This window comes from Homo sapiens, chromosome 10, assembly GCF_000001405.40.
Source record: "Homo sapiens chromosome 10, GRCh38.p14 Primary Assembly".
Taxonomy (NCBI): domain Eukaryota; kingdom Metazoa; phylum Chordata; class Mammalia; order Primates; family Hominidae; genus Homo; species Homo sapiens.
This window is the reverse complement of record NC_000010.11, coordinates 33,992,159-34,957,486: the sequence shown is the minus strand read 5'-3', so window position 1 is coordinate 34,957,486 and position 965,328 is coordinate 33,992,159. Positions and strand designations below refer to the sequence as shown.

Genomic DNA, 965,328 nt, shown 5'->3' with positions numbered 1-965,328 from the left:
CCTTGAAGAAGTAATATCAAGACAAGAATAAAAAAGAAAGGTGGGATGCAGTGGCTCACGCTTGTAATCCCAGCACTTTGGGAGGCCGAGGCAGGGAGATCATGATGTCAGGAGTTCGAGACCAGCCTGGCCAACACAGTATAACCCCGTCTCTACTAAAAATACAAAAATTAGCTGGGCATGGTGGTGTGTGCCTGGGTCCCAGCTACTCAGGAGGCTGAGGCAGGAGAATCGCTTGAACCCAGGAGACAGAGGTTGCGGTGAGCCGAGATCGTGCCACTGCCCTCCAGTCTGGGCAACAGAGCGAGAGTCAGTCTAAAAAAATGAAAAAAAGAAAAAAAGAAAGAGAGCTAAAAGGAAGCTCATTAACAGGAGACCTGGGTATAAGCAGGCATCTCTCCTTTCCCTGGGTGTAAGTGGGTCTCTCCTCTTCCTCTGGGTTCTGTGCACTTCATCAGGTTGATGACTCACGGTGGCTGGGTTATGGCAGCAGGGTTCATCCTGGCGAGCTGGACAAGCACAGCTTTGAGGGTTAGACAAGATAAAGAAGGACTGCACCCATGGGTACCTCTAGTGGCTAAGAGGGAAAGGAGAAAACAGAAGCTCCTCCTCAAGCTGATGATGGGCTGGGAGCGGTGGCTCACCTCTGTAACCCTAGCACCTTAGGAGGCCAAGGCAGCAGGATTGCTTGAGGCCATGAGTTCAGGACCTGCCTGGGCAATATAGTAAGACCCCAACTCTATAAAAATAAATTGAATTATTTATTTATTTATTTTGAGACATAGTCTTGCTCTGTTACCCAGGCTGGAGTGCAGTGGCATGATCTCGGCTCACTGCAACCTCTGCCTCCCAGGTTCAGGTGATTTCATGCCTCAGCCTCCAGAGTAGCTGGGATTACAGGCGTGCGCCACCACACCGAGCTAATTGTTGATATTTTTAGTAGAGACAGGGTTTCACCATGTTGGCCTGGCTGGTCTTGAACTCCTGGCCTCAAGTGATCCACCCGCCTCGGCCTCCCAAAGCGCTGGAATTACAGGTGTGAGCCACCCTACCTGGCCTGAACTAAATTTTTTGTTTTTGCTTTTATTTTTTAAGACAGAGTCTCGCTCTGTTGCCCAGGCTGGAGTGCAGTGGTGTGATCTCAGCTCACTGCAACCTCCGCCTCCCGGATTCAAGTGATTCTCGTGCCTCAGCCTCCGAGTAGCTGGGACTACAGGCACGCACCACCACGCCTGGCAGATTTTTGTATTTTTAGTAGAGACGGGGTTTCACTATGTTGGGCAGGCTGGTTTTGAACTCCTGACCTCAGGTGATCCGTCCACCTCGGCCTCCCAAAGTGCTGGGATTACAGACATGAGCCACTGTACCTGGCCTAAACTAAATTTTTAAAAAACCTGATGACTAATTGGAAAAAACAATGTTCCCAGAGACCCTGACCAGAGAAGAGAATTATGTTTATCAAATCTTGAGTCCTCTTCTCTTTTTCCTTACCCCACCTTTCCTTGCCCAGGCTAGTTTATAGACATAGAGTGCTGAAAAAAAATTCGAACTAGATTTTCAAGTCCCCCTGCGTACCCAGCCCTATTTATGCTAATTTTGAAGTGGTTAAATCAATGATTCCCAGCCTTGATTTTAGGACACCCCCAGGCGTCTTGAATTATTCCAAGAGCTATTGTGAAATTCCAAAAATAAAATCGTTTTAATTTCCTGCATTTTAAAATAAGTACACACCTTGTGCTCTCTAAAATCACATGCTTTTGGAGGAGAAAGATTGTGAAATCCTGCGGAAAAACTCATTTGGATGCCAGCAGTTTGGCCACAGCAATCAAAATACCACTTTATATTTGGGTAATGCTCTGTGGCTTTGAGAGCACTTTCTGATAAGTAGGTTAGTGAGGACATGTGTGAATCAACACAAAAGATACTTCTTCTAGCCTGGATGTTGCACTAGAGGTAGGAAACAACCACACAGCCTTCCTTTGGAGCAAATACTGGCTCCTCTGGGACACTTCAATTTGTCACCGACTGGTGGAGGGGGAGTCTGGAAGGAGGCTGGTGACACAGGCTTGGGCTGCAGTGGCCCAGTATGGGTGAGGCCAACTGGGTGATGGGGGCATCCGGTCACTGTCAAAGCAAAGGAAGAGGAGGCAGCTCCAGGCTGGCTATCTCCCGAGCCCCAGTGAGTCTCCAAGTCAAAGCCTGAGGCAGCACCACAGGATGGCCGGGTCCCCAACTCCAGAACTTTCCCTGGCTGCCAGATGGGCAGCATTCTTTGCTTTATAGTGAGAAAGTGAGGCCATCAAACCTTATATAATTGATGTCACTGTTGAGGGCCCTGTGACTACCATGGCTGTTGTCTCCAATGTGTCTTCCCTGTACAGTGTCCCCGGGGTCCTGGGGAGGCCCAGGGGTGAGGACTTTCTCTGGAGCCTGAGGAAATGGACGTGGGACCTGAGTCAGGGTGTGGGAGAGAACCTGTGAGCTTGCTGAGCTTCCAGTGGAACCAGGCGAGCAAAGAGCAAAATGCCAAGGTATGGAGCATGCCATACTCTAGGTGGCAACTTTTCTTAAAAGCCACTTTAGGCCAGAGCGGCAGTGGACACCTGGAGCCCCAGCACTTTAGGAGGCTGAGGCGGGTGGATCACTTGAGCCCCGAAGTTCGAGACCAGCCTGGCCAACATGGTGACACCCCGTCTCTACTAAAAATACAAAAATTAGCTGGGCGTGGTGGCGAGCTCCTGTAATCCCAGCTACTTGGGAGGCTGAGGCACAAGAATCACTTGAACCTGGGAGGTGGAGGTTGCAGTGAGCCGAGATCATGCTACTGCACTCCAGCCTGGGCAACAGCGTTGAGACCCTGTCTCAAAACAAAAAAAAAAAAAAAAAGGAAAAAAAATCCTTATCTACAAGCCATCAGAAAGGTGGGGACTCCCTTTCCTCCTCACTTGGCTCCCTACAAATAAACACTTTGCTTTCTCCCACTATCCAGGTCAATATAAATATCTGGTCTTACCACACCAGGGAGCCAACCCCAGTTCAGTTCTACAACACTACAGCGACTTCTGCCATTTTTGCAGATTAGAGCATGAGCCTCAGGCTGTCAGCGGAGAAGGCAGGAACCTGTTTCTCCGGCTCTGGCTTGGCTCCGTTCTGGGGCTGCTTCCTCCTGCCAGCAGCCCAGGTGAGCAGCCTGAGTTCGGGAGTGGTTTCTTGGCAGTGAACCAGGCACTTGGGGACTGAAGAGAGCAATTTACCTTTTCTAGGTTCTTCCACCTCAAGGGCCTCCCAGCAGCCTAAATAAGTTGCTACTAAAAAGTTCCTATAGCACTTTACAGTTTACAAGATGTTTGAGCAAATATCAATTCAGTCCTCCAAACGACATTATGAGGCAATAATCTGATGTTAATGTACCTACTGTGGGTTGGCAGATGCTTCCTTACCTTAGTGATCAGGTTTGCTATTTTGCAGACAAGGAACTGGGAGGTCCAGCAAGTAACAGAGCTGGTGAGCAGCAAGGATGGGACTGAAGTTCAGCTCTGCTTTATTCCGAAGCTCATGCTCCCCACCAACCCAGTGTGCCGCCTCTCTGTATAATTCTCGGAACTCGGTTAGTTCAGACATGCAAGGGTCTGCTCCCATGGGAGGTGGGGTACCTGCATCCATAATAGGTTGATAATTATTTTACTTATTTTATCTTTATTTTTTTGAGACAGAATCTCAGATTGTCACTCACGCTAGAGTGCAGTGGCGCTCACTGCAACCTCCACCTCCCAGGTTTAAGCGATTCTCCTGCCTCAGCCTCCTGAGTAACTGGAATTACAGGCACCCACCACCATGCCTGGCTAATATTTTATATTTTTAGTAGAGACAGGGGTTTTACCATGTTGGCCAGGCTGGTCTTGAACTCCTGATCTCAGGTGATTCGCCTGCCTCAGCCTCCCAAAGTGGTGGAATTACAAGCATGAGCCACTGCGCCCTGTCTGATAATTATTTTAAACCAATACCATGGAAATTGAATATCTAAGAGCAAACTTGGTTTTAAAAAAAATAAACATAGTCCAGATGCGGTGGCTCACACTTGTAATCCCAGCACTTTGGTAGGCCGAGGTGGACAAATGACCTGAGGTCAGGAGCTCAAGACCAGCCTGGCCAACGTGGTGAGACCCCCATCTCTACTAAAAAAAAAACAAAAAATTAGCCCGGTGTGGTGGCGCATGCCTGTAATCCCAGCCGCTCAGGAAGCTGAGGCAGGAGAATCTCTTGAACCTGGGAGGCGGAGTTTGCAGGGAGCCGAGATTGTGCCACTGCACTCCAGCCTTAGCTGGAACAAGAACGAAACTCTGTCTCAAAAAAAAGATAGATAAACATAAGACAAAAACCGAGAGAAAATACTTCTAGATACTTCTAGTGGAAATAAAATTTGGAGAGGTTCAGGAAGGCCTCTACTTAACTGAGAATGCTCTTCCCTCCTCTTGCCTCCGGGATCACCCTGCTCAGCACTGCGCGCACCTAGTCTATTTCCATGTGCAGGGCTAAATCAGGCATTGTCCTTGTGCTTTTGATGTCGTGGTGGACAGGATGGCTCAGGGGTCTCAGGACTGAGCAAATGGCTAAGGGTGGAGGAAGTACTCAAATGACTGATAAGACCAGCTAGAAAAAGTTAGCAAGGGATATAATTAATGAGGTTTTGGGTATTTGTCCCCAGAAATCTAGTCCAAAGGGCATACTTAGCGTTTAATGAGTGAATTAAAGTTGAAACATAAAACTGCGTATTAGGCTGGGCACATTGGCTCAACAAATCTGTAATTCCAGCACTTTGGGAGGCCAAGGCAGGAGGATTGCTTGAGCCCAGGAATTTGAGGCCAGTCTGGGCAAGAGCAAGACCCTGTCCTATTAAAAGAAAAAAAAAATTTAAGTAGCTGGATGTGGTGGTGTGTGCCTGTAGTCCCATCTACTGGGGAGGCTGAAGTAGGAGAATCACTTGAGCCCCGGAGATCAAGGCTGCAGTGAGCTAGGATCACACCACTGCATTCTAGCCTGGGCGTTGGAGCAAGACCCTGCCTCAAAAAAATAAAAATCAATTAAAAATCAACAAAAATTAAAAGTAAAAACGCATATTATACCAATAATTAATGTGACTCATGCATGAAATTCACACATAATGTGTATAATGGTAATGTTACCGGAAAGGGGTCCCAATCCAGACCCCAAGCGAGGGTTCCTGGATCCAGCACAAGAAAGAACTCAGGGCAAGTCCATAGAGTAAAGTGAAAGCAAGTGTATTAAGAACGTAAAGGAATAAAAGAATGGCTACTCCATAGGCAGAGCAGCACCAAGGGCTGCTGGTTGCCGTTTTTTTTTTTTTTTTTTTTGAGATGGAGTCTCGCTCTTTTGCCCAGGCTGGAGTGCAGTGGCACAATCTCAGCTCACTGCAACCTCCCAAGTTCAAGTGATTCTCCTGTCTCAGTCTCCCAAGTAGCTGGGATTACAGGCGCCCACCACCACACCTGGCTAAATTTTGTATTTTTAGTAGAGATGGGGTTTCACCATGTTGGCCAGGCTGGTCTTGAACTCCTGACCTCAAGTGATCTGCCCGCCTCAGCCTCCCAAAGTGCTGTGATTACAGCACAGTAAGCCACCACGCCCAGCTGGTTGATCTGCCCGCCTTGGCCTCCCAGAGTGCTGGGATTACAGCGTGGTAAGCCACCGATCCCAGCTGGTTGCCTATTTTTATAGTCATTTCTTGATCATATGCTAAACAAGTGGTGGATTATTCATGAGTTTTCCAGGAAAGGGGTGGGCAATTCCCGGAACTGAGGGTTCCTCCCCTTTTTAGACCATATAAGGTAACTTCCTGACATTGCCATGGCATTTGTAAACTGTCGTGGCACTGGTGGGAGTGTCTTTTTAGCATGCCAATGCATTATAATTAGCATATACTGAGCAGTGAGGACAACCAGAGGTCACTTTCGTTGCCCTCTTGGTTTTGGTGGGTTTTGGCCGGCTTCTTTACCACAGCCTGTTTTATAGCAAGGTCTTTGTGACCCGTATCTTGTGCTGACCTATCTCATGTTGTGACTTAGAATGCCTACCCTCCTGAGAATGCAGTTCCTAAAATAGGTCTCAGCCTTATTTTACCCAGCCCCTGCTCAAGATGGAGTTGCTCTGGTTCAAACGCCTCTGACAGTAATAAATACAATTTTCCGATCCATAGGTGAAAATCATTTGGCAAATTAATAATAATGATAATCAGCTGGGGAAGGGGCAGAAGCAAATAAATTAATTAATTAAATAATGATTCAGCTGTAGATAACCAACACATAAATCCACACAGACTCTTAGAATTTGGCATAGTTTATTTGTATTTGTGAAAATCATAGCTAAAGCTGTATAAGTACATAAAGGTTCACTTTATCATTTGAAGAATTGTCCTATTATGTTTTTGGTTTTTTTTGAGACAGCGTCTCGCTCTGTCACCCAGGCTGGAGTGCAGTGGCATGATCTCGGCTCACTGCAACCTCCGCCTCCCTGGTTCAAGTGATTCTCCTGCCTAAGCCTCCTGAGTAGCTGGGATTACAGATGTCTGTCACCATGCCTGGCTAATTTTTTGTATTTTCAGTAGAGACAGGGGTTTCACCATGTTGGCCAGGCTGGTCTCGAACTCCTGACTTCGGGTGATCCTCCAGGCTCAGCCTCCCAAAGTGCTGGAATTACAGGTGTGAGCCACAGCACCGGCCTTATTATGTTATATTTTACTCTCAAAAAATAAGACTATAGTCTTTTGAATAAAAAAACACTTCAGAAAAGTATTTCTTTCCTCTTTGAATAGATCATATCTGACTGTGTGCTTTTAATGTATTTCAGTATTATTGCCATGTGAAGTTAGATCTGAATAAAAAAGAACTGTCATTCCCCAAGATATAATATACAAGATAGAAAATTACTGTCTTTCTGCCTTTATACTGACAGACAATTACTAAATGAAAGGTCTGGGATTTAGATTTTACTTCATTTTCTGCAGTTGTCATGAAAAGCAAACGTCTATTTTCATTTTGGAAATAGGATACATTTAAAAAATCAGATTAAAAGATGCATATGGTTGAAACCGTGTGTAGCTTCAAACACTGGAGAATATTCTTAATGTAATGTTTTATTCTTCCTCATTATTAGCTTCCATTATCAGATATGAATGAAAGGAAAGGAAAATTTCTGAAAATTACTTTTTCAGAAATGATGTTGCCAGGCGCAGTGGTTCATGCCTGTAATCCCAGCATTTTGAGAGGCTGAGGCAGGCAGATCACTTAAGACCAAGAGTTTGAGACCAGCCCGGGCACTATAACAAGACCTTGCCTCTACTAAAAAATAAAAGAATTAGCTGGGCATGGTGGTGTGTGCCTGTAGTTCCGGCTACTTGGGAGGCTGAGGTGGGAGGATCGTTTGAGCCCAGGAGGTGGAGGCTACAGTGAGCCATTATTACACAACTGCACTCCAGCCTGGGCAACAGAGCAAGACCCTGTCTCCAACAAACAAGCAAACAAACAAACATAGTCAATGCTACATGAAAAAATTCGGACACTCTTGGTCATCTAAATTAATGGCAATTCCATTTTTCCACTTGCTCAGGTAAAAAACTTTGGAATCATTCTTTTTTTTTTTTGAGGCAGAGTCTCATTCTGTTGCCCAGGCTGGAGTGCAATGGTGTGATCTCATCTCACTGCAACCTCTGCCTCCCGGGTTCAAGCTGTTCTCATATCTCAGCCTCCTGAGTAGCTGGGATTACAGGCGCCTGCCACCACGCCCGGCTATTCTCATGTCTCAGCCTCCTGAGTAGCTGGGATTACAGGCACCTGCCACCGTGCTCTGCTAATATTTGTATTTTTAGCAGAGATGGGGTTTCTCCATGTTGGTCAGGTTGGTCTCAAACACGTCGGCCTCCCAAAGTGCTGGGATTACAGGCGTGAGCCACCACGCCCGGCCTTGGAATCATTTTTTTTTTTTTGAGATGGTTGTCACCCAGGCTGGAGTGCAGTGGCACAATCTCTGCTCACTGCAAGCTCCGCCTTCTGGGTTCACGCCATTCTCCTGCCTCAGCCTCCCAAGTAGCTGGGACTACAGGCACCCGCCACTACACCCGGCTAATTTTTTTTGTATTTTTAGTAGAGATGGGGTTTCACTGTGTTAGCCAGGATGGTCACGATCTCCTGACCTTGTGATCCACCCGCCTAGGCCTCCCAAAGTGCTGGCATTACAGGCGTGAGCCACTGAGCCCGGCTGGAATCATTCTTAACTCCTTCCTTTATTGTGAGATAAAGACATCCTACATCCAAATCCACCAGGAAGTGCTTTTGGCTCAACCTTTGGAGTAGATCCAGAATCTAACACCATTCACTGCTTCTATTGCCATCCTGGAGGCAACAGAAGGGCCTGGGGAAGGCCACCTTGTCCCCAGAGATCTTCCTTCCCTTCGCATGGTCCACCATGAGATTACTTGGGGAGGAGGAAGGAATTATTGAAGTTTATATTAAATCCCAACTGGTAGAGTAACACCTTGATTGCTGACTTTGTTAGCTGAAACCTACATGATGGGAAATAGTATGAAAATACATTAAAGAATGAATTGAAGTTGGTAACATATATAAAATGGATACACCATATTACTGTGATAGCTTTGACGATGCATCTGGCATTCCCGTACACTATGTCTGTACAATTGTACTGAACACAGTTTTTCCTTTAGATGCTTTTCAGAGGCCATGTCAGCCTCTGGTCAGGAAAGGCGGGGAGTGTTATGTGCCAAAGTCTGAAAGGGCAGGAGGTGGCTATGGTGCACCCCAAGGCTGACCCCCTCGCCAGCCTTCCCGGGTTCCTGGAGAAGGGCTGACTTCTATCTCAGGCAGCAGTCCTTGATGTTGCCAGCTTGTAGCCGCACCTCTCCCGGCTCTGCCTCCATCTTTCTTTTTTCTTTTTTTTTGAGATGGAGTTTTGCTTGGTCGCCAGGCTGGAGTGCAATGGCACGGTCTTGGCTCACTGCAACCTCTGCCTCCTGGGTTCAAGCAATTCTCCTGCCTCAGACTCCCGAGTAGCTGGGACTACAGGTGTGCCACCATGCCCGGCTAATTTTGTATTTTTAGTAGAGACGGGGTTTCTGCATGTTGGTCAGGCTGGTCTCGAACTCCCGACCTCAGGTGATCCGCCCCCCTCGGCCTCCCAAAGTGCTGGGATTACAGGCTGGAGCCACTGCACCTGGTGCCTCCATCTTTCCATGGCCTTCCCTATTAGTCTCTGTGTGTCTTCTCCTCTTCTTACAAGAACACTAGTCATTGGATTTAGGGTCCATCTGAACTAATTACATCTGCAAAGACCCTATTTCCAAATAAGATCCCATTCTGAGATTCTAGATGGACATGAATTTTGGGGGGATGCTATTAACCAACTTTCATAGTCATAGGTTTTGATGTTTTCATTTTTTCTTTATTCTTCTTACTATTTTTTTGAGATGAAGTCTTGCTCTGTTACCCAGACTGGAGTGCAGTGGCACGATCTCAGCTCACTGCAGCCTCCGCTTCCTGGATTCCAGCGATTCTCCTCCTCAGCCTCCTGGGTAGCTGGGATTACAGGCACACGCCACCACGCCTGGCTAATTTTTGTATTTTTAGTACAGAGGGGGTTTCACCATGTTACCCAGGCTGGTCTCGAAATCCTGACCTCAGGTGATCCGCCTGCCTTGGCCTCCCAAAGTGCTAGGATTACAGGCGTGAGCCACAATGCCCGGCCATGTTTTCATTTTTTCCATGCACTACCTGTGTCTCAGCCTTCACCCAGAAGGAGGAGTCAGAACAGCCCATTCCTAAGAAACTTTCCATTTATTTTGTTAACAAATATATATTGAGCACCTACTATGTGCCTAGCACATAGATAGGAATAAGCTATGGGCAAGGCTGCTGTGGCCCCTGCCTTACACTGTATAGTATGTGAGGGCAGGGACTATGCCCGCCTCGTTCACCAGGGTATCCCCAGTCTCTAGCACAGTGCCTGGCAATTAATGAGTGCTCAATAAATGAATGAGCGAATGGAGGAATGAGAGATACAGACAGATGAACACATCATTATAATACCTAGTGATGTGATGCTGTGATGGGGGAAATGGGCTGGGGGTATATAGGGACAGCCAAATGAGCAGCCATGATCTAGACACTTGGGGGTTAGGGATGCCTTCTTGGAGGGAGTAATTTCTAAGGAGGGACCTTACTGGAGTTAGTTGAAGGGTATGAGGTGGGAATGGATGAAATGTTCCAAGCAGAGGAAACAGTGGCTTAGCGCCTGGAGGTGAAGCTGTGGAGAGTCAGAAGCCTGTAAGAAGCTCAGAATAGCTCCTGAGCCATCTCCAGGGGAGACAAAATGTCTGTGCCATCCAGCTCCTGGGCCCTCCAGAATAGTGCTAATAGAAACTTCTGCAACGATGGAAGTGTTGGCATGTTCTACATCTGATCTATCCAAGATGGTAGACACGAGCTGCATGTGTTTAGTGAGCACTTGAAATAATGTCAGAGGTGTTTAAACCCGAGCAATTCCATCTTGAATAGGGGATGGGTAAAATAAGACTGAGACCTACTGGGCTGCATTCCCAGGAGGTTAGGCATTCTAAATCACAGCATGAGATAGGAGGTCGGCACAAGACACAGGTCATAGACCGGGAGTGGTGGCTCACACATGTAATCCCAGCACTTTGGGAGGCCGAGGCAGGCAGATTACTGGGTCGGGAGTTCGAGACCAGGCTGGCCAACATGGTGAAACCCTACCTCTACTAAAAAACGCAAAAATTAGCTGGGCGTGGTGGCATGCACCTGTAGTCCCAGCTACTTGGGAGGCTGAGGCAGAAGAATCACTTGAACCCAGGAGGCGAGGTTGCAGTGAGCCAAGATCATGCCACTGCACTCCAGCTTGGGCAACAGAGTGAGATTCTGTCTCAAAAAAAAAAAAAAAAAGATACAGGTCATAAAGACCTTACTGATAAAACAGGCTGTGGTAAAGAAGCCGGCCAAAACCCACAACCAAGATGGCAATGAAAGTGACCTCTGGTTGTCCTCACTGCTCAGTATATGCTAATTATAATGCATTAGCATGCTAAAAGACACTCCCACCAGTGCCATGACAGTTTACAAATGCCATGGCAACGTCAGGAAGTTACCCTATATGGTCTAAAAAAGGGGAGGACCCTCAGTTCTGGGAATTGCCCACCCCTTTCCTGAAAAACTCATGAATAATCCACCACTTGTTTAGCATACGATCAAGAAATAACTATAGGAATGCTTAGTCAAGCAGCCCATGCCACTGCTCTGCCTATGGAGTAGCCATTCTTTATTCCTTCACTTTCTTTTTTTTTTTTTTTTGAGACAGAGTTTTGCTCTGTTGCCCAGGCTGGAGTACGGTGGCGTAATCTTCGCTCACTGCAACCTCCGCCTCCCAGGTTCAAGCGATTCTCCTGCCTCAGTCTCCCACTTTGGCCTCCCAAAGTGCTGGGATTATAGCGTGAGCCACCACGCCTGGCCTCCTTTACTCTCTTAATAAACTTGCTTTCACTTTAGTCTATGGATTCACCTCGAATTCTTTCTTGCACAAGATCTAGGAACCCTCTCTTAGGGTCTAAATCAGAACCCCTTTCCATATCAATAAGGCTACTGTAACCAAGGGACTGAACTTGTAATGTTATGATATTTTCAACAATTTTAATTTAAATAGCCACCAGTACTAGTGGCTATTGTAAACCAAAAATAAAATTCTATGCCCGCCCCCACAACCAGCTGAACAGACCTTTCCTCTTGGTCAAGGGTATTCTAAAATTAACTTGAAACACTAATTCAGGCCATGATGGGAATGGGTGGTCGGACATGCCTCCTTCTACCTTTCTCCCTTTGGAATTCAGGTACAACAACCAGCATTAACATTAAAACAGAGAGCTTAAGACTGACCAAACAGACTCTTAGTAGAAATATAATACCAATGTGATAGATAGCAGGCTCTGAAATAAATTGAAGAATTTTACCCTGAAATACATTTCTTCCATGTATTTGGAAGCGGCTCTGCAAAGCTGTCAGTTGGGAAAATCTACATTCTATAGAGATCCTTTTCCCTTTCCAGGTCTTTTTCCTGATCCAGGAGAAATTAACTAAGAGTCTGGCACATTTTTAAGTCTGATAAGAAACATTTCCCATCTATTCTCTCTGAAGCCTCCCACCTGGAGGCTTCATCTGAGTATTAAGAACCTTGGTCTCCACACTGTCTTGTCTTAACCTCAACACTTCCTTCTATAGATTTCAGGTCTTTAGATAAACTCTTTCAACCAATTGCCAATCAGAAAATCTTTGAATCTGCCTATTCTTACCAGAAAAGGATCTGATCCAGATCCTAAGAGAGGGTTCTTGGATCTTGTGCAAGAAAGAACTCAAGACGAATCCATAGAGTAAAGTGAAAGCAAGTGTATTAGAGAAGGAAAGAAACAAGGGCGGGCGCAGAGGCTCACACCTATAATCCCAGCACTTTGGGAGGCCGGGGCGGGCAGATCACTTGAGGTCAGGAGTCAGAGACAAGCCTGCCTAACATAGCAAAACCCCAACTCTACGAAAAACAAAAAGTAGCTGGATATGATGGCTGGTGCCTTTAATCCCAGCTACTTGGGAGGCTCAGGCAGGAGAATCGCTTGAACCGGGGAGGTGGAGGTTGCAGTGAGCGGAGATCGAGCCACTGCACTTCAGTGTGGGGGACAGAGCAAGACTCTGTCTCAAAACAACAACAACAACAACAACAACAACAAAACAATTTCACAGGCAGAGCAGCAGTACAGGCTGCTCAACTGCTTATACTTATTGTTACTTCTTTTTGGGGGAGAGTTTGCGACAGAGTCTTGCTCTGTTGCCCAGGCTGGAGTGCAGTGGCATGATCTTGGCTCACTGCAGCCTTCACCTCCTGGGTTCAAGTGATTCTCCTGCCTCAGCCTCCCGAGTAGCTGAGATTACAGGCGTCCACAACCACGCCCAACTAATTTTCGTATTTTTAGTAGACGCGGAGTTTTGTCATGTTGGCCAAGCTGGTCTTGAACTCCTGACCTCAAGTGATCCTCCTGCCTCAGCCTCTCAAAGTGCTGGGATTACAGGCGTGAGCCACCACACCTGGCCGTTACTTCTTGATTATATACCAAACAAGAGGTGGCTTATTCATGAGTTTTCTGGGAAAGCGGTGGTCATTTCCCGGAACTGAGGACTCCTCCCCTTTTTAGACCATATAGGGTAACTTCCTGATGTTGCCAGGCATTTGTAAATTGTCATGGCGCTGATGGGAGTGTGTTTTAGCATGCTAATGTATTATAATTAGCGTATAATGAGCAGTGAGAAGGAGCGGAGGTCACTTTCATTGCCATCTTGGTTTTGGTGGAGTTTGGCTGACTTCTTTTTTTTTTTTTTAATTTTTATTTTTAATGCAGTGGCGCAATCTCGGCTCACTGCAAGTTCCGCCTCCCAGGTTCACACCATTCTCCTGCCTCAGACTCCTGAGTAGCTGGGACTACAGGCGTCCGCCACCATGCCCGGCTAATTTTCTGTATTTTAGTAGAGATGGGGTTTCACCATGTTAGCCAGGATGGTCTCGATCTCCAGACCCTGTGATCCGCCCCGCCTCAGCCTCCCAAAGTGCTGGGATTACAGGCATGAGCCACCGCACCCGGCCGAGTTTGGCTGACTTCTTAACTGCAACCTGTTTTATCAGCAAAGTCTTTGGGACGTGTGTCTTGTGCTGATCTCCTATTTCATGCTGTGACTTAGAGTATCCTAACCTCCTGGGAATGCAGCCCAGTAGGTCTCAGCCTTATTTTACCCAGCCCGTATTCAAGATGAAATTGCTCTTGTTCAAATGCCTCTGACACTACCCAGGTAAGTGTAATCCAGGTTTCAAAAACCTGGATTCCAGTTGTCCTGCCTTTCCAGATTAAACCAATGTACATCTTACATGTATTGATTGATGTTTTGTGATGTCTCCCTAAAACGTGAAACCAAGCTGTAGCCCGACCAAGTTGGGTGCATATTCTCTTGATCTCCCACAATTGTGTGTTGGGCCATGGTCACTCATATTTGGTTCAGAACAAATCTCTTCAAATATTTTACAGAGTTTGACTCTTTTCATCCATACTATTATATCAGACAATGCAACTCCAGATCCTAATATCCTAACTTAATCAAAAACCAGAATTTTGCCCATTAGTTCAATTACATTTGATACTAAATCCTTTGTCAGATCTACCTACTGTCAGGAAGCCAAATGGATTTGAGATTTGCCTCCTCTCCAGGTTCACGGAGACCTTAGGGCCAAGAGCTGGATGAGAGAGGGAGAATGAAGGCTTAGATAAGAAATGGAATTAACTTAAACATTTTTTCGATTTGAATTTTATATTGCATGTCATCCTTGCTCAGGAGCCATGCTAATCTCTGTATCATTGCAATTTTAATAAATGTGGTGCCGAAGTGAGCATGAAGTTTAACATCTAAAAAAATGTCTGTAGGGCCAGGCGCAGTGGCTCACACCTGTAATCCCAGCATTTTGGGAGGCCGAGGTGGGCAGATCACCTAAGGTCAGGAGTTCGAGACCAGCCTGACCAACATGGAGAAACCCCATCTCTACTAAAAATACGAAATTAGCAGGGTATGGTGGTACATGCCTGTAATCCCAGCTACTTGGGAGGCTGAGGCAGGAGAATAGCTTGAACTAGGGAGGTGGAGTTTGCAGTGAGCCAAGATCGCGCCATTGCACTCCAGCCTGGGCAACAAGAGCGAAACTCCGTCTCAAAAAAACAAAAAACAAAAAACAAACAAACAAACAAACAAAAAAGTCTGTGGTAGACCTGGAGGCACATAATCACTTTTTGGAATACAGTTTGTCACTTTTAATTGAAAATAACTAAATGTCAGTGTGTAACTGAGGATCAGATGTCAAGGTTGGGAGGAGAGCGTCTTCCCTTAAATGCTGTTTGTTGTGACAGAAGCACATGCTATCATTGAAAGCAAACAAAAGAGACAAACAATAACTCTGGGTGTCAATAGTAAACAGTGGCTACTACAGACCTACAGAAATTGGATTTCCTGTTGGCTATGGGATTCCAGTCAAGCAAGGTCCGAAGTCTTTGACATGTACTTGAATGCATTTACAGTAAATGAGATTTAGAAAGCTAATCTTTTCCCAGAGGTAATGCTGCCTAACTATTGTCTGGAGATGCGCAGGGACCATCCCTAGATTCCATTAAGAAGTGGTTTCTTTGGAGGTTGCAGTGAGTCCAGATTGCGCCATTGCACAATACCCTGGGCGACAGAGCAAGGCTCTGTCAAAACAACAAAAAAAGCGACTCCTTAAAATGTACCCACTGCAAAATGAGCCCTGAGTTGTGACTCCTCTGAAATGTTACTGGGGAAGGGAGACTGAATCACAGCTGTGAAAATGTGGTCACAAAGGACAGAGTCAGGGTAAGAGTTTGCCAGGTGACTCCAGTGATGCGCCACGTCAGAGCGGTCACCGGGGCAGGCTGACACACCTCCTCCCACCAGCTAGGCAGGGGTGGGAGCCGGCCCCACAAGGGAGGCTGCTGTCTCACTAGGCTATCGCTTTGATAATAGGTTCCTCTAAGGATATGGGGTTTCCTTTGTTCTGTCTTTATGTTCAATAAGTAACTTTCCCATCTTAATTTGCATTTCCAAGTGAGTTTTCTCACTGGGGAGAGGCTGTGATGACTGGTTGAAACAAGTCGTGTGGTTATACACGGTTATACATGCCTTCCAGGGAGATGAATGCATTTGCACTGGCCACTGTCTACACTCAGTCTTGAGACAGTGTGAATTTGTGGAGCCTGTGTCTGTATGGAACCATCACAGGCTTGGAATGAGACACGTCTGGGCTCCATTCTTAGCCTCCCCACTCACTAATGTGTGATCTTGACCTTGTTGCTTAACACTTCCTCCTGTGTCAAATAGAACTGATAGAGTTTTGCAGAGCTTGGGTGAAAACTGAGAAACTCTAGGCAAAGCACTTGAGATCATGCAATGCAGTAGACACGGGATAAATAGTGCTACTAATAAATGCCACCCAAAGGAAGGCCTCACTCCAAAAATAAATACATAAAATAAAATAAATGGCACAATTGTTCCCCTGAGTGAGCTGAGGGTACAGGCCGCTCCTGGCATTGGAGTGACCCCAGACCTAGGCAGTGACCTCTGAGCCCCTCAAGAACCAGCCCGCCAGCTCCCTGCTGAGTTTATTCAGGTTTGGGGCATCAGATAAAGCTGTGAAGGCAGGAGCCTGGATCTACACCCGGTTCTTCTACGAGCAGGCTCAGTGACTGAGGCAGTGAGATAACCTCCCTGGGCCCCAAGAGTCCCCATCTATGATGTGAAAGGGACTTGGACTAGATTGAATTTCTTTCTTTTTCTTTTTTTTTTTTTTTTTTGAGACAGGACCTGGCTCTGTCACCCTGGCTGGAGTGCAATGGCATGATCACGGTTTCGAACTCCTGGGCTCAAGTGGTCCTTCCACCTCAGTCTCCCAAAGCGCTGGGATTACAGGCATGAGCCAATGTGACCAGCCCCATTTCATGATTTTAGTCAACTTGGCCTCCCGAGAGACAAAGAGAAAAGTATCACAAACCACAAAAGACAAAAGATGGGAGTAGCGGCAGAGGAAAATGTACCAAGTCAAAGACAATAGAATGACTGGTTCCATTTCCTACATGCCCTTTCTCCTCTCCGACTCGTTTTTCTGGATGCTGACTGACGACACCTGTGATTGTTCCCCAGCCTTCAGCGGGGTCAGCTTCAGAGCAGGTGCCCTTGGTGCGGAAGGAAAGGGCCTCTGTGAGGATGGGCAGTGAGTCTGTGCCCAGGGCAGGGCTGCGCCTGGCTGGGAGTGCCTCTGAAGTCAGACAGGAAGCTCCTTTCAAGTCGTCTGCTGAAGAATTTGAAAATGCTTTCCCTGAATGAAAGACAGGTCCCTTAAAAGAAAACATTTTCTGGCATTTAGTGAAAATTTTATAACTGAAGTTTTGTATCAGAAGCAAGATGTAAATGATATAAGATCCTATGGGAAAGACTAAATTCAGTTTCCCTGCTTCACAAAACCCAGGGAAGAGAGTACAATGGTGAGGGCTCAGATGGGTGAGACACTTTGGGAGGCCAAGGTGGGTGGATCACCTGAGGTCAGGAGTTTGAGACCAGCCTGGCCAACATAGTGAAACCCCGTCTCTACTAAAAATACAAAAATTAGCCAGGTGTGCTGGCGGGCGCCTGTAATCCCAGCTGTTCGGGAGGCTGAGGCAGGAGAATCGCTTTAATCTGGGCAGTGGGGGCAGTAAGCCGAGATTATGCCACTGCACTCCAGCCTGGACGACAGAGCAAGATTCTGTCTCAAAAAAAAAAAAGAAAAGGAAAGGAAAAAGGCTGGACGTGGTGACTCACACCTGTAATCTCAGCACTTTGGGAGGCCGAGGTGGGCAGATCACCTGAGGTCAGGAGTTCAAGACCAGCCTAGCCAACATGGTAAAACCCTGTCTCTACTAAAAATACAAAAAATTAGCCGAGCATGGTGGTGGGCACCTGTAATCCCAGCTACTTGGAAGGCTGAGGCAGGAGAATTGCTTGAACCCAGGAGGCAGAGGCTGCAGTGAGCCGAGGTCATATCACTGCACTCCAGCCTGGGCAACAGAGCAAGACTCTGTCAAAAAAAAAAAAAAAATCCCCAGTGGCCATCATGGGGCTACATCCAAGACTCAATTCCCAGTCCTCCTCTTCCTTGACCTCTCTGGGGCTCTTGGCACAGTTGATCACTCCCTCTTCCCTACATAATTATCTTCATTTGGCTGCAGGGACACTGCATACTCAAAGGTTTCTTCCTATGTCCCTGGCTGCTCCTTTTATGTCTCTTGTCCTGTCCTCCTCACCCCAAACTCTGCCTGTCGGGGTGCCTTGGGTCCTTTCCACTTCTGGTTATCTACTCTAGTATCCTGGCCACCAATGAGCTGATGCCTCCCAATTTCATACCTTTAGCCAAGACCTGTCCTTTTAATTCCAAACTTTATAACCAACTGGCTTGATGAACAGATATCTCAAGCCTAACATGTCCGACATGGACCTTTTGCCCTTTCTTTCAAAACTCGCTTCTCACTCGACTTCTCATTTCGGTAAATGGCAAGTCCATCCTTTTGGTTGCTGCTATGGACTAAATTATGTCTCCCATCCCAAATGTATATGTTGAATCCCTGACCCCTCATTTGACCATATTGGAGATAGGGCCTGTAGGGAGGTGATTAAGGTTAAACAAAGTCATAAGGATACAGCCCTGATCCAATAGAACTGGTGTCTTTATAAAAAAAGAAGAGACACCAGAGCTCTCCCTCCACCATGTAAGGACACAGGGGAGAAGGTAGCTGTCTGCAAACCAGGAAGAGAGTCCTAACTAGAAACAGACTATCCTGGCACCTTGGTCTTGGACTTCCCAGCCTCCAGAACTGTGAGAAATAAATTTGTGTTGTTTAAACCATCCAGTCACCATATTTTGTTATGGCAGCCTGAGCTCACTAAAATTGTTGCTATAAATAAAAAAGTAACTGAAGCAGATCTCAATTAATTGGAGGTTTATTTTGCCAAGGTTGAGGATATGCTTGGGAAAAAACACAAATCACAGGAGCATCTGTGATCCGTGCTTTTTCCAAAGAGGTTTTAAGCACTTCAATATTTAAATGGGAAGGAGTGAGCAGGAGGAGAAGGAGGAAAGGAAAAAAAGTGGGGCAGGCCAGATGCGGTAGCTCATGCCTCACATCCCACCACCTGAGGAGGCTAAGGCAGGTGAATTGCTTGAGCCCAGGAATTTGAGACCAGCCTGGGCAACATAGCAACATCCCGTCTCTATAAAAAATTTTAAAATTAGCTGGACATGGTGGCGTGTGCCTGTGGTTTCAGCTACGTGGGAGGCAGAGACAGGAGGATGGCTTGAGCCCAGGAGTTTGAGGTTACAGTGAGCTACGATTGCGCCACTGCACTCCAGCCCCAGCCTGGGTGACATAATGAGACTTTGTTTTTAAAAAAGAAAAAAGAGGCCAGACGTGGTGGCTCATGCCTGCAATTCCAGCACTTTGGGAGGCCAAGGCAGGTGGATCACCTGAGGTCAGGAGTTCAAGACCAGGCTGGTCTTGAAATCCCATCTCTACTAAAAGTACAAAAATTAGCTGGGCGTGATGGTGGGCACCTGTAATCCCAGCTACTCAGGAGGCTGAGGCAGAATCACTTGAACCTGGGAGGTGGAGGTTGCAGTGAGCCTAGATGGCGCCACTGCACTCCAGCCTGGGAGACAAGAGCGAGATCCCGTCTCAAAAAAAAAAAAGAAAAAAAGAAAAGAAAAAAGAAGGAAAAACGTGGATGGATGGAGGATAGGTAATAAGGCAAATAATCATTTACATTCTTGTGAGGCTTTGATTAGTGCTCAGTGAATCTACATTTTACACATGAAAGGAGGGAGCAGAGAAAATGGCAATTATGCATTCATCTCATGCTCAGTAAATCTACATTTTGCATAAGATAAAGTAAGCATGTAAAATTACAGCTTACTATTGCTATCTGTTCAGGGACAAAAGGAAGGCAGTTTTTGCATGACTCACTTCCCAAGCTTAACTTTCCCTTTGGCATAGCCAGTTCAGGGTCCTGAGATCTTGTTTTTTTTTTCCACATTGCCAGGGCCCAAAATGTAGGATCATCCTTGAATCTTCTTTTTCTTTCACATCTTACATTTAAATCCTGTCAAGTCTACGTTCATTCTGATTTTTTCTACTACTTATCACCAACATGATTCAGGCTGCTGTGGTCTTTCTTGGATTACAGCAAACACCTCCTAGCTCAACTCCCAGCTTTGGATTCTACACTCTCAAGCCTGCTCTATTATCAAAACAGCAGCAGAGCAGAGCGGTGCTTTTTTTTAATTTTAATTTTATTTTATTTTTGAGATGGAGTCTCGCTCTGTCACCCAGGCTGGAGTGCAGTGGCGCGATCTTGGTGCTCACTGCAACCTCCGCCTCCCGGGTTCAAGCAATTCTCCTGTCTCAGCCTCCCGAGTAGCTGTGACTACAGGTGCCCGCCACCACGCCCAGCTAATTTTTTGTGTTTTTAGTACAGATGGGGTTTCACCGTGTTAGCCAGGATAGCCTTAATCCCCTGACCTCGTGATCCGCCTGCCTCAGGCTCCCAAAGTGCTGGGATTACAGGTGTGAGCCACCGCGCTCGGCCAGCATTTTTTTTTTTTTTTAAGACAGGGTCTTGCTCTGTTGCCACCGCTAGCATGCAATAACATGATCCCGGCTCACTGCAGCCTCAACCTCCCGGGCTCAAGTGATCCTCCCACCCCAGCCTCCTGAGTAGCTAGGACTACAGGTGCACAACACTACACCCGGCTGATTTTTTAAATTTCTATTTCTGTAGAGGCAGCGTCTCCCTATGTTGCCCAGGCTGATGTCAAACTCTTGGGTTCAAGCGATCTCCCTGCCTCAGCATCCCAAAGTGTTGGGATTATAGGTGCAAGCCACGGAGCCTGGCCCAGAACAGTGCTTTTAATGCTAAAATAGATGGTGTGTTGGCCGGGCGCGGTGGCTCACGCCTGTAATCCCAACACTCTGGGAAGCCAAGGCAGGCGGATCACCTGAGGTCGGGAGTTCAAGACCAGCTTGACCAACATGGAGAAACCATGTATTGCCAAAAATACAAAATTAGCTGGGCATGGTGGCGCATGCCTGTAATCACAGCTACTTGGAAGGCTGAGGCAGGAGAATTGCTTGAACCCGGGAGGCGGAGGTTGCAGTGAGCCGAGATCACGCCATTGCACTCCAGCCTGGGTACTAAGAGTGAAACTCCATCTCAAAAAAAAAAAAAAAGATGGTGTGTCACTTCTGTGTTAGAACACCCTATCTTACCCAGAGAAAAGTCATCCTCTTTGGGAAATGGCCTACAGGGCCTGGTAGGATTTGTCTGTGCTCCCCTCCCCCAGCGTGATCCTGCTTTCCCCACCCCCTCCACTTCCCCAACCACCTCCAACTCCAACTCTCTCACTCCACTCCTGTCATGCGGGCCTTCCAGCTGTTTCATACCCAGATTTGCACGTAGCTGTGTCCCTCCCACCTGGGCTCAAATGTTGTCCTCAGCAAAACCTTATCTGACTACCCCCTACTTGGAATTGCAGCCCCTCCATCCCACCTCACCATCACACACACATGCATGCACGCACGCACACACACACACACACCCGCATGCCCACACAGGCTTCCTCTCCTTTCCCTGTTTTGTTCTTTCCCATAGCACTGATGCCATCTAATATTGTGGTTTGCTTGTTTGTTTATTTCCTACCTGTCTTCTGCCACTAGAAGGTGAAAGCCTTGGTTCAAGGAGGGCAGGGATTGTTCTCTCTCTTTCTCTCTGTCCGTCTCTCTGTTTTTTTTTTTTTTTTTTTTTTTTCAGTCTTGCTTTGTCGCCCAGGCTGCAGTGCAGTGGCACCATCATAGCTGACTGCAGCTTCAACCTCCTGGGTTCATGCCATTCTCCTGCCTCAGCCTCCCAAGTAACTGGGACTACAGACACCATCCACCACACCAGGCTACTTCTAAAATTTTTTGTAGAGATGGGGTCTCACTGCATGGCCCAGGCTGGACTCAAACTCCTGGACTCAAGCAATCTGCCCACTTTGCCTCTCAAAGTGCTGGGATCCCAGGCTTGAGCCACCGCACCCAGCTTCTGTGTATTCATAACTGTACTCCAGGCTGAAAATAGTGTCTTCCACAGAGCAGTGCCCCATAAATATATGTTGAACGAATGGATAAACATCCATTTCTTTAGATTTTATTCAGAAAGCACAGCATTTTGAAATGAAGCATTTTTTAAAATATTGGTTTACCATTACTGTCTTTATTATATTTTATTTTTATAGAGATAGGGTCTCACTCTGTTGTCTGAAGTGCAGTGGCATGATTACAGCTCACTGCAGCCTTGACCTCCCAGGCTCAAGTGATCCTCCCCACTCAGCCTCCTGAGTAGCTGGGACTACAGGCATGTGCCTCTGTGCCCACCTAATTTTTTCTTTTTTCTTTTTTGGTAGAGACAGAGTCTAATTGTTGCCCAGGCTGATTTTGGACTCCTGGCCCCAATCCCTCCCAAAGCGTTTGGATTACAGGTGGGAACATCTACCCTGGCCCACATAACTGTCTTTAAATAAAGACTTTTACCCTTTTTTTTTTTTTTTGAGATGAAGTCTCACTCTGTCACCCAGGCTGGAGTGTAGTGGTGTGATCTTGGCTCACTGCAACCTCCGCCTCCTGGGTTCAAGTGATTCTCCTGCCTCAGCCTCCCAAGTAGCTGGGATTACAGGCGTGTGCCACCACACCTGGCTAATTTTTGTATTATTAGTAGAGATGGGGTTTCACCATGTTGGCCAGGCTGTTCTCAAGCTCCTGACCTTGGGTGATCCACCCGCCTCAGCCTTCCAAAGTGCTAGGATTACAGGCATGAGCCACCATGCCCGGCCAAGACTTTCATTCTTTTTTTTTTTTTTTTTTTTGAGATGCAGTCTTGCTCTGTCGCCCGGGCTGGAGTGCAGTGGCGTGACCTTGGCTAACTGCAACCTCTGCCTCCCAGGTTCAAGCAATTCTTCTGCCTCAGCCTCCCCAGTAGCTGGGACTACAAATGCACACCACCACGCCCGGCTAATTTTTGTATTTTTTGTAGAAACGGGGTTTCACCATATTGGCCAGGCTGGTCTCGAACTCCTGACCTTGTGATTCACTCACCTTGGCCTCCCAAAGTGCTGGGATTACAGGTGTGAGCCAGCGCGCCCGGCCGTTTTTTACTCTAAAAAGCATCATCTCTCTTTTAATTTGCCCCACATCTGGCTGAATCCAGGCAGTTTGAACCACATGATCACCCCGAGCAGCATGCTCTTTATTGTAGACAAAATCGTACAAGGAAAAGAAACTTCTTGAATGCTGTGTTTATAAACCTTAAGGAAAAACAACATTATAGCAGTATTTTTAAAAAAGTAAAGGTTGGGCATATTAAAGGATGCTTTTTAAAACAAATTAGTTGAAACACTTGGGTTTATTTAGAAAGAATTAAGCCTGTTCCCTTCCACCTGTTAACTAAAAACGTTTCTATGGGCCAGGTGTGGTGGCTCATGCCTGTAATCCCAGCACTTTGGGAGGCCAAAGTGGGAGGACATCTTGAGACTAGGAGTTCAAGACCAGCCTGGGCAATATAGCAAGACCCTGTCTCTACAAAATAAAATCTAAGAATTAAAAAAAAAAAAGCCTTCTGTGGGAACATGGGAAGTTTCTATTCATTTGGGATTGAATATCCCTTGGAGAAAAAGTCTGTGGGATTCTGACAGTCTCGGTGGTCTTCTTGGGACTTACCTGTAGAAAAAGGAAACTTAACCCAGAAAAGCAGCGGTTCCATGTGTCCCCAGTGCCCGGAGTGGCCTGCTGAGAGCACATTCCCAGGATGCCTGTAGAAAGCATTCCGGTTCCAAGCCTGCTTCATCTTCCCGCCAACTGCACCCTGATCCCCAGGAGGAAGCCTGACAGCTCTCGGGCTGCAGCCAAGGACTGTTATTAGAACACCATGTTCTAATATCCCCTGCGGAGACCGGAGACCGTGGACAGCTTTTGCTTCAGAATCCTCTCCTTCAGGAAGAGCCTTCTGCAGAACACATCTAAAATTCTAGAAGATCACAAAAAATACTCTTTCTGACAAAGAGGATGGAAGAGCCAGGGGGCTGCCTGACCTTTGGTGAGGGGTATCCTCAACTGGCCCAGTCTGCGGCTGCCATGCATCTATTTGCTCCAGCCCAGAAATTAACCCCAGCTTCTTCTTTTTTTTTTTTTTTTTTTTTTTTTGAGACAGTCTTGTTCTGTCTCCCAGGCTGGAGTGCAGTGGCACAATCTCGGCTCACTGCAACTTCCATCTCCTGGGTTCAAGCGATTCTTGTGCCTCAGCCTCCGAGTAGCTGGGATTACAGGCACCCGCCACCACGCTGGCTAATTTTTGTTTTTAGTAAAGACAGGGTTTCACCATGTTAGCCAGGCTGGCCTCGAACTCCTGGCTTCAGGTGATCCTGGCTTCAGGTGGCCTCCCAAAGTGCTGGGATTACAGACATGAGCCACCGTGCCCAGCTGGCTTCTTCCTTTAAGGCCAGAAAATACAATGCGCTTGTGTGACAAATCCACGCTGCCTCCCAGCCTCTCACTTGGCGGAAAGATGGTTCTGGAGAGGCCGGTCTTTGGGCTCAGCTCCTGCCAGCCCTTGGTTGTGAGGTCTGATGGACTCCAGCTCACCCCGTCAAATGTGCTTCTCTTGATGAATGTCTCTGCTCATTTCTGAACACGTTCTCAAACAGACTGCTGAGTAACTGGTGTGACTTCAACCTTCAATGGCAGCAAAGGAATAAGAGCAGAATATAATGGATGTTTACAGAGCACCTTGAATACAGTCCCCAGACTCCAAAGGTTGCTTTCTGTTTAATGCTATATGACTGTGGGTGGGTGTAAATGAATTGTTTAATTATCTTTTAGTATATCGCTTAATTTTGTCAAAATTGTGACAAAATTGCTACATGCACCTGGTTTTAAAAAGCCAAACAGCTTGGCCGGATGCGGTGGCTCACGGCTGTAATCCCAGCACTTTGGGACGCCGAGGTGGATGGATCAAGAGGTCAGGAGTTCAAGACCAGCCTGGCCAAGATGGTGAAACCCTGTCCCTACTCAAAATGCAAAAATTAGCTGGGCGTGGTAGCAGGCACCTGTAATCCCAGCTACTTGGGAGGCTGCTTGAGCCCGGGAGACAGAGGTTGCAGTGAGCCGAGATCGTGCCACTGCACTCCGGCCTGGGCAGCAGAGCGAGACTCCGTGTCAAAAAAAAAAAAAAATTCCAAACAGGTAGGCCAGGTGTGGTGGGTGGCTCATGCTTGTAATCCCAGCACTTTGGGAGGTTGAGGTGGGACAATTGCTCGAGGCCAGGAATTCGAGACCAGGATGGACAACATAGTGAGACTCTATCTCTGCAAAAAAAAAAAAAAATTAGCTACACGTGATGGCACGTGCCTGTAGTCTCAGCTACTCGGGAGCCTGAAGCAGGAGGATGGCTTGAACCCAGGAACTCAAGGTTACAGTGAGCTATGATCACGCCACTGCACTCCAGCCTGGGGGATAGAGTAAGACCCTGTCTCTACTTTTTTTTTTTTTGAGACGGAGTTAAACTCTTGTTGCCTAGGCTGGAGTGTGCAATGGCGTAATCTTGGCTCACTGCGACCTCCACCTCCCAGGTTCAAATGATTCTCCTGCCTCAGCCTCCCAAGTAGCTGGGATTACGGTCACATACCATCATGCCCAGCTAATTTTTTTTTTTTTTTTTTTTTTTTTTTTTTTAGTAGAAATGGGGTTTCACCAAGTTGACCAGGCTGGTCTCAAACTTCTGCCCTCAGCCCGCCTCAGCCTCCCAAAGTGCTGGGATTACAGGCATGAGCCACTGCACCCAGCCCTCTATTATTATTATTATTATTATTATTTAATCCAAACTGCACAGAAAATCTTCATGAAAAGCAACAGCTCCGGGCTCCACCTCTCTCTACCTCCCTCACCCTCCCTGTCACCTTTCAGCAGGGTACTTTTAATTTTACATAGTCATAATTAACTTCCATGTGTTTCTTCTCTAGAAACACAATAATAATCTGGTGTGTTCTATCTACAGACTTATTCCAAACATTTGAGACAAACAGTGTTCGTTATGCAAATATCAAGGCTTTTTAAGATCTTTTGGTTCTAACTCTCTGAAGGCTGTGTCCTTGGGAGATCACAAAACAAAACTCTGGCACAACCCAGCCGGTTATCTTCCAATCATGCCCTTTGGGTTGGCAGATCCCATCACGTAGACTCTCCATCCTGCACGTATGTAAGTGGCTGGAGACCAGGCTTGTGAGGCACAACACAAAAGTTGTGCAATTACCCGGGAGGTAATTACTGACTGTGTCTTGCTTGCTGCCTTGCAATAAAAATCAGGGAGAAGGACGCCACAGCTCCACCATGTTCAGGTTGCCAGAAGGCACTCAGGGATGTTAGGCTTTAGGACAGGAGAGCCAGCAGAGATGGGAATCCAGGCTGCAGTTCAGCTGTTTGTGCCTGATGTCATTCTGCCACAGCAACAAGAAAACTGAAAACATAAGAACGAGGCCAGGTGCGGTGGCTCACGCCTGTAATCCCAGCACTTTAGGAGGTAGAGGCGGGTGGATCACCTGAGATCAGAAGTTCAAGACCAGCCTGGCCAAATGGTGAAACCTTGTCTCTACTAAAAATACAAAAAATTAGCTGGGCGTGGTGGCGGGCACCTGTAATCTGAGTTACTTGGTAGGCTGAGGCAGGAGAATTGCTTAAACCTGGGAGGTGGAGGTTGCAGTGAGCTGAGGTCATGCCACTGCACTTCAGCATGTGCGAGAGAGTCCAGGAGTTGGAGACCAGCCTGGACAACACAGACTTCATCTCTATTTTAAAAAAAAAGAAAAAAAAGGTTTTTAATTTTTTTTTTTTTTTTTTGAGACGGAGTCTCGCTCTGTCGCCCAGGCTGGAGTACAGTGGCCCAATCTTGGCTCACTGCAACCTCCGCCTCCCCGGTTCAAGCGATTCTCCTGCCTCAGCCTCCTCAGTAGCTGGAATTACAGGCATGCACCACCACGCCCAGCTAATATTTTGCATTTTTAGTGGAGACGGGTTTCTCCATGTTGGCCAGGCTGGTCTCAAACTCCCGACCTCAGCTGATCGGCCCACCTCGGCCTCCCAAAGTGCTGGGACTACAGGTGTGAGCCACTGTGCCTGGCCCATGTCACAGAATACTACTCAGGCATAAAAAATAATGAAATCATGTCTTTTATAGCAAGATGGATGGAACTAGAGGCCATTATTCAGTGAAATGTTCAGTGAAATGACTCAGAAACACGAAGTCAAATATTGCATGTTCTCATTAGTGAGAGCTGGACCATGGGTACCCATGAATAGAATAATAGACATTGGAGACTCAAAAGGTGGGAAAGTAAGAAGAGCTGAGGGTTGATCTACTACTCATGGGTACAATGTTCACTATTCAGGTGATGGGTTCACTAGAAGCCCAGACTTTACCACAGTGCAATATATGCATGTTAAGAAATCTGCACTTGTGACGCCTAAATATCTAACAAAAAATTATTTTCAGAAATAGTACTTTTTGCGGGGCGCGATGGCTCACACCTGTAATCCCAGCACGTTGGGAGGCCGAGGCGGGTGGATCACCTGAGGTCAGGAGTTCAAGACCAGCCCAGCCAATATGGCGAAACCATATCTCTACCAAGAATACAAAAATTAGCTGGGTGTGGTGGCGTGCGCCTGTAATTCCAGCTACCTAGGAGGCTGAGGCAGGAGAATTGCTTGAACCCGGGAGGTGGAGGTTGCAGTGAGCTGAGATCATGCCACTGCACTCCAGCCTGGGTGACAGAGCAAGACTCTGTTTCAAAAAAAAAAAAAAGAGAGATACAGTTGGGCTCAATGCGGTGGCTCACATCTACAATTCCAGCACTTTGGGAGGCCGAGGTAGAAGGATAGATTGAGCCCAGGAGTTTGAGACCAACCTGGGCAACATAGGGAGACCCCACCAAAAGTAAAAGTAAAAAAAGCCGGGCATGGTGGTGCACGCCTATGGTCCCAGCTAATCAGGAGGCTGAGGCAGGAGGATTGCTTGAGCCCAGGAGGTTGAGGCTGCTGTGAGCTGTAATTGCACCTCTGCAGTCCAGCCTGGGCTACAGCACGAGATACTGTCTCTAAAAAAATAAAATAAATAAAAAAAGTACAGTTGGCCCTTGAGCAACGTGAGGGCTGAGCTGGCAACCCCCGTAGTGCTGACTCCCCAAAACCTTAACTACTGATAGCCTGCTGTTGATCAGAAGCCTTACCTGTAACATGAACTGTCAATTACCCATGTTTAGTATAAGTATTCTATACTATATTTATACAATAAAGTAAGCTAGAGAAAAGAAAAGCTTATTGAGAAAATCATAAAGAAGATAAAATGTATTTACTATTCCTGAAGTGAAAGTGGATCATCGTAAAGGTCTTTATCCTCATCATCCTCATGTTGAGTAGGCTGAGGGGGAGGAGGAAGAAGAGGAGGGGTTGGTCTTGCTGTCCCAGCAGTGGCAGAGGCAGAAGTTGTGGAGGGAGTGGGAGTCGAGGCAAGAGAGGCAGGCACACTTAGTGCAGCTTTTATTGAAAAAAAATCTGCATGTAAGTGGACCCCTGCAATCCAAACCCGTGTTGTTCAAAGATCAACTGTATTTCTCTAGGGTTTCTTAGTGACACCGGAGAAGGTTCTTTAAAATGCCAGTATGGGCCAGGCATGGTGGCTCACGCCTGTAATCCCAGCACTTTGGGAGGCCGAAGTGGGCAGATCACCTGAGGTCAGGAGTTCAAGACCAGCCTGGCCAACAGGGTGAAACCTCGTTTCTACTAAAAATACAAAAATCAACCGGGCGTGGTGGTGGGTGCCTGTAATCTCAGCTACTTGGAAGGCTGAAGCAGGAGAATCGCTTGAGCCCGGGAGGTAGAGGTTGCAGTGAGCTGAGATCACGCCACTGCACTCCAGCCTGGGTGACAAGCGTGATACTCCATCTCAAAAAAAAGTAATAATAAACAAATAAATAAAAATAATAATAGAAAAATACAAATGCCAGTATGTGAGTATGTGGCCAAAGGAGGGCCATATTTTTACGCAATTTGTGTTAGTCTAGATTCAGTGATGGCATTTGCTGGCTATCACCTTCAGAAGCAGGGAAGGGACCAGGAACACCTACTTCCTGACAGAACGGGAGAGGCTTAGGTGCATAGACTCCCATATGAAGTGCTGAAATGGAGACACACACAGCTTGTTTTGGGGGAGAAGAGCTTATGGTGGTGGGGTGCTCTCTGAGGATAATTTTTTCACTATTTTGCCTAGGGCCTCTAAAATCTAAAACACAGAATTGGAAAATTCCTAGAAAGGCCGTTGTTGCTGTGATGTCATTCACTGTTCGGAAGATTTTTTGGTTATAGCTCTGGTTGAGTAGGATCCAGCTGCTTATCTGTTTACTGTCAAAAGTGTCATCTCAGCTGGGCACAGTGGCTCATGCCTGTAATCTCAGCACTTTGGGGGGCCAAGGCAGGTGGATCATGAGGTCAGGAGTTCGAGACCAGCCTGGCCAACAGGGCAAAACCCTGTTTCTACTAAAAATACAAAAAATTAGCCAGGTGTAGTGGTGGGCACCTGTAATCCCAGCTACTTGGGAGGCTGAGGCAAGAGAATCTCTTGAACCTGTGAGGCAGTGGTTGCAATGAGTCAAAATCACGCCATTGCACTCCAGCCTGGGTGACAGAGTGAGACTCCATCTCAAAATGAATAAATAAATAAAGTGTCATCTCCAGCCTAACATTCTTCAGCTTGAGGGCAATAAATTCTGAGTACTGAAGGCAGATACAGAGGGGCGGCTTATGTACAACTACCTTGGTTCAAGTTCAAGGGCATTTTCTTCTAACAAAACCCATCATCTGTTTTCCAGCAACTGTAATAGGATGTTGATTTTTTCATTTCATCTCCTATAAAGAAATCTGGAAATTCAGCATCTTTATTTCCTTTAGAATTTTTCTGTATTAGTTACATGGTGTCCACTATATTTTCAAAAAATCTGGCCAGGCACGGTGGCTCATGCCTGTAATGCCAGCATTTTGGGAGGCCAAGGCAGGTGTATCACCTGATCTCAGGAGTTCAAGACCAGACTGGTCAACATGGTGAAACCTCGTCTCCACTAAAAATAAAAAAATTAGCCAGGCGCGGTAGCTCACACCTGTAATCCCAGCTACTCAGGAGGCTGAGGTAGGAGAATCACTTGAACCCGGGAGGTGGAGGTGGCAGTAAGCTGAGATTGCACCACTGCATTCCAATCTAGGCAACAGAGTGAGACTCCATCTCAAAAAAAAAAAAAAAAAAGAAATTTTTAATTTTGATGTAGTCCAACTTATCGATATTTTTTTTGTTGTCTGTGCTTTTGGTGCCATATCCAAGAGATCATTGCCAAATCCATTGTCATGAAGTGCTTTCCCTATGTTTTCTTTTAAGAGTTGTATAGGCCAGGTACAGTGGTTCACAGTTGTAATCCCAGCACTCTGGGAGGCTGAGGCGAGAGGATGGCCTGATCCCAGGAATTTAAGACCAGCCTGGGCAACACAGTGAGACCCCATCTCTAAAAAAAAAAAAAAGGTAAGAAAGAAAAAGAAAAAAAAGAGTTTTATCATTTTAGGTCTTACATTTAGGTCTTGGATTCATTTAGAGTTAAATTTTGCATATAGCGTAAGGGTCCAGTTTCATTCATTTGCGTGCAGATATCCAGTTTTCCTGAAATCATTTGTTGAAAATACTTCTTTCTCCACTGACTAGTCTTGGGACCCTAATTTAAAAACTATTGGACTATACGTATGAGGGTTTATTTCTGGACCCTGTATTCTTTTAATTTTTTAAAATAATTTTTGATTTTTGCTTGTCATCCTTGCACAGAGGCCATGTTAATCTTCTCTGTATCTTTCCAATTTTAGTATGTGTGCTGCCAAAATGAGCACTTCTGGGCTCTCTATTCCCTTCCATTAGTCTATATGTCTGTCTGTATGCCAATACTACACAGTTTGTTTTTGTTTTTTGAAACAACATTTCACTCTGTTGCCCAGGCTGGAATACAGTGACACAATCTTGGCTCACCGCAGCCTCAACCTCCTGGGCTCACATGATCCTTCCTCAGCCTCCTGAGTAGCTGAGACTACAGGTGTGCACCACCATGCCTGGCTAATTTTTGTATCTTTTGTAGATAGGGTTTTGCCATGTTGCCCAGGCTGGACTATACTGTTTTGATCACTGTGGGTTTGTAATAAATTTTTTAGAGTTAGGAAGTGTGAGACTTCCAACTTCGTTCTTTTTTTTTTTTTTTTTTTTTTTTTTTTTTTTTTTTACCAGGTCTCACTCTGTCACTCAGGCTGGAGTGCAGTGGTGCAATCTCGGCTCACTGCAACCTCCGCCTTTCAGGTTCAAGTGATTCTCTTGCCTCAGCCTCCCAAGTAGCTGGGATTACAGGCACCCACCATCACACCTGGCTACTTTTTTTATTTTTATTTTTATTTTATTTTTTTCATTTTTGGTAGAGACGAGATTTATTTATTTATTTATTTATTTATTTCTCTCTCTCTTTTTTTTTTTTGATGGAGTCTTGCTCTGTCATCCAGGCTGGAGTGCGGTGGCACAATCTCGGCTCACTGCAACCTCCGCCTCCTGGGTTCAAGCAATTCTCCTGCCTCAGCCTCCCGAGTAGCTGGGATTACAGGCATGCACCACCACACCCTGCTAATCTTTGTATTTTTAGTAGAGACGGGCTTTCACCATGTTGGGCAGGCTGGTCTCATACTTGTGACCTCAGGTGATCCACCCACCTTGGCCTCCCAAAGTGCTGCAATTACAGGCATGAGCCACTGCAATTACAGGCGTGAGCTACTGCGCCTGGCCTCAACGTTGTTCTTTTTCAAGATTGCTTTAGCTATTCAGGAACCCTGGTGTCTGAATTTTAGAATAGGTTTTTCTATTTCTGCAAAAAATGCCCTTGAGATTTGATAGGAATTGTATTAAATCTATAGACTGCTTTGGCCAATATCAACGTCTTAGCAATATTAAGTCTTTTAACCCACAAACACAGTATATCTTTCCATTTATTTGTGTCTTCTTTAATTTCTTTTGGCAATGTTTTGTAGTTTTCTTTTCTTTTCGTTTTTGAGACTGGGTTTTGCTCTGTTGCCCAGGCAGCTGGAGTGCAGTGGTGTAATCATGGCTCACTGTAGCCTCGACTTCATAGGCTCAAGTGATCCTCCCACCTCAGCCTCCTGAGTAGCTGGGACTACAGGCGCAAACCACCATGTCTGGCTACTTTTTTTAATTTTTATTTTTGTAGAGACAGAGTCTTGCCAAATTGCCCAGCTGGTTTCAAACTTCTGGGCTCAAGCAATCCACCTGCCTCAGCGTCCCAAAGTGCTGGGATTACAGGCATTAGCCACTGTAACTGGCAGTAGTTTTCAGTGTGTCATTTTTTACCTCCTTGGCTAAGTTATTCCTCAATATATATATTTTTTGATGTTACTGTTAATGGAATTATTTTCTTAATTTCCTTTTGGATTATTCATTGTTAGTATATAAAAGTGCAACTGATTTTTGCATGTTGAGATTGTATCCTGCAGCTTTGTTGGATCTGTTTATTAGTTCTAACAGATGTTTTTGGTGGAATATTTGTGGTTTTCTACCTAAAAGATCATGTTGTCTGGGAACATAAATCATTTTATTTCTTCCTTTGCAATTTGATGCATTTTTTTTTTGTCTTGCCTAATTGATCTGGCTAGGACTTTCAGTGCTATGTTAAATAAAAGTGGTGAAAGTGGGCATCCTTGCCTTGTTTCTGATCTTGGGGAAAAAGTTCTCAGTCTTTTAGCATTGAACATGATGTTAGTTGTGTGTGCTTCTCATATATGGCCTTTATTATGTTGAGGCAGTTTTCTTTTCTTTTCTTTTTTTTTTTTTTGACAGGGTCTCGCTATGTCGCCCAGGCTGGACTCAAACTCCTGCACTCAAGTGATTCACCTGCCTCAGCTTCCCAAAGTGTTGGGATTACAGGTGTGAGCCACCACGTCCGGTCATAGTTTTCTTCTAGTGTCATACATCTTTAATGTCATATATCACATTGTTTGATTTTCATATGTTGAACTATCCTTGCATTCCAGGAATAAATCTTACTTAGTCATCATGTATAATATTTTAGTTGTTCTATTGAACTCTATTTGCTAGTATTTTCTTGAGAATCTCTATGTCAATATTCACCAAGAATATTGGTCTGTAGTTTTCTTTTCTTGTAGTGTCTGTCTGACTTCCATATCAAGATAGCGCTGGCTTCATATAATGAATTTGGAAGTATTCTTTCCTCTTCAATTTTTTTGAAATTAATTGAAATGCATATAAATCTACTTTTAATAAAGTCTGTGGTTAGCATTCAGTTTGCAAGATTCCTGAAAACTTAACAATGGGCTCTCCTGAGCTTGGATGAACTAGCTCCAGCACCATCCTGAAAGTGATCATGCTTGAGGAGTCCTAAAGTGTTCATTTTTGTTGTTAACAAGATTCTGGACAGAGAGAAGGAAAGAGACTACTTTTTTAATTTTTTTTTTTTTAATTAAGACAGGGTTTCACCATGTTGACCAGGCTGGTCTTGATCTCCCGACCTCATGTGATCCACTCGCCTTGGCCTCCCAAAGTGTTGGGATTACAGGTGTGAGCCACTGCACCCAGCCAGAAAAGGGACTACTTTTTAATTGAGAAAGGGAACTATTTCTTACTTGATGAGAAGAAATGCTTTTCCTAATGAGTTCATATGCCTAACAAAAGGACATACATAGATATTTTTATTGAAACTGTACTTACATTATAATGGTTAAAAGGTGAACGCAACTCAACTCTTCATCTGAAATAAAAGAGATAAGTAAATTGTGGTCTATTTATACAACGGAATACTAACCCACCCATAAAGTGAATGAACTTTAGCTGCATGAAACAGCATGGATAAACTTCATATGCATAATGTTGAGTGAAAAGAGTAAGATGCACACACAAAAATACACATCACTTGATTCCATTTATACAAAGTACAAGAATAGGTAAAACCAATTCATATTGTTAGAATCAAGATAGTGGTTACCTCTGGGGAGCTCTTGATTGGGAGAGGGCAATGAGTGAAGCTTCCAGATAACTGGAAATGTTCTATATCTTGACATGAGAGGTGGTTACATGAGTGTGTACATATGTAAAATCTCATTGAGCTGTATACTTAAGATACGTGCATGTTACTGAAAGTTTATTATATTTCAATAAAAAGCTAACAAAATGCCTTTCTTTATTTTTTAATTGTACTTTTAAATTTCAAGAGCTAAAGGCTTTTAAATAAATTTTTATATTAAAATAAAAATGCCTTCATATTTCTACTTTCTTTCAGTTAGACTGCACTACAGGCTTGTTTTAAGAGGCTAAAAAACAGAGGAGCTAAAAGAAAATTCCTTCCAGCCCCCTGACCCTTTCACTACTCTTTTTTCTAGCATTCACAATTTAATGTCTTCCTTCCACTCATTCTTGATACTCACGAATGCTGGGACAAAAATGGTTCTGTCTCATTCAGCCTTCAGAAAAAGAGCTGAAACCCAGCTCCTTCTCACCATCTCCACTGGTAAGACCAGGGTCCAAGCACAGTCCTCTCTTGTTGGGGTTAGTGCAGTCACTTCCTGTTATGAACTGAATTATGTCCTCCCAAAATTCATATGCAGAAGCCCTAATCCCTGGCATGACTATATTTGGAGATAGTGCCTTTAAAGAAGTGAAAGGAGATGATAATGGTGGAGCCGTGATCCAATACGACTGTTGTTCTTAGAAGAGGAAGAGACACAGGGGTGCACAGACAGAGGACAGGCCATGTGAGGACACAGCACAAAGGTGGCTGTGCACAAGCCAAGGAGAGAGGCCCTTGGTGAAACCAAACCAGCTGACACCTTGATCTGAGACTTCTAGTCTCAGAACTGTAAGAACACAAATGTCTGTTGCTGAAGCTGCCCAGGCCGCAGTATCTTGTTATGGCAGCCCTTGCAGACTAGTACAGCTCCTGACGGGTCTCTCTGTCCTGCCCTTGCCCACGGTAGTCTATGGTAACACAGAAGCTGGGGAGCCCATTAAGATGTAATCGGGCATGTCTGTCTTCTGTGTAAAACTGTTGGCTTCTCCTCCACCCAGCAGTAGCCCACAACCTGACGCTGGTCACAGTCTTGTATCACTCGGCCTCTACTCCCTCTCTGAACTTGTCTCCTATAGTCTCACCTCCTCGCCTGTGGCCTCTTTGCTCTTTCTTGGACATTCCAAGCATAGTCCTGCCTTAGGGCCCTTGGCATTGTCCTCCCACCCCAAACAGGCTTCCTCCAGAGAGCAGCATGACTCGCTATCCACTCCTCCTCCTTCAGGGTGATCCTCAGTGTCCTGTTGTCAGTTAGGCTTGCCTGCCTGCCTGCCTGCCTGCCTGCCTGCCTTCCTTCCTTCCTTCCTTCCTTCCTTCCTTCCTTCCTTCCTTCCCTCCTTCCTTTCTTTCTTTCTTTTTTTTTTTTTGACGGAGTTTCATTCTTCTTGCCCAGGCTGGAGTGCAATGGCGTGATCTCAGCTCACTGCAACCTCCACCTCCCAGGTTCAAGTGATTCTCCTGCCTCAGCCTCCCGAGTAGCTGGGATTACAGGCATGTGCCACCATGCCCAGATAATTTTGTATTTTCAGTAGAGACGGGGTTTCTCCATGTTGGTCAGGCTGGTCTCAAACTGCTGACCTCGTGATCCATCCGCCTCGGCCTCCCAAAGTGCTGGGATTACAGGCTTGAGCCATTGCTCCTGATCTCTTTTTTTTTTTTTCGAGATGGAGTCTTGCTCTGTCACCCAGGCTGGAGTGCAGTGGCATAATCTTGGCTCACTGCAACCTCTGCCTCCCAGGTTCAAGCAATTCTCATGCCTCAGCCCCTTGAGTAGCTGGGATTATAGGCACCTGTCACCACTCCCAGCTGATTTTTGTATTTTTGGTAGAGATGGGGTTTCACCATATTGGCCAGGCTGGTCTTGAACTCCTGGCCTCAAGTAATCCACCTGCCTCAGCCTCCCAAAGTGCTGGGATTACAGGCGCAAGCCACCAAACCCAGCCTTTCAGTCAGGCATTCTGACCAAGCAACACAGAATAACAAACTCTACCCTCACCCTGACATTCTTTTTCTTTCAGGAGTTAGGTAAAGTTATTTATGCTACATCTATTCCATGGAAAACTAGGCAATGATCCCACAATTCTAAATGACTGTGCAGATGTTAAGTGGCATGGGAGAGAAAGTAAACGTAAACAGAAGATATAGAACAAAATGGAGGGTGTCAGTTTGGATGTTTGTCCCTCCCTCAAACCTCATGTGGAAATTTGATCCCAGTGTTGTGGGTGGGTCTAATGGAAGTGTTTGGGTCATGTGAGTGGGACCCTCATGGATAGATTAATCCCTTCCCTGGGGTGGGGGGTTTGAGTGAGTTCTCACTCTTAATTCCCTCAAGAGTTGGCTGTTAAGAAGAGCCTGGTGCCTCCCCTCTCTTTCCCTTGCGCTCTCTCTTGCCATGTGATCTCCGCACACACTGGCTCCTCCTCACCTTCCCCAATGTGTGGAAGCTTCCTGAGGCCTCCCTAGAAGCAGATGCTGGAACCATGCTTCTTGTACAACCTGCAGAACTGCCAGCCAAATAAATCTCTCTTCTTTATAAATTACCCAGTCTGATTTTCCTTTGTAGCAAGACAAACAGACTGAGATATACTGTATGCTCACCCTTTTGTGGGAAAAATATAAACACATGCAAACACATGTAAACACATGCAAACACATGTATGTCTCTAACCAATATTTGATGGAAGCTATTTTTGGTGATGGTATTATGGACGATTTTTTTCTTTTTCTTTCACTTTTTATTTATTTTTCTTTTTCTTTCCCTTTTCACTTTTTGTTTTCAATTCTTTTTCTTTCTTTTCCTTTTCATTTTCTATAGATAATGACTGCAGTCTTTATAATGAATATGTATATGTATATATATATTTCTTTTTTTCTTTTTTTTTTTGAGACAGAGTTTTCCTCTTGTTGCCCAGGCTGGAGTGCAGTGGCATGACCTTGGCTCACTGCAACCTCCACCTCCTGGGTTCAAGCGATTCTCCAACCTCAGCCTCCCGAGTAGCTGGGACTACAGGTGCCCGCCACCACACCCGACTAATTTTTATATTTTTAGTAGAGACGAAGTTTCACCATGTTGGCCAGGCTGGTCTTGAACTCCTGACCTCAGGTGATCCGTCCACCTCGGCCTCCCAAAGTGCTGGGATTACAGGTGTGAGCCACCGCGCCTGGCCAGAGTTTATATAATTTTTATAAGAAGAAAAAAAAAATGTCAAATGAGGGTGACTATTTCATTGTTCTCAGGATTGGATGCTATGTCAGGACAGGCAGATTCTGATCTTCTGTGCCTCTAAATCTTAGACACTAAATGGGTCTAAAAATGAGCTGAAATCACTGTGGGAAGGTCAGGGTTTCTTTGCCTTGGAGATCTTTTAGAGTTGGCTTGCTCATTTTAAAATGTTTTCAATTTCAGCTCTCTTATCATTGCAATCCAGTTGAACCCTCCTAAGGTAACAAAAACATCCTCTTGATCAATTTGAGACTCCAACATTCTTTATTTAACCAAAATTTACTTCTTTTCATGATTCTTCTTCTGATGTTCTACATATTTGCTTCTTTGTTTTCTTTCTTTCTTTCTTTATGTATTTATTTGAGACAGAGTCTCGCTCTGTCACTCAGGCTGGAGTGCAGTGGTGTGATCTCGGCTCACTGCAACCTCCATGTCCTGGGTTCCAGGGAGTCTTCTGCCTCAGCCTCCCAAGTAGCTGAGATTACAGGTATGTTTCACCATGCCAGGCTAAATTTTTGTAGTTTTAGTAGAGATGGTGTTTCACCATGATGGCCAGACTGGTCTTGAACTCTTGACCTCAGGTGATCCACCCCCCCTCAGCCTCCCCAAGTGCTGGGATTACAGGTGTGAACCACCATGTCTGGCCCCAGCCTGCTTCTTTATTGTTTATTGTTTGAATTTGTTTATTGAGTGAATAAATAAATGAATGAAATTTCTTCATGTTCTTCCTACCTGTAGGCATCCTCCTGAGGTCTGATTTTATTCCAAAGGACTTCTGATGCAAGCCTAAGGAGCCTGTTTTTGCAAATAATTAGGAACAAAGTCCTGGCTGCTTCTCAGATGCTCAGGCTCATGATCTTCAGTGGGGATTTATGAGTCTTCAAGGCTCTCGGGACCTGGGACGTAGCAAAAGATAACAGGTCATGAAAACTGGGTCCTTGTTACTCTGATCCTTATGCTTAAGTCAGACAAGCACAAGCCAATTGGCTGCTGTGCTCCCATCTCTCAATAGGGGATAAATATATTCCAATTGCATATCATTAACAAAAAGTTGGTGCTGTGAACTGGGGTGCCAGCTGCCACCGGCCGTCATTAAAATGGAGTGTTATGGTGTTACAATTCCGGTAAATGCAAAACCGTCTTGCGGCTAGTGGGAACACATGAAGAATGAATCTCATTAAACACAAGTACTTACTCAGATGGTTCCATCAAACTCCCTGAAATGCCACTTACTGCGCGCCTGGGAGATGCGGGTGGAAGCGCACACCCTTTGATGTGTGTCACAGAGTGGCAGCTGCCCCAAGCAAAACAAAGCTCCTGCTCCGTCATAGCTTCAGTGCGGATGGAAATTGAGGGAGGATGACACAGCTGTATTTCTGAGCAGTGGGCATTTAGCGACATCCAAGGGGACAAATAAGCCTCTTAAATTCATTAGTATCTTGATAAAACTGATTATGCAGTGAGCGGTGAATGGCTCTGACTTCTCAGGAAAATGAAATGAGAAGAAAGGGCAAGGAGGGAGTGGTTCTTTCCCGGAGCAGCTGTGAAGTCCTCTCAGGAGGTGGTGAACCCTGGAGAGCAACTGATGCTACACAAAGGACAGCAGCTGAAAAGGAGCCTCCGGGGGTCACTGTCTCAGAGAGCCCCTAACCTGGCCAGCCCGGAAGGGCAGAGGAGAGGGCTCCCTGAGCTAAGCTGCCAGGTAACAGCTGCAGCCGCAGCCCCAGTGCACCCTACAGGGTGGTTTTCCAGGGCTGAAGCTGGAAGTGCGGATGGCGGCCCCGATTCAGCTGTTTGGGTAATGCAGAGCATTTGACATCGCATCTGGTGTCAGTGATTTGGTTGCTATTGTAGATATTTCATGTCACGTTGGATATTAAGGATGAAGGCGGTCGCCCACGGAGGCAGGGAGTGTGGAGAAAGAACCCGCTTCTGTGCAAGTCATGGGGTCGCGAGGTTAATACGCTTCTGCGGCTCCAGTAAGAACTCTGCTCATTGAGGCACGGCTGGGGTCCGGGAATATAGGAAGCTCTCCTCCTCTGGTCGCCACTGTATGATGTGGATGCTTCATTTCACCACCTCCTTCTGGGGGTGACACCCTCACCCCAACTACCTTTCCCGGGAGGCTGCCAAGTGCCAGGGCAGCTCTTCCCCAGAGGTGGGTGTGGGTCATGTTTTTAATGTCAGTTGCCAGTAATGGACTATTAGCTCCGTGAAAAGAGAACATCTCTGATGCTTAACTCAAGTCATAGACATGAGATCGTCTCCAAAGAGGATGCAATTCCCTGAGAGTCAATAAACACGAGGTACAGTTATTAGACGAGGTTACTAGACTAACAGGGACAAGGAGGGCTGTTTGAGGCCAAGTGTGGTAATCTCAGTGCTTTGGGGGCCAAGGCAGGAGGATCACTTGAGGCCAGGAGTTCAAGACCAGCTTGGGCAACATAGCAAGATCCTATCTCTACAAATTTTTTTTTTTTTTAATGAGCTGGGTTTGGCGGCGTGCACCTGTAGTCCCTCCCAGCTACTTGGGAGGCTGAAAAGGGAGGATCTTTTGAGTCCAGTTCAAGGCTGCAGTGAACTATGGTGGTGCCACTGCACTCCAGCCTGGGCAACAGAGTAAGACCCTGTCTCTAAAAGCAAAAAACCACAAAAACAAAAAACAAACAAACAAAAAAGCTTAATATAAATGACGTGTGAATATTGTCTTGTTAGGGAATAACGACAAGGAAAGAAAAGCCTATACATGTTTAGTACAGATGCAATTTTTTTCCCCAATATTTTTCAAACTCCTGAGCTCAAGTGACCCTCCTGCCTTAGCAGTGGCGCAGTCTCAGCTCACTGCAACCTCCTCCTCCCAGGTTCAAGTGATTGTCCTGCCTTAGCTTCTCGAGTAGCTGGGACTACAGGCATGCGCCACCATGCCTGGCTAATTTTTGTATTTTTAGTAGAGATGGGGGTTTACCATGTTGACCAAGCTGGTCTTGAAATCCTGACCTCAGGTGATCCGCCTACTTTGGCCTTCCAAAGTGTTAGGATTACAGGTGTGAGCCACCGCACCCAGTCCTTTCCCTAATATTTTTGATTGGTCGTTGGCTGAATCCATGGATGTGAATCCACTGATGCAGAGGGCATGACTTCCTGCACCTTGCGTCTGTCTGGTATTTATGAGTTACGAGGATAAGAACTGGATTTTTAAAGAGTATCTTTGAGGGGCAAAGAAGACTTTGGACTAACACTCCCTTTAGGTCCCTGTAGAATCTAACTTCAGCATTTAGAAGAAAAAGAAGGCCAGGTGCGGTGGCTCACGGTTGTCGTCTCAGCACTTGGGGAGGCTGAGGTAGGAGGATTGTTTGAGGTCCAGAGTTCAAGACAAGCCTGGCCAACATAACAAGACCCCATCTCTCTAAAAATAAATAAATAAATAAATAAATAAAAATAAAAAAAAAAGAAAATGAAATTCCTGACATTAACTCCAAGCTCTGCATACAAACATAACACTTTGCCAAAGCGATTTTCATGTTAACAAGGGAGAATTCCATATTAACTATGATACTGAATCATGGAGCTGATGGGGAGAAAGACTATATACAAGCAGCCACAGATCCTCTCAGTAATCTAGGCCCAGGTTTCTCAGGTCGAGGCTCTTGGTGGATTCAGTCATTGACATATTTGTGAGCAAATGGTGTGTGGGCTTATGTCAGGCAACCACATGTGAATGAGTCAGAAGCACTTTAAAAAAAATCCAAGCTGTTCGTGAAATCAAGAAATTAAACACAGGCAGAAACATCAACACTGTGCCACTCCGAGGCAATCTTCACACAGCTCTAATGTGGAATGAGTAAACTCAGATGCTGTCCTGAAATCATCAATCTGTCCTTGTTTTCTTTCTTACATTGCAGTATTGAAACTCAGAACATGTAACTCTGCTCAACAAGTTGATTTTGACTAACAGTTTCAGGGCCTGAATGGAATTGAACCAAGCTGCAAAGAAATCACATTTACATTTAAATTAAAGATGCTACTTGTTGTGTGGATATGATGATTTCCAGGTAGTATCTCTCTCTGCCATCAAATGCAACTTCTGGCCAGGTATGGTGACTCACTCCTGTAATCCCAACATTTTGGGAAGCCAAGGCATGAGAATTGCTTTAGGCCAGGAGTTCAAGACCAGCCTAGGTAACATGGTGAGACCCTGTCTCTACAAAAAATTAAAAACTAGCCAGGCATGGTGGCTAGTGCCTGTAGGCCCAGCTTGAAGGAAGCTGAGGTGGGAGGATCACTTGAGCCCAGGAGGTCGAGGGTGCAGTGAGCCAAGATCACACCATTGCACTCCAGCCTGGGTGACAAAGTGAGACCCTGTCTCTAAAAAAAAAAAAAAAAAAAGCAATTTCTGACCTACCTTTATAGGCTGAAGTTGTTACGTTCTGCCCTTAAGAATCTGAACTCTGAACACATATTACATAATAAGCCTGCTGAGTAAAAGCTCTTTCACTGTGTGTAGGAATCCTGGCATTCAGTTGGAGTAGGGGATAACTCACTTCATATCTTCTGAATTTCTTTAAAAGGTACTTCTTCCACATCTTCTCTCCTTGTGAGGTGATCAAATGTTAATATAGAAATAAATTCACCATCTAAGACCTATCTTTGCTTTTTGCATGGAGCACCCCCAAAATTCTGAGGGCTTCCTTTCTGGTTTTACAGTTGCTTCAGATGGAGATTACTTGAGCTTCCACTTTGGCTTCCATCATTACCCACATCTTACTAGACACTTTTCCATGCTGATGTAATTCGTGTTCCTAAGAATCAGTTGTATCCTGTTTCCATGAATAACTAGTTTTTAGAATGGAAAAGAATGTGTAGGGCTGGGCGCAGTTGCTCACCCCTGTAATCCCAGCACTTTGGGAGGCCGAGATGGGTGGATCACAAGGTCAGGAGTTCGAGACCATCCTGACCAACATGGGGAAACCCCACCTCTACTGAAAATACAAAAAAATTAGCCAGGCATGGTGGTGCATGCCTATAATCCCAGCTACTCAGGAGGCTGAGGCAGGAGAATCGCTTAAACCCAGGAGGCAGAGGTTGCAGTGAGCCGAGATTGTGCCACTGCACTCCAGCCTGGGCGACACAGTGAGACTCACTCTCTAAAAAAAAAAAAAAAAAGAATGTGTAGAAACGACTCATAATCTTTTGTCTTTTTCAAAAAGCACTAATTATTATAGTTAATGACAATGTATTATATATTTGAAATAGCTAATAGAGTAGATTTTAAATGTTCTCACCATAAAAAGATAAGTATGTGAGGAAATTGATATGTTAATTAGCTTTAGTCATTCCACCATGTGTTCATATATGCAAACATCATCTTGTACACCATAAGTACATACAATTGTTGTTTGTCCATAAGTACATACAATTGTTTTTGGCAATTAGAAAAAAGAATGTAGGCCAGGCACTGTGGCTCATGCCTGTAATCCCAGCACTTTGGGAGGCCAAGGTGGGCGGATCACTTGAGGTCCAGGAGTTCAAGAGCAGCCTGGCCAACATGGTGAAACCCCATCTCTACTAAATACAAAAAATTAGCCGGATGTGGTGGTGCGCACCTGTAATCCCAGCTACTCAGGAGGCTGAAGCAGGAGAATCACTTGAACCCAGGAGGTGGAGGTTGCAGTGAGCCGAGATCGCACCATTGCACTCCAGCCTGGGCAACAGCGAGACTCTGTCTCAAAAAAAAAAAAAAGAAAGAAAGAAAGAAAAAGAGAATGTGACTGGCCAGGGAACCACTAGTTGTGAGATTTGCTTCTTCTGGGCACAGAGTCGTTTGCATCTCAGAGTGTTCATGGCAGACTGGCGAGAAGACCTTCAGGAAATGAAGACTTTTCCTGCATATTTTTTATCAGGAAAAGTAAAACAAGTTTTCAGCCTGGCATAAGGAGGCAAGCAGACATCATTAGATCATTAGTAGGTGACTTTCCTGAAAATGTTAGTACTATTTCTGTAGATAATGTATTGCTTTTTGGTTCAACTTATGAGATGCTTGAGGAAATGGTTACCATGTGAACTACATGATCATCTACTCAAAATGATCAATAAAATCGGCTTAGGTGGCCAGCTAACATTTTCTATGTGCATTTATCTCTCTCTCTCTCTCTCTCTCTTTTTTTTTTTTTTTCAAGATGGGTTCTCACTCTGTTGCCCAGACTGGAATGTAGTGGCACGATCTCAGCTCACTGCAACCTCTGCCTCCCAGGTTCAAGTGATTCTCCTGCCTCAGCCTCCTGAGTAGCTGGGATTACAGGTGTGTGCCACCATGCCCAGTTACTTTTTGTATTTTTAGTAGAGATGGGGTTTCACCATGTTGGCCAGGCTGGTCTGGAACTCCTGACCTTAAGTGACCTGCCCACCTCTGCCTCCCAAAGTGCTGGAATTACAGGCATTAGCCACCACACCTGGCCTGCATTTCTTTTTTCTTTCTTTGCTTTTCTTTCTTTCTCCATCCATCCTTCCTTCCTTCCTTCCTTCCTTCCTTCCTTCCTTCCTTCCTTTGCTCTCTTTCCCTCTCCCTCCCCTCTCCTCCTCTCTTTCTTTCTCTTTCTTTCTTTCCTTCTTTCTTTCTTTCATTTATTTATTTATTTTTAGATGGAGTCTTGCTCTGTTGCCCAGGCTGGAGTGCAGTGGCATGATCTCATCTCACTGCAACCTCTGCCTCCTGGGTTCAAGAGATTCTCCTGCCTCAGCCTCCTGAGGAGCTGGGATTACAGGCATGTGGCACCATGCCCGGCTAATTTTTTTGTATTTTTAGTAGAGAAGAGGTTTCACCATGTTGGCCAGGCTGGTCTCGAACTCCTGACCTCGTGATCTGCTCGCCTCATCCTCCCCAAGTGGTGGGATCACAGGCATGAGCCCCCGTGCCCGGCTTCCCTCCCCTCCCCTCCCTTCCCCTCCCCTTCCCTCCCCTTCCCTTCGTTTCCTTTCCTTCCCAAAACAGGGCTTTGCTCTGTCACCCTGGCTGGAGTGTACTGGTACAATCATAGCTCCCCACAGCCTAGAACTTGGGAGCTCACATGAACCTCCTGCCTCAGCCTCCATGCCTGTCTAATTTTAAAATTTTTTGTAGAGACCGGATCTTACTATGTTGCACAAGCTGGTCTCAAACTCCTAGGCTCAAGCAATCCTCTCTCCTCAGCCTCCCAAAGTGCTGGGACTACAGGCATCAGTCATCACGCTTGGCCAACCATGTGAGTTTCTTTATCATGCTAGAGTAATTTGGCCATATGGAGGCTAATTTGAAAATGCATTAAGATGAAGCTACGGATGATAATTTTTAATTAACAAGAGAAATGAGTTGTTCTTTCTCTTTTCCAAATCATTCCACAAGCCAATCCCTCACATGAGGCAGGTGGTCGGCTGTCAGGGACAAAGATGCACTAATGAGAAGCCGACATTCTAGACTTCCAGACTATGGCTGACGATGACAATGTCTAACACTACCCCTAGGATTCTGTCTAAGGAGTTAATTAAATGTCAACCAAACAGCCTCCCTTGGGAAATAACAACCCACACAACCCACAGAATCAGAGAAAATGTCTACAAATCACATATCCAATAAGGGGCTTGTATCCTGAATATATAAAGAACTCTTACAACTCAACAATAAAATAGAGCTGTGTGTTATTTCAAAGAGCTGGAAATAAACTTTTTTTTTTTGTTTTTGAGACAGGGTTTCACTCTTGTTGCCCAGGCTGGAGTGCAATGGCGTGATCTCAGCTCACTGCAACCTCCCCCTCCTGGGTTCAAGCAATTCTCCTGCCTCAGCCTCCCAAGTAGCCTGGATTACAGGCACCTGCCACCATGCCCAGCTAATTTTTTGTATTTTTAGTAGAGACAGGGTTTCACCATGTGGGCCAGGCTGATCTCGGACTCCTGACCTCAGGTGATCTGCCCACCTCAGCCTCCCAAGGGCTGGGATTACAGGCGTGAACCACCTTGTCCGGCCGGACAGAAACTTTTGAAGCGGAAGCATCAAGGTAGCCTTCTCAACCATTCCCTTTCCTAGGATCTTGTATTTTTCATGCCTCTTTGCCATGGTTCACATTCAGACATTATGTGGATCCTACCACTTTGTGGCATGGGGCAGAGCTCACCAAGTCCCTTCTGGCTGGGGCAGGCCTGGAGTGGGGGATTTGGGGCTCTGGTGGTGATGGGAGAGCTGGAGAGGCCAGGAAGGGCAAGGCCAGGCAGTCCTTTCTGCAGAGGGAGAGTTCCCACAGCAGATGCCAGATGCCTCATCCCACTAATTCCAGGATGGGGCTGCTTGCATCACCACACTGTCCACTCACATTCACCTCTGAACATCTTAACTTTCCCAGAATGTCCTCCTCATACTGCACTCACTATTTTGTACTATTTTTGTTTTTTTATTTGTTTGTTGAGACATGGTCTTGCTCTGTCACTCAGGCTGGAGTGCAGTGGCGTAATCTTGGCTCAATGCCACCTCAACCTCCCCGACTCAAGTAAACCTCCCACCTCAGCCTCCCGGGTAGCTGGGAATACCAACATGCACCACCACGCCTGGCTAATTTTTAAGTTTCTTGTAGAGACGGGGTCTCACCATGTTGCCCAGGCTGGTCTCGAACTCCTGGGCTCAAGGGATCATCCTGCCTCGGGTCCCAAAGTGCTGGGATTACAGGTGTGAGGCACTGTGCCCGGCCTTGTGCTATTTTTGAGTTAGGCTGTTGATGGAAAGTCAGCAGATACTGTTTTCTGTTTCATAGTGATGCTTTGGACTTCCATTCTGCTCACTCATTTTATATCTCCAGAGATGGTATTTAGAGAGCAAGGGCTGGACACTTGGCAGACGCTCCGTAAACACAGATTGACTGATTGACTGATTGGTTGATTGATTATAGGCTCCCTGCTCTCTGCTTAGGTCTTGGTGGCAGAGCTAAGGGTAAATGCATCCATCTGACGGGGGGGGGGGGCGGGTGGGGGGGGGGGGCGGGTGGGCGGGGGTGGGAGGAGTGTGCTTTGTAAATTTGGAGAGTGGGCTGTGCTGCAACTGGCTTAAAGGTCTAGAAAACCAGCCAGGTACGGTGGCCCACGCCTGTAATCCCAGCATTTGGGAGGCTGAGGTGGGCAGATCACCTGAGGTCAGGAGTTCGAGACCAGCCTCACCAACATGGTGAAACCCCGTCTCTACGAAAAACACAAAAATTAGCCAGGTGTGGTGCCGCACACCTGTAATCCCAGCTACCTGGGAGGCTGAGGCAGGATAATTGCTTGAACCCAGGAGACAAAGGTTGCAATGAGCCAAGATTGCACCACTGCACTCCAGCCTGGGCGACAGAGTGAAAGTCAGTCTCAAAAAAAAGGACCAGAAAACCACTTCATCGGCTGGGAATGGTGGCTCACACCTATAATCCCAGCAATTTGGGAGGCTGAGGCGATTGGATCACTTGAGGTCAGGAGTTCAAGACCAGCCTGGCCAACATGGTGAAATCCTGTCTCTACTAAAAATACAAAAATTAGCTGGGCGTGGTGGCAGGCACCTGTAATCCCAGCTACTAGGGAGGCTTAGGCAGGAGAATTGCTTGAACCCAGGAGGCAGAGATTGCAGTGAGCCGAGATGGCACTACTGCACTCCAGCCTGGGCGACAAGCAAAACTTCGTCTCAAAACAAAAAGAAAAACAAAATGAAAACCATTTCATCTAAGAGATTCAGCTCTGAGTGATGAAGGGTTGTATGATCAAGACCAGAGAAGCATCAAAACACTTACAGCCTCAGGATGAAAATGTCATGGGGTTGCCAGGGGGTGGGCAGCAGAGTTCATTTGTAGCAGCTCCCGGGCTGCTCTGCAATGTTTTGTGGCTCAGGGCCATGTGTAGCCAAACAAAAACAAGTGTTATAGGCCTGCTGGTTTCTAGCTGAATTCACTATTCAGAAATATGGCCAGTTTTTTCCCCCTATGAGCTTCATAGTCTCCTACCACAAAGAAGCTAGCAGATTCATGGATTTGAACTGCACTGAGAAAATATAACTCTGCTGGTATTCTTGAACTTGCAGTGTTTGTCTTTAGGTTTTTTTTTTTTTTTTTTTTTTGAGATGGAGTCTCGCTGTGTAGCCCAGGCTGGAGTGCAGTGGCACGATCTCGGCTCACTGAAAGCTCTGCCTCCCAGGTTCACACCATTCTCCTGCCTTTGCCGCCCGAGTAGCTGGGACTATGGGCGCCCGCCACCACTTCTGGCTTATTTTTTGTATTTTTAGTAGAGACGGGGGTTTCACCGTGTTAGCCAGGATGGTCTCGATCTCCTGACCTCGTGATCCCCCGGCCTCAGCCTCCCAAAATGCTGGGATTACAGGTGTGAGCCACGGCACCTGGCCTTGTCTTTAGGTTTAATGTTAAACATTGAGGATACAAATTTCATTGTAAGTCAGAGACATTTTTAGCTGCCGTCCCTGCAGTTGGAGCTGACTCAGCAGACGTATGGTTTTTGATTTACTGTGCCTGGCAAAAGTTATTATACTGAGGCATGTACTTTATTATAAACTTTTCTTGTATAATAACAGACAATTTGGCCAGGCTAATTGCTAAATTAAGCTCATCCTAGTCAAGCTCAGCTGATTCATTTAAAAGGTTATTGACCATTGACATTTTTACAAGTGTTTAATCAGACTAGTAAGTACTCTTAAAATGGAAATTTTGTGACAAACACACTCTAAGCTTGATAAGTAAAAATATGCACCATAAAGCCCCACCCACCACCCACAAAAAGAAAAATTATAGCATATACATATATACACACACATCACCTTTCAGCTGAAATCCTATAATTTGTTACATATGATTATAGAACAAGAACAAATAAGAAAATGGTTCAGGCTCTGATGAAATTTTAATAATAAAGTATGTTAGAGTGGCCTGTAGCATGTTTAAATAAAGCTTAAAAGAAAATCACTCTGCCCTGATAGGTAATAAATGTAGAAACACACACCCTTGGCTGGGAGTGGTGGCTCACCCCTGTAATCCCAGCACTTTGGGAGGCCAAGGTAGGGGCAGATGACCTGAGGTTGGGAGTTCACGATCAGCCTGGCCAACATGGTGAGACCCTGTCTCTACTGAAAATAATTAGCCGGGCACGGTGGCAGATGCCTGTAGTCCCAGCTACTAGGGAAGCTGAGGCAGGAGAACCGCTTGAACTCAGGAGGTGGATGCTGCAGTGAGCCGAGATCGAGCCACTGCACTCCAGCCTGGGCGACAGAGCGAGACTTTGTCTCAAAAAAAAGAAAGAAAGAAATACACACCCTATTTTGTGTTTTCAAATGAATAAAATTCAGATGCAAAGGACTTCACCTTGAAGAGCCAAGGCCTTTTTTAGCTATCAAAGATATGGTCCTTTTGCAAGGAGATTTCAAAATCCATGCCACATATACCTGAAAAACATGAAGGCTTAATTGGCTGGTTTTCCTTATGTGATAATAAAATGATCTGTTCTCTAACCTCTCATTTTTATGCTTGGCAGGAATGTGACTGTACTCGAACCAAAAAGACATCTGCTAGCAATTTGCAGTCTCAGAGCAGCCCACGGTTTTATGGAGCTTCATCTGAAACTCTGATTCATTTTTGAAAAAGTTAGCTAATGCAAGTGGGGGTGAGGGCAGCCGGCTCCTTGCTGGGGGATCGGCAGAGGAGGAGTTGTTTCCGCCAGCCCAGGTTACAGTTCTGTGCTCTGTCTCCCAGGGTCTGTCCTGATGAACTCAGGGTTTCTGGGCTGCCCCAGAGTGGGCAGTGGTAGGTGGGAGGTGCCTGTGTTGGGCCTGAGATTTGGTGCTGAGAATTTGGTCTCCTGCTTAGCAGTCCTACTTTTCATTTAATTCAATTTTTACTCCTGTCTTACTCTGACAGATGGGTATATTCTACTTGATACAGAAAGTTTACAAACTCATAAAATTGGAACCGTACACGCATATGCACACAAGTGCACACACACACACGTGCATATGTATGCACACTCACACATGTGCATATGTATGCACACTCACACATGTACCCTGCAATTAAGGGAAAAGCAGCTCAGGCCTTGGCCTCACACAGAGAGGGCTTCCAATCCAGTTCAGTTACTCAGAGCTCTGTGACCTTAGGGAAATGAATTAACTTTCTCATTTCCTTATTTAGAAAATGAACATCATAATGCCTGCTTTGATGGAGATGACATGATATATGTAATGCTCCTGGAACAGAGGACAGTATTATTTTATATGGCCGGTGTACTTCTTCCTCCTGTCCCCCCTACTTTGTGCTATTTATTGGAAGATCTATTTTAGGTCCTGATGTTTGCACAGACCCATTCAGAGGACAGATTTGGAAATCTGGACAGATTTTCTTTTTCCTGTTGCCAGAAGGAAAACAAATGATAAGCCTGTTTTAGGTCTTACTTGTGGTGCAGTTTCCTCTCCACCTAAATATCTGCACGAGCCTACAGTGGAAAGAGATGAGCTTAGGCTGGGTGAGATTGGGAGCATTGCTTAATTGCTTTGAACTTGAGTTTGTTCAGATAGAAACCAAAGAAATTAATATCTAACTTGCAGGACCATTTCCATAAGATAAATAATATATGTAATACAAATGGTTGTTGCTTTTTACTCTCATATTGCCTAGTATTTTTTTCTCTTTTATTTTGTATTAGGAATTCAATGTGGAATCGCTTAATATTTCTTTTTCTTTCTTTCTTTCTTTTTTTTTTTTTTTGAGACAGAGTTTCGCTCTTGTTGTCCAGGCTGGAGTGCAATGGCACTATCGTGGCCCACTGCAACCTCCGCCTCCCAGGTTCAGGCGATTCCCCTGCCTCAGCCTCCCGAGTAGCTGGGACTACAGGCGCGCACCACCACGCCCAGCTAATTTTTGTATTTTTAGTAGAGACGGGGTTTCACCATGTTGGCCGGGATGGTCTGGATCTCTTGCCTCGTGATCTGCCCGCCTCGGCCTCCAAAAGTGCTGGGATTACAGGCGTGAGCCACCATGCCCAGCCTCCTAACTCTTTATAAACCAGAAAACATTTCTTAGAACTCCCTCCCCATTCCCTCTTATTTTGCATATGGCCAGAAATGGGCACAACCACGTCCCTAGATAAATCACTGCCTGGGGGAATGGAGCCATTAGAACTGGCTGAAAATGCTGAGGTTTGCCTCTGAGCCTTAGAGGAGATGTGTGGACACCATGACAAAACTAGGGCTTTCCCAGCAAAGGAGAAATTGGGGAGTGGCGGTGGCTGGCCGTGCGGCATGTGCGTCGCACCAAGTGACATGCTCCAGTTTGCTTTGGAAGCTTTTCTGTTCTTGTGAAGGTACTGATGGCCTTTCCCTGTTCCCCTTGCAGATGAAGTGGGAGTCCCTCAGTCCCTGACATTTCCCCAGCCTCACAGAGACGTGCAGAGGCCACTGATCGTGACGTGAGATCTGCCTTCAGTGGCTCCCTGTGGCCAACAGGCGGGCTGCGTCAACTGTCGGGCACCAGCCTCGTCCTCTTCGACATGCTCCGTGCATCCTGACAGGGTGGTCTGTAATTTCAGCCTCAGAGGTCAGGCTCTCACGCCCTTCCGAGTGGAGTGCCTCGGCAGCGGGTTGTTATTTCAGGACGCCGAATCAGTCTCAACACTGGGGGCCAAGACTCTTCACAAATGTGTCTTCCGGGGAAAGGTTTATCCACCAGGACGCCCCATGTGTTTGTGAATCTGACTTGGGAATCTCCGGTGAAATGAGGTCCATTTCAGTCATATCTGTTCTTATGGTTTAAACTCCGGCTAACATTTCTTTATCTCGAGTGTCTGGATGAGATGAAGGCTGTAGGGCTTACAATACATATCCAGCAACGCTAAGGCGTCTTGGAATTTTGGTGGAAAAGATGATGCGAGCCATCACGATACTCAGAGCAATTCTCCTGTCTTTTGAAAAATAGAATTTGCTTCCTGCCACAGCCCCAGGTGTCCTGATCAGATTAGAAGTACTCCAGTTTATGTCCAGCCCAGATTTTGAAAACTGATCTGCTGTGACGATCTCCTGGTTTTCTAATTTGCATGTCTCCCTGCTTCTACCCAATGTGGTGAAGGCCGCTGCAATCACCCAGCCCCATCCGAGGGAAGGCAGGGAAGGCGGATGCAGGCCTGGGCAAGTGCTCTGCAAGCTTGCTCTCTTTGTGTCCTGGATGAAGTGAGCGTCTCTCTTCTAATCCATGTAGACTCAGCATCTAGGAAGAAGCAAGAGTCGATTCTTTGTAATACAGGCTGAAAATCTCCCAATCCTTTGCTTCCTACCTTGTTTTTATCTATAAACTTGATTTTCGTTTCCTCTGAAAATTCCCCATCAAACCAAATCCTTCTCCCCTAATTCCTCCCTGCATTTAACACGATTCACCTTTGCCTGTGTGTTGTAGGATAAACAGCCCGCTGCCTCAGTGAGAAGAATGACAAACAGAATAATTTAAAAAACAACCAACTGACAAATCTGAACAAGCTTTGGTGGTGAGGACCCGATTAATTACACTTGTCCACACCCAAGCTTGGCAGAAGGGGGTGCCCTGGGAATGTCTGCAGAAGCCAACCCCGTGCCTGAGGGGTCAGGGGTCAGGGTTGACAGCCCTTCCCTGAAGCTGGATACTCCCAGCCCGGGAGTAACTCCAGCCTGAAAGAGAACTAATTGAGGATGCTTCTTCTAAAGGTAGTGACTGCTATGTTCTGTCTGCTGGGTTCCCTTTAGAGTTCATGGGATACATTCCATCCAGTTGCAGGGCAAAGAGAGGGCCTTGGGGTAACCATTAGTTCTAGGCATGGAAACCTGGGCTTACAAGCAAGTGCTCAACCGGGTGCAGCCGAAAAAGGGAGAAATCCTGGAAATACAGGATAGTCGAGTTCCTCCTGGGAGCTTGGCAGTCATGATTTAGACAACATGCACCTAAGAATATGCTGATTTTACAAATACCTCAGCTAACTTGTGGTAGAAATACCAGATACCATGTGGGTCCCCAGCTGCAGTACTAATAGGCTAGGCTGCCTATTGAAGCCATCAAAAGTCACTTACACTGTGTAATATGGGAGACGCCAAATGCTTACTAGGCCCCCCACCCCAATGTCCTTCCTCTTAACAGGACACAATACCTCTAATGCCTGAATCTTTTATTTAAAGGAGCTAAAAGTGAAGGAAGTCCACAATTAAAACACAAATATGGGCTGGGTGTGGTGGCTCATGCCTATAATCTCAGCACTTTGGGAGCCCAAGGCAGGAGAATCTCTTGAGCCCAGGAGTTTGAGACCAGCCTAGTCCACATAGCAAGACCCCATCTCTGCAAAACAAACAAAAAATACACAAATGTGTTACACCGAAGGGCATCACAGAACCCCATAATCATCCATTAAAGATCACTGGAAATGTTGTTTATCTGAGGAGGCAGCTAGTCATAGGGGGGACCTCTTGAATAAGGGCCAGGAATCTCCCAGTTTTGAAGGAAGGTTCTGGAACTCTCTGGTAGTTTCTTTCTTTTTTTTTTTTTTTTTTGAGACGGAGTCTTCCTCTGTCACCCAGGCTAGAGTGCAGTGGTGCGATCACGGCTCAGTGTGCAACCTCTGCCTCCTGGGTTCAAGTGATTCTCCTGCCTCAGCCTCCCGAGTAGCTAGGATTATAGGTATGCACCACCATGCCCAGCTAATTTTTGTATTTTTAGTAGAGATGGTGTTTCACCATGTTGACCAGGTTGGTCTTGAACTCCTGACCTCGGGTGATCCACCTGCCTCGGCCTCCCAGAGTGCTGGGATTACAGGCGTGAGCCACTGTGCCCAGTCTCTCTGGAACTTTCTGATACTATATAAAAAGAGGCAGTAGGAGCAGTGAATGGCCTTGTGCTGCCTGCTGAAGAATGAACCCACGAAGGAATGTGCATTAAGGGTGTGGTGTTGGGCAGCTATCTGGGAGAGGAACACGGCCATTGGCTGATTCCAGGTCCAGCACCCAGGGTTCACCTGAGGCAACTGGTCCATACTCGAAGTTGTGTCAGATTGCATTTTCTAAACAGTGGTCACAAAATTGTCCCCACATTATTCCCATGTAATTTTTTGAAAGTTATTTGTTTCTTATGATTTTTGCATTAATACATGAGATGCATTTGTAGTTTTCTTGGTTGAAGTGTGCCATCTCAGGTTCTGAAATCAATGTTATATTTCATAAAATAATTCAAGCATGTTCCTTCTTTTCTACATGCTAGAACAATTTACACAGAATTGAGTACTACCTGCTCTTTAAAGATATCTTAGAATGCCCCTGTGACACTAGTTGGGCATTTCTGAGGGAACTCTTTGGCAACTTTTTCTCTTTGTTGTATGAGAATCAGAATGCTTTGATTTTTTTTCTTTGGGATCCATTTTGCTAAATTATATTTTCCAAGAAAATTGTATTTTTCATCCAAGTTTTCAAATTTTACTTTCATGGAGTTGACCAAAGTATTTCCTTATGGTTGTTTTAATTTAATATAGTTTCGTGGTTTTCTCTTAGTCTTTCTTATTTTGTACATTTGCATTTTCTACTTTTTTTTTCTGTATTAAGTTAGCTAGTGCTTTTCTATTCTTTAATTCTTTTCCCCAAAGATTCAGTTTACTTCTTTTTTTTCTGTTTTCTAATTCACTAAGTTAGAAAGTTCTGTTTTTATTTTTATTAATTCATTCTTTCTACATCCCTTCAGTTTATTTTATTGTTCTTTTTCTAAGCTAGATGCTTGGTTCATTTGGTTTTTATTTATTATTTATTTAAGTATTTAAACCTATGAATTTATCTTCCACTACTACCTTAACACTATCTCATAGATTCCAAGGTGTGGAAAATGTATTGTTTTTGTTATTTTTATTTTCTAGAAGTCCTGTGATTTAGGTTAATATTATATTTTGATCCAAGAGTTAAGAAGAATTTCTTTAAATTCATATAGGATAAACTTTAAAGATGTTCAGGTGAAAAGGAATTTTTGTTATCTGTTTTTAAAAATTAATTTATCATTTTATTGCATTGTGACCAAAGAAGGCTGCCTATGCTGTTTCTATGTTCTGGAATGTATTGAGGTTTTTTTCGTGGCCTCATATGTGGTCAGTTTTCCTGAATGTTCTATTCTTGAATATTCTTGAAATAAGAATATGCTCTATGTGTAGAGAATATGTATATATATATATGAACGATCATGTTTAACATAGATTATATGAGAGTTCTATATTATTGATTTCATTTTTATTAATTTGATTTGTCATAGACTATAGAGTCAGGAATGAAACCAGCGTGATTCTGTTTCTTTCTCCTTTTGTATCCTGTAATTCCAAGTTTATGAGTGCCATTGCATTGTTATTTGGTACTCAGTTATTTATAACTATTATATCATTATATCTTCACTGTGAATCATACCCTTTAGCATTACAAGGTGTTTTTATTGGTCTTACTTAATCTTTTTTTTTTTTTGGCCTGAACTCCAATTTACCTAAAATTAAATTAAAGCCATGACCTGGCCGGTCACAGTGGCTCATGCTTGTAATCCCACCACTTTAGTAGGCCAAGGTGCGTGCATTACCTGAGGTCGGGAGTTTGAGACCAGCCTGACCAACATGGAGAAACCCCGTCTGTACTAAAAAGACAAAATTAGCCGGTGTGGTGGTGCATGCCTCTAATCCCAGCTACTTGGGAACCTGAGACAGGAGAATCACTTGAACTTGGGAGGCAGAGGTTGTGGTGAGCCGAGATCGCGCCATTGCATTCCAGCCTGGGCAACAAGAGCGAAACTCCGCCAAAAAAAAGAAAAAAACCATGACCTTTGCTTTCTTCTGGTGCACTCTCCCTTAATACAGCTTTACTCATCTTTTCATTTTCAATATTCTGTTCTAGTTGTGTTTCAGGTAGAGAGAATTATGTTTTGCCTTATGATTTAACTTAAAAATATTTTTCTCTTAGTTGGGATGCTAACCCCATTTGTATTCATAGATGTGACTAAGGTATGTTTAGTCTTAGATCTGTTATATTGTTTTCCATTTTTTTAAAATTTGTCTATTTGCTTTTGCTTTGTTTTTTATATGTAGTTCTTCTGATATTTAGAAAGATTAGTATATTTAGAAAGATTAGTATATTAGTATATTTAGAAAAATTAGTATATTTTTTCTAGTAGACACCTTTATAATAACTTTATTTTATTTTGTAATTTAGTTTTTATTTTTGTTTTTATTTATTTTTTTTTGAGATGGAGTCTTGCTCTGTCACCCAGGCTGGAGTGCAGTGGCGTGATCTTGGCTCACTGCAGCCTGCCTCCCAGTTTCAAGTAATTCTCCGGCCTCAGCCTCCCAAGTAGCTGGGACTACAGCCATGTGCCACTATGCCCAGCTAATCTTTTGTATTTTTGGTAAAGATGGGGTTTCACTGTGTTAGCCAGGATGATCTTGATCTCCTGACCTTGTGATCCGCCTGCCTCAGCCTCCCAAAGTGCTGGGATTACAGGAGTGAGCCACCAAGCCCGGTCCTTATTTATTTATTTTTTTAGATGGAATCTCACTCTGTTGCCCAGGCTGGAGTACAGTGGCACAATCTTGGCTCATTGCAACCTCCACCTCCTGGGTCCAAGCAATTCTCCCACCTCAGCCTCCTGAGAAGCTGGGACTGCAGGCGTGTGCCACCATGCCTGGCTAATTTTTATATGTTCCAGTAGAGACTGGGTTTCACTATGTTGGCCAGGCTGGTCTCAAACTCCTGACCTCAAGTGATCCACCCACCTCGGCATCCCAAAATGCTGGGATTATAGGCGTGAGCCACTGCTTCCGGCTATAACGATACATTTTTTTTTTTTTTTTTTTTGAGACAGAGTTTCGCTCTTGTTGCCCAGGCTGGAGTGCAGTGGTGCGATCTCAGCTCACCCCAACCTCCGCCTCACAGGTTCAAGCAATTCTCCTGTCTCAGCTTCCCGAATAGCTGGGATTACAGGCAGGCACCACCACACCCGGCTAATTTTGTATTTTTAGTAGAGATGGGGTTTCTCCATGTTGGTCAGGCTGGTCTCGAACTCTCGACCTTAGGTGATCCACCCACCTCGGCCTCCCAAAGCGCTGGATTACAGGCATGAGCCACCGCGCCCGGCCAACCTTTGTTCTTTTAATATGTTTACACTTTTGTTACTTGAGCTGTCAATTTTAGTATCAGTCAGGGTCTAGAAAAACAGAAACCCCACTAAAGCCTTTAAAGCTTTAGGTTTTAAAGGCTTTAGGCTGGGCGTGGTGGCTCATGCCTGTAATCCCAGCATTTTGGGAGGCCGAGGCGGGTGGATCACCTGAGGTCAGGAGTTCAAGACCAACCTGGGCAATATGGTGAAACCCGTCTCTACAAAAATACAAAAAAAAAAAAAGAATTAGCTGGGCGTGGTAGCATGGGCTTGTAGTCCCAGCTACTTGGGAGGCCGAGGCAGGAGAATCGCTTGAACCCAGGATGCGGAGGTTGCAGGGAGCTGAGATCGTGCCATTGCACTCCAGCCTGGGTAACAGAACAAGACGCTGTCTCAAAAAAAAAGAAAGAAAGAAAAGAAAAAGCAACAACAACAAAAAACTAATGATTGACTTTAATTCAGGAAATTGGCTACATGGGTGGTAGAAGAGTCAAGAAGCCAAATGAGACCGGGTAGGAACCCACAGATTAGTAACACCAGAAAGCCATGACTTCCTCTAGGTGGGTGGGAGAAGGTGGTGTGACTGTTTGGGGACAGGGGTTACCTGGTAGTAGCTGTGACCTAAGAAAAATGTGTGGGCCGGGTGCAGTGGCTCACACCTGTAATCCCAACACTTTGGGAGGCTGAGGTGGGCGGATCGCCTGAGGTCAGGAGTTTGAGACCAGCCTGGCCAACACGATGAAACCCGGTGTCTACTAAAAATACAAAATTAGTGAAACTCTGTCTCAAAAAGAAAAGAAAAGAAAAGAAAAATGTTGTGGGGTAGGAGCTTTAGCCCCAGAGGCAATGCACCTGCTACTGGCAATGTTGCCCAAGCTTCTCTCCTTCTTGTCACTTTCCAGTTGTCCTCTTGTGTCTTGACATGGCTGACCCAGAAAAACAACAGGAGACACAGGAGCTATGAAACACAGCTTGCAGGGCCCAGCCTTCTCTTGACACTGATCAGAGCAGCAAAGGGGTGAGGACTGGATCTGAGGGCAAGGGGGCAAAGGACCAGGTTTAAATGGTACCCTTTGACGACCAGTTTCTACTTTTTTTTTTTTTTTTTTTTTTTGAGATGGAGTCTTGCTCTGTCGCCAGGCTGGAGTGAAGTGGCGCGATCTCAGCTCACTGCAACCTCCACCTCCCAGGTTCAAGCAATTCTCCTGCCTCAGCCTCCCAAGTAGCTGCGACTACAGGTGCACGCCACCATGCCCAGCTAATTTTTATATTTTTAGTAGGGAGGGCATTTCACCATGTTGGCCAGGATGGTCTTGATATCTTGACCTCGTGATCCATCCAGCTTGGCCTCCCAAAGTGCTGGGATTACTGGCGTGAGCGACAGCGCCCAGCTGACCAGTTACTACTGATGACATGTTCATGAGCTTATCCTCCTTCTTACCTCATTTCCCCAATCACTGTTTGTGTCGGTGGCATCCTTTCTGCATTGCCAAGCATATGCCATTTTCAGTCTGTTCTGTCACCCTCCTTCCACCCCATCTGTTTTAGTCTTAGTTCCGTGGCTCTGGATATTCAAGACCCACCCAGAGTATCTTACCCTCATTACTCCAATTATTTCTTACTCAGCTAAAATAGACACCCTATTGTCCTTAAGTAGTCCTTAAATAGTGTCCTTAAGGATGACACAAGGATCAATATACTCTGCATCTTGGCCGGGTGTGGTGGCACACACCTATAGTCCCAGCTACTCGGGTAGCTGAAGCAGGAGAATCGCTTGAACCCGGCAGGGCGGAGGTTGCAGTGAGCCAGGATCGCACCACTGCACTCTAGCCTGGGCGACAGAGTGAGTGACAGACACTGTCCCAAAAACAAAACAAACAAAACAAAACAAAACAAAACAAAAACTGCATCTCTAGACTTACACCTAAGGACAGTTAGGCTCAGCAGGCCGCTCTTGTCCCTTTCTTTCCTTAAATATCTTGTGAGTGTTGTTCTACTGTTTAATATGGGTTAAAATAACACACAAAGGAATCCAAGGCCAGCCTGAGTTTTCCCCTTTTGTAAATAACTAGATTTTTGTGTGCTGGGCTGCCCAAAAAAGCCTATCATTTCATTAAAAGTTCAATGACTTTTCTAGAATATTTGTCTATGACTATTTGGGGTCAATTTTCTTTTTTTGTATCTGTGACAGGGTCTTGCTCTGTTGCCCAGGCTGGAGGGCAATGGCATGATCATGGCTCACTGCAGCCTCAAACTCGTGGGCTCAAGTGATCCTCCCGCCTCAGCCTCCCAAAATGTTGGGATTACGGGCGTGAGTAACCACGCCAGGCCTGGGTAATTTTGATTGACTTATCTTGCATTTCATTTAGTCTTTCCTCTGATGAGATTTTCTATTTGCTGAGACTTTCTTCAGTTGAAAACATGTGTCTTTTACTTTACTGACAGTAGTTACAATATCTACTTTAAAATCCTGTCTGTGAGTTTCAACTGGGTTCAAATTGGGATGTGGCTTGATTGATTCTCTTTTTTCTTGAGAATGAATTCCATTTTCTCTTTTCTTTTTCTTTTTTTTTCTTTTTTTTTGAGAGAGTCTCGCACTGTCACCCAGGCTGGAGTGCAGTGGCACGATCTCAGCTCACTGCACACTTCGCCTCCCAGGTCCAAGGATTTTCCTGCCTCAGCCACCTGAGCAGCTGGGACTACAGACACATGCCACCACGCCCAGCTAATTTTGTATTTTTAGTAGAGACGGGGTTTCACCATGTTGGCCAGGCTGGTCTCAAACTCCTGACTTCAGGTGATCCACCCGCCTCGGCCTCCCAAAGTGCTGGGATTACAGGTGTGAGCCACCACGCCTGGCCAAATTCCATGTTCTTGATTCTTCATATGACAGGTAATTTTGGATTGATCCTGGAATTCAAATATTAAATTGTGGAGATTCTGGATTCTGTTATTTTTCTCCAATGCGTGTTTTTCCCCCTTTGTGTTAGTAGGAAATTTTAGCGTGAAGAGTATCTCTTGGATGGTAGCTGTGTTCTCAGTTTAGATTTAATTTCCTGAGCTGGGCTGCTTTAAGCCTGTTTCACATATGTGTGCCTCTGGGGTCTGTGAGAGATATAATTTGAGCATCCCATTTCTAAATGTTTCCCTCTGGGACCCTCTCATTCTCTTCAGCTTTCCTGGTTTTCTGGCTTCATTTTTCTTGCTCCCCATGCCAGAAAACCTGTGGATTTGCCATGTCTACTGGCCTTCATGCTACACGGACTGCACACGGCCACAGGCAAAAAGCCACAGAGATGGGATTTGCTTGTCTGGCTCTCTCCCTGCATGCACCAGCACTCCAGCTGCACTCCTCACCCGCCACCGTCACCTTCCGTTCATGCTCCAGGACTTTCCCGTCGTTGCTTTTCATGTCATGTTCGGGTTTGATCATTGTTTTCTACGGGGGAGGTGTCTATATTCAAGTCCAATATACCCAGGGCAAAATCTAGACTGAAGTTTTGATATCAGAATAGACACGATTAGACTTTTAGCACCTGAAAAAGAGACTTCCTGTTATTACCTGAAAGTCACTGAATATAACGTTGTTTCTCTGAGTGGGGGGAAAACTTCAAATAGTGTGTATTTGAAAAAAAAAAAAGGGCAATGGCTGGGCGCAGTGGCTCATGCCTATAATCCCAGCACTTTGGGAGGCTGAGGCAGGTGGATGGCTTGAGTCCAGGAGTCCGACACCAGCCTGGCCAGCACGGTAAAACCCCATCTCTACTAAAAATACAAAAATTAGCCAGCCTTGGTGGTGTGCACCTGTAATCCCAGCTACTCGGGAGGCTGAGGCAGGAGAATCGCTTGAACCTGGGAGGCAGAGGTTGCAGTGAGCCAAGATTGCATCACTGCACTCCAGCCTGGGTGACAGAGCGAGAGTCTGTCTCAAAAAATAAAATAAATAAAAAATAAAAAAGGTTCTCTCTGTCAACTTATTAATTATACTGGGTGCAAGTGGAGAAAAGCATTTATTTATTTTCCACTCCACACACACATTGCTATTCAATACCCCCAATCTTATCAATAGGGTTATAGCACAGTTTTTGTTTAATTAATTTTAATTGTTTACATTTTATGATCTGTATAGTATTCTTCATAACAGAGCCATTGAGTATACTATGAATACATTTTTTGTCTTGTTCTATTCCCCCCTAGAGATGGTAATTGATTTGAACGTCTTTGTTTCTACATTTGAGTTTTTGTTCACTTGGTTTCACATTTGCCTATTATGCCACCTTCTAACTTTCTCAACACAGCACAGTAAGTCCCTTAATAAATTCAGAATCATTGTTATCTATTGGCTTTTATTTTGTTGAATAATTTTTATTTGAATATTTTGTTGAATAATTTTTATTATTTTTATTGTTATCTTACTGTTTTTCTCCCTTGAGAATTCTTGATCTTTCTTGCACGCCCCGCCTCCAGCTCCCCCTCTGTCCTGGTTGCTCTCTGTGGAGCCGTCATCCCAGGAGGCTTTTCCCACCACCCTGGGGGTTCCTTCTCCACCTCCTGTGCTGGACTTCCTGCTGTCTTCATCCTGTGTCTTTTTTTTTTTTTTAGTGTATTCCCTCTTTTAAATGAGGTATATCCTCTAGGATATTCGTAATCTTCTTAAAAATTTATTTCCTGGCCAGGTGCAGTGGCTTATGCCTATAATCCCAGCACTTTGGGAGGACAAGGTGGGTGGATCACCTGAGGTCGGGAGTTTGAGACCAGCCTGGCCAAAATGGTGAAACCCCGTCTCTACAAAAAATATAAAAATTAGCCAGGCGTGGTGGTGCACACCTGCAGTCTCAGCTATTTGGGAGGCTGAGGCGGGAGAATCACTTGAACCCGGGAGGCAGAGGTTGTAGTGAGAAAAGATTGTGCCACTGTACTCCAGCCTAGGTAACAGAGCAAGACTCTGTCTCAAAAAAAAAAAAAAATTATTTCCTCATTTAAATGAGATATATCTTCTAGGATAGTCCTAAGAAATAGTACATAAGACATAATATTTTGAAACTTTACCAGTCTAAAAATGTCTTTATTATACCTCCTGTTTGATTGATAGTTTAGTTAGGTAGATTCTTAACCCTTGAGTCTCTGCTGCTTATATTATGGAATGATATTTACAATGAGCAAAAGCAAACAACCTTACAAAGAAGTAAAGTTGTCTAAGTAAGGAAGTTCTGGTGGATTTTTCTTTTTCTTTTCTTTTCTTTTTTCTTTTTGGATGGAGTCTTGCTCTGTCATTTGGGCTGGAGTGTAGTGGCACGATCTCGGCTCACTGCAACCTCCGCCTCCCAGGTTCAAGCGATTCTCCTGCCTCAGCCTCCCAAGTAGCTGGGACTACAGGTGCATGCCACCACGCCCAGCTAATTTTTGTATTTTTAGTACAGACGGGGTTTCACCATGTTGGCCAGGATGGTCTCCATCTCTTGACCTCGTGATCCACCCGCCTCAGCCTCCCAAAGTGCTGGGATTACAGGCATGAGCCACCGCGCCTGGCCCTGGTGGACTTTTCTACCTCACACAAGCAGTGGACTTTATGTTTTCTTTTGTTGAGGTTATGGTTTTGGAATGGAGGTGACTATGTTGTATTTGTCTGTAAGCATCACTTACTTAGGGGACTCACCTCTCTCCCATTTCTTGTGGATCTGATCAATCACAGTATCCTCCATCTGACCACAGGGATCAGGAGGCTGAGCTGGGAGGATTGCTTGAGCCCAGGAGCTGGAGGCTGCAATGAACTATGATTGTGCCACTGCACTCTAGCCTGGGTGACAGAGCAAGACCCCATCTCTAAAAAAAAAAATAAAATAAAACCCAAAAGTTATCAAGTGATGGAACGGGATTCAAGTAGAACACTTGTCTCATTGTCACCACCCCCTGCCACCCCAGGATGACTCAAGGTTAATGACATGAGTGTGGGTTGTAGGTGGTTGATTTTGTTATTAGCATTTTTTTTTTTTTTGAGATGGAGTTTTGCTCTTGTTGCCCAGGCTGGAGTGCAATGGCACTGTCTCGGCTCACTGCAACCTCTGCCTCCCAGGTTCAAGCGGTTCTCAGCTTCCCAAGTAGCTGGGATTACAGGCGCCTGCCACCACACCCAGCTAAATTTTGTATTTTTAGTAGAGATGGGGTTTCACCATGTTGGCCAGGCTGGTCTTGAACTCTTGACCTCAGGTGATCCACCCACCTCAGTCTCCTGAAGTGTTGGGATTACAGACGTGAGCCACTGTGTCCGGCCTGTTATTATCATTATTATATTTGTTTGCTATAAGCAAAAACAACATTAAAAGTATATGAAGAATATAAAGCAAAACTGAAAAGGAGAAAGGTTTGTTGGGTATTTTTTTTTCTCTGTCTCACAATTAAAAAAAAAATAATGGCTCCATGGCAGTTTAACTGTATCTGTTTATATTCTCTGGGGAAACAGGAAAGGAAGCTCAGTTTGGTTTGGGTCAGAAAATGAGTGTTGTTTAATTGGGATTTAAAATTTTCCCGGTTCTATTCATGGAACATACTGGAATAAAATGTAAGGAGTTGACAACTCTCAGTGACATATAATCAATTTCGTAGTTTGTAGTATTATTATTATCCACCCTCAGGATAGTGGATGGTTTTATAGGCATGTATTTACACCTGTAGATCTCTGTTCTTTTTTCTACTTGTTTAGAAAATAAGAACACAAAACACGACAGCATGAAATGCATGCAATGTGGGAAACAAAGACACAAGATCAGGTTGTGCATTCGTTGTTAGGGGAAAAAAAAGGACTCCTATTACTAAGAACTACAAAAGAAAGCAGCAAACGGTGTTCCTGTGGGAGTCACATTAGACCATCACTAAGGATATTTAAAGCTACTGAGAGCAAAATGCCTGGTGGTGTCCTGAGTGTTGCAGTCCTGGGGAGACGGCAGCTTGGCTGATAACATCACACAGCATCCAGCTCCACTCTCTATCACGGTGTTTCATGTAGAAACCCCACTTCGTGTAGCCAATGGCATAATTTAGGTTACACACTTAGGTTGATGACTTTTAAAGTGCCATTTTCACCCTTGATCAGCTTTAACCAGTCAAGCTTTTGGAGAGAAAATGAAGAGTATTTTTGTTTCATTTTCAAGTCAAAGCACATGCATTTGTAATGTCAATGAAATCCAGAAGGGGCCAGGAGCACTGGCTCATGCCTGTAATCCCAGCACTTTGGGAGGCCGAGGCAGGCAGATCACCTGAGGTCAGGAGTTCAAGACCAGCCTGGCCAACATGGTGAAACCTCGTATCTACTAAAAATACAAAAATTAGCTGGGCGTGGTGGCACACGCCTGCAATCCCAGCTACTCGGGAGGCTGAGGCAGGAGAATTGCTTGAACCCAGAGGTGGAGACTGCAGTGAGCCAAGATCACAGCACTGCACACTCCAGTCTGGGTGACACAGTGAGATTCTGTCTCAAAAAAAGTAAAAAAGAAAAAAAAAATCCAGAAGGTTAGGGAGCCAGAGGCTGAGGTACACCGTGGGAAGTGTGTCCATTTGGGAAGCAGGGTCCCCGGCCAGGCCTTTGAGGAAGGAAAGGTATCACAGAGGAATTGTGTCTGTGGAGTCCAAAAGGTGGGAGAAAGTGGCTTCACGAAATTGTTGGGTGGAATTTGGGATGAGACATCACGGGAAAAGATCCACAGGAAATAATGGATGCTAGCTTTCTGAGTGTTCAGTATGAATGATTTAAACCCAATGGATGTCATACTAGTGAAGTCACATTTCCAGTATAATAACTGACATGTCCAGAATCCGACCATTTCTCACCACATTTGCTGCAACCTCCGTGGTCCCCACCACCCAAATGTCTCACTTGCATGGTTGCCATGGCTCTCTGATTGATCTGTCTCCCTGTGTGCACGCTTGTCTCCTTCAGACCAAGGTGCTGTAAAAATATGCAGGAAGAGCCAGGTGTGGTGGCACACGCCTGTAAACCTAGCACTTTGGGAGGCTGAGGCCGGTGGATGACTTGAGGTCAGGAGTTCGAGACTATCCTGGCCAAGATGGTGAAACCCAGTCTGTACTAAAAATACAAAAATTAGCCAGACATGGTGGTAGGCGCCTGTAATCCCAGCTACTTGGGAGGCTGAGGCAGGAGAATCCCTTGAACCCAGGAGGCGGAGGTTGCAGTGAGCCAAGATCGTGCCACTGCACTCCAGTGTGGGCAACAGAGCAAGACTCTGTCTCAAAACAAAACAAAACAAAACAAAGGCAGAAAGAATGCCAGGCTCTAGTCTCTACTGGCTGAAGAACAGCTCTGCTTCAGACTATCACCAACAGAACAGCCAGGGTGACCCTGTGACAGTGTTGGTCTGATTGTGCCACTCCTAACACCAGAACCTCTGCACAGCTGCCTATTTCACTCAGAAAGTAAGTCAGTCTTGGCCGGGCACGGTGGCTCACACCTGTAATGCCAGCACTTTGGAAGGCCGAGGCAGGCGGATTACCTGAGGTCAGGAGTTCCAGACCAGCCTGATCAACATGGAGAAACCCCGTTTCTACTAAAAATACAAAATGAACTGGGTGTGGTGGCAGGCACCTGTAATCCCAACTACTTGGGAGGCTGAGGCAGGAGAATCGCTTGAACCCAGGAGGCGGAGTTTGCAGTGAGCTGAGATCGCGCCATTGCACTCCAGCCTGGACAACAAGATCGAAACTCCATCTCAAAAAAAAAAAAAAAAGAAAGAAAGTCAGTCTTGACAGTGACCCCCTGCACATTCCCTCCCATGAGCACGCATCTCCCACTGTGCCCCCTCCTCATTCTGTTTCCTCGATGTTTTCTCTCCCAACTCATTTTCCCAGGGCCTGTGTACCTGCTGTTCCCACTTCCTCTGCAAGATACTGGAACTGTCCTCTAATTCCTTCACATCGTTACAAAAATGTCACTTTGAGCAGAGTGTGGTGTTGCACATCTGCAGTCTCAGCTATTCGAGAGGCTGATGTGGAGGATTGCTTGAGCCCAGGAGTTTGAGGCCAGCCTGGGCAACACAGGAAGACCTCATTGCTTAAAAAAAAAAAAAAAGGTCACCTTCACATGAGCCCTTTCAGGCCATCCCTAGTTAATGTTGAAACCCCTATAGTCAAAACCCTCGACCCCATCCCCTGATTTATTTTCCTTCATAGTTCTGATGATTAAATCTGTTGGGTTAGCTGCTTAACCTCAATACTACAGTGCCTGGCACATTGTGGGCACTCTATAGATGTTTGTTGAGTGAACAAATGATCAAATGAAGGCATGAATAATGGTGAGTAAAAGAAAGCAGTTCCACAATTTATGTCATAATGATGCTGTGGAGGTTAGACTAGAGAGAGGATTACAGGAGTAAAAATGGGCCAAAGTCATATATATATTTAGCAGGATAAACTGAACAAAGGGATTCTATCAACAGGTCAGGATAATGTTTATATTAGAAAAACCTAGCCATTTTTCAAAAGTAAATAATATCTCCTAAAGGCATTATAATATGATAAAGGAATAATAGAAGAAGTGCATTTTTTCTGCTAAGAGCCCATATTAAGACAGGCTTAAAATAACATAAAATTGATTGGGGGAAATTGGGTCTTTGGAGCAGAGAGAGATGCAGATAACCATCCATGTCCCTACCTGTCCAGGCCCCAGGAACATGAGTTTCAGGGGAATAAAGCAGCTTCTGCTGAGAGGGACAGGACGGGTATGTATTTATCCAGCCAGCCATGGGCAAAATTGGGAAATCATCATAAAAGCCTTTATGCAGTGCTTTATGGTTTGAAGAGAGCTTCTTTGTATGCAATACATTTTCTTGATCCTCAAAGAAACCCTATGAGGTTGGGAGATAGGAAAAACTGATTTTCAAGAAAAGATGTGACCCAGATTGCCAGCTATCATCATCCAGCAACCTGTGCCTCCAGCCCAGATACCCTGCCTGCAGCCTCTGAGCTTTGCCCAGGACCTCCCCCTTGTCCTCTCCCTTCCTGCAGGAAGGTTGCCCTCCCCTAAGCATCCGGGTTCTGAGTCTTGGCTCCCCTCCCCTGCTAACACAATACACAGTCACTATAGCTGCTATTTCTCACTTCCAGGCACTTCACTCAACCCAGGACTCCAGCTAATACCCCCAACAACTTTCTGTAGCTCACGGGGTACTGTTTTTTGTGTGTTTTTGTTTTGCTTTGTTTTGTTTTGACAGTCTCGCTCTGTCGCCAGGCTGGAGTGCAGTGGCATGATCTTGGTTCACTGCAACCTCCGCCTCCCAGGTTCAAGTTATTCTTCTGCCTCAGCCTCCTGAGTAGATGGGACTACAGGTGTATGCCACCATGCCCACCTAATTTTTGTATTTTTAGTAGAGATGGAGTTTCACAATGTTGGCCAGGATGATCTTGATCTCCTGACCTCGTGATCTGCCCGCCTCGGCCTCCCAAAATGCTGGGATTACAGGCGTGAACAGGTACTGTTATCATCACCATTTGACAGATGAAGACAGAGGTTCAGAGAGGTTACACAACCTGTGCGGAGTCACTCAGCTAGAGATTAGTGGCAGAACTGAGAGACCCTACAGGGACTCCCTCTACCTCTGCAACACCAGACCTCTTCTCTCCCATTGAAACATACCTGTTTCCTTTGTTCCAGTTATAAATATTTACTGAGTACCTTTTATTGTTCTAGTCACCACAGATACAGCAGAGAATAAAATTGACAGGATCCCTGCTTTTATAGAGCTTACAATTTAATGGGGGGGGTGGTGGCGGTGGGAGGGCAAACTAAACAAACATATATACAGAAAGAGGCCGGGCGTTGTGGCTCACTCCTGTAATCCGAACACTTTGGGAGGCAGAGGCAGGCAATCACTTGAGGCCAGGAGTTCGAGACCAGCCTGGCCAATATGGTGAAACCCCGTCTCTGCTAAAAATACAATAATTAGCCAAGCATGGTGGCAGGCACCTGTAATCCCAGCTACTCAGGAGGCTGAGGCAGGAGAATCACTTTAACCCAGGAGGCAGGGGTTGCAGTGAGCTGAGATTGCACCACTGCACTCCAGCCTGGGCAACAGAGCAAGACTCTATCTCAAAAAATATATATACAGAGAGAGAGAGAGAGATCTACATATAGACATAGATATAGGTGATAATATTTATTATTTTTTTTTTTTTAGAGATAGGGGTCTTGCTCTGTTGCCCAGTCTGGAGGGCAGTGGCACGATCATAATTCAGTACAGCCTCCAACTCCTGGGCTCAAAGGATCCTCCCACCTCAGCACCCCCAGTTGCTGAGATTTTAGCTATCGCCTATTTTGGCTCCTGCCACGTAGGTGATGATAAATGCTAAGAAGTAGAGCAGGATAGGAAATAGAGAGTGGTGGCTGGTGGCTGATATTTTAAATGGGGTGGTGTTGGAGGCGGAAAGATTGAGGGTCGTGATCAACTCAGTATATCACTGGAGGCTATATGAGTAAGCAGCAAACTGTTTCTCAAAAATGCAGAATGTTGGCAGACCGACAAACTGTGTCTGCCACCCAGAAGGAATGCTGAGGGCAGTCACGCCCCAAGCGCAGTGTTTCTTGTGACTAGGTACATCTGAAGCCTGTTAGTAATAATATGAACCTGTGATCAATTAAGCAGCTGACCAATCATTACCTCCTCCTCCCTGCTCTTTCTACCCATTAAATACGAAGGGCTGTAGAAGCCCAGGGGCTGCTGCCTTTGCTCACTAGAAGCAGGGTGCTCTCTTCTTCTTCCCCAGGCCGCTTCCTTTAAAACAGTTTGTCTTACGTTTTCATTTCTACATTCGTCCTTTTGTTCAGTCTCTTAATGACGTAATGAGGGTCTCAAGTAGTAACAGTAGTAACCGTCGTGGTGATGGTCTCAAGTAGTAACTGTGGCAGTCTGCCACAGGGTGGTGGAGAGGACCTTTAAGCAGGGAACAACATAAGGTTAGTCATTCAACTACCTGCGGAAAGGCAGTCCAGGCTGAAGTCTCTAAGTGCAGAGGCCCTGATGGTGTGCTGGAAATGGTAAGGGACGGCAGCTGCAGGGGGCTTTCAAGCCAAGACAGGATGGGGAGAATGGTGCAATGAGGTCAAAGAGGTAACCAGGGATCTGCACATCTCTGACCTTATAAGCTTGATAAAGACTGTGTGGCAGGGCACGATGGCTCACGCCTGTAACCCCAGCACTTTGGGAGGTTGAGGCGGGTGGATAATTTGAGTTCAGAAGTTCAAGAGTAGCCTGGCCAACATGGTGAAACCTCGTTTCTACTAAAAATACAAAAATTAGCCGGCGGTAGTGGTTCGCACCTGTAATCCCAGCTACTCGGGAGGCTGAGGCAGGAGAATCACTTGAGCCTGGAAGGTGGAGGTTGCAGTGAGCCAAGATTGTGCCACTGTACTCTAGTCTGGGTGACAGAGTGAGACCCTTTCTCAGGAAAAAAAAAACAAAAAAACCTTTTGGGCCTGGCATGGTGGCTCATGCCTATAATCCCAGCACTTTGGGAGTCCAAAGCAGAAGGGTCTTCTGAGAGCAGGAGTTTCAGACCAGCCTGGCAATACAGTGAGACCCCGTCTCTACAAAAAAAAAGTTTCTAATTAGCCAGGCATGGTGATGGCTCACACCTGTGGGCCCAGCTACTTGGGAGGCTGAGGTAGAAGGATTGCTTGATCCCAGGAATTGGAGGCTTCAGTGAACTATGATTATACCACTCCACTCCAGCCTGGGCAACAAAGCAATACTCTGACTCTAAAAGTAAAAGAAAAAAAAGGCCAGGCGCGGTGGCTCACACCTGTAATCAAACACTTTGAGAGGCCAAGGTGGGTGGATCTCTTAAAAAAAGAAAAAAAAAATTTTTTTTTTTTTTCTTACAGAGTCTCACTCTGTCACCCAGGCTGGAGTACAGTGGTATGATCTTGGCTCACTGCAACCTCTGTCTCCAGGGTTCAAATGATTCTCGTGCCTCAGCCTCCTGAGTAGCTGGGACTACACGTGCTCACCACCATGCCCGGCTAATTTTTTTCTATTTTTAGTAGTCACGGGGTTTTACTATGTAACCCAGGCTGGTCTCAAACTCCTGGGCTCAAGTGATCCTCCCACTTTGGCCTCTCAAAGTGCTGGGATTACAGGCATGAGCCACTGCGCCCAGCCTCTAAATTTTTTTTTAAGTTAGCTGGGTGTGATGGCACACACCTGTAGTCCCAGTTAGGCAGCTGAGGCAGGGACATCACTTGAGCTCAAGGGTTTGAGGCTGCAGTAAGCTAGGATCGCACCACTGAACTTAAAAATAAAAAAGTTATATGATCCTAGGAACTTTGTCCACTTGTAATTAGTGAATAAAGTTTTTTTTTTTTTGGTGGGGAAAGCGTATCTTAAGGATAATTGAGTTAAAAATCATAGAATCCATCCATACTAGTTCAAGGAAAAGCGGAGGTCATGGGAAGGTTATAAAGAACTCTCACAAATCAGAAATAGCAAAAGCAGGCAGGCTTTAGAGGGGTGGAGAGGGGAATTGGGAAATGATTTAGAAATAAGGCAAAAAAAAAAGCCTCTTTCCCTCTTTCCTCTCCTCCTTTTCTTTTCTCTGTGTGTCTGCTCTGTCTTCTTTTTTCTTCCAATTATTCATACTCTTCTTGCACAGGGCTCATGATGGCCACACCCCTAGAAAAAAGTCTGAGCCCTGAAATTAGCATGACCTGTCAGTTTTGCTCATCACAGCAAATTAGCTCAGGCTCTCATTTGTAAATTCCTGGGAGGAAGAAACTGATTGGCACAGGTGTGCCAGGTGTCCACCTTGGCTTAATAACCTGTGATTAGAGAGGAAAAGGTGAGCATGTTGAGCCATCCCTCCCAGGACTGCAGAAGTTTCTTTAACTCAAGACAATGGTTCCTTCGGGTGGGAAAGAAAGTGAGAAGGCATACGCAGGTGGCTTCTACTACTTTTTGTTTGAGACAGGGTCTTGCTCTATCGCCCAGGCTGGAGTGCAGTGGTGCAATCATAGCTCACCGCAGCGTTGACCTCTTGCTCAAGCGATCCTCCCACCTCAGTCTCCCAAAGTGCTGGGATTACAGACATGAGCCACCGTTCCCAGCCACGTTATTTCTTAAGCTTTATAGTTGGTTTCCTGGTGTTTCTTATATTACTTTTTAAGCCATTTTTAATGTCTGAAATCTTTTTTTTAGAATTTCAAAATACAAAGAAAGGCCTTTTTTTTTTTTTTTTTTTTTTTTTTTTTTTTTTTGAGATGGAGTCTCGCTCTGCTGCCCAGGCTGGAGTGCAGTGACGCTATCTCGGCTCTGCAGCCTCTGCCTCCTGGGTTCAAGCAATTCTCCTGCCTCAGCCTCCCGAGTAGCTGGGACTACAGGAGCCCGCCACCATGCCTGGCTAATTTTTGTATATTTTTAGTAGAGTTGGGGTTTCACCATGTTGACCAGGCTGGTCTTGAACTCCTGACCTCAGGTGATCCACCCACCTTGGTCTCCCAAAGTGCTGGGATTACAAGCATGAGCCATGGTGTCTGGCCCGAGGAGCTCTTCTTTAAAAAGAAGAAAACTTCTGTAAAATTGCATGTATATGCACACATACATATCCACCAATGATCAGCATTTTATACAATGATGAGATAATTCTGTTAATTTTTTGGTTCTCAAACTCTTGTCCTAGTTTACTGATAGTTTTATTCAGGAGTTGGTGACTCATTCATTCATCCAACGAATACATATTGAATGCCCATCATGGGAAGCCCTGGGTTTACAAAAAAGCAGAAGACCTGAGGCTTAAGCCAGGCAGACCGATATGCAGCTTGTGAACACTTAGTAAGCAGTATTCTTTTCTTTTAAAATCTGAAATGAGCCTCTATTTAAAAGTTTCTCACAGTTTCTTTCTAGGGACATTCTCAATTATTTGGGAGCAAATTGCCTTTGTGTTGGAAAGAAGCACTTGGGTAGCCCTTCTTGGTCATGAGAGGGTAAGTGGGCACGCATGACTCGAGGGCAAGGAATGAAAAAGGCATTTGTGTGTGTGTGGCTTGACAGAAGCTGCTTTTCCTAATTCCTCCTGGTAATCAGAGCCTTAGGGAGGAGGTGGGCACACTTGGATAGAGGCCAAGGAACTTACTGGGAAGAAATGAAAGGAGAGCTTTATGGTAGACGCAGTGTTTTAGAACCTTTCAAATGGAGACAGAGCCAGGAACAGTGGCTCACAACAGGCATGGTGGCTCACACACTGTCCCCTGTTCTTGGGCCACAGCTCATCCCCTGGGACTTCCAGTTCTACTTAGGTAAGATATTGACCTGGTCAGCAGTGGTTTCCAAAGAGGTTTCACCATGTCTGGGTGAGAGGTTCAAGGGTGGCTTAGCCCCAGACTGGATGAAGGTCATCTCCCTGGCCCCCACCTCCTACACCCACGCTGACTGTCCAGGTCCCCACGCTTCATCCCACTCTCCAGTTTGCAGGATTCCCTTTTGCAGCATTTGGCGGTCAGGTTCTGCTCAGATCCACTAAGACTCCTTTCTATCAGTTTTGTGGCCCTGTCCCTTTCACTTCAGAGTGTAGATAAGTTTGGGGTAAACTGACACCCAAGTCCGCTGTGGGATCCAGCTGAAGCTACTACCCCCTGGGAGCTTTTCCAGAGAGCACATCCCTGCTTGACTCCCGACTCCCTTACCTGTCTCCCCAGGGCTCATCTGTAAACTACTGGCTGACTCCTTGTTTCTCCCTGAAGCATTGGCTGCAGGAGGGTGACCTGAGGCCTCTTCCCTCCTCGCGAGCTTCCCCTCAGGACCCTAGGTGTTCTCTCTGCCAGCAGGTCTCTCGAAGCCATCCAATTTTATTTTTATTTATTTATTTTACTTTTTAAATTTAGAGACAGAGTCTCACTATGGTGGTGCAGTTACAGCTCACTGGACCTTGACCTCCTGAGCTCAAGCGACCCTCTCTCCTTCACCTCCCACACAGCTAAGACTACAAGCATGGGCCAGCATGCCCAGCTAATTGTTCTATGTTTTATAGAGACATGGGGGGCAGTTCACTATGTTTCCCAGTCTGATCTCAAACTCCTGGGCTCAAGTGATCCTCCTGCCTCAGCCTCCCAAAGTGCTGAGATTACAGGTGTGAGCCAGTGGGCCTGGCCAGGGCTAGTTTTTAACAACATGAGGAGCAATAACAGTTAAAAACAAAACAAAACAAAAACAGTAAACTTGTGAACTGATCAGAGGCTCTATCTTATACTTGTCAAATTATTTGAGATCAGAATTGACTCCTTCAAGCTAAGAAAATCCCTGAAGTTTTGGGGCAATGTGATAGGAGAAAAACTCAAGAGAGGTAACAAGCTTCCTGGAAATGTGGCAAGTGGAAACGAGAGCCAGTTCTGACTTGAAGAAGGCAGTATGAATTAGTTTCACTTCATCTGGTGAAGCAGGATATACCAGTTATACCCAGAAATAGGAAGATAACTTCAAATTGTGACAAGTGCTGTGGCTGTAAAACCCAGGTTAAAATGAAAGAGTAATAGGTCTGTTTGGATTTGGAAAAGAGGGGTCAAGGAAGCCTCTCCAAAAGTGTGGCATTTTAACAGAGCCTGAGGAATGAGTTGTGTCGGGGTGAGGGAGGGATCTGTGCAAAGAAAACAGCATGTGCCAAGGTCCTGAGGCAGGAAGCCATGTGATGAACCCAAAGTAAGATCAGGATGGTCTTCAGTGAGGTAAGTGAGGGGTAAATTGCTCCCTCATGACATTGGAAAGGATGGCAGGGGCAGGTTGTGCCGGGCTTTATAGGCAGATGTTGATTTTATTTTTATTTATTTTGACATGGAGTCTCATTCTGTCACCGAGGCTAGAGTGCAGTGGTGCAATCTCAGCCCACTACAACCTCCACCTCCTGGGCTTAAGCAATTCTCCTGCCACAGCCTCCCAAGTAGCTGGGATTACAGGCACCTGCCACCACACCTGGCTAATTTTCATATTTTCAGGAGAGATGGGATTTCACCATGTCGCCCAGGCTGATCTCAGACTCCTGACCTCAACTGATCTGCCAGCCTCAGCCTCCCAAGTGCTGGGATTATAGGTGTGAGCCACCGCCCCCAGCCCCAGATGTTGATTTTAAACATAAATCTTGCTCAGGCTGTTGTGAGGACAATGGACTGGAGCCAGGGAAGAATGGAAACAGTAGTGTGTAGAGCCATCATTTTGGGATTCGCTTACTTGGAATCAAAATTTAGTTCTCCACCTACTAAGTGTGTGACCATGGGAGAGTCACTTAACCTATCTGAGCCTTGGTTTTGTCATTTCCAAAATGGAAATCTCAATAGTACCCATTTCATTAGGTCATTATGAGGATTGAAAAAATGTATATACACATTTTTACACATTGTGTAAAACTGACACATATTAAGTACCCAGTAGATGTTGGCTGATTTATGGTTTATTGTTAGGCTGTCGTTACTATCTGTAAGAGGACAGTGTTGGCCGGGCGCGGTGGCTCACGCCTGTAATCCCGGCACTTTGGGAGGCTGAGGCAGGTGGATCACAAGGTCAGGAGATTGAGACCATCCTGGCTAACACGGTGAAACCCCGTCTCTACTAAAAATACAAAAAATTAGCCAGGTGTGGTGGCAGGCGCCTGTAGTCCCAGTTACTTGGGAGGCAGAGGCAGCAGAATGGCATGAACCTGGCAGGTGGAGCTTGCAGTGAGCTGAGATCACGCCACTGCACTCCAGCCTGGGTGGCAGAGCAAGAATCTGTCTCAAAAAAAAAAAAAAAAAAAAAAAAGAGTGTTGGAATTTTAGGAGACAAATAACAATGCCATCTTTCCCTTCTGAGTTCGGAGTGAAATGAGAAGTAAGACACAGAAGATGACAGATAGGCATCTATCATATCTTTTTGACATGTACTATGTGCTATGAACAAAAGTAAATGAAAAGTCTTGCTCTTGTGGAGCTTACATTCTAGCATGGGTGAGGAGAGTGAGGGATCTGAACAGAAATAAATGTCTGAATCAGCAAGTTGTATAGTACTTCTGAAGGTACCTCTTTTATTATTGATAATGAAAAGTGTAGCTTAGCTGGGCATGCTGGCTCACGCCTGTAATCCCAGCACTTTGGGAGGCCGAGGCGGGTGGATCTCTTAAGGCCAGGAGTTCGAGACCAGCCTGGCCAACATGGTGAAACCCCTGTAAAAATACAAAAGTTACCCAGGCATGGCACCTGTAATCCCAGCTACTCAGGAGGCTGAGGCAGGAGAATCACTTGAACCCGGGAGGCAGAGGTTGTAATGAGCCGAGATTACACCACTGTACTCCAGCCTGGGCAATAGAGTAAGAGTCTGTCTAAAAAAAATAAAAAAAGAAAAATGTAGCTCAGATCTACAATCAGATCAATTTCCCTACAATTTCGCCCTAATATAATCTAATCACAGTCAGAGCTAGGCAATCACAGTCACTCCCTAAGGCTCATTGCTTCAGGGGTAGAGTTTCCCCATAGCTAACCATATAGTAGAAGGAAGACAAGGCCTGATCTTTCCTTAAATCAACTTACAAAGAAAATGAACCCAATTAAAGTGTGCAAATAGATGAGTTTTGATACATTTGTACATTTGTGTATTCATCCTTACAACCAACATGTAGAATATTTCCAGGCCAGATGCAGTGTGGCACATGCCAGGTGGGCAGATGGCCTGAGTTCAGGAGTTCAAGACCAGCCTGGGCAATATGGTGAAACCCTGTCTCTACAAAAAATACAAAAAGTTAACTGGGCATTGTGGCATGTGCCTGTAGTCCCAGCTACTTGGGAGGCTGAGGTGATAGGATGGCTTGAGGCTGCGAGGTTGAGGCTGCAGTGAGCCATGATGGTGCCACTGCATTCCAGCCTGGGTGACAGAGTCAGACCTCATCTCTAAAAATAATGATAATAAAATAAAATCAATCAGTATTTTCACTTTTGGGCTAAAAAAAAAAAAGAACATCTCTATTACTCCAGAAAGTTCCCTCATGTCCTTTTGCAGAAAATCTCAACTCCCCCACAACCCAGGCAGCAACTATATTATAGATTAGTTTGGCTTTTTCTAGAATTTCTTTTAAATGTAATCCTATAGTATGTACTCATTTGTGTCTTGCTGCTTTTATGCAGAAAATTTTTAAGACTGTTCTATGTGGTTTTTTGCATCAGTATTTTTTTTGTTTGTTTGTTTTGAGACGGAATCTCGCTCTGTCGCCCAGGCTGGAGTACAGTGGCTCGATCTCAGCTCACTGCAAGCTCTGCCTCCTGGGTTCACACCTTTCTCCTGCCTCAGCCTCCTGAGTAGCTGGGACTACAGGCACCAGCCACCATGCCTGGCTAATTTTTTGTATTTTTTTAGTAGAGACGGGGTTTCACCGTGTTAGCCAGGATGGTCTCGATCTCCTGACCTTGTGATCCTCCCTCCTCGGCCTTCCAAAGTTCTGGGATTACAGGCGTGAACCACTGCGCTCAGCCTGCATCAATGTTTTACATTGTGTTGTTGGGTAGCATTCCATTGTCTGTATCACAATTTGTGTATCTATTCACCAGTCGGGAGATATGTGGGTTGTTTACAGTTATTGGCTATTGTACATGAAGCTGCTAGGACTATTCATGTAAAAGTCTCTGTGAACATGTGTTTTTATTGTTCTTGGGTAAATGCCTAGGAGTGGAATTGCTGGATCATATTATAAGCTTATTCTCTTTTTTTTTTTTTTTTTTTTTTTTTTGAGACGGAGTCTTGCTGTCGCCCAGGCTGGAGTGCAGTGGTGCGATCTCGGCTCACTCCAACCTCTACTTCCCAGGCTCAAGCGATTCTCTTGCCCCAGCCTCCCGAGTAGCTGGGACTACAGCTGCAGACTATTTTTTTGTGTTTTTCCCTCGCTAATGTTTGTGTTTTTAGTAGAGATGGGATTTCACCATGTTGGCCAGGCTGATCTGGAACTCCTGACCTCAAGTAATCCCCCTGCCTTGGCCTCCCAAAGTGCTGGGATTCCAGAGGTGATCCACCGTGCCCGGCTCATATTCTTAACTTTATCAGAAACTGCTGAGTTGTTTTCCAAATTGCTTGTTCCATATTTTACATTCCCACGAGCCATTTACGAGAGTTTTTGTTACTTCACATCCTGACCAACATTTGGTTTGGTCAGTCTTTTCAGTTTTAGCCATTCCGGTGAGTATGTACAGTTTTCATTGTGCTTTAATGTACTTTTCTCTGATGACTAATGATACTTGAACATCGTTCCATGGACTTATTAGCCATTCCTATTTTTTCTTTTGTAAAATGTCCGTTGAAATCTTTTGACCTTGTTTAAATTAGGTGGGGCCAGACATAGTGGCTTACACCATCAATCCCAATACTTTGTGAGGCTGAGGTGGGAGGATCGCTTGAGGCTGGGAGTTTGAGGCTGCAATTAGCTATGATTGTGCCACTGCACTCCAGCCTGGGCAATAGAGCAAGACCCTTTCTCAAAAAAACAAAAGCAAATAAAGGGTTTTTTTTTTGCCTTATCATTATTGAGTGTAAGAGTCCTTCATATACTCTGGAAACATGGTCTTTGTCAGATACATGTGTTGCAAATATTAATATTTTTCCTCCTCAGTGCGTTGCCATTTTATTTTCAATGGCCTTGAAGGAACAGAAGATCTTAATTTTGATAAAGTACAATTTATCAATTCCTTTCTTTTGTAGGTTGATATTTTTGTTCTATCTAAATAATCTTTGCCTACTCCAAGTAAGAATAGATTTTCTGTGCACCTGTAGTCCCAGCAACTTGGGAGGCTGAAGCAGGAGGATCATTTGAGCCCAGGAGTTTGAGGCTACTATGAGTATGATCTTACCTCTGCACTCCAGCCTGGGTGACCCTGTCTCTAAAAAGAGAGACAGGGAGATTTTTCTGGAAATTTGATAGTTTTAGCATTTATACATAGGTCCATCATCAAGTTAATTTAGTATATGATGTAAGAAAAGCGTTGAGGATGTTTTTTATTGCTTTTTTAATTTGAATTTTATTTTTTATTTAAAAAAAATAATATAGAGATAGGGTCTTGCTATATTGCCCAGGCTGGTCTTGAACTCCTGGGCTCAAGTGATCCTCCCACCCCAGCCTCCCAAAGTGCTGGGATAACACGGGTGAGCCACCATGTCTGGCCTGTTTTTTCTTTTCTTTTTTAGACTTTTTAAAAGAGCAGTTTTAGATTCACAGCAAAACTAAGAGGAAGGTAGGAAGATATCTCATATACCCTCTGCCCTCAGGCATGCATGGCTTCCCCCATTATCAGCATCAACCAGAGTGGTACACTTGTCACACGTGATCAACCTACATTGACACAAAATCCATAGATTACTTTAGGGCTCACTCTTGGTGTTGCCCACCCTGTGGGTTTGGACAAATGTATAATGACATGGATCCACCATTATAGCACAGAATAGTTGCATCGGCCTAAAAATCCTCTGGTCTGCCTGTTCATCCGTCCCTTCCTTCTGCCTCCTAGAAACCACTGATCTATTTACTGTCTCGAGAGTTTGCCTTTTCAAGAATGTCATACAGATGAAATCACATAGGATGTGACCTTTTCAATTTGCCTTCTTTCACTTCATATGCATTTACGTTTCCTCCATATATTTTCATGGATTGATAGCTCGTTTCTTTCTTTTTTTTCTTTCTTTTTCTTTTTCTTTTTTTTTTTTTTTTGAGATGGAGTCTCACTCTGTTGCCCAGGCTGGAGTGCAGTGGTGCGATCTCAGCTCACTGCAACCTCCGCCTGCCAGGTTCAAGTGATTCTTGTGCCTCAGCCTCCCGAGTAGCTGGGATTACAGGTGCGTACCACCATGCCTGGGTAATTTTTGTATGTTTAGTAGAGATGGGGTTTTACCATGTTGGCCAGCCTGGTTGGCCAGGCTGGTCACAAGCTCCTGACCTCAAGTAATCTGCCTGCCCTGGCCTCCCAAAGTGTTGAAATTACAGGCGTGAACCACTGCGCCTGGCCAGCTAGCTCCTTTCTTGTTAGCACTGAATAATATTCCACTCTCTGGATATGCCACAGTCTATTTATCCATTTACCTACTGAGGACATCTTCACTGCCTCCATGTTTTGACAACTAAAAATAAAGCTGCTATAAACATTTGTGTGCAGGTTTTTGTGTGGACATAAGTTTTCAACTCCTTTGGGTAAATACCAAGGGGTGTGATTGCTGCATCATATGGTAAGAGAATGCTTAGTTTTATAAGAAACTGCCAAACTGCCTTTCATACTGGCTGTACCATTTTGCATTCCCACCAGCAATGAATGAGAGTTCCTATTACTCCACATCCTCACCAGCATTTGGTGTTATCAGTGTTCTGAACTTTGGTCATTCTAATAGGTGTGCAGTGGTATCTCATTATTGTTTTAATTTGCATTTCCCTGGTGACGTGTGATGTGGAGCATCTTTTCATATGCTTATTTGCCATCTGTGTATCTTCTTTGGTGAGGCATCTGTTCAGGTCTTTTGCCCATTTTTAAATTGGGCTGTTTGTTTTCTTATTGCTGAGTTTTAAGCATTCTTTGTGTATTTTGAATAACAGTCCTTTATCAGATAAGTCTTTTGCAAGTATTTCCTCCTGGTGTGTGGCTTGTCTTTTCTTTCTCTTGGCATGTCTTTTTCAGAGCAGAAAATTTTAATTTTAATGAAGTCCAGCTTATCAATTCTTATTTTCATGGATCATGTCTTTGGTGTTGTATCTAAAAAGTCATCATAAAACCCTCAGTCATCCAGATTTTCTCCTATGTTACTGTCTAGGAGTTGCATAGTTTTGCATTTTACATTCAGGTCTATGATCCTTTTTGAGTTAATTTTTGTGAAGGGTGTAAAGTCTGTCTAGAATCATTTTTTTTTGGATGTGGATGTCTAGTTATTCCAGTAGCATTTGTTGAAACGACTATCTTTCTTCTATTGTATTGCCTTTGCTCCTTTGCCAAAGATCAATTGACTGTATTTATGTGGGTCTATTTCTGGGCTTTCTACTTTGTTCCAGTGATCTATTTGTCTATCATTTTGTCAATACCACACAATCTTTACTTTTTCATTTTATTTAATATTTGTTTAAATTTAATTTAAAATTTTTTTTTAAGAGACAAGGGCTCACTCTGTTGCTCAGGCTGGAGTGCAGTGGCATGATCACTGTAGCGCTGACCTCCTGTTCTCAGGTGATCCTCCCACCTCAGTCTCCTGAGTAGCAAGCAGGACTACAGACATGCACCATCATGCCTGGCTAATTTAACACTACATTCTTGATTACTGTAGTTTTGTAGTAAGTCTTGAAGTTGGAGAGAGTCAGTCCTCCTAACTTTGTTCTCTCCTTCAATATTGTGTTGGCTATTGTAGGTCTTTTGCTTTGCTATATAAATATTAGAATCAGTTTGTTGATATTCACAAAATAACTTGCTGATATTTTGATGGGGGATTGCGTTAACTCTTTAAGTCAAGTTGTAAAGAACTGACAACATGACAATATTGAGTCTTCCTGTTGGTAAATATGGAATATCTCTCCATTTATTTAGTTTCTCTTTGGTATCTTTCATGAGAGTTTTGTAGTTTTCCTCACATAAGACTGGTACATGTTTTCTTAGATTTGTACCTAAGTATTTTACTTTTGGGGGTGCTAATGTAAAAGGTACTACATAATATGTTTTAATTTCAAATTTCCAAAAAAAAAAAAGGCTGGGCACGGTGGCTCACGCCTGTAATCCCCACACTTTGGGAGGCTGAGGTGAGTGGGTCACCTGAGGTCAGGAGTTTGAGACCAGCCTGGCCAATATGATGAAACCCTGTCTCTACTGAAAATACAAAAATTAGCTGGCCATAGTGGTGGGTGCCTGTAATGCCAGCTACTCGGCAGGCTGAGGCAGGAGAATCGCTTGAACCCAGGAGGTGGTGGTTGCAGTGAGCTGAGATTGCGCCACTGCACTCCAGCCCGGGAGACAACAGCAAAACTCAGTATCAAACAACAACAACAACAGCAACAACAACATCAAAACAAATTTCACTTGTTTATTGCTAGTAATAGAAGAACAATGGACTTTTGTATATTAACATTGTATCCTGCAACCTTTGTAGAATTACTTATTATTTCCAGTTATTTGGTCATTGCTATTGGATTTTCTACATGGATAATTGTGTCATCTGTGAACAAAAACAGCTTTATTTCTTTCTTCTCAATCAGTATATTTTTTTATTACCTAAGTCTTGTCTTTTTGCATTAGCTAGGACTTCCACTAGAGTGTTGAAAAAGGAGTAGTCAGAGGAGACTTCCATTCCTTGTTCCTGATCTTAGCAGGAAAGCTTCTAGTTTCATACCTCTAAGTATGAAGTTAGCTGTAGGATTTTTGTAGATGTTCTTTATCAAGTTGATAAAGAACTTCATTAATTTCTGTTAAATTTTGTCAAGTGCTTTTTCTGCATCTATTGATCTGATTTTTCTTTCCTTTTCTTTTCTTTTTTTTGAGACTGAGTCTTGCTCTGTTGCCTAGGCTGGAGTATAGTGGCGTGATCTCGGCTCACTGCAACCTCCATCTCCTGGGTTCAAATGATTTTCCTGCCTCAGCCTCCTGAGTAGCTGGGACTACAGGTGCGCACCACCATGCCCAGCTAATTTTTGTATTTTTAGTAGAGACGGGGTTTTGCCATGTTAGCCAGGCTGGTCTTGAACTCCTGATCTTGTGATCTGCCTGCCTCAGCCTCCCAAGGTGCTGGGATTACAGGAGTGAGCCACCATGCCCAGCCGTGATTTTTCTTCTTTTGCCTGTTGATGTGATGGATTACATTGATTTTCAAATATTGAACCAGTTTTGCATACCTGGGATAAATTCCATTTGCTTGCAGTGTATAATTTTTTTAATACATTTTGCATTCAAGTTGCTAATATTTTGTTGAGGATTTTTTTTTCTTTTGTAGAAAACTAAGCTTTATTTCAAAGCAATCTGAAAACAGCAGTCGGGGGACCACATTTACAACTGTTAGGAAGGAGCACGCAGATAAATGTCCATTTAGCAAGGTCTCAAGTCAAGGAGTCTCACCAATTCCTGCCCAACACCTACTCAGCTTCCTCTTCAGGTTGAAACTAAAAAGTAGGCTTGAACATCCTAGTAATGTCTTAGTTATCCAAATATGCTCCAAGTTCAGGAAAGAGGACATCTGGTCTCAACTTATTGAGGGATTTGCTTAATTATTTTAAAAATATTTACATTGAGAATACAGTTAAGTTGGTAGCTTTCTTCACATTTTCACTTTTATTTATTTATTTATTTTTTCGAGACAGCGTCTCGCTCTGTTGCCCGGGCTGGAGTGCAGTGGCGCGATCTCAACTCACTGCAAGCTCCGCCTCCCGGGTTCACGCCATTCTCCTGCCTCAGCCCCCCGAGTGATTGGGACTACAGGCGCCCGCCACCACGCCCGGCTAATTTTTTGTATTTTTAGTAGAGACAGGGTTTCACGGTGTTGGCCAGGATGGTCTCGATCTGCTGATCTCATGATCCGCCCACCTCGGCCTCCCAAAGTGCTGGGATTACAGGCGTGAGCCACCGCGCCCTTTCCACATTTTCACATTTTTAAATAGAGCCACAGAAGTGTCATTCACGTTTTAAGCAGTTAAGTTGGTAAAGATCCTGTCTCCATTTTGTAAGAGATGGATTACATTCAATTACTACTCACAACAGCCAACTGGAAGGTTATTCCATTGCTTTTGAAAGATTATTCCATTGCTTTTGAAGTACTGGTTGGGCTGGCATCTGCGATGGTAGCCAAATAAATGAGATTTCTGTGTAACACAAGCTGGCACTGGACGCACTCGTTCGCTCCGCCCTTGTTCTGATACTCCACGATACAGCGGATCAGTTGGTCATTCTCCTCAAGGAGCCGCTGGATAGTCTCTTGATTGACTTCCACCTTGCCCCTCAGCCAGTCCACTGACATCCCGAGGAAGCTCCGGAACCACAGACCACCAAGCATCTCGTTGTTGAGGATTTTTGCATCTATGTTCATGAGAGATATTTATCTGTTGTTTTCTCATAAATAAATGTCTTTGTCTAGTTTTGGCATTAAGGTATACTGGCCTCAGGATGAATTGGGAAGTATTCCCTTTGCTTCTATCTTCTAAAAGAGATTATAGAAAATCAGTGTAATTTCCACTTTAAATGTTTTGTTGAATTCACCTCTAAACCCATCTGAGCTTGGTGCTTTGTGTTTGGAAAGTTACCAATTATTGATTCAATTTTAAAAATAAATATAGGCCTATTTGGATTATCTATTTCTTCTTGTATGAGTTTTGGCAGATTGTGTCTTTTAAGGAATTGGTCCGTTGCATGAAGGTTATCAAATTTATGGGCATAGAGTTGTTCATAGCATTTCATTATTATCCTTTAATGTCCATGAAATATGAAATATGTCATTTTTGACATTAATAATGTGTGTTCTCTTTTTTTCTTAACTTGGCTAGAAGCTTATCAATTTTATTGAACTTTTTTTTTTTTTTTTTTTTGAGACGGAGTCTCACTCTGTCACCCAGGCTGGAGTGCAATGATATGATCTTGGCTCACTGCAACCTCTGCCTCCTGGGTTCAAGTGATTCTCCTGCCTCAGCCTCCTGAGTAGCTGATATTACAGGCATCTGCCACTATGCCCAGCTAATTTTTGTATTTTTAGTACAGACGAGGTTTCACTATGTTGGCCAGGCGAGTCTCAAACTCCTGACCTCAAGTGATCTGTCCACCTCAGCCTCCCAAAGTGCTAGGATTATAGGTGTGAGCCAGTACACCTAGCCTTATTGAACTTTTCAAAGCATTCGCTTTTGGTTTCATTGATTTTCTCTATTGATTTCTTGTTTTTCATTTCCTTGATTTCTGCTGTAATTATTTTTGTCTTCTGCTTACTTTGGATTTAATTTTATTCTTTAATTAATGCTCTTTCTACTTTCCTAAGGTACAAGCTTAATGATTATAGAGTTTTCTCCTTTTCTAATATATGCATTCAATGCTATTTCTCTTTAAGCACTACTTTTACTGCATCTCACACATTTTGATAAATTGTGTTTTCATTTTCATTTAGTTCAAAATATTTTAAAATTGTGTCTTGAAGAATTATCTGACCCCTGTGTTACTTAGAAATGTGTTAATTTCCAAGTATTTTGGGATTTTTCCAGCTATCTTTGTTATTAATTTTTTGTTTAATTTCATTGTGGTCGGGAAGCAGGCATTGTATGACTTCTGTTTTTAAAATTTTGTTAAGATACTGTTTTATGGCCCAGAATCTGTCTATTTTGGTGAGTGTTTTATGTGAACTTGAGAAAAATGTGTACTCTGGTGCTGGACGAAGTAGTCAGTAGTTGCCCTTGTGTCCAGTGAATTGATGGTGTTGTTGAATTCAACCATGTCCTTACTGATTTTCTGCTTGCTGAACCTATTTCTGATAGATTGGTGTTAAAGTCTCCAACTATAATAATAGATTAATCACTTCTCCTTGCAGGTCTGTTAGTTTTACTTCATGTAGTTTGACTCTTGCTATGTGCAAGTATGTTAAAGATGGTTATGTCTTCTTGGAGAATTGTCCCCTTTATCATTAGGTAGTGCCCTTCTTTATCCCTGAAAACTTTCCTTGCTGTGATGTCTGCTTTGTCTGAAACTAATATAGCGACTCCTGTTTTCTTTTGATTGGTGTTAGCACGGTACATCTTTTTCCATCCATTTACTTTTTTTTCCTCTTTTTTTTAGATGGAGTCTTGCTCTGTTGTTTAGGTTGGAGTGCAGTGGGATGATTTCGGCTCACTGCAACCTCTGCTTCCCGGGTTCAAGTTATTCTCGTACCTCAGCCTCCCGAATAGCTGGGATTACAAGCGTGAGCCACCACGCCTGGCTAATTTTTGTATTTTTAGTAGAGATGGGGTTTCACCATGTTGGCCAGGCTGGTTTCAAACTCCTGACCTCAGGTGATCCACCCACCTCGGCGTCCCCAAAGTGCTGGGATTACAGGCATGAGCCACCATGCCTGGCCCATCTTTGAATTTTCTGTAATTTAAATATGGTATGTCAAGGTATTTTTCATTTTGTTTTGTTTTGGTATTCATCCTGCTTGCTGTTCTTTGTGCTTCCTGGATCTGTGGTTTGGTATCTGACATTAATTTGGGGGAAATTCTCAGTCATTATTGTTTTAAATATTTCTTCTGTTCCTAGCTTTATTTCTTCTCCTTCTGGTATTACCATTATGTATGTATTACACCTTTTGTGGTTTTCTCACAGTTCTTGAATATTCCGTGTTTTGTTTTGTTTTTTTCAGTATCTTTTTGTTTTCAGTTTCAGATTTCTACTGGGATGTTTTCAAGCTCAGAGATTCTTTTGTCAGGTGTGTCCAGCCTTGCTAGTAAGCCCATCAAATTTATTCCTAATTTCTGTTACAGTGCTTTTGATCTCTAGATTTTCTTTTTGTTTCTGTTTTCTTATACTTTCCATGTCTCTGCTTACATTGTTCATCTGTTCTTGTATGCTGTCTACTTTACCCATTAGATCCCTTAGCATATGAATCCTAGTTGTTTGAAATTCCTAATCTGATAATTCCAACATCTCTGCCTAGTCTAGTTCTGATGCTTGTTCTGTCTCTTCAAACTGTGTTTTCTTTTAGTATGGCTTGTAATTTTTTCTTGATAGCCAGGCGTGTTGTACTGAGTAAAAGGACTGATGGTAAATAGGCGTTTGGTTTTGTGGTGGTAAGGTGTGGAGACAGGAGAAGCATTCTATAGACCTATGATTAGGTTTCAGTCCTTTGGTGAGCCTGTGCCCCTGGACTGTGAACTTCACAAATACTTCAGCACCTTCCCTCCTTAGGTAGGACAGGATGATTGGAGTGGGCTGGAGTTGGGTGTTTCTCTTCCCAAGGTTAGTTAGGCTCTCATAGAACCCAAGAAGGTTAGGCTCTGGTAAAATGGTTTCCCCTGAGGACAGGTGATGTTAAGAAAAACAGAATGGCGGCTGGGCGTGATGGTTCTTGCCTGCAGTCCCAGCGTTTTGGGAGGCCGAGGTGGGCGGGTTACTTGTGGTCAGGAGTTCGAGACCAGTGTGGCCAACATGGTGAAACCCTGTCTCTAAAAAATCAGACGTGGTGGTGTGTGCCTGTAATCCCAGCTACTTGGGAGGCTGAGGCAGGAGAATCACTTGAACCCAGGAGGCAGAGGTTGCAGTGAGCTGAGATCATGCCACTGCACTCAAGCCTAGGTGACAGAACAGGACTCTGTCTTAAATAAATAAATAAATGTATAGGAACAGAATGGCTCTTGTGTATTTCAGAATAGTTTCTTTCCTTCTCCCCTTGCCAGAAGCACAAGGAGATTTTTCTCTAGTGTTGAGTATGAGAGCCTGGTAGAACTGAACTCACGAAAGTGTGCCCCCCATCCCCAGTGACTGGGTGTCCCTGGAGTTTTAACTCAGACTTGTCCACACTGAGCCTCCAGCAATTTGTCAATTATAGTTTAGGTTTTCTTACCCCAGCACTGGTTCCCATGCAGGTTTTTACTCCAGCAAATTGTGATTCTCTGTGTCCATCTGTCTCTCCAAACAGGGTCACCTGTTTGCCCTGTGACCTCTCTTACGAATCTAAGAATTGTTGATTTTTCCACTTGGTCAGCTTTTTACTTAAGATGGAGTGGTCACTTTTAATCTCCTTACATGCGAAAGGAGACTAGAAGTTCAATGGTATTTTTTATTTTCCATAGGGATATCCAGTTGTTCCAGCACCACTTGCTGAAAAGACTATCAATTTATTAGGTTGGTGCAAAGGTAATTGCGGATTTTGCCATTACTTTTCATTACTTTTAAGTAATCACAAAAACCAGAATTACCTTTAGACCAACCGGATACATTGAATTAGCTTGGTATATTTATCAAAATCAATTAACCATATATATGTGTGTATGTGTGTGTGTGTGTGTGTTTGTGTATATGTATGTATGTATGTATCTGGACTCTATTATGTTCTATTAATTTATATGTCTATCTTCACATCGATGCCACATTGCCTTGATTGCCTAACAGTAGATTTGAAATGAGGTAGCATAAGTTTTCCAAATTATTGTTTAAAACATATTCTGATTATTCTAGCTCCTTTGCATTTCTATAAAATTTCAGAATCAGCCTGCCAATTTCTAAAAATAAAGACTACTGAGATTTTTATTGGGATTGCATTACATCTATAGATCAATTTGAGGAGAGTGAACATCTCAACACTATGGAACTCATGATTTATCTCCCCATTTATGGGGGTCTTCTCTCTCAGCAATGATTTGCTGTTTTCTTTTTTTTCTTTTTTTGAGATGGAGTTTCGCTCTTGTTCCCCAGGCTGGAGTACAATGGCGCCATCTCAGCTCACTGCAATCTCTGCCTCCCAGGTTCAAGCGATTCTCATGGCTCAGCCTCCCAAGTAGCTGGGATTACAGGCATGTGCCACCACACCCGGCTAATTTTGTATTTTCAGTAGAGACGGGGTTTCACCATGTTGGCCAGGCTTGTCTTGTACTCCTGACCTCAGGTGATCCACAGCGTGAGCCACCATGCCCAGCCTTGCTGTTTTCAATGTACACATTTTGTACATCTTTCATCAGATTTATTTTCAAGTATTAAATATTTTTCTAAGTCATTTTTTTTTTTTTCGAGATGGAGTCTCACTCTGTAGCCCAAGCTAGAGTGCAGTGATGGGATCTCTGCTCACTGCAACCTCTGCCTCCCGGGCACAAGCTATTCTCATGCCTCAGCTTCCTGAGTAGCTGGGACTACAGGTGCATACCACCACGCCTGGCTAATTTTTTTGTATTTTAGTAGAGACAGGGTTTCACCATGTTGCCCAGGGTGGTCTTGAACTCCTGAGCTCAGGCGATCTGCCCAACTCAGCCTCCCAAATGCTGGGATTACAGGCATGAGCCACCGTGCCTGGCCCATTATAAATGTTTTAATTTCAATTTAAATAGAAATACAATTGTACTGCTTCACTATACATACTTTATTATATGCACTGTCTCTACTCCTTCCCATAATGTTTTTTAAGCCATGAACTGCATAGCCAATATCTTGAGCACAATGTGCTATGGTTTGGATATGATTTGTCCCCACAGAAACTCATGTTAAAATTTAACTGCCGTAGCCCCAGCTCCTAAGGATGCTGAGGTAGGAGGATTGCTTGAGCCCAGGAGTTTGAGTCCAGCCTGGACAACATAGTGAGACCTTGTCTGAAAAAACAAAAACAAAAGCTTAATTGCTAATGTAACAACATTGGGAGGTGGAACCTTTAAGGGGTGGAACCTAATGGGAGGCATTTGGTTCATGGGGGATCTGTTTTTGCGAGTGGCTTGGTGCTGTTCTCACGGTAGTGAGTTCTCACTCTCATGAAACTTGATCAGTTCTCGCAGAAATGGGTTTGTTCCCACGATGGCATGTTGTTATAAAGTACAGGCGCCCTTTGTGTTCAGCCCGTTGCACGTGTCTGTTCCTCTTTGACCTTCCACCATGTTATGATGCAGCCCAAAAGCCCTTGTCTGAAGCCACGGCCATGCCCTTGAACTTCTCAGCCTGTAGGACCATGAGCTAAATAAGCCTCTTTTCTTTATAAATCACCCAGTCTCTGGTATTCTGTTACAGCAACACAAACTAATACAGGATGTATTTGGTTCAAAGTTCAGAAAGTTTTGCTATAGTGACATTAACTATAAAGAGCATTTCCCCCCTCACATAATAAGACATCAAAGGCTAGGTGATCGCTGCTAAGTAGCAACGGTTTCAAGGAGAATCTTTTGACTGTTTCCTTACAGTTGCAGAATGGTTATTGCAGCTGCAATCCTCACATCCTGTTCAAGGCAGGAAGAAGGGGAGAGAAGGAGGTACCAGGTACATTAGTTCCCTTTAATCAGCAAGACAAGATCTTTCCTCTAAAACAGTAGTTCTCAACTGGGGACAATTTTACTTTCCAGGCAACGTTTTACAATGTTTGGAGACATTTGTGGTTGTCATAACTAAGGGGGTGCTATTGTCATCTAGTGGGTAGGGTCCAGGGATGATATAAACATTCAACAATCCCCAGAAAAACCCCTCACAACAGAGAATTATCTGCCCCAAAATGTCAATGGTGCCAAGGCTGAGAGACCTCGCTCTAAACCACACCTGTAGACTTTCATTTAGGTGTCATTGGCTAAATATGGGCATATGGCCATCCCTAGCTTTAGGGAGATTACAGTAGTAGAAAACATTGATTTGTAATGATTAGACTAGGTATAGGATGGTCTATAGCCTAGGGCTGAAATATTGGTGTACCAACAAATTTCAGTTGTGTTAGCAAGGAAGAAAAAGTAGTAATGGGTGCTGAGTAAGCAAATCACGGCGTCTGCCTGTGGCAGACACCAAAGCAGATCTTTTTTTTTTTTTTTTTTTGAGATGGAGTCTTGCTCTGTCGCCTAGGCTGGAGTGCAGTGATACGATCCCGGCTAACTCCGCCTCCCAGGTTCAAGTGATTCTCCTGCCTCAGCCTCCTGAGTAGCTGGGATTATGGACACCCACCACCATGCCCAGCTAATTTTTATATTTTAGTAGAGATGAGGTTTTACCATGTTGGCCAGGCTGGTCTCGAACTCCTGACCTCAAGTGATCCACCTGCCTTAGCCTCCCAAAGTGCTGGGATTACAGACGTGAGCGCCACCGTGCCCCACCAGTGATGAAGTGCATTTTCTATGTTTTCCTTACAAGTCCTCTGTTCCTAGGATTCTGAATTATCAGTACAAGGAAGCATACATGAAACTTCTATGTAATGTTCTGAATCTCTTAAAGGAATACCATCCATATTCCTTCCAATAATATTCTTTATTTCTTTTATTATTTTTTTTAATCTGCCCATTTGGATTGAACCAATAATGTTCTTTTCAACCTTGAACTGCATTGCCAATATCCTTAGCACAAAAGCAAGACTTTCTATTGTGATTTGAATATTTGAATATCTTTTTTTTTTTGAGACGGAGTCTCGCTCTGTTGCCCAGGCTGGAGTGCAGTGGCGTGATCTCGGCTCACTACAAGCTCTGCCTCCCCAGTTCACACCATTCTCCTGCGTCAGCCTCCCGAGTAGCTGGGACTACAGGTGCCCGCCACCAAGCCTGGCTAAATTTTTTTGTATTTTTAGTAGAGACAGGGTTTCACCGTGTTGGCCAAGCTAGTCTCAATCTCCTGACTTCAGGTGATCTGCCCGTCTTGGCCTCCCAAAGTGCTGGGATTACAGGCATGAGCCACTGCGCCTGGCCCCCAATTTTTTTTTTTTTTTTTTAGACTGAGTCTTGCTCTGTCATCCAAGCTGGAGTGCAATGGCGTGATCTTGGCTCACTGCAAACTCCGTCTCCTGGGTTCAAGCGATTCTCCTGCCCCAATCCCCTGAGTAGCTGGGATTACAGGCGCCTGCCACCACACCTGGCTAATTTTTGTATTTTTAGTAGAGACAGGGTTTCACCGTGTTGGCCAGGCTGGTCTTGAACTCCTGACCTCATGATCCACCCACCTCGGCCTCTCAAAGTGCTAGGATTACAGGCATGAGCCACCGCGCCCGGCAAAATTATTTTTTTAAGTTAGCCAAGCATAGTGGTGCACGCTTCTAGTCCCAGCTACTCAGGAGGCTAGGAGGATCACTTGAGCCCAGGGGTTTGAGGCTGCAGTGATATGATGGCACCATTGCACTCCAGCCTAGGTAACAGAGACCCTGTCTCAAAAAAAAAAAAAAAGTAATAAAAGAATAATATAATAAAGGGATTATTTACAATGTTGAGTACAAATTTTAAGGAAATCCATAAGACCTAGCAGAGTACACACTACCTGGCATTGTATACTCTGGTTGTGCACAAGTCTGGTTGTACAGTAAACCACAGGGAGCTGTTATTCCTAGGCCTATAAAGACAGGGGAAATGAATAGTTATTGGGTACCAGATGGGGGTTTGCCTGGAGAGGGCTTTCTGAAGGGGACTGTGGCATTTGGTAGAGGCCACAGGGAACCCATGCAGCCGGTCCCTAGCCACTCCTACCACTGATCCCCTGGCAGCACTCCCATTGGTTCAGCCCAACAGGAAACTGAAAGACAAGGGAGCCCTCCCAGGGCACAGAGCAGGGTGAACACGGGCAAGAGGATCTACAGAGGCAGACAGAAGTTAATGAGCACATGGAGCTTTTTTGTTTTTTGTTTTCCTTCTAGGATATATCATTATTATTACATTTCTTTTTCTTTCTTTCTTTCTTTTTTTTCTGATGGAGTCTCGCTTTGTTGCCCAGTGGTGTGATCTCGGCTTAATGCAACCTCTGCCTCCTGGGTTCGAGTGATTCTCCTTTCTCAGCCTCTCGAGTAGCTGGGATTACAGTCACGTGCCACCACGCCCGGCTAATTGTTGTATTTTTAGTAAAGATGGGGTTTCACCATGTTGGCCAGGCTGGTCTCGAACTCCTGTCCTCAAATGATTCGCCTCCTCAGTCTCTCAAAGTGCTGATTACAGGCGTGAGCCACCACACCCAGCCCTTCTTTCATAATAGAATACCATTCTTCCATTTCTCATAGGACTCAGTGAAGCCTGCATGAGCCAGCACCCCCAGAGATAGAGACAATGCATGCCCTGGTCACTGGAGCCCCTCTCCCAAAGGCCAGGGCCTCTCCTGATGGCCGTGCCTCTGCCTGCGCCGTACCCTCTGCTAGAGCATCCTGCTATCTTGCTTTCAGTTGCCAAATCCCTATTCATCCTTCAAGAAATATCTCCTTTTAAGGGCTCTGTGCAAACTGCAAAAATAAATCATTGTCAGGATCAATTAACACTGTATTGGGTTTTTAAGTCTTTCCTGAATTGCATTAATTTTTCAACATGATCAGTTTCAGATTTCCAAAATTTACAGAAGTCTTCAGTATTATTGGTAAAGCACTATAATTTGCTGTTATAATTACTATTAAAATATTTTTCTATCAAATACAAAACTAGTATGACTTTTTGCTACTATGATTATATTGCAAATCAAATTTAACAACCTGTAGAATAACCAAATTTATAAATAAAATAGCATCTGTACATTGTCAAATGGTTTGGCAAGTTTAAAAAAAAGGGATTGGATCCTAGTAGGTGGTGATAAACAACTTGAGAACTGTCTCGCCTTAACTGCACTTTAGTTACTGTAATCCTGGGGAATTTTCTTGATAAATGTCTCCTAGGTTTTCAAATTCTTCAATCCATGTCTTATTACTAACTGTTTTATAAATCTCATTGTAAATAAAGAATATGGACCAGGCATGGTGGCTCACACCTGTAATCCCAGCACTTTGGGAGCCCGAGGCAGGTGGAAGCTTGAGCTCAGAAGTCCAAGGCCACCTTGGGTGACATAGCAAGACCCTGGCTCTACAAAAGAAAATTAAAAATTAGCTGGGCTTGGTGGCACACATCTGTACTCTCTGCTACTCAGGAGGCTGAGGTGAGAGGATTGCTTGAGTCCAGGAGGTCGAGGCTGCAGTGAGCTGTGATTGTGCCACTGCACTATAGCCTGGGTGCCAGAGTGAGACCTTGTCTCTAAAAATACACATACACACACGGTAAAGGAAAGCATTTAGGGTAAGATAATTGCTTGTATAGAAAAACAACCAAGTCTAAGCACTTAACTTGAAATAAGGATTAAACACACTTAGATAGCTCTCTTAAATGGGAATAAAGATTGTTTTCTTGGCCCGGCACGATGGCTCACGCCTGTAATCCCAGCACTTTGGGAGGTCAAGGCGGATGGATCACTTGAGGTCAGGAGTTCGAGACCAACCTGACCAACATGGTGAAACCCTGTCTCTACTAAACATACAAAAAATTAGAGGCAGGAGGATCAACTGAGGTTAGGAGTTCGAGACCAGCCTGGCCAACATGGTGAAACCCTGTCTCTACTAAAAATACAAAAAATTAGCTGCGTGTGGTGGTGGGCCTCTGTAGTCCCAGCTACTCTGGAGGCTGAAGCAGGAGAATTGCTTGAACCCAGGAGGTGGAGCTTGCAGTGAGCCGAGATCATGCCATTGCACTCCAGCCTGGGCAAAAGCACGAGACTCCATCTCAAAAAATAAAAATAAAAAAATTGTTTTCTCTTAATGTCATCCTATCTTATTGGAGACTCAGTATTCTCCCGTGGAGAACTTTTATTCAGCATAAACACAAAGCGAGACCTGAATGGGCACTGTACCCTTTCTCTATTCTGATCTCCTAAAAGCTCAAGACACTTCTGAAACAGAACATTTTGTTATTTGGAAAGTTTCCAAAATCAGTGAATTATTTGCTGTCTGGAGTTCAGCCTTTGGAAAGCAAGTGCTTCTACTAGATTTTCTATAACTATGGCTTTAACTCATGGGTCTTTTCCTGCTATATTTTGTTCTCTTAACTTTTACCAAGCACCACTTTTTTCGTGTGTGAGATTTTTCACTCTGCAGCACTTCACGTAGGGCTAGATTTTGACTCTATGGCTTGTTGGCAGCTAACTGCCACTGTTTTATTGATAGTTTCTGACCGGGATTAGATTTACTTCCAGATGCTGTGAACAGATAGGCAAGGATACACCACTCATTACATTTACAAGTACTTTTTTTCGAAGAAGTTATTCATCACAATAACAATACGCGAGCCATCTCCTTATTAATGCCCAAACTACCCAGTTAAAGCAAGTGTTAAGACAACAGAAAACGCTAAAGAACTATTTACTACAGTACCTTGTCACTCACGTGGAGTAAGCTCTTTCTTCCACCTACAGACTGTCCTAGGTTATTTTTATGACTTCTGAAACCATCTGTTCTAACCTGCTCTCTGCTGCTCTTTGGAATACAGATGTTAATTACCTTTTCAACATTTTGCTGCTCCTTGCTTAGAGCCTCAAATTGAATTTGTTTTTTTTTCCCTAGTTTTTTGTTGCAGCAAAACTCAAGACTCTTCTCTCTCAACCATTTTATTTAGAGGGACACGGATCTGCTCTGTTGGGAGGACAACGGAAATGACACTTCCTCTGTCTGCACTTAGTACCCAACTAACATTAAGCCTTCTCCCTCTAAGCTGAATACGATAACCTGAATTATAAACATCTGAAACGTGTTTTTTTTTTTTTTTTTTTTGGAGATAGAGTCTCCCTCTGCACCCAGGCTTGAGCGAAATGAGGCAATCTTGGCTCACTGCAACCTCAACCCCCTGGGCTCAAGTGATCCTCCTACCTCAGCCTCCCAAGTAGCTGGGACCATAGGCATGCACTCATGCCTGGCTAATTTTTGTATTTTTTTGAAGAGACAGGGTTTTGCCATGTTGCGCAGGCTGGTCTCAAAATCCTGGGCTCAAGTGATCCTCCTGCCTTAGCCTCCCAAAGGCAGGGATTGTAGGCATGAGCCACCTCACCTGGCCTGAAACGTCTCTCTTCTATTTTTTATTTTTGAGACGGAGTCTTGTGTTCTGTCCCCCAGGCTGGAGTGCAGTGGTGCAATCTCGGCTCACTGCAAGCTCCACCTCCTGGGTTCACGCCATTCTCCTGCCTCAGCCTCCAGAGTAGCTGAGACTACAGGCGCCTGCAACCACGCCTGGCTAATTTTTTGTATTTTTATTAGAGACGGGGTTTCACCGCGTTAGCCAGGATGGTCTTGATCTCCTGACCTTGTGATCCGCCCGCCTCGGCCTCCCAAAGTGCTGGGATTACAGGTGTGAGCCGCCGCGCCCGGCCTGAAACATCTCTTAAACAGGATGCCTGTAAATAGGCCAGGTATGGTGGCAAGACTCCGTCTCAAAAAAAAAAAAAGAAAAGAAATTAAGTATTTGTTATTTGATAACGTCTTATAAAACTTTTTGCTAATTAAAATTCTTCATATTACAAAAAACTGCAGAGGGAAGAATGTCTTACAGTTGAAAAGAGTGGACTTTTGTGCAGTTGAGGGAGCTCTTGAATTTTATGATTCTGCTGCCTTGGTAGTTGATAATTGAGCTAAACAGAAAGAAAACAGTGGGAAAAGAAAAGGTCATGGTGCTAGACAAGAATCAATTCTCAACAAAGTGTTTGCTGAACAAATAAATTAAATGGGCTGGGTGTGGTGGCTCACAGCTGTAATTCCGGCACCTTGGAAGGCCAAGGCAGACAGTTTGCTTGAGCCCAGAAGTTTGAGACCAGCCTGGGTAACCTGGCAAAACCCTATCTCAACAAAAAATAAAAAATTAGCCGGGCATGGCGGCTTGCACCTGTAGTCCCAGCTTCTCGGGAGGCTGAAGTGGGAGGATCTCTTGAGCCTGGGAGGTTGAGGCTACAGTGAGCCATGATCATGCCACTGAATGGCAGCCTGGGCAACAGAGCAAGACTCTGGGGGTGGGGGGGAAAAAAGAAGAAAAAGGAGGAGGAGAAGAAGAAATTAAATGGAGAAAAGAAAGGGACCCTGAAAACTTAAAAACAGGGTTACAATGGACAGGATCACAGAGCTTCTGGGATAAAATTCTACTAAAAATGGCCAGGCGTGGTGGCTCATGCCTGTAATCCCAGCACTTTGGGAGGCCGAGGCAGGCAGATCGCTTGTGGTCAGAAGTTTGTGACAAGCCTGGCCAACATGATGAAATCCCCTCTCTACTAAAAATACAAAAATTAGTGGGGCATAGTGGTGTATGCCTGTAATCCCAGCTACTCAGGAGACTGAGACAGGAGAATCTCTTGAACCCAGGAAGTAGAGGTTGCAGTGGGCTGAGATTGTACCACTGCACTCCGGCCTGGGTGACAGAGCAAGACTCGGTCTCAAAAAAAAAAAAAAAAATCTATTTAAAACACTCAGAGTACCCCATTTTGAACTCGAGTATGGTTTTGTAATGGGAAGAAACGTGTTTCTTCTTTGATTAAATTCTGAAGGATAAAAATAAAGATGAACAAGAGGAAACAAATGAGATGACGAACAGAAGATGAAGGCAAAGAGAAGAAAAAAGACTACTTTTTTAACACTGTTAAAGACAGTGTTTGCAAATTATGTAAATTTTTTCACTTTTCTTTTCTGTTTTTCTCTCTTGCTTTGTTTCCTTCGTTCTAGCATTTAAACTCTGAGTTCCAAAGGGAAGTTTAAGTGCAATTTGGAAGTACGTTAAGTAAGACAACACCAGGTGGCAAATAGCAATTTAATTCTCCTTGCCAGCAGAGCTAAAGACTTAGTGTGCTCTTTATTAGGAGAGCTGGGGGTGGGCAAGATGCCTGGAGAGAGAGAGGGCGGTAGGAAAAGGCCATTTAGTGTGTGTTGTGATGAAGGATGCACAGCAATTGTTTGGGTTTTCAAAAGAAATTATTTTAATGCATGCATTAATTCTCCTTTTCATCTCACTGCCTGCCAGAAAATTGGTTGTACAAGCGTTCAAGGCATTTTCCCTGGACCAGATATTTACACAGGAGTACTGTGTTGACATTATGTGGCTTCGGATTTCAGCGGGCAGGCTGATGCCTCTTGGGACATGTAAGTGCAGAAGGCAAGGCCTGCCACGCCCGTGAGAAGGGAGCCAGCTTCAGAGAGGGCTCCAAGGTTCATATTTGTTCTCCAAACCAAGTCAAGGGTGGTACTTTTTGTTTTGAAAATATAAGGGTCTGCTTCTGAACTCTTCCATGCATTTATATCCTATTTGGGTTTTATCCAACGGGAAAATTGGGTTTGGGGGACCCCTAAAAACTGTCTTTTAATTTTTATGTATTTATTTATTATTTTTTGAGACAACGACTTGCTCTGTCTCCCAGGCTGGAGTGCAATGGCACAATCTCAGCTCACTGCAGCTTTGACCTCCTGGGCTCAAGGGATCCTCCCAGCTCAGTTTTCTGAGTAGCTGGGACCACAGGTGTGCGCCACCAGGCCCAGCTAATTATTGTATTTTTTTGTAGAGATAGGGTCTCGCTGTGTTTCCCAGGCTGGTCTCAATGTCCTGGGCTCAAGTGATCCGCCCACCTCAGCCTCTCAAAGTGCTGGGATTACAGGCGTGAACCATGGTGCCCAGCCTCCAAAAACTATATAGATGATGATAAATAAATATCATTTAAGATAAAGTATTGCAGTTATACTTTTGGGAAATAGAAAAAAAAAGATAGTCCGGAAGATATAGCTGTTGATACTGTTGTTATTTTGGCTCCTATGACCATTAGAATCGTCAGCCCCTCTCCCTCTGCAGAAGTCCCTGGAGCTCTGTCTTCATCCTTGGCAGGGAGACCCTTTAACTTTTTTCTTTATTTTTCTTACTCTTTTGTGAAGGCCATTGAGTATGAATTGAAGAAGCAGGTAGAAAGTTTTTCTGTTGGCTGGCTGCAGTGGCTCAGGATAGTAATCCCAGCACTTTGGGAGGCTAAGGCGAGAGGATCACTTGAGCCCGGGAGTTTGAGATCAGCCTGGGCATTGCAACAAGACCCCATCTCAGTTTTTTTTTTTTTAAAGGACATTTTTCTCAAAGGAACTGAATATAAAAAGAGAAACATGCAGATGCGGGGGATAATTTGGTAAGATTTGGAGAGTGGGCACTCTGTCCGACAGCCCCACTGCCATGAAACAGGTTATCCAGAGACCTGCATCTGCGGTGGTCATCCAGAGTGGCCCTCAGACAAACCCAGGAGTGCTGGTGCCTTCACCTCTCCCACCCTACCCTGTCCACAAAGCGGGTTGCATTGCCTCAGTTACAGGAGGAGACCACTGAGGTCTGGGCACAATTTTTTTTCTGTCACCCAGGCTGGAGTGCAGTGGTGCAATCTCGGCTCACTGCAACCTCTGCCTCCCAGGTTCAAGCGATTCTCCTGCCTCAGCGTCCTGAGTAGCTGGGATTACAGGTGCACGCCACCACACCCGGCTAATTTTTTGTGTTTTTAGTAGAGATGGGGTTTCACCATGTTGGCCAGGCTGGTCTCAAACAAACCTCAGGTGATCCACCCGTCTCAGCCTCCCAAAGTGCTGGGATTGTAGGTGTGAGCCACCGCGCCCGGCCAGTGCAGAATTTTTGCCCATACTCATGGCTGCTCATGTGTTTCTGTGAGGAGTCAGCCAGAATTTGGGCTGCAGAGATTCTAGGTCTGAAGACCACACACTATTTGGAATGTTCCTTTTAGAAAAGAATGCTGTAGGAGGCAATATGAAGACATTTTAAATATAGTTCTCAAAAACACGTTCTTTTTTTGTTTTTGTTTTGTTTTGTTTTTGGCATAAAGTTATGAGCGGGGGCTCGAGATCTGACTGGGGTCAAATCCTGTGCCGGTGCCTCAGTTTGCCCATCTGTAAGTGGGGTTAATCGTAGAACCCATGTCATATGTCATGATTGGTATGAGAGTTAAATGAGTTCTTGCATATAAAACACTTTGCACAATGCTTGTCTCATAGTAACCATTAAATGTGTTTTGTTGTTGTTTTTGGAGATAGGGCCTTGGTCTCTCACCCAGTTTGGAGTGCAGTGATGCAATCATAGCTCACTGCAGCCTTGAACTCCTGGCCTCAAGTGATCCTCCCACCTTGGCCTCCCAAAATGCTGGGATTACAGGTGTGAGTCACCATGACTAGCCAGCATTAAATATATTTACTACTAATATATTGTGAATAATGTTCATGCACAATGAGGTTAAGAACCTCTTACATTGCACAATTTTACTACACTCTGTTGAGGAAGGGCCATAGCTAGAAATTATTCCACATTTACCCAGAGATTCATTTTCAAGGCCTCAGTTTGTCCACTAAAGCTATATAATAGCAGGAATGTTTGCATGTTGGTGTGTCAGCCCAGAGGTTTAGATTCACATTGGATGGCAACCTTCCAAGGCCCTGTGTATCTGGTCCTTCCTGTTAGCTGCTCAAGGACTTGATCTCCACACACAAAGCAAAATAGAGAATTAAGGACATTTTCTGAGAGTTGAGGTTATCAGTGTTAGATTTATTTGGGAAATTGTTTCAAATCTCTGGGAATTTGCCCTTTGGAAAACTACTATTCTCTACTTTCTCAGACTACTGGGTCTTGGAATTGTGACTTATCTGCAAGAAAAAGAAAAAAAAAAACACAGCTTGCATTCATACATCCATTCATCAAATATTTATTTGATGAACTTACATAGCAGCATACTATGTTGTCTGCTGGGAGTTGGATATAAAAAGATGAACAAGGGCCGGGCACGGTGGCTCACGCCTGTAATCCCAGCACCTTGGGAGGCTGAGGTGGGCGGATCACTTGAGGTCAGGAGTTCAAGACCAGCCTGGCCAACGTGGTGAAACCCCATCTCTACTAAAAATACAAAAATTAGCCGGACACAGTGGCACATGACTGTAATCCCAACTACTGGGGAGGCTGAGGCAGGAGAATCACTTGAACCTGGGAGGCAGAGGTTGCAGTGAGCCAAGGTCGCGCCACTGCACTCCAGCCTGGGTGACAAAGCAAGACTGCCTAAAAAAATAAATAAATAAAATAAAATAATAAATAAACAGCCAACAAAGACCCTGGATGATTTTCTTTTTGTCTGGGTCTCTTGCTACATTGTCAAGGCTGATCTCCAACTCCTGGGCTCAAGCCATCCTCCGACCTCAGCCTCCTGAGTACCACCTGGGATTATAGGCACACACCATCACACCCAGCTCAGAGACACTGGATTATTGAGCAGATGGATGAGAAGTTTTGGGTGACCAGGTTGTGCTATCCTCTCTCTGATGGTAGAGATGCCCCAGAAGCCATGCCCCTCAGAGCTGAGTAGAAGGCAAGGGCAGTGATTACTCAGGTGTCCAGACTCAGAGAGGGGTCACGAGCTCATTTCCAAGACAAAGAGCCAAAGGTCAGCTCCAGAAACTTACAGAATGACTTGTCTGAGTAAGGGGCCACGGTATAAAGCCCGCACAGTCAGTGGAGGGTGGTGAGATTCACTGCACAGACCTAGAACAGTGCGGATGCCTGACAGCAAGAGGCCCTCAGGGCAGAGCGGTGCACCGTGAGTCTGAGGGTGCAGGTGTGGGGATTGTGAAGTGCCTTTCATGTCTATCCAGTGTGTTGAGTTTTTGCCTTTTCCTGCCAGTGAGGGTGAATGGGTCAGCTATCTTTACATCTCTGCAATGTGCAGAATGTTTGGGAAGGAAATGGGACAAGATAGGAGTTCGTGTTTATTTAGGACGCTATTGCAATGCTTCCAGGGTCTCTGTTAAGGTCTGAAGGAAGACAATGGTAACCAGTATGGAGAGGAGGGTAGGTAGACTCCAAAGGTGTTTCTGGGCTAGAAATGGCAGGATCTTGCTGTGGTAGATAAAGGCGAGGAGGGAAGAGCAACAGTTTTGCAGAGGATGGTGTTGGCCAGAAGTCTGCCTGGAATTGTACTCTTGGCGATAGGGATCTGGGAATAATAAAAGCAGCAATGGTGAGAGCTGACTTTGCCCCTGATGCCATGCTCACCACTTTACCTGAGTTGTTTCATTTAATCCTTACTGTGAAACCTGTCAGGGATATGGTTATCCCCACTTAAAAGAGAAGGAGCTGAGGTACAGAAAGGGGCAGTAGCTGTCCAAATTGACACAACCGTCAGTGCCACGCTGGATCTGGGACCCATGAACACCCTGCTCGGGAGGCTGAGATGGGAGGATGACTGGAAGCCAGGAGTTTGAGACCAGCCTGAGCAATATAGTGAGACCCTGTCTCTACAAAAAACAAAACAATTGCCTGGCATGGTGGCACATGGCTGTAATCCTAGCTACCTGGGTGGCTGAGACAGGAGGATCGCTTGAGCCCAAGAGTTCAAGGTTGCAGTGAGCTACGATTGCACCACTGCACTCTGGCCTCGTGGACAGAGCAAGACCCTGTCTTGAGAAAGAAGGAAGGGAGGGAGGGAAGGAGGGAAGGAGGGAGGGAAGAAGGGAGGGAGGGAGGGAGGGAGGGAGGGAGGGAGGGAAAGTCTGAATCATTCTGGGATTTTGGAGAACAGGTTGGGCAGATCCTCTAGGGCCACCCCAGGCAAATAACTCAGCAGAAGGAAGACATCCGGCGAGAGAAAAGGGCCCGGATAGGAGGGGATGGAATATGTGCTGGAACCCTGAGCAGAGCAGGTGGTAACCGTGAAAGTCCTGCTCCATGCATGTCTCCTTAAGGCATCCTAACAGGAAAGTGAAGGGTAGAAGGCTTTGGTAGCCTCAGGAGGACCTGACTGGCTATGTCCAGGGCAGACAAGTAGGGCTGCATGTGGCCATTGTCAGAGTGTTTGGACGCTTAGGAAAAACGACATCAACGTTGGAGCAACTAAGAGGGCTCACTTCTCAAAACAGATTCATGACGCTCCTGCAGGGTTCTCTGAAACAGTGGGAAATAATTTACAAGAAGACTGGGGTTCTTTTTTTTTTTTTTTTTAAGATGGAGACTTCCTCTGTTGCCCAGGCTGGAGTGCAGTGGTGAGATCTTGGCTCACTGCAGCCTCCGCCTCCTGGGTTCAAGCGATTCTCCTGCCTCAGCCTCCCGAGCACCTGGGATTACAGGTGGTTGCCACCACACCAGGCTAATTTTTGTGTTTTTGCTTGAGACGGGATTTTGCCATGTTGGCCAGGCTGGTCTTGAACTCCTGACCTCAAGTGATCTGCCTCCCTTGGCCTCCCAAAGTGCTGGGATTACAGGCATGAGCTATCACACCCTGCCAGAAGACAGGGGTTCTTATGATGCTGCAGGTGGACAGGTCATAGACATAACACCAGGCTTTTGTCCCCCTGTTTCTTCTCAGGCAGGTGCACATTGCCTCAGCTACACAGAAAATAACAATAACAGCCAACATTTGTTGAACAATTGCTCTGCTCAGGCATGGTACTGTTGACATATATTTTTGTTTGTTTGTTTTTGAGACAAGGTCCCGCTCTGTCACCCAGGCTGGAGTGCAGCAGTGCCATCATAGCTCACTGCAGCCTCTACCTCCTGGGCACAAGCAATCCTGCCACCTCAGTCTCTCAAGCAGCTGGGACTACAGGTGTGAACCACCATGCCCAGCTAATTTTTAAATTATTTTTGTAGGAGTAGGGTCTTGCTATGTTTTCCAGGCTGGTCTCAAACTCCTGAACTCAAGCAGTCCTCCCACCTTAGCCTCTCAAAGTGCTGGGATTATAGGCATGAGCCACTACATCCAGCCAACATACATTACCTTATTGAATTCCCTAAATAACACCAAGAGGCCAATGTTAATCACTTTCCCTCCTTCACATGACAGATGGGGAGGAGAAGTGATAACCATAAGCTCTGTCTAGAGTTAAAAATTTATAAACCGGCCGGGTGTGGTGGCTCATGCCTATAATCCCAACACTTTGGGAGGCTGAGGCCGGCGAATCACAAGGTCAGGAGATTGAGACTATCCTGGCCAACATGGTGAAACCCTGTCTCTACTAAAGATACAAAAATTAGCCGGGCATGTTGGTGTGTGCCTGTAGTCTCAGTTACTCTGGAGGCTGAGGCAGAAGAATCACTTGAACCTGGGAGGCAGAGCTTGCAGTGAGCCGAGATCGCGCCACTGCACTCTAGCCTGGGTGACAAAGAAAGACCCCATCTCAAAAAAAAAAAAAAAAAAATTATAAACCAATGATCCTATAAGCCTATCATGATCACCACCTTTTCTTATTAAATGAAAATGTCCAGGCAGGGCACAGTGGCTCATGCCCGTAATCCCAGCACTTTGGGAGACCGAGGCGGACAGATCATCTGAGGTCAGGAGTTTGAGACCAGCTTGGCCAACATAGTGAAACTCTGTCTCTACTAAAAATACGAAAATGTAGGGTTAGGCACAGTGGTTCACGCCTGTAATCCCAGCACGTTGGGAGGCCGAGGTGGACAGATCTCAAGGGCAGGAGATTGAGACCATCCTGGCTAACACGGTGAAACCCCATCCCTACTAAAAATACAAAAAAATAGCCAGGCATGGTGGCACATGCCTGTAATCCCAGCTACTCGGGAGACTGAGGCAGGAGAATCTCCTGAACCCGGGAGGCAGAGGTTGCAGTGAGCCGAGATCGCACCACTGCACTCCAGCCTGGGTGACAGAGCGAGACTCCATCTCAAAAAAAAAAAAAAAAAAAAAATTAGCCAGGCATAGTGGCAGGCACCTGTAATCCCAGCTACTCGGGAGACTGAGGCAGGAGAATCTCCTGAACCCGGGAGGCAGAGGTTGCAGTGAGCCGAGATCGCACCACTGCACTCCAGCCTGGGTGACAGAGCGAGACTCCATCTCAAAAAAAAAAAAAAAAAAAAAAAATTAGCCAGGCATAGTGGCAGGCACCTGTAATCCCAGCTATTTGGGAGGCTGAGGCAAGAGAATCACTTGAACCCAGGAGGCAGAGGCTGCAGTGAGCCGAGATTATGCCACTGCCCTCTAGCCTGGGTGACAGAGAGAGACTCCATCTCAAAAATAAATAAATAAATAATAAATCAAAACGTCCAATTTGAATATATCTTAGACAAATTCTAAGCCTACTTTGAAGATGGTCAACATGTTCTTGTCTTCCTTTTCAAGCTCTAATTTTAAAGTTTGTTTTCTCAGCTGACTGGATTTGTCTTTGGGCACCCTGGAGGTGCAAAGTGACATCACCATCTGATCAGCATCTAAAAACATTTTGGCTCATTTAAAAAATAGAGATTTTGAATGTGCCCTCTTAGTTATATTTGCCCATCTGAGCATGCTGCGTGAAAACCCTGGGTAGACAGCCTGTTCTGCAATTTGTTTTTAAAACAAGCTTTTCGTCTTGCAGGCTGAGAGGATTCTGTTTAAAGGGTGTACACTGTGAATCACAGTTTCAAAGGAAGACGGCAAATATGAACCTCAGCCAAGCAATTTGTGAAGCTGGATTGCTGACAGAAATCCAGGAAGCAGCAGAAAAACAACAAACAAAAGAAGAGCTCAGGGGCTGCGTGTAACCTGGAGGAACACAGTAGGATGAGCCCCAGGATGAAACGGGTGATGTGAGGGAGCAGAGGTCTGATGAGGCAGCCTTGTCTTGAAAAGCTGAGAAGCCCAGCCTCGGGGACAGAGTGAGACTCTGTCTCCACAAAAAATTTCTTTTTTTTTTTTTTTTTTTTTTTTAAGACAGAGTCTTGCTCTGTCGCCCAGGCTGGAGTGCAGTAACGCAGTCTCAGCTCACTGCAACCTCTGCCTCCCAGGTTTAAGGGATTCTCGTGCCTCAGCCTCCCAAGTAACTGGGATTACAGGTGCCCACCACCACGCCCAGCTAATATATGTTATTTTAGTAGAGATAGGGTTTCACTATGTTGGCCAGGCTGGTCTCAAACTCCTGGCCTCAAGCACTCTGCCCGCCTTGGCTTCCCAAAGTGCTGGGATTACAGACGTTAGCCGCCACACCCAGCCTCTACAAAAATTTCTAAATGTTAGCCGGCCATGATGACACATGCCTGTAATCCCAGTTACTCGGAGGCTGAGGCAGGAGGATTCCTTGAGCTCAGGAGTTCAAGGCTGCAGTGAGCTATGATAGCACCACTGCACGCCAAAAAAAAAAAAAAAAAAAAAAAAAGAAAGAAAAAAAGAAAAAAAAAAGGAAAGAAAAGAAGCTGAGAAAGCATAGCCATTCAGAGGCTCGAGAACATTGGTGGGGGTGGTGCAGGGGGCGGGTGTGACACTTCTGCATTTGAACAAGCTGTCTTCACAGGCTCCTAATGTGTATTCAGTTACCATAAGAACAGGGAACTGAATATTTCTTCAATTAGATGCATAGGCTTTATTAAATAATATATATTTATTTAATTATTCATTTATTAAATACAAATTTTCATTAACTCAACCAATCAATACAAATCTGTCTACATGATTGTCATGTATATTATGTTCTTTTTCTCCGTAATAATAATGACTGGGTGCTGTGGCTCACGCCTGTAATCCTAACACTTTGGGAGTTGAGGAGGGAGGATCACTTGAGCACAGGAGTTTGGGACCAGCCTGGAAAACATAAGAAGACCCTGTCTCTAACAAAAAATTAGCTGGGCTTGGTGGTGCATGCCTTTAGTCCCAGCTACCTGGAGTGCTGAGGTGGTGGATCGCTTGAGCCCAGGAGGTGGAGATTGCAGTGAGCTGAGATCACATCACTGCACTCCCTGTCTCAAGTAATAATAATAGTAATAATAATAGTAATAATAATAATTGACCCTTATTGAGCTCTCTACCTTCAAAACGTATCCGGAGTGTCTCTGCTCCTCACATGAATGTAAGCTCCATGAGGGCAGGAATTTTGATCTTTTCTGTTCACTGATGTATTTACAGTACCTAAAATAGTGCCCTGCACATAGAAAATGCTCATGAAATGTTTCATGAATTAATGAATGTATGAACAAATGCATGCTGACACTTTGCCAATGAATATGTATTTTATTGATTAATCTTCATCACAATTTCATGAGGTAGGTGTTTATTATTATTTCTGTTTTACAGATGAGCAAACTGAGTCCCAGCAAAGTTCACTGGTGTGGCCAAGGTCACATGGTTGTAAGTGGCAAAGACAGAATCAAACCCAGGTGGTCTGGCTCCAGGATCCACCTCTTGGTACTGCAGCTCTTCCTGATAATACAACTGACCTTCCAGCCTCCTGTATTCACATTTAGTTTTTCCTCGATTTCCCTGTGTTTAGTTTCCTGTAATACTCTTCTAACAGGTCAAACTATTTTATACTAAAGCCTTCTTTATACGCAAAAGAAAACTTTTATTTTAAAGCATACATTATTCAATATTAATGCTCATGCCAAAGAACCTTAAATTAGTTTAGATTTTTTTTTTTAAAGGCAGGAGAGTAAAAAGATTACCTTCAGGAGAACTTTAAATTTACATTTTCTTTTAAGAGAGAATATAAGCTATTATGATATTTTTAATGAAAGTGTATTTATGCTTAAGTTTTCTCTATGCTATGATATTTTAAAAAATATTTTTATGAGACATGCTGCCTACTGCACTGACGCAACTTAACAATCATTTTTAAAAAGAAGGAAAGAAGGTAGTATGGGCTGGATGTGTTGGCTCACACCTGTAATTTGGGAGGCCGAGGTGGGTGGATCACCCAAGGTCAGGAGTTGGAGACCAGCCTGGCCAACATGATGAAACCCCATCTCTACTGAAATACAACAATTAGCCAGGTGTGGTGGCAGGTGCCTATAATCCCAGCTACTCTGGAGGCTGAGGCAGGAGAATCGCTTGAACCAGGGAGGCGGAGCTTGCAGTGAGCTGAGATCGTGCCACCGCACTCCAGCCCGGGTGACAGAGCCAGCCTCTGTCTCAAAAAAAAAAAAAAAAAAAAAAAAGGTTAGAAGATAGTATGAGGCAAAATTACCCAGGCCATAACATTACAAATATAAATTTTTAATTCTTAATTTTTATACAGCCTTAATTTTTCAGGGCAATTTTATGTATTTAAAACAATCAGAGGTCAGGCGCGGTGGCTTACGCCTGTAATCCCAGCACTTTGGGAGGCCAAGGTTGGGTGGATCACGAGGTCAGGAGTTTGAGACCAGCCTGGCCAATATGATGAAAACCCGTCTCTACTAAAAATACAAAATTAGCTGGGTGTGGTGGTGAGCACCTGTAGTCCCCGCTTCTCAGGGGGCTCAGGCAAGAGAATCGCTAGAACCCGGGAGGTGGAGGTTGCCGTGAGCCGAGATTGCACCACTGCACTCCAGCCTGGGTGACAGAGCAAGACTCCATCTGAAAAAAAAAAAAAAAAGATTAGATATATGTAAATGATAATGCGTTTAGAGATCTACAGGCTTAATAGTAAAGAGATAGATAAAAGCATATTATCTTGCCACAAATTGCAGCCTGTGATGTGCTATCCTTTTTTTTAAAAGACTTGTGGCGGGGTAAGGTGTCTCACGCCTTGTAATCCCAGCACTTTGGGAGGCCGAGGCAGGCGGACCACGAGTTCAGGAGATCGAAACCATCCTGGTTAACATGGTGAAACCCCATCTCTACTAAAAATACAAGAAAATTAGCCAGGCCTGGTGGCGGGCGCCTGTAGTCCCAGCTACTCGGGAGGCTGAGGCAGGAGAATGGCGTGAACCCGGGAGGCGGAGGTTGCAGCGGGCTGAGATTGTGCCACCGCACTCCAGCCTGGGCAGCAGAGCGAGACTCCGTCTCAAAAAAAAAGAAAAAAAAAAAAAAATTCCTCAAAACAGCTCATAATTTTAGAGCCATAGACTCTTAATAATCATCTCAGACAACCTCCCGGGTGATTCAGAAATTGTATATTTGCTAGCTCATGGCTGAATTATATTAGTAGAAAACCAAAGTTACAATGGCATTCTTAGGTTCTTTATAAAAATGTTATTTTTCCTATTGGAAAATGTTTTATGATTAACATGGAAAAATGTGGCTGTATAATTTGCGTCTATCTCAAATTTAGCTGAGTTAGTGAAAATAATCCTTAGGGAATGAGATGAAGCCTCTTTTCATTTGGACATCACTCTATTTTATGAGAACTCTCACACAATGCAAATGTGAAATCTGAATCTGATTTGAACGTGTAGGGAAATACACCATGAAATTGTCATATCCCAAAGGCCTATTCCTGTGCCACATGTGAGTTTAGAAGGATCTCTCACAGGAGAAAGCAGGTCATCTTGTACTTCAGTTTTTCAGATGATCATTTTATCATGACTCAGGCTGAATATTTTTGTGTACCTTTAGGAGGAGCCTCTTCAGCAGTTGCAGAAGGAAGGTTCTCCTTTTGTAAAAGTAGATACTTCTGGAAAAAACAAAAACAAAAACAAATTTTCTTACCAATTTTCATAAGTTTTAATTCCATCAAGTTTTCTTAAGACATTAGATTGCTATCTTTTATTTATTTTATGTCCCCTTGATTGGTCTAAGGATATAGAAGTTCTTGCAGACCTCAATTTTATTTTTTTCTTTCTTTTCTTTTCTTTTCCTTTCTTTTGTTCTTTCTTTCTTTCATTCTTTCTGTCTCTCTCTCTCTCTTTCTCCCTCTCTTTCTTTCTTTCTTTTTTTGAAGACACAGTCTTGCTCTGTTGCCCAGGCTGGAGTGCAGTGGCATGATCTTGACTCACTGCAGCCTCTGGCTCCCTGGTTCAAGCGATTCTCATACCTCAGCTTCCCAAGTAGCTGGGATTACAGGTGCTCACTACCATGGCTGGCTAATTTTTTGCACTTTTAATAGATACAGGCTTTTGCCATGTTGCCCAGGCTGATCTCAAACTCCTAAGGTCAGGCAATCTGCCCATCTTGGCCTCCCAAAGTCCCGAAGTGCTGGAATTATAGGCGTGAGCCACCACACCTGGCCCCCAGACCTCAATTTTATAATCCAGATCTCTACATCTTTAATTTTAGGGGAAAGATCATATTCCTCTTTTATATCGCCAATTATAGCATCAAATCTTCCCCTGCTTTAAGGAACATTTCCGAATATCTGCTAAGATCTCTTCCCCTCCATGTGTTGGTCCACACAGCCTTCCCAAAGATGTCTTCCTGCAAACAGCAAGTTTTCTCTGATCTAACATTGGTTCTCTCCCAATAGTATATTCCCAAATCTTTCAGGTTTTATTTCAAAAGGAGTAATTATTATTATTATTATTATTATTATTTGTGAAATGTGGTCTCACTCTTGTTGCCTAGCCTGGAGTCTGATGGTGCTATCTCGGCTTACTGCAACCTCTGCCTCCTGGGTTCAAGCTATTCTCCTGCCTCAGTCTCCAGAATAGCTGGGATTACAGGCGACTGCCACCACTCCCAGCTAATTTTTGTATTTTTAGTAGAGACAGGGTTTTACCATGTTGGGCAGGTTGGTCTCGAACTCCTGACCTCAGGTGATTCACCTGCCTTGGCATCCCAGAGTGCTGAGATTACAGGCATGAACCACTGCACCCAGCCAAGAGGAGTAATTTTTGAATGACTAAAAATTAAATGAAGGCTGGGCTCAGTGGCTCATGCCTCTAATCCTAGCATTTTGGGAGGTTGAGATGGGAGAATTGCTTGAGCCCAACAGTTCGAGACCAGCGTGAGCAACATAGGCAGACCCTATCTTTAAAAAAAAAAATTAAAAAATTAGCTGGGCGTAGTGGTGTGTGCCTATAATCTCAGCTACTTGGTAGGCTGAGGTGGGAGGATCACTTGAGCCCAGGAGATGGAGGCTGGCTGTAGTGAGCCAAGATTGTGCCACTGCACTCTAGCCTGGGTGACAGAGCAAGACCCTGTCTCAAAAAAACCACCACCATAACCACAAAAGAAATACATTTTGTAAGGCTATAGCTACCATAGATAGTGATTCCTCTGATGGGTCTGGGCAAAGTAAATTGAAAACCTTCTGGGAAGGATTCACTATTCTAAATGCCATTAAGAACATTCGTTGGCTGGGTGTGGTGGTGGCTCATATCTGTAATCCCAGCATGTTGGGAGGCCGAGGCAGGAGGATCGCTTGAGTCCAGGCATTCTAGACCAGCCTGGGCAACATAATGAAACCCTGTCTCTAAAAAAATAAAAACAAAAAAAAAACCATTCATGAGTCATGGGAGGGGGTCAAACTATCAACATGAAAAGGAGTTTGGAAGAAGTTGATTTCAACCCTCATTGATGACTTAGGATCAAGGCTTCAGGGGAGGAAGTAACTGCTGATGTGGTAGAAATAGCAAGATAACCAGAATGAGAATTAGAGCCTGAAGATGTAACTGAATTGCTGCAATCTCATGAGAAAACATGAATGGATGAGGAATTGCTTCTTGTGGATGAGCAAAGTGGTTTCTTGAGATGTAATCTCCTGAAGATGCTATGAACATTGTTGAAATGATAACAAAGGATTTAGAATATTCCATAAATTTAGTTGATAAAGGAGTGGTAGGGTCTGAGAGGATTGAATACAATTTTTTTTTTTTTTTTTGGCAGGATCTCGCTCTGTGGCCCAGGCTGGAGTGCAGTGATGTGATCGTAGCTCACTGAAGCATCAAACTTCTGGGCTCAAGTGATCCTCCTGCCTCAGCCTCCCCAAGTGCTGGGATTATAGGTGTGAGCCGCACTGCCCAGTCCAGACTCCAACTTTGAAAGAAGTCCTACTGTGGGTAAAATGGTATCCAACAGCATCACATGCTGCAGAGAAATCTTTTGTGAAAGGAAGAGTTGATCAATGTGCAAACTTAACTGCTGTCTTATTTTAAGAAATTGCCATGGCTAATGCTGTAAACAGATGTGCGATCATCCAGGCTTTGTTGTTGTTATTTCTAGAGCATGAACAGAGTAGACTTAGCATAATTCTTAAGGGCCCTAGGATTTTCAGAATGATCAATGAACACTGGCTTGAACTTAAAGTCACCAGCTGCATTAGCCCCTAACTAGAGGGTCTGCTTATTTTTTGAAGCTTTGAAGCCAGGGATTCACTTCTCTCTAGCTATGAAAGTATTAGATGGCATCATCTTCCTATGTAAGGCTGTTTCATCTACATTGGAAATCTCTTGTTTAGAGTGGCCACCTTCCTCAGTAATCTTAGCTAGATTTTCTTTTTTTTCTTTTTTTTTTTTTCTGAGATGGTGTCTCACTCTGTCACCCAGGCTGGAGTGCAGTGGCACAATCTTGGCTCACTGCAATCTCCTCCTTCTGGGTTCAAGCGATTCTCGTGCTTCAGCCTCCCAAGTATCTGGGACTCCATGTGCACACCACCATGCCTTTTTGTAGTTTGAGTAGAGACAGGGTTCCACCGTGTTGGCCAGGCTGGTCTCGAACTCCTGACCTCAGGTGATCCACCCACCTTGGCCTCCCATAGTGCTGGGATTACAGGCACAAGCCACCATGCCCGGCCTTAGCCAGACTTTCTGGACAACTTGCTGTGGCTTCTAAATCAGCATTTGCTGCTTCACTTTGCATTTTTATGTTGTGGAAATATCTTATTCCTTAAACCTCATGAATCAACCATTGCTAGTTTCTTTTTTTCTTTTTTTTCTGCAGCATCTTCACCTTCCTCAGTCTTTACAGAAATGAAGAGAGTTAAGGTCTTGCTTTGATTAAGTTTTGGATTAAGAGAATGTTGTGGCTGGTTTGATCTTCTACCCAGTCCACTCAAACTTTCTCCATATCAGCAATAAGGCTGTTTAGCCTTCTTATCATTTGTGTGTTCACTGGAGTAGCATTTTCATTTAAAGTGAGAGATAGGCAACGCTTCCTTTCACTTGAACACTTAGAAGCCATTGTAGGGTTAATTGGCCTAATTTCAATATTGTTGTGTCTTAGAGAATAGGAAGGCCCGAGGAGAAGGAGAGAGACAGGGAACACACACATTTGGCTGGCCGTGGTGGCTCATGCCTGTAATCCCAGCGCTTTGGGAGGCCAAGGTGGGTGGATCACTTGAGGCCAGGAGTTCAAGACAAGTCTGGCCAACATGGTGAAACCCTGTCTCTACTAAAAATACAAAAATTAGCCAGACGTGGTGGCTCACACCCGTAATCCCAACTACTTCGGAGGCTGAGGCAAGAGAATAGCTTGAACCCGGGAGACAAAGATTGCAGTGAGCTGAGATCCCGCCACTGTACTCCAGCCTGGGCAACAGAGCGAGACTCTGTCTCAAATAACAATAATAATAAAGTTTGAGATATTGCAAGAATTACCAAAATGTGACACAGAGACACAATGTTAGCAAAAATGGTGCCAATAAACTTGCAGTGTTGCCACCAACTTTCAATTTGTATTTTAAAATGTGACACACGTGCAGAGCAATAAAACTAGACATGCCAGACCAGGCCGGTGGCTCACACCTGTAATCCCAGCACGTTCAGAGGACGAAGTGGATGGATCACCTGAAGTCAGGAGTTCGAGACCAGTCTGGCCAACATGGTGCAACCTGGTCTCTACTAAAAATACAAAATTTAGCCGGGCATGGTGGTGTGTGCCTGTAGTTCAAGCTACTCGGGAGGTTGAGGCAGGAGAATCGCTTGAACCTAGGAGTCAGAGGTTGCAGTGAGCCAAGATGGTGCTGCTGCACTTCAGCCTGGGTGACAAGACAAGAGTGAGACTCTGTCTCAAAAAAAAAAAAAAAAAAGAAAGAAAGAAAAGAAAAGAAAACCACATGGCTACTATTTGTAGTCTCAGGATGGGGGTGGGGGAGAGGGGAGGCACTCTCAGACAGTACTGGTTGATTCAGAGAGGACTTCAGAAATCACTGGCTTGATTCCTTCAGACATCAAGAGCAAAAATGAAGCTGAGGCTGGGCGCGGTGGCTCACGCCTGTAATCCCAGCACTTTGGGAGGCCAAGGCAGGCGGATCATGAGGTCAGGAGATCGAGACCATCCTGGCTAACACGGTGAAACCCCGTCTCTACTAAAAATACAAAAAAATTAGCCGGGTGTGGTGGCATGTGCCTGTAGTCCCAGCTACTTGGGAGGCTGAGGCAGGAGAATGGCATGAACCCAGGAGGCGAAACTTGCAGTGAGCCGAGATCGCGCCACTGCACTCCAGCCTGGGTGACAGAGTGAGACTCTGTCTCAAAACAAAACAAAACAAACAAACAAAAAAAACAAAAATGAAGCTGAGAAAAGTGCTGTGGTCTGAACAACAAACCAAACAACAAACAACAAACAAAAGCTAGACATGCCTTCACCTCCAAATACACAAGTATAACCTCAATAGTGAATATTTTACAACATAATTCACAAGTTTTAAGTTGACTGAAGTAATTTAGTAAAATTCTAAAAGAAGACTGGTGGTATTGATGATGATGGATAATGATGGTGCTAATACTGCTCATTTACTTTTATTTTTATTTTATTTTATTTTATTTTATTTTATTTTAGTTTAGTTTAGTTTAGTTTACTGTTTTGAGACAGAGTCTCACTCTGTCTTCCAGGCTGGAGTGCAGTAGCGCAATCTTGGCTCACTGCAACCTCCGTGTGAGCCACTGCATCTGGCCTGCTCATTAATTTTTCAAGACTCCTGGCAAAATAAATCTATGTGGTTACATTGAATAGATATTGTACTTTGCAAACATGTAATATAAAAGGTTGACATCATCAGTATCCTTCATAAAAGCTGGTGATGGTAAAAGTTACAGACATGATCCCATTCTATATAGGTTAACAAATCTATACCAGTTAAGACAAATTGACCAGTCTGTGTATGTTATTTGTTTTTATTTAATTAGTTTTTCCTTTTATAGTCTTTCGGGTGGGGACACTGTCTGCCAGCATATATAGAATATGACTGGGGAAATATCCTTGACTCTTCCTTTTCTCTCAGTAAAAGAAAACACTGTTTCTATGCTCTCGACATTTCTGAGAAATGTGTGGGTTTTTTTTTTTCCTCCACAGTAACAACTAATTCTCCAACTCTGCAGACACCAACTGGATGTTGCACAGTTTATTTCAATTCAATTCTGATGCTATTTACCTGGAGTTAGCATTGTACCCCACAAGTTAAGGGCCTAGTCCCACAAGACTGTCCCCACTTCAGATGCCAATCTCAAGTCCAGGGCCTCCAGGACTTCTGATTGATGGCTACAAATTGGGGGTTCCCATGACGACCTCTGCATGCTTGATAATTTGCTGTAACAGCTGTCAGAACTCAGAGAAACACTTTACTTGCTATGACGGGTTTATTATAAAGGATGTCATAAAGGAGACATATGCACAGCCCAATGGAGAGGTGCGCAGAGTGAGGTTTGGAAGTGTTCCGGGTGCAGGAGCTTCTGTCCCTGTGGAGGGAGGTACCACCCTCTTGGCACATGGATGCATTCACCAGCCCAGAAGCTCTCCAAATCCTGTTTTTTAGGGTTTTTTTAATGGAGGTTCCATTGCACTGACATAATTGATTAAATCATTAGCCATTGGGGATTGATCTCAATCTCCAGATGCCCTCTCCTCCCTGGAGATTAGGGAGTGGGGCTGAAAGCTCCAACCCTCTAACCATATGGTGGCTCTAGCAGCTAGACTCATCCTGAAGCTCTGGGTACCCCAGTCACCTCATGAGCATAGAAAAGGAAGCTCATCACTCTGGAGATTCCATATGGGTCTTAGAAGTTCTTGTGTCAGGAAACACGGACCAAGACCAAATATTATAACGAAAGCTGCTCCTGTCACCCCATCCTTCAGGAAGCTACAAGGGTCTTGGGGGCTCTGTGTCAGGAACTGGGGATAGACACCAAATACATATTTCTTATTATGTCACATTCACCCTTTTAACCCAGTACATCTCAAAACTTTCTGATTATAACTCCAAAATATTTTTCATCTATGTCCCCCAACACATTGGTCCTATAATCCCGGGTGATCAGGCTTTCACTAACTCTTTCCTGGAATACTCAACAACTTCTGAGCTGGTGTTCATCCTTCCACTTTCATCTTCATTGGGTCAGCCTTCCACAGGGCCACCAAAGTAACTGGTATACTTAACATCGCAATCTGACCCATTATGCCACTGCTGAAAGGCTTTCTCTTGTTCCACGTCACTCGTAAGATAAAGTCCTGGCTCTTTCATACAGCGCACGGGGCTGGAGTGAGATAAAGCCCAGCTCTTTCACACAGCACACAGGGCTGGGGTGACATAAAGCCCAGCTCTTTCACACAGCACACAGGGCTGGGGTGACATAAAGCCCAGCTCTTTCACACAGCACACAGGGCTGGGGTGCAGTCACTGCTATTTCATCTCATTTCTCATCACACTTACAGAAGTAGATGTTTCTGGGCTGGGAGCAGTCCTGCAATCCTAGCACTTTGGGAGGCCAAGGCGGGCAGATCACTTGAGATCAGCAGTTTGAGACCAGCCTGGTTAACATAGTGAAACCCCATCTCTACTAAAAATACAAAAATTAGCCGGGTGTGGTGGCAGGCGCCTGTCATCCCAGCTACTTGGGAGGCTGAGGCAGGAGAATCACTTGAACCCGGGAGGTGGAGGTTGCAGTGAGCCGGGATTGAGCCACTGCACTCCAGCCTGGGCAACAGAATGAGACTCCATCACACACATACACACACACACAGAGGAATTAATTTTGCTCTACAAGCAACTTCCTTTCTACTTTCTATTCGGGTTTACTAAGAATCATCATGAATGGATGTTGAATTTTACAAATGAATTTTCTGCATCTATGCAGATGACCCTATGCTTTTTGCTCTTTAATTTGTTAATGTGGTGAATCACATTAATCAAAATAAATTTGTCTCACTCTGTCACTCTCAGACTCAAGTGATCCTCCTGCCTCAGAGACTACAGGCATGTGTCAGCACATCCAGCTTACTTTATTTCATTTTATTTATTTATTTTTAGACTGGGGCTCCCTATGTTGCCCAGGCTGGTCTTGAACTCTGGGGCTCAAGTGATCTTCCCACCTTGGCCTCAAATCAGTTTTCTAATGTTAAGTGAACTTTCAGGTAAACTCAACTTGGTCATGATGTACTTGCTTATTTATTGTTTAAGACTCTTTTCTTTCTTCCTTTTTCTTTCTTTCTTCTTTTTTTTTTTTTTTTTTTGAGATGGGGTCTTGCTCTGTTGCCCAGGCTGGAGTGCAGTGGCGCAATCTCGGCTCACCGCAACCTCCGTCTCCCAGGTTCAAGCCATTCTCCTGTCTGAGCCTCCCGAATAGCTGGGATTACAGGCGCTTGTCACCACGCCCAGCTAATTTTTGTATTTTTAGCAGAGACAGGGTTTCACCATATTGATCAGGCTGGTCTGGAACTCCTGACCTCAGGCAATCCACCTGCCTCGGCCTCCTAAAGTGCTGGGATTACAGGTGTGAGCCATTGCGCCCCACCTCTTCCTTTTTCTTTTAGAGACAGAGTCTCGCTCTGTCACCCAGCCTGGTGTGCAGTGGGGTGATCATGGCTCACTGCACCTTCAACCTCCTGGGCTCAAGGGATCTTCCCACCTCAGCCTCCCAAGTAGCTGGGACCACAGACATGAGCTGTCGCACTCAGCAATGTTTAGGGCTCTTGCATCCATGTTCACGGGTAAGACTGACAGGCAATTTTCCTGTTTCATACTATCCTTTCTGGTTTTGATATCAATATTTTGCTAACCTCAATACATGAGTAAGATGACTTCCAGCTTTTTTTCACCAGTAGAGTTTGTACAAGACTGGAATTATATATCCCTAAATGCCTGAGGGAACAGTGTCTCCCCGTCTCTGTATTCCTCTTTCTTTGCAAACAGCTCCCACTACAGCAATGACACCCACAGCTCCAACTTCCTCCAGGAGCAGCCCCTAGCAGAAGCAGGCTCACTTTCTCGTGGTCTAATAGCACAATCCTGAGTGAGAGAATATGATTAGAGGTGTATGCCTGTGTCACACAGATAGGAAGGGGTGGGCTGAGCTGCATAATACAAATGAAGATCCTGGCCAGAACTATCTACTTTTTTTTTTTTTTTTTGAGATGGAGTCTCACTCTGTCACCCAGGCTGGAGTGCAGTGGCGTAATCCCAGCTCATTGCAACTTCCGCCTCCTGGGTTCAAGTGATTCTCCCGCCTCAGCCTCCCAAGTAGCTGGGACTACAGGCACCTGCCACCATGCCTGGCTACTTTTTGTATTTTTAGCAGAGACAGGGTTTCACCATGTTGGCCAGGCTGGTCTTGAACTCCTGACCTTAAGTGATCCACCCGCCTCAGCCTCTCAAAGTGCTGGGATTATAGGCATGAGCCACCGCGCCTGGCCGCAAAATTAATTCCTAATGGTGGAAGGTTTAAAACATTTCCTCCAAGACCAGGATCAAAACAAACATTTGCATTATCCTTCCTTCTATTCAACATCCTGCTAAAGGTCCTAGCCAGTGAGGAAAAGAAATAAAAAGGCACGGAGATTAGAAAGAAAATAAAAAACATATTATTTATTGATGATATGATTATACACATAGAAAACCCAAAAGAATCTATAGAAACATTATGAAAATCAATAAGAGAGTTTGGCTACATTGCTGAATACAAAATCAATGCATAAATGCCAATTGCATTTTTATACATTAGCAAAAGTAGTGAGAAAATGTAATTTTGAAAAAGACACCGTTTGCAGTAGCAGCAAAACTATAGAATAACAAAAGAGAAATCTTTCAAAATGAGCAAGTTCTTTATGAAATTTAAAATTTTTATGGGTTGCATTAAGGAAGAGCAAAACAAATGGAAAGCTGTATCATATTCATAAATGGAAAGACTTAATATCAATTGTTCCTAAATTGATCAATTCATTTTATTTTCTCTTTAGAGATGGGGTTTTGCTATGTTGCCCAGGTTGGAGTGCAGTGGGGTGATCATGGCCCACTACAACCTTGAACCCCTGGGCTCAAGTGATCCTCCTGCCTCAGCTTCCGGAGTAGCTGGGACTACCGGCGTGCACCACCACACCTGGCTCTAATCAATTCATTTTAAATCAAGGTCTCAAGAGGTCTCCCCTGCCTCTCCCTGTCTGGAACTTCATAAACCCATCCTAAAATGTGTGAAGAGCAAAGGGTGAAAAGTGGTCTAGAGACTACTGAAGCAGTGGATTGGTTTAGTGTATGAAAACTTATCATCATAAAGTTATTGTAATAAAGGCAGTTGGTGCTGGGCGCAGTAGCAATTTGGAGGCCGAGGTGGGTGGATCATTTGAGGCCAGGAGTTCGAGACCAGCCTGGCCAACATGGTGAAACCCCTGCCTCTACTAAAAATACAAAAATTAACTGGGCTTGGTGGCACATGCCTGTGATCTCAGCTACTTGGGAGGCTGAGGCAGGAGAATCACTTGAACCTGGGAGGTGGAGGTTGCAGTGAGCAGAGATTGCACCACTGCACTCCAGCCTGGGACAGAGTGAGGCTTCGTCTCAAGAGAGAAAAAAAAACAGCAACAGACTAATGAAAATATGGAACATCTATTTACACCTAAGCAGGCATTACACATCAATGCAAAAAGGGTGGAGAATTCAATAAATGCTATTGAATCAATCGGCTATCCAACAGGAAATGGTAAATTGGATTGCTCCCTTACACATCACAAATCTATTCTAGATTAATTAAAGACAACATTAAAAAGCAAAACTATGAAAAAATTCTGAAGACCATTAGGAGAATACATTTATGACCTCAAGGTAGGTACCGATTTTTTAAACAAGACACAACAAGCACTAAGTATAAAGGAAAATAATTAGTCAGGCCCAGTGGCTCGTGCCTGTAATCCCAGCTTTTTGGGAGGCCGAGGCAGGTGGATCAGCTGAGGTCAGGAGTTCAAGATCAGCCTGGCCAACATGGTGAAGACCCGTCTCTATGAAAAATACAAAAATTAGCTGGGCGCAGTGGCACGTGCCTGTAATACCAGCTACCTGAGGCTGAGGCAGGAGAATTGCTTGAACCCGGGAGGTGGAGGTTGCAATGAGCCAAGATCGTGCCACTGCACTTCAGCCTGGGCAACAGAGCGAGGCTCCATCTAAAAAAAAAAAAAAAAAAAAGAAAGCATATACTACCATACAATTTCACTTTTTATAAAATTGACAGAACTGAAGGAACATGTTGCTTAGGGATGTGTACTTATCACATAAAACAAAGGAAAAAGGGGAGACAGTTAACATGAAACTCAGGAAAGAGGATGAATGGAAGGGGCTTAGAATCACAGTGTTTCTGTGGCTTACTTAGAAACAATGTCTCTAAGGCCGGGTGTGGTGGCTCACACCTGTAATCCCAGCACTTTGGGAGGTTAAGGCAGGAGGATCACTTGAGCCTAGGAATTGGAGACCAGCTTGCCCTGGGCAACATAGACCCCATCTCCACAAAAAATTAACTAGGCATGGTGGTGTGTGCCTGTGGTCCCAGCTACTTAGGAGGCTGAGGTGGGAGGATCACTTAAGCCAGGGAGCTAGAGGCTGCAGTGAGCCGTGTAGCACCACTACACTCCAACCTGGGTGGCAGAGAAGACCCTGTCTGAAAAAAAAAAAGAAAGAAAGAAAAAAACAAGATATGTAACTCTGTTAGTATTCTAACAGGTACTAGACTTATCTGTTTCTTACAGAAGAGTTATATAGATGGTTATTATCATTTTTTAACTGAATATCTATACAATTATATGAAAGAGAGAGAAGGAGAGATGTAAGAATGAGGGGGCCAGAGAGAGAGGAAAAAAGAGAGACAGAGAAAGGAAGAGAGACTTTTCACATGCTGAGCTGCTTTTTTTTGTGTGACAGGGTCTGGCTTTGTCACCCGGGCCGGAGTGCAGCGGCATGATCTTGGCTCACTGCAACCTCTGTCTCCCAGATTCAAAAGATCCTCCTGCCTCAGCCTCCCAGTAGCTGAGACTACAAGTGTGTGCCACCACGCCCGGCTAATTTTTGTATTTTTTGTAGAGATGGGGGTCTCACCATGTTGCCCAGTCTAGTCTCAAACTCCTGGGCTCAAGTGATCTTCCCGCCTTGGCCTCCCAAAGTGCTGGGATTCCAGGCGTGAGCCCCCTGTGCCTGGCCTCAGCGACATTCTTGTCATGTGATGTCTTGGCGTCTTTATGATAAAATGTCCTTCTTTGTTTACTAATTTTGTGTGCTGAGTTGTGCCCCAGCATCTCCCTGCCTCCACCCAATTCATCTGTTTAAATCTTAACCCCCTGTATCTCAGAATGTGACTATATTTGGAGATACAGTCTTTAAAGAGGTAATTAAGTTAAAATGAGGTCATTCAGGCAGACCCTAATCTAATATGACTGGTGTCCTTATAAGAAGAGATTAGGACACAGACACACAGAGGGACGACCATGTGAAGACACAGGGAGAAGACAGTCATTAATTTCTGTGTCACTGTTTCTGTGGCCACAGCCACCCAGTCTGTGGCACTTTGCAACAGCAGCCCTAGCAATCTAACACAAGTAGACTGAGCTCTTTTCTGTGATTTTTCTTTCTTTTCTGCAGTTCTTTCTGTTTGCCTGCTGTGCACTTTAATCTCCAGTGTTAGCCGTTGCTCCTGCTGTCCCCCTGTCTGGTTGGCCATCCCCAGCTCATGCCTTCAGAGTCAGCCTTGTGGTTCCACCTCCAGGAAAACTTTTTAAAACTGGGTATCCTGGCCCAGGACTTCCAAGCAATCCTGCCCTGTCTGGCATTACAAGGACCACTGCAGATTGCAACCATCTGTGTGTGTCTCTGTTCCCTAGAGTATGAGCTCCTTGGGGGCAGAGTGACATTCATCTTTGCAGTCTCAGCAGTTGAGTTCCTGGTGCACAGTAGGGGCTCTGTGGCTGCTTGCTGGGTGCAGGCAACCGTACAATGCAGACCTCAGCCAGGGAAGGCAGTTCCAGGTCAGGCAGGGTAGCTCACGCCTGTAATCCTAGCACTTTGGGGGGCCAAGGTGGGTGGATCACCTGAGGTCAGGAGTTCAAGGCCAGCCTGGCCAATGTACTGAAACCCTGTCTCCATTAAAAATACAAAAATTAGCTGGGTGTGGTGGCGGGCACCATGTTTCACCATGTTGGTCAGGCTGGTCTTGAACTCCCGACCTCAGGTGATCTGCCCACCTGGGCCTCCCAAAGTGCTGGGATTACAGGCGTGAGCCATCGCGCCCAGCTACAAAAAATTTTAAAATTAGCTGGGTGTGGTGGTGTGCGCCTGTGGTCCCAGATACTCAGGAGGCTGAGGTGGGAGGATGGCTTGAGGCTACAATGAGGTATGACTGTGCTACTGCACTCCAGCTTGGGCAAAAGAGCATGACCTTTCTCAAAAAAAAAAAAAAAAACTCTCTATATGTGTACATATATGTATATCAGACAGTAGTATGTGTGTGCAATGCAAATGATTAACAAGGTTGTGGGATAGGCAGTAACATGGGTTCCTTTAGAGTGAGTGGTCAGGGAAGCCTTGTCTGAGGAGCTAACAACTGTGCTGAGACCTAATGACAAGAAGCAGACATGTTGGGAAAATCCTTGGGAAGAACATTCCCAATAGAGGGAATAGAAAGTACAGAGGCTGGCCAGGTGTGGTGGCTCACACCTGTAATCCCAACACTTCGGGAGGCCAGGCAGGTGGATCACTTGAGGTCAAGAGTTCGGGATCAGCTTGGCCAACATGGTGAAACCCCATCTCTACTAAAAATGCAAAAAATTAGCCGGGCATGGTGACATGCGCCTGTAAGTCCCAGCTACTCGGGAGGCTGAGGCAGGAGAATCACTTGAACCTGAGAGATGGAGGTTGCAGTGAGCTGCAGTGAACCAAGATCCTGCCACTGCACTCCAGTCTGGGCAACAGAGCAAGACTCCATCTCAAAGAAAAAAAAAAAAAAAAAGAAGGCCAAGCATGGTGGCTCACACCTGTAATCCCAGCACTTTGGGAGGTCAAGGCCAGCGGATCACAAGGTCTGGAGTTTGAGACCAGCCTGGCCAATATGATGAAACGCTGTATCTACTAAAAATACAAAAATTAGCTGGGCATGGTGGCAAGTGCCTGTAGTCCCAGATACTCGGGAGGCTGAGGCAGGAGAATCATTTGAACCCAGGAGGCAGAGGTTGCAGTGAGCCTAGATCACGCCACTGCACTCCAGCCTGGGCGACAGAGTGAGACTCTGTCTCAAAAAAAAAAAAAAGAAAAAAAAAAAGAAAGCAAAGAAAGAATGTACGGAGGCCCAAGGGTGAACAGAGGAACAGAAGGCCGGCCAGTGTGTCAGGGTGTAGGAGTTGGGAGAAGTAGGTGGGGAATAAATGTGGACAAGGCAGGGACCAAAACACCCAGGGTTTCCTTGGATCCTGCAAAGCTTTTATTCTGAGTGTGGTGGAAGGCCACCTACAGGTGTCAGAAGAGGAATGATCAAGATTAAGAGCGGGGTGCTTGCAAAGAACTTGGAGACAACTGGGCAGATTCAGGGGAAGGTTTGCAGATGGAGTCAATGAACCATGAGGTCAGGGGGAAGGGAAGACTTGGTGACTTTCAGGTTTATGACTTAAGCAGCTGGGTGAACAGTGGGGCCATTTACTGAGTTTCAGAAGTCTGGGGGAAGTGAAGGGATGGGGTATCAGGGAGTCTCTTTCGGCGTGTTCAATTTCAAACGCCTTTTCTGCATCCAGGAGTCGATGTCATGAGCAGACAGAAAGAGGAGCCTGGGATTCAGAGAGAAAGTGGGGGCTAGATAACTGTGCCCTTCCCTCTGCCCACGGACCTGTCTCTCTAGCAGAGACGAAGGCGTGGGTGCTGTTTAAGCCCATGTGACTTGGTGGGTTATCTAGGCAGCCAGGAGATATGGAGAAGACAATGGGGCTGATGATGCCCTTCACAAAGTTTTGCTCTAAATGAGATAATGATAAAGATAATGGGGCTGATCCTTGTGGTACTCCAAAGTTTAGTGACTGTTTAGATTCCAGACATCCAGCCATGGTGAAGGAAAATGAGTAGGTAAGAAAGTAGAAGAAAGATAGAAGAGTATGATATATGGAAGCCAAGAGATGAAGAGATGCTTCAAGATGGGGGATATAGGCTGGGCATGGTGGCTCACGCCTGTAATCCCAGCACTTTGGGAGCCCAAGGTAGGCGGTCACTTGAGTTTAGGAGTTTGAGATCAGCCTGGCCAACATGGCAAAACCCCATCTCTACTAAAAATACAAAAATTAAAAAGAAAAAAATACCAAAATTAGCCAGGTGTGGTGGCACATGCCTGTAATCCCAGCTACTCAGGAGGCTGAGGCAGGAGAATCACTTGAACCTGGGTGGTGCAGGTTACAGTGAGCTGAGGTTGTGCTACTGCACTCCAACCTGGGCAAAAGAGTGAGACCCTTCTCAAAAAATAAAATAAAATAAAATAGGAAAAATAAAGAGTAACAGAAAAATGGCAGCATTTTTCTGGAGGAGGTGAAGGGAAGGTGTTTGCTCTTTTTGTTGTTGTTGTCGTTCAATCCATGAGATTTTAGAACTTGTTAGTATACTAATGGGAAAATTCAATAGAGTGAAATGTTGGCCGGGAGCGGTGACTCACACCTGAAATCCCAACGCTTTGGGAGGCCAAGGTGGGCAGATCGCTTGAGACCAGGAGTTTGAGACCAGCCTGATCAACATGGTGAAACCCCATTTCTACTAAAAATACAAAAATTAGCCAGGCGTTGTGGTGGGGCCTTGTAATCCCAGCTTCTCGGGAGGCTGAGGCAGGAGAATCGCTTGGACCTGGGAGGTGGAGGTTGTGGTGAGCCGAGATCGCGCCATTGCACTCCAGCCTGGACAACAAGAGCGAAACTCTGTCTCAAAAAACAAAAACAAAAACAAAAACAAAAAAAGCCAGGCATGGTGGCACCCACCTGTAGTCCTAGCTACTCAGGAGGCTGAGGTGGGAGGATCACTTGAGCCCAGGAGGTCAAGGCTTCAGTGAGCTATGATCATATCACTGCATTCCAGCCTGGGTAACAACAAGACTTTGTCCCCCAATGCACCACCCCCAACAAAAAGTGATAAGAAACATAAAATTTGAGTTACTGTCAACAGAGTGTTGCCACAATTTTATTTTGAAAAAAATCAAAGTTCTTCTGTAACTCTGGAATGCAGAATAAATATTATTTTAAAAAGTGACAATGACCATGGTGCAATAATAGACACTGCTTAATAAAAATGGTTATAAGTCAGGTACTCTGCTGCTTTATTTACTTTATCACTCAGACAACACCCAGACTAAAAGAAATTACTATTTTTACAGATTCTTATGAATGAGGACGTTGAGATCTAGGATCTCAATTCGGACTGGTGGGTGCCAAGGTGCTTCGATTGCCCAATGATGCGCAGACTCAGGTTTCGCAAGCCCCCATTCCAATGCCTCTCCACCCTGTTTCCCACAACCCCACAGGCCCTGGGCTCCTACCAGAGAACCTCTTGGCTATGTTGCATCTGATGGTTGCCAAGACACTAGTCACCTGTCACACTGTTCTGTTTAGAAGCTGCTTCATTTTTTTCCCCATTTGAAATTATTAAATTTTTTCTCCCATGACTAAAATAGTCACCATTGTTAATGCAAGCACTATTTTCTTGTACCAACCATTGCCTGAAAACAGAAAGTCTCATGGGAATAGATGTGATCTGTTCAGGACAAGTTCTAGCAAGCTGTGTTTAAGGTTTTTATATTTTCTGAAGACTCTTTATTTGGAGTTCATAAATAACTGTGTGTGTTTGTATTGCAATCTGCTTGAGAACAAGAAATGTGTGGGGTTTTTTAAAATTACATTTTATTTCCTTTGTAATTCTCTAAGAGCTTGATATGCAGAAAAGATGCTCAATAGTGGAATTATTGCCTGGGTGATGGGAAGTGTTTATGGAAAGCTAAGACTGCTACTGGGTTTCCTCCTATCTAGGTCATGAAGAGCTCCAGGGAATGAGAACTTTATTGGCTTGGACCCTTGATTGAAAAAGCCTTCCTTCCATTTTTAACATCAACCTGGAGAATGATCCATTGCTAAGCTTTAAAAAATATGCTATTCTTTGTGCATGTATGCCACGTAAGAGGCCTTTATTATCTGAGGATAAAAAGCCACTTTCAGCTGGGCACAGTGGCTCACGCCTGTAATCCCAGCACTTTGGGAGGCCAAAGTGGGCGGATCACCTGAGGTCAGGAGTTCGAGACCAGACTGACCAATATGGTGAAACCCCATCTATACTAAAAATACAAAAAATTAGCCAGGCATGGTGGCTTGCGCCTGTAGTCCCAGCTACTCGGGAGGCTGAGATAGGAGAATTGCTTGAACCCAAGTGGAGGTTGCAGTGAGCTGAGATTGTGCCACTGTACTCCAGCCTGGGCGACAGAGTGAAACTCCATCTCAAAAAAAAAAAAAAAAAAAAAAAAAGACACTTTCCTGGAATCCACTTCCAATGGGGAATAAAATTTCATATGAATTTTTTTTAAATATTTGATTCAAATTTATCTAGAAAAATGAAACAAAAAATGTGAGAAACTTTAAAATTTATGTTGAGGAAGAGTGAGGTTATATCATATTATAATGATTAACTAAGTCTTTTTCTTTTCTTCCTGTCACCCAGACTAGAGTGCACTGGCATGATCTTGGCTCACTGCAGCCTCAAATTCCCAGGTTCCTAGGCTCAGGGGATCCTACCACCTCAGCCTCCTGAGTAGCTGGGACTACAAGCATGTGCCACCATGGCTAGCCAATTTTTGTTTTTGTTTTTATTTTTGTTTGGTAGGGATAGGGTTTCACAGTGTTGCCCAGGCTGGTCTTGAACTCCTGGCCTCAAGCAATCCACTTGCCTCGGCCTCCCAAAGTGCTGGGATTATAGGCATGAACCATGGCACCTGGCCTGAACTATGCCTTTTTTTCCCCATGGATAATGCTTGATTTATTAGTATTAAAAAACAGTTCTTATGTACAAAACAAGCTGATTTTTTAGGGTTAAAAGCACTCTTTAAAAATTTAAATAAAAGTTAAAGCATGGATTACATGGGGTTGTTTTTCCTGGAAGCACTTAAGTGATTGAATATGCTACAATGAAGATATCAAACACACAACAAGAGGGCAATGGACAGGAACTTGGACTACACAGCCCCTTGTCACAGCTGCTGCTTCTTCTTCTTCTTCTTCTTCTTCTTCTTCTTCTTCTTCTTCTTCTTCTTCTTCTTCTTCTTCTTCCTTCTTCTTCCTCTTCCTCTTCCTCTTCCTCTCCTCCTCCTCCTTCTCCTTCTCCTTCTTTTTCCACTTCTTCCTCTTCCTCCTCTTCTTCTTCTTCTTTTTTTTTTTTTTTTTTGAGACAGAGTCTCACTCTGTCATCCAGGCAGGAGTGCAGAGGTGCAATCTCGGCTCACTGCAACCTCCACCTCCTGGATTTAAGCGATTCTCCTGTCTCAGCCTCCCAAGTAGCTGGGATTACAGACACGTGCCACCACGCCCACCTAATTTTTTATATTTTTAGTAGAGACAGGATTTCACCATGTTGGTCAGGCTGGTCTTGATCTCCTCACCTCAAATGATCTGCCTGCCTCGGCCTGCAAAGTGCTGGGATTACAGGCGTGAGCCACCACACCCAGCCACCTTGTCACAGCTTCTGACCCAGCAGATGTTAACTGTGGATGGTACATGCCCATATTTGAAAGCAGAAGTGAATTACTGCTAAAGCCAGTGGTGCACAATGTGTAGACAATTCACTTGCATGTTGGAATATCAACAAAACCATAACATGGAGTTGTGAATCTCAGGTGATGGATGAAAGTTTGCTGGACAGTTACAATGTAAACGTCATGACCCATCAGTGCCCAACACTGATTCAGTCTCTACATTAGCCACAGGCACTGCAGTGGCCTCAGAGCAGAAGGCACAGGATACCAAGGCAGCATCCCGTGGCCTCAGCATGGAGGACCTGAAGCCACTACCTTTAACCAGTCTGCAGTGCAGAAGAGGCAGGCCCACAGAAAGCCATCCAAAGCACTGGTGGTGGTGTTCAGGCGCACCTCTAATTGGGCTCCAGTTCCTGGAGGGTAGGTATGGGGAAGTCTTGTCCCCAGAACTAGGCTTTGAATGTCATCTGTGCCCAAGGTGTTTGGGGATCAAAAGTCTAAGCAGCGCTTATTGGTGTGCACAAATCAAGAAAAGAAAATGTAAAATGCAAACGTTGTGTTATCTTTTAGGACCATGATTAAAAATGAAGAAAAGGCTGGGCATGGTGGCTCACGCCTGTAATCCCAGCACTTTGAGGTGGGCGAATTACTTGAGGTGAGGAGTTCGAGACCAGCCTGGTCAACATGGTGAAACCTTGTCTCTAAAAAATACAACAATTGGCCGGGTGCGGTGGCTCATGCCTGTAATCCCAGCATCTTGGGAGGCCAAGGCAGGTGGATCACCTGAGGTCGGGAGTTCAAGACCAGCCTGACCAACGTGGAGAAACCCCATCTCTACCAAAAATACAAAGTTAGCTGGGCGTGGTGGTGCATGCCTCTAATCCCAGCTACTCGGGAGACTGAGGAGGGGAATCACTTGAACCTGGGAGGAAGAGGTTTTGGTGAGCTGAGATTGCTCCATTGCACTCCAGCTTGGGCAATAAGAGTGAAACTCCATCTCAAAAAAAAAAATTAGCCAGGCGTGCTGGCGAGCACCTGTAATCCCAGCTACTCGGGAGGTTGAGGCAGGAGGATTGCTTGAACCTGGGAGGTGGAGGTTGCAGTGAGCCAAAATTGTGCCACTGCACTCCAGCCTGGGCAATAGAGGAGACTCCATCTCAAAAAAATAAAAAATAAAATACAAAATAAAAATGAACAGTAGTCTCACATAAAAAGAGGTTTATTTACATGTAAAGACTAAGTGTTGAAATAAACCAAGAATGCATGATTGGAGAGGGAAGAAACTTTTCTGACACAACTGTACATTTGGTTTTTGCTTCCTGGTTGATTTTACAATCTTATAAAAAGAATTGTTTTTACAAAAATATCCCCTAGCTTGATTCGTTTTCCCAAGGGCCTTTTTTAATCCTTTGATGTTTAAACCATTCTTTGAAGCACCTACCTTGCATTGTGCTTGCAAATGTTCTCTTCAATTTTAACAGTCTAAAACTGATAGATCCTCCCTGCACAACGGCTCTGCCTGTGATGACAGCAGCTCTCCAACGTCGTTTCCATGAAAACCCCCCTATTTCAGGAGATTGCAATTTTACTCCGTGCATATTTGCACCAGATGTTTACAACCTCTGACAATCAGATGGTTAATGAATTATTATCACATTGATGAGCCGCGTCGGATAGAGCAAGAAATGGTCACGAACAGCGCTTTGTTAGTTTTTTTTCTTCCCTAAGGTATGCAATTTTGGAGCTAAGATAACTTTGCTCACGTCTCTTTGTAGTGGAGCGGAAGTAGGGGAAGAAAGACAGGAAAGAATGGGGATGATTTAGAGAGAAAGTGTTTGATCTTGCTTCCTTTCTCGCTGCATCTCATTCAGGCTTCTTGCTGCTTCGTATTTCTCTTGAATAGCACCCACCTTCCCCCTTCAATGGTAACTGCAATTATTAACATTTCCTACTCATCTTCTCTTCCCCTCAACCCCAAGCACTGAGGGGGAAAGAAAGGAAAGTGGAAGAGCCTGAATAATAGAAGTGCTTTTCCAAGATGCATTCGGACCATGCAACAAGGATGAGCTGGACCCAGGGCCTGGAAAAGGCAGGAGGGTTGCACTTTTACTCCCTACCCCATTATTATTATTTTAATTTAATTAATTTTTTTTTTTTTGAGATGGAGTCTTGCTCTGTCACCCAGGCTGGAGTTCAGTGGCATGATCTCGGCTCACCACAACCTCTGCCTCCTGGGTTCAAGCAATTCTGCCTCAGCCTCCTGAGTAGCTGGGATTACAGGCACCCGCCACCACAGCCGGCTAATTTTTGTATATTTGGTAGAGACGGGATTTCACCATATTGGCCAGGCTGCTCTCAGACTCCTGACCTTGTGATCCGCCCACCTCAGCGTCCCAAAGTACTGGGATTACAGGCATGAGCCACCGTGCCTATTTTGTTTTTTTGAGACAGAGTCTCGCTCTGTCACCGAGGCTGGAGTGCAGTGGCACAATCTTGGCTCACTACAACCTTCACCTCCTGGGTTCAAGCGATTCTCCTGCCTCAGCCTCCCGAGTAGCTGGGATTACAGGCGCCTGCCCCCACACCCAGCTTATTTTTGTATTTTTAGTAGAGACTGGGGTTTCACCATGTTGCCCAGGCTGGTCTCGAACTCCTGGCCTCAGTTGGTCCACCCACCTCGGCCTCCAAAAGTGCTGGGATTACAGGCATGAGCCACCGTGCTTGGGCCCCACCCCATTATTTAAATACTGAGCGCACCCAGGGACCAGGATGTCACTCTGTGGAGCAGCTACTCTAATCACAGCCCTTCAGTGAATGCTGTCATACTACCCCAGCTTCCCGCCCCACCACCCACCATCTACCCATCACTGCTGCCCAGCCCAGGCCTATAGCCACCATCTTCCTTGCTGCTGTCAAGGCCAAAAGCTAGGTTAAATAACCATTTTCTTCCAGAAGCAGTTTTAAATCACAACAGAATTTCTTTACATTTACAGGGTCTGTGCTCTCCACGGTAATTATAATATTCTACATTCATTAGGTGGATCTCTTTGTACTGACATGAAAAGATGTCCAAGATATAAGTGGAAAACATTAAATTGCAAAACTTTCTTCATAATATAACATTTTATTTAAAAATATATTTACATATATAGTAATGCATGGAACTGTCTGTTAAAATGTAACTTTCTACTGCACGATTAAGGTCTGATATCAGATATTAAATGACACAGTCCACCTTGGAGGCATCTTCAAAGTAAATACTGAAAACTGGGGTTCTGCGACTGTTTATCTTACCCCCCCACACTTTTTTTCTTTTGAGACAGTCTTGCTCTGTCACCCAGGCTGGAGTGCAGTGGCGTGATCTCAGCTCACCGCAACCTCTGCCTCCCGGGTTGAAGCGATTCTTCTGCCTCAGCCTCCCAAGTTGCTGGGACTAAAGGCACGGGCCACCACGCCCAGCTAATTTTTTTGTATTTTTAGTAGAGATGGGATTTCACCATGTTGGCCCCGGCTGGTCTCAAACTCCTGACCTCAGGTGATCTGCCCGCCTCACCCTCCCAAAGTGCTGAGATTACAGGTGTGAGCCACCAAGCCTGGCCTCCCTTCTCTTCTCCAACCCCCTTGACTTTGCCAATAAGCAAGAGGGAAAGAGGATAAAAGAGAAAGAAGAGCAGACCACACCACCTTCAGGAAAGGAAACGTCTTTGAATCAAAGCTGAATTGATGAATGAAATCTCAAACTTCATTTCTGATTTGACACTGTATTTTGTGATTGCACGACAGTCTTCTGAGCAAGAAAATTGAGGGGACTGCCAAGTTTCCAGCTAGCAGGAGAGGAAAAGTTCACCACTAAATAATTTTTTTTTTCTTTTTTTTTTGAGATGAGAGCCTCATTCTGTCGCCCAGGCTGGAGTGCAGTGGTGAGATCTCGGCTCACTGCAACCTCCACCTCCTGGGTTCAAGCGATTCTCCTGCCTCAGCCTCCCGAGTAGCTCAGACTCCAGGCACGCACCACCATGCCTGGCTAATTTTTGTATTTTTAGTAGAGATGGGGTTTCACCATGTTGGCCACGTTGGTCTCGAACTCCTGACCTCAGGTGATCCACCCACCTCGGCCTCCTAAAGTGCTGGGATTACAAGCATGAGCCACTGGGCCCAGCCTCCACTGAATAAACTTTAAAAAGGCAGAGGGAAACAAAAATGAAGTCGAATTTCTATGACATTTCCCTGTTGGGCTTAATGGAGAGACTAGGTTCATAAACAGAGGAAGATGTCTGGAAACAGGATGTAGCAAACTCCAGATATCTCTTGTGGGGGCGGGGGAGTGGTGGTTGCGGATGGGTGTTACTCACTTTTTCTCCTATTTACATTATGTCTGAATTGTGTTAACAGAGCATGATTATTTTTGTAATCAGAAAAACCATAATGATAAACATGCACCCCTAAAATATTAGTGGAAAAAATCACTGCCCTTGATGTTTCAAAGACATTTGTAAAATATTAGAAAGAGGGCAAGCTGAAAATGAAATAGGAACCATAATCACTGACATCTATAGAATGTATTACGTTTAACAAAACATTTTCTTTTAAGAATCTTATTTGACGCCGGGCCTAGCGGCTCATGTCTGTAGCCCCAGCACTTTGGGAGGCTGAGGTGGGAGGATCACTTGAGCCCAGGAGCTTAAGAGCAGCCTGGGCAACATAGTGAGACCCTCTCTCTACAAAAAGTTAAAAAATTATCTGGGTGTGGTGGCGTGCACTTGCAGTCCCAGCTACTTGGGAGACTGAGGTAGGAACGATTGCATGAGCCCAGGAGGTGAAGGCTGCAGTGAGCCATGATCATGCCACTGCACTCCAGCCTGGGTGACAGAGCAAAACTCTGTTTCAAAAAAGCAAAAAGAAAACACCTCATTTGATTGTTACAGCAACCCCAGAATTATGCACTTGAGTTTTTTACATTGTACAGAGGTAGAAATAGTGTCATAATTATTGGTTACTTAATGTGGCCAACGACACTGCCAGTGGAGAGAAGGCTCAAATTCAGGTCTTCTGGGTTTAAATCTCGTATTCTCTCCATTTCACAATACAGAGTGCTGTTCTACAATGATATTTACTTGCCAGAAAATATTCTCCCAGCCCACTCTCAATGGATGCACAAGATTCCCTAGTGCACATGATGTAATAAAGCCATACAATTACAGTCTGCAATAACAGTGTTCTTCTGAACTATATTCCACATTCCCCTATAAACTGTGGAATCTTTACATATTTAACACCGTTTTCCTCATCTTAAAACTGATACTCCTAAGCCAAGTGTGGTGACTCACACCTGTAATCCCAGCAGTTAGGGAGGTCGAGGCGGGTGGATCACCTGAGGTCAGGAGTTCGAGACCAGCCTGGCCAACACGGTGAAACCCCATCTGTACTAAAAATACAAAAATTAGCTGGGCGTGGTGGCGTGCATCTGTAATCCCAACAACTCTGGAGGCTGAGGCATGAGAATCACTTGAACCCAGGAGGTGAAGGTTGCAGTGAGCTGAGATCATGCCACTGCACTCCAGCCTGGGCAATAGAGCAAGATTTCATCTAAAAAAAACAAAAACAAACAAACAAAAAACCTGATAATCCTACTGAGTTCCATACCTGTCAATGACCCTATAATTTTCCTGTTATCACAGTATTGAACTTTAGTTATCTTTGTTCTCTTCATCCATTTTATTCTATATCTGCTCATTTTACAGTTGTGTGTGTGTGTGTGTGTGTGTTGTTTTTGAGACAGAGTTTCACTCTGCCGCCCAGGCTAGCATGCAGTGGCTTGATCTCGGCTGTAGTGGTGAAGGAGGCGCTGCAGTCCGGGGACCTGAACTTCTCCCACCCGAGCCTGCCTACTGCACACTATGCCCTGCCTCCAGGTGTACTCACCTTGCTTCTGGTCACCTGTGAAGCTGGACACTCACCCCAGAAATGCGACAAGTCACAACAGCCCAGTCACACCACCATTAACATCTCATGCTACTGAACCTGAATAGGTGGAGTCCAGTTTGTATCTAGACCCTTATCTGCAGAAGAGCCTGGGAAACAGAGCATTAGCCTTCCAGCCTCTGCAGCACAGGAAGACATGTTAGGAGAGCGCTGAGACGCTCATTGCCAATTAACCGCATCCACCTCATTGACGCAGTTTCATTTTAAAATTTTTATTTATTTATTTTTTGAGACAGGTTCTTGCTCTGTCACCTAGGCTGGAGTGTAGTGGAGCTATCTCAAATCACTGCAGCCTCAACCTCCTGAGCTCAAGTGACCCGCCCATCTCAGCCTCCTGAGTACTGGGACTATAGGCACATGCCACCACACCCAGTTAATTTTTGTATTTTTTGTAGAGATGGGTTTTTGCCATGTTGCCCAGGCTGGTTTCCAACTTCTGATCTCATGCAATCCTCCTGCCTTGGCCTCCTGAAGTGCTGGGATTACAGGTGTGAGCAACCATGCCCAGCCTGCAGTCTTTTTGATTCTTTCTTAGAGGAACTCCTCAATCTGTTTGTAATCCATTTCCATCCTGCCCCACAGAGGTTTCTAGACTTTGTTCCCGTAGTAAACTACATATTGTATTACAGTGGCCTATTTATATCAATCTCCAGCCCCCTCCTAGCGGGAAGAGAACATCCTTGAGGGCAGATACTATATCTTATCTTTTTATCACCATTAGTTAACATAGTGCTTGACAAAATACTAATTGCCCAGTAAAAGTTGAATGAAGGAATGAATTTTCTGCAGAAGACTGGAAGATCTACAAGGATGCCTTGGAGGCATGTGAAATCAGGGGTTGTGCTGCAGTGGAAAACAGGCTTGAAGGTGGCTGAGGCACCAGGATCCAGGGTTAGGACCCAGGTATTCAGAGAGAGGACACTGGGGAGGATGTGTGGCCTTAGGGCCGCAGCTTACAGACCGCAACTTATTTCTGACTCTGGGCAGCTTTAGGCCCCTGGGAAAGTTTCTGAGGGACTTAGGAGGAAGCATGGTGCCTTGGTCTCTAGCTGTGGCCAGTGAGGTGGGTGAACAAGCTTGGTGTTCACCCTGGAGCTTGGGGAGCGGAAAGGTGTCCCAGCCTGGGGCAGGAGGGATAGGCTGCAGCAGTGCAGTGGAGAGTGTGGCAGTGGCCATGCCAAGGAGGGCAGCAGAGGGAGCTGGAGGCCCCAGCACCTCGGGGAGGGGAGCAGCTGTCCATTCAGGGGGAGCCCTGATTATCTCCAGCTTTAGCTGCAGGGGGCAGGGCACTCCCCACCCCAGAATGTCTGCTTGTTACCATTCTGCCAGGATGGTGAATTGGGTGCCACTTTAGCTGATATGACTCTTTTCCAAGGCACTTTCCCAGTCCCAGTCTTGTACTCCAAATCCTTCAAAGACCCCTGTCTGAATAAACAGAGTAATTTGTGCACAAAAGGCCCACCACTTATCAGTTCCCCAGATATACTTTTTTTTTTTTTTTAAGACAGTCTCACTCTTTTGCCCAGATTGGGGCTCACTGCAATCTCTGCCTCCAGGGTTCAAGTAATTCTCATGCCTCAGCCTCCCGAGTAGCTGGATTACAGGTATGCACCAGCACACCTGTCTAATTTTTGTATTTTTTAAGTAGAGACTGAGTTTCATCATGTTGGCCAGGCTGGTCTCAAACTCCTGGGCTCAAGTCATCTGCCCACCTCAGCCTCCCAAGGTGCTAGGATGACAGGCATAAGCCACCGTGCCTTGCCCCGTAATATACTTTTCACCCTTTTCCTCCGGCCACTCACTTCCAAGAATCCTCCAATTCCACAAAGCTTCCTGGTCACCAGTGCTCCCGTTCCTGCTTCCTGCACTTGCTCCGTGGGACACCCTGCCTGAATTACCCTCAGCGCCAGCCTTAGGATGCAGGGAAGAAAGGCTATTGTTCTCAGCTCCACACCATTGCTGGGCTCATGAGGATCCAGAGCAGGAAAGGGAGGTTGTGCTGGCAGGCACACATGCGCACACACACACACACACACACACACACACACGTGTGCACTCACATATACACAGACACGTGCAGACACTAGTGTGTCCAAAGCAAAGAGGGCCACACTCTCCACTTTCATGGCCACCTCACACATTGCATTCCGTGTTCACTTTAAAGCTTTTGAGATACTTTCCTCTGCACTAAATGTTCTCTTGACATTAATTTTAACCCGATTTCAATTACATAAAACTAGAGGGGACCATGTAATTCATTTTCCAGTATTCTAGGCCCCACGTCACACTAGGAATGACCGTAAGTTCAAACATCCGTAACATAATTTATTCAACCATTACATAATATATTCATCCATTACATAATTTATTCAACCCATGAATTAAGAACTTTTTATGAGCCGGGCGAGGTGGCTCATGCCTGTAATCTCAGCACTTTGGGAGGCCGAGGTAAAAGGATCACCTGAGGTCAGGAGTTCGAGACCAGCCTGACCAACATGGAGAAACCCTGTCTCTACTAAAAATACAAAATTAGCAGGGCGTGGTGGCACATGCCTGTAATCTCAGCTACTTGGGAGGCTGAGGCAGGAGAATCATTTGAATCCAAGAGGTGGAGGTTGTGGTGAGCCAAGATCGCACCATTGCACTCCAGCCTGGGCAATAAGAGTGAAACTCCATCTCAAAAAAAAAAAAAAAAATTATGTACTGATTTCTAGGGTCTCACATTGAATATATTACAATACCTTGGCTCTAATTGGTAGACAAATTTGAGACAAGTAGTGGCTCTCAAACTTCACTGTGCATTAGAGTCACCAGGAGGTCATCCCAAAATATAGATGACCAGGCCAGGCATGATGGCTCATGCTTGTAATCACAGCATTTTGGGAAGCCATGGTGGGATGATGGCTTGAGGCCAAGAGTTCAAGACCAGAAAGGTAACATAGTGAGATCCTCGTCTTTATTTTTTTTTTAAATTAATTTATTTTTTTTGAGATGGAGTCTCCCTCTGTCACCAGGCTGGAGTGCAGTGGCGCGATGTCGGCTCACTGCAACCTCCACCTCCCAGGTTCAAGTGATTCTCCTGCCTCAGCCTCCTGAGTAGCTGGAACTACAGGTGCGCCACCACAACCAGCTCATATTTTTGTATTTTTAGTAGGGACGGGGTTTCACCATGTTGGCCAGGATGGTCTCGATCTCTTGACTTCATGATCTGCCTGCCTCAGCCTCCCAAAGTGCTGGGATTATAGGTGTGAGCCACCTCACCTGGCCTAGATCCCCATCTTGATAGATAGATAGATAGATAGATAGATAGATAGATAGATAGATAGATAGATAGATGAAAGAAAGGCTGGACGCAGTGGCTCACACCTGTAATTCCAGCACTTTGGGAGGCTGAGGCAGGAGGACCACTTTACAACCAGCCAGGACAACATAGGAAGACCCTATCTCTACAAAAAAATTAAAAAAAAAAAAATCCATGCATGGTGGAACACACCTGAAGTCCTAGCTATTTTGGAGGCTGAGGCAGGAGGATTGCTTGAAGCTAGGAGTTCGAGGCTGCAGTGAGCTATGATTGTGACACTGCACTCTAGCTTGGGGTACAGAGCAAGATACTGCCTCCAAAAACAACAATAACAACAACAACAACGAAAGATTTCTGTGGGTTCTGGATCTACCACTGCAGATCTACTGCCTGGTGTTCCATCCAAGTAAACCTCCCCAGCTGGAACAAGCATGGTGCCTCTGCCACGACACTGAGCGAATGAAATTCCAAAGCACCATAGAGAGTTTTTGAAATTGAACTCCCGGCTTAATAGGGTAACTTGACAGAGTGGGGAGGGATGAGTCAGCCATTTAAAATCAGGTACAGGGGATTACTGGGGCTGGATGTGCACTGGTACAGCATACCAGAATTATTACACAGAATGTCAGGGGCCCGGGGCCCTGGGCCTCATCTGAAGCAGCCTCAAAGCCACTCGCCTCCTCTGACACCCGTAGGTCTGGTTCTGGAGAACCTATTGGGAAGAGGACTTTCCTGCTCCAGGTAGGTTGGAGGCAGTGCTGGAGAGGCTTGAGGCTGGAAACCCAGATAGGGCCATCCTTCCTGCCTGCCTTCCTTCCTTCCTCCCTCCCTCACTTCTTTTTCTTTTCTTTCTTTTCTTTCCTCCCTCCCTCCCTTCCTCCCTCCCTTCTTTTTCTTTCCTTCCTTCCTTTTCCCTCCTTCCTTCCTCCCTCCCTCTCCCTCCCTCCCTTCCTCCCTCCCCTTTTCTTTCCTTATTTTTCTTTCTCTTTATTTTCCTCCCCTTCTTTCCTTTGCTTTCTTTTCCTTTCCTTTCTTCTCCTCCCTCCCCTCCCTCCCTCCTTCCTTCCTTTCTTTTCTTTTTCCTTCCTTCCTTTTCTCTCTCCTTCTTCCTTCCTCTTTATCTCTTCTTTCTTTCTCTTTTTCTTTCTTTCTTTTTCTTTCTTTCTTTCTCCTTCCTTCCCTTTTCTCTCTCTCTCCTTCCTTCCTCTTTCTCTCTTCTTTCTTTCTTTCTCTTTCTTTCCTTCTCTCTCCTTTCCTCTCTTTCTTTCTTTCTTTTCTCTCTTTCTTCCTTTCTTTCAGATGGGTCTCACTCTGTTGCCCAGGCTACACTGCAGTGTGCCATCATAACTCACTGCAGCCTTGAACTCCTGGGCTCAAATGATCCTCCTGCCTCAGCTTCTTCAGTAGCTGGGATTATAGGCTCCAGCTGTTTCTCCTACCCATCCAGATTCTTTCAGGATTTGAGAATTTGAGCCATTTAATTTTTTTTTTTTTTGAGACAGAGTCTCGCTCTGTCGCCCAGGCTGGAGTGCAATGGTGCAATCTCGGCTCACTGCAACCTCCGCCTCCTGGGTTCAAGGGATTCTCCCTGCCTTAGCCTCCCAAGTAGCTGGGATTACAGGCGCCTGTCACCACGCCTGGCTACTTTTTGTGTTTTTAGTAGAGACAGGGTTTTGCCATGTTGGCCAGGCTGGTCTCGAACTCCTGACCTCAGGTGATCCGCCTGCCTCGGCCTCCCAAAGTGTTGGGATTATAGGCATGAATCACCACGCCCAGGCATTCTCAAAGTTTTTTAAAGGAGAGAGAGAGAGAGGGAGAGAGAGAAAGAGAAAAAAAAAACTTTTGGTACTTTTTTTTTTTTTTTTTGTCTTTTTATAGAGATAGGGTCTCACTCTCTCTCCCAGGCTGGAGTCCAACAGTGCAATCATAGCTCACTGCAGCCTCCAACTCCTGGGCTCAAGCAATTCTCCCACCTTGGCCTTCCAGGTAGCTGGTACTACAGGCATGCACCACCATGCTTGGCCAAATTTTTAACTTTCTGTAGGTCTTGAACTTCTGGGCTCAAGTGATCCTCCCACCTCTGCCTCCCATGTAGCTGCAATTACAGGTGTAAGCCACCACATCCAATTAACTTTCAGTACCTTATGTTCCTGATAAAGCCATGCCTGCCTCAGAGGGAAGGCAGGATGGACTTTTACCCACCAGAGAATCCTGGTTCAAATGCTGAAATTCCCCCAAATAGCAGCAATCTTACTACCTGCACCTTTGGCTTCCCCCAGCAACCTAGAAGGCCAGCACTCTAAGCCTCACCGAAGAACTTGACTCTGAACTTCCCTCTCAAAGATTAGGCTGAAATAACTGGCATTTATATTTTATTTTATTTATTTATCTTGAGACGGAGTTTCACTCTTATTGCCCAGGCTGGAGTGCAATGGTGCCATCTCAGCTCACTGCAACCTCCGCCTCCTGGGTTCAACTAATTCTCCTGCCTCAGCCTCACCAGTAGCTGGGATTACAGGTGTCTGCCACAACACCCAGCTAATTTTTTATATTTTTAGTAGAGACGAGGTTTCACCATGTTGGCCAGGCTAGTCTTGAACTCCCGACCTCAGGTGATCCACCTGCCTTGGCCTCCCAAAGTGCTGGGATTATAGGCGTGAGCCACTGTGCCCGGCCCTATTTTATTTTTTGAGATAGTGTGTCACTCTGTCGTCCAGATTGGAGTGAAGGGACATGATCATGGCTCACTGCAGCCTCAAACTCCTGGGTTCAAGTGATCCTTCAGCCTCATAGCTGGAACCACAGGTGTTTGCCACTACACCCAGCTAATTTTTAACTTTCGTATAGATAGAGTCTCACTATGTTACCCAGGCTGGTCTCAAACTCCTGGGCTCAAGTGATCCTCCTACCTCAGCCTCCCAAAGTCTGCAATTACAGGCATGAGCCACCATGCTCAGCTAGAACTGGCATTTATAAAGCATCACCACGAAGCACCTCTTCATATCACTGGACTTTCCAAATCCTGCCTCCAGTCAAGGTGGCCCGCCAGAAAGTGAGTGGCTGAGGTGGCTTTATTCCACTCTGCTGCACATTTGTCTTTAACAGAGTTGAGTGTTAATATCACCTGCTCTGCCAGCCTCCACCTTGTTCTGCCAACTTTCATGGACTTCACCAACAAGCTACCTCATTCTTCAGCTCTGGGACCTGGGAAGGAGGGAGATATTTGACTGGGGACTTGGGCTCTGAGTGGTGGGTCATGGCAAACATGGGTGCTTACTTTCTGCAGGGATGGGCCTTTTCTGGCATTCTGAGGCTGGGTGACACCGGGGCTTCTAGAAGTGGTGATCTCAGCCTGGACTCAAGTTTTTGCAAAGTGGGCTCTCTCAGCAGGGCAGTGCTGACATACCTTCCAGCAGTGTCTGGGAACCAGAACAGGAGAACGAAAATGCAGAGAAGGGCCAGGCATGGTGGCTCACACCTGTAATCCCAGCACTTTGGGAGGCTGAGGTGGGTGGATCATTTGAGGTCAGGAGTTTGAGACCAGCTTGGCCAACATGGTGAGACCCTGTCTCTACTATAAAGTATAAAAATTAGCCGGGCGTGGTGGTGCACGCCTGTAATCCCAGCTACTTGGGAGGCTGAGGTGGGAGAATCCCTTGAACCCGGAAGGCAGAGGTTGCAGTGAGCCAAGATCGTGCTACTGCACTCCAGCCTAGGCAACAGCAAGACTGCATCTCAAAAAAAAAAAAAAAAAAAAAAAAGGCAGTGGATACTTTGGTGATGGTTGCTGATGGACTGGTTGAGGGCAACCCTGGAATATTTTGAAGGGGGCTCTATTTGGGCAGGTGAGGACTTGGATATGTATTCCCAATGTGTCATGAAATTTTATGAATTACAAAAAAATTTTCATGAATTTTGACTCAAGACACCAAAGGCTCTGGCATCTAGAATTATGCAGTACTAGTTTTTCATCCATTATTAATATAAACGGAATCACTGCATCTAGATAAACTAGGTAGATTTAAATACAGCTGTAAGGCTTTATCTGGTTGGTGGAATCAGTGTTATTAATCCTCTGGATCATATTTTTTAAAAACATCCATATCCTTATTAGGTATTGAATAGTTAAAGGAATTGATGTACATAAAATGGTATCCACATATCCTGATGTCATCTCTGTTATGAAAGCTTCCCCCTTCTCTAGTACCGCCATAAACACTTTGCTGGCACTGAATATTTAATGTGTTGAATTATAGTTATTGGAATAGCTATCTTATTCTGACCTCTAGATTGTCCTTCTTTTACTCACCTTTATAATTCTGTAATATTTAGCCAGTGCTTCCTGCAAGGAAGGTCTTTACTAACTGCATGTGGAATCAAATTTAAGTGAATTGAGTGCAGGCCTGAGAGTCAGAGCTGGAGTTTTTGGTTGTAGTCCTAGCCCAGTCACTGGAAAGTTGTATCACCTGGCTAGTCATTTCTTTGAGCCTTGGTCTTCTCCTGTCCTCCTCATCTCTCCTGCCTCCTCCACTGTCATCATTTGCTATCCTGTGCTGGACTTTGTTACCCTCTGCCTTCATTACGGTAACTGGACTGTACTACGCTATACATTCCCATGTGGCAGCGTGGCAGCATGTACTGTTTTTTTTTTTTTCTTTTGAGACAGAGTTTCATTCTTGTTGCCCTCGGCTCACCGCAACCTCGGCCTCCTGGGTTCAAGCGATTCTCCTGCTTCAGCCTCCCGAGTAGCTGGGATTACAGGCATGTGCCACCATGCCCGGCTAATTTTGTATTTTTAGTAGAGACGGGGTTTCTCCATGTTGGTCAGGCTGGTCTCGAACTCCCGAGCTCAGGTATCTGCCCACTTCGGCCTCCCAAAATGCTGGGATTACAGGCGTGAGCCACCATACCCAGCCGTACTGTTTTCTGATACATTATTTTATTTAACATTCATAACTTATGACCAGGTGCCGTGGCTCACACCTGTAATCCCAGCACTATGGGAGGCTGAAGCGGGAGAATCGCTTGAGGACAGGAGTTCAAGACCAGCCTGGGCCACATAGTGAGACCTTATCTCTACAAACAATTTAAAAATTAGCTGGGCATAGTGGTATTTGTCTGTAGTCTTAGCTGCTCTAGAGGCTGAGGAAGGATTGCTTGAGCCTGGGAGTCTGAGGCAGCAGTGAGCTAAGATTGTGCCATTGCCCTTTAGCCTGAACAACAGAGCAAGACTCTATCTCAAAAAAAAAGAAAGACTGACTCATAACCTATGAGATCTATGAGATGGATATGGATATGATAAGCTCTACTTCTCTACTTTTCAGCTGATAAAACGGGCTGGAGAAAGAGTGACTGTTGTGTCTAAGGCACTAGTAAGTGGCCAAATATGGATCTGAACCTAGATCAGTGTGATGTCCTATGTACTCTGGTTATTACTGAAAAATGACTTTCGATTAGAATTATTTTGAGAAAGCCCCACTCTAATTTATTATACTCAAGCTAGTATACCCCTCTGAACTAGTGTAGCATCAAAACTAGTATACATTCTCTGCCGCGCGGTGGCTCACGCTGCAATCCCAGCACTTTGGGAGGCTGAGGCGGGCGGATTGACCAGCCTGGCCAGCATGGTGAGACCCTGTCTCTAACTGAAAATACAATAATTAGCTGGGCGTGGTGGCGGGCACCTATAATCCCAGCTACTCGGGAGGCGGAGGCAGGAGAATCATTTGAATCCAGAAGGCGGAGGTTGCACTGAGCCGAAATCACGCCACTGCGCTCCAGCCTGCGCAACAGAGCGAGACTTGGTCTCAAAATAAATAAATAAATAAATAAATAAAAATAAATACATAAATAAATGTAAAAAACACAAAATAAAATAAAGTAGTATACATTCTAAACTAGTAGTATACTCTCCCAATGCATGAAAACAGAAACAACACCTATAATTATCAGTAATTGTTGTTGTGGATCCAAGTATCTATGTAAGAAGCAAAAAACCCACATCAACAGTTGTTGTCATCGTTGTCACAAACTTAATTACTGGCTAGAAATGTCTAGTGCTGCAGCCAAACAGCAGTAGGAGGAGCCTTTCCCATGGCTGAGTGGAAGGAGGGAAACCTAGACTATTTCTGGGTCTGCCTTGAGCTTTCTCTGCCGCCTTGGGCAAGTGACTTTGGCCCTGGGTCAATGTCCTGGAGTAAGATGGGGCTAACACCACTGCACTGATTTGCTGGGACAGGTGGTGGAAAGTGGTGGTCCAGGGCTGGGAGAGGAGAGGAAGGGCAATGTTTCCTAGGAGAAACTGCACTATGCTGGGGCAGCTGCGGTGCTGCAAAGCGCAGGGAGTGTGGCAAGCGGACGAACCTCGTGTCTTGTTTCCTTGTTTTAAGATTGGAGGTGGAGTGGGATGGATGGTCGATCGCCAGCTCTTCCAGCTCTTAAGTGCTCAAGTTCTGCGCCAACCCAGGGGAGCTTGATTGCTTTCACGTGTCTTGGAAACAACTGGCAAAAAAGAATTTCACATAGTCTGGAAAGGGCTTGGGACAGGGACCACTCTTTGCAGACATTTGTCATTCTTTAAACATAATGACATACATTTATTAAGGACTCATAGTCCATAACTAAGACAAAATGAGCTTCAGTTACGTTCCCTAACTCGGTCCACGTTCCTTTAGAACGTCTCAAGCCCGCATGTCACTCATCGCGGAGTCGCAGCCTTCCCCTGGGTTCGGGCGTCTGCGTTAAGCGCCGGCACATCGTGGGGATCCCCGCGTGAGATTTCTCTGCGCCGTCGGAATAGACTGTTCACGGATTCGCGTTAGGATTCCTTATGCTGCAGAACTTCAAAGAAATAAATGTATCAGAATTGCGATGTTTAAGTTCTAATCTATTTAAGCGGGTGGGTCAGCAGAGGGTCAACAGGAAACTTCAAGGTAAATAGTGGCCTCTGGAAAAGGCCCGGTCGCTCACGGCTTCCCCACTGTCTCCCCAGAGCAGACTATTAATTCTTGCGTTTCAGGCAGAACTGCCGCTGCCGGCCCTGCAGCAGAGCTAGGGAGCGGGCAGGGCAGAAACCCAGCCGAGCAAGCTGCAGGCTCGAGTCCCCGCGGGCGGAGAGGCTCGGGCTGGAGCCTCCGGGGCGGTGAGGAGGGGACTCACCGCACTGAGCACAAACTGCTTTCCCCGGGAGCGCCTGCACCCAAAACCCTCCAGTTCGAGGAATGGGATTAAAAGTGACAAAGAAAGGGGAAGGGGGGCTCCGTGGAGACTTCTGGAGGCGTGGAAGGGGCGTCCCCGAGGAGGGGCGACGCAGCCCTGCAGGGTGCTGGGCGGGCGGGGTGAAGGGGGCTGGGGGGCGCCTGGGCCAGGGCTGGTGGGGGCAGACGGCCGCCTGCCCGTGCTGGCACTGGGGCGAGGGGTCCCGCGCCCCCGGAGGGAGGGAGGGAGGGAGGGAAGGAGGGAAGGAGGTCGGCCCCCGAGGGCGGTGGCGGGGGCGCGAGCTGCGGTCCTGCGCTCCGCCCCGCGCGGGTAGCCGGCCGCGCCTCCCCCTGCCGCATGTGCGCGGTGTTGTGTGCCCTGCCCTGCTCCTCCCCCTCCCCTCCCCTCCCCTCCCCTCCCCTCCCGCCGTCCCCTCCCCCAGCGGCCCCGAGCGAGCGCCAGCGCCACACAGCCCCGGGCAGCCGCCGGCGAGCGCGCCGCGACGCCGAACAGGTGGCCGGAGGCTGCGGGCGCCGCGGCGGGGAGAGGCGAGGCAAGCCCCGGGCGAAGCGAGGCGAGGCGAGGGCGGCCGGGCCGGGCATGCGAGCTGAGCGGCCCCCCGGCGTCGCCGCCGCCTGCCCGCGCCCCTAGCCGCCCGCGCGCCCGAGTCCCCAGCGGCTCCTCCGCGCCCAGCGTCCTCGGTCCCGGCCTCGGCTGCTCCGGCTGCGCTCGGCGAGGGGCGCGGGCCCGCCCGCGGCGGCGGCGGCATGAAAGTGACCGTGTGCTTCGGACGGACCCGGGTGGTCGTGCCGTGCGGGGACGGCCACATGAAAGTTTTCAGCCTCATCCAGCAGGCGGTGACCCGCTACCGGAAGGCCATCGCCAAGGTGAGGGGCCGGGGGCGCGGGCGGGGAGGGGGCGGCGGCGGGGACGGCGCCGGGATCAATATGGCGCTTCCTGGAAGGGGGAGGAGAGGCGCAGGGAGGCGGGGAAAGGGAAAGTGCGGCCGGTCGGGCCTCGCGGGCGCCCCCCGCCCCGGACTGCGGGCGCCAAAGTTCTCTGCGCGGGCCGGGGCGCAGCCTCTGGGACACCCAGCCGGGTCCCGCGGCCCCCGCCCTCACCCTCCGCCCGGGAGCTCCGGCCTCGGTAGCGCGGGGCGAGCCGGGCAGCGGCGCATAGGCCGGCCCTGGGCGCCTCCCCGGAGTCTGCAGACCCAGCCAAGCCCCGAGCCAGCGCGCGGGGGGCGCAGGCCGGGAAATCCAGCCCCAGGCCTTTCCCGGCTCCCAGGCCCCGGGGGCACAGGCCGGGGACTGGGAACTTTTGGTGTGAGGAGAGTTTCGTGACTGCCCTTCCGACAGAGGCGGGTTGCGAGCCTTCTGCCTCCTCTCCCTTACTCGGGCGGGGGCGGAACAGCGGCGGGGGGCTTTTCCTCCATGTCCCCTGCTGGTAGGGGCCGGCAGGGGCGGCCCGTCGCGTCCGGGGGCTGCAGGGTTTGGGGAGTCGCCGGCTTGGGGTCGGGGAGGCGTTCCCGGGAGGGCCACCGCTGGCACTTGGCACTCGCTTGCGAGCATTTACTGAGCTGATCCCACTTGCTGGGCTCTGGAAAGCACAACCTTGGAAGAGTCGCGGAATGAAAAGTTTTCCTGCGAGGACCTCAGCTCCTACCTATCCCGGGCTGGTTCCATGTGGCTGGGCTGCGGGGCCGGGCCTGACTTGGGAGTTGAGTGGATTTCCCTTTTTCCTGGTGGACTGATAACATTGTCTCCACTTCACAGCATTCCTCTACTGTGTGTCAGAAGTGAAAAGGCGTTTTGTTAAATTGTTTTACCGACTGTGTCTGTGTTTGACAACAGCCCACGCTGAAGTTTCTCCCAAGCACCCGGGGATATATTTCCTTTGTAGTAGAGTCCTCTTTGGTGGGGAGCGCATTCGTTTGGGTGCAGTATTTCCCATTTGTTCCCGACAGTGGCCTGGCCCCTGTGGGCTTGGGGGCTGCAAATGACGTTGGAAAGTGGCTTGGTCAGCCCTATTGAGCGTACACAGGGTACTCCGGTGGCATCTTCAGTTCTCTCAGAAATTAAGAAGTAAAAGCTTTTTAGACTTTTGTTTTGCTTTTAGTATATATTGGAAAAAATAGCATAAATTTGGCCTTTTAAAGATAATTTTGGGGGACGTTTGGAGACCCGACACAAGGATGGAAGACGTTGGCTTTAGTAGCTCTGTTATGTTCCTTACAGTTGAACTCTTTTATTGAAAATCAAATAAAATTAGTGGGAATTGGGCACCTGTTTATCTTGCAAAGCTGACAAAGGGAAAGAAAACCATCTAAATGGACATTTAGCATTTTTAAGTGTTGTTTATGTGTGACAGTTTATGCTTTAAATGTTCCAAAAGAGTACTCAAATTGTTCAGGCACTCTGGAAACCAACAAAACAAATTGTGCAAGGAAAGAGAAATAAAGTAATATGCACTCTGCAGTACGTCTAGGCTCCTGAATAGGAAGAGGGTGGTCAACATTTTCTTTCACTTTACTAATTTTATGTGATTAAAATTGTTTTACCTACTGTGTCCCATGTTTCATCCTGCACAAAATAGACATAGGCTGAACTGCCTGTTTGGCAGTAGTTCAAATGTAGTTGTTCCAGGCATTCGTTCCACAGAAATTCTGAAGCTTTGACTGTGTCCATGGCACTGTTCTGGGTGCTGGACATCTAAGGGACCCACTGGCTGTGAGAAGCTGAGCAAGAGGCTGCGGGGTCCTCCAGGTGAAGGAGCTGGTGATGACATGGGGAGAAGAGGTGGCCTCTGGGATGCTGGGTGGCTAGAGTGCAGGGCCTTGGTCACGGACCTGGTCCTTATTAACGATTAGCAGTGGTTGTTTCACAGGGCGTAGAAAAGGGAGTGCAGTTTTTTAAGGGTGTCTGGGAAGGTGTCACAAAGAGAAAAGGGGCCTATGAGCTGAAGGAAGGGAGGGTGATAGTGACATGGGAGTTGGAGATGAGAGGGAGGGTCAGAGATGGGTCAGGGGTTCCAACACTTACATGCTCTTTAAGTACAACTTAGAGTTCTGTAGGTGAATTTTAACGGGGGCTTTGCAGTATACCAAGTTCAGTCATTGGATCCCAAGATTGTTGACCCTTAAATGTTGCCAGAGCTGGAGTGTCTTCTAGGTCTCCTTTTTCTCGTTTTTCTTCTGAAATTGCTAGACAATGATTAAGATTAATTTTTAGTCTTTCTTACTACTTTTCCCATTCTATATTAAGTGATGAGGAAGTGTTAATATGTATTTAACACTGTTTTAACTTTTATTCTCTATCTGTTCCTTATCCGTATTGCCTAATAGAACAAGAGAAATTCTGTGTGAAGAATTGGGTGGCTGGATAGTTGTGGAGTGGTGTTTAGGTTGCTAGGTGACATGTGGCTTGATGAGCTCCCATCTGGTGGGGAAAAGTGTGGGCAGATCATGTTTATGGCTTTGGATAATAACCAACCAAGCCAAAAATAAAAAATAAAAAGGAAAAGAGAAAGGTCCCAACTCTCAAATCACCAAGGCTTTCTCTGCAGTAAACATTTTCTGGTGTGGTGGGGCTAATTTTCTGGCATTGCATGTGAGCTGTTTTCTCTTCAGATTACACAAATCAATTTTTCTGGATAGTGAAGTGTCATGATTTAATACTAGACATGTCCTCAGTGAGTAGATATTTGAAGGCTTATGCTTAGTCATGTGTGACATTTCTTTTTTCCTCTCCTGAAAGATGGTTTTGTGGTTGTGATCACTGATGGTTGGGAATAGCTGTTCATCCTCATCCACCCATCTGCATTAGGAGCCTCGCTGAGGACAGTGCGGTGCTAGACATTGGGAACCGCGTTACATGGACCGTTCTCATGAGGGCGCAGGATGGGAGGATGGACCGTGTCTGCATCTGTTCTTCTGCGCTTGCGACCTGACACGCGTGATTCCAGGTGGACATGGTGCTGAGCTGCAGCGCTGTGTGGGGTTGGTTGAAGGGCTGCTGTGTATAAAAAGTCATGCTCTATGAAAAAAATATAAGACTGAATTCGTGCAATTTTCAAAAAAAAGTATAATCTAGGAGACAGGAAGAATATATAACAGTATAAATAACAGGAGGTGGTAGCATTAATTGGCACCACTGTGATACAGTCAGTAATCGCTTCTGGATTTTGGAGGTGGGTGCTATCATTATGGGGTGTGTGTGGGAGTCTCATTTAGTCACTAGGATTTGAACTGGGCTTGGTTGGTGGGAAGGCTGACCTTGATATAGGGCAGTGCTTGCTAACTGGGTGAGGCACCTGCCTGCAGGGGCAGATGGGCTCTGGGTCTGAGGTCTGCAGTTGGGGTCTAGGTGTGTGAATCTGCAGAATGTCTGCTACGATTCTGATAAGTGAAAGGGAGGGCATTCCAGGAAGGCAGTATGGACAAAGGCGATTCAGGCATTCAGCCCAGGGGGTCAGGATCAAACTGAGGAGGACAGAATGCCAGGGCAAGACCCTGAGACTTCGTGCAGTAGGAAGGACTGTGGTGTTTAGCTAAGAGTCAGGGTAACAAGTAGTTCTAGGAGGATGACCTGAGCAACCTTAGATGAGGTTTGGATGGATAATTCCTTAGCATTTCATTCTAAATAAAGGTTGCTGAGTGACCAAAAGGGGAAGGAGAGAGTGAAGGGCAAAAGTGAGGGCAAGGAGGTGCTGGAGCCCCTTTGCTCACTGTTCCCACCTCCCTCATAGCTCTCCTCTCAGCCTGTAGGGGAGCTTTGGATTGGGTTTGGTGACTTAGGTTTACAAGCCATTTAACCTTGGGTATAGGGGAGCTTTGTATTGGGTTTGGTGACTTAGGTTTACAGGCCATTTAACCTTGGGTACACCAACCCTACGGAGCCCCATTATCTCAAGTGGAATATTCCCTGGCAGGGTTAATGTAAGTATTAAACAGGATGATGAGAGGGAAACTCTAAAGTCCTGGGCCCGGCCCATACTAGCTGCTCCGTAAAGATGAATGGAATCACCAATATGTTTTATCCACCAAGCAGTTTTACACCCAGGGAACTTTCCCAGGTGTCCCACTATTGCTGCTTGGATTTTTCCTGTTTACTTAAAAACGCAGCATGTAATTTCATTGAAGGATAGGTAAGAATGTGAGATTGAATGACGTGCAGCACCACAATCAGGAGAACAAAATTGTGTGTTGCATGTGTGTATGGGCTGGGGAAGTAAAAGCTGCGGGTATTGGCTTGATTACAGGTTGATTATTGGGGCCTCTGGCTTCTGTCCCCAAGCACATCACTTTAGAGTGATTTAATAGCAACCTGTTGTTATTACAGGTTGAGCATCCTTTATCCAAAATACTTGGGACCACACAAGTATTTTGGATTTTTCTGGACTTTGGGATATTTTTGTATATATAATGAGATAGGTTGAAGATGGAACCCAAGTCTAATGTATTGTTAGAATTTATGTTTCCTACGTACCTTATACACATAGCCTGAAGGTAATTTTATGCAGTATTTTTGTGCTTGAAAATAAGTCTGTGGTAAGTACTTACATGTGGAATTTTCCAGGTGTGGCGTCATGTGGGTGCTCAGTAAGTTTCAGATTTTGGAGTATTTTGGATTTTGGATTTTTCAATTAGGGATGCTTGACCTGTATTTTTTAAAAAGTTGAGCTCATGGACAGAAACTTTTGAAAATGTGCTTTTTTGGTGGCGGGAGACTGTTGATTAGTAACAATGACAGTCATGGTTTTTATGAAAAATCTTGTGGTTGGTATGGAATTTTTCTGTGAATAAATGTATGACTGCATGTTATTCATTTACAAGCGTATTGAAACTTTTAAGAAAATAGTTGTACTGTTGCAGAGATTGAAAGAAAATAGAGGCAAGCATAAAAATAGTGAAATGAAAGCAGCTTTATTTATTTATTTATTTTTTTAACATTTTCTGCCTTCCCTCTAAAAAGGAAAAAGAAACTAAACATTTTTGAAAGGCTGATCTTTCCAGAATTCAAGTCACATTGTCCTCTGGTGCTGAAGCGCCTTTGTCCCGCGTTCTCCAAGTCCTGCCTTCTGAGCACAGCCTGTCCCTGTAGGGACCCCTCTTGCCTTCCAGCCACTCCCTCTGCAGCTGCTCCACCCCCTGGGACTCACATACACTTTGCTGCCTCTGTTCTGGCATTTTCTGTTTCTTCTGCCTGGGACATTTGCTCCTTCCTTGCACTCATTCGTGAGTCTTAGCCCAGACAGCCATCTCCAGGAGGCTGGCTCTCCATCCCAAGCTGCTAGAGGATCTTTCTCCCTGCCTGCTGCCTCTCCTGGGGACGTCCTGGGTGTAGCTCCTGTACCGACTCAGATGCTTGGGCTGTGCTGTGTGGTTTTCAAGTGTATCCGTGCGCCCTTCCTCCCTCCGGGTGAAATGCTTGAAGCGGTGGCTGAGCTTCAGTCTTGGTGAATAGCCCGTGTCTGTCACATTGCAGTCAGAATGTTGAGTAAATAGAAAGCTGAGAATCAACATGTTACACTGCTCTCACACAAAAAATACACTTCTGCTGAGAGGACTATCATCAGCACTCGTGAATTTAAAGGACTTTAAGGTTTGGTGTGTTTGACCTACTGGCACAAACAGCTTGTAATGGAAACTAAGATTTAATGAGGTTTGGAGTACTTGGAAGTTACTCTTTCGTATCAGCTGTCTTGAGGGAGTTCAGTTTGTTTTTCAGCTCAAGCAGAGGACCCTCCTGGGATTCGCCTTGGGCGAGGTTCAAGGCAGGTGGCCAGGGCTGTGTGAGAATCTGGCCCTGGAACACACCTATGCTTGGTCTGGCGCCTCTGATTCCGTCAGTTGAGATGCTTGGCTGAGTGCCAGGACTAAGTAGGAATGTTTAGGATCTGAGATTCTCAGAGAGAATCTGGCGGATGTGAAGCGCTTCTTGGCTTGTGGTAGACATGGATAAATTGGTTGTGGAGGGAATATTTAAAGTCCCACTTGGATGCAAACCCACAGACGGATCCTCCGTCTGTCCTGGGAGGTTCTACCTCCCCACAGAGTTGGGTGCAAGTTGGTGATGTTGAGCTCCCCATAGATGATTAGAGCCCTCGGTATTTTTTATCAAGGATGGAAATAAACATGTAAGATTGGGCCAGAAGGTGCTTTCTATAGGTAATTTTCCATCGGGGGAGATGGCATGCTAAGCCCACACAGCATGCTTTCATCCTGCTTGGCCACTCGCTCAACATTCCTGGCTGGGACCAAGGTCAATGGCAGTAGAGCTGGACATCAGTAAATGTATACAGTTTTACCTGTTTTGGGTACCTTTTCTGTACAAAAGCAAATCTTTATCAAAATAAATGCCGAGTTCAGTGAATAAAGTAGAAAGATGACTGATTTTTTTTTGTCTTTTAGTCATTATTTACAAGTTTTTTCTTTCTTTCTTTTGTTTTTTTTGAGACAGGGTCTTTGTCACCCAGGCTGGAGTGAAGTGGCGTGATCTCTGCTCACTGCAGCCTCAACCTCCCAGGCTCAAGCGATCCTCCTGCCTCAGTCCCCCAAGTAGCTGGGACTACAGTTGTGTGCCGCCACACCTGGCTAATTTTTGTAGTTTTTGTAGAGACGGCATCTCGCCATGTTGGCTAGGCTGATCTCAAACACCTGAGCTCAAGCAATCCACCTGCCTTGGTCCTCCAGAGTGCTGGGATTACAGGCACGAGCCACCATGCCTGGCCTAAATTTTAGCAAATAAGTAAAAATAACTTTGTTTTAACTTATTTAGTAAATAAGTAAACATTTTAGTAAATAAAGTTAAAATAACTTTCGTGTATAGGTCTGTGCCTTCTTGCATCTGGCCTGCTATCTTTACGTGGTTTTTGCCATTTAAATATTACTTTTGTGTATTCCTTTTTTCTCCATCAACTCATATTGGTCCTTGCAAGTAAAATTTCAAGCTCCACATCCAAGTGACTTTAAATATCAATTATTTATTTTTTTCACCTAAACAGAGTATATTTTGTATATAGTCTCTGTACTCTATTCTGTATATATTTTATATATACTCTTTATATATATACACACACACACAAGCACACAAGAGAAATGAAAATGTGTACACAAAACCTGTACATCAGTGTTCATAGCAGCAAGCCCACATATTGTATAATTCTGTTCCTATAACATGACCAGAGTGGGTAGCTCTATAGAGACAGTAGAGTGGTGTTCCGCTAGGACTGGGAGTTTGGAGTCATGGAGACTGTGAATGGGTATGAGGTTTCCTTTTGGGATGATGAAAATATTCTAAGATCATGGTGATGGTTGCACAGTTCTATTCAAGTGTATACTTTCAATGGATGGAGTTTATGGTTATGTGATTATATGTCAATAAAGATGTTAGAAAAATAGACTGCATAAGCCACTATGAACAACGCTCCATTTTTAGGTATTTTGTAGTTCTGAGCATTTCATAAAATGACATATATATGTGTATCAGAGATGCTCAAAACACTTCAAATGAAAACTGGCTGTCTTTAGGAGTTTTCCATATAGTGTGGAATCCCTGCTTTCTCAGGCCTGTCCAATGTGTCCTGTTTAGTGTCTGGTAAGCTCCTGGCTGCTGAGCCTCCAGGTCCCCTGGTCTCTGTGTGCTACCCCCTACCCCCTCTAAGGGCTTCACCAATTGTTCTTTAGCCAGAGACTCCTTCTACCCAGCTCGCCAGCTACCTTTGTGCAGTGGAGGTTGAGAATGCCCCAAGGATGCACGTAATGGACCAGCCTTTCCAGCATTTGGCTTTGGCTCCCAGAAATTTTGAGCTTTGGCAAATCTTACAAGCTCTGTGAGCCTCTGTTTCCCCATGTTCTCATATTCAGAGGTGCTGGGCTGGACTCCCACTGCCAGTTCCCTGAGCTGTGCAGGGACTCCTGCTCTGCATGGTTTGTTTTGGTGCTCATGGGACCATAAGTGATGTGCAGTGGCTTTTCAGATGGTTATACAGGGTCCAGGACCTCTTACTGCTTCCCTCCATGCTGTGAGAATATTTTGCCTCACCCCGACCCCCCCAACTTTGAAATGACGGGGCTTGCTCTCCAGGTCAAATGGATGCTATTCAGAGTTAGGGTAAATTTTGCTTAGGGTTGGCTGGGTGAGAAGGCTCACGCCTGTAATCCCAGAGCTTTGGGAAGCTGAGGTGGGAGGATTGCTTGAGGCCAGGAGTTCAAGACCCAGCCTGGGCAACATAGTGAGACCCCGTCTCTTTTTAAAAAAATTAGCCAGGCATAGGCCGGGTGTGGTGGCTCACGCCTGTAATCCCAGTACTTTGGGAGGCCGAGGTGGGTGGATCACGAGGTCAGGAGTTCGAGCCTGGCCAAAGTAGTGAAACCCCATCTCTACTTAAAGTACAAAAAATAGCTGGGCATGGTGGTGCACACCTATAATCACAGCTACTTGGGAGGCTGAGGCAAGAGAATCACTTGAATCCTGGGAGGCAGAGGTTGCAGTGAGCCAAGATAGCGACACTGCACTCCAGCCTGGGCGATGGGGAGATTCATCTCAAAAAAAAAAAAAAAAAATTAGCCAGACATGGTTGTGTGCATCTTTAGTCCCAGCTGCTCAGGAGGCTGACGTGGGAGGATTGCTTGAGCTCAGGAGTTTGAGATTGCAGTGAACTATGATGGTGTCACTGCACTCCAGCTTGGGTGACACAGCGAGACTCTGTCTCTAACAGAAAAAAAAAATTTGTCTAGGGTGTCCTTCAGAATTTCCTTCCTTCTTCCTTTTTTTTTGTCTTTTTGAGACGGAGTCTCGCTCTGTCGCCCAGGCTGGAGTGCAGTGACGTGATTTCGGCTCACTGCAAGCTCCACCTCCTAGGTTCACGCCATTCTCCTGCCTCAGCCTCCCGAGTAGCTGGGACTACAGGTGCCCACCACCACGCCTGGCTAATTTTTTTGTATTTTTAGTAGAGGTGGGGTTTCACCGTGTTAGCCAGGATGGTCTCGATCTCCTGACCTCGTGATCCGCCTGTCTCAGCCTCCCAAAGTGCTGGGATTACAGGCGTGAGCCACCGCGCCCGGCCCCAGAATTTCTTATTGTCTCAAGGTAAGTATCTTTTAATGTAAATCACATCATGCTCAGAAGTGACTAAGACAATTCCCTTTGTGAATTACAGATGTATGATATTGCATGATACGAACTGTACGGTGTATATATATATATATATATATATATGCACATACGTGTGTATTTCTGGGGTGATCTTTTATGGTGGTATAAATTTAAGTCATTTTAGAGATGATAGTCAAGTCAACATTCTCCCAATCTTGGTGTTTTTAACTATTCAGACACTGTAAGATTTAAGGTTTTGGAACTCAGATGTATATTTTTCTAGTGTCTGGTTTTTCCCTTCTTGTATTTGAGACGGAGTCTCACTTTGTTGCCCAGGCTGCAGTGCAGTGGCAGAGTCTCGGCTCACTGCAACCTCTGCCTCCTGGGTTCAAGCGATTCTCCTGTCTCAGCCTTCCGAGTAGCTGAGATTACAGGCGCCTGCCACCACACCTGGCTAATTTTTTGTATTTTTAGTACAGACAGGGTTTCACAATGTTGGCCAGGCTGGTCTTGAACTCCTGACCTCATGATCCGCCCGCCTCAGCCTTGCAAAGTGCTGGGATTACAGGCGTGAGCCACCGCGCCCAGCCTTTCCCTTTTTGTTGATTGTACCGCATCCCTTTAGATTAGAAAACTAATCTATGTTATAGGGTTTATATATTTCAAAAAGCCTCTTTGAGATAGACTACACTAAAAATCAGTGTTTCCTTCTTCAACACTTAAGAAATCAACTTGATATTATGTCTCAAAAACCTAAAATTGCTAACCAATCAAAAGATGTGTATTAATATTAAAAACACAAAGAAAGGAGTGTTGTTTTTGTGTTGGTGGTATATATGAGACTAGATTTTTTTGTTCAATTTCTTTTACATAGACAATACAAATTGGAAAAAAGTTTTTATGTCTGTGTTTTAATTTTCTTCTCTAAGTCCAATGTTAAGTCCAAAATTAAAAAATAAACTCTTTAGAAGTCTGAGGGACAAAGGAAAAAAGAAAACTCTTCCAGGAAACGTATTTTCTTATACCACAAAGGCATTTAACATGTGTCATTTATAATGCTGAAACCCAGTGTGCAAAACCATATGTGAATAATGGTTAGCCAGATTCCTGCCCAGCAGGGTTATACTCTAAACTTGGATTTCTTTTATTACAGACAGCAGCACCTGCAGAAGAAGGAGGTAAAATGTGCAGGATATTGGTTCCTGATGTACTACAACACAGGATGTGACTAATCACTAAATTCATTAATGTTGAACATAGGATTTGGTACCTTTACCACTTTGTTAGAGATCTGGAAAAAAAATCTTCTAGACAAATCAAGTTGATCTTGGCCAAGTGCAGTGGCTCATGCCTGTAATCCCAGCACTTTGGGAGGCCAAGGTGGGCGGATCACTTGAGGCCAGGAGTTCAAGACCAGCATGGCCAACATGACAAAACCCCATCTCTATTAAAAATACAAAAAAATTTAGCTGAGTGTGATGGCAGGTGCCTGTAATACCAGCAACTTGGGAGTCTGAGTAGTGAGAATGGCTTGAACCCGGGAGGCAGAGGTTGCATTGAGCTGAGATCGTGCCACTGCACTCTAGCCTTGGCGATAGAGCGAGACTTCATCTCAAAAAAAAAAAAAAAACAAAAACAAATCAAGTAGATCCCTAAGTGCATCATTTGGATTGATAACTATTTTTTACTGCATCTGGAAGGTGGTGGCATTTTAGCGGTTGTCATGTTGAGGAATATGAAATAAATATATTTTAAATTATGAAAGCACATCCTATCAGGAATATTTTTTCCAAGGAAACTTGCAATGCTAACAAACTCCTGAACTTGATTATTGTTATTTTTTATTTTTATTTTTTATTTTCCGAGATGGAGTCTTGCTGTGTCACCCAGGCTGGAGTGCAATGGCGCGATCTCGGCTCACTGCGACCTCCACCTCCTGGGTTCAAGCAATTCTACAACCTCAGCCTCCCAAGTAGCTGGGATTATAGGTTCCAGCCACCACACCTGGCTAAATTTTTGTATTTTTAGTAGAGATGGGGTTTCACCATGTTCATCAGGCTGGTCTTGATGGAGTCTTGAACTTCTGACCTAAAGTCATCCGCCTGCCTTGGCCTCCCAAAGTGCTGAGATGACAGGCATGAGCCACCGCGCCCGGCCAACTCCTGAACTTTCTATGGTGGAGTCATTTTTGTCTTTTACGTTTTAAGACTCACACAGATGTTTGCAAAAACACCGTTAGCTGAAAGTGGAAAGTTTGGTGATGGGTATTTTGCTTCTAGGAAGCAAAAACATCAGAGTGACACATCATGGATCAGGATTCTGAAGAGGAATCTCTCCCAGACATTTATGGAGAGTTAAGAGAAGTACCTTTGTGAGCACGTGATTCCTGCCTTCTATTTTTTTTTTTTTGTTATTATTTATTTTTTTGAGACGGAGTCTCACTCTGTTGCCCAGGCTGGAGTGCAGTGGTTTGATCTCGGCTCACTGCAACGTCCGTCTCCTGGGTTCAACTGATTCTCTCACCTCAGCCTCCCAAGTAGCTGGGATTACAGGCATGCACCACCACGCCCAGCTAATTTTTTTTTTTTTTTTTTTCATTTTTAGTAGAGACGGGGTTTCATCTTGTTGGCCAGGCTGGTCTTGAATTCCTGACCTCAAGTGATCCACCCGCCTTGGCTTCCCAGAGTGCTGGGATTACAGGTGTGAGTCACCGTGCCTGGTCGGGAGTCCTACCTTTTAATACCACCTGCTTTGTGGGGTTGTTGTCTGGGTTCAAAGAGAGAATGTGAAAAGGTATTGTAGGAGGCCAGGTGGACTACATGTTAGCCGTACTGTCCCTTTGTTTTTACCAGGAGTGTTTGCCAGTGATTAAGTCTCACTAGAATAGGCTTTTCTAAATTGTTTTATCTCATCCTCATTAGAACTTCACCACATGTGGGAAATCATGTGGCAAAACTGTCTCTCTTAAAAAAAAAGTCACCAAGGAAACCTCCTTCTGCAATTTAAGAAATAAAATCCCAGTGACATTGATTTGGATGCTCCAAACATGTCCATAATGGAAGAGCTTTTCCAGGTTTTGGTTTGGGCCCCCCAGACCAAAGCTTTGACACATAATACAAGCTCTGTAAGTCTGTTTTCCTGTCTGTAATTTGGGATTGTCATCTTTGTAGGGTGTCATGGAGATTAAGTTATTCACTGTAGACAATGCCCCTTTCATGTAATAGATTCTGTCAGTATTAGATCTTTTTCTTTCTCTTCAAGTTTCAAACATAGATTAGGCAAAATTTTAATGGCTATTTCACAAAATCAGCTTGATTCTTGTTTATGACATCAAGTGTTGTTTTTCCAGGTTGTCTGTTAAAGGGCTACTTTTTTTTTTTTCTAAAAGTGCTTTAGAAATTCCAGTGTTAGTATGTATGCATCATTTAGCTAAGAATGAAGATATAAAGATCACCCAACAGTTTAAGCTGATTCTTTTACAGGTCAAGGAGAATTGTGTTTGTCTAGCTGTCTTAGCCGTGTAGGACTTTCTACTTGTTACTTCCTAAATAATTGCAGCCGCAACACTGCTACTTCAAAGGAAATTACATAAATTTTATTTGCTGTATTTAAAGTACATTAAAAGGCATCACTTACACATTTTTCATTAAAAATACTTTTAAAACTTGGAAAGGATAAAAGTATAAAATGTAAATACTGTCTGTATTAATAAAATGCAGAGATGTTTTAAAGGCCTTTAGTGTTTATTAACTAGTAATAGTTCTGAGAATACCCTGGAGCTCAAATAGATAATCTGTGTTATAAAATAAATGGGAAAGTTGACATTTTTGTGACTTTTCTAATCCTTACTATATAGGCCTCTATAATTCATGTGCCCATAACACTTCTTAAGATGTGATTTTGGGCATCTTAAGATGGTGATTTCGGGCAGCTAAATCAGCAACAAAGGAACACAGAACATCTTTTGCTTAGGTAGGTAGTTGTAAGGGTTGACAGATTGATGCAACTTTTAATACTTTAGTTTGGCTAAAGGCACCCAGTGCAAATCACCTGAAGACTTCACCCAGGAGTTGACCTATTTATCATACTAAATAGGGAGTGGCGTCTTGAAGGCTCATTCACATTCTGGGCTTGGCAGGCAGTGCGATGAAGTCAGACTTGCAGTTATCAACACCCTGGCTTTGTATTCAAGAGGACTACCTCCTCTCATCCGTCTTTTTCATACCACAGTATTGAAGGGGTTGTTTTCCTCTTTGAAGACCTTAAACATCTCATTAATTAAAGTAATGCTTCTTCCCTCTCCCCATATGCATTTAGGGAAGTCGCTAAGCAGTGATTGAAGTAGTAAAGCTTATCTAATGGCACAGCACTCCTATTTTGACTCTGATCCCTTCCTGTATTTATTTGTAAACATTTTTTCATGTGAGTGTGTTTGAAATTCCAAGTTTTAGTTTCCTACAGGATGTGAAAAAGACCTAGCAGCACGGGAGATAGGAATGTATTTTTGTGCGTCTGTCTCTTGCCTTCACGCTTCCCCTTTGTTTTTGTGCTTTGCTAATGGAAGTGATGAATGGTGCTTTCAAAAACTTTCCAGAATACTCAAGTGTTTTATAACAAAATTGCAGAGAAATAATTCGGAGAATTTTTGACAGATCTTAGAGTGTTTTGATAGGGGGGATTTTAGTCCGAGGCAGAAGAGTTTTGGCCCTGCATTGTTTCTTTACCGATGAGAAGTGAAGCTGCTTTCTTTATAGATTCCGGGGAGTGGTATTTTCAGCTCAGTCTCTGCTTTTGGTGTTAGAAAGCTTTTTAGGTCAGGACTCATGATCGAAAGCTCTTGCATAAGAGGTGCTTTTATCAGGGGCATTATTTATCTGCCTATTAGTTTAGGAGGTTGTTGGGAAGGTACCGTTTTAACAACAGTGAAACCTGTCACTTTTTTTTCATTCCTAACTTACTGTGAAGGAGTCTCAGACAGCAAGGAGGAGATCCAGGAGACAGTGGTATCAGAAAATGGTAGTATTACCATTATTATTTTTTATTTTTTGTTTTTTTGAGATGGAGTCTCGCTCTGTCACCCAGGCTGGAGTGCAGTGGCATGATCGCGGCTCACTGCAAGCTCTGCCTCCCGGGTTCAAGCAATTCTCCTGCCTCAGCCTCCCGAGTAGCTGGGATTACAGGTGCCCACTACCACGCCTGGCTAATTTTTTGTATTTTTAGTAGAGATGGGGTTTCACCTGGTTTATCAGGCTGGTCTTGAACTCCTGACCTCAGGTGATTCGCCTGCCTCGACCTCCCAAAGTGCTGGGATTTACAGGCCTGAGCCACCGTGCCTGGCCAGTATTAACATTATTATCAAGAGTAATGGTAAGCACTCATGGCACATGTTGTATCAGGCCCTATGTGCTGGGGTCAGTGCTTTATGTGTATATGTTAATCTCATGGAGTTGTGATATTGGTGTAATCCAGAGTTTACAGATGAGTAAGCTTGGGCTAGAGAGGATAAGAAACTTTTTTTTTTTTTGGGAAGTTGCACAACTGAGGGTCTTGCTCTGTCACCCAGACTGGAGTGCAGTGGCATGATCATGGCTCACTGTAGCCTCAACCTCCTGGGCTCAAGCATTCTTCCTGCCTCAGCCTCCCGAGTAGCTGGGACTACAGGTATGTACCACCTATGCCTAGTTAATTTATTTTTATGTTTGTAGAGATGGAGTCTCACTGTATTGCCCAGGCTGGTCTTGAACTTCTGGGCTCAAGTGATCTTCCTGCCTCAGCTTCACAAGTAGCTGGGACTACAGGCATGCGCCACCACACTTGGCTAACTTGTTTTTTTTTTTTGTAGAGATGAGGTTTTACTTTACTGCACAAGCTGATCTTCAACTCCTGGGCTCAAGTGACCCTCCCACTTTGGCTCCCCAAAGTGCTGGGATTGCAAGTGTCAGCCACCGTACCCAGCCGGCTTGGCTGCCTTTGGCAGACTCTAACTTCAGAGCCTGCACAGTGAGTTGCTATACCATGACAAACTGATGTGCATTTTAAGATGCTGCAATTCCATAAGAAAGAGTAAGTGATCCCGCGGGAGAAGAACAGGGTTTTTTCCTGACTTGGGTTTGCTTGAATGGCTTATGGGTTCAGGGAAGAAGTGCACCTTTGGGATCAGCTTCAGGCTAGTGAGGGTAAAAAAGGTGCATGGCTAGCTGTCAAAGACCCTTGCTTCTCTGGTGTGGCCTCTGGGCCAGCAGCACTGGCATCTCTTGGGAACTTGCTGGAAATGTACAATCTCGGGGCCCATTCTAGACACCTCCGTATAGGAATCTGTATTGAGGCTGGGCATGGTGGCTCCCGCTTGTAATCCCAGCACTTTGGGAGGCCGAGGCGGGTGGATCACCTGAGGTCAGGAGTTCGAGACCAGCCTGGCCAACATGGTGAAACCCCATCTCTACTAAAAATACAAAAATTACCTGGGTGTGGTGGCAGGCACCTGTAGTCCCAGCTACTCGGGAGGCTGAGGCAGGAGAATCGCTTGATCCCGGGAGGTGGAGGTTGCAGTGAGCCGAGATTGCGCCACTGCACTTCAGCCTGAGTGACATCCCCAGTTGGTGCTAGAGCAACTGCTCTTAACCTTGGCAGCAAAGGTTTTAGAATGTTGATACCTAAGCTCCATATAAACCAAGGGGGTGAGGTCTCTGGGTCACGTTTGGAGATTGGTGTTTCTGTAAAGCTCTTCAGGAAGCTCTTCAGGTGGTTGTCTGTGCAGCCGGGTTGGAGGACTCCTGGCCCAGGCCAACCTCCAGACCTTTTGGAGTTGTTGCATTATGTGATTTGCAACCCTGCTCGCCTTTGGACTGTGCATGGAAATTTCCAAAACACAAGTTGAGATGATCAGCCAGCATGCTCAAAGGCTGGTCACTTGTGTGACAGTGGATCAGCCTGTATGTGTGGGTTTTTTTTTTTTTTTTTGGAGACAGAGTCTCACTCTGTTCCCCAGTCTGGAGTGCAATGGCGACATCTCGGCTCACTGCAACCTCTGCCTCCCGGGTTCTAGTGACTCTCCTGCCTCAGCTTCCTGAGCGGCTCGGGTTACAGGCACCCACCACCACATCTGGCTAATTTTTGTATTTTTAGTAGAGATGCAGTTTCACCATGTTGGTCAGGGTGGTCTTGAACTCCTGACCTCAGGTGATCCACCTGCCTCAGCCTCCCAAAGTGCTGGAATTACAGTTGTGAGCCACTGCGCCCGGCATGTTTTTTTTTTCTTCTTCCTCTTCTCCTCCTCCTCCTTTCTTCTCATTTCTTCTTCTCCTTTCTCCTTCTCCTTCTCCTTCTTCACGGGACAGGGTTTTGCACTTGCTGTGTTCCCCAGGTTGGAGTATAGTGGTGCCATCAATAGCTCACTGCAGCTTCAAACTGCTGGGCTTTGGTAATCTTCCTGCCTCAGCCTCCTGAGTAGCTAGGACTACAGGTACATGCTACCATGCCCAGCTCATTAAGCATTTTTTTTTTCTTTTTGTAGAGATGGGTTCTTGCTAAGTTGCCCAGGCTGATCTTGAACTTTTGGTCTCAAGTGATCCTCTTGCCTCAGCCTCCCATAACACTGGGGTTATAGGGGTGAGCTACCATATCCAGTCTGTATATTTTCTTTGTGTCTTTGTGTGTTTTCTTTTTTGAGACCGAGTCTTGTGCTGTTGCCCAGGCTGGATATATTTTCATTTTTGACTTTTGAAGTCATTCAATTCTCCTGCCTGTTAATTTTGTTGAGTTTTATTTGTAGAAACAGAGACAACACATGTGCAAGGTCATCCTTAGGTTTTAGCTGTTGACTCTAAATGATGTCTAGTCTAATAGCCACTTCTACTAAACAGAAATTGGTTAAGGAAGGGCAGTGAGAGACAGCACGGGGGAGTTGTAATGAGATGGGGGAAGGAAAGGCCAATTTGGATAAAATATATGAGTTATCCTTTGAGCCAGGTTATGTCCTCTGGGTGTTTGTATATATAGAAACCGGTCAACTATGGTATTTGGTTTTGGGTAAAGCAGAGATGAGGGCTTCTGAGTAGTGGACAGAATACTTCTCTTGCAAGAGTTGCTTTTCGAGCTTGTTTATGGATACACATCCATTTTTATTGGATGGAGCAGTAGTATTAGAGAAGACTGTTGGCACACTTTCACAAAGTAGGTAAGGGATTCCTTTTCTACATGTTTAGACTTTACTTTGGCCAGGTGCGGTGCCTCACGCCTGTAATTCCAGCACGTTGGGAGACTGAAGTGGGAGGATTGCTTGAGGCCAGGAGTTGAGACCAGCCTGGGCAACACAGTGAGACCCTGTCTCTACAAAGAATAAACATAAATTAGCCAGGCGGGATGGCATGCACCTGTAGTCTCAGCTACTCGGGAGGCTGAGGTGGGAGAATCGCTTGAGCCCAAGAGTTCAAGGATGCAGTCAGTTATGGTTGTGCCCCTGCACTGCAGCCTGGGTGACAGAGCAAGACCTTGTTAACCACTTACTTAGCTCCTTGGAACAGTCCCACTGAACAAGTCCCCTCATGACACCAGATTGCCAGTGGGCCTGGCTGTTGTTGGCAAATATAAGCTCCTGGTTGTGCTGCCTCATGAACCTAACCATGGGTCTGACAATTTTTATGTCCATGGATTGATTTTATTTCATTTATTTTATTTTTTTTGAGATGGAATCTCGCCCTGCCATCCAGGCTGGAGTGCAGTGGCACGATCTCAGTTCATAGCAACCTCCGTCTCCTGGGTTCAAGTGATTCTCCTGCATCAGCCTCCCGAGTAGCTGGGATTACAGGCATGCACCACCATGCCTGGCTAATTTTTGTATTTTTAGTAGAGACGGGGTTTTGCCATTTTGGCCAGGCTGGCCTTGAACTCCTAACCTCAGGTGATCCACTCGCCTCGGCCTCCCAGAGTGCTGGGATTACAAGCGTGAACCACTACATCTGGCCAGGAAATAATTTCTTCAAGGGTACTTTCAGGGCTGCAAAGTGCAGTTCTTTGAAATACTATTTTAAAATATTTTCTTCAAATCTACTGCAACTATGGGAACTGACTAGTACTGAATTTTATAGACCTGATAGAAATTACTCTAAAGACATAATGTGTCTGATAGTAATGTCCATGTAAGAATTTTAAAAATAATATTCAGCAGTTTCAAATAACACTTAACCCCAAGTTGATAGTAAAAATGTTTTTTGAACCCTAGTTTATATTTAGGTGTTGCTGCATAACCAACCCAAAACTTAATGGCTTAAATAAACAATGATTTAATTATATCTCATGATTTTGTGGGCCAGGAATTTGGGCAGGGCTCAGCTGGGTTATTCTTCCGTGCCACTTGGGGTTACTTGCATGTATTTACCTGGCAGATGATGACCTGGCCTGGAAAATCCTAGATGGCTCCATTCATATATCTGGTGTTTGGTGGGGGTAACTAACTAGAATGTTGGGCTCAGCTGGGACTTTTTTTTGTTTTTGTTTTTTCAGGTTCATAGTTTATTGTACAAATTGAATTATCACATGATGAGTTGACATTAGCTTTTCCATGGAACTTAGATTAGCATGGGAATTTAACAGATGAGGCACAGTTTGGAACCCATTTATACTGCTTTCACAGCTGGAGTTTTTAAAGATCTTAACTTGAAGTGTAAGATCATGAAAGCAATGTCTCTATGTGTCAATTCATCCCACCTGTGTGAGTATAAGAGTTGACTTTTTAATTTTTTTATTTATGTTATGTTATGTTATGTTATTTTTGAGATGGAGTTTCACTCTTGTTGCCCAGGCTGGAGTGCAATGGCACGATCTCAGCTCACTACAACCTCCACCTCATGGGTTCAAGCGATTCTCCTGCCTCAGCCTCCTGAGTAGCTGGGATTACAGGCATGCACCACCACGCCTGACTGATTTTGTATTTTTAGCAGAGATGGAGTTTCTCCATGTTGGTCAGGCTGGTCTTGAACTCCCTACCTCAGGTGATCCGCCCACCTTGGCCAAAGTGCTGGGATTGCAGGCGTGAGCCACCACGCCCGGTTTTTTTTTGAGACAGGGTCTTGCTCTGTTGCCCAGGCTGGAGTACAGTGGTGCAGTCAGCTCACTACAGCCTCAAAATGCTGGGCTCAAGTGATTCTCCCACCTCTCAGCCTCCCGAGTAGCAGGGACTACAGATGCGTGCCACCATGCCTGGCTAATTTTTGAATTTATGTAGAGATAGGGTCATACTATGTTGCCCAGGCTGGTCACAAATTCCTGGGCTTAAGTGAGGCTCTTCCTTTGGCCTCTCAAAGTGCTGAGATTATAGGTATGAACTACCATGCCTGCTCTGAAATACGTTTTACTACCAGTGAACTGGAATTGGGCATCTCCCTCCGGACCTGCCGTGATTTTAATCTTGCCAAAGCCACAATCAATCCCACAGCCAGTGTCCTTCAGTGCAAGCAACCCTCAGGTGGGACTTGTTGACTGGAGCACCTGCATGTGGTGTCTCCAGCATAGAGGCTTCCGGATGGTTGGACTTCTTGTACTGTGGCTCAGGGCTCCTGGACAGTATCCCAAGAGTCAGGAAGAAGCAGCTGTCACTCTCTCAAGTTTTAGACCTGGAAGACAGCACAGCTTTATTGTCCCTGTATTCTATTTGCCAAATTAGTCAGTAAGCCTGCCTAGGTTCAGGGCAGGGCATGCAGACTCCACTTGTCAGTGTGAGGAGTGTCCAAGGCCTTGTGGTCATCTTTATTCTGCCATAGATACGTGTGTATGTGCGCATATGCGTGTGTATCACATATAACATCAAACATTTTTTTTTATTGTTATGTGTCATGTTTCAAAGTCATCTTTTTCTTGATCTGGGCAAGGGCAATAAAATGTATGTCCTGAACTTTTGAAGCTGACAAACTTAAGAAGTAGTTTGTGTTCATATTTCATGAGCCCAAAGATCTAACAACTTTCCCAGGCTATGTGGTAGAAAGAGATAATGATAATAACATCTTAGGTTTATGTGGCATCTTCTAAGAGGTTCAAAGTGGTGGTTCCACTCATTTCTTTATGGGAATATACTGTGAAGTCCATAAGCAGTAGTACCCCCAAGTTCATACACAGAGGTGGGAATGCAGTAATTTCATCATTCTACTAATGAACAGTGTTCAGAAGGCAGTTCTTGTAGTGATCTGTTTACTGATAGAACTTCTGTGAATCTGCCTTTCTTAGATAAGATTTTGGAAAATGATAGAAATTAACTTTTGTGTGCCTGGTAATACATAATATACTATTTATCAAAGAGATGTCATATTTGAAGAAGAGTCAGTTATTTTTCTGAAGTGAAATTCTTTGGGGGAGAAGTTTTAGAGGTATGGCATTGCAGGGATGTCTGTAGTAGATTAAAAAGTCTACATCCTCAGCAGAGGCAGAAAAATACAGTGGAAAGGGTATAGGTGGTTATGTGGCCATCCCTGTACTGAGTATATGGCCAGGACTGAGGGTGACACTGCAAGTGGAAACCCTTGTCCCCTTGTGATATCTGTTCATGAGTCCCCCCAACCCCCACCCCCCGCTGACTGTGGGAGTGTCTCTTTGTACTTACGGGAGATTGAATGGAGTTTTCAAGTATAATTCAACCATATGTTGAGTTTGCTTACCTTTGCTGTTTAGAGCTTATCCTTTGAGTAAGGTGCAAGTCGACTGTAAATGTGGTATTACTTAAATACATTCCATTTTTCTTAAAATGAGATACTTTACCTCTAATTGAAGGTATCAGGGGATAAACAGTTTTTCAGGCACCATTTGTTATGGATTATCTCCTGGTTCATGAATATTGCATTCTTATGTGAAGTGATCCACCCTTCATGTTTCCCCAGAGTAAAATTTTTTTTTTTTTTTTGAGATGGAGTTTCACTCTTGTTGCCCAGGCAATGGCGCAGTCTTGGCTCACTGCAACCTCCGCCTCCCAGGTTCAAGCAATTCTCCTGCCTCAGACTCCCAAGTAGCAGGGATTATAGGCGTGTGCCACCACGCCCAGCTAATTTTGCATTTTTAGTAGAGATGGGGTTTCTCCATGTTGGTCAGGCTGGTCTCAAACTCCTGACCTCAGGTGATCTGGCTGCCTTGGCCTCCCAAAGTGCCGGGATTACAGGTGTGAGGCACCGTGCCCAGCCTTCCCAGAGTAAACTTTCTAAGGATGGCTTTTATATCCCTGACTAGTACAGAGAACTCCATGGGTTCTGTGTGGTTTTCCAAGTAGAATTCAAATTTATCAGCCTGAAAACTGACCCCAGCCTGCCCTCTTCTCTTTACCGCCACGACCCCTTCCTTCCCTCTCCCTGATCATGGCAGAACTGACTCTCACTGCTGCCCTGGAGTCCTACTGCCCTCCAGCTCCCTTGTGTTCGTGAGTTGTCCCTGGCCTGGGATACTCTGCCCCTCCTTTTCCCTCTCCTCTTGGCTCTCCCATTTTTTCATCTGCACTGCTGCCAGAGCTGTGCTTTTTGTTCAGAAAGCTCTTTGTGGCCTCTGCGACGGCCCCCCGGCTCCCCAGGTGGGCTCAAGGCTGACTGCACCACCCTGGGCTTCTCAGTGCCACACCAAGTGCCACTGCTGGAGCCCACACCTGCAGTCCCTGCTGCAGCCCCAGGCATTGTCCAGATGGTGCCTTTGCGGATTCTCCACCCACAACCCAGGGAGATGCAAAAGTAGATTATGTTGAATTCAAGGTATATAAAGAATCACTGTACAAACATGTGCTTTTTGAAAGGAAGTTACTCCGATAATTTTGACCGTGTTATTACATGTTTTATTAGTTGTAAATAATTAAAAGTGGATGAACATTTAAGAGCGAGTGAGCTGATACCATCAAGGAGGATTTCTGCAGTCTCCTTCTTTGGCGAGGGTGTTCACCCAGCAGCCTGTAGGCATGAGCAGTGCCTGGAGTCCTCTGCTTTCTGCTGCCAAATTTGCTGCTGCACAGGTCACTGTAGACCTCCTGGGTGCAGGTGCAGCTCCAGCGGGTGGCGACTTGTTCCTAGGTAGACAGAACAGGGGGACATGTATCCTTGTGGGAAAACAGTGTACTTGAGAACTGCAGGGCAGTCACGACTAATGCTGTTATTAAGAAATACTCCTGGCTTTGTGACTCTGGGTGTTTTTAATCTTTTATAATTAAACATAAGTGAATATTGAGGTGTATTTTAGCATTTGCTGTACTCTGCTAAGTAGAGTTTGTGACGTGTTGATAATGGGAGAATGGGTGCTACTGTAGTAAAGAAAAACAGAGAGCTGGTGCTGGGTGCGGTACCTGTGCCTGAAGTCCCAGTGCTTTGGGAGGCTGAGGCAGGCGCGTCGCTTGAGGCCAGGAGTGTGAGACCTGCCGGGGCAACACAGCGAGACCTTGTACTTTTCTTCCTACAGGGAAGAGCCTGTAGACTCTATTCTGTCTCCACAGGTCTTCTCCCACCCAGCGTTGGGTGGAGCCAGAGAGCTCCGCAAAGAGCACGTGGGCGCACGTCCGGGGAGAGCTAGGGGTGCACAGGTCCGGGGCAAGCACGTGGGCGCGCATCCTGAGGCAGGAACAGGGCGCATATCTGAGCAAGCGAGCACCTGGGCGCATGTCACGAGGCGAGCACGTGATGCATCCTGGGAGGTGGCCGAGGGAGGCTCAGGAGAGATTGGAGTGGAGTTGAAAAAGCAGGAAGCAGAGAGGGAAGTCCGTGTGTAACAAAACATTCAGTTTGTAGGCCCTTGGGTCAGAGGAGGTGACAGCCATAATTTTGGCTCCCTGGGAAGGGTCTCAGGCAGTGTCCTGATTTTTTTTTTTTTTTTTAAACGAGGCAGGGTCTGACTGTGTCTCCTTAGCTAGGGTGCAGTGGTGCAATCACAGCTCACTGTAGCCTCGACCTCCTGGGCTCCAGTGGTCCTCCCACTTCTGCCACTCGAAGTGCTAGGACTACAGTGACTAATTTAAACAATTTTTTTTTGTAGAGATGGGGTTTTGAATCCCTGGCCTCAGGCGATTGTCACAGCTGGGCCTCCCAAGGCACTGGGACTCTAGGCGCTCACTACCACACCTGGCTCTGACGGGTTGAGGCTGTGGGGACCTGGCTCTTTCACTGTCCTTCTTTGCCACATGTCCCCGCGTCTTGTCTCTTCTCGTGAGGGCTGAAGCCATCCTTTGGAGGAGCTCAGGAGCTTGTCCTCTTTATCCAGGGCTCGGTGTTGGCTTCGAGCCGGCTTCCTGGGGAGGAGGCCCCGGCCTGGTCCCGGGCTTGGTGATGACGCTGCCCACAGTGGGATGCTGGGGAGCTTTGGAGCCTTGGTTTTGCGGCTGCCAGCAGTGTGGTGGAGCATCGAGAGGGACGCAGGTGATGAGACTCAGGCCAGTGGCTTCTACCTGGGACTGTCAGGGTTGCCTGCGTTGGCTGTTGGCTCCCTATGTAGCTGCTGCTCGTTGGTGACGGGTACAAGCGTCAGTGCTTCTCACTCAGGGCAGTGTAGAATGTTACACAGTGATAGTTTATGTCTAGCCAGGTTTTGAATGCTCTTACTGGAAACAGTCATATTTCCTATTATCTAACTGAATAGAGAAGTAAGCAGTTGAGAATACAGTTGGGCTGCACTTGTCTTTTTTTCCAAGTGAGTTATTTTGTATTTTTTGATACTCTGAAATGATCAGTAAGTGTGTGTGTCTGTGTGTGAGCCCATGTGCGTGCCACGCATGCGCTTCCCTGTGCATGCGTGTAGGAGGCTGGGATGGAAGGGATGGCCATAACTGACTGTTGGAATTTCCAGGAAAGGCTTGGAATTTATTTTTGGGTCACAGGCCATTTTTTTGGTTTCTTTCAAGCACTAAATGATTTTTTTATGTAACTTCACAGATTAAAGAAATGCAGTCAGTTTTTGTATGACTTAGTAAATCTTAAGGAAAAAACCCTACTTACATTAGGATACATTTGCTGGAATATTTACACAAATCTTACAATAAAACTTTTCATCTTTTAAAATTTTTTATCAACTCAGCCATAACTTATTTATTTTTTGCTTCATTTTAAAGAGAATACTCATTCTTTTTTTCCTCTTTCCTGGTACTTCAGCTTCTCATTTGCTTGCAGCCTCTGCATTGCATGGATGCTGGTTTTTCAGCAGTTCTGGCCCTAACAGAAGCATCCTAAGGATAGGAGGATTTCAGTCTGGGCTTGCTAGCCTTATCAGGGGGAGAGCAGAGTTGCTAAGTTTCCATTCTCTGTCACTTTCAGTTACTCTGCTGTGGCTGCTCAGTGCTGTTCCCAGTGAAATAATTTTAGCATATTTTTTCCTCTTGTTTCTGCATCAGCGTCATTACTGTTCATGCCTCCCTGGGGATCAGACTGATTGGTAAATTAGTGCCAGCAGAGGAAGTAGAAGACAATGTGTGAGCGTGTTTTATTTAAACACATACACTCTACAATTTGTTTTATTGGATTTTGTCCTTTGAGAACACCACAAGTAATCCCATTACAGTCTAGAAACTGCTTGCTCACCACGCCTCCACCTTTGAAAGCACATAAGTCTTTAATAAATGAGGCAATTTCCAGATTCATCAATAATTAACCCAGAACATGACAAGTTTTATCACAACTCAAAGCTTTCCCATGATTCAAACGGTCTGCTCCTGCCACTGAATTGTCTGTATAGTTTCTGGTTCAGCTTCCCAGAGCTCAGGATTCTGCCATGGAGACACTGGTTTGAGCAAGCATACTGGATGTTTTCTTGAAAAATGTTAAGCTTTAATTGTTTATAATAAAATAAATTCATACTTATTGTAGGAAATGTGGCCAGCACAGATGATTTTAAAGAAGATAGTAAACACCCATATTCTTACCACCCAGAATAATCTACAAAAGAGCATTTCTTTCATTTCTTTGCATTCTTTCTGTTTGTTTGTGTATATATAAATACAAATGCTTATTTTTTTGGGGGGGCGGGTGGTAACAGGATCTTGCTCTGTTGCCCAGGTTAGAGTGCAGTGGTGCTATCAGAGCTCATGGTGGACTTGACCTCCTGGGCTCCAGTGATCCTCTTGCCTCAGCCTACTGAGTAGCTGGAACTACAGACACATGTCATCATGCCTGGCTAACTTTTTGTATTTTTTTTTTTGTAGAGACAGGGTCTCAGCATGCTGCCCAGGCTGATCTTGAACTCCTGGCCTCAGACGATCCTCCTGTCTTGGCCAGCCAAAGTGTTTCGATTACAGGTGTGAGTCATGGCACCTGACCAAATGCTTTTAAAAATATTGATAATTGAAATCATAATGCATACACAGTTGTTCCTAGTTACTTTACTTAATTTATCGGTGTCTTCCCATGTCTCGCAAAAATTTTGGTAATTTTTTTCCTTTTTGAGACAAAGTCTCTGTCGCCCAGGCTGGAGTGCTGCGGCACAATTCTTCATGGCTCACTGCGGCCTCGGCCTCCTGGGCTCCAGCCATTTTCCTGCCTTGGCCTCCAGTAGTGCTGGGATTATGGGCGTGAGCCACTGTGCCCAGCCCATAATACTTTTTAGAGGTCGTATAGCACTTCATTATGTGGATATACAAGTATTAACCTAGTTAACTATTGTTGGGAAGTTAATTAATTTTCTCATTTTTCATCATTTAAAATATTGTAATAATCTTAGTGTATATTATTGACAAGTTTTCTGAAGTATAATTATTGGATAGGAAATTATGAACATTTCAAGGCCCTCAGTTTCTGCACTTGGCCAGTTTGCTTTCCAGATGGGGTGTGCCAGTGTATACCTGGCCTGCATGGGAGAGTGCTCTCTGCCTCTGCCAAGGAGGGGACCTCCTGGGTCAGTAGGTGATGGTGCTGCCACTGTTTTTGCAGCCGTTGTTGAGTGGCTGGGCCCAGGACTGCAGTCTCCAGTCTCATTTTGATCATATGTTAGTGGAGCTGTAATACCCTCTTCTCCTTGAAGATTGTATGAGAGATACATATGTAAAGAACCAGACCTACAAGAGATCGAGACCGTCCTGGCCAACATGGTGAAACCTTGTCTCTACTGAAAATACAAAAATTAGCTGGGCATGGTGGTGCATGCCTGTAGTCCCAGCTACTTGGGAGGCCAAGGCAGGAGAATCACTTGAACCCAGGAGGCGGAGTTTGCAGTGAGCCGCGATCGTGCCACTGCACTCCAGCTTGGGTGACAGAGCAAGACTGTGTCTCAGGAAAAAAAAAAAAAAGAACTGGACCTAGAGCTTGGCCCAGGTAGGCAGTGGCTGCGTGGTAGATGCGGTGGTGGTGGTGGCTGATCTTATATCAGGTGTTTAGAGTCGTCCATGTTAATGGAGCAGAGTGCTGAGTTGGGAGATGACATCAACTGGTCCTGCGCTTTCTGGGTGACACACAAAGTGCTTCTTTGAACTGGGGTTCTGTAGAAAATAGTTTGGAAAGCAATGTGTAATATTAATTTTTTTCTTTCCTGAGAATGTTACATGGAGTGAAATTCAAAAGTTTCCTGATGTCTAGATAACTTCCTATCTGTCCACGTGGTCTTGTAAGACCCTTGCATGAGCCTGTCCCATTTGTGCTTTATAAATGCATGCTGGGGCTGGGGCGACGTTACTTATACCTGTAGTCCCAACACTTTCGGAGGCCAAAGCAGGAGGATTGCTTGAAGCCAGGAATTCGCTAGCCACCTGGATGGCATAACAAGACCCTGTCTCTACAAAAAAAAAAAAAAAATTAGCTGGGCATGGTGGTTGTGTTCCTTCAGTCCTAGCTACTCAGGAGGCTGAGTTGGGAGAATTGCTTGAGCCTAGGAGTTTGAGGCTGCAGAGAGCTCTGGTTGCGCCACTGTACACCAGAGCCTGGGCAACAGAGTGACACCCTGTCTCAAAAGTAAAAAAAAAAAAAAAAGGATGTTGGTTGCCCATTTGCTGTGTGCCTTGGGTGTGGACATTTTTCATATATTTTCTCCTAGCCTGACTGGATTATGACTATGACGGTTATCTTTTCTCCCCTTCAAGACATACACATGTAATTTGCTTTTTCAGTCTTCAGGGATTGCTTCCATCTTTAACGAGATATAAAAATGCTGAGTACCTCTCTGCAGCATTGTTTGTGCTGCTGCTCAAATGCTCTGCAGCCTTACTGAGACCAGCTGTAAAGAGCATCTGCCCTTAGCATTTTCCTTGACAAGTCTTGCTTGGCTGCTCACCTTCTTACGGACGTGGGTAACTTCATCTGGTTATCTGATTAGTACCTTGTCTTTCCTTAAGACTCTGCCATTTTGGAATTATTATTATTGTTTTTGAGATGGAGTCTCACTCTGTTGCCCAGGCTGGAGTGCAGTGGCGCGATCTTGGCTCACTGCAACCTTCGCCTCCTGGGTTCAAGCAATTCTCCTGCCTCAGCCTCCTGAGTAGCTGGGATTACAGGCGCCCGCCACCACACCCAGCTAATTTCTGTATTGTTAGTAGAGTTGGGGTTTTTCCACATTGGTCAGCTGGTCTCCAACTCCTGACCTCGTGATCTGCCTGCCTCGGCCTCCCAAAGTGCTGGGATTACAGGCGTGAGCCACTGTGCCTGGCCTATCTTTATATTCTTGGTGTATAGTAGATTCATAGGGATTTTTGCTAAGTCTCTAAGGATTGATAAAAGATGTAAAAGATCTAGCAGTTTTCTGGTTACTTGACTTTTGAGCTGGATGTGGTGCTAATTTTTAGACTAGTCGTTTTAGATAACATGTGTTTAGAGCATTGCAACTGTCTATCTACCAGTTTTTTTGTTTGATCTACCTAAAATAATGATCTCTTTGAACTCTGCATGCCATTTTTGGCCTTCCAAAAACCAAATCTATATATGTATATTGGAAAAGAAATATATGTAGGATCCTAAAACTCATTTTTCAGTTTTTAAAAGGCCCCTAGTAAGCAGTAAGTGTCAGGAGTGGATAAATTTTAAGTGGCTTTTTACAGAGTACTTAAATAGAAACATTAATTGGATCAGTGTGTGGATCTCATGGAGATCTGTCCCTGTCATACGCTGGCAGGCACATTCCATTTCTTTCTAATCCCCAGATGTAATAAGATGCCTGGGTCTGTGGTTACTTGCATTTGCCATTCATAAAATTGCTGATCAGTCCTCCCAGGTGGCACTGTTGTTTATAAGGCTGTTCAAAATGTCAGTGGACTTCTGCCATCCCTAAGAGCCTCCTTGTTATTTCTCTTATGGGGCCTAACTGCTGTAAAATATGTATTTTAACATCTAGTGGGATATATTTCTTTGTTTCTTTGGGCTATTCCTTCATCATCTGTTGACCACTTTTAGTCAATAGTTATGGGTCAAAGCTTTGGCCAGAACACAAAATACTTGATAGGAAGAGTCATTGTGAGAATAAATAACATGTAGTGGAAACTCTGACATTGGGATGGGACATTGAGTGGGCTCATCTGCTGAGAATATTTGCAAGATGGAGCTTCCACAGAGCCTCATGGGCAAAGCCTAAAGAGATGAGTTAGCTGGGTGAGAGGGAAAAAGTAAGTTGTCAGAGTTCTGTATTTCATATGTGATTTCGTTTGTATGTCTGCCTCTGTCTGTTGACATTACGTCACTGATTATTGGCTTTACCACACACATGAGTGAAGAAGAGGAAGATGCGCAGGGTGGGGAGAAATGCAGGGAAGACACTGTTCCTTTTTTTTGAGACAGGGTCTTACTCTGTCACCCAGGAGATGACACGTAACTACATCAACTGGTCCTACATTTTCAGGCGAACATACAAAGTGCTTCTTTGAACTAGGGTTCTGTATAAAATAGTTTGAAGAGCAATGTATAGTATTAATTTTTTTTTCTTCTCTGGAATGTTACGTGGAGTGAAATTCAAAAGTTTCCTAATGTCTAGATAAATTTCTCTCTGTCCACACGGTCCGCCCATGTCTTATAAGACCTTCACATGAGCCTGTCCCATTTGTGCCTTATAAATGCACATTAGTGATGTGATCTCTGCTCACTGCAGCTTTGAAATCCTGGGCTCAGGCAATCCTCCCACCTCAGCCTCTCGAATAGCTGGGACTACAGGCATGCACCACCATGCCTGGCTAATTTTTTTGTAGACATGGTCTCGCCGTGTTACCCAGGCTGGTCTCTAACTCTTGGGCTCAAGCAATCTGCCTGCCTCAGCCTCCCAAAGTGCTGGGATTACAGACGTGAGCCACTGTGCCTGGACTCTTTTTCTTTCTAAAAAAAAAAAGTATGATGCAAAAAATGCTTTTACTTCAAGAAGATTATTCTGTACTTCAAGAGTATAAGTTGCAAAATGCAAAATTAAGGATATAAAATTGTGGATTTATATTTCTGGGGTTTCAAAAGCATAAATGTGTGATACATGTGCAGGTTTTTGGATATTGAGGTTTTTTGAGATTTGAAAAACCATTTATTTTTTAAAAGATAAAGTTATATCTCATTTGTGTGTTTAAACAAAAAGTATAACATCTCAGATAGCTTTGCATAGACAGAAAGATTAATGACATTCCTGCATGAGGCATTAGCAATTATTTTCCCTGTAATCGTCCTTAGAACTCTTTGTCTAGTAGTCCACATATAGAATTTTTCTGCAGCACATATATTAAGTAATCAGTTTAATATTTGTTCCTATAAATTAAATAAATTCCAGTATCCTTTTTAGCCATTTCCAGCAGTCTAAGGCAGGGAGGAAACTTAGTGATGAGATTTCTGGCACTAACTTTTCAAAGAGGACATTAAGAGGTGAAAATGGGAATGAATGCTAGAAAAATGACTGTTGTACATCACAGCAGGGAGGTTTTGCGCTGATGAACAGTGATGTTTCCGCTTGACAGTGTGAGGATATTTAACTTTCCCAGCCTTCCACAAGATGAGAAGGGATGAAGAGACGGGGAAAAAAGGGGAAGAAAATCCTTAAAAAAGTATATTGGGGCCGGGCACGGTGGCTCACGCCTGCAGTCCCAGCACTTTAGGAGGCTGAGGCGGGCGGATCGCTTGAGGTCAGGAGTTCGAGACCAGCCTGGCCAACATGGCAAAACCCTGTCTCTACTAAAATTACAAGAATTAGCCTGGCATGGTGGCGTGTGCCTGTAATCCCAACTTGGGAGGCTGAGGCAGGAGAATCGCTTGAACCTGGGAGGCAGAGGTTGCAGTGAGCCAAGATTACACCACTGCACTCCAGCCTGGGCGACAGAGTGAGACTCCGTCTCCAAAAAAAAAAAAAGTATGTTGGAAAATACCAGGAGAGTGTTTATCTCCACTTTGCCCTACTCTTGTTAGTATTCACATCTTCATTGGGGAATGTAAAAGATCCTAAAACATGTGGGTCTTTTTTTCTCCTTCTGTCTCACATGGGGCTGCAGTTTTCTTTCTTTACTCTTTTATATATTGCTATTTATATTTTATGACTTGGAATACTATTAACTTTTTAGAATACTGATGTTTTTATTTTATTTTTTGAGACAAGTTCTCTCCATCACCCAGGATGGAGTACAGTGGCGTGGTCACAGCTCACTGCAGCCTCCACCACCCCAGCTCTAGCAATCCTCCTGCCTCAGCCTCCCAAGTAGCCGGGACTACAGGCGTGTATCACCATGCCTGGCTAATTTTTAAGAAGTTTTTTGTAGAGACATGGTCTCTTTATGTTGCCCAGGCTCATCTCAAACTCTTGGACTCAAATGATTCTCCTGCTCAGCCTGTTAAAGTACTGGGTCTACAGCCGTGAGCCACTGTACCTGGCCTAGAATACTGATTTTAAATGACAGAATGATAGTTATAAAACTGTGAAAGTTTGAAAAACCACTTAATGAGTTGCTGTTACATATATAGTCTAGTTCCAAGTAGTTAGAAAAAAAAATGCACTAAGTGATTTGGCAACGTACTAAGCCAATAATAGTATTTGCTTTGGAGTAATGGGATTATGGGTTGTTCTCCCTTTTTTTCTTTCTAAAGTTTTTATGATGTGGTTGATTATACTTTTGTGACAAAACTGTATAATCACTTGTTTTTATTATAAATGTGCAAGAGGACTTACATTCTTTTTTTTTTTTTTTTTTTTTTTTTGAAGACGGAGTCTCGTTCTGTCGCCCAGGCTGGAGCACAGTGGCGTGATCTCAACTCACTGCAAGCTCCGCCTCCCGGGTTCACGCCATTCTCCTGCCTCAGCCTCCTGAGTAGCTGGGATTACAGGCGCCCGCCACCACGCCCAGCTAATTTTTTGTATTTTTAGTGAAGACGGGGTTTCACCATGTTAGCCAGGATGGTCTCGATCTCCTGACCTTGTGATCTGCCCGCCTCGGCCTCCGAAAGTGCTGGGATTACAGGCGTGAGCCACTGTGCCTGGCCGAGGACTTATATCCTTAAATGATTAAAATATATCCTGAGGCAAAACTATTCCAAATAAAAATGGAGGCCAATCAGAAATATTTAAAAATTCAGATAAATGTATTTTAGAGAGTGTATTTAGAAACCCAGTTTCTAGATCAGAGTGCCATCATTCAGTGTGTTATACTCCCAAATTAATGCTTTTTACCTATTGTCCCTTGGATTAAGTAAATTCAACTTGACTCAACTAAATCTTAAGGTTTGACACCCTGACAAACATGTCTTAAAATGTTTTAAAGTACATAAGATTTAAAACCTTGGCCAGGCATGGTGGCTCACGCCTGTAATCCTAGCACTTTGAGAGGTCGAGGTAGGTGGATCATCTGAGGTCAGGAGTTCGAGACCAGCCTGGCCAACATGGTGAAACCCGTTTCTACTAAAAATACAAAAATAACTGGGTGTAGTGGTGCATGCCTGTAATCCCAGCTACCTGGGAGGCTGGGGCAGGAGAATTGCTGGAACCCGGGAGGCAGAGGCTGCAGTGAGCCAAGATCACGCCACTACACTCTAGCCTGGGTGACAGAGCAAGACTCAGTCTCAAAAAAAAAAGAAAAAAAAAAAACTTTCCTAATGTTTGTATATTCTCACGTTAAGTCCTTCTTGGAATAAAGTTGGTGTAGAGTGGGGATGGGAGAAAAATTAATCTCCGTAAGTTGCTGGGGTAGAGGTAACAGTGTTTTATGTGTAGAGGAAATAATGTCTACTGTTAAGTCTTTCGATCAGCCAAAAGTGGAGTGGATAGTGCTTAAAATGTTTTGATGTCGTTGTGAGGATTAAAGTTATTTAAAAAGAATGGATGTGGAGTTGATTTTAACATTTTGGGATTAAGAAGGGTGGAGAGTTCTCACTGGAGGTTGTTTGATGTGCCCTAAGGCTGGTTGAGCACCTCTGGCTGCCTCTGAGCATGTTGCAGTCCCCTGTCAAGATTCCCTGGGTAACCTTTCTAAAATTTTGCTCCAGCGCCCAGTGGAGGAGGCTGGATTCTGCCTCTGCTGTCTTAGAACTTCAGTCTTTCCTTACAGGTATAGCTCTCTTCATACACACTGCTTGACTGCAATGTGTTCAGGTTACATGCTGTCCTTAAATCAGGCCTCCATAATTTCTTGGCAGCTTTCCTTTTGCAATCAAATTAGCACTTGGGTCTAGAAGCCAGTTAGGATGATTGGAAGAAAAAAATTACAGATGGTTAAAATTGGGTCAAAGTGCACTTCCTTACTCTGTTCTCTTTACAAGTTAAAAATATCTAAAAAATCATTGCAGCTGTGTCAGCATTTCTCAGTAGGTGCCAGATTTAGGTACTACCTTTCAGAATGTTTATGTACTGTGAAGGGGAAAATCCATTAATTATACAGTTCTGTTTGTCTAAAACGTTCAAGAACATTTCCACTGCCCTCTGCATGTTTGTGATTTTTGGGCCATTCAGTTCAGTCTGGATTATCCGATAGAGCACAGTGTTCTGTCATTGGTTCAGGCATTTGGCTGTCTTACCCCACAGAACTGTGTGTTCTAGGTCGGGGGCAATATTTTATATCTTTTACACTCTGTGTATAGTGCTGAGCATGTTACAGTTGGAAACTGTTAATTAATTTTTGTTCTATTTTCCTGCACTCAACTTTTCCTCCCAGAGGCCCCACCTGAATTTAAGAACAAATAAGTTATTATAAAGTCTTGTAGGAAAAGGCCTGGTATATTTAGAGAATCAGATCCAGCTGTCACCTACCATTCATACAGAACCATACTAACCTTTTCCTAAAAGTACCATCAGGCTGTTGGTTTTGTAAGTTTTCTTTCGTTCATTTTCCTTTTAAACCAAGCCTCATCTGTGAAAGGAGGCTGAAATCTGGCAGACCTCTTTATTATGCTCTATTTGTCCACATGTGGAAACCACCAGAAACCAGTAAAAAAGAATGGGAAGTGACCAAAGAGCAGACAGAAAATACCAGTTGCCCTAGGGAGCACCCAGCTCTTCCAAGGACTGCATGGGTCCTGGTCAGAGGGGCAAGTGAAATACCGCAGCTGCCTCCTGCAGAGGGGTATCTCTTTTACTTGTGAGCAGCGTCTGCAGCTGTGCAGGCTCTCAGCAGTGCTTAGTGTCAGCCATGTCCCTTGATTTATGCTCGTGTGAGCCTCTGCACATGTGGGTGCTCCAGCAGGCTAGAGGGGGGAGGGGTGCCCCAGGTCCCCAGAGGCACAGAGCTTTTTTTGGATACCGAGCCTGAGCTGAGAAGCGTGGGATGCAAGAGTGATGTCCTGCTCCAAGTTCAAGGAAAGTACAAAGTAAGCGGAAATGCATCCCTTCAAATAGAGGAAATCCCAAGTTGCTTTTATGTTTCCCGTTATAGCTGTGTGAAGTCATATCTTGAGGTTTAGCTTTCACGTTGAGTTTCAGCTGCTTTTTATGTGTGGCGTGGTGAATGTTAGTTTTCAGCATTTCCTTATTTCAGCGTATGTTGCCTCCGCACTGATTATTGTCCTTTGTTAGTTTAGAAGTCTTGTTTTATCCAGAGAAACAGAATAGGAAAATAACAGCAATTTTGAATGGCAGCTTCCCCTCCTTTTATGATAAAAAATACAGCTTCTGTAAAAAACTGCGGCAAGAGAAAAGAAAGGGCGTACTGTTGTCCCTGGGGATAAAATAGACAGGAGACCAAAGACTACATTTCTACTGAGCAGTGCTTTTATTAATGAATTCTGGTAGAGTTTTAACAGCAGGGCACGATTTCCTCCTATTGTGACTCCTGATGACCTCCAAGAAATAATTCCTGAATGTCACGCTCATAAGACATTTTTCTGATTATGGGCTTGTAATAATTAGATGTTTATCCCTAGAAAATATTGCCAACAAAAATTTATTAATAGTGCAAAGGAGGTGCTTATGCACCTTATTATGTAAATTGTTATTTTATATTCAACATCATTACAAACGTGTTTTGAGAGGGCTATTGAGATAGATCTCCAAGACATCTGCCGTAAACCAGTACTTGGACTTACAGCCAGTGCTCTCCACATCTCTATGGTAAGGAGCATTCAGGTCAGGAGGTAGAAATGGAAAACCAGGAAGGTATTTGGTGATTAGTTTGTGAAGTTAGTTGTGTCAAGAGCAAATTAATTTTTTTAATAAAATAAGTCTCAGCAATTTTAAAACCATTCATACAAAAGAAGCAGAGTTAAAATGGACTTCACAGTAGTTTCCATGGGGATTACCAGAAGGTGTAATGCATCTTCCGGGGAAAGAAGAAGATGGAGGGAAGTAGAATAGGATGGGGAATCGTAGAGAGTCACAGTTGATTTCAGGTGCCACTCGGTGGCATTACTGTCATTGTTTACTTCCGAGCATTTAGATCTACAGCTAGAAGGGACTCAGAGAAGACAGACCCAAGAAAATCACCAAGGAATTTGCCTGTGTATAGGACTTTGAAATGGACACGTCTCCTTGAAAGTGCCACGTTGGATGTCTCCAGGCATGGATCTTGTCTAGATGGCATTTGCAGTTTTGCATGCTTTGCTATTGAAATGTTCTAGCTAATGAATGTCTTCCACTGCCTGCCTGTGTGTGTCAGGTAATGCATCTTTCTTCACAGAAGGACTGAATTCAGAGGGTTTCTTGAAGAAAATTTAAAAGCTGGTGATATCTGCATAGTTGCTTTATTTTATTTTATTTTTGAGATGGAGTCACGCTGTGTCGCCCAGGCTGGAGTGCAGTGGCGTGATCTCGGCCCACTGCAAGCTCTGCCTCCCGGGTTCATGCCATTCTTCTGCCTCAGCCTCCCGAGTAGTTAGGACTACAGGAGCCCGCCACCATGCCTGGCTAATTTTTTTAATTTTTTTTTTATTTTTAGTGGAGACGGGGTTTCACCGTGTTAGCCAGGATGGTCTCGATCGCCTGATGTCGTGATCTGCTGGGCCTCGGCCTCCCAAAGTGCTGGGATTACAGGCGTGAGCCACCGCGCCCGGCTGCTTTATTTTATTTTATTTTTTGAGATGGAGTCTAGCTCTTTCACCCAGGCTGGAGTGCAGTGGCATGATCTTGGCTCACTGCAGCCTTCACCTCCCAGGTTCAAGCGATTCTCCTGCCTCAGCCTCCCGAGTACCTGGGATTACAGGTGTGCACCACCTGGCTAATTTTTGTATTTTTAGTAGAGACAGGGTTTCGCCATGTTGGCCAGGCTGGTCTTGAGCTCCTGACCCCAAGTGATCCGCCCACCTCGGCCTCCCAAAGTGCTGGGATTACAGGTATGAGTCACTGTGCCCAGCCTGCTTTAGTTTATTTGGATGGTGACTGTAACTTTAAACATATTAATACTGAACAACTAAATATACTATGTATGCTGAAGGATGCTAGATTTTTCTAAGTCAGAATCTGACAGCTTTCTCAGTTAGCTGCTGTTTGTCAGTCCTTTGTGAACAAAAATACTGGTCTACCTCATGTTAAGGAAACGATAGGTGAAATGAGATTTATTTAATCATACCAGGTATTTTAAACAGCCAGCTCTTTTTTTTGGCAAGCTCTTAATGTTATTAAAAACATAATTTGTCACTTAAGTCTTTTCAGCATACATATAGTTTCTTAGTCATGTAATTCATAAAATAGAATTTAGAGTTGAAAGGAACCTAAGAGGTCCCTTCTAAATGTGTAGATCTTCTGAACAGTGTAGAAATTTTCCTCCACCATGTCTCTGCTGGAGGATATTGTCTGTGGCCATGCACTTGGCACCTTTCAAGGCAGCCAATTCTAGGGAATAACATTTCTTATTGGAAAATGCTCTGTTGGCCTGATTGTTGCTGCATTTTCCCCCTTGTTAATTCATGTTTGCCATTTAGCAACACAAACGAAGTCTGTTCCCCTTCATTCATGATGCTCAGTTCTTAAAGCTGAGAACATGATGGTTAAGGCAGCACAGTGAAATTGCCAACTACTTGCCAAACAAGTGGATTTGAACCAGCCTTTGCCTCATTTCTGTCCTTGGCCCGAGGGATTTAGAATCCAGCAGACCGCAACCTTCCTCCCTATTTCCCCTGTCCATTTACAGATGAATACCTGGAGATACCACAAGCTTAAATGTCTTGCCTAAAGCCACACACATTGGCTTGGAGCTTAGTGAGTTTGTATTAGGTACTATAAGTGATTTAGAGCTGATTTAGAGTATACAAGAGGTTATATGCAAATGCTGCGCCATTTCATGTCAGGGAGTTAAGCATCCTTGGATTTTGGTATCCACAGGGATCCTGTAACTAATCCATTACGGATATGGAGGGACAGTGGTACCTCTGAAGGCTGCTGGAGGATAAAGCTCTAACTCAAGAGCCGTGGATGTGGTGGTAACTTGGCAGCAGTCTCTTTCCCAAAGGCCTCCTTGCGGGAGGGAGGGCAGTGCTCATCTTAATTTTCTGGTCTCTTTCCTAGACTCACCATCATTCCTCAGGGAATCAGTTGATTAATTAACAAATGCTTGGCTGGGTGAGGTGGCTCACACCTGTAATCCCAACACTTTGAGAGGCTGAGACAGGAGGATCATTTGAGCCCAGGAGTTCAAGACCAGCCTGGGAAACAAAGCAAAACCCCCATCTCTTAAAAAAAAAAAAAAATTAGCTGACTGTTGTAGTGCATGCCTGTAGTTCCAGCTACTCAGGAGGCTGAGGTGGGAGGATTGCTTGAGCTTGAGAGTTTGAGGCTGCAGCGATTGCACCACTGTATTCCAGCCTGGGTGACAGAGTGAGACCCTGTCTCTAAAAAATAAAAATTATCCAAATGTCTAATGAGCATCTACTGTATACCTGGTGCTGCACTGTGAGGATGCCCTCTAAGAGCCCCCTGTGCGGGGAGAGAGAGGTTGTATAAAATGTTTGCAAAGGTGGAAATGGAGTAGGAGACACATATGTGAGGACATGGGGCTGCAGGGAAGGCCTTCTCAACTCCTCTCAGGCTGATGGTGAGTTAGAGACCAGCCAGGGAAATTGACATCTGAGGCAGATCTGGCTGAGTCCACCAGGGGAAGAGGGTGGGATGGTGGAGGGAAGGGGCTTGAAGGACTGAGTGTAGAGTCCTTTGTCACATAGGAAGATGTCCGTGCTTTGTGAGCAGGCAGGAGTCTTCGAAGGTTCCAAAGCAGGGAAATGACATAAGACTACTGAAGGCCAGGCATGGTGGCTCACGCCTGTAGTCCCAGCACTTTGGGAGGCCGAAGTGGGTGGATCACGAGGTCAGGAGTTTGAGACCAGCCTGGCCAACATGGTGAAACCGTGTCTCTACTAAAGATACAAAAAAAAAAAAAAAAAAAAATTAGCCAGACATGGTGGCACATGCCTGTAAGTCCAGCTATTCAGGAGGCTGAGGCAGGAGAATCGCTTGAACTTGGGAGGCAGAGGTTGCAGTGAGCTGAGATTGTGCCATTGCACTCCAGCCTGGGCGACAGAGTGAGACTCCATCCCCCACCCGCCCCCCCCCCCCACAAAAAAACACGACTGAAAATACTTGGAAATAGTCTCCTTAATTTGTTTTTTTTTGTTTTCTTTTTCCACCAATGGTGGAATTCGGATGGGAGGAGGCTTCTAATTTTCTGCTCACAATGTTGTTCCTTCACTAGTTTGAAGATTCTTCTGTTGTGAAAGACCAAGAGAACATATGATTAGTTAATAGGAGCTGTATTCTATCTGTAGCTTATCTCTTCCTGGCCCCAAATATAGCTTAAAACCTTGCTGTCCTTCCTCTGCTTACTAAAAAAAAAAAAAAAATTGTTCAAGAACTTCAGCTAATTCTGGATTTGTCTTCTGACAAAGTTCCCTGTGGTTCATACCACATTTTTGTTTCCTCCCTGGCCATGTGCTGGCCCCTGAAGTGTTTAGATCTGCTGTTTTAAAAACTGAGCTCCCTAGCCAGTCAGATTAATTGCTTTGGATCATGCCATTCTGTCTTTCTCAGATTGTCGTATGTTAGTGTCTCCTGTGCCACATAAATAGTAATCTCTTGTAGGTGTCTGAGGTATATTTTTCTTGGACTTGTCAAAATTAGTTCTCAGAGCTTAGAGATGGTGTCCTGCTGGGTTTATTGTTCCCTTGTCTTCTTGTTACTAGTTCCAAAATTATATTCTCACTTTCTTCCAGGGTTCTTGGCTGCCTAACTGATCAATTCTTTTTTGGTCAGAGTTATGGATGAATTTTATTGGCTTCGTACTTTTCCAAAATTTCAACCATGAGCCTATAGGGTTGTATATATAAATTTTTAGTAGAGACAAGGTCTTACTGTGTTGCCCAGGCTGATCTCGAACTCCTGAGCTCAATCAATCCTTCTGCCTTGGTCTCCCGAAGTGCTGGGATTACAGGTGTAAGCCACCATGCCTGGCCATATATTACTTTGTAAAATGAACAAAGTTATTAATTGAAAAGCATGAAGGTGGTGAGGATGATAGCTTTGCTTATTGCTTTTTCAGAGGTGGGTCAAGAGTTCTTATGATATGTCTTTTAAATTCTAGAATAATACCTACAGATTTCTCTTTACATCTTGATTCTGTACAAATTTGTGTGGTTTAAAAAAATGAGAGAGTTCTCTCCACTTCTTTGGTTTCTTTAGGCAGTAAGTGACAAACTCTCATAGCAATACTTCATCTACTTTGCTTTCCTTTATATTTGCACCCAAATTTCTTCATTCTCTCACGCATATATCTCTTGTAGTAGATTGTTTGGACAAAGGGCACCTTGAACTGGCAGCCTTGCATTCTGCTTGCCTGCCCAGGCTTGGTCCTGTAAGGAGACTTGTCCTTTCTTTTTGTTTGTTTTTTGAGATAGGGTCTTGCTCTGATGTCCAGGCTGGAGTGCAGTTGTGCATCACAGCTCACTGCAGCCTCAAACTCCTGGGCTAAAGTGATCCTCCTGTCTCAGCCTCTCAAGTAGCTGGGACTGCAGGCACACACCACCATGCCTGGCTAGTTTTTTTGCAGAGATGAGGTCTTGCTTTGTTGCCCAGGCTGGTCTCAACTCCTGACCTCAAGCGATCCTCCTGCTTCAGCCTCCGAAACTGTTGGGATTACAGGTGTGAGCCACCATGCCTGACTGATTTGTTCCTTTTGGTGGTCAATCTTGGTTCAGTAGTATATAAATTTAGAGTGCTGCTGTATTTTGAGCAGCTGCTCTGTCATATGAGCTTGAAATATTGGGTTCTATGCTGCTTCTATGTTGTGTAAGTCTCCAAACTGAAAGGATTTGTGACTTTAAAAAATGCCCACTTTTGCTCATATTTTTTGTTTCCTTTATTTGTTTGGCACTTGTTTTCACAGCGGTGACTTCAGAGCACAATTACTGAGAAACCTTGAGTGTTGATGTAAATCCTCCACTGGGTTCTACTATTACATACATCTTCGTAACTAGGTAAACTTCCAGGAGTCACTGAAATTTGGTATCTGTAAATGAAAAATTATATCAAATACAGATACCAGTGAAATTGCTAGATTTCATTGATGATTTCAGTTCAGTATTCTAAAGTCTGGATGTCACTTAGTACTTGGCAGGATTGCAAAGCAATGACATATGTGCATGCAGGTAGTTTTAATTCAAGCCAATTGTGAGAAGGATGTTTTATTGGTATAAGATCAGTGTAGTGTTGAGTTGGTTGTGGTTTTCAATTGCTGCTTTTGTTTTGGTTTTAAATTATAAATTAGTTCATTTGTCTTTATCATCAGTTTACAGTTGCATTGTGTCATGTGCATTTAACTTATACTAATTCAAGTCTCAATGTTTGCTTAAAAATAATTAACAATATGTATTTTTTTCATGCAACATCTCCTTAAATACAGGCCAGATGCGTTTCTTCTGGTATTCAACCATAGAAACAGCAATCCCTTCCAATGCTGCAGGAAAATTGGCAGGGTTAGGCTTTGTGAAAGGTAATGCAGCACTCAGAAAACCACATGTGCTTACTGTGTGTGCTATTTAAGTAATTTTCAAGGATAATTTTGTCTTAACCTTAGCCTTGATTTTAGAAGCCAAGCCTTGCCTAAAAGGTGACTCCGTGCAGTTTGTGGAGAGTTCTTTGGCCAGATCTATAGGATGTAGTGCTGTGTTTTTAGCATCAGTAGTGCTTTGGAGTTATAATTTCCTAATAATGAGAATTGAAGTCAGGTATGTTTTGCTGTTAAAATATGACTCATTTGTGACTCTGTTTCTAAATAGGTGTGTATTTTCTCCCCTCTGTTTACGTGGTGATAGTCCATTTTTATCACTGAGTTTGTTCTAGTGGAAAGCAGTAGTGGGTGAGAAATGTGGACTGTGTTTAGTAACTTGGAAAGCCACTGGCTTAAAGTAAAGCACATTTTATTTCCCAGAGGTGGGAGTCCTTGGGGGTAGTGATAATGTTGGTTTACTTCTGAACATTTATCCAACTAATCAGTGATGGAATTAAGTCTCTATTATTCTTTCATATTATGAAAGCTTCTAATTGAAAATGCAAAACAATTATGAGGCACTTTAACCCCATCAAGTTTATGAGAAGAACATTAAGTGCCTAGTGGATGTTTGCCCAAAGGACCCAAGTGGGCAATTCACAAAGGAGGGAATTAACCAGTAAAAAGCCACAGAAAAGCACCGAATAAACCTAGTCTTCAGAGACTCAAAAGTTAAAATATTATCCTATATCCTGTTAAATTGGCAAAACCAAAAATGATTAACATACCTGACGCTGCAAAGTCACAGTGGCCTGGTGCATTTGGACGTTGTTGGTGATGTTGTGTAAAAGACTGCATCTTCTCGGAACAGCAATTTGGCATGATTATCAAGATCTACAAAAATGTTCATGCCCTTGCAGTCCTCTGTAATACTTGTTATCCCTAGGGAACTGAAATTATGGGTAAGGATATTCAGTCCCACATTATTTAATTTCCGAAACCATTAGAATAGCTTCAGAAGTTCAACAAGAGGAAAATGGTGAAGTCAGCCACGGTTATTCATTAGAAGAAACAACATAGAGTCTATATAGCAGAATGAAACATGCTTGTACTAGGCCAAGTGAAAAAAGGTAAAACATTAAATGAACACTGATGAGAACAAGGTTAAACATGTTATAACTAACATAATATCTAAGTGTTATTAGTTGTGGGGCAAGCGTTTATAGATGTATTTTCTCTTTTTTTGTTTATAATTAAATTCCTCATCAAAGTAAAGAGAACATTAAAGAATTAGATAAGGCTATGGTAGGATGAAAATGAGATGCTGGGATGACTTTGTTTTAAATCCAAGGAGATGTGTCAGCTGTTTTTGGTGTGCCGTGTGGTTCTACAAACTGCTCATTTGCTGTGTAAATGGATGTAGCTTTCCAAGATGCCTGGGTATGAATGAGAAGTAATTTTGGTAAAGTAACATGTTAAGGGCATATTTTAAAGTTCACATTCCATCTGCTGAGTGTTCTGTATTTGCAAAGGTATTTATTACAGGCTTTCTTGCTCCGTTGAGAATACAAGCTATAGAACCATGTAGAAATAGTTTTTTTTTTTTTTTTTTTTTTTTAGATGGAGTCTTGCTGTGTCACCCAGGCTGGAGTGCAGTGGTGCGATCTCGGCTCACTGCAACCTCTGCCTCCCGGGTTCAAGCAATTCTCCTGCCTCAGCCTCCCGAGTAGCTGGAGTTACAGGCGTCCACCACCACGCTTGGCTAATTTTTTTGTATTTTTAGTAGAGACAGGGTTTCTCTATGTTGGCCAGGCTGGTCTCGAACTCCTGAGCTCAAGTAATCCACCCGCCTCAGCCTCCCAAAGTGCTGGGATTACAGGCGTGAGCCACCATGCCCGGCGTGTATTCCTCATTTTAAAGCTTTAGATCATTTGTATTTACTTTGATTTAAAGATACTGTCTTACATTTGATATTGTCAGTTGGTATCAACATTTAAAAACAGGTTTACAATTGATAATGAGAAAATAACTTTTATTCGAGGAATGCAAGTCCTTTTATTTTTTATTTGTTTTTGAGATGGAGTCTTGCTCTGTCACCCAGGCTGAAGTAGCTGGGATTACAGGGGGCCTTGCTAATTTTTTGTATTTTTAGTAGAGACGGGCTTTCACTATGTTGGCCAGGCTGGTCTCGAACTCCTGAGCTCAAGTGATCCACCCGCCTCAGCCTCCCAAAGTCCGGGGATTACAGGTGTGAGCCACCACGCCCAGTGAGCTTGGGTTTTCTGCTATAGAACTGACCAGGGCATTCTGGATTTGTGAGTGAAAGCAGGAACCCCTGGAGGGGTGCATCTTGCATTCTGCTTGTTGGGCGAGATGAATGTAGGCCACTCTACCTTCCAGACTGCAGAACTTCCTTGGTATTTACCTTTGTGAAAGGGATCCACAAATGACTTTTTACCCCTGCCAGGGGTTGATGGAAGTTGTTTCCAGGTGTGACCCATCTTCATTGGCTTATCCTGGCGAGCTGTTAGGAAAAAGTGTCATTTTAACTTGCTGTATTCCTCTGAAGCTCCAGAATACAAGATCTGAGCTCACTCTGTTGAAAAACTCCTTTGTTTCTACCTGAAAGCACAGGATGTTCATTTCTATCAGATCAGTTCTTTTCTGTATACCAGCCTGAACATGTGTGTGTCTTTGTCTAAGCACCTCTTGCTTCATAAGATACACCACCAAATTGAAAAGAGTTAGTGACAACTGTTCCTTGGCTGGCATCAAAACCAGACACCAAAGAAAAGCCAGCAAGTAATTTTGTAAGACTAGGTCGGGCTGACCGACGTCATTTTTCTTTCTCAGTTTTGTGTAACTTTTCTGTTTTAAAAAATTGTTTTGCATTAACACGCTGACAGAAATATGCTGCTAATGACATAGTCATGATCTTGATGATGGTGATAATAACTGTAGCCAGCCTTCCTTCACTCTTTGCTCCCCATGTGCCAGGCACTATGCTACACGTGGGACCCCTTTAATCTCACAGTGATCCTGTGTGGGGGGCATAGTTGTTGCTGTTACCTCAGATGAAGAGGGGAGGCTGAGCAATGTTGAGTCAAACCACAGGGACAGGCAGAGCCACGTTCTGAGCTGCACCGTCTTTCTTCCTGATGTAACCATTGTGCCCAGCACATTTAGCATCACCATTTGCTTTCAAAAGCCAGAACATTTTAATCAGAGGAATGCAAACTTTTAAAAGACATTATGAATTTACTTTTTGTGCAGTTTCCTGATGAAAATCACAGGGCTTGCATGTTTTCAAGTGACCAATTTTAATACTAGGTTGGTATTCTTCCTTCCCTCCTTCCTCTTGTCTCTCCGTCTTTCCCTTTTATGTCTTCCATCACAGGGAGTTCTGCATCTCCGTTGCAGAACAACCCTGTAGACTTTTAGGGTTTTGAGTTCCCAGAGGAGCATCTCAAAGCCTTTCCAAATCCAATGATGTCAGACCTTAAAGATCACGGGGCCCAGGGCTGGCAAATCCATGGCCTCACTTTGCTGCCCACCTTTCCGGGTCTGTCATGGAAACTGAGAACAGGGCACATCCCTGTCTGGAGTCTTGGAATCTCTACATCATTGCAGGTGATACCCCTAGGAAACTGGAACTTAAGATACAATTTATCTGCCTTTCCTAATTTACTCTGAAAGCAAAAGTTCTAGATTAGATTCCTGTGGTCCGTGGTGGGAGAGTCATCTGTCCAAGGCCACATACCTTGTAAGTGGCAGGTGAGTCTTGACTGCAAGGCTAGCGTTTTCTGCTCTGCCGGGACACCTTGATTTTCTCAGAATGCAGGTCCAGCGCAAGAGTTTCCTGCTCAGAAATGCCCATGGCTCCCTTTCACTTACAGTTCTTCCTGACCCTCAGGGCCTCTAGGATGAAAAGTCTGGGAGCAAGTTACTTCATCACATCCAGATAACCCTTTTATGTGCAGGGTGTTTGGTTGGAGGTGCTGCCCTCAAGGCGTTTACAGGCTAGCCGAGGGCTCGAGGTGTCATCTCCGTTTAAGAATGCTTAGAATACCAGGCAAAAAGTGATAGTTTTAATCAGCAGTAAGAAGTGCTTTTGCAGTTCAAAGGTGTGAGATGATCATGGATTGGCCATAACCAGGAAAGACTTTTGGGAGGAGATGGCATTGACTAGATCTTCATAGAAGGACAGATGTGTGGGCATGGTGACTGAAACAGCATGAAGGGTGACTTGTGTCTAAGGAGCAGGAAACATTTGGCTGGGTGATGTGGTCTGCAGGCAGAAGATAAGGCTAGGAAATGACTGTCCCGGAGGGTCTTGGATGAAGGGCCATCCGCTAATACTGAGGAAGTCATTGGGAGCCAGTGAAAATTTTTGAGCAGGGAAATTGGGGCTGTATTTTAACCAGATGGAGCTGGTTTGATGGTAAGGGTGTACTAGAGAAGGGGAACCCCACATTCTGAATTAATGTCACTTAGGAAAGGACCCCTTGTAAGTATGAAATGGTTATAATTGTGTGTGTGTGTGTATGAATTTGAGAAAAGTGTATAACTGAAGAACACTAGGTATGGTTTTCTTGTTTTTTTTTTTGTTTTGTTTTTTTGTTCGTTTGTTTGTTTGTTTGTTTTTTTAAAGACATGGTCTCTCTCTCCCTCTGTTGCCCAGGCTGGTGTGCAGTGGCATGATCACGGTCACTGAAGCCTTGACCTCCTGGGCTCAAGTGATCCTCCCACTTCAGCCTCCTGAGTAGCTGTGACTACAGGAACGTGCCACTATGTGCCAGGCTAATTTTTGTATTTTTTATGGAGACAGGTTTTTGCCGTGTTGCCCAAGCTGGTGTCGGACTCCTGGACTCAAGTGATCCACCTGCCTCAGCCTCCCAAAGTGCCGGGAGGTATGGTTTTAGACAAAGAAAAAAAAAATTACAGTAATGATTTTCACCTGGAGAGGATAAATGGGAGGAGGTGGGCTGAATTCAGGGCTGACTGTGTTTTTTGGCAGTGTCGATTTGGTGTTCAGTTTTCAGAGGCATTCCGTTAAGCCATTTGGAGGCAGTATTTTAAGTGAGAATGTGGCTATAGGGGTGGGCAGATAAGCTTGTGACTGATTCGGTCAGGGTGTTGGTAGGCAGACCTAGCCCTGGTGGTCGCCGTACCGGTGGTGCTCAGTATCCGTGGAGGTCTGCCAGCATCCTAGAAGCCCTGGGGGTTGGCTGTGCCATCAGCCCTGTGCAGACAGCTGCAAAGCATGACTTGGGGCAGAAGGGGCCACCTTGTTTATGTGGAGGGTGAAGGTTTGCTGACAGTGACACCAGCTTGAGATTGAGAGACGGTGGGGTAATGGAATTCATTCAGTTTTGGCAGGAGGCAGAAGTCAAGGGAGTTTATTGATCCGAGCCTTGAGAGGGCGGGTAATGAGCAGTGTATCTTAGGTGGGCTGAGCGGTAAAGTTTGGGCACCGAGGGTGACGTGAACTGGAGTTCGGCGCTGGGAACTGGATATTCACCTCCCTTCAGAGCTCTGTCACCATGCCTGGGGTGGAGCCGCACCCTGAGTGCGCTCAGCAGGGAGTGGCATGTGTGCAGGGCTTCAGCCAGGGCTGGCAGCCAAGGACCAAGCCATTTGCCTGGCTCCACCATCCAGAGTGCAGAGAAGAAAAGTGGGCCAGAGCCAAGTAAGTTTTCCCTTCTCTTTTTCACTCTGCTGTGACACCCTCAGAGTGTTGAGTAATAGGGCTTGTGAAAGGAAAATAAATCTTGGGGGCCCCAAAATCACTAAGCAGGGAAAAGGCAAGCTGGGAACTGCTCAGGGCAAACCTGCCGCCCATTCTATTCAAAGTCACCCCTCTGCTCACAGAGATAAATGTGTATCTGATTGCCTCCTTTGGAGAAGCTAATCAGAAACTCAAAAGAATGCAACCATTTGTCTCTTATCTTTTATCTACCTGTGACCTGGAAGCCCCTTCCCAACTTCCAGTTGTCCCGCCTTTGCTTCGAGTTGTCCCGCCTTTGCTTCGAGTTGTCCCGCCTTTGCTTCGAGTTATCCCGCCTTTCCAGATGGAACCAATGTTCATCTTACATATATTGATTGATGTCTCATGTCTCCCTAAAATGTATAAAACCAAGTTGTGCTCTGACCACCTTGGGCACTTGTCATCAGGACCTCCCGAGGCTGTGTCACAGGTGTGCATCCTTAACTTTGACAAAATAAACTTCCTAAATTGACCGAGATCTGTCTCAGATTTTTGGAGTTCACAGGCTCATGTATGGAGAACTTGGACAGTAGAATATCCTTAGAGCACTGAAGTCTAGTTAAGTGAGGACTGACAACGTAAGGAGATGTTGAAAAATAGTTTCAAAGAAGAAAAAATTGCACATATGTTTTTGAAAACAAACTCATGCTTCTTATAGAAAGATTAGAATCTCATTGCTTAACATTTATATTTTCATCCCTTTAAAAATCTCTTTTTTTTTTGAGACAGAGTCTCACTGTTACCCAGGCTGGGGTGCAGTGTCACAATCTTGGCCCACTGCCACCACAGCCTCCCAAGTAGCTGGGATTACAAGGGTGCGCCACCATGTCCAGACAATATTTTTGTATTTTACCGTCTGTACTAAAAATACAAAAATATTAGCCCAGGGTGGTGGCGCGTGCCTGTAATCCCAGCTACTCAGGAGGCTGAGGCAGGAGAATCGCATGAACCCAGGAGGCGGAGGCTGCAGTGAGCCCAGATTATGCCACTGCTCTCCAGTCTGGGTGACAGAGCAAGACTCCATCTCAAAAAACAAACAAACAGACAAAGAAACAAACAGAAGAAAGGCTGTAATTGTATAGTCCCACCAGCATACCAAAGTCTTTTTGGAAGTAACCTCTCATTAGCTCAATTAATGAGGTTGAATTAAAAAGTCACGGAGTCCGTCAGGCTGCTGAGTGTTCTGGGCACTCTGTGAGGGCCAGTTAATAGGATGTGCACCTCCTGAGCTGTGTTCCTTTCTCCCCTACCCTGAGCACACGTTTCAGAGGAACATGGCGAGTTCTCAGGTAGCGACGCTTCCCAGCTGCTGTGCCATCAGGTGGCACTCCACCTGTCCCTCTCTATCTCGTGATCTTGTTTTATTTTCTTCAGCGTGTTTCTTACTAACTGAAATTATCTTACATGTTTGACTTTGTCTCATTGCCTAGACTCCCAGCTCTGTTAAAACAAGCACTTTGTTTTTCTAGTTCATGCTGAATCCCCAGCCTTGGGCCCATAGTGGGTGCTGAATATATGTTCATTGCTTGAACTCCAGAGGGTTTCTGTAGCCTCTGTCTCCAGTTTGCCCCAAGCCACTGTCTCAGGCCATCTTTATGAATGACACTGCAGGAGTCCTGGGCGCTGCAGCTCCTGTTTAGGGATGTGCTGCTTGTGGGACCTCTTCTCCCTGGGATGCCTCCTTTCTCGCTGAGTCTAGGTCTGAGGACATGCGGATTCTTTAGGACCTAACTCAGTTGCTGGTTTCTTCCACAAAACCTTTCCTAACATCCTAACAGGCTCTAGTGCTTGCCTGTTTGAGCCTCCGAAAGTCACTGTGGTTATCTTAAAGATGCCTTACACCACGTTCCTGCGTTGTAATTGTGTGCATAGTTGTCTGACGGTAGGTCCTTTTGAGTCAGGGAGTCCCTTGAATTTTTTCCTCAAAGGCCTTTGTTTCTATACCCCTGCTTTTTTTCCTCCTCTGAAAATTTTCTCAACATCTCTCATCTTAGATCTTCTGGGTCTTTTTTTTTTTTTTTTTTTTGTCAATTAAGTATTTTAAAAATATTAGAGCTGGTAGGAATCTTGGCTGATGTCTAGTCTCATTAGAATGTGTATCTGTACTGTGATTTTTCCATTAACTTTTGCCTCAGGAGTTTCGAATCAGCTTTGGGGCTAGTAGCAAATGTAGATAATTGTTTCCTGATTAGGAGTCAGATTTGACACTTCCTTATTGAAATGTTTTGCTGTCTGGGATATGAAGCAGATGGTAGCTTCTGGCAGAGCAGATGTCTGTGTTGAATCAGAGTATTTTAAATCTGCTCTTGTACCTTGAAGTGTTTCCCTTGGCAAATACCCACTTCTGACCTGCTAGTGTCAGCTTTGGGTGATCCCCCCACGTCCCCCATACAGGATTACACAGATCCTTACTAAGAAGTCTGATAAAATACAAGTAATAAAACATAATTTAGTATTGGTTAATCCATGATGCTTTATTCTGATGCAAGTACAACGTGTTGATTGACTTGGTAACCAGTGAATCATTAATAAATGCACTGTTAACTTGGACTGTTGATTCATAACACTAAAAGGAGTAATTTCAATAAAAGATAGTTTGATTCTTCAGATTCCCTATTGGGGTGGTTCAGAGCACAGACTGTAGGTAGGCTGTCTGGATTTGAAATTCAGCTCTGTGTAATCTTTAGGCAAATTACCTAACATTGCAGTACCTCAGTTTCCTCATCTGTGGAATGGGGTGTGTGTGTAATAATAGTACTTACTTTTAGGATTGAATGAGGATCACATGAGTTAATAAATGAAAATTGTTGAGAATGTTCCGTGGCTCACAATCCCTGCAGAGATGTTAGCCACTTTAATACTACCATTAAGGTCTCTTCTTCCTTCTCCTCTGAGAAATAAGCGCTTAACGATATCACTGCTCCTGTTTTTAGTACAAAGGCTGGATGAAGCCCAAATCTTTTTTTTTTTTTGAGTCTTACTCTGTTGCCCAGGCTGGAGTGCAGTGGTGTGATCTCAGCTTACTGCAATTTCTGCCTCCTAGGTTCAAGTGATTCTCCTGTGTCAGCCTCCCGAGTAGCTGGGATGACAGGTATGCACCACTATGCCTGGCTAATTTTTGTATTTTTAGTAGAGACGGGGTTTCACCATGTGGGCCAGGGTGGTCTCAAATTCCTGACCTCAGGTGATCTACCCGCCTCAGCCTCCCAAAGTGCTGGGATTACAGGTGTGAGCCACTGCACCTGGCCGAAGAAGCCCAAATCTTAAGAAGAAATGCTCTACTCAAAACCATGCCTGGTTTATGTAATGTGGCTTTCTTTCTCCTGAGCTGGGGGTTGCACTAGCTGTTACCTGGGACACAAATAGTATGGATGGAATGCTATAAATCGGAAGTATGGGTTTTTGGACATCTTGCTTAGATTTGAGCTTTCACCCTTAAACTTTGTATTTTTCTTTGGACGGAAGTATTGGATAAAGGTACCAGAAAATCAGTGCGTTGAATTTGAACTGTATCTTTTTGGGGGAAGGGGCAGGTGTGTCTTTCTCTCAATACTATGTTTACTTTTGGCTCTCGTATACCAAAAGGAAGGGAGGATGCTAAAGTCTAATAGTTGGCAAATAGCTGTCTTTCCTGCTGTGGGTGGCACTGAGAAGGATGAGACCTAATCCTAACTTCGTAAACTTTTCATCTTATAGGAAGGTGAAGTACATAGATTATGGACAGTGCAGGCTGTTTATGAAGATAAATGTTTTCATCTTAACAGTACTTTGAGCACTGTGTGCTGGGCTAATGAGAAACACAAGACAGCCAGGTGCTTATCTATAAGAGCTGTCTCAGAAAAGGTGGTTCAGAGCCAACTTGTGAGGGAAACCCTGCTCCCACTCCTGGGCTCAGTTTTGCCTTCATTTTCTTTCCAGTCAACAGTTCCCACCATTTACCTCTTAGCACACTACCCTTAACACACACCAAGCTATTTTTTTTTTTAGTAATGTTTCATTATGGAAATTTTCAAAGTAAACAGAGAGTAGAATAATGAGCACTCAGGCACCCACCACTCAGCTCCAGCAGCTGCCGGCACAGACACATGGCCGGTCTTGTTTATCTGTAACTCCCTTCCCCACTTCCTCCAGTACCTGCTGGATTAGTTCAAAGCAAATCCCCCAAAATATATCATTTTTCCTATAGATTCTTCTACATGTATCACTCAAAGATGAGGAAGGACTCTTAAGGAATTCTATTTTAAACTGTATTTTCCAACCACCATTTTTTATTCAAGGAGATTGCATTCATTGGCTAAAGTACGTAGGCGGGCCATAACATGTCAGGTGAGTGTATAATTAGGAGATCTTATATTTAATGAGCACCCTGCATTTAGAATGCCTTCCTTCAGAAGTTTCAAAGAAATCCTAGGTTGCCCATTTTCCTTAAGGTCTTGCAGACAAACTCTTGTTGATTAAGAAATTTCTATTGGGTTTCTTGAGAATCATAAAGCTGCAATAATATATGACCAGTGCCTGGGTCATCTTCCCAACTAGCATGCAGGACGGTGATGCACCTTAGTCCTTGAGGAAGCCAGGTATGAGCAGTCCCACGGTGTTGTACAAATTCCGTTTTCTTTTTATGCCATTGAGTATAAAAGCTTGGGAACCAGTGCCTATTTATTGGTAAACTAAGTGAAAATCCAGTGACTTCACTGACATATTTGGATCTTATTAGTATATGGCTGGGAGGAGATTAAGTCATTTGAATTTATTTCAATTCTGAAAAGAAAGTGCTGCCTAAAAATTATTATAGTATTTGGGAATATTTCTACCCAGTATACATGGTGGCAGAAAATCACATAATCTGTGTTGTGGCAAAAGCATTGAATAGGAAGCCAGGAGATGTGGGTTCCAGTACCCACATGCCGTCTCTCCTGAGTACCCAGGTGGCCGTGGGCTAGACACAGCTGCAGGTGTCTAGTTTGTAGGTGATGGGTTAGAAATGGGCTGTAAATGAGATGAAGATTGCTTTGGCCTTGGTGGGGTGGAGTGGTGACATTTATCCTTACCTTAAAGCTGATAAGTTCATGGTGATGGTTCTCAGCCCCATATGACTCAACATCTCTATTTTTTCTTTTAATTTTGAAATAATTACAGATTTGCAGGAAGTTGCAATGATACAGGGAATGACCCTGTGTCTTTCTCCCACCTTCCCCCAGAGGACACAGGTTGGCAAGCTGATGCAGGTGGGTGGCATTGCCACTTAATATCACAGACAACCTTGCTGCAGCCCTCAGCTCTTCAAAAATAGTGACCTTTCCTTAGAAAGTTACTATTTCAGGAATGCATTGCCCATGCACTGTCAACACTGGGCAAAAATACTTTGTGTTTATGAGCTCAAGGCTCAGAAAATTATAGACAAATTTCTGACCCGAGTGTCTGGTGGGACCTTTAGATATTGAAGACAATTTCTTCCTTTTGTGGGACTGTCCCACACATTGCAGAATGTTTAGAGGTCCTTGACCTCCGCCACTAAATACCAGCAGTGACCTCCAGTCATTGTGACAACAAAATTTCCAAAATGTCCTCTGGGCAGTGGTTCTGCCCCTTTAAGAACTACTAAGATGGTGAACAAATACGCCTTCTGATAGAATCTGTCCCTCAGTGCCCCCACTGGCATGAAAATTCTCAGTGTATGGAGTGTTGATTTGAATCATGTGATAATGTTGATGGTCTGATGTACAATGTTTCTTATTCTTAAAACATACCAGGTGTGTATTATATTTGCAAAGTAAATGTAGTGCTTCTAGTGGTAGCTGGTAGGTTTGCTGGTAGCTGAATGTGGGAACCCTAGAAGTCATGTCTATGGCTCATCTTCACTGTGAGTGCAGAGTCCTGCCAGCCCAGCACAAATGGCTAGTGTTTCTTCATCAGCAACAGTCATTTTCCCCGACTCCCAGTCTCCAATACATCAAGACTATTTTGTGGAACGTAAGAGTTTTTGTCAAGTATTTAACATCATATAGATAGAGCCTTTTAAAAAGTAAACTTTTGGCTGGGTGCAGTGGTTCACACCTTTAATCCTAGCACTTTGGGAGGCTGAGGCTGGAGGATTGCTTGAGTCCGGGAGTTCAAGACCAGCCTGGGCAACCTAGTGGGACCCCATCTCTACAAAAAAAAAAAAAAAAAAAAGTCAGGCATGGTGGCATGTGTCTGTGTTCCCAGCTGAAGGCTGGGATGGGAGGAAGGCTGAGGTGGGAGGATCACCTGAGCCTGGGAGGTTGAGTCTGCAGTGAGTTGTGATCGTGTTACTGTACTCCAGCCTGGGCGACAGAGTGAGACCCCATCTCTCTCTCTCTCTCTCTCTCTCTGTCTCTCTGTCTCTTTGTCTCTCTCTCTCTCCCTCTCCCTCCCTGCCTCTCTCTTTCTCACACACAAAAAAGTAAACTGTTTAGTAAAGTGGGTTGATAAATGTTTTAGGGTTTTGTTTTAGAACCTGAACCTATTGTAGGAGTGACCTGGGTGACTTTCAGGTTTGGAAACAGCATTAGAGTTTCTATTTATGTGATTTTCTTTTTTAAAGACCAACTTATTTCAATGTCAATAAAAGTATGGGTGTAAACTAGGGCTTCAAAATAGCTTCGTGAAATAAAATTGAATGCTCTTTTGTGGCTGTGTTCAAATCACGTATACCTGTATTTATATTTTATATATATGTATTTGTATTTATATCTATGTTATGTTTATATGTGTGTAAGCACTTTTTCTAATCCCATCCTTGACACATCATCCTCCCTGGTTCGTTTATCATGATATACATAATTTTTTTGGTGGCTGTACTTTGTTCCTTTAGGACTCATCGTTTTCTTAAGTAGAACACCATAGCCCTTTCTTTGTAGAAGTATAGTGCACTGCAGAACATAAAATACTACAAAAAGATAATGGAAGGCAGGCATTTGTCTTTGCTTAACATTGATTCTCCAGGGTAATCTGCTCATTTTAATCATCAAGGGAGGAATGCTGAATCATTTTATGTGAGTTAGTAGAAGAAATAGGCCATTATTTGCCACTGGAAATCTCCCAGGAATTTTATAACTTGGCTATATTTCTAAAATGTTTCACTAATTACTTTTTAGGACTGAAAAATAATCAATCTGATTTGTTTTGTTTTAAACTAGCCTAGATACCAGAATATGTGTATAATTTTTTTTATGTTTGAAAGATAATCCAAATGGGGATTCCTTTTATTTTTTGACAGAGTCTCGCTGTGTTACCCAGGCTGGAGTGCAGTGGTGTGATTGTGGTTCACTGCAACCTCAGCCTCCTGGGTTCAAGTGATTCTCCTGCCTCAGCCTCCCGAGTAGCTGGGACTATGGGTACACGCAACCACACCTGGCTAATTTTTGTATTTTTAGTAGAGATGGAAGTTCACCATGTTGGCCAGGCTGGTCTCAAACTCCTGACTTCAAGTGATTTGCCTGCCTCAGCCTCCCAGAGTGCTGAGATAATAGGCATGAGCCACTGTGCCTGACCCCTTTTGTTTTTTTAAGGCTAGGTACTTGAATATATTTGTGTTTCACCCCACTTTTTTTTTGTTTTTGGTTGAATTTTATGTCCAAATAATGTTATATGTTCTGTGACAGGATCATATATAAAGAAATATATTAATTATCCAATTTAATTTAATTTATTTATTGCAGTATAACACATTATCCCAAAACTTAGTGGTTTAAAAAACAGACATTTACTGACTCATAGTTTCTGTGGGCCAGGACTTGAGGTGTGTGTTAGTTGGATCTCCACGGCTGTCTGTCTCAGGTTGCAGTCATCTGAAGGCTGGAGCAGGGCTGGGCATTCTGCTTCCAAGCTTATTCAGGTGGTTGTTGACAGGAGGTGTCAACTCCTCACCACATGCAGCTCCTAATCTGAGAGAGAGCCAGTGAGTGCCTAAAACAGAAGGCACATGCTCTTTATAAACTAATTTGGAAGCAACATCCTGTCACTTCTGCTATTATATTAGAAGTAGAATGGGGCTGGGCACAGTGCACATGCCTGTAATCCCAGCGCTTTGGGAGGCTGAGGCGGGCAGATCACTTGAGGTCAGGAGTTCTAGAAAGCCTGGCCAACAAGGTGAAACGATCTTCTCTATTAAAGATACAAAAATTAGCCGGGCATGGTGGCAGGTGCCTGTAATCCCAGGTACTTGGGAAGCTGAGGCACAAGAATCACTTGAACCCAGGAGGTGGAGGTTACAGTGAGCAGAGATCCTACCACTGCACTCCAGCCTGGGTGGCACAGTGAGACCCTGTCTCAAAACAAACAAAAAAAGTAGTAGATTGGGACCAGGCATAATGGCTCATGTCTGTAATCGCAGCACTTTTGGAGGCCAAGGTGGGAGGATCACTTGAGTCCAGGAGCTGGAGACCGGCCTGGGCAACATAATAAATACTGTTTCTACACCGCTGCGCTGTCCCCCACACCCCGCCTGCCAAAAAAAGGTAGATTGGGGAGGGGTTTACACAGAGACATAAAAACCAGAAGATAGGGAGATCATTTTAGAGGCTGCCTCCCACATTGAGATTACTTACATAATATAGTTGGCTAAGATTGGAATTATACTAAACTTGTTGAAACCTATATACCTAGTGGCATTGTGAAAGATTTTGACAGGTAAAGTCATGTGCAAATACGAATAAAGGAATTCCACTCCCCAAAACGAAGTATTTTTAGATTCATAAGTGTTCTCAGCTAATAAAGTAGACAAAAATCAGAAAGCGCAGCAGTATGTGCAGAGCTTTTCACATGATATTAAAAATTAAGCCATAAGGCAGTTTGTCTCTTATTCCACATGTGGAATAAAGTGACTTGTGAAATGCCATGGTGGGTGCCTTTATTCAAGAATCCTCTTCAGTAGTATTTTTACCGCAGCACACACGTTATGCTGGCTGAAATCCTTGTGCGTAGCATGTTGCCTGCTGAAAATAATTCTGCCTTGGCCTTAGGCGATGTGCTGTTGAATTGGCTGCCTCAAATTGTCCCTCTCACTTCCTGTTTTATATGAATACTTTTTCTTTGCTCTCTTTTACTTGCTTAAAATCGGAATGTTTGATTGCTATGTGCATCATCCTTCAGTGAAATGTTTGAGGTGGAAAGTTCTAGAAGTTTCTTTTTCCCTTTTGTTGATGCGTGGAATAGATACCAGTCACTTTTAGAAATACTTGGGTGGTTCTAGCTAAAATGTGATATTCTACTTTAGCAAGGCCACTTGTGAAACAGTTCTCAAGAGCACAGTGTATCTAGTAAGTGCTTACTCATTGATTAAATATTATGTACATTGTTTTTCTTCTAATGTGATAGGACCATTTAGGACCTAAGTTTAAAGATTTACACGTGTGAATAAAATCCGTTGCATACCCTGTTCTGAGCCAGTTTTCTATGCCGTAGTATATTTCTTTGGTTCCTATTAGAAAAAAAAAAGTGCTTCATATCCAATTCTCATTGAGTTGTATCTATTCTCAGTATTGAGTTTTTTTTTCTTTTTTTCTTTTTAAAAAAGTTTCAGTATTGAATTTTGATTACTGGAAGCCATTTAATTTTGTCTTCATTTATTTTAGTTTTCATTTATCTTCAGTGCCTATGATTCTGTAGCTTTTTCCTTCCGCCTCTTTCTATTCTTTTTGTGCAGCAAAAATCATCCTCCATGTCATAGTCTTTGTTTGCATAACCTGTTCTGTCTGACACAACCATCTATCATGACCTAATTTAGCCGTTTCAGTCACACCTAGTATAATTTATACCATGGGGGAATTTCCTGTGCTGTTAAACCTTCCTTGTCATCCGTCACCAACTTAAGGAGCTTCCAGGTGTGCCCTTTCACAGGGTGGGCTTGGACTTTTCTAGTTCTTGCATTTTAGGTAGGAGCTGTTCTCAGGAATTTTTTTCTTCTGTGAATGAGTAAAGTGAAATTAATCCAAACTCAGTGCTTCCAGGATTAAAACACATTTCCATATTACACTGTCTGTAAGTTGAAGGGCCTTAGTGCTTGAGTGCCCCAACTAGAAAATGACTCATCATGAGGTGTCCTTCTGTAGACAGTGTGACGTGATAAGAGGAAGAAGGAAATTGTGGGCAACACAGTGACTTCCCAGTGACAATTCACTTGCCTCTCCTAATATCCTTCATTCCAAAGCTGCTCTTCTGCAGATGGTTATGAGGCATAGTGTGGTGGAGTGGAAAGACTTTGGAATAATGCTCTGCCACTTTCTAGCTGTGTTATTTGGAAAAATTGCTTACCTCTCCCTGAACCTGGGTTTCCTTATCTGTAAAATGGGGAGCATACTACCTTTCTTGAAGGGATTTGTTAAAAAGAATGTGTAAAATAACATATAGCAGTGGCATGTGGAAATTGTTGGATACTCCAAAAAAGTTGATGTGATTTTAAAACTTTTTCTTTACTCAGCTAATGTTTATCCTAGCTTTTCTCATGTTAGTACTAAGCCCTGATTGCATGAGGTTTTCTTAAAGTGGCCCATGTAGATAATTATAGCATTTTCTAGCATTTCATAGTTTAGGCCAATATTGGATTACAGAATGAATACTTTGAGTGCTTGCAAAGGGGTCAGGAACAGATGCATTTTTAGGAGTATCAAAGTCTGCCAATAAGGAAGCTGGTTTAGGAAATTAAATTATATGCCCAAACATTTTATGTCTACAGATGCAGGTTTATCTAGAAGAGAGGAGAATTTTCTAATAGTATACTGAAGCATCATCAGCAGAACCCTTCCAGTGCAAGGACAAAATGGGGCATCGTTTACTCTGAATTTTATGACCAGCGGCAGAAAAATGTGTCACTGATGAGGTTAACTGGGGACCAGAATCCTGGGCATGGTCCTAGTTGGCATGAGTAGAATTTGCAATGGTTTTCAGGATGTATTTTCTTCTTTTTTCTTTTCTTTTCTTTTTTTTTTTCTTGGAGACAGGTTTCGCCCAGTGGCACGATCTTGGCTCATTGCAACCTCTGCCTCCCTTGTTCAAGCGATTCTCCCACCTCAGCCTCCCGAGTAGCTGGGTTTATAGGCGTGAGCCACCGTGCCTGGCTAATTTTTTTGTATTTTTAGTAGAGATGTGGTTTTGCCATGTTGGTTGGCCAGGTTGCTCTCGAACTCCTGGCCTCAAGTGATCTGCCTGCCTTGGCCTCCCAAAATGTTGGGATTACAGGCATGAGCCACCGCACCCGGCCAGGACATGTTTTCTTAAAGACAATTTAAGAGTCAGGAAGTGGAAAAGGAAAGACAGGTAGATGAAGGACAGGCTGTAGCATGTCACACCTCACAGTTATTTGCAACTTTCTGTTAACCAGATACTGTGTTAGATGAGAATAAGAACTTAAATTTTTTATTTTTAGTGCTGACTAGTAATTAACTATAATTTTCAGTCATGATCACTGTGTTTGAACCTCCTGTGCAGATATTGTGGAAATATGTATTTTAGATGTGAGGAAGTTCTAATATAAATGAAGGCTCTAAGTAAAGAAAAAGATGCAAAATGCTGTCATAGACTTCGAAAACAGATTTGGATAAAAAACATTGCACCTACCAGAGGAATCAAGGAGAAATTTTTCCTCACAGATATTCAAGACATTATGTTATTTATCTTGTTTATGACTTTAGAACCTTTTTTTAGGGGGATGACAGTACCTTTTGGTGATTTGAGTCTAAAATTTGAAACTAAGATTCATGCAGAAAAGTAAAAGAAGAAAATTTTCGGAGAAGAAAGCAGTGGTTGAAAAATCTGTTAGCAGTGTTCCCTTTTGTCTTTTCAGCCTGTTCACCAGGAACTCGGAGCTTTGCACTGTGATTATTTTATTGGTTCAAAGGACAGAGATTGTCTTTAAAATGATGAATGGCTTTGATTATGTGTAGTGGCTCACACCTGTAATCCCAGACTTAAGGAGGCTGAGGCGGGAGGATTGCTTGATGCTAGCAGTTTGAGGCCAGTTTGGGCAATGTAGTGAGACCCCATCTCTATAAAAAGTAAAAAAACTAGTCAAGTGTGGTGGTGCATGCCTGTAGTCCCAGCTACTTGAGGCTGAGGCAGGAAGATCACTTGAGCTCAGGCGTTCAGGACTACCACTACGCCACAGCCTAGGCAACAGAGCTGACTCTTTTTTTTTTTTTTTTTTTTTATAAGAAAAAAAAAAAAGGTGCATTGGCTGGGCGCGGTGGCTCAAGCCTGTAATCCCAGCACTTTGGGAGGCCGAGGCGGGCAGATCATGAGGTCAGGAGATCAAGACCATCCTGGCTAACACGCTGAAACCCCGTCTCTACTAAAAACACAAAAAATTAGCCAGGTGTGGTGGCGGGTGCCTGTAGTCCCAGCTACTCAGGAGGCTGAGGCAGGAGAATGGCGTGAACCCAGGAGGTGGAGCTTGCAGTGAGCTGAGATCGTGCCACTGCACTCCAGTCTGGGCAGCAGAGTAAGACTCCGTCTCAAAAAAAAAAAAAAAAAAAAAGGTGCATTTTTTTGCCATGGGGAGATTGGAGGAGGGAGGGTGAGGGGTACTGCCAACCTGTACAGTGATTTCAACCCAGATTAGCATCCTAGCCCCTCTCTCTGCTGGTTTGGTTTAACAACTTATTGTAAGTTTGGTGCTCCTGTGTGAGACTAGAGTAAAGGACCATGGGCATCTTCATGGTTGTTGGGAAGCTGTTAGTCCCCAGAACTAGAGCAAGTGGGGCCAGTAGGTACAATTCTCAGATATGGTGGCCTTTGAAGCAGGTAAGCACAGCCTGTCTTGGGCCTTAACATTAATGCCTGTCTTGTTGATTTGTCATTATCATTTTAGTTTTGTAATTGGTTGATTGAGACAGAAGGGGAAAAATGGCAAAAAAAAGCATGTTATATATGCTTAGGATGGAATGTTTTCTTTTTCCCATTCCTCATCTCAATTCCCAGTTTAATGCCAAATCTTTGAGTATCCATATTCTTGAGGAGAGACTGTTCTTGGAAATCATTTGATGAGAAAACTGCTGAGAAGCTGATCAGATGCCAACATCAGAGGGCAGTTTAGGTTATCTGCTAACTACAAGCAGATCCAGATCCTAGTAGCACTGAGCATAGACAGACACCAAGTTATGACCTCTCAAGTTGCTAGTTGAGCCTCATGAAAGGAAGATTTGCTGTGGGAGGGCATACCCTTGCACTGGGCTCTTGTGATCGGCCCAGCAATTCTTTTTCTGTTATTTTTTTTGAGACAGAGTTTCTCTCCTGTCACCCAGGCTGGAGTGTAGCAGTGCAATCTCAGCTCACTGCAACCTCTGCTTCCCTGGCTCAAGCGATTTTCCTGCCTCAGCCTCCTCAGTAGCTGGGATTACGGGTGCATGCCACCACGCCCGGCTAATTTTTTTTTTTTTTTTAATTTTTAGTAGAGACGGGGTTTCACCATGTTGGCCAGACTGGTCTCGAGCTCCTGACCTCAAGTGATCTGCCCGCCTCAGCCTCCCAAAATGCTGGGATCACAGGCATGAGCCACCGCGCCCAGCCTCGGCCCAGCAATTCTTCTTGAAGCTGTCAGTCATCCTTTGCCTCATTGAAAATGTCGATTTTTGGCTCACTCTGCCTGTTTTAAGGACCTTGGAAAAGTGACAATCTCACATTGACCAAAACTTTCCATTTGCTCATAAGCTTTAAGGACTTCTTACACGTAGTCTTGTGTCCTTGTGGTCAAGGATGTAGGTCCCTGCTTATAAGCCCCACCTCATGTTCTCATCACTGTTGACATCATGGCTTTAGCTGAAGTGTCTCTTTCTGTTATTAGTTACTCATAAATGTCGTTTATTAACAGGAGGAAGGTTATTCTTAGAATTATTTCTGATGAGGTATTTGTATGTGTATAGTTTAAGTCAGGGGATTGTCTGTAATCCAACGCAGTCTGAAATAGTTTTTGGAGGTTGGCATAGTTTCATTTCACCCTGTCCAATTTGTTCAGAGAAGCCTGGAATTTTTACATGTTAGTAAAAGAAAGAAAATCTGCCTGATTTAAAAATTAGTGGCTTTTAACAATTGTATCTATGATATGAAAAGGAGAGATTTGTTGCAACAAAAGACTTTCTATTAATAAAGTATTTGAGTATTTTCTGTGTAGCCATGTGGGTGTGTACACGATAGGTAAATGTAAAATATGATCCTTGCTTTTAAAGAACTTGCTTATTTGGGAAAGTACAGGACAAAGCACGTGATGTTTCATAAGACGGGTTGTAGAAAGAGCTACTTATGACTTGAAAGTGTTTTTATTGGTAAGGTAAATAGATGCTTGTATGTTTCTCAATAAATTAATCTAGCAGTATAAAAAATTCCAGGCCAGGCATGGTGGTTCATGCCTGTAATCCCAGCACTTTGGGAGGCTGAGGCAAGAGGATTGCTTGAGGCCAGGAGTTCAAATCCAGCCTGGATAACATAGCAAGATCCCATCTCTACGAAAAGTAAAATTAGCCACATATGGTGGCATGTGTTTATAGTCCCAGCTATTCAGGAGGCTGAGATGAGAGGATCACCTGACCCAGGAGGCTGCAGTGAGCTATGACTGCATCAGTGCACCTCCAGCCTGGGCAACAAGGAGACGATGTCTCTAAAAAAAAAAAAATAAATAAAACCAGAATTCCATATGTTGTCTGATCTACGATGACTATTTTTGTTTTTTCTACGTTATCATAAAAAACACTTATTCAGGGGAAGCCACTTTAAAAGTATCCTAGATGAGAACTGTGTGCTCCTTTTTGTTTTAAGGTTGTGTGTTCTCCCTTGTCCTTTCCCTGACTCCCTGCATACTTTGAGATGGCTTGTGCAGCCCCGGCTTTTGCTTGGCATACTCTTCCTGTCTGTGATTCTCTGCTTCTCTCCATGGCTGGATTTGCTGGTCTAGAGATACAAGAAGATTTGAAACCTATGTCCTCTTGGATTTTATTAATCAAACATATGCATGTCCAGAATTCACACAACCCTCTGCCATGCCCTCCAGGGATGGGCTACTGGGAGGATATTTTTATCAATAAGTAGGCTAAATATTTATTTTTATCCCACTGGGTGGTTTCACAGGCATCAGCAAAATACAAAATTGCGTTATTCACCAGAACATGAGCTACTTTCTGTGTTGTCCATGTGGCAAGGTCTTTAGAAATATTTGTGTGGGCCTTTGCCATGTTAAATGGCTGTATTCCAAGGCTTCATTTGTGGTGGTCTAGTCTTTTGTAGGAGGATAGTAAGGACGAAATGAATTGGTGTCTTCCAGCAGTCAGATGTGGCACACAGGGCTCAGGGCTTGCACCAGTCGTCTGCCTGTTCTTCAAGGTTTGCCTGGAGCTTATTTGCCAGCTTCTCCAAGGGTGTCCCCAGCTCTTAGTTTGCTTTTCCATTTGTCAGTCCAAGTGCCCTTGGGGATAGAGTGTCATCCCCTTTGGCTCCTCATGTGGGCATGTATGAAGAAGAGAGACTTCGTTTGTACACACAGCAATCAGGACCCCTGCTGGAGCTGGAGAATCGAGGTGCTTTTCAGACCAATCCTGAGGCCCTGTCCTTGGAACTGAAACAACAGGCTGAGATGACTGAAGTGCATTAAGGAGGAGGCTTTAGCCTGCTGCCTTGGCTGTTTTCTTCCATTAGAAAACATCTCATGAATGGAGCATTTGGAAAAACAGGTAGTTTTAGAAAAAGAGAATTTCCACTCAGACTTTGAGACCAATCTCTGTAATTGTTTTGGTAGGGTAAGGATAGGCTTTCTTGAAACACTAGCCTTTAGCTGAGGTATTCGCACACAGCCCCTGTCTCTGCATAAGGAGATAATAACCCCAAATCAAAGGACTGTCTTCTGTTAATTACTAAATTCCCATTTTTCCACTTTAAGTTGTGTGGCTGGTAATAGCGTCCGCCTTCTGATATAAGTCATAGCATGCAACATGCACTTTGCAAGTGCATTTTGCTTGAATATTTTGCAAAGATATTCTATTGAATTGAGAGGCAGCAAGTATTTGATGTAATGATTACACTTGATCACACAAAAACACTTCACAGTGCCATGGCTGGTCTTCATAGTAGTCAGCTCTTGACTTTGCTTCTGTTTTTTTTTTTTTCTCCCCACAAGACTGTTAGCTTTTGCTGTGGCTTCAGGAGCATTTACATGTCTTAAAAGCTTATAAATAATATAAAAGGCTGACTGTGTTAGTAGTGCAGTAGTCAGTGCATAATGCCAAATTGGTAGTGATGTCTGCACGACATGCTGACTTGAATAAGTTATTTTCAAGTTGTCTCATTAAGGTTTGAACTGGGGATGGGACAGAGATAGCCTTTATCACATATTTCTTTTTAATTTTTATCTTACTTTTTTTTTTTTTAAGCTAAAGGCAAAAAGAATGCACATACTTATTTTAATGTGATTAGAAGATGAGTTGTTCCCTGGTAAGCTTGACCCACCAGTATGTGACAGTTTTGCAGCAACCTTAGAAGCTGGGTTTTTCTCATCCCACAGAAAACCCCCCCACAAAAATACATTGTTATTCTGTAAGAAAATATGACTAAATTATCATGTACTGAGAAAAGCATTAGGTTAACAAATTAGGAAAACTATGTCTTAGATGTACAACCAACTTTACTTCCCGTTCTCTGGTGGGCAGGCCTATACAAACCTACTCGCAAAGTCCGAGGAAGCTGAGAGGCTAAAGAAAGAGGCTCACAATTCCAGTTTCTCATAAAGAAACATTTAGGTTAAGGTGAGGTGGCCCAGGTTGGTAATCCCAGCACTTTGGGAGGCCAAGGCTGGAGGATCACTTGAGGCCAGGAGTTTGAGACCAGCTTGGGCAACATAGCAAGACCTCATCTCTATTAAAAAAAAAAAAAAAAGCTAGACAGGCATGGTGACATACACATGTGGTCCCAGCTACTTGAGGGGCTGAAGTGGGGGGATTGCTTGAGCCTGGGAAGTCGAGGCTGCAGTGAGGTATGATGGCCCCACAACACTCTAGCCTGGGTCATAGAGCAAGACCCCATCTCAAAAAAAGAGAGAAAGGTTTAATTGGGACTTAGGAACAGAAGCCACGTCTGTGTCTCTGCACTACCCCCAGACCCAGGGCTGATACACTGTGGGGAAAGGGTGACTCTGAAGGGATGTGTAGGACAATTAAAGTACTATAATGTCAAGGTTGTTTGACCTCTGGGCAGTGCCAGCTCCTGCAATAGATAAACGGGAAATCTTAGAGGCCTTCCCAGAACTGGGGTTAATCAGAAGTCAGCATGGCAGATTAATATCTGAGATGGAGTTGCTTTGGCCACTGCACCTCTCTGTCTTATAAGCATGGAGTATCAAGATAATTGTTATTTTGACCCAAATCATCAGCACAGCAACCAATTCCATTTATTAGGTAATTATGTACCAAATACGAGGCTATTTTTTTTTTTATTACATTTAATACTTGTAACAGCTCAGTTGAGGGTATTATCCCCATTTTGCAGCTGAATGGATGGACTTAATGGGAGATAAGCAGCTTCCCTGAGACACATCAACAGTGTGTGGAAGTGACGGGTGTGAACCTGGTTCTGTCTGTTGGCAAAACCTGAACTGATCTCTATGCCTCCCACTCCTAATATACAGTGTAAGAGAGTGTAAATAAAACATATTCTTAGGTCATCTGGGCGCGGTGGCTCACGCCTGTAATCACAGCACTTTGGGAGGGTGAGGCGGGAAGATCACTTGAGGTCAGGAGTTCCAGACCAGCCTGGCCAACATGGCAAAACCCCGTCTCTACTAAAAATACAAAAACTAGCTGAGTGTGGTGGTGTGTGCCTGTAATCCCAGCAACTCAGGAGGCCGAGGCAGGAGAATCACTTGAACCCGGGGGGCGGAGGTTGCAATGAGCCAAGATCGTGCCACTGCACTCCAGCCTGAGCAACAGAGTGAGACTCCATCTCAAAAAAAAAAAAAAATTGTTATGTCATTACCAAGAATAATCCAAATTAACATTAAAAATGCATTAACATTTATAAAACTTAATTAGTTCAGAGAAGAAATAAGGCTCCCTGCCCCTAACTCCTCACTCCTCTCCTGTAAATGTAAACATGTAAATTGTGCCTTCTGTGTTGCTTTCCTGTCCTCTATAGTCTTAGGGTGTGTGTGTGTGTGTGTGTGTGTGTGTGTGTGTGTGTGTGTGTGTGTTTGAAAGAGAGAAAGAGGATGTAACTGTAATGGTACTACAAATGTGTCTGTAGCTTTCTAGAAATGGAATTTCTTGATCATTTTATTTTAAAAATAATCACTCTTTTCTGCTTTTGCTTGAAATGTCCTATTTTCCATAGATTAATATATGTTTGACCTTTTCTGAATTAGATATACTGTTTTATTTGTTTTTTTCTCTTCTTCTGTTTTCAATCCCAAACTGGTTTTAATTCTAAAAAGGTACTTCCATATCGTTTTTTGTTTTCATAATTTTTGCGAATTTTCTGCTTTTATTTTCCAAGCTTATGACTTTGACTCATTTTGCCAAAGTGGACCCATCCCATGAAAACAACACAAATTCTGTTAATTTTTAAATTGAGACTGCGGGTTTTGTGTGTGTGTGTGTGTGTGTGTGTGTGTGTGTGTGTGTGTACTTTTTTTGAGAGGGGGTCTCGTTCTGTCGCCTAGGCTGGAGTGCAGTGGTGCCATCTTGGCTCATTGCAGCCTTCGCCTATTGGGCTCAAGGGATCCTCCCACCTCAGCCTCCTGAGTAGCTGGGACCACAGGCGCACACCACCACACCTAGCTAACTTTTTGTATTTTTAGTAGAGATGGGGTTTCACCATGTTGCGCAGGCTGGTCTCAAACTCCTGAACTCAAGTGATCTGCCCTCCTGCCTCTCAAAGTGCTGGGATTACAGGTGTGAGCCCCACTGTGCCTGGCCTTATATATTATTTTAGGAGGGAACTGACATCTTTCAAGTAGTTACTTCTGACTATCCAAGAAGTCCATATATCCGGCAATACATATTAAATGCTCTTTCACTTATCTTCTTTTTTGTCACTTTTTAAAGTTCTGTATACATCATATAAGTTCTATATGTTTGCTAAGTATTTCCTAGGGATTTAAACTTAACATTGCTATTTTCAGTTTTTTCTTATTATGTTTTTTAAACTGGTTATAATTTATATATAGTTTATTATTTTATTATATATTTTTTATAACCTTCATTTTTATAACCTTCAAAACTAATAATCCTCTTAGTTGTATATTAATTCAAGTTATTTTCTTGGGTTTTCCGAGTATGCAGTTTTATTGTGTGCAAATAATAACATTGCCCCCTTTCTGTATTTGTAGCAAACATTTACTTCTCTGTTTAATTGCACTGGCTAGCATTTCCAGAATAATGGGAAATAATCATGGTGTTAGGAAGCATCTAACTACATGCAAGACTTCATCATAATGATTTTTGGTGTCAGGACATCATGGTCTACCATAAGAACATGTGACTGCTATATTTACAATTTTGGAAACAGATAAAGGGAAAATAAAAGCAAAAGTATATGGGGTGAAGTAAGAGAATAGGACTAGAATTTGGAAAGTACATAATGGACAAATCTAGTGGGAGGAAATTGAAGTTGATGGGTTACGCTTCATGCCGTTAGTATTTAACAGCCAGTTGTGCATCAGGTCTGACAGGTGCTACAAAGATAAGGAAGATAACATCCACTGTGAAGGGCCTGTGGCCCAGGGGCACTCTGGGTGTTGATGAGTACAACTGAGGGGAACATCCTTAGTGATTAGTGCAGTGGTAGCCCGAATGTTATAATGTGTCCTGAGTTACAGCGTCATAGGATTTTATTAGAAGGCACCATCACCCACCTCTACTGCTGCAGTGCCTGCACTGCAGCAGGGAGCGGGTGCTCAAGTCTGTCTTCATGAATGAAGCCACTTCACTGTTCCTTGTGGTTCTTGGCCAGTGTTACGGAGGAGGTGAGCCAGGCTTTTGCTGGTAGAGAGAGTGGGAGCAGGGGGGGATGCTGCTACTTGAAGAGTTTGCTACAGGGGGTTTGATTCCAGACTTCAGGGCAAGTCTGTTCTGTCTGAGGTGTGGAGTGCTTACAGAGGAGCGAGGGGTGGGAGGGGAGGATGTGGAGGTGACTGAGAACAGAGCTTCCTTTCCTTTCTTTTTCTTTTTCTTTTTTTGAGACAGAGTCTTGCTCTGTTGCCCAGGCTGGAGTGCAGTGGCCTGATCTTGGCTCACTGCAACCTGCAACCTCCGCCTCCCGGGCTCAATCGATTCTTGTGCCTCAGCCTCCCGAGTAGCTGGGATTACAGGCGCACGCCACCACACCCAGCTAATTTTGGTATTTTTAGTAGAGACAGGGTTTTGCCGTGTTGGACAGGCTGGTTTTGAACTCCTGACCTCAAGTGATCTGCCTGCCTCACCCTCCCAAAGTGCTGGGATTACAGGCGTGAGCCACCACGCCTGGCCAAGAGCAGAGCTTTCTAAGTGATGCAGCATGGAGGGGTTCCGGTGGCTGAGATGTGGATTGCAGCCCTTGATGGCTGGCTGACCTAGACACCTCCTCCCGCATTTTCTGCTTTTTCCATGATGTTCCGGACAGCAAAGTGGCTTGTCATGGTGGTAACCCCCACGTCCATTCCTGTGCTCCCTCTCTGCTCCATGGCTGCCTGGGTTTAGGTCTCCTTGGTTAGGAAACTGTCGTGTGACCATGCCCAGCTACAAGGGGAGCCTGGACCAGTGAGTACAAGATTTTTACTTTTCCAGCCGCTGTAGGCAAAGAAAGGCAGGGAGAGAGAGCCTTAGGAGTGGATGCTGAGTCAGCCAGTTGCAGTGTCTGCCCCAGAACCATCCTATAAAAGCCATTTTCAAACTTTATTCATTGTATGTGAACATGTTTCAACATCTTTCACAAGTGGCTTTTAAATCGTTGTTAGTCATGGAAGCTTTGATTAGATGAACTCTTGTGAGGGAACCTGGCATGGTGGGCATACCACGACACCAGCTCTCAGAGACTCAGATGGAGGGAGCCAGGCTGGGTGTCGTGGAAGCCCCTTGAAGCTAAGTGAAGAGGGTATTGGCAAAGAGTAGTTGAAAATGAAAACTTTTCATTTTTAGTTGAGATAAGATGTCAGTAAAAGTTACCACTATGAGGATTTGGCTTTGCATTTAGCGATCCATTTTTGCTTTTCTTTTTTTAAAGTAGGAGAATAATATGTTTTGAACATTTAGAAATGGCCTCTTTATTGAAATACATAACCTTGTGTGGTTTGGGCTGGTGCTTAGATCCTCAAGAAGAATTTCCACATGGAAAACGAATTGCCACCTTAGTCTTCTCCAAAGATGCTGTCTCTCTCTAGAGTGGCTGTCTGCAGCCCCTGCCGCCCCAGCTCCCTTAGAATCGTGGCTCAAATGATATTCCTAATTCCTAAAGCTAAAGGGAAAAGAAAAAAAGCCAAAAAAGCAAACCAGTCAGAAAATGTACATTAGATTTTTACATTGATTTCCAATGTACAAATTTCTGTTCTTTATAATCTTAGCAGAAGCCAGTATCTCAGCAGAAGCAGAAGCAAATATCTTTAATTGAAGATACTTGGTTTCCATGATAAGCAGGGTTTCCACAAAACCACATATGAGAGCAGGAACCAATGCTGCTTTCTCTGCCTTCTAATCCCCGCAGGGAAGGGTCGAGGAGCAGAAATGTGGTGACCCTGAACCCCGGCAGCCTGGGTGTCCACTGCAGAAGTCAGGGTGTCTCGCCTGGGCATGGCTGAAAGATTGTTCTCCAGCTGTCTAGAGGGAGACACGGCTCCCTTTTAGTAAAAATGTCACAGAAACTTATTTATGTTTTATGTTATTTCCAATTGATTTATTAGTAGAAGCAAATAAATTCCTGTTTGTCAGAGGAGATTCCTGGAAACCTAGAAACTTAACACAGAAAGGAAATTGGGTATGTACATAGCTGCTTTTTTGAGCGTCTTTCATAATTTTTTATCATTTAAAAAGTAGTGAAATCAGTGAAGTTGACAATTTTCATTACAGATGCTTGTGATTATTTCTACTTGATATGAAGCTGGCTACAAGTTTGGGCTACTTATGGGCATATTTGCAAAAGTACATAGAATCTTAAATTTGAGACATTTGACTTTCATGGCTTTAATAAATGTGTTACTATTTTAAAATAGTATTAAGAAATTATTATTATATTTAGAGACGAGGTCTTACTCTGTTGCCCAGGTTGAGTGCAGCTGGGTGATCATACCTCACTATAACCTTGAACTCCTGGGCTTAGGCAATCCTCCCGCCTCAGCCTGCCGAGTAGTGGTGACTGTAGGTGTGTGCTGCCATGCCCAGCTAATTTTTTTTTTTTTTAATTTTGTAGAGACAGAATCTCACTTTGTTGGCCAGGCTGTTCCTGAACTCCTGGCCTCAAGTGATCCTCCTGCTGAGATTACAGGTATGAGTCACCGTGCCCAGCCAAGAAATTATTTTTGATAGTAGAGTTATTGTTTAGTGGCTTCTTTGTTTCTTAATTTTTTTTTCTTTTTTGTTTTTTGAGATGGAGTCTTGCTCTGTCGCCCAGGCTGGAGTGCAGCGGTGCGATCTAGGCTCACTGCAGGCTCCGCCTCCTGGATTCACGCCATTCTCCTGCCTCAGCCTCCCGAGTAGCTGGGACTACAGGCGCTCGCCACCATGCCCGGCTAATTTTTTGTATTTTTTTAGTAGAGGCGGGGTTTCACCGTGTTAGCCAGGATGGTCTCGATCTCCTGACCTCGTGATCTGCGTGCCTTGACCTCCCAAAGTGCTGGGATTACAGGCGTGAGCCACCGCGCCTGGCCGTTTCTTAATTATTTTCTAAGAATTACTGTGCCATTTCCTTTACATAGTATGGACTATAGTGGCGTGATCATGGCTCAGGGCTCACTGCAGCATTGAACTCCTGAAATCACTTGTAATCCCAAAGTGCTGGGATTACAGGCATGAGCCACTGTGCCCAGCTACAATTTTTTAAGCAATAGAAGGCCTGTCCACATTGCCGAGTCTTCCTTTGGTGATGGTTCATCTGAGGATTGCATGCCCAAAGCCCTGGAGTGGGAGGCTTAGATTCTTATCCTAGCCTTTCCTCCAACAGTCGACACCCCAGAGCGTGTGTATTCATTTCTTTCTTCCCTTTCTTCTCTCTCTCTCTTTCCCTCTCTCTTTCTCTCTCTTTCCCTCTCTCTTTCCCTCCCTCCCTTCCTCCCTCTCTTTCCTTCCTTTCCTTCCTTTTACTTCCTTTCTTTTCTATCTTTTGTAGATATAGGGTCTTTCTCTGTCATCCAAGCTGGAGTGTGGTGGCATGATCATAGTACACTGCATCCTCCAACTCTTGGGCTCTAGAGATTCTCCTACCTCAGCCTCCGAATATCTGGGACTACAGGCTCATGCTACCAAGCCTGGTTGATTTTTAACATTTTTTGTAGAAACGAGATCTTGCTTTGTTGCCCAAGCTGGTCGCAAACTCCTGGCCTCAAGTGATCCTCCTGCCTTGGCCTCCCAAAGCACTGACATTACAGGTGTGAGCCACTACAACCAGCCTTGTTTTTCTTATTTGTAAAACGATGAGGTTGGTTGCTAGGTTATTGCTGTTGATTTTTCTGGGGTCAGGCCAGAGACTGGGTTCCTGGGAGACCACAGGGTCCAAGGGGTGGTCGAGGATGCAGAGGGTCCTAGTTGCCCGAGCTCCTGGGTGTGCACCCACTTCCTTCAGTCCACTGCAGCTCTTTGGTCCCCTGTGATTGTGATGACCATCTGGAGAGAAGGTTTCTAATCTCCCCTCTTATCAGACAGGACACTCAGATGAGTCTGTTTTTATTTAAAATTTTGGCATTTTGCTTATCTTGGATTTTTGTGCATCAGTTTTTTTGTTCAATTATTACATTAAACTATTTCTCTTGACTACTGAGATTTTGGTCCTCCCTTAAATTTTGTGTCAGAGGCAAGTGCCTGTAGTCTCACCTCTGTTCCAGCCCTTGTAAACGCTATGATTCCTTGTAGTTTGTCATTAAAAATAGTTATCAAAGCCAAGTAATTTGGAAGTTAAATCAAGAGATTCCAGTGAAACGCTGGTAAGCGATGCCTGTTTATGCTCACTTAGTTGCTGGGCATTAGCAGGTGTAAAAATCTAACAAAAACAGCTGGAAGGCAGACCTCAAAGCTGCTGGCAGTCTCTCCCCTTGGGGACAAAAGAAGCCTTTCAGCTTTTTCATCTTGGAAGGTAAATCATAAACGACCAAATATTGGATTAACTTAGAAAAAGTTTTTTTATTTTTGAGATGGTAAATGTAATATCCTTGCTGTTGAATTCCTCTTCATGGTGACTATGTATTAAAACTGGGATTTTGCATGGAAAATATTTCAAGATTTGCATGGATAATGGCTAATGTACTGTCTGGCTTGTTGCATTTTAACTATAAAATTAAGTTGTTGCGCTATTTATTGTTATTTCTAAGGGACACCATGGAGAGCCATTTGGCCAGAGGGAGATGGGCGGTGAGGAGCGTGGTGACTGGTCTAGTTGGCACAGCTGAGATTTTTGCTGCTCTAGTAGTCATCTGGATTGGCTCAGGCCTGGCTGTTTGTTGCTTCTTTCACGGGCTCAGAGTGTCTGGAGATCTTTTTAACTAGCCGAGACATGCTGTTACTCTGAGCAATTCTCCAGGCAGCCATGAGTGCAAAGGGAGTCTGTGCCAGGTGCCCAGCACTGCTATATATGGCAGAGAAGGGTGGCAGGGGAGGACCCACCATGCCCTTATCTGGGGGCTGCAGCCAGGCGTGATTGTGGGGGCAGTCACACAGCTTCCGTGTGCTCTCAGACCAACCCTGTTTTTCCTCTCCCTCCTCCAACCTTGGCATTGATTTTAGACAGCCGATGTGCAGGTTCAATCTTCATGTGAAATGGAACAATGACTTCAAGTTCAGATACCCATCACTGGCAGTGCTGTATGTACAATCTATCAAGGCTAGTTAGGATGTCTTTGTGGCTCGAGAAAGCAGATTTTTAGATACGGGAGAGTTTGGTTACTTGTGTTTGTGATTCTGTGCTCTCTATTAATTGGCATGGGATTTTCGGACCTGAAATTTAGTGTAGATTTCAGTTTATTCTGAAAGATAAGTGTGAGGTTGAGATGTGGTCTTCTGTGTGACAGGTGCTGATTTATGTTGGAGTCCTATTAGGATAGATGCGTCCCACATTCAGTTGTATGTTTCTTAGGTCAATCAAAGAAACTGATCTGAAGGTGTACCACCACCTTCTCTCCCAAGATGACAAAGCTGTGTTGGGTCATTGGTTGGGAGCAGTGCAGATGAGAAGACAAATGCTGTTGACAAGTTGTGTGTCTAGTTCCTTAGGAAACCAGTCACCTGGTGTTGAAGACAGCAGCAGAGGAGTACCGTGGCCTAGCATGGAGCTCTGCCATGCCTTTGGTTCTTTCTGTGGACACATTTTCATGGAACCTAGAGATTTTCTGGTTTGGGGAAGGATACAATGGAAAAATAATTATGAGATGATGATGATAAGATTTAATTGAATATTTGCTAAGTCCAGTGCATACTATTAGGCCTTCAACATATGAATTTATAATCCAATGAATTAGATATTACGTTCCTTTCTTACAAAAGGACATTGAGGCTTGGCGATATTAATAAATGGCTGAGTGGTACTTGGCACCCAAGACCGTGTGACTCCGAAGCTCCTGCTTTCAGTGAAGGAGCCTGTGGTAGGAACATAGGGTCTGCAGTTTCAGATGTTGTGGCCTGCTGTGCCTTGTTGGTGATTGTAGATTCTTCACGATCAATATGGAGAAGGCTGCCTGCATTGTCTCCCTTCTTCTTTTGAAAAATTAGTTTTTACAGATAATTGCAAACAATGCAAAATTAAGGAATGCAATCTCTTTTTGACGTTTTACTCCCTAGTAGTGACTGGTATTAAAAAGCCTCCACGCAGTACAGGATGTGGGTAGATCAACCCTGGATTGGTTGGTTGGGATGTGATTCATTAGATCATCTATGAGATTCTCTGTTTTTTAGGTCAGAGTAATTGCCATTGATCTTATGATGCAGTTCTGCTTCCAGGACACTTAATGAACACGGAAACTGAAAAGTAAAGAACTTGGCCTGTAGGGTCTGTGAGACGGGACCACCCCTGGGAGCCGTGTTGTGTAGAGGCCATCCAGCCAAGGACTGCAAACGTGGAGATCTGTTGTGGCAGTGGATTGGATTAATCTCTATTAATCAGTCTATTAATCTGTTGATCTCTAGCTGAACAATCTCTTTTGTTGAATTGTTGCATTATGATATTTATCGTGACTACTGAGATTTTGGTCCCCCCCTTACATTGGTGTCAGAGGCAAGTGCCTCTGATCTCATCCCAGTTCCTGTCCTTGTAAACTCTGTGATTGTTTGTAGTTTGTCATTAAAAATAGTTATCAAAGGCAAGTAATTTGGAGGTTTAATTGAGTGGAGGAAACTTGGAAGAACCAAGTTTCAGTAGCATGTAGCTATCACGTGAATTTTCATCCTCCCAAGGTTGTGCTGGGGAGATTGAGACAAAAGAAGTACAAACACCTTGAAAACTAAATAGGCAGTTCCTGTGCCAGGCAATGGGATGGGATTGTCTCATTGCTTCTGAGTATTGTCGCTGAACCTGATTATTATGAATTTACCTTATTGTTATATTGTACATTTTAAGAAATTTTTAGGTATTTTATATTCTAATGCTTGCAAAATCTGGAATCATCCTGTGAGTTTACAAAAACCAGTAATGGTCTTTTTGAAGTACTTTATCAACTTTTGTTAATTTTTCTGTGTTGTATGTGCTTCATTAACTTCTGTTAGACTATAAGAGATTTCTCAGTAGTGCCTACTGAATCCATACACAATGAGGGACAATAGGATCCCAGGATCATCTGCTCCACAGAAGCAGGTATCACAGTGGCACCGACCAGCATGGGAAGAGTTTTTGTGCTGACAGCAGGGCATTCTCTTTGTTCTGTGGTCCATTTGTAGATGGCTGCGCTCCTCTGCACAGGGGCTGTCGCTTCTGCATGGATTGGTGTCTAAAAACCCCACCTAAATGAGAATTAGATATTCCCTTTCTTCTTTACCCAGAATTTTCTTTTTATAAATAAAAATAGGCTGGGCACAGTGGCTCATGCCTGTAATCCCAGCACTTTTGGAGGCTGAGGCAGGAGGATCGCTTAAGCTCAGGAGTTCAAGACCAGCCTGGGCAACATAGTGAGACTGTACCACTACAAAAAATAAAAAAACTTAGCCAGATGTGGTGGTGCATGCCCGTAGTCCAGCTACTAGGGAGGCTGAGGTGGGAGGATCACTTGAGCCCAGGAAGTTGAAGCTGCAGAAGGTTGTGATCGCACCACCACACTCCAGCCTGGGCAACAGAGTGAGACTCACTCTCTCTCAAACAAAAAAAAAAAAAAAAAAAATTTGGTTTACGAAAACACAGCAGTTGACTTTTCCATAGGCAATTTGTAGGTTTGGCATTTTACTGCCTTTAGAGATGTAGTATTGAGTATAGTCTGTTAGCCTGTTGGTCTGTTCACCCACAAATAGGCCAGTTCCAATTAGCTATAATATTTGTTTTAGGGGGAAAAAGTCTTATGTAAACAAATTATTTGCATTTATACTTTTGTTAAAAGTTGAACTCGAGTTAGTTATTTGAGACACCAACATTACCTGTCTACCATATTGTTCATATAGTGATAGTTCTGTGTAAGTAGACTTTAGTCAAGCTTCACATTAAAAAAAATTTAACCACTGTTTACCCTACTTGGTATAATTAGTAGGCTTTATCAATTTTTTTATGCTGTGAAGTCTAGATCTCAAAAGATATACGTCAATTTTTTGTTGTTCAGAATGAAGATTCTGTCTGAATCAGTAGGAAAAGAGGGGAGGGAACGTGATTTGTTGTTCACATGATATAGAAGAGGCTGGTGAGAGAGGCCTTTGGAAGCCTTAAAACAGCTTGGTGTGAAAGTTAGGGTGCCCTGGGAGCTGACAGGTAGGAGGAGTGGGAGGGGGAGATGGGGGCGGGAGTCAGAAGAACAGCTCAGCTCTGAACACACCTGTTACAGTCCTATCACTCACTGATGATAGAAAACCGCATTTTGTTGGAACGGGCACAGTGATTGTCAAGGAAGTTGTCTTGTGCTACTGCCATGGATTCAAAAGATTCTTGGGTCGTGAAAGAGGTGGCATCAGAAGGATATGTTTGTTGACAGGGAGACCAGATGCACTGATCCATTTTTTATCCTTTTGCCTTCAGAGCATCCTTGTCTCCTTGAATTCACTGCTGTCTCAGAACCCAGGAGGGCTGTCGGAGCCCTCTCCTGCAGCTCAGCTCCCAGGGGGCTCTCCCAGCAGGCTGGGGCTGTCTCCCAGCCGGCCAGCTCTGCTGGAACTGGAGGAGGCAGCCAGCTGCAATGGGACTGCCTCTTTTTCGTCTTGAAGTGGTTTCAGGTTTCCTCCCTTTCTCCTCTTGGGGTGGGGACGGGAGGCTCTCACCAGCTGTCGCCTTTGTGTTTTTCTCTCTCTCCAGCTCAAGTCAGCTGACACCTTTCCTTTCTTCCCTTCCCTTCTCCATGAACTTGCACGGAGTCGCTGGCGGGTCAGTGTGTAGGAGGGTGAACCGTAGCAGCTGTCCTTGCCTTCCAACTCTGGTTCTGCCCTCCTCCTGACTTATCCTTTCTCCCTTTCTTTGACAGAGATAGGGAATATTTTCCAGCAAGCTTCAGAAAACATTCTATGTGGTATGTGCAGAGAGATCCTCTATGCATAGAATCTTGCACAGGATTTAAGAGGTCAGTGCATGGGGCATTTTCTATCCCCTGCTCCCACTTTATTGAATATCATACTGAACTCAGTAGTTTAGGATGCATTCCTAAGTTTAGGGAAAGCTGTGAGGATCTTTTGATTCATTCTAGAACATTCCAAAGCACCACTGAGGTTGCACAAGGTGGTTCATAGCAATAGGACCGTGATGCTTATAGGGCAAGAGGAGGGGATATCACAGGACCTCTGGGACAGAGGGAAGCACTGAGGCCTTCTGCAACTCTGCAACAAAGTTCCTGTGATCCCCTGCCCTCGCCTCTCTCCCAGCACTCCTGGGATTTCAGCATTTTAATTAATATAAGTCAGGTGGACGCTTATCTTGCTGGATTCCTCAGTAGTACTTGATATGGTTGATCCCTTCCTCATTTCTTGAACAGCCCTCTGGTGCGGTCATTCTTTAACATAAACTTTTTATTTTAAAATAACTTTAGATTTATTAAAAACTGCAAAGATAGTAGAGAGAGTGTACCCCTCACCTCATCCTCTTTGCTAATGTCTTACATCACTGTGATGCATTTGTCAAAATGAACCAACGTTGACTTTAACTAAACTTCAGAATTTATTTGCTGTTCACCAGTTTTTCAGTTAGTGTCCTCTTTCTATGCCAGGATCCAGTCCAGAGGGCTACATTGCATTTAGTTGTCAACTTCATTTTATGTAATAAAAACTTTACCTACATTTCAGTGGTTGGTAATTTTGTTTAAGGAGGTGATCCCTTAAACAAAACGGAGAAAGTGAGTTACTTTCTGCTAGCTGAAGTGTTACTTTACATCCATTTGTAAATTTTTGTTCAGATATATCAATCATTACCATTTACTGAACACCCCCATTTGTGCTTGTTCTGGTTTTATGTTTTATGCTACAATGTGCTCTAAACATTTTAGAAATAAAATTAGCAGTACTTTGTGTGAAGTGGCAATAGGCTTCCTCCCCTTGACCCCTTCTGTCCCCTTATTTTGAGACAGGGTCTTACTCTGTCACCCATCCTCCCCCTGACCTCTTCTGCCCTGTTTTTTTAAGACAGGGTCTCACTCTGTCACCTAGGCTGGAGTGCAGTGCGGTGGCGTGAACACAGCTCACTCACTGCAGCCTGGACCTCCTGGGCTTAGGTGATCCTCTCAGTTCAGCCTCTCTGGTAGCTGGAACCGCCGATGAGTGCCACCATGCCTGGTTAATTTTTAAATTATGTGTAGAGATGGGGTCTCCGTATGTTGGCTTTTCTTCCATTTTAATGAGGTATTTTAATGAGGTAGTGATGTGCTGTGGAGCTTATTAAAAATGGGATTCTGAGGCCATGTGAGGTGGCTCACACCTATAACCCCAGCACTTTGGGGGGACCCCAAGACGAGAAGATCCCTTGAGGCCAGGAGTTCCAGACCAGCCTGGGCAATATAGTGAGACTCCATCTCTAAAATAAAATACAAACGAAAATGGGATTCTTCCTGTCTGAGTAGATGGATCTAGTACCAGCTTTCCCAGGACTAGTGGTGCTTATAAAATCCTGATCATTCCCTCCAGCTATCTTATTAGAAGTGTTTTCCTTAAAGTCATACATGCATGTATCATGTAGGATGGTTAGTCTAGCATATGTGTGTTTGTCTTTGGTGGTGGGGCAAGAGTGGGAGAAGAGGAGGTTGTATTTCTTCGTAGGTTAAAATTGGCTTTAAAGACAGAGAAAGAATAGAGTAGAAAATATTCGAGGGTATTGCCTGTAGTAAGACCCATATCCTGTATGAGGCAGTCCAGAGTCTCAGCTTTTTCAGCAAGACGCCCCCATCTGCTGTTGCCTTCTTCCTCCTGGGCCTTTGCCTAATGGGCCCTTTGCTGTGGGCATTCTCAATGGCAGTTCTGAGAACCACCTGCGGGCCCAGGCGTCCCTAGCGTGGTGTGCTGTGTTCTTGTGTTCCTACTTTCCTAGATGTTTCATGCTGGTTTGCTGTGTGTCTTAGTTCATTCGTGTTGCTATAAGAAAATACCTGAAGTTGGGTGATTTATAAAACAACAGATTTATTTCTCACGGCTCTGAAGGCTGGGAAGTCCAAACTAGGTGCCAGTGTCTGGTGTGGGCCTGGATTCTGCTGCTAGGTTGGTGCCTAGCAGCTGAGCACTCACGTGGTGGGGGAGCCGAGGGCCCTTTTCTAAGGCTAATCTCCTTCTAAAGGCACCTCCTCTCTACTGTTGCGTTGGGGATTAAGTTTCAGCATGAATTGTGGAGGGGACACAAATGTTCAAACCAGAGCACTGTGGTTTTGCCTCCCCCAAATAGAATGCTCATTGTGGGAGGGGATAGGATTTTCACCTCTGTGGTAAAATCGGCTCCATAGTGTTGGGCAGACGTCTTTCTTAGTCCTTGTTGGGGTGGAGGTAACCGCACCACTTCAGCTGTCCTTTAAGGCAAAATGTAGCCAAGCACCTGAGTGGAGCTTTTGGCTTCTGACTGTTGTTAGTGGAGAAGTGGGAAATCTTCCTTGCCTGAGCACATAGTTACAGAATAACCCTTGGCTCCTGTTGAAAAGTGAAAGGCACATTGTATGCATGAGATACCTTTGACCTCACCGACTATTTGCTCAACCACCTAAATAAACACCCCGTATTCTTGGGACCAGGTCAATACTGCAGACCCCTGCTTCTCTCCGTCCCCCTTTCTCCCCTTCACCCGCTTTCTCATTTCTGTTTCTGTAACTGTGTCTTGCTGTTCTCAGTTGGGATTGTGGAGCATCTCAACCGTAAAAGGGGAGGGAGACATGAGTTTGTTGCTTCTGACCTTTTGGGATGTCTAAAGTCACCTATTTTGGCCAGGCATGGTGGCTCATGCCTGTAATCCCAGCACTTTGGGAGGCAGAGGTGGGCAGATCACTTGAGGTCAGGAGTTCAAGACCAACCTGGCCAACATGGCGAAACCCTGTTTCTACTAAAAATACAAAAATTAGCTGGGCATGGTGGCGCATGCCTGTAATCCCAGCTACTTGGGAGGCTGAGGCTGAGGAGAATTGCTTGAACCTGGGAGGTGGAGGTTGCAGTGAGCCTAGATTGCACCACTTCACTCCAGCCAGGGCAATAGAGCAAGACTCTGTCTCAGTAAATAAATAAATAAATAAATAAATAAATAAATAAATTAATTAATTAATAAAGTAACCTATTTCCAACATTTTGAAATAACTCTTTCTTCAGTGTAGTTGTCACTTTCTTTATGAACACAGACAGTGGTGCGGATTCAAGTGATCTATTTTTGTTTCATTTCTTTTATAGCTTTGTCTGCTGATGAAAAAAAAATTTAGCTAGGTGTGGTGGCATGTGTCTGTGTTCCCAGCTATTCAGGAGGCTGTTGTGGGAGGATCACTGGAGCACAGGAGTTTGAGGCTGCAGTGAGCTGTGATCATGCCACTGCACTCCAGCCTGGGTGACAGAGCAAGACCCTATCACCAAAAAAAAAAAAAAAGGGCCAGGCGCAGTGGCTCACGCCTATAATCCCAGCACTTTGGGAGGCCGAGGCAGGCGGATCATGAGGTCAGGAGATTGAGACCATCCTGGCTAACACGGTGAAACCCTGTCTCTACTAAAAATACAAAAAATTAGCGGGTGTGGTGGTGGGCACCTGTAGTCCCAGCTACTCGGGAGGCTGAGGCATGAGAATGGCGTGAACCCGGGAGGTGGAGCTTGCAGCTAGCCGAGATCGCGCCACTGCACTCCAGCCTGGGCGGCAGAGCGAGACTCTTGTCTCAAAAGAAAGAAAAAAAAAAGTAACAAGTTTGGTGTGGTGGCTCATGCCTGTAATCTGAACAATTTGGGAGGGCAGAAGGATTGATGACTTGAGCCCAGGAGTTTGAGACCAGCCTGGGCAACAGAGTGAGACTCTATTTTTATTACTCCAAGAAAAGTGTCATTACACAAGTGGAGTGTATACCATATATATAAAAAATATTTCTGTTAAAAATGGGATTATACTACAGTACATATATTGCATTGCTGAAATGATTACAGGCAAAGTGTACTGATATCCGCCACTTACTTTAAAAGGAATAAAAAATAAGGGGGGTTGTTTCAAATTTTTTTTCCTTTTATACTGCAAAGGGCCTGATGAGAATCTTTTCAGATAAATCATTGCATATATCTACTTTATTTTCTTACGGGAAAGTTTGGAAGCCCATGTGGGTAGGTTAGCCCATTTTGATATTCATTGCTGATGAAGCCCAGGAGATGGAATGCTTAATATAAGCCAGATTTTGGGACTGGCAGCAGATCTGTTGTGTTGGAACAGATCATTCAAGGAGCAGGGACAGAACTTTGAATGTGGTTAGTTGTATTGGGGTTCAATGTCAGATTGAGTCAGAATTTCAATTTGCAGCTAGTGAGAAGTCCTGTAATCGTTATTGCATATTCCATAATATCTTGTCATATGAACCTATCATAACTTTATTCCTTTAATGAAAAGAATATTTTCTCAAATTTTCTGCTGTAAATAACTAGTGCTATAGCATCTCTACAGCTTTATTCTTGTGTATGGAAGCTACGAGTAGCTTAGAGCAAAAGAAACATACAACTTATGTCTTATTATTGACAAATTGCCCTAAAAAAGATAATTGATCTCTCTCGTGAATACTAGGTTATCTACTTATTATTTTCTGTTGTCCGTTTGGATATACTCAAAAAGTGCTACATCATCATTGCCTTAATTTCCCTTAGCACCAGGGAATTTTACTGTTTTCTCACATGTTTACATCCTTTTCTCAGAATTTCCTATTAATTTATCCATTTTGCTCTTGGGGTTTTTTTTTTTTTTTTCCCATAAGCCCTTTGTAATAGTAACTTTAAATGCAGTACACATTGAAAATATATTTTCTGTATTTTGTCTGCTGTTTAACTTTTTAAAATGGCATATACCATACTTTGTACAGAAATGTTAAACTTCCTGGCTTTTGGGTATTAACATCTAGTGTCTTGCTTAAGAAGGCCTCACCTTAAATTGCAAACATATTCTCTTTTTATATCTAATAGTTTAAAATTAATGAAAGAAAGCATTTTGAATCTAATCTTGAATTCATATGGGATTGATTTTGTATTTGGTAAGGTAGGGACCTAATTTCTTCCCCACACTCCTCCAATAGGAAAGCCAGTTGTTTCAACACAGCATGTGAAGTTTTTTGTTTTCTCTTTTATTTTAAAAATGCCCCATATGGGCCGAGGTGGGCGGATCACAAGGTCAGGAGATCGAGACCATACTGGCTAACACAGTGAAACCCCGTCTCTACTAAAAATACAAAAAAATATTAGCCGGGCATGGTGGCGGGCGCCTGTAATCCCAGCTACTATGGAGGCTGAAGCAGGAGAATGGCGTGAACCCAGGAGGCGGAGCTTGCAGTGAGCTGAGATCGCGCCACTGCACTCCAGCCTGGGCGACAGAGCGAGACTCTGTCTCAAAAAAAAAAAAAAAAAAAAAAAAAAAAAAAGGGCCCCATATATTTGTTATATGTGTAATCTTCAATGATGGGAATTTGGCAGATTTTCCAAGTGCAGAAGTGTATCACTCACATGCCTTTTTGTAGTGCTTTGTTGATATAATGAATTTACTTTTTAGTAGTTGAGTAACTGATAAGGCATTATAGTAAAAGTTTTTTAAAGGATTTTTTTGAACCTGAGAAATAAGTTTTAACATTCTAAATAATAAATTAGGAGATTAGGAAACATTAAAACCATATGGTTACTTTTTACACTTTTTTTTCTGAATAAGTGATTGTTATGTTTGGGGTTAATTTTGTCAATGGGAAATAAGTATAAAACAGCTTTGTTCTTTCTATGACTGCTTATGGTAAAAAAAAAAAAACAGCTTTGATTTTACTTTCGCAGAAGCATAATTTACTCTCTTCTTTTGTGAATTGGTGTTAGCTTTATATTAGGAGTTTTGAGAAAGATGGTTTATATTAATTTTGAGTCTGCTTTCCAGAACAAATACCTGATAAAAACTCTAACCATGGCAGGGTGCGGTGGCTCACGCCCATAATCCCAGCACTTTGGGAGGCCAACACCAGCGGATCACCTGAGGTCAGGAGTTCGAGACCAGCCTGGCCAACATGGGGAAACCCCACAGATCTCAAACCCCGTCTCTACTAAAAATATAAAAATTAGCTGGGTTTGGTGGCACACGCCTGTAATCTCAGCTGCTTGGGAGGCTGAGGCAGGAGAATTGCTTGAGCCCGGGAGGAGGAGTTCGTGGTGAGCCGAGATGGTGCCACTGCACTCCAGCCTGGGTGACAGAGTGAGACTCAATCTCAAAAGAAACAAAACAAAACTCTAATCATGTTTGTCACTAGTTGTTTTTTTAAGCTGAATAATTTTTCTTTTTAATCACAACGTAGAATTATGTTTGTATTGGAATCTTGGACAGCTGTTAGTGAATAAAATTTTTATTTAAATTTTGTCTTAAAGCATTTTTGGAAGAGTGATTGTAAGGGACTTTCAACACATTCTAATAGTCACTGTCAATGATACTGGGAAAATTCTACTTCCATTTGTAATCAGGAAATGACTAGTTAATCTTCACTTGGTTAGTCATGCTTTTGTGGATGGTGATTAACGGTGTTAACTTTGAACTTTGGTATAAAGTGTAAGTAGAGGCAGGCAAATATTTCATTGTAGTAGTGAGACTTTTATGTTTTCCATTGATAGAGGTGAGCTTCTTGTTTCCTTGTCCCAGACCCCTTTATTTTGATATCACCTTGTTTCCTGTAGAGGGCAGAAGAGAGAGGGAGTTCAAAGAGAGGGTGGGAGGTGGGGAAGAGACACTAGACTGGAGTCTTCATAGAGGAGCTCCTCCGTGGGTCCCTCGTCTGCCTGGTGCCCGATGGCTGTCCCTCATGTTGCTATTTGTAGTGGCCTTCCAGTATGTTCCTCACACTGGGTGTGAGTATTGCTGAGGGAGGTATGGGTTTGTGAGGGGTGGTTTTCCATTTATTTGAAGGCTCAACTTTCGTATTGCAAAGGCAAATATTATGGCGTAACGTAAATTCTATATGAATTTTAACTCATTTACCTATTTATCACCGATTAATCAATTACTAATTATTTATTATTGATTGATTGATTGTCTTGCTCTGTCCTCCAGGCTGGAGTGCAGTGGTATGATCATAGCTCACTGTAGCCCCAAACTCCTGGGTTCAAGCAACCCTCCCGCCTCAGCCTCCCAAACAGCTGGAACTACAGGCACATGCCACTATGCCCGGCTAATTAAAAGAAAATTTTTTCGTAGAAATGGAGCCTTGCTGTGTTGCCCAGGCTGATCTCAAACTCCTGGTCTCAAGCTGTCCTCCCACCTTGGCCTCCCAAAGTGCCATTATAAGTGTCAGTCATTGCACCTGGCCTGTATGTATTTTAAAAATAAAATCAAGATATCTCACAAAATACTTCAAAGACAATTTGTATGGGTGGGGGTGGACAAAGGGATTAGTGCAGTTTACTTCAGGCCTCCTACCCTAGAGTGTCTCCATTTTACTACTTTTGCATGTACTTGAGAAGACCTGCATTGTGAGGCTTAGCTGTACTTTTGTTAATGTGACTGTTTTGTAGTTTAATGTTTTCAGAAGATTGCGTTTCTTTTTTTTTCTTACCTTTCAATAAGCGTTCTCAGGTTGAAAGAGTGCATATCTCAATGATGGTATGTAATGTTTTCATCGAATAGCCCTTTGGCAGCCGGCCTTTTAAAGTTAGAGACAGGGAAAACACCCTGCTGTCATATATTTTTCAAGAAAAGATTAATAGCTGTGATTCATTCTGCAAATAGCTATTCTTTTTGAGAGTTAGTCTTGCAAAATTTCTTCCCTTCCTTTTATTGTTGTCCTATCAATTCTGAGAAACTGAGAAAAATGAGCCTTGGGATTATTTCTCATTATACTTGTCTCACTGAATTTAGTGGGCTTATTTCTTCACTCCTCTCTTGTAAATATTTGCAGACTCATTACAGCATTTGCCTTTCCTGTGATTTAAATTAAAAATAAAGATTTTGGTAAGCTGTATGTGGCATGATGAAAAAACTAGGAGACTGTGGAAGAAGGAATTAGGAGATGGGAATGTTGGATATTGCTATTCAACTACTATTTGATTGTGAAAAAAATTACTTCTTGATTTTTGAACTTCAACTTTTCTCAATTGTTGGTGACCTCTAGAGTCTTTGCAATCCCTTTAAGTTCTGTGATTTTAATGGCAAATAAGTACTTTTATTTTACGACCTCAAAAGTGTGGTCATTTTATGAGAAACTTTATAGGACATGTAGCTATAGGTTTTTGTGTTGCTTTCAGACAAACTTGGAATGATAGTTCAGGTAATGTGCTAATCACTACAAATTTGTCTAGTCAGCGCTAGAGCAGCAAGTGTAACTTTTATAGCTGTCCATGTCAGTGGATTGTGTAAAGACTAATAAGACTTGAAAAGACTAAGAGGTAGTGAACAGCTCTCCAAATGAGTTGATTGAAGTCTGTAGGCAACTGAGGGTCTCATATCAGAATACATTTTCTTTGCATACATTTTATGCCATGCAAGTTGAAACTCAGGCCTGCTCTGTAGAAGAATTCCTAAAAGAAGATGTCTTAATTTTATATTTTGACTTTTTTTCTGATTTGGAAGATCATTATAAAGGTGAGAGAAAACAGCGTAAAAAAATTGCTCATAGCGTATTCAACAGATGATTATAATGATGACTTAATCAAGTATGCACAAATATCTTTATCATATGGAAACCCTGCCCGTAGAAGTTTGTAGCTGTGAAATTCTTAAGTTTGGGGCACAATGTTGTGTACTTACACTAATAGAGCTATATAACCGGGTCAAATTGTGGGTTGGTTTAAGAATTTCACAAGAGAAATGAATAGTTGTGGTTCTTTCCTTGTGTGTATGCGCTCATTAAGGCTGCTGGAATCCTCACAGCGTCTACTCGCTTTGCAGGACCTAATGGAGTACGTTTTTCAAATTTAAATTTTTATTAATTTCAATTTTATTTTATTTTGGAGACAGAGTCACCTTGGCTGAGTGCAGTGTTGCAGTCATAGCTCACTGCAGCCTTGTACTCCTGTGCCCAAGTGAGCCTCCCACCTCAGCCTATCCAGTACAGGTAGGACTACAGGCATGCATCATCACACATGGCTAATTTTTAAATTTTTTTGTAGAGACGATGGCTTGCCGTATTGGCCAGGCTGGTGTACAACTCCTGGGCTCAAGCCATCCTCCTTCCTGGGCCTCCCAAAGTGTAGGGATTACAGGCGTGAGCTCCTAGCCATGGAGTATATTTTGAAGACTGCCTTTGGCTTCATCTTGTTTTTTTAAAAATTGATTTCCCCTGATTTCTATATTATTGTTAAAAAGTAGTCCTGCATTATGTAAATTTATAGCTGTACAGTGCAGTTTAAAGTTGGTGAAAACTTTTCAATCTGCAAACTCATTAATTTCCAGGTCTGGTTAATTTATCCTTTAGGAAAAAAAAAATTGGATTTTGGAGAGAGAGAGGTGAGATTTGTAGATGCGTTGCTTTTGTATACCATCCACTTCTCTTTATATATTGTTGGATTTAATTTGGTGATATATTGTTGCTGATTTTTGTACCTTAGTTCATGAGGGAGAAGATGTATACATATTTGTCTGATTTTGGTATCAGGTTTATTTTGGCCTTTATAAAATATTTTAGGTGAGGATATAGCCCTGAGACATTATTTTATTTTATTGAGCATTTTAAGAAACACACTAAAATTCTTAATGAATTGCTCTTTAGGTCTGGTTCAGGCTATAAAACCTATTAAAATTCTCCAAAGCACATTGTTGAAAGCCCCTGATTTCTAGGGGAGGGAGGTGATGTTGGATGTGTTTTTATCGGAAGGAAGGATCTTTCCTTCTCTTTCCAATCCGTTTAAATTTAATCTCTCCCTGGGGATGCATCACAGATGCGTACACAACAGCCAGGAGTGAAGTACAAGGAACTCCTTGGACCATGGTCAGATTACTTTTCCGGCTCCTCCAGGAGACTGCTCGCTGCATAATGAAGTTAATTTGTGTGTGTAATTTCCTTAGTGGATTTTTAATTAAGTGGAAACTTTTGGGGCACTTGTCAGGTTCATTTACTGTAGGAGACCCTTCTATATTAAATCAAGTTCTACTATTTATAGATGTTTAGCTTCCATTTTACATGTAGAATCCTTCAAATTCTCACAACAATCCTTTTTTATAGCATCATATCTTATCTTATCTTTTTTTTTTTTTTTGAGATGGAGTCTTGCCCTGTTGCCCAGGCTGGAGTGCAGTGGTGTGATGTTGGCTCACTGCAACCTCCGCCTGCTGGGTTCAAGTGGTTCTCTTGCCTTAGCCTCCCGAGTAGCTGGGATTACAGGCACCCACCACCACGCCTGGCTAATTTTTGTATTTTTAGTAGAGACGGGGTTTCACTGTGTTGGCCAGGCTGGTTTTGAACTCCTGACCTCAAGTGATCCGCCCACCTCAACCTCCCAAAGTGCTAGGATTATAGGCATGAGCCTCCACGCCTGGCCAATAGCATCATATCTTTAAAAGCGTAGGCTGCATTCAGCATTTTAAGGATTTATATTCATAGTCACGCGCCGCTTAAGGAGGATTCATTCTGTGAAATGAGTTGTTAGGCAGTTTCATTGTGCGAGCATCATAGGGTGAACTTACACAAACCTAGGTTGCAGAGCCTACTGCACACCTCGGCTGTGTGGTCTAACCTGTTGCTCCTGGACTGCAAACCTGTACAGCCTGTTACTGTCCTGAATACTGCAGGCAGTTAGAACAGAGTGGTACATAGTTGTGTTTCTAAACATATCGGAACCTAGAAAAGGTACAGTAGAAATACGGTATTACAATCTTATGGGACCACTGTCTGTGTGCGGTCTGTTGTTGACTGAAATGTTATGCAGTACATGGCTGCATGAGATTAACTTGATAATTTTGCCTGATATGAAACCTAGAATATTACATTAAATATGAGAAACCATTTAAAAAACTAATGTACCTCCTGAAAATTTGGACTTTTTGACTGCTACATCTAGGTAATGAGAAACAAAAGGCAAGTACAGAAATGGTTGTATTCTGCTGGGCAATAAAAGCCTTTTACTGCTGCTTGGGATGACTTCATCCAAATTGGGAGCACTTAGAAATAGACAACAATGTGACATATTTACTGGAAACTGATTAGCAGCATTAGGACAAACACAAGTGTGTCAGTTTAAAGTGGAGAGTACTTTGAGGTGCATATTTTCCATTTTTATTATTCATCTGTTAGGGCACATTTCAGGGTTGAAGAGAGGTTTGGTGTTTTTTTTCCTGAAGTGCCCCTGCGTCATTGCAGTTCTGTGAAAGTATTCAAGATGTGGGACTAGCTGGCTGCTAATGTGACTATTTTTCTAAATTACAAAAACGTTCAGAAATGACATTTAGCGTCAGAATCCTTTAGATACTTTATTTGCTATTTAATGTACAGGCTTCCTGAAGAATATTTGTATGTATTTGAAGCAGTATATAATTTTGTCAAATATTCAAGAGCCTAAATTTGAGTGTTTTCTAAAAACAGTATTTTATTACATATGGTAAATTTGGTAAATTCTTAACTAGATAGAAAATAGAGAATAAAGGGCTTTTACTCTGTGTTTTTCTTGCCTACAGATTCATCATACATACTGTGAAGCCTCGAAATGCCTAGAGTCTAATAAATTAGACTTAATATACCTACTTGTTGATCCAGAATGCATTGCAAGGATCTTGTATTGTCTCCGGGTTGACATGTTGAATGTTGCTTGTCAGATATCGGGTGCTGAAAAGGCCTGTGCCCAGTATGTGGTAATGGTTGAGTCTGGAGGGGTTGGATGGAAGTGGTGTGTGTGTGTGTGTGTGTGTGTGTGTGGCGGAGGGAGGGGGTTGCATACTTGTGTTTCACCTGCGTGCGTGCGTGTGTGTGTGTGTGTGTGGTGGAGGGAGGGGGTTGCATACTTGTGTTTCACCTGCAGTAGGGAAACCTTTTCATTCTCCAGCAGGCCGGGGTTTCGTAACAGGGCTGGAGGAATGTTATTCTGGCAACAGTGTGTGTGATTGGGAATGGAGAGATGAGAGACCGGGAGCAGAAAGAAAACCTTAAAGGCTTCAAAGTGCCTATAAATCATTATGTATATAAACTTGGACTGTTTTTTTTGTTGTTGTCGTTCAAAAAAAAAATAAACATAGCAATCTCTCATTGCTGTGCTCAGACTTGCTTCAGTTAAATAAATTTTGACTACAGAGTACAAGGTGGTAGTTCTTTGTGCTTGCAGGTGTCAGCAGTCTGGAAGGACTGATGTACTTTGGGTCCTATGAGGCTTGCCCTGCCTGCAGGGAGAAGGCTAGAACACATTGTTTTAATGATGTCTGTCATGGCCAGCCTGAGAAATTGAGAAGATGCTGCATAAAACGTGGGAACGTGCAGTGCTTCCTGAGACCTGGGGAGCCTGGGCCAGAGCAAGCTTGTATGCCGCCAGTGGCAGCTGTTCCTTAGATAGGGTTCATGCTCTCAGGCTTGCAGGCACCCACTCATCCTGTCCCTCATTTACCTGCCTGGCTCCCATAGGCTTATGAGCTTGTGACTCTTGAGCCAAAGTCTTTAAACATATTGGAAGGATGGAATCCCCCACCACACAGGGTGCAGAGGGAATGGATGCTTTGTGGGCTCTAAGGATAGTGTAATGGTAAGAGCAGTGGTGCCTGTAGATCTTGTACTTCCCCTTTATTTTACAGGTTGGGGAATAGGCAGAGCTTTTATTTGTCTGAGCTTACCCAGCTGGTTATTGGCAAAGCAAAGACTGGACTTGATTCCCTGTCCACAGAAAAGGGTAGAAAGTTGCTGACAATAGAGGGCTCTGTGGTCAGAGGAGAAGTTCAGAGGTCTGTGCTCAGAAAGGAGAAAGTATAAAGATGTAATGCTGGCCTTTCCTTATACATATGAGACAGAAAAGACCCCCGCTCCCGCCTCCCCCCACTTTTTTTTTTGGAGATGGAGTTCACTCTTGCCGCCCAGACTGGAGTGCAGTGGTGCATTCTCAGTTCACTGTAGCCTCCACCTCCTAGGTTCAAGTGATTCTCCTCAGCCTCAGCCTCCTGAGTAGCTGGGACTACAGGTGCCTGTCACCACGCCCAGCTAATTGTGTATGTGTTTGTGTGTGTGTGTTTTGAGACAGGGTCTCACTCTGTCGCCCAGGCTGGAGTTCAGTGGCACAATCTTGGCTCACTGCAACCTCTGCCTCCTGGGCTCGAGCGATTCTGCCTCAGCCTCCCGAGTAGCTGGGATTATGGGTGTGTGCCACCACGCCTGGCTAATTTTTGTATTTTTAGTAGAGATGGGGTTTCACCATGTTGGCCAGGCTGGTCTCAAATTCCTGACCTCAGGTGATCCACCCTCCTTGGCCTTCCAAAGTGTTGGGATTACAGGCGTGAGCCACTGTGCCCGGCTAATTTTTTGTGTTTTTAATAGAGACACAGTTTCATCATGTTGACCACGCTGGTCTTGAACTCCTTAACTTAGGTGATTCACCCACCTCCCAAAGTGCTGGGGTTACAGGCATGAGCCATCGTGCCTGGCCAAAGCTTTTGTTTTAGTAAAACATGAACTCGATTTGTTCTAAGTATAAAAGTAGTTATAGCCAAGAGCTTTAGGAAGTTATATGGCATCTGTTGATGGTTAAAAGACATGTTAGGCAGAAATCCTTGTGGTGCTAATTGATTACCTTTACACTCCCTTAAGTCTGGAAAGAACTTTAACCAAATGGCATTCTAAAGACATGTATGCTTAGATACTGCAGTTATCTGTTACATGACTGAGAACGTGGGATTAAAAAAACAACAACACACAAACGCATTCACTCAAGACAGTAGAACTAGTCCACAGCAAGCAAATAATGTTTTAGGTGTAGTAAAGTATCTGCCTTTTTGCAAAGTAACTTTTGTTGTTCAGTTGCAGTCCTGGTGTTAGCTACCCAAGCTGGCTGGACATTGTGTCATCTGAGTTTCTTTCTAATTCACTTGTTCTTGGTTGGAGTGTTGTGTAGTTAGTAAAGCTCGCAGGTGTTTCTGATACAGCCAGGATTGAGAACCACCATGTATTCCCTCATTCCCTTTTGAGATAGATTGACACTAGATATTGTGCCCCCCCAAGGGTAGATTTTTACGATGAATAACACTACTCCTCACAGTTGAGGAAGTAGGGACTGTTGTGAAAATCCTGGCTTATCAGAATGGCAACGAATACTTAGCAGTGACTGAATGCCTTGAGCTATTCGGAGAGCTTGAAAAGTTTTGACTGGGCTGGGCGTGGTGGCTCACACCTGGAATCTTAGCACTTTGGGAGGCCGAGACAGGTGGATCACCTAGAGGCCAGGAGTTCAAGACCACCTTGGTCCAACATGGTGAAACCCCATCTCTACTAAAAATACAAAAATTAGCCAGGCGTAGTGGCAGGCATCTGTAACCCCAGCTACTCAGGAGGCTGAGGCAGGAGAATCGCTTGAACCTGGGAGTTGGAGCATGCAGTGAGCTGAGATCACGCCACTGCACTCCAGCCTGGGCGACAGAGTGAGACTCCGTCTCTCTCTCTCTCTCTCTCTGTCACACACACACACACACACACACACACACACACACACACACACACAAAGTTTTGACTCATTCAATCCTTTTAACAATTCTATGAGTAAGGGACTCTTGTTACTCACATTTCTCAGATGAGGGAAACGGGCAGAGAGAGGTTAAGTCATTTGCTCCAGCTATGTCCAGTCTTCACTGTTAATTCCTAGGCTCCATTGCTTGTACTGAATGAGCTGATGCTTCCTTCATATTTGTAACTAATCAGCTCACTGAGCGGATTTTAGAAGCTCTAGCATTTCTACTGCTCCAGCATTTGCTCCGCAGTTACGTTGTTGTCACTTGGGCTACAGCATCCAGTAGACTGATGTTCAGGGCTCTCCTGCAGACTGCTGCTGCCCGTGGTAGCACAGCCCAGCTGACTTGACCTATCCCCAGAGCTCTTCTTCACCTCTACACCCCTGCCTTTGTCCTGAGTTAATAATATAACATAACAGTAAAAACAAAAATATTTTGTGGTCAGTTTTCTAGTTACTGGGTTTAATGACAACTAGCCAGTTTAGCTTATATATATTCACTATAGTATTTCCTTTAGTTCTATGTGCTATGTTTACTGTGATCATAGTAAAATTATTTTAAATACTTGATTGGGATTAGAACAGGGCAGCCTCTTATATATAACTTAATTTTTTTACTAGCAAGTTTAGAAATTTACCAGCAAGTTTATAATTTTTTCTAGCCAATGTATGAGCTTATAAACAAAACAAAAAACTCTTTAGTTATGTAAGAGAACTGAAGGGAAATTACAGTGCTATCTTCACCACTGCAAGAGGGTAGGTGCTTGTATAAGCTTTTAAAAATGGGCATGACTTGCAAGGCTATTTTAGTTGCATGGAGAAAGCCATAGATCACAATGCAGTTTCCAACCATACTGCATTGACTTAAAAAAAAATACCCTGAGAGATAAATAATTAAACAATATGGGATGCATTTCATAGAATCTTCAGGATTACATGCTTATTTTCTCACGAACACTGAGTTTATTTGAATTTTGGATTATGTATATACTGTCCCTGTGCTCCATACGAAGTTTCCATTAAGAATGTGTTCTTGCTTTAATGATGTGCACTCCTGTTTCCCTCTGCAGTGAACAGGAATTACCAAGCTTGTGCTCGTTGAGTGCTCTCTGCTGGTGGCTTTGGGTTTTAATATCAGTAACAGATCCACCAGTGAAGTGTAGACGAGAACTCAAACTGGAAAGTGAAAGGAGCCCAGCTCCCAGCCTGCGGCACCCTTCCACTGTGAGCCCAGAGTGCGATTACAGATGTCCCCTAAAGAAGTGCCCCCATCCCTGGTCCTGCATCCCTGCGGTGTGCTCAAGCCTGCAGTTCCTCCGCTGCATCGCCGTGATCAATACTTGAGCATATTTTAAAACACAGTGTACTAGAATGATGCCAGATTTATGAAGTGATTGAGCTTTTTCCCTAGGCGGGGAACAAGCTGTGGAAAATGGGAAGTTTAAAAGTCTTCTGACATCATAAAGCTGAGATTAATTACTATGATCTGATTGATATCTAATACATTTTGGTTTTTCAAACAGAGTTTGAAATAATTGGTGATATGAGCTCAAAGAAGTTTATGATCTTATCAGAGGTGACCTTAAAATTTGGGGAGTCAGAAACAGAAGTCAAAGGCACTATGCTTCTTTAAGGAAAAAAGCAATCAGAAATGCATAATAAACATAGTGACTTTGCTTCTGTGTGTCTCTCTGGCTGTTTCAGCCATCATTGGTGGCCTTTTTCTCGTATGATTTTACTGGATACATGTAAATCAAAGGCATCCTCTAACCTTTCAAGTCAATATATGATTTCTTTTTTGTCCCCCAGACAGAGCCTCGCTCTGTTGCCCAGGCCTCCTAGGTTCTCCTGCCGCAGCCTCCCAAGTAGCTGGGATTACAGGCATGTGCCACCATGCTTGGCTAATTTTTATATTTTTAGTAGAGACAGGGTTCTTGCCGTGTTGGCCAGGCTGGTCTTGAACTCCTGAGCTCAGGTGATCTCCCACCTCAGCCTCCCAAAGTGCTGGAATTATAGGTGTAAGCCACCGTGCCTGGCCAATATATATATTTTTGTAAAAATATGCTTTCATTAGGGAAAATTTCAAATATACTACAATTGTTAAGAGAATAACATACCTCCATGTACCTGTCACCCAACTTCAGCAATTCACATTTTTGGCCAATCTTGTTTCTTCTGTACCCTCGCACTATTTCCATTCCATCATTTTGAAATAAATCTTAGATATCAGATAGTTACACTGGTAAATATTTCATCATGTTCAATATATGTATTTGTCAAAAAGGAATATTAAACTAATATCCTGCCTTCTGCCTCACTTTCTAAAGAAGATACTGTGTTTTGAAAGGTGGCTTACAAAATGCTTTGTGATATTCTAAATGCTGAGGCAAAATATATGAAGTTAAATGTTTTTGAGATGAAGGCTGTCAACAGCTTTCGGAGCATAGGCAAGAAGATTGTGGGGCAAGTGTGCGCAGGAAGTGTGAGGCCCAAAGTGTCCTGCCCTGGAGAGTGAGACGGAACATCCCCAGGGAGTACCGTGCTGAACATCAAGCCTGATCTTACCCTGCTGTCACAGGAGATTAAGTGGCCAGGCTGGTTCTTCAGTCCTCATTTCTCAAAACACATACATGGATGTTTTCTATGATTATAGTTTATAGTGACCTTGTGCAGAAGCATTGAGCCAGTTTATTATTAAAACTTGGACTAGGTAAACTATAATTTGATTTCTGTACAGGCGATAACCACTGGAGATAGCAAGAGTGAATGACAGTGTGGTGACGGGCAAATCTTATTTGTTACTGTTTAGACAATCTATATATACATAGATAAACAGTCTATATATATACATAAAACAACAGTATATATATAAAAATATATAAATATATGTCTCAAAAATATATATTTTGAGACAGGATCTCACTTTATCACAAGGCTGGAGTGCAGTGGCACCATCATGTCTCACTGCAGCCTTGAACTCCCTGGGCTCAGGTGGTCCTCCTACCTTAGCCTCTGGAGTAGCTGGGACTACAGGCACGTGGCGCCATGCCTGGCTAATTTTTGTGTTTTTTATTATTATATTTTTTTAGAGATGGGATCTCACCATGTTGCCCAGGCTGGTCTTGAACTCCTGGACTCAAGCGATCTGCCTGGTTTGGCCTCCCAAAGCTCTAGGATTACAGGCGTGAGCCACTGCACCCAGCCTGTTTAGACAATATTAAAGCCATTGTTTTTCTAGTGTTAGAGTTTGTATGTTATAATTTAGTACATGCTTAATTGAAGGTATTGGTGTAACCCCAAAATATATATTTTTCACATAACTCAGATTAGCAGTGGTATTTAGTGCTTTAGTTATATCTTCCAGCAGATAACTGAATGGATCTCACTTTATTTTTATCATAATTGGTGAGAGCTGGGAATCTTATGTCTCCAGGAGATGGCTGTACAGGAACTGTGTGTGATTCGCAATGTGGAAGAGCAGGGTCTTGCTCCCTTGGGAACCCTGCAAGTAGTTGAGCCCCCTGGTCACTCAGCTTATCACTGTGGATGCTGGGCACTCCTGGGGGATGCTCTGGAGCCCCTCTCAGGGTATTGCCTTTTCGCTGGCTATGGGGTTGGAGGAGAGGGTCAGACTCCTTCCCTGCCCTCAGCTTGCCGGCTGCCCAGGCACACCCTGTGTGCAGCTTCAGCATTCCTGTGGCATTGGTCTCTGTGGTTTTTCTTCTTTTCACATAGCTTACTTTACGCCCTGTTCGCTCCACAACTCTTTTCAAAGACAGGATGGAGGTACAGGAAGGAAATAACTTAATTTGAATATTAAAATTCTGTTAATTTTAGAATGCAGTCTCTTCAGTTCTGGAATTGATTTCTTTTGGTTGCTGTTGGTCTTTGTAAGGAGCGTAACATTGCTTAAGATTTATATATAACCGAGTCATTTTCTGTCTCTGTATCATATTCCTTTAGGTAAGCTTTTTCAAAGTTACTTTGAATAGTTGATATAGATTTAGAACAAACGAGTCACCATTCTCAGGATACTTCTATTGCCTTTCTGGAATAATGCAGCTCATTGTTCTGCCAAGTATCCTCTAATCAGCCTGAAAAGTGTTTTCTTTTATTTCATCATGACATTGGGCCTTTTAATTGAGAGTGAAAATCATTAAAGGCAAATTATTTTGTGTAAATTATGGTAGATTTAGCCTTACTACATAATTTTGGAATGTTTTTATGATTGGTTGTGTATGCTCTGGCAGATGTCTTTATCATGACTTATTTTAGGTGGGTTAAGAATTCTTTTTTTTTTTGGAGACAGAGTTTCGCTCTTGTTGCCCAGGCTGGAGTGCAATGGCGCGATCTTGGCTCACTGCAACCTCCGCCTCCCTAGTTCAAGTGATTCTCCTGCCTCAGCCTCCCAAGTAGCTGGGATTACAGGCATGTGCTACCACGCCCGGCTAATTTTGTATTTTTAGTAGAGACAAGATTTCTCCTTGTTGGTCAGGCTGGTCTTGAACTCCTGACCTCAGGTGATCCGCCCGCTTCAGCCTCCCAAAGTGCTGAGATTATAGGCCTGAGCCAATGCACCTGGCTAGAATTCTTGGCATAGTACACAGTGGCATTATTTCCAAGGCTTTTTTTTTTTTTTTTTTTTTTTTTTGACAGAGCCTTGCTCTGTTGCCCAGGCTATAGTGCAGTGGTATGATCTCAGCTCACTGCAACCTCTACCTCCTGGTTTCAAGCAATTCTTCTGCCTCAGAGAATCAAACAGTTGTCCTCCCAAGTAGCTGAGATTACAGGCACCCACCACCACACCTGGCTAATTTTTTGTATTTTTAATAGAGACAGGGTTTCGCCATGTTGGCCAGGCTAGTCTTGAACGCCTGACACTCAGGCGATCCACCTGCCTGGGCCTCCCAAACTAGTGGGATTACAGGCATGAGCCGCCGTGCCCGTTTGCAAATTTTTAAAAGTAAAAAAGCAAAACAAACCCACATGTCAGTGTTTCAGTATTTACTTCAGGGGGAAATTGTATCCTAACATACCCTGCACCATAAGCTGAAATTTCAGTGCCAATTCCATTGCTTGTGTGTCCATCCAAAATAAAGACAAGTTTTTGCAGGAATGTCAGATGACTGTGGGACAGGCCTAGACAGGAACAAAACTGGAGGCTTCGCATCAAAACAAACACCCACCTAACCACATGGGTTTTGCCCTGTGAGTTGTTTGTCATCCTAGATTTTCAGCAAGAATGGGCTTTAGTACCATATTTCACATATGAGGAGGTGCTAATTTTGTTAATCATATCACATTGGTAATATTCATCACTACATTGTAATATGAAAGTTGAAAGTCTTGAACTTAAAGTTCATAAATTCATTGCCCAAATCTCTGGTTGGCTTTAAATGTCCTTTTGGAGGGGAGAAGGAAAGAGGGGCATGGTTTGAGGGTTATACTGAAATAATCTGCTTGCTGTATGATATCGAGCAGGTCTAACTAAAAAGGTAGGTGGTGGTTTCTCTTGCATGCATACAAACATGTTTCTGGCCCCAGTTGTCAAACGAGTTTTGTGTTTTCCTTGTCTAGTCTTGTTGACCTGCTATTTATTTTAGTCTTTTGATAAACAGGAAGTGTTGCTGCACTGCACTCAGGAATGTATTAAGTAACTATTAATATTAAACAAGATTGGAGGGATGAGAAGGGATTTAACTTAAAGTAGAGGGAGGATATAAGAAAATGAAATAATCCTTAAAATTTTAGAATTAAAATTTATTTGGGGCCTTTTGAAATGCTTTTTTTCCCTTGAAACCTCAAATTCTGGATTTACATTTGATGTTTCTGTTGGTGGTATATTACATTGCTTTAAGGTTGTTTAGAACAAACGTCACAATTAATGATGACATGAAGGTTAGGATTCGAGCACTAGCTTTTTTCAGACAGGTCTAAAAAGGGCTCTGCCCTAGTCTATCCCTAGCAGAGATGTTACATGTGCCTGGCTCAATTCAACGTATCAGTATATTGTGGGGAGAAAGGATGAATAAGGACAACACCACAAGTTGTGATGGAGTGTATTGTTTCTAGGCTGTTTCCCTGGTTGTTCCAATACACCATGCATTTTTTTAAAATTTATTTTTTATTTTTATTTTTTTTTGAGTCTCGCTCTTGTCCCCCAGGCTTGAGTGCAGTGGCTCAATCTCGGCTCACTGCAACCTGCTCCTTCCGGGTTCAAACAATTCTCCTGCCTCTGCCTCCCAAGTAGCTGGGATTAAGGCACCTGCCACCACGCCCGGCTAATTTTTGTATTTTTTAGTAGAGACAGGGTTTCACCATGTTGGTCAGGCTGGTCTCGAACTCCTGACCTCAGGTGATCCGCCTACCTCGGCCTCCCGAAGTGCTGGGATTACAGGCGTGAGCCACCGTGCCCGGCCAATTTATTTTTATTTTTGAGATAGAGTAGAGTCTTGTCGTGTTGCCCAGGCTGGAGTACAGTGGTGTGATCACAGCTCACTGCATCCTTGGTCTCCTAGGCTCAAGCAATCCTCCAGCCTCAGCCTCTCAGTAGCTGCGACTACAGGCATGCACCACCATGCCTGGCTGATTATGTTGCCTTTTGTGGAGACGTGGTCTCACTTTGTTGCCCAAGCTGGTCTTGAACTCCTGGGTTCAAGCAATCCTCTGGCCTCGGCCTCCCACAGTGCTGGGATTACAGGTGTGAGCCACTGTGCCCAGCCTCACTGTGCATGTTTTGACCTCCTCACCTTTGTCCTAAGATTTCTCCTGATTGAAAATAAATGACCATTTCTTCATGAAGCGTTCTTTGTCTTTAGTGTTTTCTGTATTTTCTCAATTCATGTACTGCTTGGTTGGCAGTTACAATTTCCATAACTGAGTATTGTTAGTGACCTTTTCATATACCTATGGCTTGCCTCCCAAAATTGATTTTTTTTTTTTTTTTTTTTGAGATGGAGTCTCTGTTACCCAGGCTGGAGTGCAGTGGCACCATCTTGGCTCACTGCAGCCTCCTCCTCCCAGGCTCAAGCAATTCACCTGCCTCAGCCTCCCAAGTAGCTGGGATTACAGGCATGCACCACCATGCCCAACTAATTTTTTGTATTTTAGTAGAGACAGGGCTTTACCATGTTGCCCAGGGTGGTCTCGAACTCCTGAGCTCAGACAGTCCACCCATCTCGGCCTCCCAGAGTGCTGGGATTACAGGCGTGAGCCACCACGCTTGGCCCCGAAATTAATATTTAAGTGTTGTAGAACAGGGGTTTTATTATAGATTTGGCTGTACCGCTGTTATTGCATAACACAATTATTTTCAGACTGGGTGTTTGGTTCTTAATTCACTGGTGGTGTGCACCATGCCATCCTGCCATCCCCAGCTGCTGTCAGAGTACATGGTAAATATAGAAATGTGTCCAGTCAGTAGTAGCCACGTGGACGCTCTTCTCCATATTTGACTTTTCTTGCTCTTAGAAGGCTTTTCCAGTAATCTGCGTGGGACCGTGACTTTGCTTGCTTATGGTGTTTCCAGCACCTCCACCAGACTCTCAGGGTTTGGAAAGCTGTTCTGGGTGAATGGTGTCTACAGAACTTTGAACTCTGCGATTGCAGGGGAACATGCTTATAAATGCGTGTTTAATACAGAATGTTGTAGAGGAGATTAGGTACTTTTAATTTTGTATTATGGGTTGTTTTCAAGATCTAATTATGTGTTGGTAGGAATGGCTGTTTTATTTCTACTTGTGGGAAAAAGGCTGCCTGGAGTTTGTTTAATTTTTCTGATATAGCATCATAGACTGGTAGAGCAATATAGGAACCCCAGAGACCATCCAACTCCCTCATTTCTATACAAAAGGACTTGGGTGCCCACAAAGAGGAAATGACTTGTGCAGTTTCAGGCCACTTAACCACAGAGTCATTTTATTGTCCTTTTTGTGGCTACTGATAGATAAGGCTTGCACTCACTAGATGCCCTTGTCATCAAGGCCCAGGTCACCAGCTGCACACAATTTATCTGTATGTCTTTAAAGCAGGGGGGTCCAATCTTTTGGTATCCCCGGGCCACACTGGAAGAAGTGGTGTTATCTTGGACCACACATAAAATACACTAACAATATCTGATGAGGTAAAACAAAAATTGCAAAAAAAAATCTGATATTATTTTGAGAAAGTTTATGAATATGTGTTGGGCCACATTCAAAGCCATCCTGAGGCTGGGTGCAGTGGCTCACACCTGTAATCCCAGCACTTTGGGAGGCCGAGGCAGGTGCATCACCTGAGGTTGGCAGTGCGAGACCAACCTGACCAACATGGAGAAACCCTGTCCCTACTAAAAATACAAAATTAGCCGGGGGTGGTGGCGCATGCCTGTAATCCCAGCTACTCGGGAGGCTGAGGCAGGAGAATCGCTTGAACCCAGGAGGCAGAGGTTGCAGTGAGCCAAGATTGCACCATTGCACTCTAGCCTAGGCAACAAGAGCAAAACTCTGTCTCAAAAAAAAAAAAAAAAAAAAAAAAGAAAAGCCATCCTGGGCCACACGTAGCCCATGGGGCTGCAGGTTGGACAAGCTTGCTTTCAAGCTTCACAACCTACTCTGCTCTTTTGTCCCCTCCTCCCATCTGATAAGTTTATAGTTACAAGTTTTATTGTTGTTTGAGGTAGTCCATTTCACACTTTAATTACTAGTTGTGTAATTATGTTTTGCCTGAGTTCCCATACAGCTAATTTGTTTCCATGCTTCCATGCAGGATTTTATCAGAAACTTTAAAGTATCCTAGGGAATATTACCAGTGCAGACTAGTTGTATTTGTGCTTGATGTATTCTCTGTTTTAATGCATTGTGTTAAACTTCCTTTTTCTGAGACACCATGTACCATAATTTCTTAAATAAACTGAAGGCACACGCATTACATTTCAAATGTCTCATAAGGGAATATAGGAACAGAGAACTAACCATGTATGTAAGGAATTATGAATTTTATGGAATTAATGTATAAAATCTCTTTTATGTGTATTTTATAAGGTGTCTTGGAGCCCGTACTTTAAAATTCTCCTATTTTAAATGGATGTCTGTATTTGAAACTGACCAGATGGCCTAGATAAAGTCTTGAGTCATAATATTAGGGCCTTTCAGAAAAATCTAAGTGCCAGTAGATTTTCAAACAAAATAGGTTAGCAAGGGAATAGAAATTGATCTTTGGCTTGAAATAACCAGTAACAGACTTCAGTGAATGTTTTGTGGTGTGAGGGCTATGTTTAAGAGGGAGCTCTAGTTGATTCGTATGCTAGACCACAGATTCTAGGAGGGTGGGACCCATTCATTGCGATGACCCTGCATCTTGTTCCGTGCCTGCCACATGGTAGATGCTTCGTGAATATTTGTGGAATGAATGCATACTGTGGCCTATGGGACTCACCATGGTGATAAACGGTAAAACATGCACATCTTCAAGACGTCATTTTAAGTGCTTTGGGGGGACTGGGCATAAGATAAAAGTAGGATTGAAGATGGTTGTCTTGCAGAGATACATTTCAGCCAGGAACTGAAATGTGGGTAAGATTTCCGCAAGGGAAGGGGTAGGGATGGCTTTCCAGGAGGTATAGACAAGCAGATAACAAGTTTGAGCAACAGGAAGATCCTGTGGACTTCATGGCTTGTATCTTGTCATATATGAAGGTACATCCCCTGTGTGTATGGCTCAGTCCATGCTCATATTCTTTCCTCAAAGTTGATGCACAGGGCCGGGTGCAGTCCTCAGCACTTTGGGAATCCGAGGCAGGAGGATCACTTGAGTCCAGGAGTTGGAGACCAGCCTGGGCAACACAGCGAGACCTTGTCTCTACAAAAAATTTAAAAATGTGCTGGGCGTGGTGGTGTGTACCTGTAATCTCAGCTACTTGGAAGGCTGAGGCAGGTGGGTTGCTTGAGGCCAGGAGTTCAAGGCTGCAGTGAGCTATGATAGCACCACTGTGCTCCAGCCTGGGTGACAGAGCGAGACCTTGTCTCTTAAAAAAAAAAAAAAAAAGGTTAGGCTAGGTGTGGTGGCTTACGCCTGTAATCCCAGCACTTTGGGAGGCTGAGGTGGGTGTATCATGAGGTCAAGAGATGGAAAGCATCCTGGCCAACATGGTGAGACGCCGTCTCTACAAAAAATACAAAATTAGCTGGCTGTGGTGGTGCGTGCCTATAGTCCCAGCTATTCGGGAGGCTGAGGCAGGAGAATCACTTGAACTCGGGAGGCGGAGGTTGCAGTGAACCAAGAATGCACCACTGCCCTCCAGCCTGGGTGACAGAGTGAGACTCCATCTCCAAAAAAAAAAAAAAAATTTTGATGTGTGTTCTTTGCTTACAAAGATGTCTGTGGTAATGAGACTCAGGAGCACCCTGTGATCTTATGGAAATCTTTTGAAGATACCATCATAGATCCCTCCCTTGGCCAAGAGTAGGAGTATCCTGCAAGGAGATGGGAACTCCACCTCAGACATCAGCAATCCTGAGGAGACATTGGGAACAGGCCCCTCCGTCCTTAGATCACAAGTGGCTGTGATCTAAGCTGTGCCGTGGTATGGCATCCACCCCTTAGGGGCCACACTTAGGATGTTGGGGTGCTGTGGCACTTTAACTTGGACCCCACGCAGTGTGGGGTGTGCTGGATTTAAGTACAGATGCCACGAGGTGCAGTTGGATAACTGTTTGTCCATAGCTCCAAAGAGGAAATCAGAGGTAGGTGCAAGGCCTTCATCAGGGTTCATTTATTCCTAATAATAGTCTACTCTGTTATATTCATGTAGGAGTATTTCTTCTGATGCAGTTGGGTTTCATATAGCCAGGTGTAAGGAATTAATCTTTATGTTGAAGTCATTTGGGAGCCTTTCTTTGTGAAAAATCAGGTCATTTTTGGATTAAGTAATGTGACAGGGAAGTGGGGAGCTACTTCGGGGTCAAGTTTTTGTTTAGGATTCAGAGCCATTTGGAATTTATCATGTTTCAGTGAGGCTTTTCTTTCCAGGTCAGAAAAATTCCTTTTGGTCTGAGTCAACATCTCTTGTTTGCTAGGGAGAAGTAAACAGGAGAGGGTAGATCTTTCTTCTCTTAGGCTGGATGAGTAACCTTAAAGTTCTTCCAGGTTGGTTGTTTTGGATTATTTCTTTTATAAATAGTAGAGAAATATTCAACATTTTAGTTAGTTTTTAAAATACCACCCAATATTATAGTTACCAGGCCTCAGAGGAGGTAACCTCTCCAGAGGAGAGGCAGGAGATCTCTGCCTGGAGATGTCCGTGACCCTATTTTATGTTTATGGGTTGTTTTTGTTTCCTTTTTCTTTTCCTTTTTTGAGACAGGGTCTCTCTTTGTCACCCAGGCTGGAGTGCATTGATGCGATAATAGCTTACTGCAGCCTTGACCTCCTGGGCTCAAGCGATCCTCCTACCTCAGCCTCCTGAGCAGCTGGGACTACAGGTGCAGAACACCACGCCTGACTAATTTTATTTTTAATTTTTTTGGTGGGATTGAGATTTTGCTGTGTTGCCCAGGCTGGTTTTGAACTCCTGGCCTCAAGCAACCCTCCCGCCTTGGCCTCCCAAAGTGTTCTGGGATTACAGGTGTGAGCCACCGCACCTGGCCTGGTTGTTCTTTCTACAGCTTTGAATCTAGCACTGCCTGGAGTATGGAATGGAATGCGTCTTAGATTGTTTATCTGTGATAGGCAAAGTGGTGCAAAGTGTGACTTCTTCATAGTGAAATTAGTCTAGCATATTACCTGGTGGATGATACAGCTTTCACTATTCCATTTTTTTTTCTGTTCTAAGAAGAAAAGGTTTTTATTTTAAAATTTATTTTATTTTTAAAAATAATTTCCACTTTTAATTAATTAATTAATTTATTTTTGAGATGGAGTCTCACTCTGTCACCTAGGCTGGAGTGCAGTGGTGCAATCTCGGCTCACCACAACCTCCACCTCTTAGGTTCAAGTGATTCTCCTGCCTCAGCCTCCCAAGTAGTTGGGATTACAGGTGCCTGCCACCATGCCCGGCTAATTTATTTTTGTATTTTAGTAGAGACGGGGTTTCACCATGTTGGCCAGGCTGGTCTCGAGCTCCTGACTTAAAGCGATCTGCCTGCCTTGGCCTCCCAAAGTGCTGTGATTACAGGCATGAGCCACTGCGCCCGGCCTCAGCTTTTATTTTAGATTCAGGGATACTTGTGCAGGTTTGTTAATGGGTATATTGCATGATGCTGAGGTTTGGGGTACGATTGATTCCATCACCCAGGTAGTGAGCATAGTACCCAATACCTTTTCAACCATCTCCTCACCCTCCCTTCTCCATCTAGTAGTCCCCAGTGTTTATTGTTGCCATCTTTATGTCCATGTGTACCCCCTTAAAAAAGGCCTTTTATCTTGGGTGTTGCGACAGTGTCTCCCTTCCTAATGTGTCACCTTGGCAAACTTCTTGGAAGAATCAGTGTGTCCTAAAGGGAAAATGTGGATTTCCAGGTTAGCGTCTGAGCCTAAGCTATGCTTGACTGTGACATTATGTGGTGTTGATCTCAGGCAAGTCAAGTGTCCTATTCCTTAGTCTCTTCTTCTACAAAATACAGTTGAAAACATTGATCTTGCAGGATTGTCACATGGAAAAGCAGGTGTCATGTCAGAAGTGCTCTGTAATCAGAGTGAGGGTGAAGGAATGGAATGGATTAGGAGGTGGGCGCAGCACCAGGTGCCTGCTTTCATGGTGCTGATGGTTGTGAAGCTTGCAGATACAGATTTGAGTTCTGGAGCAGAATATCCTGTAGCTACGTCCACACTGTGGTTTAGGGACTTAGGCTTGGATTATTCCATATTCACTACCTTCCCTCAGTAAAGCCTTCTGTTTTCTGTCTACCAGTTCATCAGGTAACAATACTACCCACTGTTCGTACCCTTCCACACTCTTAGATCCATCGGGACTAGAGTGAGGAGAACTGGGTTGGCCAAGGTGAGTTTTGGCTTGCCCTCTTTTTTCTGGGGTATGAGTAAGATATTTATCGGGGCTTAAGCTCACTTCTTCTGCCTAAGATTCCTGGCCAGTCACACTGGGGACCCACCTCTGCAGGTGAGGACGAAGGTATTCATATTGCAAGTTGGGTTCGTTTTCATTGCAAGGGAAGAGTGTCTGGATGTCTTCTTTCCCCACATCTGAAATGTTTCCTGGAATGTAAACTAGAATAATCACACAGCATTTCTTGAGCCAGCTCTGAGGGACAGGATAAAGGGTGAATGGGGGCGTTGATCCTGACATGGCCTGGCATGTCCACGCATTTCTTTTGGCAGCTAGGAGAGCATAGGCCTGTGTTTGTTGATTATATTCTCCTAGAAACTCTTGTGTAAGTTCTTTCCTATACCCAATAGGGGTATTATTTTTATTTTTTTCTGGGACACACTAGTTATGCAACACAGTGCTTTGTTTGTTCTATGCTAAAAAAAGCTGAAGATGGCCCCTGCCTTTGGAGACCTTATCTAGAGTAAAAAAATTACCATGCATATACAGGAAATAGGCTATTAAGTGACAAATGTGTTCTAGGTAAATATTTATTTATTTTGAGACAGAGTCTCGCCCTGTGCCCAGGCTGGAGTGCAGTGGCACCGTCTTGGCTCACTGCAGCCTTCACCTCCTGGGTTCAAGGGATTCTTCTGCCTCAGCCTCCCGAGTAGCTGGGATTACAGATGCCCATCACCACGCCCAGCTAGCTTTTTGTATTTTTAGTAGAGGTGGGGTTTCACCATGTTGGCCAGGCTGGTATCAAACTCCTGACCTCAAGTGATCCACCCGTCTTGGCCTCCCAAAGTGCTGGGATTATAGGTGTGAGCCACTGCACCTGGCCTAGGTAAATACTTCAGAGTTGGAGCACATTTCATGGAGGGGGAGTTTTTGTTTTTACTTTTTTTTAGGGGTTTGGGTGTGTTACCCAGGCTGGAGTGTGGCAATGCAATCTTAGTTCATCAGCTGCCTTGAATTTTTGGGCTCAAGTGATCCTCCTGCCTCAGTCTCCGGAATACCTGGGACTACAGGTGTGCACCGTGACACCTGGCTAATTTTTAATTGCTTTATAGAGATGGAGTCTTGCTATGTTGACCAGGCTGGTCTTGAATTCCTGGCATCGAGTGATGCTCCTGCCCTGGCTTCCTGGAGTGCTGAGGTTATGCGTGCCAGTTACTGTGTCCGGCCAAGGGGATGGTTTATAAACTGGATTTGGGAAGATACATACAATTTGGGTAGTTGGAACTCTGGGGGTGAAAGCTTTGCAGATATGTGGAAGAGAATAAACAAAAACATAAGGGTCTCTTCACTTGACCAGTATTTATTGAGCATCTTCTCTGTCTCAGACACTGTTTTGGGTGCTTGGGGTTTATCAGTGAACAGAACAATTGAACATCGAAATACGGTGAGGCAACGCTGAGGCTGGTCACAAACCGGCTTGGGATGAGCTTTGAGTGCTTGGCCAAGAACACTGGATTTTGACTTTTAGAAAGTAGTGAGTCATTGGAAATGACTCATATTACAGGACAGTCACATGATAAAGGGAATATTTTGTGAAGATAAATGTAGCAAGATGTGGCACAGGATTGAAGAGATGGGGTCTAGAAGTGAATTGGACAGTCATTTTATTGGGAACAGGAGAGGAAGAGATGGGAAAGAAAGAAATGTATTCACTAGTTATTTAAGAGGATAAATATTTAAAACTGCACGTATATATTTATTATGGAATGCCAGGAAATATAGACAAGCACTGCCAGTTGTGCATAGCAGTTCTTTTGTCTATGGCTGTAGATAATACATTCTTCAAACTAGGGATGAAACAAAGTCTTATGTAACAGTCGGTGAACAACATTGTGAATTGCTCTGTTGTGTTTAATTGATTGAATGTGTTCAACCTGTTTCCTGTTTTTACGTGTATAGCTAGTTCCCATTCTCTATTGTTATATATTAAAATATCCCATTTAATATATGCATCTTGGCTATGTATCTTCCTCCACATTTTAAATTTCTGGATCAATGGGTATATTTCATTTTAAGCATTTTGATGCGTGGTACCAAATTCTAGCTCCCTGTCCCCCCGCCTCTCCAAAAATGTGTGCAAAATACTCAGGCGCAGTGTGTGAGAATGCTGGCTTCCTGTATTCTCATGAACCCTGGGTCATTAAATTTGTTTAAAATTAATTTGGTTTCCCAATTTGTTATGAAAAACTCAAATAGTAGCTGAGAGAATCATACAAAGCACAGCTGTGTCAGTTGACCTCTGGTTGGGTTTGGCCAGTGGGAGGTTTGGTGGGAGATAGGAGGCCCCGGGATGACATAGCCCCAAAGTAGTTCCCTTCTCCCTCTCTGTTTTGGGCTGTGTCTCTGCAGCAAACAAGTCTCTCCCCAAATTCCAGCTCCTGCCCCTGAGTCCTCCATGGCTCCCACTTCCGCCACCCTGGGCTCTGGTGCTACCTCCCCTTATCCCCTCAGCCCAGGGGTAGTCATAGCTTCCTGCTACTGCTAACCTGTGTGTGGCCCCCGCCTCCACCACCATCCTGGTTTAGAGTCACGACTCTTCTTACAAATCTTTGTACCAGTTCCTTGTATTAACTTCCCTCTCTTTAAAATACTTGAGATGATTTGCATTTTCCTGTTCGCACTCCTAATAATACATATTTATTCCTGCGTGTGTGTATACAGGTGGAGCATCTGTTATCTGAAAATATGAAATGCTCCCAAATTGGAACTTTTTGAGCCCTGACATGATACCACAAGTGGAAAATTCCACACATAAGTACTTAACACAAACTTGGACTTAATACAAACTTGGTTTCGTGTAAAAAATTATTTAAAATATTGTATAAAATTACCTTCTGGTTATGTGTATAAGGCATATTTGAAACATAAATGACTTTTTTTGTTTAAATTTGGGTCCCATCTTCGAGAAATCTCATGTGCATGTAAATATTCCAAAATCTGAAAAAAATGGAAATCTGAAACACTTTTGGTCCCAAGCATTTTGGGTTAGGGGTTCTCACCTGTATGTTTATATGTATATGTACATGTGCACATGTACATATATGTGTACGTGTGTATTTTTTTGCACTATTTGCAGACATGGCACTTTAAATACTTCAGAACACAACTCCTTAGAATAAGGGTGTTTCCTTAAATATCCACAAAGCTATTATCACATGGACAATTAAGAATCATTTCCTAATATTATCTCATATTGAGCTCATATTAAAATTTCCCTCATTGTTCCCAAGATGTCTTCTACAGTGACTTCTTTTTTAAACCCAGCAAGGACCCAAACACCACTCACACCTTGAATTTGGATATTCCTCCTTAATCTTTTTGATCTAGAAAAGTCCCCAGGTTATTTTTTTAATGACATATTTTTAACGTTTTCTCTTGAAAAATTTCTAATGTACACTTTAGTGAAATGCACCACTGATACTTTAGATTCACCAGTTGTTTACATTTGCTACGTTGTTTTTCTATCTCTATAAACATAAAGATACACATTAGTAATAGTATGCATTTTTTTGTCCTGAACCATTTGAGACTAAAGTACAGATATTATAACACTTCTCACCCTTATTACTTAAGCATACATTTCCTCAAAAAATGACTGTTCGTTGTATAACTAGTACAATGATCACATTCAGAAAACTTACCAATGTATCATTCCATTACCTAACTTAATTTGACAAATTTCTTCAGTTGTCCTTTCCTTTTTCATAGTACTTTTTCTTTCCAGATGCAGTATCCACTCCAGGATCATACATTGCACTTAGATATCAGACGAAGTGGACTTTTTTTTTTTTTTCCTTTAAAGATCAGTGCAATTGCGTTGTAAAGACAAGACAAAAAACAAAGAAAAACTCATATTCTGGATTTGTCTGATTGTTTCCTTATGGTATTGTTTACCTTGGTTCTCTATCCCCTGTATTTCCTGTAAAGAAGAAGTGAGGCTATGTTTTGATTAGGTTCAATCAGGAGGATGCTGCTATCAGTAGGAATGAAGAAGGCAGGAAGTTGGTGTTAGAGGGAAGATAAGGAATATAAGCTTTATCTATTTGAAGTAAAATAGGACTCCATAAAAACATTGTCCAGTCATAAGTAATTCCCAAATGGGTATTCTTTTGTTTGTTGCATAAAAATTTCCTGGCAGGCTTTTAAAACAAGCTCCTTGGAGGATTCAGACTGCTCCCAGGGTGAGGTGCAGTGAGAGGTGGATGTTTGAAGTGGGAGTGCTGGGAGGGTTCTGGTCTAAAGATGTGGCGTTAGCAATCCCCTGCACAGAGCCTGGAGTTGAAATAACACTGAGAAAGGACTCTGACAGTGAACACTGAGATTATCTGTATGCTTATAGGAGACAAATATGTGTGTGTGTGTTCATGGTAACCATTTTAAAGATGTAATAGCTAACATCTGTTTGATTTCCGAAGTTTGGATAGAAGCACTAAACCCACGAGTTGTTGGGCTAAAACGTAGTGTATAGAAGAGGCACAAGGTGTTTCAGCTTCCTCTCTGATCTCTTCTCGCCCCTCATTCTGAATCACTGGTTCTCAAACCTCAGTGTGCATCAGAAACACCTGGAGGGCTAGTTTAAATGTATAAATAGGTGGTTGGTCCTTCCTCCAGAGACTTTTTTTTTGGTGGTGTATCCCGCTTGGGATTGGAATTTCCAGTGTATTATCAGGTGATGCTGGCCTGGACTCCCACTTGGAGAACCACCACTTTAAATCATGATGTGATTAGAACATGTAATAGAATTTTTCATGGTGTGGCTTTTCAGACTTGGTTTTAACAGCCAACACTTTTTTTCTTCTTTTCTTTTTTTTTTTTTGAGACAGGGTCTCACTCTGTCACCCAGACTGGAGTGCAGTGGCACGCCACTGCTTACTGCAGCCTTGACCTCCTGGGCTGAAGCGATCATCCCACCTCAGCTTCCCAAGTGGCTCGGACCACAGGTGCGCACTACCACACCTGGCTAATTTTTGTATTTTTAGTATAGATGGGGTTTCACCATGTTGGCCAGGCTGGTCTCAAACTCCTGACCTCAAGTGATCTGACCACCTCAGCCTCCCAAAGTGCTAGGATTACAGGTGTGAGCTACCGAACCCAGCCCTAATTTTTAAAATTTTTTGTGGAGACAGGATCTCACTGTGTTGTCCAGGCTGGTCTCTAACTCCTGGGCTCAAATGATCCTCCTGCCCCACCCTCCCAAAGTGCTGGGATTAGAGGCGTGAGCCACAACACCTGGCCCTTTTTATTAAAATACTTTATGGATCTCGTCTTTTTATTTTAATTAATTAATTTAATTGATTTTTGGGACAAGGTTTCACTTTGTTACCCCAGCTGGAGTGCAGTGGTACAATCGTGGCTCACAGCAGCCTCAACCTTCCAGGCTCAAGTGATCCTCATGCCTCAGCCTCCTGAGTAGCTGGGACTACTGGTACCTGCCACCACGTCCAGCTAAGTTTTTTTGTTTTGTTTTGTTTTCTGTATTTTATAGAGACAGGGTCTTGCCATATTGCCCAGGCTGGTCTAGGCCCTCTGAACTCAAGCAATCTGCCATGGCCTCCCAGAGTGCTGGGATTACAGGTGTGGGCCACCACGCCTGGCCTGGATCTTCTCTTTATGTACTGTATTAACAAATGAAGCTGTTGAGAAGAGGCTGGGAGGAGGGGCTGTGGAAAGAAGACAAGCAACCCTGACGCTTCAGATTGGAAACTGCCAGTGTTAGTCTGAGAAAGGACTTGGGAATAAATCAGCAGACCTGGGCTGGAGTCCTGGCTGCCAGCATTTATGAATTGTGACCTCTTGCCGGCTATTTATGCTCTCTGAGTCTCAGTTCTCTCCTCTGAAAATAGGAATTATAAGCCCTCTTTCCACATGAGATAATGCACATGAATGCATTTTTTAAAATTGTAAAATGCAGTGCAGATCTAACTGGTGGTTACTGCTGTCTCATTCTTGCCTTGGCTGTGTCCTGTGCCAGCGCTGTAGTCTGAGGCCATTCCCTTCATTTCTGTAGAATGGTGGAGGAGTTGAAGGACTTCCATGACTTTGTGTTGGCATGAAAGTCATGTCAGATCTTGGAGGTCATCGATGGGCTGATTTCTCATATTATTGAATAATGTGTGACCCTGTGAGAGATTATGTGCTAGTTCTAATAAGACTAAATGCCAGAAACTTATTTCCTTGAGGTTGGACTTCACCTGGTTTCATGCCTCCATTTTCACTTTTGATTGATGAGATAAATGAAGCTATCCACCTGTCAAGGGAGGCAGCAGGTTTGTGGTTTGCTCTGTCTTGTGTTGTGGTGCTGAGGTTTTGGCATTGGTATTGGGTGTGGTTTGGAGTGGAGAATGGGGGCCGAGCAGTGTACTTAGCATGAGATATTAGTCCCTCCCTTGTGGTGATACAGGTCATTATTTTGTTGTTGAACATCAGCTATGACATCTGACTGTCTGTCTTCTCCCTGTATTGAGAAGGCAACACAAACATTTGTATAATGTTTAGCAGTGTTCCTGTAACAAGATTGAAGATGGGTCCTATGTTTCAGTTTATTGGAAAAGATTGGCTTTTTTTTTTTTTCCTGAGACAGGGTCTGAACTTGTTGCCCAGGCTGGAGTGCAGTGGTATGATCACAGCTTACTGTATTGTCCACCTCCCGGGCTCAAGTGATCCTCCTGCTTTAGCCTCCCCAGTAGCTGGGACTATAGGCACACACCACCATGCCCAGCTAATTAAAAAACCAAAAATAACAACAAGAAAAAACTTATTTGTGAGATGGGGTCCCCCTACATTGGCCAGGCTGGTCTTGAACTCCTGGGCTCAAGCAATCCTCCTGCCTCCACCTCTCAAAAGTGCTGGGATTACAGGCGTGAGCTACTGCACCTGGCCAATCAGCATTTTTAAAAATGAAGCTGATTAAATCAGGAAAAGTCAGAATTGCATGTGTGATATCTATCTTGAAGTGCTAATGATTCATTTTTTTTTTAAGAACAGAACTTCAGAATATATTCTAAAAATGTTTGTTTTTGGCTTAAATAAATTGGAGAGTTACCCAGAGAATCTAGAGAGAAGCATAGTTCCTGCTGATCGTGCTCTTTTGTTGACTTTTTAAAATGAAGTGTTTTAGAAGTCTGAGGGGCATTTTTAAAAACAAAACAAAAAAATGAAATGTTTTCTATTTGTTATATCACTAACTAGGACTTTATTTGTCTTGTTAACTTAACTATCATGTGGCTAATCTGGTTGGTGGATGCTAAACTGTAAACTGTGTGCCATGGTTATTATTTAAAGGACTTTTCAAACTTGTTTCTCTTTAGTCTTTGTGTTTCTCAATGTGACATGTGCACATGATCAGATAGCACTACTAGGATTGTTATGAAAAAGAGCAGAGCCTTCTTTGGGAGAGGTTGCCTTTTCCAACTCTTGCTCCTGGTTCTTTTGATATTTACTTTAATATTTTTATGTAAATTGCTTATCTCGTTTGTTTTTTCTTGTTGTTTGTCATCTATTGAGTTAACATGGAAGGTTTAACCCTATTTCACTACCGTATGTGTGCTATGCCCCCACTCACAGGTAGCCATTTCTAGGATCTCTGTCTCTTTGTGTGTGTTTGTGTCTGCCTTTCTCCTCCCTCTGTCACACTTACTTTTTAGACCACTTTGTTACAAAATATGGTTACAAATTTGATTAAATATTCTAGGTTCACATTATTTTTATTATTAAAGCTACTTACAGCTGAACCATGTATGATACCTTGATCACCTTTTCTTTCCTTCACAACTTTTGTGTTTTTCCTGAAATGAGGAATGTTTTTTCCTTTGGTTGATCTTCTGTACATTTATAACTAATTAGCCTTAGCCTTAGTCAGTTGTTAAAATTGTGTCTTGCTGTGTTTAGTTGCATTGGGTACTCTTTCAGTGCCATTTTGAAGAGGTCACATTTGGGGTGTCTGGACTGGTCACTCTGCTCCAGGTTTGCAGCTGACGTCCTGGAATATGGGATCCACCTTCACCATCGTCCCGGGAGCTGTCTTCTGTGTTATGTCTCCTGTTTTCATATGCTGTGTCATTCTCATTCATGGTTTATTGCCTTATTTTGTTGGAACACATCTTCCACTTACAAAGGGGTAATGTTTTTGGAAACGTTGCATTTCTAAAAAAGGTCTTTTTTCTACCTTCATACTTTACCGGTATTTGGGCAAGAAATGGAATTCTAGGATGGGGGACTATTTCTTGTAGGAGTTTTGAAGTCACTGGTAGATGATTGTCTAGATTCCAGTATTGCTGTGACTCCTTTTCCCTCACTGTGGCCTGTGCTTTATTTTCTGGATGTTCTCCTTCCCTTCCCCCCACCAATCTTCTGTTTTTCTTCTGTGTTCTGATGTGCCTTGGTGTATGTCTGCTTTTATACATTGTGTTGGGGTCTCTATGGAACTTTTTAATGTGGAAACATATGTCATTTTGGGGAATTAAGTTGAAATTGTTTTTGGTTATTTCTCTGTTTTCCCAATTCTCTTTTTCTAGAACTCCTGTTATTCAAGTTGCTTGACTTACTTGACTGGTCTAATTTTATTATTAGCCTTTTTTATCTTCTTTGTCTTTTTTTTTTTTCCAACTTCCTAGGGGAGATATTTTCAACTTCTCTTAATTTTCCTATTGAGCTCTTAGTATTTTGTTTAGTTTTTTTTGGACAGAGTGTCTGTCACACAGGCTAGAGTGCAGTGGCCCAGTCGTAACTCACCATAGCCTTGAACTCCTGGGCTCAAGCAGTCTTTCTGCCTCAGCCTCCTGAGTAGCTGGGACTGTGGGTGCATGCCACCACACCTGACTTATTTTTATGGTTTTTTTTTTTGTACAGATGGGATCTTGCTGTGTTGCCCAGGCTGGCCTTAAACTCCTGGCCTCAAGCAGTTCACCTGCCTTGGCCTCCAAAGTGCTGGGATTACAGGAATGAACCACTGTGCCTGGCCTGTTTTTCATATTTTAATTCCAAAATACTTTTTTTAAAAAAATTCTCTCTCACCACGTTTCTTTCTTTCTTGCTTTCCTCCCTTCTCATATTCCTCTGCAACCTGAATGTACCACCATCTGACCTCTCTCAGGATACCAGTGATGGATTTTTAGTAGCATCTTTTTATACAGTCTCTGGTTCTTTCAAGTTGTGTTTACTATTTGTTTTGTTCTCTCTTCCATCCTTGGGGTGTTCTTAAAAGTCTGTCTCTCCATGGTTGGCTCTGACCTAAGGCACTAATGGTAACTTGAGAGCACTGAGTTCAGGCACGGGCGTACACTGTGAGCTTCACTGGGTGGTCCCTGGACTGGGCCAGATTCCCCCCTGCCTTTTCTCTTTAGATGGATAGAGGCCCAGGGAAAGATCTTCCCACCTCTAGCCTTGGGGGGATAAGCCCTGGCTGGCATTCTGAGAGCAAGTGGAAGCAGAGGGCTGGATTTTTCTGTAATCAGTACGTAAATATTCACTTGGCTCCTCTCATTTTCAACAAGGCACCTCTACAATTGTTCCTCCTCTAGTTTCTCAGTCCAGACCTGCTGTCTGAGCCTGCAGTGAGCCGCCAGGGGCTGGGAGGGGCAGTCACTGTGCTCTCTGGAAGCATTGGGAAGCTGGGGCTTTAATTACTACAGACTTTCAGACAGTATTGTTATTTTTCCTCCCATCTTTTACATTTATTATTATTTTAATTTTATTATTATTATTTTTTCTGAGACACGGTCTTACTGTGCCCAGGCTGGAATGCAGTGACGCAGTCATGGCTCACTGCAGCCTGAAATTCCCCAGGGTCAGGTGATCCTCCCACCTCAGCCTCCTAGGTGGCTGGGACTACAGGTATGCACTATCATGCCTGGCTTTTTTTTTTTTAATATTAAAATTGTTTTATTATCATTATTATTTTGAGACGGAGTGTTGCTGTTGCCCAGGCTGGAGTGCAGTGGCGCAATCTCAGCTCACTGCAACCTCTGCCTCCCGGGTTCAAGCGATTCTCCTGCCTCAGCCTCCTGAGTAGGTGGGATTACAGGTGCCCGCCACTATGCCCGGCTAATTGTTTTGTATTTTTAGTAGAGACTTGCTTTCACCATGTTGGCCAGGCTGGTTTCAAACTCTTGACCTCAAGTGATCCACCCACCTTGGCCTCCCAAAGTGCTAGGATTACAGGCGTAAGCCACCACACCCAGCCAAAATTGTTTTATTATTATATTTTAGAGACAAGCTCACTGTAGCCTCGAACCCCTGGGCTCAAGAGATCCTCCACCTTAGCCTCCCAAGTAGCTGGACTATGGGCACAGGTGCACACCACCACACGTTGGTGATTTTTCCAGTTTTTTTGTAGAGATGGGGCCTCACTACGTTCCCCAGACTAGTCTGGAGCTCCTGGGCTTGAGTGATCCTCCTGTCCCTGCCTCCCAAAGCACTGGGAGTATAGGCATAAACTACCGTGCCTGGCCCCTTCCCATCCTTGTTCCGGTGTTCTGACATTCTTGGTTCTCCCCATTCCAGAGCCTCTTACCGGCTCTGTTGGGGAAGTCTTGCTGCTTCTTGGCTTTCCCCACAGTTACCTTGGGGTTCCCTTTCTTGGTTCTGCAAAATGTGTCGCCTCTGGGCCATCTGCTTCTCAGCTTCCAAAAACTGTGTTTCCCTCATTTCCCTCTGTTCTCTTTGTCTTTGTGCGATTATGCTTGGAAACAACAACAACAACAACAACAACAACAACAACAACAACAACATCCCCGCGTGTATTGTGGTTTCAGTGGGCTTTCAGTAGGAAATAAAAATAAGTGTGTCTTTTTGATATGATGTTTTTACCCTTTCATTTTTATCTTTGTGTTCACAGCGTTCTGAATCACCTCTGCCATTCTTCCCTGCTGCTCACACCCTTCCCCCTGCTCAGGGTCCTCCTCTTGTGCCCTGTCCCTCTGGTCTGCTCATTCTGCTAAAACCTCCCCATGAAGACCTTTCCAAGTGAGAGTGATCTTTCCTTCCTGAATTCACAAAACATTTTTTTTTTGGTGTAGTTTTCTTTGAACACGTGGTCTACCTCTTTTTTATGACTTATATTTTGTCAGATAAATTTTATTTTATTTTTGAGATGGAGTCTCACTCTGTTGCTCAGGCTGGAGTGCAGTGGTGTGATCTCAGCTCACTGCAACCTCCGCCTCCCAGGTTCAAGTGATTCTCCTGGGACTACAGGAGAAAGAGGAGCTGGGACTACAGGCGCACGCCACCATGCCTGGCTAATTTTTATGCTTTTTGTAGAGACAGGGTTTCATCATGTCGGCCAGGCTGGTCTCTAACTCCTGACCTCAGGTGACCCACCTGCCTCAGCCTCCCAAAGTACTGGGATTATAGGTGTGAGCCACTGCGCCTGGCCTGTCAGATAAATTTTAATTTCTGATGTTGGGTGATGATTGTTTCTTTGCCTTCATGCAATGCTTTGCATGTAGTAAATACTCAAATTTTTTTTTTATCAACATAGATTTTTTTCAGTGATCTTTTTCTGGTCTTAAGTTAGACAGGATATTGACCATTGCTGTATGCCATGGTTAATGAAAAAGTAGGGTGCTATTTCTAGTTGCAGATACTTTTCTTGAAATTTGCACATGTGGGTAATATGCGGAGCCTATGCATTATACATGTCATAACTCACAAAAGCTCGCCTTAGGACTTTGCACTGTTTTCTCTTACCACATCCTGGAGTAGAGTGGGCCTCAGCATTCCTTGCAACTTGCATCTTGTAGAGTTACCTCTGCTTCCATTCTTAGTCTTAGGAAATGTTTTGTCTAGCACTAGGCAAGGTGAAGTTGATGTTCTTTATCTGAATAAGAGCAGTGATTCTTCATGTGGTTTTGTCTCCAGGTTTCTTCGGTGGGTTTGGACCTATCCTTGGGAGCCTTGCCCCATGAGGACATTCACTGCTTGATCATCTATTTGATGGATGAACTCTGCCCCTCGTTTATTGCTGTGTGTGATGGACTTTTGGTTGTCATAATACACAATTATTGTTAGTGTTTAACTCTTTTGTTATTTTAAATGGACATATCCTGAATGAGAAACATTCTTCTTCTTTTTTAGTTGAATGTTCTGTCATGTTTGTTTATTCACCCAATGACTGATACAATTATTGTAGAATTAGAATTTATTGGTAGTATAAAAAGTGGCTTATCATAACTTTTATCTTCCCCCTAAGAGACGGGGCCTCACTCTGTTGCCCAGGCTGGAGTGCAGTGATACAATCACAGCTCACTGCAGCCTTGAATTTTTGTGCTCAAGGGATCCCCCTGCCTTAGTCTCCCAATTAGCTGGGACTGCAGGTGTGGGTCACTATGCCTTGGCCTTCTAAAGTTCTGGGATTACAGGGATGAGCCATCATGCCGGACCTTATCACAATTTTTTGCTCAGCTACATTTCTGAGTGTCTATGGACTGGACAGTAGAGATTCCTACTGTTATTATTTTAAACTTTTTAATGCAAACTACTACAAAGTGGAATCAATAAGTATGCGCTAACTTTTTCTCACTGGATACTGGACTCTTCCCTTGAAAATAAAGCAAGTCCTCTGTTCATTGAAAGAGAATTATGGTATGAAAGCTGCCAGTTAAAATTTCCCAAGAGACCACTGTTCTACGGAGTTGTATTTTTCAGTGGCAAAAATATCCTTCCTGGTTTTTAAACTCTTGTGGGAGGAGGTCATTTTTATATGTTTATTTTTTATGTTTTATTTATTATTTTTTTATTTTTAATGCAGCATGCTCTGTTGGGGTTACTGTTGATCTCCTGCTCAGTTCTTTTCAAAACGTCATATCCATTCAGCACATTTTTGTGGAGTGGCATTTAATAAGTGGCAGCCTGATATTTGCCTTGGCATGATGTTATCATGATTGCTTGGCATAGCTGACTGTTGAGTCAGGACCCCTCCGGAGGCAGGAGTCAACCATTGACTCTCAAAATTAGAAAAGCCTTGATCAGTTAGTTGGAGGATTACAAGCCAAGTTTATAGAGTATTTCAAAGAGAGGGTAACATATTCTGCTGATAGACCAAATAAGATGAGGACAGACAACAGACTTTTGTGTTAAGCATCGTGGAGGCTGCTGTGGATATGATGGAAGAGGAAGCCTGATTGGAATGGGGTTATGGGAGGAAGACACACTTGAAGCAAGTATAGACAATTTTTAAAAAAAATTTGCTGTGAAGATCATCAAAGAATTGGTATAATAACCGGAAGGTAAAGTAGTGTCAACAAAAGGTTTTGTGCTGCATATGTAAAAATAATTCACAGCCTTTAAAGGCTCACGCTTGACACCTGACTCTATCTTCCATACGATTGTGGTTTTTAGGAACATTAACAGTGGGACAGGCTGGGCTCAGTGGCTCATGCCTATCATCCCAGCACTTTGGGAGGCTGAGGTGGGAGGATTGCTTGAGCCCAGGAGTTGGAGGCTGCATTGAGCTATGATTGCACCATTGTACTTCAGCTTGGATGACAGAGCGAGACTGTCTCTAAACAAAAGAAAACAGTGGGCTGGAGTTAGACTGCTGATCTGCTTTGGGGGTGTGATGGTCAGGAAAAGCTCTTGGAGAAGAGGATGCCTGAGAAGTCTTGATGGACAGACAGGGCTGGCCTGGAGGGTAAGGTGTGGTCCAGGCATTGGAGGCCTTGGGCACAGAGTGGGGGGAAAATGGTGCAGGGCCTAACAGGCTGTGAAAGGGAAAGTGCTGGGGAAAAGGTGGAAATGTAGCAAGTTCTGAAGGATGAAGTTATGAGGTTGAGAAAGTCCATAGGTGCGGATTTATTTCCAAGGGGTGGCTACAAATATTATATAAAGGCTGCAGATAATGATCTCATCTGGAGGGAGTGAACAGGATTAGGAGGCTTAAAGAATGGTTTCATAAGCCACATTTTGGAGGTTGGTGTGCTTGTGTGTGTGGAAGTATTTTAGAAACGAAAGTTGATATTTAAGTTGATTGGGTCACCCTTGAGCTTGCTTGGTGGGAAGAGGTGGGCAGGATGTGGCTATTCTAAGTGGCCAGGGGACACCTCTTTCTTATTCACCCCCAGGACATTATTTCCAATTTTCCTTGAAGAGGAAATACCATTTACCATCAGTAAATGGTTTTGGGACTTCATTCTTTGGGGACTCAACACATCTGGAGATGCCAAATTCTGGAGCTGTCTCAGTGGCAGGTGTCCCAGGGACTCCTGGATGATGTTGTAATTGGGATTCATGTGCAGTCAGAATAGGCCCCACAAATGAAGAGGATGCCAACGTGTGTGTGTGTGTGTGTGTGTGAGTGTTTGTTTTACAAACTTACTCTCTGTGTTCTAGATAAATGATTCCTTTCATAGAGGTCCAGATAGATGAGGGTGCAGAGGAACTCTGTTACTTGCAAAATGGTTTTAACGGTAATGTTTAATAACTTTGAGGATTAAGGTCTGAGTTACTTGCTGTGCTGGTTAAAAAGTGACAAGGATTGGTCATTCTGCATTTTTAAAATAAGTGTTCCGTTTCAGTGATACTTAGGCATGCTTTGTTAGAGATGGACTTGGAGAGCTTCTTAATAATATGGATTCTCCCCGCACCCCTGCTCCAGGGTCTTAGTCAGTAGATCTGGAACAGGGTCCAGGAATCTGTATTTTAACTCTTCATTAATCATTAGCCTCCTTCTTCCAATCTTTGCTTCAGGAAAGAACTGTATCAAACATCATCTTTAGGTATGAAGAATGGAGGATTGAACTTCTGGATAGCAATTGTGTTGCAGAATGAAAGCAGTAGGGAATGGTGAAACATGCAATTTAGTATATTTTCATCTGAATATGTACGTAAGAGTGATGTAGAAGTTCAGAAACACACAACTATGTTTCTTCTTCAGATCATTTGAAAGCAGAGTTTTAAGGATTTTAAAATATACGTACACCATATAGAAGTGTATAAAATTTAAAATGATGTCCTTTTTTTTCCTTCTCCTCAATCCCACTGCAGGATAACCACTGCAAATTTTGAGGGGGGTGTGTGTGTGTGTGTGTGTTTACGCATTTTAATATGTGTGTGTGTGTGTGTGTGTGTGTCATTTTGTCTCTGTAAAAAGAGGCTCAAGCCACACAGGATGTGCTTTGTTCACTACGGTCTTGTCAGCATCCTTCTGTGTCCCTATCTTTAGACCTATTTGTAAGAAACACTTGGAGCCACCAGGGTGTGCAAACTACTTTTTGCAGATAAGCAAAAATACAAATTCTTCAGACACATAATATATGCTGTTTGCTTATTAGAATATTTCTGTAGATTGCATTGGGGGTTAATAAGTATAATAAGTATTTCATATATTGGGCAATAGGAAATCTAGTATGCTTTAGAGAAATCAGTATTACTTATGCAGTACATATTGCAGGTTTGTGCAGTTCCTATCATAATAGAGTATCAGCATCAGAGCCAAAGGGAAGAGTGTGTATGAGTCACTCCATCATAAAAGGAGCAGTGACTCAATACCAAACTTAGGGTGCTGTCTGAATTTTTAATCAGTTGCAGTATTGTTGATATGAGGTTGATTCCTTTTTATGGGCAGGAAGTTATCACGGTTTAAAATGTCTAATTCCCTTTTGGTGATGCTAACTTGCTATATTCAGTGTTTCTGTTCTTTCGTATAGGATCCAAACTACTGGATACAGGTGCATCGCTTGGAACATGGAGATGGAGGAATACTAGACCTTGATGACATTCTTTGTGATGTAGCAGACGATAAAGACAGAGTGAGTTCAGGTCCTGGGGAACCTGTTCTGAATGCATTTTTTTTTTTTGAGGACTAGGGAGCGGGTGCGATTCTTTTCCTTTCTGTTTTAGACACATACTTTAAATTATGTGTGGGCCACCCACTCTAGTATATTTTCTTTTATAATAAGTATCATGAATCTTCACTGTCCTGAATACCAAGGTATAATGATTTTCTTGATACCTGGGACTTAACACTAGGTTTTGGGGTTTTAAAACTACACTTTTACAATGGAAATATCACAAAAAGATTTCTATGCCATATTCTGCCTTAATTTAACCAAACATAACATCTTTCTTCACAACTCGGGCCTGTCCTTATCATCTCCGTGTATACAACATGCAGCCATTCTGCATTCTGGTCCCAGCGTTGGCCCTGAGAAGATCCATCCCAACCGTGGCCTTGGCGGTGCACCGTGCTCCTGTGCAGTGGGCGAGTGTGTCCCAGGCAGCCTACCCTGTGCAGGGCCTGGCCCTCAGGAAGCTCAGCCTTGCTGTGCGATGGGCCATTTGTGTCCCGGGCAGCCTCTCCTGTGCAGGGCCTGGATCTCAGGAAGCTCGGCCTTTTCTCCATCAGTGCTCTGATGCTCTGTGTGTGCTTCCCCAGTCTTTACTGTGGTCTGTGAGTTTGGCTCCTGGACCTATCCACCTACTGCTCTTCAGTGTTCCCTCCCACTACCCCACTTTTTTTCTGTACTCTTGAGAGGAATGAGGAAGAGGAAGAGGAGGGGGAGGAGGAACGTTCAGCGTTTTGAGAATGCGTGACAGGATGTTCGGCTCTGGATGTAGAAGTCAGCAAATTCTTTTTTTTTTTTTTTTTTGAGATGGAGTCTTGCTCTGTTGCCCAGACTGGAATGCAGTGGCGTGATCTCGGCTGCTCACTGCAACCTCTGCCTCCTGGGTTCAAGCGATTCTCCTGCCTCAGCCTTTTGACTAGCTGGGATTATAGGCGTGCACCACCACGCCTGGCTAATTTTTGTATTTTTAGTAGAGACATGGTTTCACCATGTTGGTCAGGCTGGTCTTGAACTCCTGACCTCATGATCCGCCTGCTTTGGCCTCTCAAAGTGTTGGCATTACAGATGTGAGCCACCACACCCGGCCCTGGCCACTCCTTTTGTATTTGGCTTATAAGGAATTGCAGAAGGGCTCATAGCCACATACATAGTTACATCAGCATGGTAGTATGGAGGCAGCGGCCTGGTCGACTGTCTCCTAAAACCTCCCTGCACAGGGTATTTAACCAGCTAGGTTACATCGTGAGGTCAGAAGATGGTAAGATCACCCAGATATTCACTCTGCTTCCTACTGGGGCTCCTTCTCATTCCTGGCCCTCTCCCCACCGGCCTGCTCTTCTTTCCCTCAGCTGTGAGCTGGGTGCACACAGCTGTTGTGTCTTGTTCACACCTATATTCCTGACAGTTAGCATCATGCCTGGCTGAGAGTTGGTGCATATCTTAAATGTTTTCTTGAAATTTCAAGTAAGACAAAAAATATCAAATACCAAATAGTGTATAAATTTGGAAGATTAGATTCACTGTTGCACCTGTCATGGTGGAATTTGTCCCATGTGGCTCCTGTGGGTCAGGAATACATTGTATCAAAAAATGCAGATCCTGGCTAACAAGGTGAAACCCCGTCTCTATTAAAAATACAAAAAATTAGCCGGCTGTGGTGGCGGGTGCCTGTAGTCCCAGATACTCAGGAGGCTGAGGCAGGAGAATGGCGTGAACCTGGGAGGTGGAGCTTGCAGTGAGCTGAGATCACACCACTGCACTCCAACCTGGGCAACAGAGCTAGTCTTAAAAAAAAAAAAAAAAAAAAAAAAGCAGAAGTTTTCTGCCGACTTATGTTCTGATGCTATTTTTCTTGGTGCCGTTTCTCCTTCTTGGGCTTTTGAGTGAGCCAGGCTTAGGGTAACTCTGAAATCCTTTTCTGCAGTCCACATGAAGAGTACCATCTTTCATTTATTGTGTGGCTCAATTCCAACACTCAAGGCAACTACAGAGATTTATGAAGAATTTAAACAGGTGCTCTTTTTCCACCAGAGTATTAGAAAGCGATGAATTAACGTATCAATCTTTCAATGTCTTCCTCTTCTCCCTTCTTCTTCGTCCTTCTTTTTTTTGTTTCTTTTTTTTTTTCTTCTCCCTCTCTTTCTCAGTCTCTCTCTCTTGCTGTTACTTCCTATGTAAAAATAGCACAACTCCTTGTGAGGAAAAATTGGAAAATGCAGAAACATACAAAGGAATTAATCACCTGACATCCTGCTATTGCTGAGAGCTTATCACTGTTGTTTGAGATTTTCATCCTGACTCTTCCCTTTCTTCAGATAGATAGAAACACAGTCTTTTTCTTTTAAATAAAGAGACTTGAATAGTAGTTTTTTGTTTTGAGGTTAGCATATATATATTTCTGTGTCCATGAACCATAGCTATGCCAACATGGCTGTGTAGTCTTTTGTTTTAATTTAATTTATTTATTTAGAGACCCAGGCTGGAGTGCAGTGGTGTAATTATAGCTCACTGCAGCCTCAACCTCCCAGGTTCAAGTGATCCTCCTGCCTCAGCCTCTTATTTTTAAAAAAGTTTTATTCTAGATTCAGGGGTACATGTGCAGGTTTGTTATATAGGTAAATTGAGTGTCATAGGGGTTTGGCATACAGATTAGTCACCCCAGGTGATAAACATAGTACCCAATAGGCTAATTTTTTGATCCTCTCCCTCTTCAAGTAGGCCCTGCTGTCTGTTGTTTTCCTCTTTATGTCCACGTGAGATCATGCATTATTTGGTTTTCTCTTCCCATGTTAGTTCACTTAGCAATAATAGCCTCTAGCTCCATTCATGTTGTTGCAAAAAACATGACCTTGTTATTTTTTATGGCTGCCTAGTGTTCCATGGTATGTTTGTACCACATTTTCTTTATCCACTCTACCACTGAAAGATATTTAGGTTGATTCCATGTCTTTGCTATTGTGAATAGTGTTGTGATGAACATATGTGTGCATGTGTCTTTATGGCAGAACAGTTTATATTTCTTTGGATATATACACAGTAATGGGATTGCTGGGTTGAATGATAACCCTGTTTTAAATTCATTGGGAAATTGCCACACTGCTTTCCACAATGGCCAAACTAATTTACATTCCCACCAGCAGCGTATAAACATTCCCTTTTCTCCACACCCTTGCCAGCATCTGTTATTTTTTGACTTTTAATTTTTTTCTTCGAATTTCTCACGCGACACGGATGTATTGTTTTATTTAATAATTGCCACTCTGACTGGTGTGAGGTGGTGTCTCATTGTGGTTTTGATTTGCATTTCTCTAATGATAGTAATGTTGAACATTTTTTCATAAGCTTATTGGCCATGTGTATGTATTCTTTTGAAAAGCGTCTGTTCTTGTTCTTTGTCCACTTTGTTTTGAGATGGAGTCTCGCTCTTTTGTCCAAGCTGGAGTGAAGTGGCACAATCTCAGCTCACTGCAACCTCCATCCCCTGGGTTTAAGCGATTCTCTGGCCTCAGCCTCCCGAGTAGCTGGGATTACAGGTGCCCGCCACCATGCCCGGCTAATTTTTGTATTTTTAGTAGATATGGGTTTTGTCACGTTGGCCAGACTGGTCTCAAACTCCTGACCTCAGGTGATCCACCCTCCTTGGCCTCCCAAAGTGCTAGGATTACAGGCGTAAGCCACCACGCCTGGCCTCTTTGCCCACTTTTTAATGGGGTTGTTTTATGCTTGTTAGTTTGCTTAAGTTCTTTATAGATGCTGGATATTCAACCTTTGTTGGATGCATAATTTGCAAATATTTTCTCCCATTCTGTAGGTTGTCTGTTTACTCTGTTGATAGTTTCTTTTGCTGTGCAGAAGGTTTTTAGTTTAATTAGGTCCCATTTGTCAATTTTTGTTTTTGTTGCAATTGTTTTTGCTGTCTTCATCATGAAGTCTCGTCCAGGACCTATGGTCAGAATGGTATTTCCTAGGTTATCTTCCAGGGTTTTTATAGTTTTAGATTTTATATTTAATTCTTTAATCCATCTTGAATTGATTTTTTTTTTTTTTTTGAAATGAAGTCTCGCTCTTATCACCCAGGCTGGAGTGCAATGGCGCGATCTCAGCTCACTGCAACCTCTGCCTCCCAGGTTCAAGTGATTTTCCTGCCTCAGCCTCCTGAGTAGCTGGGATTACAGGTGCACGTCACCATGCCTGGCTAATTTTTGTATTTTTAGTAGAGATGGGATTTCACCATGTTGGCCATGCTGGTCTCGAACTCCTGACCTCAGGCAATCCACCTGCCTCGGCCTCCAAAGTACTGGGATTACAGGCGTGGGCCACCATGCCCAGCCCTTTGAATTGATTTTTATGTGTGGTGTAAGGAAGGGGTCCAGTGTCAATATTCAGCATATGGCTAGCCTGTTATCCCAGCACCATTTATTGAATGGGGTGTTCTTTCCCTGTTGCTTGTTTTTGTCAGCTTTGTCAAAGATCAGATAGATGGTTGTAGGTGTGTGGCATTATTTCTGGGCTCTCTCTTCTGTTCCATGGGTCTGTGTGTCCATTTTTGTACCAGTACCATGCTGTTTTGGTTACTGTAGCCTTGTACTGTAGTTTATAGTTGGGTAATGTGATGCCTCCAGCTTTGTTCTTTTTGCTTAGGATTGCCTTGGCTATTCAGGCTCTTTTTCAGTTCTATGTGAATTATTCTTTTTTTCCAATTCTGTGAAGATTGTCATTGGTATAGTTTGATAGGGGTAGCATTGAATCTGTAAATTGCTTTGGACAGTGTGGCCATTTTAACAATATTTGTTGTTTCAATCCAAGAGCATGGAACATTTTTCCATTTGTTTATATCATATCTGGTTTCTTTGAGCAGTGTTTTTAAATTCTCATTGTAGAGATCTTTCGTTTCTTTGGTTAGCTGTATTCCTAGGCATGTTATTCTTTTTGTGGCTATTGGGAATGGGATTGTGTTTCTGATTTGGCTCTTAGTTTGGATGTTGTTGGTGTGTAGGAATGCTACTGATTTTTATACATTGGTTTTGCATCCTGAAACTTTGCTGAAGTTGTTTATCAGATCAAGGAGCTTTTGGGCAGAGACTGTGGGGTTTTCTAGGTATAGAACCATATCATCTGCAAACAGGGAGAGTTTGACTTCCTCTCTTCCTATTTGGGTGCCACCTCACCTCTTGAGTAGTTGGGACTATAGGCATACTGCACGATGCCTGGCTAATTTATGTAAACATTTTTGTAGAGACAGGGTCTCATTGTGTTGCCAAGGCTTGTCTCAAACTCGTGGGCTCAAGTGCTCCTCCTGCCTCGACCTCCCAAAGTGCTGGGACTACAGGCATGAGCCACTGCGCTCGGCTGTGTTTTGATGTATGGATTCATGTACAGTCTCGTTGTACTTGCTGTGGACACTTAGATGACTATGGAGACAGCTGCTGTGCTCACCTGTACGCTTTTCCCTTTGGCACTCTCTGTACTCTGAGCAGCTGAGATGAGCACGCCTGTTTCTCCACCACGTTTCCTTTTTACTTTTACAGACGCAGGTTTTCCCTCGGGGTTCTGCCATCCTTCTTTACACCTTGACTTTGTGCCTTTCCATAGAGCTAGCGAGGCGTGGCTTATAACATGTTTTCTGGGATATGCCTGGCCCTGGTGCATGGCTTGGAATAACCTGTTGTGGAAGTTTGGTTGTTGCACAAGTAGGATTTATGGGGCTGTACGATCTCAATGCTTCTGAGAATGCTGAACTCAATGGACTCATTTATGCTCAGCATAATGTAGTAAGGCCTGAAGGGTTATGCAGTACCAATTACTGTTTCCATTTGTCCCCTTGCACTCCAGCTGACATTAGATGCCCTCAGAGTTTATGTTTGGAGCCAGTAGAACATCATGATGTAGATGTTCAGCACAATGATTTTTGCAGTCTTTTGAAATGTATGGAGACATATTTTTTGGTCTAGCATATGGCCTTTTTGGTGGACATTTTATGGGTACTTGAAAATAATGTATTCTGCAGTCATTGGGCTATTATAAAAATCAGTGAGGCCATCCGGGCATGCTGGCTCGTACCTGTAATCTCAGCCCTTTGGGAGGCTGAGGTGGGCAGATCACTTGAGGTCAGGAAATCAGGATGAGCCTGGCCAGCATGGCGAAATCCCATCTCTACTAAAAATACAAAAATTAGCTGGGTGTGGTGGCATGTGCCTGTAATCCCAGCTACTTGGGAGGCTGAGGCAGGAGAACTGCTTGAACCCAGGGGACGGAGGTTGCAGTGAGCTGAGATCGCCCACTGTACTCCAGCCTGGGCGACATAGCAAGACTCTGTCTCATAAATAAATAAATAAATAAATAAATAACATGTAAAAATCAGTGAGGGTAAGGTGGATGATGTTGTTTTGGATCTTTACTGAATAATGTGTTATTCAGCAACTGAAAGTCATGCACTCTTGTTTTGACACAATTAACTGTTAGATTATACACAAAACCAAGCAAAAGGCAAACTATGCTTGATCTTTTTAAATAGTGGCATATTAAAATTATACAATTCTTAGTAAACGACGTTTTAGATTTTGTATCCTTCTGCGAATTTGATAATAAAAAATATATTTTCTAGAATCTTTTATCATATTTCCTATACAAATTAAAATGTCCTTTAACCTGAGAAAAATATTTTAAACATTAATAGGTGAAATAACACTTTAGACAATTTTATATCATGTTGATTGAAATCAGTTTCCAAATAGAAAAATGCTAGAGCACCTTATACCATAGACTGAAGTAGCTTTTAAAGCCGTTTTTTATTTGTTCAGAAATACTTTAAAATATATGCATAATTGATTTAAATATTGTTGAGTGACATTCCTAGATTAAAGTGCCCATTATAAGTTGAAACTGTAAGAAATATGATTAGTAGCTTAGACTCACAACACCTAGTTTTTCATAATTCACACAGATTCACAGTCATGGCTGGACGCATTATTCAGACTGAGGGATCGTGTGATGCAGTCGGTCGCACGGCTCTTTTCCGTGGCTCTGACATTCGATCCTGATTTAATCATTCTGGAGTGTTTTCAACTATTTTTGGCAGCTGCTCCAAGTAAGGATTTTGACACTTGTTTTGCTTTTTGGTTTAAGGAAAAAAGAACAAGCATTATACCTCTCTTAAATAATAACATGTATCTAAAATAATGTCCTGTTTTGTGAATATCCCCTGGATGCATGTTGAAAACGTAGATACCTGGCCTGGGAAATAGGATCTCTGTGAAGGGTCCTGGGCATCTGCATTTTACAGTCCCCCTCCTGCTGCTATTTAGGCTCACTAAGTTACAAAACCACAGCTTTAATGGCTCTGCCTCTGTAGCAGGGAAGATGCTCTTGAAGATGCAAATTTTATACTTGGTCGTTGTGAATTTGTAACATTATTAAAAACTTATTTTTTATGGAGGGGAAGAGGCAGTATTTTAAATGATAGCAAAAGAAAATTAAAGTCAAGTACTAAATTACCCCTAATTTTCCTCATTATCCTTTAATTATTAACGTTCAGGGCACAGCACTGAGGAAGTTTTCTGTTAGTGCCTATACAGTTCTCACTTCCAGGATTTACCCAAATTTGTTCAAATGGTACTATTATATTACCCTGGCCCCTTGGAGTAGGTTTGATTTTCTAAGGTGTAGAATACTCTAGATCTCTTTGAGTGTAAAAAGGTACTTTGTTTTGTTTGTCCTTTCTCTGTGTTTCTGGAACAGTGATGTCGTGTTTACTCTTAGCATCTCAGTCTCAGTTTTCTCAATTGACATTTTGCCAAATTAGGAAAAACTGAAACAGTTTAATGTTATCTTCACCACCATTTAGAGCAGCTGTCATGCGTTTGTGTACGTGAACTTTCCTGATGGACAAGCTGTATTTTGTGTGAATCTCTGTCTGGTTTGGTCTTTGTCATTTATTATTTGAGGACCTTCCCTTCGTTCTCAACAGTGGGCCTAGGCCACTCCTGTTTATTCCCTGTGGGTAGTACAGCAAATTTAGAAATGTGGATAATTTTTCCAAATTTATCACAGAATAAAAATACTTGGGATTCAGTTCCTGCGCAGGCCAGTCACCTGAGACTGATTGTAAGGGGCGTAAACAAAGATTTCAGAGCCAGGCGCCATGGCTCAGGCCTGTAATCCCAGCACTTTGGGAGGCCAAAGCGGGTGGATCACTTGAGCCCAGAAGTTTGAGAGCAGCCTGGGCAACCTAACGAGACTGTTTCTACAAAAAATACTACAATTAGCTGAGTGTGGTGGTGCTGGCCTGTAGTCTGAGCTACTCAAAGGCTGAGGTGGGAGGATCGCATTGAGCCTGTGAGGTTGAGGCTGCAGTGAGCCATGATCACGCTGCTCTACTCAAGCTTGGGCAACAGAGTGAGACCCTGTCTCAAAAAAAAAAAAAAAAAAAAAAAAAAGATTTCAGGTGTAACTGACCGGGCATGTGGAGTCAGTAGGTGGCGGGGAAGTACACTTTTGTGTGGATGATCAACAGGGAGAAAGTCTTCCTCTTCCCCATGTTGTCATCTTTTACTATCTTTGGTGCTGAAGGTGATTCAGAGATGTAATATCAAGCACTTCCTTTGTCGTTCTTGGATGTAATTTTGCTTTGAGCAGGAATGATGTCATGTATGTTCTGTTTTGGTGGTGACCCTGTGAGATGCCTTGCACTATCTGTTTCTTGCCCTTTGTGGAGGAAGTCTTGGATGGAATGGCTGTGTAAACTCAGTTTGAAGAGTTTGCACGTTTATGCTGAAGCCAGGCATGGGGAAGGATTGTGGTGGAGATTGCTGGCTGCTAAGCCTGTTGATGTTTATCAGAGAATTTGGGATTTTCTAGGGGGTGATTTGGCCAGTTCCGTTAGAAAAATGTTGGGAAGAAAAAGAAACTTTAAAAAACTTATTGGGGATCACAGGCAGGCAACAACTCCACGTGCTGAGGAAAAGCTAACAGGGGCACATTTCCATCCTTCCCCAGCCCCCTTGCCCTGGGTATAGTCTCTAACTTACATACTGATGTTGTTTTGGTGCCTCTTATGGTAATAAAATTACTGCCCCATTAGGCATTTTATATTGATATTTTTGAAATGTGCTATAATAATTTTTGCTTTTGAAATACAAGTATGGCAGAATTTTCAGGTTAGGAACATGCTTTAATGTAAAAAGTTCATAATTTTTTATTTTTCTAATTTATTATTTTATTTGTTTATTTTTTTTGAGACAGAGTCTTGCTCTGTCGCCCGGACTGGAGTGCAGTGGCGCTGTCTCGGCTCACTGAAACCTCTGCCTCTTGGGTTCAAGCGATTCTTCTGCCTCAGCCTCCCGAGTAGCTGGGATTACAGGCGCTCACCACCACTCCCAGCTAATTTTTGTATTTTTAGTAGAGACAGGGTTTCACCATGTTGGCCAAGCTGGTCTCGAACTCTTGACCTCAACTGATCCACCCTCCTCAGCCTCCCAAAGTGCTAGGATTACAGGTGTGAGCCACCATGTCCGGCCTGGCTTTTTTTTTTCTTTTCTTTTTGAGATGGAGTTTTGCTCTTGTTTCCCAGGCTGGAGTGCAATGGTACGATCACAGTTCACTGCAACCTCCTTCCCCCAGGTTCAGATAATTCTCCTGCCTCAGCCTCCTGAGTAGCTGAAATTACAGGTGCCCACCACCATGCCTGGCTAATTTTTTTTTTGTATTTTTAGTAGAGATGGGGTTTTACCATGTTGACCAGGCTGATCTCGAACTCCTGATCTCAGTTCATCCACCCGCCTCGGCCTCCCAAAGTGCTGGGATTATAGGCGTGAGCTACTGCGCCTGGCCCTATTTTTTTTTTTTTTAAGGGAGTTCTTATTAATACATACTGAAGTTTCCTAAGGAAGTGCCTTTGGTGGATAGAATTTTCAACTATGGCCAGTTTCCTTTAACATTAAAATATACAAAATATTAAAAGCAACTTGAGTATGTAGTGAAAAGACAGAAAAGAGCCATAGGAAAATTATCGCACAAGGACCGAGGTTGTAAGTTATTATCCAGATTCTAATTTGTTAACATTTCACAGAGCTACAAGCTGTAAAAATAAGACATATTAAATGAGGGAGGGCTTCACATACTACATTTGTAACAATTGTAGTTCACACTTAAGGAATTCAAGTAAATTATGTGTTAGTGAAAAGCAGTGATACCTGAAATAACTAAGGTGTTCTTATTTCAAGTAAGTAGTATTTTAGTTATTACTAAACATGTGAAATTAATTTGAGTTCAGTGTTTTACATGCAAAAATGGGATGAGTTGCAGGGTGGGGATCCCAGAAATGTGTTTAATTTCCATTAGGATGTGGCATCATATGATTACTACCTCGAATTTTAAAATGATTGCAGAAAGGCCGGGCATGGTGGCTCACCTCTGTAATCCCAGCAGTTTGGGAGGCTGAGGCAGGTGGATCATTTGAGGTCAGGAGGTCAAGACCAGCCTGGCCAACATGGTGAAACCCTGCTTCTACTAAAAATACAAAAATTAGCCAGGTTTGGTCATGCGCGCCTGTCGTCCCAGTTACTTGAGAGGCTGAGGCATGAGAATCGTGTAGGGCCAGGAGGCGGAGGTTGTAGTGAGCCGAGATTGCCCCACTGCACTCCAGCCTGGGCGACAAAGTGAGACTCCGTCTCCAAAAAAAAAAAAAAGATTGCGGGAATCACGTGCATTAAGTTGTTAACTCCCTTAGAATGTTTAAGCCACCGGTTTACTCTGAGTTTTTTCCTTTGTGCACATGTGGCTTAATTTCCGTAAGTAAACATGAATTATGATATCTGCCTAGGGTGTTACATGGTGACCAGCGTACTGTTTTTTGCTGATCAGGTAGGTGAGTTGTTGAATTCCTTGCCTTCCTTCAGGTGAAGTGGATGTAGCCCAGGAGAACATGCTTTTAATGCAGGCATCTTAATCTTTCCATCTTGGGGAAATATACATTTTAAAGAAGCAGTGTTTTCTGAAGGCATACCTTATCATAAATCCTACTTACAGAAAACAGTATAATGAAAAACTTATGAAATGTGTTTTCTGTTGTCTTAATCAAAAGGAATAATTTAGTTATTCATAAATACATACCCTACTGTCTTCTGATGAATACTTGAGATTAAGATTAAATGGAATAAATTAAAACCTAGTTTCAATATTGAATCAAAGCTAAGTGGCCTCCCTCTCCCTCTCAAAGGTTAATAAGTTTTTCAAACCAGAGTGCGTGAATAATTTAAAAGATAGCATATGGAATAATTTCCTTTGCAAGAAAATCAGACTAATATTTTTAGGTAATTCAGTTTACTAAGCACCTAGTTTGTACCAGGCATTGGGCTTAGTGCTACTATACTCTGTGTGTGTGTGTGTGTGTGTGTGTGTGTGTGTATGTGTGTGTATATATATACATGTATATATATGTGTGTGTGTATATATGTGTGTGTGTGTGTGTGTGTGTGTGTGTGTGTGTGTGTGTGTGTGTGTGTGTATGTATCATCAAGCCAAAGTCTTATAGACATGTAACTGAAAGACCAGCAGGTGTTAAGTGATCAGGTTTACATTTGAGAAATATCCCCCTGGTGGCTGTGTGAAGAATGAATGAGGAGGCAGCATGGAAGGCAGAGGCCAGTCAGCAGGTTTTCTGGAACCAGGATTCGAATGCAGGCAGTGTGTGGCTCCTGCCAGTTTTGTGGAAGGAGGTTGAAATTGATGGCGATTGGGCTGGGTGGAGATGGTGGGGCATTCACCAAGGTAGGGACTGCTGCGAGGTTGCCAGACTAGGGATGGGAGATTACATTCAGTGTTGTCTTCTGTGAGTTTGAGTGTCTTGGAGCTGTTAGTTCGGCAGCTGGATATTTGGGACTAACCGTAGATAAATCTGTGAATCCAATATAAATCTGTGAAAAGTCAGTTTAAAACAATGTACCAAATATAATCTAACTTTAGTGCAATAATTATATACATTAGAAAAAGTTTGAGGGGTAGACCAAAAAGTGTCAGTACTGGTCATCTCTGAGGACAGTGTGTGTGGTTCACTGTTTTGTTTTCGTTTTCACTGTCCACTCCATATTCTACTTCTGCTTAATTCCAGTAGGAAAGAAGCATTAGGTTTAGTTATAAATATAGCTTAGAATAGAAACATCTTTTTTTGGACTTTAGTATGAATTGGCATAGGAACTGAATGATTTAAAGATTTTGATAACCTGGAAATGAAATAACTTGTATAAATTGACTTCATTAACTAGATGACTTTATTCATTTCCTCCTAAGTGAGCTTATTTTAGAGTGTAAAGAAGCAAATATTTAAATTTGCTGCCAAGCAGAGCAGCAAATGGCTAATTAATTCAGAAAGATGACTTCCCAACATTTAAGTGTTTTGTGGGTACTGGTTTGGCCACAGTTCATCAATTTGTGGGAGCACAGGGCCCAGATATGGTACAGGTAGAGCAGTGAGGTGTTAGTGAAAGGGAGTTCGGAGGGGGCCAGGCCTCCTGCATGAAAAGTGAGGGTCCTCACGAGCAGTAGGAGCTTTGGGGTCAGCCTGCACAGGATGGGCTGGGCCTCAGTCCTTCTAGCGAAAGCCCTCAAGACTTTGCTTATCTGGGGCCACCCAGTGAGTCAGGGGACAGAGGTTCTCACTCTTTCTGTTACACCAATCCCAGGCTGGGGCTTAATAACTTGGTGTGCCGCGCTGTGCTTTTCTGTTGCTTTGGAAGTGCCTGGCATCTCGTATGGTGGGCTGTGGAGCCACACTGCCTGCATTTGAATCCCGGCTTCACGCTGTCTTTACTTGACTTCTCTTACCTCATTTTTCCCATCTGTAAATGGGGTATAATCATAGTAACTATCTTACGAGTTTTTTGTTTGTTTGTTTTAAATTTCAGATTCAGGAGATACATGTGTAGTTATATTACATAGGTATATTGGGTGATGATGGGATTTGAGCCTCGGTGAACTCATCACCTAAACTGTGAGTGTAGTACCCGGTAAATAGTTTTGCAAGCCTTGCTTCTCTCCCCGCCTCCCACTTTTGGAGTCGCCAGTGTCCATCGTTTCCATCTTTATGACCATGTGTGCCCATTGTTTAGCTTCCACTTATGAATGAGAATACGTGGTGTTCACCTTTCTGTGTCAGTTATTTCACTTAGGGTGTTGGCTTCCAGTTCCATCTATGTGGCTGCAAAGGACATGATTTCATTATGAGGTTAAGTTTAAGATTAAGCCTTAGAATTCACATTAAGGTTTTGTGCTCGGCAAGAATAAGGTCCCAGGAAATGTTAATTGTGGTTGCCGTTGTCGGCCACCATCACCACCACCACCACCATTGTCAAATTAGGCTCTTCATTCTTTTAATAACTGCTTCTGAGGTTTTATTTTGTTTTGTTTTGTTTTTCTTCGAGACAGGCCCTTGCTCTGTCACCGAGGCTGGAGTGCAGTGATGCAATCTCTGCAACCTCTGTCTCCTGGGCTCCCACCTCAGCCGCCTGAGTAGCTTGGACTGCAGATGTGCATCACCATGCCTGGCTTTTTGTTTGTTTGCTTATTTAAGATGGGTCTTGGTCTGTCACCCAGGCTGGAGTGCAGTGACGTGATCCTAGCTCAGTGCAGCCTCCAACACCCGGGCTCAAATGAGCCTCCTGCCTCAGCCTCCCAAAAGTGCTTAGATTACAGGTGTGAGTCACTGCACCTGGCCTGAGGATTTAAAAACAAGCGAGCAAACAAACCAGGCTATCCTAGATATTTGTGTTATGAAATGAGTTTCTGTAGGTAATCAGTTTCACTTATTTTTTTATTTCTATGAATTTATAGAGAGCATGGTATATACTTGGCACCCAGAGATAGTTGTAAGAAATACATTGTTTATTTTCTGTGTGTTAGAATTTGAGGATTCTCAATACATTATTAAGGCAACCTCCACCTCCCGGGTTCAAGCAGTTCTTCTGCCCCAGCCTCCTGAGTAGCTGGGATTACAGGCGTGCACTACCACGCAAGAATTCTGAAGTTCCTTGCGTCTGAATGTGTGCTATACTGCTTGACTTAATTTCTTACAAAAGATTGTCAAGAGATACTTCTTTTCAAGGGCACAGTCGAATGATGACCGTCCACTATCAGGCATTTTGTTATCAGCACTTGTGGGTAGTGTCAACAGGGATCTCTTGGCTGCTGGGAACTTGAGGTTGAGATGACACTGCAGTTGCATTTCTGTAACAGCATCCTTTTCTTTCATCTAGCCCTCACATATTTATTGAGCATCTGTTCCATTCTAGGCAGGACTTGAGAGATTGAAGTAAATAGAGAACACTTGTCCTTAGGGATCTGTTGTAAAATGGGGAGATGAAAATGTTGGCGGGGTGCTGGTAGCTCATGCCTATAATCTCAGCACTTTGGGAGGCCAAAGTGGGAGGTCTGCTTGAGCCCAGGAGTTTGAGGGCAGCCTGGGCAACATAGTGAGACCTTGTCTTACTTAAAAAAAAAAAAAAAAAAAAAAAAAAAAAAAATATATATATATATATATATATATATATATATATATATAAAATACATACGTAAAATACATATATAAAATATAAAAATCTAATTATATACATGTATATTATATATAACATGTATAATACTATATATTTGATATATATTATATATAATAAAGGAAAATGCTAGCAAAATGTTTGCAGCTACAACAGTGGTGTTCCATGTTCTATAAGGTATGTAAAGTTTTGTATCCTTTTTTTCTTAGTGTAGCTGCATTCCACATACTTTTAAAGCAAGAAAAGTCCCATATGTAGGTGGGAATATTCAGGCTGGATAAATTAGGAGGTGTGTTCAGGTCAGCCTCCAGATGGGCTAGTTCTAACTTTCTCTCCCTCCCCAAAGAGGCAGTCTTGAATATTCTTTCTACCTTTAGTTAACACAACTAATTACTTCTCAAACTGTCGCTGTGAAGGACTAGATTTGCTTTTTTTTTCCCTCCAACCTGTGGCAGAACAATACTTTTAAAATACAATGCAAATAAATTACTGGGATAAAGTGGCTTGTGTTTTATGGGCCTTTATTTTAGCTATTATTAGAGTTAACAGATATAAAATTACTCAGTCAAGTTGCTGTGTTCTCAAAAGCTTACTCTATTTCTGTACTTCATGGAGACTGGGACCACACTTTGAGTAATATTGCATCGTATAACACTGTTAAATACAGCTGTCCTTAAATTTTCTGTGTTTATATTATTCACCAGCTGTATATTTCTGGTGTAGGCTGTTTGGTTATGTAGCTTCTTTTTTTTTTTTTATTATACTTTAAGTTTTAGGGTACATGTGCACATTGTGCAGGTTAGTTACATATGTATACATGTGCCATGCTGGTGTGCTGCACCCACTAACTCGTGATCTAGCATTAGGTATATCTCCCAATGCTATCCCTCCCCCCTCCCCCCACCCCACCACAGTCCCCAGAGTGTGATATTCCCCTTCCTGTGTCCATGTGATCTCATTGTTCAATTCCCACCTATGAGTGAGAATATGTGGTGTTTGGTTTTTTGCTCTTGCGATAGTTTACTGAGAATGATGATTTCCAATTGGTTATGTAGCTTCTTTAATGATTGGTATGTGTTTTAAAAAATAATTCCATGCCTCTTGTTACCTTGAACGTTTTCTTTCTTTATCTTTCCCCCTCCCGCTTCTCATTCCCCTTCCCCTCCCCTCATTTTTTTTTTTTTAGACGGAGTCTTACTCCATCACTCAGGCTGCAGTGCAGTGGTGTGATATTGGTTCACTGCAACCTCCACCTCCTGGGTTCAAGTGATCTCCTGCCTCATCCTCCAGAGTAGCTAGGATTACAGGCTCCCACCACCATACCTGGCTAATTTTTTTATTTTTTAGTAGAGATGGGGTTTCACCATGTGTTCCAGGCTGGTCTCGAACTCCTGACCTCAAGTGATCAGCCCGCCTCGGCCTCCCAAAGTGCTGGGATTACAGGCATGAGCTGCCACACTGGCCTGAATGTACTGTATCTTTCAATCCTTGGGTTAGGCTTGTAGGTGTCCTAAAGCATTGGGTTTTGTGGGGCTCTAGTGTTAATAGTATTATAAGTATAATTGTATTGCAGGTATTCATAGTATTCAGTACTTTCTCTAGAGACCTATTTCTCCATTTTCTCATGTTTTATTTTCTTTAAAATTTTTATTTTTATTTTTATATATTTAGATAGTACAAGTGCAGGTTCTTACATGCTCATATTGGGTAGTGGTGGAGTCTGGGCTTTTAGTGCATCCATCACCTAAATAGTGAACATTGTACACAGAAGGTAATTTTCTGTCCTCACACCTTGCACCCTCCCACCTCTTGGAGTCTCCAGTGTCTGTTATTCTGCTCTGTGTGTCTGTATGTACCCACTGTTTGGCTTCCACTTGTAAGTGAAACATGCGGTGTCTGATTTGGTGATTTCACATAGGATAATGGCCTCCAGTTCCATCCCTGTTCCTGCACAGACGACTTGTCTTATTTTCGTGACCTGTTCTCGAGCTCAACTTCAGTTCAGTGAGACCTGAGATAAAATGAAGGAAAGATGTTCCTGTTGCCTTTTGAAAGGGTATAAAAACACCCTCCCTCCTCTTTCTGTGACATGGGAGGTGGCGTTCCAGACTCCTAATTCGTAATGCTTGTGACTATTTTGTTTTGTGTTTCTCTGAGTAAAATATGTGTATTTGAGCATCCGATCACTCCATTTCTCATTCACTGGAAGAAGAGAGTTTTCAAAGAGCTTAACAAAATAGTCACACTCCGAGGGCTCCTGGTTTGAAGTAGGAGTGGTGATTTGATCCTATCCTATAGCCCTCTGTCTATTTTGGCAAGGAATGCGTTGAGAGACTTCTTTGAACCTGATGTGTGCTCTCACACCCTGCTGACTCCAGGGTGTTTTGCTACACCCTGTTTTACTCTTGACAAACTACCTCCGGCCTGTTTGACTGGTGCAGTTTTAATTTGGTGCAGTTGAGGCGTAGCTGGTTTCCCTGGTGAACCTGGAGTCCACACTGCCGGATGCCGTCTGTGCCGTCCATTGAGGGGTTACTTAGGTGGTGGAATGTGTTCCCCTATTTTCCACCTGCTTTCCATTTTTTACCCTTTACTTGAGGTTTTGCCCTTTCCTTGAGGACTGAGCAAAACAGGTTGTTTATTTACATTTTGGGTGGACTGTTTATTTGGGGATCATTTTATTCTGTTGTTAGTCTTGAAGTCTGTGCTGTTGAGGATTTTGTCTTCCTAATGGGTTGAGATGGCAGACAGAGCGAAGGGGAAACCTGCAAAGAGGTATTACTCTTTTTCTGGGACCTCTCGGAAGGATTCGGTGAAGGCGTTAAGGTTTTCAAGGTCATTGAACCTCAAGAGAGCCACTTCAGAAGTCAGCAAAAGGCAGGTTGGTACAGAAACTTCCTTAAAACACCCCTTTAATTTTTATTTTCTTGGTGGGCGGGGGGAATTGAAAGTCATGCTTACTCTTTGTGTTTACTCCTTAATATTATTTTGAAAAAGTTTCCTGATTAATTTTTGAACATTTTTGTTTTCAAAATCATACTGATATTTTCTGTGCTATCAATTCATTTGTGAATGCTTATTATTTATTAGTGTTTATGTTTATTCACTTATTGCAAGGGTTTAAATTACTGTATGCTGCAATACTAACAAGTTGTGATATTAGCAGATCCTTATTACTCGTATGGAATCTCTTACTAAAACATGTTTTTAATGGAGACCCTGATGTTACCCAAACATCTCACTAAAAAGGATTAGTTGATTTTTATGTATAACAAAATAATGGAATAAAAGCAAATTAGTGTTTCTCCAATTTCACAGTTCTGTACATTGTTCAGAATTAAAAATATTTTTTTCTGAAAAATACTTTGGGCCAGGCACAGTGGTATATGCTTGTAATCCCAGCACTTTGAATGGCCAAAGGAGGTGGATCACTTGAACCTAGAAGTTTGAGACCAGCCTGGGCAACATGGTGAAACCCCGTCTCTACAAAAAATACAAAAATAGCCAGGCATGGTGGTGCACACCTATAGGCCCAGCCACTCTGGAGGCCGAGGTGGGAGAATCACCTGAGCCTGGGGAGGTTGAGGCTGCAGTGAGCCGAGATTGCACCACTGCATTCCAGCCTTGGTGACTGAGTGAGACCCTGTCTCAATAAATAAATAAATTAAATAAATAAATAAATAAATTAAAAAAACATTTTTTAAAAAGAATTCTTTGAAGCTACTGGATATATGACTGTAAGTTTAGGCTATACAATCAATATATAGTGGATCTTTTAACAGTGTTATAAAGATTCCTTTTCTTAATGTTGATATTTTTGGAGCTAGTTTGTAATTACCAAACAGCAATAACAGATAAAAAGTAAAGATTACCCTGCACATAAAATGTGCTTTTTTTATTTTTACTTTTGGATGAGTGCCATGGGTTATGTGTGCCCTCCGGTGGTCTTTCATTAGAACGGTGATTTTCGAGCTGTGAAACCATTGAGAGTTAGTCATGGTATCTGTGTCCCCCTGCCCGGAGAAGAGTGGTGCCTTGCAGCATTACAGATAGGTGCTTCAGAACTGTTTCCCTCTTCATACAAATTCAGCTCAAATGTGTGATACTGATTCTGGCCAGTTTATGAATGATGTGTGTTTTGGGAATATCTCTTAATGGTTTATAGAATGGACACTTAATATGTCATCAATTCTACACTTATTTTGGTCCTCATATGTCTGCTAAATCTTGCAGTTTTAGTTTCTTTTCTTTTTTTTTTTTTTGAGACAGAGTCTAGATCTGTTGCCCAGGCTGGAGTGCAGTGGCATGATCACAGCTCTTGGTAGTCTCAATCTCCTGGGCTGAAGCAGTCCTCCCACCTCAGCCTCTCAAGTAGCTGAGACCACAGGCATGTGCTACTACACCCTGTTAATTTTATTTTTTTGTAGATGTGGGGGTCTCACTATGTTGCCCAGGCTGGTTGCAAACTCATGGCCTCAAGCAGTCCTCCTGCCTCAGCCTCCCAAAGTTCTGGGATTATAGGTGTGAGTCACTGTGCCTGGCCAGTTTAATCATCTTTCTTATATTTTCCTTATTGGACAACACTGAAATACTGAAAATAAATCAAGTCCAAGACATTCCAAATCTCTATTTTATATGTAACATACTTCCTTCCGCAGAAACTGCCACCATATTGGATGTTTGTTGGTAAAGAATTTTCAGCAAACCTGATTTTCTTCGATGTGATATTTTCTTCAAATTAATGTAATTTGAGTAAAGACACAGAATAAAACCTGTTTTTAAGACATTAAACTTTCTGTGTAGACTATGCAGAAAGTAATACCAGAAATGAATGAGGAAATTCAGAGACTGCCTAAAAGTATTGTTGCTGATTCTGTTGGCAGAATCTTTTCTCTTCCCTTTCGAAAAATCATAGTTTAAAACTGCTTGAACCTGAGGGTGGTGGCCTAAGTGTTGGTATTTGCCAGTTGAGAATTTAAGAATGAGTGCCTTGTATTGTCATTAAGAATTCCATAATATTGTTTATAGAAGTAGGGTGTTGACCTAGAGATCTCTGCCAAAACCTAATTTGTCTAATTAAATTCCGCCGAGCATTTCTAACTTCCTTCCCTAAACGACTTCTAATTGCGTGTCGTTCCAGTGGTAGTGATGATAATGATGATGTTCTGCCCTTGTAAACATGCCTTTAAATTATTAAGTTCTAAGCTGGCAGGTAAAATGGAATTACTTTTCATCTTAAAGATGAGATGTGGCCTTTTGGGGGATGTGTGTGGATGGGGACATTGCGGGTAGACGAAGAATCAGGTAGACTTCTTGTACAAAATTCCTGGATCATTTGTTTATTGTGGGAAGGAGCACTGCTAAGAAAGACAGACTTTTTCCCCCTCAAGCAGGAACCATCCTCTCTTCAGAGCGTTTTGTTTCCCTGCTAGGAGCCAGGATGTGACATTTAAGCAGCCATATAAATTTCAGTTTTGTGCATCACTTTGAGGTAAGGTTTCCGTAGAAAACATAAGTTTTAAAATTGTTTTGTGTGCGCTTCTTTGGGGAGGGAGATGTAGTTGGAATAAGAGTATAATACCTCTGAGATTTGTCAAGAGAATTGAGACCATGCTTTTTCCCTGCTGCTGTTGAGTTATGGAGGCGGAGGCTTGGGTGCGTTCAAGATGGGGCATCACTCGTTACCTGTGGCCTGCCTTGGTGGCTGAGGAGGGCATTGCTGCTGGCGGTGTGATGGTTGTTAACACTGCTTTACAAGCGGTGCTGAAGACCACTCTCGTCCATGATGGCCCAGCACATGAGATTCGCGGAGCCGCCAGAGCCTTAGACAAGTACCAAGCCCATCTTTGTGTGCCTGTATCCAACTGTGATGAGCGCGTGTGTGTGTGTGTGAAGTTGGTGGAGGCCCATGTGCTGAACACCAGATTAGCCTAATTAAGGTTGATGAAAACAAGAAACTAGGGAATGGGTGGGCCTCTGTAATACTGACAGAGGGAAGACCCTGTAGAAAGGTTGGTTGAAGTTGTGTAATAGTTAAGGACTATGGAAGTTATAAGGAATCTCAGGCCAAGGATGTCATTGAAGAGCACTTTAAATGCAAGAAATGAACTAATAAAACTTTGGTTCACATTCCTCAAAAAAAAAAAAAAAGTTGGGGTATTGTATTAAATGGAATAAAAAAGAGAAGCTGAAATATCATATTGGGGAGTTTTCTGAGCTCACTGGGTGAGAGGTTCAGTTTATAGCATAGATGATTGAAATTTCTGCCTCAGCAAAAGCAGAACATGGTTTTTGAAGTAAATGGTTGAAATTCATGCATCCAGATGTCTGTATGACTGGGTTCATGGACTTCAATCATCTTCTTTGACACCTAGGTTATTATTATCTATATATCTGAATCTGTATACTGACTTCTAGGTTTTGATTATGGAGAAAATAACAACCAAGATGTAGAAGTCCATCAGAATGATACAATCTGACAAAGTTGCTTAACAGCAGAAAAACAATGATGCTAACTCAGAAAGTTAGATGATTTTACAAAATTCAACAAAAAAGCTTTAAAAGCTGTAAATTAGAGATATAAATTATAGGTTACCTGTTAAAAAAGACTTCCTTTTCAAGGAAGTATTAATAGAAGACACAACTCAAAATAATACTGCCTTGATCTTGTAAGGCCTTGAGGTAATTGTGAATCCCCTTGATAGAAAAGGTAAGAAGCAAAGCAAATTGGGTGGATTTTATATTTAAGCAATCTAGAGATTTATAATATCTATTACGTGCATATACATGTGTGAAGACAACATAGTAAGGTGTGTTGTTTTATAGTTTTCTGTGTCCTACTTAAATTGGCTTGCAGTAGAATTATAGTTAAATTGATGCAGGGCAGGTAAGCCCCAAAATTGGGCTTAGACCGGGAAGGTTCTTGGCTTTGCTCAGGAAAGAATTCAAGAGTGAGGGCTGGGCACGGTGGCTCACGCCTGTAATCCCAGCACTTTGGGAGGCCGAGACAGGTGGATCACCTTAGGTCAGGAGTTCGAGACCAGCCTGGCCAACGTGGTGAAACCCTGTCTCTACTAAAAATACGAAAATTAGCTGGGCATGGTGGCAGGCGTCTGTAATCCCAGCTACTTGGGAGCCTGAGGCAGGAGAATCGCTTGAACCCGGGAGACGGAGGTTGCAGTGAGCCGAGATTGTGCCACTGCACTCCAGCCTGGGCAACAGAGAGAAACTTTGCCTCAAAAAAAAAAAAAAAAAAAAAAAAAATCAAGAGCGTGCAGGTGGTAGAAGAAAACAGCTGTATTGAGGCTGTAGTGTTACAGCTCTGTGGCTGCTCCCGCAGAGCAGGGCTACCCGCTAGGCAGTGAGCGCAGGGTGGCAGCTCAGGGGCAGTTCTACAGTCATGTTTATACCCACTTTTAATTAATGCAAATTAAGGGGCAGGTTATTCTGATCTTTCTAGAAAAAGGTGGTAACTTTCAGGTGTTGCTGTGGCAGTGTTAAACTGTCGAGCTGGTGGGGATGTCTTGTGGAGAGGTGCTTTTTATACAGTCGTTCTTTGTACAATAGACAGTGCTACTTCTTGTTAACGAAGAAATACAGATATAACCAGGATAATTTTGAGTACAGAACTGTTCATCAAAAAATATTAAAACATACCTATGTTCTGGCTAAGTGCTGTGTTAGAAAACTACTTGCTAAGAATATGTAACAAGTTGGGAATTAGAACTCTCCTCCTGTTTGTTTGTTTTTTTTTTTTTGATGCAGACTCTCGCTCTGTCTTCCATGCTGGAGTGCAGTGGCACGATCTTGGCTCACTGCAGCCTCTCCCTCCCGGGTTCAAGTGAGTCTTCAGCCTCCCACATAGCTGGGATCACAGGCATGCTTCACTATGCCTGGCTAATTTTTGTATTTTTAGTAGAGATGGGGTTTCACCATGTTGCCCAGACTGGTCTCAATTTCCTGTCTGTCTGTCTGTCTCGATATCTTTTCTTCTCTGTCTCTTGTTTGTAGTAGAGAGAATAACTTTGATTCCTAAATAGAAAACAGAATATATATGTGTGGATACTTGTATTGTGTTGATTGTCTTCATTACTAGTTTCCTAATCGTAGCAGAAAAGGTGGTGTTGGCTACTAATGTCACCCCAGCCCTAAAGGAGTAATGTGTTCTTGATAAGTTTGTGACATTGCTTTCCTGTGTAAATATGAAAATATTCTGGAACTTGATTTCTTGTTACTCTTGTGTTGTGCAAATTGTGTGTTCTGGCTTCCTTTACCAACCACAAGTAATGAGAGGTTCCAAAACTTAAATACAATTCATATTTTCGAGGATAGCTTATAATTTTTGAAATAATTAAGTTTAGCTTTATGTAACTAGGTAAAAATGTGCATATCACAGTACTCAAGATATTAGTTTAAAATGAAAAACAAAAAACACCTTAAGTTTTTGCTATCTTTAGTTTAATCTGTGGCAAATAAGCTTTCTCCCAAAATCATGCTCTCCCTAGATAGAGAGATTCCTGATTTGGATTGAAGCAGGTTCTCCTTAGTTATTTTTAAGGAAATATCATGCAGTGTGTTGAGCATTAATTCTTCCGGTGCTTCCCGGATCTCCATGAAGATTTTTTTTTTCCAGAAATGGAAGCCAAGTTTAAACTATGCTGAGATAAGGTTGGATTTAAGAATAGAATCGTTTAGATCACTGAAGCCCTAGATGTTCAAGAGAAATGAAGTACATATAGGTCAGAGAGAGGATGGAATTTATCATCCTAGAGGTATTAACAACAAAAAAGACTGCTGAATACAGTTCAATCAAGAAAGAATCAAGCAAGACAAGGTCTTTAAGTTTTACCCGTATTCCACATCCCTTACTCCAGATAGAATTTTTGCCACTTCATACTACTAAGTAAAGCAGGCAACAGATGTCAAAGTACAGGAGGATCAACATGGAACCATTGCTTATTTTGAAGAAAAAAATGTAGATCATATAGTTAGAGGATTAATACATATTTCCTGAAAGGCAACAGTTCTTCTACAAGGAGCATACTGGTTATGTGTTTTTAGAAATAGGGCCTCGCTCTGTTGCCCAGGCCAGAGCTCAGTAGTGTGATCATAGCTCACTGGAACCTCGAACTCCTGACCTCGAGCAGTCCTCCTGCCTTGGCCTCTCAAAGTGCTGGGATTACAGGCATGAGCCAATGCACTGGGCCGTTCATGTGTTTATTAATACAAAGTGGATATAATGCAGTTAAAGTTAGGAAACACGGTACATATTGAGAACTGTTAGTTACATGATTACATGATCACAGCGAGGAGCTGTTTCTGTAAGATCAGAATGAATGGAGCATGCTGCCTGGGAACCTGTAGCTGCTTGGTTAGAATGAGTGGGTGCTCAGCTGGTGGTAAATTTTTTGTTTACCTTTTTGGGTTGTGAACCAGCTGCACTGTAATTTATGTTAATTTGTGCTTTAAAAGTTTTCAGGGTTGTACTCGATCTTAATTGTGGGTGAGAAAGATGAAAATTATGCATAAATACTAATGGCAGTCGTGAAAGGGAGAGAGGTTATTCTTTTTTGAAAAAACAGAATCCTCCTCTGTCACCCAGGCTGGAGTGTAGTAGCGTCATCATGGCTCACTGCAGCCTCGAACTCCTGGGCTCGGGTGATCCTTCTGCCTCAGTCTCCCAGTAGCTGACAGGCATGCACCATCATACCTGGCTAATTTTTCACTTTTTGTACAGATGGGGTCTCCCTATGTTGCCCAGGCTGATCTTGAATGCCTGTCCTCCAGCAATCCTCACACCTTGGCCTCCAAGGTTATCCTTTTGAATAAAAATCATATGTAACTAAACCCAGTTTTTTGTGATATGTAAATCTAGAGTTATATCTTTAAAACTGTAAAGCATGTTTTTGTAATTCATGACCTACTTCTTTTTTACCTTAGGAGTGCTACTTCTGAATTCTTGCAGAAGTACAGATTGTACAGTTAATGCTGATCTTTGCGATAGATAGAACAACTTACATTAACTGTGAAAAGAATTCTCCCTGATGTGGAAATACATATAATCTTATTTTGGCAAGCATTTTACCCCTTTCAGTTTCTGCTTTTCTTGATGTTTAAATTTATCTTGTAGCCTTGTATGGTGATAGCAACTCCTTGGTATTTTTCTTGATTTTAATTTTCTTCTGCAGTTTGAAAGATTGTATTCATTGCTGTGATGCATATAAGATTTCTTAGTTTTTTTACCACTATGTTTTAATATGAAATGCCAAAGAATTTTAAAGTTTTTTTAAAATTAAGATTTCAACGTTGTGGCCTAGATGAATGTGTTACTTGAGGAAGGAGGTTTTAAATGCATCCTATTTAATGGGAAAGTTTGACTTGCGTGCATCACTTTATTTTTCCCTACCAAAATCAACATTTTATATCGTTAGAATATCTATCGATATATTTGGGTTACCTGACTCAAACCTGTTTCTTAAAAGCAGAAAGCAGTTAACTATTTCTTTATAATGCTTCTCCACTTCCATTGGAACCATGACATTGCAACAGAAATTATATTCACAGGCAAAGTCCCACAGCAACTGTCTTATGCTGTGTGTTGCAGCCTAAACGCTTATTTCTTTTGATTTGAAGGCTGTAATTCTTACTGCGAGTCTCAGTAACTTTTGCAAGAGCAGCCATTGACAGGTGCCCGCCATCTCTCTAGCCAGATGCTACCTCATCTGCCTCTGTCCGATGACTCTGGAGTTGGTCTGGTCTCAATTTAGTAAAACTTGATGGCCGCCGATGTGTTGCTGAAGTAATCAGTTGTAAAATGAGGAGGTAGAAATGTATTCTTGTCTTTTCTGGGAGGTTCAGGTACACACAACTTCAGGTTGATGATGATCCAAGTTCCTTCCCTGTTTGTGTCTTAAAAACAAGATTGAAAGCATAAACAAAACCAACAACAAAGTTCTTTGATCAAGGGAAGGGATTGCAACTGTTCACGGATGGAATTGGATTGGACCCTGAATTCTTACAGCTTGATTTGACTTTGTCATTTAGTGTAGGATTTCTTAACCATGGTTTCACTAGGTGCTTATAGATACTCTAAAACATGCACACACTCATACATCCCACCCCATAGATGCCCAGAAACCACTCAGGACTCGCTGAATCAGAATCTCCAGTGGTAGTGGGATGGGGTTGGGGCTAGTCAGGTACCCTCACTTCCTCCCGCAAAGGTCCCAAAGTGAATCCAGCCTAAACATTGCCAGGTGAAGAAACTGAAGTCTAGAGCACCAGGCGATATGAAGATAATAGAACTGTTTAGTGACAGATTTGAGAAAGAAGCCAGTGGCATTTGAGCATATGCCCTGTGCTCACCCCAGTAAGAAATCAGAAGCATAGTGGTGCAGATCACCTGCCTGAGAGCCAGCGGCGGCCTGGCGAGCCGGTGTGCACGCGCTGGCTGGTATTGGTGTCAGCTTTCGTGAAGGCGTCCCTTGTGTTTTGAGGCTTCTCAAGTTCTGAGGAAGCACCTGCAGCTGCACAGAGGTGCGTGTGCATGGAGTTGGGAGGCTAGCCGCCAAATGCTGCTCAGATTCCCAGGCCAGAGAGATGGTCTTTATACGTGATAAGAGCACGGATAAGCCACCTGCTTTGGGGTCAAAATTAAAAAGTCAATATACAAGTCTTTAACCTGGTTACTAATAAAGAATCTCTCAGCCCTGCTAACATAACCTGTGACTTTGTTCGTGTTAGCCATTTTCTGGTTATCTAACTTTGAATGACCTTTTCACTATAAATCTTTTAGACACATAGGTGTAGCTTTGTCAAAGAGTACTATATTTTTATTCTTCCTAGTAGAATTTTACTTTTATCATAGGATTGAAAGCCAAATTTTAAATACATCCTTTTGGAATATGTTTTTGTACCTATGTTAGAGGACCATGTGAGGTGTCAGATACCTTAAATTTTTTTTTAAATCACATTTTAATGCAGATACTCAGAACATCAAGTCATTAAATTATGTGAAAATCAGTATTTTGTGAGAAGGGTCCAGTTCCTTTTCATTTGTTGCAAGCAAATTATCACCTGCTTCTCTCTTACGGTGCATAATTTTGTTAGTAGGTAAGGTAATTTTTTCTGTTTTTTTTTAATGTTTTTAAAATTGTGTAAACGTAAGGAATACAAGTGCAGTTTCGTTACATGGATATATTGTGTGGTGGTGAATTCTTGGCTTTTAACCATCATTCAATATGTTGCTGTACCCATTAAGTACTTTCCCATCCTTCACCCCCTCCCATCCTCCTGAGTCTCCACCGTCTATCATTCCACACTCTGTGTCCGTGTGTATACATTATTTAGCTCCCATTTATAAGTGAGAACGTGTGGTATTTGACTTTCTGAGTTGTTTCACTTTGGATAATGGCCTCCAGTTCCATCAATATTGCTGCAAGACATGATTTCATTCTTTTTTATGGCTGAATAGTATTCTATTGTGTCTGTATACCACATTTTCTTTTATCTAGTCATCTGTTGTTGGACACTTAGGTTGATTCCCTATCTTTGCTATTGTGACTAGTGCTGAGATACATATATGAGTGCAGGTATCTTTTTGATATAATGACTTCTTTTCCTTTGGGTAGATACCTAGTAGTGGGATTGCTGGATCAAATGGTAGTTGTAATTTTAGTTCTTTGGGAAATCTCCATGCTGTTTTTCATAGAGTTTGTACTAATTTACATTCCCACCTGTTTTAATCTGTTCTGTTCACTGCTGTATCCCCATGTCCTAGAACAATGCTCATAAGCATTCAGTAAACATTTGTTGAATGAATGAATGAATGGAATGGAAATGAATTAATACCCAATCTATCTTTGCTTTGAGAAGGTCCTATTATGCAAATAAGTTTCTCTTAAAAAAAAAAATCAAACTTTTAAAAATTTTTAGTAGAGACGGGGTTTTGCTATGTTGCCCAGCCTGGTCTTGAACTCCTGGGCTCAAGCGATCTTCCCACTGCAGCATCCAAAAGTACTGTGATTATAGGCATGAGCCACTGTGCCTGGCCAAGTTTTTCTTCTTTTGCTTATCAATGAAAATTAAATATGTACCATAAGATATATCTTTGAAGATAAAAGGCTTTGGAGTGTTTTCTTCTTCCTGTGTTTGAATATATATATTGTGGGAGTCAGAATAATGCTATAGAGCCAGGTTTGGAGGAGGAGAGACGTCTGTTTTTCATCTTCCTCTCTCTGCTCTTCCTGGATTTTGAACTCTCTTGAAGCTACTCACATGGATGTGAACTGTGATAGATGACTGACTCCTAGTTCAAAACTTTGATATGATGCAGTGACTATGATTCAGTTGCACTGAGCAGGTTATATCAGGTAGAGAGCACCCACAAAATCTCATGATAGACAATACTATAATGAAAAGAGAAGGGTTCTCCAGAGGAAGGTATTTTTATGCTAGTAACCACAGAACTTTTTTGATAAGGCCAAGAAATTTACTGAGCTTTTTTGATAAGGTCAAGACATTTGCCAGAAAAGAGGCTTGTCTCGGCACATAGTCCTGGAGTCTTGATGGTTTTCATTTGTAGTTGTTGCAGATGAGGAATTATTTGTTGCTTAGCTGTTTTTTTCTTGCATTTACGAACCCGTGGTAGTTACTGTCTTGCTTATTTTTCCACCTTGACCATTTCAGGCCGCTTGAGGACAATCCGTATCCATCCTCACTCCATGCAGGAAGTTAAAGGCTGAGCAGGAGACATGCACCATTAGTGTACTGCACCTCCTCTTCCCCTAGTTTAAGAACATCCCTTCTTCTCATTCCCCTTTATGTAACTTTGGAACATTAAAGCAGCAGATGGTTTCTCCTTCAGGCTGCACGGAGGAGAATGGAGCTTAGCATGATGTGTTATCCTTAATAATGTCATCACAATATTATTTGTTTCTTGTGGAATTTAAAAATAAACATTAGCCTCAGTGGCTGATATTTATATTCTGCTTAATTTGCCATGCCTATTCAAGCTGGCTGTCAATTTTGGGGCTGGTCTTACTGGCCTGGACTAGAAAGATGAGTTTGTCCGATATCACCCCTATGTGAATGCCTTAATGCTTAGAATCATCTAGCAAATACTTTTCCAATATGGCTAGAAACAAAATCATCTTAAATCATTAGGCATTTTTCAGTGCCAAAGGCTATCAAATATCTTTTTTCCCCATTGTGTTTTTATGGTTCAGTGATGAATAGGTGACAATTTTGTAGCCTTAAATTCCTGCACTATCAGTAACACCGTGGTAAATGCCACTGCAGAGAAAGGCACCATTGATCTCCCCACCACTGCCTCTGGGATGCTTTAGACATTGACAGATGTGCTTTGTGAAACCTTGTGGAATGACACTTGGGGTTTGGTCTGTTCTTTCTTTAGAAATGAAACTTTTATTTTTGACCTATTGGCATTTCTTTAGCAGAAAGATCACTCCTACTAGCTATCTAGATTTGCTGCAGATGATTTGTTCATTTTAATGTTTGGATTTTGTTCTTGGATTTTCTAACCTATTTCTCAACTTATGTATCAATAATCTTGTTATACACTACCTGTTCTATGTTGGCCAGGCTGGAGTGCAGTGGTGTCATCTCAGCTCACTGCAACCTCCGCCTCCCGTGTTCAAGCGATTCTCCTGTCTCAGCCTACTGAGTAGCTGGGATTATAGGCATGCGCCACCACGTCGGCTAATTTTTGTATTTCTAGTAGAGACAGGGTTTCACCACGTTGGCCAGGCTGATACCAAACTTCTGGCCTCAGGTGATCCACCCGCCCTGGTCTCCCAAAGTGCTGGGATTACAAGGCATGACTCACTGTGCCCAGCCAAGTTTAGAATATATCTGAAATATTCTAAAAGGTCTGAAATGTATGTTTGTGTGTGTGTGTGTGTGTGTATATATATATATATATATATTTTTTTTTTTTTTTTTTTTAGGGGGAGGGGTAGGTGAGGTGGAAGGTTCTGTATGCAAATCAAGGTCTGGTTTCCAAATTAGGTCCTCCAAACAAGGTCAGATTGAAAACTGAAGGCTTCAGGTTTTGGAACTGTCAATCCCATGTTAGGTGTGCCTGCCCTGTCCCTCTCTTCCTGCCTGGAGGGCTGAGGGTGAGGCGAAGGAGTCCAGAAGCAGAAGTACAACACATGAGGAATCCTTTTGTGGACTCCTGGACGTTAGTAAGGGTGGACCTAAGTATCTGGCAATGTGCTCGGGGTTTTCTTGAGCAATTCCTCGAGTGCCACCTAGAGTCTAGTGGTAATACTGAATTAACTTCTAAGCTTTGTCAAGGAGCATGGAGAACTTGAGATTCTCAGACATTTTTATTCTGTATCATGAAGAAACTCAATAGTAATTGGAATCAGGATCAGTTTCTGGCTGCTTGATCAGCCATGTAATTAGTCAGCATGGTATGAATATGTACATGCCGGAGTTCAGTAATATACCTTCTATACTTAAATGGGGATTTTTCTTTGAGAATTGGCTTTTTTTTTTTTGATAAGATCTTGCTCTGTCATCCAGGCTAGAGTGCACTGGTGTAATCCTGGCTTACTGCAGCTTCCTGGGCTCAGCCATCCTCCCGCATCAGCCTTCAGCCTTCCAAGTAGCTGGGACTACAGGCATATGCCACCATGCCTGGCTAATTTAATTTAATTTTTTTTTTGGTAGAGTCAGGGTCTCACTTGGTTGTCAAGCTGATCTCAAACTCCTGGCTTCAAGTAAGCCCCTTGCCTTGGCCTCCCGTGGTGCTAGAATTATAGGTGTGAACGCCTGGCCTAGAATCTAATCTTTTCTTTTCTTTTCTTTTTGTTCTGTTCTGTTCTGTTCTGTTCTGTTCTGTTCTGTTCTGTTCTGTTCTGTTCTGTTCTGTTCTTTAATTGAGACGAAGTCTCAAAAAGCCCAGGCTGGAGTGCAGTGGCGCCGTCTTGGCTCACTGCAACCTCCGCCTCCTGGGTTCAAGTGATTCTTCTGCTTCAGCCTCCTGAGTAGCTGGAACTATAGGCACGTGCCACCATGCCAGGCTAATTTCTGTATTTTTAGTAGAGGTGGGGTTTCACCATATTGGCCAGGCTGGTCTGGAACCCCTGACCTCGTGATCCGCCTGCCTCGCCATCCCAAAGTGTTGGGATTACAGGTGTGAGCACCGTGCCAGGCCCAGAATTTCTTTTTTTTAAAAATTTTTAAAATTTTTTTGTGATGTAGTTTTGCTCTTGTTGCCCAGGCTGGAGTGCAACGGCACAATCTCAGCTCACTGCAACCTCTACCTCCCAGGTTCAAGTGATTCTCCTACCTCAGCCTCCTGAGGAGCTGGGATTACAGGCATGTGCCACCACGCCTGGCTATTTTTTTTTGTTTGTTTTTTTCAGCAGATACAGGGCTTCTCCATGTTGGTCAGGCTGGTCTCGAACTCCCGACCTCAGGTGATCCACCTGCCTCGGCCTCCCAAAGTGCTGGGATTACAGGCATGAGGTGCGCCCAGCCTTAGAATTTCTTTTTTAGTATGATTATCCCCTAGCTTATTTGAATTACTATTTTAATAAACACGTTCTGGAAATCTTAATTATTAATAACTTTGATTGTATTAGGCATGAAAAGTTAGGCAGATTTTTTTTATTTTAAAAAAAACTTTGTAATTGTGGTTTTACTTATATTGCCTCTATTCAGTAGGATCCCCCTCCCTCTCCCCCTCTCTTTCCCTCCCTGTCTCTGTCTCTCCCTCTCTCTTCACACACACCACACACATGCACACCAGGAAGCAGTTCTGTACTGTCTACAAATTCTCTGTAAGCCATCATAGAAGAGAAGTGAATCAGAGAAGGGGATTCAACATTCTACATGCTAAGACCTGTCCGGCACACACCTCTTCACAGCCTTGTCTGAAGTGACAGACTGTAGCAATTGCTAATTTGACTAAGAAAAAGGTTTCTGGGCCAGGCATGGTGGCTCAGGTCTGTAATCTCAGCACTTTGGGAGGCCAAAGTGGGCAGATTACCTAAGGTCAGGAGTTCGAGACCAGCCTGGCCAACATGGTGAAACCCTGTCTCTACTAAAAATACAAAAATTAGCTGGGTGTGGTGGCACATGCCTGTAATCCCAGCTACCCAGGAGGCTGAGGCAGGAGAATCTCTGGAACCCGGGAGGCAGAGGCTGCTGTGAGCTGAGATACCACCGCACTCCAGCCCGGGCAACACAGGGAGACACCTTCTCAAAAAAGGCCAGGTGCAGTGGCTTACGCCTATAATCCCAGCACTTTGGGAGGCTGAGGTGGGCGGATCACAAGGTCAGGATTTTGAGACCAGCCTGACCAACATGGTGAAACCCCACCTCTACTAAAAATACAAAAATGAGCCGGGCCTGGGGGTGCACACCTGTAATCCCAGCTACTTGGTAGGCTGAGGCAGGAGAATCGCTTGAACCTGGGAGGTGGAGGTTGCAGTGAGCCGAGATCACGCTACTGCACTCCAGCCTGGGCAACAGTTCGAGACTCTGTCTCAAAAGAAAAAAGAAAAAGGTTTTCGATTGCCTTTGCTATTGATTCAGACAGTGACATAACCAAATATATTAAAAAGAACTCCCACCTCTGGTCTCTTTGGTCTCGGCGGCAGAAGCGAGATGAGGAAGGGAGTGTCATCCTTAGGGAAACATCGCAGCTGGACACACTCCCTGTGCTGCTGCGGCCCTGAGGCCCCAACCTGCTAAGCCAAGAGAAGGCAGAACTGGAGTGCCAAGGCGAAAAGACGAAGCAACACCAGGGCTGGTTGAATGAGGCGCCTAAACATTGTACACTACAGATTCAGGCCTGGGCTCCGTGAAGGACAGCACCCAGACCCAAGGGCCAGCTACTGCACCTCATCTTCAGAATTTCAGTGATTGGTCATGGAATACATGTTCTGTTTTTTTTTTTCTTTTAAAGAATTCTTTGGGAATAACAAAAACTGAGGGGGAAATGAAAAGTTTTGTGGATGAATAGAAGAATGACACAGCTTCTTTAAAATGTTTGACACTTCTGGAACCTCTGAAGCATAAACAGGGTGCCACCCCACTGTGTTCAGTGGGCCTGTCAGCTCCATCTTCGTCTAAAATCAGATGCTTGGAAGTAGAGAAGGAACTTTTTTTAAAAATTTTTTATTTTTGTGGATACGTATTAGGTGTGTATATTTATGGGGCATAAGAAATATTTCGGTACAGGCATGTGATGACTAATAACCACATGAGATTAAGTGGGATATCTACCCCAAGCATTTATCCTTCGTGTTACAAAGCTCTGTTGCCCAGGCTGGAGTGCAATGGTGCGATCTCCTCTCACTGCAATCTCCGCCTCCCGAGTTCAAGCAATTCTCCTGCCTCAGCCTCCCGAGTAGCTAAGATTACAGGCATGCACTACTACGCCTGGCTATTTTTTTTGTATTTTTAGTAGAGATGGGGCTTTGCCATGTTGCCCGGGCTGGTCTTGAACTCCTGAGCTCAGGCAATCTACCCGCCCTGGCCCTCCCAAAGTGCTAGGATTACAGGCATGAGCCTCTGCACCTGGCCTCTTTTAGTTATTTTAAATGTACAATGAAATTATTGTTGCCTATAGTCACCCTGCTCTGCTAGGAAATATTAGTTCTTATTCATTCTTTCTAACTGTATTTTTGTACTCATTAACTCCACTCCCCTGCTCCCAGCCCCACACCCTTCCCAGCCTCTGGTAACCATCATCTACTCTCTATTTCCATGATTTCAGTTGTTTTAATTTTTAGCTCCCACAAATGAGTGAGAACATGCAATGTTTGTCTTTCTGTGCCTGGCTTGTTTCACTTAAGATGATGATCTTCAGTTTGATTCTTTTTTTTTTTTTTTCTGAGACAGTTTCTCACTGTCACCCAGGCTGGAGTGCAGTGGCACTATCTCACCTCACTGCAACATTGGTCTCCCAGGTTCAAGGGATTCTCTTGCCCCAGCCTCCCGAGTAGCTGGAATTACAGGCATCTAATACCACGCTGGGCTAATTTTTGTATTTTTAGTAGAGATGGGGTTTCACCATGTTGGCCAGGCTGGTCTCAAACTCCTGGTTCAAGTGATCCTCTCACCTCTGCCTCCCAAAGTGCTGGGATTACAGGTGCGAGCCATCGCACCTGGCTGATCTCATTCTTTTTTATGGCTGAATAGTACTCCATTGTGTGTATGTACCAGATTTTCTTTATTCATTCATCTGTTGATGGAAACTTAGTTTGCTTCCAAATCTTGGCTATTGTGAATAGTGCTGCAATGAACATAGGAGTGCAGATACCTCTTTGATGTACTGATTTCCTTTCTTTAGGTTATATACCCAGCAGTGTGATTGCTGGATCATGTGATAGCTCTATTTTTAGTTTTTAAGGAACCTCCAAATGGTTTTCTATTGTGGTTGTACTAATTTACATTCCTACCAACAGTGTATGAGGTTTTCTTTTTCTCCACATCCTTGCCAGCCTTTGTTATTACCTGTCTTTTGGGTAAAAGCCATTTTAACTGTGGTGAGATGATATCTCATTGTAGTTTTGATTTGCATTTTTCTGATGATGGGTGATGTTGGGGAAAGGGAACATTTTGAGAATGAGGAATACTGATGAAAGGGCCAGAAGTTCATTTTAGGCACTCCGAGATGTCAGCCGAGCAGTTGTCTTAAGTAGCTCCCTGCCCAGTAGTAGCCTTCACGGTTAGGCCTGCAGGTCAAAGGAGCAGAATTTAACCATCTCCCCAGGGTGCTTACATGCAGGATCTGGCTGCAGGACCTTCTTTCCAGTGGGGCTTTCAAGGTAGAAATCTGCCTCTTTCTTGGACTGCTGCACTACTCCATGATTGGGAACCTTTATCTAACATTGATTGGATAAAATGCCCCACCTTCCACACTGAAGGGCTTGTCTCAAAGTCAGAGCCTCTTATCTCATTTACTGTCTGGGCGGTCCCTCCTTTGACAGCTGTTTTGCCCAACATTTGATAACAATTCTGATCTTTGTGATTCTTTAATTATAGACCATTGAATCTGGATGAAGGCCAGATGATGGATGGACCATAGCCAGGCCCAATTTTTGCTGCAGATGAATAAATAGGTCATGTTCATTCTTGCTTCTTCCCCCTTTATTCTATGCAATAAAACATCCGGCTCTACTAATAGCTCTAACTTGCTTTTTCTAACCTCCGTAGAAAATAGATTTGCCCGTTTTTCCCCTCCCAGGTTGCTTTGTATTGATTAACCCATCAGGCCATCAGAGTGGTGGTTAGCCAATTCATGTTCTTTCATCAAATTTGGGGAAAAGGACCCTAATCAGGCATGATCAATACAAAAGTTTGACATTTGCACTGTATAAATGTCCCGAGGTACTTTATTTGTACATTTCTTTTAGCATTTTTGAAACTCTGTATTGTTTCATAATAAACTGTTCCTTTATTAATTATAGATGAGTTAGCTTTGTCAGCACATTGGGTACAAGAAATGCATCGTTTTGTTCCTTGTTTCTCAAGTAGAGTGATTATAGCTTCAATTAAAAATGACTTTTTTAAAAAACTGAGATTCCCATGATGCTCTGAAGGGCTATGTTATGTCAAAAGCTGAAAACCGCTCTGTTACACAGAATCCTCAAACTATCTCCACCAGTCCCATTAGTCATAATCTGAGTGTTTCTGCCCCATGTAAAAAGTGAATTTAATGTGCAAAAGAAAAGAATGTTGTCAATTCTATTTTTAAAAAAGTAACATTTATTTACATTACTATTTCATTATGTCAGTAGATTCAGCTTCTCAGTGGTAGTATTGAGTATTAGGGATAAATTGGCACACAACCAAAAAAAATTTAAAAAATTATAATGAAACACAATATTTCTGTGTGATGTTTTAAAATAATTTTCCAGTCTGGAAACAGCCAAGCATAGCTTCTGTTTTGTGCCTTAGTTCCTTGCATTCTTGCTGTGCAGGAATTGCTATCCTATTTGGTACTGATGGAATCTGGTGTTGGCAACTTCAGCCAAAAGGATGCCTAGTGGTTGCTGAACTTACACTTTCTAACCCTGAGAATTGTCCATTCACACATGCGTTGGTGTGCATTCAGGTCAGTGAGCGGATGACAGATACACTTTATTCTGAAATGCATGGCTATTTGCCCGGTTTTGCTGTGCATTTCAGCATCCGTGTGATGAGGGCTGCTGTGTACATGGCCATGCCCTCCGAGGCTCCCTTAAACCCAGGTGTGTAGTGCAGCCCCGTGCACAGTGACATACATCTGTGTAAGCTCCTTTGAAAATACCCCTGTGTTAAAGATGTTCTTTATGTACTAAAATTTTATTCTAACTTTTAAATTGCCCCTTTTTAGAGAAAAATAAGCATAGATAATGTAAGTATTTATCTAGATATTATTTGTTGTTACCTAAACTTCTGTCCTGAGATAAGCTTTAATTAAAATCAAGGAAATGTTTAGAAATTGTAGTTTCAAATTATAAAATTATCTTCTCCCAATAATTGGAGTTGGGAGAGAAATACACACAATGGAGGGAGAGGCAGGGGAAAAATTGCATGTAATATGTAGCTATGTTTGGCTAGTATTTTAGGTTACAGTTTACATTGTGTTTTCTTAGAGTTATTGATGTTATGGGTTATTTCAACAATAGAGGGGAAGATTTGGGGAAAACATATGCATTTTAAATTAATATGTTTTCTGCCTTCCACAAAGTTAAATAAATTCTGAGAGATTTCTGAGTACTTTTTGGTAAATTCATTTTATGAAAATGAAGATGCTAATTCTAGTTTGTGGCTAATGTAAATAACCTTTGAATGGATTATTTCTAGGGAAGAAAATGCATGCGCGGAAGCAAAAAGTACCTACCATTGAAGGCCCTTGGGTTTGTGTTTTATAACCTAGATGGCCTGGCTTAGTAAAACAGGTTCTAACTAGGTACCTAACTTGCACTACAGGAAGAAGAGAAGTAAGGCTTTACTGAGTCAGGTGGTATGAATTAGAAATTAATAGTATTATCCTGAGTGGAGCTTGGTGGCTTTTTCAGTGGAGTCATTTTCACCATCCTTTTACATTAAAAATGTAAATTGATTCACAGTGGGGGGAAAATAAAAAGTGATCTAGATGTGTACCTTAAGGAAAAGAATTCATACACCTTTATTCATGTATGCTATTATGTCTTCATTTACATGTTATTATGTATCATCTAGCATTATCCTATGAACCATTAAGAAATGGCCTCTGGGTGCTACAATGTGAGTGGCACTTCCTTTAAAATACCCCAGCCAAAAATAAAAAAAGTGAAGCAATGAAACAGTTTTGGCGAAGATTAATAATTACTACAGCTGAGTGAGTGATACATAGGAGTTCAATAAATTATCCTCTCTACTTTTTTGCAAGTGTGGCAAATTAGATCATTAAAAAAACTAAAAAGTTTTTGTAATTAACATTTTTAAATGTTGGGAACAAAACCCTTAGAAATAATTTTATTCTTGCTCTGTTATTTAGTGGAGGAAACTCAGGGCAGATGACATGTGTTGGTTTGTCCTGTGTGTCAAGGCTCCTTGGAGGCAGAGCCTCTTGGGAGGTGCAGGTTTCCTGGTTCCTCACTTTGTGCTGGGTGTGCCTTTCAGGATCTGATTCCTGAGGGTGTGTACCAAGCCAGTACTGTGTGTGCGCTTGCATTGCCTTACTCTTCACTAAGAACATGGAATTTGTAGGTAAATTCTAAGCAGTGAAATTGTAGAAACTAAAACACTTTGAAAATAATATATATAAATTTAGCATGTCTTCTGTGACATGCACAATTATAAATGCTGTACTTATTTTAACACACGTGGTGAACTCTGTGAATGGGCTCTGGTGTTTTGTCCATTTTATAGGTGAGGAAATTGAGGCTCAGAATGCACCAGGATTAAGTTGTTATTTCTCAGCTGCAGTTCAGCCATTTGTGCTCTGCTTTTCGAGGAGACGTCTCCTTTGCTAGCTGCTCCCTGGAGCTTTAGAGGGAGCTGGAGCCTGGCAGGCAGGAGGGGGGACATGGCCCTTGTTTGCTTCCTGTTCCTGTCTGCATTGCCCAGCAATAGTCATTAATTGGCAGTTCCTTCTCGTTTTTAGATTTTTTCCCCCTGTCCACATCTTTAGGCCCCCTTAACAGAATCAGCACCGAGGTCCTTCTGCTAAGCTCCTCATGCCTCAGCCTCAGCCTCAGCCCCAGCCCCCAGCATCTTCTCCTCGGAGGGTGGGTACCGTCTGCCCCTGGTGCCGCCTTCAAGCTTCAGGTTCTCATAACCGAATTTCCTCAGTTCCGCGGGTGGTAGGTGTGCTGCAGTTACCTGTTTACCCTCTTCCTTATATTAAGGATTTGTTTTGTGATTTGTTTTCCTTACTCGATCCTGACCTTATTTTTGGCATTTATTAAATGATATTCAGAATTCAGCAAATTGAATTTATTCTAAGGAATATTGTAATTTAAAATAGTATCTAGTTATTAGTACTAGTACTTATTTTTACATCTTTACCAAAAGGTATAAAACACATTTTTAAAAAAACATTTGAATAAATCCACTTATGTTGTGGATTCTTTTTTTTTTTTTTGAGACGGAGTCTTGATCTGTCGCCCAGGCTGGAGTGCAGTGGCGCAATCTCGGCTCACTGGAAGCTCCGCCTCCCAGGTTCAGGCCATTCTCCTGCCTCAGCCTCCCAAGTAGCTGGGACTACAGGTGCCTGCAACCACGCCCGGCTAATTTTTTGTATTTTCAGTAGAGACAGGGTTTCACTGTGTTAGCTAGGACAGTCTCGATCTCCTGACCTCGTGATCCGCCCACCTCGGCCTCCCAAAGTGCTGGGATTATAGGCGTGAGCCACCGCGCCTGGCTGTTGATCTCTTAAAAAGCTGAGAAGTGGCTAGGTGTGGTGGCTCGTGCCTGTAATCCCAGCACTTTGGGAGGCCCAGGCAGGCGGATCACCTGAGGTCAGGAATTTGAGACCAGCTTGGCCAACATGGCGAAACCACGTCTCTACTAAAAATACAAAAATTAGCCAGGCGTGGTGGCGTGTGCCTGTAATCCCAGCTACTCGGGAGGCTGAGACAGGAGAATCACTTGAACCCAGGAGGCGGAGGTTGCAGTGAGCCAAGATCGTGCCACTGTACTCCAGTCTGGGCAACAGAACAAGACTCCGTCTCAAAACAAACAAACAAACAAACAAACAAAACAAAACTGAGAAGCAGAAAGGTGACAGTGATGTGTTAATTACTAAAATCATGTGGCTTTGGGGAAGGACACAGATCCAATGAGAATAAATGGTTATCAGGTGATTGTCAAATAGATCGAAGTAGACTTTTTTTTTGGACAATAATTATTTCATCACCAGATGAATTTCAGGCCAATACAAACATCATTGTCTCAGTTCCTACCTTTCTCTCCCATTTCACCCTGAAATTTAAGGAACTATGAAATGTTTGAAAGTGTGCATGTTCTCGATCTGGCTTTTCTGACTTTTTTTTTTTTGGTAGAGGTGGGATCTCCTCTGTTGCCCAGGCTGATCTCAAACTTATGGCCTCAATCAGCCCTCCCAGAGGTGCTGGAATTACGGACATGAGCCATCGTGCCCAGCTGTGATCTGGCTTTTCTTATTTATGCAATTGCCAAGGCTAGAACAGACCTGGGCCTTATTTGATAAGTTTAGGGTCAAAGTTTGCATCAGATCGTAATTCTACACAGAGTAAAAAGTAGAAAATGTGACAGCTTGTCTCTTCTCTCCCTTAGGCACAGTGTTGAATGTTTATTAGAAGGCTGTTTCCTCACAACATGTTTACATCAAGATGCATGCATGCCTTAGCTTGATGCTTTTGCAATTTTTATGTAGCATCTGTTCCCAAATACAAGAGCGCTAACAAGGCCTTAATACAGATAGCAGTGAGGACAGCAGGGAGTTGCCCCTGTCGGTTTCTGACTTCTCCTGCGGCCCTGAGTTATTATTCATAATGTAAATTCTCTCTCAGTTCCCAGCATGTACATAATTAATGGAAAAGACTATCCAAGGAAGTTCAGCAGCCACAAGTAGGTCACCATTACCAGATGTTTAATTATTGTCATTAGGAAGCTTTTGGAAATACCTGATGAGCTTTCTAAAAGCATAACAATAAGCAAATCCTTTTGGATTTTGATGGATTGGTTCTTTTGTATTGAATGATGATTAAGGTTATTACAGGCACAGCACTCTCGCCTTCTTCCGAACATCTTTATCAAAAGTAATAATTATGCTACCCTCGATATGAAATGCACGTCACTCTCCTTTCATATGTTCTCTGATTTCAACTGTGCCAAGTTTTAATTAATGTACTTCAATAGTACGAAAACTTGAGCATCTATAATTACATCTTTAGTAGCAATATTTAAAACCTTTACTGACAATATATTTATCATAGAACACTTCCTGGAATTAAGGTCAGTTTATGTGGAACTGACATGCATTTCAGATAGGTTTTTTTTTATCTTGAAGGTTAAAAGTAGAATACAATATAGGAGAAGCTAAGAGAAGCCCATTAACATTACAATTTTTGTGGTTTATGGGGGGCAGTGGTGTTAAGTAAGTTTAACAAAGGCAGGGAATTTTAAAAATTACTCTTTACTTTTTTCTTCAACATCAAATTTGTATACCATAAAAAATTTTGACATTTTGCTAGTATGTGAGTGAGCCATTCCCAAGTCATCCTTTTCAAATGTTGTTTGTTTTTGAGTTCACGTTGAAGAACACGATTAAAAAAATTCTTTTGGTTTTTTAATTCAGTTCAGAACTGAATTTAAAAATCAGAAATCTCAGTGTCTCCTGCTCTTTGCTGCTTTCCTTCATGGCATCTGTTGTTACTCTTAGACTTCATTCATTCCCATTTTGTGGCTTGTTTGTGGAATTTAAAGTTCTTAAAAGCCCAATTTCCTGGTCTCCAGTTACTTTTAAGATGGACCCATTGGCTCCCCCTTGTGTCTACTCTTTGTATTGTCATCCTCCAGGCTCTTGGTTAAACAGCTTGTAAGGTAACTTTATTACTGCTCTTGAGGAAGGGACAATGGCTATATTCGTCAGCGTTCTCATCCCCTTATTTACTCTCCTCTGCATTCTGCCCTCTTCTGCGGGGTTGGTAGAGAATAGCTTGGGAAGAGCCATAAAATGGAAGGTCTTGAAAGCCAGACATCAGAGTGGAGTTTTGGAGTATGAATCGTGTGCTGGTAATTTATGCTCCTCCCCATTCTGCACTTTTCTCCAGGGTTGGTTGTGATGTCATGAACTTCTCTCCATCTCACACACACCCACAGTCATGTATGATCAGGAGTAACACAGGCTAGGGCAGTGCTTATTGTGTGTTATACATAAAACACACAAATCAATGTGAACTAATATTCTAGAACAATTTATAGACAAACAGGTGCATTGTGAAAAAAGCTAAATGGGGGCCTTAGAAGAGAAACTCATATATACCTTTATGTTGCATACAATTCGAACTCCACTTTGTAATGATTTGATAGGGTGTTAAGTTTATTTTTCCTTTGAACAAACCTCGTCTTCAAATTGTAACTATAACACAGGTAGGATTGCAGAGCAAGTGTGTTAAGGCACATAAAAGTCACTTGATACTAGATAAAGGGAGTAGCTGTTTCCTTAACAGGTTCAAATTGCAACTATTACTGTAAAAGTTGTTGACGTGCTCAGCAAATGGTGGGTGGAAATGTTGGACTCAGAAAAAGGATTTGTCCTGGGCACGTCCGTTTTCGTAACAAGAATATAAGGTAATTTTTAAGTGCTAATTTAATGGTTCTTACTGTAAGGCAACGGGAGTGTAGATGGGGAAAGCTGGTAACAGGTGTGTGCAGTCACGGAGCGATGGCAATGTCAGAAAAGGTGGGGGTCAAAATTGTTTTGGACATTGATCGGAATTAAGGAAAGCATAGATGTGGAAAGGTGCAGTGTGTGTCCATATCACGGCAGAGTGTCTGCGGGAGAGTGACTTGGGAGGAGCTGTAGGATGGAAGATCTTGAAAGCTCCACATTAGAGGTGAACTTGGAGCATCTTGTGATTGCAGGGCAAATGGGTTGTGGGAAATGGAGAAGTAAGAAGTAGATTGTGATTGGTTTTTGTGTTCAATGTGATATAACTTAGCAATGCAGGAGTTTTTGTGGAACCTGGAACTCTATTTTTGTTTTTCATCTGTTGAACTTGTGCCATTCTGTAGAGAGTTATAGATATTTTTCCATAGAAAGGCAGGCAGTGCAGCTTGGATTCTAGAGCAGAGAGTTTGGATTCTGTTGGCTTGAGTTCGAAGTTCAGCCCTGCTGTTTATTGGCTGTGTGACCTTGGGCAAGTTACTTAACCTTTTAGCACGTCTGTAAAATCATGATAACAATTGTACCGATTGCATGGGATGTTGTGATGGTGAAAACATTGTTATATGATATCACCTTATACATGTTAGCTATTATTCTTGCCATTTTTTTGTATTTGCAAATTCTTTCCCAGGAGCCAGTAGTGGAATAATGTTTACAGTAGTTCTTTGAACTTTTTTTTTTTTTTTTACAGTTTTACTGGCACCAAATGTGTTTATCTACACCTAGTCCCCATTAGAACCATGCAATTACATTCATGTTTGTATAAAGGTTGTCAGTTTAATATTCAAGCAATTAATAAAGACAAGGTGTGAGTTTTTCTGTTAATGCACCTCTGTCTTAATGTGAAGCAACGTATAAGCATGCATCTTACCATAATTGGTGTGCATGTCTGTGTACATGGGCACAAACATTTCTCTTTCAGCCCTGTAATCACATCTCCAAGTAATCTAAGTCAAAAAGAGCAAAATCTAAGCCAGTGGACATGCTGAGGCTATCTCAGGGTCTTCTGGAATGATCAAGGCCAGAAATCCCATCTTCATATACATTTTTTTTTTTTTTTTTTGGAGTCGAGGTCTTGCTATGTTGCCCAGGCTAGAGTGCGGTGGCTATTCACAGGTGCGAACATAGCTCACTGCATCCTTGAGCTCCTGGGCTCAAGTGATCCTCCTGCCTCAGCCTCTTGTGTAGCTGGGACCACAGGTGCACCACCACACCTGGCAGTTTCAAATGCATTTTTATATAAAAGTGTGATGTTGGTCTGAGTCTTTTCCTCTTTACCTTGCAAACCTGGATTCATCATCATGGTTCATGTGGTATCTCGTGCTATACATGCTGGTTTTGTGTTCCTTGTGGGAGCATTTTTTTCTTTTTTCTTCAGAGAAGAGAAAGTTTGTCAAAACAAGGGCAAAGGTGAAGATGTATGGCTTTTCAAGTGCTTAAACGTGATGAACCTGTTTTTGTTGAGGGACTGAGGAAAGAGTATTATTGGATGTGAGGGAAGAAGCCAGTGGGATTCTTCCTTGCTGTCTAAGAGAGCATGATGTGAGTCAGGGGCTCTAGAAGGACATCACATGTTGCACATTTTAGTATCAGAAACAGGCTGTTTTCCTCAATGGGTTCTACTCTCAGATATTATCTTTTTTTAATGTTCGAACGTAATTTGCTTCCCCCCTAAAGAATACAGTCCTTGTAACAGCCCAAAATACCATTTTTCTGATTACTATCACTTATATAAGACCCTCCAAACCTTTCTCATCCTTGAAAGTGATCCATGCTAACACATAACACACTTTGTTCTCTTAAGCATGTGTGTTTTTTTGTTGTTGTTGTTGTTTTTTGCGAGTCTGTGCCCCCTCCCTTCCTTTAGAGCTCTAAGGTTTGTCATTAAAATGAGCACTTCCGTTTAAATGTCCTCCGGGCTCATCCATTTGCCTTAGCTACTCATTGTTTATTTGAAATGCAAATTTTTATATAACAGCCAAAATCTAACCCACTTACGCACTGTTAACTTTATATGTAAGCTCCTTCTTATAACTAAAGAATTCACATGGTGGTTAGTTATGGTTGCAGTCTGCCTTGCACTAACGTATTTTCATTTTCTAGAATGTATATGCATGCCTGTCTTTTCCTCATGGAGTCTTCTAGGGAAATCCTCAGCACACTGCGAGAGGGCAGTCATTTCCTTGTTAGGTGTGAGTGAGATGTGATCCATTCCCCAAACAGCGTGCATTTCAGTAAGGGCATTGTTTTTATGTGAGGCCGATCCATCCGTATCTATGCTATTGTCTGTTACTTGAAGAATATTGACTGTCTTGGAGTCGTATTTCTATCACATCTCTACCCTGCTGGCTTCACCATCTAAGTGGTCCTTCAGCAAACTTCTCAAACTAGACGCATTCCCTGTTTTCTGGGTTCTGGTGGTTAGCTTGGGAAGAAAGTGAAATGTGACTTGCCTAAGAAAGTAAGACCCCTCTCCCCATCACACCCATATGTGAAAGCTTCTTGGGCCATTATTCTTTTCATCTCAGCCAATAGCCTCTGTCCTTGCTCCTTGACATACTTCTTGATGACTGGTAGTGGACCAGCAAAGTAGTTAACCTGTCCCAAAATCACACACGAAGAGAGGCTAGTGTTTACAGAATTTCAGCCAGCGAGCCTGGTGCAGTGGCGTATGCTTCTTGTCCCAGCTGCTTAGAAGGCTGAGGTGGGAGAATCACTTGAGCCCAGGAGTTCAGATGTAGCACGGGAAGCATAGTGAGACCCTGTCTCTAACAACAGCAAATTCCAGCCAGCTTGCTTGGGAGCTCAGTGAGAACCCGGAGGAAAAAATGCTGGCCGTGTGGGTCAGATGCTGCGACTGACAGTGGGGATTGCTTGTTAAGCAAGAACAGATACTGTGCCTGCTTCTTGGAACTTCTTAGGGGCCAGTCATTAAGCAATGAAGTGACTGCACTCTGAAGTATAAAATTTGCCAGGAGGGTGATTGTATGGTACAACTGGAATAAGGGAATTTCACTTACAGCTTTCTTAGGAAAAAATAATTGTGTCGAAATCCAAAGCATGAGCAGAAGATAAGTGGCCAAATTGTCCACTTTGTTCTACCAAAAACAGAAAATTCCTTGTTATCCATGATGAAATGGGTCTAAGTAACTAATATGATACAGTTTTTGCAAAGCTCGGGTCTCTTACCAGCATACTGTATTAACGTCGCTTACAAAAAAACAACCAGCATGGCCTGGCCTTTGTTGATCTGTCAGCAGTGCTTATGGTTTTTGTCTTCACTGCAAGCCCCTCTTCAGGGACTGCGGTTGGCTGTAGAAAATGCAGTCCTTGGCTTCATTGTCCACACTTCCTGCCCAGAGCAGTAGTCTCTGTCTAGGGGACACCCACGTCTGGCTGGTGGGCAGGGAAGGGGCTTCACCAATTCCTGGTGTAAATCCGTTTCCCACTTTCTCTTCTTTATGTGCAGGCTTCTTCCTCTGCACAGAGAAAGCCTGTGACATGCCCTTTAGTGGGGAGTATCAAAGGGTTGTGAGTGCTCAGTATGTGAGAGAAAGACTAGTCTTAAGAGGACGTGTGTGTCATTCTTAGAACAACAAAAAGAAGACATGGAAAGTATTTGACTAATTGATTTTTGCCATTTGGAGCAAAAATCTAATTTTTGTCAAAGTGATGCTGGGACCATGTAATTTTGTGAAAGTGAAGCTGGAACACATAATTCCTCACACACTCAGCCTTGTGCGGGCGGCTGTGATTCCTTCGCCACCATGAAGTGAAGTGCATCCAAAGTGTGAGCCAGTGTACTGCCTTTTTTTTTTTTTTTTTTTTTTTTTTTTTTTTTTTTTTGAGACAGAGTTTCGTTCTTGTTGCCCAGTCTGGAGTGCAATGGCACAATCTCGGCTCACCACAACCTCTGCCTCCTGGGTTCAAGCGATTTTCCTGCCTCAGCCTCCCGAGTAGCTGGGATTACAGGCATATGCCACCATGCCAGGCTAATTTTGTATTTTTAGTAGGGACGAGATTTCTCCATGTTGGTCAGGCTGGTCTTGAACTCCTGACCTCAGGTGATCCGGCCACCTCGGCCTCCCAAAGTGCTGGGATTACAGGCGTGAGCCGCTGTGCCCGGCTGGACTGTGTTTCTTTTTGCACTTTTTGGTTTTTCATTTTAGTGTTCTTTTGTGCTTTCTGACCTAAGTGCTGGCAATGTGTACCTTCATGTGTGAATTGATTATGAAGACAATTTCTAAGAGCAATCCTCAAGACTCAGTTTTTGTCTGGCTTTCTGTAATCATTGAAGCAACTTAAAAAAAAATGTCCACTTCATCTTTAGAGTTCTCCCCCTGCCCAGGCACACAGGTCTCACTGCACACCCTATTCGTCACCCCACAAGATGCATGTGCTGTCTTTGGCTTAGCAGTTCACATGCAAATACAAATACAGTCACGTGCAGCATAAAAGCATTTCAGTCAGTGATGGACCACATAAACCACAATGGTCCCGTCAGATTATAATGGAACTGAGAAGTTCCTATTGTCTAGTGACGTCGTAGTGTCGACCTGCAGTGCAGTCCTTAGGTGTCTTTGGTGATGCTGCTGTGAAGAAACCTACTGTGCTGTGGTTGTATAAACGTCTAGCACATACAGTTGTGCACGGTGCATGGTGCTTGATCATGACAATCTTTGACTCTGTTACTGGCTTATGTATTTACTGTACTTTTTATTGTTATTTTAGAGAGTCATCCTTCTTTAAAAAAAAGCCCGTTGTAAAACAGCTTCAGGCAGGGCCTTCAGGAGGTTTCCAGAAGATGGCAGCTCCATGTGTGCTGTCACCTCTGAAGCCCTTCCAGTGGGACAGAGGTGCTGGTGGAAGACAGTGATGTTGATGATCCTGACCCTGTGTAGGTCTAGGCTAATGTGTGTGTGTGTGTGTCTTAGTTTTTCCCAACAATGTTTACAAAGTAAAAAACCATAATTTAAAAATGGAAAAAAGTTTATAGGATAAGGATAGAAAGGAAATATTTTTGTACAGTTGTCCAATGTGTGTGTGTTTAAGCCAAGTGTTATTATGAGTCAAAAAGTTGAAAAAATTAAAAGTATATAAAGTAAAAAAGTTACAGTAATCTAAGTTTAATTTATTGTGGAAGAAAGAATCTTTAGAAAATGTAGTGTAGCCTAAGCATGCAGTGTTTCTAAAGTTTACAGTGGTGTACACTCATGCCTTTGGCCTCGACACTCACTCACCACTCACTCACTCACCCAGGGCAACTTCCAGTCCCGCAAGCTCCATTCATGGTGAGTGCCCTGCATGGGCATACCATCATTCACCCTTTATACCATATGTTTGACTGTACCTTGTCTATGTTTGGATGCACAAATACTTACCATTGTGTTCCAGTTGCCTACAGTATTCAAGACAATAACACGTTGTACAGGTTTGTAGCCTAGGAGCAAGAGGCTATGCCATGTAGCCTAGGTGTGTAGGAGGCTCTACCCTCTAGGTCTGTGTAAGTGCACTCTAGCCTGATGGCACAACTATGAAATCCCTGAATCACACATTTCTGTTTTACCTTAATTAATTATGGAGATAAGGCCTTGCTGTGTTTCCCAGGCCGATCTCAAACTCCTGAGCTCAAATAATCCTCCTTCCTTGGCTCCCGAAGTGCTGAGATTACAGGTGTGAGTCCTGTGCCCAAGCCATGCGTCTCTCAGAATGAGTGTGCCCCTGTTAAGCGATGCATGTCTCTGTATGCTCATGTCATGCCTGGCCTTTACTGGCTACTTGTACAGTCATCTGTCAGCTGTGACTTTTGGGGCTATAAATCCATCAAAGTTCAGGAATCTCCCAAACTTGGTTCATTTAATGCTTAGCAGACGTAGCTCCACAGCCATATTTAAAACTGATGATGATGGTGTCCCTTGTTTGGAGGATTCATTTGTAAGTGACCATAATGAGTTTATCCTGGCCATTCCCCAGAGAACAGCAGGACTCCTGGTTCATCTAGGATGTGTGAAGTGACTGGCCCTCTGAGATTGCTGGGCTTCCTTAAAAATGTCACATACAAGGACATAGATTTTCACATTGTGTAGTATTGTTTATATCAGGGGTCCCCAACCCGCAGACCACTGTGTGGTACTGGTCCATGGCCCATTAGGAGCCAGGCTGCACAGCAGGAGGTGAGCAGCAGGGGAGGGAGCATTACTGACTGAGCTCCGCCGCCTGTCAGGTCAGCATCGGTGTTAGCGGAACTGTGTGTGAGGGATCTAGGTTGCACGCCCCTTTTGAGAATCTAACTAATGCCTGATGATCTGAGGCGGAGGCCAGATGGTTTCATCCTGAAACCATCCTCCCAAGCCCCCATTTGTGGAAAAATTGTCTTACATGAAACTGGTCCTTGTTGCCAAAAAAAAGTTGGGGGCCACTGGTTTAGATCTTGCAGTATTGTGAAGTAATTTTTGGTCTTCTGAGAGACTCCAAGCAGCACACCAGCATGAAAAGATGAGCCATTCACGGCAGCTCTTGGCATTGGTTTTAAGATGAAATACATCAATATTAAAAATAACTATAAAACATTCATGAAAGTTTTTGGAGTTTCTTTGAAGAATGTCTTTGAAGCTGACTTAACATTATTGCATTTATTACAGTTGCTCTGCAGTTCAACTGGGCTTTATAGGTTTGCATCTGGGGTTCACATATGCATTTTAAGACGAGGTTTGAGTCTGTTTGTATAAATCAAATGCAGTCCTCAGACTCATGTGCAGGCCGCATGGCGATCCCGGGATGAAGTAGATATTTCTATTTATAAACAGATTCCTGAGTACTTCAGATATTATTTGTATGTTGGACTCCTGTCTAGAATTGGCACATATCTACATGTACAGAGAAGAATAATGAAATGTCAGGGGTCTCACTGCACCCTCCTCTTTGATCCCATTCTCTGAGGTTTTAATTTGGGCCCAGGAAGCAGCACTTAAATATCCCTACTCCAGCTGCTAGCTTCAAACAATACAAAGCTAGGCTTCCAAATATATTTATCATTTCTTGGTTGAATATTTGCAAAAACTGACCTACCCTACGATTTCTCTCAAATAGGCCTTAGCAACTACAAATATGGATGAGAAGATAGAAAGGGAAGCTTTATGTTTGCTTGCATTTTAGCTAAAAGATAATTAGAAGTGCAATTTAAGTTATGATAATGGAAAAAAAGAGCTACACGTTAAGTGTGGTGCATTGACTGCATCGAGAAAAGGTGCAGTCTAAAGCCCAGCAAAGCTTAAAAGAGAAAAACTAGAAAAAAAGAACTTTTTGGAATATAAACTGTGACAGATTTTTTGTATTTTCTGTGGGCTTGAAAAGTCCTTAACGTTTTCGTTGTTACTGCCCTGGTACTATTTATGTGTTAGAATACAGAACAACTTTAAATTTGTGGAGTCTTATCAGTAGGACTGCTGGCTTTGCGAAACCCGTGCAAAACGGACACTTTGAAGTGACCTTCCCTGTTTAACTCATCCGCTCCTCCCTTCAGTGAGTACATACTACTGTGTGCGGTGTGCTCTTCCAGATGCTGGGATGCAGTAGTGAATGGAGACAAAGCCCCTGTCCTCATGGGCTTAGACTCCAGCTTATGACTTGTTGTTTATAATAAATAATGAACATTGTGAGGTTATTCACAGGAAGGGATGAATAATGGATGGATCTTCAAAACGTGATTCTGGTTAACTACAGACATCCTGAAGTTCCAGGTATAAAAAGCCTTCTTTAAAGCATACTATAGCAGTCAGAATGAATGAGTAGTTAATAAAGCTCTTTGCTGAAATAAAAGCAAATATGTTCACACTTCCAAAAAATAAATACCCAAGTGGGAGTTGTATGGTTCTGATGTCAAACATGTTATGAGACCATCAGAGGTATATGGAAATTTGGGGAGGAAGACAGTAATTATATAAAAGTGCATGCAAGCCTGGGCAATATAGGGAGACCCTGTCAGCCTGCAAAAAAATAATGATAATAAAAAATCGTAGCTGAAGGTGGTGGCATATACCTGTGGGTCCCAGCTGCTTGGGAGGCTAAGGTAGAATCACTAAGGAGAATCACTTGGGGCAGGGAAGTGGTGGCTGCAGTGAGCTATGATTGTGCTATTGCACTCCAGCCTGGGCGACAGAACGAGACCTTGTCTCACGCACACGAAAAGCAATTACTGAATTAGAGATGTGATGTGGGAAACGCTCCCATCTAAGTAATGACCAAGAATATTCCGTGATAGAGATGAAGTCTTAGCAGGACTTCCCTCTCAGGTTATTAGTGGTGATGATCCTGCTTTGTTTTATTACCTTATTACTATTATGCTCTCTGAGGTATGAAGTGATATTAATCTGTTTGCAGTGAGAAATAACACTTTATAGCATTGCTATCATTTAAACATATTAAAATATGTTGTAATGCAGAAAAACACCCTGGGGAGAGAGGTGAAAACTTAGGAGTTTAATTTGAAATGCAGTTGGGAAATTATTTGGACAGCAGAGAAAGCTTTAGGGCAAAATTTCAGTAATAAAGTATATTATTTTCTAAATTATTCATCAGGGAGTTGAGTTTGTTTTTCATGTACCTGGACTTAATCACGATTACAAAAAAATGCTTAGCTAATTGTAGTCATTCATCTATACTAATCCAAAAACAAAAATGAGGAGTTATTGATGGTTTTTATTTAGGTAAAACAATTTATTTGACTGTGAGTGGTTACATATGATAACCATATATTCAGTTATTTCTAACTTGCCTGTTTTGTGAAGAATGCTATTTTGTGACTGTTCCTGCGTCTCGCTATGTTTTGGGGGTTCTGGCCTAGTTCCTACAACATATACTCTTATCCCGGTTCTGTGTTGTCCTGGTGATTCTCCCAAGAGCTAATCAGTTAAAGAGATTTTCTTTTCCATTTTGGATTTTAGCTTGGAGTTTTACTCTTAGTAGTAAAATGGTATCTAAAAATAAAACGGGGAAGAATTAGAACATGTCAGATATAGTAACACGTTTTAATAATTTGCTCTAAAAATCTGCTCATCAGCTGATAACCTTTCGTTTGTCCACATGTCTGCTTTTTAAAACGCTTGGTTTCTTAATATCCCAGTGAGAACAGGCACCTGCAGAGATACTTAGTTGCTCCCAGCCGCAGCTGCAGAGCGACTTCTAGATTCTGCGTATCTTGGTTTATTTCATGCTGTTTTCTTTAAGCCATACTGTCTGCTGGTCAGATGGTAAGAGATACCTGTTTTGGAAAATTTGGTAAATAATCCAGGGTTACAAGTAAATTTAGCATAATGTAGAGGCTTTATTTTGCTCATTTAAAATATGTAGTCTTGGCCAGGCACAGTGGATCACACCTGTAATCCCAGCACTTTGGGAGGCTGAGGCAGGTGGATCACTTGACGTCAGGAGTTCGAGACCAGCCTGGTCAACACGATGAAACCCCGTCTCTACTAATAATACAAAAATTAGTTGGGCGTGGTGGTATGCGCCTGTAATTCCAGCTACTGGGGAGGCTGAGGCATGAGAATCTCTTGAACCTGGGAGGTAGAGGTTACAGTGAGCCGAGATCATATCACTGCACTCCAGTCTGGGTGACAGAGTGAAACTGTGTCTCCAAAAAATAAAATAAAATAAATCAAAATAAAATAAAAATAAAATAAAATAAAATAAAATAAAAATAGTGTTGGCTGGGTGTGATGGCTCATGCCTGTAATTCCAGCACTTTGGAAGGCCAAGGCGAGAGGATCATTTGAGGCCAGGAGTTTGAGACCAGCCTGGGCAACATAGTGAGACCCCATCACTACAAAATATAAAAAATTAGCTGGGTGTGGTGGCACTCGCCTGTAGTCCCAGCTATTCAGGAGGCTGATGCAGAAGGATTGCTTGAGCCCAGGAGTTCAAGGCTGAAGTGGGCCAGGATCTCATCATTGCACTCCAGCCTGGGCGACAGAGTAAGACCCTATTTCTAAAATAAATAAATAAAACATGTAGTTTTACCTCTATTCAGCAATTAGATTCCTTACAACTCATAAACTGTATGAGAAATTGAATTCCACTGTTTTTGTCACTGAGAATGCTCTTGTCCTAGCAGACCTGTGTGTGCTAAATTAAGGTCTGATCTCCATCAGTCACTAAGATGTGGCCAAACATAAAGGCTTTTCATAGTTGTTATACCCCGTAAGTGATGACCCTGAGAAATGAGAGTGAGACTGTCAAGGTACATCTTTTGTCCTTATTCCCTAGATTAGTTCTTGAAATAAGCCACCAGTTAAGAATTTTGGGATTTCCTGTGCACTGGCAGTGGTTGAAGGGTTTAACATGCCTGAAACCTTGAGCACAAATCCCTCCTGCAGCTGCCCTGGGCCATGTCAGCCGGCACCAGCCATGCTGTGGCACCAGAGAATAAGCCTGCACTTAATGTCATAGCATTTCAGAGAACTGTCGGAGCGTGGGGCTGGCCCTTGGGATTTAGCTGCTGCTTGTATGAAGCAGTTTTAAAATATTAAGCTTAGAAAAGTCCCACTGAGCTGGGTAAAGACTTTGTGTCCTTTGGGTCCCTCTCTATGTTTTATCAGTTTTCAGCTGCAGGGCAGATGTCTCCCCTGGGCTGCAGTCTTAGGCACTAAGATGTGTTGCTGGCAGATTTGACTCTAGAAGCCCCAAAGGGCAGGCAGGGATAAATAGTTTTGAATTTTGTTTCTAGTCTCTTCTGTGTTGTATTGGTTTCAGAGTTCAGTATCCAGTCACAGTGGACAGTTTTGTAGTATTTTGCAGCCTAAAAAATTTATGCAAGCAGTAAATTAAAAATCTGAAAAACACACGCATACACATGTGTGCACACGAAGGCACATACACATCCCTCCATGGAGTCTTCCACTCTTGTGTGTTTTGTAATTCTCTTTATTTTTATTTGTTTACTTGGAGACAGGGTCTCGCTCTGTTGCCCAGGGTAGAGTGCAGTGGTGCAATCATAGCTCAGTGCAGCCTCCACCTGCTGGGCTCAAGCAAGCCTCCCACCTCAGCCTCCCAAGTAGCTGGGACTACAGGTGCGCACCACCATGCCCAGTTAATTTTCTAATTTTTTGGTAGAGATGGAGTCTCACTATGTTGCCCAGGCCAACCTTTAACTCCTGGTCTCAGGTGATCCTCCCCAGTTGTACCTCTCAGACTGATTATAGGTGTGAGCCGCCACACCTGACCTATAATTTTATTTTAGATTTACATGAGAAGTGATGCTGTTTTAAAGTGTAATGCTCTGAATTAAAGGAATTCTCTATGGTAATATATTTATACATAACAAAGCACTAACAATTACAGAAGGCCTTGATGCCTGTTCTATTATTCGTTTTATGTTTCTGTGAGTAATTGATGCTTTGATGTATTTTGGCCATAGAGGCACTATTGTAATGCATGTAGACTGACTTTCACTGGACAGAGGTTTGCTGAGCTGGTTCTGTTCATGTGCTATGGCTGGAGACATGAGGCAGAGGACACAGAGGCCCTGCCCTGATGGCACTCACACTGTAAACTTGAGGCAATGAGGACGCACAGTTAGGAGCTGAAGTTGTACCACAGAACACATAAAGGGAGAGTTAGACACAAGACGAGGGGGCTCCAGGTGAGCCAGTGAGAGCCGTGGGGCCTTCTGTCCCTCCAGCCAGCAGACGCTGAGTGACTGCAGGACCCAGCCGATTCCAGGTTCCCGAGCAAGCTGCCTTCTGTGCTTGTGATTTTTATGTTGTGGGGGGATTGATGGTGCCGCCTCAGGTGGAGATCAGTGTGACGGAGTCCACAGGGCAGGATAGAACACTGGATGTGTGCAGTAGGGTCTTAGGCCAAGTCCACTTTCTCTGATGGGGGAGCATTTCAGCAAAGGCCCTTCTGGGCATATGAAGGTTTCCCAGTCAGTTATCAGGGCAATGGGAAGCCACAGAGCTGGGGGTCTGCTGGAGAGTGATCAGGCTTGAGCGTTAATAAGGTCATCTGGCTGCACTGTAGGTGATGGAGCCAGGTAAGAGGCCCTGTAGTCTAGGCAGGAGGTGTGGGTAGCTCTGACCAGCAGTGGAAAGAGGGCAAAGTGGCCAGATTTGAGAGATGCTATTTAGGGAGGTGGATTGGAAGGGCTCTCGTGGGGGTCATGGGGAGGGGGCCGTCTAGGTAGCTGTCCTCAGGGTTTATCATGGGTACCACAGAGAAGGGAAGACATTTGGGCAGTCACTTAGCAAATTTGGGGCATGCCGAGTGGGGGTGCCATGTGGCATTCAAATTGCAGTTTGTGCAGGTAATCAAACTAGGGGCTTAGGAGAGGCCTGGGGAGGAGAAATGGACCTGGAAGTTCTCCGCCAGGTGGAGTGACTCAGGGTCTCAGGAAGAGCAGGCTGGTGAGGCAGAGCCAGGGTGTGGGGCAGAGTGAGTGGAAGGCCGTGAGAGGCAGGGCCAGATGGGGCTGGGTGGATCAAGGAAGAGGAGGGTCAAGGGCGGGCTTTCATTTGAGAGGGTGTAGAAAGCAAAAGAATGTTTTTAGAAAGATTCATGACAGCTGGGCCCTTTGACGTGGTAGTTGGAAGGATTGAGTGGAGAGAGGGAGGTGGAGAGTACAGAAGCAGCAAGGGATGACAGAGGGTGCGAGGCAGGGCAGGAGGCTCAGGAAGGCAGGGACTGTGTGCATGGGGGCCATGAGCCTTGGGTGGGCGGGGATCCCATGTACCCAGGTATGGGCCCAGGGTGGACAGGGGCCGTGCTTACAGGGCGAGGGGCCCCAGGTGAGTGGATACTGCCCGCAGGGGTGATGTGCCCCCGGTGGGCTCTGGGCAGTGTCCCAGTGCTACCCCTCGGCCCTGGGACCTTAGGTGTTCATTACCATTTAGTCTTGTTTACAGCCTGGGAGTTTCTAGTCAAGCACAGCTGGTGGGGAGGCTCCGTGCCTCTTCTCCTCTGCCACCTCCACCCTTGTGCCCTCCTCCACGCTCCCTTCTGGATGCCTCATGCACCTGTATTTCACGTGCAGGACAGGGTTCCATGGTCTGTCAGCCACCACCTACTGAGCTGTTCCCACGAGGCGCATGCCTCCCAGCCAGTGGGTCATCAGCCCATTTCACGAATGGGGGCAGGCTCAGGACTGATGAACTGCGGCACAGCTCACCCAGCCATGCGTGGTGCTCCGCCATGTGGAGAACTATGTTGCCTCCCCTGCGGAGGCCATCGGTGAGGGGGTGCTGGGCCATGAGGACTTGGGTGGGCTGGGGCTGTGTGCAGAATGGCCTCCTGTTTCTTACACGCCAAGGCTTCCTCCAGGCCCTGAGATTTTTCATGCAGTGCCTTTTACTAGTATGTAATCTTCCAGTAAAGACCACTGTTCAGTCAAAGACCAGAATGCAGGGCTCAAATACTTTCAGGTTCCGCCATTGCAGACGTTAGCCCAGGTAGGACTGTGCCTTTCTGCTGAAGAAGCAAAGATAGGCCAAGCCCCAGTCCCTCCTCCAGGCTTCCCCGGCAGCTCAGGGTGCGGGCAGGTGCCGGGAGGGAGAACCTGGTTAATTTTAATTGGCTTACATTTTTGGCCTCTGTGATTTCCTTGTTGGCCTCCTTGGGTGTGTGTTTAATTCAAGTAAGAGTTCATTATCGGAGTTCTTTTAATTATAAAATAAAGTGTGTTCGTGGTAAGGAGGTCACATCATAGAAAGCTGTAGGGAAGAAACTGGAAGTGCCTTTCATCTCCTCCCCCACCTAACTCCCCAGAATTAATCACAAATACTTTTGTGTGTATATTGTTCTGGAAATTGTAAATGTTTAAACAAATCTACTAAGGTATACTCTTCTGAAATTTTCCTTTGAAAATTTAGTTTATAATTTGGATTTATTTCTTGATGAGCACATGCTAAACTCATTCCACCCTTTTTTGATGAAAATTATTACATGTTTATTAATATATCACATTCCCTCCCTCCCTGTCCCTTTTTTCCCCCATAAAACACAATACTGCAGTGAATTTGTTTGAATACATCCCACAGAATATATAGCTGGCAATGGCATTGCTGGGTAAAAGGGAGTGTGCATTTAAAGTTTGGATAGGTGTTGTCAAATTGTGTTCCCTAAAAGTGCTTTTTTTTTTTTTTTTTTTTTTTTTTTTGAGATGGAGTCTCACTCTGTTGTCCAAGCTGGAGTACAGTGGCGCTTTCTTGGCTCACCACAGCCTCCACCTCCCGGTTTCAAGCAAACTCGTGCTTCAGCCCCCTGAGTAGCTGGGACTATAGGCGCATGCCACCATGCCCAGCTAATTTTTGTATTTTTAGTATAGAGAGGGTTTCACCATGTTAGACAGGCCCCCTGAGTAGCTGGGACTATAGGTGCATGCCACCACGCCCAGCTAATTTTTGTATTTTTAGTAGAGACAGGGTTTCACCATGTTAGACAGGCTGATTTCAAACTCCTGACCTCAGGTGATCTGCCTGCCTTGGCCTCCCAAAGTACTGGTATTACAGGTGTGAGCCACGGTGCCCAGCCAAAAATGCCTTTTAAAAGGTGCATATGATTTTCAGTTCCAGCTTCACTGAGTATTAGAATCTTTTAAAGAACGTTTCAGGGTGCCCAGACCCTTTGCTCTTGTAGGATTCACGCCTGCAGCCTCCAGGCCCAGGGATGGGGCAGGTGTGCTGTGCAGTTGCTGTGGGCCTCACTGTGTCATGGTGCACTCCACCCTCATTGCTGTAGCCTCGCTTGTTCTTTCTTCAGTTGTACAAGAGGAAGACTGAGACTGCTAGTCAGAGGGATTGGTATTTTCTTCTGTTCTGAATATAGAATCTTGGGAGGTTTTATGGAGAGAAATTAAGGGCATGTCTGTCTTTTATCTATGTTTGTATGTAACATGGTGTTTAATGAATATAACCCATGTGCTAGGTGCTTCACATAAATGGATTCTCATAACACTCTGCGAGGTATCTGCTCTTTTACTGTGTGTGTGTGGTGTGTGTGTGTGTGTGTGTCTTACTCTGTTACCGAGGCTGGAGTGCAGTGTTGCAATTATAGCTCACTGCAGCCTTGATCTCCTGGCCTCAAGCAGTTCTCCCACCTCAGCCTCCCAAGTAGCTGGGACTACAGGTACAAGCATGTACCACCAGCTAATTTTTTATTCTTTAAATGTTTTGTAGAAATGGGGTATTGCTCTGTTGCCCGGGCTGGTCTTGAGCTCCTGGCCTCTAGCAGTCCTCCTGCTTTGGCCTCGCAAAGTGGTGGCATTAGAGGTGTGAGGTACAGTGCCCAGTCTGTTTTCCGTGTTTTGTAATTTAATAAGATGTGAGCCTCAAGACCATTAGTGAGTGGTAAAGCTGAGATTTGATTCTCATCCTCCACCACACTAACGGGGATGTGCCCTAGGGCATGAAATGCTTCATTCCTGTTTGTTTAAAAACGTGTTTTTTTTCCTTGTGTTTTCCTATGTATTTTATTTTTTTTTTACTTTTATTTTTATTTTTTTGAGACAGAGTCTTGCTCTTTTGCTCACAGCAACCTTTGCCTCCTGTGTTCAAGGGATTCTCCTACCTCAGCCTCCCGAGTAGCTGGGATTACAGTCACGTGCCACCATGCCTGGCTAATTTTTGTATTTTTAGTAGAGATGGGGTTTCACCATGTTGGTCAGGCTGGTCTTGAACTCCTGACCTCAGGTGATCCATCTGCCTAGGCCTCCCAAAGTGCTGGGATTACAGGTGTGAGCCACTGCACCCAGGTGTAATTTGGTATCATCTTTATACATCTTCATGCCTACTCATATCTTCTTTCATAGATTAGAATGAATTTGAGAACAGAGGAAATTTTAGACATTATGCTAATGGCATGAGGATCCTAGGCCTAGTTAGAAGTCATCTTTGAAATAACTTCATAGAGCCGTATTTCATATTTCTCTTCTAAGAATTGTGAAAGAACTTAATTTTATTTCCCCAGAGAGAGAACTATAAATCATACGTATATAGTAACAAAGACAAAGAATGTTTGTGGAGGATTGAACTCAATTTAGAACTGATTTACACATCAGAGCAAGCCTGCTGAAAGCATAAGATTTTTACGTGGTTTTGCCAGACAGGTTGAAGGGACTATATTAAGGATAAATAGTTGAGCTGTTTTGTGGTATTTTTATTTCAAAATACCCAGAAATGGAAAGCAGTACTTTTCTTGTTTGGGTGTGATTCATGGACTGTCCAGCAGAGGGCACTGCCAGTTTGTGAGTGAGCATCCTTGCTGGCAGCTGAGTGAGCCTGCGCCTGCACTTCCCAGAGGAAATGGGTCTGAGTGTGATGTGGAAATAGTTACATTTTATTTTAGAATGTTGTCATGAAAGTTATCATAGGTGTCATAATAGCATTTGTAAGGTGTCACAGAAGATATTGCTGTTTCCTGCTACCTAGATGTACTGAACATTTTGCAGTTAGCTACTTAGCATGGTTTAGCTAATTGGGGACTGTTACTGACACATGGCTGGATCCCTACTTTGCCTCTCCTCCTTGAATTTGAGTTATATAAAGGAAATCTCAGTACTTAGGAATTTAGGGGAAAATGTTTAATTTTTGATGTGTAACCAAGAAGAAAGCATGGCAGTTTCTTATTGGTGGCTTCATGACTTACTGTGAATTTTTAATTTTTCTGAAATCTCAGGTATTTCTTTCCTTGCTGTGAATCCTGGGAAATGATTGCATTTGAAGTGGAGAATCACACAGCCTCCTTTAGTCCACTCTCCACAATGTCCAAATTATCTTTTGGTTATTCTTTTGTCTACCAGACTATCACAGCCATTATATTCTGTGGACTGAATTGTCAGTTTTCTCCACTGTAAGAATGGCGGGTGCACAGTCCGTGTGTCTTGTTTATGTGTACACTTGCAGATACAGAGTTGTTTTTGCCTCAGCTTTTCCTATGTAAAAGTTTTAAGTACTGTGTAAACATGCTTGTATACCTGGCTTTTGAATATATTTCACGCCTGCAAACTTAATTATTTGATGTGCATGGAAGTTGTAGAAGAGATCACTTGGTTTTTCTCTTAGGTTCACTTCTGTTTTTGTTTCTCTTGCTCCTTCAACTCACTGATGACAGGTGCTTTCCAAACTGCCGGCCTGATGCAGAGGTGCTGATTCCCCATTTGCTCTGCCCTTCTTTAGGGCTGCTGTACCGGCAGTGCCCACTGGGGGGCAGCGTGATTGCACACCAGCCTGCAAGGGTCTCCTTGGCTTTCTTTTCAGTTGGCAGGTGTGGGGGGCATTTTTGAGAACAAAGCACATTATTACTGAACGCTGAAACCCCCAGTGACAAAGCATTGTAGTGAATTCAAATGCACGATCCGGGAAATTCTCGGAGCCTCTGCGACTGGTCTCTCCAGCAGGGCCTGATACACAGGATCACTTGTAATTAAAACTAACACTTGTGGATGGGGGTGAGCTCTCACGTTAATGGACGTTTCTCATTGTACAACATTCAAAATATGTGGCAGGCCTTTGATAAGGAGTCTTTTTTCTTTCATCCCTTGAATAGTTATGAGGTGTGGAAATAAGAGGAGTTAGTTGGGAAAAAGCTTGCATGCTGGCTTTGTCGTTGTTTTTGAAAAGAATGGAAAATACTTGCAAATAAAGGCACATGGATTATTTTATCCATCTTGCACAAAACTGGGCTCATAGCACCTGATGGAGTCCTGGCTAACAGGTTTATTTTACTTATTGATTTCTGGAAATAAAGCAGGCACTAAACCGGACCACTTAACTATTTAAATCCTTGCAATAGGGTATAATTGTACTTTCAGATTTGTTTTTATATCAGTTGTGCAACATGTCTCAGGCAGTCATCTTGATTTTAAGTTCCTTTCTTTTAAGTTCATGCCTTATTCTCAACTTTCTTGCTCCGTAACAGAGCTGTGAATGGATAAGACTCGGTAGGCATTTGCCTAAAAGGTTTTGATGCTAGGAGGAACTGCACAATTCCTTTGCCCTTCTTGGTTTTCCTGTTTCGTGCTTATTTTTTATAAGCCGTGCATTGCTGTCGTGTGCAGCTGTGCACCCTCCTGCTGCCCGTCACGGCATCGGGTCTTTCCTGTGGGCCTCCTCGCCCTGCCCCACCTTTTCTCCAGGCATGAATCCTCCCCTAGAGCGCATGCAGTCAAATTAACGTGGAGACAGAGCCCATTATGAAGGAAATCAATTTATTCTAATTGGGTGACAACATTAGGCTTGACGGGAACTAGCACACCATCGTAAGCATCATGGTTACTTTGACTCTTCGTGAGGTGACTTAGGTGCAGTGTGATTTTCGTTTTCCATGCCTCCACCCCGCAGAAGCACCTGTGCGGTAACTGTCTGGGTTCATGTGTCCTGTGCTTCCAAAGCCTCTCGCCAGCGGCCTTTGTGGTGGGGTGGAGGGACTGGACAGGGGGCACCCAGTGAATTAACGCCAGAGAGTGTCTGGCCTCAGAAGGGCCAGCGAGCAAAGGGGTGTTAGCCCCGAGCCCGGATGGAGGAGGCAGCAGTGTGGGTTTGGATGACAGAGGGAAAGTAGAGATTTGGGAAGAAGAGGGTGGAAACAGGGTGGGTCTCCGTGGATTGCAGGGGAGGGTTTGTCTGCAGGTGTACAGGGAGTGCTGGCCCTGGTTTGGTTTAAACTGATGAGGGCCCTGGGCACATGCAAATGCGTAAATCTATCCTTCAGGCAAGGGATGAAAAACCGTTGAAGAGTTTTGGCTTCTTCTTCTTCCTTCTTCCTTCCGTCTTCCTTCCTTCTTCCTTCTTCCTTCCTTCCTTCTTCCTTCCTTTCTTCTTTCTTTCTTTCTTCTTCTTCTTTTTTTTTTAATAGAAGAAAAGTTACTTAAGAAAAGTTATCCTTGCGTAAAAAAAAATTCTGTGGAGGGAATATGGGGTGGGAGGTGTCCAGGCTCTGTTCTCATTGACCTGGGATTAAAGACCCAGTCTGCCCACACACTGTCAGCTTTACAACCTTAAGTAGTTCCAGAACCTTCCCAGACTTTGTCTATTAATCTGGGTAATATCAACTCACACAGCAAATGTGAGGAGAAAGTTCTACTGTATTTATAGAAGTCCAGCTCAGTTCTGGGACATACCGGTAGGTGCTCACTTGTTCTTTTCTCTTCCTACATCATCCTTTAAGATTGAATGAATAGCAAAGAAGAAAAACTAAAACAAGTATCTCATCGAGTGTTTTCTACATACCAGTTGACCAACCTCAAGGAATGGACCATTTAGCAGACTTGGTTGGTGTGTTCAGAGTCATAGGCATATAAATTTGAGTCGTACTGGGTGCTGTTCTGAGTGCTTTACTATCTCCCTTAGTTCTGTAGCAACCCTGTCACATTGAGACCCCTTACCACTACCGTCATTGTCGTACCCCTGTGGTCCCTCAGGATAGGCAGGAAAGTTAAGAAACTTTCCCATGTGGGGAAAAGGAGCTGAGCCCCAAATGCACACTCTCTGGCTCTAGGGCCCAAGCCCTCAGCCTTATGCCTGGCATCTCTCGCTCAGACAGGTAACCACAAGCTGACTTATTGCCCAATACTTTCTGGCTACCCCTATTTGAAATCCTATGCCTTTAGCATTTATCTGCAAATAGAATCAGAAGACCGGCAACATGGTGGGCTGAGAGCACCCATGGGGAGAAGCCTTGAATTCATCCATGGAGCTTGAACACGTCGCTGCATTTCTCCAGTTCTCCTCCTCCTTTGAAAATGTCTTAAATATGTATTTTTCTATAACCTCATGTTAGAAGTGAATCTCCGGTTTTGAGCAGTGTTTTCAGTGGAGCCATCGTGATGCCATCTGGGTGTGCTCTGAAACACAGTGACTATTTGGGGACCCAGTGTAGGCCGCCATTCTTCAGGTGGACGCTAGACATGAAGCACCACTGTGCCCTGGACTCCTGCTTCGCCTGTGGTGATGCCATCATGGCTGTCCCCTCACCTCATTCATGTTCAGATTCCCCCTGTTTGCTTTTTGATGCCTTTTGTTCCCAGCACTCCAGCTTCAATCTTAACTAGAAATCACCCAACAAACTGAAAAAGCTCCCAGTTCTGGAAATGGTACTTTGCAGCTTTCATTCTGCCCGTAATACATTTGAAAGCACCAAGTTTAGGGTCTCAGCAAAAAGCCAAAGCTGTCTCCATGTTTCATTTGAAGGTACTTTTGTTTTCAGTTGTTTCTTTGTGCATGTAAGAGCATTTTTTGCCCTGTTTTTGTTTCTTTCCTTCTTATTGAATGGAACAATTCTTTAAAACCTTGTACCTATCCTGCTTTCAGTTTCTTCTGTTTATTTAAAGCCTGAGTATTTCTTGTTTAGTTATAACAGCAGTAGTACATGCTAATGGGAAAGAAAATGGAGAAGTGTGTAAACTGGAAAATAAATAAAAATGTCCTGAATACCACATTCCTTCCCTCCCCTGGAGGGAAAACATTATCTTTTTTTTCCCGCATCCTTCCAGAAATTTTCTGCACATATATGAGCATTTTAAGCACACCCACACGCACAAATGGTTTCCCGCTATACGTACTGTTCTGCCAGTATATCTTGGATAAGTTTCCGCATCAGCAAATGTAGATTGACTTCATCTGTTAACAGCTCCTTAGTAATTAGGGGATAATTTCTCACAACTCCCCTATTTTTTCTGGGTTTCCAAACAAGCCGCCTTGGATCTATTCCCAGGGTTCTCCCCAAATAGTGCTCTTCCAGTTCTGCTTCCTTTAGGAAGGAGTTTCATCTTCTAGTGTCATCTATTCCTGCCATTGTGTAGCTTCCTGGGTCTGTTACTGATTACCTTTTGAATAAGAAAGGGACAGGTCAGAGGACTCAGGCTGGAACTAGACAGGTCAATGTAGTTGAGTATGGAATAGGGGTTAAAATGGACGCTAATGGCCTTCTACTTAAAACTCTCAAAACTAGAGAAAGGAAAAGTGAAGCCACAGTGAAATGTCACCTCCCTCTTGTTAGAATAGCTGTTATCCAGAAGACCCCACAAAATGACCAGTATTGTGAGGATGTGGAGAAAAAGGAACCCTCATACACTGTTGGTGGGAATGTAAATTAATACAGACATTATGGAAAACAGCATGGAAGTTCTTCAAAAACCTAAAAATAGAACTTACCATATGGTCCAGCAATCCTACTTCTGGGTGTTTACCTGAAAGATTTGAAATCAATATGTCGAAGAGATGTCTCCACACCCGTGTTTGTTGCAGCGCCGTTCACTGTAGCTAAGATACGGCACCAGCCTACGTTGGACGGATGGATAAATGGTCTGTATACACAGTGCAGTACTAGTCAGTCATAAAACAGGAAGAACTTCTGTCATCTGTGACAACGTGTATGGAACTAGAGAACATTGTGTTAGGTGAAATAAGCCAAACACAGAAAGACAAATACTGCCTGTTTTCACGGATACGCAGAATCTGAAACCATTAAACTCACAGAAGCAAAGAGGAATGGGGGTTAGAGGTTGGGAGGTTAGCGGTTGGGAGGGGGGTTGGGGAGATCGTAACCAAAGGGCACAAAGCCTGGGTTACATAGGAGGCATAGGTTTGATTTATTTCTTATTCTTTTTTTTGGAGCTCTGTTACATGGTGTAGTGAATGTAGCTAATAATTGAGTTCCGTACATTTTAATACTGCTGAGAGTAAATTTCATATGTTCTCATCATAAAAAATGTTGAATATTTGAGGGGATGGAAATGTTAGTTAACTTGATTTATTCATTCCACATTGTATTAAACAATAACATCACTTTTGTACCTCAATGATAACTTGTCAATATACAAGAGAAATTTAAGAAATCTCAAATCTTGAGCCTCCAAGTCAGGCGAGCCCCTGGGGGTGAAAGCCCCGCTCTGTTGTTTGGCCTGCAGGTTGGCCTCCCTTCTTAGCCTCTGCGCAGCCTCCTCGGTTCCTCCCCGAGCCACCTGTGGCCACTGGAGCTCTGTTAAGCCAACGGGAAGTAAAGACACTCCAACCATGCATTAGAAAAATCACAATCGGAATGATAATTGATTCCTTCTGTTTGAATCTATTGGAGTGTTACAGATGCTTTGATGAAGGTAAGACTTGCTGGGTTTATCCTCTAGAGCTGTACGCTACTAATGCTTTGTATTTATGTATAATCAGTATAATAAGCTTTTGACTGCATAAGATTCTTATTTTCAAAATATACATTTTTAGCTACCCCATTTCTAATTTCTCTCAAAAGCAGCATTTCTGATTTGTATCTACCTGGTACAGATGCCAGAGGAGCTGGTGTTGGCAGTATTATCTGTGTTTACCTACATCGAACTGTTCATACCTTCTTCTGAGATACTGTTCTTCTCTGGTCTGTCTTTTGCCAGCCCCTTAAAACCAAAGTTAATTCCTTTGTCCTACATGGGACTGATTTGCTTAGGAGAAAAGTGATGCCCCACTGTCCCCTGGCTAATGGCGTGTGAAGGTTGTGGTGGCCTCCTTAGCGCAGAGGATGGGGCTGGATTCTGGGAGTACTTCTTAGGATTAGGGATGGGGGTGATCTAGGGAATGGAATTGCTGAAGTCAGCAGGGAGTCCACTGCTGAGGTCCTCTTTTTGAGACACGGTCTTGCTTTGTAGCCCAGGCTGGAGTGTAGTGGCGCAATCTCGGCTCACTGCAATCTCCGCCTCTTGGGTCCAAGCAATTCTGGTGCCTCAGCCTCTCAAGTAGCTGGGATTACAGGTGCCTGCCACCACACCTGGCTAATTTTTGTATTTTTAGTAGAGATGGAATTTCGCCATGTTGGCCAGGCTGATCTCAAAAGCCTCCCCCTTCCAAAGTGCTGGGATTACAGGCGTGAGCCACTCTGCCTGGCCTCAGGCTAATATTTCTAATTAAACATCAATACGAGAGACCTAAAAATGGACAACTTTGTCACTTAAAAAACCCAAAACATCCACCTATTAAGACCTCAGCGGCGGCTGGACATGGTGCTCACACCTGTAATCCCAGTACTTTGGGAGGCCAAGGCAGGTGGATCACTTGAGGCGAGGAGTTTGAGACCAGCTTGGGCAACATGGTAAGACCTCGTTTTTACAGAAAATAAAAAATTTAACCAGATATAGTGGCATGTGCATATAGTCTCAGCTACTCAGGAGGTTGGAGGATTGCTTGAGTGCAGGAGGTTGAGGCTGTAGTAAGCCAAGATTGTGCCACTGCACTTCAGCCTGGGTGACAGAACATTATATATTTGCCTGATTATTTCAAGCCAAAAACCAGCCTTTGTGTTATGAAATTAGAGCAATTTAGGATTTGTTTTCTGCATTTTGGCAATTCCTGTGATGCTGTAGGCATCAGTTACCTGGGCAGGCAGTAGGTAAGGAAGTGGGGTCAGGTCCTTTACCAGCACTTATAGAAATGAGAAACGAGGCTCTCATACCACCTCTTAATCACTGCCCCCTCCTAAGGGTAAGGGCTGATGACTTGGCCTTGAGAATGTTTTTGCTACACCCACCCCTTCTCTCTCATGTTACTTCAATCAATGTACTTGCCTTGACGTCACGGACCTTTTCGGGCCGTATGTGATTGTGTTTTTGTACCACATTTCGAGGGGAAAATGTTGGATTGATGGTTGAAGGGCAGGAGAGGAGGGGCTGAGTGGGTACACCCCGAAAGGTAATCACATGGGCATTTTGCCTCAGTGATCACTTCTGCTAATTATGATGACTTGTGGATTTGGGATACTGGAAAAGAAAAATCTAGGCTGGGCACAGTAGCTCATGCCTGTAATCCCACCACTTTGGGAGACTGATGTAGGCGGATCACTTGGGGCCTGGAGTTTGAGAGCAGCCTGGGCAACATAGCAAGACCCATCTCTACAAAAAAATTAAACAGTTATCCAGGCGTGGTGGCATGCACCTGTAGCCCCAGCCACTTGGGAAGCTGAAGTGGCAGGGTTGCATGAGCCCAGGAGTTTGAGGCTGTAGTGAAATATGATTGCGCCACTGCACTCCAGCCTGGAGACCCCTTGTTTCAATAAATAAATAAATAAATAAATAAATAAATAAATAAATCTGTTTACAGAAATCACTATGTGTGTTTGCTCCTCCTAGCACAGCCTTGGAGGATAAGATGCCAGGTGCAGTGGCTCATGCCTGTAATCCCAGCACTTTGGGAGGCCAAGGTGGGAGGATCGCTTGAGCTCAGGAGTTTGAGACACCAACATGGTGAAACGCTGACTCCACAAAAAATACAAAAATTAGCCAGGCATGGTGGCTTGTGCATGTAGTCCCCAGTTACTCCAGGAGGTTGAGGTGGGAGGATCACTTGAGCCCAGGAAGCGGAGGTTGCAGTGAGCTGAGATTGTGCCACTGCACTCCAGCCTGTGTAATAGAGGAAGACCCTGTCTCCGGAAGAAAAAAAAAAAAAAAAAGAGAGAGAGGGAGGATAAGGGTGGACTAGGATGCTCTGGTCGGGACTTGTGGCCATAGTTGGTCATGGGTGTTTGGAGGTTGGGAACCTGGATGTGAAAAGCTGCATTCCTGCAGGAGGAGTCTCTGCCACATCTGGGCAGGGTGTTTTGACCATTGTTTAAACTTCCTTGAAATCAGGCAAGGCCTGGTCGTGGATGCAGAAGGGAATCTGTTTTTCCAGTTTTGGTGATCAAGGGTCCAGCTCCATGCCGAGTAAGTGCAGGCCCACAAGGAGTTGAAATGCTTTACGTTTCTAAACTCCAGGAGTACCATTGCTATGTCGGTGATTTTAGATCACTTTCTCCATTTCCTCTCTCCCTCCCTCTTCTAGTTTGATAGGCCCTAAGTTTAGGCAGCCTGTGTAGGGGCTACACGTTTTCATCAGTAATACAGGCCGTGTTTCGCTGACCACAGTTGGGGACAGCTGCATGTATTCTTTGTGTGTTTTGTTTTGTTATACATTAGATACTTAGATAAATATCTACATATATGAAATATACTTAATATCTATGCATATTCTATCTGTAATATTTGCTTATTGAATAAATTAACACTGTAGACCACTGACCTACAGAAAATGACAGATTATCCCAAAAACAGTCTTAAAATCTCCTAATAAAAGCTGCGGGTCTTGAATATTTTAGTGTTTATTGTTTTAAATAAGTCACTAAACAAAGGGTTATGACAACCAGATGAAGTGTTTTATCTCAAACATTTTAGCCACTGGGTGGTCTCTTTTTAATGGGTCTCAAATAATGCAGTGCAATATTAATTTTGATCAGTCTGTGTACATACATATGAAACTTGCAACTGAGGCCCTCTTTGTAGGTTTTCGTCTAGCAGATTGGAAGTGATCTTTCTTGAGTTTTCATTTAGCCACACTCTGAGCAGCAAAACCTATTCCCAAATCTGGATTCATTGACCTTAACGTGTGTATGTGTGTGTGTGTGCACATGCACACACATACACGTGTAGATTGAGGAAATACCCCCCTTTGTGCCTTTGGATCACTACTTTTGTACATGCAGAGCGAAAGACTTCCTTTTGTTTCTTGTCAAGGGCTATAAAGAGAGATCACATTAGTATAACCTTTGCCTCCTAAGGTGTAGATGAGTGAGTTGTGGTTGGAATTTAATTTTAACAGGTTTTATTGAACTGCTAAAAGATATTGAAAATGTTTAATATGAGAGTCCGGGGCAGTAAATCACACACAGGCTTGTTAAAATAGATGTCCACAGTGTATGGGCAGATGGAGCCTGTGTTTCTGCCCAGGGACCTTTCATTACCGCACCAATTGGGTACATTATTCTCACCTCATAACTCTGCAATATTAGATGGCTGATAGAGATCGTGGTGAAGGAAGAATTTAACACCCCTCTTTCCCCATTTTGGGGGAGGGCTTAAAGACCTATTCTTTTACCCATTTATAGGCCATTTGGCTTTTCACAGGGATTTTAAAAAATCATATTTGAAGGATGTAGGGAATTTTCATGTCACCTGCAACATTGGCTGGTGTCGTGAACCACTCCTCTCTGTAATGCGTGGAATTTTTGTTTGTTTCTTGTTCGTCATTTTTCTCTCCACTTTCTTTTTTCATTTTTAAATTTTTGGTTGTTTTCCAGTTTTTCACTGCCTCACTCTCTAAAATTATATTGCTCCAAACACAGGTGTATCTGCCTCTCTGTCCATCCTGGTCAGGCCCATCAGTGCTGCGCAGTGTGGCTGTCAAAGCTTTTTGCTTTCTGGCCTCTGTCTCTCAGGCGTGATGAAGCCACTCACTCCAGGGCAGGGCTGCCTTATCTCCCCAACGGCTAAGGCCAAGTGCAGCTCTGTTATTGGAGCACAGCCACACCCACTCGTTTCTGTACCGACTGCAGCTGCTTCTCACTGGGACAGCATTGAGCATTGGCGATTCTTGGGACAGAGGATATATTGCCTGCAAAGCCTAAAATCCATACTCTGTGGCCCTTTACAGAAGCATGTGCTGAGCCTTCACCTAAATTGTAGCAGGAATTCAATAAATGTTGACTGAATGGACGTATTAGAGATTTCCCAATCAGGTTTTACTTAATATGTACACAGAGTCACTGGTCCCTGGCATTTGACTACTTGAATACTCTGTAGTAAAGACACAGCAGAGTATGTGCTTGAGCTTATTTCTTGTGGATGGATCATCCCATCCCGTTATTACTAAATGAAAATCTTGTCTAAGCTCCTGTGCAGTATCTCTCAACAGGAAAAGGGAATAATTTGGGGAGAGAAGTTGCCAGAGTTTGGAAAGTATTCCCACGTAGCATGGGTGAACATCCTGCATTTATTGTGAATTGGTTCCTTCATCATGGCTGTGCAAATCCCAGGAGAGTGGGGCAGATTAGGGCACAACGTGTAAACTCAGCACCTCTTCTGCCTGGGCTTTAGAGCAGAAAGCAGACTCTGTCCACCAAGAGGGCTTGCAGCAACTTTGGACTCTTCATGAAGCTGATGAGGCAACCTGTGTGTACCCACCTCTGCCCATCATTTCTTCCTGGAATCAGTAATCTTCCCACATAACACTTTAAACTATTTCAGTCAGAGGGCTTATGTATGGTCTGTTAGTTTTGAAGGGACGTCATAACAAAGTACCAAGAACTGGATGGCTTGACACACAGAAACTCATTGTCTCACAGTTCTGGAGGCTGGAATTCTGGCATCAAGGCTTTGGCAGGGTCACACCCCCCTCCCCAAAGGCTCTAGAGAAGAACCTGCTCCATGCCTGTTCCTGGCTTCGGAAGCCCAGGTGTTCCTGGCCTTGCAGGTGCATCAGTCCAGCCCTGCACCTTCACCTGGCCTTCTCCCTGTGTGTCTGCACAGCATCTTCCCTTTGCGTCTTGTCTGCCTCTGTGTTCACACTTCCCCTTTTTATAAGGACGTTAGTCATCTCGGATTAGGGCTCACCCTAATGACCTCATTTTAACTTAATTAATCCAATAAAGATCCGATCTCCAAGTAAGGTCACATTCTGACATACTGGAGTTTAGGACTTCACATATTTTTTTGTCGGGAGAGGGGAACACAATTCAGTTCATAATAGATGGGCAGCTGGGCACGGTGGCTCATGCCTGTAATCCCAGCACTTCGGGAGGTCATGGCAGGAGAATTGCTTGAGCTCAGGAGTTCAAGCCTGAGCAACAAAGTGAGATCCCATCTCTGTTTAAAACAAAAATTGAAAATTATCTTGTTGTGGTGGCACATGCCTGTGGTCCCAGCTACTTGGGAGGCTAAGGCAGGAGGATCCCCTGAGCCAAGGAGGTCAAGGCTGCAGGGCTGCAGTGAGCTGTGTTTGTGCCACTGCACTCTAACCTCAGTGATAGAATAAGACCCCATCTCCAAAAAAAAAAAAAAGATGGGTATCTCAGATCAATATAATTCAAAAGAATATTTGGCTTTGAAAGTGGAGTCTTATAAAAATATAGCCAGGCGAAGATGACGTGTCATCCTCTGAGCCTAGAAAGTCTGGAACACGATCGCCTGGGCTTATGCATGTGCCTAGGTGTGGGTCGTGGTGGTTATGACATTTCACTTTGGATGTGCACATTCCATCACTCATATCTTTGGCTGCAGTTAGAAGGAAGGGAGTGTTTTTTGAAAGCTTGCCCTGAAATTATAGTATGTGCAACTGTGTTAGATTTGAGTGTCATAACCATGTTCTTCTTGTGTGTTTTGTCAGTTCCTTGGCTAATTTTCAGATGTTTGCATCCAAATATGAGTTAGGGCTCTCAAAGCAGTCAGCATTTTCTTCTTTATTTTACATTTTAGTCATAACAGATATAATATATGCCCTGTGAGTGGTTTCAGAGATTATGTAATGCCAAAATGTAGAGTTATGAGTTAATCACAGAATAATGTCCAATTACATTGTTTGTTCTCTTTGTCTTCCTTTCCATCCCTTGGCCTCCCCAAAAAGAAAGTGAAAAAGAACAAGCTGTATTCCCACACAGAGAGGGGATGAGAGTCAGAAAGAAAGAAAGAGAGAGAGAGAAACAGATAAGACACTTCACACACAGAGAGGAGGGGGGAGAGAGAAAGTGTACACACACAGGGACAGTGAGTGACTTGAAAAGGGCTGCTAGTGTACCTTCCATTCCACTCCATGAACGCGTGAGAGAATGAGCATTAAATGGAGGTGTGAGTCTGCTCTTCTCTTGGTCCCAACTCCTGGCTGTCCAGGGTCAGCATCTTGCTGCATTGAATGTAATTCCAATGTTTACAGGTCCTCCTTTCTTTTTGGGGAAGAGGGAGTGGTCTTTTATGACCCTTGAACACAAGCCAGCTACTTCATCTTTGAGGGGACCAAAACAATAGCAATCTGTTTACTACTGGGCAGTTTGAAGATATTTTGAGATAGAATATTGATTAGGCAAGGTCTCGGCATCTCTTTTGAGTTAGACTTAAGAACCTGTCCCCACATTAAGATGGGGCTCTGGTGAAGTTGACTTGTTTTTGTTTTTGTTTTGAGGTGGAGTTTCGCTCTTATTGCTCAGTCTGGAGTGCAATGGTGTGATCTCGGCTCACCTCAATCTCCGCTTCCCCAGTTCAAGCTATTCTCCTGCCTCAGCCTCCCAAGTAGCTGGGATTACAGGCATGCGCCATCACGCCTGGCTAATTTTTATTTTTAGTAGAGACAGGGTTTCTCCATGTTAGTCAGGCTGGTCTCAAACTCCCGACCTCAGGTGATCCACCTGCCTCAGCCTCCCAAAGTGCTGGGATTACAGGCGTGAGCCACCGCGCCTGGCCTTGAAGTTGACTTTTCATCTTACTTTGAATCCCTTCAATTCCTTTGTTTTCAAGTCGAAAACCCTCCACTCAGGCCTCATTAACAGGAAATGACCGAGCTTGTACTTTTCTAGCTACGTTGTGTCAACTTGAGTGCATGGACTAAAACCACCTGTGTGTGGAGTCCCCAAGCCCACCACCAGCGCAGGCACCTGCTGTGCTTCTGCACCTGGAGATGGGCTTTCCCTGAGTTGGGTCTCACCAGCAGCCCAGATTTACACCAAGAAATTTGCCAGGTTCATAGTTGGTGCTCAGTAAGTGTATTGTTTAAGCTCCTTTCTGATTTCACAAAGTAATTGCTGCCGACTGTACTCATAGGAGTTCCAGGAGCCTCCATGAGAACTGTAAAGTCTTAACTTGCTTAGAAAGCACATTTTAAAGCTTTTCCTGCTGCAGTCAGAACCTGAAAGAATAGGCTGTGGCCTCAGAATCTACAGGCACACTCAGTTTTTGACTCTGTCTTATAGATCCTTGACAACATTGGGGACTGTTAACATGGTTTTTATGCCCCCAAATCAGTTATATGGAAGAAGGTCCCTGTGGAAGCTGAGCAGTTGAGCTTGTCCAGGGCTGAGGGCTCCGTGAGAGGTCACCTTTCTTAGCTCTTGTATGTCTTTGCAGCCCAGGGCTCAGAGCTGTTGACATGTGCTTGTTGAGGTCTGGTGACCCATACCCCTGGCCTGAGCCCTGAGAAGCCGGTTCCCCAGCAGTGTGACCTGGGTTGCATGGGAGGCTTTCTCAGAGCTTGTCTGGGGCCTTGTCTTGCTGCAGTGGGACGTGGGCCCTGGAGGACGCAGCCCCGACAGCCCTCACCTGGTTGACATCAGAGCGGGCTGAGCAGCTGGCACTGTGGGGTTTCTTGGGGATCTGCGTTGCAGAGGGGCCTGTGCAGGGCACAGTGTCAGCCTCCTGTCCTCTCCACCATCATCCTCCTGTCTGTAGGGAGGCCCAGAGGAGCCAGTTGAATGAAGGCCTGTCCTCCTCCTGGTGGCTTCTGGGCTCAGTGCCTGACATTGGGTCTTACTGGCTACATCAGCCGCTGAGTGCACCAAGGATCTGTGACATCTCAGAGGCCTCACCCGACCCTGAAGTGACACGGCTCACTGTTTCTGCTCTGGGTACATGAACAGGGACTGTTTATTCTGATTCTGTGGCTTTGAGCAGAAATCGATTTGTCTGAAAAGACTGCCCTTAGTCACAACAGATCCTTTTCGTTGTGGTTTTTTTTACCTAGTTTTCTTTCAATAAGTTCTTTCCTCACAGCTGTGGGATGAGGGTCAAAACATCATGCTTGATAGGTCAAAGCTGCTGCTTCTATTCCAACTGCTACCTTCCCAGCAGAAAGGGCCGTTTAACTTGTTACACACCTTTTCCTGCTTAGAACAAGGTCACAGATATTAGCGTGGGAGACGCATGCAGTCATGAAACGCAGTTCTTCACTGAAGGATTCTAGAGTCTCCTTGGCAGATAATGGGAAACATCAACAAAAAACCATGTGGAATAGGAGCCGTGTGCACACAATCACGTGTTGTTCCTAGAGACCAGGCAGCTGGTGCCTGGGACCAGCAGAGCAAGGACAGCTGCATGCGCGCTGACTTTTTTTTTTTTTTTTGAGACGGAGTCTTGCTCTGTGGCCCAGGCTGGAGTGCAGTGGTAGATCTCAGCTCACTGCAACCTCTGCCTCCCAGATTCAAGTGATTCTCCTGCCTCAGCCTCCCAAGTAGGTGGGACTACAGGTGCGCGCCACCATGCTTGGCTAATTTTTTGTATTTTTAGTAGAGTCAGGGTTTCACCGTGTTAGCCAGGATGGTTTCGATCTCCTGACCTCGTGATCCGCCCCACTTCGTCCTCCCAAAGTGCTGGGATTACAGGCATGAGCCCCTGCACCTGGCCCTGCACTGACATTGTTAAACAGGTCTGTCTGGAGTGGGTGGAGCTGGGGTTTAGGGGGTTCAAGAGTGGATTGGTTTGTTACTTTTGCTGAGATGTACCTAGTTAAAGCTTTTTCAACTCTTCTTGGTTAACTATAGGAAGTCTCTCTTAGTCTTCCTTTCAGTCACTTGTTTTATTAAGACAGTAAAACACTCTGATCCAGAGGTTTTAAATAGAGATGCTTTGTTTTCAATTAAAGTTGAAGATTTAAGTTATTTAAAACTGAACGTAATTATTGAAGGGAAGGAGAGTTTGAGGGCCTATTCAAAGATTCGTAGAAAATTCCCATTTTGGTGTAGTAGTACCATTAAATAATGCATATCTAATGTGCATAAATACTTGTCTGCAGAAATCATGTCTGCTATAAATAGGTGTCAGACATGGAGAAATGCAGGTCCTTCATGGGTGGGAACAGCCTTCGGTGGTGTTCCTGGGCTTCTCTTGTATGTGTTAATGACACAGCCGTGAAAGTATCATTTTTCACTTTCGACTGTCGAAGCCCAGCTTATATTCCCATATGCTTTTGTGTGTCTTTGTAGAGCACTCTTAGGGTGGATTTTTGCAATTTCATCACTTTTCTTACTCTGCCTTCAGGGGCCAGAAACACTGAAGTTTCACATGTGACCTGTACACTCTTACAGCTCTTATACATGGCTGAGGGGCCAGGAGAGGAAAACACCACAGTCCATTTGTCAGGAAAAAAAGACACACATGGGGAAAAAGGTCCTGAAAAGACCCACTTTACACTCTTCATAGTGATTACTTCAGGAGGATTATAAGAAATAATATTAATATGGAATATGGCCTGTGTACTAAAAAAAAAAAAAAAAAAGAAAAAAAGAAAACCAACTCAGGCAATGTAAGTCATTGAACAGTTTGATTCCTGTAGACACCTCTATTACTGTTCGGCCTTAGATTTTCTCCTAACAAAATTATCTTGTTTTCCCAAAAGCTTCTTGTTTTTGTGAAGAAACTGAAAATGACTGGCTGAAGTTTGTCCAAGAAATTCATTCAACCGTAATTTATTCAGTGTTTCCATGTAGCCTGATGGGGCCTAACTGGAATTGATAATCTTGCTTACAAATACAAACTCATTTTTATCACTGAAATGACTTTCTCCCCCAACCATCAAGGAGGGAATAACTTCTCTTGTGACAAATATTTTTGAACCTGTGCTTTTCTAACAATTGAAATGGCCAGCTTTTTAGATGAAAGTTCTAATGTATTATTTTTAGAAATTTCAGAGAAGGAAACAAATAATTTGCTTATCTGATGTCCCTTTGTATGTTAATTTATGGTATCTTGAGGCTTTGAGTTTTAATTTAAACCAGCTTCAGTCTGAAAATTCAGAATTAATATTTATATCAAATACATGCAAAATGTATAAATCTGAACAAATTCGTTTCTTCAGAATAAATGATGATCTTGGACTTATGTTCCTGGAATGTTTTCCAAATTGAGTTTTATAATTATCTTTTTTTCTGCATATTTCTAATAGATGTGTAATATTGCCCTGTTTAAGGAATTCTATTCTTTAACAAGGAATGTTGTCAGATGTAATATAAGCTTGATTTAAGTAAAATAATGTAATCGATGGCAGGTATAGGAATGGCCACCTTTATGAGTGCTGGTTCTTCTACTGAATTTTAAGATATGTGAAAACTAAATAATGATTAAATAAATGATTGATAGTCACGTATTGATTGATAACTCTTTTTCTTCAACTTACATGGACTGTTACAACCTCTGAGCACCATGGTTTGGGAATTTACTTTATCAAAATACATTTTATGTGAAATAATGTTTGGATACACAATCTTTTTTCAGTTTTGGTACTATGAAGTTGGTTTAATAAGAAAAGAATCTGACATTTAAAAAATTGTAAAATCTGCACATGATGTAATTGCATTTGTGTTTATTGAAGTAGTTTGTTATAAAAACTTGTAGAGAACAATAACAATATCCATGCTCCTTTAGAAAGTGTAGTGTGTAAATAATCAGTGTAGTGATTTTTTTAAAAGGTGTCAAGGTAGCAGTGCTCTTTCTTTCAGTTTGTGCAGTAAACTGTGGGGTTTGGGTTCTGTCTTAGGGGTTTCCAGGCGTGTTCTTGAAATGCTAGGAATGTACAAATACGTCATGTTCCAGTGTTAAAAGTTGGAAACTAGGCCGGGCGCGGTGGCTTGCCTGTACAACCGGCACCTTGGGAGGCCGAGCGTGGGTGGATCACTTGAGGTCAGGAGTTTGAGACCAGCCTGGCCAATGTGGCAAAACCCTGTCTCTACTAAAAATACAAAAATTAGCCGGGCGTGGTGGCACATACCTGTAATCCCAGCTAATCAGAAGGCTGAAACACGAGAGCCACTTAAACCTGGGAGGTGGAGTTTCAGTGAGCCTGGGTGACAGAGACTCTTCCCTCCCCTCAAAGAAACCCCCAAAACAACAACAAAAAAAACCCCCAAAAAAACAAAAACAAAAAACAAACAACAAAAAAAGTGGAAACTACTGATTCTTTCATGTGTCCTGCCAGATGAAATCTTTTTCTGCGCAAACCTTAGACTAGAGCTGGCATCTCCTGCCATCTCTGTTCAAAGGTTTCTCCAATGTACTGTTACTGGGGAAGGTTGGGTTTTCACCCTGGCCCACTCTGGTAAATGTGTACCATTTTTGTATGTGGCAATTGCACTTGTACACCAGGCTTAGTTAAGTGCCAGGGAAGTTGTAGATGCTTCACTTGTGTAATAATGAAAGAACACATGTAGCAAAATGTGGCAAGATGTATTTTTTTGTGCATATGTGGTTTTTCTTTTTTCTTTATTGGCCTATTCTAAGGAATGGGTGCTTGTTTCTCCTGCAGTTTTCATAAAAAATGAGAGCTGGTTCATTGTTAGTGATTCAACTTTTTGACTAAGAAATTTCCCACTTCTTTTTCAAGCTTTTGAATCCGTTTAATTAAAGAGCATCCTGAAATTGCAAGGTGAGCTTTTTATCTATTTATCTGTGAGAGGTTTAAGCTGATGCTTTGTAAGTAGAACAGAAATGCAGAAACAAATTGGATTTCAAGGTTGATGTAATGCTCCATCCCAATTTCCAGTTACTGTTTTGTTCATCAAACAGCCTCGTCGTTTCCTTTGATTGTCTTTTTAATAAGAAATGGGCATGCATTCCAAATTAAAAGATAAATTTATGCTAATGTTGACTTCAGCTCTTTTATGTATTAAGGTTTTGTGAAATGTTTTGTTTGCAAAATGGGTCCTCCTGTTTCAGATGGGGGAATGAGGAAGAGAGACACTTCCTACATCACAAAAAACCTCTTGGTTTCCAGGAATGGTGAATTTGGACCTTATAAATGGGATCTGGGATCACAAATGGGCGTGGGTTTCACTGCTTTGGCTACCAGTGGAGGAGTAGGAGTCATATCTTGGTTGTCAGGGAGGTGGGTGATGTCTTCTGAATAAATTGGTGGCATTTGGGAGCAAGAACACAGAATAACCAAGGGGAGGTGAGATTATACCACATGCCAGTGGTTGATGATCTGGGCATATATGGCATGGGTGATTATTTGAACAATATCTATATTTTATGCTTATTTTTAACTCCATGAGAGTGGGGTCTCTGAGGAGGAGGTGGTGGTGGTGTGTGTGTTCTTTATATCCCAGGTGCCTGGCCTCAAGGTATTTGTTGAGTGAATGCATGAAGGGATGAACCTTCATAAGGGTTCATTCTGCTATTATATTATGCAGAAACAGAGAGAGGTAAGCTTATTTTATACAATATCAGGGAGAAGGCTGGAGAGCCAGTGTCAGGAACAGTTTCCTGAAGTCAGAGCTCTCAAACATTGAGGTTGGCTGCCTGTGGAGGAAGGGAGTTCAGGTAAAGGGTGAGCAGTAGAAATATTGTAGAGGACATTCAAAGATTTTTAACTGGTAGTTAAACCAGATGATCCTAAAATGCTATTTATATTCTGAGACTCCATTAAATATTTGAGCACCTACTGTTTCCATAACAATGTGAGCATCACAGCAGACAGATTCAGCAGTGTGAGAAACGAGATGACTACCCATGCTGGAGTATTCCAATCTCATGGTGGTGGTGGTAAAATAAAAATTAAAAAAGAAAAAAGTTGGCAAATAACATTATAATTCTATACAATAAAATGCAGGATATTTAAGCTATTTATTCATTCAATAAATATTTGAATGCCAATAAACTTCATAAGTGTCAGCATCACCATTGTAGTTGAAGAGAGAACAACACAATTTTTTAGGAGAAGGTGGAGTTGAGCTACACCGTAAAGACTTTATGGGACTGTGGGCCGGGCATGATGGCTCACATCTGTAATCCCAGCACTTTGGGAGGCTGAGGCGGACAGATCACTTGAGGTCAGCAGTTCGAGACCAGCCTGGCCAACACGTGAAACCCCGTCTCTACCAAAAATACAAAATTTAGCCAGGCGTGGTGGTGCATGCCTGTAATTTCAGCTACTTGGGAAGGTGAGGCACAAGAATTGCTTGAACCCAGGAGGTGGAAGTTGCAGTGAGCCAAGATCATGCCACTGTACTCCAGCCTGGGTGACAGACTGAGACTCTGTCTCAAAAAAAAAAAGAAAAAAAAAAAAGGCTTTATGGGACTATATTGGTGAACTCTAGAGCATCCAGTGAGGGGCTGTGGGATGAGTGAAAGCTAATTTCTAAGAATCACGAGGTGTGCTCTGAGGACAAAGAGGAAACCTTAGGGAAGTGGCACCAAGTGAAACCAGAAAGGAGACTGGGATCATATTGTGGTTGACCTTAAATATTACCTTAGTGTTGAGGAGTCACCTGTGTAACTGAGGAGAGAGGAGGAGGTGTGCATGACTCCAGCAGGTTGGAAAAAGCCAGTGCCTCTGCCAGACAGGAATGTGGAACGGGTGGAAAGTGGTGTGATCTTAGATGTGTAGAGTGTGATATTTTGGAAATCCTATTGGAAACAGTCAGTCAGGAAGGATGTCCTAGCTAAGAAGACATTTGAAGTTTTGAAAGTGGCTCATCTATTTCCTGATTGATACATACCATTAGTTCAGTTTGGGTCTATTATTTTTTGGGTCCAGTTTTTTTTTTAAAATGAATTGATAGGCATGTTTACCAGAGTGCTATTACTTTGTTTTTGGAGATGTCACTTTCTCATTTTTACCTGAATTGTGACTTACTTTGCCACTGTTGTGGAAGCGTTCTTACATTCTGACTTCACAGTACAAGATGTCACTTGATGTCACCAAGAGTTAAGAAAAGCTATTTTAAGTATGCTGGAAAAGGAATCTATTTCAGTGTTTGCGGGAGTCACTATTTTGAAGCAAACTAAGAATTTCTAAGGAGCTTGGAGACTTGCACATCTTCTGATATTGGGAGGTCTTAGGTTAAAAGACTTTTTTATTTGGATTCATTAATTGAGTGTAGGTCATTGTTAATGGAAAATCGTTGAACACTTAATAAATACAGCTATGTTTAAAGTTCTTAAAAATTTAAATACAGATTAGGAAGCCCAAATTTCAGAGGAACTGGTAGAGGATTTGTGCTTTGTTTTTAATGTTTTAAACAGCCCTGTGGTTATAGTTTAGAAAGGTCATAGTTTTGACGGTCCTCTATTAAAAGAAAGTGATTTTTCCATCAGAATACAGTTGAGTGCCACAGTGTATAGAGAAGCCATAGCTAATACTTTAAAATGTTTTACTTTTAAAATTTCAAAACAAACTGTAGGTTTTAAAAGTTTTCTCTCTCACAGTTTTAACCCAATCTGAGAAATAAAAAAGTAAAAAAAAATAAATGTATAATTTTGATCTCTCTAGGCTGAGCCCCTAGAGTGTAGCCCTTTATTCCTTGAAGGAGGCATCCCTTTAGTGAGTTTAAATTTATGAAGCCAGTCCCATGAAGGCTGCCTACTCATGTCTCCCTTGCCTTCAGTCTGTGTGTGCTTTGCTTTTAATTTGAGAAATAATCACTTGGTTGTGGTCTTGTGGACCAAATACTGTGTTATCTATAGACAAATTGAAATGTACTTTAAACATTATTTTATTATTTTTGACAAAAATTATACATATTTATGGCATACGGTGTGATATTTAAGTGATGTGTAATGGTCAAATTAGGGTAAGTAGTATATCAGTCACTTCAAACATTTTTCATTTCTTTGTATTGGGAACATTAAAAATTTTCTCTTCCAGCCATTTGAAAATACACAATACATTAGTATTTGTTTTCACCCTACAGGGCCTTAGACCACTAGAACTTAATTCTTCCTATCTAGCTGTAATTTTGTGTCTGTTAACCAATCTCTTCCTACCTTCCCCTTCCCAGTCTCTGGTAAGCACTGGCTTACTCTCTACTTCTATGAGATCAACTTTTTATTTTTATTTATTTATTTATTTTTTGAGACAGAGTCTTGCTCTGTCGCCCAGGCTGGAGTGTAATGGTGCGTGATCTCGGCTCACTGCAGCCTCCACCTCCCGTGTTCAAGTGATTCTCCTCCCTCAGCCTCCTGAGTAGCTGGGATTACAGGTGTCTGCCACCATGCCTGGCTAATTTTTTTGTATTTTTAGTAAAGATGGGGTTCACCTTGTTGGCCAGGCTGGTTTTGAACTCCTGACCTCAAGAGATCCCCGCCTTGGCCTCCTAAAGTGCTACGATTACATGTGTGAGCCACCGCCCCCGGCCAAGATCAACTTTTTAATTTAGTTATTTTTTTTTTTTTTTTTTTGAGACAGGTGCTCTGTTGCCCAAGCTGGAGTGCAGTGGTGTGATCTTGGTTCATTGCAGCCTCCACCTCCCATGCTCATATGTTTCTTCCACCTCAGTGTCCTGAGTAGCTGAGACCATAGACCCATGCCACCATACCTGGCTTTTGTTTTTTTGGTAGAGATGGTTCTCCCTGTGTTGCCCAGGTTGGTCCCAAACTCCTGGGCTGAAGCAGTCCTCCTTCCTTGGTCTCCCAAAAAGTGCTGGGATTACAGGCATGAGCCACCACAGCCAGCCAGATCAACTTTTTTAGCTTCCATGTACAAGTGAGAACATGCTGTATTTATCTTTCTGTACCTAACTTATTTCACTTCACATAACGTCCTCCAGGGTCATTCATGTTGCCTGAATAGTATTCAATTGTGTGTATAGACCACGTTTTCTTTACCTGTTCATCAGTTGCTGGACACTTAGATTGATTCCAATATTTTGTCTATTGTGAATAAGGCCGCAGTGAACATGGGAACGCAGATATTTCGTTGATGTGCTGATTTCTTTTCCATTGGGTGTATATGCAGCAGTGGGGTTGCTGGATGTATGATTGTTCTGCTTTTTTTAATTTTTTTTTAATTTTTTTTGAGAGAGTCTCACCCTGTCACCCAGGCTGGAGTGCAGTAGCACGATCTTAGCTCACTGCAAAGTCCACCTCCTGGGTTCAAACAATTCTTGTGCCTCAGCCTCCCAAGTAGCTGGGAGTACAGGTATGTGCTACCATACCTGGCTAATTTTTGTATTTTTAGTAGAGACAGGTTTACCATGTTGGCCAGGCTGGTCTCGAACTCCTGGCCTCAGGTGATCCACCCGCCTCTGCCTCCTAAAGTGCTAGAATTACAGGCTTTTTATTTTTTGAAGAAACTTCATTCTGTTTTCTATAATTGCTGTACTAATTTGCATTCCCACCAGGGGTGCACAAGAAGAGTTCTCCTTTCTCCACATCCTCACCAGCATCTGTTATTTTTTGTCTTTTTGGTAACAGCTATTCTAACTGGGGTGAGATGACATCACAGTGTGGTTTTGATTTGCGTTTTTCTTATGAATAATGATGTTGAACATATTTTCATATGTTTCTTGGCCATTTGTATGTCTTCTTTTGAGAACTCTCTATTTAGATCATTTTCTCATTTTTAAATTGGATTATTTGGTTTTTGTCTGTTGCGTTTCTTATATATCGTATATTTTACTCCCTTGGTGGATGAATAGTTTGCACATATTTTCTCCCATTCTGTAGTTGTCGCTTCACTTTTTTCATTGCTTCTGTTGCTGTGCAGAAGCTTTTAGTCTGATATAATTTTATTTGTCTATTTTTGCTTTTGTTGCATGAGTTCTCAGCCATAAAATCTTTGCCCAGACCAATGTCGGGAAGCCTTTTTCCTGTGTTTGTTTGTAGTAGTTTCAGAGTTTTGGCCTTACATTTAAGTCTTTAATCCATTAGAGATGATTTTTATATATGGAGAGACATAGGGGTCTACTTCCACTCTGCTGCCCATGGTTACACTGTTTCCTCAGTGGTGTTTGTTGAAGAGACTGTATGTATGTTCTTTTTGCCTTTGTTGAAAATCAGTTGGCTACATGTATGTGGATTTATTTCTGTTCTTTTGGTCCATGTGTCTGTTTTTATGTCACTCCCATGCTGATGCTGTTTTGGTTACTGTAGCTTTGTTTTTTGTTTCTGTTTTTGTTTTTTTGTTTGTTTTTGTTTTTAGTAGACGGAGCCTCACTCTGCCACCCAGGCTGCCCAGGCTGGAGTGAAGTGGCGCCATCTCGGCTCACTGCAATTTCCGCCTCCCAGGTTCAGGCCATTCTCCTGCCTCAGCCTCCCAAGTAGCTGGGACTACAGGCACCCGCCACAACGCCTGGCTAAGTTTTTTTTGTATTTTTAGTAGAGACGTGGTTTCACTGTGTTAGCCAGGATGGTCTTGATCTCCTGACCTTGTGATCCACCCGTCTTGGCCTCCCGAAGTGCTGGGATTACAGGCATGAGCCACCGTGCCCGGCCTGCTTTGCGTTTTTTAAAGTCAGGTAGTGGGATGCCTCTAGCTTCGTTTATTTTGTTTAGTGTCACTTTGGCTATTTGAGGTCTTTTGTGGTTTCATATAAATTTTAGGATTTTTTTTCCATTTCTGTGAAGAATGTCCTTGGTGTCTAGATAAGGATGCATTCGATCTGTAGATCACTTTGGGCAATAGGAAATGTACTTAATTTTTATTTAGAAAGTTAAGCAAAAATATCAACCAGTATTAAAAATGTTTTAAATATGTGTTAGACATTTAGACATCTTTAAAATCTTTTAAATATATGTAGACATTTATATTTAAAACATTTAAAAATACATGTCTATGTTTAGTTATGTTTATGCCTGCATGATTTAAAGAAAGAAATGATCTGGGTCCAATGAGATAACTTGTTAATAAACTGTTTATCATTCATAATCAGCCTTGTTACCCTAGAATAGGACACTTATTTTAATGTCTGACTTGGTTTCTTTTAAATTTATGGCTTTTATTTCTTTTTTTCCCTTAATCTTCTGACTACTCATTGTTAGAGAACTTCTTGATATTTTCAATTAGTTTCCAGAGCTTCTGCTCTGGTTAGCTGTTTTTTTAGCGCCAACTCTGAAATAATTTCCCAGGTTCCTGGTCCTTCCTCTGAGAGATTTAGTCCTTCATCCCATGTAGCGGAGCAAAAGGAGAGAGGTCATTGGCCTCACATTACTTTTCTATGTTGGTTGACTTAATATTATTACTTTTCCCAAGAAGGAATACATTTTTACAGTAGGAAAACTTTTTTTTTCTTTTCTTGAATTTAGCTGTTTGCCTTTGAAAGCTAGATCAAGCATACAAACACATGTATGTATGAGTATACATGTTCTCATGTTTCCCTGTTTATAAACTTTTCCTATAAGGATAGCCTAGGTAGTACATTCTTAATGTTTGCTATAGTTTTATATCTTGAATAAGTTAGTTCAGGAAAAGATTTGCTGACAATAGATGATAAATTCGTAGCTTGTGATGCAACATCATTTTAAAAAGCAAGTTTAAAAATTAAAGTTATTAGAAAAAGATGCAAAATGGTTTCTCCACATTCACCCTAGTTGGTTTCTCCCATAAACTGAGAATCTTGGAAGCTGATCTCCGGAGAATGTGGACGAGAAAACTATGTTTTAAACCTTTTTTTTATTCTACAGGAAATGAATTTGTTTGCCCTTTTTCCTGTGGTGCCATTGTGTCTGAATTTTCTTTCTGTTCTTATAATAGGCAGAATGAATAAGAAAGCCACACATTTGCGAATCCTCTGGATGCTGTGTGGGGCTATGCTGTGAGGTTGAATAATTATGATTAATTGTAAGCTGGACCATGTGCATTTCAGAGAGTGGGTAGTAATTAAGTAAGAGTTAATGATTTTACCATTGGGCTACTGGTATGTATTTATGATACATAGCTCTATTATTCCTACAAGATATACTTCGTAATTGCACAGATGTTGTTGAACTCCAATTTCAAGCCATAAAAGTGTTTTGGGGCTGCTTTCTTTTTATATATCTTTGTAATTCACTAGCAAGCCCTAAGAAAGGTGATACTAAAAGCTGAATCAAAAAGAAAGCAGGTGGTCAGTGTGTGTGTATGTGCACACAGGTTAATCAGGAGGGGAATTTGCTTTTTTGATTTGTTGTTCACTTTGCTATGTTTTAAATGTATTTTTATAAAAGTGCAAAGATACACTTATTTTAATGCTTTAAAATAACTTGAAATGATTGAGCAATCGTAGGCTAGTTCTGAGCATGCCTTTAAATTCAGGAAAAAAGGGTTACTTTGTATGTTGGACTTTAGGTAGAAATATTTATTAATATTTGTACTGTTTGTAGCTTTGGTTGATTTATGGTCACCTATGTAGGTTTAGGTTTTGTACACTGTGGATAATTATATATGTTAACTTTTTAAAAGATTAATTTTTATTGAAGATACAGAGAAACAGTAACTAGCATTATTTATTTGATTGGCTGTTCAACTTACTTTATCACCTCTTCAGCTGTTTTCCAGTCCACAATTGCTCAATTATTTCACAGGCAAGTAAGTTATACCTTCATATTTTCCCAAAATGAGAATAATGATATCCATCTTGCAGCATTGCTATGATGACTAGCAACAGTGGTTTTTATTCATTGTGTCTGGTACTATATACCAGCATTAAGAAGCTTTCTGCAGCCATTAGCTCATAAAACCTCACTATAGCCCTCTAGGGTAAGAATTGTTGCCCCAGTTTTCCAGATAAGGAAATTAATCATCAAGGTTCACATGGCTTTGCCAAAGTTGGGTGAAATTCCTAAGGAGCTGAGCTAGGACTGTGCATGTAGAGCACCAGACATTGTGCCTCTCACACGATTGTCATCTTACACGTCCATATCGATCCTTTGGAAAAAGTAGGTAAAGAGCTACTTTTTATTTTTTCTTTTTCCTAAGTGTTTTTTAACCTTCCGTTGTATTAGGCTTTAAAAACAAAATGGTTGTCCTCTTCCTAAAGAATAATTTCTCTCTGATAGGGAAAATGTGTGTATATTTCAATATTTTGGTGGTATATTTGGAATAGGATTTGTTAAAATTGTTTTTAATTATTATTATTTTTCATATTAAACACAGCTTTCAAACACTTAGGCATAAACATACAATTAAATACACACATTTCTAGCCTATGGTTATGTTTCTGTATAGGTTATATACTGCATGAACAGATGCATACTACATTTCAGTGTCTTTATTAGAAATGTATCACAGCTGGGCACGGTGGCTCACGCCTGTAATCCGAGCACTTTGGGAGGCCGAGGCGGGCGGATCACGAGGTGAGGGGATCGAGACCATCCTGGCTAACACGGTGAAACCCCGTCTCTACTAAAAATACAAAAAATCAGCTGGGCGTGGTGGCGGGTGCCTGTAGTCCCAGCTACTCGGGGCGGGGGGGTAGGGGGGGCGCTGAGGCAGGGGAATGGTGTGAACCTGGGAGGCGGAGCTTGCAGTGAACCGAGATTGCGCCACTGCACTCCAGCCTGGGCGACAGAGCAAGACTCCGCCTCAAAAAAAAAAAAAAAAAAAAGAAAGAAATGTATCACATTTATTTCCCATCTTCATGTACGTGGATGAAAATAAATTCAGCAGTTTTTAGCTCTCTCCCGTCCCCATTTCATTATGGAAAATTGCGTACGGGGCCTTAGGAGTCAACAGGATTTTTGTGGTTGGTTCAAGATCCAGATTTTTTCCTAGACAGCCTATAATTGTATTCCGATTTGCCTTATGAGAAGTCTAGAAGGAAGGGATTCTAAAATAGTATTAATCTTGTGATTTGTCAAGTTAATTTTTCTGGTCATATTTGAAATTAAATTTAAAAGGCATCAGAAAATCCCGAAATTACTCCTGCATGTGTCTTTTCCTTGCCTTCCTTGGTGTATGCTCTGCGTTCCTTTTGATGGTTTGGTTTTGATCTGTTCTGCCTTCCAGTTCGGATAGTACATGGTTAGGTAATGCCTAACCAAGGGTTAGTAAACTAAGTCAGCTAAAATGTTTCTAAAATGTCATACTAAAGGTACAAAGTTGTGATGGAAAACATTTATTTATATGTATGTTACCTTATGTTGTAGAAGTAGCTAGTAAACAGAGAATACCTTTGAAAGCTATAATTAATTTTACCAGCCATCACAGTTTTCCTTTATCCGAGCACTGAAGCATTAATACATGTAAGAATAAACTGGCCCTTATTCTGCCTCACTCAAGGTGCATGATTTTCATCTATTTTTGGGACTGAGTTTGGAATGCATCGTTAACATAGACCGGTTTCAACTCTGCTAAACTGTTCAAAGACTAGAATATTTTCAGCAACTAGGTATTTTTTAAAAAGGAAAAGAAAGCAACTTACTTTTTCTGTCATTGCATGAATGTATTTCCCTGGGAGCTGCTTACTTTCTAAAATCATTAAGAGCTGAAAATTTCAAACTCCCCCCCACCTCTCCCCATCACCACACACCACCCTTTACAGACATAAATAGGTCTTGTATATTTTCAGTAATCAAAAGCTGTGGGTACTTCTAATTGTTCTATTGCATATCAAACTTTATAAAACTTAGAGTATACCTACTAGTTAATCATACATACACAATGTTTAGCAGTTTAATTTTGCTCAGAAACAATAAAGATTATAAACTGAAATAAAACAAAATGCTGTCAGCAACCACATTATATATATATTTCAAAAAAGGAAACTCCTAATCTGTCTAGCGTATTCTAGGAACTCCATATTTCACCCACGATCATACTGGCTCCTGAGAATTTTCCTCACACTGATTCTTGGTTACAGGCATGCTTATTTTTCCTTCTTTGATTAACTCAGGTCCACACGTAACCCTTTTTGGGTTACTGGGTCATCTTCCTAACTGCTCTAAGCCTAGATTTCTGTTTAATATTAGAGTATTCTGTTCCCATAATGTCCGACCAATTCTTGATGAGTACTGGCATTTTTAAATTTTTTAAACAGTGACAGAATGTAGTGACAGTTTTTCTTTGTATGTATCAGAGCATTTCTTATGATAATAGCTGTATCGGTGGCCTCCTAATCAAGAGCATTCAGCAACTTTCACGTTCCCTGGATGGTTTGCTAGGTACCTGGATTATTGATTGGAACTTCAGGAGAGTTTAATGACTCTCATCCTTCTTGCCACATGCCCTAGCCGATATATTTAATATTACTTCCAGTCGTTGCCAATAGAATGCACTTTAAATAGTGTAGGAATATACTACCAGAGATTAGAGTAGATGTGGATGAATCTATCATGAATAACCAGAGCTTCAATAAAAGGCCCCTTTGGTATAAAATTCTGAACTTTGAAACAGTTGGCCTCCGCCTAAGTTTTGGTATATTTCCACTAGCTAGAAATTTCACTACTCTTAATAAAAATAATTCTGCAGAAGGTTTCCCAGCCTTTCTGACGGTAATGTCAAATGATTTTTCTCGTCTCATAGTTTATTGCCTAGCACTTTGTAACATTCTGCTAATTTCTGCTGGTTTTAAAAACACGATCAAGAGAGTGAAGTAAGAGGCTGGGCGCACTTTGGGAGGTTGAAGTGGGAGAATTGCTTGAGGCCAGGAGTTTGAGACCAGCCTGCACAACAGGTTTTTTGTTTTGTCTCGACAAAACAAAAGATAAAAATAACAGGACATGGTGGCTAGATAGCCCTAGCTACTATGGAGGCTGAGACGGGAGGATCACTGGAGTCCAGGAGTTCAGGAATACAGCGAGCTATGATTGTGCCCCTGCACTCCAGTCTGGGTGACAAAGGGAGACCTTGTCTCTAAACAAACAAAAAGAGGGAAGTAAGTACTCAAGACCTCGATCTCTTCTTACGCTCCTTAACCAACTGGCTCTGTATCTCAGGAGTGTGGTATACTTCTAAGAGCAGGTTTCAGTATCCACACAGTCTTGACAGTATTGAGATTGGTGGTGTTTGCCTTGCATTGTTTGAAATTTCCATTTTTACAAAACCTGCCCTACAGACTTTCTCATGCTAAATTATTGGAGCTTATATTTATCTACTGGTGATAATTTTGGCCTGCTTTTGACAGAGGAATCTTATTTTAATGTTGTGTGAATATTAATTAATTTTAGACTCATAATTAATTGACAAAAATAACTGAGTTGAAAATGTACCTGGGGATTCTAAATTTTAAATAGAATTGTTAGTTTTAAAGATGTCTATGCCATTGCTTTAGAGGAAATACTGACTTGAGTCCAAAATTAGTCGAATTATGAATGACTTATTCATTCCTGGAATCTTAGGATTGTAAAGATTTTTTAAATGTTCTGGGCCTTTTGATGCATCTGTTAACAGGGGTTATCTAGTCAGTTGAGAGAAAATCTGAAGATGCCCAAGGTCCTCATATTGGTTGGTGCAGTATTTGCGTATCACCTATTTCTACTCTCCTGTAGACTGTAGATGATCTCTAGATTACTTGTAATACCTAATACAATATAAATGCTATGTAAATTGTTGCTATACCCTGTTAGTTTTAAAAATTTGTAGGCTGGGTGCGGTGGCTCATGCCTGTAATCCTAGCACTTTGGGAGGCCAAGGCGGGTGGATCACCTGAGGTCAGGAGTTCGAGACCAGCTTGGCCAACATGGAGAAAGCCCATCTCTACTAAAAATACAAAATTAGGCGAGCGTGGTGGCAGGCACCTGTAATCCCAGCTACTCGGGAGGCTGAAGCAGGAGAACTGCTTGAACCTGGGAGGTGGAGGTTGCAGTGAGCCAAGATCGGGCCATTGCACTCCAGCCTGGGTGACAGAGTGAGATTCCGTCTCAAAAAAAAAAAAAAAAAAGTATTCTTTTTTACTGTATTCTTTTGTTCTGAATATTTTCAATCTGAGATTGGTTGAATTCATAGATGCAGAATGCATGGATACAGAGAGCTGATTGTGGTGGTGCCTAAGAACTAGATGGCTCTAGGAAGGTTTTTTGTCCTTTTTAAATATATGTAATGGAGAATACAATGATTTCCATCTTTCCCAACGTTTGTATTATCTCTTACGCTATATACGTTGTCAAGAATCTATGGGTGCGGGTAGTAATTGTGGAAGAGCGAGGCAGAAATCATGGAGAAACGGTTGTGGGTGGCTGTCAGTCTATTTTAATTCTAGTATGTTTTACCAGCATGGAATTCAGAAGAACTGAAATCCCCTGCTCTGATGGCTGCAGCATCCTGTGCTGGGACCGTGCAGCATTGAGAGGCTTGACACATGTCAGTATGTGGAAGAGTTTGGAGAGCAGCCAGCAAGAGGAGTGAGCCCCTAAGAACAAACAAGACTCTTCCTCAGGATTACTCAGGGCTGGCTGCATGATTTGCAGGACACAGTGCAGAATGAAAGTGCAGGGCACTTTGTTCAAAAATTAAGAATTTCAAGACATTGACAACAGAGCTTCAAAATAAATAAATAAATACATAAATGGGAGATCTGTGCTGATGCCAGGGTGGGTGGTATCCACAAAGCCTGCTCTGATCTGATGTTAGGTGAAAGAAAAGCACCTAAATGTTTCTCACAAAGCTTTGGTTCTTAATTCTAATATGAGACAACAGAATGGCGTGGGAGTTGACTTAGCCCTAAACATTCTAGATCTTTAAAGTTTTCGTTGGTCCTTCCACAGACTGCAGACTGAGCTCACAGGAGTGTGTCCATGATGCAAACAGAAGTATCTTATAGGTGCCAAAGGATGGACTTACCTTTTCCTGCCTTTTACCAACATATTTGCAACAGAAAAAGGATCATGTGAACAGATATCACCTAGGGTAGCTGTCATTTGGAATTTGTGTAATTATTAGAATTTGTACAAAACACAGAATATCCCTTTTTTTAAATCCATTCATTCTACATTTGCACTCTTTTCCCTCCCACTATCCCAGGAAGTTACTTAATTATTCAGTGGCTCTTCTAGCTGTTATGCATTAAGAATTCCTATTGTTGGCACAAAATCCATCATTTAAGCCTCATCTTGAGGAGGTTGTCATCTTCTTATTTCTGATATGTCTGTGAAATACTGCATTTTTTAGCATATTTGTGTGTACCCTGGAGGGTTGTTTGCAAATACATATTGCCTGTGTTGTGCATTTATCTGTAAAATGCCGGAATTTCTTACACTTTTAATGGGTCTTGAGTAATGACTTTGTGGGTGGGATAGGGTGAAGCTCTGTCAGTTTCGAAATCTGTAAGGTGAAGAAAACTTGGTACTAGTTTTCCAGGAACTTAGATGGGCCCCCAAAGATTAAGATTTGTGCTGAAACACATTTCTCAACGTGGCCTCTCATCTTATGCATCTATCTACAAATCTGGACAGCTACTTACATGCTCATGCTCCAGCTGTGTTTGGCTGTCTTTTTTTTTTTTTTTTTTTTTAAGACAGAGTCTCTCTCTGTCACCAGGCTGGAGTGCAGTGGTGTGATCTCGGCTCACTACAGCCTCCACCTCCTGGGTTCAAGCGATTCTCCTGCCTCAGCTTCCTGAGTAGCTGGGACTACAGGCGTGCACCACCATGCCCAGCTAATTTTTGTATTTTTAGTAGAGATGGGGTTTCACAATGTTGGCAGGATGGTCTCGATCTCTTGACCTTGTGATCTGCCCGCCTTGGCCTCCCAAAGTGCTGGGATTACAGGCGTGAGCCACCATGCCCAGCCAGAGCTGTCTTATTGATAGACAGACTTTTTTTTTTTTTTTTTTTTTTTTGAAGACACGGGGGTCTCACTATGTTGCCCAGGCTGGTCTTGAACTCCTGGCCTCAAGTGATCCTCCTGCCTCAGCCTCCCAAAAGGCTGGAATTATAAGCATGAGCCACTATGCCAGGCTGATGCTCCAACTTTTATAAAAATGTAGCTTCTTTATTTTCCAAGTCCCAGAAAAAACCAACCAACCAAAAGAAATCTTTGAAAATCATGCTCCACAGCATGCAGATTTGAGGAGGGGAACTGGATCCGGCAGGCATGATTTTTCCACTTGCCTCCAGCCTCATCTTTCTCCTCCTCTGGGTGACTCTGCCTGAGTTTGTGGTGCCTATACTGCCTTTCTCTGCACCCGGAGCACGTGACTGTACACACCTGCACACATCTGTAGACATACGCTGTTTTAGTCAGGGTTCTATTAAAGGGACAGAACTACACACACACACACACACACACACACACACACACACACACACACACACACACACATTTCCCTTTATATATGTATAGTAATATAGATATATGTAGTTCTGTATATATATAAAGAACTAATAGGATATATCTATATAAAGGGGAGTTTTTCCTCATATATATATATAGAAGATATATATATATAGGAGATATAGATATAGGAGATATATATATATAGGAGATATATATATATAGGAGATATAGATATAGGAGATATATATATATAGGAGATATATATATATAGGAGATATATATATAGGAGATATATATATAGGAGATATATATATAGGAGATATATATATAGGAGATATATATATAGGAGATATATATATATAGGAGATATATATATATAGGAGATATATATATAGGAGATATATATATAGGAGATATATATATAGGAGATATATATATATATAGGAGATATATATATATATAGGAGATATATATATAGGAGATATATATATATAGGAGATATATATATATAGGAGATATATATATATAGGAGATATATATATAGGAGATATATATATATAGGAGATATATATATATAGGAGATATATATATAGGAGATATATATATATAGGAGATATATATAGGAGATATATATATATATAGGAGATATATATATATATATATAGGAGATATATATAGGAGATATATATATATATTTAAGAGTATTTTTGGCAGGGCACAGTGGCTCACGCCTGTAATCCCAGCACTTTGGGAGGCCGAGGTGGGCGGATCATGAGGTCAGGAGATCGAGACCATCCTGGCTAACATGATGAAACCCCGTGTCTACTAAAAGTACAAAAAATTAGCCAGGCGTGGTGGTAGGCGCCCTGTAGTCCCAGCTACTCGGGAGGCTGAGGCAGGAGAATGGCGTGAACCCCGGAGGTGGAGCTTGCAGTGAGCTGAGATTGCACCACTGCACTCCAGCCTGGGTGACAGAGCCAGACTCCGTCTCAAAAAAAAAAAAAAAAAAAAAAAAAAAAAATTTCATTTTGGGGCTGTTTCAGATCAGTGGCATACCTAGTGTAGTTGACATCCGGCATGGATTATTTTTACACCACCCTAGTGTACAACAAAATTATTTTCATTAATAATTAGAGCAGGAAACATATAATAATAATCACCAGAAGAGAAACTCAGTGAAAGTTTTCCCTTAGTGAATCTACAATTTTTAATTCTATCAGTTAAAAATAAATATTACTGTACAAAGAAGGAAAAAAGAAATGGACTAATAGGTTTTAGTAACATTGAGATTTTTTTTGAAAAGTGAAAAATGTAAACTTATATATTGATCTGTCCAGTAATGAGTAATAGCATTGCAGTTTCTCTTTTGAGTCTTCTGCAAATTTATCAGTGACTTTGTCAGAATTTATCTCTGCCGTATATTCGCATTCAGTAGACGGTATAGCGAGATTTGTCAATATCTTTGTTGCTTATAGTTCAATAAAGTACACTTTTATTTTTTATAATTTTAATCTTGAAAATATATATGTAATATAGAACTAATAGGATCTCTATATATTTTATATATCATATACATCTTTATGTATCATATATATCTTTATATATATTTTATATATCTTTATATATATATAAATAAAGGAGAGTTTATTAAATATTAACTTACACGATCACAAAGTCCCATAATAGGCCATCTGCAAGCTGAGGAGCAAGGAGAGCCAGAGTCCCAAAACGGAAGATCTTGGAGTCTGATATTTGAGGGGAGGAAGCATCCAGCATGGGAGAAAGATGTGGGCTGGGAGGCTAGGCCTGTCTCTCCTTTTCATGTTTTTCTGCCTGCTTTAAATTTGTTGGAAGCTGACTACATTTCGCCCACCATATTAAGAGTGGATCTGCCTTCCCCAGCTCAGAGTCAAATGTTTATCTCTTTTGGCAACACCCACACAGACACACCCAGGGTTCATACTTCGCATCCCTCAATCCAATCAAGTTGACACTTGGTATTAACCATCTCATACCCAGTTTCCTTCTCCTCCGAAAACTGGGAAGACTAACAAGAAATTAGTTGTACTTGTTGACTGATGGGTTGCAGTTTGTTTCACTCGGACATTTGCCCTTGCTTTTGGTCCCTGTTTTGTGGCCTGAGGGGATTTACTCACTTCTTAAGAGGATTTTAAGGTAGCAGGTTTTGGGGGGAAAACTGGATGGTTTTTAAATTTCTTGTTCCTGGACGCACCTGGGACTGAAGACACCTTTGACCGTCACCGCCTTACTCCAGGATCTGGTTATGGAGGGATTGGCTGCGTGTCGGACAGTTTTCTCTGTGTACTGTGCCCTTGGTTGCTGTCTGTCATTGAGCTCAGGGCAGTGGCCTAAACCAACTTACTGCCTGCCCATCTTTTTCTTTTTGCTGTGAGTACCACATGCAAATTTAATGTTTTCTGGTACAGTTTTTCTGTTTTCATTCTGTGCTCATTTTCTGCCTCCTCTGATCCTTCTACTCCCTGTCTAATATGTTGGGATGAATATTATGGCCTCACGTACTATTACTTGCCTCTGGTTCTAAAGATCATGGCAAAGAAATGAGTCGTTTGGAGTTCCTAATCAAGGTTCTAGTCTGCATATTGAACTCTGATTGACTTGGAAACCCCTTTGCCCAAACAAAAGATGAAATGTTCCATCCTGAATTCAGCATCTCTTGTTCAATGTGTTCCGTGACTGTTTGTCTTCCTCTTCACATTATTTTGGAACAAATTAGGCAGAAGAGACAATCTTTGCAGATTGAATTTAGGCAAGTTAATAATGTCATTGGGCAAAGAACATTAACCCCTGGGGCTCTTGGAATGTATCAAGTCTTCTGTGCCAAGGGCAGATGCCATCAGGGACAGAGATGAGCTCTTAAGGGACACAAGGACACAACTTAACACCAGAGCTGCGGAGCACCAGGCAGGTGGTTCTGATTTAAACTTGCAGCCCACCAAGGCACTATTGCTTCATTCTGGGACATTTTGACAACCTGTCAGCCAGGGGTAATTTTCTAAGCACCACATTTATTTTTCTGGTATACTCCCTCATGTCTGTTAATTTTGACAGCTGTCCACTGCTCCAGGACTTGACTGTACTTTCTTCTTTCCCTTAATCGCTCTCTACCAAACTATCACTCCAAAGGATAGAACATAATTACATTTTGAAATTTCAAAACCACAGCACTATTATGTGTCAACTATTGTTAACTATCTATAATAACTTTTAAGTACTAATGATGTTACATACACATTTGACATTTTTTGGACCTCAGTTTTGCTTTCTGTTAATTGTGTGCCTACGTGGGCAGTAGAGGCCTTTAAAAAAAATTCAAGAGGATATATAGTGAAGGCTTGAGAAGTTTTTACATGTCTATGAACCTATGTAACTTTCACGCACATGAAGATACAGAACACTTTCTGTATCCAGAAGGCTCGCCTGTGGCCTTCCCAGTCAATATCCTGCCCGATGTTCACACCATAGATTATACATATGTACATTATACATTCTCTCATTGCTGGCTGCTTTTCTCATATTACATCTGTGAGATTCATCTGTGTTGTTGAGTGTAACAGTAGTCCATCTTGTGCAGTATTTTGTCGTATGATTTTTCCACAATTTTCTTTTTTACTCCATTCTAGTGCTGATGGACATTTAAGAGTATTTTCATTTTGGGGCTGTTTCTTATCAGTGGCATACCTAGTGTAGTTGACATCCAGCATGGATTATTTTTACACCACCCTAGTATACAACAAATTTTGTATTTTCATTCATAATTAGAGCAGGAAACATATAATAATAATCACCAGAAGAGAAATTCAGTGAAAGTTTTCCATTAGTGGATCTACAATATTTAATTCTATCAGTTAAAAATAAATATTAAGAAGGAAAAAAAGAAATGGACTAATAGTTTTTAGTAACATTGAAATTTTTTTTGAAAAGTGAAAAGTGTAAACATATATTGATCTGTCCAGTAATGAATAACAGCGTTGCAGTTTCTCTTTTGAGTCTTCTGCAAATTTATCAGCGACTTTCTCAGAATTTATCTCTGCCATATATTCGTGTTCAGTAAGACAGTAGAGTGAGATTTGTCAATATCTTTGTTGCTTATAGTTCGACAAAGTACACTTCTTTTTTTTATAATTTTAATCTTGAAAAATTTCTTTCACATAAAGGAACAATCTCTATACAAGTAATTAGGAAACGTCTTACAGATAAAAGATAATTTTGCCTGAGTTTCATAAACATCTCATTTCACAGTAAATTCCAGGAATTGCAATTTTTTCCCGCTTCTGGGGATTAAACTAGTGAGTTTCAAATGATGTCTCCATAGCTGAAAATTTTAAGCACACATAAAAAGTCCAAGGGCCCATGTAGAATGACAGAATGGAAATAAGTTGTATTTCTTTATCATTGCAATAAACTTTGCTATCATTTTTTAATGATATTTAATGAATTTCAAATGTAGTCGGAAACTGAAGGATTCCATAGTGCCACAGGGATTGGAGAAACAAGCTGTGCTTAGGGCAAGCTTGAATGGTTCTCAACTCTTAGGAGCTTACCTGAAATGAATCTGTGACTCGATACCTGTGGGGTGGGCCGCTCTATAATGAGTTTTCTGAATTAACTTCCATGTGAAAAATAATGTTCACTAAAGCATAAATAACTAGTTACATTTGTGTCATGTAACCTAATATGCTAATTTGAATTTTATTTACTTATTTATTCATGAATGAATGAACGACGGGTTCTCACTTTGTCATCCAAGGTAGAGTGCAGTGGCGCACTTATAGCTCACTGCAGCCTTGAACTCCTGGACTCAAGATCCTCCTGCCTTAGCCTTTTGAGTAGCTGGGACCACAGGCCCCTGCCACTATACTTGGTGCTAATTTTTGCTTTTTTTTTTTTTTTTCTTTGTAGAGATAAGAGTCTTGCTGTGTTGCCCAGGCTGGTCTCAAACTCCTGGCCCTCAGGCGTGATCCTTCTCCTGCCTTTGCCTCCCAAAGCATTAGGATTACAAGGGTGAGCCGCTGTGCCTGGCCTTGAATTTTAAATTGAAATTAAAATTTAGGCTTGGCACAATGGCTCACGCCTGTAATGCGTGCACTTTGGGAGACCGATGCAGGAGGATTGCTTGAGTTCAGGAGTTTGAGACTAGCCTGGGCAACAATAGTGAGACCCCATTTCTACAAAAAAAAAAAAAAAAAAAAAAAAAAAATTAAAAAAATGGGCGGGCATGGTGGCACGTGCTTGTGGTCTCAGCTGCTTGGGAGGCTGAGGTGGGAATTATCACTTGAGCTTGAGAGGTCAAGCCTGCAGTAAGCCGTGATGGTGCCACTGCACTCCAGCCTGAGCAACAGAGCAAGAATCTGTCTCAAAATATTAAAACAAAAACAAAACTTGATGGTAGCCCTACCAAGTATTTAGAACTTACATGAATAAAATGATACTGTTTGGGGAGGAGTCTTTCATCTGTGACATTGTTTGAAATTGCTAGTATGTGGTGATCATAAAAACAAGACTAATTTTCAGACTAATTGTTTTCAGATTTTCAGTCTGTTCCTTAGTGCCTGTATCTGGGTCAGTCAGTCCCCTTACCTCCCTTTCCTTGGCTTAAGGTCCTGCTCTGAACATGTCCCTTTCAATATTCATGTACAGATATTCTGGTGGACACATGGATGCTGTTTTTTCACATCCTCCCTAACACTGGATATTACTGATTTTTTTTTTCATTTCAGACATTCTGCATGTGTTCCATAAATAACAACAATATTCCTCTTCCTTTCCAATCTTTATACCTTTTATTTTAATTAATTAATGGATTTATTTATTTTTGAGACCGGGGTCTCGCTCTGTCGCCCAGGCTGGAGTGCAGTGGTACAATCTTGGCTCACTGCAACCACCATCTCCCAGACTCAGGCGATCCTTCACCTTAACCTCCTGAGTAGCTAGGACTACCGGCTGGTGACACCACGTTTGGTTAATTTTTTTTTTTTTTTTGTATTTTTGATAGAGACAGAGTTTTACCATGTTGCCCAGGCTGGTCTCGAACTCCTGAGCTCAAGCCATCCACCTGCCTCGGCCTCCCAAAGTGCTGGGATTATAGCCATGAGCCACTGAGCCTGGCCCTTTTATTTCTTTTTTATTTCTTGTTCCGCTGGGTAGGATCTCATCACAGTGTCAAATATGGTGACAGTAGCATGTCTCTCTTTGTCTTGTTCATGAGCCTAGAGGAAAGGTTCCAGTTTGACAAATGTAGGCTTCTTTGTAGATACCATTTATCAGATTAAAGAAGTTCCAAGAAGGCCTTTTATTAAAAGGAAAATTTAGTTATGCCATAGTAAATTTAAAACATGGCTTTAATATGATTTCATGAACATGTTGTAGTGGAAAGAAAGGGCATTGCTGTCTTGTAGACCTCAGGTTGAATGTGGGTCTTACTGTCTGTGATCTGGACTTCTGAACCTGCAGAGTAACCAAGTAAGCCCACATAAGGTCATTCGAATTATGAAAGTAAAATGAGAGAATCTCTTCAGTTGTTGGCTATTTTTTTCCTGACATTAATTTGAATGAGGTCATAAAGTAAAATTTTAAAGTTGAATTTTATGTAGACTTGGTTCATTCAAATACTTGAAGATAACAACATTCCTAGTCTGAGTTGTCTCTTAAGAAAGATTTAGTAGGGGTTATGTTTCTCAGTTCCATGCCGGCAGTCTGAATTCTAATTATAAATGCCTGTTCTGTCATAATCTTCCAATGAGTGGAATTGAACTGTTCATATACATTTTATTGATTTATGTCTGTATTTAAAGCTGAGTGATTTAATCATTTTGGACGGTGGAGAGAGCCGTGGAATCGGGTCTGGCTGAAGTGAGGGTTAGCTATCATTTGTTTAACCCTCATGTGTCTGGTGCTGAGTAAGATGAGTTTTAGAGTTTATGAAGGGATTAGGTGACAGCGATGAAAATTCCAAGCCATACTTACGCTAAGAGTTATGATGGAGTCATCTTCGGAATGTGCTGATGACGGAAGTGGGGATGCGGTTGCTTGTGGGTTTTGTTTTGTTTGGGGGAGTGTGGGGAGAGACGGGTGATGGTTGTAGAGAATGGGGAACGCTTTCAGGCATGACCCTTGTGTTGATTGGGTCAGTTTAGCTGCAGGGGAAGGCGCAGGGATATTCCTGGTGTTGGGAGAGGTATCCACACTGGCAGAGGCTGGGGCAGGGTTCTGTGTGTGCAGTTCTGGACCATCAAGGGCAGGGTGGGTAGGGGCTGGACTCTGGAAGGCCATCCTTCATGGTGCTGAGGGGCTTGGGCTTTCAGTCTTGGGAATGCTTTGCCAAGATATGCCGAATCTGAGTGTTCAGATCTGTAACTGCAGGTCTATGGCAGTAGCATTGTCTCCTGTGTTAGAGGCTCTTTATAACTCTTTACTGCTGGTACCCCCAGGACTTACTGATGGCTCTTGAACCCCTGCCCTTGTTTTCCCCAGTTTTCAAATGTATTTGGTAATGGGGTGCAACCCCATTTACTAATGAAGTCCTGGTTTAAAATGAAGCATGCGTAATAATAGTTCAGCTTAATAAATGTTTTGGAAAAAGAGCCTTGTTTACAGACATTCACTCTTCCCTCGATTTAAAAAAATATTTTTTTTCATTCTCATATTGTCAAGAGAGTGCTCTGAAAAGTTACAGTGTAACAGTAATTGAATATTCTATTTATTTTTGCCTTTGAATACTAAGATATATAAGTCAAGGGTGGACTATTCCTTGTCATAAAGCTGAAAGTTTAATTTCAAACTGACATCTGCTGCCAGTTCTGTGTTTCAGTATTTTATTTATATTTAAAATTCCACCTTCCCTATATTTGTAATATCATTTTTTTGTGGTAATTGTGTCTTTGTGTTCTTCCTTTCAGTAGGTGTTATTTATTAGGCTCACTTTTATTCTGCGGGCAACTTCAGAGATCCCTTGTTCCTCAGAACATGCTAGAATTCCTTCTCTTCTTCAGTGTCCTAAGTAGATGATATGAATGTGCATAATTAACTACGTTCTGCAGTTCTCAGCTCAGGAATACTTTTCAGCTCTTACAGATAGACACTTAGGCGTAACAGTTGTTACTTATGAGCTCATTTTAAAAGTAGATAAATGTCTGAATTTTCAAAGACAAAGGGTTTCAGAGTTCTTGATAGTTTCTTATAGAGGTGGGTTTAGAGCCTGTGAGAAAGCCACTACTTCAGAATCTTAACAAATAGTAATTGACACCCAGTGGCAAAAATCAGAATCCGCTTTTCTTTCAACAGCAGATATTTAAGGCTTAATTGCTGACTGAAAGTGCAGTTCGCCCTCCTGCTTCTGGAGACAGTGATGCCCCCAGCCCAGCTCACTGGACAATCAGCCAGGGTCAAGGTGTGGTCCCCATACCCAGAGACGTCATCTTCTCCTCTTCCGATCTCCACGTGTACCCCAGCTTACCCCAGCTTCATCTTCCCTATGCACAGAAAATTAGGATAATTCTAAGAATTGTTTTTCTTGGAAACAATGTTTTCAATATGGCAAAGTGAAAATTGTTTTTCTAAACAAGATATTGGCTGGATGTGGTGGCTTACGCCTGTGGTCCCAGCTACTTGGGAGGCTGAGATGGGAGGATCACTTGAGCCCAGGAGTTGGAGGGTGCAGCGAGCTGTTATTGTGATACTCCTACTCCAGCCTGGGTGACACAGTGAGACCTTGTCTCAAAAATAATAATAATAGTAAATAAATAAAAATTTAAAAAGTTAAAAAAGTAAGATGTTGATGCCAGCAAAACTTATTGGTGATGATTGAAAGCCAAAAATATATTATAAAACACACAAGCAGTATATCAATATTATATTATATATAAATATAAACAAAAACAAAAAAAAGCGCTAAAATTATACTAAAGGAGGAGGTGCAGTTATGCTTCTTGTAGGTCAGGTGCTCTGAGCAGCAGCTGCCATGCCGGTCCTGCCATCACCACAAATCCAAGGCGACTGACAACACCAAACCCTTCCCAACTGTTCTTAACTCTAGTATATTCTTGCTAATGCCTTTCAGTACTAATGTTTTCCCTGCTCCAGCGTAACACCCAGAATCTTTTCCTTGACCATTCTGATAGGAGCCTAGAACCTTCTGTAGTTTTCAGTGTTTCTTTGGTGAGGCAAATTCTTGGAATATCTTTGGCACGGGGGTGTAAAATTTCCACTCGCTATATTTAAGTCTACAGCTGGGAGCAATTTCTTATTGATGTACCTAAAACTAGTTAAATCCCCACTCTCCTTAGCAGTCCCTCTTGAGAGTTATTTAAGATTTAGGTAATATATTACAAATTGTGAGTGCAAATCTCTGCCACTCTCTGAGATTGCTGCACTAAGGAATCACTAGCCCTGCCCTTCCCTGTCTCATCCTCCCAGCGCCTGGAATTGGATTAGCACCTGTGGTGTGTGTTGGCATTTTCTGCAGGGCTGATATGGTCTGGCTCTATGTCCCCACCCATATCTCATCTTGAGTTGAAATCCAAATTGTCATCCCCGTGTGTTGGGGAAGGGAACTCGTGGAGGGTGATGAGATCATGAGAGAAGTTCCCCTATGCTGTTCTTGTGATAGTGTGTGAGTTCTTGCGAGATCTGGTGGTTTTATAAGGGGCTTTCCCCACTTTGCTCTGCACTAATTCTCTCTGGTGCTATCTTGTGAAGAGGTGCCTTCCGCCATGATTGTAAGCTTGCTGAGTCCTCCCTAGCCGTGTGGAATTGTGAGTCGATTAAACCTCTTTTCTTTATAAGTTACCCAGTCTCAGGTATTTCTTCATAACAGTGTGAGATCAGACTAATACAAGGGCTTTAAACATTTGTGTGTTTGTGATAGAAGGAAATTCCATATGCAGGTATGGTCAACTAAGTGAGTACATTTCCTTAAAAAAAAAAAAGTAAAAATTTGGATTTGATGGATATTGCTTACAAACTTGAGTGCTCCCAAAGTTATTTCCACAGGCATGCTGAATCTCATCTGATCTGTAGTGACTCTCACATTTAACTTGAATTAGAGCTTGGGCACAAAAGCAATAATTTGAACAAAGTTTGATTCTTAAAGAGTAATATGGTATCCACTTCCCCACTTCCATTGTTTTTCAAGAAAAAGTTGGTATGCAATACAAGGGTAATATTAAGCTTTTATCTTCATCATTTATTTATTTATTTTTATAAAGACAGGGTCTCACAATGTTGGGGAGGCTGGTCTCGAACTCCTAGGCTTAAGCAATCCTCCCACGTTGGCCTCCCAAAGTGCTGGGATTACAGGTGTGAGTCACTGCACCTGGCTTCATTTATTCAGTATTTGAGGCAGAATAGGAAAAAAGAAAACCAAGGAAATTCTAATGTATAAACTGTGACAGAGTGTTTTTTTTTAACCTAAATAATGAATTCCTTATATTTGAAATAACTAAGTGAAAATAAAATTTTATTTTGTGTCTGTTTCAATGTAAAAGCTTATTTCATTCCACTACAGCATACAGAAACTTTATTCTTTTTCCTAGAAGGTTATAGTACCAGACACCCTTCTTCCTTGAAATAGTTTAGATGGGACTGACTGAAAAGAATCACTGTAATTGGCATGTAGAGTGTCACTGGGTACTCGTTAGGATAAGAAAATGTAGTGAAATCAACTTGAAATTTAACCAAATTGATGGCATTGTGCCTTGTAAGGTGCTTTATGGAATGTAGTCACATTTTATAGTAGACTTAAGTTCTAGTTTTAAGTAAATTTTTTTTATTTTTACATTTTCAAATGACTTTTAACAAATACTCTGAATGAATACTCAGTAAATACTTAGGCCATTAATATTTTGCAATGGAAATTTCTATTGTAGTTTCAGTTCATGAATCTTTGCTCCTTACCCCATCCCACAAGAAAGACTTAAACATTCAATGAGAGGCAAATTTGACTTCTTCAAAGCCGGAATGGAAGAAGGGAGACAGAATGTCACAAACTGTAGTCTGAACTTGACATTGTGATATTCTTAGAGAATGTTTTTACTTTTAAGCCTTAAAAAGTATTCATGTTCTTGAACTGTGGAACTCCAGTCTCAAGTTTGGTTGTTTGGCAAGTAAATTAAGACTAATCATTATAACAGTCCTTTGCTACATGTCTACTGTAGCTGAGCTCTGTCCTGTGTGTTTTAGACATTACCGTATTTAGAAAGAGAATGACTCCAAGGTGCTACATGGAGAAACTAAAGAGAGTCACATGGCCAAGATGTACCACACTGGAGATGCCAAAACTTGGTTAAAAGCCCTCATCTGACTGACTTTATTTATTTTTATTTTATTTTATTTTTTTGAGACAGGGTCTCACACTTTTGCCCAGCCTGGAGTGCAGTGGTATGATGTTTGCTATAGCCTTGAGCTCTCTGGGCACAAGTGATCCTCTCACCTCACCCTCTCAAGTAGCTGAGACTACGGGCATGAGCCATCATACCTGGCTAATTTTTGTATATTTTGTAGAGTTGAGGTCTCACCATGTTGCACAGGCTGGTTGACTTATTTTGAAGCCGATTTTCTTTTTGTCGTCCTCCTCTACCTTCAGGACTTTTCAGGTAGTATAATCCTGTCGTCGTAATTCCTGGCATCACTTACTCCATTCTTGAGGTTTTCTGGTCTCTTGCATAGCCAGGTGAGAGCTGAGTTGAAAAGCTTTTTATACAGGCTTCATGGATATGTATACTGGTATAAGTGCATCACACAGTTAATAAAAATATTGGAGAAGACCATTTAGTTCACTTCTTTATAACAGCAGTGCCTGTACACACTTTCCTCAAGACTTTCTGGTAGTTGGAAATATGAGTTTAAAAGTAATAGTCATTAAATTAAGTGGAAACTGTGGGTCATTTCAAAGACATTGTTTTTACAAATTGATTATACACATACTAGGTCCTTCCAAGAGCATGCTTAGGTTGAACAGAAAGTCTTACTAACAAAACACGTGCCCTGTGCTCTGTATTGTCCTCAGGGCATATGATTGACTATTACAGTAATAAACCCTTGCTTTCTCTGAGGTGCAAAAAGAAGCTATAGTCTGAGTGCTTGGGAGAGGCATAAGTCATAATTGTAGGCTGTAATAAATGCAAATCTATGAAAAATGGGTTAGCTTCAAACAGCTGAGTCGCAGAGTCTTGCAAAACCATGCCCCATTATTCCTCTCTGGAGCCCAGATCATAGAAGAATTATCCATCTTTTTTAACAGTGGGATTTCTAAGGCTTCTCAGAAATCTCCGGTCTCTTGGTTTCCAGCAAGAGAACAATATCGAGTCTTAAATGACAGAAATGAATTCCTAAATAAGTTGAACTTTTTCAAGTTTTTACCAAATTTAAATAATAATGCTCATATGAATGGTAGCTCATGTCTTCCCTGTGCAGGTGGTACTGAACTAACATTCTAAATTTGAAATGGCAGGCTCTCTGTTCCCCTGTCTGGGTAATCTCTGATAAAACATTAATCATCTCAAGGTTCTATTCAAGTCCATTGATGGAAATTGTGAAATGTAATTTAGCTTGAGGAATTGAATTAATGTTTTCTAATAGCCCTGAGATATTCACTGATTTATAGGTTTGAATGCTGGGAGGTGCATTTGTGTTTCTCTGTGTGTGCGTGAGCTCATCCTAGTTAATCTAAATAGGTGTTTAGAAATGATGCACATTCTATATCATAAAAATATGTATTATCTCTGTGACTGGTGAATATTGGTATGGTTTATTTGTGTCTGTCATGGAACTTATACATTGCTTTATACACCTGGTATAAATTCGTGCTCAACTGAGAAATATTTGTTGAATTTTAAAAATCCTTTAAATGTATATGCATATATATGTAGACATGGAATCACAGATGTATATATTTAGTTCTAATGTTTTATTTTCAAGCAGGTGCAGAATTTATCTGATTTGATTACTTACACTATGTGCCTCTGTTGTGCAAATACTAGTTTTCTCATCCTTTGTTTTTCTCCTTACAGCTCCTTTATCACTTTGCAATATCTAGCTCTGCTCTGTAACATTTCTGCCTCAAACCCACATTGATGGCGTACTTGTGTCTTTCTCACTACCCTCTTCCTTTACAATGTTACAGCTTAACAATGGGTGCAGCATCCATTTGTCTTTCATTTCATTCCCTTCTGCATGTGTAGCGTCTGAGAAGTTTCTGGCCCAGGTAGGCATGCAGTAATGTATTGAATGAATATGGTAAGGGAAGAAGGAAAAAACATGGTTCCAAGATCCTGGGGAGGTCTAGTTGAATGGACTGTGCCTTTTTTGTGTCACCTTGGAGCAGTCATTTCATCTCTTGAGGCTTGGTTTCTTCTCTGTGAAATATGCATGATTATTATTATATAGTTTTTGAGACAGAGTATTGCTCTGTTGCCCAGGCTGGAATGCAGTGGTGTGATCTCCACTCACTGCAACCTCCAACTCCGGGTTCAAGCAATTCTCCTGCCTTAGCCTCTGGAGTAGCTGGGACTACAGGTGTGTGCCACCACGCTCGGCTAATTTTTGTATTTTTAGTAGAGACAGGGTTTCACCATGTTGGCCAGGCTGATCTCAAACTCCTGACCTCTGGTGATCTGTCTGCCTTGGCCTCCCACAGTGCTGGGATTAGAGGTGTGAGCCACCATGCCCAGCCCAGTCCTCTTTTTGATGGCAGTGTTCTGTATGGGGTGCTCTATGGAGCCTTCCAATAGAATGCTAATAGGATAGAATGCATTCTAATATTACATTCTAGGAGAAGGGAAATGTCAGTTATTCAGTCCATGTCCTCACCTGTGCCTTTGTATCAATTACCATTCACAGAGGAAAAAAATTAGTGTCCCAGGTGATTTAAAGTAGGGAGGTTTCACCTGTTCTCATAGAATTTATTACATCAGTATGTGTTACAGGCAAGTTCCAAGTGTTACGAACAAATATTGTGACATAATTCACTGGGAGTTGTGTATCATGAGTCCAGAAAAGAAAGTTGTGCCTATGTTGTGGAGGCTTGAATTAAGGATAAATAATTAAAGTTGATGGTTAGTTAGGAGCGCCTAAAGTTTGGGTCTGTGTCAGGACTGAAGGTTTAGGAAAGAAATTTTGGAATCTAGAAGTGAAGAACTTTGGAATGGTGGCGTTTACTGGAGTGTGTTCTAAATCCCTGTCTGTGTTTCAAGTCGTTGCTAATCTCCCTTGTGGCTTTCTGCTGTTACCATCCATCGTACCTTAGGCCTGCAGCTGCATAGAGGACAGGGCGTGATAATCATGATTGTGTTGGCTCATCCCAGAAGCTGGCATGTTTAGGTTTTAAGTGTAGTAACAATGAGTACAGAAACTCCTAACCTTGATCGAAACTCCCCCGGCTTAGCTTGCACCAGTTGTACCATACCCACCAACACAATGGTCATACGGAGTTTCTTTTTGCTCCTTGAGACCAGCGACTTCATTTCTGGATTAAGGCCTTGCATTCTGTTTCCCCACTGGGAATTCTCGTCCCCTGATTTTAGGTGGGCTCCTCTTTATCTTGGGTTTGTCTTCAGTCTTGATGCTCAGAAAAGTCTCCCCTGATCGACAAGTCATGCTCCATCACATCCTCCTATTTTAATTCTTACTTTACTATATGATATTACCTTATTAGTGTAATGTGAGCTCATGTGAGTAAGGTCTTTGTCTGGCTCACTGCTGTAGCCAGTGTTTAGAATGTTCGACATGTGGTAGAAACTCAGATGTTGGTTGAATGAGAGAATGAATGGGTAAAGACACCTTGGCCTCATTTCCTGTATCTGTTTTCCTTACCCAGCCCCACTTAAATGTAATAGAAAAACAGAAAGACCATATTTACTAATTATAAACACTTACTGAGAGCTGGGTAATGGAGACCCTTTGTTTGGGCACACACAGAGATAAAGTAAGATTTATTTATTATTGGCAAGCAGGTCCAGGCTCACAAATTGGTATTCCATTACCAGAGGTGGATGAACGATGTGGAGTGGGATGGGGAGGGGGTGATGGGGGGTCTGGGAACAAGCTGGTCTTCGTGACTGGGACTGGGGCCCTCTGGGTTGGGACAGAATGGTGTGCAGGTGTGTTTTCCCCTGTTACTTCCCGCCCTGTTTCCTGGTAGTCCTGCCATTGCAGACCTGTATCTGTGCCAGAAGGAGGCATTTCAAGGTGTCAATGGGGTTGGTAGTGGCTGAGGAAGGAAAGGCGGGGGAGTTAATAAATGGCCATAGTAAGGACAGAGAGAGATTTTTTCCAGCATTTGGGTGCTTTGCCTCCAGTGCCTGTCTCATGCAGCTGCTTGTGGACACAGCGTTTATGAGGTTTCTCTTGTGCATTTTAAAGAATCAGGATTTCCATAGAAGTCCTAAAAGACAAATCTAGACTCTGGGTGTGCCCACTTCCAGTTCTTCTTTTAGGAACCATTTCAGGAAGGATTCTTTATACACCAGGAAGGATGCCCTAAGTGTGATCATTGTTGGACAGGGATCCTTAGCTGACAGCGAGAAGAGAGTGGCAAGGCACCTTTGAACGTGACCTCTCCTTTGGCTAACACAAAAATCAAAAGCTGGTGTTTCCCTTGCTGTTCTTTAGCTGAATTTCCAACCACTCTGCCCACTCCCAGTTTTAAAATAATAAGTAACAATTTTACTATGAATCAATGAAAATGCAATCAACTATGGATTATACAGTATTACAGTTTTCAGTGAATGCTTATGTCTTTTCTCTGTCCTTTCCCTCCAAGGGAAAAGTTGGGAAGTAGGGGAAAACAAAAGGAGAAGGCATTCAGGCAACAATTCCTCATATATTCTGAAAAGCAATTAGATGCAAGTCACATTTGATTTGTTGCAATTTTAAGGATTCTTTGAGTGGACGTTGGTGTGGGCTGGCCGGCAGGGCATCAGGGGGACGTTGTGAGTCCTGCCCCTCCTTTAGCACTAATTTTAAATTAGATTTGAAGAGTGGTTGGTGAACAGCCTTCCACTGCCCATTTGCAGTGAAAGAGAAGAGCCTTGAGAAGGACGTCCTGCTGAGATGGTTTTTCATAGAAGGTGTCATCATATTCGTGTTAGGAAGACCCAGAGTGAGACTGGCAATTGGCATTTCATGGAAATAAGTGTATGAAATGATCCTGGATTGGTAATGTTCACCATCTTTGTATAAATACCAAAAATGGAGGTTGTGGATCACTACAGATGATGTCCATGTCATTCTCTGCTTCCTGTTAGCATGCAAGTTCTAGTGTGCGTAGCAGTAGAAATTATGAATAAATACTGTCTGTTACTGATACATATGACTTCTGTACATGGAATCACTTGAGTATTCTGATGTAAGGCCATTTGGAGAATTCTAAAAATGCAACACTTGATTAACAGCCCCCCACCCACCCACCCCAGCCCCCCAGTAAAACTGTGAATTCAGGATTAACAAGATACAATGAGTTCATGGATGTTGTCCAAAAAAGGAAGAAACTATATTTTGACATGCTTGGTTTTTTTTTTTTTTTTTTTTTTGGACATGTACTTATATTAGTTTTGCTGGGATGCCATAAGAAAGTGCCACAGACTAGGTGGCTTAAACAACAGAAATTTATTTTCTCACAGCTCTGGAGGCTGGAAGTCCAAGATCAAAGTGTCGGCAGATGGTCATTTTTATGTTCACATGGAGTTCTCCTGCTGTGTGCGTCTGTGTCCAAATTTTTTCTTCTTCTAAGGATGCCAGTCATATTGGATTAGGGCCCACTCTAATGACCTCATTTTAACTTAATTTCTTTTCTAAAGACTATTTCCAAATACAGTCATATTCTGAGGTACTGGGTGTTAGGACTTCAACGTGACATTTTGGGGGATACAGTTCAACCTATAATAGTACTACACTTTTTTAAGTGATTGTGGGGAGCTCTTGATAAATGAATTTAAGGGTACACTCTGGCTCTGTTTAACCAAGTTCTTACATTGATTTTTATAGAGCAAAATATTTCACTTCTACTCATTACTATGTAATCTCACAGGCTGGTTGAGTTTTGGACCATTTGTCATGTATCTTCCACATATCTTCTATGTCTCTCTCTCTCTATGTATACATAGTAGAAAGAGAGAGAGACAGGGTATCACTATGCTGTCCAGGCTGGACCAAATGAACCTTCTGTCTTGGCCTCCCAAAGTACTGGGATTATAGGCATGAGCCATGGAGCCTGTGCTACTTTGTATTTTAATGTAGAACTATTCTCAATAGAGCAGTACCCCTCAGACTTTGAGGTTATATTAATGTCCTACAGATCTTGATTCAGTAGGTCTTGGGTGGAACTTGAGATCATGCATTTCTAGCATGTTCTCCAGCTGATACTGATGCTGCCAGCCCTCAGACCATAGCTTGAGGAATAGAGTCAGGAGTGGCTGCACAATTTGCAGGTTCAGTGTTTCAGAACCACTCAGTGTAGCAAAGCCAAACACTAACGGGATTGCAGCAAGAGAAAGTGAGACATTTATTGCGTGGCCCCAAGCAAGGAGAATCGGGCAGCCCATGTTTAAAACCCCAACTCCCTGATGGCTTACAGGTAGGGATTTTTAAAGGCAAGGAGGCAGAGGTCACAGGTATGGTAATAAATTCATACATGGAGGTTGTACATGGTTTTGACCTATACAGGTGGGCTTTCTTGAAGCGCCGGGTGATTAAACGTGATAGGTAGATTTTAAAATTTTCAGATTTGCAGTTGGTTAAGGAAGAGAAGCTTTGTTTAAATATTTGGGGTCACCAGAAAAGAATGTTAGCTGTGGCTTGTATCACCTCAGATAGACTTTACAGCAAAGAACAAGAAGAGCTGTCAGAGGCCCGCCCTCAGTTTTCTCTCACCTGAGCTCTGCGTGCCAGCAGGTCTGTTTAGTAGGGGTCCAGGTTTCTGAAAAACAGGACATATGCTAAGATGTTATCTTACATTTCTGTTGAGAACAAAACATCTCATGACTCTAACTTTGTTGGCTACTGTTTTAAGCAACTGTTACCTTCTTATCAAATTGCTCATTTACTTCTCAGGGCTAGCAAGGTGCCTGGCATTTCCCTCATATGAACTCAAGCTTTTTCTTTACTTCCATGCCTGGAAGGGGTGGAGGTTAGGCCCGTAAGAGGGGTCCCTGCTTCATCTTAGTAATGCAGAATGAAAATGCGAGTCTATTGTTTAAAAGTGATTCAGAATTTTGAACTGGTCACCGCAGAGCAAGACACCTATTGTGGCCCCTGTGTGAGTATACGGGTGATTCCACCCACGGAGCCAGCCCTGAGCTGTGTGGGAGTGCTGATGGAAATTATCTCAGGGCACTTATCCGCAATGATTTGTAAGATGATGGCTTTTATTGGCCAGTGATGAAATCCTTATACTTCTAACTAGTCATGGTTTTACATAGTACTTGCACGAAACTCAGAGCATGGAGGAGCATTAGCATGCAGGAGACATAGCTAAAGCAAGTTGCTCCTGAGACTGTAGATATCTTGGTGTCTAAAACACAGAATATCACCACCAACACCACAGTGATTATAATATATAACTTGCCCTTCTTTTGCAAAGTTTCAAAGGAATCTAGGGTATGACACATGAATTCCTCTGCCCAATGATGATGATTCTCCTTTGTCCTTGAGGTAGCACTGTGCCTGCTTTTTAATGGTGGTATTTAACTCTGGGAGCAACATTCATTGCATTTTTCAGAGGGGAACAATCATCATCATCATAATACAAGATTATAAAACTCATGGGTCAGGCTTTGCACGGTGGCTGACACCTGTAATCCCAGCACTTTGGGAGGCCAAGGAGTTTGAGACCAGACTGGCCAAGATGGTGAAACCCCATCTCTACTAAAAATATAAAAATTAGCCAGGTGTGCTGGCAGGCGCCTGTAATCCCAGCCACACAGGAGGCTGAGACAGGAGATTGCTTGAACTCGGGAGGTGGAGGTTGTAGTGAGTCGAGATTGTGTCACTGCCCTCCAGCCTGGGTGACAGAGGGAGACTCTGTCTCAAGCAAACAAAAAAACACAATAAAAAAAATAAACATTAGCCTCAGTGGCTTATATTTTCATTCTGCTTAATTTACCATGTCTACCCATGCTGGGCATTAGGATGTCAATTTTGGGGCTGTGGTCCCAGTTGACTGGACTAGAAAAATGAGTTTGTCCCGTATCACCCCTACATGAGTGCCTTCTTTTTTTCGGAGATGGAGTTTTGCTCTTGTTGCCCAGGCTGGAGTGCAATGGCACCATCTCAGCTCACCGCAACCTCTGCCTCCTGGGTTCAAGCGATTCTCCTGCCTCAGCCTCCTGAGTAGCTGGGATTACAGGCATGTGCCACTATGCCCGGCTAATTTTTATTTTTAGTAGGGACAGGGTTTCTCTGCCCAGGCTGGAGGGCTGGTCTCAAACTCCTAACCTCAGGTGATCCAACTCGCCTCGGCCTCCCAAAGTGTTGGGATTACAGGCCTGAGCCACTGCGCCTGGCCATGAGTGCCTTAATGCTTAGAATCATCTAGCAAATATTTTTCAAATATGGCTAGAAACAAAATTTTCTTTAATCATTATGCATTTTACAGTGCCAAAGGCTGTCAGAGTATATTTTTTCCCCCTATAGTGTTCTTATGGCTCAGTGATGAATAAGGTGGATTTGATCTGTATAAAAACACAGACACTGATGTGCTCAGTCATACATCTTTAGACCTATCTCCATTTCTCTGCCCCTTCCCCTCCCTTTACATTATGAGAGCTCTGCAGGTTCCCTTATGGAAGTCACAGAAATGTTTTTTCAGTTACAAGGTATGATGAAAATGGTCTGAGGTCTATTCCTACTTATCCTACTAGATTGCCTCTTGGTGCTTATTCAAATTCTTGATCCTGAATTCCTTTAATCAAGTAATTATTTCAAAGAACATAATTAGGTTTCCATAGGGTCGTTACTTCTTTTATATTCTTGGTTCTTTTTACCTTATCCACCCGTATCTTTATTTTCAGGGATTTCCATATCCATCAGTTGGGACTGAAAACTAATCTGCATTAAAGTAGCAGTTGTTACTTGATATGACTTACTTTTTTTTTTCTCATGGATATTTGAATGTTACAGGATTTGGGAAGGTAATTTTTTTAAATTACTGATAAAAATCTTGTGGAGGATTCTGATTCTCAGGTCTGGAATAACCTGCATTTTTTGAATAAGTGGAGCATTCACATGTGGTTTAAAATTCAAAATATGTAATTGATGACACCATATCCGAGCCATTCAGTTTCCTTCTCAGGAGGCAGTGTTGTTAGTGGGTGTGTCTGTTGTGTGTGTTCTTCTAGAGATAGTTTATGTTTATATAAGCAAATGCAGATATACCTTCCTCTCATTTTACATACTTTTCAGTTTTCTAAGCCTTTAGCAAAAGTATATAAATTAATGTTATGGGATTTTACAAAAGGCAGAAGCCTTCAAGACTATAAGCAGTGCAGACAGAGTGATTTGAATGATAGGAAGTAGGTATGCTAAGTAACCTCTGAAATGACACCCGCACACCACAATTTTCACTTTCTGTGCACAGAGATGGTACTATCTGTAGATTTCCAGAGTTTTGCCAAAAAAAAAAAGAAAGAAAAAGAAAAAAAAAGAAAAATTAGAAAAAGTGGTGAGCCTTAGTACTAGAAATAGTAAAGAATTAGCAGGTGAAGTTTAGCAGATTTTTTTTAAATTAACATTGTTAGTTTAATTTCAGTTCCTAATAGATTGATGAAATAAACATTAACAAGAATGTGTAAACATCTGTAAGTTAATGGGTGCAGGACTAAAGCATTTTAAGTAGTAATCATCATACAAAAACCTGATTGCTTTCCTTGATAGCTCTATGGAATTACTTAATTTTAAAAAGGCTATAGATGTTAAATATCACGATTTTCGAGTAAGTGATTTTTTGAAATCTTATTCACCAAACTAACCGAATTGGATAAAGAAATGTCAAGTGTGTAATAAACTGTCCAAGAGTTAGTGGCAATTGAAAACATATCAAGTTGAAGAGAACCACAGGATAATGTGTATCTTTTCTTTTAATGATCTAGAAGAATTAGCTAAGCAATATATTAAATCTACAGATGATCATGAATGAGGTGTTTTCTTTTTGTTTTTTATGAGTGTTACTGAGAATGAAGCAGTAGGGTCAAACATGCAAGTTTAATAAAATGGCAAAAGATGAAAAAAAAGTCTTTGCAAAAAGCTAACTAATGTTTCTGGGGATGGATAAATCCCTAGGAACAAGAGAGGGGAAGACCTAATGAGCCTGGGAAAACCTAATGAGCCTAAAGTGTTTTATTCCATGTAACGAAAACATATCAAACAGTAATCTTGGGTGACTAGCCTATTTTTTTGTCTGCCCAGTTAGCTTAATTGACAGCCATCATTAGATGGCATTATGATTGGGCAAACCAGGAACTTCTGCAGTAATGGAAGTTTTCAAAAAAAGGTTTGTCTCTCAACTGAAAAATAATAGACAAACATCACAGAGACGCTTAAAAATTGATTGAGTCAGGTAACGTTTGTTTTCATGTGAATTATTAGGAAACTCCGCTCGATTAGTTGGACACCATGTACCTCTCTTTTTCAAGGTACTGTACACAGGAGCTTGAGAAGAGATGAAATGGGGCCAAGAAACTAGCATCTGAATGCACTTTACTAAAAGCATTTTTTCTGTTTTACATATGTTTTGGCTTAACCTTAGAGATGTTGCAATATCCTAACAAATGCCTTACAGAGAATCCATGGCCAAAGTGGAACTGAAAGTCCTAGGTCTTTCTGCCAAGTGCATAACTCTTTCCTCCTTACTACACTAGAAAGACTTTAGCATTGTAATATTCTGAGACAACATCAGTGATTCATTCCTCATTTTAGGAAGCAGTAAGGGATAGGTCTACATGGACAAAGAGGAAGGTAAGGTTTCAGTCTCTAAAGCAATAATGGTGGGTTGCCCTTTTGTTAAAGAGTCTCATGTCAACAAATTCATGTCTAGTTTAGGCTAGGAAGAAATAATAGTTGGGAAAACAATAGCTTGAAAAATCAGTAGGGCATGCCAGGCATCCTTGTATCTTCACATTTGTGTATCACGTATAATCTAAGTGATACTAAAAATTTGTTACGCTCTAATAAATGATGATTTATGTATACCAAAGGCTCTAATAAAATATCTAGAATTGGTAGCATCATAGATATGAATTAAATAGATGGAGATGAAGTAATTAAAATTAGTTCCTAATTTGCACTGATTTTTTTTAATCTTCAATTTTGTAGGAAAAAAAAATTGGAGCATTAAACTGATAGAAAATTGTAAAGAACATTCTGCTTCCGGTAGGGAAAATGGTCTGTTTTCTTTTCTTACTTTAACATAAGATCAATACTAATGTCATTTATATTGTACTTTAGTGTTTACAAAGTAGATTCACATATATTCTCTTATTTCATCTGTGCAGTAACCTCTGGAAGATAAGGTTTCCTCATTCTGTTTTTTAATGTCTGTTTCTTAACTCTGTGTAAAGGCAGATTGATTGGGCCTCATTTCCTCAATTTAGAAGGCTGGACTGATTGATGGAACATTAAAGAAGGCAGAGGTAAATAAGGGATAGTGATTCTAAAAATAAAAGTGACACTTGAAGTGGTTTGACTAGCAGTCTCACTTATTTTTCCAAAGGCAAAAATTAAAAAAAAATCAAAAAGACAAAAATTAAAACCCAGAGATACTAATAAAAGCAGGGAGCACATGTATCTTTCTGATCCTAACACTTAGAGTAGCAGCTATCTTGACAGCCTATTTTTGTGAATAGAACACTTAGATGTCCATTTTTAAGGACAACTTTGTTTTTTCTTCCTGGTGTTTTGTTGTTTTACTGGCATATATCTAAATTTGATTTAAATTTCATGGCATTAAACCAAAAACTTAGATGGTTATATCGTGTCATTTGTTATATTTATTCAGTATTTGTTGGTGCATTTTGGTAAATTTTTTACTTTATTAGTTGGGGTTATATACCACCACATTTAATCCCAGGTACTCACAATAATAACAGCTTAAACATGCTAAGAGTTTGTTTCTCTCTTATGTGAAAGAAGTCAAGCAGTTGGCAGTCCAGGTCTGGTATGTATTGACAACCCCAGTGTCAGAGAACCAGACACTTGTCTCCCCGAAGTATCATTCTTAGCAGTATCACCTCATGGTTCAGGGTAGCTGCCTGAGCTTCAGCCATCAGGCTGATATTCCAGGCAGCAGAAAGGAAGAAAGAAGAAGGGCACCTGGTTTCCCTTTTAGGATGCTTTTGTGAGGTACAATTAGCATTCTTGTCTTTAACTTCTTAAAGCTCATGCGAAAACAGCTTACTGCAAGGTGAGCACATGACTGCCTAGCTTAACACAGAATTTCCTTATGAAGGAGGACTAGAACAGTGGATGTTGGTGTAGGCACTGCTTAGTCTGTGTCACATATAGCGCATAACACATCAATAGTGAGAATGCTTCAGTTCAACCAGTTCATGGCTTTGGGGGCTGTACCAATTGGTTTATAATGGTTATGATTTTGTGACCAATTATTCTTTATGTGGAGATATATATAAGAGGAACTGCTTTATTCATTTAGACCAATAAAAGCGATACCTGAAGTGATTTGTGGACAAGTGGCTACAAGAGGATATTGGTGAGCATATTTGTTCCCATGAGTCATTTTCTAACCAGTTATCCTAACACTGGGTTTCTGTACTGTCTTTAATTTTCACATTATCTCTAAAGTCTTCAGGAGGAAATATAAGCAGTGTGGTGCTAGAATAGCTTTCTATGTGAATTCTTTTCCCCCTTATTCATTACTGGAACCAGTAATTGCCTAGAGAATGATGGGCAAAATGCCAGCTCATCATTTCTTTAAGGGTCTAAGAATTGGCTTTGGAGAATGGAAGAAAATTCCAGAAACACTGTCAAGAAAGTTATTATTTATTTCAAATGTTATTTGGAACAGCAAAGGACAATATGTTTTATAGCACAACTTTTAAGATGACTGAATTGGCAATAAATTCACATGATGAAACTTCAGCAAGTCTTTATGTTTCTGCCGGGGAATTCTTTGGTTCTTGGCGTAAATTTTTAAATAGTTAATATCAGCTTCCTATTCTTAACATTCCTTTAGTTGTAGAGCTAATGTGAAAACAGCTTGCTGTGTTGTGAAGAATGCCTTTAGTTAGCCAATAAATCAACTCATGCGTGTTTCAGTTGTCAAGCATGTTAAATAGTAGTTTTTAGACACAAGAGGGATTGCCCATAATATCGTTATTGTGAGATTCTGTTTCTCATCCACCACGAATGAAATCCCTTCTTTCCCAGACTGCCTCTCACAGCCCCTCCAGCACTGTGGTTCAACTCTACACCAAGAGATGACAAGTCCTGGGTTCTCAAAGACTTGGATTTTGGTTCTAGATTTGCAGTGTAGGAGTCAGGCAAATGGATGTGTCTCTTGAGGCATTAGTATCTTCACATTTCAGACAAGGGCTTGAGTTAAAATACTGTTTCCTTTCACTTCCAAAATTCTATAACTCTGTGCAATGGTTTTTAACAAAAATCTTTGAAAAATAACCTAAATAGGCCGGGCGCGGTGGCTCACGCCTGTAATCCCAGCACTTTGGGAGGCCGAGGTGGGTAGATCACGAGGTCAGGAGTTCAAGACCAGCCTGGCCAAGATGGTGAAACCCCAGCTCTACTAAAAATACAAAAAATTAGCCGGGCGCAGTGGCAGGTGCCTGTAGTCCCAGCTACTCAGGAGGCTGAGGAAGGAGAATCATTTGAACCTGGAGGGTGGAGGTTGCAGTGAGCCGAGATCGTGCCACTGCACTCCAGCCTGGGTGACAGAGTGAAACTCCGTCTCAAAAAAAAAAAAAAAAAAGAAAAGAAAAAGAAAAATAACCAAAATAAATTTCTAGAACAAATTTCCCAAGAATCCCAAATAAATATTAATTTATATTTAAAGATGCTGTATTTAAACAGTGCAATAATTATGAGCTTTTAAAGGAATCTAAATCAAGATATGTTTAACATTGGCTACTTACGATGAGTTCAAGTACTTAAGCTAATTTTTAGCTTGATACCTGTATTTCGTTGGGGGAAAGAAAACAATATCACTTCACACACTGATCATGTTTTATATTTTCTTTTAGAAATTAAATGATTAATGTGTTAGACCATGTAAGTCAGACAAGGAGGATTGAAGGACATACCTTATGAGTCAGCTAAAAATCTTGCCAGTTCAAATAGTACACATTTCCTTGTGTGAGCAGCTGTCATTGTTCTGAAGTTTTGGAAGTTGTGGTGAATAATACGTTGTGTCTCTAAGTGGCCCTGCTATTGTAATCTGTGGTTACTCTTTAAGTTATGGTGGAAATCTTTACGTGACCAAGCTTGATCACAGTTTCAAGCTTAAAAATTTAAATGTGGGAGATGATACCAAATTTTTGGCAAATGTTTTATGGCCCACAGCCAGGATTAGTAAAAACTATGGTTAATAGATAACTTACAGTTTTCTGTAAACATATTAAAATGCTTTTTGGGATTCAATCAAGCTTGATTTATTTGTTTATGAATGAATGAATGACAGGATCTCGCTCTGTCACCTAGCTGGACTGCAATGGTGAGATTATAGCTCATTGCAACCTGGACTTCTTAGGCTCCAGTGACCCTCCCACCTCAGCCTCCCGAGTAGCTGGGACCACAGGCACGTGCCACCATGCCTGGCTAATTTTTGTATTTACTTTTTATTTTTTTTTTCTAGAGACGGGGATTCGTCATGTTGCCTAGGCTGGTCTCGAGTGATCTACCTGCTTTGGCCTCCCAAAATGCTGGGATTGCAGGCATGAACTACTGTGCCTGGCCAAGCATGCTGTAATTGGAAAATTTAAAATGCTTTTCTGGCTGGGCACAGTGGCTCACGTTTATAATCTCAGCACTTTGGGAGGCTGAGGTTGGTGGATCACCTGAGGTCAGGAGTTTGAGACTAGCCTGACCAACATGGTGAAACCTCATCTCTACTAAAAATATAAAGAATTATCCAGGCATGGTGGTACATACCTGTAATCCCAGTTACACAGGAGGCTGAGACAGGAGAATTGCTTGAACTCAGGAGGTGGATGAACCTCAGTGAGCTGAGATTGCACCACTGCACTCCAGCCTGGGAGACAGAGTAAGACTCCATCTCAAAAACTATTTTTTTTTTTTTCTGTAGTGAAAATGGTAGCTCTAGGCTGTAATCCCAGCACTTTGGGAGGCCGAGGCAGGCGGATCACAAGGTCAGGAGTTGGAGAGTGGGTGGATCAAGAGGTCAGGAGTTCGAGACCAGCCTGACCAACATGGTGAAACCCAGTCTCAAGAATACAACAATTAGCCAGGCGTGGTGGTGCACGTCTGTAATCCCAGCTACTCAGGAGGCTGAGGCAGGAGAATTGCTTGAACCTGGGAGGCGGAGGTTGCAGTGAGCCAAAATCATGCCACTGCACTCCAGCCTGGGAGACAGTGTGAAACTCCGTGTCAAAACACACACACACACACACACACACACACACACACACACACAGAGAAAATGGTAGCTTTTATTTATTTAGTTCACGTTGTCTGACAGTGAACTAGGCTTCTTACGTATTTTTTTTCATTGATTTTAACCAAATGCCCATTCATGAGTGAGGAAACTAAGTTCATCTAGGGCACCTGGGAGGGGCAGGGGGCGTTACGGAAGGGCTCACCTGACAGCAGAGCCAGAGGTGCACATCCTCACGCAAGGTAGTGCTTAGAGGCGCTGGGGTTTATTGAAAAGGATGCTGCTACACTGGTTTAATAATTTTCTTTTTCTTTTTTTTTTTTTTGAGACCAGTCTCACTCTGTTGCCCAGGCTGGAGCGCAGTGGCGCGATCTTGGCTCACTGCAACCTCTGCCTCCTGGGTTAAAGCGATTCTCCTGCCTCAGCCTCCTGAGTAGCTGGGATTACAGGCGCACGCCACCATGCCCGTCTAAGTTTTGCATTTTTAGTAGAGATGGGGTTTCACCATGTTGGACAGGCTGGTCTTGAACTCCTGACTCTGTGATCCACCCTCCTTGGTCTCCCAAGTGCTGGGATTACAGGAATGAGCTACTGCGCGCAGCCTTATAATTTTCTCTTTGAATAAGCAGATATCTTGAAAAGGTATATGCTTAGGCTATCTAGCTCCCCTCCATCTTCCTCAACACCTCTACCTATAAGTGGTATAAATTCAACCTGAACTAATTATAAAAGAAGAAATTAAAAATTTCAGCCACATAAAAGTCTAGTTAGTATGTATAATTCAAGGACTGGTAGTTAACTCACTGTTAGACAAGTAGGTAATGTGTTCCCTCAGCGATTGAGTGTATTTGAGAAGTTGGAAACACTGAATATAGCTTGGTAAGGGCTCAGTGGCCTCTGTAGAAGGGAGCTTGGGTTTGAATTCTAGCTCCACAAAGTACTTGATGTTTGACCACCTACAGCTTCAGTTTCTTCATATGTAAAATGGGCTAATAGAACTCACCTCTGAGTTGTCAGGTTAAAATGAGCTAATGTGTGGAAATTACAACTGTGGTGCTTGGCATATACTATGTTCTCAATAAATATTAGTTGCTCTTGCTATTTTAAAACTTATTCTTTGACAATTCTGTTGCTCATTGGTATGGGAATACTTTCTTATTTAAGAAAAATGGCATGTTCTAACCCATTTATGCCTGAGGTTGCAATTTTGTGAATTTTGAAAATCAGACCTTGACAATGACTTTGAGCAGTAGGATATAAACAACGCTCGCATGCTTGGTGTTCCAGTAATGGAACACTAGGCATAAATGGGCTTAAGGATGGCAGTATGTGATGATTCAGGTAAAAAACTTAAAAAAATTTTTTTCAGCACGAAGTTTTGCTGTGTTTTGGTTGGAATATTGTAAGGAGGTATCACATTTTTAAAAAGCTTATCTTAGCCTCTAATCTCAGCACTTTGGGGAGGCTGAAGCAGCAGGATTGCTTGAGGCCAGGAGTTCATACTGAGACACTGTCTCTACAAAGGAAAAAAGAAAAAAAAAAAGAGCAACAGAAAACAAAAAAACATAGCCGCATGTAGTGAGGTGTGCTGGCATGTTCCTGTAGTCCCAGCTACTCAGGAGGCCGAGGCAGGAGGATCGCATGAGCCCAGGAGTTTGAAGCTGCAGCGAGCTCTGATTGTGCCCCTGCCCTCCAGCTTGGTTGACAGAGTGAGACCCCTGTCTGTTTAAAAAAAAAAAAAAAGTTTATTCTAGCATTGACTAATGCATTAAATAAAGAATTTCTATGCCTGGTCAGCATAAAGCCCTCATCTTAAAATTTAAAGAATCCATCTATGTACCCACGTGTGTGCCTGTGCACACGTGCACACTTCCACACATATTCTAGTAGTCATGTGGAGTTAGTGATGAAATTTTTTTTCATCCCCATTTTACAGACAGGAGATGAGCCATATGGTGCTCATTTTACGATAGTGATAGAATGATGGATTTAGACAGAAGGAAAGGTGTGTGAACAGAGACACATTATCGATTCTCATTCAAATCGGATTCATTCTGCTATGCTGTGTTGCCTTCAGCTGAGTGTCCAGCGGTTTGAAACATTTCTAAATTTTGATTTGGGGCCATCATGCAGCTCAGTGCTTGTGCTTCGGTGCAAGGTCTCTTGGGCAGAGATGCTAATTTAAGAATGTTGTCGGTTTAAATGTTCCTAAGAGGATTAAGCAAATTCTACAGCATATAAATGGACATATTTGGAAGATTTTTTTCCCCAAGCAATTTCAGAAAACACACATGCATCATTTGCTAAAACTCTGCAGGTGTATTAATGAGTTCATCTCACATGAATGGACAGTCACTGAGGGAACTTCATATGTAGGCTTGAGTTCAGGTATATGAAATGCAGGCTAAGTTTTAATTAGAATTTATTTACAGCTCGAAGCTGCTCCTTTGTTTTTCTGCCTGAAGTCAGTAATGAACCATTCCTCTTTGCCTAGTCATTAGTATTCAGAGCTCCATCAGCCTGCAGTTCAAACCCTTTCCCTTGTTTTTGTCAGAGAAGATGATGGAGCAAGGTTGCTTAGAAACACTTAGCCACACTCTCAACGGGAATTATCAATCTGTGCTGTATGTTCACCCCCACACGCAGGGGAGAAAATTGAGTTTTACTGCTGATGACGTTAATTGATTGCAAGTTGTTTTAGTGGGAGTGTGATGTTGAAAACCAGATTTCCTTTCATTTTTATGCATTAGATGCAGAGAAGCTATACAGTGACATGTTCATTCCACTGTAACTAAAAATATCATAGAGGTATCTAAATTTGGTTTTGTATGTTTTATATTCAGATCTTGACACTGGTCAGCTTACAGGATTATCTTTGGGTTGGAGACTGTTTCTGTAGTGATTTCTTTAGTTCCCAGTAAATTCACACAGTCATCTCCTTCAATAGAGTTCTGATTAGTGCAGTCAGGGGGTGACACACTAAATTAGGGGTGGGCAGAGGGGTGAAATGGAAACCAGCTGTTATCTGCTTACCTATAATTTTATATGGTCCAAAAAAAGCTTTTGTCTTTTTTTTTTCTTTTGTCCCTGTTCTTTTCAGATCATCTTCTTCAAAAATTTCTTGCCTTAACATGTAAAGAGTGCAGTGTGTTTCTATGGGTGATTTAATTTGACTTGTATTTATTTTTAAAGATTCCTTGATTTGGCTATTAACAACTTTTAAAAGGTGAAACAAACATTGCTGATGAGAGAATGCACAAGCAAGCAGACAGCCCCTCTGGAAGGTCGGGATGGCGAGAATTGGGGTGAGGAAGAGAGGCCAGAGGCAAGCGAACTGTATTATGTTGTTTAGGATTTTGTCCTCCACAGCATCTAAGTGGATGTGTATATTTAAGCATAGTGTCTTTTGTTATACTTTATCATGGATTCCCATTGAAAGTAATAGATTGAGACTTTGTGGGGGAGGGCTTACCCTGTACTTCTCTGGCAAACATCAGTGATTCTGCTGCTTATTCATTCAAGACTGCACATAACCATTGCCTGCAGAGCTTGAAGAAGCAACACACATTTCCCTGACTCGTTCTTATGAGTCAGTAGAAAAGAAAGATGGCTAAGCCTATGCCTGGTGCATCTCAGTTAGAACCTACAGAGAAGAGCTCAAATACCTGATTTTCTTTCTTTCTTTTTCTTTTTTTTTGAGACGGAGTTTCACTCTTGACACCCAGGCTGGAGTGCAATGGTGTGATCTTGGCTCACTGCAACCTCTACCTTCCAGGTTCAAGCAATTCTCCTGCCTCAGCCTCCTGAGTAGCTGGGATTACAGGCACCCGCCACCATGTCCAGCTAACTTTTGTATTTTTAATAGAGATGGGGTTTCACGATGTTGGCCAGGCTGGTCTCGAACTCCTGACCTTAGGTGATCTGCCCACCTTGGCCTCCCAAAGTGCTGGGATTACAGGCATGAGCCACCGCTCCCGGCCAAATACCCAATTTTCTACAAGTGTCACTGGAAAGTGCTGCTCCTGTAACTTAGGAGATATGAAATATGAGTTCATGTGTCAGGCCTGGGGTTTCTTATTACACAGAAGCTAACCCTATCCTAAGGGGTGTGCTCTTTATGTGCAGAAATAGGAGATAGGAGCCAAATTATTTCTGTGTCTACCAAATTTTTCCAATTTGAGGAAAATAGATAAAGCCTACTCCCTTGTGATTATGTCCCAAGAGTTTAAAATCAAATTAAAATTTGGTGTTGAAATCTCAATTTCCTTTAAATAAGATGACTTAAAAATTAATAGTCACTGGTCTTAATTATGAATAATGCATTATCATGTAATATTAAGCCTCACATAAGATATAATACGATAAAAATTCTGGGATGTTGAATCTGGTTTAAGAATTTGTGCATTCTCAGAATTTTGTTTTACTTTCATTAAGAAACAGTACATTTAAGGCCAGGCATGATGGCTTATGTTTGTAATCCCAGCACTTTGGGAGGTTGAGGCAGGAGGATTGCTTGAGCCCAGGCATGAGCTATGATTGGGCCACTGCAGTCCAGCCTGGGTGACGGAGTAGGACCCTGTCTCTTTAAGGGGGGAGCAGGGGAGGGGAGGAGAACCATTTCAGTAATCTTTTCTACTTTATGAATGTGTTCATAATAAAGACTCCTGTGGAAACTGTTCTGGATAAAATTATTAGTGCAAGTAGTGCCAGAATAGCAGATATTTCTGCATGGCTGCTTAGGAACTTAGTTTTTGCTGACAATTTTGAAAATGTTTCTTATTCCAAAGTGCTTAGAGGACCTCCAGGCTTATGATTGTTCTTTCCCAAGAGTATTTTTTGAGGGACAGGGAGAAGGAGCTCCTATATCTTGGTTCCGTGGTTCTCTGTCTAAAGGGAACACTGCCGTAAATACTTGAGTCATACTTTAATAAAGCCCATAGAAGAGTGAATTGGGCTTAACTCCCTCATTTTTCATTTGAGGAAACTAAACTGCCTGAGTGAGGCCTGAAAGCCGTTTTTGATGATTTTCAGGCGTATGCACTGGGATGGGTCACTATTTTGGAGTCATGTAACTTTGGATTTTGCATATGTCTTTGATTCCTGGTGAATGTGGAGGATTTCCATGCTCCTCTTGGTAGCAGGAGCACTGAGGAGTGAATCCTGCTATATTGCTTGTTCAGAGGCCTGGAGGACACAGGAATTATGGACAAGTGTCTAAATTTGGTGATGGTCAGATCAGAATGCTGAGAGACTAGATATGTCTGTCAGTGAAACTGTGAATTCAAGGGAGGAGTTTGGGAAGGATTGGCACAATTAAGATAATTAAAATCATTTGCTTTTGATTGTTTAAAGTAATGATTTTTAACCCATAAGTCCAGTGTCCCCTTTTTATAATCAATATTTTGTAAATCTTTTGGTATCCTACAATAAAATTCTTAGAAAATATAACCTAACTGAAAATACAAATAAATGAATAATAAGTAAATAGAAAAAAGAAAGTACCTGAATTCTTATAGAATATACTATATTAATTTATAATATTAACATTATAGGATGTATTGTATTATAGGCTAATTTGCTCTCAAAAGATAAATACAAAGGGCATAACTTATAATAAAAATATCAATCCAATATATAAATGCTCAAGCATGACTAAACTGGAAACAAATGCCTTCACAATGTCAAAACACCTCCCACTGGGTGGCAGAGCTCCTCTTGACAAACTCTTGGTTGAATACTTCACAGTGGCATTGTATGAAGAGTGTGTGCATGAAGCAAGTATAGTTCGGTACTTGGAGGCTGATTCTCTGTGTGTGTGTGTGTGTGTGTGTGTGTGTGTGTGTGTGTGTGTGTGTGTTTTTGTTTGTTTGTTTGTTTGTTTGTTTTTGAGACGGAGTCTCGTTCTCTCACCCAGGCTGGAGTGCAGTGGCATGATCTCGGCTTACTGCAACCTCTGCCTCCCAGGTTCAAGCAATTCTTCTGCCTCAGCCTCCTTAGTAGTTGGTACTACAGGTGCCTGCCGCCAGGCCTGGTTAATTTTATTTTTTGTCTTTTGGTAGAGATGGTGTTTTACCATGTTGCCCAGGCTGATCTTGAACTGCTGAGCTCAGGCAATCCACCCACCTTGGCCTCCCAAAGTGCTAGGATTACAGGCATGAGCCACTGCACCTGCTCGATTCTGTGTATTCTTACTTAGCGAAGACTGTAATACATTCTTGAAATTCTTACCTATTTTTAAGAGACAGGGTCTTACTCTGTTGCCTAGGCTGGAGTGCAGTGGTGTGATCATGGTTCACTACAGCCTCAACCTCCTGGGCTCAGGTGATCCTCCAACCTCAGCCTCTTGAGTAGCTGGGACTACAGACATGTGCCATCACACCTGGCTAATTTTTGAACTTTTTTGTAGAGATGGGGCCTCTCGCTATGTTGCCCAGGCTGATCTTGAACTCCTGGCCTCAAGGGATCCTCCCACTTTGGCCTCCCAAAGTGCTGGCATTACAGATGTGAGCCATCACCTGACTTATCCTTGAAATTCTTGATATTAAGTACAGATGCTATTTTAAATCTTCAAAATTTGGAGTATCTGTGTATGCAGTGTCCCCTAGAAAATATGTAAGGTAGACAACGTTGAGACCTTTTTAGGATACAAATAGAAAATAAGATATTATTTAAAAAATTCTGCCACCGAAATGGATTTTATGTTAAAATTCATTATTAGGTTTCACAATTGCATTATCACTTTTAATACCACAGCTAGTTGTTATGTTTTATCTATAGCTTTAGAAAGAAAAAAAAAATCAGGCCATATGGCCTGCGTAAGAGATGACAGATGAAGAGCAACAAAACCCCCGTTAGTTTTGATGCTGATCAGTCAAAAATTAACTTAGTCACTACTTAATGGTTCATCTGAGCTCAGTGTGCTTTTTCCTCTTTAAGTTTTTTTTTTTTTTTTTGAGACAGAGTCTTGCTCTGTCACCCCGGCTGGAGTGCAGTGATATGATCTCGGCTTACCGCAACTGCTGCCTCCCAGGTTCAAGCAATTCTCCTCCCTCTCAGCCTCCTGAGTAGCTGGGACTGCAGGCGCACCCACCACACCTGGCTAATTTTTGTATTTTTGGTAGAGACAGGGTTTTACCATGTTGGCCAGGCTGGTCTTAAACTCCTGACCTCAGAGTGATCCGCTTGCCTCGGCCTCCCAGAGTGCTGGGATTACAGGTGTGAGCCATCGTGTCTGCACCTCTTTAGGTTTTAATGAGACAGGGTCTCACTGTGTTGCCCATACTGGTCTCAAACTCCTAAGCTGAAGTGATCCCCCCATGTCAGCCTCCTAAAGTGCTGGGATTTCAGGTGTGAGCCACTTCCCCAGCCTCATTGTGCTTTTTTCAAGTCACAATCTTGGAATAATTTCTGTCTTGGTTAGTTTTGTTAGTGAGACAAATCTTTTTCTTCCTTATAGCATCAGTAATATTTTCAAGATACAAAAGAATTTGTAGAAGGTATTTAGAGTTAATAGTTGCTTGATCTAGTAATTCATAGTTCCAAATGTTCATATTTATGACAATTTGAAAAATGTCTTTTTTTGTAGAAATTCTAGTTGCTTGGGTAACGCAAAGGCAAATAATTTCTTACCAGATAGAGCATAATAATATTTGTATTCTCCCACTAAATCTAGAGTCCAACATTATTTTTGCTTGTTAGGTAACTTTTTTCAAAAAACAAATGGTTTTGTTTATCTGGATAGCTAACCTTGTGAAAGCGGTGCAACATCAAATTGGTACAGATATTAATACCTGCATTTAAATAAAAGAGTAATTTCACAACTCAGTGTTCCCAAAACTTGACTTGTTGGTTCAACCTTACTAGGTATATTAGCATTCTTAATTGAATCAGTCATTGCATTCTTCAACAAAAGTTTCCATTCCATCTGTTCTTTGGTTTATAATTCTTTGGTGTGTCGTTTGCTTTATTTCCCAAATATATAAGATTTTTTACATTTAGAATTATTGCTAGTTTTGCTACACCATGCTGAAGAGGAAGCCTTGTGACTTTATGTTTTATAGTATCTGATTTGCAATGGTTAATCCTCCTCACAGGATTGTAAAGCCCAAATGAGTGATATATGTAACAGACATAGAACAATGCATGTCAATGTTAGCTGCTCTTATCATCATCATCCTTTTACTATCATCAGCAGCATAAGAAGAAGTTTATTCTAAATATAAAATCTTTGCCAAAATTTTATCAATTAAGATACTTTTTTTGTTTTGTCTTGTTGTTTTTAAGACGGGGTCTTCCTCTGTCACCTAGGCTGGAGTGCAGTGAGGTGATCATAGCTCCCCACAGTTGTGACTTCCTGGGCTCAAGTAATCCTCCAGCCTCAGCCTCCTGAGTAGCTAAGACTACAGGTGTGTGCACTACTACCCCCAGCTAATTTTTACAATTTTTTGTAGAGATAGGGTCTTGCTATGTTGCCCAGGCTGGCCTTGCACTCCTGGCCTCAAGCAATCCTTCCCTCCTCAGCCTCCCAAAGTTGGGATTCCAGGCATGAGTTACTACGCCCAGTCGAAACATTTCTGTAGATAGGACCATAGGTGCTTGATATGTGTAGTTCTGCCCCTTCCACATGTTGTTGCAGGAGAGTAGTTTTATATGCCTGATGATCAGAACACTTGACACTTACAAGAATGTGGTCTAGGGACACCTGGGATCCTCAGGACCCTTTTAGGATTTACTGAGGTCACAAGTATTTTCATAATAATGCTGTCATTTATCTTTTAACTCCTGTTCCCTCCTGAGTGTACAGTGCATTTTCCTTGTAGCTGCTTCATGTGCTGGGGTGTCATCTGTCTGACAGTGTGTTTGTGACAATATGTGCTTTTCTATTGTTTTTCTAAAATTTTATTTTTCGGTTTCTGATATGTAGTATTCATGGATTTCACCCACATGAACAAAAGCTCTCTGGAGTTCTCCGTGATTTTTAAGAGCACCCAGATTCCCAAGGCATCGAAACTTTAGTCTAAATTGGAGGGGACCAGGCCACAGCTCCTAAGTCCCACTTGGCAGTTTGAATTTGGCAACTCAGTTGGCTCACTGCAGCATTAGGGTAAAAAATTTTGAAAAGTCTATTCTGTGTTATCTTTCATGGAATCCCAGAATTGAACATTTTAATATCCAAAGGGGAGTGGCAATTTTAACTTCATCTAGTAAGAATATATTAGTGTGCCTCTCACAATTTGGAACTCAATAATTAACTATTAGAATTCTCAATGGAAACAAAAACAGTCTATACATCTTGATTTTTCCTGAAAAGTCCTTGGTACCCCAACCTTCAGAAGTAAGAAGACACACATTGCCAAGCACAGTTGGAAAACCACAGAGTTTGCTGTATCGCATTGAAAAAATAACTCCAACAATGGGTAGAAATTGAAATATATGTATTTGAGTATTTTGGCCAGAACTGGGAGAGTAAGCAACTTTTATAATTCAAAACTAAAACTTCTTTACTTATTATAGGATTAGATAGATGTACTATGTTAAGTTTTCTATTTTGAGAAAATTTTGTCTGAGCCTAATATTTGTCTCTGTTTGAGGGAAATAAAAAAGTCTTACGATAACATTGGAATCACCTATTCTTTATATACAGCTTTTAATAACAAAATGAGAAATATTTATAATGTAATCTGTTTTTTTTTTTTTTGCTTGAGTAGGAAGAAAAATCTTGCATAACTAATGGTCATTTAATCTTCATTCTTTAATCTTCATTGTGAATGACTTTAGCGTTTTTTTCCTGAGGTTAGATTTTTTCAAAAATAAGTTTTGATATCCTTTAGTCATGCTGACTTATGTCCACTTTTTAATAAAATTAGTCACTAGTAGGTGCCGGGCACGGTGGCTCACGCCTGTAATCCCAGCACTTTGGCAGGCGGAGGCGGGCGGATCACGAGATCAGGAGATGGAGATCATCCTGGCTAACACGGTGAAACCCCGTCTCTACTAAAAATACAAAAAATTAGCTGGGTGTGATGGCGGGCACCTGTAGTCCCAGCTGCTCGGGAGGCTGAGGCAGGAGAATGGCATGAACCCGGGAGGCAGAGCTTGCAGTGAGCCGAGATCATGCCACTGCACTCTAGCCTGGGCAACAGAGCAAGACTCTGTCTCCAAAAAAATATATATATATAGTCACGTGTAACACAGTGTTATATTTAAGCATTGCAAATTTACTTTGTGAATAATTTCTCCCTCATAATTTAAAAATATTTAAAAATCAAACCCAAATTAAATATCCACTGTAAATTATCCTATAGTAAATGTCCTGTGGTAACATGAACATTTCCTCCCCAAACCCTCATTATTCTGTTGAATGATTTTGCGTTTCTCTACAATTTCCACATGTTGATGTTTGAACCTTAATGCAATACAATTTTTCTCATGTTGTATTTGGCTAATGTTGTCTGCTGTCTGCTTACTCAGGAGAGTGCCACAGTGATTTGCTTCTGAAGGAAAATAAAGTTATTTCTTAGATTTGTAAAATACAGTTCATCTGGCATTAAATATTTTTTAATACTTTTACTTAGCATGAACAGGACTTTGGAAAATTTGATGAGTTTAGATTTGAATATCAATAACCTTAGTGAGTGTTTATTTTTAGATGGTTTTGTTAACATTTTTATTTGGAGATAATAATATATACTGAAAATGTAATTAAGTCTCTACCAGTTGAAGTGTTTCATATTCAGTATTATTAGAAAAGTGAAGAGTAGGAATTGAGCAATTAACATTTGAGTGCATCTTTTTTACAATTGAGGAAATTGAAGTTCAGAGAGGTTAATTTGCCCTGAAGTCAAACAGCCAGCAAGTTCTGGAGCAGGACTTTAGCTCTTCTTTAACTGCAGCATCTCTGTTCTTTAGCTTGGAAATCGCTGCGTCTGAGAACAGGGGAGGTCACGCCACATGGTCTGCCACCCCACAGCTGCAAGAGTGTGTAAATCATTATTCTTAAGACTCAGAATTTTGTTTCTTATGAAAATGAATATAATCTCTGTAGTCTTTGTAAAAATTAAACCCCTATGATTTTTATATCTTATTTCTATAAATTCCATGAAATAAAATTTGTAGCGGTTTTTTGGTAAAATTGTCAAAGAGACCAGTTTTCTTTCTTGTTGTCTAGAAACTTTCAAAACGAGCAAGATTTTGATTCAAAACAGAAGTATTTAAAATCCTAATGAATTAAGTCCTCTTAAAGGATATCTCATTTGCCAATAATGGAAACATCACCGTATGACTTGTTGAATATAAACCTGTGATCATTATGGTGGCAAACTTCAACCACACTTGTAGTACTAACTTTAGCAGGGTAAATTTCGATTTACCTTTATGGTCAGTGATATTCCAGCAGCATAAAATGCAATTTTTGGAAGGCTGTTCCTAAAACTCATTCCCTTTTCACTAAGAACTGTGGATAACAGACTCAAATGTGGTTCAGGGTGGTTGCAGATGGACACTGGGAGGCAGAGGTGAGAGAGCAGAATATTCGATTACCCCACAGGAAGAAAGCTGCCTAGTGAATGGAAGACAGTTGGTTTTGTTCCTTAACCTGCCCATGAGCAGTCATTATCCCATTGACAAAACTAGATTCTCTTTTGTTGGATATAGGATACAAGGACACGTTCCTCGTAGTGAACTAATCATGCTTGCTAGCTAGAGCCTACAACAATTACATCTCACGATTCTGAGGACAGATGGCTGGAGGATAATTTTGAAATTGTTCATGTCACATCTATTGTGCAAAGCTTCTTGGTACAATATTGATAGCTTCACGTCCAGCTGTAGCTGCTGGTTTCAGATCTTCCTATTTTTATCTTATTGTTTAAATGAATAATGTCATTACTACTTTAAAAGCCACTGAAAAATTTAAATTAGATTAAATTGTCAAAGTGCATAACTGATGTTTGTATCTCTCTGTCCTTGTGTTAATTAAGGATTTGTAGGAAGTGCTGTGGATGAATTTAACCCGTGAGTGGTTGTAAATCTGACTAGACTACTTGTTTGATGCTAAGTCAAACCTGTGTAAAAAGAAAATGCCGCCAAAGGACTCAACTTTTCTTAAGGTTTAAAACTATTTCAGAAATGACTTGGCGGTTTAAATGTTTATAATATTGGTAATCACAGTATGTTAAGCACACATGCATATGTATATATTTTAATATTTTAATGTAAAATAGTCTCGTTAGTCTCCATTCTTTACCATTATTTTTGAAGTGAACATTTATTTTGACATTGTTTTTAAAAAATTGTATAGTGGATTAGCATTTATTTTTAGAACACATGCAGAATCAGTCCATCGCATAATACAAATATAAATGTTGATATCAGTACTTTGTTCAGTATCATTTTCTCTATTGCACATCACCTAGCAATCCTCCTTTTAGGAATGGTTGGCTCAACAAGATCTCATTAACCTTGTGTTTTCTTTGAGTGGTGCACTATACTAACAGCTATAAAGTGCATTTCCTGTTATTTGTTTCCTATGTGGCAGTCTTTCTTAACTTGTCAATACTTTATTTCCAAGTCTTTATAGAGGAAGTGACTATAGTCAAAGAAGTTAAATGTTATCTTAAAATACACTTAAAAAAATCCTGGAAGTACCTGAACCATTTTAGAAATATTCTTGTCATTTTTACTCTTTAAAATAGTACATTCAAAAAAAGAGTGTTAATAATAACACTTAAAGATATATTCTTATCTTTAAGCAATATTGGCTTCAACAGCAGTCACATCAGTGTCTTGTGCTTTATTTGGCCTGATGTGGGAATGGATGGTGCCAATTGTAAAAAAAACTTTGGTTAATTTATTTAGTCAGTATCTAGATAGAACTCTATAAGACTATGATGGGGCTTTTGTGTAATATTTTCTATTGTAAAAGCAAAAGAACACATTTCTTGTGCATTTAGGTAAGAGAAAAAACTCACATATTTAAAACCTGCTTTTTTGCGGGAGGGTGGAGATAATACACAGGTAAATTTTTATTTTGGTTTGTTTTGCACCACCTTCTTTCCATTTTTGGTCAGCTGTTCAGGCTGCATTTCCGGGATAATGTATTTACCATGCATTTTAGTCATTGTACCTCTCAGCCTCCAGCTGGCCTTCCCCCAGGGTATCTTTGCACTTGCAGGTCAGAAAAGACCAAGTTATGAATGTGATCTCATTTTCAAGGGTTTTAATCTGTTTTTGGAATTAGTCAAAATCTGTGTTTTGCTGTAAGATTAAGCTTGTGAAAGGCTGCAAGGCTTTCCTCTTTGCAGATGCTTTGAATGACTTGTATAGAAATGTCCCACAGAGGTGCTTCCTGTTGTTTTCACATCCCTTTCAGGAATACACAAGCCCCCCTGTTTGTCCATCTCTGAGAAAGACAAAATAGCTCAATACTTCTTGCAAAATAGAAAATGTCATTTGTTGGTTGTGGTGGTAACAGGGCCGGACATTATTCCTCATTCCCATCCCAAAACATTGTTGACTCAGCTCCAGACCTCATGTAGTAAGAACAGCCGTCCTCCTGTGTTATCACTGGGGTGGCTCCAGGATCGATGGAATGTATTGAGTTGGATCATCAGTGCCAGTTCACTGGACTGTATTTAATCATTGAAAAATGAAGATGTGTATTTTCCTTTTGACACAATGGAAAATCAGTTGAATCACGACTTTTTGTTCCTTGAATTTGAAAAATGGAACAAATTATGAAAAGCCAATTATCACCATCATTTGAATTCCACATTTTTTGAAGCTTTCCTCCCCTCAAAAATAACCTGGTGATCTGATTAGTGTTGTCAATTTCCACAGGATCTTAAGGGAAGGGGCCACTGTCTTTCCACATCTGAAAAGTGAATGCCATAAAGATAAAACAGCTTATCAAGCCATGGTGTGAGGCACACTGTGCATCAAAATCACTTCTTAAAAACGAGGATTTTAAGAACCAGGAACACAAAGTTGTTAAAGAGCAAGTTATTTACAGAGTTAAGATAAAAGTGTCCCGGCTGGGTACGGTGGCTCACATCTCTAATCCCAGCACTTGGGAGGCCGAGGCGGGCGGATCACTTGAGGTCAGGAGTTCGAGACCAGTATGGCCAACATGGTGAAACCCTGTCTCTACTAAAAATACAAAGGTAGCTGGTTGTGGTATCTCACGCCTGTAATCCCAGCTACTCGAGAGGCCAAGGCAAGAGAATCGCTTGAACCCAGGAGGCAGAGGCTGCAGTGAGCTGAGATTGCGCCACCGCACTCCAGCCTGGGTGACAGAGCGAGACTGTCTCAAAAAAAAAAAAAAAAAAAAAAAAAAAGCCTTGCTCCTTTGTCTTTTATCTGACCATCTGGTCTTCTGTAGTGACCAGACGAAGAACTGTCTTAATATAATTAAACTAGCTTTCATGATGAAGTATACTTGGCTACTAGATGATCTTAGATTTCTGGCCAGCAATTAATATCACTGATGGTCTAAAGTTATTTTAATGTTATTCATTTTATAGACAGTATTGCTCAGCATAGTGAGTATGGGCTTGAGAGCCAATCTGCCTGATCTTGGCTCCAGAAGTTAATTAGTTCTGTGCACTTGGGCAAGTTTCTTGGCTTTTCTGGGCCTCAGTTTACCCATCTCTAAAATGAAGATAAGAGATGTACCTACATTGTAAAGTTGTTATAAGAATTAAATGAGTTGCATGAACATTGGAGATGTGTTGATTATTGTATTTCATACATACATTAAAATTATATTAATGGCTTGCAATTGTAGACAGATCATCAAATGTGGTTACTATTTTCACAAAACAAGAACATCCTAAGTGTCTACTCATTCAACTTGTATGCAAGTAACAGAAAATCCATCCGAAAGAGATTTAAACAATAAAGGATCTGTATGTTGCATAATCACAAAATAGGTTGACTGTGAATTAACTGCATAATGCAGTAATGTTAGCAAGGACCCAACTCTTTCTCTTTCCTCTCTGCCTCTTCGCTAGCTCTTTTCCGAATCACAGAGGCTACAGCAGCTCCATCACACACATTCCAGCTACCTGAGCTGGAAACCTACCCTCAAAACCCTCCGAAGATTGCTGATGACTTGTGAGCAAGACCTGTGTCTTTTGCCTTTTTCTAAGCAAATCCTGAAATGGAATGAAATTTACTGTGAGTTACCTGGTCAACCAGAGAAAAGTAGATCCCTGATAAAATCAGGGTTCTGTTAGTGAAGAAGGAAGGTTGGATGGATAGTGAGTTAGCCAGCCTTGTCTTGTTGCATCATATACTTTTTTATATAAACAATATTCATGTATAAATTAAAAGGCTAACATTGGATGACACACTACTTCTCTGTCAGGAGATGGTTAATTGATATTTTATGAGACATAAATTTTATATGCACATGTAACATTTTTACTTCTCATAAAAAATGCTTTGGGGTTGAAATTAACTTCATTTCATGCATAGAGAAGGTCAGTATTCGAAGGTGCTAGAACAAGTAACTGCTAGCAGGTATGTGATCCTCCAAAGGTTTATGCTTTTCCCATTATGACATGTAAGTTTTTATTTGCATTAAGTGTCAGGATATTAGATGTACCATTAATCTTATTTTATCATCAACACTGATTTACCTTAGTTATTTTTGAAAACAGGTATGAATTTTATCTATGAAAAGATTATATATACAAGACACGGTGTTTTATATTGTCATACTAGCAAAATTTTTTCTAATGAATTAGCTCTTTTTAAATATACATGGATTCGGTGTGGTATCTCACACCTGTAATCCCAACACTTTGGGAGGCCAAGGCGGGCGGATCACGAGGTCAAGAGATCGAGACCATCCTGGCCAATATGGTGAAACCTCATCTCTACTAAAAATACGAAAATTAGCTGGACTTGGTGGCACATGCCTGTAATCCCAGCTGCTCAGGAGGCTAAGGCAGAAGAATCACTTGAACCCAGGAGACAGAGGTTGCACTGAGCCAATATCATACCATTGCACTCCATCCTGGGTGACATAGCAAGACTCCATCTCAAAAAAAAAAAAAAAATTAGCAGGCGTGGTGGCGTGCACCTATATTCACAGCTACTTGGGAGGCTGAGGCAGGAGAATCGCTTGAACCCGGGAGGTGGAGGTTGCAGTGAGCCGAGATCGTGCCACTGCAGTCCAGCCTGGTGAGAGTGCGAGACTCTGTCTTAAAACAAATAAACAGACAAACATGGGATATAGGATTCATGAAATGTTTCATTAGCTCTTATGCAGTGATATGTACATACTTCTTTTCAGCCTGTGACTTCAACCTTATTTTCAGGCTTTTAGATAATCAAAAAAAGTATTCATTTTTGCCCACATTCAAAATATTACATTTATAATCCGAGTAACTGAAAGAATGATGATACAAAATATGGTTGTATGTAGAAGAATGAATGATTGTAGTGTTATGGTTAGTATAGAGTTAACTGATATTCATGGAATTAGAAAAATGGATTTGTTTTTTAAAATCAATAAATAAGGTCAGGTGGGGTGGCTTATGCTTGTAATCCCAGCACTTTGGGAGATCAAGGTTGAAGAATTGCTTAAAGGCGGGAGTTTGAGACCAGTCTAGGCAACAAAGGTAGACACCTGTCACTACAAAATATAAAAATTAGCCAGGCGTGGTGACACATGCCTGTAGTCCCAGCTACTTGGGAGGCTGTTGTGGGAATATGGTTTGAGGCCACGAGTTTGAGGCTGCAGTGATCTGTACTGCATCTGTGATGGAGCCACTGTACTCCAGCCCAGGTGACAGAGTGAGACACTGTACTTAGAATTAAAAAAAAAAAATTAAAATAATCAGTTTTAATAAGTTAAAAAGGCCATATTTCTCTCTTCCTCTCCTCTCTCCAGATAATGATGGTGTATCATTTGGTTGACACTATGTTTTGCTTGGTTTTAAAAAAAAGTTTTTAACATTTATATAAATGATAGACTAAGAAAATAAAAGTGGGAATTGTCCCATGAAATTTCTGACACGAAGCTTGGAAGATGGAAAAGCAGATTGGGCCTGTAGAGTAACCCTGCATGTGAGCTCGGTGCTGCTGATGCCACTTGGTGGGGAAATGTGGTAGATGGGAGCTGACAGTTTTTTTGTTTGTTTGTTTTGTTTTTGAGACAGAGTCTTACTCTGTCGCCAGGCTGGAGTGCAGTTGTGTGATCTTGGCTCACTGCAACCTCTGACTCCCTGGTTCAAGTGATTCTCCTGCCTCAGCCTCCTGAGTAGCAGGGATTACAGGCACATGCCACCACGCCCAGCTGATTTTTGTATTTTTAGTAGAGATGGGGTTTCACCATGTTGACCAGGCTGGTCTCAAACTCCTGACTTCAGGTAATCCGCCCGCCTCAGCCTCCCAAAGTGCCGGGATTATAGGCATGAGCCACCCCCCAACAAGCCTTTTTTTTTTTTTTTTTTTTTTTTTTTTTGAGACAGTCAGGCTCCGTCACCCAGGCTGGAGTGTAGTGGCGTGATCTCGGTTCACCCCCCCTCCCAGGTTCAAGTGATTCTCTCCCTCAGCATTCCAAGTAGCTGGAACTACAGGCGCCTGCCACCATACCCAGCTAATTTTTTTGTATTTTTAGTAGAGATGGGGTTTCACCATGTTGGCCAGGCCAGTCTTGAACCCCTGACCTCAAGTGATCCACACACCTTGGCCTCCCAAAGTGCTAGGATTACAGGTTTCAGCCCACCATACTGGGCTGAGAGTTGATAGTTTTAAATGTGCGTTACAGGGCCGGGCGCAGTGGCTCATGCCTGTAATCCCAGCACTTTGGGAGGCCGAGGTGGGCGGATCACCTGAGATTGGGAGTTCGAGACCAGCCTGACCAACGTGGAGAAACCCCATCTCTACTAAAAATACAAGATCAGCCAGGCATGGTGGCGCACGCCTGTAATCCCAGCTACTCGGGAGGCTAAGGCAGGAGAATTGCTTGAACCCAGGAGGCAGAGGTTGCAGTGAGCCGAGATCGCGCCATTGCACTCCAGCCTGGGCAACAGAATGAAACTCCATCTCAAAAAAAAATAAATAAATTAAAAAAAAATAAATGTGCGTTACAGCTTCCTAAGACATCTGTTGTGGAAAATGACATTTTAACATGGCTTTCCTGCTGTACCCAGTTTTAATGAATATGACTTTGTATAAAGATAAATGGAAACTGGAACTGACAAATGAAATACTGGTTTGGGATTGAGAGCAAAAATTCAAAGCAGTTGGTAAACCTTTAACAAGATAAGATTCCCATCATTTCACCTTTACAATTGTCATGATGAAAAATGTATTTTAAGGCTGGAGTCATTTCATTCCCTGGAGAAGAAAAAGGTTCGGGGATGGTGGCCAAAGGATTTCAGAGACCTCTTGATTTTCTTATTCCTCCTCCCACCTCACACCCCTCAAGATTAGAGTCGGTATAATTTGCATCACACGTTTGGAGTATTCAGAATAATATTTCCTGGGCCCTTCTCCCCTTCTCAAGATTAGAATGTCAGCAACTGCACACTTGACGCTGAGTAGCAGGGCTGCCTGTTTTTACCACCAGGATTTCTTTTTGCTTTAAAAGCTTATCCCAAATAGTGGTTTGAGGGAGTCCTCACCTGCGCACATGCCCAGAGGGAAGGTCTGAGAGCAGTTTGAAATACAGTTCTGACATTTTTGCATGGAAATGTTGAGTTCCAAATACCTCATCAGATTCAGATGAGGTGCTGACATTTATTCCCCTAGCTATCCTTTGCACCTCATGAAAACGTGATCATAATTTATTTAACACCATTGTCTCAAAAGAAAAAGACTTAAAATGAACGCAGTGGACACGCCATGGTTTCTGCTGTTCCGGAACCACCCCATCTCCCCAAATTACAGGAGACAGGCTCCCATTCTTGAAAAGGCTTTGTCTCTCTGGAATTTTAAAAATAAAATTCTTGCATCTGTTGACATTAACTTTCAAATGTAGAAATTGTTGTTAATATTACAGACATTTAGTAAAATAATTGTGAAAATGCATCTCATAGAAGAACCAAAAAACAAATGTGTTTTCACTTAGTAGATTGTTTTGTTTTTTTGTGACATTGTCTGTATTGGCCTTGTGTCCTCTTTTCATCAAGTCCTTCACATGTAACAACCCCCTGAACTCGTCAAATATTAGAATGAGAATTGATGTATATACAAATGTCTGCTTAGACAAGTATCTATGGTATCGTTAACTTTTTCTGCACGGCGGTGTTCTGAACAGCTGTTTTGGGTTTGAGAAATATGATTGATATATGCCAGCACCCCTGTATAGAACCTATTGAAAAAAAATTCAGAGTAAAGTAACATTAGAAGCTGAAGGTCAAGGAAAATTCCCACAAAATAATTGTTTTTGGCTTTAATACCTTCCTTAGGAATTATGGTTAGCTATGGTTTCTCCTGTGAGTCTTAGAAATAATTTCTATTTCCTCGGAAGCCAAAGATTTACCAATATTTTCAATTATTCTGAAATTGTATGTGCAATAAGATTTATTGGTTTTTATGATGCAGATAAATAATTATATGTCCCATCTCAGCCTTCAATTCAAACTTTTAAAATGTTTGGCTTAAAAAAAGAACTCTCAAGCTTCTCTCTTCACTGACTCATTTTAAATGCCCTATATAATGTGAACGATCTCAGTTCATCTCCCGGGATCATTTTAACTAACACACATTGTGCCCTTCTCCATTTTGATGAGTGGTAACAGCCAAAGCCTCAGAAGTGCGTTTTTGTTGTTACAGTCGCTTCTATTCTCATCAAGTAGGTAAGGTCAAATTATATCGCTGTCCTGGGAGTCATCCTTTTCATCACTTATTGCGTGTCTCTTTGTTGGGTGAGTAACTCCATTTATTAAACTCTGGAATAATGATTTATGGAAGAAATTGTGGCATTGATGAGTGGGCATTCACTTCGAGAATCTTGATGTGTTGGGATGTTAAAAAGGTAGCAATCTTGTTTTCTCTTTTGTTGGCATGTCTATTCTTCTGACTGCTAATGCAACTCAGGTAGAATTCACATCTCAGTGTTTAGGTTCTCCTTTAGGAAATACTGTGAAAGGCCTAGTGGCTTGTAGTTTCTTTTCTTTTTTTTTTTTTCATTTTTTTTTAGGAGAAAAATGAAAAACATCTCTGATCACTTCTCTAGTGTTTGTTTATGACCCCTGCCTAAAAATGCATGGCTAATTCTAGGTACTTAACAGTTACAAATAAGAAGCCAAGACATTCCACCGAAGGCATGGGTTTTAGAAAATCACAACAGTTTTGTATCAATTAGCCTACAAGCCTTTGAATCTTGGATCAATGAAAAATACTACTTTGCCAATAAGATCAATTCAATCAAATTGAGCTCTTGTGAGACACGTCCGCAATTAACTAAGATATAAGGCTGAGTATGGTGCCTAAGTTAGAGACTTGTGGAAGTCCAGGTGAATGAGAAAGTCACAGTGCTTTGGCATAGGGGCTCCAGAAAGTGCAAAAGGCCTTAGAGGCTAATTCTGTGGGGGGGAAAAATGAGTTTTCAATTCTAATGAAGATTCTTCTAGAAAAATGTGTGGATTTGAAGGCAGCATTTATTTATTTACTTACTTACTTACTTACTTACAAGACCGGGTCTCACTCTGTCGCCCAGGCTGGAGTGCAGTGGCGCAATCTTGGCTCACTGCAACCTCCGCCTCCCAGGTTAAAGTGATTCTTCTGCCTCAGCCTCCTGAGTAGCTGGCATTACAGGCGTATGCCACGAAGTCCAGCTAATTTTTGTATTTTTAGTGGAGACGGGGTTTGAGATCTGTGGGGTTTCACCATGTTGGCCAGGCTGGTCTTGAATTCCTGACCTCAAGTGATCTGCCCACCTCAGCCTCCCAAAGTGCTGGGATTAGAGGCATGAGCCACCGCACCAGGCCGGCAGTGTGCATTTATGTAATTAATAATTGGAGTAAAGGTAAATGTGTACATTTTCTGGGAAGGGGATATTTGGCAATGGAAGCTGAGGCACACTTTCTCTGGAATAATATAGCTTCAGCCTCTTGCAGATTTAGTATAATTAGAGTCAAGGGGGCTGTCAGAAAGGAGATAGAACTCATTCCCCAATCATGGTTGACTTAACACTTTGAGGAAATGAGGTAGCAAGAATGATAAGTATTTTATCAATTGTTCTGAAGATCAAAGCAATATGATAGTTTATGATTCTTGCTTATAATCCCATATGACTAATACAGTGAAGCAGAAGTCCTATTAAGAACTGTAGCTACTGAAAACTTTGTAACAGCATCCACTCAAATTGGTTTTGGAATAAGTAGATCATACATAAACCTCTGAAATAGCGGTAGTAGATTCATTTGGGTTGCTGCAATGGGGAATATAATTACGTATTCAACTTTTTTTTTTTAGCAAAAAGATGTGCAGTCCACATGCAAAGTGAGAACATGGTGAGAAACGTTCAGTGTATTCTGTAGAGGAGTGTGGGGAGCCATACTTAGCACATACAGCCAGCAACACCAAAGTTGTGGTCATCTTTTGATTGAAAAATAGCCCTGGCAAAATCATAACGAGAATAGTAACAGTTTTGTGATACCTTTTGTACTTTTTTCTTTCTTTCTTTTTTTTTTTTTTTTGAGTCAGGGTCTCACACTGTCACCCAGGCTGGCTGGAGTGCAGTGGCATGATCATAGCTCATTGAAGTCTCAACCTCCTGGACTCAAGCAGTCCTCCCACCTTAGCCTCCCAAGTAGCTGGGACTATAGATGTATACCACCACACCTAGCTAATTTTATGTTTTTACACTAGAGATGGGAGGCCGGGTGCAGTGGCTCATGCCTGTAATCCCAGCACTTTGGGAGGCTAAGGCAGGTGGATCGCTTGAAGTCAGGAGTTTGAGACCAGCCTGGGCAACGTGGTGAAACCCTCTTAGCCAGGCATGGTGGCGGACGCCTGTAATCCCAGCTACTCAGGAGGCTGAGACAAGAGAATCGCTTCAACCTGGGAGGCAGAGGTTACAATGTGCCGAGATTGCACCATTGCACTCTGGCCTGAGCAACAAGAGCGAACTCCATCTCAAAAAAACAAAAAAACGAAACAGTAGGGATGGGACTCTCTCTGTGTTGCCCAGGCTGGTCTCAGACTGCTGGGCTCAAGCGATCCTACTGCCTTGGCCTCCCAAAATGCTGGGATTTTGCTGACCCTGGCTCTTTTGTATTTTCTAGTTATTCTGTTTGATAACTATTTTCTAGGCATATACCATATTCTGTATGATGTGTTGGGTACTGAGGATACAAAAGTGAATAGAGCACACTCCCTCTTGTCAAGTCGCTTGGTTGGTTATAACCTATTTTTCTCCTCAAAACCAACATACTCGGAGATGAGCACACATTCTAACAGGAGGAGTAGCCCACTTTGGCAAGAGTAAAGAAAAAGAGATCATGGAGTCAATATTATCTGGCAGAAAGTCAGCTACATGGTTGACATTCCTCTCTGCAGGGTGGACCCCTGGGTCCATTGAACATTGCTGAGCTATTGGCTGAGGAAGAACATATAACCCCAGCAGTTATACCTTCCTTTACCACCTGTTAGGATTTAAAGGACAGGACATCTCACCTGGCTTGGCTTGGGAGTAGGGTAGAATCAGGTATATCTATGTGTCTAGAAAGGTTTTGTATGACAATACAAAATCTGTGAACAGGAGTATCCCTTTATACATAATGAGGGTGTAGAACATAGCCCAATACAGGAGAGTGGACTAGGGGAAAGGAAACGGTTTGTGTGGTTTTATGTGAGAGGGTTAGGTAACTCTTGAAGTTCATGACTGGAACAGACATGGACAGAAAAAATAATAAACACTACGCTCATCTGAATTCTTTAAGCAAAGGAATTGGGCTGGGCATGGTGACTCACGCTTGTAGTCCCAGCACTTTGGGAGGCTGAGGCGGGCGGATCACGAGGTCAGGAGATTGAAACCATCCTGGCTAACACGGTGAAACCCCGTCTCCACTAAAAATACAAAAAATTAGCCGGGCGTGGTGGTGGGTGCCTGTATTCCCAGCTACTCTGGAGGCTGAGGCGAGAGAATGGCGTGAACCTGGGAGGCGGAGCTTGCAGTGAGCGGAGATCTCGCCACTGCACTCTAGCCTGGGCGACAGAGCAAGACTCTGTCTCAAAAAAAAAAAAAAAGAAAGAAGAAAAGGAATTGGAAGGGTGGTAGCGCAGTTGTGTCTATTAAATTCTTCTTGCACACAGGATGTTACACTATATTCATTTGAGTTTCTTGATGTTTCACTTAACAAAAGCCAGATTAATTTAGCTTTAGTAGAAAAGAAAAACGTTGTTGTAACGGTACTACCGGGTTCTTCATAACCTCAACCAGCATCGAAAGTTAAGGGAAACAAGAACTAGAAAGACATTGAGAACTCCAGCAGTACCTCCATTCAGTCTCTGATTTCTGCTTTCTTCAGGGCTTCTGCTTTATTCTTCTTTCCCATGAGTTGCTTTCTTTAATGCTCTATTTCCTTGTTACAGTTTGTCTGACTAGTGTTGCTAAGTTTTCTTTATCATAGTTCTAGCCACAAGTAGAGATCTCTCTCTCTGTCCTACCTCCAAGTTCTGTGGAGAGATAATCTAGTTGGTTCCACTTAGATCAAAGGGTCCAACCCTGATGTCATCAGTGGTGGCTAGAAGGAGGTGGTGCAGGGTGATGACAATGAAGGTGGCTGTGGCTGTGGGTGATAGGGTGGAGTCATCCAGGACACCTCTGCCTCCCCAGGGCTCACTCCTTTGGATGGGGGTTAGGTAGGTAGGTGTGTGGGCGGGTGATGGTATTTCCCAGAGAATGGAGGGTACCACCAGAGCTTGGATAAACTGGTACCTTATAAGATACATAGGATTAAAAAAGACTAATACATATTGAGGGTGTAAGAAAAATAAGGTCAATTAAATAATGATGTAAAAGATAAGCATACAGCCCATGATCCAGCTTGGTTTAATGTTTCCTAATATTTAAAGCAAAAGTTGAAGTATTACTTATTCTGTGATCCTGTACTTCTTTTGTTTTGTTTTGTTCCTCAATTATTTATGATATAAAATTTTCCTAGGAGACCATTTTCCCATGCAGGCAGTATAAAAGATTTTGTATTCTAAGTGAATTCCAAAACAGAAGAAAAACTTCCCATCATTTTCAAGTAAAAAGTGATTGTATCATTCTGTTGAGATGGAATGGGATCGTAGTTCATGTGTTTAAAGGTAACATTCAAAGGGCCTTAAAAAAAAGGACTTTATTTTTTAGAGCAATGTTAGGTTTACAGAAGAATTGAGTGCAAGGTACAGAAATGTCCTTATATCCCTTTCCCCCACAAACTTGCATAGCCTCCTCATTAACAACATCCCCCACCACAGTGGAACATTTGTTACAGTTGATGAACCTACATGGACACATCATCATCACCCAGAGTCCATAACTGACGTGAGGGTTCACTTTTGGTGTTGTACATTCAATGGGTTTGGACAAATTTATAATGACCCCATTACAGTATCAGACAATATAGTTTCACTGTCCTAAAATCCTCTGTGTTCTGTGCATTCATCCCTCCATCCCCTTGAATTTCTGTACCTAAAAGACTATATCTGCTTACCCTTGATTAAGTAATAGATTCTGAAATGCTAGACTCTGTCATCTCAGTATTTTAGTATTCGATGTCTAGGTATTTCTTCATGAATGAATGCCTTTGGCTGTTTGTCTCATTGTGAAAAGTTGATTTGATTTTAATGTAAATATATCCATTCCTCATCTTAATAATTTTTTTTCCAATTTTAAAGCTTGATAATTTTTTAAAAAATGAGCACCAATACTGTGAGATTTCGATTCCTAACGAAAGGCCGCTGAGTTGTCATTGGCCTTAATTGTAACTAGTATTAAGTTTCTTTGTATTTCTATTACTTATTTGTAACTGCTAGATTTATTTTCCATAGAGTTTAAAGTCTTTGAGTTATGAGAAATCTATATCCTCCCTTTTAAATTACTTAAGAATAAAGCTTGTATTAAAACCATGTGCTAGACATTTTAACTTTTCCTGTTGTTTAAAAAAGGCCTTCATTAAAAGTTGGTACAAAGAAAGATCTTAAGCTACCCTCATTCAGAATCTTTCACATTCTTAATACATTGAAAGCATTTGTCAACACTTCATTACTAACATGGAATATAAGTTAATGATGCACAAAGTTTAAAACCTTATATTCAATTAGAGAACCTATTAGCTTTGAAAGCAGTAAATAATAATTGGCATTTACTGAATTTTAAACAGGATCTACATGTTACATTTTTGTTTTAGAGTGCATATAACATTTTGCATTGTGCTGTGAAAACCTGATGTTTTGAGAATACAGTTGCCTTTTAGCATTTAACCTAAAGTCTCTTCCTGATTTTAATGTGGAATTATTTCCTCCTTTTAATTGCTAACATGTTTTTCAATTATTTACACACAATTTTTAAGGTGCTAATTGGCACTGGAATAGCTGATGGAATGTAAACTGTTGGAATCAACATTAACTTAAAGCACATCCACAGTAAATTTTTGTATCCTGGCCTGGAATTGCTGGCATTTGTGCATTAAATGCATCACTAGTCTAGCAGTAAAATTCATAAAACAGCAGTAGGCGGTTGTAGTATTTACCTTATCAGAGCCTCAAGATGCCAGCCACTGGATCTGCTCAGCAGAATTCCAAAGCATCCTTTTTAGTGTTGTAAGGTTGGGTTAAGTGTCTTAGACCTCTTTTGAACAAAAACATTGCTTATTTATGTGTTGAGCTAATTTGATCCAAGGGGGTTAATAAAATAAAAACCCAAACCATTCTCCTAAAACCCCAACATTCGATTCATGTAAGCTTTTGTATCTCACGCTTGCTTTTTGTTTTGTGCTTCTGTTTTCATCCCGAGTTGTCTTTAGTTGTGATTTGCTCTCCTTAGCATGTTCCATGAGAACCCAACATGCCAGTACCTTGCATGTGCTGTGCTGAGCAAGACAGTTTTCTCATCTGTTTATCCCCTTTTCCCTCTGTGTGGTTTTGCTGAGAATTTGCCATTTATTTATCCCATACCCTAATTTTACAGTTATTCCTCCACTTGGTCATGCAATTTCTATTGTTTGTTATTAATAAAAGACTTTCAAAGGCCTTAACTTCTCTGAATCTAAAACATTGCTGGCAATCACAGTACCCAGGACATATTTTTGTGTGGCTTCTTGGGTTCTGCTCTGTGCACTCAGATTCAGAGACTGGGGAGGAAGCCTTCCTTTAACCAGCCCTTTCCATGGTTCTGACCTAGGAATTGTGTTTGGCAACCACCACAGCACTCAGGTAGTCATTTCCAGTGATTTCCACCACTCTGAACCTGGCTGCTGACCATGGAGGAGACTATTTCCCAGGCTTGGTGGATCGATGGCGATTAACCTCCGTTCTGCTAAGTCTCTGCCAGGATGTCACACAGGATGTGCCTGTCCTTAAGTACAATCACATAGTACGTTGTTTAGTTCATTATGTGGCATCATTTTATAGGGCATTTGAGTATTTGAAGTGGCTGCTTCATCTAAGGACGAAGTCACTTCAAGTTGGCATTGACGTAGTTTCAGTTGGTGTTACTGTTATATTAGGTTGGTGCAAAAGTAATTACAGTTTTAAATGCAAAAACCGTAATTACTTTTGTACCAATGTATTTTGATAGTAATTTTGATATTTTAAGTGTTTTTTTCAGTCCGTTTATTAAAGGTCTCTTCAAACTTAAAATTAGTCATGGTCATAGGCAGTAGTTAAAAATTAGATTCTGGAAGAGTAAATTTAGATTTTTTTTTTTTTTTGAGATGGAGTTTTGTTCTTGTTGCCCAGGCTGGAGTGCAATGGTGAGGCCTCAGCTCACTGTAACCTCCGCTTCCTGGGTTCAACCAATTCTCCTGCTTCAGCCTCCTGAATAGCTGAGATTACAGGCGTGCACCGCCATGCCTGGCTAATTTTTCTTTTCTTATTTTTAGTAGAGATGGTGTTTCACCATGTTGACCAGGCTGGTCTGGAACTCCTGACCTCAGGTGATCCACCTGCCTTGGCCTCCCAAAGTGTTAGGATTACAGGCGTGAGCCACTACTCCCAGCCATAAATTTAGATTTAAATTATTTGTAGGCTGGGTGTGGTGGCTGTCTGCTGTAATCCCAGTCTTTGGGAGGCTGATGTGGGAGGATCACTTGAGGCCATAGTTTAACTCCAGCCTGGATGACATAGCATCTCTACATAAAGATAAAAAAATTTAGCCAAGTATGGTGGCCCATGCCTGTAGTCCTAGCTACTAGGGAGGCTGAGGCAGGAGGATTGCTACAGCCCTAAGTTTGAGGCTGCAGTGCTGTGATTTACCACTGTACTCCAGCTTGGGTGACAGAGTGAGACTCTGTCTCTATAATAAATGATGATTTTTTTTGAAGTTAGATTTATTTTTTGAAGCACTGAGTGGGAAATAGGATTAGAGGTCTTTTTAGAGATGCTACTGCCTAAAACACAATTTTGGACATACACTATTATGTGGAATCTTCCTTTTACCTCAAGTCTTGGGTAGTACTTTTTTGTGTAGGGTCAAGACAGACAACCTTTGGCAGTGACAGTAACACTGTGTTGCTACTCCAGTCTATGAGATTTTTTTTGTCTCTGCAAAATGCATTGACTAATCCTGGTGGCTTCTCCTGTGAGGTCACAGTTCCTCCTACCTGTGGTGTCATCCAATGCTCTGCTTTAAGAGAACCTTTGGGGAACACAGGCTTTGCTCCTCTCTCCTTCCCCATGGCCACCCCCAGTGCCCATCACACGCTGCCCTTACGTCCTGGCCTAACCGCAGCCTGAGCTGGAACCTATGCTTAATTGCTGGGGAAACCTTCTGCCTCTGCCGACACCCCGTTATTGCCCCTGCCTGGATTCTTCTCGCTTAGTTTTGGTCCCAGGCAGGAGTCGGGGTGCAGGAGGCTTTCTGCTTGGGGCAGTTTCTCAGCCCTCTCCATAAACCTCCAGCCCAAGGGCTGTTGCAATTGGAATCAAAGGTGGGGTCAGTGAACTCCTAGGCTCTTTGACCCTGAGGTGGCCTGTTAGAATCTGTTATTTGTGTTCATTTGAGTGAGTGGATGGACTCAGTGGGTAAAGAAGTGACTCTGTATGTTGTATATGACTTTAAGTTGTTGTGATGGATTGGTTGAGCAGTCATGTTGGTTAAAATTGACTGAGTCCACAGGTAGAGCTGGTGATGCTGGTGGCTGGGCTTGCTGCATCCCACCCTGCTTCCTGGAGGGGCTGAACAGGGCACTGCTTCGGGATATGAGCATTTTCTTCTTACCCCTTTGACATACGGATGTGCAAAATTTTGTGACTTTGAACTTTCATATCCAACTATGCATAGCCAAGCAATGTGTCCTATAATTCATATGAGGTTTCATTGATCATTTCGGTTGCTTTGGGTTACTCTTTTTTTGCATACATTTTGCATTTACAGAATTAGTGTATTTTTGTAACTGGACTCAGGAGAGCTGGGTGAATATGAGAGAATGTCTCTACTACTTATGGCATTAAAATGACCTGCGTAAGTGGAGTTCTTGCTCGTGCTTGAAAGTGAAGGGCATATGTAATACGAAACACTGTATCTGTGATGTTTTAGATTGGGATTGTGCAGATGTGTTTTTTTAAAATAATGCATAGGTGAAAAATGAGTAGATTATTAAAATAATGAAAAACATTCTGTTTTTGAAGTGAAGTCTTTTAATATCATGCTTCTGCTGTTTTATTTTTAAACTAATAGTTAAAAGAGCACAACGATTTCTTTTTTTCTGGGTTGGAAGGAAATCCTAATTATCTCCAAATATGGAGTGACTTAAAATAAGTGAGCCCTGAGGAGGGGAACATTTGTTTTTCTTAAGCTTCTGTGAACAATGATTTCCTTGAAAATTTTTATTTTGCATTCTAATGTTTTTTTCAAAAGGAAGGTGTTTTTTTTCTAGGTGGTAAAGGTTCCAATACATTAAAGGTGGCCGGTAGGCCAGGCGAGATGGCTCATGCCTGTAATCCAAGCACTTTTTGGGAGGCCTAGCCAGGAGGATACTTGGGCTTAGGAGTTCGAGACCAGCCTGGGCAACATGGCAAGACCCTGTCTCTACTACAGATATAAAAATTAGCCGGGTGTGGTGGTACACACCTGTAGTCCCAGCTACCTGGGAGGCAGAGGTGGGTGGATCGCTGGAATCCAGGACTTTGAGGCAGTGATCCTACCACTGCACTCCAGCCTGGGTGACAGAGTGAGATCCTGTCTCAAAGATAAAAGGTGGAGGGCACATGGCAGTGACCCGCCTGTCTGTGGTGACGTGCAAGGACGGTGTCCTCCTCACCATGCATGTGTGCATCCAGCCCTACCTCGCACATTCATGTGCTCCGGATGTTTGTGAAAGAATCAACCAGTGGACCGTGATTCACCTCATGGAGCCTGTGAGATTTTCTTTTAACGTAGTCGGCCAGGATGTGAGAAGGTCCAGCAAGGCTCTTGGTGATTAAAGCAGCATGATTCTTGTTGACTGGAGCTTACATTTGTATGCTGGATGGTTTCTGCTTGTCCAGCTCTCTGGGCCTGGTCGTGGAGGAGAATTGGAAATTTTGAAGGGTTTAGATGCTTGTGCTGTCATCAGAACCTTCTTACCTTCTGTGTGCTCAGAGACACACAGACCACCTCAGCCACAGAAGGAGACAGTGGGAGAGTATGCCTCATCTAAAGACAGACATGGTGACTTTACAGTTTGAAATGAAGTTTCAATGAAATTTATTCCTGTTTGAGGATAGTAGCATGAAAATTTTAAAAATAGTGGCAAAACCCCTCCAAATACAACTCTAGCCAATGTGTAATTGAGTGTATTTTAGGGTATGTTATAAATGTTTTGTCACTAAACTGGTAATCAATGTCATGAAAAAATACAACTGCATGGATGGGGTGGGGCTGCAGGGACTGGCTAACTTTTGACAAAGTGCAGAATCTCAATGGAATCAGCAGCCAAAACAAACAAACAAACAAACAAAAACCAGATCCCATTCTTACCTTGTGTTGGTGAATTGTGGGCTACTTTGTAGGACTTCAGAAGAGAAGAGAATCTCATCTCTGTAAAGTGAAAACAGGGACTATGGATAAGAGAATGTTTTTACATATTTTTAATGTTGGACTATGAGGTCCATCAAAATTTAAGACTTTCAAAGGAAAAAATTATTTAAAATAGGGTTTTGTACATTAATTAAATAAGACTGTACTGTGGGTACTCTTTAAAGGCAACCACCCAAGTTCTGTTGAAACACATACCCATAATCCCCACAGAGCTCTTCTTTCAGAGGATTTCTCATGGGAACAAGTTCTACTGCTAGTAGTTGAATTATCTATGTTATCACAATTGTATGAAGAAACATATTGGATCAAGATTTCTACTGTTTGCGAAAATATCGGCTACAAACACACAGAAATGCAACTGTCGAGCTCTGAGTTACCTGTTGGTTGCAGTTTTGTTCTCCTGCTGCAGCCCACTCTCTGGAAATGCTGGGGCAGCCACTGTTTGATTTGTTTGGACCTGGCTGATGTAAGGTCTAAGAATGGATATACCTGGATTATTCCTGTCCAAGTAGTTGAAAGTGGACTGCTTTTTTAGAGTGCTGAACAGGAATTGAATTTGGGACGTGATAGAGACCAAAGAAAGACTTGTAGGAAGTGAATGTCATTTTTGTTCAAAGTATTTGCAAAACTAAAGCCAATAAAAGGCTGCCTTCTCGGTGGCCCTTTTATTTAGTTCCTGGCTTTTTCCTTGGAATCAGAGAAAAGTATGGCAAGTTTCCCCACAGAAGAGAGTGGAATGTCAAGGAAGATTGTTCATAAACCACATTCATTGAGTGACTGCTGTGTTTAGGGTGACATTTTAATGCCAGCTGGTAGTTAATTGCATGCTATTTTATTTTTTTTTCTGTTATCTTAAAATATCCTTCATACGTGACCACGCTATTTTATTTATTAGTTTATTTTATTTTGAGACAGAGTCTTGCTCTGTTGCCCAGGCTGCAGTGCAGTGGTGCAATCTTGGCTCACTGCAACCTCTGCTGCCTGGGTTCAAGTGATTCTTGTGCCTCGACCTCCTGAGTAGCTGGGACTACAGTCATGTACCACCATGCCTGGCTTTTTTTTGTGTGTGTGTGTGTTTTTAGTAGAGTTAGGGTTTTGCCACATTGCCCAGGCTAGTCTCTAACTCCTGGCCTCAAGTGATTCACCTGCCTCAGCCTCCCAATGTGTTGGGATTACAGGCATGAGCCACCACGCCCGCCTGCCCATACTATTTTAAACAGTGGAGAAACTTCTGTAGGAAATGAGACGGACAAATGAAGAGAGAAAGAGCCTGCCTGTGACCTACAGAAAATGGAGTTTCCTGGATTAATTAATGTTATTGCTTACAATGTTTGAAGTATAGCCTAACTGCTATAACCTAAAAAAATCAAATGGAAAGACTGTGTGCTTGATCAGTAGAAGATGAGTGGCCCGAAGGTGTCCATACCTTTGTATAATTTGCTTGTCACCATCTGGTTAGCTTTTAGAGCCCATTGATGTGCAACAATATTTATGACATCATGGGGAATTTTTTATGTTAACACTTCATAATGTAGGCTATTTTTTCAGTAGTTATCAACACGTAGGGCCAGAATTTGCTGGTTAATTTAATGCTTAAATTTTTTAAGCATCATCATTGCCTGAAATATGTTTTTTTCTTTTTTCCATCTGTGCAGTGCATTTTTTGTCATCATTAAGCAATAGCATTTTAATTGGAGTCACCACTTGGTCAATAGATGTCAGGTCATGGCATGGGAAGAAAAGGAAAGCGCACTCAGTGATAACCTGTCCTATCGGGAACTCACCCAAGTACTTACTATCCACTACCCTGCCTTCAGTGATCCTTTCTATGTAATGTTAAAGTTAAACATGTCATTTCCTTACAGAGCATAGGAGCTGTATAACTCAACGTAATAAATCTCGACGAGTTCTTGGCAATGATGCCCATATTTTATGTGTGCTAAGATTATCTCTAGTCATAATTATTTAATACATATGGTATATGTAACATTTATAGCCTTCCCAAAGGGAAAAATGATGTGGCATAATTCTGGCAGATTGTTTATATTGTTCATGTTTAAAATGTATTGTAAAAAATGCTATGCATGTGATTTTGAAACCCCAGTGTTCTATTTTTAAATGCTTGTATGTCTGTAAGAAACTAAGCACAGTAAGTAATCCAGTTTTTAAGTATTTCCTCTTGTAAATTGCTGTTAATTGCTAATGTTCATTGAATTGACCTGCTAATGGGCACAGGCTGACAAAGGGAGTATCCCTCTAGCTTTTTGATGAACTGTTCAATAATGTCAGACAATCCATAAATTTGCATGAATGTTTAAGTTTCATCAGCCGTTGTGGTCTAGGCAAATTTCTGTGTTCTTATTATCAAACATTGAGAAACTAAAGTTTATAAAAAATAACTTGTTAGAGTGAGCTAAACATTTAAGAAGTATTGCTTTTGTGTGTTTGATGGGCTAAACAATTCCTTGTCTTTTCAGATTATTTCATTTGTGTTCTGACAGTAATAACTGTGTTTTATCTGGCTGTCAGGGGTCCTTCTAGAATGGTCCTAAATTCTAATGTGCTCATTCATTGTGTTTAGCCTAAAGAATACATTAAATAGCTAAAAAAATTTATGAAATAATAGGAAAGCCAGTTCGGTTAATTCCAATGAAAATTAAAACTATACATTTGTACCCAGTGAAACCCTGGAACTTATTGATGAGGTGGATATTGGTAATTGCTATGATCTGCAAAGTGCTTTTTTTTTCTTTGTATAAAAGTGTATTCATCTAGTACATTCAGTATTTTGCAGTAGTTATTTAAATTAAAATTTGCCAGGCCAGCCCGGGTGACAGTGAGACTCGGGTCTCAAAAAAAAACAACAACAAAATTCCACTTTTTTTTTTTTGAGACAGAGTCTTGCACTGTTGCCCGGGCTGGTGTGCAGTGGTACAGTCTCGGCTCGCTGCAACCTCTGCCTCCTGGGTTCAAGTGATTCTCCTACCTCAGCCTCCCAAGTAGCTAGGCTTACAGGTGCCAGCCACCATGCCCGGCTAATTTTTTGTATTTTTAGTAGAGGCGGGGTTTCACTATGTTGGACAGACTGGTCTCGAACCCCTGACATTGTGATTCACCCACCTCGGCCTCCCAAAGTGCTGGGATTACAGGTGTGAGCCACTGTGCCCGGCCTAAAATTTGCCACATTTTAACTGTTAACTTCAAAAAAAAGAGTGTTAACTTCAAAATGTAAGACAACTTTTCATCATTTAAAAAATATTAATAGTTACTATATGTTGGTAATTTGTTAGGTTTTAAAAGTATACAACATATATTTTATTTATTGTATTTCTAATTTCATTTTATTATAAGTATACTTTTACGTTAAAGACATGCTTATAGCGCAAGCAATTGAAAAACAAGTGCAAAGCAGAAAATACATCCCTTATAATTCTACAGTGTTAAGTATTTTATATACTATGTTAATGTTTTGGTGCCTAGTTTTGCCTTTCTATGCCTATGGATATATATTTTAATAACTACATAGGTTTTAATTAAAATGGTTATAAAGGCCAGGTGCAGTGGCTCACATCTGTAATCCCAGCACTTGGGGAAGCCGAGGTGGGCAGATTGCCTGAGGTCAGAAGTTCGAGACCAGTCTGGCCAACATGGTGAAACCCCGTCTCTAATAAAAATACAAAAAAAATTAGCCGGGCGTCGTGGCAGGTACCTGTAATCCCAGTTACTCTAGAGGCTGAGGCAGGGGAATTGCTTGAACCAGGGAGGTGGAGATTGCAGTGAGCCGAGATTGTGCCATTGCACTCCAGCCTGGGCGACAGAGCGAGACTCCATCTCAAAAAAAGGATATAAAGTCGTTTGTTTAATTAGTCTCCTCTTCTGTATGTTTAAGGGTGTTTTAAATGATTTTTTTGTAAGGCAGTTATAATATTTTTTCTGTCAATGTCCATGTCAACAAATTTCTTACTGATACCATGTCCAAATGTTTATATCTGTTGACAAGTGCTTTGGGGCAGTGCTGGTGTTTGGCCCTAACACCGGAGTTTGAGGGAGATGTTACTTTGAAAACTCTACTCCCAGGTTATCTGTTAAGTTCTTAACCATCTGACCTTGCTCTTTAGATTTGGAATGTTGAAGTTTTGGTTTGAGATGAACCAGTTGTGGAAATTTGCATGATGCTGGAACAGGTGATCAGGTTGCAAAGATCAGGTAAGGTGGGTTTTGTAGGTTATTGTTGAGTCAGGTAATTAAATAAAAATCTGATGAAAGAGGAATCAAATAGCCATTAACACCCTTCCTATTTTTTGAAGAGGGAACAGCATTATGCATGTTGGGTTTTGAAGCTCATGTGATAGAAGACTGAAATTATGTCTTGACAGAACCCCTTTTTTCCTAAATTCTTTGGCAATTTATTGAGTGCACGAACTCAATACAGGTACTATGAGAGCAGAAAGTGTTCTTGCCTGTGGCTTGTAGTAGTGGTTAGTGGTGGGCTTTATATTACCTTTTAGTGTCTCTGCTTCATGGCTTAACTTCACTAAGCAAGAGGTGCTCCAGTGTAAATGAGAATAATAGTTACTACATCCTAACATTACTGTAAGAATTAAACAAAATGAATTTATGGATGTCACTTGGTACAGCAAGTCTTCATAGATACTGTAGTTTTTCTTTGTTCTTGTCCTTTATTCTCAAATTGTCATCTCTATAAGGTTAGGACAGAGTTTCCCAAACTTGAGTTGGTATTACAGATTTCTGGACTCCAGCCCCAGAGTTTCTGATTCAGCAGGACTGATGGGGCCTGAATATTTACATTTCTAACAGTTCCCAGGTGATGCTGGTGCTACTGGGAGGGACCACACTTTGAGAAACTCTGGGTTAATGTATTATAAAGGCAGGTGTTATTTTGAGCCAATACATTATGTAACCCTTTCTTTTTAAACCCCCTGAGTAAATAGCATTTAAGATGGGCAAACTTGATATTATATAGTGCCATATGCCCCAAGCAGTTAAATTTGAATTGTTTTTTATTATTAAGGAAATTTAGAGCTAGAATGACCTAGTTATTTCAGAAATAGAATGATTTAGATTTTTGAGGATTTTGATAGCATCTAAGTATATACCTATAATATTGGCTTAATTTTAATGAAAGTTGTTAAATAAACATTTTCCTTGAATGTGGACACTACTTATGTTTCTAGTGAATTTTATTCACTTAAACATTTTTTTCCAAAAATTTTAAGTGTTAATAGATGCAGAATTCAAAAAGAAAAGTTAGGCTAGGATCCTTTTAAATTTATTTTATAGCTCCCTGTGAAAGATCTGCAGAAACTGAGCTCCTTTTAACGTCATGATTTTTACCACATGTTGAAGATAACTAGAATTGTCAACCAAGTCTTGTTGTGAGTTGCCAGTGATCTGCCATCATCTGTGAGAATTAAGCTTCACTAATGTAATTTTCTTGATGAGTGCCAGACAGGAGCAGGTACCGAATATATGGTGTTGACATACTTAATTTAGTGCTCTTTCCACAAAGCTATTACATTGACTATTAATTGGCCTTCTGATAAAATTTCAGCTTAATGCAAATGATGACAAAAGGCATCCTAGGATACTGGCTGCTGCTTCTGAAATTATTCACATGCCCTGAGATCTCATTAGTGACAGTGCACATACCCACTTTTCTTTGGAATGTAATTAGGGTTCTTTTAAATATAATGGCTAACATTTAGACTGTGATTTAAAAAAATATTTTTGACAAAACCTCTAACTTAAGACTTTGTAGTTTGTTCTTCTGTTGTATAGTTGCACATCTTCCATAGTTTGAAAAGCAAAGAGGAGCTTATGTTCCATTCTTCACACTCTCTGGTTTTCCATTATATTGGCCTTGCCTGGGAACAGGTTGCACAAGAAAAGTTCAACAAGAACTTTAAGTTGCGTTTTGGTTTATTGAAGTATGCATGGTGAACAGCAAGTAGATTTCTGTCTTTTCATGGTTTGGTCTTTTTTTCTTCTTCTTTTCAGTTTTCAGTCCTCTTCTCATTTATTAGCTTATATTTTAGGATTTTGCAAAATGTTATTCTTTTATTTATGTTAAATAGAAACATGAGAAAATCCTTTGTTTTTTAATTTTTATTTTTTGGAGACAGGGTTTTGCTCTGACGCCCAGGCTAGAGTGCAGTGGGACGATTATGGCTCATGGTAGCCTCAACCTTCTAGGCTCCAGGGTTCCTCCCACCTCAGCCTCCTGAGTAGCTGGGACCCTGATGTCTGGCTAATTGCTTTTTTTTCCCCTAAATTGGAAAAAAAAAAGCCTTTAAAAAAAGTCAGAATATTCCTTATGGATCCAAACCAAGTTCATGGATGCAAATAAATGTTGAGTTATTTGGACACTTTCATATCATCTTAGAATTTTTTAAGTCAATCCTAACATCTAACTCTTGAGCATGTTCTCATGGCCTGAGTGAGAATTGTCTTATCATTAAAGTTCTTGTGTGAAAATAGTGACGTTTAAACAAAAATTCTGGAAAATAGTGAATTTATTCACAATATGTAGATCACAGGAATGTATCATTTTCTGGTAAGTGATGTATAAATGATGATGCCTTGTTCCATCTTTTTAAAATTGTATGACACAATGCTTTATGCTTTTTTTTAGTTTTACAGTTCTCTGCAATGAGCACCTATGATATTTTATAATCAGAAGAAAATTATTTGTAACCATGTTTTAACAATGCCCATTAAGAGGCTACTGTTACACTTACTTTGTAAATATTATCAGATTTTGCTTAAGGCAATGCACATATAAATCCATATATGTTCTACAGGAGTGATCACCAGATGGGATGAAGTATAGGGTCAGTTAGTGGCCTTTAACTTTTTGGTTGTCTCCTATAATGGGGTTTCTCAGCATCTGCATAAATGACATTTTGGACTGGATTATTCTTTGTTGTGTGGGACTGTCCTGTGTATTGAGGATGTTTTGCAGTTTCCCTGACCTATACTGTTTAGAGGTCAATAATATTGACCCCAGTTATGACAACCAAATATGTCTCACACACTGCCAGTGTCCCCTGGGGGCAAAATTGCCCCTCATTGAGAATCACTACGCTAGAGTAAAAAATACATTTCACTTGGCAGCCCAGTGGGTAAATGCAAGCGTGTGTGTGTGTGCACACACACACACACACACACACACACACACACACACCCCAAACAACCTTACTGCTTTGTAAGTGTACATTGATATTTCCTATTTTATTTTGTTCCATTCTATTCATTCCATATCATTTTCTTTAAAAATGTTTGTGAGGATATTTTTCTGAATAGGGTGGTTCCTGTGACAGTTAGTCTTCACTTTAAAATGTGCATAGGCCAGGGGCGGTGTTGCTTGCCTGTGTCTCAGCTACTCGGGAGGCTGAGGCTGGAGGACTGCTTGAGCCCAGGACTTCAAGGCTGCAGGGAGCCATGATCATGCCACTGCACTCCAGCCTGGGCCACAGAGTGAGACCCTGTCCCACCTTCCCACCCAAAAAACGTATGTGGGTTAAAGATGAGCTGTTTTGACTCTATGTGGGTTTGCTTACAGCGAGGCATACCAAGATTAAAGAATACTGCTTATTCTGGGTTCTCTGTGGATGGGATGTGTACTGATGAATACATATAATATTGGCTTAATTTTAATGAAAGTTGTTAAATAAATGTTGTTTTCCTTGGATGTGGACACTGCATTTGTGGACACTTAAAAATTAGCTGCAGTTTAGGCACCAGCACTTCCCAGGGGCCTCCTCCCTATAATCTGACACATCACACACAAGGCAGATTCTCTGAGGTGTGGTCTAAACATGAGCAGGAGACAAAGGTTGTGCTGTTAGCATGAAAAGGTTGTGCCTTCTTGGGCTTCAGGGTTTTGTACAAGGTTGAGATGGAAGGCTGCCTATGAATTCAGAATTCATATACAGAAGATTCATATAGAATGAGAGAGTTTTGTTGTCCCTTCAGGAATATAGATTGTATCTTGGGGCAGATGGCTTTATGTGTCTCATACTGCAGATTCGAGAGATTTAAATTTTCATTTCTCTAAAGGAAACATTTATAGTTCTCAGTTCTTAAGCACACTGGAAGTTCTTCCCTTCTCTTTGCATTTGTGTTTCTTATACAAATACCATGTGTGAAATATCAGTTATACTGCATTTATGTACAGGATGAAGGTTTCTCCCTAGGGAATAAATAAACCATCCTCCATGTGCCTCATTAAAAAGATAGGAAAAGAAACGTGGCTTTGTCTTCTAAAAATCAGTCACAATTTTCTATATTGCATTTCATGGTATGGCTTTATGGAATATTTTTATTATTTAATTTTTTGAATGGCTTTTTGTTTTTGCTTTAAAATTTTACTTATATCTTAAATTAAGGATGCTGGATCTTGAAAAAGTTGCTATGGTGACTATATACTTAAGCTTGATGTCTCCAATTCAGAAATGGGTCATTGTTCTAAAACTTCATTGTAAAATCTGTTACTTGGAACTTTATTTTCTCATGGAAACAATATTGCAAGTAATAGATTCCAGACTCAATAAAAATAACTTATTTAAATCAGAAAGTAAAAAGATTACACCCCCGGTCCCCTCCGAGACAGGATCTCACTCTGTTGCCCAGTCTGGAACACAGTGGCATGGTCATGGCTCACTGTAGCCTCGAGCTTCCCAGGCTCAGGTGATCTTCCCACCTCAGTCTTTCGACTAGTTGAGACTACAGGCAAATGGCCACCACGCCTGGCTAATATTTCTATTTTTGTTTGTTTGTTTGTTTTTGTAGAGACAGTATCTTGCTGTATTGTCCAGACTGGTCTCCTGTCTCCCGGGCCCAAGCCATCTGCTGAGCGGGCAGCTCAGCCTCCCTAAGTCCTGGGATTACAGGTGTGAGCCACAATGCCTGGCCAAGTAAAGGAAACATTGTATACTTATATCTTTGTATTTATACTGGAGTAGTCTCCCCGCCATCCACCTTCCTTCCTTCCATGAATTCTCATGCTAGAACACGAGGTATAGCAGATACTATGTTTGGCATTTTTTTTTTTTTTAATATAGTGTGTTGTGAACCACAGGGAGCTTTGGAGGATTTGTTCATTCCCTGAATAGATATTTACTCTGTACCTACTATGTGCAAGACACTGTTCTAGGTCCTGGGGATGCAGCAGAGCAATCCTGCTCTAATGCGTGCTGTTGTTTGACAGCATAACCTGTAATTGAATGTCCTGGGAAGCAGGAGGCAGGCAGCATGAAGAAGCCTTAGAGCTGCCTGCAGCTGAGGGCCACGACCCTGGGAAAGGACACGGTGGCTCCTGAGGCTTCTGTTCCAGGGACTCTGACTCCCCATTCCGCCCTGCACACTTGGTGTGGTTTTCTAGAACTCCTTTTTGAAATAGGAAGATCTGGAAGGTAGTCGCGTATGGTTTCAAGAGAGCTTAAAGTGACAGTGTGTTAGTAAAATGTTTCACAACCACTCTCAGCTGAGGCTGAAGGAGTGGGGACTGATTTGTAGTGTTTGCCAATTTCTTTGGTGTACACACTCCCGCCCTGGCCTATTTCAGGAAGCCAATGGGATGTCCCTGAGTGTGGAGTTGGAAAACACACCATCATACACTTTTACATAGTGTTTCCACTGTGTAGATACAGCAGACCTAGGACAATCCAAGGCCACACAGAGTAGTAAAATGCAACACAGATGATAGGAAGTTTTACTTTCTTTTTGAGACGGAGTCTCGCTGTGTCACCGAAACTGGAGTGCAGTGTCGTGATCTCGGCTCACTGCAACCTCTGCCTCCCAGGTTCAAGCGATTCTCCCTGCCTAAGCCTTCAGAGTAGCTGGGATTACAGGTGCCCGCCACCACACCTGGCTAATTTTTGTATTTTTAGTAGAGAGGGGGTTTTGCCATGTTGGTCTCAAACTCCTGACCTTAGGTGATCTGCCCGCCTTGGCTTCCCAAAGTGCTGGAAATACAGGCGTGAGCCACTGCGCCTGGCTGAGTTTTACTTATTTATTACTCTGCTTTTTAATTTATTTAACTGTAAGTTTATATATCTTAATTTTTAAATGATGAAGGTGGTAATAACTGGCTTGCAAAATTCCTGAAAACTTAAGAGTCCTCATGAGCTAGTCTTCACTGGCTCCAGCATCTGGGAGCACCACAATACTTTACCTAAAATCATTATGGCTGGATGTTAGAATACTGAGTTGTTCAGATTTTAGGCAGGTAATATGGAATATGTGTCATAAGATGTAACACCTCCTGTGATGTCTGAGGCAGGACCCTGTAGTCAAAATTTTGGTATTTCTGTAGCAAAATGTGAATATTCACCAAGTAAATAAATACTACAAATAATCTTGGATTGGTTCAGAGTTGCTTTTGCCACCAAATGTACTTCTAACAAACTTATGAAAAATTTTTCATTTTGAGAGTCATTTGATTTTGGAATTGTGGACAAGGCATCATGAATCTGTGTCATTGTGTTTGCAAGTCACGGTTGGTGTTCCAGGTCTAGAAGAAACTGTGTGTTTGCTTTCTCACAATGAGAAGGAGAAGAAACTCAGCATGATCTCCTACTTGGATCATTGGTGCCCTGCCGGAGCGGCGCCTCACCCCTGCGTTTCTGCAGCCTCTTCTTCCTAGAAGGCTCCTGTCCCGGTGACTCTTCCTGTACTTCATTCTTTCTGCCCAGCTCGTCTGGCCTCCACTCCTCACCAAGTGCTTCATGCAAGATTGATCTGATTTTTCTTTTCACTCCCTCGGTTGGTGTGCAGCCCCCGAGCACATACTTGAAAGAGTGAAGTGAAACTTACAGCCACCTCTGAATAAACATCCCAGCAGTGGAACTGCATGTCCCAAAGTGCTTGAAATCTTGGCTTCTGTGTCTTGGCAAAGCTTATTTTCTTTCAATTTCTATGATTCAGACAGGTTGCAATCTAGTCAGTCATTACCCACATCTTTCTACACCTATTGTAGCCTGTTTATCAGCGAATGTATCTCTGAAGGATTTCAGCTGGTAAATTTGCATTAGGGACAGAGGCAGTTGAGCCAGTGTCTCCCAGAGTGGTCATACGTGCTAGGTGCTCTGATTTCTTGATGTTCCTGTTGTTTTTAAGATCTCACATGGAATATTTGATGCTAGGAACCCTAACTTACCGAATTCAGAGGTTTTTCTTCAGTATTACTTTTTATGAGTGGGAAACTATAAAGATTACATTTTATTTATTTATTTATTTTTGAGACGGAGTCTCGCTCTTGTCACCCAGGCTGGAGTGCAGTGGCGGATCTCGGCTAAACAATTCACAGTCTTGTGCAATATTCTGTTTTGTTCATTTATTACACTTAGGATGAAGTGTCACACTTTGTGAGGTGATTTTTTTCCCTTGTCATTTGCCACTTGCCTAAGTGTACTTCGCTGTCTGACAGTACTGAATCAGGTCAGTTTTTAGGTGGCAGCAATTTATAAATAACCTTCTCTTTCCAAAGAAGAAGCAACAGCTTATTAGTGGTTTGTTTATGAAGCTTGCTTTTAGTTTTAGGCAGCCTGGATGTTAATTGTCTAATCAGAGTTGTGTTTCACCATAAACACTAATGTGGTCAGTGTTTGAGTTTCTGTTTCTCTTTCTTGGACTGGTATTGAAAGACATAACTGATTTTAGATGTCTAAGCAATGGCTTTTCTTTGTATTTGCTGTCATGTCTCCTTATTACCATGGTCTGTGGGGACTGGTGTATGAAAGTGATTTTATTGTCAGAGTGGCTTCCAGTTCTTGGGGCATTAAGACATTTCCAGTAATTTCTGTGGTTGCAGAGATAAAGTTGTTAGTGGGAAGTGTGGACCCCAGTGTAGTCAAGGTCTGGGTTGGTTGGACTTCGAATCTGTGAACACCCATTGTCTCCTTGGCTTTGGCAGATGCATCCTGGTTGCTCCTTTTGTAGTACTGCTCTTATTTCCTTCTGTGTCATTGGCTCTCTCATTCTTCACCAGAAATTGTTTTTTCATTTTGTTTTTAATTTTCTTTACCCAGAATATAACTCAATTCAGAATTGACTAGGTCTTCAAGAGAAGGAATCAAAAAGTTAGAATACGGGCCAGACGTGGTGGCTCATCCCAGTGCTTTGGGAGGCCAAGGTGGGAGGATCACCTGAAGTCAGGAATTTTGAGATCAGCCTAGGCAATACATTGAGACCCTGTCTCTACAGAAAATTAAAACATAAGCCAGGTGTGGTGACACGCACCTGTAGTCAAAGCTACTCTGGAGGCTGAGGTGAGAGGATCGTTTGAGTCCAGGAGTTTGAGGTTGCAGTGAGCTTAGTTACACCCATTGCACTACAGCCAGGATGACAGAGCAAGACCTTGTGTCTTAACAGAAAAACAAAACTTAGAAGTTGCTTCCTGTTATATTTCTAACTTTGACCCCAATTAAGTTTATCACTGAAGCCCTAATTTTTCTTTCGCTCAGTTACCCACCTAGGGGCCTCATCACTTTTTCTTTCAGTCTTTTGGTCATGAATATCAAAAATTTAATGTTTTAAATTAATTATGTCCCATCCAAGGTGTTGACTGTGTTGACTTCTGCTTAGAAGAGCAGGGTGATGAGTCAAGGCCACTGTGCCAACCCAAAGGGACAGGAGGTACCACTGTAAAGGTTCAACCAAGAATGGTGAGAACCATAATTCAAGACTTCACACTGGTGATTGTATTCTGGTGTGGACACTGTCCACACTAAAGATTGTGAGATGTTTTCAGGACCTTCTACAAGAAAACGTGATGGTTTTTGGGAAATAATGATTCAGTACTTGTAATATCTTTATATAGGTTTTAAATAGTGTTTCCTTGTAATATCTTTATATAGGTTTTAAATAGTGTTTTTAGAAAACTGAGAGATTAAAGATAAGAGCTTAGGCCTTTTCCCACTTGGATACTTGACATGTTGTTTACAGTCTTTGAAACATGTTGGTATTGTAAAGCAGTACTGCTAGCACTGTTACTTCTTTCATAGATGTTTGGGGTGATTATTAATGGAGACTTAGTTTTTCTCCAAATTTTCTTCTGTTCAGTGAAGTCACTGTAGTCACTGTAGATTTGAAGATATAACAACATTAAATGATTTAAGTACTTTTTATATGCATATTTGAGGGAGTGAGTAAAACTATTAGAATATTAAAAATTTTTTTTTTGTTATACTGAAGTCCTACAAGTGGCTCCAATGTGTGGAAGCGTAGGTGTTGAGTAGAGGTCAAGGTGAATGGTGGGAGAGACACCAAAGTCTTTCAACGAGAGTTTTGAATTGGTGATGAATCAGTGGTGAAGAACTTGGGATTATTTTTGGAATGTTTTATCAGCTCTTGATTGACAGAATACACTCTCGTTCTCAGTTTTTTTTAACAACACTATTAATAACAGTACTGACTAGATTTATTACTAAAAACCAGCTCGGGTGTTTGTCCAGTAAGTTTACTGTCTTTGAAGGAAAAGCATTTTTGTACCAACAAAATTTTGAGCATTGACATGGAGTTAATTATAATCAGATTTGGCTTTTTAAAGCCTAACTATTTTTTTTTTTTTAAAGATAATTGTGGGTTAAACATTAATTTAAAACTGTCTTGGCCAGGCAGGGTGGCTCACGCCTGTAATCCCAGCACTTTGGAAGGCTGAGGCTGGTGGACCACCTGATGTCAGGAGTTGAAGACCAGCCTGGCCAACATGGTGAAACCCTGTCTCTACTAAAAATACAAAAATTAGCCAGGTGGTAATGGTGCACGCCTGTAATCCCAGCTGAGGCAGGAGAATCACTTGAGCCTGGGAGATGGAGGTTGCAGTGAGCTAAGATTGCGCCACTGCACTCCAGCCTGGGCGACAGAGTGAGACTATCTCAAAAAAAGAAACAAAACCCCAAAACATATCTTACTTTAATATTGCTCTGTTTTAATTTGTGTTACTGTTCTTCGTCATGGAAGATGCTGAAATACTCTCGTCTCATTGCATGAACTGTCTGGTATCCGTTTTGACTTCCCTGTTTCCCTTTGTGTCTTAGATGGGGGATTTTCAGGCACACCAAGACAGCGTTCTCTGATGGCGATAAGCCCTTTGATCTTTTCCCCAATACTTAACACTTTTTGCTAATGTGTTAGAAGAATTTCTTCTTTCCATTCTCCTAATCTCTTCCTGCTTCTACCCATGCCAATATACTTCCTCAAGACATATGGGGATTAAAACGTAGGAATATTCAAAGCAGCTACTTATACAGAGTTTTATGTAGATTGTTACATAATTTTTTTGTTGCACTTAATATTATTCTTAAACCCTGGGTATCCTGCTCAGGACTACAATTTGTCTGCAAAATAGACAAAATAGGATGATTCATTTTTTGAGACAAGGTCTTGCTCTGTCACCCAGGCTAGAGTGCAGTGGCATGATCTTGGCCCACTGTAACCTCTGCCTCCCAGGTTCAAGCAATTCCCCTGCCTCAGCCTCCTGAGAAGCTGAGATTACAGGCATGCACCATCATGCTTGGCTAATTTTTGTATTTTTTAGTAGAGACATGGTTTTGCCATGTTGGCCAGGCTAGTCTTGAATTCCTGACCTCAAGTGATCCCCCAACCTCGGCCTCCCAAAGTGCTAGGATTACAGGTGTGAGCCACCATGCCTGGCCCTAAATTAGGATGATACTAATGATAGCAACAACAACATCAACCACCGTCCCTACTGTTCTGCAGCCGCTGGACCTTGGGCTCACTTGCTTTGTGCCTGTGATTTTGTTCACTGTCTGCATATACAGGCACATTTGCTCATAATGACCTCAGAAGTTTATGGCAACTTCCTGTGGTTGGCATTGTAGCCCTCTTCATTTATTAGACGAACAGAAACTGAGGCACTGAGAGCTCATGTGACCCATTCAATGTCACCCACTAGTCAGTGAAAATGTGTGGATTTGAATCTTTGTCTTCTGACCTCCAGGGCTGCCCCCTCAAATTTCTCCTGCCGCTCTTCAGCCTGAGAGGCACGCCCGTCCTTTGGAGTGGAACTCACCTCTTTCCATTGACTTGACCCAGACAGACTCCTCCTGTCTGCATTTCCACAGCATTCACATTCCTTCTGGGTCTTTTTTTTTTTTTGAGATGGAGTCTCGCTCTGTCACCCAGGCTGGAGTGCAGTGGCACAATCTCTGCTCACTGCAAGCTCTGCCTCCCAGGTTCATGCCATTCTCCTGCCTCAGCCTCCCGAGTAGCTGGGACTACAGGCGCCCGCCACCATGCCCGGCTAATTTTTTCCTTCTGGGTCTTAAGACCTCCTCACACTGATACTTGTTGCCTTACAAGTAGACCTGCCTCCAAAAGTTAACCCGTTGGCTATGTGGAAATTGAAGTGCAGCCTTTCATGGAAATGGGGGTGTTTATTATCTCTTGCCGACGTACTGAATGCTTTCTAGAGCTGAAATATTTTTGCCAACAGATAGAATTGCAAAGGACTGTTTTGCCATTTCTAGTGGATGTAGATGTTTAGGGCAAATGGTGTTAATCCAAGGAGTAACAGTGTACTTTTGGGTCAATAGTCTGTTTTTTTTTGTTGTTTTTTTAGATGGAGTCTTGCTCTGTCACCCAGGCTGGAGTGCAGTGGTGCGATCTTGGCTCACTGTAACCTCCGCCTCCCAGGTTCAAGCGATTCTTCTCTCAGCCTCCTGAGTAGCTGGGATTACAGGCATGTGTCACCATGCCTGGCTGATTTTTGTATTTTTTAGTAGAGATGGGGTTTCACCATGTTGTCCGGGCTGGTCACAAACTCCTGAGCTCAAGTGATCTGCCTGCCTTGGTCCCCCAAAGTTCTGGGATTATAGGTGTGAGCCACCGCACCCTGCCTGCAATCATATTTTTGGTATTCTCATGTTATAATTCTCTTATAGTTGATATAGAGTGATTGAATATTGCTTTTTTAAAAAAATATTTTCAACTTTTATTTTGGATTCAGGAGATATATGTGCAGGTTTGTTGCATGGATATATTGCGTTATGTTGAGGTTTGGGGTATGGATGATCCCGCAATCCAGGTAGTGAGCATAGTACCCAGTAGGTAGTTCTTCAGCGCATGTCCTTTTCCCTTCCTCCCTCTTCTAGTAGTGTTCAGTGTCTATTGTTCCCATCTTTATGTCCAGGTGTACTTAAAACATTGTTTACTTTTAGGTTCTGCCTTCGTACATTTATATGGTCATTTACTGAATAACAATATTTTGGTCAATATTGCATTGCATATAGGATGATGGTCCCATAAGATTATAATCCCATATTCTTATTGTACTTTTTCTTTGGTTAGATACGTTTAGATATACAAATACTTACCATTGTGTTTCAGTTGCATAGGGCATTCAGTACAGTGACATCTTGTACAGGTTTGTATCCTAGGAGCAAATAGGCTGTAACATAATAGCTTAGGTGTGTAATAGGGTATACCTCCAGGTTTATGTAATATACTCTATGATGTTCACACAACAATGAAATCACCTAACCAGAATGTATCCCTGTTGTTAAGTGACATGACTGTATCATAAAGTAGAAAAATGGAGTAGAACAACTGGAAGAGATCTTTCAGTGTAAAAATAGAGTTAGAAGATATTCAGAAGAAATTCACACTCTGCTAATATGTAACTTTGTAGTGTCAGAGTGATGTCATAGAATTGAGGAAATGCTCATTGATATTTAAGTGAATGTTAGAAAATGTACTTTTTCTTCTAATTTCTCATAGAACAAGGATCTATGAATCTGCCGAAAGTATATCCAGAACGAAACAACTCTGTGCATGTTTTTATGGAGAAAGTTCATTTGTAGCTTTATTAGATTAACAAAGTGTTCTATAAGCAGCACTTCACACAGTTCACACCATGTGGCACATAGCGGGCACATGGTGTGAACAAAAGAATAAATATAAAGAAAACACGTGATGAGCCCAGCCTTATAAGCTGGTGCAAAGTTGTCTACTCAGAAATAATAGTTAAAAAGTATAGTTGACCCTTGAACAACTTGTGTTTGAACTGCTTGGGTGTACATATGCATGGATCTTTTTCAGTAAGTATATTGGAAAAATTTTTGGAGATTTGGCATGTTAAAAATTTTAGATGAACTATGTAGCGAGATAAGGAAAAAAATTTAAAAATATATGTCATGAATGTGTAAAATATATATATAGATACCCTGTCATTTACAACCATAAAATATACAAAAATCTGTTACAAGAAGTTAAAATTTATCAAAACGTCCATATACACAGAGCATACGTGGTGCCATTCACAGTTGAGAGAAATGTAAGTAACCATAAAGATGCAATATTAAATCGCAACTGCATAAAATTAACTGTAGCACAGACTGCACTACTATAGTAATATCATAGCCCCCTCCTGTTGTTACTTGCAGTGAGCTCGAGTGTTGTGCGTGTCTGCTTAAAGTGCAGTGTGATGCTCATCATCTCCTTGTGAGCAATTTGTCTTCCCAGGAAATTGCATATCACAATAAAAAGTAATTGCTCTTGGTTCTCATGCATTTTTCATCATGTTTAATATGAAACTGTAAACCTTGAATAACGCCAAGGGACCCATGTGAAGTGCCACTAGTGATGCTGGAAATGCTCCCAAAAAAGGAGAGAAAAGTCATGACATTAGAACAAAGAGTTGATATGTACCATAGATTGAAGTCTGCAGCTACTGCAGTTGCCCACCATGTCAAGATAAATGAATCCAGTGTAGGGACCATTATAAAAAACAAGAAAGGAAATTCCTGAAGCCGTTGCTGCAGGTATGCCAGCAGGCACAAAAACCTTGTACTTTTGTGAAATACCTTTTCATCTCATATTGAAAATGCGGCTTTTATGTGGATGCAGGATGGTTAAAGGAAAAGCACCTATTGACTAATATGATTTGAGAAAAAGTAATGTCATTACATGGCAAGTTAAAGCAACAAGAAGCTGAAGGATTTAAAGCTGGAGAATTTAATGCCAGCAAAGGATGGTTTGATAATTTTTTAAAGAGGCTTGGCTTAAAAAAATGTTCAGCTAACAGAAGTATTAATAACTTCTGCCAACCAAGAGGCAGCAGACGAGTTTCCAGATGCACAATCATTGAGGAGAAAGAGTGTCTGCCTAAACACGGTTTTAATGCAGACGAAAGTGCTGGAAAAAATGCCAGCAAAAGATATTTATTAGTAAGGAAAAGGATCAAGCACTAGGATTTAAGTCCAGAAGAGATAGGCTAACTCAATTGTATTGAGCAGAGGCAGTCAGGACTGCCCTCATCTACAAAGCTGCTAACCCCTGAGCCTTGAAAGGAAAAGATAAACACCAGCTGCCAATCTTTTGATTGCACAACATAAAGGCCTGGACACTGGGAACACTTTTCCAGATTGTTCTATTGATACTTTGTCCCTGAAGACAGGAAGTACCTTGCCAGTAAGGGACTGTCGCCTTTTAAAGTTCTTTTGATATTGACCAACGCCCCTGGCTACCCAGAGCCCCAGGAGTTCAAGGCGTTGAAGTAGTCTAGTTGCCTCAAACACAATGGCTCTAATTTAGACCTGTAAGGCTCATTACACACAGTACCCTTTGGAAAGGATGGTCGTTACTATGGAAGGGACCACTGATAGAACATTATTATGAAAGTCTGGAAGAATTACCAATGAAGGTGCCTTCCTTGTGATAGAAATATCGTGAAAGCCAGTAAATCCCAAATAACAAATTCTTGCTGGAGACAACTGGGTCCAGATATTGTGAATGACTTCACAAAATTGACAACAAAGCCAGTTAAGGAAATCATTAAAGAGATTGTGGATATGGCCAAAAAAGTGGGGGATGAAGGACTTCAAGATATCAGTCTCAGAGAAATTCAGGAGCTCATAGATACCACAGCTTAGGAATTAATAGAAAATAACTTGATGGAGATGAGTATTTCCGAACCAGTGCCTGATCATGAGGAAGAAGACAGAGACGAAGCAGTGCCAGAAAACCAAAATTACACCATCTGACAGAAGGGTTCTGATTATTCAAGACTATTTTTGACTTCTTTTATAATATGGACCCTTCTGTGATATGTGTACTGTAATTAAATCGAACAGTGGAAGAAGGGTTGGTATTGTATGGAAATATTTTTAGAGAAAAAAAACAGAAAAAGTCAGACATTGTGATGTATTTCTGTAAAGTGACACAGTGGTGCCTGTCTCTCCTGCCTCCCTTTCCACCTTCTCCACTTCTTCTGCCTCTGCCACCCCTGAGACAGCAAGACCAACCCCTCCTCTTCTTCCTCATGAAGATGATGACGATGAAGACCTTTATGATGGTCCACTTCCACTTAATGATTATTAAATATATTTTCTGCCAGGCATGGTGGCTTAGGCCTATAATCCCAGCACTTTGGGAGGCTGAGGCAGGAGGATCACTTGAGGTCAGGAGTTTGAGACCAGCCTGGTCAACACTGTGAAACTCCGTCTCTACTAAAAATACAAAAATTAGCCGGGCTTGGTGGTGCACACCTGTAATCCCAGCTTCACAGGAGGCTGAGGCAGGGGAATTGGCTTGAACCTGGGAGGTGGAGGTTGCAGTGAGCCAAGATTGCACCACTGCACTCCAGCCTGGGTGACAGAACAAGACTCCATCTCAAAAAAAAAAGTAAAGTAAAAAATATATTCTTTGCCTTATGATTTTCTTAATAATATTTTCATTTCTCTAGGTTTACTTTATTATAAGAATTCAGTGTGGAATACATATAACACACAAAATAGGTGTTAACTGTTTCATGATAGTGGCTAGGCTTCCAGTCAACAGTAGGCTTTGGTAGTTAAGTTTTTGGTGAGTCAAAAGTTATACTCAGATTTCGACTGTGTGGGGGGTTTGCATCCCTGCATTGTTCTAGGGTCACCTGTTTAATAGCACTGGGGTGATAATGCACATGTGTCCTTGTTAGAGAAAGAGCTCATGGGCCTCCTTGTGGTGTTGAGTACTGCTGATCCAGCTATTCCATGCTACTTTTCTTTCCCTAGTTTTGTGAAACCCTGTTTCCTTGATTTTATTTATATTCTTTAGTCAGTTCTCAAAATCCTTTGAAAGTGGTTTGGAGGAAGGGAAGAGGAACCTGCAATCTCAGCAGTTACCCAGGTTTGAGTTCTGATTTCCATGGGTGATCCGCATTCAGATTGGATGAAACCTGTGGCTTCAATTGTACCTAAGTGTGGACGGCACCCAATTACAAGTAGTTAGCCTCGAACTCTTTTTTGTACCATGGACTCCCATCTCCAGTTGTGTCCCAGGAACTGGCTGAGAGCATGTGATAGTTTTCCCTGTAACTGAATGCATCATCTTTTGTTTTTGTTTGTCCTTGTGCCTGTCCTCTGCCCAACCACCCAAATGACAAACCTAGACACCTAAAATCTGTCATTTTCCTTCATAATGGCACCCATCCACCACATACCAAGTCCTTTTAAATAAGTCTCCATTCTGCATTTGAATAATTATACATCCTGATTGTCTTTTCACCACCTTTCCATTAGCCTTGGCCCTCATGACTTCTTCATTATTAGACTAATGAGCTACGAGTGTTTACCCTCCTAGTCCTTCTCCATACCCCTTGAAACCTCGTGCAGAATAAATGCAAGTTAAACTGCTGTGTGTTAATGACACCCCGCAGTTTTCAGGATAAAGTCTATATGGCTTAACTTAGTTGTCTTTCATCTTCCCCTCTTGATTACCTCAGTCTCTTGAAACTTTCTCAAATATTAGTAACATTTCTTAAAAACTTGCTACTTACAGGAAACATCCTAAGCAATTTGTCATAATCAAATGAAATTTATGGGGAAAAAACAAAACAAAACAAAACAAAACAAAACCTATCACTACTGAGCCCAGAGGAGTGAAGAAGTTACCTAGGGCCACGCAGCTGGTGAGTTGTTTGAGGCTGACTCATCTTGAGAGCTCATTCATGATTAGCAACCTTGTGGTGGTAGAATGAGTGGAATTCCTGGCAAACCGCAGGATAAAGTGTCTCCATCTCCATTATTCTGGGTCACTTGTGTGGACGTTGTCTTGGGAAGCAAATGAAGGCAAGTAGAGGGTTTGGCTTTCCTTAGAATAGATTTTCTTTAAAACTTAAAATTTTTAAACTCTTTGTGCTTGACTAAGTCCATTAGATGGCACTAGTATTTACCTTCCAGAAGATTGGCATTAAATTTCAGTATTAAAGCAATTTGTGGATTGGGGGAAATATTTAACTTGCAAGTTATTTCTTTTACCTGTCAAATATGGGAGTGAAAAGATGGGCACACAATATTTATTCTGTGTTCAGTTTTTTAAAAACATTGCTAAACAGGTTATACTAATGAAGAGTTGATAAAAAGAATTTTATTATTTAGTTACTTTTTGAATAAACCTGCCAGTTGATTAAAATGAGCCTAATTTAATCAGTATTGTATTGCATACTGAAGATAATTTAGGCTAATGTCAAGGACACCGTTATCTCTCCTTTGTAGAAGGTGTTGAAATAATGAGAGTAGCAAAAAAGGAGTCAGAAAATGAAGTTTTTCATCTTTGCCCCTGGGTGGGTATTTAAAAATCACACCCTTCCTTCTTGCATGCAAATTAAACTGAAAGTCATTTTGTACTGTAATATTAACCTTACATTTTACAAAATAAATTTATTGAACTTTGATCTTTTGCTAATATTGGTTTGTGGTTGTCAGAATGAATTTGAGGTTTTCATTGTGTGTCATTTTCACCTGGACTTTCATTCAGAACTTGAAGTGAACAGAAGTGGTGGGTTTGATATATCTTAATTTGAAAATAAATCACTGTTAAGCAGCAACTCCTAGTTCTACTTTCTTCTTTTTTTCTGAATCACTTTTTTCTTCTCTATCTACCCTCCCCACTCCAGCCCATGTCTTAATAGAATCATCTGAATTCCTTTCTTCCTTTAAAGTAGTTAAACGGCCCTCAGTTTTTCTTGTGATGCTTTTAGATGGAAGCTAAGTCATTGCTGAGGTTCTTGTTCAAATTGTGAAGTCAGCAGGTAAAGGGATTATGAACTCCCAAGTGAGTCCCCTATACAAAGGGCAGGTTGCCTTGGAAACAAGGCTAGTTCTTAGAGTTGGAAATACCATCTTGTCTTTAAATGCCAGGGCTGGTGATGTGCTGACCCCTGCTGCATCATCTCTAGACCTAACATTGTGTGGAGAAGTTTTCCATGACTTTGTGCAAATTGCTTAACTGCTTCCCAGTTCTGATTGATTGGCCAAAGCCACAGCCAAGTTTTCTTTTCTAGTGCTTCTCATTTTAAATATAATTTGCAAAATTTAGGACTAAGGAAGTGATCCTTCAAGTTTCTATTTTAGAATGAAAAGTTTTCCACTACTGATTGCCAAAAAATAAAGTATAGAGTTTACCAGATGGCAAGACATTTTAGTGATGAGTCATTTTTTACAAGTTCAACAATGGAATGAGTGATGCGTTAAGGAAGCCCAACGAGGGAATGTCTCGGTTCTGTGAGATGGTATTACTTGATGGTAGAGACGGAATTACCCTTGTTTCTGACGACACTGGATATGAACTGTAGCAGGGAGCTCAACGGTACAAGTTGGTAGGAGGAGGCAGTTGTAGCTTAAGTGGGACTCCTACTTTCCCTGCATCTAAACATTCGTAACTTGCTGGTGGCACAGCAGGAGGAGGGTTTGAGGGTGGTGTGTGGGTATGGAGACAAGGGCTCCCCACCCGTGGAACCAAGCCCTGGTTTACTATATCCAGCTAGCTGAAGAGGTAAAAAGACTAGAAAGAAAGGGCCTTCCTAACTAAAGATCTCAGCTCTGAAAGACTAGAAAGGAAGGGCCTTCCCACTAAGGATCTCAGCTCTGTTTTTGTGGACTCACCAGTGGATGCAGACATTCAGAGGAGCAGGAGAGCAGGGCATGCTCCTGCCTGGTCGTGACTGTCCTGCTATGTTTCTGGGTTGTGCATTCACATTGGCAGCTTTTCATGCCCTGGGACTATTACAGCGTAGGGACTGGGGGAGATTTCAGGATGTGACTTATGCCTGGGAGTGAAGGGAGTGGTGTTTAGTGGAGATTAGGAAGAAGATGGAAAGTATTTCACCCCCAGTTGCTTGCTCACTAACGTTTAACATTGTGATTGGTGCTGTGGGTTTTGGTGGTGGTTGTCTTTTAATTACAGTTTAGAGAGGCTGTGTGTGTGTCTGTGTATGAGAGAAAGAGAGATTTTGGTTTATCTCGTTAAGACCTATCTATTTCCTACATGGTGTTGGATTTTTTTTTTTTTTTTTTTTTTTTTTGATACGGAGTCTCTCTCTGCCACCAGGCTGAAGTGCAGTGGTGCGATCTTGGCTCACCGCAACCTCCATCTCCCACGTTCAAGCGATTCCCCTTGCCTCAGCCTCCCGAGTAGCTGAGACTGCAGGTGTGTGCCACCACGCCCAGCTAATTTTTGTATTTTTAGTAGAGACGAGGTTTCACCATGTTGGCCAGGATGGTCTCCATCTCTTGACCTCATGATCTACCTACCTCTACCTCCCAAAGTGCTGGAATTACAGGCATGACCCACCATGCCTGGTGGACTTTTGATTAATAAAAATATTTTGGCCGGGCACAGAGGCTCACGCCTCTTAGAAAAAAAAAATCTTTTTTTTTTCTTTTAAGCAAAATCCCTACTGCAGACTGTGTTGTTAATTTAAAGAGTTACTATTGAGGGATTCTCTTATTTATCATTTGTTAATGCAGGCATTTCTGGATACACGTAAACATATGAATTGTCAAGCTAAATTGTTCACAGATTAGAACACTATGCTGTTGACCCCTGTTTCCACGTTACTCCCTCTTAGATATGTTGGAAGGTTGGCAGAGTGGCAAGGCTGGAACATATACCCATAGGTGAGGTACTGCTCTAATATCACAAACCATGGGGCTAGAGCCTGAGACGGGTTTGAGGTCAAGTTTCCTGGTACTGTGTACGAGAAAGTCTATCCACACTTTGCCATTCTTGGCTTAGCCAGTAGGAACATTCGCTAGTCTTTAATGTGCTCATGGTATTTTAGTGTTCTTTTCTAAGTTTTAGGTCTTTTTTATCAGACAGTATATACCCTTCTTAATATGCTGATGAAGCGTGGAATTAATCTCACATGCATAACATTTAAAGTTTTCCAGTGGCAAGCTTAAGATTCTTGTTCTGTAGCGAGTTTTTATTGGTATAGTTTGTATTACTATGATTACAAAACATCATTGGTTCAAATATATCCTTTTGCTTACTCGTCCAGTTAAACACTAGCTCTATTTAAATGAGTTTTTAATGAACCATGCTAGCAAGTAAGGCTCAGAGAATGATTAAGGATTTAGTATTGTCTCTGTGTCATTAAAGTAAATTCAGTCATCAGAAAGCTTACAAATTGATTTTTAGTTCCCTTTTTGTTGTGTCTACGTAATAATTAGTTACTACATCATCGCATTTGCTTCTGAGATTATTCATCTTGCCCATTTGCCAGTCTTACCATGTTCTCTTTGAGGGAACACTGCATGTGTTCATGATAAAATCACAACTCGTGCCACTTCCTCCAGTTTGGAGTCAACCTATCTGTATGTGATTAGCCCATTTCTGAATTATTTTGTTCTGTCTTACTGTGCTATCCTACTTTTTATTAATACTTAAGCAGTAGTGTTATGTAGTTGTAACCTCATGGGTGGATACCAGTGTAACAGTGGCACTCATGATAGAGAGTAGAGCAAGAGGGGTTTATATTATATTTGGCAGGTGGGTCAGTTAGCTGATGGCTATACGAATTTGCATATTTTCATTGTGGTTTGTGGTTGACATACTCAAGGCTATTAGTTGAACATAAGTCTTAAACTGGGAATCTAATTAGTCTGAAGGCTCAGTGGGTGATAGACTATGTCACCCTGAGGGACAACAGAATTAAATTTCAGCTCTGAAATGTAAGCATCAGGGCTAGGGAGTATCATAGGTGAATATCTTTCACTGTGGTTTCCAGATGCAGTGGAATATCTCTATTAGGCATGAGTGTTCAAGAAATACTTTCTTCTTAAAGGATGGCATTAGCTCTTGTCGGACAGGTCTCCCTTTGGCAATTGACAGATAGAAGCTTATGATGATGGTGGTCTCCTGTGTTGTTCAGGAAGCAGCGGGAATGTTCTGCCCTCTCCTGCATGATATTTTGCTGGAAATGGCTTTATTAAAGATTGATCTCATTTAGCTCCCTTTCTTATGTTGGATAATACACTGTGATAATCTACAAAAGCATGTTAGTGTTTGGTTAGTTTTTCTTTTATGTAAGTGCCACAGGTTATCACGTGTGCTTTATGGGAGACAAGTGTAAATGAAATCTTAAAAAAAAATAAGAGATAGAAAAAGGGGAATTCAGAAACTCAAATACTTGATCTAATTTATAATTTTTTTGGACATCCTTGAGTGAAAGGGCAGAAGAATTTAAATGTATTGGTAGGTATGATCCTAATTATAGAAATCTATAATTTATAAACTATGGAGACGAAAAGTGATTTTTGAATTAGTGATAGTTTAGAATTATACATCATGGAACAGCCTGACTTCAAACTTAAAAAATGCATGTATCTCCAACTCCTTTAGTTTTATTGTTAAGTTTTTGAAATTTATTTCATTATGCTCTAGTTCTCCCATATCTGTTGAATTTTCTTTCTATTCTCTTCTGTTACATTCTTCTTTATAGGCACATCTGCCCATGACATCTCCCTGTCATCTCTCAAACACGCACTTTCTGTGTTGTGCTTCTTGTTGACTAAGCCGCTGGATCTGGCTTGACTCATGGAGGCTGCTCATGTTTCTTAGATGAAGAGAGGGTCATGGAGGCATCTTCAAGTTTATTCTTGTTTCTAGTATTCTCCAACATGTTTTGTACTTTATCCAGGGCCAAAATATGATGCCTTTTTAAAAGAATTATAAGTCTTTATTTCATAGGAAAACAATTGCATATATTGACATTGAGTGTCCAATGACACCCATCATAATTGACTTTCCCTGGATATGTCTAGCTTATACATGAAGAAAGCAATGGAAAGTGAGAGATTGCTCACAGGGTGTCACATTAAAATGGCTTCTCAGGGTGTGTGGAGTTTGAACCTAGAGGTCTTTGAGATTTCACTTAGACTTGGCTTAAATCAGCTTTCATTTTCCTGTATGAGGGTAGAATCTGCAAGTTCTTTGATCCTTTTAAGCCCTCTGTTTAAGACTGAGTGATGGCACCAGCAGGATGAATTGTCTGTGATGATCTTCATTACCCTCAGATATGTTCAGAAAAATTTTAAGTGGTGTCATCAAAATTGCATTAATTTGGTAAAGGCAGGTTATTACGTTTGATTAATCAAAAACGAACAGAATCCTATTCAGAGGTCTGCAGATAATCTTAGTTTGTAGCCTGCCAGTGCCCTGTGCTGTGGATATGTTAGATGCTCCAGAGCAGGAAGATTTGGAGAAAATAGGATCTTTGACTTGATTTCCCATCTCAAATTTATTCTGTATTTATTTATATGCTAGTCAGATTCATCTCTCTGAGGCTCGGCTTTGCTTCCTGTTAAGTGAAATAATAAAAACGACTTTGTGTTTCTGTGGGGCCCTCTAGAGGAGGATGTAGAGCGTCTGTGGAAGGTCTTCATTTTGTGCCATATCTATGTTGAACATGCATTTTCTAGCATGCTGTCTTCTTTCCGTGTTCTTTTTCCCATTACTATTCCTGTGTAGATCCAAGACACAGCGATTGAGCTTTGCATCTGTCTTCTTTACTCTTGAAACTATTCTCATATTTACAAAAGTAGAACGTATTTATCATCCATCACAATATAATTTAATAAAAGCTCATAGTAAACATACTTATTGTGTTCTGGAAGTTGTATACCTTATCTCTTTATTTGTCCTACATCTGGCAGAGCAGGCATAAGTGGCTGAAAACAATGCAAATTCATTACCTGGCAATTCTGCTTGGTAGAAGGCTGACATGGGTCAGAATGCCATAAAATCAGTGTGTTAACCGTGCTCCTTTCTCGAGGCTCTAGGGGAGAATCTATATCCTTGCCTTCTAAATGCTGCTCACTTTCCTTGGCTCATGACTCCCTTTGTTTGTCTTCAAGGTGGGCAGTGTAGTATTTCTCTGGCCATCATCACGTTTCTCTCTGGCCGCAGCCAGGCGTGGCTCTCCATTTTTCCAGACTTATGTAATTAGATGGGGCTCTACCTGGATAATGAAGGATAATCTTTCCATTTTAAGGTTCTTAACCTCCATCCTGTCTGCAAAGTCCCTTTTTCATAGAAGGTAACATTCACTGGTTCCAGGAGTTTGGACATGGATAACTTTGGGGAGACCATTATTCTGTCTACCCACAACCACCATCCTCTTTTCCAAATGAGGAGAGTAAGGTCTGGAGGTGTTAGAGAGGCCACTGGATTTACCAACAGCTACCCAAAAAATAAGGTCAGAGCTGGCTTTGAATGTAGCTTTTTCTGATTCTCCATTGCTGTTAGCCACTTTGCTACATGCAGTTGTGGGCTTTCAGGTCTTAATTTTACCTATTAAAGGGACTTCCCTAGATCCAAGGGTTTTATAAGCATTTCTGTGTGATGTTTCTATAAGAGGTTTTCTGTTGGGGGGTTCTGATGTTTCATAGTTAAAGTGACTTGTCCTGAGGTAGGGGAAAGTGGGTGACAATGTTTAGAGTTTATTTCTACTTGGGCTATTGTAGGTGTTATCCAAATTCTGCCTGTCTTTTCTCATGGAGACTTGATAGATGAATGGAACAGAAGAGAGATTAATAATTATTGCAAGGAAAAAAATGAACATTCAAAATGATCTACTTTGTGGACAGCAGTGAAGATTCCATCTGTTAAATTAGAATTTGAGTAACATTTCACAAATTTAAAAGACTTTTCCTTTACTTTTTGAAGGGCATGATGGAGATTTTTAATACGCAGTTTTTTGTGAAGGTTCCCCCCACCTTTTTTTTTTTTTTTTTTTGCTGTGTTACTATATGCATTCTTATAGAGTAGATTTTCTAAAATTATATATCTTTCCCAGTTTAACACAAAATTATTTCATATTGGGACCTGGCACTTAAATTTTGGTTTAAAAGAAAGCTGTGCAATTGTATGTTATTGGCATATTGCAAATCACCAACTGTGGTTCTATAATGTTTTCTAAAAATGCTGGAGATAATTATTGAAACTAATATATATGTATAAGCTCTTCCATCATGTGGCATTTAAAGACTTATTCTTTGTAATTTTCAATCTCCATTTTCAGTTTGCAGAAAGGACTCGATTCTTGAGAGAACACATCATTGTGAAAAGTTAATAACAAAACATGAATTTCATTTGCTTCCAATTAAGCACCAAAATGTCAAAACTTAATATCTTCAAAATGCATATTAAGCCACACACCTTATGAAAAGTATGATGATATTAAAATCAAGTATAGCAATCCAAAATCTTCATGCAGAGCTTGAAATGAGTATTTTAGTTTTTTGAGGCTACAAAGGTACCTTGACTTTTAGTTTTATTGCTCAAACTGAAACTAAAATTGCATGTTACTAGAAAGATGGGCTGGGTTGTCAAACTAGGGACCATGGGCCAAATTTGGCCTGTTTATTTTATAAATAAAGTTTTATTCAAATGTAGTCACAGTCATTTGTTTTTGTATTGTCTATGGGTGCTCTTTCATACTATAATTAGTGAGTAGAGTAGTTATGAAAGAGACGGTATGGGCCACAGCTCCAAAAATATTTACTGTCTTATTCTTTTCGAGAAAGTTTGCCCATTGACCCCTAATCTAGTGGAATGTCTGTGTCTCTAATACAGGCAGACACTTGCAAGTCACTGTCAGATAAACTGATTTTACTATATATGGATGTTTTGGTGTATACGTATGCATACCTTTCCCTTTTTTTTGTAACTATTAAGGACTTCTTTTCTGATTTATGTTGTTCATTATAAGGTTGAGTGGCCCAATTATTCATCCTACTGTGATTTCTTCATACCAATTACCGTGGTATGGTATGAACCCTGGTACTGGTTCTTCCAGATTGTTTAATCAGCTGATTCTATCTATACGTCAGCAGGTTTCTGAGCTTCCTGTCTCTTTGTGACTGTACAATGGTTTTCTTTGTTGTGTCGATGATAAATGGATTGATGATATATAAATGTTCATGGAAATAGCATTTGTTCCAAACGACAAAGCCATTTATAAAATGAGGACTGTAATTATGAGTCCTACTCATATTCTGTACATTCGCGTTTCTGTTTTTGACCTGAGACAAGTGTTGGCCTTGAAAAAGCTTGGATTGGAGGCAGGAGAGGGGTTTATTTTGGTTCCAGTCATGGTTCTTTTCTTGGAAGGCTAAGCTGAGTTGCTAGGTGTGGGATTGAAGGGTGAAGCTCCAAGGTGGCAGCCAGTGTGGATCCTTAGAAGTTTTTTACTCTTTGGGATTTATTTTCTATTTTTATGTTATGTTATGTTATGTTATGTTATGTTATGTTATGTTATGTTATGTTATGTTATGTTATTTATTTTGAGATGGAGTCTCGCTCTGTTTCCCAGGCTGGAGTGCAGTGGCAGGATCTTGGCTCACTGCACCCTCCGCCTTCTGGGTTCAAGCAGTTCTCCTGCCTCAGTCTCCCGAGTAGCTGGGATTACAGAAGCGTGCCACCACACCTGGCTAATTTTTTATGTTTTTGGTAGAGATGGGTTTCATCATGTTGGCCAGGCTGGTCTTGAACTCCTGAACTCAAATGATCCGCCCGCCTAGGCCTCCCAAAGTGCTGGGATTACAGGCGTGAGCCACCGCGCCTGGCCTACGCTTTGGGATTTATAAGAAGTATATTAGCATTTTAAGAACTGTATTAGTTATAAGAAGACATAGAGTACTTTTTTATTTTTATAGCTTTTTAAAAATATTATAACATTTAAAATTTTTAATTTGAAATAATTTTATACTTCAGAAAACTTGGAATAATAGTTACAGAGTATTTCCATATACACTTCATCTATCCCTAATGTTAACATTTTACATAATCATAGAACAATTATCAAAAGAAAGAAACTCACACTGAGTCAGTACTGTCAACTAATCAGATCTCATTAGAATTCTGCCTATTTTTTCACTAATGCCCTTTTTCTATCCTCCCACTCCATGTAGTTCTCATTCTTCCTCAGACTCCTCCAATTTGCACAATTTCCTCGTTCTCCTTGTTCTTTCTTTTACTTTCATGACCCTTGATACTTTTGGAGAGCCTTATTTATGTTTCAGAATATCCCTCAATTTGGGTTTGTCTGATGTTTCCTCACGATTAGATGGACGTTATACATTTTTGGCAAGAATACCACAAAAGTAATGTTATATACTTCCCAGTGCATTTTATCAGATGGTACTTGATATTGCTGCATCTTACTATGAATGACGTTAACCTGGGTACAGCAGTGGCTGCCAAGTTTCTCCACTTCAACAATATTACTGTTTTGCTTTTTAGTCAAAATGACTCTTCTGGGGAGACATTTTGAGCTATGCAAATATCCTGTTATTATCATATTCACACCCATTAATGTTAGTATCCATTAGTAGATTTTACCTGAACGATTTTTATGGTGGAGGTTGCCTAATGATGATTTCTGTTGCCATCATTCCTTCTATTTATTATTTGGAATGCTACAGCAGGGAACAGCTGTTTATTCTCTACCATTTATTTGTTCAATTATTTATATCATTATGGACTCATGGATTTTAGTTTATTCTTTGGATAATGATCCAATGCCAGTATGATTTCTTTAGTTTGTAAGTTGTCTCCGCTTTGTCCATTGGGAGCCCCTTCAGGTTGACACCTGCTTCCATTTGATGTGCCTTCATCATTTTTGAGTACCCCTTTTTGACATCACAAGGCATTCCAGGCTTACCATGTGTTTCCCTGACCACAGCCCTGAAATCAACCATTTTTCAAGGAGCCCTTGTTCATTAACTGGAGAATGGTATTAGAAACCACGATCTGGGTACTAGGCATGCTCAGTGGCACTGGGGATGCCATTGTTTCTAGGATCTCTGTGTGGACAGAGCTGGGAACTCTTTATACTCACACATTCATTAACATTTATTGATATACTTACCCATTTGTCGGTGTATTTACTTAACTATGTACTTATAAAAACTGTGAGTTTGGCCGGGAGCAGTGGCTCACGCCTGTAATCCCAGCACTTTGGGAGGCTGAGGCGGGCAGAACAGTTGAGGTCAGAAGTTTGAGACTGGCCTGGCCAATATGATGAAACCCTGTCTCTACCAAAAATACAAAAATTATCTGGGTGTGGTGGCATACGCCTGTAATCCCCGCTACTTGGGAGGCTGAGGCAGGAGAATCACTTGAACCCAGGAAGTGGAGGTTGCAGTGAGCCGAAATCGTGCCATTGCATTCCAGCCTGGGCGTCTCAGTGAGTCTCCATCTCAAAACAAAACAAAACAAACAAACAAACAAAAACTGAGCTCATACTGATGTCCTGGATTCCATTCTGAGCACCAGTTTATTCTAGCTTTTTCTTCTCTGTAACTTCTGTTTCTGACTGTGAAAACATCTGCTTTTATTATCAAACATATTTGCACTCTTTTGTTCATTCTTGGTGTGTGTGTGTTTGTGTGTGTGTGGGGGGCGTGTAGTAGAGTAAGAATTGCTAAAGAGAAACAAATTTACTAACTGGAATATTTGTATGACAGGTTTGTCTTTAGCATGTATCTTATGCACAAATGAGAAGATACATGTTTAGTTTTTAATATCCCCTTTTTATGTGAATAGTAGTTCATACCATGTGTGTATACACACACACAGATATATATGTATACTCATATATATACACACTTTTGCATTTTTCTTTTCCATTTAAATATCCTATATTTTTAAGAAGATTTATATCTGTCCCTGACTTAGCATGCTGTGATAGCAAACAATTTTATTATTTTTTCACCCATAGACTTTTGAATGTGAAATGTACGACTTAGAATTATACAAGTAAAGCATCAAAATTTAGGGAAACACTGTTTCTTTGAGGTTTTTCTTCGTAAAACTTACCATTCTAGGGTCATTTATATCAGTATTTTTGCACTGTAGAATTATGTCAAAATAGTACAAAATTTTGGTAGTTAATTAAGTGCCTTTATTTATAAGTGCACATTTACCTTTCATTTCTAGCTGGTAGCAGTGTTTGATGAGCAGGATCCACATCACGGAGGTGATGGCACCAGTGCCAGTTCCACGGGTACCCAGAGCCCAGAGATATTTGGTAGTGAGCTTGGCACCAACAATGTCTCAGCCTTTCAGCCTTACCAAGCAACAAGTGAAATTGAGGTCACACCTTCAGTCCTTCGAGCAAGTAAGTGAAAGCTCTTTCTTCTCTTCCATTTCATCTTAATTTACAGGAATACCAACTTTTGTTATTCATCCATGACCCTGTAAATGGAATTAATTATCTGTTTTATTCAAAAATTAAGTTTAGGACCCAGGCAAATGTTCTTTGCAAGAGAAGTAGGCAGTTCTTTACATTGTAATAGATTAGGCTTTCTTTACTTTCGACTAGTAGACTTTCCGTGACTCGCTAACTGTAAATAAGGACAATAGTTCAAGTTAAATTATTTGGATTTTCCTTTCCATATGTTTATCTGAATGCTAGAACAAGTAGAAATGACCAAAGAGCTTTGCACTGAAACAAAACGTAGCATCATTCATTACAGTCAACTCTGTTACAACCGTCATTTATATTATTTGAACTTTATCTGAAGAGCTGGGGAAGAAGAGACCGCCGTGTCAAAGTTATCTTCAGGGATTTGGGAGAGCAGTGATTAGAATACCTCCTTAGGGAAGGGGAATATGGACATAGTGAGTCCTATATGAGGAATCCTAGGACCCTGGGTATTCCAGATCTGGGATACTTGCCTGAAGAGTTCTGTTAGCCATTCTTGGAAGGTACTCATAAAAGTCAGGTATTTTTGCTACAAATATTTAGTGTTTATAGTTGTATAATCTTGTAATTGAGCAGTTGTTAAGAGAAGATCAATTTCAATAAATGTGTAAGGTTAAAAGATTTTTTGGCTGGGCGGGGTGGCTTATGCCTATAATCCCAGCACTTTGGGAGGCTGAGGTGGGCGGATCACCTGAGGTCAGGAGTTTGAGATCAGCCTGGCCGACATGGTGAAACCCCATCTCTACTAAAAATACAAAAATTAGCCAGGCGTGGTGGCGGTTGCCTGTAATCCCAGCTACTTGGGAGGCTGAAACAGGAGAATTGCTTGAACGATTGGAGGTTGGAGATGGAGGTTGCAGTGAACCGAGATTGTGCCACTGCACTCCAGCCTGGGCAACAGAGTGAGAGAAAAAAAAAAGGATTATTTATTTTTTAGGTACATCTATTTGGAAACACTTCAGTTTTTTTCAGGTAGAAAATTTGGGTCTTACGTGTCTTTACTGATTGGTAGTCTTCAGTAGATATTTATAAACAGATGGGTAATAATATGTGTTAATAAAATATATATATAATTAAGATACAGAATATAGGTAGATAATATTTAGAATATATAATTTATTCTTCTAAAAATGCATCCTAATTCCCTTTTTTTGCATTGATAGCAATCTGTAGTAATTTGGCAATTTGCTTCTAGATGTTTACAAACTACTTCTGCTTCTCTTGTCCCTTGAAGGTGTATATAAAGAGAACAAGGAAAGAAGAGCAGTTTAACAGTTAGAGATCTGTTAGCCCATCAGAACCCACAGGACAATGCGCCATACAGAGTGTAGAGAATTTAGAAGGTGTAGTTCAAGATGGGATACGTAAGTGATGCTCTAGAGGATTGCGTGCAGCTACAGACCAGTGCTAACCACTTCCTACAATTGCTTTCTATCATCCAGACAAGATCGGACTCAGATACAATGACAGATGTTTCCAAGGATACTTGGGGTGGAACAGAACCTATAAGTTGTTTTAGTTGAATATTTTTTATATGCAAGAGATTTAGCTTTATTTATGCACATATGCAAGAAACTAATTTTGTGAAAATAATTTTGTTGACTACTAGGATATACTGTTTAAAAATTCTTACATTAGATTTGCTTTGGGCAGTGTTTTTCAAAAGGTGAGGCATGTACCATACAGCGTATACAAAATGATGTGCAGGTGGTACACTAGTTACCCTGGTTGATTTTTTATTAGTTCATTAAGCCTACGACTTAGTGGATATCTGCTTGGAATGATCCTGTGTATACAATGTAGACTGCCTAAATTTGACTCATGGAAAATTTAAATAGTAGTTCAGGTATTCAGATACCAGAAGTTTGGAAAATAGTGTCTTTATTTGAGTAATAACACTGTAATGTGTATACTTAAATACAGAACTTTCTGTTGTGTTACCGTTGTAGTGTTGTACTTGTATCTTTTCTAAAGCAATTTGTAGCTTTAATATAGCCACACCATAAAAAATATTAGAAGAAAGGTTAATTTCTTTATGTTGATTTATGAATTTGATTAACATACTTTCCGTCAATTTTTACCTTTTGACTCCTCTGGACTCAACAAAATTTCTAACACATAACCATCCACATTTGACTGGCCTTATGTGTTAAAATTTAAATGGTGTTTTAAACCCCAAATATCTCTTTTTATCTTGTTTTTATTGAGAAAAAGAAGTTACATTTGAAGCATATGTGTTGTCTTGCAGCCACCAGTGGGAGAATATGCAAATCTTATTTTCTTGTTCTCATTTTGGTATGCTAAGGTTTAGATTTTCAGATCTTGGCAGGCATTGGGTTAAGCATCTACTATACACAGGTCCATAACTATGTGAACGTAATGCATCACACATGAGTCACCTGTCAAGGTGATTTTTGCCACCGCATTAATGACGTTCATTCAGACATAGAAGATGAATTTGTCCATACTGGCCATGCCTTGTGCTAGGTGGTGAGTCCTGGGTTGAGTTAATAAGGCCTGGCGCTTGCTATCAAGGAGCTATAGTTAGTAGTAAATGGTAGTCTAACTATTTACAGATATGAAAAGAAAGAAGCCAACAATATGTAGAGATTTGCTTAATTGAAGATAAATAAATTTCTAATTTTTGCCTTAAAGAAGGAGTGGTCACTTTCCTGTGTTTTCCAATGAATGAATTCACTCATCCCCTTTATTCCATAAAGAATTGGTGGAAGTTGAGAAAAATATATAGAGTATGTATTTTTTTCCATAGAAAAATGGATACGAAGTTTGGGTATTAAGATAAAGCCTAGATGGTTTTCATAGATGGAATTCTCATCTTGAGGTCTTTTTATGTTTCCCTAGAAGCTGCCATTAATTTAGCCCTGAGCTTTTTTTTGTAGAAAATACAGAGAGAACTCTGATTTAGTTAATCATTGCTCCTCAACCTCAGAAGTGTTTTCTCCCCAAGGAACATTTATCAGTGTCTGATGATATTTTTGGTTGTGACAACTGGTGGAGTTGGGCATTGAGTAGAGGTCAAGGACACTGGTACATACCTTACAAGCACAGGACAATCCGACATCAGAGAACTCTGCAGCCCAGATGTCAGTAGTGCCACGGTTAGAAACCCTGAATTAAATACATCATTGTTTGTATAGTCAAAATAGCAGTTAACTTAAAACTTGAGAAACATTTTGTTGATTCCAGTATATTGAACAGTATCCTGAATAACACTCTTAAACTAGAAGACAAACATGTGATTACTAGTTAATAAAAATGTAAGAAATGAGAAAGTTAAGTAAGATAATCCAGGCTGGGTGCGGTGGCTCACACCTGTAATCCCAGCACTTTGGAAGGCCAAGGTGGGCGAATCATGATGTCAGGAGTTCGAGACCAGCCTGGCCAACATGGTGAAACCCTGTCTCTACCAAAAATACAAAAAAATTACCTGGGCGTGGTGGCACACGCCTGTAGTCCCAGCTACTCGGAAGGCTGAGGCATGGAGAATCTCTTGAACCCGGGAGGTGGAGGTTGCAGTGAGCCGAGATCATGCCCTTGCACTCCAGCCTGGGCGGCAGAATGAGACTCTGGCTCCAAACAAACCAACTAACCAACCTATGGAGAAGGGAGAGAATAGGATGGAGGAAGTAAAATAGAAACTAGATGCATACTATTTCCTTCTGTATATTTGAGGTTGGAACTATATTATCTTTTACACAATTATAAAATGATCAATTTTTAATTTTTACAGTAAACATTTCAAATGAATATTAATATTCATACACTTAATAAATTTTAATTTTAAAGACAAAAAATGAGTATGAAATATCTGACCATAAATATATTTTTTTGGTAGCCTAAACATAACAAGAGTAACTATTTCAATTAACTTTAAATCAAAGGAATTTGTACAAAGGGAGATGTATCCTAAGGAAAAAAAGAACTGCCTAATGACAAGGACCCGGAAACTGTTTGTCGTTGGTATTGTTAATCTTAGATTTTTGGGTGGGTATTACAGGATGAAAGAGATGGGAAATTATAATATTCTAATTTTGTCATTCCTGGTGTCATTGAGTACCCAGTATTCTTAGTATAGAAGAAAAAGTGTACAGATATAAGTTAAAGGAGAATGAACAAAAAATGGATAGTCCTCAGTTTAGACATGTCATAGTTAATTCCTGATATGTTTTAGTTTTTAAAAAAGGAACGTGGAGGGAAGAAAAACTCCTGTGTATATTCACAGAAAAGGTCTAGAATCAATGACCAACCCAGTAACTCAGCATTTCTCAATCCAGACTATGCTCTGGAAATAGCATTTTTCATTTGAGGGGATCAGAGCTTCTTAGAGAAATGCCTGAATGCAAGCCTGTACAGGAAATGTATGGGATCATCCTGGATCATCCTGTCATATCAGAAAATAGGGCAGTTATGAAAGATTACTAGGGTGGGCCAGAGGGCCTAGGAGACAACACGATGCTCCTGCTGGCCAAAGACGGGACAGTGGGAGCATCAATACAGATAGCAACAGCAATACATGCATGAGTGTATAATGATAATAAAGAAGCCAGCAAGCAAGGAGAAGGCTACCAGTGAGCCATCTTATTATTTGGAAACCTTATAAAGGAAAGCAGGAATAAGTCATCTATTCTGCGTTTCCTTGTAGTGTGGTTTCACGGGATATCCAAATACTTGCTTTTTATGTAAGTATTTCAGCTAATAAATGAAGACATAATGGTAGCATTGGAATATTACTATTCTGCAACTTCTGATGACATAATGGATCTAGGTACTGATCATTGCTAGGCTCTTAATGTGTCCCCCCAAATTTACATGTTGGAAATGTAATCCCTAGTACAACAGTGTTGGGAGGTGTGGCCTAATGGGAGGTGTTCAGGTCATAAAGTTGCTTATTATTTGGAAAACTGTTCAAAGAAAGATAAAATTAACAGCCCGGGCTGGTAATTTATAAAGGACCTTGTCTCTATTAAAAATCAAAATATTAGGTGGGCATGGTGGTGTGTGACTGCACTCGCTGTGGCTCGGGAGGCTGAGGCAGGAGGATTTCTTGAGCCTGGGAGATCAAGGTTACAGTGAACTGTGATTGTCCACTGCACACCAGACTGAGTGACAGAGGGAGAGTCTGTCACAAAGAAAAAAAGAAATCTATTCTGTGTATCCTTTGTATGAGTGGTATCACTGTATAACCAAATAGTAGATGAAGAGGAAATCACTTTGTATATATGTATTAAAAATTACTTCTTAGTATAAAAAGAAGAGTTTAGCATAAAAATAGCTTAGTATAAAAAGAGCTTGAAGTACTGGGGTTACTCTGTCGCTTTGTCATGTGAGGATGCTGCATTCATTCTCTTTCCCTTCCACCTTCCTACATGTGAGGATGCAGTAAGAAGGTCCTCTCCAGATGCCAGCCCCTTGATCTTGGACCTCTTGGGCTCCGGGACTGTGAGAGAGTACATTTCTGTTCTTTATAAATTACCAGTGTCAGGTACTCTGTTAGAGCAGGACAAAATGAACTAAGACAGTCACCATTAAAAAATAATAATCAAGGAGAGACAACCAAACATTGTATGCCTCCTGATGAAAAAAACACAACATCTCCTATAAGGTAGTCTTGACAAAAGAAATTAATCATGAATCTGATCAGACTTCTAAATCCAAGTGCCTATTTACAGGAAATACAGAACCCTGAGAAGCATGTGAACACGATAGGGGTGCAATCAGCCTAGTCAAGATGGTGGGAAACTGTGTAAGACAAATGGCCCACGTTCTTCAATAAAATCAACTGCAGGGGCAGAAAGAGATGGAGAGGGAATTTATAAGTTATTAGAAACTTTTAAGAGATGTAACATCCAATCATAATGTCTGGATCTTATTTAAATCCTGATTTAAATGAGGCTTAATACAAAGAATGACATTTGTATGCTGATGAATAAAACACAAATTGGGCATTTAATAGTAAGGAATTATTTAGATGCAATAAGGTTATTGAAATTATTTTTAAAAGAACCTTTACCTTTTAGTAGTATGTAATGAGTTATTTATGATTAATACAATATCTCTAGAATTTTCTTCAGAATAGTACAGGCTAGGGGATGGGTTACCTAAAGATTCAGTATACTATTCTGTCTACTTCTATATGTTGGTTCAAAATTATCCTTAATAAAGGTACTTTAAAAAAAAATAAAGGAAACACACACTCAAGGCACTTCTTAGTAGTTTGAAGGTTTATTTAATTACTTTTCTCTTTGAACTTTTTTCCCCCACTCCATATAGCACCGAATTTTAACCTAATCTTTTTTAGGCTTGAATATTTTTATTGGTCATCTTATTTCTTTGCAACAAACAAAGTACATTAAAATTTTAAATATAGTACTGTGTGATTATTAATATATAATAGATCAAAATAGCACAAATATACAAATATGTAACGTTTTGCTTTTTAATGTGGAAATAAGTGAAGACCATCCAAATGAGAACAGGTGAAGGCTATTTATTCAGAGCTTGCTGTAGTTAGGGGGCAGCTATCATGGCTTGCCTTTGACGGAGGCTCCCAGGCAGGCTGAGGAGTGGGAATGCTTTTGCATGGAGAAATGGGAAGGCTTGAGTGTGCTCTGATTGGAAACTGCTGGCATGAGGTAGCTGCAGGTGGGCTACCTAGAAGAGGGGCATATATGGTGTGATTGCTTAGAATTTCATATTTGGCTTTCTCTGGTTGTTCCTACGTTGGAAGGAGAGTCAGAACTTAGGGAGTAAATGGAGTTTTGTTACATCAGTATTACTCAATTCTTCTAATTCCCTCCAAGTTAAATGCTAAACACCAATTAGTGATCCTTTGTCAGAAATTATTTTTATAGATATATCAATGAGCTGAAAACTGGCTTATGATATCCTTCTTTTTTGTTGAAAGGAGGGATCTAGAAACTAGTTGAGTGGCAAAAGTGTTTGTTATCCAGAGGGATTTATGTTCTCAGCCTTGTGGCTGCTGTATTAAACTGTGCTTTGTCATCCTGGAAGTTTTTATGCACAGTTGTACATCAATTGTAAGATTCAGGACAGGTGATGCTTTTTTTTTGTTGTTTTGTCATTTTTTCGATGCGTGTGTTTGTTGTTTGTTTTTTAATTTTGCAAAGCAGAAGAGCTATTCAGGACACTATCATGACTTTCCTGGACTCTGGGCGCTTTGGCCATCATGGGCCGCCCTCACCATAGTAATATCAGTCATAAAATTATATTTTATTTAACTTTAAATATTTCAGTATTGTACTTTTTCCATTTTATGCATCATTGAATTGATTTTCATGGTTCCTAAGAGTATCATTTTCTTCTGATATGAGAAAAAAGTGAAAACATTTTCTTTGACTCTAAAAATTTGTTTTTCTGTTTTGATTTTAAAGGAAAATAAAACACTATCCTGGGCTTCTAAACTTATTGTGGCCCTGGACACTGCCTCATGGACATACTGGCTTTGGGGCTGTTGACCATGGAGAATTGGATGGGAAGAAACCACATTACACCTTGACCCCCTTGTTTTCAGGCTCGTAGAACCTTTTTAGGGAATGATGCATATTGAACACGAAGAGCTTGACATGGGATACCTTAAAATGTATCTCTCGGAAGGTCTTTGCATGCTCCCAGGTAGATGCATGTTCTGCTCTGAAGGAAACTGGTTACTAGATATTCTACATAACTGTTGGGGTTTTTTTCCCCACCCAGATTTTGATAAGTTTGAGTGTATATTATACTTTATGGGAGTATATTCTACTTATGCTTTCAACATGAGCTTGTTATGCAGATACTCCTTTGTAATATAGAGTGTTTACATTTCAGAAAGAGTACAGGAAAGAGAGTCACACCATCTTGGACACTGGGCAAGGTTAGTAGGTAATTACACTGGTCGCCTCTTTGAGTACCTGCCTCAGGATGGTTTTGTATAGTAATGAGATAATGTTCACAGTTCTAATGCAGCCTGTGACACAGGAGAAGCACTAGACTAACAGATAGTTGTGGAATGGTGTGCGCGATCATGTCTCCTGAGTGCAGATCCACTTCCTGGGGATGTGTAAAGAGGTTGAGACGTTACTCAGCCCAAGTAACTAGGACATGTATTCTGGAATGGGACACTACTGGCCCCTTAGGTAGATGGAGTGGAACTTTTACAGAGTCAAATTGGAACCATGTCTGTGATATACATTTAACTGTCTTTATTTTCAATATTAACAAATCAGGCTTAGATCTGAAGCTTTCAGGGTCACACAGTTCAGGTGCAAATCATTGAGTCCAAGGCTGGTGATATTTTGTGTATGACTTTTTCACTCTATGATTTTTTTTTTCCTTCAGTTCCCAAGGACTTTTTGTAGAAGTCAGATATTTGAGGGTAGCCCAGGTTTAGGTCATGGCTAGATTCCTTTTACCTCACAATTCAAATTTTTAAATATCTCCTCTGGAAGATCTAGACTGAAGAATGAAGTTTCCTTTGAAAATGATGTAAGCCCGAGGAATGGTGAAATTTCTGGAAATGGTGTTGCTATAAAAATTTGGGGAAACAAAGTATCTGATTTATTTCATTTCTTTTTTTGCTGCCTTTTAAATCTTTTGTTATTTTTAACTTTTTATTAGCTATGTTAATTTTAGTTAATTTTTATCCATTACTTGGGAAATTTGTCTGAAATGATGGTATTTAATTAACTGATAAGATTTTACTATCTTCCTAACATTTAGACCTTAAAGAAATATCAATAATTGTTATAGAAAGCTTGTACCTAAGTTAGTGCCCCCTCCCACTTCTTGATTTCTTAATTTTTTTTCTTAGCAAGCATATACAGATTGATTTTGTCTTTCTAGAATATCCAACACCTTTGGTATAGAGATCTGTCCTTCTAACATTTGCTGGTATCAGAGTACTATTTTCTGGATCTGATGTAAGTACATATTGCAAATAGAAATAATATTCCTATTGTATTTCCTTTTAACTTGTGAAGTGGAGCATGGCATACAAATGGTATTCTCAGTATTTCAAATAATTACCTTCTTACTGTGCAAGTTCTATTCAGCATATAAAACCCATCCAGTTTTGTTGTAGATGCAATCTGATTATTACATGTTGACAAGGTCATATATCTATTAATTGGATTGGAGATGGGATACAAAATTGCTGTAATTATTGTAATTTTCTAGCTAATTGCAGGGTTGGTGGTGAATATTTTACTTCTGCAAAATGAAAAACAGTATTCCATCAGAAGTTGTTTTATGGGGTTTCAGACATTTTGTTTTATATCTTTGGTGCTTTTTGCCCACAAAGTATCTCCTTTTTTGTTTTTTTTTTTTTGTTTTTTTAATTGATCTGAATGTCACAGTGCTCATTGGCAGGGATCGGCAAAATCAGGCACAGGCAGAGAGCTGAGTAGTACTCTCAGCTACCTCTTTGTTCCCGTTGCCACGTTACCTCTATTGTTTATTTATAAATTGGAGTACTCTTTTTTCTGACCTGTAACAAAGGTTGGAGGGGTCAGAGCCAATTGGAAGAGGATCCTCTGCCCTCTTGTCCCCTGCACCCCACTCAGAAATACTCTCTTAAGATGAGCATTTAAGAAATTAAGTTTATATGGTTTATGTGTTCTTTTTTGCATTAAAAAATTAAGTAAATTATTGGTCATCTTAGTATTTGTAATACAGGGCTTACTTTGCATATTCTCCCGTAGTTTTGGTTAGAAAACTGGGAGCTGTATTGGCATTTAAAAATAATGGTGTATATGCAAGATGTGTTTGGAGGGTTGCAGATCAGGGACACTGTGCTACTGTGGGGTGTTGGAAGCTCACTGCAGAAGATGGTAAAAGCAGACTGATGTGTATTCCCTGCTGAAAGATAAACTGGAGGCGCAGGTGAAAATTGCCAAACCTAATGAGCAATTTGGCGGATAAGACAGGCTGTCAGGCGGCGGCAGTGCAGCAGCAGGAGCACTGTGAATCAACTTGTGTGTTCCAGAGAACTATATTTAAATAACACCAATAAAATCTTCTTTTTCACTGATATTTGCAATCACAATGAAATTTACTTTATCCTTCAGATTTCCAATTAAATGGCCATTAACATGGTGATTTTTGTTGTAAAATTATTTTTTAATTTGCCTGTTGACATTTTTCATCCATAAAACACGAACAAGATATATTTTCCATACCTAGAGACATAAGTAATATTAGGTTTTCTAACACATTAATAACATGTAAGTGATCACCTCGGTGGACTGAAACATTTCATCTGTGGACTTGACAGTGGAGCAGACTTAGATAACATTATACTCTCTTCAGTGTATCATGTCATTTATATCTGCTTGCGTTGCCCGGGAATTCTTTGCTCCCATTGGGCTCATGAAAATTGAGACATGTGCATGACTTCTCCCCATTGAGGCCATCAATATATTGTATAGGAGAGACTTAGAAAAGATTTTCATAAATGTGTTGGGTGCAACAGCTCCTTAGGAAACTTCCCAGTTCACCTTCCTGATGTTTACCATTTGGAAATTGAGGCTTGATGTAAAATAATAACATATTCTGTACTCATGGCATAACTGAAGCCCAGGTCTCCAAATTCAGGACAAGCAGAGGTATTGCTGAAAATGTATGAGTACTTATTACCCCTCAAGATCTGTGGCATTTCCAAACTCCTGACTTTGGTGGGGCCCAAGCATCTTTGCAGTTCCTATCTGTTATGTCATCAGTATTTCTTTTTTCTTTTCTCTTTTTTTTCCTTTTTGATGGAGTCTCCCTCTGTTGCCCAGGCTGGAGTGCAGTGGTGCCATCTCGGCTCACCGCGACTTCCACCTCCTGGGTTCAAGTGATTCTCCTGCCTCAGCCTCTCCAGTAGCTGGGATTACAGGCACCTGCCACAATTCCCGGCTGATTTTTGTATTTTTAGTAGCAATGGGCTTTCATGATGTTGGCTAGGCTGGCCTCGAACTCCTGACCTCAAGCCTGCCTCAGCTTCCCAAAGTGCTGGGATTATAAGCGTGAGCTACCACATGCAGCCTGGCATCAGTATTTCTAAGTTGTCTTTAAGCAGAATAAACATTTGGCCCATATATTTAATTGCATCTCTGTGATGCCTGAAATTAAAAATCATTACACATATGTAATATAATATTTTACACTTTATAATAGTAACTGGTGCAGTCCATTGGCCAGGGAAGTATTATTTTTTAGAGATATCCTGCCCCATGTCATCAGATGTAGACATTGGCCTGGCATTCATCTGGAAAGGCTTGCCTGTTGGGGGTCCACAGGGCTGCCTGTAGGGTGTCCACAGAGCCTTGACATGTGGCCCGTTAGGATGGCGTGAGTCACAGATTTCACCAGAATTTGCCTTTGAAATTAGACCCAAACCATGTGCTACTGGACCCCCTGTGCACAAAGCTCTCTGTATCATTCAAAACCTGATGAAATCTTAGGGAAGAACAGGTTTACACATTCATTTTTTCCCACACAAAAGATTTCCCCACTGCCCAATTCTTCCCTCTTCACTTCCTTTTACCCTTGACTATTATATTTGACTTGACTCTGAGGTCTTGCCTGGTACTGTTACCTTTGCATGAGAATAAGCCTTATTTGCCTAATTATGTTACCTGTTTATCGGAAGCAGAAATAGTTACTTACACTTGAAAATTTGTAATGGGAATGTAGCTGTGAATATGTTAAGAAAGCCTGTTTAAATCAAAGCAAGAAATCCCATTTCCAAATGGTAGTAAGACGTGTGTTACATGGAGAAAATAATTGCCTGAAAGTGTTTGTTGTATTTGCCAAGATTAGATTGTACACTGGTCAATAAACAAGAGTTCTTTTTTTTTGTTTTTATCTTTCAATCCAACCAGGTACTTGGGTTCGTTTTTCTGTTGGTGCATGTCACACAGAGACCCATATTGTGGATTATTTTGTCAGCATGAAAGCCTGGCAGATACAATTCTTTCCCCTCTTCTCGCTGCACTTGATATAGATCTCTCCTTTACTTCTTGATAATACGTTTGCTTATTTATTTGTTCGTTGCTTTTAGTGTCAGCAGTGGCTTTGTGTCCTCAGTTCTGTTTGCTCCTGCCTGGCTCCTCTACCCAGCTGGAGAGGTGCCTCATATCTCAGAATTTCTGAGTCACTCCCAATCAGTGACTCCTTTCTTTTTCAGTGACTAAGAGAAAGCTGCCCACAAGCCAGCAAGGTGCTGATAAGTGTGCCTCTGAGATTCTCACCTCTAACTTTTCCATGGAATGGACAGCTGGTAGTCTCTCTCTGGGCTACATTTTAAAGGAAAAAAAGAAGTCTAAATCAGTTTATTAATTCATGGTGTTATTTTGTGTTTACTCAATTTATTTATATTGATTGGTAAATTAGTAATTTACAAACTATTATTTGTCAATTTATTGCCTACATATCAACAAATACTTTTCTTTTTTTTTTTTTTTTAATCTTGGGGACAAGCACATTGGCTCAGCCTGTAATCTCAGCACTGTGGGAGGCAGACGTGGGAGGACCACTTGAGGCCAGGAGTTCAAGACCAGCATGGGCACCATAGTAAGATCCAGTCTCTACAAAAAGAGTAAAAAATACAAATAGCTGTACCTGGTGGCTCACAGCTACTCAGGAGGCCAAGGCAAGTGGCTCGTTTGAACCAAGGAGTTCGGGCTGCAGTGAGCTGTGATCATACCACTGCATTGTAGCCTAGGTGGCAGAGTGAGACCCCATCTCTTAAAAAAAAAAATCTGGGGGCTCCAGTGTGTATACTGCATGGCTTGTGAATGTGGAAGTGCAGTGAGCATGGTTTTGCTCAAGAATGGGTTGATGATAGCACTTTCCCAGAGTAAAGCTCGTTTTTATAAAATCTTCATGTCTCAGAACTGATCCCTGCTTTAACTACTTTTCTCACTGGCATTTGAAAGCAGTTAACCAGATATGAAATGAATGATTTTCATAACTCTATAAAAGGAGCATTATGACATCATCTACTATTTCTCCTTTCTTGTTCTCATAAATCCAAACCATCAACCTGTTTATTCTTGTGTACTGGCACACTGTGTATTCCCAGCATAGAATGCCTTTCTACCTATGTTCTCTCTAAAACTTGTGGAAAGTTTTCTGCACCTTAAATTTTCTACCCTAGGGATTAAACAGCCGCTATAAGTCACTTTCCCACTCCTCCTCACAGAGGAAAGGATGAATATGTAATAGCCATCACAGCAGCCTGTTGTCTATCCTGCGGTGTGTTTCTACCATATCACACAAAGCCTCTTTTTCTTGTCTTTTTAGTAGTACTTTGGTAGTAATTTTTTTAAAAAGTATGTAATGTCTGTATATACAAATACATATATACGTAGGCACACACAGAGCTGATATTTAGTGAGGTTATATATGGAAGGATTATAGGAATAGCATGTAATTTAAGAATAAATTATCTTTTAAAGATAGATCCCATGTTTAAGATGAGAAAATACAGTTAGATCAGTTAGGGATGCCTCTGCCCAACCATAATATGGAAAAAGTGTAAGCAAAGGGCATTTTAGTGAACTGCTAGGGTACTCAACCTATCATCACATTTAATTAAAATGTCATTTTGAGCCATGGCCGACTCATTCGTTAATTTGTTATTTAAAACAGCTTGAGAAGTATTTATTTTAAATACAGAATTTGTGTTAATGAATTGGAAAAGAATATTGTATTGCTTGGCAGAGATGTTATAGCCTAATGATTTGTGGCTTAGAACAAGGAAAACCAGCTGGTGATCAGTTTGTCTAAGTAGTACATGAGTATCTACTAATATTTGATAATAGCCAATTTTTTTTAATAACCAGAATAAGGGAGTTGGGAATGGGAGGCAGAAACAAGGACACTGAGGCATAAAACTGCATTTAATTCTGAGTATGGGTCTGTGATCCATGGTTCAGTTGGATCCCTTATGAGGAGAGGGAGGAAAGCCAGCTGGGCAGAGATATGCATGGGCCTGTGTCTGTGCTTCTGCCAGAAAAGAAGTCACCAGCTCTGCCTTCCTCACTTCTCCCCCTTGTCTAAGATCTGTCCTTCTCTTTTCTTCAAAAGTGGGAAATTAGTTTAATCAAAGTTGTTGTTTTTTGTTTTTGTTTTTTTTGAGATGGGATCCTGCTATGTTGCCCATACTCAAGTAATCCTCTCTCTGAGCCTCCCCAGTAGCTGGGACTATAGGTAGTCACCACCACACCTAGCCAAGTCTAATGTATAGTTTATTTTTTCCAATTTTGGAAAGCAGGGTATATGTAGTTCTGAGTGTCTGTGTGTGTGTGTCTATATATCGCTACACACACAATTAGTACTAGTCTATTCTTGCTATAACAAATCATCATCATGTTAGGGCTTAAGAGTTTATTACAGTCCTGCATGTCAGAGTCTGGTGTGGATCTCACTGGGCTGAAATCCAGGGTTGGCAGTGCTGCCTTCCTGCGGGAGGCTCTAGGTGAGAATCTGTTTTCTTGCCTTCTCCAGATTCTGGAGTCCACTTGCCTTCCTTCGTGTATGGCCCTTCCTCCATCTCTAGCATTATCAACCTTGTACCTTGTGGACCCTTCTTCTATGGTTACATCTCTCTCTGACTCTTCCGTTCTGACCTTCTCTTCCACGTTTAAGACTCATGTGACTACATAGTCTTGAATTGAGTGAGACTCAGGATCATCCAAATGAGCCCACTGTCTAAGTCCATTCAGGCTGCTTCAACAGAATACCTTAGACTGGGTGGCTGATAAACAACCAAACCTCATTTCTCATGTCCTACAGGCTGCGAGTGCAAGATCAAGGTGCCAGCAGTTTTGGTGTCTAGTGAAGGCTTGCCTTCTCATAGATCTTTACTTCTCAATATGTCTTTACATGGTGGGAGGAGCAAACAAGCTCTATTGGGTCATTTTAATAAGGGCACTAATCCAAGTCATGAGGACACAGCTTCCCACAAGGCCCCACATCCTATACCATCACCTTGGGGATTAGGATTTCCACTCTTGAGTTTTGGTAGACACAACATTCATTCCATACCACTAGGGTAATGTCCTGATGCCAAGGTCTTTACCTTAATCACATGTATGATGTAAGGTAACATGGCAGGTTCTAGGGATTAAGATGTAGACATCTTTTTTTTTTTGGCGGGGAGGAGGGTGGGAGGGCATTATTTTGCCTACCACATTTTACATGCATTTAAATATTTACGGTAGTGTGAAAATAACGCACTTTACAAATACATCGTCTTCCATGATAATATGAAATGAGCATCTGACCTAGTGATATTAATGGGCTGATCATTTTGATTTCAGTATTTTGGGAAGGAAAGTAATGAACAGTAATGATCTAGTGAGTGTATTCACCCATTCTTACATTGCTATAAAGAAATACCTGGGACTGGGGTAACTTTCATTGGCTCACTGTTCTGCAGGCTTTCTAGGAAGCATGCCATTGGCATCTGCTTGGCATCTAGGGAAGCCTCTGGAAGCTTATAATCATGGTGAAAGTTGAAGGGGGAGGAGGCACGTCACATGACGAAAGCAGGAGCAAGTCGGGCAGAGGGGGGTGCCACACACACACTTTTAAATGATCAGATATCCTGAGAACTCATTGTCATGAAGACAGCACCAAACCATGAAGGAATCGTCCCCAGGATTCAGACACCTCCCACCAGGCCCCACCTCCAGCATTGGGGATTACAGTTCAACATGAAATTTGGGCAGGGGGCAAGTATCCAAGCCATATCAGTGAGTATTTCTTTGAGACCATTTTTTATTTAGGTGAGCCATATGGGGCAATATTTGTACAAATAAAACTCTAGCCATTATATAATTGTGGTTGCTTGATAAAAAACAAAAATCTGTGGTAACAAATTAGTTATTTTTAACTCTTTTGCACAATTAAAAGTAATATAGTAATTTTTTAGTGCTGTAGATGGGAAATTTTGATGAGAAAAATTATGTACAGGTTGTGAATATTGTGCATGTTAGGAAGTTTCATTCTTTCACTGGTACTCTCTCTTGTTCAAGCTCTCCTCTTTCCTTCTGTATGACTTATTTTACTTTTAGGCATTAAATTATTGTTACACAAGTTACGTTACTGTATTCATTTTATGTTATTATAATTTATGTTATTTTATGTAACTTTTGTTATTGGAACATAACAGACTGGAGTGCAGTGGTGTGATCTTGGCTCACTGCAGCCTCCATGCCCTGGGTTCAAGCTGTTCTCCCACCTCAGCCTCCTGAGTAAGCTAGGATTACAGGCATGAGCCACCACACCCAGCTAATTTTTGTATTTTTGTAGAGATGAGGTTTCACCATGTTGGCCAGGCTGGTCTCAAACTCCTGACCCCAGGTGATCTGCCTGCCTTGACCTCCCAAAGTGCTGGGATTACAGGTGTGAGCCACCGTGCCTGGCCTATTTTAGACAATTTTAATAATTCTGTTTTGGACAGAAACTTTAAAAATGGTGGAAGATTGGTTCTAATGAGTCTTCATGAGCACATTGACCTAAAGGCCATTTTTGTTTTACAACTTACTTTCTTCTTTCGATTTTGAAAAAGTGCATTCTTGGGCATTTACTAATCTTTTAGATAATTAAAATTTTCTTAAGCATAGCACCCTTTTCTAGTTTTATGTGTGTCCTACATTCTGCTTTATTTTGTAGCTTCTTCCAGACCTCTGTAGCACATAAGGTTTTATAAAGTCAGAATCACATCTTCATCATCCCTGTGTGTGTGTAGCACGGGTTTGATGCTTTGCATTCAGCAAGTATGTAGTCAGCCCTCTGTGCCTGTGTGTTCTACATCCATGGCTTCAGCCAACATGGATTGAAAATGTTTGAAAAAAATTGCATCTGTACTGAACATGTACAGACTTTTTTTCTTGTGGATGTTCCCTAAATGATACAGTATAACAACTATTTACATAGCAGTTACATTGTATTAGGTATTATAAATAACGTAGAGATGATTTAATGTGTCCTGGATGGTGTGTGTAGGTTATATGCAAATACTATGCTATGTCATATCCAGGACTGGAGCATTCTCAGGCATCTGGGACCAATCTCCCACAGACACTGAGAGATGGCTGGACTCTCCTTTCTTCTCAGCCCTGTCAAACTAGCAGTGACATCAAAAGGAAGGGCCGCATGGTCTTGGGCAGAGTTGGCTTAGAGAAATAGAGTATGCTTAATTCATTTCAGGTTCTAGATAATGCAGCATGATAAAAGACTATTCATATGTTATAAATATAAAATTTCAACAGATCCATGTTTAAATGTGTACTTCATATCTTAGCAGATTCCTTTAATGGGATTTTTTTTTTTTTACACTGAGGAAATATTTCACACTATTTTCCGCTGGATGCAATTTAAAAAATCTGTTTCAATTTGTATACATTCTCCAAGGTTGTAATTTTATATGGAAACCTCGCAAATAACTTTTTGTGTCTATATCCTCACCTGGTATATGCTTGCTGAGTGTCCAGAGCAATAGTCTATCATCGTAGAAAATGGAGATACCCTTGATTAGAAAACATAGCTACTGAAAGCACATCTGAAACAATAACTATTTGGTTTTTAATTTATCATCCATCTTCACATACTCTTTTTATTGTCAAAGTATTCTAGACTGCTGCATTTTGTTAAAATCTAAGAACAAAGCTTTATTGCTTAAGAGGATGATTTGGCTATAATTTTGTAGTTATATTATTCCTTATCAACTTAAAAAAAAAAGAACATGTACTTAGAGAAAAAAATCTTGAGCTAAACAAATTGAGTAACCATTGGGGGCATACTTTTATTCTCAGGAACTTGGCTGCTGTATGTCTTCCTCTGGACTCATCTACAGTAAATGATGTTTCACCATCTATTGGTAATGAAAATGGTGATATGTGTGTTATACTTTCTTATGCAAGAGTCAGGGCTATTACTTCAGTGCTATTCTAAGTGTCTAAAAAAGGTAGGAGTGTGTGTATGTGTTGCAGTGATTCATTACCTTTATTTTTCTATGTTCACACGTAAGTGATTATCCTTATTTATTGGCTGGAAATTGAGTATTAATGTAGGCTTTTTAATTTTTGTTTATTTTTTATTTCTTTTTGAGGCAGAGTCTTGCTCTTTTGCTCAGGCTGGAGTGCAGTGGTGCAATCTTAGCTTACTGTAACCTCCGCCTCCTGGGTTCAAGAGATTATTGTGTCTCAGCTTCTCAGGTAGCTGGGATTACAGGTGTGCACCACCACACTTGGCTAATTTTTGTATTTTTAGTAGAGACAGGGTTTTGCCGTGTTGGCCAGGCTGGTGTCGAACTCCTGGCCTCATGCAATCCTCCTGCCTTGGCCTCCCAAAGTGCTGAAATTACAGGTGTGAGCAACACTGTGCCCAGGGGATAGTGGCCTTTTTACTTCAAGTATTCATAGCAGGAATAAAGCGTGACATAAATGGCATGTATGAAATGAGAATGATGTGTATAAAACTCATGGGACAGTGACTAATATGTCTTAAATAAATGAAATGTTATATTCCGTGGATTATTTTCTAGATTTATTTTCCTAAACACTGTCTTTGAAATGAATACCTACATACCACACTTATGCATCTCCCTCAGACTTTTAAAAGAATTATTAATCAAATGAAGCTGAGAAATACTGAAGTGTCTCTTTCTACATCTGACTGCTTCTTATAATTTGCTGTCAGTTCCTATGGGTTTCAAGCTTAATTCTATGCTACTCGTATTTGAAATTTTTGTTTTTTTTCTGCCTACTTACCTACAATCTTATTGGTAAATATAATCTTTTTGAACATCTTATAGTAATATATCTTATGGAAATCAAAATAATATAAGAAGTTCTTTGAGGAGGTAGGAGAGGGGGGAAAGCACTTCTTTACATTTCTTTGTCACGGTTTTTGTATATTACTTCGGTGCCCCTTGAATTATTTTCCAAGATCTAAGTATGTGTGGGTAAAATGCAACTGTTTTACATGTGTAACTTTATTATAATTAATTGTGTTTCATCTTTTTTAAAGATGGAAAAAATCACACTGCAATAGTATTTGTTACTTCTTTTCATAGTCAAAGCACATCTAAGTAAATTGAGTTGAGGCCACATCTTGACCCGCTGATCATCTTGTTAAATTTCATGTTGCTTCCTAGCTCATTTAACTTGTGAGGAACAGCATTTTAGGAGGCTTGATTTAGCAATTCTTTTCAGTAAAACCATACCTCTTCTCAATGAATGTTGTATAAAGTCAGCACAACCTGTTCCAAAGAGATTTATTACACTGTAGTGCAGAAAATATTGTAGAAATTATTATGGTGAACGTGTGACTTCAGGCAGCTTTTCTTTAAAAAAATATAACCTTAATTGTGGGGAAAAGCTCTCACTGTCATCCTTCAGTATCGCTTGGGGGTTGGTTCCAGGAACTCCTGCAGATACCAAAATCTGAAGATGCTCAGTTTCTTATTTAAAATTGTGTAATAGTTTGCATATAACCTGCACACATCCTCTTGTACACTTTAAATAATCTCTAGATTACTTATAAGGCCTAACACAATGTAAACGCTATATAAATAGTTGTTATACTATATTGTTTTTATTTGCATTATTTTTAATTTTTGCATTATTTGTTATTTTTATTTTCTTTTTCAAGTATTTTCAATCTGTTGAGATTCAGTCCGTGGATTCAGTTTGAATCCATGAATGTGGAACCAACAGATAGGAAGACCAGTGGTATTTAGTGTTACTACATTGGATATTTTTCACTAGTCTTCTGCATTGCTGGATCACATTATTTCATTTTTTATTACAGAAAATTTTAAACATACAGCTCAACTATCAGCTCTAACAATTATTAATTTATGGCTAGTCTTGCTGCATCTATACTCCTACGAACTCATCCAAACAGGATTATTTTGAAACATATTTCAGACCTCATGTCACTTCTTCTGAAAACATTTTAGTATACATTTTAAAAATAGTATACTATTTTTAAACGTTAAAAATAGTACTGTTTAATAACAAAAATACTTAAGCTATATGTAATAGTGTTATTAAAATATCTGAATGTTTTGTAAATGTTGCTTTATATTTGGCTGGTTTAGAATCCACACGAAATCCACACCTTACATTTGATTGATATATCTCTTCGGATTCTTTTAGTCTATAGGTTGTTCCTCCTGCCTGACCCCTGTGCATGTGTTTCAGTTTCTTCGTTGAAATTGGGCTTGCTTTCTCCTGCAGCTTCCTCCTGTCTTGACTTCGCTGAATCCATCCCTGTGGTATCTACCATGTTCTATAACCTCGGTGTTTCTTATAAACTGATAGGTGGATGTAGAGTCTTAATATAACTCCGATTTCAATTTGTAATAATATTATCTCCAGGCATTGTTGTATGGTTCCATCAGCAGATGGGGACAGTGTGGTTGTTCATCATTTTGTGAGCAGCCCCTGGTAATTATTACCTGGATCTTTTATCTGTCTACCTGTTATTACTGTAATTCCTTTATTTAGTAGGGGAATATTTCTATAAACAGAAACTTTTCCTTCTCAGCTATTCTTGCCAGTTACTCTGAGGTATACAGTTCATATGGAAAGTGTAGGCCAAATGCTTAATTTCATCTGTTTCTTTATCAGTTTTGTTTTTGTTTCTTTTTTTTTTTTCTTCTTCTTCCCTTTTGAGACATGGTTTTACTCTGTCACCTAGGCTGGACACCCAGTGCAGTGATGCAATCTTGGCTCGCTGCCAAGACCTCCTGGGCTCAAGCATCCTCCCATCTTAACCTCCCAAGTAGCTGGGACTACAGGCGCACACCACCATGCCCAGCTAATATTTGTATTTTTGCAGAGACAGGGTTTTGCCATATTGCCCAGGCTGGTCTCAAACTCCTGAGCTCAAGTGATCCACCCACCTTAGCTTCCCAAAGTGCTGGTATTACAGGCATGAGCCACCATGGCTAGCCTCTTCCTTTATTGGTTTCAGAAAAAATAAGTTGGTTTTCTGGGGCCACATCCTCACGGTTCATGTTTACTGTTTTTTTTTTTTTTCTTTTTAAAAGATATCATTAAGAACTCACAAACATCAACATAGTTATTACTGCAGCCGGTTGCATTATTCTTCTTACTGATGTTTCAGTTGCCCCACATTTGAATAACCAGACCCCTCTAAGCTGACTCCTGAGAGCTGTTGGTAGCAGCATCCTCACTTTCTGCTGTGACAGTGTGTTTCATGCTCTTCTAATATATTTTCTGCCCCATACCTGGAATCAGTCATTTCTCAAAGTAGCCTTGCCCCTATTAATGGGAAAGGGTATTCAGAGACCACTATTTGGAATTATTGCTTTTATTTTGCAAATGCTTAAAGTAAGTTAACATCAGGAGCACGCTGGCTCTAAATTCAGTTTTCACAGCTATGTCTGAAAATGTAGTGAGTCTACCCTTGATTATCCGAGTGATTAATCTTTCCAAGGGTACCAATAAATGTGGGTTCTCCTTGCCAATTCAGATTTTCCTTTATTTGGACTCTGATGAACTTCTTACAGAACTGTAGCCTGACGTTTCTGTGGGCACTGTGACTGTGTGTTGGATGAGGTCTTACTTGGCAGGTGTCAGAAGCAATGATGGGCAGATCTGCTTGTCTGCAGTAGGATGCCAGAACACAGTGACCACTGTGCTTGTGTTGAGTTGTGGGTTTTTGTTTGTTTTTTTTTTGCTTTTTTTGTTTATGGGTACAGATAGTTAGGAAGCAATGGTATCTCAATGAGTTTAACATTTTCTTTTGCCCCCTGCGAAATTGAGTGCCAGGAAATTGGGCTCAACCATTGTGTTGTCTTCAGTAGGCAAATTGGGTTGGGGGGCTGGAAATTGGTCACAGTCATGGTGCTAAGTTTTGAAGAGGTTTTTCCTAGTGTGGAATGTCTGAGCATGAGCTTGGTCTTCCCTGACAGTGGAATTGGCTCCAGCTTTGCAGACCTTATCAATCCTGTTACCAGTGCATCCTACATTTCATCTCCCAAAGCTGGCTTCATCAGTGATCTGTGAAGTGTGATGCAGAACCATTGAGGCATGGAAAACAAATGGGGACCTTTGATCAACATGGGGATTAGGGGAACAACAATTATTAAAAAAATATCAGGACTTAACATATCTGTATTTTATTATCTCACATTGTAAAATTTCCTATTCCTTGTATATGTTTAATAATGTTTGTATTAGTGGAATTGAGCATTTAAATGATCATTAAATAAAAGTCCTATACAGCTGCATGCTCAGAAAGATTTTCCTAACAGGGCTATGTTATCAAGAAAGTTTGGAGGCACTGGACCTGCTTTCTGGTCACTTTTTCTGCATCTTTTCTTGGGCAGTCTTTTGATCCATTCTCCAGTTTAGTCAAGTGATCGTTTAGTAATTCACATCTCTCTTCCTTCTACCTCCATGCTTAAAAACCTTCAGCAGCTTCCCAGTACGGTTAAGAATACTGGTATGTTTTGTTCAAGTGTATAAGAATTGTTTTGTGTCTTTGCAGCCTTGTCTCTTCTACCTCATGACTAGCACGCTGGGCCTCTGAATTTCTTGGATGAGTCTTCTTCCTGCTTAACTCTAGGCACTCTCTTTTCCCTTTGTCTGGTAAAACTTCTCTTTGGTGCTCTCCTGTCTAGCCTTACTTATGCCATAGGCATCTGGTCAAGTAACAGTTTCTTCAGTAGGTGTTTCCGGATTCCATAGAGTTGCTACATAATCCTGTAGTGCTGTGTATTTTTGGTGACTACGGGAGAGTAGGGAATTTGTGTGGGTTCTCTAGATCCACTGCTGTGTTGGGAAATGTTTAATAGCCGGCTCTCTGAAAACCGCAGAAACCTGGCTTTGTCACATTTTCCCATTTCCATGGTGTAAATATGAGTATTATGGCCAGATTCAGGCTACCAAATTGATGTCACTGAATGTTGAGTTGGGATGAGATGCATGGTAGCAAACTGTAATATGGTATTTCCATGATAATAGATGGAGAAGGTGCATCATGTGTGTAGATACTAATAAAATATAGTAAAATAATTCGAACGTGAAGATTTTTGAGTATTATCTTTGTTTTAATATAGTTTAGTTGGAAGTTTATGTACTATAATTTTCTTTTCTTTTTTTTCTTTTTTTTTTGAGACAGAGTTTCGCTTTTGTCGCCCAGGTTAGAGTGCAATGGCACTATCTTGGATCACTGCAGTCTCCGCCTCCCAGGTTCAAGTGATTCTACTGCTTCAGCCTCCCGAGTAGCTGGAATTACAGGTGCCTGTCACCACAGCCAGCTAATTTTTGTATTTTTAATAGAGATGGGGTTTTACCATGTTAGCCAGGCTGGTCTGGAACTCCTGACCTCAGGTGATCCGCCTGCCGTGGCCTCCCAAAATGCTGAGATTACAGGCATGAGCCACCATGCCTGGCCTGTATTATAATTTTTAATAATTTTATTTAACCATCAACTCTCAGAAATTCCTGAAAATTTAATAATTCTCTCTCATGCAATGGTAGGAGCCAGGAGTAGAGATCCCCTGTGCCACACGCAGACAGGTCACATTTTTTTGAATTGATTGAAGACATTGGAATAAGGTAATGTATGCATGTGCTTCCATTTTTGGGCATTTACTTTGCTTTGCATTATCAACTTATTCTTTTATAACTTGCATGTCTTGCATTGTACTAGCTTTTATATGAGGAGAAGTATGTATCACAGAGGGAAATATGCACAAATGCAGCCAGATACTCAACACCACTCCAGTAGTGCAACTGATTGACTAAGGCATTAACATTGATCTAATGAAGTTCAGTGGCAGGTGGTTGGCTCAGAAAAATGAATTATAATACATTAATCTTGCTTTGTGGATATACAAGGTAGACAGAAAAAATGGTAAACACTTTCGTTCTTGGAATTCCCATTTTGCTATTCATTCCCTCATTTTCCAATCATTGAGAGGTGAATTATCAGAAAAACGCTTTAGCGATATTTGCCTGCAGCTACTATATTGGTAGTTTTGACTGAATTACTTAATCGATTCGACCTAAGTTTCTAAATTGACTAAGTGTTTGACTGAAAAGATTCTTTGGAAGAAAATACAGATGATTTCACAAGATTATAGTGACATATCGTGTGAAAGTGTAGATTAAGGGTACCCAACACATTTCTGTTAATCCAAGTAAATGTTTCTGATCAGGATATAAGAGTAAATGCCATCAGGGTTACAAAAGCTGGTGTAAAATTTAGACATTTTAATAGCCATGTGGTAGGACATTTCAAATATTATTTTCTAAAGGTTAACTGTCAATATTTAGGTCCTATAAAGAAAAAGTTTTAAAATGCTTTAGAATATAGTATTTATTTTGTAAGCAATCTTTCTAGACAGAACAGCCCTTCTATATTTTATTTCCAAAAATCAAAAGCTGTTAGGGACAGAAGTTTTTAAGATAGAAGGTAAGCCCTTTTTGTTATAGATGAGGAAACTAGAGCCATGCGTGAATGTGGACAGCCTTGTTCTGTTTGAATCGGTGTTTTGAAGTGTGTGGTTTACCCTGTGAATTAAGACCTGAGCAGGTGCGAGCCTGTCTTTGCAGCAGATGATCTTCAGCCACATGCTTCGTCCTGTGCTAGCCCGTCATCCTGGATGACTCTTCTTTTTATGTTGATTCAATGTATGGTAATGTTTGCAGAGAAAACTAACGAGGCATATTAGAAATCCGTACTAATGTAGATACATTTTGTAAAATCAAATAAGATTGATCACCATCCCTACTTAATTCAGAGCAAAGGAAGGGAATCTAATTTTTCTCTTTTTCCACACCTCGTTTGCTGTAATGAAAATGGCATTCTGCTTTGAATCATTTCCAAGGAAATGATTTTCAATATTGTTGTCTGTGACATTTTGACAATTAAAATGCATTTCTTAAGCCTACTGGAAATGCTGCGATGCTTTTTCTTGTTTTCATTTTTTTTCCCCCCAGTGGTTCTATCTGTGCTTGTTGCCTAGGAAACCACGACTGGGTTGAATTCTGTTTGCCTGGTTGTCTGACAGACTGGCAAAGTTATGGATAAAGTTCTTGGCTTTAGAGTTGTAAAAGTGCTACTTAAATAACAGAAACATTTTATCAATATTAAAGTGCTTTATCTCCTCAATTAAAAAGCAGCCAAGCATTTGTTTGGTTTTCTTAAAATGCTAAATAGAGAATTATTGTTTTCCTTGATTATTATTGAAACTTCCTGTTTTGTATACAAATTTGCAATAGGATTTGAATTGTCACAGTGAGCTAGTTCTAAATATAGCACTTTAATAAAAAAATGCTTCTGTAAATTTGTTTACTTCCTTGGGGAGTCATGTGCATGTGTTATCATTCCCAAGAGGGACAAACATAAACATATTTCATGAAAAAATTCAAAGAGGTGTTAGAAAATGCAGATTATTTTGCCCTATGTTTGATAAGTAGAAAAACAATTATTTCTATATAACTTTTTCAAATTAAAGTTAGAAAGAAGTAGTGGAAATCCCTCAGATCTTTTCTGAGTTGATAGAACTGAGAGTATATAGTTAATGGTTATTTAATTATACTTTAGCTAAATTCAGTGTCCTTGCTTAATACTAAAAAATTAATTACATTGCTTAATACTAAAAAAATTTCAGAGAGATGTGTTTTTGGATGATCCTGTGACCACTGACTCCATGAAGCTGTAGAGCCCTTGAAATGAGGCAAGGGTAACTGAGGAGCTGAATCTAAATAGCCGGTGTGGCTAGTGACTCCATCGTCTGGGGACTTGATGGAAATGCAGAGTCTCAGGCCCCATCCAGACCTATTCATTCAGAATCTGTATTTTTCATGAGGTCCCTTAGGGCTGATATGCAATGCTGTCTCTTCTAGAGCAATAATTCTCTTCTAGAGCTGTCTTGGCTGCATGTTACAATGACCTGAAGAGCTTGTGAAAGTAATTCCTGGGCTTCTTCCTAGACCAAATTTTCAGTATTTCTGATGGGGATCCTGGAACCAGCATTTTACAGAGTATTCCCACGTCATTTTAATGACTGGTGAAGTGTTAGAACCACATATATAACTCAAAGAGTATACAAACAAGTGTGACGTTTGGATGGGGAGGTCTTAAGTACTGCCCTGGATTTTCCACTTTTTGTTGAGGTTAGTATAGGAACAGTATATGTAAGAAAGAGTTAGTCTGTACTGAGTGCTAAGTATATTATCTTAAATTGACTAAACATTTGACTGGGAAGACTCTTTTGGTGAAAATACACAAGACTATATTGACAGGCTGGGCGTGGTGGCTCATGCCTGTAATCCCAGCACTTTCGGGAGGCAAAGATGTTAGTGACATACTTTGTGAATGTATAGATTAAGGGCACCCAACGCATTTCTGTTAATCCCAGTAAATGTTCTGACATAGATATGAAGCACGAGCATTTTGTTTTGTGTACACACACCCTCTCCCTCTGTCTCTCTCTCTCTCTCTCTGTAATGTGCCCTTCCTTCAATGTACCACTCCCCATTTCTTCTCACAAATCCCCTAATAATAAAATAAATTGTGATGAATTTTCTGTTTGCTCGTCTTAGCTAAAGGGAACTTATTTCATTCTTAAAATGTTTTTCATGGTCTTTCTTTTTCCCTGTGAAGAATGATTACAAGATCCAAGCATGAGATGAGTCATTGTCTAATGAATAGTGTCTTTTCTTCCAGCTCTGACTTGCAGTGTGGTTGAGTTCAGCTAATGTGCATTTACTGCACTCCTACCGTGTGATGGCAGTGATGGTAGATGTAGGTGAGAAAGGTGCAAATAAACCAGAGAGTCTTTCTTTCAGTTCTTGGTGTTCCTGGATTTCATGCATACTGGATAGGAGCATGTTTTCTGTGGCTTGACGACTGAGGCTTGGATTTTTATCTCCACTAATTATTGTTAGATTAACTTTTGCCAGGATATCTTATCTCTGTAACACCAAGTCTTCATACCTGTAAAATAGGAATACCTATAAAATGGGAATAATAATAGAACCTATTTTATAGCCTTATTCTGAGGATTTGATCAGTCATGACATTAAGGTTCTTAGCATATACATAACCCATAGTGAATGCTCAACAAATGTTAGTGATTACAGACTTAATTGGCTCATTATAAATGATCAAGGCATGTTTACTTTTACATTACTCTTTCCTTAAGGAGGAGAATGAATGGTTTAGATTAGCTATGAAAGATCTCTGCACTTTGAAGGTAATATAAACAGACACGCAGCCATATGTTTCAGAGCCATGAAGTCTTATTGCTGCCTTGGAGCAACCAGTTGGTGCCAAATGGCTTTATTAATCGCCAGTGTGTACAGGGTTGTGTGGTAAGGAATTAATTTGAAACTGGAACAGTTAAGACAGAGAAGTGGATAATGAGCCATTTGAATGTTTTTAAAGTGCTTCCGTCATACTCCCCCTGTAGAAAATAAAGCTTTTCAACTTCCGGCAGCATCCGATCCTTTACTTCATTTTTGTTCCTAGCACTGATCTCTTCGTGGCGTAGTCTGTGTTCACATGTGTATGCTTTGTCCTGTCCTCACCAGAATGGAACATCCTGGAGGGATTATTGGCCTTCCAGTTCAAACGATTCTTCTGCCTCCTGCCTCAGCCTCCCTAGTAGCTGAGACTACAGGCATGCACCACCACGCCCAACTAATTTTTGTATTTTTAGTAGAGACAGGGTTTCACCATCTTGGCCAGGCTGGTCTAGAACTCCTGACATCACATGATCTTCCCACTTCAGCCTCCCAAAGTTCTGAGATTACAGGCTTGAACCATTGCGCCCAGCTGTAGATATTTGTCTTTGGAAGAAAGACTTTGTAAACCTCCTTAGAAAGCTTTTAGTGGGGCGGGCAAGCGGCGGGGCCATGCGCATGGCATGCTGGGCTGTGGGCGCTGGCTGCTGGGAACCCGGCAGAACATGGCCGTGCATGTGTGCTGAAGGGAGAGGTGGCCACAGAGATAGCGTGTTCCTCATGATCAAGTGCCACTGCATCACCATCTTCACAGATGCCAGGGTGTCTAGCATGGTGTTTGAGTTGAAGTGCATCGTCGAGGGCATCCTCAGCAGCTGTACAGGGATGACCAGCTCTTGGATGTTGGCAAGACGCTGGGAGAGTGTAGCTTCACCAGCCAAAGTGCATGGCCACAGCCCCGGCCACAGCGGTGCTGGGCTTCCAGGCGGACGACGGCCTTGAGGCCCTGCACATCCCATGGTTAGGAAGCCCCAGGACACAGGAAGCAGTGCTCACGAGCAAGCCGTGCACAGAGGGCACTCTGCGTGTCCGTGAGAGGCCCACTTCCCCCAGTAAAAGAGATTTAGATGTCGGGGGCAAAAAAAAAAGGGTTTTAGTACCATGAAGATTCATTTGCATCCCAGTGCCTGTGGTCCCAGCTGCTCAGGAGGCAGGGGTGGGAGGATCCCTTCTGCCTGGGAGGTTGAGGCTGCAGTGAGCCCAGATTGCATCACTGCACTCCAGCCTGGGTGACAGAGCGAGACTCTGTCTCAAAAAATAAATAAATAAAAATAAATAAATAAAATAAAAATAAAAAATTCATGTGCAAGATGAAAAGCCCAGCTCTGATAAAAATGAAGTATGGAGATTACAGTGGAAGTTTAACACCTCATAGTTGTAGAGAGGCTTGCTGCTGTGAAGTAATTGTTGATGGTCAACATACACTGGGATAATTATGAAATCTTGTAAAGTGCAGGAGCTTCAAACGCACATCCTGAGGTGACAGAAAACTGGCAAATGAAATTGGCAAATTGCTAGTCCCCAGGTAAGAGAAAAAGATTACGCTTTTATATAGTATTGTGGAGTAAAGGTTATAATAATAAAGAAATGGGGGAATAATGCTTGACAGTTACTGCTGTATTTGAATCCTTAATAAAATAATAGAAGACAAATGTCAAAGGAGAGGGCATTGAGCATTTAGAGAATATCTGCAATGCAATCAATAGTCAATGTCAATTTTTGAAAGACAAATTACTTGTTAGATGAAGTTATAATTTTAAAATTTAATTACATGATTGTTGAACTAAATTGGTAAAATGAAAGTGATATGAGGAATTTGGTGCAGATATACCTATAAAATTATATGTGAAGAATTAATTTAGATTGACTCCCACTCAGATATTCTCATAAGGGAGTCAGCACTGCATGAAGGACCATAGTGCAAAATTAATAGTTAAAAAAAAAAAAAAGTAAAACCTGGATGGGATTTCTAGCCAGGGAGTTTATCACCAATATTTGAAGCGGCAATTCTTTGTCCTTTTCCTGGTAGAAAACCCTTTTTTTTGTTCTCTGGGGCCTTCCAACATCTGTAATTGTTTCTTTGCTACAGAGATTGCCCTTTCAATACTTGAGACAATCAATGTGAAAAGGACAGAGATAGATGGAAGTCCTGTATCTCAAGATGGAAGTCATTCATTTTCTTAATTTATTTATACAGTAACACTTTAACAAACATTTTCTCGGTGTCCTTTGCTGGATTAAAAACTGGGGGTAGAATCACAAAATTTAATGAGGCAGACAGATGAGAAAGTACCAGATCTAAGTGAAGTCAAGCATGATTTCACTTAGTCTGTAGAAACCTTTTAAACTTCTCAGAGATGGCAATGCCTGCCCGGCCGACCTTAGAAAAGAGAGTGAGTGAGAAGAGGCCCAGAAGAGAGAACTTGGAAGCCTCTTTGGCCTTCTGTAGTTGCAGAGTGTTCCAGTTGAGTGTAAGGGTGCAGAGACATTGTTCAGCTCACAGAGGATACAAAAATGGTCTTGTGCCCCAAGCAGACCGAAAATTCTGAGTTATGACGTCTGATTTGTGGTTTACAAAAGGTATCATGAGTGCTTTGTAGAGGATGACTTGGAGACGGCCAGGCCTGGAGAGAGAGAATAAATCAAGCTGAGAAATGATGAGGATCCGTGACTGCCAGTATGAAGTTCACATTTTTAAAAATCACAGCTGAATTATATATGTGTACATATATAATATATTTATTTTATATATAGCAATTATATGTATATAGTATGACATAGCCCTGCTGCTCAGAGTCACAAAAGGGTAATGGTCACTCAGACCAGCAGCACTGATGTCACCAGGACAATGAAATGCAGAATTTCAGATCCTACCCATTCCAGACCTACTGAAGCTCTTTAACAAGATTCCTAGGTGGTTTCTGTGCACATCAACCTTTGACAGTCTCTGACTTAGAAGACACTGAGTTGCCTCATCCAAAGCTACCTTGTTTGCTTTGTCACCTTCTAATCACATTGTTTCCAATCACATCTGGTACAGCCATACTGAATTTCTTGTAGTTTCTTTAATTCTCTTGAATTTCAGTGTCTGGCTTTTGCACATGCAGTTTTCTCTGCTCATGTATTGTCTTCCTTCTGCCCCATTCATCTGGCCAGGCACCACCACCATTGCCCTGAAACAAAACCAAAACAGACTGTAAACAAAAAATAAAATTTTAAGACCCCTAACCAACTGAATGGACCCATTCTTGGCCAAGAACATACCAATGTAAACCTGAAAACTAGTTCGGGCCATGATGGGAAAGGGGGATTGGATGTACCTTTTTATACCCTCCTCCCTTTGGAATTCAGGTATTACTGACCAGCATTAACATTAAAACAGGCTGGCTCGTGCCTCTAATCCCAACACTTTGGGAGGTCATGGCAGGAGGATCACTTGAGCCCAGGATTTTGAGACCAGCCTGGGCAACATGACACTGTATCTACAAAAATAAGAAAATTAGCCACTCATCGTGGCACGCACCTGTAGTCCCAGCTGCTTGGTAAGCTGAGGCAGGAGGATCGTGTGAGCCTGGGAGTTCAAGGATGCAGTGATCTACGATCGTGACACTGCTCTCCAGCCTGGGTGACAAAGTAAAACCCTGTCTCAAAAAAAAAAAAAAAAAAAAAAACCCAAAACGTTTAAACAGCCACATTATAGTCTCTTTGTAGCAATAAAATATATAACAAAATGACAGGTAGCTGGACCTTAAAGAAATCAAAGTATTTTACCCCAAAATATATTTCTGTGATGTATTTTGAAATGGCCCCACAAATCTCTCTCGCAAGGAGTCTGACACCTTTTTAAGTCTGATTAAAAATCATTTACCATCTATTCTCCCTGAAGCCTGCTACCTGGAGGTTTCATCTGCATAGTAAGAACCTTGGGCTCCACAACCCCTTATATTAACCCAGATACTCCTTTCTGTTTATTCCAGATCTTTAGATAATAACTTAACTCTTTCAACCAATTGACAGTCAAAAAGCTCTGAATCTATGACCCGGAATCCCTTGCTTCATTGTCCTACCTTTCCAAACTAAACCAGTGTACACCTTACATGTATTGATTGATGTCTGCTTATAACTTCTGTCCCCTAAAATGTATAAAATCAAGCTGTAACAAATCACCTTGGGCAATTGTTCTCAGGATCTCCTGAGGCTGTGTTGGGGGCATATCTTTAACCTTGGCAAAAATGAACTTTTTTTTTTTTTTGAGACAGAGTCTTGCTCTGTCTCCCAGGCTGGAGTGCAGTGGCATGATCTTGGCTCACTGCCGCCTCTGCCTCCCAGGTTCAAGGGATTCTTGTGCCTCAGCCTCCCGAGTAGCTGGCGTTACAGGTGGGCACCACCACGCCCGGCTAATTTTTGTATTTCTAGTAGAGATGGGGTTGCACCATGTTGGTCACACTGGTCTCGAACTCCTGACCTAAGGTGATCTGCCTGCCTTGGCCTCCCAAAGTGTTGGGATTACAGATGTATGCCACTGTGCCCGGCCTAAACTTCTAAATTGATTGAGACTTGTCTCGGATACTTTTAAGGGCCTGGCCTCTGTGGATATGACAGTGAAAGGTGAGGTTGTCTAGGAGTGGGTTGCCAATGAGGAGGAAGGTCCTAAAACCTAGGAGGGCAGCATGGCAAACACAATGACACGATCTGGCAGCCACGAAAGGAGCTTGTGGAGGAGTGGTCAGAGGCTTTCCACAAGAGGTGGCCTGCAGGAGAATGCAAAAGGTTCATAGGTAAAATTTAGCAGTTATTTTTCACTTGAAGTCTTTGCTAAAGCTCTTAAAGACAGTGCCTCTCTTAGATGTTCCTGTAGTGCTGTGTACTTATGAAGCAGCAGGATCACGCTGAAGTGCTGGATCATGTCTACATTCTCCAGGGCACTGAAAACTTCACGAGGGCAGAGACCAGGTCTATGTTGTATATTATGAGATCCTAGGGACATGGGGCTCAAAAATATGGGTTGATAAAGGGAAAGACATTTATGGCACTCTTGGCAAAACAACAACAACAACAAACAACAACAACAAAAACTATGTTAGTTGAGTACTCGAGAGGAGCAATGAAACAGCACACTCCTGTCAAAAGATTGCCTATGAAGAAAATAAGCACAAGAGCAGTATCTGGAATGGAATCTGACAGAGGGAGTGGTATAGTTCCTTTAAAGATTTATGAGAGTCGTTCATTTAGCAAATATTTACCTAAAATTCTCATGCTTTGTGAAGTCCGTATTTGTGATTTTAGCTGTTTGCTAAAATTTATTTGTAGCTCCTAAATTAATACTCGGGGCACCTTTGTGCTCATTCATGAACATGTGTTGGATGGCAAACAGTTTGAGTCACTTGACTAATATGTTTCCAGTTGAGGCTGAAGAATGGGAAACTGCCTTCTTGCTCTGGTTTTCATATTTTAAAAAAGTGTCCTTTTCATGGGCTATTTGGTGCCATGTTTTTCGTGCTTTTTGCTGGTGATTTTGCTGTTAAAATGGCGCCCAAGCATAATACCAACATGATGTCTAGCATTCCTAAGCACAGTTAGTCTGTGATATACCTTCCGGAGAAAATATATTATTAGGTAAGCTTTGTTCAGGTATGAGTTATAGTCCTGTTAGCCGTGAGTTTAATCAGCAATATATATTAATTAAGATGTCTTTATACAGATCACACCTAAGGCAAGGCTCTGTATTGAATGGTGAACAACAGGGTTGTGGTCAGAGGCTCCACCTAACCTTGTATTTCTCCTAGGAGCAGTGGTTGAGTATTTGCTAATTCAGTGTTTACAGTTACTTTATATAACATAACTATTGTGCAAAACTAGAATCAACTGTATTTAGTTTTCCGGGCACTGTTTTGGGCACTGAGGGTGAGACAGTGAGGAAGAAAGATACGTTCTATCCCCTTGTGGGTCTTACATTCTATCTGGGGCTGTTGGCCATATGGAAATAGAAAGGTAGCACATCTCCTACTCAGCACATATATGAGGAAAAGCAATATTATAAATAACAATAGCATAAGCTTCCCCCCTTTTTTCTGTTTTTTTTTCTCTCTCTTTTTTTTTTTTTTTTTGGTGACAGAGTCTCACTCTGTCGTCCAGGCTTGAGTGCAGTGGCATGAAATGGGCTCACTGCAGCCATGACCTCCCAGGCTCAAGCAATTATCCTGCCTCATCTTCCAGAGTAGCTGGGACCACAGATGCGTGCCACTGTGCCTAGCTAATGTTTGTATTTTTTGTAGAGACGAGGTCTCACTATGTTGCCTAGGCAGGTCTCAAACTCCTGGGCTCAAGTGATCCACCTGCCTCAGCCTCCCAAAGTGTCTTTTTTCTTTCTCATGTTTTGTTCATTTTTGTTTATCATCTGCAAGAGAAACACATTTTTGTTTGTTTGTTTTCTGAGATGGAGTTTCGCTCTTCTTGCCCAGGCTGGGGTGCAGTGGTGCGATCTTGGCTCACCGAAACCTCTGCCTCCCAGATTCAAGCTATTCTCCTGCCTCAACCTCCTGAGTAGCTGGGATTACAGGCATGCACCACCACACCTGGCTAATTTTTTTTTTTTGTATTTTTAGTAGAGACAGGGTTTCTCCATGTTGGTCAGGATGGTCTTGAACTCCCGACCTCAGGTGATCTGCCCGCCTTGGCCTCCCAAAGTGCTGGGATTACAGGCGTGAGCCACTGCACCTTGCATTTTTTTTTTTTAATTTTAAGGAAAATAGCTCACTCTTACCTGTTCACATGCCCCTCTATCCTCCCTCTAACTTGCTTCTTTTTTCTTCTCTCAGTTTCTTTCCACCTTATATTCCCCTGGTCTCAGCTTCAATCTCCTCATTGCTCATTAAGGTATGTTTCTGAAAGTACAAAAAGAATCTAGAAAAATAATTCCATAATATTCTCTCAGTGAAAGTCTCTGGTACCAGGTATGTAAATACCTTTAGTTATTTTCATCTGGGCTTCTCATGGTATTTAGTACTCTTCTAACTGTCCCTGTTGGACATTTACTAACATTTGCCTTTTACCTGTCCTGAGCCAGTCGCTGGGGAGTAGCAATCTGTTAGAGGATTTGTTCCTTTTTGAATGGTCAGAGGCCTGGGGCAGGGGCTCACACCTGTAATCCCAGCGCTTTGGGAGACCGAGACAGCAGGACTGCTTGAGGCCAGGAGTTTGAGACCAGCCTTGGTAATATAGCGAGACCCATTAATTTAAAAAATAGAAACATTAGCCAGGTCGGGCATGATGACTCATGCCTGTACCAGCACTTTGGTAGGCTGAGGCGGGAGGATAACTTGAGGCCAGGAGTTCAAGACCAGCTTAGACAACGAAGTGAGACCCTGTCTCTACAGAACATAAAAAAATTAGCTGGGCATGGTGGGGGGCACCTGTGGGTCCAGCTACATGGGAGGCTGAGGCAGGAGGATTCCCTGAGCTCAGGAGCTCAAGGATGCAGTGAGCAATGATGGTGCCACTGCAGTCCACTCTGGGAGGCAGAGTAAGATGCTGCTTCAAAAAAAAAAAAAAAAAAAAGATAAAAATTAGCAGGGCACAGTGGTGTGTGCCTGTAGCTGAGCATGGTGGGGGGCACCTGTGGTCCCAGCTACATAGGAGGCTGTGGCGGGTGGATTGCTTGAGGCCAGGAGTTAAGGCTGCAGTGAGCTATGATTGTACCACTCTACTCCCATTTGGGAGACAGAGCAAGACCCTGTCTCAAATAAATGAATGAATGGTCAGAATGGGATTCACTTTAGAGTGATTTTTTTTTTCTACTTTTCTACAGTAAATGACTCTCAACATCTTGGCCCCATATTTATTAGTTTTGAAAATCACTAGGATAATGATGTCTAGTTAGATGCTAATCAAATATGTATTGGTTGAAGTAGCTGGATGGTAGCTCTCCCATAGCAAAATAAGGACACCAAAATATATATAAAAGAGGAAAAGTCATTGTTGTGAACTGCTGCTTTCCATTTGCTCTCTGGGTGGCCAGATCACTCCCTGATGTGTCTGGCAGGGGCTCAACTAACTTTTCCCCTGAACTGTACTGGCTTAGCAAAGGACCTGGGGATACCACGTTTTTATGCACAGGATTCAGTAGCCAATGCCTGTTTTGATAAGTAGCTGGTCATTTACATCATTGCCTCAGGCCAGGTCCTTCACTCTCGCCTGAGAGGCAGGAAGAGAGAAGTCAAAGGCTTTTCACCTCTGATGTCCATTTCTTATGCCCCTTAACCACTCTGTTCTACCCTGGGGATGAAAGGAAAGGAGTCCCTGAACACACACTGGGGCCTACATGAGGGTGGAGAGAGGGAGAGGGAAAGGGAGGAGGGTGATGATAAAAATAAATAAATAAATAAATAAATAAAACAACTGTTGGATACTATGCTTATTACTTGGTTGGTGAAATATTCTGTACACCAAACCTGTGACACAAAACTTACCTGTATTAGAAACCTGCAGGGGCTGGGCGTGGTGGCTCACACCTGTAACCCCAGCACTTTGGGAGGCTGAGGCGGGTGGATCACCTGAGGTCAGGAGTTTGAGACCAGCCTGGTCAACATGGTGAAACCCCATCTCTATTAAAATTACAAAAATTATGCAGATGTGGTGGCAGGCACCTGTAATCCCAGCTACTTGGGAGGATGAGGCAGGAGAAGAGCTTGAACCTGAGAAGCGGAGGTTGCAGTGAGCCGATATCGCGCCACTGCACTCCAGGCTGGTGACAGAGCAAGACTCCGTCTCAAAAAAGAAAAAAAAAAAAAAAAAAAGAAAAAGAAACCTGCAGATGTACCCCTGTAGCTAAAATAAAAGTTTAAAATAAAAATAAAATATTGGAATACATCTATTTAAAAAACGAATTGGGAAGTATTTTTGTTCCTGACTGATATATCTTAGCCAACTTTAAAACATTTTGTTCCTACTTTGTTGGGGTGTGTGTCTAGAGTGGATGAGTTGTAAAAATGAATAGAGTCAATACTTGTCCTCTAGTTGAATAACTGGCCGATGCTGTTAAAAGTAGAAACAGGTTGGGCGAGGTGGTTCATGCTGGTAATCTCAAGGCTTTAGGAGGCTGAGATGGGAGTTTCACTTTGAGGCCAGGAGTTTGTGACCAGCCTGGGCCACACTGTGAAATCCTGTTTTTACAAAAAATAAAAAATTAATTAACCGGGAGTAGTGGTGTCCACCTATAGTCTCAGTTACTGGTGCAGCTGAGGCTGGAGGAGCACTAAGCCCAGGAGTTCCAGGCTGCAGTGAGCTGTGATCTTGCACTGCACTCCAGCCTGGGTGACAGAGCAAGACCTTGTCTCTAAAAAGACAAAAAAGGAGAAGCAAGGTGCAGTAGGAGAAAGAGGCAGAGGAATTTTACTAGTACGTCTGAGCTGGATTGTTTCCTTTGATCCTCCACACCTATCTGTGCTCTGCTCCATATGCCAAGAGGCCAGCCCCTCACACTGACTGTCCAGGCTCTATGCCGTCTGCCTTGTGCCTGCAAGGACTGCAGCAGCAGGGCATTGACAGAAGTGGAAAGATGGAAAAGGCAGGCTTATTCAGCCTTCCTGGCTGTGGCTTTTGTGCAGCTGTGGCCCTCTGGGGAATGTCACAGCTCCCCTTGCCTCATGTGAGCAGAGGGCACTATACCCTTTGTTGTCATTCCTTAATCCTGCCATATATTAGAAACAGTCTTTCTGCTAAACTGTCCTCAAAGACCCCTCTCTGAGTCCGCAAAACACTTGGTGCCAGGACACAAATACTAGATCTGATGGGTTGGAGGAGGTGCTGTCATTTGAGGAGGACTTGTAGAGTACAGGACACACTGAAGTGGGTGGAGAGGAGGGCAAAGGTTCCTGATAATGGAAGTTGCAGCACTGGTGCGCCATGCAGTTGTCTACTGTGGTGCATGTTCAGGGAGCTGTCTGTGTGGACAGGCTACAGGGCACCGGCAGTGGCTGTAGGGGCTAAACATTGGGTGATAAGAAGAATATTATCGGAAATAATGTTAGGAAGGTACCCTAAGTCTCGATTGCGGCAGGCCTTGACATTGAGAATTTGCAACTGGGATTTTGTTTAACTCTTTGTGCTTTAAAAAAAATTTAAAGGCTGGGTGCCGTGGCTCACGCGCCCCAAAGTAATCCCAGGACTTTGGGAGGCCGAGGTGGGCGGATCATGAGGTCAGGAGATAGAGTCCATTCTGGCTAACACAGTGAAACCCTGTCTCTACTAAAAATACAAAAAATTAGCCGGGCGTGGTGGCAGGCGCCTGTAGTCCCAGCTACTCGGGAGGCTGAGGCAGGAGAATGGCGTGAACCCGGGAGGTGGAGCTTGCAGTGAGCCAAGATTGTGCCACTGCACTCCAGCCTGGGCGACAGGGCGAGACTCTGTCTCAAAAAAAAAAAAAAAAAAATTAAATTTGAGCTAATCATAGAATCTGATGCAGGTATAAGAAATGATACAGAGAGATTCATTTCAATGATAAGATTTTGAGAAAAGTTCCTGTTCTGTCACAACCACAATATTAACATTTATATAACATTAATATACAGCCTTTATATAAAATGTATACAATCTTATTCAGATTTTTTCTTGTACTCAGGTGAGTGTTTAGAAGATTTTTGATCAGAGTGGTTATATTGTCAGTTTCAGAGTGAGAATTGTAATGGTATAGATTTAATATGCCTCAGAAAAATGCTTGGCTTTTGGATGGAAACATTAATATGTCATTAGAAAATTGCATATATTCACGCCTGTAATCCCAGCACTTTGGGAGGCCCAGGTGGGTGGATCACCTGAGGTCGGGAGTTTGAGACCAGCCTGACCAACATGGAGAAAACCTGTCTCTACTAAATATACAAAATTAGCTGGGCGTGGTGGCACATGCCTGTAATCCCAGCTACTCGGAAGGCTGAGGCAGGATAATTACTTAAACCTGGGAGGCGGAGGTTGCAGTGAGCCGAGATCGCACCATTACACTCCAGCCTGGGCAACGAGAGTGAAACTCCGTCTCGAAAGAAAATTGCATATGTTTTTTTCCCCTTGACTTTATTTTCCCTCCTTATGTGTGTTGGATTCAGTGCAACCATTGAAAACATCCTGTTATCCACAGAAATGTATCTTAAACTTACCATTAAATCACCTGTTGTTTCAAGTGCAACATATAGGCATCTTGTACTTTTGATACGTTTTATTTTTGTCTGGATAGCAATGTGATCAGATCTGAATTGCACAGAGTCAATTACCAAGTACTCCCAATGCAGCTGGGTCTTCTTGGAGTATAGTGATTGACCTAGCCCTTAAACTATGTTTGTGGTGCTCATTGCACTTATCTGTAAAATGTAATATTTCAGTTTATCACTAAGCATCTTCCAACCATAGTATCCTGTATTTATTGCTTATATAGAAAAAAAATTTAATAACAAGGTGATAAGATTCATTTTTATATCCTTCTCTCTGAGTCATTTGTTGCTTTTCAAAGCTTATTTCTTGCCCTGCCTTCCACAAATTTCTTCCAAAGATTCTAGGAAATAAATGAAGTATGGATAAATACCTTTATGAAAAGGAGTAACACATATCTGAAGGTTGGTTTTGCAATCGTGATGACAGGTTTGTATCCCCACAGCATGTGATAATAACTTGGTTCTTCCCATGGTTAGATGTCTCTTTAGGAAATGTATGATTGCCCTGAAGATGGGAGAGAGACAGTTTTCATTTTGCATGAAGAGTAATTTTGCTGTTTGTATCATAAGTTCTAAAAGCACACATGTAACTGCATATTATATTTAGATTCGATTAAATACCTTGATGATTTATGCCTGTCTTCTTGGCAGAGTTTTATTCATTGCCTTAAGTGGTTAAATAGTTGAAAAACGACTTGAAGAATGAAGGAAGAGAGACATTGGGCAAGTTGATGAGAAGAAAGGGTGGGATATTTAACAGTTAAAAATGTATATGTCTGCCCTTTGGTATTTGCTCTAATTCATAATTAGATCACCATTTCTTCCACTTATTTAAAAGGCACCTTACCTAGAGAGAGACATCAATATTTACAGTGCATTAGTGCCATGGAGAATTTCAGATCTTGTGATGAAGGTTTATTGCTGTTTTATCCCCTCTTCAAAGCAGTGTACACATCAAACAGTCTCCACCCTCATTCTGGACCCAGTGACATCGCACCAGTCGCTCTGTGCTTCATGCAGCAGCTTAATTATTGAAGATCCTTGTCTTTGAATTTTCTTTTTAATATTTCAGAGGATATACTTTGAAAATCTATATATTAAATAAATCAGAAGATTATGGGATTAGAAAGTTTTATCATATTTTAAAATGCATCAGTTTTGCTAAAATTTGAGATAAGGAGTGGCCATAATGTGACCAAATTACCTTAAATGAGAAGCTCCTATTATTTCTAATTACTGTAATGAACACAAATTACATCAGATTATTAATAATGCTGAAATAGGCCATGGGCCCCAGAAACGTAGCAAATCATAGGTGAGAAGATCATGTTTTATTCATCCGAGGCCAAAGCAAAATTACCTTCTTTATGCAATGTTATATTAGTCAGGACAGTTAGAGGTGGGGAACCTTTTAGGTGAACTTTTAGATGAATCAGGCAGTTGTGTTTCATGATTCATTTTGTTGATAAGGCCACATATTTATATGAATGTCTTTCCTTAAAATAAGGTGAAACTCGTGAAAAGATCTCATGCCATTTGTGACTACTACTGCACCATTCTCTAGAACTCTGTGTTGCTTGTCGTACTTTGACCTGTTGGGAGTTACCCTGAGCATGGCTGCTGAGACTGCTTTGCAGTGCTTTTATGTTTTTTTCTAGTACATTTTTCATAAATTATTATTCTCTCAGGATGAGGTTTGGTGGATGATCACTGGTTGGGGGTATATGAACATATGTGTACTCGCACCTTTTTGGTATTAAAGGGAACTTCTAAACCCAGCAATGCAGCCTCTGAATTTATAAATTAGGGATGGAGGCCCAGAGAGGTGACTGATGTGCCAGTATCACAGGTCTAGGCCAGTGGTTCTTAGCGTGTGGTCTCTGGGCCCTAAGGGATCACTAAGATCATTTCAGGAAGGCCATAAGTGCAGTACTGTTTTCAGAGTATTATGAAACGCGATTTTGTGTTGTTCACCGAGTTGACATCTACATCAGTGGTGCCCAGGACCTGAGGGGCAAAAATGTAGAGATCACTTGGCACAAATCAAGACGGTGGCACCAAATGTATTCTTTACCCCACACACTCGCAGTGTTTTTAAAAGCCATTTTCACCCACTGTTTTTGATGAAGAAACAAAATTAATTACTTAAAATCTGACACTTTAATATACAATTTAACATTTTGTGTGATGATGTCGGCATAAAACACTTCTCCAACATATGGAAGCTCAGTGGTTCCTTTTTAAATTTTAATTTTATTTTATTTTTGTTGAGGTAAGGTCTCACTGTGTTGCCCAGCTTGGCCTTGAACTCCTGGGCTCAAGTGATCCTTCTGCTTCAGCCTCCTTCAGTAGCTAGTGTTACATTCGTGAGCCACCACGCCCAGCTTCTCAGTGGTTGTCTTGAGAAATACTTTTATGCGAAGGCTTGATTTACATGGTGAGGTTTTCTCATAGAACAGCGTTTTCATTTGAAATACGGACAGAAAAACTGGTTATTCAGACCTGAGTGTCTGGCAGAGAGTTTATTAAAAATGAGTGACACAAGCCTGTCACTGTAAGGCAAAAAATGGGCAATATTTGTTGCTAAAGATAAAATTCAAACTTTCTAGGTAAAATTAGGTTTTGGAAAACTTATGTCCCACTGTGAGCATGACTGCTTCCCAGTACATAAAGATATTTCTGATTAAATTGGCAGAGATATTAACATGTGATTTTCTGAAATAAAGAAATGTATCAACATTTGGAAGATTGGCATAACTCAGTAACTAATATTTTCCAAATGACTAATGTTATGGAATTTCTCGTGGGTAGAAGTTTAATTCAAAATGTGAGACAAATAGATTTTAATGTAACAAAGAAAGAAAACTTCACATTCACATTGTAGCTGACCTTTGAGAAACCACCACTGGTCGAGTTATGGTGTGGTATCACAGAAGAAAATCTAAAATTTTCTGGAAAAGCTATTAAGATATTATTCCCTCTTCCAGCTACATATTTGTGAAGTTCTGTTTTTCCTTTATATACTTTTTCATATGGCAGCTGAGAATGCAGAAGCAGATATGAGAATCCAGATGTCTTCTATTAAGCAAAATGTTAAACATTGCTGCTCTTTCCACTAAATGTGCTTTGTTTTATAAAATACAATTTTCATAAAATTGAGTTGTGTTAACATGTGATGAGTTTTATTATTATTAAAGTGAATTAATACATATTTTAAAGTTGTTCTCATTTTCACTCCTAAAATGGTAAATATCACTAGCTCTACCCTCCCATAAACAAAAACTCTTTGAGGTCATCAATTTTTAGAGTGTGAAAGGGCCCTGAGATCAGAGTTTGGGAATCACTGAATCTAGTTTGTTTCCTTGCAGGCATGCTTTCCTATTTTATATGTAGTACTTCCTCCATTTAATGATAGATTTTTTTCCTTTTCCTATCTTAACATTTCTGAAATTTGGATGTCTCTTACAATATATGTTTATGGCTAATGTAACGTTTCTTCCTCTTCCCAAAATGAAATCGTTCTATGAATTAAAATCAGGATATGATTTCTCAGTGCATAATTCTACTAGGAAAACAACAAAATTCTTCTCTTTTAAAAAACAAACCAACATTTGTATCCACAGGTAGCTAGGAATGGAACTTAATAGATTTGATTTCATAATTTGTGATTTGTGATTGAGCACTGGCTCAGGAGCCTGAAGTCTTGGCTGGAAAACTGACTTTTCATGTCATCTCTCTGAGCCTCAGCTTACTCATCTGTGACGTGGGTCGCATGTTTTTCCATGTGTCTAATGTAGTGCCTTATTTAAATAAAAAAATTTCAGATCCCTCCGTTTAAGTGGTGGGTTCTAGTACACTGTTACTAAACTTTGTGCACGCGTGTGTATGTGTGTGTGAAAACTCCATAAAAATGCCTTATAATTTTCATGCAATCATAAATCCAAGAAGAAATCATAAACCAATACACATCCAGATGTGTAACAGAGATCCATCAGATAGAAGCACATCATTGTGAGAGATGAAGAAGTCTTGCTGAGTCTAAATTGTAGGCTGTATGAACCTATACCTGCCCCGGGGTCTATTTATTTGGACCTGGGTTATGCTGCCTTTATGTACTGTGATGACTCAGGTCTTACAGCACTTCCAACCATAAGAAAACCTTGATTTCAACATCATTATGATGTCATTTGGCCATCCTTTGATGAGAAAATGCTGTTGAGTGACTGACTGACAGGGCCTTGCTCTGTTGCCCAGGCTGGAGTGCAGTAGTATAATCACGGCTCACTGCAGCCTTGAACTCCTGGGCTCAAGTGATCTTCCCACCTAAGGCTCCTGAGTAGCTGGGACTGATGCAGGACATGTGAGCCCCACAGTGGGGCTTAGCCCATAAAGGTCCTTGTGTTTGCCCAGGAAAGAATTCAAGGGCAAGCTGGGGCTAGAAGAAAACAGCTTTGTTGAAGCAACAGTGTCGCAGCTCTGTGACTGCTTCTGCAGAGCAGGGGTGCTCTATGGGCAGAGAGTAGCAGCCCAGGGCAGTTTTGCAATCATATTTATACTCACTTTTAATTACATGCAGATTAAGGGGAAGTTTATACAGAAATTTTTAGGAAAGGAGTAGTAACTGGGACATTAGGTTATTACCACGGAAACAGTAGGTAACACCTAGGTGTTGCCATGGCAGTAGTAAACTGACATGACAGCTGGTGAGTGTGTTTGATGGAAAACTGCTTCTGTCCCAGCCCTGTTTTAGCCAGTCCTCAGTTTGGTCTGGTGTCCAAGCCCTGCCTCTGCAGTCAAGTCCTGCCTCCTACACTAGGACTACAGGAAAGTGCTACCACAGTTGTCTATTTTTTTTTTTTTTATTTTTTGTAGAGACAGGATCTCACTGTGTTGCCCAAGTTGGTCTTGAACTCCTGACCTCAAGCAATTCTCCCACTTTGGCCTCCCAAGGTGCTGGGATTATAGGTGTGAGCCATTGCACCTGGCCTCGTTGACTTGTTTTATTGGGTTTTGTTCTTTCTCATCAGCGTGGTAATCAAATCTAGGACTCCTTCCTGAATTTGACAGTGGACATAAATGTAAACGTGGCACCTGAAATTGCGTGGGAGTACTCAGTGACGAGGTAGTGCAAATAGAAGATCCAGACTGTATTTATTTTAATTTATTTTATAAATATTGCTGAAATGCAAACAAAAAGTTTAATGTTGGAAGAACTAACAAGAAGGGCTGCATGATAGAGCATTCGCTGTAGCAGCCTTCACATTGCAGTTTATGCAAACACCACCCTATCCATGAGCTCCATCACCCACCATAAGAGACATCCCGCAGGGCCTGGAGCTCCCTCTGTTATCTTCCTCTTCTCAAATCCCCTTTCCCCCAGTCCATATTTTATTTCGAGAGCTACAGGTATATAGAGATAAATGCTAATTATTTTTGTCTGTCTGTTGCAGACTAACACATTAACACAATGTTTGTGTCTAATCTTAAGAAGATGGTCTTAATTATTTAATCAAAATCATGTATGCAATGTATTCTCCTGAGGAAAATTTCAAACACAAGTAGGGCAAGCAGTTTTATTGTGTCCAAGCTAATTCAGTCCTTGAATTTATTGGGGGGTTAGAATATACTTTTCTTTGATTATTTTACTATAGATATTGGGTACTGCTTTTGGTCCTATGTTTGTGCTATTTTTTAAAGGCCTCCTCTTCTGAGTTAATAGTGCCTCTTGTAGACTTACATACAGATGGGTGACAGAAGAGGGAGAGAAATGGAGGTGTACAGAGGTACCTAACAACTGAATAACTAACCCTGTAATTGGACAGCAACAGAATCTGTGTCTAAGTAATAACATTGTCTAAAAGTTTTTAGAGTTTTCCTGCCCACCTCTCCCCATTTTGTTGCTTTTTTCCTTACAGTTTTTAATTTGATGATTCTGGAAATTTTGCTTCCTCTTGGTAGAGAACTTTCCTTATAGTAAGGGCATTGTAATATTAATGCATATCAATTTTTAGATGTGTATTTTTGCGACCTTGTTCTAAGAGTGACTATATAGTTCTTATTGGTGTTTATTTTTATTTTGGGGGGTGTAAATTAATAAGCAGCAAAGGTTGTCATGAATGTTTACAGACACTAAAATCCAGAAATTATTAAAATCCTCATGTTTATGTTTCTCTCAGCACATTAAGATAGCCACCAAAGTATTAAATTTGGAGTTGACTAAATTTTTGCCCTAGTAACGTTGCTCAGACTGTGTTGTTATTATTGAATCCTCATGATGTAGAAGTCCATGTTAAATTTGTTATTACTATGTTTCATATGCTTCTGTTTGCTCTGATAAGTTCTAATTTGCTTTCACATTGGAGACTATTGGATTGACAGTGGTTTAAATACAGCTTTCACTGTATATAAATAGCCTGTTTGGTATCCTCAAGGTTTCCATATCTTTACCATTGACCAGTGCACCAGTGTTTCAAAAATATCCCTCCTAGAACAAATGATGAGTTTACTGCTTCATGGTTAAAGCTATGTCATTAGACCGGACGTGGTGGCTCACGCCTGTAATCCCAGCACTTTTTGGGGCCGAGGCGGGTGGATAACCTGAGGTCAGGAGTTCAAGACCAGCCTGGCTAACATGGTGAAACCCCGTCTCTACTAAAAACACAAAAACTAGCTTATCATGGTGGTGCACACTTGTAGTAGCCTGTAGCTACTCGGGAGGCTGAGGCAGGTGAATCACTTGAACCCAGGAGGCGGAGTTTGCTGTGAGCCGAGATTGTGCCACTGCATTCCAGCCTGGGTGACAGAGCCAGACTCTGTCTCAACCAGTCAATCAGTCAGTAAAACTGTATTGTTAGAGGCTTTAAAACAAATACTTACATCCTAGTTTTTAAAAACAGAGTATTCTAAACATAATTTAAATTTTGTCTTATGTTTTTGAGTGATTTCACTCAGTTGCTGAGTGGAACTTTTAGTTCTGATTGCAGCTATTGCAGACTCTTTTCTTCTTCACTTTGCATTTTTAATTCTGTTTCTTCTCTGCTGTGACAGTGATCCTATTTGCCAGGCTGTTCTCATTGTTACTGATAATGATACAAATGTTCACCTGAGTGTATTATTGATACTGTTATAGCAATTGCAAGCAAGCTCTTCTATGCAAATACATTTGCTAAAATACTACCTTTCGTGTAATTGTATATGTGAGTATATGACAGAAACTACCTGCAGATTAACATATTACTTTGAGTATTTTCTGTCTTAAGTATAAATAATATATTTGGGCACTACACTTTCTGACAATACTTTATTGAACAAAAGAAACATTTTATTCAACAAAATTTTTCAGTAGAGCAGCCAAATGTCTAGATTCTATAGATTTTTAAAAATTGATACATAATTTTATGTATTTACGGAGAATATGTGATGTTTTGATACATGCATACCATGTGTTATGGTCAAATCTAGGTAATTAGGATATTCACACCTCAATTATTTATCTTTTTTTGTATTGGAAACATTTCAAATCCTCTCTTCTAGCTACTTTGAAATATACAATAAATTATTTGTTAACTATATAGATTCTGTGTTTTTATTACAGTAGATATGATTAAAAGGTAGGTGAAATTTGTTTACTTGCTTAGATTCATTATTTTTTAAATGATATATGTGATGATTATTTAGAAATATTGGGGTAATGATCACAGTAATGGTTATTATATTACTCTCTACTGAGTACACACTATATGTCTAGCACTGTTTAACCCCTTTATATTATTTAGTCCTTACATTACCCTGATGAAAGAGGTACTGTTTTATTTTCATTTGAGTTGGAAAGGACTAGAGGCAGAGAACAGTTAGGCAACCTGGCCAGGGCCACATAGATAACAAGGAGTGAAGTCCAAGTACAAACCTGGGCCATTTTGCTCGGAGCCGACACTTGACCGCATCTCTTTCACCGTGTAGTATTTTAAAGGACCTAAAGGAATTTGTGTTTAGAATACTGACCCACTTGTCCCCTTTTACAAAAGTGTAATTCTGTTCCTTAATCTTTAGGATTTCCCTACGTTCTCCTAACATGTAGTTTACCAACATTAGTATCTTATTTTTCAGCATAGTGCTTTTGTGTTTACAGATATGCCTCTTCATGTTCGACGCAGTAGTGACCCAGCTCTAATTGGCCTCTCCACTTCTGTCAGTGATAGTAATTTTTCCTCTGAAGAGCCTTCAAGGAAAAATCCCACACGCTGGTCAACAACAGCTGGCTTCCTCAAGCAGAACACTGCTGGGAGTCCTAAAACCTGCGACAGGAAGGTAACCACCTCTGCTTGTTTGCTGCTGTCTCTTGCCCCTCCTGACTTCTTGGTGTCCGTGATGAGTGTCGTGTCTTGGGTAAACCATTGGATTCCAGGGCATCTTCATGATGGCCTTTTGTGAGCGTGGTACCAACTTTCATATCAAAGTTCAGATAGTCTCCTATTTTATATCACACTTGGATTTTCTGATGAAAATCAGTGCCGTGTATGGTGTGCACTTATTAATATATCCATTTTTTGAATAGATTCCATTTCATATCGTTAAAAATGAAAACATTCAACACATTATGTGCCATATAAAGTCCCTTTCTTGCTGTGTCTCCTGGTCTCCTCTCCCATTTCTCCTCACAGGCAACCTCTTTATTTGCTTTTTCTATGTTCTTACAGGGATATTTGACACATTTATAAGCAAATATTTATATTGGTTCATGAGGTACATTAAGGAACTTAGAACATTATGAACTTTTAAGGATGAAAGTGGACTTCATGGTAATTTAGTTTGATTACACAGTTGATCGTTTTATCCTAAGTCTCCTTGTAAATGGAAGTGTGTTGTCTAGTCTTCATAATACTTTCTTCCCTGACCTAATTTATTTTAGTCCTTGACCTAATTTATTTAATCTGAATAAAGAAACTTTATTTTAGCTTGTTTTGTCTGTTTTAAAAAATTTGTTGGCTGGGCGTGGTGGCTCCCACCTATAATCTCAGCACTTTGGGAGTCCAAGGCAGGTGGAACTCCTGGCCAGGAGGTCAAGGCCCGCCTGGCCAACATAGCAAAACCCCATCTCCACTAAAAATACAAAAATTAGCCAGGTGTGCTGGCATGCACCTGTAATTCTAACTACTCAGGATGCTGAGGCACAATAATCGCTTGAACCCAGGAGGCGGAGGTTGCAGTGAGCCGAGATCACGCCGCTGCACTCTAGCCTGGGCGACAGAGTGAGACTCCATCTCAACAACTAAAAAAATGTTGATGCTCTTTGTCAGAACCCTTATTGTTCCTTTTTGTCACGCTTCTCACCTCTTATTTAATGTGCTTTTTGCTGAATCTGTCATTTTCACTTTTGAATCTGTAGATGCTCAATAAACTTCTGTTGAAAGAATTAATAAACATTTTTTCAGTGCAGCCAGTAAGTTAGCACAGTATATATTGAGAAATGTCAAAATAATACTAATCACATAAGATGAAAAAGATGTAGCTTGATATTTGCTTGATTTATTCTTTGCATAGGTATAAAAATACCTGTTTTAAATATTTCTTTCAACTTTGGTTTGCATTTCAGCACACTCCTCTCTGTAGTAATTCTAGTGACAAAAAAAGTACATGGAAAACATAGGTTTAAACTGAGAAGAATCTAGTTGAAAAAAAGAGTATATTTAGTTTCTGGTTTTTTTTTGAATTATGAACTTAACTGTTAGGCTTAGTCTCCTGAAATACTTTGTTTTTATAGATGTGTTGAGGAGCCATATTGGAAGATCTTCTCATTAAGATTAGCTTGTAAGTTTTGAGGACTTTATCTTGCAGTAGACTATCCAAAGAAGCAGAATCCAGTTTATCAGTGGGTCTCATGGCAGTTAATCTTTTTTTAGAACAGACCTAATTTAATTTACATGGATATTCACAAATGTGTAAACAAGTCAAGCTGGCAGTTTAAAAAAATTTTTTTAACTTGGTTTTCAACTGTTTGAAACATACGGAAGTTTCTTTTCAAGTCATTCAACATCTTGGATGTGTGAGTCCGTTTCAGTTGCAGCAAACAGAACGTGTTTTTATCATAAAACATTTTTGAACAAAAGGAATTTATCACTTAGAATGTTTTTCTCACAAAATCACTGGAAGGGTTTGCAGAGCAGGTCCTAGGTGGTCCTGGAGAACCTTTAAAACTATGCAGTAACAAACATGTGGCTTGCCTGTGGAGCTACCCTCTCTGCTTTCGTGGTGAAGGAGGTGCTGCAGTCCAGGGGCCTGAACTCCTCCCACCGGAGCCTGCCTACTACACACTATACACCACCCTGCCTCCAGGTGTACTCAACTTGCTTCTGTCACTTGTGAAGCTGGAGACCCACCCTAGAAATGCTGCCAGTCATCACAGCCCAGGAAAATTCTGTTTCAAACCACTATTAAAATCTCATGCTACTGAATCTGAGTAGGTGGAGTTCAGTTTGTATCTAGACCCTTCTCTGCAGAAGAGCCTGGGAAGTAGAACATTAGCCTTAAAACCTCTGCAGCACAGGAACACGTTAGGAGAGCACTGAGACTCTCACTGCCAATTAACCACATCCACCTAGCTGACGCAGTTTCATTTTTAAATATTTATTTATTTATTTATTTATTTAGAGATGGGGTCTTGCTTTGTCACCCAGGCTGGAGTGCAGTGGTGCAATCTCAGCTCACTACAACTTCTACCTCCCAGGTTCAAGCATTCTCCTGCCTCAGCCTCCCAAGTAGCTGGGTCTACTGGCACTAGCCATCACACCTGGCTGGTTGTTTAATTTTTTTAGAAACGGGGTCTTGCTGTGTTGCCCAGGCCAGTCTCAAACTTTTGGACTTGGGTGTTCCTCCCATCTCAGCGTCCCAAAGGCTGGAATTACAGACATGAGCCACCATGCCCAGCCTGTTGTTTTAAATGACATGCTACTATCATTGTAGAAAATTTGGCGAACTTATAGAACAAAATAAAATTATTCATAACTCCAGAACCCAGCAACAACCAGTATTTACACACACACACACACACACACACACACACACAAGTTGGAGTCATGCTATGTTCATATATTTGCATCCTGATTATTTCAACATTATTTTTCGTACAATAGGGATTTTCCCTGGTGTGAATTTTATTATCAATATTTTAATGAGTGTAAAACATTTCATTGTAGATTGTATTCTGTTTTCTCTCAATTTTGGACATCCATGCTCTTTCTCTTTTTTTCACATTTTAAGTATCAGTGTTGTGAGACATCCTTAAATATAATATTTATCTTAAAAATTGTTAAATATTCAGCAATCTTTTTACTTCCATGGAGCAGTATTTAATGTAACCAGATGCCCATACTTTCCCATAGGAAAAGCCTTGATCTACATACATATTTTTAGATGAAGTGATATTCGCATATGATATACTTAAATAGTAATGTGTAATGAATTAGTATTTTGAATTTTCGTTGGCTTTACTCTTCAAATACTAATCTTGCTGTCTGCGTTTTATGCTGTTTGTATTTTAGTCTGAGAGCTCATATATAAATATGATTAGATGGCATTTTATTTTCAGTTATAAAAAGCCTCCTCATCTTTTCAATATTCAGAAGGAAGGAAAGCATACTTGCTGCTTAGGTACAAAGCATTCAATTTATTTATTTCTGTTAAGCCCAGGAGAGCTTACCTATGGTCTCATGCTTTAAGATGTTATAAATTCTTATGAGTCTGTAGTGGTTCAGGTTTTCTGTATAAAATTGTAGAAATAAATTAGTTGTGCATTCATAGCCCTCTGATTTAGTGATCTCTAGTGGTTAAAATAAGTTAACATTCTTAAATAACTCATCTACATAGTTAAGTGGTTTATATTCTTCCAAGTTAAATGAGCAGAGTAAATTATTTTAGAATAATGTTACCAATCAATTAAAATCTTGTTTCTAAGCAGGAAAGTTGTATTCTGATATGTTAGAGCACCATCATGTCAAACTCTCTCCTTTGGTTCAAAATCACAAACGAGAGGTGGAGTCTTCCTTGTTGAAATAGTGGTCATAATCTCATTCCACTATTAGCTTAGTGGGCAGAGTGTACAGATGATGATGATACTCAGTTGCTTGAGGGCCTGAAGAGGCCGAGGGTCCCATAGGCTTCTGAATTTCTTAAAATATTTCATGTTTTCATTTGGAAGTGAGATGGAGAGGGTAAGGGAGTTGTGGCTTTTTTCAAAGTTATTTGAAATACTCACCTTTGTGTCCAGTATTTTGTGGCTGACTACCTTTTCCAACTGTTTTAGGGAACATTTTGCTCATACTTTGTGTGGAAAGTTTCTTGCTAGAGGCTGTATTTTCATTTGAGAGTTAACATGTGGTTAATATTTTATCCTGAGGAAGAGTATTTCAATCGGTGTGAATACTTAAATCATCTTGCCACCTCTTTGGTCTTCCTTATTAAGTCAGTGTTGCTGTGAATAAAGAGGCCAGCTAGTCTGTGGAGAGCATGTGATTTATCCCATCAAGAAAGATGTAATGAGCTCTTAGAAGAATCTGCTTTCCATGCAGTGCCGGGGATAAGGACTGTGGACTATTTCACTGTGCAGTTGCTACAAGCCATTGTTCCTTCCCTCTAAATAATGAGTGGCATTGTTTTTGTAAATGATATTTCCCCCTAAACAATTAACATAGGTAGACTTAGTATAAAAACCAGGTCCGGACAAGTTTCCAAAAGAGATTCTCACCTGATTAGGGAAAGGGGAAGAAAGTAATAAAGGGAACCTATTGCATTGGCATCATTAGCTTCCTTTTCTTTTGATTTTTTAAATGGAGACCTTGCAATGTTTCTTACCCCTTGGGTTTATTATTTCTGTTTGGTTTAGTTGCTTAGCATGTTTGCTATCTTTCCAATACCCCCGATACACACAACCACTTGTAAGAGATGCTTTCTTAGTTATGTCTTTGTCATCTCGCTTTTCTTTCTATTAGAAGGGTGAGATGTTTTGTCTAAGTTTAGGAAATTATTTTTATAAACATTTTTGAAGTATTTTTCAAGGTTCCCCAACCCCCTTTTTTTTCCCTGATAGTAATACAGCTTGCTCTTTGCATATGTACGGTAATGAAGGGTATATAGAAGCAGGGAAATGCCATCAGGCTTCTGTGTCCATGGGTTCTGCATCCACGGATTCAACCAAGATTAGATTGAAAATATTTGGAACAACAACAAAAAAACAATGGTTGTGTCTGTACTGAACACGTAGAAACTTTTCTTTGTCCTAATTTCCTATATAATGCAGAATAACAACTATTTACACAAAGCATTTTCTTTGTAATAGGTCATATAAGTCATCTAGAGATCATTTAAACTATATGGGAGGATGTGCATGGGTTATGTGCAGTAGTCCACCATTTTATGTAAGAGACTTCAGCATCTATGGATTTTGGTATCTGCAAGGGGTTCTGGAACCAGTCCCCCATGGATACTGAGGGATGATTGTAATTTGAAATTTTGAAGATGAGTAGTAATGACATTTTGATGTATTAACTTCAGGACTTCTGTGGAGCATGGCTCTATACAGATGTTGGCTATTCTTATTACCAGGGGGAACCATCCAAGTATAGTTTAATTTCCTGCAATGTTTCCAATTTCTGCTGTATTGAGAGAATTTTCCTATGCCTCATAAATATGGATAGTTTACATAATGTTATATTATGTGTTGAGTTCTTATAGTTAATGTTTAACTTTATTTGATGGTTTTTTCTGTTGTATGACATTTATATTTTTGCCAATTTTGTTTGCTTTTATAAGTAACCTTTAGAAGTACCCTTCAGAGAATGTCCTTATTTATCAATTTATGTTGGCATCTCTGATTATTTTCTTTGACTAGATTCCTCCAGTAGACTTATTTGGTAAGGAGATGAACATTTTTAAAGCTATTAGTAATTGTTTCACATAAATTCTAGGCTAATAAAGTATGAAGTAGTTAGGATGTATAAAATGCTCTGAGAAGTCCTAGATAAATAGGATAGGAGTGAGGCTTGAGGGTGGTGGTGAAGGAAACAAGCAGCTGGTACTATTCCTGAGTTCCAGAACTTACTGTCTTACTAGATAGCTTAAAGGTTCTACATGGGTGTGCATCAGAATTACCTGTAGACTTCCAAGAGCTGAAACACAGGCATTACTCACACCAACAGATTCCTTTACCCACTCCAGAAAATTTGTGTGCTTCCTTAAAGCTCTTCTGTGGTTTTCAGGGCTCGGTCTTTTTTTTTTTTTTCCCGCAGGACCTCGGGTCTAGCTGAAAACAAAGTATGGTTACATTTTAAGGGAGAGCAAATAGGAATATAGTCATGCCTTGCTTAATGACAGAGATACATCCTGAGAATTGCATTGTTAGGCGATTTCATCCTTGTGTGAACATCATAGAGTGCACTTACACAAACCTAGATGGTGTAGCCTACAACACACCTAGGTTACATGGTATATCCTGTTCTTCTAGGCTGGAAACCTATATAGCATGTAGCTATACTGAATACACAGCTGGGACACAATGCATTCATATTTAGATATTTGTGTATCCAACATATCTAAACATAGAAGAAGTATAGTAAAAATACAGGATTTTAATCTTATGTGATCACCATTATATATGTGGTCCATTGACGTTGTTATGGGGTGCATGACTGTATAATGTTTTTTTTGAGATATCTTTTGTTTAAGCGAATGCAGACTAGAATCTAGTACATTTGCTGTATTTGGGTTTGTGACATTTCACTTCCTCTCATACTTAGATTGCACAAATTTATCATTTTCAAATGAAAAATTAATTTTGAGTCTTTTAAAAGTCCTACAACTCATTTAATATTGGATGTTGACTATCAATACAAAAATATAACTGAAAATATCTTTCTAGATAGAAGCCTTAATGAAAACAATGTTTCTGTCTACTGTTTCTGTGTGTTCCTTCATTCCTTTCAAAACCCCTTTGTTTCTTTTCCTTCCCTTCCTTTTCCCCTTCCCCTCCCCTCCCCTCCCCTCCCCTTCCCCTTCCCCTTCCCATTCCCATTCCTTTCCCTTTCCCCTTCCCTTTCCCCTCCCCTTTCTTGTTCTGTTCCCCTTCCTCTTCCCCCTTCCCCTTCCTCTTCCCTTTCCCTTCCTTTCCCCTTCCCCTTCCCCTTTTCTTTCCCTTCCCCTTTCCTTCCCCTTCTCTTTCCTTTCCCTTTTCCTTCCTCCCCTTCCCCTTTCCCTTCCCCTTCTCTTTCCCTTTTCCTTTCCTTTTCTTCCCCTTCACTTTCCCATTCCTTTCCTCTTCCCTTCCCTTTCCCTCCCCTTCCCCTCCCCCTTCCCTTTCCTCCCCTTCCCCTCCTCGTTCCCTTTCCTACCCTTCCCCTCCCCATTCTCTTTCCTCCCCTTCCCCTTCCCTGCTTCTCCCTTCCCCCCTTCTCTTCCCTCTCCCCTTCCCTCCCATTCCCTCCCCTCTCCCCTCCTCTCCCCCTTTCTCCTCCCTTTCCCTTCCCCTTCTCTTTCCTCTTCCCTTTCCGTTTTCCTTTTCCTTTTCTTTTGCCACTGTCTGGCTCTGCTTTATTGCCCAGGCTGGAGTTCAGTGCATGGCTTACTGCAGTTTCAACTTTATGGGTTCAAGTGATCCTCCCATCTCAGCCCATGAAGTAGCTTGGACTACAAGCATGGGCCACCCCACCCAGCTATTTTTTTTTTAAGAGATGGGGTCTCACTATGTTGCCCAGGCTGATCTTGAACTCCTGGGCTCAAGTGATCCTCCCATCTTGGCCTCCCAATGTGTTTGGATTACAGGCCTGAGCCACTGCGCCTGCACCAGTTTGACTTCTTGATTTCTGCTTCTCCTCATTCATTCTTTCTAATTTACAAGGCCAACTGTCATATTAGTAAATTTGAAAACACTATTTTATTTCTAAATTACGTTTTTAAAAGTTTATTTTATTTTTTTCCCTTTATGTTCTGTTGGATTTGAAGAAGATTATTTTAAACCACAAAATACACTTGACCAGTTGGCTGCTGAGAAGAAGTTGTTTATCGTTTGGTTATTTGTGAGCCAAGCATAGCTTCCAGCATTATGGTAACCATCCAAAAGCTTAAAGGATGAGCTGAGATAGTTCTTTAGAATCACATGTCCTCTGTGACAGACCTGTAGCTCTCTTTAATTTTCTGCGGCATTAGTTTCAAGGGAGATCCAGCTGAGAACAGACTTTAAACTATTCTGCTGCAACATTTTGTATTTCCTGTTAGAGGTCTCTATAACTATAAATTTTACCCTTCTATTTTGCATATTAAAATATCTTATTTGAATGCAGCACATTTTCGAACTTTCAGTCAGTATGGTTATAATCATTTCTACAATAGGCTGGGCTCACTGAGTTATTGATAACCTAGTCTCATCTTTTTCTATGCTACATTAGGAATACAGTCTGCCTTCATATGCTTTAAATATTTTGTGTTCAAAGTGATAAAATCCTAAGGTGTTATTGATAAAATTTTGGAGCTTGGATGCGATATTTTTAGAGTTCACAAACCACTGCAGGAGTATAAATCCTGAATAAAGTCAGAAGCCTTCTTGTGTGCCCTTAAAGTTACATACATCACAGAGGGAAATGAATATGTTATACCTGATTGTCTTGACTTAGGGGAGAGAACCAGGAAGTATCATTGATTAAATTATATAGAACAAAATTTTGCGTAGTCTATATACATTGAAAAAATATTTTAATCTCATTTGATCTCATTTCATCTTTTTATTTATTTATTTATTTTTCTTGAGATGGAGTCTCACTCTGTCGCCCAGGCTGGAATGCAGTGGTGTGATCTCAGCTCACTGCAACCTCTGCCTCCTGGGTTCAAGCGAAACTCCTGCCTCAGCCCCCCCAGTAGCTGGGATTACAGGCGCCCACTACCACACCCGGCTAATTTTTTGTATTTTTAGTAGAGCCAGGGTTTCACCGTGTTGGCCAGGCTGGTCTCGAACTCCTGACTTCAGGTGATCCACCCGCCTCGGCCTCCCAAAGTGCTGGGATTACAGGCATCAGCCACCATGCCTGGCTTCATCTTTTTAAGCTAGTTTCTATTTTTAATTTTTTATAATTCAGCTTATAAGCCTACCTGTTTTGAGTTGTGAAGTTAGATCTAGTCCCTTCAGGTCCTGTTATTAACAAGAAGAGTATCAGATGGATTGCTGCAACTGGAGCACCTGTTTGCATTCTAAGGACTTTAAACATCCTTTCTTTTAATTTTGCATATATTCCTGCTCCTGTTATGATCTGGGCTGCCTTTGGAGAAATGTGTTCCAGTCAGTGTTTCTCGAAATTTGGTAGTAGAAGTGGTTTCCATCTATTTTACCTATAAGCCAAATCTGTTTTCTTGGTTTTAATATTTTCACTAATGATAACAAAGTTGTTTTTGAATACTTGCTATTCCTAGGCATTATGCCATGCTTGGTATGTTACATGTTATATATCATTTAATTATACCTATACCAGAAGTGTAGGTACTGTTGCTGTACCCATTTTATTTTTATTTTTATTTTTATTTTTTTGAGACGAGTCTGGCTGTGTCGCCCAGGCCGGAGTGCAGTGGTGTGATCTTGGCTCACTGCAAGCTCTGCCTCCCAGGTTCATGCCATTCTCCTGCCTCAGCCTCCCGAGTAGCTGGGACTACAGGTGCCTGCCACCACACCCGGCTAATTTTTTGTATTTTTAGTAGAGACGGGGTTTCACCGTGTTAGTCAGGATGGTCTCGATCTCCTGACCTCGTTATCCACCCGCCTCGGCCTCCCAAAGTGCTGGGATTACAGGTGTGAGCCCCCGCGCCCGGCCTTGTACCTATTTTATTGGTGAGCAAGTAGAGCCCTGGAGAGTTTAAATAGCTCACCTAATAGTTCAACCAGCTGTTAAATGTTACACCTAATAGTTCAACCAGCTGTTAAATGATAAAGTTGTGATATAAATGTGCTGAATTCTCTTGGCTGGGTACTTGCACTTTTGTATTTAATTTTTATTGGGGCATCTTGTTGCAATATCTGTTTTATTTCGACTTTAGTTAGATTGTGTTTTTTTGGGGGGAAGGGGAGAGTAAGGTTTCAATAGACGTTACTCAAATTCCCTGAATCACATTTTCTAAAATTGTAGTTTTTAGCCATGAATGGAGGACAGAAATAGTTTCCTTGAATATTAATATCCTTTTTAGAGAACATGCTTTTTCTGCTAATGGGGTGGTAGAGAGGAACTCAGTTCTTTAGAAGTTTGTGCCATCCATTTCTTTACTCTAAATGCTTCCCATGTGGCAATGTAATTCTCCACAAAAGTCATTACTTATGAGAAACAATATGTAGGATAAGATTATGATAAATGAAAATAAGCACTTTCTACATTAAGATAAAAAGTATCTGTGGAGACAGTGTACCTGAGGAGGCACTTTCACAATTAAGGGGAAAGCTAAGGTAGACTGTACCTAGGGACTTTCACAGAAATTACCCAATTCTTCTACGCATCCATCCAGTCCATTGGAGTTTGGATTGTGGGCTGAAAAATGGAAGAAAGTGGTAATTATCTTACATTGTCAGACTAGTTATATGTGATTTAAATCTCTTCATTTTCAAATTGTAGTAATTTATTTAAATATATATGTATATATACATTCGTTTTTAAATTCAGACGAAAAATATTTAGATAAATATAAAATATTTATGATGCACATCTAAATAATGTATAAGACTGTAGGTATTTTGGAATTAGGCAACCACTATAAGTATTTTACTATCTCTCCCTTTCTGTCTAGCATCTGTTCCCTTCTTTTTGTATTGTGCATAGTATTCTTGATGCAAAATGCTATTGTTACTTATAATTTTAGTTTTGGAGCATACATATTTAGAGTGGAGCATTTTTGAAAGAAAATGAGGGCCGGGTGTGGTGGCTCACGCCTGTAATCCCAGCACTTTGGGAGGCCGAGGCGGGCGGATCACGAGGTCAGGAGGTTGAGACCATCCTGGCTAACACGGTGAAACCCCGCCTCTACTAAAAATACAAAAAAAAAAATTAGCTGGGCATGGTGGTGGGCGCCTGTAGTCCCAGCTGTGCTGGAGGCTGAGGCTGGAGGATGGCGTGAACCCGGGATGCGGTGCTTGCAGTGAGCCGAGATCACGCCACTGCACTCCAGCCTGGGCCACAGAGCGAGACTCCGTCTCAAAAAAAAAAGAAAGAAAATGAAATGTTGTTGCGTATTTCTTGCCTTCAAAGTTAAGCACTTTCTAAAATGTTTTTAAATTGTTTCAGTATAAATTTGTTTTTCAGAGTTAAGCAGCTTTTAGTCAAATGTTGCTCCTCATGTTTAGTGTAGTGTAAGAAAGTGAGTCAAGATCTTCAAGATTTAATTGAACCCGAAATATTTATTTATTTATTCTTTCACACACTCACCCTTCTTGTTTTAAGGAGTATAGGTCAAAAATGGTGGTCCCGTGTTCTCCATTCCTGCCCACTGCTGATAGTGGAATGCTGGTGGCTCTAGGGGAATTCAGGGGCCATGTTGGCCCTTATGAAATACTGTGCAGGAAAGCAAGTGGAGGCTGTGGTTCATGCGGCTTTCCTTTAGGCTCTGTCCTTCAGTTCCTCAGAGTCTAAGAGTGGACAACATTTTTGTAATTTTTTATAAACGTTAAACTTCCCTCATCTATTTCCTCCTCACCTCTTTCTGCATGTTTTCCCAGGATAAAGAAGATAATCTAAGTTATACCTGGAAAGAGATTTTCTCTTGTTTTGAGAGAGGATCTCTCTCTGTTGCCCAGACTGGATTGCAGTGGTCCAGCTGTTGCTCACTACAGTCTCAAGCTCCTGGAATTAATCAGATCTTTGTTTTGTAAAATAATTTGAGGCTGGGCACAGTGGCTCACACCTGTAATCTCAGCACTTTGGGAGGCCAAGATGGGAGGATTTCTCGAGGCCAGGAGCTTGAGACCAGCCTGAGCAACATAGTAAGACTCAGTCTCTACAAAAAATTAAAAAATTAGCCATGTGTGGTGATGTGTGCCTATAGTCTCAGCTATTCGGAAGGCTGAGGTGGGAGGATCACTTGAGCTGGGGAGGTTGAGGCTTCAGTGAGCTATGATTGTGCTTCTGCACTCCAGCCTGGGTGACAGAGTGAGACCCTGTCTCCCCAAAAAATAAATAAAAAATTAAAACAAAATTAAAAAATTATTTTAAGAATGAAATGAGACAATTTTAAAGCCAACATTTTACGTATGATTATTCGTAACACTGTATAGTATTTCTTAGTGAACCAACCATCTCTATGAAAATATAATTTGTGATCAAATATATCATCATTTTGAATTCAAGAACTACCTTCCCATGTGATGGGATGCTTGTGTAGCAGTGACTAGATATCAGAAATTTTTGTCATTAGCCACCTAAACTATGGTTCCATGTTAGATTAAGAATGAGAAGTTGGAAATTTTATTACTCAGGATTGAGTAGAGGCTAGGCTGGTGGTGCATACCTATAATTCCATACTTTGGGAGGCTTAGGCAGGAGGATCTTTTGAACCCAGGAGTTTAAGACCAGCCTCGGCAATATAGTGAGACTTTGTCTCTCCAAAAAGTTAAAAAATTAGCTGAGTGTGTTGGCTTGCACCCGTAGTCTTAGGTACTTGGGAGTCTGAGATGGGAGGATCGCTTGAGCCCGGGAGGTGGAGGTTGCAGTGAGCCAAGATTGTGCCATTGCTCTCCAACCTGGATGACAGAGTGAGACCCTGTCTCAAAAAAAGAAAAAGGAAATTGAGTGAGTAGAATTTGGGCATTGAGGTGGGTAGGTGTAACCATGAGAATGGGTTGTCATCCTCATCTCCACAATTTATTTGTTATCACTTCTCCAGATCCCTGTTTCTTCTTTCAGTCAGTAAGAGGTTAACCTAGCTGTTGTCTAGCTTCTTCCTTCCAGCTTTAAAATGCTGTATCCAAAATTTTTCATGGCTTCCTTCTCTGTCAAAGTGGATTAGGAACAGCTGAGAAAATTGGTTCAAACGAGCATCCTGGATGTGGTTGAGTTTTGCTGGTCTTTCTCTTCTCCTTGGATTCCCTGGTTGGCTCTCTGGACAGATCCAGTGGCTTCAGAGAAATCCGCGCCCGTTTTAGTTTGATCAGACCTGCATCTCCAGGAGAGATTTTTGACCAATCCTTTTTCATATTGGATCCCTTTATGTTCATAGCCTGATACAGATCCATACTCCTGTGATTATTTTTCTTGTTTGATAAGACCGTTAACAAGATACTGGCCAGTTACAGGTTATGACTTAAAACTAAAATGTCATGCTTCTGATTTTGTCAGTGTATCAACTTGAAGGGTTTGCTGCCATGACAGGAATTGTATTTGGAAACTTAGTTGTAATTTTCAAATTCTTTCTAATATAGAAATTCTTCTATATTAGAATTCCACTGTGAAAATTTTTTGGCATATTCAGAATTCTTGAGTTCCTCACCAAATTAAATGAATTTTATTATCTAGAAGATACTGAGTATGTATCAGAATGACTAGAAAAGATATTATCAAATGTGAAGAATGATATAGTTCATTTTTCAGGTCAGAATGAGTTTTAAGAACTATGGATAATACCTTTAACATTTCAAAGGAAAAATCCTAGTAAAAATTTGATATATATGTTAGGATATTTTATTTTGTATATTGTTAATTTGTTGGATAGTTAATTTGCTTGGAAAAATTATTTTCAAATTTTTTTACTTACTCCTGTTCAAAACTTTAACTCAGTTGAAAAAGAAAATTGGCCAGGCACGGTGGCTCACGCCTGTAATCCTAGCACTTTGGGAGGCCGAGGTGAGCGGATCGCCTGAGGTCAGGAGTTCAAGACCAGTCTGCCGAACATGGTGAAACCCTGTCTCTACTAAAAATACAAAAAATTAGCCAGGCATGATGGTGGGTGCCTGTAATCCCAGCTACTCGGGAGGCTGAGGCAGGAGAATCGTTTGAACCAGGGAGACGGAGGTTGTGGTGAGCCGAGATTGAGCCACTGCACTCCAGCCTGGGCCACAAGAGCAAAACTTCGTCTCAGAAAAAAAAGAAAATTGACATTTAAAAATGAAATATTACTTAAGTAATTTGAGCTAAAGAGGTGCTGCAATACGTCTTTTGGCATTCAAAATCTCTGGATTCTGACCAGTGTTTCTGGTTGCAGACTCCACCATAGTTTAGCAAACTATTAATTATCACTAATGATCCCGATGTGGTTGTTTTGACAAAAATGTATGGATGTTTGAGTTTCCTCTTTGTCTTGCCATAGTTCTGTTATAAAAACTTTATAAACACATACTCTTTCATTTGTCTTTTCCATACCTCTCATTAATAGTTATTAAGAATGTGGGGGAAACCTGTTAGCAAAAAGGAAAAGTAAGATGTATACATGTACCAGTGCTGATTATGTGCTGGATACTGGCTTAGGAATTACAGATAATATAGGAACAGATTACTTGGCCTCAGTTCTACAACATTAGGCATTACACATAGGAAGTTGGTTTGCATGGATTTCAAATATTGCTTTTTAGTTGGTTCATTATACTTAGGAATAGACATGCACCTAGGGTAAATGATAATGAATACTGTGTTTGGAATAAAATTCTGGGTTTCCTTATTTAAAAAAAAGTCTTAATAGGCATTTAGTTTATTATTCCAATAGGAACTGCCAAAATTTTCTGCCTTCATTTACAAGTTGGTGATTAAGCCTGCGTTTTGTGTGTGTGAGTCATTTTATTTCACCCTTATCTGTCTCTTTTTTCTGTTTTTATTTATTTTTTAGAAGATGAATAAATAAATTGTTGCCGAGGCTCCAGCCTCGGCAACAGAGCGAGACTGTCTCAAAAAAAATCATTCTAAGCCATCATTATTAATTTTACTTCAGTCTCCTAATTTCAGATTAGATATCCTGAAAATAGTTCCCTTTGTTTTTTGTGTATCATTTCCTGGAGAAATAATTAAGCAGAACATTGAATTCTCTTTTACCATAATTGCAGAGCTGAAAAATGTGGGAAATGTAAAATCTTAACATCACACGGGAATATTTGAAACCATATGATGCATAGAGGTTCTGAATGAAATGTATATGCATTGAGTATTTTGTATTTCAAAATATGCTATGATTTCTCATAATTCTTAAAAAAAATGAGATTTTTGCACTGAAACGAGGTGGAAACATAGTTGGGTTTCCTGTGCCAACACAGAAATGTTTATGACTTCTATAATGCTTATGAAACCCCAGTTCTGACTTCTGCAACAGAGGGATATAGTCTTGCCAAGAAATCTGACCATCAGCTAAATAGCTGTTTCTGGGAGATAAAGCTTGGAGTTGCAGCTTAGTATGCCGGGAATGAGCCTCTATCTCAAGGCATTGGGTGGGCTCTATATAGTTTTCCTGAATTGTAATAAGCTTGGGGAGGGCTAAGGTGGGAGAAGACACTTACTTTCCTTACCCTGAAAGAGATTTTCTCCATAGCCAGGATACCGCTACCAGGGAGCAGCAAATTAATATGCATTTCCCAGCCGGAGTGGCTTTTTGACACCTGATGCTGTGGCAGTACATTTAGATGATAAGGAAGATCCCTGATCACAGCAGGAACATCTGTTTTTCCCTGGCAAGAAGGAAAATTTCCCACCTCGCACAAAGCTGAGCAGCTATTTGGGGCAGCCTCATAAGTGGAGGATTAAAGTTATAATTTAAAAACGGGAGAGTAATTTCTTATGGCATTTTTTTTTGTATAATCTTTTAAATAAAGTCATAACTCTAACAAATTAATTTATGCCATTAGTAAGTTTTATAATCATTAGAATTATGTATATTTGATTTAAAATTTTTGATTTATAGTTATAATTTGATTCATAAGTGAGCATATATAGTCTTGAATAGATTGGTTACGAGTGCCATATTTTAACAATTATTTATGCTAAAGCAAATATTTTCAAATTGAAAATAGAGTGCATGATGTATATTTCAGTGGACAGTGGTATCTAGTATAAATTGTGTTGTAGAAAATATTTAATACATTGTATGCTGCGATGTTTATGGATATCTTTCCATCATAAATACAGATACACAGCTTTACAGGCCTACAGTCCTTGTATGCACTTGATACACATTGTATGCAGTAGACGGTGAACTAGATTTGTGGCCAGACTTCAGGACTGGGAGGAAGAAACATGACTGAAACGCTAGTAGGACCTGCATGATGCTGTCAAAAATATAACAAATATGTTGATAGGAATTAATAATGTATTTTAAAAATTCTTCAACTGATTGATAATAATTCAAGATTGCTGTAAATAACTGCACTTTTCATACATTATACATAAGTCAATATATGGATTCATCATTGATTTTACATGAATTAGGAAAATTCCTTTGTTATGAGAGTGAACGTTAGTTTTAGTTTTATTATCCATGAACTCAAAGTTGATTCCACAAATATAAAATTGTAAAATTCTTCAAGTGCAGTGGAAAAGTGCAGACCTTGCCATCTTCAGCCATTCTTTCTCTTAGTCTGATTATTGTATGTTGCTGTGCTGCAGGTACTGCATGTCATAATTGACTTACATGGAGAAACAGTGTACTGTTTTTTCTATGCATTTGGAAATAATCACATTTGCCACAGACATCATATGCTGTAGGTGTGACAGGAAGTTGAAATAGGCATATAACAGTGGTATACATCTTTTAGTATAAATCTAAAAATACAGTGATTACATTTCACTGAAAATACATTTTACTAAAGTTTATCTTAATGCCTCTTTGAAGCATTCCCTAAACAATTTTTAAAACAACTTATCAAAATGTTCTTTTAAAATTCCAGGATTTTGAAACCATGTGAAATAGGGAACATAAAAAATATTCATGAAAAAGTCATCCACATTGGTGTAAGCCACTGTGCTGAGTGCTTGGGTTTAAAGGTGAATGATGATCTGCCCAGGCTTCCCTGTAAGATTAGAAATAGCAATTTTTAAAATTAGCTAAATTATAAGTTAGAACCATAGTTAAAGTAAAATTAGAACAGAGTGGTAACAAAAAGCATGGCATGATTAGTTCTATTGAGAATCAGGGAATGCTTCTTAGAAAATAGCGTTTGAACTGGGCTTTGAAGAATGTTCAGTATTTCTATAGAAGAAATGATGTTGGAAGTACAGGTCTCAAAAAAAGCAAGAATGAAGGTGAAGAAGTTTGTGTGGTACAGTAAGCACCATTGTCTGAAATTCCCTCTGGTCTACCTATAGTGTTTGCTGGAGGTTTGATGTGATCCAACATATGTTTTAGGAAACTCCTGTGCCAGAAAGTGGTGCAGAACATTGTTAGAGAGGATATGGCCAGAGCCTGTGTCCAGTTAGAAGGCCACTGTTAAAATTTCAGGTAAGAGACAAGTTGATCCTGAACTAGGTTTATGGCCGAGGACCAAAATCAGCAAAAATGTTGTATCAATAAGACTTAGAAGCTGTGGAGATCAAAGAGGGAGGAAAGAGAGTAAAGCTAATTCTAAATGTTTTAGGGAATGGTGCCTGAGTCAAAATAGGGAGCTCAGTTTCGAGGTATCTTTGGGACCTCTTGTTGGAAACTGAGATCATGAATTCAGGAAACAGTTTCGTTTTCGTGACTTGTGCTTAAAAGTTGTCAGGGTAGGACGTGGTGAAATTGTGCACTTTTTGAGCTTGTCCAGAGAGATAATAATCAGCAGTCCATAGCGCCAACAAGACCATTTACGGGAAGAGGAAAAATGGCATAGATTCAGGAAGGAGCAGAGGGGTGGGTACCAGTAGCATACTGGACTCCAGACACCAAAAGGTGAGAGTTGTGTGGAGCCTGAGCTCTTCATTTCAAAAGTAGATCTTTTTCTTTTCAAGTGATATTTTGTCACTATGCAAATATCCAGTTATCTATCAACTCTTAACATAATAGTTTTAGTATGATTATCTTTGCCTGAATTATTTCATTAGGAGTTGAAAATGGTCATATTTCTAATTCTGTTATTAGTTCTATTTCCATTATTTGGCATTCTTCTGAAAAGACAGGTTTCCCCTCATGAACTGGTACTGTTGATTTCTCTGAAATACAGTTCCTACTGAAAAGAGAGGGTAGATTTTTAAAAATACTTTTGGGTTAATTATTCATTCTCTAAGTAAGCAGTTGGTGTAATAATCACCTCAAATGGTGGGAAATGAGTATGAAAGCCTGGTCCCTAGTCAATGATAGCCTCAATTTTTATTTTTGACATAAAAGTTATACTTGCATTTCAGTGTACTTTAATTCCTCCTTCTCTTTGTCGACACATAAGGTTCTGTCACTAATAAATAAAGTTCTGTCATTAACAAGTCTACCCTTTATGACTTATCTGAATTTCTTATTAGTATAAGAAAGTCTTATCAGAATAAGCTTATCAATGTATCTATGGACTATCATATGAAACGGTATTTCCTTTCCTTTTTTCTGAAGCTTAAGTTTTAAGGAGAGACTCTTAGTATCTTGAGATACGGTGAACCTTAGTTTCTAGTTTGCTTCCTTAGTTAGTTTTTGTCCATGTCTTCTCCTTACCATTTCTATTAAAAAAAAAAAAAAAACTTGCTGCTAAAGTTTCATCTTGCTACTGAGTTTTTAAAGATTTTGTTTCTTGCAGGTTAATTCTTAAAGTTTATGAAGTTTCATGTCAAAGTTTATGTTGGTAAATGTTTATCAATTTCCTTTTGTTTGAACATATGTCCCAATATTTACATAAACCCAATACTATCAATTCATTTTTAAGTTTTATTCCCTGATGGAACTCATGAAGGAAGAGCAAATAGTATCCTGATCTATAACTAAGTTTTATACATTGCAAACCTATTATATTGCACTTTTTTGTTTCTGTGTTTGTATTGGGTGTTCATATAGTTTAGCACATGAAGAGTAAGTATCAATCACACATGTAATACTTATAGCCAGATTACTCTTAACAGTGTTACTAAGGATAATATGCCAGTACTTCTTCTAACTTGGTGTACTGAGTTAAGTGGATCCAACTGAAGGTAATATTTTACTTTGTTCTTATAGGAGATGATTTAGATTTCGTCTTTGAACTAAAAAGTTTGACTCCCCTAGTTTATCCTAGCTTTCTCATTTCTTTTCAGAACATTGAAATGAGGTTTTACAGCTCATAAGCCAAAGGAAGTTATTATAATTTTTTATCTGAAAGAAATATCACGTAGCATTTGGTTGTTCTGGGGAGTATTAAAAACTTAGTTGATAAATATTTATGTAAAGACATCGCTTGTTATATCCATGTCACAGTGAACAATTACGTATCTGTTATGTAACAAATAATAGTGATAGGCCAGTTTTTTCCCCTGATGTTTGAGTTAATGCTGACTGCTATCTTGTGAAGTAGGTAATAGAAACAGCCTGAATAATCTAAATCTCTTATCCAAAAATCACAAAACCATAAGGCTTTGAAGAAAGGGCAAATTTATTAATCTTCCTTATTTTTAGCATTTCTGATGAATTAAGATGGTACCTCATAATTTAATTATGAGACTGGAAAGAAGGGAAAATGCCACAGTTGAGAGAGAGTGAAAGTCTTGTATAGAAGTACTTTTCACTTTTTGGTGTACGTACTTGGTTTAGGTGATTGATTTGGGTAGGAGTGCAAAGTGTAGTGTTTTGTCTGTTGTGTGCCGTGTGTGTGCCACCCTTCCTGCTGTAATTATTAGACTTGCCTGTCCTCGGCACATGGTTATAATTCCGAGGTCTAATCTGGGTGGAATGTCCTCAATCAGCTATTTTGTATAGGATTGGAAAGATGTTTTAAATATGTAGAATCATTTTTCTGCTACTTTTGAAAAACCAGGTGCATTACTGATTTGCAAGGTCTGGTTTTTTACAAGACACCTTTTTGTTTCTTTTTGAATAGAAAGATGAAAACTACAGAAGCCTCCCGCGGGATACTAGTAACTGGTCTAACCAATTTCAGAGAGACAATGCTCGCTCGTCTCTGAGTGCCAGTCACCCAATGGTGGGCAAGTGGCTGGAGAAACAAGAACAGGTAACATGACAAATCCTTATATGTGCGTCATTGCTGTAACATCCTGTCCCATACCCCAAAGATGTTTCTCCCATCTCAATCACTGGTGATGATTAAAAGTTAATTATTCTAACAAACTTTAGTTAAGTACCAATCTCTATGTCAGAGTTTATCTAACATAAATGCAGGATATTTCTGGCTGGTCTCTGATCACAGATTTATTGTGAGCAGTTATGAATATTTGCAGTACATTCTGAAGGTTCAGGGCTTTAGAGTTTGTAATGCTACAGAGGCACAGATGTTTGGCAGTGAATCATGCTGTTAGTGAGTAGACTTTCAAGACTCTTCTCTTCTTTAATAGGCAGTAAGTCCAAGGATCTGAAGACGCAAATTAAAACTTTCTGTTGTACCTAACTTCACTGTATGAGAGAAATATATCCTATGGTGTTGTTTTAGAATTTAGATTACGGTATTTTGTCATGTTTGGGCACTTATCCCTTCATAAATTTCAAGGACCTATTTTAGGTTTATCAGTCTTTAGAGTTATCTGTTTCACTGTGCAGTGCAGCCACCTACAATTCGTGAAATCAGAATTGTTTACCACTCAGAAATAATTGTTTTCTGCCTTGGGAAGAATGACTATTTACAAAGTTGTTGCATCACTTAGCAAAGTCCTCCTTTCATATGGAAGACTCAGAATGTATCTGATGAGTTACTTTTTTTTTTCCACTTTTTTTTTATACTTTAAGTTTTAGGGTACATGTGCACAATGTGCAGATTTGTTACATATGTATACATGTGCCATGTTGGTGTGCTGCACCCATTAACTCGTCATTTAGCGTTAGGTATATCTCCTAATGCTTTCCCTCCCCCCTCCCCCCACCTCCAATGAGTTAATTATTTCAGTGTTTTTTTTTTAATGCTTCAGTTGTTTTTATTGACTCACAATGGGTTTTTTGTAGTAGGGAATCCCAGTGTTTTATAATTTTAATTGTGCTTTCTTCCAGCTTTATTGAAGTATAATTGACAGATAAAAATAGTATATATTTAAAGGGTACAGTATGAGGTTTTTATATATGTATATATTAATACAATGATTACCACAATCAAGATAATTTATCTGCCGGGTGCGGTGGCCCACTCCTGTAATCCCAGCACTTTGGGAGGCTGAGGTGGGTGGATCACGAGGTCAGGAGATCGAGACCATCCTGGCTAACATGGTGAAACCCTGTCTCAACTAAAAATACAAAAAATAGCCGGGCGTGGTGGCGGGCACCTGTAGTTCCAGCTACTGGGGAGGCTGAGGCAGGAGAATGGCGTGAACCCGGGAGGCAGAGCTTGCAGTGAGCCGAGATCACGCCACTGCACTCTAGCCTGGGCGACAGAGTGAGACTCTCTCTCAAAAAAAAAAAAAAAAAAGATAATTTATCCATCACATTACATAGATATAATTTTGTGTGTATGTGTGGTGAAAACACTTGAGATCTATTCTGTTGGCAAATTTTTTAAAATTTAATTTAATTTAATTTTTTTGAGATAAGGTCTTGCTCTGTCACCCAGGCTGGAGTGCAGTGGTGCAACCATAGCTCACTGCAGCCTCGAACTTCTAGGCTCAAGTGTTCTCTTACCTCATCCTCCCTGGTAGCTAGGACTATACATGTACACCACCATGCCCAGCTAATTAAAAAAAAATGTTTTATTTTGTGGAGACGGTCTCCCTTTGCTATCCAGGCTAGTCTTGAACTCCTGGCCTCAAGCAATCCTACTGTCTTGGCCTCCCAAAGTGTCATGGTTATAGGCATGAGCCACTGTGCCTAGCTTCTTAGCAAATTTCAAGTATAAAATATGTTTATTAGACTCACCTAATGCTATACGTTAGGTCTCCAGAGTTCATTCATCTTACAATTGAAAGTTTTTACCCTATGGCCAATATTTTTCCTTTTTCCACACCCAACTCCCTGTGGTAACTGCCATCGTACTCTGTTAGCATGAGTTCATTTTTTTTTTTTTCCAAGATTCCACTTATAAGTAAAATCGTACAGATTTTGTCTTTCTGTGTTTGGCTTATTTCTTTTAGCATAATGCCCTTTAGGTTCATCCATGTTGTCACAAATGTCAGAATGTCCTTTTTTATTAAAGGCTGAATAATATTCCATTTTATACATTTATGTGTACACACACACACACACACACACACACACACGCAGTGTATATCACATTTTCTTTATCCATTCATCGGTTGCAGGTCACTTAGGTTGTTTCCATATCTTGGCTATTGTGAATTTATGCTTCTGTGTACATGGAATTGCAAATATGTCTTTGATATAGTGATTTTATTTATCATGGATATATATGCAGAAGCAGAATTGCTGGATCATATGGTAGTTCTATTTTTTTAAGTTTTTGAGGAGACTTCTTACTGTTTCATAGAGGCTGTCCTAATTTACATTACCACCAGCAGTATACCAGGGTTTCCTTCTCTTCGCATCCTTGTTATCACTTTCATTTTGACTTTTTTTTCTTTCTTTCTTTTGAGACAGAGTCTTGCTGTGTCGCTCAAGCTGGAGTGCAGTGGTGCGATCTCGGTTCACCACAACCTCTGCCTCCTGGGTTCAAGCAATTCCCCTGCCTCAGCCTCCTGGGTAGCTGGGATTACAGGTGCCCACCACCACGCCCAGCTAATTTTTTTTTGTATTTTTAGTAGAGACGGGGTTTCATCATGTTGGTCAAGGTGGTCTTGATCTATTGACCTCATGATCTGCCCGCCTCGGCCTTTCAAAGTGCTGGGATTGCAGGTGTGAGCCACAGCAACTGGCCCTTTTTTTTTTTTTTTTTTTTTTTTTTTTTTTTTTTTTTTGAGACGCAGTCTTGCTCTGTTGCCCAGGCTAGAGTGCAGTGGCACAATCTCAGCTTACTGCAGCTTCTACCTCCTGGGTTCAAGCAGTTCTGCTGTCTCAGTCTCCAAAGTAACTGGGATTACAGGCACACACCACCATGCCCAGTTAATTTTTTGTGTTTTTAGTACAGATGGGGTTTCACCATGTTGGCCAGGGTGGCCTCAAACTGCTGACCTCAAGTGATACACCTGCCTCAGCCTCCCAAAGTGCTGATCTCAGGCGTGAGCCACTCTACCCGGCTGTATTTTGATGTTTTGATAACAGCCATCCTACCAGTGTGAGGTGATGTCCTACCTTGCTTTTGATTTACATTTCCCTGGTGATGAGTGATGCTGATCATTTTTCAGTGCTTTTAATAAAAAGCCACGTGTTTGTTTAGTTGGTCACTTATTTTCTTTAAAAAGTTTATATGGATAGAAAGCAAGGTGGGTACTCAGAGAGGGTTTAGTTGCTTTATTAATTTTTAAAATTATTAATGATTTTGTTGACTAAATGCTGGAATAAATTGTTTTTCAATTTAGATTAATGACAGCTGTAGAAAGAAATCATAAATGTTTTACATATTTCATCTCAGCCTATGTTTTATGGTATAAAGATCCTAAAGTAATTTCATGGATGTAGGGTATTAAAATATGAAACAGCAAAAAGGGACAGCTTGCCTTGCACACCGTGATGGCACAGGAAATGTCCTAATTTTGTCATATATTAAGTGTTAGCATACAAACATTGTGTGATGGAAATAATTTTAAATAATAAAACAGCCATGGCAGTTCTATGAAGGAAACATAATTTTCTCAACATAATTCGGATTTTTAAACTAATTGATATTAGTATCTTATTATTACTTTGAAATAAATGTTTTTAAGATTTAGATAGTTTCTCATGGACCCAGAAGTCAGACTGACTGGTTACTAGCTGTTTACCATATATGAGATTTGGGCACATTACTCTACTTGTCCATACATCAGTTTACTCATCCAGCAAATAGGGATAATTGTAGACCTTGTCTCAGGGGTTGCCGTGTCAAGTGATACAATACCCGCCAAAGGCTTAGAATCAGGGCTGGTACCTAGAAATACTCAACGTATTAATATAATAGGACAGGTAACAGACAACCTGGAATCTAGAATGAGGAAATGTTTGGCATATATGTAGCAGGAAGTCTGGAGCTAGGGAATATGTGGGAGTTAACTCTGTAGCTTAGCAACCTCACTCACATTTTTTCAGGGAGCCTTCCTGAAGGCCACCTTAGCTCTGTGCTCTAGCTTGTCCTTTTCTTTCAGAGCCACATCCTTGCACAGAGGAAGGGGAACAGGGCCTTTGTCTTCTTTTTGTGGCTCTTTGTAAAAGCAAATACATTTTTCCTAATAACCTCCTGACAGATCCCTGATCATGTTTGTTGGCTGGAATTGCCCTACTCTTCTGCCCATATCAAAATCAAAGGGAGTAAAAGCACCAGTATAGGTTTTGATGGATAGAGCTTGACCCCTGGAACTGGGGCTGCGGTGGGAGCTCCCTTCTTTACCTTCCCTGAAACACAGTTTCCCATCACTTCACACAGTCAGATCTGTTAAGCAAGGGATATGTGGGCAGGGATGGGGAGTGACGACCAGAAGTTGGTTGAGTAAGCTAAATAGGACTTTTTTTTTTTTTAAATACTGCAAAATTGGTAGAAAAAGATTGGTAGCCCAGAGCTTCTAAAATATGATACAGCTTAATTATATCATAAAGATATAACTTTTATGATTCTACTGTCATTGTAGACCTGTTTTTAAGGAAGTAGTATATTCTTTGTAATTTTGTTATAAAATAGTTTCTTTTTAAGCAAAAGGGATGGCATTGAGAAGCCACACACACCAAAGACCGAGCTTTGATTTGCTTCTGTTGAAGTTATTTGAGTTAGTTGTCTATGTGGACTGAGAAGGTACCTAAGTCTAAAAACATCTTCTTTGGCATAAGTGTAAAAAAATGATGTTCCATTCCTGAAATTTGATTTGAGTGAAACTGTATACTAGAAGAGTAGAAGCCACTGATGTTTTCACATCCAGCAGAATAATTGATTAAACTAAAATCTGTTGAAGAGGACAAGAACCACAGAAACAAAACAAAACTCCCTCTCAAATTTTTTCAGAAGTAAGCACTATTGTTTGTGCAGAAGAGGAATCTTAGGTTATGCTTTATACACTAGAAATCTATTCCAATTATTCCCATTTAATTATGGATTTATTCTGTTAACCATTCCCGGAAAGTCATCTGACTTTAATGACCTGATGTCTCTTCTGAGGCTTTCTTTTTCTCTTTAGTTTTTGCTATTAAACATATAATAAAGAGGATTGCATCATGTACATGAAAAAATATTTTGTATGCTTAAAAAAAAAAATCCTCTGCCTTTCCAATTTGGGAACACCAGGGTAGAACTGATGGCCATCTTCCTTTAGTCGTGTGGTCTGGAGTGAGGTCAGCAGAGTTCTAGATTTTATGTGCCTCCAGTGGTTTTGTTTTTGCTCTGTTTTCTACTTAATGCTTATCTCTCATTATCTGTTTCTGAAGGCAGTTATGACCTTATCAGCTTTTCCAGTGGGAATAAGCAGAAGGAATGGAAAGGCAAAAGAGTGCTTTAAAGTGCTAAGCTAGCTGGCCCCTCTAGAAGTCTGGGGTGTCTTATTCTTTGGGTGGTATTGGTCCTACTTACGGGGATAGTGAATCTTCTTTCTATAAGAATATTGGTTAGTTTTACTTCAATAAGAAAAGATAGGTTGTATGTCTTATTAGAAGTCTGTAGCAGCAAGCACAATATGATTTCCAAAAAGAGTAGCCGGGGTTTTCAGTGACTAATCACCTTGTTCAGAATAGCCCATAGCTGAATCCTACATCAGAGTCATCTCACAAGTTATGCTTCTGAAATTTTGACTCTGACACTCAAGAAACAAACGAACAAAAAACAACAGCACTTTTAGTTTTGATGTTTGACAGTGTTTTAAGAAGTTCAAATTCCTTTTTAATGGTAACTGTTTCCCTGACTCAGCATAGAATATAGTTTGATATTGGCAGATAATAGATCATAAGCTGACTTTGTTCTTATATTCCCACACTTTATTGCAACTAATAAATTCCACAGAAGAGGCAGCAGGGACTTTGTGATACATGACTGGAAGAATTTAGGACCAGAAGGTAGAGGGACCTTAAGGAAAACATAAGCTAATTGGGAGCCTGCCATTTTCACAACCTTCTCTTGTTGAATAGGCCTGAGCCCAATTAGCAGAAACAGCAGAGAGGCACAAGGCACATTCCAGCCACTGCTTAAGCTCTGTTATAGGGGAATGACTGCCCTGACCTTTAGAGCAAAATCCATGTTTTTTCCATGTTTTAGGGCTCTCTCCATCAAGAAAAACATCTTTTAATTGGAGATTATACAAACAGGCAAACTGGAGGGAAAACTGACTTAAATGTTTGTTGATGAAGACAAAATGCCGATGTCTACGTCATTTTCATACCTTTGGCAGCTACAAAAGAATCCCACCATCCAGTGTCAAGTCTCAAAGTCTCAGAGGCCAGAGTTTTGGGAGCAATGATGATACCTTTTTTCCTTTTTATTTTATATACCTTTGTCACTTTCTGCAGCTGTGATGCTTTTTCTTTATACTTTTCAGAATATTTATGCATTATAAACAATATTCACATGATACATGTTGTGGTTTGGCTGTGTCCCCACCCAAATCTCATCTTGAATTGTAACTCCCACAATTTCCACGTATTGTGGGAGGGTCCTGGTGGGAGGTAATTGAATCATGGGGGCAGGCAGGTCTTTCCCATGCTGTTCTCATGATAGTAAGTCTCATGAACTCTGATGATTTTAAAAATGGGAATTTCCCTGCTCGAGCTCTTTCTTTGCCTGCCGCCATCCATGTAAGATGTGACTTTCTCCTCCCTGCCTTCCACAATGATTGTGAGGCCTCCCTAGCCGCATGGAACTGTAACATGTCCATTAAACCTCTTCCTTTTGTAAATTGCCCAGTCTCGGGTATGTATTTATCAGCAGCATGAGAACGGACTAATACAATACACAATATATAAGTTATATTCAAAAATTATTTGAGAAGGTAAGTTTCTATGAGTTTAATTTTTTGTTTTCATTATAATTTACAGCCAAATTCTTGAAGATTGAGGGCAAAAGTAAATTTAAAAACTAGTGAAGAAACATTTTTCAGCATATCCAGGTTTTATGGAGGCAGTTTTTTAAAAATGTGTTTTTCTCCAGGCTAGTCAATATAATTGTGGACGCAAGTTTTGCCTAGGTTTTAGCTTGTTCTTATAAAATGGTGGGTGTCTGGGATGATCAACCTGTGGTTCCTGTGTCCACACGACTTACCAGAGTTGTTTTTTTTCCACTGATCTGCCTACATAGAAGAAAATCCCCTTCCTTGCCCAAGTGCTTACTAGCCTTTTCTAAGTGAAAAAAAAAAATCTCATTTCCCTGAGATCTAGAACTATCCAGATGACATAAAGAAGATGTTTTCTGGAGTATGAAATGATAATGTTTTCTTATCTTTTTTCTGTTTTAATCTTTAAGAGGCTGGGTTCTTGCTCTGTTGCCCAGACTGGGGTGCAGTGGTGCAGTCATAGCTCACTTCAGCTTCAAACTTCTGTGCTCAAGCAATCGTCCTGCTTTAGCCTTCTGAGCAGCTGGGACTACTGATGCACACCATCACTCCTGGCTAATTAAAAAAATTTTTTTGTACAGGTGGGGTCCCGCTATGTTTCCCAGACTGGTCTCAAACTCCTGGCTTCAAGTGATTCTCCTGCTTTAGCCTCCCGAAGTACTGGGATTACAGGTGTGAGCCATGATGCCTGTATTTTCTTTCTTTCTTTTTTTTTAACGAATGTGAGGCCTTTTAAATGTTGCCCAGGTTGGCCTCGAATGCGTAGCCTCGCCTCCTTGTGCGCCAGGACAACCGGCCTGAGCCACCGGGGCTCCCCTCAGTGCCTATATTTTCTTAATTACAATAGGAGGTGGTTTATTCAGCAATCTGATTACAACAACTTCAGATCGGTCAGGGAAATGACTGAGGGGTCACAGCATTAAACCGTGGAAGAGCTATAGAAAGTCTGATATAGGAATAGATAGGGCTTCATGGTATCTGCCATCATTGGTGAGACTTAAGGATAGATTCTGATGCTGCCAGATAGTAGTTAAGATGTGGGTTTTTTGGGTTTGTTAATTCTGTAGCGTGAAGTCAATGAGGATCCAAATGACTGTTCATATTATTTGGTTAAAAATAAACTAAGCCCTTTGCCTCCAAATTCTAAAAGTTCTGTGGAAAGGAAGGGATTTATTATTATTTACCAGTTGGCAAACCTTCATAAAATTTGTAGAGAAGCAAAATAGTCGTGTTTATCTCTAGCAACACCAAATGTAGAAACTAAAAACATCAAGATTGTTTTAAAATTAAACTTACTTTTCATTATAAAATACCAGAACTTCTATTTTATAAGATAAATCTGTTATGTCCCCAATAACACCCAAAATAAAACCAAAACAACCTTTTAAGAGACTTGTTACCTGGATATATTAACGCCAGTAGCAGATTATTTTGTTGTGCTTTGATAATAGAATCCCTGGTATTCTAACACGTGTTAAAATTATTTTTTAAAAAAACAATGATCAAAACACCCTATATGTATGGGACACATTATTTTCCATGATCCCTACATATTTTCTGCTTTTATTATCCAAGAATTCTGGACTAGAAACCACAGTGGAAGCACAGGACCGGAGTGTGGGGCTCTGGTGGACGTTCTTCTTAGAAGGACACACACATTTTCTGGGGAGCTTCCAGTCATGTGCAGGGTTACTTTTAGGAGTACCAGATGGCATTCTACTTTTCCATATATTTAACAACAAAAGACATAGTGAATCTGGGAAGCATGTTTCAGGGTTGGAAACCTGTCCCTCCAATGAGTGTGTCCTGTTTCTGACCCCTAAGACTGGTTATATAGAAATAAAGAAAGATAAACTATGCAAACTTCATTTTCATTGTATACAAAATGGGGAAAATCATACCCATTTGGCAGATGTTAACTTTGTGGGCAAAGCTGAAGTGACACAGCACACATTCCAGTGCAGACCCAGTTTCTTGTATATTAAAGACACTCATAAGATGTTTTCTTTCATATCTTTTTAGGTAACATTAGGTTTATTGGTTATACCTCAACAACTCCCTCAAGTATTGGGTATCTCGTTTTCTTAAATTTTGTTTTTCTCCTTGCATATTGGAAGTACCATTAGGTATGCTGGGGTGGTTTATTTTCATCCCTGGTGTATTTCTAATGCCCCCATCGTCATTTCGCAATTTGATTTTTGCTTCCGTGGCATCTTCTCAGAATTAGAATAAAATTTAACCTTTTAAAATCATCTCTGGTTCTTTTCTGAAGAACATAATCTGACACAAAAATGACATCAGTGTTAATCTCTATGTCTGCTTCCATTCCTTATATTCTCTTTTGTTTTTGGCGGGCGTGTGTAGTTTTAATAAGATTAAATGTAAGGATACCATTAAGAATGCTAAGTATCTTCATGAGAGCTTCTGCTTGACCACTTGCTAGGCATCTGGGTCCCTTCGTGATATGAATGGAGTTTGGAGGGCACAGCATCACTCATTTGCTTTTGGACCTGGGGTGTGCAGTTGAATGGGGGTACTCATCAATTTCTCCTTTAAAACAAATTTTACAACTGTCTTTATTTATTGCTTCTTTGGCCTATGGAGCTAAAAGCCTGCAAGCAGCGGGGAAGTAAGTTAGAAATTTTACTGAGTGAAAAATCTTTGGTGGTGTGTGGATTAACCTTCAGGGGAAGTCTGTTAGGAGCTGATGGTTTTCTTACCTGTGAATACTACTGCTAGAACTAGACATTTAGAGCTTGCACTACGGAGAAAGATACATTTTCATTTTTAACTTTGACCTTCAGGTGCCTTTGCATATTTTCATTGCAGGCAGTCTTAAAGATTTTTGTTGTGAGCTGTGTGATTAAATACGACAATGGAAGGAATACATGCTTTATACTATAACTCTCTTTATTCCCACCCATCTGTACGTCATTTGCTTTTGAAATTTTGTTCTTTATTTCTACGTTCCATCTATGTTCCATGAGCTGTGCAACTGCTATTCTTTAAAAAATACTGGTTATGAAATTGCATTAACATTTTCATCCTACAATGTGTTTTTTTCACTGCCTGTGTCCTACAAGCCTGCTTTTAGAAATTGAATCACTTTTATAAGTCATTTTTAATTTTGAAATTTTATGATCTAGCTATTTAATCTATTTCTATCCAGGACTTTCCCAGTTACCTTCAACATGGTCTTGAAATGGCCCTAAAAAATTCCCGTCTTCAGTGTTCAAACATTTTGCCCGGTGGTTGTATGTTTTCTTCCCACCGCTGAGGCCTGGGTATATGTGCCCTATAGTATTTTTGTGACTTCTGTAGATATATGAGCCATGTTTTTCCTTTATTTTTGAATTTTTTTTTCCTGTGCTCTAATGGCGGTAGGAGATTGTGGATTATCTTTTTAAATAGCTGAACAAATTATAAAGAAATTAAAGTACGGTATTGCGGTAGGGTTGGCGTAGGCTTTTGGGTCTCATTTCATGTGTCAGTATTATTACTGTCCTTTATAGTAGGCACGTAATACTTTTGACATGTTATTATTTTTAGTAATCTCAGCACTTTGGGAGGCTGAGGCAGGTGGATTACTTGAGGTCAGGCGTTTGAGACCAGCCTTGCCAACATGATGAAACCCTGTCTCTACTAAAAATAAAAAAATTAGCTGGGTGTGGTGGCACACGCAGTAATCCCAACTACTCAGATGGCTGAGGCAGGATAATCATTTGAACGTGGGAGGCAGAGGTTGCAGTAAGCCAAGATTGCACCACTGCACTCCAGCCTGGGCAACAGAGTGAAACTCTCTCAAGAAAAGAAAAAAAAATTAAAAAATGTTTTTATTTTTAATACATAACTTCACAAGGTTGGAAGACTGAGCTTTTTTTTTTTTCTGCAAGTTACTGTCATTTCCAAATTGTAAGATGGAATTGCAGTCTTGATATGTGTTGGAATTAAGTTTAACCCTTTGAGAAGCACCACCTCTTTTCCTACCTTTAGTAAGCCCTTTAATTCTCCGAAGTAATTCATTAACTCTTCTGACCTAGCTTTTTATTCCATTGAAAAAATGAAAGCCTGGTTCCCACCACCATTTTTACAGCCCTGCCCTTCCTCGCATGCAGAAGCTTCCCTGACCTCTCAAACACCAAAGTTTTCACTCTCATCCTGTCTCCCAACCCTTCCCAGTATTAGGACGTTGCTTTTGTATTAATCTCCTGTCTACGGAGTCATGCACATAATCTCCTGTCTTCACAGTCGTGAATGTCTCTTGTTTTTCTCTCTCTCTTCTAGAACTTTCCTATCAGCAGATAGACTCAACCAACCCCAGTCCTCCCTGGCAAACCCCTGTCTCATTGTGGCACCAGCCTGGCTTGCACTCCCTCACAGTTCACACACTTGGTTCCCACTTAGCTTTCATGCAGTCACCTGTCTTCCCCTCAGGGACTTTCCTCCATCCCCCCATTTGATGGCGGGTGATATCCCTGCAGCCTTCTGTTATTGTCTCTTTGCTCACCATCCTTTTCTCTGTGATATTTATGAATCTAAATTTGTCTTTTGTTTCTTTTTTATTTTTTATCTTTCTGTCTGTTTTGCTGTCCTAAAATGGCCCAGGCATTGTCTTGTTTACTATAGCTCCTAGTGAACCCTTATATACTTTTGGGTAAATAGTCTTTCAATAAATTGAAAGGAAAAAGTTCATAATGTCCCTACTTTTTCTGATATCATGTATTATGGGTGGATCTTTGTTGGGTGAACTATATTGACTCTTTTATAATGCCATATAATGTGATATGGTGATTTTCATTAATTATGGGCTATAAACTGTAGATTATAGGTAAATAAATGAAAACTTGATGAAGACATGTACATTTGTAAACCTCATAAATAGTTGTACTATTTTGATGACATTATTGCTTATAACTTAGCATCTGCATATGACAAAAAGAAAAAAATGATTATAAACTAAAGGACCAAGAAATGGAGGGAAATGTAAGTTCTCTCAAAGTAATGCAATGTTCCTATTTTTTTAAATCTTGATATGATGGAGAGCACAGCCTTTCTTGTGCATAAGTTTAATCGTTTGTGAACTTTCTTCAAGAATGTCTTGTAGTTGAACATGGATTCAGTGTTAGAAGATAAGCCCGCTCAGTCTGTCCCCGCTGGCCTGTATCCAGTGGTGTCTGCTGTATCACCGCTGATCACACTAGCCGTGGGAAAGCCACCTGGCTCTCCAGAGGCTTTGTAGAGGGAGTGAGGGGGCAGAGGGTAAGAGCTGCTATGAGCTACTTATGTGAGATTTTTGTGGGACAAAAGGAAAAGCCAAAAAAGTGTTCTTATAGGCCCAAGATAGTTGTCAACTCTATTAGCTCTAAAAGTATTTAATTAAATATTTAAGATGTTTAATTATCAGGAAATATTAAATAACTCTTCATGTTTATATAACTAAAGTGACATAAGTTTTCTGTTAAATTGGAAAAACAATATTTGAACAAACCATTTGATTATATTGAATAATTTATAAGCAATTGATTTGAACATAACATAGTTAAATATTCCCTCCATAAAATATTACGTATTTTACTTGTTTGCGAGCTGATTTTAGCTGTTTAAAATTTTTTTCTTTAGAGAGTCCAGGGGTTTTTCATTTTTATTCAAATGAAAATAAATTATACTGTTAATTTAAGACCCCAAACTGGCAAATTTTTTTTCTTGGAGATGAATTTTTTTCTTATTCTAGGAACAATGGATGTTTGCTTACATGTTCAATATATAAAACATGGATGTTACAAATTCTGATCTACCATTAATATGTAATACCTAGTATATAGCTTTTGGGGAGTATTTTCCTCAGTTCTCTGAGTAAAGCTTTTTTTGTACATGGATATTTGGTAGAAATTGACATTTGATATGAGAATTATTTTGAGTTTTGGAAATCATTTTCAAATACAGAGGAAATATTCTTCATTATGGTATTGCATAAAAAGTTTCTTAGTCACTGGAGTGTATCCTGGTTTGAGGATACCCCATACAGGCTATAGAGGATTTTTTGTTTTTTTGAGTTGATGATGATAGGTGTCCCAATTCCTTATTATCATTAGGGTTCATTAGACTTCTGTATGAGACACAGGATTCTAATCTTCCCTGTTCCCATGGGATACAGTATAACTCTTCAGACTATAGGGGGATTAATTTGATAACATTCTTTAATTTTTAAAATATTTATTTGAATTTTGCAAAGGTGATACATTCATAGTTCTAAAATCAAACGTTATACATGGAGATGCAAAATAGTAGTCTCCCTCCCCCAACTCTCTATTAGCTAGCTCTCCTCCCCGTATTCAGCCACAGTTATTTGTTTCTTGTGGCTCCTTTCAAATGGTACCATGCTTTTATGAGCAAATACGGAAACATATTCTCTTTTCACCTTTTTATATAAATACTACTACAGTATCCTGTGCTTTGATTTTTTTTTTCTTAATATAGCTTGGCAATCCTTATAGACTGACACATAAAAGGTGTCCATTTTTGAAACACTTTGATAATTTTCCTTTGTATAGCTGGGCCAGTGTTTATTGATGGGCATTAAGGTTATTTACTATCCTTTGCTGTTGCATAAATATACTGCAGTAAATAACCTGTTATAGATAAGTCATTTTGTATTGAGTTTCTCACAGAAGTATGCCTAAAAATGAAATTGTATGTTTACACATTGTACAGGAATATTACATACATTTGTAACTTTGATAGATGTTGTCAACCTGACCTCAGTAGACATCGTACCATGTTGCACTCCACTAGCAATGCCCAAGAGACCCTGTTCACTCTATCACCTCACATTGTGACATGATGTTGTATGCAGTCTATTAAACTGACTTGATCAGTTATACCTTTAAAATATCTCCCTTTACACATTCTCTAAAGCAGAAGGCTGTTGATGGAGTTGGCCAACATACAGGCTGCAAGTGGGCTTCCTATACTGTTTAGGAGCACAGACCATTCAAAACCTTCCCCTTTCCTCCAACAAATAAACAACAGTTAAGGAAAAGGACGTCTTGGGGTGAGAGTTGGGTTCTTCTTGCTCTGTTAGAGCATTGAGTTCAATTCTTTAGCATTTGCTCAGATGTCAGTCACTCTGAAATGCACATAAATCAAATGAGACTTTCTGAAAGTTCTTACCTTTGGCATAACTTGTGTATTCTTTTCATATTCTAAATTTCGTATTTGATTCATATTTTTATATTTTCAACTGGAATTGAGTTATTACCCCTGAGCATTCCTATCTCCTATTTGATAGTTGTTGTTTTTGCATACTTTGCCAGAATGAAAATGAGTAGAATGACGGGGACAGAAAAAGGACAAGATTTTCTTTTTTTAAGATGGGTAGTTCACTAAGTGCTTCTTGAAAAGTAAGAGTTTTATGCTGTGTTCTCAACAGTAACTTTTGCCCATAAATTCTGTCTGAACAGAATCAATAGTGTTTTCTTCCCTTAGTATATCCCAAAGCGGGGTGCTTTGTAATTTACTTCTGTGTTAACTTTTTTCCTGTTATGTCTTAGACTGTATGTTATATGATAGTATAGAAGCCACCTATGTGAAATATTTAAACTTTTGTGAATGAATGTGGTCTTCTTGCCAAACGTAAACATACTATGTTTTTCTCGATTGCTCGGGTTCACTGAAGAAAGCACACCTTCTTAAGATACAAGATTTCTGTTGATGGGATTGGTCTATTTGGGGGCTTAGTCAACAGATATTAGTGTCTCATTTGTAACCTTTCTCATACCATGAAAGGTTGTTGGCAATTTGTATTCTCATTATCTTACTACCTATTTGGATCTGGCAGTCTTTCTCTTTCTTTCATTGTTCCATCATTTATTGGCTTAAATGAGTATTTGGAAGTCCTGGCTGGTAAGAATTCTGTGTCTTTGGATATATTGATTCGTTGACTCTAGGAAGCAACTGATTTTAGATTGTTCTTGATGTTTCCAAACTTTTCCCTTTCTGATGTTTAAGAAGTTGAGATGATGAAGTGTTGCCATCTGCAATTACAACAAAAGTACCAGAGATAGCCACAGTGACTTCCTTTTTTTTTCCTGTTATTTGTAATATCAAAATGTAAACCAGAAACAGCTATGCACACATATACACAGGATAAATAAGTATTAAATTAATATTAGATATCAAATGTGGAATTTCTGAAATTGCATGTAAGTGTTTAGAATGACAGAATGTTTAAATGTCTTTTACCGTTCCCTGATACCTTTATTTATTTTGGTTTTCTATCTCTTATATGTCAACTTGTCCTAATTAATTAAATTAATTTTATGCTTGATCAAAATAAATACAGAATTTGTGCAGCTCATAGCAAAGCCTCGTGTGAATGTGAATATGTGCTGGTGTGTGAATGTGATAGTTATGATGTTATTTTGAGGCTATTTTCACTAAGGAAAAGACAGTCCAGGATCCTGATATTGCACCTTTTATCAGCCATTGATATTTAGAGTGTTCTTTACTTTTTCCTCCTCTTTTCTGTATGCCTCTAATCTTGGCAATTGTATTTTTAAATTCATTCATCCCTCTGCATCTTCATTACTACTTCCAAAGTCCAAGCTGTCAACAGCTCTCACCTGGGTCACTACACAACACTGCAGCCCTCCTCCCTGTTTACATCTCTTTGTCCACTGTGGCTAGACTGATGTGTGGTCAGGAGCACTGCTTGACACACTCTGGGGCTCTGACCATACCCAGGAACACCGTGGGTGAAGTGGTTAACAGCTGCTTGAAGTTGCAGCAACCTGGATTGGAATTGCACAGCATGTCTTATGCTGACCAAGCTGCTGAACTTTCTAAGTGTCAGAGCAAGCTTCATAATCTATTGTGATATATTTCAGAGGATTGTGAGGATGAGATAAGATGAGTCATGGAAAGCTCTTAAGACAGTAGCTAAAACACATGAAATACTCTAAGTGTGAGGGCTGATATTGGTGTTTTTGTCCTTTTTGAGTCTTCCTGATGTTCCTTCACCATGTGGATCGCAGCTGCTTCCAGGGTGCATTCCCAGGTTAGGCAGCCCTGCTGAACTCACTCTAGTCTCCAGATCTACCCTGTTCTTGCATCTCTGGGTCTTTGAACATGCTGGCCAACTCTTCCCTTTTTCCTGCCTAGGATCTGCTGTTCTGATCTCCTGCCACCTGCCTCCTTCAGCTCATTATTCTTAGCCATACCCGATCCCTGCCAAAACCAATGTGAGGCACACATAATAGTGTCTTATTCTTTCCCATCCTTGCACTTTCCAAATTTCATTTTAATTATGTCTTTCTTTTTAAAGAGGGCAGGACCCATATCTGTTCCTCTGAGTTTTTAATTTGCTTTGTTTTCGAGGGAGGCATGACTCAATGTGTGGAGGCATTGGGTCTCTGTCACATACGTTTGCAGCCTAGCGTAACCATGCTTTTATTGAATACATTTGTTATTATAAAGGGCTTTCTGCTTGTAATTTGTATATCTGGAAATGTTCTTCTCTTAAAACATTTTTACAGCAACCATTTTGATAAAAAAATCTTATTCCATAGATAGTATATATTTTCTTACATTGAATGATTAACTTTTCAAGAATCTCCTCTAGATTAAATTGGAGAAAGTTTGAGGGGAGGGCAAGGAATGTTAGTTTGATTATATCAGCAGAAATCTGGGCTTTTTGAATTACTCATATTTTAAGTCCCTTGGGGGACTAATTTTCCTGAGAACTTTGTATTATAATCATAAACAGATCCAGTTCAGTAATACTTTCATAAACTTCTGGCTGAGACTTTGGTATTAATGTCCTGAACTCTTAGAAAGAGAAACATATTTTTGTAGGTTGGCCAAGAAAAATAGGTCTTGATTCAAATAAAATAATGTATTTGTTATTTTTAAAAGGTTTTTCCATTGAGCAATCTGTGAAACTTTTTGGTAATTTAGTTGTCTAATATTGGACATGACTTAGGCAGTGACTTGGTGTATTTTCTGTGGCTCAATATAATGACTATTTGAATTTTTAAGTTTTTGCTTTTGACTTGGGAGTAAGTTATGTTAGATTACACATTATTACAGAACAGTTAACTGTTACTCCTTTGGTTGTAGATTTTAATAAAAGGTAGAATCCTGTGTCTTAGTTCCTTAAATATATTTGAAATGGTAAAATATGCAGAGAAATTTTTTATTGAAAGTAAACATTTTATTTAAGGTACTTTAAATGTACTTTAAGGTACATGTGCAGTTTTCCCCCTGCTGTTAGTAAATGGCTGAAATAGCACTTTGGATCTGTGGCACCCTGGAGAAGCTTTCCTCTTCACTCCTCTGACATTCTGTTTCTAAGCTCATTCATATTATTTATAGAAATTTCTTCTTTTTGCTCTACCTCCCTGAGTGCTGGTCATTTCTCTGGATGGGTTTTTACATGCTCTTCCTTGGTGAACTTTTATGTTACTTTAGTTCCTCTTCCTGTTCCTTCAGACTTGTGCTTACCTGCAAGGATGGGCTGGTCACTACTGTCTAGATATCTTTTTGATCACTCAGATTCAACATGGGTGAAGGTAAACCATCTTTATGTTTTCCCTGAGATGGGAAGTGGTCCCTAATAAAAAGGGCAATGTGACTTGAAACTGCCAGTTCTGAACCTCATTGTCCATGGATCTGGGCCATATATAGCAACCTATGTGTTCAGAATTACCTTACCCCTGTGAAATCATGAGTAGTTAATTTCTGGTGTTTCCTACGCCCAGAAAATTCTATGATTGGCCATTCTTTTCTTGTTTCTTTTAATTTTGCTCTGTGTCTCCCAGGCTTCAAACTTACTCTCTTATTATCTTCTCTCTAATTTTTTATGTCTTACCTAGTGCCAGGTACTATATATTATACCTTTACTCCTCTGTGTGTGTGTGTGTGTGTGTGTGTGTGTGTGTGTGTGTATGTGCACGTGTATATCTTTCTATTTTCACAGCACCTGTTCTCATTTCAGCCATATTCCTTTTGACTAGACCTATGTAATATTTGTCTCCCTCTCCATCTGTTTGTTTTTAAAATCAATTCTGCGTTTTCCTATTTGCTTAGTCTTCCAAATTGCCACTTGGATTTCCTCACCTGCAAGTTTAAAAGCATGCAAAACACTCCCTACTGTATTTTGATTTAAGTTAAATCAAATTTATTATCTTGATATTCTGGGTTCTCTGCATTCTTTTTTTTTTTTTTTTTTTTTTTTTTTTTTGAGACAGAGTCTCACTCTGTAGCCCAGGCTAGAGTGCAGTGGCGTGATCTCGGCTCACTGCAAGCTCTGCCTCTCAGGTTCACGCCATTCTCCTGCCTCAGCCTCCCGAGTAGCTGGGACTACAGGTGCCCGCCACCACGCCCAGCTAATTTTTTTAGTAGATACGGGGTTTCACCGTGTTAGCCAGGATGGTCTCGATCTTCTGACCTAATGATCCACCCGCCTCGGCCTCCCAAACTGCTGGGATTACAGGCATGAGCCACCATACCCGGCATTTTTTTTTTTTTTTTTTTTTTTTTTTGAGACAGAGTTTTGCTCCTGTCACCCAAGCTGGAGTGCAGTGGTGTGATCTTGGCTCACTGCAACTTCTGCCTCCCAGGTTCAAGCAATTCTGTTGCCTCAGCCTCCCAAGTAGCTGGGATTACAGGCACACACCACCATGCCTAGCTAATTTTGTATTTTTAGAAGAGACAGGGTTTCACCATGTTGGCCAGACTGGTCTTGAACTCCTGACATCAGGTGATCACCCGCCTTGGCCTCCCAAAGTGCTGGGATTACAGGCGTGAGCCCCTTGCACCCAGCCTGAGCTACCACACCCGGCACAAATTTCTATTTAACTTTTTTAGGCATCATCTCCTACCATGATCTCATGCATATTTTGTGCTCTGGTGGACTGCTGTGCCTTCCTTTAAAATCAATTCTGTTCCTTCTGACTTCAGATATTCCTACAATGCTAGACTCCCCCTACTTTCTGAATCAGCATTGTGTCATTCATTGTTTAATTCTGTCTTTGATCATGTGTATTGATGCTCACATTAAGATGACACTCTGCTTGAAAATGAAGGGGTAGCATCAGGGGTGTTATTCATGTGCAGAGCCAAGATGGATCTCAGCATCATACTTATTAACTGCAATCTGGAGTAAGCTACTTAATCTGTAGTTTCCTTGAGAGGCCTCAACCTGGGCTAAAATGGTCACTTAATGAAAACTGATATCCAAAAAAGAAAGTGTGTGGTAGAATTTTGTGGAAATCCAAATCATTTATTTCAGTTAATGATCTGTCTAGAAAACGCCAATCAGTTTTTATCACATGACCTACATGTTCCTCTTCATTTCTGTGGAGTAAAAGATGTTGCGGTGCTCCCTCTGTGTCACACCCTGTGAGGAAGTGGTGTAATATGCCCACAATCAGATGGCCTAGATTTGACTTTCTGAGGCATTCATTAGCCTGACCCCTGTGATCCTCCATTTCCTCATCTGGATAATTGGGGAAATTGCCTCTTTCTTCCTTATGCAGTTGTTCAGAAGCTTTAATACCATAGCGGACAGCTTATGGTCTTGACCCAGAAAAAGCTAAAATTTCTGTTTCTTTTAGTTGTGTGACTTTGGCAATATTGATTGTTTCCTATTTTAGTTTTCTTATTTGCAAAATGGTAGATGATAGAACCGATTTCATGGACTTCAGTAAAGATAATGTAAAATAATATGGTTCAATATTAATCAGTGTTAGTTATTTTAGTTACCGTATGCTAGTTCATGCAAGCCTAATATAAAATTTATTTTTCTTCTCGCTGCTTATCCAATCCTAGTGATTGCTACAAATTTTTGATAGTCATATTCTATCATTAGGAAGTCAACTTGCTGCTTAAAATGGAAAGCCTTGTTAGAATAATATAAGTAAATTACGTACAATAGTCTATTCTATTCTAAGATATTCTAGGTTAGGATTTTTAAAATGTAGAAAAAATTTGGAGTGTATGATCAGTATTATCTTTATATTTCTCATATGTGTTAGATGGTTATGTTTTTCATGTAGTCATACATATGGTTAAAATCCTTTGATAACAAAAGAAAAAATACCATATAGCCAATAATTCAAGAACATGCCAGTTGGCATATTCTCAGATTGTACTCAAATGGTAAACACTTTCAATAAGGTGTTTCTTAATATCTTACTAAGAAGTACTAGCATTATGGCTAAGCTGCTTTTTGTAAATAAAACAGATTTTTATAGCCAGGTGCAGTGACTCATTCCTATAATCTTAGCACTTTGGGAGACCAAATCAGGAGGATTGCTTGGGCCTAGGAGTTCGAGATCAGCCTGGGCAGCATAATGAGAATCCATCTCTACAAAAAAAATTAAAAATAACTGGGTTAGGCTGGGTGCAGTGGCTCACGCCTGTAATCCCAGCACTTTGGGAGGCCGAGGCGGGCGGATCACAAGGTCAGGAGTTTGAGATCAACCTGGCCAATATAGTGAAACCGTGTCTCTACTAAAAATACAAAAAATTAGCTGGGCATGTTGATGGGCATCTGTAATCCCAGCTACTAGGGAGGCTGAGGCAGGAGAATTGCTTGAACCCGGGAGGCGGAGGTTGTGGTGAACTGAGATCACATCATTGCACTCCAGCGCGGGCAACAGTGCAAGACTCCGTTTTAAAACAAAACAAAACAAAACAAAACAAAACAAAACAAAACAAAACAAAACTGAGTTAGAGTGGGGCTGTATTCTTAGCTACCCAGAAGGCTGAGGCAGGATTATCCCTTGAGCCCAGGAAGTGGAGGCTGTAGTAACCTATTATCATGCCACTTGTACTCCAGCCTGGGTGACACAGTGAGACCCTGTCTCAAAAAAAGGAAAAAAAAAAAAAAGATTTTTATTTACTTGTGGTTCTAATGCTTCTCATCTAGGTTAAGTTTTGCTTAAATTCAAAGAGGTGTCTAGACAGAAGTAACTTTGTCACTAAAACCTTCATTCATGACTATATAATATATATATACAATGAAATATCATTTCATTTCATGAATATTTTATCCAGCATACATGGGATATAAAAATTCATTTTCCGAGTTTCTGAGATTTTATTTTCTTTTTCTTCTCATAGAAACTAAGTCTTTTTCAAGTTCTGCACTGTACCTACTTTTGGCTTTAAAATATAAAAGGAATTAATTTGTATGATGTTTTCAATGTGAATTCATTTACAACCTGAATTTATAAGCGTTCTACTCTGACTATGACTTCTAAAAAATTTCCATATGCATACTGTGGTTTTAAAAATAATTGTTTATTGTTTATTCTTTTCTTTACTACCTCCAGTCTGAGCAAGAGTTCTTTCTTTCTTTGGTGCACCATTTTGCATTGCTAACAAATTTTCCTTGACTGATTCGTACTTCTATTTTGGATGTGTGTATATATTTGTGTGTTTGTGCAAGCTTACATAAAATTTAGCGTTAGTGTTTCTGCATGATTTCCTTTAGTTTATAATGTAGGAAAAAAATAGTTCTTACAGTCTCTCACCCCACCAGTGATTTGATTTAGCAAAACCACTGGCTTTATAATCCTTCCTGGCCCTTTTGTCCCATTGGCAGGGCTCTAACCTCTTTACTCCAGAGAAAACACAGCTGTTGTCGTCTTCTTTCTGAACAGTGAAGGGGGCTACATCATTTTCAACTGTATTTTGAAGAATTAATTTGTGCACTAATATAAATGAGTTTTCTAAATTTAAATGTTTGAAATAAAGACAATTTATATAATTTTAGGCCTCTTTTTTCTTTTAGAGATGGGATCTCACTATGAGGCCCAGACTGGGTTTGAGTTTCTGGGCTCAAATGATCTTGCTGCCTCAGCCTCCCAACTAGCTGGAACTGCAGGCACACACCACCACACCTGGCTTAAGACATTTTTAGCAATAAAGCAATTTTTGGTAGGTATTTGTGAGTAGATGAAGAGCTTTTAGTTATGTTGGGCTCTTTGCATTGTCTCTTACGACTAGGCTTATTCATAAGAATCCTATAAGTCATACTGCTTTAAAATTTTTATTATCACTAGAGTCAGGGGAATTGGGAGAGATTCTTCCTCAGTTAGTTGTTCTATCTTGAAGATTGGGGAAATGCTGGAGGTTTGTTGATCGGGAGAGATTCTTCCTCAGTTAGTTGTCCTATTTTGAAGATGGGGGAAGTGCTGGAGGTTTGTTGTGGGATGATGTCGTTTTTTGGGAGTTGCTCACCTTGCAAGAGCCTTGGTCTACCGGCCTTCTCTCTCAGGTAGCATTTGCCCATTGCCATCACATATTCCACTTCACTGTCCAGCTCCCCCATTCCTCTACATGGTGATATGGTGTGTTTGTGTCTTTGTGTCTGTGCTATGTAGTTGCCACTTCCCCCTACCCCTTCATCGCCTCCACATATCGGGGGAACCTGTCCCCGATAATTCAACGTAGTTTCTTTTATATTTTCCCTAAGTGTCAGCCAGTCTGAGAAATAAAGAGAAAGAGTACAAAAGAGAGAAATTTTAAAGCTGGGGGAGACATCACATGTCGGCAGGTTCCGTGATGCCCCCTGAGCGGTAAAGCCAGCAAGTTTTTATTAGCAATTTTCAAAGGGGAGGGAGTGTAGGAATAGGGTGTGGGTCACAGAGATCACATGCTTTAAGGGCAACAAAAGATCGCAAGGCAGGAGGTCAGGGCGAGGTCACAAGGTCAGGGCGAAACTAGAATCACTAATGAACTTCCATGTCCCGCTGTGCATGCATTGTCATTGATAAACATCTTAACAGGGTTCAAGAGCAGAGAACCGGTCTGACTAGAATTCGCCAGGCTGGAATTTCCTAATCCTAGCAAGCCTAGGGGCACTGCAGGAGACTAGGGAGTGTTTCATCCCTACCTACGTCTGCATAAGGCAGACACTCCCAGGGTGGCCATTTGAGAGGCCCCGCCTGGGAATGCATTCTTTTCTCAGAGCTGTTAATTATTAATATTCCTTACTGGGGAAAGAATTCCGCAATATTTCTCTTACCCGTTTTCGGTAATAAGAGAAATATGCCCGGCCCACAGGCAGCCAGACTTTCAGGTTATCTCCCTTGTTCCCTGAAAATCGCTGTTATCCTGTTCTTAAGGTGCCCAGATTTCATATTGTTCAAACACACATGCTCTACAATCAATTTGTGCAGTTAACGCAATCATCACAGGGTCCTGAGGCGACATACATCCTCAGCTTACAAAGATGACAGGATTAAGAGATTAAAGTAAAGTCAGGCATAGGAAATCACAAGAGTATTGATTGGGGAAGTGATAAATGTCCATGAAATCTTCACAATTTATGTTCGGAGATTGCAGTAAAGACAGGTGTAAGAAATTATAAAAGTATTAATTTGGGGAACTAATAAATGTCCATGAAATCTTCACAATTTATGTTCTTCTGCCATGGCTTCAGCTGGTCCCTCCGTTTGGGGTCCCTGACTTCCCGTAACATCCACACGCCTGGGATTCTGGGATTGCTCTTCTTCTACTTCCTTTTCTGGTTGTGACTCATCTTTTAACTGTAACTTATTGAAGGTCTCCTACATTTTTAACACTGAGGTACTTGTGAAGAAAAAGGACATTCATTTGAACAAATATTTGCCACTAGATATTAGTCTTAAACTTAAGCCGATATGGTACTATTATTTAGAAATATTTTAACAAGTAAATTTTTTGAAATAATCATGTAATTACTCATTCTTAAGTTGCCTATCTTACTTTTTAATTATAGAAGTGGATTCTATAGCACTGTAACTATTTTGGTTCTCTTTTCCTTATCTCTTTTCTACAAAAAAATACCATTCTCCAAAAGGACATTTTAGCGTGAAGTAAGCCACCAAGCACATGCAAAAAGTGGATGGATTCTGTTTACTGTGTTTTCAGTTGTTTAACATTTATATTGAAAATGCTATGAGTAACGAGGAAACTCAGTTTGCTGAATGTTCACCATGTACCAAGGTTTGTGCTAAATATCAGTGTTCATGATCTTGTAGGTAAAGCAGGCATTACTATTGCCATTTAAAGGTAAGAAAACTCATCCTTTTACTAAACTGTTTGCATGTTACCTACCTAGTAAGTGATAGAGATACAATTTAAAAACCAGTTGATTCTGGTTTTTAAACCTATTACTTGTACGGTTGAAAATATAATACTATATTTGCCATTTTGTTTTTGCTCAGTTAAATATTTCTTTAGTATTGACTCTAGGCTTTGGTGTTCAGTATTGATTAAAAAAAATTCAACTCTGTCCTCAGATACCTGATAGTTTATTGGGTCCACAGAAGATTGGAATCATTGTTGTGTTTATGATGAAGTAATATAGGTGGATGTAAAGCATCTGTGAACGTTTCAGTGACTTTGACAGTTGAATAGAAATTTGGGTACTCTGCCCAAAACACTAAAGCTGCTTTGGGTGAATAAATAGTATTGACTTTAGGCTTTGAAGCACAAGTAAGAGTTAAACTAGAAGGGGATTAAAATCCTTGGCAAAAAGTCAGAGTTTAGGTGAAAATGGATTACAGTAGCATGTCCCCATGCCCAGCGCCACCTATTTTCACAGGGACATGCGCCTGTAATCCCAGCACTTTGGGAGGCCAAGGCAGCAGGATCATTTGAGCCCAGGAGTTCAAGACAAGCCTCAGCAACCTAGGGAGACCCCCATCTCTACAAAGAGTAAAAAAGTTAGCCAGACATAGTGGTGCACACCTGTAGTCCCAGCTGCTAGGAAGGCTGAAGTGAGAGGATCCCTTGAGCCCAGGAGTTCGAGGCTGCAGTGAGCTATGATTGTGCCACAGAGCGAGACCCTATCTCCAAAAAAGAAAAGAAAAGCAAATTGGTGGAATTTTCGTTTGTGAGTAATCTGATGTGTTGAGAGTTGTTTGTTAGTGGCCGGGGTGCATAGAACTTAGATTGGGTTCTGGTTGTGAAAGTATCCAAATGTATAACGTTAAGAGGCAATGTTGGTGAAAGAAGGGGTCTAGAGTGTCACATTGCTTCCAAATGAATGTTTCATTCATTAAAGTATAATGAAAATGGATTTGAGAAGAGAGAGACAAAAGAGAGAACGCTTAGGAGGGTGAGCAAAAATATTCTAAATGCAGGCTATTCCAGTAGAGATGGAAAAAAATTGGAAGATAGGAGGTGGAATAAAAAAAAAAGTGGTCTTGGTCATGATTAAGATGTAATTTTCATATGATTGAGACATTAAAAATGGCTCACAGCAATGTCAGTAGAATGGAGGGACACGCCCCAGGTTTCTAGGAGGCTGTGAAGAAAATGGGAGGTATAAAATGTGGAATGCTAAGAGAAATAGAGGAATCTTCTTTGTTTTAATTTTTTAAATAGTAAAGGAGATTTTTGCCCAGTTGCCTGCTGATAGGAGAGAGCCATTGCTCATGTAATAGGTCTTTTTGCTCAAAATTTAAAGTTAGGCCAGGCATGGTGGCTCACCCCTGTAATCCCAGCACTTTAGGAGGCTGAGGTGGGTGGATCACCTGAGGTCAGGAGTTTGAGACCAGCCTGGGCAACATGACGAAACCCCGTCTCTACTAAAAATACAAAAATTAGTCCGGCGTGGTGGTGCGCGCCTGTAGTCCCAGCCTCTGCTGAGGCTGAGAAATGAGAATCTCTTGAACCCGGGAGACAGAGGTTGCAGTGAGCTGAGACCATGCCATTGCACTCCAGCCTGGGTGACAGAGCAAGACTCTGTCTCAAAATAAATAAATAAATAAATAAAAAATGTAAAGTTAGAATCTTGATTACTTGAATTACTAAGCCCAGTTTCATCATGCTGCATATTTGATTAGTTCCTTCTGGAGTCTTTCAAAGACTTTCTGGTTTCTACTTACCTAAACGGTTTTCTGTTACTCGAATACATCTTGTTGCCTATTTCTTCCAACAGATTATTATGAATGTATTAAATAACATTGGTCTTGATTCTTATCCCAGGGGATTCTGCTACTAAAATCTCTGTTCATCCTAAGAAACTCTTTATGTTTGTTTGTTAGAGAAAATGATGACTGGTGATTTTATTTTTCATCCCCTGCATGCATTGCTGTATGTAAGAAAAGAATGGAAGTGTTCATCAATTTTTAGCTGCTCTTTGACTTTTCTATTATGTTTGTATTATATTATATTAGGTAAGATGTTAATATACAATAACAACACTTGCAAATATAGAAATATTTATGACCTTAAAAATAAAAGGGAATTTAAGGGTTAATCTTCAATCTGTGGTGAGTTGCTTTTTGCTGGAATAATATTGCTTGGGGACTTCCTATGAATAAGTAGATAAAAATTGGACCAGAGTTTCATGATTTCTTTTCAATTCCCCATGTGATTATAAGTTTGCCAGTTTGTTAATATTTGAACTTTAATAACGGTTCTGTGAGTTGAAAAACACCATTATGATTTTAAGGTGGTCTGGAAAACCTAGGTAGTTGTTGCATAATTTGACGTAACTACTTGAAACTCTGGTTCTCTTAAAAACAATTTTGATAATAGTAATAACATTACTAGCTTTTTTTAAACATGCCCAAATTCAGTTGTGTATGTATTTGTGTATATGTGAATCAGTGTGCTGTATTTAGGGTAATTTTTGGTTAATAACAGTAATTACAAGAATTATTCCTTTTCAAATTTTATAAAATGTTTTAATTGACAAAAATGTATATATTGTGCACGACTTGATTTGAAATATATACATTATGGAATGGCTAAATTGAGCTAATTAAGACATGTAATACCTCACGTACTTCGTTTATTTTGTGTGGTGAGAACACTTAAAACATGTTTTCTTAGCAGTTTTCAAGTATACAGTATATTGTTATTAACTACAGTGACTATGTTGTACAGTAGATCTCTTGAACTTTTTCCTCCTAATGGAAATTTTGTATACTTTTACCAACACATCCCCACCCACCATCCCCCTAACCCCAGGTAACCACAATTCCACTCTCTACTTTGATGAGTTCAGTGTTTTTAGATTCCACAATAAGTGAGATCATACAGTATTTGTCTTTCTGTCCCTGGCCTATTTCACTTAACATAATGTCCTCCACTATCATTCATGTTGCCACAGTGATAGATTTCTTTCTTTTTAAAGGCAGAGTAGTATTTTGTTGTGTGTGTGTGTTTGTGTATGTATGTATCTGTGTATTACACATTTTTCTTATTCAGGGTCTATTGATAAACACTGTTGATAAACAACAAGATAGGTTGATTCCATGTCTTCGCTAATGTAAATAGTGCTGTAATAAACATGTGAGTACAGCTATCTCTTCAACATACTGATTGCATTTTCTTTGGATACATGCCCAGTGGTGGGATTGCTAGGTCATATAATAGCACTATTTTTAACTTTTTGAAGAACCCCTATACCCTTTTTCATAATAGCCGTACTAATTTATATTCACACCAACAGAATGCAAGGGTTCCCTTTGTCCACATCCTCTTTAGTACGTTATCGTTCATTTTTTTGATAGTAGCCATTGTAACAGGTGGAAGGTGATATGTCATTCTGGTTTTAATTTGCAATTCCCTGATGATTAGTAATCTTAAGCATTTTTCATATACCTGTTGGCTACTTGTATGTCTTCTTTTGAGAAATGTCTATTCAGATTATTTGCCCATTTTTAAATCGAGTTATTTGTTTTCTTTTTGTTAAGTTGCTTGAGTTTTTTTTTTGTATTTATTTTGGATATTAATCTCTTACCAGATATATAATTTCCAAATATTTCTTCTATTCCATACATTGTGTTTTTACTCTGTTGATTGTTTCCTTGGCTATGCGGAAGCTTTTTAGTTTAGTTTGATGCAATCTTGTTTGCCTATTTTTGCTTTTGTTACCTGTGCTTTGGGTTCATATCTGACAAGAACTAGCATGTCTTGAATTTTACCCTGCTAAGTTTTTTATATACGTTATTCTTAAACAGATCCTATGGGGTAGACGTTAGCATTATTACGTCAGTTTTCTGGTTGAGGAACCTGAGTTATGAATGCCATATTATTTGCTAAAGGTCACACAGTAAATATACCTTGGCTTTAAATCTCAGCCTTTCTAACTTTAAAATCCATGATATTATCTACTAAATTATAACTGCATAGACAAAGGTGGATTATTCATAAACTGAGATTCCTAGGGGTGAGAGTGGGTGTCCCTGGATGTGCTGTGGGAAGTCTGTGAAATCTGTTCCTTCCTTAGGGCCCTTGGTCTGGTCCTCTGCCTGGAAATTGCTTTACCCAGATATCTTCTTGCTTAATTCTCCTGGGTCCTTCAAGTCTTCACTTGAATTTCACCTCCTCACTGAGACCTTCTCTGACCTCTGTTTACAACTTTATCTTGCTGCCTCTGCAACGTCCCCACCTCTCCAAATTTCTGTATTCCCAGGTCTCCTTACCTTACTCATTTTTAATAGCACTAGCATACATACAATTCTTTACATTTATTGTGTATTTTCTTTCCCTGCCTATTAAAATATGAGTTTCAGAAGGGCAGAAATCTTTTCCGTTTTGTTCACTCATCTGTTTTAAGCACCTGGGATGGCACTTAGCATATCATAGGCATTCAATAATTGAATAAATAAGTGAATGATTCAGGGTGGGAATTCTCTCTGAATTCACAAATAAGATTTATTGTTTAATGAGCTTGCAGCTAGGAAAAGAGTTCATGGCTTTTAGCAGATTTTCACTTTAACAGACCGGACCCAAAGTTTACTTCAAGCGGTAGTGATTCCTGTGCTTTTAAGTTGAATGAAAAAAAAACATGGATGCTCATTTTTAGTTGTATATGATGCATAGAAATGTATAATCTAATGTAGATTAATGTAATAACTAGTATAATTATTAATAACTAATATAACTAATTACAAATTATAATTAAATACTTTTATATTTTATATTTACTTTAAATATTATAATTTATTACTTAAATAACTAGTTATAATAATTATTAATAAGTAGTACAATAACTTATATATGTTAATAACTAGTAAATGCTAGTTCAGTTTGCAGTTTTCCTTGGGATCATTTTGGAAAGATAAATTATACTTTGCATTTCATTTTTGTTTTGTTTTGAGATGTGATCTTGCTTTGTTGCCAAGGCTGGAGTGCAGTGGAATGATCATGGCTCACTGCAGCCTTGACCACCCAGGCTCAAGCAGTTCCACCTCAGCCTCTTGAGTAGCTGGAACCATGGGTGCACACCACCATGCTTGGCTGATTTTTTTTATTTGTAGAGATGAGGCCTTGCAATGTTGCCTGGGCTGGTCTCAAACTCCTGGGCTCAAGCAATCCCCCCGACCTTGGCCTCCCAAAGTGTTGGGATTACAGACATGAGTCACTACTCCTGGCCTGTTTTGCAGTTTAAAATTACAGATTGAAGATTATTAAATTTTGTTCTGAACATGTTAACATGCATATATTTTTGAATGTCACCATTTGAGAAAAGAAACCGAACTGTGGGATTTAATGCTTACATATTTGTTATAAATACACAGTACGGATTGCCATCGTAGTCTTTGTCTTCTATTTGTGCATGCAAGTGATGTGTTTTTATTAATTTCTACAAGAATTATTGTACATGTACATGTAAAATATGTAACAAAGTTGATTAGGCAGTGACCATCAAGAGAGAGGACTCCTGTCATCAGTCAATTAAATAGTTGCCCATAAAGCTGCACATTCAGTAAACTTAAAAGCAGGAACACTTGTGTGGATGCAAACATAGTGAGGCGCATTGAATTCCAGGATCATGATCTCTGAGTTATTTGTTTAACTGTTTCATCCTCTTTAAGATCATACACCCTTATCTTGGGCATCTGTCTCCTATGTATAAACTGACTGTTAAAAGTTTGAATGTTGTTGATCAGAGTGAATAATTTACTAAAACAAGTAGGAATAAAGAAATCCCTCTTCACGTATCTACAGAAATATTTGCACGTGAATAAGGATGCTAATTGTAGCAGTAAAAACAGGGTGCTAGAAACAGGCTTAAGTGTCCATTAATGGAGGAGTGACTAAATCAATGATTTTATATTTGCACTGTGGGGATACTCTGCAGCTATTAAAAAATTGATTTAGCCTGGGCAATATAGTGAGCCTTTATCTCTGCAAAAATTTTAAAAATATCAGACGAGTGTGGTGGCATGCATCTGTAGTACTAGCTACTCTGGAGGCTGAGGTGGAAGAATCACTTGAGCCCAGAAGGCAGACGCTGCAGTATGCCAAGATTGTGCCATTGCACTCCAGCCTGGCTGACAGAGCTAAGCAAGACTCTGTCTCAATCAATCAATTAATCAGTCAATACAGTTGAGGTAAAAATAAATTCCTAGGTATTGAAATATTTGCAAGTCATGTTGTTAAGTAAAAAGAACAAGTTTTACGTAATTTGTATGTTTTAATTCTTGTGAAAAATTGCACTTGAGTGTATGGATATGTCCTATGTATAAAATAATAGAGAATTGTTTTCCAAATTGTAATGATGGTTAATTCTTTCTGAAGGGAGAGTTGGAATAGAAATGTAGGGTGAAATATTGTATTTTATATACTTTACCACTAATTAAATATTTTATGAAACTACTTAATAATGGCGAAATACTGCCTAGTAACTACCTAACATTTAAAACATTTTCTAAATAGACATACATACACTCCAAACTGAAATGGATTGGTTTTCCTTGCCTTAAATAATGTTTCTTTGCACATTACTTCTTTTCTTTTCTTTTTTTTTGAGACGGAGTCTTGCTCTGTCACCTAGGCTGGAGTGCAGTGGCACAATCTCTGCTCACTGAAACCTCCGCCTGCTGGGTTCAAGCAATTCTCCTGTCTCAGCCTCCAAAGTAGCTGCGACTACAGGCACATGCCACCATGCCTGGTTAATTTTTGTATTTTTAGTAGAGGCGGGGTTTCACCATATTGGTCAGGCTGGTCTTGAACTCCTGACCTCAGGTGATCGCCTGCCTCAGCTTACCAAAGTGCTGGGATTACAGGCATGAGCCACCGCACCTGGCCTGTTTCTTTGCATTACTTCTTATCCATTCTCCCCTCAACACTGAACCTTTGCTCTTATTTATAATTTACTTGATGACAAATTTTAAGATTTTAATATTCAACAGTTATTCTGTTTTTTAAATTTAATTTTATGAACACATGTCTTTTATTAAAAATTCTAGGCTAGGTGCAGTGGTTCCTGCCTGTAATCCCAGCACTTTGGGAGGCTTAGGTAGTTGGATTGCTTGAGCCCAGGAGTTCGAGACCTGCCTGGGCTGGGCAGCATAGTGAGACCTTTTCCCTGCAGAAAATACAAAAATTAGCCTGTTATGGTGACATGTGCCTGTAGTTCCAGCTATTCAGGAGGCAGAGGCAGGAAGATTGCTTGAGCCCAAGAGGTGGAGGCTGCAGTGAGCTGTGATTATGCCACTGCACTCCAGTCTGAGTGACAGAGAAAGACCCTGTCTCCAAAAAATACAGAAATTCTAAAGCTCTCTCAGGGGACAAGGTTGGAGTTACTTGCCCTCTGAAAATGGAACACACTAGACAAATGTTTTTATGTCAACTACAGTGATTTGAAGTTAGTCACTCAATAAAGACTAGTGAGTTAAACATTTCTGAAACAGATTTAGGTAATTTTCTAAAGATTAATAATCATGAATATTGAAGTAGACCTGTAGTTTATTTGCTCATGTTTGTGAGATAAAAGATTAAGGCTTGCAGAGTAACAGTTATTTCACATTCCCATTGGAAATGTGGTAAATGTGCAAAATAAAGAATATATGCTGGGTGCGGTGACTCACACCTGTAGTCCCAGCACTTTGGGAGGCCTACGTGGGCAGATTGCTTGAGTCTAGGAGTTCAAGACTAGTCTGGGCAACATGGAGAAACCCCATCTCTAGAAAAATATAAGAATTAGCCAGGTGTGGTGGTGAGTGCCTGCACTCTCAGCTACTTAGGAGGCTGAGGTGGGAGGATCACTTGAACCCAGGAGGTCGAGTATGCATTGAGCTAAGATCAAGCCACTGCACTCCAGTCGGGCGATAGAACAAGACCACGCCTCAAACAGTAAATATCTAAAAATAAAAAATATATAATATAATCATCCATGGCACTTTACTGTCTTGAAAAGTTAAATGATAGACACTTAAAATTTACTTTTTAAATTTCGAAGTTCACTATTCTTGCTTCTAGAGTATAGAATTACACTCCTTTTTCAGAGTTAGGACAAATTATTGAAAATGAATAGCTCTGAAATAGATTTATTTTTATGAACTTAAGTTTTTATGAATATGCTTTTACTGAAAAAAGATGTTGTATATTTAATTTCTAAAATTTTATTTTAGACTTGTCTTGCTACTTTCTCCAGACTCTGAAAGAGGAACTTTATTTTTTCTGGATGGGTCATTGGTCATTTTTACTCAGTGGAAATTTTTTATAAAATCACATTGGTAATTTGGTTAAGGAAGGGTATTTCTCTTTGTACCACATTGAAAAGTACCTGTGGAATTTAGGCTCAGCCTATTTTCTCCTTTTTGTGGTGAAAAGTCAGAAAAGCTGAACAGTAGTAAATGCAGTTGGTAATTGAAAACCATTAAGATAAATGCACTCATTATTTCCTTTCAAAAATTTCCTCAAGTTCAAAATAAACCCAAACAATCGAAATTATTTTCTTTATTTTGAAAATAATTAATCCATTACCTTCAAATCACCTTTAAGAATTTCTATTGCAACTTAATCATAATGATTCAAAAATAAGAAAAAATCATTAGAGAGGAGACACAATGTTGGTGGTTCATAGGTGAAGGGGATATAATGTTGAGCATATTCTTTCAATTTTCTTGAGGTTTGAAGTTTTCCCAAATAAAAATTTTGATCATAGGAAATTCAGTGTAATCCATGTTCTTTTCTGTGGCTTTTTAAAACTGCAAAGTGAATTCATTCTTACCTGAATACTGTAATTGCCTGATGGATTCTTCCTTCCCGCTGCACAGACAAAATCAGTCCGCCGAGACCACAGCATTACAGTAGAGAAAGTTTAATTGACACAATGCTGGTTCATGCTGAAGAACTGGAGTTATAACTTAAGTCAGTCTCCCCAAAGGCTTGAAGCTTAGGGTTTTTATGTACAATTTGGTGGGCAGAGGGCTGGGGAATTGGTGCTACTGATTGGGTGGGGATGAAATCATAGGGGTGTGGGAACCATTCCTCATGCCTCTGGGTGGGACCACAGGATCTGTTGAGTTATGAGTAAGGGGTCCCCTGTTATCATCCTTGCTGTAAGGTTAAACTGTAAACTAAATTCCTCCCAAAGTTAGCTTGGCCTATGGCCAGGAATGATGAAGGACAGCTTGGAGTTTAGAAGCAAGATGAAGTCAAGTATGTCAGATTCCTATTGTTACAATTTTGCAAAGACATTTCAATCTGGCCATTACAGTTCATGTTGTGATACAATCTTTTTTAAAGGTATTTAAAGTCACAAAATTCATACATTATTTTATTTGCAGCCACCTCTATTTGTTCATAGTCTCACTTTCCATATTCTATCTCTAGCAAATGGATGTCAGTGTTAATACTGGGCAGTGTCTGGCTAGGTTTTCATTTTCATTTTACATCAGGTTGTTCTCTTAGTAATCCAGCGCATTCTGGACAACTAAACACTAGAGTCAGGGACTGAGCTAGATGCTGTAGGTGCAAAGATGCCTGAGGGAAGCCTGGCCCTGATAGGTGCTTAATGAAGATCTGAGTTTGCTCACTGTTACTGTAGAACCTCTCATCTCTGCAGGCTGCCTTCTTCTGACATAGTCTCATTTTGAGCAGGAAACTCATGTTTGTTGTTAGTGATGTTCTCTGCAAAGTCCCCCCTGCCCTCCTTATGTTGGTGTGAAGTGTCACTGAAATGAGCCACTCTCCTGGACGTCTTTTAAGAGTGCATCTAGTCTAGTTATGTCTGCTCAAAGCATAGCTGACTGTGACATGACAAGATTTGGGTTATTGTGGGGCTCTCTCTGCTCCTTCCCTACCTGTGACACCTTCCCCAGTAAACTCTATTTCCCATTTACATCTTGTGATTTTGGCACTGTGGATTTTGCACTCTGTTTACAAGCGGTGTGTCCTATTATTAAGTAGCTCTCTTTTGAGGAGGGTAGACCTACATACACGTAGACTTCGTGGATTGATAGCACAGACAGGAGATGGATTACCTAACTACTCTGAGCAGCAGTTCTCTATTCCTAGAATAGGAACAGCGTGTGTATAGTGCCTGGCAGATTCATGAAGGCTTTTAAATCTATGACCACTCAGTTAATGCCTTCTGTCCTCCTACTCATCTTTACCCTCTGAGGGTACCCTCCATGTAAAGTTGTTTTTAGTATTTAAGTATAATATCCATAAGATAAACTGCTTTCTCCAGACAGTATGTATGCACTTAATAGGTATACTTGTAAAACACCAAATAGCAATTCTATGTTCAGGACCACTTTGTTGATGGGTAGATTTGGGGGTGCAATGCCACCTATACACTGCACCCCAAGCTGTGTCCCCTCCAAGTGTCTCCTTTCCTTAATCCCACTGAGGTGCCATACCGGTGAGCAGAGGCACTATGGTGTTTAATCCCTTTCTACTGGTCTTTTATGCAATTCAGGTTCCTTTTTAGATAAGAATCGTTCTTTGCTGTTTGACTGGTTTGCTATAAATTCATTGATTGATAGCATTTCATTTGTTGGTTCAAGTAACATTTAAACATGTGATATATGAATAGGCTTTCTAGAATGTAAAACAATACATATAAAAGCAATAATCTGGCCAACTATGAGTATCATTCAGAGTGTTGATACTTTATATTATTGATTTTGCTTATTTATTGATCTTCTGCGAACTCTTTCTTTTCTTTCTAATGGTACTCAAGTACTACTTCATTCACTTGGCTGACTTCTCCCTTCCCCTGAGCCGACTGTGCATGTGTCTTCCCAACTCTGTGTTCAGTGACACTATATTGGTTGCCAGGGTGGGAGTGTTTGTGCAACAGGTATCAACAAACACTACATATACGGCTTCCCCACCTCCTGACCCTTTTTTTTTGTTTGTGGAGATTCTATTAGATGTTTATTAGCACGCTCCTGGCTCTCTGATTTCTTCATACCAGTTCTTGCACATTGGTGGTTATTCCTCCAGAAGTTGGTGGTTCTTCTTCCTGATCATGGCTTTAACAGTCTGTTCCTTGCATTGATTTTTGTCTTTCACCTGTAAGATCAAACTTCTGGTTACTGCAGATGAATCTGCATGTCTGCATCTGCTTGTCTGGTCTGCCCACCCCCATTCCTCTCTCCATGAGTCCCTGGAAGAGTTATGGTATAGAGGCACTTGGGAGGTCTTTTCAGTTTCCTTTTCCCAGTACTTACTTAGTGACGTTGCTTTTTAATTTTTTTTATTTGTTTTCTAAATATATAATACTTATACATGTGATATTTTGTTATATCCATAGAACATATAATGATCAGAGTACTGGGCATGTCTATCACCTTGGGTATGTTTCGAGTCCTCTCTGCTTTCTATTTTGAAATATATAATAGATTGTTTATTTTTTTCTTTTAATTTTTTTTTTTATAGAGACTGGGTCTCGCTGTGTTGCCCAGGCTGGTCTTGAACTCCTGGGCTCAAGTGATTGGCCCATCTTGGCCTCCCAAAATGCTGGGATTACAGGTGTGAGCCCACGCCCAGCCAGATTGTTGTTAACTGTGGTCAGTAGATTCAGCTTTTATAGAAACCTTAGGGTTTTGACCCGAGGATGTGATTTAAAACTGATCCTTTCCAACTTCTCAGTCCTATCCAAGTTGCAAGGCCGACTGAGTGTTCCTTTAGGATGTTTTATGGCTAGCAATGTCATGGGTTTTTAAGTGCCTTGAGAAAACAGCTGAGCCATAGCAGTGCTCTTCTTAGGCATGTGGGTACAGTAGACATGCTTCTATTTTTTAAATATGATTTGTACTTTGTACCTTGATGATATTTGTTTCTCCCCCCTCCCTTTTTTTTTTTAAGAGCGAGGGTCTTGCTCTGTCACCCAGGCTGGAGTCGCTCTGTCACCCAAGCTGGAGTGCAGCGGCATGAATATAGCTCACTGCAGTGTTGACCTCTGGGGCTCAAGTGATCCTCCCACCTCAGCCTCCTGAGTCGCTGAGACTATAGGCACGTGTTACCACTCCCAGCCAGTTTTTGTGTGTGTGTTTCTTTGTTGTAAAGACAAGGTCTCACTGTGTTGCCCGGGCTAGATGGGATTTCTTTTACTGTCAGAAGAAATGAGATCGTTAACTATTAATCTCTTTGACCTTGTCAATTATTTAACTCAACTACTTTGACATTTGCAATGTTATTACTAGTGTCACAAGTTTTCTCATGGTTTAATGATTCTTTTAGGGTAGAATTTTACTAATATCTGACTTGCTACTCTAAAGAACGTTTATAGTCATCAACTTGTTCCCCCTTTCCCTTGCAATTCCAATTTTTTAAAAAATCCTCATATATAGGGGTGATTTTCAGAATGATAGAGAACAGAGCCAAAATGATTTGGCCACGTAAGGAGTGGGTTTCCTACTTAATGTCCAAGGGACAGACCTAAGCCTGCGAAACTCAGCGTGGTGATAGAGACCTGTGAGGCAGGTAACTCGGGACCCTTAGAGATAAAGAAGAATCTGGATAAAAGGGCTATGAGACTTATTTTAGAAATTGCCTAATGACAGATTCAGGGTTTTGAATAGGAAATAGTATCTGGTAGTCAAAAGGTTTCTCAAATAAGTGGAAAAAAAAAAAAAAAGGTAGAGCTGGCCCTTGAAATGCTAATCTGAATAACAAAAGACCGAGCTGACTTTCCAGGAAAAGTGTGAAAGGCTTCTGAACCCACTTTCCTTGTCTTTGTCTTTGTGTGACTGTACTGCCCATTGTTCCTACACACAATTAAACACATCCATGCTCTGGAGTCAGGTATTAATGCATAGGTGTTATGGTTTTTAAAAATATACCTACCGTCCTATTTTTTAAAATTGACTTTAGTTTCTTATCAGTTACAAAGTCTTATATATATGTGTGTGTGTGTGTGTGTGTGTGTGTGTGTGTGTGTATATATATCTGAAGTACTGCCTAATGTTTTTTCAAGAGAGAAAATTTCTGTTAGTAGTAACCCACTTCACCCTAGTCTATTATTTGGAGAACAAATAAGCAGTCATCTTGATCCTGTTTTATCTTAACATTTTAAGAGTAAACGTTTCAAGAGTAAAACAGTTCTGATCCCCCAGTGTGACCTCAACAAATATTTCAAATCTTTTATTTTTGTAAATGAAAGTAATGTCTTCTGTATTTTCTATTTCTTATTTGGCCTATGTATCATTTGTTTAATCATTTTTCTAAAAATTGTAATGTCTCTTTCTCTGAAGGCATCTCTTTCTGGTAAATATTGATATGAAAATGTTTCATATAAAAGGAGCTGAAGTTCTTTTAGTCCATTTGCAAATCATGAATCCCGGATTTAATTATATCGCAAGGGAAGAACCTGAGGAAATCAAAAGTACTAACATAATTGGGCCAAACTGTGTAATCAAAAGCAAATGATATGGTTATTAAATCTAATGAAACGATTTCCCAGCATTTAATTCATTTCTCGGATTCAAGATATTTTAGTAATAAATACATCTGTTGAAATGGACATTCTGTGTTGTCACCACTTTTAAACAGTTCTTTTCTCAAGACCATTTCTGGTAAGAAATATTTCTAAAGGTTACACCTTAATGCAGATAGTGGATGTCTGCTAGGGCTGGGAGAAAAGGAAGGTGGAATGGGAGGTAAAGTGTGGGTCCTTATTAAAGCGGAAGGAGAGGAATGAAGAGAGTACATCGCTTTTTAAAAAATGTTATTCTCTTGTATCAGCATCTTCATTTTACATAAAATGAAAACATGCCATTGCTTGGTAAAATATATATGATATCTACGGGATTAATGGCTAGTTTGGCTGGGGCTGGGGTTCATGCCTGTATTCCTAGCACTTTGAGAGGCCAAGGTGGGAAGATCGCTTGAGGCCAGGAGTTAGAGACCAAAATGGGCAGCATACTGAGACCCAGTCTGTACAAATATTTAAAAAATTGGCCAGGTGCGATGATGCACACCTTTAGTCCTAGCCACTCAGGAGGCTGAGGCAGGAGGATTGCTTGAGCCCAGGAGTTTGAGGCTGCAGTAAGCTGTGATTATACCACTGTACTCCAGCCTAGGTGACAGAATGAAACCCTGTCTCTTAAAAAAGGAGGAAATACACACACACACACACACACACACACACACACACACACACACACGACTAGCTTATAAAGATTTTGTTAAAATACATAGAAAAAAAACTCCTGATAAACTTGCAAAGAGTATATGTAATCATTCCACAAATATGATTGTATTAGGGTTTTTCAGAGAAACAGAACTGGTAGAATGGAGATTCTGTCTATCTATCTATCTATCTATCTATCTATCTATCTATCTATCTATCTAGATATGTATGTCTTTAGATATATACACACATATAACATTTACTATAAGGAATTGGCTCATGTGATTATGAAGTCTGAAAAGTCCCAAGATCTGCAGTCACCAAGCAGGACCCCCAGGAGAACCAATGGTGTAAGGATCAGCCCAAATGCCTGCAGCTCTAGTCCCCCAGAAGATCTGATACTTCAGTCCAAAGGCAAGAAAAGACCAGTATCTCAGCTCAGCAGTCAGACAGGACTCCTCTTCCTCAGCCTTTTTGTTCTATTCAGGTCTCCAAATGATTGGATGATGCTCACCCACATTAGGGAGGACACTGGGCTTTTCTCAATTTCCTGATTTAAATGTTAATCTCTTTCAAAAACACCCTGGCAGACACACCCAGAATAATGTTGGGCCAAATGTCTGGATGTCATGGGACCCCGTCAAGTTGACATATATACTTCACTTTCACTATGATATCTTTAATCTCACTTGCAATTTTAAATTCCAGCTAGAATGGCAGCAAGACTTTTTGCTGATAGATTAAGGGGAATAAGGGGTATGTGTGTCTTTTTGTCTGTCTCCCTATCTCCCTCCTCCCCCATCTCTGTCTGTTAGAGCAGCTGTCTAAGAACTGAGAAGGATCTAAGATTTTATCCTACTTGCAAGCTAACAAGTTAGCCTGCCTCAGTTTCATGGTTGCTGACAGAAGACCTGAGGCTCCTAGGTCAGAGATGAGAAATTGTATTACTCTTAGCACAACATGCAACATAAGCATCAGCATATTTGGTTCAGTTCTCCTTACTCCCTAGACCTATGGAAGTGATGCCCTTGGGCCCAGATGGATGCCTGCATGCTCTATGGGTAATGTTACAGGACAGGACTCTGAGCTGATGAATCTTTTATAATGGCAGTAAGCAAGACTCACTCCCCTTGGCCCTGGAGGGAGACACTGTCTCTGTCTCCCACAGCTTATCTCTGTAGAGGTATCTTTGAAAAGCAAGTCCAGAACAGAAGCAATCAGTGCCTCTGTTTATAAGACATGCAGATTTGCAAGAGACAAATGGAGAATTGTGTCCCAACACAGAAAATAAAAGTTGTGAAATGAACAGTTTAATAAGAGGCTGGTAATGATATCAATTGGCTCGGTCATTTTAGAAAGTAGTTTGATACTGGCTACCTTAAAATGATCATGCCATTTGAAACATTATGTTATAGACTTCCTCCAAAGAAGTGAATCCTAAATATTGAAATGTTTTTATTTAGAAATCTGTCAGTTACTGGAGTTGAAGTGTTCTTTGATGAGTGAATTGTGAAATGATGATATGTTTACCCGATAGAATATTGAATCATTAAAAATTGTTTCTTTAATGATTGCAATAAAATGATACATTAAATATTTATATTTTATTATTACTATGTAAGAAAAGAAAAACCTATATGATCTAAAAAAAAAACTGAAAGTAAACACCAAAGGTAAGAGGAAAAGACAGAAATCATCTCACATCAGTACAACAGTGTCCTGGAGAGCCTGGTGTTCTTTAATCACTCTAACTGAACTTTTGTGCCATAGAAGATGAAGGACACTTATTTTTTAAAACAAATATGTTACCAAATTCCCATTTTCTTTTTAAAATTTATCTAGAGGGTGGTGTTGAGCACCTAGTTAGCCCTTAATAGTTACAAGACAGTTTTCTGAGTACTTCAATTAGCTCATTTGATTTTTGTGGAAACTCTGAGATAGATACTATTATTTCCCACAGTTTATAAATGAGTAAACTGAGGCACAGAGAAGTTAAGTAACTTGTCAAAATGATTCTGCATGCAAAATCCGTGTTTTTTATTACTGTGCTCAGCTGCCATATCAAATATAACATGTTTAATACTTTAAATTATTGTATTTGTTTAATATCTTAATTTTTGTTTCACATTTGTATCATATACTGGGAATTAAGGACAATGCAACAAATACATAGCTAATGAGTTTTATTTTCAAAAGAAAAATAAGTGTTACTCTGGTAAGCAAGCCACTTCTGAAAAGAGATTGATTAGTCTGAATAAAATCGTGTCAACTAGAGGGTGGCCACTTGGTCACTAGTGTGTGGTGGGAGAACCCTAAGCAGTGCAGACGCCCTTCGTGCAAAACAAGCGGTGCCAGTGTTCCTGGCATGGTGGTATCTGCTTGAGTGGTCATCTGGGATAAATATGTATAGGAATGCGGCAGATGATGGCAGGTAAGGTGCTGGGACTAGTTATTAGATTCAGTGATTTTTAGTAAGCATCAATATGTAAATCTTCCTGTGTGAATCATTGATGACAGGCAAAATGGAAGAAGAATGTGAAGACAAATTGCAGTGTACTTTTGGATGCTGGACTAAATATCTTCCAAGAAGATTCCTCCATGCTCTGGAATCCTAATAATCAATGAGAAGACTTACATATTGGAACTGAATTTTAAGATTCCATTATGCATGGAACTGGTGCAGAGATACATACTTTTTGTTGTTCTCTGTGGTTAGATAGCTTTCATAAATCAGCACCATCTGTTCTTTTGCCTTTGGTTGTATGGAGTCATGTTGTATATGTATCAAGACGGGAGGCATTTCATTTCTCTGGGAAATGGAAATTTCATGGACTGTGTTAAATACTACATTTGATCAGTACTAGCTTGAGATAAGAATAGTAGGAATCTGGTTGAGGGGATGGCGCTTATATACAGTGATTACATCACAGGCGCTGAATAATTCTTCATAGAATCCTAAATAATTTGATGTTGAGCTTTGTTCAGTAGAGCATAGTTTATATTATAAGGAACTGGACTTTGTCTAAAACTGTAACAGCTGTTAATTTCCCTCTACAAGGGAATATTTTTAATTTTAAAATATCTTATTTTTGCTATATATTATTATATTATTATATCTTATCTAATATTGTCTTTTCTAAAAAGTATTTGCATTTTTTTCATGAATGTTTTTATTCTGGCAGAATATAATGATCATGAATTAAAATTGTATTACACATTTCCTGATTTTATTTCTTTGGAAGGTTGCTATAGATTTATCATTTTGTATTGTGAAGCCCCTCTCTCCTACAGATGTTTTCAATTGTTTTCCATATATGATGGGAAATTACTTTTTCCTGGTGTTTCGGCCAGTTAATCAAGTAGTTGGGACATTAACACGAATGCCTTCTGCAATCCTATTTGTGATACCTAGGAGACTTGGAAACAGATTCCCTTTGGAATTATTTTTCATCAAATGTAATCCAAAGAAAAAGTGCTTTAATTCACTCTGTCAACATCCTAATAAATATTTTCTCTAGGATACCATAGCTCACTAATAGTTAACATGTCTCTCATTAAGTTAGGAAAATCTTGGAGGGATTCTAAAAAGTATGAAAAAGAACATTTAGTTGAGTGTTTTTTTAGCAATATATTTGAACTCATTAAAATATTTTATTTACTGTTATGAATAATTTTTTTTAAAAACACTTGACAGAAAATATTGTAAATTGTACCATGAGAATTTTCATTTTTTTTTTGTGCTTTCTAAACACAAAAATCAAAGATAGATATTTTGGAAATTTAAGTAGAGAAGTATAACTTTAAGTTTTTATAAAACATTTTAAAAATTATAAATATAGGCTTTTCTTTCAAGTGATAAATATCCAAAATATTTACTTCTTGGACCTCAGAATTTGAATGTAGATATACAGATGACTGGTTTCTAGATTAAGTTTTATAGTGTTCCTCTGAATTAGACAGTATGGTTTATATTTCTTGTTTTGTAAACATTTGTGTTCCTGTTTTCTGTGGTGAGAGATGGAGGCAGGATTCTAGTCTCAAGTGTTCTAGTTACAAGTCCTGTACTTTTTTTGTGGTAGGATCACTTAAGTTTTTGGATTTTTTTTTTCTTTTTTTTTTAGGCATAAGGACTCACTCTGTTGCCCAGGCTGGAATGCAGTGGTATGAACATAACTCACTGCAGCCTTGAACTCCCTGGGCTCAAGTGATCCCCCTGTCTCAGTCTCCCAAGTAGCTGAGACTACAGGCGCACGCCACCATGCCTGGCTCTTTTCCAATTTCTGCATGAGAAGTTAAACTTTAGTTATGTTTTGGCCCCCCTTTTCTGGAATCCTAATAAAGGTAGTATGTCGACTGCCTTTTTAGGCAAAAGTAACCACTGATTGGTAAATCGTATTGAGACTTGAAAAACTATAAATATCTGAGGAGCAGCAGCTTACGACTATGGCATTGTTCCAAGAGACACTGGCTTCTCTGGGGCATGAGGCTTTTCAGCCATGGTAGCTCTTGCAACTTCCTGATGTGAGTCAACACGCCTGCGCTGTCTGCTAGAGACCCCAAGAGAATGGCTCCTGCACAGCTGTGAGGACTGCTGGGTGCACACTCCTCTGGAAAACAAGGCATGATACAGCCTTGCTGGCAAGTGGGGTCTCCTGCCTTACACCCTGCACTGTCAATCCAATGCCAGGCAGTCTGTGGGGGCCTTGACAGTCTGCATGTTAGTTAGACCGGAGAAGCCCCTCCACCCCCTTGGCAGGCATTTCAGAATAAAAATAAAGACATAATGCTAAAAGACTTATCATAAAAATGAACAGCCTCTCTGTGCCACTGTTCCCGTCTTTCTCCCTAAATGTCTGCTCTGATATTTACTTCCATGTTTCTAAATAATATATTTATGTTGCTCTTTCCTGATTACCAGTTACTGACATCTGTTGACTTGCCATATGGAAGATAAGAGTTGTTCCTTTTATACTGCTTCTGGTTTCTTGTTCCCATCCTTTCAATGCTGTTACATCCAAAGTCTAATTTCAGTCAATAGCCAGTGTCACAGCACATGGCAATGTGACAATTGCTCACTGCATAACCAAATGGATACTCTGAATATATTTCCTCTTCTACAGATTTTTTTTCTCCTGGGGCAATTTTTTTTTTTTCATGTTGCTTTGTTTTCTCTGTATATATTTTTGATTTTCCCCTTGCATTCTGTGTCAGGTCTGTCAAGATGCCTTTTATTTTTCAAATATTCAAAAGTATCAGACCTGAGCCCAGGGAGGAGGTGCAAACTTGTAGTTGCAGCTATTTGGGAGGCCTAGGCTGGAGTATTGTTTGAGCCTAGGAGTCTGAGGTCAGAACTGGGCAACATAGCAAGACCCCGTGTCAAAAAAAGAGAAAAACTAAAGGGGAATGAAAGAACTTTTAGAACGATATCAGACCAATTATTAGTTTCTTTTTTTCTCATGGAGATGTACTTACTAGACCTCTCCATCCTCCTGCTCTTATCTGAACTGGTTTCTGCTTCCTTAAACTGCCATTTCTCCCGTGTTCTAGGACTTCCCTTGGGTTCTGACTGATTTCTTACTGTGTTTTCTGGATTTTGCTGGAGCACTTCCAAAAAGAGCTTTATATAAGAAAGTGTTCATGTGAAGGAGATAAAGATCTCTTTGCAAGTCTCAAAATTTCTTTTATCTTTCATGCTTGATCTTTTTGAGCATGTAGTTTTACACTGAATTGTTTTTTCAGTGTAGAAGATATGACTTTTAGTAGAATTTAATATCGCTATTCAGAAGGCATTGTTATCATAGATCATTTGTTAATAATATTCCTAGTTTTAGTCTGCTAGCAATCATCCACATCATTTGTCAATCCTTTGATTAAACTCTGCAGTTTGGAGATAACTCCTCATTGTTCTCTTGGCATTTTGTACAGATGACTCATCTAAGAGGAGGAGGTTGTATATGTATATATACACACACAGAACAGAAGTCTTCATTGTGGACAATCTTTTCAAGGATGTTTGTAGAGCAAGATAGGTATAAGATCTCCTCTGACAGCAGCAAGCAAAGATACTCCCTGTCTGTCTAAAAGATTCAGGTTCCCTAAGCCTAGGGTTCTTCTGTGTGTGCCAGTGTCCCTGGATCCTCTTCACATCACCTTGTGAGAATCTTAGCTGAGGAACCACTACATAAAAGGAAGATACTCTGGCTAGCGGTGTGGCTATGAGTTGTGAATAGTTCTTTGTCTGTGACCCAGGAATCTTCTGCCTTCTGCCAGCATTGATGAAGGTGTAGCTTTCAGGTATTGTAAAAATCCTAGACCCCTCCTACTTTTTTTACATCTACTTTCTCTCTGAAAATGTCTTCAACCACCACCCCACAAAGTTTTCTTCTTCTTGCCATGTACTTGATTGTATATAGCATTTATTTATCTTTTTTTTGGTTTCTTTACTCATCCTAAAGACATTCTACATTGAAAATATTTTGTATATAGCAAAGCACAGTAAATATCAGGTGTCAGCAAGTTTCTAAATTATAAATAATATGTTTTTTATTTGATCGAGTGGGTAATATGTTTCATATTAAATTGTTTTGCAAGGCACAGTGTATGAATAGATGAATACATGTATATACTCTTAAAATGTCGTATATTTGTACATAATTGCCCTAAAAGATTTATCGAGGTTTGTTTTCTGTATTATGTGTTATCTATTTCTGTCTTCAATAATGTTTATAAAATAACCATTTGTTGGGTAAGTACTATGTGTCAGGCACCATGTAATGCTTGTGATATGGAGGATTTTCGTACTGATTCTTTCAGTACTAAGAGGAAGAGTTTTTAAAGTGTGTGTGTGTGTGTGTGTGTGTGTGTGTGTGTGTGTTTGTGTTTGTGATGGGGTCTCACTCTGTCACCCAGGCTGGAGTGCAGTGGCATGCATGGTCATAGCTTACTGCAGCCTTGAACTCCTGGGCTCAAGCTTCTTGCTTCAGCCTTCCCAGTAGTTGGGACTACAGGCACGCACTATCTCACCTGGTTTTTTGTAGAGACTGAGTCTTGCTACGTTGCCCAGGCTGGTCTTGAACTCCTGGTGTTAAGCCATTCTCTGCCTCAGCCTTCTAAAGTGCTGTGGTTACAGGTGTGAGCCACTAAGCCCAGCCAAGGAAGATGTTTTTATTGTTCACGTTTTATAGAAGAAGGGATAGAAACATGGAAAGGTACATAACTTGCATAAGGTTATAAAATTGGCAAATGATAGAATTGCTATTCACGCCCAGGTCTGTTTAAATCTTGAACCCAAGCTCTTAATGTCTGTACTCTGCTATGAAATGGAGAGTAGGGAAAGGAAAAAGAAAAAAAAAACAAATGGCTGTATTGTCTCATATCTGAAAGTTCTTTGGCACAGTTTAGTTTAAATTGATACTATATAGTTCTATTTTTTTCTTACTTTAAGAAAAAAATAGAGGCGGGATCTCACCATGTTGCCCACACTGGTCTTGAAATCCTGGGTTCAAGTGGTCCTCCCACCTCAGCCTCTGAAAATGCTGGGATTACAGGCGTAAGCCACCTCACCCGGCCAGTACTGTATAGTTCTTAAATATTGATTTGACATACATAATAACAGCTTTGTTTACTGTAGTTATAATGGAATTCAGTGTATAGTTCTTGCTAAAAGTAACTACATTCAGTCACAGCTTGAAAGAAAAAGTACCAGACAACAGAATAAAACCATACAGGAGCTGATAATTTACACATCCAAATATTGGGAAAATCTAAGTTGAGGTTCCACAGCAACTGCAGCTCAGCCTCAGGGCAGTGAATGTTGCCATCCAAACTGGACACTGTATGTAGCTTCATGAAATAATATTCTCCATGCTCTTTGGTGCCTGATAATGGCCACTGTGGGAACAATGTGTGAATTATCAGTGACTGTTTTATCACTGTAGTTTGGGGCATTTCATTTATGTGGCTGTTTCACAGTGCAACATAGGTGTTTCAAGTGGTGATACATCTTGGTGGCATTTCAGTAGTCCTTAAATTATTAATGAATCCTGAAAAAAAGATCTGTAATGTGTAAGATTATTTTTGTGTCCTACATCTGGTTTATAAACAAATCACATTTGCTCTCCTTCCTGCACCCACTCCCATTGGAAAAGCATGATTTTGGGAGTTCGTGTTTACATTCCAAGTGCAGTTCTCAGGCACGTTCAAGATGTTGGTTAACCTTTGAAATGTATTATGTGCTGGTGCTTAAAGGAGATAGATGACTAAGAAGTACATATTAGAGCCTCTCAAGACACAGCATCATCAATCAAATAGCCTGGCTTCATGCAGAGCTCCACCATCCACAAAGCACAGAGCACAGCTACGACTCACAGAAAAGTTTGGTGCCCTTAGTTTCTACTTCTCATAGATTCGCAAAGGAAATGTCAGTTGGGCCTTACTGCCTGCTTTGCCGTCTCTTACTATCTCTTCAATGATTTAATATATTGTTTGACATTGTATCTTGAACCTATAACTCTTGCTTATCTGTTGTTCCTATTGATGGCATACACGTTTCTACTGTGAGTCTCTGGAATAACATGATTGAAAATATAAAATTTTTCTCCAGTGTTGGACTTCCTGTCCTAATATAGATGGCTTGGTAAATTCCCAATGTGTGCACCTATGAATTATGTTGAAAAAAGTTCACAATAAAATCACCATTGTCAAATTTATGTAATAGAAAAGATCAACCTAACAAATTATATGTATACATAAATTATACATATAAACCTCTAAGAAACAGATTAAATACATTTTACTTAGTTGCATTTGGGGAACATATTACCACAGAGATTCCTAGGCATGATTTTACTTTAATTAGCAAAACATTTACAGAGCTTCTAGTAGGTGCCAAAGACTATGCCTCCATCATTGTGTTTGGAGAATCTGAGGATCTCTTAACTGTTCTAATCTGGCTAATAAGTCCATTGATCTCAGTCAGGTATCTTTATCGTTATTCAAATGATTTTGAAAAGCCAACTTTTAACTATTAATAATAGTGAACTCTTTAATGAAAAGACAGTGGCCGAGATTATAAATGAAGGTAGATTCTTGGGTGGCTTTTCATTTATTTTTGTGAACTACCACGTTTATTCCACATGCACCTTTTTGAATACTGATTATCCCATTTGAACACCTATCTAATCATTGGTTTGTAAGCTGAGAATAGTATAACTTCACTAAACTGACATGTGTAAACACCAGCAAACTTATTGAATTTCTGCAACACATTGGAGCAATTTGTACAAAATATTGCCTTTGTCAAAGGAAGCATAGGAGGATGGGGGCTGAGTACTTTGTTACTTTAGCTTGTCCTTTTGTTTGGTCCTTCATGCACAGAAGTAAACAAAAGTGGTCCATTATGGCTAAGACCTTAATACCTTTACAGATACCTCTAAATAATCAGTCGATTGGCTTAGGGTAACTTTATGTGAAATTTTACGGGATGAAGCCTGTAAAATCTGGAACTATACCACTGCCTGTTCCTTTTGACAAGCTGTGTTAGCAGGAATCAAGAACTGAGAAACATGACTTTGAAGCTTTTGGTAATGGTTATGGTTTATAATCGTTGTAACTGTTTTGAGTAGGAAGCTGTTTTCAGACATGCATTTCCAATGTCATGTATATTTGTTTATCAATACATTGTAACAATGGAGTAATATGTAATTACTTCCTAAAATATACATGAAAAGAAATGAAAAATGACCAGATAAGAAAATTAGCATAAAGATAAGTTTTTTCTTTGTTTTTTTGTTTTCTTTCCTTATCACAGTAGTATATCTTATTCACCTTCTGGGATACACTATCTCATGAGACTCTTGTTTTCAATTTTAGCTTTTTACAACACACACTGATCCTGTCATTAAAGGTCATCCTTCTTAGAGGAAACAGTTACCAAGATCATAATGCCTATTAGACTTCCATTTTATCCAGTTTCCTTTCACATTGTAGCAAGAAACCTAACACAGAGTGTACTTTTCTTTGTGTTGGCTGCCTCTAGGATGAGGATGGGACAGAAGAGGATAACAGTCGTGTTGAACCTGTTGGACATGCTGACACGGGTTTGGAGCATATACCCAACTTTTCTCTGGAGTAAGTTACTGATGGTTTCAACTAAGTTTGCAGTATACATGTAGCATCATTAATTGCAGCAAGTATTCTGAAAGCATATGGCATGAGGAATGTTTGTGCTTAGTTAAAAACATGCCGTGCATTGATTTGTTTTTCTAAAGAACATCTTTCATCTCTTGAGTTAATTATGTAATGTAAGCAGTATAGCATGGAAGTTCATGTGTACCAGTCCTGAGTTTCATGCCCTGGCAAATACTATTGAATTATAATATAAAATAGTATTTGATTGAAGATTTTTGTCATGTTAACAACACTGTAAACACCGTAACTCTTTTCAGATTGCTTTGTGTGTCAATATTTTGATCATGTGTTTGTTCTTCACTTTGCTAAATTAAAAAAATTTGCAGACATACTTGAAAAACTAGTTAGATCATGTTAGCATTAATTATTATAGTGCATGTAAATATATGTATTTATTGTTGTTTGAAGAAATAGAATCTTTCAAGATATTTAATGAAAAAGGGAGGTCCTAGGTTAGGGACCTTGAAAATGATTTTAAGTGTAAAAGGACAAAGAAAAATTTCCTGTTTGTTCCACAGTGTTCTGATTATTTTAAATATTGACATGTGTAAATGGTAGGCATTCTCAGGACTTCTTTCCTTGGTAGCTTAGAGCAGGGAGGGCAGTCATTCTGGATTTTTTTCTTTGACTTTGGGCAAAAGTTGGGGATATAGACATTGACATTTATGTACTTAATTCTGTCTTTTCTTGGTCTTCCAAGAGAAGTGAGATTAAGCAGGCACTAGAGTCAGATGCTGTTTGAATGTATGGCAGCCAGCACGCTGAGTATTTACATTTAGTAAAGTACTTGCCATGCCATAGTTCTGTTTAGACTGTGGGATAAAATCAGTTTATTGAAGTTATGCTATTCTTAGCTTACAAACCAATGATTAGATAGGTGTTCAAATGGGATAATCAGTATCCAAAATAGAATTTTATGAAATTTGGTAAAAAAAAAAAAGTAATAAAAAATCCATTTAACCATTTGGCAGTATGGCAGAATTTTTATGTTGTCTTAATTAGTGCATGTGATTAAATCTGTGCACATATTTTCAATTTTGATTTGCTTGATATTCCTGTCTTTATGCAGGACATTCATAGTACATAGGATAACTTCAGGTTTTTATATTAGAAACATAATTGAAAAATTGGCATTTTCCATCACATAAAATTATATTGTGATCTTTGTGAAATTCATTGGTAATAATTGATTGTTTTCCAGCTGGCTTAAAATAGATGTTTAATTGAAGTACTGTTTCCAAATATTGGTTGTTAGGTAAATACTGCTTAGACCTCTGATGTTATATGTATATATGAAAAAATCTACAAAGAAAGAAAAATCTCATTTAAATAGTTTAGAAAATTACATTGTCTATACAAATTTTCATTAAACTCAGGCTTTATTTTATTAATAGTAAAGATTCATAGACTTGACAAATCCATACATTATGTAACGTTATGTTCCTTATGCAGAATAGTTTTGTAATAGAAGTAACTTCATGTTATGTCATATAATATAAATAGCTTCATAGCTGTAGTCCCAGCTACTCAGAATACTGGGGCGAAAAGATTGCTTGAGCACAAGAGTTCTAGGCCAGCCTGAGCAACACAGCAAGACTCCCTTTCTAAAAAGAAAATTAATTTCGAGCAATTTTATGAAAATTATTTGATTTGCAGTAGATGCCTGTTGGCTTTGAGAAAGGAGTTTTGTAAGCTGCACTTGTAGCACTCTTATAGCGGTTTAGGAAATAGTGACTTTGAATTGTCATGAAGTAGTGAGCAGTAAGGACAATGGTGATCTCCCTTGGACTGTCACTTACAGGAGTGAAAACTTTGGTCTCATTGGATTATTGGAAGGATTAATGATGTGACATATAAAAGAGCACTTTGTAAATTAGAAAGTGTTCTGTAGCTGCAACATCTTTATTCAGTTAATCTTTAGAGTCCTTGGTAGCTGCAACATCTTTGTTCAGTTAATCTTTAGAGTCCTTGACGTGAGTGTTGGGATGGAAGAGTTTCAGTGTAAGTCTAAAGATTTTACTTGAAAGACATAAACTTGTATTACACAGAAGAATAGGGTCGGTCCAAGAGAAATGTTCTGTGTCATTTTAATGTAGTTATCTCTGATGATTGCTCTCCCTCCATGCCATCAGACTAGTGTTCAGGTATGTAGTGTTTAATGTTGCCTTCATCACCATGCTTATATTCCAGAATATGTATATATATGCCTATGCACTTGGTGGGATTTTTGTTCTGTTCTCTTTTGTTGTTTATTGTGTGTCTGTGTTGTTGCAGTTTTTTGTTTTGTTTTGTTTTGGTTTTGGTTTGTTTACAGTACACGTTCATGCTCCCTCATTCATCATTGTCTCACAGTGATATGGTAAAGCTCGTAGAAGTCCCCAACGATGGAGGGCCTCTGGGAATCCACGTAGTGCCTTTCAGTGCTCGAGGCGGCAGGTAACGTATCTTGGAGGTTTTTAATTGAATCATAATGTAGAGTGTTTTATCTTCATTTATGCTCAGATAGAGAGTGGTGTTGACTTAGCATATGCTTAATAGGAAACATTCTCATTTGGAGGCAACTGCTCCTTCATTCCTATATATATGTCATAATCACAGAAAGCACTTAGCCTGATGAAGAGAGGTTTTGCAGGAACGTGAAGAAACTGCATTTGAATTATCCTAATAAATTTATTGTTCATCACACTCAAGCAAACATTTTACTTTGCTGTAAATTGATGATGGACTTTCAAGTCAGAACTCCAGATGAATTTGCAACGTTAAGGAGAGCTTAAAAGCACTTTTTTTGGGAAAGCTTAATGCAATAAAAATTATCTAGATGACTTAAATTTGATTTAAGCTTTAAATTTGTGTTTAGTTCTTCAATTTTATGAGTTTTTTTATTGTTAAAAACCTTTAATATGAAATTTTAAAAAATTAGGCAAGCCATAGATTTCTGAACCTTGAGTCTAAAAATCATGTACTGTTTGTTAATCTCAACTTCATTACTTTACAGAACATGCATCCTTAAAAACTTCAAATGTTATGTCAGTTTCCTTGATTCTGTTCCTTTTTATGTGTGAAAGGACTGTTGTGATATTTTTGGTTTTAATGTATTCAAATAGTATGAATTGATTTTCCAACAAAGGCTTGGCAGACCTCTGTCACAGACAAGTGAGGTGCACCGCATCCTTTCCCATGAGTCTGAACTTGTGCATGTTTAACTTGTTTAATTTAATTGCATCTTCTCTTACTTGCTCTCTAATGACCTATTTTGGCTTTTTAATTTTTAACTTATTTCTTTTATTGCTATCACCTTATTTTTTTTCTTTTTATTTTAACTTTCTTTACATGGTGCGAAAAAGTGGGGAAGTTGGAGGGTAGACTTATAGCAGTGACTGAGACCGTAGAACATAGTTTAAACTGTTGTCAAGTAATTACAGGCATCTAGGGTGTTGTAGAAGATAGATGTGTGGGATTAAACTATGCATTTTATTTTTTTAAATGAGTATTTGAACAATGGTAGTACTTTCTTGTTACTTGTAAGTAACTGTGGTGAGTTCAGATTTCATCTCTCATGGTTCATGCAATGTTCTAAAGCTGAAACTTGACTTAGAACTCTGCTGGAGTATGAATGAGGCTTGAATGGTAGTGTTACATAACAAGGTATAACATTCACCTTGAATTTTCAAGTGGTGTTATATTCATAGAGTTGTGGCTGCTTTTACTTTTTAATTCTCTTTAAAATTCTTTTTTTAACTTTAGAGAAGCATTAAAATTTCTTCAAATAACTTATAGTTAAACAATATTATTTTCAACATGGCCTTGCCTTTATTTCGTGTAAGAAATTGAGTTCTAAATTACCTCAAAAGTTAAATTTTGTTTTCATTTCTTTCCGGAGTAGGAAAAAAAAGATAAGGTAAAATGCATGGATTATAGCTTCCCGATATGCATATGTCTTAAAATGCCTGTGAAACATAACTCATCACAAATGAGATTTAATTGTGTCTGTACCAGCTTTGAGCCAGCATTTCAATTACATGTTACTATATTTTCTGTCGTTTATTGTGTATTTTCTACCTCACTGTGAAAGGATATTAGGGTAAAGTGAACAGATGAAAAGCCTAAAGCAAATGGAGAGTAAGATGGAAAAATAAACTTACTATCTAGATTAAGTCAAAGGAAGGCATTTCACAAAATCCACCACAGTTTCTGGTTACCATGGCATTTAGTTTTGATACACCAAACAGATTCAAGAAAACAAGTATGTCTTTGCAGAACTAGAAGTTCTTTTATAGCTGAGTCATTTTTAAGCCCTATTAGTTTGGCACTTAATGAAGAAAGTCGTGCACAGAGATTTTCAAAGAGACAAAGAGATTTAAGAAAAACAGATTCTTTATAACCTCTTCTTAGGCATCACCAATTTTCATATGGAAGCAGAACAGAAATAGTTTGTGATTCCCCAATACCTGTGTTGCATGGTTAAGCTTCTTTGTGGAATTGATAGTCATGGTTCCTCACAGATGGTTAACAATGGGAGAGAAAAAGTAGGTGGTCTGTTCAGATTGACAGATACAAATCTCCAAGAACCCAGAGATCCCCACCTTCCTCATTCTCAGAAATGCTCGGAAATGGATTCCTGTTACTTCATAAGAAACCTTTCCAAGCATTTCTGTTGTGACAATCCCTGTGTTAGGTGCTAGGAAACAAAGATGAACGGAATATGTTCTTCCTCCAGAGATTTGCAGTCTAGACGGAGTGATAGCCAAGAAATCACACAATTATAATTATGTGATAAATGTTGATATAGTTATATAATAGGTGCTCTGTGAGCTGATAGGGGAAGAATAGTCTGAATTAGGCAACTGAAAATGGCTTGTTGCGGAAGATGATTTTAAATGTGATGATAGCTTGTAAAGGTAGCTGTGTCAACTTCATGGTGGCTTGTGCAAGAGTAAATTAAGCAATGTAGTATAGCAGGAAGGAAGAAATTAAGTGAAGTTAAGAAATTGCACATATATCTAGTAGGACTACAATAATATATATTCATGATATGTAAGTAGAAATTTCCAAGATAACTTCCCTTATATAAAACTCCAGTCATTCTTGGGCCTTCTCAATTTTGGAGGATAACTAATTGAATAACAGTTACTGAATACTTACTTTTATAAAAGTGACAAATACATGTCAATATTGCTTTCTCATTTAGATTTTCAAAGTCAGAGCATCTAACGAATAATGCAGAATACCAATTGTATATTTTGAAGAGAAGGAACACAACCCAGACCACCTCAAATATCAAATGTCATTAAGGAAAATAGTAATGTAAGCTTGTGAAGTTAACGTTAGAGAGTTTTTTACAGCCATGTAGATCTTATTGTGACCTGATGTGTGATGAAGTTTTTTTTGTTGTTGTTGGTTTTTTTGTGTTTGTTTTTTGGTTTTTTTTGAGATGGAGTCTCACTCTGTCACACAGGCTGGAGATCCTGGCTCACTGCAACCTCCGCTTCCCGGGTTCAAGCAATTCTCCTGCATCAGCCTTCCTAGAAGCTGGGACTACAGGCATATGCTACCATGCCTGGCTAGTTTTTGAATTTTTAGCAGAGACAGGGTTTCACCACGTTGGCCAGGTTGATCTGGAACACTTGATCTCAAGTGATCCGCCGGCCTCAGCCTCCCAAAGTGCTGGGATTACAGGTGTGAGCCACCATGGCTGGCTTAAGTTTTTTAAAATAAGAATCTTGCACTGCTTACTTTCAAAGCTATTTTTTAGACTAGGTTGAATGTTTTTCAATCAGGGGCATTAATGACAATTAGCTCGTCCTCCAACCCCTGTCTTAGTTGACTACCTGCTGATATGTAGAAATAGAGACAAATAGGTAGAGAGACAATATTATCTTCCCCATGATGATGTTTTTCTTTTTTTTTTTTTTTTTTTTTTTTGAGACGGAGTCTCGCTCTGTCGCCCAGGTTGGACTGCGGACTGCAGTGGCGCAATCTCGGCTCACTGCAAGCTCCGCTTCCCGGGTTCACGCCATTCTCCTGCCTCAGCCTCCCGAGTAGCTGGGACTACAGGCGCCCGCCACCGCGCCCGGCTAATTTTTTGTATTTTTAGTAGAGACGGGGTTTCACCTTGTTAGCCAGGATGGTCTCGATCTCCTGACCTCATGATCCACCCGCCTCGGCCTCCCAAAGTGCTGGGATTACAGGCGTGAGCCACCGCGCCCGGCCGATGATGTTTTTCTTGAGTTATTTCCTTGTATATGTTATTCAAAAATAAAGTTAACTGATCCTCATCTATATTCGTTCACGGTTTCATTACTTTGGTGATTTCTTTTTTTAAATTATTTTCTTAGTAGAAAAACATTTACCTAAAACGTTTCATTACCTTGGAATCAATTTTTATTTCATCCATATCATTTCATTTCCTCCTGATTTAAATGAGAACCATCGGCTGGGCGCAGTGGCTCACGCCTGTAATCCTAGCACTTTGGGAGGTCTAGGCAGGTGGAGCACTTCAGGTCAAGAGTTCAAGACCAGCCTGGCCAACATGATGAAACCCTGTCTCTATGAAAAATACAAAAATTAGCTGGGCATTGTGGCAGGTGCCTGTAATCCCAGCTACATGGGAGGCGGAGGCACAAGAATTGCTTGAACCCAGGAGATAGAGTTTGCAGTGAGCCAAGATCACGCCACTGCACTCCAGCCTAGGTGACAGAGTGAGACTCTGTCTCAAAAACAAATAGGAAAGATAATCTCTTTATTTAAACCACAAATGCCACTATTTTCAGGAAGGTTATGCCAAATAATTGTGATTACCTTTGGCAGAAGAACCTTGCTTTTTTTTTTTTCTTTTTTAATATTTCTAGAACCTGGTTGTAGGTATTGGTCTACAGGACCATAGGTACTGCTTAGTGAAGCGTAATCAGCACAGGAGCAAATGAACCCATGACTATCCATATTAGATATGGTGTTACTATATTAACAAAGAAACGGTAATGATACATCCTGGCCTGGATGGTGGTTAAGAAGTATTTCTGACACTTTCTCATGAAATAGATATATGATTATGATATAATGTTAAGTATATAAAAAGCAACATATAAAATTGTGTGCTAAAATAGGGACTGGACCTATGAAATGATAAGATTTTGTGTTTGAGGCTGGACATGATGGCTCATTCATGTAATCCCAGTACTTTTGGAGGCTGAAGTGGAAGGATCACTTGAAGCCAGGAGTTCAAGTCCAGTCTTGGCAACATGGCAAAACCTTGTCTCTGCAAAAAATACAAAAGTTAGCCGAGTGTGCTGGCATACACCTATGGTCCCAGCCACTTGGGAGGCTGAGGTGGGAGGATCACTTGAATCTGGGAGTGTGGGGCTGCAGTGAGCCATGATCATGCCACTGTACTCCAGCTTGGCATGGCAGAGTGAGAACCTGTCTTAAACAAAAACAAAATAAGGCCGGGCATGGTGGCTCATGCCTGTAATCCCAGACCTTTGGGAGGCCAAGGTGGGCAGATCACCTGAGGTCAGGAGTGCGAGACCAGCGTGGCCAACATGGTGAAACCCTATGTATACTAAAAATACAAACATTAGCCAGGTGTGGTGATGGGTACCTGTAGTCCCACCTACTCTGGAGGCTGAGGCATAGGCCAGGCGCGGTGGCTCACACCTTAATCCTAGCACTTTGGGAGGCTGAGGCGGGCGGATCATGAAGTCAAGAGATCGAGTCCATCCTGGCCAACATGGTGAAGCCCCATCTCTACTAAAAATACAAAAATTAGCTGGGCGTGGTGATGTGCGCCTGTAATCCCAGCCACTCAGAAGGCTGAGGCAGGAGAATTGCTTGAACCCAGGAGGTGGAGGTTGCAGTGAGCTGAGATCGCGCCACTGCACTCTAGCCCAGGTGACAGAGCAAGACTCTGTCTCAAAAAAAAAAAAAAAAAAATTACTACTATTCTTACTTGGGCTTCATAATCTAACTTAAAGTAGATACTCTAAATCTTTTCCCCTATGGAAAACAATTATGGCTAAAACATTTTAAATTAATTAATTAAGTAGAAACTGGGTCTTGCTTTGTTGCCTAGGCTGGTCTCAAACTCTTGGCCTCAAGTGATCCTGCTACCCTGGCCTCCCATAGTGCTGGGATTACAGGTGTGAGCGGCTGTACCTGGCCTAAAGTTTTCTTCTCTGGATCTTTTTTTTTTTTCCTTTTGAGATAGCTTCTCACTCTGTTGCCCGGGCTGGAGAGTAGTGGCTCACTGCAGCTTCAACCTGCCGGGCTTAGGTGATTTTTCCACCTCAGCCTCCCAAGCAGCTGGGACTACAGGCAAGTGCCTCCATGCCCGGCTAATTTTTTATATTTTTTGTGGACATGAGGTTTCCCAATGTTGCCCAGTCTCGTCTCAAACTCTTGGGCTCAAGTGATCTGCCAGCTTTGTCCTCCCAAAGTGCATGGATTACGGGCATGAGCCACCTTGCCTGGCCTGGATCTTTTCTATAATGGACATTTCTCACTTATTTACATCTACCTTTATTCTTAAGTCTGTGGCACTTAAATTTGTTTCACATTACTTTTCCTTGTGAAAATAGTAATTGTATGTTGGTGTTTATATACACTTTTTTTTTTTTTTTAAGATCTAGTATCTACTAGTTAGCATTTTTGGTGCCTTTGATATCTCAGATCAAAGATTCACAAACTTTCTGTAAAGGGTCAGATAATCAGTATTTTAGGCATCATGGCCCAGAAAATCTGCCATTGTAGCATGAAAGCAACCATTGACAAGATATAAACAAAGCTTCATTTACAAAAACATATTGCTGGCTGAATTGACTCATAGGCTGCAGTTGTCAGCCCTTGCCCTAGGGAACCAAACAAATAAAAATGGCTGCCATGATGGTTTTACATTCTAGTATTTTTCATGTCTAAAACTTCTTCACCTCTGTTTTCTATTCATATCTTTGGGGGACAAGAGTGTACAGGATTTTGATTTCCACTTACTGTTTGATAAGAAAGCCTCTTTTGTTGTAACTACATATTAATTCCCAGCAGTGCATGTCCTTGATTCTCAGGAAGAAGGGAAGTTGAAAAAAACCATATAAGCCCATTTACCATACTCTCATTAGTAGTATGTACTCACAGAACAATCCTTCTTAACATCTACTTGTCAATCATAAGACTTAAGGAAAAATCTAAAGTTTCACAGTTAGAAAATCAGGCCCTGTGAAGATGGTGGTGAGGGAAATGAAGGGACTCTGGGTGTGGGTCTGGCTTTCTGCTACTGACTCATGTTGGCAGATATCTTATTTATTAATTTATTCTCAACTTACTTTTTACAGATTTGCCATCATTTGATTTGTCTGATTAACTTTGATTTTTATCCCAAATAATTTTTTTCATCTGTTTATCTTCAATACAATATTCAGAATATCAGGTGAAGTGTCAACATCCTTTGGAAAAAGCTTCTTCAATTTCTGTGTTAAAGTTTATTTTTATGACTTTTCCCCTCTTTATTTATTTGCTTAGTTACATTATTGTCCATAAATTCCATCATGAAGCTGAAAAATGAAATCACATCTCTAAGAGAATATTTTTTATTTTTAAAATTGATTTATTCTTTTTTTTACTTTCTTTCTTTCTTTATATTTTTTGAGACAGGGTCTCACTCTGTCACCCAGGCTGGAGTACGGTGGCAGGATCTCCAGGCTCAAGTGATCCTCCCACCTCAGCCTCCCTAGTAGCTGCGACCACAGGCACACACCACTATGCCTGGCTAATTTTTTGTATTTTTGGTAAAGGTGGGGTCTCCCCATGTTGCCTAGGCTGATCTGGAACTCCTGAGCTCAAGTGATCCACCCACCTCGGCCTCCCGAAGTGCTGGGATTACAGGTGTGAGCCATCACTTCTGGCCACTAGGAGAATATTTTTAATGTTTTGCGTTTTTGAGTTGAAATAAAAGTGACCCTGTTGGAAAATATGTATTTCATAAGTATTATTATTTGCATTCTATTTAAACCTGAATATAGATTAATTAGAAGGTGGTTAAAATAATCTATATGCAGATTGTATTTTGTAATTAATCTATATTCAGAAAATCACTGAAATATAAAAGTTTGTTTTTTACATCCTGCATTCATGTCTTGAATAATTTCCCCCTCAAATATAAACTGATGTTTCTCTGTCTACAAGACTAGTAGTCAAACATCTTTGGATGGTCTTGAGACATACCATACTCATCCATTTAATTCAGCAGAATCTGAGCTTCACTCTCCCCTCAACTAAGATTTACATGATTATAATTATATTGTTTGTCATTTTTATCCCTTCCTGTCTGAACAAAAACTGTATGGAATCAACACCACCGAGCTCTGTGGGAAAAAAGAAAAACCTTCTCCCTTCGCTCTGCTGGAAGCTGGAGGGCGCTAGGCCCCTGTGCAGTAGTGCATAGAATTCTAGCTTTTTTCCTCCTTTCTCTGTATATTGGGCTCAGAGAGTACACTGTGTCTCTATGTGAATATGGACAGTTAGCATTTACCAACATGTATCTGTCTACTTTCTCTTGTTTAAAAGAAGAAAAAAAAAACTAAAAAAAAAATGAGGTTATAGAAGGTCAGCAAAGGGTGGGTTTGAGATGTTTGGGTGGGTTAAGTGGGCATTTTGACAACATGGCTTCTCCTTTGGCATGTTTAATTGTGATATTTGACAGACATCCTTGCAGTTTAAGATGACACTTTTAAAATAAATTCTGTCCTAATGATGACTTGAGCCCTGCCACTCAATGGGGGAGTCAGCAGAACCTGTAGGATCTTATTTGGAATTGACATTCTCTATTGTAATTTTGTTCCTGTATATTTTTAAATTTTCTTTTTGTTTCGCTGGAAAGGAAAGATGATGCTCAGTTTTAAACGTTAAAAGTGTACAAGTTGCTTTGTTACAATAAAACTAAATGTGTACACACACAAAAAAAACTATATTGTTTGTTATACCCTTTTGTTCATCTAAGATATTCTTTATCATTTTTTGCTCTATTATGTATTGAAAACGCAATTTATTTTCCCCAGATTTGGAGTTGGGAATTTTGTATTACCTCTCTGTGTCAGTCAGTGACTGACTTGACCTTATGTTGTCCTCGTTTTATTGGCACGGGGATTGTCAGGACTGGGGAAGGATACCTTGCTCAGTATTTTTTACGTAGTGTGGCCTTGGGCAAGTTAGCCTCACTTAGCCCTACTCCTTACATATGAAGGATAGGAATCATGACTTTTGTATGGTTTAAATAAGAAAATATATGTAAATCATTTAGCAAGGTCCTTGGCAGTGGCAGCTAATAAGAATGATCAAATCATGAGAAGAGATTTTATACTCAATTTATCTTTTGTTATGTGCCTTGAAATTCCCTCCAGTGGTGCTTGGTATTCTGGTGCTTGGTATTCTAGGTAGGTAGTGATTAGTCTACCCAATCAGAGAAAGTGATCATTTTCCTCTTATATCATGAATCTGGGAGAAAATTTACTATTATGTCGTAAAATTGAGAATCCCAATACACATTTGTTTAGTTAATTGGGTACATATGCTAATGAAGAATTACAGTCAATTTGAGCTTCACAAACTAGCTGAGAATAAATATGCTCTTGAACTTTTGAGTACTCAATTTTAATTTAATAACTTTTGAAAAAAACGCAATTTAACTTTATTTGCTGAATCAATAGTCTTTTGTCTGAAAGTTTTCAATTGTGCATTCTCAGCCGCAGACTCATTTGTTATAATAAAGAACTATAACATACGCATTGGTTTTAGAGAGACAAGTTGCAGTTTACACTTACATGAATCATGTCTCTTTATATATAGCAATATGACATCTGTGATTTCTGCTGTAATCTAAAGGAATTTTCCATTTTTATTTACCTTTTTGGCCTGATTTATCTCATTCATTGAAGTTTTTCTAAAAAAAAAATTAAGATTTAAAGTTTTAACTTGGCATTCCTTTAAACTTTCTCCTTTTGGTGTCCATGCTTTCAGTGGCAGTACTTTCTGGGCTCATGTAGGTAGTTGCTGGCCCCCCATGGGCTGTACTCAGGGAGCTGAGCGGTTCTTGTTGATGAGACCCTATTCTGCCCACTCATATTCTGCCTTCCCTACCGTTGTGATGTTTATACTGTGTCAACCTTTATTAAGATGAATTATAATCATTTCCATACAGCTGGGTGGCAGTTGTGGTAGTTTACATTATCAACGCAAAACTCAGACTTACTCAGCCAATTTGGATGTCAATAAAACATTTGTTACTTATTTTCAGTTTTATCATTGGTTGTAATTTATACTTAGAATTGAAAATGTTAACATGTGTGACTGCGTTTGTTTTAATTAAGTGTATAATTAGGCTAATGAACCTTGTAAAAATGTAGTGGTGCAATCCTTAATATAATCTAAGTAGTTAAATTCTAATTATGCATCCAAAATCATGTACAAAGAAGCAGCATTTCAATGGCTCGCTTTGTGCTACTGTACCCTAGCTTGTCTTTTTTTTTTTTTTTTTTTTTTTTTTAAGAAACATTGTTCAAAAACGAAGTCTTGAAAGAAATATGCATGTAACATACTTTTGTATTAGGAAAATTATTCAGAAGTGATATTTGTATGCAGCGGATCTAGTGTTTTCTTCTTTTCAAATTTTGAAGAAAATATAGGAGACTAGAAGAGGAATAGATTTGGGGATGTTTCAGCTCCATCAGGAAAAATCCATTTGCTTGAAAAGCATAAAGCCAAGTAGGGTTTATCTTAGATTCATAAGGAAGGTAGAGGAGGTTCTGTTTCACATAACCCTAAACCCTATAATCATTTCTTCTTAAATCTGCGCCACCCCACTAATAAATGCCCAACTCTTTTCTCTTATGTCTTTTGTCCTAGCATAACAAATCTGGGGTTGTTCTGCTCTTGGAACCATTCCCCAAACAGAGCTTACTCCAATGCCTCCTTTCCTGACACCTACCTCTTTTATTTTTTGCAAAGTGGTTTCTTCTTAGGATGGAACATGGTTGACCCAATAAGGAATTCTGGTATTAGCTGCCAAGAAGGAACACTGTTCTCTCTACCAGCACACTGACGTGCCAAAATGTTTAGAACTTCATTTGCTTTGATTACTTTCTCTAATAAAACTGTTGCAGCAGCCATACCATAGGCAGTTGGTTCTTTATTACTTTAGAACAAATTCTGATTTCTAGTTGAGTTTGCAAAATATATCCCTAAAATTTGTTTTTAATTATATTGTTTGATACAGCTTTAAGTTGCAAATGAGGGCTATGGAAATGTATCTGCTCGCGAGCACACATTTTTCAGGAAAGTGTCTCTTCTTACTACTTTTGATTTCCTTCGGAGGTTCTTTTCATTCTCAGTCTAGCTGTTATCAGTTGGATTTTCTTGTGACTTTTTTTTCTTTTGATAGTTCATTCCCATTCCTTTGCAATCATTTTCACCTAGTGGAGTAAATGAGATAATTTTGCAGATTGTACCACTTTCCTTTTAAATTAATCCATTCTTTTTGAGAGAATGATTCTAATAGTGTGGTTAAGTACTTAGAAATCAGCAGGCTACTAACTTCACCTTAATTCAGTCTGTTCCCTTGATTCCCTCATCTCTTGCTGTGTCAGTCAGGGTGATGTTCTTTCTCTTCTGCAGTCTTCTTCCACCCTCTATCTCCCAGCCCCCCATCAGGTCTCTTGTACTGAGTAAAAGGAATCTGAGATCTGAGATTTTCATGACTTATAACAATGTTGGTTGCTAAAGCCTCAGTTAATAAATTTCCATTATAGTTTCTATACGTGTGTGGTGTATTTATGATTTGTAGAATTTCTACTGTATGTTAGGATTGCTAATGCATTTGGCCATTGATGAGGACTTATTTAGAAAGACAACCATTCAAGAAATGGAACATTACATGCTTTTCTACTTTGGATTATTAGTCTAGAATGATTACCAGAAAAAAAACACATAGGTTTAAAACTGAAAAATTATGAGATGAATATAAATCTGTTCATCTACTTATCTGAAAAAAATTATTGATGTTACTTCTAGAATTAAAGAGCAGATTTCAGCTGGCACAGTGGCTCAAGCCTGTAATCCCAATACTTTTGGGAGGCCAAGTCCAGGAGTTCAAGACCAGCCTGGGCAACATAGTAAGAACCCAAGTCTACAAAACAAACAAACAAACTAGCCAGGGGTCGTGGCACACACCTCTAATCCCAGCTACTCAGGAGGCTGAGGCAGGAGGATTGCTTGAGCCCCGGGGTTTGAGCTTGCAGGGAGCTGTGATTGAGCCCAGTATACCTCCAGCCTGGGTGACAGAGCAAGATTCTGTCTCAAAAAAAATTAAAGTGAAAGGATTTATAAGTTACACTGTTTTAAGTTGTCATAAATACTGAAAGGATGTATCCAAGATAGTTTCATAAATTTAAATAAATGATCGGTGCTAATTAACTGCTAAGTAATTTCCATTGAAGACCGTTTATATATATATTTTTTGTAAAAATTTTCTATGGACTATTTTAGATTACACAAAATATAATACATAAAAACATACTAATTGTTAGTCACTTACATTTGCAGTAATATTGTAGTCATATTGGGAAATCGCTTATGATTTCACCAATTAAAAACTCATTAACTGGAGTGAGTCTTGGTAGGGCATATTTTTATTGCAAGGACTGAAAGCATACACATTCCAAAGTGTGTCTGGTTTATAGTGGTGGCTTTTAACTACAGCTGTGGCACCTCACATGTGGTTCTGTTATGATTACCTGTGGGTGACTGAGACATCGTTTCCTTCAAGATGTTCTTTGAAACTGAAGTGGTCAGATATCTTCTGCATGTTCTAGTGGTACCAGTAACTGTGATTTAATTTAATTTCTTGTATTAATCTTCCTCATTCATCGGAATCATAGATATATCTTAATAATTCTTTTTTTTTTTTTTTTGGACGGAGTTTTGCGTTGCCCAGGCTGGAGTGCAGTGGCGCGATCTCGGCTCACCGCAACCTCTGCCTCCTGGGTTCAAGCGATTCTCCTGCCTCAGCCTCCCAAGTAGCTGGGATTACAGGTGCCCGCCACCATGCCAAGCTAATTTTATACTTTTAGTAGAGAGGGGGTTTCTCCATATTGGTCAGTCTGGTATTGAACTCCTGACCTCAGGTGATCTGCCTGCCTCAGCCTTCCAAAGTGCTGGGATTACAGGCGTGAACCACTGTGCCCAGCCAATAATTCCTTTGATTCCTATGATAGAACACTTTGTTCAGTTGCAGATAGAAACAAACAATAGGGAATCCTAGGGAGATAAATTATGGACATGATCACATTTAAACAATAACTTCATTTTTGGTTTGGCATATTATGGAATCTCTTTCTCCCAAATATGAACTGAGAGTTAAGTTGCTCCTGAAGATAAATCAGTGTACTTTATTCTTACCTTTGAGTTGAGATAATTTTATGTCTTTATATAGCTGCAATAAATGATAATAAGTAACTAAATATTATCTACATAATATTGTTTTTACTAGTCACTAATATTTTTAGACTCATACACTAGTAGGTGCTGATTCTCAACGCTAAAATTACAATTCTTGCAAGCTGATAGGCTTCACTCTAGTATAATGCCACCTTATTATATTTATTAATAAAAGTTAGAATGAAATTAATCGTTGACCTTACTAATATCGTAAAAATGTTAAACTGCAAAATTACAAGTGAAATAGGACTTTTGTCTGAGTTTAATTTATTTCAGTTTCATCATATCTTTAGTAGAAATGATACTTTCATGAAGAAAGAATCTGAATCTAAATTCTATTCACTTGTATTCTATTTTGCAAAAAGCTTATAGAAATAGACTTGTTTGCCTCAGCTAACCTCAATCATGCCTTCATTCAGTTGTCATTTATCAAGACCTTACTACTAGTTCAGTGCTTGAACTGCTGAATCTTATGTTCTCTGTCTGCTAGGAGCTTATAGTCCACTAATAGAGATAAGGTATGTATATAAGAGAAGAATATGATAAATGCCCATGGAACAGATACAACAATTACTGGAAAAGTATAGAAGCAGCAGCTATCTATTTTGGTATATTTCTACTGGAAAACATACACAGATGACTGCAAGTTGTAATTCTCTTGGAAATCATTTAGACATTATTTGAAAATTAGGGTGTCTTCAATTTTAATTTATACTGGATTCTCAATTTTAGTGCCTGTGTAGGCATTTTTGTCTCTTTATTAGGATTATGAAAGAAAATACAAATTTTGGAAGTAAAAAGACTAAGTTCATATAAAAATTTTAATATCATGATACAAAATTTATGCCAGCCATCAAGTAATTAACAGTGGCTCATGCCTGTAATCCCAGCACTTTGGGAGGCTGAGGCGGGTGGATTACCTGAGGTCAGGAGTTTGAGACCAGCCTAGCCAACATGGTGAAACCCCAGCTCTACTAAAAATACAAAAAAATTAGCTGGGCATGGTGGCGCATGCCTGTGATCCCAGCTACTCAGGAGGCTGAGGCAGGAGAATCGCTTGAACCCAGGTGGTGGAGGTTGCAATGAACCAAGATCATGCTATTGCACTACAGCCTGGACGACAAGAACGAAACTCCATCTCAAAAAAGAATAAAATAAGACTAAAAAAATAAAAATAACAGCAATCAGAGCTAGGTTAAGACCCCTGTTGCTTATACTGTGATTTAAAGAAGTATTTCTTATTTGTCCCAGTCTGTATAGAATGTCCTGTCAGTTATGAAGTTAGTGTTCTAGAGCAAGTAGGGGGTCTCTCAAAGGTCATTCACACTTTTCTTTCAACCTGAGTGAGTACATATGTGGAAGAGATGAATGGTGATTGGCATTATTTGAACCTCTCACTGACGTTTTTCTGTTGGGTCATTTGTTTTTCCAAATGGGAATATTGACAATAAATGACTTACTTTTGGGAGACCTGACAGGTTTTGAAATTCACAATACTAAGCACTATCAAATTCAAATGCAAAGCATGGAAACTCCTTTATTCCTGAAATCTTTCCTATTATCATTCTCAAACCTGCAGTGCAATGAGGTTAGCTTTTCCTCATTACCTTTACTTTCACAGAAAGATGGGAGTTGCAGTCGTCTTTTAAGCTAGCGTGCCAGCTGGCTTAAAACAGAAAATTGCCCAAGCCATTCAAAAATACATGCTTATCCATCCTCCACACTGCAATACCCACTCAACCATTAGGCGGGCTCTGTTTGGGGCATTTGTAAACAGAGAGAGTGTTATAGCTTGTTCTAGAAACATAATACTGACCAGCCAGAAACTGATTTTTTACATTTATGGAAGGGATGCATTTTTACATGTCATTTTAACGTTGTGGTTTTTGTCTGTCATTTAAAAATGTATGAATAGTCATTTTAACATGCTCCTTTGTAAGGACATCTTTGTAAATATAATAACAGCATTAAAGTGGTAAGGCAGTGTGCATGGTGGAGATATTACATGTGTAATCATTTGCATTCTTAATGTTCCAGAACCCTGGGGTTATTAGTAAAACGATTGGAGAAAGGTGGTAAAGCTGAACATGAAAATCTTTTTCGTGAGAATGATTGCATTGTCAGGATTAATGATGGCGACCTTCGAAATAGAAGATTTGAACAGTAAGTGTGTGCTCGCTGCACTTCTGTTCTTACTTGCATTAGGCATGACAGAGTGCAGTCAGTTGAAATGCTTCAAACATGTCTGTGATCTCAGTCTGTATACTGGAGAGGAATATTTTCTGCCATTAGCTTTTAAAAATTTAAACATACTCAGTAATTAATACCATTAGACTATATTTCAAAATGTCCTCTGATGGATATAGCTCTTCTTAAGTATTATGGCCCCCATTTCAACTTTACAATTTTGCTGGTTCCTCTCCTTTTGGAAAATTGACAGTGTGCCCATTTTTATCATACTTTAACTCACCCGTCCACCTTTGCTGCACACAGTTTCTCTAGATACAAACAAGCAGATAAAGCTGTTTGTATCTGCTTGAGGTTGTATTCAGATACACTTTATCTTGGGTTGTATTCAGATACAATATTGGGTTGTATTCAGATACACTTTATCTTGATTCAGGCCCTTAGTCAATGAAAAACATAACAGTTGGCCAGTTCTTATAAAACAAGGCAGGAGCAAACAGAACTCTTAAGAACTTGAGGTCCTGACCAGGGAACCAGCATGAGAAAGAGCTGCTTCCCAGGCTGGTTGTATGGGTGCACTGTGACCCACAGCTGTCAACATTTTGAATTATTGAGCCTGGATTGCTGTTCTTGAGATTTTTACATATACCAACTTAATAAATAATTAATAGTTACTTTCTATAGTCTTCTAAGTGTGTGTGTGTGTGTGTGTGTATTTTAAAAATTTTAAATACACATCTAACCCAATCCAATATTCTAAATATAATTATAAAGCTCTGTCTTTCTTTGAAAACTTAAATTGAAGTATTTTGTAATGTCTACAAGTTGTATTAGACAATGTTGTAGAGAGAATGTTCCATTTGGTTTCTATTATTGAAATTATAATACTTGTTATACTTAAAACATGTTTAATGATTTACAGTTGAGAGGACAGAATTTTATCTGTAGTTGTAGATAATTTTTCTATTTTTATTGAGAGAATGAGAAATTTATATTTGAAGAAACAGCTATTGATAGATCAGAGCTGCAAACTTGATTGATAAATGGGTTATTAGAATTTTGCTTTTCAATTTCAACAGCCTGTCAGTTCTTATTGCTTAATTAGTAAACTTAATTAAGCTCATAATATCTTCTAGTCTGCCAGTCTTAATTTGCTAATTTTCTATTCTTTCTCAAACCCAGAGCACAACATATGTTTCGCCAAGCCATGCGTACACCCATCATTTGGTTCCATGTGGTTCCTGCAGCAAATAAAGAGCAGTATGAACAACTATCCCAAAGTGAGAAGAACAATTACTATTCAAGCCGTTTTAGCCCTGACAGCCAGTATATTGACAACAGGAGTGTGAACAGTGCAGGGCTTCACACGGTGCAGAGAGCACCCCGACTGAACCACCCGCCTGAGCAGATAGACTCTCACTCAAGACTACCTCATAGCGCACACCCCTCGGGAAAACCACCATCCGCTCCAGCCTCGGCACCTCAGAATGTATTTAGTACGACTGTAAGCAGTGGTTATAACACCAAAAAAATAGGCAAGAGGCTTAATATCCAGCTTAAGAAAGGTACGACCTATCCTGTTTTTGTTTTGTGGAATTTCTTTTCTTAGCAGCAACACACAAGGGTAGAAATGGAATTTATTTTAAAAGTCAACCTACTAACCCAAAGCACCCTGAGTCTTATCTAATTATTTTGTGAAAGAACTGATAGATTTTTTAAAGTTACTTACCTTTTAACATATTTCAAATTGTATTTCTTATATGTCTCAGGTTTATTTTGCTCTGTAGAAATTAAAATGTAAAAGTGCAGAGAATAAGACTATGTCTATGAGAAGAAGATAGCAGTTACTGTAGTAAAATTTTTGATTGTGAAAGAAAATGGCTTCAGGACATTAATATCAAATGCAGAACAATAGTAAGGATTTGACCATTTTGACTGCCCCATTTGCTGTATAAGTCCAGCCCTCAAGGAGGACTTTAGAGGTAGTGCACGTCAATCTCAGTATTTGATGTGGGGAGGGACCAATTTGTTTGAGGCTGCCAGGAGTTTATAGTAGGTTGCTGAGAAGCCAGGCCATTGACTCTTGTCTTTTGTTTTCTTGTATTATTGCATTACTTCCCTTTCTTTTTTTTCTTTTCTTTTCCTCTCTTTTCTTTTTCTTTCTTTTTTTTTTTTTTTTTTTTTTTTTTTTTGAGACAGGGCCTTTCTTTGTTGCCCAGGCTACAGTGCAGTGGTGCAGTCATAGCTCACCGTAGCCCGCAACACCCCATGTCAGCCTTCCAAGTGCTGTGACTAGAGGCACATGCCGCCATGCCCATCTCATTTACAAATTTTTTGTTGTGTTGGAGTCTTGCCATGTTGCCCAGGTTGATCTGGAACTCCTGGCCTCAAGTAGTCCTTCTACCTCGGCTTCCCAAAGTGCTGGGATTATGGAAGTGAGCCACCATGTCCAGGCCTGCTTCTCTTTCTTATGGTGATGTGGAAGTCATGATGTCGATTGCCGATTCTTCATACATCTTCCATCCATTATGTATTTTAGTACCCTTCCTGTATACAGTGGATCTCTGTATAGAGAGCATGTTCTTGCAGTTTGCCTCCTTCAAAGTTGAGTGCAAACTATTGGACTTGACTTTATGATTTTCACCCAATGTTTCGTCCAGGCACCAAGATACACTTTTACTGTTCCTGATCCATTTTAGCTGAGCATTTTGATATATTTTTAAATCATGTCTTTCAAAATGGTATTATTATAAAGAATATTTTTTTTTATAGGCTCAACCATCAACTCTTATAGTTGGATGGAAATGATTCCAAGAGAGGTTCATTATTTCCTCAGGTCATGTGGCTGTTGGCCACAGATTCTTACTAGTATGTTTTCCATATCCGGATATTCAGACCATTCTTCTTTACATTTGGGGTAGCATTTACAAGGTTGTAAACTCTGAGACTGCTGTTTCCTTTCTAACTCATATTCTTTCAGTGAACTTTATGTGAACCTCAAGTTTCTTATTTCTGGTTACTGGTTTTTAAGCTCTAAATACTTGGTTGACATGATCAGGAGTTGACAGCTTGCCTCGTTGCAAACACAGAGTCATATCAACAGAAACCCCTTTAGCTCTGTCAATTCCTAAATGAGAGAAATATCACATCCTCTTTCCTCCTTTTGCTCTACTTAAATGACAGGCCCTTGTTTTTAACCAAAAACATATCAAGAACTACAAATAGAATCGTATAAAAAATAAAATTCTGCTTGATATCTCTAAACAAAGGTACAGTATTTTGCTTCACCATTGTCATAAAGATACTGGTTCATAAATATCTTTTCCTTTTTACACTGATACAGCAATATTCATTTAGTTAATTATGGTTTTTCAAAAATTAGGATATTTGACAAATCATGATATAACATGAACTTTTTAAATGAGGTGATTTGCCATTAAAAGTACCATTGTTTTGCTAATGAAAGAATGAGAAATACAAAGGAAATCTGAAGTGAGAAGATAAAGGTAAAGTATTAAACAGAATACAGATTCTCCAAAAAAAGGAAAATAATGAGTATATCTAATTTTTATGTTATAGTAAGTCTGAAGTGATAAATAAATCAAATTGATACATTTTACTTACAAAACTGGTACCATTGTTTTGAATACAGATATTATTTTAATAGCATTTAATGAAAAATATGATTGCATTTACACAAGCTAATTTAGAAAGACTATGCTTAATCACTGAAAGGAGAAACAATGGTTTTAAGTGTTTTTCAGACCTTGAGTAATCTTAATGATATAGAGTCCCATAGATCTATCTTGATTTTAATTTACCAACTGTGAGAATGTATGACAAAAAGCACATGCTGCTTGTGCATGCTGCCAATACTTACAAATATTTTATATAAAAATTATGTTTACTATAAATGTGGGGAAGAATGCTGATTATCTTTGATTAGGACTAAATGCATATATTTTAATAATAATGAATGTAGGAGAATTGAACAGGCTTTCCTTGTAGCTAGCAGATTTTTTTCTTACAAGTTATTACATTTATTAGTGAAGTACATTAAAAACATAGGGTGTGTCAGTGTTAAACTTCAGATTCAGTTCAAAGTGAGCTAATGTGCTTTGAGTGGCAGCAGTTCTTCAAAAACTGGAATCAACTCTTAGTACAAAAAAAGATGTCAGTATAATTATTCTTTGGCCTAATTTTGGAGCTATGTTATATAACATGACAACAGAATAGCCTCAGTGTACTTGCTTCCATAATTATGATTTCTTAATATTTATTGCCATTTTGGTATTCTCAAATACCCAGCTCTTTTGTAGAAATTAGCTTTTTAATAAAGTCAGAGGAGAAGGTCAGTAATCTGTTTCAGTCAGTGCAGAATGTTTTGTTGGCTTTGTTAAATGAAAATTGATATCTACTTATCTTTCCTTGAAAGGTCATTGCCTGAACTTTTAGCTTACAGATTTAGGGGTTGTTGCTGATATTTTAATAGTATTGAGGTTCCTACAACAGTCAGCATTCATAGTTCAAAAAAGTTAGTATTGCAAAAGGAGAGTAATTAAGAATTCTTTCTTAATAAATGTTATTGCAAGTCATTAGAGTTTCATGAAAGCAGAGACATATGGAAAAATCTCCCCAGAGCAATAACAAACATTTCATATAGACAGTATGCCATTCAGGTGTTCAGCATGGAAGACATCAGAAATATTAATAGTCCAAGCACCCTAAAGTGACTTCAGACTAAAGTAAATGAATGCTTTGTTTGATGTTGAGAATAACTATGGTAGGTTTTGCTACAGGAATAACTATGGAGTGTTTTCTTTATTTCTCCTTTAATGTTTCTTTAATCTACATTTTTATTCACCCTTTTTTGTTCACTTATATTTTATACTTTTCATTACAGTTTTATACTGAGTGATGTATCAGATTAATGTGCTCTTTTCTAGATTTTTCACCTTTACAGATCTCTTTATTCTTCCCATAATGAGCAAGCATTTGCCTTAACAATATTTTAACTGAAATGGAAACTAATATCTTAAGAAGTAACTTTTTAAAAAAGCTTAGGTAGAAATCATTATTGTAAAAATGTTGTGATTCATTACAAATGTATCATTATCTCCCCAGTTTTTCCTGGGCACGTGTTGGCTTCTTGCGTCTTGATTCTAGTGACATATAAACACTTTTCTGCTTTGTATTGAGCATGTAAGACTGTCTGTCAAGAAAGCTGCCAAAGAAATGAGAATTTAAATTCTGTGAATCATCAGAGTAATTTATAAATGCATCATTAATTTAGTACCTTTAAGCATAATATGATCCCCAGATTTGGTAGCCATGATCTGAGATGGAGTCTTCACTGAGTAATTTGCCTTGTTTGGGAGTGGGGGGTGGTGAAGGAAATATACATGGTAAGATTTAGGTGAATTAGAAGTGAACTAGGCAAAGATAATTTGGTTTATGGTTTATCCTCTTAGTAAACTGCTTTGAATAATTATGATTTTGGGAGGTTCCATTACCTCTATCTAGAGATACCTCTCATTTCACTGTTCTTTTCCATCTCCCTGGACATTTTTGTTTCCCTTGCTCATACCTCCTACCCTTAAAATTTGGATGTCATTATTGCACAATAATACTTGAGTTTTGAGGTACTGTGGGTCTTAACAGAAGTTTTTTTCTTTCTTCATGTAGTGAATTTCCTATTCAAAGATTTACATTGATTTAAAAACTTTTAGCAGTCATATTTACATATTAACTTTCATCTGTCTTTGAGAAGATTGCTGTTTCTTCTTAGATTAATAACTGTTGATATGTAAACCATTTAAACCTTCCACAATTTAGTCTATTTTGAAAAATTTATTACAACTTTTAAAGTAGTAGAAGAAATGTGGACCATTGTGAAAGTTACAAAATGTCAAGTTGAGGTTGAGTATACTGGTGCAATACACCTGTAAAATTCAAGATATCTCATTTTATTTACTTTTCTTCTCCTTCACATACCTAGGTACAGAAGGTTTGGGATTCAGCATCACTTCCAGAGATGTAACAATAGGTGGCTCAGCTCCAATCTATGTGAAAAACATTCTCCCCCGGGGGGCGGCCATTCAGGATGGCCGACTTAAGGCAGGAGACAGACTTATAGAGGTAAGTGACTTCCCCAGCAGGATGTTCCCTGATTCTTGAAATGTTCCATTTCCAGGAGCCAACTTTTAAAAACATTTTCATAAAATATGAAATTCAGTTATATACATTTTAGCGGAAGTATGCGTCACAAAATGTGTTTCTGTTTTATGTTTAGATTTTCCATGTTATTTTTTATATATATTTTTTTAATTGTTAAAATTTTTGTAGAGGCAGAGTCTTGCTATGTTGCCCCAGCTGGTCTTGAATTGCTGGCCTCAGGCGATCCTCTTGCCTCCCAGTGTGCTGGGATTACAGGTGTGAGCCATCGTGCCCAGCTCTTTTTTCCATGTTATCTGATGAGAAATTATCTTTCCATTTATTTATTTATTTTTTTTTATGAGATGGAGTCTCGCTCTGTCGCCCAGGCTGGAGTGCAGTGGCACAATCTCAGCTTACTGCAGCCTCCACCTTCTGGGTTCAAGTGATTCTCCTGCCTCAGCCCCCCTGGTAGCTGGGACTACAGGCGTGCACCACCATGCCTGGCTAATTTTTGTATTTTTCATAGAGACAGGGTTTCACCACATTGGCCAGGCTGGCCTTGAACTCCTGCCTTGGCCTCCCAAAATGCTGGGATTACAGACGTTAGCCCTCATGCCCAGCCCCATTTAGTTTAGTTATAAATTTTTAGTTACTCAGACATTTGGTTTATGAGGTAACATTTTGTCATATAAAATGTCTGTAAGGTTACGTTTCTAAATGGCTTTATATTTATGTCTGGCAATGTGGAAATGTATTCAGAACAGAGACAGATGAAATAAATGAAAACAGTGTTCCTTGATAAGAGGAGCAAGGAAATCTTGAAATGGCAGCATGGAGAATAAATTGAGTCATAAGAGTCAAATGTCAGGAAAGAAAAGAAAAATCGTTTTTGAATTTTTTTTCTATGTCTTATGAGTTTGGGTTCATTGGTATTTGAAGCTGCCTTGGAAATAGATTAACATACATAATTTGTGTTTGTGTGATGGTTTGCACATAAAAGAGAAAATTGAAAAATATGTTTTAAACCATTTTTCTTAGTTTTTTTTAAAGAAAATATAGTCTGTATTTTTATTAGCAGATACTGCATTTCCTAATTAACTAGTATTCAAATATTAATGCTAAGGTAAACTTTTACCACACTATCCTTTTTTCTTATAGTTTCATATATGGTTTCTATCTCTCCAGATTGAGTTCTCCTAAAGAATTTTTGTAAAGTAGGGGAGGAGAGGGATACCGTCTGTATTTTTTTCCATGTCTACATTTGGAGCCTAGATCCCTTAAATTTTATTCCCACTGTTTTGGTCCTGTGCATGTGACAACGTATGTTAAATAGGCACTGTTAGAAGCTAAATAACAGATGTTTGAGTACAAATTATGTTAGGGTCCTGCTTCCTGAAAAAGCCACTTGTCCTGGGGTTATAAATTGAGTGGTACGTTAGCCCACGTCTGCAGTCGTAGCTTGTTTTATTTGTAAGAGTCTCTGCTGGGACTTGAATTCAGTCCTCCTGTCTTCTGAGTCCAAAAAAATATCTGTCCTTTTCTGGCTCTCTCCGTCTTTCTTTCTAAAGATAATTGCTTTATTATTGAGTCACTTTTTTCTTTTATCACATAATCGCTTTACTTTCAACATATCAGAAAAACCTTTTTATTTTAAAGCAGTGAGAAAGACCTGCAACCTGCATGTCTTTCGAGTTAGGCTTTATTTCCATAGCTGTCATCTTTGTCTTAAAATGGAAACTTCATTTTTGCATGCTTTAAGCCCAACCTTCTAGTATCTACAGTTGTAGCTATACAATATTGATACTTACGTGCATTTTCTCTGAGTGTCTAGATAATTAGAATCATACAAAGAAAAAAGGATCAAGTGACTTAATTGTCTAGATTTTTTTTCACTTTCTTTTGTTTGAGTACAAATTATGTTTAGGGTTCTGCTTCCTGAAAAGGCCGCTTGTCCTTGGGGTATAAATTGAGTGGTATATTAGCCCATGTGTGCAGTCGTAGCTTGTTTTATTTTGTAAGAGTCTCCACTGGAACTTGAATTCAGTCCTTCTGTCTGCAATTCCTTAATAGTAGTACCTTGAGGTATATGAGGTTGATTTTTTTCAGAAGGGGAAATGTTCTGAAATATATTTTAACTACAGGAAAATTTTGATACTGTAATTTAAGTTATAAACTTATTTGCCTTGGACAAAATGTCTTTTTTGTCTAAAAAGAAAAATGTAGAATACCTTTTAAAGGAAACATATGCTCTCATTTCTGTGGAGTATATAGTGCTTTCTGATAATGATGTTATACTTCCTGTTAGATAAAAGATTCCCTAAGAACAAGTTGTTTTAAATTTTTTTCCTGCTTGAATTCTCTCATAACATTGAAAAAATTTCAGCTGAAATATTGCTTCCCTGCTAAAAAATATTGTTTTGTAGTTTCTTTAATGTTTACCTTTTAGAGGTAAAGTGTTTTATTTATATTTATCAGTAAAATTTCATTTAAAGTGAAAATACTGTACCAAAATATTTTTGGTGTGTTTTTATTACCCTTTATAAGAGCAACACCTTTTTATTTTGGTGTAAGAAAACCTATGATGCACAAGGCTATCAAAATATCTCTGTTCTAAGCCAGTAAGTTTTGTGTTAACTTGACATTTTTGAAATATTTATTGCTTGGTACTTGTCAATGCCCTGGTGATTGTCACTTTGGGTTTAATGATGAACACTAAAAGATTGACCACTTCCTCTCTTCTAGATATCTGGTCTTAGTTTCTTTATTAGTCACAAAACCTTAGTGGTTCCCAGATCATGGCAGAATTGTGCATGAAATGAGTTATGTTCCATAGCAGATATGGCTAGTCCTAGAGTGTGTGTGTGTGTGTGTGTGTGTGTGTGTGTGTGTGTGTGTTTTCCTGTTGTTTCCACAGGATTACAGCTGAAAACTTTTGTTTTGTTTTAGGTAAATGGAGTAGATTTAGTGGGCAAATCCCAAGAGGAAGTTGTTTCGCTGTTGAGAAGCACCAAGATGGAAGGAACTGTGAGCCTTCTGGTCTTTCGCCAGGAAGACGCCTTCCACCCAAGGGAACTGGTGTGTAAATTTAGAGTAGATGAAAGATTTCTGATATGCAGCAGCCAGGGGTCTGGGTTAGTTGCCTGATGGCAAATGTTTATTGAGACATTTTCTGAGGAGTTTCTAGATCTTATATTTCTTTCAGCCCTCACTGAATACAAACATTCTTTTCTCTAATACTCCCTTAGTTTCAGAAATGGATATCCTCAGTAATGAATGGAGGGGTACTTAAACATCAGACTGTAGGGATATTTTCAAGGGCATCAAATGTTCATCACTGTACACCCTCAGATGGACTGACTGAATACAGAGACGCCGATTATTTCAGAACTGTCACTCCACAGACTGTCGCTGAAAGCTTGCCATCTTCCACACTGCATATGACAAATTTTCATATTTCACATTTTCATAGTACATGTCAGTAAGCCAAATAGATGCTTGCTTCCTTACTGTTGTATGAAAAGGAATACCTTTTTAAAAAAATTATTATTAAAAATAAAAAGACCTAAGTGGCAATAAGCCTCATGGCTATTAATTATACAAATATAGGTCATGTTACTTAGGATGACATAAATGAAGGAAATGAAAAGGCATTTACAACTTTTGCAACCTATCTCCTTCACTTTCCATACATACATTAATACATCTGAGTATTTACATGGTATTGGTGTGAATGAAATAAGTGTCTTAAATGTACATAGTTCTGAGTGGTTTTCTGCAAAAGTGCTAGGTTTCATTTATATATAAAAATGACATAATTGGAGGAGTTGCCTTTGTCTTTTGATGTGGTAAGAAAATTGTTTTATTTCAAGTACAAGTGGTATTTTAAATATTTCAAAACAGATTCTACTTGGATCATTTTGGAATACATCCTTTTCATCTAGCTCTTAGTGCTAAACAAAAATTAATTTGTATAATCTAGAGTGACAAGGTTTTAGAAACGAGGTTTCCAAATTTATCATATAGCCCAAATTCTCTTGTGTCTTCAAGTATGGATGTGTTATGATAAAAATAACTATATTTTATTCTCTATATAAACTATTTCTATAAATATTATAAATGAAAAAATTTTAGTCATAATATCTTATCCCCTGGTTACACACAGGTCTTAAAACTTAATGTGGATTTTGTGGAAATTTCAGACAGTGATAGGGTTGAAAAGTGAACACTTTTGTTTTAAGTAGATTTTGAATAAATTATGAAAACTTCTTTATATTTAAAAATGTTTAATGCATTATTTCTCAATTTAAATTCAGTTTTTCGTTTTCCCCCCACTGTTATCCAATTTTGTGCTTAAAATGCCACCTGATCCTAAATCTGGAGATGTCTCTATTAAATTGTAAATGAGCACTTAAAAAAAAAAAACAACTAGCTTTCCATGTGATTTGCCGAAGCTTTAATTCTTCCTCAGTGTCTCGGAGTGCACTAGTTAGCATTATTAGATTGCCAAAGCTTAGACACTGCTCTTAAGCAGCCTTTTCCAGAGTTAGTGCCAGCATATAGCCAGCTTAAGGTTATTCAGGTTCTTCTTGTCCAATTTTGATCTTCCAGGCTTCTGTTTTTCCCTTCTGCTACCTACTTTTTTTTTTTCTTGGTTATGTAATTTATTGCTTGTGAGCTTTTCATTAAGGAGTACGCCAGTAGGCCGTCAGTCTATTATGCATGTTGCAGCTGCTTCTCAAAATTTAAGAGAATAAAATCCTGAAAATTTAAAGGGAGGGGACATTTAAAAATAATCTTGAATCCAGTAGACGTAACTATTTTCCTCTGTTTGGGGTGTCTGTGTTTAAATTCTGTGTGTCTAAATCTAAATACTTTTATCAATCGGTGCCTTTTTTTAATAAATCATCCTTGTAAGTTCCTAGGTAATTAAGGCAAATCAACATTATAGGAAAAAAAAATCATGTTTATTTCCTGTGCAACATTTTAAAGTATAAAGCTGTGGTTCAGACTGTGGTTCAAACTGTTATTATCTGGTCTAGTTATCAAATGATTCTATACCTTAAAACTTTGATTTGATTGGGAAAATTTTAAAGCAAAATTAGAAACAGTGCCATGATTAGGAAAGCAGTTTGGTGAGACTTGTTTTCCTCCAGATAATAAATTCATGATGTACTGTGAATGAGCAAGTAAAAATGTATATCTAGAAAAATTTCTTAAAACACACACATAAACACACACATCAGCAAAATTTTGGAAGACAGAGCATTATGTCAGCCATCATATAATTACCCTTTATATATTTTGTGGATTTTAAGAATCAACAAAATTTTCTTTAAAATAAATCATTGTGTCCCTGTGTGTTGAAGATGGCTTTGGTCAGTCTGTATTTATGTTTTTCTTCAATTCTTCTAGAATGCAGAGCCAAGCCAGATGCAGATTCCAAAAGAAACGGTAAGAGCTTTGTCTTTTGAAGGATGCAGAGATGTTGGAAAGATACATGGAACTAACTTCTTACTAATTTAATACGAAGTTACTTGTCCTGCCTTTTCCTGGCTCGTAATATTTAATACATGGGTTTATTAAATGCCAAAGTGGTCTTATTTTAAGGTGACTTACTGTTACCACCCCAAATGGAGTATATTTTGTGATTAATTTTGGTCAGATAGACGCAAAAAAGAGAGAGACTTCCTATTCACTTGCAAAGTGAGGACCAAAGCTTAGTTGTTTGGCATATATGCAAAGTATTTCATGAGTTGTGAAATGCTAAATTATAAGTGGCCACAAAATGGAAAGAAAAGTTAAAAAACTTGATTCAATCATGGAAAAAAAGGGAGGGCTAAGAGAATACAGTAAAAAAAGTATACACAGGAAAATTAAAGTGACGTGTCAGTATTAGGCTAAGCATAGTTGTTAGAATAACTATAAAAGAGATAATTTAACAAAAGTTAAGGACTCACAGCTCACATTAAAATGCAAACATAGTTGCATCCTGTTAAGAAAACAAGTCCTGAGACAGACTGGGGATAAAAGAGTAAGCTTAGTTCCAGCAGGCAGAACTAACACAATAAAAGGAAGGATTGCTCTATCAGTCTCTGTGATGATGCGCTATATGGGAGTAAAAAGGGCATTTTATATTGACATGGTAGAAATTCTAACAATCAGGATCTTTTTTCCTTTTTACATCAAACAACATAGCACAAAAACATTCATTCTCAAACTATCGTAAATGGAAAATTTAGCAAAGTCATTTCCATAGTAGGTAATGTCAATATGTCCCTTTCCAAAAATTTTTACATTGTTGACTAAAGAAAAAATATAATGAATTTAAATAACATAATAAACAGGTTTCATTTTCTGTACAGCTTTATAAACAGGCAACTTTGAACTAATGTTATTTTTCAAATATTCCTTCGTTGTTTTTTTTTTTTTTTTTTTTTTTTTTTTTTTTTTTTTTTTTTTTTTGAGTCTAGAATCTCACCATATTTCATGGCTCACTGCAGCCTTGACCTCCTGAGCTCAAGTGATCCTCCTATAAATATTCCACAATTCTAAAAACAGGTGACAAATTACATCTTGGAGGAAAATCAGTAAACAACCTTGAGAATATTCCACATTAATAAGTGTGTGTTGTAGACAATTCCTAGCTTTAATTTTTGGCTTATAAAATAAATAGGGCAATTATATCTAATCAAAATCACACTGATATTTATGTGTTGGGGTAGGTTAGATAAGGGGAAATTGGACAAATTGATTCTAAATAATAAAATGGGGTACAATAGCAATTTATACTACTCTTTGAAAAGACAATAATTGTGGCAGAGTATATATAATATAAAGCTACAATACCTAAAACAGCATGGCATTGTTATAGGGTTAAACAAATAGATCATTTAAACAGATTAAGGGTTACAGAAACTGACATGATGTGCATAGGTATGTGCATGTGTGTTAAAGATGGCACTTCAAATTAGTAGCTTTAAAAGGATAGTTTACGTAGTGTTTATAACAATTGCCCATTTATTTAGAAAAGTTAGCTTTTTCTCACCATATCTCAAAATAAATGGAAAAGATCTATAAAACAAAATAGATCCACAGTCATTTACACACACACACACACACACACACACACACACACACACACCCCATTTGTATCTGTACCATGAAATAGTTATAGAATAAATGCAAAAGGAGGAAGTATTTACAATGTGATCCTTAGGGGAAGAGCTATTCCTTTATGGTTTAGGATAAGTATCATAGAATATTTTGGAAAACTCAATGACTTTGCACACAAACTCCATCTATTAATGTCTGAGACAATCTGAGATGGAAAATGATGCTTTAAGTAGTAAAGATAGGGATGTTCTTTCGAAACATGTAGTCAGGGCCAGGTGCAGTGGCTCACACCTGTAATCCTAGCACTTTGGGAGGATCACTTGAGCCCAGGAGATTAAGACCAGTCTGGGCAACACAGCGAGACCTCATCTCTACCAAAAAGTTAAAAATAAACAACAATAAAAAACATGTAGTCAGTCGTGTTGAGGAAACTGATGATCGGCTGTGAATTCCTCAGTCACCAGAGGGAAAGAAGCATCTTTTGATGTGGTATTCTGTTAAGAAATGCAAGCTGCATTTCAGTTCACAACCTGTGTGTTTATGGTAGCATGACATGGTGACTGGGAGTCACCTTAAAAAAGGAAGTCATATATACTTTTACATGTGTCTGACTTCTAGTTACGCTTGGACTTTTTTTTCTAATACGAGTTTCCCAAACAAAGTTAAAAGTATAGTTTAGTTTGAAATATTATTTGTTTCTTAATTTTTTATGCGTGCTCTCACATCTGTGCCTCTCTTTGTGCTCCAGGTATGCGGTATCATTTTGAGTTGTAAAAGGCTTAATATTAACATGATAATTTAAGAAATTGACAGGGGCACAGTCTCTGCCTTTCTACCTTTTGATGGCCAAGGATCTGTTTTAGGCTTTTTGAATATTGCTAGTTCTTGGCACATAGTATTGCTCAAGGAAAACTCCGTGATAGGCTTTTGCTCTTTTTATTAGTGTTTCTTAATGACTTGTTTTAGGTTCTAGGTCTGTGAAATCTTTGATTATCTATTTTGTCAATGCCTAGAAATGGGGAGGAGGGGAGCACTAATGATTTCACCACAAATCCAAGTCCAATGCTCACTTTCATTTTGGGCTTTCTCAGGGTTGATTTTGGAGCAAACCATGGTATATCAACTTTAAACCACAGGAATGGTAACTGTGCATACAGTTATGATTCTTTTTCTTTTCCTGCAGGAGATATATTACTTCTGTCAGGAACTATATGTGATTTATACAGGCTTACAAAAAATAGAAGACAGTTTCTTTCACCTCTAATGCTTAACATTGCTTATAACGTTGCAGTCCTATCTATGACTGGCATTTATTCATCAGTTATTGTGTGAAACTCTTTATGTGGATTATCTTATTTAATCTTTACAATGTCCATGACTTAGTTCAGGCACGTCCAATATCTTGGCTTCCCTGGGCCACACTGGAAGAAGAATTGTCTTGGGCCACACATAAAATACACTAACACTAACGATAGCAGATAAGCCAATAAATAAATAAATAAATAAATAAATAAATAAACAAATAAATAAATAAATCACAAAAATCTCATAATGTTTTCAGAAAGCTTAGGTAGGAATTTGTGTTGGGCCACATTCAAAGCCATCCTGGACCACATGCGGCCCACAGATCTCAGGTTGGACAAGCTTGACTTAGTTGGTGATATTATCCTATTGAAAGGGGAGGAACAAAGAATTAACCTTAGGACACTCCAAATCTTGGAGCCAGCCATAAACTCAGGTTGTCTGACACCAGAATCTGCAGGGCAGATTTTATTTCTCCTTAATGTGACTTAGTATGTTGAGGGGGGAAAAAAAAAAGCTAAGCTACATATATAGTTTCAGGTAATACAGTATGAGTTCCATGTTGGAGGCTGATAAACTATGACTGAATTTTTTTTAAATAAACAAGTAATAAAGAAATCCAGGGTTAGATGCCATCTCATTAGTCAAGATAGTGGGAAGAGATCTTGTTGATTTTTTTTTTTTTTTTTTTTTTACATTGCTCATGGATTGATACATAGGCTTTCCTAGAACACGCGTTTAGTACCATTGATTTCCATTAACTACTGCATGGACACTTCTGTCCTTTCCCAGCCCAGTGACCAGTTTTGCAAATACTTTCTCCTGACTTGGGCTGCTCCCACCTTCTTCTTTTTTTTTGTTTGAGATGGAGTCTCGCTCTGTCTTCCAGGCTGGAGTGCAATGGTGCGATCTTGGCTCACTGCAAGCTCCACCCCCCGGGTTCACACTATTCTCCTGCCTCAGCCTCCTGAGTAGCTGGGACTACAGGTGCCCGCCACCATGCCTGGCTAATTTTTTGTATTTTTAGTAGAGACAGGGTTTCACCGTGTTAGCCAGGATGGTCTCAATCTCCTGACCTCATGATCCACCTGCCTCGGCCTCCCAAAGTGCTGGAATTACACGCGTGAGCCACCGCGCCCGGCCTGCTCTCACCTTCTTTGCCTGTCCATACGGACGCCAACTTCTAATCCTACTGACTTCTACCTATCTCATGAGGCTTACCCTAACCGGAACTAGTGTTCTCTCCCATTTTGTAGTTCTTTATCATATTTGTCTTTGTTCGTTTTTATTTGTAGAATGCATTTGTCTTGCTTTATTAACAAAGTTCACTGATGTCGGCTCACTGGAGCCTCCGCCTCCTGGGTTCAAGCGATTCTTTTTCTCAGCCTTTTGAGTAGTTGCAATTACAGGCATGCGCCACCAAGCCTGGCTAATTGTTTGTATTTTTAGTAGAACGGGGTTTCGCCATGTTGGCCAGGCTGGTCTCGAGCTGACCTTCAGCAATCCACCCACCATGGCCTTCCAAAGTGCTGAGACTACAGGTTTGAGCCACTGCGCCCAGCCACATGCTTAACTTTCAAGAATTCAAAATGCATTCTAGAAAGTTAGTGGGCTTTCCCTACAGAAACCACAGGGATACATTGGGGATTCTTTAGGAACTTTTTTGAAGGTCAGAAGCCATCTTGATAGGCTAACTTCAGAAAGGTTAGAGTCTCAAGTTAGAAATTTAATGAGCTAGAAATTAAGCATGGGCCTTATTAGGTTTATTTTGCTAACACTTAATAGATCAAGTGTAGGCTGCCATATTGTTTGTGTGTGTGTATGTGTGTGTGTGACCAAGTCTCACTCTGTTGCCCAGGCTGGAGTGCAGTGGCTCGATCTCGGCTCACTGCAACCTTCTCGCCCAGGCTCAAGCAATTCTCCTGCCTTAGCCTCCCGAGTAGCTGGGATTACAGGCACGTGCCAACACACACAGCTAATTTTTGTATTTTTAGTAGAGACGGGGTTTCACCATGTTGGCCAGGATGGTCTTGATCTCTTGACCTCGTGATCTGCCCGCCTCTGCCTCCCAAAGTGCCGGGATTACAGGCGTGAGCCACTGCGCCTGGCCAGAAGGAGGACATTTTCTTATATAACTGTGTTATAGTTACGAAAATGATTAAATCGATTGTATTATCAGTTGTCCCAATTAATGTTCTTTATATCATAAATGAATGAGAGAATGAATGAAATACAAGTATGAATAGAATTTGGTCCTGTTTCCAATTCAGGATCATGTATGGCAGTAAGTTCTCATGGCTCTTTAATCTCCTTTAACCTATTACGTTTGTTAATATTTTCTCAAGAACAAATTACTCCAGGCAAATTTTTAATTTTTGAAGGGGCAGATTACTTTGAGAATGTCCCTCAATTTGAGTTTGTCTGATGTTTCTTTGATTGGGTGAGTATTTTGGGAGTTAACATTAGAGATTAATAATTGTGCAAAACATTTTTTCCTCAGCATTATTTTACCAAGCAAAAAATTTAAAAGTCTTTCAAAATGTATTTGGCATCTACCATTCGAATTAGAAAAGGCATTATAAAGCCAGATATGACATTTGAACTTTACTGATAAGAATAATGAACTTTATAATATCAACACAAATAACATACAGAAATGTTCATCTCACATACGGGATAAATTAAAATGGGGAACTTAAGGAAATTTTGGAGTCTCTTTGGAGGGTTATTCTTTTATTAAGAGGTTTATCATGGTTCTTAAATTTAAGAAAAATTTAAGAAAAATTTTAAAACCATGATAATTTCTCCATTTAAAAAATCTTTCTCTTAGTTAAAAATATAAATGGTTGTTCATATTGTCTCAGATACCTACCTGCATATTATTTAATCTCTGTTTGTTGAATAAGTATATTCTCTCTTTAATGTCTATGAAAATTTCTATTCTGCGTGACGCTATGATGGTCTGCTGTCATGGCATGGTTTTTTTTAGAGCTGTCCTAAGGTGCTCATTCATAGCCCATCTTTGTCCCAAGCAACAGCCCCTGCCCATCATATCCAGGTGCCCCTCAATTTATGATGGGGTTACTTCCCCATAAATTTGTCAGTAAACCCACTCTATGTTGAAAATATTGTTATGATGAAAATGCATTTATACACCTAACCTACAACGCTGTAACCCAGCCTACCCTACCTCATGTGCTCAGAAGGTTTACCTTAGCCTTCAGTTGGGCAAAATAATTAACACAAAGTTATTTTACAATAAAGTGTTGAATATCTTATCTAATTTATGGGATACCGTACTGAAAGTGAACAACAGAATGGTTTCATGGGCACCATCAAAAGTGGAAAAATCATTAAGTCGAAACATTGTAAGTTGTGGACCATCTGTATAACCCTCTATCAATTTCTCCTCCCCCATGCAGTGTTTTTTTGAGGAAGCAGAATTAAAGAAGTGGTATACAATGGATTTTTTGTATTGTAAAAATAATGCATATCAACTGTAGAAAATTCAGTCATGTGTAGAAGAAAATTAAAATCACTTGTAATTCTGTGACTTCAGTATCATCATTTTAATGTATTTTTTCATATATATATTTGTGTCTGTGAGCCTAGCCAAAGATAATGTATTTTTTTAAATGATTTTCTTGTTCTGGCTTGGTGGCTCATGCCTGTCATCCCAGCACTTTGGGAGGCCAAGGTGGGCGGGTCACCTGAGGTCAGGAGTTTCAGACCAGCCTGACCAACATGGCGAAACCCTGTCTCTACTAAAAACATAAAAATTAGCCAGGTGTAGTGGCTCACGCCTTTAGTCCCAACTGCTTGGGAGGCTGAGGCAGGACAATTGCTTGAACCCAGGAAGCGAGATTGCAGTGAGTTGAGATCATACCACTGCACTTCAGCCTGGGCAACAGAGCGAGACTCCATCTCAGAAAAAATAAATAAGTAAAAAGATGTTCTTGTCTACCTATTTAACTAATATGTATCATGTCCCAGCCACATATCCTATTATTGTTAATAAATGTCATGCCCCAGGCACGAGTGAAGACTGACATAAATTCCTACCTTGTGAAGCTTCTAGTGATCTTTGAAGGCAGACATTAATTCATAAAAATATGTTATGGAGGTTTTTGATGGGTGTACTGGAAGTTATGGAAGTCCAAAGGGTAAAACTCAATTTCTTAGTCACAAATACTTTCTTGTCTTACATATTATTTTGCTAAGACACTTTATTAGCTGAATGGCATTCCATTGTGTAGATAGATCTTAATTTTCCTGACTTTCATACATGTCAATTTTTAGCTATTGTAATTAAAACAATATCCTCACAGTTAAAACTTGGTACATGATCACAACTATTTTTGTAGGCCATATCACTAAAAGTAATATTTCTAGCTTAAGAAAATGGCAAACTGTAGAAGGTTTAGGTAAGCATTGTCAAATTGGTTTCCATAAATATTGTACCATTTTTTTACATTCACCAGCAGTGCAAGAACATGCGCATTTCACCACACCAGTATTAAATATCATTATTTTTATTTATTTTTTAGTGTTCTATGGCAAAGCAGTATTTGTTGGATATCATTAATTTGAAGAAAATATATGGAGCAATTTGATAACCTTTGATTGATTTGCGAGTAAGATTGAACCTTGTACTTGGAGGTTGATTTATTGGTTTGCTCATCTTTCTTTAGTGAATGGCTTGTTTACATCCTTTTCCTGTTTGATGCAGACTGCTTATCTTTTTGTTATTAATTTACTAGGGATTTTTGCATTAATTTACTAGCTATTTGCTAATAACTCAGCTGGGCATGGTGGCTCTTGCCTATAATCCCAGCATATTGGGAGGCCAAGGTGGGAGGATTGCTTGAGCCCAGGAGTTTGAGACCAGCATGGGCAACATATCAAGACCCTGTCTCTACAAAAAAGAGAAAAAGTTAGTCAGGCTTGGTGGTGTGCCTGGGGTCCCAGCTAGCTACTTGGGAGGCTGAGGGCGGGATAATCACTTGAGTCCAGGAGTTCAAGGTTATGGAGAGCTATGATCATGCCACTGCACTCCAGCCTGGATGACAGAGCAAGACCCTGTCTTTAAAAAAAAAAAAGATAATTCTGTAGATAAGGGCAGATCTTGAGAGAGAGAAATTAATGATTTATAGTGGAGTGATGAAACTTTTGCTGAGTCACGTATTTTGTTACAAAGCCAAAAATCGGCTATTGAGCTCACTCCTATAATTTTATGGTCTTCTATCATTTGTGCACATTCCATGTTTCTTTTGCCTCTCTTCACAATATTTTGTACATTCTCATCCAAATTTTCGTTTGTTGCGGCTCAGAGATTACCCTTCCCATGATTGTTTTTCTGCTGCTTGACACAATCAACTCTTATTTCCTTTTTTATAGATAACACCTTTGCTGCAGATTAACTGTGGATTTGGGCCTATAGGCCAGCTCTATTCTCAGTTTTTTGGACTGTGATTTCGGGAAGAAGGAAAAGGGGGCCATGATGGTGCCCACTTGTGACTCTTTGTCTCACTGCAGATAGAAATGTACATCTTTTCTGCTGTTCTCTGGAGGGTGGGATAGTAAGTAGCTTTCACAATACCCATTCAGCAGGTTCCTTAGCAAAGGTGCCCTTTTATTCTGGGCATTTAAAGACAACAAATGGTAATGGAGAAATGGGCAAAGGAAGAACTGACAGGCTTTGTTGCTGAAAACAATCACTTGAGGTATACACACATGTATGTGCGTGAGGCAGGTGTGCTTGAGTGACATGACTGTGCCCAGATGACATGAGGAGTGAGTTAAAGAAAAGACATTTTTTGCGTTTCTGTAGAAAGATCTTAATTCGAGAAACAGTTGATAAGGTGCAGAATTTGGATGGAATAGCAAGGTGATAGAAAGTTAGTTTCTATTTTACATCAGAATATGGAGATTCCTATACTATCTGACTTTATGAACATTCTCAGTAATATAGCATTTCAAATGATTTTTGAAGAGCACAATTTTTAAAAAACATTTTTCTGCCAGAGAACTAAGTTCTAAAAGCTGGCATTAATTTCTGTCTATGTCAAAAGCCAAATGGATTAATAGTGGAATATCACATGAAACATACAATGTTTCACATCAGTGTTCTTAATGATAATAATGACTTAAGACTTGGTAAGAAAGCTGAAAAAGATTATTCCCATTCTGCAGTTGTTATAATAAATAAACTATCCCCTGGAGAATATGCTCTTCTTTAAAACAGGTTCAGAGTTCAGCAATCAGAAAATATTGCAACTTGATTAAAATTTTTCTTCATATATGCAGCCAGCTCCTTATCCTGATCTTTCAAGTAGGAAAAATATGAGAATTGTAAGCCTTGGTAAAATGTTATGGAAATGTAAAACTCAGTAAACACTGAAAAGGCAACTGAAGATTCAAATCAGAAAGTAACAATTAAGAACCTTCCAGAGTTGAAGCAAGTAAGCATAGTGAGTGATGAGACTTAGGTGTGTCCATAGAAAGAATATTCTTGTTTTCCATTTTTTCAAATGTAGCTTTTCCATGCTTATAAGTACTGATTGACAGAATAATTTTTTATTTCAGCAACCTCCAAATTTAAAGTCAAGGGGAACTATGATGTGTATTGATGTTGTTTTGTATTTTAAACATCAAAATTTACCGTACTTTATATTCTTGTAACAGATTTTATATTGAGGTAGTGCAGTTCATTCACACATAGTCATTATTTCGTACTCTGTAAATGTTTCAAGGGGCTGGGCACGTAAGCCCAATACTTTGGGAAGCCAAAGTGCGTGGATTGCTTGAGCCCAGGAGTCTGAAACCAGCCTGGCCAACATGGTGAAACCCCATCTCTAAAGAAATACAAAAATTTGCCCGGTTTGTTGACATGTTCCTGTAGTCCCAGCTACTCTGGAGGCTGCAGTGGGAGGATCACCTGAGCCTGGGGAGGTCAAAGGTGTAGTGAGTAGTGATTGTACCACCGCATTCCACCTTGGGTGACAGAGTGAGACTGTCTCAAAAAAACAAACAACAAAAACACTTGTTTTGAGCTACATGGACCAAAATAAAAAGTATATTGAATATTCATGTTTATAGAGCAAAGCATGTATATAAAGATACTTTTGTATCAAAGTATTTGATATATTTGATCTTTTTTTGCCCACAATACATTGGTTTTATTTGAGCTAAAATTGTTCTCTGGGAATATTTTATTTTATTTTATTTTTTGTTATGGGACAGAGTCTTGCTCTGTCGCCCAGGCTGGAGTGCAGTGGCATGGTCTCCACTCACTGCAAGGTCCACCTCCTAGGTTCACGCCATTCTCCTGCCTCAGCCTCCCAAGTAGCTGGGACTACAGGTGCCCGCCACCACGCCTGGCTAATTTTTTGTATTTTTAGTAGAGATGGGGTTTCACCATGTTAGCTAGGATGGTCTCGATCTCCTGACCTCGTGATCCACCTGCTTCGACCTCGTGATCCACCTGCGTCGGCCTCCCAAAGTGCTGGGATTATGGGCGTGAGCCACCACGCCCAGCCTGGGAATATTTTAAATCTAGTTTTTATGATGAGCAGGCTTAAGGCTTTATTTGGACTTTGATCATAAATGTATTTACTTTGCATAGTTAACATGACTATTACTCTGTATTTTTTCAGATTCTTATTTTGAGTTCTTCATTATATAAGTTTTAATTTTTTTTTTAACCCATTAGCAAGTTTATTGTAATTGAAGTGTTACTTGTCTTTAAAAACTATCAGGCCATCCTTTGAGATAGCACAAAGATGTCCTACCATAAAATGTTAACTTTACATATTTGTAAATTAGAAACATCACATTACTATGGGTCTAAAGATTTATAAATAGCATATTGCTTATTTTATGATGATCTAAAAAATTCACTTACAGATAGTGTACTCTCAAAATGTATTTTATCTAATTGAGACATCTGAGATTGCATGTTTATGCCCCAAATTCCTTGCATTCCAAATTTCCTTGAATTCCAAATTCCTTGGGTTGATTTTTATTCTTATTAGGACATTTTAAAAATTTGGTAGGATGCAGTCACCTACTTTTTTTGTGTTATTGAACATTCTGTAAAAGCACAATCTGTTTAAAGTATATATTCCTACATATCTGTGTACCACTGTATTTCTTATTCTTCAATTATAATTTGATAAGTCAAGCTTGAATGACTAAACAGATGCTGGAGAAATATTTCAAACGTGGGAAAAGAGGAGGAGAAATAGGTTGTAGGACTAGATGTGCCATTCAGTTTTTACTTGAAGAGCCTGTGCCACGTGTCTGTTATGTGGTTGGAGCAAGAGTTTGTGCTTGAACAAGCATCCTAGCCTTACTGATTTGGACATGACCAGTATAGAGATGGTGGAAATCTTGGTCATGGGCGGGATTGCTGAGGAGGAGGAGCTCAGAAGGCTGAGTGCTTCCTCTTCTGGAGTGTAGGCTTTCTTAATGATAGGCTGTCATCTTAATGCATTTTATTCAGTTCTACATTAAGCTTTCATTTCTTCCTCTGTTTTAAGGGAGGTGAACAATAATTTGTATATCCTAAATGTTTTTTATTTTAAAAAGTCTTCCTTCTATGCTTGGTGACTATGAAGTTAAATCTTAACTAATTAAACAAGATTACCTGAATAATATTTACCAGCTATATTATGTATGCTACAATATTGTGGAAAAGTTTTCTGTGATGTTGTATATCTCTACTTTGTCTCACAGATGTTGATGTTAGAATTCTTTAGAGGCTCTCTGAACCCATATACCTTTTTCTGCTGATTTTGTATGATCAGGATTTGTTATTTTTTGTGAATAAACACCATTAGTGAACATTAAATATATTGATAACTTCAGAATTTCCTCATAAAAAGGGAGATAAATGAATTATATTTATTTATTTTTACTCCCATTGTTACTGTTTTTCTTGTCGTTTAGAATATATGATTACACCAAAAAAATCCCGAACTCTAGAAATCTACTAGTCTTTAGTCCTTCCACTACATTTTCCCTCTATCTTTCTCAAATCTGATTTAAGTTTGGTTCAATATTGAATAATTGCTACATAAAAATATTAACAGCTGGTTCCAAGAATCTTCTGGAGTGGGTGCAGATGTAGTGTTTTCATGGATCTTGCTGTGGAACCTTCATGGAAATATTTTGCCTCTTATGATTAAGGAACTGCTCATTAGCAGTCTTTAAAAATAACTTTGAGAAAGAAACATTGGACTATAATGTGCTGTGCAATTTTGTTCCCTATTAGAAAGCAGAAGATGAGGATATTGTTCTTACACCTGATGGCACCAGGGAATTTCTGACATTTGAAGTCCCACTTAATGATTCAGGATCTGCAGGCCTTGGTGTCAGTGTCAAAGGTAACCGGTCAAAAGAGAACCACGCAGATTTGGGAATCTTTGTCAAGTCCATTATTAATGGAGGAGCAGCATCTAAAGTGAGTGTCAACTTTATCATGCGTATGCCTATTAACAAAAATTTTAATTTCAACCCTGTTCCTATTTTGGAAACATATACAGTTAACAGAAGTTTTCTCATTTCTTTATGGTACCCACATTCACATTTAAACAACTAGGTGTATCAGTGATGTGTCACGTGGGGATGGAGTCCATAACTTCAACCTTTCATTTTTTCTCTCACAGAACATACAACCCATTGACATGCTAGTTAAATGAAGTTAATCAATGCAAAGACTTGGCATAGGTCCTGTCACAGAATGGGCGTATAGTAGACGTTAATCTTTCCCCTCCCCTCCCCTGTTTGTGGGTCACTTACTCTATTTCTCAGCCTAGAGAAAATTTCCTGGCCATTTGTTAAGGGGACAGTTCTCTGCAACTGTCTAATAGCCTTGAGCTTTTACATGTCTTGGTTTCTAAATAACCTCTATGGGTGTTTCTGGAAGCAAGAAAGTAATCACTTTGTGTCCTTTGAATTAGTATGCTATTTTGGTAAACAGATTATGATAATGACTTGATTTACAAATGTATAAATGATTGAAATAGACACAGGCTACAATAGCTGCTTAGACGTTATTATGCCAGCGTTCAATTGGGCATAATCCATTAGGATTAAAGCTCCCCACTTTTTTTTTTTTTGCTTTGTTTTTATTTTATTTATTAACTAAAGGAAAAGCTACTTCTTTTATAGCAGTCTGTTTAATAGCACTTATTTTTACCTGTTTTCTTCCCAGGATGGAAGGCTTCGGGTGAATGATCAACTGATAGCAGTAAATGGAGAATCCCTGTTGGGCAAGACAAACCAAGATGCCATGGAAACCCTAAGAAGGTCTATGTCTACTGAAGGCAATAAACGAGGAATGATCCAGCTTATTGTTGCAAGGAGAATAAGCAAGTGCAATGAGGTAAGAAATGCAAAAAAGTGCTAGTATCTAAAATTGTAAATAAACTACATTTCTGTCCTAATTTTGGGCAAAGGGTATTAGGTTCCAGGACCTTACATCAAAAGACCATAAATTATCTTTGCTTATTGTAGTTTTATTATTTTGTAGGTGGATTGTGGTTTGTGTTCTTAATTCTTGTGATCAACATATTCCTAAGTGGACATTAATACTCCTATTGCCAACTCAGCAGGAAACACTGGGATCTCAAAAGCCCCTTTAGCTGAATTTTTTCTTGAAATCAGGGTCACATCTTCCTTCTCAGAGCCAACAGTTTCTCTTCTAGTTGGCAGAGTTATACCTGGGAGGTGAATCATGCAGAGAAACAGTTGCTTATTCATTTATTTAAAATGGGATGCCTCTTACAAAGCCCCTAGTAGGGAACAGTCTTTCCTTCCCTGTCCTTTCTTTTTTATTTGAGACAGGATCTCACTGTGTTGACCATGCTGGAGTTCAGTGTTGTGGTCACAGCTCGCTGCAGCCTCCATCTTCTGGGCTCAAGGGATTCTCCTGCCTCAGTCTGCCAAAGTCCTGGGATTACAGGCACGCGCCATAGCACCTGGCCCACAGTCTGGCTTTCTTAGATGATGGTGTTCTCTTGTGAGATTATCAATAGCATATACCTCCCTCTCTTTCCTCAGTCCCCATTTTCTCTTTCTCTATGGGATTGAGTCTGTTCTCTTAGAATGCCTCCTTTTTCAGTGATCTGTATTGTATTATACTCTGCTTGTTCTAAATGTATGTTGCAGTTTGGAATTAGGGGTGAGGAGGACACAGGGCATCCTCTCTTGAAAGGTAGGATCATCTATTTTCCCAAATATGGAAAAACATACTTTGTTGTATAATAGGACATTTGAAAGTTAAAAATAAATTATATGTTGCCTTGATAATATTGGAGCTTGAAAAAAGCTAAATTTCATGGATCCATTATAAATTATGTGCCAACTGTAGAAAATAGGTCAGACTTGCCCATGTGCAAAATGAGCTGTTGAAAATGTGAAGTTTTTCTTAAATCAATGTTCAGATTCCCACATTTTAAGATCAAATCAACTAAGATAAAATGATTAGCAAATAATACAAACTGAAAATTATACCTAAGTTGTTTAAGAGTTTTTCTTAATTTTTAAACTTCTGTTTAATAAACACATAAAGCACCGTTTTCAGGTTGCAGTGACCACTCATCTGAACCTATGATACAAGCATATTTTACAGAGAAAATATACTCTCGAGCTCAGTTGGTAGTCAATATAGAGGTGACGTATTCTGAAAGATCACTGACCACTGAATTATTTTGTTGTTTTTATTTGCCAAATGTAGAATGAGTTAACAGTAATCAACAAATTAATTGCGATATCAAGAGAACAACATAACCTTAACTAAAAAATCTCAGAGTGGAGAAGAGTGGGACATACAAACATTCATTTATGTAAGATAAATATAAAAGCTAATCCCTCACAGTAGGATGCTGGACTGATATTTTTTTCTCTTTTCCGTCCCTCCTGGACTGATTGAATAGTAGTTTTTACTCATTGCAAAATCATTAGCTGATCTTTTAACTTAAGTCCCACAAAGCACTATATGAAAACATCTCAACTGTAAGTTTACAAAACATATCATTCTCTTTTAGGCCTTTTTATTTTGGCCACCTGAATACTTTCCCATTACACAGGACAGTTTTCATTCCACAGATATTTATTGAGCATCTTATGTGTATCAGAAAATGTGTTAGATCCTGAGGACATAGCAGTGAATAAGACAGATGGCATGCATTCTACTGGACAACGTATCACCTTAGTCTTTTAGAGACCAATTAAAATTTTTAACACCTTCTCAATGTTTTCCTTCACAGAAAACATTGAATGCTACAGGAGGACTTAAAATGCAGAAATGAACTGAAGATCAGTGTTCTGCTTTTATCTGATTCAGATTATTCCCTATTGTTCCCCCCAAATAGTGACAAAGTAAACCTGTACCTGCCTGAAAATGTTTTGATAAAAGCACTGATTTTATTCCCTGTAAGAGATGTGAAATTGGAATCCCCCTGAAATATCTCTGTGTTTTATTCACTTCTCCATATGAATTTTTGTGAATGAATATGATTTAAGTAAGGAAACAGCTGCAGTAGACAGTAATAGACTTTAATATTCAATATTCCTTATGGTATCATTTTCATACATTGCTGGTTATTACTATTTCTTAGGACAGCATAAGCTTATAAAGCAATTATATCAAAAAATCTTATGAGTGCTGTGCTATCTTTGTAATACTAGCAAGAACCCTTTTGTACTGATAGGGTTTAACTAAAGAATTACATGAAGACAGAAGATCTCAATTCAGCTTCCAGTAAGGTATAAGACATGATTTTTCAGCTGTTGTACTTATGCATTACCTTAGGAAAACCTTCTCCTTTGCACACTGGGAGGGTATGTGTAAATTATGTTATAGTAAATATTGATATAAGCACAGGGCATCCTGCTGTCCTGAACAAATCTCAAGCCAAAATAATGTGCTGAGTTTTCTTTCTAGGTCTTTTAATCAGCTGTATAGTCCAGTCTTTGCCAATCAGAAAACTGTATTTTGCTATCTCATCTTTAAATCCAAGGTTTGCATATTTAATTTCTAGTTAGGGAAGGTAAGAATGTGTAAAAGAAAATCTTTTGTTCTTTGTCACATTTTTCTTTCTCTTATACATGGAAGTGCTGTGTATTATCTTAATATGTCTTCTTTATTTTTCATTTTTGTAGAGACACGGTCTTGCTATGTTGTCCAGGCTGTTCTCCAACTCCTGGCCTCAGCTTGCCAAAGTGCTGAGATTTCAGGCATGAGCCACCTCACCTGGTCCAATGTGTTTTCTTTAAATTTATTTGTCAGCTCCCTTCACTAGGTATTATGTTAAAGCCCTGTATTTCCCTAACATTAGTCGCGACAGGGCACATTGGAGACATTCTCTGGGAGCTATTTCTTAGCCTATTTTGCTTAGCCTTCCAGGAATCTGCAGGCACTATGTCATTCTCAAAGTGTCTCCTATGTACTCTCTCTAGTTTTCTGCTACCCTACTCCGGGTCTTCTCTAAGGGTTCCTCTTTTCTGCCTGTTCTTTCATTATTCCTGTCTCTCAAAGTTCCTCTGGGTCTGTTGTCTGTTTTTTTGTTTGGTTTTGTTTTGTTTTTTTTTTTTTTTTTTTTTTGAGACGGAGTGTCACTCTGTTGCCTAGGCTGGAGTGCAGTGGCGTGATCTTGGCTCACTGCAACCTCCGCCTCCCGGGTTCAAGTGATTCTCCAGCCTCAGCCTCGTGAGTAGCTGAGATTACAGGTGTGCGCCATGCCCAGCTAATTTTTTGTATTTTTGGTAGAGATGGGGTTTCACCATGTTGGTCAGGCTGGTCTCAAACTCCTGACCTTGTGATCTGCCCACATTGGCCTCCCAAAGTGCTGGAATTACAGGCGTGAGCCACTGCGCCCCACCAGGTCTGTTTGTTTTTACTCTGCTCTTGCTCCCTAGCTGATCTCCACTCCCTTGCTGCCTGAAACCACTTGTTAGGATGAATACTATCATCCTCTTTCCAGCTCACAGGTCCACTCTGGCACCAGATCCCTCTGTCCACCTGCCTAGGGAAATATTTCCTGGTATGTCTTATGGGCACCTAATTCACAAGGCACCACATTCTTTCTGTTGTAGAAGGCAGAGATCTGGGGTCACCCTTGACCTCTCAAATGCTGTCCCTATCCCTGTTGCCTGTTGCTTCTACCTCTAGAATTTCCCTCTTTTCTTTTTTGGAGACAGCGTCTTGCTCTCTCGCTCTGTTGCCTAGGCTAGAGTGCAGTGGTATAGTCCCCGGCTCACTGTAGCCTCGACTTCCCATGCTCAAGCAATCCTGCCACCTGTCTCCCTAGTAGCTGGGACCACAGGCATGCACCACCACACCCAACTAATTTTTCTTTAAAGATGGGATCTCACTATGTTGCCCAGGTTGGTTTTAAACTCCTGGGCTCAAGTAATCCTTTGGCCTCAGCTTCCTAAAGTGCTGGAATTACGCCTGTGAGCCACTGCGCCTGGCCTAGAATCTCTCTTCCTTTAGCCGCTCCCCTCTTTCCCCTCTCCCACTGCCTGAGTTCAGACCTCATCCTCTCACCAGGCGCACTGCTGCAGCTCCCTGAGGGTTTTCTCTGCAATCAGGCTTTCTCCCTCAATCCATTCTCTGCACTGCAGTCAGGCAAATTTTTCTACAGAACACATTAATCACGTCAGTCCCTGCTGAAATCCCTTCAGAGGCTTTCCATGTCTCCAGGATCAACCAGTCTCCATCATGGGGACCACTGGGACATGCCTGATTGTCATCGGTGCCCTACAGCCCCTGCAGCACCTCTGCTCTAGCCACTCAGTGTTTCTGGTAATTTCTCAGACATGGGATGCTCTTTTACACCTCTAGGTCTTCCACTTGAGTCTATCTGCCCCTCATCCTAGCAAAGACTTAACGCAGTCTTTCATTTTCCATTTTCTCTTCCAAAGGATTTTCATAGCCCCGTGTACTCCCCTTCACCCAGCAGCTGTCACACTATCATGGTTTCCTCTTTGATTTTCTTTTGCTGGAATGTGGATTCTGAGACTGCCAGGGCTTGGTCCATCTACCACTTTCCTGTGTATCCTTTGCTGGTATCCAACCCAGGCCTGACACATCAGCACAGGCTGAATGACGAAGAGCAACCCTGGAGAGTCTGGCTTTTTTTTTTTTTTGAGACAGAGTCTCGCTGTGTTGCTCAGGCTGGAGTGCAGTGGCGTGATCTCAGCTCACTGCAAGCTCCGCCTCCCGGGTTCACGCCATTCTCCTGCCTCAGCCTCCCAAGTAGCTGGGACTACAGGTGCCCACCACCACGCCCAGCTAATTTTTTGTATTTTTTAGTAGAGATGGAGTTTCACCGTGTTAGCCAGGGACTGCAAGTGCCTGCTACCATCTGGCGTTTTTTTTTTGTTTTTTTTTTTTGAAGAAAGACAGGTCTTGTTAGTATTAGAAACTGAAATTCCAGAGTCACCCTCAGACAAGGCAAACAAAGTGATTTTGAGGGCAGTAATTTTTATTTCCTTTGCTTTCCTTCTTTTCTTAGATCTAATGGTTTTATCTAACTACACTTAAAAACATTGTATAAACCATCATTGTTTGTTTTCTTTTTTCTTTCTTCAAAGAAAAAGAGATGGCTTCCCATTGTTTAAAGCCCTTAAAGGATGATTTCACTTTTTTAGAGAAAAACTGAGTCCCTGCATTCTTTTCCATCGTTTCAGTTTTGGAATACACAAAGTAAGAAGAGAAAAATTGTTTTCACTTACCTCAAAGGACACATTTGTTGAAGACTTTTATTTTTTATTTTATTTATTTATTTATTTATTTTTTTATTTATTTATTTATTGATCATTCTTGGGTGTTTCTCGGAGAGGGGGATTTGGCAGGGTCATAGGACAATAGTGGATGGAAGGTCAGCAGATAAACATGTGAACAAGGGTCTCTGGTTTTCCTAGGCAGAGGACCCTGCGGCCTTCCGCAGTGTTTGTGTCCCTGGGTACTTGAGATTAGGGAGTGGTGATGACTTTTAAAGAGCTTGCTGCCTTCAAGCCTCTGTTTAACAAAGCACATCTTGCACCGCCCTTAATCCATTTAACCCTGAGTGGACACAGCACATGTTTCAGAGAGCACGGGGTTGGGGGTAAGGTTATAGATTAACAGCATCCCAAGGCAGAAGAATTTTTCTTGGTACAGAACAAAATGGAGTCTCCTATGTCTACTTCTTTCTACACAGACACAGTAAAAATCTGATCTCTCTTTCTTTTCCCCACATTTCCCCCTTTTCTACTCGACAAAACTGCTATCGTCATCATGGCCCGTTCTCAATGAGCTGTTGGGTCCACCTCCCGGACGGGGTGGCGCCCAGGCAGACGCGCCCCCCACCTCCCTCCCGGACGGGGCGGCTGGCCGGGCGGGGGCTGCCCCCCACTTCCCAGACGGGGCGGCTGCTGGGCGGAGGGGCTCCTCACTTCCCAGACAGGGCAGCTGCGGGGCGGAGGGGCTCCTCACTTCTCAGACGGGGCGGCCGGGCAGAGACGCTCCTCACCTCCCAGACGGGGTGGCGGTCCGGCAGAGACACTCCTCACATCCCAGATGGGGCGGCGGGGCAGAGGCGCTCCCCACATCTCAGACGATGGGCGGCCGGGCAGAGACGCTCCTCACTTCCTAGATGGGATGGCGGCTGGGAAGAGGCGCTCCTCACTTCCCAGACTGGGCAGCCGGGCAGAGGGGCTCGTCACATCCCAGACGATGGGCGACCAGGCAGAGAGGCTCCTCACTTCCCAGATGGGGTCGCGGCCGGGCAGAGGCTGCAATCTCGGCACTTTGGGAGGCCAAGGCAGGCGGCTGCGAGGTGGAGATTGTAGCGAGCTGAGATCACGCCACTGCACTCCAGCCTGGGCAAGATTGAGCACTGAGTGAGCGAGACTCCGTCTGCAATCCCGGCACCTCGGGAGGCCCAGGTGGGCAGATCACTCGCGGTCAGGAGCTGGAGACCAGCCCCGCCAACATGGCGAAACCCTGTCTCCACCAAAAAATACAAAAACCAGTCAGGCGTGGCGGCGCGTGCCTGCAATCCCAGGCACTCTGCAGGCTGAGGCAGGAGAATCAGGCAGGGAGGTTGCAGTGAGCCGAGATGGCAGCAGTACAGTCCAGCCTCGGCTCGGCATCAGAGGGAGACCATGGAAAGTGGAGGGAGAGGGGAGAGGGGAGAGGGGAGCAAAAAAGAGTAACTTTACAGTGGAGAAAGCTGTTGACACTCTGTTGAAGATTTTTAAACGAGACTGGAGTGGAATGGAAGTAAATGCCAGGCATCATTCCTTGAGTGTTGAAAATAGCCTCTATATGAGAATTATGCTGAGTTTTAAATATTTTAAAGACATTAATATTTGTAGAAATTACTGTAATTTAACATAGCTTCCAGGCATTTTATTATATCCATGTTAGAAGTGATTTTATGTAAAGCTTTTTCTTAGTGCCAGTAGAGAATATCGCCAGGTGAGCTTTCTGTCTTAGACCTCATATTGGGGGATTTAGTCATCAAGGACTTCTTTAAAATGAATTTTTTCTCTAGGCTTAACCCTCTTAGAATGAGAAAGGTATATTAGAATAGGAAAGGGGCCTAAGGTATCATTTATGAATCTCTTCATTTTCTGTATTAAGAAATAAATGCAAAGAGGTCAAATGATTTGCTTTAATGGCTGCAAGGCCAACATAGGTGGCAAAGTAATTTAGAAGCAAAATGTCTGTTTCTCTTACACAAGTGAGTGGATCTAATTGACTGTGATTGTGTTGTTCAGGCACTTTATATCCCAGTTGCGTTGGGAAGTAGTGTACAATAAAAGCATGGGCTTTCGAATCTGATGTAATCGGAGAAATTCTGGTTCTGCCATGTGCTGACTTGAGGAGCTCACCTCACATTTCTGGTTCTTGCCATTGCCCTCATGGGGATGTGAAGGAAAATAAATGTGGTCCTGTTTGAAAAGAGAATGTGAAACTGTGCTCTAAATCTTCCTTCACTCTCCTCCAAAACTAAAATCTGTGTTTTCATTAGTTGCTTTATGTTCACCTGTCCTCTGGAAGCTAATATTTTCCAGAATGTATATTTGTAATCTAGGTTAAATGTCTTTTAATATCAACATCATGGCGTGTCCTCAGTTTTAACAGCCTATTTCCACATAATGTAGTGTGTTTTAAGGAAATTATGACTCACTCACTTTTAGGAATGAATTTACTAATCTAATTATTCCACCAGTGCCTGCTCTACGCTAGGCATTGGGGATAAAATACAATATGCTAAAAAAAAACTGAAATATTGAATAATATGATCTTGCCAATCACCAGTGAGAATCCAGTTTTAGGTTTGTTGAAGGGGGTTTAAGGCCATTCCAATACGAACTTTTCAGTGTTTGTAGTGGAGATAGTGGGATACATTTTCTTTAGGTGAAAGACACTATTTGGCTTGCTAATGCATACTCACAACAAACGGAGATTTTATTAAACCCCACAGATAAATTCACATGAATTTTCATTATTCACTTAGCTTATTATTTCCTTTGGGATAGTGACCACAACATGAAATAAAGGCCTGTTCAAAGAGTTAAAAATAAGATTTTTTTTTGCCCTGTGGTAATATATTTCCAAGTTACTGTAGCAAAAGACTGTATCACTTTACACTCCTACCGAGTGTGGGTTATCTTGCCGCAACCTAAAGCTATTTTTGTTCTTTAATAGGTAGAAAGACTTTCCTTGGGATGGAACTGAGGGGCTAAACAGCCACTGCTACAGGGGACTGTATTTAGTTGGAGTCAAGAAAATTTTTGCACATTAAACCACAAATAGACAACAAAATGAAAATCGCAGTTGTGCTTACTTTGGTTTCTTCTTCTAATGAAGCTTAATTCTACCACCCCCCCTCCCCCCCCGCCAAGATGGAGTCTCTCTGTTAGCCAGGCTGGAGTGCAGTGGCGTGATCTCGGCTCACTGCAACCTCTGCCTCCTGGGTTCAAGCAATTCTCTGCCTCAGCCTCCCGAGTAGCTGGAATTACAGGTGCCCGCCACCACACCTGGCTAATTTTTGTATTTTTAGTATATTTGGTGTTTCACCATGTTGGTCTTGAACTCCTGACCTCATGATCCACCCGCCTCGGCCTTCCAAAGTGCTGGGATTACAGGCGTGAGCCACTGTGCCCAACCGAAGCTTAATTTTAATAAGGTTTTAATATAAGGAGCCTGCAAGGGGGTGATAGCAGGCCTGGGGGAGCAGAGGCCAGCCATTCTCCCAGGACCACTGGGGTTGCCTCTCTTCCTCAGTGCCGCTGGTGCCCCCTCTGACACATTTCTATTTCCTAAGCTGGTGTTCTTGCAACAACAAAAAATCATCAAAAGATTTAAAACAAAACTGTAACCCCAATCAGTTTTTTTAAAAGAAATTAAAAGCCATTGTATCTTCTGTTAAATATTTATGTAGTCAACTATTGATGTCTTCATTTAAATCTGTCTTTTGAGATGCAAATTAAATATGGGTAGAGAGGTAGGGGAGGTGGAGAATCTTTCCTATGAAAATGTTCAAGTGCTTGGTTTTTTTCTGAACAGACGTCTTACTGTTTTTCTCTAGAAAACCTGCATGTACTCCTTTTTAATGGAATTTTTATTTGGCTTTATAAAATTTTAAAATAGCCTTTTGGGATATTTAGGGATTTCTCAAGAAGAAGTTTTATAAAGGTTTTATCATGTAGAAAATTGCAGCATTATACAGTTCAATTAAATACATTTTTCAGGCAACCTTGAGGATATGTTGTCTGTCTTTTGATAAATTATTGTATAGTAAACAGAATTTGTTTATAGAGTCTTGTATAGCAAGTCTTTATGTAGGTATACTTTTTAGTGTGTGTGTTAATTTAAAAACCATACTTGTTCTTAATGGTATAGAGTATTCGTTTTATTAGCTTTTTTTTTTTTTTTTTTTTTTTTTTTTTACTTTCCCAGAGTCTCTTGGAATTTAGGCATTACATTCTTTTAGAAACTGTTCTTTTATTTCTTTACATCAGAGACCTTGAATATTTAATTTACTTTTCAGTAAAGCTGTCAGTTGTAATCTACAATTTTAAAAAAAACAAATGAAACAAATCCTCGTTTCACAATTTAAACCTTATTGAGTCTAATTCACTAGAGCTGCAAGTTTATTATTCTCCTGCAGTTTGATGTGCCTCCAATTGTAATTGTGTTGACCCTTCAATGCATTAAATCTCCCCAGTGCTTATCAAACTGGGAGAGATAAGTCTACAATTCGAAACTTCATTAAATATCTCATTTATATTAAACAGATGATAGCTTCTAACGGAAATAATAATTTGTTCAGCTGAAGGAAGTGCGACAGTTGTGGTTTCATGTGTGAGAGGAGCGCCTTCTCTCCCGCTGTGCTGTGTGATGCTGCCCTCCTGCCCACTCCCCCACATTGGCCCTTCCTGTCTGTCTAACATCAAAGCATCATGAGATACCAGTCCTTGTGGTGAACCTCACAGTCTGCGTTATGAGGATTGTAGTTAAATGTTCTTTCATTAAAACAGATTTGTTTGAAGGCCTTACTAACATGAATTTCTTACTCATATTATTTTTATGTAAAATATGACTTATTAGACACAGCTAGCTGTTTTAAGAAATGCCCGATACATTTTAATTTATTGTCATCGAAATTGACATACATTCATTGCTTATTTATTAGATTGTATATGTTTTTGAAATCCTCCTATCTTGGTGTGCTTTATTAGAATATTTGGTCCCGATTTTCATATTGTTCTGTACACTACTGAAGTGATTATTGCAGCTACTATCTTGTACTTAAACATTACAGTAAAGATAATACCATGATTATTCTTAATTTCTAGCAGGAGGAATTTAAAATCAGTGTGTTGTTCAAGACATCTGAGCTGATATCTTTAGGTCTTGTAGAGTAGGTAATAATTCCACCAGCACACATGGAAAAATGTGTGCTAATTGTTAGATGTATTTACATACCATAAGTTTAAGACCTATAGCTAAATTGCAGCTTCCATTCTGATCAAGCACGCCTTTTATAGAGTAACATCTAGTAAAGAATTCTGAATTACACTGTAACTTAAATTGACTTAAACAGACACTAACGGTCAAATTGGAAAAATAAACAACAAGCTCTGATTTTAAAAAAGCCTTAAATATACATATTTTTCCTCCAGCGGTTGAAATCTGACAGAACTTCATGGGAGGCATGGTATAAAGTGGCACAGAAAGTTGGTCATTAGGCAGAGCTGTCATCACAAATTATTTTGGTACAGGGTGAAAAGTTCTAGTTCATTTGGTACCCAGTTGGATACAGGCCTCGGGCAAGTTGTTATAATTCTCCCATGCTGCTAATTGGCCTCCAGGTACTGATTTTTCTTTGCCCCCATACCCGTTACTCTGTAGCTGAAGTCACCTGGGAGCCCCCCTGGACCTGAGCTGCCCATTGAAACAGCGTTGGATGATAGAGAACGAAGAATTTCCCATTCCCTCTACAGTGGGATTGAGGGGCTTGATGAATCGCCCAGCAGAAATGCTGCCCTCAGTAGGATAATGGGTGAGTCAGGTAAAACTCTGTTTATCACATCTTATTTTGATGCTTTCATTGGTTTACTGAGAGGTTATTGGTGTAATATTAATGTACTATTAGTGTAATATTAATGTAAATAAAAATATTAATGTTTTCAAGACAAAAGAGAACAGGTTTATTAAAATCATTCAGGAAGTGTTCATGTGAAGAGGTAAATCAATCCATTGATTTAAGTGACTTTTAGATCCTGTAACATGACGAAGCAACCAAAAAGAAAGGGATCATATGGAAATGTTTTCTAGTGATCAAGATATTCTTTACTTACTTGAGATAATATGTGAAGCTATGTTTAAAAAGAAATCAAAATTTAATGGCTTGTGGCAAAAAGGATTCAAAAGTTACATATCATTCACAGTGGCACTGCCTGGAGGGGGAGAAAAAATATTTATATACAGATATATGCACACATATATAAAATATTCACATGTATCTGGTTTGTATTTAATAGGATGTTACTGTATTTTAATTGTATTTTACTTTTCTGAAGCTTTAGTTTTAAAATCGCGAAACTAGTCTTCTGCATCCTTTGTTTGGATTCAGTACCATCCTATCTGCATGGCCCCCAGTGGGTAATGAGGTTATTAGCACTTGCTTTGCAGCAGTTCAGCTTTCTACTAACAGATCCAGTTCATAAATTCTTGCTTTGCCACAGGAGTGGTTGGATTTACTGAGCTGCTCATCTTGCGATTAGCTTGTGAGAGTTTTCAAATTTAAAACACAAGAAGCCATTTTGATTAAAATAACACCTGACATAAAACACTTTTATTACTGGTATATTTTGCAAGGCTCTCATTTAAAGTAAAACCCTAAATTTAACTCCATTTTGAGTACATTTAATGCAGATTTAATACAATTCAAGTTTCCATTATGGAGCCTCATTGAAACAGTAATTTATTCATCAGTGGGTGTTTATGGAAAGCATGCTATTGGCAAGACATTGTGTATATACTGTTGCTGTAGATACAAAGATGAGTAAGAAGCAATCTCTGCCTTCAAAGAACTTTCTACTGGGCATGATCAAAAACATACATAAACATGTCTAGTAGAATTGTCTGTTTTTCTTCCTCTAATCTCTCTAGCTTTCTAGTTTAGAAAAATTGCTGAATATGTAATTTCTTATCTTGTTACATGTGGAACTTAGACAAGCCAGCTTTCTGGTGTTACTTTGTCAACATTTTTCTTTTTACATGCTTGGCGTAAGTGAATGTCAGGGAAGAGTGCCACACCTGTTGGGTTGAACACCTGTCAGGTGAAAGGCTTTGTACATAGTTTATCACTTTCAAATCTTTGCTTATTACTTACCACTCTCTTCACTGCTGTTGGATTTTCTGTACTTTCTTGGCTTTGGTATAAATCTTTATCTTTGTTAAATTATTTTTTTGTTGATGAAATTTCAGTCCCCTTGAGAGAGAGAGAGTGTGCATGTGTCCCTAGATATTTGTGCACACAAAGTGATATGCTGTAATTTCCCCTTTATTATAGGAACATAGGACTTGCCATACTGAATCAGACCATTGGTCCACCAGTTCCTGTAACCTGCGTCCTGCCTCCAATCCCTGATGCTTCAGAGGAAGGCGAAAAACTAAAACTAAAACTCAAACCAAAAAAATCCCTAAATTCAGCTAGTGACCTTTTGAAATGCTGTATATATGAGTTGAAGAGTCATTCATTTTCTTCCTAGTCTGTTGCCCCGATTTTGTTAGCTACAGCTTCATTAGTCCTCTTCGGTTTGCATTATAGTTGACATTGTTTCCTCTTCCTTCTGCTAGATATGTACTGAACTCTTAAAACTCCAGATGCTTCCCCAGGGCAGTAACTTCTCTCCCAGTTCTGTGTTTTGTGATGTGTATGCCCTTTTACCACTTTGGGCTGGGGGTGACAAATGCGTTACTATTTAAGGGTAGGCTAAATTGATGTTTTTATGATTTGGATATTTTCTTAAGATAATTTTTACAATTTGTAACGGAAACTAGGGATTCTAAATAGTTTTACCCTGACAAGTATATATGCATATTTTGATTCATCTTGTGTTTTGCAAATTTGAAAATTCCTCACTTTTTGTCAGTCCTTATTCTAGTATCTTTGGCCGTAAGAATCAAATGCAATTTGTGAAATTAGTTACCACTTAAAGTTAGAAATCCTGTTCAAGACGTTACCTTGCAAGAGAATGCCCAAACAAGGCATTAGGAGAGGTATGGGGCAAAAAAATTAGGAAACTTGACAAATCACACCGTTTCTGAACCAAAATTCGGATTTATGTTTTTCTGAGTCATGAATTCCATAGTTCCAAAGACATTAGGACTTTGGATTTCCATTCGCCTAAACCAATAACAACAGTGTTTATTGATTTGCACAGTATCTAGGCGCATAGATATTCCTCAGACTGTTTGGTTAATGATTGTCTTCTATATGTTTGGAATCACTCCTTTGTAGACATTAGTGGAGGTTGAGGTATTTACTTCATGATCTGCTATGATACAAAAGGAACTTTGTATTGAAATTCTGGCTGATTACCTTAGGGAGTTATTAATTTTATGTTAACAGGTTGAATTTTCATATGGAGTAATCCCCTATGTAGGACTCTAGGCTAAACGGAGCTTTGAGGCTTTGTGATGCATTCCTATGTGAACACATCCCTGGCGAAAGGCTTTTAAAAGATACACCCCAAAAGGAAGAGCCTTTAGAGTTGAAAGGATGTCAGATGTCATCAGTCACACTTTCCCATTTAACAGATGAGGAACTAAGTCCTGATATCCCATGATGTTTTTTGTTTTACTTTGTTTTTGGCTATTTCCTTTTTCTAAAAATAGCCCTCTCTGGGGAATGCTGAGATCTTCATTCTTTATTAGTATCAATTTATAATTATCTACATCTGTAAGCAGTTATTCGAAAGTCTCCAGATCTTATTCTATCCTGGCACCCATGGTGACTAAAAAAATCAAAGACGTTAAATCTTTGAAAGCAGCCTTCAAACCACATACTCCAGCCAACTTACCTTATATGTCGGGGAGTTATGGAGCAAATACATTAATTAACTTGACAGAAGTTGCACACTTTCTGTACTTCTGAACCAAAATTTGGATGCATGTTTTTCTTTATCATGAGTCACACCTGATTAGGATTTCCTTAGCTTTTGTTGGGGTCAGACAGGATTGTGACCAAAGGCAAGATTTCTCTGTCATCTCTTTTGACAGAATTTCCACAATCATGGATTTTGTAATAGTCCTGGACATTCATCAGAAAGTAACCTGTAGTGGGGCTGCCTACATAGGATTCTTCCTTTGAAAAGCCTTAAACATTTTTCTAATGGTTGGTCTCTCTTAACTAACAATAAAAAACAGCAACAATGCAGCTGGGCACAGTGGCTTATGCCTGTAATCCCAGCACTTTGGGAGGCCCAGGCAGGTGGATCAACTGAGGTCAGGAGTTTAAGACCAGCCTGGCCAACATGTGAAACCCTGTCTCTACGAAAAATACAAAAATTAGCCGGATGTTGTGTTGCACACCCGTAGTCCCACCTACTGGGGAGGCTGAGGCAGGAGAATTGCTTAAACCCAGGAGGCAGAGCTTGCATTGAGCTGAAATCGTACCACAGCACTCCAGCCTGGGCAACAGAGTGAGACTCCATATCCAAAAAAAAAAAAAAAAAAACAAAAACAAACAAACAAACAAAAAAACCAGCAACAGGGATAGTCAGCATAACTAATTTAACCAGCACATCCATTTCGTAAAAGACATCACACATTGTCATTTGTAAGCCTGGGACTTTAACTATTTCTCAACTTTTTTAGCTGAATAATTTTTCTTTTTAAAACAAAACTGAAATCTGTTGTATCCATTTTAGAATTTATCTCAGTAGTTTGTATATTCATATATATGTGGTGAGTTTAAGAAGACGTATTTAGAACATTTTTATCTTGTTAGCAATTTGACATAGAAAAATGAAACATTAATGTTTTTATTGTGAGTCATGTCACTGGCACAGTTTTCCTCTAGTATCATGTGTGGTGTTACCTTCTATGTAAATTTGCCAATGAATAAATGTTTAGTAAACAAACATTTTGTATTTCATTGTTTCACTCCTCTACAAGATACTGACTAGTTTACTTAGTTTGTAGGTCACTAGTTAACTAGTTGAAGATAGAGGAAAGTTTACCTATCAGAAATAAATTGAAGCCTTCTCAAGTCATAGAAGGTTTCACATTTATGATGTACCAACTACTAGCAAACATAATTAAGGGATCATTGTATTGTCTAGGTGCAGCTTAGTAGAATATGTAAAGTTTTTTAGCTGTCCATTACCCTGGTATAATCTTGGAGCCATAACCCAAAACTATATTCCTGGCAAGCATGTTAAGAAGTGGAAAATATGGGTTTTCAAATCTTGTGGAAATACTAGCCTTTCAAATCATGGGTGAGAAAAAAATGCTAAATTATTTTCTTACTATGAGGAAGATTTCTTGCCATTTATCTATGTATACAATATTGTATCACAACAGTTAAGGTATAATATTTCTACTCAGAACAACAGATTACAAAAAAAATCATATGCCCCTTTCAGTGTTCATATTGCTTTGTTAGGCCATCTCTCAGAATATATTGTGTAAAACCAGAAGTTTTAGTTTTGTGTTTAAAAATGAATGCACTATGATTATACTGTAATATTTTCTTTTAATAAATTATGCCCGTGTGAGTATTTGGTATTTAATATTGTGACATGCCTCGTCAGTGGTGAGTTGTCCATTGGGGTGACTGGTTTTATAATTCTATATACTTTGAAGGAAAAAAGTATGTCTTGAGAAGGAAATATTTCTTGGCTAATAGTGCTAGAAAGTCCCACCTTATTGATGAATGACACTTTTGCTGAACAGGTTTCTATCCTAATATTCTAATACTGTATTAGAAATAAATGAGTAATTTGAATTCAGGTAAGGGAAATGGCTAAGTATTACATTTGATTTACATTTTTATCATTAGCATTTATATAAGCTGTTAATTTTCATAGTTTGTCAAAATGGGTGCATTTGAAATCAAAGAGAAAGTTTTTCTTGGTAACGTGCTGAGAAGGGGTTTCAGTGAACTTACAGTATTACTACAATAGTGTAGTTGATGTTAAATGAGGAATGCAGTTGAAATCCCCAGCAAGTTTACTTTTTGTGGGTTATCCTGAAAAGATGTAGCAATTTAAATAAATTTTTCTCCTTTGCTGAAATGTCTAGAACAATACAATACAGACTTTTAAAAATCCTTCACGCTTGTGTATGCCATCCCAACATCCTCAGTCATGGCCTGAAAAACCTCTGGCCACTCAGATCCTAATTTTTTGCATCAAGATCACTCCAGGTATCTCTCCTTTTCTAGGCTTTGTTTTTGGTAATACTCATCTTTTAAGTTTCACCTGACTGCATCATGGGCTTTTCTCCATCATGCATTTAATAATGATGTTGTTGCTATCTAAAATAAATATCATCATTTCTTCTGGCAGAAAAGATCATATTGACCATTTAAAACCTAATTCTGATGTTAACTTTTGCCAAGATTTCCAGCACTTCCTACCCCCAGTAACCCAGGCAATTACAACACAAGTGAATGGCTTTGGACTCATCTCTACACCACCATATAATTATCACTGCTTGTAATTCTTTCTCCTTCACTAGGGCATACGTCCTTTAAGGACAGAGACTGTGTCTTGCAGTACCTGCTCTGCAGCAGTTGCTCAATGAATGAATGAATAAACAATGCAAGTTAGTGGGGCTTCTTTGTAAATTTCCTGGTAATTTTTCAAAGGACATTCACAGTTTAGAATGCGTGTAGCATTTTCACATTATAAGACATTTGAGAGAGTATCTTTGGCTTTAGGAAACTTCAAACCAGAAAAATTGCATGCATTGCCCTGAGCTATATAGTTGTAGCGTCAGAGGTAGTAATAGACTCGAGGTCTCTGTTTGACAATCATTTATGAAAAATAAATGTGCTAAATTCTGTTTTGTTCTACCAGGTTGAGCAGATATGTGGAAAATTAGACTTTTACTAATATAGCAAAGTATTAAAATTAATAGATGTAACACTTTGATCGATGTCTAGAATTTTCTCTTCTTCTTTTTTCACTGGACAGGTAAATACCAGCTGTCCCCTACAGTGAATATGCCCCAAGATGACACTGTCATTATAGAAGATGACAGGTTGCCAGTGCTTCCTCCACATCTCTCTGACCAGTCCTCTTCCAGCTCCCATGATGATGTGGGGTTTGTGACGGCAGATGCTGGTACTTGGGCCAAGGCTGCAATCAGTGATTCAGCCGACTGGTAAGCTCATCGTCCAGGGTTGGAAAACATGAATTAATTACAGTCCCATTTTATGTTTAAGTGGCTTACTGCTAAATACAGTTAATCATTTTTTTAATAGCTCTGTCTTCATGGTTTTTATATACTTATCACTCTTATAATAAAAGATTATACCCGAACTCTGTAAATTTAATTGTTTTAGCCTTCAAGAGCTATAGTTAGTAATATAACCAAAACAATGACAAAACTACTACCAGTCAAAAAACCGTGCTCATTTGTTTTTCACTTTCACTTTATGATTTATTTCACATCTGTGTTAATTTGATGCATTGTTTTTTAATTAAATAAATTCTTGGTAACTCCCTAAATTGATGGCAACAATTAGATACTTTTGCAAAACTAAGAGTTGATGTGTTCTAAGAGTGGGAGGAGGCTTTTTTTAAAGTGTTTTTTTTTTTTTTTTTCAGAGTGCTATAACCATACTGTTTAAAATGCTTTGTAATTGCTTTTAACATAGTGACTTCTGGGGCACTCCCTGCTATTTTCTTTCCTGTGTCTTTCAAAATAGAAGAAAGCATTTGATACTACTGAGCCAATGTGTGGCTCATGAAGGTGGATGTGTGCCTTAATGTTTATGCCTAGTAATTATATACATCAATAAGCAAAAGCAGAGCTCCTCTTGGGGACGACCTCACAAGGTTGTAGTGATAATTAACACAAACCATGTGAAGTATTGTACCAGAATTTTCTCATTGCCCTTTCTCTGGGGTCTTTTATGAATATATCAGCAAAATCATATTTAAATGTTATGGTGTTGTTCCTTCACCACTTAGCCATTCCTGCTTCCTACTGTTTTTCTGGCTTGTGTCAACATTAAATATTAGATAGGAGGTGTCTGGGGGACTGGCATTTATTTGCGTTAACATTTTTAGTGATGATCTTAACAAAGTGAACCACTCCCCCAATCCTCTTCCCTGACTCTCCACATGAACACACAAAATACAGTTCATTTATCTGTTAATTATGAAGATGTTCTCTTGGAATAAATCACACCTCTTATTTGGGACCTTGAAAAGTTCATCTCTAGCTTTTCATTTCTTTCTTTTTAAATTCTCTTTTTGAAAGCACAGGATTTAAAAATAGAACTACCCTCAAACCTGTATGATAATGGCCCATCTTTGAATGAGGTTTTTGATTAAACATAGAAGGGAAGACTACAATATAAAGTAAAAACCCATTTGAAATCTGCAGATGGTGTTACATTGACTGCTGTGTCTCATATCTCTTTCTGAAAATGAAAGTAGCAACAACAGAGAAAGCAAGGATTAGATAGACGCAGTGTTCATCTTAGGGACAAAAGCCTTTAAATCTCTACCATGATGAGAAATTGTGGAGGTGGTCATAGTCTTTGGGGCATTATAAAGCAGTATATTAGTGAAAATAGATAAATAAGTAGAAGGGATAGATTGTGGCATTAATTTCCCTAAGGGGGATTTGCAAAATGGTGAGGACTTGGATAATTTTGCTGTGGGGAATGTGGGGCAAAGAAAATAATATGAATGAAGGGTTATCCAAACAAGAATGCCAGCTGTTCTGAATCACAGCAGAAAATGCAAGCTTTTCCAGCCTGACAATATCTTCCCTAATCCTTGATGAAAATGCTATGAAAACAAAAGGCCAATAAGACAGGATTAATAACTGGAATTTTAATAACATTAGGGGTCAGGATATGGTTACATTCTTTAAAGAATCAGCTGTCATTCCTGCCATCTAACTTGTTAAATATTCCAGTGTACCGTTTATTGTGTCTGAAATAAGTTTAGTGGGAATATTGATAGGGAAGAATTAATTTTGTCATAGTTTAAGAATATTTAGTTATTTAAGACTCTTACTAATGCACAAACTCATTTGACATTTTAAATTGTACATGTAGTTCACTGCACAGTTGTCGAAGGCCATGTCAAATGGCTAAACTTACTTGTTTACTTATAGAATATACTATTTTCAATCCATTAATCAATTGAGAGAACATTAATAATGTGTTTCTGGGGGAAAGGAAATAACAGCAAAATTCTAATCTTAATGGTAACATAATTTTAGAGGATATAAAATTAAAGGTGCACCAATATGTGGTTTTCAGGCGAGATTGGCAGTGACAATTTGTATTTCTTTGAAAAATCTTTTACCAACAATTTATTTCTACTAACACTGTATTTCAAATGCATTCTGTTTACAAGTTTGGTGCAGTATTGGAGTTGAGGTTTTTTTTGTTTTGTTTTTGTTTTTTTTTTGAGACGGAGTCTCGCTCTGTTGCCCAGGCTGGAGTGTAGTGGCGCGATCTTGGCTCACTGCAAGCTCCGCCTCCCAGGTTCACACCATTCTCCTGCCTCAGCCTCCCAAGTAGGGAGTTGAAGTTTTAAATTATTCTAGAAGAGGTAAAAAGAATTGGTTAGCATGTGCAGAGTGACTGAAGAGATCCACTGACAATATATAAAAGAATTATTGGAAATATATTATTTAGAGTTTGCTGTTGCAAGATTGTGTCATATTTCTTATCATATGGGTTTTGATTTTTTACTTTTAGAAGTGTGTTTTTTTCACTTGGGTGTATGTGCTCTCATCATATAAGCCATTTACACCTAAGCATAGTAGTATGTGAAGGGGCATCTGAGGGTAGATGTCTGTCATCATAATTTGTGTTTGATAATTTGAGATAGTCTTCATTGGGTGATGACTGACTTGTTTAGTAGTTAGCAATTTACATGGGGCTTTCACCTTAGGTTGCTGAATTCTCTTGTTAGCTTTTTAAGTGAATGAGACAACTGTTCTCTTTATTGAGCATATTTAATACATAATGAGCTCAAAACATTTCAAGTCACCCTACCCAGTGGCAGGGCTTTTGCCTGCTATCTTACTTTTCAAACTTTTACCATAGCTCTTTAAGAGCCAACTCTCATTTCATGCACAGTAAATCGCAACTAAATTTCTGATGTACATCCAAAGGTTGACTGTTTTTTTACTAGTATGGATGATAGTTCTTATAAGGCCATAAAGGGTTGGAAAAGCTTGCTTCCATCAGAAACATGAGGAAGACTATCATAAATTCAGCTGACAGTGGAAGGAGCCCTGGGCATTTTTAGTGTGCTCAGTTAGCTGTAGAGGGATGTTCTCTCACCTGGCCAGATAGGCAAGGTGGCCGGACCTGATATAGTAGAGCTAGTATACTTACTTACCCAATGTGCCCAGCACAGAGAAAACCCTTTTCATATTATGAACTGTGGCTAGAACACCTTATAGCACTTTAGAATGTGTTCACAGATTTTTACAAACAGGAGTGATTCTGGGACATCTTCAACCACTTGCGTTGGAGGAACACTTCAGAAGGCATCCTGTTACCAGGGATTTGCCATATGCTTCCTTATCATGCCCGCTTGAGCCACTGTGTTGGTGTCACCCAAATCAAATGTCATCTAAACTTAGTCATTTTCTTCCTGATTCTCATATACTGTTTATTCACTCATCTATGCATCCTCAGCATCTGTTTCAGACTTCTGGTTTAGTATTTTTCTTATGAGCTCATAGAGTACAGGGAATCTTTCTTATCTGTTATTTGGATCTACGTACCTGGCACAATGCCTTAATCAGAATAGGTTCTAATAAATGTTTGTTGAATTGATTTCTTTGTTTTAATATTTCAGAGAAACTGCAGCCTTATGAAATGGCATGCCATAATGGCATTTTTTTTCTTTCCTTAAAACACAACATAAAAGATACATAAGAAGGCTAGAATGTACTCTTTTTGAAACTTCTATTTAGTTACAATTTATATGGTCACTTGTTCGCTGCTAGTGTTTGTATATAATATATGACAGGTTTCCTGAAAAATTCAGTTGTTCTAATATCAGGCTCATTTTTTATGATCATCTTGAAATAATTCTGTATTGTCAAATAGAGTGAAGAAACAGAGAGGAAAGTAGAGAAGGAGAAAATTCACATGGAGAAAGAGTTACTCTAAAAGTTAAATTAATTTTGTATTTTTCTATCACTTTCTATACAGCCACAGTTTTTTTTTTAATGGACTGTATTTGTATTATTTAGTTGAATTTTTCTTGAGGAATATACATATGTATATTTACACTTGCAGGTATGTATGAACCTCCCTAAAATGGATGCGTGCTATTTTTAGTAAATATTTTTATTTTTATTTTTTCTTCACTCCAGCTCTTTGAGTCCAGATGTTGATCCAGTTCTTGCTTTTCAACGAGAAGGATTTGGACGTCAGAGTATGTCAGAAAAACGCACAAAGCAATTTTCAGATGCCAGTCAATTGGATTTCGTTAAAACACGAAAATCAAAAAGCATGGATTTAGGTAGTGAGTACAATCTCCATGAATCTTTATCTAAATAAGTTTTAAATGCTTTCAGGATAAAATTGATGGTCCCAAGCAGATGTCTGTTTACTTTGAGCAATAGAGAAAATAAATGTGAAATGTGGCAATTTGGCAAAAATTAGTTTTTCTCCCAGTTTGAGATAACGATATTACTCATAAGTGGCATGTTTACATAATATGCAATATGTTAATATATATGTTTTCTTAAGAGAATGGAAACAAACACATATGCATATCATGCTATGTCCATGTATCTTTATTTTACAAAATGAAATGTTTTAACACTTTGGCTATTTAAAACCAATTTCATTGAAATTGTATTTGGTTGGTTGTGGGATTTTTGAACTAGAAGAGAAAATTTTGGAGAGAAACCATTATCTCAATCCATGTCTAGAATTTGGTTACTTCATGATGTCTTCCTTTCATTGCTGTTCTTTAAGGTTTATTTATTGGAAGCTTTCATATTTTGATAATTAAGGCATTTAATCAAAGTAATAATTTGAGAGTATTTATTATAGAAAGTATTTAGGAGCAAATGAGAGGAGGAAAATAATCATAGTTGTTCAAACACCAATCAGGTAGTGTCTCTTTAAATCCAAATCCACCAAAAAAAAAGTAAAATAATTAATTATATTTATACACTGAATGATTTAAAACCTTTGTTAATCAACTGTAACTTATGCTGTTCTCTGGTGGCTGTTTGTATTCCAAGACTAAAAGCATTAATTTATCATACGCATAAAGAAAAATTTGGTGATGCATTGCCTTGGCTAATTATGATATGCTAACATATAACACACATGTCTGTGAAATGAAATGACTGGCATATTGCATGGAGACACTGCTTTTTTTTCCTCCTTTTTTGATTATGAATGTTTGCTTGATGTTTCATAGTATTTGCATGAAATATTAGCTGAGGATCGTCACCTAACTAAAAAGATCTGGGAATGGTGGAAGCATGGTGGGCTATGGGAACTAACTGGGCTAACTATTATACATTTACCTTTTAACAGTAGCTGACGAGACTAAACTCAATACAGTGGATGACCAGAAAGCAGGTAAGAATGGACAGTTAGACTGTTGCCATAGAAACGATGGCCCACATAGCTTATCACAATTATAGAGCTGCCAATCATATGCCATGTAAACATACATATTCCAGTCTTACGCAGATGTTTTCATTGTGAGAAATTGAATTACATAAGAAAAGAAATATTTTCTGTTAGTAGAAATTTATCAGTGGTGTACTTACTAAATAGTAATATGATTTACTGCTTCAAAAAGGCTAGAAACAACCTAGATTTTCTTAATTATATTCATGTAAGGATGTTTTATCCCAATTTTTAAAAAATCAAAATCCTGCAAACGTGATCTGTTATGGTAGAGTCCTAGGTTTTTAAGTCAGCTATGTGATGTCTAGGTTAACATCCAAAAAGTGATTCTCAGAGTGGTGATTTTGATTTGAAAGATAATAGTGCCAATATAAATGTTTTTCATTGTAGGACAACGTCCGGTATTGCTATCATTAGTCATTCAGAAAGGCATATTCTTTTTTTGATGCTGGAATTAGCTTATAATTAACCTGACGTTGGATTAGACTATATAATGCATATGGCTTCATATCTTAACTTTGTGAGCTTGTTCTAAATTCGTTACTTCTAAAATACTGCCAAATCATTCCATAGAAACAATGGATTATATTGAACTGGGATTGCATTATAGTCATCGATTTTGCTTTTTATGTTATTGTATGACAGTAATCACAGGAAGGTCTTTTAAGTGTAGTTAACGTGCTTTGTATAATTGACCATTTATGACTTATTATAAGTTTGGAATAGTGTTTTAATCTGTATCCAGTATGATGTAGTTACACTACTTAGCACTAATTAGCTTCAATTTGCCTTTTTAACTTGCAGTAGTAAATTAGTTTTAGCTGCTTAAAAAATGTGTATCCCACATATATATATGTAAAAATTATTGTAAACATGGTTGGAGTTATATTCTTTGGAGTATAAGATAGATTGTAAAAACGACATCTAATAAATCATAAGATTAACTGTATTGCACGGCAGTTAACCGTAGCCTTATCCCTTACTGAGTTGTTTGTTGTTCTTATGAAACCTAAAGTTTATTGAAGCAGAGCTAAAGAGAAATGTTATGTGATAGTTCACATATGTAAAATAGTAGTTAGTTTTTACAGTTAGCAGTATAAGCAATAACCCCGATCCAAGTAAACAGTCATAAAAACCAAATTGAGCTGCTCAGGTAAAGGACCTGACTTCATATACAATGTCAGTTAGGTAAAATAAGAAAAATACTTAATTTAACCAACTCACAGCTACTATAAGGAAAAGGACAGTTTATTGTGATCTACAACATAATGATATCCAAGTTATAACTCAGTGCGTTAGATAACTTTCATGGAAAGTCATTACATAAGTTTCAAGGCAGATTTTATAGTCTAATCAAAAATCAAACTGTGCTAGATTCTAGAGAAAAAGAACTTTTTTTTTTTTTTTTGCACTTTGTGCAGTCTATTCTACCAAATTAAATTAGAAAATATTGGGGCAAAAAATTATTACAAAGATGTCAAAATACTTGGTCTGTTGATTTTACATCTAAATGAATAAAATACCTAAAGTAGATATTTTATTATTTCCCTGTCCCCTAATATTAGACAGTGAAAAGATTTTCACTTATTTTTCTTTCGTCACTTCACTTGACTTGAGTTTTCAAGAAAGATTATGATTTTATAGATTAGTCCAAAGGTTTTTGGGAGAATCATAGTGGCATTTTAGCATTGAACATCTGTCTAGCCTAGCCATAAGCCTTTCATAATGAAAATTGAATTACATTTCCCTCTGCCCCTTGCAAAAGACATCCTTTCCTTTCTTTTTTTTTTTTTTTTTTGGCAAGAGGGATATTACTAAGTAGGAATAGGAAACAGATCTAGGAAAATAGTATGATTATGATTTCCCTCTTTTTTTTTCCATATTTAGGAATCTTGTATCATATTTTGGGGATAAATATTTCTCCTCAAATTATAACAAGGGAGAACAGGTATAAGAAGAGAATTGGATTTCTAATGGTTTCATTCTTGAAGTATAGAGATTAGCAAAGTATGCTAATGACCTAAAAGATATGTGTAAAGTAAGAGCTTAAAATATTGTTTTAAAATTAAGACAAAAGATACTAACTTTTATGATGTAAATAAAATCTTTTCCATATATTTTATGTACAAAAAGACTTTTTCAATTTTCATTACTAGTAAAATGCTGTTTGTATTGTTAGGGAATCCTTTTAATTTTTTTTCTAAAGACATTTGACTGAATCAATGTGTTAGGGATTTTAATAACTTCGCTGAGAAATCCTAACATATCATTCAAAACCTTTGTTATAGTTTCTTGGTCAAATATAGTACTAAAGTGTATGTTACTCATATTATAAATCGAATGTTAGCAAGCTTTTTCTGTAAAGGAACAGATGGTAAATATTTTAGATCTCTGTTGCAACTTTTACATTCTACCATTGTTGAATGAAAGTAGTCATAGACAATATGTAAATACATGGGCATGGCTGTGTTCCAGTAAAATTTTCCACATTTGACTCACAGTTTGCTGATCTGTGTTACAGGTTCAGAAGTTGTAGATAATTGACATTTTGTATAATTTTTTATTGTAAAAGTTTTCATCTATACATAAATATACAGAGAGTAGTTCATTGACCTTCCACAAACCCAGGGCCCACCATCCACAATGGTCAACAGTTTGCCAAAAGGTTATTTCAGAGTGTTATGAATTTAGGGAAACAAATAGGTAGGTATGCTCTGAATTGCACTTACAAAATTATCGTTTATCGAATTATACTTTGACCATTGTTTTTCTTTCCAAGTTTGCCTGTGTTTATGCTTAGGGACACTCAATTTCAATGAATACTCATGCCATTTCTGAAATTTATTATTTAAGTTTTTATTGCTGTCAGTACACTAAGTAAAATCTCAGCTAACTTTACACAAAGAAAAGCTTTATATAAATGGTGTTTTTATGAGAATTTTTTCTGGAAGCATGAAATCTTTATTCATGATATATACTCACATACAAATACATACACACATACACATATCCTTAATAAACTCAAGAAAGCACCAAATATTTGCCCAATACATGTGTATGGAAGCCAAATATAGCTGGTAAATTATGAAAGTTGATAGACATTTATTCACAAAAGGATCTTTCCAGTGCTAATTCTAGGAACTATAAAGGTAAATATCCCTGCCCAGGAATGATCTTTTCCCATTCTTTTTTATTCCTTCATTTCTTATTATGTAGGTTTTTGGAACAAAATTCATTTTTCTTCCCATGACATGACTTTTATGAGTAATTTAGAAAATGCAGTTGTCAAAAATTGTAGTGCTGCCCAGAGAAAAAGTAAGATGGATCTCATTCAAAGAAATAAATCTCATGAACTTTTGTCATAAAATAAAGAAATATAGACAAACCTGCACTGAGAAAGCTAAATATGACATCTTTTTCTTTCCAGCACAACAATTTGTGGAATATTATTTCTTCATTAGAATCATGTGTTTGCCTTCCTGTTTGTACTACATTTTAAACATATCTATTCTTACCCAAAATAGCTTCATTTAACATCAGTGAATCTTAAAAAATTAAATTTTGTTTTGAGTCTTTCAGTGTAATTTTAATTCTATTTTATTTTCTGAGCTGTGAAAAGCCTATGTCACAACTATTTGTCTTCTGGGTAATAACATGATCAACATATGGGCTGATGACCCCATGCAGAGATAAACTATTTTGTTTCTCCTACCCTCTATTTTTTTCACCTGTCTTTTTAACTGTATATATGAAGAACCAGTTCTATAACCTGGATTGCCCAGGTGGTGGTGCAGAGCTGGTATTTCAGTCATCCGGAAGCTAAATTAGTCTACCTTTGAGTATCAGGTCAGGCAGTGATGGATGAGGCTGTCTTACCTGGTTAAAGAAATCAGTTTTGATTGCCTTCCACAACTTGGTACTATTGGTATTATCTTGGGTCCTTCTGCCCTAGATCCTCAGGAAATAGAGCCAAATTTTTAATTCCCGGAATTTGTCCCTGTCATCCTCATGAAATGTTCTGGTTAATTGCTAAGTCGTCTTTCTTCTGTCCATCACCTGTTTTTCAAACATATTGTTCCCAGGCCTAGAGATAGAAGTACTCATATCCAGTCTCTCCTTTTTTATTTCCCTCTGAGAGAGAGCCCTTATGTAATCTGTTTCCGTTCAAAGCTTGTGTTACTCTTCCTATAGAATATCCATATTTCCCAGGGTTGGGTTTCTGCCTGCTGCCAGGTTGCCCTAACTGTTTTGGTGACATGTTGGCCCCCGTGGTCTTACTCCTTATGCAGTGTTGTGGGTCTGCAGTTTAGCAAGGAAGAGACTTGACAATGCACATTGATGTGCATGTCTAGCTTCTGTTCTAAAGAATTTTAAATTGCCAAAAAAAAAAAGGTTTTAATTAAGTGCAAAGCTTATTCTTGGTTGTTGACCTTAGCCTTCTCCTCATCTTCCCTTGCTTTTCAAATGAGCTTCCAGGTTATTCTGGTTCTTTTAGATTATTCCTATTACCGGAGCAAAACGATTTGACAACAATTTCATCTGTTGAAATTTTTTTTAAAAAGTAATGACTTAGAGTTTTTCCTAATGCAAAGAGAGAAAATAGACCAAATCTAATATAAGTTTGGGAAAAATAAAAATTAGCAACTATTACTTCATTTATTCTTTGTCTTTTCCATCTGCATTCCAGAACTCATCATTGAGCAAATAATTGTTATGTACCTGAAGTTTTCGACAGTGCATATTCAGGTACATAATTTTCACTAATTCACACTAACATTTTTTTTCTTGTAAACCTCCCAGGTTCTCCCAGCAGAGATGTGGGTCCTTCCCTGGGTCTGAAGAAGTCAAGCTCGTTGGAGAGTCTGCAGACCGCAGTTGCCGAGGTGACTTTGAATGGGGATATTCCTTTCCATCGTCCACGGCCGCGGATAATCAGAGGCAGGGGATGCAATGAGAGCTTCAGAGCTGCCATCGACAAATCTTATGATAAACCCGCGGTAGATGATGATGATGAAGGCATGGAGACCTGTAAGTTTATAATGGCTGAAAGAATAATAATTAAAATTAGACTCTATTTCTTAAAGTGAGCTCCAGGGAGCCCTGGAGTTTTCTAAGATTCTTCAGGGTAATCTCTGAGATCTCTGAGGTCTAATAATCTCTTATTTCATAATAAGACGATATTATTTGCCCTTTACTCACATTCTCTTATAAGTATACACTGGGGTTTTTTGGAGGCCACATGTCCTGTGATACTGCATTAGATTGAATGCAGAAGCAGATATGAGAATCTGTCTTACAGGCCAATATTAAACTAAAAATTCTGAAAAAATATTTAACAGTGCCATTGTTCTCACTTCTTTTGGAATATATATATTTTTTGGTAAAAAATGTAATTTCTGTTAACACGAAGTTGCTTGTTTTTAAAAAGTAATATTTTAAAACTTTCCCAGTTTTAATTCAGTACATGTTGCTAGATATAATCCACATATAAAAAAGTTATTTGGAGTGCTTAATAATTTTCAGGGGTGTGAAGTCATCCTGAGATCAAAATATTTGAAAACCACTACTTTGTAGTGTCTCAAATAGGATGTCTCCATTGAGTACCTGTAATAATCTGTGATCTTAAAAACATTTTTTTTTTCTTTTTTTGCTTTCAGGAATTACTCATTCTTTCCTATAACTAAACTAGCAAGCTATATTTATGTGTGTTTATTTTGAAATTGCAAAATATTTAAAGCCAAGATTATTAAAAGTCAAAGGTTAATATGAATGTTTTCCATGGTTTATTGAATAAAAAATAATTTATAGATAGGTACAAATATATCCTTCCAGAGAGTTAAACATTTCTTATATTAAAGTAAACATTCTATTAAAAAGTAATGGAAAAACTCTACCGATATATTTACTAAGAAGCAAAAGGGCTTAGGAGTCCTAATAGTGAAAATTGTTGATTATCTTATATTGCTCATAACTACTAATTTACCTTTTAGTGTTTTAACCTCAAATGTGACTCAACCATCAAACTATTGTACGAATAGTTGGAGGGACCACAGAATAAAACTAAGGCAGAGACCAGAGATAATTTGTGTAGATTGTAAATTACTTGCAATTCAACATTTGAGTGGACCACTTCTATCACATATACCTAAGAAAGACTTTCGTGGGAAGAAGAGTTTTAAGTAATAAAGATCACATTTTGAGAATATATACATATACATATAATGTATATGTATATATACGTTAATATACATTGCTTATACGTATAATGCTTATACATATAATGCGTTTGGGAAGATGAATATTTCTGTCATAATGTAATATGCGAAGCATAACTTAGAGGATTGCTACACTTCTCTCCACCTCCACCTGATTCTCCATCTAAATCCAGGCAGTTTTGTCACTATGATCAGATTCCTCACAACTGGGCCTTTCCAGGCCCAGTTTTTCCCTTTTGGCGGCCTCTCCAGGCCCAGAACTTCCTTAGGTCAGCCTCTCCAGACCCAGTTGCAGCCTCCTGGTGTCCTCTCCAGGCCCACCTCTTCCTCCCGGCTGTGAATATATGCAGCCCATTCTTGCAGGATGAGGAGCATATTTACTATTTTTGCTGCCAAACCTGGTCTCCAAGATCCTGAGTCATATAAGCTTTCGACCCTATTGAGTTTTTTCTCTTTGTAATAATGGTTCCTTGCCATCCTAATCAATATTACTTGACAATTATAGAGCTTGCTTCTCTCTGTCTTGGGTGTATATTTAATCAAAAATTACTATGCTTTGGCCCCTTGATATATATTTTTTAAGTATCTATAATGATGCTTTTGAACTTTTTTCTTGTTCTGGTTAAAATGTTATTTAATTTTCCTTAAAAAATGCAGTTTGCTCTTATAATATTTCACTCATTTCAAATGTAACAGGAGATAGAATACATATGAATATAAGGTATATTTTTAATTCTGTAGGGATAGCCTCCAGAGTGTCCCACCAACATGGACATCTGATTTTGTCCCTATATAAACTTATTTTTTAAAAAACAAAATGAGAAATAACAGTATATTAAAGTTCATTCATGTATCTGTCCTTCAGAGAAAAAAAGTGAAATGAAACACATGGATAGGCAAATTACAATTTGCAAACCAAAGATAAAGTTCTGGACAAGACCTGGGAAATACACGTGTGGCAGGTGCCCTAAAACACGCTGCACCTACAACCACCAAATGTTGTATTTTTCAAAAGTCCTGTTTTTATTATTTTTTGCATACCAGTCTTCTGAACTTTGCATATGGCAAATGAATGGCAACTATTGTAAATTCCAAACTTTTCCAATTTTGGTTGTTGAAATCGTGTTTATAGGGTGGAATGAACACAGAAGTGGAATTCAGGTGACTTGCATCCTCCTCTACATTCTTCTAAGTAATTTGGGATTTTAGTCAAAACTTCAACTGCTTGAGCTTTAATTTCTTCATTTGTAAAACTGAAGATTTGGACTAGATAATTGACTTTCAACTGGTGTGTTGTGATCTCTGGTCAGGAGCAGTACCTCAATGGGTTTGGAGAGTGGGAAAGGCCACCAGTGTCACCTTCCCCCCACCACCACCTTCACAGTTGTTTTACTCACTTCTGTACATGGGGATCCTTTGTAAATTTTAGTTTTTAAAAAGGGTGTTTTTGAGTATTTAGGAAAAAGTTGTAAAAGTTCTGGCTTAGATGGTTTAGATGGTTTCCGAAGTCCTTCCTAGTTTAACATTCCATGATTCTATGTACCCCCTCACTGCCCTACTTCTGGCACGCTAACCCCCTCACCTTTTGCGAGGCCCATGTGGAAAACACCCCATCTATTTCCATCTTGCATTACCAAACACAAAGCTTGGCAAATCATAGAATTAAATAAATGTCTGCCAAATCGATGAGTGGGTGAGTGAGGTATCCCACACTGGACCTTGTATGCACTAGATCTTCAATACTTCAGCAAACTCTTTGTTTTTGTTTAAAAAAAAATTGTCTATCAAATGTGGTGTTACTGCTGGTGGCTGTCAGCTTACATAAAACTGAAGACGCGAAGGCACTTTCTGCCTCCAGCTTTGGAAAGAAGGCTGGCTCAGTTAGCCCTCCTTCGGCTTCCTAACCACACCATTTTCAGCGTCTGGCTTGTGGACCTGCACAGCGGAGTCTCTGGACTTGCTGTCTCTGTGGCTATGCTCCTGCATTTTTGCCCTTCTGGGCTTGTCCCTTAGCTATGTGTCCCCTGGCTGCATGTCCAACATCTTCTATTGTCTGTGCTAAGTGGGCCTCAGGGGAAGTGGGTTCTTTCTTGTCCCGATGGTCCAACTCAGTTACAGCTGCCCGTAGAAATTAAAAAGCCACATCCCCCTTGAACCTGGATCTGAAAAGAGGACCCTCGTCTAGGCAGATGGTCTTTTTGTCACATGGGACATTTCCTGAGGATGCAGTGCACCCTGGAAATGCGTGGCTAGAGACTGAGCCATTGTGGAAAAGCTAGTTATGGAGGTCAGCAGGAACAGAGAGCTCCTTGCACCGTGCTGCAGGCTCTGATTTCTATCATCATGTGGCACTTTTCCTCTTTACAAGTAAGACACATAGGCGTAGGCATGGTTGATTGCTTTTGTCAGTTGGGTCGAGCCCCTCCCCAGTGACTATATTCATGGCACTGAACAGGCTGGCCTCTTCTCAGCAGTGTGGAAATCATGGCATGGGCACAGCAATGGGGCCAAGAGACTGGGGTGGGATCCATGTGGTATCTGGTATCTGTCATCTTCTGCAGCACTTACATTCTTCCTGTGGAGATGGCAGAAGCCAGCATTTTTGTGTCTCATTTAATCCATCTGGCCTCTCCATGTTGTGTGCGTCTGTCTGGATCAAGATGGAGCTTTGTATTCTGGGACCCATTATCTCCGAGGCCCTACCTGTGTTTGACAGGTCAGGGCATTGACAATCTGCTCCCTCTTCTATGCAAATTACATGCCCAGCCTGGCTCTCAGCAAGCGACTTCTCCTCCCCATGATAAATCAGTTTCTATTGCTACCAAGAAAATGCATGCAGTAAGATTGCTTTGTTTTCTTTTAAAAAATACATTAATTCTACTTTTTCGTAATTAAAAGTTGCCAGAAATTGTAAGCCCTGCACTCAGTTTTGTAACAGCTTTTTGTTAAGGTTGAGGAAGTGAAACAGCAAAACTAAATATCTCCTATTAATTATACCTATTGATTTTAAGATATATCAAGTTCAGAATTTTAAATGTGACAAACTTTGTGCCTTGCAAACATGAAGGCATTGTCTTCAAACATGAAGTAGGTAGCTTGCATAATTTCCTATAGAGCTCTTATTAAGAGATAGGAGAAAAGCACTGCTCCAGAATACACATAATTTAGGTTTTCAGTATGAAATTTGAAGAAACTGAATTTACATTATTAAATCAACTAATATGAGAGCTTCTAGGGGAATTTTGTTATTGTTTTATTAGCTATGAAATAACATATTGCCTTTGATATCTCATTTTCTACTCTCAGTATTCTACCCACTTCTAGCCACCTTTCATCACCACCTATTTCAGCAAAAATAATGCAAACTAAGTATAATTTTATCATAAGCAAAACACAGTGGATTACAGTAAATCTATTGTGGAAGAATTTGGGATCAGATTTCAAAGTCAGAGTACTTTGTAAACTGTTTCCTATTTGGTTAATCCATTTTAGTGGATAATTGGATGTTGATCTATAAAAATACTTGTTCTGAAATGCTAAGAAGAAGAATAACCTATCACATCATTTTATGCAAATAAAATGATACATATACTTAACCTGCAGTTTAAGAAAGGGAGCTTCGATTAATTTTTAGGAGGTTTCTGATCATAGTATGGGTGTATGGTTGTGAAATAACCAAAGGTATTCTCTGCATTTCTTTTTCTAGGTAAAATGTAACTTAGCAGAAAGTGCAATGAATATTGACATCTGAAGTGTTTTGAATGATAGAATCCTCATTTCTAACTTTTTTTTTTTTTTTTTTTTAGAAAGAGTGTCACTCTGTAGCCCAGGCTGGAGTGCAGTGGCACAATCTTGGCTCATTGCAACCTCCAACTCCCAGGTCCTGGTTCACGCAATTCTCCTACCTCAGCCTCCCAAGTAACTGGAATTACAGGAATGTGCCACCATGCCCAAGTGATTTTTGTATTTTTAGTAGAGACGGGGTTTCACCATGTTGGCCAGGCTGGTCTTGAACTCCTGACCTCGTGATCTGCCCACCTTGGCCTCCCAAAGTGCTGGGATTACAGGAGTGAGCCACCGCACCAGGCCCCATTTTTTAAGAGGAAATAGTATCTATATATTTGACTAAGATTACACTTAGGAACTGAATCTTAGAATGCGTATCTTCTAATTCTCAGTCCTGTGGTTTTTCTAGAATATGAAACACACTTCCAAACAGAAAGCCCATTGCGCTAAAACTACTGCAGAGTGTGTACCTAAAGTCTGATATTTAGGCTATTAGTTCCTAAGGGCTCGGGGTTGGGGGATGATTCAACCCAGTGGATAAATGAGCACTTGATAAGGAGTGTGGTTCAGTTCCATTGTAGTGTGTAAGTTAGTGTGACACTGGGGAGGGGGTGGTGGTGTAGGGGTGCCCAGCTGATGTGGAATTAGGGAGGAGAGGAAAGTAGAGGAGGAGATTTCCAGAAGAGAGGTATTGGCCGAGTTGAGTGTTACTGCTTGAGAGTCTTCAACTGGATGCACAGAGAAATATGGAACATAGGGAATGGGGAGCCATCTCTGGGCTGCAGTAGTTCTGTTAGGTTGGTGTGTATGGGGCAGGTGAGAGCATAGTGAGGAGTGAGGTTTAAGATGTAGGTGCCTGTCATCCCAGCACTTTGGGTGGCTGAGGCAGGTGGATCACTTGAGATCAGGAGTTCGAGACCAGCCTGGCCAACATGGCGAGACCCCATCTCTACTAAAAATACAAAGATTAGCCAGGCGTGGTGCTGCATGCCTGTAATCTCAACTACTTCGGAGGCTGAGGCATGAGAATTGCTTGAACCCGGGAGGCGGAGGTTGCAGTGAGCCAAGATCACGCCACTACACTCCAGCTTGGGCGACAAAGCAAAACTCCATCTCAAAAAAAAAGATGTAGACAGCAAACCACAGACTATTTTAAATTACTTGCATTTCAAATAAAATAATATGATGGGACTCTGGGGTAGAGGGTGGCTTATTGAGATGGGATGATAAGTAGTAACGTCAGGGCAAGGAGCTAATTTCTGTGATAGTAGTACAATCATCCAGGTGAGCGATGATGCTTGGCAGTACCAGAGCAAAGGAAGAAACTGTTTACGGGCTTAGCGTCTCTCACACAAAGATGGATGATGATGATGATGTGATTTCTCTCATTAGCACTTCCAGGCTCAGAAACTTGGAATCATCATCTCACTGTGTCACCACTCCATTACCAAGCTTTCTTAATCTTTCCACATGTAATCTAATCTCACCCCTTACTTGCAGTCTAGGCCGGACCCTCGTTATTTAATATCAGAAGGTATTGCTAGTGTCTCCCAACTGGGCCTCCTGTCTCTAGATGTGCCCAGTGAGCTCTGCAGTCACCTTCTGACTCTCACAGCCCCTCAAGTGTCCGTGCTTACCCTTGCCTGTGCCATGCGGTGCACACTTCGTGAGGTGTATCTTCTTTCTTCCCCAGCCCTCTAATGTGTGTATATTATACTGTCATCTTCCTTCTCCAAGAAACTTTTCCCCCGACAATCTAGTTTTTCTTAAGCTCCAGCTGATTCTACACAGTGCATCCGAGACTTTTTAGTATAAATTATTTTTTTAACATCAGGAAATTTTTGCGGATCACTCAATATAGATTATGTTTCATGGTAGGTAAGAACATTCGCTTTTGGGAAGCAGGCATTCTGATTCCTCACACACACAAAAGCAAAGTAAAGCATTGCTAGCCATTCACTATTTTATAATCTCTAAACATTTTTATGCTGTTAATTTTTGTGTTTCACTCAAAAGAGTCTGAGCAGTGGCCTGAAATCTCTTTCTTTGACCATAAATAATAGTTTGTATGTTGTTCAAACAGACGTTGTGTACGTTAAGCTCACTCCTTGATTAAAATAAAATTCTCAGTGGCAATTCCAACTGTAGGGTTAGGAATGCTGTCATTTCGATTGTGTAGCCAGCCCTTTCGGTCAGAATTGGTTTTTAAAAAGCCTTCAGCTTCATTTTAAATTGTCCCCATGGACAGAAAACAGCATCCACTGTGGGCCGTCATTTGAATGTTAAAATCAGTTGGACACTAAAAGCGAATTTGCGAAGGTTCAGAAAATTGAGGGTGTGACCCTCATTGTGCCTGCTCTGCAACATTGTCTAGGGAAGGGAGGGATAATGGAGGTGACATTCTACCATTATCTGTGGGAGCATTTTACCTGCTTCATTTGAGGGGGATGGGTTAAAGAGAAGTTTAGAATGTCAAGTAAAAGTGAAGAAAGGTTTTTGGTAATAACTCTTTAAAAGAGTGATCCTATTGTTTTTCTTCCTTCACCCACATATATTGAAAGGTTTTTTAAAAATGAAATAGAGCTATTTTTAGAGTAGAGTGTCTGAGGAGTCATCTATTTGAACTTTCTCCCAGTTGCTGAAACCACTCTACAATACCACTAATAAATGTCACCTGATTCCTTCATAGCTTTTTTACCTCCTCACAGTCTTCATCATATCAGTTATTATTCTCACCCCATGTATTAGTCTAAAAGCTCTAAAGTCTTCCTGTTTCATGCCAGCTTTGTGTGTGTGTGGTTTCCTTTTTTTGGTTTTCAGGAAAAGCTAAGTTTTTCTGTTGCCAAGAGCTCATCATTCTAATGTTAAAAGTCAGAGTCCAGAAGAGCAGATCATGTTATTCGACACCATCTGTGTATCACTAGCTGTTCATTTCCTACATCTTTCTTTCTCTTCCAAAGTCAAAGTGTTCCACCAAAATAAGAAATAAAAACAATATTTATGTCCCCAGCGTTCTTGATTCCTATGCAGGAGTTTGCAGCGACTGAAAGTCCAGTCCTCATTTAGTTGTATTATCTTTTTACCTAACACTAACAGAAATTGGTAGTGGTCAGTGGATTTACTAAATCCAGTGAAATTTTCTATTTTGAATGTCTCATTTTAACTTAAAAGTTTTGTTTTAAGAATATAGCTTGTGAAGACTGAGTCACCCTGTGTAGAATTTTTACATTTCATCCTTTATCTTTCAATATAAATTGTAAATTGCTCAAGTATCTGTGTTCCTATTACTAAGTATTCCTAATTCTAAGGTAGTTCATAGTTAAATGGGTGCAACAAAGGGCAGTTCTTCATATTGTTGGCTGCTTATTCAGTCCTTCATTTAATTGCTCAGTGAGTATTTAATGATGCTTCTTGGGGCCTCTCCCTCAGAGGAGAGTATTGTTGAGTTTTAAATACAAAGTAATACTATGATATTTTCGTTTTGTATATCTCTATTTATACCCATTGAACAATTCATTTTAATCTAGTAGCAAATCTAAACAAATTATTTAAATCTAGTAAAATTGCCAAAGCTACCTAAAATGATATTTACTGCTAAATTATACACTTAAGACAAATAACACAATAGATATTCCACAGTTGCTCTAACACTTGCTTTATGCAGTGTACCTTTTAGGATGCTTTCAGCTATATGTAATAGAAAGTGCAACTCAGACCAACTCAAACAATAAGGAAATACATTTTCCTACATAACTTGAGTTCTAGAGTTCTTCAGAGAGATTTCTCCAAAGACCCAACATTTTTCTGCCCCTTCTGCTCTGCTATCCATGAGTCAGCTACCCACAAAATAATTCCATAATTCAGCTATCCATAGGGTAATTTTAGGGCTCAGAGGCCTTTTACTGTCTTATTGCTGTCTAACAGAAGGGAATGAGCCCTCTCCCTAAGCATGGATATGTCCATTGAGTCCAACGGGGCCATTCTTGGTCTGATAACCTTGGACTGGCAAGTCTGCAGGGGTATGGCATCCATAAACTTAATAATGAATTCACCCCTTGGAGCTAGGTTGCATTCCTGGACACAGAGTTCTATTAGGAAGAATAAAGGGAGAAATGGATTTTGGATAAGCGGCCAACAGAAATTATAGTATCAACAGTAGCATCACTTCTCAATGGGGGGGGGAAATAGACTCTAATGACCTTGAGGCTTTGAGTCAACCTTGACTGTAAAATGTTTGTAAAGTTTAGATAGAAATAGATTATTTATGGCAGTAGCTGCAGAACTTTGCACTTCAATGAAAACCCAAAGTCATTTTCTCCATCATCATTAACACGTAAATGCCCGATCTTTTCCAAACTTGTTGGTGATCCAGTCCTAACATGATACCTTTCAGAGTTGAGTGCCTTAATTTGTAACATGGACTAGAATTTTAATTGAGCTCCATTTGCATCTGTTGAAAACATGGTAATTAGGTATGTCTTAATTGCAGAATGACTCTGCCACATTAAAGAGAAATAAGCAGCTTCATGCTACACCTTCTTTAAAAAAAGAAACTTGAAAGTGCCTATCTTTATAGGTAATCACATGGAAACATAGCTGATAGTTCAGTGCATAGAGCAGGTTTAAACAGGCAGAAATGTTGTCAAAAATGGAAATTTCTATTTGTTTGGAAGGAGATAATCATCGCTCTTTGTGTAGGGTATCTGCAAAAGGAAAGCAAATAGTCTGTCAAAATGAGCAAAATTAAAGAGAAAAAAATCAAGAAATGTATATAGCACTTAAAATAGTACATTATCTAAATGTAAATTTATGATTAGTTCTTACCTTGTAATTTGCTGTATGAACACAATAGATCAAGCCATTTATTGCTGATATATTACTAGTACTTTTCTTACTTGAAAAATTGTTTATATGCATGTTCGTTTAAGGGAATAAAGATATTTTATGTACCTAATTATAAAGCTAGTATTAAATGTACAGATTTATTTTAAAACCTAAAATCTGACTAGTACATCAGTGACTTTGAATATGTATATTTTTTTCAAAAATTAAGCATGTGTAACCAATTTATTTGAGCTTTTGAAACTACAATATTTCTGCATAGGAGCAGGATAAAGATTTTTCTCTATCAAATAATTTCAGAATTTGAAGTATATATAATTCAGTACTTTAAAAGAACATCTTATGTTTGTACATATGAAGCTACATATTGCTAAATATTTTTAATTAGTTGGCATTCAAAGGGATTAGTTAAATCAGTACACCCCCAGAAGAGTTTCTGTGATAATGTATTATCTAATTTAGAATGTTCAGAACAAGCATAAAGAATCCTCCAATGTGCAAGTGTCATTTTAAACAGTCCACTGGCTTGGGGCAGGAAACAGAGGTAGGACTTTTAATTTTATAAAATGAGGTTACAAAACCTGAAGCTAATAATTGATTTCATACTACTTTATTTCACATACTTTAGAAAATAAGTTGTGTTACATACACCAGAAAATTATTTTGAATATGAAAAGAATTGGCAACAAACGTGACTTCAGCATATAGTGAGTTGTGAAGGCACTGCCATTATTCTGTTCCCAAGCCAAGAGCCGACATATGCCCCTTGAACTTCTGCCAAAACTATTAGGCAGAAAACTAACAGAATCGCTACTGATAGTTCCATTCATGATTTATGATAATGGTTGCTGTGGAAGACTAAATCATTTACATTTATTGAGCTCATTTTTCTGTTTATAGTTTCAGACATTGTAGAGGGTCGTAAAATCTATTAAATGATGCATACAGCACTAACAATAATAGCATGAAAATATACCAGAAACTAATTAGAGCTAAACCAAATATCATGAGCATTCCTACCTAGTGTTACTGTAGTCAGATTGTGGCTAGTCTTGTCAGGCTTGATGAGAGAACAGTAAGCATTTTTCTAAAGCTAGAGGAATGGTGATACCTGGCGATTAGATAAAGTTTTGGTCAGGATAAAGTCACAAGTCAGTTTTTACCAAAAGTCTTTCATTTATGCAGCCATTTATGAGCAGCTGCTGTTTGCCCCACAGTCTTCATTTGAGGAGCTTAGAGAATGGGAGGGAGACATGTATGTGATATCATATGAGAAGTGCAATAATAAAAGATTGTACAAATAAAGAGCTTTGGAAGTATAGGTGAAAGGAGGTTTCCATGCAGGAATTATACAAAATTCACTAGCTTCCATTTATCTAGTTTGAGTATACCAATAGACCTAGGTTTTTATAGCTCCAGAGAACTTCTGGGAATTGTTCTGTAATTATTTGGTCAATTATCTCACATTTGTGGCCACACCCATATCTCAAAAACCTGAAGTACTGGTTCACAAGCAGATAGAACACAGCCATGTTCAAGGGCATTAAGCAACACACTACAGCCCTGCTTGAGCTATGTTTACATTCTTTGGGGGAGCTCTCATTTGAAAAGGCTGCACATAATTAGTAAGCCCTTGGGCCAACTGCCAGGATATTCTTTCCCTGCTCTGTGTACACCACAAAAAATTATAGCCTGAACTCAGTATTATTTGTAAGATTATGGATTTTCACTATGTCCTTCTAGTTGTAACTGGCTTCTTCTAATAAACGTGCACAATTACTATTTATATCTTAATAGCGAGGAAAAGGAGCAAATTTTCTTAAAAGCCACCATGTCCTTTGGAGGAAGACAATGGCTTACAATGAGATAACTCGCAGTTCAGAGGAAGGCTAACGTTTCTGAAGTCATTTATATGCTTGGGCTGGGTGTGACTCACCCCTGTAATCCCAGCACTTTGGGAGGAGAGGCTGGTGGATCATGAGGTCAAGAGATCGAGACCATCCTGGCCAACATGGTGAATTCCTATCTCTACTAAAAATACAAAAATTAGCTGGGTGTGGTGGCGTGTGCCTGTAGTCCCAGCTACTTGGGGGGCTGAGGCAGGAGAATCACATGAACCCGGGAGGTGGAGATTGCAGTGAGCCAAGATCACACCACTGTACTCCAGCCTGGTGACAGAGTGAAACTCCGTCTCAAGAAGAAGAAAAAAAAAAAAAAAAAAAAGTCTGGGTGCAGTGGCTCACTCCTGTAATCCCAGCACTTTGGGAGGCCGAGGCGGGGAGATCACGAGGTCAGGAGCTCAAGACCAGCCTGGCCAACATAGTGAAACTCTACTACTAAAAATACAAAACTACTAAAAATACAAAAAATTAGCTGGGCGTGGTGGTGGGCGCCTGTAATCCCAGCTACTCGGGAGGCTGAGGCAGGAGAATGGCTTGAACCCAGGAGGCGGAGGTTGCAGTGAGTCGAGATCACACCACTGCACTCCAGCCTGGGCGACAGAGCGAGACTCAGCCTCAAAAAAATAAAAAAAATAAAAAAATTCTGAGCTTTGTTTTTTGCATTATGATAAATAGCTGGCTTTTTAACAAAAAAACACAACTGTGTTACTTGGGCGTAGCTATACCACCATTTGATAGTCTCTTTTCAGATTTGTGAGGGTTTAATAGCAGAAATCTAAGATATTGGGACCCTTTTAGCTGGTCTTATTATACCCACGATAATTGTGTATTGCTATTGAAAGTGCTCCTTGCTGGTAGAGAGGAAGGACTGAATTTTACTGAGGATATATTAACTTGATTTGGAGGTCAGTTCTTTGCAAAAGTTTGGGAAGAGGCCGAACCATTCTGTTTGGCTCTTTGTTATAAGAAACTCAGAAATAATGATCTATACTTTCTTTGTTGATGCTGGAAAAAGAAAAATGACTTAAGAATTCACGGAGTAATTAACCTTATGGCCCCCTATAATTCTCATTGTATTTGGAGGAGAACCTTAGGTGACCAGTCTCGAAAGAAAGATTTCTGAGAGTGGATGTTCATACGTGTCTCTCTGCTTCTTATTTAATAGAGAAATGTTTAAGCTCTTTTGGTAGGGGGAGACTTACTTCAGTTACTTGTCGTTCTTTCAACTGCAAAAAGTTTGGGGTATTGAAGTGCCCTTGGACCATGTGCTTACGAAGTGTTGGTTCAAGGAATGGAATATTGTTATCACTAAGCAGATCTTTTATCTGCAAAGTCCAGAGAAGTGCACTTATTGATTTACTCATTTTCATGGCTCCCTCTACCTCTGTTCAGCCGCCATGATGCAGATAGGCATGCAAGATTGTTTAGGATTAGAATATATAGTAGCATTTACTTCTGATGTTGGCCTTATGCAAAGAAGAGTTACAGAGGCTGTGCAGATCTGTTGTAGATATAAGCCAAAATAATCTGCTCTTCTGTGTGAGCAGGATATGTTGGGAGCCTAAGGAAAGAAGTCCTTGTGCTGACATTGAATGGTGTAGTCCAGCAAATTAATGAGGGGCCAGAGTGTATCTGCATTATTCTTACCCAAGAAGAAAGGAAGCACTTTGGGAAGGCCTGCTTATTTTCTTTCTTTTCATCTTGCAAATATAGTACACGGGACCCTTAGAGGTCTGCGCTGTATAACAAGGTCTTGCTGGCACCCCCCTAGTAGTGTACAATCTGATTCTTAGAGGGTGTTTCTGTGGGTGCATCAGCATCCCACCAGGAAGCTGCTGTTTTGCTGCTACTGACTTGGCACACGATCTTCACGTAGGAGGCATCCACATCACATGTTCCATTTTAATTCTACTCAAAGTTAAACAGCATTGCAGTCCATGTTGCTAGCAGGGCCATACTGCAGTAAAAGTGTGGGAAAGTAAAGTCCTTGAATGTATTTTAGCTTTATTATTTTTGTTGCGTTGGTTCACTGTGTCCCTATTTTTTTTTCTTTCCTTCCAAGTGGAAGAAGACACAGAAGAAAGTTCAAGATCAGGGAGAGAGTCTGTATCCACAGCCAGTGATCAGCCTTCCCACTCTCTGGAGAGACAAATGAATGGAAACCAAGAGAAAGGTGATAAGACTGATAGAAAAAAGGATAAAACTGGAAAAGAAAAGAAGAAAGATAGAGATAAGGAGAAGGATAAAATGAAAGCCAAGAAGGGAATGCTGAAGGGCTTGGGAGACATGTTCAGGTAAGTCGTTACCATCCCAAACCAGAATCTCCTTAAACATACAGGAGTGTGAGCTTAGCAAAAAGTACTAAAAACTGGACACGGTAGTGCACACCTGTAATCCCAGCTACTTGGGAGGCTGAACTGGGAGGAATGCTGGAGCCCAGGATTCCAAATCCAGCCTGGGCAACAGATCATTCCATTCTCTCTCTAAAATAAATAAATAAATAAATAAAAGCACTGAAAGCACAGATTTGAAAACATTATCTTTGAGATCAACCAAAATTCTTGTATAATCTTTTCCTACCTCATTTTTACTTTGTTATGGATTTCATGTTAGCTATTTTCAGACTATTTTAGCAGCCTAAATGATTATATCTTGCCAACCATGTAAATAATTGTTGAGAGGTAGGAGGGACATGTCTGTATCTTAGTTATGCATAAGAGTGAAAGCCCCATTGAGACAAAGGGCTATTAAAGCAGTGTTTGTTCTTTTTTGTGTGTGAACAATGGTTCATTATTTAAATTTAAACATAGAGCTCAAGTTAGTGGTAGCATTTAAAGGTTCATTAATAACAAGTCTAATAAAAAAAGTTACAAATAGAGCTTCAATTAAGCTGCGTTCATTAATTTAGTACTTATTACTTCGGTCTGTAAAGATTTCATTAAATGTGGTCTCTGGCTGTTTCTTGACAGTTGTTTTTGTGCCCATAAATTATACTCTAGGATTACTTAGCATATCATTTTTTACAAATCATTGCCATACAATAAAAGTGACAAGTTGTTCAGAAGTTGCACTGAAACTCTCCCATAAAAGTTCATCTAAGATGATTTATAATATTCAGGCACTTAATGTTAAATATAAAGATTGCTTGATTGTTCCATAAATTAAACCCCTAAACATATCAAGGTGATGGTTTAAAATTGAAAACATACAGCACAGCCATTTGACTTTTCAAAAAGTAGTTATCCTGCATTATGGATCCCCTCTTTTTAAAAACTTTTTTTTAAATTGCAAAATGTGAACAACAGTTTTCATTTTCATAGAATTAGTTGATTTACAATCCTGAAATTGACCTCCATAACTCAGGGAGGTATAGATAAGTCAGACCTGGAAAGTCGAGGAACCATGGCCCAGCCTGAAGGCTACACAGCTCAACAGATGTGTTCTGTAGATGTCTGATTAAGTGCATAGAAGAAGGAGAGTTAACTCTAGACTTATATTAACACAAAGCCTGGCCTATGAGCAGTATTTTCTTTCAATGTGATTAGATTTCTGTCTCTCAGTGCTTCAGAACTGTGGGATTTTCATAGTTTTTCATTAGAGTTTTTCTAGTTTACACAGGGCCCCCTCATCATGTTTCTTCATTATACTCTGTGTTCAAGAATCATATAGGAAGAAATTGCTCTAACTGCCACTTTATTTCAATTTCTGTGTTAGCCAAGGGCCTTTTTGTTCCATATGTGCAGACTGACAGCTCATAAACTGGCACCTCCACAGTGCACAGAAATAAGGCTGCTGCCCATCAGTTAACATGGAAGGAATCTGTACTACTGTCTTCTTCAAATTACAGGGTTAGAGATGGGAGAAACCTTCCCCTGAGACTTGTAGCCCACTCTCTCTTCCAGGGGCTCTCCTGACGTCTTACTGAAAGCTCTAACGGCTTGTTAGTTTTCATTCATTGGCCAACATTTATCTGTTTAAGTGCTCTGTTCTGGTCTTGGAGTAAAAAATATACTTCTAATATCTTAGAATTCCATTAATTATAAGTGATCTTTTTCTGTAACCTGCAACTCCAGAAGAAAGAAAGGCCTATGGTAGAGCTTTCTATCTGGGGCCAGAGGAGCAGAGTGTGGGAGAAATGTGTATTGTTTCTAAGGGACCTTGAAGAACACCACCACACAACTCTCTTTTTTCTAGGAGTCCTATCAAGCATTACATGATGCTTTCTCTAGATCATTATCTACAGCCTGTACCCATAACCTATAATGAAAGCCAGCTTTATGATAAAGAAGTTGACCCTGCATATTCTTGGAAATAAAATTCTATATGCAGGTGCAGGGGCTGAAGGTTTTTTTTTCCCCCTAAAAATTAGGCTGATATTCTCCCAGTGTTTAAGAATGACTGTTAAGAAAATAACAGACATTCATACTTTTTTAGGTATGTGGAATCATTGGTTTATTGGAATCAGCCCACCTTGGCTGGTGAGAGCCAATTGATCAATTTTTAGAAACTTTGCAAGCTGGTTGTCAAACACAGCCATTATTAAAAATTAAATACATTATCTAAAAAGCAAAGGTAATTAATACTTGAAATGCATCACTTCCTAATTATTTTTGCTATACTTTACTATGATCTCTGCTTTTGAAATTATTTACATTTATGGCATGGACATAGGGCTAATACTATATAATGACGACTGTGCAGCTTTTCCCGGCCCCGTGTTTAGTGACATCATGCTGGTAGCTGAAAATTTGCCATGGTGGCAGTGTTTACACCAGGAAGTCTATGGAATTCCACAAAACAGAGTTCTTCTCCCAGCAGAGCAACATAGCACCCCACGGTGAACATAAATACCTTTGACCAGAGTGGCAGCATCTTGTCTAGTGCCCCTGGGCATGGCTGGGTTCTATCAGATTGCAAACCACTGCGCCAGCCCTTTCCCAATGGGTTGCCACATATTGCCCCTTGAATATGAGTTCAGAATAATATATTAAACACGAAATAAGCTTTTTTGTTATTGAATGTTGGCTCTTGATCCTTCCTTCACACGATGAGGATAGTCATTAGTCTTTGAGAAGACTGTTAAAGCATTGTTAGATTTTTCAAAACATTCTTTTAAACTACCTTCCTTCCATACCTTCTGGATCTGATTGTTTGAGATGAATATACCCTCAGGTTGATTCTTTTACGTTTCCTTCTTTTTTTTTTTTCTCCTAACAACATAGGGGACTACAGTAAGATTTAAAAATTGGTCTCTTCCTTTCTCTTTGTTCTTTTAAGAAAACTAGGATGTGGTTTCCTTAGCAGTGCTGCTTTTAAACAGCTTAATCAGAACATGCATGTGCACATATATTTCTTAGTACGGTTTGCAAGAGGGTTCAAGTATGGAGGACCGTGCAGGCCTGAAGTATAAAGTAGGGGTGTGTCTGTGTGTGTGATCCTTTTCTTTCTATCTTGTAGCTCAGAAAACAAAAGGCTAAGGGACATTCAGTAGTGGGAGTCTAGTTTTGTAGGTAAATATAGCAGCACATGAGCTTGTTCTCTTTAGTCTGCCTGAGGAAGTAATATGTTTTCCTTTAAAAACAGGCTCACAGGCTCTCCTCCCTCTACCATCCTGTCCTACCCCCATCATCCTGTTGCCTCCCTGCAACTCCCACTCATACACTATTCCTACCCCAACAGGTTGTCTGTGATATTTGGTTAAATATGATGAGGGTCAAATAGATAGGCCTTGTTTTAAAAACTCTACCAGAGGAAATGATGGTACCTTGAGTAGATATTTTTAGTCATTGGCATATACAGACAGCATGGTTTTCTGTTTGACACATTGAATGGTAGTCACAAAGATGATTTAATTATTAATAAACAGCTCTAGGAAAGAATGTGAGTCATATGAATCACTCTTCTGTTTATAAATTATGGAGTATATGAACTACAAAAGCCGCCTTAATGCAAGTCTTAAATCAGAAATTTAAATCTATAAGGAATCAAATAACAAATGCAAAGTTTTTCCTGTTTGTATTAATTTCTCCTCATACATACTACATCTTTTGCACACAAGGAGCTTCTATCACCTTAATTAAAATGGCTTTGTATCTAAGAAACCTGAGTGTGCTTACAAAACAGGTAAACATGACTTGTAAATGTAATCATTCTGTGTGCAGATTGCAGAGCAAAGCGGGGAGCACAAAGTTTGAGTCTGTGTATGTTTGATTCTCAGACACTCGGCTATTCAAATTTAATACTGGAGGATATTTCTGAGAATTCTTCAATTGTATGAAATTGTCACGAAAGAGGAAATTGAGTATGTACTTTAGGAGGAGGGAGATATGTTTTTTAATGTTTTAAATGTGTTCGTTTTTAAAGGAAAGCAGCCTTCTTAAGCAACATGGTTTTGCCTTAGTTTTTAATCTCCAAATTGAAATAACCAGCAAGATAATAAAATACTGTATTGTCAGATATTAAGAAGTTAAAATCATGTGCTCGCTTTTTGTGAGCCCTAGAGTAAGTGTAATTTGATATTGCTTTGCTGCAAAATTGGAACTGTTATCGTTTGAATATCATAGAATTGTATGTACTCTAAAACTGAAGGTTCTTAGACGTGACCTTATTGTACATGTCTCAGATTTATTTCTAGCTGTTGTCCATATGTGATAGCTGAGAACCTATCACTGCAGAAAGCTAAAGCAAAAGAAATGTTGCAATATTACCATTAAAATTGAATCCTCCAATTACATTTAAAATGATTACCTGGGTCCCCGAAGCATTGTTTTATTCAGTTTTGAAGAGGAAATAGATAATTTAGTTTGTAACCTTGTTTGGCTGAAATCAGATTTATTGCTCTCTTTTCCTTTTTAGAATATGATCATTTTCAGAACACAATGAACATAATCAGGTTTTAAAAACTGAATGTCGTAGTTTGGATTATACATCTTAGGCATTTGAGAAAAGAACAAACACAGATTCTTGTTGCTTTCCTCACCTGTACTAACTGTGTGTCTGTACCGTGTCTCTCATTTAGCCTTGCCAAACTGAAGCCCGAGAAGAGATGAACAACAAAGCGATTCAAAACATGTCTTGAACAGCACATATTGCACAGTTGTTGTTTTTTTTAAACAAACAATAAATTTACTTTTAATGAATTCTTAGTGGCTGTTGACGAATTTTGTTTACGACATCAGCAGTTTGATGGTTTAGTAATTTCCTTATTAATCCATTTGGAACTTTTGGATCTTGATTTCAAGCTTGGGGTTTAAATTACGCTTGAAAAGGCAGAGACGTGTTTTTTTCTCTTTCCTTTCTTTATTGGCCCCTTTTCATAGTGGAAAACCATAGTCCTCTCACTGCTGGCGTATTCAGAAATCATCAGCACACACCCATTGGATATTAGAATCAGAGTTTTCAAGATTCTGTAAAGGGCCACCACCCATTTGGTTGTGTTGTGTAACCACCAGTGACTTTGGGACACAGGCAGATGTTACAGGTGATTCAGGGCAGAGGCAAAGAGGTGTGTGGGCTGGTACAGTCACCCATCAGGGATGAGATGCAACGGATAGATTCATGACCAGATGGACCAGTTTGAAAGGGCCTTTTTGGCAAAGGTTTCAGTCCCTTTGTGGATTACAGAGTTTAGACCAAAAATGGGTGGTTGGCAGGGGGGTGGTGGTGTAGGAAAATAAATTTCTGTGCTTAGATGGCTGAACCAGCAGGTTCTTCCCGTGTGAAAAAAGCAGAGCTACTTTGGCATATAGTAATCCCAAGGTTTGCTGAGACCACGTGTCGAGAGAGCACACACTCTTTCATAAATGTTTCTGGAAAGAGTCTGCCCGGCCAAGTGTTCGAATCACAGATCCAATGCTAGTGCAGGTGGATCTCCAATGGTCCTTACTGTGGTTTGAAGCCTTCTCTCTTGTAAGAAGCCTTAATTCACAGTTTCATTATTCATGGCTTCCCAGGATTTGAGACAGAGACTGTATATTTAATTAACTCTTTTTCCTGAAAATGTTAGCATTGCATTCTTACTGAAAATAAACATGGGTTGGGTTCATTGGCTCACACCTGTAATTCCAGGCACAGGAGTTCGAGACGAGCCTGGGCCACACAGTAAGGCCCTGTCTCTATTAAAAAAAATAAATAAAAAAAAATAAATAACTGAAGTCTTGAAAACCATCTGATAAAGGGTATTGTGGATTGGGTTGAGTGCCTGTGAGAAGGCTTGACCTCTGCTCTGACTTGAAAGCAGTTTGCAGTTCTACCCTCGCCCCCGCCCAAGTGAAAGCCCTCAGTTCTAGTAAGGAGACACACAGAAGAGTGTTTATTTGTCATGCTAGTTTTTTATGACTTGGACCTAATTGCCATGGGGATTAATGTGACCAGTTTCACATTGGTACATCAAGTGGCATCCTGTGCAATCTGCTGATGATTTAAGGAATACAGTTAAAGTAAGCACATAGAAAACAATGCTTCTCCAAATGAAACACAGTGAGATTTTACATAATTTTATTTGCTTTCTTGTTTGTCACCTGGACAAAGAACAGCTCTGTTTTGTGATTATACACCCTGGGAGGTTTCCTTGGAGTGAGTTCTGAATTTGTAAATCCTAAGGACTTAATGTATGCTTCTATTAATTTGAATTGAAACAGAGGTTCCCATTTTTAACACAGGAAAATAAATGTCCAACTGACCTGCTAGCAAAGACAAGTTCTAAGGTAGCTGATATCATATTCTTCAAGTATTCTTCTTTTCCTGGTTAGCAGTTTTAAATAGAGAACCTCTGACATCCACAGCGCCCAGGCTGAATGCAGAGGAAGCTGAGGAGGCACAAAGCATGACGGCTGGGCCTCTCTCAGACCTTTTCTGACATTCTTTAATGTTTCTTTTCCATAGACCTGTGGCATGAATATAGAATGCAGGTGTCAAGGATGACACCTACTTGATAGTCTCTCTAAAGCAAACCTTTTCGCAAAAGAAATTCTTGACAGTTCTGAGATGCTAAGTCAATTTCAATTCCAGGCTGTGTGGAAAATGGAATCTTTTTTCTGCAATTGATGTGAAAATTGAAGGCTACTGACTATTCACTTTCTAATAACACAGGGTAAATAAATACTATCGCACCATTGAAAAATGCACTTAGAAGACAAGCTCAGCTAATGATATTCACCACAACATATGTTGGAAATATTCCTTGTGAATGCTTTTACTTGTTACCATTAAGGTTCCATATTGTTTACATTAAATATAATAGATCAAGTACATGTTACTCCTAAATGTACTTGTATCAAGCCACAAATTAGTATATAAAGGTAATTGTTTTGTCCTGACAATCTTTTAAAGAATTCACTGGGGGATCTCTTTCCTAATTGAGCGTTGAATGGTTTTCTTCTGACCTATGTTTAATAATAGCCAATTTAGAAGCAAAAGACTAAAATCAGATTAAATTTTGGATCATAGTGAAATAACCAGGTCTCCTATTAACCTCTCTGCTTGCAGTTTTTTTTTTTTTTTTTTGGATGGTTGATCCTTTTCCCCACTTGCATCTCATGCTTTAAGCCAAGAGCCAAACCATTCTGGTCCTCTCTTGCCTCCTGCAAGCAATTCATAATTCTTTCTGCATCATCCATGACTACTCTTTTCTTCTTGGGGGGGCGGGGGGGTGGGGGAGATGGTTGAACCTCTGCCCCCACCTCCATCCCATGCTGTAAGCCAAGGCCAAGCTCCCAAAAAACCATTCTGGTCCTCTCTTCCCTCTTGCAGGACATTGCCCCAACAATGTTTAATTATTTCTTCTCTCTTCTAAATCCATCTGATCCATCTGTGTCTGCCTTTTTTTTTTTTTTTTTTTTTTTTTTTTTTTTTGGAGACAGGGTCTTGCTCAGCAGGAGTACAGTGGTGCAATCATGCCTCACTGCACCTTGAACTGCTGGGCTCAAGTGATGCTCCCACCTCAGCCTTCCCAGTAGCTGGGACTACAGGCGTGCACCACTGTGCCTACTACTTTTTAAATTTTATATAGAGGTGGGATCTCACTTTGTTGACCAGGTTGGTCTCAAACTTCTGGCCTCAAGCAATCCTCTGGCCTCTGCCTCCCAGCATGCTGAGATGAGGCATGAGCCACTGCCCCTGGCATTGCTCTTCTCTCTACAGGATCATTCACATTGTTTTGCACCATGCTGTTACCTCCTCCATCTTAGAGAAAATTCTCTCTTAGCCCTACTTACTCTCCAACTACGATCTCATGTCCTCTTGCCCACCACAGCAGACCCTTTGATATATTTGCTGTCTCTTTTTTCCGATTCTCTCTTGAACTTGCTTCAATGAATCCTTCACCCCTTCCACTCAGCAAATCCTGTTCTCGTCCAGGTCACCAGTTCCTCTTCCTTGGGAAGTCGGGGTCCATTTTCATCCCTCATCGTGGTCCACTGGCAGTACCCAGCATGTTAATCATGGCTCTCCTTTGAGACCAACTTTGCCAGCTTTCCCTCCTCCTCCCTGGCCTACCCTGTCTTGTCTCCTTTGCTAATTCTGTGCCATACTCTGTCCTCCAGGTCTTGTGCCCCAGGTGCTCAGTCCGAAGTCCTTTTGTTTTCTCTTTTTGGTAACACAGAATTTTGATATTCTCAGGAAACAGCCTTTGTGATCCAAATACAGCCTATAGGCAGATGACTCTCAAATTCACCTCTCCTGCCTGGACATTTTCTTGGAACTCTTCATTTGTAGTTTAACCATCTTCTTGACACATTCACTTGGAGATCAACCAGACACTTGAAACTTCACACGCTCCCAACTCACTGCTGGATTCCCCCTCCCCGCAAACTGCTCCCGCGAGCCTTCCCTTTCTCAGATAATGGCAGTTCTGTCTTCTCAGTTGGTTAGATCCAAAGCTTTGGAGTGATCCTTGACACCTGATTTTCCCTTATGCCCCACAAGCAGTTTAAGAATGTATAAAAGCAAAAGTCCATTAGCTCTGTTTTTGGTACACATCTGCAATCCTACTTTTCAGCCCCCAGTGCCGCTGTTACTGTGCCCCAGTGGTCCAAGCTCTGTGTGCCCTCTTCCTGGCTTAGGCAGTAGCCCTCTCACTGTGCTCCCTGCCTCAACCCCTGCTTCCTGCAGTTTATTCTCACCACCACATCCAGAAGTCACTTTTCCCTCCTCTGTTCAACCCCCAGTAGCCTTCGGCACCACTCAGAGCAAAAACCAAATCCTTAGGGCCCTACAGAACTTGGTCCCCCACCCCAGCCTCTTTGACCTTGTCCCTACCGCTCTTTCCTTCAGTAACTTTACTCTTCCCTGAACCTACCGGGTCCACTAGAGCCTTTTCCCTTGATCCTGCCTCTACCTGGAATAGCCTTTTCTCAGGTATTCCTAGGTTCACTCTTGTACCTTTAACATCTTTATTCAAGAGTCAGCTTTTTAGAGGGTCTAGCCAAAATTGCAAACTCTGCTCCCTCTCACCCTGACACTTTTCTAACCCACTTTTTGGCATCATTTTTCACATTTGCACTCCTACCTGAGCTATGATAGATCCCACTCATTTGATGTAAATATACATTGACATTGACAGAGAATGTTAACCCATTTTTCCCCTGCTGTATCCCTGGCAGACTGCATGATGCGTCCATCATCAGTGCCCAGTAAGTGTAACAGATGCCCATTGCCAAACCCCTTCAGTGGCCATTCTCTGCCTCTGTGTCTGAGGCCTCTCTGAAGTCTTGGAAGGCAGCTCTGTGTTTCCATCTGTGCCTGCTGGATGTGCCCAGGAATAACACCTTGGAGCAGCCTTCAACGCCAGTGTAAATGTACCCCAGTCTCCATGGCCCTTGGGTTTATAGCACTAAGTCATAAGGTCTGCACTCTTCACCCTCAGACCAGGAGCTTGTTGGAAATGTGGAATCCCAGGCCCTGCCCACATCTGCTGACATTAGAATGTGCAGCTTAACAACCCTGGGGATTCCTGTGTGCATTTCAGGTCGAGAGGCAGCAGCCCCTACCCTGCTCCCAGAGTTTGCCTGTGGGGTTGTGTTCCCCATACCCACAGTTTCACAGGCTCGGTAACATCCCTTTGTGACAGCCTTTCCTCCCCACTGTGGCATCTCCACTTCTCTCCCAAGTGTTTCTTCCCTTAAACCACTGTCCTGAATCCTTGTCCCAGGGTCTGCTTGTGATTAAATCCAGACTAAAACAGTGTTGAGTGAATGAATAAATAAAACTTTTGAGCCGGGTGCGGTGGCTCACGCCTGTAATCCCAGCACTTTGGGAGGCCGAGGTGGGCGGATCACGAGTTCAGGAGATCGAGACCATCCTGGCTAACATGGTGAAACCCCGTCTCTACTAAAGATACAAAAAAAAAATTAGCCGGGCGTGGTGGCGGGTGCCTGTAGTCCCAGCTACTTGGGAGGCTGAGGCAGGAGAATGGTGTGAACCCAGGAGGCGGAGCTTGCAGTGAGCCAAGATGGCGTCACTGCACTCCAGTGTGGGGGACAGAACGAGACTCCGTCTCAAAAAAAAAAAATACTTTTGGAATCAGCGGTGAATAGTGTATGCTGGAAACTTCTGTTGGGGGTAATTTTGCAATTTATGACAAGTCTTCATACCAGGACAATGCTGGCGTTCCCATCTTTGGAAGGCAATGTCACTGCCGTCTCTGCCTTTGTATACGTACATACCTGTGACTGCACACACAGTCCCCAAAGAGCAGCCTTTCATGCTCCATGGATCTACGTCATGGTATTTGAATTATTGTTATTATTATTTTGAGATGGAGTTTTGCTCTTGTTGCCCAGGCTGGAGTGCGACGGCACGATTTCAGCTCACTGCAACCTCCGCCTCCCAGGTTCAAGCGATTCTCCTGCCTCAGCCTCCCGAGTAGCTGGGATTACAGGCATGCACCACCACACCTGGCTAATTTTGTAATTTTAGTAGAGATGGGGTTTCACCATGTTGGTCAGGCTGGTCTCAAACTCCTGACCTTGTGATCCCCCTGCCTTGGCCTCCCAAAGTGCTAGGATTACAGGCGTGAGCTGCCACGCCTGGCCCGGTTTATTATTGAAGTTCTTTTATTCTGCTAAAAATAGCCATAGATGATTTTTGTAAATTAAAAAACATTAATTTTGATTTTTTTTTTTTGAGACATTCTTGCTCTGTCGCCCAGGCTGGAGTGCACTGGCGCGATCTCAGCCCACTGCAACCTCTGCCTCCTGGGTTCAGTCAGTTTTCCCTCAGCCTCCCAAGTAGCTGCGATTACAGGCATGAGCCACCACACCCACCTAATTTCGTAGAGATGGGGTTTCACTATGTATGCCATGCTGGTCTCCAACTCTGGACCTCAAATGATCCGCCCACCTGTGCCTCTCAAAGTGCTGGGATTACAGGCGTGAGCTACCGTGCCCAGCTTAATTTTGAATTTTTTTAATAAAAAAATTTTTTTAGAGACAGGATCTTGCTCTGTCACCCAGGCTGGATGGAGTGCAGTAACATGATCCTTGCAACCTTGAACTCCTGGGTGATTCTCCTGCCTCAGTCTCCTGAGTAGCTGGGACTATAGGTGCATGTCACCATGCCCAGCTATTTTTTTAAATTTTTTACTTTTTGTAAAGACACGGTCTCACTTTATTGCCCAGGGTATTTTCAAACTCTTGGCCTCAAGTGATCCTCCTGCCTGGCCTCCCAGTCTACTAGGATTGCAGGCGTGCACCACTGTGCCCAGCCATGATTTAAGTATTCTCTACATAAGACTGTCAGAAAAGATAATTATGATTACCAGATTAAACATTCCATGTTGGGAAATTCCCTGTTTTCAGGCTGAGGATTGTATAGTTGAGTGGTGATAGATTTAAGCAAAGAGTTCGTGTTAAAATTGCCCTTTCATGTCTGCCTACGCCTGAAAACGTCAGAGTCTAGGAGTTGTGTAAGATTCTGTTTCTAAAGAAGTCAAAACTGGTTTTACTCCTTACAAGCTTTGTGGGCAGCTGCTGCAGAGCAAATGAGCAGGTGGAAGGCCTCCCTTCTGAAGGCCCCAGCCATGGGCCACTTACAGACAACCTCTGCCTCGCCCACTGGAGGCGCTCTGGGGTTTCCCTTTCACTACCGCTGCTAGGTATCCACACATTTCTCAAGAGGCACCAGGGCCCAGCCCATACCTGGGGCCTGGAATCTGAGGTATGCCTTGACAGGCTGATGACAACCTCACCTTCTTAGTTTCTTCTCCCATGACATTTATAATATTTATATTGTGCCTTCCATTTCTTTTATAATGACAATATTATCTAACAATGTTAGTCTTTTTTTAAAAAAAGGAAATGAAGAACTTTACAGTCTCTGCTCATACAAAGGAACAGATACTTTGAAATGAACTGAACAGATACTTTAAAGTGATGGAAACCAACTACAAAATTTTTCTAACTTGCTATATTAAGGTTTCTCAATTTCCACTCTCCTGGCTAATTTAGAGGATGATCTATTATCAGTTTTTATTCCATTTCTGATTTTGTCAGGTGGTATGTTGGTCATTCTGACTTTTTAAGGCAAACAATAAGCTATTTCTCATGTAGCCAATACTGTGGCTAGCAGTCAGCATTCATTCATTGCATGTTGATACTGGTGGACACTGCAGAGAACATTGTTTTCAATAACCCCTTTACACCTCATAATAACCCTATAAGGTACTAATTTTAGCCCTGTTTTATGAATGAAGAAACTAAAACATAAAGGTGTGGAGAAGAACTTACCAAGGTCACAAGGTAATTGGTGGTAGAGTCACACCGAATTTGAACAATGGTCAACCTCAAAGGCCGTGTTCCTAACACTCTCCTGCACCATCTGAGCCGTCTTACCCTTCCGGGTAGGTTTTGCCACCCCTAAAACCTATGTGGGAGCCAAGATTGCTATGCGACATGGCATTGCTATTGTGAGTGCTATGGAAAAAAGCACTCACATGTTACTAGCTTGGAAATGCAGAAGTTAGTATTTTTTGAACCTGACTTTCACGTTTTATTCCTACTTGATTTCTATAGCTTTCTCTGTCTATGGTCTCTTCTCTTCCCAAAATAATTCTTTTTTTTTTTTTTAATTTTGTAGAGATGGGGACTCACTTTGTTGCCCTGGCTGGTCTCAAACTCCTGGCTTCGAGTGATTCTCCCACCTCGGCCTCCCAAAGTGCTGGGATTACAGGCATGGAACACAATGCCTGGCACCAAAATAATTCTTAAGGATTTTTACTGCTAATGAAAAACTTACCAGCTGTCTCATTCCTCTCCCTCTTCACAGACTCTCAGACCTGTCTGTGTAGGTGCGATGGCAGCCATCCCTGCTCCAGAACACAAACGAGGACGATTTTAAAACAATGCCCTCTTTCCTCCGGCTCTCTTCCTTCTAGGTGGCTCTGTGCTGCGCATTCCCTGCCTCTTCCTGTTCCCACCCTCATTTTCCCCTTTCCTTACTGCATGCCACCTTGTACCTCTATCTTGCTCCACCATTGCTGCCTCTGATTTTTCCCTATCAAAACAATTATGAGGTCTTTTCCGCAGACTGTGTTAGCAGTTTTTGCATCCTCTGCTCATTCCTCTGTCTCCTTGTCTTCCTCTCCACCTCAGCCCATGCCCTGTCAGTGCCGCCCAGCTCACAATTGCCTGATCCTTGGTGGGTACACTGGCTCACCTCTCAGGGCTTTGCTCCTTGGGAGGCTATTCAAGCTCAGCATCACCTGTCTCACATCTGTCTGGGATCCTCAAACCTGACCTTTGTAAATTTCCACTAACTGAAGATTGTAGAGGAAAAAAAAAAACATCTTATCGAATTCCTGCTCTTATAGCTGATTTTAGCTATTAGGAAAACATCCCAAGTTGAGCTTTTCTATTCCTAGAATTTCAGATTTCTTTCCTTTTTAAAAATTTTATCTCCTTTTATAGTAGTAAAAATATTTTCCTTTTTTTTTTGGAATGGAGGTCTTAAGCTCAGTGTCAAAAATAAAATCATTTTCTTAATTGAGAAAGTGATGACATCTGTTTAATTTATCTCAGGATATCTTGATTCTGGAACAATTTTGAGAAAGTAAAGTTTAGATCAACTGCAAGTAGGTACTCTAACAGGATGGAAATTTTCCTTCGATGTTCTTTCTAGGCCGTAGCAATAGCCAGTTGCCTGATGTTACTTTGAGCACAGTGGCAAAGCATTGATAATCACTTAGGCAGAACACATTCACATAAAGTTTTACCTGCCTTGCACAAAAAAAAAAAAAAAAAAAATTCACCTGGGCAGTAAAATAAATTCTGAGGGTTTTATTTTTCACCTGGCAAAAATGGTTTCTAATGATGGGCAGGTGGATTTTTTTTTTTTTTAAAACTTGGTTTTGGAGCAGGTGTGATGATTTTAGTAATTGAGAGGTAAAACCATTTGTTTCATACATTCAACAAATATTTACTGGAGTGCCTACTACATCCTTGGCAGTGTTAGAGGTGTTGGGGATTTAGTGGTGGATACAGGAGACGTGGCAGTCACTGAGTAAGTAGGTCCTGCTCCAGGGCCTCGTGAAAGGGAGATGGGGACATTGTGGGAACTTGCCACAAATGGGCCTAGCGCAGACTAGAAGCCATCTGCCTTCTTCTGAAAAATGACATTAAAACAGGTCTGAAAGAGGTTTTGACTTCTTTCTCTGAACTCAAAGGGGAAAAAGGAGTGTTTTGCAGCAGTGGGATTTAACCTTTTTTGATATCATCTGTAAGAAGAAATACATCCTACCTTGCAACCTCGTGTACAGGTATGGGCACAGATAGCTAAAGTAAACATTTCACAGAACAAGTGATACCTGCCCTTCTCAGTGTGATGGAGTGTGATGTATTTATTGAGCAGCAGCATAGGGTAGTGGCTAAGAACCTAAACTCTAAATTTAGATGTCCTGAGTTCAAATCCCAGCTGTATGCTCACCAGCCTTGTGTGTGGGGCCAGTTAATTAACCTCTTTGTGTTTTACTTTTTTCAGTTGTGAAGTGTGGATAATAATGGTACCTGCCTCACAGGGTTGTTTTGAAGCTAATGGGAATTAATAGATACAAAGCATTTTAGAACTCCTCCTGGTACAAAGTAAGTACTTTGTGGGTATTAGCTGCTGCTGTTGATACTAATATTCTGCAATTCATTTTTTTTAAATGGTAAGTAAGTGCCACTAAATCAATTTCAGGTCTTCAGTGAGTTCCAAAACAAAATTTGAAAAACACCATTTAGATGGTGGAAATCCTCTCGGTTTGCGAGGGTGGGATGAGGAACCTGGAGGCATTGGAGAGGCAGGTGGCCTCTCATAAATGACTCGATATGGCTTGACTCTGCTCCTAAAGATAGTGGGTAGCCATTCAAGAGAATAGCTTGATAAAGTTTACAGTGTTTAGAAAATTAAAAGATTCCTCTAACCACAGTGTGTAGAGTGAACTGAAGGGCTAGACCAGAGTGATGTCAGGAACTGTGAGGCAGCTTTTGTAAAAATTGTGGCCAGTGATGGAGGTAGCCGTAGGGACAGAGACATATAGATGTATTTCTCAGGTAGACTCTAGGGGACTTGCTTATTTGATTTGATGTTAAAAAAAAAAAAAAAAAAAAGAAAGGAGAAAGAACAATAAGAAAGAATTGCCACAGTTTTAGCCTGGTCAGCTGGGTGGATAGTCACACACCGGCTAGTAAATACTGGAAGAGGATCCTATTTGGAGGACATGTGACATGTTGCATCTCATAAGCCTGTGATATGTCTACCTGGAGGGAACTGGAGGGTGGAAGAGGGGGAAGGGCTGGCACTGTAGAGATTTGGAAATCAAAGACATGTCAGGTGGTGCTTGCAACCATGGCAGTGTGAGTGAACAGATGGTCTGGGAAGTGCGTATAGAGGGAAGGAGTAATAGAAGGTGGCCAGAGAGAGTTCTAAGGCCCCTTTGAATATCACTGGCGCTCAGGGCAGGAATGGGGCAGAGGAAGGAGCTGTTGGTAACTGAGAAGAGGCCACTGCAGAGAGAGGAGGAAAACCAAAAGAGTGCAGTCACTAAAGCCATTAAAGCAAGGATGTGTTTTTAATTAATTAGAATGATGTGGTCAACATTGTTCCTGCTGAGAGGTCAGAAAGTCCTCCTGGTCTTGGCTACATGGAGTGATTAGTCAGTAGGTGTCAACTGGACCTATTTTGAAGGGTTACCCAGCACTCTGTGATATACTTGAATATTTCTATATGATGCAGGTGTGGCTAGCATCTCTGATGCTAATGCTTGTTCAAGTTGAGAACATCGCATATCCCTGTTTTAAGAAGCAGAGCTTTTTTCGTGGCACTGTGATACAAACACAAGCGCAAAACCTGTGCCAGATTTCCATAGTTTTTGAGCAATAGAAATGACCTTTTAGGTGACATTAAGTGAATCCTAATTGCAGATTCTCACAAAGGATTGTAGCTATTAGGATATAAGGAATTAATTTGTAAGTACTTAACAAAAGTTGCAGGAAAAATAAATTTGGTGATTGATTTTGCTGCCTGTAGGATCACTTCTTACCCTCCATGGTGAGAGACTGTCATTCACTGTCTCTGCCTTTCTCTTGTATGTTGGGAGTTGTCCTGCTGAACACGACCTTCCTAGAGCTATCTGTGGGTTAAGGATCTTCGTGGCATTAGCTACTCTAAATTAGCTGCCTAGTTCCAGTCTTCTCTCATGCTTACAGAACAAGAAAAGTACTTATAGTCAGTAAATTGTTTTGTCAAAGTCCAAGCTTTAAAATTGCCCCCAGCCCTGCCATTTTTTTTTTTTTTTAAACAAGATCTTGCTCTGTCACCCAGGTCGGACAGGCTAGAGTGCAGTAGAGCAAGCATGGCTCACTGCAGCCTCCTGCCTCAGCCTCCCATGTAGCTGGGACCACAGGCATGCACATTCATTCATTCATTCATTTATTTGTAGAGATGGTTTCTCACTTTGTTATCCAGGGTGGTCTTGAACTCCTGACCTTAAGTGATCCTCCCATCTCTGCCTCCCAGAGTGTTGGGATTACAGGTGTCAGCTACCATGCCTGGCCAAAATTACCTTTTTAGGAAGCTTTTCTTTTCCAATATTGTGACATTTAACCATTATAACACATAATCAGGAGCCCCCACTATGTACTCACATACATTTCCAGACTGTGTTTTCCCAGGGTTTGTTTTTTCCAAGATTCGTGAATGCTTCTATTCCCATGACTTCCAAAAAAATTGTAATATACTATGATTTGTGGATATCTTTGTTTTTCAGGGCAACAGTGTCCATCTTTCATGTCTATCCAAAGAGACATAAAGTCCTTGGTATGTTCAAACTATTAATGTGAACTTTTTATTTGTACATGCATTTTTAATTTCGTGAGTCACTCTGTGTATGATGTACTCTCCGGTTATTGCATTCGGAAACATTTTAACTGGAATTATTTCTGAAAGTGTATTTCCCAGGAAAGTGTAGACTTATATGTTTTTCCTACTGTGACACAATTTTGATTTTCTTTTATATTTTCAGTAATAAAGTATTATGAACTAATTATTATTTTTAAAAAGGTAGACCATGTAACCAGTTAGCTATTGTTTGGTAATTTTGGTAATAGTTAGATACCATTACAGTCTTTAAATGGGTTACCACTAAGATTTTATCTTTCTTAATTTTAATGAACAAACAGAAAAATTTATATAGCATTTTTCCTGTGGAACTCCTTTTTCAGAAGGTCCCACATTCAAATTAGTTTTATCCATGCAGGTCTTATTATCTTTTATTCTCAAAGTTCTATGCTTTACTCTTTGGCTACACTCCTGTCTATCTGACAGAATTTCTTTAAGCATTATTTATCTTGTAAGACAGACATTCTCTGAGTCATAAAAGCAACATTTTTATCCAGTTTCCATTTAGTCTGGTCAGCAAAGGGAAAAGACCTCTCCCTTTAGAAGTGTCTTCCACCGTTGTCTATACATACAGCTGGTGGACAGCCGTCTGATTAGAGAGAAAGCTCTTATTAACAGCCAACATAATAGAAAGTGCATGAAGCCATCACCAACTGGAGAGTACCCAAATAGCATCAGAAACAATGAAGAGAAAATGAAAATCAGTTCTGACTCATGGATTGTTGTTTTCCTTTTGTCTTCAGTACTGACAGTCTTTGTCAGCTGGAATAGCAGCCTTGGCCTGAATATCTATTGGTGTTTATTTGCAGTTGTCTCAATTAGTTCTGCTCTTAGCCTTTTGGGAGGCACTGGGCTCCTCCTCGCACTCTGTTGGCCACTGTGGGTTGGCTTTGAGGGTGCCATCCTGACAAAATCAGTTGTTGGGGACTATAAGACTGAACAAGTTAGGTATTGATCTGAAGATGGGAGCATTTCCAAAGATGTTACAAAGGATGTATTATTTTCTCTCACTGGGAAGCCAAATAGATGAAAGCAGACACTCCTTGCTTGCTTATCTCCATGCCTTGATCTGTAAGAAATTGTCTTGGTTGTAGCACAGACTCAAATACTTGTGGCTTAAACAAGCCAGAGTTTTATTTTCTCTCATTAAGTCTGGGGATTGGAAGTCCAAAGATCATATGGTCGCCTCAGAGTGTTGTCAGCATCACCACCTCCTTTTTATTCAACCATCCTTAATCTGTATTTTATTGTTGTTATCATTTTAAATCGTGGTGAAATATACCTAATATTTACCACTGTAGCCATTTTTAAGCCGTTTAGTTCAGCAGCAGTAAGTGTGCTCACGTTGTTGTGCACTTCACCGCCACCATTAGTTTCTAGAACGCCTTTCGTCTTGCGAAACTCTGTACCCATCAGCCGCTATCTCCCCAGTTCCCTCTTCCCCCGTCCCTGGAAACCACCACTTTACTTTCTGTCTCTATGAGTTTGACTACTTGAGCTACCTCATATAAGCCGAATCGGTATTTATCTTCTTGCCATTGATTGATTTCACTTAGTATAATGTCCTCAAGGCTCATCCGTGTTGTAGTGTGTGTCAGGATTTCCTTCCTTTTGAAGCTGAGTAGTATTTTATTGTATGTATATACGTCATTTTGTTTATCCATTCCCACGTCGATGCACGCTAGCGGTTGTAATAAGGCTGCTGTGAACGCGAGTGTCTTAACATGTGTTTCTATCCTCAGTGTCACAACTCTCAGAGTTACAACTCTAGCTAAGTCAGCTTCTTTCTCTGGATCTTTTCCAGAAGTGCCACTCATCAGTTTCTGTGAACCAGAAATTAAGGATAACAATGATAATAAAATAGCTCATATTTATTTAGTGTTTTTATGTGCCAACACACAGGGCTGAATAATTCATTTCATCTTCACAATAAATCTGTGAGGATGGTTACATTTTACCAAAGAGGAAATTGAGGTTTAAAGAGGTTAAATGAGTTGCCCTTCACAGCCAGTTAACAGCATAATGCTAGGAAGAGGCAGAGCTGGACTTTGAACCCAGGATTCTGGCTCCAGAGGCCATGCTCTTAACTACTGTCTTTTATCTTCAGCTCCTGTTTTCAAGGGAAGCTGGGGAATGTAGTTTAAATCCCGAATAGGTACATTTCCTCTCCCAGCCACATCAGGGTTTTACTAGTAAGGAGAAAGAAGAGAATGGATGTTGGGTGAGCAGCTTGCAGCACCTGCCTCTCTAGCTCACTGCTCTGAAGCCAGGTGGCCTCGGGCCTCTGAAAGTGCAGCTGCTTTGTAACTCTGGGCTGCTGTCCACCCTTACTTTATTGTGCTGGCCAAGACTAACCATCACTGGCCAGATCATTTTCATTTAACCAAAAAGACCCACAACAGACCACAAATGATGGAAAATGCTACCACTGAAATGGTCGTGGGCTTCCAAACTGAGGTAGACTAGAGTAGCTACCTGGAAATGGAGGAGGAGATGAATGTTTAGATATTCTTGTTAGGAAATAGTGTCTGTTACATATTCAGTGATGATTTCTGCCAGCAGTGTGCTACGTGTTTTAAAAAATGATTGCATTTTATCTTTGCTATTACTATTTTTTATACAGTAGTTTTATTATAATTTAATAGTGCCAGTTATCACACATCAAATACCCCAAGTCTTTTTGATTTTAGAGTTAAGCTCTTATTTATTTACTTACTTATTTTTTTAGAGACAGGGTCTTGCTTTGTCACTGAGACTGAAGTGCAGTGGTGTGATCATAACTCATCACAGCCTCAAACTCTTGGGCTCAAGCAATCTTCCCACCTAAGCCTCCCGAGTAGCTAGGACGACAGGCGTGCGCCACCGTACCCGGCTAATTTTTGCATATTTTCTAGAGACGTGGTCTCACTGTGTTGTCAGGCTGGTCTTGAACTTCTGGGCTCAAGCAGTCCTAAGTGCTGGAATTCCAGTTGTGAGCCACAACACCCAGGCTGAGTGAGGCTGTTTATCATGGTGTTTTAATGTTGGTTGTAGTGACCTAGGTGTCTTTTTAGTCTTGTGGGTCTTGTTTGTTGGTCAGTTGGTTGGTTGGTTTTTAAGAGATGGTTTTGCTCTTTGCCCAGGCTGTTCTCAAACTCATTTGACCTCAGCCTCCCAAGAATCTGGGATTATAGGAACATGCCATGGTGCCTAACTCTCTTGTGATTACTTTGAAATTATCCCCCAAAGTATTCTTGTTCTAGCATGTTAGATCTTGTCTTCTGGGACTTAGATGGAATGCTTTGATACTTTTATATCTGATACTTTCAAGCCCATCCACCATCAGCATGTACTGATTGTTACTCTGTATTGAGAAATAATCACATCATGCATTTTGGTAGACGTTTAAGAGTCCAAATTACATTTCCCACATCCACGTATTTTATAGTCTAGTTAAAGATTCTTACATAGTGATCTTTATAAAGTTCATTTTAATATAATTTTAGTATAATAAATAATGAGTTGGTCAGGTATGAGCTCATGCTTTTAATCCAAGCACTTTGGGAGGCCGAGACAGGGATTGCTTGAGCTCAGGAGTTTGAGACCAGCCTGGGCAACATAGCAAGACCTTGTCTCTACAAAAAACTTAAAAATTAACTGGGTGTGGTGGTACGTGCCTATAGTCCCAGCTACTCAGGAGGCTGAGGCGGCAGAATTCTTGAACCCAGGAGTTTGATGCTGCAGTGAGCTATGATTGCACCACTGCACTCCAGCCTGGGCAACAGAGCAAGACCCTGTCTCTAGTCCAACATGTTCTTTGTGCAAAGGCTAATAGTTGGGCCATCAATAACTTATTTTAAAATATAATATAGTTTACTTCATGAACTCTTAATGTGTAAATCTAAATGAAGAACCTAGTCATTGAAAGCAGTGGAGGTAAATCAGAGAGAGATAAGTATACTGTAGTAGAGAGAATTTGGGATTTAGACTTTCTAGCCTTCCCTGCCCAACCCAGCTAGCTCAGCCCCATCCTGCCCCACTGCCTCTGGCATTTAAACATATCAGCCTCAGTTTTCCTTCTTTCCGCGTTCTTCACATTTAATTTTAAGAACTAAATGAAAGAATGGGTATGGAAGGCTTTTGAAATTTTAAGGCAGGGTACATCTGTCTGCTCATGTTGTTCACTAAGTTCCTCTTCACAGGGTTTTCTACCCTTAACTTAATTATGCCTGAATTATTTCCTCAATAGAGTCTCTGAACTCCTTTGCTAAAAAAAGATATATAGGTTATTTCTACCCACTGAGATTTGTGTATATACTGTCCCCAGTGAAGTGAGTTTTGCTAATACGTCATGAGTATACACACTAGTTTAGACAAGATAGTTTCCACCTGCAGCCAGGGAAAAGCAACATAATGATATCCTGCAAAAGCAGCTCTGACTGGAGGAGACTCAGAAAATGAGACTGAAGGCAATGATGAAGCATTGCCTTCAGTTCCAGGATTCCGTCTTGGATAAACAGGATCTGCTTCCCCCAGAACTTTACCCTTGCTTGTGATGGCCAGTGAGCCTGTCTAGGGACTGAGACCACACAGCAGGCAGTGCAGACGTGACAGTTCTGAGAAGATGGAAATGGGATGAGAGGAATTCCAGGCCAGTGCACAAATCAACAAGTTGTATATTTGGACGCTTGTTGAACTATTTGGTCAAATAAGGAAGAATGTGGAGGTTTGACATTTGCCGAATTTCTTGTCCCTTTTACATGAGCAGCATTCAGACTGGAGATGAGACAACACATCTCCGTGTTCTGACCCCTTGCTGCTTCACCCACCCCAGGATTTCAGATGGTTTCTTAACCACAGTTGAGTCGTAAATAATATTTAGTGCTGTACATCCTGGTAGAGAGAAACCACAGCACAAAGAGTGAAGGATCTTTTCTGGAAGAGAGCCATTGACATTTTTTTTGGTGGCTCGCCATCATTTTCTGTATGTGTTTTTTAATTTTTGAGTTTTTGTGGAGGTGGGGTGTCACTATGTTGCCCATGCTGGTCTTGAACTCCTGTCCTAAGGGATCCTCCCACCCCTGTCTCCCAAAGTGCTAGTATTGCAGGCGTGATCTACCATGCCCAGCTTTCTCTGTGTGTTAAACTCTCCAGGATACAGGCATGCTGCACAGATGGTGACTTTAAGCAAATATGTGACCTCTAGTCCCTTTTTCTTCAAAAGGGCATTGTGACACAGGTAGATGGCGGGTGTTTGCCTCTTGACTTGAACCTGCTCCCTCTGTGGGAATCTTTTCTTTCCTGTTCTAAGAATTAGGTTTAGTTTCCAATTCTTAGCAGTTTTTCCACAGAGCCCTTTATTGGGCCTTAAAAACATGTCAGCTCCCTAATGTAGAATCTGAATATGCGAATTAACTTAAAGATAAATAAAAAGAAAATCTGCACCTCTTAATTTACTCTGTAGAGAGCATTCGCTAAGAAATGTGAATCAAAAGGAATTGTTTCCTATAATCAACAGAAAAAAGTGCTGACGGTCACCTTAACTTTACAGATAATGAGATCTTTAGGGAAGCTTTAATCTTTCAAAGTTTCCAGAAGCTATGCAAAGAGCCTGGGGCTTCCCCACCACCAATCCCAAAACTTTAATGATCACATTATTTGTCTGTCTTTGTGACTTTCGTCTGCTCTATGAACATACAAGGGTAAGAAAATATTTGAAGGTGTTTCCGTTGCTGTAACGTATGTATGTGTATCACTTCCTGTCAGTAGTTGAAACATAGAATTTGAATCACAATGCATATTTAATTGAGGGTGGATGTTTATAACTCAAACAAAGATATCCTTACCTTGTGCGTGTGTTTGTACTACCTCATAAGCATTTACAACCTGGATAGCCATTTGATTAAGTAGGCAGATGGCAACCCGAATTATTATCTTTGTTACTGAATACCTCCTGTTGTTTGTCCTAGAGAAAGGTGTGTAGTGAAATATCATTCCACCTTTTCCTTTTTCTTCCTTCAAGTGCCCTTTTAAATGGATGTGTTTTTGTGACTTAGGTCTCATTAGCATTTCTTATGGGGACTGCCTTCAGGGCAGTACCACTTACTAAATTGTTCCCTTGCTTTAGGAAAAGGAAAACCATGGTAACCAGATGTAGGGTATGATTATTTGCCTCTGACCTGGCAAAGTGTTGGGTTTAACAAAAGAAGCTTAATAGAAATGTTCAAATTGACCCTTCTCATCACTTGAGCTGCTTAAAGCTCAATCAATCTCTCATTATTATCAGAGTTATTTGAGCAAAGGCAGCAGTGATAGTATTTTTCATAATCACTCCTTGAGCCAAATGTAATTTGCAATTTGTAGTATTGTATTATGAAACAATAATGCATTAAAATGAACAGCACAAGAATTAGGAATATAGTCATAAAGAAAGGATCCACAGAAGTAGTTGTGTGAAAGACACTCTCCAAATCATTTTAAGTGGACATGACCGATTTCAATGCCAAATTAAGCATTTAGAAAAATCAGAATTCTGTGCTTTTACTATATTTAAAGTATATATATAGTATGTTTGTATATATTTTATAATAACGTCAATTTAGTTGGGAGAAACAGAAATATAATGTGATTATTATTTGCATTTGGGTATTTGGGGTTATGGGGTTAGTGTGGTTTGATTACCTGGGTAGGTATAATTTGAAAAAAATAAAGTGCATCAAGCCAAGGTATATCTTTTGCAAAGAGGGAATATTTTGCCGCAGAAATTATGTCTTCTTGTCTATCAGCTAGTTGATGTCCAAAAAGCTTCAGCATCATAATTAAGATATGCTTTCACTCATCTTCTTTCATTTTACTAGAATGGCTGTAAGTATAGATTATATGTATTATTTCAGTGATTTGTGTATTTATCTTGTGTTTTGAAGGATTACTGTGTTTGCTTTTATTTCTCTTAAATCTTTATATTTGAGTCCCACAGTTTTTTGTTTATTTGTTTGATTTTTAGATCTGTGGAGTTTGTGGTGATTCTTGTAAAGTCAAAATTGATTTTGTGCTCGGTTCCCTTTGTCCCCCCTATTTCCAATTCCTCATCTATTGCTTTAATATTTCCTTGTTCCATATGGTTCTAGGACTTCTGAAGTGTCAGGTTACGAGGCATATCAGTGCATCCTTGATTAGCTAACACAGGCTATGCTGGAGTAGGAGTGCACTTATAAGGACATTTAATGGGAGTCCTGAAAGGGATATGTTATTCATTAAGGTTGCATTGCACATTTAAAGATTGTTCTAGCTTGGTTAAGTAGAAGGTGCTTTTTCTTTAAAAAAAAAAATAATAATAATAAAGTTACCTCTTTTTCCCAAGATGCCAAGCAATACAAATTTATTTTATTTAAATCTAATCAGATTGGCACTGATGAAAAGTACACAATCAAATAATTATTCTCAAGTTTGTGAATTTCCTTTTAAAGAGAACCTCTGCCAAACTCCACCAACTTAAAACAGCATCCTGTCTTACAAAAGCGCTATCAAGTTGTCACGTACCCTTTCTAAGGCTCCTCTCTCATCATTGTTGATTACCAAGATGCTTTTTTGCCTAAATAGGAGCTTTCTGCTTTTCATAATCAACCTCCTCTTCGCTGATTCATCCAGCATTGCCACAATCTACTGCTGAGCAAATCAGTACTCTTTCATGGTAGCGATTTCTTAAAATGACACTAAAATATGTAAGATCCTGTACAGGAAGGACATATTAGAAGTGACTTATTTTCTTTTCCTTTTTCCCATTTGTAAAATGGAGGCTGAGGTACAAAAAATGTGGCCAGAATCCATGAGCATGTCATTACAAATGATAACTGCATGCAGTGAATTCCTTGTTATTTTACCCTCTGAATGGGTTTGGGCAGTTTGACGTGCTTCTGCTGTTGCCTGACAGTATTTGCATATGTCAGCACAGATGATTTTGACATTTGGAGTGTCACTGCATTTAGAAAGGTTGGCAGGATCCTGTGAATGGGTATGTGGGCAGTTTTTCTGATCTTTTGCAATGATTAGGAGCAGTTCCTGACCTTGCCTTCAAATCCCTGGCCTTCCGAGATAAGTTCTATTCAGGAACAATGTCCTTTGGACCTAATTTCCACCGGCAATGCAAGATTTACTCATTGATTGATGGTGGAGAGGGTAGCCTCGCTCTGTTGCCCAAGCTGGTCTCGAATCCCTGGCTTCAAGTGATCCTCCTGCCTTGGCCTCGCAAAGTGTTGGGATTACAGGCATGAGCCAGTGCACCCAGTTCTATCTCATGTATTTAAACATAGATTTATTAACCAGCTACTTTCAGTATGAGAGCACAGAGTCACTGTCTTTGGTTCCTAAAGCTTATGAGGTGTCTGGCTGTGGTAAAAAGTGTCTTGGGTATGAATTCTAGCTTTGCTACTCACTCACTATATGACCTAACAAATCCTTCAAGCCCCTGTGCTTACTGAGGTTTCCCCTAAGCATGAGGATGATAACACCTGTCTTGCATGCTGGTTGTGGGAATCAATGAGATAAAAGCACATAATAAGAATTCAATAAATTCTAGCTAAGTGTAATTAAATAATCAAAAGAACATTCAACAAGTGCATAATTATGTCTCACTTAGGAATTACACAAAGTGAACTTCATAGGTCTTGGAATTTCATTTTCTCTTAGGCATATCCAAGTTCAGACCAATTAAGACCTTTTAAACTAGCTACAAGCTGAACTGAACCCTTGTCCTAGCTTGCAGTGGGATTTTTAATCTTTGATTTTCAGAAACATGTGGACATACATCTTCAGTGCATATGGACAAGAGTGTAGTAGGACAATCTACAAAGATATATGGCTAGATTTTTTTTCCTTTGAATAAAATCTATAGCAATTACCTATTAGGACTTTAAGCAAAAGTAAGTTTGTTATTGTGTTAGAGACCAGGGTAATTGGTTGAGGGAAGTTAGTTCTGCACCAAGAATGTGGAAAAAGCACAAGAATCAATTAAAAGTTTCCCAGAGAAACTTGGATCAAAAACCATTTAGGTGATGTATGACTCAGAGGAATAGAGGAATGATATGAAAAGTTCATGGGTTTGTTTTGATTTGAGTGAATAATGTGCTCTGGACTATGCAGAGAACTGGATTGAGACACAGGAATGACACAGGACAGGGTATGTGCTTTTGCTGTACAGGATCTTGAGGCCAGCTCATTGGGCAGCTGGTATCTCTCAAGGATCTTTAGGACAAATGACAGCATTACCACAGCTGGCCATGGTCAAAGACAGGTTATGCAATGGCTGTACAAACACATGGTCTTCAAAAACATCAGGAAAGTTCCAGAAAGAAAAAATGAATTCCTGAAGAAAGGGACAGAATGGATCATGTGATAGTGCAAATATGTAGAAATGAGGGTCAGACACAAGGCAGAATACTGAACTAGTGACTATATTGACCACGCCAGGGCAGGAGTTGGGCATTTGCAGAGGATATGTGGCTTCTGGTAGCTGACATTGAACTCATATTTGATTCATTTTAAATTCTCTTCCCCAGCCAAGCAGTATCACATAACCTACAAATTTCTTTGGGTAAATAGACATGCGGTGTAGCAAAGACTTCTTAGACATGAAGACCTAGGTAATTAGCAGTGAGAAATAACAGATTTCTAGGTGACATTTCAGTGGGGTGTTTTGAAGAAAAACTTATTTTAAAGACTATTGCTAAACCTTACAAGATAATTGGTTCCGGATATTCTGTTCATCTATTTTTAAATATGGCAGCAGATTTTTAAGACTTTTTTAAAAACACTGTATCATGTTTCAAAGTATGGTATTAGGAAAAACACATTCATTACAAAATTAATTGTATTTTTATTTATCGCAGGATGCTATGCATTATTATTCCGTGTAATTTTTTTCTAAAGACCTCTAATTTTGGTAGCAGCAGAAATATTACTATTTAAATAGTAAAATATTTCAATAGTATTCATACTGCAGAGAGAATTATGTTGCTTTGCTGAAAACCCAAATGATGGTTTTAATAGCAAGGAAACTTGCCAGTAGTTACTTTTCAATGACACTTATTTCATTATAAAAACAGTAGAATTTGTTGTCATCCTTTGTTGTCATTTTGTTTGCTTTTTGCTATCCCCATTCATCCTCCAGTTCAGGTTTTGTCCATCATTGTTGACTGTAATGGTACATATGGCTGATCTGGCAGACAGCAGTGATCTCATTTGTAACGCATTATTGTAAAACCCATTTAGCAGATTAGTTTGAGATTACGTTAGCTGAATGAAGACATTGCTGTGTCCTTTATGAAGAAAGCCATACATTTAAGACATGTTAGAATCAATTCTGCTCTGAATAAGACAGGATTAGCTCACTGCATCTTTCTGTGAAGGAGTTTCTGGTGGAGTGTGGCATTTTTAAAAGTGTACCTTCACTCCTAATGCAGCACTACCTCTAAGCAACTAAGCAATTTTTCATTTATCTCAACATTTTAAAGGTATTTTCTTTTTATCCCTCTACTTATTATTATTATTATTATTATTAAGATCTGGCCAGATGCAGTGGCTCACGCCTGTAGTCCCAGCACTTTGGGAATCTGGTGCGGGTGGATCCCTTGAGGCCAGGAGTTTGAGACCAGCCTGGCCAACATGGCGAAACCCCGCCTCTACTGAAAATGCAAAAATTAGCCAGGTGTGGTGGCGCACGACTGTAGTCCTAGCTCCTTGGGAGGCTGAGGCAGGAGAATCACTTGAACCTGGGAGGCGGAGGTTGCAGTGAGCTGAGATTGCGCCACTGCACTCTAGCCTGGGCAACAGAGCAAGCCTATGTCCCCCAACACCCTCCCCTCAAAAAAAGACCCGCAGGGACAATATGGGAAACCGCATCTCTACCAACAAAAATACAAAAATTAGCTGAGCATGGTAGGTACCATGCACCTGTAGTCCCAGCTACTCAGGAGGCTGAGGTGGGAAGAAGGCATGAGCCCAGGAGGTTGCAGTGAGCTGAGATTGGATTGCACCACTGCACTCCAGCCCGGGTGACAGAGTGAGACCCTGTCTCCAAAAAAGAAGGTCGTTCTTCTATTTTAATATGACTTAAGGCATGACTAGCAAATTCTTCCTGAGGTACCAGTGTAGGTGGCCACTTTACCTTTCAGCCTGACACCTGCTGGGTAGTAAAGTTTTCTCTTTGAACGTTTGTGTGAGTCAGAGCAGATTGCAAAACTCTGATTCTGTGCTGAGAATGGGTTTGGTCCTGGAGCAACTATTAACACAGTATTTCTTCAGCTATGCTGTTTCTTGGAAGGTGGCTCATCTGACATTCATCCATGGCTTTTAAAAGATAACATACAAATAATTGATATCTTCCAGGTTTTTGAGCATTTTGCTATTAAGTGATTGTCTTCATAGGTTGATTGCCAATTTCAGCTGTGAAACTGTCTTTGCGAGTATATGTATAGGTGAAATTTTTCAATGACTCCCTCCCCTTTTCAGGAATTAAGCAACTATAAATTAGGAAGTACAGTAATATTGGCTATTAGGGTGAATATGGGTATAGATACTTTTTTTTCTTTTTTACATTTTAGAATGGCTAGTGTATTTTTTATTTACAGTTGATTTCATTTGTCAGAATATTACAGCTGTGAGTGATCCATTTTTGTCCCAATTATAAAGTAATATGCTGTGATTTTATAGTATACCTTAAAGAAATCACATAATTTATTAACTAAAGCAATTACTAAAAGAAATGTCCAATTCTGACCTATAAACGTTTTACATATGGTTTCTTTAATTTTCATACATTCATCTTGAATCTGTATTCTTTTTTTGAGACAAGGTCTTACTCTGTCACCCAGGCTGGAGTGCAGTGGCACAATCATGGATCACTGCAGCCTCCATCTCCTGGGCTCAAGCAGTCCTTACACCTCAGCCCCTTGAGTAGCTGAGACTACAGGTGTGTACCACCACACCCAGCTAATTTTTGTATTGTTAGTAGAGACGGGGTTTCATCATGTTGACCAGGCTGGTCTTGAACTCCTGACCTTAAGTGATCTGTCCACGGCGACCTCCCAAAATGCTGGGATTGCAGGCATGAGCCACTGCACCTGGCCAAATCTATACTCTTAAAAAAGGAAAGTGCGTTATAACAGTTTGGTAATACATTTACAAAAAATAGTTATTCCAGTGATTAGGGGGTGGTCTAGGAAACTAATTAATATTTTAATACCAAACACAGTGGGAAAATATGCAATCCTTAGGTATGAATCAGGAACCTACTCTTTAAAAAATGTCATACGTACTTAAGAGAAAAAGATGAAGGTTGATTGACTGAGTTCATATATATATGAGACTATGTGGGCAAACTGAAACCTTCTTAACAATGTAGGACCAATACCATTTTCTACAAAGATTTTAACATAGCTAATTAACTCAACATTAGCTTTTGGCTGAAAATATCTACACTGTTTTAAAACTTGCAAAATCAACCAATCTAAATCTTTCCTCACCATTACTAAAGGAGCATATGTACACTATTTCTTAAAGACTAAACTGTACCTTTTGGTACAGATAGAGAGTAGATTGTTCTCGGTGTCACAGCATGGTGTTTCTCAATTATGGTGCAGAGTTGTATTTCTATCTTTTGGGATGTAGGAATGTGAGCCAGCACAATGTCTTAAAAATCAGTAAGTCAACATGGCAACATTGTATCATTTGAAAGATTTATGAACAGAAACACTAAATGGTTCAAATGGTTTACCTTCGGAATACCTCATTATAAGTAAAATGATGTATTAAAATTTGAACTTATACTTTTCTGGAAGTTAGGATTTGTACATCTTATACTTGGAGATGCCTCAGTGTTGCAGAACTTCCAGGATGAAGTGAATGCCCTGGCTTTAAATGCTGTCTGCTGACACTCAGATTAATCCATCCCGCCTTATGCTGTCCCTTGAATTTTTGCCGTTATGATATCTTCACCCCCAAGTCCTCCAAACCTTTTCCTTCCCTGGCCCTGTATATCTTGCTGGACGGTAACTCCTTTCTTCCAGTTGCTTGGCTAAAACCCTGGAATCATCAGTGACTCTCTTTCCCTAACGTCCATGACCTCCCCATCAGCAAATTTTATTGGTGCTGCTGTGAAAATATGTCCAGAAACTAAGCACTTCTCTCACTGTCCTCCATTACCAGCTGGTTCATCACCATAGCCTCCTGACCGTTCTCCCTGGTTTCACCTTTTCACCTGCAGTTCTTCACATGCATCCAGGGTCATTAAAATGTCACCAGTGCTGCTCCTCTGTTCCAAATCCTTCAGTGGCTTTTCATGTCATCTCAGTAAAATCCAAAATCCATGTGGTCTGCCCCCTGATGCTGCTCTTCTTCATTTCCTGCTGCCTTCTCTTTTTCTCTCCCATTCTAGCCCTATCACTGGAATAGGCAAGAATGGCCCTTGCCATTCCTCAAAGACACTCAGCCTGCCTGTGTCTCAGGGCCTTGGCACTTGCCTGCTCCTCTGCCTTGCTGACTCATGCCAATGTGGCTGGCTCCCTCTAGCTCAGATCTCTGCTCACATGTCGACTTAGGAGAGAGGCCATCACCCTCCCCGTCAGTCCTGGTCTCCTTACTCTGCTTTGCTTTCCCCCTTAGCACTGTGCAGTCTGATGTTGTTATATGCTAATTCGTTACCTGAGTATAAGCAGTAGAAGCTCTATGGCAGTTGAAATGACCTAATGTGCTCTGTTTACTGTTTATAGCCTGGGTGTCCCAAATAAGCCCTGACTGCATGGTAGATGCTCAGTACATTTTTGTCTGATGAATGAGTGTGAAGTTTTAGTTGTTGACTTCTCCTGAGATGTATCAGTTTTTAATATTTTTTCATTTATTCATTCATTCTGTAAAGCCCATCATTATGTGTAATTCTGAGGCATTATTGATATATTGACAAAAATAGTGCAAAGTCTTTTATTTTTAATGTTTTGTATTTATTAGTTTTAAATGCATAGCATGTATTTTATACCTTGTGAAATGTGGTCAGATTCTGGATTTCAGTTCTGGAGAATTTTCTATTTTTCTTTTTTGCAACTGCAGTGATCAAAAATTTAATTTTAAGGATAGATTTGCTTTATAAAGTTAATTTACAGTCAGTTTTTGATTACTGTATAATAATATATGTAATTTTTAAAGTAGTGGTGGTGGTGTTTTACCTTTTTTCTGTTTTAACATTTTAAGAATACTTTCCTTTCCATATTTAGAGACCCCTTTCAAACATAGTGTTACTTTAATCAACAGATGAGATATGCCCACATATACTTTAATTCATATGTAGACAAGTATTGGAAATCAGATTTGTATTAATAAAAAAATCAATGCTATCAACCAAGCCATTAATAGAAATAATTTTTTCTCTTTTATGTCAACTTTGGGACCCTTTTCTCCTCTCTGTTTCTTTCTTTCTTTTTTTTTTTTGAAATAAGGTCTCCCTCTTTTTCCCAGGCTGGAGCACAGTGGCGCAATCACAGTTCACACAGCTTCGAACTCCCAGGCTCAAGCCATCCTTCTGCCTCAGCCTCTGGAGTAGCTGGGATTACAGGTGCACACCACCACACCTGGCTGATTGTTTTGGTATTTAGTAGAGACGAGGTCTCGCTATGTTGCCCAGGCTGGTCTTGAACTCCTGAGCTCAAGCAGTCCTTCTGCCTCAGCCTCCCAAAGCCTCAGCCTCCCAAAGTGCTAGAATTACAGGCGTGAACCACTGGGCCTGACCCTCTTTTTCGATATGAAATTGTCACAGTACGCCAGATTGATGTTATTCTTCAGAAAGAAATACTCAATATACTTTAATTATTTCTGAATGCTTAGTTGTGTGACTGTCTATAAAATATTTCTTTTTTGAAACATCTGGTGACCAGTGCATTACAGACAAAGATTGCTTATGGATATAGAGTGCATGCATTCCAGGCAATATGGTCTTTTATAGAGAAAAATAACAGAGCAGGGAAAGGAATTGATACCAAGTTTGAGTATCAAACTGGGATATTTTGGATGCCAGAAGAGAATAATGTTAGTGTTTTCTTAAAGAGCTCAGCACCCATCTGCAGAAACTTGTGTGGACTGTTTTTCAATAATGGGTTTGTTCCGTGTGTTTGTTTTTGATCAGATGTGGATTTATAAGTCATAGATGCCACATTCAGCAATTGCTTTTTATCACATTTAGGAGAGTATTTGATGAGAATACCTTAAACCTTTCAATTTAATTAAAGTGCAGTGTAAATGATCTGTTGTACTTTAAACCTTGCAAACATGGCCTTTGTCAGTTTTTAAACTATGATGAATGTTTCCAATAAGCCTGGCTGTGAAAATAAAGAATAGTTGTTTATGGAAAGATTATTAACTAGATGATTGTGGATTATCATTCTTTAGTCCTAAGAAAAACCCACTCCAATGCAGATCTTTCTTCCTCTAGCATCTAAAGTATTCAGCACTTAGTCCTACAGATGTATTAATTGTTTAATAAGGATAAACCACAACTCTTGTTGTTTGTTTTTGTTTTGCTAAAGGAAAAACTGCTATTGAGATCATTTCCCTCAAGAGTTTTCTCTGGGAAGTTCTAATTAAAAATGAATAAAATAATCTGATTCAAAATACTAGTCCTGACCCAAACTACTGACTGCAGAAGACACCTGATCCCTGTTTTGAAGAAGCTAACATTCATTTCATTGGGTATATGTCATTACCACAAACAAAAGAAAGCTCATTTTGTATATATTGACAAGTTAGAATTTTTTGTTATTAACAGGTTTGGCAAACATCGAAAAGATGACAAGATTGAGAAAACGGGTAAAATAAAAATACAGGAATCCTTTACATCAGAAGAGGAGAGGATACGAATGAAGCAGGAGCAGGAGAGGTAGACTTCAGTTACTTGATTAAACCTCCTTAGAAAGAGGTTCTTTTTTTTTTTCTTTCTACTTTCTTCTTTTTTAATGTAAAGATTTTACATTTAATTACTCTTCATATTTCCTGTATCAACCCAAATATTGATGGTTGTGGGTGAATATATTGTAAAGAGAGATTTAAAAAAAAAAACCTTATATGTATTTGTGACATCAAAGTGGATTTTAATTGCTTTAGTTAAGATCTTTTGCATAGGAAATAGAACAGCATATTAGATGAATAAATAAACATTAATACTGAATTTATGATTTTTTAAAATAACACAAAAAGTACTTAAAATCCTGCCTGATATATGGATATTTAGTATATTATAATAATTTTAAAGAAATACTCTTCTGAAAATAAAACTCCGAAGTTTTATATCACATTTTAAATATAATAAGAATTCAGGAGGCTGTTATTCATTATGTTGTTTTTCTTTCAAACCTGACACTTATTTCTTGATTCTCCTTCTATTTTACCATCTTCACATTTTGTGACATTTTCCACTTAAGTTTTCCATGTCTTCCGGATAGATTGTTACCTATTGTTGAATCATTTCCATGTTGAGAACTTAAAGACCAATGAAAGGAATGAAAAGAGTTACTCTAAGCAGGCACTCGAAAACCGTTTTTCTAAGTGATTAGAATTTTTCTCATTATAATTCCAGGGGGTGAGAAAGCCATCTCACACTTTTGTTATTAGAGTTTACAGGTTCACAGTGAGCTTCTCTCTGTCATCACATTTCATTTTCTGAGCAGCCACAGCTAAGAGGTACTATGCCTGTTTTACTTTGAATAATCTGGGATTTCAGTGAGTTTCTGGTACCTTGATGAAGGTTATAATGCTAAGTACTGTCCATAGCTAGGACTGTAGCCCAGCATCTTTAAGATTAAGCCCAGTATTCCTACCATAATTCTAAAGCTAGGCTGCTTTTACTCTAATACTTAATGAATGAAATAACTAAAAATAGTATCCTACAACAGTTTTATTTAAAAGAGATTAGTGTTTGGGTATTTTTTCATTCATCCTTCTAATACCTCTGAGGTTTTTCTTGAATAGAATGGTTACTCTGAGTCTCTGTAGCTTTTCAGGGTAGAAAATGTATGTGGGAAAAAATATGGATTTTAAATTTATGAAGCAAGACGGCTGGTTCCTCCTCAATTTTTATTTTTAAAAAATCATTTCACCTTGCTTTGTAGGACTCTTTCTAATCCTCATCAATTTTGGGATTCCCAAACTTATTAGTAAATTCACTATTTTTGGGTTTGGGTGCATAGTGTTCCTTAGTGTGTGTGCCATAGCATTTAGTGACTCAGAAGTATAAACTTCTATCCTAGAAGAGTTTCTTCTCCCTAAAGGAGGAGACTATACCAGGTAAATGTGTGAACTCAGATTCATCCACAGGCAAATATGTAATTTACTTAGAGAGTAATCTGAGCGACAGAAACATTATACCTCCCCTATATCTTGATACCTGCCACAGGGGATAGATAGCTTCATTAATCCTGTACTATTTTTCATCTTCTAAACATTTCTTCCTTGCAGTTTAAGGTGACTGCTATGTTTCCATGCAGAATTCTATCAACATTTTCCAAAATACTTTTATGATGCTTAGTCAAATATTTCCAGCCAAACAATGATTTTTACATAATGGTTTCACTTGTATTATTAATTTGCCTAAGGCACAGTTCACTTCTCAGTTTTGCTTTTAATTTCCATCTCTGTACCTCTAATGATGCAATACTTCTGGGAACTAGGTTGATCATAATGAATTTACAATGTACAGGAGGCCTAAAATAAAAATCTTTCAGGGTCAAGGAATAAGTGAATGGTCCATTAAAAAGTCAATTAGGCTCATAATTTAAGAAAATTATTATACTTTGACTTTGTATTTCAATAACAACTTTTTGCAAGTATGTTTTATTTAAACTTATGGATTTTGTAATAGAGCAAGTGAATGCAAGAAACGGACTGAACTAGGAGGTGGAGTAGGTTTGGCACTTGTATTTTAATAGGGCAAGCATTCTTCCATATGTCGTTCTTTCTGTTCTGTCTGTGGTATTGGCAGTGTTCTTTTTGAGAATGGAAACTGCAGCTTCCTTGAAAAAATTTTGACTGGAGTAATCAATAAAAATAAATAAACCACTACTTATATTCTCCTTACAACCTTTCCCTCACTGCTGACTAGTAGTGAAATACCTCTCGGGATATTATTTACCACTGTAGCTATTTGAATTCCAAAAATTATTTTGGCTAATTCCATATAAAAATAGAAAACCCAACATTCCCCCATGAGTTATGATTGTCCACAAACCAGAACTTTTTTTGCCTGTGTACATCTGGGAATCTTGAATATTGCTCAAGATATAAATATTGAAAAACTAAAAGGGCTATGAATATAATTTTAAATGTTTTTTCTTCAATGTTAAGATCTATTTAGATGGTGACAATATACTAGATTGTTCTGAGCCGGGTCCAAGATTAAGTTTGACTTCATTCTTGCTAACTTCCTTCCCTTTCTGTCACTTGCTACCAACACTGTGAGGTTGGGTCTTGAGTAAATGCCATCCATATGGGAGAAATGGACTAGGAAGATCACTGTATGGATCTGTGCTCTGCTCTACTAGCCCTGCCCTGCCTCAGACTAGAGCCTCCATGAGTATGGTCTTCTTGAGAAGCGGGGAGTCTGGGCGTGATACCAAGGGGGAAGTTAACAGGTTTTCCGACATGCTATTTTTGACTTCTCATTCTGGAGCACTGAACCTAGGTACCCTATTTTTTCAGAGATGCTGTTGGCTACATTGGAGACAGACTGAGAAACTAAGCAAAAATGTGAATTCAGTGCTTCGTGCCTCTGACTTGTGTTTCAGGCATGCCTAGGGACAGCGCCTCTACTGGCTCATTTCCACCACATGAAAGGTTTAGGCTCCAAACTCAAAACAGAACATGTTCCAATTAAGTGATCTACGTAACTTCAGGTCTACTTAGCCTCCCATACAAAGCCCCGTGATAGATTTCTCTGTCGACCAAGCATCACACGTTGGCTTTCTGTTGTTTTTGCTCCAGTGATACCTCCATGTATTTTTAAATGGTAGTATATACACTATGTGGTACAGGATTGCCCAGTGTTCAGCAGCAGAGAATGTGTTCTGTTTACAAGTATGTTTGAGAAACACTTGTTTAAACCAGTATATGCGTATCTTTCTACTCTGTTATTTCTCAAAATTCTACCAAGTTCATGTGCATTATGAGTCACCAAGATAGGAACAGAGAGTCACCATTCTCCAAACTTATTTATTCTCAAAACATCCTCTCAACCCCTCACTTTTTGCTTTTCCTGGAATACTGACATCCCACAACATTCTGAGTCACTGGGGAAATACCAAGGGCAAGTAAAGACCGTTGACTCCTGGTTCAGCGGTGTTCAGCTTACTCCTCTAACTGGCTGTGGAAACCGGAGTTGATTGTTTTCCAGAACTGCGAGCAAGTTTAAAGCAGTGTTGTAACCTGTCTCTACTTTCTGGCTTCTGTTTTGTGGACTTATGAAAGTGCGTGCTTACCACTGCTCCTCCTTTTTCAGTTTTCTCTTTCCCACCTTTCTCACTTGTTTAAAAAATGTACCTTTTTAAGCTCTAGTTCTAAGTTTATTCTAATACTAAAAACTACAGAAAAATTTGGGAGAAACCCATAAAATTACAATCAGAAAACAAAAATTTATCTGTATTAACACACTGTTAACATACTGGTCTGTGCTAATCATTTTTTTTCCTATAAAGTACACATTTTCCACACCTATGTACTTTTAAGAAGTTGACATCTATTTTCATTTTTATTTATTTTGCATTTTTATGCATTCTTAGAAAATCATATTAAATGTTTTCTGGATCACGGTCAGGTCTGTGTGAACAGACAAATGGGAAAGAGGGACAGAAAGAAGGAAAGATGTTCTGAAACATGAAATATTAGCTATGATATCTGGCCAAATTTCCCAACTCTCAAATAATATTCTCCTCATGTTATTCATTCTATTAAATGAGGTTTATAATGTTAGCTGGCTTGTATTTTGTAGTTATTCAGCCATTGAAAGCTATTACAATATTATTATCTATATCTGCATAGTAAGTTGTGCTTGGGAACATTTCCAGGGATACTGAATGCTTCTAGTGGAAATATGTAAAAGTTAATTAATTTCTTATTAAATCCTCCCAGTATAGAAGGAATATTTATAAATCTCCTTAGGAAACAGATGATCTGAAACTTTCCATTATTCAATGTTCTAATCATCTTTCAAAGCCTTGTGTTTTCAATACCAGACCGTTGAACTATCTGTGTCCTTCAGTGGGATACTCCCCATTCTTGGTGTGTCATTTTGCAAGTTTATGTGGATTTTCTGCATGCCGTTTCCTCTCTTTCTAATTTTACCAGCTGTTCTCAGTAATACCTGCTTTGGGTAATTACTTGAACTTTTTGTCATCTCAGTTGGTAGGATCCTTTTCAGCAAGTGATACATGTTTGTTTTCCTAACACTAATCTTTGCATTTAGATCACTTATTGTCATGCAAAGATTGTCTTTTAAAAATTAACCTTTTAAGAGAAACATTTTTTCTATCCTGTAGCAGCATTTTTCATGTTTCTTTGACCTCGTGAATCCTTTAGAAAAGTCAATTCTAATCAATAGGCTAAGTTTCAAGTTTTTTTAAAAAAATTTTCATTGCACAGGTAAATGAGAATTTTTAAGAATCTGTTAACCTGCTTTGTAGAACTTAACTATTTCGATAAATACTTGATTGGGTGTGTTGGCTCACACCTGTAATCCTAACACTTTGTAATCCTAACACTTTAGCAAGAGCATCACTTCAGCCCAGGAGTTCGAGGCTGCAGTGAGCTGCTGTGGTTGTGCCACTGCCCTCCAGCTTTTGTGACAGAGTGAGAGCTTGTCTCTAAAAAAAAAAAAAAAAAAAAAAGGAAAAAATATAGATGAATACTTGAGGAAAATTAAGCGTTAGGCATACTATATATCTGAAACCGATTTTATTGACAGATACTGCAAATGAAGTAGGAAAATGCAGTTTGCTTTCTGATGAGAGCTGTCCTAGATATATTTGGCTTAAGAGCATCTCTCTGCATTGGCAATAATTGTAGGTGCTTTAATATCCATGAAAGCCTGAACATTACTTGAGTGAGTATCTGTTGAGATGTGTTTGTGTCTGTTGGTTAGGGAAATATTATTCTAGTGTTTTATTAGTCAGTATAAGACAACTGGTTTTGTTGTTTCACAATATATTAAGTGTATCAGACAGTATATTAGTCTGTTCTCATGCTGCTATAAGGACATACTCGAGACTGGGTAATTTATAAAGTAAAGAGGTCTAATTGACTCAGTTCCACAGGGCTAAGGAGGCCTCAGGAAACTTACAATCATGGCAGAATGGGAAGCAAACACGTCCTTCTTCACGTGGCGGGAGAAAAGAGAAGAATGAGAGCCCAGCAAAGGGGGATGCCCCTTATAAAACCATCAGATTTTGTGAGATCTAAGTCACTATCACAAGAACAGGAGGGGGAAACCGCCCCCATGATTCAATTATCTCCACCTGGTTCCTCCCATGACACGTGGGGATTATGGGAACTACAATTCACAATGAGATTTGGGTGGGAACACAGCCAAACCATATCAGATAGTATAAGTCTTTTTAAAATTACTATTTTAAAATGTTTTTTCCCTCTCAGGGATCCCTTACCTTTGTTAAGAGAAAAAGATTTAAGCATGTTAACATTAAAAAATTGATGTAAGGCTGCTCAGAAGGCTGAGGTGGTAGGATCACTTGAGGCCAGGAGTTCGATACCAGCCTGGGCAACATAGCAAGACTCTGTCCCTAAAAATATTTTTTTTAATTAGCAGGGCATGGTGGTATGCACCTGTAGTCCCAGACACTCAGGAGGCTGGTGTGGGAGGATGTCTTGAGCCCAGGAGTTCAAGGCTGAAGTGAGCTATGATTATACTACTGCACTCCAGCCTGGGCAACAGAGTAAGACCCCTGTCTCTGGGCAGGGGGAAAAGACAATATAATCAATTGTTAAAATAGATGATTACAGAGCTTTGGGAAGGGGAACGACCAGTGGGGCTGGAGTTAGTAGTGACTGCTTCATAGAGATGATAGTTTGGGAGCTAGATCTTATTCCCAAGAATATGTATAATTTAGCAAACTAGAAAAATTCTACCCTCACTTTCAGTCTCTCTCCCCCTAAGCACAAAGGCTTATGGAAAGTGGGCAGTCTTTTAACTGCCTGGATTCTTTACAAGTTGTGATTGTATTAGTGGTTAGCAGTCTCCCTGTTAATGCTTTCTTTTATCTCTTTTTCAACTTTTAACCGTTTTGTATTTTAAAACCAGTTTCATCTCATTTTAGCATTGAGGGATGCAAGTTAACTTTCCCTCCCAGCTATTCTAAGGGACCACTATATATTTCAGCAACTTGCATTCTTCCCTGGAATTGGAAATGTACCTTTAAAACAGTTGTTTTCACTCAAGAAAATTTTTTTCAGGGCTCATTTAGAATATGGAAGTCCTTTCTTCTCAATCAACTTTTACCCTAATATGACAAAGATATTAAAATCCCACTTAAAATTGGAACTGTTACCAGGGTAAGAAATTTAGTGGAATAGTATCTCTCTTTTGGGAATTCAGCATAGGCACCAAACTGGCAGCTTACCTACTGTTAGGGGGCAGTTGTTAGATTCACCTGGCAGGGGGAGGATCACCCAAAGGAAGGATGAGTTGAGCTGCAGTATTTTTGAAGTCTGCCATCTGCTGAAGTACTCTGAGGGCCCAATAAAGCCTTCCATGGTGGACTAAAACTGCTTTCTCAACAGACGGTTCTTTCCAGTTGTTTTGTAGCTTAAATTTCATTTCGCCATGAATTTGGGTTTTATTTGATCAATTTCTGTAATACTGACTTTTTGAGAGAAGAAATACTGTTGGAAAAAGATCCACGAACTGTTGTTCCCAGAATGAGGCTTCTGGATGGCAGTGCAGTAAGTTGGGGGTAAAATGTTTCCCAAAAGAGTTGATTGCAAGATCCTGAACATTGTTTTGAAGATAGTCAACAACTATCTGATATGTAGCAATCTGAAATTTATTAAAAACATTTTTTCTGTTAAACTAATATTAGTATATTCTATCTTCTGCAGACATAACTTTTTAAATTAAAAATCGTTAAAAGACAGTTTCTATTTCTTGTAGTCTTTAAAAAAATACAACATGTAAAAAGAGATGTGTTGCAGCATCATAGCTTTGGAAATGGAGGTATTTGGTATGTAACTGAGAGGTTTAAGGACACCACTGGTTTTGCATCCCAAGGAGTTTGGAAATGAAAGTATTTAGTATGTAACTGAGAGGTTTAAGGACACCACTGGTTTTCCATCCTAAGGAGTTTGGTCACTTCGGTGGTTATTCCCGTACCTGGTACCTTTTCTGGATATATAAAGACTAGACTTTATGATCATAAAAAGTTCCTTTCATCTTATTCTACTGCAATTAGTGCTAAAAGCCATTTATTGTAAAAGCAAAAATACTAATGAATAGAAATGTTACAAAAACAGAAGTCTTGTGTGTTTTATCTTCATCGAGCGTCATCCATTTTAATTAGAGAAAAGGTGGTGAACACTGTGACAAGAGCCTGGAATTAAAATCATTAATTGATGTCAAGCTGAAGAGAGACTGTTAGCATGAATTTAGTGACAGCAGGAAAGAAATTAACCTTATTACTTTATTTAGTATATTACATTATTTTGTGTATTATTTTCTATGCAGGTTCAAGGCAATTTCATTATCATAATGGAACACTTTATTTTTTTTTTTACAAAAAGGAAAGATGTATTTATGCTTGAACATAACAAGTTGAAATGATAAGTTCTTTATTAAGTTAAAAATGACTTGATAAAAGGTTTTAATTGTTTGAATTTGTTTTTTCAAGTTTCAAGGATAGGAAACAGTATAAATGTTGTCCATCAATGTCGGGTGGTACAACTGCCTGTGATAATCTGAACTTCAGAATAGTTCTTTTTAGAACCAGGAAGGACTTACTGAAATGTTTAAAGCAATAGACATTTATGTCTTTTGCTGGGTTTTGGACTAATCAGTTACTTCTGTCATTGTTGAGGTTTGGCCCGAGATAAATGGGATAGAGAATGCTGAACAACAATCTGACTGTTCAGAAAAATGAGTGACTCTTACATCTTGGAGATAATTTGTGACCTCAGGGTCACAATAAAAGAGTAAAGGGGGTATGCTTTTATAGCCCTGGCCATCTGGATCCATTAAGGGCTCAACTGCAAGATACTCACCATCTTTTCAAAGTTTCCTTAAGAAGTCATGTTATTTTTATGAGGACACCAAACATGTTTTCTTCCTGAGCCAAATATTTTCTTACTGAAATATGTATCTCCACAGAGTGGAAATACATAACATGCAAATATAACCTTTTGGTCGTGTTAGAAAGTTCATATTCTCACTTTGTAACAAGACATTCAAATATCAAAGAATATAATAAATTCATTTGTGTCTTTTGTTAATTTTGCTTGTGAATTGCCACTAAAATTTATGAAAATCACAGTGCATGCTTAGTTTCAAAAGTCTACTCTAAAGTGCTATTTGTACAGCAAGCCTCGTTAGCATTAATTTCTAGAATGAACTTGAGAATGCACATTAGTTCAGGCTACTGACCAGATCCGTTAGCCTTTTGCGGCAGTAGTTCTACCTGGTGGACCACACGTATGCTATAGTTTTATTCTAAGGTTTTCACCACCAGTGTAAGCTGCCACATTGGAAAGCAGTGATGCAGGTTTTAGAACTTTGGGGACAACATTATTGGTGATGACAAGATAAGCAATACAAATACAATTCCTTCATTATTGGAGCCTTGAAAAAAGTCAGTATTTCTGGAAGGTACTACAGATGGGGCTTTAACGTTTATTAGGCTCAGTGACTGGTGGCGATTAGTCATAATGTACAAATTTGGGTAAAAGAAGGCAGCTGAGATCTGGGCTTTATAAATAGTACTTCATGCTGCTGAGCACTTCTTTTGAGAGATTGACTTGTTAGAAATTGACTGCTAATTAATATTATTTTCTGCGTCATTTGGAACAAAAGAATATTCAAATCCAGAACCCATCAGTAATATAATGAAACTGATGTGCAAGAAGTTTGGGGAGATTATTTAGGTTTATGCCTCCCTTGAAAAGAGTGTGTTCCTATTCTCTTTCTGTTAGCTTTCTTTCTTAAGAGGGATGCATTTTCTGATGTAAGTAAGCTGGATTTTTCACTTTTAGTGAATTAAGCTAGATGTATCATAGAGTTTAGTCATTAATAAATCAGTCTGAGTCCTTCTCTTTGATTTTTGGAGGTTCTCCAAATTCAGAAATTTCAGCTTTATATTTATATAATTATACTTAGGTCTGTTGTGTTCCTTCAAACTTCTTCAGTTTGCCAAACTTCAAGACTTATGTGAATGCCTAGTTACCCTGGATATTACCTATGATTAAGTGACTGATGAATGGTGACCAAATATCATAGTATAGTGGGTTGTCAGATAAGTGATCATAATTGAGTTTCAAATTAATATCCCATTGAATGTAAGAAAGAACTCATTTTCCTCTTTCTGCTAGTGATTTCTGGTCAAATCAAGAGTCAAAAAGACATTATGGTGCAAAGAATAAAATTATCTCCTAACTCCTGTCAACCTTCCATTATGGATAGCTAGTATTTAGTGGTAACCAGCTTTTATAATAGCATCCTTAACTGTCATAATTGCTCTTAAATGGATAAATGGCGTAAAAATTTAAAAACTGTCTAGTAGAATTTTAGCTAAATTTGACATTAGAATTTGAGTTGCTGTTTCTCTTGTGGGTATTCTGTCTGTGGAACCTACAGTCTTAGAGTTACTAGGATCTAGAACAGTCCTGATAAAAATTTCTAACTTCCTAATATTCACTTTTGAGTTAAGAAAGTCATTGGTTGTCACCTCAGGAAATAAGGTTCTCCTAGAGAGTTTTGGGGAACATGAGAAGCAGTTTTCGTTGCCCCATTGGGGACACTGCTGGATTACATGTGGCTGTGACCAGTTCTGGTAAAAGTCCTGCTTGATGACAAATAGCCCCTTCTCAAATGTCATTGGGTCCTGTTGAGAAACACTGAGCTAGGTGAATTTATGTACTTTTTATAGCTGGGAGAGAAGAAAAGTCAGACAGATTTGATCCCCTGTATTCAAAATTGGAAACCAAGAGTGGGGTGATGGTGATACACTAGATACAAGAAAGAAACAAGGAAAATGCAAAGTTTGCTTGTAATGCTATGTGACAATTTTCTGTCTTTAAAAAAACTTTTAAGTTTGTAATAATTTTAGATTCATAGGAAGTTATGAATATAGTACAAAGAGGTCCTATGTACCCTTCATCCAGTTTCCCCCAGTGGTTAAGTTAGATAACTGTAGTACAGCATCAAAACCAGGAAATTCGCATTGGTATAGGGTGTGTGTAGTTCTGTGTCATCACCTGTGCACATTAGTGTAGCCACTCCTACAGTAAAGAAACAGAACTATTTCATCACAGAGGTCTTCCTCTGTAGCTAACCCCTAGCCATCACTAACCTGTTCACCAACTCCATACTTTTGTCATTTTGAGAATGCTATATAAGTGAAATCATATATGACCTGTGAGATTGACTGGGGTTTTTTTCACATTGCATGATGCCCTTAAGACAGATTCAAGTTGCTGTATGTATCAGTAGTTTGTTCATTTGTACAGCTGAGTAATGTTCTGTGATATGGACACACCCCAGTTTTTTTGTTTTTTTTGTTTTTAACTATTCACCTATTGTGAGCTATTTTGGGTGTTCCCAATATTTAAATATTACAAATAAGGTAATATTTGGCAATGAACAATTGCATACAGGTTTTTGCTTGGACATAAGTTTTCACAACTTTGGGATACGTACCGGGAGGCACAATTACTGGACAGTATGATAAGTATATGTTTAATTTTTAAAGATACTACCAGGCTATTTTCCAGGGTGACAGTACCATTTTAAATTTCCAACTGCAATATATGAGAAGCCCGGTTTCCCTACATTCATGGCTGCATTTGGTATTGTCACTGTTTTTTATTTTAACCAGTCAGGTGTGTAGTAATAGCTCATCATGGTCTTATTTGCATTTCCCTATTAACTGGTGGTGGCGAACGTCTTTTCACATGCTTGTCATCCATATGTCCTCTTCAGTGAAACATCTTTTCATGTCTTTTGCCATTTTCTAATTGGATTGTTTTCTCATTGTTGAGGTTTCAGGGGTTTGTTTGTTTTTTTGTTTGTTTGATTGTTTGTTTGTTTGAGTCAGGATCTTGCTCTGTCACATAGGCTGGAGTGCAGTGGCACAGTCATGGTTCACTGCAGTCTTGGCCTCCAGGGCCCAGGCAATCCTCTCACCTCAGCTGGGTGGCTGGGATTACAGCTGTGCACCACCATGCCCAGCTAATTTTTGCATTTTTTGTAGAGACAGGGTTTTACTGTGTTGCCTAGGCTGGTCTAGAACTCCTGGGCTCAAGCAGCACGCCCCCATCAGCCTCCTAAAGTGCTGGGATTACAGGTATGAGCCGAGAAGGCTGACTGTTTTAAAAAATATTTCCTGGATATAAGTCCTTTGTCAGATACGTGCCTTGCAAATATTTTTTTCTAGTCTGTACTTATTTTTTCATCTTCTAATTAGAGCTTTTCACAGAGGAAAAGTTTTTTATTTTGATGATGTTCAATGTATATACTTTTAAAGTTTTATGGATAATGGTTTTGGTATTAGTCCTAAAAACCCTTCTCCACGCACTAGTTCCTAAAGAATCCCTTACATTTTTTCTTAAGTTTTATACTTTTACATTTACATTTAAACCTGTGACCCATTTTGAGTTAATTTTTTAGTAAGGTATGAAATTTATTTTTCCTTTTCTTTTTGCCTATGGTTATCTCATGGCTCCTGCACCATTGGTTGAAAAAACTATTTTATTACATTGAATTGTTTTTGCTGCAGCATTGTGTAGTTTTCAACGTATCTATCTTACACAGGTCTACATAAACGAAAGTTTGGCTTATAGATGTGTATCTGTGTGTTTTGTTTCGTTAGGGATTATAAATAGCATTGCATTTTTAATTTCAGTGACTACGTGTTCATTGCCAGCATATGGAGAATACAATGGATTTTTATATGTTGATCTTATATCCTCTGACTTTGTTGAACTTGCTTTTTAGTTCTGGGAGATTTTTGTAGATTCTTTGGAATTTTCTTTGTAGATCATCATGTCATTTGCAAGTAAGAAGCATTTTATTTCTTCCTTTTCCATCTGTGTACTTTTATTTCCTTTTCTAGGCTTATTGCATTGCCTAGAACTTCCAACACTATGTGGAATTACAGTGGTAGGAGCACACATCCTTACTTTATCATAGGGAAAGCATTCAGTCTTTCTCCATTATGCATGAGGGAACCTGTCGGTTTTTGGTAGATGCTCTTAACTTTAGGAAGTTTCACTTTATTTCTAGTTTTCTGAAGGTTTTCTGACATGATGGGTGTTGAATTTTATCAAATGCTTCTTCTGCATCAATTGATACAATCATGTAACTTTTCTTCTTTGATCTGTTAATATGATGGATTGTAGTAATTGATTTTTGAATATTGAACCAGGCTTGAATTTTTGCAGTAAACACCATTTGGTCACGGTGTATAATTTCTTTTATATATTGCTGAATTTCATTTACTAATATTTCATTAAGGGTTTTTTGCTTTCATATTCATGAGGAATATTGGCCTATATAGCTTTCTTTTCTTTCTTCCTTTTCTTTGCTGCTGTCTTTATCTGATTTTGGTATCTTTTCTGAATTCTTTTGAATATATGTTTATGTATTGTTTTTGCTAGCAGAGGTCTACTTCAAACATGAAAAGAATAACTGCAATAAAAGATTATATTCAGTCTAAAGTGTTGCTTTATAGAAGTAAGATTTTACTGCATTTAAGTGTGTACTTAAATTTGTAAGTATATAAAGGAGATATTTTTTCCATTAAAATTTTATTGAGGGTTTTAAAATTTTTTCCAGGTAACTAAGATTGACTTAGGACATAAATTATATCAATATATTATAAGTTGAAGAGGACATTGTACCAAATAGTTTAATAAAATCATAGTAAACTAAACGTAACTTCAGTAAAGGTGAGCATTTAAGGTTTGTTTCTTAGTTGTAATGTAGGCAAGTTTTACTTCACAATTTGATTGGATACATGCCTTCTAGTCCTTAATTTAAGGATTCTCCATTTCTGTATGCATCCCATGAAATGACAGAGTCGATGTCATTAAGCTGAGATCCTCTTTTGTCACTAATGAAGAGTTATGGTGTGGATTCGTGTTTAAGCTTCATAGTAGGTTGAATGTTTATGGTGTATTAATAATGAGTAAGATAGGTATATATTACATATAAATATTTTCATATATAAAGTGTATGTAACGTTAAAAAAATTATTTCTTGCCTTAAACAAATTCATGAGTAATATCCAAGTAGATGCCAGAAATGATCTGTTCCTTGCGAGTTTTTAAAGCTAGTTAATAAGTGAAAGTTTAAACTTAAGATTTAAATTATGGCCAGGCACGGTGGCTCACACTTGTAATCCCAGCACTTTGGGAGGCTGAGGCAGGAGGATCACTGGAGCTCAGGAGTCTGAGACCAGTCTGGCCAACATGGTGAAACCCCATCTCTACTGAAAATACAAAAATTAGCCAGGCGTGGTGGTGCACACGTGTAATCCCTGCTACTTGGCAGGCTAGGGCACAAGAATCACTTGAACCTGGGAGGCGGAGGTTGCAGTGAGCCAAGATCTCATGCCACTGCCCTCCAGCCTGGGGGACAGAGTGAGACTCTGTCTCAAAAAAAAAAAAAAAAAAGATTTAAATTATGACTGCAATCTTGTAGACATGAACAAAGGGCATCTCAAATTATTCTTTTTGAGCATCCATAGCATTACTTAACAATCTAGAATGTGTATGACCTGTCATTTATACCACTGATCTTCTATAGCTGCAAGAAATCAAATATATTTTACAACATATTTTGATGAATGTTTCTATATGCAGTTCCTAAAAAAGGAAAGGTTTCTCTTATTTCAACTTTGTTCTGATTTCATAGGATTCAAGCCAAAACTCGAGAATTTAGGGAACGACAAGCTCGAGAGCGTGACTATGCTGAAATTCAAGATTTTCATCGGACATTTGGCTGTGATGATGAGTTAATGTATGGGGGAGTTTCTTCTTATGAAGGTTCCATGGCTCTCAACGCTAGACCTCAGAGCCCACGAGAAGGGCATATGATGGATGCTTTGTATGCCCAAGTCAAGAAGCCGCGGAATTCCAAACCCTCACCTGTAGACAGGTAGGCGCCAGGGGCAATCGTGGTATTGCTTCCAAATCAGCTTTTATACAGCTTCTGACAGGGGAGTAGACCATTCATCAATCCTCAAACCAGAATTGCCTTTTATTAATGGCCTTTAAAAAGCTGTTGTGTCTAAAAGTATTGAGTTTACACAAATTGAAACCTAATGGAAGGATCAGCAGAGGTTTTGATGGCTTTTCTAATGATTCCAACATATTTCATTTTGTTCTGAAGATGGTTTTATACCTGAGAACCAACCTCTACTTTATAACTCAAATAAAAAGCAAACTTAAAATTATGACTCTTCTACTTAAGTGATATGTCCTTTTATTGCTAGGAGAGCCTCTAGGTGTGGCAATTAAATAGATGGGGAATGACATGATTTGTTCCACTTATGATTTAGATGGATCACTTTTTTTTTAGGCAGCATAACTTTATATTATGAAAGAATCGGTAAATGAGAAGAATAATATAGTATAACAGATTGCTTATTAACAGCCACAGACCACAGGTCTAAATTATGTATATCAGTGTAGCACACAGGAGTGCAATGTTAACTGTATTTTTTAATTGATACATGCTATTTTACATGTTTATAGGATACATGTGAGTAATTTTTACATGCATAGAATGTGTAATGATCATGTCAGGATATTTGGGGTATTCCTCAGCTTCAGTATTTATTTATCTGTTATTTGTGTTTTATCTTATTTTATTTATTTATTTTTTATTATACTTTAAGTTCTAGGGTACATGTGCACAACGTGCAGGTTTGGTACATATGTATACATGTGCCATGTTGGCGTGCTGCACCCATTAACTCATCATTTACATTAGGTATATCTCCTAATGCTTTCCCTCACCCCTCCCCCCATCCCATGACAGGCCCCGGTGTGTGATGTTCCCCTTCCTGTGTCCAAGTGTTCTCATTGTTCAATTCCCACCTATGAGTGAGAACATGTGGTGTTTGGTTTTCTGTCCTTGCAATAGTTTGCTGAGAATGATGGTTTCCAGCTTCATCCATGTCCCTACAAAGGACATGAACTCATCCTTTTTTATGGCTGCATAGTATTCCATGGTATGTATGTGCCACATTTTCTTAATCCAGTCTATCATTGATGGACATTTGGGTTGGTTCCAAGTCTTTGCTATTGTGAATAGTGCCGCAATAAACATAGTGTGCATGTGTCTTTATAGCAGCATGATTTATAGTCCTTTGGGTATATACCCAGTAATAGGATGGCTGGGTCAAATGGTATTTCTAGTTCTAGATCCTTGAGGAATCGCCACACTGACTTCCACAATGGTTGAACTAGTTTACAGTCCCACCAACAGTGTAAAAGTGTTCCTATTTCTCCACATCCTCTCCAGCACCTGTTGTTTCCTGACTTTTTAATGATCACCATTCTAACTGGTGTGAGATGGTATCTCATTATGGTTTTGATTTGCATGTCATTTGTGTTTTAATGGCTATATATTTACTTAAAATTTTAACTGAAACAATTTTTAAACGATCTTTTCCCGCTCTTTCATTTGTATGTTCAAGCACCATGAGGAGTTTAGTTCACAAATAATCATTTCTTTTTATATCAGACATACGCATGTTATTGTCATAAATGATACACTCAGCTCATCATCTCTCATAGTGGTTTCTTATAAGTGTTGCTCTATTTAGGAACTGGGCCTTGAACATTATGAATAGCAGGTTTCATTAAAACCAGGGGCTCTCAAGCTTTAGTGTGTGTCAGAATCTCCTGGAGGGCTTCTTAAAACACACATTGATGGACTCTCCCCAAATTTTGATTCAGTAGGTCTGAGGTTGAGCCCAATAATTTGCATTTCTTACCCATGTCCAGGTTTGATGCTGGTACCATTGGTCCTGGGGATGGCACTGTTAAGAACCCTCACAAGGCTAGAGATGTACGGGAAATACTTCATCCATAGCATCCATGTGTTATTGGTTGCTACGTTTTGCACCCAGTTTCTATTTTACCTACTTCCAGTTGTTTTTAATAGAGGTTTGCAGATGCAACAGGTAACTCTTAGGCAAACCCAGGAAGAAGTATTTTTAAAAATAGCAAATGTGAAGCCAGATCTTAAGGTGAAATGCTATAGCCAGAGTATTTGGTTTGTTGCTTTGTTTTGCTTTTGTTGGGTTTTAGGTTTTCCTTATGGTCTTATGAAAATCTGTAGGTCTGTTTGATATTGACTATAATGACTGAATAATGTAAATTAACATAGGAGGCATATGGTTTATTTAGACCCCTTTGCTGTGATCACCTAGAAGGTTCACTTGCTTATTATCTAACCACAGATATGTCAGGATCCAAAGAATACAATTATTATCAGTGACAATGACATTTTCTTTAAAAGCTCTTACTTGGTTTCTGCCATACTTGTGAATGCTGCTTATAGAAGGTCAAACAGCATTTGAAGGCCATGAATGTCCCATTGGAATTGTTTTCCTGGGAGAAAGGACACCAGAATGCTGGCGTTGTCAGTTAGTAACTTTTGGAGGAAGTAAAAAAAAAAAAATTAGTTGACATATTATTGATCGTTGATAAAAGCACTCATCATTTTCAGCACCTTCCACATCCACTTTGAAAACCTGAAAAATAGTAGACTACCACGTAGCAGTTTTTCACACAGCTCAGAAGTCCCACATGACATCAAAGCCAGGAGTCAGATGGGTTCTGTCTTCCCAGCTCCTGAGGCCCAGAAGTGGTTGCTTTAAACCCCAGTTTAAATCATAGTGCCCTACAAGAGTCTAAATCTTGCATGTAAATGTCTGCAAATTTTCAGTAGCACTTACATGCTCAGAACAGCCTCTGTTTCTGGACTCCAGCATCCCCACTTGGAGTCTGTACCCTGCACTGTGCTAACCCCAAACTGAAACTCAGCCTCCTAATTTCTGCCAAAATGCACTCAGAGAAACATTCTGGAGGAGACTTTAGTCATGAGGATGAGTTACACCAAGCAGTAAGTAACTCAGAATCACATCTTAGACATTGCTGTATTCAAAAGCCCCTCTCATCCTAACTCAAGCACAGCCTCAGCAGCTGTCAGACTTACGATACTTTTATGCATTTGTGCCCCAGAAGGGTGATTAGACTAGATAATTTGTGAGATGCTTCCAACTCAGGAGAGACATAATTTATATTTTTAAGAAAAAGGACTATGGAAACTTTAGTTTTTTGTAATTATTATTTTTGCAGAGAATAAGATGTCCATTAAACAAAGATTGATGTTACTAATCCAAAAAGTTGGGAATTATCATACCTGTAAAGCACTTCTTCATCTGCCTTTAACAGGATGTGAATTTGGCTGTGATGTCATGGTATCACCTCCATTGTCTGTTCTTGTCAAAGAGAAAGCTACATAGAAAAGTGTTTCTCAGACTTGAGGAGTATAGGAATTTTTTTTTTTTATAGAAAGACAATCTCTTGGTACTGCAGTATTGAACTAAATTGTTTTGATTATAATGTTACTTAAATATGTGTAAAAATAAAATAGGACTAAACTCCTTCTGTTGACAACCATTATACAACCATAAAGCCAAACATCTTTACAAATTAAATACAAAAATGGCAAAGCCATTACCTTCAAATGAACAACATTAACTTAATGTGGCCAATAATGTTTCTTAAATCTAAACTCTTGCACAAATCATGAATATGGTGGTGGCTGCTCCATGGCAGGTTCATTTGGGTTTGTTTGCCGACCCCCACAGTCTTGCCCATCCCTTTTCTCTGTTGAATTTCTGCAGTTCTTTTGTATGTTCCTGTTCAGCAGCCTTTGGCCTGCAGCTCCCACAGGGGCATCATGTGTGCACGAAGTTCAGCCCGCTTCTGTTGTCATTAACCGGAGACAGTGAAAATAGCATTCCATCGTGCCTTCATGTGTGTAAACCCAAATTCAGACAGTGAAATGACACGCCTGTAAGAAGATCTAGAATATGCTTATACTAACGTTTTTGAAAAGTAATTATTCAAGTGGAAACATGCAACTTGGAACTCCGCAGAGATTATTTCCTGTATGAAGAATAGACACAATAGAGAAACTCCTGTCAACTGACTAAATTCCACCAAAATTTGCAATTGGTGTCCAGTGACCTTTACTATTCAAATTTTTGGATTTCATGGGAATGCAGGCAGTTGACAGTCTGATGTGTAGCCTGCATCTGTTCTGGGATTTTCATTGTTCAGTAAGGAAGCAGTGTTCTACATTTCACTGCTTAATCATTTTAATTGATCTTATAGTCAGAAATATGGATCTGGTAGCCCCACATGGAAACAGCCAGGGATGATTTATTAAATGTGGTGAATTTGGCATCAAAATGGGACATTTTCTCAATTTCCACGTATTACTTATAAAATGCTTTTTATAAGATAGCATCATGCCATGTCTAGAAATAGTCCCATGTCTGTTTGATTTTATTATAACATGAACTGTAGGCTATAGTCACAGTGTCACTGTTACTACTGTTTATTAGTGTCGTGGGTAACATTTTGATTTTTCACCTTGGATTGATGCTAAAGAGAAGCAGATCCTATCCTTGTGTTTGATATGAATAACAAGGCTTAAAACTCACAAAAATGTTGGCGTAGGCCGGGCACAGTGGCTCACACCTGTAATCCCAGCACTTTGGGAAGCCAAGGCAAGAGGATTGCTTGAAGCCCAGCGTCTGAGACCAGCCTAGGCAACAAAGTGAGACCCCGTCTCTACAAAAATAAAAATAAATTAGCCAGGCGTGGTGACATGCATCTACAGTCCCAGCTACTCGGGAGGCCAGGGCAGGAGGATCACTTGAACCTAGGAATTTGAGGCTGCAGTGAGCTATGATTGCACCACTGCACTCCAGTCTGGGCAACAGAATAAGATTCTGTCTCTTAAAAAAAAAAAAAAAAAATCCCAGTTTTTTTCTGGCTAGCAGAGTGCCTAGCTAAAAGTTTCCCAGGCTCCCTTGCATTAAGAGGTGACCATGTGACGTAGTTCTGACTCCTAAGTGAGGAGTGTACCTAGAGTGGGGACTTCCTATAAAGCTAGTCTTTTCCTGAGTGAAATGGGGCTGACTCATTTTGTCCTTTACCATTTTCCCTGATTCTAAAGTTGTAGGCTACATGAAGGAAGAGGATAGCAGTCTGGTCCTGTGAGCAGCTCTTCTAGTTCTTATCACCTGTGAAAAGTGAATTTGTTACGTGTTTAAGTTACCTGCAATCAGGTTTCTATTTCATGAAGCCAAAAACCGTTCTGAATACAGATGCTTCTCAACTTTCAATGGTGTTCGGTCCTGATAAGCTCATTGTAAGTTGAAAATAACATATTGGAAATGCATTGAATACGCCTCACCTACCAAACATCGTGGGTTAGCTAGCCTACCTTAAACATGCTCAGAACACTTACATTAGCCTACAGTTGGGCAAAATCATCTGTTCTAACATGAAACCTATTTTATAATGAAGTGTTGGATATCTTGTACAATTTATTGAGTACTGTACTAAAAATGAAAAATAGATTGGTTGTGTGGGTACTCAAAGTATGGTTTCTACTGAATAGTTAGCACCTTTGCACTATCTAAAGTTAAAAATCTTAAGTTGAATCATAGCAAGTCCGGGACCATCTGTATAATGAATTGTGCACAGAAGAGCCCAAAGGGAATCATTGTCTTTTGATCAAGATTGTGTATATTTTAGAGAACTATCCCCTGGTCAAATAATTTCCACAATATTTTGTGAAATTAAGTAATGAGCAGTATTCTCCAGTGTTGCTCAATTAGCTCTTCTGCCTTTCATTTTGTTATGCATCTAATTAAAGAAATGTTACCAATCAAATGTCTGCCAGCAGCTAGTCTTCTTAATTCTTTAAGACACTGCTATCCTCTGATAACTCCTATTTCCACCAACAATCCTGCTATAAAGTAAGAAGCAGTTGAGTGTAACGTACAAGAGAATGAACTATGGAGCCAGAATACTTGAGTTTGATCCTGGGCTCTTCTTTTTTTTCTTTGAAACAGGGTCTCACTCTGTCACCTAGGCTGGTGTATGATTTGGACTCACTGCAGCCTCAACCTCCTGGGCTTAAGCAATCCTCCCACATCAGCTTCCTGAGTAGCTAGGACTACAGGCATATGACATGATGCCCAACTATTTTTTTTTTATTTTTTGTACAGATGGGGTCTCACTATGTTGCCCAGGCTGGTCTCAAACTCCTGGGCTCAAGTGATCCACCTGCCTCAGCCTCCCATAGTGCTGGGATTACAGGCGTGAGCCACCGTGCTCTTCTTCCTGGGCTCTTCTGCCATCAGCTGTGTAAAGTCTCTGCTTCACTTTCCTCATCTATAATATGGGGATAATAATGGTACTTGCCTCATTAGGTTTGGGAAGGATTAACTGTGTTAATGACATATAAAGCACTTCACACTGAGCATGGTCTGTAGTAAGCACTATTTGTTTGCTGTTGCAACTGTTACTTAGGAAATGGGCTTTTACTCTCAGGAAAACACATATGCTTTCAGCATCGCCACATAGGTGCAGAAACAAGCAAGGAATGAAATTGAAATCAATAAAGACAGGTTTGATTCTTTATACTTAACATAGATATAGGAGTGTGGGAATGCAATTCTGCTGATGCCACTTCCTTCATTAAATAGCTTGGTCTCCTAAGTATTCTCCATAAATTACATCACATCATGAACTGTTTCCCTTTAAATTAGGAGTTACTGAATTCAGGATAAGGCATTCCAGATGGCTTCTATAATATAAATATTTAGAATAGAGTAAATGCTGGGTAGCATGAAATGTCTTATTTGAGAGTGACAGGTGGGTCATGGTATAAGGACCTGACCTCTCAATCAATTTCAGCCTTTGGTTTGGTAATTTGAAGGTTTTCATTTTGTACTTGCATGAAATTCTTTGAAGTTCCTCATGGTTTGCTTTCATAAAATTCTTACTGAGTCTGAGTTTGCAATACTCCATGGAAATAGGGCAGCTTGAACGTCTCAAACCTTGTCTAAAATGTTGGCATTTCTGTTTACATCAAGTTATATCTTAGAGGGACAGGCAAGCCTGAATCATGATCTTAAGAACTGTAAAGGCTAGGCACAGTGGCTTACATCTATAATCCCCACATTTTGGGAAGCAGAGATGGGAGGATCACTTGAGGCCAGGAGTTCAAGACCATCCTAGACAACACAGCGAGATGCTGTCTCTTAAAAACACTAAAATTATCCGGGCATGGTGGTCACACACCTATAGTCCCAGCTACTCAGGAGGCTGAGGTGGGAGGGTTGCTTGAGCCCAGGAGTTTGAGGCTGCAGTGGGCCATGATCATAGCACTGCACTCCAGAATCAGTGACAGAGTGAGACCTCGTCTCTAAAAAATAAAAACATTTAAAAAAAAAAACCGTAATAGGCTTTGTTCTAAAACAGTGGTTTTTCTAATTTAAGCATATGTAGAAAGACCCTGGAGCACTTCTTACAGATCCTGACCTCCCCTCATAGATATTTTGATTCAGTAGATGTAGTTGACTACAAACCCACATTTTTACCAAGTACCCCAGTTGACTCTGATGCAGCCATCCTTTGGAAAATATTACTCTTGGGCTAATAAAAAAACAGTTTGGAACTCCAGTATGAGTTAGTTTGTTACTGTTAACAGTGAAGCTGTGAAATAATTTATCATTTCTGTCAGACACAGCTTTATCCTGGCATTTATAATGTCCATTGTTCATCTATGATCAAATAATCATTTTGTTTAAAAGGTCATCTTGCAGGTGTCATATTCCTAAACTGCATTCTGTCCAGTGTGTGTGTGTTTGTTTGTTTGTTTGTTTCTTTCTTTCTTTCTTTCTTTCTTTCTTTCTTTCTTTCTTTCTTTTCTTTCTTTCTTCCTTCCTTCCTTTCTTCCTTCCTTTCTTCCTTTCTTCCTTCCTTTCTTCCTTTCTTCCTTCCTTTCTTCCTTTCTTTCTTTGAGACAGAGTCTCACTCTGTTGCCCAGGCTGGGGTGCAGTGGTGTGATCGTGGCTCACTGCAGCCTCAGCCTCCTGGGTTCAAGCAATTCTTCTGCCTCAGCCTCCTGAGTAGCTGGGATTACAGGCACGTGCCATCATGCTTGGCTAATTTTTGTATTTTTAGTAGAGGCAGGGGTTCACCATGTTGGCCAGGCTGGTCTCGAACTCCTGGCCTCAAGTGATCCACCCACTTTGACCTCCCAAAGTGCTGGGATTACAGGCATGAGCCACCGTGCCCAGCCCCTGTTCAGTGTTTCTTGACACCAGAAAGTTTCTTTTCCTATAGGTTACACAATTCTAATTTGGAAAGTTTAGTACACTTTAAATTCTTAACAAAGAAATCATAAAATCCTGGTCAATAATGTTTTTTTTATTTGCTTGAAGACACCATGCAATTTGTATTTTTATATCCAGAGACCAGAATCTGTAGTTAAATATTCTACAGAAAGACAGCTTTAATGGACATTTGCTGACTGTCACTATGCAATCATTTGCCACCAGGAGTGCATTGTCCTCAAATATAATGGGAATAAAATACGAACTGTGTCACTATAAATCTAAATAGCAAGAAAATAGTAGGCTAGACTCCCCCTGCTTGCTGAGGACACCTTAATGGAAACATAAATACCATAATCACATGCTTTTTGCATGCATTTTACCACTAAAGAGAAAAATGTCGATTTTAAAAGAAAAGACCTTTGTGAACTTGTTTCCCCTCCCGTTAAAATCAGAATCCGGTTGCGTCAAAGGGAAGCCTGGCAAACACAGAACAAAACTAATTTTCTTAGATATAGGCACTTATTAAACATGTGCTCTTTTAGAAATGTTGGGTCATATAACAAAGTTGTATTTGCTACTGAAAAAGTCAAATACCACTTTATTTATGTTTGCTTAGTATTACTTACCTCTGCTTTTCTTGAAATGTGAGAAAGTAATTCTCGAAGGTAGTCAATCTCATTGTAATGTGAGTTCTGCAAGTTGGTGCCTTTGCTAATTAATGTGCTCCATCCAACCTGGGCCTGATCTCAGTGTCCTTGGCTGTCTACTAATATCTCTGGCCTTGGCTAGCTCCTTCTCCATTCATGTTAGCAACTCTTCCAAACTTTGTTGGTCCCTTCAGCACAACTCAGCTCCAGACCTCTAGCCCATCCACATCTGTGCCTGGGCCACTTGCCTCTCCTTAATAGCTGAAGATCACCTTTCCTCCTTCCAGGCCAGCTCTCTAAACAGTCTTCCAGATCCCAGCCCCACCACTTCAAGGCACCTGCTCCGTCAGTGTCTCCTCTGAGCCCCTGTCTTCAGCCTCTGCCTTTCTACTGGAACTTCCATGTAAACATGTTAATGTCTACCATACTGTTTAAAAAGAAAAAAATTGGCCAGGTGTGGCAGCTCACGCCTGTAATCCCAACACTTTGGGAGGGTGAGTCTGGAGGATTGCTTGAGCCCAGGAGTTTGAGGCCACTTTGGGCAACATGGCGAAAACCCATCTTTACAAAAAATTTAAAAATTAACTGGGCATGGTGGTACCCACCTGTAGTCTCAGCTACTTGGAAGGCTGACATAGGAGGATTGCTTGAGCCCAGGAGTTCGAAATCAGCCTGGGCAACACAGTGAGACCCCGTCTCTACAAAAAATAAAATTACCTGGGCATAGTGGCACCTACCTGTAGTCACAGCTACTTGGGAGGCTGAGGCAGGAGGATCATTGAGTCCAGGAGTTCGAAGCTTCAGTGAGCTATGGTTGTTGTACCAATGTTCTCCAGCCTAGGCAACAGAATGAGACCCTGCGCTCCAACCTGGGCGATAAATGAGATTCTGTCTCTCAAAAAGAAAAAAAGAAAAATTCCCTTTTTACCATCTAGCTATTTGCTTCCCTATTTTTCTACTTCACTTCTAATTCAGACTTCTTGAAGGATTATTAATACATTTGATGTAGATTGCCATATCTTCTCTCCCACATCTCTGGTTCATTCCTCTCGTTGTATGATGGGCATGATAATGCTTCCCCAAAGATGCCCACGCCCTAATTTCTGGAACTTGTGAATGTTATCTCACCAGGTGAAAAGGACCTTCAAATGGGGAGGTTTTCCTGGATTATCCTTTTGGGCCCAGTGTAATCACAAGGCTTTATCAGTGAAAGAGGGAATCAGAAGGGGCAGAGTCAGGAAGGAACTGAAGCTGCTGCCCTATTGACTGAAGTCAGAGGAAGGGACCATGAGCCAAGGGATGCAGGTGGCTTCCAGTAGCTGGAAAAAAAGCGAGGAAGCAGATTCTCCCCTCGAGCCTCCGGAAGGAACTTGGCTCTGCCAACACCTTGATTTTCACCCAGTTGAAACCCATTTCAGACTTCTGACCCCCAGAACTATAATATAATAAATGTGTGTTGTCTCAAGGCAATACAGTTGTGGTGATTTGTTGCAGTACCCATCGTGTATTTGTTTCCTAATTGCTTCCTAGAAGCATGATTCAATGAAACTTGAGTGCTTTGCATTCTAGATTACTCTGTGGCATTCCTGAAACTCTGTTCTCTTTGTTTTTGTGGCACTGCTTTCCCCTTCCTTTGAAACTATCCTTTTTTTTTAGAGACAGAATCTTGCTCTGTCACCCAAGCTGGAGTCAGTGGTGCAATTATAGCTCACTGCAACCTCAAATTCCTGGGCCCAAGCGCTTCTCCCACCTCAGCCTCTCGAGTAGCTGGGACTACAGGTAGGTGCCACCATGCCCAGCTAATTTTATTTTTTGTAGAGACGGAGTCTCACTGTGTTTTGTAGACATAGGGTCTTGCTATACTGCCTTGAACTCCTGGGTTAAGCGATCCTCCCACCTTGGCCTCCCGAAGCACTGAGATTGTAGATGTGAGCCACTGTGTCCTTTTGAACTATTCTTTAGATGTCTCTTTAGAGGTTCTATTCTACTTTTTCCTCTTAGGTTTTGGATTTCCTAGGGAAATAGCTCTGGACCACTGCTATTTCCTATGTGTTTTTCTTGGTTAAGGTTTTCACTACCATTAGGCATAATGATGCCTGATCTCACTAGCCCAGTTCTCTCTTTATAAGCCCCAGATTTCTCCAGCACCACCAGCTGGGAATGCACATTTCCTGTGCCTATCAGTCACCTGATCCCAACTGATCTAAAACAGAATTCATCATTCTTCATTCTAAACCTCCTCTAGTTTCAACAGCCTAATCTCAGCAAACGCAATCACAACCCACACATCTCAAGCCAGAGCCTTTCTTTTGTAGCCTGCTCCCCCCGATAACAGTCAGAGACAAAGCCCTACCAATTTGCCATTACAAGTAATTCCACATCCTTCTCTCCTTCTGTCGTGCGGCCCATGGATACTGATGGTCGTCTCCTGACCCCTCTCCCATCTCCAGTCTTGTTCTCCACAAGTCCGTATTTCACCCAGTACCTGGAGTTTTGTACCTGAAACAAAATATGACCATGTCATTCCCTTGCTTAAAATAATTCTGTGGCTTATTGTCTCCAAGATGCAGTCTAAGCCCTCAGTATGGTGTTTACGGGCCTGTAAGACATCCAATCTCAGGCTAATTATATCAGACTGTGTCATATTGGTTCACATCATACTATAGGATCAGTTTAAAAGGATAAATCCAATTGCATCTAATACATGGGTGAATTACGTGGCTCTTTGGTGTTATACATTTTGCAAATGTTAAATTTTGGTGAGTTAAAAACAAGCAATCACCATCCATTAAGCTATTCTAATATAGTTAGAGATGCAGCAATGAAATTAAAGGCTGAGGTGACATAAAACACCCAACAAATGAAATCTTGAAAGTAATGAAGCCATAAATAAGGTCATGGCTAATTTTAAAGACTTCTTGTTTAATTCTTTTTGTTGATTAACATTGCCCGAAACCACAATTTGTTTGTAGAAGTAATGTGTAATGGGGGTTGTTTATTTATGTATTTATTTTAGCCTTAGAGGAAGTTTAAATATTCTGCAGAAATGTGGGGATAAATGAAAGCTGTTTTAGACTTTGGTCGTTAGCAGGCAAATAATCCTCCAGCAGAGTATCTGCATTTTTGTTTTAATGTCTTTCCCTTCATAGACCACTGAACTTTTAGGTCTTTAAAGAGATTTTAGGCCATTCCATGATCAAAATCTCCTGGAGCTGCCTGGGATTTCTTTCAATTTTAGCCTTCTAACAAAAGCTCCAAGATCCTGCTTCATGTGCAATTTGGCACGATAACTCATCTTTTTATTTTGACCTAATCACTTGGTTCTCCTGTCCTTTAGACAGTACAAACCCATGGCTTCAAGTACCAATCTTGTTGGTATTTTGTGATCTTAAGTTTGTGTTATTTTCTTCCTTGCTCCTGCATAAGGATGGAATATCAATCAACTATTAATAAAAATTCATGAGGATTTATGTGGAGTCCCATTGTGAGATGCATTTTCAACTTCTTGGGAGACTTTATCGAGCCCTAAATCCGCAATCCAGTTTTAAATTAACTTCCCAGATGTTCTAGAGCTTTTCCTTGGGTACCCTAAGTCCTTGGTGTAAATAACTATTTGATTACTTTCTTTCTCTTGTTGTTTCATGTCTTCTTCCATTTTTTCCCCAATTGGTTGATTTTGTGTAACTAAAGGAGATGCAGTAGTTGATTTTAAAAGATACCTGTTTTCTTTTCCAATCAAGCAAGTTGAGATATCCTTAGTATTTTTCATTAAAACAGGTGTGTACATAGAAATGTGAAAATTATAAACTTTCTGTATCGTTACAGAACAGAAAGTAACTAGATAATTCATTTGTTCTATGGCTATGTAATAACTATTTTGAATATGCATTTCACATTGCATAAAATGGACTCCAATGTTAGAGTGAATTAATGTAGATTGTTGTATATATACATTTCTGTAAAACTGACAGATATTTTTAAACTGAATTTTCTGTATCAGTTTATGCCTTTCATTACTAGTTCTATTCCATAGACTATATAGGGGGTCTTGGGTTGACTCTTTGAGAATACAGGGATTTGAAAATATTTGTTCCTAAAACAAAATGCTTTGGGACCAGGTAGTTGCCTCCAAGGTGATTCCTTTTGGTGAGGTGGGTGGATGTCTCTTGCAGCTTAACTGTTTTTACAGACTATAAATGTAAATTAAATATCACTTACAGGCAAGAAACTGATCTTAGCCTGAGACTGCACTTCCTTATCACCTTTGTTTTAACTGAAAGTCCTGATTGTCTCCGAGAGAGGCCAGCCTGGCCCTGCTCCGGCTGTGGTAACCTTGCCAGGGTTTGGGGCCTGACCAAGTGTGGAGCAAACGACAGAGCAGAAGCCCATGGAGCTCAGCTCATGACCAAAGCTGCAGAGTGTCCAGATGAAATGGTGAACACCAAGTTCATGAGGCCAGAGGATTCCCTGATGTGCACAAATTCGGACAAAAGCTTCAGTACTTGGAATTGATTGATAATGTCCATCTAAGTAGAGGAAATGATATAAAGTCTGAATTAGTGAATAATTAGCGAATATGTTGAAAGATATGATATTCCGAACTTTAAAGTGTATCCAGCAACTCAGATGAAATGCTTACACTGCTTCAGTTAGTAAATCTTTATTTTTTAAACTCTATTATAGGTTGTTTTTAATTCCAATTTTGAAATCAGATTTGCTTACATTTTGTTTTGATGTGATTCATGTGTTGATTCCAACACCATTGGAATAAAAAGTAGTTATTCTAAGTTCCCCTCAAATGAATCCCCCTAAAATCTTATTTATACTACAAATGTATATAGAAAAATGTACTTAATAGTGGAAAAGTACGTTTCTTTATAAATTTTCAAAAGCTACAAATAGTGGCGTGTAAAATAATTATAAATCACCTCTGTGAAAAATACTGCTTTAGTTTCATGTTGACTTCATATAATTCTGGAATTGTGAAAATATATTTAAAAATAAGAGTTTGTCGTCTTCCATGAAGAAAAGTGTTATTTAAAAGGAAAAAAGTTTGCCATTTCAGAACTTACTGATGATCATGACCTGGAAACAGTTCCCTCCAGATAAATCTGCATGACAACCACCTAACAGATATCTTTTTCCTCTTTTCTCTGGCCTCTGCTTTGATTACTTAACAGGTCATTCATTACCAGGCAGAAAGTTTGAAAAGCAGTAATTTTTTAGTCTTCTGAAAGTTATATAATACACTGAACCTGTATCAGGTACTTAGAAGGCAGTGCAGTGGTAAAATAAAAATTTAACTCCAAGTTTGTTTTTAATTCTATTATTACCTAGGATTTTTAAAGAAGGGAAGGGCAGGATGCAAATGGAATTGGGGTGTGCTGAGGTTGTAGAGGACCAGTTGAGCAAGGTACAGACAATACAACTCCAAGGGGTGCTATAAAACTATAGCGTGGATTGGAACACTTCCGGTGATTTTTTTTCTGGCAGTTGGCAGCCAAGTGTCTTGAGGAATGAGGGTTTTCTCTGTATTTCACAAAGTCACTGTGTGGTCTGTGGCAGAAAGGAGGGAGATCTAAAAAATGATTTAAATCGTAAATTATTAGAATTTGGTTGCAACAGAATTTGTGGGGGAGGGTTTTGGGGGTTTTGCAAGCTATTAGCATAATTTAAAAAATACCTGCTTTGTAACAAAAACTAAAGCTGATTGAGGTTACAGACTTCTAGTTATTCTTTTCCTTCTATTTCCTTCTTTCCTTTGGTCTGTATGTTTCAGCCCTGTGAAATAGTCAAGGGTTTAAAGTCTTTGCACAAGCCCAGAGTTCTTGTACACATCTGTCTGTCAGTGTATCTGGCAGCCTTTGTGACTGATTACTCACTTCCCCACAATTTGACTGTGGGCCAAGAATTGTGGTAGGTGCCTGTGGTAGGGATGGAAATGAATAAGACCTATTCACCCCTCAGGGTCACCCCACCTGGTATCACATAGCAGACCACACTCAATACATTGTGTACAGAGTGATAAGAATTAAATAGGATGCTAAGGAGACTGACTCAGGTTGAGGAAGGATGGGCTTCTAAGGGGTGATGTGCTTGAGCTGCATCCTGAATTCCTAAATGGGAAAGAGCTAAATTTTTATACACACACACACACACACACACACACACACACACACACACACGTTTACCTACCTAGATGTTAATACTCACCTTTCATCACTATTTTTAAATGTTGATTACACAATTACAATGACAAAAAGAGAGATCATAGATGTTATAACAAATGTAACTTTATCTTAATTTTTTTGTTTGTTTTTGTTTTTGTTTTTGTTTTTGTTTTTGAGACAGAGTCTTGCTCTGTCGCCCAGGCTGGAGTGCAGTGGTGCGATCTCGGCTCACTGCAAGCTCTGCCTCCTGGGTTCACGCCATTCTTCTGCCTCAGCCTCCTGAGTAGCTGGGACTACAGCACGTGCCACCATGCCCAGCTAATTTTTGTATTTTTAGTAGAGATAGGGTTTCGCCATGTTGGCCAGGCTGGTCTCGAACGCCTGATCTTGTGATCCACCCGCCTTGGCCTCCCAAAGTGCTGGAATTATAGGAGTGAGCCACCACTCCCGGCCTTAAAATTTTTTTAGTTTGTTTGTATTCATCAGGTACAAGTGCAGTGTTGCTACATTGGTATATTATATTGTGGGAAGTCAGGGCCTTCAGTGCACCCATCACTGGAGCAATGTGCGTGCTGTACCCACCGAGTAACTTCTCATCATCCAGCCCCCTCCCACTCCCACGCTTCCAAGTCTCTGCTGCCCGTCATACCACACTCTGCTTCTGTGTGTCCACATTATTAAGGTCCCACTTATGAGTGACAACATGCTGACCTAGTTTTGACAGACAGGGGACCTAGTTAAGGTACTGGATTTATATCTTCCTGGTAAATATTAAATATGATGAACACTTTACTGTGAAAGTTCCTAGATACCTCTTGCCCTGAAAAGCCACTGGCAGACAGCTGTGTCTTCTCTGAGTGGTCGTCTGATTCTTTGAAACTTTCTATGATATTTCAGCAATTAAGGATTGCTTAGCCTCTACACTCATGGTGTCCTGAAACCTCAGGTAGCTGAGGCCTTAAGACCTGCGGGATAATGAGGGAGAGCCAGGCCATGAAGAGATGCTGCAGACCCTCCAAGGTAGCAACCAGATGGCTTCTAGGCCTCAGGTACCGTGGCTCATCACTGTGGGTGGTGATTGTGACTGTATGGATCAGTTCCAGAGTAGGTCTGTCAGAATATCAATGTCTTTAATATAGTTTTAAGCATTTGAAGAATTTAACATTCTTGGTTTGGCCATTCATGACTGTGAATGACACATGATTTACAGTATTGCTAGGGCCTGTAGGCTTTGCTGGAGCATGAGGGGTTAAAGAACTAATGTGAGTCAAGGACAGTATCTGTTGCGCACCTACTTGACACAAACTACTTTACTAGGCCATTTCAGATACACAGACAAATGTCGTAAAGTAATGATTGAGTCCACACCTTCCTTCTGATATTTATTTGTAAGGAATTTTATTTGCATCTGGGAGAGTTCCATTAGTCTCTCTTTGTAACAGACAAATCTAAAACCTACTCCCACAGTTTCTTGTAAAGACCAGCACATCTTTGAATTGTCTTGGTTTTTTAATAAGATTTCCAGCTTTTATACCAGATCAAGGCAAACTGGATGTAAATATAGCGTTATCCTTGCTGAACACTGTTGCAGACCAACAGGTTCACAGTTTCCTACATCCTACCCATTTATAACTGAAACAGTATGTCAGTTGATTTTTAAAAGTGCAGGTGGTTTTCTGATCGTTCACTATGATTTCCTTTACAGCAAGGGCATGAGAGCACCATTTCCCCACTTTTATATCTAGTCCGTTCTTGAAAATGTGTAACAAATGACTATGCATATATATATATATAGACATACATACACACATACACATATATATAAAGTTATATATATACACACACATAAACATATATATTCACAGAAGTTGTGTTCTCAGAATAATAGTAAAATAAACAATGATGCTTCATGCAGGCACTGGTGATAAACTCCACTGTGTCGGGATGATCCAGGGCTGAGACACAGATCAGCAAGGGCCGCTGCCATTTCCCTTTCAGATCACTGTAGAGACAGGTGTGTGCAGACAGGAAGCACCCTTTTCCATTAACTGTCTCTCCTGACCCCTCTCTGGACTCTGCCAGCGCTTGCCCATGGCCATCAGGGTTAAGTTTGCCTGTGTGGCTTCCAAGGAGAGCAACGGGGAAGGGAGAGGAAGGACGAGGAGATAACAAGTTGGTTGGCAGCCCAGGCAAATTCTGGGACGTCACAGGAGCCTCAGTCCTTAGGAGGGAGTGAGTCAGAGGTGCTTCTGCATGGAATGTCACACTCTCAGGAGCACACACCTGTAGGGACCTCAGCTGCCTCTGAGGGGCCTGGCTCTGTCCCCAAAGCACAGCAGCTGGGGGCAGGCAGGCAGCACCACCACGCAGTGACTGGTGTTAGTTGACGTGACCACACGCAGGTAATTTAAAAGTGCAGCTCTCCCCTCCCCCTCCCCAGCACACCCTGACTCCCTTCCCTGCCTTCTTTTTCTTGCTAGTCCTTATGGCATTATGATGCGGCATAAATGCACTTTAAAAATGTTATCATCCGTCTCCTCCAACTAGAATGAAGTTGCATTTTGGAGCGGGGCAGGGGGTGTTGTCTGTTGTCTGTTTCATTCACTGCTGTATTCCAAGTTCTACCACACAGACATTCAAATATGTTCAATAAATTAAGGAATGGATAAACCAAACTCCTCATCAGCACAGCAAAGACAGTTTATGGGATGTATGTGTGATAAGACTGTAAGCTGTGTAGGAGCAGAGAGAGCCTGTTTTTAGAAAAGAAACCTGGAGTTTCTGTCAGCAAAATGCAGTTAAACATTTTAAGTGTTAAAGTCCCTTTTGCTTATTGTATGTTAAACTTATAATTCTTGTAGGTTTCTTAGAACTTGTATAGTTTTGAGAGAGAGAGAGAGGGGGAAGAGCAAAAGAGGATTTGATACAACACCATACCATAAGATGATAAGGTAAGATGTGATGTAGGTATTTTTAAGAGCACAGGCTCTGAAGCCAGCTTAAGTTCACATCCCAGCTCTGCCATTTAACCTTCTGTGCCTTACTTCTTGTATCTGCAAAACGGGGATAATAACACTTACCTCACTGGGGTTTTTTTGTGAGCATGACATGAATGACTACATGTAAGGCACTTTGAACACTGCCTGGCACACAGAGCAGTCCCATAAATGTTAGTTGCTATTGTTCGTATGATGCCACCACTACCATCACCGTCGTCTTTGTTCTTGAGTTCTAAGGGCATTTCAAAGCTAAAAGGTTTGCCACAGAGATTGTTTTTGCATGGGTATGATATTGGATTCTGTATCTTATTTTTAGCATCTTTTATGTGTAAACACCACTTAAGTTAGATTTGTCACCTTTGTATTTCATGATACAACTGATGTCTGTACCTCTTTACCTTACATACTGCTGCTAAAATGGGCATGGTTATGGACATTTGATTAATTTCTGTAATTAGGAAGCGTCTTAATCTTTAGTAATTTGGTATAGTATTTCACTTGAATAGCTAAAGATTAATTTCCATAACAGGAGACTAAGGTGAAAGAGGTTTATGATATTAGAGGATGTGATTGAAGATCGTGCAGGCCTCAGGCCTGGAGTCAGATTCTCTCAGAGCTTGTGATGCAACCTGGGTAATTCTCACTCTTAAGAGAGAACTGCTTTCCTCCTGGAAGTGTGGAGGGGAATGATAAGGCCGTCTTCAATAGCTGTATGATATATTTAAATAAAATCTGCCATAGAATTGCATAATATTAGTATTATAAATGCCTTGTATCATTATATGATAATTAAAATAAGTTCTATGTTAATAAATATGTAGTGTACTATTATTGATGTTTGCTTTATGGTAAACAGGAAACATCTTGAGTGATTTTTTTTTTTTTATTTCCAGCTTGGAAATGATAAACAAAATCTGAAAAGGGGCTTACTTTTTTTTCTTTTATTACTGAGTATGTCTGTTTCTGGCACATTTTTTCCACTTACCTGGGTCAACTACATACATATCTCCTAAAATGAAGTCTCTGTATACCCAAGGGTAGCTAAATGCCCGTCAAGGAATAAATGAATGCATTTGAGTTGTTTTAATTAGCTAGGTATGATTTAAAGGTTGCTGAAATCAAAAAGCCTTATTCATTTTTCATCAATAATCACTTACCTTAATATTTCATTAGAACCTGCTGATTTGCAGACTCCTTCTGGGCTTTGATTCATTATGACTGCAGACATAATTTAACTTTCTCTCTTTTTCTCGTTCTGTATTATGCTCTTTCATCTCTGAGACACTATTAAGATGTTTCCAGCATTCAGAAGGCTGCTAATTGATCCAACTTTTTTTTTCTTTTTTTAACTGTACTTAAAGCTAAGAGTTCTAGGCTGTGGAAAGCTGTGTGTGTGTGGAGGGGGAGCAGTTTTCTTTAATTCTTTAAACAGCTGATAATAACGTGTAAATTTTCTATTTCATATGTTCCAAGAATTAGGATGGACTTATTGTATGCAGCAGGCAGGAAGTACATAGTTTGGCCACATTCTTAAGAGTATGCCATCAATTGGAAAGAACAAAGCATCTCGTGTGTGGCATGCTCACCAGATGAGATTGCTATCCATGCATATACCTTATTTTCAAAATATTTCTCTAGTTGCTTTAGATGCAGCCTAGCATGTGGCCTCGGATGTGCAGCGTGCCTGGTGGACTCAGGTAGTGACTGCTATCCCAGGCATCTGTGCTGCCACCTAGGGAGTATGGCTCTCATGCGGAGAAGTTGAGAGATGGGCCCTCAGATTAATAGGATGCTTGTGCAGAAAAGAGCCATTCTTCTTCTTAAACTGTGCCTTTATATGAATGATCAGATCAGAGCCAGAGACAGACCATACAGGGTGGGGGACATATGGTTGGAACTTCTTAAAAGCCAAAATTCCAGGCACCTGTCTTTAAACACAGTTATATCTTAGTTTTTTGGGGGAGAGTAGCTAATCTAAAACTTAAAAATATACCCAGCACGGACTGGAATTCTGACTGGCTGATGCTGGCAATGAGAAAAGAAAATAGATAAATGTGTAAATAGGTATTTTTCATTTCTTCCAGATTATGAAATGCTGCATGTCTGTCTTTTATAACCATGTTAAATGGTTTGTATGAAGTGCATATTATTAACTTTCACTAGCTGTGCCAGTTTTGATGCCGAGTAAAAATTCCTAAATGTTAAGGAATAAATTTGTGTCCTTAAAAGCTTGGTAAATGCAGGCTGAGCATGCTGGCTCATGCCTGTAATCCCAGCACTTTGGGAGGCTGAGGTGGGAGGATTGCTTGAAGCCAGGAGTTTGAGACCAGCCTGGGCAACATAATGAGATGTCTACTGTTAAAAATTAGAAATGAAAAAATTTGGTAGATGTAGATGTATATGTATTCAGAAGTGTAAGTATATTCATTGGACTAGACCTTTTATTAACTTATTGATACTTTCCAGGAAACGTAATGCTGGTCTCCCTTACCACTAGATTTCTGTTTCAAACACAAGTCTAAAAAAAATTAAGGAGCCACCAATATAAATATCTACTGATGGAGAATTAAAAGAACTCTTATGTGTTAAGAGATTTTAACCACCATTTAAAATTATCAATCCCCGGTTAACTAAGGCTGCTCTTCACATTTTGCTTACCTTTGGAATATTTATTGATAGTGCTTTCTAACACTTTGTGTGTGTGTGTGTTGGAGTTAACATGGCTTGCTTTGTGTGAGTATGAATTTTAATACTATTCTTTGTTTATGATGATCTTCAGGATTCTGGAAGAAGTTTTCAGTATAGACTGTCTCTTCATTGGGCCTTAACTTTGTGATCTCAGCCTGCCTTTGCGGCTTCACAGCCATTTTTCTACCTGTGTGTGCAGGTGTGTGCTGGTGCTGGGAGGTGCTATTGTAGACAGAGCATGAGGCATTGGATTCAGATCCTGGCTCTGCCACTTAACTTGGATGTTGGGCAAGTTATCTGACCTCTGTGAGCCTCATTATATTCATCTGTATTTCCATTTTTTTGTCCTATTGTTAGACCATATGTCAGCTGTGTCCTGATTTTTATATTTAGAGAATATGTTCTTGCCATGCATCATGATCTGTGTTAGAAGCTATTGGGGTTGAAAGAGAAAAACAGATTCAATTTCTGATAGTAATGTTCTTCCAGTCTTTTGGGAGATAACAGACGGACTTAAATAACACCACCAGTTTTATTGACCATGCTGTTTATTTTAATAGCTAGGCCAGAATGGTTTGATTGACTTTTGAAAAATCTGGTATTTTTTTTTACCATATGGACAAGGCCATATCTGGAGTGCCAAGCTAATAAGCCTTCTTTTCTCTGCCAGTGAACCATGAAAGTTGTTAGCAAAATGTTTTATCTTGAATTGATCCATTTTCCAAGCTCTTGGTGATATAAACACCCATCTTAAGGGATAAAATGCAGATTATCTTTCATCAGTCATTGGAAATTTGTTGCATTAAAGAACTGTAGGCAACTGGTATGTGAAATGATCTAGAAAGGAATGTACCTAGTGTGGTTGGGGATGCCTAAAAATGTGTAGGACTCCCGTAAATCAGTTACTTATCAGTACAAAGCACAGGTCACATTATTTTGAATGATGTTGTAATACTTGAACGTAAAAAATGGGAGTATAGTAGTACTTAATTGTAACATTTTTCTTAAACAGTTAAGGTTTAAAGGAAGATGACCGTACTTTTCCGATTATTAACAAAAGGTCCAATGTATACACCATTCTGAGTCAGAATACCACCAATTTCTGTGTCTAGCAATGAAACAATGTAACCAGTATTAGTTGTCTTTCAATCTAATCAGTGAATTAAGTATTCATTCCATCCCAAGCCTCCTTGTTACCATCAAAATATTTGTATCTTTCATTTCTCTCCTCTTTATGTTCCTGTTTTTCTTTATGTTCTTTAGCATGTATTTGAAGCATCTTTTTAAAAATTCTTTTTCCTCTGATTCTATCATCACTGTCCTTTCTGGGTCTGTTTTTGTGTTTTTTGTTTTGTTTGTTTTGTTTCTTTCAGAGTCGCTGTGTCACGCAGGCTGGAGTGCAGTGGCGTGATCTTGGCTCATTGCAACCTCCGCCTCCCAGGTTCAAGCAATTCTCCTGCCTCAGTCTCCTAAATAGCTGGCATTACAGGTGTCTGCCACCATGCCCGGCTAATTTTTGTATTTTTAGTAGAGATGAGGTTTCACCATGTTGGCCAGGCTGGTCTCGAACTCCTGACCTCAGGTGATCCACCCACCTTGGCCTCCCACAGTGCTGGGATTACAGGTGTGAACCACCATGTCTATCCTGTCTGTTTCTATTGATTGATTTTTCTCCTGATTGTGGCCACATTTCCCTCTTCCTTTCTATGTCTAATAATTTTTTATCAGATGTCAGACATTATACATTTTGTATTACTGAGGGCTTGGGTTTCATTTTTTTTTTTCCTTTGGAAGGAGGCTCTTGCTCTGATACCCAAGTTGGAGTGTGGTGGCTCACTGCAGCCTCACACTCTTGGGCTCCAGCAGTCCTCCCACCTCAGCCTCCTGAGTAGCTGGGACTACAGGCATGCACCACCACACCTGGCTTCATTGTATTTTGTGTGTGTTGGATCTTTCCTGGCAGGCAGTTAAGTTACATGCTAATCTTTTATATTTAAATTACCTTTTAATCGCTTTTAGACCAGTTGCAGAGTAACTTTCATTCTAAGGCCTAATTTAGCCCCATTTCCAAGGCGTAGCCCTCCTTGACTGAATACCCTGGGTATTCAGTCCATGCAGTCTCCTCCTCTGCGTGGGTACTATCAGGGTGCCCACAGTTGTTCATCTTACGGCCGCCTGGTATTTATTCTTTTCACAAAAGTTGTTCTTGTCTGGGCTTATAGGATTTTCCCTTACTCATGCCCAGGGTGGGAATCAAAGACTGAAGAGGGCCCGTGCTGATTTCTGGAGCTCTTTCTCTGTGTAGTTCTCTCCTCTCAGGTCATCTGTCTAAAGATGCTGACCACCTTAGCCTCCCAGATTCATAATTCTGTCCCCTCAACTCAGGGTGGCTGCAGTGTGGTTTGGTTTTGCTCCCTGCACTGCAGTGCCCAGAAAGCCAAGGTGATGGTGGGGCACCCCTTCTTTTTTTCCTTTTCTCAGGGGTTACAGTCTTAGCCATCTTGGTCCCCAGTTCCTGCTGAAAATAGTTGTTTCCTATTTTTGACTAGTTTTCTAGTTGCTTATAGTAGGAAGTTAATTCTGGACTACTGTATCTTCTTATTGCTGGAAGTGGAAATCTCTTAAAATATATTTGAACAACTGTTCTGCCAAAGGCTTCTACCATCTCTTTACCTCATTCTTACTCTTAAACCCCTTAAAATGGGCTTCAGCCCCTCTCTACTGAAGAAAATTCTTTTCAGGTGACAAAATTGCCAAATCTGGAGGCCATCAGGAAAATGTGTCCACATTTGACTTATAGGACACCCTTCTTCCTTGGTCACTAGTGCTCTCCTGTGTCTTCACTGCTGATCCCCACCTTTTGGGGAGTTCATTTGTCCCTGTTGTGATTCTCACGTGCCTACACCCTTGTCTATGTTTCTCCCTGTCACGTCTTCAGCTGTCACTGGTATGATTTCCATTGACACTGTAGTAGTGCCGCTCTGTGGCACACACCAAGCCTGGCTCTGCACACATGTCTCTGGGCATCCTGACAGCATCACGAACTCAACGGGGACAGATCTGGTGGGGTCTTTATTATCCAGACCGTGGCTGCCACTGTGTACCATCTCTCTGCTCTTTTCACCAGCACCCTGTCCATCTCCTGTGCTCTTCTTGCTTCTCCGTCCTTAGCCCTCATACCTAGTTCCGGAGTGTTATTGATTCTATTTCTATACTTTTTCTCAGATCAGTTCTTCTCCACACATTCCTTGTTTTGTTTTGTTTTGTTTTGTTTTGTTTTGTTTTGTTTCAGGGATGTATTACCCCTTGTCTGGCATAATGAAGTCACAGCATTTACGTGTCCACACCTGTCTCAGCCCCCTTGATCCCTCTTAGTCCTGTCTGTTACCTTTCTAAATTCTAGTCAGGGTGGCCTCACTCACCCTCTCCAAAGAACGACGGCAGAATCAAGTCCAACTTACTTGGCGTGGCATTCTCATTCTAGGGAAGCACTGCTGACTCAATCCCCAGTATTTATCCTCATTGAAACTAGTCACCTAGGGCTCTTTCCCATCCCATATTGCGTCAAGCATTTTCCTACCCCCGTTACGTATGCCTTCTCATCAGTGTGGAACGCCCTGCTGCAGCCCTCTCCTGATTCTCCAATGCCATCTTTTCTGCAAATTTAGTACTTTTAGTTGGAATGAATCTCTTCCTATCCTCAGATCTGACAGAGTTTGTATGTCTGCTAAGACTTCCTTGGGTGTCTAAACAGGATTGTTAAAAGCTATCTGTATCCGCTCCACTTTTTGCAGTTTGTACTTTTCCCTGTGTTCTCCCGACATCTTCTTTGGTGATGTTGGGAAGTCATTAAGGCACTTCCTGAGATCTGTTTTTAGGACTCACACTGCTGCTAGAAAACAGTCTCATACATAGGGCTGTGGGGTCACTGTGTACAAGGCAAGCTCTCCTGTAAGGAAATAAGAACTTATCTTAAGGAGATAAGGATAAGGACCATGCCTTAATTCACCCTTATCCCCTCCAAATTCATGTGTACATTTTTGGAGAATTTAAAGGCAGTATGTAAGATGAATGAATGAAAAATGATGACTTCAAGATACTTAATAACTCGATTCATTTATTTAAGAAGATTCCTTTATATAGCATGTGAACTCAGCATGTAAGAATGATTCAATTTTTAAAATTAGATTGTATAAGATTTTTAGTAACATATCAATGACATGGGACAGAATATATCACTTTACAAATCTATTATTACACTGTAATTTTTTGCTAGGACTTCTTTCCTCAAAAATAACCATAATTCAGAATTGATAACGTTGCATTTTTTTCTTGGTGAATTTCTTAAGCCAGTGGTCATGATATAATATCCTCCTGATACTGCTGGATTCAAGAACAGGTATCAAAAGGAAACAAAGTATGTAGGTTATTTTGAGGCCCTTCAGTATCTCTGTTCGTCTGTGTTTTCTTCCTGGGCCGTTATTCAGGCAAGACTGGGCACTATGTTTAACTAGGCGCAACATTTTGCTGATTTCCTTTAAATGTTTCCTGAGTAAGAAATATATTATCCCTTAATCAGCCTCTTTTGAGATGTCTGTTTATAGTAAACAAAATCTTACTTCAATTAGTTTCAAATTCTAAGCGAAACTACTGGTAATTCGACATTGTCTAAAGTAACATCCTGTTACTGTACTGCAATATTGAAGTTGAGGTGCAATAGAAACAGATATTAAGCTTATTACCACATTTATCAATTTATTGGTATTCTTTAACTGATCAGCCACATAGGAAAACTAATACTGACAAGGAATTTTTCTTTTCTCAAACTTAAGCACTGAGAATTTGGGAAGCTTAACACCTTTCTCTTCTTATCTGTAAAACTAGATAACTGTATACAAATAAATAATTATAGTCACTATCTTGTAGGGTTGTTGTGCAGGATGAATGATCTAACCTAGCTAAAACATTTGTCATAGTGACTGCTTGCAGTATTATACATATATTTAATTATGGCGCAGGTCAAATTTGATGACTATATACATATATATATATATTTGAGATGGAGTCTCGCCCTGTCACCCAGGCTGGGGTGCAGTGGCACAATCTTGGCTTACTGTAACCTCCGCCTCCTGGGTTCAAGCAATTCTCCTGCTCAGTGCGCGCCGACACACCCAGCCAATTTTTGTATTTTTTGTAGAGACGGGGCTTCACCATGTTAGCCAGGCTGGTCTGGAACTCCTGACCTCGTGATCCATCCACCTTGGCCTCCCAAAGTGCTGGGATTACAGGCATGAGCAACCGTGCCTGGCCATATTATGATTTTTAAAAAATCCTTAAAGTAAGTAGATCTTCAGACTTCAATGAGTAGCTCAGTTACTTGAAGAAGCATTTCGTTTTAGCACATCATAAAATATTGGACAACATCTCGGAGTTTATTTTAAATGGAATTTAATCTGTAAAAACTGCGGGCCATCTATGGAGTAAACAAAATGAAATAATCTCTGAATGTGATGTATTGGGCAATGTACTTAATATATGTTACATATGCATAAGGATGATTTGCATCTATCTAGTGTTTTCCAGGTCCTTTGTTTTGAATGTGGGCATCAGGTGGGATGAGAGCATTTCAAATTTGAACTGTCAGTACGTGAACCACCGTAACATTAATTGGCAGTAGTATTTCATAATGTGTGTGATCTGTTATAGTGGTAAAATAGATTATTTTTAGATTCCCAATATAAAATTGTTTTCTCACTAGGTAATTATAATTGGTTCTGTGTGTAACACAAATTTTAAATATTGTATGTTATTAGTTAACACCAGCGCAACACAGATACTAACAAGATAGAAATGCAAATGGATTTTCTGTTTCTTAAACTGTGGCTACAAATGGAGAATTGGTTCCATAAATTATGGTTATTATCATTTTTTGAGATGAAGTCTTGGTCTGTTGCCCAGGTTGGAGTGCAATAGTGTGATCTCAGCTCACTACAACCTCCGCCTCCCAGATTCAAGTGATTCTCCTTCCTCAGCCTCCCGAGTAGCTGGGATTACAGGTGTGCGCCACCACGCCCAGCTAATTTTTTGTATTTTTAGTAGAGGCAGAGTTTCACCATGTTGGTCAGGCTGGTCTCGAACTCCTGACCTCAAATGATCTGCCTGCCTCCACCTTTCAAAGTGTTTAAATTATTTTTAGTGTGCATACTTTTTACAAGGTCTTTACAGTGGTCATTTCTCATGGAGAGGTAGTTCATACTTTTGTTCGTGAAATATTGGTTTTCATTAAACTTTATGTTGAAAAGCAAACCTTTAGAATCATATATTTCTGCCATTTTAGAGCTGGAAGGAGCATGGTTTAACAACCCCTCATTTTACGGGAGTTGAACTGGTCTGGGGGTGTGGTGCTGGGGATGAGGGGTGCAGATGAAGGTAGTCGCCTCCTACCATCGTCTTTCCTTTTACGGATGTCCTCTCACATGTGATATGGATTTGGACACCTGCAGGCTAGAGGGGCCACTGTCCTTAAATAGGAGTGCTGCCTTGGACAAGGTCACCTGATTATCAGTAGCCTTTTAATAAATTTATAAACAGGCATGATCATACCAATTAAAAAAGGAAGACAGACTGATCAAGTAAATTATATATATGAAAGCATGCATAAAAACATAAAGCTGTACCAGTGTGTTATGTTCCGCTATGATTATAATGACCCCTGTATACTGACCTCTCCCATGAGCTCCAGGAGTGAATTCAAATGCGAAGATGTATATGATAGCAACTTTGGAAAGTAGAGTATACTTGACCATGCCAGCTGGTTATCATAAGTATACCTGGATTTAGGTATTTCTGTTTAAATGATACCTAGTTAAGGGTCTTACTTGGACTTAAAATGAGAAGAGATTTTTTTTTTAAAAGAGACTCAATATGCACAATACAGATAGTTATAACCATGTTGACTTGAGAGTTAAACAGATACAGCTGTTTGTGAGTAAGCCAGACAAATGTGATTTGAGTGTTGAAGTACTGATGACGCCTATTTAGAACCTGGTAAGAATGCTGTGGTCTGGGACTTCTGGGTCCATTTCTTCTGGCGTTGGTGTTGAGACCTCGCTCCCTCCTGAATTCCATGTCCTCCCTATTACTCCCACAGGCTCAAGTGGTGGTAGTACCCTGGAGTGCATCTGTGGCCACTGTGCAGTTCGTTTCAGGTTCTTGTGAAACATCTTGATGGCCCTTCATTGCAGCTGTGATTAAGACGTGTTGCCCTGCTCTGTATTGAGAGCTCAGTCTGTTTCCTTCTTCTTTTGCCTACTACAGTGCTGCTTTCCATTCCTCTGTTCTGTGTTTTTCCTTTTTTCTCTTTTTATGGACCTGTCTTTGCTTTTTCACTTCTGTGAACACTAGACACCCTGTGCCCTCCCGCTGCTGAGGCCCGCCAGGACCACCGGGTCTCCCACCACCCTCCCCTCCACCGGTGCTCCCCAGTGTTCACTGTCCAGCCACGCTGGCCTCCTTGCACTCCTTGACTAGGCCAAATGTAGAGTCCTAGGCTGCTAGTGCCCCTGCCCTTGCCATTTCATCTGCTGGGTGTCCTGCTCTGGATCTTGAAATGACTGGCATCTTCCTGTTATCCAGGCTCAGCTCAGAGTTTCCTCTTTAGCATGGTCTACCTGATGTCCTGTCTAAAGCACAAGCCAAGCCCCACCACAGACACGTCCTCTCAAGCGCATGGTCCCTCTTGAATGCTTTTTATACATAGATCCATATCTCACATTGCCCTGTTCATCCCTGTGTTTTTCTATTTCTGATTCTGCCCTCTTAAGTGTAACTCTAGGAGAGCAGAGACCCCATCTGTCCTGTAAAGCTGTGTGTCTGCAAGCCCCGAAACAGCGGCTGGCAGACGGTGGCTGCTCAGTTGACACTGGTTTCATGGATGTGTGTGTGCAGGGTGTGGGCTCCTCACCCCTGAGCGTCTCTTTGTTTGGTGGTGCACGCTCAGGCAGTTTCTGTCTGTGTTGTCTGCTCGAGGTCCTTCTCTCTATAGTTTTGAGCTCTGCTTGGTGGGAGGGACTGTTTACCTCTCCTCAGAAAATCTTGCTCTGGAGACAGGAAGGGGGAGGTTGGGGAAAAGGAGGCTGACTCCTGGGTGTGCCACCAAGAAGACATCTCCACCAGGAAGCAAAACAAGCCCTCTCTTTATGGTGCTTCCTGTTTCTTATTTTTAAAGCAACTTCTTTTCACCAAATCCAAAAATCCCACCTTACCTCAAGGCAGCTATAATTAAAAGCCTGTCTGTCAAAGATTTTGCTATTCAGAATTTCACATGCCTTCTGAAAAACTAAAACTCCTGAAAATTGTTATCATTGAATACAAAAATAGAATGATCCCTTTGACTAAAGCTTAAAATTATCTGAATATGAAAGTGATACTTTTTTGTATAAAACTTACAAAACATAGGAAAGGGAAAAGATCATCCAGCCCCCAAAACAATAATTTTTAATATTTTAGAGTATATGCTTAGACACATACAGTTATTTGCACATCTGTACTTACTCAGAACTGAAAATAAAATCATACTCTACATAACTCTTTAGTAATGTGCCCTCTTACCTAATAAGTCACGAACATCTTTCCAGACCACGCTGTATTCTCTTACGAGAACATTTTTTAAGTGGCTGCATGATCTTTCATTTTATGGATTTATCTCGATCAAGTTGCTTAACCTCTAAGCCTCGGTTTCTTGGTCTGTAAAAGGGAATCATAATTGTGCCTTAAACAACCTAAAGGAATTAGACGGGGGTCATACGCTAAATCACTGAGAATGTTCCTGTCACATAGGATTGCTCAGTGATTGTTAGCTGCTGCTTCTGTTTATCCAATTTCCTACTATCTTGTAACAACTTAAAATGAACTATGACAGATGTCCATGATCTATCCTATTTCCTGCCAATAAAATATTTTTAAACTCTAAAAATACTCATATTTTTTCATTTTCAGATAATATTATCAAAAGATGGTAGGGTATTTCTACTTAAGGCAAACACCAATTTTTTTTTTTTTTTTGAGATGGAGTGTCACTCCATTGCCCAGGCTAGAATGCAATGGCGCGTTATTGGCTCACTGCAAACTCCACCTCCTAGGTTCAAGTGATTCTCTTGTCGCAGTCTCCTGAGTAGCTGGGATCACAGGCACACGTCACCATGCCCGGCTACTTTTTTGTATTTTTAGCAGAGATGAAGTTTTACCAGGTTGGTCAGGCTGGTCTCAAACTCCTGACCTCAAGTGATCCACCCGCCTCGGCCTCCCAAAGTGCTGAGATTACAGGCATGAGCCACCATACCAGGCCCACAAACACCAATTTTTAAAAACTTTGGTTTTAGCAGAAAGATCTTAGGGGAACCAGGATTCCATCTGAAAGTAGACTTCAGCCCACTTCTCTCAGTCTGTGTCTGCCTCTGCCTTGACACTTCTTCCCCTGAGCCCTCTGCTCAAGGCGGAGGCTCCGCTTTTGGTACTGATGTCCACCAGGCTGTTTCAGAAAGAAGCCAGTGAGCACCCTTCCATCGGCCACCGTGCCTAGAGCTGTTCTCCACATTCTCTTTTTGCTTATCCTCTCAGCACTCAGTGGGCTGCCAGCCTCAGGATGGTGTTAGATTAAAGAAATGGCCTATCAGAGCTTAGTAATTCACCAGTTCTCTTTAAGAATTCACATGACCTTAAATAAAATGTTCGATTTAACTTAAAACAAATCATGTCAAGCATGTAAGCAAACAAATTCCGAAATGGTGAACTGTTTCTCTTATTTTAGATTATTTTCTTAAAATACCCATCTGTATTTGTAATGAAGGTCTATTCTCCTTTTAAAATATGTCAGTGCTCTTAAACTGGTGGCATGAGGAAGAAAAAAAAGTTTAAAATAAAATATGTCAGTGTTAAATTTCTATTCTGAAGTTATGTATATTTAAAACCATGTATATTCATGGCTGTACAGTGCAGTTATTAAGAGCTGGAAAAAATGCTGCTTATTTTTAATCAGGTTGACACAGTGGATTTATTAGGATTTTCCTCCATTTTATGAGTTACTCAGAATCTTTCTTATAGGAGGTGGAGTGAGTTAGAAGAGAGACGTATTCCTTCAGGTTAGAGTCATCTTCCAAGTGAGTGTCTATTCCCGTCACCACTGTTTCTCTGAGATTTTAAAGTGTTCAGCACTGCATGGTTTTTTAAAAAGCATTTCCTGTGATTTTCAAAATATTTTCTTAGGCTTTTTTTTTAAGGGCATGTATTTCTCTTTCTTAGTCAAAACCGATTGTTGGCTACCAGCTTCTTTGTCTGGGACCCCTATGTGTGGGAGATGTTTGGGACTAAGGGAGTTTGTTAGCCCTACTGACATTTGTATTGTTTAAGTGGAACTAGCTATTGAAAAATGCTAACACAAAACCTCAGCTATTCTTTTATTAATGTATTAAAAATTCTGACCAAATTAAAACAACCAGGAGAGCCTTGTTGAGCCTGAATCTGTTAGGCTATGAAATGCACCCTGGGTTTTGAGGAAGAAGTGAGCACATTTATAGCCTTAATTACTCATTTGGGATACTACAGTCTGTTGCCAAAGCCAGTTATCATCAGCTTTGATTAGAAATCAGGAAAGACAGCTGCTGAAATGCAGAGTGAAAAGAATTGTATTGGATTAGAGTGGCGTTCTTTTGAATCTGAAAGAGAAGGAAAGCATCTTTGGGAAACATCTGAATATGCATTTATTTTAATAATTCAATGGCTAGAGGTGGAGTACAGTACATTGTAAGTTGGAGTGGTTTTCATTATTAAATTAAGTGCCTTTGTTTAGTTCATCTAGATTTTCCTATTGGCTGCTGCTTTTTTCTCTTTTTGCTCCATTTTGATGCAATGTTATATTCCTATTTGTGGGTTGAAATATGTCAGTATTCATAAACTAAATTCATGGACCACCCTTCCCATCATTTGGCCTGATGAAACACCATTTACCAGTGTGAAGCCAAGCCAGGAGACGCATATAAAATACTGCATCCAAATGCTAAGTTTAAAAAGACAACATGCTTAATTCCCAATCCTACGTACATGGAGAAGTACTACTTTGAGCTTTATTATTTTAACAATGTAATGTGGGGTTATAATATATATCAGAATAATGTCCTAATCAAATGTCCCTGAGTAAATCAAAATTTCAGAGTTATATTCACTTGTATATGTTCATAGTTTATGTAATCAAAAGATGTGTCAGGAAGATTTACTTCCTGCCTTTTGAAAGCTGTTTGAGATATTGTATGGAAATTTACATATGAGTATTTCCCCCATCCTTAATTAAACTTGTTAAACAGCAGCATTTCTCCTATTTCTACAAAAAACTATCATGGTTGTTAAAAAATATATATACAGTGCGTATAGAAGTACACCTAACCCTTAACTAAATAAATAAGAATAGTTGTGTTTATATTCATATTTGCAGGAGAGTAAACATTTATGCAAATACACTGAAGAAAATTATCAAACACTTTGTCTCCATGTGCTCTAGCTTCAAAGTTAAAGCTGAGAATTTTCACCCAGTTATTTAACTCTAGGCAGTGTAGTGCTTAAACAAAACAAAGATAACATTCTGTACCTACACAATGGATCAAAACAGCTTCCTTCATCCTCACTTTGGACCATCTGTTTAAAAGAAACTAAAAACCCTCAGGAAGCAAGCCTCTCATCTGTGGTTAAGAGTTTACAGACACATGCTCATTCTCACAACCCAGCAATGTGTATCGAGGGCTGTAATAGGTTTTGTATTAGCTGTAAAAGGCTAGTTGTCTTGACCTCAGCATCTGTCCGTTACAGCTTCTCTGTTATTCGGATAAATTTAAACACTCTTTTTGTAGAGGATCTAATTTTATGGTATTTTAACGTCAACTTTGATAAATATTGGGAATAATATTTTCCAAGAGCTAAATTATTCTTAGTTTCCCCATCCTTTTAAGAACCCTAATTCTCACTCTCCCCCTGCACTCCCTTGATGAAAAGAGTTGCAGTCATCCAGACTTATTGGAGAATAGACTTGATTGGTGCTAAGAGAATTGTGAAGGTCTTTAGCCCCACATTATTTCTTATTGAATCCCACTAAAACTTTTGAAAATTTCACATTGGTTTAAGAGATTTGGACATCTGTTAACGTTTTCCGTCTTGAGTACTAGCATGGGTCTAGGTCTGTTCCTTCCTGTAAACTAGTTGTTGCAAGGCGGTCAGGGTTGCAAGACAATTTTTCCATAATACCAAACAGGAAAAACAACAGTAGCGCAACAAAAGGTTTCTACCTTGCTAAAAGGAAAAGAATATTTTTATAATTAAAGCTTTTAGTTATTTGTCATATACTCATTATCGGAAAATGTTGTTATCTTTAGTCCTGTATTGACACAAATGTGTTACGTGTTCTTTATTATAGTTGTGGAAAACTTTAGTAAAGGTGGTATTAAAGTAGTCCCGGTCAGGCAGCCCTGGAAACTGAAATAAATGGAATAAGAGTGGGAAATAAAAAAATAAGCTTCAATATCTGTGTTTAGCCCAGTAAATGGTGTCTATTACTACAGATGCAGTTTTCTTTTATGGATATCACTGGACAGACAGTAGGCTGTGTAGATTGTGAAATTTAGTCATCATCTCTCCAGTAAGTGCTCTCTCTCCCCATTTCCTTAGATCATAAGCTGTAGGTTACCCATATTATAGCCGTCACATACCCCAAAACTAGCCTTGTACTTCAATAGATGGTTGGATTAGGTATAATCTCCAAGGTCTTTTTAAACTCTGATTCCAACATTTGGCATTCACCAGCTATAGAGAAGATGACATTGTCCTAGTGACACCCTTTTAGTTGTGCAGAGTTTTCTCGGTATCTCTGTTAATTCAAATACTTTTAAAAGTGTTTGAATATACTTATATGGTTGGATATTTTTAGAGAGAAATACCATGTTTGGAAACATTTCAGCTGGAAAATGCATTGAACTGGATATTGTCAGACATTTTCTGAGAACAAATCAAAATCGTTTAGTACAATGTAAAATATAAAAGACATGCAAAAGCCAGAGCAATTATTGCAACCTTCCTTCTTCATACATATGCATACCTGACTCACATTCAGACCAGTAAGACCACAAGTGGATATCATTAGTCAGAACTCGGCAAGATCCAATTTCATGCCAGTCACATTCACACACACACATTTGTTTGTTTATGTCAGTCATTAGAACTCAGTAACTAAACGTCAGTGGTAGTTAATGTGGCGTTTTATAAACACATAGATGAATTGGGGAAAAAAAGCAAATTATCCACAAATAGCCACCAATTGCAAATAATGCCATATCCATCACAAAAATATCTATGAGTAGGAGAGAACACGACAAGGGCAAACAATTTGAATGAGGTTATACAAAAAGTCAATGTGGTCGACTCTGGAAGCATGCCTAGAATCTTACCAACCTATGAGCTGATTCTCACCCAAGTCATTGTCATGTTTAGCAGCAGAATTGGGCTGACTGCAAATCTCTCCGATGCTTCAGCCCTGACATTAGCTTTTATAGTTCCAGGAAGATTTGTTGGGAATTTCAACCTAGTAATTTAAGAAGCTTTTATAGTTCTATAACATAATAATTTTACCTTTAAAAAATGAATGAAGAAAATATGGCAAAACTTAATAAATTCACATTAAGCAGGAGAAAGACCTAACTAAATTAGTAATCTGAATTGTAGAATATTTTTAAAAAATTAATAGTAACTTAATTACTGTCAGATTCATGGAGTTCCTTGGAGAAATTGCTTTGGCAAATAGATAAGGAAAATTTACAAATAGCACAAAACTTGGTAAATAAAGCAATTTCTAAAGAATCCGCCATGGACTAGTATTTTTAAGTTATTTTCTCCATAAAGTGCATGTATGTTATCAATTTGCCTTGCAAAATCATTTTTATAAGAAAGAGAGCTATTTCTGTTTTTACCAATTATTTGTGGTATTTGAAAGTCATTCATTTACAAAAACATAAGAATGATATCCATTTACTCATTCATTCATTCATTGAGCAAATATATATTGGAGGTCACTGTGCTGGGTACATAGTGGTGAGTTCAATAAAGTCCTTGCCTTTTCTAGCATGGGGGATGGGAGTTAACTAAAAAATAAAATAAATGAATAAATATTTTGTAATACATTATGATAAGAGCATAATCAAGGTGCTGAATAATTTCTTTGGGAAGATGACATTTGGCTGAGTACTGAAGGATGCAAAGAAGTCATTCATGCAGAGAAGGGAGGAAAGAGCCACCCAGGCAGAAGGGAGCTATGTGGACAAAGCAAAAGGCTGGGAGATGTTTAGCATGGGCCAGAAACTAGAAGGTAGTCAGTGTGGCTACAGTGTGTTGAGTGGTATGGGAAGAAATCAGAGAGGTATGTGGCAGATGAACCTACCGAGGCAAAGCTAAAATATGAAATTTTATTCCGGATGTCATAGGGAGCCATATAGTGTTCTTTAGATTGTGAGCATAGTCTGATTCATAATTTTGAAACATCCCAATGGCTTTTTATGAGGGAAACTGATTACAAAGTAGTTGTATCAGCCAAAGTAGTTATATCAGTAGTTATATCACAAATTGATTACAAAGTAGTTATGTATCAGTAGTTATATCAGAAATTGATTACAAAGTAGTTACGTATCAGTAGTTATATCAGAAATTGATTACAAAGTAGTTACATCAGCCAAAGTAGTTTTATCAGTAGTTGTATCAGAAATTGATTACAAAGTAGTTCTATATCAGTAGTTATATCAGAAATTGCACTAGGTACTTCAAACAGATGAGATTTAGTATAGGGGCTTGGTTACACAGGTGTTGGAAGTAGAAGAAAAAGGCAACACAGGGTAACTGGAGATAATAACTGCAGAAGGCAGCTCCCACATCACAGTGCAGAGTGTAAAGGGCCACCTTGGAGCTCAGAGACAGACAGTAGGTGAATATCCAGCACAGTGGGCAGCCTTGAGGCAGGGAAGCCTGTGTGAGGGAGCTGCTGCTGCTCCTGGGACAGAATCATGGAGGCTTGCACTAGGAGGTGGGATGGGATAGAAATAAATAGACGAGAGAGCGATTTTAAACCTAGAGCCTATAGGACCTGATGCTTATTGGGTAGGAAATAAAAAATGACTGGCAAGATTCTGACTTGAACAACTAAATATCTGGGGCACTGCTTTTTGAGATGCAGAAAGCAAGAGAAACAGGCTTAGAGCATTGTAAGTGTTGAGTTTAGAACATGCTGAGTTTGAGATGTCAAGCAAATGGTTAGATATGTGAATATGGTGGACAGAGAAGACATGTAGACTGGAGTTATGGATGTGGAAATCAACATGCAGATGGTATTTAAAACCATGGAAATGGACGATATCATCGAGGGAGAGAATGGAAGAGAGAGAAGGGCTAGTTCTGAGCCCTTGGGAATCTCCTGTGTTGAGAGATCAGTACAGAAGCGACAAGGAGCAAAGGAAACTGAGATGGGGTAGCAGGAATAATAGAAATCAAGAGAATGCAGTCCTATAGAAACCAAGACAGGAAGGAGGCAGCAGTCCACTGTTTCTAGCGGACCTAAGAGATGCTTAAGATGTAACAGAATGATGTCCATGGATTTAGCTACATGAGGATATCTGGCTACACGCCTGATGGGGTAGTAGGCTGAAGAGTTTACGGGAGGCAAGGGCACTCCATTCTGACACAGAGAGTCCAAGGGAATGTAAAGGCCAAATTGTTTCCTCAGTTCAGGGCCTACTTGGAGCTAGGCAAAAAAAAAAAAAAAAAAAAAATTAACATTTGAGGATGGGCCGGGCACGGTGGCTCAGGCCTGTAATCCCAGAGCTTTGGGAGGCTGAGACTGGAGGATTGCTGGAGGCCCAGGAGTTTGAGACCAGCCTTGGCAACATAGCGAGATCTCGTCACTACAAAAAATTAAAAAATTAGCCACACGTGATGGCATGTGCCTGTAGTCCTAGCTACTTGTGGGGCTGAGATGGGAGAATTGCATGAGCCTAGCAGTTCAAAGTTACAGTGAGCTATGATCACACCATTGCACTCCCGCTTGGGCAATACAGCAAGACTTTGTCTCTAAAAGAAAAAAGGAAAACATTTGACTATACCTGCCAGGAGGCAACAATCCTACCTACCCTTCCCAGTTACTTTCTCTATATTGTAATTTGGGGACCAAGTTCTTGTTTGTATTGCACAATATTCCTTTATGATTTTCGTGTTGAACTTTCTTCCAACATACTGTTCTATAAAAGAGGAACATTTCATTCACGTGTATAAAAGTCATCTTGTTTGAAAAATCTCAGAAGATAAGTTGTTGGGATTTTAAGTCCTGATTAAAGGTTTGCCTCTCGTGAGGTCTAAAGAGAAGCCCACATGGCCGTGTTTTACCAGGTTTCCTAAACTGTTTAGGTGTGTGCTGTGACGCTGCAGAGCAGAGATGTTACTGTGACCTTTTCAAGCTCCCCTTTCTGTCTGTCATATCCAGGTCCAGTCATCTTTACCAAATAGATAGGGTCATAAAATTGCAATTGACTGGAGTCCTTGGAAGAAACATTTTGTGAGTTTTATCAGTCCCCCAAATATCTCATATCTGGACTAATAGTATAATTTAGATATTGCTATTGAATACCTATAAGACGTGGTATCTGGTAATATTATCTCAGCAGCATTAACCTCTGACTCTGCTCTCAAACCAGGATTGGGAAAGTGAAGTATTTGCTTAATGATTGATTAATATTTGGACCTTTATTCGAGTTCTGTGAAGCGCCTAACATAGCGCTGAGTGTTTCGGCCTATTATCTCTTGGTATGTAAGTTATCTCTTAGTTTGCTTTGCTGCTATAATTAAGGAGATAAGAACAGAAAGCCTATTTCTTGGTCAAAGTGCTATTTTTATAGGAGGACAAAACATGTATTGTTTTACTTTACTATCAACAGGCCACACTGCTGATCACTAAGGTTGTGTTTAATAAGTATGTTCTCTTGGGCCAGAATGTCAAATATATCCCTAATGAGTTCAGTGACATCACTGAGCGTGCTTATGTTCCTTGCCAATAGTCGGCATTGTTGGAGCAGATGACATTAGCTGTCATCTGAGCACAGATGCGAAGGTCAGGGCGTTAACAAGCAAGAGAGCTTCAAGAGAGAAAAAAAAAAGATGAAGATTTAAAGCAAATCTGTCCATGTCAGAGAACAATGAGTGGCTGTTTAGGGGGAGTGGTAGAGACATTCAAGAGAAGACATTTGCCTCATACAAGTTTTCTGCACATCTCTGCCCTGTGGAAATTGCGTCAGTTAGAGATGGACCTGAAAGATGATCATCTGTAAGCCACAGCTGCCACTTTGAATGTCGAGGTTTGGAATATGCCATAGACAGCCCTGACATTCTAAAATTGATTGAAATTTTGTGACCTTCAGAGGTAACTAATATATTTCCAGTAGTGTGACTTCTGGAAGTAATATAGTTCAGGAACCAAAAGTTGATTCTTTGTAGTTAATGAACAAGTTCTTTTTTTTTTTTTTTTTTTTTTGCCTAAGATTATATTAATAACACTAGTGTATGTCAAAAGGAAAAAATATCTCATGTATATATTTTTTCCTGTAAGAATAGAGTATATAAAGCTATTTTAATAAATTTTGTTGAACATGTATATATATGTGGATGTCTAAAACAAATATGACAAACTGAGAAATTTTTGTGGCTAGGATGAACCTCCGCTTTTGGATACAACTGGAGTAACCTGAGTTTCAGTTGGGGTTTTCTTTTTTAAGATACAGGGTCTCGCTCTGTCACCCAGGCTGGAATGCTAGTGGTGCGATTATAGCTCACTGCAGCCTTGAACTCCTGAACTCAAGAGATCTTCCCACCTCAGTCTTCCAAGTAGCTGGGACTGTATCCTCACCCCAATGCCCAGCTATGTTTAAATTTTTTGATAAAGATGAGGTCTCATTGTGTTGCCCAGGCTGCTCTCAAACTCCTGGCCTCAAGTGATCCTCCCGCCCTAGCCTCCCAAAGCACTGGGATTATGGGCGTGAGCCACCACACCAATCCCAGCCCCTAGTTTGTTTTTTTAAGTTGCCAGTTGTACAATTTCCTCTCTGCTCTCCAAACTTGTTATTTTAGAATAGAGAGAAAAAGAGTTTCTAGCTTTCCTGGTGGTTGGTTTGCATTGAGAAGGAAAAGGCCAAAATATGACAAGACATCCTCAGTATTCAGTTGACTAAAGGAAAAATAATTTGGAGGAGGTAGAGCCAGTCCAGACCTATAGTCAGGTGACTAGTGGGAGTCGCTAGGTATGGAAAACTTTCAGTCTATTTCTTCTCTAGATATTGGCCGTATTGAGATGTCTTTGTACATTGCTTTTTGGCAAATATAGACAAAATACTTAACTTTACCAGTGTGAGTTTAGAACGGAATCTGCCTTCATGCAGAGGTCTGGAGTAGAGGTAGAAGGGGATGATGGAAGAGGCACAAAGTTCTTCCAGGTAGTACCTGCTGCTGCTGGGTGGACCAGGCCCTGGTGTGTTTCTCCCTGCTCAGGAAATCCACATGTTGAGGCTTTCCTGATTTCTGTGGCTGGGTAGGTTTATGTTCTATGGTATGTATTTATTTATTGGTTACAGTCTTTGATTTGTGGTTGCTCAATGTATTAAATAGAAACAGAAGGCCACATTGTTTCCTCAGCTCAGGGCCTCCCCAGAGCTGGGCAAGGAAAGGTTATTCATATTTGACACTAATGTATTTGCCTTTTCTGTCGCACCTCATTGCTGCCCAAGTGTATAAATGTGAACTAACGCTTCAGTATTTTTAAACTGTCCAAATGCAAATAGGAATTCGTTTGAGAGCCACATGACAAAAGCTAGATGAATAGTTCTCACTTAAGACTTTTATGTAAGAAAAGGTACTAAAATGCACAAATTGGATGAATAAAATGAAAGACATGTTTCTTTGTTGCATCAGCACTTCACTCATTCTCTCCTTTGGTTATTTGTTTGCTTGTTCATTCATTGCCCAGTAACAAAAACAACAAAAATTGATTAGGTGTACTGAAAACATAAGAAATATGAGGCAGAACAGAGTTTGTGACCTGGAGTTTTTGAGCAGGTTGAACACACACACACACACACACACACACGCACCCTCAACTAGAGAAGAATTATGATGGGACGTATGAACAAGAGCAAAATGATAGTATTAAAGAGGCATATTTAGGCATAACAGTTGTGGAATGTATTTAAAAAGAAGAGTTGGGGCCAGATGTGGCTCACACCTGTAATCCTAGCGCTTTGGGAGGTCAGGGTAGGAGAATCACTCAATGTCAGAAGTTCAGAGACCAGCCTGGGTCACATAGCAAGACCCTATCACTAGAATAAAATTCTACACTACAATAAAAATTCTAAAATTCTAAAATTAGCTGCGCATAGTGGTACACACCTGTAGTCCCAGCTTACTCAGGAGGCCAAGGTGGGAGAATTGCTTGAGCCCAGGAGTTCAAGGCTGCAGTGAGCTGTGATCATGCCACTGTACTCCAGCCTGGGTGACAGAGCAAGGTTCTGTCTCTAAATAAAATAAGGAGGAGGAAAATTTTTTAAGCTGTATTTGGAGGAGAGGCATCTCATGCAGAAGCAGTCATATAGCTGATGCTGAGAAGCTGGGCTTGGTGATCCCATTGGCTAGGCGTGTGGCTGTTGTGAGGACTGAGTCAAAGGGACAGGGGACCCAGTTGCTGGAGGTTTGGAGGCTGAAGGAAATGATAAGGAAACACTGTTATGATGTCCTCATCAGCCCTCTACTCAGGAGAAACAGAGATCAGGGCCATGGAGTAACTTGGATATAAAGAGGAAAGAAGTGTGATCTCAGACGAGGTGTGGTGACTACAGGAATAAAAAGCAAAAAAGAGAGAAGCTTCAATATAATCCCAGAGTTACCTGCCTCAGAAACACACGTGCGTAATAAAGGGACAGATGAAGAGAGTTTCACATGGTGGAGGGGATGTCTCAGCTTGCATTTGGGAGCACAGGGTCTGTTTTTTCATTTAAGTAATTTTGTTGAACACGATTCAGCTCCTGTGCTGCTTAAAATCCCATATCTTCCTCTGCCATTTTCATCCTAACCAATACTTTATACCAGCTTTATTGAAGTATAATGTTCATATCATATAATTCACCCGTTTAAAGTGTACAAGTCTATAATTTTTAGTAAATTCATAGAGTTGTGCAACTGTCACCACAATCTAGTCTTTTAACATTTCTATCCACAAAAATCCCAGCAGTGTTCTCACCCCAGCTTATCTGCTTCTGTGGATTTGCTTCTTCTAGACATTTCATATAAATGGAACCGTTAATATGTATAATTTTTTGCATGTAGATTCTTTTTTATTTTTCTTCCAGCTTTTATGTTTTGGTTCGGGGGTACACGTGGAAGTTTGTTACATGGGCAAATTGCATGTCATGGGGGCTTGGTGTACACATTACTTTGGCATCCGGGTAGTGAGCATAGTAGTGGTTACGTGGTTTTTCAGTCCTTACCCTCCTCCCTCCAGTAAGCCCCGGTGTCTATTGTTCCCTCTTTGTGTCCATGTGTACTCAATGTTTAGCTCCCACTTATAATTGAGAACGTACAGTATTTGATTTTCTGTTCCCACATTCATTTCCTTAGGATAATGGCAGCTCCATCTGTGTTGCTGTAAAGGACAGGATCTCATTCCTTTTTATGGCTGCCTAGTATTGCATGGTGTATATGTGCCACATTTTCTTTATTCAGTCCACCATTGGTGGGCAACTAGGCTGGTTCCATTATCTTTGCTATTGTAAATAGTGCTATGATAAACATAGGCGTGCATGTGTCTTTATGGTAGAATGATTTATATTCCTTTGGGTATATAAATTTTATATATACATATATATTCCCAGTATATATATATATATATATATATATATAAAAAATAATTCCCATTACTGGGAATATATATATATATTCCCAGTAATGGGATTGCTGAGTTGAATGGTAGCTCTAAGTTCTTTGAGAAATCTCCAAACTGCTTTCCACCAGTGGCTGAAATAATTTACATTCCTTCCAGCAGTTTGTAAGCATTCCCTTTTCTCCACAACCTCACCAACATCTGTTATTTTTTTATTATGTATGTATTTATTTATTTAGAGACAGAGTTTCGCTCTTGTTGCCCAGGCTGGCGTGCAATGGCGCAATCTCGGCTCACTGCAACCTCTGCCTCCCGGGTTCAAGCGCTTCTCTTGCCTCAGCCTCCTGAGTAGCTGGGATTACAGGCATGTACCACCATGTCCAGCTTATTTTTTTGTATTTTTAGTAGAGATGGGGTTTCCCCATGTTGATCAGGCTGGTGTCGAACTCCTGACCTCAGGTGATCCACCTACCTCGGCCTCCCAAAGTGCTGGGATTACAGGCGTGAGCCACAGCGCCCAGCCTTGACTTTTTAATAATAGTCATTCTGACTGGTGTGGAGATCATTCTGGTTTTGATTTATATTTCTCTAATGATTAGTGATGTTGATTGAGCATTTTTTCATATACTTGTTGGCCACATGTATGTTTTCTTTTGGGAAGTGTCTGTTCATGTCCTTTGCCCATTTCTTAATGGAGCTGTTTGTTTTTGCATGTTGATTTAAGTTTCTTATAGATTCCAGATATTAGACCTTTGTCAGATGCATAGTTTGCAAGTATTTTTTCCCATTCTGTAGGTTGTGTGTTTACTCTGTTGATAGTTTCTTTTGTTGCGCGGAAGCTGTTTAATTAGGTCCCATTTATCAATTTTTGTTTGTGTTCCAATTGCTTTTGAGTCTTCTTCGTGAAATCTTTGCCATGCATGTGGATTCTTTAACTTAGCATTCATCTGTTCATTTAACTTAGCATTCATGCTGTTGTATATATCAATAGTTCCTTCCTTTATTTTGCTTCATAGTATCCCATTATAAGATATACTACTTTTTTTAATTCATTCAACAGTAGATGAATATTTGGGCTTTTCAGTTTGGGGCTATGATGAATCATGCTGTTATGAACTTGTGCATACAAGTTTTTCTGTGGACACGTTTTATTTCCCAGGGGTGAGATTGCAGAGTTATTTGCTAAGTTTATGTTTAACTTTTTAATAAATTGCCACACTGGTTTTCAAAGTGGCTGAATCATTTTACATTCCCACCAGCAATGTTTGAGAGTTCTAATATAGTCACATCTCCACCAGTACTACTTATTGTCTGTCTAGTTTTTTTTGAGACAAAGTTTCGCTCTTTCCCCCAGGCTGGAGTGCAGTGGTGCGATCTTGGCTCACAGCAACCTCTGCCCCCTGGATTCAAGCAGTTCTCTTGCCTCAGCCTCCCAAATAGCTGGGATTACCGGCATGTGCCAACACACCCAGCTACTTTTTGTATTTTCAGTAGAGACGGGGTTTCACCATGTTGGTCAGGCTGGTCTCAAACTCCTGACCTTAAGTGATCCACCCGCCTCAGCCTCCCAAAGCGTTGGGATTACAGGCATTAGCCACAACACCCAGCCTATTGTGTATCCTTTTTATTATAGCCATCCTAGTGAGTGTGAAGTGGTATTTTATGATTTTAATTTGCATTTTTCTAATGATGTTGAACATCTTTTTGTTTGATTAATAGCCTATTTTCTTTCTTTTTTGGTAAACTATTCATATCTTTTGCCTCCGTTTTTATAAGATTGCTTATCTTCTTACTGAATTGTAAGTCATTTATAGATCTGGGTACTAGTCTTTGTAATAGATATATGGTTTACCAGTGTTTCTCCCAGTCTGGGACTTGTTTATGTATTTTTTATTTTTTTAATGCCCAAGGTTACAACAATGTAGCTTGTTTCTTAATTTACTTACTGTTGTCTTTTGAAGTATAAAAGTTTTTAATTTCGATGAATCCAATTTTTCAACTTTATTTTCCTTCATCATGCTTTTGATGTCATATCTAAGAACTCTTTCCCTATCCCAGAACCATGAGGATTTTTCTCTTATGTTTTCTTCCAGAAGTTTTACAGTTTTAGCTCTTATGTACATGCCTATGGTCCATTTTGAGATAATTTTTGTATATGAGATGAGGTAAGAAACTCAAGTTATCTTGCTCGCATGTGTATGTTTTAACCGATAATTAAAACAGACCAGTCTGGCCGGGCATGGTGACTCACACCTGTAATCCCAGCACTTTAGGAGGCCAAGGTGGGTTGATCACCTGAGGTCAGGAGTTCAAGACCAGCCTGGCCAACATGGTGAAACCTTGTCTCAACTAGAAATACAAAAATTAGCTGGGTGTGGTGGCGTGTGCCTGTAGTCCTAGCTACTTGGGAGGCTGAGGCAAGGGAATCACTTGAACCCGGGAGGTGGAGGTTGCAGTGAGCCGAGATCATGCCACTGCACTCCAGCCTGGGCAACAAGAGTGAAACTCTGTCCTAAAAAAAAAAAAAGAGAAAAAAAACTAGTCCAGTCTGCCTGGTGAACTTTCATTTGTCCTCTGGAACCCATCTTGGATATTTAAGCTCTCTGTGGTACTTTCCGTGTCCTCTCTTCTCCACTCTGATACAGCTTCCTCCTACTTATCTCTGTGTACATTTGTCTGTTGTTGAATATGAAATCCAGTATTGTCATGATGTGTATATGTCTGTGTTCCCTACTGGAATATGAGCTTATTCATCTTGGTGTTTTCAATGGCTGAAACATAGTAGGACCTAAAATATTTTTGGTTAAATTTGATTAAATATTAACATCTCTAAACCTTGAAAATCTTGGTCTCTTTTTTTTCTGTCTCTCTTTCAAAATTTAAAACAGTCAAGCATTTGAAACAACAACAACAATGAAAATAGAGCCAGGGAACCAGCTTGTTCAGGAAAAGGAATAAATCATTCTAGCTGACAGTACTCAGTAGACTGCTTTGTAGCTTTTTGAGATAGACATATAAAAAGGGACACTGATTTGATGGAACTTGAACAGGATGATGGATAAGTGCTCCAGGCCTAATGAAATAGCATGTCTAAGAAAACCTGGAAACCCTCAGATGACAGCAGACACGCGACCAGTTCCACCTCTGCTATTTACTCCCAGTCATTCTGCGCTTTGTTTGGCCGAGGGTTTCATGGCCCCCTATTGATTGCAGAGATGGGCACTTGTCCCTCTGCCCGCCCTGTGCACTTCCTGTTATGGCACCTAAGTTTTCCTACTTCACAGGTGTGACAACAACCAGTGCTTTAGAGAGTTATCTTAAATTTGCTGCACTGGAGTTTGTTTATATCTCTGCATATTCAGGTGAGAATCTAGTCTCCTTTCTCCGCAGATATTTACTGAGGATTTAGAGTGTGTAAAGCTCTGTGCCCTGTGCCTGTGGAAGACACATGCACACTCGAGTGACACCTGGTCTCTTCCCCTGAGGGGGAGTTTCAGTATGCTTAAAACACTGATGAAAGAAGAAGAAATATTGCTCTAATTCCCCCATGTACCTCTGCAAAATCTTGTGAGATTTTTGCCAGTCCAGCTGAGAAGTTATCTTTCCATATTGTCAACTTAAGCAGGATTCATTGAGCAATGTATTCAGATATTGATCGTCTTAACTGTGTCTTATGAAAAGCTTTTAGGTCAATCTCTTAAAGTTTGTTGTTTTGAGACAGGAATATAAGGGCGTTGATGATTATAGGATCTGGCTCAGGCTGTCAGAATGAGACGACTTCTCCCTCCTGAGGCTGACCTGCTTAGGAGTTTGAACCATATCAAACTGTAAGGATCAAGTACACCCTCAAGGTTTAAGAACAAGCTTTTAAAATATCCACCTCTATTGTCTCGCCTCTGATGTAGTTTAAAACATGTCATTTAGAAAAGTGATTAGGCTGGGATTAGAGCCATGAAGACCTGGGTTAGAATCCAGGGGCTGCCACCTGCTGGCTGTGTGTCCTTGAGTGTGTGACATGGTCTCTGAGCCCCAGTTTCCCATTCAATACAAGCAGTGTTCACACCTGTCTCACAGAGATGTTACAAAGGTTAATGAGGAAATATATAGAGGCTGGGTGGACCTACCTTGTGCATAAGAAGTTATTAATAGATGGCTGTCATTATTACTGTTTTCAGCTATTTCTGTGCTGACATGAACTTGATTATGCTAAGCCCATACAATTTCTCTGTAGCAGTCTGTAGCTCATATGGTATCTCTTGATTGTTTTTTATCCTTTAGAGTTCTTGTTAAGTAAACCACACATTATGGATATGGTCAAATTTATCTCTCACCCTGTTCGCCTTCCCCCACGTAAAGAGCTAAGCAGTCTCCTGAGATGGGTCTGTGTCCCTTGGTTATTTTTAGAAACTCTCCCAACAATAAAGAAACACACTGATTCAATAGTATCTAATATATAACCTGTTTTCAAGTTCCCTTAATTGGGATAGTTTGTTTTCGATCTGGGATCCTGTTAAATGTATGCATTGCTTTTGGCCATCATGTCTTTTTCAGTTTCTTCTCACCTGGAACGTTCATTCTCCCACCCTTCCCCTTTTTATGTCCCTCTTGTTGGTGGCATTTTGGCGGAATCTGGGCCAGTTGTCTTGTGTAACATCCTGTCCTCCAACCCTGCCTGGTGGCTTCCTCCTGCCCTGCGAGCCCCATGAGGTGATGGGACAGTGTGGTCTACAGGCCCCGTGTGTTTCCTGCTCTGCCTCTGCTCTCCGACCCCACACGTCCAGCTTCATCTCTCAGAACCTGCTTCTCTTCCAACTGTGGGACTTACCGAACACAGAGGGTTACTATGAGTTCCCAATGAGATGACTAAAGGGAAGGCCTGAACAATTCCGGGCCCACGGTACACCTGCGAAAAGGTTTTCGGCAGCTGAATAGGCGCAGGAGTGCTGCCCAGAGAGGTGAGAGGAGAGCCGGGTGGGCCAGGCGAGGATGGGAGCAGAGAGTGTCCTGAGTGTGGTCAAAGCTAGCAAATGCTTAAGAGAGCGGTTTTGTTTTTGGTTTCCTTTCTTGGACTTATCGTGCTGTGATTTGGAATACAGAGGAGCAATGTGACTCTGTAAACTGAGGTAGCAGATTCAGCAGGGCTGATAGAGCAGGAAAGCTCCCTTTGAAGGTAGAAATTAAGTAAAGTGCTGATCCAGTTCTGAGCATCTGGCAAGTGCTTTCTGGACCTTGGGGACGCTCACAGACCTGGGGTACCTTCACATAGGTGAGAACCACACTCTCCCTTCACCACCAGATGGATCTCTCTCTCTCTCCATTTATTACTATCCTGGTTATGCCAGAAAGCTTCTGCTGTTGCTGCTGTTTGTGTTTTCACATTTACTGCAAGAGCAGCGAGGTACGTACATAGAAGGTTCCTAGATCTTGAAGGGGTCTCCCATTTGGGGCCTCATGCTGTCAGTCCCTAGTAGGAGGGACCGCTTTCTGCAGGGCAAGGGGAAAGTCCTAATCCTTCCTGGGCAGGCCTTAGTTGTCCTTAAGCCACTCCAGGGACAAAGACTGACTCAAATAACTGGCTGCTGGTCGGTGCTAGCTGTTAATACATACTTTGTGAGGGCTTGTGCAAAATGAAAATGCTGGGCCCCTTATTCAGAGCGCAAGAAAAAATCCCTTTAAAGGTATTAAAATAAAAGGCATGTTTCTTTCTTCTGTGGTCTCCTTCCCAACTTGTCATGATGTTTTTAATTTGCTATTGAATGTTACTCTAAGAAAAATAAAATAAACTTTTAAATCATTAGCATGAATTTTACCTTTCATCTTTATATAGTGCAATGCTAGAGGTTTTTAATAAAATTTACCATCTTAACCATTTTTAAGGGTACAGTTCAGTAACATTAAGTGTATTCACACTGTTGTGATGAACGTCAGTTTTAAAGCAAATGTAAGAGCCTTTAGCTGGTATGTAGAATCACTGAAATGACATAACTCGTATTTCATAGCTTATACATGCATGTGTATTGCATTGTCAATAGAATGGTGAAACACAACACAAAACTAACTCAGCGGTTTGTATCTCATTTCTTTACACATGGACATTGTCCCCACACCCTTGACTTTTGGCTTACTGATGAGTAAGGAAGGACTAAAAGGAAGGGTACTACAGGTTGCCTGATCTTTTTCTTTCTATGTCATCTTTGGTGTAAGTGGTTGACTAACAGAGATATAACACACTTGTTAAGAAAGGAACGGATAGGGCTCCCTGGTCATTCGTGTTTTATAGAATGCCATTGCCTTCTTTCTGCATTAAGAGCAAGTTCTGATTGCTAAGAGAGTAGATTTTAAGTATTCTCACCACAAAAAAATAAGTACGTGAGGTCATGCATATGCTAATTGATTTAGCCATTCCACCACCTATACATATATCAAAACATCGTATTGTACACCATAAATAGCTACAATTTTTACTTATCAAAAAAAAAAAAAAAAAAGGCAAGTCCTGGTTTGAATGGAAAAGAGTGGCCTCCTGAGGCTCTCAGCACCTCTGCGGAACTCCCAGGCTTCCCTGGTCCATGGGAAGCTTGCGCTCATAGGGTGTCAAGGGTGGCCATACAAATGGGGCTACAAGGAAAGCGGTGGACATGCACATCACCGGATGGCCTCTCCCATGCACCATGCACGTGCGCCTTTAACCCATCAGACTTCACTTATCAAAGATAAAATAGTGAGAGTGGCAAGACGGGAACAGCAGAGCCCCTCCATGCTTGGGTTCTGTGTGCCTGTCAGGGTTGCACACCCACGGAGGAGGTCCTGCTCATAGCAGATGTTTCACCCAGCCCTGCAGGAAGGGAAGATATTGGGGATGGCACTGCTTTTGGGAGCCCCTTAAATCAGGCCATTTGAAGTGGCCAGTCCGTCTCCCAAAGGTGGCCCTGCTCCCATTCCTAGCCCTTTCCTCACATTCAATAGCTCTCCCGCTGCTATCCCAGATGTAATGCGTGGGTACCAAGAGGTGGGATTGGGTAGGCTTTATTAGTCAGAATCCATTTAACTAATTCAAACTGTTTGGGGAATCATAGAACCATACCTTTATGAAATATGTAGCACATTAGTCCCCACTGTGAATATGTTATTGAACCAACTATGTGCTGAGAAGTGCACATAATCTTCCCAACTAGGACCTAAGCAGAAGGTGCCATCACCCCCATTTCACAGCTTAGGAAATGGAGGCCCCAAGTAGGTAAGGCAGAATTAGGCATTCCTCCATTGCATTTCGGGTGCCTGTATTGTGGTTTCAGAGCTTTGTCAATCACCCCCTATTCAGAGGGCTGAAGGAAAACTTCACTCTCTGCCAAGAGTCACCAGCCCTCTTTGAAACAGCTCTTGTTTGAGCACAAAATCGCACAGGTAAAATGCACTCTGGGGTGTGAGGCACCAGGTGCGATCCAAGTAGAGAAAAGTGCTCATTATTTTGAAGGTTACAAATGGATTTCAAACATGGGACTGTTCTTTTGGTTACTTCCGGAGATGAAAGTGCAATTTTCACAACATACTTTTTCAAAAGCTATCAGAAGCTTCATATTTTTTAAAAACGCGGGATGTCACTCCCTATCGTCTCTGTGGTTCCCTTGTGGTTGAATATTTTAATCAGGTGTTTCTGTGCTTTAAAGATTTTTTCATTTGATTTACAACTTGTAGGAGTGGAGTTGCAGTGAGTAATTAGGAAGAATGCCATAAAGAGGACAAAAGGAAGGTGAAACCCAGCGTTAATAATTCAGTTTCAATAACCTTAAAAGGTTTACTGTTCACTTTTAACCTTGTATCCCAAAAAGCAAGCTACTGCAGTGAATCATAAAAATGTTTCTTTTAATTTGCAAGTCATTTATCTAAGTAGGCTTACAGGGACTGATGCGTTCGTAAAACAAAAAGGTCATGAAATGACAGCAGCTGCTCCATTCCATCCTGGCCATTTGAGGTCGCCTAGCCTTTGATTGGAAAGATCTTAGGGTTTAAACTCTGTAGAGTCTTGCTTTCAAAATTTATAGATTAGTACAGTGCCAAATTTAGTAGCATTTTAGTTAGTACCAGGCAAATCAAAATAGACTCACACTAGTGGAGAGGCAAGAAGAGACTAGAAGTGATTTTTGATGGGGACAAAATGACTAAGAGATTTACAGGTGATATTTAAATCCTAACATCAAAACCAGGGGGCAGGCTGAGGTTAGGCTCGGCAAGGAACTTCGAAACACCTGCAAACTAGAAATTTTACATCTCAGGAGGCCTGCTAAATTAACAGAGAGATTTTTCACCCAGATCTCATTACCAGCCCTATTAAAACAATCCCTGTTGAACATTCTACTACGCCATTGCATAGAAAATCACCAGGTGCATGAAGGTGTGCTTTGTTTCATAATTAAGAGGGGGGTGCATACCCCCGCTAAAGTGGAAGAGCTAATGGCATCTTTTGTGGGGTTTCTTCCTCATCTTTAATTAAAAAATATGTACCATAATAAATGGAACCATTTTTTTTCCTGGAGTTATTTTCTTTCTGCTAATGGAGTTTGTCAGTATTTTGTTTCTCAGTGTTTCAGGCATTCTCTGCAACATTTCCTACTGCCAGGCCCCTCTGCCACAGTTGGGATATCAGCCTCCTAAGACCGCCTTCTATGATTGCCCTTGAAAAAAGAGGGAGGCTGAGATTATTGAGAACTCCAGAAAATGGGTTACTAGATTTTTTCATTTTGATTTTGACATAAAGTGGGCAGGCCCAGCTGAAAAAGTGAACTAATAATTCCTATACCTTTAAAGGATTTTGACTTTTTAGCGTGAACATTTGAAGTGAGTTCTTCTTCCTGCTCTAGGCCTTTAAATACTATGGCTACTTTTGGCCCATCCTGAAATCCTGTGATGATTTGAACTATTTATTCGGTTTTGGTTGATGGACTTGGAATGCGGATCTGATCTTAAAATAGGAATCTTGATGGGCTATTATTTTCAGGTGCCACTGATTATAGAACAGTTAGGTTTTCACCCTTTTTCTTCCTCTTTCTGGTTTTGCATCCCCCACCCCACACGACATCCCTCCTCCCCCATGCCATGTCCCATCCCCCATTTCCCATGCCCTCCTCATCTCCTGTCCTCCATGACCTCTCCAATCCATCTTTCCACTCATGGCTGATTCTTCTTTTTTTCTTCCTCTTCCAACTTCTTCATTGCTGTCACGACCTTCTTTAAAATAAATTTGAAAACTTCAAAAAAAAATTTGTTTTTCTCTTGGAGAAGTGCCCCAAATGGCAAAGTATTTCCCGCCCTTCCCAGTTTTACCAGTGATTTGCTAAGTAGTCCGTCTGTTACTTGGGCACATCTCAGAATTGAGTAGGTTTGTGGAGGGTTGGGTGGGGACGGAGTGGTTAGAAGCTAGTCTGCTTTAAATGGGGCTTAGAGATACTCTCTTGACTCACATCTTCAGGGTGATCATCTGTAGCTTGTTTTTTCATGGTGGTTAGTTAACAGAAGTTGATTATGAGATTTTTCTGGTCCTATTTATTAATTTATTCATTCAGCAAACAATGACAGAGCACCAAGTGTGGTCCTGTGTGCCAACTCCTCCAACTCCTATACTAAGAATGAAAAGATGTCATGTGCCTTCCATAGAATTTTCCAGAATAGAGTCTAATGGGTTGAGAAGTCCTGAGATTCAGAGCATAATTTGGAAACTACAAGCATCTGAAGGTTAAAAGACCAACAGTCAGGTGTGCATGGTGTTCCTTCCTTGTCTTGAATCTCCTTTGTGAGTGATGAGTGATGTTTCAGGGACGTAGGGGCGTGCAGGAGGTGCCTGTGGAAGGGAGGTAGTATTCTGGCATCGGTCACAAACATGAGCCCAGATGTCATGTCTTCAGAGGACAGCTCCTGCCCCCCAATGTGTCCAGTTCCCACTGTCACTCTTCATGACTTCATTATATTTTTTAAGGTATCCGTCAATATCTGAAACTACATTACTTATTTATGTACCTTTTGGTGTCTACCTCCCTCTTTAGAGTCGCAGAGGGAGGAATCCTGCCTGTCTTGTTCAACATTGTGTTCCTAGTACCTAGAACAAAGCCTGACCTGCAATAGGAATTCAGTAAATATGAACTGAATAAATATCCCACGATTCAAAATCCAAAAGCATCTCACCCTTAGGCCACAGTCATGCATGACTGCCTCTGTACTTCATGATTACAAAGCTTCTCCTCATGCACTGCTTTGTCTCAGTGCACGCCACGAGCATGGTTCCATGCCCGTCTATCCCTGTAGTCTGCTGTCTGCTCCAAGGTGTGGCACTTGACACACCGGCCCCCCATTTCCTTATCCATGAAGTGGGATCGCACCACCTGTTACACCTCTGTAACGGGCATTTTAAGGATGACAGTAATAATGAATTAGCCTTTCCAAAAGCTTATCCTTATACATACAAGTATTGAGACTTGTACAAAGGGAGTGTTTTTACAAGGGTAGAAAATGATATGTACCCTTCCTTTTTTGATAATTCAAGGACAAGTTGCACCAAAGCTGTGAGCAGTATCAGATATTTAACACTCTATCTTCCAAGTGATGACGTGTACGATCTAGTTCTCCCTTCCTGGAGAGAGACAGAGACAGCGCAAGAACAAGCAAGTGAGAGCACCCAGGGACAGGGAAGCAGTGAGGTGGACATCCTCCCACCGAGATGTTGATGTCTAAGGCAGGCCAGAGTTACTGGATTTCACACTGTGTCTTCCATACCAACCCACGATTTCCTATCACCCACACTATCACACTATTCCAAGGAAGAAGAATGATGCTCTGATGGATAAGCGTTTGAGGTTTCATAACCACAGAAGTCATTTGTCTAATATAGTTAAAGAGACAAATATTTATATAAATCAAAGCATTTCTTTTTCTGAGAAGAATGTCATTCAATGAGGATGGGGATGGGGACAGAGTTTAAAGATGGCATTTGCTAAAAATGTGGACCCAAGCAGTTTCCTCTAAAGTGTAATTGGCTGTAGTGTTAATCTTTATGTCCATAGTCAAGGAAATCACCATTATAGTTTTCACATGTGAGGGAAGTCAGACATGCCTTGTTTACATTACTGCCATTTATAAAACATTTAAAGCAGCTATTCTGCTGAATAAACATTCAAGAGCCTGAAGGATAAGCATATCACTTAAACTTCTTAAGACTAAACTTTCCAAACCATTTCCTGCCAGAGGGACCCAACAGCAAAATTGCAAACTCTGTGCCCTGAGATGAGATAGGCTGAATTAGATTAAGCAGCTTACTGTTGACATGTCTATTGATCTGGGTTCAGTGCAGTTTCCTGTCTCTGCCAGCAGTCAGATTGCTGTATACAATAACACAGTGTCCTGGTTTATGTGAAATTGGGGACTCCAAGCATCAATTACTCCAGGAAGGCAGTGGCACTAGGAGATAAGGTTAAGCCGCTTGCAGTGTTTAAGACGGCTAAAATCCAAGCAACATATTTGCTGTCTAAAATGTTGCTTACAAATTTGACAGTGTTCCATTTATAAAATTTCCAAAGAGATCATCCAGTGTTGTTCTCTGCAGGTAGTCGTACAAATAGCATTATGAATGCTTATTGTTAAAGTGGTATATCCCACTTGCTCAATTTTGTGCATGTTTCCTAAATATTTGCATACAAATATTGAGCTGGGTAGCAGGACATCAAGAATGTTGTGGCGCCATCTTAGACCATCAGCTGTGCCCAAATGAGGGAATGCAGTTGATGTAAGAAATAAGTGTCGACCATCTGACTTGGGTATTTTCTTTTCTCTGGGACCAATCAAGTAGATTCAGTCAGCTACTCTCTTTGTATTTCTAATACCCATTTATTTGTTTTCATAGAGCAATTATTTTTCTAAATACTAACAACTACATATTTAATGCAAAAAGTGTATACAATACAGAAAAGCAAATGCAAACCACAAATGTCACCACCCGATGACAATTATTTTGAATTTTTGGATGCTAACAGTATTTTAAGTATTATTTTTAAATACACCCTCCTCCATCCACCTGTGCCAGCGTGTGACACACACACTTCTTTGCTAAGCACTCATTTAACTGCGAATATAATTCGCTATCTTTTTTGATTAAAGGAAATATGGCTTTCCTTAGAAGATTCTTACCTCTTGCAGTCCTACAAACGTTATAGAAGGATAGAAGTTAAGCCTATGTTTATGTACTTCTGAAGAGTGTAACTAGAAGACATTTTTATAATCCATGGAGTTGGAACTCTTCAAAATTCTTGATGGGTCAGCTCTGTTCATGCAAGTTGTCCTTAAGTTTCATGCTTAAAATGTAACTTCTTATTTCTGTAAAAGATGTTCACAGAGCAAATTCCACGCTTTCTTGTGAAACATATGTGCTATGAATTGGATTAAAGGATAGAGTTTTGAAAGTGACATTTCAGCTTGCCTATCATGACATTTTATGTATTTTTCAATACATATTTATCTCAGAAATATCTCCCTTACTTTATTACAGGTAGAAACAGAGTTTCACATAAAACTTAGGAAATCCCTCAAATACAGTACTGATGGAAACCAGACCTGGAAATTTGACAAGTCTGGGCACAGTTTACTAACTTAATTGTATTTTCCGGGCTGACCTCCTGAGATTGGTACTGTCCTCAATAAGCCTTTGCAACATTCACACCATTCTTTTCCATTTTATACCTTCCAAGAATGAGGCAAAATGAGTGTATTTAAAGTGTATTTAGCGTTTATTGGCAAAGTTTCAGGTTTTATCTTTTAATGCAATTTTAATTGGTTTTATTGCAGGATTGATGCAAGATGCCCGGAATGCCAATAGGTGAGAGGGCTCTAATAAGCAAAATGGGCCACTGCAATTACTGTTGATCTGACAACCCTTAACAAAACTAGCATGTTACATTCCTGACTGCGTCTCACCCTTAAAAGAAACCAGGCCTGATCATTTTAGATTTTTTTTCAAGGGGCCTAGACTCTTCGAAGTACTGAGAATTCCTCTCATAGTCTTTCTTTACTGAAATGTCTTGACTTTGTAAATTTTTAATTATCTTCAAAATGTCACTTCTGATGTTATGCTTCTCCTGAAAAAGAGGGTCCTCTCTGTATGATGCTTTCAGATATCCGTTATACAATGATGAACCCGATGTAAACAACCACACTTTAAAATAATATATTTTTTTTTATTTTTTGCAGAGACAGAGTCTTGCTACATTGCCCAGGCTGGTCTTAAACTTTTGGCCTCAAGCAGTCCTCTTGCCTGAGCTCCCGAAGTGGTGGAATTAGAGGCATCAGCCACTTCTTTTCATTTATATATTGGTTGTGGTGTCTGCAAGGAAGAGCCAAAGGGAGGCTGCTTTTCTCTCCCATGTGCCCAGAAACGGGCATCACCACCCCACGTTGCTTATGTTGCTCAAAACCATAAGGGCCTTTGTGGTCAGTTTAGCTTGTCATTGATGATGTGCAAGGAAGAATTATTAAATTTTTTGATAAGAATCACATGTATAGCCAGACTAATAATGGCAATAACATTATTAGGACTTTCTGAAATCGCAACACCCACTGCCTCCAATTTGTGAACCCTGAAGAGCTATAAATTTAGGTACTCTACTTAATCAAAAGCATCCACACATGAGAATTAATATAAGGCCAGCACGATGGCTCACACCTGTAATCCCAGTGCTTGGGAGCCTGAGGCAGGAGTATCACTCGAAGCTAGGAGTTCAAGACCAGTCTTGGCAACATAGCAAAACCCCGTCTCTACAAAAAATATATTTTTTTAATTAGCTGGGCATGGTGGTGCACACCTGTCATTCCAGCTACTCAGGAGGCTGAGGTGGGAGGATTGCCTGAGCCCAGAAGTTCAAGGCTACAGTGAGCTATGATCACACCACTGCAACTGCACTCTAGCCTGGGCAACAGAGCAAGACCCTGTCTCTAAAAACGAAACAAAAAAAAGAATTAATATAAAAAGATACCCTGCAAAAAATCAAAATAAGTTGAAAAATGTATAACAGAAAAAAGTCAATCGTTTGTCATTATCACATGAAACATTCATGAATCGTGGAGCAGCACTGCCCACGTCACCTCCTGTCCTCTGCTGCCAGGCAGTGGTTTTACCTTGCCTTTATCCCTGGTATCATGTAGCCATCTTATCTCTGCTATAGGATTGAGAGCCCTTTGAAGGCCTCTCTCTTTTATCTTTACACCTCCCACATAACCAAATAGGAAACCAAACCCTTATAATTGTCTGTAAACATTTATGTAATCATTAACTGAGTCAAGTTAGACCAATAGGCTTTCCAGGCCTGAGTGGAATGTAAGAAGTGAGAATGAAATAAAGGTTGGCTTCATCTGCGCTGTGGTTAGGACATAGTTCATCCCCACCAAAACTCATATTGACGTTTGACCCCCAATGTGGTGGTGTTGGGAGGTGGGGCATGGTGGGCGTGCTTGGGTCACTGAGGCAGATCCTCATGAATAGATTAATGCCCTCCCATAGGGGTGAGTTCTTGCTCTGGTGGGAGTGGATTAGTTCCCAGCAAAGCAGATTGTTAAAGGAGTCCGGCTTCCTCAGTTTCTCTTTCTTGCTTTCTCTCTTGCCATGTGGTCTCTTTGCACACACCCACCCCCCTTTCACTTTCTGCCATGAGTTGAAGCAGGCTGAGACCCTTGCCAGATGCAGCTGCCCAATCTTGAACCTTCTAGCCACCAGAATTGTGGGCCAAGTAAAACTCTTTTCTTTGTAAATTACATGGTCTTAGGTATTCTGTGATAGTAACACAAAACAGAGTAAGATAATGTGATAAAACACTTGGGCAAGCTTTGGAAAGGCCTAAGATAGTGTGGAGAGCAAAGAGAAGCCAGTGAATTTTTAGGGTGACTGAAGCTGATTTTAAGAGTGAAATAGATGAAGAAAGATGAAGGGGCTTCGAGAAGAATGTTCTGATGATGCCTCTGAGCCTGAGGTTTGGTGGCAGTGTTGGTGAAGATAAGTTAGACTCTCCTGGATGTTTGCAAGGCCTCTGAACTGGTTTTTAATCATGAGTTTCTTTTTTTCCAGTTCATCCTCAATGTAAGGGTTTTCTGACCAGGTTGAACTCCTGATTTATTAATGGCTTTTCAAGCTGCTCCACAGAACTCCATCCACCTCTGCGGCCTTTGCCCCCCTCAGAACCCCCCCTGCCCCAACTGACCTTCCCATTGTTCCCTACTCCACGAGGGGCTGTAGGGCGCACCAGGTACAGTCCTGGTCTTGTCTGCCTTGTATTTTTAACATTTTATGGTGACACATTGGGAGTTATTTCCCTAAGTGAGACCCTTTTCTGAATATATCTGTGCCCTCATAGCCTAGCAGAGTATTCAGACTTTTGAATGATGGAAACAAAGCTGTGGGAAAAGAGCAGAATACAAAATAACAATACCAATTTGAGCTAGCAGACATTGCTGTCAGGGGTCGGGCTAGAAAGATGAGAAAAACTGAAGCCTGCTTAGAGAGGTGTTGACAACCACCAGATCCAGAAGAATGACCTAGATAACAGGGCTTCAAGTTCTGACATGATTTTATTAGAGATGTTTCAGAAATCTCTACTGGAGAAGTTGTGGGAACACAGGGGAATAAAGTCACGGGGATGGGGGAGGAGTCATGATGGTAAGTGTTGATTTCCCCAGCATGGATCACCTGATAGCATCATCAGTTAAATTAGGATAATAGCGATTTGAGCATACTTAAGTTAGTAGATGCAAGAATGGGAGGAGAGGGCAGAAATACACATGGAAGCAAAATAGAGCAGAAATATATGGGAGCAAAAAAAAAAAAAAAAAGTTGAGCACTCTGAGATTCCAAAGAAGTAACATCTTACGTGATATACCAAAAAGTGGCCTTTTCTCTTGATGGAAAGAAGGAAGTGTAGTGTCCCCAAATACCAGAAAGAGCCTTGGGAAGATCTTTGGGATAACCCTGGGAAGGTGGAGATACTGATATGCTCACAGACAGTGAGACTCCTGGGGAGAGGAACAGGCATCTCTACTCCTTTTTCTTTTTCTTTCTTTTTTTTTCTTTTTTTGAGATGGAGTCTTGCTCTGTCACCCAGGCTGGAGTGCAGTGGCTCGATCTCGGCTCACTGCAATCTCCGCCTCCAGGGTTCAAGCAATTCTCCTGCCTCACGCTCCCCAGTAGCTGGGATTACAGGCGCCCACCACCATGCTCAGCTAATTTTTGTATTTTTAGAAGACGAGGTTTCACCATGTTGGCCAGGCTAGTCTCGAACTCCTGATCTCAAGTGATCCGTCTGCCTCGGCCTCCCAAAGTTCTGGGATGACAGGCGTGAAACATCACTCCCGGCCTCCATTTTCTAACTAGAACTTTGCTCCCTTCCTCTGTCGTTTCTGCTTTCCCTTTTTCTTCTGCCTTCTCTCTGCGTATGCCCCACTCAGTTCTGAGCATTTGTAAGTGTATCCTCACTCCCTTCCCGCTGGCCTAACTGTGATCTGAAAGAGGAAACACACACTTTGTAGGAGGTGACTTGGCAGAGGCAAGGGCCTACCAGGGCTTGGGGTCACACGGGCCAGAACTGGGCCCAAATCCTTATGCAGCCCCCTTCTAATCTTTACGACCCTAGACACATCTCCACATCTCTTGGTTGGAGGTGATTGCTCTGCCCTCACAGAAATGCAAGAATGAAGGGTCCAGGGAAGAGAGCGAATGTTTATCGGTGCGTTTCATGAGCCTGTCACAGGCTGAAGAGCTGTGTATCTGTTCTCAATTCTCACGTCAACCCGGTGAAGTAGATTCTGTTAATCCGTGTTAATGAGATAACACATGCAAAGACCTTGACACAGTTCCTCACTCCTCCTAAGCCCATAAACATGTCACCTGTCCTCCCTTATGATTGGTAGGTGTCACCTGAACAGGTGAAAAACAGTACGTTCCTTTAATATTGGGGGCACAGGGTCATAGGAGAGTGTGCAGCCAACCCCTTACCACCACACTGTGTTGAAAAGTCAAGTCAGGAAGCAATTGTCTGTATTCCTAAATGACCATTGTGCACTGAATTCTAGTTTTCCTAGAAATTACATGGTTGAAATCATCCCAGACACCCTATTTCCTGAGAACCAAGTCCAGGCTGTGGCTGTGATGATAGTGATGTGGTGAACTTCCTCTAGGAGACCACAGAGTTAGAGTCACTCTTGTTGAATAGTCTGAGCACCTTCCCAGGTATCAAGTTTTTGATCATTAATATCTACTATGTCAATCAGGAGAGAATGATCAATTATTTCCACTTTGTACCGCCGGATGTATCTCTTCTCCTTGTAAGTAGAAAGGTCATAACACCTTGAGCTGTTACGTATACTCCACAGGCCAGCAGGCTCCAGTGCAGAAGGTGGTGTCTAAAAGAAATACTCCCCATCGCCACTCTGCCCACCAAATGTCTCAACCAACATCCACACGCAAAGTATGTGGGGCAATTCACTAGTGAAAGAGTGGTTCTGATTTATGTTAACATGTCATGGAAGAATTAAACCACAAGCTTACTGAATAAAAGAAAACTCAAATATTCCTCATACTCTTCCAATTCCTCTTCTCTCCACCACCTGCACTACACACACACATACATACATGTACAATACATGTGTGAGTGCACACATGACCTGTTTTTGCATTGATTATGATAACAGAGAAGATAGGTGTTTATATGTTATATGTTGGGAAGTTCTTAGTCCTGGCCTCGCATTGAGCACATTTCATAAAGACACAGTATCACTCACATGTTCACATTTTGTTATGAATTCTAAAACTTCCTAGCCTTGCAATGTATGGCTAATTTTATAAATTTACAGCATATAAAATATATTAGAAATTCAATGAGTCTCATCTCCACTAGGTAAGATTTTTGGTAACTGAGGATTAACTTTACATATAAATATTAAAGTGGTGACTTATTTTGGATTTCTATCCATAAATATCTTACCTGATACAGTTTTATCATTATAACAACTTTGTGATAAAAATAATAATGTTAATGATAACTAATAATAGCTAACATTTACTAAATGCTTTCTCTCCCAAGAATTTGCATGCATTTTCTCATTTGGTTTCTGTAGCATCCCTGTGAGGTAAGCACTTTTTTAAAAAACCACATTACAGTACACAGAATATGTAGAAACTTGGAGAAGTGACTCAGCCAAGACCCCATAGCTAGTAATTGGTGGGAACCAAGATTTGAACCTATGTCTCTCTGACCCGTTTCTTTGCTCTTGGTTAGGAAAACTGAATTGAGGAATATTTTTCTCCATTTATAAAAGGTGTTAATTTTTGACTGCCCCCCACAACACACTAATATCTAACATTAATTTTAATATCATTTATCTCACAGAAGACAGAATCAACTATACTTGGCTTCTTGAAGCAATTCTCTTCCTCGCTCAAACTCCGTTACTGCCCCTGATGACATCTCCACATCAGCTCTGCCTTGTTCATGTCGAGAATATTTAATAGCATGACATTAAAAGAATCCTTGGGGCTCCTGCTCCTGATAACCAAATCAACCTCCAACTACATATTCTGCTAGATTTTTGATGAGAAATTTCCTGTGAAATGAAGTTTGTTTCTCATTCAAACAACCAGTGCATTTTTCAGTGAAAGTGCTGTTCATCTCTTGACCCAAGAAATAGAATTAAAGGAAGAAGGGATTCTAGGTCACCCAAGTAGAAAGAAAATCTGAAGTCATCTTTTTCCCTCTAGTTAAAGTTTACTTTGTCTTACATTTTTTATTCCTAGTCAGAATATTATATGTGGAATTTTAGTTTGCATGAAAATGGTCATTCTCAAATACTCTTTTCACCATAATGTATCTATTAGACAAGTATATTTCTGAAAGCTTAAAGAACTTGAGGTATTTAAATTCTTGGAGTAATTCTAACATGTCTGTTTATTTATAGAGGTTTCAAACATTTAATAGTCATTGAAGAACTGTGGGCTCCCTTTTTAATTTTTTCAATGACATCAAAACCCTCGATTGTTAAATGTCTGAAAGGAACTCAGAATGCTTGCCCCACACCATGCTGATAGCTACCTGGCTGCCTAGGAATCTGATGGCCCTCGGCTCCTTGAGGTTCACAAAGACTGATAGCTGGGTGGTACAGCTCCTGTTTCCTGAACGCTCACCCTGCATGAGCAGTTCTAGGGGACCGTTGGGTCACGCTTAACACATTTCTGTAGCCATCTTTGCCTACCTCTCTTCTCTGCGTCCTTAACCCTCTGCAAAATGATTTCACAAGAAATCAACTATAGATGCCTGTGCCATGAGGTGTGATCTATTAGTAAACAGCCTTGTTAAAAACGTACTGAAAGGCTGGCATTCCCCTGGTGGTCCTGGCAAGGATTCATAAGATTGAAGAGACATGTTAGCAACATTAGATGAGAAGTCACTAATAGTGCTGTTCTCTTATAGAACAATTGGATAACTAGTTATGCAAAGCCTCTATAATTTGGTTCTGCTGCCCCCATTCAGGCCACCTGCAGACAGTCTTCACTTAGGCACCATCCTTATTGCCAATTACTTTTCTTCGCTGAAATACTTCTTCTTTAATGAATGTTATTATTTACACTTTGCAGAGTAGTTCATGACAACCTGATTTGACTTGTGTCCACGACAGAGACTTTTATTTTTTAGAAGACATGTAAGAAAAAAAGTAAATCATGTGTTCATGGTTATGTCTCTAAAAAATGCAATTCTGCTGATGTGTAGCTAAAGCAGCCTATTAATTAGCAAAGGCACTTAAAATTGTTTTACACCACAGACAGTATTCAAGCTTTGAGAAATAAAAAGGTGTGTTCTTTGCATGAGAAGTTCAGGCATATATTATCCAGAGAGAGCTCATTACTTTTTTCTCTTTTACAGAAAGTTAGATAACAGCCTCTTTTGACAGAAAAATGTCTATTTTCTGACAAAGGACCGGAGGCATTCTTCTTAAAATCAGTCATTCTGGGTTTTCTAACAAAGCCTCGATGTTGTTCATTCTAAAGAAAATTGTGTCACCTTAAAAACTAGATTCATGCTGGGTTTTCCTATTTAACATAGGGATTAAGAGATTTAAAACGAAACTCTTGGTAAATATCAGTTGGAATGTCCATAAAGTTTACTGTGTCTCTTCATTAGTGGGCGGTTTTGGGGATTTGTAAAAAGGGTGAAAATATCATCTTGGTAAAAGAAAAGGTAGAGTACACATTTAACCCTTAAATGATTCTGTGCCTTATTTGTGTAACTTGCTTTGTCCTGAAGTGAGTGAAACTTGATCCATGGTGTCCCAGCCTGCAGTGACCTCTGACACTCCATCTGAGGACCAGGGACAGTTGTTCTACTCCCACCATTGGAAATGCTTTTGCCAGAACCCCACGGCTGGGGTTTCACTTTTTCTGTGTCCTGACTCGTTTGCATTCAATTACTTTAATGCTGAGAGATGTAGGAAATCAGCTCCATCTCTCAGCAGTTAGGGTGAGGGTTGCTTATTGAAAACACTTGCTGCTGTGCTTATTTTTAAAATATATTTGGTTACCTTTTTGTCCCCACCCAAGAGTGACAAAACAACCAACCATTTGAATGGGAGCTAATCAGAATACTGAATTTTAACTCATCATGAGCCCCTGTGTGAGATAAAGGAGGAAGTATTTGAGGCGTGAATTGCTGATGTAGGCTTGATAAGTCTTGTTTTCCTAGTTAAATTGTAAGCAGAGAGGCCTCACCCATCCCAACCAAACACACAGGTGAGCATACCTGTGTGCCAGCACACACCATGGCAGATGGTGGCTTAAAGCTGGGCACACAGTGACAGCTAGGTGCTTGTCAGTTGATGAAGCTGTGTAATCTAGAGTCCAGGATTGATCCTGTGAAATTATAGGTGATACTGCTTTTCTCTGGCTGTATGGGACAAGACCTCGATCTAGTAGTGAGGTAGGAGGTGAGACTTTACTCCAGACCAGACTGAAGACTGGTTGAAACAGAAGAGGTGAGAGCACCTCTCCATAAGACACACCTACCAGTGCCATGTTGGTTTACCATTGCTATGGCAACACCTGGAAGTTTCCACTGCTTTCCATGGCAGCAACCTGGAAGTTACCACCCTTTTTCTAGAAATTTGTAAATAACCCATCTCTTAATTTGCATGTAGTTAAAAGTGGATATAAACATGACTGCAGAACTGCTCCGAGCTGCTTCTCTCCACCCACTGCCCAGGGAGTAGCTCTGCTCTGCAGGAGCAGTCAGGGAGATGCAACACTGCGTCCTCAATAAAGCTGTTTCCTTCTATCACCGACTGGCTCTGGAGTTCTTTCCTGAGTGAAGCCAAGAACCTTCCCGGGCTAAGCCCCAGTTTTGGGGCTTGCCTGTCCTGCATCAATAGGAGCTGACAAATCTTAGTAGCCCAAGGAAGGCCATAAAAGGGGCTCACTCCAGGCAAACGCCGCCCATTTCCTATTTCCTACCTGTGCTGGATTTGCTGAAACCGTCACCATAGTGAATGACATCTGAGACCTGTAGTCTGGTTTCATACCCCAATATGCTGAAGATGTGCAATGAATAGCTAGGGGCGCTAGAGCCCTGGACCAGCAAGCAGCCTGTGCCACTGACTGCCACTGTTCTTGTTCCTCCTGGCCCAGCAGCCACCTTCCACACCTGCACTGGGACCTCCCACTGTGCCTCTCCTCCCTTCCATGGACTTAAGTGAAGAGGTGGTCAAATTATGCTTGACTGCTGTGATTTATACATGTGAAAGGGTTTTTTAAATGATCCATGTGGATCTGCTTTTCTCTGGCTGTATGGGACAAGACCTCGATCTAGTAGTGAGGCAGGAGGCAAGACCCCACACAGCCACAGGTGCTGCCCCTCCTCCCAACATCAGCATCGGTCCTCAGCCATGAAGTGCTGTAGTTTAGTGGCAGCAGCCATCAGATGCGCAGCCCCAGGGGATGGGGGGACTGTATCCGGAGCATACGCTGTGGTGGTCTGCCTGCCGCCAACTACAATGGCCACAGCAGGAACAAGTCAAAATCCTAAGATATGTGGCTTTTTCTTGACCCCAGAGGAAGCTAGGAAAGTGAAGAGGCAGGAGGAAGTGCAGGAGGTGAGTCCCTGCCCATCTTCAGGCCCAGCCTCTGCTGCCGCCATCCCCTTCCTCTCCAGCTCCCAGGCTTTCACCACACACATCGCTTCACCCTCTCCCTGGCCGCCCACTTCCTCTTCTTAGAGCCTGGCATTCTTCTTTCAAAATTCAAGTCCCTCTGCTTGCCATTGCATCTGACACCTTACCGCACTCATACAGGATTAAGGTTTGTGGATTTGACTTCTGAAAACTGATAAAGTGAACAGAGGAGTGTTTTTCTTAAAATAATTTTTTAAAAACACTGCAGATAGATTTGAATGCTTTATTAATTTGTTTTCTAACGCATGAAAACATTTTTCATTTCACCCGGCCTATCTAGCATGCTAAGAGAATTTAGGCCAGATAGGAATATTTATCAATTGAGTTCAGATGTCAGCATAACAGGCTAAATACAGTCAGATTAGGCAAGTTCAACAAACAGGTGTTAAAGATCTCATTTCCTGCTGATTCTCACCTGAAAGTCCCAGTGACCTCAGCATCAGATGTCTCTTAGTTGAGAAATACAAAATCAAAGATTTTTTTTCCAGCAGGTGTATAACACACCTAACTGATTTCACTAGAGCCCTGAGGCTGATGTTGGTGAAATGTGCTTATGATGCAAAGGTTTACAGTGTGTTGTTTTCCAACTTTTTTGATGATAATCATCCCCAGACTCAAATTACTCCCTATAGTTGCTATAATGATGCAGGCACAATCGTTTGGCTTAATTACGGTTGACTGTCTAAAACTACCTTCCCCTGGAGTCATTGAAAGTTTTATTGGAGTTCTTTAATATGATTATAAAAATTAATGGACTTGTAATTAGGTATAAGAGAAGCACATCCAAAGTTTGCCAAATAAACAAGTGTTCTACTTATGAAGTCACACATTTCTGCTTATGAGCCCATAATATAGATACCACGAATTCAAAATCTTATGCTGGCTTGTGTTTACATCAAGAAAGATGATTTGAAAATGAATTCAGATCCTCTTATTGTAGGGGGGAATGTAACGTAAGCACACCCTTAGGATGATCCTGTATGGCAGATGCATCTGAATATGTGTTCCAAGTTAGGGCATCCAGGAGTAGCCAACCCAGAGATTCATTCCTTGTCTGTGAAGAACATCTGAGCCCCCATCCTGTTCTGTTGAACACAAGCTGTATGGAGGATTGGGGCCCTGAGTTTTGGGTTAAATGAAGGTTGCAAGGTGGAGGTCGTTAAGGGGAGGGTGTTAAGTGAAAACGCTGTATATAAACTGCATGCTGTTTGCAAGTGGTTGTGGTTTTCCTACCCAGCCTGCCAACACTGCGCCGTGAGGTTATGCTTTCCAGCCTGCCACCACTGGACCATATGTAAGGTGGTTATCTTGTCCAGCCCACTGCCACTGGACTCTCTTTCCTTTATGTAAGCCACTAATAAAACCCCATGTGTCATTCGCTTGCTCTGGGTCTCTCCTTTGGCCTCTTGAACTTGGTGCCTTTCCTATTGAGGTTAATAGAGGTTCCACACGGTACTTGCAACTTTCTTTGAAAAGGGAATACGTTATCATTAACATCAATACTGTCAACACTATCAGTAAATGTTGATGTACTTACCTTTCTACATACCTTCCATTTGCTAAGTGAGATCTAGGCTTAGTCAACACATTTACTATTCAGAAACCTCTAATCAAGTGATAGAACTCTGACTTATGAAAATTATAACTACAATCTAGCTGCCACTGAGTTTTAATCATAACATGAGAGGCGTCTTTGAGGCATTTAGAACCTTCTTTGAAAGACATTAGATATCTCCCAAACTTCCCTTGCACATGAACAAAATGTCTTCACATTATCCCTTATTTTATTACTTGAGTGTGTCTTCTGCTGTTGCAAAACCAGGCATTGACAGATCAATAGAACTCAGGTGTGTGGATTCCTGGTGGTACTTGTCTCTGAATATACAGTCGGCCCTCTGCATTCATGGGTTCTGCATCGATGGATTTGACCAACCACAGATCATAAATACCCGGGGAAAAAATGAATGAATGATTGCATCTCCACTGAACATGTTCAGATATTCTTTTCCTTGTTATTCCCTAAACAGCACAGTATAACAACTATTTACATAGCATTTGCATTGTATTAGGTATCATAGGCAATCTAGAGATGATTTAAAGTATACAGGAGGATGTGGGTAGGTTATATGCAAATATTACACCAGTTTATATAATAGACTTGCACATCCGTGGATTTTGGTATCCACAAGGTGTCCTGGAACCGATTCCCCGTAGATACCAAGAGACAACTGTATTTGGAAAGCTTCAGAAGCTTTGCAGATGAATGCAGAAGGCTGGGAGTCAGTGGGAGCTTTCCTAACCTCAGAACAGCCATTCATTTGATCTGTGTCTAGAATGAGAGTTTCTCTGTGTGAGCTATGGGTGATTAATCCATTTTGCCTTCATTCTTCAGTGGTTTGGCATATAGATTGAAGTGTTTTGCTTTTCTATTTATTGGCGGAGGCAAATAGAAACAGAGCTCTCTCTCTCTCTCTTGCAGTGTACCCACACTCCAAAGTGCCATAAAACGACCTTCAAAACTAAACCATCATATTTTCTTGGCACAGGCAGAGCGAGAAACTGGGGATGGGGCTGCAGCTGGCAGTGGGGCCAGGGTGCTGGAGTGGGGGTGTTAGCAAAAGGTAACTGTGCCCATTTGGTTGTGTTCAAGTGCAGACCTCAGTGAATTGAAGTTCTAGCCTCTCAGGATGCCAGACATTGTGGCTGCTTCTCAATCACAGCCAGCTCAGTACAGCCATTGTCACTGAGAGGGTTTACTGTTGTATTTTTTTCTGAATCTGAGCCATTTGTGTGTCACAGTAAGGGAAATAGATTCATGTATTGTGCCTCAAGTATTGCCAGGAAAGCAACATATTAAGCACATACTTAGACCCTTCTTTTTCCTTCTGTTATTAAATTGGAGATAAACTCATATAAAGAGTAGATTCTAGAATGTAATTTGGCTATATTGATGCATATAAGAAATGCCACCCTTTGCAAAATCAACAGGGAGTAAAAGGAAGAGAATGTTTTATTGAGTTCTCAGATATGTTGAGCAAAGTTTTAGTCTCTTGCCTGGTTCTTGATCATCTGTGTGATGTGGTGAAGTCACTTAGCTTTCTGTACCTCTGTTAACATGCCTGTGTCGTTTATGCAGTGTGACATTTGGACTAGAAATGATGCTTTCCTCTTCCAAAGAGTGGCTCTCAATCTCAGTGGGCTCTTTCACACCTCTTATCTGTAAAAAGTTGAAAGTATACGTAATGAATATGTTCAGAAGTCTTTAAAATATTTTCACCAAATGCAGTGCCTCATGCCTATAATCCCAGCACTTTGGGAGGCCAAGGCTGGAGGATTGCTTGAAGCCAAGAGTTCAAGACCAGCCTGGGCAACATAGTGAGATCCCATCTTTATAAAAGATTTAAAAATTAGCCGGGTATTATGGTATGTGCCTGTAATTCCACTACACAGGAGGCTGAGGCAGGAGTATTGCTTGGTCCCAGGAGGTCGAGGCTGCAGTGAGCTGTGATCACACCACTGCACTCTTGCCTGAGCAACAAAGAGAGACCCTGTCTCTAAAAAAAACAAAAATAGGCTGGTTCGATGGTAGTGGGTTATCAGAACTTATTAATGTTAGTGTCACAAAAGTTGGTGTTAACCCCCCACTGCTAAAATCTGACTGGCTAAAAATAGTAAAAATGAAAACAAAAAATGATACTTTGCAAGCCCCCTGATCCTTTTTTCCAAGAGCAATGGTGCACTGGGGTGGGGATCCTGTCATTCAGTGTTTCCTCCCTGGTATCCAGCACAAGGTCAGCAGAAGTGAGTGCTCAGTGAATGTTTGCGAAACAGAACGACGTTTCTTCCCTTTAGTTTTTACGATAATGGAAGCTCTGTATCCTGATGGTGTGGTTGGTACATGAATCTCTTGATGTGTTAAAATTCATTTTATTTTTTAACATACCCTAGAGTTGCTTTTTTGGGTGAACAACTCCTTGAATTTTAACACACAGAACTTCATACCACAAAAAAAGTCCATTTTACTGTATGTTAATTTAAAGATAAAATTTTAAAACATGGCTCCCCTTTTGAAAGAGTCACTTTCAGCACTCTGAAGAGATGAACCAACAACTGAAACTTCTCTCTCCAAAGCATTCTATGCCCTTAGTATAGATGGCTTTTCATTTCCTTCTAATTATAGTTCTCTTTGATTTCTTCATAATTTATTTAAATAAACTTTTTACGCTGAGATAAGGATCTGCGTTTGTTATAAAATACTGCTTTTAAATAATGAGAGAATACTGTTCCCTTCCAATAAGTTTTTCAGTGGAAATAAAATGATTTCTTAGCCTTTCTTGAAGCAGCAACGAACAGAAGTATTAGTGAACAGCATTCATTGAGTGCGGTATGCCACACTGCTAGCTCAGTAACCTGCCTTGGTTCCCTTTATCCTCAGAGCTCCCCCAAGGTACATGACTGCATCTTTCTTCGACAGATGAGAACTTAAAGACTCAGAGTGGCCCATAGTACATGGTGATAGAGATGGGATTGGAACCCAGTTCTGTCTGTCTCTAGATCCCATGCCTTTCGTATTCCAAGAGGCCTCCCTGTAAACAGATACAGTTTATAAAGATAATTTGGCAGGTGCGTGTGTCTGCATGTATACACAGGCACTCACACATACATTGGAGAGAGGAAAGGCAGGCAGTGGGGGGCAGGGGGTTGCCAAGGAGCTGCCAGAGAGTTTGTTCAGTGTCTTCCCTGTTTCTGAAATAGCAGAAGCTGATGCAGGAACAGCTACATTCATTGAGATGCCTGTGTCGACCACTGCAGCCAGCTGAAAAACCATCTGCTCTTATAGCCCTGGCGTCTGCATGTGAGCTTTTGTTCCATAATGCAGCAATATCCCTAGAGTGGAGAGAGCCAGTAGCCTAGTAACTAATGCTTTGTCCCCTCCTTTTCCTGTTGTCACGACTCTGTGTCTGCAGCTAGTCCTCTATTTTTTACTGTCCATCTAGTGAGTGGCTGGACCATCACTGATGTGCTGTTGATGCCTTATCAGGGTTCAGTAAGTACTAAGCCATGTGATGGATGGGCAGAGGGCTGGCAACAGTTTCCTCTTTCTGCTACAGACTAAGACTCCTTAACTAGAGATGAGGCAAGGAAACAGATAGACCCCATCTGCTGCCACAGATTCATTTCCTGACTTGCATTTCTTGCCTCTCCTGCGGGTTTGTTAACTCTTCAGTCTTTGGCAAAAGTTCCATTGGGCAGCAACCACAAATATCAGCCATCCCCCAATAAGTTTACTGTCTGCAGGAAAACGAAGATTTTTTTTTTCCTGTTATTGCTTAAGAGGTGTTGGAAGTCAGCAGTCTCGGGTCTTGCTCTAACTGCCTCTAATTAGCTAGGTGACATTATACCAGTTACTTAAAGTCTATAAGCTATATTCTTCCATGAAAGAAGAATTATAAAACTCCCTATCTTACAAGGTTGTTTTCAAGATGAACTGAGATAATGAATTGAAGCCACTTAACATAACTAGAGATCAATTGTGATTATGATTGTTATTTGTAACCAAGATCTACATGATCATAGCTCACAAAGATAGTTCATTTATAAAAATCCACTTTCTTTGACCATGATCTTCACTTACCAATCATGTTTCATGGCTGTCAAGATGATTTCCTCTACTTTACCAAACTCAGGATAATAACACAATATCCTGGAATCACTAAACCGTTTTTCATGGATGTGGTATTCTGTTTTTTTGGGGTCGGGCAGTTGTAACACATTCGAATAGTCTTTGTTGCTAAAGAACCTAGGAGAAGCCAGGTAGAAATTGCTCTAACGAGGGACTTGCCTCATTTTATGGCCCAGTTACTGATTTCTCCGGTTCTCATTAATCACTTGCTCAGAAGGGAAAGCTTGCATCCTTTATTCTTGAAAGTAGGAAGGAGGTGCTCTTGCTCCACAACTAGTAGGAAGTAAATGTTTGATACTCCTATTTTTTTAAATTCTATTCATGCTTTTATTCAGGTTTTTCAGATTTGCTTAACACAGCAGGCCAGGCTTTGCTGAAGGTAACCGGGGTTGGGGGTGCCGCCCATGGCTGTAGGGCAAAACAAAGCTCCCTGGTCACCCTCATGAAACCATGGCCATGACCTCGTTAACTCTGAGCTCTGCCTTCACTGACCAGCCACTGGGGATTGTCAGCTTAGGGCAATTACCCCTTAGTCCTCACACCAGCTCCACGTGTGAGATGCCTGTGGCTTCTCCAGGCTAAGCCCTGTCACCGAACCAAACTGGGTCCATTTGCCTGTTCACAACAGAAAGCCAAACACCAAAGCACTAGGTTTTTATAGCAAGCAAGGTTAATTGTGAATTGACTGACAAGGAGACAGGAAGATATGCTCAAATCTATCTCCCAAAGCTGGGGCCTGGGTTGCATTTTATGAGCATAGGATAATGAGGTCCGATCTGATTGGATTTTGAGATGAGGTGATGCTGGGAGGCACGATCTGATTGGATCCTGTCATGGGGTGATGCCAGAGCTCCATCTTATTGGATCCTGGATCCTGCCATGTAATGTCCACTTCTTAATTCAGTCCCATTCCTTGGTCCCAGTGCTTAGGTTCTGCCCATGGTTGCATGCTTGGATCATCTAGGGATGCCCAGGTTTTGTGACCTTTAACCTGAGAGTCCATGGCAACTGAAAAGCAACTCACAGCTTGGTTGCATAAAAGTTGAACCAGATTGGTCTGACGTTGTTACAGCTGTTCCACAATGGAGCAGGGCTCCTGAGCATTAATGATCACCCATCGTGACACAGTCCCAAATACATGGGAGGCCTGGGGTTAAATCTGACTGTTTGACTTTCCCTCTGTATTTGCCTGTTTTCTGACACCTTTCTAAGGGGTTGACTGTTTGGGGCAATTTTTGTAATCTGTAAAGGACATCAGGGTGCACTTCAGTTGACTGTTGTAAAACAAAATGACAGGTAGTGAAAATTTTCTATCAAAATAGAATAATTTTAACTTTTAAAATAAGGTGGCAGCATTCATTATAAATATTCTAAAATGCAGAAAAGTATAAAGAAAAAATAATAATGACCCCACTACCCACTGACATCTTCTAGGATCATCCTTCCAGTTATCTCTTCACAGACACACACACACATACACACACACACACACACACACACACACACACACCAATTAGTGATTTCAGATAGGCATTCTTATGGATTTTTAATTAACTTTAGTTAAAATTGGTACCCAGGTTGGAACTTAGTGAAATATGATAAATCTGTCTTTTGCTGAGTCACTAAGTGAATGTTGACTGTTTACAGAAAAAAAGACAAAAATGTGAAACTCATAATCACCAGCATTATGTGTGATTTTTATCTTCTTTTTAAAATAGCTGCATTATCCTGAATTTAATATGGTTCCTTAAGATCAAAAAATGAAGTGATTTTAAAATTGGCTAGAAAGTATCTATTTGCTTGGCTTATTGAATTTTTTACAACTTTAATTTCTGAATCTTGCTGTTATCATTGTTAATGTTAGAAGCTGCAATGTGAATAGCAAGGTCCGAAAACCATTTTTCACTTTTAGCTTCTTATTAAATAACAGCAGATTCGGCCGGGCGCGGTGGCTCATGCCTGCATTTTGGGAGGCTGAGGCAGGCGGATCACGATGTCAAGAGATCAAGACCTCAAGACCATCCTGGCCAACATGGTGAAACCCTGTCTCTACTAAAAATACAAAAATTAGCTGGGCGTGGTGGCGTGCGCCTGTAGTCCCCGCTGCTCGGGAGGCTGGGGCAGGAGAATCACTTGAACCTGGGAGGCAGAGGTTGCAGTGAGCTGCGATCGCACCACTTCACTCCAGCCTGGCGACAGAGTGAGACTGTGTCTCAAAATAAATAAATAAATAACAGCTCACCTCCTGCAGTAGGAGCAAAGGTTACCCAGCAAAATATAGTGGAGAATTCAAACGAAGAACTAGTTACCTTGTGTTAAAAATACTTTAAGGTAACCTGGAGGCCTGAATTTATTAGCTCACGCAGCATACACCTAGTCTAAGTAAGAGAGAAGGGATGGAATAATTTTTATGTCCCAAAGTCATTAAATGCAAATTAATGATGTCTACATTGTTGAAGTTTTGACAAAGGAACACATGCTGGAAGCTTGGAGGTTGATTGCTGAGGAGGTTTGTTTGGTGGGAATGGGCGGGTGGCCTGTGTTTCTTCTGAGAGGAGAACGTGTAGTCCTAAGTGTTCATTCTGAACTAGGAGTTCGTGGACAAAAACCAGTCGGGGGAAGGTTTCATTCCAGGCCTGGTCCAATCAGTTCCCTCAGATTGAGTAGTTAACACATGAAGAGCATCTGTGAATACTCAGAAGCCAACTCAATCTTGAGAAGCAAGCAAGCATTTTTCCTAAAAATAGCTGGTATTTGGTCACTGTGATAGATCGTTTAAGATTATGAGCTAAGTGTGTGTACATACACACACTTTAAATCGGGAGGAGAACACAGTTTTTGAAGACCCTGCATTCTTCATATTAATTTAACTTGGTTTTGAGCTGAACATTGCTCGTGTAGTGGGTGCAGATGGGAAGGCACAGGATGGCAAAGCATAATGCCTCCCTGGCCTCCAGATACCACCAGCCATTTCGTGAGGTGGATGGACAGACAAAGCTTGCGGTTCATAGTAACGCCAGTATCAAAAGAATTAGCATGGGAGGCACCTCGTGGGCTGTCACCCAGACACAGGCCTTAGGGCTGGTCTCCTTCTTACCTACATTAGCAATCAGAACAGAAAAGGGCACTCTGGGAGGCCAAGGTGGGCGGATCATGAGGTCAGGAGATAGAGACCATCCTGGCTAACACGGTGTAACCCTGTCTCTACTAAAAATACAGAAAATTAGCCAAGTGTGGTGGCGGGCACCTGTAGTCCCAGCTACTCGGGAGGCTGAGGCAGGAGAATGGCATGAACCCAGGAGGCAGAGCTTGCAGTGAGCCAAGATCGAGCCACTGCACTCCAGCCTGGGCGACAGAGCGAGACTCCGTCTCAAAAAAAAAAAAAAAAAAAAAAAGAAAAGGGTACAAAGTATTTGTAACTCAAAAGACAATACAGGCAAAACTAAGTAACAAGAAATACTACTGTCATGAAAATCATTTCTCTCAAGCATTGTTCAATTTAAGATGGGAGCTAGGACCATCCTGTCTGGTATCAAAAATTGTCATCAACATAAGAACCAGTGCAATATAAGGAGATTCCAAGATATTAAGAATAAAGGTGATTTTTTTAAGTGACTCTCAAATGAGAGTGCTCTTTAACTGGAGTTGATGGGGTATTAACAAGCGGAGCTTAAAGCACTCTATTCAAAGGTATTATGTATTATGTCACAAAGTGGAGATGTGGTCATTGTACGCCACGTAACCCTGCAGAGCACAGGAATACAGAACTCTGTCTGGGTCACTTATTTCTAGAAAGCTATAGACAAAGGAGCTCACAGGCCAGCAACAGAATTGATTAAAGGGATAGGAAGAGTCATGATGAGAGCAAATTAAGTGGCAGAAGTATGAATAATTGGGCTAAGAAAGGGTGAAGTAAGTTTAAAGTAAACCAATTCTATTATAGCTAATATTTCTTGAATGCATATTCTGTGCCCCAGGCACTGCATAAGCCCTTTACGTGGGTTTAGTTTTCACAGCATTTCACTTTCACAGCAACTCTGTGAGTTACCACTGTTATCCACGTGTACCGTACCAGGAAACTAAGGTTTGAGGTAATGGTTAAGGAGCTTGGCCTCATTTTCATAGCTAGCGAGTGGCAAGATTTTCAGGTTTGCAGTGATACACTCTGTCCTGTGCTATTTGATGTCATCACATACCTCTTCCTAAAATTTGGATTGGGATGTTTGTGCCCATCCACATGACTCTAAATACATGTTTTCAGTGTTGCCTCTATGTCACCTTCTGTCCCTTCTCATTCTTCTCGGAACATGTGATGCCTTATATTCTTAGTTATGTAAACATCTTGTCTCTTAAACTGGAGCTGATTTCTTGAGGATGGAGAATGTGTTTCCTGTCCAATACATAAGCACTCCAGAAGTGTTTGCCTTTGATGTGTTTCTTTTGATTATGTCTGTTTAAAGGATTTTTCTCTGATAAGCACCTAGCATGTTACTGTGTGTTGTCAGTTACTACTCGTTTTAGTACGTGTGTGTGTGTGTGTATTTGTAGCAGGCGTTCTGTGCATGTGCATTGTATTCATTATATGCACAGAATGCCAGTTCTAAGTGCCAGGCACTACTTGAACAACAAAGAAAAGAGTAGACACTTTGCTCAGTGTGGTGAAGAAAATCCCCTGTCAGCCCTGAGGATCCTATTACAAGTCTGAAAGTGGGCATACAAAAATAATTAAGTTTGTCTTGAAGTTAGGATTAGAAAAGATGAATATTTATTAAAGAAAGCATAAACATTGGATTAATTGTGTTCAACTTTTTGCAACTTATTTTGCAGCTACTCCGTTAATTATTGATTGCAGTTTTCCTTAAGAGACATTGTTTGGCATATTTATTTGTGAAGTAAAGCAATTTGGATTCTCCTATTAATTTTACATAGAGAAATTACGTTGGTATATCTTGAGATAGGAAGGTACAAAATCAGGACAGGCTTATTCTGCCAGGCCCAATGTGGCACATCTGTTTTATAAGTAAACAGAAGTTGAAATTTTATCTTAGATAAAGTTCATCAAATTTTACTTTTGCTAATACATGTAATCACCTCAGCTATATAGTTTAAGTATTCAATGACAGTAAACTAGTAAGTATTCTTAATAAACTATAAACTGTTAAGTATTTAACTATAACTATCTAAGAAACTCTTAAGTATTTTTAAGCATGGAGATTGATCCCCTTCAGGGACTATGAATAATAACTTACACATTTCATCTTCAGTCCATCTCCCCATTATCCACCTAACACTGCCTTGAACATGGAGGGGAAAAAAAAGTGTTAATTTAAGAAAAAAAAAAAAAAAAAAAAGCTTTGGCATATTCCAGGGTATTCATAGTGATGTCTTGAGTTATTTTACGAAACAGTTCCAACTGATTTCCAGAAACCACAGTTGATGCATAAATTCCCTAATTTGTTTACTTTAGAGAGATCATCTCAAGTGCAGCATCTGTTTTTTGCTTTCTCTGTGCGATCTTGGTTTTACATCAGGAGGAGTGAGGCACAGGGACGTACAAGAGCGGCTCGGGCCACACAGGCAGCTCCTGAACCTGCTGTGTGCTGTGTCAGGAGCTTTCTGAAACAGTGGTGGGTGTGCCTCCTGTTACTGCTCTGGGTGGGCAACTTCCACGTCTGCCTTTTCAACTGTTTCTCAAGGATAAACTCCATCTGCCAGATAACATTATTTTACAACTAGAAGAATGTCACAACTCAAATTTTGCTTAGTATGTCTTATTTTGGAGAAGCAGCTTTCTTCTGTGAAGCTCAGAGCAGTAACCTAAAATTACTCTCAATATGTAGAGGGAGAGCCTTCTGGAAGTGCAGTGGTTATTTATGAAGCTTGGGTGGGGGAGCTCCCTGCCATGTTCCAGTGAAATCGGAGAGATAAAATTTTAATGTTGGAGGCTTTTCTACCATTTTGCTTCTTCTGCAGTCCTTGCAGAAGCAGCTGCTATAGGAAATCTATTTCCAGAGCCCTGTCCAAGCCCATGCCCAGGGTCACAGGAGGAGGAGCACCCCGTAGTTTGTGATGTTAGTAGAAAATTCAGGGCATTGAAAACCAGGAAAGTATCAACAGCCTCCATCTCTGAAAAATAGCCAACTGAATTTTCTCTCATAAAGGGTGGCCCACGCTGGTCCTCCAGCTTCACTTAGAGCTCTTGTAAAGATGGGCAGGAATTATTGTGAATATAAATTCGAGCTGAAGAGAAGAGAGGGAAGTGCAGAAAATCCAATTAACTGAAGCGAAAGTCATACAGAATAAACTACCCATTGCTAAAAGAAATAGGTTTTAAATTGAATGAATCTTTAGAGCAGAATTGATCAAATATGTCCTTATTGTATGAGAAGATGCACTTTGCAAATAATATTTGTCGGGAGGCATCATCTGCTTGAGGATGTTTCATCTTCTTGGTAAGAAGGCCGTTAGAAGTTTGGAGCCTTTTTCATCATTGTTATTAACTTGCAGGGGAAAATCTTCCTATTCCAATATTCATTAAATGGATCTCTTTGTGTATACAAATAGTAAAAGTAGTTTTGAAAGTACTATAGGTAAGCAAGGGGAAAAAATGCACTGTTTGTTTCTTCATAGAACTGACATTTTTATTTAGGGAAAAATCCATGAATTTACAATCTCTCCCTTTCTAGGTTTTTCAACATTTCTTGCAAATTGTATGTAAATGAATGCAAATAAGCAATCCTCACTAGCAAGCTGCTTAGAAGTGTAAAATGCATAAAATTAAGATACTGAGAGAAACGTGCATCTAATTAAGGTAGCATGTAAAGAAATGTTTAAATTCAAATTAGATACTTCAGTGGAAAGAATTTACTTGTTTAATTCAAAAGGTGTTTTGTATAATTCTGAGAAGCTTGTCCTTAGCAGTACTTCCATTTCCTTCAAAGCTCCAAAAATCAGTTTTAGGAGCTTGCCCTGGTTCAGTTAAACTTTAAAATTGGGTTTAAGCTAAGAATTGGAATGTCATAAAAATACGTTCTAGTTTTAATGCCTTTACCTCAAAAACAGACTTAGAGAGGCGGGCATGATAATTTGAGAGTGAGAGTGGGTGGATGTGTGGATCACTATTTCTATCCCATTCATAGAAATGGCACGTGGTACTTGGATTTCATGGGTTCTTAGAAAGCCTGGAGATAACACAGATCACAGGCATCTAGTTATCCCTGGATCTTAAGAACATTCTAGGAGCAAGACAGGAAGGATGCCGGCCTGTGCCATCAACAGCCCCTCCACACTCTGACGTCCAGGAGGTCACCTTTACTCTTTGGGGCCATGTGAGTCCAGTCCAACCTCCAGCTGTGCCAGGGACAGAAGAGGAGGAGAGGAATTTGGTCTCAGTTTAGAAGCCTATTGTTTAAGTAGATGAAAATTTTTTTTACGAAGCATTAAGCAACAAGCAAAGTACTGAAGAAATATAAGATCTGTGTGGAGAAGACAGAAACTGTCTTCTAAGGTTGGTGCTGTTTCTGTCTCAGACACAAGAACCAAAAGGGCAGATAGAAAAACAAGCAGGGCTGGGGACGGTGGCTCACGCCTGTAATCCCAGCACTTTGGGAGGCCAAGGTGGGAGGGTCTCTTGAACCCAGGAGTTTGAGATCAGCCTGGGCAACATGGCAAAACCCTGTCTCTACCCAAAACAAAACAAAAACAAACAAACAAAACCCACAAACAAGAATTAGCTGGGCATGGTGACATATGCCTGTAGTCCCAACTACTCAGGAGGCTAAGGTGGGAGGATCACTTGAGCCCAGGAGGCAGAGGTTGCAATGAGCCGGGCACTCCAGCCAGGGTGACAGAGCCAGACCCTGTCTCAAAAAGGAAAAAAAAAAAACAAGCAGGAAAGTGGTTTTTGCTAGTTTTCAGAATGCCTGATTTTGAAGTGTTCCACTGACCTCCACTTCTTTTAGTGAGAGTTCTTGCTTTCTACCAGATGGCATATTCCTCCAATTTCAGCTGAGCCCGTGTTTTAGCCTGTAAGCCTATAGTCTCTATTTGCTGGCCTCACAGAGGAGAAATCATTCATTAAGTTTTGATCATGTGCAGTGTACAAATTCTCTCTTAGACTCAGGTTCCCTAATCTGAAGTTCCTGTCTGTGTCTGAGCTGGGGAATTAGAAAATGACGCTGAGACTGTTGTTCTTCACTGGGGAGTTGGATCTGCTCTGTCTCTTCAGCGGGGCCAGGAATCCTTCTGAATCAATGCCAGACTTCTTTCATCCTCCCTCCCCCTAGGCTCCCAGACCCCATCTTCACCCCCACCCCCACCCCCAAGGCTGAAGCACAGACCAAACCATGCAGGACTGTGAATTGAAAAGCATCTTCTGGCTGGTGACATCTGTTTCCAAATATCCAGCAAGTCTACTTAGGTTTAATCAGAAGGGTCACAGTTGGTGTTTCCTCCTTGGGCCAGGAGATTTTTCTCCTATGGGACTTGGGCCTGATGCCTTCCAGTCAATTAGAGCTCCTCTCCCTCTTTGATTCGTTGATACTTTCAGTGGCTGCCTCTCAGCCAGTGACTGGTTGGGTTAGTGATTCCTCTACTTATAGCACAGACTACATCTAGCTGCCCACTTCCTGGATACCCCACATTCACCATAGTCGACATATTCCAAAATCAGCTCTATAACTTTCCTCTATAGTGGCTTATTCTCCGCTCTAAATCTCTCCTGGTTAATGATGCCATTATCAGCCCTCTTCTCCTTGCAAATTGCCAATGCTATCACTAGGCCATTTTTATTTCTTACCTGAGTTTATGCAGTAGCCTCCTAGCTGCTCTCCCATCTCATCACACACTTCCTCACTCCTTTCTCCACACCGTTGATGAAACAGCTTTTTCTTAAAACACAAATCTCACATAACATTTCCTGATTAAAGCCTTTCTGATGCTCCCTTGTTAAGTTTTTTCCTGTCTTAAGGGGTCTGGGCTCTATCTAACATTGCACTCATATGTCTCCTCTCCTCCCCGCATTCCACACACCAGCCTAGTTGAACTACAGGACCCGCGAGATGCCATGCTGCCATTTATATTTTTGTGCCTTTGCATATGCTGTTTTCTCTGCTCCTCCCCACCGGCATCCTCCAAGTTGGCCTGGAAAACTCCTACTCACTTTCCTACTCCTCAGAGAGTTTTTTCTTTTCTCACCCTCCCAGGCTGAATTTGTCACGCTCTCTTTTGTTGCATTCCCGGCCTCTGGTTACAGCATTTATCATGCAGTACACTGAAGAGTTGTTTCCTGGTGTATCTCCCATTTAGGCCATGGGCTCCCAAGGGCAGAAATTGTGTTGGGTGAGAAGGTGCCCAGAGATAAGACTACGGCAGTGTTTCTCAAACTTTGTGGCCCCAGGATCCCTTTACACTCTTAAAAACTGTTGAGAACCTCAAAGGGCATTTAGTTTATTATTTGGGTAAATATCTGTTGATATTTCCCACTGAAATGTAAACTGGGAAATTTAAAAATCATTTATTCCTTCAAAATGAACAATAATGAACTTATTAAGTATTATTATAAAATACATTTTATATAAATAACTGTGCAGAATAAAAAATTGTAAGACCAGTGGCATTGTCTTAGATTTTTAGAAATTTCTTTGTGTCTGGCTTATGAAGGGAAGACAACAAGATCCTCCTATTTGCTCCTTTAGTCAGTCTGATTCATTGTGTTGTTTAATGTCTGTGAAGACAATACAATCTAATTGCAGATATTTTTCTGGATCAAAACTTGACAAGTGGTAGTTTCTTACTAGTTATTGTAATGTGAAACCTAAAACCTTAGGGAACTTTTCTTACAGCTACCTTAAAACCGCTCATCTCTCTTGCACCTCCAATAGCCCTTTTGCCCATGAATGTTTTACTTATACCATGCATTGGTCACTTGGAAAATGTGAGACCACTGAGTTATGCAAATCCTCCAACAGATGGTACACTCTGTCATACAATAAAAAAAGATAACAGAAATCTTAATTATGCAACCATCAAAGTCATGATGGTAGACAGAAGTTTTCCAAAGTTCTGATTTTCACTTGAAAGCTCAAATTTTATCATTGGCAACAAATACTGTCAGTGGTTTTCCTCAAAGGGATAGGCTCATTTTGCTCATTTTCAAGAAAATGGCTTTTTAAATGCCTAAGTCTGAATAACAGGTTTTTGTCAGTTGTCCTTTTTTGGGAAAAGTGGTGTTCTGTGAAGCAGGTGGCTAGTTCAGCTCACAACTCAATTGCACAGGTGCTTTTCCTTGAGACAAACATCATACTTCAGTAGGTCATGGAAACATGTACTTGCCTTCTCATAACAGACTATTTAAAAGATACTTACTCAGGATCAGGATTTACCAAATTAATACTTACTGCCTCATCCAGGGCATGCCTAAGTGATGCTGGCATTGATTTTCCTTCAAGTGCTCAGAGGGGCAAATGCAGTGACCACTAGTATCGTTTGGTGACACTGGCTGCCTTGATCTGTGCCAAGTTGCCAGCTGTTTTGCCCCCTCCCCTATGGCGTTTGCACCACCAACAAAGTGTTAACCCCATAAAGAAGGAAAGAAATGTCTTAGCAGCATTTTTAAAATTTATTTTTATTTTTGTAATGTAGAGTCTTGCTCTGTTACCCAGGCTGCAGTGCAGTGGCACTGTTATGGCTCACTGCATCCTCCAGCTCCTGGGCTCAAGGGCTCCTCCCCTCACCTCAGCCTCACAAGTAGCTGGGGACCATGCCCAGGTTATTTATTATTTTTATTTTTATTTTTGTAGAGACAGGGTCTTTCTATGTTGCCCAGGCTTGTCTTGAGCTCTTGGCCTCAGGCAACCCTCCCACCTCAGCCTCCCAAAGCACTGAGATTACAGGCATGAACCATGGCTCCCAGCCAAGAAATGTCTTAGTATTTTTATCAAATACTTTTGACCTCGTAAAACCTCTGGAAGGATCTTGTAGACCCCTAGGAGTCCATAGACCACACTTTGGGAGCCATGGGACTGACTGGAGTGAAGCAGAGGCCCCTCATACCAGGTTGCAGAGTCCATGCTGTGTTGGGAAGGGTGTGGGGGGAGAAGTGCTGTGGTCAGATTTGTTTCTTGGAATGACCATGGTGGCAAGAGAGTGGAGCAGTGGAGCATCTTCTGGGGAGTTGGAAAATTGGAACTGAACATCATTGCTGGAAAAAAAAAAAGCGATTTTAAGTTGCCATATGAATATAGGATGATTATGTAAGCCCCAAATTCTTCAACCCTTTGGAGTGATGTTTTCATTCCAAATCACATTCAAGTGTGTGAAACTAGGTTGAAGTATTTTCTGGTATTATTTCAGAATAGTATTATTTCTATTCTGTGAATGAATTTGGGTGTGTGTGCACATGTGTCGGTGTACGTAAAGCTTGTATGTGCATGTACCGTTGGCTGGTGGGTATCCTGGGCAATTCTTTTCTGGCCCAGGTTGTCTTTGTGTTTTGTCATCAGAAGTGCATTCCTTAGACTCTGCATGTTATCCTGGATCATAAGTAAAAAACGTTTGTTTACCCTAAAGACCTCCCACTCAGTGGAAGCGTGGGAGACACATTCCTGAGTTAAAAAGGTCTAGATCAATATAATATTCAGAAGTAATTGCAAGTGATTCTAACCAACCCAGCAGTGCTTACTTAGGACTGTGTTCAAGAGCCTCCTTGCCTCTTTGTTGATCTCTTTAAATACCAAACAAAAGACAATGAATCTTCCAACTCAGGCGATTCCATTGTGATTGATCTGAGCCAATTTTTTGAGGTAATTGATGATATTGCCTTAGTTGAGTCTGTTAGTGCAAATAATTATTAATCAATATGCTCTCAGCTCTTAGTTCAGAAGATAATTCTAACACATGATTTATGCTGAACATTTCAATTGAGCTACCTTTACAAGAGGAAAATCAATTGGCGAGTGTTCTAAAGCACTTTAATTATCTGCAGCTCCACGTTCCTCCGCAGCCATATTTACCCAGACAGCTAGTTGTCCCATCCTAGAAAGGGTCACAGGAAGTTTTTCATCGCCACGGTAGAGAGATAGTATATCGTTCATCTTAGATTGACTATGTTGGTTTAAAGTAATTTAGTGGAATACCTTAAAATCAAAGCATTGCTGCTTTCCTTTGGAGAGCATAATTAACATTGCCCAGGAAAAAGAAGGAACGTGTTACTGATCTCCATTCAGTTGGAAAACAGTTTGCCAATGTGGATAGTGAATGTCATGTAAGTCAATTTAGCCGTAAAACGTGAGGAGATCTGAATCACAGAAAGGAGGTTAAGGTGTAAAACATTTTAGGGGCTAAATTTACATCACTCCCCTAAACTGTTGTTTAGATTCTTTGTGACTTCCTTGTGCTAAGGCTTTCTAGCATGGAATTTGTTGTTTTTCCCTTTTAGACAATGTCTTGATGAATATTGTGGTTTGATTTTTCCCCCCTGTGAGAGGAGATGCAGAAGAAATTAATCACCACTAGGAATGGGCCTGCCTTTGTTCAAAGTGGAGCTTCCAAGCATCTGTTTTTGTTGTACTTGTGGTGGGTACAGGAATGTGTGGGCTCTGGCCTGGGACTTTTGGACATGTTTATAACAGATGGAAATTTTAAATGACAGTTCCCTGCATTGTCATGGTGGAGCCACTTCAATAGCACTGAGATGCTCTGTTATACTTCTTGCCCAGTACTCTGTCTCTTGCTGCTATTAAAGCATCTCTAAATGGTAAAACGTGAAGGCATTTGGCAGCTTTCAAGGGCAGTTCTTTAACGTCTCCACTCTCTACCCCCATGTACCCCTGGGACCCCCAAAACTTGGACCCAAGACTTCACGTAGCAATAAACTGAAACACCACTCATTGTTCACAGCTGGGCCAGTGCTGGGGCTCCAGAAGGTAATGCTCTTAAGCACTGAATTGTGAGTTCATACTATCAATTAAACAGCAGGAGAGAGGAAAGGGAGGTTTTGACTTGGGATTTTTGAGGAGCGAATTCAGTAGGCATTTTTGGAATGCCTGGCTTGGAGCTAGCTCTACAGGGAAGACCAAGAAAAATGAAGCCCTGCTTTTGCCTTTAGGAAGTCACAGTCCTGTTGGGAAGGGTTGGAGTGGAGAGGGGAGACCTCAGCCATTAAGAATACAGGAGAGAGGGGCTGACACCAGAAGGTCTGTGGGCAGAGACAGACGGCTGAGTCCTTGGCACCCAGGGAAGAGGAAGGAGAGGCTGACGGGTCACAGGATGGCATCTTACATGGCCTTTTGAGGTTGCCACTGCTTATGTCCTCCTCCTGTTCCCCAACTGCTCCCCTCATTCTTCCCTGGGAATGGTAGCTTACTCTGGGCTCATCAGAGGGAAAACAAGAAACTGTGATACATAAATTCTGCAACTGGTTGTGGTCCTGGTGATGACTTCTTCCAGAATGGCTCTCTCAGTCCAACAGTGAGGTGAGATTGAGGGTCGGAACCATTAGGGTACAATGGTCCAAATTCCAGCCTGCACCTGAAAATCCCAGTGTTTGGGAATCTGATTGGGGAGCATCCTGGAGGCAGGCTGGGTTTCTTTTTTTTTTTTTTTTTTTAAGAGGGTCTCATTCTGTCACCCAGGCTGGAGTGCAGTGGTGCAATCATAGCCCGCTACAGCCTTGAACTCCTGGGCTCAAGCCATCTCTCCACCTCTGCCTTCCAGAGTGCTGGGATTACAGGCGTGAGCTACCCCGTCCGGCTTTAGGGCTGGGTTTTGAGGAAGTTGTGTCCTCGTGGCCTGAGCTTTCCTTTTCTTCCTGCATCTCCTCCCCTATGTGATGCCTCCCCCCTGCTCGTTGTTTGGGTTGCAGGGTGAGAGAGAGAACCTTCTCCAAGTCCTGACTGCTCCCTGGGCCCAAGTTCAGGCTGAGCTCCTTCACTGGCCCTGCAATTTTACACATGCCGCTCAACTCCTTGGAAACAAAGGTTTCCTCTCTGTAAGATGAAGGTGATACGTAACCCCTGGGGTTGTGAGAATTAAAGGAGGCACATTTTAAAGCACTTTTTAAACTGTAAAACTCTGCAATATAATGTGTAATATGGATATTCCTATGCAAATATAATATAATATAATATAATATAATATAATATAATATAATATAGAAGATGTTACTGTGTTCAGTTTTATTATTTTACCTGGCTGCCTACTCAGGGTCCTGTGATGTTCTCTGTAACTGCTCTAGTTCAGAAATGAAGCCTCGAGTAGGAGGTGTGGGCACTGCCTGCCCTGGCTTCTTTCTACCAAAGTGACTTAGATGTCTTGGAGCTAAAACATGAGAGGCAAAAAATATCTTAAAGATAAATGCCGTGTCTGTGTTGCATATAAAATTCAATAAATATCCAGTAACTGTTGAGATATGAGCCCATGAACAGAAAAAAGAAAAAAAATCCAGTAAATGAAGGAATTACTTTAAAAGATTTCAGTCTTTTCCTTTTGTCTTTTTCTGTTTTTAATATACATGAAGACTAATTTAAAGACCCTTTTCTCTTTTTAAGTATGTTTGGAGATCTGTATGACAAATTGGCTCCTAACATTGTATAATACTAATGACAGGATATGAAAGACAGCATTCTTTAGGACAAAGGAATGCAGTTTTCAAAGACCAATAAAAGTTGGCAAAGAAATTTGCAGATCAGGACCCAGGACAATGCTTACATAACCTCTCAACTGTTTTTCCAGGTTTGAAGTGCAAATAACAGAGATAAAGACAGAAACTACACATGTAAACTTGATATATTAATAGCTCATCCAATCTACATAACAAAATAAACCAGGGGTCTAGGCCCTAAAAGTGATAGCCGTGGTGTTAGATTTCTGGGCCTCCTTTATTCCAGGGGATGGGGCTCTGACAGGTGAAACACAGCATTTGTTTAAACAGAATAGAGAAAGTCTGCAAAACATTCAAGGGCAGGAAGTAGCAATAAATACTCCTCTGTGCAACTGAAGCAGCACAGAGCTTGGGGTGAGCAGAATGTCATCACTCAAAGTAGAATTTGGCCAGGGCCTCCCAGGGTCCCACCAAGGGATGCAGTGAACTTTCTAAAAGTCAAGACCTCTGTCTTATCTCCTCCAAAAGATGAGAAAGTGAGATGTGAAGCTCCTTTCTGGAGATGGGATATGTTTTTCATGGTAGGTTCTGATCTCTTTTGCAGGCTTTGAGCATAAGAACCAAGGGCACAAAAATAGCTCCTTGAGGGAAAAAAAAAAAAAAAAACCGAAAGGCCTGGAACACAGGATGATGTGCAGGCGTTGGTGAGCTGGGGTTGTAAATCGACAATCCCTTGAACAGAGGAAGACCTAGTTAAAGAGACTTTGGTTTTCTTATAAGGCATGAATAAACGCTCTGGGCAGTCTGCCCCATTGGAAAACAGAATAATGCTAATAATTTGCATTTATATAATACCCCCCGGCTTGTGGATCTACAAGCACTTTGCAAACATTAATTAATTCTCTAAACCCCCTATGAGCCAGGGGGTGCCATCAGTAACTAATCACGAAGGAGGGCAAGTGATTCTTGACAGAGTGGATATGCAAGTTAGAGAACACTGCGAGCTTGGGAGCTGAAGAGGTTGAGTGGAATTTTTATGAGAAAGAACAACCAAGGTAGAATGTTGATCAGACTGTGTGGGAAACAAACCTGGATATTATGACCATAGGTGAAGGCTATCAACTAACAATTCAGTTCCTCTCCTGTTGTTCGCCTCTTCATTTTCAAAGCTCTGCTTATACTTGGTCGGAAACCTCAGTGTGAAGGTCTGGATTCAGTTCACTATTCCCAGTATAAAAGGATGTGCAGACTGAGCACAGTGGCTCACACCTGTAATCCTAGCACTTCAGGAGGCAGAGGCAGATGGGTTGCTTGAGCCTAGGAGTTAGAGACCAGCCTGGGCAACACAGCAGAAACCCTGTCTCTACAAAAAATACAAAAATTAGCCAGCCATGATGGCGCACACCTATAGTCTCAGCTACCCAGGAGGCTGAAGTTGGAGTGATATGGCTCCGATGACTGGAGGAACCCCAGGGTTCTTGGTTTCATGCCGATAGGATTAACGACACGTACATACGTGGAGTGGTTTTAAGGAGGGCAAAGTTTAATAGGCAAGCAAGAAAGAAGAGAACAGCTCCCCCATACAGAGAAAAGGGAGGGGGGCTTGGAACAAAGAGAAACCCAGTGTGCGGCAGAAAAGTGGTTGCTTATATTGGGATGCTGGAGGAGACGGTGTGTTATTTACGTAGCCCCGTGAAAACCTGGCCCTCCCACCTTAGACTTTTAATATGCAAATGCAGACGCCATGATGTTTTGAACACATGGTGTTATCCGCAGGTGGCCATGACACTTGGTACACCTGGTGAGAAGAGGGCGGGAATCACCATGTTGGCCGTGTTAGGTAGACCCAGTTTCTACTCGCCTGCATTTGTGTATTAAAGCTTGCCAGCCTGGCTCTTCAAGCTGCCTTTCTGTTAGAAAAGAAACAGTTTGGAGGTTGCTTTTATTAAACGAAAAACCCTTATCAAGAAGTCCTTTTACCCTTTCTATCTGCCTAAAAATTATTTCTTAATAACTCCTGTATTAGGAGGATCACCCGAGCCCAGGGAGGTGGAGGCTGTGGTGAGCTGTGATCACCCCGCTGCACTCCAGTCTGGGCGACAGAGCAAGACCCTGTCTCAAAAAGATATGCAGCAGCTGGATCATACTAGAAATCAGTATTTCTGTTGCTGTGTTAATAGTCAGTTCAGAGATTCATTCATGCGTTGACTTATTCACTCAGTCACTGCTTTATTTGACAGATAGGAGTTTTTGAGTTCTTGCTCCCCGTTAGACTTGGGGGTTATCCCCCAAAGGCTTATATATGAGAAAAGCAATTCCCTGCTCTTGGTCTAGTGGCTCAGTGATACTTTCTTTCTTCTCTATCATGTATTTTTTGTTTCCCCAGTCTGCTTATCTGACATAGATGTTAGGATAATTGAAATGTTTTTGCAATGTTGATGTAATTTATGAGTAAACATTGCTGTATATATTTGAATTTCTGATGAGAAAGACACTATGCACAGAGGAGAGTAATGACCTGGCGTAAGAGAACCCATTTACACCAATAGTTACGTCTCACTAAATCGGGCCTGTTAGATTAAAGGACTGTTGGTATTCATGACTTTTTTTTTTTTTTTTTTTAAGAAATGTAGTTTGAAGCTAAACCAACAAAGTGCCACTTATTGGTGGTACTGAGGGAGTTTGCATTTACTGAATAGATAAGATTTGTTCGTGATCTTTTGGCTGATATCACAATGGAACAGATAGGTTACTTTTCAGGTCCTCAAAAGTTGGATATACCAGGTGTTTTCCGAAATTGATTCTCATTCTTGTAGATGTCCCAAAAATTCAAGTAATTTGCACAATAAACCTGTATAAATTAGTAGAAAAGCCAATTTCACTTTAGCTCTAAGTGGTAGGAATCAATGGTATATGAATTCTTGAGATGTTTTTATGTACACACACATACATCTCTACTAAAGTGTAAGTCAGATGAAGTGGATCTTTTTTTGTTAAATCATTTTTATGTTACTTTCGAGTTAACTAGTATATGTAGAGAAATCTATGTGTAAAGAAGTATCAATATTTCTCTTCAAGTATTTTGAACTCTAGGACAGATGATGCTAATGAGGCCCGTCCTTGCTGGAGCTGCCTGTCAGAACAGCAAGGTAGGCATGGCCTGGGGCAGGGGAGCTCTGTCTGGTCTGTGGACCATCAATCCAGCGCTCGGACTCCTCCTCCCAGCAAGACAAGCACTTTCTTTCAGGCTGCTGCCAGCTGGTTTTGCTGTGCGGTAGTGTTAAGCTTTCCAGATTGAAAACATCTGGCTTTTCATCAGCGGTATAGACTCAGAAAGAGAGCAGTGTTAGCCGAAGTAAATTCAACAAATTCTTATCTGACACGTTCGGTTTATCCTAATGTGATAAACTGGGGCAGTCTCTGAGGATGAGTCCTGTTTCCAACTGTGCACCTTTTCCCTCTATCCTTACCCTGTCCTTGGAAGAATCTTGATGTTAAAATTTGGGACTGTGTCTTTGTTGGAGGCATCAGATGCACTGTCGGTAGCGATTTCTGAAAGTCCAGAGAGTCATTTGCATAGAGGTCAAACACAATATTTCCTGCAGGAACTTCCTGAATGATGAAGTTTCAGAGCAATCCCATGTAACCAGATGTCAGCAGGTTCCAAAAAGATGACTGGCTACCTGTTGCTGTTACAAGCAGGAGACCTCTAGTGTTAACTAATTTCAGAGGAAATTTGTAAATATTAAGAATAGAAAACTGTGTATGTATCTACTCAACACATATTGAGAAAATGACAGATTGTGGTGATGTGACACTTTGGGTTGTATCTGCCTTTTGAAAGCATCCTTTATGTTTTCTCACTCATTTCTTCTACAGCACTTTATATGGCTTGGTAGGGAAATTCTGAGACTAAAAATTAATATCATCATCCCTCTGAGTTTTTGCATATGAATGCTTTTCAACTTGCAAACTGGTCGTTATACAGATACGTATTTTTGAACAGTGATTTACAAACCCAACTTTTGTTAACTGGATCATAGCTTCCCACTGAGTTAAGGCTTCAGAGCTGGCTGATCAGTGTTTATGGTTGGTCTGGTGTTGTCATTGGTCTTTGCACTTTAGTTTGAAGTACCTCAAGAAGTTAATGACCTGTTAAAAGAAAATCCACTACAGAATATTCTCCTTAAAAGATACAGGTGTAAGCCAGGAATATTTATATTGTGGTAGCAGTAATGTTGCACAGGTATAGTGTGTCAGTTGTACATCAGCACAACAGTCTATCAAGATGGTAGTAATTAGCCCCATGTTACATTAAGGCTCAGAGAGGTAAAGTAGCTCACCTCAGGACACACAGCTAGTCATAAGTACCTGTGTTTGTTGCTCCCCTGGTGACCAAAAATATTGGGCTTTGCTCCTGTTCCACAAGCGCATTGGGTGTTGCTCCAGGGCCTTTGCACTTGCTGTGTCTTCTGTTTGCAGTTCTGTTTTCTCATGTTAAAGAAGTCCTTTTTGTCATTTAGAACTCAACTCCCCTCTCTTTAGAGAGCTCAAGCAGGCCAGCACTTAGACTCCTCCTCCCAGCAAGACACGAGGGCAGTTGTTTCCTTAGATTCCCATTGATTTAGATTTTCCACAAATTTGCACAAAACTTTATAAATTAGTAGAAAAGCCAATTTCAGTAGTCTAGCTTTTTCCAAGTTGTAGGAATTAATGGTATGTGAATTTTTGAGGTTTTTATGTTCACACATGTATGTTTCTACTACAGTATGAGTCAAATGAAATGGTTTAATAATTTTTTCATGTGTTAAATCATTTTTATGTTCTTCTCAAGTTATGACCATGCTGTCACAGCAAAATGGTGTCTCAAACCCACTCAAGAGAGACTCCTTCCTGCAGTTACCTAGAACCAGCCTGTCTCATCTCTCCGCCTCCATTATTGCTATCCTGTATTAATAAGGAGTTTTATAAACAGTGTAATTTGGATTGTTTGCAACTCAATGGAAAAATGCTTGAAGGGGTCCAGGCGCATTGGCTCATGCCTGTAATCCCAACACTTTGGGTGGCTGAGGCAGGCGGATCATGAGGTGAGGAGACCGAGACCATCCTGGCCAACATGGTGAAACCCCGTCTCTACTAAAAACACAAAATTAGCCAGGCGTGGTGGCGGGTGCCTGTAATCCCAGCTACTCAGGAGGCTGAGGCAGGAGAATCGCTTGAACCCGGGACGGGGAGGTTGCAGTGAGCTGAGATCGTGCCACTGCACTCCAGCCTGGGCGACAGAGCGAGACTCCGTCTCAAAAAAAAAACAAAAATGCTTGAAGGGATGGATACCCCACTCTTCATGAAGTGCTTATGTCACATTGCATGCCTGTATCAAAACATCTCATGTACCCCATAAATATATACCCCTACTATGCTCCCACAAAAATTAAAAATTAAAAAAAAAATAAGGCATTTTAACCACAGTCCCTCCTAAAGCACACCTGCTACCTGCACATGTGCCCTTTCTCCTCTTTTGCTTTTTCCTAAAGGACATGGTTGAGAAAACTGCTCTATTAAAATATAATATGGTTCAGTTTGGTGTATATTGTGATTATTTTATTTGCTTTTTTACCTTGGACTCAGTCTTCTCCTTTCATAAACCTGAATATGCATGTTGTGTAGCTTCGCTGGATTCAAATTAGATAATTTCATTTCAAACAGATACAGCCAAGCATATGGTATTTGGTATGAGTTGTGCAAAGAAAGTCAAGTTAGGTTATGAACAAGTGAGTTCTGAGTTTCTTTTTAGCGAAGGGACATTTATTTATCTTGGATTGTTACAGCGATTTTCTGGACTATTTTTCTGTAATTACCTTGATTAATATTTAAGTGGTATGTTTACATTTTGAGTTGATTTATATGAAGCTGTGCTTTTCCTCCACTGAAACACTCAGGTATCTCATATTACCATGATGATAGAAACCATTCTCTGCTCCTTGCTTTCCCAATAGAAGAATGGCAGTTTATCCACGGGTATTTGGAGAAGGAGCAGCATTCACACAGCAGAAATGTTCCACTGGAGGGCTATCCTTCCAGAGCCCCTTGCTAGTTATAGATACCTCCACTTAGGGCCTCTGTGACCTGCAATAAATTTAAAAATACAGTCTCTAAATTTTATATGTGTGTGTGTGTGTGTGTGTGTGTGTGTGTGCGCGCACGCACATGCGTGCTATAAATGAATTCCCTATATGCTATTTCTGTGTTAGAAGGACAGGGAGAAATATTGACGTCTTTTCTTCCTATTTTGGTATTTTCCCTTGCTTTCTTCTCTGCCTTCCTCAGTTCCCCTGGGAGGTGAGGCATTTGGGGCAGGGTCAGTGTGTTTGCCTGGTGGTCTGGGTGAACTTGCAGAGGCCGTCAGCCATGACTCAGCATCAAGTCCTGACACTAATTCTTGTTTCCTGTCACATCCTAACCAAGTCATTTATCTTCTTGGAACCTCAATTCCATCACTGGTAAGGCAGTTATGATAATACTCTGGGTCCTTGTTAAAGTTATGAAAGCATTCTATTAGGTGACCACTAAGCAAATTATGGGAAGTTAAAATTATTGTATCCATTATCACCAAATTGTTTTTTCTTTCTACCACAGAGCTTTCTTTCTTTCTTGGAGCTGGCAAATGTCTACTCCTTTGTAGGTCCCAAACCCTGTGCCTAAAGGTTTAGCATCTCTGTGATGAGTTTAATGGAGGCAGGACCAGTCTGTTCTCCGTTGTGATTGCAGATTTTGAGGAGCTATTTTGAGGAGGATCCAGGAGGTTTACTTTCTTATCCCTGTTTTTCCTTGGGATCAATTCTTACGCTAAAGGTCAATGTTTGTGAAACATGCTGTCCCTCCTGCATTTCTTTTTTGCCCAGGGACATTTAAAGTCATTATCTTGCCTTGAAAAGATTAAAAAATGTTGGCACCTCCGTCTTTGTGGTGCAAAGTGATCTTGGGCTGTTGACCAAGCTGACTTGATCCCTGGAATGTCTTGATCTAAATTCATCTTTTCTTTTGTTGCTGAAAGTTTAGGGTTTCCGCTTGCTGAAATTGGATTTATGAATAAAAGAAGCCAACTTTGCTGTAGGTAATTATGTCAGAGGCAAGTTCATCGGTGTCAGTGTTCATTTTATTAGAGAAGGCTTAGCTTATTCACAATGCATCTTTTATCCCCTTGTCTCTAATAAATGCATGATTTTCAGAGATTTGCAGCCAAAAGTGTGTTATTCCAATTAGGTTACTTATGTCAAACATAAACCTTTCCTGTATATATGTTATTTTTTTACAGCTAAGTTCAGTAGAAAATCCTTATGCAGACATTGATATGTATATTTTAGGTTATGTTTTCCTGCAATAGTATGTCTCTGGACCAGTGATAGTAATTTGTGTCAATAACTTTATAAAGCGAGAAGCAGTTGAAGAAATTAGAACGGCTGAGGGCCAGAAGTCCTCAGCAGGGAAAAGAAACACACGTGCAGCAGATTAAGGGGAAAGGGCCAAGGAAAGCGAGGACCCCCACTTTCTGGTGTCTCTCTGGTAACTGGAAGGGCGGATATGAGCGGTTCGCAGGCACCAGTCTTTAAAGCGCCTGTGATGTTCTCCTGACTGGCGTGGGCTTCCTGCCCTTTCAAGAGAACTCCTTGATCATGCATTCTACTAAAACGAGGCAGCCCTGGGAGGCGAGTCTTGCGTTCTAATTGCCCAGTGGGTTGAGGTTTGGGGACAATAAGTGGATATCAAGGAAAGGTCAGACTTGAAAGCTAGCAACCCAGTGAGCAGACCAAATCGGAGAGAACGAAGAATGACTTTTTTTCTTCTTCTTAATTACTTTGTCTAAGGTAGAGGGTTTCCTTCTTAAACATTTTGAAATCTGGCTGATGAATACTTGTCAAACTGATTTGGGGGGTATTTGTCTAATCTTTTATCTTATTCCATCAGATCATGAATGAAAATGAAAGCTCTGAAAGAGTTTTGCTCCCAATGGAAAAAAATAATAGCACAGGAGCTGCATAGGGAGATGAGGAGGGGCTGGAAAAGTCATGGGGTCAAAGCGGTGCACAGCACATGGGTTATTTTTTGCTACTACCTTCCACATCTGCTGGGCTATGGTGAAATTTGAAATATTTTATATTTTTTAAATATTATATATCCTTTTGCTCTTTCTTGCCTTCAGCGTACCTGTATATGTTAGCCTTAAATTGTAAGACCAAGACATTTATAATAAAAGCAAAATAATAGTATAGGTTCCTTCAATGAGAGGGTAAATCATCCCATCCAAACCAACACACACAAACACAGACCCCACACCGACACACAAACACACATGTACACCACACCACACACACCCCGACACACACACATACCCTGACACACACACACACACACACACAACCTGCTTCTCCTAAGGAAGGACTTTAAAGAGAAAAACACTCTTGATTGTGCACAATTACAAATCACTTTCCATTGACAATTTTGTAACCAAGGAAAGCCCTGGGAGTTCAGTGGCTTTGTCATTTAGAGTTTTACCATTGGCTGACTTTGATCTCCACAGCACAGCCTTGCTTACTCCTTTGCAAGCTATATTTTTTGTTTGTTTTTAAGTGTAGTCATTTTCTGATCTGATTGCACCAGCCTTTCCAAAACCTAAGTCTCTTAACCCAGAAGTCCAGGCCTCTTTCTAATGGTGCTGGAGGAATGATTGGCAAGCCTGAGATCCGGGAGTGGAGATTATAGGGAACGGTACAGGTGGCAGGAGCTGCCCCAGAGACAAAGTCAACACCACTGGGGCCATTATTTTCGTTGGAAATGCGTAAGAAAACCATTCCTCAAAGTGGAAACAATAAACACATTATCTACTTCCACCATCAGCTAATTGAGGCTGTCTCTCAATAAACAAGTGGATTTTCTGCTAACAAGCACATCTGTCTACAACTTTAATCTCCTGTGCTTTTCTGCCCTGTCCCCGTTTTATTTATACTCATTCCAATTTTTCTTAATAATGTTACATATTAGACTTAAAGTCTCTCCTTTTGCATCCTCTTGGCTTAGAAGTCAGTGACTGCCATTTTATTGTAGGACAATTTTTAAAATTGAAATTAAAATTAAATTTGTTTAACTCTTCATTTTCTTGGCTCTAATACGTCAAAGAAGGGAGCCCAAACGCATAGAAAACCTAGTAATTTTAGTGGCATGATAATAGCCTCCTTTTTTTATACTGACACCTTATGGTAAAAATCATGTCAAATTAGAATGATCACTTTTAGTTCAAAAATATGAAATAAAGTTTTAGAGAAACATATTTGCTAAACTAATTACCTACTAATTTATCTATTTGTGAATTGTTCTCAGTGTGTGAAGAATGCTGAGTGACTGAAGTCACCATTTGAAAATTGTCTCAATTCAGTAAGAAGGGAAGAGATTGTTATGAGTATGATGCAGGTAGCTTAGGAACGTAAACACCTGTTCTGTTTAGCAATATAAGGGGGTTTGAATAAACTGACATATGGGGATTTAACACTTAAATTGTTCATATAATTTTACTTTAAAATTCTCAGTCATCCCATAAAACTGATTGTTTTAAACTCCCTTTCCTATATCCTATAATATTCACTTTGTATTTCCTTCTAATACAAGGGAAAGTACTTGCTTTATTAGCCTCTTTAAAATCCAGAACATTCATTTATTATAAATTGTCTGATACTTGAATGTCTAAATAAAATATCCCATTGCTTGCCTAAGGAATATTTTTCCCCAGGTGAAAATATATTTTACTTTATGTGACTGTGATGATAAAATTGCTTAGTATACTTTTTGAGTCAAAAATTCATGTAGACAATTTAAATGTGCAAGTTTATGATCCAGTCTCTGGGGCCCCTGCATTGGCATATGGAAGCATATTTAAGTTTATTTTTAATTTCCTTTATGGCTGGCATGGTTTCTTTGGGTTCTGACACAGGCATAAGCACACACATGTACACACACACTAGCAGAAAGCATAAACAGGGCTTTCCCAAGTTATCCAGGCAATTTTCTGAATGAGTTGCAAAACTGAAATTAATATCTATCTTTAGAGTCTTCAAGGACAAAAGCACATCATCTGCCAGCCCTGCTCGATGCTTAGCTCTCCATGAAGTTAATGTGGGTTTTGTGTATATAAAGGCAAATGATTCTTTTTTACCATGTGCAGTTAAATCCCATAATGGTACATGCTCCGATTTAATTAGTTCTCATCATATAATGGGATGCAGCCAGATTGATACAATTAATAATGATGTTAGTAAAAACTTCCCCATTCTAGATACGAGGAACTCCAGGTGTCAAAATAAGCATGTATTAATTTTAAAATACAATGAATTGGCCTTAAGAAGAAAAAAAATACAATGAATCTTAAATTAATTTTGAAACGAATTGTATTATAAATAAAATAACAGATACTGTTTTTCCTGTGATAACTAAAAAGATGGTTTCCCATTATCAGTGTCATTATTTTTTTCCAGTAAAATCATATATACAACCATAATATAGAAGAACAATCAAAACAATGTTAGTTTACTAGTATACATTTATTTTAAGGTCAAAGTCACCACATTTATTTATTCTTAATATCAGCCTTTGAGAATATTGAGGCACCTCTGTAGACTCATAGAATTCTGAGAAATATTGTTTGAAAAATTATCATCTTCTGGATAGAACCCAAGCTCTTTGATGACTTCCTTACTTCATCCACAACCTAAATTTTTGCCTGATACTGTCCCTTTTATGCCAGCCAGACAGGTGGCCTCACTGTGCACTAAGCACCAGGGTTTCAGGACTCCACGCCCCCGACCTTGAATGCTCTTCCCCTCTTTCTTACACATTTTTCCTGACCTTCAATGTGTAACACAAGCATTTCTTTTCTGTAGTGAATACAGTTTCATAATATCTCTTGCATTGGGATCCTTGGCTCTGTAAACTACTTACCTGCTTATGTGTGTACATCTTATCTTCCCATCTAGATTGCAAGTGTCTTCAGTAAAAAGTAAGGGAAAAACACTTGCACTCTTCTCAAGCTCAACCTAACGCAGTAGTCATGCATATAGTTGTTAATTCTCACCGGATGAATTTATGATGGTAGTATCTTTCCGAAAGTCTGTTTTGAGCAGCCCCACTAGAATAGAGCACCTAAGTGTGTTTCTAGTTGGCCACGTGTATGCTGAAGTACATTTTCCTAATGAAGCATCGTTATGCTTGGTGACATCCCTGACACAGAGGTTTAACGGTCCATCCACCAGTCAGCACATGTTGCTTTCATGACCAACCATGTAACATGCTGATATGAGGAAATCATATCAGATCTTGCCTTGGGGGTGCAGCAGTGTCTAGGTAAAGCTCCCTTGGTGATAGGGACCTAGGGCCTTGGGATTTGGCTGTAGCAAAACTCAAAACAGAGATGGGAGATGATAGCTAGAATTCCTGGGGCCACATTCACCAGTTAAACTTCTTCATTTGCCTTGGGCATTTGGCAAATGAAGCCAGGAGCTCTGATGTGGAAAATTAGGGCAGTGACTGGGTGGCTTATTCAGTAGCAGGTGTGTAAGCTGGTTTTCTAGAAGCTGGTGATGACCTGCCCTTAGAGAGGCAGTCAAATCAGTGTCTTCCTCTTAGAAAAGTGAGAATGATGGCTGGGATGTTGGAGGGTTTGATAAACACTTTTCCTAGCTTTGCCATTGTGATATACAGGTGTGGTATATGTAAAAGTTAGTTTCTTCTATACTTCAGTTTACTCAAGAGGAAAATTATAGCATTCTTCATCTTAACAAGATCCCTGTAAAGTTGCATATATGAAAAATGGGCCAGGTGGAGGAAAAAAGTTACAATATTTACATCAAGCCTGTGGATAAGTATTACATGTGTTCTCAGATCATTGGATGTTTTTGTATGCAGCTCCCAAAGTTCATTCCTGTCCTCAAACCTTGATCCCCACTGACAAACAGAACTGCATTTATTACAACCTGAACACCACAAATCCTGGTACCGTGGACATGGGTTTGCTTATTGCATGGCCTTGAAATATTACAAGCTGAGGTTTGCCAGTACTCTGGTTATTCAGGATGTACAGTTTATTTCACAGTCAACCAGGAAGCCATGTTGCAAGACTTCGGGGTTTTTCGGAAGGAGGAAGACACAGCCGATACCCGCACAGAGATTCAGATGTAGTTGTGAAAATAAGGCATCCATATGTGCAAAATTAATGCCTGCAATAGGGCTAGACGATTCCTGACTAATTAGTCATGCGGTAAACAAAGAAGTGCTTGAATTCAAAACAGGCAATATCTCTGATGTCTGAAGTGATTTGGAAGATTTCATAAAAGGATTTCCCGATGGAGTAGGATATAAACTAGTAGCAGAGCAGGTAGTGATGAATATTTACTGTTTCTTATTTGTTTTCTCATTGTTCATATGTAATAATGAATACATTACTCATTACTTCTAATCAGTGAATATTGTTATGTAAATTTCACAGCAATTATCTGTACCTTTTTAGCAGGATATTTTAACTCCCATTTATGTCATTTTGCTTGGGTGGGTTTTTTTTTTGTTTTTTTTTTTGTTGTTTTTTTGTTTTTGTTTTTGTTTGTTTTTTGTCGCCAAATGATGAATCTCAGAAGATTTGTAACAGAGCATAAACTGACTTGTGCAGTGAGTTGTGACATACAGCATGGGGGATCTGAGTCCTTGCTACTCAAAAGGTGGTCCATGCACAGCAGTCTCAGCATCACAGACTCTCACACCCCACCCCAGACCTGCTGAATCAAAATTTGCATTTTTAAAAGGTCCCTAAATAACACACGTGCACATTACATGGAAGAAATCACTCGTCTCAGATATTTGCATTAAGCCTTTAGTGTTCCATTCTCATTCTGTTATGTTGGAGCTTTTTATAAAATTGTGAAGGTGGGTGTTTAATCTCTACAGATGTAATTTTCTCTGAGCATGACACATTATTTAGTAGAATGAAGTTTTATAGTACTATGGATGAGTGATTCTGACCGTAGTTAAAAGTTTAGTGAATACCTAAACTATTTTCCCAGCACTTGGAGTTTTTCAAAACTCAAGTCATGTTTTGGAAAACACTATTTTCCCTTTTATATCTAAGCCCATATGAATTCAATTTTGTGGAAAATTTAAGCCACATGTTTCTGATTCGTTTACACTTAACCCTTGAGAATGTTGTGTTGCAACAGCAATTGCCTGTCCAAAAAAATCTCTTTTTAGTAAATCTTTCACAAGGGTAGAGAGATTGGGAAAAAGAGAAATGGGAAGAAGTCACTGAAAAGACCCAGAGAAGTTGGGGGTTGGGTTGAGGACTCTGAATTTTTTTTTTTTTTTTTTTTTTTTTTTTTTTTTTGAGATGGAGTCTCATCTCTGTCACCCAGGCTGGAATGCCGTGGCTCAGTCTTGACTCACTGAAACCTCCACCTCCTGGGTTCAAGTGATTCTCCTGCCTCAGCCTTCTGAGTAGCTGGGATTATAGGCACACACCACCACACCTGGCTTATTTTTATATTTTTAGTAGAAACGGGATTTCACCATATTGGCTAGGCTGGTCTTGAACTCCTGACCTCAGGTGATCCACCCTGCCTCGGCCTCCCAAAGTGCTGGGATTACAGGTGTGAGCCACCGCACCTGGCCTGAGGACTCTGAATCTTGATACAGGACTGTGCAGATTGTATTTGTGAATAACTTCTTTTCTGACATCTGAGGGAGGACAGGAGGGGTAGGAGGACCATGTAGTCTCATGCGTTGAAACAGTGGACGCACAGATCCTGCAACATTGTCAAAATCCATGTTTTTACTAAACATACATTAATATTTCTTTCTCTTACTTCTACAAGTTAAATTAATATCACTTTGTGGAATTTTTGGTTTTGGGCTCCAGCAGAGATCTCGTCCATATTTAGTATTAGCCAGCGTCTTAGCAATGTTGACAAAAGGTGAGAGGAAAAATTGCTGAACATGATGCTGCAAAAGCCTCTCTCTATGTGTGATGAACTGAAAAAGGCAACCTCGATTATCTTTTTTGAGCGTTTCAGTTTGAGCTGATGCATAACCAGGGAATGTAAAAGATCCGTTAACCTTCTTTTTGCCTTTCAGTAAAGCTTGAGTTTTAGCTTGTCAAATTATACATTCAATGATTGTATGGATACCATCTTTTTTGATGGATGGATAGTGTGTATAAACGTGTGTGTATACATGTGAGACTATATGTCATGAATAAAGAGTGAGTGTTTATGGTGGAGGAAAACAATGATCAAATTAATCATGTTTTCTATTTAGACATCTATCCCTAAATTTAGTGAGTTTGTTTAGATAAGACGACCTGGCTTGATTACAGCTCTGAGTAGCCATTGGTAAATGAAAGAGCATTTGAATTCCGCGTCTAGCACATTATTCCAGGGAGCCAGCAAATACATATTCATATGACAGATGCACTAATCAAGGCTGAAGGTCTTACTTAAATATTTTAAAAAGCAACCTTGGCAGTAGAAGGCAAATAGAACTAGTCTAGATGGTGTTTTTGCCAGTTTCCCTCTTGCTGTAGGCTTTCTCATAATCCTCTTTTGTTGTGACATGGAATGTCTTTAATCATGCCATGCCCTTTATCTAGAAAGATGGCTTTTCTCCCCCTGCATCAGCTGCCTCTTTCCTTCTAGGATCAACCCAGTGTCTGTCTGTGGTCCTTCCCTGGGCCCCTCTGTCTAGGGTCAGTGTCTACAATCTGTGCTTCCCACACACTCTATGCTTACCTCTATCCTGATGTTTGTCACAGTGGTATATAATTAACTGTTTACATGCCAGTCTTCCCCAGGGTAGTCTCTGTCTTGTGCATCTCTGTGTCTACCACCTAACTCAGAGGAGGCACTCAATGAAGTTATTGAATTAATAGATCCATGACTGAAGAAGTTTCCTAAGGGCCAGGCATGGTGGGCCACACCTGTAATACCAATACTTTGAGAGGCTGAGGTGGGAGGATTGCTTGACACCAGAGTTCTAGACCAGCCTGGGCAGCATAGCAAGACCGGTCTCTACAAGAAATTTTAAAATTAGCTGGGCGTGGTGGTGTGCAACTGTAGTTCCAGCTACTTGGGAGGCTGAGGCAGGAGGATCTCTTGAGCCCAGAAGCTGGAGGCTGCAGTAGGCTATGATTGCACCACTGCACTCCAACCTGGACAACAGAGTGAGACCCTGTCTCAAAAAATAGCAACAACAAAAGTATCCTAAATTAGCTCTGAAAAGCTATAAACGTCTAATAATGTCAAACTTGAGTTTGTGGATTGAGTATATGTTAAGGATTCTGCAAGTGAATCTAGTGTTGTCAGCTCATGTCACACAGAAGCTGAGCCTTGCTTCTCTGGTTACAATCTGGGCTCCTCTTTGCTGGGCACCCTGCAGATACATCCTGCAGGGCAGGGGAGGCTGTCTAAAAGAAGCTGGTGGCCCCCTGTGGCCATCATTCTTAGAGAGAGAACCCCAGGCAGAGGTATCCAGGGAACCTTCATTCAATTGTCGGAACTTAATGCCATAATGCCTTAACTGTGGTTTCCATGAGTCTATACGTGCCATCTTTCACTCCATTCTTTAGGTTGTTGAAACTGTATCCCAGTTTTAAAGACTTTCACAGATGACATCTTCATCGTTTCCTTCTCTAACCTGTTCCATCGTGTGTTTAATAAGTCTTTCTGTCAGAAAGGTATTCTTTTTCTCTCATCTAAATCCCCACATGCCCATTTTTCTCCATTTGGTCCCTAGTAGTGAGGAGGAACAGCTGACCACCTCAAAGTTTTCTTCTCTGTCCATCCCCTGGCTCATGTATCATCCCCTTAGGGTTTTCAAGTTTCTCATTATATTTGTCAGTAAAACTAAGAGATGAACTTTCAACTCCAAGTTTATCACCAGAATATCCAGCTTCTTTTGTCATCTCCTGCTCTCCTGCGTGTCTTCTCCCAAACTATTTTCTGTTTCCTTTTGTCACCATCATGGAAAACGGAACTTATTCTTTCACTGTGCTCTATATTTTATCTTCTTGTGCAATTGTAAGCATCTTGAGAGTAAAGATTGTACAGATCTTCTTTCTATTTCCTGCAATGCACAGCACATAGAAATTGAATTTCCTGGCAGCTGTAACTGTCTTTGATATACCTAGCCCCGGTTTGTCTGAAATTGATCAAGAAATGTAGCCAGTAAACTTAATTCCTATTCAAAGGGGAAAGTGTGTACTGTGTACAGAAGAGGCATTTTACATAGAGAAGCTCAGCACCAAAATCTAATGTGCAAAAGCAAGATGCAGAGCAGAGAAGATTCTGTACTCTACATTTGAGAGCTCTTTATTTGTCAACAAGGCAGCAGATATTTCTAGGTAGCGTTGGTGCAATCCAGTATAGAAAGTGGATTTGTTGGTATTACACATAATTAGGAAGCAGGAACATCAGTAATTACTGTGAGAGGATTTTGTATGGCATAATTAATGCCCTCAAACTATTTAGAAATTCTTAGATGAAAGAAAATACAGAAGTGGGAATTTTGGTGTTGAAAAGACAAAGGCAAACTGTGTTGGAAATATGTTACCAAACATCATGTTTTATGAGCACAGATTGGCAAAACATCAGGACACAGCTGTTGATTATAGCTGCTCTTTTCAGTAACTGCCTCAGAGCCAATGAATCCTTCGCGGGGAGGGCCTGTCAGGACATATCAGAGTGCAGCTCCTCGCCCTCCCAATGACTTACCAAATCACACGCCTGCCCTAGAGAGACCCACCAGTGTCTTAGGAAGTATTGGCTAAATGGAACCACATAGCAATGTGTGGCCTTGGATATTTAACATCAAAATCATGCTTTGGCAAGACATGTTGGCATCACTCATCAACAGGCTCTCAGTTCTCTGGATTAAAGGCAAAAAATAAAATAATCAAAGTCACTTTAAAATTAGTGACATGTTTTATACTAAGATAATTTTGCAGAAAAACTGCCATTTTAAATCAAAGTACGCAGCAAGGGAGTGATCTACTAGGCTTTCATATCAAATATAAAACTACCACTAAATAACTGTTTCTGAAACTTCATGTGTAGTTTATCATATATTAAATTATTAACATTTCTGTTGGAGGAGGTATTTTTCATAAAATATTTAAGCTTCACATCTCAGAACACTATTTCAACAACAGATACCAAAGCTATAAAATGAATGTTACAGTTCTATCAAATATTCAGCCTTTTCATTAAGGAAAAAAAGAAGAAAAGAAAAAAACCATATTAAGCCATTACTATGACACGACCTTTGCTCAAAAAAAAACTCATGTTTCAACATAACCCTCTTGCACCCCTGGGAACATGAAGGCCAGAGGTCACCCTTTTTTTTGTTCATGGTAGTCCATGATTTGGGGACATAGGGTCAGTGGATATTTCAATTAGTATCAAGAGTTAATTATTGTATCAGAGGACACAAATGAGAAGCTATCAAAATAATTTAATTAGAAAACAAATTAGAAATTAAATACATCTTATAAAATGACCTTCCATTCCTAGGGCAGAGACACGTTCAAGCGTAAACAAGTTATTCTGGCTGAAGTTGATAGAATAAGCTTAGCATATATCAAAGAAAAAACTACCCTTAAGCAAAACGTTTTTCTATTTTATTCGGTTCTGCTTTCCATATGCGTTCTCATATTTTTTTCATTTCAGATGTTCTTCCTTACATATACCTAAATATTACCTTTTGCCATTTTCTACTGCTAACCACAGAAGTAACTTCAGGACTTGAGGGTTTTGGGGGCTTTGGGGTGTTTTTTTTTTAATGTTTCATATTTCTTCAGAGAAGGAAAAAGTCTTGTCATTTATGGAGCACCTTTTCACGAAAACCACGCAGTGCTGTTCCTAGTGTAGACCATTAAAGTGAAAAAGCATTACTGGCAGACTAATTGTGTATGGTGTAGCATGCAGTCTATCACAGTAACCCATCACACACCAAAATGCACATGCCGGCAGACCCGTGCAACGATGGTTGATGTTCACAGTGACCCTGAGGTGTTCTGTGTAATTTTGAGCTAAGGATACTTTATTATAGTCAAACTTTTTGGAGGTAAGGTCTATATGAATACTTATTAGTGAACAGCATATAGTTGGTCATTGTGGGTAAGTGGGAGATTTCCTTGACAGGTTATTCCCTCAGACACACAGACCCAGGCCCGTAAGCGGCAGATTTAGACAGCAGAAAATCCAAGCTCGACGCTGCAGCAGGCGTAACTCTTTAGTGGTACAGCAGGTTTACATCATTACTGCCCAGACAAATTGGTCATGCGTCTTTAATTTGTTCTCACAAATCACTCCCTTCACTAGTGTGATAGTTTTGTTTTGCAAATAGTGACTCTAACAGAGTGTATAGTTTCAGATAGAATATTTGGCATGTTGATGCTGAATCATGCCAGCCACCTTTCCTTAAGGAGAAATGGAGGAAAAAACACACCTTACAACAATCTTTAAGGTTCTCGTTTAGTTGGTGTTCTTAAAAAAGAAGTATTTAAGGAGAATTATAGGTTGGCTATTGTGTGTGTTGTGGGGGTGCTTGCTTGGTGTTTTGTGAGTGGACACTCATCCTGGAAGAAGGAAGGGGCATCGGGCAGTCCCAGCCAGGGTACATGGGTGTAGAGTCCTTTCTGAACTCTTTTTTTTTTTAGACAGGATCTTACTCTGTTACCCAGGCTGGAGTGAAGCGGCATGGTCATGGTTCACTGTAGGCTCAAATTCCTGGACTCAAGCAATTCCGCCTGCCTGCCCCCGCCTTAGCCTCCTGAGTAGTTGGGACTATAGGCTCACCACCATCCCCCAGCTAATTAAAAAATATATATTTTTTGTAGAGACAGGATCTCACTGTGTTACCCAGGCTAGTCTTGAACTCCTGGCGTCAAGCAGTCTTCTTGCCTTGGCTTCCCATAGAGCTGGGATTACAAGTGTGAGCCACCTCGCCCAGGCCTGAGCTTTTTTTAATGCACGTGAGATTTCTGGTGTTTGCTTATGTCAGGGTCAAATGGAACTTTGCCTTGAGACTCAGAGAAAGAATTAACATCCATCAAGACTTAAGAAAGCATAGTCCATGCTTTGGAACACACCAAGCTCTATTGCTAAATTTAATTTTGTTTTCTAATTAATTTTTTTCCAATAGAACAACTTTTTCAAAGCTTCATATTTTATCAGCAATAAAGTACTTCATATCTGTAAGTCCAACTCAGTGAATCTGAGGGAAGGTTTAGGGAAAGAAAGAAACAAGTGACTGATTTTAAAAACAGAATAGCGATAGCATTAACCGATAAAGGGATAATAGAAATAGAGGAAGGTTAGTGAGAAATATAGCTCTTTCTTGTATATGTATATTTCAAAATGTTGTCAACATATTCAGGTGAAACACTTACCAGGTGATTAGAATAATGGTTGTGTTTTTTAGATGAGGTAGATTTCACTGCATGAAAATGACCATTGATATGGGATATACCAGCCAATGAATGAGAACGGAACAAACAAAGAGATGTAAAAGATGAGCAGTAATTTGGGTTGCTCCTCAACAAACATGGAAAATTAACGTTTTAGTCAACAAAGGAGAGCCAGCAGGGTCAAGTTCTGCAAGAAATGTGAAGACCAAAAACAGGCCACTCACTCTATTAAGCTGTTAGAACATCATTTGAGAATGCAGTGGGAGCTTAAGGCCAAATTGTTGGGTGTTGAGAAGGCAGAGAGGGGTGGCACTGGCTCTGTGCATTAGCCTTGTGCAAGAACAAAGCGGTTTTTCCTCTTGGGGCACGAGGACATTTGTCTCCCAGTGGCACCTTGCAAAATGCTAGACATTGAGGAAAATTCCAGTAAACACATGGTTCTGGCTCTTAAAATTTCGAAGTGTCCTGATTTTAATATAAGAATGTTCTGGCATGCTAGAGATAGTGATGGCAGGCCACAGTAAAATTTCTAATATCCTCCACATTCAAAAGGGAAGTGAAGAAGCTGGCCAGCTCAGCAGACACTACTGAAGGGATGGATGTGAGACTCCACGTAAGTTAAAATTGAGATCAGTTCAGCTCAGAAAAGAGAAAACTGGGTGAGACCTAGTTCATATTCTCAGAGGTGCAAAGGGTTTTATAAGGATGAGTCTGACAAGTTTTCCCCGTTTCTCCAGAGACCCAAATAAAGAGAAATTAGTTGAAATTAAAGGAACCTTTTTTTTTTAGTCTGTATCTTAGAAGATAATGAAATGTTAGGGTGGTCTTCTAACAGGGGCCACAAAGAATCTTTAAGAGAAAAAAAGGAGAGTCTAGTATCAATCAACGTTAAATTATCTTACATGCAGTTGGCTGAAGTGACAGGTCATGGCCAGGTGATTTCTTGAGAACCTTTTCAGTAAATGACTTGATTACTATTATGAATACATTTAGTCAGTGCGCTTCAGAAATGCTATTGCTTGTTTTCGCTCATCCCCAAAATGACTATGGAAATAATTGTATATGTGTGTATGTGTGTGCGTCCAGCTAGGAGGGAAACTACAAGTAGTACTTTCTGATTTTTGAAAAAAGAACAACTTTACATACAATTCAGTTTTACATTGTTTCTGCACAGGAAAACTGCATGTCGTCTTCTGCTGTAACTATAAAACACATCCACAAAAGTTGTCACTGGAATTTGCTTAAATGTTTCTCAAAGCAGAAAAAGAAATGACTGGTCTCTGGTTCATTCAGACGCCTGCTTATGATCACAATTCTGTTGTCTTACGTTGTCATATTCTGCTGAGAATAGTTCAACAAATACTACTCTTAGTTGAAAGCTTTAGAATTTTCCTTTCTGGAATATTTACAGATGTGACAAAATATATTTGTTATAAATGTATTCTTATCATATCAAATGACCTGAAATTTGCCATTTTTGATTAATTCCTGGAGATTACAAGAATGATGAGGGCAGTTGCATTCAGAAGTTGCATACAGTTGCCCTTTGCAGAAGTACATGGTGCACATGCTTCAGTGTATTTAATGATGTTAACAGTTCATTGATTAAAGTTCACCTTGGAAATAAACAAACTTTCCTATTCATCTTTCAAAGTTGTTACAAAAACAGAAGCAGGTTTTTTTTATGGCCAATTCTTCCTTTTCTTCCTTAGTTGGTGGCTCTTTGTTTTGAATTCCCATAGTAGCTGTTTATTTTTCCGCTTTGCACAATGTCTGTATTAGTGATTTACTACTCGCTGTCTTTCACAAGACCTATGAGCGTGGTGGTTTAATTAACCATATTTTGTGCATGTTTACTCTTGACATTAAGAAAATAATAATAATTGCTTAAACTAACAAATGGAATATGAATCCAGTTGAGTTACTTTGCTCCTTGTTACCTCATTCCCTCAGGTGTTTATTGCTCTTGTAGCCATTTGATGTGAATAACAAGAATTCATTATTTCAGAGTATTAATGTTACTCATTGGACTCCTTCCTTCTTCCAGTAGATCCTTGCTGTAAAACATCCTGGATTCTCATTCTTCTGCCTGAGCAGTTCCCCCGTAACGGTGCGTGAGCAGATCACATCTCTCTGACAGAAGGGTTTGCAAACTATGCCCACAGACCAGATCCCCAGGGCTATTTGTTTATGCATTTCCTGTGACCACTTTTGCAGTATGATGGCAGAGTTGAGTAGTTGCAACAGACTGACCCACAAGGCCAAAAATATTTATTATTAGGGCCTTTATAGAAAAAGTTTGCTAGTGGTTCCCAGTTCCGCTGTAAAGGATTTTGTCCCTGTTTCTTTCTAGTGTGATCTCCACTCTTCTCTCTTTTTCCGTGGTTGAGTGTTCTGTGTCCCAGCCAAACCGACATTCCTTTCTATTTAACTACAACATTTTGCCTGTGCTATCTTTTCATCTCATGCCCTTTCTTCATCTTTTCAAATTCTGCTTCTCTTTTAAGAACCAGCATATATGCCACCTCACCCAAGAAGCCTTATCTGGTTCCTCCAGCTTGGATGGCTCTAATCTTAGTCTAATTGTTTTCTCCCACGCCTTGTGGGTGTGTCCTCCCCCCCACCGGCTGTGGAGTGGCCGGGAACACAAGCCTCCTCCCCAAGACTTAACTTCCTAGGTGAATACGCAACTCCCTCCCAGGAGTGGTGGCCACTCTAAGTCCTACCAAGGGTATTGGACTGAAACGCCATTGTCTTTCATGTAGTGATGACAAGTCATTTGTTTCTAAAGTCAAAAATAATTACCTAGTGTAATTAGGTAATTATTTATTTTTTATGTAATTATGTAATGTAATAATCTACCTATATGTATAGAGCATTCACTCAGAACCCTACTTGCTGATTTTTGAACCATGTCCAGCCCTGAAATTATGTGGTTTCAGATTCCCGTGTGGTGGTGGCATCTATCTGGGCAGCTCCTCCAGGAGTTGAGGGAGTGGGTCTGAATTCTCACAGTCCTGTTGGAAGTGTGTGGCCAGGCTGGTTCCTTTAACTGCCCATTAGAGTACACTTTCCTTCCTTGTGGGGCCCTTCTAGCCTATCAGGTCAAATTTTTGTGGAGTTTCCTTACTAGTCATTTCCATTTAGTTCACAAAATCAGAATTCAGGTGAATGTAGCAAGCTTAGCTCAATCAAGTTACACTCTCTTCTTCTCTTTCCCAGCACATAACACAATTCTAGTTGATTTATTACTAGCACAGTTGTTCTGTAAGGGCAGGAAGCATACTCTTCTAGTGATCACTTTATGCATAACACATAGCATAGTAGGCACTGCCAAAATGCATATAATAACACGAATATGTGTATATACATACTCACATGTGTATGTGACACAGGATTTTTTAAACTCCTTCACTCAGCTAGTTCCAGGTTCTTGTCTCACGACCACGAAAAATTAGGCATGCGGACATCGAAGAGTGAGTGGAATAGAATTTATTAAACAAAAAGGAAAGCTCTCAGCAAAAAGAGGGATCCTGAAAGCAGGTTGCCAGTTGCCCCCCTTAACAGTTGAATACGAGGGCTTCTATATATCCAAGCTGATGGCGCTGGGTTCCCTGTTTGTATAAGGTTTGAATTCCTGGTGGCTCCACCCCTTCCCCCCAGTGTGCATATGGTCCCTTAGTCTGCTCTGGGCGTGTTCAGGCAAACTCCCTGTGCAGGTTGCCTTATCTGCACAAAACATGTGGTATAAATACTTGGGGGGTGGGTCGGAGATTCTTCAGGGACCCTTCCCTATCTGCCTAGGAGAGTTCTCTGCCTCCTGCCTCTATCATATGTACATATATGTCATGCATTTCCAACTACAATGACTATGTTTCATTCATATTTGTATTTCCTGTAGGCATAACACTAATATTACTGACAAAGCTGGTCCCACCCAAATGGGCTCTTTCCCTGTTTGGTGCTTCAAAGCTAGTACACAAAACTGAAAGCGTCGAGCAGTGCAGGCTTTAATCGGATGGCCATGGAATTGAGTGGGCACTTGGATCACAGATCAGCTTCTCAGCCTGTGAGAGCCAGGAAGTCACAGATATAGGGCATCTTTAATGAATGGGTTGGGCACTAAAAGCAAAGGGAGGAATGTTCGTGTCTTGAAATGAACAGCGAATTTCTTGGAACCAGAGTTGCCACTTTCCTTTTTGTTCTTTTATGTTTTTTTCCAGCTATTGTCATAGTGATTGTCAACCGTCATGGTGCTGGTGGAAGTGTCATTTAGCATGGAAATTAGATTATAATGAAGTTAGAGGTTCTTCAGAGGTCAAGTGGGCCAGCATCTTGGGATTTCCACCAGTCTTGGCCAGTTTGGTTATGCAGGGGATTTGACTTCAGGAATGGTGTTTCCTAAAGTAAAGCAGAATTAAGAAGCTGATCTGTGATCCAAGTGCCCTAGGTCATGTAGGCATTACACTGAGTAACAGTGTAATGTTTACTGTACACTGTTAAAATAGTTGAATTAATCCATTCTTTACTCTCTTAGCATTGAATTTCAGTTGAGCACTCCCTCCCCACTCCCCTCTTCTCCCCATTTCATGCTAATTCTCACTCGATTCTCTTCTTTTTTTTTTTTTTTCAAGACAGGGTCTCACTCTGTTGCCCAGCCTGGAGTGCAGTGGCACAGTCTTGGCTCACTGCAGTCTCAGCCTCCTGGGCTCAAGTGATCCTCCCATCTCAGCCTCCCAAGTAGCTGGAACTACAGGTGTGCACCACCATGTCTAGCTAATTTTTTAAACTTTTTATGTAGAGATGAGGTCTCACTATATTGCCTAGGCTGGTCTCAAACTTCTGGGCTCAAGCAGTCCCTCAAAGTGCTGGGATTACAGGCATGAGCCACCACACCTGGCCTTGAGTCTCTTTTCTAACTATAATACTTCTTCCTAGTTGGCACTGGCCTAAAACTTAACCTCATATGGGATAATTAAATCTTCCTCTGCATGCTCCCTCAGACCTAGGTACTATAAACAGGTTCCAAAGGCACTTCACTCCTTTTCAGATGAGGTTGCGGTAAGTTAATGGCGACACTGTCCTTTAGTCCAGCTGTCAATAACTGCATACTGTGAACGGTCAAAGTTTACATGTTGGTAAGAAGTCTGGGGATGTGCACCATTGTTCTCTTGCTTTATTTTTCCATTGGAAAGCAATTGCTTTGAGCACCACCAACAACAAAAAAAAGATTATAGAAAATTATACCTTTTAAAGGCAATCTCTGCATCTTGTTTAATGCAAGAACACAGTCTGTAAAATGTAGTGTGACTTGCACAGCAATTATTCACTGTGTTAGATCTAATTTCAGAATGTTTCAATTGCCCATTATTTTAGCACATTTTTTAAAAATGTAATCAACAGCAGTGTTGAAACTGAAGTTCTCTTGAAGGCTGATGTGTTGGTGCCTACTGATTGTACAAAGCTGTATACTGTCTCTTGAGTATTAGTGCTTAGAGGACATTGAGATCAATCTGCTTTGTTAATTGAAGCCTTATTAGTTCTACATGAGTGTGCAGTGTGCTCAATACAGTGAATCATCCAAATAACCAAAACTTACTACTTTTAAGAATCAAAGTTTTTCCCTATATTTAGGATTTAATGATTCCCTGCCTTCTTAACAGTGCATTCGAATGATAACTGAACCTTACTTTATGGTTCTAGGCCATCTATTTGCATTGCTGCATTGATTATTCTGTTGAGTTAATAAGACATAAGGAACTGATTGTCCCTATATTAAATAACTCCAAAATGTTAAAATACTTTAGTCTCTTTTGATAATATTCTATCTACTTTCTCTCTAGTCCTCTATGATTTTTCAGTTCTTCCAATGCACCCTTGATGCTATTAACATGCTTATTTTAAACACAAGTTCCTGGGTGAAAATGTTAAGATAACTGCCCTCCTCATAGAGTCCACTCCTCGTATCAAGGCAGATTCATGCAGGGATGAAAAGTATGCACTCTGTTTAATTCCAGCACTGTTTCCTAGTAGCTGTTGATCTTGGGCAAGTTACTTAAGCTTTCAATTTCTCTCTCTTAACCTCATCTATAAAATGGGCATAATAGAACTCACCTACTAGAATTGTTGTGAGGCCCAAGTGCCTAGAATAGAGCCTCATGTATAGAAAGTGCTAAATAGCTACATTAGCTTTGTTTGTTGTAGATACACTAATGGATAAGGACCTTGTTGAAACTGTCTTTTAGTTCAGAGAACTTCTGATTTTGACCAGCCATATTCCAGCTTTCAGGACTTACTAGTTGCCTAGATGTTAGAAGTTGGAACATTTGCTATTCAGATTATCCTATCTCCCACAATTTTTTGATTACCTCAACATTTCTTGGGAGTTACAGGGATGTAAAATGAATAAACTTGGCCTTCTTTCTACCTATGTGATTTAATGGGTAGTTATCCTAAGGCAGAGTGAAAGAGTTATTTGCAAATCTGCCTGAGTGCACACACTATTGACTGTTGTGAATAACTACCATAAACCACAGCATTGAGTGCTTTCCCTACTTACACCAACTCATTTGCTACTCAACAGCCCATGAGTAGCAGTAGAAGCTAAAGAGAACACGTATAACCTCCTCCAGGTCTTTAGCGAATCAGTGACAATGCAGAATCTAAAACCTAGGTCTTTCCAAAACTTCAGAATGAACTAGATTCTTGCCTCCCCTCAAGTTAAAAGAATATGCAACTGTTTGTACAGCACCTTTCACTGAAGTTCTAGTTGAAAGGAATTGTTTATTACCAGTGAATACATTTCATAGTTGAATCTCTGTGGTTGTTTGGTTCCATAAATTCTTGTTTCTTTTTCAAGATTTGAGAATGCAAAATGCTGCAATTCAGTCTTCATCCTTGGAAATATCTGATGGAAAGATATGGGCAGCATCAATGTCTTCAAATTCTGACTTGTCCCAAAGCCTTTCAACCTCACTTCTCTTACCCATCTTTGATAGGTTCAAGGGCTATGTCTGTCCACAATGGAAGTCACAGCCACATTTGGCTCTTTAGCTTTCAATTAATTAAAATTAAATACATCTAAGAATTCATTCCTTTGTTGAATTAGTCACACATCAAGTGCTTAATAGCCACTTGTAGCTAGTGGTAACCACAGTAACTAGTGATATGGAACACTTCCATCATGGCAGACAGTTGTGTTGGACAGCGTTCTAGGAGAATCATCACAGAGATAGTTGCCATATACACACTCTTTCTCACTAGCCAGGGCTTGGGACCCGGTTTCTTATAGATGGGCTGGAAGTCTTCCTCTTGCCTTTCTGAATGAAGCTGTACTGACCCAGTCAGGCCTGGGCAGCAGTCGCTTCTTTAGATCTCCATGGGTTCCACCCTGCGTCTTGCTTAGCTTTCACCCTAGCCTTAGCCACATGGGTAACATGAAATGGAAAAGAATCGTGAATCAAACACACAGAAGCTATCCAAGAAAACCACAGGAGTGGAGATGCCAAAGAGAGAAGAAATGGAAAGAGATGACTTCAGAAGATTCTAGGTTCTTTAATGCCTCCCATTAAAGTTGTCTCCTACCTCATGGGTCTTGGTGACTCTAATTTGTCTTTTCTCTCTCTCTCTTTTGTGGTTTTTGTTTGTTTGTTTTTTATTTGGAGAAACGAAGTCTTGCTTCATTGTCCAGGCTGGTTTCAAACTCTGGGCTTCAAGAGATCCTCCTGCCTCAACCTCCTAAAGTGCTGGGATTACAGGCATGAGTTACCTTGCATTGTCAGGCTTTGAAATTGTCTGAGTAGGCTGACATCAGCAATGTTTAAAGAGAATGAGGTAAAAGGAATAGAAAATGTTTGAGTATGTTGGAAATAGAAATGGTTTTATTTCATAATCTGTTGCAGTTTTATATTTATGTACATTTGTGCTGGTTGCTACATGAAATATAGCGCTTTTATTGTAGGTTGTGGTCAAAGTTTGAAAAATCCTGGGTTAGAATTGTAGTTAACACAATAAACAGAATTCTTTTTCTAATTTTCCAACATCTCTTTCCATAACAGTATTATGCTTGTTTTGTCATATGTTTTATGTCACCGTTTTATGTGTATCAGAACCATGAAAAACAAGTGCTTCATTTGGGCATGTGTCATTGGGAATAGGGAACCCTCTATAGGAAGCAGATGATGGTTTCAGATTTTAAATATGAGTCACAAGTTTGGTAGAAGAATCACACACAAAACAGTTTTATTGTGAAATTTGCAGATTTGGGAATAGGGAATCCTTGCTAGTTAGTTTTATGGGGAAAATTATTGTACATGGACTCATGATAATCTGTGTTAGGAGGTGCAGAGAATATAAATACTTGTAAAAGAAGAAAAAATGGAGAAAAAGGTGCACATGGCTGGACAATGTAGATCAGAGGTCTTTATTTATTTGAGTTCATGGGGCGCTTACTTGTCTGACACTGGCATCAGGGCTAAGGAAACAAAGGTGAATATGACTGGCTCCCTGCCCTCAAAATCTGACTTCTTAATTCCGGAGAGAGGCAAGTCCAGTAAACAAACAGCTACAACGCAGCATGAATCTAAGACAGCTGAGCACAGAGGGCACTCAGATGTGTGGATGCATCTGACTCAGCCAGCAGAGGGATATTTTCATCCTTGGAACCTTGCCTTGTCCAAGCCAGGATCTTCTGCCCCCGCATCACCCTTGTCTTCCCTAGCAAGTGTGCAGATCTCTGCCTTGATAACGCGTGTTCTTTTGTACGTTTGCTGAGATCCATGTACAACTATTCTCAGGGTTTTTAAGCAGCTATAAAATGAGGTTTTTACAATTCAGTTTGAATCTTCTCATACAATAATCATGTTCATGATTCAGCACAGGTTTTTACATGTTGCATTCCTACTCAAGGGCAGGGTTTTTTTTCCCCTCCTTTTTTCCACTGAAAGAATGCCAACAGGAATAAATTGAGTGGGATGAGCCTTCATGGTTACCTTTTTTCTTCACTTGGGTATTTATAGTAAGATGAAATGTGCAGAAGCTGTTTTCCTTTCATATAAACCAAAGATACAAGGAATTTACTAAGTGTCTGGGCAGTCGTTTGGTCTCATGAGAAGAGCATGGAAGCTGCAGGGGCCTGGGCGAGCTCTGGGAGGCTGCTCCTCAAAGTGGGACCACAGTGCCAGCAGCCGCGCTCTTAGTGAGGGCTTGACTTAGGGGTACCATGAGGAACTTTCTCATGCAAGTGAAGTGGTGACTCTTGTTCATCGCTTCCGAGTTTTCTTGTGGGAGCACTTGCAAACAAACCCTTTCCTTTTAAGTTCTTACCTCCTATTGACCATTTTGTTCCAACTTAAAAAACTTAAAAATTATACCTTTAGTTTGACCATGAGCCGTCTCTTTATGAGCATTAGAGTATTGGAAATTGTGATGTTCAGCAAAATCTAGAACACATGGCTGCTTTATAAAAATATGAGATTCATGGCCAGGCATGGTGACTCACACCTGTAATTCTAGCACTTTGGGAGGCCAAGGAAGCAGGATCACTGGAGCCCTGGAGTCTGAGACCTGCCTGGACAATATAACAAGACCCCATCTCTAAAAATATGAAAAAATTAGTGGCTTGTACCTGTAGTCCCAGCTACTTGGGAGGCCGAGGCAGGAAGATTGCTTGAGTCCAGGAGTTCGAGGTTACAGTGAGCTATGATAGCACCACTGCACTCCACCCTGGGTGACAGTTAGATTCTGTCTCTAAAAACAATAATAATCAGAAAAATATGAGAATCAGTCATCCAATTTAATACTTATCTGTAGCCTTGAGGTCACATGGCATGCATAGGCTTCCCACTTCCTGCTGAAAGTACTGTCTTAAAATTATCAGAGTGGGAGCAGCCTCCAGATCAGGTGGGAGCTGTGACCTCTCAGACTGTGCTAAATAGCTGTGTTTGTTGTACTGCTTTTGTAAGTCAACCAAGCCACAGGTTGTGCATTGTGAGTGGACCGTGTTGCATCTGCCTCCTGCCTCTGAATACAGTGGTCCCAGCAATAGATGCTCAATTCTCAGAGCGTCTGCATGACCCCCCATGGTCAGTACTGCTTCACTGTGCTCCTTTCATTGATCCTGTTGTTGCTGCCACGAGAGCAAAATAAAATTAATATAAATATATATGCTACACACACACACACACACACACACACACACACACACACATTTTTAGAGGGCTTGTGGTTTCTGAAGATGATGAAAGAAAAAAAAGCTGTGAAAAGCAAAAATGCCCAAAAGTTCATCTTCTGCCCTGACCCATCACCCTTCTTCAGAGGTACCCAGTACCTCCAATTCCCAAGTCTTTCTGGGGTTCTGCTGAACCAACACGTAGCCGTTTATCCCTTCATGTAAGCTTAGGGTTCTACATTTTCCAATATGCTAACTAAGCCCCATCCATTAGCCTTACAGCTCCTAAAATGTTATCTTTCATTTGCTGTAGTCTCCTCTATTGTTATTCTTGTTATCTGAGTGATTTGAAGACTTTTTATGTCTTTGCTGGCATTTTGGTGGGGTTTTAGAAGAGCGTCGAGGCTGCATAGATGTGTTCGATCTGTCTTATTTATTTGGACATTTCAGCAGCCTCTTTTAAAAGAATAATCAGTCCCCAGTCCAGAAACCCCTGGAACCACTTGGTACTTCTTAAACCTGCCTTCCCTTCACATAGGCTGACCGCTCAACCTGACTTCAATTCCTCACTCCAAACCCAGCCCAAATTTAGGGAACCTATGGAAATGCATCTGGCCTGGTCTGTACCATTTCCTTAAGAAATGATCACTCCCTCCTCTTATTTTCCCCAAAATCATACACTAACTTTATCACTTAATGTCTTGTCTATTATTGTTACCTGACCATTGAGTATAGGAACCATTGTCACACCTCTGTATTCTCAACAATTTACATAATGCCTGGCATTTAGTAGGTGCTTAGTAAATAACAATGGTAATTGTCACTACAAATTACAAAAATATGTTTATAGTAGTTCTAAGTCTCAATCAGTCTTCCCAAATTAACCGGGAAAGAAACATGCTCAGGCAGAACCCATGAGTTTCAACACCTGGAGGTAGTTACTACATTGGCAGAATAGTGTTGCAGGGGAGGGGAAGGGATGGATGCAAAGAAATAAATCTCTCTGTCTCTCTCTCGAAACGTGAGAGGTGGTATGTGAAAGATGAGGGCACTGTCTGGGGAGAAACAAAATCTTCCATGAATGCGCTTTAGTCTTCTACAGGGCAAGTATGACCTAGATATTCAGCAATTGGAATTACTTTTAAACTGCTCACCTGTCTACTGTTGTTCCTTGTTGATGAGGAAAATCAGGTGATGCTTATCTTAAAGATAAGGTGTTTGTATCCTCCCTTGCTCAGGATCCAAGCAGGCTTCATTCCAGGCATCATTAAGTGAGTCTGTTGCCAGGAAAGCTGCAGTGTGGGCGTTCACCATGACTGCTAAATTTGCAGCATTTCTTTTCATTCAAACTCATGGATGGAGGAGAGGGTCTCACTTGTATTTGCCCAACACGTATTATTAGTAGTATTATTGTTTTACATTTCTGCAGTTTTTTTCATGGAAGCCTCACATTCTACTTTCCAGTCTCACAGGCCATCCTCACCACGATACACATGATCATTTAGTAGCAAAGTCTGTTCATCAGAAAACTCTAATTGCTTTATGTGTGAGAACATTAAACTGCAATAAATTTATGGATGCAGCTGCTCCATTACTGGAGAACAAGTTTTATCTCCTAATAAATTGATGTTTCTTTTTAGTGTCAACTAAAACCAAAATTTACACCCAAGGAATTGAACCTTAACATTAAATAATTACTTCAATGCCGCTAGTGGTAAGAAAGGGTACTCACTTCCCAATTCTAAAAGGCCGGAGTGAGGGAAATGGTTTTTTCCTCTGTTAATTGTTTCTTGAAAGCATAATTGCACAAGGGCTTTAATTGAAATAAGCATAGGAGCTATGCCCTTTTAAAGAAGATACTGTAAATAGTGTCATCATTTGGTATGAGTTACACCATAAGGGGAAACACTAAAAGCCTTATTTATGTTGAAGGGTAAGGGGGAAAAAAGAGGTTCACTTTGGTGTTTTGTCTGCAGTTCCATTTAAGATAATGGAATAGATGCTTAAAATTCTCTGGACTTTGATGAATATTTAATTCATCTTTTCTACAAGACGTTTGAATTAAACTGACTACTGATAAAAGATACAGTGTGGACAATGGAGTTATGTAAATTTGGCTTGCTCTGAGGGGATCTGAATTTAAATGGCCAAAGGATGGTTTCTTTTTGTTGTTTATGATAATTCAAATGTACTAATCTTGTAATACTGTACATTAAGGACTTCAATTGTCTGGTCCCATGTGAAATAAGAAATAGTATCAGGTTTACTTTATGTTCATATTATGGACTAAAAGTTTATTATACGTGTGTGTGTCTCTGCACTCATGAATATGTATGTGTGTGTGTGAGGGAGAGCTCTCCCCTAATTCAAATATGACACAGATTAAAATGGCTCCTGGACAGGCGCAGTATCTCACACCTGTAATTCCAGCACTTTAAGAAGCCAAGTTGGGAGGATCACTTGCGGCCTCTCAGGAGGCTGAGGTGGGAGGATTGCCTGATCCCAGGAGTTTAAGGCTGCAGTGAGCTTTGATTGCATCCGTGTATACTCAGTGTACTTCAGCCAGGGTGATAGAGGAAAACACTGTTTCAAAAAAAAAGTTTTCCCCCAATTTCTGTGAATCAGGAAGACTTTAGCAGTTGAATGTTAGAATATTAGCCAAGCTGAAGTAGCCCTGGGCAGGGACCTATACTTCTGCATTGCTCCAAGTCAGCCATCTGCCTAGTTTATTAGCTTTGTCATGTCACTGGATCTCTCTGGGCCTCAGTTTCCTCATCAGTAAAGCGAAGAGGTTGGTCCTGATAATCACAAGGCTACCTTATCATTGGAATGCTCTTTAATTCTGTCACTCATCCCACAACATATAATTAACACCTACATCTTACTTTTCTCTGCCTTTAACCTTCCATTCAGTGCTATGTACGGCCAGTTGTCTGCATGGGAAAACAGGAAAGCAAACAATCCAAGTACAGACTGGATACTGTTCTATGCCAGTTCTATCAATTATCTGGGAAATGATTGAATAATCCTTTTGAAAAAAACATAAAGTATTAGATGCCATGATAGAGATCAGCACACATTGAAGTACTTAATGATGCAATCTGTGACCTGGCTCTAGCATTTTGGAATACAGTTCTGTGCCATATAACCACATGTCAGTCAATGACAGACTGCACATATCACAGTGGTTCCATAAGATTATAATACCACATTTGTACTGTACCTTTTCTATATGTAGATATATTTAGATACACAAATACCATTATGTTCCAATTGCCTGCAGTATTCAGTGCACTCACATGCTGTACAGGTTTGCTGCCTAGGAGCAATAGGCTACACCATACAGCCTAGCTGGGTAGTAGACTACATCATCTATGTTCATATAAGTATACTCTTATCATATTCACATGATGATATTGCCTAACAACCCATTTCTCAGGATGTAGCTGCATTGTTAAACAATGCAAGACTGTAGTTCTAAGGTTGATGGAATTTTTTTTTAAGTCTCTGCTAGCTACAGGGAAATTTTTCCAAAGTAAAAGAAAGATCTTGTGAAAAATCACATAAGAAGCACATTGGGTCTCTGGGGTAAAATTAAAGGGTTCAACCAGAAGACATCCTTCTTCCTCTTCAAGAACTCGGATCTAAGACCTCTGCAGAGCCATTTTTGGTCTTTTAAGAAAAGGCAAAAGTATTATAATATTTAGTTATTAGCATGTTCATTTGCCAAAGTTCTAAAAATTCCTTAGTACTATATATGTATATTTTATAGAATCTTGAGGTCTCTTGAATAAGTAACAGAATATATTTAAAGCCGTCTTGTGGTACTTGCAATCTACTTTTACTATTAAAGTTACTATAAAGATTTAGAGATATTATATCTTTGCCTGTGTGATCCATTGTTGCCATATCATGGAGCCAACTCCTTGGTCAGAAACATAACCTCCAATTATAACATTGCTCCTATGGGAAAATCTGATCCACTTTATGGTGTGGTTTCTAAGAACACATTGTGGTGAAAAGGAGAGGATGCCTGTATTTTTTTAAATTGAAGCTTTTCAACCCTTTATAACATCAGTTATGACTTGGCGAGATGTGAACAATGTGTCGTTTATGGATTGAATTTGAGTGTGGTCTCACGACCTTTTCCCTAATGCATACAAAATGGATAAAAAATGTATACCTCAAACTGAAGCTTTAATTGGAAAATTTGGAGCTGTACATATATACACTCATGTTTTTAGAATAAGGATTTTATTACAACTGTTGTAAAATAAAATTTAAAAAAAAACCTCTCTTCTCTGCAGTGCCAAACATCTTGATTTTCCAAACATCGACTAAAGCCACAGTTATTGATAACAAATCCTGACTTTTCTCTCAAAAATTCAAAAAGTTTACTGTCCTTTGGCTCCTTACTGTCATTAATCAGACTACGTTTCTTGGTGAAATCTTTAATTACATCTTTAACTTGATAATTACTTCTAAATCCTGCACAGAATCATAGTCCTAAATTATAAGGGCAAAAAAAAAAAAAATGAAGCTTACAAAGTTTTTGTTTGTTCGTTTGGAAAGTATTGGTGTATATTGAAGATGTCCAATCAGCTTTCTTTGAAAAATCTCTTTCACAATACTATTCACTGGGCCTTAGAAACTGCATTAACTAAATAGTTCATCTGCAAAGAAATCCTGAGGATATGGTGAACTTGGTCAAGAGAAGGATACAATTTCTTTCCCTCTTTTCATGAGAAATCTAGCCAGACTATAGAAGGGACAAAACATGTATGTGACAGCAGGTATTCATCTCACATTGAGGAAGTAGGAAGGTTAGTCTTAGAGATGGACTTGGAGAGGATAATTATGATAATACTTTAGAGCTGTCATATTTTATGAATTTAAACAAATTTTTAATTTACTTTAGAGTTTTTTGTAACTAGTGAAACCTTAGCACTCATAGAAGTAATTGGATTGGCAGCCCCTGAGAAGACTGTTCACCAGCAAAGCAGATTCACCTGCCATAGCCCAGGTATTCCCCAAGCCTGAGGCCCAGCTGGAGGGAGCAGCGAGATTCAGGTCTCCCACCTGCTCCCAGCAATGAATCTTTTGCGGCAGAGTCCGGCACGTCACCTCACATACTGCTCTCAAACCCAGCACATTGTAACATCCCACGAGATCCCGACTTCATGAGCAAGCCAGGCTTCTTTTTTGCTTCTCTCTTGCTGTGACTCAACTACAATGAAAAGTAAAAATCGTTATTTTCTAAGAATGTTGTTGGTTGGGTTTATCATATATCTCCAGCCCTCTTCTCCATATTCTATCACTGTGATTTCATCCACTTCCATGACTTACATTACACTTGTGTATATGTCGATGACTGCCAAAGCTATATCTTCAGTTTCACTTCTCTCCTGAGCTGCAGGCATGGGTTTCTAATGACCCACTCTATGTCTCTCCCTAGATGTCCTTATTCTTCATCGTATTGAGTGTTTATGAAGTGCCTCTTCTGTGGTCAGCACTGGATTAGATGTTTACTTGTATCTCATCTCATATTATTCACATATACTTGAAGCCAATATGATGATTTCTATAAGGGGTATCAGAAGAAATTATTCAAAATATGACAAGAAACTCTGTGCTTTATATTTCATACTTAACAAATTGGTCATTGTGACCCTCTATGAGTTAAGACCACCTTATTTCCAAAAAATTATTTGAAGCAGCTTCTTAAAATAGCTGTTCAAATGAAGTTTACAAGGACACAAAAATGATAGAAAGAACATTACAAAATTGATATGACTACCTAATTGGAATGACAGAGTAATTATAGTTGTACATCAGTTTAATCTCAGAGTTTCCTGGCAGCCAAGGCAAAAAGAACAACATCAAATCCTTAATCTACGATCAGAGGAAATATGTTAGTTCATGTGGAGAATACTTTCACTAGTGCTGAATTCTAGGAGTATTTTTAATATACATACTTGTAATAGATAAATTGTGAAACAGAATAAGCATTTTCAAACAAAGACTTGTTTGAGATTCATGAATTTTCTTATGCTCAATTCTTTGATAAACGTGAGATCATCTGTAGCAACACCTTCTCTGGCATTAAATTGTGCTGTATAATTTCACTGTGAAGTCTATATACATTATAGAAGAAAAATTATATAACAAATCAAATAACATTTTTTAATATAGCTTGCAAAGACACAGAAATATTCCCATTATGACCATTTGTCATATTGGCTTTTGGTCAAATCTGAAGATATATCATTACATTGTAAAGATATTTTCCTGGGATTTAAGTTAATAGAATTTAGAAGTATGCAGCTTTAGAGGTCAATATTCTTGGTCTTATTACAAATAGTAACATGTTCATAGAGAATTTTGTGAATACAAGAAGAAAGAGGAGACTACCAGGAAAGGGGGAAGTCTGTTTCAAACCTCTCTCAGGATAATCACTAGATGATTTCTACCTAAAACTGCAAAATCAGTTTAAGATTCATGTTTTTATCCTATTATTTATTTAAAAATACTCAAATGGTCATCAATTATTTTTATTGCTGTTTCTGGTAGTGCTAATTTTAATACATACCATCACCATTTTTAATCAATTATAAGATTCAGCTTTTCAGAATTTAAAATCCCTGATATCAAGATACTTATTATACAATGGCATTTTAATTGACAGCATTTTCTGTCTTCTTAGACATTTATAAAATGTGTCATGATCAACGGTTTCTTAAATTCAACAATTAAAAGGGTTATAGTTGTTTACTTCGTAAATACTTCCTACAGTTCTGCAACACAAAATTCAGACCATATTCATTAAAAACAAACAAAAAAAAACTTGATTCTGGCAATAGAGGGATAGAGGATTAATTCTTTGAAGTTTTTGACATATAAAAGGGATTGTGGGGTCTCCTTTTATTGGAAAGACAGAGAATTAACACCTTAACTGAATCCATATTGTAATAAACCCTAGGACTTGGAAACAATGTTGCAAATATTAAGTATCGTATAAATTTATCTCTATGGAAAACATCTTCAACTTCATTAAATGTTCTGTATGATGCCACTTATCTATTTCATGCACCCCCATACCTTCTCCAAAAGTTCTCTAGACAATGTTGCACTGAGACCACAGAGATGGCATTTTTAATGTCAAAACAAAATAACGTAGCAGAAACCTATAGAAACAATGTTGTGGTGACAAAATGAAATGTCAGTGGAGGTCTGTTGTAACATAATGTCAAAACAAAATGTCAGCCAAAATCCATGGAGACACTATTATGATATCAAAATGAAACAATGTCAGCGCCAGTCTGTAGAGACATTACAATATGAGAAAAGACAAAACAAAACGGTATCTGTGGAGGCCTGTGACTTCTGAGGCTTAATGTAGCTTCATGTCAGGTGGTTGGCTTGTGCAAACGTGGCTAATATTTCAGTATGTATTTTCTAAGGCTTTTCTTTTCCAGCTCAAGAAAAGGAATCCCAAAGCGGTTCTTTAGTATAAGTGGCTGGGTTAGGCAATTGCTGATATTTATATCTAAATCTATGCCTGTGTCCGTATGTATGTCAGTGTGTTTGTCAGTATCTCTCTCTATTCATTCTGGGCTTCTGATGCTTCCAAACACATCATTAGTCCCATTTGGTCTTGGCTTAGTTTCCCTACACACCAGTACTTGGACATCGGTTGGAAGTATAAAATACAGGCAAGGCAGTGTTCCAATCTGCTTGGGAAGGGTCATGCTGAGTTTTAGCAGATGTTTTGCTCCATTCTTTTCTCCTCTGTCCTCAGGTAGAAGCTGGCACTGCCCCCTTCCTTACTGAGCCTTGAGGCACCAGGTGGTTTTGAAATGTGCCCCTGAATTCCTGTGACCTTTGGCCCTAGAGCTCATGATCTGGCAGCACCTTGGCTGGGTAATACTAGTACTCTGTTTTCCCAGCCCTTTCATAGGAGCTGAAAGATTTTTTTAAAAAATTATATATATAAAGAGAAAAACAAATATTTTAAAAATCTATAATCATATTAAGTTGGGATTTTTTTCCAAAACAAAGTTAGTAAAGTATCAAATTAAAGTAGATATCATTGTGAGACAAATTTTATTATGTAGAGGCAAATTTAGACATTGTAAAGGGAAAATTTTACTATATATATAAACTTATAAAGATCAAAAGGTTTTTATCCACATATTAAGCAATTTGAGTCTGGAATTAAATATTGATTTGTTTTTGTTTTAGAAATTTGAAAATCCCTGAAATTGAGAGAAAAAAAGTCAAACTAGAGAAAAAAAGAAAAAACTCTGCCACAATAGTAAAGATATATTTTTCTCATTTTAATCAGCTGCAGTATAATTTTAAAATCATGTATTAAGCAACAATACAATAAAGTCTCAATTAGCTAGAAACCAAGCAAACCCACAGTTAGCCAATATGTTTCCAAATTACACTTTTAGAAACAAGAGGTAGATACCTATAAAAGTGCTGTTATCGGGGTGAGGTGGGGGGTCTGTCAGAAAAATAGTGAGAAACCAAAAGAACTCAATTTCGTCCTTTTTTTCTACAAAGTACTCAACAGTGAGTCATGAAAATCTCAAAAGTTTTTTTTTTTTAAGTTAAATATCCATTATTCCTTCTTTTCAAGATGGATGAGACCTTTATTACTTTCTAGAAGGATTTTCAAACACAAGGATTGAAACAAAAAAGGCTTTCAGTAAACCTTTGGCTAATCAGCTTACCACTCGGTTCTTCTAAGACTGTGATTTTCAGAAACTTTAATCAGGTTCAGTTTACTTGTATCGATTTGCACGCCTTAGCCACAAAACTACAATATCTACTGGTGGGGATGTGCTGGAGCCTGAAATTGTATTCTTGAGGCATGCGCTTCCATAGTGGTGATAGGAGCATGCAGTGGGAAAAGTGGGAAACGTTCTTTGTCACCAGCATCAGTGGGATACTCCTGAGAGATCAGAATAGGAGCTGGTCACTCTTTAGCAGGAGAACGAAGAGTGAAGACCAGCAAAGATTGAAACAGAGGATTAAAAATTGTATGTCACAGTCACCATATTGACCAGCAGAAGTAAATGTGGGCAAAAACTAAAGCCAAACTGTGATTTTCATCACATGTCAAAGAAAGGAAAACTAGTTTGAGTATAGCACCAGGTCATGTGCTTGGGAGAAAAAGTGTGGAGGACTCGGTTAAATCTTTAAAACAGTATTTGTATTTGGAGCTTTGTAGATTACAAACTCAATGTTTTAAAAATGTACTCCCTAAATTAACCATAAATATTGTAAAAAAGTAATACAGAAATTATTCCTAAAGTGTGTTAGGAAGTGGTGGACATAATTCTGTAATTATAACCAATAGCTGTTACCATTTTGGAACATTTACATCCATGTCTTTCGTCTACTTAAAAAAATATATAAGCATCCATATACCAGTTTTATTCTTGAAAAGACATTTAAGCTATTTGAAAATAATTGAGAATTAAGAATAACAGAAATTAGAAAGTCTAACATTAGAGAGTAAAGCTATTTCTTCCTCTTTTCCTTTTGGAAATCACTCCAAAACAAGAAACAGAATGAGATATAGAAATAGTAACTCTATTTTTGTGAAAATGGACATAGTTAATATAGAATGACAGAATCACACTGGAATGTCAAGAATCAAGCTTATGCACCCCGCACCAAAGATTGCTAGATTCTCTTCGGAAGACATGGAATTGCCCTGGAAAAGGAGTCCACATACACTGTCATGAGAATTCCCAACCAAAAAAGTGACACTCTGCCCAGCCTTCCTGTCCACCATTTCATAAACCCCCCTGAAGCACACAGTGACTAATCTGCTTTTTAGTGCTTCACTCTTAAATATAAAAGGGCAGAAAAACATGTGAAACATTTCAGAAAAGCCATAATTGTGGAAGACAGAGTCCAAAACAAACAACGTTTGTTTGTTTTCTTTAAGAACTTGGAGGAAACATAAAATTAAGAGAAGAGAAAAATATTAAGGAATTATAAACAGTAATTCTGTGAAATAGAAATGATGTTAAAACCATCAAAGATGAACAGGAGGCTATTGAAAGGATTATTGAGTAAATGGGAAAGAACTCTTAGAAAATAATAAATACAATATCAGTATTAAGAAACACAATAGAAGGCTTGATAGATGAGGTTGAGAAGTTTCCCATAAAGGAAAACATGAGCTATAGGACAAAGAGCAGTATAGTGAGAAAGAAAGGAAGTGAAAAGTTCATTCTGGGAGGTCCAATATTTAAAGAAAACAATTTCTAGAAAGAGAGAACAGAGATAATAAAGGATAGATTATTAGAGAAATAACACAAGAATCTTTTCCAGAACTGGAGAACTTAAGATTCCAGATTAAAGAATCACCTAGTGCTGAGCAAAATCAATTTTTCAAAAAGGACAGCATTGTGAAGTTTTGGAATACCAGAAAGAGAAGATCCTGTAAAAAAAAAAAAAAAAAAAATATATATATATATATATATATATATATATATACACACACACACACAATGAAGAGTTGAGAATCAGAATATAATCAGATTTCTTCACATCAGTCTTGTAAGCTAGAAGATAATAGAGCAACACATTCAAATATTGAAGGGTAATGTTTTGTTACCTGAAATTCCATACCTAGCCAAACTGTCAGTGAGTGGTAATGATAGAATACATACATTTAAAGCATGCAAACGCAAAATATTTTAGTTCTAATACCCTTTTAGGCAGCCACCGAATGTGTGCTTTAACAAGTCCCAGGACTTCTGCTGTGCAGAAAACCAGGAAGCAGGCAGCCTAGATTGGCGTATGTGGTGGGAGCTTTTGAGGTTAGAGGGCTCCAGGAAAAAAATTGGGCTTAATAAGCCATGATAGACTTGTTCTCCTGGAAATCTGAAAAATCAGATTGTAAAATCATTTTCATATAAATTTTGCTATAATTATATTGGGAAGATGTGGAAGATGGGAATTTGGAGTCAGAATTTGGATTTGAGTGTAAGAGAGCTAATGCTTCATCTACCTTTGTAGGAAGTCAACAGGTGTGTTTAACAGTAATAAATCAGGAGATAGTGATATAAATATATTACCCAGAAATGTCTAAATACCAGAGGAATTTGGTTAGACATGGCTTATTATTAAATTCCTAGCTTTTGCTTTGTGTAATAGATTCATACTGGCAACTTACATTTAATAATATTGAGCATGGCACTTTCATCATAACTAAATGAAAGTAAGCAATGAAACCATCACTAGCAAGAGTGTATCACAAACCAGGAATTACAATGGATTCATTCTGAGTATCTCAGGTTGAGTTAAAAAGAAATGTCATAGAAAACGACTGAAAGCTTTAAAAGTCTTGGGGTTGGGTGGTCAGAGAGACAAGATGTGATGAAGCAGAAGTTTCATTTAAGAAGTTTCTTTTAATGATTCTTTTAAGGCTTTTAGCATTTTAAAATATAAACTATGCACATGTAGTATTACTTTGAAAAAAAAATGTAATTGACAAAAGAATGTTGCAAGCCCTTTCACAATCTATCAGTAACTCCAAAATCTGTCAATAACTCCAGTTTTCAAAATCTATCAATAACTCCAAACCAATATGGTCACACTGTTTTTGTTTTCCTAATATAATAATTTAACTAAATCTGAAATGAGAAGTTAAATTAATTAACATTTCTATGTCATTTATTCCCTCTCTCCAGATAAATAATGGCCAAGTTGTAAATAGAAAAAAAAGCTCAGAAAATTATTAATGAATAATTATGAAGTTCATCAAGAGCATAAATAGAAGTAAAAAAATCAATCAGGAAGAATATTTTAATGATCTTTAAAATGTTTTAAAAACAGTAATACAAACTCTTCATTAATGGTTTCTTTTTAGAAAACTGGTTATTAGATGTATGTTTCACTACTTTTATTCTAATTCTCAAAGAAGTTTCAGAGTTAGCCTCTTATGAAACTTACAGGTGATATATCTCTTGTTACATTATTTAATATTCTGAGTCATTTCAAGAAAGTCTGTAGAATTTAGCCATGATTTAGAATTATGACATGATTTGGAATTAAGTACTGCATTGCACTGGAATTTTTTCTTTTAAAAAAACATAGCTTAGTTTCGTATAGTGTTTTGCAATTATGCTGTCATTAAAGACAGAAAGCAAAAACAAAGAAAATGTTCGCCTTGAATTCTTTGTAATCATTTCATGATTAAAGAATTAAAATAATGGTTCTATAATTAGTTTCTATGCCTGAATGATAAAACCTTTCTAATATGAAGAAGAACATGATAATCATTTTATTGTGTCATCAAAACCCATCAGGTTTTGTAATTTAATTTCCATTGCCTTTTTATTTCAGTTTTTTGTTGTTGTTGTTGTTGTTTTGAGACAGAGTCTTGCTCTGTTGCCAGGCTGGGGTGCGGTGGCACGATCTCAGGTCACTGCAACCTCCACCTCCTGGGTTCAAGCGATTCAGCTTCCCAAGTAGCTGGAACTACAGGCATGCACCACCACACCCAGCTAATTTGTATATTTTTAGTAGAGACAGGGTTTCACCATGTTGGCCAGGATGGTCTTGATCTCTTGACCTCGTGATCCACCTGCCTTGACCTCCCAAAGTGCTGGGATTACAGGCATAAGCCACCGCCCCCAGCCTTTATTTCAAATTTTTATAATGTATTCCTGTTTTTCACTCTTTTTAGTTTGTCAAGATTTTTCACCTGTAACATTGAATTTCATTTGCTCTTTAATCAGACACCTAAATGTATATTTTAGTTTGAGGCACAGACTTCAACTGTGGGTCACAACTGGCTGAACTTTGTATCCCCAGTGGTTTTATTGAATGAATAATATAATCCACAAACTTTCTTCAGTTCTCTAACCTATTAGAATCCCTTACACGTCCTTGCCATTTGTTAGAGAATTCAAGAAAATCACACTATGAAAAGTAAGTGCACTTTGGGCATTAACCATTATAACTGCTTTCTTGCATTGTGCCAAGAAAAATGATGCCTGCCTGCCTTCCTGCCTTCCTGCCTTCCTTCCTTCCTTCCTTCGTCCTTTCTTCCTTCCATCCGTCTTTCCTTCTTTCCTCCCTCCCTCCCTGCCCCCCGCTTCCTTTCCTTTCCCTTGTTTCTTTTCTTTGTTTCTTTCTTTTTCTTTGACAGAGTCTCGGTCTTTCACCCAGGCTAGAGTGCAGTGGTGCAATCATGGTTCACTGCAGCCTCAAACTCCTGGGCTCAAGCAATTCTCCTGCTTCAGCCTTCCAAGTAGCTGGGCCTACACGCACCACCACACCCAGCTAATTTTTTTTTTTTTAGAGATGGGGTCTTGCGATGTTGCCCAGGCTTGTCTCAAACTACTAGCTAAAGCGATGCTCCCATCTTGGCCACCCAAAGTGTTGGGATTACAGGGATAAGCCCCGGCACCCAGCCAACATTTTATTTTCTAAAGTGCATTTAAATTCATAGGTATACCCCGAAAACATTTTCTCTCATCTTTTACTTGCTTAAATCTATGTTAAGATTGCCTGCTAGGGAGTCAAGAGACTTGGGAGGCCCAGACCTCAGCCCCTGCCCTTTGTCCACGTACCTCACAGGGTCTTGAGGAAGTCCACCATCTTTGAGGTTTAAAGCTCTTAACACACATTCTCACAATAGTCACTCTTATTCGAATATGGTTTCTTAAACCAAAACCTTGATAATTAGTTTGACAATGATAATTTTTAAAAACTTGCTAAGCAGTGTTACTTTAGTGCTGAGTTTTCAGTAGATGCCCCATTGGAGGTATGGCTGTGATAGATTCAGCTGTCCTTTTGAGTAGAGACCAGCTTGGATCATTTTTGTGACACTAGGTAAGATCAGCTACCTAGGGCTTTCTTGTGTGTATTTATTGCTGGGTCCTGAAATTATGTATGTCTTTGCGCTTGCATGTTCTCTGTTGCTGGAGGACTTCCCCTCAAAAAGTAAAACTAAATTTTTCTTACTCCTGCCTGAGACCAATGACAAGCTAATAAGGAAGAGTGATGAAAGTAATAAAATAGGGCGAGGGGTACATTCCTGAGGTTTTGTTGCTTATAAAATGATAGTCCTGTTACCCAGAGACCACAGAGGGACTTGGAGTAAGATCTAGTCCTGAGGCTTTCCGATGGAGAGATGACCTCCCTGTGATCCATAAAGCATCTGGAGAACTGGAGCTATCACATCAGAAGCAAATGCAGGATTAACAGCTTTGGAGACCACCTTTTTAACCCAGAGAGCATAGCTGTATGTTTTTAATTTGTTATGATTTATTACACTGAAATTGGTGTGAAATGGACAACAAATCATGGGTGTCAGAATCTGGAAATGAATTTTATCAGCTGAGCAAAGTGAGTACCTTTGGGATTTGCATGAGTTTCTCATAATTCTTTTTATATTACAGATGATGAGTAAAACTGTGAAAATAAACTGAAAATGACATGATATTTCCTAAGTAGTTAATTTCACATGTATACATAGACACATATAAATATAGCCACTTAGCCTCAGTTTAGACTTTCTCTATAATTCAGGGTGATTTGTACATAACCACAGAAATATTTGTCTAAAAACCTCAAAGTCAGTATCAAGACCATTTGTGCAATATCATAAATGTCTGGGATTATCATAGAAAAATGCAAAGACTATAACAAGATATTTACCAACTATAATTTTTTTCAATGTTCAAATTTGGAAAAGAGAGTTTAGACTTACATACCAGTATACAAGTGGTAAGATTAAAGAAGGATCCATCCCAAAATTTCAGATGTTATAAATACCCTGAAGCATCACAAAAAAAGCGGCCCTTGTTAGAAACTAACTTTGCATGCATAATTAATGTGGGCACCACATTCCTACTTCACAACCAGAAGAGAAATTGAATTCAGGTGTTTGGTGAACATATGGGGGATTTACTGTGAATTTATGACCTGTGATTTGAGTGTAAAACCCCAAGATACTTGCTGATAAAACTTAATGAAGCTTGCGCAGAGGAGCTATTTTTATTTGTAGTTTGATAATTGATACATTTCTTGGTTTAACCCTCCCACCCTTCCTCCATTCCTCATAAGTCTTCCAGCCTGAGAGATAGAGCCATAGTGAATAGCCACAGTCTTTTTAGCCAGCTTGGCCTCATGCTTAACTAATTTGAAAGTTCACAGTTTGCTTTTCTGTGACATTTTAGTCTGTTCTTTCCCTTCTCTCTTAATTTAGCGATTAATACTTTTTCACAAACTGTACAGGTGATACAGGTGACAGGAGGCACACCGTGTGCTTTGAACAGGTACCGTGGGAGAACGTGCAAACGCTTTCACAGGGGGTGACATCAATTTACTATTTCTTAAGAAAGCAAAGATAAAGGCATAATACTGCTCATCATTAAAATTTAGACAAATCCATTGCCATTTAAAGGTTTTTTCTCCAAGAAGAAACACTTCAAGGGGCAGGAACCTGCCACACATATCCTGACCATGTCTCTCTGCTTCAATGTTTTTATCTAGGATTTTATCAAGAATGCTCCTGATTTGAGAGCCAGGAGAAAAATATTCTAAAAAAAAAACAACGAAAAACAAAAGCAAATGACAAGTGTTCCATTTTAACACACGGGGTGTAATGGGTTTAATGAGAAACCTGTGTTTGCTCACTAATTTACAGCAATTAAGAACTCAGTTCTGACATCTGTAGATTAGAACTATTTATCTAGAGATCAGGCATATTTTATGGAATTGCTAATCAGTATAGAAAAATATCTAAGTGGGAAGCAGGTTGTTTACCTGCCTCTCTGAATGGTGTCAATATCTGGTAGTTCTGTATCATAGGATCCCTTTTTAGTTCAGTGACATTTATCCCCCCAATGCTTTAGTCATCCCAGTTCAAGAACTTGTTTGTATCCACTTTGTCATGCTGACAGTCTGTCTGTTTTGAAAGGATTACAACTCTGTACATCCATGGATGACATCACAGTAAGACATTGCTTAATGATCTGAGACGCTGGTGGTCACTGCTGGCTGCCTGTTACTACGGCTTCATGACAGGTCTGCCCTACATCTGTTTCTCCCGGAGTCACTTTTTGCCTACTCCAGTCCTGGTGTCTGCTTTAAATGACATCCATGAAATAGCTGAAGTTTGGACTTAACCATTGGTACAAGTAAAATAACCCAGATTATTTTTTTCCCAGGATACAAGAAGAATTAGTAATTGGGCAAGGAAGGAAAAAGTGCTCTCATTTTTCTCCAGTGAAGATGAAACAATGTTCTTGGAAAGTGGGTTTTTTACTAATGGGCTGGATCTTGAGTTCTTCCATTTGTGGAACTATGAAGGAAGTTAGTAAAGAGATAAATTTTTCTTAAATGAGGGGACTGAAGTGCAAGAACCTCCTGTGAAGATTGAGTTGTTACCCAAGGACATCATCAAGGCTTGGAAAAGTCAGGGTTGAAGAAAATAGGATCTTTGAGTATAAGTGAATTGAGTCTTAGAAGCTTTAACCTACTATCTTCTCCTTTCTATGTGTGCTGAGATGCAGACCATGATGATGTTTCTTAAGTTGTAGGACTTTGAATGCTGGCTGGTGAAAGAGAAAAGATTTTCTTAAGCAGAGAGCTTGGCAGCTAGCAGAACTATAGAATTTTTTTCTGCCCTGTGATGTGTACATGGGAAAACTGTCTGAGTGATAGAAATGTATCAATAGGAAAAAGCTTTTTTCTTTTTTTTTTTTGGAGTGTGGTATTGCATTATTTCCAGGATTGTTGATACAATTTGGAAATTAACTTTTTGAATTTTTTTTTAATTGGGAAAAGAATAATGTTCCTTTTTCATCTGCAGTAATTGGATGCCAAGTGCAGGTGTGAAATTCACTAGCATTTGGAATAGAATTTTGTACATAGGCCAAAAAGTAAATTGCTAGGGCTGAGAAGTAGATAGCAAAAAGAAAATGGCCAAATGATATAAGCTGATATGGTTAACAAAAAATCTTTACCATGTACCTGTGCTTTTGTAAGTAGTGGATTTGAAGGGGCATCTTTTAAGTCCTGAGCTCTTGGCAAACTAAGTAAATCAAATGTTAACAGGGATTACCTTTTTGTGAGTTGTGTGTTTGACCCAGATCCCAGCAGGTCATCAATCTCTGCCAGAAAGAGAAACCAGTAATGAGCCCTTGAGTTCAGTTTTACCGAATCACCTGGTTGGCAGGTATATTTTCACCAGGCTCCAGGAAAGCACTCACATTCTTGCCTTGGTCTCTCAGGAGGCTGACTTTCAGAGATCACAGAGCCCTAGTGAGGTGTTTTGGGTGCAGTAGCGGGGAGGTCGACAAAAGGTATCACCCTAAGCAATTGAATAGATTTCCATGGGACATTCTTGACTATAGACTGGTATTCACTGGAAAGCACATTTGATTGGTTTCATGTATTAAGATCTGGCAGTGAGCATTTTTCAGTTACATCTTCTGCAATAGTATTTACTTTGTGCAATTTTTCCCAGAGACCAGAACTTTGCAGTGACTAATTCTATGAATGATCATGGTAAAACTCGCTCGTAAAATGTGATGCCTGTCTTTGATTCCACTCTTCTAACAACATGCTTTTGCAACAAGCACCATTTGTTTGGTTCCACTTGTGGGCAGGGCCTATGTGTTTCTAGGACATTAGGGCCACCTTAAATCCATCCATACTTTATTTCCTTGAATTTAACAAGAATGTACAGCCCCCATAATGCTGTTTAAAGTGATGGGGTGGTAGTATTGGTGTGGGGGCGGTCTGAGGAGGGAGGTCTAGAACGTTTATTGCTGCAGTGCTGTCACATAGCAAATTGCCTAACCTAGTGGCCTCTAATAACAAGCATTGATTTTTTGCTCAGACATCTACAGAGAGGCTAGGGGTTGGCTGATCTAGGCCAGGCTCCACTGGGCTTGACTTATAAGCTGCAGGTTGGATTCATATTCACTCCATGTGTCTCTTAGACTGTGGGCATGTTCTTGTTATGGTAGAAGTCAGGAGCACAAAGAATACACCCAGCATACAATCAGTTTCAAACTCCTTTTGTGTCACATCCACAAACATCCTGTTGGCCAAAACAAGTCACATGGCCAAGGCCAACAACAATGGAGTGTTCGTTTTCTTTTGCTACAAAACAAAGTAACACAAACTTTGCAGCTTAAAACAACACATATTGATTATATCACCGTGTCTGTGGGCCTGGAGTTCCAGCATGACTGAGCTGGATCCTCTGCTCAGGGTCTCCCTCGGGGTGCAATCAAGGAGTCAGCCAGACTGGGTTCTCACACAGAGGCTTCTACTAGGGAAATATCAGCTTCCCTGCTTCCGTCATTGTTGACAGCATTGTGTTCCATGCAGCTGTGGGATTCTTGGCTCCTTGCGACTTCAGTACCAGCAAGGAGAGAGACAGAGGCATAAAGAGGGACACCACGATTGTAACCACAAACACTGCGTGATCCCTGCTGCATTTCTCATTGGTTAGAAGCAAGTGCACAGCAAACCACCATGACACACGTTTAGCTAGGTAACAAACCTGCACATCCTGCACATGTATCCTGGCACTTAAAATCAAATTAAATCTTAAAAAAAGCAAGTGTGGGTTCTGTCCACATTCAAGGGTAGAGGAGTGCATAAAGGTGTGAACCCCAGAAGGTGTGGACATTAGGGCCACCTTAAATCCATCCATCACAAATATTTGCTGATCAATTTGTTCTGCCACAGGGAAGTGACATACAAGATATGTACATGTTGAATGGCTATGATGAAGGCACAAACCTAAGAGAGAAAAGCCCATACACATGCCGATTCTGGTAAACTCTGTAAGTCAGTATTTGGGTCAGGGGACAATTACAGGTGAACTGAAAGGAAGAGATGAACATGGGCTGGAGTAGTGAGGAAAGGCTGCAAGGAAGTGGATTGATGTCTTAGACTTACTGGTAGAATTTGGAAAGATGGAAGGGAAAGAAGAGGGTATTAAAGAAAGAAAAACCTGAGCGACTGTATTTTCCTCTCTTCTTTGGCAGCTTTTCTTCTCCTGTACCAGAGTTTATAATCATCTCTGCCTTCTGAACAATGTGGAGAGCCTGCCACAATTCATTTCCTCCTCCTGTCTACCTTCTCTCTTCCTTTTCTCCCCCCTGCTATGGGAAGCATAGTGTATACCGAGACCACCTTACTTTAAAAAAAGAGTGGTTACTTCTCCTTTCCATTGAATTCTGGATCTTAAAACTACTCTCTTCCAGGTTTCCAGATTCCTTTTGCATAATTAAAAATGCAAATGTTAAAGCATTTTTAATCCATGAAGAATTAATCAGTCACATCACAAACTCCTCTCTTTCAGCATATACTGCTCTGAATAGATAGGTGAGACTTCAAGCCTGCAAGGAAGGATACCCAGGTTCAGGCTTAGGCAGCTGGGAAGGAGGGGACAGTTTAGGAGAAACAAGACTATCTGGACAGTGCCTGGTTATCAGTTTTAACATATTTTGGGGGACTGTTACTAGAGCACCACCAGCCTTATTATTTTGGTGCAATGAAAGTAAATAGCCTGGAGAAGCGACAGATAAAATAGGCAGCGTCTGCAGAATGTGAACCAGTGGTTACAGGCTAGCCAACAATGGACAAAATTGTTATTTGGCTTACCTAGAATTTCAAAAGTAAAGTAAGTGAACATTTTAAATTTGGGAGAGAAAGCTGTCTTTCTAGCTTCTCTTAAATAAGAAGCAACACCAGGCCAGCATCCCTTCATGGCAGTAGTCTACTAACTGCAGGCATTATCTTCAGAGTGTTGTCCATATACCTGCAGTATGTTCTGAATTCATATACGTGTAAGTTCTTGGGCCCTGCACTAGACTGACTCAGAATTTCTCAAGGCAAGCCTTGGCAATCAGTATTTTTTTAACAAGCTCTTTGAATGGTTCTCATATACACAGTGCATATAGATGAGAACCGCTGTTGTAAGGTTTCTGTTCCCTCTCATCGTACCTAAGGAAGTGGTTGAGTTGGCTTGCCTGTGGGGCACAGGTGCGGGGCAGGCTTCAGTGATTCCCTGCAGATAGGCTCATTGCTCCTTTTAGCCTGAATGGGTATCCTTAGCCACATTCAGGAAGCACATAGTAGTATCCAATTTGAAGATGTAGAAGCCTTGTACACCGCATGGTCTGCCTCTGACATCAAAGACTGCAATCCCCGTAGTAATTATGGACGTTCCATATAATTCAGGGTCACATAGTTCTGTGCACGCTGGGCTAGGAATCTCTGTAGTGTGTGATCCTAGGTACCCTTCCTTAAACCTGTCAGGAAAAAACAACAAAAACCAAAACCCAGATCATTACTGAACCAAAAGCAAACCCTCTTCATTTAGTTAGAACGTGAAATTAAGTTCCAGTTGGGTACAAAGCCAATGTGTTGGTGGAGGCTGAGTGTTGGTATTGGACTAAAACTGTCTTATAGCTGTCTGTGTGGATGTTTTATACAGAAAGTATCTCTCTGTTCCTCTCAGCATCCCTGTGTAGATCCCACTCATGTGGACTATCTGTAAATTAGGATTTCTGACTCTTCATTAAGGGTTTTATTGTCTCACCCATCTGATCAACTTGGATGGTATTTTTATTATATTTCTCACACAAAAAAATCATGACCAACTTTAAGTTGGCAGTGAACCTAAATATAAGTTGATTAGGATGTGTAGGGATGAGTCACTATTGCTAATGAATATTTAAAATTTCCTTTAGCTTTCTTGGCAGAAGAGCTCACCAAGAACTTTAAAAGTCCAAATTTGAATTATTGGCTCATTATAGACTGGCCAGAGAGACAGAACTGAGCAATTGTAATGGTTTCATCTCTCAAAGCCAGAATTTCACCTTCAGACTGCCAATTGTTGTTCCCCAAGGGGGCTTGACGGTCTTCCAGTCTTTGGAAATCATCATCCATCATGAAAACCATTGCAGCCTGTTTTCCAACTTCAGCCATTAAGTGGTTTTGCCAGTCTTAGACAAGTCAGCCAGCTTTCTCTAGAGTATTGGGAGAGAAAGAGCAGAGGAAAAGGGGGTGAAACCAAAGGTCTGCCTAGCTCCCCAGATTTGGAAACAAGGGCAGGAGTGACTTCCAGAACTTATCTTTTGCTGTGAAAAACACCAGTGTCACCAGAATTTAACATTGAGGATACTCGGTCAACTCCCTTTGTCGGGAAAACAGACTTTCAGTGAATTGCAAATAGTAGGAGGTCAGTTTTTATCAATGGTTTCAACTTCATGATCCTAATAATTATGGGCTTAAAACTCTCTGTGCTGCATGAAAATAACAGAAGAATACTTCTGGTTAGATTTGTAAAATACTTTGTCAGTCAAACCTCCTATAATCCTCCCATAAAAGCTATAAAGTATGCCAGGAACAAAAAAGCACAGGTGGAAAAATGACAGTGAGATTCGGGAATGCCCACTTTCCTGTCTCTTTTGTCTTATGAAGGTAACCATCCTCACTCATGCCTACACCATTACGGTTTCACATAAAGAACAGAGTGCTTTTTAGATTGGACAGTGCAACAATATAGGACACTATATATTTTTAAAGCCAGTAGGAATAACAACCTGCCTGTCTCAAAAGTGTGGAGGGACATTTTGAAGTGACGTGGACTGAAGCCTTGTGTCGTCAAGCAGCCCAATTTACAGACCTGTTCACCTTTAATGTTCCAGGCCAATCAGTTCAGATTTGTCAGAAGAAAAGCAAAGAAAGACAAGCTTTTATTGACTGAGAAAATAATCAAATTGAATGTATTGACAGTATATTCTAGAAGCTCTAGTGAAATTGATACATGAAGGTACAGGGGCCCCTCCCAATATGTTAAATGATGAAAGACTATTCCATATTTTTAGAAGATGTTAACATGATGATCCTGTACATGAACATGTTCAATTTTAGATGCTTAAACCTTTGAGATTCTTCAAAATATGTGGAATTATATGTAGACTTATGTCCGTTTGAGAATTTTACGTACTCTACTGTGACAGAATTTCTCTTTCCAAGCTACCTCTCACAAATCACATCACGCAGGAGGGGTGCAGCCAGCAGAACCCTGGCACACACTGAGTAACCAGGGCAACATGCTTTTGTGAAGAGACCTGATCTTCCGAATAGCTTTGCAGCTTTCCATTCTGCTAGCAGCTTGGAGGGTATATATGATAAGAAGAAGATGTGGTTCTTGTCCTCAAGAAGTCTGACGTTCTGTTGTGGAGGCAGTAGATGCCTGATGGGCTTGAATAGCTTTCCTGATGAAATGAGAGAGTTCCCTGACTCCCCTCACAGGACATGCAGCAGGGGTGTGTGGCTTGTCTATTTGACTGCTGTGTGTGCCCAAACCCCTTAGGGGAGGGGGAGCATGCAGATGTACAGGTACGGGAGCCGGGGTTCCAGCCCCACGGTAGTGTCTGGGTGTGGGTGCCTGCAGCTCCTGAAGCTCCAGTGGGCATGTTGCAGTGCTCTTTTAGCTCTCCTGTCTGCAGATGGCTTAAGTGTTAACCAGCCCAGTGCCCCCCTTGGTACCCAGGCCCTTGTCTGGCATCCAGGAAAAATCAGGTCCCACAGGGTCTTGTAAGATGGTGAATGTGGGGATTTTATTGGGTGATGGAGGTGGCTCTCAGTGGGATGGATGGGAAGCTGGAAAGGGGATGGGGTGGGAAGATGATCTTCCCCTGGAGTTTGGCCATCCAGTGGCCCAGTCTCCTCTCCAGCCATCCCCAGCCAAACTCCTCTTGACATTCAGATGCTCCTTCTCGTCTCCCTTCTCTGCCGCACCATTCTGCCACTCTTCTGCCCTTCTGTTTGTCTGTTCATGGAGCCTGGGGTTTGCAGTTTATATGGGTGCAGGATAGGGGGGCGTGGTGGGCCAAAAAGGCAACTTTTGGGTGCAAAAACAGGAATGCCTGTTCCCATTTAGGGTTATGGGTTTCCAGACTTCTGAGGGTGGGACCTTTGCTGAGGAACCGCCCTCTCCTACCCAGTATTTCCCTGTCTCCCGTCCACGTCACTGATAGGATGAAACTTACTGCTTTAGTGAATGGCATAGACCAAAAGTGCTGTGAGATTTATGATTGATTTAATTTTGGTCATCAATCTCTATTACTCTTGGCGAAAATACTCTTTTTAAAATTTGTACTTTACAAATGAAGAGCTTTGGAGCCTGATACATGTTTTACAAAGTGATATGCATGGCATAGTGAAATGAGGGTTGGACTGGGAGCCAGAAAATCTGGATTTTGGTCTCACTTTCCCCACTGGCCAGCTGGGAGATCCCCAAATGAACCACTTATCTTCTTTAAATGTCAGTTACTACATTTGTAAACGTGTGCGTAGGTGGGTGGGTGGGTGGGTGTGTGAAATACTACCTTCTGCACCTATCTTATAAGGTATTTCTGAGAATAAAACAAAATTCAATACTATACAAAAAGAAGGCCGTATTGTTATTAACTAGATGGTTAAATGAAACTACCACTTGAACTTATTTTTAAAATGTTTTTCATTTTTGCTGTGAGAATTGCATTTTATTTATAGACCTCTGATGACTCATAAATAGGAACCTCGTATTATGAAAATATTGCTGTGCATTTGTGCAGCTATATTTCATGGTGTCCTCTCACTTGATTATTACAACTCAGATATTTAGAGTAAAATTATTATCTCTACTTCATATATTTAAAAAACTTCAGCTTAGAAACATTAAGTACGTTAGTCTAAGAAGGTACAGAAGCTAGGACCAGACCCTGTTGTTTCTGACTTTTAATGCAATGTCCTTTCCAAAAAAACTTCCCTGCCAACACCTTGCCAGATTACAGAAAGGAAATGAAACTTTTAAAGAACAGTGCAAAAAAAAAAAGAATATCTAAAAATATTGTTTACCCTCTCAAATATCTGTCTAAAATACCTCAATAAGCCTTAATCCTAAAACCAAAATGAAAACATATTTTAAATGCCCACATATTGTTTTAAAAATTCACTTTCTCTTAAATGGCGTCATTTCACAGCAAGTTGCCATGTTTTGCTAGCAACTGCAGTTCACAGATAATATTTCTGAAGGGTATTCACTGCTGCCTCATCTCTCTTTCAGTAACAGATCAACTCCTAGCAATCATGATCGGATACAGCGTCTGAGGCAAGAATTTCAGCAAGCAAAGCAAGATGAAGATGTAGAAGATCGTCGGCGGACCTATAGTTTTGAGCAACCCTGGGTAAGTAATTGGTTCTTCAGCACGGTGAATGGTCCTACAACTTCCCTGCAGCAAAGGCCACTAAGCTATGACCTCAATGCTCTATGAAACGAGACAAGATGGAGCCAAATTCCTTTGACCTTTAACATATTGACCTTTTCCTCATTTCCATCTGGGTTTCATCATTGCTAATTTCATTTTATATCTTGTTCCACCATCTGTCCATTGCCTAATAGGTTTCACTAGCCTTATGACAAGACATAGCAAAAGTATTCTCACTCTCAACTAAGCATTTTTTAAATTTAGTAAATATTTTTCTGTAGATACATATTCTCAGAATCAGAGCCAAAATTAATTTGTTCAGCACTTCTCCATTGTGCCTGTAATGTACAAAGTACAGTGTTTAGTAATTCTTTTTTTTAAAGAGATGAGGTCTCGCTTTGTCACACAGGCTGGAGTGCGGTGGTGCGATCATAGCTTACTGCAGCCCCAAACTCCTAGGCTTAGGCAATCCTCCTACCTCAGCCACCAGAGTAGCTGGACTATAGGCAAGTGCCACCACACCTGGCTAATTTTTTAGTTTTTTGTAGAGACTGAGTCTCACTATGTTGGCCAGGCTGGTCTCAAATTCCTAGGCTCAAGTGATCCTCATTCTTCAGTCTCCCAAAGTGTCAGGATTACAGTTGTGAACCACTGTGCCAGGTCTAGTAATTCTTGATTCTTTAATCTTTTGCACCCCCCATGTGTGTTTGTTGAATCCATCTTATTCCAGTTCATCCCCCTCATAGCCACCAGAGTGAAAAAACTTCAGATGGCTTTCTCAGTGCCAGAACTGTGTTCTGATCTTGTGTCTCACCCTAGAGATGACAGCACTTCTGAGAGTGGAGGGGTTGGGACAGATTTTTTGAGATGATGGGGAGTTTGAAGAATTTCTTTGGGAGACTTGAGAGTGAGTCTGTTAGAGGTGAATAAATAAGCTGCTTAAGGTAGGAAACTCTAGCATGGGGTATTAGGAAGTCCAGGCAGCATGGTAATTTGACCTAACCGGCAATGCTTAGAAGACTGGGAATAGAAGGAATAAATTTGTGGATTAATTCTTTAGTGGGGGTTGGAAGATAGACATGGCAGAAAGCCAAGGGAGGTGCTGGAGTCCTACCAAGGATACTGGGGAAGCATCGTGTGGTCCAGGTGGGGTGGCAAGTATAGCTCAAGGAAGGATTAGCCTCACAGCCTAGCAGTGTGCAAGAGGGCTCAGGATCTAGGGGTTCTCAAGCCTAGGAAGTTGTGGTCAAAACAGTGTATTTTTTGGACTCTAGGATCTTGGAAGTAGAGGCGATAGTTCAGACGATGTTGAGGTCTAAGGCCTGCCATCTTTGCACGTGAGTTACAGAAGTAGAGCGGAGATTAGTGTCCATAAAGTTGACAAGTTCAGTTCAGACAAAGTGTTGGGAATATCATTTACTAGATATTTGGAAGAGTAGGACAGAAGGAAGAATGGTGTTATAAAAGGCTGGAGGCCAGGCATGGTGGCTCATACCATCACCCCAACACTTTGGGAGGCCAAGGCAGGAGCATTGCTCGAGCCCAGGAGTTTGAGACCAGCTTGGGCAACATAGGGAGACCCCATCTCTACAAAAAAAAAAAAAAAAAAGTTTTTAATTACCCGGATGTGGTGGCACATGCCTGTGGTCCCAGCTACTCAGGAGGCTGAGTTGGGAGGATTGTTTGAACCTGGGAGGTTGGGACTGCAGTGAGACCCTGGCTCAAAAAAAAAAAAAAAAAAGAGGCTTGACATTACAAAAAAAAAGGAACATTTGATTTGAGGAAGGGTAAACTACCCAGCTGAGAGGTTGGTTATGTTGAAGGGAAGGGGAGATTAAAGGTAGAAATGTAGGAAGAGCCTTCAATGCTAGATTGAAAGTTTGAAGAGAAATAGTGCTAGGAAAGAACACTGGCCCAGTAGCCAGGTGGCCTGGCTCTTCCGGCCTCAGTTTTCTTATCTCTCAACCAAGATTAGAATAAATGATTGCAGGCCAGGCACAATGGCTTGTGCCTGTAATCCCAGCACTTTGCGAGGTCAAGGTGGGCTAATCACTTGAGGCCAGGTGTTCGAGACCAGCCTGGACAACATGATGAAACCCCATCTCTACTAAAAATACAAAAATTATCCAGTCCTGGTGGCACATGCCTGTAATCCAGGCTACTCGGGAGGCTGAGGCAGAAGAATCACTTGAACCCGGGAGGCAGAGGTTACAGTGAGCCAAGATTGCACCACTGCCCTCCAGCCTGGACGACAGAGCAAGACTCTGAATCAAAAAAAAGAAAAGAAAGAATAAATGATTGGATGTCAGTTACTAAACCCTTGGATGAAATGAAAGTTTAAGAAGAAGCTAAATGTAAAGCAGATGCAAGTAGAACCCCTCTAGTTGACTACAGAGGCTGGATCCTGTTAGCTGCTGCTGAAGATCAGAGCTTCTCAAAGTGTGGTCCACAGAACAGCACCTTTAGCATCACCTAGAAACTTGTTAGGAATACATATTCTTGGTCCCTGCATTGACCCTACTAGATGTAAACCTTTACGGGTGGGGCCCAGGAATCTGGTTTTTAATGAGCCTTCCAACTCATTCTGAAACAAGTTCAACTTTGAGAATCACTGTTCTAAAGTCTAGACGATCTCTGAGGTCCTTTTTGGTCCTGAAACCCAATACTCACAATATATTACTCTACATAAAGCAAGAAACCTATAAATGCTGCTCATTAAGGGATTTAGTGACCAAATTAGGGTTTGAGGAAGATTAATTTTGTGGAGCAAAGGCAAAGAGGAAAAAATGGGAGAAGCAGTACTACCGTTGGCCCTTAAACAACATGGGGGTTGGAGGACCATCCCCCTTCCTCCTCACACACACAATCAGAAATCCCCATGCAACTTCTGACTTCCCGAAAACTTAACTACTGCACTAATATCGCACTGTTGAACAGAAACCTTACCAGTAACATAGACAGTTGATTAACACACACTCTGTACATTTTATGTATTATATGCTGTATTCTTACAGTAATATAAACTAGAAAGAAGATGTTATTAAGAAAATCATAAAGAAGAGAACATACATTTCCTTTTCTTTAAATGGAAGTGGATCATCATAAAGATCTTCTCCATTGTCTTCAGATTGAATAGGCAGGGGAGGAGGAGAAAGGAGTAAGTCTTGTCTCAGAGTGGCAGAGGTGGAAGAAACTCTGTGTATCAGTGGACCCTCAAAGTTCAAACTCATGGTGTTCAAGGGTCAACTGTAGTTTGAAGAGCTTTAACTTAGTTCAGGTGAGGAAGATGGGGCAACTGGCAATGTGGGATCAGCATCCAGGTGTAAAAGCACCTCATGAAATCAATTCTTGCCTAACTTTGGGAGGTTATAAAACAAGTTCCCTGGAAAATCTCTAATTGTCTTCTGCAACAATATTACTATTAATGGCATTTTTCTAAGGTATTTAGTTCATTTTCCTAGATGATCAAGTACATTGAGTCATTCCCATGTAGCAACATGACAGAATTATGTTAATCTGCTTATATTGTTTGGCATAATTGACTCAATCCATTCCTACTACATTTCTTGAAACAGGATTCTTTTGTGATGTGTGATAAATTCTTAACTATGTATATTTACACAAAGAGGCTGAAAAGAGTAATGAGCATGGTGTCAAGCTGAAGGAGAAAACAGCAGCTGAATATGGAAATAGTTAACACACATGCACACAGTTCCAACCTGGCACAGCCCCGCCTGAGCTTATCATTCTCCATACCATGCCATGAGGAGCAGTGTTCGCCATTTGACTTTGCCTGGGAATGTGGATTCCAAACCAGCATCTTGACATTTACTCTTTAACTAATTATTTAATTCATCAAATTCATTGAGTTCTTACTATGTCCCAGGCATTGTGGTTGGTATGGGAGAACAAAGATCGAAAAGAAAAAATGCCCTCAGAACTCTCCAGTAGAACTGATAAAAAATAAAGGAATACTTGGTACCATATAGCAGAGGTAGGCTAGGGGTGTGCATGGGGTGTTGAGAACCACGGAGCTGTGAGGACCACATCAGTGTGCGGTGGTCAGAAAAGGCTTGAAAGAACCCCTCTTTGAAATTGGAATATATTTTAAATATATAACAGAGAAGCAGACATATGTCTTTGAGAACTCAGATTGATGAGTTTATTTCTGGTTTCTGACATTGTATCCACATGCGAGACCTCCAGGTTTGTTTGAGGCTAAATGAGTATTTCCTACGTCTTAGTATCTAGATGTTTTTCATTGGGAAAAGTGAAAATGATTTGAAATTCATTTTGGTTTCTTTATAAGATTTTAACTTTGAATGGGAACAGTGAATAGGCTGGAATGCATTTCTATGTTATCTACTTAATATGAACAATCATGTTAGGGAAAATGTTTGAAAAAATCTTGTACATTTGGAAACTCAACTACTGAAGGTCATGGACCACATTATTATATATCAAAATGCCATAGCAACTTCAGACAGACAACTTGGCTTGTATTAGCATTTCCGGTAATGAGTGAGCAGGGAATTATTTGGATGACAGGCTGATTACCTTAGAAATGGAATCATTTCCTAAATTATGGGTCACAAGTTGACCTTTTCTTTTTTTTTTTTTTTTCATTTTCAAGAAACTGAGATCTTGCTCTATTTTACTGATCATGTAAATGAGCTTAAAGTGACTGGAATTCTACTTAGTGTATTAATTTTCATACCAATTCTTATGGTTACCTTAGGAAGAGCTGCTCAGTTGTTTAAAATGTAGCTTGGTCTATGGTTTTAATTATCTGTTTTACAAAATGAGCTTTTTGCATCTTGGAATCCTTCTCTTCTCTTATGTATTCTGACCTTGAAGGGTCACTGTATTTGGAAGGGATGGGACCATGATCTCATTCTTTGGAATGGTTTGTAATCATTTTAGTTTTAAGGAACCACAAACTCACCTTCAAGCTGTGTGTACAACTGAGCCCATATTAGTTGAAATTGTCATGCTTGTTAGAAATGCCCACACACAAAGTGCAGCCAGATGTGTCACAGAGAAAAATATGTAAGCCAATTACTTTACATACAGAGCAGGATGCTGCGGAAAATTCATCCAAGTAGCCCTTTCAATCTACCTATTTTGAAAATGTTCTCTATAAGCTCTAGCAGTACAGAATGCACCTGTTCCTGGGCCTTTGTTCAAAATAATGTCTGGGCCTGAGGGAGCTGATTTGTGGCACAAAAGGTCTTTAGATGAGCAGAGGCCCAGAAAATTTCCTTAGCTCCATAATTGAAGTGAATTCTCTCCCAAGTTGAGCAAGAGAAGAAGAAAAGGCAACTTCTTCCTCACGTAGTGCCAGGTGCAACATAAATAAAGCAGCAAGTTGCTTTAAATCTTTCTTAAGATAATGGAACAATAGGTGAGGTTAGGGTTATTATCACAGAGCTTCGATATGGACAGGACTTAGTGTTGCTTTTAAAAGAACTAAATTGCAGGCTGCAGACGTAAGTACAGTATGCCGTAAAAACTTTGCAGATACCTGAGTGTTGCCAACAAGGAGACTTGCTGGCTGAGACGACTGATAGATGGGATAATGGAGCCTTTAATAATAGCTGTATTGCTAAATCCTTTCCATCCCAGGTTGGGAGTGACTGAAAGTAGTTTAGTCCTTCAGGTAGAAAATTGATACTCTGCAATGTGAATATCCTCTTCTCCCTCAAGCTTGCTTGTTTCCTAGCTGTCCGTCATTCAATGAATAACAAAATCTGTCCTTTTCTCCCTTTTCCTGTTTCAGACTTTAATAGCTCTCCCTGCCCTCTTAGGGCTCTGCCTGCTTTAATTGGCAAGGCAGTCATAGCACACAGCCACTCTGTACCACTAGATTGCCTCCCTGTGCCTGGGCAATTTCAGAAAATGGTGGTTTTCCTTTCGTTTCCATCTTTTTTAAGACTTAAAAAGTATCTGCTCTCATTTTCTCCTAGCGGCCTCCATGCCTTGACTCAAAAAATGCTGCCTTAGTTGACAGCCTTGAAATGAGTATGACCCTAGCTCTAGTTGGGTGGAAATCACCTCGCATAGAAATAGACCTGGAGGGCCGGGCACGGTGGCTCACTCCTATAATCCCAGCACTTTGGGAGGCCCAGGTGGGTGGATCCCGAGGTCAGGAGTTCAAGACCAGCCTGGCCAACATGGTGAAACCCCGTCTCTACTAAAAATACAAAAATTAGCCGGGCGTGGTGGCAGGTGCCTGTAATCCCAGCTACTCAGGAGGCTGAGGCAGGAGAATCACTTGAACCCAGGAGGCTAAGGTGGCAGTGAGCCAAGATCACGCCATTGCACTCTAACTTGGCGACAAGAGCAAGACTCCGTCTCAAAAAAAAAAAAAGAAAGAAATAGACCTGGAGATAAGCCATCTGCAGAGAGGTGCCCATCACACATGGAGAGAGCCTCTGTACTGTCGCAAAGTCAGCACTTTATTCTGCCCTGTGACCTGTCCCTCAGCCAAAGGCTCTGTGACTCATGGCCATGCTATGCTCAGAAGCCCTGTGTGGTAGGAACTCCTGAAGCTACCTTGGGTTGCCATTAGCCCAGATACTAAAGTGCCTGGCTTGTTTTGTAGAGCAACCTTTTTATTTTCAGTGTTCCTATTGCTTAAGATGGGGGCGGGGATAAAAGATCTAAGCACTGGTGTGAAAGATGAGGTGAAGACAAATACAATTAAGACCAAAACATTCATTTCTAAAAACTTCATGAGGGAAACGGGTGTGCTTTGCAGTCTTTTCAGCCATTACTCACATCCTTAGGAGCAATTAAGCTTTTCAACATTCAAGACCCACAAGAGTTCAGTCAATAGTTACATAATTATGGCATGTGTGGGTGGGTGCGGAAGGCTGGGAAGGCACGATGGGTAGACAAAAGTTAACGTTGTTTTGATTAAAGGTTGTACATAAGTCTACTGAAGAAAATAATTACCAATATTAGCACTGGCCACTTTTCAACAGAGTCAACAGTTGACACTCTTCACATGATTTAATGGCATAAAAATGATTTCTGCTCCCTACCAAATCTTTAAATTGCTACTCTTATCAGAATATGGAATTCCTATTAGGGTCACAGCTCATGTGAATTGCTAAAGTAAGGATTGTGAATCTCAAGGGAATGCCATTAGTCTTTTTGTCATCAGCATCATTCTCACCATCATCTTCATCACAGGTTTTCATCCAAAGTGCCTGAATGTTTTGTATTTTACTTTTTGTTTTCTATATGTGCCCTTGGACATACAAAATTTTGCAGATTTTTATCATTCATAATTTAAGGAGAAAATCTGCTCAAAGTGATCCTTTATAAAAATATTACATATGTGTGTGGATATATATATACACGTGCACACCCACACATACTTACACACTATTTTCCTTATCTATAAGAAGAAAAGTGATAGATTATTTGAAATTATTGAATATTCTATGTATATGTTAATATAACAATGATTTTATTTCATAAGTGGCAGCACACTCGCATATTAAGCTGTCAAAGTCTTACAGTATTACCTAGTTCTAATTAGTACTGAAACTTTGTACTGTGGATATTCATGTTTGTTCTTTACTCTGTTAACTGTCTATTAAATATTTCGTTTTGTATTTTCATTTTTTTCTATTTTTATTTTGAAGCAATGATTTTATTTAATTAAGAGAAATGCTTAAAGACTTAATTCATAAAACACCGTATGAGACCATTACAAGCATGTAATCTCCAGCACTTTGGGAGGCAAAGGTGGGAGGATCACTTGAGAGCAGGAGTTCAAGACCAGCCTGGGCAACACAGCAAGACCCTGCCTCTACAAAAATTAAAAAGAAAAAAAAAATTAACCAGGCATGGTGGTGCATACCTGTAGTCCTGGCTACTGAGGACAGCTTGAGCCCAGGAGTTTGAGGCTGCAGTGAGCTGTAATTGTGCCACTGTACTCCAGCCTTGGCAACAGAGCAAGATTCTGACTCTAAAATAAAAACAAAATGTTTAAAAAAAAAACTGTGGAAAATATTTTTTTATATTTTACCCTACTAAATGATACCAACATTGTATAGCTTCCTCAAGCTTGAATTATTATCCCTTTATAATCTATGAGAAAGACAAGTACTTTGTAGTCCACTTACAAAAAAAAATACATATTTTTCACTTGTGGTTTTAAACATAGGCCATGAAGAGATTTACATATCATGGCTCTCCAGCATCCTGTGTAATATATACTCGTGTGTTTATTTCCATCTTACAATCTCTATTGTTATTATGGCTCTGGCAGCCATGTTTTTTTTTTATTTAAAAGGTCATTGCTTGTAACCAATTTCATCACAGGGTTATTTGTAATTTGCACTGTTAGAACAGAGCTTCGCCTTGTTCTCTGGTGAATCTCCAGAGTTATTACAGTTATGCCTGCGCAGGTATTTCCCTATGTGGGTGTTACTTTGTCGCTGCAGTTGTTGATGATATTTTATTTGAAAACATACACTTCTCTGTGAGGTTACAAATTACCTCTTTTCTTCACTTTATTTTTGTGCTTGGACTCAGATACATTATTTTGTTCATGCCATAGGGATTGAAGCCACAGTGTGTAAAATTCCAGATTGCCATTGTAATACTGTTCATCCAGTTTTTGTTTTTAAGAGGTCTTCATTTAAATTGTGAATTAGAGGGGTGATTTTTATTCAGGTCAAGTGTCAAACTTGCCGGGATGAACTTATTTAGTTGTTGCTCTGGGCTGGTCATGTATGCAATCTTCCTTGAAATATGTGACCTGTTAGAGGGTTTTATCTTAAAGGTAAGAGTGATTCTGTTTAGTAACCCACCCTTTTGCAAGTTCTAAAAAGAGAAATGGAGTAAACTATTAATGGTGAAGCCAATGTTTATGTTTCTTCCTGGTGAGCATGATAGTATGAAATATGTCAGTTTGCTGATCCCAAACTCATTCACTCCTTTTAAGTTTTCAGACCCCATATGCTGATAATGTCATCATTGGAATGTATCCAGATCCAACTAGATACTTGTAGCTGATAAAGTTTGAGGCGAACAGTGTCAGAAAACACACAGCAGAGAAAACAAGTCCTTCAACTTCTTTTTTCTCTGTCAGAAGCAAATTTTCAGGCCTATGGGAGAAACAACTTAAAAATACACCTGAAATTTCTACAAGACCTTGCAATTTCCCTTCACATCTCCACAAGCAGCTTGTCACAGAACAGCACGAGCTTAAAAAGCTGGTTACTAAATCCTGCTGCAGAATGCCAGATCTTTCAAGACTGTTTGACACATGCATATAGTTTACACTGAGTGAAAAGGAAAGGAAAATGTGGTTCTTTTGAGGGTGTAAAGGAAATGGTGTAGTGTTTTCTTTCTGTCCAGTGGTTTATCTCAAGCTTCCCATTGCTCACCGTGACAAGAAAACAGCTCAGTTTCCTTTTTGGCCAGCCTCATCAAGTGTAATGGAAGAAAATGTCTGTCTCTTTTAATGCAGTTGATGAACAATTGTTTGCATAAGCAGAACTCGCTCAGCGAAGTGTTTTTCTTGCTGAAGGCCTCACTGATGTGTTATTTGAACGGTGTTGTGAAGCGGGTCTCTGAATACACATTTGTTCCAGTGAGTGTGGTTATAAAGCCCCTAGTAGAGACTGGGGTATTGTAAAGCCTAATCTCCTCACACATTATTTTTGTATCGGGATATTTTTAATATGCTCACTAACTAAGCCCATATGCTTTGAAATGTTTGTCCTGTATATTGCTTCATTACTGCTTATCAACAAGTAAGGTTGTGCTGGCTTTGCAGAAAGAGAACAATAGATGATGCTTGATTTCTTTCTGTGCTGGCCAAAGCCAACCATAGGAGCCATTCTTTTGGTAACAAGGCTACCTGTTATCTTACAGCTCGCCAAATGAATGTTCAGACTCTGTTGTTTTAGAAAATCATTATCAGGGCAAAGTCTACCATTAGCTTTCAACTCTAAAAGAAAATCAATAACTTGTTTCAAACAGACATTCCTCACTCAGACTATGCCTGTTGCACAACGTTGCATAACAGAGGGGGAACTGAGGGTGGCGAGTACTGAAAAGGATCACTTAAGGGGCCTACTGCTGATGCTGTGACAAACCATTGGGATGTTTCATAAATGTAGAGGCACCATTGTATATTTTGAGCACAGCTACTTTTATTTCAAAAGGCCAGATCTAGAAGGTAAGGTAACCATTGTCAGTGAGAAATTGAAGCATCCCAGAAACCTGATCTATACCATGCGGTATACACGTTCAGTAATCTGATTTCGGTGAGAAGCACCAATCACCAGATGACTTGCTGACCAAAGTATGTTTTTTCTTTTCTTTCTTTTCGTTTTTCCTTTTTTTTTTTTCTTTTTTTGAGACAGGGTCTTGCACCATCACCCAGGCTGGAGTGCAATGGCACGGTCATGGCTTACTGCAGCCTCAATCTCCTAGGCTCAAGCGGTCCTCCTGTCTCAGCTTCCCAAGTAGCTGGGATCACAGACATGTGCCACTGCACCTGACTAATTTTTAAAATTTTTTTGTGGAGACAGGGTCTCACTGTGGTGCCCAGGCTGGTCTTGAACTCCTGAAATGGAGTGCTAACCAAAGTATTTAGTTAGAAGGATTGAAGTGTTCTCTATAGGGGATGATTAACTTAGGTAAATTGCCATTTCCTAATAACTAAGGTAAAATGCATTACCTAATAACCAATTTAAGTAGCGAGTAGCTTTTGGGTTTGTTCTTTTGATAGGCATTTCTGTTCCCTGTTTGGCTGCCATCTGTGGATTGCAGGAGACCTGTTGGTACCTAGTTTAAACTAATCTTGGCTTAAAATTTCACTGTCATCCTGTACTAGAAAGGGAATCAGCTATACTGTATCCTGCTGTAAAACTAAAATATATACCTACCCCCCAAAATTCATCAACATGGCCACCTCACAGGTGTGCACTCCTGGACTTTCCCTCTTTTGAGAGTTGTAGCAAATTTTTATTTATTTATTTATTTTTGGCATTAACATCTTCTAGTTTTTGGAAGAGCCTCATTCTTATTGTATCTGCTCTGTGTATTCTGGAGAGAGGTAAATGGTGTCTTATGTCAGCATTTACCAAGCCTCATTATAAAGACTAGACGCTGGGTTTAGTGGCTTACACCTGTAATCTCAGCACTTTGGGAGGCTGAGGCAGGATTGCTTGAGGCCAGGACAACATAGGGAAACCCCATCTCTACCAAAAAAAAAAAAAAAAAAAAAATTAGCCAGGCATGGTGGCCTGTGCTTGTAATCCCGGTTACTCGGGAGACTGAGGTGGGAGGATCACTTGAACCCAGGAGTTCAAGGCTGCAGTGAGCCATGATTGCACTACTGCACTCCTGCTTGGGTGACAGAGTGAGATCCCATCTCTAAAAAAAAAAAAAAAAAAAAAAAAAAAAATTAAAGAAGACTAGAAAGTTTGATCTCTTCAATTTAAACCACATGCCAAAGCCAAAATCACAGTTTAAGAAAATTGAGTGTTTATGGGCTCATAAGAGCAAATATATGTATGCCACTTTTCTCAAAGAAACGATTTTGAAAAACAAATCACAGAATTTTCAAAATTTTCAAAGTCAATTCATAAGAATCGAAATGGAGTCAACCAGTTGTGTGATCTGTACAGAACTTTCTGGTTAACGATGTGCTTGTATTTTCCTCTTCCAGCCGAACGCACGGCCGGCGACGCAGAGCGGGCGACACTCGGTGTCCGTGGAGGTGCAGATGCAGCGGCAGCGGCAGGAGGAGCGCGAGAGCTCCCAGCAGGCCCAGCGCCAGTACAGCTCTCTGCCTCGGTATGAGGACGCTTGGCCGAGCCTCCAGATCCCCCCGGCCCTTTAAGATCCCCCGCCCTTTAGGAACGCGCTCCTTCCCAAGTCACTGGGGCCTCTCCAGCTTGCCCCTGGTAGCAACAGAGGAACCAATAAATGTCCCGTGGCTACTGTTCCTTAGCGTGGGGGGCTGTCGTACTGCGAGGCCAGGGGAAATGCCCATTGCAGGAGATGCCAGTATTTTCACCCACAAGCTCCCTAAAAAAGTGAAGCGACTCGTGTACTGGCTTCTTAGTATTGGCTCTCCTGCTTCCTGTGTGGACAAGACAGTATCTTCATCTGAAAAATGGGAAGATAACCCTTATTTGGCTTAGCACATATGGTTATTAGAATAAATGATACTTCATAAATCCAGAGCTCCATAAAAGGATCGAGAGTCAGTGCTGCATACGCCGTGGTTGTGTGGGATCCATGGTCCCAAACCTCACTCTCTTACTGTCCCATCATCACTGCTCTCACCCATGTTTAACTTTAGAGGGTCTCAGGGATGTTGAGCTTGTTAGCTGGGAACCAAGCAAGAAACCCTTACTTGCCTGCTCCCCAGGGGAGACGCCTTGGCCCAGTTCTCCGACAAAGGCCTGCAAGGGTCTCAGGGTGACTGAGTGCCAGTACATTGAAATAGTAACTATTTTTCCATCAAAGTTTTTCTTCCAGGCATAGTAAAGAATAAAAATGTTGAAAAACATTCAGCTTTTTAAACTTCCCAAAACAGGTGACTCCTGTAGTCACAATTCTTATAGGCATTTGTTGCTGTATTTCAAAATCAGGTGACAAAGACATATTTTAAGTGGGAAAAGATTCATTTGCCATGTTGATATCAGGTAGACTTTTGACTTTGAGCAAAACAGTTTTAGGGAGTTAGGAGACAAATGCTTATCTTGACTGACCAGTGTAGAGTGATCTTGATCAATTTCTAATAAAGATGAGTCCTGGCCAGGCACGGTGGCTCAGGTCTGTAATCCCAGCACTTTGGGAGGCTGAGGCAGGCAGATCATTTGAGCCCAGGAGTTCGAGACCAGCCTGGGCAACATGGCAAAACACTATCTCCATAAAAAAATACAAAAATTAGCTGGGCTTGGTGGCACATGCCTGTAATCCCAGCTCCATGGGAGGCTGAGATGGGAGGATCGCTTGAGCCTGGGAAGCAGAGGTTACAGTGAGCTGAGATCACACCACTGCACTTGCCTGGGTGACAGAGCAAGACCCTGTTTCGAAAAGATGAATTTCTTTACATGTTAAATAATCACTGTAACAACCACAACGGACTTCACCACATGGATACAGGTCAGCCAAGGGGACATGGATGTGAATGAGTCTCCATGGGGATAAGTGCCATCTATTGTAGCAGTTTATTCATTCAGTTGTTCTTTTTCAATCCATAAGGCTATATAAAACCCCTTTGAGTACTAAATTATTTTTTCCTTTAAAGAGGAGAATTGCCAGGTTCTTTAGCCTGCTGTAGGTAAGAGTCATTAAAGTTTTGGTCTTTATAGGACCTTTGAGATAATCTTATCTTACAAGGAAACAGCTCAGAGTAAGTAAATTTCCCCCAGCTCACACAGCTAGCAAGTCATTTTGCCAGCATTCAAACCTGAATCTGCCCATGCCCTAAACCATGATTTTATAAGGCCCGTTGCTATCAAGGGCTTCTGTTCCCAAATTTTTTGAGACAGAGTCTTGTTCTGTTGCCCCGGCTGGAGTGCAGTGGCGCGACCTTGGCTCACTGCAACCTCCACCTCCCAGACTCAAGCAATTCTCATGCCTTAGCCTCCCAAATAGCTGGGGTTACAGGCGTGCGCCACCTCGCCTGGCTAATTTTTGTATCTTTAGTAGAGAAGGGGTTTGCCATGTTGTCCAGGCTGGTTTCGAACCCCTGGCCTCAAGTGATCTGCCCACCTTAGCCCCCCAAAGTGCTGGGATTACAGGTGTGAGCCACCACACCTGGCCCCAAATTTGGGATATTAACAGGTGCAAAGTTCCCCTCAGTGCTCTCCTGCCCTCAGCATTTAGAAGGAGGTCACTGTGTGAATCAACCCAGTGAATCAAATGCCTAAGCACTTGAAGAATTAGACATCAAGGTTGGTCTGTGTAAAATCCACCCTATCCCCCACTCCGCTACCCCCCTGCCCCCTCCCCACTGCCCTCCAGTCTGTGTGGCTGCATTCCATCGGAAGGGTGAGCTGACAGTGTGGACGAATTGGCCCACCTGGCATGGCCCTCCCTGCACGACCACACGGGTGGGCCAGGGCACTTCATAGCTTGTGTGGATGGTGTTGTCAGGGCAGGGGCTGTGTTCTTATTTTTATTGGCCAGTTGTTTGGCTTCATATATTTTGGCCGTGCCTGAGAGTGTCTCTAAGGATTGAAGGAGAAACATAACAAAGTGTGTATAATGAGAGCAGTGATGTGGGAGCTGCCAAGGGCTGAGAAAGGGAGGTGGGAGAGAGAGCGGTGGGCGGGCCGGGAAGGCAGGGCAGTTGCCAGGGAGAAGGGGCACTTGGGTCCCAGTCCTCAGAAGAGGCAAAAGACAGAGGCAGGTGCTTCCACTGAATTTCTCCTGGTTGCATTCCAAAGTAGCTCATGCATTCCCGCCGAACCTTTCATCCTCGCCTTCCCATTCCTCTCCCTTCTTTACTCTGAGCCCCGACATCTCTTCCCTTCTCCGCCTCTCCCTGCGGAAGCGCCTGGTAGAGATATCTATATTTACACGCAGAGGAGGGTTGCAGCCGCTACCGCTAGTGCCTCCGCTGTTATTTAGTGGTGCCCTAAATAACTACAGCTTTCCCTCTGGGTTAATTGTAGCTCCCTATTTTTAGTCATTTTATCCTATTTAGATATGAGAAAAGCAGACATCCTCAAATTAAAGAGTTATGTAAGTTTGGGCAGCGGAGGCTGGTAGGTTTCTGCAGTATCTTCTTGTCTTCCTTTAGAGAACAATTTATCAATGAGAATCTTCCTGTTTGTGAGGGAGATTAGGAACATAGAACCCTGCGTTCGGCTTGATGCCTTGCAAAGCAGCCCCACTCTGTGGCAGGCTGTGTGCAGAGATCTGAGGGAAGGGAAAGAAAGCAAACAGGAGGTCAGGGGGGACTGCAACCACCTCCGTGAGCTTGAGTCAAGTCCAAGTTTCTGACATGTGATATTCTTCAAAGACACTTGACCTCTGCTTTTCGGATGTTGACAATTAACAGAGTTTTGTCTAAACAAGTTGGTATGGCATTAGAAACCAAAAAGATTACACACAGAAAAAAAGTATAGTTACAAAGTGGAGCGTAAAATAAAACAAATGGTCTGGGCTTTGTATCCGTTGCATTAGATAAGGTGGTTTGAATTAGAGGCATGTATATGAGAAAGAGTGGTTTGTAAATTCTAACTGTAAGTAAGAAACTCTATGGACAGAAATCAAGTTACATTTTGGCATGTCAATGAGAAACACTGGCCAGGTGGTAACACTAGTTGGCAGGAAAAGGGACCTGTGTGGTGGCCCCACACTCAGTTCTCAATCAGAATAGGATTTTTGTTTGTTTTTCTTTTTCTAAAATAATTTATTTTTTATTATAAATTATAGGCTGGGCGTGGTGGCTTACGCCTGTAATCCCAGCATTTGGGATGCCGAGGCAGGCGGATCACAAGGTCAGGAGATCGAGACCATCCTGGCTAACACGGTGAAACCTTGTCTCTACTAAAAATACAAAACATTAGCCAGGCTTGGTGGTGGGCGCGTGTAGTCCCAGCTACTCGGGAGGCTGAGGCAGGAGAATGGTGTGAACCCGGGAGGCGGAGCTTGCAGTGAGCCGAGATCGCGCCACTGCACTCCAGCCTGGGCAACAGAGCAAAACTCCGTCTCAAAGAAAAAAAAAAAAAAGAAAAAAATTATAAATTGACAGTTTATAATTGTATAATTTGTGGGGCACAAAGTGATGTTATGATTTATGAATATAGCATAAAAGAATTAATTAAGTTTAATCAAGTTAGCTAACATATCCATCACCTCAAATATTTACTCTCTCAGCAGCTGTGAAATGTACAATACTCTGTTATTAACTATACCTACCATGCTGTGCAGTAGAACAGAAAAATTGCTCCTCTGTCATTGAGATTTGTACCCTTTGACATCATCTTTTTTTAATTCCTAAATTAGTTTCTTTCCTTAATATCCAAAAGGCAGCCCCCAAAAGGAATAGAGGCGTGCGTAGTCACAGGCACTGGTAGAGAGAAATAAGGTTCTTGGTTTGGTGTTTCCCTTCATTTTCTTTTCCTGCCTCTCCATTTCTTCTTCATCTTTCTCCCCTCCCTCGGCTCCGTGTCTGCTGTGGTCTGACTTCCTCGAAAGCCTTGTATACCTCACCCTCCACGCTGTGTCTCTGCACCCTCCCGCGTTCTCTCCACGAGGCCCATTTGTTATGTCTCCAATCTACTTCCCAACTTCTTAGCCTCGCTCCCTCTGTCTTCCTCCTTCTGTCTGTGTCCCCCTCATCCTGGTGGCTTAATGGCTTTCCTCGGGCATCAGATCTTTGGTTTGAGTCCTCTCCATGCTGATGGTCTCCAGGCCATGTTGGAGGTGGTTGTAATCTTTAGGTGATAATCTTTAGGTGATAGTTATTGCCAAACCATGGTACGTGGTAAGTGCTTTGAGTGGATTTAGCAATGTCCAGGGGCTCACTGCAGGACCAAACAATCCTATATGTTGGTTATAAAGAAATTCAATGAAAGGAGATTGATATTTTGTTGCTGTTGTTACCCATGGCCTTAGCCAAGGGCTCACAGGACAGTGGGAAGAACATGGGCTTCCGTCTGATCTCTGCAGCAGTGTGCCAAAGTTGCCCTCGCTTAGTAAGGGTTCCTTTCTCCTCTGATGCTTTTCTGTGTCTTGGCATCTCTACTCAATCCCTCCAACCAAGGAAGGGAAAGCTAACTTTAAAAAACAATTTTTGGCCGAGCAGAGTGGCTCATGCCTGTAATCCCAGGACTATGGGAGGCTGAGGTCGGCAGATCACTTGAGTTCAGGAGTTCAAGACCAGCCTGGTCCAACATGGTGAAATCCCATCTCTACTAACAATACAAAAATTAGCCAGGTGTGGTGGTTTGTTCCTGTAATCCCAGCTACCTGGGAGCCTAAGACAGCTGAATCGCTTGAACCCAGGAAGTAGAAGTTGCAGTGAGCCAAGATTGCACCACTGTACTCCACCCTGGGCAAAAGAGTGAGGCTCTGTCTCAAAAACAAAATAATTAAATTAAATTAAAAACAATTTTCTTCTTTGGTCAAAAAGATGCCTCCCTAAGTCCTGAGCCTTTTTTTCTTTTTCTCCTCTTTTAGAGATGAGGTCTCACTTTGTTACCCAGGCTGCAGTGCAGTGGTGCAATCACGGCTCACTGCAGCCTCGACCTCCTGGGCTCAAGCAATTCTCCCACCTCAGCCACCCAAGTTGCTGGGACTACAGGCACCCACCACCACACCTGGCTAATTTTTTCAAAACATCTTTTGTAGAGATGGGGTCTCACTATGTTACCCAGGCTGATCTCAAACTCCTGGCCTCAAGCAGTCCTCCCACCTCATCCTCCTAAAGTTCTGAGATTACAGGCCTGAGCCACCACACCCAGGCTCAGAGCCTAATCTTTGAAGGCAGAGTGACTTTGTCTTCAAACTACTCCTCCGGGACCTATTAGTCAATCACTTACTGAGTGCAAGTCACTTTTCTAAGCACTTTACATGTGTTATTTCATTTCTTTCTCCCCACAACCTTTCAGGGTTAGAGATTATGCCTGTTTCATAGGTAAGGTAACTTGAGCCCAGTGAGCAGAACTCGCCCAGTGTCACACAGCCAGCCAGTGGCAGGCTCAGGATTTGAATCTACGTTGCTCTAAGCCTAAGCCACTCCCACCTTGCCCAGCTGGATGCTTAGTTTCCTAGTGTAGGAAACTCTTATTGTCTGTTTCCTTCCCTTGGTCTCTACAATTGGCCCATTTCTCATTCTCTCCTTAATCAAGAGCATATAGATACTGCTAACTTCCTTACCAAGGAATTGTGTGTGTGCGCATGTGTGTGTGTGTCTATGTGTGTGTGTGTGTGTGTGTGTGTGTTTCTGTCTTATGTGCATTTTACCCACATATCTTACTTCAGACCTCAGGGCAGTCTGCTTCCTTCTCTCTATACTGATTAATTTGAAGAAAATTTTAGCTACAAAAAATTGGTTCTCCCACATTGTTGTAATTTCCATCCCTAACAAACCTTTAGTGAATTCTCCCTGTTTAAATGTAGAAAGACTGTGTCTTCCGGGGATGATGCAGAATCCACTTAGGGTGCACAGCTGCCGTAGAGCGAAGCCTGGGGCTCCATGAAGCTGGGGAGGAAGGGGGTTGGTGGATCTTAGTAGGCCAGAGATGAAAAAGAGGTGAAATGTCTGCAGCCTATTTCTGATTATCTTCAAACTGATAACTCATAAAAGAATCCCATTTTTGTTGCTGTAATATCAGTCACAAGTTCCTTGTTTTAATTAAAGTTTCATGATTAATGTCAAATCCCTGGTTTCATGCCGGCATTTTCCAACAGTCTTGTCTCTGGGTAGATTAATTTATGACTTAAGTGAAGATAATCAGTGCTTTAGGCAAATAAACTATTCCATCACATCTAAGGATTCTTGCCTGGGCTGACTGTACAAATGGTGCAGTCTTCCGTTAAAAGAGACAGACATGCTATGGAATGCTCATCCAGTCATCGTCATAGCCAGAGGTGATGCTGGACATTATGGTCATTTTCTTTACTGAAAATGTTCCCAACTACATTTTAGGCCATATGGAAAATGGGTGCATTTCACTCCAAACCATATTGATGCAATTGTGAATGTTCAAAAATGCAAATTGCATCATTCCTGCGGGAGATGCAGTGGCTTCCCAGACCTTCTTTTCCTTCCGTGAAAATCTTTGTGAACATTCAGCTGTGTTGTGTGTGTTGATGGAGAGGGTTGAGCAATACATACTGTCGCCAAATGATTTTCTTATTGATAAATGGAGCAATATACTTTGTTTTATTACTCAATTGTCTCTCCCCCTCTTCCATTTTCAAGGCAAAAAAATTAGGGCATGTCTTCCTTTCTGGCACAGAATTGTTTTATTTCATCATAGCCAATCTTATTGTAAATTCATAAAACCATCTAGAGACTTGATAGTAAATTAAAGATGTTTCAAAACAATAATGTTTCCTGGAAATCATGCCCAACTCTGTTGCAGAAGTGGGAAGAATTTGAAATTTCCATGTGACTCTGATTTACTTGCCTATCCTGGGGTGACAGAAAGCAAGTTAAGTAGGTCACCCTGGCCTTTGGTGAAGGTAAATGTATAAGAAAATAGTGCTTACTTTACAGACTTCCGGACTCTCCGTCCAATCTGGATGAGCAGGTATCCCGGAGAGTGTAAGTTGCTGACATACACAACTTGAAAGCCAGAGCTTTAAGGGACTGCCTGTTGCATTTTTTATCATAAAGGAGTCTAGACTTAAATCTTTCATAACCGAACTCATACTGTAATCCATTACATGTACTTCATATTAGCTAGCGCTTCTGGCATTATGGTGGCAGCTGTGTAAAATATTTGTTGTGCTTGTTTAGAATTGAATTGTAATGTTCTAAAGCGAGCAATTATTCCTACCATGGAAGCTGCCAAACCTCTAATACTTCTATACTTTGCCAGTGTGTCTAAATTGCAGGAGATATTGGTACCCTAAGCAGAACAGACACAACCTTCTCAGACACAGGAGGATGACCCTGTTTCTAAATAGCTGCACAGTCTAGTTCTCTCTCCTGTTTACTCGTTGTTAGTTTAGTTGTCTAAGACTATGCGCTTGCTGAGGACAGTCATTTTTGAATTCTCCAGCCCCTATCGCAGTGTCTGGCATGTGATGAGAGAACAGGAATATTTGTTGAAAAGTGAAAATGCATATTCCATCCCATCCTGCCCCCTTTCCTCCCTCTCCCTCCTTCTTCCTACCCTCACACTAACCTTTGGGTTTTGCTTTCTAGGCAAAGCAGGAAAAATGCCAGCTCGGTCTCCCAGGACTCTTGGGAGCAGAACTACTCCCCTGGGGAAGGCTTCCAGAGTGCCAAAGAGAACCCCAGGTACTCCAGCTACCAAGGCTCCAGGAACGGCTACCTGGGAGGACATGGCTTCAACGCCAGGGTCATGCTGGAAACTCAGGAGCTCCTTCGCCAGGAACAGAGGCGGAAGGAGCAGCAGATGAAGAAGCAGCCTCCTTCCGAGGGGCCCAGCAACTATGACTCGTATAAGAAAGTCCAGGACCCCAGTTACGCCCCTCCCAAGGGGCCCTTCCGGCAAGATGTGCCCCCCTCCCCTTCTCAGGTTGCGAGGCTGAACAGACTTCAGACTCCTGAGAAAGGGAGGCCCTTCTATTCCTGAGCACGCAAATAACGGATGCTTCATGTCGCGCAATAAAAGACATTTTCCTATGAAGACTTGTATTTTGGGAGTTTTTTTAAAACCTCGATGGTACTATGGAGTATTTCTGTTGTTGGTATCAGTGCCTTTAAGCGGTGTAGGCAAAGAAATGGAAGGCCTTAATGTCTTTGCCACTATGTCTCAAGTGTCTGTTTCATGGAAGGATTTCCCACCCTGTGACAATCATCTGTTTGAGGTGTTCATATGCTCTGCGCCTCTCCACAGTACCAGGAATCTCGGCCCTACTCATGAGTTGTCCGCGGCTTGGTTGTAACATCCCTGCACCACTTGCAGTGACAAATTCACCTGAAGTGGAGGATGACGTGCGGCCCTGTTTCTCCCTCTAAGTTCTCTTAGCTATGGGATGACATCTTAGTCTCTGGTGGAGGAAAAGTGGGCGACATACACCAAAAATTGGGGCTTTCTGGTACTTCACAGCACAGCCATTTGTCGTACTTTGTCATCACTGTGGTTTTCTCTTTCCTTTCTCAGCTCTTTGTGACGGGAGAGTCGGTCATCCTATTACAGAAGCTAAGCCATAGTCCAACATTGTTTGGTCACCATGGGGGTCCTTTTGTAACTGCCTTATGACTCAACATTACCAATAAAGTGATGATCCTGGTCTGCGTTTATACATACGCTTGTTCGGTCCTGTTCCTGACACGTGGGTTGAGTCACCACAGCTCTGTGTGGGGAACGTGGGAGACAGGAGTGGCTCCTGCCGGGGGAAGCTGGGCCTGCCATTGGCCCTGTGTCTATCATGAGGGGAGAGCTAAGAAAGAAATTCTCCTAGGAAGAGCTCATGGCCCAGTACATCCTAGTAATTATTTTAATTAGTTTTTGTTCTGACAGCTTGTCAGGAAGGGCACAGAATGGGACAGAGATAAACCAGACAGTCATTTTGATCTGCTCTCTACGGTTTTTCAAGTCAGAGGCAATTGATGCTTGTCTAATGCATCCACACACTGCATGTCTGACTGGCGATGCCGCGCTCCTAAGTAGTTCTGCCATGAAACATAAAAGACAAAGGAAAAGCCGTTACACATCACACAGAGAACATTTTCGGGTCCCACAGCGGTGGTGGCAGGAAGCTCACTCTCGCGTCAGTATTAGAGTGTGTGTGTGGGTCTCGGGGATCTCGGTGGCTCCCATCTTCCTTCATTGTTCTGAACATCCTGTATTGTAAACCATGGCTGGGGTGCTAAAGTGCCTGTGAATCCCGATGTGGAAAAAGCTGGAGGTGAAAGCTCAGCATACCATGTATTTACTTTAAAAACAGAAAAAAAGACATGTATGGATATGTCTATTTTTTTTTTATTGGCACATTGTATTTTTGTGTTGACTTGTTTTTAGAAATGATGTGTCCACACACGTACCCGTGTCTCTTCTGCATTTCTGTGTCATGGTTCTGTTTCTTAATCACGTGCGGCGGTGTCTAAGTGGTGTTACCAGTGTACGCGCAGTGACCTTGGATGACAGTGGCTCTTTCTCACAGCCTCCCCTGAGCTGTGAGAAACAGCTTTCTCTGTACATATGCAACTCCTAATAAAAGGCATATTTCTTCCTGTTCTTTTGGTGTCTCTGGTGTTCCTGGGCAGCCTTGCCTAGCTGGGCTTTTTTAAAAGGTCTATTAACAGATGTGATTTTTTTTTTTTTTTTATATTTAGAGAAAGTTGGAAGTTTCCTCACATCTGAGGAAAGTTTGCAGGAAAGGGGGCAGGAGAACCCTGGGGCCCACTCTTGGATGAGGATGGAGAGGGGGGACTCACCTGTCCCTTGGAAAAGATGGTCCCCATTATGACATCATTCTCACTCTTAGTCCATTAAGACAATATACAGTCTTACAGTTGGAAGTCTCAAAGTGGGAAGTTTGCAAACACAGGAACTGGTGGTTGATTGCGTATTTGAGCACCTGAGGAGAGAGGGGAAGGGGAGAGACAAGAACCTTCATGAGTCCACTGCAAGGCCCAGGCTGCCTGAAGAAGCCTGAGGAGTTCTGAATTGAAGGAGCCAGTACAGCTCGAACTAAATGAATGAAAAATTATGCAGAAAGCGACATGATAGTCCCATGACTGCCCTTTGGACCCTTGGAATCATCCTAGCAAGCCAGATGTTTTGATTGAGTCCTGGCCTTGAGTCCTGTGAGCCCAGAGAAAGGTCCAGATTCGAGTCCACTTCCAGTACAAACCTGGTTCTTATTTCCCAAATTACAAAGTAAGGCTTTGCTATTTCTTTAAGAGGGACGCCCACAAATATGCATGCGGCATTTTGAAGGCATAAAGGGTGCTATGTCCCTAGGTATGTCTAGTGCACAAATATAGGAGATTTGGTCCCCACACAAATGGCAGACTTTGCGAGGACCTGTCAAAAATGCCCTCTTATGGAGCACCTAGCATCAGTGGGTTGTCATAGCAACGCTCATCCTGTCACTACATCCAAATTCTATCACCTCGAGATTAGGAATGAGGGGTGCATGGCAAGCCGAGGCAATACCACCTCCTTGGTTCTTTCAAGCATGCCAGGTGTGGGAAGTGAAAAGGGAAGATGGACAGGTTTGTTCATTTTCTCCCTGAGCAGGAGGCCCATTGCTAATGCCAAAACACATGGCTTATTTGTCTCAACTGACAGCGGACAGCAGAGTAGGAGAGGCAATAATCACATGTTGTGGGGACCCAAGTCACAAAGGGACCTGTGGGTTGAAACTGACAGTTTGAGCGGCACTGGGAAGAGAAGTAGGAATGGTCCACAGAGAAGTCAAAATAGGCTCCATGAAGCAACCTTGACTCAGCGGACCAGCCTCCTGGCTTCAGGACCTTTTGCTAAGACACAAGGGTATCCCCTGGGAGGGCGTGTCCCAAGGCGGAGCCGGCCCGGGTGCTGTCAAGATGGGCACTGGAATCTGCCCAGCAAAAATTGCATGAAAGGGGAGCCAGGGAGACCCTGGAGCCCACTCTCAGATGAGGATGGAGGTAGGGGAACTCACCTGTCCTTTGGGAAAGATGGTCTCCACTATGGCATCATTTCTAAGTCCATTAAGACAGTATATAGTCATTTGTATTAGAAATTATAAAAATAATACTGCATAGCATATCTATATTATATGTAATTGAAGCACTGCCATCCACCTTCTCTTTCTGTGGTCAGACCGACGGCAGCTCAAAGGTCAAAGTATTAGGGTTCAATCACTTGGCGGTTCATGGTCCAATGACCACAGCTAAGGAGGAGTTCACCAAGGGTTTCATTATTGGCAACGCGTGAGGAGGATGCCAGGGATAGTTCCCAAAAGCAGTACCTCCCTGAACGAGGTGAAAACAGCTTTTATCGGGCTGGTGAGCTGAGCTGAGTCATCATATGTCAAGCTTGTCCAATCTGCAGCCCAAGGGCCACATGTGGCCTGGGATGGCTTTGAATGTGGCCCAACAAAAATTCGTAAACCTTCTTAAAATGTTATGAGATTTTTGTTTGCGATTTAAAAAAATTTTTTTTTAGCTCATCAGCTATCGTTAGTGTATTTTATGTGTGGCCCAAGACAATTCTTCTTCCAACGTGGCCCAGGGAAGCCAAAAGATTGGCCACCCCTGTGAGGTGGAGTAAGGCTGGTGCAGGGACAGTCATTGATCATGCTTCTACATCCTTCGCATGGGTAGAAAATGGCAAATAAGTTCCTCCCTGGGCGGAGTGTTTAGTGCAGTAAGGAGAAGAGTTCACCAAAGTTCCCTCCAACTAGGCACCTCTGGATCCAACTAGTTTTTATTTTGCTGGGTCTGGGCTGCTTCCTGGAATTTTTGTGAAACAAGGAGAACTCAGGGTGCAACAGTTACCAGTGGGCACTTTTCCACAGGCTGCCAGAAAACCCGGGGACCCTGGGTTACAAAAGCACCCCACAATTGACAGGGCTGTCCCAGAACAGGCGGAGAGCAGGACCCCAACTTCTCTGGGTTTCTGCCAATGAAGTCCAGTAGATCCAATGAGAGAGGGTAAACCCAGTGAATTTTCTGTTTCATGGAGTTTGAAAAGGGGTGGAAAATAAGCAAACCACTTTGTCAGGAATCTTCTTTGTGATCGTTGGCCACAATAAGTATCACAGCGAGGAGACAGCCGGTGGGAGACCAGGCATCCCGGTGGCTTCTCTGTCCACGCCATTGCCCTTGTTTCACCCACATATGGCAGTCGTCAAGAATGCTGCCCTGCTCCAGTATTTTTTATTAGAAAGTGCACAAATTTGTACTTTCGAATGTAGTTTTGCATATGTCGTTCTATATTTGGTTATTTTAATGGTTTCTTATTTCATACGATGAGTCCTTAAAGCTCAGGTGTTTCTGAAACCAATCTAGGATGAGGCAGGTAGTTCTTATTTTCTGGCTTTGTTTGCTAGTCATGGAAGAGTAAGTCATGAGGTTCAACTACCCGCCTCCAGGTACGTTCCATTAGAAACGTCCTCCTTCCAATAGCACAGTGTACCATACATTTAAATGTCTAGTTAACAGTCAGCTTTTTTCTTCTGGGGTGGGGAGGAGGGAACAAAGATTACTTGGATAATGACATGTCAGGTAAGGAGATAATCTTTTCTTCAGAGACAGGATATCATCTTAATAAGGCAGCTAATAAGAACGTTCACAGGTCAGAAAGTGAGAGTGACGGAGATGCTTTAATGGAAAACCACCTTCAGCTCTGAGTAATGATTAGATCACAAAAGCTGGTGGAATAAAATTGACTTTTTAAAAATGTGTCAGGGATAAGGGTTGTAATTCTGAACATAAGCTTTAAAGAATTTTTTTTAAACAAGAAACGGATATTCTGCTTTGGTGCTTATGGGGGAAAGGAAAGATTCTCATTGCAACCCACATAGAAGGATTTTTTTCCCCTTGAGACAGAGTCTTGCTTCCTTGCCCAGGCTGGAGTGCAGTGGTGCAATCTCAGCTCACTGCAACCTCAGCCTCTTAGGTTCAAGTGATTCTCCTGCCTCAGCCTCCCAAGTAGCTTGGATTATGTGTGCACCACCACGCCTGGCTGATTTTTGTATTTTTAGTAAAGACGGGGTTTCACCACGTTGGCCAGGATGGTCTCAAACTCCTGACTTCAGGCAATCCCCCTGCCTCAGCCTCCCAAAGTGCCGAGATTACAGGGGTGAGCCACCACACCCAGCTAGATGGGTTCTTGTCTCCAGAATTTAGCATCTTCTCCGCCAGCACGCATCCTTCTCCTCTCCTAGACTTTCATATTCCATTCAGCAAAGTAAAAGCCTATGGATGTCCTCTGTCCGTAAATTTCGTTGCCTTCAGTTAAGCCCCATCATAAGCCCCATCACAGGGAATTTCACTTTCACACTTGATCTTAGCCAAAAAAGGCTAAGACGCGATAGGGAATTTCACCTTTAAAGAATTCCATTATGGATCCCCTAAGATCGAGAATCCTTTTCTGAAGAAGATAACCGCTTTTTCTCATATTTTTTTCCCCTTTCTGAGCTCCGATTTAAATCATCAGTTTTTATTTCCTGATTTGTGTGTTTTTTAAGCACATTGTATCTGCGCTGGCCTGCCCCACTCCGGATGGGTCTGTTTAACACTGGTCATGGGAGTAGAGGGCAGGAGGCAAGGAATTGAGTCTTCCCACTGTGAAGCTGGACAATTCCTCATCTTTCCTGCTTAGCACTTACTTGCTCACAGGATCAATTAAATGTGTGAAAACACCTTTTTTCTGAATTGCACGGTGAACTGCTGAGTCACCTCACACCGTTGCTGGCTTAGAAAAGCCATTTCGAGTTTGTTCCTAGATGCTGTGGATGCCTCTCAATGATCTGATCCTGCAGGGTGTCAGCAGCCTCAGCGGATTGTCTGTGGGAGGAAGGGGCGTGAGCAGGGGCCCTTCTTCGCTCCCTGGAGGCAGTCTCCCCGCTTGCAAGAAGGTTCCTTCTGAAACCGAGGTTTGGCTTCCATGAGGGATTTTATGATGCAAATATTTTAAGTACAACTTTGAAGGTTTTGCCATTAAAAACAGCTTCGCATGGCTCTGGGCCCAGCTGACTGCAAACTATGAGGGGGGAAAGTGCCATAGATTGCTGGCACTCTATGGCAGGAAATAGAGGAAGGAAAACAACACAAATTTCTAAACCAATCATGACCCGGGCTAATGATCTGGTTTCAGGGTTCAGTTCATATCTGACTTGCATTTACCCGGCTCGAGTTGTCAGCAGCAACGTATCCATTGCAGTTGTTTATGATGGGATTAAATGGGTAAAAACGTTGGCTGACAACCCTGAGATGGGTCAGATTAGGGCTCGCCAAAGAACGTGGGGTGTTTTGGAATATAGCAAACCTTTGAACTCATAAAGCCTCAAAGTGAATTTGCTGTGCACATGCCCTGACTTGGAGCTCCATTTCCAAACTTGCTTTAATTTTATCTGCTTGGCTTGACTTCTATCCAGGCCCAAGGGGCCCCCATTCCGGTCCCAGCAACCAAAGCATTCCCGCAAAATATGAACCCGCAAAGTCCACAAGCTGCTCCTGGCTTCTTACTTTTTTTGATTGATTTATTTGTGTAGCACTTTACAATTTGCAAAACGTTCCCATCTTTTCTTCTTGAGTCCCCAAACCCTGAGAAGCAGGGTAGAGAAATGATAGTTCAATTTTACACATGAGGACACTGAGAAACCAAGAATTTGAGACTTGCCAGGTGATGAGTGGCTCAATCAGAACCCAAAACTCATTGTCCCAACTGTGACCCCTACTTGTGATACAAAGGTTTTATCAAATAAAAAGATTTTACTTTAGGCAATTTTAAATGCCTTACTTGATGGTCATTGTACATTTCGTTGATGGGAAAAAAAGTACAACATAATGTATAAACAATTGCAAAATTAGTAATCCTTTGAAAATTAATTTTATGGGTACAATGAAAAGTTCAAACCTTTAATCCCAGCACTTTGGGAGGCCAAGCGGGAGGCCAAGAATTTGAGACCAGCCTGGGCAACATAGCAAGATCCCCATCTCTACAAAAAGTAAAAAAGCATTAGCCAGGCATGGCAGCATGCACCTATAGGCCTAGCTACTTGGGAAGATGAGATGGGAGGTTTGGTTGAGCCCTGGAGTTCAAGGCTGCAGTGAGCTATGATCACACCATTGCACTCCAGCCTGGGCAACAGAGCAAGACCATGTCTTTAAACAAACTTTTTTTTTTTTAATTTAAAGCTGGGCACGGTGGTTCACACCTGTAATCCCAGCACTTTGGGAGGCCGAGGCAGGTGGATCACTTGAGGTTAGGAGTTTGAAACCAGCCTGGTTAACAAGATGAAACCCCATCTCTACTAAAAACAACAACAACAACAACAACAACAAACAAATTAGCTGGGTGTGGTGGCACATGCCTGTAATCCCACCTACTAGGGAGGCTGAGGCAAGAGAATCGCCTGAACCCAGGAGGTGGAGGTTGCAGTGAGCCAAGATCACGCCCCTGCATTCCAGCCTGTGCAACAGAACGAGACTCTGTCTAAAAAATTTTTTTAATTTAAAATATTTATGAATCATAATACTATTTATATTATAAAATTACATATTATATATGTATGCAAACACATTATACACATATACATATAATGGTTCATTCACACTTCAGGCACTGGGTGTCATAAATTTGCAAAGTCTACTGAAATAGACATTTTAGCCAGGCTTCCATGTGGATGTGCAGAGCCTCCCGGGCTCCCTTGCTGGTGACCGTGGTTTCATGCTCTGCCTCCTCTGCTTCAGTGTTTAAGACCCTCAGACCAGAAGGGGTTCATTTCTAAGCCAGGTTTCAAGGTTGAGAAAAGGAAGAGTTAAGTGAAAATGTTGGAAACTGAGGAGGATCTGAAACACAAGGAAAACAGGGCGCTGCGGAACACAGAATGGCCACAATGAAACGCCAGTTCCTCACAGGCAGGCTTCTGTAGCAGATGCAAAAAAAAGGCCTTGGATGCTAATCCAAAATAGAAAAGATCGCTGGGAGATTGTGAAACAATAACAATTTGCATTAAATCATCAGCTGCTTTCAGCACAGATGGGAAAAGCCTGTTACAAAATGTTGTAAGACATTTGCAGCGGCTTTCAAGCTGGACAGGCATTAAAAACATTCTTGAGCTTTTCATGTTGGGAATAAAAATGTAAATCATTTTTAGCGAGGATTTTTTTTTTTTTACATACCATTTTGTCTTTGTATTTTATTTTATTTTGGGAAAGGAGACGACATAGTAATAGCCAAGGGGAAATGATCCATTTACAGAGTTGGATAGATAAAATTTATCTTCAAAGAGGTAGAATATTAATTATGCATACATAGAAAGAAACTTTGAGCTCTGAGACATTCCCAATGAAACGATGGCTTATTTCACTCAAGATCCTAATCAAGCACAGTTCCCGTATCTGAGAGAGAAACACTGCCAGTTGCTAACATGCCTGCTTTTCTGGGTCAGTTTCAGAGCATGGAGGCAGAGTTGGGGAAGCCGACTAGGACTGGAGGGCCTTGCTCTGGAAGCTCTCTAGGACTGGCTCACGGCTTTGGCCCTGAGAGCACGGGCGCTTCTCCTCCATTGCGCCTTTAAATGGACTGCGGGGGCCGGAAGGCAGGAGCCAGGAGCTGATGCAGCAGGCCCATCTCCCGTGATCCCACGCCCCTGGAGAAGAGGCTAGACAGCCACAGACTCTCAGCGTCTGGAAGGACTGGCTGGCCTAGGGAAACGAGTTTCCAATAACTAATCCAGCTGAACGAGGCACTTCCCTTGGCTCTGGCTCTCCTTCCCGTAAGCCAGGAAATGTTCTCTCCATTCATTCGGGGATGGCTCATCAGGGACTTCTAATCTCGGACTGGTTACTCAGCAGACTATGCTGGTATCTTCTGCTGTGTATCCTAAGTCCTTTCAGTGGTTCCCTCTGGACTAATTGATACTCAGAGATATCCTGTGTGTGTGATTTGTTCAAGGTAATTGTAAGGCCACAAAGAAGCCAATATTGATTTTTTTTTTAAGATGCCACTTTATGTGGCTTGAAATTTACTATGTAGAATATGCAGTCAGTTTAGGGAAAACAATTATCTCATATTCATTTACTCATTCATTCATTCATTCATTCATGGCTCCTGCTGTAGGCCAGGTGCCATGTATATGCTGGAAACTCACTAGGGAATAACGCAGTCTTACACTAACGGGGAATAGCCAGGCTGTGTAACGTTCAGACAGTGATGCTTGGTGCAGAGAAAATAAAGCAGGATTCAGGACTAGGATGTGAGAAGGAGCAGACGGGTTGGAGTTGGGGGATCCGTGTTGTATGAGACTAGGGTGCTTTCAGTAGAGACTCTGGAGGGAATACTGGCAGGAGTGACATTGGTAGGAGTGGCCTGGGACACGGTGGTGGACACGAGGCAGAAGGCAAGATAGAGAGTGAGGCAGTTAAGGAGCAGGGAGACCAGTGTGCTGGAGGACACCAAAATCATCATCAACAACAAATATGGTTGCAAGACAGCGATTCAAATGCTAAAACCTTCACAGAATACAAGCCTATGGGAGATGGTGAGAAGGAGTGAAATAAAGTATGGTCTAATTACAAGCTTCGAGGGAGAAGGGGAGGCATTCCTGAGAAAGGAAGAACGATGACCTGGAAGTGTCAATGGGAGTAAGAAAGACACCTGTCCCATTTCCAACCCCCAAATATGTGCGGGGGGAGCCTCCAGCAGCCACCACTGGGAAGGTGGCCGGTGTCAGTGAGGGCAAGAATAGGGTGGGGCTGCACAATCCCTGAGGGAAGTGAGACCACCTAAAGATGGGACCTAGAAGTCTTGGGCTTCCTTCTGACATCGGAAGCAGAAAGGGGTGTGGGGCAGGATGTGTCATGGGGTCTCTGAAGGGAGGCAGATGCTCAGCTCTAAACACTGCCCACCCCTAGGAGCTGAGGCAGGACTCACCGGGAGCATGTGGGCATTGTGCCTAGAGGTGGCTGTCATAGCTCCACCCATCATAGCAGCCCCAATTCCCACTCCCGCTTCCCTGCTGTGTGTCTGTGTCTTGATGATAGACATCACTCGTTCATTCATTCATTCATTCAGGGCCTACAGTATACGAGACAATGTCTTCATCACTGGGCATTCAGTGGTGAACTAAAGACACCCTGGGCCGGGCGCAGTGGCTCACACCTTTCATTCCAGCACTTTGGGGGCTGAGGTAGGTGGATCACTTGAGCTCAGAGTTTGAGACCAGCCTAGGCAACATGGTGAAACCCCATCTCCACAACTATAGCAACAACGAAGAGACCTTGATGTTCTCATAAAAATGACAGTCCAGAGGCAGGGGCAAACATTAATTAAGTAAACACACTACTAGATAGAGTACATTATGTTGTGACAAGAGCAGTGAAAACAGAGTTGCTGTGATGGAATAATAGGGAAAGGAGACATAATTAAGATAGGAGCCAGATGCTGTGGCTCACATCTATAATCCCAGCACTCTGGGAGGCCAAGGCCAGAGGATCACTTAGCCTGGGCAACATAGGGAGACCTCATCTCTACAAAAAATTCAAAAATTAGTTAGGTGTGGTCATGCGTGCCTGTAGTCTTAGCTACTTGGGGGGCTGAAGCAAGAGAATCCCTTGAGCACAGGAAGTTAAGGCTGCAGTGAGCCATGATTGCGCCACTGCACTCCAGCCAGTGTGGCAGAACAAGACCCTATCTCAAAAGAAAAAAAAAAGACAGTTTTGTGAGGAGTGATTTGTAAACTGAGTCTTGAAGGATTGGAAAATCCAACAAGAATTTGGCAATATATCAAGATCCCAAAAACTTGATCCCCTGTGACCCCGAGGTTTCATTTTCTAGAATATAGCTGATGAAACTCAAAAGGTAGATTAGATAGAGATTTATGCCCAAAGCTGTTAAAAAATATTGTTTATAGGCCAGAAAAATTGGACATAAACATCCCAAACTAGGGAAATGGCTAAGGAAATTATGGCATAGAATGCAGTAGTGTATTATAGCTATTAAAGTTAATGTTTATGAATAAATTCCACCAATATAGAAATATAATCACAATATAATGTTCAATAAAAGATACTAAAATATCAAATTGTGCCTTCATCATGGCCACATGTATATGCATGTATATGTGTAAATGTGTGTGTTTAGATACATATGTGTGTTTATGTGTGTGTGTGTGTGTGTGTGTGTACAGAAAGGAAAGAAATAACCCCAATATTAACATGTTATCACCAAGTGTTTGGATTACGTAGCAAAGCTAAATCGTTTTTCAGCTGCCATGGACACCCTCAGGTTAAAGGTCATGGAAACTGAGCCTGCCCTGATGAGCCCAGCGTGCAACCTCATGCAGAACTTAAGTGTTCAGATGGAGGAGTGGGGACTGAATTAAGATGCAAACGCCACATGACAGGAGCCAGGATCCAATCATGTCATCTGCAAACAGAGGCAATTTAATTTCCTCCTTTCCTATTTGGATGCTTTTGATTTATTTTTTTTCTTGCCTAATTGCTCTGGCTAGGTCTTCTAGTACTGTGTTGGATACAAGTGTTGAGAGTGGGCACCTGAGTCTTGTTCCTGATCTTGTTAGAGTAGCAGATAGCCAGAAACGAGCAGCCCAGGGAGCCCCCTGGGAAAAGAAGTCTTGGAGATGTTGCCCACTGGCAGTCAGCAAAAAGGGCAAGATCACATCTGGTCTTGTGGTTGGGGCTCCTCCAGCCCTGAAGGGGATTTATCAAGCCCTAGCTGGAGGTAACCACGCTAAGGACTTTCCCCACTGACGAGCACGTGCACTCCTCCAAAAACTCACTCTAGAATAGCTTTTTGCTCATTATAATAGTAAAAAGAACACCCCTGGATGGAGATTTTAAATGCTAATGAGACACACGATGTGTGTACTGGCATGTATAACCACAGAGCATGTGCGCCCAAAGGGACCTCCTGAAACAGGATTGTAAAGTGACACCCCCTCATGCCCCTTCATGAATAATCATGTAAGAGTCTCATGAAGGGCATTTCCCCAGCACTAGTGGCTGCTGGCTCTTTCTTTTGTGCAGCCTACTCTCTCGTCTTTCAGAGCTTACTGCTTCTTTAGATAAACACTGCTACTATGCTACTATGACTTTTCCAGCTGGACCAGCCTGGAACATTTTCCATTGCTCTCTAGGCATGTACTTTATCTTCCTTCAATAAACTCTGCTGCTTAACCCTTGCTATGCATCTCTTGGCTGAATTTTTTCTTCCAGGTTAGGCAAGAACCGAGGATTCCCTCACTTCCTGATAAGTCTTAGAGGAAGAGCTGTTAGCAGCAGACTTGTCATATGTGGCTTTTATTATGTTGAGGTACATCCCTTCTATATCTATTTTGTTGAGAGTTTTTAATTATGAAAATATGTTACATTTTGTCAAAATCTTTTTCTGCATGCATTGAGATGATCATATGATTTTTATCTTTTTATTCTGTCAATATGGTGTATATGATTTATTGATTTGTGTATGTTAAACCATCCTTGCATCTCCAGGATAAAACACACATGAACATGGTGTATGATCCTTTTCATGTGCTTTTGAATTTGGTTTGCTAGTATTTTATTGAGGATTTTTTGCATCTAAATTCATCAGGAATATGGGCCTGTAATTTTGTTTTCTTGTAGCATTCTTATCTGGCTTTGGTATGAGGATCATACTGGCCTTGTAAAATGAGTTTGGAAGTATTCCTCTTCCTTCAGTTTTTTGGAAGAGTTTGAGAAGGATTGGCATCAATTCTTCTTGAAACTCTTGGTAAAATTCACCAGTGAAGCCATCTGGTTCTGGGCTTTACTTTGTTGGAAAGCTTTTGATTATTGATTCTATCTCCTTAGTTGTTACTGATCTGTTCAGATATTCTATTTTTTATAATTTACTCTTGACTGGTTCTCTGTTTTTAGGAATGTATCAATTTCTTCTAAGTTATTCAATACAGTTGTGTGCCACATAACAATGTTGTGATCAGTGATGAACTCCATATATGACCGTAATCCCATAAGATTATAATGGAGCTGAAAAACTCCTATTGCCTAGTGACTTCATAGCCATTGTGACACTGTAGTGCAATTCATCACCTTTTCTTTGTTTAAGTATGCAAATTCTTACCATTATGTTACACCTGCCTATAGTATTCAGTATGGTAATAAGATATACAGGTTTTAGTCTATATTGTATAGCCTCAGTGTATAGCAGGCTATTCCATCCAGGATTGTGTAAATACACTCTATGATGTTTACACAGTGACAAAATTGCCTAACACATTTCTCTGAATATATTCCCATATATGGCATATAACTGTTCTTACTAGTCTCTCATGATTCTTTGTATTTATTTGCTATCATTTACAATGTCTTCTTTTTAATTTATAATCTTATTTATTTGAGTCTTCTCTTTTTTTCTTGGTAGCCTAGCTAGTTGTATTGATTTTGTTTATCTTTTCAAAAAACAACTCTTAGTTTTGTTGATCTTTTCTCTTGTCTTTCTATTCTCTTTCATTTGTTTCTGCTCTAATCTTTTTTCTTTCTTCTGCTGACTTGGTCTTTGTTTATCCTCTTCTTTTTCTAGTTTCTTGAGATGTGGAGTTAGATTGTTTCTTTGTTTTCTTTTTTCTTAAAGTAGACATTAATTGCTAAAATTTTCTAACCATTGCTTTTGCTGCCTCCCATAAGTTTTGGTATTTTGTGTCTCTGTTTTTCTTGGTCTCAAGATAATTTTTGATTTCCTTTTTGATTTTTTTGTTTGACCCACTTGTTGTTCAGGACTGTGTTGTTTAATTTCCACATACTTGTGAATTTTCCAAAATTTTTCTGCTTCTTGATTTCTCGTTTATATTATTGTGGTGAGAATAAAAAATGATTGAGATGATTTTTAATCTCCTTAAATTTGTTAAGACTTGTTTTGTGGCCCAAGATCTATCCTGGAGAATGTTCCATGTGCACTTGAAAAGAATGTGTATTATACTACTAATGGATGGAATGTTCCGTATATGTTCATTAGATCCTCTTGGTCCAGAGTGTTATTCAAGTTGCTGTTTCCTTATGGATTCTCTGTCTGGATGACCTATCCATTGCTGAAAGTGGGATATTGAAGTCCCTTATTACTGTGTTGTTGTCACTTTCTTTCTTCACTTCTGTTAAAATTTGCTTTATATATTTAAGTGATCCAATGTTGGATACTTATGTATTTATAATTGTTATTTTATCTTGATGAATTGATCTTTTTTTTTTTTTTTTTTGAGACAGTGTCTCACTCCGTCACGCAGGCTGGAGTGCAGTGGTGAGATCTCGGCTCACTGCAAGCTCCGCCTTCCGGGTTCAGGCCATTTTCCTGCCTCAGCCTCCCTAGTAGCTGGGACTACAGGCACCTGCAACAACACCCGGCTAATTTTTTGTATTTTTAGTAGAGACGGGGTTTCACTGTGTTAGCCAGGACGGTCTCGATCTCCTGACCTCATGATCCGCCTGCCTTGGCCTCCCAAAGTGCTGGGATTACAGGCGTGAGCCACTGCACCCGGCCAAATTGACCTCTTTATCATCATATGGTGACCCTCTTTGTCTCTTTTGACAGATTTTGATTGACAGTATATTTTGTCTGATGTAAGGATAGCCACCCCTGCTCTATTTTGGTTTCCCTTTACATGGAATATGTTTTTTCATTTCTCACTTTCAGCCTGTGTGTGTCTTTAAGGCTAAAATAAATCTCTGGTAAGCAGCGTATTATTGGATCTTGCTTTTTAAATCCATTTAGCTACTCTGTGTCTTTCGATTAGAAAATTTAATCCATTTCTATTTAATGTAATTATTAAGAGGTAAGAAAATACTATTGTTATTTTGATTTTGTTTACTGACTGTTCTTTAGTTTCATTGTTTCTTTCTTCCAGTTTGCTCTCTTCCTTTGTGATTTGTTAAACCTTTATATGGTATACTTTGGTTACTCTGTCTTTATGTTTTGCGTATCTACTAGAGGTTTTTTTCTCTATGGTTACCATGGGGTTTGTATAAAACATCTTACAACATTCTAATTAAGGCTGCTAACAACTTAACTTCAATTACATACAAAAACTCTACACATTGATTACTTCCCACTACATTTTATGCCATTGATGTCACATTTTACATCTTTTTATATTGTGTATCTGTTAACAAATTATTCTAGCTATAGTTATTTTTAATACTTTTGTCTTTTAACTTTTATACTAAAGTTAAAAGTGATTTACACACCACCATTACAGTATTATTCTGAATGTGATTATGTATTTATCTTTTCTATGTATTTACTTTCATATGTTTTCATATTGTTACTGAGCATTCTTTCATTTCAACTTGAAGAACTACCTTTAGCATTTCTTATAAGGCAGGTCTCATGGTAATGAGCTCCCTCAGCTTTTATTTGTCTGGGAATGTCCTTATGTTTTTCCGAAGGACAGTTTTGCTGGGCATATGATTCTTAGGTGGCAATTTTTTTCTTTCAGTACTTTAAATATCTCATCCCACTCCCTTCTGGCTTTCAAGGTTTCTGGCAAGAAGTCTACCTTATGGGGGTTCCTATATATATGATTAGTTTTTTCTCTTGTTGCTTTCAAGATTTCCTATTTGTCTTTGGCTTTTGACAATTTGATTATAATGTATCTCTGAGTGTTCTTTTTTGGGTTTATCTTATTTGGGATCCTTTGAGATTCATGCATCTGAATGTCCATATCTTTCTTAAAATTTCAGTTGTTTTCAGACAGTATACTTTAAAATAAGCTCTCTTCTCCTTTCTGTCTCTCTTCTCCTCCTAGGACTGCCATAATTTATATATTCATATGCTTGATAGTGTCCCATAGGTCCCTTATGCTTTTTATTTTTTTGCTCTTTTTCAATATTTTTCTTTTTCTTTCCTCTAATTGGCTAATTTCAAATGACCCATATTTGAGTTTGCTAATTTTTTCTTCTGCATGATTTTATCTGCACTTGAAGCTCTCTATTGAAGTTCTCAGATCTGTCACTATATTCTTCAGCTCCAGGATTTGTTTGGTTCCTTTTTATGGTTTCTATTTCCTTATTAAACTTCTCATTTTGTTCACACATCATTTTTCTAATTTCATTTAGCAATCTATCTGCATTTTCTTGAATCTTATTGTGCTTCTTTAAGATGATTATTTTGAATTTTTTTCAGCCAATTTAGTGATATCCATTTCTTTGGTGTCAGATATTAGAGCTTTATTAGTCTCCATTGGTTGGTGTTAACTTGATTGTTATCTCTGCAGCCTTGCATTGGTTTCTGTGAATCTGAAGGAGCCACACCTTTTCAAGTCTTTACAGTCTGGTTTCGATAGGTAAAGTCTTCGTCTCGTGTACCCAGGATGAGAAGATTCCCTCCAGGTTTGCAGTCAAGTGGGCGTGGAGCCTGGTCATGGGGCTGCTGTTGATTCTTCAGTGGGGTCCAAGGCTGGTGGGCCTCTTACCAGGTGCGCTAGTGGGTGTGGATTCTATCTGGTTTCTGGGTAGACTGGACTACCTCCAGTTCCTTGGTCAGTAAGGCTGGTGCTGGAATGACAGTCTGCTTCTGCAGAAAGTGGGCCTCCTACCAGTTGCACAGACAGGTGTGGCTTCCTCTGGGTCTCTAGGGGGGCTTTCCTGAGCTACTGGGTAGGCCCCTAAGCAGAAAGTACTTGCTTTGGACCATGGCTGAGAGGGACTGGGATTGAGTCACAGGCTGCTTTGGGGTCTACAGCTGAGACCAAGGTCTGCAGGCCTGCCTCCAGAGTCATGGACAGGTATGTCTCCTGGCAAGTCCCTGGGCAGGAAGGACGGCCCTCAGACCGCAGCCGAGAGGGGCTGGAACTGAATTCCGTGGCTGTAGTGCCAAATTTGGCTGGCCTGCCTGTGGAAGCGCAGATGGGCGTGCCTCTCTCTAGGTCCCTAGATGGACAGGACTGCTCTCAAACCACAGCCTTACATTCTGATCATCTCCTTTCTTCTGCATAATTCAGTGGCTAGACCAAGTGAGAGTTCTCTTGCATTGATGAACTCTTGGTCTGATCTTTTCTGACTGGCCTTGAAAGATTTTAAAGTTTAATCAGAAAAAGAACTGCTTAAGAGCTCAATTTTTACAAATACCAGAAATAAGGACCTTCACAATGTCTGCTGATTGATATCCAGGATGGAGAGTGAGACTCTAGTGGAGGAAGAGGACCCGAACTTTCTGTGGAATGTAGGCATTCTTGACAGGGTGGACCTCCTGAGAGCTCTCTCCTCTCATTTGTGGCCAAACCACCACTTTTCCAGAATGTGTTGCTGAGATGATTATTTTTTCCCTGGAGCTCAAATTGACGGTGAGCCAGAGACACAGAAAACTCATGTCACATCCTGGGAACTGAGGAAGCAAGTTTTTCAGCTTATCCTTGGAAGGATGAGGAGATGAGACAAGGGATGGGAGCCTGGGGCTTATGCTGCCCTTTGAATCCTGAGCTGACAAGAGGTTGAGGCGTCTAGAGCCACATGGTTACTATTTAATGATGTTGGCCATTAGGAGACCATCTAAGATTCATCTTCTGCTCAGGACAGCCAACTTTCCTTTTGAGTCCGGGAGAGACTGGTAAAAAGGCTGGCATTGGCAGATGGCCTCTTGGCACAAGTGTGAGAATTGATCACCCTTGAAGGGGAGGAAATGCTATTCCCTCTCTGATTAAAAGTCTCTTACAAAGGAGAACAAAGGCCGAAGGTGGGCGGCATGGTTAATAGCCTACATTAAAGAAATCTCTACATTAAGGAGTATCTGTTGCCAGAATGTACTTTCTGATTGTTGCCACAGCGTAACTTTAATGGATCCTTTATTATTCTCTTTTCCTTTCACATGTTGTCTCCCCTACCCTGACTTAATCATTGTGCATCTTCTCTGAGACCATTTTCTTTATAGAGTTTTCTTTGCTAAGATCTATGGTCTTCCTGTGAAAATGGAATCATCAGCTGGGGAGAAAAAAGCCCCACTGCTACCAGGATTTTTAGAGACACACATTACATTCCATTTTGGTGAATCTGAAGGTAAGATTTCCAAAGGGGTATTGCAACACCTTATAAAGTGATTTTCCCACATGCCATAGGGCTCAGATCCATTTAAATCCAGATGAAACTTTGGATTATTGTTTTTAAAAATAGCTGGAGCCCTTTGATATCCCCTGTGTACCCTGTGTCCTTCCTCTCAGCCTAGCTGGGAGGCAGGATTCCGCTGCCTGCATTCCCCCATATTGATCTTTTCACTCAGCTAACCTCGAGGATTCGTCTAATCCCAGTCTTGTGTTTTAGGTTTATTTCTGGCTTTGGTTTTACTTCTACCCTAAGCAAGTCTTTCTTTGGTCACCAGTGCTCCAATATTCTTTGGTTTGACCAAACAGCTCAGCTGTATCTTTTCAAGTGCACTTCAGGCTTGGATCACACTCTGCCATCCCCAGATGGCACCTGGGGCAGTAATATCCATCATTTCTGATAGGTTAACTTCGTGAAATTAATTGACTATGAAATTAATCTGGCACCTCCTGGGTTTTTTCTCATAGTAGGCACTCAATAAATATTTGTGGAATGAATTCTTTGCATGAAGCTTTAAAGGAATACTTTTTTTTTCTTTTGCTGTAGAGTCTTTCTCATTTTCCTTTTTGAGCTTAAAGCAAACATGGAATGTTTCTGTAAATGATAATAGAGGAGGAGAGCTTATGGGGAAAGAGATGTTGGTGTGAGTCTGAAGTAGAGAAACTTAAGAAGAAGGCAAATACTCCTGTGCTCTTGAGTGCACTGGGGAGTTACCCCTCCTGAAATTCCACATATTTGAATAAAGTCGAATTGAGGGAATACTGACCCTCTCCTTCCTGTTTTTGAATTTGAGATCCCTTCCCTTCATTCATCCCTGAAGTATTGGAGTTCCTCTAGGATTGGTGCCATGCCCTCTTCTCTCTCTGTCCCTTTCCTGACCAGTCTCTTCTATACCATTTTTATGTTGAAGACGCTCAGCCCCCAGTGTCTCTGGGGCCCCTTGGTTCTCTCATGTTGTTCACTCTGGCCTGCCTTACCCCCATCTGCCACCCAAGAAGCCACGGCCTCCACTGCAGGTGCCCTCTGTGGATTCAGCAATGCCTCTGCCTAAGGCCCTGGTGTCCTGGAGCCCAGGTTGCCCCATGGGGTGCCCCATCTCCCTCTCATCTCCTCCATTCTGCATAGTATTGTTCTCAGCCTTGCTTGTGATACAATTTAGTGCAGAGTCTAAGGGCGTGGGCTCCACAGTCAGCTGACCTGGTTTTGAATCCCAGCTTTGCCACTGACCGGCTAATCTAGGGTGAGTCATTTAACTCCTCCAAGCCTCAGTGTCTGCAACCATCAAGTGGGGACAGTAATAATTCCTACCTCATGGGGTTGTTAGGAGGATTAACTGGTAATGCAACTGCCTAGTTCCATCCTCAGAATGTAGATTCTGACCGGGTGTGGTGGCTCACGCCTGTTATCCCAGCACTTTGGGAGGCCAAGTTGGGTGGATCACCTGAGGTCAGGAGTTCCAGACCAGCTTGGCCAACATGACGAAACCCCGTCTCTACTAAAAATACAAAAATTAGCAGGGTGTGGTGGCAGGTGCCTGTAATCCCAGCTACTCGGGAGGCTGAGACAGGAGAATCGCTTGAATCCAGGAGGTGGAGGTTGCAGTGAGCCGAGATTGCACCACTGCACTCCAGCCTGGGCAACACAGCGAGACTCCATCTCAAAAAAAAAAAAAAAAAAAAAAGGAATGTAGATTCGTAGACTCTTCACAAATTCCCTTGGGAAAGTATTCCCTGTTTTTCCTTGCAGTCACTCTGTGTCCATGGGGCTTAGAAGGGATGTACAAAAATCTATGTCCCAGAAAGACCATCAGTATGTTTTCCCTTGCCCATCCATGGTCCCCTTTTCCTTGTTCCCTCGTCTCCTCCACTTGAAGCCTTTTGTATAAACTGACCATGGGATGCTTTGCTTTCTTGTCACTCAATCAGAGCCTCCTGCTCCAAGCCTGGGACCCCATTCCCAACAATTTTTCCAGATTTATGGATTAGACTCTTCCTCCATGAGCAGAGACCACCATTCCTGTTCCCAAGAGAGCCAGCTCACCCTGGGGCCTCCTGTGAGTGACAACATCATTGCTTCCTGAAGATGAGGGAGATGCATTCGGGATGTTTACTTTGACAGCTTTTTAGGTTCATTATGCTTCTGAGTGAATTCCCCGACATGTTTCTATGGAAGTTGCATAAATAATTTCAAAATCATAATTTTTTTTAAGCTTATTATTTTTCCTAAATTCCTTAAATTATTAAAATTATCTGATTTCTCAGGAAGCCGTTGTACTTTGGAGTAATTTAATTCTACACTGTGGGGAACACTTGGGTACTGTCTGGGGGACATACTAAAAAAACCTATTAAATCGATTCGTTCTTTAATTTTCCTGGTTCTGCTGCTCAGTGAGGATACGGTCCCAGGTAAGAGAGTATTTGTTGATTACCCAGCTTGCACAGATGTTGCAAGAATTCTCAAATGGCTCATTCTTGCTTTTGTTTTTGTTTCTTTTGCAACAAGAGGGGCTGCCTTCTTGAAAGAGAGGCCAGCATGTAGAAGGAATATCCAAACGTGAGTGAGTGACAAATGTCCATGTGTGGGTGGACACAGGAAAAGTGAAGGACCCTGAAGAGTCCCTGGCGGGCAGGACCAGGCTGTCCTGTGGCCATGGGGTAACTTTCTAGATGAATCGGGGCCAGCTATACTTGGAGTTTCCAGTTTGGGCTATACCCTGAAGCCAGACCCACCCTTCTCAGAATTGACATTATCAAGTCATTCTGCAGCCCCAGAGTCTCACTGATTCTCATGGTCTATGATAAAATATCCAACTTTCTTAGCTTGGCTTTAAGGCTTTCTATGAGCCAGACTTAACCATCCCAGCCTTTTCTCCCATCGCGTCCCATCCCTGAACTTCCCCTTCTATCAAATCACATCCTGCGTTTCTGTCTGATTCTTGGGTCCACGCCATTACTCCAGACTGAAATGTCTCCCCATCCCCAGTCATTCTGCTTGCCTGAATCCTACTCACCCCTCAATGTCCAACCCAATTTCTTTTTTCTTTCTTTTTTTTTTCTTTTGTTTGAGACGGAGTCTCACTCTGTCGTCCAGGCTGGAGTCCAGTGGCGTGATCTTGGCTGACTGCAACCTCCACCTCCCTCCCGGGTTCAAGCGATTCTCCTGCCTCAGCCTCTCAAGTAGCTGGGACTTCAGGCGCGTGCCACCATACCTGGCTAATTTTTTGTATTTTTAGTAGAGAGGGGTTTCACCGTGTTAGCCTGGATGGTCTCAATCTCCTGACCTCGTGATCCGCCCACCTCGGCCTCCCAAAGTGCTGGGATTACAGGCGTGAGCCACTGTGCCTGGCCCCAATCCAATTTCTTAAATGGCTGGCCTCAAGTGATCCACCTGCCTCAGCCTCCCAAAGTGCTGGGATTATAGGCATGAGCCACCATGCCGACCTAAATTTCTATTTCCTTTCTATAAAACTCTCCCTGGCTGCTCCAGCCTCATGGTTTCTTGACACACAGGGCTCTTTGGTGATATGTCCAGCTTCCCGTGGAGCCCTTGTGTTTGGTTCTTCATTGGTAACTCTTTTGTGTGTTCACGCTTTATTGGGCTCACTGATCTGTCAGCTTCTGAGGGACGAAGACCGCACTTTCTTTCTTCATCTCCCCCTCAGTGCTTTCCACACACGGGCTTCCCTGAAATGTTCTTGACTCACTAATTAATTTAAAGCCAGTCCATAGTCTTTGGGAACCTGTCAGCTTGTCAATCCTGCAAGTCCTGCCTAAGGGTGGCACAGAAAGACAACATGATCCAATCAATTTCCTTCTGATCAAGGGATGAGAACTAATTCAAATCAACTCAGCAAGTGTTGAGCAGGTACCATGGGATAAACACAGTGCCAAATATTAAACAAAAATTATTGGGCGCAGCCCCTACCTTCAAACAGCCAACTGTTTAGGAGGAGAATTCTTTTGCAACATGAAAGAATTAGGAAAAAGTTAGCCAAAAATAAAAGACCATATTCATTAAAGTGCTAAATTGACTGGACTCCAGAGTTAGACGTAGAAAGGTAGTGAGTGGTGGGTTCCAAGACAAAAGAGAGATCAGAGAGGAAAGCCACAAAGAAGAGTCTTAGGGGGTGAAGGGGACCTGGAAGATCCAGAAATTTTTAGAGAAGAGGCCAGGATGGATGATACTTTCTTGCAGAGGGTCAAGAGATATCTCAAAGCATGGAGTAATGGAAATGAAATTGAGTACTAGTTATTGACTAGGCGTGATGCAGATGCCAACGCACTTGCTACTCACAGTGCCTGCAAGGTGTACTTTATCTTCATATCACAGAGGCTGAGTCTCTAAGACAGGTTAAGTAAATTGCCCACTGCAAAGGCAGTGCCTAACACTGCGCTTTGTCCATTGCCCGGCCAGTGGGAGCCCCGGGTGGCAGGCTGAGCTGGGAGGGAGGGCACCTGACCTGGTGCAGCCCCCAGCTACCCAGGACTCACCCCTCTCTTCCTCCAAGATGTGGCTGAGAAGGGAAGAAGTGTTCAACTTAGGAAAGACACCTGTTCTAGGCTGCTTCTAAATGCCTCCCCATCATGCCTCCTGGTGCAACGAATTCTTTTTTTTGAAATGGGACCTCAATCTGTCTCCCAGGCTGGAGTGCGGTGGCATGATCTCAGCTCACTGCAACCTCCACCTCCTGGGTTGAAGCACTTCCCCTGCCTCAGCCTCCCGAGTAGCTGGGATTGCAGGCACCTGCCACCACGCCTGGCTAATTGTTTCCATTTTTGGTAGAGATGGGGTTTCTCCATGTTGGCCAGAGATGGGGTTTCTCCATGTTGGCCAGGCTAGTCTTGAACTCCTGACCTCAAGTGATCCACCCACCTTGACCTCCCAAAGTGCTGGGATTACAGGCGTGAGCCACCGTGCCCAGCCTGGTGCTGGGAATTCTAAGACCATTTTCCATCATCAGAAATTCTAGAAAGAGGCAGGAGAATCTGCATTTATGAAAGTACTTCATGTGCAGCCGTGTTCTCTTCATGGTCTGGATGGTAGGTACTTTTGAGAAAATGCATTAGCTGCAAAGTTATGATCTGTATATATTTTTTTCCCATTTTTGCTCGTTATATTTCAAAAAAAGGTTACTTTAAAAAGTGTTGCCGGGTGATGCTACGGTACACCACACTGGAGATCCACTGGTCTGCATAATCGTCATTTAAAAGGGAACAGATAAGAATAATAATCGCTTCTGGCCGGGCGCGGTGGCTCACACCTGTAATCCCAGCACTCTTGGAGGCCAAGGCGGGCGGATCACGAGGTCAGGAGATCGAGACCATCCTGGCTAACACAGTGAAACCCCGTCTCTACTAAAAAATATAAAACATTAGCCGGGCGTAGTGGCGGGCGCCTGTAGTCCCAGCTACTCGGGAGGCTGAGGCAGGAGAATGGCGTGAACCAGGGAGGCGGAGCTTGCAGTGAGCTGAGATCGCGCCACTGCACTCCAGCACTCCAGCCTGGGCGACAGAGCGAGACTCCGTCTTAAAAAAAAAAAAGAATAATAATCGCTTATATTTATGATGACTCTGTCCTAAGTGCTTTATGGACATTAATGCACAACAACCCCATGAGGTAGACGCTAATACAGTACCCAGGTTACAGATGTGAAAACCAAGCACAGAGAGGCCTGTTATTTGTTCAAGGTCACACAGCTAATGAGTGGTTGAGCCAGGATTCCAGCCTAGGCAGTGTGGCTCTTCCTAGAGTCAATGCTCTCCACTATGACAAGTAAGACATGGAACCGGGGCAATCAGAGAGTGGCTGTGTGGAGTGGCTGGCACGACTTCTCAATGGCTCTGGCTGCTAAATTTCCCTCTCACGTGAGCTGCTTCCCCAGGCCCTTCTCCCTCTCTTTCAGGCATTCCAGCCTTGGGCACAGGACAGAGCCATCCCTGGAGAGCTGCCCCAGTGAAGCAGGAGGGAGCCAGAAGCCCCGTTTTGGGGCTCCCTGGGCACTTGATTCCAGCCAGCACAGGTCTCTGAGTGTCCATTTTGAAGGAGCAGCTCCGCTCTTAGAAGGCCCGCACCTATCGGCGGCGCACGCACCATCGTCCCTGCTTCCGGTGGAGGAGGGCTGGACGGGCCACCTCCAGCCAGTTGTAGGTTCTTTTCTGGGGACCAGCCCCAGACACCGGCGCACTGCCTGCTTTCTCCACATTACCCAACCTCGGGGAAGCAAAACCACTCACCTCTTGGTGTAGTTTTCTCCCCAGCCCTGGGTCACAGCTTCATACAATGTTCCCGGCCTCTTTGCAGTTTGTCTCGTGGGCAGAGGTGGATTCACAGGGTAACTTAGGAAGCTTAAGTTCCAGAGCCCCTTCCAAGACCTTGTGCCTAATGGAGTATTCATAATTTTCTTTTTCCTTTCTTTCCTTTCTCTTTCTTTCTCTCTCTCTCTCTTTCCCTTCCTCCCTCCTTTCTTACTCTCTCTTTCCCTTTTTCTTTCTTTCTTTTTCTTTCTTTCTTTCTTTCTTTCTTTCTTTCTTTCTTTCTTTCTTTCTTTCTTTCCTTTCTTCTTTCTTTCTTTCTCTCTTCTTTCTTTCCTTCCTTCTTTCTTTCTTTCTTTCTTTCTTTCTTTCTTTCTTTCTTTCTTTCTTTCTTTCTTTCTTTCTTTCTTTCTTTCTTTCTTTCCTTTCTTTTTTTGACAGTCTCACTTTGCTGCCCAGGCTGTAGTGCAAAGGCACAATCTCAGCTCACTGCAACCTCTGCCTCCTGAGTTCAAGTGATTCTCCTGTCCCAGACTCCCAAGTAGCTGGGAATACAGGCGTGTGTCACCACACCTGGATAATTTTGTATTTTTAGTAGAGACAGGATTTCACTATGTTGGCCAGGCTGGTCTCGAACTCCTGACCTCAAGAGATCCGCCTGCCTCGGCTTCCCAAAGTGCTGGTATTACGGGCATGAGCCACCATGCCCGGCCATGTATTCATAATTTTATACTCCTTTCCTAAAGAGCCATCCCCTAATTGTACAAATTTCACACTCCATTAACCATGATCCTTACTCAAGGGATTCTTCTGGGTGCTGTCCCTGAAAAAGAACCCTCTGGTGCGCCCCCTTAGTAGGGCACTTGAGGCCTCTGTGACCCGGCCCATAAGTACTGCTCTGTCTGGGACTGTGCCCTGTACTGGATTCCCAACCCCAGCTTTCCTGGAGTGAGACAGAAAGATCCAGTTCCATGTTCTCCTTACTTTTGGCCTAGAATCACAGTAAGGCCTACCTAGCCCTGGTTCCTAGAACCCAGCCAGGTGCACTGGCTAGAAAAAGGAAGGTCAGACACCCAGATTCTACTCTATCTGCCCCAGCCCACGCCCTCCCCATAACCTCCACCTCCCACCTTCCAGGCTTCCAGAACATGCCAACTTTCTAAGGAAGCATCCCTGCCCACACCAGTGCATTAGGCTGCCAAAGGCAAAGTAATTACCCTGCGACCGATTTACACTTCCAGATTACACACAAACTGTAGGGAGCTGTAGAAAAAGGGACTGCACTGTCATTATCCGCACTATTAATTGTGGTGGAATCCTGTGATAAAGGCATGAAGAAAATCATTTTTTTCTCTTGCCCTGAACTTTGACCAGGAGAAGGGTAGAGAAATTCTTTTGAGTAACCATTTACAAATTTCAACAATTGTTCACTGTTGATTCTAAAAGTCTCTTTGCATGAATAATTTTCTCATCTTTATGCAGAATTTTTCCACATTTTTGTTGACTAAAATATTACTAATCTAATTTCCTATTAAAAAACTCATTTCCAGCATTGCAGAGCTGAAAGGTGCTACCAACCATTTAGTCTTCAATTTACATACAACAAATCCTGTAATCTGATGGGGACTTTTACACAAGGGTGGCTGCAAGCAATTACATGGGCAAAGAAATATTTCAGTCCAGAGCTGTGCACTGTGTTAATTTCATCTGCTGAACTCCCATTGAGATTTCTCCTATTGTTAAATTGCCTATTGATGTGGATTTAGAGAAAAAAGTCCACCAAATACAGCAATTCAATGTTATAATGCTATTTGTGCTCTAATATTTTTCTTTTAATTATAATTTGGGAAATTGGGGTTTATTAGAAAGAAAAGAAAGCATCCAACTGGAATAAATTATTCTATTTTCCCCCACTCAGCACCATGACAAAGTAGAACATTCTCCAGGTGAAGTATTGTTGTGGAAAGGCCTGGCAAAAGTCTTGATGTCACAACAGATTGAGCCAGGGCTCTGGAGTGGACTGAGCCTAGGGATGCCCGATGTGGAGGAAGCAGGGCATCTGGGCTGCTGGCCTGGGGGTGCTGTGGTTATTGGGAAGGGTTAAGAGTAGATTTCAGAAGCTAACTCTGGGTCATAGGGAAATAGAGCCTGGTCTTGAACTCCTGGCCTCAGATGCTTCAGGCTGAGGTATGGTTAGGCTGTTAGATCCCTAACTATTCATCCATCCATCCATCCATCCATCCATCATTCCATCTATCCATCCATCCATTTATCCATCCATCCATCCATCCATCCATCGATCCATCCATCCATCCATTGTTTATTGAAGGTTAAGCATATGTTTTGTCCCAAAGGAGGTGTCTAGTGTTTTAGAAGATTCAAACTAAATACTTTGAAATTCTTCTTTTTTAATTTTTATTTTAAGTTCAGGGGTACATGTGAAGGCTTGTTATGCAGGCAAACTTGTGTCACGGGGATTTGTTATACAGATTATTTTGTCACCCAGGTATTAAGCCCAGTACGGAATAGTTATCTTTTCTGCTCCTCTCCCTCCTCCCAACCCCCTGCCTCCAGTGGATCCCAGTGTCTGTTGTTTCCTTCTTTGTGTTCATAAGTTCATATCATTTAGCCCCCACTAATATATGAGTATATGCAGTATTTGGTTTTCTGTTCCTGCATTATAAACTTCTTTTATTTATTCATTCATTCAACAAACACTCGCTGAGCATCTATAAGACTGGCCCCACGGCAGGTTCCCAGGATACATCTAAAAGATGAAGCCCTGTCCTCCATCCTTCATCACTCCAATCAGTCATTAGAGAACACCCTAATAAATGTTATTACAGAGAAACAGGTGAGCATAGAGGAGGCCTAAGCAGAGTGAACATGTGAGAGAGAGAAGGAGCCGTGGCCAAGAACCCTTCCTCAGGAAGGTGACAGATGCTGAAGCTGAGTCTTAAGGATAAACAGGAGGCAGTTCCAGGAAGAGTGTGAAAGACGCATATGTTTAAAAACAGCTTTACTGAGGTACAACTAATGTATAATAAACTGCACATGTTTGAAGCCTCCAGTTGGTAACTTGTGACATGTGTATGCACCTGTGAAATCACCATTGCAGTAAAGAAAATGAACACACCCCTCACCACCAAAGTTTCCTTGTGCTCCTTTGTAACACCTCTTTGGCATTCACCCCATCCCCAGGCATCCACTTGTAAGCTCTCTGTCAATATAGATTAGCCTTCACCTTCTAGAACTTTATTTTTTTATTTTTAAAATTTCTACTTGTATTTTATTTTATTTTAATTTTTATTTTTTATTATACTTTAAGTTCTGGGATACATGTGCAGAACATGCAGGTTTGTTACGTAGGTATACATGTGCCATGGTGGTTTGCTGCATCCATCAACTTGTCATCTAGGTTTTAAACCCCTCATGCATTGGGCATTAGTCCTAATGCTTTCCCTCCCCTTGCCCCCCAACGCCCAACAGGCCCCCAGTGTGTGATGTTCCCCTCCCTGTGTCCATGTGAAGAACTTTATTTTTAAATTAATTGATTATTTTTGTTTAAAGAGATGGGGTCTTGCTACGTTGCCCAGGCTGGTCTTGAACTCCTGGCCTCAAGAAATCCTCCTGCCTCAGCACTCTAAAGTGCTGGCATTGCAGGCATGAGCCACCACGCCCAGCCCAATTCCTAGTACTTTATATAAGCAAAAGTATATAGTATGTACTTTTTTGGGGGGTCTGGCTTTTTCTATTCAGCATAATTATTTTGAGATTCTTCCATATCATATCAATTTTTCTTTCCTTCCTTGACTGTTATTCCATTGCATGGGTATACCATAATTTATTTATTTATTTATTCATTATTTTTTTGAGACAGAGTCTCATTCTGTCACCTAGGCTAGAGTGCAGTGGCACAATCTTGGCTCACTGCAACCTCCTCCTCCCTGGTTCAAGTGATTCTCCTACTTCAGCCTCCCAAGTAGCTGAGATTACAGGCACGTGCCACCACACCTGGCTAATTTTTCTATTTTTAGTAAAGACAGGGTTTCATCTTGTTGGTCAGGGTGGTCTTGAATGCCTGACCTCAGGTCATCAGCCCACCTCGGCCTTCCAAAGTGCTGGGATTACAGGCATAAGCCACCCCGCCCAGCCCCATAATTTATTTATCTACTGTTGGTGGACCTCTGGGAGGTTTCCAGGTTTGGGCTATTACAAATAAAGCTACTACGAACATTCATATACAAGCCTTTGCATGGAAGGAACTTTCTTTCCTTTGCATAAATACCTAGGAGTAGAACAGCTGAATTTCACAGTAGGTGTATGTTTACCTTTTTAAGAAATTGCCAAGCTGTTTCCAAAGTTGTTGTGCCATTTTACATCCCCACCTGCAGTGCATGGGAGTTCCAGTTCTACATCCTCATAGAAGGTGTATTTTTTAAATCTGACATTGAGAGTGAAGGAAGTCAAGGTTCTGAGAGCTCAGAGACTTGGTCATTCAGTTACAGAAGCCCCCAACCGTCCTCCACTTCTGGGACCACCAGGTCACCCGCTTTTGTCTCAGCTCCATTTGGACAAGTTTAGAATAAAAGCGGCCTCAATGGTAGCTTGTGCTGTGAGGCCACGCTGAGACCTCTGGTGGCCATACGGTCTTCTAGCGTGGAGCCCACATTGCAGCTTTTGTTGAACAATTCTTCCTGGGAAGGCGGTGAACTGTAGACATTGTTCCTTTATCATTTTTTCCCATGAGAGATTTGAATTCTGTTCACCTTGCCGAACCCAAATCCTTCTCAAATGCGTGCATCTGGCAGGGAGGAGGATTGCGGAAAACAGCTCACACGATGTCCCAGAGCCTGCCTGGCATGCATTTTCTCCTTCAGCCTCGCCAGCCACTGGCTTTGTCCTGAATTCAACGGCACCATCAGACTTCAGTGGCTGGGAGACCAGACAGGCAAGTAAAGCCTCTTTCCTGCCATTTCCCTTTGACCAGCCTTCACTTCAGAACCTTTTCCACCTAATGTTTCCTGACACTTTCTATAGGCATCTGAAAATGCGGTGATGGAGAGAGTAACTGTGTATCCATGACATGCCTGCAAAACAGGGGAGATTATTCTATCAAATCCCAACCCTCAGCCTCAGACCCAAATGTCGTGAGCAGTGAACACCAAGGAAGATGAAGAAATTCTGCAGTGCCAGATGCATCTGTCCAGAAGGGACAGTGGCTGGGTTTGCCACTTGGCAGGGCTGCAGTTTTCCAGGCGCTGAACCACGAGCTTTGTTCCACTTCCTCTATTCACAACCACCCAAAGCAACTTGTATCGCTGTCTTTGGTATTCTCTCCACAGTTCCCTGGCTTTCTTCTTCTAGGGGAATTTTGGTTCGATTTGTGCTCTTGTGTTTTTACCTATGTGTCTCCAGAGACGATGCTTACTGGGAAATCTGCTAACAGAGAAAATCAGAAAATGGAAAGTCGATGTTTGCAATCACATATTCCCGGGCTGAGGGTTCCTTTTGAAATTTGGCATGTGGGTCCCAAAACCCAAGTTAGAGATGTTTGGGAAAGTAACTCAACCATCCCTTGGCAGGAAGAATCAGTAGTGTAACAGAAAGACGGCCTGCAATCCAGAGGTCAAGACCAGAACACGGAGGCGGGAGCAGGGATGTCAAGGGATGACATAGTCCTGCTGATGTTGCTGGCAATAAGCATCATTTTCTAAATTTTATTAAGCTTTTCATCAAGTTTCCCAATATCTGCCTTCTATGGGGTCTCATCCTCCTGGGAAATTTTCCTGTATTTCTTCATATCTAGACACAGTGTGGAAGGGAAGGGATTGGTGGGAATCACAGTGGCAGAATGTCCCATGATGGCTCTTGAGAAGACCACAGTGATGTCCTTGTCCAAACCCCTGATCTGCAGATCTGCACGTTCAATCCCAGGGACAGGCTTCATTATATTCTTCAGCTGGTTGTTTCACAAACAGTAAGCTTAAGACTTGGCTATAAATAACGCCAGGATAAGAGCGAATCCACCCTCGAAGGAAAATATGCCACATGTGGGGCTTCCTAACAAAACCTACTGCTCGTCTGGAAGGAAGACCTTGAAGACTAGCCTTGGTAGTAGCAGCACCATGTATCAAGAATATGGCGTGTTTTGAGTTGACGTTTGGAAGGGGGTCGCCCTGTTGTCCACCTGGTCTGTACCTTTTAGTTCCTGCTTCTTTGGAACATGGGCTGGCCGTGACTCTACCTCAGAGTGCTTTTCATCCCTTCAGTAAACGTGCAGCACTTCCCGTGTTCTGGGAGCATTTTCTTTGCAACCTTTCAGATACGATTCTTGCTGCTAACTTGATTCAGTTTCACAGTTCAGATTTCTCACAAAAAGAATCTGATTAGCACATCTTATATTTTTCCAGGCAGGTGCCATTGATCAGTAGAGAGACCGGCTTGCCTGTGGATCAGCTGTTCACGTATCGTCCAGTATGACCTGGCTGAGGAGAGGGGCTGTGTTGCTTAAAATGTGATCATTTAAGGACTTCCCTTCACTGCAACCTCTGCTCACTGCAACCTCCGCTCACTGCAACCTCCGCTTCCTGGGTTCAAGTGATTCGCCTGCCTCCACCTCCTGAGTAGCTGGGATTCCAGGCGTGTGCCACCACGTCTGGCTAATTTTTGTATTTTGAGTTGGGGTTTTAAAAGGCAGCCTAACAGAGACGTAAATCATCATAGGTGAAAATTTAAGCAGCCGGCATTTATAGGGCTCCTCTTAAGGGAAGAGAGGAACACATTTTGTTTCCTCCAACACCCAACACTGGGGCTTGGTGGGTGGGAGAGGCGCTGCCTGGGAAGGGCTCCTCACTTGGAGGCTTTGGTCCCTTCCCCAGCTTGGGAGCTCACCCAACCGCCTGCTGAACTTCTCCGCCAGCCCCTGCTTCCCTGGAGTCCACACTTTCATCCTCATTTTCTCCTAGATTCTAAACTCTCAGAGGCCAAGAGCACCACTGTGGCCCCTGCAACACACTCTTCCTGTGCTGTGTGTGAAGCGAATTGAATGTTTTTCACCTTTTTTCCCCCCGTTAGGCATTGTGTTACACGTGAGAGTTAAGCAGTGAATAAGGCAAAGTCTCATCCCCACGAAGCAGAAATTCTGGGCATTTTTAATATATAACGTGGTCTGTGCTACTACAGTGAATGAAAATCGCAAGAATACACACAGGTTATTGTGACAGCATTTGGGAGGGACATCTTACCAAACCTAAGGGTTCAGGGAAGAGTCCTAGAGTGAGGGCATCTGTCTCATTCTGCACCCCACACCCTGAGCTGAGAGTGGCAGATGGGGGAAGGGAAATGGGGACTCAACTCAGTCGTTCCCTCCCTACCAAGCCTCCACAGGCCCTCCTGCACAGAAGCCGGTTCTGCAATGTCCACCCTCCCAGACAGAGTCATTCCCAAATGTAGCTCCAGCAACTTTCTCGTGGGGTAAGGAAGGCTGCCAGCTCTTAGGGGAGGAATCCAAGCTGTTTAAAGAGCAGAGCTCCAAGGACATCCTGTGATACCCCTGAAATGATGTCGAGCAGCACAGGAGGGAGATGCCTTTAAAAGAGGGAACGTACAGGGCGGCCGAGGGTGGTGCCGGGACAAGCTGGGCCTCGCAGATCGCACCACAACAGTGAATGTACATACAGCGGGTGCTTCTGGGATGGCTCCTTCTGGGCCTCCCACACCCCCACCTGGTCACGTACAGGCCCAGCACTGGGGCTGGTGCCTCACTCAGCACCCACGCACCACGTTGTGCCAGCGAAGCTGTTGTGGCCAAGGAGGAGAGCCCCGTGGGGAGCGTTGGCTGTGGAGGCCTCTTTGAGTCAAGGGCAGAGCATGTGTTTGGCCGGAAGTCCTGATTCAGAACTTGGAATCGGGATTTTCTGCTAATCTGGTGTTTTTCCTCTGACAGCACAATAATATTGTTTTGGTTGCTAAGAAACCCTCTTTTAATTGAACATTGGGTCGAGTGGCTATAGTACGATAATATACCATGCAGACATAAGAGAATAGCACAGCGCCCAAGTGACAATCAGGCCACTTCTCACAACAGGCATGTCATAATACATAAGTGTCTTTCCAGATTTTCCTCCCAGGGCATGGAGGCATTTGATTTGTGACTGCAGACAGAAGATTCTCTCTCCCCAGTCTGTGATATGGCCCTACAGTGGGCTATCTGTACCTATAACCAAGCTCAGCTTTGTTTTATAGGCTGACATTTTGTGGGCTATTAGTCTGAATGAACCACTATTCTAATGATCAGATCATTATAATGGTGCATTAGTTTGATGCAGGGTAATGAAATATTGTTACTCCAATAAGGCTGGATGTCTATTACGGATCTTATCTCATAATCCCTGCTTAACAGAGGCATCCTTGGTTTCTTTTGCAGTACAGAGCGAATACCTGATTGAAGAACTCTTTGGAGAAAGGACTATAGTGTCATTTTAAAAGCTAAGAGTAAAGTTTAATATTCCTAATAGTAATTGCTTTCTATTTTGTTTTTCACAACTGAGAGACATTGTTTGGCTAAATCTCTAGGGGGCGATTGAGAGAGGCAGGCACATAATCCCAGCTCTGAATGCCCTGATAAAATTAATGTGTTCTTTTACTTTAGAGACAGAGAAGGTTCATGCATTGTTTGCTAGGCAATTTTCTAGCATGTAGCTGCAAGATTGGGTTCATATCTATTTGCTGAGAAATCAGATGTAAGCATAGGTTGAGTTGAGGCTGTCGATTAGTATAAGACCTCAATAGATGTTTTGTTTTTCACCTTGAGGGGCTGATTTCAGTGTTAAAAGTTGGCCTGAGTAAAAGAAAAGCAGTTCAAAAGTTGGCTTTTAAAAATCTTTTAGTGGATAGAATTAGAATTGTGTTTTTACAGGATGGGAGTTATACCTGCCTCTGCCTCCCTGCAAACACGTGTCACAGGTTGTATTCCACCTGCAGTGGCCAGGGTTCTTTGATTGCAAGCAACAGCAACACTGCTGCCCCTAATTTGAAAGGAGTTATTTAAATGATATTGGGTGGCTCACATATCTAAAAAAAGAAAAAAAATCTGCACAACCAGGGATCTGGAAGGACGTGTATGAGGGACCCTAAAGGACAGCTGAGTCTGAATACTGTATCTTTCATCATTTCCTCTATTTTTATTACTTTGTTTGAGATTCAGAACTTGGTTGAACAAGGCAATCTGCCAGCCTTGGCCTCCCAAAGTGCTGGGATTACAGGCATGAGCCACCATGCCCAACAAGATGCAAGAGTTCTGAGTGGCTTGTGACACTTGACATCCCTTCTTAGTGCCAAGACCACAGGCCCACCCCTTGGCCAATGATAGTTTAGCACACCTTGCCTGGCAGTTCCTTCAAGATTGGGTGAAGAAAAAACAATTACTTCAATGCCATCTTTGTTAAGTATGTAGATAAATTCTCATGACATAAGGCTCTAGGAAGCTCCCAAGACCTCAATGTAGGCTGTTCTTGGAGAACAATGCCTGCCAACCCCATGGTAGGCACCCCTCATTGTCTACTAACATCCATTTCCAACCTGCTTCTTTGCTGGCAGAAGCCACTTCTCACAAAGACTTGAAAACATGCCCTGCCTATTTATTTTGGCATTCCCTCCTGCAGCAGTCATATGACTCAATTTGGGCCAATTAGATACAAGGGAAAGTATGAGAAAGGCTTTCCTCTTTAATATAGATATGGCACTGTAGACTGTGGCAGCCGTTTGGGACAGTTCAGACAAGGCAGAAGGGCAAGGTCAGTAAACTGAGCATGTACGTGATGGATGACTTATTGTCCTGCTGAATTAACTAAATCTGAAATAAATTGACCTGCTGAATTAAGCAAACCTGAAATAAACTATCTCTAGGCCTCTTGCTAAGGGAAATAATAAATATCCTTCACCTTTAAGCTGTTTGTGTTTGTCTATTCTAAGTCTGGGTTGATATAACAAAAATACCATAGACTGGGTGGCTTATATAACAAACAGAAATTTAGTTCTCACAGGTCTGGAGACTGGGAAGTCCAAGATCAAGGCACCTGCAGATTTGGCATCTGGTGAGGGCAGGCTTCCTAGTTCATAGATGGCCATTTCTGTGTCCTCACTTGGTGTAAGGGGTAAGGGAGCTCTTTGAGGCCTCTGTTATAAGGCCACTAATCACATTCACAAGGGCTCCACCCTCATGACCTAATCACCTCCCAAGCCTCCACCTCCAATACCATGACATTGGGGATTAGGGTTTAATGTATGAATTTTAGGGGGACACAAACACAATTTATAACACCATTTTATTTTATTATTTATTTATTTTTAGAAACAAAGTCTTGCTCTGTCACCCAGGCTGGAGTGCAGTGGTGCAATCACGGCTCACTGCAGCTTTGACCTCCTGGGTTCAAGCAATCCTCCCACCTCAGCCTCTTGAGTAGCTGGGACTATACGTGCACACCACTGCATCTGGCTAATTTAAAAAAATTTTTTTATGGAGATGGGGTCTCACTATATTGCCCAGGCTGGTCTCAAACTCCTGGCCTCAAGGGATCCTCCTACCTTGGCCTCTCAAAGGGTTGGGAATTACAGGCAGGATCCACTGTGCTAGGTCTCGAGCACCATTTTCATAGAGATTAGTATCGTGGGCAGCTGCAGCTTCTCAATTAACACATTGAGGAAACATTCAGCTGCCCTCAGGAGGACCTGTCCCCACAGGAGTCAACTACAGGAGGGCCGCTGATGGAGAATTCTCCATGGGTGCCTCCAAGAGCAGGAGCTGGCATAGTCAGCAGCTTCCCCGACCCCAGGACCTCCTTCTGACTCTCCCTGAGCAGTAGGGAGCTCCTTGCTGTCTCCCTCCTTTGTCTCAGTCCTGTTTGAGGCATAGAATCTGATGGGGACAGAGGTTGATGGAGCTTCTCATGGGAGGAGATCCTGTGGGCTCACCCCTCTGGGAGGACCTGGCTCCTCACCATCCCAGAGGGGAGGGAGGGAGCCTGCTCTTGTGGCCTTGCCGTTCCTCAGCATCCTCCCTCACCCTCACCATGGCCGAAGCCAAGAGACATCCGCCCACATGCTGACCCTCACCTGGCTCTCTACACCCGTCCTGACTCCAGGCTAGAGGGGTTTAAGAACTTGGCACCAAATCCCTTTTTGTTGCTCATGCAGCTTTGACATCAGGCCCTAGCTGGTCTTCATAATTGTGCTTTTATTTGTTCCTGGAACTCAGTTCTGGTTTTGTGTACACATTCTGGAACCTGGATGTCATCCATTTCCCTGGACAAAGTTCCATCTGGACAGCATGACCAGCAGCCCAGGTCCCTGGGAGGCTGGAGGGAGAGCCCTGACTTGCACGCGGGGTGGTGGCTCACACCTCACTCTTTACTGGCCTTCCTCCCCAGCATCTGCAGCTGCTTCCCTGCCTGGGCCTCTGAGTGTCCTGTTCCTGTGCCTCTTTTTGTCCATAGTATGAGTGAGGATTGTTGGGATCACAGAGACCCAAATACATGGCATAAACAGAGGAAGCGTTCATTCGCTCCCATTAAAGAAAGCTTGAAGGTGAGCCGTCCAGTACAGCCATGTTGGTTTCACAGAGTCATTGAGGACCCCAGCTCCTCCTATCTCTAGGATGTTTCTGGTATCTTCAGTATGATGGCTGCAGGAACTGCAGCTATGAGGTCCATATTCCACACAAGAAGAAAGGGAAGGAATAGCAGCCGTAGAGGAGCTTTCTCAGAAATCCCATTCAATGATTTGCACATACATCTCATTGCCCACTCCTAGCTGCAGGAGCAGGGAGAAGTGCAGGCTTTCTCCTGTGTGCATGGCCACACTGAATGGCACGTTGCAGTCACGGAGGAAGCAGGGAAGACTGGATGGTGGCTAAGTACCCAGCAGTCTCTGTGGCACCTTGCTCTTCTCACCTGCTGAGAATGATGCTGGTGGCTGGCTGGAGAGCCACCTGGCTGTGAACTCGGCCCTGTGCTAGCCTGCCTTCCTTCCTCCCCACTTGTCCAGCTGGTGCGGTGTCTGAGCCTGCTCCGCTTGTGTGAGAAGACCCAGTTCCAGAGCCTGGTCCCCTCCTAAGCTACCTCTCCAATAATAGCTCACTGGGCTGCCCCGCAAGCTGTTCGACCAAGACAGAGCTGGAAGCATCTCTGACCACAACAATGTACAGACAGCGGTGGGAGATATTTCTGGGTATACTCGTGAGAGTGACATTTAACTCCATACAGGATGGCCTTGAGACTTGACCTCATTAGAAACAGCAAGTGAGTCGTCACTGTTTAGACCCTTGGAAAGAATCATGCAAGAGTTCTGAAATGAGAAAAGGTCTTCACACAGTCAAGCTAGGAAAGAAAATTGATGAAAGAGACATCTTTGTGATCACAGCTCCCTGTGTTTCTTGACACCATTCACAACCTGACCTGGTATCTTTCACCACGAGAGAAGCAGGAGCTGCAGCCCTATTTCCACCAAGCTGCGGATATTTCTCGTTTAAGATTCATCAGATATTGATAATATTTTACATTCCTTTTTTGAGAGAATTGAGATTGTTTTCACAAGTTTGCCAAGATGTGTATTACATCATTGGACTGGGAAATGTGGCCCTGCCTCAAAAAGAATGAGCTAATTTTCTTTTTCTTTCTTCTTTCTTTCTTTTATTTCTTTCTTGCTTTCTTTCTTTCTTTCTCTCTGTCTCTTTCTTTCTTCCCTTTCTTTCTTCTTTCTTTTTCTTTCTTCTTTCCTTCTTTCCTTCTTTCATTTCTTTTTCTTTCTTTCTTTCTTTCTCTTTCTTCTTTTCTTTCTCTTTCTTCTTCTTTCTTTCTCTCTCTCTCTCTTTCTTTCTTTCATTTCTTCTTTCTTCTTTTTTTTCTTTCATCTCATTCTGTCACCTAGGCTGGGGTGCAGTGGCGCAATCATGGCTCACTGCAGCCTCAATTTCCCAGGCTCAGGTGATCCTCTTACCTCAGCTTCCTGAGTAGCTGTGACTACAGGTGCATGCCACCACAGCTGGCTAATTTTTGTATTTTTTTGTAGAAACAGAGTTTCACCATGATGCCCAGGCTGGTCTTGAACTCCTGGGCTCAAGTGATCTGCCTGCCTAAGCCTTCCAAAGTGCTGGGATTGCAGCCATGAGCCATTGTGCCCAGCTGAGAATAAGTTAATTTTTTTATTATTATTATACTTTAAGTTCTGGGTTACATGTGCAGAATGTACAGTTTTCTTACATAGGTCTACACGTGCCATGGTGGTTTGCTGCACCCATCAACCCATCACCTACATTAGGTATTTCTCCTAATGTTACCCTCCCCTAGCCCCCCACTTCCCACAGGCCTTGGTGTGTGATGTTCCCCTCCCTGTGTTCATGTGTTCTTATTGTTCAACTCCCACTTATGAGTAAGAACGTGTGGTGTTTGGTTTTCCAATCTTGTGATAGTTTGCTGAGAATGATGGTTTCCAGCTTCATCCATGTCCCTGCAAAGGACATGAACTCATCCTTTTTTTGGCTGCATAGTATTCTATGGTATATATGTGCCACATTTTCTTTATCCAGTCTATCATTGATGGGCATTTGGGTTGGTTCCAAGTCTTTGCTATTGTGAATACTGCTGCAATAAACATACATGTGCATGTGTCTTTATCATAGAATGATTTATAATCCTTTGGGTATATGCCCAGTAATGGGATTGCTGGGTCAAATGGTATTTCTAGTTCTAGATACTTGAGGAATCATCATACTGTCTTCTTCAATGGTTGAACTAATTTATACTCCCACCAACAATGTAAAAGTATTCCTATTTCTCCACAACCTCTTCAGCATCTGTTGTTTCCTGACTTTTTTAATGATTGCCATTCTAACTGGCATGAGATGGTATCTCATTGTGGTTTTTATTTGCATTTAATGACCAGTGATGATGAGTATTTTTTCATATATCTGTTGGCTTCATAAATGTCTTCTTTTGAGAAGTGTCTGTTCATATCCTTTGCCCATTTTTTGATGGGGTTCTCTGCTTTTTTCTTGTAAATTTAAGTTCTTTGTAGATTCTGGATATTAGCCATTTGTCAGATGGATAGATTGCAAAAATTTTCTCCTATTCTGTAGGTTGCCTGTTCACTCTGATAATAGTTTCTTTTGCTGTGCAGAAGCTCTTTAGTTTATTTAGATCCCATTTGTCAATTTTGGCTTTTGTTGTCATCACTTTTGGTGTTTTAGACATGAGGTCTTTGGCCATGCCTATGTCCTGAATGGTATTCCCAGGTTTTCTTCTAGGATTTTTATGGCCCTAGGTCTTATGTTTAAGTCTTTGATCCATCTTCAGTTGATTTTTGTATAAGGTGTAAGGAAGGGGTCCAGTTTCAGTTTTTGCACATGGCTAGCCTGTTTTCCCAACACCATTTATTAAATGGGGAATCTTGTCCCCATTGCTTTTGTGTGTCAGGTTAGTCAAAGATCAGATGGTGGTAGATGTGTGGTGTTATTTCTGAGGCCTCTGTTCTGTTTCATTGGTCTATATAGCTGTTTGATACCAGTACCATGCTGTTTTGGTTAACTGTAGCCTTGTAGTAAAGTTTGAAATCAGATAGCATGATGCCTGCAGCTTTGTTCTTCTTACCCAGGATTGTCTTGGATATGTGGACTCTTTTTTGGTTCTATATGAAGTTTAAAGTAATTTTTTCCAATTCCGTGAAGAAAGACAGTGAATCTATAAATTACTTTGGGCAGTAAGGCCATTTTCATGATATTGATTCTTCCTATCCATGAGCATGGAATATTTTTTCATTTGTTTCTGTCCTCTCTTATTTCCTTGAGCAGTGGTTTGTAGTTCTCCTTGAAGAGGTCCTTCACATCCCTTGTGAGTTGGATTCCTAGGTATTTTATTCTCTTTGTAGCAATTGTGAATGGGAGTTCACTCATGATTTGGCTCTCTGTTTGTTATTGATGTATAGGAATGCTTGTGAATTTTGCACATTGATTTTGTATCCTGAGACTTTGCTGAAGTTGCTTATCAGCTTAAGGAGATTTTGGGCTAAGATGATGGGGTTTTCTAAATATACAATCATGTCACCTGCAAACAGAGACAATTTGACTTCCTCTTTTCCTATTTGAATACTCTTTATTGCTTTCTCTTGCCTGATTGCCCTGGCCGGAACTTCCAATACTATGTTGAATAGGAGTGGTGAGAGATGGCATCCTTGTTTTCTGCCGGTTTTCAAAGGGAATGCTTCCAGGTTTTGCCCATTCAGTATGATATTGGCTGTTGGTCTGTCATAAATACCTCTTATTATTTTGAGATACATTCCATCGACACCTAGTTTATTGAGAGTTTTTAGCATGAAAGGCTGTTGAATTTTGTTGAAGGCTTTTTCTGCATCAATTGAGATAATCAAGTGGTTTTTGTCGTAGGTTATGTTTATGTGATGGATTACATTTATTGATTTGTATATGTCGAACCAGCCTTGCATCCCAGGGATGAAGCCAACTTGATCGTAATGGATAAGCTTTTTGATGTGCTGCTGGATTCGATTTGCCAGTATTTTATTGAGGATTTTCACATCGATGTTCATCAGGGATATTGTCCTAAACTTCTCTTTTTCTGCTGTGTCTCTGCCAGGCTTTGGTATCAGGATGATGCTGGCTTGATAAAATGAGTTAGGGAGGAGTCCCTCTTTTTCTATTATTGGAATAATTTCAGAAGGTATGGTACCAGCTCCTCTTTGCACCTCTGGTAGAATTCAGCTGTGAATCTGTCTGGTCCTGGACTTTTTTTTGGTTGGTAGGCTATTAATTATTGCCTCAATTTCAGAACCCGTTATTGGTCTATTCAGAGATTCAACTTCTTCCTGGTTTAGTCTTGGGAGATGTATGTGCCCAGGAATTTATCCATTTCTTCTGGATTTTCTAGTTTATTTGCATAGAGGTGTTTATAGTATTCTGTGATGGTAGTTTGTATTTCCGTGGGATCGGTGGTGATATCCCCTTTATCATTTTTTATTGTATCTATTTGATTCTTCTCTCTTTTTTCTTTATTAGTCTTGTTAGTGATCTATCTATTTTGTTGATCTTTTCAAAAAACCACCTCCTGGATTCATTGATTTTTTTGAAGAGTTTTTTGTGTCTCTATCTCCTTCAGTTCTGCTCTGATCTTACTTATTTCTTGTCTTCTGCTAGCTTTTGGATTTGTTTGCTCTTGTTTCTCTAGTTCTTTTAATTGTGATGTTAGGGTGTTGATTTTAGATCTCCCCTGCTTTCTCTTGTGGGCATTTAGTGCTATAAATTTCCCTCTACACACTGCTTTAAATGTGTCCCAGAGATTCTGGTACATTTTGTCCTTGTTCTCACTGATTTCAAAAACACCTTTATTTCTTCCTTCATCTCGTTATTTACCCAGTAGTCATTCAGGAGCAGGTTGTTCACTTTCCATGTAATTGTGCAGTTTTGAGTGAGATTCTCAATCCTGAGTTCTAATTTGATTGCACTGTGGTCTGAGAGACAGTTTGTTGTGATTTCTGTTCTTTTACATTTGCTGAGGAGTGTTTTACTTCCAATTATGGGGTCAATTTTAGAATAAGTGCGATGTGGTGCTGAGAAGAATGTATATTCTGTTGATTTGGGGTGGAGAATTCTGTAGATGTCTGTTAGGTCCGCTTGGTGCAGAGCTGAGTTCAATTCCTGGATATCCTTGTTAACTTTCTGTCTCGTTGATCTCTCTAAAGTTGATAGTGGGGTGTTAAAGTCTCCCATTATTATTGTGTGGGGGTCTAAGTCTCTTTGTAGTCACTAAGGACTTGCTTTATGAATCTGGGTGCTCCTGTATTGGGTGCATATATATTTAGGATAGTTAGCTCTTCTTGTTGAATTGATCCCTTTACCATTATGTAATGGCCTTCTTTGTCTCTTTTGATCTTTGTTGGTTTAAAGTCTGTTTTATCAGAGACTAGGATTGCAACCCCTGCCTTTTTTTGATTTCCGTTTTCTTGGTAGATCTTCCTCCATCCCTTTATTTTGAGCCTATGTGCGTCTTTGAATGTGAGATGGGTCTCCTGAATACAGCACACTGATGGGTCTTGATTCTTTACCCATTTCCCAGTCTGTGTCTTTTAATTGGAGAATTTAGCCTATTTACATTTAAGGTTAATATTGTTATATGTGAATTTGATCCTGTCATTATGATACTAGCTGGTTATTTTGCCTGTTAATTGATGCAGTTTCTTCATAGCATCAATGGTCTTTACAATTTGGCATGTTTTTGCAGTGGTTGGTACTGGTTGTTCCTTTCCATGTTTAGTGCTTCCTTCAGGAGCTCTTGTAAGGCAGGCCTGGTGGTGACAAAATCTCTCAGCATTTGCTTGTCTGTAAAGGATTTTATTTCTCCTTCACTTATGAAGCTTAGTTTGGCTGGATATGAAATTCTGGGTTGAAAATTCTTTCCTTTAAGAATGTTGAATATTGGCCCCCACTCTCTGGCTTGTAGGGTTTCTGCCAAGACATCTGCTGTTAGTCTGATGGGCTTCCCTTTGTGGGTAACCTGACCTTTCTCTCCGGCTGCCCTTAACATTTTTTCCTGCATTTCAACCTTGGTGAATCTGACAATTATGTGTCTTGGGGTTGTTCTTCTTGAGGAGTATCTTTGTGATGTTCTCTGTATTTCCTGAATTTGAATGTTGGCCTGCTTTGCTAGGTTGGGGAAGTTCTCCTGGATAATATCCTGAAGAGTGTTTTCCAACTTGCTTCCATTCTCCCCGTCACTTTCAGGTACACCAATCAAACATAGATTTGGTCTTTTCACATAGTCCCATATTTCTTAGAGGCTTTGTTTTTTTCTTTTCACTCTTTTTTCTTTAATCTTGTCTTCTCACTTTATTTCATTAATTTGATCTTCAATCACTGATATCCTTTCTTCTGCTTGATCAAATCGGCTATTGAAGCTTGTGTATGCTTCACGAAGTTCTCGTATTGTGGTTTTCAGCTCCATCATGTTATTTAAGCTCTTCTCTACACTGGTTATTCTAGTTAGCCATCCGTCTAACCTTTTTTCAAGGTTTTTAGCTTCCTTGCAATGGGTTAGAACATGCTTCTTTAGCTCGGAGAAGTTTGTTATTACTGACCTTCTGAAGCATACTTCTGTCAACTCATCAAGCTTATTCTATGTCCAGTTTTGTTCCCTTGCTGGCAAGGAGTTGGGTTCCTTTGGAGGAGAAGAGGCATTCTGGTTTTTGGAATTTTTAGCCTTTCTGCTCTGGTTTCTCCCCATCTTTGTGGTTTTATCTAACTTTGGTCTTTGATGTTGGTGACCTGCAGATGGGGTTTTGGTGTGGATGTCCTTTTTGTTGATGTTGATGCTCTTCCTTTCTGTTTGTTAGTTTTCCTTCTAACAGACAGACCCCTCAGCTGCAGGTCTGTTGGAGTTTGCTGGGAGTCCAGTCCAGACCCTGTTTGGCTGGGTATCACCAGTGGAGGCTGCAGAACAGCAAATATTGCTGCCTGATCCTTCCTCTGGAAGCTTCATCCCAGAGGGGCACCTGCCTGTATGAGGTGTCTGTTGGCCCCTCCTGGGAGGTGTCTCCCAGTCAGGCAACATGGGGGTCAGGGACCCACCTGAGGAAGCAGTTTGTCCATTATCGGAGCTCAAACGCTGTGCTGGGAGAACCACTGCTCTCTTAAGGGCTGTCAGGCAGGGACGTTTAAGTCTAGAGAAGCTGTCTGCTGCTTTTTGTTCAGATATGCCCTGTCCCCAGAGGTGGAGTCTATAGAGGCAGTAGGCCTTGCTGAGCTGCAGTGGGCTCCGCCCAGTTCAAGCTTCCCTGCAGCTTTGTTTACACTGTGAGCATAAAACCACCTACTCAAGCCTCAGCAATGGCAGACGCCCCTCCCCTCACCAAGCTCCCATGTCCCAGGTTGATCTCAGACTGTTGTGTTAGCAGTGACCACGGCTCCATGGACATGGGACCTGCCAAGCCAGATATGGGAGGGAATCTCCTGGTCTGCTGGTTGCGAAGACCATGGGATAAGCACAGTATTTGGGCAGGAGTGTACTGCTCCTCCAGGTACAGTCACTCAGGGCTTCCTTTGCCTAGGAAAGGGAAATCCCCCAACTTCTTGCACTTCCCAGTTGAGGTGATGCCCCACCCTGCTCACCCTCCATAGGCTGTGCCCACTGTCCAACCAGTCCCAATGAGAAGAACCAGGTACCTCAGTTGGAAATGCAGAAATCACCCATCTTCTGCATTGATCTCATTGGGAGCTGTAGACCAAAGCTGTTCCTATTCGGCCATCTTGGACGCATCCACCAACTTTTTAAACTATCTGTTGTGAATGATGTGTTTCTGGCTGTCTAGAGTCTCAACTTTCTGATCATGTGAGGCTTGGGTGGAGGAGGTACCTCACCTGTGACTAACAATGTTTTAGGGGCCACTTACTCCCTCTCCCTACTTCCTGGATAATGGGGTGCAGGTAGAAGATCCAGGACTGGCAATCAATCAGATGCTCTCCTGGCAATCAGATGAGGAAGTGGGCTGAGTAGGGTGGTTCATGCCTGTTGTTCCACATTTTGGAAGGTCAAAGTGGAAGGAACAACTGAGCCCAGGAATTTGAGACCAGACTTGGCAACAATAGCAAGATGCTGTCTCTACAAAAATTTTTTTTTAAAAATTAGCCAAATGTGATGGTGTGTACCTGTAGTTCCAGCTACTTGGGAGGTTGTGGTGGGAGGATTGCTTGAGACCCAGAGTTAGAAGCTGCAGTGAGCTATGATCATGCCACTGCCTTCCTGCCAAGGTGACAGAGCAAGATGACCCTGTCTAGAAAAAAGAAAGAAACAAAAAAGTTTAAACAAACCCTAAATAATAAAAAACTTTGAGGAAGTGCATCCAAGACAGAGCCAAAGTTGAAGAATGATGAGTGCAGCAGGAAGATGTGCTGCCTGGCTTGGAAGCAGTGGTGGTGCTGGGCATGTCCTGGTGACAGTGGTGATGGGGCAGCCCGATGACAGGCTCTGTGGGACACCTGGCTCTGTTTCCTGCTCACCTGCATGTTTGCCAAATCTTTTCTCTATTTTTTTTTTTTTTGAGATGGAGTTTCTCTCTTGTCACCCAGGCTGGAGTGCAATGGTACAATCTCAGCTCACTGCAACCTCTGCCTCTTGGTTTCAAGCAATTCTCCTGCCTCAGTCTCCCGAGTAGCTGGGAATACAGGCACCTGCCACTGCATCCAGCTAATTTTTTTTTTTTTTGTATTTTTAGTAGAGATAGAGTTTCACCATGTTGGCCAGGCTAGTGTTGAACTCCTGACCTCAAGTGATCCACCCGCCTCAGCCTCCCAAAGTGCTGGGATTACAGGCATCAGCCACCATATCTGGTTTCTCTAGATTTTATGATATATTCTATGTGCAAGGATATATTCTATAGCCTTATATTAAATTCCTTTATAATTTAAATCAACTAAAGTTGGAATCTGCTGTGTCCAATGAAGAACAGCCATAGCCCCATATTATGTTAGCCTTCCTATATTGGGACTATTTTTCCTCAGCCGCTTTTCATCATGGACCTGTCCCCTCCCTTGGTCTGTGTCTCTAACACATCACAGAGGAAGTGGAAATTGCCCTGGTTGTTGAAGGAGAGACAGGAATTGGTGCTGGAAGAAAAGGGCAGTGTTAGCAAAGCCCTGAAAGGCCTCACACAAGCCAGGTGTGTGGGTGGGATGGTGAAGAGAGTGCTTGATTCTAGCGACAGGTGTGCATCAGGGCATAGTGACAAAGAGGAGTGGGTGTGCAAGGGGCCAGAATGGAAATGACACTGGAAGGCAAAACATAATGCAGGAGAAGCCAAGGAGCCTAGGAGGACATCTGAACAGGGAATGGACCCAAGGGAAGCAAAGTTCATAAAGATCAGGCCAGGTAGTAAGTCTTGAAAAAGCCAATTCCTAAATCTAAGCCCAGAAAACTAGATGGCAGAATGACACCTGGTGAGACATCTGCTGTGCCACAATGCTACAGCGGGTCCTGGTGCAGAGTCAACACCATGGGTGGCATTTCAGGTAGCCCGTTCATCCCCGGGGAAGGAAGAGACCATGTATTAGTCCATTTTCATGCTGCTGATAAAGACATACCCAAGACTGGGTAACTTATAAAGAAAAAGAGGTTTCATGGACTCACAGCTCCGTGTGGCTGGGGAGGCCTCACAAGCATGGCAGAAGGTGAAAGCCACGTCTTACATGGCAGAGGGCAAGAGAGAATGACAGCCAAGCAAAAAGGGAAACCCCTTATAAAAACCATCAGATTGTGTGACACTTATTTGCTACCATGAGAACGGTATGGGGGAACCACCCCCATAATTCAATTACCTCCCATGGGGTCCCTCCCAAAACACGTGGTAACTGTGGGAGCTACAAGTCAAGATGAGATTTGGGTGGGGACACAGCCAAACCATATCAGATCACTCATGGTTTTGACTTTGTCATTATGGAATTGGTCCCCTTACAAAGCTGCAATTCCTACTACTCAAGTGTTGAAGCCAGCCTAGGCATCCAGCCTGGACATCATACATGATGTAGGGGAAAGCCATCCTGGGAGGAGGGATGGATTTGACTTCAAAAGTCAATTTAACTTCTGTGAAACTGTGAGTTGATAAAATAAGGTGCCACCGGATTTGTAAAATGTACAATACAACACCATTTGTATATAATAAAAATACCAGTGCAACAAAAAACAATATGTATTTTGTGAGACTATATACACATTACACACAATGTCATGGGTTTTAATGAGGAATAGGGAATGAAAATAATGTATGAAGATAAAAGAAAATAAATTAAGTTCAGACAGGGAGAGGAAATGACAAGATTCAAATACATATGTTTTTGCTGCTCTTATATAAAGAACATGAAATAGTGGAGTACCTGTTTCCGATTTAGTTGGTAGGATCAGTTCCTCTGCAGTCAGCAATGAGAATCTTATTTTTAAGCCCTCCTTGTTTTGAAGAACACTAGACTTGGATTGCAAATGTTTCTTTTGTACTGTCACATTATTATTTATGAAAGTAATCAAAATAGAAGCATTGCTCCTGATCCTGCCATGTCCTATTGGATCTCATCCTGAGAACTCCATAACTTATGTCACTGTAGCCATAGTTTGTTTTAGTTTGCTATTCATGATCACATCGAAGAGAAAATATAGTTGATTTTAAAATTTGTTTTAGCAGGTTTTTCCGGGGCAATTTTCTTAAGTGGTTTCTTACGGTTACCTATACTGTCATGGAAATGTAATCAGCCCTAACAGTTTGTGTGTGTCATTACACAATGTATTAATCTTAAAATGAGTAGGAAACTTCTCTCTCTCTCTCTTTGCAATGAGATTAACTCTTTTCTTCCACATGTAAAAAGCTGGGTTACAAAACTTCTATAATGAGCCACTTTGGCTAACCAAGCTTTACTTTATTTAAAAGGAGCTGTGATGTTGTTTCTGTGTGAACTCAACAAGATCAGTCACTTCCTTGGCTCTTTATTCTTTCTTGTATCTCAGCTCACTCATATGTATCTCAGCTCACTCAGCTCATCCCATATGAGTGAGCTTTCCTTTTGTCTAAAGGGCATCCTTTAAAACTTTTTACTGAAAGTGTGATCCATGGAATGGTTGTAAGTTTGCAAACTGCTACCAGCTCACCATAAGTACAGAAAATGAGTCTAACTTGCATACCAATTTAACATTGCTGCAATATTCAAGTGCACAATCAGTTTACTTGACTTGTTGAACAAGATATAAACCAAAAACTCAAGTCTATAACAGATCAGAAATTCAAAAAAATATAAAACCCACAAAACCTGGCCCTTCTCCAAATATGCTGTTGACAGGTTTTTATTTTTTCCTTTACCCATATCTTTGGAAGACTATTGTAGTAGCTGCAGAATTCTACATTGAAGGTAATTTTTTTCAGTACATGAAAGATGTTTTTCCATTGGCTTTCAGCTTTTAGTGTTACTTTTGAGAAATCAGCTGTCAGTCTTTTGTTCTCTTATTGTTTTAAATTTTTCTCTTTGCCTTTAGTTTTCCACAGTTTCACTATGATGTAAGGATGTGTGAGTTTTTTTTTTTTAATACTTTAAGTTCTGGGGTACAAGTGCAGAATGTGCAGGTTTCTTACATAGGTATACACGTGCCATGGTGGTTTGCTGCACCTATCAACCCATCATCTACATTAGGTATTTCTCCTAATGCTATCCCTCCCCTAGCCCCCTACCCCCCAACAGGCCCCAGTGTGTGATGTTCCCCTCCCTGTGTCCATGGGTTCTCATTGTCCAACTCCCACTTATGAGTAAGAACATGCGGTGTTTGGTTTTCTGTCCTTGTGTTAGTTTGCTGAGAATGATGGTTTCCAGCTTCATCCATGTCCCTGCAAAGGACGTGAACTCATCCTTTTTTATGTCTGCATAGTATTCCATGGTGTATATGTGCCACATTTTCTTTACCCAGTCTATCACTGATGGGTATCTGGGTTGGTTCCAAGTCTTTGCTTTTGTGAATAGTGCTGCAATAAACATACATGTGCATGTGTCTTTATCGTAGAATGATTTATAATCCTTTGGGTATGTACCCAGTAATGGGGTTGTTGGGTCAAATTGTATTTCTACTTCTAGATCCTTGAAGAATCACCACACTGTCTTCCACAATGGTTGAACTAACTTACACTCCCACCAACAGTGTAAAAGCATTCCTATTTCGGATGTGTGAGCCTTTTTATTTACTCTTCTTGAGATTTACTGTACCCTTTAAATCTGTAGTTTAGTATCTTTAATTATTCTTAAAATTTTTAAATTATTATTTCTTCTAATATTTGTTCTTCCCTCTTCTTTTCCTTCTCCTTTTGGGACATCAAATAAAATGTGTATTAGATATTTCAGTTTGTTTTCTATGCCTCTTAATCTTATTTCTATATTTTCTTTTTGTCTCCCCAGATTGCATTCTAGATAACATTTTCTGATTTTTAATATAATGAACACTGTGCTCATAATTATTGTCTGACAACTCTAATATCAAAAGCTCTTGCTTCTGTTAGTTCCTGCTTATGGTGTCTGCCCTCTCTGTTTGCCTCGTTATCTTTGACTGAGTGTTGGTCATTGTACTTGAAAATTATGTTTAGGAATAATTTGAGGCCCAGCCTAAAAGTCCCTTCCTCTGTAGAGGGTTTACGTTTGCTTCTGCAAAGTGCTTGGGGTTACTTCCAGTCTCAGGCACTTAAACCAAGTGTAAAACTTGACATAATATGAGTCTGGATGTAAATCTTTAAGAAGGATTGGTTACTTTTGGTTCACTCTTATCCTAAGAGTGTACCTCTTTTGTGTGCCAGTTTATTTGGAGCCACTTTACCCTTCGTGAACTCTGAACTGTGATCTGTGCCCTCTTTCATTATAAACTGATCAGAATGAAATTCCTATTTTCCCAAATTAGCTAGTGCTGTCAAGGCAAAAGTGCTCTGTCCCTATATACCTCTCAGGGCTATGGGTTCCTTTCCATCTTATATCCTTAAGAAGGTAGTTTATTTATTTTAGTCAGAAAATTTTTATTGTTATCAGCAGAATAATTGGTTCAAAATAACCTCTTATCATTCCCCTAAATAGAAAGCCATTTCTATTTATAATTTGGAGCAGGAAAATGACTAATAGAAGAAGTGCTTCAGTAATGGTTAGCAGGAGAGAAAGATCATTGTAGTAAGAGACTAGAGGCAGCCATGCAGAAGAGGAAGTCTACTTACTCTTGTTACCCAGTGACACAGAACAAAGCCCATGCTCTGACTCTTTGAGTGACTTGGGTATAATACCACAAATGTAACATGAGGTGGAGTAAAATACAATCCATCAGCTATGGTCCATGTAGCAGAATTTGTAGACCTTTTTTAGTTTGTCCTAGAAAATGTTTTAAAGGCAACTGAGAATGTCCATTCATGTTCAAACATATCCGTCATTTTCTTTAGAAGAATGTCTCTGAAAGAAGGGCACTTGAGTTTTATTTTCCAGACTAGAGATTATGGGATGGAATTGCAAGCTATGTGGCCAGTTCATTTTAATTTCAGGACTGGTTCCTTGAGCAAACAAATTGGCCTCAGATGAGAGTTGTCAAAATGTTAGATTCCATAACATTGGAACTCTACAGCAGTGTTTCTCAAAGATGAATGCCCTTGAAAGTCTCTTGATGATCTTGCTAAAATGCAGGTTCCAATTCAGTAGATTGGAGGTGGGGCCAGAGATTCTGCTTTTTCAGCAAGTTCTCAAGTGATTCCAGTGCTGCTGGTCCTCAAACCACATTTCGAGAAGCCAGGTTCTGTAGTTCTCAGAACATTTCACATTGAACCTGGATCTGCCTTTGTCCCCACACCAGGCCTTCCCACACATGGAAAATGTTTTTGGATTTAGTAAGAACTGGGATGTCAAGAGAGGAGCCATCCCCATTGGCAATGCAATGAAGAGCTTCACCTGCACAGCAGGCCCACTTCCTCACAACTGGGATTATCTTTCGGGGTCCCAAAAATGTAAGAAAAACAGAAGGCTGCATGGCACCCTATAGAAGCAGAACACCAAGCCAATCTCAGCCAGCAGTTTCACACTCTACTCTTTCATCAAACATACTGATGATGGTCAGGTGCAGTGGCTCACACCTGTAATCCCAGCACTTTGGAAGGCTGAGGCAGGAGGATCACTTGAGCCCAGGAGTTAGAGGCCAGCCTGGGCCACATAGCAAGACCCTGTTTCTATGAAAAAACAAAACAAAACAAAACAAACAAACAAAAAAACCACACTCATGAACGGTTGTTTTCATTTTTCTTGTTTTTTTTCCCCAGGTTATATTTTAATTAACCTCCTCCATCTTACACCTTGCTTCCTCTAAGAAAATATATTTATTCAAAAAGCTTCATCAGGTAGCAACCCACTAATCAGTGATGTGTGGGGGACAGAGAAGATACCAGAAGTCTTCTCAGAACCACAGAGTCCAGCAGCCCCAAGTCCTAGGTGAGGACTATTCATAACAAGCCCTGCTAAATTGGGGACAAGCGGAGTCCCTTTGTCCAAGATCAGTTCAGTGGTGGGCTCAGTGACTCACGCCTGTCATCCCAGCATTTTGGGAGGCCGAGGCAGGTGGATCACCTGAGATCAGGAGTTTGAGTCCAGCCTGACCAACATGGTGAAACCCTGTCTTTACTAAAAATACAAAAATTAGCCGGGTATGGTGGCAAGCACCTGTAGTCCCAACTATTCGGGAGGTTGAGGTAGGAGAAACACTTGAACCTGGGAGGCGGGGGTTGCAGTGAGCCGAGATTGCACCACTGCACTCCAGCCTGGGTAACAAAGTGAGACCCCATCTCAAAAAAAAAAAACAAAAAAAGCTCAGCTCAGAAAGGGGGTCAGGCAAGTCTGCCAATTTGTAAGAGTGAGGAAAGTCCCAAAAGCAAGATTCTAGTAAATCTAAAGTGCTCCTGGGATTCTATGTCCTTTGGTAGCATAAGATTTGGGCAACACTGAGCAAGCATGGGGAAAAGCCTTTGGAAGTGGTTCTGCCAGGCATCAGGTGGCATCTTTTTGGGTCTCATCTCCCATGAGAGGTTGGAAGAGGCCGTGCATAGGCTGAGGTCTCTGGGAGCCAGAGTGCCTTCCTCCCCAGGCTGCTCAGCCCAATCACTCTTCTACAGCATCACATTCTCCTCCTGACTTTATTTGGGAATCAGTTCTGAGCAACGTGGTTGAGTTTTCAGCCTCACAATCATCATCTAGAACCTCGCTACTCAAAGTGTGGTCCATGGACCAGACTATCAGCCATCACCTCGGGGCTTCTTAAGAGTGTAGCTTCTCAGGATGCACCCCAGATCTCCTGAATCAAAATCTGAGTTTTAACAAGATACCCTGGTGGTTCATGCGCCTATTCGTGTTAGAGAAACGCTAACCTAGAAAGCAGATGCATTTTCTTTTTTCTTTCTTTCTCTTTTTTCTTTTTCTTTTTTTTTTTTTTTTTAGATGGAGTCTTGCTCTGTCACCCAGGCTGGAGTGCAGTGGCGTGATCTCGGCTCACTGCAACGCTTACCTCCTAGGTTCAAGTGATTCTCCCACCTCAGACTCTTGAATAGCTGAGATTACAAGTATGCACCACCATGCCCTGCTAATTTTTGTGTTTTTAGTTGGGGTTTCACTATTTTGGCCAGGCTGGTCTTGAACTCCTGACCTCAAGTGATCCGCCTGTCTCAGCCTTCCAAAGGGCTGGAATTACAGGAATGAGTCACTGTGCCCAGCCAACAGATGTGTTTTCTAAATGAAGATGCTCTTCCCGGCACCACATTTGAAGGCCCGACTGTGGCATGGCCAGGAAAGCAGAGAAAGGCTCTTCGTGAACTCGTTCCTAACAGACAGATTTCTCAAGGAAATGCAAGGCCCGGCCTTAACAGTGTTTATACGGTTTCATTCTCATGTTCTAACTTGTGACTTTGGAGTCGTCTGAAATTTTTCCTTTGATATAATGAGATAAATATATGATCTTGGATTCTCTTCCTCCCTCTTCACTAGACTGTTCCAGAAATAAAGAGTCAGCCATAAGCCTTAGGGGAGTTGAGAGGAAAACTTTTAGAACATGAAATTTTGGTCCAAATGGGATTTTTGCTGGTGTTACTAATTAAGATTCTCTTTAAAACTAGGCCAGCCCTGTGCTCTCCGGTTGGCAGTCTGTTTAGAATCTCTCTGTAAACACGCAGTGGCTTGTACAAATAGGGAGGCTTTACTTTTCCATCATAAAGAGGGCCTGAAATAAATCCCAGACAACTCTAGAAGTTTGTCTTTGCCGTAAAAATAGTGGAATTCATTGAAGGCTGCCTCATTGCACTCAGACAGGGTACAAGCTGGCCAGCTAATTGGCCCTGGGAACCAGCTGGTGGTGGGTTTTCACTCTCTTCAGACTGCGGAAGGGGGGGTCACTCTTAGTTTTCCTTTCCAGGATATTTTTTACAGCTGTCTATTTAGGCGATGTGCATTTTCTTACAGAGCAGGAGTGTCCAATCTTTTGGCTTCCCTGGGCCACATTGGAAGAAGAAAAATTGTCTTGGGCCACACATAAAATACACTAACATTAGCGATAGCTGATGAGCTAAAGAAAAATTGCAAAAAAGTCGCATAATGTTTTAAGAATATTTATGAATTTGTGTTGGGCCGCAGACAAAGCCATCCCGGGCTGCATGTGGCCCGTGGGCTGCGGGTTGGACAAGCTTGCTATAGAGTAAGCCAGACTGCCTGATTTTCAATTAGTGACCCTATACAACTCCAAAGCTTACATGGCTGGTGTCTGGCAACACCATGCCCCGCTTTGAGATAGAATTTTAATCATCAGATCCTGACTTCTGTATTGTTGACTGAGAGAAAGAAAGTTGAGAGTTTCACATCCTTCTCTTTTACATATGCCAAAGGAAGTGCTTGTGTGTGGCCACATTGCCTAAAAACCTAAGTAGCTAAATGGCACTGGGGCTGGAAGAGCCAGAAATGAGCCATCTACACCAGCTTTGAACACTGTGCGAGCCATAACTGTATGCAGAGTGACTGACTGAGCAATTGATTCTCTGCTGGTACAAACTGGCTGGACTTGCCTGACTCCTCATCTGAGCTGGTCTTCTTTAAGGAAGCAACGCCACCGGTCCCCAATTTGTCATGTTCATCTCTGTATACTCAGAGGAAAGGCCAGTGCCCAATATGTAGCAGATTCTTGGTAAATATTTGTGAAATGTGTGAATGGACTGGATCATTCACCTCTTGGAGGTAACTGTTGAAACTGAATCTATTTTCCGCCACTTAATCTGTGCATTTCTGCCCATTTTACATTGCCTACAATGTCCATATATTAGTTTCCCTTACTCACTTGAGGAAGTTTTCCCACACTCAAGCTGATCAAAGTGCTATTGCTTGTGTTAAGGGTAATTGCTTGTTTATCAAATTAAGACACAGAGACAGGGGCTGAAATCCAGTTGCGTTCAGTTCATATACATTTCAGTAGGAATTATAAATATTTTCATATGAAAATTTGCTAAGAGTTCATGTAAATATAGTGCATCTCACAAAATTGCAAACAATTTAACATAGCTATTCTGCACTGCTCAGGGGCTACATAAAGACCTTGCACGTCCAGGCATTAGAATTGCTAGGATAGGCTGGGCGCAGTGGCTCATACCTGTAATCTCAGCGCTTTGGGAGGCCAAGATGGGAGGATTGCTTGAGGCCAGAAGTGCAAGACCAGGCTGGGCAGCAAGGCAAGACCCTATCTCTGTAAAAAGATTAAAAAAATTAGCCAGGGCAGGTGGTGCACGCCTGTGGTCCCAGCTACTTGGGAGGCTGAGGTGGGATAATTGCTTGAGCCCAGGCGTTCAAGGCTGTAGTGAGCTCTGACCGTGCCACTGCACTCCAGCCTGAGTGATGGAGTGAGATCCTCTCTCTAAAAATCAACCAAACAAAAGTTGCCTAATCACATTTGCTGTGATGATGAGGCTGGTTATGGGAGTTAAGGAGAAGGTAGAGGACATCTAGCACAGGCGGGTGGGGACAGGGGTGTGCATCTCTTCCCACTGCACATGGTCGGGACAGCAGGAAGACTCTGGTTCCCAGTGTGCTGGAGTCTTCTTTGTTGAGCTTCTCTTTCCAGTCACATTCTTGGCAGAGAAAGTGGGTGATCCCCTTAGCAAGGAAAGGAAGGGTTAACCCCCAGTCTCCTTCCCAGGTTGGGAGAGTGACACTGTCTTGACACTGCAGTAGCTTTGCCCTATTCAGAGGTGCTGTGTTGAGAGAAGGGATTTTTTTCCTGATCCTTGAAACACCAAAAATCCCTCCATGTTTTCCCTCTAGGTCTTTACCATCAAAGGGGTGAGGGGTCTTGTTCAGCTGAGTGAAGAGTGCCTGGGGGGAGGGCTATCCAGCCGCTATCCAGGGTCAGGAAGAAAAAGGAGTAACAACATTCTTAGCTGTTATCTTTTTTATTGTTAATTTTGATCGAGATCGGATCTTATACTTGTCACCAAGGCTGGAGTGCAGTGGCACGATTACAGCTCGCTGCAATCTCAAACTCCTGGGCCCAAGCGATCCTCCTGCCTCAGCCTCTGCACTCATGCTGTGTCCGGAATTGGTGGGTTCTTGGTCTCACCGACTTCAAGAATGAAGCCGCGGACCCTCGAGGTGAGTGTTACAGCTCTTAAGGTGGCGCGTCCGGAGTTTGTTCCTTCTGATGTTGGGATGTGTTCAGAGTTTCTTCCTTCTGGTGGGTTCATGGTTTCGCGGGCTCAGGAGTGAAGCTGCAGACCTTCGTGGTGAGTGTTACAGCTTATAAAGGCAGTGTGGACCCAAAGAGTGCGCAGCAGCAGGATTTATTGCAAAGAAAGAAAGAACTAAGCTTCCACAGCGTGGAAGGGGACCCGAGCGGGTTGCCACTGCTGGCTCCGGCAGCCTGCTTTTATTGTCTTATCTGGCCCCACCTACATCCTGCTGATTGGTGGAGCCGAGTGGACTGTTTTGACAGGGTGCTGATTGGTGCGTTTACAATCCCTGAGCTAGGCACAAAGGTTCTCCACATCCCCACCAGATTAGTTAGATACAGTGTCCACACAAAGGTTCTCCAAGTCGCCACCAGAGCAGCTAGATACAGAGTGTGGATTGGTGCATTCACAAACCCTGAGCTAGACACAGGGTGCTGACTGGTGTGTTTACAAACCTTGAGCTAGATATAGAGTGCCGATTCGTGTATTTACAATCCCTGAGCTAGACATAAAGGTTCTCCACGTCCCCACCAGACTCAGGAGCCCAGCTGGCTTCACCCAGTGGATCCCGCACGGGGGCTGCAGGTGGAGCTGCCTGCCAGTCCCGCGCCGTGCGCCCGCACTCCTCAGTCCTTGGGTGGTCGATGGGGCTGGGTGCCCTGGAGCAGGGGGCGGCACTCGTCAGGGAGGCTTGGGTCGCACAGGAGCCCACGGAGCGGGGTGGGGGAGGCTCAGGCATGGCGGGCTGCAGGTCCCGAGCCCTGCCCCACAGGAAGGCAGCTAAGGCCCCGCGAGAAATTGAGCACAGCAGCTGCTGGCCCAGGTGCTAAGCCCTTCACTGCCTGGGGCCGGTGGGGCCTGCTCGCAGCTCCGAGTGCGGGGTCCGCCCATCCCCCACCCACCCGGAACTCGCGCTGGCCCGCAAGCACCACGTGCAGCCCCGGTTCCCGCCCGCGCCTTTCCCTCCACACCTCCCCGCAAGCTTAGGGAGCCGGCTCCGGCCTTGGCCAGCCCAGAAAGGGGTTTCCACAGTGCAGCAGCGGGCTGAAGGGCTCCTCCAGTGCCGCCAAAGTGGGAGCCCAGGCAGAGGAGGCGCTGTGAGCGAGCGAGGGCCGTGAGGACTGCCAGCACGCTGTCACCTCTCAGTGCCACCATACTTGGCTAATTTTTTTTGTAGAGATGGGGTCTCACTATATTGCCCAGGCTGGTCTTGAACTCTGGCCTCAAGTGACTCTCCTGTTTTGGCCTCCCAAAGTGTTGGGATTACAGGCATGAACCTGTCCCCGCGGCTGTGTGATCTTGAGCAAGAGCCTCAGCCTCTCTGAGTCTCAGGTGGGCAGGTTCTCATCCCTCAGTGGGTCATTATAACTCACTTGATACATAGCTTGCAGTGTCGTTGTGAGGATTTGGGACACCACTGTTAGGGCTTCTGGCATGCAGTGGTGACAATGGCTGCTGCTGACTGAGCACCTGCTGTTACTCTGACGGAAACTTTTAGAATTAACCATGTAGGTTCCAAAGGGTGTTATCAGCCTTATATGCTAATCTGGTATCATATCAATAGGAGGAGAGATGGCAAATGTTTCTTCACATTCGCCCAGCTTCCTTTAGAAACTTCCCTTGCCTTGTAACAAGAGGCACACATAGCCATGGGCCAGCACCGTGACCCCACGTCAAAGCTTCCTTACTAGAGCACACTCAGCTAGGAAAGCAGTTAAACTCGGATGATTCTTCCTGGGTGTTTAAAAAAATTCCCTAGACAATTCTGTTATGCTTGTTGGGTTACAATCACTATCCAGAAAGCCCCACTGCTGTGTTAATTTATGCAAAATCCCTGTAGAATTCACTTTCCCTACAAGGTTCTTTTAAAAGAAATTTTGAAACAATCTCAATATTACAGAAAAGTTGCAAACACAGTACTTTCTTTTTTCTGGAACCATTTGAGATTAAGTTGTTGACAAAATGCCCCATGATTTCTGTATTATTATTATTATTATTATTACTATTAGAGACAGGTTCTTGCTCTGTCACCCAGGCTGGAGTGCAATGGTGCAATCATAGCTCACTGCAGCTTCGACCTCCTGGGCTCAAGCGATCCTTCTGCCTCAGCCTCCGAAGTACCTGGGACTACAGGCACCCACCACCAAGGCTGGCTAATTTTTAAATTTTTTGTAGAGCTGGGGCCTCCCAGTGTTGCCCAGGGTGGTCTCAAACTCCTGGGCTCCAACAATCCTCCCTCCTTAGCCTCCCAAAGTGTTTGGATTACAGACGTGAGCCACCATGCCCACCTGATTTCTGAATTCTTGAGTATGTACTTTCTACAAACAAGGGCATTCTCCTATATAATCATAATGCAGTCATCAAAGTAATGATGTTAAAAATGATACCTTTCTTACTATTTGACTCAGTGATCCCATTACTGGTTATATACCCAAAGGATTATAAATCATGCTACTCTAAAGACACATGCACATGTATGTTTATTGCGGCACTATTCACAATAGCATAGACTTGGGACCAACCCAAATGTCCATCAATGATAGACTGGATTAAGAAAATGTGGCACATATACACCTTGAAATACTACACAGCCATAAAAAAGGATGAGTCCATGTCCTTCGTAGCGACATGAAAGAAGCTGGAAACCATCATTCTGAGCAAACTATCGCAAGGACAGAAAACCAAACACAGCATGTTCTCACTCATAGGTGGGAATTGCACAATGAGAACACTTGGACACAGGGCAGGGAACATCACACACCGGGGCCTGTCGTGGGGTGGGGAGATGGGGGAGGGATAGCATTAGGAGAAATACCTAACGTAAATGATGAGTTAATGGGTGCAGCAAACCAACATGGCACATGTTTACATATGTAACAAACCTGCACGTTGTGCACATGTACCCTAGAACTTGATTTAAAAAAAAAGAAAACAAAAGATCCATTTCTACAATTGAATCCTCTGACCTCATTCCAACCTTACCAGTCGTCCCAGCAAGGGTGTGGATAGCAAAAGGATAGACTCTAGAGTCAGGCATTGCGTTCAGTTGTCATGTCACTGTAGTCTTGCAGTCTGGAGCAGTTTTTCAGTCTTGGTTTGACTTTAGGACCTTGACATTTTTGAAGATTACAGGCCAGATGAATGTAGAATGACTCTTCTCTGATGCATTTTCATGATTTGATTTTGATCATGTATTTTTGGCAGAAATATCACAGAGATGATACTATGTTCTTCTTAATGCATCCTACCAGGAGGTACACAACTTCAGCCAATTTGTCCCATTAATGGTGAGGTTGACTTCAATACTTGGTTATGATATCTATCAGACTCCTCCACATCACATTTATTCTTTACCTTTTGTAATTAATAAGCATTTTGAGTAGAGGAACTAGGAATTATGTAAGTATTCTGTTGCTCCATAAACTTTCAATCTATCCATATTTATATCAATATAGATTCCTGTTTTTCTTTGTTACTTATTAAGTTATTGTATCAATCTATTCAGTCTGTTCTCGCAGACAGGTATAAAAAAATACCTGAGACTGAGAAATTTACAAAGAAAAGAGGTTGAATTGGCTCATGGTTCCACAGGCTGAACAGGAAGCATAGTGGCCTCTGCTTCTGGGGAAGCCTCAGGAAGCTTTCAATCATGGCAGAAGGCAGAGCAGGAGTAAGCATCTTACGTGGCGGGAGAAGGAGCAAGAGGGTGGGGAGGTGCTACACACTATTAAACAACCAGATCTCATGAGAACACACTCACTATCATGAGAACAGCGCCAAGAGGATGGTGCTAAACCATTCATGAGAATCTGCCCCCAAAATCCAATCGCCCCCCACCAGGCCCCACCTCCAATACTGGGGATTACAATGGAAGAAAGATGAGATGTGGGTGGGGACACAGATACAAACCATATCAGTTATGATCCATTTTTAACATTATTTTGATTCTCTAAATGCCCTAGATTTGGCTTCTGTGACTCATTGTCCCCAGTTATTATTTGAACACTTCCTTCTTTTCTGGAACAATTAGATGTTTCAACTCATTCTTACTTTTCCTACCTGGCATGCAGTGATGACAATGGCTGCTGCCATTTCCCCAAGGAGCCCTGTTTCCTTTCAGTGGAGGAGGGTATTTAGAGGCCAACTTCTGGGTCCTGAGTGTGCCCATTACTATTGTTACTCTGTCAGTGGACAGAGAGTGACAGGGTATATATGTTTGTAGGGGATCAGTGTATGTACATGCAAACACACATATATATATACATACATTTACCTTTATACTCATGTCTACATCTATATCAAAGTCTATTTATCTATCCATCTATTTTGAAAATCCCAAGGAATCATATCAATACTTTCAGTTCCAATTCCTCTCTTTACATATTTATAACTTCCTTCTTTTGACAGCGAAAAACCTGAATCCCATTGTTCTTGTTTTTGGTTTGCTTGTTCTTTGTTTTGCTTGTTCTTTGTTTTTGGTTTGCTTGTTTCCTTATTTGCTCAATTGTTCTTGTTCTTGGTTTGCTTGCTTGCTTATTTGCTCAATTCTTTAGTATGTTTCCAGTGCTTACTGAAGCCATCCCCACACAGAGATCCCCTCACCCCACGCAGGCTCACCCCTACATCAACATTCACCCATACGTTGGTAATGCTTTTGAAAGGAACTATGTGAAGACAACAGTTAACAGTTCCTATTATTGCAGAAAGCTTTTACCAAACATGTACTTTGATTTTACACTTCTGAACACAGTGATCCCCTACTGATTCCCCTACTGCTGCCCCCCAAGGGAGGACACCCTCCTTCTGTGCTTGGGGTTTGATGCCCTTTGTAGGTGACCCATCTGAGAAGATGTCCTCCTCATCCTTTTTGGCCTCTTCATCACTCTGGACCGCTGCAGCTCCCTCACTCCAACTCTTGCTCTACCCCACCTGATAGCTCTAAGACTACATAGTTCAGGGAAGGGAAGGAAGAGGAAGGGCCACACCACATTTTATAATTTGGATTACAAGTCTTTTCTTAGTTGGAAAGATTATCTCAGTTAGTTTGAATCAGTCCCAAACTTGAGCTGGCTTCAACCCCATCCTTAGGATGAGACAGAAGCTTCCGTACTACACTGTGATGCTTTTGCTGTGGTTCTAGTGAAATAGCACCCTCTATTTTCTCTGAGTGGAGCACCAGGAGCAGAGGTTTCCTTCCTAGCTGCACACTGTTCACCAACTGCATTTTGAGTGCTCTTTTTCTCCTCCCTTTTCTTTGCTTCTGTATCCCAAATCCAACAACCAACCAACCAACCAAGCAATCAACCAACCAACAAACCAACCAAGCAATCAACCAACCAACAAACCAACCAACCAATCAACCAACCAACCAGCCAACTAATCAACCAACAACCAACAAACCAACCAACCAAAAGAACTTTCACAACCTTCAATGCTTCCTGCTGATGCAATGGTAAAGGATAATAACACTCTGGTTTTAAGTGAGAAACACACAAAAACCATAGCTCCTTTTCATTCCAAGTGTTACCTAAAAGACTACCATCTCACTCAGCCTCTTCATTATATCTGGCTGTTTCTTTCTTTCTTTCTTTCTTTTTTTTTTTTTGAGATGGAGTTTTGCTCTTATCACCCAGGCTGGAGTGCAATGGGGAGATCTCGGCTCACTGCAACCTCTGCCTCCTGGGTTCAAGCAATTCTCCTGCTTCAGCCACACGAGTAGTTGGGATTACAGGCGCCTGCCACCACGTCCAGCTATTTTTTTTTTTTTTTTTTTTGTATTTTTAGTAGAGACAGGGTTTCACCATGTTGGCCAGGCTGGTCTTGAACTCCTGACCTCATAATCTACCTGCCTTGGCCTACCAAAGTGCTGGAATTATAGGCGTGAGCCACCATGCCCAGCCTCTGACTGTTTCTTGATGTCTCACTACAACCATACCCTCCTTAGAGGAACGCTCTGCTCTTATTGTTTCTACCCCTTTTGGGTGGGCTATTTAAGCATACACGCTTGCCCCCCATAGATGCAGAGACATATGTTATATAAGTGTGAGGAACTGCACCGAAGTCATTATTCCACATCACGTTTCTGCTTTGCTGCCCACCGGCTTCTTGGTTTCTTGGCAACATTACTCATCCATTTCAGAATAAGGCTTATACTTAAAAGCATGGTCCTGGTTCCTTGTATTCAGAAGTGTAAAATAAAAGCAGATATTTGGTAAAAGCTTTCTGCAATAATAGGAACTTTAGACTGTTGTCTTCACATAATTCCTTTCAAAAGCATTACTAACGTATGGGTTAGCATTGATGTAGGCAATGTCGCTTGAAGTGGGAGGAATGATATTTACAAAATTCTCTTAGTTGTTGACGTTAGTTTCCTGGATTTTTTTCTTTTAAACAAACCTTAATGGAACAAATGAGATGACAAAATACGCTGAAAGCATCTGAAACACGAGATCCACCTACACTTAACCTCCAGAAATCATCTCGACAAGCCTGAATGCTTGTTTGCAGTGGGCGTCTCCAAGGCTGACTCACAACTCCTGCTCTGAGCTCAGGACCTCCGCGCTGATCCCTCACACACTCTCATCTTTTGCCTTGATGTCATCCAGCAAGGCTAAAGCAAGCCCCCTCTCAACTGTTCCGAACCCCTGGAACTTCTCTCAAATGAGTTTGGTTTTTGAATGGTGCCTGGAGGGAAGAATTTCCTAGCACTTGATTTACATTATTTTCCTACTGTGCTTTAGATATCATTTTAAAAATTCCATTCACACGACGAGAGGAAATAGTTTCAAGAAAGTAAAGGGGCTGAAAATCTATCTCCTCTGCATATCCCTAGTTCCCACTCTGCCCCACTGTCAATGACTCACAGAATCAGACCAGCAGGCGTGGCCAGAATGACCCTCTCTGGAGGCAACAAAGATGATTTTTTAAAAATTTTTAGTTTTTATGGGTACATAGTAGATGGATATATCTATGGAGTACATGTGATGTTTTGAGACAGGCATAGAGTGCATAATGCATCAGAGTAATTGGGGTATCTATCACCTCAAGCACTTGTCATTTCTTTGTGCAAAGATGATTTTTTAAAAACTAGATGAGAAGGGGATGTGGCTCTTTCAAGTGGCTTCATTCTTCTCCCCTTGTAAACGGCAAATTTGCTTCTCAGAGTTGGACGGAATGTGTTAAGAGTGTTGGGCATATGGCCTTAGTTTTCACTCTGTAGGCCATTGCTTTTCAGGAGAGAAATCTGGGTAGCAAGACAGTGTGCTTCATGGATGAGAAGGTGCCAGCAACTCAGGGTTCTCCTGGCAAGGAGGGGTGGTCGTTCCCAAGCAGGGGAGGTGCAGGGCATTGAGAACATCAGTGCTCAGAGTTCCTTAGGGAAGCTGGAGCCGTAATGTCCTAATTTTTCACAAGGCTAAACTGATAGAATTTGTAGACAGCAAAGTGCTTAAATTAAATCCAGCTCAGTCAAGTATGTCTAGAGATGTCCCTTGAAGAGATGCTTAGAGAAGTGATCAATATGGTCTGATCATGATCCTTAATGGGGCTGGTTTTCAGACTGGTGTGGAGAGAAAATGACTATTGTTTTGAAATTGGACAGCTCATGATGAAGTACCTGTTCTTTGTGTGTGAACCCGCACTCTGTTGATTGACAGGGGCAATGGACCAAGCTGCCCCGGTGAGCTGGTCCAACAGAAAAGACTTGTCCTTGGCCATGTGACATGCCCACCATTGCCTGACTGATAGGCTGAAAGGTCTGGGGCCATTATCATGTCCCTATTGTCTGTCTATCTGGTGTACCACCTAGAGCCCCACCATTCCTATTTGTGACGTGAAGCGGATGTCATGTGAAGACTTGTGGAAAATCAACTTGATATTGCCAATTCTATTGTTTAAGACTAAACACAGGACCCCGCCAAGTAGCTGATGGTCATCTACCATCATTATACTGGGTTCTTCAATATTTCTCTCACTAGTTAGCTTTCAATGCCCTACGTTTCTATCTTTAGGCAGCACTTTTAGTATCAAGATACCGAAGGTGTTAAAATGCACCCTGGGGCACATAAAAAATCTTCATACTTTATTAATACTGCTTTATGGGTTAATTGGTCACCTTAACTAGCCAAGCAGACCCCCCCACAAAATGGCACAGGAGGTAGGCACACTTTGGTCTGGGAGAAGGAAGGGATGGCTGGTAACTGGATTTTGTCTTCCCCTAATCAGAGGACAAAAACAGTCAACAATTACAATTAGCACCAACTTTGAAATAGACAAAGATAAGCTACTTTCCACTGAGAAAAGGGAGTCTTTTCTCAGTGAGGTTTCTGTGGGCTTATTCTTGGTGATAGTTGGGGGTACGGCTTGTAAGGCATTTGAAACTAACACCAAGAAACTTGGACTTTGGGGCCAAGCAGACCTCCCAGGTGTTCAGATGGGTAGAAGCCACCCCCTGAAAGGGGGGTGATAACTCAGGCATTCAACAAAAGCAGTTCAGGGAACATTATGCGGCTTTACATCTCTTCGTGTACGTAGCGGGCTTGGGAATGGTGCTGAACAAAACTAAATGATGTTCCAAGGCAGATGCTCTGAATGATCGTCATCTCCTGAACAACTGCCTTCCTGCTTGCTTGCCATGGGCTTGGGCACTACAACTTGGGCCCAAGGTCCCATGGCAGCACAGACAAGACCGAATTGCATGGAGATTTCCTGTCTCTGTGTCTTCTGCCCCAGCCGTCTCTCTGAGTGTTCCTTGGCTTGGTGTAGGTGCTGCATTATTGGTGATAGAGTGGACCACAAGACTGCCTAGAAAGACACTAAACTGGAGGCTTCTAAGCTTGAGCCAGAAATGAAAGCTAAGTAGAGTGATGAAAGCTCTTTTGGAAGGAGAAAATGTTCCCGCAGCCGCCTTCTCCTGCCACTGCTGTTTTCTGGTGTGGATGACAGAACTCAATAATCACGCGTGACTCCATGTTTACGCCTGGCTCCCAGCAGAAAAGTCTGTTGTGGATCTAAGAGTAGGAGTTTGGTAACATTTTGCCCTTGGGGGTTTGTGTGAAGGGAAATACGCAAAATCTTTTTTAGCTTTGACTTCTGTGATTCTATGGAAACAAGGCAGCAGTGCTGAGAATCCAATGAAAGATGGAAAAGCTAAGACGGCAAAGCTTTGAGGTCGAAAGAAGAGAGGGAGGGTGGGAGAAGGGATAATAGGATTTATTTGAGACTCTGCTTGGCTATTCACTTTTGTCTCCGAGATCTGAAGTAGGAACTTTTTCAATGGGCTGTTGATTTGGATCTGAGAGGGAGAGTTATTGGTTGTGTTTGGAGAACAGCTTTGGATAAGAGAGAGAAAGGGTATCTGGACACCCAATTGTCTGGGTATTTTCAACCTTGTCTTGTTAATAATGCTTTGGGGTCTTCCTGCCCCATTTAGAACAATGGAAGCATAAGACAAGATTTAATTCGAATTGTGGTTTTGATTTATTGTAATAGTGTGAAGGGAAAACCTCAAAGGCTCTGAAATTCAGTTCTGGGATTGTCTGTGTGCCCAGGTCTAAGACTCTGGTGGAGGTGCACGGTGCTTGCCCCATCTCCATCTGTGACACACGGCTGCATCTTCGGGACGCAAGCTGCATTTGTGGCAGATGGCCAGACAGCTCTCGGAGTTCAGAGTGAGTGTGTGGATATTTACATACACACAAACACGCCGGGAGCAGCTGTCTGCCAGTGTCTCCCTCGCAAAATGGAAGACACGGCCTCTTAGGTCAGTAGCCTTGAGCCATTGTCACCACACTCCCTGTACATCCTCTGACAGTGACCATCAAGGTGGAAGGAACACAGGGCTGGCCTCCCTGTGGGCCTGATCTTATCTTTCTCTGAGGGTCCATCTGAGGAGCCATCTTTCCCTCTTTGATTACACAAAGTTGTGCAGTTGGGGAGACAGATTGGAAATGAGGAGTGCTTGTGAGAAAGGTTGGTTATTGACCTCAGTGAATTTGAGACACCAAAGAATGTAGCCAGATGCTCAGTTCAGCGCCCGGGCTTGAACTTCAGAAGACCAGCTGGTATCAGTCTGATCTCCTTTACATTTCTCTGCTTTCTTCCATACCAGTGAAGTTTTGGATGTTAAATTATCTGATTAAAAAATAATATGTGACAAGCCATGGAAGAAGGGGAACTCTATCTAGGACTGAATACAAATGAGACAAATGGATGAGGATGTTACTCAGGCATTTAATAGAATCCACTTAGATCCTGTTATAGGAAAGATTCTGAAGATGTTTAACAAGTGCTTGTTTGCCAATATTCTCCTCTGAAAGCATTTCGGAGCTGGGGTGGCTGTCACCCTCCATGCTGAACATGCATGCTCGACACCCAGAGTCCCTTAGGAAGTCACCATGTCACAGTGATGACACTGGTGCAGGTGTACATGTAAATGTCGGCCTGGCTGCAACTTCCACTCACACGACCAGTACCTATGGGAATGGCAGGATCTTTCTGGTCAGCTGGTACTTGTGTGATAAACACTTCTATTTCTCTGCATAGTTGCGTAACCCATCACTAGTTTTAGCCTAAGCTTTTCTCCTTGAGACACTTCCATCACCTTCAACATCAGGGAATGTTGGGGGTTCAGGGAGTCTTAAGAGTCTGGCTCAACAAACATATGAAAAAGCCTCAATATCACTGATCGTTAGAGAAATGCAAATCAAAACCACAATGAGATACCATCTCACATGAGTCAGAATGGAGATTATGAAAAAGTCAAGAAACAACAGATGCTGGCAAGGCTGTGGAGCAATTGGAACGCTTTTTACACTGTTGGTGGGAGTGTAAATTAGTTCAACCACTGTGGAATACAGTGTGGTGATTCCTCAAAATCTAAAACCAGAAATACCATTTTACCCAGCAATCTCATTATTAGGTGTATACCCAAAGGAATATAAATCATTCCATTATGAAGATAAATGCACATGTATGTTCATTGCAGCACTGTTCACAATAGCAAAGACATGAATCAACCCAAATGCCCATCAATGATAGACTGGATAAAGAAAATGTGGTACATATATACCACGGAATAATATGCAGCTATAAAAAGGAATGAGATCATGTCCTTTGCAAGGACATGGATGAAGCTGGAAGCCATTATCCTCAGCAAACTAACACAGCAACAGAAAACCAAACACTGCATGTTCTAACTTATAAGTGGGGGCTGAACAATGAGAACACATGGACACAGGGGGAACAACACACACTGGGGCCTGTTGGCGGGGTGAGGAGGGAGAGCATCAGGATAAATAGCTAATGATGCACGTGGGGCTTAATACCTAGGTGATGTGTGGATGGGTGCAGCAAACCACCATGGCACACGTTTACCTATATAACAAACCTGCATGTCCTGCACATGTATCCTGGAACTTAAAATAAAATGAAGAATTTTTAAAAAGTTTGGCTCTGCTTCCAAACAGCAGTCAGAGAAAGAACTGAGAGCCTGATCGGTTGTTTAGCACGGATGCTTCTGTGCTCAGAATGAGGTAGTTGTCGCTGGGAAAAGTGATCCTGCAGTGATGCCTGATGGACGGCTCTCCTCTGCTTGACAGCTTGGCCTGGATCCCGAGTGTGTCTCGGTTGTATATCCCAAGTTCACTGGGCTTTAGGAATGCCACCCCTTTCATTCATGCCCACATTCCCAGGCATTTGTTCCAAAATGCTGCTTCGTGCTGGCCTGGCCCCTGCTGAGCCCCAGTTCCCAGCACAGACCTTCCCCTTTCCCTCTTTTTCTGTTTTGTTTTGTTTTTGAGATGGAGTCTCACTCTGTCACCCTGTGATCTTGGCTTACTGTAACCTCCGCCTCCCTGGTTCAAGCAATTCTCACACCTCAGCCACTTGAGTAGCTGGGATTACAGGTGCCGCCACCATATCTGGTTAACTTTTTGTATTTTAGTGGAGACAGGGTTTCGCCATGTTGGCCAGGCTGGTCTCAAACTCCTGACCTCAGGTAATCCTTCTGCCTCGGCCTTCCAGAGTGCTGGGATTACAGGTGTGAGCCACTGTGCTTGGCTTCCTTTTCCCTCTTGTAAACATCCTGTTGGGATCCTCTGGGTCTTTTCCAGCCACAGACCACAGTCAGGGTCCCTCCCCTGGCTTGTGCCAGCCAGTTTATCAGAGTTTCTGAACTGGACACCAAGGGCCTAGACTCCCCCTGGACACTGGCACACCCTCTCTGCAGAACTGTCTATGCCAAAGGGCCTCTTGGGATTTTCCTCTAGCCACAAACGTGTCTCTTCTGCATTTTCCTCACACCAATGGGAACCTGATGGCTCCACATTCATTTAACTAAGAGAAGCAGCTCAAGCTATTCTTTTCCTAAGAGTGAAAGTCAACTCTGGGCAGGGTGCAGTAACTCACACCTGTTATCTCAGCAGTTTGGGAGGCTGAGGCAGGAGGATCCCTTGAGGCCAGGAGTTTGAAACCAGCCCGGGCAACATAGTGACATCTCATCTCTACAAAAAATAAAAAACAAAATTAGCTGAGCGTGGTGGTGTATGCCTGTAGTCCTGGCTACTTGGAAGGTGAAGGCAGGAGAATCACTTGTGCCCAGGAGTTCAAGGCTGCAGTGAGCTGTGATGGTGCCACTGCACTCCAGCCTGCGCAACAGTGAAAGACTCCATTTCTAAAAACAATTTTAAAATGAAGAAAAAAGAGAATCAGCTCTGTATTTACTTGTTGGCTACACCGAGGAAGAGAGAAGCGTCTGAGCATCAGGTAAAACCCGCCCTTCTCAGCACTCTGCCTCGACTGTAAAGAATGGAGCAGAACTGTCCTGACTGAGACGGGTGTTCACACTCCGAGTGGAGTGGATGGAAGTGTGTCCGCAATGTCCCTAAATTCCACCCATGCAGACAGCATGCCCTTGGTCCAGGCAGGCCCCAGATGTCCCTGCTCCTTGCTTTTATAACATACTCCTTGTCCCTCCACCATCTGTCATGGTCCTGGGGGTCTCAGGGGTCTCTACTTCATTCAGCTCTCTCCTTGGGGAGCCTTTCATCTGCCGGTACACGGTCATGACACCTCACTCTGCCCCCAATGGCCCTTCACTCATTCTACATCACAAATGTCCGTTCTGTTCTTGTCTAGACCTACTAAAATATCATTTCCTTGAGGGAGGGGCTTTGTCTTGTTCATCCAAGTCCCTCCCCACTCCCTCAAATCTCTCAGCACAAATCTCTCTGCACACATCATGCAGCTGGCATCATGCAAATGTTTGACTCAATGGACTAAGGGCAGTCCAGGCAGCAGTCATGGGCGGCCAGAAAAAGGATGGAATTGACAGAAAGCCAGGGGGACAGGAGCTCTGGGGTAGTCGAAGGCAGCCTGGCAAACCCTGAAATGGTGTCATGTTTGGTGTCCTAGAATGCACTGTGTTGCGAAGTGACACCAGAGACAACATCCTCTTCCGGACAAAAACACTCTGTATGGACTTGGGAAAGTCATTTACTATTATTAACAAACAATAACTGTAATAGTTACCATGTTAGGAACTTTGCTTCCATAATCTAATTTCATCCACTCAAGAAAGCTAGTCAGTATTATTATTATTATTATTATTTTGACATAGGGTCTCACTATACAACCCAGGCTGGAGGGCAGTGGTGTGAACATGGCTCACTGCAGCCTCAACCTCCCCAGGCTCAGGTGATCCTCCTACCTCAGCCTCCCAAGTAGCTAGGACCACAGGCACACACCACCATGTCAGCTTAATTTTTGTATTTTTTGTAGAGACAGGATTTTGCCACGTTGCCCAGGCTGGTCTTGAACTCCTGAACTCAAGCAATCTGCCCACCTTGGCCTCCCAAAGTGTTGGGATTACAGGTGTGAGGCACTGCGCCTGGCCAGTAAGTATTATTATTTCTGATTCTTATTTTATTGTTTTATTATTTTATTTTTTTGACACTGAGTCTCGCTCTGTCACCCAGGCTGGAGTGCAGTGGTGCTATCTTGGCTCACTGCAACCTCTGTCTCCGGGCTTCAAGCGATTCTCCTGCCTCAGCCTCCCGAGTAGCTGGGATTACAGGTGCCCGCCACCATACCCAGCTAATTTTTCTATTTTTAGTAGAGACAGGGTATTGCCATGTTGGCCAGGCTGCTCTCGAACTCCTGGCCTTAAATGATCTGCCCACCTTGGCCTTCCAAAGTGCTGGGATTATAGGTGTGAGCCACCACCCCTGGCCTATTTCTGATTTTTAGATTAAACAGAAGCTCAGAATTTATACTTGGTAATTGCAGAGCTGAGATGCAAATGCATGAGTGTTGTGTTTCTGCTACATCAGACTGCCTCCCACTGGCCTCCTTGGCACCCCACTAAGCTGCCTCCAGGTTTCCCCCCAGTTCTTGGATCCCAAGGCTGGGCTCTGCAGTCAAGATGGCGATGCCCGCATTAGAGAGCACTGACGGAGTCCTTCCGTCTTCTCACCATCAGAGCCTGCCTGGATTGCTATGGTGGGCAGGATTGACAACCTCCAGATAACCCTTCTATAGCTTACATCACTTCTTGAAAGAATTCATTAATGCAAAATTTTATGAAGACATAAAATATGGGCTTAATGAGAAATACTGAACTTACACTGAGAAATGAGAGCTGCAGTTTGCTATCAGTTGCTTTTTTTTTTTTTGAGATGAGGTCTCACTCTGTTGCCCCAACAGGAGTGTAGCAGCACAATCATGGATCACTGCAGCCTCAACCACCTGGGCTCAGGCAATCCTTCCACCTCAGCTTCCCAAATAGCTGGGACTACAAGTGTGTGCCACTACTCCAGCTTAATTTTTAAAATTTTTTTGTAGAAACAGGGTCTCACTATGTTGCCCAGGCTGATCTCAAACTCCTGGGCTCAAGCAATCCTCCTGCTTCAGCCCCTCAAAGCGCTGGGATTACAGGCATGAATCCAAACACCCAGCCAGCTAACTTTAGCATAGCCATTATGCAATAAACCATATGCAATAGACATGGACATGGTTGGTGGCTTAGTTTCCTGTTGCTGCTAGGACAAATGACCACAAATTTAGTGGCTCAAAACAACACAAATGCATTCTCTTACAGATCTGGAGGTCAGACTTCTAAAATCAAGGTGTTTGCAGGGCTGATGCCTTCTGAAGATTCCAGGAGAGAGCCTGCTTTCTTTCTTTCTATTTTTTTTTTTTTGAGATGGAGCTTTGCTCTTGTCCAGGCTGGAGTGCAGTGGTACGATCTTGGCTCACTGCAACCTCTGCCTCCCAGGTTCAAGCGATTCTCTGCCTCAGCCTCCTGAGTAGCTGGGATTACAGGCACCTGCCACACACTGGGCTAATTTTTGTATTTTTAGTAGAGATGGGGTTTCACCATGTTGGCCAGGCTGGTCTTGAACTCCTGCCTTCAGGTGATCCGCCCTCTTTGGCTTCCCAAAGTGCTGGGATTACAGGTGTGAGCCACCGCGCCCAGCCTATTTCCAGGTTTTAAAGACTCCCGGCCTTCCCTGCTGTGTGGCTGCATCACTCTTATCTAATTCCATCACCACATGGTTTTCTTTCTCTTTTGACCTTCTTACCTCCCTCTTAAAATGACCCTTGTGATTCCAGAGTCCACCCGACAGTGTAGGATCATCTCCCCATTTCAAGAGCCTTCATTTGATCACATCTTCAAAGTCCCTTTTGCCAGGTAATAGTCACAGCTTCTGCAGAGTAGGACTTGCGCACCTTTGGGTGGCAGTTATTTGGCTTGCCATGGTTAGTTTCTGATTTCTCACTTCAACTAAGGAATAGGAAATGCTCTCTGCAAAGTACGGCTAAGAGAAGAGTGTCTGTTTTATTCAGATCCAGTGACTGTTCTAAGTTCTGTGTTCCATCTTAATTATTGCTTCCTCTCTTTGGTGGGGGATTGCCACCCTCCTCGTCCTCTCCTTACCCACCTCCTTCAACATGGCTCTGTGTTGAGGTGTTGCTTTTTGATATCTCACACATAACCAGAGGACGTTTAACTCCAGTGACATTTACCATGGAATTGCTAATGAGGCTTTGCTTAGCGTCAATAAACTCTACGAAATTCCAGCTGCCTGCTTTACTTAATACCCCAGAATGGCTGCTGGATGCTGCATCTCACCTTCCTACTTGACTTTGAGGGCTCAGGGCCTATTGCGCGTGAGTTCTCTGAAGAGCTGCAATTGCAAGGAGGTTGGGGACCCCTCTTGGCAGATGCCAACGCCAAGAGGCTTCCCAGAACGTCGTCAAAGCTCTCCTCTCTGGCTGATCAAGCATGTTTTTGTATAACAATCTCATGCTAAGGATGGTGTGAGCGAATCCAGAACTAATACTTTGCTAGAGAACAGTGGTTGGAGGGGAAAGAACTTCAATGATGAGCAGGTTTAGTGGTAAATAAAAGATATTTGTTCTTGCACATTCTCACAGCCCTTCGAGGCCAACAATACCATACCGATGCTTCCTCTATGCATTCACCTAAAAATGGAATTGGATCCAAGAGTGCCCTGGGCTGTCTGAAGAATTACATTTCTCTAGGCCCTTGAGATTGCTAAACACTCTGGAGTTTTTCAATCAACGGTGAGTTGGAAACTCATGGAGTAGCATACCCCATGTTTTACAAGGTGGAGAATTTCATAGTTGCTAGGATTTCTTGAAAGAAAATTAGGCCAGGCATGGTGGCTCACACTTGTAATCCCAGCACTTTGGAAGGCTGAGGCGAGTGGATCACGAGGTCAGGAATTTGAGACCAGACCAGCCTGGCCAACATGTCCAAACCCTGTCTCTACTAAAAATACAAAAATTAGCCGGGCATGGTGGTGCATGCCTGTATTCCCAGCTATTTGGGAGGCTGAGGCAGGAGAATCCTTGGAACCCAGGAAGTGGAGGTTGCAGTGAGCTGAGATAGTACCACTGCACTCCAGCCTGGGTGACAGAGCAAGACTCCGTCTCAAAAAAAAAAAAAAGAAAAAAGAAAATTAGTCAGATTCTGGGAGGAGATGGGGCTGGGGAGATATCTGCTTGCTTCTGTGGCTTGCAAGGGAAACCTGGGAAGTACATCACCCTTGAGTTCCCCAGTGGTGGCAAAGAGTCTGACATAGTCAAGCAGGTGGTGGTCACCCCCAGCTGGAAGGTGGGGGATGTGGGAATGGACAGGGGAGGTAGGGGAGAAAGCAGCAACGAAAACAGAAAGAGATTTGTTTTTCCCCAACTTTTTATTAAAAAAATTTTAATCTACAGAAAAGTTGAAAAGAAAAAAACCAGAGCAAATACCCTAGTTTTACCAATCATCGTTTAGCTACTTTTTTTTTTTTTAATAGGGTCTCACTCTGTCACACAGGCTGGAGTGGAGTGGTGTGACCATAGCTCACTGCAGCCTTGAACTCCTGGGCTCAAGGAATCCTCCCATCTCAGCTTCCCAAGTAGCTGGGACTAATAGGTGTGTACCACCATGCCCTGCTAACTTTTTTTTGTAAGATGGGGTCTTGCTGTGTTGCTTGGGATGGAGTGCAGTGGCATTCCTGGGCTTAAAGTGATTCTCCCACATCAGCCTCCTGAGTAGCTGGGACTAGAGGTGCACTCCACCACATCCTGCTATTTTTTTTTTTTTTTGGTAGAAACAGGGTCTTGCTATGTTGCCCAGGCTAGTCTCAAACTCCTGGCCTCAAGCGATCCTCCTCACTCAGCTTCCCAAAATATTGGGTCTACAGGCATGAGCCACCATACCTGGCCATAGCCAAGTTTGCTTTCTGTCTCTCACACACACAGATAGATATGCATGTATACATATATTTATATGTATATGTCTCTATATATGCATATATGTAAAAACATACACATATATACGCCTTTTTTCTGAGCTGTTTGAAAGCAAGTTTAAGATGTCATGACACTTCATGCCTAAATACTTTGGCTCATGTAGTTCCAAAGACCAAGGACATTCACATATATCACCACACCATTATGATTGCACCTAGCTATAATATTTAATATACAGCTCCATTCACATTGCTTCAAATACCCAAAGTTTTTTTTTTAACTTTTGTTTTTCAATGCATAAGAAGGAAAGATTTGTAATAGCTTTTTTTCTTTCCTTGAAAGTAGAAAAATTGGGGCTGGGCGTGGTGGCTCATGCCTATAATCCCAGCACTTTGGGAGGCCAAGGTGGGCAGACCACTTGAGGTCAGGAGTTGGGGACCAGCCTGGCCAACATGGTGAAACCCTGTCTCTACTAAAAATGCAAAAATTAGCTGGGTGTGGTGGTGCTCGCCTGTAGTCACAGCCACTCGGGAGGCTGAGGCAGGAGAATCGCTTGAACCCGAGAGGCAGAAGTTGCAGTGAGCTGAGATCGTGCCACTGAACTCCAGCCTGGCGACAGAGAGAGACTCTGTCTTAAAAAAAAAAAAAAAAAAAAAAGAAAAAAAGAAAAAGAAAAAAAAACACAGAAATTGGAGAAGCAGGAGAAATGCCTGCAAAAGATTATTAGGAATCTTTTTGGTATAAATTATTCTTTAAAAATCACACCCTGTCATTGTCATGGAATCTATTCTAAAAAAATTTATTCGTGGATTCTGGCAACAGACTATTTCTTTGAATTCAAGTTGACAGAAAGACCAAGTCTTGATAGACCACGGTGGTTTTTTAGTTTTCTTTTTAGTTTTTTTTTTAAATTTATTTATTTACTTTGTGGAGAGACTTCATATGCTAGAATAACGATAGCTACTCTTACTATTTAATCCAGTGGTTGTCAGACTTTAGGGTTCTTAAGAATCACTTAGAGCGTTTATTAAAAACACAGATGCTTGGCCTCTGCCACCAAATATTCTGATTTAGGAGGCTTGGGGAAAGGCCCAGAAAGCTGCAGTTTTAAAGAATAGTCCAGGGGGTTCTGATACTTGCAGAAAGAATGACTTAATCTGGTAGGCCTATTACAGGTATACCTAAAAATAAAACTCTTCAAAAATCACACCCACACCCACATTTAATTTCAAGTGGGTGATTTATTAATGATGAGATTTTAGGTTAAAAAAAATTGCAGGCCTGGTGCAGTGACTCACACCTGTAACCCCAGCACTTTGGGAGGCTGAGGCAGGTGGATCACCTCAGGTCAGGAGTTTAGACCAACCTGGCCAACATTGTGAAATCCCATCTCCACTAAAAATACAAAATTAGCTGGGCATGGTGGCGTGTGCTTGTAGTCCCAGCTACTTAGGAGGCCGAGACAGGAGAATCACTTGAACCCTCAAGGTGGAGATTGCAGTGAGCGGAGATCACGCCATTGCACCCAAGCCTGGGCAACAAGAGCAAAACTCCATCTCAAAAAAAAAAAAAAAATTGTAGCTGGGTGTGGTGGCTCATGCCTGTAATGCCAACACTTTAGGAGGCTGAGGTAGGAGGATCACTTGAGCCTAGGAGTTCGAGACCAGCCCTGGCAACATAGTGAGATCTTGTCTCTACAAAAAATTTAAAAATTTAGCTGGGTATGGTGGTGTGCACCTGTAGTCCCAGCTACCTGGGAGGCTGAGGCGAGAGGATCCCTTGAGTCTGGGAGGTCAAGGCTGCCATGAGCTGTGGTTACATCATTCCAGCCTGGGCCACAGAGTGAGACCTTGTATCAAAAAAAAAAATTCTGTCTGGGTGCTGCGGCTCATATCTGTAATCCCAGCACTTTGGGAGGCTGACGTGGATGGATCACCTGAGGTGAGGAGTTCAAGACCAACCTGGCCAACATGGCAAAACCCTGTCTCTATTAAAAATACAAAAATTACATGGGCATGGTAGTGTGTCCAGAATTAGTGTGTTCTTCGTCTCACTGACTTCAAGAATGAAGCCGCAGACCCTCATGGTGAGTGTTACAGTTCTTAAAGGTGGCGTGTCTGGAGTTTGTTCCTTCTGATGTTCAGATGTGTTTGAATTTTCTTCCTTCTGGTGGGTTTGTGGTCTCATTGGCTCAGGAGTGAAGCTCCAGACCTTCACGGTGAGTGTCACAGCTCATAAAGGCAATGCGGACACAAAGAGTGAGCAGCAGCAAGATTTATTGCAAACAGCAAAAGAACAAAGCTTCCACAGTGTGGAAGGTGACCCGAGTGGGTTGCCACTGCTGGCTCAGGCAGCCTGCTTTTATTCCTTTATCTGGTCCCACCCACATTCTTATGATTGGTCCATTTTACAGAGAGCTGACTGGTCTGTTTTGATAGGGAGCTGATTGGTGCATTTACAATCCCTGAGCTAGACACAAAAGTTCTCCAAGTCCCCACTAGATTAGCTAGATACAGAGCACTGATTGGTGCATTTACAAACCTTGAGCTAGACACAGGGTACTGATTGGTGTGTTTACAAACCTTGAGCTAGACACAGAGTGCTGATTGGTGTATTTACAATCCTTCAGCTCGACATAAAAGTCCTCCAAGTCCCCACCAGATTAGCTAGATACAGAGTGCTGATTGGTGCATTCACAAACCTTGAGCTAGACACAGGGTGCTGATTGGTGTATTTACAATTCCTTAGCTAGACATAAAGGTTCTCCAAGTCCCCACCAGATTAGCTAGATACAGAGTGCTGACTGGTGTATTCACAAACCTTGAGCTAGACACAGAGTGCTGATTGGTGTATCTACAATCCCTTAGCTAGACATAAAGGTTCTCCAAGTCCCCACTAGACTCAGGAGCCCAGCTAGCTTCACCTAGTGGATCCTGCACCAGGGCCACAGGCGGAGCTGCCCGCCAGTCCCGTGCCATGTGCCCGCACTCCTCAGCCCTTGGGCAGTCGATGGGACTGGGTGCCGTGGAGCAGGGGGCGGCGCTCCTCGGGGAGGCTCGGCAGCGCAGGAGCCCACAGCATGGTGGCAGAGGCTCGGGCATGGCGGGCTGCAGGTCCCGAGCCCTGCCCTGTGGGGAGGCAGCTGAAGCCTGGCGAGAATTCCAGCACAGTGCTGGCACTGCTGGGGGACCCGGCGCACCCTCCACAGCTGCTGGCCCAGGTGCTAAGCCCATCACTGCCCGGGGCCGGTGGTGCTGGCTGGCCGCTCCAAGTGCGGGACCCGCCGAGCCCACACCCACCTGGAACTCACAGTGGCCCGTGAGCCCCACGTGCAGCCCCAGTTCCCACTCCCGCCTCTCCCTCCACACCTCCCTGCAAGCAGAGGGAGCCGGCTCCGACCTCAGCCAGCCCAGAAAGGGGCTCCCATAGTGCAGCGGCAGGCTGAAGGGCTCCTCAAGTGCAGCCAGAGTGGGCGCCAAGGCTGAGGAGGTGCCAAGAGTGAGCGAGGGCTGCCAGCACACTGTCACCTCTCAATCCCCCCTCAAACAGGACACCCCAACTGCTGTTGGGAATTTGGCTGATGACTGCTCTAGCTACTTCCTGCTGGATAGGGGCGATGAAGGGGCCCTGCAGTTGTACTGTCCTCCAGAGGGGAGCTTTCTAGGCCAGTAAAAGTGCCAGCGGGTTGGTCCAGGGGTCCTCAGTAGAAGTTGTTAGTTGAACTCATTTAGGGCTCCATTTGTAAGACCATCTGTAGCTTGATGGCCTCAATTCTAGAGGAATAGCTTAAGGAGACTAAAGAGACAATTTAAAAGAGATATGAATATACTTAGATTGGATTAAGATTTAGAGATGAGGGGTGAAGTAAATTATCTATCTTGAGTTCCTTTTTTAGAAAGGTGATCTAAAATACTATCTGAGCATAATCACTTAGTGACACCATGGAGGAGGAACTAGCCAGGTGGTTCAATGACCATAATAAGGACTATGAAGCTGTATCTGGGTGAAATACAACTGCATTAATTCAGATTTGGATGGATTTACTAATAGCTCCTAGTCTATCAATACCTGTGCTCTGGTGACTTTGATAGGTTTAAAAGCCCATAGGAAAGCGTTTGATGAATCTCAAGAATTTTGCATTTCATATGTGTAAGAAGTAGACATGTTAATAAAACCTGATAACCTTCCAAGAATCCTTTTGCTGGAGAATAATAATATGATATCAATTTTCTCCAGTCTTTCCATTTCCCATTTTATCCTTACCCTCATTCAAGCTGTGGGACGATTCTGTAACCATTGATCTTGAAGGGGGAATGAGAGTAGAAAGCAGAGAAAAAGATGCCTCTTTCTGGACTTTTAATGAAATTCGAATGGGAAAGGCAAGGACTCATTTGTGAGAGAATCTTATGAGTAAGAACATGGCTCCTCACCTCATCCTCCCTCTCCTCAGCCTCTTGCACAACTGTCTAGGGTGGTCCAGGGAGAGAGGGAGGATGGAGTGAAGGTCTGGAGGCCCCACAGGAGATGAGACCAGGCAGTCGGGAAGGAGATTCATGCACGTTCTGCCTCTCCTAGGGTGAGCCACACCAAGCATCCCACCCATGGCTGCTCAGCTGATGGAGGCCTGTCTTGGCCTCCACCAATGCTTTGCATTCTGATTAGCCTCAAGTCGGGGACCTCCCTGAAAATATCCCTGCAAATGCTTAAGGAAGGAGGTGGGGCTCTGGATACCTATCCTGGGAATGAAAGGGAAAAAGACTCCCCTCCTACCTGTACTCAGCTGGGCTCAGTAACAAGCTGAAGGTCCCTCTGAGCTAGGGTAATTGTAAAGCACGGCCTTTTACACAAGCACATTGATGGCATCTTATTTTTCCCTGTAATGGTGCCATTTTTGTATCAATATCAATATATTGACACTGGAGATAAGAGAGCAGATACTTAATCTCTTATAGTTTTAAAATGGGTGAAATAAATGCCTCTGCTAGCGTTGGCTTTTCTGAAACACACATATAATCACATCATTTCTAAAGTGAAATCTTGGCCAGGCCTGCTGGCTCACATCTGTAATCCCAGAACTTTGGAAGGCCAAGGCAAGAAGATTGCTTGAGGCCAGGAGTTTGAAACCAGCCTGGGCACTAAAGCAAGACACCATCCTTACAAAAAATAAATTAGCCAGTCATAGTGGTGCACACCTGCAGTCCCAGCTACCCCAGAGGCTCAGGCAGGAGAATCCCTTGAGCCCAGGAGTTGGAGGCTGCAGTGAGCTATAATTACACCACTGCACTCCAGCCTGGGCGACAGAGTGAGACCTTATTTCAAAAAACAAAAACAAAAACAAACAAACAAACAAAATAAAATAAAATTGTTGGGTGGGGGAACCCTACCTGCTTGTAGGACGCCTCCCAAGCATGGTGAGTAATGCCATTTCTAAGAGGCCCATTGCGTCATTCCAGCCCCTGTGGCCACTCCTCATCCCCTACACACCTCTCACTGAAGGCAGGCACGTGAGGTTAGTCACTGCCCCTAAAGAACTCACGTGTCTTCACTCTTCTGTGGCTATGCTCAGGATCTCCCCTGCCAGGAAAGTCTGTTCTTCTGCACTCTCACTTAACCCTGCTTCCTGCAACCCCCCACCCCCACCATACATACCTGGTATCTAGGAAAACCCTAGCTCCCACTCAAAGCCCAGGGTAACATCACTTCCTAAATTAACCTTGACCCTGCCTCCCTCCACCAACCCCACTTCCGGGAACAATCATGCTCGTGGGTGTTATAAGACTTAGGTCTGTTAAAAAACAATTAGACAATTAAATGTCTTTATTTTTATGTATTTATTTATTTTGTAGAGACAGAATCTTGGTATGTTGCCCAGGCTGGTTTTGAACTTCTGGCCTCAAGTCATCCTCCTGCCTCAACCTCCCAAAGCACTGTGATTATGGGCATGAGCATAGACAATTAAATTTAACAGAGCGAAGAACAATTCATGAATCAGGCGGCATTCAGAACCAGAAGAGAGGTCCACTCAGCAGCATGACCAGCAAGCTTTTATAGGATGAACAGAGAAGCGAAGTAGAGAAATCATCTAATTGGCTACAGCTAGGCATTTACCTTGTTTGGGCATGAGGTGATCAGTTGGCTGTCTATGATTGGCTGAAGCTTGGCTGTTTGTAACAGAAAGATATTCCTAAACTAGGTTTTTGTTTGTTTACTTACTAAGTTAGGTTACAGTTTGTTACATAGAAACTCAAAACATAGAGCCAGCCTCACATCAGTACTGATGCTGGTTCCATACTTTGGAGATAGCCATCTTCATCATCTTCATCATGATGAAGATGCATTGAGAACCTGTTAACTAAGCAGGAAGCCATTGGCCTGGTAAACTCATCCTTGCAATAGAGTTGTGCTTCCTGAAAACACATTCATTCCTGAATGAGAATGAAATGTCCTTCTCATTCTGGTCTTGCAGCTGGCATAGAGGTTTGTGTAGAGAAGTCATATAATTGACATTAGTTGAATTTAATGGAAATGATAAGAAAGTAATTCTTTAATGGTTGTTTGTCTATATGGATATATCTTAGGTATAAGATACTTATTGTGTTGTTATCCATGCTTCAAGAAGAATCCAATTAACAGGATTCCAGGAGGTATCCTGCAGGAAAGGCTGTCTAACAGTCTTTCATGAGTGCTTGAAAATCCATGACAGTTTATGTCTTTGCACCAAAACTTTCAACAACCATTTATGCATCTACTATGTGCTAGACACTGCCCTGGCTCTATGTCTACTGTTCCAGTGTAAGTTAGAGGTAGCAAGGAGGTTCAGAAGGAAATGCAGGAAGCCCAGCTACTTTGAGTCCTTTTGCCATTCCTATCCAGTTCACAGGGCCCCAAAAATATTCCAAGGTGAGAGCAAGTTTGGGATTCCCTCCAGGGAAAGAGAGGAGACACCATGGTGCAGAAATCTGTGACTGCTGGCAATGTTGAGCCCAAAGTGAGCTAATGCCTTTGTGCTTCTGAGAGGAAGGTCAACGGAGAGTGGAGGCGAGATTTCTCTTGTGCAGTGTAAGTGGGCAGTAGAAGGAAGAAGTGAGCTTTCACATCCTGTGCTTGGCATGAGGCCTCTGGAAGTGACAGACGTTCCAGGCCTTTTGCTTAAGACCTGATTGAGTCATATTTGGCCAGAGAGAAGCTCTGCAGCAGGGAAAATTTTGGCAAACTTTCATGATCCTTTGCCACAGATGGAAGTCACATTTTCATAGATAGAGGATGGTTAGGATGGGGAACAAGGCTCAAAAACAGAGACTCAAAGCCCATGCATCCACCCTCAAACTCTAAATCCCAATATATCCCTGGCACCCTGCTCTGCACTGTGCAAAAGTCACCATGACTCGGATGAGCACCTTATCCTTAAAGAGTCTGTGTAACACAACGCAGAGAAAAAGGCTAATATGCACCAGCAATTAATCGACTGCTCCAGTGAAGAAAGTTAAGTACTGAAATAAATGGCCCTTCCTTCTCTGGTCTATCACTTGCTTGGCCTGTGGAATATTCTGCAATGCAGGCCTGGGCTTAAGGGGAGCAGAGCCCAAGGGAGACCCCACTTGCACAGCCACACTAATCTCCTGTCTGCCCTCCAGCCATACCTGCCCTCTAGGCCAGATTGCCAAGGCCTGGTTGTAGGGTACAGTCCTATAGGAACATTCCCTGTGCTGGGAGCAAAGCCGGGCAGATGGAGATGTAAGAAGAGAGTAAACATCCATGGGGGAATCCTGCAGCTCAGGACACACACCTGATGGGTCTGAACCTCTCCAGGGACACTTGCTTGTCCTTACAGCCACTGATGAAATAGGAAAGATAATGGGAGAAAAATCACTGTGAACTATTCTGATAACATTTCTGACCCTTCCATCATGCACTCAAACTTTAAGTTCAATCATCTGTGTCTCTTGTAGACGCCACAGCAGGGCTAGATGCAGACGGGTTCTGGCACCAGTGAGCCCTACAGGGTGTTGTTGGCCTGTGTGTGTCTGGTTATGTAAAACCATCAACTGTTCTTCCAGAATTAATTCTTCCCTTTGCTCAATCTATCTTGATCTTCAGCCTTCTTTCACCAAATTGCTTACTTGTCCTGGGTCACTGCAGCCCTTGCTAACATCATTTTCATTCCTACCCCCCTTTCTTTTGTAACACGTTAAAAATTTTTTTGAATTTTTATTTTTATTTTTTAGAGACAGGGTCTTGCTCTGTTGTGCAGGCTGGAGTGCAGTGGCGCCATCATAGCTCACTGCAACTTTGAGCTCCTGAGCTCAAGTGATCCTCCCACCTCAGCCTCCCAAGTAGCTGGGACTATAAGCACACCCAGCTATCACCTCTTTGTAAAATGATGAAAATTCTTTTCAAGACTTGACATTTACACTTGAGAATAGAGAACAGCAAGGGGAAAAGAGGCCAGGCACAGTGGTCACACCTGTGATCTCAGCACTTTGGGAGGCCAAGGCAGGAAGACTGCTTGAGCCCAGGAGTTCGAGATCAGCCTGGCCTGCTCTAATGAGATCTTGTCTCTACAGAGAAGTAAAAAATATTAACCGAGCATGGTGGCAGTCACCTGTGGTCCCAGCTACTTGGGAGGCTGACAGGGGAGGATCGCTTGAGCCTGGGAGGTCAGGGCTGCAGTGAGCTGTGATTGCACCACTGCACTCCTGTCTGGGCAACAGAGCCAGACCCTTTCTCTCTAAAAAAATTAAAAGGGGAAAAGACATGTTTTCAGCTATTTATACAGCTCCCCAAGGCAAGGTCGAGATGATAATTGGAGCAAAGCCACCTGAACACCTGTCTTTGTTCTAAACCGTAGGGCAGTGTGAAGGGCTGACACACTGTGGTGGCTGAGTGGGGCCCTGTCTCATTCCATGGGGCAGGTGCTATGTTGTAAGTTTCCCACTCCTGCTATTTTCTGTTTTCTCTGCTCTCAGAGGCCAGGCTGCTCCCAGGACAGGAGCAGCTGCTGCCAGCTTCTGCGCCAGGGCCTGGGAATTCCTTCCCAGCAGGGGACTCATGGTGGCACGCACATCCTTGTTCCCCCCTTCCTCTCCTGCTGGCTGGCCCCTCGGCGGGACAGGACACCACGGGGTGATGGAAGGAGGCAGTCCCACCTGGGGAGCAGAGCACAGATTGCTTCGACTGACTCATGCCTACTGCAGAGGCCACCAGAGTGTTAGCATCAGGTCAACCCGAGGAACTGAGAAGCAAGCGTGATCTTCCCTCGTGGTAGGCCTAGCATGTGACTGTGAGTGTGGCGATCAAGAGATGATGTGCCCACTGACTCACACCATCCTTTCTGACAATGACAGTGAGGGACAGAGGATGGAGAACCCCTTGGTGAAGGCCGCCATGCTTACCAGCTTTGCGCCTTCCCTGCAGCAATCAGGATGGGTTTTTGCTTTGAAATGATATTTGGTGCATCTTTGAAAACACTGGATACCAGCACTGTACTTAATTCATTCTCTTGTTCACTGTTTCCTTAAACACATACTGAGGGCCTTCCATGAATAAGGTCATCAGGTTGTGGGTGGCACTGAGCACACTCATGTGGGGGGTTGGCAACACTGTCAGGTAGACCAGGGACAGAGGCCAGGACCAGATGGCTCGAGGAGAAGATCTCAGCCGCGGAGGCTGCCTGACTGCTGAGAAGCAGCTCAGTGACCATGGAGTGGTGGCCAGGTGGAGGGGAGCTCAGGTCATGATGCTACACTTTCTTTAAAAATAAGTTTTTTTCTTTGACAGGATCTTGAAAAAACACTTTAAAATGTGTATCTTTCCCCCATTTGAATATATGCTCCACAAAACGGATTAATTTCTTCTTTCTCTTTTTCCTAGAGACAGGGCCTCACTCTGTTGCTCATGCTGGAGTGCAGTGGCATGATCACAGCTCCCTGCAGCCTCAACCTCCCAGGCTCAAGTGATCCTCTCACCTCAGCTTCCATAGCAGCTGGGACTACAGGTATGCACACCACACCTGGACTTTCTTTTTTTTCTTTTTTTTGAGACAGGATTCCATTACGTTGCCCCGGCTGGCTTCAAACTCCTGTCCTTCAGTGATCCACCCACCTCAGCCTCCCAGGGAGCTGGGATTACAGGCATGCACCACTGCACGCAGCTATAATTTCTTACATGCTTACTATGTGCCATTCAACTCTCACAACAACTCTATAAGGCAAGCGTTATTCTGTTCATTTTGAAGATGAAGCTACTGAGCCTTAGAAAGGTTAATTTTCCCAGCTAGGTGCGGTGGCTCACGCCTGTAATCCCAGCACTTTGGGAGGCCAAGGCAGGTGGATCACCTGAGATCAGGAGTTCAAGACCAGCCTGGCCAACATGGTGAAACATACAAAATTACAAAAATACAAAATTACAAAAATACAAAATTTAGCTGGGCCTCATGGCAGGTGCCTGTAATCCCAGCTACTCAGGAAGCTGAGGTGGAACAATCGCTTGAACCTGTGAGATGGACGTTGCAGTGAGTCAAGATCATGCCATTGCACTCCAGCCTGGGCGACAGAGTGAGAGACTGTCTCAAAAAAAAAAAAAGTTAATTTTCCTAAGGTCACATTCATTACTTGATGGAAGTAGGACTTAAGCCCAAGTCTTCTCAACGCACAGCTTAAACTGAAATCCACAGAGCATGCATGAGTGTGGTTATGGCAGGTGTCAGTCAAGGCTCTCTCATTGGATGGGCTGTGCATGGCTGTATGTGTCAAGTTGGCAGGCAGGGGAATGGAATTAGGAATTGTTTTCAATTGTGGCAGGGCCCAATGAGCAAGAAAGATAATTTGCAAGAATGTGGTAGGGTGTCACGCCAGACTGGACGGGGCTCCAGTTCCAATAGAAACACAGAAAAACAGGCAGGAAACAGAGAGGACACATGGTTGTGACAATTCAGGTGGCCTGATTATGCAGGTGGGTGGGAAAATATTGTCCAGCACCTACAGGCAAAGATGACTTGAAATATTTCATTATTCACATACTTACAGCCCAATACATAAGAATGGACACTAAATTTAGCCTCAAATCAAATTCCCAGGGAGCTTTGCTAGCCAGAAGTTATATACTAACCTTTCAATTGCTGGACACTGGAGGTAAGGGGCAAGGTGAGGGGTATTGGGGCATAAGTGTCAGTCCTGCTGTTAGGACTGCCCACACTCATGCCTGGCACAGTGGCATGAAGGCCCTGTCATTCTGCTGTGTCCTAGTAGCCACACCTGTGCCTTATGTAATAATACTAGCTCTCAGCCAGGCACGGTGGCTCATGCCTGTAATCCCAGCACTTTGGGAGGCAGAGGTGGGTGGATCATTTGAGATCAGGAGTTCGAGACCAGCCTGGCCAAACTGGTGTAATCCCATCTCTACTAAAAGTACAAAAATTTTAGCAGGGTGTGGTGGTGCGTGCCTGTAACCCCAGCTACTTGGGAGGCTAAGTCAGGAGAATCGCTTGAACCCGGGAGGTGGAGGTTGCAGTGAGCTGAGATTGCACCACTGCACTTCAGTCTGGGCAACAGAGTGAGACTCCATCTCAAAAAAAAAAAAAAAAAATACAAGCTCTCCAAGAGGAAGCTCATTTCAATTGCAGCACAGCCTTAGTGAGACCAAGGCAGCCAGTGCCTTTTATCCCCTGGCAAAAATGAGGTGGCCCTGGGCAGAGGCCTGCTTCCAGGAGGAAGGCAGGTATCAGCTGCCCCAAGAGGTGGGGAAGGAGGGCCGGGCAGAGGCACTGTTAGTTGCCATAATCACCTTCAACTCTTTCTCCAGCGTTTACTACACTTTTCACATTCATGCCAGAAACTGAGCACTTCTAGTCTTTGACTTCTAGAAGCTTCAGTTCTGAGTCGAGTACCTACCAGGGTATGCATTTACATGGTGCTGGGAAATAGCTGGCAATAGTAGGAAATAATATCCAGCTGCCCTGTCACCAATATAAAGTAGATCAGATTGGGGTGCTGTGGTTCATGCTCATAATCCCAGGTACTTGGGAGGCTGAGGTAGGAAGATCACTTGAGCCTAGGAGTTGAAGGCTGTAATGAGCCATGGTAGTGCCCCTGTACTCCAGCCTGGGTCACAGAGCAAGACCCTTTCTCTAAAATAAATAAATAAATAAATAAATAGTGGATTAAATAAGAGAAAAGTTTATTTCTCCATCTCATGTCCAGGGCTGATAGGGTGGCTTTACCATGTTGGGGACCCAGGATCTTCCTGTCTAGGAGCTCTGCCATCCCTAAAGTATTCATCATTCTTATTTGTACTGTCCAAGATGGTTGACCATCCAGTCTGCATATCAGCTATCAGGAGGGGTGGAAAGAGAAAGAAGAGGGCATGCCTGTCCCTTTTAGGGCATGATCCTGTAGGTGAATGAGTCACTTCTGCCATATCACATTAAACAGAACTTAGTTGCATGGTCACTCCGAGCTGCCAGGAGGCTGGGAAATGACTCTTCATTCTACCATGGTCCATGCAGTCAAAAACTGGGCATTCTCTTAGGTAAAGAAGGAGATACTGGGGGACAATTGGCAGTCTCTGTCACAGTACCCCATTTTGGCTGCTCAAACATCCACATGCATATTCTTCTTCCTTCATAGACCACAGCCAGTCCTTCCCCAAGGGAGACCATCCTGAAGTCCCAGGGAGTTACTGCACCCAGCTCCAAGCCTAGGACCTCTGGGTGATGTACAGTCATCTCTGTCATGTCTACATGAGCTTCCTCTACACAGTATAAACAAGTCATCTCTTTCCTCCTCAACACATAATGGTAGTGCAGGGTTAGATTAATGACAAAAAACACTCCCATTCAAAAAAGGGAAGAATGGGAAACATACAATAGCAATTGATCCACAATAATGATAAAATTCTGCTGGGAAGAAATAGCAACAGATCCCTGGTCCTGCAGTCATTTCTTTGGAAAGAGCTCTGGTAATTCCTGAAGGGGCTTGAGTCCTTGACATATTCACAGAGCAGAGTGGCAAACTCGCTTTGAAATGTTACCTGCCTTACTCTCAGGCAGTGTTATTTCAGGTCTCTTTGACAGCAGAGAAACTGACATCCCAAGTAATACAAGGCTTTTAAAAGTTTCTTCAAAGACATAAATTAGAGAGATTAATTTATAGCATTTTCACCCACCAGCACTTTTTTGTTGCAAGTGAGAGAAATTCAAGTCAAGGGGAATGTAGTGATTCCCAAACTACGGAAGGGCAAAGTTGGATCTGGGCCTTAGGAATGATGGAATTGGACCTGGGCAATCATGGAATTTTCTGGTTTGCTTATTTCTGTGGCTCTCGGGGCCAGCATCCTTTTTCATACTATAGGCCTGCTTCCTCTAAAAGTGGCAGGAACATGCTTGTCAGCAGCTCTCAGACTGCAGTACACACCATAGTGATTCATCTCTTAGTTCAAAGCCAAAAATTCCCAGGGCACGGCTCTGATTGGTTGGCTTGGGTCACATGCAGGCTGAGCACTGTGATTGACAGCAGCCACTAGAAGCACGCGGTGGAGTGAGCAGGAAGAACATTTCCCAGAAGCAGCAGGGGAAGGAAGCCTGGACAAACACCCAGGGAAGTTTCCCTTAGGGACCTGGAGGAAGGGGGCGCCACTGAGGACTGAATTTAAGACTTCCCCTTCCTCCATCCACCTTTTCTTCTGCTGTTTGGCTTAGTTGATTTTTATTTTCACATCAGCGACATCTGATGCAGTTAATTTTGGTTGGATCTGAGCTGTCGCATTCCAAGTTCAGCAAGGATACACAAGTGTCAGAGCATAATCCTTCTCCGTCTTGTGAGCCAGTTAACACTGCAAACAGGCAGAGCCATTAACATGTTGACTTTCTTTCCCAACAACATAATCCTCTGGCAGCCTGACTTCACTGATTGATATTCGACCTAATAAGGCTGATCTGGATAAGCTTCCCTAGTCTCCAAGGACATCATTTTAACTGTGGGGATTTAAAAAAATTTTTTGTTAAAGTAAGTTTAATATCTTTCCAGAAATATACTTTGAACCATCTCGCAGGCCTTGGCTAAGAGGAACAGCTCCTGTTACAGACGGTGTGGAAATATTAATACAATTGAAAGCCTCAGGACCCTCTCAGTGATCTGGAGACCTTCATGGCAAAGGAAAGATTCAGTGGGTTAATTCAAGCATCCAGGAGGCTAACCAGGAAAACAAGCAATAAAACCTGAGACAGAAGAAAGGAAGCTAGCTAACAATAAAAAATGGCAGGAAGATTCCCAGCCCATCTGTAACCCATTAGAATGCTGGGAACTATTTTCCAGGGTATTTTTTCCGGTGGTGTTGTCAGCTTCTGTGCTTGTTAGGGAGAGCCCATTTGGGAACAAGAACAGTGCCGTTGAATAGATGAACTTCTTCTAGGAGTGACAGGCCCTGAGAGTTTCTTTGAAGGGTCTGTCTGGTATTATTAGTAAAATTGCAGATAAGAACGACTGACTAGTAATGTGTATGGGCCCTAAAATCAACTTCATTGAACTGAGCTTTAAAAGATGAAGTGTGTTTAAGATCAAACATGAAGCTTTGAGATGAACTAGTGAGATACATTTTTGTGTGTGTGTGACACCTTCTAATTCTTGTCCCATTGATAGGCAAAAGTACTAAATAGTCTACATTTTTGTTAATGGTATGGGAAAAAAGTCTAAGTTTTTGTGAGTGTGTGTGTGCAGAAATAACTTACATTTTGACAGGTAGATTCCACAATTCCCAACCTAAAATCAGAGGATTAAATATGCTAGCTGAGACTATTTCTATGGAATTCATCCAAGTCCCTTAACTATGGTAGAATTCAGCTAGATCACTAAGGAATAATGGATGAAGACTGCGTTGCATAACTTATATAACTAATTTATATCATATTATCTAAATTTTAAAAATGGAGTTATGATTCTTTTAAAGTAAAACAAAATCCATCTTGAAAAATGTTTAGTCCTGGGCAATGATCATGAAGCAACCTGCCTTTAAGAAGAATGTGAAGAAATGACTTCATATTCCTGTTTAAAAACCATGAGCCCATTTAAATAGGTTTTAAGATATATCTTCTGGGAGAAAAAGCGATGTGTGTGGTCATTTTAAACGCACACATTTAAAACAGAAAGATTTGGGGCCGGGCTGGGTGGCTCACACCTGTAATCTCAGCACTTTGGGAGGCCAAGGCGGGTGGGTCGCTTGAGGTCAGGAGTTTGAGACCATCCTGGCCAACAGGATGAAACCCTGTCTCTACTAAAAATACAAAAATTAGCCGGGCATGGTGGCAGGCGCTTGTAATCTCAGCTACTCAGGAGGCTGAGACAGGAGAATTGCTTGAACTTGGGAAGGGGAGGTTGCAGTGAGCCGAGATCACACCACTTCACTCAAGCCTGGGCAACAGAGGGAGACCCTGTCTCAAAAAAATTTAAAAATTTAAAAAAAATCAGAAAGATTTGGGAATGATTTTGAAGCCTGCAAAGTTTGATATAAGAAAAGAGAGCGAGCGAGCATGTGAATGTGTGTGTGTGCATGTGTGTGCACGTGCATATGTGTGTATAACCTTTCTCAAGGAATAGACAGAGAGCATGCCAAGTCCATTTCCTCTCCCTTGTACCCCACATTCCGATGTCTTGACTAGGGAAAAAGACCTCCACAGGCTGCAGTAGGAGGAGCACAAGCTTTTGACTCTGACCTTCTGTTCAACTTTGGGACATTCTTTGATGAGAGTGCATGCTCCTCCTTAAGGGGGGTGAGTCCCTTAGCCATTCTGAATACCCTCTCCTCACCTGTAAAATGGGAGAATTCCAGGCTTCTTGGGATGATAAGATGAGGAAACGCGTGACAAGTCTTTGGCCATGAAGAGTTTTCATAAGAGTTCTTGTTCTTGTTACCATGACTCCTGTGAGTTAGAATTGCATCTGGATTCAGGACTCTGCTGCCTTCAGGGAGCTGGCCACAGACCTTTCTGTGTCAATTCTCAGCCAGGAAGACCTCTCTGTCCCCTACCGAGGTCCAGATCTGCAACCGCTTCCCACCGCATGTGGGGATTGTGAAGAGATGGCATAGAGTTTGTGTTTCATCTTAGCTATTCCCATCCAACTCTGTTTGATCGGGAACAGGCTCTCCTCGTGCCACCTGTCAGGGGAATGCCTTTGCCAGAGAAGAGGGTCTGCTCCCTGCTCCCACACACACTGGCCCATCAGCTGTTTCTCATTTTCCTCACCTGCAGGGCTTTAGGCCAGGCTCACCAAGGACTGGTGCAACCAAGGTGAGAAGAGAATAAAAGCATCTGGTGTTGAGAAAGTCCCTTGTCTCGACATCAGGGTGATGTCACTCCCTGTGCTGCCAGCCCTGTTTATAGCCAGCCTCGTCCTTGCCCTCCCTTCTAGGGCGGCGGGCTGCTGACACTGTCAGCTTCTTTCTGGCCTTCTTTGCTCTGCTGCTGCAATCCCCAACAGCCTTCACTTGGACTCTGAGTTTCTTGCCTTGACCTGAATTTTGTTACTTCCGTCTTGAATGTTATTGGCTTGTTTAGTCTCGGAACCTATTGCTGCCTGGTTCTTTTTTTTTCAGCCCTTTCTCCATTCAGAGAGAGCAAGCTGGGGTGAACCAGCTGAAACATCATGAGTATCATATGGAAAGACCCTGAGCTTTGCAGTTCTGTAGACCTGAGTTTGAATTCTAGTGCAGCCACTTACTTGCCCCAGGGCATTAGATACATTACTTTAATACTTCTGAGCCTAGCTTTTTCATAGGTAAAGCTATGCAAAGACATGGATTCAACCCAAATGCCCATCAATGATGGACTAGATAGAGAAAATGTGGTACACATACACCATGGAATACTATGCAGCCATAAAAAGGAACAAGATCATGTCCTTTGCCAGGACATGGGTGGAGCTGGAAGCCATTACCTTCAGCAAACTAACATGGGAACAGAAAACCAAATACCACATGTTCTCACTTGTAAGTGGGAGCTGAGTGATGAGAACATATGGACATATAGTGGGGAACATCACACACTGGGGCCTGTCAGAGGGGTATTGTGGGGAGGGAGAACATCAGGAAGAATAGCTAGTGGATGCTGGGCTTAATACCTAGGTGATGGGTTGATCTATGCAGCAAAGCACCATGGCACACTTTTTTTTTTAATCTACATAACAAACCTGCACAGCCTGCACATGTACCCCTCAACTTAATATTTAAAGAAAGAAATCCTTTCATAGGTGTTACTTGCTTGTGATGAGTGGAACAACATACAGCCATACCTGAGCATCAGATGTGTATAAGTCAGGGTTCCCCAGAGAAACAGAACCAATAGGATAGATGGACGGATGGATGGACAGGTAGATAGGTAGATTTAGACAGACAGATTTATTATAAGGAGTTGCCTTATGCAATTTTGAAGGCTGAGAAGTCCCAGGATCAGCAGTCTGAAGGCCTGAGAACCAGGGTGGGAATTTCAGTGTGAGTCCAAAAGCTTGCAAGAGGAGAGCTGGCAGTGTAAATTCTAGTCCAAGTATGAAGGCTTGAGAATCAGGAGAGTCAATGATGTAGGTTCTAGTCCAAGCCTGAGGGCAGGAGAAGACCAATGACTCAGCTTAAGACCTTCAGGCAGAAACAGTGAATTCTCTCTTGTTCAGCATTTTGTTCTATTCAGGCCTTCAACTGACTGGATGAGGCTCACCCATATTAGATGCTTTACTTAGTCTATTGATTCAAATGTCAGTCTCATCCAGAAACGCCCTCACACCCAGAATAATGTCCACCCAAATATCTGAGGACCCCCATAGTCCAGTCAAGCTGACATCTAAAATGAACCACTAAAAGGGGATTAGATCACTCTTTGAGAGTGTCCTCACACCCAGACACACCCAGAATAATGTCCACCCAAATATCTGAGGACCCCCATAGTCCAGTCAAGCTGACATCTAAAATGAACCACTAAAAGGGGATTAGATCACTCTTTGAGAAAATGTCCTAAGAGACCTAAATCTGCAAATCAGCAGTAACAAGATAACTTTGATGTTATCCAAGTAAAATCAAGATTTGTATAATGGCTATTGCTGTTCAGATGGAAAGTGCCACCATTGTCTGAATGTCCCATTTATGGAGAGGATCTGTTTCTGTTTCTGTTTCTCTAAAACCTTAGAGAAACCCATCAGTGAGCCACAGAGTGCAATGGAAGCAGATGCTAAAGCCAAGTATTAGGAAGGTATCAGGCATGCTTAGCTGTTTCTTTTCTTTTTAGTTTCTTTTTTACAACCGTATCTTGGGCATGGTGGCTTGCACCAGTAATCCCATCTACTTGGGAGGCTGAGGCAGGAGGATTGCTGAGGCCAAGAGTTGGAGACCAGCCTGGGCAACATAGGGAGACCCTGTTGCCAAAAACAAACAAATAAATAAATAGATAAAATTAGCTGGGTGTGGTTGCACTTGCGTGTAGTCCCAGCTACTTGGGAGGCTGAGACAGGAGGATTGCTGAGGCCAGGAGATGGAGACCAGCCTGGGCAATATAGCAAGACTCTATCTCCAAAAACAAACAAATAAATAAATAGATAAAATTAGCTGGATGTGGTTGCACCTGCCTGTAGTCCCAGCTACTTGGGAGGCTGAGGTGGGAGGACCACTTGAGCCCAGAATTTCAAAGCTGCAGGGAGCTATGCTTGTGCCACTGCACTCCAGCCTGGGCAATATAATGAAACCCCATCACTAAAATAAATAAATAAATAAATAAATTGCAACTTATTTGGTGTAACTTTCTTATAGATTGCAAGCGGGCTAATTAATTGAACATTGTATTCAATAAAATCACTTATATATGAGAAATTGAATTGTGGTCTACAAAACTCTCCATTACTTTAGAAGGCATTTGGAAAGAAAAATCAAGATTTCCAGCTTCTGTAAGTAAGACTCTCTGTTACCTAGTAGCAGTTCCTCCAAGTTCTGACAGAGCTTCCTTAGAGTTACAGGGTTGTGGGGTCATGCTGAGCTATCCAATCCTATTTATTGACAGCAGACCTCATATTCCTTCCTTAAACAGAGTATGATTATTTGAGACCTTGTTCTTTTTTTTCCTACCTCTGGACTCCTAGAAATGGGATTTAGATTGCATACTACAGCTGATTAGAAAGAACCCTGTTTAGTCAAGCATTTAATATTGAATTATTAGCCAAGCCTGACTCTTAGAACTAGACATTGATCCTGCCCTTGAATGTGGCACTTGGAAAAATAGTGGCACTTTCTGTTTAGAGAAAGGCAGGCAATGTTTTCCAGTCCCTTGTATCTCAATGGCACAGAACCCTCATTAAGCATGAGGTCTCGCTATGTTGCCCAGGCTGGAGAGTCTACCACCAAGTCCTAAGAAATAAAAGGTGACGTCCGGACACCCACTTCTCATGATCATCTCTTTTGAAATTAACACTGATAAAGGTCTCCAAAAGCTATCAAGGCAACTTCACGACAGAGATGAATGCCAGCAGTACCCTGTTAAGTATACCCATTAATCATTATTTTTAGAATCTTTTTCAACAAGAAACATTTTTTTTTAATAGTTTGCCTTGGAGCAAAGCTATTTGGTATGAAAAACTATTTGAGTGAAAGGAGATGCTATTAGCCCTCTCTCTCCCACAGATGTAGCCGAGGGTGCTAAGGGAATTCAGCACATCTTACAACACAGGCTAGGAAACCTGCTCTCTCTGCACTGGTTGGGTGAGTCCTGGTATTGCACCAGAATCATTAAAAGGCATTTAATAGGCAGCCACCTGTGTACAGTGCTTTGTACAACATGGCCACTTAGGAGGCAGAGAAGTATTTGCTCTCTGGGAATGTATGTTTTGTTTTACCACTTTTGAAAATCTAGCAGAAGGTGAAGCTTATACTCCACTGGGGAGGTAGACTGGAGTAAGATTAGCATTGCCAGATAGTGACATGCAGGAATATTCTGTTTCCATGTTCCCCATTTGTGTTCTTGTCAAGCTATATAACTGAGTCATATTTTGGCTTAGGATACCAATAAGTAAAAATGTGTGGATATGGATATGTGTGTGTGTGTGTGTGTGTGTGTGTGTGTATGGCAACTTACCTGAGTCTGTGTGTGTACACCAGCCATGACGTACTTATTATTCTCAGCTCTGGAAATTTACAAAGTGCTTGTCTGCCATACTCTTCATTAAGCTCTGCAGATCTTAGACAACACGAGGAGCGGCCATGAATCTGCAAAGCAGGTCCCTGAATCTGGGGGATGGTTTCCATTACGACGAATCACACTTGTTCTTGAACATCCACGTCCTCTCCTTTCTCTGTAGGTATATTCTCTTCTCTAACTGTTCCCAGTTTTAAACTTTGGGCTACCACTGCTGTGGGTTGGGCCTCTGACCTAGCAGGAAGCACAGCTGAAGTTCCTGGATGACTCAGAACTTTCCTCCACATGCAGATCATCTCTGGGTCCTCTGGGTGTTGGGGCCTCAGGGTGGCGGTCAGGTCTGCCTGCTGTCCGGACTCACTGCTATATCTTAAAAAAAATTTATTTATTTTATTATTTTTAATTTTTATAGGTACATAGTAGATGTATAGATTTCTGAGGTACATGAGATGTTTTGACACAAGCATGCAGTGTGAAATAAGCATGTCATGGAAAATGGGGTATCCATCCTCTCAAGCATTTATCCTTTGAGTTACAAACAATCCAATCACACTCTTAAGTCAAGCTTGTCCAACCCAGGGTCACATGCGGCCCAGAATGGCTTTGAATGCTGCCCAACACAAATTCATAAAGTTTCTTAAAACAGTACGAGATTGTTTTAGGATTTTTTTTTTTTTTTTTAGCTCATCAGCGATCATTAGTGTTCATGGATTTTATGTGTGGCCCAAAACAATTCTTCTTCCAATGTGGCCCAGGGAAGCCAAAAGATTGAACACCCCTACCAAGTTATTTTAAAATGTACAATTAAGCTATTATTGACAATAGTCATCCTGCTGTCCTCTCAAAGCGTGGATCTTATTCATTCTTTCTAACTCCTTTTTTTTTGTTCCCATTAACCATCCCTGGCCGCTGTATCTTAACCCCTAAAGCCCTTGTGTGCTGTTGTTGGTACCTCTGGTCACCTGCTTCTTGTGTGCCTTCTGGGTCAACTCTTCTTAGACCCAGGTCTTGCTGTCTGTCTGGTGAGAGGCCTTGGCTGGCTTCACAGTCTAGAGGACCCCTTCTCTGTAACAGTCTGTTTTCTGATTCTCTCCTCCCCATACACAGCGCCCCCTAGTTCCTGGATTCCACTCCTCCAAGCCTCAGGTGCCCCAGAGGAAGAGCAGGGCTCATGCAGGTGGGTTATTTGTTGACACAAAACTCAACAAATAACTAAAGATCCAAAAAGGTACAGTTCATGCAGATGATTATGTAGATTTGCCTTAATCCTTTTTTTTTTTTTTTTGAGATGGGGTTTCACTCTTGTTGCCCAGGCTGAAGTGCAATGGCATGATCTTGGCTCACTGCAACCTCCGCCTCCTGGGTTCAAGCAATTCTCCTGCCTCAGCCTCCCAAGTAGCTGGGATTACAGGCGCCCACCACCACACCTGGCTAATTTTTGTGTTTTTAGTAGAGACTGGGTTTCACCATGTTGGTCAGGCTGCTCTTAAACTCCTGACTTCAGGTGCTCCACCCTCCTCGGCCTCCCAAAGTGCTGGGATTACAGGCGTGAGCCACTGCACCCAGCCTCTTTTTTTTTTTTTTTCTTTCAGAAGAAAATATCCCTGGACATTTTATAGAGTTTTGTCAGCAGGATTGAGCTTATATATAGGTTAAGAAGGCAATGCTCTGTGGAATAATATGAGTGTTGGGGATAACTCACCCTATACAATAAAAATAGAAATGGAATGGCTCCAGCAGTCAGGTTGCTGAAATTCACCACATTATGCATTCCTTTGCTCTAAGGCATTGATGTTCTGTGTTAAAATGCAAATACATCATCTGAGAGGACTTAGAGAACGGGGCCATGTGTCAGAGCAGGTGTCAGCAAATTTGGCTTCAGGCCTTCCCAGCTAAGCGACTTTTCTATGAAAGCCTAGAATATTAGAGATGAAAAGAATCTTAGACCCACATTGTGATTCTCCTTACCCAGAGGAATGTTTGCAATAACAGGGCTTGCAAAGTGAGCAACCTTATTCATTTAAACATCCTTGCTTTATTGAGTCCAAGTCAGCTTTCTGGTGTCTCCCATGAGATTCCCACCTCTTCTCTTTTCTAACGGAGGCCCCCTTGATCCCTTCAACTTTCCTTCTCATCCTTTGCTGCTGGTTCCCCCACATGTTTGTTTCTTTTAAATGGAAGCAACCAGAAGGTTCCCAGTTCCCACCATAGATGCCCTGAGCGGCAGCCTCACACCTCCAGATAGACACAAGAGGCATGTCATATTTTCATTCCTTTTTAGTTAAGATCAACTAAAGCCATAAATCTTTTCCTGGTGAGCTGTTATTTAAGTCACCCCTCTCCCTTCTCGTAGAGGAGCAGGTTTTGACACCCTGCCCCCACTACCCGGGGCAGGATTTTAAATGTACCTCAAATACCTTTATCTTCCTTGATGTTTGCTAGGGACAAATATTTCAGAATCTGTTTTCTCATCTTCAAAATGGTAATGGTCATCCCTCTTCTGTCCACTATGCTTTTCAGCAGCAAGACTCCAGCGGTGAGATGTGGGTGCCACCAGTGCACTGTGGAGGGTGTGGGGACCTGCTGCAATGGAGCTCCAAGCCACTGGCTGTGGCTTCCTGAAGTGCTGTATTGACCTCTATTTAGACCTAGCTGGAAAGAGAATGGTGACTAATTTGTGATGTCTGCTGTGATGTGTGAGTGTATGTGTGTGCACACAGCATCATTCTTGACACAGATTTGTCATACTATACCCATGCAGGAAATATTATCATTATTAATTCATTAACATTTGAATACGTATTAATCACCCAGCTTGCATTAGAAGGCAGGTACATTTTGGTGAGACAGGAGCAGGGCACATCACATGGAAGGATTTTTCAGCAGAGCCCTGAGGGCATTGTGGGGTAAATGTGAAGATGAGGGCTGTTATGAAAGGAAGACAAGGAAGGCCATGATCCAATTAGTTCACCCCTCACATTTTTTTTTTGAGATAGGTTCTTCTCTGTTGCCCAGACTGGAGTATAGTGGTGTGATCTTGGCTCACTGCAACCTCTGCCTCCCAAGTAGCTGGGACCACAGATATGTACCACCATGCCTGGCTAATTTCTTGTGTTTTTTTGTTGTTTTTTTTTTTGTAGAGATATGGTCTCTCTGTGTTGCCCAGGCTGGTCTCAAACTCTTGAACTCAAGCAGTTCTCCCACCTTGGCCTCCCAGAGTGCTGGGATTACAGACATGAGCCACCATGTCCAACGTACCCCTCAAACTTGATTCTAGGAGCAGTCCCAGGCTAGAAACAAGGGTTGACATAGGATCTACAGACCACCCTTATGAGGACCTTAGACCAGGGGTTGCAAACTCTAACACCTACGGGAGACCCATCTATAACATCAGTGAGGAAGGGGACCAGGAATGCAAAGGTACCCCGGGGCTGCAAAGAGGGGAACTGAGGCACACACGTCTCATCCACAGGGGCTGCACAGGCCCCAGCTTCAAGCATTTTCTGCCAGAAGTGAGTATGGGCTTGAGTGTTGCCAGAGAAGTCTACTTTTATAGAGAAGCTGAAAATCTGGCATATAGTGTAAAATATTCCATTTAAAAATGTTGACTCAATTAAAAAAATAACTGTGGATTCGACAAAACACATCTGTGGGCCAGATTCAGCCTCCAGCTGCTAATTTGGGACCTCTGTTGTAGATGCCATTAGAAAAGGGAAAATTAACTCTTATGAACAAATGCTCACATTGGTGCAGTGGAATCACATGACTTCAGTCCAACAGACAACTACTGCCCACCAAAAGCCCCAGGTGAGCAGACACGCATATGGTCTACAGGATCTTGGGTTGTAGCACGGGGTGACAATTCCAGGACACAAATGATTGTAATTAAGTAGAAACATTAAGTGCCACAAGAGAAGTATCATAAAAATGCTTGAGGAGTTTTTGAGGGGTGGGGCAGGGAGACAGTTGTTGGTGGGGAGGGGTTGGTAGTTGGTAAGAATTGCATTGGAGATGAGCATTATGGGATGGAAAGATTTCTAGAGATCAAACACGATAGGCAGAAGCCAGATGCAAATGGGGGTTGAGGCCAGGCACAGTGGCTCACACCTGTAATCCTAGCATTTTGGGAGGCTGAGGCAGGAGGATCACTTGAGGCCAGAAGTTTGAGACCAACCTGGGCAACAAAGTGAGACCCTGTCTCACAAAATAAAAAAATTAGTCAGGCAGAGTGGATCACACCTGTAGTCCTAGCTACTTGGGAGGCTGAGATGGGAGGATCCATTGAGCCCAGAAGGTCGAGGCTATGGTGAGTTATGACTGTGCCACTGTACTCCAGCCTAAGCAATCAAGCAAGTCCTCATCTCTTAAAAGAAAAGCAGCTGAATTTGTTGAAGGGTGAGTGGTCTGGTTGGCATGCAAGTAGAGGAACAGTGCCCCAAGAAGGTAGGATATAGCACGTCAAGTTATGGAGGGCTCTGAAGGCACATTGGAGAGGTTTGCACTTAATTCAATCGGCAACAGAAGGCTTGAAACTTCTAAGCAGGAGAAAGGTGATTGGAGCTGGGTCTCAGGCCAACGCAAGGGCTGGATGTAAAAAGACTGATGAGGAACTTGTTTTCATGCAGAGAAAGAGTACGACTGGCCTGGACTAGAATGGCAAATGCATAACAGAAGGCAGGGAAGATGTGAGTAATATTGGGGAGATAGGGTGAATGTGACTTCTCAACAGATTGGATGCAGGGACCAAAAGAGAAGAGAAAAATTCTCCCCCTGTTTTAGAATGGGGAAATGGGACTGGGAGGTGGAGAGGGAGAGGTGGTGAAGTGTTCAGTTGGATTATCCTGAGTTTAAGATGCTTTTAGTTGAAGGGATTACAGAAGCAAAGTGCACAGGTAACAGAATAGTTCAGTGCAAGGCACAGAACTGGCACCTTTCAGAGGAAGAGAAAGAGGGAGAGGAAGGAAGGGAGGGAGAGAGAGGCAGAGAGAGAAACAGAGAAGGAGAGAGAGAGAGAAAGACAGAGGAAGAGGAAAAGAGAAACAAAGGCAGAGAAACAGAGAAGCAGAGACAGAGAGAGACAGAAAGAAACAGACAGAGACAGGGAGAGAGAAAAGGAGGAAAGGAGGGAGAGAGGCAAAGAAAGAGAGAGGAAGACAGAAGGAGAGGGAAGAAGAGAAAAAGAGAGAGACGACAAAGGAATAGAGAGAAGACAGAGGCATAGATCCAGAGAGACACAGAGACAGAGAGACAGAGGGAGATAAAGACAGAGAGACAGAGACAGACAAAAAGGCAGAGAGAGGGAGAGAAACAGAGGGAGGCAGAGGGAGAGAGACATAGAAAGAGGGAGGCAGAGGCGGATGCACTCTTGGGAGGCAGCTGCAGGAGCAGGGGTCTGGCCAGGGAAGTGATGCAGGCCTGATGATGGTTCTCAGGGTCAGGAGGTGAGGGGAGCATGGGGAGAGGAGCAGGGAGTCTGGGGTAAGCCTTAAAGTGCACACATGCTCAGTGGATACCAACAGGAAGAAACAAGTCCAGGATAGACAAGAGAGAACCTAGAGTGCAGGAACCCAGAGGTCAGCGGAGTCGAAGGGAAGGGACAGTGGGCAGCTGTGTCTAGTACTGCTGAGAGGTCTGCAAGGTGAGTTCTACAATGTGGCTTTTTTTTTTTTTTTTTTTTTTTTTTTTGAGAGGGAGTTTTGCTCTTGTTGCCCAGGCTGGAGTGCAATGGCATGATCTCGGTTCACTGCAACTTCCACCTCCCAGGTTCAAGTGATTCTCCTGCCTCAGCCTTCCTAGTAGCTGGGATTACAGGTGCCCACCATCACGTCTGGCTAATTTTTGTATTTTTAGTAGAGATGGGGTTTTGCCATGTTGGCCAGGCTGGTCTTGAACTCCTGACCTCAGGTGATCCACCAGCCTCAGCCCCCTCAAAGTATTGGGATTACAGGTGTGAGCCACCTTGCCCTGCCCAACGTGGCTTTTAATAATCACTTTACTAAATTGTTCTCAACCAGGCCATTGTCAACGAAAAAGAGTCAAACTGTAAAATATTTGAACAGGCTTATTCTGAGCCAAATATTAGGACCATGACCCATGATACAGCCTCAGGAGGCACTGAGAACATATGCCCAAGGTGGCTGGGTTACAGCTTGATTTTATATATTTTATGGGGGCATTTTATTTTATAGGCAGAGGCATAAATCAATACATGTAAGATGTACATGGGTTCTGTCCAGAAAGGTGGGCCATCTCAAAGTGGGAGCTTCCAGGTTATGAACCTGTGGGTTCATAGGTGGATTCAAAGATTTCCTGATTGCGGTTGGTTGATAAGAGTTAAGCTATACCTGAAGAGTTGAAGTCAGCAGAAATAAATGTTTGTAGTTAAGATAAGGGAGGTTACGGAAGCCACGTTTCTTATTATGTAGATGAAGTCTCCAGGTAGGAGAGAGTAGATGGTAAATGTCTCTTGTCAGACCCTAAAAGTGCCAGACTCTTAGTTAATCTCTCTGGGATCAGGAAAATACCTGGAAAAGCAAGAGGATTCTCTACAGAATGTATCTTTTCCCCACAAGAGACAGCTTTGCAAGGCCATTTAAAAATATGTCAAAGAAATATATTTCAGGGTAAAATACTTTTGATTTTTTTCAGGGCCTGCTATCTGCCATGTGATGCTATACTAGAGTCGGATTGGAATTTGGTATCTTATTGCTACAAAGCGTCTGTTTTGTCAGTCTCCAGATATCTGTTTTAATGTTCATGTTGGTCAATTGGGCCCGAACTTCAAAGGAAGGAGGGTGTAATGAGGTCTGTCCAACCCCCACTTCCCATAATGGCCTGAACTAGTTTTTTGGGTTTGCTTTGGAACGCACTTGGCCAAGAAGAGGGGTCCATTCGGCCAGGTGGAGGGCTTAGAATTTTATTTTTGGCTTATACCACCAACAACTAATTTGTCCCTAACTCCAATGGCTGTGTCTTCATCTCCAATTCTATTTCAATGCTGAGATAGAATTCAGATGTGGCACAGTGTGTCAGAAGAAGGAATTGATAAAAAAGATGGTTTAGTAGGACTTGGCACCATTGATCTCTTTTTCCTTCTTCAAACACCCTCTTCCTTTGCCTTTTATGAGTCCACACTCACCTAATTTTTCTACTTCTCAAGCTTCTTCCTCTAACCATTGTTAAATATTAGTACTAATTAGTTTTTTTGTCCCTGTTCTCTTTTCCTCTTAATTTTCTGTTTCTGTCTTCAAATGACTTCAATCGCTGTGTTTATTGATGGGATCGGATCCTGTCTCCAAGTTAGAGCCCTTGTCTGACCTGCAGACCCACGTAGCCATTCAGACATCTCCAAGTGGATATTTCACAAAGCATTCAACACCACACAAACTCAACTTCACACCTCCTTGCCCTTCCCACTCTCCCTGTTACTGCACCCACAAAACCACTGACACTCTGTTCTTGGCTGCAGTGAATGATGTGACTCAGGCAGAACCCTGGGCAGGATCCTCAACTTCTCCACTGCTCACTCCTGTAATCAGCCAGCCACAGATTCCTGCAGATGCTTCCTCAGTGTCTGGGATGACTGACCACTTCTCTATCTACATAGTAACTGCCCTGACACAGGTCACCATCTCCTCATCCTCCTAACTGCTATCTTCATGCCAAGTCTGGGCTACTTTCCATTTATTCTTTGCACTACAGCTTCGTACCATCTGGTTATTTTACTCCTATATCTTAGAAAACATCAATGAATTAATTGTCTCATCACTCAGAAGATAAAGTTTAAACTTTTTTTTTTTTTTTTTTTTTGAGACAGGGTCTTGCTCTGTCACCTAGGCTGAAATTCAGTGATGCAATCTCGGCTCATTGCAACCTCTACCTCCCTGGTTCAAGCAATCCTCCTGCCTCAACCTCCCAAGTAGCTGAGACTACAGGAGTGTGCCACCATGCCTGGCTAATTTTTTGATTTTTTTTCTAGAGACAGGGTCTCACTGTTTTACCCAGGCTGATCTTGAACTCCTGGCCTCAAGTGATACTCCTACCTCGGCCTCCCAAAGTGTTGGGATTATAGGTGTGAGCCACCACACCCAGCCCTAAACTTCTTAATATTTCACAAAAGACCTTGGCATGATTTTGCCAACTCATCCCTCTGCCTCCCTTCCTTCCTCTTTCTTTCTTTTTCTTTTTCTTTCTTTCTTTCTCTTTCTTCCTTCCTTTCTCTCTTTCTTCCTTTCTTTTTCTCTCTCTCCTTCTCTTTCTTTCTTTCTTTATCTTTCTTCCTTTCTCTCTTTCTTCCTTTCTTTTTCTCTCTCTCCTTCTCTTTCTTTCTTTCTTTATCTTTCTTCCTTTCTCTCTTTCTTCCTTTCTTTCTCTTCCTCTCTTTCTCTTTCTTTCTTTCTTTCTTTCTTTCTTTCTTTCTTTCTTTCTCTCTTTCTCTCTTTCTTTCTTCTTTCTTTCTTTTACTTTCTTTCTTTTTTTTTCTCTCTCTCCCTCCCTCCCTCCATCTCTCCTTCCTTTCTTCCTTTCTTCCTTTGTCTCCCTCTCTCTGCACTTCAGGCTGTGTGATAGAGTGAGACTCTGTCTCAAAAAAAGAAAAAAAAAGAAAAAGAAAATAATGTAGGGCGGGGCATGGTGGCTCATGCTTGTAATCTCAGCACTTTGGGAGGCCAAGGTGTGTGGATCATGTGAGGTCAGGAGTTCGAGACCAGCCTGGCTAACATGGTGAAACCCTGTCTCTACTCAAAAAATACAAAAATTAGCCGGGCGTGGTGGTGGGCGCCTGTAATCCCAGCTGCTTGGGAGGCTGAGGCAGGAGAATTGCTTGAACCCCAGAAGCAGAGGTTTCAGTGAGCCAAGATCATGCCACTGCACTCCAGCCTGGGCAACAGAGCAAGATTCCATCTCAAAAAAAAAAAAAAAAAAAGAACAAAACAAGTACCAAAGAAAAAATGTTATCAAAATGAATGCATAGAAAGGATTTATAATTATCAATCTGAATCAAGTATCTGCATCTGAAGTGCAAAAACAACAACAAAAAGCCTTCACTCAAACATTTTCCATTAGTTTGTCAGCACTTGTTTCTTATAGATTGTGCAAAGAGAAATGTTAATGTAACATTTGATTGCAAATTAATGATGACAATCATAGACTAGTAAAATTCAAAAGAAATTTAAAGGTCACCTAATCTTAATCTCTCATTGTGCAGTTGAGTAATGAAGTTTAGCCTATTTAACAAAATGCTGCTAAAATATACATATATTTAATAAATATTAATTGATTACAAGGTATTGTGCTATATGGTGTGGGAAAGTTATAGAAATATATGACATTAATCACTTCCATTATCTCATTTAATGGCTTCTGTGTCAATTACATGACCATCTACTCTGAAAGCATGAATAGTACACATAAACAGACAACTAACTCACGGTGTAGGGTAAGTACTAATGTAACCACCTGAGGGGTTCTTCCTGCCCACTGCACAAAGGAGGACCATGGCATTGCAGTAAAGAAAGGTTGAATAGACACGACATCAACCATACCACATAGGAGATGGAGTTAGTATTCAAGTCAATCTCATTCAAGGCTCTTTCAAAGGCAGTTTGGGGGAAGGGCTGGGGATGGCCAGGTAATGGGTGCTTGATGCTGATTGGCTGGGGCAGAGATGAGCTCATAGGGGTCAATGCTGTCCTGTTAAGCTGAGTTGCTTCTGGGTGGGGCCACAGGATGTGAGGGAGGCCTTGGGTCCAGGTGGAGCCATGGGTGTCAGACATGCAAAAAGCCTGAAAAGATACCTCAAATTCCAACTTGCAATAGTGGTGTTGCATATCTTCCCATTCCTCTCCATCACCCTAGCCTCATGACCTTTCATTAGCTTCACAAAAGAGGTTTAGTTTAGGGGAAGGGCTATTATCATTTAAAGTATAAACTAAAGGCTGGGCGTAGTGGCTCACGTCTGTAATCCCAGCATTTTGGGGGGCCGAGGTGGGTGGATCACCTGAGGTAAAGAGTTTGAGACCAGCCTGGCCAACATGGTGAAACCCCATCTCTACTGAAAATATAAAAAATTAGCCTAGTGTGGTGGCATGAGCCTGTAATCCCAGCTACTTGAAAGGCTGAGGAAAGACAATTGCTTGAACCTGGGACGCGGAGGTTGCAGTGAGCTGAGATCGCACCATTGCACTCCAGCCCGGGCAACAAGGGCAAAACTCCAACTCAAAAAAAAAAAAAACCAAATCCAGGTGCAGTGGCTCACACCTGTAATCCCAGCACTTTGGGAGGCTGAGGTGGACAGATCACTTGAGGTCAGGAGTTCAAGACCAGCCTGGCTAATATATTGAAACGTCATCTCTACTAAAAGTACAAAAATTAGCAGGATGTGGTGGTGTGCACTTGTAATCCCAGCTACTTGGGAAGCTGAGGCAGGAGAATCGCTTGAACCCAGGGGGCAGAGTTTGCAGTGATCTGAGATCGCACCACTGCACCCCAGCCTGGGTGAGAGTGAAACTCTGTCTAAAAAAAAATATATACATATATATATATTTATATATATGTAAATATATATATATATATAAAATATATATATATAATCTAAATGTCTTCCAAATTTAGCTTAGCCTAAGCCCAGGAGCGATTAAGGGAAAGGCAAGATGGTGGGATGGGTTAAATCAGATCTCTTTCACTGCCATAATTTTCCTACTGTTGTAATTTTTGCAAAGGTGATTTCACTAAGTGGATGTTAGAGATGGAAGCATATAGGGAGGAAGGGAAGAGAGCAGTTACTCTGGGCTTGGCATTGAAAAGGCTTGAACATTATTACAAGACTTCATTGTATAGGATGTCAGTAACAGAATCAACCCTCCTTCTTCTTATCTGTTTTCCCTGAACATCAATTAAACAATCACAAATTCCCAGGAAGGGGTGGAGTAATGCTGAGATAGAATTCAGATGCGACACAATGCATCAGAAGAAAGGACTGATGGAAAAGATGGTTCAGAAGGCACAACCAGGTTTCACAGGTTGATTCCTTTGTGAAAAGCTCCACTCTGTCAACGTAGGCAGCAGGTATCCATTAAGACACTAAGAAAGTAAATCACTTTTCCGTTTATAATGGAGCAAATAAAGCTTATTACATTTCTCATTTTTCTTATTAACCCTAGTTTTTTTTTTTAAGTTGATTACTTGAATCCTCTAACATGTTAATACTATCTTTTTGGCTGTTGACCTTTTCTCTCCTACTTTCTCCTCATCAGTTAGAGCTAGAAATATATTCTCAAGGAAAACCATTTAAAGAGTCTTCCTCAAATCATAGTTTTAATTTACAAGAGTATAGACGTACCTGGACTTTCCTGTTGATTTTGTTTTCCAGGACAATGACCTAAAAGGCTGCGTAATTTGGGAGTAGTGTTCCCCTAAGCCTGTTTCTGACTGTGATGTGGTTAAATGGCCTGGGATTAAGAGAAGCAATTGTGTTTGTTTCCCAAGGTCATACACCTTGATTTAAAAAGCTATGAAAAATATCAGAGCATTTATCTGCAGGTCTGAAGATAAGGGTAATCCTTTAGGGAAATTGAGATTTTAATTATTGACTCCTTCACAGACTTGATGAATGTATTTCTCAGGCTCAGCCATCAAATCCTTTGCAGTCACTGCCTCTTTTTCTAACATCTCTACCAGTTGTATCTTACATTTTCAGGAATGCCAGCTGTTGGTAAATGTTGGACTGGAGAAATGCTAGAATTCAGGATCCAATCTTTTTTTTTTTAATGACTGGTCAGCTATGTTAATCAATCAACTCACCCTTTTCCATCTTCTCTTTTTAAAAATGAAATTGAGAATTGTAATCAGCACATACAGCAGCCTGGCAGGAAGGCAGGATCTAAACATATTTGAAGGAAAGAGGGTTGAAGTCTGAACTGGTGAACAACTCTTATCGGCCAGCTCTTTGATGCTGCTGCTGTCTAAATAATTTGTTTTCCAGGCGCTGACTCACCAAATTCCTCTTTAGAAGTGGTAATCTTTTTATTTTATTTTATTCTTTAATTATACTTTAAGTTCTGGGGTACACGTGCAGAATGTGCAGGTTTGTTACATAGGTATACATGTGCCATGGTCGTTTGCTGCACTCGTCAACCTGTCATCTACATTAGGTATTTCTCCTAATGCTATCCCTCCCCTAGCACCCCACCCCCTGACAGGCCCCAGTGTGTGATGTTCCCCTCCCTGTGTTCATGTGTTCTCATTGTTCAACTCCCACTTATGAGTGAGAACATGCAGTGTTTTCAAACAAAACATGTTCGGTTTTCTGTTCTTGTGTTAGTTTGCTGAGAATGATGGTTTCCAGTTTCAACCATGTCCCTTCAAAGAACATGAATTCACCCTTTCTTATCCCTTTCTTATGGCTGTACATGGTGTATACATGGCATATATGTGCCACATTTATGGCTGTACATGGTGTATACATGGTGCATATGTGCCACATTTTCTTCATCCAGTCTAACATTGATGGGCATTTGGGTTGGTTCCAAGTCTTTGCTATTGTGAACAGTGCTACAATAAACATACGTGTGCAGGTGTCTTTATAGTAGAATGATTTATAATCCTTTAGGTATATACTCAGTAATGGGATTACTGGGTCAAATGGTATTTCTTGTTCTAGATCCTTGAGGAATCGCCATACTGTCTTCCACAATGATTGAACTAATTTAAACTCCCACCAACAGTGTAAAAGTGTTCCTATTTCTCCACAACCTCTCCAGCATCTGTTGTTTCCTGACTTTTTAATGATTGCCATTCTAACTGGTGTGAGATGGTATCTCATTGTGGTTTTTATTTGCATTTCTCTATTGACCAGTGATGATGAGCTTCTCTTCATACGGTTATTGGCCACATAAATGTCTTCTTTTGAGAAGTGTCTGTTCATATCCTTCGCTCACTTTTCAATGGAGTTGTTTGTTTTTTTCTTGTAAATTTGTTTAAGTTCTTTGTATATTCTGGATATTAGCCCTTTGTCAGATGGGTAGATTGCAAAAATTTTCTCCCATTCTGTAGGTTGCCTGTTCACTCTGATGATAGTTTGTTTTGCAGTGAAGAAGCTCTTTAGTTTAATTAGATCCCATTTGTCAATTTTGGCTTTGTTGCCATTGCTTTTGGTGTTTTAGTCATGAAGTCCTTGCCCATGTCTATGTCCTGAATGGTATTGCCTAGGTTTTCTTCTAGGGTTTTTATGGTTTTAGGCCTTACGTTTAAATCTTTAATCCATGTTGAGTTAATTTTTGTATAAGGTTTAAGGAAGGGGTCCAGTTTCAGTTTTCTGCATATGGCTAGCCAATTTTCCCAACACCATTTATTAAATAGGGAATCCTTTCCCCATTGCTTGTTTTTGTCAGGTTTGTCAAAGATCAGATGGTTGTAGATGTGTGGCATTTTTTCTAAGGCCTCTGTTCTGTTCCACTGGAATCTTTAATTAGTAGTGATGCAAAAACAAAAATGTGAAAACTGGCCAGGTGCTGTGGCTCATGCCTGTAATCCCAGTATTTTGGGAGGCCAAGGCAGGAGGATAACACTGGAGCCCAGGAGTTCAAGACCAGCTTGGGCAACATAGAGAGATCCTGTCTCTACCAAAACTTAAATATATTAGCCTGGTGTGGTGGTGCATGTCTGTAATCTCAGCTACTTAGGAGGCTGTGGTAGGAGAGTTGCTTGATCCTAGGAGGGTGAGGCTGCAGTGAGCAGTTATTGTGCCACTGCACTCCAGCCTGTGTGACAGAGTGAGACCCTGTCTAAAAAAAAACCAAAAAAGTGAAAAGTATGATAAATAAGTTACTTTAAAACTTAGTGTGGCTTGGTGTGGTGGCTCACACCTATAATCCCAGAACTTTGGGAAGCTGAGGTGAGCAGACCCCTTGAGGCCAGGAGTTCGTGACCAGTCTGACCAACATGGTGAAACCCCAACTCTACTAAAAATATAAAAATTAGCCTGGCATGGTAGTACGCATCTGTAATCTCAGCTACTCAGGAGGCTGAAGTGAGAGGATCACTTGAACCTGGGAGGCGGGGATTGCAGTGAGCCAAGATCGTGCCACTGCACTCCAGCCTGGACGACAGAGCGAGACTCCGTCTCAATAAAAAACAAAACAAAACAAAACAAGACAAAACAGTGCTTGCGCATTAATGTCCAGTTTTGTGTTGAATGTGCCTTATACTTAGAATGCATCATAGCAGAGAGGAAAGAGCCACGTCTCCTACAACTGCTTTCCCCTGCAACAGGGGGACACAGTTCCAGGGTACAGTGGGGAGACTGTGTTAGGGTTTTGGAGTTGGAGGAAGGGTGGGAGTGTTAGAGATTGGGAGCTGCCATGATATACCCTCCTGTCTTTGGAGCTCTCTATGCCTTCTTACCTTGTTCTCCTTGTTCTTCCCATTGAAGTCATTTGTGATTGTTCGATCAATCTTTATTTTTGAGAGACCTTCTCTCCCTAAAACAATTATGCTTCCGGTCCTGATTTCCTAGCTGTCTCTTCTGTGACTGCTTGGCGACATAAGATAAAAGTCAGACCATTTCCCTGTCTGTTTGTACTCTGGGCTGACAAGATTCTATTATAACCTGTGTCTTTCTTTCAGAGATCATACTTATTGGGTATAATTAGATGGAGATAACTTGTCCTGAACTGCTGATGGGTTTTGGTGAATCCTGGTGCCAGGCCCCTGTTCGACCAGAGACATTTGCTCCCAAAGTGACCCAGGCCACAGAACACTATGTTTCCCTCTCCAAAGACAATGAGCCCATATGGGGTTTGACCCGGAAACCCTGACATCATTAGCATTGTTTCTGAAACAACTAAGCTAACCCAGTCAGAGCATTCATGATTTTGTTATGCTGGTTCAACTGCCCCAGAGAGGAAATAATTTCCGCCCAATTGCCTGTGAATTGCAGTTCCTCTGTCCAGCAAAAGGGATCGTGGTGTCTATTGGGGTCGCCGACCTGCCTCACAGGTCGTCTGTAACATCATAACTTTTTGGCTGGTTTTGCACCTGGTTGACAGGCACGTGACTGATAAGATTAGGAAGTTTTCTGAACTGTATCTCTTGATCTGCTTTTGGAATTAGTTAATATATTAATTATTAGGATTGCATTCCTATTGCTTATTACGGATCAAATTTGTGCCTTTTTAATTTCATTAATCAGAGAATACTTTTCAGGTCTTACCTTAGAAGTGAGAGTGTGTGCATCTTGTAATATTTGGTAGAATTTAAGTCTTTTGTGTAAATAGTTCTATAAGCATATTATATGCTTATTTTAATCAGTCTTTCTTAACTAGACCTTTCACATAATTTTACTGAAAAAATATATTTTACAGTACTCTTGGAAATTAATAGAGCTGTTGGATGTTGGAATGCTTGTTTGAGAGAGGAAGCTTTATGTTTACCCCTGTTGGGGCTCAGAAACTGATAGCCCAAAATGTGGCCCTTTGACATGATGAACTGAAGAAGCCTTGTGGTTTCTCAGACCTTCCTCCTCCGGCCTCTCATTTCTCTGTCTCTCTGAAAGCACAGGATGAAGTTGCTCTCTGAAGTTCTCTTATCTGCCTGAAGTCTGGACTTACTAAGGAAGAAAACAATCACCTCTGGTCCCTTCCCTTAGTTTTCATGAACTGAACTCATGGCAGGAGGAAAGACGAAAGTCTGACAACGCACCTGGACAGACTTTCGTCACAAATCATTATCTGCTCTGTGGGCCCAGTAGTCTTTGTCCCAGGCCACTGTGTATTCTTCAAGCCCATTGAATTCCCTAAAAATCATTTATTATCCCTCAAAAATCACCCACTCTTCCCCATCTCCCTTTCCCCTAAGAAAAAGGGTATAGAACCATCAGTACCCCATTGCATGATGTGGTGATCACTCCGTGATTTTCCCCTCCATGCACATGAATAAATTTGCAAGCCTTTTCTCCTATGAATTTGCCTTTTACAGTTAATTTTCAGCAAACCTTCGTAGGGTAAAGTGGAAGTTTTCCCTCAGCTCCTATACCCTCTTATCCCATGGAAAGTTTTCTATACGTGACACAAATGGTCCACATCAGAAAGGAGACCAGAGATATGGGAAGTGGAAAAGGGAGCAAGTACAGGGGTCTCTGTCCTTGCAAGATGTTCCGTGTGATTTACAAACTGTTAAGCAACAGAACCAGTCCCTGTTTCAATGTCACCGTGGGAAGGAGCCTGCTTGGTCCTTAAGAGGCCCGTGCACGTAGTTGAGCTCAATTAAAGTGCTTTGGTTCTGGCACCCATAAAATATGGCTCCAGGAGAGAATAGTTTAATGCAAAGCTGCCCTTGCCTTTCAAGGACAATGGATGGCATCCACTTGGCTGTGTTGGGAGCAAATTCTGCAAGGAACTTTGGGCATTCCGACCTTGTGCTACTTGGGTCCCTACAACTTTAGGAGGGTCCCTGTGCTCAGTGATGAATAATTCCCTGCCACATTACAGATGATCCTTACACTTCATCCAAGCCCAGTTGATTTTTCCAGCTAGCCACATTCTCTTTATCTCACCCACTGATCAGGGAGGCAGCAATGTTCCCATTTATCATATACTATTCTGTTCTGTCATTTAGAAATACTCATATGCTCGCCCAGGGAATATTGATAAGATAATTTCTCAGATCCGATAAACCGTGGTAAGGGAAGCATATCTTTCCAATGTGATAAAGAACTTTAGAATATGCGATAAAATGTGATAAAAGCATGCTGCAAGGCCATTATTGAGAAGAATGGTCTCCGATGTGCCCTGTAATCAGGGCTGGGGGGATGAAGAAGAAAGCTTATTGTTTGGATCTTTTCTTTCAAAAGATTGGAGCTTTTGAATTGTGTTTCTAAGGAAAAAGCTCTTTGAAGGTCATGTTTGAATTAAAAGCTGTATTTATTATCTGTTTCTCCATGTTATCTATATTACAATTGCATATCGAATTTGGACGCCCAGTATCTCCTGAAGGTAGTTATTTTCTAATTCCACTTTTATCCTGCCCTCTGGTGTAGTATTCGTCAGTGCATGTTTGCATCTGCTGGAGCTGATAAGGTAGAAAATGCTACCTGACTCACATTATTATAGTTCTCTCCTTCTCCCTCTCCTGGCTAGTTTGAAATGATTACTGCCTCTGGACTGTAGTCATCTGCTAAAAGATAACGTAACTTCCAGATGCAGCTCCTGTCTCAGCACTTTGAAGTGGTGAGTCTAGATATTACCAGTCACCAGGACATCCTAGTCACTGCAAACAAGAGAGGGGAAGGATCGGCTGGAGGGGGTAAGAGTGGGATTCAGATGAACAGGGTAGTTCTGTTTTCATAACCAAACACTAGGTGCTTACTTCCTGTTCAGATTTCAGAGCAGGCAATTAATCTCTTTCATTGGAGTATAGCCGCTCCACTGTTGGGAACTTGCTACTGTAGGTACTGGACTAGATAGGCACGAGGCCAAGAGTAACATCTTTAAACTGACCTCATTATGGAAACATCCTCTAAATGCTTACTATCTAATTTTTGCAATTTGAGAGAGAAGCAATAATATTAATAAATAAAAGGTAATATTTACTGAAAGTCCACCATTGGCCAAGCATTAGAGAAGTGAACCATTCAATCAGTGAAGCAGATCCTGCTAAAATCACCCTTTAGGCTGGGCACAGTGGCTCACGCCTGTAATTTCAGCACTTTGGGAGGTCGAACTGGGTGGATCACTTGAGGTCAGGAGTTCGAGACCAGCGTGGCCAACATGGCAAAACCCCATCTCTACTAAAAAATACAAAAAAATTAGCTGGGGGTGTTGGCCGGTGCCTGTAATTCCAGCTACTCAGGAGGCTGAAGCAGGAGAATCTCTTGAACCTGAGAGACAGAGGTTGCAGTGAGCCAAGATTGAGCCACTGCACTCCAGCCTGGGCAACAAGCAAGGCTCTGTCTCAAAAAATAAAAATAAAAAAATAAATAAATAAAATTACCATTTACGGATGATGAAGCAGAGCCTTGCTTAAAAGGATTAAGTGATATACTGGGCCAAGTGTGGTGGCTCACACCTGTAATTCCAGCACTTTGGGAGGCCGAGGCAGGTGGATCACGAGGTCAGGAGTTCAAGACCAGCCTGGGCAAGATGGTGAAACACTGTCTCTACTAAAACCACAAAAATTAGCCTGGCGCAGTGGCAGGTGCCTGTAATCCCAGTTACTAGGGACGCTGGGGCAGGAGAATTGCTTGAACCCAGGCAGCAGATGTTGCAGAGAACCGAGATTGCACCACCGTACTCTAGCCTGGGCAACAGAGTGAGAGTTTCAAAAAAAAAAAAAAAAAAAGTGATATGCCCAAGGTCACACAGCTCTGTGGGAGGCAGGAGTGGTTGAGGCCACGCAGTCCTTATTTTTTTTCTCAGTAGGTTTCTCTTACAGCACTGTATTAGGATTCTCCAGAGAAACAGAACAAGAGGCTATTGCCTTAGTCCATTTGGGCTGCTAAAACAAAACTGTTACCAGCTGGATGGCTTATAAGCAACAAACACTTATTTCTCATGGTTCTGGAGGCTGGGAAGTTCAAGATTGTGGTACCGACAGATTTGGTGTCTAGTAAGGGCCCACTTCCTAGTTCGTTGATGGCCTCATTTCCCTGTGTCCTCGTGTTACAGTACATAGTTAGTCAGACATGAGCAAGTCCAGAGAGGCCCCCCCTCCACCCACCACCAGGGATGTCAGGCAACCAGCAGGCAGTTGTTAAGCCATCTTGCTAAAATAATAATTGGTCACAGCTGGTGCCAGGGAAAGGCAGTCTCCCAATAGATAGAAACACCTAAAACCGGTGATCAGCAGCTTCCCAATAAGATCTCAGGAGTTGGGTGAGTGGGCTCAAGCATGCGCACTAAGAGGCAAAATGGCAGCCTGGTAAGGGAAGAACGCCTCAAGTCAGCATGTGCACAGTTTTGGTAAACATACTGTGCATGTGGCCCCTCCCAAGTGCTGGCAGGCCACCGCACATGTGGACAGCCCACCCCAAGGGAAGAATCAGGTGAAAAGGGACACAAACACCACCACTGCCATCCCCTCTGCCCCAAGCATGCCAAGGGATAAAACTCCAAGTCAAAGGTCAAACAGTGCACTTGATCTCCCAAGTCGCCTGCTTGGCCCTTTTCCATGTGTGCTTTACTCCCTTTCATTCCTGCTCTAAAGCTTTTTGTTTTGTTTTGTTTTGTTTTAATTCTTTGACAGAGTCTTGCCCTGTCACCCAGGCTAAAGTGCAGTGGCACAATCTTGGCTCACTGCAATCTCTTCCTCCGAGGCTCAAGCTATCCTCCCACCTCAGCTTCCGGAGTAGCTGGGACTACAGGCATGCCCCGCCACACACACGAGATATCTATCTATCTATCTATCTATCTATCTATCTATCTATCTATCTATATATATATATACATATATATAAAAATAATAGAGACAGGGTTTTGTCATGTTGCCCAGGCTGGTCTCAAACTCCTGAGCTCAAGCGATCCACCTGCCTTGGTCTCCCAAATTGCTGGGATTACAAGTGCATACCACTGTGCCAGGCCTGCTCTATAGCTTTTTAATAAACTTTCTCTCCTGCTCTAAAACTTGCCTTGGTCTCTCCTTCTGCCCTATGCCCCTCAGTCGAATTCTTTCTTCTGAGGAGGCAAGAATTGAGGTTGTTGCAGACCCATAAAGATTCACCCCCAGTAACACTCACCTGGTGGAAGGGGCAAGAGATCTCTCTGGGGTCTCTTATATATGATCACTAATCCCATTCACAATGGCTGCACCCTCATGACCTAATCACCTCCCAAAGCTCCCTCCTTCTAGTGCCATCACCTTGGGGAGTAGGATTTCAACATATGACTTCTGGAGATCACAAACATGGAGACCCCAGCAGATCTATAGAGATAGATAGAAAGAGATGTATTAGGAGAGATTAGCACATGCAATGATGGAGGCTGAGAAGTCCCAGTCTGCGGTCCGAAAGCTGGCAGCCAAGGAAAAGTGGGGGTGTGGTTCCAGTCCAAACCCTATGGCCCAAGAACTGGGAGCTGGTGGTGTAGGTCCCAGCCTGAGTGTGAAGGACTGAGAGCCAGGAGCACTGGTACCCAAGGCAGGAGAAGATGGTCGTCCCAGCCGAAGCAGAGAGTGTGCATCTGTCCTTCCTCCACCTTTTGGCTCTATTCAGGCCTTCCACGGATCCCATGATGCCTGCTCACATCGATCAGGGTGATTTTTATTCAGTCTACCAATTCCAGTGCTACTTTCTACCAGAAACATCCTCACAGACACTCCCAGAAATAGTATTTTACCAGCAATCTGGGCATCTCTTAGCCCAGTCAAATTGACACATAAAATTAACCATCACAGGTATCTTCTTTGTATGGAAGCAATAATATTCCTTCTCAACACGACCTTTCATAGGTCTTAAAGGAATCCAAGGGATCGGCTAATAGGTTTATAAGAATCTGGGGAAAATGTATAGTGAAGTCAGGAAAGTATTCTAGCCTATTCCTTATCCCCATATCCCTCTACCAGATACTGCAGTAGAATGATTACCTTAATCCCCCATCAGCTGAGGGATATTAACTGCTCATTATAAAACTTAAACACGATGTGAACTAAAAATTGTTTCTAAAACAGACTTGCCCCTTTGTTACTAATATGCCTCTTTTCCCTCCATGTTTCTTTTTTGTTTGTTTGTTTGAGATGCAGTCTCGCACTGTCGCCCAGGCTGGAGTGCAGTGGCTCCATCTCAGCTCACTGCAAGCTCTGCCTCCCAGGTTCACGCCATTCTCCTGCCTCAGCCTCTTGAGTAGCTGGGACTACAGGCACCCGCCACCCCACCTGGCTAATTTTTTTGTATTTTTAGTAGAGACGGGGTTTCACCGTGTTAGCCAGGATGGTCTCAATTTCCTGACCTTGTGATCTGCCCGCCTCGGCCTCCCAAAGTGCTAGGATTACAGGCAAGAGCCACCGCACCCTGCCACCCTCCATGTTTCTTAATCATCACTGGCTAAAATTAATAATTAATTAGAATGGCTATTGAGCACGGATTATGTGGCAGGCCACACGATCTAAATGAATTCCCATTTTACAGATGAGGAAATTGAGGCCTGTAGAAGTTAAGTGACTTCCAGTCCTGGATATGAGATATCTGACTCTTGTGTCTGAGACAGCATCAGGTCTGTCCTGCTGGGCTGAGGGAGCAGACACCACTGTGATGGTGACAGCATACATGCATTGATGTGGGCAGAATGTCAAATACAGCATTCCTTTGGTTCCGATAACTGTTTTCCTTAATGTATTTGATATGGTTTGGCTGTGTCCCCACCCAAATCTCGTCTTAAATTGTACCTTCCATTATTCCCGTGTGTTGTGGGAGGGACCTGGTGGGAGATAATACAATCTTGGGGGCGGTTTCCCCCAGACTGTTCTCATGGTAGTGAGTAAGTCTCACAAAAGCCGATGGTTTTACAAGGGGAAACCCCTTTCACTTGGTTCTCATTCTCTCTCTGTCTGCTGCCACGTAAGACGTGCCTTTCACCTTCTGCCATGATTGTGAGGCTTCCCCAGCCACGTGGAACTGTGAGTCCATTAAACCTTTTTCTTTATAAATTACCCAGTCTAGGGTATGTCTTTATCAGCAGCCTGAAAACAGACTAATGCAATATGTATATTTTTTCCTTTGAAAGTGTGGGCACCCGGAAGAACAGATAAAATTTCTACAATGTTGTGGATGAACTTAGGAGTATTATGTTAAGTGAAATAAGCCAGGCACAGAAGGATAAATACTGCATGATCTCAATTACATGTGGAATCTAAAAAATATGAACTTGTAGAAGTAGAGAGTAGAACGGTGGTTACCAGGGGCTGACAAGGGGGGTTTAGGGAAATGTTGGTCAAAGAATACTAAATTTCATTTAGATAGGAGGAATAAGTTCAAGACATCCATCGTAAAACATGGTGACAAAGAGCACGGTGGCTCACGCCTGTAATCCTAGCACTTTGGGAGGCCAAGCGGGCGGATCACCTAAGGTCAGGAGTTCAAGACCAGCCTGGCCAACATGGTGAAACCCTGTTTCTGCTAAAAATACAGAAATTAGCCGGGTGTGGTGGCAGGTGCCTGTAATCCCAGCTACTCGGGGGGCTGAGGCAGGAGAATCGCTTGAACCCAGGAGCGGAGGTTGCAGTGAACCAAGATCATGCCACTGCACTCTAGCCTGGGCGACAGAGCGAGACTCCATCTCAAAAAACAAACAAACAAACAAAAAACTATGGTGACTATAGTTAATAACAATGTATTATATTCTTGAAAATTGCTGAGAGTAGATTTTAAGTGTTCTTACCACAAAAATAAGTATGTGAGGTAATCTATATTAATTAGCTCAATATAGTCATTCTGCAGTATGTATATTTCAAAATAACAAGTTGTACATGATAAGTATATACAGTTTTTATGCATCAATTTAAAATACATTTTGAAAATAAAAAAAAATTTCTGCAATGTTGGTGAGGATTTTGAGCTTTACAAGAAACCCCACATTTCTTTTGATTAAGGTGGAATTAAGATTCTTCTGGAATTTCTAGTGTGTAGGGACACATACAGTCACAGAAGGTATGTCTTGGTTTAGGTAGAGAAAACACACAAAGACTGAGTTCTTGTAGAGCTACCACGTGGCACAATGAGTGCTACCAATGAATGCTGTGGGTTCTGGGTCTCCTGTCTATATATTCAGATGAGCTTGGCATGAGCATAAGACCCAGGAGGTTTCTAGAGGACACATCACTGGATCAGAGGGATTTTAGTTCCTGCCTTCCCATTCTGTTTTTGCCTTTAACTCAGAACACCATAGCAGGGGGAAAAATGAAGCAGAGGGGGAAAGGAGTGTATCCTTCCAAAATACACACGACCCTCCTGGCCCCTGCACACCAAGCATATCTTGCTCTATGATCCAAGGAAGCTCACAGAGTCTAGAAAACCCACTGAGAGAAAAATATCTTCAAAGAAAAGTCAGTTCTCAGAAGAATGTTAAAGAGTGAAGAGTGAAGCAGAAAAAAAAGTTCTTGCATTTTTATTTTCCTTTTGGATTTCTATTTTTCTTTGCTTGGGTTACAGGGAATGCTACCTTTCTTCTATGCGTTATAATTATTTGTTCATTTGCCTTTGATTCTTAGGGTTTCTAGATATAAGGTTTAGAAATGCAAAGTATTTGTTATCAGTGTTGATCATTACTTGTTTTTTTTTAAATTTTCGGAAGTATTCATGTTCATCTTGTTTACATATTTTCCCCATTAGCTCATTTCTGTTTTAATGGCAATTTTACTTCTTCATTTAAATTTTTCTGATCCTAACTACTGAATGGGTTGCTTTAATGAAAAATGGAAATAATTACTGCTTCGACTCAAGAGAGTGTCTTTATTTCACTCAGAGCTGTCACTTTTACTTGTAAGATAAGATGATTTTAAATGGAATGAAATTCTGTAAAACTGGCTGCGCTAAGAAATATTGACATGCAGTGACGGGAGGAAACTTCCATTTCTGATTGAAATCAAAACATTGAGCATATATTTTGCTAGCCTTGAATATAATTTTTAAAAATAACACCACAAAATTCTCATTCTCTCCTCTCTTCACTGGAACTTATTTAGTCATCTGGCCTGATAGCATTTACAATGCTGAAAAAGTTAATAGAAAATAAAAATACAATTTTGGAGATGTGCAAGACCCACTGTGATAACCTAAGTTAACGTAAATTGTCATGATGATGCCCAAACAGTAACTTCTACATTTTGATTTATTTATTGTGCACATTGCTCATAGCTAGCTCCCAGGCCAGCAATTGTAGGCAAAGGACCAAAGAAACCAAGTACAGAGTTTTCACTTATGGAGGGAAATCATAAGTCATTCACAATTTTTGCAATGATTTGTCATGAAGCTTAGCAAATGTGTTAGAGTGTGTTAATGGCCGAATATATCAACTCAAACTTTTTTTAGAGTGATTGTTACTCTACTCAAATTATTGTAAGGCAAGATGGAATGAAAAAACATATAACCCCGAGAGCTTAAATTTAACCATTCAAAAGATGCTATTGATGAGCATAGTAATGATTTTTTTAAAAATATATTTTTGAGACAGGGTCTTGCTCTCTCATCAAGGCTGAAGCACAGTGGCATGATCACACTCCCTGCAACTTCAACCTCCCAGGCTCAAGTGATCCTCCCACCTCAGCCTCTCAAGTAACTGGGACTCAAATGATCCTCCCACCTCCGCTTCTCAAGTACCTGGGACTACAGGTGTATACCACCACACCTGGCGAATTTTGTTTGTTTCTTGTAGAAATGAGGTCTTACTATGTTGCCCAGGCTGGTCTGGAACTGCTGGGCTCAAGTAATCCTCTCACCGCCACCTCCCAAAGTTCCGGGATTACAGTAGGAGCCACTGTGCCTGGTCAAAAATGTTATTCATTTATATATTTTATTGCTATATAATGTTTGTACAGATTTATAGGGTACATGTGACATTTTGTTACATGTGTAGAATGTGTAATGATCAAGTCAGGTGTTGAGGGCTGCCCATCACCTTGAGTATCTATCATTTCTATGTATCGGGAATATTTCAAGTTCTCTTTTCTAGCTATTTTGAAATATACAGTACATTGTTGTTAACTGTAGTCACTTGACTCTACTATCAAACATTATAACTTATTCCTGGCCAGGCACAGTGGCTCATGCCTGTATTCCCAGCACTTTGGGAGGCTGAGGTTAGTGGATCACCTGGGATCAGGAGTTTGAGACCAGCCTGGCCAACGTGGTGAAACCTTATCTCTACTAAAAATACAAAAATTAGCCAGGCGTGGTGGCACACTCCTGTAATCCCAGCTACTGGGGAGGCTGAGGCAGGAGAATCACTTGAACCTGAGATGCAGAGGCTGCACTGAGCTGAGATCGTGCCACTGCACTTTACCCTGGGCGACAGAGTGAGACTCTGTCTCAAAACAAAAACAAAAACAAAAAACAAACAAACAAAACTTATTCCTCCTAAATTTTTGTTTGTACCCATTAATCAACCTCTCTTTATCCCCCCACCTCCCATCCTTCCCAACCTCTGGTATTTATCATTCTACTCTCTACCTCCATGAGATCAACTTTTGTAGCCCCCATATGTAAGTGAGAACACATGATATTTGTTTTTCTGTGCTGGGCATATTTCACTTAACATAATGACCTCCCAATTCGAGTAATGATGTTTATTTTAAAGCAAAAAATTAAAATTCACTGGCATTGGATTTTGGGGAGCTAGGCCAATTATTTCCCAGAAATTTTAGAGATTTTGCAATTTAATTTGGCATGTTTTACACCTTTAGTTATAATAATAACTCAAGAAGACAACTTTAGTTATGCAAGCTTGTTTCCTCGGCCTTCTCTCTTCCACACCCTTGGCATGTCCTCCGTTGTAATTCCCATTGTCCTACCCATTTGGGACACATTGTCTGTTGATTGAAAAAGAAGCAATAGCAAATTTGGGAGCCAGCACATGTAGCCTCAGCTCCTAGGTGATCCCTGAGTCTTTTCCTGCAGCCCTGCCTTTGGAACTTCTTTCCTCGGCTTGCGAGTAGTCCTGGAGTATGGGAGAGACTTTGATCCCAGGAAGAAATTTTTTCTACAAGAGCATTACACAGGTAACTTCTCTTTAACACTCTGTTGCTTTTTGCTCTAAGACCAGAAGATGACTTGGAGGATTTTTTTTTTTTTTTTTTGAAATGAAGTCTCACTATGTTGCCCAGGCTGGCCTTGAACTCCTTGGATCAAGTGATCCTCCTATCTCAGCCTCTTGAGCAGCTGGGACTACAGGCACATGCCAGCATGCCCAGCTAACCTGGAAAATGTTTAAGAGTATATTTGTAGCCGCTGTTATTTGAAAACCTTCAGCAAAACTCCTTTGTTAGTAATATACACATTAAAATTACTCCATTTTCCTTTGGAGCCCAAGCCATTCATTGCTTTGCACCCTCTTAGCTATGATTGGCTTCAGGGTAACATACCACCTAGGATGACTCGAGTTAATACAGGAGTTTTTCAGGAATCATGGAAAAAGAACCTCTACCTCTCCACTGGCTTTGGGACTGTGAAGAGAGGTGAATGGAAATCTTGCAGAACTTCAAGTTGAAGAGAGAAACTAGATCCTGAGGACATTATATGAGCCCCTGTATCAGACCTCAACTGGAGCCTGAACTACTCTTGGCTTTTTAAATGATATGAGTCAATAAGTTATCTTTTATTATTTTTCTAATCTGGGATGAATTTTATGTCTCTTCCCACCACAAATCCTAGCTGATCCATTCAGGTGTGATTTGGACAGCAAGCAATGGGGCAAGGACAATTCAATCTCAGGCAATAGACTGTGAACAAAAGTGCAAAGTGTAG

At 41.3% G+C, this 965,328-nt stretch overlaps 1 protein-coding gene, 1 long non-coding RNA gene and 7 pseudogenes across 12 annotated transcripts, besides 32 other annotated features; 5 read left to right on the top strand and 4 right to left on the bottom strand.

Annotated features, from left to right (window-relative positions):
• Nucleotides 14,412–14,518, bottom strand: RNU6-193P (RNA, U6 small nuclear 193, pseudogene; annotated as a pseudogene).
• Nucleotides 30,605–30,712, bottom strand: RNU6-847P (RNA, U6 small nuclear 847, pseudogene; annotated as a pseudogene).
• Nucleotides 34,560–34,760: a silencer, noted in NCBI's record as "peak927 fragment used in MPRA reporter construct". NCBI's record gives its function as "represses an SCP1 promoter by STARR-seq MPRAs in K562 erythroleukemia cells {active_cell/tissue: K562}" and the evidence as "EXISTENCE:reporter gene assay evidence [ECO:0000049][PMID:32103011]".
• Nucleotides 38,737–39,404: an enhancer, noted in NCBI's record as "H3K4me1 hESC enhancer chr10:35207011-35207678 (GRCh37/hg19 assembly coordinates)". NCBI's record gives its function as "activates a minimal SCP1, AML or CMV promoter by ChIP-STARR-seq in primed H9 embryonic stem cells {active_cell/tissue: H9 hESC(primed)}" and the evidence as "EXISTENCE:reporter gene assay evidence [ECO:0000049][PMID:30033119]".
• On the bottom strand, nucleotides 81,262–82,326 carry SS18L2P1 (SS18 like 2 pseudogene 1; annotated as a pseudogene).
• PARD3-DT (PARD3 divergent transcript) lies at nucleotides 141,065–141,719 on the bottom strand. Its single transcript, NR_108043.1, has 2 exons — nucleotides 141,686–141,719; nucleotides 141,065–141,367 (listed from the first exon to the last, which is right to left on the bottom strand). It is a non-coding gene; the product is annotated as a PARD3 divergent transcript (long non-coding RNA).
• Nucleotides 141,843–141,892: a silencer, noted in NCBI's record as "silent region_2296". NCBI's record gives its function as "represses an Ori minimal core promoter by ATAC-STARR-seq in GM12878 lymphoblastoid cells {active_cell/tissue: GM12878}" and the evidence as "EXISTENCE:reporter gene assay evidence [ECO:0000049][PMID:35858748]".
• Nucleotides 141,983–142,152: a silencer, noted in NCBI's record as "silent region_2295". NCBI's record gives its function as "represses an Ori minimal core promoter by ATAC-STARR-seq in GM12878 lymphoblastoid cells {active_cell/tissue: GM12878}" and the evidence as "EXISTENCE:reporter gene assay evidence [ECO:0000049][PMID:35858748]".
• On the top strand, nucleotides 142,191–847,926 carry PARD3 (par-3 family cell polarity regulator). 11 transcript variants are annotated; one of them, NM_001184785.2, is made up of 25 exons: nucleotides 142,191–142,611; nucleotides 261,068–261,169; nucleotides 440,328–440,508; nucleotides 487,224–487,402; nucleotides 507,039–507,170; nucleotides 555,570–555,661; nucleotides 558,074–558,157; nucleotides 573,233–573,358; nucleotides 574,565–574,947; nucleotides 579,381–579,520; nucleotides 582,485–582,613; nucleotides 584,951–584,989; nucleotides 597,228–597,416; nucleotides 598,170–598,340; nucleotides 609,372–609,522; nucleotides 615,671–615,860; nucleotides 620,061–620,212; nucleotides 621,244–621,288; nucleotides 626,143–626,370; nucleotides 640,149–640,380; nucleotides 673,242–673,352; nucleotides 687,588–687,830; nucleotides 825,904–826,024; nucleotides 837,747–837,874; nucleotides 845,925–847,926. In NM_001184785.2, exons 1-25 carry the CDS (start codon nucleotides 142,492–142,494, stop codon nucleotides 846,316–846,318), a joined length of 4,062 nt encoding a protein of 1,353 aa, NP_001171714.1. In that variant the 5' UTR covers nucleotides 142,191–142,491; the 3' UTR covers nucleotides 846,319–847,926. The 11 variants fall into 11 exon arrangements, with proteins under 11 accessions (NP_001171714.1, NP_062565.2, NP_001171717.1 ...); NM_019619.4 differs by having other exon boundaries at nucleotides 609,372–609,531; NM_001184788.2 differs by lacking the exon at nucleotides 584,951–584,989 and having other exon boundaries at nucleotides 620,061–620,122.
• Nucleotides 142,673–142,952: a silencer, noted in NCBI's record as "silent region_2294". NCBI's record gives its function as "represses an Ori minimal core promoter by ATAC-STARR-seq in GM12878 lymphoblastoid cells {active_cell/tissue: GM12878}" and the evidence as "EXISTENCE:reporter gene assay evidence [ECO:0000049][PMID:35858748]".
• Nucleotides 147,692–147,986: a silencer, noted in NCBI's record as "tiled region #397; K562 Repressive non-DNase unmatched - State 19:H4K20". NCBI's record gives its function as "represses a minimal TATA promoter and a strong SV40 promoter by Sharpr-MPRA in K562 cells {active_cell/tissue: K562}" and the evidence as "EXISTENCE:reporter gene assay evidence [ECO:0000049][PMID:27701403]".
• Nucleotides 163,796–164,498: an enhancer, noted in NCBI's record as "H3K4me1 hESC enhancer chr10:35081917-35082619 (GRCh37/hg19 assembly coordinates)". NCBI's record gives its function as "activates a minimal SCP1, AML or CMV promoter by ChIP-STARR-seq in naive H9 embryonic stem cells {active_cell/tissue: H9 hESC(naive)}" and the evidence as "EXISTENCE:reporter gene assay evidence [ECO:0000049][PMID:30033119]".
• Nucleotides 164,499–165,201: an enhancer, noted in NCBI's record as "H3K27ac-H3K4me1 hESC enhancer chr10:35081214-35081916 (GRCh37/hg19 assembly coordinates)". NCBI's record gives its function as "activates a minimal SCP1, AML or CMV promoter by ChIP-STARR-seq in primed H9 embryonic stem cells {active_cell/tissue: H9 hESC(primed)}" and the evidence as "EXISTENCE:reporter gene assay evidence [ECO:0000049][PMID:30033119]".
• Nucleotides 176,106–176,165: an enhancer, noted in NCBI's record as "active region_3257". NCBI's record gives its function as "activates an Ori minimal core promoter by ATAC-STARR-seq in GM12878 lymphoblastoid cells {active_cell/tissue: GM12878}" and the evidence as "EXISTENCE:reporter gene assay evidence [ECO:0000049][PMID:35858748]".
• Nucleotides 176,376–176,505: an enhancer, noted in NCBI's record as "active region_3256". NCBI's record gives its function as "activates an Ori minimal core promoter by ATAC-STARR-seq in GM12878 lymphoblastoid cells {active_cell/tissue: GM12878}" and the evidence as "EXISTENCE:reporter gene assay evidence [ECO:0000049][PMID:35858748]".
• Nucleotides 177,640–178,140: an enhancer, noted in NCBI's record as "H3K4me1 hESC enhancer chr10:35068275-35068775 (GRCh37/hg19 assembly coordinates)". NCBI's record gives its function as "activates a minimal SCP1, AML or CMV promoter by ChIP-STARR-seq in naive H9 embryonic stem cells {active_cell/tissue: H9 hESC(naive)}" and the evidence as "EXISTENCE:reporter gene assay evidence [ECO:0000049][PMID:30033119]".
• Nucleotides 178,141–178,641: an enhancer, noted in NCBI's record as "H3K4me1 hESC enhancer chr10:35067774-35068274 (GRCh37/hg19 assembly coordinates)". NCBI's record gives its function as "activates a minimal SCP1, AML or CMV promoter by ChIP-STARR-seq in naive H9 embryonic stem cells {active_cell/tissue: H9 hESC(naive)}" and the evidence as "EXISTENCE:reporter gene assay evidence [ECO:0000049][PMID:30033119]".
• Nucleotides 219,699–220,199: an enhancer, noted in NCBI's record as "H3K4me1 hESC enhancer chr10:35026216-35026716 (GRCh37/hg19 assembly coordinates)". NCBI's record gives its function as "activates a minimal SCP1, AML or CMV promoter by ChIP-STARR-seq in naive H9 embryonic stem cells {active_cell/tissue: H9 hESC(naive)}" and the evidence as "EXISTENCE:reporter gene assay evidence [ECO:0000049][PMID:30033119]".
• Nucleotides 240,272–240,411: a silencer, noted in NCBI's record as "silent region_2293". NCBI's record gives its function as "represses an Ori minimal core promoter by ATAC-STARR-seq in GM12878 lymphoblastoid cells {active_cell/tissue: GM12878}" and the evidence as "EXISTENCE:reporter gene assay evidence [ECO:0000049][PMID:35858748]".
• RPS12P16 (ribosomal protein S12 pseudogene 16) lies at nucleotides 281,359–281,874 on the top strand (annotated as a pseudogene).
• Nucleotides 293,386–293,610, top strand: RPL37P18 (ribosomal protein L37 pseudogene 18; annotated as a pseudogene).
• Nucleotides 306,991–307,190: a silencer, noted in NCBI's record as "silent region_2292". NCBI's record gives its function as "represses an Ori minimal core promoter by ATAC-STARR-seq in GM12878 lymphoblastoid cells {active_cell/tissue: GM12878}" and the evidence as "EXISTENCE:reporter gene assay evidence [ECO:0000049][PMID:35858748]".
• Nucleotides 308,134–308,233: an enhancer, noted in NCBI's record as "active region_3255". NCBI's record gives its function as "activates an Ori minimal core promoter by ATAC-STARR-seq in GM12878 lymphoblastoid cells {active_cell/tissue: GM12878}" and the evidence as "EXISTENCE:reporter gene assay evidence [ECO:0000049][PMID:35858748]".
• Nucleotides 319,672–319,966: a silencer, noted in NCBI's record as "tiled region #15357; HepG2 Repressive non-DNase unmatched - State 12:CtcfO, and K562 Repressive DNase unmatched - State 12:CtcfO". NCBI's record gives its function as "represses a minimal TATA promoter and a strong SV40 promoter by Sharpr-MPRA in HepG2 and K562 cells {active_cell/tissue: HepG2 | K562}" and the evidence as "EXISTENCE:reporter gene assay evidence [ECO:0000049][PMID:27701403]".
• Nucleotides 417,318–417,607: an enhancer, noted in NCBI's record as "active region_3254". NCBI's record gives its function as "activates an Ori minimal core promoter by ATAC-STARR-seq in GM12878 lymphoblastoid cells {active_cell/tissue: GM12878}" and the evidence as "EXISTENCE:reporter gene assay evidence [ECO:0000049][PMID:35858748]".
• Nucleotides 428,766–429,341: an enhancer, noted in NCBI's record as "OCT4-NANOG-H3K27ac hESC enhancer chr10:34817074-34817649 (GRCh37/hg19 assembly coordinates)". NCBI's record gives its function as "activates a minimal SCP1, AML or CMV promoter by ChIP-STARR-seq in primed H9 embryonic stem cells {active_cell/tissue: H9 hESC(primed)}" and the evidence as "EXISTENCE:reporter gene assay evidence [ECO:0000049][PMID:30033119]".
• Nucleotides 430,732–431,487: an enhancer, noted in NCBI's record as "H3K27ac hESC enhancer chr10:34814928-34815683 (GRCh37/hg19 assembly coordinates)". NCBI's record gives its function as "activates a minimal SCP1, AML or CMV promoter by ChIP-STARR-seq in naive H9 embryonic stem cells {active_cell/tissue: H9 hESC(naive)}" and the evidence as "EXISTENCE:reporter gene assay evidence [ECO:0000049][PMID:30033119]".
• Nucleotides 468,158–468,694: an enhancer, noted in NCBI's record as "H3K4me1 hESC enhancer chr10:34777721-34778257 (GRCh37/hg19 assembly coordinates)". NCBI's record gives its function as "activates a minimal SCP1, AML or CMV promoter by ChIP-STARR-seq in naive H9 embryonic stem cells {active_cell/tissue: H9 hESC(naive)}" and the evidence as "EXISTENCE:reporter gene assay evidence [ECO:0000049][PMID:30033119]".
• On the top strand, nucleotides 468,609–468,908 carry ELOBP4 (elongin B pseudogene 4; annotated as a pseudogene).
• Nucleotides 471,860–472,360: an enhancer, noted in NCBI's record as "H3K27ac hESC enhancer chr10:34774055-34774555 (GRCh37/hg19 assembly coordinates)". NCBI's record gives its function as "activates a minimal SCP1, AML or CMV promoter by ChIP-STARR-seq in primed H9 embryonic stem cells {active_cell/tissue: H9 hESC(primed)}" and the evidence as "EXISTENCE:reporter gene assay evidence [ECO:0000049][PMID:30033119]".
• Nucleotides 472,361–472,861: an enhancer, noted in NCBI's record as "H3K27ac hESC enhancer chr10:34773554-34774054 (GRCh37/hg19 assembly coordinates)". NCBI's record gives its function as "activates a minimal SCP1, AML or CMV promoter by ChIP-STARR-seq in primed H9 embryonic stem cells {active_cell/tissue: H9 hESC(primed)}" and the evidence as "EXISTENCE:reporter gene assay evidence [ECO:0000049][PMID:30033119]".
• Nucleotides 529,355–530,554: an enhancer, noted in NCBI's record as "CDK7 strongly-dependent group 2 enhancer chr10:34715861-34717060 (GRCh37/hg19 assembly coordinates)". NCBI's record gives its function as "activates an origin of replication core promoter dependent on BRD2, BRD4, P300/CBP, MED14 and CDK7 cofactors, with strong dependence on CDK7, by STARR-seq in HCT116 cells {active_cell/tissue: HCT116}" and the evidence as "EXISTENCE:reporter gene assay evidence [ECO:0000049][PMID:35650434]".
• Nucleotides 540,429–540,629: a silencer, noted in NCBI's record as "peak925 fragment used in MPRA reporter construct". NCBI's record gives its function as "represses an SCP1 promoter by STARR-seq MPRAs in K562 erythroleukemia cells {active_cell/tissue: K562}" and the evidence as "EXISTENCE:reporter gene assay evidence [ECO:0000049][PMID:32103011]".
• Nucleotides 576,381–576,510: an enhancer, noted in NCBI's record as "active region_3253". NCBI's record gives its function as "activates an Ori minimal core promoter by ATAC-STARR-seq in GM12878 lymphoblastoid cells {active_cell/tissue: GM12878}" and the evidence as "EXISTENCE:reporter gene assay evidence [ECO:0000049][PMID:35858748]".
• Nucleotides 604,446–605,182: an enhancer, noted in NCBI's record as "H3K27ac-H3K4me1 hESC enhancer chr10:34641233-34641969 (GRCh37/hg19 assembly coordinates)". NCBI's record gives its function as "activates a minimal SCP1, AML or CMV promoter by ChIP-STARR-seq in naive H9 embryonic stem cells {active_cell/tissue: H9 hESC(naive)}" and the evidence as "EXISTENCE:reporter gene assay evidence [ECO:0000049][PMID:30033119]".
• TRL-CAA7-1 (tRNA-Leu (CAA) 7-1) lies at nucleotides 654,932–654,999 on the top strand (annotated as a pseudogene).
• Nucleotides 740,892–741,186: a silencer, noted in NCBI's record as "tiled region #2386; K562 Repressive non-DNase unmatched - State 24:Quies". NCBI's record gives its function as "represses a minimal TATA promoter and a strong SV40 promoter by Sharpr-MPRA in K562 cells {active_cell/tissue: K562}" and the evidence as "EXISTENCE:reporter gene assay evidence [ECO:0000049][PMID:27701403]".
• Nucleotides 773,840–774,556: an enhancer, noted in NCBI's record as "H3K27ac hESC enhancer chr10:34471859-34472575 (GRCh37/hg19 assembly coordinates)". NCBI's record gives its function as "activates a minimal SCP1, AML or CMV promoter by ChIP-STARR-seq in naive H9 embryonic stem cells {active_cell/tissue: H9 hESC(naive)}" and the evidence as "EXISTENCE:reporter gene assay evidence [ECO:0000049][PMID:30033119]".
• Nucleotides 780,445–780,946: an enhancer, noted in NCBI's record as "H3K4me1 hESC enhancer chr10:34465469-34465970 (GRCh37/hg19 assembly coordinates)". NCBI's record gives its function as "activates a minimal SCP1, AML or CMV promoter by ChIP-STARR-seq in primed H9 embryonic stem cells {active_cell/tissue: H9 hESC(primed)}" and the evidence as "EXISTENCE:reporter gene assay evidence [ECO:0000049][PMID:30033119]".
• Nucleotides 913,943–914,444: an enhancer, noted in NCBI's record as "H3K27ac hESC enhancer chr10:34331971-34332472 (GRCh37/hg19 assembly coordinates)". NCBI's record gives its function as "activates a minimal SCP1, AML or CMV promoter by ChIP-STARR-seq in naive H9 embryonic stem cells {active_cell/tissue: H9 hESC(naive)}" and the evidence as "EXISTENCE:reporter gene assay evidence [ECO:0000049][PMID:30033119]".
• Nucleotides 927,297–927,796: an enhancer, noted in NCBI's record as "H3K4me1 hESC enhancer chr10:34318619-34319118 (GRCh37/hg19 assembly coordinates)". NCBI's record gives its function as "activates a minimal SCP1, AML or CMV promoter by ChIP-STARR-seq in naive H9 embryonic stem cells {active_cell/tissue: H9 hESC(naive)}" and the evidence as "EXISTENCE:reporter gene assay evidence [ECO:0000049][PMID:30033119]".

Coding starts and splice junctions, on each gene's coding strand:
- PARD3 (NM_019619.4), top strand. CDS start 142,492: ATGAAAGTGACCGTGTGCTTCGGACGGACCCGGGTGGTCGTGCCGTGC. Junction 574,948..579,380: donor TAATATCCAGCTTAAGAAAG/GTACGACCTATC, acceptor TCACATACCTAG/GTACAGAAGGTTTGGGATTC. Junction 579,521..582,484: donor CAGGAGACAGACTTATAGAG/GTAAGTGACTTC, acceptor GTTTTGTTTTAG/GTAAATGGAGTAGATTTAGT.